This window comes from Lissotriton helveticus, chromosome 5_1, assembly GCF_964261635.1.
Source record: "Lissotriton helveticus chromosome 5_1, aLisHel1.1, whole genome shotgun sequence".
Taxonomy (NCBI): Eukaryota; Metazoa; Chordata; class Amphibia; order Caudata; family Salamandridae; genus Lissotriton; species Lissotriton helveticus.
Genome location: NC_136065.1, coordinates 511,862,860 through 513,016,292, shown reverse-complemented (window position 1 = coordinate 513,016,292; position 1,153,433 = coordinate 511,862,860). Strand labels below are relative to the sequence as shown.

The 1,153,433-nt window shown below is 46.2% G+C and overlaps 3 protein-coding genes across 4 annotated transcripts; 1 reads left to right on the top strand and 2 right to left on the bottom strand.

Moving 5' to 3' along the window:
* Positions 1-7,470: 7,470 nt before the first annotated feature.
* On the top strand, positions 7,471-160,117 carry MFAP2 (microfibril associated protein 2). The gene is made up of 9 exons (XM_078642850.1): positions 7,471-7,542; positions 61,005-61,091; positions 83,599-83,682; positions 89,736-89,762; positions 94,441-94,539; positions 97,295-97,333; positions 100,929-101,016; positions 110,572-110,645; positions 158,880-160,117. The coding sequence occupies exons 2-9, from the start codon at positions 61,049-61,051 to the stop codon at positions 158,981-158,983; spliced, it is 558 nt and encodes a 185-aa protein (XP_078498976.1). The 5' UTR covers positions 7,471-7,542; positions 61,005-61,048; the 3' UTR covers positions 158,984-160,117.
* A 153,022-nt stretch (positions 160,118-313,139) lies between these two features.
* CROCC (ciliary rootlet coiled-coil, rootletin) lies at positions 313,140-887,198 on the bottom strand. Of its 2 annotated transcripts, XM_078642848.1 has the most exons (38): positions 887,004-887,198; positions 810,885-811,026; positions 809,055-809,203; positions 749,275-749,358; positions 747,897-748,088; positions 741,715-741,798; positions 739,711-739,808; positions 736,453-736,618; positions 735,153-735,259; positions 733,943-734,170; positions 715,242-715,338; positions 707,193-707,297; positions 702,861-703,106; positions 700,708-700,907; positions 640,512-640,694; positions 630,201-630,345; positions 617,083-617,229; positions 611,406-611,636; positions 587,834-588,027; positions 574,427-574,554; positions 574,005-574,174; positions 567,874-568,053; positions 561,116-561,250; positions 560,717-560,860; positions 558,716-558,954; positions 540,325-540,484; positions 532,046-532,213; positions 530,940-531,324; positions 517,852-518,063; positions 517,316-517,436; positions 514,261-514,424; positions 454,364-454,579; positions 403,268-403,492; positions 400,559-400,708; positions 394,273-394,473; positions 348,667-348,798; positions 343,909-344,088; positions 313,140-316,618 (listed from the first exon to the last, which is right to left on the bottom strand). In XM_078642848.1, the coding sequence occupies exons 1-38, from the start codon at positions 887,046-887,048 to the stop codon at positions 316,538-316,540; spliced, it is 6,234 nt and encodes a 2,077-aa protein (XP_078498974.1). In that variant the 5' UTR covers positions 887,049-887,198; the 3' UTR covers positions 313,140-316,537. The 2 variants fall into 2 exon arrangements, with proteins under 2 accessions (XP_078498974.1, XP_078498975.1); XM_078642849.1 differs by lacking the exon at positions 749,275-749,358.
* Positions 887,199-1,029,137: 141,939 nt separating this feature from the next.
* NECAP2 (NECAP endocytosis associated 2) lies at positions 1,029,138-1,140,927 on the bottom strand. The gene is made up of 8 exons (XM_078642847.1): positions 1,140,774-1,140,927; positions 1,125,310-1,125,410; positions 1,089,462-1,089,566; positions 1,063,639-1,063,720; positions 1,062,325-1,062,433; positions 1,061,911-1,062,076; positions 1,042,518-1,042,611; positions 1,029,138-1,033,362 (listed from the first exon to the last, which is right to left on the bottom strand). Exons 1-8 carry the CDS (start codon positions 1,140,863-1,140,865, stop codon positions 1,033,314-1,033,316), a joined length of 798 nt encoding a protein of 265 aa, XP_078498973.1. The 5' UTR covers positions 1,140,866-1,140,927; the 3' UTR covers positions 1,029,138-1,033,313.
* Between the last annotated feature and the right edge of the window lie 12,506 nt (positions 1,140,928-1,153,433).

Here is a 1,153,433-nt window from a genome sequence, read left to right as displayed (position 1 = left end):
TGTTCAGCTGATGATATTTGACCAATGGCAACCAGTTGTTTCCTGTCTGTAAGTAAAGATCTGAGCCAAGCTAGCGCACTATGGGAGATACTGAAATCGAAAAGTCACTAAAGGGAAATGGTGTGAGAGATGGGATGGAACGCTGCAGAGAGATCTAATAAAATCAATACAGCATTATTACTGGCGTCTAAGGTCATTTCAGTGGTTTCAGAGACTTCCAGTAGGGCAGATTCCATGAAATGCGAAGGTGTGAAACCTGATTGGTGGATATGTAATGAATTAGAGCTCTCCAAGAAGGAGATGAGTTGGCCAGTGACAATTTTTTCACGCATTTTTGCCAACGTGGGAAGCAAAGAGAAGGGCCAGAAATTGTCAAAGATTGAGGGGTCAGCTAATGGCTTTTTTAACAAAGGTTTTACCACCGTAATTTTTTTTCCAGGATTGAGGGACTTTGGCCATGGAGAGAGATGTGTTCAGTAAATGGCTGATTACTGGATTGACTGTGTTGATGGCCTGATATAAGATGGCCGGTGGGCAGGGGTCACAGGGGATCCTGATTTACATGAAAGATTGTCTTGGCGCGATTGGGCATGCAAATTCTCCTGGAATGAGACTACTATGGTGTTGGCTGGATTGCTTTGAGAAAGGTTTGGCTCTGGACAATGAGATCGAAAACCCTGGTGTACAGTTTTAAAAATGTATTTGAAAAAAGTGAAAATCTGATCGCAACGAGCCTGTGAAGGGGGTGGGGGGGATCTCTCTTAAAAAGGCTTTGGACTGTGGGAAGAATTTTGATATATTCGAAATCCTTTTGGGGTTAAGGGTGACCTGCTCGACTTGAGTGGTAAAGTAGGCTTTCTTGGTTTCCCTGATTAAGTCATGATATGATTTCTGAGCCCTTCTAAAGTTGGTCAGATCCTCTGGGTTGTAGGGCTGCTGCAAATTTTGCTCTGTCCTTTTACAGTGGAGCCTGGCCTTGGCTAGGGTAGGAGAGAACCAGGGTTCAGATGGGTTAGGGCACCATTTACCATGGCATAATAGGGGCACTAATTTGTTGGTAGTATTGGTGATCCATTGGGTGAACAACTTAAGATCCTCTGACAGCCTGCCAGAAAACGGAGGGGAGGTATTGGACAACTGAGTGGTGAGAGTGGGGTTTATCATCTTTTCCCATTTATGGAGTATGGGGAGGCTGCAATGGGTTTGGGGGTTAGGAGGGCTAGTGGCATTAGGCGTTGATAAGATCATGATTGGATTACTGGTTCCTGGTGGCCAGAAAGGGGTGATTTGTGCAGATCACATTTATGGAGTGACCCGCTGTGTGGGTAGGTCTTATAACTAATTTGGGGAGGTCTAGGATGGTAAGGGCATCAATTAGGCTAACTGTATTAGGGTTGCTAATATCATCAAAGTGATAATTCAAATCTCCTAGTATAGTGAAGTATGTATAGTGGAGCAGTAAAGGAGATATGGCCTTTCCAAGATTAGTCAAGAAGTCAGAACCAGGGCCAGATTGCTGATAGATTAGACAGTTGGTGAAAGAATGAGAGGAGCTGATTTTAAAGCAAAAAGCTAAACGTTTAGGCCCCTTCAGAGGGCCCACCTCAAAGGACCTGGATTGAAGAGAATCATGAAAGATAAGGGCTGGGCCATCACCACATCCCACAGTTCTGGGTTGGACCATGTTTTGAGAAAGAATTCGGTGATAAACAGGAGATCTTAGTGGAGGTCAGATTACAGATCATGTATTTCCTGGGCCTGTTTGGGTAGGGAATGTGCGTTAATCAGTCCCCCCGCCAGGGATTTATCTCCAGGAGGTGGCTCATAAGAAGAACTAAGACCAAACTCAACTCTGCAACAAATACAGGCCACTGGGCCCTCTAAACGGGTGAGGTCAAATGTGTGACTGCACTGGGAACTTCATTACTAAAGATTTTTAGGAAGTCGGCGGAAAGTGAGGAATCAGGTATGTATTGGCCTGTGGGTGCTAGCGCTGGCCACGGAACAGACGCTGACTGGTGCAGATGGGCTTGCCTTTAGCGTGCTCCCTGCAGGATCCGTGCCACGGGCTTGCACATATGAAGAAATTGACCTAGGAGGATGCATTTTGCACTAAAAATACCACTTAATGCAACTGAACTCTCATAACACCAAGAACACCCACTCTTGCTTGCTAATTGTGCTCTTGGGGAAGCATTTCCCCCCAATTTATTCCAGGCATTGATCACTAGTTGATTATCATAAAATACACCCTTGCATCCAAAATAAATGAATGAAAGGGTTCATTTTGTACTGAGAAAATTGTGCTAAATGCAAAACATGAACAGCAGCATGAGCACCCGCTCGCACTCACTAAATTCGTTCTTTTCTTGCTAATTTACCCCAAAATTACTATAATTATGTGAGCAGGCATAATTGCTTGATTATTGGTTGTTCCACCTCAAAGAATAACATGGAAATACAAATTTTACTCCGATTGCTCCAGTGTAATTACAATTATTGCCAGGCCTACAATAGGGATGCCAGCTGTCTGTAGGTGAGAGCTAAAAAAATAACTGTGTCTGCCTGTCTGTCAGTAATGGAGAGGATGTAGCCTTACGGATAGAGCGGTCGACCTCGAAGCTGGGGAACCGGAAGCTCAACATCCTGTGATTTTGGGCAAAACACTTAGGGGCTTATTATCAACAAAGTGGCAAAGAGAGGCGTTAGCCGTCTAAGCTTAACGCCTCTCTTCGCCACTTCGGAAACGCTAGGCTGCACCATATTACCAAGAATATGGTGCAGCCTAGCGTTTTCCGCTGCGATGGCGATAAGTTTTACAACTTATCACCAGCGCAGGCACCCTTGCACCAGAGTGCAAGGCTGTCTGCAAACAGGGAAGGTTTGTTTATGTACAGGAAGGAGTTCCTTCCTGCACATAAACAAACCTTAAATGCCATTTTGTAACTTGCATGTGTTCTGCTTCATGCAGCACACATGTAAGTTACAAAGTGGCATTTTAAAAAAGAGGTTTGTTTATGTACAGGAAGGGACACCTTCCTGTACATAAGGAAACCTTGGCATTTTGCTTTTCCATGTGTGCTGCACAAGGCAGCGCACATGGAAAAAGCAAAAACGAGGAAAAATGAAGCATTTCTCCTCATTTCACCTTAAGACCAGGATTTTTCTGGTCTTAAGTTTGGCGCTGCCACCTATCGCCAAGCTTGATAATAGGTTGCAGCATCAAAGTGAATGGGTATTGAGGTGGAACGCCCACCGCAACACCCACTGCACGCTCCCTTTCACAATAAGTTTATCGCGAAAGGGGCCCTATTACTAAGGCAGCATTAAGTCAATTAACATGACTTTAAGCCACGTTAATTGCCTTAACGCTGCCTTGATAATATGGCGACGCAAATATCGCGGCGTTATCGGCAGACAAGTGCCGATAACGCGGCGATAGGGGGCTTGATAATATGCCCTTAATCTCCTGTGTCTAACAAAAATGAATGGGGTCTATTCTCAAGGACTTAACGCTGAGTTATCGGCACTTTATCACAGCCAAAGTGGCGATAAAGTTATCGCCCTATTCATAAGCTGGTGCTAACAGCCAATATCACCAGTTTCCCTGCGATAGCAGTCGTAAAAACATCGCCACAGATGACACTGGCAACTAACACTAATGAGATGCAGAGTAGGCGTTCCTGTGCAAAAAGCTGCTGCAACACCACTTCACAACATTCTCAACGACCAACCAGATCGGTGATAAGATCCCAAAACAGGCGAGAAGGTGAGTTAGCAGCAGGGATTTAACACCTGCTCTTACCTGGGGTAAATTCCGACGACAACCTGCACCATAAAAGGTAGCCCAGGCCAGAACCACACCTGAAGAACAACAGATGCCAAGGAGCTACTGATCATGCAGCTTAGAGCCCCAAGAGGGCCATAACACCACCGCCACCACTTCCAACCCCCGGACAACCACAGATGCAGCGCAGACAAAGACAGCGGACCTTCAGAAAACGCACCAGCCTCACAGACCTAACACCAGAGGATGTCATTGCCCACTACAGGCTCAAAAGGACAACTATCCTCCGCATCCTGAACATCATTGCCTACAGGCTGACGGTACCAACACAGCGGACAACCAACATCCCTCCACAGACAAAGCTGCTGGCTCTGCTGCACTTTCTGGCCTCTGGTACCTTCCAACCAACAACCGCCAGAGCCGGAGGAGCATCACAACCAGCCCTATCAAAGCTCATCACAACTGTCTTGGATGCCATCTTCAGCTTGGTACCCCAGTACCTTCCCGTCTCCCACACTGCGCAGGAACAGCTGGAGACCAAGCAAGGCTTCTACACCATTGCTGGCTTCCCGCACGTGTTGGGGGCAATTGACTGCACACATGTCCTACTTGTGCCCCCTAACGACACTGCACACAATTACCGCAACAGAAAGCACACACATTCTATCAATGTGCAGGCAATAGTGGACCACTGGGGACTCTTCGCCAATGTCGTCGCCAACTACCCAAGCAGTGTGCATGATTCCTACATCTTCCTACAGTCCATCATCAACCAGCGCTTCCGGGGAGGCACATACAGGAATGCACTGCTAGTTGGTAAGTACCAAATGAACACACCACACACCTCAACTCCACAATCATGCAACTCACAACTCTGGGAATGCACGTGTTACAAACTCACATACAACATGCCAAACAACATACCCAGCTACGAGACACGACAGCACAACTTGCCGTGGTAACCTAAGCTAGCCATGAACATAAGCCATCAACGGCATGGCACCTCAGCCACACAATAACAGATTGTAGGGAGAGGTGGGAACCAGGCATGTGCGAAGGAGGCAAGTGACCCATGAATGAGAATGTACACAAAGGACAGACCACAGACATATCCATGTCGACATACACTGCTGGTGTTTGGAGTGTAGTGGACAGTGGATGCAACCATGTTACCTCAGCCAGTGGGGAAGATCACGGAAATGTAGCTTGTTACGTCCCCTCCTGTAAGCGTGTGCGGAGTGGACTGGCATATGACAGTCCAGCTTAGGGTGCTCTGGGCATGGTCAAGTTTTGGCCTTACCAAGGAAGTAACTAATGCATGTGTCTCTGTTGTAGTGTTGCGCCAACTGTCCCGCAAAGGACAATGTTGGAATGTAGCATGCCCCAGGAGTACGGGCATGGCCGAAGGGGTAAATGAAAGAGCGCAAGCCCACTCAGGGTCCGGGATCATCCCTGCCAACTGTTGTGTGTGTCGGTATTACCACAGCATAAGCTAAAGGTCTACCCTCAACCACACTGTGAGTTCAGCCAGCCATGAACTCGACATCTGTGTCCGCCCTATCCTTACCGTAGGCCTACACACATGTGGCTGCCCACCTTCAACGCACAACATCGCAGTGTCGTTGTCGTTGTCAGGCTTGTGGACATGCGCAGACAGGCATGACAGTGGTGTGCCGTAGTAGTGCAAGTGATGCAACCGTGCTGCGCACACTAGTAAGTAGGCCCGGGGGGAGGGAGCAGTACATGTGAAACAGGAATCACTAAGTCACACATATCACACACCAATGAACCAGTGAGCCTACCAACACATCATGCAGAACCAACTATTGACTAACGTCTCTCTGCACTGTCCCAGGTGATCAAGGATATGCACTCTACCCTTGGATGATGACACCCCTCCGAGCCCCGAACACACAGGCCCAGAGGCAGTACAATGCGGCCCACAAATGCACCAGGGGCATTGTGGAACACACATTTGGCTTGTTGAAGTCATGTTTCAGGTGCTTGGACATCACAGGTGGAAGGTTCCTGTACAGCCCAGAAATCATGTGCAAGATGATCATTGCATGTTGTATGTTGCAAAACATATGTGTACGCACCACTGCCCCATGGATACAAGTGCCAGATGCACCAGACAATGATGAGGAAGATGAGGCAGGTGGACGACACCCCACTGCAGCTGCAGCAGGAATAGCCCGTAGGAACACCATCATTGGCAATTTCTTCACATGAGCACTTCACATTGTCACAGTCCTTAGCAATATTGGGACAGTACAAAATGACCACAGGCACAGCATGTGGAAATAAATTCATTACAACACACATTCCCTGAGTGCATATCACTCCTCTGTACAAACACATCACTTTGACAAGTGTAAGGGCAACATGTAGTGCTAACAATCTCCTGATTTGAAGATAGATGGTGGGTGTGTACCTACATTGTTACTGTTTGTGAGGAGATGCCTATTTGATGCGGGACAGTGGACATTGTACTACATCACGGATGTGAGGTTGCACTCGTACATAATCATCTCACAGTTTTTTTTCGTTTTTTTGTGGTACATTTTCCAACATGACGCGTGGGAATTGCAGGCCTGTCGCTGGTTATCGCTGATTTTTGTATCGCGGTTTGGGACATCGCCGCTTTTTCGCGTTTTGCATTTTTTTAGGCATCGCATTAACTTTAACGCGGTCATTTGACACTTTATCGTGAGACTATCGCATGGTATCGCTGAGTTGAGAATACTGCGTTATTTTCCCGCGATGTGAAAAGTTGCCTTAAGCTAATTTTGAGATAATTATCACACGTTCTTGAGAATATCCCCCAATGTGTCCATCTGTAACCAAACTGGTGCTCATCTAAAGCGCTCTGATACCTGATATCTTCGGGTCGAGTTTGCACTTTATAAAACTCTTGCTGCAATACAACACACTTGGTAAGATGGATACGAAGTGACACGATGGATCCCACTGTGTACCATTGGTGCTATTTCATTTAAAATGAATAACCTTTGCTCATTTAACCGTCCAAGGGCAGTAAAAGTAAGGATTCTTACTTGTACATTTTACTTTGCACGTATTCTCTTGATTGTGAACTACAATAAAGGTGCTATATAAACTGTTACATAAATATCTAGATGCCAGCGTATTTCGGTTACTCTTTGTCCAGTAAAACTATGATTTTTTCAAGGTTTTCAACATGCTACTTCACATGTCGTAGGTCACACACACCCATTATTCATGTGGGCCATCCCTCACGTGGAGGTGCATCAGAGAGCATAGGGGAGAGGTGTGGCGCCGCGGCCAGTGCGGAATCTGGGGATCACAGTTCGATCCCCGGCAGCAGATTAGCCCAGTACTATGTTTCTCTGAGCAATAGCTTGCTTAATCTTCCCGATGGCCCCAGCCCCTGGTGACGCTTACGGGTGATTGTTTGCGATTTACAAATGTGGATTATTATTATAGAGCTTGATAGGGCTCACTCACACATTTAAGAGCACCCATTTTTTCATTCCCCTTAAAGCCCTGCAGGAGGTGATATATTATGCACCATTGAAGATATGAGTACAGCACGTAATATTCGCCATCTTAAAATGTCCTCTGTTTATACTCTGAGGCACCCTCCAGGTAGCAAGCCGGCATTTTCACCTGCTGAGGCGTCATCGCACATAGCTGAGGAGTTACCTCTTGGCCAGAACCTGCTGCCTTTGCCGAACAAGCCTGGACAGGCCTCGCCATTCTACGCGGGCCCAGCCGTGAGTGTTCACACAGACATCCGTATCCGTGCACTTATACTGTGGGATAATGCCCCTGCTAATGAGATCTGTGTATAATCTGCGTGGGTATATTCTTCCCGGGGTCCAGGACTCTTACTAGTGGAGAAGGGAGTAATACAAAATCTACAAGCATAGCAGAAGTAAATTAAACATTTGCAAAGTGATTAAAATTAGTACCTGTTTAAATATTATAAAGTGTGCAGAGTTGAGACTTAGCGTACTCACTGTGCACTATGCAAGTGTAGCTGCTAATGTACAGTTGTTGCTATTATCAAAAACAATATTTTATGTGAGTTTAATGCGACATGCCCTCGGGGCCTATTATTTATTTTACATGCAGGGCTCAGTGCTTTAGCCCCCCCCCCCCCTCCCGCCCCTGCACACACTGGCTACATCTGGCTCCCACCTGCGGCCCGCACATGCGGAGCTCACCTTCAGATGTGGCGTCGATGCCGGGAAGCGTGATTCTGATCTGCGATGAAGCCCCCATGACGTGGCGGCGCCAGGCAGAATCTTGGATGAGGGCATCCCCTCTCCCCCCAGCCCCTGGGAGATCATATGCTCTACAGTGGCTGATTAGGAAATCATTTTTCCGCCCAGCCTGGTACAGCCTGCTCTTTGATGGTCTCCAGCGTTCCCGTTTGTTGTGAAATATTCTTGCGGTATGTGCATGTCCAAGGCCTTTTTGAACCACAGGGTTAGTCGTGCAACAGGTGTAGCGTCACTAACGTCCTCGAGGGCGAGGGGCTTTGTGCTCCCAAATTATGACTATGTTTTTTTACCAACAGCAGTACTTTAAGTAGGATGGAAAAGGTGTGGGGTCTCTTTAGGGGCATGGCCATGAAGTCCTGTAAATTGGCGTGGCCTCTGGAACAAATGACGTGACCTAATCGAGGGTACTAGAATCCTGTGCTGCCCAAATTCATAAACAGTTTTTTCACAAAATCATAAACAAATATAGATTTTAAATTTATGGAGAATCATTTTCTGTGCCATCATGAATAGTAAGTCTGAAAAGGATTGTTTGGGGAAAATACAGGTATTTTTAAGCAACTTACACAAATTGTATGAGCTAGTTGCCAGTAGTAGTGAATGAAGGGCTAAAAAACTCAACAAGACGCAAAGATATTGAGCCCTGGGTTCAAAGCAGCAACGGGACAACGGCGACTTCGTGATAGCAGAGTGTATGAATATTTGTGCCTTTTTACTGGCTTAGGGCCAGATGTACATAGACTTCCATTTGTGAAATCACAAACAGCTATGTATAACAGTGTGTTTTACACTGTATACTATTTCCAATAGGTTGCAAGGGACCTGCCTCATTAATAATTTGTGACCCATTGAAAATGGCCAGCACTCATAGGAATAGTGGCCTGCTGGGGTCAGCAGACCACCATGTTTGTGACTGCTTTTTAAATAAAGCAGTTTTTTTTATTTTGAAATGCAGCTCGTTTTCTTTAAAGGAAAACTGGATGCATTTAAAAAAGAAAAATGAAAAATGTCCTTTTCATTTTTTAAGAGTAGGCAGTGGTTTGGGGGACCACTGCACTACTTGCTCTTAAAAAATGTTGGCATCCACATTCACATTGGGTAAGGGGTCCCTTGGGGACCCCTTCCCATTTGCGAATGGGTTACCACCAACTTCAAGTTGGTGGTAACTACAAGTGTTTTGGGACCGCCTTTCCGGGTACAAAACATTCCTAGATAGCACCTACTCCAAGTAGACGGTATTTTGCGATTTCCTTTAAAAATGCATTTTTTAAAAAAATTCAAAGTGCCATGTGGCGCACAGACATAGGGCAACGACTGTGTGCCACATGTACTTACAGGAACATTCCAGGGGTGCAACAGGTGTCCTTTGGACACCCTGGCACCCTTGGAATTGCGATTCTCAAATTGCGATTTTCTCATAGAAAATCGCAATTTGAGAATGTATCCCCCTTCATTCCTATGGGCCTCTTGGCACATAGGAATGAATGGGACACTCATTCCTTAATTGCGATTCGCAATTTGCTAATCGCAATTAAGGAATATTAGGTAATCGCAAAAAAATTGTGAATTATTACCTACATTCTACTTTGCGACCCTCAAATAGCGATTCCTTAAAAATCGCTATTTCAGAATCGCAAAATGGAGATTACCTACATATGCCCCCTGGATACTACAGATTTAAGACCTTTCTTACTTTTTTATGATCAATTATATTCTGATACTCCTTTTTCTTCTTTCAGATTCTGGTTAAATTCTCAATTGGGTTGGTTTTTGCCTTTTTCTTAAAGCACCAGGAAACTTCGGCATACTCTGCGCTATATCAGAAAATGACCATAGACCAAAGCAACCTTTTAGTTAAGCTGTTGCAGATAACAAATAACATGAGGCCAAAACAAGGATATGGTCGCTACCTACAACACCACCACTTTTTTTTTAATGATAACCAGAACCGAGCAAGGGCCTCCCAGTCTGTAATTGAATAGCTTTACTCCGTTCCCTGGATGGTCCTGAAAGTAAAGAAAATGATGATTCTTTGTCGACTGTATATCGCTCAACAGTTCTCATTTGTTATGCCCTTTTACATTCATTACGACAACAGTGTGCCATGACATAGCATTTTGGTACCCACTCTTGTGAAAAGTATTTTTACACAGAGGTTCCCTAAAATATGCAGCTCTTTGTTATTCACTCTCTCGTTACTTTGATTCTCTCTGCAAAGTCGAGATCAGATTTGGCAATGCATTCTCATTACTTTAATTCTCTCCGCAAAGTCGAAATCAAATTTGGCACAACATTCTGCCAACCGAGATCTGAAGACAACTACTCTTTGTCCATTGCAGGTAACAGATTTTTGCCACTCTATGCCACTCTGCGCCACTCTGTGCCACTGCCCTCTGCATCACTCAAATCTATGCCACTACATTCTGTACCACTCTACACCACTTCACTCTATGCCCCTACACTCTATGCTACTCTACTTTACTCTGTGCCACTCCACTCTGCACCACTCCACTCTACTATTCACCACTCTAATCTATGCCACTGCGTTCCATGACACTGCATTGTACACCACTGAATTTTATGCCACTGCACTCAATGCCATTGCATTGGACGCCATTATACTTTGCAAAACTCTATACCAATGCACTCTACACCAGTACATTCTACTCTCCGCCAATCCTGTGTATGCCCATCTATGCAACTCCACACTATGACCCTGAATACACAACACTCTTTGTCACTCCACTCTACTCCACTCTTCACCATTCCACTCTACTATAGTCCATGCCACTCTACTCTAGGCAACTAACGTTTAGCCATGCTGAACAGAAGCCACTCTGTTGTACAACATGGCTAAAGTACATTGGCAAAGGCAATAGCTCTTGCATAGGTGAGACCTACTGGCTTTGCCAATGCTTGTCTATTTGCTGGCTTAATTTCAATCAATCAATCAATAACTAACTTTATTTAATTTGAAAACAAATCATAAAATCATATATAAAACCAAACATACATAAAATACCACTCTCCGATACAATTCAGTACATTAGAGCAAGCATTGGGAGGTTGTCACATGATTACTACAGCCTTGTTAGATCAGACTTTGCATGCCAATAACCCAGGAACCCTTCCTCTCTTCTTTAGTCGCCCCTAGTTTTCCTTAATTTAATAGTGACTCTCAAGAAATTAGCCACACAAAATAGGGTATGTACATCTGAGGAAAGCTTTAAAAACAACATGGCTACTTGCGCCTGTCTAAAACCAGCTCGACTTAATAAATCCTTTAAAAACATTTTCCTGGGAAAAGCATAGTACGGGCAGAGAAGAACCAGGTGAAGGGTATCCTGTGGAGACCTATTGTCGCAGCCACAGTGCCCTCTGTCTTCGATATTTTTTAAAAAACCTGCCAGTACCGCTAGTAAGTGATGGAAAAAATCTAACCTAAAACGGGTAAAAAATCTATCATGTGGGTTCGTCATTAACTTTAAATAACATTCAATTCCCAGGGATGTCTTTACTAGTGTGTGGGCTCTCTCTGTGGGTTTAGCAAGTTTAATAGTCTCTCGGTGTGCCGTGGCGAACCTTAGATGCAGGGCTTTAATCTCAACCCTGTCCTTTGATCTTATTCATTCTGGTGTATTAAACAAGTCTGCCGGCCTAACTTGATAAAAGACTCCTTTACATATTTTCCAGGGAATTCGCATTGAATGGTACAAGGATAAACTATCCTGGAGTACTGTCCTTGTGAAGCCTGCCTGGATGTATGACGTTACAACGCAGGCTATTACAACGCCTGCCTTTACAACGCGGTTTTTACATCGCAATCCATTACAACGCATAGTGCTTTTGGGTGTTGGATAGTGAATAGTTTGCCGCTCGAGCGAGGAGTTTGTTCTGTTTTCCGTCTCTGCTCGCCACAGGTGTGGTTGGGAGCCAACGCCTATCTGGGGAATTACCTACTGCAAGTTCGGCCGCAGCGGAGGTGAGAGGCGGAGGCGAGCGGGACTGCGAGGACCAGCAGTCCATCTGGCAGCGCCAGCTGGTTCCTCTTCCCGCCGCGCCTCGCGCCCCCTCCCAGTGCCACGCCCCCCTGCCTGGAAGTGCTCTTAACTCCTCGCGGCCCCCGCTTCGCGGGTGCCGCTCGAGCGAGGAGTTTGTTCTGTTTTCCGTCTCTGCTCGCCACAGGTGTGGTTGGGAGCCAACGCCTATCTGGGGAATTACCTACTGCAAGTTCGGCCGCAGCGGAGGTGAGAGGCGGAGGCGAGCGGGACTGCGAGGACCAGCAGTCCATCTGGCAGCGCCAGCTGGTTCCTCTTCCCGCCGCGCCTCGCGCCCCCTCCCAGTGCCACGCCCCCCTGCCTGGAAGTGCTCTTAACTCCTCGCGGCCCCCGCTTCGCGGGTGCCGCTCGAGCGAGGAGTTTGTTCTGTTTTCCGTCTCTGCTCGCCACAGGTGTGGTTGGGAGCCAACGCCTATCTGGGGAATTACCTACTGCAAGTTCGGCCGCAGCGGAGGTGAGAGGCGGAGGCGAGCGGGACTGCGAGGACCAGCAGTCCATCTGGCAGCGCCAGCTGGTTCCTCTTCCCGCCGCGCCTCGCGCCCCCTCCCAGTGCCACGCCCCACTGTCATACTTAGGAGGACCTCCTCACGCGCGCAGCGGGACGCGCGCGGGGCGGTCACCGGGGCGAAGACCGGGCAAAGAGCGGGCCGTTCTAGGCCGTTAGAGGCCGGGAGAGACCGGACCGGGCCCCCCCTCTAACGCCCCCGCTAAATTGCCCCATCATTTACCCCAGTATGGCGTCCAGAGCCCTAAGGAGTAAGTCTGTACAACAAGGCGCAAGTACCTTGGAAAAATTCTTCCCCAAGGCGAGCTCCCAAATCAGTAAGTGTCATTCATCCATGGACTCTCACCTTGAGATGGGTCCTGAAAGTGTGTTTTTGGACCTTGGGGAATCTGCCTCAAACGATGTGAGTACACCCATCACCATGGACGCTACCCATATGTCATTACTGGATAGCATTGACCAGACTATTGAGTCGGTGCTTCGACAGTTAAGAACTCCTGTAACGCAGAAGGATCAGGATTCCTCACGGCCACCGGGGATTTCTGACCATTCTGCTGTTCTGGACAACATGGGTCCAAACACGCTGGAAGCGGGCCAAGCGGTCCTGTTACCAGATCCTGTAGATAGCGGGGTGGCACAGCCTCTAAAAAGGAAAAGGCCTGCTGAAATAAAGAGGGCAAAAAGGGCAAGAATTGTTGCATCTGAATCATCCCTTGAAGAAAGTACAGATATTTCGGTCTCCCCAGAGCTTCTTCTATCTGGGTCTGGGTCGGATCTTGTGGCCTCGCCAGCTCCTGTGTTATCACCAGTGGCGGCGGGTCCATTTATCTTTGGTGGGGTATCATCCAATAGTTCAGATTTAGTAATTAATTCACTCACAGTTATTATTAAGAATCTGTTAAGCCCCATCTCAGTTAGATTAGAGGCTATAGAGAATCTACTCCAGTCCTGGGAAAATAACCATACTAGGAAAAGCACTGGTATAGCTACAAACGCTCCTATAGCTACCGGGGAACCACCTGGGAATAGCTCACTTCCTTCCACATTGCCCCAGGTTTCCAGTAGGGTATTGCCTTGTGCAAATGGTGCGTCTATTTCCCAGACGCGCACCCTGCTACCTCCAGCACCTAGGCCCCCTGTCCCGGCCCCCAGGAGATCTAAGTTACCCCCTGCGCCGCAACTCGCGCCGCAGTCAAGGGCGACAGTGGGTCCTATAAATGCCCCGAGCGATGGTCTTGCCCCCCCCCTGACAGACGCAGGGTGGTCAACCTGCCCCCAGAAGCTGTTCCATATACGGCAATCATGGTGGGAGTTCCTGAGCTAACTGGTGGTGTTAGGGAGTCTCAAGACTCCCTACGCAATAAGGTTATAAGCTGGCTCAGTATTAATAGACCGCTGCCTCCAAACTTGAAGGGTGAGGTTCTGATGGTAAGGAGGATCCCATGGATTGGCCCTACTATAAAGAACAGGTCAGGGGATTGCATCGTCCTAAGTTTTAGGAGCCCACACGTTGCAAATTATATCTGCAACTGGCTTGTAAGGCCTGATAAGTCCAAAATAGAACTTGTACCCCTCTCTTATTTCTATCCTAGTGGTACCAACACGGTGGGAGGGAGTGAGAAGGGGTGGACTAGGGTGGGCTTTGCTGTAGATGGCTCCCGCTACAGACCAAGGCACTCCCTACCAACTTCCCAGGCAAACTTCATACATCATAACAGGTTTTCCTGTTTGGACCAGGTCGATTGACCACAAACCAGGTCAATCCTGTCTGGTCCTGGGAAGATGGTGGTGGATGTGCAAAGTTGTGTGGGATCGGGTGTGGTTCCCACGTTGGAACCAACCCGGCTGCACACCGCTAATGAGCGAGGGGCTGACACGGACGACAATCTGTGCCAACTGGGTCCCCCATTTGACATCGGGTCTGCCCATACTCTGCAAACAGGGGCAGTGGAGTGGGCCGGCCCTACCGCCATCGCTGTCTGCGGAATTGGTTCCCTAGACGCTGGTTCACCCATGGTCACCCCGCAACCTACTACTGGAGCTCAGGGTATCCTGCCACCTGATCCTGGATTGAGAATCCTCTCCTGGAATGTGGCAGGAATCGCGAACAAGGAAGGCTCTCCTGAATGGGATTGCCTGGTAGGTGGATGTGACATACTCCTCTTTCAAGAGACTTGGGCGAGGGCCGCTCAGTCCAGGAGAGGGTTTGAAGTATTCGAAATCCCTGCCAAATGGGCTGGGAGGGGGAGGCCATCTGGTGGCTTGGCAATCTGGATTGCGAGTCACACTGGGTGCCAGGCGGAGCAAGTTCACACGTGTTCGCAGGACATCCAGTGTGTGCGGCTCACTTGGCCTGATAAAACTTCGTGGGCCATTGTCAACGTTTACTCGCGTCCAGTGGCCTCGCCAAACGAATCACCTACCCTAAATGATCTGGCCTCCTTCTTGGGCCAACTTCCGGGTGACCTCAAGGTGGTGCTTGGAGGAGACTTCAATTGCCACTTTGAACCCCTGGAAGGTTTACTGGATGGTGTCCTTACGGCCGAGGATGACCACTGGGGGGTTCCACCCTCATCTTCTCCTCACCCTAAAGCCTGGTCCCCTCTAGCATTACAACTCATGTCCCTTACCCTGAATTGCGCACTGAGGGCGTGTAATGGTCGTACTCCTTCCGATACCCCCTCAGTGTGTACTTTCAATAGAAGGGGCCATGAGTCGAGGCTAGATTATATCATGGTGGACATTACACTTTGGCCCAAAGTGTTTGACTTTAGGGTAATTAAGAGGTCAGACAGCGACCACAATGCCCTTTGCCTAAATATCTTGTGCCTTCTGCCCATGACGGACCCATCCCCAGTTGGCCAAGGGGATGATCTGGGGGGTTTGTCTCTGACCACAAATAGGCGCCGGGTCAAGTGGGGAAAGCTGGTGAGCTCGGAAGAGTCCATCAAGAAATTATATGAGCTGGCACTCCCCAGCTTTATGGAGGTGGATGCTCTCCTGAATGAACCAAGAACCCCAGATTACTACAAGAAACTGGGAAACATTCACCAGGATCTAGTGAGGGACTTGGCCGAGGTATTCCACCCGGAGGTCCCAATCCGAAAGAAAAGGACCGTTGTTCCCTCCTGGTACACCCAAGATTGCAGGGCAGCAAAATCTGAGCTCATTGCAGCAATAAAAGAGGGAGCAAACAAGGCCAAAGTATGTGACCTCAGGAAGCACCATAAATCAGTGCTGGCGGCTGCAAGGACCGAGTGGGACTGGAATCATTGGCAGGATCTTTATGATGCCCTTAAGGTCAGGGACTCCCGGAAATTCTGGGCCCTAGTAAACAATGGGTCAGGGGAACTCAGTAAAGCGATCGAGCCTAATATAGCCCCCGCGGTCTGGGAGGCCCACTTTGGGACTCTTTACCAAGATACTAGTTCCTGCCCGGCCACAGAGCTGCAACTGCCCTTGGGTACTCAGGAGTTTGGAATGGAACTATCCCTGGGGGAAGTGGAGCTTGCCCTAGAACGCTTAGCAGTGGGGAAGGCGCCAGGCCTGGATAGGTTACCCGGGGATCTATTTAGGCACCACCCGGACATCTGGGGCCCATACCTTCTCATTCTTTTCAATGCCATTCTTGGAGGTATGGCGATCCCTGGGTCGTGGTTGGGGGCAGAGATTGTACCCATCCATAAGAAGGGTTCTACTCTGCTCCCTTCTAATTACAGGCCTATAAGCCTGATAGATGTGCCCCAAAAGCTCTTTGCGCGCCTCATCTTGGACCATCTCCTAGACTGGGTCGAGGACAATGACATCATGAGCCCCCTTCAGGCTGGCTTCAGGAAGAACACGTCGACCATGGACCAAATTTTTCGCCTCCTTCTCCTGTATTGGAAGACGGTCACGCTAGAGGGAGGTCGACTGTACATGGTCTTCGTGGACCTGAGGTCAGCCTTCGACCTGGTCCCGAGGGGGAAGTTATGGGAGGTTCTGCAGAAGCTAGGAGTTCCCCCCCACCTCCTTAGAACCATCATTAGGCTGCATGAGAACAACTTTGCGGTAGTGAGGTGTGGGAGGGATGGTAAGCCCTCGGGTAAATTCCCGGTCCGCCGAGGTGTCAGACAGGGCTGTGTTTTGGCTCCGACACTGTTCTGTCTGTACATTAACAGCGTCATTCAACATCTTGACGCTGTTGGGGACAATGACGCCCCGGTTTTGGCAGGAAGGAGGGTTCCGGCAATAATGTTTGCCGATGATACCCTCCTTCTTTCCAAATCCCCTATGGGGATCCAGAGGATTGTGGATGGTTTTGGTCACTTCTGTCGACAACATGGGTTGGAGGTGAACACGGAAAAAACTAAGTTCATGATCTTCAACCCCCCCACCAAAACCAGACCCAATCCAAAACTGGGGGAAACTAGCCTTGAAAGGGTCTCCACCTTTATATATCTGGGGGTTTCACTCCAAGAAAATCTGACATGGGACTCCCAGGTAGCAAGATCTAGGTTGAAACTTTCCCAGCTATCGGGCGCACTCTTGAGGGTGTCCAATAAGTCCACCTTCAAGCCTGTTAGTCCGGCCCTGGAAATGTATAGGACTCAGGCGAAGGCAGCTGCCTCGTACGGCAGTGAGCTGTGGGGACATAAAGCTGGGAAGGTCATGGCAGGGGTGGAAAATTGTTTCCTCAGACGCTTACTTGCTCTCCCGCAAGGCACACCACTCCTCCCCTTAAGACTCGACTTGGGCCTTCCGTCAATTGCAGAGGACCTACGGTCGAAACCTGTGAAGTTCTGGCATCGGATATGGACCACCGAGGAACTGCATCACTATAGGCAGGACCTTATACACGTTATGAGGTTGGATGTTAATGGCAAGATCCCTTGGCTGGCATTCATCAGGTCGGAATGTTCTAGCCTGAAGTTGCCAGACCTATGGAATGATCCAGCTCAGGGCTGTAGAAGGATCTCGCGCAAAACCCTCGCACAGCTCTACAAGACCAAAAGCCTTGCTGATATGGATAATGCTTATGACAGTGGCACCCTGACGGGTCGTTTTATAGTATCCAAAAATTCTTATGTCTTTGAACCTTTTATGGATTTTATCTATCCTCTTTTGGCGAGGAAATTGTTCCTGCAATGGAGGTTTGGCACGCTCCCTACTAAAGTTTTCACCTATAAATGGTCGACAGGGGGTGACAAGCTCTGCCCATGCTGTAAAGTTAATGATGAAGACGATTTGCACATAATGTTTTGTTGCCATGTCTATCGGAGCCCGAGGAGGCGCTGGTTAGCCCCTCTATGCCGGAACCTGGGCTTCAGGAACTATCTACAGGCCTACAGGGTTATGAAAACTAATACCCTGGCCCACATTGTGTTTGCGGTTTCCAAATTCTTAATGGCAGCATGGATAATAAGGAAGAAAATGTTTGGTTAATCCACATTACCTTGTATTTTCTAACACTGCAGGTCCAGTTGGTTTTTATTGTATATATTGTGTTTTATCTATATGTATTTTTACTGTATCTTTTATGGCCCATGTGGCCGAAATAAAGAATTTTTGGATTGGATTGGAATAGTTTAATTTACTATTCCAACTCCAGTCCCCGTGGACACTAGGGAAGGTTATTGGATAGTAAATTAACCTATTCCCTATCCTAGAGCGCCCCCAGCGCAATGCGTTGTAATAGTTTGCGTTGTAATGACCGCGTTGTAATGGTAGTGCGTTGTAAAAGTTTCGTTGTAAAGGTTGTTTACCAGCCTGCCTCTATGTTTGTCCAGCATTTGAGCCAACATAAGAAGGGCTTGACTGCTATCACGTCAGATATAGATTTAACCCCCAATTCTTCATGGACAGAAAATACCAGGATGCCTTGAGGGACCTTCAGTAAACCCCATAAGTAGTTGCTTTCTTCTCTTTGTAAGTCATTAGTCATAATAAAACCCCAGAACTCGCTTCCATATAACACCTTGACACAGCAGACTGAATTATAGATCTTAAGAATCATATCCGGAGTCCAACATCCTAACCTGTGTGCAAAGTTTGTTATAGAGCCTATAGACTGTCCAGTTTGAGTTTGTCCCCAGTTGTCATAACCTTGTTTACTGTGTTCTTCCACAGTCTCTCTTTCTGTAAACAGGCCTTAAAATCTTGTTCTTATCTTGTCACATTTGCTGTGCATTCAATGACAGGTCAAATGTCAAGCTCTCTCTTCCAAGTCTTTAAATCTTGTTCTCATCTTGTCACATTTGATGTGCATTCAATGACTGAGGTCAAATGTCAAGCTATCTCTACCAGGGAGCATGGTGTTTACTTTTCTTTCCCTGACTTCAAAGTGAGAGAATGTATGTGACAATCCTGCTGAGGACCCTTGTTAGAGCAGAGGGTGTAGCATGTTGTTTTTTCTTGCACACAACATACAAAAACTGTGCTGATGTTTCAGAATATATCATAATTAGTATAACTGAAGCACATTTTTTGTACTTTTGAAGTGTGGTGGAAACAAATATTTGTATACAATCAAAACACATCAATACACTAGGTGATGACATTTGCACATACTTGTTTTCTAACACACAACATTAAAAACAATGAACTGTGCTGATGTTTCAGGATATATCAGAATTAGTACGTACAAATGGAGCACATTTTTTTTGTAATTTCGAAGTGTGGTGGAAACAAATATATTATTATAATCAAAACACCTCAATACACTAGGCGATGACATTTGCACACATTATTGTTTGTGTGCACTATAACCGTTTTTCGGTGCAAATGTAATGGTCATTTCTACCCCACTCTATTCCGGTCTATCCCAATCCGCTCCCCTTCGCTACAATCTACCCGAATCTACTCCACTCCACTCCACACAATCTACTCCACTCCACTCCACTCCAGTGTACCCCACTTCAATCTACCCAACCTCAATTTACCCACTCCATTCCACCCAATCTACCCCATCCCACTCTAATCTACTGCACTTTAGTCTACTCCACTCTTAACCCAATCTCCCCACTCCAATCTACTCCACTCCACTATGATCTAATCTACCCCACTACACTCAACCTAACTCCACCCCACTCCAATCTAACCCACACCATCCCGAACTGCCCCACTCCACTCTACTCTGCTTCACTTCAATCTTCTCCACTCCACTCAATGTAACCCAGTCAATCTCACCCACTCCAATCTACCCGATTCCAACTGAATCTACTGCACTCCACTCAAGTCTGCCCTAATCTACCCCAGTCTACACTACTCCACTCCAATATACCCAATATACCCCATTCCAATGTATCCCAATCCAAACCACTCCAATCTTCCTGACTCCACTCCAATTTACCCCACTCAACTCTAATCTACCACACTCCATTCCAATCTACCTTACTCCTCCACAATCTACCCCAATCCAATCTACCATAGTCTACCCACTCCAATCTACGACAACCTACCCCACTCCACTCCAATCTACCTCACTCCAATCCACCCACTCTTCCCCACTCTACTCTACCACACTTCACTCTGATCAAATCTACCCCTTGCCTTCCTCTCAAACTACCCCACTCCAATCCACCACACTTCACATAAATGTACCCCACTCTACTCAAATCTAACCCTCTCCACCCTACTCCAATCTACCCCATCCCACTCCAACCCAATCTACCCTTTTCCAATCTACCCCTCCCCAATCTACCCCATCCCAATCTAACCAACTCGACCCCAATTTACCCACTCCACTGCACTCCACACCACCCCAGTCTACCCCACCCCACTTTACCCCACCCCACTCTACTCCAATCTACCACACTCCATTCCACTCTACCCAATCTACCCCATTCCACTTCACTCCAATCTACCACATGCCACCCAAATCTACCCCACTCCAGTCCAATCTAACACACTCCACCCACTCTACCTGACTCCACTCTACAATACCCCACTCCACCCCTAACAACTCTACTCCAGTCAACCCCACTCCAATCCACCCCACTCCAATCTACCCTACTCGAATCTACCCTAATCTACTCTACTCCACTTCAATGTATCCCGCCCTACCCCAAATTACCCCACTCAAATCTACCCCACCCTTCCCAAACTATCCCACACCACTCTATTCAACTCCACTCTAATCCAATCTACTCCACTCCAAATGACCCCACTCCTATCTCTCTCACTCCAGTATACCCCACTGCACTCCAATCTACCCACATCACTCCAATCTACCCTACCATAATCCACCCAATCTATCCCACTCCGATCTACCCCACTCTACCCTAATCTTCCCCACTCCACTCCATCTAGTCCTCTCCACTCCAATCCAACCCACACCACCCTAATCTTCCCCACTCCAATCCAATCTAGTCCTCTTCACTCCTATCTACCCCACTCCACTTCAATCTACCCAAATCTACTGCACTCGACTCTTCCCAATCTACCTCACTCCACTCCAATCAACCCCACTTGATTACAATTTATCTTACTCTAATCCACTCAGTCTACCCACTCCACACCACCCTAATCTACCCCACTACACTCTACTCTGATCTACCCCACTCTTCCCCAATCTATTTCTCACCACTCCACTCTACCCCACCCCACTTTACCGCACCCCACTCTACTCCAATCTACCACACTCCATTCCACTCTACCCAATATACCCCACTCCACTTCACTCCAATCTACCGCATGCCACCAAAATCTTCCCCACTCCAATCCAGTCAAACCCACTCCACCCCACTTTATCCCACTCCAATCTACAGTAACCCACTCCACCCCAAACTACCCTACTCCAATCTACCCAATCCAATACACCCCACTCCAATCTACCCTCTCCAATATACCCCACCCCATTCCAATCCACCCCACACCACTCTATCCAACTCCACTTCAATCTACTCCACTCCACTCCAAACTACCCCACTCCTATCTATCTCACTCAAATCTACTTCACTACACTCCAGTCTCCCCCGCTTCACTCCAATCTACCCTACCATAATCCACCCAATCTATCCTACTCCAATCTACCCCACTCCACCCTAATCTTTCCCAATCTACTCCAGTCTAGTCCTCTCCATTCCTATCGACCTCACCCACTTTAATCTACCCCAGTCCACTCTAATCTACCCCAATCTACTGCAATCCACTCTTCCACAATCTACCCCACTCCCGTCCACCCAAATATATCCCACTCCGGTGTACCCCGATCTACCATACTCCAATCTACAACTCTCAACTCCATTCTACCCCATTCCACTCCAATCTATCCCACTACACCACAATCTACTCCAATTCATCCCAAGTTACCCGAATTCACTCTACCCACCTCCAATCTACCCCATTCCAATCTACCTCCAATCTACTCCACCCCACTCAACCCAGTATTCCCCACTCTACCTCAATCTACCCCACTCCAAGCATCCAACCCCCAATCTATCCCACATCACTCCAATCTACCCCACTTCCCCAATCCACCGCATTCCACCCCAATCTACCCCTCTCCACCCTACTCCAATCTACCCCACCCAAATCTATCCCACATCACTTCAATCCATCCCATTCCCCCAATCTACCCCACTCCACCCCAATCTACCCCAATCTATCCTCACTCCATTCAACCCTACTATTGTGATGTATTCCTATAGGTTCTGAATCGATCCCCCTATTCCTGACCCTATTCTGGTTAAACAAACCAACAAGTTAACTAGCAGTCAGCCCATGAGGCAGAAAACCCCCATGATGCAGATACCGTTATCTGACGCAGTCACACTACGGCACAGGAACGTGTTATCTGATTAGGTCATAACGCTTGCGATCTAATTAGACAAGCGATATTCCTCCAGCCCCTGATAAGGCATACGGAGTTCTCATAACAAATCAAACCTATGACAACCTGGGCAAAACCCTGCGGCCATTGTTTTGATTTCACCGAGAACTTCAGTAAAAGAATGTGCTAACGAGCAAGTCGTATGACATCCTTATTGACGTATCTATGTCCATCCTTACGTCAATCTCGGCACCTTAAAGGTATAAATATTACCGATATTGCCCTATGCAAACACACACGTGGTGACGAGACGGAGCAGCCATACTTGCCGAAGCGAAGAGCAGAGCAGACCCCGCTGGCACAGCCCCGCCTTCCTGACGCGCTGAGAACGAGACGCGCTGATTTCTCCTGCCGAGAGATCCAGCACCGGCGCTTCCGGGTAGCCCTCGCAGGCAGCCTGGAATATCGAGACCAGAGAGAGAGATACCATCCCTCATTCAACCTAGATTCCAGGTACAGAACTGAATAACCCCTCACAGAGAATTCTTTAGTTATTCACTTGGCAAAAACAAACTTAACTTAAACTGTAACTTTCTATTCCCGCCCACGTATTAGACTTAGGTCAGGTACACGGGGTAGGCGTATTTAGAAACACCAGTTGAGTACGTTTAGTCAAATGTATATGTGTATGTAATATATTTTATTCATTTTAAACATCTTATGGCTTAGAAACCATATCAATGTTTTTACAGTATTATTTTATACTATTGCTTTTAATGTATGCACTTTACTTAACTATAAGTATTGCAATAATATCGATCCATTTCTCTTGTATGAGAAAAGAGACTGATCAATAAATAACACCTTTTTATTGAACACGCCCGTCTCTTCCTTTTCTCTACAATCTGATGAGACTAAGAATGCACGTACTGACTGAGTAAAATAAATTGCCTTTTGTTCACACGACTCTCGAGATATACTCTTGATTAGGGGAGAGCAAAGTTGTCATGTTCTATGGTTGTCAGAAACTAAATCCCTTCTTGTCTAATCAGGGAAGTTAAGTCCTCCTTGAACATTCGAGAAAGTTTCTAGTGAACTCTGAGCTAAGCTGGCAAACCCAAAACTTTAAGTCTAGTATCGACAGTAGTAGACCTAGTTAACGTCTGGTCTAGGCCTTTACTGCTGTAGGTATTATTCCAATGCGCAGAGCCTATTGGGATGATAGGAACTACACTACATGGCGCCCAACGCGTTTGGAAAGGGCGATAAAACTAACGTAAGACATTTAGAGTAACTCAGTCGTGCTTTCTCATTCAGACCCCTTTTCCCAAATACTCCAAAGACGTCTGGAGTGGGTGAAAGGTTATATCCGCCAGACCTCGCAGGAGGGAACTCCTATGTATGGTTCTTGGTACAAGTCAACGTTGAAGGATACACGGTTTCAAAATATTGTGCATCTAATCTTTGTTTCCATAAGAAACCTGATCTGCAAACAAACAAAAAAATAACCATCCTGTCAGTAAAATGGGAGACAGTGATGAAGAAAGAGAGGCAGTTAGATTAGCAACTGAACTCGCAGCAGCTGATGCTACCATGCAAGACGCAGACCCGGATATAATACTCATCCCGGTCATTAAAAGGAAATCTATAACCATAAAACTTATAGAAAATGGACTGACACCTAGAGGTGGTACAGTCATATTCGTAATTGAGGCACACGAATATCGGCAGACGGAGGTATACTATTCATGGATACATTTTCCAGCAGCAAATCCTGTAACAAAGTACTTCCACTATTACAAAATAGAGGAACCTCCTGAAAATTACACTCCTTTCGAGGAGGTGGAAGTACCACTCAAATTTCAAGAGCATTTGCTCTTATTTGATGGCGCCCTAAAACACAATAATCACATCACCAGGCTCGGTCCTTTAGGTAGACCAGGAGCAACGTGGCCGGTCCTAGCCGGATACACACCACATCCAGACATCGATGGGATGTCTGCACCAAACCTTTTAACACAGCTAAAACAACTAATAAAAATACACAGACAATTAGTCCAATATGTGATGCGGACTTCAACAATTCAGCCAGCGATTAAACTCCCACAGCTGACCCCTCACCCAGGGAACACAAATAAAATTACACCACAGAACATCCAGTCCTGCCTAGGTAAAGTACCGGCTAAACGGGAACAAATACCATTCTGGCTAGCGCAGAAAATCACCCAAATAGAGGCGGTGTTTCCAGACACCACCCCGCTAGAAAAACACAGGATTCTGACTATCTGTCTTCCAATGGGAATCGCACCACACATTGAGGACTGTGACACTTGGGGTACAGTCTTTGCTTCCATCTACACAAAAACGCACGGTGTTCCATCCATTTCAGTAATACCAGATGTGCTAAAACAAATTCAAGATGAATATGGTCCTGAACCCGCTTTAACTCTTGGTATGAAATTACTAAAAGACTTCAAGCAGGTCTCGGCTATACTATTAGCCAACATAAAAGGAGAAGCAGCAAACGTGGCGATCCGCCAGAGGTTAAAAGAGACAGATATAGCAGACCAACCAGCTGAAATTGCCAGAATCATAGAAAAATCCTATGAGGAACTAGGTAGAGATAGTTTAGGTGGAATACCAGTAAAACCGCAACTAATTGAAAGTCCTGAAAAAATATTTTTTAATAATAATTCTACATCACCAAAAAAGAACTGGGGTGGAAACAAACAATCCAATCCTAAAGAAAAGAAATTCCAGTCCTGAGGAAGGTCTCCTAGGCGAAGAGAAAAATCTCCGAACCAAAGACACAGGTCACCTCAGAGTGACCCCTCTGGGAAAAGATATAACCTTAGAAATAGGGATAATATTAAAAAGCCTGATAGATATCAAGACATTGATACACGTCCCTCTCAATCTTTTCAGACTTCCTCGCAGAAATCGGAAAGAAGAGGACGATCAGAACAAAGAGAAGAGCACAAAGACAAGGAACCTGCTCAGCTAAAAAAGAAATTACAATTTCCAAAAAAGAAGGTAGCCAGTATCAAGGTAGTTAACAATGCCGAGAATACTGAGGACACAACTGAAAAACGGAGAATGGGCTCAGACAATGCTAGACAGCGCAGCAGAAGTGAGCATAGCTCGCAAAGTCCTTATGAATCATCTGGAGACAGTGGACACGAATGAATATCTTCAAGTGGAAACTGCAGACACCAGAGTTAGCAAACCTCACAAAATATACGAAATAACATTGCGTATAGAGGGGGATAAGACTAGGAAAATAAGGGGACTATTTTGGGATAATCTCTCCAAGGGCTATGATATCCTTCTAGCTGAAAAAGACTGGCCACCAGAGTTTGTCAGGGAGTGCCCTCATGGCGAAGAAGTAATTATGCCTGCCTTCTCAAATCATATCCCAATTCATAAAAAATACACACTTGCCAGAAAGTGGGCAGTAGCTCTAGCTCCTGCTTTATATAAAAATCACGTGGGATGGGATGAGGACTCTCCTCCTCACAAAATCCAGTTAAAATCACAACCTACTGCACAAAGGCAGTACCCAATTAAGCATGAAGCTAAAAAACAGGTAAATGAAATACTAGATCAGCTAGAATACCAGGGGGTGATTGAAACTTGCACCTCACAAATGAACAACCCTTTGTTTCCGGTCTCCAAACCAGACAATTCATACCGTCTAGTTTTGGATTACCGACACCTTAACACATGTTGCAAAACTTTTGCTGTGCAAAACTCACATAGTGCTGCACTAATGAATAACATAGTGCGCAAAAAATACAAAACAACATTAGACATCTCTAATGGATTCTTTTGTCAAAACATAGCACCAGAGAGCAGATATTTAACTGCATTTTCAATAAATGGCACTCAAAAACAATTCTGTCAGTTAGCCCAGGGGTACAAGAACAGCCCGGGAGTATTCTCAGCGAGAGTAACAGAATTACTACAACTATATGATGATGAAGCATTATCTTATGTCGATGACATTTACTTAACAGATGATGACTTGGAGACTCACTTGAAAAGAGTGAACACCATAATACTTGGGTTCGCTGCAGAGGGTTACAAATTCAACTTTAAAAAATCCAGAATCGCCCATCTGACAGTCCTGTTCTTAGGATATGAATTATCAAGTGAAGGCAAAAGCCTGGCAGACAATTTCCTAGAGAAATGTGCCGTAATCCAAGCACCTAGAACACTAAAAAACCTACAGTCGATTCTAGGCTTCCTAAATTTCGGAAGAACATACATTGCAAATTACGCAGAAAGGGTCAAACCCCTTTATGATCTGATAAAACCAGATTTTAAAAGATCCAATTGGACTCAAAATACACACAGAAATTTTGAGATCCCTACAAACAGACATGCTAATTAAAACAAAATTAGAAACACGTGATAACACACGCAATCTTGTGATTCGAGTCATCCCAGGGAGATGCGGATTCACATACCTGACCTCTAATGAGGGAGAAAAGGTACCAATTGCATTCAAATCACACTTGTACACAGAAGCTGAACAGAAATTCAGCAACAAAGAAAAAATTGTTCATGCAGTTCAAACCGCAATAGCTAGAGAAAAAGATCAAGCTGACGGAAGACATATCACAGTCAGAACAGCAGAATCAGCCTTTGAGGCACTAACAACACCGTGTAATTTACCAACAACAACATTGAATCCGGAATGGATACAATGGGTGAATTCAATCACAACGGACAAAGTGTACTACTACTTTGATCCAGAACTAGAAGAATTAAAAAATCTAGAATATGAAAAAACATATCCTCTGCCAATCGACATTCTGCCTTTACGACATTACGCCTGTGTAATTTATACAGACGGGCATGCTCAACCCCCCGTTTGGGGCGAACAGGCATACAACCCCACATGTGGGATTACAAAAGAAGTGTGGCGCGGAGGTAAACTAAAACCTCTATTAACAAAAACACACTCAGTAGAAACTAATTCAGAACAACAAACTGAAATATTAGCTTTGAAAATGGCGCTAGATAATGCGGATCGCGAATTCCCGACACTTATAGTGTCAGATTCATATTACTGCGTCAAATCATATAACAAGGATTTGCAGACATGGATTTGAAACGGTTACAAAGATGACACAGATGCACCAATAAAGCAGAAACTGCTCTGGGAACAAATAGCTCTTTTACAAAAAGAACTACCAAAGACTCACGTGACACACTCACTGAGTCATCAGCGTGATGGCGTTCACGTTGCAGGGAATTCATTGGCTGAAACAGCCACAGCGGCAGCCACTAAATCGGCTCCCGTAGATCGAAAAAAGCGTACATTAAAATACATTGACGGTGAAACAGTGCTGGCAGTGAAAACGTCATCAAAAGGCGACTGCTCAGCGTTACCGATCAACTATCCACTCAATTATACATACATAATCGATGCAAACTCCGTCCCTTTTGCTCGAATCCCTGGAGTGGGGGATAGAGTAATTCCAAACATGGACAGGAGAAACTTGTTAATCGCAGACGCACATATGGGCGAGGGTCTCAGACACCTCAAACTAAAAGATTCTCTGGAAGAATTACAATCACGGTACTGGTGGCCAGGCATGAGCCTGCGTCACACCATGTTTGTAAAAAACTGCCCAAACTGCAACAGAGATCGCAGTGGGGAGAAAAACAGTTTAATACCTCGTCGGTTTACTCCAGGAAAAATCACGAGTAAAAAGGAAGGGTTGCGATTAACATATACAGGCTAGTTCCACTTATAATGTAGATCACCAGCACTCGGCTGACGTCTGGACTGTTATACAAAGATTTGCGAGTCTAAATGGCATATACGCTAAGAGCATGCTACGTTTGACCATTGTCTTCACTCTAGCCCAACAGCCTGAGGGGAAACATGACCAAATGAGCATAGCCCAGCGGGAATCTTCTCACTTCCTTCCTGAGGGTACGGGATGGTGTAAAGAAAAAACCAAGGCATAGAGCAATCTATAGCGGAAAGGATATTAGGTTCGGGAGCTGGGTGGGTCAAACATCTAATAAGTGTCCAACGTAGTCTAAATAACTTGCCAAGAAATTCTCTGAAGGGATTCAGTGCGTATGAATTATTATTTGGAACTAGGATGTTGATCTCTGACATTGATAGTCAGACTTCAGTGGTGAAAGAAAAAAGCTTTGATATCAAAGACCGTTTGGCTATTTTGCAGGACTTAAACAAAACAAGAAAAGACCTGAGCAACATAAAGTTGAAACAACAGCCAACAACCACTGAAGAACCACCACCTGTCCCAGCAAGACCTGTCTGGATTCCAAAAGTCGGGGATCTAGTCAGGGATAAGATTGCGGTAAAGAAGGAATTTGGGCCTTCTTACAGAAAAGCAGTTCCTGTCTTGTCTATCAACTGGGACAAGATCAGTTGTACTACCGCCACTTGCTGGTAAAAAGGAGAACCGAGTTGTATCCATCGACCTGGTAAAACCACAATCATGTGGCCGATAACAAACAGTAGGCCAAGTGGACTCCCAATAAGTAGCCGAACACCAAGGTTTGCTACCAGTACAGAGGTCCTAACGAAGAGGCTCATCACATTCGAAACGCCTACAGAAGAACAACAAGGACTATGCAACAATGCAATAGAACTCAGACCTCTGAAAACCCAAATAAAAACATTTAGCAGAGACACACCAATCTATAATGAAGTACCAAGTGAAAATGCAAGAAACAGTAATCCTGAAGCAATTGGAACAATTGACAGAACAGCATCTGGCTACTTCATAAACTTCGATGATTCCTCTGAAGGCTTCAGTGAATCAAAGACACAGCCATCATCAAAAACCTTTAAAGATAAAGCTAAAGAACTTTTGAAACAACTGAAAGAAACATATCTGATTTCCCCATGGATTGAATTTTGGGTGGGTTTTGGTGCATTTATCCTCATACTTTGGCTCATCATGATACTAACTTTGGGACGCTTCATTGAGGGAAAATATGCAAAAATGGACACAGCAAGTCAGAAAATCAACTTGATCCTCAAACCACACACATCTTCACACATCGATAAAAGAGAACTTTCTTCAGTCAACTTCACAGCCAATCCGATACCGGGTGGGGTAGCCTGGGACAACACTGACTATGAAATTTATGGTCCGGTCGAAATCCTGAAATATCCACACCAAATTAAGATCTCCTTGAGTGACTTTGCAAAACCAAGCTCATTTGCTGATGATTGGGACTTCGAAAGCATTAATAATATGATGTCTGACTTAGTAATGTCTGCTAAATTTACCAAACATGATTATTTGCAGGGTTCTACAAATTATGATAGTATGTACTGTTATAACCACTATGGTAACCATTTTTTACATAGATCTGCACAACCTAGAAATGTTTTAAATTATAATCAATGGGAACATTGTGCAACCCCTCCAAAAGGAAGCTCAAGGACCTTCTATGACAAATATTCATACTTTTCAGGTTTTAACGCAAGTAATGCTGAAGCATTCTATTTTAAATTGTCAAACAAGACAGGGACAAAGACCATGATAACCAACACAAAATTGATATATTCAGACTCATTTTTTGAACAAATGAATACTTTTGGTTTTGATTATTGGGACAAAAATGTTGAATTGAAAAGTGTTTGGGGCACAAAAGAATGGCAAGTACAGGGTATAGAATCTTTGTTTAGAGCCTGCATGATCCCAGAACAAATGATATTTTTAAATGACACTGTTCAACAAACTACCTGTCTTGGCCTAGCCAAAATCAAAGACTTAAATAAACCGTCTATTCCAAAACCAACAATGTACAGCAATAGCTCTACAGATGAAGAGATAGACGTAAATTATGTATTAAACCAAAACAGAACACATCCTGATTGGAAACAATGGTTGATCTGGCCCACAGATACTAATAACTGTCAAGACAGATTCCTGAACAAAACACAGGGGTTCAAAATGACCAGGCCAGACCCTAGATATCCCCAAAGACATCACCCAGGGATAATAACAACCTACAGTGTGGGCAAATTATGCCTTCAATGGCTACAAACTTCCACACTGGCAGAAATTAAACAACACCTAACTCTACTTACTGATGGTGCTGACTTGCGTGATTTCATTATGGGACCGCGCAAACAGCGTCAAAATCGTTTCATAGCAGCCTCTGTATATGCAGCATACAATGAGGCCTGGAAGGTTACTCAAATTGAAACAGCAGAGAGAATACGGGAAATTGACCGTATTAATTTGGAAAAATCACTTTCTGTAGTGGACAATGGGTTAATGACTCTGTCCTCCAGAATTTTTTCTTTGGACAGCATTGTGTCTTCAGCAATCGACATATTGTCGCAAGACTTACTGTTATTACAACACGGTCAGTCACAATTGCGCTCTATTGTACAGCTTGGCTGGACGTTACAAAATCTGCGTTCAGGCTATGTGCCTTGGCGTTTAATCAACACAACGTCACTATTCCAAATCTTTAACCTTACTGATAGACAAATCAGTATGGCGCAAAAGGGTGCTGATTATACAATCTTGAGCATTGAAAAACTCGAAAGATTACCAGTGACAATGTCAGAACGACCTGTCAGTGAATGGATAATACATGGGATAATAAATATTCCAATCTCAACCTTCAGGTTTCAATACTGCCAAAAATATATACAGGCTGGCATGTACGAGAAATTGGGAAAGGGGTACCTTAAAACAACATGGAACCTGCCCTATTCACATGCATGTGTCAGTAATAAAGGACAGAAAGTGTTTCTTAGTGGCAACAACTGTGCGATGTCACTAAGTGGCACACTTCTGTGTAACGGAATTAGTTTGCATGGAGCCTGTGAAGGGAATTCATACAACCTTTCATGTCACCAGCAAGGCACACCTGCAACAGAAATAGAACCATTCTTTCAAAGACTCTATAATGGGAGTTACATTCTAATTGTAGATCACAGATGTTGTAGTCTTATGCCCGGGACTCCTTATCTAGTAACTACGACTGCGAAGGTCAAGTGCTGTGGACGCTCATTGTTCCCCAGCTCCTTTTCAGACAGGGAGGCAAGGGCATGGCCCAATTTGAAAATTACTTCTATTCGAATAGATACTTTAAGCAGAATGAAAACAGTGCTTCTTCAGACGCCTACAAGGCTCACGTCATCAAAAGAAACGTATGATCTACAAGTCGCAAGGACGACTGCAGAGATACATTCATTGTTATCAACTAATTCCCCCATACATTTCGCGGAAATTCTGAACGAAATCTTAAATATTTCTGATACCAATGGGGTCTCAAAGGTATTTAAGACAGTATTTTCGATGGCATTAACACCATTCAAAGCCATACTGGGTATTTTTCCAGATTTCGTCCATTCGATTTTTGGCGGACTTCCCCTGATCTTGGGACTAATTGCAGGAATCCTATTCTTAGTCCTTATTTTTCGTTATGGCAACCCATGTCACAGACAAAACTCTTGCGACAAGGGAAGAAACAATCCTAGCCATTGGATATCGGGACCGGATATCAAAAATCCTGGGACTCTCCCGGCTTAGAGACCTGAACATGACTTGGTTTCTATCATTTCGACCAATGTGGCAAAGATGTGTTTTACCTGTATTAAGGTGTCTGCTATGCGGAGAAGAATGCGTGTTAGACACCTGTCTGACGCTACAATCGGTTGCGCCAATGGATGCAGAAACATTGTTGAGCCCGATCAAGGTTCATGTTTTGTGCTGCCCTCAAAGGCTACCAATCCTGATGACGGCATTCGTGGAAGCTTCACCACTACGATTGATGGGTAGTGAAGTTCAAGATGAAAGCAGCATCGATCAGGTACGACCTTCTGTCAGCAATGCGAATCAGAATGTCAATGGAGACAATCATGCGCACGAATGCATGATTACACCTATTTCCGAGTTAGTGGAACTTTCCCAGGAAGCTGTTGACAGTTTTTTCGAAAGCCTAAATGATATGATGTTCTCGCCAGAACAGAAATAGAGACTTTTGAACAAGCTCGCACACGGCGTTCCCTGAATTCGGCCTTCAAACTTTAAAAATAAAGTCTCATGAACAATTTTCCCTCCAGTTCACGGACAGCAATTTTTCAGCAGCCCCAAAATATTTTTGCATATTTTTCGGGACACTATCTTCTGCTTAAAGTAAGAACTATTCTTAGAGAACTAAGGTTTCTAAATTTTAGATAGCTTATAGACATTAGCTGCCCGCTGGTATGTTCATTGTTATTATATTCTGTGATGAAATGGTCTCGAACTTTTCTTCTGTATTAAGAGCCATTTCATGTGTAATTCTCATATACAAAATAGCAATAATGTATACAAATGCGATTACTTTGGCATTTTTCTACAGCTTGAGTGCATACAATACATATGACTGCAATTTTTCCGTATATTTGAAAATTTCAAAATGCATTTATGTATTTTGGGGTGGTAAGGTATACACTATACTCTATAGTATGTTGTACTATGTTATACTATGCATAGATTAGTAAATATGACCATAGTTAGCGTGGAGTGGGTGTGATGTATTCCTATAGGTTCTGAATCGATCCCCCTATTCCTGACCCTATTCTGGTTAAACAAACCAACAAGTTAACTAGCAGTCAGCCCATGAGGCAGAAAACCCCCATGATGCAGATACCGTTATCTGACGCAGTCACACTACGGCACAGGAACGTGTTATCTGATTAGGTCATAACGCTTGCGATCTAATTAGACAAGCGATATTCCTCCAGCCCCTGATAAGGCATACGGAGTTCTCATAACAAATCAAACCTATGACAACCTGGGCAAAACCCTGCGGCCATTGTTTTGATTTCACCGAGAACTTCAGTAAAAGAATGTGCTAACGAGCAAGTCGTATGACATCCTTATTGACGTATCTATGTCCATCCTTACGTCAATCTCGGCACCTTAAAGGTATAAATATTACCGATATTGCCCTATGCATACACACACGTGGTGACGAGATGGAGCAGCCATACTTGCCGAAGCGAAGAGCAGAGCAGACCCTGCTGGCACAGCCCCGCCTTCCTGACGCGCTGAGAACGAGACGCGCTGATTTCTCCTGCCGAGAGATCCAGCACCGGCGCTTCCGGGTAGCCCTCGCAGGCAGCCTGGAATATCGAGACCAGAGAGAGAGATACCATCCCTCATTCAACCTAGATTCCAGGTACAGAACTGAATAACCCCTCACAGAGAATTCTTTAGTTATTCACTTGGCAAAAACAAACTTAACTTAAACTGTAACTTTCTATTCCCGCCCACGTATTAGACTTAGGTCAGGTACACGGGGTAGGCGTATTTAGAAACACCAGTTGAGTACGTTTAGTCAAATGTATATGTGTATGTAATATATTTTATTCATTTTAAACATCTTATGGCTTAGAAACCATATCAATGTTTTTACAGTATTATTTTATACTATTGCTTTTAATGTATGCACTTTACTTAACTATAAGTATTGCAATAATATCGATCCATTTCTCTTGTATGAGAAAAGAGACTGATCAATAAATAACACCTTTTTATTGAACACGCCCGTCTCTTCCTTTTCTCTACAATCTGATGAGACTAAGAATGCACGTACTGACTGAGTAAAATAAATTGCCTTTTGTTCACACGACTCTCGAGATATACTCTTGATTAGGGGAGAGCAAAGTTGTCATGTTCTATGGTTGTCAGAAACTAAATCCCTTCTTGTCTAATCAGGGAAGTTAAGTCCTCCTTGAACATTCGGGAAAGTTTCTAGTGAACTCTGAGCTAAGCTGGCAAACCCAAAACTTTAAGTTTAGTATCGACAGTAGTAGACCTAGTTAACGTCTGGTCTAGGCCTTTACTGCTGTAGGTATTATTCCAATGCGCAGAGCCTATTGGGATGATAGGAACTACACTACACTATAATCCACCCAATCTACCCCATTCTAATCTAACCCACTCGACTCCACTCCTGTCTACCCCACTCCATTCCAATCTACCACAAACCACCCCACTCCACTCTTCCCCAATCAACCCCACTCCACTCCACCACAATATATCCCACTCCATTCTACCCTGATCTACCCTACTCCTATCTAGCCCACTCCAGTCTACTCCAGTCTAATCTACCCCAATCTACTCCACTCCAATCTACGTCACCCCAATCTACCCCTTCAATCTACCCCACTTCAATCTACCACCCTAATCTACCCACTTTAACCCCACTCAATTCTACCCCACTCTACGCCAATCGACCCCACTCCACTCTACCCCAATCCATCCCATTCCACTCTACCCCAATCTACTCCCCTCCAATCCACCCCACTCACAGCACACAACTAACGTTTAGCGATGCTGAACAGCAGCCATACTTGTGAACTTAATGGCTAAAACGCGTTGCCAAAGCCAATAACTCTTACATAAGCAATACCTATTGGTGTTGCCAATGCTTGTTCCCGTACGCTGCTATTTTATAGGCCGAGTCTAGCGCAGCGTGCATGAACTGCTGTAGGTAAAACAACTTCTTGGAATCACTCCAGACCCTTTGAAGGCTTGTGCTTGTGGTTTTTTTTATAGTCTTTTTCTTATTGGTCTTTGCGTGCATCTTTCAAAAAAAGACAGCACGCGATTGGGCAAAGGCGGGTGCATGTTCCACCTTTGCCTGGAATCGTAACCAGCCACGGCCTACGGCTTGCGGTTACGCGCAGCCTGCCATCTGTTTCCAATTATCACGCCCGCGTCTCGCGTTAATTGTAAACAGATGGCGGTTGTCGAGCAGTGGCTTTCCTCCTTCGTTTACATTAGCAGCTTGTTAACAAATAGTCAGTCCGGGAGCGAGCAGTGGCGCGCGCCAACTGCATTTCACGTGTGTCAGGTTACACACAAGAGCACACTTTATTATGTTGCTAATCTCCGCCCGCTTCCCAGACCCTCTCACCTTTCTCTTCTTGAGGCGGCCTCAGAGTCCGCCTCGTGGAATCTCGGGCGGGGGCGGCACCACGTCTGTGATCTGTGAGCCCAAGCACGGATCTTTCTGGTACGCCACAGCCCTTTGCCAGCTGAGTTCGGGGCCTCCACTATCTCCGGATGCAATTCGGCGGTGAAGTCAACGCGGTCCTGGATGTTGCACTCTCGGGTTCAGCCACCAGACTTCCGAGACTCCGTTTTGCGGCCGGCCGCTCCGCTCGCGACTGCTCTTGGCCTCAGCTCCGCTCGCGTCGTGCGGCTCCACCTCAATCCTCCTCCCATGGTCTGTCGGCCTCACAGTTATGTAGCAGGGCACCTCATTCACCCTGTACGCGATTTCCGCCGACTTGCCAGCCTCAGCCTCCTCTGTCTCCTGTTCTTACTGTATTTCAGTGACATAGCTCCTGTTTGTTTGGTCTTCATCTGCGGCCTCCGGCAATGGCACTGACGGGTCCACCCGCTGTCTCTTTAGGCTTTGGTTTCGCTCATACCGACTGGTCCCTTCGCAGACCTCACTCCGGGTCTGCTGGCTTCTCAGATATACCAGGGGCTTCTGTTGCCTCATACTCACTTACTCTAATGGATTACTGGCCGTATTATGGGGGTATGCTCCGGTTGTGGCAGAGCTCAGTTACAAACCCTCCTCAACCGGAGCTGTGCATGAAGGGGAAGTAGCTTGGTTGCAACCTCGGCTGATTAATTTTAATGTTGATATGGTATAAGCAGGGCATGGACACTTTGCAGTTGTTTACCTGGCAGAGTCTGTACAGTGTAGGGAAGCACGACTGAGGCCTGGTGACGTCTACTAACCAAGAACCATAAAGGGTGAGTTTAATTTGGATGGGAGAATCCTATTAACTAGCGTTAACTAGTTAATAGGATTAACTAGCGTCCTTGTTTGCTCGTCAACTCAGGAGGGATGTCACTAATTTGCATGTTTCTTCACACGTTCTTACAGGAACTTTCTTTTCCTCTCCTCTTTCTTCCTCTACCTCGCCTTATTTTTCTCTGCCTCCTGCTCTCTCCCTCCCCCACCCCTATCGCTGTCAGTGTCCTTCCTCCTGTGTATGCATGTGCTCAATGCCTAAACACTTAAAAGGTCCCAAAGGCGAGACCTATGCTTGTCCTTATTGATCATCTACCCACATCCCTATAGCTAGATTACATTAGTCTAAGGCACCACTGTAGTAGCTCCATGTGGCAGGATGTAATCCAGAAAGTAATTCATACCCAGCATCATTTAAAAAATCTTATGAATAATCATTTGGAAGAGTACAGAAACTGATAGTAACTCAAAAGATATCCCCAAGCACATGCATACCTTGAACAATGTTTTTAGAATAAAAACGACAAGCAGATGGATGTTACTTAAAGCGATAATAGTAAGAGAAGGGTTCTAGCGTGGAAAACAACTCTGCCTTTCCCTGTATTGAAAACATCAAATTTATATTTGGAAAAGAAATGTTAATCCACCTATATCTTACCAATAAGGTTTCATAGATCAACACATATTCCAATCAATCTGTCAGATTTGTGCTCATTGACTATTGATGCAAACCCCTCATATTCCTCAAATGGTGTAATGACGTATGATTCACACATGCTTCCTAGCTTAACTTTATGTTGCTCCTACATTTCTTACATTGTGAACCATAAAACTACAGCTGTCTTGGGCGTAGTTTTCTTTCACGAGCCCTTGAGCTACCTTAATTACTTTGCTAAACTTTGGTGGTACAACACATGCATGCTTTGTAAACCTATAGCATTTTTCACACAATATGTGCTCAGCATACTCAGTCATTGTTCTGTCTTAACCAGGCCTAGTATTTTCTTTTCAAAATCAGAACCAAAATGGATGTTGATATATGCACATTGCCAAAGGTGTACCGTGTTTTGAACTGACTCCTTTCATTAGATTACTTAAAGATTATTTCTAGTGACTCCTGCATTCCTCCTCCCCCACACGCACACAGTTAACTGTTAGAATGATATCACAGGACTTTAGAGGATTTCATTTACCATTCAAATAGCCTGCACAATCACTGGGCAGTTGAATTGTAGGGACTAGCGCATTTATCTGTTACTTCTATAATCATCTGAAATTTTCAAGCTTTGACATACTCAGGAATAGCATAAGGCAACATGCCTAACACAAATACTAAACTCCCTAAATAATTAAATATATAAATCAAGTGGAAACGGTCAACCCGCCACTCACATCCAGTAGGACCCACAAGGTAGATCCTTGCATCCTATCTTGATTCCATGTACTAACAATCATCTTGTGCGTATTGTGACACATCCGTGCCCAATCACACTTTTCACATCTGTGACCGAGTGTTAAGAGCAAGTCTTTGGCATTGACAATCCTAACTTATGTATTTTTCCTTGGAGTGTACACACCACAATTGTATCTATTCTTGTTGGACCCAATTGTCAGAAACCACAAGCCTCCCATGCCTCATGCCATGGATGCATGCTGACTTGGACCACCAGGTTAACCTTAAGCCTGTACATTGTTAGGTAGAAAAGGGGTAATGCTCACACTTTTTGAGAATAGTTCCATTGTCTCTCCCATACTTAGGGGCATATTATCAAGGGGGTTTATCTCCGCTTCTTTGGCTTTAAAAGCCAAGAAAGCGGAGATAAAATTATCTCCCTATTACCTAGCTGTCGCTAACACCAGTTAGCGACAGCTAGTAGGAGATAGCGACCATCTTGGGCCCCACTTTGCATGTCAGTGATATTTATCACTAATGACATGCAAAGTGGGCGTGCCAAGATGTTAGCGACTGGAAACAGTCGCTAACATCGCTATCTCCTATTACCAACTTATGGAGATATTCGCGCTAAGCGCGAATATCTCCAAAAGCTAACACCTGCCCTGAGCAGTTCTTAGCCATGTTATCCAATGGGAGGTGGATAACATGGCTAAGAGCATTAGCTCGGTAATGCATGAATATCGCGGACTTTTCAGCGATATGCATGCATTGCGGCTGATTTTTATCGCATTTGCGATAAACCTTGGTAATACCAAGGTTTATTTGCGATAAAAATCGCCACATCCCAGCGGTAAATTTTTGTCTCTAACCAAGCAATAGCTATAATTATCGCTATTGCTTGGTAATATGCCCCTTAGTTTCTTATTTTTTAACATAAACATTCTCTTGACCACTCGTCCATAGGAAGAGAAACATTGTATAATGTTTTGTTTGTATTGGGTAATATTAAAAATAGAATATGTTAGATCCAGTCTGGAATCTCTGTTATACTATACGTATGGATGCATTTGCCATGTATTTCGTTCCACTGGAGTAGATGATTTGTTATCCGTTTTCTATCTGGACTATAATTTTCTTGTCAATGGATGCCCAGTCATCAGTTGCCAGATAGGGCTTTTTTACTTTTCAGATGGTTAGATGTCCAGATGTGTCAGTCGTCATCTCTGTTGGCACGAGGTGGAATTGTTCTCACAGCCAGTGTAGGGCGAGGACAAGGGTGGCAGGGTGGGATCGGGGGCTTGCGGGGCGACTCCAAATATAACTATCATGTTCTAACAGTAAATGTTTATTTAGGAACTAAAGTAGGAAAGTCTCAGGGCATATTGTAATATATTTCCTTAAGTTTATACATCTTATAAGATGTAGCAGGAAAGTAATATTTACTTCATGTAAGACTGTAACATGGATGGTGTCGCTCATGCATATCAAAAGCCATATATACCCAGCAAAGCACCCAAGGTGAGAAATATATCTGAGTGACACTGATATTTGGGGGATGTTCCAAACTGCAGGAGAAGCTGAGAGAATATGAATCACGTCACCTCTCAAGTGATTATGTGTAGTGGGATGGTCATTCTGGAATGCCGGTGAACACACCAACATGGTGGTGCCACAGGAGAATCGAGTTATCACATGACTGATCTGCAATGCTTTGAGTCCATATTGCTGCCTCTTTGTCAGAGATTTTACCAACTGAACGGAAAGACACATGTTTTAATAAGGTTTGCATGGCAAGCCTTGACCCTAGAGTGTAAAAATATAGCAAGCTAGGGCGTCATTGAACTTGGGTATCCTTTGTGCTAGCTAAAATCGAAGCTACTTAACTTACTGGTTCATGATCTCTGGTGGCCTGGGTATTGACTTAATTTCACCAATACGTGAGGGTTAATGAACATGATATTATGCACCCTCTGACCCCCATGACATCACAGAGGTGATCTTTGACCCTTCTCTTGGCCCCGCAAAGCTGGATTAGAGGTAGGACAGGGAGCAGAAGGAACAGAAAATAAATAAAGCTTTTAGAGCCATGCTTTCTTTCTCTTCCTGCTGCTGCTTTCTTGACCCCTGAGCTCAAGGATAGCAGTCTCAGTACCAGATATAGCAAAGAACAAGTCAGGCTGGCACCACTGCCCCTGGCTACCTGCTACTTGGCATCCTTCGATGTCCTGTCATACTGAGGCCCTCAAGAATCAGCTAGAAAACAACAAAAGCAGGCGTCTTGAATTTCCCCAGGAGCCTGAGGGCAAATTCACCTAATGAAGTTACTTCAACATAGATTCCATCTCTTTAGAGTGTCTGGGTATTTAGGATGACATAGTCAACTTTGATGGTTGATGCGGGAAATATTGCATGTCGCAACCTAAGAAGAATTGAAGCCAAGAAATGTTGGGTGAGGAACAATAGATATAAGTAATTGAGGGGGTTGCCACCATATCCACCAAGCAAAAAAGGGCAGTGTATGCACAATTCTTCTATTGTCAGAATATAGACTACAGCTCTGGGAAGGGAAGGGTAGGGGAAAAGAAACTGGACTTTTAAGGGAGAAGGGGTCATGGAGAACTCACTGACCTCAAAAAAAGCTTGTGCCAAAGGAAGCAAAAGCAGTCTGGTGCAGCCTTCTAAATGTAAAACTCTTTTGCAGCCTTTTTTTACATGAATGAAGAGACCGGTGAGAATAGTTTCAATCAGCTGCTAAAATTACAAATAGAAAGCAGATTTATAATATTAGCTGACTCTCTGTATCCTGCCAGTACTAGTGGCTGAACATTCCCCTTAGTCATTACTCACGAGAAAGTTACATATTTTGAAAGTGATTTGGGCAACAGGCACAGCATGAAGAGAGCAGCCCAGAGTGTGTGTATGACATCAGTGAAGGATTTCAACCAAGGTCAGACAAAATCCTCTGAGAAGAGTCACCCAGAAGCCTACAGACGCAGCTGTAATCTAGGCACCAGAACTTAGGGCACCACACGGTCCACTCGTACTGGCAGCCAAGCTTGGAGGAGATGCCCATTGTCACTGCCAGAGGGAGGAGTAGGGGGATACACATTTTCTTGTAGGCATTTTAACACCAAGAGTCCTCGGTGGATAATCCATCGAAGATGGGAACCAGGCTCCTGAATTGAAGATTTCCTGATGGTGAACAGTAACCAGTATAAGTGAATGGTGCTTAAAACCTTTTCACTACAAGGATTCTTATGCATTTCAATATATTTTATGACTTATTTATAAGGGCAGTGGAATGACTAACTTTCTCATGTTCGTGGACTGAACCCACTGAAACAAACTCTGGGGCAGATGTACAAGGACTGGCGCATCCCTGCATATCAGCAGGGATGCGCCAAGTAAGATGCGTCACGCAAGTTTACCCTAGCGCCACCACAGATGCGCCGCATTTACAATGCAGCGCATCGTGTCGCAAGGATAAACAGATGTGTGACGCAACTGATGGCGTAAGGGCGGCGCATTGCTGGAGTCGTGTCGCAAGCGCGAAACAACTCCAACAATGCTCAGGGGCTGCCCATACCTAACATGCTGCGTCACACCTTACGCCTGCTTCAAGCAGGTGCAGGGTTTCACTGCGTCACTTTTCCAAGACTTTTTTCGACGGAACGCCCACTCGGCATACATTAAACCTGACGCAGGTGTAATGTGGCGCAGGGCTTTATAACGTGACGCATCTCCTTAGATGCGTCACGTTGTAACTAAGGCCCATCATGGCCGCTGTGTCACAGAAGTGATGCAACTGCGGCGTAAATGTGTCGCAAGGGGCTTTTAAATCTGCCCCTCTGTTGTTGCTATCCCCATTCCAGGTTTCTCCTTGCACTTCACATGGAGCTACAGGACAAACAGTATACAATGACACTTCTTTCTGTCATTATCTCAGGAGACACTTCAGGAATTACCCAAGAATGGGGAGAATAACTGCACCTGCAATGGCTGAGAACATTAAAGATCAGCACAGATATGCATCTGCACAAACGTCAAACCTTTAACCTAAAAAGAACACCAGTCCCATATCAGATCATGTTACACCCCCTTACACATCAGTGACCCATGCAGCAGGTTACTGATGTTCGCTATGTGGACTTTGCTGATGAAACGCATCCACCAAAGCACAACAAAGTATATGAGCATTGGTATGGCCCGTTTCTAATACCTGCCAGTTCTCTTAACATTTTGGAGTCTTCAGAGGTCTAAAAGATCCACCATACCTACTAAAGGTGGGAGAGGACTTCTTCAAAGGGTTTCGACCTGCCCTGGTGCATGCGATCCAGACACGCTAATAGTCAGCCTTCCTGCCAACAAGCACACCCTTGATCAAGTTCCCTAAAGGATATGGGACCGTAACCTAGATTCAGGGTGGCCTCCATCTTAGGCCATATCCTGACTGCAACCTGAAATTTACTGACTGTGTTGGAGTCTATGCAGCAGACATGTAACCTCGCAATATGGACTAAAGGTGTTCACTAGCAATTTTTTTAATATGATGCAATGGCTGCTTTTTAGAATAATGATCTCAAGTGAAGGATGGAAGTAACACATGAAGGACTTAGAACAGTTGTCATGAGATATATTATGCTGAGCCCTCATTAAGCATACATCACTTTAATCCCCCTGTCCTCCCAAATAACAGAATAGCTAATACTTCTCCACACGTCTTATTTAAATCACAATCTATTGTGAGGAAACATGTCAAGGAAAGTTTAACTTCCTTAGGAAGCTTAAGAGATATCCTAAAAAAAATGTTGAGACCAATATGATTCAATGGTGTTTTTAATGTATCAAAAAATTATATACAGGAGAAACACACCTATAAAGTGTTGACCACCATTACTTTTTTTTTCTCACAATAAGTATTTTAAATTAACACATTGTGACTGACCATACGGTATAACCGGGATAAAGATGTCTATAGGAGCTATATTAGACTCCCCAGTGGCATCACTGTAATTTTTACTGTAAATTCTATCCCTAATCAAGAATCCTACAATTCGCGACCCCACCCAAAAAAATAAAATAATACAACTGCCTTTTTTGGGAAAGGGAAGGGTGGACCAGAAGTGATGGAAAGGGAAATGAGGACTTGAAATGATCTACATAAGTATGTATTGATGAGCTGAGAGTGGAATTCAGGGGAGCCGCCCCCTCGTATTCTAAAATAGTTAGGACGGAGCAATTGGGAGCAAGTTAATGGGGTAGGAATAATGGGTTTCCTTATTTTCACTTTGGTTTTTATACCCAATCAGACCTCAATTAAACAGTCTAACAACCATCTTCACAAGCTTTCATAAATATTTAGGGCCTTATTTACAAGCCCATTGCGCCGCCGATGCTTCACTTTTTTTGACGCAATGGGCTTGCCTAAATTTACAAAGCCACGTAATGTCCCCCTGCTTGACTTTTCATGGCCTTGTAAATATGGGCCCCTTTCACGCGTTCCATGGATTTTGCTGTTGGTGTTCCCACTCAACATCCATGGAACTTAATGCATTCCCAGATTTAAAACTGGGAATGCTTCGAAATCCTACGCTTCCCTAACGAAGGCGTAGAAATGGCGTAACAAGGAGAAATACTTGTATTTCTCCTAGTTTTTTCCTCTTCCTATGCGTGCTGCAGAATGCAGCACGCATAAAAAGAGGAAAATGGCGGCAATTATTGTTTTTGTGCAGGGAGGTTTCCCTTCCTGCACAAAAACAATCATCCCCACAGCACAGGCACCTTTGCAAAATGATGCAAGGGTGCCTGCACTAGCGCATGGCAACCATTTGTGCACCAGCACAGGGAAAAGCACAGGGATGCGTCGTATTGTTGATAATACGACGCATCCCTATGCTTTGAAAGTGACGCAGCATGGCACAGCTAAATGGCTTGTGGCTTGTGTGCTGCGTCATTTTCTTGTAGACGAGGCCCTCTTTGTGCAAATCCCCATTTGAAGACAACTGTATAAAAAGTATGATCTGCATAAGTGTTGATCATCGTCGACCTAAGCATATATAAAAAAAATGTATTTTATAATGAATTTATAAAACACCTACCACCAATATAGCTTCTAAGCACTGGAAGGCAGAACTAACAATAGATCGGTTTAAGACAGAAGAATGAGCTAAGTAGGCTGAGCACATATTGGATGTGGCAAATGGCACTAGTTTTATAAAACATACCTATGTTCTACCCCAAGCTTTTACAAGGTGTTCTGTATTCAGATGCTGTCCTTTAGGATGAAATCCCCAAGTAAAACGTGGGTGGTAGAGTGATCAAAAAAGTTGACTGACAATGTTGAGGTCAAAAAGAAAGTAGTAATGCCACCTAGAGGGCAATAGATTGTCAGAATGGCACTTTTAAAAGGGGCACTGATAGAAATGTGTTAGAATTCAAAAGACGTTGGGGGCCTAGTTAGTACTGGGGCAGGTGCGGTATTCAGAGTTTTGTTGAGCAAAATGTCAACACTGCCACCTTTATGGTTAGTACGTGGTCTTTGAGCAAATGTGAGATCGTTTGTGTGAAGGGCTGCCTGATTCAGAGGTGGGGGGACTGCTTTGTTTCCAGCATTGGAGATTCAGACAGCTCTGGTTTAAACCCTTGGCTCGCCAGTCCTTCTCCCACTGGTCCACCAGATCACAGTGAGGGCAGACCTGTTTGAGAGAGGGGGACCATCACTCATGCTCCGGGAGTTTGTTTCAGTAAAACAAAAATGTTTTCACACATCCCTAATCTTGATTGCTTGCAGCTCGGTACTCTGAGTCAGGTGCTACACAGAGTTTCTTGGCTATCAATTTGAAGGGCAACAGTTTTGTGGCCCTGGGATGCCAGTGGCAAAACACATCATTAACCCTTAAACGGAATGCAGTTACCATGACTGCCCTAATGCCCAAGAAGCGGCCAAAGTGACATTCCCATTCTCCTAAGCATCGAGGCTTAGGTCGGAGAGGACAAGGGCCGTTGCCTGTTTGGGTCGAGCATAAGGCCAGAGATGCTGCCAGATTTTCACTGACGAGCTACCACCTTAATCCCTCTACTTCCACTAACATCCAAACACAATATCAGCAAAGGCATTCTACTCATGCCCCACAAACAAACCTCATACAGATTTCAAAGTGTATTGAACCACTATAAAACCCAACATTTACACCTCAACACAATTCTACCACAACTATAATACTATGGCACCTGTATTCTCACACAAAACACAACTTTGTCCTATACCACTAACACATCACCAACACAACACAAAGCCACATTATACATAAGTTTGATGCATCCATACACACACTCCCTGTTCAAACAAAACACCAGCTCTAACCTCTACTTGCTCCTAACAGATCCCCTTTTATCATGACAAAACCTATACTCAGTCTTCAATCACACCATCCACCAACACCGCCTCCTCTTTTTACCAATTACACACATCCATACAATCCTTACATGCCACTCCACCACACACATTACCTATCCAGTGATCATATCTAACACGAGCACTCATAACTCTTGTCCATCCTCTCTTACCCACCACATACTCTTCTCCAAAACACATCACCACCCCTGTACTAGTCAAATACCACTCACCAGCAGTACTGCACATACGAATCGTTCCCAGAAAACCACTACGTTAATTTCTCCTCTCGCTACTCCACAAAAAACAAAACACACAAATCTCAATATATTATACTCGTTACACATATATTCCCCTACTATGTAATAATGTGTCTATATATTTATTTTAGTCGTGTTGCACATGAATATTACTCTCTCTAAAGCTTTACTCTGTCCTGCCATCACTCTAAACCTCTACCAATTCATCCTCTGTCTTCACTCTCTCTCATCCCTATCCCTTTCTACTACTATGATCTCCAAAATAACCCTTCATAGACTCCTCCCTCATCTACACCTCTTAGCTCACCCCAAACATCAGTTTACTACTATAATCTCCCAAACAACCATATTAAATTCTCCCTCATGTTATCTCTCCTTTGACTCACCCCAACCCTCCTGTTTCTACTGATTCTCTTTCTTCCTAATCCCTTTCTACAGGCTCTTTCCTCCTCCATAGCTCCTTTATTCATCCCAGACCTCAATTTACTACTATGATCTCCCAATTAACACTTACGGTGTTCTTCCCTCTTTTATCCCTCCATTCCTCTATTCAATCCAACTAACAGACTCACATGTGATCCACTCAAATTAAGTTGTACCTCCCTATATTAATGCTGTACTCATATTTCCCTACACTAATCCACCACGAAACCTTTTGGGTTCCAGAGTGCATGCTACTCGCCAAAAAGCGATTCGACACCTCGTCAGGGGTAGGAAGTGCTATATAAATACAATTACAATTACTCTGGAACTCCAGCCGCGAACATGAGTTTTAGGGTACGGTCCAAAGATTAAAATGTCTCTACTCCCTCTTTTCCATCATTGCCTTTGGTTCTCTGCCAGAGCCTTCAGGCTCTCAGAAATGAGTCTGGATGATAATTGCAGATGTAAAGCTTTTCCATGTCTGTGCCAAAGTGCTTGTGCTGAGGAGTGAGTGGGTTGTGTCTGAAGGGGAAATGAAGTTATTCCCCCCGGTATCTGATAGGAATAGCTGCTCCTGGGCTCTCTAGCAGATTGTCAGAGTGATGGAGGGAGGTTCCTAATTCACTGGTATGTCTCTGGAGCCAGCAGGTCTGGGAAAGGGACAGTCATTTGCCAGGGTGAAATAAATGTGCAGTTTTTTTTTAATAGATCGGCGTGGTGTAACTGGTTCTTCTGTCCCTAGGGCCATTTGCTAATTTCTATGCAGGCTTGAATTGTAACGGACTCAGACTCTGACCCATCCACTCTTTCCGAGGTGAGGTTTTTGTGAATAACTCAGAGCCGGATGTACGTTGTTACAACGCATGCTGTTACCACGCATGCTGTAACAACGCAAGTTTTAAAATGCATTCCATTACAACGCATTACACTGGGGGGTGATGGATAGTGAATAGTTTAATTTACTATTCCAACACCAGTCCCCGTGGACACTAGGGAAGGTGTTGGATAGTAAATTAAAACTATTCCCTATCCTAGAGCGCCCCCCAGTGTAATGCGTTGTAATGGTTTTCGTTTTAAAGTCTGCGTTGTAATAGCACTGCGTGCTAAAAGTTGCGTTAGAAAGGTTGTTCCCCCTCAGAGCCCCATCTGTTCCTTACGAAGTCAAGCTTTCACAAAATGACTCTTACCCAGCCCATCTGCTCCTTCCTAGGTGCGGCTTTCACGTGATTGACTCTTACCCAGCCCATCTGTGCTTTTTCAGAGACGAGACTTTCACATGAATGTGTCTGACCCAACCTCTCCTCTTGGTTCAGAAGTGAAGCCTTCATGTGAAGGACTCTTACCAGATCCACCTTTTTTTTCCAGAGGGGAAAGTTTAATGTCAACAAATGTGACCCAAAGCCACCTTCTCTTCCACAGGCGAGCCTTTCAGGTGAATGCCTCCAGGGCCACTTTAGGGCGATGCGACCGGTGCAGCTGCACCTGGCGCTGTGTTTGGTGGGGGGCGCTGTGTTTAAACATAATGTATGGGTTTGAAAGGAAGTTCACTTCCTTGTGCGTCCAGCAGTTTTCAGGCAAGAAAAAAAATGTCTCGCTAACTCTAGTGATTAATGTTATTGCTGGTGAGAGATCCGAATTATGTCTAGTGGCAGTTTTTACTCATTATAAATAAGCGTAGAGGGTGGGTTAATGTGCCTGCTGCAGACAAAGTGTACCTTGCAGATCACAAAACTGAATGTGACTGAACTATGAGTAGCGCTTTAAAAAAAAAAAGGAACTGTATGTTAGAGAGGGGCAATGAAGAGGTGAGGGCCACTGTGGGAGAGTGGTAGTGAGTGAATTAGAGGAGAGCGGGTAAAGGGGGGTGCCAAAAAAGAGTGTCGCACCAGGCGCCACCAGCGCTAAAACCGGCTCTAGATGCCTGTAACCCAGGCCCACCTGCATTTTCTCGAATCAGGATGTAATTTAATTACCTAGCTCCACCTATTCGTTCTGACTGAGACTGAAGTTTAATGACTGGTCACCCAGCTCAATTAAAAGTGAACCTGACATGTGAAAAATGCAACACGTTCAGCTGCAGTGGTTCCTTCCGAGGCTCACATTTAACTGACTTTCATGAAAAAATGAGAGCAGGCCCAACAGCACTCTCTGATAGTTATCCAATTATTAGTTGATCCAGGCAAAGCCTAGATAAGTGTTAAAGATCTGTCAAAGCACAAAGATTAGTAGCTCCATTCACAGTCCGCCAACCTTCAAGAACCAGTAGCCTACCGGTTCTTGAAGGTTGGCGTGCTACGGCGTATTGAAACGACTTATCACGGTCATATTCCATGGGGTCTATACTTTGAAGAGAAACTCTCTCTACACCATCCCCTCATATACAAGAATTATAATTAGGCCTCTGGTGGCATCACTCACCCCTACACTACATCGATTGGATGGGACACGGACCTACTTACCTAGCCTTGAAAAAGTCTCTTATGAGACGAAACACGTGTCGGCGGTGTGAGCTGTGAAGTTTTGCTATATCTATGGATACGTAATAAAATCTTGAAAGAATACAACCTGGCTTTGGATCTTTTGAATTTGGAATACTGCTACATAATAATAATGGACACTAAATATTGCGGACTGTGAATGGAGCTACTAATCTTTATGCTTTGACAGATCTTTAACACTTATCTAGGCTTTGCCTGGATCAACTAATAATTGGATAACTATCAGAGAGTGCTGTTGGGCCTGCTCTCATTTTTTCATGAAAATTTGGCACTTCGTGCTGTTTGACACCCCTGGTGGTGGGTGTGCATCAGGCACAGTCCACAATACATGTTCTTTTTTTCTGCAAATTTTATGACTCACTACGCAGGAGGTGGATACTACCTGTATTGAAAGTCTTGAAAATTCGCAGATGCCGCCCTGCCTATTTGGCATTACAATTTTTGGAAAATAAACTAATGACAAAATCCGTGGCACAGTATTTAAAACAATGTCTTAGACATCGTTCAAATTTACAAAATAACAACGACTTTTTAGTATAAAAAGCATTCTTTCTGCAAAATGTTTTACTTTCTAACTAAGATTTTAGTAATGAACTGAATTTAACGTTTTTCTTTAAACGTTTATTGTATTTTGTTCTTTTATGGTTTTTTCAAAAATTTGAAACCGAATAAAGATGATTTGATTTGATTTGATTTGATTTGATTTGATTTGATTTGAATAATGGACACTAAATATTGCGGACTGTGAATGGAGCTACTAATCTTTATGCTTTGACAGATCTTTAACACTTATCTAGGCTTTGCCTGGATCAACTAATAATTGGATAACTATCAGAGAGTGCTGTTGGGCCTGCTCTAATTTTTTCATGAAAATTTGGCACTTCGTGCTGTTTGACACCCCTGGTGGTGGGTGTGCATCAGGCCCTGCTAGCACCTTGTTCTTTGTAACTTACCAATATATTTTCTACATATTTAAAGTCACGTGTATTATTATATCTAGGGATTGTATTAATTGGATGTGCGGACGATTTCCCTTCTTCTAGGGCAACACTACCACCGACCTTCCTTTGTGATTATTTAACTGACTTTGCCCGCTCCGTGGGCTATTTCAGAGGTCTGTCCGTACCGCTTCTAGCCTCGTGGGTCTATCAGAGGTGTGTGCCTGACATGCACGACTCTGGCCAAAACATACTGATAGTTTCACAAGCACTCACCGGCTCTGATTGATTGAGCTACAGGGAAGTGTGCCCCTGACCTCATTGTGAGTGCCCTGACAACCAGGGAGCCTGCCTGGCAGACGTCGGGGTCTCTCAGTCCCTCTTGTTCTCACTGGCTCTACAGCTTGGCGTTGATAACGTCCAGGGATGCTGGTCAGGCCTTCGCTAAGCTCCTCAGTCAATCCGGTTCTTCCTGAGGCTGACGTGCCGCCATTATGGGAAGCCAGGCGCATGTGTTCCCATTTAGACATGGCTGGCGCGGCTGGGGGGGGAGTTCCTCGTCTCATTGGGAAGTCTCCCAGGGAGTTGACGATAATTGGGAACATGCGGGAATCTTGTGTTGTTAAGAGGGTCGGCGAGAGCTCAAAGAAAAGGAACATGACCTCAGAGGAGCCCCGGTAAATGTCTGTTTCGATGAACAGGATAAGAGAGGCCCACGAGAGCAGAGAGCATGGGCCGCTGACTGAGGAGGCTTATGGAGTCTGGTGGTAATGTGAACAAGAGCTCAGGAGAGGCAGACAGGAGTATGATAGTGAGAACAAAAACCCAAGGGAGGCCAAAGAAACACTGAGTAAGAAACTGGGCCTTGAAAGAAACAGCCTGTGAAGAGAGCCTTGGCTGGGCGCCCAAGCTAAGCCTTGGATATGAAGGGAACATCAAGAGATGCCGAAGCGAGCGTGAGATATAAACAGGAGACAGAGAAAAGCCTGAAACGATAAAAAGAGAGAGGAGTGACAGTGAGCATGAGAGAGTGAGAAGAAAGAGAGAGGGGACGAAAGAAAGAGAACGAGAGATAGGGCCCCCTTTCAGAATCAGAGGTGTATGGCGGGGCGAAGTGAAATCCTAACCCTTCCTTGCGCTCCAGTGAAACTCGCTCCTCCGCCGTCCCTGTGCTTTCCAGGCTTTCGCATATCAACTGTGCTGCATCACTTGGTACTAATTCACAAGTGACCTGAACAACATGATCTATACTAGCTGTCGGCCAGGCCTGTAGCACCGGAGAGGGAGCAAACACTCAAAAACACCTGACTGGAGAAACCCTTTGAGCTCTGGGTTCCCACCAGAGCTCCCTGGGATCCCACCAGAGCTCCCAAAGTGAGGCGGGTACTGGTCCATTGGAGTCAGGACCCCTTACATAGAGCACAGCCCTCACGGTGTCCTAAGTGTGCCTGTGCCTGCAGCCACCCGCCCTGGAGGGAGCCAGAGGTTTCGCCCATCTTCACGCCTTCTATCAGGGAGGTGGTCTCCCTGATTCCAGAACTCTTTGGAGGTTGTTTCATTCTACTACAGTTTATGTCTAGCTGGCCAATGGAGAGATGTGCCAGACAAAAAGAATGGAATGTATCTGAATAGGATATGTCTGTCCACCTCCTCTTACAGTTCTCGGTGCAAGGCTGGGAAACTCAGGGGCAGATTTCATCTTTTTTCATTCAACACAACACAGCAACCAAAAATCCCAACAAAAATGAATGTGTCCGTCTGTAACGCAACTGGTGCTCATGTAAAGCTCTCTGATACCTTCGGGTCAAGTTCGCGCTATATGAAACTTCGGAAAAAAAATAAAAAAATGTCCTGTGCAGCATTGAGCTAGGTGGAAAATAAGGCTTAGAGCATTAGCTGCTCACCTTGGCCTGCTGCCATCCCCTGAGGTGGAACTCTAATTATGCTTCCTAGTGCGGAGCACAGCCTTGCAGAGGTCAGTGTGTGCTGTCTAGCATATGATTTGTACTGGACACCTCATTTCCAGTATAAAGTACTATGCCTAGACACACTTCAGAAGGCTCTTACGCACCGGGTATGTGTTGTGCTCTGCGCCATACATACAGTGCATGGTTTGTTTTGCAAAATGAAAACATTTCGCCTTGTTAACTCCTGCTTCAAGGATGCATCCGTTTTTGACACAAAGCCTCATCTGGCTATCCTTGTAGATTCAGCGTTGTGTTATAATCTATAGGTGTTTGCGCTGATCCTCCCATGTTACGCTCCAGTAAGGCCCCCTTGATGCAAAACAATAGTAAGCAGTGCAAATCGCTTTGTGTGCTGAAAAAAATGGCACCTTTCCTGCGCAAAAGACCTTTTGTGCTGAAAAGTCAATATGATGTATCACTTTGTGTCACTTTATGTAATGTTACAATGCATTAATGAGAATTTTGTAGAGTGCAGCTGCTTCCCAAAAAAAGAGAGTATCCTGGCCCTGGTAAAGGATAAGGCAATAGTGCAAATCCTTAGTAAATCACTGCCTAAGTACTTTGGAGACCCTACTGGTATTTTCCTACCAAAAATTGGTCACAACATTCCAATAACCTTAAACAAAATCACCACCCATAACCGGAACAGAGGTTCCATCTTCTGTCAATAATCAAGGTGCCAAAATCAAGTTCACAAAAGTGTGGTTATTTCAATGAGTCTATTATGTGTACAGTACTGGGTGGCCAGCAGGACAACCAATTAATGGCCCAATGTTTTACAACTGCTTTTGTGGGCAAAAGGTTAAAAAGGTGAGTGGCAACCCACAAAGACTTCCCCCACAGTTCCGAATTTCAGGGGCCTGTATCTTGAATTGTGTCAGAAAGAATTAAGATTTTCAGGTGCCAGGGTCTCTAATGGCCGCAACATTTTATACTAGCATGTCCCAAGCTCAACACAGACAAGGCTGAAGTTGTGATCTTTGGCATGAACACCTTACCATGGGACTCTAACTGGTGGCCAGCAGAACTCTGACCCACACTCAGAACCTATGCCAGGAACCTCATAATAATCAAAAGCAAACTGGACATGACTGCACAAGTCAACGCCATCAGTGTACCCTGCTTCCACAACCTGAAGATGCTGAGGAAGATCACAACACAATAAAAAATGTCATTCATACCCTAGTCACCAGCAAGTTGAACTGTGGAAACACCCTATACACCGGATCAGCAAGCAATTCACTAGAAGACTGCAGACCATCCAGCACTCAGCAGCTAGGCTCATTCTCAACTTCCCACACAGAACTCACATTACACCACACCTCAGGAAACTACACCGGCTTGCAGTACACAAACATGTTTAATTTAAACTCCTAGTATCCAATCACCCGGCTATCATACGTATTGAACAGCCATACTGAGAACACCCCCATAGGAATACACATCAGCGGAGACACGCGGTGTACTGAGGATGCTAAACGCATGAGACCACGAACGTATACTCTTCCTTAAAAGAGGGGTGCCGAATCCAATATAAAAGACCTGCGCACAGCCATATACCAGGGACAAGTCGTAACATTTGAGATCCATATTCATAAGATGGTTTTTGTCCTCGAGACATCAAGGCTATGAAGGTTGCCACTGAGAAAATAATTATTCTTGGGAGCATCATTAGTCTCTATTTAGAGGTTCACATTGATCCCAACTTTCAACTTTCGCTGATATACCACAAACTCGGGGGCTATAGAAATAAAGGACTATATCTCAAAGATTCACTAATATATCGAACTTAAGGAAGGAACAGTATCCATGAGTGTCCTGAAGATGGTGGCCTAATAATTGTGGCGCCACCGAAACGCGTCAACGCTCTGAAGTTTGGTTAAATTCATTTGGGGACTAGTGGCACAGAGGCACAAAATTTCATGTCCTTTCCCTGGTTCACCACTATGTTTGAATTAACTGTTCAAAGGTTAAAAATTGTCTTTGTTATAGTTTCCTTCCATGTAGTATTGCTGCTTCAATATATGCTCTGGATTAGTGTCTTCAGCTTTTTTCACTATTAGAGTGATTATTGTGATATTGTTTTTATCATGTGTAATGTTTTTTTAAACTGGTACATTTTTGTAAATTTTATTGAATTGATTGTGTATTGCTAATTAAATGTACATTATATTTTTTAAACACTGTGTTGTGTATTCCTATGGGGGTGTTCTCAGTATGGCTGTTCAATACGTATGATAGCCGGGTGATTGGATACTAAGCATTATTAATACTGTTCTATTCCAAAGGGAATCCTATTTTGACATTGTCAGTTGTGGTGCTCTGTCCCCTTGGAATTTTTTAGCCCCTCTCCTTGTTTTCAAGGTAATTTAAACTCCTCTCATACACATTCACGGCACTCCACAACTCAGGCCCCACCTACCTGAACAGTTGCATCTTTTTCTGCCAACCATGCAGACACATCTGCTCTGCAAGACTCCTACTCGCTAACATCCCACACATACACAGACAGCGGCGGCCAGCACGGATCGGAGGTAGGAGGGTGGGGCCAGGGACAGGAGGGGAGGAGGACGCGGGGGAAGTGGGCTGCAAAAAAACCAACAAATAAAAAGTACCTTTTCACTGCTTCTTCGCCGCGTCTCTCCTCCGTAGTCCTCCCTCGCAGACCTGAACAGGAAGCACACCAAGGCTCCCAGTCAGCCAATCATAACACTGCATTAGCAGCGTTGTGATTGGTCTGAGTGCCTTGTTTTGGTGCCCAGACGCTGACTGGGAGCCTGGGATTGTTCTCCACACAGGCTGTAATGCAGCCTGTATGAAGAACATGCGAAGTGTGCAAGACTGTTTTGGGTGGCCTGAGAGGGCCGGCCAAGCTGTCATTGTCCAGTTAAGAGGGTGCTACCACTACTCCACTGCCCCCACCCCATCATGCAAAGCTGCGAAAGTAGGAGAAAATAAAAAGATATGACGCAAGTTATTATGACTTGATTTTCTCGTTATTTGACTCCTTTGGGGCGACGCTCATCTGCCTTAGCGGATGAGCCGCCACTGCACACAGAACCAGATCAGGAGGATGCGTGTTGGGAGTTGGCCATAGTATGTGATAGGCAGGATGTCACCTCCACTGTGGGTGAAGACAACATGCAGGGAACCAACCATCCTACAGAGCTGCACATGGTTTCCTAAAGAGATAATGCCCTTCATGCGCATGGCCTCCTCTTTAGACAAAAGTTCACTCCGCACGCTACATGGCACCCATACTCAAAGAAAGAGAAAAACCAGGTTATGGGGGACTTGTCACATTTTAAAGCGGAAGGCAGAAAAGGTAACCTCTAACCCAGAGCACGGGCAAAAAAGCTTAAACCACAAAAATAAAAAATTGTCTGTGACAAAAAGCATTGAAAAAGCCAATAGTTCTGTCCTTTACAGGCATTCAATTTTTTGGGTTTCGCCTGCCGAAGGCTGCGCTCTGCGCAGCTTTTCAGCGCAGGTGAAATCCTATGTCTCCAATAAGCACTTCGGGAACGTCCCCCGGCTCTCATTGGCTAGCTCCATAAATGGAGGCTAGCCATTGAGTGCCGGATCTGTCCGTCAAGGCCGGACCAGATTCGGGGGCATTCCCGAGATTTTTTCCCAGGGCGGAGTTACGCTTTTCCCGTTCCCTCCCCTTTCACTGAAAGTGAATTCAGATGCGCTGTCCATTCCCGCACCCTCCGTGTGCCTCCCCGCCCCTCCCTCGCTGTCCTGTGCACGTTTCCGGCCGTCCGTGTCCTCTCCCGCCCCCTCCCGCCGTCCGTGTCCTCTCCCGCCCCCCTCCCGCGGTTCGCAGCCCCCCTCCCGCCGTTCGTGTCCTCTCCCGCCCCCCTCCCGCTGTTCGTGTCCTCTCCCGCCCTCCTCCCGCCGTCCGTGTCCTCTCCCGCCCCTTGTGTCTTCGTAGGTGCTTGTTTTTTAATACATTTCCTAGATGCTGGCTTTTCTCTAGACTAACCAATTACAGACGTTGTGGGCCCGGACAGCCAACCAATCCCTGTCAGACACTCTTCGTCCCCTATGGGTGATTTTAAATTTCTATTCCGATTGGTTCGAGCGGTTTAAGAGGCGGAGGCTGCCTCTGGAAGCGGGAGCTGTGCGGGTGTTTGGGTTAGAGCGTTTTCCGGTGTTGTTTTGCCTTGGCATCCAGTGGGCGATCGCACAAGATAGTGCATACTCTTCGCACAGGGCGTCTGCATGCAACAAAGCACGTAAACTCAGGTGAAGCGTGAAAGAAGCTAACAGTTTTTTTAAAAATTTATTTATTTTATTGTATGCGTTTTTATATAGCGCGGACTTTACCCAAGGTGTCAGAGCGCTTCACAATAGGAACGAACAGTAATGATACATGAGGAGAAAATTACAAGTGAACAAAATACAAAAGCAAACGTTAAGTTACAAGATGGTCCCGTGAGCCCCCTTCTTCGCCGATCTTTACACCCCCCCCGCTCCTGCTTGCCCCTGAGGCTCCCCCTGCACCCCCCTCTTCTTTCTGTTCCTCGTCTCTCTTGATTACTCGCAGCCCGGGGTCTCTTCATTTCACCTGGGATGCCCTCTTTCCCGGTGAGCTGCGACCCCTCGTTCCCTTCCAATCTCATCCCAGCACATACCCTCATCCCTCCTCCCCAGGGATGCTGCCTCTGTTGGCCATCCTGCTCTCCTTTTCTGCCGTTCAGGAGATTCCAGCCCTCTCGCCCCTCCCTTCCCCCCCCGTACACCCCGTGCACACTCACGGAGGCAGGGACACCCCTAGCAGGGAGACCCCCGGCGCCGGACCCCCGATCCCCTGCCGAGCCTGGCCGGGGGGCAGCCGGCTGATGTTGCTCTGCTGCACCTGGAGGGAAGAGCTGATGGGCGAGGAGGAAGGTGGGTGTCCGCCTGGGGGGAGCGGCTGCACGGGAGGGTCCCAGGGTCCAACGGGGGGTGAAAGTCAATTAGAGAGGCGAGGAAGTGTGGGTGAGAAGAGGAATGCAGGGCAGAGGGAAGATGGGCACCGAAGGGCAACGCGGGTGTGCCCTGGGGTGGCGCATCGCAGGATGGGGTATGCGTAGGGCTTTGAATTTATTTATGCATTTTTATATAGCGCGGACTTTACCCGAAGGTGTCAGAGCGCTTCACAATAGGAACAGAACTGATACATGAGAACATTACAAGTGAGCAAATTACAAAAGCAAACGTTACATTACATGAGGCAAAAGTGACAATCGTGAGCAAACAAATACAAGAGATAGCAAACGGTGCATTACAGGAGGAAAAAAGTGACATGTGTGCAGGTTACAAAAGCGTTAATATATGGAGGACACAAAAACAAACATTAGGTAGGCAATGGTGGCACTTGTGCAAGAATTGAAGGCAAACAAAATGTAAGAGGTAGCTGTGCCTTCACAGTGCAGTTTGTTTTTTGACTCCCAGTTTCTTTGCGCAGTCTCCTTTGTGGTTGGTACATGTTGCGAATAGCCCCCTCTTCGCAAGTTAGGGGATACAGTGACTTCTGGGGTGCAGGTCCAGTAGCGGATAAGCTTTACCCATAGGGAATGAGAATTTACTTAACCAAGTTATGTCTCTGGTGCATGCCCAACCTCTGATGCATGTGTGAGGAAGCAGATTGTACGTAACTTGTACCTGTGGCCTCAAGAATGTGTTCATCCATGAGCTTCTGTATAGCCGCCTTTGGGGTTCTGGATCAGTCCGTCGGGGCACCCATGTTTTTCAAAAGGCTGTGCCTGCATTAACCCTGGTAATGGGTCAGTCTCTTGTATCGGCGTGATGATTTCTCCCTAGCAAGTCTTTCTTCATCCATCTTCTGAGTGCCTACACACATTTATAGACCTCTTCCATACGTGTCCATACAGTCAAGTTTCAATTGAGGACGTAGTTTCGGGTACACCCCATGTTGTATGCTCTGTGCCTCACAGGGCACAAGTCCTAAACAAGCATTTACAATGCAACTGTTTCGCCTTTGGAAAAGTTAGAGCTATTGGCAATGTAAAGGACAATGCCATTTATTTATCTGTTTTCAAAACCAACACATAAATACAAATGTTGTCATTTACAATGCCAATAGCTCAAACTTTTCCAAAGGCGAAACCGTTGCATTGTAAATGCTTGTTGTTTATTATTTTTTACAAACGTCTGTAATAAAAAAAAAAATACAGAAGATAAAAAAAATCTAATTAAAGGTGTGATCCAGCAGCCAAGGCACACCAGCACTGGCACCGAGCTACACTCCTTTTGGGGCACCTATGCACAAGGTGTGAATATGGTAAAGGCTGTCACTCACAGTCCAAGACAGCCAGTAGATAAAGTAGGCTGACCCACTGCTGTGTCCTATGGTGGATGGAAGCAAAATGAGAATGAGAACTGCATTTATATGGGGATTTGTATTTGGAAAACATGAGACTTTTGAAAGCGATAAACCTGTCTTCAAGCCAGACCTAAAATGAACAAGTGAGAGCACAAAGTGCTTAAGACCAAGACTCCTGTCCCAACTTCTTGTCTATATGATATTTCCATATATTGTTAAGAATTCTCATCAGAGTTGTCAAGGTTTTTAGTACCCTTCCCCCTCACCCTCTAAAGTCTTTAACTTGCATTGAGCTGGGCTTGGCACTCAGCTGTTCCACACAGTGGAAAAGCACAGTTAAGTGTGGTTTAATCATGGTTGGATCTTGCTTTTCTCTGGGGTCTTGACCATTCTTTTCACCGGGGTGTGGCCTTGAGAAGGCGAGAACAGGAGCCAGAGTATGCTCCTTGAGTTTTGCTCTTTCACCTCTTTCTCATAGATCTGATGCACATGGCAAGCATTGCTAGCTTTACACTTTGCTATCTGCAGTAGAGATAAAAGAGGGACATTGTATTCAGGAGAGAAGCAACCAACTCCACAATCCAATAGAGAGACCCATCAACCTGGTGTAGGCCTTGGGTGGCATTGGTGTCATCATGTACCATATATAAAACAGAACAGGCATTCACTAAATGTCCTGGTACTAGAATCCATAGACACAGAAGGGCCATATTATCAAGAACGGCGATAAAATTTAAGGGGCTTGATAATATGCCCTTGTGAATTCCCATAGAAGCCCAGGTTCTGGTGTGAAGGACATCAAACCTGGGCTTCTATAGGAATTCACAAGGGCATATTATCAAGCCCCTTATCGCCGTTCTTGATAATATGGCCCAGAAGTTGTGTATAGCTCATTTACTCCTAGAAATTCAAGAGTAGGGTCAGTCATACACTACTTGAAGAAAAGGGGCTTTGTAGGTTCTTGGTGTGTAGCTACTTAGAGCACTGAGGTAGTCTTCAGGAAACTACAGAGGTTATAAGTAGCTGCCCTTAGCAGAGTGGGATCATATTTTTTCCTGGCGTGAAAAAGCTGTAGGGTTGCGGCATGGGTAATCTTTGGTCAGGTCGAATGGACAAATGTGCAGCCAATGTGTTTTGCGCGTAAACATATATTTGCTGCAACAGCCACATATTCCAGCTTCTAATGCAGATTTCAGCTGACCATCTGAAAAGGTTAACAGAAAACCTTTCAGTGGATTGCTGTAGTCGAATGTTAAACTGGTATTAATGAGGTGAGACTTTTGCCAAGACAATATTAATCTCCACAGTTAATGAATTGGGAGGTCTACAACATGAAAAGAATTACAATTTATTTGTAAGTCAAAGCAAGATGGAAATGATTTACTTCATTGTCATCAACATGTTTGATTCAGTATCTAAATTCACGTTACACCACAGACACTATTGTTGTTAACAGCAGTTATTTCAGGAGGAAACTCAGGGAACATAGAGCGTTAAATGTGCAAAACAATTTAGCAGTCACAAAGCCCGCAATTAGCTAAATCGCAGGATTTGTGATCACTAAGGGCCAGATGCATCAAGCATCCATTTTGCGATTCCTTATTAGCGAAAAATAAGGAATCGCTAATAAGGAATAGCAAAATGGAATGCATCAAGCAATCACTACAAAAATAGCGAATCCTTAGAATTCCTTAATTGCGACTCGCAAATTGCGAGTCGCAATTAATGAATACCTCCCCATTCATTCCTATGGGCCCAGAGGCCCATAGGAATGAATGGGAAGACAATCTCAATTTGCGAATCGCTATTAGCGATTCGCAAATTGAGATTGCGAGTTCAAGGGTGCAGGGATGTCCAAAGGACACCCTGTTGCACCCCTGATTTAGATCTGTGCACATATGTTGCTCACACACATGCCCTTAGGGCATGTGTGTGCGCAACATGAAACTTTGAAATATGCACAAAAGTGCATTTTTCAAGGTTTTTGCAAATTACCATGAAGTTGTACTTCGTGGTAATTTGCGTGCCCTATTAGCGAATTCGCTATTTTTGAAACTTTCATGCATTGCATTTAAGGAATCTCAATTTGAGATTCCTTAAATGCAACCAATCACAATTTAGCGAATTCTCTATTTGCGATTTTTGCATTTGGGATGATGCATCCCAAATGCAAAAATACCGGTCGCAAAGGGGCAGATTCTGAGAATCTGCCCCTTTGCGACCGGTTTTTAGCTTGATGCATCTGGCCCTAAATGACTTGTACAAATGTGCTAAATGGGGTTAAGAAATCATTTGGAATCGCTATTTGGAAGTGGAGTGTTGAGGGCCTCCCTGACGATCAGCTATCCCTAATAGAATGTATTAATGTTTTACAACCGAACTCCGCAAAACAGTAATGCTTTACCAGTTCATCAGAGGAGGTGGTAAGTCATTTGCAAACAGGAAGGGGTCCCCAAGGACCTCTTCGGGAATGTTAAGAAAATGTTTTTGAGATCGGGACCACTGCCTACTTTAAAAAAATGAAAGTTCAACGTTTCATTTTTTCTGTTTTTTTTAACAGATCCCATTTTCCTTTAAGGAAAACTGGCTTCAATTGTTTAAAAAAAAAAAAAAAAAGATTGCTTTATCGAAAAGCAATCACAGACAGGGTGTTCTGCTGACTCCAGCAGGCTTTCATTCCTGTGATGGCTATCATTCCTAATGGGTCACAAACTGTGAGCTACCTCATTAATATAAATGAGGACACTCGATTTGCAACCCTCTAAGAATCTGTCATTTAAAATAAAGTTTCATACAATAGGAATAGCGATTTCCTAATTGTGATTCAGAGAAAATCGTAGTTTGTAAATTGCTATTCCCAATGTTAGTACATCTGCTCAAAATTCTTTATCTTTATTAAAGATCTGAAGTCGTGAATCTTACAGTGTCTGAGTGAGACAATTACCTTATTGAGGCAATTAACTTATTAATTTGATGTATCTAGGATAAGCAGAACAAAGGAGGTATGTTGTATAGTAGAAGAAATGTACACTGGTATCCTTATTTCTGTGGTTTGCTTGAATATGTTAGACATGCTATCTCACCCTGGGAGTGAAAAGTGTTAATAAAATGGTATTTTTGTGTTTCTATGCACGCCAAAATCATTATTTGCGGGGAATTACATTTCAATAGCATATGGTGAATATATATATATGTATATATGTACATGTATATATGTGTATATATATATATATATATATATATATATATATATATATATATATATATATATATATATAAGGGACACCTTCCTGTACATAAACAATCTTCCCCCAGGGTGCAAGGGTGTCTGCGTTGACACTAGGGAGCTAAATTTAGCACTAGCGCAGGGCTGCACAATATTGTTGTAAATATGGTGCAGGCCTGCGTTTCAGAAGTGTCGGAGCTCAGCAATAAGCCATGGAGGCTAACGCTGTGCTCCACCACTTCTACTCTAAATATGCTCCCAGGTTTCTTTAGGCAATAGCTCTCATATTTTAGTTCCTGTAGGTTGCTGTGGGCAGCATGGTCAAGATTAAGTCTCATACTGCAGCTTGAGATTACTCAAAGGGAGGAGTTAACTGACTGCCAAGCTCACCATCTTTCTTCTTCTTTTTCCATAGACTGTACCCTGTCCCATTAAGTCCCTCCAAGAAGCTTTGCAGAAATGGCTGTGCGGGCTGTGTATCTCTTTCTGCTATGCGTGCCTGGTGAGTGCCCAAAATATAAATATTTTCTTGAACTCTATGCAAACACACAACTATAAATGTTGGACCAGTTGGTCAAGATTGCTACTTGTTACAATAAAATAGGGAAATGAAAAAGTCACGCATTTTGTGGGCGAAAGATCCACCAAGCAAGCTGAACTTAACCTTCCGCCAAGTCTTTTGTAAACGTGTTAAAATGTATGTATTTGCATTACAGTGAATCAAGGTGATTTTCTGCATTTTTGAGGCCAAAAGTTCTGTGACTTGTAACATCTTATTTAACATAACCTGTCTATATCATAATCTGCTTTGGAAATATAATAATTAAAAAAAATTGGGATCAAAAAAATGCAGATGTAGGAAAGTGGCTTTTGCACTTCCCTTATGAGGGAAAGCATGCCCCATAACCTAAATACAACCGCCATGCCCGGGTCTTGGACTTTTCCCTAAAGGCTTTAAAGTGCAGGGAATCCTGTCCAGGGATTGTAAGACTGTTTATACCAACTGTAAAAGTAGAAAACAAGATTTGTGTGCCCTGTTTGTTAAAAGTTGAAAAGCCGTTTTGACAAAGTTACTGTGAATCATTACATGTCTTAATAAAATTCATGGAGATGCTTTATTGGCAATGTCAAGTTAATAGTGAGTCATTATATGTTTTAATGAAGGTCACTGAAATTCTTTATTGACATTCGCAAGTTAACAGTGAATAAGTACATTTCCAAATGAATGCCATTGTAAGATGGTTCCAGCCTTAGTGACTTTAATGGTGTGGCATTGGTTTATTATGGCATATTTCTGCTTCTATTATGGTACAAATACAGTGTAGAAGCCAGTAGACATGCCTTTTGATAACTACACCCCACTGTATTGTTTCCAGCCCAGAGCTCGAAAAATCTACTTGACCTAACAGTAATGTACTTTACCCATAAACCGGTCTCATTATGTCATCCTAGGCAAATATTTTATTTTTCAAGAGCCACCTTTTCCTTCATTATCACCTATGAAAGCATCTTCCAATAGGTGAGTTCAGCTTTCCTGCTGAACAAAAAAAACCTATTGAGTTTGATTTAAGGCTAAACGTTTTCTCTATTCATAATAAGAATCTACCCCACATATAGAGTTACATGACCCCTGACTTGCGTCTTAGTTCCCTAATAGCACTGCCATCAGGGTAGGAGTGTTTCTCAGATCATCTTTAAAAACTCACTTTTAATAAATATATTCCCAAAGCATGAGGTGTTAGTGCACTATTATTTACAGACAGCATATTTTCCACTGAAATGTGGCCAAAAACGTTCCCACTAACATGCAGTTTTACCTGTAAAACTATATAATGTATAAACTATAACCTTTGGATATTGAGTTTCAGCAAACATATTTATAATTTGCACATCACCAAGCAAAGTGTTCTGATTTGTTTTCATCATGTTCAAATATTCTTTTTATCACACAGAATTACATAACTACTAAAATGTATTTCGAAATGTTTGTACAGTTCACTTTTTAGCTATTTGAATGTGTGTTAAATAAAACTCGACTTCCTACAGCCTTTCATTTCACACTTTATGTACAGCCTGTTTGTCAGACAGTTCACTTTACAAAATCCTCGAACTCTGCAGTCCTAGAAAGAAAAGAAATTGTAAATGTAAACAGGCTTTTGACTTCTGTCCCTAAGCACAGAATAAATGTGACAAGATATAAAGGCATCTTAAATGCTCCTTCCTTTGTGAGTGAACCGAACACCTGTTGTTTGTCATCTTGCCAGAAGGGGGGAGTAGGCCCTAAATATAGCTCACCATGATTAAATCTGGCTCGCCATAGTGAGTGGGCGAGTAGATTTGTTGAGACCTGCTAGTATATGTAGGGGGTAGTGTGGTTATAGCTTCACGGGTCGCTAGGGTTGTGTACTGTTCGTAGGGTGTCATCCTATGTATTTCTACCTGCCACCATGCATACATTTGTAAATTAATGGATGCTATTAAGTTGTGTGTGCATGATAAAGTACTTTTCCTTTTAAAAATGTAAAACACTGACCAGACGTTGATTTTTTAGCAGTTTATTGCGTGCTTGCATACTTGTGTACTAGTCCATGCCCCCTTCCCAGAGTAGGTCTTGGAATGCTTTGCCTCGCTACCCTGAGAGAGCCAAGTGGTACAGCAGCGATACAAAAGGGGATGATGGACGGAGCGTTTGAGCAAATCAAACACTCACCCCCAGTCAACTGATCTGGGTTTAATCCATCACCATTCTTTAGCTCACTCCGCCACCCCTGTCCCGGTCCTAGGATGCTTGATTTCGGTCCAGGGAAAGCATAGCTCGGCAGTTCGGGCTGGACTGTTCCCATGAGGCACAGGGTCAAGGCTGATTTGCATATGGCCATGTCTGAACTGGGTTGGTGTGGTGAGCAAAAAAATGATGGATTTAGGCCCAAATCTCTGTACTGGGGTGAATGTATGACATTGTTCTGCATTCTGTCCATCAACTGTTGTTTTTGCATTTGTCACCCCGAGTGGGACGGGTATGCTCAGACGTGAGTCCCGTGCGCTCCACACCACTGGAGTCAAGCTATCCTGGCTGATAGCCAGAACCGGTCTTAGGATGCTTGATTTCGGTCCAGGGAAGACATGGCTTGGCAGTTCGGGCTGGACTGTTCCCATGAGGCACATGGTCAAGGCTGATTTGCATATGGCCATGTCTGAACTGGGTTGGTGTGGTGAGCAAAAAAACAATGGATTTAGGCCCAGATCTCTGTACTGGGGTGAATTTTTGACATTGTTCTACATTCTGTCCATCAACTGTTGTTTTTGAAAGTGGTACAACAGGGCACGTGGTTGCCAGTAGATTTATGGTTGCAAGCATTTACTTTTGAAGGACTCGCACCCTTCCCATTTAATAACCTGCTTTCTTACAAATATTATACACTTACACATGCTGCTACTATCACCCCACCTCATCTGGTAAAAAAAAGTAGGGATCAGTATAAGGTCGGGGGGTCTTTTAAAGGATTATGTACAAGTTTGCAGGAAATGGCTGCATGAAGTGGGATTTCGGCTAAGTTAGTAAATGGTAGCTATGTTTAGGTTTTCATTAAGGTATATATAAGGCATTGGACATTTGAGAGGAACTTTAACTTTCTGTTGACCGAAAGTTATATAATGATTATATCAGTTTTTATACCAATGTACCAGTTAAACCCATTGTGACTTCAAAGTCAAACGCCAATTTATAAAATGTTAATTTGTCTAAACTAAAGTGTGGGAATTAAGAGGTACTTCTGCTGTGATCGAGTTCTGAGTGAACTTACTGTTAATGTGGGATAGAAATCTAAAGTGTTATTGTGGACTAAAGTACTCTTTCAGGGGAGGCTAATGGTGTTGCATTCAATGTTAAAAGACGTTGGTGGAATGATGCATGTTTGAACTGGGACATGGTCTGCCCGGAGAAAGCAGACTTCTCTCAAAATGGAGCCCATGGCATGCATTCACAAAAATTTTGCAGAGGCATTCACATGGCACATTTTGATTCAAAACATAGTGCCCATTTACTGTACATTATAAAATATTTACATTTGCAGAGCAAACTTTTGTTACACTGAGCGAAAGCCCAAAGTATGTCTACCCCCAAATTATCGCTAAACATGTCACTAAGAATACTAAATTCGTATATTCTGCACATTTGAGATTGAATGTCAATAGGCAATCAAAAACATAATTCTTTTAAATCCATCCTTATGATTGAGTAAATGGAAGTTTGAAGTGTAAATCAATTATTATCTTGCAAGCTATTCTTTCCTTGTAGAAAATTGTTTGCTAGGTCATCGGAATTGCACAATGTCATAAAAGTGACGAAAGGGAGTGGCATATTCAAAATGAAATATATGTGCTTTATTTATCCCTGAACATTCATGTTTTCTGGCAGCTTCGTAGTGCATGTGACCCCATGTTTGATCTGCACCTCCAACATCTCTTAGAGACAAGTAGGTGCGGTGTAAGTACTCTAAATGGAATTCAGTACATGTTGCTGCTAAGCCTGACTAATAGAGCTGTAGATTCACAATCCAATGGTGTCTGGCCCTCAAGGTTCGGACATCTATCTTCAACCATTGTCCTTCGCTATTGGTAGTTCTTGTGACATCTAGCAGGGCTACTCAATGTGTCTTCAATAATGGTAGTGCAACTGTCCTTTCATTACAGTAGTTCATCTGCCATTCACCAATGGTAATCCAAAGTAACTCTGCTAATAGTAATTGACTTATTGGTTGTTAATGTTAGTCCTTGTTCCCATTGTTAAATTGTCGTCCATGCATCTTATGTAGTAGTCTGCATTTTCCTTCGGCAATTGTTAATGCCCTGTCCCTTGCTAATAGTAGCCTTGTGTCCTTTTGTAATGGTAGTCCATTTTCTTTTGGCTATGGCAGTCACTCAGTAGTGGTAGCCTATGGGTCCATCAATATGGTTTTCATCTGTCCCTTGGCAATAGTAGTCCATGTGCCCCTCAGCATTGTAGTCCATGTATGTGTTGTTGATGTCCTCCTTGTGTTCTTAGTTAATGTTAGCCTCCCACCTCAACATTAGGTCTTGATTACACTTAAGTCGCTCTCATTGAATAAGAAACTTCTCTTTGCATACACACCACAGGAACACACTCAAAGGGCCAAATGTATCAGCACTCGAAGGCACCAAAAGTGATGCAAACCAGCAAAAAGAGTTGAATTGTTGTTTTACTTTCAGTTGTAATACTTGTTTTTGTGCCAAAGTTGCTTAAAGGTAACACAAAGCAGCTCTTTGTTTTACTTTACGTTAAGGGGGCATCCCATGGGTGGTGCACAGGCATTCCCACACCACTACTCATGGTTTTTGATGCAAAGATCTATTTACCAACAATGCTAGATAGTCTGTTCAACAAAACATTAAGCCTTCTCAAGGCAATTGCAAAGTAGGAGAAACATTTTTATTACTCCGAGGTTTGCATATATACTGCACTGTACAGTACACATACAAAGTAGGAATTGTTTAAAAGTAAGTAAGTACCTTCCAGAACAAAACATATGCTAGGCTCATGCAAGCACGCGAGTGGTGCGCCCGCGCCACAGCGAGACATCTGTTTTGAATTATCGCGCACGCGTCTGGGCACGATAATTCAAAACAGACGGTGCCTGTGCGGGTAACCGCAAGCAAGGGCAGGACATGCACCCCCGTTTGCCCAATTGCGTGCTATCTTTCTTAGAAAGACGCATGCAAAGGCCAATAGCCTCTGACCACAAACAAACCACACTCACAAGTGTGGTCAGATTTTGAAGCCCCCTTACAAAAAGTCTTGCAGGGTAGCGTATGCGCGCTGGCTCAGGCGAGACCTAAAAATGCCTGAGAAGAACTAAAAATCCTTTAAAATGGCTAATTAAATTGACGCTATCTTTTGCATCGTTTTGTGTTAGATGGGCTCCCACATAAAACTTTAGAAAATGTGAGAATAGAGACTAAAAATGACATGGAAAAGAGAGAATATACTATTTACTTAATATCATACAATAAATATGAACAGGACAACGGTAAGAACACTAACTAGTCCACTCTACAAAAGGCCACATTCAAGTGCATTTATCAAAAACATTTGAACTCCTGGGCGCCCTCAATTTACATGCATCGTAGAGCCACTCCGATGCATGATCTCACAAAAATGGCTCAGAAAATTGTGTGACAAGTGAGACCTGGCGGTGGGGCATTGAGAATTACAACCGTCAGCTTTCTTTAAGCCAATACACATTGGCTTATTCTTTCAGCGCCTGAAGCTGCAGCCGAATGAACCACCCACTACATGGCTTGACTATTCCTTACATGTGTGCATCTATTTTTAAATGGCCCACAATGTTCCATGACACTGCATACGGCGCAGTAACAAAAGTAGTTTAGTCTGTCTCTGTTTACAAGATTGTCTAGTAAATATGTGAACTGCTTGCCACAAAAATCTGTCTGTCAAATGGCATTTAGATGGAGCCACCTTAAAATTAAGTATCTTGGTATCTGAATATCCAAAGCATTATGTAAACCAAGATTAATAGTCAGTTTCCTGCATTACGTTTGGATACAGACAGATTGATTCAATTAAATATTACATTAAACTACTAAGCCAAGTCTCTTACAGTACAAACTTTTATCATCCACAATCCCACTTATCTCATCAAATCTCGTCTCAGAATGAATAATGTAGGCACAGTTGTCGCTGTGTGTGGTAAGCATCTACGAACGACAATAGGGACGGTCTAAACACCAATTAGATGAACAATACTTGCCAAATAGGAAATTTACAATGTGGCACATTCCACCAGCCATCTTTTTACCAGGCCCTTCTGGGAAGGATTGTGTTTCTAAAAGTAACAGAAAATGGGGGAAAGAAGGCCCAAGCGGGGTTTACGCTGTTCTTGGAATTTTCTATGTCAAAACAGTGTTTAATGTTGGGGAATATTTTGGAAGGTGTCACCTGCTCTGGCGGTGATGAGCAGAGCTTTAAACAAGCCGTAAAGAAGTAGAAACATGCTTTACTCTTAGGCTTGACATTTAATGGCATTTTTACCATTCATGGTGAACACATTGCATTCTATTCATACTTTAAGGGGCTTTGGTTCAACATCCCTTAGCCATTGACATTTGTGGTTCTGGTACCTTCAGCTATTATCTCCTGACATTGTTAACAACATCTTTTCTCAGCCCTGGGGAGAATTTTAGTGTCACCTTTTTGATGGCTGTCTTTCGCTTCTGAAAAGAGCTGCCCCAGGAGGCATCTCACAGACGAGTACGTTAGCTTGAAAAGGAGAGATGCTTAGGAATATGTTGAATAGGGAGAATGTTAGGTCATTGTGAGCAAGCCAGGAGATCCACGGATGGAGTGAGTTCTCCGCACTGATGATCACCAGAAGTCAGAATAAACCTGAGGTCTTCAGAACACCACAAGGGTTTGTGAGATGAAGCAGAAGTGGCAGGAACAAGCCGTCCTTCCAAAACCAGTGCCTCTTGCAATCAAGAGAAAAGACTGAGGCAAAGAGGATGCAGGCAGCAATCAGACCAAGAAGAGGGTCTAGAGCGTCTGAAGCCCACACTGCGAAGGAGCCAGGGAGAATAAGAAAAGTAAAGCTCCCTGGAGAAAACAGGAGAAAAGCATGCCAAAAGAGACTGCCAAATGGAAATAGAGTCTGGGGGAAGGGGATTGCAGCAATTTAGGGTGGGCTGAAAATGTGAAAGATGTCTGGAGGAGACAGGAGTGAAGTGATTCAAGAGAGACTAGAGGCGAGGAAATAGAGTCTGAGGTGAACAGGGCTAAATTAAACCAAGATATGGTTAGGCCAGAAGACATTGGAAAGGTGAAGGGAATCTCGAGGGAGGAGGATGGATTCTAGTAAGGTGAAGTGTATCACTCTCAACAAGTGTAACAATGTTGCGTAACATCCTAATGGAAGGAGACGTAAGGGGACTGGAAATGGAGTTTGGAGACAAAAGTAATAAAGTGAGGGGGAGTCTGAGGAACATGGAGGGAGACTGGATGAAAGAGGAGTCAAATAATTATCTGTAGTCTGACGAAAGGACTCTGGAGGGAAAATGAGGTAGCAGTCAAGATCATACTGGGAGCCTTGAGGGTGTTGGGAGGGAAGTGGATAGATTACACAATTTCTGGCAGTATGCAGGAGAGACAAACTCAAGAACTCTGGTCTGTTCTCGAAGAAATACCCCAATACTAACACCACCTACAAGGTTTCTAGAAGAGTGCGACATAGAGGCCTCCATAGCAATACTGAGATTAGTGCTAGTAGGTACATTAGAATATTGTTATGTTGCGAGCTCCATTGAAAGCAATAGAGTACTCTGGGCTTCTAATGTCCGGTAGAAGCCCAGATCTCCAACATTCCAAAGTTGTCGTTTACAACTGTTCCTGTGAACAAAGGCCTCAGGGAGCCCAAGTTGATTTCAATCCCCTTGGGCTCATGAGGCCTTTGTTTTATTTATTAGAACATTCTGCCTCCTAGTAGTGGAATGTTCTAATAGCCTTATACCAGCATTAAAGTCTTGCTCCCTTGTTAAAAGTCCTCACCTTCGGCATTCAGCGGCATCACTAGGGGAAACAAAGGAGAGCGCTGCATTCTTGTGAATAGTGTGCACCCCTGCATTTTCAGAATGGCTGTGCCTGGCGTTAGCAATGTATGCTTAATGCCACGCTTTCAGTTCCCATGTAAATAAGCCCCAGTCTCGTGTTGCTCGTGTTCCCATCTGTAGAGGACCAGGCCTGGCAGTTCGGGCTGGACTGTTCCTATTCTAGCAGGATCCAGACTGGTTTGCATAAAGTTGGTCTCTGTCCAGAGTGCTTAGATGGGTGAAAACCAGTGGTTTGTAATGCTCCCCGAATAAATGCCAGTGGCTGAGATTAAGTCGAGCATTTTTTCATCACTTAAATTGTTTATTGTAGCAGACACCCTAAGTGTGATGGGAATTCCCATCAAGTTGGTCCCTTGCTCACTCACTGACAAAGCCTATATAGGATGAAATTGGTTGTCTGTAGGTTATGCAGGGACTTGACCAGATAGTTTCAACTGAGCTTTCCCAGTAGGAGCGAAACTAAAGCTGTTTTCCAAACGTCTGTTCCCTGTTATCTTTTGGGCTTTAATCAGTGGTTCCAATTCCTTCCATCTCTTTGTTTGTTGCACTAAATCCTTTAAACATGTTGGGCTCTTCCCAGATGATGGTCCTGTGCTCACTGAGCCAGATGGCACAAATGTAACTCTCTAAAAAGGCCAGACGAGAGTAAAACAGGCCCGGTATTGGTATGAGTTTATCTGCAGAGGACCTCACCTGTAGGTTAGGGTGAACAACCTTTACAACGCAACTTTTACAACGTAGTGCCTTTACAACGCGGTATTTATAACGCAAACCATTACAACGCATTGCGTGGGGGGCGCTCTAGGATAGGGAATAGATTTAATTTACTATCCAACACCTTCCCTACTATCCACGGGGACTGGAGTTGGAATAGTAAATTAAACTATTCACTATCCAGCACCCCAAAGCGCTATGCGTTGTAAAGGCATGCGTTGTAAATACCGCGTTGTAAAGGCATGCGTGGTAAAAGCATGCGTTGTAATGTCATACATCCGTAGGTTAGTGCTGGACTGTATGTCTGGCCTATGCTACAGTGGCATACGTGGCAAAAGATGGATCTAGAATGGCTCCTGAGTGAATGTCAATGTCTAAGATTAATGCAAGTATTCCTGCCAATACTTTGTGGTTTGTTGAAGTAGGCATCCTAAGTGTGACTGATATACCCAGATGTGGGACCCGTGCTCACTGTGCCACATGACTTAAACTATATCTCACTTAAACGGTCTAATTTTGTTGCAGCTAGTTTGGAGTGGCTTGTGTTCCCATCTAGAGAAGACCCGGCTTGGCAGTTTGTGCTGTGCAGGTCATATTGTTGCAGGACCAAGACTGATTTGTGTAAATAAGGACCCCCTTGCTGACATTTTAGAGTTCTTACTTGGTCCTTTGGTGCACGCTGCTACTCTGCTTGCTCTGCAGAGCGGATTACTCCAGGATTACTCCAGCGCCTCGCCGGACCCGCTTCGCGTTCGTTCGGGACTTTGGGAAGCTGCTGAGAGGAGCGCGGGGCAGGCGACAGTGCCGGCGGGGCTGCAAGCAGATAGGCAGGGACTCCAGTGACCAGGAGCCCCTGCGCGCCCAAATTGCCACACCTGGGCTGCTCTCCCCGCTGGCCACGCCCCCGCCAACGGAGCTAAAAGCGGATTTCACCCCCGGCCCACCGGGACCCCCTTGCTGACATTTTAGAGTTCTTACTTGGTCCTTTGGTGCACGCTGCTACTCTGCTTGCTCTGCAGAGCGGATTACTCCAGGATTACCCAGCTTTGCCCAGATTAGGTGGGGTCCAGGAGGGGAGAAAACTAGCAGTATCCCGGTAGAGAGAGGGGTCCGCCAGGGATGTGTCCTTGCTCCCACCCTGTTTTCTCTTTATATCAACGGGGTGGTGGAGCATCTGTTAGAACATCCTTCAGATGAACCATCCCTGGCTGGAGAACGTATACCCACCCTCCTCTTTGCGGATGACACGCTTTTAATATCGAAATCCCCGATAGGCCTCCAAAGGCTTTTGAATAATTTTCAATCTTTTTGTACCAAACGGGGCCTCGTAATCAATACAGGCAAAACAAAATATCTTGTGTTGAATCCCCCCAAAAAATTAGCATGCCCTCCAACCCTGAATGCTGAACCCTTGGAGAGAGTAGAGGTGTTTGATTACCTCGGCATCCGTCTATCTCACAAAATGCAATGGTCTCCACATTTGGATAAAATGTTTTTCTCCCACAAAAGGATCACAGGAGCTATTCTTAAAGAGCAACGCTCCTGTGTAATTAGACCAATAGCTGTTGTTCTAGATATTTATGAAGCTAAAGGGGTTAGTTCTGCTCTGTATGGGGCGGAGCTCTGGGGCTCATCCATCACCAATGAATTGCCAAAATCTGAAAGGAAGTTTTGTAGGGCAATTATGTCACTTTCACAGGGCACCCCTACGGTCCCATTAATGCTTGACTTAGGCTGTCGCCCTATCGAAGATCTAGCAAGATTACGTCCACTCCTACTATGGGCACGATTGTGGCGAGTGCCTGAACTTAGTAAATATGCGCAAGGCCTCGCAGAAATTATGTCCTTGGCAGGGTAGTACAAAATTAAATGGCTGAGTGACATTAAAATCTTGCTATTCAATTTGGGCCTAAAAGATTCATGGGACAATAGATCCTCTCCTCCAAAGGCAACTCTCAAGAAACTTTATTGGAACTGGATTATGTCACAACGAAACACTAATGCTTCTATGGGCAGACTAACTGAAGAGTTCTTAAAATTCAAGGACTCTCCAAAATGTGAACTTTATCTGGATGCTATTGGCAAACCTTTTGATAGGGCTCTTTATTTTAAATTTAGAGCAGGAATTTTACCATTGTATACTTTTTCCTCAAAATGGAGACCACCTGCACAAACTGTAGAGCTTTGCCCAGAATGTTTAGCTAAACCAGAAACATTGGCGCATTTTATGTTCGAATGTGGAGAGTACAATTTACCTAGGAAAATATGGCTTAAACATCTATGTCGCCAATTGGGTACTAGGTGCCATTCAGACGCAATTCGTATATTAATGTCTGATAGCCGTACTACCTATGCTTGTGCTCTCGCAAAATTTTTATCATGGGCCTGGTTAATCCGAGCCAAAAGGCTTACATCAATTGTTTAATTTCCCTTTTAACTCATGATGTGTAAATAATTGTTTATGCACAGATTCTTTCTGTAATCTGTTTTACTCTTGGCTTCTTTTATTGTACCTATGAATTTTATGTGAAGCTTTTATGATAATCTTTTATCGAAATAAAGCCTTTTTGACTTGACTTGACTTGACTTGTAAATAAGGACACATTTACTAATATCTGACACAGCACAGCCAATGAAGTTGATATGCTTCCTTGCTTGAGAAGAAAACAGCAGGATAGGGCCAGATGTACCAAGATATGGTTCTGCTTCTCTATTCTCAAGCGCTAGTGCACAATAAGGTTGCCTTGTGCCACACACACACACCTTTGAACCATTGTGCAAATCTGTGTGTGTGGTGACTAGCATAGTTTTTGTACTGCAAGGGTGCAATTCCCTTACAAAATACTATGCTCCGACCTACTTTAAAACTTTTACTATTTTGTGTGTAAAACATGCCAAATTTGAAAAAGTTTGGATCTAAAAAGTTTTTTTACGAATTTGTGCTTTCCTGCAAGAGGCGGGTTTTAAGTCCAAAGCCTTGTCTTCAAATGTCAGTAGATAGGGTTTTGCATCAAAACCTATGAGTGGTAGCCTGGGAATGTCTATGTGCCACCCAAGGAACGTCCGTCCACTTGATACCAAGCAGCACAAATTAGTGCATAGTGTTGCTTTGCAATACTTTTAGGCAACTTTCCAGATCAAACAAAGAGTTTCACTCTAAAGTACAGAAAAATCAACATTTTGCACCAGGTTGCATCGCTTTTGGTGACTTTGCAGCAATTCAAAGTGTTGATAAATCTGAAGTGTAACATGTGAGAAACCATTGTCTGGGATTTATCCTGATTGATTGCCACTGGCTGATATTAATTTACACAATCTTTCGCTACTGTTTGTTTTTGTTGTAGTGGATGTCCTAACTTTGTCGGGTTGCCCCAGATTTTGGTCCCTAGCTTATTGTGCCCCCAGAATCAAGCTATACCTCAATGCTGCGTCCTGAGTAGGCTGAAATCTGTCTGGTGGTGGCTATGTTTCTGTCTGTGGGGGCCTGGCCTGGCAGATTAGCCATTACTGTTCTAATTGTAGCAGGGCCAAGACAGGTTTGCATATGGCTGGTTTATATCTAGAGTGTCATAATGGGGGGGACATTATGGTCTGAATTAGGCCCTAAGTGATTGCAAGTGGCTGAGATTAATTTATATAAACTTAGGGGCATATTATCAACAACTAGCAATATTTATCGCTAAATGAGCTTAGCGATATTTTTTTTATCGCCGCGCATTGATTTTATCGCAGAGATAACATGCTATTAGCAACGTTTATCTCAAATGCGATAAAATATCCGGCGATAGCCTCTCAATGCATGAATAATGCTGGAAATCCAGTGATATTCAGGCATTAACGTCAATAGGGTCTTAACCTGAATATCAACTCCCACTGGATATACAGGTTAAGAAGTGGTCTGAGCTGGCGTTAGTTTATGGTGATAGTCGCGCTTAGCGCAAATTTTATTATCGCTGTGCCTGCGTTGATAATTGGCGTTAGCGATGTTAGCGACTGCTTTCAGTCGCTAACAGGTGGGTACGCCCACTTTGCATGTCATTAGCGATAAATATCGCTGACATGCAAAGCGGGCCTCAAACCGCTCGCTATCGCCTATAAACCGTCGCTAACTGGGCGATGAAATTATCGCCGCTTTAGCGGGAAAAAGTCCCGCTAAAGCGGCAATAAGGCCCTTGATAATATGCCCCTTAGTTATTCACTTGTAAGGAATTCGGTGTTGTCATGTCACCCAACCCGTTAACAAATTGATTCAAAACACAATAGATAAATCAAATATATATCTATGTTATCAACATCAGGCATGCTTCATCTAAGTAATCAAAATGGTATTTTACATTCTAATCCACAAATATACATACATACAGGGTCAAGAGCACAAGCCCCCTGTCGATCAGTAATCAGATCAATTTCCAGTGTCTTATAAAGGTAGCTGCATGAGGTCTTTAGAAAGGTAAGTACATTCCTTGACAATTGTGGTTAATTTATCGACGTTTTGGTCTCTCGATGTCTAAACCAATGGTGGCTAGCCGTCTCTCAGATTCCCTTGTATATTTAGTTGATTTAGGATATTTTTGTTCTCCGGTTGGCCACACTAACAGATTTATTCTGTGTCCTATTTTTAAAATGAGGGGTGTAGAATGTATTTTCATACCGACACAATGTCCTGAAGATGATCTCATGGTCCTTTTAGACTATGGGAGACTGAAACATCAAAGGAGTAACTATCACAATTGCCAAGGAATGGACTTTCCTTTATAAAGACCTAATATAATCAATTAACTGGAACTAATTATTGATGAGCGGTTGGGTGGTTGCCCTATCTGTCACAGCTCATTTTATGAGAAACTTGAAATCGATGTGATTACTGATAGACAGGTGGATGGTGCTCTTGACCCCTGTATGTGTATGTGTATGTATGCATATATATATACATATGTAAGTCAAAATGACACTCGCAGGAGTGAAATTTACATTATGCTAATGAGAGGCTATAAAGCACGACATGTTACCAGGGTCTGAAAAAGGCCAGTGAACAAGGACTGTTATAGTTTGAAACGCATTGGGCCTTTATTCATGAATCCCACCTGGATTGCTGTTATATTTTAATAAAAGACACTTTTAAGGAGAGTGCATTTCTGTTCACTGTGGCAGAGTTGTGAGTTTCAAGAATATATATATGTTTGTGGATTGTTGCTGAAAAAATTAAAACACCATTTTGATTACTTAAACGTAGCAAACCCCATATTGATAACATAGATATATATGTAATTTATCTGTTATGTTTTTAATTAATTTCTGTATGGGATTCGATGATATGACAACACCAGGGGGCATATTTACAATAAAGTGGCGAAGCGTGTCGTCAAGCCAAGAAGGCTAACTACACGCTCTGTCACATTAGAAACGCAGGACTGCAGCATATTTACTAGAATATAATCCAGCCCTGCGTTTTCCCCTGCGCACGTGCTAACTTAAGCTGCTTAGCGCAAAATGCAGCACACATAGAAGTTGAAAAACTGCATTTTTGAAGAATTATTGTTTATGTGCAGGAAGGGGGATATTCCTGCACATAAACAATCATTGGCGTTTTGACAATTGAGACAATGATTTGCCAGGCTTTTGAAGTGCCTGGCTAGGTCTCGGAAATCTTTACTTATATCTTTTTGTTTCTAAAGAGCCGATTGTTGTGCCCCCTGTTTGGCATCCTTTAGATAGTCCTGCCTTTCCATCGGGTACCCAACCATACTATTGAGCGGTCAATTTGGTCAGGCTCTTTGATTGACAGCGTGGTTGAAGTCCTTGGGTAAATAAGCAGTCCATTGGTGGTGGATGAAAAGACTGGGATGGTACAAAGTTGGTGTAGCAAAAGTGGGTCTATATGTGAGGGCCGTATGTCCAGACCCAAGCTGCTGCGCTGCATTGCAGGACCGGAAGAGAGCAGAACAGCGCCGTATCTACTAAGAAGGCATGCTGTTTTCTTCTCTCCCTGCACAGGTGCACTTTTGGCTGCCATGCATCAAAACAGACACCCTTGCGCCATATCCCTAGGGTGTTTGCAGTCTCTGAAGCATGGGGTTTGTACTGGAAGAATTCCCTTCCGCTCCAAAACCTATGCTTGAAGGCTTTTCCCACTTTGTATGTGTGCTATACAATGCAGCAAACATGCAAAGTAGAAAAAAACAAGAGAAAATGAAAAGAAAGCATTACTCCGTGTTGCACCTGCCTCAAGGAGGCATAGGATTTTATCACAAGTCCCTGTCTACGGTTCTTTGTAGTTAGGGATTTGAATCAATAACTATGGGTGGTTGCATAGGAACTCCCAGCATTACCCATGGAATTCCCCCTTGATGCAAAGTAACCCTAGGCAAAGCATAGTAACTTTGCGTTACTTTTGGATACCCTTTGGGGTCTTGGGTGGAAACCAAAACAGGCTAGACCCCCGAGTGCTTACATTAATACTCCTACAAACACTAAAGTAACAGTCAGGGAGACCCTTGTAAAACACTTCACTTTAACTATATTTCCTTCACTGCACACCCCTGTCCTTCACAATCCTGCTTTTACACCAGTCTAGCCTTTTTGACAAATGAAGACAAGGGAACTGCTTCACAATTTTGGAAATGTTCAACGGAGGTGATATTCTACCCTTAAGACTAGATGAAACCGGACAATTTCATTACACACAGTATCAATCTGGGATGAATCTGACCATTACAGAGGCCTCACTCGACCCTGAGCAAAATGTTTGCAGTCAGCCAGTGGCCAAAGGGAATACTCTCTTCTTTGTACAAACTTTTAATAGAGGCTACATCCACTTTACCCCACTCATGCAAGACTATTTTCAACCAACTATGGTGAGATATCACCTGTAATTCTGTTATAGTTCTGGGTAAGGAATCCGAGTAGCAGTTACTATGGTGAGAGGGATGGGGAAAATTAGAGATCTATTTTTATACACCTTGCAGCCATTATCTTGGGGCGCTACCCCTTCTATAATTATGTGATATTTACAATAAGTGCATGCAGGTCTAATTTGCTGTAATGTATATTCAAATGTTTTATTTTTTTTCTTTAAAAAAAGAATTAAGGTGGAGCCTACGTACCTGAATGGAATATCATAATTTTTTTGTGTGTACATTTTACTCCAACCATGAATGACCAGGAGGAAAATATATTGACTCAATGGGCCTCATTTATGAGGCCCGTACGCCACAGTTGTGTCACTTTCTTGTGAAGCTACGGCGGTGTAAAAAATGCTCCACTCTGCGCCATATTTACAAAGTGACGCATCTAGGCAGATGCGTCACTTGTAATCCCTGCAACAGGTATAATATATGCAGGGTGGGCGTTCTGACACAGAAAAGCCTTGTGGAAGTGGCGCTGTATCAAATCATTACGCCTGCTTGAAGGCAGGCCTTTTCAGATGGGGCTTGCCCTATGTTTAATGACACATTGCTGGAGTTGCATCTGTTTCCAGACAAATTCCAAGAATGCGCCATTTTTGCGCGGACGGATACTTTAGGAATCCCGACGTATCTGTAAATTCTTGCATCATGGAGCGCCTAAATTCTTGCAACATGGAGCGCCTCCCAGTAAATACGGCACATCCATGGTGTCACAAGGAGGGCGCACTGAAAAGTGTCATATCGCTGTTTTGCCGCAGCGATTTCACACTTTTCATAAATAAGGCCCCTTATTTGGAGTTGAAGCTTTTCGGTATGTCAATAAAGAATGGTGTGATTGCAAAATGATAACAACAAATTGATAATATTCTTTTGCTTAATAAGAAGTGGGAAAGATCTTAAGAACGAAGTGACAGAGTAATTGTTTATCTGCACATATATTTTTTCAGTTACTTGATATACCAAAGAGAATTTCTAGATGTTAGAGGAATATTTTTATCAATAATTTAGAAGGATTTACAGAATCGTTTGTGTATTGATAGAAAGTAGAGCGATTTGGAAGGAGGCCCTGGGTGGAATTATTTATTATTTATCCCACTTTTGTAAAATTATCTTTTCTTATTAATTATTATCTTTCACATTAAACATCAATAATAAGGAAACACGATTGATAAAAAGTTTCAGGCAAACATCGCACAATCTACAGTTCAGAAATGGCCATAATGTGGCCATATTCCAAAAGGTGCTGATGCCACTAAATTGCATCATATTCCCAGTCTGTGTAGACCTCAAACACAGATGCAAAAAGCTACATTTAACGTTGGATAGTTTTTAGGGGCAAGTCTACTCATATTATCTCCCCAGTGTTACCAGTCTATGGAGGAATTTGATTACGGGACAGAAAGTTCACAAAATCATCCTCTAGTCTTTAATCACTGCGGGACTACATAAAATGTATTTCGTCCAATTTTCCCATTTTTCCATGTCCCTGATCCTATAGTCAAGTTTAGCTACCTCATGGCTCATCCAGTTTGTTGCAATTCTCCCTTTAACCAGCAACAAGGAGAGTTATGCAGCTCTCCTTAGTGTGATTTTGTTTTTAAAAGGAGATATTCCTAACAAACAAGCTTATATGGTGTCATTTGTACTGGTAAGTTTGTATATGTGGAAATCTATCTAATAGTCCAACAGTAGTCCTTGAATACAGGTCGTTCCCATGAAAAGTCAAAGAATGATGCCCGAGGGGGCATTCAATTTGAGGCAGGTGTCCAATTTATTTGAACTTTTACAGTATATTACATTTTTTACAGACATTTATTTGTCTCACATAAAGAGGTCTTACTTTCTCATGTAACCAAGAAGTGAATTCTCAGCTTAGCATATCATAAAAAGGAAAAAGTAATATGATTGATTGATCAACTCTTGTTAAATACTACGCATCTGATATCGCTAGATTGAACTGTATGTATACCAATGTTTGTGATGATTGGAATTTGATAATCAATAAAAAAATATTTAAAAAAGGAAACAGTAGTAGTTCAAATTATCTTTGATATCACTACAGGCCAATCTGATGTTGGAAAAAACTAAATGGATCAGACTAGCGTGAGTGACAGAGATTTTTAGAGAGAACTCTTATGGGGAAAACTGTCTACACATCAAAAAGCTTAGTGTGAAAATGGGAGGGCATCAGTGGCCCGTTAGGAAAGTTTCTAGTGTCTTTCGAAATTTTTAATAGCAGTGAGCCCTGTTGAGATGTAATGATTTAGCAGCTTGGGCCAGGAAATTATTATCAAATAGAAAATGGATATGGCTGGTAGTATCTGGGTCTTTTATTTTTTATACCATTCAAAAAAATGTATCCATAAATGTCCTTCTTCCCATTAGTTACTCTATTGGATTACAAATATGCCTTTAGAGAGGTGAGAGAGATCTGGATAAAATAGCAGGTTGGAAGACGTTGGTATTGTAACCATTACCTTCCTAAATATTGTAATTGAATCCCTCCCCCCCCCAAGAAATCAAGAGTTAACTGTTAATTGATATTGCCCTCTCTGTTATATTTTATTCGGTTAAATCGGAAAAATATGGATCTGACAAAGCGAAAATAGCATAACTTCTTCCTTTTAAATATTTACTATGTTTATGTCCTTTGTGATGTTTTCTATCTTTCGATCTTGTTGAGCTGGAGTCTGTGTTTATGAGAAGGATTATGTATTGGTTGGAACGTCCTTAAATAGTTTTTGTTAGGTCGAGCCTGTCAATGTGCGTGCGCATTGAGCTTGCGAGAGATATTGGGGCTTAACGAGAGCTTAACCAGCGGCGATTTGATGCTGTACCCGTGAAAAGCAAGCTCAATGCGCAAGCGCATTGACCTAAAAAGCGCGTGCACATGAAAGCCAGCCATCTGTTGCTTCCCCAGCGTGGTACCGCCAGCAGCTTCACTTGAAAGGGATCCGCTCCGCCCCCTGCTGCATCAAAGGCTTTCATTTCGCACTTTTCATGGCCGCCAGACCGTGTCGCATTTCTCTCCCCCCTCCCCACAGAGCTTATTTTTCATGCTTGTCCTCGCACTCTCCCCGCATTAGCCTCTTGCTGTTTTCTGGAGCCTCGCATTGCCTTCCGTCTCATTTTGTGCTGCCAAGAGCTTGTTTTTCATGCTTGTCCTCGCACTCTCCCCGCATTAGCCTCTTGCTGTTTTCTGGAGCCTCGCACTCTCCCCGCATTAGCCTCTTGCTGTTTTCTGGAGCCTCGCATTGCCCTCCGTCACATTTTGTGCTGCCAAGAGCTTGTTTTTCATGCTTGTCCTCGCACTCTCCCCGCATTAGCCTCTTGCTGTTTTCTGGAGCCTCGCATTGCCAAGAGCTTGTTTTTCATGCTTGTCCTCGCACTCTCTCCGCATTAGCCTCTTGTTACAGTAGGGAAGATCTGGGCATCTTTTATCCATGCTTTATTTCCTGTGTGTCTTGGGAGTTGTAGTTTTATTATCTCACTCACATGTCTACCAAGTTCGGCGCAGAGACCAATTTAGATTGGAAGAGCTGCGTACGCATGAACCCGGCAAAGTAAGCGCTGACGGACGACGCTGCAATGGCAGAGTTTTGCCTGAAACAACTTCTCCATTAGAAACTGTTTTTAACCCTGGTGATTCTCATTTATTACCAAGATTAAATTTCATATGCATGCTTAATGATATCCCATCTTCCAAACCAAAATTGCCAGTCTTCTTGACCCACGTAATCTCAACACATTATGCATTTCGATATGTTGTTACTCCGTTCCAAGGGGCATTCCATTTTAAATGAAGGAAGTTATCCGAAAAGTAAGGCCAATATTGCCTTTAATTTTCGAGGGGTCACTAAAATGCAAACGTTTTTCCATTGTACCTATTGCGACTTTGTCTCAATGTTATCTTCTCGAGCTCCATCTCTTTTCACATTTGTCATCCGTATACATTTCAACAACGGTTTTGCCAGGCACGTTAAGCTTAACCAAATACACTCTTCATACATCAACTTGCTGTAAGATTAACAGTGACAGGGCTGCTCCAATTCGCACTAAACTGAAAGCCCTGCAAACGGAATACAGCGTAGCAATCCTGAATCCCTCACCCTCACCCTCACACACCACCACTTACCCTCACACCCCCTCACCCTCACAACCCCTCACCCTCACAGCCCCTCACCCTCACACCCCCTCACCCTCACACCCCCTCACCCTCAAACCCTCACACCCCCTCACCCTCACACTCTCACACCCCCTCACCCTCACACTCTCACACCCCCTCACACCACCAATCACCCTCATACCCCCTCATCCTCACACACCCTCACAACCCCTCACCCTCACAACCCCTTACCGTCACACCCCCTTACCCTCACACTCCCTCACCCTCACCCCCTCACCCTCCCACCCCCTCACACCCCCTCACCCTTACACACCCTCACCCTCACCCTCACACCCCCTCACCCTCATATACCATCACTCACCCTCACATACCATCACCACCTCACTCCCCCACACCCTCCCACCCCCTCTCAGCCTTACACACCCCCACTCTTACACACCCTCACACCCCCTCACCCTCACATACCATCACTCACCCTCACACTCATCACCCTCACACCCCCTCACCCTCACAACCCTCACACCCCCTTACCCTCACACCCCCTCACCCTCTCACTCTCACACCCCCTCACCCACCCTCACCGTCACACCCCCTCACCCTCACACCCCTCACCCTCCCAACCGCTCACCATCACACCCCCTCACACACCCTCACACCCCCTCACCCTCACACCCCCTCACCCTCACACCCTCACACACCCTCACCCTCACACACCCTCACACAACCTAACACACCCTCACCAGCATAGCATAACGAAACATAGCATAGCATAACAAAACACTGCATAGCATAACAAAAAAAGCATAGGATAGCAAAACATAGCATAGCATAACAAAACAAAGCATAGGATAGCAAAACAAAACATAGCATAACAAAACAGCATAGCAAAACACAACAAAGCATAGCATAGCATAACAAAACATAGCATAACAAAACAAAGCATAGCATAACATAAAGCATAGCAAAACAGCATAGTATAACAAAACATAGCATAGCATAACAAAACGCAACAAAAGATAGCAGAACAAAACATAACATAACATAACATAACATAGCATAACATAACAAAACAAAGCATAGCATAACAAAACATAGCAAAACACTACAAAACATAGCATGACAAAACATAGCAAAACACAACAAAACACAACAAAACATAGCATAGCAAAACATAGCATAGCATAACATAACAAAGCACAATACAACATAGCATAGCATACCAAAACACAGCATAGCATAACAAAACGAAGCTTGACATAGCATAACAAAACATAGCATAACAAAGCATAGCATAGCATAACAAAACATAGCAGAGCAAAACAAAGCATAACATAATAAAATGCAACAAAGCATAGAATAACAAAATAAAACACAACGAATCATAGCATAACAAAACATAGCATAGCATAACAAAGCATAGCATAGCATAACAAAACATAGCATAGCATAACAAAACATAGCATAGCATAACAAAGCATAGAATAGCATAACAAAGCAGAGCAAAACAAAACATATCATAGCATAACAAAACAAAGCATAGGATGGCAAAACTAAACCTAGTATAGCAAAACAAAACATAGCATAGCATAGCATAACAAAACATAGCATAACATAACAAAACACAACACATAGCATAACAAAACAAGGCAAACCACAACAAAACATAGCATAGCAAAACAAAACATATAATAGCATAGCAAAACATAGCATACCAAACACAACAAAACATCTAACATGGGCTTCGATTGGAATTCATAGAGCATATTATCAAGGCCATTATCGCCGCTTTATCGGCAGTTTCCTGCCGATAAAAGCGGCGATAATGTATCGCCTGTCCTTGATAATATGCCCCTATATTTGGCAACATGCTTTTTTGCACCAAGAGTATTGTCTGTTGTAGCACCCATCACTAAAATTGACCGATACTGGCCACACGCTGTGGGTAGGTTTGTGGTTGATCTTTCTTCCGCTGCAATTTGTAATATTTAATGTATTGCTTTTCTACTCTCTCCCTGCGCTGGTGAAATTTGGCAGCGGAGCGCCAAACGCAGACACCCGTACACCATAGTGCAAAGGTGTCTGTGTTGCAGTAAGCATAGATTTTGTAGCGGAAGGTGCCCCATCCTGTACAAAAACAATGCATTAACGTGTTTCCTTTTTTTATGTGTGCTATAAAATGCAGCACACATGCTAAGAGGGAAACATAAGGAGAAACAAAAATATTTCTCCTCCTTATGCCTTCCCCAAGGGGGCGCATGATTTTGTCACAAGTCCCTGTCTACAATTCTTTATATGTAAGTCTTTTCGTCAAAACCCATGGGAGGTGGCATGGAAATGCCTATGCACCACCCATAGAATGCCCACTTTATACAGAGTAATGCAATGTAGCGCATTGCTCAGCATTGTGTTACTTTTGGTTACGATCTAATGTAAATCGCTACTTGTATTGTATTGTAAATTCCAACACAACACTTTGTGTCAGGTTTGAATTACTTTTTTAATGAAAAACCGATGCAAAGACTTTATAAGCCTAGACCCCAGTGTTTTCCATATTCCCCGCAGTTACATTTTGCCACTGTAAATTGTTGCTGTATTGACCTAACCATTTTTCATTTTTCCTACAGGGTTCCTGGCACAGCAGTTTGACATTCAGGGACAGCCATACCCAGATCATAGCCAGTACAACCAATATGATATCAACCCATCGGGTAAGATGTTGGGGCTTGGATAATGCATGGGCAAATGGGAATGGCTGTTGAATATCACTTTCAATCTGCACAGAAAGCTAGCAATCAAAACTTCTTCTCTGGCCTAAAATGCATGTAAAACACAGAAGTGATGCATAAAACATAGCAACAGGCTGCATAAAGGCCCATTTAAATACACGCGCTTATTTTGAGATTTCCTCTTTTTGATAACCCATGTTTAGGTGCCCATAAAAACTGTTAGTTTCCTTTAGGTACAATTACCTATTTACTATTAAAATACATACTGCTAGATGCATCAACGTTCGATTTTGCGAGTCCTTAATTGCGAAGTTTAACGATTCGCATTTAGGGACTCGCAAAATCAGATGCATGTAGGATTTGCTAAAATATTAGCAAATCCTAAATATTCCTTAACCCCTTCAGAGCTGATGGCAAAGCCAGCTCGCCATGGGCGTTACCTGCGCTACGCGGATGACGAGCTGGCTTTGTCACGTTACGCGCGATTTTCAAATTTCAGCGCACAGCGGGAAAACCCGCTAGCGCGGTAGAGGTTAATAAGGAATGACATCTCATTGATTCCTATGGGCCAAGAGGCCCATAGGAATGAATGGGGAGGAATTCTCAATTTGCGATTAGCAATTTGCTAATTGCAATTTGAGAATGCGATTTCAAGGGTGACGGGTGTCCAAAAGACACCCTGTTGCACCCCTTAAATTGACTTTGACACTGGTATTGCGCACACACATCCCAAGGACATGTGTGTGTGTAACATACAACTTTGAAAGATGCACTTTAGAGCATTTTTCACAGTTTTCGCTATTTACCATGAAGTTTGATTTCACGGTAAATAGCGACCCCTATCAACGAAATAGCTAGCTATTTTACATTCATGCATTGCATTTAAGGAATCGCAATTTGAGATTCCTTAATTGCAATCGCAAATAGCGATTTATGCATTTGGGATGATGCTTCCCAAATGCATAAATCGCAGAGGGGCAGATTCTGAGAATCTGCCCCTTTGCGAACGGTATTTTGCTTGATGCATCTAGCTGTAAGTGTGCACTATTTATGATCAAACCACTGTGAATGTTGCCCTTTGACATCCATATTTCCGGCAGAGTATAGATAGTGTGAGTTTTGGATGGCGTTGGGGCATAGTGGGTCAGATTCACTAAGATATATCCGTATACGCAGCATTTGCTTGTGAATATATTAAGTCCGTTTTTTAAAAATTGCCCCTTAACAGGAGCTGGTTACGCACACCAACTTTACAAGCGATTACTGCGATGAGTATTCAGAAGTCTGGCATGCGCTCCTGTTAATGTGCTATATGTCTATTGATCTGCTTCACTCTATTTGATACAGGGACTAAGGTCTGCCTGGGACAGCAGACCTCTGCACCATTCAGTTACAGGCCAAAATGGCTTTTCAAATACCTGCCCTCAGGATTCCTCAGGCACTGAAATGTTTATACTTTTTGCAATATGATTAGTAATATATTCACATATCTGTGGTGCAGTTGTTAGTAAGGCACCCTTTGTTTACTTAATGATGCTTCATTGTGCTTGGAGAGGGGGGCATCCTGCAACACAGAAGGGGCCATAATGGGTCCCTTATGAATGGAGCTTTTACTCATGCCAAACATGAAGGGATGTACTCCCCTAGAGCAAGCTATGTACACAAACAATAACGGTCCTCAAAGAGCAGAACAATTGTTTTGCAAATAGTTCTTTGCAGTATTGTAGCACAAATCACAAAGAAAACAAATCACTTCTTAGTTTATTTATCCCTCTGTCTCTCCAGTGCATGTCTCAGCCACTTAAAATAGAATGCTCTCATTTCCAAGCACAAATTAAAGTGTTAAACTGGACCCTGCTGTGCATTGCGCAGCTTTGCATTACGTTTGGTTAATATCCAAAGTAAATTCTGATTTGCATTGGATTTTAAATAGCAACACAATACTTTGCGTCTGGGGTGAGTTAAAAACCACAAATTAGGGCGTATTTACAAGCCCCTATCGCCCCCGCAACGTCACTTTCAGTGAAGTTGTGATGATGAAATGGGCCTCACCTTATTTACAAGACAGCATTAAGCCACTTAACGTGGCTTAATGCTGTCATGTATATAAGGCTTCCTTTCGCGATGTGTTTAGCATGAAAGGGGAGGTTAATGGGTGTTGTGTGGCGTTAGAAATGTGCCATGGGGCATATATACAGCAGAATGGAAAAGCGTGGCGTTAAGAAAAAATTTCTAATGCCACGCTTCTCCATTCTGAAAACGCAGGGATGTGCCGTATTCACAAGAATGCGGCGCGCCCCAGCATTTCTCCTAGCGCTGGCGCTGAGTACAGTTGCCTAGTGCCAACACAGGCACCCTTGCACAATAGTGCAAAGGTGTTTGCATTGGGGGAAAGTTTGCTGACAATCTTCAAATGCAGTTTTGTAACTTCTATGTGTGCTGCTTAATGCGGCACACGTAGAAGGTGCAAAACAGCATTTTTTAAACGATTGTTCATGTGCACATAAACAATCATAGGCAAGTTGCTGTTTCTATGTGTGTTGCACAATGCAGCACACATAGAAACAGCAAACAAGCATTAAAAATGCAATAGGTCTCGCAATAGAAGAGTTTAACATTTTTCGTTTTGCAAATAGATGAGTGGTGTTGCGTGGATGAGTGGCGTTGCGTGGATGAGTGGCGTTGCGTGGATGAGTGGCGTTGCGTGGATGAGTGGCGTTGTTTGTGTGAGTGGCGTTGTTTGTGTGAGTGGCGTTGCGTGTGTGAGTGGCGTTGCGTGTGTGAGTGGCGTTGCGTGTGTGAGTGGCGTTGCGTGTGTGAGTGGCGCTGTTGTTTGAGTGGCGCTGTTGTTTCAGTGGCGTTGCGTGTGTGAGTGGCGTTGCATGTGTGAGTGGCGTTGCATGTGTGAGTGGCGTTGCGTGGTTGAGTGGCGTTGCGTTGTTGAGTGGCGTTGCATGTGTGAGTGGTGTTGCGTGGATGAGTGGCGTTGCCTGTGTGAGTGGCGTTGCGTGTGTGAGTGGCGTTGCGTGTGTGAGTGGCATTGCGTGTGTGAGTGGCGTTGCGTGGCTGAGTGGCGTTGCGTGGGTGAGTGGCATTGCGTGGGTGAGTGGCGTTGCGTGGTTGAGTGGCGTTGCGTGTGTGAGTGGCGTTGCGTGTGTGAGTGGCGTTGCGTGTGTGAGTGGCGTTGCGTGTGTGAGTGGCGTTGCGTGGTTGAGTGGCGTTGCGTGGTTGAGTGGCGTTGCGTGGTTGAGTGGCATTGCGTTGTTGAGTGGCGTTGCGTTTGTGAGTGGCGTTGCGTGTGTGAGTGGCGTTGCGTGTGTGAGTGGCGTTGCGTGGCTGAGTGGCGTTGCGTGGCTGAGTGGCGTTGCGTGGGTGAGTGGCTTGCGTGGGTGAGTGGCGTTGCGTGGGTGAGTGGCGTTGCGTGGGTGAGTGGCGTTGCGTGTGTGAGTGGCGTTGTGTGTGTGAGTGGCGTTGTGTGTGTGAGTGGCATTGCGTGGTTGAGTGTCTCGTCTTCATAAACGTTGGACAGAGTAGCGGATTGCCTCGTTGACAAAGGCCACATAAATTAGACAAACGGAAATCCAGGTAAGCACACACTGACACGGGAACTGAACAGAAAAAGACAAGCATGCACATGCATTAAAGGACATACACACAAGCCTATGAAAACACATACAATGCTAAACTAAAGCACTAGTTAGTCAGATGAGACGTTATGCAAACCTTCTTTACACAGTAATCCCACACCAAAATTAAATAGCAGGGCTAGATTTTCCTAGAGGTTAGAGAAGCTATGTGGCCTTTAATTGAGATAGATGGCCGCGTATGACAACTCCATGTTTGTTCTGGAGTGGTTTATTGTCCCAGGAGAGCCGCAGAGTCTCATGTGAAGCAGAGGGTTGAGGAGTGTCCGCATTTTGGCAGCCCCTTTATAACAAGCATGAGATGGGACCCGAAAACACTGGAATGAGAAGGGGCTGAAAGGAGCTAGTGACAGAGTTCAACTGGAGGAGAGGTGGGCAAAAACAATGAAAAGGTGGACAAGGGAGGAGAGAAGGAAAGGTGACAGAGAACTGCTGGAGGAGCAAAGAGGAGAAAAGAAATGCGACACGGCGGGCAGGGGAGGGGGCGGAGCGGGTAAAAAAAAAAACAAGACGGAGGGAAAGGCAGATAAGGGGAGGGGGGAGGAGAAATGCGACACGGCGGGCAGGGGAGGGGGCGGAGCGGGGAGAGGGTGTGAACAAATATGTTTACTCACAAGTTAAGTAATTTCACTCCATACCTTCTGGTGCTAGCACATACAATTACATTAAGAATATTACAGTGAGTGGATTGATTTTGTTACGGTAATTTTAGCAACATATCATCTTCGAGCAGCGTTTTCACTAGACTTCAATGGAATTAACAATATTTGAGGATTCTGTCAATTATTCAATCGTTTTAAGGTCTGTTTCTTTCTGATGTAAACAACGAGAACACTAGCAAAGGAGTAAAACGTGATGTGTGCGAGTGATTAATCAATGCTTGTACTGCGTCTGTGTGGTGTTTCCTGGTGCGTGTCTGTCCGTTTTCCCGTGCATTTGCAGGCAAAGGGAGCTTAACCCCAAGCATGAGATGGGACCCGAAAACACTGGAATGAGAAGGGGCTGAAAGGAGCTAGTGACAGAGTTCAACTGGAGGAGAGGTGGGCAAAAACAATGAAAAGGTGGACAAGGGAGGAGAGAAGGAAAGGTGACAGAGAACTGCTGGAGGAGCAAAGAGGAGAAAAGAAATGCGACACGGCGGGCAGGGGAGGGGGCGGAGCGGGTAAAAAAAAAACAAGACGGAGGGAAAGGCAGATAAGGGGAGGGGGGAGGAGAAATGCGACACGGCGGGCAGGGGAGGGGGCGGAGCGGGGAGAGGGTGTGAAAGCAGCAGGGGACTGGAGTGCGGCTGAGGGAACTGATGTGCACGCGCTTTTAAGCTCAATGAGCATGCGCATTGAGCTTAAAAGTCACGGGCACTGCAAGGAATCGCCACGATTCCTTGCAAGTTAGTTAAAGAGTGGTTAAGCCCCAATAGTCTCGCAAGCTCGATGCGCATGCGCATCGACAGGCGAGACCTAAAAACGAGGAGAATTAAAGCATTTCTCCTCGTTTTGCCTGTTTAAGACCAGGTTTTCCCTGTTCTTAATTTTAGCGCTGCCTCCTATTTACGCTGCCCTTGTAAATAGGGGGCAGGGTCAAAATCAATAGGTGAACGCCCACCGCAACACCCATTGTACATGTACATGTATTTATATAGCGCAAATCACCGACACGGTATCTAAGCGCTTGCTTAGGGAACCCGTCCTGGTATTCCCCTGTGAGACACTCCGGCAGGATATCCACAAGGTGAAAGCCAGGCATCCCGCCGCGAGGGGCCGTAGTGGAGATTAAGCAAGCTATTGCCCAGAGTCGCAGAGTGTGACCCCATGAGTCGAGTAGGCACCGGAGCGAGAATTGTCGAGTCCGTGAAATTTTGAGCCCGAGACCCGCCGAGGCGGGGAATCGAACCCTGGTCCACGGCCGATCTCAGCTTCCGGGTCTGCCGCCTCTAACCACTGAGCCTCGCTTCTCCTCCATTGCCCTCCTCTTTCACGCTAAACACAGCATGAAAGGGTGCCTTATTCACAAGGCAGCGTTAAGTGGCCTAACGCTGCCTTGTAAATAAGGCAAGGCCCCTATAGCCACCACAAAGTCAGTTAAAGTGACGTTGTGGTGGCGATAGGGGCTTGTACATGTGCCCCATTGTTTTTTAAATAGGGGTCTTACTGTCACAATTTGTCAGTCGATGTAAAGCTCCTCTCACAGTCCTGGCATGTACATGATTATTCGGATACAGTCTGTTCCCCGAAAAACCATCTATGCGCTCAAAGCTTTGTACATTCTCTGTCCACAAGCTTCATTAACACTCTTGGAAAAGGAGGGATTTCAGCTAAATTATACTGTACAATGGAAAATGTCTGATCCTTTGTGTTATAGTGCTTCTATTTGATCAGTTTTTTTCTTTTCCAGAAAATCAAGAATACTACGATTATCAAGGTAATGCTTTTTTTGATATAAATGCTTGATCATTGGGTTTTGCCAGATGATGTTATTGCCATCAAGTTTACGTTGCAGATGCAATCTTTGATGTTTAAATTATTTAAAAAAATAAAGGGGCATATTATTAAGGCGGGCGATATGAGATTATCGCCGCTTTAGCGGCCGTTTTCGGCGGCAAAGCGGTGATAATTTTATCGCCCTATTAACAAGCTGTCGCTAACAACAGTTAGCGACAGCTTGTAAGCGATAGCAAGCGGTTTGGGGCCCGATAGCATGTCAGCGATATTTATCGCTAATGACATGCAAAGTGGGCGTACACAAACTGTTAGCGACTGAAAGCAGTCGCTAACATCGCTATCGCCTATTATCAACGCAGGCAAAGCGATAAAAAAATTAGCACTAAGCGCGAATATTGCCAAAACCCTAATGCCTGCTCAGACCACTTCTTAACCTGTATATCCAATAGGAGGTGAATATTCAGGTTTAGACCCTATTAGCGATAATGCCTGAATATCGCTGGATTTCCAGCGATATTCGCGCATTTCGCCGCTATCGCCGGATATTTTATCGCTTTTGGAGATAAACGTTGCTAATAGCACGTTATCGCTGCGATAAAATCTGGGGATGTGCAGCGATAAAAAAAATATTGTGAAGCTTATTTAGCGATAAATATCGCTAGTTGTTGATAATATGCCCCAAAGTGCTCTGTAGATTTTGACGTTCGAAGAGAATGATGAAACACTACCGTTTTGAATTACAGGATTATTGTTACATTATATGGGACCAGATGTTTTTAAAATTTGCACAAGTGTAATGCAATTTTGCAATCTTTTGCATAATTCTTTCTACTTGTGCATTTGGAAATGGAGCAGACAGGGTTTGCACCCAGACCATATTTCTCAAAGACCTTTTTAAATAGTTCAAATAATAGCAAAAAAGGTTGCGAAAGGGGTACACTTTTCATTTAAAGCGTTGATTTTCTTTCAAGATTGTAGCAACATCTGCAGTTGATGGAATCAACAAAGGGCTTTTATCTACAGAAGGCCCAAAAACCTAACTAAAGCAATTCAAACATGGCTGAAGAAAATATTCAGTCTTTGATATGAATATATATTTTTTTTAACTGAATTTTTTAAATATGCACAGCAAACATCCTCAATGCTGTTCTTACGGGAAATAAGAGGATAACAATAAACACGAGTGACCAAGCAAATCAAGAATGAATATCTTTTGTTTATATCGATTTAAGTACATTTTTACATTACATACACGAATCTCACAGGATCGGCTATTTTACGCGTGCACTAGGAGTTAAGAAGATTTGCAAGCATGGTGCATTTCTGTACAACGATTGGTTGCATGAATCATAAAGTGTCTTCTTATGAAATGTGCAATACTATCCTATTTGGTTGTACCTTAATGCAAGGTCTATATGTGAAAACAGTCTAAATCCAAAAAACAGAGTGATTCTGAAACTTAAATAATGTCCTTCATTTCCCTATGACACAAAAATATAAAGGGGCAGATTTACAAGCCCCTTGCGCCGCCAGTGCTTTACCTTCCGCAATGCACCGGCAGTGCAACCTGCTGCGTGATATTTACAAGCACAAGTTAAGCCACTCTCCGTGGCTTTACCTGTGCTTGTAAATATTACCCTTTTCACACAGCACTTTACGTGTTAGGGGCGCGACATAGGTGTTACTGTGTGTGTTCCCACGCAATGCATGTCCACTGATGCATTTCCAGATTTACGAGCAATCGTAAATCTGGAAATGCATCAAAATGATACGTCACCCTACGGGTGGCGTACGAGGTGCAATGCGGAGAAATGTTTTAATTTGTCCCAATTTTTTCCTCTTTCAATGCGTGCTGCATTCTACAGCATGCATTGGAAGACGAAATCACCTCAATTGATTGTTTTTGTGCTGGAAGGTGCCCCTTCCTGCACAAAAATAATCTCTCCACAACACAAGCATCCTTGCATCATGGTGCAAAGGTGCCGGCGCAAGGCAGCAGTGTGTGCACCAGTGCAGGGGGAAGCACAGAGATGTGACATATTGTTGTAAATATTTTGCATCCCTATGCTTCAAAACTAATGCAGTGTGGTGCAGCGAAATGACTTGCGGCACCGCGCTGAGTTCGTTTCTTGTAAATCTGTTCCAAAATGTTGGCCAATAGCAATAGGATCTGCAAAAAATATGTATAGATTTCTTTCTTACAACATTTCATGACATCCTTTTTGGGTGTCACCTATGCAGCACATGCACTGTCTCTTCGAGACATGCTGTATCTAGTCTGTGGGCTTACAGCCCGCCCATTGCTTTTTATTTGTTGCTTTATGTGACCTTGGCAAAGGCTTGCTTTTCTGTGGTCAATGTTTGTTAGATGTCCCTCCTTTTTGTGTCTCGACCCATCTCATTGAGCATGGCCCTATTGCTTGTAGTCTTGCCCTTTTGTGCATCTAGATTTGTTTAAGCGCACTGTTTTTTTTATTTTGTTTCTTAAGCTTTGTGAAATTGCATCCTAACTGACAGTGATGTGTGTCTTTATGGCACCACTCGGTGTGGGGGCTCTGTTTGCTCGCTGATGCTATGTGCTTCAATGGGTCAAGGGGCCAGTGAGCGGTCGGGCTCTTCTCCACAGGCCTCCTAAGGGTGCAGCTGTTGCCCAGCTGCAGCGCCGCACGCTCATGGCTGCTCACTGTCTACTTAAGCCCCAAGCAAACCCAACCTCTAAAGAATACAACATCATCTAGAAAATTGACAGAGAATACAAAGTGTTATTCACAAAGCAGCTGCAAATATGTCAAATAACATTCCTTAAAATCAAGAGCACTTATCCCTTTTCTGATATTTATTTAAATATTAGTTGATTTGGCATATCTTTAATTCAAATATACCTTAGAAATAATTCAGTCAAAACATAAATGTTATATTTCTGCACTGAGGGCCAGATTCACAGAATTAACTTAAGACAAAATCCTAAACTTACTACCATTTTGGTATTCACAGAAGGCATTTACTCATTTTTGTATTCACAGAAGGCACTTACTCATTTCGGTATTCACAGAAGTTTGGAGTCCTAACTTTAGGACTCCTAAATGCCTTCTGTGAATACCGGAAGTCTTAAAGTTAGGATTTTTCTCAGTTTAGGAGTAGTAAAGTTAGGACTCCTAAATGCCTTCTGTGAATACCGAAATTCTTAAAGTTAGGATTTTTCTCAGTTTAGGAGTAGTAAAGTTAGGACTCCTAACTGTAGGACTCCTAAACTGAGAAATTAGTAAATGCCTTCTGTGAATACCAAAATGAGTAAGTGCCTTCTGTGAATACAAAATGGTAGTACTTTTAGGATTTTTCCTTAATTTATTTCTGTGAATCGGGCCCTATGTTTTTAAATACAATACCAAACGCTGCATTTCAAGATTGCCACTTCCTTCTCCGTAGTTCCTAACCTAATTGTATTCCTGATTGTCCTGTGTATCAGCAACCTCTCGATATGTGCCTTGCACGTAATCCCATGTCATTGATCAGTGCTACTTGTCTAATGCCACTTCCCTAAGCGTCCTCGTTGCTGCTGTTGGATAGTGGTACGTTATTGCCTCACTGAACTAGGACGTGACGTAATTACCCTTTGGTGTATCTGCATTTCTTTGGGTCATTCCTCTAATACTAACTATTTTCACTTATGCATTCTCTGATGTCTTTGATGTTGGTGGTGTTTTCAGGGATGTTGTCTTGTGGTGCTGAAACTTTGGCAAATCCAATGATGAGGTGATTTTGACTAGTAAGGTTTTCTTTCATTTTAATTTGTTTGTACCGGCCGTTTGTAAAACACAGCATGTATGAGTGTTTCATACATTGCTCTGTGATTAGGGTGGCTGTTGACTGTCAGGGGCATTGATGGTTTCAGCAGAAATCTTTATTCTGCTTTAGTGCTGTGACTGAATCTTTACTCTCCAGATGGTGTTGATGAATCTTTGGTTGGTGTGACTGATGTTTTTACATTGTTTTATTGATTAGTCGTTCTCAATGACTATGCTGTGGCATGTCACATAACAGCATCTTTAAGCTAACACATATATCAGTGGCTGTCTCAAGGTGCTCTGGTGCAGCAATGGCTGGTGTTCTTGTTTCTGTCATAGTGTAGTTGTCGATACTGCTGGTTTATTGGCTCTGGTGATTATATCAGTTTGAGGTTTGCTGTCTCTAATGCCCTGGTGCCAATGTAACTATAGTTTTATGATTCTGGGTTCTGAGCTGAGTTGTAATGGAATTGATCATATACATACCTGATTTAATGCTGGGATGGCTTGTGATTTCAATGGATTAACCAATTTCACCTGCATACTTTGAAAACCTTGTTAGGTCTCACCTAGGCAGCGCATGTGCTGTCTCTTCGAGACATGCTGTATCTACTCTGTGGGCTTGCACAAGGACCATGATTTTTTGTCGCTCTACTTAGGTCAATATATCTCAAGTAGGAGAGGCCTTTTGGCGTTGTCAATGCTTGTTTTATTAACTTATGTTAAAGCGTCAAAACATCAACCTGATAATACCTCAGATTGTACTGCATAATTTGTTTTCTCTTGGCTCCTAGTTTGATTGAAAACCCCTGTCCACAGCCACCCTGGTGCTCCTGTAGTCAATTGTTATTCAAATCTCTCCTTATTCTACAGATTCCACAGTGCGCCCAGAAGAACCATTCCAGTTTGAACCTCAGGAGCAACAGCGCAATTTGCCACAAGAGGCAATCCAGCCATTCCAGCCAACTTATGGTAACTCAGCTTTTTGTGAATGTTTAGGACTATCCTTATGCACACACAATTCCGGCTACTGCTAGCACTAACCTCCCTACACAAGTCAAGCAAGCTGCTGCTGGAGCTCATCTTCCTGCTGATGCTAACCACTTGGTAGCTTCCACACATTTTGTTGCCATGCTAACCTCAGTGAAATCAGTATAATAGCATCAAGAGCTGCTACTGTCATTTAACCCTCCACAAATGGCCTCTGCTGAACTAACCTCTCTGAGCATGGGACCTGCAGAACACAGCAGAATGTGCCAAGTGCTAATTAAGGTCACTACCCTCATGAGCTTGTGGCTACCTTAATGAGCTGAGTGATACCTCCATGAGCTGGGGAAATCTCTATGAGCAGGAGGATGTATCATGAGGTACCCCAGAACAGGTTGAAGGCACTTCCATGTGGAACCCTCTCCCCTTGCGTCTCTACCTATAAGCGACCATGAAAACATCCGGAAAAGGGTTGAAAACTCACTTACTCCAACAGGCTTTTGTCTGTCATAAACTTGTTTGGCTACTGCTTGCAAATTGGCTTCTGATGCATTACTATCCTCTTTGGATCTACACAATCCTCCGCTTATCTCTTTGAAAAAGCCTTTGAGCTGTGTTGAGGCCTGGTTAAGAACATAGATAATATCAAAAGGAGCCAAGAGATGTCACCATGAAGCATGTAACTGTTGGCATGGGCATAAGTCTCTCAGCGAGCAAGTGGATACCTAGATGAACATGTACCACCTACCTAAGCTTGTAGATATCAAAGGAAGAGTGGTATACATGGATGAGAAGGCAATACATTCTTGAACATGCAAATCCTTCCAGAGGAGATCATTACTGCAATAGATCAGGTAAATGCTCCAGGGTCAAATGGATATCCCACATGAGTAGGTGGATAAATAAATTACCCTGTGAATCGCTCCACAAACAGCAAGATCCTTCCAAGGAGTGGGCAAATAAATATTGAAGTTTTTGGATTCCTTCAAGAGCGAGTGAATCTCTCAAGAGCAGATGGATGCCTGAAAAACCTAGCCACATACCTCCAATAAGTAATCCGCAACTACAGTGTTAACTTCCAGGACATATGTTGATTCCTGTGTGCTGGGGATGGATACTTTACTGTTCTTTCAAGCTCAGTTATTCAGTCATTAGTGTATATAATATGATGAGCTGCTAGAGAGTGTAGGAAAAGCTATCCTTCATTTTCTCTTTTTCAGCCTTAAATGCTTCATCTCACCTTATGGTTGTATCCCCCTCTTTATTTTTTACTTCTCCTCTCAAGTCTGAACACCCTATTTGTTCACCCACTAAGGGCCGATCACGTTTAGAAAGCAAACCAACCAAATTGGTTCCAGAATCCTTTCCATACGACTCGGACCAAGTACGATGGATCTGTAGGCATGCGGATACGATTCTGTCTGACTCCCATTGACTTCAATGGGAGCATGTGTTCCAAACGTGAACACAGGCTACCATGGAAGAAAGGGGTGGCTGGGGAAAACCTTGCACCCTGTGGTGGGAACCCCATGTTGACTGCTACATTGTGCATGTTTGGGAAGAGGGGACCCATGGGTACCTCCACTGGCCCGATTTGGAGGGCCCCTGGCTGAAGGGGGGCAAGCTATGGGCCCGAAAGACCAATTCCAGCAGGCATTGTATTCTGGGCAAACCAAATCGGAAATGCTGTCCGAATCGGTCATCATACACGCTCGCTCGGAAACCAAGTCCATAGAGCTGTACGAATCGGCTCCGGAAAGTCTCGACCTGTTCGAATGCCTTTTGGAATCGATTCAGTCAGCCCTAATGGTTTCCGGGCATCGTACTTGGGGGCAGATTTATGCTAACTGGCGCATCCCCAGGGATGCGCCAGTTAACATGCGCCACAGTGCGCCACTGCCCCGCCACCCATGGTGCGCCGCATTTATGATGCGGCGCACCATGGTGCAAGGCAGTGAGGATGCGTGACGCATCTCTCGGCGTACGGGCGGCGCATTGCAGGAGTCATGTCGCAAGTGCGACATGACTCCTGCAATGCACAGGAGCCACCTATTCAATGCATGGTGCGTCATCCTTACGCCTGCTTCAAGCAGGCGTAAGGAATTGACGTAGAAAGTGACTGAGTGAAATCTCATAGATATCACTCAGCCACTTTTAGGAGGCGTTCCTGCGCAGGAACGCCCCCCCCTGCGCAGGAACGCCTCCTTATGGCGCAGGGCTTTCCAACGTGACGCATCTCTTAGATGCGTCACGTTGTAAATAGGGCGCATTGTTTGCGCCGCCGTTGCGTCACATTTAGTGACGCAATTGCGGCGCAAGGAGGCGCAAGGCCATCATAAATCTGCCTCTTGGTCTTTTGAAACTAGGAACAAATCGGTCGGAAACAAGGGCTCTGGATCGGATTCGGCAAACCCAAATCTGATTCATAGCCCTTCCGACTGACTTTGGAATCGACCCCGACGTCTTAATGTTGTTTGTTAGCTCTTTCAAGGTGGTAGAATGGGAGCCCACAAAGACTTTCTTCCAAGAGGACTTGTACATTCAAACCATTTTAGGAAGCAACTGTATTTATTTCAAACATTTTCTCTCCCTCATCTCCTGTAATTCTATTTTCATATTTTCATGCCCTTTTGCACTGGCCCTTCCTGGTCTTATATTTGCCAGGATGTGCATGCCAAGACATTGAGCGTTTCTTACTTATGTTCTGGTTTCTTTCTTTCTCTTTTTATTTCTCTTTCAGAGCTTCCTGAGTCAGAGCCAACAGAACCTGGGCCTCTCGGTAAGTCAAGAGCTCTGTTATGATTCTATTTGCTGGTTGATGTTCAGTATACATGGCTTCTGTGCATACCTCGAGGAACAGTTTGGTTTCCTCTTGAGAAGTTAGCTTGTTCCATAAATAGGTGGATCCATTTGCAAATAAGTGAACACCTAAGTGACACTTCTGTGGAGCAAGTGGATATATTTATTGTAAGGTGAATACAACAGGGCTCTATTCCGTCGTACTTGAATTTTTTTTTTTACAAACTAAAACCTTGGTTTTAGTTTGTCCTAAGCATGACCCATCACAACGCTGTATGCTCTGAAATATCTTAGTGCATTTCCCAAAGGATAGTGTCATCCGTTGTGGGTGGAAATATACACAGCACGTCTACCTACAGACATGCTGCTTGCTCCCAGGGCTAGTTTGGAGCATCACTGAGCAGCTTTTGGGACTACAATGGACAACATATTCACCCTTATCTCAATACCACCCAACAGGCAGATCCCATCCTGCAGACATCCTGAGGTTGCTGGTACATCTGAACACTAATGGCAATAAACCCACATACATGGGTTGAGTTTGAGGATGCTAGAACTAATCATCCCTGTAACCCCTCCTCCAGCTCCCAAGAGCCACCAGTTCCCATTTAGGCCCAGATATACTTACATTTGGCGTCAGCGCTGCCTCACTTTTTTGATGCAGGCCAGATGCAATATGTATTTTGGTATTTACTAAGTAAGCCATGCAAAGCCCAACTTGCATGCCTTTGCGTGTCTTAGTAAAAAAAGAAGTAATACAACGCATAGAGTTGCCTTATATAACCTTGCATCAGAGAGGCATTCTATGGGTGGTGCATGGGCATTCCCGAGCATCCACGCATAGATTTTTACAGGAAACCAGAATTCCTAAAATCTGCAAACCTGGGTTTGCGCCAGAATGGTGCACCTACCCAAAGCTGGTGTAACAAGGAGAAATATCTTCCTCCACAAAAATTATTCTGACTACAATGCAGGCGCCCCTGAATTAGCGCTAGTTGGCCACGAGTGTGGCAGCACAAGAACAGAGACAGGGCCGGACTGGGAACCACAACCGGCCCTGGCAAAGTGCTCGGCCGGCCCCCCTCCCCACTGGGAGGGGGGGCGGGAGGGGGAGGCCGGCCGAGCACTTTGCCGGGGCCGGTTTTCGGCCGATTTTGTTACAGGGCCGATTTTGCAGCTATTCTGCAAAAACGGCCCTGTAACAAAAACGGCCCCCAGGGGCCCAAAACCGTCCCCCACCCGTGCGGCGCACCGGGGGATGGCCCGGTGCCCACTATGGCCCAGTCCGGGCCTGAACAGAGAAGTGCACCATATCTTTGTAAATATGGTGCATTTCTGCTTTTGCCCTTTCACACAACGCAGTGCAGCAAGTTCCCTAAATGCACTGCATTGCTTGAAAGTTTAGTAAATCTGGGCCGTAGGACTCCTAACTTCTGTGAATACCGAAATGAGTAAGTGCTTTCTGTGAATACCAAAATGAGTAAGTGCCTTCTGTGAATACCAAAATGGTAGTAAGTTTAGGATTTTGTCTTAAGTTAGTTCTGTGAATCAGGCCCAATGTCTTCAGATTTTCATATCCCCTGCCCCAGAAGGAACTCATCCATTGTACCCAGATGTTGTTATGCCTCGCCTATGCAGATTTTAATCATCTACCCGTTGCTGATGTGCCCTGTGCAGATGCTGCAGGGCTGTCTATGCAGACTACAGTCTTTGGCAGATGTTGAAGCTAGCAGCCGTTCCAATGATCTTATCAAATACTTTTTGCCTTTTTTATAGGAACAAAGCTGAGTAATGCTGGTTTATATCAGTAGGAATCCTTTTAAGGAGTTTGTACAAATAAACACATTGTAATTCTGCCATCAGGAAAATGCTTTGTAGTTTTCGACTTCAACAAAAATATCCTAAACAGTTAAGTGACCAACATGTGGTACTAGTTTTAGAATTGATGTTTATCCAGGATTGCTACATCTGTGCTAAACTGGGGCAACTCTTTCAGGGAGGGGGCTTTGTAGACAAGAGAGAAGTTTTTCAAGGAAATTGAGATCCTCCTTGGTTACCTATAACACATTTATGCTGTTGTCCATATCACTCTGACAGATCTGCAGTACCTTAGAACTCTTTCTTGGCACCGAAAGGGTGGACGGTGTAAAAGCCTGGGCGATGACGCACCCGGGTAGGTAATGGTGGTGGGAATCAAAGGCAAGACAAAAGAAAAAGGGAAGTGAAGTGAAGAAAAGAAAAGAAAAGAAAAGAAGCTGCAAGAAAATGAAAGGCATAGGGCAAAGTTACAGAAAGGGGAGAAAGGGAAAATTGAAGATAGGAAATGAAAGGAACAAGGGATCATAGGAAATAGGAATACAGGGAGGCAATAAAAGGAGAAAGAAAAATGGAAAAGGAAAGAGTGAAGGAAATATAAGGAAAAAAAGTATCAGAAATACCATTAAGCCAAGAAGTACACATATGTCAAAAAGAATAGAATTTCACAGTTTTGGTGCCTGCACCAAAAAAGCCTTTGGTCACCCTTGCCCAGAACCTTCAGTAAGCACAGATAGCAAATTAAGATCTCTGAGAGGATGGACGTCTTGTCCCTTGTGTGCTTGCACATGTAAAGAGGGTGAACACAAATATTAAAAACTACCCATCAGTTCATCTAGGAAGAAGCTAGAAGTGATTGAATTTAAAGTACCGTCCTGAAACCCCTATGATGGGGCAGAGGTAATGAAAACCCTATTGCAAATTCCACCAATGTCAGTGGAGGTTCTTGTAATTTCCTCCACCAACCGTTGGCACTGAAAATGTATTTCCAAAGTGGGTGGTATTTGTTAAAAAGCCTGGTGAAGTATTGAAAGTCTCAGCCTTTTAGGAACGTTACGCTTACTTTTTAAAGGAAGTCTGACACATTTTCCTTGGTGGTCTATCACGGACAACTCCATCATACATGTTGGCAGACAAGACACCCTAGCTTGGGCAACTTTTGCCAGTGCCCCTGGGTGAATCCAATAGCAACATTGGAGAAGGTTCCGCAGAAAGGACAACTCTTGGCGAAGACTTGCAGATCCCTTCTTAAAAGATTTGTCTAAGCTCACTGTTAGCTTTCACACCATTCAGTGCTGATTTCATTAAGTGGCCAGTTGTTTGTCGCTCTGACTGGAAACATCAGTATTTACAATTTTATACTGTTTTAGTTACTGTGGCAACACTATTTGAAATGGAAAATAGGCACAGCTATTACCCGACTCATTTGACCATATCTAGAGGACAACTATGTTAAGGCAAACTGAACAAATGATTGTGGAATTATCCCAAATTGGTAAAATGTATCTTTGAATACATTTTGAACCAGCTGTCAGAGATTTAATCTCACTCTCTTTCTCCAACACTGTTAATGGCAGTGAATATTCCTTTTTTACGTTAACTCATTAGGTTAAATATGAAGCACTGATAAGTGTGACAATGGTCCTCCTGCAATAGTGAAAACATCTTCACCTGGGCACTTTTGCTATACAATAAATGATTTGTATAATACATTTTCCTCAAACATTTCCATCTAATAAATCATGTCACTTTTTCCCCAGATTGCCGTGAGGAGCAGTACCCCTGCACCAGGCTTTACTCTGTGCACAAGCCTTGCAAGCAGTGTCTGAATGAGATCTGCTTCTACAGGTAAGGACTGAGAGGATTAGAAAAGCCACTACTGGCCTCAATCCCTACTCGCTGCATGTTTGTAAAGACCAGATCAGCGTATTTGACCGAGTATTCAGTAATCCTTTTCCGGGCAAAACTAACCTTTAAGACTTTTCCCACTTGATATATGTGTTGTACAATGCAGCACTCATACAAAGAGGGAAAAGAAGAGGAAATGAAAACATTTCTTTTCGTTACACCTGCCTTGAGGAGATGTAAGGTGTGGCACAAATCCCCTATCTACGAATTTTAGTAAAAAGGGATTTTGATCAAAACCCAAGGGTGGTCGCATGGGAATGCCCATGTACCACTCATGCATAGTGAAACTTTGTGTTACTTTGGTGAACTTTACAACACAAATCCTGGTTTGCGTAGGACAGCAAATCCCCATCCTCCTTGTCAACACCTTCTGCTGGGTTTGAGTCATCTTTGTGAATCAAACCCAGCACAAAGCCTTAGTAAATCTGGACTCAGGTTTACCATGCAGGCAAGTATTATGAAAACATGAGGCCTTCTACATGTAAAAATCCGGTTTATCACATATTGCGTTATTCAGCAAACCACAGGTCCTATACAGGTAATCTGCGGACTGGTACACGAATAGGCTACTCAGAGTGTAATTCTTTGCATTGTGAGGTGAGCATTCTCAGCGTTCGTGCTGTCAAGAATTTGCCTGTTCCTTTGAAGCACAATGAGACTGTTTACAGGGAGAACCCACCTCATTCATATTAGTGGGATGGTAATCTACTTTGCATTTCATTGCAGTCAGTAGCAAATGTTGAGATGGAGGCCAGCTTGGTGCCGCAGATCTCCATCCCAGCATTCTCATTCACTGTGTGCCGACATTTTTGTCCATGCCTCTGAAAAGCACATGGGTCACAATGCAACAACAAGCATTTACAATGCAATAGGTCTCGCAGCATTAAAGTTTGAGTTACTGGCATTGTAAATGACAATGCTTTGCATTAATTTTTTTTTTAATTTGCAATTGGTATATAAACATTGTTTGTGAATTCTTAGCTGTTGCTTACCCATTTTATCAGCAAAAATCATCATGTTGCCTCTGAGAGCTGCCCAACTCCTTGGAACGGAGAGGTGTCAAGCAGAAGCAGATTTGTTACTGTTTCTGCATCGCTCTGTACATTTACCGAATTAAGTCTGCCTAAAGAAGCCATATGGTCGAATTTAGAAGGAAAGTACAATTTTTTTCTCCACGTCAGTAGTCCAAATGCAAAATCCATCATATCGTAGGTGGTAAATGCATTCAGTCAGCACACAGTCCGCAGGTGTGCTCAATCCTCAGAGGAAGAGAAAAGTTTAGATTAAACCAATGTTAGATCGTGTGACAATAATAGGGTCTGATGTCAGGACAGGTGCCATTAGGTGCTAAATTTAAAGAGAACGACAGGGGGAGGGGCAGGAAATGGCAAGAGGCGCTTATAAAGTTCAAGTTCTGACATTTATAAAGCGCACTACTCACCCAGAGGGTCTCAAGGCGCTTATACGGAATCTTAATGCTCTGCGTCAACGTCAGGTCTGACACAGCTTACGTAGATATTTATAACATGCAGACTAGGTTTTATACAATACTTCGGTGTGTGTCATTTTTTTACATTAAATTAATTTTGATTATTTAAGGGCAATTTTCACGAGTTGGTTTACAAAATAATCACAGGCTACACATACAATATATACAAGCATGGCGTTCTAAGTTTAAAGGACTGAAATGACATGGCTTGTTCTACCGGTAACCTATGTACAAGCAATAACATACTTCTAAAGAGAACACCAAGCCCTTCGACTCCTATCTTTACTTGAATAATGCTTAGAAACATTTCCGTGTGACTTGTGTTTTTAATTGCAGGTTAGTGTTTAGCCATCAAACTATAACTCTAAAAAATATTTGAAAAAGTGCAAAAAAATACAAACTATGTGTACAAAACATTAAGAACAAGCGAAAGCGTGCCCAGCAGGACTATGACCTCCTGCGACGTCTTCAGCAGGTGCTGCTGGTGGGGCTTGGGTCCTATTAGAACACTCAACTGCTTCAGCTTAGATCTGCGTTACTTTAAGGCCGGAAATCATAAATGCCTCTGTTAATCTTGCCTTGTGCTTCAGACCACTTTCAAGCGTGTTGACGAGAAGCCAGCCTAGCACCACCAGACAATGAGTCCACACAAGTGAGAGATGTCAGTGAATATATTAAAGATTATATTAAAGATTATAGCACACTGAGCATGGCATCGGGCAGCCTTCTTCTCTACATATGCCAGGGTTTTGGGCCAATGAAAGCACCATTGTGGGTTTGGGCCTGTTGGTAACATAGAGGGGGCTTGGCTATGATGAATAAGCGTGACTGGTGGAAAAAAAGAGGCAAGGCTAGGCCTGTCTTGCGCTTGACGGGCCTTCCTGCTCCCGTTATTAATGGCCTGGATGTGAAGGCTCCTTCTGTGACCTCCACACACAGTTATCCTTGGAATGATGGCTTCGATAGGAGCAAATGGTTCGGCGCTTGGTGGGGAAAGTGACTGAGATGGATGAAGGACTCCCCAGCGCTACTTAACCCATTCCAGACAAAGCTCTGGAGACAGCGACTTAACAGAGCGTGAAAGAGAAAAAAAACACTGGGCGCTACCTGCAGGTACACTATTGATTACCACCTGGGCCGGGCACTTCCTACTCTGACTGAGGCGGGCTTCAAGCAGGCACCAGTCTCTGCGTTGTCTGTTGTATCCGCCAATGCAGGGTTGTCTGCTACTTTCTATCACTAGTGCACAGTCCTAAACGTGCGCTTACACACCCTAGTGACAGAATGCCATTTAGTGAGCACACTGATAGAGCGTTTATCTGGGCCAACTCAGTTTCGTCTAGAAGGTGATAAAAGGTATCTCGATTAATACCAAACTTAATAAAACCTTACCTGCCAGCATTTAGGAGAACATGCCCTCTGCTGAAATGGAAGGCGAGGTGCCTCTCACTGAAAAGAAACATATCTCTCTTGTGAAACACGCACCAGAGGAGCCTTGATGCGTGGTGTGCGGCGCTGGAAGTGTTTGCCAACACTGCCCGAAAGTACAGTGCATTCAAACAGAAAACAAGCTGGAAGAGACGACGTGATCGTGCGAGCGTGCACATTGGCTGTTCAGATGCAAGCTGAAAGACAAGCCATGCGCGTGCCCATTTGCTGTCTGGGGCCAAGCTGATACAGCACGCACACATACAAACCACCCGTGCAACACACCGACGTACCACACACGGGCACGGGCAATCGTACGCAAAAGAACGCACATTCACGCACCAACGCACCTCCCGCTTTCCCTGAGCCCTGACGCCTTCCTCCCGAGGTCTGAAGCCGCCCAATGTAAGAAGAGGGCTTTGTAATTCACCCGAGACTTTTACTTTGCAGCTGAGGAAGGAGACCCACAGGCATGGGAGAAAATACTCAAGTCCCGGGTCCCAGGAGAGGGCCCGGGTGAAGACCAGTGAATAGCAGGGGCTCCCATGCCTAATGGAAGAGCCCCGCGTCGTGCTGCGTTGGAGGAGCTGGAGTACCGCGCCGCAGCACCGGGTGATTTTGCACGTTTCTTGGGGGGGGGGGGCTGGTGGCTGGCTTGGGCGGCAGGCGGGGCTGGCTTGGTCGGAGACGGGCGGGCGGGCGGGCTGGCTTGGTGAGGGGGGAGCTGGCTTGGTCGCGGCCGGGGAGGCGGTCTTAGTGGCGCGAGGAAAATGCCATTGTGCTGGAGGCTTGCAAGGGAGACAGGAGATGGGCACAGCGCGTGCCTGTACGTGGTGAGCGCGCGACCTGATCCGATTTCAGCCTGCGCGTGCCCATCTCCTGTCTCCTGGGAAGCAGAGCCGGTGACTATAGGTCTCTGGCGAGACCGCGCTTCGCGCTGTAATCACTACGAGACCTTTGTAACCTCTTTCCCCTGCGGATTGCAAAGGTTTGCAATATCTGCATTGCAATTCGTAGGACTGCAATGTAGTTTTATCCATTGCGAATTGGACCTTGGCACCAGCGTATTCGACTTTGAGCATCATGCCCCATGTCTACATTTTCAGGCAATTTTCAGCAAATCATATGCTTTGGACAGATGAAGCCCAGTTTTAACATACACACCTTTTGTGACAGTAGGTACGAACACACTGCTTGCATGTAACAGCACCAATACCCTGTAGCATCTTGGTAGTTGTAGTTCAGTTTCTCAAACAAAGTTCATATTATTTTTCAGCTAATGCATTTTTTCGAAATCGTATCTTTAGACACCAGTCTTTCAGGATTCCTCCCTCATCAGCTGAGAATATTTATGGGTTGCTGGACATGCTGCTAATTTTCTCAGGTATAATCTCACTCATAGCAAACAGGCGTTCCAAACCTCATCAGCTTAGGAGGGCTCATGAGAGCCTTTTATCAGTGAAAGTGGGTAGGAACTCACTGCTTGCATGTAATAGCGCTATTACCCCATTAGCTGATAACTAATATGAACTTTGTGTGAAAAACTGAACTACAACTACCAAGACACTATTGGGTAATGGCACTGTTACATGCAAGCAATGCGATACTACCCACTTTAGCCTCAAATAGGAACCAATCACGAGGACCATATAAAGAAATAGTTAACGCTCATCTGATATTGGAAAGGTAAATATAATTTGAGAATGCTTCGCAGTATTTAGCAACTATTCTAAAAACATAGTTAAATAGCAAGGGAATCACAAAGAGTAATGAAGATACTATTGACTCGCACCTCTTTTCTATTTTCTGATTAGAGAAAGGTGTTTCTTCCACTCTTTTTAGGTAAAAGCCCACCAGATAGCAAAGCTGTCTAATTTGCAAAAAACATCTTGGGAACATTCAGAAAGCTTCCCTGAGAATGCATTCTGCCTATTACTTACCATTGGCTTTGTGGTTTGTAACTCACAATGTTTTGGCTTTCTGTTTGCTGACTTTATTTGTTTTAGGATGGCCAGTGTAAGTTCTTCCCCTCCAAGGAGGAAAGCCTTTTCACACTACCACCTCTCCTTGCATTCTTCCACGAGTGCTTCTTTCCATAAAGAGGACTATAAATCCTCTCTTGTCACATATACTGGCCACTCAAAGACAAAGGTCAAATGTAAGGCTTGGTCTTCCGAGGGAGCATGTTGTTTACTTTTCTTTTTCTGACTTCTAAGTGAGAGGATATATGTGACAATCTTGCTATATACTGGGGGTGGGAAAGCTTTTTTTCTAGCACACTACAACATTTAAATGAACTGCAAGCATTTCAGGATATATTAGAATTAGAAAAGCACATATTTAGCACATTCTTTGATAATTCTGAAGTATGTTGGAAAAAATACTTTAAAATGATCAAAACAAATCAATACACTAGGTGATGCCATTCCATACTAAAGGCGTGCTGTGTAGTTTTAGTAGCAAAGTTGTATGTCTGTAGAAATGTAATGGTCATTTGAGTTGAAAATGTGTTGTTTGTAATGGCAGTGTGCTAATACACCATGCATTCTCTACTCTACGCCACAGCACTCTACTCTGAGCCACAGCACTCTTCTCTGAACCACACCACTCAACTCCACTCTACACCTCTCTACTCTGCACTGCTCTACTCTACCCCAATGTACTCTACGCTACTCTACACCACTGGACTCTTTGCAACTGCACTCTGCACCACCCTAGTCTATGCCACTCCACACAATTCCACTCTGCATCACAGCACTCTACGCCTCTGCACTCTGTGCCAATCCACTGTACACCAATGCACTCTACTGAGTACTACTCCACTCTACGACTCTGCACTCTAAGGCAATCCACTGTACACCACTCTAATCTACTCTGCACTCTATGCCACTGCATTCTACATCACTTTAATTTACCTCATTACACTCTATGCCACTATACTCTACGCCACTGCACTATACCCTGCACCATTCCACTCTATGCCACGTCACTCTACTCTAAAACAATCTACTCTACGCCACTGCACTCTGCGCCACTCCACTCTGCACAACTCCACTCTACGCCACTCTACAACACTACACTCTACGCCTCTGCACTCTATGCCAATACACTGTACACCAATGCACTCTACTCTGTACTACTCCACTCTACGACTCTGCACTCTATGCCAATCCACTGTACGACACTCTAATCTACTCTGCACTCTATGCCACTACACTCTACATCACTTTAATTTACACCATTACACTCTATGTGACTCTACTCTACGCCACTGCAATCTACCCTGCACCACTCCACTCTACGCCACTCCAGTCTACTCTAAAACAATCTACGCTACTGCACTCTGCGCCACTCAACTCTATTCCACTGCACTTTGCGCCCTGCAACTCTACTCTGCACCACTGTACTCTACGGCCCTGCTCTCTATGCACTCTACACCACTGCATTGTATGCACTATCCACCACTGAAATCTACGCCACACTACTCTGCACAACTGCACTCTCTGCCAATGCTCTCTGTACCACTCTACTCTGCATCAGTGCACTCAATGCCACTGCACTCTGCATCACTCCATTCTACACTACTCCACTCTACACCACTGCACTCTATGCCACTCCACACCATTCTACCCCACTGTAGTCTCTGCAACTCTACTCTACACCACTGCTCTCTACCACACTGCGCTCTACTCCTCTCTACTCTGCACTACTCTACTCAATACCAATGTACTCTATGCTACTCTGCTCTACACAACTGCATTCTTTGCCACTGCACTCTACACCACTCCAATGTATGCCACTCCACTCTGCTCACCTCCACTCTATGCCACTCAGCAAAACTGGACTCTACGCCAATCAACTGTATGCCACTCTACATATAGGTATTTGGAAAGCACATATGTAACACATTTTTTGTTAATTCTGGAGTGTGTTGGAAATAAATACTTTAATATGAAAATTGCAAATCACTACACTGGGTGATACTATATCCACACATTATTTTTGGCCACTGTATAGTTTTAGTAGTAAAGCTGTAAGCCCTTGCAAATGTACTGGTCATTTGAATTGAAAATGTGTTGTCTGTAATGGCAGTGTGCTACCACACCATGCATGCTCCACTCTGTGCCACTTGACTCTACTCCACTCTACGCTACTGCACCCTACTCTGCACCACTCCACTTTTCACCATGCCACTGCACTCTACTCCACTATACTCTATACCACTGCACTCTTACCCTCTCTACTCTACTCTGTACTACTCTTCTCTGTACCAATGCACTCTACGCTAGTCTACACCACTGCACTCTTTTCCACTGCACTCTACACACTTCCAATCTTTGCTTCTCTACTCTGGGCTACTCCACTCTGCACAACTCCACTCTACGCCACTCTGCAATACTGCACTCTACGACTACTGCACTCTATCCTGCACCTCTCCACTCTACGCCACTTCACTCTCCTCTAAAACAATCTACTCTTTGTCACTGCACTCTACACCACTGCACTCTACTCTGCACACTGTACTCTTCACCACTGCTCTCTACACCACTATACGCTTCACTACTGCTCTCTACACCACTGCTCTCTATGCCAATGAACTCCACATCACTGCATTCTATGACACTCTACTCTGCAACACTGCACTATCCGCCACTGAACCATACACCACTCTACTCTGCACCCTTGCACTCTCTGCCGATGCATAACATCGCCATCAAAATGATAAAAGGCTGAACTCGTCCTCAGGGCTTCACACCTGTAACATGCACGCTACCTACAAGACTAAGACAAATCACTCATCCATTAACCTGTCTAATAGGCAGTGGTGGCTCCTCCGCTAAGGCTGAGATGCGTCGCCCCACTGCTTTCAGAAGTGCAAAAAAGGAAAAATTTAAATGATAACACAATGTTATTATCATTTTATTTTTCCTTGCTGAGGCAGTTTTGCGAGGCAGGGCTAGGCTGCTCATAGAGCAGGGGGATGAGTGGTTGGGGCATTTTCTAAGTTTGCATGACGGTTTGGTCGGCTATCTGGGGCCGGCCAAACATTCATGCGTACTTTGAATGTTCTACACCAGGCTGTATTACAGGCTGGATGGAGAAAATGCACAGGCTCGTAGTCCCCGACTTAGTGCCAAACCATGGCGCTCAGACCAGTCACAATGCTGTTGTCATAGTGACAGCAGCGTTGTGCTTAGCTTAGGAGAGCCTGTGAACTTCCTGCTTCTGTTCCGGGACTAGTCGGAAGTGAAGCGAAGGATAGATGCGGCCGGCCGAAGAGGTAAATGACTTATTTTTTTTTTTCTACAGCCCACCCCTGATCCGTGCCAGTCGCAACTGCTAATAGGATGCTTAATATTGGCTCCGAATGACTGCAGGACAAGTTCAACTTAAGCAGAAGTAGTATATCATTAATAACATCGCATTACTTGTATTGTCTTAGTCTAAAATACCTTTTAACCTTGTAACATATTAGGATTGATCTCCGAATAGACCTTCTGGGTAGTACGAGGAGAAAGAAGTGTTGGTGAGACACTATTTTCACAAAGTGCACATAGCACATACCCAATATGCTGTGTGGGACATAGGATCCTCCGCCAAAGGCAAAACACACTCCCAATCACCTACAGTTCAGGGAAGCAGTGGCTTGTTTCATCTGTGTGTGGGGGTGTTTGGCGGTTGGCTGGGTGGAAGGTGGCAGCGCAGTTCAGAAAGTACAATCCACCTCTTGTTTTGAAGTGCATCGAACTAGGAGTTCAGACATTCCAAATACACAGACTGCCATCACTATAAAAGCATCAATTTGGGCATTCTGAGAGGACACAATCCTTCAGCCCAATAGAATGACTTCAGACATTCCCCAAACACACAAGTTTGTACTGCCATAGAAGCACAACTTCAGCGGGGGTTAGCAGCAAGTCCTAGACTGTGGACAGACAGGCCTGGTTTGCCATTGATGCATGAATACAGTGTTTATATATATACTTATATATATTATATATATTCATTAATTCCGTTTAATGGTTTGGTCCTGTCTGCTAACAAGGGTCCTCGCTTCACTGCTTCATTTCTGAGTTTCTTCTCCATTCGCAAGTTCGAGGTGGATCTTACCCTTTGCCGATGTCCTTTCCTGCTGCGATTGTTTTAAAAGAGGCAGACTGTTTCCTGGTTATACTCTTTATCCTGTGTTATCTCTATTCTAGAACTTTTATCCTTTGTGATGTAGTGCGGCTGCTTGTGAGTTGCATTAAAGGATAATGCATAATGTCAGCCTCCGTGTCTTTAATGAAATCCAGATTCTCTGGTCATGTTAATAGGAGAATCGCAATTCAGTGATTACTCAAAGACACAACCCCACACAACTATAGAAACATGACTTTAGACATTCTCCCGGGACACAAGATGACACAGTCATAGAAACAGGACTTCAAACGCTCTGTCATAGATGCTTGACTCCAGAGGTTCCCCAAGAGACAATCCTGCAAGAAGGAGATCATAAGGCTAAAGCTTGCAAAGTGAAACTCAACGGTAGCCAATGCAGTCCTAAAGTAGACATCTATTTTTTTTCTGTCTTTCAGCTTACGTCGAGTATACGTAATCAACAGGGAAGTTTGTGTCCGCACCGTGTGCGCCCACGAGGAGCTCCTGAGAGGTAAAAATGCCTATTCCACTCCCAGAATCCTGTAATTAGTATGTAGGGGAGCTAGGAATTCCTTTTTTTTTGTATCCGTATAGACAAAGATATCATGAACCCTGCTATATCTTTCTATGTTGATGAGACCCTACACCTTCCCCCCCTCCCCTCACATAGTGTTTTTCCCTCACTTATACCAGGTTTCAAGGCTCAAGGATTTGGTTTTAGTGTGAGTTGACCTGACTGTATAAACAAAAGTTATCATCACCTGTTAATGCATTAATGCTATGGCTTGTTTAACCATTTCTTACATGTAGAGAAATCTGTGACATCCCAAAAGCATATTTAGGACATTTATAGCTTTTTCTGGGCTTTTCAAACCAGCATTATCTGCAATTATTCTAGAGGTGGCCTAAAAAAAAATCTAATATTTCAGTGAAAAAAGTGAACAGTCGGAACACAGCAGTCTTAACCACGTGTGTTCCGACTATGCAAGCTCAACCACACTTGCCTTAACCATGCAGCTGGCTGCAGCTGCTGTGGTGAAGGCGGAAGCAGGAAGAGACACGGTGAGGTAAGTAGAGCTGGGGTTAGCTTTCAGGGCTGTGTGGGCTAGGGGTGTCAGGGTAGTTTGAGGAACAGCGCAGGGGTGAGTCCCTCTATACATACAGTGAATGTGAAGGGGCAGGGTTTTAGGCCTAAGGGAAGGGCGAGGGGAATGGGTAGTCGGGTAGTTTTAGGGCTGGGGGTCTGGGTCGGTCTCAAGGCAGTAGAAGGGGTTGGAGTCGTTTTAGGGACAGCGCAGGGTCGTGGTAGTGTATGTAAAGGGGCAGGGTTTTAGGCTTTAGGGCAGGGAGAGGAGAATGGGTAGTTGATGTAATTTTTAGGCCTGGGGGTTGGGGTATGTCTTAGGGCAGTGGAAAGGGTTGCTGTAGTTTAAGGGACAGCGCGGTGGGGGTGTCGGGGTAGTGTAAGTAAAGGGGCGGGATTTTAGGCCTTAGTGCAGGGGGGGAATGGGTATACCGGGTAGGTTTAGGTACAGCGCGGGGGTGGGGGGTTGGGGTTGTGTTTGTAAAGTGGCAGGGTTTTAGGGACAGCGTGGGGTGGGGAAGCTATCGGGGTGGGGGGTCAGGGTAGTGGCGGCCTTAGCCACACGTACCCTATTACCATTCATGCCTATACCACGAATTTGCGTGAAAAAGTAATGTGTGGTTAAGACACATTTATGGTTTGGGCTGCGTGGTAGAGGCTCACATGGGTTAACCATGTGTACCTCTATTATACCACCATGAAAAAACACATCAAAAAGGAAGTTATGGTTCCAAAACCACTGCAGTTCGCCAGTTATGGATAGTAACACATAACAGATACCAGTACATGGTCCAGCCACTGTGTTTCTTTCTTGTTAGCTTTTTTTTTTATTTCTGCATGATTAGTAGGTTGTTGTCTGAAGCATGGCCGATACTGCAAGTTATGATATTCTTAGTGTGCGCTACTAACCATAACAGTAGAATTTTATTGGTTTGGGGTTTTTGAGCCATAATAATGACCACTTTAAAAAAAAAAAAAATCTATGAATTTAATGTTTTTTTTATCATGTACTTAACTACAAACCACCCCTGAACATGGCTTCTGCCATGCACAGCAAAGATTGGTGGCAGGCAGAGAGCAACACGCCGCAGGCAGTCATCTCCCAGTGTGCTTTGGCCTTGCACAGCAGGGATTAGCAGCAAGTCCGAGCCTGTGGCCAACCTGCATGGCCATCCAACATCTGCTAAATATGGCCTTATGTCATGCATGGCTGGAGTTGGCCACATGTTCTGGCTTGTGACCAGGCCCTACACAAATCCTACCATGGGCTACCAACACCTGGTACGCACAACCGTACATTGATGCAATTGGTCTAAAACCCCGCATAAAAGCAACACGCACCATGCACTCTAAACCGCCTATTTGACCAACCCCTACTGTGCACAGCATTCTCGTGCGAATTGTAGTTTGCATGGTTGTTGTGCAAGTTATAAATTGCGGAGCTAACTATAACTTGCAAATTCCAGTGGTTTTTCAGTTTTAATTCATAACGATAATTGTACGTTAAATGTGGGTTTTTTTAGTGTGAATTTAATGTATTTTTAAACATACGATTTTTTTTCAGTGACTTTCTGGTGTTTTCTGATCATATACCTGCCACAATTGGCCTTGTCCCACTGCACAGGACATTTGGCCATGCACCTTAAGGATTGGGTGAAATGCCTGGCCTACACTAGGTCATGCACCCCACCTACCGCAGACAGACGCTTCTCGCTGCACACCGTTATTGGCTGGCTAGCCTGGCCCTGAGTCCAAACCAGTGTGGGCAACCACCACCAGCTGCTTTTCGACTAAATTCTGGCATAGCTGTGGTTGATCAAAGGGCCTGGCCCATGGCTAGGTCCTGCACTCAGTCTGTCATGGCACCCACCCACCAGTGTACATGGCTGAAACTGAAGGGCCACCGAACTCCACTGAGTGCGACATTCAGCTGCAGGTCCATTGCCTAACCCATCATGGGTGGGTGGGCAGCTAACTCATCTGTACTGAGTGTTTACAAAAAGAATGCTTAGGGATCAAGGGCTCCTATACTCTCGATCACAAGACTATGATTATCTGAGGGTAAAAAAATCTGTTAATTTGGTAAGGAGCGCATGTGAAAATGAGGCTCAGTTCCCATACTTGTATTTTTTGCCCAATAAATGGTTAAGAAACGAAATCCTAAGGGTTCGTGTGGGCATTAATCCTTGGAAGACAGAAGAAAAAATTAAAGCACCCTTGATCCAACCAGATGGCATTTGTAAATGTGGCTTAGGAGTAAGAAATGATATCTTACATATATTGCTTGATTGCACATTGATTTTAGTAACACGAAAAGTGTTTTTATGTCCAATATTTTTAAAATATAAGGTGAATTCACGGTCTCAAGCCGCTTGTCTCCTTATGGATATGTCATTTTTAGATATTACAATTGCCGTGGGGAAGTTCTTGAAAGCAACAAGAGAATTTGTAATGGAGAAAATAAAGGAGGGGTGTTGATTTTACATTTTTTACTGCTGCCAACAACGAGAATTGTATGGATTTATATTTTTGTAAACTGTGTTTAAATGAAATGTGGTCTAATTATGCTATCAATATGAGGATCCAAAGTTTTATGTATGGTTTATAGACTATGGTCTAAATAAACATTGTTTTATCTCTCTCTCAATGAAGCTAAAGTGGGCACTGATTGGAATTTGAATATTTAGGTTTGTCCACCTTTAATGATTAAAAAAGGGCCCTCCCTTTGAGTCAATAAAAAATATATTTTTTATTGGTCATTACTGGGGTACCTGCACCTGTTACCCAGCATAGCAATGGTATCAGTACCATGACACCACAAAAACATTAAAAAAAATATGAGTGCCTGGTCATAGGCCAGACCCTGCAGTGAAAAGCCATTGCGCAGGCTGTAGGCATTGTACTGCGGTTATTTTGGCCACATGCAGTGGGTTGAGCGCAGGGTCACCACACAGCTTTACACTGCTGAAGGCTGTGTGCAGCGGGGCACCCTTGTGGGGTGGGTTCAGAGACGTGTCATAGGCCAGTCTTTGCAGGCATGGTCGAGGGCTGTGTGCAGCAGGGATTTGCTTCTCCCACAGTACTATGTGCAGGGCTTGGTCTGTAGTCAGGCCCTACAGCCAACTCCTCCTACCTTGCTGTTATTTAACATGCAAGAGCATATTAGTAGTGCATGACTTGGGTGCCAGTTATAGTTAGTTCACTAAAAGATAACTGCCAAATTACAGAACATTTTCAGTTTTTAAATATCCCTTCTTTTCTCATTTTAAGAACTAACTGTCAAGTCTCTTTAGCCTTTGTTTCTTTCAGTGGATTTTGTTTTATTTTTTACTTAAGCTAAGATCTTACTACCATAGTAACTAGAACAACACTTTAACCTTTATTTTTTTCAGGGAATATTATTATATAAAATGTATATCTATATATAGGAAGGGCATTTATTAGTTTGATTATGACTTTGATACCATTTGACGAATAATCATCCACCTTAGCTCCTCCCTAGGAAGTTTTTCGGGATGATCAGTCAAGCGGGGGTGGGAGAAAAAGAGGGAGGTCCAAAACATGTTTTCCCCATTCATATTTCTGTAGGAAAATTGATCAGCGATACAGCAAAAACTGCTGAACAGAATGACATCAAATTTGGCAGGAAAACAAGATCTTGGTCCAAAAAGTGTGCTTTTTATGATTTGGTATAAATCTGTTCAGTAGTTGTTGAGAAATTAAGGCTCAAAAACATTGTATATTTCAATCCGCTGAGGATCTGCATAGCCAATCGATCTTAACATAACATCTGTTTTGCAGCGTGAGTCTTTTCTGGATTCACATGCTGTGCATTATTCCGCCCTCTAGTGGTTGGGTCTGGAATTGTTGTATTTATTCTTTTTTGTTGTTGTTGGTGGGCGTTGACATACCACCATTTGGTGGCCTCCTGTGATGTCCATGTGCTTCCTCCGTAAGCTCCCACCTTTGGTCGCCATCTTCAGATTCTTTTTTTCCGCCGTTGGGTCTGGATCGATACGGAAGGAACTCCAGAGATTTGGAGGGAAGAAACAACAAAAATAGGTGAAACTTATACAAATTAGCGATAAAAGGCTTTTCGACGTTCCAGACTACCATCCGATGAGCCGGAGTGCGCCTAAAGGGGAACGTACGGTACTTCGATAACACGGAGAATGCGCATTCAGGGGGCTCCCTGTGCGCGGTAATGGACTAGACACATATCAAATTCTGCAAGAATTGTCAGCTTAAGTACGTTCAAAAAGATCAGCATCCAGTGTGCAACCTTTGCCTGCCGCTGGATCACCGAAGTGAAGATTGCAACGCATGCTCAGCCTTTACCCCCAAAGAACTTGAGGGTAAGAGAGAGACAGAGTAGGGCCAACTACAACATGCAGGGCCAGGGGACAGCACCGCTTCGAGATCTGGGCCTTTCTAGCGAAGAGGAGGACAATGTTGCAGAAGGCCGTAAAGTCGACGAGGACACAGACGTCACAGTTGTAGAGGTCGAGTAGGAGACTTCAAAGGAGATAAGAGATCCATCGACCTCAAAAAAACAGGATGAGACATGAAAAAATGTCTCAAAGATCTCGAAAGGAGCCTTGGCGTTGAAACAGTTGCCTCCAAAGAGAAACACTCCGTCGGATCCTTAGACAAGGACTCTGTGATGGCAAAAACTCTAAAAAAATCGAATATGTTGAAAGATGGTCTCGGCAACGAAAAAAGAGAGGTCGAAACAGCCTTCGATGACAATGTTGGCGTCGTCAAGCACAAAGAGAAAGGCTGAGGGTCTCGACACCGAAACACACACGTCGGAGATCGAGAAATAGAAAAAGAGGCTAGAGGCAGAGATGGCGAATATTTTACAATGCAAAAAGGAATTCAACAACAGCTTCAAGGAATTCAAGATACCTCTAAAAACATCGACTGAAGCTGAGAAATTGGTCGAGGAAGTGCAGCCTTCAATGACTCCCGAACCACTCAACGAAGAAGAAGTAGAGGAATTCTTCGAGGATGAAGGAGATGATGAGGCACTAACGTATGTGGGCTTGGTGACCTCGGATGCTCAAGACCTACAATGGCAGGATCTCGACGCTGAATCACCAGAGCAGGCGGTAGACACATATCCTGGAAGGCTGTCACTACCAGATAACATTGGGATATACAACCAAGTCATAAAAAGGGCAGCAGACACATATACAGTGCAACTTGAAGAGGAAAAACCACAATCATGCTTTCTACCAGAAACTTTACTGCCTACACAGTCAAGGAGACAGTTTCTACCCATGCTACCAAGAGTACTGGATCAAGGGAAAGAGGCATTTAAAGAGCCTGCCACTTGTAAGGCAGCCACACAAGAAGGTGAGAAGAAATACAAACATTCTTCAAAGGACCCACTGTACATCAAAGGGTCAGTGCCAGCTGACTCAATCATTACATCTGCTTTGAGGTTAGAATCGTGCACCGCTGGTAATCTTGTCTTTACTGCTTTTTACGTGCCTCCAGGGTTCGTCGCCCGTCTGGGGCGATAAGGCTATAATCCACAAGTAGCAGGGATACCTGATCGGGTATTCCTGTCCCCCTGGGCACCGATTTGTGCTGAATACCCTGCTCCGGGTTTTTAAATTCAAAATTATAAATCCAATAATTAACAAATGATGCCTCTTCTCAATGATTAGTTATGCCATACTTTCATTTTATTTCACTTGTGTTCCAATGCATTTCGGCAGTATGTACTGCCTTCATCAGGGAAATAAGTTCTACAAAAATCAAAGAATGAATGATAATCAGCATCAGTAATTTCATTAAGTTCATGGCTTATTACTGGTAGTACAAAAACTATACTCTATTTCATTAATTCGTTAAACGTATACCAAATTTAAATGGTGCGCAAGGAGTACATTGGTGTCTCTATTCCCAAAACTAGTGATACCGTTAGTAACTTTCGCAGTTAACCCTCCTTGGTATGTTTTAGACGTGTCTAGCGTCAAACTATTAGTGGGTTTCACTATGGCGGCGTATAAACAATGCTAATTGGTCCACCTCGCTAAGCGCGCTGGGTGATAGGTTATAACGCTCCCCGTACTGGAAGCTTCTACGTTAAGGAAATAACTACGCGCTTTCTGTGCCTTGCCTAGTGGTTACTTTGGCTTACCTTCGCGTGTATGGCGCCCTGTACTGCGGTCCACCCGCGGGTTCGTTTCTCTTCCGGTATGGGTACTCGGAAGTTCACGCATGCGCACTAATGAAGCCCTCGCGTTTTTTTTCTTCTATAACTTTATTGGCAGCTGAGTGCTAAGGATGATCTACCCTAGTGCTCGCTTCCCATATGGATCAAAGGGGACACATACATAATGTCCAAGTATTTCAAATAGGCAAATAGTGTTACAGAAATAACGAATAATATTTGATGTTAGTAATTAAAGGTAACAAAGAAATTGAGTTCGTTCATTTAATCCGCCCGGTTTTAGGCTGCCCAGATTATAAATCCAGTAGTTCTCCTGTTTTAGTAGGCTCGTTTTATTGGAAGATCCTTCTTTCTTAGGTAGAATTTCCAAAACACATACTCTTAGTTGACTGACGTTGTGTTGCTTTTGTGTGAAATGTTCTGCTATACTGGTCTTGGATGATTTCAGTCTTATGGTACTTTTGTGTTCGTTTATACGTGTTTTCAGTTTTCTTTCTGTGTGGCCAACGTAAACATCACCGCATGGGCACTTTATCATGTAGATTAAGTTGGTTGAATCGCAAGTTGCATTTACTTTTAATGAAATGGGGTACCCCTTCTGAGGTTGTGTTATAATGGGTCCTTTGATGATGTTGTTACATGTGTTACAATTATGACATGGTACTGTACCCCGTCAACCAACTTAATCTACATGATAAAGTGCCCATGCGGTGATGTTTACGTTGGCCACACAGAAAGAAAACTGAAAACACGTATAAACGAACACAAAAGTACCATAAGACTGAAATCATCCAAGACCAGTATAGCAGAACATTTCACACAAAAGCAACACAACGTCAGTCAACTAAGAGTATGTGTTTTGGAAATTCTACCTAAGAAAGAAGGATCTTCCAATAAAACGAGCCTACTAAAACAGGAGAACTACTGGATTTATAATCTGGGCAGCCTAAAACCGGGCGGATTAAATGAACGAACTCAATTTCTTTGTTACCTTTAATTACTAACATCAAATATTATTCGTTATTTCTGTAACACTATTTGCATATTTGAAATACTTGGACATTATGTATGTGTCCCCTTTGATCCATATGGGAAGCGAGCACTAGGGTAGATCATCCTTAGCACTCAGCTGCCAATAAAGTTATAGAAGAAAAAAACCGCGAGGGCTTCATTAGTGCGCATGCGTGAACTTCCGAGTACCCATACCGGAAGAGAAACGAACCCGCGGGTGGACCGCAGTACAGGGCGCCATACACGCGAAGGTAAGCCAAAGTAACCACTAGGCAAGGCACAGAAAGCGCGTAGTTATTTCCTTAACGTAGAAGCTTCCAGTACGGGGAGCGTTATAACCTATCACCCAGCACGCTTAGCGAGGTGGACCAATTAGCATTGTTTATACGCCGCCATAGTGAAACCCACTAATAGTTTGACGCTAGACACGTCTAAAACATACCAAGGAGGGTTAACTGCGAAAGTTACTAACGGTATCACTAGTTTTGGGAATAGAGACACCAATGTACTCCTTGCGCACCATTTAAATTTGGTATAAGTTTAACGAATTAATGAAATAGAGTATAGTTTTGTACTACCAGTAATAAGCCATGAACTTAATGAAATTACTGATGCTGATTATCATTCATTCTTTGATTTTTGTAGAACTTATTTCCCTGATGAAGGCAGTACATACTGCCGAAATGCATTGGAACACAAGTGAAATAAAATGAAAGTATGGCATAACTAATCATTGAGAAGAGGCATCATTTGTTAATTATTGGATTTATAATTTTGAATTTAAAAACCCAGAGCAGGGTATTCAGCACAAATCGGTGCCCAGGGGGACAGGAATACCCGATCAATCATTACATCTACAGCCAGGAAAAGGGCCAATGCACCAACCAATGTTGTTCCACTACCAGACATGGAGAACAGGAGGATGGACCTTATCGGGAGAAAGGTCGAGAGGAGTGCATCAATTCAGTGGTGCATTGCAAACTCAAATGCATTGATAAACAGGCATGCATATGGGAAGGGGTAGGAGAACAACTAAAGCACCTGCCTGAACTGGTCCAAAGAATGGCAAACTACTTAGTGGAAGAGGGAAAGAACCTGGCAAACACATGTTTAAAATCTGCCCTAGAAGCTGCAGACACATCGAGCAGATAGATGATGAATGGCATTACCAAGAGAAGACGGGCATGGCTGAGAATATCAAGTTTCAAGCCAGAAGTGTAGAATAACATACTAAACTCACAGTTCAATGGGGAACAGCTTTTTGATAGCATTGTAGAGAAAAGCTGAATCAAACTGAAAAAAGGACAATGAAACAGCAAGGTCTATGGGCACACTACAATTTAGAGGCATGCGTAGAGGCACACACTCAACGAGAAGAGAAGGCAGAGGTAGCCATCAACCCACAGCCTCTCCGCAAACATACCAGCACACTTGAGAAGGGGTAAGCCAGGGCCAGCAACAAGGGCAGCAGCAAAATTGGTCTTTCCAACAGGGCAGACAATCCTTTTGAGGGCGCCCTCTGGGAGAAGGGCAAACGTAATGAGGAGGACTGCAAACCACAGCAAAGTGACTACATTACAAAAGTGGATCACTCACCAAAAACATCACTGAGTGGGCCCCCAAAGACACTATCAGAAAAAAGACTTCATCCTTTAAACAAACAGTTCCTCCAACATACTACACCAGTAGGAGGCAGGTTAAAATACTTCCTCCACAATTGCAGAGATATCACTTCAGACAAATGGATATTAAATATAATACAGTACGGTTAGTGCATAGAACTGACAAAGCAACCTCCAAACAAAAATACAAACAAGAAACATTCGGAAAAAGAATTATCCAAATTACTCCAGGAGGGGCAAGAACTTCAATTCAAAGAGGCCATAGAAGAGAGACCACAAAAGGAAAGGAACTACGGCATTTACTCACCGTACTTCCTAATTCCAAAAGTAGACGGAACATTGCATCCAATACTAGAGCTAAGGTTTCTCAACAAATTCATAAAAGCACAAAGATTCAAAATGACAATGTTGTAAGAGGTGATACCTCAGTTGCAAAAAGGAGACTACATGGCAACCATAGACTTAATGATGCATACTTGCACATTCCAATGAACAGAAAACACAAAAATCTATTAAGATTTGTGGTCAACAAAACACACTACCAATTCAAAGTTCCAGCATTCTGCCTGAAATCAGCACCAAGAGTTTTCACTAAATGCCTAGCGACAGTAGCCACTCATCTAAGAAGGCAGGGGATTCATGTATACCTGCACGTGGACGACTGGTTAATAAGAGGAGGCTCATACAGACTCAGCAAACAGCATACACAACAATTGATAGAGACACTGGGTCAATTTGGATTTTCAATACACTGGAACAAGTCATCACCAGAGCCAGAACAACAGAAGATGTTCTTAGAAGCACAGATCAACACTATAGTAGGGAAGGTGTTCCCACGTGAGAAGAGAACATTCGCACTGCTGAAGGAGACACGTCTGTACTGCAAGGGGCAAGCTCTGACAGTGAGAACAATGAAGATTCTAGGAATGATGGCTTCATGCATTCATTTAATCCCCAACATTCGCTTGCACATGAGGCTGTTCTAGGAATGGCTTTATGAGCAATGGTCACAAGCAACAGGTAGTTGGAAGGATCTAGTGGTTGTCACACAAACAGTTCATCAGGAGATGGCATGGTGGATCAAAACAAACATAGTGCAGGGCAGATTTGTCACTCAACCAACTCCAACAGTAACCATAACAACAGATGATTCCCAGATAGGATGGGGAGCACATATGAACAGCCTCAAAATAAGAGATTTGTGGACACAGGAGGATGTGGTAAAACACATCAATTTCCTGGAGCTATAAATTGTGTTCCTACCATTAAAAGCCTTTCAGATGGAGCTTTACAGAAAGAAAGTGTTAATACAAACAGACAACACAACCACCATGTTTTACATAAACAAGCAAGAAGGAACACAGTCTTTAGCACTCTCAACGCTAGCTTAACAACTATGGAAATGGGCAATCCCAAAGAGTATAGACATAATTGCAGTACACTTGCCAGGAAAGCACAATGTAGAGGCAGACAGATTGAGCAGACAGACTGAGCAGACAGATGTCAGCATCCCACGAATGGGAATTTAATCAATCAGAACTACATAAAATATTCAGAAAATGAGGGACTCCGCAAATCAACCTATTTGCAACTAACCAAATGCAAAATGCCTACACTTCACATCCAGACAATCTTGCAAGCAATCCCTAGTGAATGCGCTATGGATAAGCTGGTCAGAGATATTTGCTAATGCCTTTCCCCAAATACCACTTCTCCACAAAGTGATTAACAAATGCAAGATCAGCCACATGACATTGATTCTCATTGCACCACAATGAGCCAGACAAACATGGTTCTCAGAGATAATGGAGATAACACAGAGAACAGTGCACAGGCTTCCAAAAAGAAAAGACCTATTAACAATGCGAAACAGAAGGGTTCTTCACGCAGAGCCCGAGAGCCCAAGCCTAGCTGCATGGCTCTTTAGGACTTTGAATTTGCACATCTCAAACTGCCAGAAAGTACAATGGCACTACTAAGAGAAGCAAGAAAACCAACAACAAGAAAATGTTACTCAGCAAAATGGAAGAGATACTCCCAATGATGCTTTAGAGGAAACCTCTCAAAGAATATCACAAGGGAAACAACTGTTCTAAAATACCGGACGCATTTACTGCAAATTAATCTAAGCTACACGTCATTAAAGGTACACTTAGCAGTAATTGTAGCCTACACAAAAGGAGGAACTGGAAAGAGTTTTTTCACTTCTCACGTAGTCAAAAGGGTCCTTGAAGGAGCAAAAAGGGTACCAGCACCCTCATGGAACTAAATTATAGTACTGGCTCAGCTGATGAAGGCACCATTCGAACCACCGCACAAAGCAACGCCACAAATGCTCATGCTAAAAACAGCTTTTTAGTAGCGATTACATCTCTACATCGAGTTAGTTAATTACAAGCACTACCACTACAGGAACCCTACTTCCAAATACATAATTACAGAATTTTCATGAGAACAGATCCAGACTTTATGTCAGAGGTTGTATCGAAATTTCACATAAACCAAACAATACAAATTCGATGTTTCTTCCAAAATAAAAAAGCCCAAGCAGAAAAAGCTTTGCACACTCTTGACGCTAGAAGAGCAGTCATGTATTACATTGAAAGGACACAAGAATACAGGAAAACAAAGCAATTCTTTGTATCTTTTGCTAACTGCTTCCTAGGATGACCTGTTACCAAGAACACCATCACAAGATGGATTGCTCAAGCCATACAATTATGCCACAAACAATCAGGACAGACTTTACAAGGCGCACCAAGGGCACACTCAACAAGGAAGAAAGGAGCAACAGTCACATTTGTAGCAAATACTCCAATTCAAGACAAATAACTTGGCTGCAATATGGTCTTCAGTGCACACATTCACAAAACATTATTGTGTGGACATTCAGATGAATAAAGAAGCACAAGTAGGACAAAATGTATTACAACATATATTTACAAACCAGCGCTCAACTTCCACCCACCCACCACAAAACTAGCAAACTGCTACAAAATCTATGCACAGCATATGAATCCAGAAAAGATTCACGCTGCAAAACGTAAAGGCCAGATGTAGGTAAATGCATGTTTGCGATTTCTTAATAGCGATCTTTAGGGAATAGTTATTAAGGAATCGCAGAATGCCATGTAGCTAGAAATCACAATATTTTTTGTGATTCCTTAATATTCCTTAATTGTGAATCGCAATTGCGATTCGCAATTTTGGAATACCTTCCCATTCATTCCTATGGGCCAATTAAAGGGGGAGGGGCGCACAGGCCCATGCAAGCCTTGAAAGGCCCCAGGCACCCCATCCCAAAGGCTACTATGTAAAAAGGGATGTAGGCATGTGGGGCTTCTCCCTGAGCTTCGAAAGGCCCTGAGGACCCAAATACCCCAGGGCCCATTTGATTGTTATGTCTCTGGGACATGTATGCTCCTTTTTGTATGCTCTGGATGGCAGGTTCAAGGTCAGTTCCCACTGTCCCCCTGGATGGGTGCATGCGGGGGAGCCCGCGGGGCTGTGGGGGCCATGAAGAACTCCCCTGCTCCTCCCAATGTATTATGTCTTGTGCTTTCCCCAGGTAGGACAAAGGCTCCCATCTCAGGCCCCAGGGTCCACCAGGCCTGTAATGTTTCTAGGGATGGGCGGCTGCATGCCCCCCTCCTCTTTAAATTAGTTTTAGCCCAATTGTATGGCGTTCACGGGCCAGCATTGGATCGGCGTGGAAGAATGCACCTCCCCTCCTCATAAAAAAGAAAAACTATTTGCCCCAGTTGATGGGGTCCTCGGGCCCAGCAATCGCTCAGGGAGAGGACTGCATGCCCCTGCCTGAACATAAACATTTTTTTTTTAAAGAATTTCCTGGTTCCAGGATATGTGTTGGCAGAGGAGCTGGCAGGGCTCAGGGGCCTTTAGGGCTCCCCCGCAGCTCCCAAAGTAACATCAGAAAGGTGGATCCTCAACATCATCCAACACAGCTATTGCATAGAACTTGTGAAAAACCCACCATGATGAGGACAGAAGAAAATGACCTACATGAGAAGAAAATGCCTTTCTACTATGGAAAGTAAGAGAACTGTTACACAAAAAAGCAACAGAGAGAGTACCCCTGATGGAAATTAACCAGGGAAACTAATCAACATACTTTCTGGTACCAAAACCAGACAAGTTGTTGCGGCCAATACTAGACCTCCGATCCTTAAATAAGTTCATAAAGAGACAGATATTCAAAATGATGACCCTGCAAGATGTTATTCCGCAGCTATGTCATGGAGACTACATCACAACCATAGATTTAAAGACGCATACCTACACATCTCAATGAACCACAAACTCAAAAAACGATTAAGCTTCGTAATAGACAAGACACACTATCAATTCAAGGTGCTACCATTCAGAATAAAATCAGAAAATCAGCACCCAGAGTATTTACAAAGTGATTATCAGTGCTTGTGGCACACCTGAGAAGAAAGGGAATACAATGGTACTCTTACCTAGATGATTGGCTGGTAAAAGCGAACTTACTACGCAAATGCAGAACCAGCAATAAGACAGTGATGATGACACTCCACAGACTAGGATTTTCCATAAACATTAAAAGGTTATGACCCACACCAGAGCACCTTTCTGGGAGCAAGAATCAACACTGCACAAGCGAACAAATACCCTTGCAAAAAGAGGACACCGGTGATAAAGCAGGGAGCTCACAAGTACCAGAAGTGTCAGTCTTTGACAGTGAGGATTATAGGGAAACTGCTGGGAAAGATAGCTTCCTGCATACCACTAATACCATATACGACGTTACATATGGCAACTATAAAAGAATGGGTCCAGAGCCAGTGGTCACAAGCAACCGGGGTTGGAAGGATCAAGTGGTTGTCATGCAGAGAGTGCAGGAGGCAATGACGTGGTGGAACAAGACGAATATAACAACGGGAAGACCCTTCATACGACCAACTCCAACAGTGACCATCAACAAGGACAACTCCCATATGGGATGAGGAGCTCATATGGGGAGACTCAAGAACAGAGGGGTTAAGAAACCAGAAGAGGCAGTTCAGCACATAAAATTACACAAACTAAAGGCAGTGTTCCTAGCCTTTAAAGCCTTTCAGGTGCAGCTGTTGGGGAAATCAATACAAATTGAAAAGGATAATACAACAACAATGCTCTACCTCAACAAGCAAGGAGGGACGCAATCCTTTGCCCTATCTAGGCTAGTACAAGACATATGGAGTTGGGGAATCCAGAGACAGATAACCATGACGATGATACATCTACTAGGTTTAGGCAATGCAGAGGTGGACAAGCTAAGCAGACAGGAGTCTCGAGTGAGAGGTGAATCAGGCAGTGATCGAGAAGGTGTTCAGAAATTGGGGGACACCAGAAATAGACCTATTCACAACACCAAAAAATTGAAAATGCCAGTTCTTCGCATTCACATTGCCACTTCCTAGGGAATGCATGGTCGATAGACTGGTCAGGGAAATTTGCTTAGTCTTTTCTCCAGATCCCACTGTTACCAATAGACATCAACAAATGCAGACAGTTGCAGATGACTTTAATACGCTTCACCCCACTGCGGGTGAGACAAACCTGTTTCTCAGATCTAATACAGATGACACAGAACAATGTGCAAAGACTACCAGCATCACAAGACCTGCACTTCATGAAAAATGGTCAGGTTCACCACCCAGAACCAAATACACTGATTCTAGCAGGATGTTGCCTGAAGGCAGAGTTCAAACACTTAGGACTCCCCAAAAAAGCAATGGTGGTGCTCAGGGAAGCTAGAAGACCGGCAACAAGGAAATGCTACAAAGCTAAATGGGAGAGATACACAAGGTGATGCCAGACATCTGGCCTTTTTCAGGACATTACACGGGACACTACAGCCATCAGATACCTTATACATCTGGTACACATCAAGCCAACCTATGCGTCACTAAAGGTGCAACTGCTGGTGTTAGTGGCCTACACAAGTGGAAACATAGGAATAACCTTCTTCACTACACCAGTGATCAAAATATTTCTGGAAAGGGCAAAAGAATAGCCCCACCAAGAGGTGCACCAACACCTACATGGAACCTAAATGTGGTGCTGACTAAACTGATGAAAGTACCAATTAAAGCACCCCACAAGGCCACCCTAAAATCAATCACTTTTTCTAATTGCGTAGAGTAAGCGAATTGCAAGCACTCACCATACAAGAGCCATACATGCAACTACAAAAGGACAGGGTAGTAATGAGGTCCAACCCAAACTTCCTACCAAACACCACATCCCTCTTTCACATAAATCAGACAATCAAAATACTGAGTTTTTTCCAACAGCCAAAGACTCAGGTAGAAAGCACACTGCATACACTAGACGCCCGCTCTGTGATAATGTATTATATGGAGAGAACAAAGCCAATCAGGAAACAGAAGCAGATCTTTGCTTCATTTGCAGACAGTAATTAAGGAAAACAGGTCACTAAGAACACCATTGCAAGGTGGATAACTCAGGCAATCCAAATGTATCACTAAGGAGCTGGCATACACCTAGAGACGACACCAAAAGAACATTCGATACAATCCAGGCAAATGTTCAGTTAAATGACATCTGTATGGCAGCCACATGGTTATCAGTGCACACGTTCACAAAACACTACTGCATCAAAGTACAGGTCAACAGAGTAGCACAAATGGGGCAGAGAGTACTGAAATATTTGTTTACAAGTTCAACCTCACCTCTAGCTCAGCCATCACAGTGAAGAAACCACTATGAAATCAATGCATAGCATGTGAACACAGAAAAGATTAATGCTGCAAAGTGAAATGGTTATTTACATGCAAGAACAGTTTTGAAGCTTGAAGACGTTTCTGGATTCACATGCAACCCACCCACTTCCCCAAGAAATGAGGCGAGACGAAGTGAACTAAAGAGTTAAAAAACATACAGTCAAGAAAATGCCCATGGGACGTCAAATGGATAGTGCATGGAGGTTTCCGGTAAGAGGCATCTGCAATCAGGAGAGGTTGGACTAAGCACCAAATGGGGAGGGCAGTCAATGCCCAACAACAACGAGTTTTTGCAGCTCGGAACGGAAAACCTGGATTTTCTGTCATCTTCATTCCAAACTGAACAAGCATTGGCAAAGCCAATAGGTTTCGCTTATGTGAAATCTATTGGCTTTGTCAATTTGTTTTTAGATGTTGCACCGCAGTTGGCCTGGTGTGCAATATGACTAAAAGTTTGTTTTTTTAAAAGGACTATAATGCGGTCGGTTCTGGCCGCATCATTGCGACCTTTACATTTTACTTTAAGCCATGTAAATAAACCAATGTAAAAAAAAATTGAGAAAGCCAATAGATTTCTAATAGGTGAAATCTATTGGCTTTACCAATGCTTGTTTTTCAAGACAACTTGTAATTGATGAACCGGCTCCAATCTAGACTGGCAGTGCCTGAGCGAGCAGCCAATTCTCTTCTTTGTTCCTGTGAGATGCAGTGGGGGGGCGGGGGGAGGGGGGGAGAGGCCAGGAGGAAGGATCTGAAATGCCCGAACTAATCCATTGTAATGTATAGCAGCAGTGCTGAGAAGTGCAGGTACTCTCTGTTTAGTGTACATGTCTGCTCCTGAGAAATGCCGGTACTCATCCATTGAAATTTATAGCAGCAGTGCTGAGAAGTGCAGGTAATGTATAGCAGCAGTGCTGAGAAGTGCAGGTGCTCTCTATTTAGAGCGCCTGTCTGCTCCTGAGAAGTGCCCGTACACATCCATTGAAATGTATAGCAGCAGTGCTGAGAAGTGCAGGTGCTCTCTATTTAGAGCGCCTGTCTGCTCCTGAGAAGTGCCAGTACTCATCCATTGAAATGTACAGCAGCAGTGCTGAGAAGTGCAGGTACTCTCTATTTAGAGCACCTGTCTACTCCTGAGAAGTACCCGTACTCATCCATTGAAATGTACAGCAGCAGTGCTGAGAAGTGCAGGTACTCTCTGTTTAGTGTACATGTCTGCTCCTGAGAAATGCCGGTACTCATCCATTGAAATTTATAGCAGCAGTGCTGAGAAGTGCAGGTAATGTATAGCAGCAGTGCTGAGAAGTGCAGGTGCTCTCTATTTAGAGCGCCTGTCTGCTCCTGAGAAGTGCCCGTACACATCCATTGAAATGTATAGCAGCAGTGCTGAGAAGTGCAGGTGCTCTCTATTTAGAGCGCCTGTCTGCTCCTGAGAAGTGCCAGTACACATCCATTGAAATGTATAGCAGCAGTGCTGAGAAGTGCAGGTACTCTCTATTTAGAGCACCTGTCTACTCCTGAGAAGTACCCGTACTCATCCATTGAAATGTACAGCAGCAGTGCTGAGAAGTGCAGGTACTCTCTGTTTAGTGTACATGTCTGCTCCTGAGAAATGCCGGTACTCATCCATTGAAATTTATAGCAGCAGTGCTGAGAAGTGCAGGTAATGTATAGCAGCTGTGCTGAGAAGTGCAGGTGCTCTCTATTTAGAGCGCCTGTCTGCTCCTGAGAAGTGCCCGTACACATCCATTGAAATGTATAGCAGCAGTGCTGAGAAGTGCAGGTGCTCTCTATTTAGAGCGCCTGTCTGCTCCTGAGAAGTGCCAGTACTCATCCATTGAAATGTACAGCAGCAGTGCTGAGAAGTGCAGGTACTCTCTATTTAGAGCACCTGTCTACTCCTGAGAAGTACCCGTACTCATCCATTGAAATGTACAGCAGCAGTGCTGAGAAGTGCAGGTACTCTCTGTTTAGTGTACATGTCTGCTCCTGAGAAATGCCGGTACTCATCCATTGAAATTTATAGCAACAGTGCTGAGAAGTGCAGGTAATGTATAGCAGCAGTGCTGAGAAGTGCAGGTGCTCTCTATTTAGAGCGCCTGTCTGCTCCTGAGAAGTGCCCGTACACATCCATTGAAATGTATAGCAGCAGTGCTGAGAAGTGCAGGTGCTCTCTATTTAGAGCGCCTGTCTGCTCCTGAGAAGTGCCCGTACACATCCATTGAAATGTATAGCAGCAGTGCTGAGAAGTGCAGGTACTCTCTATTTAGAGTACCTGTCTGCTCCTGAGAAGGGTCCATACTCATCCATTGAAATGTACAGCAGCAGTGCTGAGAAGTGCAGGTACTCTCTATTTAGAGCACCTGCCTACTCCTGAGAAGTGCCCGTACTCATCCATTGAAATGTACAGCAGCAGTGCTGAGAAATGCAGGTACTCTCTGTTTAGAGTACCTGTTTGCTCCTGAGAAGTGCCAGTACTCATCCATTGTAATGTGCAACAGCAGTGCTGTGTATGTACTCTCCCCTTCCAATTCAAGTAGTGCAGGTACTCAGTACTGGACAGTACCTGCCCATTTAAAGCACTGCAGGTTACACAATGTACACGACAAGAGAGCTGCCCTGGAGAAAATCCAATATATTTCTAGTTACATATTTGAAGTTTTTGGGTGAATAGTAATAGTCGAGCTGCTTTGGAGAAAATCACTTGATCATAGCTTATAATCTTGCTGCACCTCTTGGGGGCATATGACCCTTGCCCCTTGATTCCCTTGTGGCGTTGCAGTCAGTGTGGGGTGGGAAAGGGTTAAGTGAACATATCTAAGTTCATCTCTAAAACTCTCCATTTCAATAATTGCCTCTTGGCTGGCAGTGATACAGCCTAAAACGTGAAATGGCCCAGCATTGCAAATAAATTAAATTTCTTGCATATTTATGAGCATTTATTACAAGTTTACAAGGCGCGTTGTTGCAGTGTTGCTCGGCAGGTGGCTTTCTGGTCCAACCCGTACTCGGCCTCTATAGCCGGGTTTGTGGCTGCGGTAGCATTCGATGTACCTGGAGAAACGAAACTCCAAACCTCGTCATCATAATATATATCAGTCAGTGGTAAGCATCAAGACCAGCCCAGTGTGACAGGTGCGACCCGCTGGGGGATGTGACACGCACGAAGAACTGGCGCATGCGTACTAACACTATATTCCGAATAGGCCAACTATAGCCTCAACCCGAGCAGATGTATCGAAGCAATAAACCGCAGCTCCGGGAGAAGCAGGAGCCTGAGATAGAAAGTGCCCCCTTGAGCCTTGCTAAGCTAATCGATGGAAGCCCTGTGTGCAGTCTCGAGCGAGGCAGTCAAATGCCAGTTTGTTAGCGTACAGTGTTTTAATTACACAGACTGCGCCTGCTTCATTGCGCATCGCGTTTGAGGTCCTTTAATCAGCATTGCGTGCATGTTGTTCTTTCTAGCTGGTTGTATGTTTAAGTACCTTGATTGCATGCACATTGTAGCGCGAGTTTAAATAAGCCATGTGAGGGCAGCAAATGGTGCGTAATGCTATAAATACATTAGGTGCGCACTCAAGGATTCAACGCGCACAAGAGAATGTACAGCACAGCAAAGCAGACCTCCATGTATGTGCGAACACCGAAAGTGGAAGCAGCAGCATTGAAATAATACCATCTGCACTTAATATCACCAGCCACCCGTCTATGTAGAGCCAGGAATGCTTATCCACGAAAACCGTGCTCATTCTGCCATGCATGGGGCCTGGCGCCAACAGCAATAAAAGGACCAAACCATTAATAGTGCAGCTCCAGATGGCAAACTGTTAACAATAGCATGAATTCGTATGCATGAAGGGGGGAAGAGAGTAATATAACAAGTCAGGTCCCGGGCCGGCCAGCCAATCACAGCGCGGCCCGGGGATGACGTCACGGGGTGTCCCGGGCCGGCAGCCAATGACAGCGCGGCCCGGGACAAAGGGGCGGGACTTAAAAAAAGTCCCAGAAACGCCCCCGAATCGCGTTTTCACGAGAAAGCGTGATTGGCAGCCTCTGTCTCCCAATGGCTAGCCTCCATTTATGGAGCTAGCCAATGGTAGACAGAGGCTGAACCAAAGTACATATGTAGAATCATGAGGTTTCGCCGTGGGCGGGGCAACTAGTTGCCAACGCCCAGGGCGAAACCTAAAAACTCACACTGGGAGGTAACACCCCCCCGAGGCAGAATATTGCCCTGGTCGGTATTGTTACTTGCACTTGCAGTATTTCCACCTGATATTAATGCTGCACCACAAATTAGGGACTTTCACATAGATTCATCAACGCAAAATCGGCTCGCAAAGGGCCAGATTCTGAGAATCTGGCCCTTTGCGAGCGCAATTTTTGCATTTGGGATTCATCATCCCAAATGCAAAAATCGCTATTATAGAATTCGCAATTTTGCGAGGAATTGCATTTAAGGAATCTCTATTTGAGATTCCTTAAATGCAATTCATGAAACATTTAAAAATTGCGAATTCGCAATTTCGGGCCGCTATTTACCGCAAAGTCAAACCTCATGGTAAATAGCGAAAACTGTGAAAAATGCAATAAAGTGCATCTTTCAAAGTTGTATGTTACACACACACATGTCCTTGGGACATGTGTGTGTGTAACACCAGCGTCCAATATCATTTCAGGGGTGCAACAGGGTGTCCTTTGGACACCCCTGCACCCTTGAAATCGCAAACTCAAAATGTGAATCGCTAATAGCGATTCGCACATTGATATGTCTTCCCATTCATTCCTATGGGCCTTTCGGCCCATAGGAATGAATGGAGAGTTATTCCTTATTTTCAATTAGCTAATCGCAAATAAGGAAGCTGTAGGAATCGCAAAATAAATTGCGATTTGTACATGAATCCCGTTTTGCGAGTCTGTAATAGCGATTCCTTAATAATCGCTATTACAGACTCACAAAACGGGACTTTGATGAATCTATCTGTTAATGCCATCTTTTTTTGTTCTTTTGACGGGACTTTGGTGCCACGTGATAAGCCACCCCATCTTACATTAGTGACAATCTATTGTGTGTGGCAAAATTAATTGTGTCTATTATTCAAAGGGGTATAATCTTTGGGTTACTGTAGTTATTTACATTAATAACTGTTAATTTTGACGTGGGATTTTTGTGTCCATTAGCTTTTTCGTGGTGGCACAAAAAAAAGAATGTATCATTAGTAGAGATAAGTACCTTTAAATAAATTATGTATCTTAACTACTGTCGGTTAACAACATAATTGAACACCCATTAGTCACTACTGAATTGAAAATTCGCTCATCCAAATATTTGTAATTCGAACTCTGATAGCCCCTTTGGAAGAGTGATAGGTGAAGATTTGACAGACTGGTAAGTGGACTGTGATGGGTGGAGAGTAGTTCAGTTCAGTTCATAAACTTTATTCGGGTACCTTGATACCCATAAAAGCTCAATATCATAACAAATAAAAATAACGATCTGAGAGTTTGAGAACATATAACGGTATGAAAATTTACAATAATATTACACAATGTTTTAATCATTTAAATTTACCGATTAAAAATGACTTCATTGGTGATAAAAAAATGGATTAATTACTAAAATATAACATTAAAACATTTTACAGTTATGCCAACATAGAGTCTCAAGGATCAGACATGGACTTACGTGCTCTAATAGCAATTTTGAGGAAAGTGCTTATACAAAAGATCAAGGGCCATATGTATCATCATACCGTTTAGCGATTCCTAAATAGGGATTTTTAAGGAATCGCTATTTAGAATTCGCAAAACGGTATGTATGTACAAAATCGCTTTTTTATAGCGATTCCTTACCATTCCTAATTTGCGATTAGCAAATTGCTAATCGCAAATTACCCATTCATTTCTATGGGCCAGGAGGCCCATAGGAAAGAAGGGGGAATTTGCGATTAGCAATTTGCTAATCGCAAATTAGGAATTTTTTTCAAGGGTGCAGGAGTGTCTCAAGAACACTAAGGGCATGTATGAGCGTCATATGGCACCTTTGGAATTTAAATAAATAGCATTTTTAAAAGAATTCGCAACTTACCACCAACTAGAAGTTGGTGGTAATCTGCGAATCCTTATTGGCATTTTTGCATTAATATTTGTTTGATACATTGCATTTAAGGAATCGCAAATTTTGCGATTCCTTAAGTGCAATCGCAAAATAAGGAATAGCAAAATGTGCGATTCCTTATTTTGCATCAAACATGTTACATACATACCATTTTGCTAATTAGCTTGATACATATGGCCCTATATCTTCATCGTCCAGAGTTACTATTCACAAATAGGCCTCATCCAAACTAATAGGCTTTCTCTTTTTGAAAAAAGGGTTTAAAATCCACTTAGGGGGGGCGTGGCCGGCGATCAACCAAGATGGCCGCGTTCTAGTGGAGCTCCGAGAGTGAGACCGTAGCCCAGCATAAATCCGGCCAGTTATCCTGCTTCGACACAGCCCAGACTATAGGACCTTGTAACGGAGGTGCATCGGCGAGTATCGATCCCACTCTGAGCTCGCTGCGACTCCGGAGCCCGGAGCTGCGCCGTGCGAGAGCCCGCGGCCTACATCCGCGTCATAGGCACCGGCCTAAATTTGAGAGGACTGCCGGAGGAGCGCCGGTGGCTGTCCTGAAGCGGGGGCGCGAGGCGGAGCTGAAGACGCCTGGAGGCGGGTGAGTGGTGCTCCGGATGCCCCCCCCTCCCGCCCGACCTTGCCCCTCCAGCGAACACCCGAACAGAGTATCTGGTTCCCTTCGCTGGTAGAGCCTATGCTCAGGAGGCCGTGAGGCCGGGACCAACGCCGGCCAAACCTGCGCTCTTGGCGGCTCACTGCGGCACACACAGGCTGAGGACATTTCTGCTCCTGCGCCGGCGGATACAGCCCACGCTTGCTCGGGGGGCCCTCCTCCTGCTGTGAAGTACCTATTCGACCGTCGAGGGAGCCTGGGGTGGGTGTCCCCGAGGGGCGCCTTGACGACTTGGGAGGGGAGAGGCCTGACTTCCTTGCCTGGAACACTGACCGATTTCACGGCGCACCCCCTCGCCTGCGCTAGTGTGTCCCAAGGTGGTGCCCCCTCACTGTCCCATAATGAGCGGCAGGGGTACTCGGGGGTCCCAGCAGAGCAAGCTGGACAAATTTGCTTACGCCAAGGACTTTCCCCCGCTGGTGGAGCAGAAAAGGACAAGTGCTAAGGGCGCGGAAGGCGGTGCAGTCCCCGCCATAACGTTGGAGGACATCATGGCAGCCCTGACTCAGGTCCAAACCACGGTTGGGTCAATCTCGACAGATGTCACACTTCTGCGGGCGGACCTACAAAAAATGTCGTCGAGGGTTTCTGTGGTGGAACAGGTCACCACGACCCTCACCTCGGACACGGCGTCACTGCTGAAGCGGGTGGCAAAATTGGAGGATGACAACAAATTCCTAACAGACAAAATGGACGATCAGGAAGGGCGCTCCAGGCGCAATAATATCCTCCTTATTGGTCTGCCGGAATCGGAGGGGGGCCTGCCAAGGACCTGTATGTGGAAGACCTCGTGAAGAATGTGCTGCAACCGAAAAGCCTGTCCAAATTTTTCTCGGTGGAGCGGGCGCACAGGGTCCCGGGGGGGCGTCCACGCACCGGGGCACGTCCGCGACCCGTTATAGCGCGCATATTTAACTTTAGAGATCGCGATGCCATCCTGCAAACGGCGAGGACCGCGCCACCCATAAAGATACAAAACTCTGAGGTATTCATTTTCCCAGACTACACGACGGCGGTGGCGGCGAAACGGAGAAGTTTCATCGAGGTGAAGAAAACGTTGAGATCTCGTGAGTTGCCTTACTCCATGCTCTTTCCGGCGCGCCATGGCAGACCAAACAGAAGGCGCAAAGGGCAGGGGCAGGCCGACGAGCCTGACCAGACTGGGCAAGAGGAACGGACCGAGGCCGACCCGGCTGCAGACTCTGGAGAATGAATCCTGCTGCCTTCAGGGAAGTACCTCTGTTTTTTTGCAGTGAACTATAAACGGTGAACTGAACTTTGTCCTACTGATGTTCACCCCCCTGGTTATGCTACTGTGACTTTATAATTGAGCTGGGACGTTGGAACAGTTAGGGGCTACTTGGTCCTCCTTGGGCTTTCACCCCCCCTACGCTTTTGTGAGCAATGTTGTTTCCTGATGGGGATCGTAAGCACTCTGCTGAGTTGGGGTGGCGGGCAGTTTTGAGTCCGCGAAGCAGGGAGGCAGGGAGGGGGGAGGGAAGGGGGGTAAGTTTTCTGTTGTTCGTTATGTTTTTTGTTAATGCGATACACCAAATTGCACTCAGAGGCACACGGTTTGGAACCACAGAAACAAATATTTGTCGAGTTGCCACACTGATCCAAGATGATGGGGGTTGACGCACACACAATTCCGCGGGGAGATGGGGCTAGTATGACGCCTTCTCTTTCGATACTTTCCTGGAATGTTCGGGGCCTTGGGGACAAAATCAAGCGGGGTCTGGTCCTGAGGAGCATTAAAAAGGAGGGGGCTGCAGTAATCCTCCTACAGGAGACGCATCTCACCGGCACGGCCACGAAAGCAATGGACAGGTGGGGTTTTAAGATGGTGGTCCACTCCGAGTTCACTTCTGGGTCCAGGGGAGTCGGTGTTCTAGTGAAAAAACAGTTCCCCCTCCTCATACTTTCGACCAAGTCAGATACGGCGGGTAGGTTTGCCGCTATACACGCACAATGGGAGGGTAAGCCTGTTAACATCGTTTACGTTTACATCCCACCTGCGTTACAGACGATGGCCCTGTCGGACCTTAGCACTTTCATACTGGGACTCCCTGAGGGAGATTTGCTTCTTGGGGGTGATTTTAATTTGGTAGCTGATAGCCTAATGGACAGGGCCCCCCCGAAATTGGCACCAGCAGGTACAACACGACTGGAGGGCTTCCTGGCTGCTATGGGACTGGAAGACCTCTGGAGGAAATACAATCCCCAGGACCGACAGTACACATATCACTCCAGTGTACACAACACTCTCACTAGGCTTGACTATTTCCTTAGCTCACCGGGTGGTCCGGGTACTGTGTCCAGGGTGGAAATAAGGCCGCGTGGTATCTCTGATCACTCCCCGCTACTGCTTACCTACGCACATCACCAACCCACACGGCGTCGGATTTATCCGATCCGCGCTGCATACCTCCAAAATTCTAAGATCAGGAAGGAGCTGAAGGTGGGAACCAAACAGTACTTCCGAGACAACACAGGCTCGGTGTCATCTGCCACCACTCTGTGGGAGGCCTACAAAACAGTACTTCGGGGACATGCAATAGTCTCCATTACAGCGCTTAGGCGGGAGGGGCGGGCGGAACTCTTGGCTCTGGAGAAAGCGATGGCTGGGGCAGAGGCGAGGCATGCGGCGGACCCAAACCCCAATACAGCACACACTTTTTACGAATAGCTCAACATCGTCATAAAACACACCTGATGGAGGAAGTCAAGCTGCAACTGTCGGCCACGAGACACAAAATTTACGAAATGGGCGACAAAGCAGGCAAGTTGCTGGCTTGGCTCGACAGACGTGACAGGCGAGACAGGTGGATATCACAACTGGCGATAGGGGGAGGGGACCCTATTAGAGATCCTGCTACAATAGTACACGCACTAGCTCGTCACTACGAAACAGTATACGCGTCGGAGTCTACGATCTCAGAAGACGAAGCATACACCTACATTAGAGATCTTAAAATGCCGTCGCTGACAGAGGAGGAGGCTCAGGCCCTGGACGCAGACCTAACGACTGGTGAGGTACAATTGGCGATTAAAGCCCTGCAGACGGGTAAGGCACTGGGACCCAATGGAATACCAGTTGACTTATACAAGCAACAGGCAGACACGCTTGCACCACACTTGATACGTATGTTTGCGGAAAGCTTAGAGGCAGGGGAACTCCCGCTAGATCAGCGCACGGCCACGATTGTTGCAATCCTAAAACCAGGGAAACCAGCTGACCTCTGCACGTTGTACCGCCCAATCTCACTTATTAACGCAGAGGCTAAAATACTCGCGAAACTGTTGGCACAACGCCTCACGTCCCATCTGCCCAAACTCGTGCATAAGGACCAATCCGGCTTTATGCCGGGCAGGAACACAGCGCTTAACTTACGCAGAGTACACGGTGCACTGGCGCGCGCGCAGTATCTCTTAGAGCCCGCGGTGATATTATCCCTCGACGCCCAAATGGCGTTTGACACGGTCCACTGGCCCTTTCTATTTGCGGTGCTACGTCACTTTGGTTTCGGCCCAAAGTTTTGCTCCTGGGTCCGTCTGCTGTATGCAAGACCGATGGCGCATGTAGCCGCTAATGGCTACATCTCGGCAGACTTCCCGTTGTTTAGGGGCACGCGCTAAGGCTGCCCACTATCCCCATTGTTATTTGCCATGGTCCTTGAACCTCTGGCCGAGTGGATTAGGTGGGAGCCCACGATCAGTGGTATCCGCTGGACGGATGACTGGGAAGATAAAATTTCCCTTTACGCCGACAATGTTTTAATATATCTCACCTCGCCCAAGCGCTCGATTAACACACTGCTAGATGTCTGCACGGCATACGGAAGAGCTTCCGGTTATTCGTTCAACTGGTCCAAGTCCACCATGTACATACTGCGCGGCCCTGCGCCGCGCTTGCTGGACTCTTGCCCGCTGCGGATCTCGGATGCGGGGTTCAAATACTTAGGGATATACGTTACGGCTGACCCTGATGTTTTCCGCACACACAATCTACAGCCCCCTCTTGACCGCCTCAAGCGTGACGTCCGACACTGGGCATCACTGCCGCTGACACTATTAGGTAAAGCCGCCCTGTTCAAAATGATGGCCCTGCCGCGCTTCCTCTACGTTCTAGAAAACACACCTTACTCTGTCCCCCCTGCGTACTTCAAAACCATCGCGGCGAACGTCTCGGTGCTTCTATGGGGCACCAAGCCGGCCCGCATAGCGCAAGCCAAGCTCACGCGCGGCTGGTACGATGGAGGCATAGCACTCCCGGACGTCCAACTGTACTATTGGGCGTCGCAGTTAAAGACCGTCAACCAATGGCTTCATCTCCCCCAGTCTGAACCAGCTTTAAAGGCAGACAGAGCACAGTTGGGTCTCCCTGGCATGCTGTCCCCCCTGTATGATAAAACGTTGATCTCCACAATGATCGGTCCACTGCATCACACGCTCATAGTGTGGCATGCGGCGCTAGGCAGGTTGAAATGGCGGGGCGTGCTGACGCAACTGACCCCGTTGTGGGACATAAAACAGCTGGGACGACTGAGGCACTCCAAGGGCTTCGACCGCTGGGATGCTATGGGCATCTCGACCATTGGAGATCTGTGGCAGAAGGGGCAGGTGCTACCTTTTGAGACGCTGCAACAGCAATATGACTTGGCGCTGACAGAACGTTTTAGGTACACACAGGTGCGGCATGCGTTGACAGCAGCGTTCAAATCCGGAACGGATATCCCAGAGGCATCCCCACTAGAAGACAGGCTCCTGACTGACTTTATGCCTTCGAAGGCGACATCTCTAACCTATAGGAAACTGGTAAATAACTTACTCGACCCTCTAGAAGCCCTGCGGGAGAAATGGACGCATGACTGTGGTGACATTGACGACTCAGAGTGGCAGGAAGCCACTTCATCCCCGAAAGAAATAGGTATCCCTTCGCGTCTTCGCCTAGTCCAACTCCGTATACTTCACAGATCATATTACACAAGGGATGCACTACACAAGATGAAGAGGATAGCTCACCCATACTGCCTGAGGGGTTGTGGGGAAATAGGTAGCTTCTACCATACGATATGGGAATGCCCCCACATTGCACACTACTGGGTCCAAGTGATGCGCACCATATCTCAGTCTGAGGAACTCTCCTTCCTGCCTGACCCCAAGCGATGCCTCCTGAACATTTGGGAGCCCAACGATCTCACACGATATGGGCAGACCTGGATGACACTAGGTATGATGGTGGCGAAGCGGAATATAGCGCAGAGGTGGGGAGGGGGACTGTCACCTTCGATATCGGCCTGGAGGCGGGATATGGATGCTGCGATGGTTGCAGAACGGGCAGTGTTTCAAAATAGGGGTTGTCCCAAGAAATGGAATAGGGTCTGGGGAGCGTGGAATAAATACAGAGGGAACATTTGCGACCCACCTTCTGATACGGAAAGCACTGGCTCTGATACAGAATAGAACTGTAATTCTTGACTTATGGTTACCCACCCATGCTTTGATTTGTACAACGGATTGCTCCTATGTTACAGATGTATTCTCACACGTTTCTGTTGCCATACTAAGATGACTATCGTATTTTGAATCTTTATGTGACACTGTATTGCATTGTTTTGAAATACCAATAAAAATAATTTTAAAAAAAAGCCACTTAGAATATTTGCTATAATACTTACAAAAGAATAAAAAATGTATAATTGATTAACCACTCCTCCCATCACAAAGACATGGTGTATGATTGAGGTTGAGGTGGTAGCCAAGAGGAAAGCACAGTGCAAACTGACAGTTCCAGCTATTAGATGGAATAATAGGCTCCTTTCCCAGCGGCTCATGGGTAAAGTGAGATATATATATGCAAAGGGTGATAATACTGTTCGGTGGACATATATTTAAGGACAGAAGATTTTGTGGGTTCTCGAACCATCCTTTCTTTGTTGTAAAAAGAATAGAGGTCATCTCTCAGTTCCTTTTTGGACACAGTTTCAACTGTACTTGGATCTAAGAAAATATGTTCCTTGTTGATACTGTGCAAATTTTGTTGCATTCCACTCAACCAAGGGATATCCATCCCTTTCTCACACATGACACAGTCGCTAATAATCTCTCGGGTAAGGGAGGCATCCTGATTCTTCAATACTGATAGCCAAAAAAAGAGCAGGTCGGGCACGTATAAAATCAGGTATATATATATTTTTTTTTTTTGGGATTATAAACTTTTATTAACATTCAAGCAGTCATACACAGCAGTGCGCCTACAACCATACAAGGCCGGCAGCGATACACATGTATTATTGCAATCAGAGGCATTGAACTCTCAAACCCAGGGAGTGTAGTTAGGGTCAACCATCAGCAATACACGAGAGAAGTAATACATTCACATCAGATCATTGCTTTAGGGGAGCAATTGAGGAACTGTCTCTGGCCCTTACTCTCTCTCTCAGAGTGGGGGGCAGTCGCCCCAGGCCCGTGGTACCTTTTTCCACTCTCCTCCTCAACCTAGGGTCTAAACCCTTAAGTTGAATTAGTGACAGGGGCAAGACCTACCTCTCCCTGCACCCCCTCCCAGGGTTCCGCACCCTCCCACCTGGAGTAGTACCCCTGAGAGTCCCAACCGGGGGAACTCTGAATACAGAGATTCCTGCCGCCAGGTCAGGCAACCCCTGAACCTGGCCACCCAACCCAGGATCTTTAACCCCGTGGCTGGACCAGTGCCAGAGGAGAGTCCTTCCTCCCTCTGCACCCCCTTCCAGGGTTCCGCACCCTCCTCCCCGGATAGGTACCCCTGGAAGTCACACTGGTAGGGTCCATAGTTACTGGTACCCCACCCTCCAGGTCAGGCAATCCCTGCACCTGAAACCCCAGTCCAGGTTCTACACCCCGTGACTGGTCCAAACCCCGAACCTCGGGTACGCTGCCACCATGGAAGTACCTGGCACACATGATTTCAAGGTCTTCAGCTCTGTCTCTGTTAGCTGAAGCCTGTGCACCAGCTTCCCTTCCTTCATTACAAGGCTCACACTCTCCCTTTTCTGCTCTAAACTCTTTGACGACACACCCCCCCTTCCAAGGTTCTCTGGTGTGACCGCCTCCCTGGGTGTGACCTGCCCCTCCTGTCCCCATCCCCTCTCCCCTCTGGGTGGGCTCCTACCCGTGCCCCAAAGTGGTACGGAGTTCCTTCTTCCCTCCGCCCAACAGGCACCCCCATCCCCTGACACAACACTCCAGTGCCAGGTGAGGACTCAGATAATTCAGGAAAAAGGTTCTAGGATGTGGCGACAGAATGAGGTCCAACAGGCCCTGATACACTCACAGGCTAGACAGTGGAGGGGTCAATTCCTAAGGCTTGCACACACAATAATTGTGCAGCCCAATTGCTGTGCACCCTGTCCCAATGGAGGGTGTTGCATGGTCACAGGTCCTGGATCCCACCGCTGCCACAAATATGTTGGAACTGGGGTCACCAGTCCCCTAGGGTAGCATGGCACGAGCGGGTAGGCATCCGAAAGCACATGTGTTAAGCGATCATGCAGCACACACTCACACTGAGACAGAAACCTGGGCACGCAATAAATGACTCCACTCCAGAGCTTGTATAAAAACAAGTGATTTGTATTAAGATAAATAATCAGATAGATAGAGCAGGATCAGGGAAATCATGAATTCATTTAAAATACATGTGTCTCAAAACTTGCGATCAATATTAGATGAATAAATATCCGTTCTGCAATAAATATTAAATATTGGATCAATAAATAGTTAAATACATTTTTAGTGGGACACAGGCCCAACCTACGCCTTGCTTCTTGGTCAGTACCTGAAAGGAATACATCTCAAAGTCATAAGAACAACACTGCATTAAGCATCAATATCCATTTCCTCAGGTAAACAAAGGGACAGTTCCATAACAGAAACATCTCCCCGCTGTAGGAATAAACAATTCGTTAAGTGTAGTTCAAACATTTCCTTAAATATGAAACATTTCATTTGCCACAAAAGTATGTGGACGTAACTCTCCTCCTGTAATAGGAATTAAACATTTCATTAAGAATAATTATTCCATATAACAAGGTTGGGCATCCCTTTGGGAGAACTTCTCATTGGGCCCAGCTAACCATTGCATTAGCCAGCACTAACTAGGAGAAAACATTGCAATCTAGGTAACCATCCCCTTGTGCAGGTTTAACTGTATCAGGGCTACACCAACATTCCATCAGGGAAGTAGAAATCCCTACATTGAGCAGGTGTAAGTAGATCTCTGTTATAGCAGGGGTATGAGACCCTTCCCTGGGCAGGAGTAAACATTGCCTCAAATGAGGTCAACACCTTTCATTAGGCATAAAGTATTCCTTTAGGCATCACACACCATCCTATTACCTAATGCCTGAACAGGCAGGGCCTTCCCCCTATTAATCAGGAGCTTACAGGTAAAACATTTCCTGCAATAGAGATAATCAGTTTAGCAGAAGTAAAACACTTCACTGAGGGTAAAACATGTCATTAACCATTTCCTTAGGCAGGAATGAAACTCCTATGGCAGGAATAAAAACACGCCACTGCGGATAAAACATCTCATTAGGCAGTGTAACTATATGCTTATAGCATTAACGTTCCCCTACTCAGCAATCAACAGTTAACAACTCTTCAAGGCAGAGATAACCATTTTTAACAGGCAAGCCTGAGCTTAGAAGACTTGGTTTATGCATGTAAAGCCTTTTAGTAAATGTAAACATTTCTTTAAAGCAAGGAGCACCTCACTCCATAACTGTGGGCATGTGCTCCACCTTTCAACCAACATGAATAAATGTTTCATTAGTCAGCAGACACAGTTCATTATGCAGCTGTTGGCGTTTCCACCCCCAGGCCAGGATCAACATTCTAATTCCTACATTAAGCAGGCATAAACCTCTCAGCACCCAAGAGTAATCCTGTAAATAAGTAGAGGTTATAACACTGGGGCAGGGGTGTAATAAAACTTCTATAGTTCAGAATAATCCTGGTTCCAAGCAGGAATAACCACTTCAAAACTCTTCCCCAATCATAGGTAACATCCCCCTAATCAGGAGTAAACATTACAGGGAAGGAATCAGGCATAGGCATTTCATTAAGTAACTTATAAATAGAACATTACTCATTGCTAGAGAGCAACATCTCATTAAGCAAGCACAGGCCTTGCTTTAGACTAGTAAAACATTTCTGTTAATTAAGGTGAACATTTCAATAAGCAATTCAGTAAAGCATTCTCAATGAGCATTTTACTATGCCTTGGACTCCCCTATGCAGGGCTAAGCCATCGCAGGTGAACTCAGTATGTCTTTAGGCCTACGCCGGAACCAGGGCCCAAACAGTTAATGAATGGCAAGCCTGTCCTCAGGCATAAACAGTAACTTAATGGCCTCAACGTCACTAGAGGCACATAGGGGCCAACAGGTGAGCACTTAAGGTCAAAAATACAGCGTTTCTCTGGGGCCTACAAGAGAGCGCTTGGAGGCACAATTACAGCGCTTCTATGGGACATTCAAGAAAGCGCTTGGAGTGAAATTACAGCGCTTCCCTGGGCACTACCTCAGTTCCTCACATGACAGCGCTTGGCCACAGGCAATGCTGGGGACAGCGCTTCAGCAGGCAATCAGGTTTAGATAATAGCACCCTGCAGGTACAGCACTTCACAAGGCAGCAACCCCCTTCAGTACCTCAGCACTCTTCACAGGGACAGCAAAGGAGCGTTGGGGGAGCAGGGAGTCAGCGCTTCAGAAGGCAGCAACTTCTAGAGCCACAGAAGTTCTTGGTGACACAGCGCTTCAGGGGGATAGCGCTTTTCAGGATTCACAGCGCTACGATATAGCAGGCAATTCACAGCAGAGGTAGCGCTCGGCAGACAGTTCATTCCAGGTAGCGCTGCTGAAGGGCACCACAGAATATAGCGCTTCAGGCAGGAATCACGCCCAGGATTCTAGCGCTTCACAGACAGCAGGGTGCAGGGCTATAGCGCTTTGGCCCACACGAGGTGGGGGCAAGACCAGCAGGTCTAATAACATTCAGTTCAGGGTGCTGCAGTTCAGGCAAATATAGCGCTTCAGAAGGCAGCAACCCCCTCCATTACTTCAGCGCTCTTCACAGGGTCAGCAAGGGCAGCGCTAGATATACAGGACAGGTGACACCCCAGTAGCAGGTTAGCAAGGGAGACCCCAGGTGACATCAGGAAACGCAGGGTCAGTACCGCGCCAATACCTGTTTGCTTCTTCAAAAGTCCTGTGATGATTTAATTTCTTCTTAGCGCTTTAGGTTTCTTGCGCCCTTGTAAATAGAGGCTTAGTTTCTTGTTGGCGTGATGTTTCTTGCGCCCTTGTAAATAGAAGCTTAGTTTCTTGTTGGCGTGATGTTCCTTACGCCCTTAGTTTTGTTGCTTGGTTTCTTGTTCCTTGAAGGGGGGAATAGTTTGGTGGCTGGTGTTCCAAGTTCTTCTCAGCCAATCCCTTCAAGTGGTCCCTGGGGGTTCCCTGCCGCGGGGTTAGGTCAGTGGGGGGGGTACAGGATGCCTCAATACTTGTAAAGCAGCACACTAGGCCCTGTCATTCCAGCATCATAAGACCCTGCCCTGACCCCCACTGCCTATCCTCCTGCGTAGGTACTTCCCCAGGTCTCCCCTTAGTCCCTCTGACAGGAAAGTTTACCTTCCTTTCCTTATACAGTGCCAGTTGACAGTTGGCAGTGGCAGTTGGTGTCATCTCACCTGTTCCAGAAGGTTCCAGGGGGTTCTAGGAGGTTCCACCATTCTACCTGTGGGCAGGCTGGCAGGCTAAGTTGATACATTGTTTGGAGGGTTCCAGCCAGGCCCTAGCCACTAGAATGCGCCCACTAAACCCCGCTGCAGCAGCAGTGGTCAGTGGCAGCCATGTTAGGGGTATAAGACACCTGCATCTTAACATCAGTTTCACAGTACACAGGGCTTTCCTCACTACACAAGGCCTATACATTGTTGTTACCATGAGGGCATTCTGATTTAAAAGGGAAATAAAAAGGCGAAAAATTTTGGGGAAAGGGCCAAGTCTCACACATCTCCCCCCCAGCCAAAAGCCAGGGTAGACCGATCATTCCCTTGATGGGCTTCCCTGCTTGGGGCGGAAAAAGGTGGACGCAGGCCCAATACCACCATGACATTCTCGCTAATCCAACCACCCCACTGGTGTTCCTAGTGGGATGCGGCCAGGACAGACCTCCAATCCAGATGTCTCTGGCCCTTACTCTCTCTCAGAGTGGGGGGCAGTCGCCCCAGGCCCGTGGTACCTTTTTCCACTCTCCTCCTCAACCTAGGGTCTAAACCCTTAAGTTGAATTAGTGACAGGGGCAAGACCTACCTCTCCCTGCACCCCCTCCCAGGGTTCCGCACCCTCCCACCTGGAGTAGTACCCCTGAGAGTCCCAACCGGGGGAACTCTGAATACAGAGATTCCTGCCGCCAGGTCAGGCAACCCCTGAACCTGGCCACCCAACCCAGGATCTTTAACCCCGTGGCTGGACCAGTGCCAGAGGAGAGTCCTTCCTCCCTCTGCACCCCCTTCCAGGGTTCCGCACCCTCCTCCCCGGATAGGTACCCCTGGAAGTCACACTGGTATGGTCCATAGTTACTGGTACCCCACCCTCCAGGTCAGGCAATCCCTGCACCTGAAACCCCAGTCCAGGTTCTACACCCCGTGACTGGTCCAATCCCGAACCTCGGGTACGCTGCCACCATGGAAGTACCTGGCACACATGATTTCAAGGTCTTCAGCTCTGTCTCTGTTAGCTGAAGCCTGTGCACCAGCTTCCCTTCCTTCATTACAAGGCTCACACTCTCCCTTTTCTGCTCTAACCTCTTTGACGACACACCCCCCCTTCCAAGGTTCTCTGGTGTGACCGCCTCCCTGGGTGTGACCTGCCCCTCCTGTCCCCATCCCCTCTCCCCTCTGGGTGGGCTCCTACCCGTGCCCCAAAGTGGTACGGAGTTCCTTCTTCCCTCCGCCCAACAGGCACCCCCATCCCCTGACACAACACTCCAGTGCCAGGTGAGGACTCAGATAATTCAGGAAAAAGGTTCTAGGATGTGGCGACAGAATGAGGTCCAACAGGCCCTGATACACTCACAGGCTAGACAGTGGAGGGGTCAATTCCTAAGGCTTGCACACACAATAATTGTGCAGCCCAATTGCTGTGCACCCTGTCCCAATGGAGGGTGTTGCATGGTCACAGGTCCTGGATCCCACCGCTGCCACCAATATGTTGGAACTGGGGTCACCAGTCCCCTCGGGTAGCATGGCACGAGCGGGTAGGCATCCGAAAGCACATGTGTTAAGCGATCAGGCAGCACACACTCACACTGAGACAGAAACCTGGGCACGCAATAAATGACTCCACTCCAGAGCTTGTATAAAAACAAGTGATTTGTATTAAGATAAATAATCAGATAGATAGAGCAGGATCAGGGAAATCATAAATTCATTTAAAATACATGTGTCTCAAAACTTGCGATCAATATTAGATGAATAAATATCCGTTCTGCAATAAATATTAAATATTGGATCAATAAATAGTTAAATACATTTTTAGTGGGACACAGGCCCAACCTACGCCTTGCTTCTTGGTCAGTACCTGAAAGGAATACATCTCAAAGTCATAAGAACAACACTGCATTAAGCATCAATATCCATTTCCTCAGGTAAACAAAGGGACAGTTCCATAACAGAAACATCTCCCCGCTGTAGGAATAAACAATTTGTTAAGTGTAGTTCAAACATTTCCTTAAATATGAAACATTTCATTTGCCACAAAAGTATGTGGACGTAACTCTCCTCCTGTAATAGGAATTAAACATTTCATTAAGAATAATTATTCCATATAACAAGGTTGGGCATCCCTTTGGGAGAACTTCTCATTGGGCCCAGCTAACCATTGCATTAGCCAGCACTAACTAGGAGAAAACATTGCAATCTAGGTAACCATCCCCTTGTGCAGGTTTAACTGTATCAGGGCTACACCAACATTCCATCAGGGAAGTAGAAATCCCTACATTGAGCAGGTGTAAGTAGATCTCTGTTATAGCAGGGGTATGAGACCCTTCCCTGGGCAGGAGTAAACATTGCCTCAAATGAGGTCAACACCTTTCATTAGGCATAAAGTATTCCTTTAGGCATCACACACCATCCTATTACCTAATGCCTGAACAGGCAGGGCCTTCCCCCTATTAATCAGGAGCTTACAGGTAAAACATTTCCTGCAATAGAGATAATCAGTTTAGCAGAAGTAAAACACTTCACTGAGGGTAAAACATGTCATTAACCATTTCCTTAGGCAGGAATGAAACTCCTATGGCAGGAATAAAAACACGCCACTGCGGATAAAACATCTCATTAGGCAGTGTAACTATATGCTTATAGCATTAACGTTCCCCTACTCAGCAATCAACAGTTAACAACTCTTCAAGGCAGAGATAACCATTTTTAACAGGCAAGCCTGAGCTTAGAAGACTTGGTTTATGCATGTAAAGCCTTTTAGTAAATGTAAACATTTCTTTAAAGCAAGGAGCACCTCACTCCATAACTGTGGGCATGTGCTCCACCTTTCAACCAACATGAATAAATGTTTCATTAGTCAGCAGACACAGTTCATTATGCAGCTGTTGGCGTTTCCACCCCCAGGCCAGGATCAACATTCTAATTCCTACATTAAGCAGGCATAAACCTCTCAGCACCCAAGAGTAATCCTGTAAATAAGTAGAGGTTATAACACTGGGGCAGGGGTGTAATAAAACTTCTATAGTTCAGAATAATCCTGGTTCCAAGCAGGAATAACCACTTCAAAACTCTTCCCCAATCATAGGTAACATCCCCCTAATCAGGAGTAAACATTACAGGGAAGGAATCAGGCATAGGCATTTCATTAAGTAACTTATAAATAGAACATTACTCATTGCTAGAGAGCAACATCTCATTAAGCAAGCACAGGCCTTGCTTTAGACTAGTAAAACATTTCTGTTAATTAAGGTGAACATTTCAATAAGCAATTCAGTAAAGCATTCTCAATGAGCATTTTACTATGCCTTGGACTCCCCTATGCAGGGCTAAGCCATCGCAGGTGAACTCAGTATGTCTTTAGGCCTACGCCGGAACCAGGGCCCAAACAGTTAATGAATGGCAAGCCTGTCCTCAGGCATAAACAGTAACTTAATGGCCTCCACATCACTAGAGGCACATAGGGGCCAACAGGTGAGCACTTAAGGTAAAAAAATACAGCGTTTCTCTGGGGCCTACAAGAGAGCGCTTGGAGGCACAATTACAGCGCTTCTATGGGACATTCAAGAAAGCGCTTGGAGTGAAATTACAGCGCTTCCCTGGGCACTACCTCAGTTCCTCACATGACAGCGCTTGGCCACAGGCAATGCTGGGGACAGCGCTTCAGCAGGCAATCAGGTTTAGATAATAGCACCCTGCAGGTACAGCACTTCACAAGGCAGCAACCCCCTTCAGTACCTCAGCACTCTTCACAGGGACAGCAAAGGAGCGTTGGGGGAGCAGGGAGTCAGCGCTTCAGAAGGCAGCAACTTCTAGAGCCACAGAAGTTCTTGGTGACACAGCGCTTCAGGGGGATAGCGCTTTTCAGGATTCACAGCGCTACGATATAGCAGGCAATTCACAGCAGAGGTAGCGCTCGGCAGACAGTTCATTCCAGGTAGCGCTGCTGAAGGGCACCACAGAATATAGCGCTTCAGGCAGGAATCACGCCCAGGATTCTAGCGCTTCACAGACAGCAGGGTGCAGGGCTATAGCGCTTTGGCCCACACGAGGTGGGGGCAAGACCAGCAGGTCTAATAACATTCAGTTCAGGGTGCTGCAGTTCAGGCAAATATAGCGCTTCAGAAGGCAGCAACCCCCTCCATTACTTCAGCGCTCTTCACAGGGTCAGCAAGGGCAGCGCTAGATATACAGGACAGATGACACCCCAGTAGCAGGTTAGCAAGGGAGACCCCAGGTGACATCAGGAAACGCAGGGTCAGTACCGCGCCAATACCTGTTTGCTTCTTCAAAAGTCCTGTGATGATTTAATTTCTTCTTAGCGCTTTAGGTTTCTTGCGCCCTTGTAAATAGAGGCTTAGTTTCTTGTTGGCGTGATGTTTCTTGCGCCCTTGTAAATAGAAGCTTAGTTTCTTGTTGGCGTGATGTTCCTTACGCCCTTAGTTTTGTTGCTTGGTTTCTTGTTCCTTGAAGGGGGGAATAGTTTGGTGGCTGGTGTTCCAAGTTCTTCTCAGCCAATCCCTTCAAGTGGTCCCTGGGGGTTCCCTGCCGCGGGGTTAGGTCAGTGGGGGGGGGTACAGGATGCCTCAATACTTGTAAAGCAGCACACTAGGCCCTGTCATTCCAGCATCATAAGACCCTGCCCTGACCCCCACTGCCTATCCTCCTGCGTAGGTACTTCCCCAGGTCTCCCCTTAGTCCCTCTGACAGGAAAGTTTACCTTCCTTTCCCTATACAGTGCCAGTTGACAGTTGGCAGTGGCAGTTGGTGTCACCTCACCTCTTCCAGAAGGTTCCAGGGGGTTCTAGGAGGTTCCACCATTCTACCTGTGGGCAGGCTGGCAGGCTAAGTTGATACATTGTTTGGAGGGTTCCAGCCAGGCCCTAGCCACTAGAATGCGCCCACTAAACCCCGCTGCAGCAGCAGTGGTCAGTGGCAGCCATGTTAGGGGTATAAGACACCTGCATCTTAACATCAGTTTCACAGTACACAGGGCTTTCCTCACTACACAAGGCCTATACATTGTTGTTACCATGAGGGCATTCTGATTTAAAAGGGAAATAAAAAGGCGAAAAATTTTGGGGAAAGGGCCAAGTCTCACAAAGGTGTATAGTCAAAAAGGCGTGATATGTCATAACAGAATCGGTAGATCACAGCCGCAGAATGGAATGCAAGGGGATAGAGGCATTACACATTAGTTAAACAACAATGCAGTTCCACCAGGGAAGATGATGCAAGTAGGTAGCATGGTAGGATAGCCAGCGAGGTCAAGTCAATGCAGTGGCGTTAGATAGTGCCTGAAAAAAACCCACTATGCAAGGCATGCAGCACAATTTCAAAGGTAGTTCATCAGTCAAATAATACATAGACTCCGGAGAGGAAGCTCCATACCGGAGATATCTCTAACAATGCAACAATCCTCCAATATACCCCTCCCAGCACAGGCCAGGAAGTGTGAAATGAGAACAAGCCAGTTAGATAATCTGTGTGTGTGTTGTGTCGGTATTGTCAGTGTCTTCCTCCCCTTGCGATGGTTTAGCGATAAGGTAGGCCTGCAGGGGGCCCCAGATGTCTGCCGGTCTCGAGCGTAGAGGTACCAGTTCTGAAAACACACTGTACTGCTCCTGACAGTATAACATATCATGCATCCACACCTTAAACTTAGGAGCGCGGCCCCGGCCCCATCTACATGCTAAGTGTCTCCGTGCCAACAGTAGTGCTACATTAGTGAACTTCCTAACTGTCCGTGCTATCTGCGCAGTATAGCCTAGAAGGAACAACATCGGCTCTGGGGTCAGTGCAGCACCTATCATGTGGGACAGGCCCTCACAGACCCGTGCCCAGTATTCCTGTACTTGCGGGCAGGTCCATGATAAATGGAAGAAGTCCGCTCCTTCCCGTCTGCATCGCTCACACCTGTCCGAGTCGGCGAGCCCGAACCGAAACTTCCGAGCTGGAGTGTAGTACAACCTATGGAGGAATTTGTAATGTATGATTTTAAAGCGACAGCTAGACATCACCTCTCCTAACAAATCACAGCAGTACTTCCATTGTGCATCTGTGATATCACTTCCAAAATCACCTGCCCAGTGCGCTCTAGCCGCACTAGTTACTACAGGTAATTCCTCTCGAATGCACTTATACAGTTTAGAAACCAGGTGTGCGCCATCAGAGCTGTTCAACACTACAGTGAGCGGGGCTAGGCTGGGGGGTTCATGAGGATAATCAGGTAATAAGGCTCTCAAGCCTTCCCTGAGCCGCAGGTAGTAGAAGAGCTCCAGAGGGGTATGTGCGCTATCTCCAAAAAAGTCATCTCGAGATCGGAACTTCCCATCACGGAATAGATCCCCCCACACCCCCACCTTCAACCTCCTGCACATTCGTTGGAATCCTACCTCTCGCAAGAGCGTCATCTGTGGGTGGTAGGATAGTGGCATACGAGTCGTATAAAGTAACGGGGTTTGCAATCGCGTCCCTATTTTGTGCCATGCCTCTATCGTGCAGGACACCGTGTTAGAATGCATCTCCAGCGCGGCTGTGGGGGCGTGCACCACTCCCTCCAATGGCAGCAGGTGCGCTATCCAGTCCTCCGCTGCCACTTGTGGCATGAAAGCAGTTGGGCGTAGCCAATGATACAGGTAGTGCGCTTGAGCACTTAAATAGTATATTTTGAAGTCCGGGACATCAAAGCCCCCCGCTCCATAGGGTTGTGTCAATACTGCCCAGCGGAGCCTAGCCTGCCTTCCCCCCCACACCAGTCGGATAAGTTCCGAGCGTAAGGTTTTAAAAAAATATGCGCCTGGGTGATAGGGAATATTAAGGAACATATACAAGAAACGCGGTAGTACCACCATTTTGACAAGGGAGATTCTCGCCGCCATAGACAAGGGCAGTTTGATCCACCGCGTCACTGAATCTGTCAATTTGGTGATGGCCACTCCGTAGTTCATTCGCAATGTCTCCCCTTTGTCTCTTGAGATCTGTATCCCTAGGTAGCGTAGTTCCGAAGTGCACCACTCAAGCGGGTAATCTAGCGGGAATTCGGTGACTGCCGGTGTCAGCGGGAAGAGCTGGGATTTGTTCCAATTAACCGAAGTCATCTGCGGCGTCCCTCAAGGATCCTCGCTGAGCCCCACCCTCTTCAACGTCTACACGAGCCCCCTCGCGGCCATCGCACGCCAGCACAACCTCAACATCATCTCCTACACGGACGACACCCAGCTGATCCTCTCCCTGACCAACGACCCCGCCGCCGCCAGAGCCAACCTTCACGAAGGGATGAAAGACGTAGCCGAGTGGATGACGACCAGCCGCCTGAAACTGAACTCAGACAAGACGGAAGTCCTCATCCTGGGCTCCTCGCCCTCCGCCTGGGACGACTCCTGGTGGCCCCCCGCCCTGGGCACCGCACCTAAACCGACAGACCACGCACGCAACCTGGGCTTCATCCTGGACTCCTCCCTCTCCATGACCAGACAAGTCAACGCCGTCTCCTCGTCGTGCTTCAACATCCTGCGCATGCTACGGAAGATCTTCCGGTGGATCCCCACCGAGACCAGGAAGACGGTCACCCAGGCCCTCGTCACCAGCCGTCTGGACTACGGCAACGCCCTCTACGCCGGAACCACCGCCAAGCTCCAGAAGAGACTCCAGCGGATCCAGAACACCTCAGCCAGACTCATCCTCGACATCCTACGACACAGCCACATCTCCGGACATCTGAGAGACCTCCATTGGCTCCCCGTCAACAAAAGAATCACCTTCCGTCTCCTCACCCACGCACACAAAGCCCTTCACGATCAGGGCCCGAGCTACCTCAACAACCGCATCAACTTCTACGCTCCCAAACGCCACCTCCGATCAGCCAGTCACGCCCTCGCCGCCGTTCCCCGCGTCCGAAGAGCGACAACAGGAGGAAGGTCCTTCTCCTACCTGGCCGCCAAGAACTGGAACTCCCTCCCGACCGACCTGCGCCTGACCCAAGACCACCTCTCCTTCAGGAAGAAGCTCAAGACCTGGCTGTTCGAGCAGTAGCAGCACCCCCCCCCCTCCCCCAAGCGCCTTGAGACCCTCCGGGTAAGTAGTGCGCTCTACAAATGTCTTGATTGATTGATAGAGACACCTGAAAGGTATCCGAAGGTAACGAACTCCCGCAATAGCGAATTAAGATTAGTCTGGGGATCCTTAACGTAAAGTGTGACATCATCGGCATACAACGAAATTGAGAGTTGGCGCTGAAAGCAATTGAAGGCGCTGGGTTTGTGGAGCTGTCGGATGCGACAGGCCAGCGGCTCAATTGCCACCGCGAAAAGTAATGGGGAAAGGGGGCACCCCTGTCGGGTCCCCCTCGTTATCGCGAAAGCGGCAGTAAGTTGACCATTTGCAAGCACTCTCGCCATTGGAGATGTGTAGAGTAACCGTACCCAGGCCACAAAGACAGGGGGGAATCCCATCTTTTGCAAGACCGCGAAGAGGAATCCCCATTCCACAGAATCGAATGCCTTTGAGGCATCCAAAAAAAACCCGGCAAGGGGAATCTCCGGGTGAACAGTTTGAATGAGGGAAAATACCGTGCGAAGGTTATGCGATGTGGATCTCGTGGGGACAAAGCCGGACTGGTCAGGCAAAATGATCGTGGTCATAAGTAAGGAAAGTCTGGTCGCAAGTACCTTCGCCAGGATTTTGGCGTCGCAATTCAGTAACGACAGAGGGCGATATGAGTCACACTGTGTGGCAATCTTCCCAGGTTTAAGTAAAGATGTTATAATTACTTCTCGCATAGATCTCGGGAGCACCCCCACTTCCATTGCAACATTGAATACCTCACGTAGCACCGGAGCCATAATCTCCACGTAGCATTTATAAAACTCCGCGGGGAGACCATCATGACCCGGTGCTTTCCCGTTGCTCAGGGACATTATGGCATCTCGCACCTCCTCCAGCTCGAGCGGTGCCCCCAGAAACTGTCTGTGGACATCGCTGATCCAGCAAAGTGCTATATCCCCCAGATAGCCGTCCAGGTCAAACTCCCCAGCGGCTCGTGAGGTATACAACTGTTCGTAGTGTGCCTGGAGTGTGTTGAGTATACCATCATTGTCTTTGTGTACCTCCCCATCTGCTGCAGTTAGTTCTAAGATAGTGTTCGAACCTCGCGCCATCCTTACTGCCATGGCCAACGCTTTACCTGGTCTCCCTCCCTCATTATAAGCACGGGCTCGCCAGTGTTTTACCTTGAAATGCACCTCTCTCTGCGCTTCCGCTTCGTACTCTGACAGTTTAGTTCTGAACACGCTGTGTGCCTCCCCATCTATCCCCTGCGCCATGCGAGTCTCTAAAGCTCTGAGCTCCTCTTCCAATCTGCATAGTGTTCGTTGTATATCTTTCAGCACCCCCGAGCTTTTAGCTATACACCACCCCCGTACCGTGACCTTAAATGCCTCCCACACCGTTTCCACACTATCCACCGTGTCTTTGTTTCGGGGGAAGAAATCTGCTATGTCGATTCTAAGTTCTTCGCAGAAGACAGTGTCAATTAGGATGTTGGGATGCAGTCGCCAGGGCGGGCGTGGTTTGTGAAAGCCAGGCATATCTAAAGATAGGAAAACAGGGCAATGGTCGGAATGTGTTCTGGGTAAATGTCGAGAAGTGAGAATGCTCGGGGCTAAATTCTGGGACACGAAGATGTAATCTAGTCTAGCCCACGTGCCCGTGTAGGACGTAAAGTGTGTGCCCTCCAGCAAATCAGGATGTAAGTGTCTCCAACTATCAATCAACCCCCCCTCATCAACTATCCCCTCAAGGGAATCCCTCGCCTTAGTATGGTATGTGGAGCATCCATCTGCTCTGTCCACTCTCGGGTGTAAGGCTACGTTAAGGTCTCCGCCCCAGACCAGATACCTGGAGCCAATATCCATTATACCTCCCCAGAGTCGGGTGAAGAAATGAGGGTCGTCAACATTGGGAGCATAGCAGTTGGCAATAGTAACCGTCTCCCCTCCCAGCCTCCCCAGACAATGACATATCTACCTTCTTTATCAGTTTGTTGCCCTTGTAGCGTGAATGGGAGATTTCGGTGAATAAGAATGGCAGTACCTCTAGCATATGAGGAGAAATTTGAGAAAACTCTCACCCCCGCCCATCTCGCACCAAACGTAGAAGCCGTTGATGGGGGAATATGAGTCTCTTGTAACATAATCACCTGCACATCGTGTCTATCCCAATAGGCCAACAATTGTCTACGCTTATGCGCATCTTTTAGTCCTCGTACATTCCAGGATAGAAAATTACATCGAGTATCAGGCCCCGCACCCATATTGGTTTAATTGGCTGTGCTGTAAAAATGTGCAGTGCATACTCCCCAATTGCATAGCGTAAATAGCTATAGACCAATTCACTTCCCTCAAGTAAATGACTGTGGCTTTTTGCTTGTGTATCAGAACTTCATACAGGTCACGTAGCAACCAAACATTCCCCCAAACCCCCCCCTCCTCCCACAGAGGCAACCCCAACTCGTCAGTGCTAGCTCCCTCCCCAACCCTCCCCACCTCCCTCAACAACCAGGGATAATAACAATCCCTGCTACAACAACAATAACAGCATGGGTAATACCCGTTAGGGACCATTCTAGGTGGCAACACAACAACCCCTCTTCTCCATCAGCTGCCCATGGCAGACCAACCTCAGCTGCCGGGAGAGAGGGGGGTACCTGGCGACACAGTACAGTTTCAGCATGTCCCAGGCCTTAGCCCTCGCCCAAGTCGTCAAGAAGGGGGAGACGGATAGGCCGTAACCACAGACCCCATCACTCTGTGTACTCCATATCAGTACTCACATACAGGATCCCCTGCAACATCCAATGGTGTAGATGCAGCGGGGTCAGTGTTCATCATCTTCAAGCCGGTCGTCTCCGCGAGCAGGATCTTCCGCCTCCTCCCTACGCTGGTGTGCTGAACGTTTTACTTGTTTAATGAAGTCCTCAACCTGCTGCGGGTTCGTGAAAAACTTTTGGCGCGCTTGATAAGTGATTCGCAGTCTAGCCGGATAGAGTAACGCATAGTCAATTTGTAGGGCCCGAAGTTTCGCTTTAACGTCCAGAAATTTGCGCCGCTCTTCCTGGACCATGGGTGTGAAGTCAGGATAAATTGTGAATTCGTTACCATCACACACTAGTTTGTTGGAAGATCGAGCTGCTCGTAAAGCCGCATCTCTGTCCCTGTAGTTTAATAGACGGGCTATGATAGGCCTCGGTTTCATGCCCGGCTTGGGCACCGGTCCCAGGGATCTGTGCGCCCTCTCCACTATGAACTGGGGGGAGAATGCTTCCGACCCCACTGCAGTCCTCAACAGGCGCTCCACATATTCCTCCATTCTACCCACATTGGTGGACTTCGGAATTCCAACTACGCGTATATTATTACGCCGGCTTCTCGCTTCCAAATCCTCGTTCTTAGCCGCTATGGTGCGCAATAAGTTATCCATTCGAGCTAGACGTGTCGTATGTTGTCCGGAGGTGTCCTCGACATCCGACACCCGTTGTTCCACTTCCGTCAGCCTCCCCTCATGGACCTCCAATTTGTGGACTACAGCATCCATACGAGACGACATCCTGTCCACCTTGTCTGCGATGGTCGCGAATCCCTGGCGCATTTCACAAAGGAGTGCCTGGGTATCCGTGGAGGTGGTCGCCTGGTTATCAGAGGGATTGTTGGCCTCCATCTGTTTCTGAGAGTCCGGGCTGGTACGATTCGTCTTTTTTGCTGCATCAAACGTAAGCTTCGGTTGCCGCGTGTCAGGCCGACCCATCCTAGCGGCTCAGCAAAGACAGGTGAATCCGTGAGTCGGAAGACAGCAAGAGTCGCACCGCCTATGCAATCCCGCTGGTCAGCAGATCAGGCCGTGGAGCTCCCACTCACCAGCCGCACCCCGATATGTAGCAGCACCTGCGCATGTGGTGGGGAAGAGGGGGCCACGGGCAGCAGATATATGTAGGCGACAGTCGTTGTTCCTGGGCTCAACACGCCCCCCAGGCGTAAAACTCGGCAGTCTTCTGGGAGCACAACGGTGCAGCCGTCCCTCTGTGCGACACTCAGGAGCCTGCCACAAAAAAGTCAGCTGTCGCAGGACAGGTGGTAGTCATGCAGGAGTACGTGCCAGGCAGGAGTAAGAAGCAGATGTTTAGAGGTGCGGGCCCAGATTGTCGAGGATTGTGGGAATATGCACCGCCACTATGTGCTACGACCAAGCGTACCCCAGGCACATACGTTGCAGAGGATAAAAGCCAGTACCTTCTGAGCAATCTGTGAAGTGCGCGTAAGTCCCTCACAATGCCAGGGCGGGAGGGTTATGGTATAGCAGGATGTTTCAGCCCTGGTCCCCAGCCAGCAGACCTCGCACCCCAGCGTTCATACGCAGGTTAAGGATGCAGCGCTATGGCCGGAGCGGTGGTTATGTCCGCCGGCGGTGATGCCTCAGGGAAAGGCCATTCATGCGCGGTGCAGACGCCCAGCGGGGGTGGCCCCGCAGCAAGGGTTAAGAGAGTCGGGGCTCCAGAGTGTCCGATGACAGCAGGACACCCACCCAGAACTGGCCGGTAGTCCTGGTGGGGAGATGGCAGGGGTGGGAGTCGCGCTCCGCAGAGATATGCCGCGCCGGGTCTGCAGAAATAGGTAGAGAGTCTGCAGTCGCTTTCAGGGAGCAGGAAGGACAGGATATTACCTGCTCTACCGGCAGCGTTTTTCCGTGAAGGGAAAACCGGGTCCGCTGTCCTCCTCCGCCGAGTTTCCGCAGTCCTCCGGCATTTTCGCGCCTTACAGGGCCTAGTTGGCGCCCACAAAGCCCCGACCTCGCGTCACCAGGCAGGCCGTCCGGGTTCGCTGGTGTCTCCGGCTGTAATCCCCGCTGCACGTCAGGATGTCTCCACCGGCGGCATACAGTGTACGATCCGCTCCAAACTTGCACCGGAGCCTCCGCTGATTTCTCCGAACAGGCGAGGGCAGTTTCAGCCTGATTAGACGCCGATAAAAGGATCAATTATCGGATATCGTTCGCCAGGATGTGGGAGCCTTACAAAGAGGCTTCCATTCACCAGTGCGCCACCTAGCGCCCCATAAAATCAGGTATATAAAATTAAAATTGAGTTCCCTGTGATATATATATATTGTAGTGTAGAAATTGGAATACTCAGCAGTTTCCTACAAAACCTATATTCTTCCTGCTGGATGCATGAACTGTTTATGATACCCCAAATCTCAGCCCCATATGTGGCCACAGGAGTGCACTGTAGTTTATAGATTTTCTGAATAGCTAAGAAGGCTCCAGTGGTCCTAGGGCGGGGGAGACCCAGAATTGAATTGGTGGCCTTTGAGAACTTGCTCCTGGAATGAGCTGGATAGTAGTTTGGTAGGTGGTGTGGGAGCATATCTTTCTTAGTGTACATGCCATCAACAATGGAAGGCCAGCTCCATTGAAGTGGGTAGTGGAACATTTAACAGTGGCTCAAACATTGTTTGCTAAAGGTCCCACTGAGAGGGGCGTTACATTTTCTTTCTCATATGGAAGAGGATGGAAAATGACAAAAACCTTAGGTCAATACTTGGAAGGACTGTACAAAAATAGCTTAACAGCTGCTACTTGTTGGCAAGTAGTCAAGAGACAGATCCAAAGTGGAGTTTTGTGGAGACAGCCAATCCATTGAGAGATTGAGGCTAAATATTCAGGGCAGCAGGGTGGAGTTATTACAGCAGCAAACCTCGTTGCCAATCCAGGGAGGGTGTATATGACCAAAGCTTATCTTGCAACCAATTTGTGAAGGATTTAAATAGTGACTAATCCGGTGACCAATCAACAAAGGATATACATGCCAATTGTTAATACAGTGACAAATCCAGAGTGGGGTTACATAGCTAAGCTAGTAATTCAAAGCAAAAGTGGAGATACATTTACAGGAAAGCAGCAGACCCAGCAACTGATCCAAAATGGGTCTATTTGACAGTGAGTGATCCAGAATAGAGTCGCATGAGACAGGCGGCATTCTGCTTCAGGTTGAGGGTCCATTTACATAGCAGCAGCTAGTCCACTGACAGATCCCGGTTGGATTCAGGAGTTTACTGACCATCCATTGGCAATATTAGGATGGAGACAAGTCAGCAGTGGCTCCATTGGCAATGCCAGGAAAAAGCTGAACTGAAGCAGCGAATACAAAGATAGACCGATGGTGGAGTTACATGGAAAGAGCTATTTGTTTTTTTGTTTTTTTCATATTCATAGTAGATTACTATTGTAGATAATTCAATGACAAATCTAGAATATAATAACATGGAAATTTACAATCCAGGGAAATATCCCATTTGAAAAATGCACTCCCACCATCAACATTCTTCAGTGTCTCATGCATATACTGAATTACTCAAATGCATCTTTGTGCCTACACACTTTAATGCATTTTTGTTGCTTTCCCAAATACCTTACCCAGGTGTCCTTTCTTCAGTATTTACATGCTTGTTTTCTGTCTTTTCAGCTGACCTCTGCCGTGACAAGTTCTCTCGTTGTGGTGTTATGGCTACAAGTGGCCTGTGTCAATCAGTGGGGTCCCAGTGCACCAAGAGCTGCGGTGGCTGCTAGAAAGAATGTCCATGGTGCCTGAGGCCAGGTCTTGGCCGTGTGCACAGAACCCATCGCAACCTACAATCCCATCCTTGGTACACGCAGAAGAAACAGAATGGTGCTAACGGAAGTCGGATGCCAGATCCGCATAAACCTTTGTGCACTTGATATAGTGTATTTTTTGTATTTTTTGTTTTTATTACTATTTTTCAGTACTTGTATTTTTGTATTACTGTATTGTGACTTTATTTTCCCAAAGAGATTACAACTCTTTTGTAGGGTATAAGTAATCCAACAAATGGCCACTTGCCAATAAGAAATCTGTGGACGGACTCTAATCCTGTCTCTCAAATGGGTATCAGTGTTTCTTGAGTTGCCTACGTGAGCCACACATTGACAAAGAAGCAGGGAATTAGGGAGATTTCCTGATTGGCCAGCATCTCAGAAAAACTTGAAGTGCCAGAATAGAGTCAGCTTCATACCAGGTTCTGATGTGAATAATTTATCTTAGCTCTATCAACCTTTCTGGTGCACCATTCGGTCTGGAAATCTCTTGGGTTTCCCATAGGACATGGCAACTCCAAACAAGATTATGAGCAATCAACTGGGTTACTCTGCATTTTAACACCACCACAATGCATTGCTATGATGTTGGTTTTGTGAGACAGTAATTACCTCATCACATAGGAACAAGAACTAAACTCCAGGCCCTTAAATGTCCGCCATTGCTGGAGGTCTCCACCAAATAAAACTGTTACAACCAGAGAATATCTACACACGGTAAAACGTGGAGTATACAATGTCTTGATCATTCCAACCTCCTCTCCACAGAGAGGCCTAGCTCTTTTCTGTGTTAAATGTGATATCTTTGGGGAACAATTTTCTGGTTTCTGGCTCCAAAATTGTCACTATCGTGGTTCGCCCAGTGGAAGTTGCAGATGTATCATTTCCGTTCCAAAACATTGGACAATCAAATACGCATCAAACAATGAATTTCTTTTTGATTTCGAAGGGGCTTGCCTCTTCTAATATATTTTCTTCTGTATAAACCTGAACAACCCCTCACATTGACCGTACTTTCATGTGTGAGACCTTAATTTTGGTTGGTTGTTTTGTACAAAAAAAAATAAAAACAAAAAAATGAATATAAAATGTCAGCATTAATGACTGCTTCTTTCAATTATAGGCATTTATATGGTTAATACCACCCCGCTCAACACCCTCCCATCCCTTTTGGGGTGGAAGAGAACTATTGCGCTCAGGTTGTTATCAAGGGGGACATAATAGAACAGTTCAGCTATGTACTATATACAAAAACAGGGGGGGACACACATTTTCTACAGTTGTCACACCTCTCTCAGACCATTTAGCGCTGGGCAGTACACCACAAAATGTATCTTCTGGCAGTACACCTTCCAGGCATTCACAATCAATTTGCCGATCTCCTCAGCAGGATGCGGCAACAAGTACATAAATGGGAACTTCACCCCCATGTTCTCCTTCCGTACTTTAAAAAATGGGGGGTTCCACAGATAGACCTCTTTGCCACAGCAGAGAACTCAAATTGCCCAAACTTTGCCTCCAGATTCCCACACCATCTATCCAAAGGCAATGCTCTATGGAAGAATTGGTCAGGGATATTCACTTACGCTTTTCCGCCTCTCCCTCCCCTTCCATTTCTGGTTTTGAAACTTAGGCAGACATCACTCACACTGATTTTAGTGGCTCCCACATGGGCTCGTCAACCATGGTACACCACACTACTAGTGCTGTCAGTGGTTCTACACCAAAAGCTGCACCTCACTTCAAATCTTCTCACGCAGAACCATGGAGAAATCAGACATCCAAACCCCAAGGAGTTCAACCTAGCCATTTGGCTCCTGAAGTCAGAGTTCGGATACCTAAACCTTCCACCAGACTATCTTAAAAGAATCAAGAAAACCTACTACTAGAGCATGTTATGCAGCTAAGTAGAAAAGGTTTGTTATATATTGTAAAAATAACAATTGATCCTCTAGATGCATTTACACAAAATATTATTTTGTTATCTTTTCGTCTACAGCTAGTTGACTTAGCCTACACATCTATTCGACTACACCTTGTGGCAGTAGCTGCATATCTGCAAAACAGACAACAATAGTCCTTATTCAAAGTTCCAGTAATTAAAGCTTTCATGGAAGGCCTTAAAAGAATAATACCACCCAGGATATCACGTGCACCTGTCTCGAACCTTAACATTGTTGTCACAAGGCTCATGGGTCCACCTTTTGGGCCATTACACAATTAGTCATTACAATTTCTTTCATGGAAATTTGCCTTTCTAATTGCTATCTCGTCATTAAGACTTGTTGGTGAGCTACAGGCATTAACCCTAGAAGAACCTTTCGTTCAACTTCATAAAGATAGAGTGGTTCTTCACACAAACCCTAAATTCCTTCCAAAAGTTTCTGCTTTTCATATTAACCAATCAGTTCAGTTACCTGATTCTGTAGCAGAAAGGGCTGTATACACACTTGATGTCAAAAGAGCACTATTATACTATATTGATAGAACAAAAGATTTTCGCAAAACAAATCAACTTTGTGTTGCATTTGCTTTACTCCTTAAAGGAAATCCTATCTGTAAATCGGGCATTTCTAGATGGATTGTTAAATGAATTCAAACTTGCTATGGTAAGGCTAAAAAAAGATTAACTATACCTCCTAGAGCATATTCTACTCGCAAAATATGAGTGGCTATGGCCTTTTTAGGTAACATTCCCATAGCTGACATATGTAAGGCAGTTACATGGTCTACACCACACACATTTACCAAACATTATTGTGTAGATGTATTAGCACGTCAAAAAGCTAGTGTAGGACAAGCAATGCTAAAAACATTTTTTCAAACAACTGCAACACCCACTGGTTAGCCACAGCTTTGGGGGAATACTTCTATACAATCAATGCAAAGCATGTGCATCTGCAGCACACATGCCTCGAACGGACTATGTTACCTACCCTGTAAGCATCTGTACTTGGTATGTAGAGCTGTAGATTCACATGCACCCTCCCTCCTCCACGGGCACCTGTGCTTGTTGCAGTTCTTATTATGCACATTACATAGCATGGACATATCTTACTACACTTACTTACTCCATGTTCACCCTCTTGCCGGCAAATAATCTAACAATGGAGTCGATGTCCATGCGCACTATCCCCAAAATGAGGAGTCATCTTACCATGTGACTGGAAACAACTTCTTCGTAGAACAACAACTTGAAAACATCCGGACCCAACACTAGCTGACAGGAGTATGCAAATCATGTGAATCTACTGCTCTACATGCCAAGAACAGATGCTTACAGGGTAAGTAACATAATCCTTCCACACCTTTTGTTGATTGAGTGGAAGAATTTGCCCCATCCTCCACAGAAAGATGCTTTGTATCCCCTTAAGTTCCAATCACCTGCCCTGCTTTATCCTCACTAGAAAAAGGAAGTCCCTCAGTTTGTCATTCAGCCTCAGATTTATGAAAATGTACACAACACATCACTGCTTGAAAATCTCCAACACTGGATATTGCGAATAGAACAAAAACAAAATGCTACACCATATTTGCAGGCACACCCCATTGATACCATTAGCCACACAAAAGCCCAAAACATCCTGTTTAACGTGGCATTAAGGGCCCGTTTACAATATTTTACCATAGGGCAATGCTGCAAGCCTTCCTGCTGTGCTGCCCTATGGTAAAAAGAAAAGGGCTGAAACGAGCCATATCTATTAGATACCGTGCATTCGTGTCCTCTTTCCCTGCATTGGCACTCAATTGGCTGCCATGTGCTAACTCAGGCACCCTTGCACCATTGTGCTGAAGAACCGGGTTTTAGAACCCAGCGGCGCCAGGGACACGCCCAAAGTCTTCGGGTTCTCCTGTCTTGGCAAACGGAGACACGGAATACTTCTAGGTGGCGTCAGAGATCACATTTATTAGCTGCAGCTAGTAACAGTAATCCCAGCAATACAACACGGTGTACAACTCAAGAAACTGTTTAATTTTCATAGAGCAAGACATCAGTATTTATACACAATATTCTCATTATAAATGTACACCCACTGCGCAAAATTTTGACCAATCGGACACATTTTCTAGCTGAGAATCACATTAACAAAAACCCAATTTACAGTAACCCAACCCGAAAGTTAATTATTAGGAATGTCCCAAATTCAATTTCCACAAGCCGGACAAACCCATAATTGAAAGCACTACCCATGTAATGAAAAGTCGTAAGGAAAGAAACAATTCAGATGCTGATTAGGATAAGATATGTGCAAGGAAACTAAAAGTTAACGAGGTCCTGAACATTGATTGGTAATTACAGACAAGAATCAAACCAAGGGAAATTGGCTTCGTGAAGGGTCAGTTTCAGGTGAAGAGGTCAGCGTCCTGCAGTTCACTCACAAGTCAGAAAGGGCAAGTTAATATGTACATGGACAACGAAGCCCATGCAACTTTGTTTGTTTGTTTACTTCCAAGGCCTACGTGAGGGCAACATAAAATGGCGTTATGAACAACGCAAACAAAATGGAGTCCGGTCCCGAACACCACGGAACCTCAGACCTTCCTTTTGCCATTACGTAGGCAATGACCTAAACTCACGTCAATCTGAATCCAGGTCTATATCTATTCTCATCAGGTCATCAAGGTGTTGCTGTAACATCATCTTATTATCCTTCGCTTCTCTCGGGACTGGTCTTCTCACACAGATTGTAGCACAAAGACTACAAATGGCGGGACCACACTGGATGCATAAGCAACACGAGAAAAGGATCGCTAAAGCCATACCAAGGAACATCAGAATCTTTAATCCCCATTTGGACAGCATTTCCCAAAACCATCCCATCAATGACCAGTTCCCTTCGTCTACATATATAGACTCAGCGGACTTATGTAACCTCAAGATGGCTTAGTACACTGTCGGGGCGTTATCTGGTATGAAAACGCAGCAACTAGACCTGATGAATTTACATACTCCACCTCTATCTGCAAGTATAATGTCTAAAGCAAATCGGTTCTGTAATGTCATAAGGCGATCCGCTTGAAGCTCGGCTGTAATATTGCTAAGGGCACCTGCAGTCTCATTTATAGTGGCCTCGACCACTCTCGTAAGCTGACGAATTGTCCTACCATTAGCCATAGGACCCCAAAAGGGCAGGAAACCCTTAAAGAAGTCTCCAACTTCTTGTGCGGCAGTGTCTTTCGCATCGATAACACCTCTACCATATCTTGTCTTATGGTAGTCGAAAGCAGCTGTGTATGTAGGGGGAAGCAAAAATGCCACATAACATGTGCCTGAAAAGTCAGAAGGCAACCATGTATATGCTCTATCATAACAAACAAAATACGTGCCTTTAGCTGGCACGAACGGTGGAGATTTCTGGGACGTATAGACATAGGTGTGAGCACACACACTCTTACCAAGCTGAGCTCTCGGATTCTGACCATTACCTTGCAGACAAAAATGACCTTGCTGGGGTAAAATCCAAATAGGGGGAGACCTTTTTCGTCTCTCCTTCTCAGTCAAACTAATGGTATATTCAGTCTTGTTCCAACCAATATATGCTCGTACCTCATCTTTAGGGATAGCATTATATGCATCAATATCTCTGACCATATCTACTATTCCCTGTATCAAGGCATTATTATTCGCACTATCTTTGACAGAACGTACAGGAGATGCTTCATTCGCATAGATAAACATTGACTGGAGTGCCCATACTGACCCATTAGGCGAAAAAGGCAAAACCAAATATGGCATTCCCTTTTCAGTCGTATGCGGCATAAGACCACACACCCAACAATTCGTGGTATTTACAACTAGCTGATGCTGATGTAAAATCTGTATAAACAAATTGTTCACAAATTCTAATCTTCGTGTCTGTTTATGTTCAGGCAACGTATGAAACTCATGTGGGGCAACAGTAGGAAAAGAAAGAGTAGGTTGGGAGGTAGATGCAAGCGTCTGTTGTGTGACATAGAAAACCCAACCCACACAAGCTATCGTAATATTCAAAAGCATTAGAAAACACATTATTAAAAAACATTTGCTACGAACCAATATACACATTCGGACTTTAGAATCCACTTTCCTAACACTCTGGTCAGACTCAGAAAACTCCATCCTCTAACGTGCTGCTCACGGTCGTTACCTTCTTCACTTAAGTGTGCGCCAAGATCGCACTAACGACCCTGGACCACAGACCTTGTGTCAATACGTGGTTCACCCCTTAAGAACTTCCTACCGTGACCCTGCAGCGGAGTCCGGATGGTGACTCAAAAAAGAGAAAAGCAAAAAAGTTTCCTGATCTGACAAGGTGTAAATTCACTATAAAAAAATAAATTCCAGATTCATATTTTTATTTGTCCATATGTACAGTCTTTCTCGGTCTGAAATCGTAGCGTTCTTTATCAGGCACAGTCTGATCCTTAAAGAGGAGTTCCGGATTGGTGGTATCGATCTTCAGATGAAGAGGCACAGTAGCTTTTAGAACATCATCATCCTCGCGTTCTGACCGAGTCCATGTCAAATGGGCATCGCTTAAAGGACCAAATCTAGGGACTCGCTCACATTCGGAATCAGCTGTACCATCCCTCACCCACTGGTCATACGGTAAAGGCAAAGGAACTTTTTTACAATGGGTGGCATGCACCCAATTCTTTTTGCCAGCTACTCTAACAGCAGTTCTAGTGACCAGAAGAACTAAGTAGGGACCAGTCCATCTCGGTTCCAAATTCTTGGTGCGCTGGAAATTCTTGATGAGAACATAATGTCCAGGTTCGATGGAGTGGCCTGGACCTGTAGTAGCTGTCGGTAAACTGTCATAGACCTGTTGGTGGAGAACACGTAATTTAGCAGTCAAGTCATGTAAGTAATCCACCAACATAGGGTACTCAAGGTCACTGTATTTTTTAGGACGAGGCACACCCCAAACATTCGCTGGACGACCAAAAACTATTTTGTATGGGCTAAGTCTCACACGAGAATGCACTGTCGTCCTTGTTGACAAAAGAGCCAACGGCAAGGCATCCGGCCATGTAAGACCAGTGCTCGCTTGTACCTTAGCTAATTTCAGCTTCAAGGTACCATTGTAACATTCAACAAGTCCAGCAGACTGGGGGTGATTCGCTGCGTGGAACTTCTGATTGATACCCAAACCAACGCATACTTTCTTCATGATTTGACCCACAAATTCACTCCCATTGTCCGACCATACAATTCTCGGCAAACCAAATCTGGGGAAATACTCTTTGAGCAAAACCTTGGCTGTAGACAAGGCAGTATTATCCTTTAGGGGGTAGGGCTCTATCCATCTGGAAAAGGCACAAACAACCACAAGGACATACTTCAGATTATTGCATCTCTCCATGTGAATGTAATCTAGCTGTATCACTTCAAACGGATACGTCGGAGGAGCAAAATGACCAGTTGGAGTTCCCTTGCCAGGATAATACTTCAGACAAATCATACAATGCTTCACAACATTCCCAGCACATTTCAAAATTCCAGCATTCTGCCATACTGGAGCCAACAACTTACATATCCCTTTCGAACTGATGTGAGCCATTCCATGAGCCATAGTAACCACTGGGAGCACATACGCATCTGGCAACAACCATCGCTGGTGTTCTGACAACTCAACCCAACAACCTGTCGAATCCAACATACCCGTATTCTCTCTCCACGTACTCACTTCTTTCTCCGTAGCTTCAGCCTGAATCATCTTCACACTTTCTATTGTGTCTTCACACATTCCACTTTCCACAAACCATCTTGCAGGACCTGCCACATACATACGGCTCATCATGTCTCTCGCCGGTTCCTTCGCAACTTCATCCGCAAACGCATTCCCTCGACCTACATCGTCCACAACTTTCTAATGCTCACTACACTTCACAATTGCAATCTGCTTTGGGAGAGCAAGAGATTCCAAAAGTTCATTGACTAACTGCCCATGCTGAATTTTTGTGCCATGGGAAGTAAGGAATCCTCTTTCTCTCCACAAACGTCCAAAACTATGGGCAACACCAAACGCATAGTGGCTATCAGTATAAACATTCACTCGCTTTCCTTCTGACAATACACACGCTCGTGTCAATGCAATCAACTCTGCTGCTTGCGCAGAATTCTGTGCTATGCGTGCTGTCTCAACAACTGTATGTAAAGTTGTGACGGCATATGCTGCAGTCGTTTCACCATTCGGAAGCTTAAAACACGAACCATCTATCCATAGGGTACCATCAACATTCTCAAAAGGAGTGTCCCTTAGATCAACTCTAGCTTTTGTTTCTTCCTCTGTTCGAAGAAAGCAATCATGCTGTTCTTGAGCATCTGACTCTACAGAAATCGGCAACAACGTAGCTGGATTCAATACATTACATCTTTTAATGTGAACATGGCTAGCCAGAAGAGTCAACTCATAACCTGACAGACGTGCACTAGTAAGGTGCTGAGTCTTGGTCCTGTTCAATAAGGTATCCACTGCATGTGGGACCATCACAATCAACGTATTATCCAATACCAAACCAGCAGACTGTCGGATAGAAACAGCCGCTGCCGCTGTAGCTCTCAAACAACTCGGTAACGCCTTAGCAACTGGGTCTAACATAGCTGAAAAATACGCACATGGACGCTGCTTATCTCCGAACTGTTGAGTCAACACTGACAATGCACAACCTTCTCTCTCGTGAACATACAACGTGAAAGGTTTACTGTAGCCAGGAGTACCCAATACCGGAGCCGAACACAGTGCATCACGTAATTCAGAAAAACTTTTCTGACACTCATCAGACCAAGGGAGAGGATGCAGAGTATCTTTAAGAGTCAGCGCCAACAGAGGTTTCGCTAACAGGGAAAAATTAGGGATCCATTGTCTACAATACGAGGTGATACCTAAGAAAGCGCGCACTTCTCTCTGTGTGGATGGTACACTCATTTGTGCAATCGTTTAAATTCGTTCTGGGGTCAACCTTCTTCCCTCCTTCGACAAGAGATGACCTAAGTAGGTTACTTCTTGACGACAATATTGCAACTTGGAAGGTGACACTTTATGATGAAGGTCAGACAAATACCGCAACAGAGAAAGAGTAGCCTCTTTACAAATCTTTTCGTCATCAGCAGTAATCAACAAATCATGAACGTACTGGATAAGAGTAGCACCAGTAGGCAACACAAAGCTATCAAGCTGAGTTTTCAACGCCTGACTATAGATGGAGGGACTTTCACAATAACCTTGAGGAGCTCTCTTAAACCGGAAGCTTCGACCTCCTAAAGAGAAGCCAAAAATTTCCCTACTCTTCTCAGCAATCGGAATGCTAAAGAAAGCATTCTTCAAGTCGATAACAGAAAACCAGGCTGCCGAAGCAGGAATCAGAGTCAACAAAGCAGTGATATCAGGGACAACAGGAAACTGTGGCACCACAATCTTGTTTACCTCTCGAAGGTCGATCACAAACCTGTACACCGGTGGCTGAGAAGCATCAGTACGCTTAAGGACAGGCAAAAACAGGACTGTTACACACGTTACCTCTCGTTTCTTCAACCACACCCTTCTCAACCAAATTATAGACGATCGCTAGAAGAGCTCTCTCGCCATCGCTAGAGATTTTAAATCGGGGAATACGAGGTAGCCTAGTTGAGGGTGACAACATAAGGTGGAATCTGCAAAAGACCAACATCATTAGGACCTGTATCCCAAAGTGTATCAGGAAGCGAACGCAATTCCAGTGGAAGACAATCTTTAGACACATACATTGGAGAAATCACTTTCTTACCTAGGGTAAGATGTACTCCCGAAGGAGAACAATGTAATGTCGCATACAATCTTTTCAGCAAGTCCAAACCCAACAGATTCTCATTACAACCAGTCGTGAAAATAAGAGGAGCTTCCAATTTACAAGGGCCAATTGAAAGGGGCAAAGGATTAGAAATCGGGTTACAAACTGGGGCGCCTGAAAATCCTACAGAAACATTGGTCAAGCCAGACAAAGGTGCGCCAGGAAGTTTAGAGTGCATAATAGAACTCTTCGGCCCACCAGTATCCAAAAGAAAAGGTTGTACCACACCTGATGTAGTCACTTCAACATAAGGTCCACTCTGATCTACTGGAACTGACACTACTCCCTCTCCTTGCCCATGGCTGTCCTAACTATCATTATAACCAGCACTCTCATTATCAACATAATAATCATCAACATAGTACTGTGCAGACTGACCACTCGGAACATTCTGTCTGTCAAAATAATTCGCAGAGTTCTGAAGGGAAGAGGAACGCTCATTCTGGGGTAACACACCACGTCCCTTACCCCTAGGAGCTTGCTGGAAACCACCACGACCTCTCTGACCAGATACGCCATTCGCAAGCTGTAACAGAGCCGGGCAACTATTCTTAAAATGACCTTCCTCTCTACAATAAGCACACTGATTAGGTCGAGGAAAGAATCGCGGAGCATAAGGCTCAGGTTTCTGTAACAATCTCTGAAACTGTGGAGGTTGCTGAAACTGAGGCTGATTCTGACGAGGCGGATAAGCTTGCTGCAAAATAACTTTCGTTTTTAGATCTTTAGTCTTCTTCTCTGCTTTATCCATCTCATCTCTATCCCTATTCTCATAATGTTGTGCAGTAGCCAATATCTGGGCAGACGAAGAAACAGCCCATGAACTCTCAGAGTCCTTTAACTTATTAGAAAGTTCGGGAAGCAAATTAAAGACAAATTTGTCCACGAACAACCTTTGGCCACCTTCCGTACTCATGTCCTGACCACTATGATCGATAAACGTTTCTTCAAACCTAGTGAAGAAATCAGACACACTCTCGTCTTTCTTTTGTTTGCATGCTGCTAACTTGTCCCAATTCACTCGTAAAGCAGGCATCATAGTTTTCATTAGATTAATAATCCTACCAGGTAATTCTGCAGCTAAGGGCTCAGGTTTGGCGCCTCCAACCTGTCGACCATCTGCAGCAACAATATTAGCCCACGTATCTCCTAACTCTGCCGCATGATTCTCATGACGAATATTCGCCAACAAAGGTTGAGGAACTACATTACCCATCAACATATCTATGTCAGCTAAATTTATAATACATGCTTCAACTGTCTGAGACAACTCCTTGTAATAACCAGCAGGATTCTTACGGGGGTCAGGTAAGGTCTGCTTAAGAGCCAAGACCTCTGCTCGCTTCCAAGGAACATGTACCCACACTCGCTGAAAATGGGCTTCTGCAGCCTGAATACCCCGATTAACATCAGCCTGAACTGCCTCTCTCCAGACAGGGGGAACCTCTCTCATAGGATACTGCTTCACTTTCCTCCTAACAGATGGATCAGGTTCATACAATGGCTGAGGCGGTAACCTAGACCTGAAAGCAAGTATCGTCTCTACAGCATCAGTAACATCAGATTCCACTATCGTCCCTTTAGCAAACTCTGACTGAACATCAAGCACTTCCTGCGGAATCGGACCCAACTCATTATCTTCCCATTCCTGCCGCAGAAAAGCACATATTACATCAAAAACATACCTTTTCTTAGGCCGCTCCCACTGAAAGAAAACATCCATAACTGATGGCAAATTGTACCTAGAAGCATTCAAAACCCATCTACGAGCCAACAGATCCAACACTGCTCGCTCTTCAGAACTAGGAAGCTGACTATGACTCTGCTTACGTTTAAGCATGGGCGTAAAATCCGTTCCGCTCGCGGATTTTTGGCAAATTCGCAATCCGCAAACTCTCGCGAACTTGCTGAAAATTCGTAAAATCCGTGCGAAGCGGATTTTTTGCTTGGTCGCACTTGCCAACTAGGATACTATACAATTTCGCGGGAGTAACCACTTGCGAACACGTAGATGCGGCGGGCAGCGACAATCTCGCAATTGCGAGATTGCAAAATTTGCAATTTCGCACAAGAAATCCACCAGCAGGCAGCATAAACCTTGAAAATTATGATTTTTATCACAATAACTCCTCAGGTTGACATTTGCCTGCACTTTTTCTTTGCAAGGAGTCCATTTGGGGGGGGGGGAGAAAGGAAGTGCCCCACAGTCTCCAACTTCCTGTTCCTGTCCAGCAGGCTCCTCCCAGTGCTTTCTTCATGTGCTGGTCACTTTGACTTGGATCTTGACCTGGAAGGGTTACTTTTTGTGGATGCTGCTGGATATTTGGATTTTTGCAAAACTGAAAGCACTCAGCAGGTGCAAAAGTTCAATCTTATCATTAGTAACCTTTCCCTGTAGTGCTTCCTGAGGGGCCCCTTCAGAGTTCATTTGCCTACTTGCAACTATTCTATGACCCTGCTCTGACCCTCACAGCAGGCTCAGAGAATAGCTACAAGTATACAACAAAGGTCCTGTTAAAAAAATTACACTGCAACAGAAAGCAATTACAGACAAAACTGAAAGGACTCAGCAGGTGCAAAAGTTCAATCTTATCATTAGTAACCATTCCCTGTAGTGCTTCCTGAGGGGCCCCTTCAGAGTTCAGTTGCCTACTTGCAACTATTCTATGACCCTGCTCTGACCCTCACAGCAGGCTCAGAGAATAGCTACAAGTAGGCCACAAAGGTCCTGTGAAAAAAAATTGCACTGCAACAGAAAGCAAATTACAGATAAGGAAGCAGGTGCCAGCCAGACTGGAAGTTTAAATTCAGTGACACATTAATCAACCCCAAATTAATTCATGTCAGTTGAAGCAGGGCAGGTGTGCTTGCTTTTTTTCACCCCCATAATCTACAGTGATAAACCAACCAGAGGGTGGCAGTGATGTACCAGAGGGTGGCATGGGTGTACCAGAGGGTGGCAGTGGTGAAACAGAGGGTGCTGTGAACCTGTGATGATGAACCAGACGTAGAAACAACATAGTCACGGCCGTTGCGAGCCGACAAGTAAGTTCGCAATTGCGAACTGGTACACAACCCTCGCGAACTGGCAGAAACCCTTGCAAACACAAAAAAAAAAATTCGCGAGAGTTGGCGGATTTTGCGGATTGCGAATCCGTAAATACGCAAGTTCGCGGATTGCCAATTCGCAAAATCCGCCCATGCTTACTTACGTTCCGAAACAGGGGTCATACTCAGTGGCCCAAACAATGGAGACAACAGATTAGTAACAGTCTCAGTCATTAGTTTTCGAGCAGTAGGAGAAGAAGCCGACATAAGAACAGGAGAATAAGTATTTTGAGGCAAAAGAGGTGTAGGGACAAGAGCAGTAGGAGTCGAAGATGCAGAAGTAGAAGGCAAAGGAGTTTGAGGCAAAGCTGGTAGCAAAGCTTGCGACCCTAGAGTGCGTTGCACGGTAGGAGGTAAAACCATCTGTGGAGCACCGGGTGGCTGAACAACAGCAGGAGGTTGAACAACAAAGGGTGGAACAACCGGGGGTAATGGAGGCGTAGTAGCACCCTGCACATAAGGGGGTGGTAATCTCAGTAAATGAGACATCAAAGGATCTTTTTCAAGGTCTTCAGTCACTTTTGGAGGAGAAGACGGCAAGGCCGGATAACATTTATCTATGGCCATGCAACGCTGTCTATCTAAAACTTCACACACTCGATCTTCCTCATCTGACTTAAACTGCCTAGCAGCTTGTAGTACTGACATATTCTTATCTTTCCTATCTCTCTTTGCTTGCTTAATTTCTCGCTGTTTGGCTTCCTTTCGCCAGAGACGGAAAGAGTCAAACATTGCCGGCCGGGCTTTCTTCTTAAATAGTGCAACTTCCAGATTATCTAAAACATTTACTTCAAAACTACCATGTTGGGGCCATCGTAAAACACCATCCTTTTTAGTATAGCGGACTCACACTTCATTAGAAGTAATAGGACCCACTCCGTGTTTTGAATAGAGCTCATAAGTCGGAGTTCCAACCGGAGGTATCGGACACGAATCCTCCAATCGGGAATCCCTGTTGCAACCACAACTAAACCATTTCCTAATTTTGCTAAGACCAGGCATCTTATAGCTCACTAATCTAGATTCAAACTTCAAGGGGTTATCAACTATCGATACACTCGTAAATATACGAGCCCCTCGGCTTCGATTTTTGCAAAAATAAAATCAAATCCAAGAACCAAAACAAAGTCAGGGGAGCGACCCACTTATACTTAAGCATATATCTGTCACGCCACCAGAAGACCGTCTATCGTCTCGCTTTACAAAGGATCAATCAAGGGTCCAAGACAGGGCGACAGTCAGGGCAGCAGTCCTTCGTAGCCGTTGGAAAGCGGGAAGCCTCGCAGAAAAGACCTTCGGTCCACGTCGACATGCAGGGGTCAATGAAGTGGCGGCCTTCCTCCAGAATATCCTCACATGGCTCCTCACGATCCTCAGGCTTGGACCGGTACCGCAGAAGTCGCCCCACCGTTGGGCGCCAACTGAAGAACCGGGTTTTAGAACCCAGCGGCGCCAGGGACACGCCCAAAGTCTTCGGGTTCTCCTGTCTTGGCAAACAGAGACACGGAATACTTCTAGGTGGCATCAGAGATCAAATTTATTAGCTGCAGCTAGTAACAGTAATCCCAGCAATATAACACGGTGTACAACTCAAGAAACTGTTCAATTTTCATAGAGCAAGACATCAGTATTTATACACAATATTCTCATTATAAATGTACACCCACTGCGCAAAATTCTGACCAATAGGACACATTTTCTAACTGAGTATCACATTAACAAAAACCCAATTTACACTAACCCAACCCGAAAGTTAATTATTAGGAATGTCCCAAATTCAATTTCCACAAGCCGGACAAACCCATAATTGAAAGCACTACCCATGTAATGAAAAGTCGTAAGGAAAGAAACAATTCAGATGCTGATTAGGATAAGATATGTGCAAGGAAACTAAAAGTTAACGAGGTCCTGAACATTGATTGGTAATTACAGACAAGAATCAAACCAAGGAAAATTGGCTTTGTGAAGGGTCAGTTTCAGGTGAAGAGGTCAGCGTCCTGCAGTTCACTCACAAGTCAGAAAGGGCAAGTTAATATGTACATGGACAACGAAGCCCATGCAACTTTGTTCGTTCGTTTACTTCCAAGGCCTACATGAGGGCAACATAAAATGGCGTTATGAACAACGCAAACAAAATGGAGTCCGGTCCCGAAAACCACGGAACCTCAGTGCAAGGGTGCCTGCGTTGTGGGAATTATTCCTGCACAAATACATTCAATGGAGGTGATTCCCTCCTTCTATGTGTGCTGCTGAATGCAGCACATACAGAAAGAGAACAAAAAAATAAAGTTATTTTTCCTCGCTGCGTCTTCTCTATGCCTCCCCTGGGGAGGAGTACACTTTTGACTCATTCCCAGGTTTACAGAATGTTGTAAATCTGGTAATGTGTTAAATACCATGGGTGTTACATAGGAATACCCATCGTAACGCCCGTGGCATGCTTCCCCATCGCTGTGTGAGGCAACGCAGTGACTTGCGCTGCGTTGCCTCACACCAGATCTACAAGGCCATGAAAAGCCACACAGGGTGGCTTTACATGGCTTTGTAGATATGCACTGCAATGTGCACCACCACAGCGTCATTAAAAGTGATGTTCCGGTGGCGCAGGGGCCTTGTAAATGAGACCTTAAGTATTGCATCAGGTGCACGGGCAAGGCATTGGTTTCTAGCGTGATATTTTTGATCTAGGTATATCATACAGTGCAAATGTCTGTTATGACAACTAGCTAGCCCAATAGATGTGTAATTTCAACATAATTATAAACCTTTCAGATAGGAATCTCACATGATACTTTGATCGCTCATTATTTGCGCCTTATTTCACATGGTTTAAGGATCTGAAGCAAAGCCAGGTCACGGTTGCATATTTGGCCTGGCTTTGTATGAAATAACACAGGCTCTAGTGTTGTTGCTGTCCTCTTACATTAGATACATTAACAGGGGTTTTGGCACCTTTCAATTACAAGGCCTTGTTGGGGAAGCCATGGGGCAGGCAGGAGCTACATGAACACAACAGTGGGGGGCGTGGCTAGGCACGCGATGGCTGCGGACGCACACGGGTAAAGCTCCGGCCTGAGCTCCCCTTCCCCGGGCAAATTATCCGTCACAAACTAAACTGGCACAAACCACTGGCGGAGTGCTAACACCTTGTACTTCGCCCTCCTGCTGACTTTGGTGTTGATCGGCCGTCGCCTGCCGCTCCGGGCTGCCCTGAGACATCCCTGCCTCATCACGCGCCACCCGGCCGGTGGGTGTGACTACGAGAACCAGGGGCTCATGCTCGGGGGCTGGGCCTGAAGGTGAGGCCTGCGATGCGGGGCGCTGGGAGCTGTCTGGAGACACCGCATTAGCCCCGGGCGGACGTCCCTGCGACCCGCGGGACTCAGCTGCTGACAACACCCACCAGAAATTGTGCTCCCTACACCCTCTGCTCGTTGACACTCGGAGGCCCCGGAGCGCGGGGTCTTGCTGGATGCCATTGGAGGGGTGGGTATAGCGGAGGGCAGACTCATTGGAGAGTGCGGCCCTTCCCTGCCGGCTTGATTGAGGCCCCACACAGACGAAGCTAGAACACGTCCCTGACCTGCAGTGCGACCCCCGCGAGGCGCAACCATCACTGTATCGGGCCCTGCCTTTGGCCCTGGACCCCGGAGTGGGCTGCCCCCCTCCCTTCCCACTTGCAGGAAAACCCCAGCAGCTCGTGAAGACTTTGACTCTGTATAGAGCACTGCCCAGACATATACCCTGTTGGCGGTGGTAGGGAGGAGCTGCTAACTGGTGAGCCCTGCGCCGAGCTGTGCCCGTGGGAGCCCTGCATGACGCGACAGCCACCTGTCTGATCGGTGGCTGCGCCGGGTGATTGCCTCTGACCTGAGACGCACCCCAGCTGCTGTGGACGGCGCCTGGCGCCCCAGGCCGCCTGTGATCGCGGTGGGCATGGACACAGCGGCAATGACACCTTAGCGATAGGGGGGAAGTGAAGAATCCGCATTAGAAACGCCGTCTCTCCCCGAGGCCCTCCTGCGCTGCTGCGCCTCCAGGCTGTAGCTGCTTGGTTAATCGGTCGGGACGTTTCCTGCTCTTGGTGGTTGTCGCAGAGAGCGCGGGCTCCCTCATCTGTCGCCCTGCCCATGACTGGGGGAGTAAAAACACGAACCGGCACCGGAGGCACGCCACCGAGGGGGAAGATGGATAAGCTGACGAAAGCGACGGACGGCGACCACGTGGCGACGAAGCTTGACACCATGTTGGCCGCCCTGGAGCGACTGGAAGAATCGCTCCAGCTCACCTCTCTGGAAACCAAAATAGACAGTGTCGCCGTTGACCTCACCCATCTCCGCGCAGACCATAAGAAACTGGCGGAACGCACGACGTCTTTGGAAGGCACAATCGCGGATCTTGAACCCTGGTCACCCAAACCGATAAACAAGTACGAGATCTCCTGAACAGGGTTGAATTTTTGGAGGATCGCGCAGAGGATGCGGAAGGGCAGGCACGAAGGAACAATGTCAGAATCGTGGGTGTGCCGGAAAAATGGGAAGGAAAGGAACCCACGACACACGTGGAAGGCTGGTTGAGGACCCTGCTGCCGGAGGGCGCCCTGTCGCCACATTTTGTGGTGGAGCGGGCGCACCGAGTACCAACAAGGCCTCTCCCCACGGGGTCGAACCCCAGACCACTACTCCTTCGGATCCTGAATTATCACGACCGCGATTCCATCCTACGCGAAACCCGGAGGCTCAAGGATATCCAGATCGACAACGCCAAGATAATGTTTTTCCCCGACTACGCAGTCCAGGTGAAACGCCAACGGCACTCCTTCCTCGCTGTGAAACAAAGGCTGCGACACCTTGGCCTTCAATATTCCCTTCTTTTCCCTGCCAAATTGAGGGTGGTGGTGCAGGACTAAACACATTTCTTCACTAGCTCAGAAGAGGTTGAGACCTGGCTGGACGGCGGCGTGAATACGGCACCCCGTCGGATGCCGAGGCCCTCTGCGGCGTTACGCAGTCGCGGGCCACGGCGGTGCCGCAGGCACAGATCACCAGTGGCCCGCCAGTCCCAGTGGCAGAGGCCCTTACCCCACCTGCGGAACTTGTCCTCCTTGAGCAGCGGGATGCCCTCCGCAAAGTAGCGGAACTCAGCAGCTCCCCGACATCGGGCCCTGCCCCAGACAGCAGCCCCCGGGCCTTCCCCAGTGACGATGAGGCTCTCGATGGGCTACCCGTCTCCCAGATGTCGGCGGAGCCACCGGATGTCACACCACAAACAGCGGATCTGATTGCTTGAGGGGCGACAACGAACCGTGACGAAGAACCCCTGGTCTGAACCATCCTGGTTGCGGTGGTTGCGTGCGCCCCGGCGGGGTCGTGAACCAGGGGGTGCCTGGGGCGGAGATCATATATGGACACATGGCCAACGATGCGAAACGCAGTGAGTACTACCACCGGTACCGAATCATTGACATGACGCCAGGCTGGTGGCGACCCTCTGCTGCCCCTGCTTGGTGCAGCTCGGCCATTGGCGGCCTGGCTGCGCGGGTGACGAGGGGGCCTGTCGGAAGTGCCGGATTATGGTTTGCCCCAATTGACATAAGCACTGAGGGCCACGCACTGATCGCTCATCATGCCTCCTGTCCGACACTGCCTGCTTCACGAGGCCTGGGGAGGGGTGAAGCCTCCCTTACCGGCCATACTGTTGCGATACCGCAGCTATGCCTCGCATACAGCGACCCCCTGAACTGAAATGTTAATTAACTCGATAGAGAGTTTGGACGGCGGCATGTTCAGCAGCCGACCTTTTGGTATTCTACATTGGTTTGATCTTTTGTGGTCTGTTTTATTCCTTAATTTACGATTCTTTTGTTTTTCTGAGAACTTATCCCTACTGTCAATGGAGATGTCTTTAATGGCTTGCGATAGGGTACTTGGGGGCTGCCGGGGCAGGATCTTGCTGCGGGGGGATGTCAGGGGTGGGGGCGGGGGTTACTTAATGTGACAAAATGACTACGAATAAAATATGAACCTGGAATATAAGAGGTATGCACACACCATCACGCAGGTACCAGATTTACTCCTACCTTAAACGTCATCACGTCCATATCGCGCTCCTACAGGAGACACATTTAAACAGGGCGGAAACGCAAACGCTACGCCATTGATGGCGTGGGCAACTTTATGCCACGGAATACTCTTCCTATGCCCGAGGAGCGTTGTTATGGGTGAGACCGGGGACTCCTTTCACAGCAGCACACACTCACGTGGACCCAGAGGGCAGGTATGTAGTTGTACAAGGCAGATTAGATGGGCATCCAGTGGTCTTGGCTTCCTTGTACACCCCTAACACAGACAAAGGGGGCTTCCTCACACAGCTTTCCGCGACCCTGGCACCCTGGCACGATGTCCCATAGGTGCTGGGAGGCGATTATAACTGCATCCTGGATGCCACACTAGACCGCTCTTTCCTGCCCCATGTCGGCATACCAGCACACAGAGCAATGAAAGCACTCATCACCTGGGCAGCGCAATGGAATCTGCATGATGTTTGGCGCTCTCGCAACCCCAACGTCAGGATATATTCCTATTACTCGGGCGCTCACACATTACATGTACGGTTGGATAGATATATGGTGTCCAGCGAACTTCTCCCCCTTGTCACAGATTCATACTACATGGGCCGTACCCATTCCGTTCATAATCCACACATACTAGAAATAGCATGGGCACACCCGCACCCACCCATCCCCACCTGGAGGTTACAGCCTGCTCTGCTTCTTGACGCTCCCTTTCGCGACTCCCTTTCCGCACAAACAGCGCAATACTTCGAGGACAACTCTGGCACTGCGTCCTCCCTCCAAATCGAGTGGGACGCCTTTAAAGTTGTAGTCAGGGGAAACTGCCTGGGCACACAGGCAAACCTGCAGAAACAACTGGAGGGGGAACTGACAAAAATTGAAATTGACCTGCTCCAAAAGGAACAGGAGGCGGCGGAGGGCGATGATGGATCTCTACACTCGGCTCGCACAGAACATATACGTTTACTGGAACGGCTATGTCACATTAATTATGCGGCCCACTCGGCGCGCACGCATCATCTCGGTGACAGACCTGGGAAATTGTTGGCCTGGCTGATCAAACAGGAAGATCGTACTGCGCCTGTGACTGCGATTTGCACTGGCCAGGGCGAGGTAGTGTACACGCAAAGCAGGATCCACATGGCCTTCGTAGACCACTATCGGGTTCTATATCGCTCCCAATTGCGGGTCCCAGTGACAGACATCACCGACTATCTCTCGGACATACAGCTGCCGGGATTAACTGCCGAGCAGCAGGGCGACTTGGGTGCACCGCTCACATCTGACGAGCTACGCACGGCCATTTTTGCCCTGTCTAATGGCAAATCTCCCGGCCCGGACGGGCTGCCTGCCGAATTCTTCAAGGCATGCTCGGATAATTTGATCCAGAACTGCTGAGGATGTACGCGGCAGCCGCTGCGGACTCCTCTCTCCCTCCCACGCTGAATGAGGCCACTCTTATCTCCCTCCTGAAACCCGGCAGAGATGGCACGTGCTTGGGCTCGTACCGGCCGCTGGCCTTGTTGAACACCGATTACAAGATACTTGCCTCTACTTTGGCACAGCGTCTGCCCCCCCTGGTCCCAAACCTCGTACACCACGACCAGAATGGTTTTGTGCCTACACGTAGTACCTCCCACAACATCCGCAAACTATTTAGAGTGCAACGCTACGCCACGCAACAATGGCCTCGATCGGGGTGCCTCGTATTGGACCTCGAGAAGGCCTTTGACTCAGTGGAGTGGCCCTATCTTAGGGCAACACTGGAGAAATTTGAACTCGGTGACGACTATATTGATATGGTCGGATTATTATACCAGAAACCCATAGTGCGAGTACGCACAGGTAGATTGCTATCTGAGGCCATCCGTGTTGGGAGGGGAACCAGACAGGGCTGCCCCCTGTCCCCGTTGCTATTCTCGCTGGCCATGGAGCCTCTTGCAGCATTACTGAGAGGGCAGGGCGAGGAATGGGGAATCCCACTGGCAGATGGCTAACATGCGGTCTCATTGTACGCCGATGACTTACTCCTGTACGTCAGGGACCTGACCTGCCTGCCACCATCCTTATCTGACACCTTTCGAACCTTTGAGGCTATGTCGGGACTCAAAGTCAACTGGGCCAAGTCTGGGGTGTACTCCTTTGGCCCGGATGTACAGGACTGCGACGTCCACATCAACGACGGGAGTCTCGCATTGTACCCCACCATGTTCCGGTATCTCGGGATACACATTTACAGAACCCTGCCCGACGTGTTGGAGGGAAACCTAATACGGGCTATCTCCTCACTAAGAGCGCAGATGGCCTTTTGGAAGACTCTCCCACTCAATGTGCCCAGTCGTGTAACACTGACGAAGATGATAGTCCTACCGAGGCTATTATATTATTATGCCAATATCCCAGTATTTGTCCCAACTTGGGTGTTTCGAGACCTGGAGACCTTGATCCGGAGCCTTATTTGGAACACCGGGAGACCTCGCGTAGCGTTGGCGAAGCTTTATGCGCCCGCAGATGCGGGAGGCCTCGCAGTTCCCAATCTGGAACTTTATTATCTGGCAGCGCAGCTGCAATGGGTGACGGGATGGCTGAGTGGACGGAACTTATGCGACACTGCCACAGACACCACTGTCTGGACACATACGCAGATCCACACACTGTTTCATACCCTGACCAAGACGCCCTGCCCGCCGCAGCTGCACCTTGCAGTAGCACTCAGGTGTTTCCAGCGTAGCTTGAAACTCACTCATGAGGTGAAACCATATGCCCCGACGCTCCCGCTGCTGGGGACTCCCACGGACGTTGGAGTGGTGATGGAGGCCATGTTGGAGCCGTGGGCACAGGTCGGAGTGGACACGATAGGCGACCTGTACGCGGACGGCGCCCTGCTTCCCTTCGAGGCTTTGGTCAGAGACACAGGCCTTCCGGCTGGGCAGTTCCTCGTTCACGCATCCATTACACACACGCTTGCGCTGGACTGGGGGGATATGGCCGATGAGTTGCAGACACACCACCTCTTACAATATCTGCATGTCATGGGTAATGGCTAGCACGTGGTCCATTGGCTAGCACAAGCTCTCCTGACACACACACAGTGCTCCTTCCAACGGTTGCGAGACACATGGGCGGCAGATAGGAGAAGGGCATGGACGGATAAAGAATGGGCAATGGCACTGGCCAGCCCCGTCAATGTTCCACGCAACTCCTGTTTCAAGATTATACAATTCTATAGAGTACACCGAGCATACCTATCGCCAGACAAGATCAACAGGTACTTCTCGGTCACCACCACTGCATGTCCGAGATGCTCTTAAGTAGACGCAGGCCTCTTGCATATGCTCTGGGACTGTCCAAATATACAGGCATATTGGAGCATGGTGACAACCCTGCTGCAACAGAGTGCCGGCGAAGATCTACCGCACACATGGGAGGCCTATCTCCTGGGTCTGTATAAGAGAACCAAGCTTAACAAAGTACCAGCTAGGTTCTGGGACCTTGGACTCGCCACGGCCAAGAGACTGCTCACCAAGCGCTGGAAAAGCGGCGAACCCCCACAAGCCAGACACTGGTACGCCTCTTTCGTACATTGGGCGGGAGCAGAAAGCACCACACTGCACAGAGAGGAGACGGCGGGAATGAGAAAGTTCCCCATCGCGCAGCTCTGGGATGACAACCTGAAGTCCTTCCAACAGGAGAGTTTGGTCCAAGGAATCACTTAGATGGTCCCCATTATGAGATTATGGCCTGGGACGTGAGTGGGTTGGGGAGTTCAATGCCCCCATCGATACCCACTTCACCTCGGACATGTGAGAGATGTAATTATGCACATGCGGTGAGGTGCTACTGTGACTTTGTAGGGTTATGGCTGCTTCGGGCCTCCCCCCCCCCCTCTTGACCTGAGCACCCGGGTGTCTGTTAATCACTGTTGAGCGGCTCACTTCCCCTCTTAGGGGGGACCGGCGCTCCACTTAACATCTGCCGCACCGCGCCCCCGGCCCCGGAGCCGGACATATACCTCTGCAGACACACATTGGCACTCTTCTCACTCCATCGACTGATCTTCTCCTCCTCCTTTTCTATGCTTTGTTTTTTCTTCAGCTCCCCCCTCTCATCCTCTTACGTTGGAGATCTGTTTCTTCATTTAGCTCCATTTTACTTCTCCCTTGTTGGTTACGTTCTGGTGTCATGAGAGTTTCCCAATGGACACGATTGTTCCAAAAAAGTTGTGAATATCTTATTAGTTGCCAATAACCATCTAACACTCAGCACTTCGGTCATGACCTTAAAATGGATGGTACACCACATGCTAGCTATTGGGTGAGACCTGAGGGAGGAGCGCAACTATAGGGACATGCCGCCTCACATCTCGTCCCTGAACCTCAGATTGCGCTGCTATCAGCAACACATGACCTCACGTTCTCTAACACCTCCATTTTTTATTTATATTTTACTAGTAATGAACGCCATAGCAGATTGACTCAGTTTCACCTAGGAGATCACTATATAGTTGCACTGCATTATATGTTGTTTGCAGACATCACAAGCTTATTGTCATACAGAAAAGTTATGCATATTGTTCATTTGTCGTGCTCCTGCAAATGAAGGGCTCTCCCCTCTTCTTTTCCCAATTTTTCTACCTTCTCCTTCCCCCTTCAAGTATACATTTGGCCGAGAGCTATGCGATGTATGTTCCGATTATCACTGTGTAATATCAACATGTTGGCTTATCCCTGTAAAACATTGGAGATTATATGTGCTCGTTATTCTTTGCTTGTTGCATCGCTGAATATTGACAATAAGTGCTGAAAACTAATAAAAAAATATTCAAACAAAACAAAAATGAACACAACAGTGGGGGCTGGAGCCTTTTGACTTCACTGTTCTGGGTGGTGCCCTACTAAGGTCTGCAAACTGGGCCAAGAAAAACTGTTTCAGAACTTGACCTTCAGCTGCAGTGATATCAAGCAGTCACAGGCTTTTCAGGGGGATTTGTTAGAGGGTGCTCAGGCTCAGCACTCACCAACAACCTTCACAGTGTAATAAGTTAAGGCCCATATTTACATAGAAGTCGCGCAACGCAAGGTACCGAAGAAAGTTGCTTCTCAGTGTTGTGTGAGCGGGAAAGAGGAGAACACCACCATATCTACTAAAATGCAGCACTGTTCTGCTCTTTCCCTGTGCTAGTGCACTTTTGGCAGGCATGTCGTAATGTAGACACCCGGCGTATCATAGTGCAAAGGTGTGGGTGTCTGTGTTGTGAGAAGAATAGGTTTTGCGCAGGGAAGGGCCCTTTCCAGTACAAACATTTTTTTTAAAACTCTTTTTATTAACAAAATAACAAAAAAGGGGAAAAAAAATCAGTTTCCTCATTAGACAAGTTAAAATATCGCTCTTCAAGAATCACTAAAACAATTTATGATTCATAGGATCATGGGGATTCTTGCGCCTCTGCCTGGGCATACAAATCTCGCTGCGGTGACCATTCCAAGCCCCCCCAGACCTTTCCCCATTTCTCTGGACAACCCCTGGCTACATATACAGACTTCTCCCTGAACATACACCAATCCAAGTCCTCCGCCCATTTGGAAACCCGGGGTAGTTGGCTGACCCCCCACGGCTGAGCAATATTCCATTTCGCTACCATACACGGCAGCGTCACCCATTGCTTACGATACACATTTAGATCCGTGGGTTCCCACACATTCAGTATGCACCTCCGGGCCTCTGGTCGTACCTCCTCCCCAAAGCCTCCCTCATCTCGTCATGAACCTTTGTCCAATATTCCTGTATTACCACACAGTGCCATAGAATATGCATAAAGGTACCAAGCTCTCCACATCCCCTTCGGCACTCTCCACTCTCTGTTTTCCCCACACGTACCAATCGAGGCCCAGTGATATACGACCTGTGCAAGATCTTTAGTTGCACCAGTCTCAGTCTCATCTGGATCGCCACCACCCTCGGGGAGGGAACCGCCTCTGTCCAGTCCTCGTCATCTAGCTCTATTCCATCCCCAGCGGGTCCTCATATTATTAATAAGCTTTTTGTATATTAAAGAGATAGTTTTCTCAGGGAGGTGCCCGTCTAACACTCTATCCTCAAGAGGAGGCGCCTCCAGAAGCGTGGCGTCCCTAGGTAGGTGAGTGAGGAGGGCATGACTAACCTGGAGGTTTCGATAATACTCACTGTCGTGTAGGGTATATTGCTGTTTGAGAGAGTCAAATGTGTGTATTTTGTCCCCTCTCCACATATCCTTGATCTGGGTGATCCCGATGAGATCCCACTTGTCAAATCCCTTGGATTTCCACAAGCTTCCAAGTCTCTCTGAGTACCACAGGGGGATGGCTAAGTTTAATTTCCCTTCCCAGGGACTGCGTGTGCCGTTGGGCCCAACAGCGAGAACCGCTTAAGCCTGGCATAGAGCGCCCTGGTGATATCTCCCACCGGCACCTGCCCCCGATCCATGGCATAACCTGGGTCCCCTAGTGGCCCGTACACAACATGGTTCACCGCTGCAAGCTGTGAAGCCCAATAGTACTTTTGTAGATCTGGCAGTCCAATCCCACCACTATACAATAGGAGAGTGAGCTTGGAAAATGTTCTTCGGGGTCTTCCGTCCCAGAGAAGCTTCCTCTGAAGGGATTCTATTTCCTTAAAATAAGATAATGGTACCAGGTCCATTGCATTCTGGAGTACATACAAAAATCGGGGAAGCGCCAGCATCTTAAACAGCACCGCCCTACCCAGCAAGGATAGCGGAAGAGCCTTCCAGCGCTCCACGTCCTTTTTAAACCGGTTCAAAGGGGGACCCAGGTTGTTAGCATAGCGCAGCTTTGGGTCAAGTTTACATATATATACCTAGGTATTTAAACCCGAGTGGCTCAATCTGTATGGGGCGTGACTGCTGGATTACTGTTGGATCCCCCGTGAGGACGAAGAGCACCGATTTCGACCTATTTATGGTGAATCCGGAATACCTACCAAATATGGCCAGTATATCCAGAAAATTTATCAAAGACGCCCTGGGGTTGGTAAAATAAAGTATGATATCATCAGCATATAGTGAAATTTTATCCTCCCATTCCGGTGTCCACCGCAAGCCATGTATTGACCGGTCCCACCGGACCCATGCCGCCAAAAGCTCTAGTGCAAGAGCGAAGAGAAGCAGGGACAGAGGGCACCCCTGTCTCGTGCCCCTCCCCAAAGGAAAGTCAACCGACTTGCAATTATTCACAACTAACCTGGCCAGGGGATTAGCGTACAGTAAATGTACAGGAATTTATATAGCGCAAATCACCGAGCGGTTTCTAAGCGCTTGCTTAGGGAACCCGTCCTGGTATTCCCCTGTGAGATAACCCCGGCAGGGTATCCGCAAGGTGAAAGCCAGGCATCCCGCCGCGAGGGGCCGTTGTGGAGATTAAGCAAGCTATTGCCCAGAGTCGCAGAGTGTGAACCCGTGAATCGAGTAGGCACCGGAGCGAGAATTGTCGAGTCCATGGACATTTTAGGACTCAAGACCCCGCTGAGCCGGGAATTGAACCCTGGTCCCGGGCTGACCTCTGCTTCCAGGTCTGCCTCCTCTAACCAGTGAGCCACACTTCTCCACAGTAAACGTACCCAAACGATGAACTCTGGTCCAAACCCCAACTTTGCCAATACCGCGAATAAACAGGAACACTCGACCCAATTGAACGCCAGGGTGGCATCCAAGGACACCAACATTGCCGGTTCGTGTGTTTTCGGGGAACCACCCAGGATCCCATGTAGCCTCCGCAAGCTAAGTGCTGTATTGCGGCGCGGCATGAAGCCAGACTGATCGGGGTGAATCAAAGTTGTGACTACCTTGACCAATCTGGTAGCAAGGAGCTTCACCAAGATTTTGGGCTCGGTTTTGAGCAGTGAAATGGGTCTATATGAGGAACCAAGTGCCTTAGGCTTGCCTGCCTTATGGATAACCGCAATATTTGCCACCCGCTGATCATACAGGAGTTGACCTATCTCCCTACTTTCTATGAACATGGCTCAGATATATGGGGCGAGCTTAGGAGCATACAATTTGTACAATTCTATTGGTATACCATTGAGGCCAGTCGCCTTCCCTGATTTAACCCCTCTAATCGCCTGTGCCACTTCATCGTCGGTAAAAGGGGAGTCTAAATATCCCCTATCATCTTCAGACAGCTCAGGCATGCAAATATCCTTAATCATCTCACTGTTCTCTGCCTCTGTATATCCCCAAACCGTGGTATATACCCCTCTGTAATAGTCGGAGAACTCATCCGCCACTGCCTGCGGGGCCGTAACCATACCAGAATCTATCCCCCACAACTCAGGCACCAGCCTCGATGCCCATCCCTCACGTTCAAGCCACGCAATCCATTTACCAGCCTTGCCACCTTGTTCATATATGCGACTTTGGATGACATTGTTCTGGGCAATCGTCCTGTCTCTAGCTAGGCCTTTATATTCATCCTGTCGTAACTTTAAAAGGTGCAGGTCCTCCGGAGTGGCAGATCTGGACACCTTTTCCTCCAACCTTATCACATCTGCCTCCACCCTGACTAACTCTGCCTGATGCTTCCTTTTCTTCCCCGCCACCAGGGACAGGACTTCCCCCCGTATCACTGTCTTATATGGTTCCCACAAAGACTGCGCTGAGTCAACTGTACCCATATTTTCCTGGAAGTAGCGCTCCGACTTCTTGACTACCTCTTTTTAAGTGGCGGGATCCTTAAGGTGCCACGCACTAATGGGGGCTACTCTGCCCACCGCAGGCTGCCCAAGCTCCACACACAACCAAACCGGAGAATGATCAGAAGTACCCCTTCCAAGGTACCGTGCCTCCTTAACTGTGGCTGCCATGACCGCCGGCACCAACATGTAATCTAATCTGGACATACTGTGGTGTGCGGCGGACACGTGAGTGAAGTGCGTCTGTGTCGGATTACGTACCCGCCAGCTGTCAATAAGCCCCACTGTTTCAAGGAGGTCTGGGAGCCACCTCTGCGATGGTCTAAGTATCCGCGCTGGATGTCTGTCCCCCTCCCCGTCTAGCACTGCATTAAAATTGCCCCCTAATACCAAAAGGCCCAGGGGTAAGGTGAGAAAAACAGCACCCAGGTCCCGGAAAGTGTCAGATTGGAGGCCTGGCGGTACATATATTGACAAGAAAGTCACCGTACCCCCCACACCCCACTTCCTGAGACACCAATATAACGGCCCCTCTGATCGGACCACATGGCTTGGATTGCCACGGGAAAGGAATTTTTCATAAAAATACCGACTCCCCTGGACCCCGTGGTAAACCCAGCACGCGCCACCAATTTATACTCCCCTTTATGAAGGGCCATGCAGCGTTTGCCTATGAGGTGTCTCTTGCAATAATACAACATCTGATGAGTGCCTTCTCACAAGCTGATTTACCATTCCCCTCTTAATCCTATCCCCCAGGCCATTTACATTCCAGCTCAGCACCTTTATCCCCGAACCCTGGCTAATATACGACATTTAACCAATATCGATATAGTCCAACTGCAACATTACCACCTGTTGTATAAAGAAAGAGGGAAAAAGAACCAAAACGTAAAGAAAAAAAAAGAAACCAAGGCGTGAAATTACCCCAGTCCCCCACCCAACCACCCTGCACCCCTGCATATGGCAAAAGCCCATCCCCAACTAGCAGAGTGCCTGTCGCCCTTAAGAAACAAATTCTAAGCTACTAAATGTAGTAAAGAGGGGGAAACGGCATCCCGCACCCCCCCCCCCATGAGCCCACATTTCAATAGTCACAATTGTCCATCTGAGCAGAAAAGCACAGATACAGTTCAGTGCACTCCGGGAAGTCAATACCGGGCCACTTATCGAGCCACAACCCAATACCTGACAATCTGTGGGGAGCTCACGTAGTGAGGCCTGGACTCATTCCTGTTCAGCGGCCTCTTCCTCCCTATCTCGATCCCGAGACTCAGGGCCATCCGGAGGGCGGCTGTCAATCCATTCGGATACCAAGTCCGGGTTGTCAAAGAACCACGCCTGCCCCTCAGCCTCCACCCGAAGACGCGCCGGAAACATCATGGCATACTTGTACCCTCTGTCACACAGTTTTTTCTTAACAGCCACAAAGTTACGGCGTTGCTTCTGCACCAGTTGAGTAAAGTCGGGAAAGAAGGAGAGTGTGGCATTCTCATATCGGAGGGGCTGATAGCCAGATGGATTTAGGCCCAGATCCTTGTACTGGGGTGAATGTATGACATTGTTCTACATTCTGTCCATCAACTGTGTTTTTTGCAATTTTCACCCCGAGTGGGCTGGGTATGCTCAGACGTGAGTCCCAGGCTCTCCACACCACTGGAGTCAAGCTATCCAGGCTGATGAAGGCTGATAGTCAGAAACCGGTCCTTGGATGCTTGATTCCGGTCTGGGAAAGACATGGCTTGGTAGTTCGGACTGGACTATTTCCATGAGGCACAGGGTCAGAGCTGATTTGCATATAGCCAGTGTCTAACCCAGGGTGGTGTGGAGTGCAAAAAAACGATGGATTTAGGCCCAGATCCTTGTACTGGGGTGAATGTATGACATTGTTCTACATTCTGTCCATCAACTGTGTTTTTTGCAATTTTCACCCCGAGTGGGCTGGGTATGCTCAGACGTGAGTCCCAGGCTCTCCACACCACTGGAGTCAAGCTATCCAGGCTGATGAAGGCTGATAGCCAGAAACCGGTCCTTGGATGCTTGATTCCGGTCTGGGAAAGACATGGCTTGGCAGTTCGGACTGGACTGTTCCCATGAGGCACAGGGTCAGAGCTGATTTGCATATAGCTAACCCAGGGTGGTGTGGAGTGCAAAAAAACGATGGATTTAGGCCCAGATCCTTGTACTGGGGTGAATGTATGACATTGTTCTACATTCTGTCCATCAACTGTGTTTTTTGCAATTTTCACCCCGAGTGGGCTGGGTATGCTCAGACGTGAGTCCCAGGCTCTCCACACCACTGGAGTCAAGCTATCCAGACTGATAAAGGCTGATAACCAGAAACCGGTCCTTGGATGCTTGATTCCGGTCTGGGAAAGACATGGCTTGGTAGTTCGGACTGGACTGTTCCCACGAGGCACAGGGTCAGAGCTGATTTGCATATAGCCAGTGTCTAACCCAGCGTGGTGTGGAGTGCAAAAAAACTATGGATTTAGGCCCAGATCCTTGTATTGGGGTGAATGTATGACATTGTTCTACATTCTGTCTATCAACTGTGTTTTTTGTGAATGATTTAAGGGCGCTCACTTCTTGCTGAAGCTGGGCAACGTCATCGACCAAGCTAGCGGTTTTGATGTCCAGGGACTTGACCTTCTCATTGACTTTAGTCAGGTCCACGCGAATGAGATTGACTTCTATCGAGACGGTGTCAAGCTTGGTATCCAGTGCCACCATTTGCTGCCCAAGAGAAGATTGAATTCCCTCTATCGCCGCCATGACATCCGACAACGTCAACTCCGTCTCTGAACCTCTAGAATCTCTGCCGCCCACCACGCTGAGTCTAGTTTCAGATGGAGAGCCCTTCGGCATTGTATAGCGGTCAAGTTTGTTCACCTGTACCTGTTTCAGTCCCTTGGACCCCCTGGAGGAGTGCTTCTCGCCGTCCGTTTTTGTTGCCATATTTTGCGACTCCTGCCCCCGGAACCCTGCTATCAAGAGATGCAGCCGCTGGCCGTATATTACAAGTGTCCCAGAGGTCTGTGTATACATCCACTGGGGCTCCAAGGGGCGGCTCCACAAGACCACCAGAGGCGAGAGCTGGGGGCCCAAAAGTCGACCCATGGCCTCCCGGCCCACTTCAATTTGGTTCACCCCAGAGTCTGCGATCTTCTGACCAGGGTCCCCTTTGCCCAGTTTGCTCCCCTCTCAGGCCTAGGGAGCTAGCCAGCATTCAATCCAGGAGCCCCTATGCGGCAGCCCGGGCCAACGCAATGTTCCTCGTACACAGGCTGCGGGGGGGGGGGGAGTTCTCAATTCCTGCGGTCCGCCGCTGCTGCAAATGTAGCGTCTCGAGCCCTGTTGAAGTGGCTAGAGTCCCTCTCCAACCCCACAGGCTGCCACTTCACACCCCTGTACCTCCCGGCAGCAGGGGGGGGTCTCCGATGCACAGCTGTCCCACTACGCGGCGGTAGTGATTGTTTCAAGCGCCTCCCATGTCGTGACTTTGACGCGGGAGCCTCCGCGGCACACCACAGCACATTCGGGCATCTGCACTCCGGCTCCAGGGGGGGGCTTCCCCTCCTGGCACTCACCTCCGTCTTCGTGGCGAGCCGCACCCCAAGCGACCGCGGCTTCCGCTTCACCTGCGGAGTGCTGACACAGGCTCCAATATTGTGCACAGAGGCCCCACACAATCTCGCAGGGGGGGAGTGTGGAGGCACCTCTGACGCGGCCCACACCACACACCCCCCGCCACTCACCTTCCTAGTCTCCGAGCCAATCCGGTCTTCGCGGACGGATCCGACCTGCGACTTCCGGTTCGGGTCTCCGCTATTGTTCAATTTGCGGGCAGCCTCTGCAACAACCCAGCTCCCGGCCTCAAATACGGAGCAGGCCGTAAGCCCCTTTGCCCGGTTCTCTGGAACGCAGCTTCACCGGGAGGTCGGAGTTAGTTCCCAGTGCGCCGCATAGCCTCCCAGAGCGAATGCCAAGCTCAGATTCCAGGATAGAAGACAGGATAGTGAGGCTTGGGGACGGTCACCTAAGAGCCTAGAACTTACGCGGCCATCTTACTCAGCGCGCAGCTCCTCCACTCCAGTACAAAAATTATGCTTTAAGGCATTTCCCACTTTGTATGTGAGCTGAACAATGCAGCACACATACGAGTGATGAAAAACTAAGAGAACTTGAACCATAACCTCCATGTTTCAACTGCCTTAAGAAGGCACAAGAGTTCGGCACACATCCCAGTCTATAATTCTTTGTAGATAGAGATTTGTATTAAAACCCATTTGTGGTTGCATGGGAACGTCCATGCACCACCCCTGGAATACCCCAGTGGCACAAAGTAAAAAGAAGCAGTGCATTTCAGAGCACTGCATTACTTTGTGTTAAAATTCAACGGCAATCGCAATTTGCGCTGGGTTGTAAATCCTACCACAGCACAAGCAAAAAACTCTTCACGCTGCTAAATTATTCCTATGGTAAGTAACCATTTTTTTAAACCTTCCCTTAAATTTTACAATGAATTTCAAATAAGAGAGAAATTCGGCTAAATCAATAAGTTGGTGGAGCTTTAACATATTTTCTCCCTCTCATTCCGACATCCTCTGAATCAGTTCCAGAGGGAAAGAGGGGTCCACAAATAATAGTATGCCACCCGTATCTGTGGGAAGCTGTCTCTTTATATAGTGGACCAAAAGAGGTACACCGTATAAACAGTCCAGGTAAACCCCAAAGTTGCATCTGGGTGCAGAGGTGTGTCATGGCGTTGGGTGTAGCATTCACTTCAATGGGGAACGGTCTGGTCAGAAAGAGGCTGCAAGCTGGAACGGGGGACCAGTCCGGGGAACCCACATGGGGGGCTCGACCCTTGAGATGCTTGCGCATGTGGGTACACCATTGGTCCACTTTTCCTCGGGCTGTGGGGCTCGGCTGCAGTGGTGTCTTTTGGTGTCGGGTTCATTGCTGGACTCTCCCGCAGTTGGAAGGGGACCTGCAAAAGAGGCTGCAGGCTGCAACTGAAAGTCCAGTCTTGGCAGACCCAAGGGTGGGCTCAGCCTTAGAGGATCTCAGGACCCTGTTGGCACGGTCACCTCACTTGGACTTGGGCTGTGGGACTATCCCTGAAGTCCCTTTATGTGCTGGCCGGTTTTCCTCAGTGATAGTGTCTGGACTGGACACAACACGCCTTGGTTGCTACAAGGGGTTCAGTACCCCTCGTATTGGTGTTGTGAAGCTCCAGTCAGACCTGCATCCCCACACTTTCCAGGAAGATGGATTTGACCTGTAGAAGCACTGCTACCTCTTCCTGGGTGGCTACTGCATTGGGAGTCCGAATGAGCGGCAGGTCGGTAAACCGGGTCTTGCTACTTTGGTGCCTGCATTTTCAGGGGAGTAGCTCCTCTACTCCAAGGAAGTTTCTTTGGCAATTGGTGAAGCACTGGCAGCCTTCTGGGTTTTTTTTTAAGTCTGCACAGCGGCAGGACAAGTCCGTTGCTCCATGAGGGCTTGGGTGTAGCAAGCAAGCTGGCAAGGTTGGCTCAAGTGTCAGATGTCATAAGTGATGTAATTGACTATGTCATGAGTGATGTATTATGTGAGGTCATAAGCAGTGCATTGTGGGGGCGTAGATTATACTTAGCTCAGGTAACTATAACTGCTGAATTTCTATGGTTTTGTATGAGTGAAATCTGAGCCTAACTAACGTCCCTGTAACCTTTGTTTTTTTCTGAGAATTTCAAAGGTTATGTCCCTCTAATGTTTTATTTTTTTAGTTAATTTGTGTGGTTTATTGTACATACTAAGTGTATTATCATTGAATTTGATTTTTAATGTAGGTTTTTCTTTTTCGAAGAATTCTTTTTGAATAAATATACTTATTATACGTTTAAAATCCTAAAAATCACATTTGTAGTTAATGTAAAGTATATGACTTTTTAATGAAATTAAACACATTTTTTATTTTTTTAAAATATTTTTTGTGTTGATCAGGATGAACACGCGAGTCTGAATATGTGGATTCGCCAAAGATTTTATAGATCAATGTGATACGAACACCCCTCCATTGTAATTAATCACATCAGTGTGAACATATTTATAAGTATATATAAACCATCCAAGATCTAATTTCCAACAAAGTTTCTAATTTTGCAACTTTCGCAAACCTGCAAATTGTCGTTGTGTTCCAACTGGATATATTAAGACCCCACTCTTGCACATAAAAACCCACACCCAAAAGCAGTTACTTCTTCAGTGAAGTCTCTAGAAGTGGTGCTCTGCTGTTACACAATGGCTGAAGCTACATCATCAGTTCAAGATGAATAACCACAACCTGTTGCGGAAGAGGAGGAAGACACACCCCTCGCAGAAAACAAAGTGATGCGTGGAAGCACTTTACTATACCTTCTGCGGAAAGACGGTAAGAGCAAAATATGTGCAGTGCAATATTTGCGGCAAGCAATTATCCAGAGGCACTGCAAAGAAGTATTCACAAGGGATAAGTTCCATGTGGAAGCACCTAAAAACAATTCTCGAAAGGGTCTACAACCAGATGATGCGAGAGAAAGCAGGTACAGCAGGACAGTCAACTTCTACAGCACTCTTGGGAGAACCATCATTAGCTGCAGTCATACTAATACCTGCTGCCTGTGAAGAATTAGAGACATGGTTATTCACTGCATGAAACGCAAACATGCTTGTCACAGTAAAAATGTCTTCTGTGGTTGCATTTTTGGATACAGTGAAGAAGCGTCGCTGGTTTTTTTTTTTTCTTTGTGTCCAGTGACCACATTGTGTTTTTTAAGACTGAAGTCAGTAGCTTCTTTGCATTTCCCCATGTGTGTTTGCCTCTGTGTGTTAGTGTTTGCTTTGATGTATGCCTGGATGTGTTAGTGTCTACTTTGGTATGTCCCTGTGTATGTCAGTGTGTGAATGGGTGTGTTATTGCATACATTTGTGTATGGCTAGGTGTGTGAGTTTCTGCATTGCTGTATACCTGGGTGTATCAGTCTATGCATCGGTGTATGCCTGGGTGTGTCAGTGTGTGCCTGGCTGTTACTGGGTGCATTAGTGTTTGACTAGGTGTGTCAGTGTCTGCATGGCTGTATGCCTTGGTGGGTCAGTGTCTGTACTGGCGTGTTAGTGTATGCATCAATGTGTGTCTGGGTGTGTCAGTGTATGCATGTGTGTGTGGGCATGGGTGTGTTAGGGTATGTATTAGTGTGTGCCAGGCTGTGTCAGTGCATGTATGAGGGTATGCCTGGGTGTGTGAGCATATGCATTAATGTATAACTGAGTGTGTTAGTGTATGAATGAGTGTCTGGTTGGCTGTCTCAGTGTATGCATTAGTGTGTGCCTGTGTATGTTATTGTATACATTAATGTGTGGCTGGGTGTGTCAGTGTCTGCTTTGATGTATGCTTTGATGTATGCCTGGCTGTGTCAGTGTGTGCCTGTGTGTGTCTGAGTATGCACCTGTGTGTGCCTGGGTATATTATTAGATACATTAGTCTTTACCTGGTTGTGTTAGTGTTTGTATTAGGATGTGGTTGTGTGTGTAACTGGCTCTATCAGTAAGTATATGTGTGTTTGAGACGCTGTATCAGTGTTTGTGTGAATGTCTAAGTGGCTGTTTAAATATGTGACTGGGAGTGTTACAGTCTGTATGAGTATGTGCCTGGGTGTGTCAGTTTCTGTATCGGAGTATGGCTGTGTGTATCAGTAGTTGTATCAGTGTGTGTCTAGGTATGTCAATGACTGTATGAGCGTGTCCCTAGGTGTGTCAGAGTTGGTATCAGTGTGAGCCTGGGTCTGTCAGTGGCTGTATATGTGAGGGCCTGGATGGGTCAGTGGCTGTCTCTGCATTAATTTCTCAGTCTCTGTATAGTTGTATCAGTGTATGACTTGGTATGAGTGTAGCTGTATTGGTGTATTTGTTTGGGTTTGAGAGTGGGTTTATCAGTGTATAACTGGGTATGGGTGTGTCTGTATCGGTGTGTGCCTTGGTGTACGAGTTACTGTATGAGTATGTGAGTTGATGTGTGAATGCCTGTAAGAATCTATCTAAGCAGCAGTTTCCATGTGTAAATAGGTGTGTCACTGACTGTATGGGATCCTGAGTGGATTTATGAGTGTATGTGTGGGTGTGTCAGTACCTGTGTAAGTAACTCCATAGGAGTGCAAGTTCATGTAGGAGAACTAGTGTTGGTGTGTTTGTGAACTATAACTAAAATTACTAATATACATTTTTATAATTTTACAAATACATGTTATTAACACATTACATAGCATTTTAAACCAAACAATTAACCGGAAAACATAACATAACTTATTTAACTATTTACAAATGCACTTTTGTTCACAAGTACTTCAGCATCTGAAGCATCTTACAATACCGTCAAGGGAAAAACAGCTTATAGATAAATATCTGTACTGCAATACTTGCAGCAAACAGTTATCCAGGGACACTACAAAGCATTATTTACATGGGACAACTTCCATGTGGAAGCACTTAAAAACAATTCCAAAAAGGGGCCATGACTAAATCACGCAGGACAAAGTAGGTGCCGCAGGACAGTCCACCTGTACAGTACTCTTGGGAGAACCGCCACCAGCTTCAGTCATAATAGCCCCTTCCTTCAACAATGTAAGTAAGAAACTTACTCAGTGTGTGAAATGCCACGTGAATCCCACCATACAAATGCCTTCTGTGGGTGCATTTTTCCTTTTTTACTATTCTCAGTTTCTATACTCATACACCAAAAGTGATGCACTGTTGAAAGAATCATCCATGAACAGTGGGGGGAAACAAACATAAATATTGTACAAAAAAACTTGGTTTCCTACTCTGATCTGTGAAGAATATATAAGACATAACTTACATAACTTTTTCACACAAACAAACCATAACATTAAAGACATCAGAAGAACATTGCTCTTTGGATCTGGCAAATTTTTGCAGGTACTTTAATCGCAGATTTGAAAGTATGTTCTCCTTCATCTGCAATGAAAAAATCACTTCTTGATGAAATTGCTGATTTCTTTACGCAAAAAGAGTACCAAACAAGAGATGCTCCTCATATTCATATGCTGTCGGGGTAAAAGATGCACCTAAATTTGGATACATTTGACTGCACTTTCTTGCATAGAACAGTATATTACATGCATATGAGAAGGTGGTTCTGACCATCTGAGCCGCCCGGATTTTTTTCTTTTTGAACACCTGCATTTTTGAGATTTTACTGTGGGAGAGCCTCATAAGCTGGGGCTCACCCACGGTAAACTCACGATGAAATGGACTGCATGTGGGTTCCACCGGTGTCTGCCTTGTGAGATAAGACCGTTACGCTGCAGCCAGGGTAAGGAGCACTGGACTGGTTACATGTGGACAGGTGTGCACCAGTGCAAGAGCTGTGCTGGGGATATTCCTGTTGTGTGCAGCCCAGGAGCTGGGTACAGATAGAATGGTGTGGAAGGGACGATACAGAGTTGGGTGGTGGAGTAGGCCTTATAATGTGGGGAGACACTTGTAAGGGATAGTAGGTGTGCTTTACTGTTTCACTGTAGGAACACTTAATTATTCTCCTATGGAGAAAGAGAAAACATGGGGTAGTTCCAGTTCCCTCTGGCCCTACACAGAATCTGGGACCTCCTCAACACCCTCTCACATACTGAAGCCCACAAGTGCACTCTAGAACACAAACAGCACAATCAGTTCTACATGTGAAAAAACCTTCTAGCTCAACTGGTCTAGGGTTAAACTCTCTGTTATAATATGAAGTGTTGACCCCCAAACCGGCACGCCCTGCAGGAACTGCACATAATAACATTTTTGCTAGAAGAAAGCCAATTGGCTCAACGAAAAGTTATACTTGTTTTTTTAGGAAGAATCGGACCCATTATAAGATCAGTTAACACTATTGGCCATTGTCTGTTTATGATAGATCTGATTGGTTTTTCTTGTTTGCTATATGTAGTGATTAATCTGATGCTGATCTCATTCTTATCACTAGTAGAACGAGGGTCTTGTCTCTGGTTGGTATTAGTTTCAACTCCAAAAATAATGCATTCCCTAGTCTTTTCATTGACTTAACTCATCGCTTATTCAATTGTACTTGTTGAGTAACCTCGCTCTATAAATCTTTCTTTAGCCTCAAGTTGGCAACGGGCTAAATCAATGTCTAGGCTGCAGATCTTGCGTTGCGTAGTCTCAGCATCTCCCCACTGGATGTGGGGACCGTGGAATTACCAGCTGTGGTTTTACGGTGTAATTGGACTCAAGTATGTTGTTACTGATATAAATCTGCACATCTAAAAAATCAAGCGCTTGTGCACTGATATGGGCAGTAAACTCCAAACTCATTGTGTTCATATTAATGTGTGACTTATTTGTCTGTCTGTGCCTAGTTGACAGTTTGTGCAGTTTGTGCCTCTGTCTCCTGTGCCCTGATGTCGTTTTGTGCCTTGTACCCTTTTGTGCCTTTTTGTCTTGTTGTGTCTTTTTTTGCCTGTTTTTCACTTTTGTCGCTTTCGCTCCCTAACCCGTTGCTGCTACCCCCACGCACCCTCCCCCTGTGTGTTCCGGCTTCCGCTGCCCAGCTGCTCTCCCTGACCCCTACTTAATGGTGGCCACTGCGCAACAGGATGAGCAAGACCGTTGACCTCCTGGTCAGGGAAACTGCTCTCCCCATGCAGCTCCATCGATGAGCCTCTGCCCCAGCTCCTTCTGGTCTGCAGGAAAGGTGTTCAAGACCCTCCTCCACCTACAGGCTCCTGTCTGTGCCTCATCCCTGGGGGTCCAGTGGGAGAGCCTTGCTCTTCTGCTGGTCCGCTTTGCCAGCCTTTCAGTTTGTTTTCCCTGCTTCTGTCTGTCTGTGCCTTGTTCGTCTGTCTGCTCCTAGTTGGCAGTTTATGCAGTTTGTGCCTTTGTCTCCTGTGCCTTGTTGTCTTTTTGTGCCTTTGTCTCTTGTGCCTTGTTGCCTTTTGTGCCTTTTTGTCTCACTGTACCTGTTTTTCACTGTTGCCGCTTTTGCTCCCTTTCCCGCTGCTGCCCCGTGCTTCCTCCCCCCCTGCATTTTCCTGCTCTCACATCCCAGCTGCTCTCCCCTTCCCTGACCCCTACTTGACTGTGCCTCTGGCGTACCAAAGGCAAGCCTGTCTGCCCCGTTCACAACCAGTGCCAGGAACCCTGGTCCTCCGACCCCCTGCCGCTACTACTCAGCAACCCTCCACGCACTCAAGCCAAGGAGAAACAAGAACTGCCAGCTGTCGATGCAGAACACCACCCAAGGCCAGTTCTCCTGCCGACACTGCAGCCGCACCTTCACCCACCACTGGACGCCAGTGAGCCCAACCCCCTGAGCTGCCTCCTCCTCAAAGTACTCTCTCTACACAGAATCTGGGACCTCCTCAACACCCTCTCGCCCTACGTCGCCTTCCTCACAGAGACCTGGACCAACGCCAGCACCGCACTCAACATCACAACTGCCATCCCTGACGGGTACACGATCCAGAGGTAAGACCGCCCCAACCACCCTGGAGCTGGACTTGAGATCGTACACGAAAACCCCCTCCGACTCACAACTGCCAGCTCAAACGACTCCTTGCCCTCCATGGAGCACCTCCACTTCCAGATCCAGCTCAACCCCATAACAACTCTTCGCGGAACTCTCGCCTACAGACCTCCCAGACCTCGCTCCCCGTTCACCATTACCATCGCAGACCTCATTTCGCTCCACGCCCTCGCCTCCACGGACTACGCACTGCTCGGAGAACTGAATTTCCATTTCGACAACCTCAGCGACCCAAACTCCACGGCTCTCCTGGACAACCTAGCCAACATCGGACTGAAGCAGCTTGTCACCACCCCCACCCACAAGGCAGGGCACACGCTCTATGCCATCTTTGCAGGAGGAAACATTCACTTCAGCCACACAACGCAACCCCTCTGTACGGACCACCACTGTGTCCATTTCTCCTTCTCGAAACCAACCTCACACAAGCCTAACTCACGCACCCTGCGCAGAAACTGGAGCAAGATCACCAAAGAGCACCTCAACTCCACCCTCAGCTGCACTCCTCCAACCACCACGACCGACGCCAACTTTGCAGCCAATGAACTCCACAGATGTATCATAGACTGCGCAAAAATGCTCGCTCCCCTCCAGAACTCAGACAGACAATGCTCCACGATAGCCACCTGGTTCACCACGGACCTCTGAGAATCCAAGCACATGGGCCGACGACTCAAGAAAGCATGACGGAACAGTAAAATCTTGGAATCACGCACCGCCTACAAGACCGGCATGAGAGAACAACACCAATTTATCATGTCCACGAAGAGGAACTTCATCCAGGACAGAATCCTCCCCAACTCCCACAACTCTAAGGAACTCTTCAGCATCACGCAAGAATTCACCAAACCCCCCCAGCGAAACCTCTTACATCCCTTTTTCCCATGACCTCTGCAAAAAACTCTTCCATCATAAGATCAAGACTCTGTACCACAACTTCGATGAACAGAACCAAGGCACCGACACAACACCACCTACCAGCAAAGCCACCCAGCCGACCATCACTGCCTAGACCCCTGTCACCGTGGAAGACACCGCACAGACCATGAGGAGCATACACTCAGGAGCTTCCACTAACCTTTGCCCGCCGCACTTCTTCCACAGAGATGCCTCCACCATAGCACCTGATCTACGACATACAATGAACTGCATTCTCGAAACAGACACCTTCCCCGACGACTGCTAACGTGCAGAAGTCAAACCCCTCCACAAAAAGCCCTCCGCAGACCCGATGAACCTCAAGAACTACAGACCCATCTCTTTCCTCTCCTTCACTGCTAAAGTCACAGAGAAGACCGTCAGCAACCAGCTCACAAACTTCATAGACTCAAACTCAATCCTCGGCACTTCTCAATCTGGACTCCGCAGCAACCACAGCACCGACACCACCCTCCTAGTCGCCATGTACGACATCCGCATTCTCCTTGCCCAAGGCCACTCTCTCCATGAACCGCCAAATCAACGCCGTCTCCTCCACCAGCTTCAACTGCCTCCGCATCCTCCGTAAGACCTTCAAATGTACGACATCTGCATTCTCCTCGACCAAGGCCACACAGCAGCCCTCATTCTACTAGATCTCTCAGCAGCCTTCAACACCGTCTCCCACTGCACAATAGCCACCAGACTCCACGACGCCCGCATACAGGGAACTGCCCTAGACTGGATCCGCTCCTTCCTCGTCGGCCAATTTCAAAGAATCAGACTACCACCCTTCCTCTCTGAACCCACAGAGATCAGATGTGGAGTACCCAAAGGATCCTCACTCAACCCCACGATATTCAACATCTACATAGCCCCTTCAGCAACCATCGTCAGAAAACACGGACTCAGCAAAGTATCCTACACCGATGAAACCCAGCTCATTCTCTCCCTCACAAAGGACCCTGACATCACCAGACAGTTTCTAGAAAGAAATGAAGGACGTCGCATCCTGGATGAGTAGCAACTGACCGATGCTCAACTCTGAGAAAACTGAAGTCCTCATCCTCTGTTCCACTCCCGCGTGGGATGACACCTGGTGGCCCCCTGCCCTTGGCAACCCTCTCACACGCACGGATCACGTCAGCAACCTCAGCATCATATTCAACTCCTCCTTCACCATTATCTGACAGATCAACTCCGTACCCTCCATGTGCTTAAAGACCCTCTGCATACTCCGCAAGACCTTCAAATGGACCCCCCCCGAATCCGGAAAGACCATCACACACGCACTCATAACCAGCAGACTGGAGTACGCGAATGCTGCTATGCTGGAATCAACAGATTTCTACTCCACAAACTCCAGATCATCCAGAACGCCGCAGCAAGACTTGTCCTCAGCATCCCATGACAAGACCACATCATCCAGCACGTACGAGACCTCCACTGGCTCCCTGTCAAAAAGAGAGTGGCTTTCAAGCTGCTCACACACGCCTACAAATCCCTCCACAACACAGGACCCCAATACCTCAACAAAAGAATCTCCTTCTACGCCCGCCGATCTTGCCCTGGCCGAATTCCCTTGCATTGGCAGAGTCAGAACGGGAGGAATAGCCTTCTCCTACATTGCGGCCAAGACCTGGAACAAACTTCCCCTCAGCATCAGACAAACACCCACACTGCAAGCATCACCACCGCACCCAAACCCAGCCCGCGCACCCCTCGACGGAACTGGAGTAAGGTCACCGAGGAACACCTGAAATCCACCCTCCTCCAAATCCCCCCAAGGCGACCACCGACACCAACTCCGCAGCCAGGGAATTCCACCACTGGGTCTCCTGCTGCACCGACAAGCTGACACCTCTCCGACACACAGTCAAACAATGCCCGCCAAAGGCCACCTTGTTCACCACCGAACTCCAAGAAGCCAAACACACCTGCAGACGGTTGGAGAAAACCTGGCGGAACCAGAAGACCACAGAAGCACGAAACAACCACAGGATTGCCATGAAGGACTACCACCAGCGTATAAGAATCACCAAAGGAACCTTCATCAGTGACAACGTCAAGACTAATGCATCCAACACGAAGGAGCTGTTCAACGTCATTCAGCAGTTCGCAAAACCCTCCTGCGAAGCCACTGACATCGCACCCTCCCAGGAACTCTGTGACAAACTAAGCTCCTACTTCCACCTGAAGATCAAGGCCCTCTACGAAAATGTCAGGGAGCCTGCAGAAGACAGCAACACACCACCCACCACCAACAAGAAGCCGACCATCACCTCCTGGGCCACTGCAACCGTCGAGCTCATCTCCTCAACCATGAAGAAGACACACTCAGGAGCCCCAACGAACCCCTGCCCCCCTCACATTTTCCACAGGGCTGCCACTGCCATCGCTCCTGAACTAGGACATACTATCAACTCCTCCCTCACATCTGGCACTTGCCCTGACGACTGGAAAAGCACAGAGGTGAAACCCCTCCTCAAGAAACCAACAACCGACCCTACTGACCTGAAGAACTACCAGCCTATTTCTCTCCTCCCTGTCACAGCCAAAGTCACCAAAAGACTTATGAACGCCCAACTGACCACCTTCATCGAAGAAAACTTCACCCTGGACACTTCCCAATCTGACTTCCGCAACAACCACAGCACTGAGACCGCCCTCCTCGCTGCCACCGACGACATCCGAATGCTGCTCGACCAGGGACACACCGCAGTCCTCATCCTTGTAGACCTCTACACAGCCTTCAACACCATCTCACATCGCACACTAGCCGCAAGACTGCACAGCACAGGAATACAGGTGTCCGCCCTCGACTGGATCCGATCCTTCCTCTCCGCCAGAACCCAGAGGGTCATACTCCCCCCCTTCCTCTCCGACCCCACGGACATCGTCTGCGGAATACCTCAAGGATCTTCACTAAGCCCGACACTCTTCAACATCTACATGGCCCCCATCGCCAGACAGCATGGGCTCAGCTTCGTATCCTAGGCTGAAGACACCCAACTCATCATCTCCCTCACCAAGAACCCAGAAATCACCAGACTCAGCTTCCTGGAATGAATGAGAAACGTAGCAGCCTGGATGAAGGACAGCTGCCTAAAGCTCAACTCCGAGAAGACCAAGGTCCTCATCCTCGAAACCTGCACCTCCGCCTGGGACATCACCTGGTGGCCCTCCGCCCTCGGGAGCCCACCCACCCCGGCAGACCACGCTCGGAACCTTGGCATAATCCTTGACTCCTCCCTCTTCATGAACTGCCAAATCAACGCCGTCTCCTCCGCCAGCTTCAAGTGCCTCCGCATCCTCCGTAAGACCTTCAAATGGATCCCCCCCGACGCACTTATCACTAGCAGACTTGCCTACGGCAACGCCCTCTATGCCGGAATCAACAAAACTTTTATATGCAAGCTCCAGACCATCCAGAACGCTGCCGCCAGGCTCGTCCTCGGGACACCACGCCACGAACATATGACCCAACACCTGCAAAACCTCCTCTGGCTCCCCATCGAGAAGAGGGTCACCTACAAACTCCTCACCCACGCCTACAAATTCCTCAACAACATCGGACCCAAATACCTCAACGACCGAGTATGTTTCCACGCACCCAAGAGGAACCTCCGCTCCACCAACCTCACCCTGGCAGAGGTCCCCCGCATCCACAGAAGCAGAACGGGTGGGAGGGCTTTCTCCTACATCGCAGCCAAAACCTGGAACTTGCTCCCGGTCAACATCAGATGCTCCCCAACCCCCAACACGTTCAGGAAACACCTCAAGACATGGCTCTTCGACTGATCCGGAGCTGTTCCCCCCCAGCACCTTGAGACCCTCATGGGTGAGTAGCACGCTCTATAAACCACTGATTGATTCAGGAAGAGCCTCAAGACCTAGCTCTTCAGATGAGTTGGAGCTGCCTGAAATAACCACCCCCCCCCCCCCCCAGCACCTTGAGACCCTCACGGTGAGTAGTGCGCTTTACAAATCCCTGATTGATTGATTGACCACATTCTACAAATTTACTGGCACTTTCCTTGCATATAATAAAAACATCATCTATAAAATGCAACCAGCATACCACATGTGCCTCCCATTTTTTATGGTGGTCCACCATGAGTTTTATATTCTATCTGTCTTCTATATAAATAAAAATTTAAATGTTTGTTCAAAATCGCAAATCTCCGAAAGTTCTTCACCGATTGCTTTGAAACTTTGACACAATGTTGGATTCGAATAGGGGGGTGTTTTATATCCACAACGTTGGATTCTAATACGCGCTTGTCAAATACGGGCGTGTTTTTAATCGAAAGCCGAACAGACACATCCAAATGTCAATGTTCCTTTGTTCAAAATCTTAAATCTCCGAAAGTTCTTCACCGATTGATTTATAATTTTGACACAACGTTGGATTCGATTAAGCGCGTGTTTATATATACATAATGTCGGATTAGAATACGCTCATGTCCAATATGCGCGTGTTTTTAATCGAAAGGCCGAACAGACCCTATCGATTTGGTTGCTGCGCAAAAACTACAAGGGACGCATAGAGACAATAGTCTACATACATTAGGATGGACAGTTGGTGTCAGGATGGCAGACCGGGAAGTGGGTGGAGGGAGGGGGAGGAGTTGGTTCACTTTGCAACATTAAGAAAGGATGCATAGAGACAATAGTCTACATATATTAGGATGAACAGTTGGTGTCAGGATGGCAGACCGGGAAGTGGGTGGAGGGAGCGGGGAGGAGTTGGTTCACTTTGCAACATTAAGAAAGGATGCATAGAGATAATAGTCTACATATATTAGGATGAACAGTTGGTGTCAGGATGGCAGACCGGGAAGTGGGTGGAGGGTGCGGGGAGGAGTTGGTTTGATAGAGCAAGATTTCGCATCGCGACTTGCTCGAGTCATGAACCTCGATTCTGTTGTAACCCTATAAACAAATTGTACGTTTTACTAATCTCCTTTATTTTGATATGCGTGTGTATTAGTGAAGCTTGCCTATGTGTTCTACTAATACAAATAACCCTTGTACCTAAAATGGCCGCTGCTTGAATTTTCGCTTCTGCGCATGCGTTAGTCATACTCACGTGACTTTACGTAAAGGTAGTTGTGGAGGGAAAGGGGGCGCATGCGTAATAGCCATAAGATGGCCGCTGGATGTGATAACAAGGTGAAGCTCGTGCTATTGCTCATCGTGTCGTTATGTGTAGCACTTATCCTTAATCGCATAGTATATTTTTATGATGATAAACCTGAAGTGTGAGATCATGACATGTAATACATTCATTCATTTCTATGTTTTAATTTGTTTTCGCTTACTTTTCATGTACCACGATAACTGGGGGGTCTGACCGAGCCGAGAACCATCTTGAAGGTCCCTTCTGCGCATGTCGCGCAGCCAGGGGAAATTCAGCCTTGAACAGTGGCAGAGACGGGCAAGATGCTCCTGAGAAAGTGACCTGCGACCCAGCAGGACGGAGTTGTCTGTACCCATATTGAAACATTTGTTAATATTTCATTGTATTCCACTGGCATGTCTCATGAGAACCCCAATCTTGCTAGGCGGTACCCAAACATGTAGATTAGGCCTTAGAAAAGTCTGTTCTGATTGGTGTGTTAACCCATCCTACCTTAGGACCAATCGAAATTTGGGGATTCTGACACTTTGCAACATTTAGGGGTGGTACACTGACCCAGAACCGTATATCTAGCCTAGGTTCAGCTACAGAAATTGTCCGACTTGTCCGAATAGCTGACCTGTCACTGACCCAACGCACTCAATAGGTGACTGAATATACAGAGCGCTGCAGAGTACTCTGTCCGAATTTGACCATAGACTAAGGTTTTACTAAACCTTAAGTGCTGGCGGAGCACTTTGCTGGGGAGTTCGCTAACCCAATCGGGGTTCTGACTGATAGCTGCAGAGAGGGTGGAGCGCAGGCGTTGTTTCCGAACTGCGGGTGCTGGTCGTAAAATTTGGCAGAGAGGTAGAGTTCTGTTCGCAGATTGTGCTTGTTGTTAAATGGTGTAAATCCGTTCAGTAGTTTCTGAGAAAATTGCAAGTAAAATCATAGCGATATCTAGAGACGGAGTTCAGCACGCGTACGGAAATCTTTTCAATTACGAGCGCGAGCTGCATGCTGATTGGCTGTGGACTGTCTGTCAACACTCGAAACCAGGAAGTGTTGGCGGCCATCTTGTGCCGCGCTAGAACCGAGTCACAAGAAAACAGTAAAACAAAGTTGAGAAATAAGGGAAGGGGGTAGGCTAGGGCTTGCTCAGGGGGTCATAGATGGATGTTTAGGCTCTATTTTAATTTTTTATTTTTTTTAAGAAAAATTGCGGCATATGTGTATGGAAATACGTACAATTATGAGCAGGAGCTGCATACTGATTGGCTGTCAATACTCCAAACCAGGAAGTGTTGGCAGCCATCTTGTTTGTCGGGAGAGCAGAGTCACAAGAAAACAGTAAAACAAAGTTGAGAAATAAGGAAAGGGGGCAGGGTAGAAACATTCTGACCCTATAGTCTTGGTCAGGGGGTGGTACATGGATCTTTAGGCTCAATTTGTATTTTTTTTTAAATATAAAATGGCGGGATACTCGTGCAGTACTTGTAAGCGGTGGAAAAGGTGAAAAAAAAAACTAGACGTCCATTTTATTCATTAGGTTCTGGGGGGCAAATTATGGGGGCAATTTTTTTGCATAATGGGGGCTTGTAAGGTGCCCTGAGCACTGGGGAACAGCAATCCTCTGGTTTTATTTTTTAGTATGCAGGGGGAGTTACAGTCCTACTCCCCGCAGTTTCGGTGAGTGGCACCCCTCGGGTCATTTTTAAACAAAAATATGTTTTGAGCTCTGTCGCTCTCTCTCTCCCCGTACACGTTGCTGGGAACGCCACCTTTCTGGGGCAGTGATTTGTAAAATGACCTTCCAGCTCCGGGTACCTGCATTGTCTGGAGTTTTTTATTAATGTTGGGAGGGTGAGCTTGATAATACGTCCTTGTAAATTCCCATAGAAGCCTATGTTCTGGTGTTAACATGGGCTTCTATGGGAAATAACAAGGCCGTATTATCAAGCTCATTATCGCCGTTTTATCGGCAGTTTCCTGCCAATAAAACTGTGATAATTTTAACACCGGTCCTTACTGGTAAAAAAAAAGAGCAATGGGCCATATTATCAACAAAAGGCGATACATTATCGTCGCTTTTATCGGCAGGAAACTGCCGATAAAGCGGCGATAATGGGCTTGATAATATGCCCTCGTGAATAACCATAGCAGCCCAGGTTAGCATCAGTACCTGGACTGCTATGGGAATTTACAAGGGCCTATGGTTTTTTATTAATGTTGGGAGGGTGGGCTTGATAATACATCCTTGTAAATTCCCATAGAAGCCTATGTTCTGGTGTTAACGTGGGCTTCTATGGGAAATAACAAGGCAGTATTATCAAGCTCATTATCGCCGTTTTATTGGCAGTTTCCTGCCAATAAAACGGCGATAATTTTAACACCGGTCCTTGATAATATGCACCTAAGTTTACTGGTCAAAAAAAGAGCAATAAGAGTGAATAACCATAGCAGCCCAGGTTAACATCAGAACCTGGGCTGCTATGGGAAGTTACAAGGGCCTATTATCAAGCACATTATCGCCGCTTTATCGGCAGTTTCCTGTCGATAAAAGCGGCGATAATGTATCGCCTTTTGTTGATAATATGCTCCTTCATTTCTATGATAGTATGTAAAGCCTTCCTTTTTTTTGTGTAGGTTTTGTACTCTCTACGCATGCGCAGTATCGTTTCGAAGCCCACGTTTTCTTTTTCTTCAAGTTCAACAAGCAAACCTTTCTTTATTTCAGGAAGTAAATCTGTAGCTTTCTTTTCCCGGTTCGTGTGTGTCATCCGCTGCTGAACTTTTGTACAGTATTAATAATCATATTTTTTCTATATTTATTTGAAAGGTAGTGCCGAGGCGCCAAACGTTGATTACGTACTCCGTCCACCGCCATTTTAGTAGTTTTTCACCGTTGTTTTTATTATATCTGTTAGTTAGAACTCAGTAGTTTTCAATCCTAGTCTTGAATATCTTACTATAGTATTTCAACATTATTTTTCTTGTGGACCGTCATACCCCTCCCCCACAAAATAAAAGAAGTATGTCGTTGTTTTAGATTAACTTTTATTAAACAATAAATATAAACGAAACTCAATTATAACTATATTAGAACTCCCAACGCAGGTGCATGCTTAGATCAGAATGGAACAGGTTGGGGGTTCGGACCTGCAGGCATGCCATCATTGGCGCTCTGTGCACGAACAATACTGTTTTAAACATAAAATTTGCTAAATTTGTTCAACAAGCGTATTGCTGCCTTAACATCAAGAAAACCGCCAAATCCGTAACATAATCTCCATCGACCAGGGGGTTAATAAGATCAATCGAAACCTTGTCGCACGGTTTGATTTTACAATTGAATACGATGGGAGATGCTTGTGACATGTCAGGTCACCTTTTTTAAAACAGTTTAAAGTCTTATTTTTTTTATGCTATTTATGACTGTATGGGTTTCTCTTTTAAATCTTTTTTTCTCACAAAACTGTACATAATGTGATTTGGGAAAAACTTTTAAAGATATTGTTTTTATATCTAAATAAAGATACTTGAACTGAACTATATTAGAACTAGAAAAATAACTTTAACAAACAATGCTATAAACAAATTGTGAAATGGATTCCAAAAGGTGTCCGATTGGTAATCTGCAAAAGAAAAAAGAAAATTAGAGTTTAGAATTATGTAGATGTGAGTAAATGAGCTGAAGCATTACGGGGCATATTATCAAGAACGGCGATAAAATTATCGCTGTTTTAGCGGCAGGAAACTGCAGCTAAAGCAGCGATAATGGGCTTGATAATATGCTCTAGTGAATTCCCATAGCAGCCCAGGTTCTGGTGTTAACTTGGGCTACTATGGGAATTCACAAGGGCATATTATCAAGCCCATTATCGCCGCTTTAGCAACAGTTTCCTGCCGCTGAAACGGCGATGCTTGATAATATGCCCCTACAAGTTTTGGTAACTCTACAGGTTTACGGGTGCAGTGTGACTCATACATTCCAGTTCTGTTATAGTGCTGCATTCAAGTGGTGTTTATATGGAAGTGCCTATTGCGTTACTGACGCCCGTTATGCCGACTTATTTCTAATGCATACCTATGAAGGCTTTGTAGATCTAGGCCTCTGTGTTTACCGTTGTATAAACCTTGCGGCTAAACATTTCAGGCAGTTGGTGTCACAACTTGTTTTCAACAATTCTTCTACACGTCCAAGCAGACAGCAGTGTCTAAGTTTAAGAGAGAAAGAGAAATGATGTCACAGAGAGTGAGAGACAGAAAGAGAGAGAAAACAACATTAAAACTGTGTCGCAGAGTCTGGAGTTGAGATTTTTTCTTGAAAAGTCAGACGTAGATTTACTAGCTCCTTGCATCACTTTACCCATGTTAAAAGTGACTCAAAAGTGGCGTAATAAGGTTGTGGATCTGTTTGTCAGACTGTTGTAACCTATCTATTGTCACTGCTCGGAGTTAATTATAGATTTTACAGAGAAGCTGCTGTACACTACGCACTCTGGGCCATAATATCAAGCCTGGGCGACAAAATTATCGCCACTTTATTGGAAGGAAAGTGTCGCTAAAGTGGCGATAATGGGTTTGATAATATGCTCTATGGAATTCCAATCGAAGCTCATGTTAGATGTCCTTCACATCTAACATGAGCTTCGATTGGAATTCCATAGAGCATATTATCAAACCCATTATCGCCACTTTAGCGGCACTTTGCTGCCGATAAAGTTGCGATCTCTTTGTTGCCCAGGCTTGATATTATGGCCCAGAGTGCGTAGTGTACAGCAGCTTCTCTGTAAAATCAATTGAAAAACAATTACACAAATCGCGGTAGAACATCATGCGTCATAAGCGTACGGAAAGGCATGTGACTTTAAAAGTAGAGATTTGATCGGTTCAGAACTTTTCCTATTGCGACGGTTGAAAGTTCCGTCCCATTATAATTATTCAACTTTGAGTTTCTAAGAAGAAGCATTTCTTCTGAGAATCTTCTCAAATAGAAGGAAGATCACAATTATAAGAGCAATGGAGTCATCTTCCAGCAATTCTTCAGAGGGAGATTTCATTCCTGAAGAACGTCCAAAGAAGAGGAAAGAAGCTCTAATTTGGAAGTTTTTTACTTTTCCAGAAGGACAAAAAAAGGTTAATGCTCCAAAAGTAACCTGTAAAATTTGCCAAACAACTCTTTCAAGGGGTGATCCATGTAAAAAAATACTCCTTTGTCACAGCAAATATGGTGCGACACGTGAAGAACTTGCACCCCAAGAACTTTCCTCGAGCTGCAAGACGGAGGTTGCACGAGAACCCACCTGCTGCTACACCAAGCACATCAACTGCGGCAACAGCATTTTCAGCAAGCAGTCCACACCTACATATTGATTCTGACTTTTCTAAAGTTAAAATTCTATAGACCTGATGAAACGCAGGATGCAGGATCATTGCTGTCCTCGACATTAGTTGTTGTTTTTTTTTTCATTCTTTTGTTCCGCTTGGAATTTGTTGAGAAAACACAAAAAAAATACAAAGCTAAAAAAACAAAAAAAAACAGTTCTTTTTAGAACTACCTTCACTGGTCAAAGAAAGAACTATATTTCTATGTCAGTGTGTAAAAATTTGTCAGAATGAATGTGTAGTTCATAAATGAATGAATGAATGTCTTACTAGTGTATGGAGAATGTGAAAGTGCAGAACTATAAGGAAGTGCTACAGCATAAATCTATAAGGTGTTTATCTATAGTATACTGTAGTGTGTCCGAAGCACTTGAATGTAACATATGTACATAAATATTTTACACGTCTATGCTTCAATTTGCGCTGCTGGTGAAACTGCCTGGGTGAATTTGTATGTGTTAGGGGCAGATTTACAATCCCCTTGTGCCTCTTTTACACAGCTGTTGCGTCACTTTTGCGTCACTTTTGTGACACAGCGGTGGTGCAAAAGATGTGCCATGGTGTGTGCTACTAACAATGTGACGCATCTGGAGGGTGTATTACATTGTAAAGCACTGCGCCAGAAGAGGCTTTCTTGTGCAGAAGGGGGTGCAGCAACACCTCCTAAAAGTGACTGAGTGAAATGTATAACATTTCATTCAGTCACTTTTGAGCTTATGCTGCGTCAAAACCTTGCACATGCTTGAAGCAGGTGTAAGGATTGATACAGCATTGTGAGCATAGGGCCCCAAGAGCATTGCTGGAGCTGTGTTATACTTGCAACCGACGCCAAGCAATAATGAATCCAAAAATTACTTTGCAATTTAGTTTTGTTATTATTTTATAATAAGAATATGAAATATAATCTAAAAAATAAAATACATATAAATATTTATATTAAAAATATAAGAAATTAGTATAAAAAGAAAGACATAATAATTAATACATTTATAAATTATCATTTACAAAACCTCTGAAATTCACTGAAAAAACTATAGGTTTCACACACGTTATAGTTAGGAATTAGCATTTAAAAAACCTGTCATGAGTGATGTAATATGTGACGTCATCAGCAGTGCATTGTGGGCGCGCAAGTTATAGTTAGCTGAGCTAACTATAACGGAGGAATTTCAAAGGTTTTGTATGAGAGAAATGTTCAGCTAACTATAAAGTGTGAAACCTATGTTTTTTTCAATGAATTTGCATGTTTTTTTAAATGCTAATTCCTAACTATAACGTGTGTGAAACCTATGGTTTTTTCAATGAATATATTTATATATAGTTATTGAACTGCTCGTTCAATAACGTCATGTGATCAAGGCCTGGTGGAACCAGATTCTCTGTCCTTGCGCCCCGGTTTTGGAACTCCCTCCCTCTTTCTATGCGTTCTATCCCCATCTTCTCACACTTCCGTAAAGCGCTAAAAACATTCCTGTTTGCCCAGGCCTACCCCTGCTAACTCCTTGGCCCTGTCTGTTCTGTTCACTAGAGCTCTCAGCGCCAGGAAGCCGTTTGGCCACCGTGCGCTCTATAAATACTTTCATTCATTCATTCATTCATTCATTCATTCATTCATTCAAGGCCTCTGGGTAGGCCGAAACGTTATGCTGGCAGGTCGCTACAAAACGGAATAAAAACTACTTTCACCTGCGAATTTTGGGTTGGCAATCATTCCTTCCTCCAGCGGTGTCCCGGTGTATGGTGGATGTTGGGGGACGGTGGTTCGAGTTTGTTTGGCATATATATACATACTAATATTAAAAAGAGAGAGCCCAAACCTTTGAGGCGGGTAATCTCAGTAACCACAGCACCAATCACAACACCCAATACAGCGTTGGAAAGGGCAGTTGCAGCAGAAGGATGTAGGCTATGCAGACGGCCACCATATATATATATTTTTTTTGCAGAGTTTTATATAGCGCGAACTTGACACAAACTGAATCAGGTATCAGAGCGCTTTACATAGCACCAGTTAGGTTACATAAGGACACACATTAATTTTTGTTAGGCACGGGGAGATTAGGTGATTTGCCCAGAATCACAGGATGTTTGGCGTCGTTACCAAGACTCGAACCCAGATCCCCAGGTCCGAGGTCGAGCGCCTTAGCCGTTAGGCCAACTCCTCTATACATTTAAAAGGTAAAAGAACCGTGCCAGCAAAGTAGTCCCTAGTGGGCGTGTCTGCGTTGTGCTGTGGGCGTGGACTGGGGGCGTGACTAACGCTGGGGGCGTGTGGTACCGCCCTCACATCGTGGGCTGTGGGAGTGAGCTGGGGGCGTGACAAAAGCTGGGGGCGTGTGTCCGCCCTTCATGCCATGTGAGTCGTACATACAAGCGCCAATTAGGTTGCTACGCAGCATCAAGGGGCACGCTGGGGGCGTGAGAAACGCTGGGGTGTGTGTCCGGCCTTCATGCCATGTGAACGCAATAGCGCCGCATCAAGGGGCACGCTGGGGGGGTGAGAAACGCTGGGGGCGTGTGCTACGTTCTGCCCTTCATGCCATGTGGGTCGTATATTAATCAGAAGATCGTCTGCTGTGGCCGTGTGCTGGGGGCGAGACAAACGTGTTCACCTGGAGGCCTGGTAAGTAACGTTACTGCAGCCTCTCTTGCACGCTGTTACTGAACTCTCTCATTCAACGAAATTACAAGCGCCTGCTACCATCAACCAGGGCTCTAGCCGGGCTCAGGCAGCGGATCAGTACACTAATTACACGCGCCTGATAACATCAACCAGGGCTGCAGCTGGGCCTCAAGCGGGGGAACACACGCCTGCTAACATCAAACAGGCCTGCATCTGGGCCTCAAGCGGGGGAACACGCAAATGAGCGTGTCTGCGGGGACAATTGCTGCAGCCTCTCCTACTCGCTGTCACTCAACTCTCTCATTAAACGGATTTACCCGCGGCTGATAACTCTCTCATTCAACGGCATTACACGCGCCTGCTAACATCAACCAGGGCTGTAGCCGGGCTCCGGCGGCGGATCACTACACCAATATATTTTAACAAGATCTGCCCGCCCTGCATGGGCTGCTCAGATGAGTCTGCGCAGGGAGTTCTGCGATCGGTAGTACAGAACAATCCTTTCTTGATAAATAGCACTATTTGATGCTGCTAATTACAAGCCGCCAATGCGGCCTCAGCCTGTAGATCCCGTTCTCATCCAGTACGGCATCCCAAGGTTAGGTTCAGTGTATCCAAACCTTATGGACCCCTCTTCCAGGGTGATGCACTCCTGGCAGCAGGGCTACCGCTAAAATATAATGGTACAAAAGGGGGTGGTGATGGACGGAGCATCTGAACCAATCAAACACTCACACTCAGTCAAAAGATCTGGATTTAATCCATCACCGTTCTTTAGCCCACTCTGCCACCCCAGTTCAGACATGGCCATATGCAAATCAGTCTGACCCTGTGCCTCATGGGAACAGTCCAGCCCGAACTGCCAAGCCATGCCTTCCCTAGACCGGAAACAAGCTTCCGAGGTCCGGTTTCTGGCATTACAGCCGTCTTCAGCCCGGCTTGCTTGAATCCAGTGGCAAAGTGAACAACGGACTCACGTCTGAGCATACCCTGCCACACTTATGGCAGCCAAAGTGATACAAAAGGGGGTGGTGATGGATGGAGCATCTGAACCAATCAAACACTCACACCCAGTCAAAAGATCTGGGTTTAATCCATCACCGTTCTTTAGCCCACTCTGCCACCCCAGTTCAGACATGGCCATATGCAAATCAGTCTGACCCTGTGCCTCATGGGAACAGTCCAGCCCGAACTGCCAAGCCATGCCTTCCCTGGAACGGAAACAAGCTTCCGAGGACCGGTTTCTGGCATTACAGCCGTCTTCAGCCCGGCTTGCTTGAATCCAGTGACAAAGTGAGCAAGGGACTCACGTCTGAGCATACCCTGCCAAACTTATGGTGGCCAAAGCGGTACAAAAGGGGGTGGTGATGTACGGAGCATCTGAACCAATCAAACACTCACACCCAGTCAAAAGATCTGGGTTTAATCCATCACCGTTCTTTAGCCCACTCTGCCACCCCAGTTCAGACATGGCCATATGCAAATCAGTCTGTCCCTGTGCCTCATGGGAACAGTCCAGCCCGAACTGCCAAGCCATGCCTTCCCTGGACCGGAAATAAGCTTCCGAGGACCGGTTTCTGGCATTACAGCCGTCTTCAGCCCGGCTTGCTTGAATCCAGTGGCAAAGTGAGCAAGGGACTCACGTCAGAGCATACTCTGCCACACTTATGACGGCCAAAGCAGTACAAAAGGGGGTGGTGATGGACAGAGCATCTGAACCAATCAAACACTCACACCCAGTCTAAAGATCTGGGTTTCATCCATCACCGTTCTTAAGCCCACTCTGCCACCCCAGTTCAGACATGGCCATATGCAAATCAGTCTTACCCTGTGCCTCAAGGGAACAGTCCAGCCCAAACTGCCAAGCCATGCCTTCCCTGGACCGGAAACAAGCTTCCGAGGACCGGTTTCTGGCATTACAGCCGTCTTCAGCCCGGCTTGCTTGAATCTAGTGGCAAAGTGAGCAAGGGGCTCACGTCTGAGCATACCCTGCCACACTTATGGCGGCCAAAGCGGTACAAAAGGGGGCGGTGATGGACGGAGCATCTGAACCAATCAAACACTCACACCCAGTCTAAAGATCTGGGTTTCATCCATCACCGTTCTTAAGCCCACTCTGCCACCCCAGTTCAGACATGGCCATATGCAAATCAGTCTTACCCTGTGCCTCAAGGGAACAGTCCAGCCCAAACTGCCAAGCCATGCCTTCCCTGGACCGGAAACAAGCTTCCGAGGACCGGTTTCTGGCATTACAGCCGTCTTCAGCCCGGCTTGCTTGAATCTAGTGGCAAAGTGAGCAAGGGGCTCACGTCTGAGCATACCCTGCCACACTTATGGCGGCCAAAGCGGTACAAAAGGGGGCGGTGATGGACGGAGCATCTGAACCAATCAAACACTCACACCCAGTCAAAAGATCTGGGTTTAATCCATCACCGTTCTTTAGCCCACTCTGCCACCCCAGTTCAGACATGGCCATATGCAAATCAGTCTGACTGTGTGCCTCATGGGAACAGTCCAGCCCGAACTGCCAAGCCATGCCTTCCCTGGACCGGAAACAAGCTTCCGAGGACCGGTTTCTGGCATTACAGCCGTCTTCAGCCCGGCTTGCTTGAATCCAGTGGCAAAGTGAGCAAGGGACTCACGTCTGAGCATACCCTGCCACACTTATGGCGGCCAAAGCGGTACAAAAGGGGGTGGTGATAGACGGAGCATCTGAACCAATCAAATACTCACACTCAGTCAAAAGATCTGGGTTTAATCCATCACCATTCTTTAGCCCACTCTGCCACCCCAGTTCAGACATGGCCATATGCAAATCAGTCTGACCAAATGACCAGATGAGTCTGCGCAAGGAGTTCTGCGATCGGTAGTACAGAACAATCCTTTCTCGATAAATAGCACTATTTGATGCTGCTAATTACAAGCCGCCAATGCGGCCTCAGCCTGTAGGTCCCGTTCCCATCCAGTACGGCATCCCAAGGTTAGGTTCAGTGTATCCAAACCTTATGGCCCCCTCTTCCGGGGTGGTGCACTCCTGGCAGCAGGGCTGCCACTAAAATATAATGCTCAGAACTTGCCCGGATGGCAGGAATCACTCAGATGCCGTCATAGGTTCCAAACCTTTATTGGTACAAACAGAGGCCTGTAAGTTGATCTTTAAAGTAGTTCAAATGTCTGTGATGCCTTCCGTGTTTCGAAGTAAGGAAACTCCTTCTTCAGAGGTATATATATATATATGTTTCTTTTCTAGTGAGGAAAGACTTTGGAAATAACGGTTTTGTTATATATATATATATATATATATTCTCTGCAAAGTGATCCTTCGACTCCACGGATATCGTTTCCCTGGTGGGCTTCATGGAGAACACATCTCTCATTTGTTGCTCATTAACGTTAGGTTTTATGTACATCTAGAATGATAACAGAGAAATGTTATATAACTGTAAAGTATAAATGCAAAACATGTAATAGCTTCAAGAAACACGGTACTATACTGAAAAAACACGTATATACAAAAACTCGTATACTCGAATGATGTTTAGAATGGGTACTATACCATTAATAAGTATCAGCGTAGAAATGCAATGTGCAAATGTACACTTATTATGTAAATATCACAAAAAACATAGCGTGTAACAGCAGCGCGTAATCACATTATTATGCCAAAAATATAGTATGTGTTTAAAATACTGTACGTCAGAATATTGAAAATATTGTTATTTGAAACTATGAACCACTAATCCCACAATGCACCTTAATAGCCAGGTGGGATAAATAGTAAACATAGAAGATTGCTCACTTACCGTGAAGAAAGCCTGATTTGAGGCTGAAACGCATTGGTCTGAGCTGGTGTAACAAACTCTATTTGTGAACAAACCAGAACCTTGTGTGCCGCATCCTTTGTGGGAAAATACATAAATACATAAATAAATAAAATTATATATATATATATATATACATATATATATTCCCTGAAAAAACCATAGGTTATAGACCATATATAGTTAGGAATTAGCATTTAAAAAACCTTTTTTTACTTACACAAAACCATTGAAATTCCATATATAGTTAGTAGTACTAACTATATATCGCGCACCCGCAATCCACTGCTGATCATGTCACATATTACATCATTCATGACATGGTCAGTGACATCACTGATGACATCACTGATGACTTCTCAAATGACATCACTGATGACATCACTGATAACAACATCCAGTGATTTTTTGTTTCTGTAAAGTTTAAATATGTCTTACATATTGAAGAATGAGTGGATGTATAAGTGTCTGGACGAAGGATTTAGTAGGTGCATGACTGACTGTATGAGTGAGTGATTAAATGTGTCTCACTGAGTGCATGGGTTAGTGACTAAACTGTCTTAATTTGTGCATCATTATGTTTGTTGTTCTGTAAACTGCTGCATGTGTTGATCAGTAGCTATATGAGTAAGTATATGGGTTATTGATTGGTTGCTCAAGTATTTGTATGGGAGACTGAGTGTGTGTGTGGGTGGCTGGGAGGTGTATGACTGTGCATAGATGTGTGAGCAGTTGATTCACTAGATGTATGGGTTCAAAAGTGCATGTGGAAACAGCTGTATGGGTGGTTGACTGTGTGCATGAGTGCATTGTGAGTGAATGGATATCTCAGTGCTACATGTCAAAGTAAGTACATATGTAAAACACAGTACATGTGAGAGTTGGCATATATAAATAACTGTGCATAAGAGCCAGTGAATGTGTGAGTGGCTGTATGGATCATTGTGAACTTGTATCAGGGATTGTAAAAGAGAGTAAATATGTGTTAGTATATGTTTGAATAAGTAAGGTGTGTATAACTGTATAGTTGAGGAAATGGAGGTGTGATTGATTCTTTGCATGACTGACTAGGTGTGTAAGTAACTCCATGGATGAGTGACAGTCTGTGAGTGTCTGTTTACACTGAGTGTATCTAAGGTTATATTAGAGTCTGAAGAGGTTCATCGTATTATCACATGAATGATGTCATCAGTGATGTGATCAGTAATGTCAAATGAGATGTCATCAGTGATGTCATCAGTGATGTCATTTGAGATGTCATCAGTGATGTCATCAGTGATGTCATTTGAGATGTCATCAGTGATGTCATCAGTGATGTCATTTGAGATGTCATCAGTGATGTCATCAGTGATGTCACTGACCATGTCATGAATGATGTAATATGTGACATGATCAGCAGTGGATTGCGGGTGCGCGATATATAGTTAGTACTACTAACTATATATGGAATTTCAATGGTTTTGTGTGAGTAAAAAAAGGTTTTTTAAATGCTAATTCCTAACTATATATGGTCTATAACCTATGGTTTTTTCAGGGAATTTTCAAGGTTTTGTAAATGCTAATTCCTAACTATATATGGTCTCTAACCTATGGTTTTTTCAGTGAATTTCAATGTTTTTTTAATAGCAAATATCATAAGCTGTCGAATGTCAAGTACGTGGTAAGTAAAAACATTTTCGTGTTTATGCACACTGATCTGCTTTGAATGCTGCCCCCCCCCTCATTTCTATTAGGAGTACTCTCTCTTTGCAGATAGTGAAGGGTAGTTAACGCAGGCCTTTGCCCCCGTTGTAATCCGTCGTGCCTGCTTCTCTCTCCATTTGATTGATTGTTATCCAAGCATTTACTGTTTTAGAATTGGTTCTCTTTGGTTCATTCTCTATTTACAAACAAGCACAGAGTCGCAATACTCTGTTTAGTCTTTGCAGATAGCGAAAAATCGTGTAAAAAAACAAAAGGAATCGAGCAAAATCAGTAGGCCACTAATGGGATCTCTTTTTGACCTCGCTAAAATAGAAACATTAGGAACAACCTGTTCAAAATAGCAATGTGTATGTACATAAGCGGCGTTCATTTGTGTTCACAGTACCCCTTGTTGATTGTTTGAATCGAGCATTGAATTGTTCGAAGTTGGTTCTCTTAAGGATCTTCTCTGCCTGCAAACGAGGAAGAATAGGAATATTCTCTCTCCCTTTGCAGATAGTGAAGGGTAGGTAACGCAAACCTTTAACACGTCATGCCTATTTCATTCCTCATTGATTGATTGTTTGCCCGAACATTGACTGTTTGGGAATTGGTTCTTTTTGGAGGTATTCCCTGTTTGCAAATAAACGTAGGAAAATCTTTGCAAGTAGTGAAAGGGTAGGTAATGCCGACCTTTCTCCCCCGTTGTAATCTGTCATGCCTATCTACTCCCCACTGATTGATGCACCTGTTTCACCCGGACCATTTACTAGAGATAGGTCATCTGGCCCGACCAGAGAGCACCCCTAGTGAAAAGGACATATGCAATAATAACGAAGTGATCACTGTATCCTGTTAACAGAAACTTTAGCATGAAACAACCTGGAAAGAAAGGAATAGGAAAACGAAAATCAGTAGGCCACTGATGAACTTTTTATTAAATAACAAACAAAGAAACGATAACAATACGTAATGATAAAACCTATTATTGTCCTAGAAACAAGAAACGTTAGAAGTAAGCCCGTAATAAGAAACCTGAAAACAGTAAGAGAAACCAAGTGTGACATTGCAACGGCCACAAGGCAACGAGGCTTCATCGCCCCTCACTGCCCCAAAACGTGTCTGTCCCACCGCCTGCCACGGCCAAATAACGGCAAACTGGGAAAGATACAAGTCAGCAGACATCCGCCCCATTCTGGAAACTTCCAAAGTGCAACAGGTTTCCGGCTACGCCCAGCCGGAAGCAACACATATAAGGCGGGTCCTGCTGCCAACCGTCGGCAGAAGATCATCACGTAGGGTGTAGCCGGAGGAAAGGCCGAGGCCAATGGCACCCGTCCAGGGGGATTGCTACGACCACCCTGGAGAGTTGCAAGGGGGGGAATGTCTGTGTCCTCGACCCTCCCCTCTCTCTCCCAGTCCGGCCACCATCAACCAGAGGCCGAGGCCGACGGGATCCGGCCGCGGTGGCGGTAACCCTGGAGAATTGCAGGTTAGACCCTCTCTCTCCCAGTCTGGGCCAGCATCCATGGAGGGCCTGGGAGTGGAGAAGCCACTGCACGAAAGGCCCAGGAGAGGCACCACACGCCAAGGCCTGCCCCACCGGATGAGCCAAGGAACCCGTTCATGGGGCCAGAGCAAAGGGCGTCCGGCCGCCATCCACCGGAGGTCCGGCCCAAAGACGGACGGGACATTTCTTCTTTCTTTTATAATGGCTGCGACAACACTGGGGGGGGATGTCTTGCACATGCCTCCGACCCCCCCCCCCTCGTCCTCATCGCCTGGTCCGGCCATAACAAATGTCAAGCGAGACGCCGTGGGGTGCACTGGGTGGGAGAGACGGTGCGAACAGGCCTCTCCCGCCTCCCCAGGTGGAGGCTTCCCAGCTGCACCCTCAGCGCTCCAGGCGCCCGGAAAAGGGTTCTTCCACTGTGGCGATGCTGCAACGTCTCGCCCGGCAGGGTGGAGCCCGTCCGCTCATTTGACCCCGCGATCGACGGTAGCTACCGAACTCTCAAAATGGCGGTCGACCTGGCAAGAGCGGGCCCAGCATAAAGAAATGGCCCGGTCACTGGTTGACTCCACCACCATAGTCCTCCACGACCTTGAAGATTCTAGAGGAGCCGCGGGAGTCCCCGACCCCCGCAGACACCCCCGATGGGGAATGACTGCCATGATCGCCCGTAGAGTGACGAAACTGTAGCCGCGGGACGTCGGCGCTCCCATGCTGGCGCCAGCCTCAGTTTGAATGACTAGAATCCTGCAGACCTCAGTTCCGGTGAAAGCACAGTGTGACCCGGTAGGAAAAATTGTTGCACCCCCTCCCCTTTTTGACTGATGGTTCAAACCACCGATCCTTTCCTTTGCCCTTTTAACGGAACTTTGGACTGCCTCCCTCCCCCCCCCGCGGCGCCCCACGCCGTTATTTGGTGGGCGGCAACTTACTGGACATCACCTTGGTGCCATCCAGATTTCAGCGCGTTCTGCTGCCTTGGAACTATTCGCACAACAGACCGCTACTGACGACCCACCCCCCGGGACGCCCCACGCCGGATACCCAAATCAGTGCGGCACCCAGGCAACATCACCTGGGTGCCGTCCAGAAATCTGGACGTTGTGCTGCCTTGGGACTATTCGCACAACCGACCGCTACTGACCATTGTTCCTTCTTTTTCCCTAAAAATGTCTAAATGTTTTTACTGTTTTTGTTTTGTTGTATATATTTATAAGTTATTAAAGTTTTATATTCCTACTACTTTGTTGGAGTGCTATATATTTTTAATGTGACACATAATTGTAAAAACTTTGATGTACAAAGAGTCATCCCTGGAATCTTCCGCTTCAGGCTCGGTCCCCTCCCCAATCACAATACAGGATGGTTTTCAGATAGTAGGAACGCGTGTGGTGTGACGGATCTCATCGGGTGTGGGCCTTGATCTACTATAACTCCTTTGAAGAGGGGTGATTCTTTACAGCTGGGGCCATAAACTACATCTGCAGGGCTAGCTGATAGCCTGGGACCGGCCTGGACAATCGGAGACAGAGGAAGAGGAGTGTCAGAGGGTGCGGTAGTGAATAGGGCGAAAGGGAGGTGTCGGGCGGGCACAGAGTGTGATTCTCAGGGAAGAGCAGCGCAGATGGGGGGAGGTTTATTGCCCATGCATAAGACAGAGAGCGGGGGTGACCAGTGCCTGGGGAAGATGCTTGCGAGGGTGGGGAGCCATGCTACGGATCGACAGCGTGCAGAGAGTGGGTCTGGTCAAGGCATCTAAAATGGCTGCCGTGCACGACAAAAGTGTGGCATTTGAAAAAAGGCAAGATGGCGCAGACAATGTTTTTCAACACTTCCTCATTTCCTTCGAATCGAACGTTAACAGACGTTGGTGCATATTACCAAAGTTAAGCGATATTTATTGCTAACGATGCTTAGCAACGAATTTTTTACCGCTAAGCATCGTCAGAAATTATCGCAGATAAACCTTGCTATTATCAAGGTTTATCGCAAATGCGATAAAAAACGGCCGCAATGCATGAATATCGCTAAAAAGTCAGCGATATTCATGCATTACCGAGCTAATGCTCTTAGCCATGTTATCCACCTCCCATTGGATGACATGGCTAAGAACTGCTCAGGGCAGGTGTTAGTTTTTGGAGATATTCGCGCTTAGCGCGAATATCTCCAAAAGTTGGTAATAGGAGATAGCAATGTTAGCGACTGTTTCCAGTCGCTAACATCTTGGCATGCCCACTTTGCATGTCATTAGTGATAAATATCACTGACATGCAAAGTGGAGCCCAAGATGGTCGCTATCTCCTACTAGCGGTCGCTAACTGGTGTTAGCGACAGCTAGGTAATACGGAGATAATTTTATCTCCGCTTTCTTGGCTTTTAAAGCCAAAAAAGCGGAGATAAACCCCCTTGATAATATGCCCCGTTATCTCTTCCACACTACCGGTCCCCCTGGGCTTAAACGCCGAGATGGTAGGGACTGCATCCCGTGGAGATAGGCCGAGACGTCACTCAGCAGAAAAACAAGTCTATAAACATACAATAAGTTAAAAGTCAATCATTCTTCTTTCCTTGTAGTACGCTCCCCAGTCCGCTTCCCGTTACGCTAACCGGGCGCACCCCACCAAAAAAACGAATTTTTTTTTTTGCCCCTCCAAAAAGAACCAATTTTTGCACTCTATACTATAAGTCTTTTTTTATACTACAATCACTTCGCTACAACCTCATAAATTAAAAATAAAAATGAATAATGTCTCAAACAATTTTTGATTTCTAAATATAAATTTATTCTTCTGAATTTTCATAATTTGAAAGAACTAGTAACATGTCCTCATCAGGAATTTCCTCTTCAATCATCTCATCAGGAATCTCCTCATGAAAAGTCTGCAATGATGATTCTTGTAACTCTATGGTCTCCAAACATTCGATAAATTCGCCGTCAAGAGATTGATCAAAAAAATCATTCAAGTCATCTCCTCCTTGTGAGAATATTTCATTATTGGTGCTGTCAATTTCAATAAATGTAGTGGATAATTCAAAAGAAATTGCCACGGTCTCTTCATTGTGATCCATTTTATTTTGAAATTGCTTGCTGTAAATTGCAGAAAAAAATAATCACTTTCATTTATCGTTTTTAGTAATACATAATATAAAACTAACTTTATCAAGTATTTAGTATAACAGAAGGACTGTAAATAAATAACAGAAAACATTTTTCAAATTATCTTAAAGTGTACAACTGTCAGGCGAAGTCTTCCTCAGGGTCTGTCGTGAAGTAATAAGGACCCACCTCTCGATACCTCCAATTCCGAATGTAATAATTACACAGAATCTTGGAGTGATCAAGCGGGGGGGAAAAGGGAATTAGGAAGGGAACAGCAGGGAAGGAGATCTGAAAAGGAAAAGTTAGAAACAATACTTCTAAACTAAAAGTTTGTCCATTGACCTTTAAACCCAAAACTGGGAATTTACATAAACACAAGCCTCTAAACAAAACACTCTAAGATTCCAAAAGACTTCTTGTAAATCTCAAACAATACCCACATTCTTATTCACTATCTTGTTTTAATCTTAATTGTTGTGAATAGCGACAGATTCTTCCTTAAAAGAAATAGCAGCACACTTTAGCAAATTAACTCCTTTACCAAAGGTTGAAGAGAACACTCAAAATATCACATAGTTGTGTTTTCATAAGCTTTAGAACATCACCTTTTCGCCAAAGCCTCTATAATGAATTGCGCCAAAATATTCAGTGATTAATACAGTATTTACGCGCCGTTTTTAGCATTGCACGCCACATAAAACATTAATTAAGCATTGCCAGCAATGAGAAGCATTTCCAGGATCAAAAACAAAACATGAAGAGATTCAGATCTTCTGTGCATTCTAATAATCAAAGACTAATTAGCTTAATTGTCTCTTTCAAAATCAGGAATTTTAACCTTTAAGTAATTTGCGCCATGAACATAGAAGTCTTATCCCCTACCTGTAGAGTACGACCTACTCTACTTTCTCCTAAGGTCTCAACGTCCACTCTGGACACTCGAAACGATCCTTCTGGACAGGAATCCTCAAAACGGAGGAAGCTGGAAACTGACACGCCCCCTGGGATCTTCACCGAAAGCCTCCGGTGAATTTGTCTTCCAAAAGCAAGATCTGCAAAGAAATAAAATGCGGGGCAAGAGGAACCCACTGCTGCTTCCTGGAAACGTCTGGAATAGTGAGCACAGAAAACAGGGCGCGGTCGCGTAGGTTAACGTGACTACGCCGCTCACGCATGCGACCAGGCAATGAAAGCTCACGCATTAGGCGGACGCTTTCCAACTGCCAAACCTCACGCATTAGGCGGAACATCATAAGACAGCGTTTCAATGAAAGGCAAACCACACAGATAGCCTAACACAGGTGCACAACAGAAGCACAAGCAGGTTTAGAGCACATCAGCCACCAACGCCCTCCCAAGGTCGACTGATGCATCTTGCCACACAGGTACCCCCGTCTGCAGAGTGGGGCGGGCCCTAGACCGCAAGCCACCCGAGCCCTGACAGTATTCCCCCCTCCCAAGAGCGGTCTAGGGCCCGGCTTCAAAGGGTGAAGGAGGTGGAAACGGCGCAACAAGCGAGGGGCATGAATGTTGTCAGCCGGCTCCCAGGAATCATTCTCAGCCCCGTACCCCTTCCAAGAGACAAGATACCACAACTTGGAGCCCCGACGTTTAGAATCCAAAATGCTCTGCACTTCATATTCCCAATTGCCATGAACTAAAATCGGTGCTGGTCGGGGAGCCAGGTTTTGCTTAGCAGGCTTTAGAAGGGAAGTATGAAACACCGGATGAATACGCAGGGACCTGGGCAACAACAATTTGAATGTCACAGGATTCACCTGACGTAGGACTGGATAAGGACCAATGAACTTAGGTTGGAACATACTCTTGTGTTTAAAGTTCAAGTTCTTTGTGGACAACCAAACCTTATCTCCAGGGGCATACTTAGGACCTGAACGATGTCTTTTATCATACTGTTCCTTATACTTTCTTTTGCTTTGCAATAAGCGATCATGAACCTGGCGATGAATCGTCTGCATAAGCTGTACAGAGTCTCTAACTGCCGGCACACCACTCACATCATTGGGTAGAGTCAACGGAATGGTGTTAGGTACATAACCGTAAAGAGCCTCAAACGGAGAAGATCCAGTCGACGAATGAGGCGAAGTATTGTATGCAAATTCAGCAATCCAAAGTAAATCTAACCAAGATCTTTTAGAGTCCGTAACATAACATCTCAAGTATTGCTTCAAAGTTTGGTTCAATCTTTCAGTCTGCCCATCAGTTTGAGGATGATAACTGGTGGACATATTGGAAGCAATCTGTAAATGTTGACACCATTGTTGCCAAAACTTGGAAGAGAACTGAGAACCACGGTCTGAAAGTAAGACTGAAGGCAAGCCATGCAAGCGCACCACATGTTGCAAAAATAGCTGTGCTAATTGTCCAGCAGAAGGTAATTGTTTACAAGCAATGAAATGTGCATATTTAGTTAAACTGTCCACAACTACTAGAATCACTGTATGCTGATTGATTGGTGGCAAATCAGTAATGAAATCTAATGAAATATGTTTCCATGGTTCAGTTGGTGTTGGTAGAACCTGCAAAAAACCTTTTGGTTTCGTGTGATCAGATTTAAATCTTGCGCAGACTTCACAATCTTTAGCCATTTTGATTACATCTTTTTGCAGCGTTGGCCACCAAAACATCTTTTGTATTTTCTCCACAGTCTTTCTGGGACCTGGATGTCCAGCCATAGGATGTGAATGTAACCAGTTGAACACAGTTTCTTGTAATTTCAAGGAGGGCAGATAAACTTGTTTTCCATGGAAAGGTATTCCTTCTTTGATAGTTTGATCACCTTTGGGATTCAACCATAGTTTCCACTGAGAAGGAGGAAAACTTTCATGAATATTCTCCAGGAATTGATCTGCTGAGAGTACACTGATTACCTTGCCAGGATCTATTACAGATTGTGGTGTTCCTTCAAAGCGATGCAAAGAAGAGTCTTTTCTGGACAAGGCATCAGCTTTCTTATTGTCTTGACCTGGACGAAAAGTTACTATGAAATCATACTCGGCAAAGAACATCATCCATCTTAGTTGTCGCGGGGTTAACATCCTAGCTGAACTCATGAACTGTAAATTTCTATGATCAGTATAAACTGTCACAGTAAATTTTGCTCCCATTACATAATGTCTCCATTCTTTAAAGGCTTCAAGTATGGCAAGTAGTTCTTTTTCAGCTATAACGTAATTTTGCTCTGCTGGATTTAATTTTCGAGACATGTACGCAACTGGATGCATTTGACCAGTAGTGCGATGCTTTTGAGAGAGAATGGCTGCAATAGCTACATCAGAAGCATCAGCTTCAACGATGAAAGGTTCTTCTACATTGGGATGCATGAGAACGGGTGCTTCAGTAAAGGCTTTTTTTAACTTCTGGAACGCATTTTCGGCTTCTGAGGTCCATTCAAATTTCACCTTCTTCCTCAACAAACGTGTGATGGGGGCTACTACAGCAGAGAAGTGATCAATGAAGCGACGATAAAAATTCGCAAATCCCAAGAAGCATTGTATGTCTCGAACTGTTGTTGGAGTAGGCCATTCAGCAACTGCTTTAATCTTTCTATCAGTCATTTTCATTCCAGTTGGTGTAAGAAGAACTCCCAAAAATTCAACTTCTCTAACATGAAAATCACATTTAGATAGTTTACAATACAAGTTGTGTGACTGAAGAGTGCTTAAAACCTTTTTGACATGTCCTTCATGTTCTGCTACAGAATCGGAATAAATCAAAATATCGTCTATATAGACGATAACAAAAAGATCCAAAAATTCTTTTAAGGCATCATTCAAGAAGAACTGAAAAGCTGCTGGGGCATTGCACAGACCAAATGGCATTACCAAGTATTCAAATAATCCGTATCGAGTCTTGAAAGCAGTCTTCCACTCATCTCCTTGTCTAATACGAACCAAATGGTAGGCCCCTCTAAGGTCCAATTTAGTGTAAATTTCGGCCTTTTTAACTTGGTCCAACAGAACAGGGATGAGTGGTAATGGATATTTATTTTTTACTGTGATTTTATTCAATGCCCTATAGTCGATGCAGATTCTTAATTCTCCATTTGCCTTTGGAATGAAGAACAACGGAGATGCTGCCGGGGACTTGGAAGGGCGGATGAAGCCATTCTCTAAGTATTGATCAAGATACTGTCTTAAATGCTGATTCTCTTTTTCTGACAAGGCATAGATGCGACAATTTGGGACACTGGAACTTGGTACGAGATCAATTTGACAATCATAGCTACGATGAGGAGGAAGGAGGGCTGCCTTTACTTCACTGAAAACCTCTGCGTATTCCTTGTACATTTTAGGTAAAACTGTCTCTTTTTCTTCTGCTGTGGCCAATTGACTTAGAGTTGGTTTTGCGGTGTTTAGACAAGAAGAATGACAAAAATCAGATAGAAAAACCAGTTCTCTCTTCCGCCAATCAATAAATGGATTGTGTAAACAAAGCCAAGGCATTCCAAGAATAAAACCATATTGAGGTGCTTGGATAACGTCAAACTGAACCTCTTCCTTATGTAATTGTTGCTTAGCATCTTCACGGAACATAACGACTTTGGAAGTTTGCATGGTTACTGGACCTCCAGCTAATATTTTTCCATCCACTGCTTGAACAATTTCTGGAGTCTCTTTTTGTTCACAGATGATTCCTAGGCGTTGGGCAGTTTCTAAATCCACAAAATTACCTGTAGCTCCAGAATCAACTAAAACTTCCATTTGGCATGTTTCACGAATTAACCTGATTTGCACTGCTAATCTAAAATGTGCTTTGTAGTTAGAGACACATGAGTTCACAGAAGGGAAGGCAATGGTTCCCAAGAGATCTCCCTTCAAACATCTTGGGCAAGCTAGTTTTCCGACTTTTGATCAGTTTTTTCCAAAGCTGCTGACTTACTAGGATTAGGAAACCTTCCTTTAGGCTTAGTCAAACAATCCTTCACAAAATGACCTTTTCGACCACAATAAAGGCATTGTCCATTTTTGCGTCTATTGTCTTTTTCTTCTTTTGACAAAGGTTGCCTTAAAGTCCCAATTTCCATTGGCTCAGAACTAGCTTCGGAGTTTGCGAATTGAGGTCTAGATTTAGTTTCAGATCTCCAATTAGGTTTGTCTATTCTTTTCTTATCTGATCTTCGTTCAGAGAGTCTATGATCTAAACGCAGAGTTAGATTAATCAATTCAGAACAAACAGTTGGTTGTGGGTCTATTTGCGCCAAAACATCTTTTAGATCATCTTTTAAACCTTGATAAAAAAGAGCTGCTCTCTTTTCCTCTGGCCAAGAAGTTTCGGCGATCAATCTGTTGAAATGTGACAAATAAGAAACAAGATCCCTGTTTCCTTGTTTTAACTGAAGCAGTTCTCGATCTGCTGATAAAGTTACAGTACGTCGATCGAAAACCTTTTCAAATTCTTCCACAAAGCGTTTCCAGTTATATAACAAGGTATCATCTTGTCTGACCAAAGGAACTGCCCAGTTTGCGGCATCTCCGGTCAAATAAGAAATTAAAAACGCAATTTTAGACTGAGGGGTTGGAAACGCAGCTGGTCTACAAGCAAAATGTAGTTCAATTTGAGTCAAAAAGATTTGCACCTTGGAGGAATCCCCAGAAAAACGTTCAGGAGCTGCTAAAGGAATCTGGGGGGGTACAGTAACAGCTATGTTCGTAGTTGCCCTACTAGCACCAGTTTCCTGAACATCATCAGGAAGAGGAGTACCCTGTAGTTGGATATTGTCTACCTTAGCAGCTAACAAAGCGGTTGCATTCATGGTTTCTTTTAAGTCTGCTTGCATACGCATGATTGCCGACATTAAGTCATTGATGGTAGTCATTATGACTTCACGTACAGACCGGGAGGAAAAATAATTTGTGGGCTCACTATTCTGTCAGGCGAAATCTTCCTCAGGGTCTGTCGTGAAGTAATAAGGACCCACCTCTCGATACCTCCAATTCCGAATGTAATAATTACACAGAATCTTGGAGTGATCAAGCGGGGGGGAAAAGGGAATTAGGAAGGGAACAGCAGGGAAGGAGATCTGAAAAGGAAAAGTTAGAAACAATACTTCTAAACTAAAAGTTTGTCCATTGACCTTTAAACCCAAAACTGGGAATTTACATAAACACAAGCCTCTAAACAAAACACTCTAAGATTCCAAAAGACTTCTTGTAAATCTCAAACAATACCCACATTCTTATTCACTATCTTGTTTTAATCTTAATTGTTGTGAATAGCGACAGATTCTTCCTTAAAAGAAATAGCAGCACACTTTAGCAAATTAACTCCTTTACCAAAGGTTGAAGAGAACACTCAAAATATCACATAGTTGTGTTTTCATAAGCTTTAGAACATCACCTTTTCGCCAAAGCCTCTATAATGAATTGCGCCAAAATATTCAGTGATTAATACAGTATTTACGCGCCGTTTTTAGCATTGCACACCACATAAAACATTAATTAAGCATTGCCAGCAATGAGAAGCATTTCCAGGATCAAAAACAAAACATGAAGAGATTCAGATCTTCTGTGCATTCTAATAATCAAAGACTAATTAGCTTAATTGTCTCTTTCAAAATCAGGAATTTTAACCTTTAAGTAATTTGCGCCATGAACACAGAATTCTTGTCCCCTACCTGTAGAGTACGACCTACTCTACTTTCTCCTAAGGTCTCAACGTCCACTCTGGACACTCGAAACGATCCTTCTGGACAGGAATCCTCAAAACGGAGGAAGCTGGAAACTGACACGCCCCCTGGGATCTTCACCGAAAGCCTCCGGTGAATTTGTCTTCCAAAAGCAAGATCTGCAAAGAAATAAAATGCGGGGCAAGAGGAACCCACTGCTGCTTCCTGGAAACGTCTGGAATAGTGAGCACAGAAAACAGGGCGCGGTCGCGTAGGTTAACGTGACTACGCCGCTCACGCATGCGACCAGGCAATGAAAGCTCACGCATTAGGCGGACGCTTTCCAACTGCCAAACCTCACGCATTAGGCGGAACATCATAAGACAGCGTTTCAATGAAAGGCAAACCACACAGATAGCCTAACACAGGTGCACAACAGAAGCACAAGCAGGTTTAGAGCACATCAGCCACCAACGCCCTCCCAAGGTCGACTGATGCATCTTGCCACACCGGTACCCCCGTCTGCAGAGTGGGGCGGGCCCTAGACCGCAAGCCACCCGAGCCCTGACAACAACATAGTTCCCCTTACAAATTAACAACTCACCTTTTTAAAAGTAGGAGAAGTGTTAGTATTGTGTAAATCAAACACCAGAAATTGAGCACCAAAAATTCCTCACAAATGTACCTCAGACAGTAGTATCACAAAATGGCTGTGGTTTCCTCTCATTTTAGATATATACATAACCAATTAACTTTCATCACACACAAATACAAAACCAAAGTAACATTTTAATTGGTTCTAAATTTCAACACTTTCAAATGTGTTTTCCCCATGCAATTTTCCATAGGACATTTAGATACGTCTACAGCCTGAATGGCTGAACGGAATTACACCAAACTTGGCAAAATGGTACATCAAACCTAAGAGGTCAGGGAGGATCTACTATGCCCCCTTATGGTCATTTGCCCCTTTGCTTTGGCCTCCTCTTGGCTCTCGATCCTACCGAGAGACAAGATGGCGGCCGCTACGGACTGTTTGGAATGTTTACAGACGCCGGAGAACCAATCAGCTTCGCAAAGCTACGTAACGCGAAAAGTACGCGGAGCGCTGTTACAGATATATATCTTTTTTTGAACGTTAATTTCTCAAAATCCACTGGAGCACATATATTGAGACCTAGCAAAGGCACATCGGGCTACCAGTCCCTACAATTTTGCCAAGTTTCGTGCAAATCCATTCAGCCGTTCGATTATTATTATTTATTTTTTTGCCCCGCGTGGCCCTTTTAAATCTCCACATCAAACCTAGGGGGTCAGGGAGGATCTACTATGCCCCCTTATGGTCATTTGCCCCTTCGCTTTGGCCTCCTCTTGTCTCTCGATCCTACCGAGAGACAAGATGGCGGCCGCTACGGACTGTTTGGAATGTTTACAGACGCCGGAGAACCAATCAGCTTCGCTTCACAAAGCTCCGTAACGTGAAAAGTACGCGAACTGGAGCGCTGCCCGGTCCGCTGTTACAGATATATATCTTTTTTTGAACGTTAATTTCTCAAAATCCACTGGAGCACATATATTGAGACCTAGCAAAGGCATATCGGGCTACCAGTCCCTACAATTTTGCCAAGTTTCGTGCAAATCCATTCAGCCGTTCGGGCTAAAAGTGAGGCCAACCGCCCTATGGAAAACTCAATGTTAAAAACACGTTTTGGGACCCCCTTTTTTCTCGGCCCCCCCTTGACGAAACCCCCCCAAATTTTCAGGGGCTGCTCAGAAACAAAATGTTCCATTTTCCTGAAAATTTCAGCCAATTCGGTCCACAAACGCCAAAGTTATTAGACATAGAATTTTCAAAAATCCCATAGAGAAAAAATCCTGACTATATATACCTACTGGCAACCGCCAGTAGGTAATATATATATATATATATATATATACAAACACTGGTTGCCTGCTATGGACGAGTCCACACAAGGAAGTAAGTATGCCATTTCTTTTATTGAAGGAAGCAGCAGGATTAACAGCAAAGTGCCTCGCTGGAAAATGTTGCGCCGCCCGACGCGTTTCGTGCTGGATTAGCACTTCATCATGGGCTCAGGCAAATCACACTGTGAGAAGGCACAGCTATTTAAATGCAAATGTCCAAGTACCCACCCCAGTGGGCGCGGCCAAAGACCGTTGAATCCTGGTACTTGTGGTGCCTCATTGTTAACCAAGTGGGTTGTGCGCCTTCTCCACAGTCATTAAAATAAAGTTTTACCCCAGTGGGTTGCAGAGTACATCAGGGCTGCCACCCGCATCCGTTTACTCCTTCAATTCAGGTTCCTTGTCCTTAACGCCGCCTCGTCGTTTGGGCGGGGCAGCAGGGCCGCATGGAGTGCAGCGGGACGTCGTCCGCGGCTCAGGCGGGGCCGCTAAACATACAAACACTGGTTGCCTGCTATGGACGAGTCCACACAAGGAAGTAAGTATGCCATTTCTTTTATTGAAGGAAGCAGCAGGATTAACAGCAAAGTGCCTCGCTGGAAAATGTTGCTTGGTCTGGCGTTATTGAGAGCGTACTGCATTTGGGACGTTTTTTTCGGGAATATTGGATACCGGCACGCTCCGCCGGCGTGTACGCCAACTCCCGCCGGGCCCTGGCAATCAGAAGGAGCTTCATTTGTTTGGAATATAAATATATATATATATATATATATATATATATATATATATATATATATATATATATATATATATATATATATATATATAGATATAGATATAGATATAGATATAGATATAGAGAGAGATAGATAGATACAGATATGCAGCCTACATAACTATAGGCTAAAGAAAGCTAAAATTGCATTGAATTTGTCATTTAAAATAACCATACACGTTTAGCATGTCTAATAGACAGAACATGATCACCTCAAATTTCACAACATATCCTTTATATGAATGGAAAAAGGCAAGGGAATGCAAGGCATTGTTAGCCAATAGGCTGTATTGAAAACTTAACAGAAAAAACTGGCACTGAGCCTTTAAGACCTCCAAGACCTCCTCAATCCCATCATGCCCCACAGGTGTCAATTAGGTCAGGTCTTTTTTCACGGAACAAGAATACATTTTGGGATAATAATCAGATCACGGCTGCTGTATTACATATTTGTCCGAGGTGGAGGGAGGATCACTTATGACTTTGATGAGTATTCTCCTGAAAGAGATCTAGGATTACAGATAAGTAACTTATCCTTCTCTTCCAGGGGATACTCATCGATAGTCATAAGCACTGAAAAGAATAGCAAGACCATCCCCTAAGCTTGCGGACAAATACAAAAGCAGCTATTAGTAGTTAAGAGAACATTACCCAAGCAGATTCCTCAAAAAGGTCTGCCCCACTTGAGCATCTGCCCGAGTGTCTGAATCTAAACAATAATGGCGAGCGAAGGTGTGCACCGATCGCCATGTAGCAGCCAATTTCTTGAAAAAGCTGAGGCCCGCTTCAAAATTTTGAAGGAACGAACAATTCAAGTAGCACTGTAAAGGGCCATAATGATGAGCTAAATGGTACCTCAGAAGCCCATCCTCCAGAGTGACACCGTTTGCCCTCCCTTACACTGTCTAGTACTGATTGGTAATAGGGCTCCCCTGAACTGTTATAATAATTTAACTATTCTCTCCTCCACCTTGGCATCTTTTTCTTTTTTTTTTTATTACCTTCCCTTGGCAGGCAGGGAGGAAGAATCTATTTCTTAATTTTTTACTTTTTATTTTTCTGCTGCTGCTACCTCACCATGGATTCTTGCGTCTTGTCTTAAGGACAGAATCTCTGTTTTAACACGCTTAAATTTGATTTATGTTTTATTGAATCCTTTTTGATTTATATTGTAAAGGTTTTAAACAACCATGCACAATAAAGTATTTCATTTCTATGTAGCAGCCTTGCAGATCTCAGCAATGGGCACATTTCTAAATAAGGCGGCAGTGGCAGCCTTACCCCTTGAATAATGAGCTTTAGGCCCACAAGGAAGATGTTTGTTGGCTAACTGGTAAGAAAGGGAGATGCAAGAGACTATCCACCTCCAGATAGATTGCTTGGAAGAAGGTAAACCAATGTGCATTGGGCCATAATTAATAAACAAATGGTCTGATTGTCTTATCTGTTTGGTTTTTACAAAGCAAAACCTCAGAACCCTTCTGAGATCTAGGGAGTGTAAAGCCTTGTCTGGTGTTGTGGAAGGGTTTGGCAAAACGTGGTTACAGTAATGGTCTGATTGATATGGAAATGACCTTAGGCGAAAAACTAGGATGTGTTTTCATAACCACCTTGTTTGAATGGAAAATCAGATATGGCACCTTTTCACAAAGCGCTTAGATTTCTCTGACTCTGCGCACGGAAGTGATAGCCACTAAGAAAGCAGACTTCCTGGTAAGGGGTTGTGGAGATGCCTTCAATTTGGGGTCAAATGGAGGGACCATTAATTGGGTGAGAACCACATTAAGGTCCCAGGAAGGAGAGGGTGACATTACAGGAGGGTAAACCTTTTCTTAAACCTTCAAGGAAGTTCTCGATACAGGCATTTGTAAAAAAGAAACTTTTGTGGGTGACTTTCTGTAGGCTGTAATGGCCGCCAGATGCACTTTTATAGATGTGAACTGAAGTCCAGATTTAGCTAAGTGTAACAAATAAGGCAAGATCACCTGTTCTTGACCTAGAATAGGATGATGACCATTGCTGATGCACCTACAGCAGAAACACTTCCATTTGAAAGTGTAAGATTTCTTGGTAGAAGGCATCCTAGATTCAATCAAGATGTCCATACAGTCTTGGGAAAGGCCTAGGTGTCCATATTGCAGGAATTCAGGAGCCATGCCGTCAAGCTGAGAAAGGGAAAGGTGGGGTGGAGATCAGGTCTGCATGGCAACCTCCTGTGTGTGGTTTCGGACAGGTGAAGAAGGTCCGGATACCACCACTGGCGAGGCCACTGGAGCAATGAGGATCATCCTATTCTTGGTTCTGTAAAACTTGTTGATGACCACAGGATTGAGAGGTATGGTAGGAAAAGAGTACAGTAATGTCTCTAACTAGTTGATCAAAAGAGCATTCCCCTTGGATCCTGGTTGGGAAAATCTGGATGAGAAGATGCAGCATTTTGCATTTGCTTCGTCCTCAAACAGGTCGATCTGTGGTGTTCCCCACTTTTGGAAAATGTCCTGAGCAACTTCGTTGTTTACTACCCAGGCATGAACTTTGGCGAAGTTGCGACTTAGGGAGTCTGCATGCATGTTTTGTGCACCTGGAAGATGGAATACAGAGATGGTCAGATCTCTGGCAAGTAGCCAAGTCCATATGGCTTGAACCACCTGAGATGGGGGGCATGACCTGGTTCCTCCCTAATACATTGTGGTGGTATTGCCTGTTGCGCCAAAGGCAAGCATGTCTGAATGGATAAGTAAAAGGACTTGAGTGCAAGATGGACTGCTTCAGCTCCAACATGTTGATATGGTACAACTTGTCAGTTTCCGACCACAGGGCTTGAACTTGCAGAGGGCCCATGTGGGCTTCCCAACACTGGAGACAAGCATCCGTAGTAAGTGTCTGTGTGGGAAGGTCCTGGTGAAAATGCACTCTCACTGTGACTTGAGGCCCCTTCATCCACCATTGGACTGATTCCTTGGCCATCTGAGGCATGATCACCCTGTCTTCCCATCGGCCTGAGAACTGCGACCACTGGTCTACCAATGCCTGCTAGAGAGGACGCATGTGAAGTCTAGCATTGAGAACAATTTAGATACATGATGACATGGACCCCATCAGAGAAACCACTTGTCTGGTTGAAGGATACGGAGTGTGGAGGAGAGTCAGGCACTTGTTGTTGACTGAGGATAACCTCTCCCCAGAAGGATAACACTCTTGTGTTTTCGGTATCCAGGATTGCTCCCAGTTAGTGAAACACCAGCATTGGATTGAGAATGGACTTTCTGAAGTTGATATGTAAGCCCAACTGTTGCAGCACTTGTATGCAGGTCTGAAAGTGTTCCTTTGTGAGGAGAGGTGAGGAACATTTGATTAGCCAGTCGTCTAAGTACGGGTAGTCCAAAAGCTTCCTTCTTCGCAGGTAATCAGCTATCACTGCCATGCATTAGGAGAACGTGCAAGGTGCTGACTTGAGCTCGAAGGGCAGGACCTTGTATTGGTAGTGCTTGGATGCCACTTTGAACTGCAAGAACTTCCAGTGTTACCTGATAACCAGAATGTGAAAGTAAGCATTCTGATAGAGCGATGGCACACAACCAGTTTCCCTGATGAAGTTGGAGACAGAGCTGGTGAAGGGCAAGCTCCTGAACCTTTCCTTATGGATGAACATGTTTAAGAGTCTTACGTCTAGAATGGGTCTGTACTCCCGATTTGACCCCTTTTTTCGCACCAGGCAATAGCGGGAGTATATTCCTAGGCCTTATTTAGAGGCCAGAACCTTTTGGATCTCGTCATTTTGGAGCAGAGTGGAGACTTCTGCTTTTAACAAGTCTTGTTGATGACAAGAAGTTCTCCGTGGTGGAACAGCAGGAGGAAGAGACTTGAACCTGATGGAGTAGCCATTCTGAACAATATTGAGCACCCATTTGTCGTTTGTTATTTTGCGCCACTTGTCCAGGTTGACACAATACTTCCCCCCCACCGGAGTAGGAAACAGGGAAGGGGAAGCAGCTTATCATTGCTTCGCTGCTGTTTTGGTAGAGGAGGATGATGGACGAGGGGCTCCCCTTTATTAGGCCAGTCGCCGCAGAAGGTAGTGTGTCCTAGCCAGGTGGTGTTGCTGCATTGCCCAGTGAGAGAGATGATCATAGAGGCGGAATTGTGGAAGAAGTTCTTGCGCTTCTCAATCCCTACTGCTTTGAGGTTATCTAGCCCGGACTTCATCTTTAGTATTCTGTGCTGGGCCTCAGGTTTAAGCCCCGTAAGTCTTGGCCAGGAGGCACGTCATGCACAGATTCCATGGGAGTAGCCGTGGGCTGCTAGATCAGAGGCATCAGCGGCTGCACTGATGACTTGGTTTGTACCAGGCCACTAAGAAAGCAGTCTTCCAGGTAAGGGGTTGTGGAGACGCCTTGTATTTGGGGTCAAAGGAGGGGACCATTAATTGGGTGAGAACCAAGTTAAGCTCCCAGGAAGGAGAGGGTGACATTACAGGAGGGTAAACCTTTTTTAAACCTTCAAGGAAGTTCTTGATACAGGCATTTGGAAAAAAGAAGCTTGTGTGGATGACTTTCTTTAGGCTGTAATGGCCGCCAGATGCAATTTTATGGATGTGAACTGAAGTCCAGATTTAGCTAAGGGTAACAAATAAGGCAAGATCACCTGTTCTTGACCTAGAATAGGATGATGACCACTGCTGATGCACCTAAAGTAGAAATACTTACATTTGAAAGTGTAAGATTTCCTGGATTGGAGGCATCCTGGATTCAATCAAGATGTCCATACAGTCTTCGGAAAGGCCTAGGTGTCCATATTGCAAGAATTCAGGAACCATGCCGTCAAGCTGAGAGAGGCAAAGGTGGGGTGGACACCTTCCCCTCTAGCTTGGATAGGAGATCAAGTCTGCATGGAAACCTCCTGTGTGAGATTTTGGACAGGTGAAGACGGTCTGGATACCACCACTGGCGAGGCCACTGGAGCAATGAGGATCATCCTATTATTGGTTCTGTAAAACTTGTTGATGACCACAGGACTGAGAGGTATGGGAGGAAAGGCATACAGTAATGTCTCTGACCAGTTGATCAAAAGAGCATTCCCCTTGGATGCTGGGTGGGAAAATCTGGATGAGAAGATGCAGCATTTTACATTTGCTTCGTCCTCAAACAGGTCGATTTGTGGTGTTCCCCACTTTTGGAAAATGTCCTAAGCAACTTCATTGTTTACTACCCAGACCACCCTCCTGGTGGTTTTCCTGAAAATCCTGCCTATTATGCTTTGGCAGTTTTTCAGTAAACCTGGACAGGGAATCCCATAGTGCTCAGTCATACCTATGTCATAAAGCTGAGAAGCTGACGACCTTCATGTAAGATGCAGAGGTGTATTTACCGTTCTTATCAGGGGGCAGTGTAGATTAAGATGCATGCCCCTAAATGTGCTTTCCTAGCCGCTGCTATTATCACCAAATCAGGTGGTGAATTTGATCTGAGAAAGAGGGGGTCTTGATCAGGTGCCTTATATTTCTTCACAATGCATTCAGGTCCAGCAGCTATCAATGCCAGTGTTAGTAAAGTCTGCAGAGCTGCCTCTAAAAGACCAGTGACCAGCGGTAGCATAGGCCTGGATAGCGCCCTGTGATTCAATGTTCCAAATATCACAGAAGCCGATGTGACCGGTGCAGGTATATGAATATTTAGTTTTGTCGCCCCTCTGATTAGTACCTCATTAAAGGTAATGATGTCATCATCAGGTGAGATCCTTGCCAGAGACGTAGGTGACAGAGTTGGAGAATAATCTCACAATGAGGAGCAAGTGGACAATGAGCGATCTTGATGGTTTACACTTGAGAGGTGTTCTAGGTTGTGATCTCCATGTATATGGCGATCATTGATTCCGTGGAGATCTACATGAAGACCTTGTAGTAGTTTTTGAAGGAGGAGGAGAACCAGCTGAAACCCTGAATGAAGAATAGGTCTGCGAGTAGTCTGACAGCGGACTATGATGCGGCACTCTTTATTCCTTCAAACTCTGGAGCCATTGTGGTGAAAGATTGATCAGTTCTGTAGAATCCTTCTCCAGGACTGGGGATCCCTCTGGGGAAACCTGATAAATTGTGATTCCTGGAGAAGATGATCTGCACCTCGACGTGGACTGACTGGGTCTTGACATCGATCTATGCCTCTGTGACTCCGCTGTACATTTCTCGACATCATAAAGGATTTCAAAATCGAAGGATGCAGTCTGTCCTTTGCCGGTAAGCCAGATGTCTGTTGCATCGGTGTCGACATTGACCGGTGGTGCGATGACGAAGGTACAACGGAAAATTGATGATAGTAGTAGCAAGTATCTAGGTGATGAGAAGATGGCAAACACACAATACAGAGTGTGGGTCGGATTTTGTCTTCTTTTCGCCACAAGAAGGGCATTTGTTGAATAGAGATGGCATATTTTTGACTGAATTTTTTTTATTGAATCAGAAAAGTGGTTAGAAGTATATCAAGTACTAAAAACCGTTGAGCAAACACAAAAAATTGTTTTTGGAAGAGAAAATTCTGACAATAATGTCGATAATGTCTAAAGTGAAGAGCTCAGACTGCAGGGTCCTCACAGAAGGAGCCAGAAAAAAGAACTGACCGAACTGTCACCTATGGGGCGTGATGGGATTGAGGAGGTCTTAAAGGTATGGTCTTAAAGGTATGGTGCCAGTTTGTTCTGGCATGTTTTCAATGCAGCCTATTGGCTAACAATGCTTTCCATTTACTTGCCCTTTTCCTTTCAAATAAAGGATATGTTGTGAAATTTGAGGTGTTCATGTACTGTCTAGTAGACATTTTAAACATATATGGTTATTTTAAATGAAAAATTCAATGGAATCCTGGCATTCTTTAGCCTATAGTTATGTAGGCTGCATATCTGTGCGAGTGTGTGTGTGTTTGTGTGTGTGTGTGTGTGTGTGTGTGTGTGTGTGTGTGTGTGTGTGTATATATATATATATATATATATATATATATATATATATATATGTTCGTCACACGCATTCCAGGATAATACAATCCATAAAGAAAAGCAGCACTCGCAGGGGGTTGTTCCAACCAATTTATTCGAGGTGGAACAAACAGCAACGACGCGTTTCGCCGTAGGGCTTTGTCAACTTGACAAAGCCCTACGGCGAAACGCGTCGTTGCTGTTTGTTCCACCTCGAATAAATTGGTTGGAACAACCCCCTGCGAGTGCTGCTTTTCTTTATGGATTGTATTATCCTGGAATGCGTGTGACGAACATTGTGTAACGGGCACACCCCCGTTTGGCGTGCACCCGCCCACGAGTGCAACCGGCTGGTGTTTGGAAGTTTGGGATATATATATATATATATATATATATATATATATAAAAATATATATATATATATATATATATTCACTGAAAAAACCATAGGTTTCAGGGGTGTTATAGTTAGCTGGACATTTCACTCATACAAAACCACTGAAATTCCTCCATTATAGTTAGTTGAACTAACTGGCACTCTCACGCCCGCAATCCACTGCTGATGACGTCACATATTACATCATTCATGACATGGTCAGTGACATCACTGGTGACATCACTGATGACATCTCAAATGACATCACTGATGACATCATCCAGTGAATGTGGTTTGGTTTGTTATTTAAATATGTATTATATATATATATATATATATATAGCAATCTGCATTTAAGAATCAGTGGATATATACCTATCTTGAGGGAGGATTTAGTAGCAGTGTGATTGACTGTTTACTTGACTAATTTATAGTGTCTCACTAAATATATTGGATAGTGACTACACTGTGTGAATATCTGTATTACTTTGTCAGTTATTGTGTAAACTGCTGCACCAGTTAGTTACTAGCTATGTGAAAGTCTATATTAGTTCAAGTTCAAGAAAACTTTATTCGGTTCAATTACAAAACCATAAAAGTACAAGAACACACAAAAACGGTCCATGAGTCGCCAGGCGACATAAAAACATAGAAATACAATATAAAAAGGGAGGGAGTACCCATTACAATATGCAGCGCATGGTGCCAAAATTTTTAAATGACAACAATATATACGTCATTCTGTAGTTAAAAAAAACAACATAAGAAAGTTTAAGTTAAAACTTGATTCCAGTTACAGTGGTCAATATTTACAGTAAATCATCTAGGACCAGTTAATCTTTTTACTGAGCCTCACCGCTATGGTAAAAAATTTAGCTATATTGTAAATTTCCCATATACCTACTAATAGTTTAAGATACAATAAAGCTGGCTTGACTTGCCTAAACCCCTTCCCCTTTAGCAAGGGTATGATAAACTTTTTCCTAATATCTTTAAAATAATCACAAAAAAACACAAAGTGAGCAGTATCCATAATTGAACAACCGTCACATTTGCACAGATCTAGATCAGGTGGCTTAGTCCAGCAGGGGCGGCCTGAAATCAGCAGGTGGATTTTATCCAATCGGAACTTGGTTAAAAGATACCTGTGGTTTGCGTTGTTAACAACCTTTAGGTAGAGTTCCAGATCATGATCAGAGGAAACAATCAGTTGGTGAGTCCTAACAGACGGCTTTAACAGCTCCAAGCCTTCTCTGTCCATCCCTCGATTCAACAAAAAAGTACTTTTGACCCACTTCAGATCTCCTTTCACTAAGTTAGATGGTTTATTAAACAATTCAGTCCGACCCAACTTTACACACATTTGTTGAACGTATTTTAGCCAGGGGATCTTGTCCCAATGATCTAGCAATAGGCAATCTTTAAAGATTTCGTGGTTCACTTCAAGTTCCAAGTTAAGCCAGACTGATATCCATTTTAATACGGGGGCCATGGCGATTCGATCCTCCAGATAATCCACGCCGCATTCCTGATGGACTATGAAGCTGGCCGTGGATCTTGGCAGGGAAAGAATCTTTTTAAGGAAGTTGTCTTCTATTACCTGAAGCGTTTTAGCCGGCCTGATACCCCACAAATCTGCACCATACATAGCGATGGCAATACATTTAGCCGCATAAACCTTTAGAACTGTCTCCAGAGGTTTAACCCCTAATTTACGTGAGAAGCCCATCACCGCAGAAATAGAGCGCATAAGCGCCTTTTTTTTCTCCAGCATTTGGGGGCGCCACGTAGAGCAATCATCGAAAACAACCCCCAAATGAGGAAATCTGGAGACTCTTGTCAATTTGTGTCCATTACAATGCAGTGTCATTACATTTTTCTTGGCCTTCCCTTTCTGGGCCACCACCATGACATGGGATTTACCATAGTTAACACTTAAGTCGAGGTTTGTCATGAAATCAAAAAAAGAATTCAACAGGCTTTGGAGACCCACTGCAGTTCTGGCTAGGAGAGCAGCATCGTCCGCATATAATAATGCGGGCAATAGGTACTTCCCAGCCCTCGGGATATCCTTGCAGGCTGCTCCCAAGACTCCACCCAAATCATTTATATATAGTGTAAAAAGCAGGGGAGCAAGAATGCATCCCTGCCTTACACCATTGGTGATGCTAATTTTACCAGTGCTGTTACCTTTTCTGTCATATCGTACCGTAGCTGTAAGGTCGCTATGGAGGTCTGCTAAAAAATACACAATGTTAGAATCTATTCCAATGCTAAGAAGCTGGCCCCACAACTTGGATCTGTTTACTCGATCAAATGCCGAGGACAGATCCATGAAGGCGATATACAGGGATCCTTGCTTCGCTATTGTGTACTTCCCAATGAGCAATTATAAATTCAGACTTTGGTCAATGGTACTACGCCCCTTTCTAAAACCATACTGTAAGGGAGAAAGGGTGTTGGTCTCCTCTAACCATTCAGTAAGTTTGCATAGGACCACTCTCCCAAGGACCTTGACTGCGGAATCGATGAGAGATATAGGGCGGTAATTGCCAGGATCACCCCTGTCCCCTTTCTTATAGATGGGGACGATCACCGATTGAGACCAAGTCTCTGGAATTCCTGTTTTTGAAATTCTATTAAAAAGATTTGCTAAAACTTTGGACCAAAAAGAAATATCAACTCTAAAGAGATCAGAGGGAACGCCATCTGTCCCAGGGGCCTTATTTCTAGTCATTTTGCCAATGGCCGCTGCCACTTCCCCCTCATCTACAGTTAAAATGTAAGGCAGTCTGGGAAAGGTGGTCAGGCCCTCAGCCCCCAAAAACTCCTGTTCATAGACAGACTTAAAGTGCAGGTGCCATTTCTCTTCTTGGATTCCGCAATCCAGTTCATTATTGCTAGAGTCAGCAAAGTAGGGTTGGTTGACCACGGCCCAGAACTTAGCACTACTCTTCAACACATCAATTGATGTCAACTCAGCCCAGGCGTCCTCTCTAATCTCACGCCGCCTTCTTTCAACGACCATCTTATATTCTTTCCTGAGGGTAGCCACAAGCGATCTGTCTACTAGTTTGGATTTAAGGGCCACTTTAAGTTTATAATTGGCCACAGAACAGTTCTTATCAAACCAGCCTTCCTTCCCTTGTGCTTTGCTTTTACCCTGACGAGTCAGGTTGGAGACTATGTCGAGGCAAACCTTTCTGTACGCCTCCACTACTTCGCTGTCCCCTGCCTGGTCATCCATACAAAGCTTTAGTTCCTCCTGGCTACTATTAGAAAGATTACAAAAAAACTCCTCAGGAATTATCTTACACCACTTGATTCTACGTGCTTGGTCGGTCAGCCGCATGTCATATTTGTCCACCAGATTTAATCTGCTTTCCAAGGCAACAATTATATTTTTGACCCTTAATACAACTGGGTTATGGTCGCTAAAATGGGACTGCACAACTGAATAACTGTTAATGTGGCTTCCACAACTGCTGCTTAAAAAGATATACTCAATCACAGACCCGCTGCCATGTCCTGTAAATGTGGGAATGTCCTCATCACACCCATTGGGTAGTATCAGCCCAATTTCAGCCAACATGGTTTCCAAGAAAATACCCTGGTCTGAATGCTCAAAATGAGCATTTTCCTCATCCGGAAAACCAAATAGAACGTTAGGGGGACATTTGTCCTGACAGCCATGAACGTTGAAATCCCCCATTAATATGATGGTACACTCAGACTTTGATGACTCTTTAAAATTAAGCAAAAAGGAATTTAGCATCATCAAGTTGCTAACTGAATGATCCCTATCAAAGGAATTGTAAAAATTCACTATCAACACATTATGGAAACCCCTGTGGGTAATTTGAACCGCAAGGCAATAGGGACAGTCAGTAACTAGTTCCGTGTATGTACCCGGGATTTTATTCTATATTAGTTATTAACTAGTTAACTGACTATTTGTTTGGGAGAGTGAATGTGTGTGTGGTTCGGTGGGGGATCTGTGACTGCCCAAAGATATGTGAATAGTTAATTCATTAGATATATGACGTTAAGATTACGTTTTATAATAGTTGTTTGGGTGAGTGAATATCTTTATGGGTGAGGTGATGAGCAAATATATTTCTCAATGGTACATGTCCAACAAAGTAGAAAAATAAAAGGCAGTGTGTGTGACAGTTTACTTGCATGAGTGACAGTATAGATAACTGTATACTTGTAATAGTAATTTCATAACACACTACGTATGAGTTACTATCTATATGAATAAATGAAGTGCTATTTGTATAAGTGTGTAGCTGAGTAAATGTAAATATGATACATTGTTTGCAAAAGTGAGTAGGATGACTGCATAACTGAATAGGATGTGTGCTGGTGTGTAATGTCAATATAGGTGTATAAGTATATTTTATAGTGTTCTATTGATCATTGACAACATGTATGAGTGAATCTATAGGTAGTTGATTAGATCGGTGTGTAGATCTAGGAATCACTGAGTGGGTTTTTAGATACTTGTATTGCTGTGTCAATGGATTCAAATATGGTAGTCTGTATTTTACAATGAGTGATGAAAGGTTATACTAGTGTATGAGGAGGTGTATCTGTTTGTCACGTGGATGATGTCATCTTGATGTCATCAGTGATGTCATTTGAGATGTCATCAGTGATGTCATCAGTGATGTCACTGACCATGTCATGAATGATGTAAAATGTGACATCATCACCAGTGGATTGCGGGCGCGAGAGTTACAGTTAGTACGACTAACTATAACAGAGGAATTTCAATGGTTTTGTACGAGTGAAATGTCCTGCTAACTACAACACCCCTGAAACCTACGTTTTTTTCAGTGAATTTCTAAGGTTTTTTAAATGCTAATTCCTAACTATAACCTGCCTGAAACCTATGTTTTTTTCAGTGAATTTCAAAGTTTTTTTTAAATGATAATTCCTAATTATAATGTTCATTAAGCATATCTGTTTTTTTCTATCTTTTTTAATTATCATTCTGTTCTCAACGTAGTAAAAACTGCAAATATTACCACTCTTCAATGTATTCCTTCCTCTAAGAAAATCGCTACAAATCAGAACCACAACTAACGTTAATATACAAACAAGGCGTTCTCATAGAAAAGAAACAAAAAAACACCCCTTTCCATACTTTCACCAACAAACCAAATCTACAATGCTACCTAAAAAACAGGCGATAGTTCCATTTACCACTGACAAATTAATATCAACATTTAACTAGTGTAAGGACGTTGACTATGTACTGTGTGAACTACATCCAACTCTACCCGTATCTAAAGACAAATATGTAATAGAGGTACTAATTATGCACTTCCAACACCCAACAAAATCATAACACCTAGCGCCACCACCACTACAACCATCCCTCCTGACCCCTCCCCCTCTACTACCTCAGAGGCAGCGCAAAACAGGACAACGGACCTTCCCAAAATAATATATCCCCTCAACTGCACACTAGCTCAATGTTCAAAGATGTCGCACGTGACTAGGTATAAGGGAGGAAACATGCACATCAACAATAATGTACACAATGCTAACACTACTGGTGATATGCTATACACATCAATAACGTTTCCGTGTGTAGATATACAATTGATTTGTGTAGTGTGCTGCACAGTGGACGCAACCATATTATCTCAGACTCTGGGGAATATCTCGGTCATGTAGCTGTGTTGTCTCCTTCCCCCCTTGAAGCAGAAGCGGAATGGGCAGGTCCAACGTACGCAACTCCAGCGTAAGAGAATAAATAATTAGACTACGCCTGGGGCGTGGTTCACTTCTGCAAAGAGAAAAGACTCTGCCACAGCGAAGGTTCTCACTCTGCCACCTGGCTGCCGCCATGACCACGTGCCTCCTCGATACAGGCCCATTGCGAACTCAGCGCCACAGGACCGGAGACTTATGTCTGTATCGACTACTGCCTTCGATCTACACTGCGGACAGAAGGGTTCACAACTTGAATTCAGCTTTGGATCTACACTACGGACAGCATTGAAGTTAGCCTTGATTTATGTAAGGCAGAGACAATTGTACTCTATGTCCTCAGACTTTGTTAAAATAAGTGACAAAAATTCTTCCTCAATGTCTGTACTGACTACTTTCTTCGATCTACTCTGTGGTCAGTAGAGTTTACAACTTGATACCAGTTTCGCATCAGCACTACAGACAACATTGAATTCAGTCTCGATTTATTTAGGGCCGAGACAATTGTACTCGTCCTCAGATTTTGTTAAAGTATGTGACAAAAAAGCATTCCTCGATGTTTGTGTCGACGACTGCCTTAGATCTACACTACGGATAGCAAGGTTCACAACTTGAATTCAGCCTTGCATCGACACTACGGAAAGTAGGGAATTCAGCCTTGATTTATTTAATGCAGAGACAATTGTACTGTATGTGTTCAGATTTTGTTAAAATAAGTGACAAAAATCATTCGTCGATATCTGTGCTGACTACTGCCTTCGATCTACAGTGCGGAGAGCAGGGTTCACAACTTGAATTCAGCTTTGGATCTATACAACGGACAGCATGAAATTTAGCCTTGATTTTTTTAAGGTAGAGATAATTGTACTTTATGTCCTCAGATTTTGTTAAAGGATACGACAACAAGAATTTATTGATGTCTGTGCTGACTACTGCCTTCGATCTACATTGTGAGGGCTCATGATTCAGGTGGAATGGCGATTGCACATGACATGACGCATTCCAGTAGGCAAGAGACATTGTACCAGTGCGACCCACCGGAACCACGAATCATCCCAGGGTGCGAACACGCTGAGTTCTTCAGATACCACTAACTCACTGCACCACAAGTCATCTCCCCGTGGCCTCATTAAAGCAGAATTCACTATGCAAAAAACATTGCTCCCAGTGAGGCCTGCCCAGACCACGCATCATCGCAGGTTATGTACACGCTCAGTACCAAAGGTACTACTAACTCAGTGCACCATAATTCATCGCTACATGGCCGTATTCAGGCAGAATTCAACAGGCAAAAGACATTGGTCCGAATACGGCCCCCATGGACCACGCATTATCGAAGGGTAAGTACAAGCTCAGTGCCAAAGATATTACTAACTCAGTGCACGATAAATCATCGCAAAGAAGAGTGAACAGTTTTATGTCAGCAATGAGGCATACTATCACTTTTAAATGGAATTCATGCAGAATTCTATCGACAAAAGACATTACTCCAATTGCTGTGTCCCCCCCCCCACGACCACGCATCATCGCAGGGTACGTACACGCTAAGCGCCAAAGGTACTAGTAACTCAGTGCAACAAAAATCATCGCCACGGGGCCTTACTAAGGCAGAATTCACAAGACAAAAACATTACTATCAGTACGGCCTGCCCGGACTGCGCATCATCGCTGGCTCCACAGAACCTTGTTGTTTCAGGTGCCACTAACTCAGTGCAAACCAAACTATAACACCTATCAAACCTACACAATATACCTTTAGTGCCTTCCTTCAAAAACTTCTTTTATAACTCTTCTAAATTTAGTTGAATAATAACATTCACGCTGCAAGAGCAAAGGCACACTTAATGACAGTCTACACCGTGGACAGCACAGGTCACAATTTGAACTATAATGTCCCCGAAACATACATATTTCGACAATGTATACCATACATGTTTCATCTGTTATTTCAATTGTGATTACACATGATGCAGCCCAGCCTAAAATCTACACTGCGGACAGCAGGGTTTACAACTTGAATTCAGCTTTGCATCTACACTACAGACAGTAGGGAATTCAGCCTTGATTTACTTAATGCAGAGACAATTATACTGTATGTATTTAGATTTTTTTAAAATAAGTTAAAAAAAGCATTCATCTATAACTGTGCTAACTACTGCCTTCCATGTACACTGCGGACAGTAGGGTTCACAACTTGAATTCAGCTTTGGATCTATACCACAGACAGCATTGAATTCAGCCTCGATGTACTTAAGGCAGAGACATAAAATACTCCTGTGGCACTGCTAGTATGCAGAAGCACCTTCAATCCCTGCATCCTGTGAACTATGCTCACAAAGAATGTAAAAGACTGCGCCAAAATATACCTCCACCACCGGCAATACCAAGTACCTCTGAGGCATAAACTTCAACATCGCCACCAGACATAGGTCCCCATTTTGAGAAAGTTAGAATGCACTGCGTGAAGTGCAATGGTTTAATTTGTTATGGGGAGCAATCAGTAGACCTAGTTTGCAGAGCAATTGATAACCATCAATGGTTGGTTTTTTTCCCCCTCAAAGTTCATGCTGTCCAGTATACAACAGTAAATGCTTTGAGTGCAGCCCGTTCAGACCACGCATCATTGCAGGGTGAGCACACGCTAAACACCAGGCGTACCACTAACTCAGTACACCATAAATAATTGCCACATGGCCTTATTAAGGCAAAAATCAGTAGTCAAAAGACATTATTACCAGTGCGGTCTTCCTGAACCACGCATCATCGCAGTCTCCACACAAACCGCCCCTACCTCAGTGCACCACAACTCATGAACCCTTTATGATAGAATCTTCTGTGTATTATTTCACATATAGTGCTCATACCTTTGTACAGCAGAAGTCATACACCGTTTATGATTGAATATCTGTGTATGATATCATGATTACTATTCTACTTGTTACCAACAGCAACGTAATAAAATGGAGTCGAGCACACGTGCCTGTACCCACTTCAACTATCTATCTGTGTCTGTGTATTTATTATGTTTGTAAAATGCTGCTCCTGCGCCCTACCACATTATATTGTGCTGTAAATAGCGTATGCAACGATTTTACCTCTGCCAGTAACAAAAACTTCGATTATACAACTTTCTCTCGCTCTTTCTAGAAATTTGAACGTACAAACTGGATCATTACAATACTGCAAACAAAGTGTATAGTAAATTTATATGTGTGTGCTATTGCTCGATTTTTCTTTTTTTAGCATAATTATATAGCGCAAACTCGACCCAAAACTATATCAGCAATTTACATGAGCACCGTATTTACAGAACATTTTCAGGCATGCGTAGATTACGTCATTTCTCTACTACAACAGGATGTGGACGCGACTCCGAGCCTCGAACACCGATTTCCAGCGCCAAGTTTGACAAAATATCCGAATGACCACATACGTATATATAGTAGCTGCCCATCATGTGCCAAAAACTGCAACCTAAAGCTTTCATAGCCCTATATTTCTACAGCTTCAACACTTCACTGAATGTACAACAAACATTCATATTCGCAGAAATGCGTTATGTCCACCATCTTTTATGTGTGCAACTATGGATGAATGTAGGATTAGTGATTCCCCGTACCTTCCATGTTGGCCATGTTGTGGGACTTTACGGACATAATGATACATTTCCGTGTAAGACCTGGGTGACGGCAGCACTACAACATGGACACCCAAATCAGTTGATTTCTCATATAGCTCATGACGGAGCCACACCCATAGCTCCGGAGTCATCGTTCACAGCCTCGCACAGCACTGCCATAAGTCAGTCCAGCCCACTCCGCTTACGCTTCTAGGAAAACCCAACAACGCTACAGGGCCCAGATTTCCATTGTAGTGATTTCTTAGTTCCTGGTCTAGTTGTCAGAACGGCTCAAACACACTTCCTCATGGCTGGTATACACCCACACCACACCCATCCAGCACATGCGTCACAACACACGTGACACTACCAATAAAAAAGACGGGGCACACATGCTCTACGCCATTTTAGAGTTGCTCCCATCGCAAGCGCTGTGATGGCCCGTCCTGGTGGTTCAGACGCCGCATGTAGGCCCGAACTACCAAACAGGTGAGCAGTGAGGCCTGGGTGTGCAGCGGAGGGAGTAGATAGGGTGTAGCAGATTGGATACAAAAAGGCGACGCAACAATTTAAGCGTACGCAGTCCTATATATCGTATCTTATTGCATTTGTATGTTTTCTTCCTATAGTCCATCGCTCGTTATAATTGAAACCACGTGGATCACTGCGTACCACTTATTTTCTATAACCAGATGGAAAATATTACTACTCTTCTAATTCTTCATAAATCGAAGCCCATTAAACAAGTTGGAACAGTACAAATAGTTGTATTTTTAATGCGGGAGGGAAGGTGTGTGAATGGGCGATGTTATTCTACTCCCCATTAAAATAGCAACAATTACCAATCATAACATCTTTCTTTTACTATCTTTTAGATGCAGAGCTTCAAGGTGCACTATGACCCGGCACGTGGTGTAAGACACACCAGTGACAGAAAGGTGAGCTGCGAATATTTTTTTCAGTCACTCCCTCACTTCCTCTCTCCTTTGATAAAGAAATGACGCACAATCTTATCTTCCTTTTTATCTAACAGGTTGTGTTTCACAAATTGGCGCCCCCCCAACACCTCCAAAGCTCAACGTTTGAGGATTCTGCGATGATGCGTGGCCATCGTAACAACGAATAAGAAGGCTGCTTCGACACATGGTGGACCCTCTTTGAATCACGCCAATGGCACAAGGTAAGCAAAGAAGCTTGTTTCCGAAGCAACGAGAAGTCACCTGTGGGCGGAGAGACTGGATAGTGTGCAGCAAGTTGATTGCGTACAAATGTACAATTACCTCCGGACACTGGGAGTCAATGGGTGCAACAGTCTGGGTGCGCAGTAATGAGAACTCACCGCTATGCAGTGGGAGTGCATGGGTATAGTACTCTGGGAGAAAAAGAGCACACAGACACCTCCTTGCAGTGGAAGTTGATGTAATACAGTATCCTGACTGTTCAAAGGCATAACGCAGACATATACATGTGCAGTTGTATGTACTCTGCTATTACTAACTCTATACTATCTTTCAGATCACTAAACTTGAGGGTGCACGTGGTTGGACACACACCAGAAGCAAAAAGGTGAGCTACGAAGATTTTCTCCAGTATCAACACTACCTCTCCTGCTCCATCTATTACTTTCTCTCTCTCACACTTTCAATGTCGTTTTTTCTCTGTCTCCCTCTCCCTCTCTCTCACATTGTTTTTCTTTCTCTTTTCAAGTTATGGACGCTGCTGTCCACTCTGCACATAAATAAATCAAGGCTGAATTTAATACAGTCTGCAGTATAGAACCAAAGCAGACTTCAAGTTGTGAGCTCTGCTGAAAACAGTGTTTTCAAAATGTAGGCAGAGCGGCCTAGATATACAATGCCTCAAATTAAACACGCTGCAAATAAAAGATATTGTCCTGCATAATGACGTGATCTCTCACCTAATTCTGTCTCATCTCTGAATCATTTTAAAGACCTGCTGGACCATACTGTAGATCTGACCCAGCAGGTACTTCCCTACAGACACCTCTTCAGCACGGGCCTATGAGAGGGGTAGGATGTATCAGGCACACTGCACACGCGCAAATAAGCAATATTGCCAAGTGTTATGTTAATTTGTGATCTTTGACCTCATTCAGTCAGACAGACATAACCACTTTATTCGATTAATTAAAATCACAAAAGTACAATACAAAAAGATCCATGAAAACCAATGCATATTATGAGACAATACATATGAGCAATGATAAAATTAAGCATAAAAAGTGTCACATATATGATTCATCAGCAAAACATTTTTAATAAAAATTGCATAAAAGTTAAAATATTTGGAATATCATACAACAGATAGCATAGGGAATCTCTTTTTCTCAAGGCGGACCGCAGCAACTAAAAAAATAGCAACATTAAAAATGTCCCAAGTATTATTCAGAATCTGGAGGTAAAGCAATGCAGGTCTAACCTGTAGGAATCCCCTATCCCTCAAAAAGGGGACCAGGAACCTCCTACAAATATCACTATAACAATCGCAAAACATCATAAAATGCAGCGTATCTTGTGGAGAGAAATTATCACACTGACATGTGCCTAAATCCAGCTCGTAAAATTACCAAGAGAGAAGTGGATTAGATTAAGGCCTGGTCAGGAGCCAGCGGTGAAAAGGCTTAGTTACGATTCTCAAATATGGCTCCATTAATAGTGAGGTTTTTGTCAAATAATGAGCCCTGGCAGTGGATTTCTTTAACTCTAGCTCTTCCCGTTCTGTTATCAGAGTGTTCATGAATTGTAACTTAACCCATTTCACATCCTCCTTTTCAATCCTTTCAGGAGCATTAAAAAGTTCAGGGCGCCCCAGTTTCAGAAGCATAGACTTAACATAGGATAGCCATGGAATACTACTGGCTTTATCCAAGGCGACACAATCCCTCATAATTAAGTGGTTTAACGATAAATCTGGGTTGAACCAGGTTTTACGCCAACATATCAATGGAGCTATTCTAAGCAGGTCAGATACATAACCCAACCCCACTTCCTGATGGATAAGAAAGGTGGGGGTTGATTGAGATACGGACAGAAAAATACGTAAAAATCTGTTTTCTGCATCGTCCGCGTATAGGAGAACCGGAATAGTCCTTTCTCCTACACGCGGAATGTCCAAACTGGCCTGGTCTAAAGTTTTGTCTAAGGCATTAATATATAAAGTAAAAAGTAGTGGCGCTAATATACATCCCTGGCGGACACCTCTGCCCGATTTAAAGTGCCTGGTGCATTTACCATCCTGGGTTACCCTGACTGTTCTGAGAGATCCCTATGTAAATCTGCCAAAAAATGAACCAAAGGAGGATCAAGACCCCTGTCAAGTAAAATAGTCCACAGCTTCGATCTGTTCACCAGATCAAATACTGAACTAAGATCCATAAAAGCCATTTGTAAAGAGCCCTTTTTTGCTTTGGCGTATTTACTTATTAATAAGTATAAGTTAAGGCACTGGTCCATAGTGCTTCTGCCCTGTCGAAAACCGTATTGCAAATCTGATAAGACCTCATTGTTGTTCACCCAGTCCGTTATTTTAACAACGATCACTTTACCTAAAATTTTGACTGCGGAATCAATCAATGATATTGGTCTATAGCACCGTGGATCCCCTCTCTGGCCCCTTTTAAAAACTGGTACAATAGTCGACAAGGACCACGATACAGGAAACCCCTGAGAACCAGAGGCATTAAAAACGTTAGTCAGTATCTTAGCCCAGAACTTGGAATCACATTTATACAAGTCTGCAGGCACACAATCTGGGCCAGGTGCTTTATTACTCGATGTTTCTGAAATTACCCTTTCAACATCTTCCTCCTTAAAAACCAACAGAGGCGAAGCTCTGTCATTTTCCAAGCTAGAGATGGAAACAGGGATTCCACTAGAGCCATAAATAGCCTCAACAAGGGTAAGCCACTGTGCCTCTGTGCTGTTACTTTCCATAGTGCTGATCTCTGTACCAGAGAAAAAGGGTGTATAAACAATAGCCCCAGTGGCGTAACGAAACCTGAGGGGGCCCCCCTGCAAAGCACAATGAGGGGGCCCCCCCCAGCGGCCCGGCCCACCGCCTACCACTTTGCCCCACCGACAAAAATAAGCAGTCACCTAAAGCCGTATTTTCAGCACTAATCTGTGCATACTTCGAACAGCAAATATAAATAGAATGCACTTCAATTGTGTTCTAGGGCTGCTTGAATGATGAGATCCATGACTGATAATTAAAAGGAACAAAGACAGAAAAGTCATATTACAAATGAATACATACTTTTTTATTTATAACCCTATTTAGTGCCAAGACGATGTCTTTCCCGGCTTTTTAAACACATAGCTGGCATTTTTCTTTTGGCAAACCTACTTTATATTCCTTTTCATGAAATGCTTTCTCACACTACAGTAGTAAATGTACATTTCAAATGCAAGGAATAGGCAGAGTGGGGACCCAAGGGGTACTGGAACAAGAAAAAAAACGAAGCCTCGGTAACCAGTTTACAAAGGTATGTTGACGGTGCACCTCAGATAGAGCATACAGCTGACTGTTGTGGTGCACTGTAGCACCCAACAACACTTTTCAATAATGTACATCACACGCAGACATGCAATAGCGCTCACTGGGTATAGCTTATATAGCGCATAGCTCAAAAATACCATATAGATGGATGGCACTCAGCTCCCAAGAGCATTGTAAGCAGTTTAAAACACACTCATGCATTGAACAGAACGCTCTGGACAGACCGTGCATACACCCCACACAGCGCAGATATACTATGCAGCTGGCTCTAATGTGGCCCCGAGGAGCACTTTTCAATAGCATGGAACACACACAAACTTCCAACACAACACATCAAATAGAACATTTTGCTTACATCTAACTAAGCACAGACATGGCATTTGGGCCGTGGGCCATATTTTCCATTGAATGCATTATGTAAACATAAATAACGTACCATAACATGTATTTGCTGCCCCTATAGTTATGTAGCTCCATCTATAACTTTGTCACCAGAATGTGCTACAACAAAGACGATGATGCTGGGCTGGTAAACAGGAGAGAGGTGGTGGATGATATTGATTAGCATAACTGTATCTCCTTTCATCCATTTTTCAGCTCAAACTAACATGTCTAAAGGAAATGCCCATCTCTTGTGTTTCAAGTCTCCTCCTGACATCTCGGCTCCTGAGTCGAAAAAGTGTTGATTACTTTGCTCAGCGGAAATGCTTACATACTCGTATCATTCTAAAGATAATGTTCTTCCTTTCTCATGATCTGTGTCTTCATACACGTGTATGCTCCTTTGCATTAATGCCTTTATTACAGACCTGTGTGTCCTTTCTCTAAACTGCTGCAGAGCTTGCTCCAACACACACACATTGTGAGCGAATTCTCTGGCTGAATGAATCTGTGGTTCATAGACTGTTACATTTTTTTGTTAATAACCCCTTTAAGATTTCAATTGCTGTGCGCATAGAATTTCTTTAACAACGGCCTAATGGAGGTGGGATAACTGTGCCCAGGCTGAGAGAGTGGACGGCCAGGCACATTGATGCGTGCCTCTGAACACTGCCTGGGTGGTATTTCCTGGGAGAGCAGTGAGAGGCAGGAAGGCTAAGCAGGAGGGAGTGATCTGCACACCTAGGGCTGCAGGCCTTGCGTAGAAGGTCACCCCAGGATAGGGAAGGACATGAAGACTTCAAGAATTGGACAGGAGGACTCTAGGCCAGTAACAGATCTCTTGAGGTGGTTTGGAGCCCCACTCCATTCCAGACATGGGGAGGCCAGACCACTCCAAGAACCCCGAGATGCACACTTTATATGGGTGTGACATGTAGGTCACCACTAGAGCCTCCAAACCAGTGCTTAATTTGAGCCAGTGGTTTCCAGTGCTCGGCACCAGCACTTTATTGTCAGCCCCGGGCCCTGTGACAGTCTGCCACATGGTGGCGCTGTCTGGCTAATTTAGAGATGACCCCCAACAACAGTTAATTATTAACTCAATATGCATTAAAATCGAATATTTCCTGCCACCCAAGAAATTCTTATAGTTTTGAGGCCTGAAACAGTCCAAACTGTGACACTTGTAAGAGTGTGAATGTTAGTACTTGTGCTGTCACTATCATTGGCAGCGCTGGCAGGGGCAATGTGTGGTGCAAGGTGCAGTGTCCTCCTGAAGATAGCCCTGACACGTATATTTCTGCAAATTAAGCACTGCTCCAAACCTGGTAGTGGGCAATGCACTGGGTCAACGCTGTGCCCTTCTCCGGGGCGGTTGCAATAAGTCCCAGGAGCACCAGTGAGGGACTTTTTGTAATTAGAGAAATGGTTCTAGGCTCTCCTGGTGGAAAAAGAACTGAAAAAAGAAATAGTGCTCCTTTAGAAAGTGAATCGGAAGATGCAGTCTTAGAGGAAATATACACTACAGATAAAAGGAATCAGCCTTTGAGACCTCCTAGGTCATGGTCTACTCCGGTGGTTTCTACAGAAACTTCACCAAGTGCACCTCCAATGAACGAAGCTCCTAAACTTTATCCAAATAATTGTGAAATTGTTGAAACTCCAAAAAGACCTGAATTTGAAAATGTCCGTAATGAGGGTAGACATTTTTCAGCGACTCCAAGAGCAAGAGAAGCTCCAAAAAATTATGTGAGAGAAACAAGAAACGTTGAGGCTGTTGATTCTTCTGAGTATTTACGATCAAAAGAAGAATTAATTCGACAAATAACAAAAAGTATGGAAGCTGTGACAGTTCCAGTAACTATTGGTCCTGTTCAGCCTGTTTTTGAGCAAAGAGAAACCAATAAGACAGGGTTAACTGTTCCTTTAAATGCAGAAATCCAGAAGGTTGCTGAAAAATTTTATTCAGACATATCTGAAATAAACTCTTCAAGATCGAGAATGCCTGATTTAACTTTTAATGAGGATTTATCTCCAAAAACACCGATGGGTGCAGAATCTGATGCTGAGAGTCCTGAAGTTAGGGTGACCAAACCTAAACTTGATGTTGCAAAATTAAAAGCAAATATTGAGGAATTAATAATTGGTACGATTGGTCCTGACAGTCTAAATTATTATCGAGATGATGAACTACTGTTCATTTGTAAGAGTATGCAATGGAAAACAAAAAACAAATATGATCAGTCGGAAGAACTGGCAGCTGAACTGGAAATTGATGTGAGCAGGCAGAAGAATTTTGCAAAACATTACAGATTAGACTTTTCAGAAAATGATATTGAAAGTTTGAATTCTATGGGAAGAATAATGCATATAAAAGACCTGATTGTGTATATTTAAAAACTAGGAGAATTGAATAAGTGGAGAGTAAAATGGACTAAAAAGAAGGAAGATGAGAAATTGGAAAAATTGTCAAAACAATTTCCAATGAGAGAGATTGCAGGTGGAGGATATGTTCATGTCCCACGGTCAAGACAGGACATACTACTGTTCACAAATGATTTTCCGAAACTGAGGGAAAAGCCAGTGGAGTGGTATAGGCAGGTGGACAGGTTTATCAAAGTCTCAAAAGTTCTGTGGATTGATCTGGATGGATTTTTTGACATAGTTGTCCCATCAGATCTTTGGACAGAATGTAAAATATCCATAAGTTGGCCAAAAACGGAACCTGATCGGGTTAAGGAAACAGGTGCTCCAAATCCTCTTGTAATGGATTTCTACGAAAAAGTGATTTACTGGTTGAAAAACAAAATTCCACCAAAAGAGGTTGATTGGGTTAAAATAGAAAGAACAAACCAGGAAACAAAAGAATCAGTTCATTCGTTTTATGAAAGGTTACTGTTGATTTTTAAACAATACAGTGGCTATGAAAAATTAGATGAGAAGGATATGAGTCATTTCGTCTACAGATTTGTTTATGGTTTAAAACCAGAAATTGCAGATATGATCAGGAACAGTATTGTTGGATGGCAAGCACTGTCTGTTGATGACATTTTGAGAAAGGCAAAGTACTGCAGTGATGAGCTGGAAGTCAGACAAAAGAAGCTCAAGGAGAAAGCCATGTGGGCTCAGGTAAAGGTGGCTGTGCAACGCATTGCCAGTCTTGGTAATAAAAACACAAATTTTGTGCAAACTACGAATCCGAACCAAGGGCAAGGAAAGTTTAAAAATAATACTTTTGTGAGAAAATGTAATCCAAAAATCGAAGAGATGAAACAAAGATTACCTTGTTTTAATTGTGGCGAAATTGGACACTGGAAAGACGAGTGTAAGAAACCGCCTAGAAATTTAAAAAGCCCATTGTTAAATCCACAGATGCAGAATGATGTTGACCTGCAGCAACAGCTACAGTTGCAACAGAGTTTAAACGAATTGAGTCTTCAACGACAGTTGCAGAAACAGGTAAACCAGCAACAGGTGAATCAAGTGAATAACCGTCAGAATCAATTGCCACAGGCACCGTTTCCAAATTGTGGGGGAACACAGAAATATAATTCATGTGTGGGATTTCAAGGAGATGATCAGGTAATAAAACCAAAAAGGCAAAGGGTGCAAAATACAGCACAACATAAAGTGTCTCCAGCAAAATTACAGTTTTGCAAACAAGAGGTGAAATATCTTGGTCACAGAATTGCAAAGGGAAAAAGACAGGTGACTGTTGAGAGAATTAAAATGATTCAAGCAATGCAACCACCCAGAACACAGAGGCAGGTTCGAATGTTTTTGGGAATGGTTGGCTACTGTCGACAATGGATAAGTGGATTTTCGGTAATTGCGAAACCACTACAAAGACTGACAAGGTCTGATGTGAAAGATCCAATTATTCTCAATGAGGCTGAGATGGAATCTTTTGAGAACTTAAAAAAGAGCTTATGTCAAGCTCCTGCTTTGGGCATGCCAAATTATGAGAAAGATTTTGAATTATATTGCAGTGAGAGAGAGGGATGTGCATTGTCTGTGTTAATTCAGAGACATGGGAATCTAAAGAAACCCATTGCATATTTTTCTGCGGTTCTTGATCCCATTGCAAAAGCATTACCAGGTTGTTTAAAAGCTGTTGCAGCTACAAGTGTCAGTCTTGAGCAGAGCGAAGGAATCATAATGGGATTTCCTGTGAAAGTTTTTGTGCCCCATTCAGTTGAAATATTACTGACAAGAGGTAAGACTCAACATTTAACAAGCAGCAGATTGACAAAGTATGAAAAAATCATACTGGGAGCAGATAATGTTTCTATTTCAAGATGTTTGAATCTGAATCCTTCTACATTACTGCCTGATTCTGAAATTATTGATGAAAATGAAGTGGAACATGAGTGTTTGGATGTCATGGAATTTTGCACCAAACCAAGGCAGGACATCAAAGATGTACCTTTGCCTGAATCAGATGTTGTCTACTTTGTGGATGGCTCCTGTCTGAGGACAGAGGGAGGTGTTTTGAAAGCATCATATTCAGTTTGTACAGTTGCAGATGTTGAAGAAGCATCATGTCTTGAAGGAATTCGTTCAGCACAGGTGGCTGAATTGATTGCTTTGATTCGTGCTTGTGAAATATCAAAAGATATAAGAGTTACCATCATTACTGATAGTCAGTATGGGTACGGGGTTGTACATGATTATGGACAGCTTTGGTCTCAGAGAGGTTATTTGACCTCAGCAGGCTCACCAATTAAAAATGCAGTTTTTATCAAAAGATTAATTGAAGCCATACAGTTGCCGAAAGAAATCGCAATTGTAAAGTGTGCTGCGCACACAAAAGGAGTGGATTATATCTCGAAAGGCAATGCCTATGCAGATGAGACAGCAAAATACTGTGCAAGAAAAGGTTGTGCATACAATCGGGAAAAGAGTAAAGAAACTGATTCAAATTCATTAATGCTAACAACAGTGGTAGAAACATGGAATGAGATTAGAGATTTGCAAAATGAAGCAGATGATGAGGAGAAAGATCTATGGTTGCGATCAGATTGTAGACCACGTGATGAGGATGGAGTGTGGGTCTATAAAGATGGCAGAGTAGTTTTACCAAATTGTTTGATTGCTGATATGGCCAGATTGTATCATGGCCCGGCTCACCTTGGAAGAGATTCTATGATCAGACTTTTCCGAGAGACTTGGTTCAACACAAAATTTAGAACCATTGCAGAGTCTTTTTGTCAAAGGTGTTTGTCATGCCAACAAATGAACCCAAACAGAAAATCAGTTGTAGGTACAGGGGTAATTGGTCGAGAGGGTGGTCCCTTTACCAGGTTGCAGATGGATTTCATTGAAATGCCCCAACACAATTGTTTGAAATATGTTCTTGTAATTGTTTGTTTGTTTTCCAGATGGGTGGAAGCATTTCATACACGACATTGTGATTCAATCACAGTGGCAAAATTGCTGCTGAGAGAAATCATCCCAAGGTACGGTTTTCCAGTCACTATTGAGAGTGATGGAGGAAGCCATTTTGATAACAAACTAATGAAGCTGATATGTGAGGCATTAAGCATTGAGCAGAAAATACACTGTGCATACAGACCAGAGGCATCTGGGGTGGTTGAGCAGATTAATGGAACAATTAAAAACAGAATTGGAAAAATGTGTCTGGAAACAGGTGTAAAGTGGACAGATGCTCTTCCACTTGTTTTAATGTCATTGAGAAGTACACCTGATAAAAAGACAGGTTTGAGTCCTCATGAAATACTGATGGGAAGAGTCATGAGGCAGGCTTTTGTACCTGTAGGCAAATTGTTGAGTATAAATGATAGTGCTATTTTGGATTACTGTAAAAGGTTATCTGATATAGTGACTTCTGTGTCTAATCAGGTGGGAACTGAAGCACAATCAAATGAGAAAGTTCTAACACATGATTTGAGACCTGGTGATTGGGTCAGAACAAAAGTACATCGGAGAAGAAATTGTTTGGCTCCTAGGTGGCAGAAGCCTAGACAAATAATTCTGGTCACTACAAACGCAGTGAAATGCAGAGGATTGAAGAGGTGGATACATCCTAGTCATACCATTCCAGTGCCTACTCCTGAGAGTTCTGATGTAGAAAGTGATACTACAGAAGATTCTGATTCAGAAGCAGAAGGTGAAACAAATTCAGAGACTGAAGATCGACAGGGAAGTCGACATCTGGAACCTGTGCCTGTGAATGAAGGATTGGTAACAAGAAAAAGCTCTGAAATAATTGAAATAGATTCTGGAGAAGAAGAGAATCTATCAGAAGGAAAAACGACTGAGGAGTCAGTCAAGAAGATTAATGGAGTGATTTCCATTGAAAACAGTGAGGCTGAACCGAAAGAAATTTCTGACCAGGAGAGTATCGAAAAGCAGAAGTTAAGCTCTGAAGTAAGGAACAGAAGTCCAGAATCTGGGAAGTTGGAGGTAATTGAAGAGGAGGAGGAAGACGAATTGCCGAGTACCAGTGATGGAAGACAAAGTGTTCCTGAAGGAGTGAAACTGCCGAATAGAGAAGTTCCTGAGTCAATAATTGAGGTTTCCGACAGTGATACTGGAGAAAGTGATGTGGATGGTGAAAATAGAAGTCCAAAGAAAAGATCTTGGAAGTCTGAGACGAAAACTTCAGAACCAAAGAGAAAGTTTGTGAGAAAAGCAGATTACTGGCCTGGTGGAAGATTGAGAGTTAGGTTGATCAAGAAACCGAAGGAGCAGGTGGAAGAAATCAGTAGTCAAAAGGATTCTGAAAAGGAAGTTGGAGTTGGAAGGAAAATCGAAGTTGTGACAAGAAAAGGAAAGAGGATTATAAGGCCAAATCAAAAGTACAAATCACCTGAGTGGACTTATCTAGTAATTCCACCTGTTATTGACATTTACGATAGTAGTCAAGAGGAAGAAGAAATTGAAGAAATCAGTGACAATGATTGAAGTACAGAAATTTTAATTGGGTTTTGGGTTTTTAATTTTTGGCAAAAGGCCGAAGAAATCTTGTTAGGAGACACAAGGTCGAAGAAAAGTTGTTTAGTTGAAGAAAATTCATTGTGACATAAGGTCGAAGAAATACTGTTAGGGTTAAAAAAAAAAAAAAAAAAATATTTTAAAAGGGGGGTGTAAATAATTCATTCTGTTAGTTAACATTTTTTAAAATAGTTTTAATTTTTTTTTTCCCTTTTAAGGCAAAACTAACCAAAGATGCCTTACGTTATGGAACAAAGTACTTCAGGATGTTCCATTTTTAAGAGATGCTGTAAGATGACTCTGGTGTGTTTGCTCATTTTAATTCTGCTCTGGGTAGTTTTAGCTGTTATTATTCCATTTGAGTTTCACAAAGATTTTCATAAAGTTAACATGACAAGCAAAGCTTCAGTTAGTCAAAACAAACATAGTGCAACTGGCAAAGTTATTGATCATCAACCTAACATTCATCAGGATAAATCTATTAGTGATTTTTCAAGCAATACATTCACAAAGCTTTTGAGTGAATATGTCAAGGTAATGGATGCAAAAGACTGCTATGTCTGTGTCAAGTTACCTGCTTCTGTTTCTAAGGGAGTAACATACAATATGCTTCCTCTTACATATGGTGTGACATGCAGTGTGTTAGCTAGCTTGTTCTATCAGACTGGACGCTTAGAATACTATTATTCAGATTTTGACGAGATTTTTGCTAATTTAAAAATTGAGGGTGCTTTGAATAAGCATAAGAGAGCAAAACAGATGAGGGAATTTTTCCTTGTTACTAATGAACTTACTTATGAGTATGCTTACAAAAATAATTTAACTTGCAAACTAAGTGCTGAGGGAAAGAAGTTTTTGAACCTGGTTGAAGAAAGGAGAGCAATTTACAAAAGAAATGAGATAATCAAGCAGACTAAATCCAGGTTCTGGCAGAAAGAGGATGAGAAGCTAAGTGGCAAAATGCTTGATAATGTTGCAATTCACATAGACAAACCAGTTAGTGGTAAGCTTTGCATTAGAAGAGATAATACACTTTTTGATAATTACTTTGTGGGTGCAAGTAATTGTGAAGATACATATCAGATTATGGGAGGTTGGGGATTCAAAGGTGGAAAAGATCCAATTTTCCCTGGGATTTATTTTGTGTGTGGTGACAAGGCATATTACAACCTTCCTGACCATTGGTATGGAACTTGTTATGTTGGGATTGTGTTTCCTGAGATATTTCATGTTGACAGAGATTCAGAAGGTTTGTTCAAAATTCACAATTATGTAAATAGGGTTAAAAGAGAAACTTTTACAGAAGTAATGGGAGATATTTTCCAAGCAGTAATACCTATTGTAGGTATAACCCTGACCTCAGGTAGAATCAGAAAATTGTCCACAATTGTTGACAGATTGTCAACAGACACAGCTGATGGTTTCCAATTAGTGAACGTTGAGGTCATTGCAATTAGATCCATGGTAATTCAAGATCGCCTTGCTTTAGACATACTCCTGGCAAAAGAGGGAGGAGTCTGTGGCATTTTACATGTGCAACATTGTTGCACATATATCCCTGATGAAAGTAAGAACCTTGAGATGTACATTAAGAACATCACAGAGATACATTCAGAGATAATTCCATTAGAAGAAGAAGATTTTACAGAAAGACTTTCAAAAAGATTCCAATTGATTAAAAACTGGTTTCATGACATTGGAAGTTCAGTTCTTGGCAAGATTTTGGCACCTTTGATTGTGATAATATTCATTTTCATTTTGACAAAATTTGGTTGTTTGTTGCATAAGAGAAAGAGACAAATGAAAGAAAAGAAAAGGATTTATAAACTCAAAAAAGAAGAGGAGAGGGAGATTGAGTTGCAGGAATTACATAGAGCTCGTTATGATAATTGCAAGGATTTTGCAGAAACAGATTTTTAGAAATACTGACACAGATGAATTTGAATCATTTTCCAGAAAGTTTAAATTTCCAAATTTTGGGTGGTGGTGTGGTGATTTGTTAATCACCAGATGAGGGAGTTGATGGAGCGAGATAGAAAACAGAAATCTGTTAAAACTCGTGAAGTCACACTTCCATAACATAAATAATATTATTAACGTTTTATGGTGTGTTTTGCTAACACAACCTAGATTAAACTTTACACATGGGGTTGGTAACACGTGTGCTCATAAACGTGCATAAATGTTGCATCTTTCGTTCGTGCAAAAATAATAAATTAATTTGTTGTTTTCGTTTTTGTCATTACTAAACTGCAGCAGATTTAAAAGAAGCATGTGCTTATTTTGCTTTCCTTGTCTATGTGATGTCATTTCTACTATTCTAGGTGCACATAAGGTTTCATGGATTCATGAAGACTGGTAGATATAAAATGCTGCTTGATTGTTGCTTGGTGCTAGGTAACATTAGACTAATTGGGTGGATTAATTAATTAGTAAACGAAGGGTGGAAACAGAATAAATAATATTTCTTACATTAATACTTTTCTTGTGTTTGTTTTATACTAGAAAAATAAGTTGCCTGCTTTTGGGCCTAGTTTGCTCGAGTTTGCTAAAAGATGAACTTAATTCTGCAAGGAGCACGAGATGTCTCTGTGAAAGAAAGAAAAAGTTTTCCATCAAAATTGCATTCATTCAGCAAAGATGATGTGTTGTCATCATTCTGTCGGACGTGGCCAAGGTCAGAAACCGGTAGAAAAGAACTTGTTAACTTGGCATCCGCGGAAGTGCAATGGAGTCAGTATGAACTCTTGTTTAAATTGTTGCAAACCAAGGAAGTTTTGGAACTCGTACAAGAAAGACAATGGTCCCAAAGAATATGACCGAATGGAAGTTTTGAAATGTAGGTGACATGTCACTTGTCACCCTTCGTCCAATGAGACATCGTCTTTTGCAGAAAATTTTCCTTTACTTAGATTAGCTAGCATAGAAAGGTATAAAAAGTCCATTCCCTGGGGATGGGCTGGCTGCTGCTTTCTGACTTTCTGATGAGGGTGTCGTGCTGATGAACTTTGCGTGGAGCACGTAAGAATCCTCAAAGAACTTTACTTTATTTCCATTTTATTTAGCTCAGTTAGGGATTTAGGATTTTAGAAATGCTAAACTTATATTTCATTGCTTAAACTGTATTTTCTCATGACACTTTGCAAACATGTTTACTATAATGCTAATAAAATTACATTTATAAAACAATATTTTGAATTATCTACAATTAGTTAATAAAAATCTTACTTTTGAAACAAGCTGGTCTTGGTTATTCAGAAGCGTAGGTTACTATTAGCTAGATGCCATCGCCATGGTGGTCATTTAAATAATTAGGGTTTGTTCAAATGACGTCAATATTTACCGCGGTTGTATATAATGTGTACATAAGTTGTGAATAAGGTGTATATAGATTTAATTTGATCACCTGATTCAGTAGGTCAAATATGTCATGTTTGATTAATGGGTCCATGAGTTAGAGTAGTATTTTATGTAGTAGGTTATAGAGTTGGGTAGCATTGGTTATGGCATATTTCCTATAGGCCGCTGGATCAGTATCCTAGAAGTAGGCATAACAGGTAGACATTCCCTAGATCCGCCATCTTAAGAAGGCAGAGCTTCCTTCATCATGATACACATGCTTGCACTTGCCGGCAATGTGAGGATTCCCTGTCCTCCTCACTGGTAGCCTCCCTAATGGTAAGGACCCCACAGGGACTCGCATACGGAGTGGCCTAGATACCTGATGAGAGAAACCACCAGGGGAGGTCAGGTTATGTGCTGATCCAACTAATCTCAAGGCAGGGTGTTTGGAAGACCTTTTAGGGTTTTGTGGGAGCATTTGTGTCTCTATGTGACTGAATGTGTGACCCCCAACCATATCCGAAGCTCTGGGTGATCGCCTCAATGTGTTTGTCCCTGTGGGAGCGCCCTGCATCTCCCTTAATACATGAGTATTTAGCACTTTGCTTTGGAATCCGTAGTGGGGGAGAAGGGGGGAGACACAGGTGTAGGGGTAGGGTTCTTAAGTTCCTGGATGGCTAAAAAAATCCAAGTCCTAGTTTCGTTATACGGAGGTACTGTACAAGGGAAGACTCGCACTGCACACACCCTTGCTCTGGAATTTTACCCACATCCTCCTCTTTCACCACCAAAGTATCTAGTTCCTAGGCATGTGGCGAGAGTGAGCTACACCCTGATCTAAGGCCATCATTGTATGAGGTGGGGGTGAGGCTGGCTGTAGACACTACCGAGGGAATGGAGGACTTCAGGGGGGTGAAATGTATTTTAAAGCGAGTTGCACTACAGTGATGAAGGGTTTAAGGAGCTTGAGATTTAAAGGGGTTGAAAGAATATGCGTCCAGGGGCTCGGGAGGAAGAAGCTGCGGATGGCTTCATTCCCACCTCACCCACCCACTGAGACTCCTCGCCACCACGGACCACTCCTGCCTCGGCTCGGAGAGATTCACCTGAGGCCTGGCCTGCAGCCTCAGTGGCAGGTGCGAGCGGGCAGCAGAAGAGGGCAAAGGCAAGGCTAGCCAGGCAGGGACTAGTCATAATTAAGTTATGGCCAGGGGCGCCGCACGGTGACAGTCTTTCTTGGTAGTCTGGCTGGGTCCTGGGATGCCTCACTTCACTCGTCACACGCACCTTTAATTGCGCTGCTGCGCAATGCGCAAGACTGTATGGCATTGGTCACCAGCCCCACCCTTTGCCCCACCCTGAAGATGCTCAGATGCAGAGACATCTGTATAGCTGCCAAGGTTTCAGATTGCCATGTGTGACATTTTCATAATTTCAGTGTAATTATGAGTGACATTCAACAGCTCTGAGTGACACTTTCTCTCGAGCAAAATCAAGCAATGAAGGCAAAGGAAACAAATATCAGAACCCATGCGCTCCTATAAAAGTAAATTAAATGATTGGCACAACTTTGCAGACAGACTAGTGACTGCTGAGTTTGGTGTGCCCTCGATCTCTGTATAAGTCGGACCACTGCACACATCAGGTCTCGGCCCCGTGTGCAGAAGATCTCAAACTGTCCAGCAATGATTGCGCTACACATTTTGGCTGCAGGTCTTACTTTCTATGTATAATAGACTGCAGGTTCATTCTGTGTGTAGCAGTAGGCACCACAGAGTGAGCAGCTGTGTGATGCTGTTTGCATGCAGGTGGATTGCATCTGTGTGCACAGTGTAGCTGTGCACAATGCTATGTGCATGCAGGAGGCTTGCAACTGTGTGCCCAGTGTAGCTGTGCACTATGCTGTATGGATGCAGTAGGCTAGCATCTGTGTGCACACTGTAGCTGTGCGCTATGCTGTATTGGAGCAGGAGGCTTGCGTCTGTGTGCACAGTGTAGCTGTGCACGTGCTATGTGCAAGCAGGAGGCTTGCATCTGTGTGCACAGTGAACTGTGTGCTATGCTGTATGGGTGCAAGAGGCTTGCGTTTGTGTGCACAGTGTAGCCGTGCATGTTGCTCTGTGCATGCAGTAGGCTTGCATCTGTGTGCACAGTGAACTGTGTGCTCTGATGTGGTGCAGGTGGAGCCTTGCGTCTGTGTGTACGGTACGGTATAACTTGGTGCAGCAGACCTTAGAGAGCATGCCTGAGGCCGCATCTCTCAGACTCTGGCTACATGCAGGTGGATGTCTGTGTGCAGCAAGCTTCAGACTGCATGCAGTTTGCCCAGGGCTCAAACTCTGTGCAGCACGTCTCAGATTTGTCATCCAGCCCCATGGATCAGACTCTGTGTGCACAAGACCACTGTCTCTGACTGTTAGCTCTAGTTTAAGGCTTTTGCTGCTCAAGCAGGCCTAGTCTGGCTATCTAGTGAAGCAGGCCTCATGGTGCTTAAGTTTAGCATTCTGAGGTTCAGTCTCAAAGTAGAAGTTTATTTTACTTTGCCATTGTCTATAGCGCGAACAAGACCCAATGGGGTATCAGAGTTCATTATAATTAACCCTAAGCACACAGTTACATGAAATTAATATGCAGCTGTATTTCCATACACGCGACGCCAGCAGCCTCAGTACCTTTAATCTGTTCGAAAAGCACCTGGCTGCCCATAAATACAGGGAATCCCGTCCCCCAGAGCGTTCAGTATTGATGAAATAAAATGTATTTAAATGTTCAGGGTCCCGATCGCATTTCATTCCAACTCAATTCGTGAAAGCATGGCACTTAACACGATATATTCAGCAGTGAACATACCTTACGAATTTGCTACTGAAGCTGCTGCGCTGTGTTTTGCTTAACTTGTACTAAATTTGCTGATTTGCACAGACTTTTGAAAATTGATATCCGCGCCGATCCCGGTCATTTAAAAAAATTGTAATTTGCACTGCCCGCATTTTTGAAACGGTGATTTTAAAACTGTGATGTGATTTATTCTGAGAGGACGACAGCGTTGTAGGCTGCTCCTCATTTTAAATTACCTATTGCACTTTACCGAGGACGACAGCGACTTAGGCTGCTCCTCTTCCCCAACAACACCGGCTGCCAATCCCTGGGCTCCGTTCCACCACGGAAGAGTGCCGATTGCGTGGAGAGCCAAAGGGGAGGCAGACCGGCAGACCAATCAGGGGTCAGCCCCTGCGAGCCGGAGGGCGGAGACAGGAGCCCGCGCTTCCTCTCCCCTATTTACCTCAATGTGCTGGCCGAGGCGCAGCGGACGGGCGCAGCGGGCACGACGATGGCACGCCAAAGGTGCGCCTAAGGTAAGCCCGTCTGCGTCCGTCCGGGGCCTCACTCCCTGCCAGTCCCAAGCAAAATGCTTCCCTTTCCATCCGCTATTCTCGTAATGAATTATTAGCATATGCTGGCAATGTAGAGACCACTAAAAGTCCCTGCATGCAAGTGGAACCAGGACTATCCTATGGGCCCTTCTCTTGTTCATGTCACTGGTCCAGCATGGGTGTTACTCTTCCGGGCAGCCACCCAAGCCATGTCATTAGCAACACAATTCTTAGCTGCCTATATCTTAATGCTAGATCCCTACCCAGACATGCCCTGGATATTTGGGATTTACTCACCTCTAAATCTCCAGACTTGCTTTTCATTACCGAAACTTGGCTGTCCGACAACAACGCCCCGGATCTAGCTAACGCCCTCCCCTTCAACTACAAAATTATTACACATGACAGATCTGGTAAGAGAGGAGGGGGGGTAGCGGTGATCTTCAGGGAGCACTTAGCATGTCTAGTGGAACCAATAGTCTCTTATAGTGAACATCAGACTTTACCCTTCAAAGTACTCTACGAGGGCTTTACTATATTAGCAGGAGCTGTAATCTACAACCTCACTGGACAAAAATCTAATTTTGGAGCCAAATTGCTTAATCAACTTCTGCCTCTATGTCTAAAAGTCAAAAACTACATTATTGTTGGTGATTTTAATATTCATTTTGAGAAAATGGATGCATTGGGAACCTCTCAATTGAAACATGATATGGAAATTTTGAACCTCAGGCAGTGAGTGGTGGGCCCCACTCATATAGCCGGCCACACACTGGACCTACTTTTCACCAATATCGAATCAACTCATATAGGTGAGGTTCAGCCTCTGCCCTGGTCGGACCATTTTCTCATATCTTTCCAACTCGAAGTCCCCTGCAAGCCTCAGAAATTTAAAGCTGCTCAGAAAATCTCCAAACGTACATGGAGACTAGTTGAGGAATCCAACTTTGATAAATATTTCCAGGAGACCAATCTTATACTCCCGATAGACTCTCCTGTATGCATAGATGTCGCCTCTCTTGATGCCGGCATACTGCAAACTCTGAATAAACTAGCTCCCTTGCGGGAAACTAGGAAAAAGGCCCCAACGGAGAAATGGTATACCCCTCATCTAAAAAATCTCAAAAAGGAATGCCAAAAGCTCGAGCACCTTTGGAGGCAGTCAAAGGACAATGTAGCCAAATTAAACTATGTTCATCACCGGAAACAATACACCCTTGCCATAAAACACGCTAAGAAAGACCATTTCACACAGCGCATTCAAGAGAATAGTAACTCTGCGAAGGAACTGTTTAAGGGTATACACCCGTTACAACGGATCTTTTACTCCGCAGACCCATTACAACGCGACCATTACTCCGCATACCATTACAACGCATTGCGCTGGGGGGCGCTCTAGGATAGGGAATAAGTATAATTTACTATCCAACACCTTCCCTAGGGTCCACGGGGACTGGAGTTAGAATAGTAAATTATACTTACCACTATCCAGCGCCCCAAGGCGCTATGCGTTGTAACGGTATGCGGAGTAAAAGTCGCGTTGTAATGGTCTGCGGAGTAAAAGTATGCGTTATAACGTCATACATCCCTGTTTAAGATAGTGAAGGAACTGAGCAAACCGGCCAGTATCTCGCAAACACTCACCCCTATGGTCGATGCTTGTAATCGCATTAGCACCTTTTTCTCGGACAAAATTAAGAAAATCTACTTAAACTTTTCCCCTCAATCAGCCAACACCAACACTGTTGAATCCCCCAACACTATGCTTGACTTGGAAACTTCAGATGACGAAATTACACCCCGTTTAGCTGATTTCGAACCACTCTCAGTGGAGGATGTTCTAACAGCTATGCAATCAGTTAAATCTGGCTCCCCTGCGGACCCATGTCCTCACTTTGTGTTCTCCAAGATTGCACCTACGCTCAGTCCTCTAATCACCCACATTTTTAACAAATCACTCAGAACTGCCACCTTTCCTGACGTCTGGAAGCATGCTGCTGTGATCCCTCTCCTAAAGAAAGTGGGTTCCGATATTCTCAATCCTGAGAATTACAGACCCATCTCCCAGCTTCCTTATCTCTCTAAAGTTTTAGAGAAACTGGTCAATGTTCAACTGACCAAATACCTGGAAACTAATCTTCTCCTGGACCCCTCCCAGACGGGCTTCAGAGCAAATAACAGCACCGAGGCTATGTTGCTGGCAGTGTCGGACAGTATCAGATCCTGCATAGACCAAGGAGGGGCGGTGGCACTGATACTGCTCGACCTGTCAGCGGCGTTTGACACTGTCTCCCGCCATTGCCTGCTGAACATACATCGGCACAAAGGAGTTCAATCTAATGCCCTGAATTGGCTACACTCTTTCTTGCGTAATCGCACTCAGGCCGTTCATATGGGCCAGTTCCAGTCTAGATCCACCCCCATCAACTGCGGGGTCCCGCAGGGCGCCTCGCTGAGCCCCACCCTTTTCAATGTATATATGTCATCTCTAGCCAACATTGGAAGGAAGTGGGGCATTGGCATGTGCTCGTATGCGGATGACACGCAGCTGATGGTGGCCCTGGATGAGAAGCCTGAGATCATTAAAACCAAACTACAGGGTTGCCTTGCAGAAATGGCTCAATGGATGCATTCCCACTGTTTAAAACTAAATGCAGGGAAATCCGAAATCCTTTTGTTTGGTAATGCCAAACTAGTGTGGGATGCCTCGTGGTGGACGCCCTCATTGGGTCTTGCCCCCACTCCCAAACAACAGGCTAGGAATTTGGGGATTATCATGGACGATGAACTGTCCATGAAAGACCATGCGCGATCCCTCTGTGGCAAGGGTTTCGCCATCCTGAAACTCCTAGCTAGGTTGTTCCCCTGGATACCACTGGACTGCAGACGCTCAGTTACACAGGCCTTACTGGTTAGCCGTCTAGATTACGGCAACGCGCTGTTTGTAGGGATGAACAAACACCTGTTCTCTCGTCTACAGGTTCTGCAGAACTCGGCCGCCAAACTCATCTGTGATAAAGGCAGGTTAGACTCGGCATCGGAATGTCTGAAGACACTCCATTGGCTGCCGATGCGTCAGAGGGCCGCCTTCAAACTACTCTGCCATACCCACAGGGCCTTACACAAGACAGGCCCTATTATTCTTCAAGGAAAGATCGAATTCTATGTCCCTACTAGGAACCTACGATCAAGCCAATTAGCATTAGCAGGGACAAAACATATCTATAGAGTCAGAACCAGCGGCCGTTCATTCTCTTACCTAGCGGCCAGGAAGTGGAATGAGCTTCCATATGACCTTAGACATACCACAAATTATCTCCTGTTCCAGAAAAAATTGAAAACCCACCTTTTTCCCATTTCTCAATAGGCCCCTCAGCTTCAGGTTCAGTAGTGTTCACTTGGTATTAGCGCCGTGATATCCCTTGGGATGAGTGATGCGCTCTACAAAAACCACAAATAAGTGAGCGAGGGGAACAAACCCGAGGCCAGCAGTGGACCGCTGATCACTCTTTTCATAAGTTATGCTCTGTTAGTAACTTTTTATGGACATTGCAGATGCCCATGTTTACAGTGTGCACAAGCTGCAGCCCATGTTAGCACTTGAAAAAAAGCTTACCGGCCTGGCTTGCCTCTCTGTGGGGAGGACGATCTCTCAGCAAATTAATTTTCCTTGGCGTGTAGGGGGGGTGGGGGCTTGATTTTAATTGCAGCCCCTCTTCTGATAACTGAGCATCATGCGGTGGGACAGTGTAAGCAGGCAGCTCTGCTGTGAGTGCCATTATTTGCCGCGATTCCGCAAATGCCTCTAACCAGCCTCACACATCCGGCAGCAGGATGTGACGTCATCCGCGCCGCGGCAGGAATCCATCTCCTGTCCTGATGAAATACTCTGGCCCTGGCCCGTGTGTGCACCATTTAGTTAATGAGGAGGCCCTGCACCATTAATTCATATAGAGGCTTGCTTGCTCCACTGATTGACGGGGCCCCTGGAGCACGGGACCCCCCGCAACGCGTGGGCTGCGGGGCCCTGTGTTACGCCCCTGGATAGCCCAGAATCTTGAACTGTTCTTTAGAACTTCCACTGATAAAAGTGCATTCCAGGCCTCTTCCCTAATCTCCCTCTTTCGTGCATGAACCACGGATTTGTACTCCTTCCTTAAGATGGCTATCGTATCCCTGACCTCATTCAGTCACATCTCTGTCTCATTTTAAATACCATCTATACCATAAGATAGGCCTAAGCCTACAAGCAGCGCTGGCCTACAAACTCCTGTTGAGGGTGATTTGAGGGTGATTCTGTGCACACTCAGGGTAGGGTGCACTACCCTGAGTGTGCATGTGAGAAAAAACGATCTTACCTCATTCAATCACATCGATCTAATTTAAAAGACTTATTTTCATTTTTCTTTTGCAGGTTACCAACGCTCCTACCATTGGAGTCCATCTCACATTTTGTTCATTATACTGTTATGTTAAAGTTACGTTTCTATTTATTTGTTTTTGTTTTAATAAAAGTTAATTTTAAAAAAACTGAGCGTATATGTCTTCTTTTTCTGACATTTCACTATTATTTATTGTGATAATGATATGCTTAGAGAAGATTAAAAAATGTAAAAGAAGAAATGATGTTTATAACTAGAAGTATAATACTGAGGCTAACTCTTTACCAGCTCTTTACCAGTCCGTAGCTGCGATTAAATGTTCCTATGGAAACATTTAAAAAGTCCAGCACATTTGCTGATTGGATTAGCAACACTGTATGGTGAACTTGTGACCTGTGTTCTCATTTAAGTGTTCCATGAACTGTTACTATGGTAACAGGCAGTAAGCAGTTTGGGGGTAGGGTTGAAAGGTACTGGCTGTACAGAAGCCGTTATATTTACCCAGGATTCTCTACATGACAGAGGGGAAAGCAAACTGAGACGACAGAACACTATGTACATTACGAGCAAAATAAGTACACAACTCTTCGAATTAACCTCAAGAGAAGGCACGAGGAATAGCCACTGACGTTACAAAACCTCATGTACAATTTGCCTACTCTGTACTCAACAATGTGCAATTATTTATCGATCACAATCAGACACTGTTGCTTCACGATTCACAGTGTGCACTTCACTAAATACTTTGTGCCTATTTAAATGGGAGACGGGATTGTCGACATTCCAAAACTTAAGGGCATATTTACAAGGACGGCGCTAAAATTATCGCCGCTTAAACGGCAGCAAACTACAGCTAAAATGGCGATAATGGACTTCAAAATCCTTTGTTGTCTTACCGTAAGAGTTTTTTCAACACTGCTGGTTGCTATGGCAGAGTGAGAGCCGAGGCTCCCGGCCTGCCATAGCAAACTTGGTTTGCATTTTGAAAGAGAGAACAAGAAAACCTACTCTCTCTTTTAAAATGCAAAGCAAAATGCTTTTCCCCACGGGGAGCTGTCTATTAGCAGGTCCCCGTGTGGAAAAGTAATGGTGGCTTCCGAAGGACGCAGGGAGCTGACTGGCACCGTAGGGACATTAGGCATCCACCCACAGTCCCCAACGTTGAATATACGCCCATGGGATGGAATCCCGATAAAGAATAAAAATTAGTAGTAGGTGATATTTTTTTTACGGTAAAATGAGGAGTCTGTAATGGGCATATTTACAAGGACAGTGTTAAAATGTTCTGGTGTACACCTGGGCTTCTATTGAAATTCTCACAAATTCTCAAAAGCCTATTATTAAGCCCACTATTGCCGCTTTAACGGCACTTTCCTAACGGTAAAGAGACAATAATTTTAACGCTGTCCTTGTAAATATACCCCAACATCACGAGAAATACAGCGATAATTCATGTTCCCAAATGAAAAGCTTGTTAATATAAGACTGTGGACTTAACATATCAATCCACCTCGCATATTAAACATGCTTAACTCTACTTCAGAACAGATGGTAGGATCCGACATAAAACGCAATTATCAAGAATGTTGCTATCGGTCCTCAAACCCAGGGTCGCCTTGAACATACAACGCTGTTGTCATACCTCCCTCTTCTATGTTATATTGTCATAGGAACACCTACCTTGCCACTGGAAACGCCTACATTGCAACTCATTGGAGATACAAGGCGAGCCGTTAGCAAACCGGCTGCTAACATGCGTTAATACATCTTAGCGTCGCCTAGTAAATAGGGCGATATAATTTTCTCCGCATTTTTTGATTTTTTTAAAAAATTGAGGCAAATTGGCACTTGTTAATATGCCCTCAAGTTTGCTATGACAGAGCGGGAACCTCGACTCCCGCCCTGCCACAGCAAACAACAGTGTCCATGGGGTAGGCACCCCGAGACACAACAGGAGCCAGCCCTGGGGAGTGGTGTTCCCCAGGGCCCTCGACTACACCAAAATGGGAACCACGCAGCCCCACACCCAAAATATAAAAAGACCCGGAGGGTGGTAATCTACGGGGCTTAGACGGACATTTGAGCTCCCTCACCCATTTATTTTATAGCACCGAAGAATGGCGGTCCCCGGCCCCACGGAACCCCCATCAAAACTAATGTTTTAGACCCCGGGATTTGGCCCTCCCAGGTAGCTAATTTTGAAATAAGCACAGGAGTCTGTGCTTCGTTTTTAGTTATTTTACGGCGGATCCATGCACCCAGCGCACATGTCTCCGTTTTTCAACAAAGAAAACATTTTTGGGGGGCCCTAGGGTCCTTGTGGGACCCCCTATGCAGGTCTACAGGGTCAAAATATTTCTTACCTGCCCCCTTTATACGTTTTGAACACTTGTTCCACTAATTTCTAGATCCTCGCTTCTACCGAGGCACAAAGTGGCTGCCAACACTTCCTCGTTTCGAATGTTGACAACCACTTGATAGCCAATTAGCATTCAGCGCGTGATCGGAACGGTGCGCTTAGAGTGCTCGCAGGATATGCGGATCCACCAGGCCATAGATACATATGTACTTTTAATTGTAATTTTCTCAGGAACTACTGAACAGATTTACACCATTTAAGCAAAAGGCGCGAGTCTGAAACAATGACTTCCTCGTTGCCAAATTTGGTGTCATTCCGTTCAGCAGTTCGGGCTGTAGCCGCAATAAACGGTTCTTATGGAAAATTGCATGGGTAAAACACGTTTTGGGGCCCCCCTTTTTTCTCGGCCCCCGCTTCAAGAATCAACTGGAGATTTTTAGGATAGGAGCGGACCGGAGTGCCCCATCAGTTTTGAAAATTTCACGAAGGTTCGTCAACCGGCGCCAAAGTTATTCCTAATAGAATGTTGCAGATTTCCTATGGAAAATAGGTCCTAACTATAGCTACCTACTGGCGACCGCCAGTAGGATATATATATATATATATATATATATATATATATATATATACATTTATATATATATATATATATATGTGCGTGGGTTTGTGCATATATATATAGATGTCTTAGAGTACTTTGTACTTTTTAAGGTTTAAACATACATATGTATGTATTTGATATATGTGGTCCGCGGTCCCAGCGTGTGAGTGGGACTATTCACTACTTATGACTAATGATGCGTTTCCCCTGGAAGAGAAATTTACTGACTGCCTTGGTTGCATTGTTAATTCTTTTCACTATTTTCAAAACTATAGTTACTTTGCTTTGTTTTATCTGCCGAATAATCACAGCACATTCTTTCTATGCAAGATTACAATGGTTTCAATAAATGTATTGGAAACTCTATTAGTATCTTTCCTATGTTTTACAGAGGACATGCGTGAGTGAGCATCAAAAGGGGTAATATCTGTTTCCACAATTCCCTTGGATATCCGAGTGTCATGTTCGAGGTTGCCAAAATCACCCGCTACCCCAGAAGGATTAGGGGCTCGGGTGAGGCACTGTGAGCTAGCCAGGAATTGGGCCAACAGTTTTTGATGGTGTAGATCAGGGATACTAAATGTAGGGCCCGGGGGCCACATGCGGCCCTTCTGACCTTTAATTGTGTCCTCCTGGTGAACAGCAGCACTGAGCTTCTGTTCACTTAACAGAGCAGGAAAATTCAGAAAGCTGCAAAATAAATGGGCACATTTAAGTGACACGTTTTCCACATTAGCTGAAGTAACCATAAGGAAGAAAGAAATGCGTTACTTACCTGTAACAGCAGTTATCCAGTATTGGTGTCTTTCATAGATTCACATGCCTGAATCATTCCCCGTCGTCGAGACGGGAGCCTCCGGTATATAGAAAAGTAATGTCCTATAGACATACATAAAGAAAAATAGGCCTAAGGGCCTCACCTTAGTAGCCTATCCTTGTCCTTATGCAAAAAGGACCAAACTCTTAGAGCCAGCCAATCAGCTATCACCTCCCTCTAGAACCTTCCCTGCAGGAGCCTCAGTCTCTCAGATTTTCGTACGCACCAAGCTAGGTAGGCGTAATGCAGGTAGAGAGAAAGTGAGACCTTCCAGGGGAGGCGGGAGGGTTGCATGTGAATCTATGAAAGACACCAATACTGGATAACTGCTGTTACAGGTAAGTAACGCATTTCTTATCCAGTATTAGGGGTGTCTTTCATAGATTCACATGCCTGAATCAGAGTAGTTAGCAATACACTATGCACATCTTCGAAGCAATGATGCCATATAATCAGTGATATAACACACTTAGTATCATGCGACTGTAAGCATTAGGATACATCAACATAACCAAATAGAAGAGATGTGCATACCAGGATGGCGGGATGTAGGAAGGCTCACCTCACTGGAATAGATGTCGAAGCACTGCCTGACCCACTGCTGCGTCCTGCAGAAGCTCAACATCCAGGCAGTAGTGCCTGGCGAACGTATGCGGTGACTTCCCCGTCGCTGCTCTGCATATGTCCAGAATCGGCACTCCAGCGAACAGCGCTGCTGATGTGGACATTGCTCTTGTGGAATGTGCATGAACCGTGGCATTCAACGGCCGGCCGGCCTTGTCATGGCAGAATGCTATCGCTGAAGAGATCCACCTAGATATACTCTGTTTTGTTAGAGGTAGACCAAGCCTTGGTCTACTGTAGGCCACAAAAAGTTGTGAAGACTTCCTGAAGCCTTTCGTCTTGTCCAAGTAAAACTTTATACACCGTTTGAGGTCTAAGGAGTGTAATGTTCTTTCTGCTGCAGTGGTAGGGTTTGCAAAGAAGGAACGTAGAGCCACCGGTTCATTAAGGTGGAAGTCCGACGGGACTTTTGAGATAAACCTAGGATTGGTTCTCAGGATTACTCTGTCGTTATTAACCCCTTCGACGCTGATGACGAGCTGGGCTCGTCATGAGGTAGCCTCCTCGCACGCTCATGACGAGCCCAGCTCGTCACGTAAAGTGCGCTTTTAAAAAAGTCAGCGTACGAGCGGAATTCCGCCCGCACGCATGCGGTTAAATAGTAGAAAAAGATGCTGGATTGAAAACACCTGTAGCTCACTGACCCCCCTTGCAGATGTGAGCGTCAGGAGGAGTGCTGATTTCCACGAGGCATACTTTAGGTCAGCTCAGTGTACTGGTTTGAACGGATGTTTCATGAGCTGGTTAAGAACCACATGGAGATGCCAGGTAGGTGGCAACATCCTTACTGGCGGGAAAGATCTGTATAATCGTTTTAGAAATTGCTTAATCAACCCGCTTGACCAGAGCGATGGACTCGTTGAAGTTCTTTATAACGAGATATTGCTGCTAAGTGTACTTTAATGGAGGAGTGGGCTAGGCCCGACTGTGCCAGATGTAATAGATAAGTTAATATTTGCTCCGGTGATGTGGAGAAAGGCCGAATTCCGTGATCTGCACACCAAACACAAAAGCGCTTCCATTTCAGGGAATACGTCTTGGTCGTGCTATCCGCCCTTGCTCTGGCAAGAATGTCTGCAGTCTTGTGGAATATTCAGATTGTGGAACTCTCTGAACTCAGGAGCCAGGCGACGAACCTGAGAGACTTCAGATCCGGATGGTGCACTTTATTGTTGTTCATTGTAAGCAGAGATAGATACTGCCGCAGGTGGACCGGCGGCTCCAGGGATAGACGGTGGAGCTCTGTGAACCAATGCCGCCTCGGCCAAGTTGGGGCTATTAAAATTAGAGTACAAGGCTCCACCTAAATTTTGCTGAGGACTCTGGGAAGCATGGGGAATGGCGGAAAGGCGTACGCAACGACGTTGCGCCATGCGATGGAAGATGCAGTCCCTAGAGACCCTGACTGGGGATGCCAACTTGCGAAGTGTGGGCATTTGGCGTTCATGGTCGTCAAAAATAGATCGATGTGCGGCGTGCCCCATCTGGAGAAGATCTGGTCGATAATTTGTTGATCTAATTCGAACTCGTGTGACGATGTTTTCTGCCTGCTCAACACGTCGGTGAGCACATTGTCCATGCCTGGGACATATTCCGCTCTTAGGGTTATATTGTGGAGTGTGAGCCAATTCCAGATTATTTTTTGCAACTCGCGAGAGTGTGTCAGAGAGCGTGTCTCTCCCTCTTTGTTGAGGTAGTGCTTAGTCGTGGTGTTGTCTGGCCGGATGAGCACCAGGGAATGTTTTATTCTTGGCAGGAAAGCTTGAAGGGCCAGGAAGACCGCCCGCAGTTCAAGCAGATTGATATGTATTTTCTTCTCCATAGGAGACCACTACCCGCTTATCTGTAGCTCTTGCAGAAAAACTCCCCAGCCTTCCAAGGAGGCGCCTGTTGTGACAACATGAGGAGCAGCCGGAAGCAGGAATGACAAGCCTTGAGACAGGTTTTGAGATTACATCCACCATTGCAGGTCTCCGACCATTTGAGGATTCACTTTTATGTGGTCGTCGAATGACCCTGTGTATTGGACCCACCGCTTCGAGAGCACCTCCTGTAGATTCCTCATTCGTAGTCGACAGTGAGGAATCAGGAGGATACACGCTGACATCATCCCCAGGAGGGATTTGAAGAGACGGACTGTCAAGACTTTCTTCGTGGCTACTATAGCAGCTAGTGCAAGGGGCTTGTTCATCCTCTCTCTGGATGGGAAAGCTTTTGCTGACCGTGTGTCCAGGGTTGCACCTAGGAAACTGATGCACTGAGAAGGTTGTAGGACCGATTTTTCCTGATTGAGGGTGAGACCCAAGCAATCGAAAAGCTTGAAACAGGCGTTGGAAGGCCTGGACGTGTCTTCTAAGGATGGAGCCCTGACCTGCCAGTCATTCAGATACGGAAAGACTTGGTGAGGGCACTGTCTGAGATATGCCGCCACCGGGGTACGACATTTCGTGAATATGCGCGGTGCAGACTTGAGCCCGAAGGGCAGAACGCGAAACTGCAAGTGTCTGCCCGCTACTGCAAATCGCAAGTACCTTTTTGTGATTCCTGTGAATTGGGATATGGAAGTAAGCGTCCTGTATGTCCAGGGACGCCCTAAAATCCTGCTGTTACAGTAGTCGCAAGACCTCCTGGATCTTTACCAAGCGAAACAACTGCTTCTTAGGAATTTGTTGAGGGCCCTAAGGTCCAAGATTGGTTTCCACTTCTTGTCTTTTTTCTGGATCAAAAGAAGCAGGAATAAAACCCTTTTCCCTTCTGAGATGGAGGTACTCTCTCTATTGCTCCTTTCTGCAGCATAATCGAGATTTCTCATAGAAGCAGCCGTAGATTTTTGTTATGTCCGCTGTCCTTTACCTTGAAAGGACGACCTCCCAAAAGAGGATTGCTTGTTTTGCTGTTGTTGGCGCAGTTGGTATTGCGGTCTACTCTGGCCCGAACGGCAGGAAGACTTGTATTAATAATTTCCTCTGTAGGAAGACTGCCCTCTTCCTCTATTCTACTAAAGGACTGATCCTTATACTGAAGAGTGCCCAAAGCTCTTGCAGGGTCAGCTTCGTCAATTTTTTGTTCCAAATAGTAACTGGTTAACATATGGCATGTCCAAAATCTTTGTTTGCACCTCAGGACGGAAAGAGGTTGCCTTTAGCCTTCCTTGGAAGCGCAAGACTGCTGCTCCAGCCAACTGGCAGAACCCTGTCATAGCGATATCCATCGCGCAGTCTATAGTTTCTGACGCCGATGCTTCACCATCTAGCAGAATCCTCTTTACTACCTCAGTGGATGAACCTGGCAATTCCGACAGCTATGGGGCTATGTGTGCCCACAATTGCTTATTATAACGTCCCAAGAGTGCTAGGGCGTTCGCGGCCTTTACCGTCATTGCCGATATTGAGGAAAACATTGTTCCCAATGTTGTCCACTCTTCTTACCTCCTTATCAGGAGGAAGCGACAGAGGGGCCGAAGGATTCCTGGAGGCCTTCTGGGCCGCCTGTGTCACCACGGAGTCCGGCTTAGTATGTCCTGTTAAACACGCCGGCGCTGTATCTGGCGCCCTATACTTCTTATCCAACTGAGGGATCACTGGTGATAGAGGAGGGGTTCTGCATTAACCTTACCCCTCTGACTATAAGCAATCGATAATCGGTATTCACCTTACTGCCTTCTTGAGAGGTTCTGTGAAGTCCTACAAGAAGCAGACCTGTTCTTGAGAGACCATTGAGATCTTAAAAGGTTGAGCAGCCCTCTCTACCACATTATAAGATTCCAGAATTGTCAGAATTTCCCTCGTCGACGAGTCCGTCGACGAGATCGGCGTCATAGACTATGCCGTCGTAGACGAGCAGTCATAGACGAGGCCGCCGTAGGCGATGCCATAGACGATCCGTTGTAGACGAGGCCGTCGACGACGAGCCATCGCAGAGGAGCAATCGTAGATGAGGCCATCGTAGATGAGGCCATCGTAGAAGAGGCCATGGTAGACGAGGCCATGGTAGACGAGGCCATGGTAGACGAGGCCATGGTAGACGAGGCCATGGTAGACGAGGCCATGGTAGACTAGGCCATCGTCGACACCGTAGACAGGCCGTCGTAGACGAGCAGTCATAGACAAGGCCAGAAAAAGAGCTGGGAGTGCAATATTTTTGTCGGAAACAATTAGATATTTTAATTTACAAAAAGAAACACAAGTAGATCAATGGTTCAAAATTTTAACCATGAATACAATCAAAATTCTTCTTTCTCTTGTTTTTCTGCAGCCGATGCGTTTCGTCCTAGAAGCAGGACGTCATCAGGGCTGCAATAGCAAACATACAATACAAACACATCAGTATATATGTTCAATATCACTCAGTAATCACCTGTGAAATGAAACAACACATCTTCAGGTAACTTTTAAATCCAATACAGCTCATTGTGCCGAGTGGTACTAACCAAGAATTTAAATAACTTTACAATACTCCAAATAAGCGGGAAAACATTTCACAAATCAACATATATGTTTCAGCAAGCACATAATCTACAATATATCTGTTGTGCCTACTTAGAGCATTTACATATATGGTCTACATCCTGAGTTGAAGTACTGGCAAACTGTTGCACAAGTGTCTAAAAACAATATTCATTATTGGTGGACCGCTCACCTAATTGACCTTTTTATGGAAAAGACATTACAAGAATTCCACAAGTTACAAGATAATTATACACTAAATCATCATTATAAAGACAATCTGTCCCGGCAAGAAAGACTAGCCCTATCAAATTTAAAACAGGATCCCTCAATAATCATCAGGGAAGCTGATAAGGGGGGGAACATCGTTGTGATGAGCAGGGCAAATTATGTGGCTGAGATACGGGAACAACTCAAAGATGGTAATTGTTATAAAAAAGTCAAAGCCAATCCGATAAAAGAGATTTCCCAAAATATTTTGGAACACTTATGTGTATGGAAAGAGGAAGGACTGATAGATGATTCAGAATATAAATATCTAAATGTTAGTCACCCTGTTTCTCCTTTCCTTTACACACTACCAAAAATTCACAAGGACCGAGCTAATCCACCAGGTAGGCCCATAGTCTCCAGCATTGGGAGTGTCACAGAACATATGTCAGAGTTCGTTGATGGCTTTATTAAGCCGTTAGTGGTGAACTTACCTTCATATGTTAGGGACACCACTGACATTCTAAATCAATTGCAGGATTTCAAGTGGGAAGATGGGATGATTTTGGCAACATTAGACGTGGTGGGTTTGTACACTTGCATTGAGATGGAGAAGGGGATACAAGCGTTAGAGCACTTTTTGGGCAACAGAAGTGCGAGTTTAAGACACCACTCAAAAATGATAATCCAAATGAGTCAGCTAATTCTGAAAAACAACTACTTCCTATTTGAGGATGAATGGTTTCATCAGATCAGGGGCACGGCGATGGGATCCAGGTTTGCTCCCTCTTATGCCAATCTATTTATGGGCTGGTATGAGAGGGAGCACGCCTGGAGCCGCAGAGCTGAAGAGTGGATGGATCTGGTGGTATTTTGGGCCAGATTCATCGACGACATCCTAATAATATGGAGAGGCACCCCTGATTCTCTAAATAATTATCTGAATTACTTGAATCAGAACGATTTTAATGTGAGACTGACAATGAACCATAGTACATCTAGTATAGAATACTTAGATGTGACACTGTCAGTAGTTGGGGACAAAATTAACAGCAGTCTATTCAGAAAACAAACGGCCACCAACTCCATCTTGAGGGCAGACAGCTTTCACCCAGGATCTGTAATTGGGGGGATACCATACGGTGAAATGGTCAGAACCCGAAGAAATTGCAGTCGGGATGAAGACTATATTCAAAAACTTAACCAATTGAAACTGAGACTAGGGAAGAGAGGTTATGCCAAAAAAGATTTAGCAAGGGCCAGTGAGAAAGTGTCAAAGATTGATAGAGCAACCACTTTACTCTCGAAAAACAAAGAACCAGTCAGACATAAACTTTCCTTTGTCACAGCATATTGTGTGCAAAAGGAGAAAATTAGACAAGCATTAAGTAGGAATTGGACCCTGTTGAAAGGTGTCCCGGGTCTATCCACGATATTGGATGACAGACCCGTAATAACGTTCAAAAAATGCCCGACCATCAGAGATAAAGTTTCAACGAATTACATTCGTCCAATAAAGAAGCAAACCAAAGATTGGTTATCCACTCAGCCTAAAGGCTTTTATGTCTGTGGGTCCTGTGTAATATGCCCGCATGGCATTAACAAAACAAAAACTTTCAGATTCAATGGAACCAAGCAATTTTACATCAATGATTTCATCAATTGTAACAGTGTAGGAGTAATCTACGCCATTATCTGTAGCTGTAACAAAGTGTACATAGGGAGTACAAAAAGACCCTTAAAAATAAGAATGCAGGAGCATAGACGAGCAATAATGAATTGTGACACTAGATCGCCACTCTACGTGCATATGGTAAAGGAACATGGTGCCAACATGGGTTTTAAATTCCATGGTATAGAGAAGGTATCTCAGCATGTAAGGGGTGGGGACTGGGAACTACGAATTCGTCAAACAGAAGCGCGTTGGATTATTAAATGTCGTAGTGTGACACATGGTTTAAACATTGATTCTGAATTACACCATTTTTTGGCATAACCATTAATGAATAATGATCTAAATGTTTAAATATGATCAGAACTATTGGGTTTGCTTATTGTACACATTCTGAGGTGTTGAGCGGCAAACTGTTGTTTTCTTTACGGATACCTCTCCATTAAGTGTAGACATGTTTGACCAAACGTTTCGAAAATATGCCCCGGTGGGATAACACTTACACTTGGTGCACTCACAAGAAAATGGCTAAAAAGGGTATAGGTAAGCACGGCAAGAATAGGTCTGAGCACACGGGAATAAAAGGCAGGCCAAATCTTAGCAGGCACGATGCTTCATTACTAAGTTTGTTTCTTCACATTGGAGCATTTTGTTTAAGAAATAAGGTGGCTTTGGTCAATCTGTAGGAGATGATTCATGACACTACTAGCCATGAGGGATTTGGTTGAGGTCGCCACGGTGTTTTCCGTTGGAGTATGCCGGTGTATGGCGGTGTCGGATGGGTAACTTTCTCTGCAGACGAGGGTTTTCGAATTGTTCGTGTTATTGTGGACTGATGCGCGAGTGCGCATTAATAGTTGGAATCATTATGCAGAGAGGATAAGGAATATTTAGGAATCCCTCCTTTTCTATAATATAAAAACACGTACATATGGCGGACCAGACTGGAAACTCACGCATACTAAATGCGCAGGACCGGAAATACTAGGGAAGACCAATCATCTTGCATTGAAGTCCAATGCGCATGACCGGAAATAATTAGTAATGAACTGAGGCAACGATCAACCCACATAATAGTCTATGCGCATGATCGGTAGTTAAAAGTGGTAGCGGACCTGAATGGAAACGTACACTCGTTCGCAGGTGAACGGCATCACGATATGCGCGGTATTTTTGAAAGCTCTGATTGGCTATTGAGCCCTTTTTAAACACATGGAGTATGGGGAAACCCCACCTCCGGGATTTATCGCACCCGGTTGTCGTGGTTAGAGGAACAAGAGGCCATATGACGCAGGTAAGCGAAGAACATTAGGTAGAGTTGAGTGCTAGAGTGAAATTACAATTAATAATACGCTAAGTTTATGGTACCTGCCCTTTTTGTGTTAAATATCTTTTTTAGATTGAACAGTTTACAAACGAATGGACAGCATTTCTGTGAACATAGATGTTATTTTCCCGCTTGGCTATAATACATTGGAAAGCGGTGAGTTAATAGGAAAACACTATGTCTTAATACTAAAGAGGGCAAATAGAACGTCCTAAATTGTATTATTGTGTTTGGACCTTCCATAGGTGTGAGAAGCCACGGGCGGATCGCTTTTTAAAGACTCTCGGTTTAAATGAAGGGATAAATCGATTTTGAGTGAAGCCTAGACGTTCAGTTTAGAAAGGTATGAATGTTAATGGAGTCCGTCATATGGAGGCATAAGAAGATCAAAGATCAAAGAGAACTAGAAATTGCGCAGGCTATTTGGAATGATATATAGAAATTGACTTTATAATTCATTAGTCTCTCTTTTTCTGCCTCAACCTAGTTTGTCAATGCCACTAATATATACACGAAGAATTGGCCTCTCGCAGCACTATTTGCCTAGACCACTGGTTTAAGATTAGAAGTCAAAGTAACAGAAGAGCCTCACTTCAACAAAATTAGGTGAGCGGTCCACCAATAATGAATATTGTTTTTAGACACTTGTGCAACAGTTTGCCAGTACTTCAACTCAGGATGTAGACCATATATGTAAATGCTCTAAGTAGGCACAACAGATATATTGTAGATTATGTGCTTGCTGAAACATATATGTTGATTTGTGAAATGTTTTCCCGCTTATTTGGAGTATTGTAAAGTTATTTAAATTCTTGGTTAGTACCACTCGGCACAATGAGCTGTATTGGATTTAAAAGTTACCTGAAGATGTGTTGTTTCATTTCACAGGTGATTACTGAGTGATATTGAACATATATACTGATGTGTTTGTATTGTATGTTTGCTATTGCAGCCCTGATGACGTCCTGCTTCTAGGACGAAACGCGTCGGCTGCAGAAAAACAAGAGAAAGAAGAATTTTGATTGTATTCATGGTTAAAATTTTGAACCATTGATCTACTTGTGTTTCTTTTTGTAAATTAAAATATCTAATTGTTTCCGACAAAAATATTGCACTCCCAGCTCTTTTTCTTGCATTAGTTTAGTTTACCTGGGGTGGGACGGTGCCCCAGTAGTTGGTGGAGTGTCAAACAGTGTGATTTCTAGTGTACTATCCCTAGTGCACCGCATCAAACCCAACGTCGTCCAAAAATCTTTGTTGTGAAATCATAGACAAGGCCGTCGATGACGATGCCGTCGTAGATGAGCCATCGAAGACGAGGCGTCGTAGATGAGGCCATCGTAGACGAGGCCATCGTAGCCATAGACAGGCCGTCGTAGACGAGCAGTCATAGACGAGGCAGTCATAGACGAGGCAGTCGTCGACGACGCAGTCGTAGACGAGCCATCGTAGACAAGCCATCGTAGATGAGGCCATCATAGACAAGCCATCGTAGATGAGGCCATCATAGACAAGCCATCGTAGATGAGGCCATCATAGACGAGGCCATCGTAGACGAGGTCATCGCCGACGCCGTAAACAGGCCGTCATAGATGAGCCATTGTAGATGAGCCGTCGTAGACGAGCCATCGTCGACGAGCCGTCGTAGACAAGCCGCCGTCGACAAGCCATCGTCGACGAGCCATCGTCGACAAGCCATCGTCGACGAGCCATCGTCGACGAGCCATCGTCGACGGGCCATCGTAGACGAGACATTGTAGATGAGCCATTGTAGATGAGCCATCGTAGACGAGGCCATCGTAGACGAGGCTATCGTAGACAAGGCCATCGTAGAGGAGGCGTAGAAGAGTCCATCATAGATGAGGCCGTCGTAGATGGGGCCGTCGTCGACGAGTCATCGTCGACGAGCCATCGTAGACGAGCCCTCGTAGACGAGCCCTCGTAGACGAGCCCGCGTAGACGAGCCATCGTAGACGAGCCATCGTAAACGAGCCATCGTAGACGAGCCGTCGTAGACGAGCCGCCGTAGACGAGCCATCGTAGACGAGGCCATCGTAGACGAGGCCATCGTAGACGAGGCCATCGTAGACGAGGCCATCGTAGACGAAGAGGCTGTAATAGGCAATGATGATGATTTTTTCGTCGACGATCCTGTTGACGATGTTGGCTTCTTAGTCTTTACCTCAGGAGGTATAGAAGACGCCTTCCTGAAGGGTCTTATGACCAGAGGAGGTGATTTTGACGGCTCAGAAGTCGTCTTTTTTTACATGATTTTTCTCCCAAAAGCAAGTCCTGTACTCTCCTTTACCACAGAGTGAGGAGATTTTTAAGAACTGCGCCCAGAAGACCCATGGGTGATCTTTTTGAGGGCCTTCTCAGGATTTTCCCCTGAGGAATGAGTCTGAGGAGATTCTCTTCTGAGGTCTCCTAGACGTTGAGGATAACGCCTCATCACGGACACTGGAGAAAATGAAAAACCTCCTTTCTGGTCTTAGTGTTTGACACCATATTAAAAATCGCCCTTCACGACCTCTCAAAAACTTACTTGAGAAAGTGAGACATACCTTGCAGTCTCTGGCCTGTGGTATAGAAAGTAAATGCGGTCCGTGTGAGGATCAAAGCAGAGCAACCTCTAGAAACAAGTTGCACAGGCTCTTAAAAAATCTTTTCTTCTCCTTACCAGACGTTCTTTAGAGAATGTATTTGAAGATAATCCATAGTAGAAAAGAATCCTTGACAAGAAAGTCATTTAATGAAGTGAAAAAACACAGAATCTGAGCAGAGCTCAGAGGAGACTCCCTTAGCACAACGTGCGGTAGAAAATCTGAGAGACTGAGGCTCCTGCAGGGAAGGTTCTAGAGGGAGGTGATAGCTGATTGGCTGGCTCTAAGAGTTTGGTCCTTTTTGCATAAGGACAAGGATAGGCTACTAAGGTGAGGCCCTTAGGCCTATTTTTCTTTATGTATGTCTATAGGACATTACTTTTTTATATACCGGAGGCTCCCGTCTCGACGACGGGGAATGATTCAGGCATGTGAATCTATGAAAGACACCCCTAATACTGGATAAAGAAAGTGCCCTAGACAACTTATCTTTAGGAACACCATGTTTAGTTTTAAACTCTCTGCAAACAAGTGTATTTTATTAACATGCATGAGAATTTTTCCTTAGTAGATCAGAGTGTTACTGCTTTGAGTGGCATTTATGAATTGTGATGGATTTCAAACATGATCTTGGAAACTTTCATGCCGTACCCATTCCGAAAAGAATACTATTAGGGACAAAGAGGGAAGCCACTTGTCAGATTCACCTTGTGTGTAGCCTTGGTTGTTATATAATTGGTACACCATTATAGTTTATTAAATGAAACTCAAGAAGGTTTTGTACCATACATATCTATTCCTGAACTCATATATTTTAAGGGGCTCCCATTAGTGTTAATGAAGAAATAGGAGGCAAAGTGAAATTAACATATTGTCCAGGATCACACACTTTCCTCAAGTGGGGAAGCCACCAGGACTGATACCAGGTGTTCTGGTTTCACTTTTTGTAATTCAGCCCCCAGATGAGTATCTTTTTCCCTCTCATGTTTTACATTATAAGTTAATGCTTTGACTTTAATTCTTGTTGCATGAGAATTGAGCATAGGTGGCAGACATAAGTCACATTAAGGCTCGGTTTGTTGTCCACACCATGCATCTGCTTCGCGTCCCCACCCGACCCTCCCATTGTTGGCATTGGTGCAGCCCTCGGGCATGCCACAGACAGGACTTTGTGGCCCCTGGGGAAATGTTTGTGAGTATCCATGGTGTAGATGGAACTCAGTCCCTGCATTCTGATGTCTTATTACACAGTCCTACATTTTCAAGTGGGAACGATAGCAAAGACTGTTAGATTTGTGGAATGTTGCTCCTATCTCCCTTGGGGTAAGGTATGTCCTGCGCAGGAACCAAATGTTTCTAGACACCTTGAGCGATTGTCTAAATATGGGGTACCACTGTTCGTCTCTAATTTCCCTATCTATGTCGGAAGACTATTCATTCTGAAGTTAGGCACTTCCATCTCTCGAGCAAGCAAGACCCTGTATAGGAATTTTACAGCTTTTATGGCCAACCCACTGAGAGTAGTTCAGTCAGTACAGGGTGGGTGGGTGGTTGTCCTTTACCCTCGATCCTTGTTTCTTTTATGTTAATAACTTCCTTCCCATAAGTTGGAAACAGGCCAGTGGGCAGGGCAGCTTCTCTTGTCAGTCCCTAGAAGGGTCTTTGAGTACCTGTTTCATACATATCTTTCAACGGTACCATCTCTGCTGCAGTCCAGATTGCCATGATGTGCTTCCAACCTGCCCTGTTATACCAGTAATCCTCCATTTGGGAGGTTGACTCTGTTCTTTACTCTGGATTTGCTCCAGCACCGTTTGGCTACTCTCTTAGGCAGGGTAGTTTACCTATCAGACACTTTGATAGAAGACAGAGAGCCATCACGTTACTCCATTTATGCACCAAAGTTGACTCCAAGAACTCAACTCCGCCTTTCCTCCACACAGGAACCAGGAAGAAAACAACCAGGCAACCAGCCAATCACAACAATGCAATGTAGCGTTGTGATTGGTCTGAGCGCCGTGGTTCAGCGCTCAGACAGGGAATGGGAGCCTGAGCATGTTCTCCACCCAAGCTGTAATGCTTAAATCTTGTAAATATAACGAGTCTGGGTTTTTGTGTAAATTTTCTGACCCAAGTTTCTTCAAGAAAGTAATGCTTAAATCTTGTAAATATAACGAGTCTGGGTTTTTGTGTAAATTTTCTGACCCAAGGTTCTTCAAGAAAGTAAGGCTCAAGATACTGCATGATGCGGCGGAGTTGTGGTATAGGATAAGGAGAGCACTGAAGATTCCCTATTATGGCTACATGGCCCCAATATGGGAAGGTCCAGGGTCACCCCTTTGGTCTAAGGACGCACTGGCTATTCCTCTGAGACTTTCGGATTTGGAGCGATGGGGTTACTTATTTCCGGATGGGAAGTTGATTGACTGGGGGCAAGGACAGGCGATCTGGGGTAGGGGCTTCTCAAAATTCAAGTATCTGCAAATTCACAGTTGGGCGAGCAAAGTGGAAAACACGGTTGGACTCCGGAATGACCTAGAAGAAAAACTCTTCTCAGCACAATCATATAAGAAGGAAGTGTCCTTATGGTATTGGTCGATACTCGAGACGGAGGACGGCGTGTTTTCACTTCCTGAAGTACCATGGGGCGACTGCTTGCCGAACATCGCAACGGAAACTCAATGGCAAGTAACTATGGCTATGCTTTACAAAATAGTCAAACCTGCAAATTTAAGGCGAAATCACTTGTTTTCAATTCACAGGGCGTACTGGTCCCCTCGCAGACTTTCCAAATTTAAAGCTGGTGGGCTGGTGGAATGCCCGAAGTGCAGGTGCCTAAACGGAGATGATCTGCATATGTTCGTGGATTGTCCGAATATTAGGGAATTCTGGGAGGCTGTAAGTAAATGCCTAACACAAGCAGCAGATCAGAGGATAGAGGTAAGCCCTGAATTAATTATAACAGGAAGATATAATTTGCAGAGCAAAGAAATGGATGATAGAGTTAAACTGTTTTTTTATGGGATTCTCCTGGCCCGAAGGGAGCTATGTAAATTATGGATGTCTCCCTTATCCGTCGCGATCTTGGACTGGCTACGAGCCATGAGATATACGGCTAAAATAGATACCTTGGATCAGATTAAGAAAAAGCGTAATTATTGGTTACCATTTTTTACACATTTTGGGTGAGGGAGGGAAATTTTAGTAGCAAGGGAGGGAAATGTTGGTATGGAGAAGGTAATTTAAAAAATAACAATCCAATGATTAAGGTCTTGGCCTATCTCACCGGCGGTGAATCGAAATGGTAGCTGTGCTTTAAGAGCTGGACTCTTAGATTTGGTCGGTCTGTACAAGAGTTTCCACTTCTGAAATAGCGTTGCATATGCCGTTGTCGGTAAAGCTGGTATATGAGATAAAAGCCCATGGGTGGTATCGTTTGTTGGGAAAATGGGTGGCGAAAAGGCTAGTGAGGATAAAAAAAAAAAGAAAGAAAAACAAGCATTTACAATGCAACGGTTTCGCCTTTGCAAAAGTTAGAGCTATTGGCATTTTAAATGACAACATTTGTATTTATGTGTTGGTTTTGAAAACAGATAAATAAATGGCATTGTCATTTACAATCCCAATAGCTTAATCTCTCGCAAATGCCACACCCACACAGAGCCCCCCCACACACACACAGAGCCCCACACACACACACACCCACAGAGCCCCCCCCACACACACACCCACAGAGCCCCCCCACACACCCACAGAGCCACAGAGCCCCCCCACACACACACAGAGCCCCCCCACACACAGCCCCCCCACACACTGCGAGCCCCCCCCCCCCAACATTGGCTGCTCACCAGCATACAGGTGTAGTATAATGCGAATATTTAGATGAGGGTGCAGTCTCGAGGCATAAATCAGCGTTTGAAGTTCTCGGGGGTGACCCGCAGTGCCCGGTAATGTAACGGACGTCACCGTGAATCACCGGGGGGTAGACAGGTGCAGTCTGTGGGCGCGGGGTGGGGGAGGGTCAGCCTATAGAGCTAACATTAGATTTCGCCCTTGGGCGGAGCAACTGCTACGCAGTTGCAACGCCAGGGCGAAACCTAAAAAGCTTTTAAAGAAGACATATTGGTCTTTTATACATGGTATTTCGTCCCATTCCTCTAATGTGGGATCATTGACATCACGTTTCCTCCAAATAAAAACAGTTTGGAAGTTTGAGCACTTTCTGGACGAAATACAGCCGCAGCTAGCTAAATCTTTATACCTTAAATACCGCTATGGTGTCCTACACAAAGGCAAATACTGTGAAATGGGCGCCAGGCAAAACAGAGGAGGGCAGATGTGTATTATGTGATTTAGGTGCAATAGAGAATGAAAACACACCTACTGTTCTTCTGCCCATACTATTTGCAATGTAGGAAGAAATGGATTAAACCCATTAGTATTATCAGGTATTTGTTTGGCAAGGAATAGGGAAGGCCTGACACCCTAGGCTGACAAGAATTAAAAGTATAATGAGCTTGGCACGTGCACTTTATGAATATAAAATAAAATGTATAATGATTTTTAGACTATTCTTAGTATTTATTAATGAAGCAATTGTCTTTATTATATATATTTTTTTTAGAGGTAGTAATCTAACTGTACAGTTGAATCTTTTTTTTAATGACCTGTTATGTCTATTCCTCATATCTGTTTTTATTAATTTTTTATACTACCATGCAAAATTGCAAAACATTTGATAAATCCTTTCAACATCACAAAATTGGTTGATTATTCCATGTAGTATCCAGTGTGTCTAGCAGTATTGTTTCCTATGCTCGACACCATGCATTGTCAAAATTCTTGCATTGTCGAAATTGTTGTACTGTATTTTACTTTGTTAAGCTTTTATGGTCTTTTACACCGAAATAAAGATTGAATTGATTGTAACGTGATAAGTCCCGAGCCTAGTGCACCGTGGAGTCACTGCATCAAAAGAAAGCTCGCCATTCATTTAATATTACAGCCACTAAGAATGTTACAATTTGGAATATTTCCTTATAAACCATGCCTGAACCAACACGAGTTTAGTGCAACTGTTTAAACAAGGCGTCTTGTACCTGGAGGTTCAATATTGACTGCAGAGGTTATTTTGTAACTCTTTACAGAATGCCAACAATAAAACCGTCCTTAACTAGAATGCAAAGATCAAGTGCAATAAGCAAATAAACAAGGTTTGTATATTTTATCATCAACGAAAAGTAGGGGCTCTGCTTTAGAAAGGACCTACAAAAAAAATTGGCAAAGCTAGAAGTCTAGTCTTTGTCATCAAGTGGCTTTCCAAACGTTACAAAATTACGCGATATTGTACTGAAGGAGTTCCAAACCCCCAACAAAATGTAATTGTGCTAAATGCCACTCTGGCACGTTGCACTATTTTTCAAGCGTGTTATATATCTTTGCAAAGAAGGATTTCGCTCTAAAAGAGAGGGGGTTGGGGAGCACAAACGTTGCTAACAAGCATTCACGTACTATTCATTGCGTGATTGCCGTGCTCGTGAGATAAGGTCTTAACCCGAAAGCAATATCAGGCATTTCGTGTAAAAAGGGTAATGCAAAATACCAAAGATTGCGGCGGCATAAACAAAAAAGTTCCTAGGCCCAGCCTTCCCATTCGCAGTCACACTACATTCTCCAGCCCATTTCTGAATGTCCACCAACCCCACCCCGCACCCACTCAAGTTGACCCATTATTCCTATTTGTCAAAGGAGTCAATCCACTCATACTGTAACTACCGCTGCTTAGCATCCCCTTCCCCCACCGCCGCAAAGTCGGTCCGAAGACCTATGTCAAGTTCAACCCTTTCAGCCAAACTTGACGTTCATGCGGAGCTTGTAAGTGTACCGGGTAGCTGTACGTGCGAGTAGATCATTGTTATCCATCCTTTCCTTTAATGTTATTAATAGTATAGTTACATTTTAATTTCGCGGCAACACACACCAAAGTGAACTTAACGGGCAACCCATGCGTGAACCTAGAGAATTCTGCAGCTCTATTCGTACCCCACATTATGGTTTTTCTGGGACTCACTCGTAGCACTATAAACCACTGTCTCGTGTGCCAGTATGCAGAGGAGCAAAAAGCCAGAACTATGAAACGTGTCAGACAGGACATGGGTCTACTTGCCAGATATGCTCGAGTCCCTTCGGTGCGCGCCCGTCCCTTAGGTGGGAGAGTGACTCTATTGAACTACAACCGACGTCACACAATGCGCTCAGCGCGCGTGAGCTCTTTCTGGTGCCCCCATTAACGAACCCTCCCTCTCGCTTTGGAAGGTAGCTTATTCCCTTTTCCATTAGGGGACCAGATATTCTCGTCCTGCGCCGACTGATTCGTGTATGAACTGCTGAGTGGTCATTCTCTAAAGGCTCTTGCACCATAAAAGGTCCCCAATCCAACTTTTTTACGTCCTCACCGGCCACTTTTAGCACTCCAGGTGCCCATCGTTAACCATACTTCCGGTCTTGAACTGGTAACTTCCTGTTTCTGTGCCGCCACGGCGGGCAATTTGCCACGAACGCTTCCCTGCAGCAGATACTAGCTGTAGTCGACTCGGGCGCGGCTCCGCCAACCGAAACCGTTTGTTTTCGTTTCACAAGCCAATTCCACCAATTGGAAGAGACATCACATTGAACCAAGAATTGTAACGAATACTAGATCGCCATGCATCAGGTTAGCCGGTCATATACCAATCAGGTGGATCTACCAGCTGAAGGGGGCGGGCTGATGTCAGAGCAGGAATTTGCAGCCGTTCGTCTGAGAAACGTCCCTCTTGAAATGGGTCATTTTACCGGCGTTCGTAGAGAAGCAGCAGCGAGCGCCATCTTCGAACGGATCGAGTGGGCCAATTTACCTCAGAGTGCGTATAAATACAGCGCTGACATCACCGACTTACTCTAAAGTTTAAACTCGAATGATATTTTTTTGCCTGGCTCTACGGCATTGTTATCCGCAAAAAAAGAATTCTACATATAGTGGACTTTTTGTCACGAGTGACTATTTTACGTATGAGAAGTACATTACAAACAAGTCAGGTCCCGGGCCGCGCTGTGATTGGCTGACGTCACGGGGGTGTCCCGGCCGGCAGCCAATCACAGCGCGGCCCTGGAATGACGTCACGGGGGTGTCCCGGGCCGGCAGCCAATGGCAGCGCGGCCCGGGACAAAGGGGCGGGGCTTAAAAAAAGCACCAGAAACGCCCCCGAATCGCGTTTTCGAGAGAAAACGCGATTGACAGCCTCTGCCTCCCAATGGCTAGCCTCCATTTATGGAGCTAGCCAATGAGAGGCAGAGGCGGTTCTAACCCCACTATTAAAAACAACAGATTTCGATCTGGGAGGGGCTTCGCCCCTCGCCAGGTTACGAAACCTAAAAAAGCTGTTATGCGGCCTGGGTGGAGAACATGCAAAGTGGGCATGTAGGGTTGACCAGCCCAAGAGGGCTGGCCAAACCTAAATGCACACTTAAGGTGTAGCTACCACTCCTTCCAGTGAAATGGGGAGCCCAACCCCGCCCCACCGCTTCAATTGTAAGCTCAATGCAAAAACTAAAATGTATAATAACGGAGCGTTAATATCATTAACATTTTTGTAATGAACTTGCAGTTGAAGCAGTCAGGCGACGCTCTTCCATCTTAGCGGAGGAGCAGCCGCTGCAAGAACTTGGTTACAGTGACTTCCTTGCTACCATCATTGAGACTTGACAACTGTTTCTATGTACAGAGGATTTGATAATCATGTGTCATGGATTACACTACAAGGTATCAACAAGTATTTAGCGAAGCCAATGGGTTAAGTGTTTGCTGCCTGTCCTTTGTTATTTTTTTTGTGTCTGTTTTGCCATCCTTTTTGGGGAAGTTTTCGACCTCGCACACATAAATTCAAAATTGTTTTAAAAAAATGTGTTTTGGTTCAAAAGGTACAATTTGCCTCAGCAGTCGACTTTGGGAGCTACTTTGTCTGAAGATGTTCTACTTTTGGAAGAGAATAATGTTGTCACTCATATTGAAGTTAGCCAATGTGGGGGCTGGCCAACTTTCCCATACTTAAAGCTCCATTGAGCAGAAGAAAAATGTGAACAACACAACATGCCAATGAATGAAGAGGGCTGGCTGAAAGCCCCTATAACTATAGCATATGTATGTTTCCTAAATTGAAAAAATCTTGGTTAATGCCAGACCAAAAAACGTATATAACTCTTGTAGTGATGCAAGTCATAGCTTTCACCAATTGAGAATTTAAACAAATGTTTATAAAACAGTGTTATAATGGTATTTTCCAAAATAAATTTGTTTTAGCAAAGGCTCTGAGTTTCCGAACTAACACATCTACAAATAATTTACAGATTTTACTAGCTAATTCATCCTGCCCTGAAACTTTCTTGGAAGGAGAAGAGATGATTACTGGCAAAGGTATCTTCTGTTTTAATTGGGATGCCTTATGCTGCTTGATGTTCTGCTGACCTTTTATCAAGTTTGGTTTGCTTACAAGGAGCTCTGCCAGAGGCAGACTGAAGATCATGATAAAAAGTTTGACATTATCTTAGCAAAAACCTTTCCATTCGTGGATGGCTTTTCCATTATACGCCCAATTTGATTTTACAGATTTCAATTTAACGGTGGGACTTTCTGGTCTGGTGCAGACTAAAACTTGCCAGTCTTATAATTCTCTTCAAATGCATACTGATAAAGTGACTGACTATTTGAACTCAGCATTGTTATATGTTATACTTCCAGGTCTGGGATGACTTTTCCCTGGGCCACAGTCCATTGACTCTCCATTTCTTGGGACACCTGGTTCTTTTCTTTCCTGTGCTTTACCACTTAGGAGTATGCCTTAAGCGCATGTCAAATCATGCCTTCTCCTGCACAAACCGAATTAGTATACACAAATCAGTCACTGGTAACTGACATGTAATCTTACACCCCTTATTTTCTAGAAGACATTTCTGCCCTTCACATGGGATTTTAACAAATTAGTACATTGAACTTACTAAACACACCATGTGGATTGGGCTTGGTTTGAAGGCCGCAGGGAAGGATTTCAGTTTTGAAGAATTTTAAAGTCTATAAAGTAAAAAGGAAATGTATTTAGATCTGGCTCTTACGTTTCTTGCTGAAGAACAAGTCAGTTACCTTTGGTATCTCTCTTTCTGGTAGAGACTACCTAGCTGCAGATTCCTTGTATTTTGAACATTCCACAGGAGTCAGATTGGATCCAGAAACTTCCCAGCAGTACCTCTGTGCACCGGAAGGCGGTGCCTTGCGGTTCCGCATGGAGGTCGCTGTGCTCTAGAAAGGACATGCAAGGCCGCTATAGGTGCCACTCCTGCTCGCTGACCTCAGTTGCTTTTAAGACTGTCCACGCCCCCAGGCATGACGCCTCAAAAGCAAATTGGTTGACAGTGTGTAGATTCCTAGATTTAGGATCTTTTTGATGGATAAAGTCCAATCATAGAACAGGGAGGATGGGACGGTCGGTGGGCCGGTAGGATCCGGGTCTTGTGGCTTAGTGGACTAATACATCCACTGTAAGGGTCGTGGTTTGACCTCATGCTCACAGGTTCAAATTCCAGGGGTCCACTGAACCTTTTATCCTTCTGAGGTTGATGAAATGAGTACCATTGAGTGGGGTAGCAATAAACGTCTGTTATTCAGTGCCAAGATGGGTGAACATGCACCTTACAAATGCACATGTTCTGTTCCAGGAGATGAGACCTGGGGTCAGTGTTAGAATTTCCCATTCCACAGGAAGGCGTTGTAAAAGAGCAGATCTAGAATAGATGAAAAACCTCTGCCCTTCTTGGGCACCAGAAAGTTCAGGGAATAACAAGGACACCATACTTCTGGCACATGCACCATCTTGACAGACCCTTTGGCTAAAAAAGCTTGCATTTCCTGCCTCAAAATGGAGAGATGGTCCTCTGTCAGTCATTGGATGAACGGTGGAAGGCGTGACATGAAACAAAGGAAGGGTAAGGTGTATCCTTTTTGAACAATTTGTAGGACCCTCCTCTCTGACGTGATCGCTATCCTACGTGGAAAAAACTGGTGGATTCTGCTTCCCACCAGATGGCTGTGACTCTGTAAGAGTACACCACAGAGGTTTGGGAGGTAGGACTGGGGAGGGTGGGGGGGTGGACTGGGAGGCAAGCTGACCTTGGCTTTGGAGGCAGTGCATATCTTTGCCTCTCCAACAACACTGCTAGGTCCCTTATGGGGATTGGACTAGCAGTTGGTCAGATAATGGATCTCTCTGCCAAAGCAACAAATGTTGCAGTTGGCGAGGTGGGCGGAAGGACCCAGAGAGCGAGCGATGGCCCTAATCTCTTTGAAATGTTCAAAGGCTCAGGCAGCCTTGCCCCGAACGGGCGAGTCCCATCAAAGGACATGCCCATCAGTGAGGACTGGGCATCGCCAGAAACCCAGGTGAGCGTGGCCGCGCATGGCGGCGTAAGGCAATGCTGGTTCCTATGGCCTGACCGATAGAGTCGTTGGTGTCCAAGCCACAAAGAATTGTGAACTTGGCCGCATTAAAACCAATTTATTTTTTAATCAAATCCTTTTATTATATAAATCAAAACAGGGATGCTAAAAACAAAAGGGGGACAAAGTGCAGCGCAAGTCAAGATGTTCCAACATTTTAGGTGCATTGGTACAGTATATGACAAGATGGTACAGTGGATCAATACTTCAAGAAGGTGTATACAATTCAAAGTAACATAAACATCATTCCTCTACTAGGTCTGCCAGTTGTGTGGAGGTATCATCAAAGAGCGTGCACATCAAGGCCCTGGACACATTCCATGCCTCTCAAATTCTGGTCCATTTTGTGGGCACCCTCTACTCTCATATACCACTCTTTCTGCCTGCATACACCAGTCCATGTCAGACTCCCAATCACGGAACTTGGGTGTAAGCAGGCCCTTCCAGGTTCTAGCTATGTTGTCCTTCGCAACCATACAGCAGAGGGAGACCCAAACTCTCTTGGCTCTAGACAGATCAGTTGCTTCGCAGATATTAAGGAGACACAAGCAGGACAAAACTTCAATGGTTTTGTGACAGGTCGAGGATATTGCTGACATAACCCTTCCCCAGTATGTCTGCAGAATCGGGCATTCTCATCATTGCTGCAGGTACGTACCAATTTGGCCACATCTCCTGGGGCAGGTAGCGGACCCCCATTTTAACAAGTGCTGAACTGGTGTAGTAAACCCTATATAGGAGTTTGAGTTGAATGAGTTTGAATCGGGAACGGATCGCCACCTCCCTGGGGGAAGCCAACACCTCCTGCCATTCATCGTCATCCATATCCCCGACGTCCTCTACCCATCGTGTGCGAACTTTCCCTAGTGTGTCCGGAGTATTGTTAAGTATGTTGCAATCTGTCATGAAGATTGCTTTTCCCTGTAGGTAGTCATTTAGAAGTCTATCCTCCAGGGGCAAGGAAGCAGGTAGTTCCGTGCCCTTGGGTATCGCTTTTGGAGCGCATTTCGGGCTTGGAGATATCGAAAGGTTTCTCCAATCTGCAGTTGGTAATCTCGCCGGAGATCACTAAAGGGGACCACCCAACCCCTTGCCCACAGATCGCCCACCCTAGAGAGGCAGATCATGTCCCATTTGTCAAAACCAGGGTGCTTGGATAGCAGTCCCAGTTAGTATGCGTCAAGCAAAGGCGTAATTCTAGCCTTCCATCCCAACACAGTCATCACAGCGTGCCATATAGCAATCGTGGTAGAAGTTAGGGTGTATTTCGGTGCCTGATTTTTCCCACCATAAATTGCCCTGGGAAAGTTGCCAGGGAGCAGGTTATGTCTATCCATCCTGTAGGCAGGGTCTGTCCCAGGACGATGGACCCAGTGGTTAACAACAGCTAGCTGGGAGGCCCAATAATAGCTTTTGATTGCGGGTAGGGCGATACCTCAGTCGTACCAGCTTTTCGTGAGTTTAGCTAATGCTATTCTAGGGGCACCATTATTCCAGAGCAGGGAGCGTACCTCTGCTCCAATCGCATCGAAATATTGAGCCGGGACTAAATAAGGATGTTCTGCGCTGCATAAATAAAGCGGAGGAGTGCCATCATTTTAAAAAGAGCAGCTCTGCCCAGTAGCGTTAGGGGCAGGGTACTCCAGTGTCGGATGTCGGCACAGCGGGGGAGTCAAATTATGGTCATAAAACGTTTCAGGGTTGGTCGTGGCATGGATTCCCAAATATAGAAATCCCTCAGTAACAATTTTAGCCCCGCAATCCCTAGGCAGGAAACATAAACAAGAGACTTATCCCAGTTAATGGTGTAATTAAAACCATCTTGAATCGCCTTAGACTGTACAGGACAAAGGTCTTCTGGCACACCAGGAAGGATTTGTACCACTGATTTCCAAAGGGCATGCATATAATGGCCAAACAAACTGGAGGCATTAACTGAATGCAGGGCCAAGCTGTTGGAGGAAAAGAGTTGTTTTCTGAATGTTTCCCCTTGCCTCACTTCCCTATCAGGGGACTGGCAGGAAAAGTGTTTTGATTGGAACGGCTGGTGGAGGCCTGCACCACAAGAAGACTTTCTGATGAAGGGTACTATGACAAGAAAACTGGGTCGCCAGGAGCACAGAAATGGCACCTGGAGATTTGTCTAATGGCTGGTGGGCCAGAGATGGACTTGGCCCAGGTTCCCAAAAGGTTCATTGAAAGGCAGGAGAAGCTCAGAGAAAGTCTGGCCCAGCTGCAGGACCTCAGTAATAACTTTTGTTTTCATCTCCAGGTTGGAAATATGTTCTTCCATAGGTGGTTCAGGAGGGGAGAAAAGAGCAGTCTCTGGGAAGGTGTTTAGCCCACTAGCCTTCTGCAAGTCTTCAGAGCAAATGTCATCCTGATAGGTCAGAGCAAACTCATCACGCAGGTCATAATCAGAAGCGGTCCCAAAAAGCGAATGCAGAGCATACTGCCTGCCTTGTTTGAATTTGAGCGTAGAAATAAGTGCCTCAAACGGAATCGGTGCGATATCAGTTGAACTTGGACCGAAATCAGAGTAGGCAATCTATGCCACCTCATGGGTGACAAGGTCGGCGTTAACATACCTGTGCATGGCGTGGATCTGGACACCTGGAGTGGTCTCAGAAAAGGAGCCAAAGGCAATATTAGCTCAGAGGGACCAGCTGGTGCCGAGGGTGAACCCGTTGGTGGAATCCCAGGTGAAAGGCCTGTTGACTCCCTGGGGCCTGAAGGCACACCAAAGGGGGTCTGAGGGAATCCGAAGAGCAGGAGAACAGCTGGGCTGAGCCTTTGAATCTAGGGTGCCACGACTGAAGGCACCGGAAACTCTTGAAGCCTGGCAAATGTTCAAAATGTGAGCAATCTGTGGCTAGAAATCTCTATCAGAAATTGGTGAATTAATAGTTTACTGGTATCATTGATACTACACATCAACCAGATCATATACGGAATGTTTAACTTCCTACAATTAGAAATAACTTATGAACAAGCCTCTATTAAAATTCTAAGGTGGGTGTCTTGCAACAGGATGCTGTTTGCTCTGGACTGCTTAAAAACCTCAGTAAATAAATGTAATGTTTTAGTTCTCTTCCAAAGACACTTTTAGCTCTCCGTTGTCGAAGGTCTAGTGTGTAGAATTGTAGGCCAGATGTCCCACCCTATTTTGCATGCACAAACGGGTTTAGTGAGTCGCAATTTTTTTGTGACACGCTGAATAGGCATTGTGACTCTCTATTGGGAAGGGGCGTTCCAATGGCGTCCCATCCTAATAGCGAGTCAGAGGCCTATTTCTGAATGTTTTGTGACCGCAATTGCGGTTGCAAAACACTCGCAATTTACCACCATCTTCAAGAGGGTGGTAAAGCACTCGCAAATGAGAAGGAGTCCCAAGGAGACCCCTTTCCCTTTGCAAATGCATTGGGAAATAATTTTTAGGGGCAGGCAGTGGTCCAAGGGAACACTACCTGCCCTTAAAAAATTAAACGAAAACGTTTCATTTCTTTTTCTAAATGCATTTCGTTTTCCTTTAAGGAAAACGGGCGGCATTTAAAAAAGAAAAACTGCTTTATTTAAAAGCAGTCCCAGACTTGGAGGTCTGTTGAGCCCAGCAGGCCACCATACATGGGAGGGCCAGCCATCCCTAATGGGGTCGCAAATTGCGAGTGCCTCATTAATATGCATGAGGCATGCAATTTGCAACCCCATTAGGAATCGCTAACAGTATCTCAGACACTGTTGTACATGTCATTTAGCGACTCGCAGATTGCAACTCGCAATTTGCGAGTCGCTAGATGACATGGTCATACATCTGGCCCTGTGTCAGCACAATGCTTATCAATGGTTGGCTGCCCTGTCAGTCTCATTTGCTTACTTTTTATTGACTGGTTTTCCTTCCTATTATTGTGTTTGCCACTCACATGGAGCATAGCTTCTTTAACATGACTTTGACTGTATGACTTGTATCCTTCTGTGTATCATCTCAGGGAAAAATTTTTTTTCCTTTTTCTTTGAGCACTCCATTGGAAATCATGTTTTTTCTCTTTCTCCCCCACATACTATTACGCCACCTCACATCCCTTGCGCTCCCAGTGTTACTCACCACCCCCACCAGCTTATCTGTGTAAAAACAGCAACAGATCTATTTCTGCAGGAATTTCACTACACAGCAGTCTGTATTGGGCTCATTTTGTTTTCACGAATGCATTTCAAAAGTAGCGTGAAACCCCAGAACTTAGCACACAAAAGCAGCATTTAGGGCGCTAAGGAAGGGGTCAGTTGCGGTAAATCTGCTCCCAAAGGCTGCTGATTGACGAATAACACAATTCACCAATTGGCAGAACACCAAATGACCTGAGCATTTGTTTCAGTTCCGAGTCCTGTGGAAAGTAAATTAGTCCTTGACAAGCGCTTTCCTTTCAATTCTGACACTACCTATTTTTAAATTCTGTTCAGTAAGAAGTATTACACAAATAAACCGCGCTGTTTATGAAGATTGAAAAGAATATACGTTGAGATATTGTCACTATCCCATGCTCCTTAATTGCTCACCACCTCACCCCTCCTTCCACCTTTCTGAGCCTTCCCTGCTTAACCATGCCACACCTGTCCCCACCTCGTTCTCCTTACCAGACACATTTCCCACCCTCCTTCTGACATTTATCTTTTACCTCCGAACCCAGGCTCTATCTTTCAAACCCACAACTCACCATGGGCGCAACTAGATTCGAACTTTGGGGGTTTGTGTGTGTGTGTGTGTGTGTGTGTGTGTGTGTGGGGTGGGGGGGTTCGACGACAATACCAGCCAGGCCTGGCCCCAGCACTGGTTGCACACAGTGCAAGTCTTTTTTGGTGCCCCCTCCCCATTTCCTCCTTCTCCATGAATTCCCTCACTACCACTCACCAGCAATGCACCTCATCTCGCTATAGCATCTTTCTGACAAATTAAATTTTTCTATAGCGCTTCTCATAGTTTACTTACACTCAGTTCTGTGATCTGCATGGTACACGTTCTTTGTAGCAGGCACATTAACACTGCACTGTGTGGGTTGCAGGAGTGCCCATGGGAGTGCACGATGAGCAATGCGACAGTGTGAGAGTAGGGTAGGAGGTGTGACTGCAGGGTGAGTGAGGTGACCATATGATTTTGAGTGCGGATCTAAGTGCAGAGTGGGACGAATGAATGCATGGTTAGTGATGGGCTTGTTTGACTGAGATGGCAGATTGAGCAGTGAGGAGGACAGGTGAGTGAAGTGTCACATGAGTGCAGGTTGAGTAGTGTGCTCGTGTGACTGCAGGGTAAGGTACAGGGTGAACAGCACCAGTAAATTGTGAGTGCCGAGTGATCACTTTGAGTGCAGGGTGAGCAGGTGAATGGTGCGAGCGCATGGTTATCGTTGTGAGCGCATTGTGATCACTGCGAGTGCAGGGTAAATAAATTGATACTTGTATAGCGCACTACTCACCCGCAAGGGTCTCAAGGCGCTTGTACGAATACCGCTGTGAAACCCATCCTGGCTTTCCCTGTGAGGTGTCCACTCCTGGGCACCCCCAAGGTGGAGGCCAGGCATCTTTAGCATTGTGGGGGCCGTTGTGGAGATTAAGCAAGCTATTGCCCAGAGTTGTAGAGTGGGACTCCATGATTGGAATAGGCACCGAGGCGAGAATTATCAGGTCCGTGGAATTTTGAGCCCAAGACCCGCCGAGGCGGGGAATTGAACCCTGGTCCAGGGCTAGACCTCTGCATCAGGGTCTGCCGCTCTAACCATAGACCTCTGCATCAGGGTCTGCCGCTCTAACCATTGAGCCACACTTCTCCCCGAAGTGAAGGGCGAGAATGAGGAGCGAGTTGTCTGAATGCAGGGTGCATTCCCAGACACCTGAAGTAACTCAGCATGTTATTGAAGGTTGTGTAGGGTTTCAGATACAAGTGAAACTATTGCTATTATGGCATTAATCAGGGATCTAGGGTTGAGGAAATAAATAATGTGCTGATCCTGCAACAAACTTCCAGTTTTATGATTAGGGTTGCCAGCTCATTATTTTGATGTCCCAGACGGTACAAAAATAAACTGTCACCTAAAGCCATATTTTTAGCACTTATCTGTGCATACTTCGAACAGCAAATATAAATAGAAAGCACTTTTAATTGCACAGGGCTGCTTGAATGATCCATGACTGATAAAGGGATCAAAGACAGAAAAGTCACTTTACAAACGAATACATACTTTTTTATTTATTACCCTATTTAGTATCAAGACGAGGCCTTTGCAGGCTCTTTAAACAACACATGGCTGGCATTTTTGTTTTGGCAACCCTACTTTATATTTATTTTCATGAAATGCATTATCACACTACGCAGTAAATGTAAAATGCAAATGTAAAGGAATAGGCAGATTGGAGGCCCAGGGGGTACTGGAACCAGAAAAAAAACCTAAGCCTCGGTAACCAGTTTACAAAGGTATGTAAATATGCAAATGGTCTTAAAAGAGCTGTGAAAAACGTGGGCGTGCTGGAGATAAGACTCCAGACACTGCCCAGCCGAGCCCGCTGCTGCTCGAGCTGCAGCAGCCTGGGCTGAGACACACGAATGCCGAGGAAGGGGGGGGGCGTTCTTAAGCCCTTATAGCCCTATGGGTGCATCTCACTACCATTCTACTAGCCTCCAACCCCCTAATAACTGGTTAGAGATCCTGTCAGAGGCACATCCCGTTTTTTCATCTTTCTAAACTTGACTGCTACTTTTGGCAAAGACAGTCATGAGAGACAGCTTGAAGTTCTAGTTTCACACATTGATATACAGGGCAAGTTACTTAGTCGATTTGTGACGTTACGGACAAATTGCAAGGTTGGGTAGGTTCACCTCAAACCCTGCCTTCTCGTATATTGAGAAACATAAGAGTTTTGATGGAGGATGTACGTATGGCTCTTCACCACCATGTGGATGACAAACAGATCAACTTGAAGATCTCATCTATCAATTATATTTACTTCTCCTTTTAAACCGCTCTTCTGAAAGTGCTTAATGTACCAGCTTGACTGTGTACTTACTATACTATGTTAAATATTATTATTCAAAAATGTGTTCTAGTTCCTGTAATGGATGCTCTGATTTGATGCTCACTGCTTGTTGACTTGATACTTTTTGGTCATGTTCCACTCTAACAAAATGCAAAAATGAATACAATAAAGACCATGTTACTGGTAACCCCAGTGCATAACCAAAACTGTTGAGCCCACATCCCTGACAACCAGATGAAAAGGAGGAATGACTAATCCAGCAATCAATTGGGGGAGTTCTCAACTGTGACTACCTGTATTGAAAAAATCAATAAAGAAAATAGGACCGATCGGCCAATTCAACCGTGAATCACGAAGCCAAAGAAAATCACATGGCTTTGGAAGGGAGAACCAGAATAATTAGATTCATATAATGGTACAGGGAGACAAGGTAACAGGATACAACGTGAGGTAGACTACCTGGGCAGTACATCCATGAGTACTTGACAAATACAAAGTTATATACTTTGACCGACATAGACAAAATATTTAAACCCTTACTCTAGGAATACATAGATCACTAATCCAAAAACCTGACATTAGAATCACCTTAAACACCCAAAGATTCAATCAGTAAAATACACCCTACACACCCAACCACATAAAACACCCATATTCCACACAGGAAAGTACAGTCAGAATAGATTAACTCAATCAGATGATAGGGATTAAGGGTTCACATGCTCCCCTTAATTCACCCTATAGAGAAAACTCTAAATCCCCTCATCTGCACCTCGGTTTAGTTGGCATGTCGTTACGACTTACCTCTCTAACTGAACACAACTGCAGGAAAAGCCAAGCATCTAACAGAACATCACAATTTCTACTCGGGTTTCCAGAACCAGCCAGCTTCGCCTGGGTAAGAGTAATTGTGTAGCCATTTGACAGCTGGTTCTAGAGGCCTCAATCGCTTCAAACACTCAATTGCCTAGCCCGCCACTTGGCAGGTGAGGCAGTGTTGTCAGTGAAAACTGATTATTGGTGAATTTTTTCGACTTTCTAGTGGTTGCAAATGAAAGCGAATTTCTGATTGTAAGGAAGACCTTTCCCTGGATCCCTCTTTTGGCGAGAAAAACCCTCATCCAGTCACTCTTGGTGAGCAGATTGGATTATGGTAATTCATTGCTGGTGGGAGTAAGGGAAGATCTCCTATCAAGACTGCAGGTGGTACAGAATACAGCAGCCCGCCTTGCCCTCAACAAGCCGAAGCGGACCCCCTCCGCCCCTCTGTTAAACCAGCTTCACTGGCTCCCGGTCAGGAAACGAGCCATCTTTAAGATGCTCTGTGTGGTCTTTAGGCCATGTTTGAACTGGGGTGGTGTGGTGAGCAAAAAAATGATGGATTTAGGCCCAGATCTCTGTACTGGGGTGAATGTATGACATTGTTCTGCATTCTGTCCATCAACTGTTGTTTTTGCATTTGTCACCCCGAGTGGGACGGGTATGCTCAGACGTGAGTCCCGTGCTCTCCACACCACTGGAGTCAAGCTATCCTGGCTGATGACGGCTGATAGCCGGAAACCGGTCCTAGGATGCTTGATTCGGTCCAGGGAAGACATGGCTTGGCAGTTCGGGCTGGACTGTTGCCATGAGGCACAGGGACAGACTGATTTGCATATGGCCATGTCTGAACTGGGGTGGCAGAGTGGGCTAAAGAACGGTGATGGATTAAACCCAGATCTTTTGACTGGGTGTGAGTGTTTGATTGGTTCAGATGCTCCGTCCATCACCACCCCCTTTTGTACCGCTTTGGCCGCCATAAGTGTGGCAGGGTATGCTCAGACGTAAGTCCCTTGCTCACTTTGCCACTGGGTTCAAGCAAGCCAGGCTGAAGACGGCTGTAATGCCAGAAACCGGTCCTCAGAAGCCTGTTTCCGGTCCACACAGGGTCAAGGCTGATTTGTATATGGCCATGTCGGAACTGGGGTGGTGTGTGAGCAACAAAACGATGGATTTAGGCCCATATCTCTGTACTGGGGTGAATGTATGACATTGTTCTGCATTCTGTCCAACAACTGTTGTTTTTGCATGTGGTCTTTAGATCACTACAGGGAGAAGGCCCTGCCTATCTCAGAAACAAACTCATATGGTATCAACCAGCCCGACAACTAAGATCTAGTAATGGCAACCTTTTGTGCATCCAGAGAATACACAAGGCAAGGATGGGTGGGAGAGCCTTTTCTTATTTGGCTGCTAGCCACTGGAACAATCTGCCACAGAACATTAGGGCCTGTGGTGAGCTAACCAGCTTTAAGAAACTTTTAAAGACATGGCTGTTTTAGATGTTAATGCCCAACAAGTACCCATTTCTCAAAGTGCCGAGAGATCCCCTAAGGGATGAATTGCCTATGCTTTATAAATGAACAAATAAATAAAATAAATAAGGTAGAACTTGCAGGACTATTTAGGATTAACATGTGCATTACTGTTGTACATGCCAACAGACCTGATTCAAGCAGCAGGAGAATCCCATAATGGCTTTATTTTAGCTGTCTCCCATGTGAAATAGCCTCAGTTTCAATAGAAGTCATTGGTTTACGACAAAATATCATACCCCTTCGGTTTGTGAATCAGCTAAAGTTAAAAAATCTGCCCAAATTGTAGGCATATGTCTAAGCCTGGTTCAAGTTCCACACTTTTTGATAATAACCCCTTCATGTAGAAATAAAGGAAATGTTACTTACGAGTAAGCATCTGTTTGTTGCATATAGTGCTGTAGATTCACATGCTTAGAATAAGCCAGCCATCTAGTGTTGGGCTCGGATGTGTGCAAGTAGTTTTTCTTTGAAGAAGTCTTTTGAGTCACCAGGTGTAGTGACAACTCCTCTTGCTTGCAATGCGCATGGTGGTCGACTCCATTGTTAGATTGTTTTCCGCTTGGCGGGTGAGGATGGAGAGTAAAGGATGATGTATCCTAGTAAGATTACCATGAGAAATGAATGTGATGTTTTAATGTTCAATGTAGATAAGTTCAACCAACAAAGGTGTCCGGGGAAGAGGGCTGGCACATGCGAATCTACAGCACTACATGCCACAAACAAATGCTTACTGGGTAAGTAACATTTTCTGTTTCATGGCATTGTGGCTGTAGATACACATGTTTAGCAATGACTGTAAAGCAGTTTTCCTCCGTAAACGGTCGCTAACCAGTGTGGGTTGCATTTGCTTTAAATAATATGCGTAAAACCGCTTGACCAACATAGGCTTGTTGCTGGGTCATAACATCTACACAGTAATGTTTGGTACATATGTGGGATGTAGTCCATGTAGCTGCCTTATATATGTCAGCCATGTTTATATGTCCCAAGAAAGCCATAGAAGCTCCCTTTTTATGAGTAGAGTTAACTTGAGGGGTAGAGGTCTTTTTCTTTGTCATAACAGATTAGTATACATTTAACAATCCACAGGGAAATGCCCGATATAGAAATTGGGCTTCCATTATGTTGGCATTGAGAATGCAACAAAGAGTTGATCAGTTTTTCAAAGTGATTGAGTTATTTCAATATCATCCATAACAGCCTTTTTTAACATCTAATAAGTGTAAAGCTCTTTCCACAACTGACTCTGGTTGGGGAAAGAACATTGGCAACTCAAGGGATTGGTTTAAGTGGAATTGGGAGACCACTTTTGGAAGGAATTTAGGGTTGATACATAGTACCACCTTGTCTTTCTGAAGCTCAAAGAATGGTTCTTCTAGAGTTAATGCCTGAAGCGCACTTACACGTCTGAGTGAAGTGATTGCAATGAGAAATTAACTTTTGCATGAGAGAAATTGGAGAGGGCATGTGGGAAGAGGTTCAAATGGGGGACCCATTAACCTTGTTGACATAATGTTGAGATTCCAAGCAGGGGTTGCAGGGACCCAAGATGGGATAACTCTTTTGAGGCCCTCCCGAAAAACTTTAATTACAGGGATTCTCAATAATAGAGGTTTGTTCTCTGTTTTGGAGATATGCTGCCACTGCCACTAGGTGTACCCTTGTGGATGTGAAAGCTGACCCAGGCGTTTGTAAATGTAGAAGGTAACAAACAATGTCTTTGGCCTTTGCTGTTAATGGGTTAATATGTATTACATGGAAATAGGATACAAAGCGGTTCCACTTTTCCGCATAGCAGGCTCTAGTAGTGGGCCTTCTTGCCTCTTTAAGAATATCCATACACTGCTGAGGTTAATATAAATATCCCAATCATAAGACATCAAGAGCCATATTGCAAAATTAAGAGATCTGGGGGGTTCATGCCTTACTGCTTCATTGCTTTGGGTAAGAAGGTCTTGCCAGTTGGGAAGTACCTGGTGTGGGACTACTGAGAGGTTCTGAAGCACAGTTAACCATAACTGTCTGGCCCATGTGGGAGCCACTACGATAAAGGTCAGGGATATCTGCAGCAGTTTGCGAATCACAAACAGAAGCAACGGGAGAGGTGGAAAAGCGTAAGCAACCTGACCAATTCATCCATAGTGTATTGTCCTTGGACTGTGGGTGTTGGAACTTGGAAGTGAAGTTTGGGCATTTGGCGTTTGCTTCCATGGCAAATAGGTCTATGTCTGGGTGACCTCATTGTTGGAAGAATGGATGGATTACTTGTGGGTTGAAATCCCACTCATGGATGTGTTGTCCTCTCCTGCAGAGGAGATATGCAAAGTTATTGTTCACTTCCGGTATGTACTCGGCTAATAGGTTAATGTTGTGTTGGAGAGCATACCTCCAGATGGTCTGTGCTAAGTGAGATAGCTGAAGTGACCTGGTGTCCCTCTGCTTTTAAGGATAATACATGGTAGTCATGATGACTGTATTGATGAGAACCACTTTCACTGTGAGGTGCGGAGGAATGCTTTCAGCACTAGAACAGCTAACAGCTACAAGTGATTGATCTGGAGATGACTCTGACTGGGTGTCCAGTGGTCCTGAACAGTCAACTCCTGTGAGTGCGCTTTTCAACTTGTGAGTGATGCCTCAGTTGTTATGGTCCTCTGCGGAACTGGGTCCAGAAAAGGCCTTCCCTTTAGAAGATTGCTGAAATGCCACCAATACAGTAGCGGCTCCTGGAGGGAGGGCTGTGGGGCGGTGAGGTGGGGCAGGGTGGAGGGGGGTAGTTAACTCCGGCATATGGCCGAATGGAGGCAAGTACATAAATAAATTAATAAAGCGAATTACATTGCGCAAACTGCATCGCAGCGTGCGCAATGTAATTTGTTTTATTTATTTATTTATGTACTTACCTCCATTCGGCCGTATGCCGGAGTTTACTACCCCACCACCCTGTTCCTCCCCCACCCGCCCTCCGCACTCCCTCCTGAAGCCGCTACTGTACAGAGAGTGGCAAGCTTGACAGCTGATCAACACTAGATCTTACAGCTGATCGTCCACTTGAGACCATTGATAAACTAATTATTCTTGTAAGGGGCGCATATTGGTTCCGACATGAGGTACTATAGCTATGCATGATGCCATAGTCCCTAGGAGGCGCATAACTGTTTTCACTCGTACATGCTGATGAGGCTGAAACTGTGGGATAAGCATTAGCAAGGATTGAATCCTTGCAGCATTTGAGTAAGCTATAACCATGAGTGAGTTGAGTATGACTCCTAGGTCAGGCTGTATTTGAAGGGGTTGCAGGTGAGATTTGACTACACTGATTTAAAACCTAGTTGGTGAAGTAGGTCTATGGTAGTTTGAGTGAGTCGAAAACATTTGTGATGTGTAGTGCTTTTGATAAGCCAATCATCCAGCTAAGGGAAAACGTGCATGTTTCGCCTTCTTAAGTGAGCTGCAATCACTGCTAGGCATTCTGATAAACACCCATGGGGGTGTGGGGACCCCAAATGGAAGCACTTTGAAATGAAAGTGTTGACCGGTGAACACAAACCTGAGGTACTGACGGTGTGCCGGGTGAATTAGAATGTGAAAGTATGTGTCCTTTAAGTCCTAGGAGGCCATTGAAGTCGCTTTTTTGTAGTAGCGAGATAACATCTTGAAGAGAGACCATGTGGAAATGCTCTCAGAGAATGTACCTGTTTGGGGTCCGAGGTCCAGAATTGGCCTAAAAGACCTGTCCTTTTTGGGTTTTAGGAAGTAAATTGAATAGACCCCCTTGCCTTGTTGTTGTAATGGCTCAAGTTCTATAAGAGCTTGGACTTCCTCTCTGAGCAGCTGCTGACAGTCTGTGGGTGTGAGTAAGAATGTTTGGCGATGAGCTGCAGGCAATAACCATGTTTGACAATATCCATTACCGACTAGTCGGTGTTGATATCCCGCCATGTGGGAAAGAACTGTTGGAGTCTTCCCCAACAGGTGTTATGTGATCGGGGGAATGGTGGGCAAGTCAAGGTTCTGTGACGAGAATTTTATTTTTTATTTACCTGTGGTACCCCCTCTCTTGGATAGCGGGGTCGCTCCCTTCTTTTTCAAATAACCCTCTCCAAGAGAATTGTATTTTTTATTTACCTGTGGTACCCCCTCTCTTGGATAGCGGGGTCGCTCCCTTCTTTTTCAAATAAGCCTCTCCAAGAGAATTTTATTTTTTATTTACCTGTGGTATCCCCTCTCTTGGATAGCGGGGTCGCTCCCTTCTTTTTCAAATAATTTGTGTACAGCCTTTTGGCTGGGGAGTCCCCTTTCCAAGAGAATTTTATTTTTTATTTACCTGTGGTACCCCGTCTCTTGGATAGCAGGGTCGCTCCCTTCTTTTTCAAACGATGGAGGATAGGACTGAGAAACCGCCCCTACCTCTGCCCTAGAGTTGCTGCCACTATATAGGCCGTTATACTACCCACTCAGTGATGTAGTTTGTAACTGGGGACTCTGATATGAGGTGGAAGTGTCATAAGATGTGGGTTTGACTGCTCCTTCATATGGGGAGTGCCAAAAAGTACCTCTACTTGATATGGGGAGTGCCAAAAAGTACCTCATTGTGCATGTTTGTAAACCCGCCATACCTACAGCGCTCTCATTGTCTTTAAAAAAGAATTAACGTACAGTGCCTCCTTAGGGCGAAAGAGGTGTTTCCCCACCAAATGAAAGTGTAAAATACTTAGTTGTACTTCAGGCTTGAACCTGAAACTTTAGACCAGGCATGCCAGCAAAGGAGGATACTGGTGTTTATGATTTGCGCAGATGTATCAGCTGCATCTAGAGCACAGCAAATATACGTATTAGCAATCAATTTTCCCTCAGAGGCAATATCAAAGGCCCGTTTTTTTCATTCTCTGGAAGATGTTGGAGGAGTCCCTCCATTTCAACCTAGTGTGTCTTTTCATAATGCAACAGGAGACCAACGAAGTTAGCAATTCTCCAGTGGTTAGCTGATTGGGCAATCACTCTCTTCCCTGCAGCATCTATATTGCAAGCTTCCTTGATCGGTGAGCGCGCCTTGCCAGATGTTTGTGAGTTTGCCCTCTTCCTTGCTGTTTCTACCACTAAAGACTCAGGTGGTAGTTGACCCTTTATCTAAGATGGATCAGTATAGGAGGGTTTGTATTCTTTTCATCTACCTTCTGTGTAATGAATCGCGCCTTAACCAGTTCTTTAAAAATGTCTTGGGTATGTCTTAGCATCACCTTGAGCATTGGCAGGTATTGAGATGAGCGTCGAGAGGGTGAAAGTGTCTCAAGTAAAAGGTAATTCTCCTAAGGTTCAGTGTGGAGTTGCAACTTATAATAACTAGCTACCCTACCTATAATAATGGTAAGTAGTATTATCGTCTGAAGGGGAAGGCTTCGTTGGATACAAGTCTGGGTCTGTATCCATATGTGGATATGTATCGTATGTGTCCCACAAGTCATCTTTAGGTGGAATGGAGAATTGGTCTCCACCATCCCCTCGGTCCCCATCATCCCCATGTTCTCCAAAAGAATGAATAGATTTTGTGGTGAATAGTGTGTGTTTGCAGGTGCCACGAGTGGTGGAGAGTGTGCCCTTGGTGCCACAGGTGGTGATGGATTGATGGACGGTGAACTATTGGCCTTGTCTGCTCTTTGCCAGTGCTTTGGTAGGCAGGGGACCTCCAAAACTTCTTCAAAGCTTAATTGTGTCTTAGCTAAATTTTCCTTTCTCTGAGAGGTGTAGCCAGTATTCGACCAGTGTCCGGGTGAATATGTATCTGTTTTTGACTCGAATCGATGTGTTCCTGCAACTGCTGAAGCAAGGTTCTACAATTTCAGAACTGCCCCTTTCTTTGGAGCCAGGGTGGGATTTCAGCTCTGACACGGTTTTCGACACCAAAGATTTTCTTGCAGAGGTTTTTGGGTCCAAGGCAGATATTTTCAACGCCAAAGATGGTCGATGTTCCGGTGCTGCGGCTCTTGACTTGAGGCTGACAACTGGTGACTATTGTCTTTGCGCTGCTCTTTCGGTGCCGAGCCGGTGTTGAACGTTTCCAATACAGCTGTTCGGTGCTGACCGAGGTTGGTGGTGGTCTGTGCACATATTTCGGTCTATCCGAAGTGGATGGTCGAGCCTTTGGGATAGTTTTTTTTGGCTGTGGCGGGATGGAGGGGGCTCTGTACTCCCAGTCTTCGCTGGTGGAAGGTCCTGGATCTCGAGCTTGGATTTCAAACTGTCGTAGTGTGAAAAGTTACCCTCATCAGCTGCAGAAACTTGAGCCTGGGCCTTGTGGTGTTAGTCTCCGCACCCGAATATACCTGTAGGGTCTTTTGGTTGTGCGTCAGGACATCTCGAGCCTTCTTGAGTGAAACTGCAGTTCCTTCTTCGATCGGAACAACTGGCATGGCTCGCAAGTGGATATTTGGTGATCCGAAGTAAGGCACAAGCTGTACATCAGATGTTGGTCGGTGTGTGAAAACTTGGCGTGGCAGTGTTGGCAAAATCTGGCTCCGTTCCATCACCAGATAAGCATGGTGTTTTGACGAACGTTGAAAAAATAAAGTTTGCCCTGAAGGGCGAAGGCCATCAGGGCCTTGGTCAACTGGAAGACATCTAAGTAACCACAATCGATGACAATACTGACATTCAAAGTCTAACTAGTAGGAACTGATGATAACGAGATGGAGCAGAGGAGCACACTGCTGCAAAAAATTATCAAACAATGGAGTTGATGGTCATGCGCATTGCAAGCAAGAGGAGTCGTGAATCGAAAGTCTTCTTCGAAGAAAAACGGCATGCACACTTCGTAGCCCAACACTTATGCTAAGTATGTGTATCTACTGCCACACATGCCATCAAACATATATATGCAAATTTGTTCTAATTGGAAAAAACTGACACTTCACATTTGACAGTTAATATTTATTATAAATCAAAGTGATTTACAAAAGTGGACATACAAACCAATAAGGATACAGTAAACTGATATAAAACTTGATCGATTAGAAAAACAAACATCACTCGTACACAAACACGCTGGCTCAACAGAACCCCATGGAAGGTTCTCAGTGCTGTCTGAAACAGTGGTTACTCCTAACCATTTCTTGGCTACCGTGGGCTCGGCATGGGGAGACAGATGAAGAAAGACGCAAGTACACTGGCTCACAATCTGTGCTGCTAAAAGTCTACAGCAGGTAATTTTTTAATACAAAAACAAACATGTTGGAATGCTATAGAAATAGGGAATGCAAAATGAGCAATGTAACTGTAAAAAACTACATTCATGATTAAAAAAAAATAAAAATAAAAAAGGATTCCAGAGCAAAATAAAACACTGAAATTGATACGTTATTTTTGAACTGTCGAATTCCATCACATTCCAAAGGAGAAATAGGCACTTTAGGTTTCCAGAAGCATCTCCAGAGTAGCCACTTCTGTGTATATACTTTATAAAGCTCACATTTACCAAAAGGCTTCATGCAGCTGTCTGAGGGAACGAACCTAAAGAAAACAACCCAATGATGCAGTCTTAAAATGGCAGACACAAGTTGTTAAGTACATCTGTTTGGGAATGTTCTGGCTTCTAGGCTTTCAGTGTATCATAACTCTCATAATATGATCATTGACTGGCAGACCAGTTCTACATCCTAATCTTGGAAAAATATGACAATTTCCTTGCCAAATTGCTACCTCAGGAAGTCTGCAGTCCTCAAGAGGTTTGACCGATTTTTGTACCTTCCTAGACCTCAGGGTTGCTTTCAATAATGTATAAAGGCCACTTTGGAATTATGCCAGGTACCATAAAGGTTGATGGTGTGATATTTATGTTACATACTAGTTACTCAGTTGCTGTTCGCTATTGCAAAAATAAGAATTGACTAGTTTCCAGTAACTAAGGCGGTCGGACCAGTTTGTGTTTTGGTCTACACTTCTTATATATAATGAAATTGAATAGCAGTGAGACCAAAATACTTATGACTGGAGACGAAAAGCTTTGGTCCACAGACTTGGGGCTGCCCCTGAAGTACTGCAACCATGCTGTGAAGTACCAAATTCTTGTTGTACTCTGTTGACAACCAAGCTGTTAATGCAATGATTCTAGGAGAGCTCAGTACAATCGTGCATTGATCCACCTTCCACATATGACTCCAACACTGCACGTGTCCTTTCCTTTAATTTTTCGCTACACAGAAGAAATGTACATAGCGAAAATGGCAATTCCTTCTTTTATCTGCAGTATGTGATCCCCTTGCCCTCATTCATCGGAGGCTTCCCTTAAAATATTTACAATGCAATCAGTTTGGGTTAAGTGCAGACTTCATGCCCAAATATAGTAGTTTGGGGTATGCATTTTTGTAGGGGATGTGAAGGTGGCATCTTAAATTGGCCACCCTCTCCATTTCTTAATGGGTATCCACCCCAGAACGAATCTGTGGAAGTCCACTATAAAAAAAAAAGCATATAAATAATGTCAGCCTTCCAATTTTATAAATCCCTTTTCATTGCACTTGGATGCTGATAAGATGGAATCAATTCCAGGTACATTTGGAATCGAAATTATGCTCATGATAACACTTGCCAATCAGGCAAACCCCCACGAGTTAAGGGATGCTTCGATCATCCACAACTGGTGAGGTGGCTACATAAGAATACTTGTGGAAAGTTGAAGTACTTTTCCCCCTGAAATAATGGAGAAGAATTTGAAGAAACAACATCTGCATGTAACGGTTTGAATTTGTCTTAATCTAAAGCCAGAGTTTAGAGGAAGACTTCTTGGTAGTTTGCGTGAACTCAGTAGGCCTTCTAACATATGAATGGTTGGCCCACAATCTTCAACTAGAGTTTACATTCAAAAGTTTATTTACCATCTCCCTGCATCTTCACTCGCAGCTGCCACATTGCTGATAGAAGCAATATATGGAAAAGTTTAATAATACTGGACAGTTTGGCCCCTTTTTTAAAGTGCAACAGACAACGGAGAAGCAAAAAGTGTGTTAAAATGTTACGTTTCTATATAGCATGAATTTATAAAATTAATTTGTACGTTCATCGACTGCCAAGAAAAAAGTGTCTGTTTGAAAGGACGTGCAAGAGAGGATGCTTGAGTTAAACAAACCAGCTGCAAGATAGGTTCTTTGCCATTCAGACTTCGACACCAAACAGCTCAACTGCCTTAACATCTATGCAGGTCTACGCTTGATGTATCTAATGCCTGCCAAGTGACCTTGTATCCTCTACGTAAAAATGAGACCTATGGACATACATATCCTGTGCATATCACCCATGTAATAATAGGACAGTACTTACTAGTTACATTATCCCTCACACTCTCTCTCTCCTTTGGCTAAACCCATCAATCAACGCCTCTTCTCCTGATCGTAGAGCTAATCCTAAGTGAGCTGAATACCAGCCAACAAACACATTTTCTCCTGGTCAACTGTATAATACTGGAACAGTTCCATTACACACAACGGACACTGTCAGGTCGCCAAAGTAATACTGGAGCAGTGGCAAAGTTGACAAAGTAGCGGTCCAGGGCCATTTCTGCTAAGTGGCAACTAGTCCTTGTGTAATAGTGGATTAGTCTTCTTTGCTTGATTTTTTTATTCAATGCAGCCCCTGATGGGAAAGCAACATGCAACATCTGAGTAGGACACAAAACTCAGAAAAGGAAATGCCATAAATTCAATCCCATAAATGACCTAGGAAATAATTTGAAGGCAAGCATGCAAGGAAACAAACAACAGACTTAGATAAATATGCAGCTTTCTGTCAGCAATATGGAAACCCGATACCTATGCATCCTGGAAGTTCAATATTATCCAATGTCACAAAATGGGATCCAGGAAGAAACAAGTAAATGTTAAAGATTTTTCAATTAAATCAATTAGGAAATCAGATTGTTTTTCAATTCTTTAACAAACTCCCCATCACCAAGAACTCTAGTAAAAGCCAACACGATAAGAAATATTTCAAAAAGCTATACGGTTCTAAACAAATCTTCGAAAATTTTCAATGATCAGAGTGTCTTGTTGATTCAACACAAAACAAAATTCTAGCTTATGGCAGCAAGATGGTAAACCCCTCACATCAAGGAAACTGCCATAAAGGAAGTCCTCCTCACAAAACCATGAATGTTGGTCGCAAAGTTTGTTCGATCTATCGTTGTGATGCGTGTGCTGCTTTATCACCCCACCACAGTACCCACTGAAATGTTTCAAGTAAAAATAAAAGACCTACAACAAACAGCTCATTTGATTCCCATTAAGAGCAATACACTTTAAAATGGATTCAAGATGCATGGATCTGCTGTTGTTGCGGCTTCTTGAAGTTTAGCACCGCAAATGCTCAGTAGGTCCTGCCCTCTCACCTTCAGGAATTTCTCCTTTTTAATCTATCCTTTCACAGTGGCTCAGTCAAAAATTCAGTGCGTAAAAAGATTTAAAAAACAGTTATCTGTAAATTTGAAATACAGGCTCTAAAAGTGTCCAACATTGCAATGCACGCCGGTGCATCTGTCAAGAGTGCAGGATAGTAGTGCTGTCAGTTTCTGCTCGCTATCAGTTGCCCGAGAGGATGGAGGAGTAATGAGGCTGGCATCTTCGAAGCTCCTGCTGCAACTGCTCCTTCAGCATGGAGATCTGGGGAGAGAAACGTCCAATTAGCATTCAAAAGCATTTGGCGGGAGGAGATACGCAGGTAAGGGTGACTGAGTGAGTGGTGAGTTTGACAAGAAGGCAGGGGCGTACTGGAGTGGATAAAAGGGGTTCTCAGGACTGGGTGGAATGGGTCAATGGGAGAACTGAAGCTGGAAGAAGGAAGTGACTTAGCGGACTGTGTGACTGAGAGGCAATGGAATGAAGGACAGTGACAGAAAGATTCCCTGGAAAAAATGAGTGGATAAGCAGGGAGAAGAGAAATACTGTACGACTAGCAAAACAGAAGGAATACATTTTTAGAGCTAGGGAGAAAGCGTGGTATGGAGGAAGCGGAAGGGAAGAGGGGGGTTGCAGGACTAGGAGGGGATGGGTGATTCTGAGAAAGGGCAGTGCATAACTGGTAGCAAGGGATGTGCAGATGTGGGAGTGAGGAATGACTAGGAATTAGGAATTGTACAGAATAAAAGGTGACAGAGGAACAGATCTACACGCCTTGAACAAATTGGTGTGGAGGTCAGGAAAGATCAGCATCTCAGGAGCTGCCGTTCAAGGGTTATGCAGGACTGGGACGATGGGGTATGCAGAACCGGAGGAAAGGGATAGCGGAGGTATGGAGGGCTGGAAAGTAGGACACAAGTCAGAAAGCGGCTGGTGGGGGTGAAGGGGTGACTGTGGGAAAGGAGGTACCGGGAAAAAGGGGAGCCGGGGTAAGTTGTGACTGAGGGGGAAGGGGCGACTCAGGTGTAAGGACCTACTGGGGATAAAGGAGTGACTAAGGGTGGATGGTAAACTAGGGGAAAGAGTGACCATGATGAAGGGGTGACCTGGGCAAGGGGCCAACTGAGGCTAATGGGTGACTGGAGAAGGGGTGACTGATGGGAAGAGGCATCAGGGTAAAGCAGAGACAGAAGGTGAAGCAATGACAGGAATGACTCCCAGGGGGCATGGGGTAAAGAGAAAACTGCAGTGGGCGGTTGGTAGGAAGGAGTGTTGGGGGGTAAAGATACAACTGGGTGGCCTTGTAATTTTTAAAATTGGCCCCAGATGCTTTTACACTTTTTTGTACCATTAACATTTTATGGGCTGCATTTAGATTAAGGAACACAAGGGGTAGCGGAAGCCCATAGATTTCTCACTTGCCATTCTGTCATATTGTTTTATAAATGGTTTCCAAGTTGGAAGATGAATCAGACTGGCGAGGGACAGGTCATATGTGATGTGTATATTTTTACTTATATATTAAAATTGTATTATGTAGATTTTAGATAATTGAACTGTTTTTTTCTTCTTTTTTTTTTAAAGCATGTAACCTTTTTCTTGGATAAATTGTTAATTTTATGGTATTTTTATATACCGAATAAAAATTGTTTAAAAAAAAAAACTGGGGTAAGGAGTCAACTTGTGAAGAAGGGGAAAATAGTGTCTGAGTGGACATGGGGAACATGAAGGAAAGGTAATTACAGAAAATGCAATATAGGGGAGAAGGGTTGATGGGTAAAGAGTGGTCAGGGGCAAAGGGTGACTAGGGGAATACTGGGAATATAGAGCAATACTGGAAGGAAGGTGTGACTGGGGAACAAAGAGTAAAATAAAGGGAAGCCTGGAAATAAGAAATACAGACAAATGACAGGAAGGTGTGAAAGGTAGGAACAGGGATTTATTGCAGAGAGGAAGGGGTTTGTAGGGATGGGAAAAAAAGAGAAAAACGTGAATGGGATAGAGATGATTGGGAAGATGGGGGTCTGTATGACAAGCATAAAGGAATTATTGGGAACAGAAGAGTGGTACTGAATGGAAGGGTGCAAACTTGTGTGTGTGGCACCTCAAATGATTTGACATGCAAGACTTATAGGGTGGGGTTTGTAGGACAGGGTGGATGGGGCAGGTAGTACTGACAGGAAGTTGTATACAATATAAAAATGAATGGAAGTTCAGGAATATTAGCAAAGGGTTGTGCAGGACTGGGGCCATCCAAAAGAAATCAAAGTGGGAAAATGTATTATGGTAATATGTATACAAGAATGATGGTCTACACGGGATAGCATTGTATGGCATAAATACAATAAATGACAACCCAAGGAGTAGTGATGATGAGATATAGGCTAGAAATATGACGTAATTAACGAGGCGTATTAGAGGCCTAAGTTAATGCTGCTATCAGTATGGAGATGGTTGACATAATAGCTTCAACGTCTAGCACCAAGTACTGCTGTTATGCTAGGTGTTGTGGGAATGAATTTCTCGCTCAGTTTTGTCCTCTTGCAGCAGGAGAAGTTGTAGATTTGCACGTATCAGGAACAGTCTGAAATGTTCACAGCACAAGGTGCTACAGGCCTACCTTACTCACATTCGGTAACGCTCTTTCTGGTCGATACTCTATCTAACCACAGATTCCTCACCATTTGAATATTCCAAGGCATTAGACTGTATTCAGAGAATTTCAACAGCAGTGCTCCCGTGTGCCTACAGGTGTTGCCTGGCTGCTCAGTTTTGTCTGCTCTGCCCCACAAGTAAGCTACTATAAACCTCATCCCTGTGCGTTGATGTCAGCTTTTTGTCTTTCGCCCTTTCAATGCACCCTGACGTGGAATATAGAACAATTGCTGTTGACGGTGGACTAATTTTTAATTTGGGCATTACATCAAACAAGCAGAATGTGATGGGAGAAATGCTTAGCATTAGTCTAATCACTGGTCATTGCTGTGGGTAGCATTCCAGCCCATTGTTCTTTCAACCACTATGCCACTTCTGTTTGAACCCAGCCATATGCAATTCAATCTTGACCCTGCTCCAATAGGAACAGTCCATCCCGAACTGCCAGGCCAGGCACTCACTGAACAGGAACACAAGCAACCCAAGACCGATTGGGTCTCATCAGTTGGCTATAGCTTTGCTTCAAAGGCAGTGAGAATGGGACCCATGTCTGGGGATACCCTTACCACATAGGGTGTTACATCAAACACACAAAATGTAATGGGATGCGGCATGGTGGACAAAAGAAGGATGGACTGGAATGCTACCCTGAGTGATTACTAGTGGTTAGACTTATTGCAAGCAGCCCTTCCTTCACCTTTTGAGTGTTTGATCTCTAATTTGGGACATTTTTTTATATGTGAAAGAGGCCACACCTCAGAATAAGGAGGTAGGAGGGCAATGCAGAATCTACAGTTAGATAGAGAATCTATCAGAAAGAGCACTACTGAAGGAAAGTAACTTGTTCTAATTGATACTTCTTAGCACAGATTCCTCACCTATACAACAGACATCAAAGCAGTACCTCCCAAAGTTGGGGGGGGGGGGCGGGGGGGGGGGGCTAGAAATGCACTCAGACCAAACATTCCTGCAGGATAGAGCGAGCAAAGTAAAGTAAAGTCCACATTTGTAAAGCGCACAATCACCCGTAAGGGTCTCTAGGCGCTGGGGGGCCGTCGGGAAGATTAAGCGAGCTATTGCCCAGAGTCACATGGTGCTGGGCTGACCTGCCGCCGGACTGTCACACTGGCAGCAGCAGGCCCTTGCAGGTAAGAGCGGTGGGCCGGGTGGGGGGATTTCAATAGCAGAGGACCACAAGGGAAAATGTAATAAATAATGAATTGTTTCTCGTCGTCTGTCGAAATCCCCCCCAACCGGCCCCACTGCTCTTACCTGACGGGCCGCTGCGGCTCACCGGACCAGGCTGTCAAGGTAGTAATGCTAAGTGAATCTATGCACCGATGCCCATGTTGGAGCCTAGCAGATGGCCACTACTGCCAATGCCATGCCATCGTAGTGTCCTTGGCTCTGGTGGAATGGGCTTTAAGGCCCTTGGAGGTTGATTTTTTGGCCAGTGCACAGCAAATCTTGATACAAAAAAATGTATGCACCTCGACAGGTCCTGTTCTGCACAATTCTTACTTTGTTCACTCCAGAAAACTTCACAAAGAGTTTAGCTGATCATCCACATGATGACGATCGATATCAAAACTCATAGCCAATTTGGGGTCCAATTGATGAAGTCTCTCCTCTTTTGAAGGGGGAGAAGGAACAAAGAATGTGGGCAGAGTGATTTAATGTCCAACATTGAATGTGTCACAAAAAGGTCAAAAATGCCGCCCGTATTTTCAGTACTAATTTGTCTGGGAAGAAGTTGGTATAAGGCTTTTGCACGCAAAGTGCCTGCAGTTCTCTGATGTGACGAGCTGACATAACTGTACATGGGAAAGACAGTTTTCAGCATCAACAGATGCAATCAAGCAACTATGCATATGCTTTAAGGGTGTACACGTAAGAAATGTCAAGACCAGCTTAGGGTCCCACTGGGCTATCACAAACAGTTAGGGAGAGAAAATAAAGGAGCATGTGACTTAAACCTTTAACATACTGCATCACAACTCAACATGAACAAGGACGGCTTGTGCAGCAAACACATAAAATATTGACAAATAACCTTTAACAGAGCCCACTGCAAGGCCATGCTGGGCTAAAGACAGAAAAAATAACATCTGACAGTTTCACTAGTAAGGGGGGGTCAATGTCTCAGACACCACTTCAAGTTACAAACTTGGCCTAGATCCAAGCTTAGAAACATTTTGTGGAAGGGCATTTAGTAGCGAGGATAACATTCACTACCTCAGACAGTAACTTAAACCTCAGTCAACTGCTGTCGCTCAATTTCTAGGCATGGAGGTGCAAGTTGTGGAGATTCAGTTGAAGGATCCTGCCCTGAGACAGAAGACAACATCTGGTCAGTTCATCCACTCTGGTGTTCAAGGGCTTTGACAGGTGTTTGGTGCCCTAGATGTTCTATTTGTCCAGCACTCTCCAGAAGCAAGGAACCTCCCCTCACAGGGCTCAGGACTTCACTTGCAAGATTGACATGATGCTGGCTCTCTGTCCAAGACCAGAGCCTCTGATCTCAACTTTTCCAGGTCACCCCCAAGCCCAACTGCATCGCATATGTTGCAACAGTGAGGTACTCCAAAGATAGTAAGGACTTACTGTTTGCACGCAACTAATGAAGGCAACCACACTGGACAATACACAATACAAGTAACTTATTGATTTGCGGCAAGGAATATTTTTTAGAGTGACATGCAGCTCAAAATGGGTAGAGAAGCAACCAGAGTGAACAAAAAACGGAAAGAGGAAATTTAGCCTCACCATTTGTCAAAGGAGCATTTCGATTATTTGTATTAAAAGTTGTTATTTGTCACACTTTAAGGTACTATTGCATTGTGTTGTGGCCTCTCACTATCCTGGGAAGGAGGTACCAGGTTCCTGGATTTCCCTGTGAGACATTTGGCCTTGGGTTCATTGAATGCACTTGGGCTTCTATACTAGGTACTGAAAGGGTGAGGCATAAATGATTTCCCTTCCGGCATATAAACCTGTAACCTCCAATGCCAGGTTATCCCACCACAGTTTTACAAATGTTGGTGAGCAAAAGAGACCTTTTGAATGTGATCCTTGCACAGCTGAGGAGTTATGTGTGATATTTATAGCTCCGTCTTTGTTTCTCCCAGCTCGTACTGACAAGGAAGCTCTGCGAGAAGGATACAAAAGAGAATCTGGAAGGTCTCCAGATTTCTTCTAGTTTGGGACTACAAGAGTGTCATCGCTCTGATGCTTGTTACGTCAAAAGTGGTTCCTCTTTCTCAGATGCCTGCTACACTGTGATTAAATAGATTTTGACCCAACTTAATGTCTCAAAAACATCATGAATCTAGGTTTGAGGTTTCAAGTCATTGAGGGGAAATTTCCATTATTTTCCCCTTAATTTTATGTCAAGATAGGAGGCAAGGAACTTTATTTTCACTCCTTCTGGGCAGCAAACCATTAAAAGCTTTCAATTAAAACTTAACAACATCACAGTGGTAAACGCAATTGTTCAGTCCCATATAAACAGTGTTAGCTCCATTTTCCTCCTCTTTTGTTTGCTGCTTCTGAGCAGATAAGTATATGACACAATTATTTCATTTTGGAGTATATTGCAGTGTATGTGATGTATTTATGAGAGAGTTAGTTACAATAATACCCAATTTATGGGTATATGGTGGGTGATAAGTGTAATGTTTATTAAGCAATAACAAGGAATATATCCAAATGATCTCATTAAAGGCAAAGCAGTAAATTATGGGATTAATCGTGTTGACAGTAAAGTATTTAGTGATCGGAGTTAACAGAAAGACTTAAAATGCATAGTAAGCTCTACTTGTGGAGTTGCGCTTGAGCGCAGACCATTATCAGCGAGCGAAGGCAAGCGCACATTGGAGCGCAAGGAAGAAAAGATTCTTGTCCACGCACAAGCTCCTGATTCAGGACGTGAAGTGAAGGTGAGGGACGGCAGTGTGGGGGAGTGAGCATCACGGCGTCGTAAATGATGTCTTGCTTCCCCATTGGGCAGAAATAGCGCTGTTGTCCAAGGCAGTAGAACTTGCTTTGAAATGCGGATGCTTTTCTTTGTAGCAAATAGCTCTGAGAAGCCGTTTCTTAGGCAAAGGATATCCATTGGTGTGCTTTGTGTCAGGAACAGTAGTTAGGCGGTGAAGGGATTATAACAAAGGTGTTTTTTGTGAAAATAGAACAGAGGCATTAAAATAATTAAAAGGATATCAATAATGACAGAGTTAAATAAGGATGATGTGAATCTGAAAGAATAATAAGAATTATATCTAAAGAGATATAAGTGGCAATACAAGAATCTGTCAAGCAGGCTTTAGGGAAAAGGAGCAGTATTGATGAGGAGGAATACTTTTCTGTATCTGAGGAGGAGGACTGGCAGAGACGTCTAGGTGAGAAGTGCCTTTTAAAGAGGAAGTACTTGGAGGAGACAGCAAGTGAGAGTGGAATCCAAAGCAGCTCGCAAAGGAGAGGTATACAGTGCAGTGCAAGGAGGGGTCAGCTTTACGCTGATAAGTATCAGTATCTGAAAGAAGATGCAGGGATAGCAAAAGGCAAAGCAGATGAGGATCTAGAAGAGATCTAGATGAGTATTCTATTTAGAGTATAAGGATGGGCTAGCTGAAGAGAGTGAGTTGAGTGTCAGTGGTTAAGACAAGGATACAGTGGTTGATCCTTTTGGAGAAAAGTTAGTCAATCCACAGGATATCAGGCACCCAAGAGGGAAGGAATGGTGGCCAATGAACCACGTTTCAGATTATATAAATGCAAGATTGCCTAAATCCTTGGAGAAGGACGAGAGAAATGTGATGCGGGCAGAATGTTCCAGGCCTGTTATTGATATGAAGGTGTCTATTACACCAAATTTGGATCCAGAACTCATAACATATTTATTCAAAATGGGTAAGGATACAAGACAGGGATTAGAAAAGTCACTGAGGCAATGTCTAGATAAGGGACTCGACACCCTTGGCCCATAGACCAAGATCTCTGACACTGTGGAAGAGGTCTTTTTTAAATGGATTAGACTTAGATTTGGCCCAGTTAAGTGGTTGGTGCCATTGGGCCATTTGGTTATTGGGAAATGCAAAAGCAGGCCTTTTAGCCAAAAGTAGAAAAACAGTGCTTATGCACATCTATCCCAAACCGAGCAATTTCGCAAATAAGGAATCTAGTGAGGATTCCTGTGACTTGGTTTTTGGAGATGGAATGAAGTCTTTGTCTAAATATATTCACACCTTCACAAGTATGGATAAAGCTCGATCCTCTATGCATAGAGTTTTTTCAAATAGTAGTTTTTATGTAAGGGCTGGTAGGAGAGGGCACCCTACCGGGCGGGTAGGTTTCAGAGCCCAGTATCAGAACTAAGGAACTGGATACTACAGGGGAAACCAATGAGGTTCCCAATTGTATCTCCAACAGCGAGATTTCGAGTTCGCATAAGAAGAGTCAAAATTCCAGAAAAGTTGTAACAGTTACTTCTAATTCTATCCAGATAGGTGTAGGAGGAAGATTAAGATTCTTTAAAGACAATTGGAAAGCAGTGTCACAAGATGTTTGGAGATGGAACAATTTGTACAGAAGGAGGTATTACAAATGTTGAGGAATGATGCAACTGTGAGAGTAGAAGAGCAGGAGAAGGGTTTTGAAAGTACTTTATTTCTGGAAGTAGAAAAGGACAAGGGATAGAGGCCAGTAATACATTTAAGAGACTTGAATCAGTTTGTGATGCACCAACCTTTCAAGATGGAAGGTATACATCTTTTATTAGATTTGCTACAAGATCAAGATTGAATGGTGAAGTTAGAACTCAGGGATTCTTTTTTTTTTTTTTGAAAACCTTTATTTGCATTGATAAGATATACAGTCGTGGGCCCACAACCAAATTGGCCGGCTACAATTCAAAAAGCGATCAGAAGTCATAGTAATCAACACAAGACCAATCGGCAGACAAGCGAACATATTTAAAACATTGTAAAGGAAAGGACACGCAACTTTAACGGCCCAGTCTCAGGAGCAATGAAGGTTCATTTTATAATAAGGGGACAAGGCTCATGGCAGGTTCGTGTAGAAAACGGGAAGCCCAATGTGCAGAAATACACCCTCGCCAGAATGAGGAGATGAGGGGGGGAGGAAGTGATGACACAAGGTCATCGCAATACAAAACAAAAGCAGAATATATGAAAAGCATACAAGTATTAGCAACATCTCGTGTCTCCCACCCCATGATACGCTAACAAACGCTAAGGGAGCGGATAAATTAGACTAACTCAGCCAACCCGCCATACGAGCCCGGGGAAAAAAGGGGGGGGGGGAAGGGGGGGGAGAGAAGGGGAGGGGGAAGAGGGGGGAAATTTGGGGGGACACTGAGGGAAAGAATCCAATAAGGACAAGAACGGGAAGAAGGGAGGAAAAGGAATGGGAAAAAGAAAATAATAGGAGAAACACTGCGTGCAAGAAAGGCGCCACTCCGGGCCACGCGACCCGCGGCTAATAACACAGAAGAAAGAAAAGGCTGGCGAGAAGAAGGGTATGGAGTCGCAACGGAAAACATCAGAACTGATAAAAGTGGCATGGCATCAGACCCCAACCCACTCATGCCAGAGAAGCGAGGACAGAGGCGGCACCCCTATAAAAGGATAGAAAAGGGCCATAGAACCAAAAAATTTTAACTCCTGAGAGACCCCACCCACCCGTCCCACCCCGCACCCCTGCAGAAGGCTACGGCCTACCCTCCCAACAGCGTGCCTGTCGCCCTAATCCGAAACCCGAAATATAGTAGAAAAAGAGAGAAGAATAAAAAGACAAAAAAGAGGAGTAAAGGAAGGAACATGATAATATGGGAGGGAGGAGCCAGAGGACACAAACAAACACACTCGGCTGCAGCCCTTCCCCGACCATCAGATGAATAACTACCCGATCAACATTACATCTTCACATATATCAATAATCCGCAGGGGGGGGGTGAGAGGAGGAATTAATAAAAAGACAAAAAAGAGGAGTAAAGGAAGGAACATGATAATATGGGAGGGAGGAGCCAGAGGACACAAACAAACACACTCGGCTGCAGCCCTTCCCCGACCATCAGATGAATAACTACCCGATCAACATTACATCTTCACATATATCAATAATCCGCAGGGGGGGGGTGAGAGGAGGAATTTCGTGATGTAAAGTCTCACAATGTCGAGGGTACCTGTGATAATACAGCGGACAGGCAAACCAGCGATCTATCAATGTTGTGCTACTCACCCCCAGCCCTTCCTAACCACGAAACCAACCCAGTAAAGGACAACATGGTGCAGACCATCCAATACAGAGCAATCATAATAGTGACTAGGATTACGGCAGTAACGCAGAGCAGGGAGATTTGCCAAGTCAATGGGATACGAAAATTCAAGAGAACAAGTCAATTGTAGCAGCAACAACAGGATAGGCAAAAATAAGCAGGTGTCCAGTCTCGCAAGTCGACAGTGTAAAGGCACCCCTCCAGGATATAGACATGAGTCCATCGAAGCGAAAGCAAGCAGCAGTTCGCCACAGTTCCCAACTATCCGGGAAGAAGCAGGTCTCCACGTCGTGTGCAAGTCATCGAAGTCCGGGTGGTGAAAAATTGGAGGTTCAAAAGCCACCGGGCCATCAAGCGACCGAAATACAGCGGCATCGACCCTCGGCGCAGCCAGAGGGGGCAGAACAATGGAGGCAGCAGGCCGACAGAGGTGCATGAAGGAGCGTCGACCCAAAATGGCGGCGGGCCGGATGGAGTCGGTAGAGGCATCGGGAGCCAGGACAGCGTATAAGGACAACAAGGCATCCAGGACATCTCGGAGCGTGGGTTCACGAGCACACGCCCAGGCCCCTGTGCGACCTGGCCAGCAAAGCTCTGCGGTGCAAGGCGGAGCATCCCCCACGGTGTCGGTAGCCATCTTGTGAGTTTCGCCGCCCTGCACTCCACCGTGGGCCTCCAAACGGTTCCCAAATGTAGGACTTTACAAGACTCCGGGGGTTCCCAGCAACGGCCTCACTGGCACAGAAAGGGTAGACGCTCGATGGGGGGGGGCCCCGCAGGAATAGCGGCGGGCCCCACAAACGAAAGCCAAGCGAGGGGTCCAGGGCCGCCAGGCAGAACAAAGGCGAAGGGGCCCCCTCCACACAGTCAGCCCCGGCACGTCTCACCCCCCTCCAGCCGCACGGTCCGCAAATCGGGCCGATCCAGGAACTCCGGGGCATACGCACAACGGCTCCCACCAGTGGCTCTCTCTCTCGGCCGAGGCCGGCAGTCTCAGCACCGCCGGTCGGATCCCGCAGGCGAGGTCCCGGTCTCAAGCAACCGGAGGCCCCAATCTTCTCGCGGACAGAACTGCGGACCCACAGCACGCAGGAGCCTCCGGACCAGACGGTGAGTGGGAGTAAATCATCAGGTTTCAATAGCTGTAAAGAAGTATCGTCACGGTACAGGATAAAGTACAGGATATTCGAGGTTGGCCGGAGGGCCGACGGAGCCGAGCTAAAAGGCGACCATCGCGCTCGCAAGCTAGGCTCCTCCCCCCAACTCAGGGATTCTTAATTCACTATACCGGTAGCAAAAGAAAGCGGGGATATCTACAGTTCAGGAAAAAAGGCCAACTGTATCAGTTTCAGAGTCTACCATTTGAGCTAGCGTCAGCCCCTTGGTGTTTCACAAAGGTGATGAGGCTAGTGGTTGCTTTTCTCAGGCAGAGAGGAGTAAGAATGATCATCTATCTGAACGATGTCTTGATAATAAATCAGGATGTGTAAGATTTGAAACAACAGTTGATTATGGTGAAAAGTTTGTTGGAGGACTTAGGATTAATAGAAAAGTCTGTTTTAACTCCAAAACATAATTTGGAATTCATGAGGTTCACAGTAGACACAGAGTTGTGTCAGTTACGGCTTCCAGAGAAGAAAGTGAAGAAAATAAGGCAGGAGGTGCAGCCGTTATTGAAAAAACAGGATATCAAGTTGAGAGAGTCAGCTCAAGTGATTGGGCTACTGTCTTTATAAATACAGACAGTTTTTCCAGGGCCTTTGCTATACAGGGCCTTGTAGCGTTTGAAGACTTCAGGTTTTGCAAGAGGTTTGTGGAACCTCTATCTGTGGAAGCAAGAGAGGAGTTGGTCTGATGGAAGGACAATCTGTAGGCTTGGATGGTTGAGCAATTTTTGAAACAACGCCAGATTATGTATTGGGGTAGGATGCAAGCAACTCAGGGTAAGGAGCGACTTGTTTGGGTCAGGAGACCGGGGGAGTTTGGTCTCTATTAGAAAGAGCGAGACACATAAGTTGCTTTGAGATGCAAGCAGGTTTGTTTGCCTTGCAGAGTTTCAGGATAGCCTTGCAAAGGAAATCTATATTGTTGAAGATGGGCAATGTGAGTGCTATGACGTACATAAACAGGTTGGGAAGACGCAGGTCAAAGGGAATAGCAGAGTTACCAAAGGAAATGTGGGGATTTTGTTTGAAATAGATTTGAAGGAAGAATATTTGCCAGCCGTTGCATAGCAGATTGGAATTCACAAAATGTGATAGATTAGAGTGAATGGAAGTTTTTCAGGGAATAATTGAGACATTGGGTCCTTTGGAAGTAGATCTCTTTGCTTCCACGCTAACCTTTTCAGTTACAAAATTACATCAGTTGGGGACCAGATCCTGGCAGTGGATGCATTTATGCAGAGTTGGAAGGAAATGAGGGGTTATGCTTTTCCCCCATTCTAAATGATTCATTGAGTGTTTGTGCAGGTTAAAAGACAGAAGTGTTTAAATAGTGTTGGCTACACCCTTTTGGAGAACTCAGCCGTGCTTACCGACAGTGATGGAAATAGGAGTGGAGAAACCAATTTTAATAATGGAGAAACCGCCATTACAATGTGGCCGTTTCCATGAATATCCTTACCACTCATGCGTTACAATGCATAGAGCCTTTACCATGCATGCCTTCCCAACGGACTTCGTTGTACAGGTATGTGTGTGGTAAGCTTGGTGGAGGCTATCAGTCTCGTTAGAGTAAACGGACACTTCTGCTTCTTCTTCACAATGTGCGCCATGGATCAGTAGAGCTGGAGAGGTGATATCGTGAAGAGGTAAGGGGGATTTTACATTAATTTTTCTTTATTATTTATTTATATTAATATTTGTGTTATTTAATCAAGTTATTTTTTTAGACAGCGGAGGTGTGCAGGGGTCCCCTTTTAGGGCTCCGGGGAGTGGTAGTTTTTAGAAGGGTGGGGGTAGGGGTCCGCTTCTCGGATTCAGGGGATGGGTCGTTTTTAGAAGGGTGGGGGGGATTGCGCAGGGGTCTGTTTCTAGGGCTCAGGGGAGGGGTATTTGTTAGAAGGGTTGGTGACCTTCTAGTTCTAGTATGGAGGATGTCAGGTGTTCTGGAGAATTCTCATAACTTTCGGGTACAGCTGCAACATTACTCGATGAATCTTGGACTCCGAATACAAAGAAAAGATATAGAGGAGCATGGAATACATGGTTATGTTGGTGCATGGAAAGGGATTTGGATCCCGTGGAGGTAGATGATGTTCAAGTAGCAAATTTCCTAACACAGTTGTTTGATAAAGATATGTCGTATAGGACAGTGAAATGTTACGGATCAGCAGTGGAAGCTAGTCACTCACTTCAATGGAGTATATCAATCGATAAAAGTCCTCTGGTATGTTAATTAATTGCGATTTGTAAAGCACCTAATGCACAAGTTACTACTTGTGTAACTATATATCTGTAAGAGACATTAGTGATAGATTCCTTACCTTAGAATATCCCCAGGCGTCAGACTGGATTCGGAAAGTTTTCGTCAGCAGTAGCCCTGCGTGTCGGAAGGTGGTGATGTGCGGCTCCGCGTCCGTCACTGGCGTCCTAGCCGCCGAGATGACATCACGAAGACTACTTAGGCGCCACCCATGTGGGCTGACGTCAGTTCTGTACACGACTTTCCGTGCCAGGAGCGCAGAGCCATGCAAGAAACTGACCACTGGTGCCATGAAACTAGGGCCCTGAAAGGGATGACCTTAACCCTAGAAATCAGTTTGCAGAACGGGGAGGATGGGTGGGGCGGTAAGGAATCTATCACTAACTAATGTCTCTTACAGATATATCTTTACACAAGTAGTAACTTGTGCATCTGAAAGAGACACGTTAGTGATAGATTCCTTACCTTAGAATAGATACCCCAGCAATACCAACCCGAAGGTGGGTCTGCGAACAAGATTACACCAGAAAATCACGGAGAACAGAACGGCCAAAGAAGCCGTCTCTCCAGAATTGACTGTCAAGGAAACAATGCTTGGTAAACGTGTGCAGTGAGGCCCACGTAGCTGCCTGACAACTGTCCTGCAAGGGAACGCTGCGTCCCAAGGAAGTAGTGGCTGCTGTTGCCCTGGTAGAATGGGCAAGCAGACCCACAGGAGGCTCCTTCTTAGCCAACGAGTAAAATGCTTTGATGCACAGAACGACCTGCCGAGAGATGGTACATTTGTGCGCAGGCCGACCTTTTTTGTTGCCCACGTACCCAACAAAAAGTTGGTCATCCACCCGGAACTGTTGTGTGTGCTTCAGATAGAACAAGAACACACATTTTGGGTCCAGACTGTGGAGCCTCTCTTCCTCTTTTGAAGGATGCGAAAAGAAGGTGGGAAAAGTGATGGTCTGCCCAATGTGGAAGGGCGTGACAACCTTTGGCAAGAAAGTAGGACAAGTCCGTAAAACCACCTAGTCCGGATGAACAGAAAGCAAAGGAGGTTTAGAAGAAAGACGCTGGAGCTCACTCACTTTTCTGGCAGAGGTGATAGCTACCAAGAAAGCCGTCTTTAGAGTGAGAAGACTAAAGGGACGGTTATGAAGGGGCTCAAAGGGAGCGCACATCAGACAAGATTTAAGTCCCACTGAGGCATTATGAAAGGCACAGGAGGTAACATGTGCCTCATGCCTTTGAGGAAACAATTACCAACCAGGGACTTAAAAAGAGAAGACTGATCTGGAAGCCGTAGAAAGGTGGAGATGGCCGAAAGATAACCTTTGATAGTGCCCAGAGCAGAGCCCTGCTGGGCCAAAGAGAGAAGGAACAGAAGAACCTCGGACAGAGGTGCAGAAAGGGGATCCACAGCCTTTGCTGTGCACCATGCCACAAACATGTTCCACCTGCAGGCGTATACCGTCTTAGTGGAGGGACGCCTGGCTTCCAGAATGACATCACAGACTTCGGGAGGAAGGTTGAAAGCTGTCAACTGTAGCCGCTAAATCTCCACGCATGGAGGTGGAGGCTGGACAGGTTCGGGTGGAGGACCATCTCCTGCTGCTGCGACAGATATTCCCGAAGAGGCAGTCGGTTTGGGGGAACGATTGCCATGCTGAGTAGCTCGGGATACCAGTATCTTCGTGCCCAATCCGAAGCCACAAGTATGACTTTGGCCCGGTTGCGCCAAATCTTCTTCAGCACTCTGGGTAGAAGTGGTATAGGCGGAAAGGCGTACAACAGACCACAGCTCCACTCGCGACGAAAAGCGTCGCCGAACGAGTGCCGCCTTGGAAATTCCAACGCGCAGAACTGATGACATTGCGCGCTCTCTTCGGTGGCGAATAGATCTAACCAAGGCTCTCCTCACTGCAGAAAGAGACCTTGCGCCACGTACGAGTTCAGACGCCATTTGTGATCCATCATGCACCGGCAGCTGAGTTCATCTGCCCTGGTGTTTAGAGAACCTGCCCCGGTGTTGAACCACCAAGGTAATGCCTTGATGTTCCAGCCAAGTCCAGAGGCACAAAGCCTCCTGACATAGGGTCCATGACCCCACCCGCCCTGTTTTTTGCAGTACCACATGGCGGTGGTGTTGTCCGAGAACACCTGCACTACACTTCCCCAGACAGAGGGAAGGAATGCTTTTAGTGCAAGTCAGATCGCCCGCAGCTCTAAAAGGATGATATGGTGGCGAGACTCCGCCGGAGACCAGAGTCCCCTGATCTCCGCCGCTCCCAAGTGGCAGCCCCATCCCAGGAGGGATACATCCGTCACCACAGTGTGCTCCGGTTGGGGAAGGGAGAGGGATCTGCCATTGACCCAGTCGCGATTCGTGAGCCACCACTGCAATTGTCGTGCAGTGCCCTCCGAGATCTGGACGTGATCGGACAGGCTGCCCTGATGCTGAGCCCACTGGAACTTCAGGTCCCACTGCAGAGCCTGTATATGCCATCTGGCATGTTGCACCAGCAGGATGCAGGAGGCCATCACACCCAGGAGCCGGAGGGTCATCCTGACTGAAACCCGGGATAGAGGCAGAAAGATCGTAATCATAGCCTGAATATCCCGGACTCGCTGCTTGTGAGGATAAACCCGAAACTGCGTCAAATCCAGAACCGCTCCGATGAAGAGGAGCTTCTGAGAGGGAATCAGGTGCGACTTAGGCACGTTGATGGAGAACCCCAACAAATGCAGGAGGTCGGCTGTAGTCTGGAGGTGGGTCGTCGAGATAGGGGAAGACTGGAACCCCTGATCTGCGAAGATGAGCTGCGACCACCGCCATCACTTTCATGAACACCCGAGGGGCACTGGTAAGGCCGAAGGGGAGTCCGGCAAACTGAAAATGCTCCTGGCCTACCGTGAACCGCAGGTAATGCCGGTGGGCCGGCAGGACAGGGATATGAAAATAAGCGTGCTGCAAGTCCAACGCTATCATCCAGTCTCCAGGGTCGAGGTCAGATTAGACCTGAGCCAGAGTCAACATCTTGAACTTCTCCTTCCGTAGGAAGTAGTTGATGTTCCTGAGGTCCAAGATGGGGCACAGGCCCCCTTTGGCCTTCTTGGGGACCAGAAAGTAGTGGGAATAACAACCATGTGCTACTTCTGGCCCAGGAACGTGCTGGATGGTGCCCTTGGCCAAGTGGGCCGTGACTTCCTGCAGGAGAAGCGCAAAACGGTCCCAGACATGCAGTGGAATTGAGGTGGCATTGCTGGACGGGCAGTCTCGAAGGGGAGGGAGTAGCCCCTACGGACGATTTGCAGCACCCACCTGTCCAAGGTAACGGAACACCAGTGGGGAAGGCTATGGCGAATCCTGCCACCCAACAGCGTGGGGTGTGCCCCAAAGCTCGTACTAGGAAGGCTTTGAGGTGGATGCTGCAGGAGCGGAGGTGGACTGACCCGCACGTTGGCCCCCTGTCCCGCCGTGGCGGGTACCACGTCCGTGGTTGCGCTTAGGTTGGTTCTACACAGGCTTCTGGCTGAACGAACGTGCCGCGGCGCCCCTTCCGTGGCCATGAAAGCAACGAAAAGCAGACGTGGCCGGGCGCGTGGTGGAAAGACCCAAGCAGTTGGCCGTAGCCCAGGAGACCATAAAATGCTCCAGCGCACTATCTGCCTTATTACCAAACAGGCGAGTATCATCAAAGGGCATGTCCATAAGAGAACTTTGAACATCCTCTGAAAATTCAGTGGACCGCAAGCAGGCATGGCGACGGAGGGCCACTGTCATGGAAATCGCCCTACCCAGCGAATCCGCTGTCTAGTCCACACTGGATAGCGAACTTTGCTGCATCTTTCCCCTCAGCAACAGTTCGGGAAAGCACTGTCCGAACCTCCTCCGGACACTGAGACAGCATCGGCGCAACCGTGTCCCACTCAGCGTGGGAGTAGCCGCCCAAGAGGCATGCGGTGTTCAGTGACCGCAGCCCTAAGCTGGCAGATAAAAACACTTTCTTGCCAAACTGTTCCAGCTTCTTGGATTCCTTATCCGGCAGAGCAGTATGGAATGCGCTTTGGCCACAGTGGCTGGTCTAGACCTGGTGCCCATCAGTACGCATTCAACACCTCATTGAAGGGTAGAAGGGGCTCCATAGGGCTTGCTGCTGGCTGAAGTACTTCAGTGAGGAGATTAGTTTTGAGGGTCAGTGTAGGCAGGTCAAGGTCAAGAGCCTCAGCTGCTCTAAGGAGCACCACAGTGTATGTGGCGCCATCCTCCATAGCCACAGCAGAAGGAGAAAGAAAATCAGGGTCAGGGGAGAGGTCAAGGCCACCCGCAACCTCCAACTCTTCCACCTGTTCTGACACGCACTGCCGTGCGAGAGGGTCCGAGGACCCCTCCCAGTCGTCCCCTTCCTCCACTGCCCGTGGAACAGGCTGCGGCGGTGGGGGTGGGACACGGGAAAATAAAGGGCCGGACGACGCCGGTCCGGCTCCGCGTCCCAATTAGGGTCCCAAACAGGGGCAAAATTGTCCAGGAACCCGGGCAAGGGCGGTGGTCGGACGAATCGAACCCATTGCGGCGCTGGGAATGGAGCTGCCGGCGGAGGACCTTGTGGTGCCGGAGCTGCCGGCGGAGGATCTTGCGTTGCCGGGGTCGGAGCCGGCAGCAAGGGAGGGCCCTCAGCTGGGACTGCGGGGCCAGAAGGCGCGCCGGCAGGAGCCCGAGGCCTGAAAAGGCAGTCCATGGCAGCAAGAAAATCTTGCACCTGGGCAGGAGTCGCCGACAGACCCGGATAAGGGGGGTAGGCTGCGGGACTCACAGGCTCCAAAGGAGCTGCAGGGGTGGTACCCCCAGCCCCCTCGACCGCGTTCGGAGACCAACTGGGGGACGTCGGAGAGCGTAAACGCTTCTTTGACTTCTTCTTATGACGTCTCTTACCTGATTCCGAGTGGGAAGACTTCGACCCCGAGGAGCGATGATGATGGCTCCGCGGACGGTCCCTCGATCGACCCCTGGACCTCGAATGGCTCGGAGGCGATTGCCGGGCCTCCAGCAACTTACGGGACCGCTCCCGTAAGGCCATCGGAGCCATGGCCAGACAGTCGGAACATGACCCTGAATCATGGTCGCGCTCTAGACAGTATAGACAGACGCCATGGGGGTCGGCCACTGACATTGTATGGCGCCAGGCCCCGCAGGATTTAAACACAGGCATTCCTAAGTGGCACCAGGAGTCAAAGACTCAAAAATAGAAGACAAAGCGTCTCAAACGTTTAGTCAAAAAGTGACTAGGATACGTGCTATAACCAGCACTGCGCTTGCTGGCACGGAAAAAGAAAGAACTGACATCAGCGCGCATGGGTGGCACCTAAGTAGTCTCCTTGACGTCATCTCGGCGCCTACGACCGCATCTGAGCCGCAGACCGCTACCTTCTGACGCGCAGGGGTACTTTTGATGAAAACTTTCCAGATCCAGTGTGACGCCTGGGTACATTCTAAGGTAAGGATCTATCACTAATGTGTCTCTTTCAGATACTGGCAGGTCGCTAAGCGCTGTGTAGAGCACATGTAGAGTGATGAAAGGCATTCGGTTGAGAAGGCCACCCAAACCGAAGTACCAGACCTGATGGAACGTAGATTTGGTTCCTAAATTATTTGAGAGTTGGCCAGCCAATAGATATTTAGAGGTGAGGAAACTCATTAGGAAATTGGCCACGTTACTTTGTCTCTTTTCGTTCCACAGAGTATCAGATGTGAAGGCCCTGGAAGTTTTGCATACATTTTTTCAACATAATGGTGTCGTTTTTGACGTTTGCAGATGGACTAAAACCATGTCTGGGACTAATTTTTATCCTATTTTCCATGACTCACCTAATATGTACGTGGTATGATGGTTAATGGGGTATCAATAGGATGTGGGAAAATATAGCTGCAAGACCTGAATAAACTGTTAATATCCTATGTGAAGCCTTTTAATGCTGTGTCACTTGCTACAATTGCAAGCGGGGGTGAAAGCTGCTATGAAAGACCCAGGTGTGGGTGTGTCAAAGTTTAAAGCTCATTCAATGAGGGGAGCCATGGCGAGTAAGGTTTGTATATTGGGTGGTCATTTGGAGGATATTTTGAAAGCAACTAATTGGTCTTCTGCGGAGACATTTAGAAGGTTCTATTTTAAATCTGTAGATCATGTTTCAAAATGTATTTTGAAAAGACTCAGAACATGCCTAATGCTAGCCTCCTGTCTTGACATAAAATTACGATTCTTACAAGTTTACTGACTAAAGAATCAAGATTCAATTAAGGACAAGAAGGCTAAGATTATCCCACCCGCCCTTCCCTTGTGAAAAGGTTGGGGTTGGCGTTTGACAATTTTGTATTAATTGTTGTTATAAGATTCTATGAATATTGTTGTTATAGAATATTTAATTGAAAGTGTAATTATTTGTTGATGTTGAGAGATTAGGAATAGGTTACATAATTTGCTTTCTGAATTAGAAGAGGATGGATTTGGAAGGATTTATAGAACAGTCCAGAAGACGAACAAACAAAAGAGAAAGAAAATGGAGGCCAAACTGTTTATACGGGACTTTTTACCATTGTGATGTTGTTAAGTTCTACTTGAAAGCCTTTAATGGTTTGCTGCTCAGGAGTGAATAAAAGTTATATGCATAATAATACCCTTATTGTCTTTAACCCCTTGTCTGCTGTGCTCATGACGAGCTGGGCTCGTCATAATGGCCGCGCCACTCCCCTGTGCGGCGAATTCCACACCTGTGCGGGCGTTCTACAGGAGTGAGCCAAGTCAGGACGAGCCCAGCTCGGCATGAGCACAGCTGCACTGTGCCTCATGATGAGCCCAGCTCGTCATGAGCACCGCGGCTCTGCCCGCAGCCCCCTCCCCCCGCACAGAAGGGGAATTTCGGGGTTATTAAAATCTTGTTTCTTTATTCATTAAAGCTACAAGAATCGTCACTCCAGTTTAATATTTCCCTTATTGTTTAAATCCCTTATTTAGACATGAGTGGTAACAGAATAGATACAGATTTGTGAAGGAAGAAAATAAGTTACTTACCTGTAACTATGGTTATCCAGTATTGGGGTATCTTTCATAGATTCACATGTCTGAATCTTTATCAGTCGTCAAGATGGGACTCCAACCTCAATGACGGGGAATGATTCAGGTATGTGAAACTACGAAAAATACCCCAATACTGGATAAGTGGTAATTACCTTCCTGAATCATTAACAAATCAAGAGGAATCTTCCATTCAAATTATATAATTTATCAGTGCAAACCCTTCAACGGAGGATTTACCACTTCCTCTGCAAATCGAAGCATTAGCCCTTACTTGCAGAGATCTGTTAAATTTAACTGTACATCTACAGGATTGATTGGAAAGGTGCAATATTGTCAATTGTTTGCATTTAAGCAGCCAACAAACACAATTGTGATTATTTCATTTCCAGATGTGGTGCATGGTTGTGACGTTGTTCACTGAGACACTTGATTAATCAAAAATAATTAATTAGATAAAAGAAATCAGATCAAGCATGACTGCCTGAGTTAAATGATGTGGAGGCAAGTCCTTGCTGGTAATATCTGGTTTGAATGGTGAAGCCTCTTATAAGGGTCAGAGCTTGGTGAATTTGATTGAGAGAGCGTGCAGACCTGGAGTGGTGTTTCTCTTATTCCTTAATGGTGTCACACACTCTGGATATCCTAGCCTTGGTGGACAGCACTATAATTACTACCAAACCGGATTTTACTGCGGAGGTGCAAAGTCGACTAGGCTCATACAATGCAGTGAAACAGCAACTGTGGAGCCTTGGTCTAAAGTACGCACTTCTCTTTCCCGCAAAACTAAAAGTCATTGAAGATGAGAAGACCCACTTCTTAGCGACTACTGAAGACGCTTGGACATGGCTGCATGCCAAGAGACTGGCGTCGCCTCTGGAGGAGGCCCAGACAACAACGGATTGGGTGGACACGCTATTGCCACTCCAGAAGGCCGAGACATCGTTCTACCTCCAACCAATCGGCCTGGGAGCGAGCTACACTGGCAGAGAAAGCGATGCAGCAGTGCCATAACCCTTTTGCGATTCTGCAGACGGACCAAGCCTCCATTACTGGCTTAGATACTAATGACTCTACAGAATGAACTGATGGGGACTGCTTGGTTCCGGAGTTGATACCATGTATGGCGGAAAACTTGCTGTAGAGGACTCTGGCTCGCATGGCCGGTTAGCTCTGTGCCTAGATCTCTGGGCCAGGCAGACTGAAGAATGGTCTGGATTTGGGGAAAATCGATGAAGAGAGTTCGTCCAAAGTACTGTGATGGGCCCAAGGGGTCGGGTTCCACAACACGCTAAATAACACACACCCAGTTCACCGTAATGGACTGGATTTATATAGTGGTTTCATATATGCTTATAATGTATTGTTGTTCTTGTAATGGCTGAGTGCCGGATGGTGTTTGAGTGGGAGGGAAGACAGGGGGGTTTCTATTGTTTATATGTTGTTGGAGGCAGAACTCTACACTATTCCCGTCACCACAGGCAATACCATGCCCCTACACGGCTAGAAAGGTGGACTGGAGTTCACCTGGGCCACCTAACTGTATACATGTTTAATGACTTAACCTACCCGGACACATACATACTGCAATATGACCTACTGACCTGGAATGTGAGAGGCATGGCCACTCCCACCAGGAGACACCGCATTCATACTTACTTGAAGAGGCATTCATGCACACAGCACTCTTACAGGAGATGCACATGTCAATGGTTGAGTTAAGTAAGCTTTGGGTGAAATGAAGGGGGCAGATTTAAGGGACAACAACGTCGGCATACACTAGAGGGGTTTTAGTATGGATTTCCCCAGGGGTACCCTTTGTGACAGCCATGCACAAAGTAGATCCGGGGGGGAGATACGTGGTAGTTGAAGGCCACCAAGATGGCATGCTACTTATGCTGCTAGCAATATATGCTTTGAATGCCGGCAACTCAGTGTTCCTGGGGTGCCTCACTCTGGCTCTCCTTAGTGGTCCACACGCCCCTACTTTCAGGAGCAGGGACTTTAATTGCGCTCCAAGCATCAATAAAGATAGATCTTTCCCACCAGTGCCAGAATCTGGGTGTCACAGGACGACCCAGCTTTTTCAGGGCTTGCTATCTCGCAGCAGGTTACACAACATCTCTCGTATCCAGCATCCAAAAGAGAGTAAATTCTCCTATTACTCAACAGTCCATCGTCTACATACCAGACTAGATTTCTTCCTATGTGGGGTGGTATTTGGCCCCTTGAGTCTACATATTGAGTACTTGGCATGTAGGCTCTCGGGTCATGGTCTGCTACTGCTAACGCTGAGTTAGGGTAGAGCCCACCCCAGCATTCCCACGGGGAGACTTCAGACAGAGGCGATCCAAGATGTTTCTTTTTGTGATGCCCTAGCAATGTATGTAGTTTAAGACTTTGTCGCAAATTCTGGTTCTACTGCCCTTAGGGTGATAAAATGGGATGCTCATAAGGTGGTGTATCGTAAATAGGGGTTCAACAAACTATCTGCAGGGAGCTCACATCGCAGGAAAGGGAGATCAGACAATTGGAAGTTGGGATACCTTCGTGGACAGTTGAGACGGAACATCTCAGAATTTTGAGAAAGGAGCACAGAGACCTTGAAGTGCGCTTGGAAAGGCTAGACTATACATAACACCTTCCTCAGATGGCCATTACCAAACCCTTTGTGGCTTATTATCGGGCCCTATATGATGGAGGGGGAGCCCTTCCATGAAAAGGCTACAGGATTTTTGAAGGGGACGCCCTCTCACGTGGCTGGACCCGCTAAAAGGCACAGAGCTTGATCCTCCTCTTCAGGTGGAGGAGATCCGCTCTGCCGTTACGCATATCGCTTGTTATAAGACCCAGATGGCCTCCCCACAGAATACAATGCCGCTGTCAATGCTTCGCTCTTCACCAGATTGCTGGAGATGTATTATGTGGTGTTGAAGTTGGGTAGACTTCCGGACTCCCTTTGTGAAGTCCTGATAGTCATTTTGCCCAAACTGGCCCGGGACCCTCTGGATGTTAAATCTTATACATCTCTTTCACTACTGAATTTAGACTACCCTTCTTCTTGGAAATGTCTTGGTAAATAGGCTGCTCCGTGTGATTAGTACAATGTTACAGCCGGTCCAGAACGGGCTCATTCCCGGGCATAACACTTTCCTCAAAATTCGCCGCCTACTCTGCTCTGACTGCTGATGGAGCCCCTGGTTTGCGCGGGGATCTCGATGGTGGTCTCTCCTCAAAATAGAGAAGGCCTTAAATACCCTGGAAGAGAAATTCTTATTTACAACCCTGAAGGAGATGCACTGTGGTACAGGGTACCTTAGGTGGCTTCATGCCCTCTATGGTCAACCAGTGGCTCAGGTTAAGAAGGAACAACTGATATCGGAGAGCTTTGATAACCTGCGAGGCACCCAGCAAGGATGCCACCTGTCCCTCTTGATCTTTGCCCCTGCCATGGAGCCTTTTCCCAGTAAACGGCGGCTGCAGGCCAGTCAATGGGACATTGAATCGTGGGACGTCCAACATGTGGTCTCCTTATATGCGAAAGATGCTCCCATTTATTTATGGGACGTTGGTACCTCACTCTCGAGCTTAATGTCTCTACAGGATGACTTTGGGCCAGTATCAGGCTTCAGGGTGAACTGGTCCAAGTCCTGCCTGTTCCCCCTATACCATATTCCGAAACGGGTCATGGAGGAGCTGCCCCCTCTCGCCTCTCATGTCAATTTGATACGTTCAAATACCCAGGAATACAGATTTTCCATTATGATGGCGACCTTATGGAGGGCAATGTGGGTAGAGTGATGAATTTGATCTGGGGCTCCCTTTCGTTTTGGATATCGTTGCCACTCTCACCCGTAGGCTGGGTGGCAATCTATAAGATGCTGATACTCCCCCATGACTGTTGTATATGCTTGCAGCCCTGTCTGTTGTGCTTCCCTCATGCTTCTTCATGGACCTCAATAAGATGCTGGTAAAACTAATTTGAGAAATGGGCAGATGCTGGGTAGCACACATCAAGCTTTGCTGCCCTTTACATGAAGGGGACTTGGGGCCCCTAACTTTGAGCTTTATTACGCGGTGGGTCAGATACAGGGGCTTTTGCGGTGGTTATGGTCGGTCCCATGCTCGGAGCGATTGGAGGTCTAGCGCGCCCTGTATGGGACACATATTTACCCTTGGTTGTCCACCCCGGGTTGCGACTTCCCAATGTGGCACACCAGATGAAGACCACACTGCTGATAGAGATACATTCATGGGAGTGCGGCCCCATACTCACCGCTGCGGCCCATCTGGCATACAATTGCGTTCCAAGGACTACACCGCCACCAAGAGATACAGACTTGGTGAGACGCCCCAGAAGAACATATGCGGTAGGAAGCGTTCTTGTCCATCCAGTGGAACACTCCTTAACATACAATGCCATATACTCAACAGTAATTACGCACTGGCGGTGGGGCCACTCAAAACCACCTATGACAGAACTGCTACACGCAGCCTTATCCCAAAGGAGTGCACACAAAAACTAATATCGACCCTCTATACTGCATTGATGAACCATCATCAGAGGCTTGACACTTAGATGCGCGAGCACTGGACAGGGGACATACACATCGCCCTTGCAGACAAACAATAGGGACAAGCCTTGCAGCAGATTAAGGGGGTAATGCATAAACTGCTCTTTCATTTAACACCTTTTAATTACCTACATCAGACGTACCTAACGCAAAGCCACATAGCACGCATGTACCCCAATACCTCGACACTATGCCCCAGATGCACATCACCAGAGGTGGTCTTTTTTCATATGGTGTGGGAGTGCTCTACGAATTGGCGGACCTGGGAGAAGGTGGTTGGGATCACTTCCACATTGGTTGGTGGGGTAGTCTTAGCCATGCCAGAATCCTACTAGCTAAACAAACGCCCACAGGCTAAGGGAGATAGATAAATGCACAGATTTATAGATCTAGTGTTTATACTTTTCAAGTGGAAAATTGCAATATCGAGGAAGTCACAGGCAGCCCCAGAAGTGACTAGCTGACTCCCTATATTGTTATAATGGGTGGATGTTCTAGCAGAGGTCGGCAGGTGGGGGGAGACAGGACAGCGGGCATGATCTGGGACATTTTTGTCAGGAACCTTGAGTGCGAGACAACTTACGTCCACCTCGACCATTTATGTACACACCTTTTCATTCACATCTCCCGGAGAGGGAACCTGATGTGGCTGGGGAAACGGACCCTGGGTTGACTCCTGATGGGAGGGCTAGAGACCCCTGGATGCCCGAAGATAAACGGTCATGCTCTGTCCCTGACCACTGTCTGGGTTGAAGGCCCCTCTGCACGCCTTGACAAATAGTCCTATTGAGGAGACGCCCATATACTGATATCCTGGGGAGGGGCAGGCCTGGTCCCTGGCCTGCTGGGGAGAGGAATGTGAATTCTTCAACCCACACTAACTGTGGAAATCGAAAATAATTTCTGTTAGCATAAAGCTGACGCTGAAGCCATCTTCTTTGTGGCATCCAATTTATTAGCTATGTAATTCTTCTGTCTTCGCTGTTGCTCGCCTTTCTATTCTGCTTGTGTCATGAACTTTAGTTAACTCCTTCTGTATTTAGCCAAAGCATTGTATGTGCTAAGCAAAGGCCTGTAGCTGCTGAAATGCACCTGGTCCAAGATGTAACTGTCGACTATTTGTGGCTGCTGTCAGCAGTTTTGTTCCCCCTCCCACTTTGCTGACTAAGTGATCTCCCATCTGTCCATATTGTTGGTAGTTATTCTTGTGAATGCTTGTTCCTTCTATTTGTAACTACATGCTTCTCTGCAACAAACTCTGTATATAAGCACCATGGTCTGTGTATTCAATGTACTACCTCCTGGAACACTTGGGGGTGCTGTAAGGACTCCAGTTATTCTCCTCTCCAATCCCCGAGCTACTGAAAATCTTACTGGCAGCTTCTTGCGATAACTGGATGTAGTCCCACTCATGAGTGATTAATAAACTTCTTATTTGAATTCCAGCTTCAGTGCCAATCTCTATTTTGTTGATCTACTGACCCGTGAACAGAGAAGGGTGACCCCTGCACCGGTGTGCTCATTAAAAAGCACATTTCCACACAACGGTCTGCAGAATGAGTTCTGTGCTACTGTTTTATATTTATTACTGCTAGTTTACTTGAATGGTGATGACATTATATCGCATTTGCGCTTGTGTGCCTCCACTGTGTTTGGTCATAGACCCAGTTTGGGCCTGGGATGGTTTGCTGACATGGTTCCATGTCTTATGTTCTTGAAATGAATAAAGATTTGTAAAAAAAAAAAACAAGCATGAGATCCTTGATCCTTAACCATAAATATCTGCATGAATAACATATTAGTAACGCGTCCAAACTATCACAGACACCAGAATCATGTTTATGGTAGCAATGGGAAATGCCTAGACAAGAAGGAGGAAAGATTTAAAAAGAATGGTGAGAACAGAGCTACTGCTGAATGATGTAGGTGAGGTGTATATGGAATGTGTGCTGTGTCTGTATTTTTAAATGATATAAATCTAATTCAGCTCTTTCATAACGTCCTGTAGGAGTGGAAATATCTCATGAGGTTACTGCAACCATTTAACCCACACCCTATGCCAACATGAAATACCAGAGAACTGTATAGAGCACTACATCGAAACACTGCCTGGAGCGTTTTTCTTTAGTTTAATTGGTAAAAACTAAAATACACTGAGAGCAAAAGGTATGAAAGATGGAAGAAATGTAGACAGTGAGGAACATATATTAAGAAGCAGAAATAAGACGAGAAATACAAAAAGGTAAAATTATATAAAAATAAGGCATTCAACATCAAGAGATCCTCTAGGTATGACAATTTTTTTTTTAACCAGGTACAGAGAGTAAAGGGTTATGGAAGGGTATCAAAGCCAGCCAGGATTAAACATACAAAAGCTGTTACTAATAAGCTAAAGATGTGAAATGTCTAACCGAATCTAAGAATTGACATCAGGTGGGATTTTACAGAGCAAGCAACTCAACAAGAATATCCCTACCCCAACCCCTGATAAAGACTTTTCCCACTCTTGTTGTCTCCCAGTGGGAGTTTCTTAGGGGTCCTCACCTGCTCTTCCAGTCCTTTCACGCGCTGACGGTGAGCGCGCTCCCGTGCATCTAAGGTGCGCTCTGCCTGGAGTTGTGAGCTTCGCAGTCTCTCGATTTCTTGCTGCAGCTCTTGCCGGTGACGAGTAACTGACTCCATTAGACTTTGAGAGTGTGTCTGCTCCATGTCAGCTAGCTGTGCCTGTGAGGGGAGCAATAGTCTGCATCACAAAGGGGTAACAAATCCTGCTGTAACATACACTGGAAGGAAGCCTATTACAGGAGAATGACCTGATGTGGGAAGGAACTGGCTTGGTCATTCAAAGGAGAAACTGTCTCTACCCTTTTAAGGGGAGACTTGCCCATGCCCAGCCAAGGAACGATTAACACTGCCTTGCCAAGAGCCAGAGCAAGAATGTCCTTGCCCAGCAAAGGCAAGACTAGCCTTACCAAGCAAATGTAATGCTAAAGCAAAGGTAGTGACTCAATTTCTGAGGGAACACTATAAATAAATAACCCTATCAAGAGACTGCAGTGAAGAGGATTTGCCCAGAAGATACTGAACATATCAAGGGAAGTTTAGACATTGCTCTGGAAACTGACCCTGCCAAGGGAGACATTACATAGAGAGACAGATCTTACAGGGTTGAGAGTGACCCTTCAATGAGCAGAGTGGTTAGATTAAAAGAAGACTGTCTCTTCCAGGTGGATTGGTAATTCCGGGCCTGTGTCTAGAAGGGTCAGCTGTTCTCTTAAAGAGAAGGCTTGCTTTTACAGTAGAAAACAGGAGAAAGCTACTGGTCAGTCAATTGAGTGGCCAGTCACAGGGGAGACTTTCACTTCTATGGAAATAATTGGCTCTATCAAAAAATAATAAGGAGGCGACAAGCCTCCGAAGAGGCAGCTAATCTCAAGAGCTCTAGCGACGATCAATGGCACAGAACCAGACTGAGAGTTTCCATGGAAGAGTAGTCATATGGTTGGAAAAATGACTTGCCAATGAGAGACTGACCCCTAAAGTAAGAGTTTTTTCCTTGTCGAAGTTGGGGTTGTTCTGCACACTGGAACACCAGACCATAGAATCTGGGGCAGATATCTATACAAAATTGATATTCACACAGGACAAAAGCATGTTTGGGAAGAGACCAACTTTTGGAGGACCGATCTCATGACAAGAGGACTGGGTTGCATGAGCAGAATTGATGTTTACAGCTGAAGGAAGAATAGCCTCTAGATATGAAAACTGGTTTATAAAGGGGTTAGGGACAAACTGGCCTCCGGAGCCGGTAACCAGCAGCATTAACCTCCTCCCAGATTCTCAGCTTATATAGAGGTCTCACCCCTTTCCTACAACTCTCCTCCCCCCCCCCCCGGTTACAAGTTACCCCCTCTTTATCCCCTTTTCAATCTTCCACTCCTATTTTCATCCCTACTGCCTTTTTCCCCTCACCCCCTCGGGGATGTAGGTGAGTTATCTTGTTATATGTTGAAATTAGTAAAAAGATTTGAACCTTAAAGGAACAAGAAGACTACTATAAGAAGAGACTGAACTCTACAAGATGAGACTGAATCCTAGAAAAACCTACCTACTGATTGTCATGGTCTAACTTCAGAACCTTAATGATGTATGTACCCAGGACTTCCCTCAGACAGGTCCAAGCTGTTTAAAAAGACTCCCATTGCTAGTCCCTAACGTTTCAGCCAAACCACCATTCATTCAGGTCCATAAAGTCTCATTAAGACTTTAGGTCTCCCATCTACCATCAGACCTTCAGAAGTGCATGACATTAGTATCCTTTTGGGTCCGAGGCAGGGGCATAGTTTCAGGGAAGGGTTGGGATGTTTAGGCATGACACCACCTAAAGGAAAGCATTCATGGCTTGGTAGTTGGATCTGGGGTCTCTGAATCAGGTCTGCTGTGTCTGTTTTTCTCATTGTTCTCACATCACCAAGAGGTTTTAACTTGTTCTGTTTTTGGGATCAGAAACTTAAATACAAAAAGCGCCCAGTTTACCAAAAAAGTAGTAAATCTGCACCCATTGAAATACTCCTGAATGAGTGTAATGGTACTACTTTTTTGGAATTCACAAATATTAGCAGTAGTAGGATGGGAAAGATGTACAAGTCTCAGGTTTCCAGGCATGCTACTGTCAATCACACACCCAAACGGAGATGGGACGAATACCAACAAATAGTTTAACCACTAGCAATGTCTCGAGCTAGCATTCTAACCCATTGTTTTCGGCCACTGTGCCTCTTTGAACGGAGGCCTATCTAATGTAAATGAATACTGAATTTGCTCCTCATGGGACCAGTCCATACCAAACCTTGGTCATCTCACCCCTCCACCTTGTGACCCACTGCTTCTTTAGTTGGGAAATGTAAGATTCAACACCCCACCTCCTCAAAATCTCATTGACTAAGCTACCCCCCTGCTCTAAGGATGCACTAGGTGACTCCCATCATCACTGAATATGTAGCTATCTCTTTAACCTTCCAAGATGAAATTCAGCAACAACTATAGGGTACTACCGATTTCAGAATTTTGTTGGAGGTAAAGGAAAGTTGACAACAGCTATGCTTTTTTTTTTTTTTTTTTTTAAAGGCATTTATAGCTCATATACTTGTAGAATCACAGTACTTAGTTCCCATTTAAGCTCTACTGAACATAAAACAAGTTCTCATAGAATGAACTGATGCTGTGGGGATCAAATTAAAGTAAGGCATTGATTTGTAGATCAGACAAACTAAAATGCAAATTTGATAAAATGTTAGCTTTTGAAAGCTTTCAGCAGCATTCCTGGCGTTTTGCAGATAATTTGAAAATGTTAGATTACTAACTGGCAAAGCATAACACTACTGAAAGTTCTGCCAAAGGGTGCAGGTCACTAGGATCACTCTTAAAATAATGATGATGCTGGTTGATGTGGTCAAAGGGGTAGGTCCCTAGGGTGTTGGCTCCCCAAAGCCACAGGATCCAATGGTATCCTTTCAAATCAATATATCCACAAGAAGTAAACATAGTAGCAGTAGGTGTAGTGCTCCCCTTATCCTTTGTGCACCCACACACTTGGGCCACAAAAACACTGCAAGCAAATCTAAACAATTGGCTCCTTCAAACTGGATGATGCCACAGCCTTCAACAAGTACCAGGCAGCACAGCCACTCACCAGGCCATAGGTAATCTTCTTCCTAACCCTGCGGATGTCCACCTTCACAGGAAGTGCAGCCAATCAGAAAAAGAGAACCCAATAAGCAAGCCAATCACATTCACAACAAAAGATCAAAGTAAAGCTGAGGGAGAAGTCTGCCACGGACTGAAGGTGAGAAGCTGGGTATGTTATTCAGTAAGTTTGCAGTAGCTGTGGTGCGGAAGTAATTAGAGTGCAAGTCCTTTGCTGAGACAGTCCATGATCTCAGAGCTTAAGTGGCTTGAAGAAGGGGAAAGGAGAATCTGAGAATGAGATTCCAGAACAGAAAGCATTACCTCTAGGCTACAGGGACCGATACTGTTCCCCATTACTAGGCCCTGTTTTAAATACTCTAATCATTGGGGCACTAATTCTACAAGAAAATATAGACTTCAACATGTAAATTAGATTTAAAATGTATTCTTCAAAAATATTAATCAAATATTATTGGCCTTTACAAATACTACAATGTTAACATAAAATCCAAAGGACAGTCAAAACACTTCATATGTATTGTGTGGACTGCGAAAGATTAGTATTATAACTCCACTCAAGCAAATTTGAGGACTAGTGCTTGATGATGGATTTGGTCAAACATTACTAACAAAATGAGCTTGTGGAAGATGTTTTGCAGTCTACATTTGTACTCTATCCTAGCATAGCTATAGTTAGTAAGTCTTTATTATCGTGGGATATGGGGGACAGAATCTGGATCAAGTTGTAGATACTTTTGAGTGAAGTGATTGCTTCTCCTGGTTGCTGACAAAGATCTACAGTGAACAACTTAATATGGAAACATCACAATCTCCTTCCTTCAGGCTATCTGTAGGAGGATGAGAATATGTTAGGAGGGTTAATAATTAGGAGGGTTAATCGTAAATGAAATCGTAAATGAAAGAGCAATTCTACCAACTGTACACCAGCAAGTTAGCCCACTTCTGCTCCAACAGCTCAGGTTTAGGAATCCTGGTGCTTACAGATCAGTGCTGTTAAAATCTAAGGACCCTTCAGTGCTGTAAACAGTCCAATTGACCCACACCAGATGGGAACTTTTGTTTGGTAGCCACTTACAGGGAGAGATGGAGCATTTCCATGACCAATGTAGTCCAAGTTGAATTATGAAGAGCTGACAGAGGACTTCAGTGAAACAAACAAATGTTTTCTAAACACACTACATGGATTCCACTATGAACTTCTAAAATATTAACCTATCAACAGGCCAAGACACAGTTATTCCCCAGTAATGGAGTTATGAGAATAACAAAGTATTAGTCACACTGTCAGGAAAACAGCTCCTACAGGTGTGACGTTTGGCTGAGTTAATGCAGCTTCTGGTTCTAATTTTGACAGAGTTGACTAAGCTGTTCACTGTTCCAAAAGGAAGCACTAGCAAGTTGAGTAATAGTAACTTTGGGTATTAAAGCAGATTGAACTCTGAAGAAGTGTATCATTATGTAAGAAATAACTAGAACTCCCCCCTGCCCACTAATTGGAATTTCTCTGAACCGTTCACTGCATTCCTCAAGACTGGTGGAAAAGGAGAGGAATAGCAGAGAGCACGTAATGGGCAGTTTCCTGGGGAGAAATACCTCCAGTTGCTGAACCTGTCTTTGTGCATCCACCAGGTCCTGCTCTACCGAGGTGAGTGAACGATCCAGACGCCCTTTCTCTGCTGAAAGACGCATGGTGTCCTCCTCAGTCTTCATCTTCTCACGTTCCACCTGAGAACCAAACAAAATTGTTTTTAAGATTTGTTTACATTTCTTGATATAGCACCAAACTCACAACAAAATAGTGTCCTGGCAATTTAGTATCCCAGGTATGAATAAGAATGATAATGTATCCAGAATTAATGTAATAAAAGAGACATAGGCGCACCACAGGAAAAGTTAATACAGTTTTTATGATTTTAATCTTAAAGCTGTGAGGGGACACTGTCATGTCACAAAAAAGTTAATAATACACCTAATGTGATGTTACTAATATATTTTAAAGCTGCAAAATGACATGATAAAGCTCTTGTGAGAGGCTGGTTCAGTGGGCTGTACCTTGAACATGTAGAGGTGCATCGCTTTTTGTTCCTTGGTGCACCTTGAGACAGGGAGGTTGTATCTGATCCGAAATATACGCATTCTATTAGATTGTGGCACTTGGCAAGAGGTGCTATATACAATCAAGCCGAGAACGGATATGAACATCAAGTGCAGTGCCTTAATCATCACTCACTGTCGGGACAAAACTCCACTGCATGACGTGGAAAAGCTATGGTGTCCTGCCCTGAACATCCCATCTCTCTTGCCATAGATTTTTCTCCACCAAACTCTATAATCTACAAGTCTGATGGAGAGGTACTATGTTTTTAATGTAATTTTCACCAGGGAGTCACCCAAAATGACCCAGAGGAGCTACTACCAATTTATCGCAAGCTATGATACAGACGTTGACGGCAGCTTGATCACAGACCAGGAATACAGGCCTGTCTCACTGTTTATCTGTGTGAAGACTGCTAACTGGATGTTCCTGGTAAAGAAACACCTATTCCCCATTTCTGGTGTACCCTGCCTATCATCATATGTGGGACAGGAGTGGGAGGCTTGTGTGTACATTTTTCCCTGTAACTGAGGGAAAAGTGATGTCCAATTAGCACATCGTGTGCATGGGGGGACATAATAGTGATTTCTGCTGACAGATCTCAGACTCTACATTGTAGTGGATTGCAATCACCTGTTTGGAGCATGCATTTCAGTGAGATATAAACACAGGAAAGGAGAGATATCGAACATGCTTTTACAATATCAACCTGAAGAAGGAACAACTAAGGTTGCAAAGGATTCGCTGGAGATGTTTAAAGCAAATGCTCAATTAATGAATATATAAAAACAATTTACAAATGAGTGAATTCTAAAAGACGTGTGTGAAATGTGAGAATGATTACGGACTATAAGCCAACAACACATATGAATACATTTTGAGCATCACAGCTGAATACAAAAGAAGAATCTATCAGGGGCGTCCTCAAAAAAAGCATTGTTTGATAATGCACTTCTATCTTTAGATTAGAGTCATATTTTAACTAGAATGTGCAGATGGAAATTATACATTTCTTCACACTTGCTTTGAAGGAGAGCCAGCTATCAAAGAATCCCCCTGTCTTTTTATTCTCACATGCTGCAGGAGTTCTCAATTTAGAAGATGCAGGTCCAGTAACTTACACTACTTGGGCAACAGCTTGTATTGTGCATCATCACTTATCTCAATAGGGCCTAGTCAAATTATCAGGAAATTTCATCAAGGGAAATGCAAGGTCAGACAGAGCTCACATGAGCTGGACAGGCTGTAAGAGTATTCACACGCCTCCATAGAAGAACCAACCTCACAGCCACTCCCTCATTCAGAACAACTGCCCAGGTGAGAAAGCAGGAGGGGGATTTGCAATCATTGCAAAAAGTTCAATCCCATTTTTAAACACAGTGCTGCAACTTGCGTGGAGCTAAAATCGTCACCTCTTACAATTTTGGCATAATTGTCATTAGCCATTCTTCGCATAAATCGCCCTCTGAGTCCAACTCTGGCTCTGGATTTATCAACAATATTGAAAAGTGTTTTTTCAATGTTATCACCAACAACAAAAATTCTATCCTACTGGCCAACTTAAACCTGCAGCTCAGACTTTTCAAGACTTAGCAGATGTTGGCACGGGAATGTCCCCTGCATGGTGTACTGTTTGGTTACCCTGCTCTCAGTGCTTAAATGCAAGTACCTTTTGATTTTGGTCACAAGTCTCACACTAATCTAGTTTGTGCATGAAGGCCTAGGGCCATCCTTTAACATAAGTGTGGTCCGGGACCTTCCCTGTGTGTTCTTGAGGGGCCCCAAGCATGCCCTCAGTTACCTGAAAGAGGGCTATTATCCCTGTGGTGGGTTAAGTATGTAGAGGAGTAGTGGCAGAATACCATGTGCTGAGAATCAGTATTGTTGAGCAGAACTTTTATCAGTGTCTGTGGAATGGAGGCATACCGGCCCATTTATCTAAAGGTCTGATTATTTTCCCTATCCCAGATCTGAACACTAACATCCCAAAGGCGTGTTATGCATGGGCATTAACCTGGCATGTCTAGTGCATGCAGTGAGTTAGCCAGAGTAATGGATGCCTCCTAATTACATTTTTGAAAGCCCCGGTTCCTGGAGGGAGGAGACAGACACTGAAGTAGGGAAAAGGAGCAGTTAAGGCTTCTTTAGGAATTCAATTAGGTACTTTTGCTGAAAGTAGCAGCTGATTGTGCTCCATGAGCACTGCCATTTTGTAGATAATGGGGGTGAAGGGTGGGACTGCAGATCTGTTGTTAAGGTGAAAAGGGTCCTTTAGGTCAGGCCAGCACTTTGGCTTCTTCCTGACCACAGTCAGTGAGGTTGTTGATGAGCCAGGTGCATACAGCTGACAGCTCTTCATGCCTCTGTTGCTGGTACTCCAAGCTGTAAAATTATCTGCGGTGAGGAGACTCACTCTGCATAAATGGTGTACATCGAGGATAGCCTAGATGAGAAGAGATCCAACCCAATTTGCTTAAAGTGCCTATAGATAATCCGCATCCACAGCTTAATCTGTATAAAAGTGGGAGACACTGACCACCTTTTTGTTCTAGTTTTAAGTTCTCTTCAGTCAAGAAAGGGACTGTTCTTCAGAGTATACTCAAAGGACAGCTGTGCAACCAGAGCTGGTGTCTGTCTGACAGCCAGCTTCCTAAAGGTGAGGGGACATCACCTGGGGTCCAGCCTCACTGCAAGAACCGGAACGTCTGACTTGAATTGCCTTGAAGTATACGTGCTGCTCAGAGGGAGAAGAAGCCTGTCAACCCTGCAGAGGTGTGACTGATCTAAAGAGCTAGAGCAGCATGACATTCATTGCTGTGTGGAGCCGATGGCCAAAGAAAGAAAGAAGTGAGTGATCTGCTTGCCATAAGAAATGTGGGCTGCAAACACTCTGTGTGGATGATTCACTAAGGAATCACAGAAGGCGGTCATCACCCCTGCCCTAAAGAAACTTGTGCCAAAGGTAGATACTACTACTGTGCACGCCACCATCAAGAAGTTTTCTAATTGAGGCGGAGTGTGCCATCATTCAGACGTTTGTGCCAAAGTAGACGGTGCCACTGTTGTTCACAGACTGTGCCTGAGGAGTGCTGTGGTACTGCATCTGAGATCTCCACAGTGGATTCCTTCAAAGAGCTATGATCTTGACAGTCTGCCAGCTGCAATTCACTGGTGTCCTGGAACAGTGTCCTCTGCTTGCTGCAGTCCACGCCTGCCTGCAAGGACATCAGATGTCACAATCCACTGTCATTCTGCAAAGGTCCTCTCAAGATTGCCAGTCAAACCTCCAGCCAGAGCGTCTCTACCAGAAGAGGGAGTGAAGCAAGAGGCATGATGTTGGCCCCTATAGCAGCGAAATTAAACTCCGACGTCTGCACTGTGGTAAGTCTGTGAAACCTGAGATTTGCTAAAGCCGCTGATTGCTAAAAATGGAAAGTATTGGTATTTGCATGATAGACACTCACCCCAAGGATGGAATCTACTTGTGTGTAGGGGATACCAGAGAGAGAGGCGAGGTGGGGCAGATTAGAAGGCGCAGTAGCCCAAGCACCTGTAAAAGAATTGTACCCTTTTTATGTGCTGTGCAGCATTACGTTTTAAGTGTGTACCATACTTTTATTTTATCAAAGGAAAGTTCTCGGGTGGACAATACGTATTGAACTTTTGGGTGACTGTTGGCTGCTGGGTTACAGTCATTCCATGGATTTTTGTATAGATACCCCTGACGAAGGGAAATCTTTCTTTCCCGAAATGCATTGGGTGCATTCACAATAAAGTTGTGACATGTGGAAATACCTCCTGTTTGTAAATATTCGTGGAATTAATTTGGGAATGGATATAATAAATCGATTTAAAATGAGAAATGAAAAAGAAAGAAAAGGAACAGTGTCAAAGAGTACATTAATTGAAGCATATACAGCGATTAACTTGATTTATTGGATTCATTGGAGCAACAGGCAAGGCTGTGCTGCTAGTAAAGGGATCTAACTGGGTCCCCGTGTTTTTGTTTATAATTTGCAAGCGCAATTGGACAGAGTGCGTATCTAGCATTGCACGCCATAACAGGTCTGAAGCAGCAAAACGGAGTAAAAAAAGATTGATAAAATAAGAGTACAGGGGTGTGCATCTCATCATTGTAAAAGTACACAGTCATTCCTATCACATATTTAAATCATTTTATTTTACTTTTCACATTCCGTCCAAACCCAACTACCACACAATTCAGTTAAAAACAAAATTACCTCATATGATTGGAAACAGGTGTCTGAACCATCTTTTTTAGGACATGCCAATAGGTGCCTTTATCCTACAAGTCCTGATACAGTTAATTCAGAATTGATTCATGGATCATCTCCTCACTGATAAAACTCCACACTATTTGAAATTGCCCCAAAGATTTTAAGCAACCACAGCAAAAACAAACAGCTGTGCCATGGGCCTCTGGGTCATTATCCTTAAACTGGATACGAAAACCTCTGAAAGAGCCTGGCACTGTTACTCGAATTAGGACTCACAAAGCCTTTACATATCTAAACTCGACCTCTACAAAAGGGTGGTGAAAGAGGCTTGGCAATCCTATTACACAAATAAGCTACTCCAGGCGAATACAAATTTGTAGAAAGTTTCAATGTAATTGATGCACTATCTGATAGTTCAGTAAAGTTCATTAGAAGAGTTTTACTCTACAACTGGCTGCTTTTTTTCACAAAGAAAAACGACCTAAGTGGCAAAACACTGCCCAATCAAACACTTCTCCCATGAATAAAAGGTCCATGCCTATTGCACCTATGACAAACAAGATCTAGTTTGCTCCAGCACAACCCGATCTAATCCCAGCAATCCGGACCTGCAGGTAGAAACAGTGTTGCCGCTAGTATTATTTGATCATAAAGCCATCAGCTTCACTTTAAAACTCACGGCTACAAGTGCATTAGTTAATACAACTTTGCAGGTCATAAAATCCAGGGCCAGGAATAAAACTACTAAACTGAACTTACTGATATCTAGGCTGTCCGGTTCTTAGGTTTAAACCTATAATAACTGATAAAACACCACCAGAAGGAAAATAGCCCTCACCAGTGTAAACATATAAACACTGAAAAAACACCTGCATAAGCACAAAGTAAATGCCATTATAAAAAAAAGGGAAAGGAGAGTGAAAGAGTCATTTTTACTTCTTCCAGAAGGGGCCAATACAATGTAACTTTGTTATAGAAGGTAGCAGTACTAAAGACTGAGCTAACATTATTCTGCTTGAGTTTTGTTGTTTGGGGATGTCACTAAAATATTGTTTCTTCCTTTTTTCAGTTTTGGGGTCTTTGGTCTAAAGATACAGGGGTTAGAAGCATATTTTAGGTGTTGTTTATTTATTTTATAAAATGTAGACAATCAGGAAATATCAAAATCACATTTGATTATTTGGCTACGTTTGAGTCTTTCACTGATAGGAAAAGGAAAATGCTACTTACCAGTATGCATCTGTTCTAGGCATGTAGGGATGCTGACATTCATATCTTAGCATAGATCGCCGCCTAGTGTTGGGTCCGGATGTTTGCACCTTGTTGTCTTGGAAGAGTCTTCGAAAGTATCACAAGATAGGTGACTCCTCCCCTGGACTACAGTGTGCATGGGCATCTTCTCCATCCTCAGATTGTTTTTCGCCATTGTGGCAAAGATGGAGTATAGAAAAGTAAGAGATGACCATGTAAATGTATGTTAAGAAGGAAGCCCTGGAGCTGTGACAGGCACCGGTGATATGAATGTCAGCAGCCCTACATGCCAAGAACAGATGCATACTGGTAAGTGGCATTTTCCGTTCGAGGCATGTGGGCTGCTGAATTCATATCTTAGCATAGACTTTATAGCAGTTTCTCCTCTAGCAGTGGCCGCCTGTACCAGCTGCAGTTGTTTGAAAAAGAGTTTTAAGGACAGCTTGGCCTACAGCAGCTTGTTGCTTAGCTTGCACGTCAACACAGTAGTGTTTAGTGAAAGTGTGTATGGTAGACCATGTAGCCGCCCTACATATGTCTTCTAGGGGAATATTTCCTAGGAAAGCCATGGAGGCCCCCATTTTGTGCGTTGAGTGGGCTTTTGGGGGAACTGTTAAAGTGCACTTTGCCCTTTGATAGCATATTTGAATGCATTTAACTATCCATCTGGCTATTCCTGTCTTTGAAATGGGATTACCCTTATGTTGTGGAGAAAAAGCAACAAAAAGTTGCTTTGTTTTTCTGAATGATTTAATTCTGTCAACGTAATATAGCAGCGCTCTTTTGACATCTAGTGTGTGTAGGGCTATTTCAGCTACCGACTGCGGGTTTTGAAAGAAAACTGGCAATTCTATGGACTGATTGATGTGGAAAGTGGATATAACTTTTGGCATGAATTTAGGGTTAGTACGAAGCACCACCTTATTTTGAGTGCCTGTAGCTCACTCACTCGCCTGAGGTAGGTAATGGCAATTAAAAATGCCACTTTCCATGTTAAGAATTGTAGTTCACATGAGTGGAGTGGTTCGAAAGGTGGCCCATGAGTCTGGTTAATACTACGTTTAAGTTCCAGACTGGCGAAGGTGGAGGCTTTGGAGGGATAATTCTTTTAAGTCCTTCTATAAAAGCTTCGATAGGTGGTATTCTGAACAGGGACACGTGTTGCCTGTTTTGAAGATATGCTGCTATAGCAGCAAGGTGTAGCCTTATGGATGAGTATGCTAGATTACATCTTTGAAGATGTAGCAAGTAACAAATTATGTTTTGGATGGAGGCATCGAATGGGTTGATTTAGTTATTGTTACAATAGATTACAAATCTTTTCCATTTAGCTGCGTAGCATGCTCTAGTAGTGGGGCGCATTGCTTCCTTGATAATGTTCATGCAATCTGGAGGCAAGTTAAGGTATCCGAACTCTAAGACCTAAGGAGCCAGATCGATAGGTTCATCTGATTGGGATCTGGGTGCCTGATTTTGCCATGGTTCTGTGTCAGCAATTGTGTCGACAGGCGTAGTCTTTGGTGCGGGTTCTGAGAGTTCTAGGAGCGTTGTGTACCATGGCTGTCTTGCCCATGTGGGAGCAACCATGATCATTGTGAGTGACTGTTGTTTTAGTTTGCGTGCCACTAATGGAATCAGTGGGGTTGGCGGAAAAGCGTACGCAAATCTGCCTGACCAGTTCATCCATGTCGCATTGCCTTGTGACAACGGGTGTTGGAACCTGGCGGCAAAGGACTGGCATGTTGAGTTTTCTTTTGTGGCAAACAGATTTATCTCTGGTTGTCCCCATTTTTGGAAGAATGGTTGGAGAACTTGAGGGTGAATCTCCCATTCGTGTATTTGTTGGCTGTGTCGGCTTAGTAGATCTGCGATCTGATTGTCTATTCCTGGGAGGTGTTCTGCCAGAAAAAAGATGTTTTTTGGAATTGCCCACTTCCATATGCTCTGTGCTAGGTGAGACAGCTGTGGGGAGTGTGTCCCTCCCTGTTTTTGGATGTAGTACATGGCTGTCATGTTGTCCTTCCGGATTAACACAGCCTTGTTGTACAAGTATTTCTGGAAGGCTTTCATTACTAGAAATACTGCTAGTAACTCTAAGTGGTTTATATGCAATGTCTTGACTGTCTAGAGACCTTGGACTGTGTATTGAAGGAGGTGGGCTCCCCAACCTGTCAGTGATGCGTCCGCTGTTAATACTACTTGTGGAACTGGCTATTGGAACAGTCGCCCCTTGGAAAGGTTTTGTGGGTTCCACCACTGCAGAGAGTTGCAAGTGCGATTGTCTACCAACACTAGGTCTTTTAGTTGTCCTTGAGCTTGGTTCCACTGTTGTGCTAGGCATTCTTGCAATGGATGCATTCGGAGTCGGGTATGAGGGACAATGTATATGCAGGCGGCCATCATGCCTATAAGCTGCATGAACACTCGAGCTGGCAGGGAGTGTTGTGGCTGAAATCTTTGAATGAGAGACTGTATGTTGGATATCCTGGCTGGATTTGGATATGCTTTCGCCACTGAGGTATCTATTGTTGCTCCCAGATATTGTTGTATGTGGGAGGGTTGCAGATGTGATTTTGGGTAATTTATGGAGAATCCTAGACTGTGTAGAAGCTGGAGACGTATGGTTGCACACTGTACGTATGAGTTGGCTTTTATGAGCCAATTGTCTAGGTAGGGGAACACATGGATGTGTTGCCTTCTGAGGTGTGCTGCTACTACTGCTAGGCATTTTGTAAATACCCTTGGTACTGTAGTTACCATGAAGGGAAGAACTTTGAATTGGCAGTGGCGACCCACTATTGTGAACCTGAGGTATTTCCTGTGAGCTGGATGTATAGGTATGTGAAAGTATGCATCCTTGAGGTCTAATGTAGCGAGGAAGTCGCCTTCTTGGAGTAGCGGGAGTAATTGTTGTAGAGTGATCATATGGAAATGCTCTGAAAGTATATATTGGTTCAGAGGTCTGAGGTCCAATATTGGTCTGAGGGACCTGTCTTTTTTGGGAATAAGGAAGTATAGAGAGTATACCCCTGTGCCCTGGTGTTGAAAAGGGACTGGCTCTATGGCTCCCTTTTCTAGCATGGACAACACTTCTTGTAACAGCGTGATGTGTTCTTTTGACATTGGACGGTGTTTGGGTGGTATGTTGGGTGGAGTAGAAGTGAGTTCCAGGCAGTAACCATACTGGATAATTGGTCTCCCCCCACCTGTCTGTGGTAATGGCATTCCAGACTGGTAGGTATTGTGTTATTCTGCCTCCGACTGGTGTTAAGTGGTCTGGAGGGAGTGTGAACAAGTCACTGTTTGTTGGTGGCGGAAGCTCTGGTGTTATTATTAGCACGTCCTCTGCCTTTGTTATTATTTCCTCTATAACCTCCTCTGTTGGAACCTTTATTAAAGGTGCCTTGGGTATTTGTTTTAAATGATGAAGAGGTTTGTGATGTGTTGCCTCTGCCTCAGCCTCGAAAGGAGGAGCGGCAATAGGAGCCCCTAGACTGTTGGAATTGAAGTGCACCCATGGACTTTGCGGTGTCGGTATCTTTCTTCATCTTTTCTAATATGGTATCAACTGCTGGGCCGAACAAGAAATCCTGGTTAATGGGTTGATTAAGTATGGTAGACTGTACTTCATTTTTAAAACCTGAGATGCGTAGTCAGGCATAGCGGCGTAGCAACACACTAGTGATGACAGACCTAGCGGCTGTATCGGCTGCATTAAGGGCACATTTTATAGATGCGTTAGTGATGAATTTTCCTTCTTGAATTAGGTCATTAGCTTTTGCCTTATAAGGTTCTGGTAGGTGTTGTAATAATCCCTCCAGTTCATCATAGTGTGATCTGTCATAGCGTGCTAAAAGAGCTTGTGTATTGGCTATTCTCCAGGTATTTGCTGCCTGAGAGGCCACTCTCTTTCCTGAGGCTTCTAAGATTTTTGACTCTTTGTCAGGAGGGGGAGTATCACCTGTTTGAGAATTCGTCCTCTTTCTACTGTTCGAAACAAAAAGAGAGTCTAGTGGTAACAGACTTGATAGAAGAGGGGTCTGTAGGGGCTGGTTTATATTTCTTTTCAATTCTTGGATTGAGGACACGCGCTCTGGCTGGGTCTTTAAAGATGTCTGGTGCGTGCTTACGTACTCCCTTTAGCATAGTGAGTGTGCGTATACTCTTCTCTGACGTTGGGAAGGTATTACATAGGAAATCCTCCTCTACAGGGTCAGTGTGCATGCTTACACCATGATACTGAGCTGCTCTGTCAACTAGCTGGTTAAAAGCAACCGTGTCGTCAGTAGGGGATGGCTTTGTGGCATATGTGGAGGGATCTGGTATGGGTTGTGTATCATATGGGTCATTGGGGTCATTCTGATTATCCCATGTGTAATCTTGGGTTCCCTGATTATCAGGGTCTATGAAGTCCTGATGAGGGTCTTCACCATGTCCTCTCCCTCATCATAATGTGGAGGTGTAGGAGAATATGGAACATAATGCATGTCAGGAGTAAAAGGAGGAGGTGTAAAAGGTCTAGAAGGGGATGTCCCAAAATCCTTTTTCTTAGAGGGAACAGGAGAAGGAGCCTCAGTGTCCAGTTTTCTCTTGTTCTTATTGTAGACTCTTATATGTCCTATATCAGGGTCTATATGCAGTCTATTTTGGTCTGGGCTCACTGGATCAGGATGAAAAAGTTCTTCCACTGTCCGTGGCTTCTGCGCCAATGTTTTTGGATCGGTCGCTTGCTTGTTTTTATTTTTGTCTTGAGCTTTTTTCGGCCCGTCGTCTCTCGTCGGCTCGACAGCTGTTTTCGGCTTGACGGCCTTGTTGGACTCGACGACTTTCTTATGTTCGACGGTCTTTTTCGGGTCGACAGCCTTTTTCGGCTCTATGTGTTTTTTCGGGTTGACGGCTTTCTTCGGTGCCCTTTTCAGTTGGACGCCCTTTTTTGCGTCGGAAACAGTGTTCGGATCGACTACCTTTTTCGGGTCAATTCCTTTTTTCGGCTCGATTACCTTTTTTGGGTGTACGGCCTTTTTTGGATCAACTGTCTTTTTCTGGTCGACTGTCTTTTTCGGGTCGACGACCTTTCGTGGTTGGCCGGTGTTTTTCGGATTGACGACTTTTTTAGTGTCGGGGCCAGTTATAGGCTTTGGAACAGTCTTTGAGCCTACGGCCTTTTGGAGAAGAGTTACTTGGTCCCGGGGTACTGGAAGGCTTGGTAATGGTCTTTGGAGCCGAGCCGGAAGGCGGGGCTTCTGAAGCTGTGTTTCGGTCGCGTCTAAGGCCACTTGGCAATGCTTTGACCAGAGCCTTGTCTGGAGGTGGAGGCAGGGTAGGGGTTTAGTACTCACGGTTTGCCCCGGTGGGAAGTCTTCATCGGATTCCGACTGGTCTTCTACCGTGACTAGCTCTAGGTTTGAGTCCGCTGCCTCTGGAAGTTCATGTTCGTCGTCTAAAATGTGTTCCAGTTCAGGTGCCTGTCGCTGCATCTCTTGTCGAGCAGCTCTTCGGGTCCGGATAGTTTTCTTCGACCGGAACTGAGCACAAGCTGGACAATCTTCCTCGTTGTGCTCCGGAGACAGGCACCTGTTGCAAACTGTATGCTTATCGCTATGAGGAAACTTGGATCGACATTATGGGCATCTTGTAAACGGGGTTCTTTCCATCGGCGGGAGGCCCACGTGGTGTCGAAAAAGCCCAACGGCCCGCGTCGACTACCAAAGATGGACGGAAAGAGTTGTTGAGTCGAGTGATACCGAGCAGAAACAATACCGTCGAAACTATGAGGTTTTTGGCCTTAGAAATTAGGAAAACTTCGATCCCGAAGTTGGAGTTGTCGAAGTGCATTCGAACCCAATGGTGGAGAAAAACAATCTGAGGATGGAGAAGATGTCCATGCGCACTGTAGTCCAGGGGAGGAGCCACCTATCTCGTGATACTTCGAAGACTCTTCCAAGACAACAAGGTGCAAACATTCGGACCCAACACTAGGCGGCGATCTATGCTAAGATATGAATTCAGCACCCCACATGCCTCGAATATGTAGGTTTCATAAGTATCTTTCCCAATATGTACCATCACATTTTCCCACAGAGAATGGGTGAAAACTCTTGGTACATCAGCCCCCTTTTTTAGTGAGCCAGTTTTGATTGTAGGTGATTTACCAAACACCCCATGCTTTAAACATGCAATGCAAGGAATAGTGACAGGTATATGTGAAAAGAGTGCAGTCATAAAGCATCTGGATACTGGTGAAAACATGACAACAGACTTTTGGAAAATATGGAACGCAGTGTCACTTGGAATGCTGCTGCAAAAAGGTATTACCAAGTTCAACAAAGATTTGAGTGATTTTGTTTGTATTTGCAGTGATTCAGCTATGTATATGAAAAAGTTGTGTGATGACCTATCAAAAAATATACCTGAGCTGAAGTGCTTACCTGCAAGAAGGACACTTGTTAGATGGTATACTGAAAGCATCTTTACAATCTTCAGAGTTACTGAAGAATGCTATTGACTTTTTAGTCCATTCTAGTGCCCTGTTTTGTTATGCACAAAAACTAAAACGCAAATATTTCTCATTTTGTGCTTTGTGTAGCATCAAAGAAAGAGTCATCCCAACTGTGTCACTTAGCTGGTGGTTCTCAGTCCTAGAGGCCATGAATGCTATAGTATCCATGTGGCAATCATTTACAGAACCTTTGCTGAGTGATGATGCCAGGGCAAGAAATGTGAGGCTCTTTGATCACATATTGATAGTGATTTGAAAAAAACGTACACTCTACTGCATTCTTAGATTTTTACAGGAAAGCATGACTGCTGTAGTGGACATAATAAAAAAACTAGAGTCTGAAAACACACTTGTCTACCAAGTGTTCATCATAATTGGTGTAGATGTGAAACATCTCCTTGAGAGTAGGCTGGGCGACACTTTCAGTGACTTTGGCACTGCAACATATTCCATGTTAGAGTGCTTGCCACTTGGTCAGCAAAGAAATGTTGAGAGGCAATTCAGCAACTTTTATTTTACAATGTATGTGAAATAGCCCTTCACCAACCATGGCATTTGAAGTCAATGAAGCCTCACTGTGGTACTCTGTACAAGTTATAGATCCCTTCCGTGAAGGGCAATTTTCTCGGGAGTTTCAGAGTGCTGCCTCATTTTTGACCACTTAAGTAACTCCGAGGGCATATGCGCACAGTTCAACGTATATGGTGCAGAACCTGTTGCAGAGAATAACAATCTTCAGGTGCACCAGTATAGGTATGGAAAGCTATGTCAGTGGCCAGAGTAAGCAAATTGTATAATGGCTATTTTGGCGTTGCATGTCTCAAGTGCCAATGTTGAGAGGGCCTTTTGACAGAGAAAAGTTTACATGGGAAGGAAAGAGCGAGCATGCATGACCAAAGACTCACTGAAAAGGGATTTTATGGTGCACTACGATAATTTTAATTTGTGAAAAATATATTTAGACCTCATTTACACTGTATGTACACTGTCTATATACCATTCACTATCAGTGCATAAAGCAAGCAATAATTAAAGCCAAAAATTCCATAAACACGGGAAAAACACTGTTTCTGTTGTTTTTAATGGCGCAAAAATGTGTAACCATTGATAACCACTGTTTTTAAGGTATTGAAATCACTTGAAAACACTGAAAGAACCCCACCAGAATTGACCAAAATAGAAACTGAAAACAGGAAAGCCTACTGATATCTTAGCAGCTTCTCATACCTCCCTCAAGAATGATTCTAATACAGCCACAACTAATTATTCTGAATGGATTAACTCTGCGATTAAAAAGTTAGCCCTCCTTAAGGCCTTTAGAAACCAGGGTAGTGAACCAAGGTTGATGGGCCCATGTGGGAGCTCCTAGGATCAGTGTGAGAGATATTTGTCTGAGCTTCCGAACCACTAGTGGAATCAGTGGGAGTGGCGAAAAGCGTAGGCAAATATCCCCGACCAGTTCATCCATAGTGCATAGCCTTTGGACAATTGGTGTGGATATCTGGAAGAGAAGTATGAGCATTTTGCGCTGTGGTGTGTTGTGAACAGATCTATCTGTGGAAAACCCCACATTTGAAAGAATGGGAGGAAAACTTGAAGGTGAAGTTCCCACTCGTGAATCTGTTGTCTCTGCCTGCTGAGAAGATTTGCGATCTGATTGTTTACTCCTGGGCGGTGTTCTGCCAGGAGATACATTTTGTGATGTATGGCCCACCTCCAAATGGCTTGTGCAAGGCTTAACAGCTGGAGAGTGTGTGCCCCCCCGGTTTCTGTAGGCAATACATGGCTGTCATATTGTCAGTGCATATTAGGACAGTTTTGCCTGCAAGGTGAGTCTGGAAAGCTTTAAGCACTAGAGAAACTGCTAGTAGCTCTAGATGATTTATATGAAGTTGCTTTTGCTTTTGACTCCCCAAACCTTGAATCGTGTGAGATGAGCTCCCCAAACAGTGAGCGATGCATATGTTGTTAGCACTGTCGGTGGAACTGAGTCGAGGAAGGGCCGCCCTTTGGATAGGTTTTATGGATTCCACCACTGCAGAGAGTGATGGGTGCGGCCGATTAGCAACACTAGATCTGATAATTGACCCTGAGACGGATTCCATTGACGTGCTAAGCATTCTTGAAGGGGACGCATGTGAAGTCTTGCATGGGGCAATATCATGATGCAAGACGCCATCATTCCCAGACGTTGCATATATACTCGAGCTGCTAATGACCGGTTGGGCTGAAACTGTGAAATTAGAGCCTGAATATTGCTGATTCTGGCTGCAATGGGACAGGCTAGAGCTTTTTAAGTATTGAGATTGGCTCCTAAGTAGGTTTGCCTGTTGGAGGGTTGGAGATGTGATCGAGCAGTAACTGTACTGTTATTTGAGTGTACTGGAGACACTTTGGGTAAGAACTGGCTTTGATGAGCCTACCATCCAAGAATGGGAAGACATGAATATGTTGTCTTCGCAAGTGAGCAGCGACTACTGCCAGGCATTTGGTGAATACTCTGGGAGCAGTGGTGACTCGGAATGGAAGCACTTTGAACTGGGAGTGTTGTCCCGCTACCACACACCTGAGATATTTGCAATGAGCGGGATGTATTGGAATATGGAAGTATGTGTCTTTTAAGTCTAGAGTAGATATAATGTTGCCTTACTGTAGGAGTGAGAGCACTTGTTTAAGTTTCGCCATGTGAAAGTGATCTGAGTGAATGTATAGATTTAACTCTCTGAAGTCCAGTATAAGCCTGAGACAGCCGTCCTTTTTGGGTATTAGAAAGTATAGGGAGTGCACGCCGGGTCCTTGATATTGTAAAGGTATTGGCTCAATAGCTTTCTTTTGCAGAAGAGAGTGAACCTCCTGTTTGAGGAGGTGTGGATGCTGTGGTAACATTTTGTGTGCATGTGGAGGAATATTTGGGGTATTGGTGGTAAGCTACAGGCAATAACCAGATTGGATAATTCCTAGCACCCATCTGTCTGAAGTTATTGTATGCCAGACGGAGAGAAATTGAGAGAGACGTCCCCCGACAGGTGTGGAAGGATCGGGGGGAAGAGTAGGCAAGTCACTGTTTGTTTGTTAAAGGGGAGGTGCGGGGTGTGGAACCTTTACCTCTTCCTTTGCCATTATTGCCTCTAAATCCACCTCGAACGTAACCTCTTGAAGAGGGTGATTGACTGTTGCCTCTGTACGATTTTGAGGTGTTGTCTTTGGATATGCTTTTGGAGCCTCCCCTGTAGAAGAAGCGACGAAAAGAACCCCGATTGGATGGGAACTGTAGGGCTCCCACCGATTTTGCAACGTTAGTGTCCTTCTTCATCTGCTCTAAGGAAGTGGCTACCACTGGGCCAAAGAAATGCTCTTTATCCAAAGGTAGATTTAAGTTAGAAGCCTGGACTTCGGGTTCAAACCCTGAAATTCTAAGCCAGGTATGCCTTCTTAGAAAGACACTGGTGTTGATTGCACAAGCGGCAATGTCAGCTGCATCTAAAGCGCATCTAATAGAAGTGTTTGAAATTAGTTGCCCTTCCTGAATTAGATTGTGTGCCTTAGCCTTGTGTTCATCAGGTTGAAATTGGAGCAATTGTTCCATTTCATCATAGTGCGCTCTGTTGTATCTAGCTAAGAGAGCCTGGGTATTGGAAATAGGCTAGTGATTGGCTATCTGTGCAGCTACTTTTTTCCCCGGAGGCATCTATTAGTTTAGATTCCTTGTCTTGAGGAGGGTAATCTCCTGAGGTTTGTGAGTTTGCCGGTTTACGGGCATTAGAAACAACTAGGGAACCTAATGGCAATTGACCCTTGATATAAACTGGATCTGTTGGTGCAGCTTTATACTTCTTATCTACCCTTAGTGTAAGAATTCCTGCACGAACGGGTCTTTAAAAAAGTCCTCTGCATGTTTTCGCATGCCCTTAAGCATAGGCAGTGTATGAGTGGGTTTCAGGGAAGACCTTAATGTTTCAAAGAGAAAATCCTCCTCATGTGACTCTTTATGAACCTGAACTCCATGATATTCAGCCGCCCTATTTATTAACTCCATGTACCTTAAATTATCATCATGTGGAAAGGCTTTTGTAGGGTATAAGTCTGTATCGTTATCTGCGTTTGGATCTGTATTATAATCGTCCCATGGATCAGGACTCTTATCGTCTACACCAGCCCCATCATCTTTGTTGTCCAGTGATTGTGTTGGTGGTGAATTTGTGGGTGTTCTGGGTTAGGTGGGGGAGGAGGAGAAGAGCGATTAGTACCAACATGTTTTCTCTCAAGAAAATGTGGTAAGTGTCTTCCATGTCTGTTTTTTGCGTTTTAATGGCAATTTTGCATGAATATGTCCAGTTTTGGGATTGATCACCAGTTCCTTTTGTTTCAGGTCCGGGTTTTAAGGCGGGACGTCAACATAATGCTCCTTTGATGGAGAGGGAGCAGTTTTTTGTTTCAGTGCCGATGTTTTTGGCATCGAAGTGTTCGGATCCAAAGATGATTTTGTTTTTGGTCCCGAAGGGATTATGACCAAAACGTGCTTCAGTGTCGATTGTTTCAGCTTGGTGCCCAAATGTGGCCGACTCGATCCCGAGCCTGAAGGCTTTAATATTTGTTTCGGTGCCGGGCCCGAAGGTGGGGCATTTGAAACATGGTCTCTGTGTCGACCTTGGCCTGAAGGCAGAGGAGGGACCGGAGCCTTTTTCTTGGGCAGAGGTCGAGTTTGGGGCAGGAGAGGATCGGTACTCACGGTACGCTGACCCTACAGGATGTCTTCGTCCATGTCAAATTCAGCTCTGACACGGAAATGTGTTCTTCTTCCTCGGCTCCTTTAGCGTCGAAGACATTGTTTTCGCAATCTTCTCCGAAGAGATCCGGAGTGGAGCCGCTGTGTTGCTGTTGCATTTTGTGACATTGACCCCGACGGTCACGGAGCGTCTTCTTGGATCGGAAGGATCTGCACGTGTCGCAGTCTTGTTCGTCGTGCTCCGAGGAGAGGCACAAGTTGCACACTTCATGTGAGTCGCTGCGCGGGTACCTTGCGTGGCGCAGAGAACAGAATTTAAATGGAGTCCGTTCCATCAACTGCGAGCTAGCCCGACGCGGCCAGACCCAATAGCCTTCCTCAAGGTTTACCATCGAAAGATTTTTCTGAATGATACGTCGAGAATGGAAAACGGATCGAATAACAATACCGTCGAGGGTTAGTTGATTGCGCACCCCTGGGGAACCCGAGAAACGTTGCTGAACCAGAGCGCAGCAATTCACGTCCAAACCAGATGATCGAAAAAAACTATCTAACAATGGAGTCAATGCCCATGCGCACTATCACCAAAAGGAGTAGTCACCTACCTCGTGACTGAAAAGACTTCTTCGAAAAAAAACAAAGTGCAAACATCCGGACCCAACACTAGATGCCAGGAGTATGCAAAGCATGTGATCTACAGCTCACATGCCTCGAACGGATTCTCCCATTCATCATGTTTGATCTTCAGAAAATGAACTGGTACTTTCCAGGTTTATATTACTGTAATGTCCTTTATATGGGCATCAAACAACAATCCCTGAACAATCTACAAATACTACAAAATGCAGCAGCTCGTCTCCTAATGAGAACTCCAAAATTCAAGCCAGTCTCTCATACACTAGTTGAGCTAACTGGTTTCCTGTCAGGAAGTGGGATGCCTTCAAGGCACTCTGCATGGTTCACAAATCCCTTCAGAACACAGGTCCTGAGTACCTTAGAAAGAAATTCAAATAGTACATACCTAGGAGAGCTCTATAATCAGCTGAATCCAGAACAGTGATAATCCCAAACATAAACAAGGCATCTTTGGGCAGCAGAAGCTATGTTTCTTCTGCTTGTAAACTCTAGGACAAACTACCCTAGCCTCTCAAAGCCCAGTCCAACTTAAAACATGGCTCCACTCGACCTTGTTGCCCTATAAGTTTATAGCTGAATAATTTAGCAGACCCTAGCGCCTAGACGCCTTTGGACATTTGTGCGCTCTACAAACTATATCAATATCATTAGATCCTTTATTAAATAAAGCTTTAATGTCCATCATCTACTCCTTATTAATGAGTAGATCAGTTTTTGTTGAATAGAAAGATGGTCTAGTAATCCGTCTACTCAGCAGTTGGGACGATTTGGATTGGTTCATAGGGAAATTCCCATTCTCAAACCTAAATGTATTAGTCACACGGCGATTCATTATGCGACACCTACACAGGTTTTTATTTACATGTTGTGTGTATCTTGTCTGTTCAACTATTTTACCATATTATGCACATCTGTTTGTCTGTCACTGACCTTACTATTTGGCAACTACACAGTAGCAACCCCGCATGTGCACCATTGTCTGCTAGCGTTTTGGGGACATCACTCCCAATGACATCATACTAGATATGTTGATTCTAACCAGATTTGTTTTTCTTTTACTATTTCTATTTTCAGGTTGGACGATCAATTTTTTTTTATCCTTGAATCAGGTATTTCTCCTTTGAGGAATACCTACACTACACATCACGGTATATATGTGTGGGGTAGGCTCACCACCTCCCTTGTTTTTGTCCTGAAGAAGCACAATATCTGCTCTGGACCGCTGGGCACAAAACATGTAGATCTGACTACACTACACCTACTAATCCCGAACTACTTGGTCACATTATGCCCCCACAGTAGCCCTAACCATTTTCGGGTCTTTTCATCCTGCCAGGAGAACCATTACATTAAAATATTTTTCTAAAATCTACACAGTTTTATCTCATTTTCCTCACTTCCCTACATACAATCACCCCACAATTTTAGGACACTCACACTTGCACCCTTCATTATACGGCAAAATAACAAAACACCTCCTCAAAAGAGAATCTCTGTGGGGTCCGTAGGGCATTGAAGCGCTAGCCTGACAAGGAGCAATGTCCAATGATGAACATGACATCACAAGAAATAGTCGGTAGGATTCCCCTCCCTAGGTTTGTCCACCTTTTGTCTGTCTACTTTCGTATCTCTTTTGACAGGTACAGTTTAGAGAATCAACAGGTGCTAGATTCCAAGGGCAGACTGAGGTGGTGCTCAGAGATGTTGAGGTGGTGGTGTGCTGCTGCAGAGGTGATGCTGAATGATACTCAGGTGATGCTGATGTGGTGATGAGTGATGCTGTGGTTTTGAGTCATATTGAGGTGGTGGTGCTGCACTGGTGCTCAGGTGGTGCTGAGTTGGTGCTGGGCTGTGGTGATGCTGCACTGATGTTCAGATGGTGCTGCGCTGATGCTGAAGTGTTTCTGCATTAGTGATGAATCGCTGTTATGGTGGGACTGCGTTGGTGCTGAGGAGGGGCTGGGCTGGTGGTGGTGCACTCATGCAGAGGTGGTGCTGTGCTGATACTGAGATGGTGCTGAGCTGACATTGAGGTGGGGCTGTGCTAATATGGTGCTGTGCTGATGTAGAGGGGGTGCTGTTCTGGTGCTGAGGTGGTACTGTGCTGGTGCTGCACTAGTGATGGTGCACGGATTAGGAGGCTGTGCTGATGCTGAGGTGGTGCTCAGGTGATGCCGAGTGATACTGAGGTGGTGCTGAAGTGATGCTGGGGGGTGCTGAGTGATGCTGCATCATTCTGAGGTGGTGATGCTGCAATGGTGCTGTGCTGATGCTAAAGTGATCCTGAGTTGGTGCTGTGCTGAGGTGGTGCTGCGTTGGTGCTGAATTGCCGCTGAGATGGGGTTGTGCTGGTGCAAAGGTGGTGTTGCACTGGTCCTGAGGTGGTGTTGCACTGGTGCCGAGGTGGGGCTGCACTGGTGGTGGTGCACTGATGTGGAGGTGGTGCTGTGCTGATGCTGAGATGGTGCTGTGCTGGTGTTGAGGTGGTGCTGCGCTGCTGCTGAGTTGGTTGTGCACTGATGAGGAGGTGGTGCTGTGCTCATGCTGAGATGGTGCTGAGTGATACTGAGGTGGTGGTGTGCTTGTGAGGAGGTGCTGCTGAGTGATATTGAGATAATGTTGAGTGATGTTTTGGTGGTGCTGTGGTTCAGGTGGTGCTGAGTTGGTGTTGTGCAGGTGCTAAGATGATGCTGAGCTGAGGTGGTGCTGCGCTGCTGCTGAGGTGGTGCTGCACTGGTGTTAAGGTGGTGCTATTCTGATATTGTGGTTGTGCTGCACTGGTGCTGAAGTGGTGGTGGTGCTGAAGTGGTGGTGGGGCTGTGGTAGTGTTGAGTAATGCTATGGTGGTGCTGCACTGAATGATGCTGAGTTGGTGCTGTGTTGATGTGATGCTGCACTGATGCTGAGGTGGTGCTGCACTGATGCTGCATTGGTGCCGATTTGCTCCTGAGGTGGGTCTTTGCTTGTGCTGAGGTAAGGCTGCACTGGTGGTGGGGCACCAAGGAGGAGGAATGCTGTGCTGAGATGGTGCTCATGCTGATGCTATGCTGGTGCTGGGCTGATGCGGTGCTGCGCTGGTGATGGGGCACTGATGAGGAGGTGATGCTGAGATGGTGCTGTGCTGATGCTGTGGTGGTGCTGAGTGATGCTGTGGTGATGCTGATCCATTCTGTGGTAGTGGTGCTACGCTGGAGCTCAGGTAGTGCTGAGCTGGTGCTCAGGTGGTGCTGAGTGATGCTCAGGTGGTGCTGCACTGATCCTGAACTTGTGTTGAGTTGCTGCTGAGGTGAGGCTGCGCTTGTGGTGGTGCACTGATGCAGAGGTGGTACTGTGCTGATGCTGAGATTGTGCTGTGTTGATGTTGCGGTGGTGCTGTGCTGAGGTGGTGCTGCGCAGGCACTAAGGTGGTGCAGCACAGATGCTGAGTTAGCGCTGCACTGGTGGTGGTGTACTGATGAGGAGGTGATGGTGTGCTGATGCTGAGGTGGACTGAGTCATGCTAAGGTGGTGGTGCTGCGCTGGTACTCAGGTGGAGCGGATTGATGCTGAGTTGGTGCTGATGCTCAGGTGATGCTGCGCTGATTCTAAGGTGGTGCTGCACTGATGCTGAAGTGGTGCTGTGTTGGTGCTGAACTGCTGCTGAGGTGGGGTTGTGCTGGTGCTGAGGTGGGGCTGCGATGGTGGTGGTGCACGGAGGTGGAAGTCGTGCTGTGCTGATGCTGAGATGGTGCTGTACTGATGCTGAGGTGGGGCTGATGTGGTGCTGCACTGATGCTGATTTGGCACTGCACTGGTGGTGGTGCACTAATGAGGAGGTGGTTCTGTGCTGAGATGGTGCTGTGCTGATGCCGAGGTAATGCTTAGGTGACGCTGTGCTGCTGCTGTGGTGCTGCGCTGATGCAGTGCTGCACTGGTTCGGAATGATACTAATGCTTTGGTGGTGCTGGGCGGTGCTTAGGTGGTTCTGCACTGTTGCTGAGGTGGTGCTGGGCTAATGGTGAAGTGGTGCTGAGTTGTTGCTGAGCAGGTGCTGTGCTGATGCTGTGGTGGGACTGCCCTGGTGCTGACTTGGTGCAGCACCAGAGGTGTGGAGGTGGTGCTGTGCTGATGCTGAGGTGATACTGTTGTGGTTTTGAGTGATGCTGAGGAGATGCTGTATTGGTGCTATGTGGTGCCGTAGTGGTGTTGAGTGATGCAGTGGTGGCGCACAGTGATGCTGTGGTGGTGCTGAGTCATGCTGAGATGGTGGTGCTGCGCTGGTGTTCAGGTGGTGCTGAACGATGCTGAGTTGGTGCTCTGCTGAGGTGATGCTGCACTGATGCTGAGGTGGTGCTGTGTTAATGTTGAAGTGGTCTGCATTGGTGCTAAGGTTAGGTTGCGCTGGTGCTGAGGTGGGGCTATGCTGGTGGTGGTGCGCTGATGCAAAGGTGGTGGTGGTACACTAATGAGGAAGCAGTGCTGTGCTGATGGTGAGATGGTGCTGTGCTGATGCTATGGTGGTGCTGAGTGAATCTATTGTGGTGCGGAGGGATGCTCTGGTGTTGTTGAGTAATGCTGAGGTGGTGGTGCTGTGCTGGTGCTCAGACAGTGCTGAGTGATGCTGAGTTGGTGCTGTGTTGTGGTGGTGCTCAGGCGCTGCGGAGTAAAGCTTAGGTGATGTTGCTGAGTGACACTGACTGGTGCTGAAGTGGTGCGGCAGTGGTGTTGCACAGTCTACTTTCAGGATATATTGCTAAGTATCCTCACATACAAGCCGCATTTGGAGAGCACGAGGAGGCATCCCTTGATATTGATTTTATTTCACCAATGATTGAAACCTAAAAGAAAGCATCCAAAGTTGAAAGAGCACAACTTAAAGCTGTTTTCATCTTCATAAAATGGTGCAATAACAGCATGTTTACCTTGTTAATCGTATCCAAATAATCACACTGTCAAATCACAAAGTAAAAAGGTTTATCCTATTGTCGGCCGTCTTCTTAAATTACACTTCCATTAAGTAAGTATATTATTTAAGGTTTGGACATTTGAGCTAATGAACCCAAAAATGTTATAGGATGAGAAACAACATAGCATCCAACTTAAAAGATGTCAAGAAACCAAAAACAGTGCAAGACAAGATAAAGGCATGATTTGCAGCCCTCGGCTGAGCGCGTTCGGAAGGCTAAACAAGCCAAGACAATAGAAAAAGTAGTGTGCCAAAATTAACTTATGGCCGATAGTGAAGTGATCCATGTAACAGGGCCAATCTCCAAGGCATGAACAAAACAGCAAAATTGAAGGACAAACGTAAACTATTCACCAACACATGAATGAACTAATAAAAACCGATGGGTGTGATGAAAGATTATACAGTAGATACAGCATGTCTCGAGAGACAACGCATGTGCTGCCTAAGGGAGGCTTAAAATGACTCACTCTCTCTAACTTTCCTTTCTTTGAATGGGCGTTTAGCTTGTGGTTTTGCAGGTGTTAATCAGTGTTTATATGTATACACTGATGAGAGCGGTTTCCTTTAAGTGGGGTTTTAGCAGTAATTATAGTTTTAAACCTAAAACAGGACAACCTAAACATAACAGAACATAATTCCCAAGAGCATATATATGTTGCGTTTTTATAAAACTTATATAACATAACAAAATATAATTCCCAAGAACAGGCCCACGACAGATGAAGAGCTGCAAGGCCATGGGTCATATATAAAACAGATCCTCAAAGTCCCAAGTTGAGAACAGATGCTAACCTCCAAAGAAACAGCCACAGCAAACAATGTCAACACCCAAAACAAAGAGGGTAGGACACATGGCCAGCTGCCAAGACATAAGGGAAATATCTTTGGGCCAGAAGTAGTGTAAGGCTCCCAGGATAAGACATTTATCTACCAGAATGTCCTTCCTCCACAAGCAAGCTTTTGGTTTGGGTGACCCTGGTGACAACCCTTGACAACCATGAATGGGTCTGGTTCTTACCCATACCACTTTCAAGATGGCTGACAGATGAGGAGCTCCGGCCGGGAGCTCCCTGGCTGGGGATTGCCTTTTTGGCTCTAATCCCCTTGAATCTACCCCCGACCTTTACATACACCTGGGGTTCTTCTGGACTGCGGAACTTCGATTCTCCTATTCCTGCGATTGAATTCGAAACTTCGGAAAAACAGTGAATAATCTACAGACCACGGAGCCCTAGCAACATGGCCGATGCTCGGTGGAGCTGCCTCGGTAACTATAGAGGAGATTGGCAACGGATCACCTCCACAGCCGTCCCCTACCCAGCCGGATATTGGGCCTAGTTTCCTCGTCTCTCCGCTGTGTCTCCTTCCTTCCTCACCTTCCGACGTATCACCGATGATGGCCGATGGTGCAGCAAATTCAGTGCAGCCGTTGCCCGATGGAGATTCCTGGGTGGCTGTGGAGGGGATGTGCTGGAGATCACCACTCCGGCCGTCTCCTGCCTTCTGGGCTTGATCACAGTTGCTTGACCTCTTGCTGCGCCTTCCGGAAAAGCGACTGGGACGCGCAAGTCTTGTTTCCCCAGGCGGGGGTGCAGTGGCGGGAGTAGCGTGTCACTGCGGATTGGTGCCCCTGACTTTGTTTTCATTTTTACTGACTCTGAGGAGGCGCGCCCTGCCTCCCTCCTCCGGGGCTGCTGCCTAGGCGCCCGGGCTGACTTCCCCCGACATTACGGCATGCTCAACGACTACACTGCTGCCCCTGTTGCCCAGAGCGTGTGCACATTGACGACCAGATTGAGATCGGTGTTCTTCAGCCCTCCTCCCTCCTTGATCACGGCTGCCCCCCCGCCCCCCCCAATCATCCGGTCCTTTTCCGTGGATTCTGCCCCTTGTGGTTTTTTTAATTGGATTTTTGTGTATCCTGCCATTTTGTGGTAATGCTATCGGTGCCAGTGACCTGGGTCTCCATCTTGGCGGCTTCGACTGATTCTCTTGCCGCTAGACTGCTCCCTGTGTCGCCTGACTGTCCTTTACCTCACGTCGACCCTCACCTTGGGTCTGCTTCACCCCTCTCATCTTGTACAGTCACCGTGACACTGGATGTGGTGATTGCTGGTCCCCAGCAGGTTTGTTTTGACTTTCTCTTTGACTTTTTGGTTCCCCTGAAGTTCTTTTCCCCTTGCGAGTCTGCCTGACCCAATGGGCATTTCGACCCCTTTTTTACCTCTCCCCCTCTACCTTCTATGCCCCATAGGACGTGTGTCTATGCTATGCTATGCTCCAGGAACTCATGTTACTGTGTAAAACTGTTTTTTTCCTATGTTATACTAGGCTCCAGAAATGGATGTAAGTTGTAATTTGCTAATCCTCATGTAAAGCGCTCTGATACCTCCGGGTCTAGCCAGCGCTATATAAAACTTCGCAAATTAAAAAATAAAATTAAAATATCAAACACGGATTATGATTGGCTGGGGTCTATTACTTTTATATGACCTGAGAAAGGAAATCTATCCGATTGTCAGTCCTGCTCTATAGGGAACTGCACCTGTTTTTCCTGAGCTGGTATAGTCTGCCTCCTGTGGACTACTGCCACTCTCCATATCACGCAAAGTGGACTCTGGAGCACATTTTTTGGGGGGGGGGGGGGTTGTGTTTTTTTTTATATGGCGCGAGCTAGACCGAAGGTATCAGAGAGCTTTAAATGAGCAACAGACAAATTCATTCTTTGCTTGTTTTTGTGAGGGTCCAGGAGATCAAGAGATAAGCAAAGAATCACAGGATGTTGAGCGTTCCTGCAGAGACTCGAACCCAATTGCTCAGCTCTGAGGTCAACAGCTCTAGCCGTTAGGCTACACCCTCTTCCTATTGCAAGCTCACTAGAATACATCATTGTACTATTCTACTTTGCTCGTATCTAATAATGATAGAATGCAAGAATAAAGTTGAAAGAAGGGACGGAACTCCTGCATTGTACCGGAAACTGTGATTGTACCTCATTTACTTAAACGAAGATACTGTGATGACCACGGAAATAAACGTGCTTTTGTGAGACTGAGAATTGCAGCCCTGTCTGGTGGACTATACTTTTTAATGATGTGCACATTGCCCCTTATCTGTAGAATGTTATCGTCCCTGGGTAGACTGGATCTTGACCTGGCAAAAAAAAAGTGTTATGTGGTACTTATGCTGCCTCCTTTCAGTTGCTGCCAACAATCCCAGGTCAGTTTTAGAACTACTGTTACTGATGTAAGTTACATCAGAGAGTGCAGTAAACAAAGTCAAAGTTACTTTTCAGCTCCAACACTTTCAGCTTCACTTGGTGTTATGTCCATAATAAACAATTAAGGGGTGGTCGCCACATGCATACCTTTGGGACCAATGCACTGGTCTTATCAATGTCGGTTTGCTACTGATTACGTTTTCTAGTGTATAAATAAAACTGGTCACAAGTGCTCCAAGACTGAAACCAGCTAGGTGTGTCAGAGTTTTACACACTTTCCTAAGTACCCACAAAGGTCTGAAGCAGAATTATAATAAGCTGGAACCTCAAAATTAATAAATTAAAGAAACAAATGTATTGATAGGTTATTTATTTTAAAAAGCATTACTATTTTTCAGAGTTATTGCTGGTTTTGAATGACAGCAGCTCTTGGTCAAACCATCAGTTATCCACAGTGCTAGCAAACTAGCCCATTTACAATGCCTGGAAATACTGTACAGTGCTAAGTACGAAAAAACATTATGTCACCCAGGTTGGAAACCTTTAAAAAATAGTCTTTCTGCATACAAAAAGTCAAACGTTTAGCTCAATAATGTGAGACCAAGGTACTGGTTTTGAGTGGATCCACAAGCTCAAGTTGGAAGAGAAATATAAAATGGATGATGCGTATCTGTTCACCACGAACCAGAGACAGCAGTCAGTATCTGTTGGTCCCATGTATCAAATCTTAATCGCACTGGTGCTGCACTAATAAAACTCTGGCTTTTTCAGCATAGTCCCTGGCCCAAGAAGTGCAGTAGAGAACCTAGCCATTGAAGGAAAACTTTAATTTAATCCTGTGAAAAAAAGAAAATCAACACAATAAATGCCTGCTCAGAATGTCCTCTGTGGGGGAACAGGGCCAGTGAATGTGCCCTTGGGAATATAGGCAGCAAACACACAGGGGGGTTCTGTGCATATGCTTCAATCTTGTTTTTCATGGCTAAGCACAAGCTCCACCACCACCGTTAAAGCAAGAGAAGCAAGTGCAATCAAATGCATAGGTAGGTGGTGAAAAGTAGGAACAGTTTCTAAAATCTGAATTACATCCTGAAGAACAAAAACAAGTGTATTGGGTATTTGTGTGACTGGGCAAGGTTTGCTCTGTTTTCAGGTCCCCTCTCCTGCTAATACAGCACATGGGAGTATGTGGTGTGCTTTAGAAAACGGCCTACTCATTGGACCCCATCTGCTGAACATGCTTGTAATTCCTTACATGAAGAACTGTTTTTAGATCTAGCGTTAGCCAAGACCTTTTGATTTTAGTAAAGTTACTTAGCTTCAGTGAAGGTCTTTCTAGTCGACAGGGCCGGACTGGGAACTGAAACCGGCCCTGGCAAACTGCGCGGCCGGCTCCCCTGAGGGCCTGAGGGGGTGTGGCTGAGCTGTTCACAAGGGCTGAGCTGTTTACAAGGGCCGGTTCCGGGCGATTTTGTTTCCGGGGGGCGATATTGCAGGCCCCGTAACAAAAACGACCCCCAGAGGCCCAAAACCGGCCCCCACCCTAGCGGCCCACCGGGGAAACGCCTGGTGCCCGCTACGGCCAGTCCAGCCCTGCTAGTGGATACTCTATCTAACCGCAGTTTCCTCACCTTAGAATACTACTAAGGCACCAGACTAGATACAGAAACGTTCTTAGCAATGTTCCTCTCACTGATAGGTGGCACCGTGTGGCTCTGCTCTTGCTCCATATTACCCTAGATGTGACTGAGAGGAGCTGAATATAAGCGCCACCACTGACCGCTGATTTCAGTTTCCTGCTGGACTCTTTCCACACCTCAAACGCAGAGCGTGAATCAATTTATGGTACTGGTGTGCCAATTCCTAAATTCGGACCTTTTTAGATGTGAAAAAAGAGGCCAATCCACAGAATGGACAGGTGAGAGGGAAGTGAGGAATCCGCAGTTTAATTGAGTATCCACCAGAAAGCCGGTTACCAAAGGTAAGTCATTTGTTTTTCAGATTGACTCTTCTAACCACAAATTACTCACTTTAGAATAGATAACAAAGCAGTGCCTCCCCATGATGGAGGATGTGTGTCTCAGACCAAAATGTCCTGCAGGACCGAAACAGGCGAAAAGTCCTTCATGGTAGACCCGGTTGTCAAAACAGTAGTGCTTCGTGAATGTGTGTACAGATGCCCACGTTGCAGCCTGGCAGATATCAAGGACAGGCACCTCAATGTGCCAACACAGTGATAGAAGTCTTGGCCCTTTTAGAATGGGCTCTCAGATGTATCGAAAGCTGCTTCTTCGCCAGTGCTTAGCAGATCTTAATAAAGAGGACTTAAGACCTCAATAGAGTTCTCTTCTGCACTGCCTTCCCTTTCTTCATTCTAGGAAACCCCACTAAAAGCTGATCATCCACCTGAAGGTCTTGGTATAGTCAAGGTGAAAGCTTAAAACTCTTGGAGCCTAACTGATGGAGCCACTCTTCCTCTTTTGAAGGAAGAGGCAAGGCAAAGAAGGCTGGGACAGTGATAGATTGGCCAATGTGCAAAGGAGTCATGACTTTTGGCAAGAAGACCGTCCGAGTCCTTAGCACCAGTTTGTCCGGAAAAAAATGTGGTGTGAATGTGGTGTGTGTCAGTGGAGCCTAGAGTTCACACAACAAGCTGAAATGAGCATAATGAAGAAGATAGTCTTTACGGTCAGAAGATGCAACAAGCAACTGTGCATCGACTTCAAGGCAGTAAACAGGAGGAATATCAACACCAAGTTAATGTCCCATTCGATCTTCCGTCCTGCCCGCCCCGGTCCGACGCGGCAACCAGTGCCGTTTGAGCGGAGGGCGGGTCAGGCAGAGCCAGGCCACTTCCGCATTCACACAGCGGTCAGCGCTCTAGTTGCTGCACCTTGAGGGGTATTTAGCCCCCTCGTCACAGCAGGCGCGCAGCGGTCGCGCGCAGCGAAGCGCCGGAGACGCGCCAGAGAGAAGCCCGTCTGCGCCCGTCCGCGACAGGACGTGGCTAGGGGCTATGGAGGAACCTTTAGTGGACACTAAGGTATCTAAGCGGATTTATTCCTCGTAGTCCTTACGGCACTTACGTTGGAATCTGTTAATACCTAATTGTAAGCTACCACCCTACTGTCTTCCTGAAGGGCCATTTTCGTGTAGGTCTTGCCAAACACAATTCTCTACAGAAAAACTTTTCCTCCAGCAGTGCCCTAATAATACTCCTGTAGCTCCGATTCAGAGAGGAAATATTTTAAATATTTTATTGTGCAATGTAAGATCTCTAGTCAAACATTCTTTTGAGGTTTGGGATCTCATCTCCACTCATAAAGCAGATCTCTGTTTTTTAACTGAGACCTGGCTTAAACCCCACTCCACTCCTGCCATCACTCTTGGAATACCGGAGGGTTACAAAATTGTCAGATTAGATCGAACGCAAAAAACTGGTGGGGGCATAGCAATTGTATTTAAAAAGGAGATTTCTATAACGGTTATTGATCAGTGTTGTAATTCGACTTTTGAAATGCTGATATTTAGGATTGGTTCCTCCACTAAATATAGTAGGAAAGGAGCTTTAGTCTACCGTCCGCCAGGCCCCTTAAAAAATATGTCAAAACAGCTAGTGGAAGCTTTAGCTCCCCATGTGTGTCAAGACAAAGAATTCCTGCTACTTGGGGATTTCAATATTCATAGTGAGGAGAAGACTAATAGTGAGACACAGTCCTTCCTTACCGATATTTCTTTTCTAGGATTAAAACAATGTAATAGCGGATCAACACACCAAGCAGGACATACCTTGGATATGATAATATCTAACTTTCCTGGTATAAAATGCTGTGCTCCCAAACAATATCCTTGGACTGATCATTTTGTGCTTGTGTTCTCCATGCCAATGAATGATCCCCGACCTATTCCCCGCAGTCAAATTCAACCTAAACGAAGGCAGTGGCACAAAATAACCAATGTTAATTTTGTACAGAAATACCTTCCTCCCCTAATTGCTTGTACAGATGATATTAACATTGTCCTTTCAAACTGGGATTGTGCAGTCGATGCTGCAGTACAACACATTGCCCCGATAAAGACTTTTAAACCTAGACTTGCTAAGAAACAAGAGGTCTGGTATTCAGAGGAATTACGCAGTCTGAAACGTCTGGCTAGAAAGTCTGAAAAAATATGGAGAAAATCCTCTAGGGAGGAAGACAAAAACTATTACAGAATCAATCTCAACATCTATCATAAAGCCATACAATCAGCACGAAAAAATCATATTACTGCTCAGTTAGAAGCAGCTGGCAATGATTCAAAAGTTTTATATCAGATTGTCAATACATTCATGAAACCAACAGCTTGTGAAAGTGCTGAAATGGCGTCACAACATCTCTGTGATAGTATCACCTGTTTCTTTTCGGAAAAAATTGATGCCATTTATAATAAAATAAACGCACTCGGTCCTGATTTAATCAGCCCAGATAACCACACTTTGATACAGACAGCACCTATCAATACCTGCCCTTTTAATGATTTTCCTGAAATATCATTGATAGAGGTTCAGAAACTGTTTTCTGATATCAAAAGTGGAAGTCCGGCAGACTTGCTCCCAGCCAGACTCATGGGTCCGCTGGGGAGTATACTGGGTCCTGATGTTCAAAGACTGGTGAACTTATCACTTACATCTGGAGTTGTTCCATTGTGCTGGAAAAAAGCCCTAGTTAGACCCATTAGGAAGAATACATCTATTCCTTGGTCCAACATGTCTAACTTGAGGCCTATTTCCCTTTTACCATTTCTAGGGAAAATTATCGAAAAGCACACTAACAAGCACCTATCCACCTACCTAGAACAATCTGGTAGCCTCGATCCCTCGCAGTCAGGTTTTAGGCCTAAATTCAGTACTGAAACGGCCTTACTGTCGATAACAGACGATCTACGGCGGTACCAGGACAGGGGTTACTCTGTTGTCCTGGTGCTGCTGGATTTATCGGCAGCGTTCGATACGATTTCCCACACCATCTTGATCGAACGACTGTCTGCGAGTGGAATCGGCGGTAGGGCACTGGACTGGATCAGAAGCTTTCTCTCCAACCGCACCCAATCTGTCACCATGGGTGAGTTCAAGTCGGAGGAAGTTAGCATTGCCAAGGGGGTCCCGCAGGGCTCTTGTCTGAGCCCAACCTTATTTAACACCTATGTGGCTCCCTTGGCAGATGTTACTAGAGCTTTTGGATTCTGCCCAGTGTCCTACGCTGACGATACGCAGCTGCTCTTCCCTTTTAAACATCTTACCCTGGATATTTTACAATCTTTTTCCGATGGGATGAAGGCAGTTGCAAGGTGGATGTCCTCCAACTTTCTCCAATGTAATGTTGGAAAGACAGAGGTGATGCTCTTTGGAGAAGCCAGGATCCAGTGGTCCCCTGATTGGTGGCCTTCTGATTTGGGTCCAGTTCCTGAGCCTAAAACAATAGTTAAGAACTTGGGAGTTAGATTGGAGCCGGAGCTAACCATGAAGCAAAATGTTAACATCACCGTGGGATCTTGCTTTCATGTGATTGGTCTCCTCCGTAAAATCTTCCCTTTCCTCCCTGACTCCCATAGGAAGACCCTTGTTCAGGCTCTGGTTATCAGCCGGCTTGACTATTGTAATGGTCTCCTGGCAGGTGCAAGTGAGGAAGTTCTGGATCGCTTACAGGTGGTGCAGAATACAGCAGCCAGGTTGGTGCTAAATGCTCCCCCCAGATCCTCCTCCAAACCGCTACTTCATAAACTTCACTGGTTACCAATACGCCAACGAGTGAAGTTTAAGACCTGCTGCATTATCCACAAAGGCCTCAATCAATTAGGACCAGAGTATTTGGCAAACAAATTTGTTCCTTATGTTCCCACCCGTGCTCTTAGATCCAGCGACCAGTTGTTATTAAATGTCCCTAGGATAACTAAAGCCAGGTTAGGTGGCAGGGCTCTGTCTGTTGTAGGCCCCAACCTGTGGAACTCACTTCCGCTTTCTTTGAGGCAATGTAATGACCACCTTCAATACAGAAAATATTTGAAAACTTTTCTGTTTGGTTCAGTCTAATTAGCACCTCTGTGGGCTTACAACGCTTTTAAGCGCTTTTAATCCTCTGCTCATTTATTAGTTTCTGTACCGGTTGTCTGCAGCACGGAGATACTCCTACGGGAGTTTATTCATAGCGCTATATAAACCTGTAAATAAATAAATAAATAAATAAATAAATTTTGGCATCACAAAGAGGATAGGAGGGAATATGGGTGTTAAACCGCATTACAACAGGTGATTTAAATAAAAACGGTTGGTGTAGCAAACTTAAAAGACCAAAAGCACATGCAAATAACCTTAATTAGTGCCCACTGCAAGGCCTTGCTTTGCCAAAGACAACACAAACAATAAAACAGTCTGTTTCGATTGTTACAGGTTTGTTTTGCAGACTTCGCACCAGGTCCCAAATGTTCTCCCGGCATCCACATAAACGGACGCCTGGCAGCAAGGATGACATCCAGAACCGCAGGTGGTAAATTGAACCCAGTCAACAGCCACCGCTCAATCTTCACTTTTAGAGGTGTAGATTGTGCAGGTTCAGTTACAGAACACTGCCCTGTAGCTGCAAAAGAAGATTCTCCTGAAGTGGTAACCTGATCGGTGGGCAGAGGGTCATGTCCATACGTTTCAGGTACCACACTCTCCAGGCCCAATCCAGAGCCACTACGATGACACAGGCCTGAATGTTCTTGATCTTTTTCAGAATTCGAACAGGTGAGGTCAAGGTCGGGAGGCAAACATGAGTATTGTGCTCCACTTCAGCTGAAATGCATCTCCTAGCGAGGGCTTTAGTTGGAACTCCAATACACAAAAATGCAAAGACTATGCGTTCTTAGTGGTGTCGAGAAGATCTATTCAATATCAACAAGAGAGGTAGGGTATAGACACTCCTGTACCCCGGTAATATATATTGTAAACAACGAAGGAGTGACTGAAGTGCAAAAGAAAAGTGACAAACGTGATAGTTCAAAGATTCCGCTGTGTGCCGCACGCGTGATCAATACTCACACGCGTATAGTGTACCCAGCGGAGCAGTCTCAATGTCCCTAAGGGGGCCCAAGCGACTGTCTTCAACTGGAAGAAAGTCAGGGCGCTTGCTGGTCACCCTATAGTGGGTGGAGGGGAAGAACCTTAATTCTTAGAAGGACTCTCACTCACCACTAGTTGGTGACATGCTTCATCATCGGGTCCCCGCTGGGGTGACCGAATGCCTCCCCAGCGTGCTACGACGCCTGATTACAGCGGAGCAGGATGTGGTGGGTGCAACAGTGCCCAAATTAGGAAGTGGCTAATTGTGATAGTGCAAAAGTGTATTAACAATTAAAAAATGCAAAGGTTGTGCCTTTAGAATTTTTTTTAATAATGGCCAGCCCGCATTGGTTAAAAACAAAGTGAGCGGACTCCCAAGGTTCTTAATTAAGGAACCGGAATCCTAGATCAGAAGTAAAATTTGGTCTTTGGGGAGGCATTCGGTCACCCCAACGGGGACCCGATGATGAAGCATGTCACCAACTAGTGGTGAGTGAGGGTCCTTCTAAGAATTAAGGTTCTTCGCCTCCACCCACTATAGGGTGACCAGCAAGCGCCCTGACTTTCTTCCAGTTGAAGACAGTCGCTTGGGCCCCCTTAGGGACATTGAGACTGCTCCGCTGGGTACACTATACGCGTGTGAGTATTGATCACGCGTGCGGCACAGAGCGGAATCTTTGAACTATCACGTTTGTCACTTTTCTTTTGCACTTCAGTCACTCCTTCGTTGTCGAGAAGATCTAGCCAGGGTTCCCTCCCACTGTCGGAAAGCACCCTGTGCCAACTCAGGATGCGGATGCCATTCGTCATCTGACAGGTGGTGCCGGCTGAGGTCGTCCGCCTTGGCATTGTGGGATTCTACCAGGTGGTCCATGATCAGGGAGATGACCTGACGTTGCAGCCAACTCCATAGGTGCAGAGCCTCATAGCACAGGACCGGGAAACTAGTCTGCCCTGCTGCACAAGTTACTACTTGTGTAACAATATATGTGTAAGAGACATTAGTTCGTATTAGATTCCTTACCTTAGAATATCCCCAGGCGTCAGACTGGATCCGGAAATTTTTGCGTAGCAGTACCCTTGCGCGTCGGTAGGCGTCATCTGCGGCTCCACGTCCGTCGTCGGCGTCGTGGGCACCGTGATGACGTCGTCGGAGTACTTAGACGCCGCCTCCGCGTGCTGACGTCAGTTCTTAGACACAGCTTTTCCGCGCCAGAAACGCAGAGCCATGTTAAAAACCAACACTGGTGCCATTGAAACTAGGGCCCTGAAAGGGGATAACCCTAACCCTAGATATTGGTTCGCAGAACGGGGAGGATGGGTGGGTCGGTAAGAAATCTAATACTAACTAATGTCTCTTACAGGTAAGTCGTTACACAAGTAGTAACTTGTGCATCTGAAAGAGACACGTTAGTATTAGATTCCTTACCTTAGAATAGATACCCCAGCAATACCAACCCCTGTGGTGGGTCTGCGAACCAATAATCACACACAGAAAGTCCTGGAGGACGGAACGGCCAAAGAAGCCATCCCTCCGGACTTGGCTGTCCAGGCAGTAGTGTCTTGCAAACGTGTGCAGCGATGCCCACGTAGCTGCCTGGCAGATGTCTTGTAAGGGCACACCCCTGCCCAGAGCAGTGGTAGTGGCCGTGGCTCGGGTAGAATGAGCCCGCAATCCAGCAGGGGGCTCCTTCCTAGCCAAGGAGTAGCATGCCTGGATACACAAGATGATCCACCGGGAGATGGTCCTCTTGTGTACCGCTTTCCCCTTCTTAGCGCCCACGTAACCAACAAAGAGTTGGTCATCCACCCGGAACTGGCGTGTGCGATCCAAATAAAATGAGAGCGCACGTTTTGGGTCCAGACGGTGGAGCCGCTCTTCCTCTTTAGAGGGATGCGGTGGCGGAAAGAAGGTTGGCAAGGTGATAGACTGCCTGATGTGGAAGGCCGTGACAACCTTGGGCAGGAAAGCAGGTTTGGTACGTAGCACCACTTTGTCCGGATGGACAGAAAGTAAAGGTGAAGTACAAGAAAGGGCCTGGAGCTCACTCACTCTCCTGGCAGAGGTGATGGCAACCAGGAAAGCAGTCTTCAAAGTTAGAAGGTGAAGAGGACAGTTGTGAAGTGGCTCAAAGGGAGCGCACATCAGAAAGGTAAGAACCAGGTTCAAGTCCCACTGAGGCATCACGAACGGAACAGGAGGAAACGTGTGTGTGATGCCCTTAAGAAATCTATTCACAATAGGGGACTTGAACAAAGAAGGCTGATCAGGTAGCCTGAGAAAGGCTGAAAGGGCAGAAAGGTAGCCCTTGATAGTGCCCAGAGCAGAGCCCTGCTGGGCAAGAGAAAGAAGGAAGAGAAGAACCTCAGAAAGAGGGGCAGCAAGAGGATCCACAGCCTTTGCTGTGCACCATGCCACAAATCTGTTCCACCTGCAGGCATATACCGACTTTGTGGAGGGACGCCTGGCTGCCAGAATGACGTTACAGACTTCAGGAGGCAAGTCAAATGGCCTCAACTGTCGCCGCTCAATCTCCAAGCATGGAGGTGGAGACTGGACAGGTTCGGGTGGAGGACCGTCCCCTGCTGCTGCGACAGAAGGTCCTCCTGAAGAGGCAGACGAACCGGGGGATCGACTGACATACTCAGTAGCTCTGGATACCAGTACCTTCTCGCCCAGTCCGGAGCCACAAGGATGACTTGGGCCCGGTCGCGCTTGATCTTCTTCAGCACTCTGGGCAGAAGTGGTATAGGCGGAAAGGCGTACAACAGACCGCAACTCCACTCGCGACGAAAAGCGTCTCCGAGCGAGTGCCGCCTTGGAAATTCCAACGCGCAGAACAGATGACATTGCGCGTTCTCTTCGGTGGCGAATAGATCTAACCAAGGCTCTCCCCATTGCTGAAAGAGGCCTTGCGCCACGTCCGAGTTCAGACGCCATTCGTGATCCATCATGCACCGACAGCTGAGCTCGTCCGCCCTGGCGTTCAGAGAACCCGCCAGGTGTTGAGCCACCAGGGTCACGCCCTGGCGTTCCAGCCATTGCCAGAGGCGCAGAGCCTCCTGGCAAAGGGTCCACGACCCCACTGTGGAAAAGTAAATTTTGCCATGTTATATGTGCCTACGTGTTCCCCATCTTATGTTATATGTGCATGATCGATATGCATGTATTCCCTTTCTGATCAATTAAAGACGCAATTACAGTTGTGTCCATCTCTAGTATGCCAGTTTCCAGTCTTCGTGAAAGCAACGAATATCAGGCCTATGTAAAGCTACGTTGCCACGTTTCACAGTGTGCACGTTAATTCATTGAATTGTCCCCGTTTCTAGGCCTCAAAAGGGCCCGGACTCAGATTCAGCTCCTGTCTCCTGAACCCTCTCCGAGGAGCGATACAGCCCCCACCTGTATCCCTGACCCTTAGCTTACTTTCATGCCTCGCAGTGCCCGGCCCGGCCTGGCTCTGCCTCCCAGTCTGCCAAGAGTATGTTATGTTTCTAGTTATCAGTCCAACCCTCCTTCTCTGCATTCCTAAGCTACTGAATCGCATCAATAGTTTCCGTCATGGTCTAGCCTTTATGTCTCCATGTAAGAGAAATACTGTATTTATATTCATAAAATATTCCTCACACAAGCGCTACATGTAGAATTATGCATGCACCAGTCTTAGTGTCTGTTAGCCTTTACCCTGATAACTTTTGGATCCTATCAACATGTACTCTAAACACCAGATACTAGATATGTCTGGGTACATGTCGCTCTGACACTCCAGACTTTAGTCTCCTCTTCTAGCGCAGAAGTCATAGCCCCCAGTTCTCCCTGGTAACACGTCATTGTCAGTTTGCGCGCACCACTAGGTTAGAGGTTCCAGCTGCTCAGGTAGCCCCCTCCATGTTTCCGCCCCGTTTATGACACTTCTGTTACGTTTACATCACATGTCTATGTATACGCCCTGTACACGCCTTCTTGTTACATCATTTTGCCCTTATCTTTCGCGACTGCTACAAAACTCCGCCTACTGCTACGCCTACTGTATTGAATGTAATGTAGTTTGTTTAACTATATATACTAATGTACTGTTATTAAAAGTCTCCCTTATGCTCCCAGATCCTGCCCCCGGCAGCTGCCATCCTATTCCTATGCAGGCTGTCCTGTTCCTGTCCTTTATGCCTGATTAAAGCCTGTAAACTCCAGCTACCTCGAATCCTGACGCTTATTTATTGAGCTATCTGTTTATATGAGTATCCTGAAAAATAGAACCGGTAATTAATTATTTATTTACCACACCACCCCGCCCTGTTTGTTGAAGTACCACATGGCGGTGGTGTTGTCCGTGAACACCTGCACTACACTCCCCCGGACAGAGGGGAGGAATGCCTTCAGTGCTAGACTTATCGCCCGTAACTCCAACAGGTTGATGTGGAGCCGGGCCTCCGCCGGAGACCAGAGGCCTCTGATCTCCGCCTCTCCCATGTGGCCTCCCCAGCCCTGGAGGGACGCGTCCGTCACAACTACGTGCTCCGGTTGGGGAAGGGAGAGGGATCTGCCGCTGACCCAATCGCGGTCCGTGAGCCACCACTGCAGCTGTCTCGCAGTGCCCTCCGAGATCAGGACGGGGTCGGACAGGTTGCCCTGATGCTGGGCCCACTGAAACTTCAGGTCCCACTGCAGAGCCCGCATCCGCCACCGGGTGTGATGCACCAGAAGGATGCAGGAGGCCATCAGCCCCAGAAGCCGCAGTGTCAACCTGACCGAGACCCGAGATAACGGCTGAAAGATGGGAATCAGAGCCTGAATATCCCGGACCCGCTGTTCGGGTGGATAAACCCGAAACTGCGCCGAGTCTAGAACTGCTCCGATGAAGAGGAGCTTCTGAGAGGGGCACAGGTGTGACTTTGGCACATTGATGGAGAACCCCAGCTGGTGCAGGAGATCTGCCGTAGTCTGGAGGTGGCTGACGACTGTCTGGGGCGAGCCCGCCTTCAACAGCCAGTCGTCGAGGTAGGAGAAGACTGAAACCCCTAACCTGCGCAGATGAGCTGCGACCACCGTCATCACCTTTGTGAACACCCGTGGGGCGCTGGTAAGGCCGAAGGGGAGCACGGTAAACTGAAAGTGCTCGTGGCCAACCGTGAACCGCAGGTAGCGCCGGTGGGCCGGCAGGATGGGGATGTGGAAATAAGCGTCCTGCAAGTCCAACGCTACCATCCAGTCTCCTGGGTCCAGGGCAGCTAAGACCTGAGCCAGTGTCAGCATCTTGAACTTCTCCTTCCGGAGGAAGCCGTTGACGTTCCGTAGATCCAAGATAGGGCGGAGGCCCCCCTTGCCCTTCTTGGGTACCAGAAAGTAGTGGGAGTAGCAACCACACCCTACTACTGGCCCAGGAACGCGCTCGATGGCCCCCTTGGCCAAGAGGGCCGTAACTTCCTCCTGCAAATGATCCCCCGATACACGGTGTATCTGCGGTGGCATGGCTGGAGGAGTCGCCTCGAAGGGGAGGGAGTAGCACCTTCGGACGATTTGCAGCACCCACCTGTCCGAAGAGACAGTGCGCCAGTGGAGGTGGTAATGGCGAACCCTGCCCCCCACTGGCGTCACATGGGCCTGAAAGCACGGACTAGGAGGGTTTTGAGGCGGATGCTGCGGGGGAAGGTGTGGACTGACCTCGCCGCTGACCCCTACCGCCCGGACGGCGGTCACCCCAGCCGCCACCGCGTTGGGTATTGCCCTGCGGAGCGTGGCTAGCGGCACGTGTGGGTGCACCCCTTCCATGGCCACGAAAGGAGTGATAAGCAGCCGATTGCTGGCGCGGGGCCGAGAGGCCCAAGGACTTGGCCGTAGCCCTGAGTCCTTAAAGCGCTTGAGCGCATGGTCTGCTTTGTCGCAAAAGAGGCGACGGCCATCGAATGGCATGTCCATGAGTGTGTTCTGGACATCTGCCGAAAAGTTGGCGGACCTCAGCCAGGCGTGGCGTCTAACTGCCAACGTCGTTGCCATCGCTCTGCCTAGCGAGTCGGTGGTATCCAGCCCACACCTAATGGAATACTTGGCTGCATCCCGGCCCTCCACAAGGGCTTGGCCGAGTTTGGCCCGTACCTCCAACGGACACTCTGGCAGCACTTCCGCAACCGTATCCCACAGAGAGTGGGTGTAACGGCCCAAGAGGCATGCGGTGTTGGAAGACGGCAGGCCCAGACTAAAGGATGAGAATATCTTCTTTCCATACTGCTCATACCTCTTGGATTCCCTGTCCGGCGGGGCGGACGGGAATGCGGTCTGGGAATTGGAGGCCTGGATGACCAGGCTCTCTGGGGTGGGGTGGGTGGACAGGAAACATGGGTCGCCCGGGGCTGGGCGGTGGCGTCTGGCCACGTTCCTATCTACGGGCGAACCCGTAGCGGGCTTGGACCAAGTGCCCAGAAGAACATCGGTCAAGGCCTCATTAAAAGGCAGCAGAGGCTCGGCCGAGCTTGACTGCGGTTTAAGGACCTCAGTGAGGAGATTAGTCCTCACGGCCGCGACGGGGAGCTCAAGGCCCAAGGCCTTGGCAGCCCTCATCAGCACCACACTATAAGTTGCCCCCTCCTCCGAAGCCAGGGTAGGAGGGGAGACAAAACCAGTATCTGGAGAGGTGTCCAGGCCACTGGCCTCCCCAAGGTCTCCTGCCCAGTTCTCATGAGATTGACACTCTCTGGTCAGAGGGTCCTCAGACCCCTCCCAGTCCCCTTCATCACCCATCTCATGAAATTCAGGGTTCTCAACTAATGGGGCCTGTTCATAAAAGTGAAACTCACCAAACGACGTCTGGAGTGGTGCCCATCGGGGCCGTCCCGACGGCTGTACAGGAACGAAGGTGGAACCAGGGACGGCGCCGCCCGAGGACGGCGCCGGAGGCGACACCTGAGGGTCTGACGCCGGGGAGGTCGTAAGGTCCACCGGCGACGAACCAGATACCGAAGGAGATACAGCGGCGGCCTGCGGCGCCGTGCCGAAGCACCCGACGGCGTCGGGGCCGGAGCCGCCGACCCGCTAGGGGTCCCTGACGGGTCCGCTGGGCCCGAAGGCGCCGCAGAGCCCGTCGGAGGAGAGAGTTTCCTCATGGCCATGAGGAAACGCTCGATCTCCTCCTGCGACGCGTGTAGCCCAGGGACCGGAAGGTGTGGAGCTGCACGCGGCGCCCGCGACTCCGATGGAGCCGCGTGGGTGGTGTCACCCGAACCCCCGGCCGCATTGCGCGAGCGCCGGGGGAGTCCGAAGAGCGATGACGCCGCTTGGACTTCTTGTGCCTCTTACCTGACGACGACTTCGACCCGGAGGAGTGCGGCCTACTCTCGGAGCTGTGGTGGCTCCGAGCCCGCGACCTGTCCCGCGACCTCCCATGGGACCGAGATCTCTCGCGGCGCGGGACCGCCTGCCGGAGTTCGAGTCGCCTGCGGGACAGCTCCCGTCTGGCTTTCGAAGAGAGGGCCCGGCAGTCGGAGCAGGCCTTGTCGTCGTGGTCGACGCCTAGACAAGATAAACACACAGGGTGAGGATCCGTGACCGACATCAGGCGGTCGCAATCATCGCAGTGCTTAAAGCCGGGCATCCCTACGGCACCGTTCGGAGTCGAAAGACTTCGAGAAACAATCAAAAGTGATCAAAAAAGTTAGTCAAAAAATGATTAGGGTTACTGCTTTTTCCAGATCTGCGCTTGCTGGTGCGGAAAAAAGAAGAACTGACATCAGCACGCGGAGGCGGCGTCTAAATACTCCGACGACGTCATCACGGCGCCCACGACGCCGACGACGGACGCGGAGCCGCAGACGACGCCTACCGACGCGCAAGGGTACTGCTACGCAAAAAGTTCCGGATCCAGTCTGACGCCTGGGGATATTCTAAGGTAAGGAATCTAATACTAACGTGTCTCTTTCAGATTGTTACTTTAGCACATGGTAGTGGCATTGTCAGTGAGAACCTGTACCAGCCTCACTTTGATGGATGACAGCAAGGCCTAGAGCACCAGATAAATGACCCACAACTCCAACAGACTTATGTGGAACTGGGTGTCCACCGGACACCTCCAAATGACTTTGCTAACCCAGCAGTGACACATCCGTCACGACTGTCAGGTCTGGATGTGGAAGGAAGAAGGGTCTACCGCTGGTCCAATTGTGGTCAAGCACCACCACTGCAGATCATATGCCATCACCATTGAACATCCCACTGCCGACTTTAAATTCCACTGCAGAGCCTGCATACAGCCTCTGATGTAGTCGACAAGCAGGATGCAGGTGGTTAGCAGGTCAAGACAGCTCAGAGCTGCTCTCAACAAAATCCAGCACAGAGATTGAAACATCTTGATCATAGCCCGAATATCCTGGTCCTGTTGCAATGCAGAGAAAACCCTGAACTAAACAGTGTCCCAGACAGCTCCTTTGAAAGGAAGCCTCTGCACAGCAGTTAGGTGCAACTTCGGCTCATTGATCTGAACCCCAATGACGTTGAGGTTCCCCGCTGCCTGGAGGTGGTCCCAGACTGACTGTGGTGAACCCGCCATCAACAGCCAGTTGTCAAGGTAGGCTTGTATGCCCATTCACCAAAGAGGGGCAGCGACCACCGTCATCACTTTACTGAACAGCTGAGCCGCACTGATGAGGCCAAAGGGGCGTACAGCAAATTGAAAATGCTCTTGGCCTACCTTGACCTGCAGGTACAATCCCGGAGACTGCAGGAAGGGTATATGAAAACACATGTCCTGAAGGCCCAAGGCAAGGATCCAGTTGCCTGGATCCAGGAAGACCGAACTTTGACTAGTGTGAGCATGTTGAATTTTTCCTTTTCTAGGAATCATTCATGGGACAAAGAGCTAAGATAGGCCAATAACCATCCAAAATGTTTTTTTTTCTCAAAGAGCTTCTCACAGTGAACGTCCGTAGAAAATCTGACAGTTTGGAGCCTCTGACAAAGGACCAGCTGAGGAGCCTGTCCTCTGATTGGCTGGAGCTCAGATCATGTTTAAAGATGTGGATAGGAATGAAGATTTGGAATGTGATTCAATGTTATTGAGTGTGCCGTTACACTGCTGCATTAACATCATTACCGGGGGATCGCAGTCTGAAGTTGGGGCATAATTCAAGCATGTGAATCTATGAAAGATCCAACGCTGGAGAACAATTATAGGTTGAAGGACTGGATCCTTCTTCAGCATTAAGAGATGAGAGTAACAATCCACTCTTATTTCCCAGTTCGGAACCCTCTTGATGACTCCTTCGGAGAGGAAAGCTCACACCTCTTGCATGAGAATGGACAGGGGCTCCTCTGAAAGTTCTATTAATGTGTGAGTAAGGTGCAGCTGGGCAGAAAGAAACAGAACGGCGTAGCCATGCTGAACAATTTGGAGGACACATCTGTTGGATGTCATGGATTGCAAGCTGGAAGCAAGTGCTGGATCTTGCCTCACACAGGGTAGCAGAGCACCATTAATGGCAAGTTAAAGCAGCTTGGAGGCTGCTGCTACAGGGAGGACAGATGCCCATGAAGACATGCATGTTTCCTGCTGCATCAACGCCCACAGCCAAGAAAGGACTGTGATAATTGCAGTGGAGGCTGTATGCCAAACCCCTGGAGTACCCACAGAGATTCCTGAACTAGTGAGGAAACTGTTTGGCAGGGGCCCAAAGTCCCAGAGATAGTGCTGAGTCCCTACCCTCTTTATAGTATTTTAAGACCGAATACGCTTTTTTTGTTGAACAGGTGCAAGCCATCAAAAGACATTCATAGGGGAGGCCTTTACACCTCCAGAGAAACCAGTGGATTGCCTCCTTGCATGACACGTAGCACTACTCTGGTGCCAGTCCCTTATATCAGACAATCAGCAGTATCAAGGCTAGCACAAATCAGGTATTTGGCTGCATGTTGGCTGTCTGGCAGGTTGAACCCACTGAATAACACTGGATGCCTGCAGATACCACGAGGAAGCTGTAACCGGTTATTTTTACAGAGGGGGAAGACTTGTTGGGCCAAGAGCATGTGGTGAGACAATGTAGAGAGGTGAGGCAGCCAGGGCTAATGGAGAACACCCCTTTAAATTCTGCCCAAAGTGCCACCACCATATTTGCACAAAAAACCAGCACAAAATCTGCAACCTCAGCCTTTCAAAGAAACATAAAATCGAGGTGTGTGAGGGTTGCACAGAGTTTCAGCCCAAGGCACTGAAGGCGACAGACATACAAGGTTGGATGCTCTAAACCAGGGTAGACACTTAGAAGAAGCAGCCCTCCCTTAAGGAGCCGGATGTGTCTAGTGTTGACGATGGAAGGAGAGCTCATCTTTACAAGCTAATCTCTTTGTTTTTTGGGGATCTGGAAGGACATGTGTGGGTGCTCCTATGAAGGGAGACTGGTGAAAATCTTCCATCTGAAAGGGTAGAGAAAAATCTTTTTTCACTTTTGTCCAAGACATCTGAGAGCTGGAACATGATCAAAACCTCGCTTATATCCCAGCTCAGAATGCATGATTCTTTCAGCGCCGACCTTGGTGATAGTTTGGCTGGTGGTCTCAGCATTAATCTTTGCTCTGATGCTAATTTCTCAGTGCCTCAGGGTTAAGGTGATGGTGATAGTTGGTGTGGCTCAGCACCCTTCGCCAGTGGCCTACTGGGCATTGGGTGCAGCTCTCAAGGTCAAGTAGAACCTGCTGTCGGAGTTGGATGTGAAGGAAGGTGTATCTTGAGGCTGGCCTTGAGAGCAGTGCTCTATCTTGACCTGCATACTCTTTCTAGGTTGAATTTTTGGGGCTAACCGTTGTATATTTGAGCAGCAATAGAAGCCCAGGGTAAGGTCTTTGTCTTTGGACCCAAGAACCTTGAAAATGGCGCTCCTCCTCCTTGTATTCCAACTCTGAAGCCTTGGAGGAAGCACTTCTGGGCTCTCCAGCCGCTGTGAAACCAGAAAACGAAATGTGCCTACTTCTTTCCTCAAGATGTTGGATGTGCAGCATTTTGTAGTGCGCCCATACCCTATGTTGGTCCGTCCAGGGGAATTTTGTGTTGCACCTAGGGCAGAACTAGAAGGGTGCTCTCTCTGTAGCACCCCCACTCCCAAGTCCTTCTCTAGGTAGTACCAGAGTTCTAAATAATGTCTTTGATGCCCATCATCGTTGAGGAATCAAAGATGCGTTCCCCGTGAAGTCCTCCTACAAAGTACCACGAAGCTGGTCAGATTTTGCTATAAAGTCTCTGTGACTAGCACTAGAGAGTTTGCAATTGTTTCCCTGTTGCTGGGGTCAAATCCGTTTCGACAGGCACTAAAGTTCCTGACAAAGTGTTGCTGGTTACAAAGCTGGAACTCAAACATCTAAACCTGATGACAGAAGAACATAAACTGAGGTGGAATCTTTATCCTGTCGCATTGTGGACTGAGGCTGGTGTCACAACGGATCTTTTGACTCGAAAATAACTTTAAACAAAAACAACTTGCAAACATCTGCACCAGACATTGGATGTTATTCTGTACAGCATGTGAATCTACAAACATACATGCACCATTTGTAAAAAATCATGACAAAACATAACAGGAATCATTAAAGCCAAAGGCTGGCAGCAAATACCAAACCTAATGGCTTTGCCAAAGGTTCTTTTTTCAAAGCAGTCATCTTACATTATGTTGGTCAGCAAAATCACGTATATCCCTGTCAAATATTCTAGTCCCACTGGAGCCCCTTGATTGCAGCTCCCAGAGTAATCTCGGGCATGTCCCATCCACAAGGCGAAGCTTAGGCAGCCTTTCCAAAGGGTACAATTAAAATTGTTCACTTTGATTTCTCCAGGCATTGCTGACAATAGACAGAAGTATCGGTCTACAATACTCTTGTTCGAAAAGGAACTGTGTTTTTTTTAAAAATAATGTAGGTAAGGGCCTTCCTCTGCAATAGGCACTTAAAAAGTAAGTTCTGAGAATTGGGCAATTTGTTGGTGACATGGCAGCTGTACCTACAAAACTGCCACTGTAGGTACTACCTCACAGCACATCATGCGTTCACATGTAGGGTTTCTCAAATCCGTGAGTCGAGACTCCAGTCAGGTAGTCAGGAGCAGTGGTGAGAAATGAGCTGAATCAATTATAAGCCATGACTGAAACACACCCTAGTAATGGTTAAAATTGAGTTTGTGAGATCATGACACTGTCAAACTCAACGGATAAATACTTCAGTGTATTCCCTTATTCAGGCTCCAATTGTCCTTGGCTGGGTCTTATTTAAAAGATAAACACTTCCTGCATCCCATTGCCATACAGTTTACTGCTGGATGGATAGAAACCAACAAAACCTACAATGCAGGGAGCTAAATACATACAGAATAATGCCGCTACTCAAACATGCCAAAGGAATACTGTAATACATCTGAGCCACTGCACCACAACCTACACTTACCCCAACTCTTCTATTTCTTTCAGACCTCACAATTTTCAAACTAAAACAGCCAGCTCCTCTTATTGTGCTTGCCCACAGACCCATCCTCATCCCTACCTTGTCAAGGGTCTTCTTTAGTGCAGTCTTGTCCTTCTCCAGCCGCATCGATGCTCGCTCTGTCTCCCGCTTTTCGCTTTCCAGTTGCACCACAGCCCGCTGCAGGCCACTCAGTCGCTCTTGCAGGAGAGCACGATCCTCTTGTAGCTTCTTTAGGTTCCGCAGAGAGACCCCTTCAGTCTCCTCCTGCTGGCGGAGCAACTGGGTGCAAAAGATAAAGGTCACCTGGGTTGAGAGGCTCCTTTTAAATGTATTAGACGCCTAGGCAACAGGTCAAAATAAATGCATTATGCATTGCAGCCACAGCTTACCCCTCGTTCTGGCATTGCAAGCATCCACTTAGGCACAGCTTCTCAAGAGGAACTACTGAGAAATCTAGTAGTGTCATTAACGAGGCTGACATGCCCGAGGGGGGGGTACTAGGATCATGGTGAGAGATGTTTGCTTGAGTCTTCGAACCAGAAACGGAATGAGTGGGAGAGGTGGAAAAGCATAGGCAAATATTCCTGACCATCTCATCCATAATGCATTGCCCTTGGACAGTGGGCGTGGGTACCTGGAGGTGAAGTTTGAGCATTGTATGTTTTTGGCTGTGTCGAAAAGGTCAATTTGAGAAAAGCCCCACTTTTGAAAGTAGGGAAGGAGGACTTGTGGGTAGAGTTCCCACTCATGGGTCTGTATACTGCTGAGCAGGTCTACAAAATCATTGTCTGCTCCTGGAAGATATTCCGCCAAAAGATGAATATGGTGGTGAAGAGCCCACTGTGACAACTGTGACAGTTGAGAAGACTGTGTCCCCCCTGTTTGTGTAAATAATAGATCGCAGTCATACTTTCCGTCGGGACTAGGACAACCTTGTGAGATAGGTGAGGAAGGAAAGCTTTTAGCGCTAGCAAGATCTCCCGAAGCTACAACTAGTTGACGTGTAGGGACTGATGTTTGCCATCTCACAGACCTTGTACTGTGAGGTGCTGTAGATGGGCACCCCAGCCCGTTTCTGATGCGTCTGTAGTGAGAGTGAGGTGGGGAAAAGAGTCCAGAAAAGGCCACCTCTGTAGCAGGTTGTTGGAGTTCCACCATTGCAGAGAACGGTGAGTGCAGCAGTCTATCAACACTAGATCCTCGAGGTGACCCTGTGAGTGAGACCTCTGGTGACCGAGACATTGCTGCAGGGGACGCATGTGCAACCTCATGTGGGCCATCATTCCTAGCAGATGCATGATGGTCCTAACTGTGAGAGCTTTGTTTGGTTGGAACTGTTCTGAACTCAGGGGATTGGAATTAGCTAGTCCTAACAGTGTGTTGAGGATTGCTCCTAAGTAAGGTTGAATTTGGAGAGGTTGAGGGTGAGACTTGGGAAAGTTTTTAGTAAACCCTAGTATGTAAAGTAGATCCACTGTCAATTGAGTGTACTGTTGAAATTGTAGGTGGGTCCTGGCTTTGATGAGCCAATCCTCCAGGTATGGGAATACATAAAAGGTTTGTCTGTGCAGATGGGCTGAAACTACTTCCAAACATTTTGTAAAAACATCAGGTGCTGTGGTCACCCCGAACGGTGGAACTTTGAATTGGTAATGTTTGCCTGCTATGACAAATCTGAGGTATTTGCGTTGTGCAAGGTGCATTGGCATATGAAATAGCCGTCCTTTAGGTCCAGTGTTATCATAAAGTCTCCCTGTTGGAGAAGTGGAATAACATCCTGTACAGTTATCAAATGGAAATGTTTTGATAGTTTATATTAGTTGTGGGGTCATAGATCCAAAATTGGTTTTAGTGGCCAGTCTTTTTTGGGAATGAGTAAGTATAGAGAATATACCCCTTATTTCAGTAGTTGAAGCCGGACAGGTTCTATAGCCTCTTTGAGAAGGAGGGCTTTGCCTTCTTGTTTGAGAAGTGTTAGATGATCTTGTGATAACTTGTGAGGTGGGATGTTGGGTAATGTGGTAATGAGCTACAGACAACAGTCATGTTGGATAACGGCTAGTACCCATTGGTCAGTGGTGATGGATTTCCAGACCGGGTGAAAATATTGCAGTCTGCAACCGAAAGGTGTGGAGCAGTTGGGGGAAGGATTGGATAGTAACTGCTTGCGGAGACACCCCTTCCTTTGTTGTTTCCGCCTTTAGAGGGAACCATTAAAATAGCCCTTACGGTAGGCCATGTTTTTGTTCAGAAATGGAGGTGTCTGTTGATTTATATACGCCCCTGTAGCCTGTGTCATAAAAGGACCTCTAGGAGTTGTTGTCTGTAATGCTCCTATGGCTTTAGATGTGTCAGTGTATTTTTTCCATCTTATAAAAGGGTAGTGTCTACTTGTGGACCAAAAGGCATATTTAGAACTGCCTACTGGACCTCCGGTGTGTAACCAGAACACCTAAGGCATCCTCAATGGAAATGAGTACACGCAGGAGTAGGCCCGAGACGAGCGGTCAAAGCCCGAAGTGACGAAATTCAATAGCAGCACAGAAGTTAAATGCACAATTGAAACAATACCATTGAAGACAGTAACAGAAACGAAGAATAGTACTGAACGGAGTTGATACACGGAGCAGAGGCACACAGTCCAAACTAGATGGCGGAGAGAAAACAATCTAAAAAAGGAGTCGATGCCCATGTACGGTATCACTGAGAGGAGGAGTCACTCGGTTTTTTGAATTGAAAGACATCCTCCAAGAAAAAAACAACCTGCAAAACTCCGGACCGAACACTATATGGGAGGAGTATGCAGAGCATGTGTATTTACAGCCACACATGCAATTGAACATGCAATTACAATATATTGAAAATAAATTAAGGATCATTTCCCTCTGGGTTTCCTTCTTAAGAAAATGATGTCTATAGCCAGAAGCCTGTACGGGTTTCAATTTGGCCCATTAGAATCGATTGAATTAAGGTTATCTGCACAGCCGTTTTTATCTGCATTTCCTGTGTATTGTAGACACAACAGAGGGTGGTTCTTTCTAAACTCTCTTTGCGGATTATTGGATGACAACTTGAGATAATAAGACTCAATGAAAGGCTAACACTATGAACCTGATTTAGATCTTGGCTGACTGGCTCCGTCACAATGGTGATGGATATCCCCTCTGTTGAAATATAAATCCCATAGGATATACTGGGATTTATAATTCAGTGGACAGGATATCTGTCACTGCTGTGACGGAGTAACCCGTTCACTAAGATCTAAATCAGGCCCATAGTTCTTTGATTATGGACCCCTATATGACAAAACATGCACAATAATTTCTACCACTTTGTGACATTATTGCTAAAGGGGAACCTCTGCCCATACCACTTAATGTATTAAATACCAACAAATGGAAGGGTAAAGGCAGTTTAGCCACTGAATTTTTGCTTGGAGCCATCAAGGAAGAACATATTGTCCAGTATATATCTTTGGAAGGTTAGGCATTCAGAGATATGAGAAAAGGATGGAATTCCCTACGGAAATCGGAAACTCTGACTCTTTATGACATGTACTGCCAACACTAGTGAGCTGAACCCATAGGTACACAGTGTCAAGGCCTTGTTGCCACTTGGTGTTGTCTGATATCATTGTTGCACTACAGCTCTTTACTCCTTCTTTCATCGATTTTGTGAGTGGAAGTTCACTTCTTTGTGACTCTTCAAACAAGGCTGACTTTCTTTCTCTGGACGCTCCACCTTAGTTGTCCCTCATCTATTTCCATTAATTTTTCTATCCCTAGCTTAGAGATATACGCACACACTGTGGCCCAGGGATCACTGGTCGCTCGAGGTCTCTTGTGGACCGCTGATCAGGTGGTTTCTAACTACCCATCACGCTTCCCTGAAAGGCACTCTTCCAAGTGGAGCACTCCTTAGTCTAGCCTTGCAGGAGCTTGCTGCCCCTAACTGTTTGGATCTTCCATTTGGAGCACACTGTGGTCACTGAGGCACTCTACTATTTGAGAGCCCACTGTTCTTAGATCTCCATTTGGTACACTTTATGGTACTCGTCAGTTACATTCTTTGACTGGTTAACTTATTTTTTTAACCTCCATTCTGGCTGTCCAGTTTCTAATTTCCTGTACTCTCCCTAGGCGCCTTCTATTCGGGATTTTTCACATTTATGGCCACGTTTACGTTACACTGTACTGTAGTTTCATGTCTTTACCTTCTCTAACAATATGCTTTTTCTCTTTTTTAGTACCTTGAAGCTTTTACCATGTGAGTAGTCCTTCAGATACTCTCTATGGACATCTGATTTTTGATGACTGGATTTCTTTATTTTTGCCTTTGTGTTAGTTTAGCTAATTTTCAGGCTCTCAAAACCTTTGAGTCCTGATTATGATCCTGATATCACTTAAGGGATCGAAACATCGACTGTTGTTACAGACCCTATTCGCACTCAATTTGTAAAGGGCCATGCTGCATTGAACATGTTTTGTTACCTTCAAACACTGAGCCGTTGTTAATAAGTTTGATTTTCTTTTTTCATCGTTTTTTATTTTGTTACAAATAAATATCCATTTGGCATTTAAGACTGCTGATATTCTGTGTCTGGGATCCACTGTTCTGATATACTATTCTGCCACTTTGTGGCATTTAACTCCTTGCAATTTTTTGTTGAAACTGTCTAACTCCATATTTTTAACTCCTTCAAAGCAGTGACAAGGGAGAAACTGCGGTAAAGGACTTGCCCCCTGAGGATCAACTGACAAAGGAGGGGGCTGTGTATGCTTCATGAATAATATACTGAAAATGGCAGGTGTATTATTTGTGGAAACCATAATTTCATCCATTTGATAATGTCCAGTGGTAGACTCAGATGTCACAGTAAGGCACAGTTCACGCTTCGGAAGCTGCCTAGTTCAGATAGCAATTGACACTAAGCATACATGTGTTGCATATGACTACCATAAGATACAAAACTGTTAGCCTGGATAAATTGCATGAAGATTAAAGAAGAGATTTGCAAAAATAGCATAGCCTAAATTTCTAAAATGTATAGGGTTTTTCTTGGATTTTGCTGTCTCTTACCACTATATCGCAAACAGATGGTCTTAAAGAACATAAATGTTGATAACAACCACATATAAATCCTCCTGCATCTAAGTTATCTGGAACACTCTTACGAGACAGTTGACTTTGCCTGAAAAGACCCTAATTACAGTACAAGGACAATTCAATTTCGCAAAGGCCCAGGTGTCCTTCAAAAACATCAAATACAAAGCACCTAAAAACCTCAGCAAAAACATATAAATCACTCCTCTTCTGCATGCTGCCTTGTCTCATCAGCCAAAATCCTCACAACTCACTGCAAAATGAAAGATGAGCCCCAACTCAAAGTCCAAGAACTCAGACTATGCAAAGAATTTCTAACAAATCACCAGGTCTTAAAGGACCTTGAAGCGATTACGTTTATTTGCTTTACCTCTAGGTTCACTATTAGGCTTCCAAAATAACTGAATCTGCCTTTAGGGACATACGTATGGGACTCTACTGCAATCCTATCATGGTGATCTTGGACTCTGAGAAGAACTTTACCCTCAGGCTGATAATTCCACGACAGATCCGGGTGTAGCGTTTTCTAGAGGCAGAACGTCTGATCAATTGTGCACAAAGAAATAGATGTACGCATTATAATAACCCAATTATCCTTAATCCCGTCTCGTGCATGGTTGTATGAGTTAGTAGGCACGAATACAACTGTATATGAGACGAGATTTAGGAGAATTGGGTTAACCCTCCTTTGAGTATGTTCTAGATTTTAGTTTGGGAAGCTGAGGGTTAACCCCAATAAATACTTCTCACTCATTCTTATTGCTGATGTACATTATAATAATGCTTATGAGCAGCTGTCTGAAGTTTGAAGTAAGATTTGTTTGTTATTCACGGTGTTAAAAGGTGCAGAGGGCCAAAATGACAGCCGCAAAATCTTCAAAATAAGGAGATAAATGTGCAATTGCATTATTCACAGATTTTCTAACACATTGACAATAGGGACTAAGTGTAGAATATATGGAGCTGAATTCCTAGATGGTAATGTGGATTTTGTGTCCAATTCAACTATTCTAAAGTGTCCATTCAGTATGTTAGTGGAATGGAGATAGAGGGATATGTCACAGAATGCACATAATCATGTATGAGAGAGTATCAGGATACTTGCTTTTGTGTCAAGAAGGCACCACCTTGGGGAAAAAATTTACAATGGGAAGGATCCTCATCATCTACATAACAGCCCCCGAGTGCTCCAGCAGTGCTGTGCCAAAGGAAGCCCCCTATCATATCAAATAACACACCAAACCTTTACTAGTTCAATTACCTCTTGCTGCTGCCGCACCTGTCCTTCCAGTTCGGCCTTCTGCAGTTCCAGCTCAGCTTGTTCATTCTTCAGCTCCTGAATTCGGTCCTGCAGAGCGCCATTCTGCTTCTTGGCCTCTGTCATAGCCTGACGGGCCGCATCCAGTCGTTCCTGTAAGAAGCCATGGACAGGTCAGGGAATTTAAGTGGTTCCTGCATACTGCCTGAAGGGATTCATGCCAGGCGTGTGAGACATCTCTGTTCCAGACAGTTAACAGTGCAAGATAGTCGAGCAACAAGTGCACAGTCACTATCATTCAAGATCAAGAAGATGGAGATCGCCAGTGGAATGTGTGCAAGCAGGCAGAAGCAAGGTATCACTAGTATTCTTATGTCTTGCTCAGGACTTAGTGGCAGACTGTAGATTGCTAGATGGTTGCACTTATCATTCGTAATAAGAAAAAGAAAGACTGGGAAACAAATACATTCACAAATGCAGAACCCAGCAGACATTCCCCAACCAGTACCAACAATGGTGCTTTGAGTGAAATAGTAGACTGCCCAACAGCACTCTGTGCTAATACTTTGTGGGTCAGGAGACTCGCCTGCAGGAGCCTGTGTTCATCCTCTCATGGTACAGAACTTCCTTCGGCACTTTGATGTTATATCTTAAAGGAAAGGAGAATCTCCTGCACCACTGAGCCATGCGTAGATGGTATAGAGACTCCCCTGGCACTCCCTCCGTTTATGCTTGGCGGAAGTGAGATTCCCCTGTTCCACCAGGCAAGTGTGTAACCCAGGACTGGTAAGACTCACCTGCATTGCCCAATGTTTATGTTGTGGGAAAAGGGAAACATGTTTATAGTGCCATGAAAAACCAAGTACATGTATAGAGAGATGACCCTACAGCTAGGGCTTTTATCTTCTAGGGTTAATAAGACCAATATGTGGCACCCTGTGAGTGTGGAGCGCTGACCTAGTGAAAATCACTTGCAACACTTCGCTTTCATGATGTTGGGTAGTGGGGCTTCCCTTCAGAGTTCTTTGAGTTATCATGATCCGTGGATGGCGACACTCGCTTGCAGAACCCGGGGTGCATGCTCTATACTCCTGGCCATAATCATGCTCTTGAAGTAATAGCTATAGCCTACAGTACCCAGTATTTACACTCTTGAGGTAGGGATGTTTAGATCACGTGGTGGGAATAGGGCTACTCACCTGCTACATGGTATGCGCATGCTGAGAAGCAGTAGATCTGACCTGAGGCACACAGAGTGAGGATATTCATCTGTAGAAAAATGTGTTCAGTCTTTTGGGGTAATTATGCTAGCTTGTCGAACCTAGCATTCATGCTGCAGCGATGGGTGTATTCACAAGCAGCATTCAGTGGTCATGCTCTGTGTGTGGATGCCAATACTGACCTGCAGCATCTTGTGCAAATAGTCTGTTGCGACATATTCAACTGTAGCACCCGGTGTTTATGCCCGGAGGGTAGGATATTCATCTACAGTACACTGTGGTCATACTCTGGGGGTAGGGGTGGTCTCCTGAAGCACCCTGGGTTAAAATTCAGGTGTAATAAGATTGGCCTGCAGCACAGAGTGCTCAAACCCTTGGAGTACTGATATTGAGTTAAATAATCAGAGATGGAGAACCACTGTCGCACTCATCCTGTGATACAGTAAGACCGACATGCAGCACACAGTGTTCATGCTGAAGGGGTGGGAATATTTACCTGGTGTTCATGCTCTTGGGGTGGGGATATTCAATTGTAGACCCTGTGTGCTTTCTCTGGAATGGGCATATTAATCTCCTGTACTTGATGTTCATGCTCTAGTGGAGGGCATATTTGTCTGCAGAACTCTGAGTGTATGCTCTGGAGAGGGGATATTCGCCTGCAGAACCCTGAGTTTATCCTCTGGAGAGGGGATATTTGCCTACCGAACCCTAAATGCATGCACTGGGAGAAGATATTTGCTGCAGAACCCGGAGTGTAAGCTCTTGGGAGAAGATATTTGCTGCAGAACCCGGAGTGTAAGCTCTTGAGAGGGGATAATAACCTGCAGAACCCTGAGTTTATTCTCTGGGGAGGGGATATTCGCCTGCAGAACCCCATGTGTAAGCTCTGGAGAAGGGATATTCGCCTGCAGAACCCCATGTGTAAGCTCTGGAGAAGGGATATTCGCCTGCAGAACCCCGAGTGCATGCTCTGGGGAGCAGATATTCGCCTGCAGAACCCCATGTGTAAGCTCTGGAGAAGGGATATTCGCCTGCAGAACCCTGAGTGCATGCTCTGGGGAGCAGATATTCGCCTGCAGAACCCTGAGTGCATGCTCTGGGGAGCAGATATTCGCCTGTAGAACCCTGAGTGTAAGCTCTTGAGAGGGGCTATTCGCCCGCACAACCCGGAGTTTATACTCTGGGGAGGGGATATTCGCCTGCAGTAATCTGTGTTAACACTTTGGTGGTGGAGATATTTACCTACAGAATCCTGTCTGCACACTCGGGCATGGGGGGTAAGTGTAGATCCTGGTTTTCAAGCTCTGGGGGTAATAAGATGGGGTTGTAGCACCTAGCAGCCATGCTGAAGGGTGTCTAAGGATATCCATGTGCAGCATTCAATGGTCATGCTCTGGGGACCGGGATATAAACCTGCAGCACCACATGTTAATGCAATAGGGTTAAAAGGACTGGTCTGTACCCTACTCTCTCTTCAGGAATGGATACTCACCTGCAGTACCCTGCGTTCATGCTCGCTGGCTGTCAGCATTTTCTGCAGTTGCAGACTCTTCTCTTGACTCGTGGTTGTGCTGGCCTGACCCTCGGACACCAAGACAGTCAGGCTTTGTACTTTCTCTTTCATGGTCCCTTCGCTTTCCTCCGCCTTTGCCAGTGCTGCAGTGAGTCGGTCCACAGAAACCTGTCGTGCAGCAGCTTTCATCTCTCCCTCAGTTACCTGCCAGGAAATAGCCAAATACTCACTGCCAAAACCAAAGTTACATCTAATTTTCAAATGATTTTAAGCGATTTTTAACATAAATCTTCATTTGGATGCAATTAAATAATGTTATTAGATGCATGTCTACTGTGACTGGTATGGTCTACTGCATCAAAAGTACAGCTATAGAAAGTATGCTTTTTATTTATGACAAACAGACAAATTAAGTGTAATTTCCATTTCGTTCAGAACAACTCTATAATGTTTATCCACAGGCGTCAGGAACTCACACTATCTTTCCATGTACCTCAATTTAGTCAGACTCACTACATGACGTCTGTCTTTCTCCTCCAAGTGCCTCACACTACCTGGACGCAAGTCTGCTTCACCTGGGCAGCAGGGGGCTACACTGATACTCTATGCCGGGACTCTGGCAAGGGGAATGAATTGGTTGGCACTTGCCATCATGAACCCAATTATGTCCAAGTTCAATAGTTACAGTAGCTAGATAGGATTGTGGTCTTGCAGGACAGCTCCCTGGGTTCTCACGAGATGTTTTACATGAAAGTCACAGAGGCTATGCTTACTTAGTTCCACTATTCATGGGGCTATGTCCATTTACCTCTGCTATTCAACCACTGTTTTTAAACCTTATTTTGAAAAAAATTATATTTTACATGAAAAAAGTGATATGCAAAGGCAACCCACTTGCCACCTAGTTTAACATGGAGTAATACTTTCACCCCAAACTTTTCTGATTTGTAAACGTGTACCACATTACTTTCAGCGTGCAATATTACTCTTTTCCCTAGGGTTTATGCTAGTTCTATGCTATGGACCTGTACGTGTATACTTAATAATTCTAGGGTGTTATTAGTGATGTCATTACTGACATGGAAAATGCTACTTACCAGTATGCATCTGTTCTTGGCATGTAGAGCTGCAAATTCGTACACTTTTGCAATAGATCGCCAACTGGTGTTGGGCTCGGATGATTGCAGGTTGTTGTCTTCTTGGAAGAAGTCTTTGTAGTCACGAGATAGTTGACTCCTCCCTTGGACAATACCGCGCATGGTCATCGACTCCATCCTCACATTGTTTTTCGCCATGATGGGAAATGATGGATTTAGTAGAAGTAAAGAGAAAGGATGTCCATGCGTGTGCATCTAAATAAGATGAGAACTGGAACGGATACAAGTCCTGGGGAGGCGGGAGGGCGTGTACGAATCTGCAGCTCTACATGCCAAGAACAGATGCATACTGGTAAGTAGCATTTTCCGTTCGAGGCATATGAGCTGCAGATCGTACACTTTTGCATCGATTGTGCAGCAGTGTCTCCCCTAGCAGTGGTCGCTTGTATCCGTTGCACTATTTTGGAACAGTGTTCTAAGGACAGCTTGGCCCACTGCAACTTGCTGTTTGGCCTGCACATCAACACGATAGTGTTTAGTGAAGATGTGTAGTGTAGACCATGTTGCTGCCTTGCATATGTCCTCTAGTGGTATATTTCCTAAGAAAGCCATAGAGGCTCCTAGTTTGCGAGTGGAGTGCGCTCTAGGAGAAATTGTCAGTGTACGTTTAGCTTTTTGATAGCATATTTGTATACACTTTACAATCCACCTGGCGATTCCCCCCTTAGAGATGGGGTTGCCTTTGTGTGGGGGAGAGAAAGATACAAATAATTGTTTTGTCTTTCTAAAGGATTTAGTCCTATCTGTGTAGTATAACGGGGCTCTTCTAACATCTAAGGTGTGTAAAGCCCTTTCTGCAACAGAGTCTGGGTTTTGGAAAAACACAGGTAGCTCTACAAATTGGTTAAGATGAAAAGGAGTGATAACCTTTGGCAGAAATTTTGGATTAGGCCACTTTATTAGGACGTATTTGAAAAAATGGTTCTTGTATTGTGAATGCTTGTATTTCACTAACTCTTCTGAGAGAGGTGATTGCAACAAAGAAAGCAGTTTTCCATGTTAGGAATTGCAATTCACACTTGTGTAAAGGCTCGAAAGGAGGTCCCATAAGTCTTGTAAGGACAATGTTTAGGTTCCATACCGGAGCAGGTGGTAATTTAGGTGAGAATATTCGTTTTAATCCTTCCATGAATGCTTTGATTGCAGGTACTCTGAAGAGAGATAGATGTTGCCTATTCTGTAAATAGGCTGCAATTGCTGCCAGATGCAGGCGTATGGAAGAATAAGCTAAATTGGACCTTTGTAGGTGTAAAAGGTAACAAATGATATTTTGGATGGAAGCATCCAGTGGATCAATGTGATTATTGTTACAATAATTGCAAATCTTTTCCACTTAGCGGCATAACACGCTGTGGTAGTGTGTTTTCTAGCTTCTTTAATTATGTTCATACAATCTGGTGGCAGGTTTAAGTAACCAAACTAAGACTTCAGGAGCCAGATCGCCAAAGTCAGTTGGCTTGGTTCTGGGTGTCTTATTTCTCCATGGTTCTGTGTTAACAGGGAGGGCGTGAGCTTTAACTTTTGATGTGGAACCAGTGAGAGATCTAGTAGTGTGGTGAACCATGGCTGACGTGCCCATGTGGGAGCTACTAGTATTAGCTTGAGAGACTGTTGTCTGAGTTTGCGCACTACTTGTGGAATGAGTGGGAGAGGTGGAAAAGCGTACGCAAATCTGCCTGACCATTTCATCCATATCGCATTCCCTTCCGACCGTGGGTGTGGAAACCTGGCGGCAAAGGTTTGGCATTTTGCATTTTCATGGGTGGCAAACAGATCTATCTGTGCATGCCCCCACTTTTGGAAGAGTGGTTGAAGAGCTTGTGGATGTATTTCCCATTTGTGAATCTGTTGTGACTGTCGACTCAACAGATCTGCTATCTGATTGCGAATTCCTGGAAGGTGTTCTACTGTCAGGTGTATGTTTTGAGGAATGGCCCATCTCCAAATGTTATGCGCGAGCTAGGACAGTTGTAGAGAGTGTGTCCCCCCCTGTTTTTGTATATAGTACATGGCTGCCATATTGTCCGTCAGGATTAAGACAGCTTTGTTTTGTACTTGCAATTGAAACGTTTTGAGTTCTAGGAAGATTGCTAGCAGCTCTAGATGGTTGATATGGAAAAAATGTTGTTGGTTGTTCCATTGGCCTTGTGTGGTATAGTGTAAGAGATGGGCTCCCCATCCTGTGAGGGATGCGTCTGTTGTGAGCACTATCTGTGGAACAGGCTCTAGGAACGGCCGTCCTCTTGTCACGTTTTTGGTGTTCCACCATTGCAGAGAGAGATATGTACGGTCGTCTACCAACACCAGGTCTGTGAGCTGACCTTGAGCCTGATTCCACTGTCGTGCTAGACATTCTTGTAATGGGCGCATTTGCAGTCTTGCATGTGGAACTATGAAGATGCAAGACGCCATCATGCCTATTAGTCTCATGAACACTCTGGCTTGGAGAGACTGCTGGTGTTGAAAAATGGAGACGAAGGTCTGAATGCTCTGTATCCTGGCTGGACTGGCATACGCTAGAGCTGTAGATGTGTTTATGGTAGCTCCTAGATACTGATGAACGTGCGAAGGCTCTAGGTGCGACTTGGTGTAGTTTATGGTAAACCCTAAGTCGTGCAATGTTTGAATTGTTTGGTTTGTGTGTTGGACACATTTGCCAATCATGTATCTGTTGTCTTCTGAGATGTGCCGCTATTACTGCTAAGCACTTTGTGAACACTCGTGGTGTTGTGACCCCGAATGGAAGGACTTTTTTTTTTTTTTAAAACCTTTATTGAATGCCGGAGGTTTACAGCTACGGGCCCACAACCAATCTGGCCGGCCTCGAAATCAAGTCATGGCGCATAAAACAACGATAAGAAACTCAGCAGTCCCCAAAAACAAAAACAGCGACATTTTATATCACACGTAAGGGGGGAATCGACCACCGAGTGCAGGAGAAAAGAAGGTTCATTTTCTAAATAATAAGATAAGAAGGATCAGAGACCAGGCGGTTCATCAAAAAAACACAGATTAGGCAGTGTACACAGCAGGATGTTGACAAAGCAAAGGAGGCACAATTGGGATAACGACACAAAATTACATCGGTCAGGATAAAAGTACAGACAGTCAAAGGTCGTACCCAGCATTACCCACCACATACATGTAAAACAACCTCAAGAATAAGAACGTGGACAACTAAAAGAAAAACAGCAAATGGCGTAACACCCAGTCTCCATACTGACCCAAGATAAGGAGGAAAAAGGAGGAAGAGCCAGAAAAAGAAAAAAGAAGAAAAAGGCCCATAGAAACCGAAACGGACAAAACAAAACCCCCCCCCATCCCCCCACCCTGCACGCCTGTGGAGGCTACGGCCTACCCCCCCCGACAGTGTGCCTGTCGCCCAAAAAACAGAACCCGAAATATAGAAAGAGAAAAGAAAAGGGAAGAAAGGGAAAAAAAAGGGGATATTTATAACCAACTGGAGGAGGGCCAATCACGCACGCAGGCTCCCGGTCTCCCCGGCCATGTATATATCGTCCACCTCAAATGCCACAATAAGCAACAGTAATCGAGCAATAGGATAAGAAAAGGGGAGAATCACCATGCACCGTGCCAAGAAGAATAGAACAGGAGGAAGCAGGCGGAGGAGGAAAAGGGATAGACATACGGGCTCCCGGCCGTCCACTCTTCGAGTCAAGTCCCATAAAATAGTACAGAATAAAAATGCAAATCAGCCATTATATCGCCCGTCCCATATAGTCACCAGTCGCTCATGCCCCGGAGCTCAAGACAACATTCTCAGCCTTGTCCCTTACGGTCCGTTGTAGCAAAGGAATCCAACCGGCCGGCTGCCATTTTAGGTGAAGTAGGTGATCGAAATAGCCACAGTGGCGCAGTGTGCTGCTCATAAAAGCCCAACAGGGACAGAGATGAATAAGTCACAGTGAAGCGTGGGGGTTCGACGTGGAGCAATAGCCCCCCAGAATCCACGGTCCAGGTCGATTGCAACGGTCTCAGGAGAGAAAGGAGGGTCGCCCCCACAAGACAAAATGGAGTGGCCAGGCGCTTTGTCCCAAGCTGATCCTCAAGCCACGATGCATGTCCACCATCACTCAACTCGGTTCCAACCACGATGAGCAGCTCCATGGCTGGCTCAGGTTCACAACCACCAGACAGTCTCACATCCACCAGGGTAGCCAGTCCCCAGAGTTCGGGCGCCGGGTGTGGCGCAGTGGCCCGCAGTCGAAAGTCATCACGTATGGCGAGGCACACAATGGCATCCAGCCGGCTCCCCAAGGCCCGGGCACCACAGTCCAGGGTAGTGCGCACATCACCCAGGGCAGCCAGCACTTCAGGAATCCCTGGCGGCGCCCCACAAGCGTAGTCACCGGCAGTCCTCCGCACTCGAGGCTCCCCGTACCCCCACCGGTCATCACAATGCCTCTCGCCGGAACAAGATCGGGCCGGGAACACGGGGATAGCGGTCTCCATAATGTCGGGATCGGTGAGGTGGACGCGGCCCCAGCGGTCGCACGGGCCCGCAAGCACAAGCTAGAGCCCCCAGTACCGGGTGTAGAGTCCGCGATGTTCCAGACGTCGCCCACCGTATCCCGAGGAAGATCAGGAAGATGCCCGGGCGGGTGAAAAGCGGAGAAAACGATACATTGGATTCTCCAGGGCCACAATGTATCACAGGCAGACACCGCCGCCGGGTGGGATGGAAGACCGCAACAATGGAGTATCAGTTCGGCAGACTTCCTTCGGCCGGCCGGCTCCTCCCCATCTGGAGTGGCCGGTGGTATTGCATCAGGGGCAGGCCGTCACCAACACTCGAAGCCCCGGTCTCGTGGGTAGGAGGGCCTTAGATCAGGCGGAGACGGTCCGTCGCTATTACTGCCGGCAAAGATCACGAAGACACGTCAACGAAGGCAGCATAATGTCTCCCGCATGAAATCACGCTTTGAAGCCAGGATAATGGACAGGAGAGTCGTGTAAGGCAAGAAGTTCGGCGGAGCCGAGAGCCTAAGCGGCCATCATGGTTGTAGGCTAGGCTCCTCCTCGAATGGAAGGACTTTGAACTGATAGTGCTGTCCTTGTATGACCAACCTTAAATACTTCCTGTGAGCAGGATGTATAGGAATGTGAAAGTAGGCGTCCTTTAGGTCTAGTGTTGAAAGAAAATCGCCTTGTTGTAGTAGTGGGAGTACTTGTTGCAGAGTGATCATGTGAAAATGATCTGATTGTATGTAATGGTTGAGGGGCCTGAGGTCGAGAATTGGCCGTAGTGTCTCGTCCTTTTTGGGTATTAGAAAGTACAGGGAGTAAACTCCTGTTCTCTGTTCTTCTAAAGGAACTAATTGAATAGCATGCTTTTGTAGAAGTGCTAGAACTTCCTGTTGAAGCAGATTCATATGGTCTGTAGACATTGGACGCTGCATGGGTGGTATGTTTGGGGGGGTTGCTATGAGTTCTAGGCAGTAGCCATGTTGGATAATCTGTCTCATCCACCTGTCTGTTGTGTTGGAATTCCAGACAGGTAGGAACTGTGATATTCTGCCCCCCACAGGAGTGGAATGCTGTAGGGGAAGCAGAGGGAAGTCACTGTTTGGGAGTGGAAGAGGAGCGGTTGTTGTTGTTACCTCTACCTCTACCTCTTCCCTTATTATTATTGCCTCTGTATCCTCCTCTAAAGTAGCCTTCGTTAGAGGAGGTCTGTGTGTGCGTTTTGAAAGATGATGTTGTATCTGACCCGGTTTGCTTAGAGCCTCCTCTATAAAAGGAGCAGCGAAAAGAACTTCTAGTCTGTGTGGATTGTAATACATCCATAGACTTATTTGTGTCTGTCTTTTTTCATTTTTTCTAGTGTAGTGTCTACTTCCGGCCCAAACAATTGGTTTTGATTGAAGGGCTGGTTCAAGATGGTAGTCTGCACCTCCGTCTTAAACCCTGAAATGCGCAACCACGCATGTCGTCTGAGTATAACACTAGTATTGACTGCTCTGGATGCTGTGTCAGCTACATCTAGTGCACATTTAATTGAGGAATTAGATATTAATTTGCCTTCTTGTATGAGCTCTGTTGCTCGATCTTTGTATTGATCTGGGAGGTGCTCTAGCAGTTTTTCTAATTGATCGTAGTGAGCCCTGTCATAGCGTGAGAGCAGGGCTTGTGTATTTGCTATGTGCCATATATTTGTAGCCTGCGCAGCAATCCGTTTCCCTGATGCATCAATAACTTTGGATTCTTTGTCAGGTGGGGGCGTGTCCCCAGAAGTCTGGAAATTAGCCCTTTTCCGTGCATTGGACACTACTAAAGAGTCTAGTGGCAGATGTCCCTTAATAGAGACTGGATCAGATGGTGCTGGTCTATATTTCTTTTCTATTCTTGGATTTAACACTCTACAACGTACTGGGTCTTTAAATACTTCCGGAGCATGTTTAATGACTCTTTTGATCATGGGTAGTATTTACGTAGACCTTTGTGACTGCTCAAATGTATCAAGTAAAAAATCCTCATCAATGGCATCAGAGTGCATTGAAACCCCGTGGTAAAGGGCAGCTCTATTTAAGAGATGATTAAACCCAATACTATCTTCTGGAGGGGAAGGTTTTGTTGGGTAGGGCTGAGGATCAGGAATGTCGGGCACATTGTGTGGTGGGAAATCATATAAATCGTCATCTCTAGGATATGCATCTGGATTGATATCTTCATCTACAGGGTATGCATGTGGCTCTGGTATGTCATTCCCTCCACCTAGATCATACTCCTCATCAGTGTGGTGTGATGATGCAGGAGATTCAACAGGAGAAACTGCAGGTGAAATGTAAGGAGGGATAGGAGAGGAAGAAGGTGAAGGAGAGGAAGGGTGCATTGGAGAAGTTGCACAATCTTCCTTTTTGGCAGGAACCACAGGTAGAAGTGGTGTGTCTGCTGGTCTCTTCTTGTGAGGAATAGCTTCCACATGTCCAGTTTTTGGGTTGATATGGACTTTCTCTTGTTTAGGATCTGGTCTAAAAAGTTCTTCTTCCTCTACAACCTTCTTCGGCGTCGATTTTTTTGGTGCCGATAGGGGTTGTTTTGTGTTTTTTGCTGTAGGAGGCGTTACAGAGTCCCGTGGCAAATTTTTTGGTGCCGAAGGTGGTTTTGGCTTGGTAGGCTTGTTAGAGGGTTTAGGTGTCTCTGAATCAGGCCTTGGAGTCTTTGGTACAGAGGTTGGAGTTTTTGGAATGGAGACAGATCTCGTTGGCCTTGAGGCGTCGGACGCTGGCTTTCCATCTTTATTTTTGGAACCGGAAGGTTTTGGATCCAGAGCTTTTTGCGGATCTGGTACAGTTTTCGGCTTCGGCACCGGTGCATCTTTTGGTTTGGGTGCCGAGGGATCTTTGTCTTTGGGTACCGAAGGGCGTTTTGGCTTCGGTGTCGAAGGGTGTGTATGCTTCGGTGCCGATGGAAGAGGTGGAATTGGTATGTGTGGTTTTGAGGGTGCCGAGGCACCGGAAGGCGTAGTCGTTTTCCTCGGAGCCGAGCCCGAAGGCAGGGCGTCTGAGGGGATATTTCGGTCTCGACTAGGCCCCATGGGCGGAGTGCTGACCGTTGCCTTTGGCTTGGGTAGTGTCTGTTGTGCAGGGGCAAGAGTACTCACGGGTTGACGAGATGGAATCGAGTCATCTGAGTCCTCTGCCTCTGATATGATCTGGAGATCAGGCGAGTCTTCCTCGGCGGCGAGTGGAGCCTCGTCCTCGGAGATGTCCTCGCCCTCGGAGATGTCTTCTTCGACGATCTCCTCCTCGAAGATGGTCTCCGGTGATGGGGCCGTTCTCCTCATCTCGTGTCGTCGTGCCCTCCAATCCCGAATGGTCTTCTTCGATCGGAAGGATGCACAAGCTGTGCAGGTCGACTAGTCGTGTTCCGGCGATAGACAGAGTTTACAAACCTCGTGATGGTCGCTATGAGGGAATTTTGCTCGATATACCGGGAATCTCTTGAATGGAGTTCTGTCCATGAGGCGTAGGCCGTACAGCGCCGATAGGCCCAACGGCCCACGTCGACGCACCGGTGTGAGAAGTTGGCCTGGTAGGGGATGTTTCCAATTCTGGAACCACCTACTACCTGACCAAACAATCCCTTATGGTGTCTGGTTGTAAGTCAACCTTATTAGACAAGCTATCCTAGGGGTAGCATGGACTAAGCAGCCTAAAGGCTTAACTTAAGAGGTCGTGTTAAGCGAGCTGTTTTACCACATACAATCCTGTAATACCAAATGAAAGGACACCACACAAGTATATATTATAAAAATATATGTGTTTATTACTAAAAACAATCCCCAGTATTCTTTATGAATAAAGGGGCACAAGCGTTAAATCAAAAGCACTGTTTAAACATACAAGTTGCACAATTATGGATGAGGGCGGGTGGCCACTCAAACCATATACTAAACAAGTGGTATAAGAGAGGCCACTCGAACAGTGGTTAGGCCTAGGGCCTAGGGAATCGCTGGGAGCAGTCAGGACAAGCAATGCTGAAGTCGGGAATGGCCCTCGGGATTCGGGAGATGTGCGGAAAGCGCACGCATGCACCAATGTTAACCAATGGTGCGTAAAAGTCATAGAGTTAAAGTTTAAGGACACTTCCGCTGAACCTAGAGGAACAAAACTTAACACACAGACCCTAGAGGTGTGCACCAGTGTGGGAACACCGGCGGAGCAAAGTTACCTCACCCACAGGAAGTGGGTGCACAGGGTCGAAGTGGCGTCGGGTTTTGACACGCAGGCTCTTGGTGCTTGAAGCTGAAAAGGCTGCAGGCGGGTTAAAGATGAAGTGTCCGGTGGAGTCCAAGGGTCGACTCAAGTTGTAGAGTACCTGAAAGCAGAGGGGACAGAGTCTGGGTCACTCAGCAGTGACCAGGGTGGAACCAGGACGGAACCAGGCAATGTCGGGCGCAATCAGGTGGTCGTCGAGGAGCTTCTCTCCGCTGTCACGTGGGCTCTGGGGCATCTGCGACGTCCAGGAGCAGGTCACGATCTGTCCCACGCAGGCTCTCACCGTCGGTGCAGTCGGCTTCAAGTTTGGAGCAAACAAGCCTTGGCAAGAGCAATCCACGCGGGATCGGAAGATTGCTTCTCACTCGGACCAGGAAGGTCAGAGTCGGGGCTCCTTTTCAGGGGAGCTGGTGTGGATCTGGAGCAACCAGATTCCCAAGTCTTCTTTGTAGTTTCGTCGACACAGGGACCACTAGCCAGCTGGCAAGTGACCGGGCCAACGCGTTGAGCCAAATAGAGCCAAGGGGCCCCACGCAGCACTCGTCGAGCGTGGAGGGCTGAACTTCGGCTCAGGAGCAGCTCAGGGTGGGGGCTTCTCAAACCCCGGTGCACAGCTTCGAGGGTCACTCGTGGGCTGCACGGTCAGCGTCTCGTGGTCAATTCAAGATGGCGTGCCCCACGCTTCCGGTCGCCTCCACGGGTCTCAGCTCTGCAGGGACTGTGGATCGGGCTGTTGGAAGGCAGGCAAGCTTGATCTCGTCGATCTCAGTCGCTCGAGTTCCGGCGGGAACTGCAACTAAGTAGACGTCGAGGGCTGGATGGTGCCTGCTGCTGCAGGGTGGTCACTCCTTGACCACAAGGGAGATTCTTCGGGCTTCCACGTTGAGATGGAGGTCCAAGGGTCCAGAGTTTCGTTTCTAATGTTTCTTCCAGGAAATCTGAAGTGCATTGGCACTGCTCCCACTCTTATTCCAATCTGGGGGGCGTGATTACCTGCTAGGTCCCTCCCTAGGGGTGGGACCCAGGAAGGGGGTGGATACACCCCTTTCCTTTGATCCAGGCCGCCCTGGCACGAGGGCTGGAGTGCCCCAGAACCGGTTTGGCCGGATTATGCAAGGGGCAGCCTTGTGCGCCCCAGGCAGTGTCTGGTTTCTTTCAAACCTCCCTGCTACAATACACTATCTCCTGTCTGGAGGGTGGTGACACCCTCCTGTGACAGGAAACCCTTTGTCCAGGCCCCATCTGCTGAGTTTCGGTCAACTGCAGGGGTCCAGACATTTGTCTGTGGCAGAGGCATCCATTTTGTGGATCTTAAGGTCTTTGGAGAAATTAACCGCATTAAGTAAAGTAACATGTCTTACCCCTCTAGAGGGGTGGAATGCCATCCCCGTCGCCAGAACTGGCGAGGGGATGGTATTCCAAAGCGTATGACACCTTACACGACATGTTTTGATAAAGCCAAACCAAAGTTGCTAAATAACCGCGAGGATTATAAGGCACTTAATAGTATATGGTATGGCATTATCCTGAAACAGCTTAGGGATTTGTTCCCGACGGCTGCAGACAGGCTCAGCTCATGCTAGAGCTCCATCTCACACAAAACCACGCACCCTGCCTCCAGGATTGATGAGGCCTTCTATAGGAGTGGCTTACAGGTTTACATGTGTCCAGATATAGGTTTAGATATAGGTATACTATACCTAAGCAAGGGGTGATTACACCACCTTACCCCAGCTGAGTGATCAGCCAGTTGTGTCAATTTAAGAACCAGCCAGGGGTGGCAAAAGATATGCTGCAGCCCCTGGTAGGCCTTGGTGGCCCCTATGCCCTGGGCACCTATAGTGCATTCTACAGGGGCTGACAAGGAGTCCATTTCCAATTGGTATGTGCCTATAGCACATGTGTCATTAATTTAGTGAGAGAACAGCAGGCTGGGGGTCTGATCAGCAGGCCCACAGCCTCAGTAGTCGAAAACCAGTGAAGCAAAAAGCAAAAATTTGGGGTGACCATAGGATAGCAGACCCTACTCTCCTACACAACCCCCCCCCAAACGCAGGGACATTAAACTAACCTTGACCAGATAAGTCTTCATGTTCTAAGTGGAAGTACCTGGAGAGACCATCTGCATTACCATGGTCAGTCCCTGGGCGGTGCTCCACTGTAAAGTCCATCCCCTGTAGGGAAATGGACCACCTGAGCAGTTTGGGATTTTCACCCTTCATCTGATTAAGCCATAAGAGGGGCTTATGGTCTGTCTGCACCAGGAAGTGAGTTCCAAACAAGTAGGACCTCAACTTCTTTAATGCCCAAACCACAGCAAAGGCCTCCCTCTCAATGGCTGACCAACGTTTCTCTCTGGGAGTCAGCCTCCTGCTAATGAAAGCAATAGGCTGGTCTTGACCATCTTGATTAAGTTGTGAGAGCACAGCTCCCACCCCCAACTCAGAAGCATCTGTCTGTACAATGAACTGTTTGGAGTAGTCAGGACTCTTCAGGATAGGTGCAGAGCACATGGCCTTCTTCAGGTCATCAAATGCCTTCTGACAGCTAACTGTCCACTGAACCTTTTTTGGCATCTTCTTGGATGTCAAGTCATTTAATGGTGTCACTATAGACCCATAGTTTTTCACAAACTTTCTGTAATACCCAGTCAGGCCCAAGAAGGCTCTGACTTGTGTCTGGGTAACTGGAGGAGCCCAGTCCTGTATGGCCTGGATTTTGCTTTCCAGTGGCTGAACCTGGCCTCCACCTACTAGGTGGCCCAGGTATACAACCTTACTCTGCCCTATCTGGCACTTTGTGGCCTTGATAGTTAGGCCTGCCTTTTGCAGGGCCTCCAAAACTTTCTTCAGGTGGATCAGGTGATCCTCCCAGGTGGAGCTAAAGACAGCAATATCATCTAGATAAGCTGCACAAAAGTCATCCAACCCAGTAAGGACTTGGTTCACCAACCTTTGGAAAGTGGCAGGTGCATTCTTCAAACCAAAGGGCATTACCACAAACTGATAATGTCCACTAGGGGTAGAGAATGCTGTGTTGGCTTTTGACTCCTCAGCTAGTCTGATTTGCCAGTAGCCAGCTGTCAGATCAAATGTGCTCAGAAACTTGGCAGAAGCCAATCTGTCAATGAGCTCATCTGCTCTTGGAATGGGGTGAGCATCTGTCCTAGTGATAGCATTGAGACCCCTGTAATCCACGCAAAACCTCATTTCTCTCTTTCCATCTTGGGTATGAGGTTTTGGCACTAGGACTACTGGGCTGGCCCATGGGCTCTCTGATGGCTCAATCACTCCAAGCTCTAACATCTTTTGCACCTCAGCCTTGATGCAATCCCTGACATGATCAGGTTGCCTGTAGATCTTATTCTTGACAGGCAGACTGTCACCAGTGTCCACCACATGGGTACACCAGTCAGTCTGGCTGGGTGTGAGTGAAAACAATTGCCTGTGGGCCTGCAAAACTTGTCTGCAGTCCATCTGTTGCTGGTCAGTGAGGCTGCCTGCCAAGGCTACTCCATCAACTGAACCATCATCAGGGTTCTGAGAAAGCAGGTCTGGGAGAGGGTCACTCTCTTCCTCCTGTTCCCCATCTGTGGCCATGAGCAAGCTCATGTCCTCCCTGTCCACAAATGCTTTCAAGCGATTCACATGGATTACCCTGTGAGGGCTCCTGGGTGTTCCAAAGTCTACCAAGTAGGTGACTTCCCCCTTCTTCTCAATAATAGGATAGGGTCCACTCCATTTGTCTTGGAGTGCTGCTGGAGCCACTAGCTCCAGTACCCATACCTTCTGTCCTGGTTGGAACTCTACCAGCACAGCCTTTTGGTCATGCCAAGCTTTCTGTAATTCTTGGCTGGCCTCCAGGTTTTTGGATGCTCTTTCCATGTATTCAGCCATCCTGGAGCGGAGACCAAGTACATAGTCCACTATGTCTAGTTTGGGCTTTTTGAGAGGTAACTCCCATCCTTCCTTCACCAAACACAATGGACCTCTCACAGGGTGGCCAAACAAAAGTTCAAAAGGGCTGTAGCCAACCCCCTTCTGTGGGACCTCTCTGTAAGCAAAGAGCAGGCAGGGTAAAAGAATGTCCCATTTCCGCCTGAGCTTCTCTGGTAATCCTTTTATCATGCCTTTAAGGGTCTTGTTAAATCTCTCCACAAGCCCATTGCATTGTGGATGATATGGGGTGGTAAACTTATAGTTTACTCCACATTCCTTCCACATTGCTTTCAGATAGCTGGACATAAAATTGGTGCCCCTATCTGATAGTACCTCCTTAGGAAAGCCCACTCTTGAGAAAACTGCAATGAGGGCCTTTGCCACCACAGGTGCTGTGGTGGTCCTTAGGGGAATAGCCTCTGGATACCTGGTGGCATGATCCACTACCACCAGTATGAATCTGTTCCCAGATGCTGTTTGGGGGTCCATTGGACCCACAATATCAATTCCAACTCTTTCAAAGGGGACCCCCACCACAGGTAGTGGTATTAGGGGGGCCTTTGTTGTGCCACCTGACTTACCACTGGCTTGGCAAGTGACACAGGAGCGACAAAACTCCTTGACATCCTCTGACATGTGAGGCCAGTGAAAGTGTGAGACAAGCCTGTCCCACGTCTTGTTCTGGCCTAAGTGTCCTGCAAGGGGAATATCATGGGCCAAGGTAAGAAGGAACCCCCTAAACTGCAGAGGTATGACCAACCTCCTGGTCATGCCAGGCTTGGGGTCTCTAGCCTCTGAGTAAAGGAGTCCATCATCCCAATACACAGTATGGGTACCTTGGGCATCCCCAGCAGCCTCAGCAGCAGCCTGCTGTCTGAGGGGTTCAAGGGAAGGGAAATCTAATTGAGCCTGCCTCAGGTCTGCCCTTGAGGGTCCCCCTGTCCCCAGAAACTCAACCTGGTCAGGTTCAAGCTCCTCAGAGACAGTCTCCTCTTGGACTGCAGAATCAGTTTCCTCTGAAACTTGATCCTCAACCTGGGGCAAGGTGGAAGGCTGAGCCTTTCCTCTCTTGCTCCTTCTCTTGGGTTGTGGTTGGTCTATTGTTTCAAGATCCACCACTGGTTCAGGAAGGCACTTCTTAGCCTGAGCCCTTGTCATGGCAAGGACATGCTCTGAAATCCCTAGCATTTCTGCATGAGTCCTGTACTCCACCTCTGACCATGCTGAGCTTTCAAGGTCATTGCCTAACAGACAGTCTACTGGTAGGTCTGCACTCACCACAACCTTCTTTAGGCCATCAACCCCTCCCCAGGAGAAGTTCACAACTGCCACACTATGGGAGGTAGTGGAGTTGCTGGCGTTGGTCACTAGGTAGCTCTCACCTAGTACAATCTGTCCAGGGTCCACAAAGTCAGGTGTCACCATTGTGACACGGGCACATGTGTCCCTGTATGCTTGAGCCAGTTTCTCATTAATTAAGGGAGTCTGCCTGTATTTGCCCAGGTTAGTGGGGCTTACTGCAGTGGGCAACTCAATGTCCACATCATACAGGAGAACTGCCTGTGTAGGGATTCTGACTAGGCCAGATCCTACTTCAATACCCAGGGTCAACCCAGCTACACCCTTGGACTGTGTTCCACCACTGCTTACTGTACTTGGGGTTGCAGTTGCTTTAGGAGCTGTAGTGGTGGGAACTGGATTTGCCTTGGTGCACTCACTGCCCCAGTGTGAAACTGATTTGCAGGTATTACACCAAGGTGTCTTTGGACCTTTGTTCTTCTTCTTCTTGTTACCATTCTGGGAACCACCCTCCTTACTATTAGTTTGGGGGCCTGAAGACTTCTGGTCTTTTTCTTTATCTTTCTGATTCTGATTACCACCCTTCTGGTCTGCTTTCTTCTGGTCACCACCTTGGTTCTGGGGTTTCTGCTTAATCCTTGTTCTGACCCATTTGTCTGCCTTCTTTCCCAATTCTTGGGGAGAGGTCAGATCAGAGTCAATAAGGTATTGATGCAACAGCTGGTTTGTACAGTTATTAAGGATCTGTTCTCTCATTATAAGATTGTACAATCCTGTATAGTCTGAAACTTTACTTCCCTGCAACCAACCCTCCAAAGCCTTAGTGGCACACTCAACGAAATCAGTCCAGTCTTGAGTCTGTGCTTTTTGGGTGTCTCTGAACAACAACCTGTATTGCTCAGTGGTTAGGCCAAACCCATCAATAAGAGCACTCTTCAAAACAGAGTAGTTTTTGGCATCCTCAGGTCTAACTGTGAGGAGCCTGTCTCTCCCTTTCTCAGAAAAGGAGTACCACACAATTGCAGCCCACTGATCCTCAGGAACCTGCTGTACCATGCAGGCTCTCTCAAGAGCAGTCATCCATTTGTGGATGTCATCCCCTTCTTTAAAGGGGGGCACAATTTTGGTCAGGTTTCTATTATCATAGGCCCTGTCTTTTTCTCTTGGAAAATTGCTGCCACCAGTGACATCTAAGCCACTTAATTTCTGCTCTCTTGCCAAGGCAAGTTTAGCTTGAGCTAAGGTAAGTCTAGCTTGACTCAGGGCTACCTCCTCTCTCTCTATCTGGAGTTTGACAGCCCTCATTCTAGCCCTATGCTCAGCTTTCTGAGAAGCAGTCATGCCTCTCTCTGATTCTCTGGAGGCACTAGAAATATGAGAGTCCCCTGAGGGAGATCTCACTCTTCTGTTGCCTGGGAGAATCACATGTTGGGTTCTGGGGAGGTGCTGGCCCTCTCCATTCCCCAGTAGGTCCAAGTTGGCCTGGCTAAGCCTGGCAACTGGAACCTGGCTACCCTGTTCCTGAACTTCTAAGTCCTCAACATCTGAGTCCTCATCTAAGTCATCATCATCCTCCTCCTCAGGGGGATCAGTGACAGGGGGGTTCCCTCCACTTCCTGTGTCTAGGGAAGCTGCCTTTGCCTTCTCTAAGTCATCCTGTTCTAGGATTTCTACCAGGATTAGGCAGGTGGGGCTTCTGCCCCTTTTTAACCCTCTTGCTTTGCACAAGGCAATCAAGTCACTGCGGGTTAGTTTGTCATATCCAAAAGTTGCCTGGGTAGGGTCAACTGTCACAGGATTAGACCCTGAGGCTTTTCCTGTGTCAGACATGGTTACTAGTGAGGTGTAAGTGGTGCACTTACCTACACTAAGTGTTTTCCTACTGTACCTTGCTAGTTAGTTGTAGTCAGGGTGTGCTAATCCCTTCAACCTACAACTACTAAGTTCAGTAGAACTTAATATGCTAAGCTTTTGATTTATATGTACCTAGAGGTACTTGATGTGATCTTTCAATTTGATATAAAGATTGCAATGGTAAAACAACAGCAAGCTCAAATCCGCACCGCTGCTCACCAATGTGAGAAGTTGGCCTGGTAGGGGATGTTTCCAATTCTGGAACCACCTACTACCTGACCAAACAATCCCTTATGGTGTCTGGTTGTAAGTCAACCTTATTAGACAAGCTATCCTAGGGGTAGCATGGACTAAGCAGCCTAAAGGCTTAACTTAAGAGGTCGTGTTAAGCGAGCTGTTTTACCACATACAATCCTGTAATACCAAATGAAAGGACACCACACAAGTATATATTATAAAAATATATGTGTTTATTACTAAAAACAATCCCCAGTATTCTTTATGAATAAAGGGGCACAAGCGTTAAATCAAAAGCACTGTTTAAACATACAAGTTGCACAATTATGGATGAGGGCGGGTGGCCACTCAAACCATATACTAAACAAGTGGTATAAGAGAGGCCACTCGAACAGTGGTTAGGCCTAGGGCCTAGGGAATCGCTGGGAGCAGTCAGGACAAGCAATGCTGAAGTCGGGAATGGCCCTCGGGATTCGGGAGATGTGCGGAAAGCGCACGCATGCACCAATGTTAACCAATGGTGCGTAAAAGTCATAGAGTTAAAGTTTAAGGACACTTCCGCTGAACCTAGAGGAACAAAACTTAACACACAGACCCTAGAGGTGTGCACCAGTGTGGGAACACCGGCGGAGCAAAGTTACCTCACCCACAGGAAGTGGGGGCACAGGGTCGAAGTGGCGTCGGGTTTTGACACGCAGGCTCTTGGTGCTTGAAGCTGAAAGGGCTGCAGGCGGGTTAAAGATGAAGTGTCCGGTGGAGTCCAAGGGTGGACTCAAGTTGTAGAGTACCTGAAAGCAGAGGGGACAGAGTCTGGGTCACTCAGCAGTGACCAGGGTGGAACCAGGACGGAACCAGGCAATGTCGGGCGCAATCAGGTGGTCGTCGAGGAGCTTCTCTCCGCTGTCACGTGGGCTCTGGGGCATCTGCGACGTCCAGGAGCAGGTCACGATCTGTCCCACGCAGGCTCTCACCGTCGGTGCAGTCGGCTTCAAGTTTGGAGCAAACAAGCCTTGGCAAGAGCAATCCACGCGGGATCGGAAGATTGCTTCTCACTCGGACCAGGAAGGTCAGAGTCGGGGCTCCTTTTCAGGGGAGCTGGTGTGGATCTGGAGCAACCAGATTCCCAAGTCTTCTTTGTAGTTTCGTCGACACAGGGACCACTAGCCAGCTGGCAAGTGACCGGGCCAACGCGTTGAGCCAAATAGAGCCAAAGGGCCCCACGCAGCACTCGTCGAGCGTGGAGAGCTGAACTTCGGCTCAGGAGCAGCTCAGGGTGGGGGCTTCTCAAACCCCGGTGCACAGCTTCGAGGGTCACTCGTGGGCTGCACGGTCAGCGTCTCGTGGTCAATTCAAGATGGCGTGCCCCACGCTTCCGGTCGCCTCCACGGGTCTCAGCTCTGCAGGGACTGTGGATCGGGCTGTTGGAAGGCAGGCAAGCTTGATCTCGTCGATCTCAGTCGCTCGAGTTCCGGCGGGAACTGCAACTAAGTAGACGTCGAGGGCTGGATGGTGCCTGCTGCTGCAGGGTGGTCACTCCTTGACCACAAGGGAGATTCTTCGGGCTTCCACGTTGAGATGGAGGTCCAAGGGTCCAGAGTTTCGTTTCTAATGTTTCTTCCAGGAAATCTGAAGTGCATTGGCACTGCTCCCACTCTTATTCCAATCTGGGGGGCGTGATTACCTGCTAGGTCCCTCCCTAGGGGTGGGACCCAGGAAGGGGGTGGATACACCCCTTTCCTTTGATCCAGGCCGCCCTGGCACGAGGGCTGGAGTGCCCCAGAACCGGTTTGGCCGGATTATGCAAGGGGCAGCCTTGTGCGCCCCAGGCAGTGTCTGGTTTCTTTCAAACCTCCCTGCTACAATACACTATCTCCTGTCTGGAGGGTGGTGACACCCTCCTGTGACAGGAAACCCTTTGTCCAGGCCCCATCTGCTGAGTTTCGGTCAACTGCAGGGGTCCAGACATTTGTCTGTGGCAGAGGCATCCATTTTGTGGATCTTAAGGTCTTTGGAGAAATTAACCGCATTAAGTAAAGTAACATGTCTTACCCCTCTAGAGGGGTGGAATGCCATCCCCGTCGCCAGAACTGGCGAGGGGATGGTATTCCAAAGCGTATGACACCTTACACGACATGTTTTGATAAAGCCAAACCAAAGTTGCTAAATAACCGCGAGGATTATAAGGCACTTAATAGTATATGGTATGGCATTATCCTGAAACAGCTTAGGGATTTGTTCCCGACGGCTGCAGACAGGCTCAGCTCATGCTAGAGTTCCATCTCACACAAAACCACGCACCCTGCCTCCAGGATTGATGAGGCCTTCTATAGGAGTGGCTTACAGGTTTACATGTGTCCAGATATAGGTTTAGATATAGGTATACTATACCTAAGCAAGGGGTGATTACACCACCTTACCCCAGCTGAGTGATCAGCCAGTTGTGTCAATTTAAGAACCAGCCAGGGGTGGCAAAAGATATGCTGCAGCCCCTGGTAGGCCTTGGTGGCCCCTATGCCCTGGGCACCTATAGTGCATTCCACAGGGGCTGACAAGAAGTCCATTTCCAATTGGTATGTGCCTATAGCACATGTGTCATTAATTTAGTGAGAGAACAGCAGGCTGGGGGTCTGATCAGCAGGCCCACAGCCTCAGTAGTCGAAAACCAGTGAAGCAAAAAGCAAAAATTTGGGGTGACCATAGGATAGCAGACCCTACTCTCCTACAACCGGAATGTAGCTGATGATGTCAAAAGTAGTCTATTCGATGTCGATAATGTTTGTATAAAGATTTTACGCTTCGAAGTTGCTGAAAAAGTATTTTCTAGCCAGAGCGGAAAACTTTCATCTGAACCCAGTGGTGGAAAAAAACAATCTGAGGATGGAGTCGATGACCATGCGCAGTATTGTCCAGGGGAGGAGTCACCTATCTCGTGACTACAAAGACTTCTTCCAAGAAGACAACAACCTGCAATCATCCAAGCCCAACACCAGGTGGCGATCTATTGCAAAAGTGTACGATCTGCAGCTCATATGCCTCGAACATTTAATTATGTCATTTAACATGTCATGAGTGATATATGTGAGGTCATAAGCAGAGCATGGAGGGGGTGCAATTTATAGTTAGCTCAGTAAGGTATAATTGTAAATATCAGTGTTTTTTTGTTTTTGAAAGTTATTTTTATACTATTTCAACACCGAGCTATAACCTCACTTTAATCTTTGTTTTTCAGTCAGCTTCTAGTGTTTTTTCAACCTTACCTCAGATCTTATTACCATACCTAAATATGACATCACTTTAACCTTTGTTTTTCTCAGTACATTTCACTTTTTTTTTTTTTTTACTGTAAGGGAAATAACCAATTATTGGTCATTTTAACCTTTGTTTTTTTTCAGGCCTTTTAACCATATTCAGCCAAATGCACACAGCCTTCGGTCTCTGATCAGACACTGTGCCCAACCCTGCTACGGGCAGCCAACCGCCTGCTCGGCACAGCCTTCACACATGCACAGCAAGAGGTTGCCCCAAAGGTCTGGCCTGTGGCCAGACTGTATGCACAACCCCATAATGGCGACAAGCGCTCACTGCTAGCAGTGAATTTTCTGCCGTTCCTGGCTTCTGGCCAGGAACTGAACACAACCCCCCCTGCGATTGACCATCCCTGCTGCGAATGGCCTTTGGAACTTCACAGCAGGTGGCTGGCCGCAGGGACTTGTCCTGCAGTACCGAAAGGGCTGACTGGTCAAGGGAGCTTCTTCTCCTATCAGAGGGTCCTATTTATTTCTCATTTTGGGTAGCCCAGGACTCCCGAAGGAGCAACCAACCAGATATACCTCATTTTCAACCCCTTCAAGCTCAACCTGATCACCTCTTCAAATACAAATTTCTCAAAAACTAGCAGCCACATTTACACAAGATCACAAAAGCTACACTGCAGAAGAACGGCTTTTTGCAGGTTCACTCACACTTTTTGCACCTACTTTATGATGACTTTAGGTATTTAGGTTCCAGAGGTAAGACTCTGCACACTGGGGACTGAGGTCCAGTGCTCAGTGTATGTGCTCTGATCCCTAAAAGTGTGTACAAGTGAGTACACACCGACTAATCCCTGATTGGCAAGGCTATTTACATGCAAGTCTATAGTACTAAGAGTACATTGGGCCTGTGAGGTAAGGTGCCTTTAGTAGACTGCAGCACTATTTGTGTTAACAATACAATGGTAATGAATATGCTACTTACCAGTATGCATCTGTTCTTGGCATGTAGGGCTGCTAACATTCATATCTGATGCATAGATCGCCGCCTAGTGTTGGGTCCGGATGATTGCACATTGTTGTCCTGGAAGAGTCTTCGAAGTATCACGAGATAGGTGGCTCCTCCCCTGGACTACAGTGCGCATGGGCATCGACTCCATCCCCAGATTGTTTTTAGCCATTGTGGCAGAGATGGAGTGAAACAGTGTAAAGGATGTCCATGCTAATGATGAATCTAGAGAGAGTAACTGCAGCCGCTACGGGCACCGGGGAGGAGGGCGGGCGATATGAATGTTAGCAGCCCTACATGCCAAGAACAGATGCATACTGGTAAGTAGCATATTCAGTTCGAGGCATGTGGGCTGCTAAATTCATATCTGATGCATAGAATACATAGCAGTCCCTCCATTAACGGCGGTTGCCCGTGCCAGCTGCAGAAGCTTGAAAAAGTGTCTTGAGAACAGCCTGTCCTACAGCTGCTTGCTGTTTTGAATGCACATCCACACAGTAATGTTTGGTAAATGTGTGTGGTGTAGACCATGTGGCTGCTCTACAAATATCCTCTAAGGGAATGTTCCCAAGGAAAGCCATGGAGGCCCCCAATTTGCGTGTGGAGTGCGCCCTTGGGGGTATTGTCAAAGTGTGTTTAGCCTTTTGATAACAGATTTGAATGCACTTAACAATCCATCTGGCTATTCCTGCTTTGGAAATGGGGTTGCCTTTGTGCTGTGCTGAGAAGGCAACAAAAAGTTGTTGTGTCTTTCTAAAGTGTTGTGTTCTGTCAATGTAGTACATTAGCGCCCTCCTAACGTCTAATGTATGAAGCATTCTTTCTGCTACTGTTTGTGGGTTTTGGAAGAATGCAGGCAGGTCAATAGTTTGGTTGAGATGAAACTGTGACACCACTTTAGGAAGGAATTTGGGGTTAGTGCGGAGCACCACCCTGTTTGAATGTATTTGGATGAATGGTTCTTGGATTGTGAGCGCTTGCAGCTCACTAACACGTCTGAGCGATGTAATAGCAATGAGAAAAGCCACTTTCCATGTTAGAAATTGAATTTCGCAGGAGTGCAGTGGCTCGAAAGGTGGACCCATCAGCCTAGTGAGGACCACATTGAGGTTCCACACTGGAGCTGGCGGTGTTCTTGGAGGAATGACTCGTTTCAGTCCCTCTAGGAAGGCTTTAATGGCAGGCACCCTGAAAACAGAGAGATGCTGCCTATTCTGGAGATAAGCCGCTATGGCGGATAAGTGTATCCGAATGGAAGCGTACGCCAGATTGCATTTGTAAAGATGTAACAAATAGCAGATGATGTTAGGAATGGATGCATCTAGCGTATTGATCTTGTTGTCTGCACAGTACATGACAAACCGCTTCCATTTAGCTGCATAGCAAGCTCGGGTAGTGGGCTTACGTGCTTCCCGGATGATGTCCATGCATTCCGGAGGCAGGTTGAGGTAGCCAAATTCTAAGACTTCAGGAGCCAGATCGCCAGATTGAGCTGTTGCGGATCTGGGTGCTGAATGTCGCCATGGTTCTGCGTCAAGAGCCGGGATGTGAGATGCAGCCTTTGATGCGGTACCACGGAAAGGTCTAGAAACGTGGTGTACCATGGTTGGCGTGCCCATGTTGGAGCAACCAGGATGAGAGTCATCGAGTGTTGCTTTAGCTTTTTTGCCACCAGCGGAATGAGAGGCGCTGGGGAAAAAGCGTACGCAAATTTGCCTGACCAGTTCATCCATATCGCATTCCCTTGCGATTCTGGGTGAGGGAACCTGGCGGCAAAGCTTTGGCATTTTGCGTTTTCCCCTGTGGCAAACAGGTCTATCTCTGGATGACCCCATTGCTGGAAGTACGGGTGGAGTACTGATGGGTGTAACTCCCACTCGTGCATTTGATGGCTGTACCTGCTGAGCAGATCCGCCATCTGATTGTCCTTGCCCGGGAGGTGTTCTGCCATGAGGAAGATGTTCCTCTGAATGGCCCACTTCCACATGCTCTGAGCCAGATGAGACAGCTGTGGAGAGTGAGTACCTCCCTGCTTCTGGATGTAGTACATGGCTGTCATGTTGTCCGTCCGGATCAACACGACTTTGTTGCACAGATGTACTTTGAAGGACTTGAGCGCCATGAAGATCGCCATCAATTCTAGGTAGTTGATGTGCAACTTCTGCTGCTGGGTGGACCACAGTCCCTGCACAGTGTAGTGGAGCACATGGGCTCCCCACCCTTGGAGAGATGCGTCCGTTGTTAGGATTATCTGTGGCACTGGCTCTTGGAACGGTCGGCCCTTGCAAAGGTTGTGTGGATTCCACCAATGCAGAGAGTTGTATGCCCGACCGGTCACCAACACTAGGTCTGTTAGCTGTCCCTGAGCCTGTGTCCACTGATTTGCCAAGCATTTCTGGAGCGGGCGCATGTGCAGCCTCGCGTGCGGGACTATGAAGATGCAGGAGGCCATCATGCCTATCAACTGCATGAACACTCTCGCTGGGAGGGAGTGTTGTGGTCTGAATTTTTGGCACAGCGACTGAATGCTGTCGATTCTGACTGGGTTTGGCTGAGCCATAGCAGTCAGGGTGTTTATTGTCGCGCCCAGATACTGCCGCACATGGGCTGGTTGAAGGTGCGACTTCGGGTAGTTTAGCGAGAACCCCAGGCTGTGAAGGAGCTGAATAGTGTGGGACATGTCCGCGGCGCACTGTTTTTCCGACTTTGCTTGAACAAGCCAGTCGTCTAGGTACGGGTAGACATGTATGTTCTGTCTCCTGAGGTGCGCCGCCACTGTCGCCAGACACTTTGTAAACACTCTGGGGCAGTAGTTACCCCGAAGGGCAGGACTTTGAACTGATAGTGCCTGTTTAGAATGGTAAACCTGAGGTATTTTCTGTGGGATGGGTGGAGTGGTATGTGGAAATAAGCATCCTTGAGGTCCAAGGTTGCTAGGAAGTCCCCTTGATTGAGCAGGGGAAGGATTTGTTGCAGTGTCAGCATGTGGAAGTGTTCTGACAGTATGTACATGTTGAGGGGGCGTAGATCCAGAATAGGTCTGAGGGATCCGTCCTTCTTTGGGATGAGGAAGTACAGGGAATAGACTCCTGTTCCTTCCTCCTCTACCGGTACGAGCTCGATTGCGCCTTTTTGCAGCATCACCAGTACTTCCTGCTGCAATAAGTGCAAGTGCTCTGCCGACATAGGACGGTGTCTTGGGGGAATGTTGGGGGGAGTGGATATTAACTCTAAACAGTAACCGTACTGGATAAGTTTTCTCACCCACCTGTCCGTGGTGATGGACGTCCAGACTGGCAGGAACTGCTGGAGTCTCCCCCCGACCGGAGTGGTATGGTCGGGGGGCAGTGACAGAGAGTCACTGTTTGTTGGCGGCAGAGGAGCGGGAGTTGTTGTTTCCTCTGCCTCTGCCCTTGGCACTGTTGCCTCTGTAACCCCCTCTACCCTGCTTGGGGTACGAGGATTGCGCACCACCCCTCGCATATTGTGTTTGTTGGCCCAATTGTCCTCTGGTAACACCACGTGCTCCTGAGCGACGAAAAGTGTTTCCTCTGAATTGTTGAGACTGAAGCGCCCCCATGGACTTAGCAGTCTCGTTGTCCTTTTTAATTTTTTCAAGGGTGGTGTCTACATCTGGACCAAACAGGGTGTCAGGATTGACGGGCTGGTTGAGGATTGTAGTTTGGATGTCAGGCTTAAACCCAGATATACGAAGCCAAGCTTGTCGCCTCAACATGACGCTAGTGTTAATCCCCCTAGCCGCTGTATCTGCCACATCAAGTGCACACTTTATTGCTGCGTTGGAGATAAGCTTTCCCTCTTGTATGAGTGCTTCGGCTGCTTCTTTAAACTCATCAGGTAGGTGTTGAAGGAGCTGTTCTAGGGTGTCGTAATGCGCCCTATCGTATCGTGCCAATAGTGCCTGCGTGTTTGCGATACGCCATACATTGGCAGCCTGCGCTGCCACCCTCTTGCCTGATGCCTCGAGCACTTTCGACTCCTTGTCTGGGGGAGGAGCTTCACCCGTTGTTTGGGAGTTTGCCCTCTTGCGGGCATTTGCGACCACCAACGAGTCCAGGGGCAACTGTCCCCGAATATATGCAGGATCTCCAGGTGCTGGCCTGTATTTTTTCTCGATACGTGGGTTCACCACCCTTGCCCTGGTAGGTTCCTTAAAGATCTCTGGGGCATGTTTAAGGACACCTTTAAGCATAGGAAGTATTTTAACTGTTCTCTCCGAGACGGAGAAAGTGTCAAATAAAAAGTCTTCTTCTACCGGGTCAGCATGCATGTCCACATTATGATTTGCTGCTGCCCGTTCGAGTAAAGCATTAAATGCAGCAGAATCCTCTGTTGGAGATGTACGTGGCCCAAAACCTTGTGGATCATGTACCACCTGATGCCCACTTTGGTCCCCAGCGTCGCCATATGAGTCCTGCTGAACATCAGGGTCATTGTCCACTGGGAAATTGTATTGGTCCTGCTGTTCGTCATCATCCCCACCTGATTGGTTGGGGGAAGGCGATGGACTCCTTCTCGGTGGAGGCAGAATAGGCTCCACAAGTAAAGGGACGTCTTGTGCCGGCCTCTTCTTCTTTAGTGGAATAACATACGATTCCAGTGGCTGGGAAGTGATTTTCCCTTTATAAAGGGTCAATTTACCTGTGTGGGCATCGATACAATGCGCAGATTGCTCCTCAGAAGCAAGATATGGATCCGAGAGGCCTTTTGGCGTTGATGGATCCGATGGTTTTGGCACCGACGTGGTTGCGAAGGCCTTGGGGCCACTTTTGGTGGCAGAGTGTAAAGAAGCTTGCTTGAGGACTTCTGAGGTGTGTCCACCGATTTTGGAGCCGATGGCGTGGAAGTCGTGGACGATAATGCCTTTTCCTTTATACGCTTAAGGGAGTCAGTAACCTGCTTCGTAAAGGAGGCAGAGGGTTTCGGAACCGACGGCCGATCTTCGGAGTCGTCGGTGTTGTGTGGTGTCGACGGTATTGGCGTCGACGAATCTTCGGCCGCAATGCTTTGGGGCTCTGTTGAAGGCTTTGGCGCCGATGCTGCAGATCCCGCATCCTTGTGCCGATGCGTTGAGCTAGCGGCCTTTGGTTCGTGGCTTTTAGTCGACTTTGGGTCGGCCGTGCGTTTACCGGACGGCGCCGTAGCAGCGCCCGAAGGCGTCTCAAGAGGTTTAGGTGTCCGCGCCGGAGCAACCGAGGTCGACGGCTGGTGGACGGCCTTCTTGGAGGAGGTTTCTTTGTGTACCTTCTGCGGCGTTGTCGACTCAACAGCCTTCTTCGACTTTTGTGTGCCGGAGGCCGACGGAGTCGATGAAGGAGCAGGCTTTGTTATTTTTTGTAGGACGTCGGCCATCATAGGTTTTGTCGAGTCCGTAGGTTTCGGTTTCGATTTCGACTGAACGTCGGCCATCTTGTGTCCCGTAGGATCCGAAGGTTTCGGTTTCGAAACGGGCAATTGCGGCTCCGCTTGAGTGTCCGTGGCCGGGCCAGAAGGCGGGGCCGGGGAGAGCGGTGCATGGTCGTGGGTAAGGCCGTGTGGCGATCCCGTGACCTGAGCCTCAACAACGTATACCTCGGGGCATAGCTCTTCCTCTGAGCTATCTTCCACGGCCCCATAAACTTCTTCGTCGTCCCCTACCTCCTCGAAGTATTCAAGGTCTGGGGCCTGTCCTCCGACGTATTCCTCTGGATCGGCCAGGACCTCCGTCGACGGTGGCGAAATCTGGAGATGATGGCTATCGCCTTCCTCGTCGGGGTCGCCGAAGATGTTGTCGGGTGCCGGGGTCGCTCGCTGGGCCTCAAGGCGCACCGCGCGCCGAAGCTTGAGTGTCTTCTTGGACCTGAACTTGGAGCAGGCCATTCAGTTTTCTTCGTTGTGGTCCGGCGAAAGGCACTTATTACAGACCGGATGCACATCGATGTGTGGATATTTGGATCCACAGACGGGGCAGAACTTGAACGGGCTCCGCTCCATGTTAAGTTCGTCGAATCTTGCTGCGACGAGAAGGCCTCGATGTCCGAGGAGTTAGTCGACTCCGGAGATATCCGGCTTAGAGAGCCGGGCGACGCTCGAGACCGTACGCAAACAATACCGACGTAGGTAACGAAGGCCTTTTGGCCTTAAGATGAAAGTTTATCGGTTCCGACACGGAGACGTCGAAACCACATCCGAACCCAATGGCGGAAAAAAACAATCTGGGGATGGAGTTGATGCCCATGCGCACTGTAGTCCAGGGGAGGAGCCACCTATCTCGTGATACTTCGAAGACTCTTCCAGGACAACAATGTGCAATCATCCGGACCCAACACTAGGCGGCGATCTATGCATCAGATATGAATTTAGCAGCCCACATGCCTCGAACGTAAAGATCTGGGGCTAGACCTTTAGTAAAAAGATATCCCAATTGGAAACCCTTATTGGAAAGTTCAACTTACCTGTAAGTCCCTAGTATAATGTACTCAGGGTACCCAGGGCCTGTAGTTGAAAATGTCACTAGTGGAAGCTGGAGCACTAAAATGTGCCCCGCTGCTGTGGTAAATTAAAACATGACAGTGGAGGCACAGTCAAAATCGACCTGTCAATTTGACCCTTTTGATAGGCTCAATCCTCCCCATTTATTACCTATAAATCATCCCTAAAGCCTACCCTAAGTGCCCAGAGGGCACGGTGTAAGGTTCCAAATAGTGGTCCATGTCAACTGTTTGTTTTACATGTCCTGGCAGTGGAGAATCTCCAAATGTGATTTTCCCTATTGGAAAGCTGATAGTCCCATTGGATAACATTGGGTGACTTTGAATAATTCTAATAAAGTATAACTTCCCAAAGGACCTAACCAGAAGCAAGTTTCAAAGTGTCAAATTAATAAGGACATTAAATCCAAATGATTGCATAAGTCAGATTTAACATAACTATTTTAGAAAAGTAGCTTTACAAGCTTTACTTTTCAAAGGTGTCTAAAATGCCACTGGTAGCCTTTTCTGAATATTTGTAGATGGCAAAATAGGGCACTCTGCGATAGTCTGAAGCCACTCTTCCCAGGAAGTAGTCGTATTGGTTGAGTCCTCACCTCACACAAGCTTGGGCAAAGGATAACATTTGCAACCCTGCCAAGAAAACTCATATCACTGCATGACATATGAAAAACAGAAGAAGGACTGGTCTTGTGGGATCCTGGACTGCACAAATAGAGGCTGTATCAAGAAGAACAGCAACAGCTGCACCAAGGATTTCATCAAGGAAGGCTGTGCATCCTGTTTGACCTGTGAGGAGCAACCCCAGGGGATGGACCTCCATGCGCTTGTACCGAGGACAGAAGAATGGTCTCCAAGGACTAGTTGGCTAGTCTCCTGTGCAGCTACAGGGCCACAAAAAAGGTACAATACTTCACCTGCAGGACAAAGGCAAAAGAAATGCCAGTTGACCAGTTCCAACTGTTTTTTACATGGACCCTACTGTGCATTCCAGGAGAATGAGTCCTGACTACTGTTGTCCCTTAGGTCCTAAAGCCCTTGGATGGAAGCCGGAGTGAATTCCTTCTGCCTAACCCCAAAAGTTGGGAACTTTTTGAAGGATTTTTTGCTCGGAGAACACAGTAAAGATTGGGACCAACATGAAAGCCAGACCGCCAAAGGTGCATCGCCGGGCGGATTAAACTTGCCAGTTTTCCCCCCTTGTGGGGGATTTCAGCCGGGCCAATGCTGAGGAGCATGCCGTCGACATCGAGCCCTCCATCGAATTCGGCAGACAGGCCTCACCATTGATTAGGAAAATCCTCAAAGAAAAAGACCAGGTCTGAAAGTAAAGATTTCACTGTAACGTACCTGGTCCCTGTATTCGAATCGTGCTCCATTGCGATTGGCCTTAAATTTTGACTTTGACCAAGTCTAGCATAAACAGATGCCTGCTGTTGACGCTTTGTGTTTTTTGATGCTAGATTCAAGTTTAAAAGCTGCATTTTACTAAAAATCGTATCTCCCTTTCCCAACAATAGATTTTTATCACTTTGGTGCCATTTTAAAGATTAATATTCAGACTATTTTTATAAATTGGAGAGCGATTTTAATGTGTTGGGTTTCTTACTTTTTAACTGTTTTGGTGGTGTTAAATGCTTTACAGATGTTTTCTCCTACGTTAAGCCTGACTGCTCTGTGACAAACTGCCAAGGGTTGCAGTAAGGTTCAATTTATTGAGACCTAACTGGACCGTACATGCTTTTTGAGTAAAGTTCAAGCTTTTTGACAAGTTTGGTGTAATTCCACTCAGATTATTTTTCTGTATTGGAGAACAAATTTTCCAATGCGAATTACATGGGAAAACAATGTTTTGAGACCACCGATCCTTTTTCTTAACCCACGTTTGATGGATTGGCGCGAAACTTTACAGGAAGGCGCTGAGGTGGCTGAAAATGTGGGGGGTGAGGGTAGTTTGGTGCAGAATTGTAAAACAGCACCAACGTTTTAAAAGAAACTAAAAAAAGACTTTCATATTGCAAGTTAGATATAATTATAAACTACAGTGGCTCTATCGCTGCCAGTGTCATATATTAGAAATGTTACTTACACTGAAACCATCTTGCCGTAATGTGTAGTGCTGTAGACTCAAATGTTTATAGCATGTACCATTGTTGATTCTCTTATACCCACCCTACTCCCCGTATGCCAGCCGTGATCACAAGGATTCTATGTTATTATTTAGACCCTTTACAATGCACAGCACATTCTGTCTTTGACGCAGAACTCCACTTACACTACTCACCAGCCGTGCTAAAAACAATCTGAGCTGGAGCATTCTGGAACAAGGCTGGAGTTACAACAGGTCTTGTGACTCAGACTTCTTTGAAGAAAAACGAGTTGCATACATGCAGGTCCATCACTACAGATGACAGGAGTATACAGAGCATATGAATCTACAGCACTACACACTATGATGAGATGGTTACAGGGTAAGTAAAAATTTTATTTCTGTATGTAGCACTTGTGGCTGTAGACATACATACTCTGCACAGACTATAAAGCAGGCCCTCTCAATAGTGGTGATCAGCAAGCTGATGATGGAGATGTTTGAGAGTGTTCTTACGACCTCCTGGCAAACTAAAGCCTGTTGACGTGCTAGAACGTTACACAATAATGCTTGATGAAGGTGTGAGGCACTGACCAAGTAATAGCCTAGCAGATATCCGCTAAAAGGATATTACATAAAAAGCCACGGGTTGCATCCTTTTTTTGAAGAGCAGGCATTATGGGACACAGGGAGTATACGACTAGCCTCAGCATAGCAAGCCTAGTGCACTTAAATTACCTTCTGTCAATACTATCCCCTGTAGGGTTTTGCAAAGGCTACTAAATGCAGAGCAGTTTTTCTAAAGGGCTTAATTCTATCAATATAGTACATAAGCGCTCTCCTGACTTCCAGAGTGTGAAGGGCTCTATCTACTACAGACGCTGGTTGTCGAAAAAAGAAGGGCATGATTTGGTTCATGTGGAAAGGCAAAACCACTTTGGGTCGAAATTTGGGTTGATTATGAAGAACTACCCTGTCTTTGTAAACTTGAATATATGGTTCTTGGACTGTAAGAGCTTGAATCTCTGTAATGCATCTAAGAGTGGTGACTGTGATTAAGCGAGCCACCTTCAAGTCAACTGCTGTAATTGCTATCAGTGCAGGGGTTCACAATATGGCCCATAAGTTGTGTGAGGACCACAGTTCCAGACTAGTGCTGGGGGCGTCATTGGAGGTATTACCCTCTGTAGAACTTCCCTGAAGGCTTTAATGACTGTTTTTAAGTAGTGAAGAGCGTTGTCTGTTTATAAGATTTAACATTTCGATGTTAAGTGAAAACATATAGAAGTTTAAGCAAGGCCTACCTTGTATAAGTGAAGAAGGTAAGACACAATCTACTGCACAGAAATATGTATGGGATCAAACTGTTTGGAGCTGCAGTAATGCGCAAACTTCTTCCACTTAGCAGCACAACAGGTGCGAGTAGTGGTCTTTCACGCCTCCCTCAAGATAACCATGCACTCCTCAGGTAGACATAGTTAGCCAAACATGAGGAAGTCAGGTGCCAGATTGCTAGGTTCAACTGTTTGAGATCTGGGTGTCTGAGCTGGCCATGATGCTGAGTGAGAAGGTCTGTTATGTGGGAGCTTCTGGTAAGGATTAACTAAGAATACCAGTAGGACAGTTTGGTGCCACTAGAATGAGGGACATGGACATCTCCCATATCTTCCTCACCACATGCGGAATGAAAAAAAGAGTAAGAAAAGCCCAGGCAAATAGTACTGTTCAGTTCTTCCATAGTACGTGGCCCATGGACCACGGGTGCGGGTATCTGGAGGCAAAGGTTTTGGCATTTTGAATTTTCAGTAGCGGCTAATTGGTCTATATTTGAAGTTCCCCACTGTTGGAAGTACTTATGAAGGAACTGTGGGTGGAGTTCCCACTCATGGACTTTATAAGTCCTGCTAAGCAGGTCAGCAAAGTTGTTCTCCACACCCAGTAATAATCTGCAAACAGGTGAATGCTGTTGCAGGTTGCCTAATGCCAAATCACTTGAAGTAGGGCAGAAAACTGGGGTGAGTGAATATCACCCTGCTTCTGGATACAGAACATGGCTAAATGTTGTCTTCCTTTATTAGCACTGTTTCAGTACAGGATTAGAGCAGTACTGTGTAGTACGTGGATGGTGAGGGCATGAACTGTGTATCTGCGAGCGGTACACTAAATGAGAGATATAGTGCTGTCAGTGCATGCATGGTGTGCATGTACTGAATTTATGTGTATCTACGAGGGTTACAGTAAATGAAAAGTGTAGAGTTGTGCAGCGCACATGGTGAATGTGAATGCTGGTTTCATATGTACTTGCAAGTGGCAACACAGGGAGGCTACAGTACTGAACAGTGCGCGTTGAGTGAATGTGTGTGCTGAATGTATGCGTCTGTGGTGGCACAATACATGGAGGTATTGGAAAGTGTGTGTGCTGTGTACATACACAGTGAGATTGTAATGGCACATTACTTGGATGACCCTGGGTTCTGTGGTATATAAATAAATAATACCGGATCTATTTTTGAATGAATGAATGAATAACAGATAGCTCAATAAAATAAGAGTCAAGATTCGAGGTAGTAGGAGTTTCTGCAGGTTTATTACAGCATAAGGACAGGATCAAGACAACCTGCATGGAACAGAGGTGACAGGGCCCAGCAGGACAACTGGGGCCCAGCAGCTGCCGGGGCTTGATCTGGGATGAGCGCGCTAACTTTTAATAACAATACATCAACTTATATACATAGCGCAAACACATAGCATTACATTGCAGTAGGCGTAGCAGTGGGTGGAGCAGAAGGCGTGACGCGTAGCAGTCGCGAGAGATAACAGTAAAAAGAGGTGTAACTGGGAGTATACTTAGACATGTGATGCAAACGTAACAGAATATGTCATGAATGGGCGGAAACTTAGGAGGGGCTACCTAAGGAGCCGGGACCTCTAACCTAATGGTGCGCGAAAACTGGCAATGACGTATCACTAGGAGAAGCTGGGGCTATGAACTCTGTGCTAGGAGCAGAGACTAGAGTCTGGAGGGTCGGAGCGACATGTACCTAAACCCTATCTGGTATCTGATGTTTAGAGAACATGTTGATATAAACTAGGAGTCATGAGGGGAAAAGCTAACTTGATTCTAAGACTGGACCATACATTATTCTACATGAAATGCGTGATGAGGAATATTAAATGACCAGTAAATGCAGTATTTCTCTAACATGGAGCCGAGAAGGCTAGACAATGACGGAAACTATTGATGCAGTTCAGTAGCTTAGGAATGCAAAGAAGGAGGACTGAACTGATAACTGGAACTATAACATACTTTTGGCAGACTCAGAGGCAGAGCCAAGCTGCACCGGGCACTGCGAAGCAGGAAGTAAGTGAAGGGTCGAGGATACAGGTGGGGGCTGTATCGCTCCTCAGCGAGGCTTTCAGGAGACAGGAGCTGAATCTGATGTCCGGGCCCTTTTGAGGCCTGGAAACGGGGACTTTATAATGGAATAACGTGCACACTGGGAAACGTGGCAACGTAGCTTTACATAGGCCTGATATTCGTAGTATTCACGAGGACTGGAAACTAGCATACTAAAGGTGGACACAACTGGAATTGCGTCATTAATCGGACATGGGGAATAACATATGCATATTGGTCATGCACACATAACATATGATGGATGAGGCGTAGGGACACAGAACATGGCAAAATTTACTTTTCCACATTCCCTCCTTGTCACTACGTTTCCATCAGGAAACATCAATTTTCATGATACCGTCTATCATTTCATACAGTATCATTTGCTCGTCTCGAATTGTCTTGGAACGGGATTTAGAACGGGGCTTGGGACTAGGAATACAAGAGGTAGCACACATGCTGCAAATCGCAGGGCCACATTGTATACAGAGGCAGCAGCTAAATATGATCGCTACTGCAATACCTAAAAAGGACAGGACTTTCCATCCCCAGGCGGAAATTATATTCCAGAACCAACCGGACCATGTCCAGGTGCCTGGATCTTGGTGTAACAGATGGGCAATTTTATGGAGTCTGGTTATAGCTGAATAGACAGACGGCGCGTTATTTGGAATGAAAATGCAGCAACTAGATCCGATGACTCTACAGGCCCCGCCCCTATCGGCCAGTATGACGTCAAGGACGAGACGATTTTGCAAAACGACAAATCTCATAGCAGATTGTTCTTCGGTTAAGTTACCTAGAGCAGAGGCAGTCTCATTTACTACAGCTTCAAGGGTTCTTGTTAACCTACGGATCAGTTTACTATTCTGGACAGGTCCTACAAAGAAGAAGAAACCTTTATTGAAATCTGTATACTGTTCTAGAGTAGTTTCAGTATAATCGACAATTGGGGACTCCCTTCTATGTCTAATGTGTACTAGATGTGTGTTTCTGTGATAATCAGATGGAGCTAGGAAAACAGGTGGCAGTAGGAAGGCAATGTAACAGGTTCCCTCCCAATCGAGGGGCAGACGGACATATGCGGTTTGACCACAAATAAAATAAGAATGACGTGAAGCTTTGAAAACAGATTTCCCACTGTCACTGTACTGGATAACAGTAGTACATTCACTATGTCCTACGTGTACGGAACCATAATTACGGACACATAATTCGCCTTTGACAGGTAGTACTGAAATAGCAGGTAAGTCTGGAGTAGTATCAGACTGAACATTCAGGACCATGAAATTCGACGAATAATTACCTAAATTATATACTTCATTTTCTAGATCTAAACCTGTTCTGTGGGGGAGACCTTTCTTGTCTGGAAAACATGTACTGTTAAGAAAAGACATATCTGTTGAGGATGACGTTAACGTGGACCATGCTCCACACGAGCCATTGTGTGAGAATGGATAAGGAAAGAGTGGCAGAACTCCCTTTGCTGTCTGGAAAGGGGGGAGTCGACCACACACCCAACAATTAGTGGCATTGCTGGTCTGGTGTGAGTAATGTAACATACGGATAAATGAGTTGTTGCGCATAGCGAGGCGGTATGAATATTCGTGAGGAGGCAGATCACTAAACGTGTGTTCTACTGTAGCATTAGCAGACATATTAGCATGAGGAACTGGAAAATACAGATAGAACGCATAGCTGGTGCAGGAAATCAAAATGCTGATGAATAATATGAAACTCAGAAAAACGATACATCTGATTGAACTTTGACTGACTCTCTCACTATGGGGGTCTATTTTATACATGTCAGAAACAGTCTAACCGTTTCACCTAGGGGAGGACTTATACAATCAAACTGACTGACTTATTTTACTAGACCTGAGCTTTAACTTATACTCCTGTTGCGGAGTTTTCTCTAACAAGGGAGGGGTTGTAGTAATGTCTTTTGCGGGACAGTCCTTTAAAACAATGTTTTGGCAGTCTTTAGAATCTTGGGAATCCTTGGAAATGTTCTTGGAGACTGGTTTCAATCCATTGAAAAGTTTTACATGAGAAAGATGGACCCACCCCTTCCTGCCTTCCAACTTGACGGCAGTACGGGTGGTCAAGAGGACCTGACGTGGCTCCTTCCAACGAGGCTCCAGCGGACTTGATCTGTCAAAATTTCGGATCATCACCAAAGAGCCTGGAACGATCTCGTGCGGTGCCACCTCGGTATTGTCTGGAAAGGCGGCAGCAACCTGTGAACGACATGAGTTGAGGGCAGACATCAAGGAAGCTAGGTAATCTGTCAGCATATTACATGAAACATCGGTAATACTTCGGGGTCTAGGAGTACCCCACATGTTAGGGGGGCGGCCGAATACGACCTCATACGGGGACAGACCTGATCTAGAATGTGCGACCATGCGCATATAAAACAAAGCGACTGGCAGAGCTACTAGCCAGTCCACACCTTTTTCTTTACAAACTTTGGCAATGCGGATTTTCAGAGTCTGATTATGTCTCTCGACCAGACCGGCTGCTTCAGGATGGCGTACACAATGGAACTTCCACTGGTACCCTAACAAAAGGGAAACGTGCTTCATTAACTCTGAGGAGAATGGCTGACCGTTATCAGAATATACGACTCTAGGGAGTCCATATCTAGGGAAAAATTCACGAACCAACTGCTTGGCAGTGGTCGCGGCTGTGTAATCTGGGACTGGATATGCTTCTGTCCATCTGGACAGAGCGCATACAACTACAAGGACATACTTGAAACCTCGACATCGCTCCATTTGAATATAATCCATCTGGAGGACCTCAAAAGGGTGGTCAGGGGGCTGGAAACCACCTTGTTCCACCGGAACACTTTTACCTGGATTAAACTGACAACATATCATACAGGTGCGGACTTTCTGCTTGGCTGCAGCTCGTAAATGCTTGTTGAACCAAATGTTCTGGATACTGTCTAACATAGCTTTTTCTCCTAAATGTGCTGGACTATGTGCGGTATTAATAATGACTTGAACCATAGAGTTGGGGAGAAACCATGTGGCTCTACCCTTCGTTAGCCATCCTTGATCTGTCTGGACCCCTCCTTGTTCAGACCATTTCTTGATTTCTTCAGGAGTAGCATGTAACTGTATATCTATGACGTCTTGTGTAGGGTCCTTAACTGTCATGCATGTAATCGGATCTGGAGTGTGTGTTAGGTTAACTGGACTGTCTGGAGTCTGTGCTGTAAGCTTGGCTGTGCGGTCTGCTAGATCATTACCTTGGGAAATAATGTCAGTGACTTTCGTATGTGCTTTGCACTTCATGATAGCGATAGATGTCGGTAAATGTATGGCATCTAACAGGGCTTGAATAAGGAGACCATGCTGAATCTTGGTTCCATGAGAAGTCATGAAACCTCTCTCCTGCCAGAGCACTCCGAAGTCATGTACAACTCCGAATGCGTAACGTGAATCTGTATAAACATTAACTCTCTGGTTCTTGGCGTGTATACAGGCTTGTGTCAGAGCGACTAGCTCTGCTGCTTGAGCGGACAGGGTATCAATACGGTGTGTTTCAATAACTTCGGTGTCCGTAGTCACTGCATACGCGGCGACTAGTTCTCCTGTACTAGTTCTCATACATGAACCATCCACATAAAGTGTCAGGTCAGGATCTAAACTAACTGATGGTAACAGTGTAGCAGGATTCAGGACGTTGCAGCGTCTAATATCTATGTGTGGCTGGAACAGTGTCAATTCATAACCTGTTAAACGTGCAATTGTCAAGTGCTGAGTTTGTGTTCGGTTTAAAAGAACTTCCACGGCGTGTGGAACTTGTACTGTCAGGGAATGTCCTAAAACTATGGAATCACTTTGTCTGATAGCTAGTGCTGTGGCTGCAACTGACTTGAGGCACGCAGGCAACGCCTGGGCGACTGGATCTAATGTGCTCGAAAAATAAGCACAGGGCTTGTATTGTCCTGCTTGATCTTGTGTGAGAACAGATAATGCTGTACCTTCCCGTTCAGTAACGAAAAGTGTAAAAGGCTTACTGTAGTTCGGTGTAGCTAGAACTGGAGCTTGGCTTAGGGCTTTCTTTAACTCATTGAAACTAAGTGTATGTTCAGATGTCCAAGGGAGGACAGTCGATACGGCTGCCTCCTGTGTCGTTAACTGTATCAGTGGCTTGGCTAGAAATGCATACTGGGGAATCCATTGTCTACAATAAGAAGTAAGGCCGATAAAGGCACGTACCTCCTTCTGGGTTCTGGGCTGGGGAAGACTCGCTATTAACTGGATACGGTCGGGTGTCAACTGCCTACCCCTCTTGGACAGCAAGTGTCCTAAGTATACCACTTGCTGGACACAGAATTGAAGCTTCGAAGGTGACACCTTGTGCCCCATCTCGGCAAGGAAATACAAAACTGTAAGTGACGCTCGTTCGCAGTCACGTTCAGAACGGGCTGTGATCAGGAGATCATCGACATACTGGAGCAGGGCAGTGTCAGTTGGCATGTGAATGTTGTCTAGTTGTCTCTTAAGTGCTTGACTGTAAATACTAGGGCTTTCTGTGAAACCTTGAGGAGCGCGTGTGAACATATAGCTCCTTCCGTTTAAACAAAATCCGAAAAGAAACTGGCTGTCTGGATGAATTGGAACACTAAAAAATGCATTCTTGAGGTCAATGACAGTGAAGAACATGGCTTCGGAATCAATGGCTGTTAATAGGGAAGAGATGTCTGGGACAACTGGGTACTGAGGAATAATACATTTATTAAGCTCTCGTAAATCAATCACTAATCGATATACTGGGGGTGCATTTGGATCAGTACGTTTCATGACTGGAATGATCGGAGAATTGCATACATTGGAGTCAGTTTCTACAACTACTCCTTGAGCAATGAGCTCGTCAATAATTTTGGATAAGGCTGCTACAGCCTCGGGTGGCAATCTGTACTGTCTGATTCGGGGTAACACTACACCTGGTTTGAGAGTCACACGATGGGGTGTGATTTGCATGTAACCTACATCAGTTGGACCTTGCGCCCATAAATGCTGTGGAACATTAGACAATCTCGAATCAAAATCTCGTAATACATAGTGACCCTTGAAGTCACGTAGGAACAGACGTATTCCCTCTGGGGAACAGCAAATAACTGCACCTAACTCTTTCAGTGTCTTAATGCCTAATAGGTTTTCTGGACATGACTTAGTAAGTAACAGATCAGTAGTGCGGGACAATGGACCTACTTCTAGAGTAACTGGCTTTGAGATCTCATTTATAATGGGTTTTCCTGAAAATCCAAGGGAAACATTTCTTGAGCCTGAGAGCGGAGCCCCTGGAACTTCAGCATGACTAATTGTGGTCCTACTTGCCCCTGTATCGATCAAAAACTTTCTGTCTTTCCCTAATACTTGACTGTGAACATAGGGACCTTCTTGATCTACAGGTATCTCGATGAGAGGCAAGCCTACCTCCCTCTCTAGGCTGTTTCATGAATATGGCTGGTACTCTGGATACTCAGACTGTGCATACTGGTACATCTGCGATGTAACGTGCTGTGTTGCAGCAATAGGCTGCGGAGCTGTAACTGTCTGTGGTGCATTCTGTGGCTGAGGAATCTGTGAAACTTGTTCTTGTCTAGGCGGACGTGGTCTTTCTTTAGTCTTACCAGTAGCTATGTTATGTTTCAGAACTGCACACTCGTTTATAAAATGACCTGGCTGTTTACAATAATTGCAGTTCCCTTTAACGGGAGCTGCAGGATGACTGGCTTGATTCGGACCCCTCTTCTGACTGTCTTGAGGAACAGATTGTGCAACCAGCACTTTCATTTTCGTGTCTTTCATACGTTTTCTTTCGTGTTCTTGCTCTTCCCTGATTCTATTCTGGTGATACTGGAGCATCTGGGACGGAGTATTTGCTTGCCAGGTGCTTTCGACTTTCAAAACTCGGTTTTTAATTTGTGGACTCGAATTCTCGACTAATTTAGTAACAAAAAGGTGAGGGTATGACTCACTACTTGTCTTGAGACCACTATTGATACTGAAACATTTTTCAAATCTAGAATAAAAATCACTAATATCTTCATCTTGTTTCTGTTTACAGGCTGAGATTGCATCCCAGTCTTCTTTTCTCGTTGTCAATAATCTGGGTAAAACTTGAATCAATAATTCTGGTAAATCTTTACATTTATCTCCAAGACCGGTACCTGGTACTCGTGCCTTGTCTTCAGCTTCTAGAGCTGCCCAATCGATCTTTTTCTCTCCCACCTCCCATTCCTTTTCCTTTAACTTTTCATACACCCCTGCGGGTAACAGGACCTTTAACATTTTGATGATATCTGGGTAAGTGTATTCTCCCATACGGAGCATGTCTTTTAATTCTCTATGGAACCCTGCTGGATCTTTGTCATGACAGGGAATTAATTTCTTCATTTCAAGAAGTTCCATCTTTGAAATCGGAGTGTATACAAACACTCGTTGCATTACGCCACCCGCCCCTTGGACTGGGTGGACTTCTCGTAACGGATTCTGTCTATCTATGTAGAATGATTTACTTTCTGGGGGTGAGACATGAACAAAATGCGGGTTCAGGAACGTTCTATATTTGTGGCGTTGTTCTAGAATGACACTAATTAAATCGGTACCTAGACCTCTCCATCTATACTGGAGTAACTCGTTCAGGACATCGTGTAACGGGCCTGGATCAGAGTGTTGACCCTCATACAGAGTAATGAGGTACTGGATCATATACATACCCACCAGTCGTTGCTCGGCTGGGGGCAGTTTCAGAAACATTTGTGCCACTATTTCGTCTGGAAAAGTGGTAGAATCAGTAATCCATCGGACTGCTGATCGGGCTAGTTCTTGTTCGTGCATGGTACTTAACTCACTATAACCGATTCGTGATTTCAGAATGTGATCGGTAGCTTGAAATACTTGTTCTAGAGAACCTTGTTCTGCTGCTGAATGATGAAAAATAGACTTGGGTTCTAGACGTAAATGGTGATCTGGAAATCTAGATTTTCCTACATACGCTATTCTGGCGGAATTCTCGTCTTCCTCTTCAGGATCAGAGGTACTTTCTTTCTCGCTTACTTGTGCTGCTTTACGCTGTTCGTGTATCTTTATTATTTCTTTACGGATTTTCTTGTACATACTCTCCATAGCACCGACGGTCTTGTGCTTACCCTCGGCTATATTATCACTCCACCTTGTCAGGATTCTCATTTCGGCGGGATCTTTAGACGGGTAATCTTGTTCTCTTATTAGACAATTGATCAGGAACTTTAATATCATGAGCTGAATCTCGGCTTTCCTTTGAGACATAATCTCGCCAATACTTTCTGGATCATCCCCTGTACGGATGAAACGATATATTCTGTCTAGATCTTCTTTCATATTCGGCAAGGTAACTAGATACTCGGTCACTCTCCTTACACGTAAGGAATATAAAACCATATTATATTCGCCTGGAACTGGATCATAGACACATTCGTTAAGGGTTTGCCTGATCTCTGTGACAGACTGATGTTTAGGCGTGCGCTGTAACGCTTGAGCATGTAATTCGAGTAATGTTGAACGCTTGTGTGGCGGCGGGGTTTGAGGAAGACCTCCTCCTGCGGCCCCTAGACTAGAATCGTCGACTGACATTCTTCGTCCTGGCAGGGTCGGTAATTGTAACGTGGGCTGGACTTGTATGACGGGCTGGACCGGGGGTACCGTAACAGGTACTCCGGTGTCTGGAGGAGCGGGAAGTGCCTGATTTACAGGGATAGGCGGAGCGCGGACAGGATTTGCATATTCGGGGACTGTGTCGTCCAAGTAGGACGAAATAAAAATATCAGCTGCGGTCGGTTTGTGACGTAGCTTGGTCGGAACTAATGGTGGCGGGAAATTACTAGATGCCTCTGGGGTCGCTTTTGGCACACCTTCGGCAAGAAGAGGATACATACCCTTAATGAGGGCATGCCTCTGTCTGTCTGACTGTTCGGCTTTGACTTGTTCACCTATCTCGATTAATTCTCTTTCTTGGGCTCGTTCCTGGGATTCTCTACTTAACTCTGACTTTCTGACTTCTTTCTCGGTTCTTCTATGAGCTTCCTTACGCCATAACTCGATGGCATCTTTCTGTGACTGTCTGGCTTTCTTTTTCCATAATGCTTCTTCTACTCGCATGATACATTCGGCATCCCATGTACCCGCTACGGGCCATCTATACTTTTCTTCTAACTGTTTGGTATACTCTACCCATAAATCTAGATACATTATGGCGCTTATGCCATGTTTCTGATACATAAAGTGACCTGGACTGTCCCTGGGCGGGACAGGAACTGCTTCTTCTAATAAACCCTTTCTAGTTTTTAGCTGACGTAATCTTGAAAAGAGCGGCATGACTGAACTGTAATCTGGGCACAATACAATACACAATGAAAACACGAAATCACATCGCACTCATACCACAACATTAAAATACATGAAGAACATTGTAAATAACAGTTCGGACAGAATATTACCTGAAATACTGAGAACAGAAACAGAACAGAATTTCTCGAGAACGGAACAGACTAGAGTTACTGGATGCACTGCTGTAACAGTACGGAACATACCGGTCCCATAAAGGGACGCATCAAGACCCGTATCCACCTAGGTGAACACTTCGTTTGTGAGTCTGGGTACCACCAACCCACGGACCAGGAGTCAATTTAGATTGGTCCTGTCTAGATACTACCCCAGCAATGGTACTCACCGGGCAGCACGGAACGGAAAGCCTCGGACTGGACTGGACGACGGACGACGAACTTCGGACTTCAGTTACAGGTGGACCTCCGGATACCTCGGACCTTGGACTCTCGGCTTGGGCTCTGGTCGGGACTCGCCGCGTTCCTCCACCGTCTCGTTTGGATGCTGGACCGCCTCCTCCGTCTCCTCCGTGGGCCTGAGGGATACTTGAAGCAGAAATATCTGCCAGTGCACGGTATGGTTCCGTCACGACTGCAGAGGGTCAGGGGGTCGGCGTGGCTTCACCGACGCGTGGGGAAAGGGCAAGTCCCTATTCGGGCGCCATTATGTGGTATATAAATAAATAATACCGGATCTATTTTTGAATGAATGAATGAATAACAGATAGCTCAATAAAATAAGAGTCAAGACTCGAGGTAGTAGGAGTTTCTGCAGGTTTATTACAGCATAAGGACAGGATCAGGACAACCTGCATGGAACAGAGGTGACAGGGCCCAGCAGGACAACTGGGGCCCAGCAGCTGCCTGGGCTTGATCTGGGATGAGCGCGCTAACTTTTAATAACAATACATCAACTTATATACATAGCGCAAACACATAGCATTACATTGCAGTAGGCGTAGCAGTGGGTGGAGCAGAAGGCGTGACGCGTAGCAGTCGCGAGAGATAACAGTAAAAAGAGGTGTAACTGGGAGTATACTTAGACATGTGATGCAAACGTAACAGAATATGTCATGAATGGGCGGAAACTTAGGAGGGGCTACCTAAGGAGCCGGGACCTCTAACCTAATGGTGCGCGAAAACTGGCAATGACGTATCACTAGGAGAAGCTGGGGCTATGAACTCTGTGCTAGGAGCAGAGACTAGAGTCTGGAGGGTCGGAGCGACATGTACCTAAACCCTATCTGGTATCTGATGTTTAGAGAACATGTTGATATAAACTAGGAGTCATGAGGGGAAAAGCTAACTTGATTCTAAGACTGGACCATACATTATTCTACATGAAATGCGTGATGAGGAATATTAAATGACCAGTAAATGCAGTATTTCTCTAACATGGAGCCGAGAAGGCTAGACAATGACGGAAACTATTGATGCAGTTCAGTAGCTTAGGAATGCAAAGAAGGAGGACTGAACTGATAACTGGAACTATAACATACTTTTGGCAGACTCAGAGGCAGAGCCAAGCTGCACCGGGCACTGCGAAGCAGGAAGTAAGTGAAGGGTCGAGGATACAGGTGGGGGCTGTATCGCTCCTCAGCGAGGCTTTCAGGAGACAGGAGCTGAATCTGATGTCCGGGCCCTTTTGAGGCCTGGAAACGGGGACTTTATAATGGAATAACGTGCACACTGGGAAACGTGGCAACGTAGCTTTACATAGGCCTGATATTCGTAGTATTCACGAGGACTGGAAACTAGCATACTAAAGGTGGACACAACTGGAATTGCGTCATTAATCGGACATGGGGAATAACATATGCATATTGGTCATGCACACATAACATATGATGGATGAGGCGTAGGGACACAGAACATGGCAAAATTTACTTTTCCACAGTTCCATGCAAGGAAGCCCAGGACTGCCTGATGATGACATGAGAAGTAGAGGACTCCCCCAGACAGATTTCTGTATTGCTGTATTCCAACGGGTGCTCTTTGATTCAGTGATAGATCACAAGGAAAGGGCCTGGACAGATCTCAGGAAAGAGATGGGGATGATCAGGGAACCATAAAAAGTAGGGCTGGGAGTCCAGGATTAACGGTTTGATGCACATATCGCTGTGGCTGACATCCAGGTGTGAACTCTAGTCACTTCCATGGCCTATATTGTGGGACTATCAGATTTGGAGTTTCGCCTTCCGTGACGGAAGGCCTTTCAAGAGGGAGAGGGAATGTATGCACTTCAAAAGAAGCAGAACCCCAACATAAAACTTCATAGACCCAGACCTAAATCACATTAGGTGTCTTTAAATGGACTATAAGAAGGGGAGGTTGAGACCCCAAAAATTATCATCTGCCTAATGGGTGAGCAGAGAACACTTTGCAAGACTTTTACCTATGACCAGAACTGGGGGCCAAGGCCTGCTAGCCTTCCTTTTGAGTGAGGGGACATCATCCAAGGAAACCAAGACTACCTGCTCTGGAGCCTGGAGCACCAGCACCTGCCAAGGCCAGTGTGCCTTGTGAGGGAGAGGACAGTGCTGGAAGGAGTGAGGTCCAGTGGGGAAACCTATCAAGTGGACTCCCGGAGCAAGGTGTGAGGAGATGGCTGCTGCACTGAATGAGTCGTTGCCCATGTACAGATTCAAGTCGGTGACCCGAGTATGCCAGGAAAGGGCGCCGTGAAAAGCATGGTGCGTGATGAGAGCAAAGCCGGTGTGGTACCATTGCAGTTACCTGTATGCCTGGAGGGGCCGCTGTTGAACTTACTGTCTGATAACAAGGGCCAAATCCTGTGCGGGAGTATAGCGGCGATCCCATGTGCCAGAAGGGGCCACTGTGTTACACGCTATAGTGAAGTGAGGGCTGGCGTCTAGGTGGCAGTGGTGTGGCAACCCCCGTTTGCCAGGAGGGGCTTCCAAAAATAATCGTGCTGTGAGGTGAGGGCCAAATCCGAGAACTGTGAAGCAGTGATGGCCAGTAGGTCACACACAGCATCAAGGACTGTACTTGACCTGACCCTGTGGACTGAGTAAGGTCACCGTGGGCGCATCAATATCTCACTGGGACCCAGGTCAGACCCGTCGGAATCAACCATGGGAGGGGGGAGCACAGAACCTACAATGCAGGAGGAGCATGGGAACACCTCTGATTCCTGCTGGAGACTACCACATAGTCACAGAGGATAGCCTGAGCTTGAAGAGTGCTGCTGTGCCGACTCACCGAACAGGACTGGGGCCTTGTGAGTGCCTGGAGACAGGGCATTCGCTGAGACGCTGCACGCTACCTCTCTGCTGGAGCAGGTAAGACTGGTAACGACTCTACTGGGCTCCAGGGGACTCGCTGCTAAGAGGGCTGTGCTGCCAAGACACTTTTTACTAATTTCGAAGAGTTAGAGTATACTCTTGAGTTTAGGGCTACTAGTTACCAATCCCTTGATGCAGCCACCAGTGAAAGGGGAATAACACTGACCAAACAGCAAGGAGCGGGTGAGACAGGGATCAGCCAGTGAAACACTAGAGCCCCGAACTCAAGGGTGCATGTGATGTCTATAAATGTCGTAATCTGCCTTTGAATGTGAAGAGTTACAAATAAAATACTCATTTTGTTATAAAAAAATATTTGACTGGACATTGATTTATTGAACTGCTGTGCGCTCTTTAATTCATGAATTGTGTTCACACATCTGAATCGACTCCCCCCAGGGGAGCATTTGACTGCTTGTCCACAGCTACCACTGAGAGCCAAGCACAGAGAGGTATTTGGCCCAGTTGCTCAGGATCCACAGCAGGTCCGCCCCAGGACATCAGGAGTAAAAGGCCTCAACCACCACGGTTGGGCCGAGTAACCCATGTGCTTTATGGCCCTCTGAAAGGGGTTATGACAAGGGACATCTATGGTTAGGGTCACCTGAGGAAGGGGTCCAGAAAGGTCCTGTTGTGAAACAGTTTATTGCTGTTACACCAAAGCCAACAGAGCTGGGACATTGCTGTTACCAACACTAGATCCTCCTGATACCATTCTGCTTGTGTTCACTACCTTCAGAGGCATTCTTGTAGCAGGCAAATGTGCATCCTGGCATATGGTACGATTGCTATGCCTGAAACCATCATTCTCAAAAGTTCCATGATAGTTTGAACACTAATGGGAAGGTGTGTCTGAAAAAGAGCCAGCAGCTGATGGAATGCTATAACCCTCTGTTAGATGAGGTATGGTTTGCTTATCACTGCATTCAGGACTGAGACAAGGAAAAGCTGAATCTGCCATGGCTGAAGATGCAATTTCCTTGCACTAATGCTGAAAGGCTATGAAGCAGAGACACTGCTGTTTGTGTGTGTGCTATACCTTGTCATTTGCTGTTATTCTTGATCAGCCAGTCGTCTAAGTAGGGAAAGACATGTATTTGGTTTGGGCATAGGTACACTGCAACCACCACTAAGTACTTTGTAAACACCCAATGAGCGGTGGTGACTCTGAAGGATAACACCTTGAACTGGTAATGTCATCCACTTACCATGAATCAAAGGTATTGGTAATGGGCTTGTTAGATCAGATTATGAAAGTACTTGTCTTTTAGATTCAAAATTACCCTAGCAGCTTGATGTCATCTTGTAGAGAACCCATATTAAAGGGTTCAGAGAGGATGAAACTGTTCAATGGACTGAGGTCAAGAATCAACTTGAGGAAGCCATCCTTTTAGTTATTAAAAAGTACAGGGAATAGACCTCTGTGAAGCTCTGGTGTGCAGGTACTGGTTCTATTGAGCCCTTTTGTAGAAGAGGACCCATTCATCTGAAATTATGTTTTCCCACTGCGCTAGGAAGTGCCTCAGCCTTCCCTCAACAGGCGTCATGTGGTCGGGGGTAAAGGAGTCACTGTTTCAAGTGGAGGAGACCCTTGCAGAGCCACCTCTGTCTTTCCCATACCCATTTCTCCTATAGTCCCCTCTCTGGAAGATTTTAGGATGCTAGGGATACTGAAAAGACTGATGGCACTGTTGGTATGGAGATTTCTGACCAGACCCCCTGTTTTGTACCTTCCCTACTTTGCAGCTTATGAAAAGCAGTTTTCGGACTGGAAGGTTGGAGGGCGCCCATGGATAAGGCGATGACAATGTTCTTTTTTTATTTTTTAAGCACATGGTCGACATGGATTCAGAACAGGTGTTCACCATCAAAATGGACGCTCAAGAGGTGCTGCTGCACCTCAGGCCTAAACCCTGACACCCTGATACAGGCATGCCTGCCAGACCTGATGCTGGTATCAATACCCCTCTTGGCTGCATGTCTAGGCCCTATCTGACATTACCATTGCTGAAGGTCTTTCCCTCAGCAACCAACTCTTGTCCTCTTTTATGATGGGCCTCTGGCAGGTACTTTACTAGCTCCTCCATCTCTTCAGAGTGGTACTGGTGATACCTGGAAAGGAGGCCTAGTGAATTAGCATGCGCCATTGTGTGGCTGCCTCAAGAACTAATCTCTTTCCTATGATCTTGAGTCAGGCAGAGGGGCATCTCCTGTGCCCTGTGCAGAAGCCCTTTTACGCAACGTGCAGAACAAAGGAATCAGGAACTGTCAGTTGAGAAATATAAGCCAAATTTTCTAGGACAAGCTTATATTTTTTCCACACAGGTAGTAACCACCCTGGCTTTCACTGGCTCTTTAAAGCTGTTGGTGGCAGACTTCAGCACCCCATTGAACATGGGGGGGGTAATATAACTAAACACTCTTTTTTTAGCCTGGGTTTCGGAAAGGAAGTGGTGCTCCACTGTGTGTAGTTTTGCCTGATTATGTTGTGCAGCCCTTTTATTGCTGCATGGTATGCAGTAGAATCATGTTGTGAGGATGGCTTGACTGGGTAAGGCTCTAGATTTGGGTCGTCCAGGGGGGGGGGGACTACCACATAGACTTCCTAAGATCATCTCACTCCCACAGTTCATAGGGCTCATCATAGAGGTCCGGTTTGTAGAAAGAGCTTCCCTGTTCTTAGTCAGTGTTGTGAGCACAGGATGAGTCGAGTGCTGGGGTAGTGGTGCCTGTGGAGCAGGTGTGAGTGGCAGTAATAATAATAGGATAGGGCTGCAGCCGAATACCTGCGATTCCTAAAGATTTACCCCCTGTGGTGTCTGACTTCAGCATAGGAGGGTGCTTTGGCATGCCCTTCGATGGCAGTTGCTGAGTAGCTTTTGGCATTAACTTCAGCTCAGAGATCAGCTTCTCAGAGTCACTGGACCGATGTGATGGTGATTTCAATGCAAATCGCAGTTTTTTGGTGCAAGGAGGGTGTTGAAGTGGGGGGCAGTTTGTGCCCTTGGATGGGGTCTTAAAAGGCATCGACCCAGCCTCTTAAGTCCAGACCGTCGCAGTTGGTAGAGTGAAACCCAAAGGTTTGTGTCATTTCCACCTTGATTCAATGTTAGACTCCCACTGGAGTGTTTCTTTTTCAAATATTTGGATGGCTCATTCTTTTTGCCCATTTCTCTTGAATGTTGCTGCTAAGAACATCCTTACCTATCATTGAGGAAGGACTATTCTGCCTCCTTTATGTATTGCCACTTTCACTTTATACCTTTTCTTTCAGGCACTCTCTGGCACTACTAACATTTGTATCATCACTGATAGTGTGGCAGCCATGGTTGAACTTTTTCGCTGCAGATGAATCTTTTCACTGTGATGTTATGACTGATCTGTTATTGTGGAATCCATGACTCTTTTCTACACTCCATAGCTCTATCAGTAGCCCCTTCATGTTGTGTTGAATGATTCAAGATTTCTCTATTTTTACAGTTTATTTAACCTCTGGTCCCAATGAAGGTGGAATATACATGGACGATGAACCACTGAAACATGCTTCCACATTTTTAGCTGTTCACTTTTGATTGCCTTGAAAGGCGGAATTGAAAATGTGTTGGGACCTCCTCCTTATCTCCGGGACTGATGGTGTACAACAGGGACGTTGTTTTACATTTTCTATTTTTCTGGACTGAATGGCCTCATTATAAGTAGGATTTTGGTGTCGGGGTTTGTAGGTGTAAACAGAAATTACTTTGATAAATATGATGATGTATTTTAGATGAAATATGTGGAATAAAATTATTTTTGTACAATTACTAATTAACTGTTTGTATCGTTTACTTCAATGATTTAAGTAGGTTAATTGAAATTATATATTTATTACCTTTATTAGGGTACTCGATTTAGTATATTGTGGGCACTGAAGGGTTTACATTGTGTTGTACAGTGTGGCTGCTGTGCCTGCATAGTGATGTACTGGGATTGTTGGTATGGAATTCTATACAGTAGTCGGCTGGGGAAGAGAGAACATGATTTGTCCAGCGAAAGGTGTTGAGTGGTCCAGGGATGTACAATGTCATTCCTTAGAGGCAGCTGAGGCTGTGTAGGCTCCTCTAACCTTACTGCAGTTGTTGCCGCTGAATCTGCCTTGGGAGTAGAGCTTGGATGTTTAATCTTCCTGAACTGGATGCTATAGCTGGTACTGGACACGTTGAGAGGGGTCTGCTGTTTTAGAATCAGCCCACACTTATTGCCGGTGGAACCCTAACTTTGGTGGCTAGTTTTGAAGAGCCACCAAGGCATTTGACAGGTCGATGTTCTTTTTTAATAAAAAAACTAAATCCAGCATAGAATTGACTTGCGGCCTAAAGAGTTTTTTTACCATTGATGGGAAAGCTAATGAGGTGCTTTTGCACCTCTGGCCCGAATCCATACACTTTAAGCCAGCTTTGTTGGTGAAGTAGGATGCTTCTGTTGGTTTCCTGGGAAGCAGTATCAACAGTGTTAAGGGCACATGCGATGGTTTCATTTGAAATTATTTTGCTCCCTTGAACAATCTCTTTCTCTTACTTTTTGTAAGCATCAGGCAGGTGCTTGATAATCTCCTTAATTTTTGCTCATTGATGCCTATTGTATGTGGAAAGCTGGCCAACTAATTGGTTGATTTGCCACTGTTTTACACAACCCACAGCTATTGGTTCTCCTTATGTCTTTACAAGGGGAGGAAGGTCTCTTATGCCTTGGATGAACGCCCCTTTTCTTGCTGTGTGGACTACAAGTGAATAGGATAGAAAATATCTGCAAATGAAGAAGGTTTTTTTTTGCGTAATCGCCTTGTATTTTTTCTCTATCATAAGTTTGATCAGACGTGCCGTGCCTGGATCCCTAAAATTATTAGGAAGAATCTGAGCATGCCTTTTAGCATTGGCAAGCACTGGATGGACTGCTCAATCTTTGAGAGGGCCTCTACAAGGATGTCATCCTCATTTTCTACCACATGGAGAACTGATGATAAACTGCTGCTCATTGGAAGACCATATGGTATGAGGTTGTGTCATCTGCAAAGATGGTTTGACTAGGTATGGCCCCGAAGAGGAGTCATCTTGAGGGTCTACATCGTAGCCAAAACATAGGCCACCTCCATAATCAGTGGGCATTGTGTCTCCATGCTGGTCTACCTGATCTGTAGATGGGTCCTGGTCTGAGTATGTGTGTATAGACTGAGCTGGGGATGGTGAACATGAAGGTGGCGGGTTGTGATGAGGACCACTAGACATTTTCTTCTTGGCTACAGGGTAAGCCCGAAGCTCCCCTGAAATTTCCACTTCGAATTGACCATTCACTTTGTAGAGGTTTAGCTGTTGGTGACTAACTTGTAGTAAACTAGCAGTTGAATCCTTCCTCCGCAAATATGCTTCTATATGCAGGCAACACTCCTGGTAGGGTGAAGTGTTTTTTGTGTGTCTATTTCACCTCCCATTGTCAAGTTTTTACTTTTTACACAAGTATGTCTCTGTGGCTACTACACCTTCTTACCGAGGTGAAGTACTATTTCCGTGTATCTGCTGCAACATTTATCTCCACTGTGGTGAATCCTTGTCTGTGCACAGAGGTCACTTTTACTTAGAGCAATCTGACTTACGTTCTAGTGATATTAGTGAAATGACAGAATAGGTACAGAAGAAATGAACAGCGGGGAAAAAAAGGAATATTGTTGTGTAAGATACAGAAGCACAATATTTTATGGCAACTAAGGATCTCCAGTCCCATGAAGTCAGCCCATTTACCAGTTTACTTTACACAGACACTCCCATGATCCCAAGCTTTATCAGCACAGAGAACTACAGACAGAAACAATGCATAAATCCTGGAAGACTTGATAGGGATAAATGATTCCCAATCAACACATAAGAACCGAGGGCCAGTACAAATACCTGTTTCTGTAGCGTGTCAATGCGATCTTGCAAAGCCTGCACCTCTGTCTCGCGATCATTAAGCACTAGCCGGGTGCGCTGCAATTCTCCCTCCAGGGCACGCCGGGCTAGCTCGAGCCGCGTGCAGCGGCTCTCTGATGCGTCCAGGATCTCCTTCAAGCGGCGTTTGTCACCTTCCAGCTTGGTCTCATTGGATTTCATTTTTCCAATCTTCTCCTGAGGAATAAGGAGAAGATATTTTTTGTAATAAAAGGGAGAGGTTAAAGCTTAAAATAATTAAATGAGTCTGAGTACCCAAAATCCACAAACCAAAGGTGGACTGTTTCCTGTCTCTTGTCCACCCCCGGGTTCATGTTATTCTGGGTCTAATCACAAATAATTTAAAATATGTGTACTATTTCCCTTTCTCGTCCTCTCTCTCGTTTGTCAGGAATAAAATAGGCGGGATTCATCGGTGTTCAAAAGTTTTCATTTAGTGAAGAGGGGATAGAGGGATAAGGGAGGTGACCTGGGTAAAATTCTGTGACTTGAAAGGTTTCCATCTTTTTTTTTTGCAAGGGGATGATCTACATCAGTGCTTCCTAAACTTTATTACGGTAACTGCAAACACAACAATGATGGACAGAATGTGGATCAATGTCACACATTCACCCCAGTCCAAAGATCTGGGCCCAAATCCATCGTTTTTCCACTCCACACCACCCTGGGTTAGACAATGGCAATATGCAAATCAGCGCTGACCCTGTGCCCCATGGGAACAGTCCAGTCCGAACTACAAAAGCCATGTCCTTCCCAGAATGGAAACAAGCATCCGAGGACCGGCCCGGTTTCGAGGTAACACCTCTCTTCAGCCCGGCTAGCTTGATTCCAGTGGTGTGGAGTGCCTGGGACTCACGTCTGAGCATCCCCAGTACACTTAGAGCGGTAACTGCAAACACAACAATGATGGACAGAATGTGGATCAATGTCACACATTCACCCCAGTCCAAAGATCTGGGCCCAAATCCATCGTTTTTCCACTCCACACCACCCTGGGTTAGACAATGGCAATATGCAAATCAGCGCTGACCCTGTGCCCCATGGGAACAGTCCAGTCCGAACTACAAAAGCCATGTCCTTCCCAGAATGGAAACAAGCATCCGAGGACCGGCCCGGTTTCGAGGTAACACCTCTCTTCAGCCCGGCTAGCTTGATTCCAGTGGTGTGGAGTGCCTGGGACTCACGTCTGAGCATCCCCAGTACACTTAGAGCGGTAACTGCAAACACAACAATGATGGACAGAATGTGGATCAATGTCACACATTCACCCCAGTCCAAAGATCTGGGCACAAATCCATCGTTTTTCCACTCCACACCACCCTGGGTTAGACAATGGCAATATGCAAATCAGGGCTGACCCTGTGCCCCATGGGAACAGTCCAGTCCGAACTACAAAAGCCATGTCCTTCCCAGAATGGAAACAAGCATCCGAGGACCGGCCCGGTTTCGAGGTAACACCTCTCTTCAGCCCGGCTAGCTTGATTCCAGTGGTGTGGAGTGCCTGGGACTCACGTCTGAGCATCCCCAGTACACTTAGAGCGGTAACTGCAAACACAACAATGATGGACAGAATGTGGATCAATGTCACACATTCACCCCAGTCCAAAGATCTGGGCCCAAATCCATCGTTTTTCCACTCCACACCACCCTGGGTTAGACAATGGCAATATGCAAATCAGCGCTGACCCTGTGCCCCATGGGAACAGTCCAGTCCGAACTACAAAAGCCATGTCCTTCCCAGAATGGAACGAAGCATCCGAGGACCGGCCCGGTTTCGAGGTAACACCTCTCTTCAGCCCGGCTAGCTTGATTCCAGTGGTGTGGAGTGCCTGGGACTCACGTCTGAGCATCCCCAGTACACTTAGAGCGGTAACTGCAAACACAACAATGATGGACAGAATGTGGATCAATGTCACACATTCACCCCAGACCAAAGATCTGGGCCCAAATCCATCGTTTTTCCACTCCACACCACCCTGGGTTAGACAATGGCAATATGCAAATCAGCGCTGACCCTGTGCCCCATGGGAACAGTCCAGTCCGAACTACAAAAGCCATGTCCTTCCCAGAATGGAAACAAGCATCCGAGGACCGGCCCGGTTTCGAGGTAACACCTCTCTTCAGCCCGGCTAGCTTGATTCCAGTGGTGTGGAGTGCCTGGGACTCACGTCTGAGCATCCCCAGTACACTTAGAGCGGTAACTGCAAACACAACAATGATGGACAGAATGTGGATCAATGTCACACATTCACCCCAGTCCAAAGATCTGGGCCCAAACCCATCGTTTTTCCACTCCACACCACCCTGGGTTAGACAATGGCAATATGCAAATCAGCGCTGACCCTGTGCCCCATGGGAACAGTCCAGTCCGAACTACAAAAGCCATGTCCTTCCCAGAATGGAAACAAGCATCCGAGGACCGGCCCGGTTTCGAGGTAACACCTCTCTTCAGCCCGGCTAGCTTGATTCCAGTGGTGTGGAGTGCCTGGGACTCACGTCTGAGCATCCCCAGTACACTTAGAGCGGTAACTGCAAACACAACAATGATGGGCTTTTGTAGTTCGGACTGGACTGTTCCCATGGGGCACAGGGTCAGCGCTGATTTGCATATCGCCATTGTCTAACCCAGGGTGGTGTGGAGTGGAAAAACGATGGATTTGGGCCCAGATCTTTGGACTGGGGTGAATGTGTGACATTGATCCTCATTCTGTCCATCATTGTTGTGTTTGCAATTACTGCTCTAAGTGTACTGGGGATGCTCAGACGTGAGTCCCAGGCACTCCACACCACTGGAGTCAAGCTAGCCGGGCTGATGAGAGGTATTACCTCGAAACCGGGCCGGTCCTCGGATGCTTGATTCCGTTCTGGGAAGGACATGGCTTTTGTAGTTCGGACTGGACTGTTCCCATGGGGCACAGGGTCAGCGCTGATTTGCATATCGCCATTGTCTAACCCAGGGTGGTGTGGAGTGGAAAAACGATGGATTTGGGCCCAGATCTTTGGACTGGGGTGAATGTGTGACATTGATCCACATTCTGTCCATCATTGTTGTGTTTGCAATTACGGCTCTAAGTGTACTGGGGATGCTCAGACGTGAGTCCCAGGCACTCCACACCACTGGAGTCAAGCTAGCCGGGCTGATGAGAGGTGTTACCTCGAAACCGGGCCGGTCCTCGGATGCTTGATTCCGTTCTAGGAAGGACATTGCTTTTGTAGTTCGGACTGGACTGTTCCCATGGGGCACAGGGTCAGCGCTGATTTGCATATCGCCATTGTCTAACCCAGGGTGGTGTGGAGTGGAAAAACAATGGATTTGGGCCCAGATCTTTGGACTGGGGTGAATGTGTGACATTGATCCACATTCTGTCCATCATTGTTGTGTTTGCAATTACCGCTCTAAGTGTACTGGGGATGCTCAGACGTGAGTCCCAGGCACTCCACACCACTGGAGTCAAGCTAGCCGGGCTGATGAGAGGTGTTACCTCGAAACCGGGCCGGTCCTCGGATGCTTGATTCCGTTCTGGGAAGGACATGGCTTTTGTAGTTCGGACTGGACTGTTCCCATGGGGCACAGGGTCAGCGCTGATTTGCATATCGCCATTGTCTAACCCAGGGTGGTGTGGAGTGGAAAAACTATGGATTTGGGCCCAGATCTTTGGACTGGGGTGAATGTGTGACATTGATCCACATTCTGTCCATCATTGTTGTGTTTGCAATTACCGCTCTAAGTGTACTGGGGATGCTCAGACGTGAGTCCCAGGCACTCCACACCACTGGAGTCAAGCTAGCCGGGCTGATGAGAGGTGTTACCTCGAAACCGGGCCGGTCCTCGGATGCTTGATTCCGTTCTGGGAAGGACATGGCTTTTGTAGTTCGGACTGGACTGTTCCCATGGGGCACAGGGTCAGCGCTGATTTGCATATCGCCATTGTCTAACCCAGGGTGGTGTGGAGTGGAAAAACGATGGATTTGGGCCCAGATCTTTGGACTGGGGTGAATGTGTGACATTGATCCACATTCTGTCCATCATTGTTGTGTTTGCAATTACCGCTCTAAGTGTACCGGGGATGCTCAGACGTGAGTCCCAGGCACTCCACACCACTGGAGTCAAGCTAGCCGGGCTGATGAGAGGTGTTACCTCGAAACCGGGCCGGTCCTCGGATGCTTGATTCCGTTCTGGGAAGGACATGGCTTTTGTAGTTCGGACTGGACTGTTCCCATGGGGCACAGGGTCAGCGCTGATTTGCATATCGCCATTGTCTAACCCAGGGTGGTGTGGAGTGGAAAAACGATGGATTTGGGCCCAGATCTTTGGACTGGGGTGAATGTGTGACATTGATCCACATTCTGTCCATCATTGTTGTGTTTGCAATTACCGCTCTAAGTGTACTGGGGATGCTCAGACGTGAGTCCCAGGCACTCCACACCACTGGAGTCAAGCTAGCCGGGCTGATGAGAGGTGTTACCTCGAAACCGGGCCGGTCCTCGGATGCTTGATTCCGTTCTGGGAAGGACATGGCTTTTGTAGTTCGGACTGGACTGTTCCCATGGGGCACAGGGTCAGCGCTGATTTGCATATCGCCATTGTCTAACCCAGGGTGGTGTGGAGTGGAAAAACGATGGATTTGGGCCCAGATCTTTGGACTGGGGTGAATGTGTGACATTGATCCACATTCTGTCCATCATTGTTGTGTTTGCAATTACCGCTCTAAGTGTACTGGGGATGCTCAGACGTGAGTCCCAGGCACTCCACACCACTGGAGTCAAGCTAGCCGGGCTGATGAGGTGTTACCTCGAAACCGGGCCGGTCCTCGGATGCTTGATTCCGTTCTGGGAAGGACATGTTTTTTGTAGTTCGGACTGGACTGTTCCCATGGGGCACAGGGTCAGCGCTGATTTGCATATCGCCATTGTCTAACCCAGGGTGGTGTGGAGTGGAAATACGATGGATTTGGGCCCAGATCTTTGGACTGGGGTGAATGTGTGACATTGATCCACATTCTGTCCATCATTGTTGTGTTTGCAATTACCGCTCTAAGTGTACTGGGGATGCTCAGACGTGAGTCCCAGGCACTCCACACCACTGGAGTCAAGCTAGCCGGGCTGATGAGAGGTGTTACCTCGAAACCGGGCCGGTCCTCGGATGCTTGATTCCGTTCTGGGAAGGACATGGCTTTTGTAGTTCGGACTGGACTGTTCCCATGGGGCACAGGGTCAGCGCTGATTTGCATATCGCCATTGTCTAACCCAGGGTGGTGTGGAGTGGAAAAACGATGGATTTGGGCCCAGATCTTTGGACTGGGGTGAATGTGTGACATTGATCCACATTCTGTCCATCATTGTTGTGTTTGCAATTACCGCTCTAAGTGTACTGGGGATGCTCAGACGTGAGTCCCAGGCACTCCACACCACTGGAGTCAAGCTAGCCGGGCTGATGAGAGGTGTTACCTCGAAACCGGGCCGGTCCTCGGATGCTTGATTCCGTTCTGGGAAGGACATGGCTTTTGTAGTTCGGACTGGACTGTTCCCATGGGGCACAGGGTCAGCGCTGATTTGCATATCGCCATTGTCTAACCCAGGGTGGTGTGGAGTGGAAAAACGATGGATTTGGGCCCAGATCTTTGGACTGGGGTGAATGTGTGACATTGATCCACATTCTGTCCATCATTGTTGTGTTTGCAATTACCGCTCTAAGTGTACTGGGGATGCTCAGACGTGAGTCCCAGGCACTCCACACCACTGGAGTCAAGCTAGCCGGGCTGATGAGGTGTTACCTCGAAACCGGGCCGGTCCTCGGATGCTTGATTCCGTTCTGGGAAGGACATGGCTTTTGTAGTTCGGACTGGACTGTTCCCATGGGGCACAGGGTCAGCGCTGATTTGCATATCGCCATTGTCTAACCCAGGGAGGTGTGGAGTGGAAAAACGATGGATTTGGGCCCAGATCTTTGGACTGGGGTGAATGTGTGACATTGATCCACATTCTGTCCATCATTGTTGTGTTTGCAATTACAGTCCTAAACTTTATTAGACACACTTTTTAAAATGACAACCTTTTAAAACGGCCACTATAATTGCACTGACTATCAGTTTTACTAATACAACTATACTGCACACAAATGATATTGTGTGAAAATCAGGTTTCGGTGACTATGTATTATTCGTGCATCACCAACTAGTGTTTTGATTCGTTTTATCCTACTAAAATCTTTGCTTCCATCACACTTCAGAATTTAAAAAAAAAGTGTTTCTTTTTTGCTTTCCTAGGTGCTGAATATGTAGAGTTGGTTTACTGGTACTTACACTTTGTTGTGTATTACAAAAATGGACGTCCTGTAGCTTTTCCTTTCACACTTTCTGTACACCTGCAAGACTGTCCAGTAATTCACTTTACTTTTCTTTCTCTGACTGAAAACTGAGAGGAGTTTGTAAACACAAATCCCCATGTTAAAAAACACAAGTAGTAATTTGTCAGAAAACATAGGCTGACATTTGACCTCTGTCTTTGAAGCGCAGCAAATGTGACAAGATAAATACAGAATTTAAAGGTATCTTTATTTATTGCTTGGGCTTACAGGACCCACCAAAGAAAATCGGCTTGTGGCTCATCACAATTTGGGAAACACTACTCTAGATCTCTTTTTTCGCACAGATTCCCACAGAGTGGAGAAAGCTACGTCCACATTTAGCAAAAACTGCGCATTTACCCATGCTCATGTGCAAAGTGGGTTATGTGAACTGCAAGCTCTCTCGCACAGGGTCTGAATGAATCACCACACATACACACAAGGAAGAAAGGAGTGTGGTGAATTTTTAAGACCACTGTCTGAGAAGACCAGCAGATAAGGCTTACACTGAAATAGGGAAGGGGTGTGGGTAGACGGCAGCATAGGGTTTTCATGGTCTGGCTTGAAAGAGCAGATGTCGTCAGACAATTATAGAGAGGGGCTTTGACTCCACTCATATGATGAGAGCAAAGAGTACATGTTTTGATTGGGTGGAAGTTGTGTGCTTCCACAAAAAATTGCTTGCCCTCCACACGGCTGTGATCGTTTTGCTTATTTATCCAACTGCCTGATTTGGACTTTTAGGGGCACACACAACACCAAAATGCTATTCAAGTGTCTTAGATTACTAGATAATGTATGTTGTTATTCTCTGGCAGCAGCCCAGATGACAGGAGGGCAGTCATTAACCTACATGGATTTTTAGGTCTGGTTTGACAGTGCAACTTTCACCTGGCCTTTTAACTTACACCAATATTATTTTACAGTTCCTTGCTTCTACACCAGGGTTGGATTGTGATCAAAATTTGGCCTGGGAACCCTAAAAAAGTGGCCCCTATTTGAGGGTTGTGTCTTTTTTGCAAAACACTGCTTCCGTGTTTTAGTTTTATAAAGGGGGGGGGGGGAGTTCTCTAAAAGAGGCGTGTTTTTTCAACTTCACTGAGATTTTAAAATAAAAAATGCAAATGTTGCCAGGACTCTTTGTGCATGGATTAGTTCACAATGGTGAACCACACCTGATTAAAAGTAAAGTCACTTCTGCTCAGGCCCCCTGACCCAGCTCAATCTGCATTAATGGGCCAGCCCAGAAAGAGACTGGGATTGACATCTCGGCCCTGTTGGCAAAACAGAGGTAACAGAGGTACATCTGCCTCCAGAAATGCCGCTCAGGCCCCCAATGGGTGCAGACCAGCACAGCGTGGTGGCTCAAATAGGCCACCATGATGCCCAAAAAAGCGTCCTACAGCTGCAACTCACATACCGGCCCATCACCCATTGCTATTGTGCCCGCTTTACCAGTCCAACCCCGTTCTACACAAATACATATTTATCCTAAGATATTTACTTGTAATGCTTCACATTACAATACAATTTTCGTTTAAAGCCAGAACTATTGGCTTTGCCAATGCTTGTTACTCTGTTTAGTACATGGATAATGTCAGAGGATGGGGATATGCCCTACAGTAAACGAGATGAATATGTATTTCACGAACTGACATGCGTGTATTCTTAACCCCCGTTTGCCCCAAAAAATATGCAACGTTCAGAAACAAACGCTTTCCCCAAACATTCGAGGACTGAAGCTCCAATGGTAAATTATCGTCTCCTCGGTTATTTGGGGTATTTCTAAGCCTCACTTCCGTCTTTAGGAGAGGAACAGAAATACCGACCCTTCCAAGACGCATTTACAGAGACGGTACACAGGACTTTATCTTTTTTGCCGGTGTGAGGCTGGTCCTAACTTATATGTTCATTCTCGCGGGTCACCACACTTTTGATGCTTTGATCCTAGTGCAGTCTGGACTATGCAGCGCTACAAAGTTGTAAGAAAACTAACTAAAAAAACACGCATCTGCTGTTTTAAACTCATACTCTCTGGAACGTCTCGAGCCAGGTAACCCCCCTTCTGGAACCCCTAATGACTCAGGCCTGTAATGGCGTCCCGCGGGTGCGCGGAATGCTGTAAGCTGCTATGTCAGCAGGCCGCAGCACGAGACCGCTGAGGCCTGGCAGCCGCCCAGCTTTGTTCTAATCTAAGGGATGGCGGCGGGCCAACGCGGGCAGACACAACAGCAAACCAGACATGGCGACTCCCGGTGGGAAGGAGAACGGGGCACGCTGCTGGGTTCAGACATAACCAAATGTGGCGAGGAGACAAGAACCTACACATTTACTAAATTTCCATGTGTACATGTAAAGAGGTGCACAAAAATAGAGAGGCCCGCGAACATGATTGCAAGCATAAAACACGTCTGTACAGAGACGGTAGAGAATAGACATAGGTACCAAGGCTAGATATGCAAAAACTCATGTTCAGGCACACAGGCTAAAAAAAGAGGCAAACACACAAAAAAGGATGCACATATCTGGGGGCACTGGAAGGCAGGCACACATCATAGTATAATATTAGGGAATAAAAAATACCACAATATCAGTTGGGCGCAGATGCACTTTCTAGAGAAACTGACACATTACGACAGAGAAATTCAGATGGACAGACGCACATCATACACAATTCAACAAGTCCCTGAAGCACTGCACACAGTCTGAGAATCAAGTACACTTGATTAAAACGCACGTTCAGTTAATTTCGCCTATATTTCTGCAAACTCAATCACATACGCTTTAATAATTTAATATTGATTGTTTACTTGTCTCTTGCTCGGGAACGATATTCTGTTTTTTGTCTATCTTCTGTGTACTTTCAGTAACAGAGGATTATTGGGACGTAGGTGGCAGTTTCCTCTTGGTTCCCTGGAGCACCCTTTAAGATACTCTTTTACACCCCGACTAAAATATTGGTTTTGCGCAAGGTTTAACCTAGCCACGCTTCAAAGTCACATATATGCGTTCCTAGAATCGTGCAGTGAAGTGAATACTTTCTTTGGGAGAGTCAATGTATTTAATTTTTATTTAAATTTCAATTCCTGCGTACAAATTTCCCCTAGAAAAACCTAGCAGAATTTGTGTGAGTTAAACATGCAGCCATGTCTTGTTAGTCCCCATTCATAGGAGTAGTACTCAGTACTGGGTGATAATACCTTCCCAGTATACAGCCGACTCAATGGTATTGGTATTTTGAAGTTGTGCTACTACTTGTCCGAAAATTGAGGCCCTTAATGAAACACTTATTACCACATTCTCAGCGCTCTTGTACTTTGGATGGCAAGACTGCTTACATAAATACCAATACCGACGAGTGCAGTATTTACCAGTTTAATTAATATTCACTCATTCTACTGATTGGACTCCGGTAGAAATCTAATTACCACATGCTTTGCCTTTTTCGACAATTATTCTCCAGATAGAATTTTGTAAGGTTTTCCCAAGAAAAATCTTTCTGAATAAAATGGTGTTAAATACCGCAAAACTTGGGTTCCCTACTTGGGCGCAACCACCCATGTGCATACGAACCAGGACTTGGATGCTACTCTGAATAAGGGCCAGAGTGGCACTAACGCACACTGAAAGACCTCTAGAACGGATGTGTTACTTACAGGCCTAGAGGCAGGCTGCACAGTCAGACACATACCAACAAACACGTATTCAGACATTGCAGACATGCTTTGTAATGTACCCTTCACTGTGGGGCATTACATGGGGCCACTAGGCAGCTATGCTCCCGTACAAGCACAGCACAATTCGTGTCCAAAATCAGAGGAACAGAGTTAAATAGTGTTCGCTGTTTGAACAGCATCACACAACCCATTCCACACCATAGAGTAGAGGAGGGCGGAGATTCAAGCCTCAGTCTGTATTGAGGTGCCCTCTCTCCCACTGCAGTCAGGTGTCTGCATTGTGTTTGCCTCCGACACACAGGTTCTGGAGCAATGTTCAAAGATGTTCAGAAGAAGAGACACTCAACCGAGACATTACCTTCCACACTTGGGGTGATCATGTAATTGTCCCAGACATATCCTTCGCTTCATCCTCTCCCTTTCAGAATGAGGCAAATTCGGTGCCTAGACCATTCCTCTCTCTTCCCCACTGCCTGTCCCTCTAACTTTTTTCAAGAGATGGCAACTTGCGGATAGCATTGGAATTTTCTCAATAAAAGTGGTTGTGGTTCAAGAAACATAATTGGTAGTGATCGCAAATAACACAGTTTTTTGCATGGGTTCCCCAATGGGACGACATATGTTCATTTTGTTTTCTACTGTTTTCTTCTATCACACAGGATTCAGGAGTTAGGTGGGGGGACGAGGGGGGGGGGCAAAGGATACATAGGTTGCACTGAGTGAGTGACCTATTGGTGATGATATCGGCGCACAATACTCTTCCAGAAATTTGAACAGACTAAGCTGTAAGTCAGCCCTCTGTTAGTTCAATGGTCTGCATGATGAGCTCAGCCTCACCAGTGGCTGGAGGCACCTTGGCACAGTCATTTGGTGATCGGGTACATGGGATTTATCCCTGATGTACTGGTCCCTGCCTATTTTCAGTTCTTAGGCCATCTCACATGGCCTACGAACTTGTTGTATCACTGCACTGGTTGAAGTGGTGGCAACCAGTTCTAATTTGATATAATAATTGCCCTAATCAACTACCACCATTATTTGACAACAATGAGAAAATGTTCCTTTTTGCACGGTCACCCCCATTTTTTTGCTGAATATTATTATTTTTTTACTCTGAACTCTGAGGCACTGCTGTGCAGTGTTCTGTGTATGTGCTCTCATCTCTCAGGCAACCATCCTTTATAATTCTCATTGCAATGTACAAAAGCTCAATATACATCATAATATAAACATCGAGCGGCAGCAGTAAACCGGAGCAGATTTTCTTCATCGACACAAGGATTAGATCCCAGTTGAACATAGCCATGTGCTGAAACCATGAAAATTTGAAAGAGGTCATCCCCTCCTTGGATAACATAAAGGTCGGCACTTTGAGATACAGATTTGAGGATAAGTAAGGATAACCAGGAAAACCACCCAAGAATTTGGCAGTTGATAAAAATTTGCCTTTGGATTAATGTCTTTCAGACTCTGTGATTTGATGACTCTCCTGAAGAAGGCACTAATGCCAAAACGCGTGTAGAGAATGGGAGATTAATGGAATATTTGTGATGTACGAAGATTTTTTGATTGGAAAGGAATACAAAATAATAAGCTGGAGTATTGCACTAATGCTGATTTAAGGAGAATATTATGTAATGGAAGAATATAGTTCCATATTCAGGGTTGATTTGTTCTATAAATTCTGCTTTAAAATGTAATAAATGTTTATAATCTAATTTCGCCCACATATAGGACATATGTATCAATGAAATTATAGAAAAATATCTCTTTCACAGTTTCAATATTAAGAAACAGTCTGGTGTTATGAATGGTATGTATAAATGTATGAGATAAGAAGTTTGGTATTTATTGTATACGTATATAGATATTTCATATTATGGAGTCCATTAATACAATTAATTTTTGATAGTTTTCTATACAATGCAGTAAATTGAGCCTTTTTACATTGCAATGATAATTTTAACGGATGGTTGCCTGAGAATTCATACTATTATTAGTATTTTCCCTGTCCCAGGAACCAGTATTCAAGAACAGGGGGTCCCTGCTTAGATACATTGTGCTCTGATCTTTAAAATATGTACCAACTGGCTTATCGTGGAGAAGTGTGGCTCAGGGGTTAGAGGCAGCAGACCCGGAAGCTGAGATCGGTCCTGGACCAGGGTTCAATTCCCCGCCTCGGCGGGTCTTGGGCTAAAAAATTCCACGGACTCGATAATTCTCGCCCCGGTGCCTCCTCGACTCACGGGTTCACACTCTGCGACTCTGGGCAATAGCTTGCTTAATCTCCACAACGGCCCCTCGCGGCGGGATGCCTGACTTTCACCTTGTGGATACCCTGCTATCTCACAGGGGAATACCAGGAAGGGTTCCCTAAGCAAGCGCCGGGAAACCCACTGCGGGTAGCTGTGCGCTATATAAGCTCAACTACATTTACATTTACATCTCTGATTGGCATATTTTACTTCCCTATAAGGCCACAGTATAAGGGGGCGTAACAAACCCATGGCATGGACAGTTAAACGTCACATGTGGACTGCAGCACGTATCATGCAATCCACTAGTGTAGCAAAGGAAAACATGGCTTCAGGCCAACCATTGTAGCCTAAATGCTGCAGTTTGAACCTGCAGTCTGACCTGTCGGAATAACTCCTTTCACGTAGGAAAACCTTCCCTTTGAATATTAAGTCTATGTAGGTCGTGAAGCCCGCAAGGTACGGTACATGGTATTTAAAAGTGGGAACCCTTGAAATGTAATGATACCCTGTCTCTGCCGTGATAGGCCAACAAAAGCTATTTACGACGATAAACCCTAGAGTACATATTAAAATATTAATTCTGCAACCTAGTATTTCTGGCAAGCTAGAAAAACAGTTCAACCACTGTTTTTAATAAAATCCAATTCAATGGTGACGTTAGATTTTCAACAAATATTTAGAAAAGGTAACTTTTAGAAAGTTACCTTTTACCTACCTGTACCCCCTTGAAGGCTAATTTGCATTATCCTGCCAGCAGCTGCACTGTCAGTGCTTGACCATAATGAGGTGTGAAAACTGCTCTCAAAGCAGGACAATGGGGAAAGGGTGGAATGGATGTGGGACAGGTACAGGAGGTGGACAGCTCAGGAAGGGCAACCTGGGAGGTTCCAGGAACTTCAATAACTTGAAAGGGACAGAGGTGAAGCTTGCCTAGTCATAGTTTAGCATAACGGGACACCTCAAGATTGGGAGGCCTTAGTTTTTTATGCCCAGAGTAGCCAACTGGGCACCAGCTTAGTTAGAGGGAGAGCTGATCCAAGAACCATGTTAGGGCAGCTTAGAAGGGGACTGCTCAGTTCCCTAAACATATCCCTGCCTGGCACTCACGCTTCCTCTAATCACTTAAGGCCAGTGCTATTTTGGATTTCCCCTAGAAAAGTGCACTTTGGGCTAGTTTGCAGTAAAACAATCAGGATATGTAGCAAAGATGGGCAGGAATGCCCCTGGGAACTTTTTCCCCATTGGTTAAAGAGTGTCCAGAAGTCACCTCCATCCACTGGTTAATGAACTGAACAAAACAAAAGTGGACCTCATCGCCATCTATTCAGTACACCTTCTGGAGCTGTGGAAGGGAAAAAGAAGGAACTCACCTGCTGTTTAAGACCTGCAAGGAGACCCAAGGGAGTAGATCTGCTCCTATTTGTACCTAGAACAAAGAAGTGGACGCCAAGGGTCAATTGGTTGACCTCCCGTGTGGCTAGAGGGGCATTCAAAGATGCAAGAGACCTTTTTACTGGAGTGACCTGGTGCACCTGGAAGACCCTGCTGGTGGCCTCTGCTGGAGTGAGACCTAATCCTTAGGTGATGTCCCTGAGGACCTGGATGCCTTAACGGTGTCCAAAAGGACTTAATCTGAAATCCCCCCCCCCCCCCATTTTTTTTTAAATTCGACTTAGAAAGGTTTGGGACTTCAGAGGGGCTACCTAATACTAAATTTAGGGGTGTTAAGAGGAGTGAAGGGGAGTAGCCAATGGGCTACTTTTCCATGGGGTCACTACACCCCCCCATATGAAAACTTCCTGTGGGGAGTGGGCATAACCCTGTCCCTGAGATCCTAATTCCACCAAAAACAGGATGGTGGAACCCTTCTTTTGTGGAGCACATCAGGTAGCCCACCAAGCGGTGTGAATAGCCTGGGGGTGCAACATGCCTACTTGCATAGATTATTTCCCGCCTGCCCTGGTACCAAATTGACCAAAGGGCAGGGGGCAGCACCTCCCAGGTCTGGGGGAAGCTGGGGACACATATCAAAGGAGGCAGGGGCTTTAAAGCCCCTGGCCCTGATATGCTAAATCACTAACCATCCTGCTGGAGGAGGTGTAAACACCTTCCTCCGGAGCAGGCATTGTGTCTGGCCTCAAAGAGCGCAAGCTCTCACCTGCAGGGGGTCAGAAACCCGTTTGTGGTGGCAGGCTGAACGAAACGAGTCAGCCAGCATACTAGACACTTGCAGGTTTTGCAGGGGGCACCTCTAACGTGCACTCTGGTTGCATGTCATAATAATTCGAGTACTGGTAACAGTACAGATTTATTAAGACAAGGTGTTTGTTACCAAACACCATAGGCTTCAGTAAATCTATCATAAAGCTGGGGAACTTGTAATGTCCAGTACCCAGTCATATACTTAAGATGGCTTCCCTGTTCACTTGCATCATCTATCAATTGAACTAGACAGCCAAGGAGCATAGCTGCTCATGCAGATATGTCCTCATGTGTAATATAATGCACTCTGCCTAAGGGCTACAAGGCCTGCTGTAGGGGTGACTTACAGACATTACATAGAGTGTAAGAGACTTTGGCATTGCACATAGTGAGTGTGCTATGTCGTGTTTCCACTCATGGTTTGCACCATGACACACAGCTTGCAATGGGAGCCTGCACGCAAATTGTATGGGGGTCCCTTAGGGTGGGATAGTTCATGCTGCAGCCCTGAGGGACTCTCTTTAGGAGGCATGCCCTAGGTGCAAGGGTGCCACTTACCAGGGACTTAATGCGGTGGTAAAGTGTGTGCCAATTGTGTTCCAATTAGACCATTTTACCTTGTGAATCAGTCCTATTGTGGTGCTGCAGTTTTCTCTGTAAATACTTCCAACCACCATAATTTCAGCAAAAAAATAGGACAACATATATTCAACGCACCTCTGAACACCTTGAGCCCAGCTAACTCAAAAAGACATTTTCTCAGTGAGAACCTGATTAATCTCCAGTTTTCTTGCTATTATGTGTTCACCTATTTCTAACGTAAAGCACACTAATGCATCATGGTGAACAAGCACTATGTACACATCCAGAATAAAATTAATAAACTAAGCTGGAGAAAAAGTAATGCCCATAGGTAAGGAAATGGAAAGACAAAGGGTTGAGCATAGGTTCACTTTTCCCGTCTCCATCTTGGATACATTTTGGTAAGTAAGGAGCACTTCAGAAAGCCCTAGTATGAATCACTTCAGTCCACTATCTTGGTTATGAGCCATTGAAACCACAATGCTTATTTTGATACTATACTTCTGTTGCTCTCGTGTTCTGATTTTATTAAGGGGTTCTTTTGCACGGTAATAAAACAGTGTGTTGCGCTATATCAAAACCTAAACAAGCACAGTAAGCATTAATGCTCACAGCTACTCACAGGTCAAACAGAGTTTGCACAAAGCATGAGATGGCTGCTAAGCTGGAGGAGGTAAAGAGCATGAGCTGCGCATTTTGGAGAGTAGGCACACGATCAATAAAAGTAAGGCTGCTACAACCCCGTTGTTTAACTATTCCTAAAAAGGTTTTTCTGTGAATGGCTGCTCCATCTTAAACCCCACTCCAATACATGATTTTCAAAATCTTTGAGGCCTCCCTAGTATCTCAAGTTTACCTTTTTGTCTATAAACAACACCTTTTGTGAATAGCTAGCAATAAGGTTCAGTGCAGGATGTAGGACAGAGAGGGCCTTGAAAAAGTCTATGAATATCATATAGTATGTAAACAGCAGATGGGAGGATGTCAAAAGCAGACTGGAGATGTGAACAGCTGAAGATGGAGGGTGTAAACAATAACAGACAAGGGGGGATGTGAGCGACAGGTGGGGTGACAGGAGCAGCAGATGGGGGGACGGAAGTAGCAGCAGACGGGGACGGCAGGAGAGGCAGACAGGGGGATGGCAGGAGAGACAGACAGGGGGGCGGCAGGAGAGGCAGACGGGGGATGGCAGGAGAGGCAGAAGGGGAGACGGCAGGAAAGGTAGATGGGGGGCGGCAGGAGCGGCAGGCGGGGACGGCAGGAGCGGCAAAACGGGGGGGGCAGGAGCGGCAGACCGGGGTTGGACAGCAGGAGCGGCAGACCGGGGCGGACGGCAGGAGCAGCGGACAGGGGGGGACGGCTGGAGCAGCGGACAGGGGGGGACGGCAGGAGCAGCGGACAGGGGGGGACGGCAGGAGCAGCAGACGGGGGGGACGGCAGGAGCAGCAGACGGGGGGACGGCAGGAGCAGCTGACGGGGGGACGGCAGGAGCAGCTGACGGGGGGACGGCAGGAGCAGCTGACGGGGGGGGCGGCAGGAGCAGCAGACGGGGGGACAGCAGGAGCAGCAGACAGGGGGGACAGCAGGAGCAGCAGACGGGGGGACAGCAGGAGCAGCAGACGGGGGGACAGCAGGAGCAGCAGACGGGGGGGGACGGCAGGAGCAGCAGACGGGGGGACGGCAGGAGCAGCAGACGGGGGGGACGGCAGGAGCAGCAGACGGGGGACGGCAGGAGCAGCAGACGGGGGACGGCAGGAGCAGCAGACGGGGGCGGCAGGAGCAGCAGATGGGGGGACTGCAGGAGCAGCAGACGGGGGGACGGCAGGGGCAGCAGACGGGGGGACGGCAGGAGCAGCAGACGGGGGGACGGCAGGAGCAGCAGACGGGAGGATGGCAGGAGCAGCAGACGGGGGGACGGCAGGAGCAGCAGACGGGGGGACGGCAGGAGCAGCAGACGGGGGGACAGCAGGAGCAGCAGACAGGGGGGACAGCAGGAGCAGCAGACGGGGGGACAGCAGGAGCAGCAGACAGGGGGGACAGCAGGAGCAGCAGACGGGGGGACAGCAGGAGCAGCAGACGGGGGGACAGCAGGAGCAGCAGACGGGGGGGGACGGCAGGAGCAGCAGACGGGGGGACGGCAGGAGCAGCAGACGGGGGGGACGGCAGGAGCAGCAGACGGGGGACGGCAGGAGCAGCAGACGGGGGACGGCAGGAGCAGCAGACGGGGGCGGCAGGAGCAGCAGATGGGGGGACTGCAGGAGCAGCAGACGGGGGGACGGCAGGGGCAGCAGACGGGGGGACGGCAGGAGCAGCAGAAGCAGCAGACGGGAGGATGGCAGGAGCAGCAGACGGGGGGACGGCAGGAGCAGCAGACGGGGGGCAGGAGGAGCAGCAGACGGGGGGCAGGAGGAGCAGCAGACGGGGGGCAGGAGGAGCAGCAGACGGGGGCAGGAGAAGCAGCAGACGGGGGGCAGGAGGAGCAGCAGACGGGGGCAGGAGAAGCGGCAGACGGGGGCAGCAGGAGCGGCAGACGGGAGCAGCAGGAGCGGCAGACGGGGGCAGCAGGAGCAGCAGACGGGGGCAGCAGGAGAGGCAGACGGGGGGCAGCAGGAGCGGCAGACGGGGGGCAGCAGGAGCGGCAGACGGGGGGCAGCAGGAGCGGCAGACGGGGGGCAGCAGGAGCAGCAGACGGGGGCAGCAGGAGCAGCAGACGGGGGCAGCAGGTGCAGCAGACGGGGGGCAGGAGGAGCAGCAGATGGGGGGCAGGAGGAGCAGCAGACGGGGCAGGAGGAGCAGCAGACGGGGGCAGGAGAAGCAGCAGACGGGGCAGCAGGAGCGGCAGACGGGGGCAGCAGGAGCGGCAGACGGGGGCAGCAGGAGCGGCAGACGGGGGCAGCAGGAGCGGCAGACGGGGGGCAGCAGGAGCGGCAGACGGGGGGGCAGCAGGAGCAGCAGACGGGGATGGCGGGGGATGGCAGGAGCGGCAGATGCGGTGGCAGGAGCGGCAGAAAGGGGTGGCAGCACCGGCAGACGGGGGATGGCAGGAGCGGCAGAGTGGGATAGCAGGAGCGGCAGACGGGGAGGGGGGCGGCAGGAGCGGCAGAGGAGAACGGCAGGAGTGGCATATTGGGGGCGGCAGGAGCGGCAGACGGGGGCGGTAGGAGTGGCAGACAGCAGGAGCGGCAGGCAAGGGGGACGGCAGGAGCGGCAGGCGAGGGGAAGGCAGGATCGGCAGGCGAGGGGACGGCAGGAGCGGCAGATGGGGTGACGACTGGAGCGGCAGACGGGGGTGACGACTGGAGCGGCAGACGGGGGTGACGACTGGAGCAGAAGACGGGGACGACGGCAGGAGTGGCAGACTGGGACGACGGCAGGAGTGGCAGACTGGGAAGATGGCAGGAGCGGCAGACGGGGACGGCGGCAGGAGCGGCAGACGGGGACGGCGGCAGGAGCGGCAGACGGGGACGGCGGCAGGAGCGGCAGATGGGGACGATGGCAGGAGCAAGCGGCAGATGGGGACGACGGCAGATGGGGTCGACGTGAGTGGCAGACGGGGGTCGACGTGGGTGGCAGACGGGGGTCGACGTGGGTGGTAGACGGGGGTCGACGTGGGTGGCAGACGGGGGTCGACGTGGATGGCAGACGGGGGTCGACGTGGGCGGCAGACCGGGGTCGACGTGGGCGGCAGACGGGGGTCGACGTGGGCGGCAGACGGGGGTCGACGTGGGCGGCAGACGGGGGTCAACGGGGGCGGCAGACGGGGGTCGTCGTGGGCGGCAGACGGGGGTCGACGTGGGCGGCAGACGGGGTCAACGTGGGCGGCAGACGGGGTCAACGTGGCAGACTGGGGTCCACATGGGCGGCAGACGGGGGTCCACACGAGCAGCAGACGGGGGGGACGTGGGCGGCAGACCGGGGGGGGATGTGGGTGGCAGAAACGACAGTCGCGGGGGATGTGAACGACAGTCGCGGGGGATGTGAACGACAGTCTCGGGGAATATGAATGACAGTCGCGGGGAATGTGAACGACAGTCGGCGCATGTGAACGACAGTCGGCGGATTTGAACGAGAGTCGGCGGATGTGAACGACAGTCGGCGGATGTGAACGACAGTCGGCGGATGTGAACGACAGTCGGCGGATGTGAACGACAGTCGGCGGATGTGAATGACAGTCGTGGGATGTGAACGACAGTCGTGGGATGTGAACGACAGTAGTGGCATGTGAACGACAGTCGTGGCATGTGAACGACAGTCGTGGGATGTGAACGACAGTCGTGGGATGTGAACGACAGTCGTGGGATGTGAACGACAGTCGTGGGATGTGAACGACAGTCGTGGGATGTGAACGACAGTCGTGGGATGTGAACGACAGTCGTGGGATGTGAACGACAGTCGTGGGATGTGAACGACAGTCGTGGGATGTGAACGACAGTCGTGGGATGTGAACGACAGTCGTGGGATGTGAACGACAGTCGTGGGATGTGAACGACAGTCGGCGGATGTGAACGACAGTCGGAGGATGTGAACGACAGTCGGCGGATGTGAACAACAGTCGGCGGATATGAATGGCAGGTGGGGGCTGAAACTGCGGACAGAAGGGTTGTGACTGGCTGAAGATGGCGGGTGTGAAAATGACTGAGAGGGGCGATGTGAACAGCAGACTGGAGAATGCAAAAGGCAGACATCGGAGGGATGAGAAAGGCAGACAGCAGGGACTTGGACGGCAGGCAGGTGGATTAAAGTGGCAGACGGGGGATGTGAGTTACTGAAGATGGGGATGTGAACAACAGCAGACTCGGGTAATGTGAACAATGGCCAACAGGCCTTTGTCTGTTGTATATTGGGGATGTGAACGAAAGACACAAGGGGATGTGAAGGACAGTCATAGGGGATGGCTCAGTCACCTTGATTTGTGATGTAAATCAAGCAGGCTAAGCCACACAAAGTGGGAGCAGCCAAGGAAAACATTCTATATAATCTGCCCATTTAAAAACTATTTTAACATCTGGATACTCTACTTAGGCTCTACACTCCCTGGGCTTCCATTCAACGTAAATTGATGCTTCAGCATCTATGCCTTTGTGAAATATAAACTCTTGGTTCCTCTGTAACTTCCACTGAGCAGCTGTTTTTTGCATTTGGCCCAGGCAGGGCTGGTACGAATAAGCTATGGTGCATTTACATTAACCACAAATTGACATATGGAACTTGTCTTGCCCACCTCCTAATTTCTTCAAGTGAAATTTGTCATTTGTTGACTTCATGCTCTAGGAATGTTATCAACTAGTTTAGATCATTATGTGCAAAAAATCAAGCTGTCTGACTTTCTTTAACAAAATAAATGACACTTTTCAGTTTCTCTGCTTTCCTACTTTCTCTCTCTGAACTTATTAATGTTTCTAAAAATTACATTTTGCAGGAAATTATGAGTCAAAATATCAAGTATCATCACTATTCTGCTGATAGGAATCCCCTCTGAGTATCACCAACTACTACTAACCACATAACCCTTCACCAGAGATCTGCTTTCAAAATGCAGGAGAAACAATGGAGACATTCAATTAGGTACCAACAAAGAATATGGATAAAAAGAAAATCACAATATGCCAGAAAATCATACACAACTGGGTGGAGAGGAGAAGCCGATGCACGAGCAGCTTCAAGACAAAAATACCATGTTATGGTGAGCCACCCTTGACGGCACAACCCGCGAGCGACTGAGATCTGCCCTTTGCATGTATAGACAGTAAAAAAATAAAATTGGTGCAGCTGGACTGAGTGTTCTATGTGGCACACTCGAGCTCAGCAGCTGTAAATAAAACACACAGCAAGATAGGGACCATCCATAGCCCACAGACAATTCCCAGCATTGGAGCGACTAGGAACATGGCTTTATCATGGTTTAATTACTAAAGGGTAACCTATGCTAAGATTTTAAAAAAAACTGCAATCTCAAAGGAATACACAATCAAGTAGCTGGTCTCTACTTAAACCTAATCAAATTGGCTCACTTCAACCTGGCTCTGAAAGAGCTGCACTGGTTCCCAGTGGTTATAACTAACTGGCAACATCCAACATACCAAAATTTCCTACAGAAGCTGACTGTGCATTACATACCTGCACATAATTTTAGGCCAGGCAACACAAATCTGATCACCTTCACGGCCATTCAAAGGTAACTTATACTTGTAAGTTCTTTCCAGGCTACAATAAGGGTTTAAAGCAGGGCTTGGGATGCTGGAGCAGTGCCTCAATTTGTACAATCAGGAAATATACCATAGCCAAACGTAGCTCCATTATCTTCCTGCGCAATTGACAGTGTGGTCAGGTCCAAGCTTTGGGCAACGCTGAAATCCATAGGGGTAGAAAAGACTCTGGTGGGTTTTGTTAGGATACTCAATTATGACCTTGCTGTCTCTGTCAGATATGGAGAAAATGGAGAACCTGCTGAATCGTTTGGCTTTGATAGCGAGGCTCGCCCGGGTTGCGTCCTTGCCCCAATCTTATTTCTGTTATATGTAAATGGTTTAGACCAGTGATACTCAAAGTACAGCCCAGGGACCACATACAGCACTTCATGAACTTTACAAGAGACCCCTGCTCAACAACAGCACTGGGCTGCAGATCACTCGACTTAGTGTCAGCAATAACATAACAAAAAGCTAAATAAACGGTCAAGAATTTATTTAAAGTTTAAATGTTAAGGTTAAATAGTTAAAGAAAGCAAATAACTAGGGTGTTCTGCACTATTTAACTTTTGGAACGCTTTCATTTATAAAGACATCTTGCAGCAAACATGTACAAATATGATAAAGTCTCTGCAAATTTCAATAAGTGCATTGCATTAACATGCAGAACCGTTTCACCTTAGTAACTCAGATTATATCAGTGCATTGAGAAGGTTTTTTTATAAGTGATAGTTTTCAAACATGAATTTAGAAACATTCCTTCTCCCCCCGTCCCTGACAACAATGACAATAGTGAACTAATACGCATGTCAGTTGTTATGCACACCCTTCGGGTAGATGGGTTGCGATTATGCAAAAACAACACTATAATTTATTAAATCAAACACACGAGAAGTTTTTGTACAGTGCACATCTGAAGCCATGTATTTAGACGTCCTCTTACTTGTGATAATGAAAGCAAAGGAGGAACAGTAAAATAAAACAATTGCCTAGGATCACACAATTTGGTAATGTGGGAAAGTCAGGATTAATCCCAGGTTTTCTGGTTCCACATTGTGCAATTCAATTTAGCCACTAGATGTAAATGCTTCACTTTCCCTACAACCACCCTACGCCGAGCCCCCACCACCCTCCTGGCATCAGTGTGGCCCTCGGCACACCACCAACCATACCTTTTGGACCCTGGGAAAATGTTTGTGAGTACACATGGTCTAGACCATGTCTTGATTTTAAAGAACTGGGATGTGCCAGTCTTTATGAGCTGGCCCATCTCCATGTTAACATATACAGATGATGCTGTCCTATTGGCTAGAACACCCAACCGACCCAGAACTCTATTGAATGGTTATATCGGCTACATGGCCACATTTATTCTGGAAGTTAATCTCACTAAAAGCTTTGCTATGGTCTATGAACCGAGGAACTCTAAAATGAGATCCCTGACCACAAAGGGTAAACTGATCATGAGAATCAACAAGTTCTCTTACCTGGGACTCACTTTTCATTCAGGATCTACTTGGTCCCCATGTATTGCAAAGGTAAGGACAATTTTTTCCGAACTCCTTGGGTTTTGTGTCAGCCTGGCTTGAAACATAGGTAAGAAGCCCACTGGGCCTCTTCTAGAAGTATGTGGGAGGACGTGTATACCTGTATGTACCTATGGAGCAGGTCTTTGGTGGTACAAAACTGTCAATGGCCTGCAGGCTGAGGAGCACTGAGCCTTTAGACAGCTTTTAGGTCTCCCTTCCAGCGCCCCAAATTTTGCTATCCGTCAGGAGCTTTGTTTAGATTACGTCAAAAATCAGATTAATTTGGCTCTTTACTTTGGTTGTGTTCAAATTGGTGTAGCCCTCATGCTTCGTTTAATAGGGAGGTGTTTGAGGACCGTTTGTCCTGTGAGATGGCCCACCATATCCCTAGGGTGGATTATATTAAGCTAATATATTAAATTCAGGGCAGACCAGTCATTTGTTTAAGCCACGTCATTTAATTAAAATGGACAAGATTTGGATCAGAAGGTCTTATCTAAACTGGTGGCAGTGGAAAAGGGAGGCGGTGGAGTTGTCCAAGATCCAGAATCAAGAACTACTGCAATCCAAACAACCCCTGGCCTGGAGCTGTACTTGGACTTCGTGTCTAATGGGTGGGATAGGACTCTTAACTAGATTAAGGATGGGGATCATCAGATGTTACCTTTGTTTTCCCCTTTGGCATTATGATCACTCATCTATTCTTGTTTGTACATATGATGAAAGATCCCCCCCAGAGTCCCCTTCATTTTTTGTAAATGTTATTGTCATTTTACCATGGTCTTCCTAATCCCAGACTTGAGGCATTCGGGCCTGTCCAGGTACAGGCCTGCGCTATTGTATTTGCCATTGTTGAGTACACGTGTGATATACAATAGCATATGTTCCTTTGTAAAAAATGCCATTTGTGTGAGGAAGTCCATACTCTTCTGAATGAGGCCGTCAGGGTCCTCTTTTTTATTTTTTTATTTTAGCGATTTGTATAGCGCCTGGTGACCCAAGGGCATCCCCGCGCTGTAAGGAGATTGTTTATCCTGTAAGGAGAGGGAGGAAGGAGGAACGATTATTTCGGGAATAGGTGCGTTTTCAGTTTTTTGCGAAAGGTCAGGTAGCTGGCTTCCAGTCTGAGGGTGCGTGGGAGGGAATTCCATCTCACGGCCGCTTGCACCGAGAATCGTCGGCCTCCGGTGCGGGTCCTTTTGAATTTGGGGACGTTGGCCAGGTGCTCACTGTCTGAACGGAGGGATCTGGATGCTTTGTAGGGGGTGACCAGGCTGCTGAGGATAGTAGGGCCAGATCCGTTGATAAGTTTGTGTGTTGTACACATGGCTTTGAATTCCACCCTTTGGCGAACAGGGAGCCAGTGCAAGGCCTTGAGGGCTGGTTTTGCTGACACTCTCGAAGGAAGGTTCGTGAGCAGACGGGCCGCAGCGTTCTGTGTCCGCTGTAGTCTAGTCAGGGTGGCCTCTGGAGCACCCAGGTAGACCATATTGCTGTAGTCAAGACGGGACAATACTAGCCCCTGGATAAGAAGTTTCCTAGAGGCAGGTGGTAGTAATGGGAAGATCTTACGGGTGGTGCGCATGAGCCCAAAGCTGGTGCCAGCAGTTTTGGCCGCTTGCGTCTTCATGGTGAGCTCCGGTTCGAGCCATACTCCAAGGGTTTTGATTTCACGCTTCGGGGAGGGGATTTCTCCGAATACGTCAGGCCAGACTGTTGGGGGGATAGTTGCCCATTGTTTTCCCAGGAGCATCACTTCGGTCTTAGACCCATTTAATTTTAGTGATGAATCACTCATCCAGCTGTGTATTTGGGTAAGGCAGTTCGCCAGTTTCTCCGGGTGGTCGACTAGTTGGGATAGAGAGACGACCAGTTGAGTGTCATCAGCGTAGCTTACCATTTTTATGTTAAATGGTGTCACCACGTCTTCCAGGGGAGCCATATATGCGTTAAAAAGCATCGGGCTCAGGGAAGATCCCTGAGGGACCCCGCTTGTGAGGGGGAGGGTGGCTGAGTGGTAGTTGCCGTCCCATACCTGGAACGTGCGTCCGGTGAGGAAGGATTCTGTCCAACTAAGTGCCGTCCCGGTGATCCCTGCTGCCGCGAGCCGATGGAGGAGGACACGGTGGTTGACTGTGTCGAAGGCTGCGCTGAGATCCAGGAGGATCACTGCCACTGACCCTCCTGAATCCAGTATGCCCCTTGCCTCCTCGATGACGGCGAGGAGGGCAGTATCTGTGCCATGGCCCGGGCGGAAACCAGTTTGGGATTCCCGTAAGATGTTGTTTGTTTAAAAAAACTGGGAAATTGTCTGTTGACCAGTTTCTCAGCTAGCTTGCTGATTGCCGGTAGGAGAGAAATTGGACGATAGTTTCCCATGTCTGCTGGATCCAGCTGTGGTTTTTTAAGGAGTGCTTTTACCACCGCGCTCTTCCAGCTGGCAGGGACAGATCCCTGGGTAAGTGAGCTATTAATGAGCTCCGTGACCGTGGGAACGATGACAGGGGCCACGGTTTTGAGGAATCTGATGGGAGCCGCATCAAGTGGTGAACCACTTCTCATTTTGGTCATGGTTCGCTCGACCTCCAGACATGTTACTGGCCTGAATGTCTCAAGTTGAGGACGAGGATTACTTTCGGTTTGACTGGGGGGTGTCGGATTGTCCAAGTGGCTGGTGGGCCCGGAAGGGGGAGGGAAACTAGTATACGAGCGATTTTATCGTTGAAGTACGTGGCTAGGTCATTACTTCGGTCCACCGAGGGGACACTGGAGGACGGGGAATGGGGTACTTTGAGCAGCTCCTTTACGATTATGAAGGATTCCCTGGCTGAATTAGAAGATTCTGTAATCCGCGTGTCATAGTGGGAGGCTTTGGCGTGCCTGATGGCATCTTTGTAGAGTCTGACTGTATTGTGGTATGCTTCCTTGCTGGAGTGCTGCCAGTCTTTTAATGCAAAGTTTATTTTTTAACGTGATGTTTTTTACGAATATGCTGAATCCTTTGCCCAGAATGCCAACATGGCTGGGTTTTATTCATTACTATGCTGAACTATGAATGGAACTTGCATTTATGAAAATTATTTAATGCTCAAATAAAGCTATTTGATTTGTTTTGTAAGTACGTGCAACTTTGCTCTAAGATTTTAGGTAACTTACCATACGGAGATTTCTACGCTGACTACGGAGTCTCTCTATTAGTAAATGTGTAAGTAAATTATAGGTAAAAAAAAGGTTTGGAAGTTTGTCTAAAAATATTGTGAATTAATATTATATATGTATTTGAAATGCAGAACTAGGGAAAAAATGCTACTGTGTAAATAACTTAATTATGCATTAAATGTTTAATATAAAAATATGAAACTAATTTTTCTGCTATTTAATTAAAGAATTAATTCCCAGCTAAAGTAAAAAAAAATATGATTCATTTATACTTATTAAAAGTGATGTAGAATTGATCACAATTCATTCAATATTTTATAAGATGTATGGGTACATTCTTTTTTTCTTCAAAAAAGGTTATTAAAATATTATATAATTAAATAATACATACATACTATCTTCATATTTTGATAACATTCAATTATATTTACTTTTATTTAAATGAGTTCAATCAATTAATTTAACATTATTTCCTATGGACTTTTAATGGGAAGGTGTTGCAGTACTAGTGGTTCGCCATGTGTGGTGCTGGGCATACTTTAACTTTTGAGCTAGAGTAATTTACTACCGTAGTGAGTCTCTTTTCATTTTTGACTGAAGTCAGTTTAGAAGGGCTTTTTGTGAGTAGGAATAGGCTTACTCTTTTATGAGTGGGTACACATTAGTCCCCAAACCCCTCCCTAATACTACCTTAACTCCTCCTTATTCCTCCCTATTCCCCTCTCCTTTAGTAATAAGTATTTCCCATTTTCGCACCACTTTCCCCATCCCTAACACATTTATTACTAAAATGTATGCTTATGTGTGCGAAGAATTTGAAATTGAGGCACAGATATCTGCACTGAAAGTGATACGAGAAATAGAGGCAGAAACTCCACAGGTATAGTTGTGAATAGCATTTTGTAGTTAGTTTGCAGAACTATTGTAGAACTACAAAACGGGTATCAAATAAAGTTTTTGAACAGGCCCCCTCTAGCCAATTTGACCACAATAAGAGACCGGCTAAAGGGTAACAACAGTGGACCACACAATGATTTTTCTGGCTTTGTGTTAAGGTAGAAATGATAAGTCAAACACCTGTTTGCCCACAGGGGGCATCTGACCAGGCTGAGGTATTGCTGAACATCATTAAAGATCTATGAATATCATGGATTTAGGGAAGCAGCTAACTAAGGGGCTCTTAAAATCCTGGAGATTATAATTATTAATTTGATAGCAAAGACTGCTGCACAGGTCACAATTTTTGGGTGTGGTAAATAAACTACTGCTGCCTGATTAACAATACTAAAAGGAGTAAAATTATGGAGCACCCTGCCACCTCTTATTAATGCTATCACTAGGGGGCAGGGGTGTCTGAAGATGTGTCACACTGCCTTTGTTGTACAGCTCGTGAGCTGTGTGCTCCACTCTCATACCATCAGATATGCACAATTTGCTTTGGCTTAAAGAAATGATCACAAAGCTCTGTTAGAGTTATTCCATAACTTGCTCGCACATCCATGGATGTCAGCATCACAAAGCCAATCCGAGCATTGTGTCACACCTAATAGGGTGAGTAATAGTGCAGGGTCTAATCAGGTGATTCAGTCACCAAAACTGTAGTTGAGATGCAGTCATTGGCAAATTTGCCAAAGCATAAGCCAACAGAGCACAGGAGGGAGAAGTCCACCAGCTCAAAGTAAGAATAATCTTAGAATACTCCAGTTTGTAAATCTGAGAGCTGTACACATGTTGGTGTCTGCCGGTGTGCTAGTGTGTGTCTGTGTGCATGAATGTGTGCTGCCCAACCCAGTTCCAGGGTAAAGTGATGGCACTGAAACAATACTGGTCAGTTTTGGCATATCATCGGAATGATGATGCCATGCTCAACCCTGGTAAAATACTAGCCTTGGGCTAAAGGTATTGATACATGGCATATTATGGCATCTATGGCATAATGTTGTCAATCTCTGGTAAAATGCTTGCTCTGCGAAATACTGCTAACTCATGATACTGTAGGCATCCATGGTATGATGACCTAGCCTGGGATAATGATAATTCTTGCATTGTACTTATTATTTCTGACACATGGTGAGCATCCAGAAGGTAATTTATAGAGAATGTGTAGGACTGGTTTAAAAACAAAACAGCTGGCGGTGAGCTCCTAATATAACGGGCCCACTGATGGCAGAAAGCAGCTGGTTTAATGAATCTCTGCTTTAGATGTGAGGCATGTTGTTCCTCACAGAGTTACAAGAGTTTCCAAATAAAATGATGAAGGGGAACTCTGTAAATCCGGTTCCGAAAAATGGATACGTCAAGCGTGAGATGTTCCTAGAATACCGCTATACGAGACGAATTCAAAAATTGAGTGAAAGTCTTGCAGCATCAGTCTGAACAAGGACACCTTAACCTTGATGACTATTGGAAGCCCAGACCTTCAGTCAAATAACTTTTAGTACTTCCATAGGTAGCTTCCCAACAAGATTTCAACTGAGACGGATCCCTGAGGAAGGCAAAGCCGAAACGCGTGTAGAGGGTTAATAATTGACCGCCAGTTCATGCGAATGTTTCTGTGTGTTATCTATTTTCAAACAAATTCCATTGTTAACTACGCTCAGATCAACTCAGTTCAAACATTGTATTGCAGAGAATAAACACAACAACGATTGCATTACTTGGTTAGCACTGCTATGTAAACTTAATTCATGATTATCAATTCATGCCAAGAAATGTATTTTAAATATATACAGAAAAAATGCCTATATAAAATATTTATGATTATTTTTCTATAAATTAAATGATTGAATATCCAATCTCTGTATGTCATTGTTTATTGTATGTATCCTGTTCGTTGGTTTCTTTGTCAATATTGGCTCTAGTCCATCGCCTTGCCTTGAGCAACCCTTTATTAGGTTTCGCCCACGCAGCGCACATGCGCTGCATAGGCAAAAATACCTTTTCCTATCGCTTTGGCTTTTCAGCCAAACAAGTGCACGCATTCCATTGCGCCACCATATGGTAGCAATTATCGCTCCTGCAAGTGAATCACGCAAGCCCCCGCTGCATGTCTTCTCTGCACTCCCAACATTGATTCCTACATTAGACTATTACATTGAATAATGAATAAACTTCTCATGATTGATGATTTGCATGGCTTGCATATTAGGTTATCATATTGAAAACGTGTCAAAGGCTGTTTACTCAGCGCTGACAATAGGGGCTGCGGGACCGGGGGAGCGCGCGGCGCAGTCAAGCGGGAAACGAGCTGATTGAACATTCTCATACAGCACCGATTATGAGACCCTCAAATTGATGTAACAAGAGCTGACAATAGGGGTTGCGGTACCGGGGGCGCGTGCGTGTAGTGACAGGATAATTTGTACCATTTGGACTGGTGGTGACCATTGTCCACCGCCATCTCAGTATATGATGATTGGTCCTTCATTTCTGACTTTATTTTACCTATTTGCAAGGTTTGCCTATTGGCTTTGACATGATTCTATGTCTCTTTTGCCTCTTTTCAGGCCTAGAGGCCTAAACAAGAGAGACTCTATTTTGTTTCTGCCCTGACTCTCTGAGGCGCTTGTAGGTCAGGGGTGTTGTTTTAGTTATAACTTGTTGTTCGCTCTTTGCAAGCTGGAAGGAACCGGCTCTTATCGGAGGAATGTACTTATTTTCTGTGTTCTAGACGCAACACCAGCTGGCCACTGGGGGTGCGTAGGGAGCACGGAGCTTGGTGCAGGAATCTGCTGGGAGGCGGGCTGATGGCTGGAAATTTCCATGAGGAGAGATCCTCCCATATTATCAAAGATCAAGAGAGCAGAGGGTGAGAAAGAAGTCAGCTACAGCCCGAGTCAGAAGTCTTGACTTGTGATGCAGAAAGTTGGAGGTTGAAGCCAGAGAAGGAGAGTGATTGAGAATCCTGTAATGATATCGTACAGGGTTGGTGTAGCTGAGGACCAGAGAAGGATTCAAGTATCTTGGAGCAGTGGAGCAGAGGACTCAGATGTTTTTTGGGGAGTTGATGAAGACAGTTTATGGAGTTACATCTGGAGTTGGTTTTTGGAGCAGTTGGAGTGCAGTTGGAGCCAGTGGAGTGCAGAGGCCATGAGGAACATCAGAAGTTAGCCCGTTGGTGATGGTGGTTTGGTGATGACAGAGAGTCCTGATTCAACCAAAGAGGAACAGAGAGTTGGACCCCTTCTTAATAGGGTGAGGTGTTCTGAGAATGTTTTCATTATATCTGTTCATAATTATTCACTTTTCTTTCAGCTATCTATTTGTATGCCATAATTAATCGCTTTTCTTTCAGCTCCTCATATGTGTGCATGTGTTGGTGATTGCTATTCTAGTAATAAAGATTTCCATGTGTATGTTGGTTCTAAGAAGGAGCCCCAGTGTCTTTTTAGCCAGGTGCTGACGTATAGAAGGATGGGCGATTCCCTTCTTACAGGTAACTGATGATAGAAAGGTGCATGACTTATGATCGGAGATATTTGCAGATGGGAGTGGTTTGGCTATCATTGGGTTTATAAAAGCTTAACCATCTATCATTGTGTAATAAAGAGACCCCAGTGTGCATTAGTTTATTTATTTATTTATTTATTTATATGCTTCTATAGCGCCTGAATAGACCCCCGAAAGGGGTATCTCCGCGCTGCGCCATCCAAAAGAGACCAGCTACTCTACCCATATACATCTTAGTGGGTGGTAGGAGAGGAGTGAATTAGATGCTGGAAAAAAGGTACGTTTTCAGGGTTTTTCGGAAAGACAGGTGATCAGTACTGAGTTTTAGTGCAAGGGGGAGGGTGTTCCATAGAACAGGCCCTGTGTATGCTAAGGCTCTGCCTCCTTGCCGAGTTTTTTTAATTTTTGGAACTTTAAGGAGCTGGAGGCTGCTTGATCGTAATGAACGTCCAGGGACATAGGGAAGGAAGGCTGAGGTGAGATATTTCGGTCCTTTCCCCATCAAGCACTTGTGAATAGTACACAGGATTTTGAATTTGGTCCGGAGTCGCACTGGCAGCCAGTGAAGTTCTGTCAGTAGAGGCCGGGAGGGAGTCCTAGGTGGAGCATTCATGACTAACCTCGCGGCCGTGTTCTGGACCACCTGTAGTTTGTTAAATTGGCCTTCATTAGCTGACAAAAGAAGGCCATTACAGTAGTCCAGTCTACTGACGACCAGAGCCTGGACCAAGGTCTTTCTATGGTGGTCTGGGAGAAAAGGAAACACCCTTCTCAGCAGAGAAATGACCCCGAAGCAGGTACCAGCAACCTGGTTGACGTGTTCTTTAAAAGTCAGTGACTGATCAAACAGCACTCCCAGATTTCTTATGGTCTGTTTAGGAATAGGGGCAGGTCCTAGTTCAGGCGGCCACCACTCATTGGACCATAGTGTTACTGCTTCCCCATAGAGTACAACCTCTGTTTTAGTCACGTTGCACTGTAAGCAGTTGTTAGTCATCCATCTGGAAACTGCCCTCATGCCTTCTGCGAAAGATCTCTGTAAGGCAGGAGAGAAGGTCTTAAAAGGGAACAGAAGCTGGGTGTCGTCGGCGTAGGACACCGGTATAAACCCAAAGGATCTCACCAAGTCGGCCAGGGGGGCCACGTACACATTAAACAATGTGGGGCTTAGGCATGAGCCCTGTGGCACACCCCTGGTGAGCTCCCTAGCGATGGATTTATGGGAGCCCAATCGGACTTCCTGAGAGCGACCCGAAAGAAAGCTCGCCATCCAGGACAGGGCTGTACCTCCCAATCCTATCTCTCTCAGCCGACAGAGAAGCAGATCGTGAGACACCGTATCGAAGGCAGCGGATAGGTCCAATAGCACCAGAATCATCGACCCTCCACTATCAAGCGTCATCCTGATGTTATTGGTGACGGCCAGTAGGGCGGATTCGGTGCTATGGTTGGGCCTAAACCCGGATTGTGAAGGGTCTAGGCCACCCGCTGTCTCGATATAGTTAGAAAGGTGGGTGTTCACATGCTTCTCTGTTAGTTTGCCGATGTAAGGCAAGAGAGAGATAGGTCGGAGGTTGGATAAGTCCGTCCAGGGTAGGGTCGCCTTCTTCCGGATTGGGCTTACTACCGCAGTCTTCCATTCCATGGGGACTTGGCCTTTGGCCAAGGAGGTGTTTATAACTGCCTGGATCGAGGGGCCTAAGATGGAAATCAGAGGGGCCACCATTTTGGCAGGAAGGAGGTCGCTGGGGGAGCCAGTTTTCATATGGCCAATAAGTGTTGCCAGATTGAGATCTGTGACGGGAGGAATGACAAACAAGGAATTTGTAGCCTGAATGCTAAGTTGAGCTAAGTTGAGCATGTGTATGTTGTTTCTAAGAAGGAGCCCCAGTGTCTTTTTAGCCAGGTGCTGACGTATAGAAGGATGGGCGATTCCCTTCTTACAGGTAACTGATGATAGAAAGGTGCATGACTCATGATTAGAGATATTTGCAGATGGGAGTGATTTGGCTTAATAGTTCTTGCTTGAGAAGGTCAGGACCCTTTTCAATGTGGAAGGGAAATCAGCTCTCATCAGGAAAACCCAAATTGTAGGGACAGTCGGGAGACTATAAAGAGACAGTCGGGAGACTATAAAGAGACAGTCGGGAGACTATAAAGAAGTCGTAAGACTATAAATGTGACAGTCGGAAGACTATAAATGTGACAGTCGGGAGACTATAAATCAGTGCAGTGAGGTCACTATAAGATATAATGTGGATTTCCTCAGATTCTAGTAGTATTTCTAACTATATAAGCTTGTCTATTGTCATTTTCCCCATTCTCAGGTAGGTATTTTAGGTGTTGTGTTCTATAGGGCCTGAGAAGGGTGGTGGTACATGGCGGCTGGGTGTGCTCTAATTGGTAAGCTGATAACGTGGTCCAAAAATCCGGTTGTTGCAGCGCGGCACAGTCAAGCGGGAAATGAGCTGGTTGAACATTCTCATAAAGCACCGATTATGAGACCCTCAAATTGATGTAACAAAAGCCTGGAGCCCGGGGTGAGCGGTATCCCTTCCAATATTTCAAACTTTGACCTATTGGTACTGTAAATGCCAATGCCTTTTTATTTTTGCTAGTTTTTTAAACATAAATAAAAGGAATTTTCATTTGAAATACCATTTAGCTCAAAATCTCTCGATTGTGAGACCTATTGCATTGCAAATGCTTGTTTTCCATTGCAATTTTCCCTGCAGTTAGGCATTCCCATCTTTTAAGCAGGGGCCGCGTCCTTTCGCAAGCCAGTATGACCAGTCTGATGGCACATAACATTTTAGCAGGGCATGTGTGGCTGAAGTCTGTTTAGAAAGACTCAGGACAAAGCAGGAATCTGAATTCCAGAGGTCTAAAATTTAATTAAAAAAGACAAAGACCACTATGCAGATAGAACTTACTACAAGTTCCACAGTAAAGGGAAAAGCCCCACCCTTGCTGCAAAAAGACATCCTAGAACTCCTGCCAATTACTCACATACGCATGAAAGGAGGAACGTATTTCTGTGTGTTTCTACAGGTTCTAAGTGGAAAGGAAAGATAGCTAAAGACCTGTTTTGCATTCTGCCTTTTTGGTTTCTTTATTAAAGACTAAGGGCCTTATTATGAGTTAGGCAGTCCTCCTGTCGGCCCACCACCACCGCTGACAGGAGAACCGCAAGCCTGTTGTGCGCCCCCCTGCAGGATTAAACTAATCGAAGGCGGGTGGTGCTGTGGCGGCTGTTGAAGTCTCATAGGAGAGTCTTAACAGCAGATCGATGCCGTGACAGCACCTGCACCACGTTCCTGCACGGTATAGCATACACCATGTTGAGCATGCCATACAGCACAAGAACTCGGGTGCAATTCCAGGGGGCCACAACATGTGCCCTGCTGCATGCACCCCCAGACCCTGAAGATGCATGGGCCCTGTTAGGACCCCCTTACTTCCATGTCCGCCACCCTTTCCATGGCGAGCTAACCACCATGAAAAGTGCGGTGGAAATGAAAGTCAGAATACACTCTGCACCACTAGCAAATTCCTGCCCATTTCCAGACAGCCGGTGCAGTGGGGTCCTTGATCGGGCGGAAGTGGTGGTCTCGTGGCAGTCTGACCGCCACACTCACAATACGGCAGTCAGACCAACAATGTGGCAGTGGTTGGACTGCCACCACAAGTACGGCAGTCCTGTAGACCGTTGTACTCATAAAAAGAACCTATATCTTTGAGAAAAAACATATAAGCACACACCATTACAGCTGTGAAAATTATATTCCTGCGTGCAACAGTGGCTGCTGGTGATCTTTGAAAGATCAGACATAAATGCCCGCCATGAACTGCAGTGAGTGAGAGAGGTATGGGAGCTCTTCTTGAACTAGGGGTTCACAAGGGTTCCTTGCCCAAGAAAAATGTGATATAGATTGAGCCAAATGGGGCATCTATACCATAATTTGCACACTTTAAAAAAAAGGTTAATAGGTTCTGAACAGATACTTGTGAAGGACTCCAATATTTTCATGGTGTTCCAAGCAGGCCTGATCATCCCCAATTGTTCGAGATTCACTTGCCTCAAGAAATTGAGCAAAACTCTTAGTAAATGGCACATTTGTCAACGTGCCTTAAAAGTCTGAAGTAGTGATATAACCTTGATACAAACGTTCAGAAATGAAGTCATTCTGTCTCTAAACTTCAGCTTGTCATTTTACAAAAATGCATACACCTTCATGCCAACTATGAGCTCATTATTTTGTGGAAAAATACAATTCCCCTAAATTAATGCATACTATTTTCAGGTAAAATACCTTTTTATCCAGAAATATAATTTTTCAATTGAACCTTGAATATAGTGTTGTCCATTGTTAAAATGATATCTTGGGGATTTGAACTATCGAGGGTACTACTTGAAAGGATTGTGTGCAGGAGCCTGCTTTGTGAAAAGAATGAAAACACCACACATTTTTACATCCAACTCTTAGCAATTTCGCTTAAGGCAGTTATCATCTTATTGCTTCAAATGGAAATCACAGACACACAAAATAGCAGAAGACAAATGATGTGTTGACATAGGTTTCCGGTTATGAATATTTCCAGTGAACATCGCTGCAATTGACTAGATCTCCCCTGACAAAACTGCCCATGAAGCACCATACTGAAGAACCCTTTAGAGAAAGTTGTCAGAAGGCCTAACAGCTAGTTCTTGGGAGTGTCTGCCTACACATCTGAAAGCCAGCAAAATTAACAAAGAGAAGGAGTAGTTTATGTCCTGTAACTGCAGTTCTGTAGTAGGGGTATCTCTGTTATAGTCATAATCTAGTGAATAGTCCCGCCCATGTGCGTGGACCCCGGAGCAATCAAAAATAATCTCTTAAAGTGTCGAAAAATGCAGAACTGCACAGACACTTAAGAGAGAATTAAAGACAGATAATGCAGCCTATATCCACAGGCTACACTGTCCAGTACTTCGACTAGAAATTCCACCAAAAATCCACAAACCGCAAAGCCTGTCCAGATTGCCCTTGCTTTAACAGCAAAATCCCTCTGGAGTGATAGAGAGGAAGACATGGACAGACAAGCCCCATAGGCTGCCATTATGTGGCTCAGAACAGCATACCGTGCTTTTAAGAGAACTTTCCAGAACTTCACAGTATCCCAGAATGCACTGCAGGTCCCTTTTACTTTCAGTTCTTTTTGAAGGCCTAACACGCCAGACCTACAGCATTCCTTACATGAATATCTCTCTCCACCGGGGAGGCGGGTGGGCGCTTATGACTATAACAGAGATACCCCTACTACAGAACTGGAGTTACAGGACAGAAACTACTCCTTCTGTAGTAGGGGATCTCTGTGTATAGTCATAATCTAGTGAATAGAATGGCAAGCCCATCCCCACACCAACGCGGCGGTGGAGAAAAGAGAAATAACACCACTACTGTGCAAACAGATTTCGCAGCGAAGCCTGCCCAACCTGAGCGTCTGCCCTGGCATCAGTGTCCAGGCAGTAATGCTTAGCAAAGGTATGGACCGACTTCCAAGTGGCCGCCTTGCAGATTTCTGCAATTGGAACATTACGGAGCAAAGCAGTCGTGGCAGCTTTGCCCCTGGTGGAATGAGCCTTAGGTTTACCCCCTAAGGTCTTACCAGCTTTTTGGTAACACAACTGTATACAGGACACAATCCACCTAGAAATGGACTGTTTAGAGGTAGCAAGACCTGTCCTGACTGATCCATAATTGATAAACAATTGGTCTGACCTACGAATATCCTTGGTTTTATCCAGATAAAATTTCAACACCCTCCTGACATCCAGGGAATGCAGGGACCTTTCCGCTGGAGAGGAAGGATTCTGAAAAAACATAGGTAAAGTTATTGTCTGGTTAACATGAAAGTCAGATATAACTTTAGGAAGAAATTTAGGGTGAGTACGCATAACAACCTTAGCAGCATGAAATACAGTATAAGGTTTTTGGCAACACAACGCCTGAATTTCACTCATCCTGCGGGCCGATGTAATGGCCACAAGGAACGCCGCCTTCCAGGACAGTTGCTGCAACGAAGCCTTATGAATATGTTCAAAAGGCTCCTTCATCAATCTGGACAGCACCACATTCAATTCCCATGAAGGCGAAGGAAGCCGGACAGGAGGGAACACTTTCTTCAAGCCTTCCAAAAAATCTTTGATCTCAGGGATCTGAAAGAAGGAAGTCTGTGAAGGGCATTTCCTGTAGGCAGTCAATGCAGCCAGATGAACCTTAATGGAATGGACATTAAGGCCAGACTGCGCCAGATGTAGAAGATATGGAAGGATGACATCTTCCTTACATGTCGTCGGGTCATAGTTCTTGGACTTGCACCAGATGCAAAACCTCTTCCACTTGTAAGCATAAGAAGTCCTAGTGGAAGGTCGCTTAGCCTCCTTCAGTATGTCCATGCAATCTTCTGGGAGATTCAGATGGCCATATTGCACTATCTCAGGAGCCATGCCGCCAAACTCAAAGACGAGAGGTTGGGGTGCAACATCTGCCCCCCGAACTTCGTGAGAAGGTCCGGCCTGCACGGCAGCCGCATGTGAGGGAGGAGAGACCGGTGAATCAGGTCCGTGAACCACCACTTTCTGGGCGATTCCGGGGCAATCAGTATCATCCGCGCCCTGGACTGGGACAGCTTGATGAGAACTGTCGGAATCAGGGGAATGGGTGGAAAAGCGTACAGAAAGCTGTTCGACCAGTTGATCCAAAGCGCATTCCCCAGCGTCCCTGGCTGGTAGTACCTGGAGGCGAAGTCTCGGCATTTGCTGTTTTCGGCGGTGGCGAACAGATCTACGTCTGGAGTCCCCCACCTTGCGAAGACTTCTCCTAGCACTTCGTCGTTTATGACCCATTCGTGGTTTTCCTTTATCAGCCTGCTCAGTGCGTCTGCCTGAACATTCTGCACACCTGGCAGATGGGTAGCCGTTATCGTCAGTCCTCTGGCCAGAAGCCAGTGCCAGATCACCTGCGCCTCCTGCAACAGAGTGCGCGATCTCGACCCCCCCTGTTTGTTGAGGTAATACATCGTGGTCGTATTGTCCGTCTGAACAAGCAGAGAGTTGGTCCGGAGGGACGGATGAAAGGCCTTCAGTGCCAAGTGAACAGCTCTGAGTTCCAGGAAATTGATGTGGTACGTGGACTCCGTCGGGGACCACGTCCCTTGAATCTGTAAGTCTCCGGAGTGCGCCCCCCAGCCGTGGAGAGACGCATCCGTCACGATAGTCTGCGTAGGAATGTCCTTGTGGAAGGGAACCCCTCTGAGGAGATTTTCCGCTGAACACCACCACTTCAGAGACTGAAGAGCATGCAGAGACTGTCGTATCTTGTCGTCCCAAGATCCTTTCCTCTGATCCCACTGATCCTCCAAGCACTCCTGCAATGGTCTCATGTGCAGTCGTGCGTGAGGCGTGAGGAAGATACAAGAGGCCATCGACCCCAGTAGAGAAGATACCGTCCTCACTGTTGTAGATGGAGCGGTCATAAGAGCCTGAGCCTTCCGAAGGAGTGATAATCGTCGCTCCTCCGAAGGAGACACGCTTGCTGACAGCGTATTGATGGAGGCCCCCAAGTACTGTATGCACTGGACCGGAGTCGGGACAGACTTGGACATGGTGATGTGCAACCCCAGCTTGTTCAAGAGAACGCACGTCTTCTGGAAGTGCGCTTGAGCTTCCGAGAAGGAGGAGGCCTTGATCAACCAATCGTCCAGGTACGGGTAGACAAACACCTTGTTCTTCCTTAGGTGTGCGGCTACCACTGCCATGCACTTCGAGAACGTCCTGGGCGCAGACTTCAATCCGAATGGCAGTACTGCGTACTGATAATGATTGGCGCCGACTTGGAATTGCAGGAACTTCCTGTGTTTGTGTGCAATGGGGACATGGAAGTACGCATCCTGTAGGTCTATGGCACACAGCCAGTCTCCCTGTTGCAGCTGAGGATAAATCTGATGCAACGACAGCATGCAAAACTTCTCTCTGCGAATCCACTTGTTTGCTTGTCGCAAATCCAGAATGGGCCTGAACTCGTTCTTGTCCTTCTTGCGAACCAGGAAGTACCGGGAGTAAAGACCTCTTCCTCTTTGAGACAGAGGTACGTCTTCTATCGCCCTTTTCCTTAACAGGATATCGGCCTCTGTCTGGAGCTCGCGCAGCTGAAACTGCGAGCTGACCGGAGGAATTGATGGAGGCGGGCTGGTGAACCGAAGACTGTATCGATTGCAAACAATATTCAGCACCCACTTGTCCTGAGTCATTTTTCTCCACTCTGCCAGAAAAAATTGAACGCTTCCCCCCACCGGAGCGGGTAACGGATGTAGGGGAAGTAACCGCTCAGGGTCGAGACCCGGCCGCGCCCTTGTTGGCTTTAGAGGACTGCTGACCTCCTCTACCCTTCTGGCGCTTCTGGAAGGGCCTCCGGAACTGCTGCTGTTGTTGTTGCTGCTGTCCCGAAGACTGCCCTCGTCCTCTTCCCTGTGCCCCGAACCGTCTCTGGAACGGGCGGTAGGCCTTCTTTTCTTTGGGCTTCTCCAAGCCCACAGCCGTCAGGGTCAATCCTCCGCCTTCATGGGGGCCATCTCATCATCGGCATGCTTTTCGAACAGGGTTTCCCCCGAGAAGGGCATATTGGCCACCCGCTGCTGGGCCTCCGGCTTGAGTGATGTGAGCCTGAGCCAAGCATGGCGCCGCTGGTTGATCCCATGACAGTACCCATGGGCAGCCAAAAGAGAGACATCCGCAGCCGCGCTGATGACCTGGTTTGAAACCAGCATCCCCTCTTTGAGTATCTACTGGAAGTCCTCCCTCTTGTCTCGTGGCAGGAGTTCCGTGAACTGTTGCAGGGATTCCCAGAGGGCACGGTCATATCGCCCTAGTAACGCCGCATCGCTGGACGCCTTCATGGCCGTGGATGCAGTCCCACAAGCCTTCCTACCATCTGAGTCGATCCATCGGCTTTCTTTATCGGGCGGTACGGTGGAGGACGGGGAGGTAGAGTGTAACTTCCTGGCAGCCGTCACTATCACAGAGTCAGGCACCGGGTCTATCCGCAGGAAAGCCGGGTCCGAATCCGGCACCCTGTACTTCTTCAGAAGTCGGGAGGGAGCGGCCTTCACCACCGCTGGCGTGAGGAACAGCTCCTCCGCAGGCTCTACCAAGCCAGGCACTAGTGGCAGGAGAGGGCGAGACAAATGCTTCTTGTGAAGCGTCTCAAATATCACGGACGTCGTGGGTGTTGGAGCCGTCACTGTGATTCCCAATTTTGCAGCCCCCCTCAGGAGAACATCCTGGAACGTGCAGATGTCGTCCACCGGAGACACCCTTGTCCCCGGGGATTCCGACAAGGTCGGAGAATAGGTCCTGGTCCTGGACCTGGAGGAGTCCGTGCGGGACCTCGATCCACGCCTCCTATGGCGACGTCTTGACCTGGTCGAGGATCTACGTCGACTCCTCGATCTTCCTCTCCGTCCGGAGCGTGATCTTGACTTCCTCTGCTTTGGTCGATCCGCCGGTTCCACCGGAGCGGGCGACTTCGGCTTGGCCGGGGCCTTCGGCTTAGGGGTCCCCTTGGGAGGGGTCGGAAGCCTGAGCAGCGAGAACGACCTCAGAGGAACCGGAGGCGGCTTGTCTGCTGGTAGCTGAGGTCGAGGCATAGTGTGAGGCAGTGGCAGTAGCGGAGGAGGAGTAGGGTCCCTCGGAGGTAGACCCCTCGGTAATGGAGGCGGGGGTGTAACCAGCCTCTGTGACGGAGTATACACCATGGAGTACACCGAACCCGGTGATCCGCCTTCCTTCCCAGCCTGGGACGTAGGCGAACGCCCCATGGCGCCAGAACTCCTTCCCCGTCTCTTCGGCGCCGAAGAACGGCGACCAGACGGCGAGCGTCGGTCCCTCGACGTCGAGCGCCCTTTCCTCGACGTCGACCGCTTCCCCTTCGACGGCGAATGCCTTCGCCTCGACGTCGACCTCGTTCGCCTCGACGGCGACCTTCGGCGCCTCGACGGCGACCTCCTTCGCCTCGACAGCGACCTCCTTCGCCTCGACGGCGACCTCCTTCGCCTCGACGGCAAACTTCTCCTCGGCGACGAGGATCCCCTCGACGACGATCTTCTCCTTTTCGCCGACGGCGAACGGCGGTGTCGCCTCGAAGGCGAGCGCCGACGCCGGGCCTTTCGACGTCGATCACTCGACGCCGACTCCGACGACGACGAAATCGTCACAGGAGACCTTGACGGCGGTCTGTTCAGTTCCTTCGACGTCGAGCATCGACGGCGCTTCGACCCAGAGCCCTGGGGAGACGGGGAACAGACTGTAGTCATCCCTCTCGACGTCGTAGTCGGTGCAATCAACCCAGACGGAGAATGATGACGCTTGTCGGTCTTCCAGCCCCTAGGGAGCCCCCCATAGGCCTCAGCACGGGCAGAGGAAGCCCCTCCAGACCCACCTTGAGCCTTCAGCCTTCTTTCCTCAAGGCCCTGAAGCCTGATCTTCTTTCTGTCCTTCAGGGTCCTGCCAGAGAAGCCCTGACAAATCCCACACTCCTCTGGGACATGGGAAGAATGAAGGCAGAGGATACACACCTCATGGGGATCTGATTTGGCCTTCTTCCTGGAGCACTCTGGGCATTTGTCAAATAATGCAGGCATATTTGAAATCAAAAGAGTGCAAAAAACAAGAAGAAATGCACCAAAGTACTTAGAAAGCACTCAACCTGACAAAAAAGTGAAAAAATCACCAATAAACCCTTGAAAAGGGAGAGCTCAATGCTCCAGGGTCCTGCTTGCAGGAGCCGGAAAAAAGAACTGAAAGTAAAAGGGACCTGCAGTGCATTCTGGGATACTGTGAAGTTCTGGAAAGTTCTCTTAAAGGCACAGTATCCTGTTCTGAGCCACATAATGGCAGCCTATGGGGCTTGTCTGTCCATGTCTTCCTCTCTATCATTCCAGAGGGATTTTGCTGTTAAAGCAAGGGAAATCTGGACAGGCTTTGCTGTTTGTGGATTTTTGGTGGAATTTCTAGTCGAAGTACTGGACAGTGTAGCCTGTGGATATAGGCTGCATTATCTGTCTTTAATTCTCTCTTAAGTGTCTGTGCAGTTCTGCATTTTTCGACACTTTAAGAGATTATTTTTGATTGCTCCGGGGTCCACGCACATGGGCGGGACTATTCACTAGATTATGACTATACACAGAGATCCCCTACCACAGAAGGGCAACCAGCAACACCTAGGTAACTAACTCAGCCGTACTGACCTCTGAACTTTCATGACCTACAATTCCTATGTGAATATCTATGTCGGTTGCTGACCTCCCGGGTCACTTTTTCTATATAAGGTTGTTATGGATTTCTTCTTTTAAAAAGAACACTTTTAATACTTTTTTTAAACCTTTATCTGTTTTCTTTATTTTGCTGTATTTTTCTTATTCGTTTTTTCCATTTAAACTTGGCATGTGCTGTTAAGTTCTTTATTTTGTATTTGCTGCTTGACTGATTTGTTACACACTGTGTGTCGTAACTTTTTCAGGGCATTAAGAGGCCGCCGAGGCTTAGCTTCTACAGGTGAGCCAAGGTTTTCTTTACTGAACTCACTTTACCTCTGTGGAATCATCTGTCTTGACAGTTTGGAGTTCAGCCTTAGCTCATATAAAAATTGTGGCTGCTCTCACTTAGCATAGCAGCTGATTTTGTCTGCAGTACCGTGCCAACAATTTTAGTGCAAATACGCAACATGGCTAGACTCTTCAAAATATTACAATGCTGTACCATGCCTAGAAAATTTCTAAGCAGAGAATGTGTGTCTACAACAGCCCTAGATCAGCATATAAAGCTCCTGATAAACCCACTACAATATATTCTAATCACAATGAGCCTCACCCACACTCTAGAACAATGCTCTGCAAATAATCTAATGCTGTGAACATAATTTAATTTGGACCAGCATAAAACAAGACAAACATATTCTCACAGTTATTCTACAAATACTAAATTCCGGTGTCCGGCTAAAGAAATTTAAGGGGGCTGGAGGGCACACGCTCTAACAAAGACAGACAAATTAATATGCTGTTTTCTTCAGTTTAGATTATGCTGAAAAAGCTGCCTAATTTTCTTGTGTACAGTAATGATGGAGCAAAATAATATATTCACCCTGGAACGGTAGGTGTTTCGGAAATGGGGGTTAGTTTTCACACAAATGTCTGTCATATGAACTTCGAATAATCTAAATGACACCACCTGTGTATGCTAGGGGTGGGCGGTGAACTTGGCCTGCGGAAATCGCTGAGTTTTGCCCACTCCTCGCAGAGCTAAAAAAAAATCTGCAATGTAGCGGAGAGCTGAGTTTTTCCTCTCGCGCAAGTGAGGAAAATCATATACTAAACCACCTCCTGGCCAGATTACTCCACGCAGGCAGTCGTGGCAGGTCGCTATCGCTTGCCTTGAGAAACAAAATGGTTACTTACCAGTAGGAGTAGTTTAGAAGCTTGAGGAATTTTCTGGATTCACATGCTGTGCACTATTCGGCCATCTAGTGGTTGGGTCCAGAATAGCTTTGTATTTTTTCCTCTTGTTTTGGGCGGTGTCGACCAACATTTGGTGCCAGGTAAGTCCTCTGTGTGACCTTAGACGGTGCCCTGGAGGTCGTTGTGCGTAGTAGCCATCTTCGGATTCTTTTTTTCTTTGTGTTTTTAGTCTAGTCCTTTAAATGGTCCTTTAGATAATTTTAATTACTTGCTTGTTTGTATTCCTTGTAGGGGAGGCTGGGTGGGTCGCATGTGAATCCAGAAATTTCTTCAAGCTGCAAAACTACTCCTACTGGTAAATAATCATTTCGTTTTGCAGTGTAAATCCTTTTCTGGATTCACATGCTGTGCATCAGATTATGTAGTGGTTTCTTCCATCTTGGGGAGGCTATGGTAAGAGGAAGACCTTGCGAACAGGTGTTGAAGTACTTTCTGTCCTATTTGTGCTTCCTTATTCATTTGTATGTCCACACAATAATGTTTAGTGAAGGTGTGTGGTGATGCCCATGTAGCTGCTGCACATATAGTGTCTATGGGCACATTGGCCATAAATGCCAGAGTCGCTCCCCTTTTCCTAGTAGAGTGAACTGTTGGTTGTACCATTAATTCCTTGTTAGTGGTAATATAGCATAGTTGGATGATTTGGACTATCCATCGTGAGATTGTTGCCTTTGTGACAGGCATCCCTGTGTTAGTATGTGCATAGGCAAAAAACAACTGTTTGGTTTTGCGAGTTTGTACTGTTTTCTGTAGGTAATACAGTAGTGCTCTCCTTACATCCAGGGTATGGAGGCTTTTTTCCCCTTTTGTTTTTGGGTTTTTGAAGAAAACTTTGATTTAAGTGATATTTGGATGTTGAAAATAGCAATGTGTATGTACATAAGCGGCGTTCATTTGTGCTCACAGTACCCCTTGTTGTAAGCAGAACAGATATCGCTAAAACACTGACTGTGTTATCCCGCTAGCATAGACCCATGCACACACGTACACGACAGCCATTTTAGGTACCATGGTCTCTCAGTTTGCGATCGATCACCAGCGCCCCTTCCCTGACCCTGCAAGCCTCCCCCATGCACCCTGACTGCCCCCGCTCTCACATGCACAAGTCATGAGCCCTCCCCTCCCGCATGACTCTGTCTCTGAGAATCACACCCCGCGCCTGACCAACACCTCCTTTCCCTCCATGAATACCCCTCCTTTGATGACCTCTTCCTCTGAACCTAATTGTCTACATGGACCGCTGGTCACCCCCTTAGCCTGAGGATACAGTTTATTGCCCACTACTGTATGCACTCGCCTCTCTTAAAAGGAGCCACTATTGATCATGACCTCCCCACCCCCTGAGATTCGATCAGGAGCACACATTCCAAAGGAATCAGCAGAACACTCAGCTGCATGACAGCCCCCTCCTATTGTATGGAGGATAAGGGCCCCTACTGTAGCCACGTGTTGGAATATCTTCGTACTTCACACTGTCTTGATTGTAATAAAGGATGCCTGTGTGCCACAAACCTATGTATAAAAGACGAAGCCTCAGAGAAAATTGTTAGAGCACCTCCCGAAGACACTATGCGAGTGTCCGAAATGACATGCTCTCCTCATGAGTAATAAACTCTGTTCTTGTTTTCCTGCTTCCAGCGCCCGTCTCTTTATTTGGTAATTATTCAAGATGGGAACTAAGAGTCGCCCTGCACCAGCAGCCTGGGCATCGGGTGCGATATGGGCTGACCTTTCTACAATTGGCGCCCAACGCGGGGCCCATCAGCGACATAAGGTCCAGTAAGAGAGGTCCAGACGATGAGGTGAACATCTAAATGATTGGAGTATACCTGCCTTGAGAGGGCCCTCGTCCGGCTGCCGATTGAATGAACTTCACCGATTCCGAACGGACCTCTCTCAAGTGATCTATTGTCCTGACTGGAATCCCACAGGAATGCTGCGGTAAAAACATGGAGAAAGAGAACGATCGGGCGCTGGACAAAGGAAGGCGAAGAACTGCCCACATGGTCCGGTCCGGGTAAGGTCGTGACACACGACAAAATTGCGAAATTGATTGATTGATTGTTTGAAAATACTAGTATTACTCACTTTATTGTCTCTGAGAGATTCTCTATTTGCAAACAAGCACAGAGTCGCCATACTCTGTTTAGTCTTTGCAGATAGTGAAGGATAGGTAATGCAGACTTTTGTCCCCATTGTAATCCTTCATACCTATTTTTCTCCCCATTGATTGATTGTTTGAATCGAGCATTGAATTGTTCGAAGTTGGTTCTCTTAAGGATCTTCTCTGCCTGCAAACGGGGAAGAATAGGAATATTCTCTCTCCCTTTGCAGATAGTGAAGGGTAGGTAACGCAAACTTTTAACCCGTCGTGCCTATTCCGTTCCTCATTGATTGATTGATTGTCCGAACATTGACTGTTTGGAATTGTTCTTTTTGGAGGTATTCTCTGTTTGCAAATAACGTGGAATAGAAACGTTCTGTCTAGTCTTTGCAAGTAAGGAAGGGTAGGTAATGCGGACCTTTTGTCCCCCGTTGTAATCTGTCATGCCTATCTACTCCCCACTGATTGAAGCACCAGTCTCACCCGGACCATTCACTAGAGGTAGGTCATCTGGCCCGACCGGAGAGCACCCCTAGTAAAAAGGACATATGCAATAACAACGAAGTGATCACTGTATCCTGTTAACAGAAACTTTAGCATGAAACAACCTGGAAAGAAAGGAATAGGAAAACGAAATCAGTAGGCCACTGATGAACTTTTTATTAAATAACGAACAAGGAAACGATAACAATACTTAATGATAAAACCTATTATTGTCCTAGAAACAAGAAACGTTAGAAATAAGCCCTTAATAAGAAACCTGAAAATGATAAGAGAAGCCAAGCGTGACATTGCGACGGCCACGAGGCAACGAGGCTTCATCGCCCCTCATTGTTCCAAACATGTCTGTCCCACCGCCTGCCACGCCCAAATAACGGCAACCTGGGAAAGATACAAGTCAGCAGACATCCACCCCCTTTCTGGAAACTCCCAAAGTGTGTACACCGACATTCTTATTAAAGATTTTTGGAAAAGGCAAACGTAGTTGTCACGCGTAAGTTGATAAGTTTCAAATGAATGATCACTATTTTCGATATAACTAAAATATAGGTGAAATGACTCAACTCGATTAGATAAGGGTATAATGCAGAAATACGGCAAATATGAATGGTCCAGGTTTTTGTTGTATGTATTTTGCAAATTTTTGTACAGCCCAAAGCAACCGCTAAAAAAAAAAACCCTGGAACTTAGCCTATATTTTATATGCTACCTGTATCAGGAACATTGTGCTATTATTATTATTATTATAATTGCATTTGTTGAGCGCGCAGCTACCCGAAGGTTTCCCGGCGCTGTAGCAAACGGAAGATGGAACAGTGAAGAAAAACATGGGCAGGGCAGTTACATGTTAAAAAGCCAGGTCTTAATACCTTTGCGGAATGCCATATAACAGACTTCCGAGCGCAGGGATTGGGGCATAGAGTTCCATAAAGAGGGGGCCAGAAAGGCGAACGAACGTCCGCCCATCTTGGCTCGCTTCACACGTGGAATTTGAAACTTATTTTGGTTGGACGATCTTAATGTGCGAGATGGGACATAGTGCTGGACCAAGGAAGATAGATATTTCGGGGCTTTATCCATTTTAATACGGTGCATGATACAAAGGGCTTTGAATTTTATACGGCTCTCAATTCGAAGCCAATGCAGTTTGTGCAGATGTGTAGTGGCCGATGATCTAGCAGGTAGGTTACATATCAAGCGAACAGCCATATTCTGAACAACCTGAAGTTTCTTTAGTACCTCCTTACAGGCGCCCAGGAGTAGTACGTTCCCGTAGTCCATCCGAGAGATGACAAGGGCTTGGACCACGGTTCTCAGGGTATCCACTGGGAGCATCCATGTGATTTTTCTAAGCCACCTGATGATGGTAGTACAGGTGGCAGAGACCTTTACCACATGTTGCTTCAGTGACAGCTGGTTGTCAAGCAGAACCCCGAGATTACGGGCAGAATCTGAGGGGGTAGGTAAAGGGCCCATCTGAGAAGGCCAATGTTGCGGGCCCCACAAAGGTGCATTGGGACCGAATAGGAGCAGCTCCGTTTTGTCCCCATTGAGCTTTAATTTATGTCTCTGCATCCAATTGGCAATCTGTTAAAATGTCCCTAAGTCGCCCCGAAGGAGTGCCACCTGGCCTCCCTACATATGGTCCATAATACCACACACTGGCTTCCGATAATCATCTCTCACACACTAAAAGGTTCATCTGGGCTTAAATGCCGAGTTGGCAAGAACTGCGCTCCGTGGAGATAGACCGAGTATGTAGTAAGTAAAAGCCTTTTTCGGGTTTATGCGCGCTGATGTGTTTTTAAATGTTGCCCCCGCCCCCTTCTTTTTCCCTCTTTCTGCAGGTCACTTTGGAACATCGATTAAAGATACGAAAAGGAAAATGGTGATCTAACGAACGAAGAGATGGGAAAAAGGCATTTGATTATGGTACCTAACCACGACAAACCCCGAATAATGCAACCAAAAATGACGTACAATAATAAATACATTCCTACGGTTAACTAAGTAGGGAAAAGTTTAGGGTATTTCGAGGTAAGGTTTACCCAAGCATCCTCCGCCGAGAGGACTAGGGATATTGCCAATATTTAAAAACCTACTACCTCCTTTTTCGCATCCTCATAGACATGTAGCTCAAAGCTGCCCCATTGTTCTCCAACTGACACCGACTATTGTCTCAGCCTGGAAACACCGTTGCTAAAATGACTCGAAAATACCACCGTGGGCATTAGCCCGACCAGGTTAGTTCATGACCAAGTGGCAGAGACGTAAGTGTGCGCAACCACAACCTCCAGTAAAGGCAGCCGACAATAAAAAGAGAAGAAACAGTAAAGAGAGCTTAAGATACTGAGAATGCGCAGCGTACAGGAGGAGATCATTTTTGGCCAATAACTGTTCTATGCTTTGTCTTGGATTTCTGTATATAATACATGTACTGTCTCCCCCGTCTGAGTTTGTGTGTACGTGATGCATGAATCTATGTCATCCCTCTGCCTGTGTTTCCGTGTTACTTAACCCCTGTTGTTCTGTGTTGTGCGCGCACTGAATGGCCCATTAGTGTGTGTCTCTCTCTCTCTCTCTCTCTCTCTCTCTCTCTCTCTCTCTCTCTCTCTCTCTCTTTCTCTCTCTCTCTTTCTCTCTCTCTCTCTCTCTCTCTCTCTCTCTCTTTCTCTCTTTCTCTCTTTCTCTCTCCAAAAAGCCCCCTGTTTCCTCTTTTCTTGTATGGTGACGTTGTGCCCCTCCGGCACAAAACATAATTGGGTTTCCTCGAACGCAAAGGTGTTCAGCAAAATTGACCAAAAATCAAAAACGATTGTGGCTTGCCATAGTACTACCTCTCCTTTCTGCAAAACGATAGAACCCGAGTTGGTAATGAAGGAAAGGACAGGTAAGACGACGGACGTCCCCTAATCTGGCCTTTTATAAGGGAACTATAACGTCAATGGTCTTCTGTTTCTCAGTTCGTTAGAAATGCGATCCCCAATGCCCCGATTGCCCCACCCCCCTGCGCCTAAGTGCGGATATCCAGAGTACCCCACTTCTCCCGATCGACCCCAGCTCCCTGTCCAAAGCACCCACGCGCCCCCGATTAACCCTAGCCTCATGTCAGCTACCCACGAAACGTAATTGATGACCTTGATTAACGGTCATTTCCCAGGAAAGCCATGTTTAACATCTGCCCCCTTCCCCCTTCTTCATGACGATAACGCCCCTGCTTGCAAGAATTAGCCGACCCCGAAGGGAGATGTAAGATTGTCGATACTTGGGTTAAAGGGAAGGACGAGTCTCTACATAAGGACTCGATTTTGAATTTGACGTAATACACTGTGTATAAAAGTCCAACTTCTCTCATCATATGTCGCGAAGAACGCTAAGCAGGTCTATGAATTCAATAAGCAATGCCCTTCTACAGACTCCATAAGTGACGACTTCTGACTGTGACCGATGAACTTATTCCCCACCTACATAGGATTGGGGACCGAATTGAGATGTATAAATGTCTTCTCCTGCCAGTTTTTCTAAAACTTGTTTTCTACCCATTCAAAGATACAATCACCGGAGGAGAGGAGCTGGACGTAACGCACAGCCTGGCCACAGATCATGGAGCACGTGTGACGACCAAAGGTGGAACTGCAGAGCAACGAGACGCGGGACGAGGCATAACTTTCAAACTCAGCAGATGGAGGAATGAAGGGCTGCCTTGAAGCCCTCGACTCGCTGACCCACTCGTGCCTGAAGTCCCCCGCCCCCTTTTGAGTCCGACTGTTGGGCTTGCCTGCTCCTTGTCCTTTGCTCCCTTGGTCCCTTGGTGTGTTCAAAGATCTGGCCCCACTCCGCCCTCTCTTCCCTCGATTATCCAACAAACTCACCCTTTTCGCATAAACTTTTGACTATAGAATGAGGTTTTACCACGGAAAAAGAAAAGACACGCAGGTGCCCAGCTTCAGGCACCCCTAAGAAAATAAGTTAGGAAACAGGACTGTGATCTAACAGCAGAGGACTGATCGCACCCTGCAACGTGTAAGGATGAATCCGAGCTGGACCTATAGCTCCACCGCCGGTGCTCAGCAGCGCCAACAAAAGAAGACGGACTATGTTAAAAGACATTGCGACAAAGACCCTCCCCTTTCCAGAACTTTCTACTCACCCCTTGACTAATTGTTTGTATCGAATTGAATCTCCCCCTCAACCATTTTGTATTGCCTTTTAGAATGTTTCATCGGTCACTCATGTAGTTAGTTTTTCAAAAGTCTCTTATAGTACTGACAAGACCCGAAGTTATCAGAGCATTTTTCCTGTATGTTGATGTCACCAGAGAGAAAATGTGAACTTGATTTTATAAATGTGTCGGAACATTTTTCCTTGATTCTACACCGACTAAATATTATGCCGATCTCTAGGCTTGTATGAAGAACCCAACAAATGTAAATTAACATGTATTGCATTCTGCCTATCACATCGACTATGTAGAAATTGAACTTGCTTATGTAAAAAAGCGGCGACTATTGAAAATAGCAATGTGTATGTACATAAGCGGCGTTCATTTGTGCTCACAGTACCCCTTGTTGTAAGCAGAACAGATATCGCTAAAACACTGACTGTGTTATCCCGCTAGCATAGACCCATGCACACACGTACACGACAGCCATTTTAGGTACCATGGTCTCTCAGTTTGCGATCGATCACCAGCGCCCCTTCCCTGACCCTGCAAGCCTCCCCCATGCACCCTGACTGCCCCCGCTCTCACATGCACAAGTCATGAGCCCTCCCCTCCCGCATGACTCTGTCTCTGAGAATCACACCCCGCGCCTGACCAACACCTCCTTTCCCTCCATGAATACCCCTCCTTTGATGACCTCTTCCTCTGAACCTAATTGTCTACATGGACCGCTGGTCACCCCCTTAGCCTGAGGATACAGTTTATTGCCCACTACTGTATGCACTCGCCTCTCTTAAAAGGAGCCACTATTGATCATGACCTCCCCACCCCCTGAGATTCGATCAGGAGCACACATTCCAAAGGAATCAGCAGAACACTCAGCTGCATGACAGCCCCCTCCTATTGTATGGAGGATAAGGGCCCCTACTGTAGCCACGTGTTGGAATATCTTCGTACTTCACACTGTCTTGATTGTAATAAAGGATGCCTGTGTGCCACAAACCTATGTATAAAAGACGAAGCCTCAGAGAAATTTGTTAGAGCACCTCCCGAAGACACTATGCGAGTTTCCGAAATGACATGCTCTCCTCATGAGTAATAAACTCTGTTCTTGTTTTCCTGCTTCCAGCGCCCGTCTCTTTATTTGGTAATTATTCAAGATGGGAACTAAGAGTCGCCCTGCACCAGCAGCCTGGGCATCGGGTGCGATATGGGCTGACCTTTCTACATGGATACCACTTTTAGTAGAAATTGTAGATTTGTTTTTAAAATAACCTTGTCCTTGTGGATTTGCATGTATGGTTCTTGTATGGTTAACGCTTGTAACTCACTTACATGTAATAGCAATGGGAAATGCTGTTTTTAAAGTGATGTGCTTGAGTTCTGTCTCATGCATGGGCTCAAATGGTTTTGCCATAAGTTGTGTGAGCACTGTATTAGACTCCACATGGGAACAGGAGCTGTTCTAGGGGGAGCAATTCTTTTAGACCCCTCTAGGAATCTTTTTATGATAGGTCTTGTGAATAAGCTCTTGCATGATTTTCCCCTGGTATAAGCTACGATGGCAGCGAGGTGTACCTTTATGCTGGAGTAGTTGATGTGATTGTCTAGTAGACAAATTAGATATATGATCACTGTTTCTTGTGTCTTGATTACGTTAATTTGATTGTTAGCTGTGCACCAAGTGGTATATCGCTTCCATTTTGCGGCATAGGATTTTCTTGTATTTTGTTTTCTTGCTTCCTTTAGAATTTCTATTGTTCATTGAGGCAGGTTGAGGGCACCAAACTCTATGTATTCAGGTGCCAAGCCACTAGGTGTAGTGTTGTTGGTTCTGGATGAAAGATTTGTCCCTGATGCATTCTCAACAGGTCTTGTTCCACTCTGATTTTCATTATTTGTCCCTTGGAAAGTTCTAGCAGACTTAAAAAGGAGGTTTAAACTTTCCAGATTTCAGACTTTATTTTTTTGCGACTTTCTTTCGTAGAATACGTAGTCGAATGAAAAATGAAGATTCGCTATTCTTCCATCAATTCATGCTGGGATTAGATTGCAAACAATTTTTGTTACGCGTCCATGACCCGAACTACTTTAAAAGAGTTAAGTTCAAGACGGCAAAAGACATTATAAAGATTTGGAACCAAATCATGATAATAGATAAGATATCCTCGTTTAATTCTGAATTACAAATATGGGGAAATCCTGGATTGCCTAGTATTTTTTCAGATGGAGCGGGGATTCTTTGGGCAGGGCTCGGTATTAATACTCTTGGTGATCTCTATGGGCCTGACGGCCTACTAGGATTTACTTCATTAAAGCTTTTGTATAACTTAAATGATGGCATGTACTTTAAATATATTCAAATACGGGACTTTTTAGTTCTAAAAATGAAAATTGTTGAAATTAGATACTCAGATTTATTAAAATGTTTGTACTCAGATCGTACTAAGTCACTTATCAGCGAGAGTTATGGCTACCTAATACTAAGCAAGAGTGATGAATGTGGAAAAATGGCTGTTAAATGGTCTAATAGCTAATAGATTGGGTATTAATATTAGTGCTAACCAGATATCTGCTTCTCTCTGTCAAATAAACAAGGTAGTTCATTCTTCAAACTTAAGGTTACAATTATATAGAACCATCTGCCAATTGTACTATACTCCCCAAAGAATCTCTAGCTGGTTACCAGGCAATCAATCTAACGAACGTACTAAATGTCCTAAATGCAATATGGAAGCGGCTGGTATAGAACATATGTTTTTTCTTGTCCTACACTTGCCCTCTTTTGGGAAGGAATAACTGAAGCGCTAAGGACAAAACAAATTATCTCTCCACTGCTTTCAGCTCATTTGATTCTTTTAGATATACAGGACATTAATAGTTTACATAAAGATCTGATATCTATACTATATGCCTGTGCAAGATTGGTGGTAGCTAGGTCTTGGATTTCCTCTCAGCCTCCACATGTTATGGAATGGTGGGCTTTGGTCATGGAAATCCATACAATGGAAATTGCATTAGCCAATCTAAGAGGATGCAGATCATTGGTAAAAAGTGAAAAGATTTGGGGAAAGTTTATGTGACACGAACAATGGAATTTCTGTGACCAGCTCTACATTTCTACATTTATTCATATCTATTCTATAATTAAATGTTTATTTTTAAGTTATCTCTCCTCTTTTTCCTAGTTTTTTTTCTATCTTTAATTTTTATTTTTTTCAATTATCAATTATCGATTTGTTTTTTCTGTTTTAGTTAAAGGCAGAATGATTTATAGTTATGTTTGTTAGGCATATGAAATGTTTGTCTGTAAATTTTCTTTTCTTGCAACAATATTAAAAAAAAAAAAAAAAAAAAAAGGAAAGTTCTAGCAGACTTGAATACCATGTCTGTCTGGGCCATTGTGGAGCAATGAGAATTAGGGTTGTCCCAAGTTGTCTTGCTTTTTCCAGTACTCTTTGGATTAGAGGTATTGGTGGAAAAGCGTATGCCAATTTCCCTGACCAATTTAGTGACAGTGCATTCCCTTTTGACAGGTGGTGAGGAAACCTCGAGGCACAGAACTGGCATTTCTTGTACTGTATTGTCGCAAACAGGTCTATCACTGGGGTTCCCCAGAGTTTGAAAATGTATTGTACCGCCTTGTGCTTCAATTCCCACTTGTGGGAGCCGTTGTTTTGCCTGCTCAGAAGATCTACTGTTGTGATTTGTATACTCCCGGTAGATGTATTGTTTGCAGATTGACTCCTTGAGAGACTGCCCATTGCCAGCTCTGCTGTGCTAGCTTGCTTAGCGGAAATTATTCCGTACCTCCAGGTTTGTTGAGGTAGAACATGGAGGTGGTGTTGTCTGTTTGAACCAAGACAATCCTTTTTTTAATGTGTTTCTGGAAAGCTTTCAGTGCTAGGAATACTGTTTTCATTTGCAAGTAGTTGATGTGTTTTATGGAATCTTGGTCGTTCCATTTGCCTCGAACTTTCAGTTGTTTGAAGTGCGCTCCCCATCCGTTCAAGGATGCGTCTGTAGTGACAAGGAGATGGGTTTTTGAAAGGTCTGCCCTGTGTTATGTTGTTGGATGCCCACCATTGTATCTCTGCTTGCAGCCTGTGCATAACAACCACTAGATCCGCCCAACTCCCTGTGACCAGTTGTTGGTAAGTCATTCCTGGAAGGGGCACATATGTAGGGGGGCATGAGGGATGAGTGGGATGCATGACGCCATCATGCCCATAAGTTTCATGACTCTCCTCACTGTCAGATATTGACCTTTCCGGTAGAAGGAGATTTTTTGTTTGAGAGCTTGTATCCTTTTTTGCGTAGGGTAAGCCTGCGTGTTCTTTGAGTCTAGTCTTGCACCCAGGAACGTCTTTTCTCTTTCTGGCTTTGTGGAGGATTTCTTGTGATTTATTGGGAATCCTATTCTTTGTAGTGTGTGGATTGCTGTTTGAATGTGGCTGAGACATTTTTGTTTTGTGTTTGCCTTTAGAAGCCAGTCGTCGAGGTAGGGGTAGACGTGCATTCCATCTTTTCGCAGGTGTGCTGCGACTGCGACAAGGCACTAGGTGAAGACACGTGGTGCCGATTTTATCCCGAAAGGGAGTACCTTGAACTGATAGTGTGTTTCTTTGTGTAGGAACCGGAGATATTTTCGGTGGTTTTGGTTCATGGGGATGTGTAGATAGGGGTCTTTGAGGTCTATTTTTGCCATGTAATCTCCTTTTTGACTTTGTGGGATTATCTCTTGGAGAGTAGTCATTTTGAACTGTTGTGTTAAAATGCACTGGTTCATGAACATTAGGTCCAGGATTGGTTTTAGTGATAAGTCCTGTTTGGGGACCAGGAAATACGGAGAGTGTTTTTTTAAGAAGGTCCTTGATTTCTGAATTTAATTGTATGAGTTCTGATTTGAGGAACCTCCTTATTTTTGGTGGGTTTGCAGGTGGCGTTTTTTGTTAGTTCTATGCAATACCCGTATTTGACCAAATTTAATATCCAATTGTCTGTGGTGATTTTTCGCCACTGTTGTAGGTATTGTGAAATTCTGCCCCCCACTGGTGTTGTGTGTGGATGTATGATTAAACAAATACCACTACAACAACGAATGCCTAAACCACGAAGGCTAAACCACGACCAAAGCCAAACCACTACATATTTAACAACGATTCACTAAACCACGAAAAGTTATTCATTTCCTTGTTACCCGAATCTACCACTACGTTCAAATGAACGCAAGATTGAAACATGTTAAAAATGTATTTAAATCAAACACTTATTTCTTAAACTATTTATAGTAAAGAAACTTTAATTTTCAGTCAAATAGTCTATTTCTTAAAATACAGACGAAATTACAGAGTCAGTAATATTCGGCAAAAAACTATAAAAAATAATTCCATCTTTTTTGTCACAGAAAATAAAATTATATAAAAACGGATTCCAGAACATATTTTCATTTTTTTTAAAGAATTGACTCATATTAAACATATAATTAACGTCCAACCATCATTGTGTGACCATTTCAACTGTGAAAACCAGCGAGGAACATTTGCATCGAGCACAGCTCAAAATCGTATCATTGAAAAACAACCCTACAGTGCCATCTACTGGCCAAACAATTTTAATTTATACAAAGTCTATTATAACGATAGCGTAATTAAAATAAGGAAATGTATAAATCAATTTAATAAAGATATATATTTTTATCTTTTGTATTTAATTATTGACACTTACCTCTGGTTTTGGAGGTCGTGGTTCAGCTATAGTAGTTGTTAATGAGTTTGTGGTTCAGGCACAGGTCGTTGTTTGGGAGTCGTTGTTAAGCCCACTCGTTGTTGGGGATTCGTTATTAAGGTTGTTTCCCGTTGTGTGTGGGTCTTTCTCTGTGTAGGAGTCTATTAGAGCCATTTCCTCTGCCTCGAAAGGACTGCTTTGGCTGTTGCTGCCATCCTAGGTGTCCTGTTTGTTAGCTTGCTTGTTGGCCATTCCCTTGGCCTTGTTGCCGATGTGACATTTGCTGTCCTTGAACAAATGTTCCTCTTCCAGTGGGTTTTCTGCTGTTAAAACAATCTCTTTTGAAGGTACCTCTTTGCTGCAGGGCTCCCATCGCTAATGCAGATTGGTTATCTTTTTTGATCTGTTGGAGAGCTATGTCCACCTCCTTTCCAAATAGTGCCTCCCCTGTAAAAGGCCTGTTATTGATGGAGGTTTGAACCTCCTGCTTAAATCCTAAAATTCTAAGCCAGGCATGCCTTCTTAGGGTGGTGCCTGTGCACATTTGTCTGCTGGCAGTGTATGCTGCATCGAGTGCTGATTTAAGGCATGTGTTTGCGATGTTTTTACCTTCCTGGACAATAGATTTAGCTCTTTTCTTGTCCTCCTCAAACGAACTTGTTGATGAGCTCCTCGATGTCATCCCATTGCTGGTGTCCGTTCCAGTTCAGTAGGGCATTAGAGTTTGCAATGCGCCACTGTGTCGTTGCCTCTTTTTGCATCTTCCTGCCCACCATATCCATCCATTTTGTTTTCTTTCTCTGGGGGTGGTTCACTGTTAGAGAGGGCATTTGCTCTCCTCCTGGCCGTGGTGACGATGATGAAGTCAGGCACTCTGTTCCCCTGAATATACTTCGGGTCCTTGAAAGATGGTTTGTACTACTTCTCGACCCTTGGTGTTACCCTTTGCTTGAGGCGGCTTCCTTAAAGGCTTCTTTGCCTTGGTCTAGGATGCTTGGTAGCATTGGCAGGTATTGTGTCCCCTTGCTGGCTGGGGCTAGTGCTTCTAAAAGGAAACATGTGTCTCCCTTTTCCTCTTCGAGGAGGACTCCAAAAGTGTCTGCCGCCCTTTTAACTAGAGTGTAATAGAAGGCTAGATCATCTGGTGGGGATGCCTTCAAGGGATAGCAGCATATCTCCTCCTCTGGGCTTTCAGTGTCAAGGTCATTCCATGTGTCCTCGAGATTTTCTGAGGTTTGCTCCTCTTCTGGAGCATCTATGTAGTCCTTGAAATCTTCATCACGAGGTTCAGGGGTTTGAGGTGACTAGAGAATCTCCTCTTCTTCTCCTTCAGCGTCTTCAGCCCCTATGGCGTTGACGTTGACTAGTTCGGAGACTGGGATCTTCAGAATTCGGTAGTCCTTTAGTGAGGCGTCAAACTCCTTCTTCTGGAGGAGCGTTGCCATTTTGTCTACGAGCCGTTTCCTCTTTTTCTCGACTTCGAGGGCACTTTCAGCATCGGAGACCGGTGATTTTAATTTCTTTTTCATGCTTGCGTCTGGTGTAGACGGCGTCGAGGTTTCCTTCGGGGGTTTGTGTTCGACCCTCGTCTTCGGCGCCTTGTGCGATTTTCCCTCTGCAGTGTGCCTTGGTAGGGTTCCATGGGGTTGTTTGGATCGCAGCTGGCCTTCGATCGCCTTTTTCTTCGGCGTTGGGGCTGCCTTAGGCTGTGCATTGTTTTCGTGGCTCTTCGGTTCAGATGGATGTGTATGGTATCTTACCTAATCCATCTTCTTCTCTGTATACCTCGCCTTCTTGTGGACGTGTGTTTTTTCGGAGTCTCCTTCCAGAATTTCGACGTCCGATCCTTCGTGCATCGATTCTGCTTGAACTCCCAGGTCCTCTTCATCACTGGAAAGGCCTAGGTCCTTGAGGGAAGATTTCTTCAAAGCCTGGGAAATCGCTGCGTAGTGGGCTCTCTTTGCTTTTGTCGTGTCCTGAGGGTTTTCGGCTGGAACACTGCGCAGGCCTCTCAGTCCTTGTGGTTTTTGGGCAGGCAGAGGTTGCACACGTTGTGTGGGTTGAGTTGTGAGAACTTGTGATGGCACTCGGGGCAGAATTTGAAGGGGGTATTTTCCATGGCCTCTACCTCGCCATTTGTCGACCCTTGAGGTCTTTGGTTTTGGTGATGTTCTCGGAGTTCTGATTTTCTCTCCGATTGCGATGTTGATGGTAGAGGTGTCCACTCAAAATCTCAACTTTTTCTCTTCTTTTCAGAGATTTTCCTGAAGAAATTCGGAGCGTCCCGTCTTGCTTCCAGACCCAACAGCGGAAAAAAGAATCTGAAGTTGGCTACCACGCACAACGACCTCCAGGGCGCCGTCTAATGTCACACAGGGGACGTACCTGGCAACAAAGGGTGGTCGACAATGCCCAGAACAGGAGGAAAAAAAATTACTATTTCAGACCCAACCACTAGATGGCGGAATAATGAACAGCATGTGAATCCAGAAAAGGATTCACGCTGCAAAACCTACTGCTTGCGTTGAGGAACCTGCCACTAGCATTGAGGAAGCTGCCGCTTGAGTAAAACACCTACTCAAGTGGCACTCTCTTGCGCTGCGTGTGGTGTTGATTGTGCTGATTGTACAACGCAGGACAAACTCCAGGCACTAAAAATCAGCGTGACTTACTGCACTCCGCCACTTGCGGAATTCCGCAGAGTGTGGCGGAGTTTTTTCGACACTTCGCGGAATTCCACACAGCAGAACTCTGCCGAGGCCTAGTGTAGGCTGGACTGTCATAGGGAAGGAGAATAAGCAGAAGGATCTAATTTGTATAAAGTGACTCGATTACAGGTGGTTCGAAAAGTGTTTTGACCAGAACGTTGTCAAAAAATACTTTACTGAATTAAGGTATAACAGAAACATTGTAATAGCTAAAGTATATGGCTCACACAAAAAAAGACATGTAGGAAGAGTGAGCAAGAGGGGGACGTAGAGCGACCCCACAGTGCTACTATGATAAACATTCCTACAGCCTGCAAAATAGCATTTCCAACACCACTAGATGACTAGCATTCCCAATGATGAATGTCATCTCCTTATTTATGGTCCATATTCTTTACTACTTTTCTTTAGGGATATTCTTGCTGATATTACTAGAGCTTTGCTCATATGCCCTACACGTGGTGCTCTTTTCCTGATTGCTTTCACCACCACACCGTCTTTTCTTTGACTATTTTCAGTCCAAATGCTCACACCCCACTTTTATCTGCAGCAGACTTCCTTGAATATAGATACATATTTATCACTGCAATAACACGTGTTGGCCTTATAGTGCCCCATTTCGAACACTTCCCATATTCCAGTGCAATTCTTCCAGTCAACTCTATAGCCGGCATGGACTACATCTGCCATCTCACCACACTCATCATTCCTTAGTTGCCTCAACATATGTAGTTGCTGTCTACTCACCTTTATCTTCCGGGTGGGGTTCACCTAACATTGTACTCCCTCACCTTTGTGATTCTTCCCTCTTGCAACTTTGCAGCATTCCTCCCTAGTGTGCTATTTCTGACAATGGACTCCACCTTAATGGCCCGGTTTTCACAATTTCACCCTAGCCCATGTCATTTCTTGTTGCTAGTACTAGTGTCACATTTCTCTCAGAGACTACATAACTCACCTTAAAATAGTTCCCTTCATCCAAATACCTTCTAGGTTTGCACCACATCTGTGAGTTCACACTAAGCCTACACCAACGGAGTGAATCTTGCTCGGTCTGCGTGGTACTTTATCACTTTGCTACTGGGAGGACTTGCTCTAGCAGGTTTCATTCTGCCATTTTATTCATCCTCATAGCCACCACAACTACCAATTAGATGGCAACCATGCTATAACCTCGCTCTCCTCTCTCACCTATAGTTATGTGGCTCTCCACTAACAAGCACCACTCCTTTTGCCACTCACCTCCTCATTGCAAGTGCACAGCCATTTTCCACTCTTTCTTTCAATTCATACTTGATGCTCCTGACTTCTCGTCCAGTAAATACCATGTGACTAGCTATGGCCTCTTCCCTTCATTCACCCCACCTCAGCTAACCATTTCTCACATATAAACACCCACTTCTATCAGTCATGACAACCTTCACAACTGAGATGCTGTGGGCTGTACTTCTTTGGGTGTGTCTGCTCCACCCATAGCACTTAGTACTGCAAACCAGCCTTGCTCTCCTTCCTTTTTACGTGTTAGTACCATATTTCTTTAAACATTTTGTCATGCATATCTGCCCTGTTCATTTCTCAATGACTGCCCTAGTAATATTTCATCCACCTATTGTTCATGTGTGGCCCTACCCAAACTATGTGACTGCCTTAACCATAAATCTTCTCCTAACTGTGTACCCCTCACCTTAGCCAGCCTCAGCACTAGGAATCATACCTGTATGGTCCTCCTCTCACTGTCTGCTGCCTGCAGACTCCGCTCCAGGTTGGTCACCTTTTCCAGTGCAGCCTTGCGCTCCCGTTCATTACGCCGCAACGTCTCCTCCTGCAGCATCAAGGTGGTCTGCACACTGCTCAGCTTTCCATCTGCACTGCGCTTACCTGCAGAAACGGAGGAGTTGTAACTTTTCACAAGAAGGAAAGAATAGGTGTGGGATGAAGCCTAATATCCAGGGAGTCATAAGCAATACACAAATCAAGTGATGCTGACAAAGACAAACCCAGTAATTATTTCTGCAGCAAAGTTTGTATAAGGGGATTAACAGCATACTAAATACTGAAAATTCAAAATACCCAGTTAAACAAAACAACAGTACTTGAAATAGCAAAGTCCTGGTCTAACGATAGAACAGGTGCAGGAGTTGTTTTTGGGGTGCACTGTCAAGAAAATACCTTCAAACCTAAAGACAAAACCATTTGGGAATCCATCTTTTATTGATAGCTGATCAGCTTCTGAACTTAGTGTTAAATCTCCTCACTATGACTAGGTAAAATAATACTGGTGTGTTCATTTCTCTACAGTGGGTTTCTAGTCCTAAGCAAAAGTTGTCTGAATGAGGCAAGCTAGAGAACCAGCAATGTAATGCAATACATTTTAAGTAATAATAGAATAAAGAAAGCAACTTGCATTTCACAGAAGACAGTGGGTCACCAGCCAATGGAATATTGATCGGTTCTGCCTAGTACGGTTTGAAGAAAATTGAAATGTACAGGATTTTTTGTGGACAATGCTGGTAGGCAGAGGTCTGGCAACCAATGTACTTCCTCTCTCTGTGACTTCCTTTACCCTCTTGTGTCTCTGCTAGCTGTGCTGCTCTGCTGATGGCGAGTGCAGCCTGACACCATTTCCTCATCTCTGAATTTGATGAGTCCACCTTCCTAACTAGATCTTCCAACACAGGGCCAATCAAGAGGATGTATGTGGGTGCTCTCCAATCTTATTACTACAAACTGATTTTTAGAATAACAAGTAGTCACACCCATTCACAGTTGGTCCAGTCCTATCACAAGCATCATGGGGTCATGTGGTGATTTCTTGAGCCAGCTACAGCCTTGTATCATTAACCTTTTGTTCTTTCATGCTTGTGGTAATTTGGTCCAGTTCGACTGGTTTGACCTTTCAAAACAGTACCTATTCACAACTTTGCTACTAGCAAGAAGAATGTCCAACTCTAAAAATGTATATAACTGTTTTTGTTGCAATTAAAGTTTATTCGTTTCCACAATTCTATAGGTATTTGCAACTGCATCACGCCCTCCACACGCACCTTACAACAGGTACACGTCTTCCTGATCCCAGCCCGCCTGAAGCTCAGATTATGTTTGGGACCTGGGGAAGGGTTGCATCTCCCGCATTTATCGCAGACTGATCAACAATACCCTTACTTCCCTGGACCGTCTGCGGGCTCAGTGGGAGGGTTGGGTTGGCACCTTGGAGGAATAGGATAGGCGCGATACCCTTATGGCCCCTAGGACGGTCACTGCATCCGCTAGGCTACGCTTGGTGCAACTCTATCACTTACACCCTGCATACCTCACCCCGATGCGCCTTCATCGAGCAGGACTTAGCCCGCACTCTGCTTGTAGTAGGTGTGGCCACGACCCAGCTGACTTTCTCCATATGGTATGGGCATGCCCCCGCTTGACGCAGTTCTGGGGGGCAATCGAGGAAGAACTCACCGAGGTCCTAGGGTGGGAGGTCCCCCATGACCCAAAACACACGATCCTGGGCATCACTGACGGGTTGGATGGATCTCGGAATGAGAAGTTGTTTTTCACTACAGCAATGGTGGTTGCCAAAAGGGACATTGCGGCCTCCTGGAAGCACCCTGAACCCCCGAGTGTTGGAAGATGGAGGACTGGGGTGGACTGGTGCGCCATGCAAGAGAAAGTTATGTATGAGGCACGTGGGTGTCCCAAGAAATATCGTAGGGTCTGGGGGAAATGGTTGGAGGGTGCGGTTGAGTCATAAAGGGAACATCCAAATTCCTATTGCTTTGCTTTTACTAGTGTCTGTAAACTGGGTAGTGCAAACTCCTTTTTGTAATCCTAGATTTTGATAGTGTCATGCTGAATGGCTGGTGTATTCTTTCAATTAATCAAAATCAAAAGAATGTGTTTATCAAAAATAAAAAGTTTATTAGTTTTAAAACAACAAAATGAATTGTATCAGCACTTCTTATCAGATCCAAGTAATTTAGATGAATACAACAAAACATAAGCTTTAGAAAAATCAAGTGATTATCTATATACATCAATTTTAAAAATAACACAAAATCATGAATTATTGGATTACAATGATTAAACTGTCGACTGACAAGCTGCAGACAATAACACACGATATGATACAAAGATTGGAGCTCCTCCCTATATGACATAGCAGCGTCATCAAAGTTCTTCCACTAAGAACTGTGTCACGGACTAGTTAGACTAGCCTTACACCCTATATTAAACTATACACATGTCCTATCTACCATGCTCCACAGACAACCACAAGAGTGTAACATAAAGAGAGATTCAATATAGAATTTTATTGTACGTGATACCACGGTTTATATATGACCCTTGGCCTACAAGCTGCTCTTCCACAAAGTAATATGGTCTATTGTATTGTGTCTCTGTAGTCAGACGCTGTTCAATACCTTGGGTGAGTCGGAACGCCACTTTTCCCCACTTCATGGCACCCACTGTTGACAGTATTGTAGCATTCCTTGTGTGCATTCCAGCCTTTGTGAGACGGGCGGTCCCACTGAGTCCCCAATGACAAGTATTATTGTCACTATCATAGCAGTGTATTCATCCCCAAACAGAGAGAAATAAGGCGGTGTGTCCCTTTTTCCCCTCTCTATACCTTTCTGTTCTGTAATTAAACTGGTCACTATCATTAAGGCAGGTTTTGTTCATTAGATGAGATGGTCTCTGCCCATGTGTTGTGTTTCCATCTTTACCAGATGAGAGAAACTGCCCTTCATAGCTCTTTTGGGGTCACTCACCTTCCTCGGACTCTGACAGGACTTTCTGCAGCTGCTGCAGACGGGTGGTGGCACTGTCCCGGTCTGACTCCATCTCCACCAGCTGACGGGTCAAGGTGCTCGCCTGTGTTCGGACTTCGTCCTGAGAGAGGAGGAAAATGGCCGTCAGCAGAGTTTCTGAAAAGGGCCAGAGCAAGTTGGATAACACAACCAGGTGGGCTCACAATATTTCATTTATATTACGATTTTCCTAGCCAGCTGCCCATGTCTGTGCTTGTACAAGAAGAAATGCAAACCGTACACGTTTTAGGCTTAATATATGATGAAATAAAATGTGTCCGAAACACCAGAAGTGAATCTAAGATTGATATAGTTATGGCTGCCCATAAGCTGAACCTACCCAGATGTCTCGATCAGTGGTGGCACTAATGAAAAAATTCCCTTTTTCACATATCTCGGGTCAGAAATAACCAATTAGAAACGGCAGGACAAAATGCAGAAGCCTTTTTTAACCACCAGTTAAGCCTACGGTTAGGTTTAAGGTCTTCCGGCCTCACCCGCTCTCGCTGCGTATCCCTTAGCTCCTGCAGGAAATCTCGAAGAGCGGCACGCACCACCTCCGGGTCAATGTCTGCCACCAGCTGCTCGCCACGGCTGGGAGAATGCGCGCGATCAGGCGAGAGTAAACGTGGGCCACGGTCTGGAGTGCCCGTCAGTGGAATGGGGCTGCCACGTCCGTCTGTGGTAGTTGTGTACGTGTTGTCAAAACCTGGAAAGGAAAACACCACATGTAAGACTCTGCTGGTCATACTCAAATATAGCATGTAAGAACCACACCCACCCACAGGCCTCAAATGACAAAAGTGAGTACAAAGCACGTAAACCTGCCAGACTACAGTTCATGCTAAGGCTTCCTAACATCAGTGTGCAAGCTACAAGAAACTACAGATTCCAAATCACACTAGACTACAAAGCATGCAAAACATACTGAGGCTTAAATAGCATGCAAACCACCCTGCTGGTTACAGGTGTACAAGTCAAGCTACACCCAACTACACTGTGCGGATAATGGGTATCAACAGACACTGGATGACACAGTCAGTGGAGTACTGCAAATAACACACCACCCCCTGCAAAATGTGAGAAGCAGCCTCTACGATTCTGGCATCTCACATATAAAGAAGGTGGAGCAGAGGACAGTCTGAAGACAGAGTATGGGAACTCTAAAGTGTGGGTTTCCACTCTGCTACAGGAGCCTACGTTGTGCCCCAGGAGAAAGAACCCTGGAGAATGAGAAGACGTTCCATCATGTGAGCTATTCCTTTTGTATGTATGTACGTACACGAAGCAATTCAGGATGGGTCTCAAGACCTGGCTCTTCGACTGAACCCTTGTACCCAGACGGATCAGCAGCACCCCCCCCCCCCCCTGCGCTTTATAAGCCCCTAATTTATTGATTGAAGCATATAAATACTCCAAACTAGAAGAAGTGAAAACTTTAGTTTTATAGCATGAATCTGGAGATGGGAAGGAGTTTTAACTTTAAGAGAGATTAATGAGTCTATGCATATGAATCCAGCTTAGGCTGTTTCACTCCAAAACCAACAAAGGACTGAAAAGGGAAAAGTGAATCCAAACTAATCTTCGAATCCCAACCCCAATGACCCAATCTGCTATGGTGTCCAATGGAGTGGTCTGTTTTCAAACTGGATCTATGGTTGAATGTTATGTTCATTGTTCTTGCAAACAGCATGTTCACCTGTGGTTTCTTGTCGCTTTTGTTAACACATAACTGCTGAAGTAGAGCCAGAAAAGCCACTGAACTTAAAAGGCTTGCCTAAACATCAAAGTTTTCAGATTTTTCCGAAATGATTAGAAATTATGTACATGGCAGATTTTCTCCAGCAGGGAGTTCCAAATTGCCGGGGCCAGTGCAGCAAAAACTTTGTACACCGGACCTGAGCTAACGGAACATTTGGACTGTAAGTAGGTTAACAGGAGGAGATGTCAGGTTGCGTTTAGGAATGTACTTTACTACCTTTTTAGTCACAAACGTAGGTGCTAAATCTTTCAGGCTTTTAAAAACAATGCAACAGATGTTGCAGTGCATTCGTTCCTTCCCTGGCAGCCAGAGTAGCTGTTTAAGCAGTGGAGTGGCATGTGTGGTTCTGGAGAGTTAATACTAGTTTTGCAGCCTCGTTCTGAATTGCTTGAAGCCTTTTTCGGATGTGCTAGGCAGGCCCAATTACACAGATTTGCAAATAATACTCGCTTTTACTATCATGTTCTGAGTATCGAAAGAGAGGAGAGGTGCGATCAGTGGCGTAACGAAACTTGAGGAGGCCCCTCCTTGCAAAGTGGATGAAGGGGCCCCCTTCCGGACTTACTCGTGAGCTCTCAGGCCAGGTACTGCCCTGAGGGGTCCCCCTGAAGCTCCCCGCCGCACTGCGGGGCCCTTTGTTACGCCACTGGGTGAAATGTTCCTCAGCATCTTCAGTTGGGAGGGACATTTGGGCCACTGCTGATTCCACGTGTAGTTTCCTTGTTACTTGCCATTGATAACAACACTTGGGCTTTTGGCTAAGGCGGTTGGTGGGGGTGCAGGACCCTGTTCACTGGGCCTGTATAGCTGGTTCCACAGGTTTGCCTTTGTTGTACAAAGATGATGTCCAGTTCCAAGGTAGATTAGATAAGTTGGTTTATTAAGATGGATGATAACAAGAGCCCCACCAGGAGCAGCCATCCTGCTGCTCAGCCCGTCCTCCAACTGACTCCCTCACTCATCCAACATTCCACAGCATCATCACACACCAGCATTCCACACCACAGTCCCACTGGCTAAGCAGCAGGTATAACACATCTCCCTTCTTTTCACAGAATAACATTAGACTCTTGCATGGTGTTTGCCATACATCAATGAGAAGCAATGCAGATGCATAAAGATAACAGGTGGAAAACATTGCATGCATTATGCTCATAAAGACAAGAAACACACACTAAAAGTGCATGTGAAAATCAGATGAAAACATTGCAAGCATTATAAACAGATGAAAGCATTGCAAGCATTATGCATATCTGAATGAGCAACACACGAATTGCAATGGACCATGAATGCATCAACAGCAAAAAATAATAATAACCCCTTCTCCCTTTCAACCGAGAATTCAACATACACGCTCCACCACACCACTAATCTTCGAACAGACCCCAAAATGCCACAAACATGCCAGCTGGCCAGGCTGACATAAAGACAGCAAGAAGGGAACCAACCACAGGGGCGCAGTGGTGAGCCGCCTATGGCAAAAGCTTGGCTTAAAAAATGCCCTTCACCCTAACCTGTAGTAGGGGTGGAACAACCCTTCAAACAAGTGTCACTTAGCTTACACTAATACACCGTAAGGGTGGAACAGCACACCAATCGCACGTAACTTTGGGTTTAAACACAGCCTCTCACCCTAACAAAGTGAGAGTGGAATAACGCTTCACACAAGACATTTGGCTTAAACCCTGCTCTTTACCCTTACCCGGTAGGCAGGGTGGAACAACAATGTCAACTCTGGAACAACAATGTCAACTCTGCCCTTCACCCACACTCACATAGATGGGGTGGCACGCCTACTTCAACCACAAATCATCACAAACGTAACTTCAAAAGTGGGTGATATTACTGCACCAACCCATAAACTCTACAGTGGGTGGTATTACTGCACCATCCCACAAACTCCACAGAGGATGGTATTATGCCCCATCCCACAAACTCCAGTCGGTGGTATTGCTGCACCATCCCACAACCACGAAAAAGTGCTAGACCAGAATACCTTCTACTGGTGAAGTCATCTCAAACAAATCCCGGAAACACACAAGATCCACAGAAGACCTCATACCTCTGATGCACTAAACTTAACTTTACGCAAAATCGAAGTTCTCAACTCCTAAACTCTCTAGATCTAACAATAATAATCCTTTCCACCCCAAAACATAACATTGAAACCAGTTAAACACGCAAAGCAGCCTTTCCACATACAAAAAATGCATAAACATAAACAAACACACCGCCCAATAGGTTTTCATTTATCGTTCACCACATACCAAATAAACTTAAGTATGGAAGTCTATTAGATTGACCTCTGCGACGCACTCGCCTCGTTCTTCCACCACAAGATCGCCAACATACACAACAGCTTCGGCGCCCAGACCACGCACCCAACCACCGAACCAACGCCCCCACCACCACCCTCTGCGCCTGGACCCCTGTCAGCACTGAAGACACCGCCCACGTGATGAACACCATCCACTCCGGCTCCCCTGCCGACCCCTGCCCACACCACATCTTTAACAAAGCCGACTCCATCATCGCACCCCAACTCCGGAACATCATTAACAACTCCTTCGCATCTGCCACCTTTCCGGAGAGCTGGAAGCATGCGCAGATCAGCGCCCTCCTGAAGAAACCCACCGCAGACCCCACGGACCTCAAGAACTTCCGCCCCATCTCGCTCCTCCCGTTCCCCGCTTAAGTCATCGAGAAGACTGTCAACAAACAGCTAACCACCTTCCTCGAGACCAACAGCTCCCTCGACCCCATCGCAGTCTGGATTCCGAGCAAACCACAGCACCGAGACCACCCACATCGCAGCCACCGACGACATCAGGTTCCTGCTCGACAACGGGGAAACTGCTGCCCTCATCCTCCTCGACCTATCGGCCGCATTCGACACAGTCTGCCACCGCACCCTAACTAACCGCCTCCACCACGCCGGGATCCAAGGAATGGCCCTGGAATGGATCACCTCTTTCCTCTCCGACAGAACTCAGAGAGTCCGCCTCCCTCCCTTCCGCTCAGCGGCCACCAAGATCATCTGCGGCGTACCTCAAGGTTCCTCGCTCAGCTCCACCCTCTTCAACATCTACATGACCCCCCCTCGCAGCCATCGCACGCCAACACAACCTAATTATCATCTCCTACGCTGACGACACCCAGCTGATCCTCTCCCTCACCAACGACCCCGCCACCGCCAGAGCCAGCCTCCAGGAAGGAATGAAAGACGTCGCGGAATGGATGAAGCTCAGCCGTCTCAAACTGAACTCAGACCAGACCATCCCCTTCTGCCTGGGACGACTCCTGGGGGCCCACTGCACTGGGCACCGCCCCGAAGCCCACGGACCACACACGCAACCTAGGTTTCATCCTGGACTCCTCCCTCACTATGACCAAGCAAGTCAACGCCGTTTTGTCATCATGTTTCAACACCCTGCGCATGCTCCGAAAGATCTTCCGGTGGATCCCCACCGAAACCAGAAAGACGGTCACCCAGGCCCTCGTCACCAGCCGACTGGACTACGGGAACGCCCTCTACGCCGGAACCACAGCCAAATTACAAAAAAGACTCCAACGCATACAGAACGCTTCTGCACGACTCATCCTGGACATCCCCTGACACAGCCACATCTCTGCCCACCTGAGAGACCGGCACTGGCTCCCCGTCAGCAAAAGGATCACGTTCAGGCTCCTCACCCACGCTCACAAGGCTCTCCACGACATGGGCCATGAATACCTTAACAACCCCCTCACGTTCTACACACCCACCCGTCAGCTCCAATCCGCCAACCTCGCCCTTGCCACCGTCCCACGGATTCGCAGAACCACCACCGGAGGGAGATCCTTCTCCTACCTGACTGCCAAGACGTGGAACTCCCTCCCCGCCCACCTACGACTGACCCAGGACCATCTCTCCTTCCGGAAGCAACTCAAGACCTGGCTCTTCGAGCAGTAGCAGCACCCCCTCCCAGCGCCTTGAGACCCTTGCAGGTGAGTAGCGCGCTCTATAAATCTGCCTGATTGATTGATTGATTCATTGACAGTGGCTGGACTGGAACTTATCTTGAGGTCACACCAACGTTCCACATCACAGTCACACTGGCAGAGCAGCAGGTATAACAGCCTTGTTATTGAGAATGACTATCACGCCTTTTCCACGTTGCATCTTAGCTGATTGACACTCATCCAACCAGCTATGCATCTTATTGTATTTTTTTTCCGCGTGCTGCAGAAGTTCCATCACGGCGGAATGGCAACTGTGAATCGTCGGTGTTCGTGTAGGTGCTACAGTTTTTAAAAACAAATTATATGATGAAAGGTTTAGTACACAGAGGCAATAAATGAGGTGATAAAGAAAAAAAGAGAAAAGTCTTGTGGAACTCCAAGCTCTAATGTAATTGCTTTTTAGTGAGAATTTCCCAAATTGCACTGCACAAGTGTGTTCTGTTAGAAAAGGCTTAATGCATCTCAAAGGCTTTCCTTGAACTCCTGCTTCTTTCACTCGTTCACCAGAATTTTATAATCGACCGTGTCAAAGGATGGAGTAGGGAGCCACCTAATGGCCATAGCGAAAACTGCATCCCCAAAGAAGGAAGCCGAGCTTAGTATTTATCATATTTCACAGGCTTGTTCCTTGCCACTAATGCCAGAAAGGCCAGCACCGGTCGCAGTATGATGAAACCAGTTGGGGTCGTTTTCGTTCCCTTTTACCAGAGATCAGGCCTGGCTAAACTGGATTTACATATGCCTAGTCTCTGGACTAAACATTGGCCTGGGGCCTGATTGCCAGTGGTTGACACTTTTGTACAGCCTTCCACCTACTACCCTTTATGTTTTCCTCATGATGCCCAAAGTGTGGTGGGTATGCACAGGCAAAGATCCTCACTGTTATGTTATGTTACAACAACTTATAAAGCGCACAAATACCAATAGGTGTCTCGGCGCTGAATGCTCCATAAGGTAACAAAAAGTGAGCAACCCAATATACCCTTGAGGGTTTGGGCAATATGTACGGTAGGGTAAAGATACCTTCAAGGGATTTTACTGCTGTTAGATTTTAAACAAGATTTCAAACATCAATTAGCGGCCTAAAAAACTTGGTGCCGATAGTGCAAGAAAATGCAACAGTAGATATTTGATCAATATACAAAAGCCACCAAAGGTGATCTTAATGAGAATGAGAGCAAAGAACCGGTGTATATGAATTTTTTTTTGTATTTAATACTTCACAAGAAAAAGGGGTACAAAATAGATAGCATTGTTATAAGAAGTACATATCATGTATGTCAATCAAAGAAAGCTTCTATATAACAATTCTAGACACTTTTCTACCTATTTACAATTGATTTACTAATCCAGTAGAAAAAGCGTGTGTTGACGTTTCGGTCTCTATTGTTGAGTTGTTGAGACCATCTTCAGGACAATGAAAATCATATCTTGAAAACCCTTCAAAATTTGGAAAAAGGCTGTCACAGATATTTCGCTTATCCAATCCCTTTCGTGTTCAGTATATGAAAAACTGTCAAATAAGGGTGTAGTCGCCTTTCCGGATATTTACTGGTGGGTTAAATACAATCAGTGGTGTCCTACTACGTAGGAAACATGGCAGAGCGTGTTCCGCTATTCGTATATTGTTTATTTGGGAGGACGGCAGGTCTGCTACACAAAGATCCCCGCATGGCGTCTTACGCTACTTTAATGCTTATTTAAAGAAGACGGCAGGTCTGGCTCATAATGCTCAGAGAATTGTCACCACAGCAAGGGTTGACTCCACAGCAGGAGTCTGTTAGCTAGAAAGTGGCCTCCTTTTCAATCTAGCAGGATGATCTTGGTTCTAGTGGTGTTCTGTTGTAACCTCTTTTGACCGTCCAATGAGATGGTAGCACTTGAAGAATGAAGGGAATCTGCCCATAGTGGGGAGAGTAATGATAATTGGGGTTGTGGGGAGCACTCCGATTTTACGCAAAATAATTAACCAATCATACAAATTATTCAACTGGTGCTATGATTACTCAGGAGAGTCAATCCTGGGTGCTAAATAGATAAATTATGGTGAGTGGTGGCCCACCTAATCATGCACTGTTCACTTAGTGCGATGCACTTTAAATCATTCTCAAAATGTTTTACCACAATAAAATTTGTTTATAGTAGTAATTGTCACATTTATTCAACAATATTTTAAGATGAATTATCAGTAATTCAAATGTTTGTTATTGTGTCATCATAACAATTCACATATGTATATACAAATCAATTGTAAAAGCATGACAGTTATACATCATATTAACTGTATTTTACATTTCAAATGATTGACATGAAGCCCAGCCCAATGCATTTCGGCACGCAGTCGGTGCCTTCATCAGGGGCAGTTCTAAAAGAAATGAGAAAGTGATGTATGTAAGTATCTGTGTGAAAGGAGACATGGGGTGTTGGAAAGTTTCTGTTAGCTGTAATGATAAACATTGAATGTAGCTCAGTGTTTAAACAATAATTAAAACCAAAACTAAAAGTACCATGTACTGCATGATGATAATGGCCCTACCTCATCATGCAGTACATGGTACTTTTAGTTTTGGTTTTAATTATTGTTTAAACACTGAGCTACATTCAATGTTTATCATTACAGCTAACAGAAATCAGACTACCAGGTATGTCATTTAAATATCTTTATGGCTCATCATTGATTTAATGAGCAGACATCAGTATCACCGACCACATATATTTTTTTGTTTGTAGAATTGGCATTCATCAACATTACACCTCCTGCAGTTGAATACTAAGGTACGCCAACTATCATAACTTTCCAACACCCCATGTCTCCTTTCACACAGATACTTACATACATCACTTTCTCATTTCTTTTAGAACTGCCCCTGATGAAGGCACCGACTGCGTGCCGAAATGCATTGGGCTGGGCTTCATGTCAATCATTTGAAATGTAAAATACAGTTAATATGATGTATAACTGTCATGCTTTTACAATTGATTTGTATATACATATGTGAATTGTTATGATGACACAATAACAAACATTTGAATTACTGATAATTCATCTTAAAATATTGTTGAATAAATGTGACAATTACTACTATAAACAAATTTTATTGTGGTAAAACATTTTGAGAATGATTTAAAGTGCATCGCCATAGTGGGGAGAGAGCAAGACATCAGCTAGCCACAAGGGGTATGGCATTCTTCCAGTTTAAGTATAATCGTAGGGCACAAGAAATCTCAGGACCACACCTAGAGCGCGCTATTAACAGATTGGGTTCTACTATCTACCAGATACCTCTGGCAGCGTTGACGCATGCAGCAATTCACACTAGCAATCCATGACATAAAATGTTATGTCAAGTGATCAAGCAAGATCAAACATTAAAAGCTGGGTTACATCACACGAGAGCAGACAGATATCTCAGAGACCTCAGGGAGGCTAAAGGAGACCTGTTCCAGAGATTCTGTCAACCGCAGTTGGGTGTTGTCTGCTAGGACAGTGGGTTCATTCAAATATCTTATCGTACTTGTAGAAGACAGACTCAATATATGATGGGTGTCACCGGTGATGGGATGATCTGTTTTAACCAGCACATTGTTAGTACAAGAGGTGTTTGAAAACCAATTCCCACCATCTGAAGATCCTCCTGTCTAGAACACTCTGAACCAGTCGAAGGCCTTGCCCACAGACCAAGACTGCTTTGTCCGACTGAACAGGTTGGTCCACAGTCCCAAAAGCTCTGGGAGGTTCCCATATGGCCATTGCAGCTGGGTACCACCAGTACATTATTCATAGGAAGTGTCAGCCAATACTCTCCTGAGTCCCATTCCTGAGCTAGAAAACAGATTGGTAGTTGGACAGATGCTTTTGTGCCTCCAAGTGGAAACATGGTCCCATTTAAGAAGGAAATCCATGTCTGTGTGTTATTAACCATTTTACTTTGCCTTGGAAGCTGTAGCAAGCAGGTTGTTTTAGGAGAGCCAGTAATTACGTCCTCAATGGTTGATTTGCTGGTCTACAGCCGCTCAACTGATTTTTGCATCCCTTTCAAAACCCTGCATTTATACAGGGGGCCCAATTAAATAAAAATACATTTTCCACTTTTGATCTACTAGCCTGATACACTTTGTTCTACTTTTTTCTGTCCGGCTGATGGACGATACAATCTATCTGTTCTTTCATGTGTTTATTGCTGCTGCTCTTTAACGTCAGCCTCCAAGGATGTACTGTCTCACCGCCTGCTCTCTTGCACAATGTATGGTGCCCAGTGCTTTCAGTTTGTATCTCATGGCAACCGACGCCTCTGTTTCACAGGCTTATAAACAAAGCTTCACATATACGTTCCTCCTCCCTAGCCGCTACCCCACTGCCCTGAAGAAGCTTCTTACACACCGGTACTTGATGCCGGTTGTTTCCCTAGAAAGCGTTGTGTGCGCAGCTCCCCTGAGCTATGGGATTTGCAGGCCTTTTGGGAACTATTTATCAGGGAAGAGCATGTCATCATGGGGGGGTGGAGTGATGATCTGTCCCAGAGGATGGCTGTTCGTGTTTATGTTGTAGTTTAATTTAACAAGCATTTGCAGTGCAATAGGTCTCGCAATTACGCAAGTTTAAGCTATTGGCATTGTAAATGACATTGCCTTTTATTTATGTTTTAAAAACAAAAACAAAAATAAAAGGCATTGTTATGTGCAACGTCAATAGCTCAAACGTGCGTAAATGAGAGACCTATTGCATTGCAAATGCTTGTTAATTGTGTCCTAAATGACAATAAAGTAGGATTGGCTCTGATCTGAGAGGGAAGAGAGTTCCATAGCTTAACAGTTACAACCACAAAGCTTCTTTCACCCCAGTTAGTTCTGTAAGTTCTTGGGACGACAAGCAGGTTAGCACCTGACGAACACAAGGATCTGTTGGGAGTGAATAACTGCAGTGAATTCTTTAGGAATTCTGGCCCTATATTGTGGATTGCCTTATAGGCAATACACAATGCTTTGAATTTTGTTCTGCTTCTTTTAGGCAACCAATGAAGTTGTCTAACCACCTTGGAGACCGACTTAAATTTCGGTGTGCCCGAAAGCATCCTGGCGGCGGCGTTCTGTACCAGCTGTAGCTTATTTCACATCATTTCCTGTGTATTAATCAATAAACTGTTGCAATAATCACTTTTGGACATAACTAAAGCGGATATTATCTTTCTCCTGGCATCAGCCGGGATGAAAGGAAACAGTTTCTTCACCATTCTCAGAACATAAAAGCAAGAGCAGACCACTGCGTTGACATGGCATTTAAAAGACAGCTTGTCGTATAGGATGACACCCAAGTTATTGGCTTTAGTAACCGGGATAGGGGGTGGTCTCAGTTTATCTGGCCACCAACAAGGAGACCAGACACGGGATAGATTTCTGAGGACAATAACCTCTGTCTTGGAAGAGTTTAATTTGAGGCAATGTCTAGACATCCAAGTGCTGATGGCTAACATTCCATCATGAAAGTTGATCAAAACAGTGTCCCCATTCTTATGAAGGGAGAGCACTATTTGGGAATCGTAAGCAGATGACGTAAGCGCGAGGCCAAGAGATTTGATCACCTGTGCTAAATCGGTGACATAAATGTTAAACAATGTGGGGCTAATAGAAGAGCCCTGCGGAACTCCACAAGGGAGTAAAAAAACGGGGAGTTTAAGTTGCCCAAGATGACTAGTGGAGTGCGTTTTGACAAAAAAAAAAAAAAAAGAAGAAGAGGTCAACAGAGATTTGGCCTCAATCCCAATGCCTAGCGCAGAGACACGGTTGATCAAGAGCCCATGATCCACCATGTCAAAGGCCGCTGATAAATCCAGTAGCACGAGGGCAGCCGCTCCTCCCCTGTCTAAAGCAAACCTAATCTCATCAGTTGCTTTGATAAGTATGTTCTCCGTATTATGGCCTATCCTTAATCCAGCAACTTATTTTCATAGATGTATTGGACCAGTTGATCATTCATAATTTTTTCAGCAAGTTTAGCAGGTAACAGGAGACACGCAATTGGTTGGTGGTTATTAGTGTCTGTTGGATCCATATTAGGTTTTTTTAGTAGTGGAAGAATAGAGGCCTTTTTCCATTGAGAGGGGTAGATGCCTGAGCTGAACATAGAGTTAAAAATATTGATCAGGTTAATATCAATAAGGTCCGAAATCAATTTCATAACAGAAGGAGGGCACGGATCAAACAGTGAACCAGATTTGGCAATACTCACCAGATCAGTTATCTGTTCCGCACATACTGGCACAAATTTCCTAAAGGAAAAATGATCTGATAGCTCAATGTTCGAGTCCAACTGACTCGTGGCAGCAACAGGGGCATTAAAGTCAGAGTAAATTTGATCCACTTTAGCCTGAAATCTAGGGGCTATGGAGTAGCAAAATTCTTGAGTTGCTACGTTAGCATGGATACTCGAAGGCGCCGCCAGTTTCGTCACCACTTGAAATAGTTGTTTAGTAGAGTCTTGAGCGGATTCTATTTCCCGTGTATAGTAGCTGCTCTTCTCTTTTATTAAGAGACGTTTATAGTTAGCCAATGCTAACTTATAAAGAGATTTCTCCTGGCTGTCATACTCTTGATAGCAACGCCTCTCTTGTTTTCTGCACCATTGTTTCTCCAGCCTCAGATGCTCAGAAACACAAGGGGCCGGGGGAGTTTTTCTATTTTTGGAGGCTGTTTTGTAAGGGACTAGTTTAGCAAAAGAATCTTGAAGCCAGTCCGTGTAACTCGTAATGGCCTGCTCTGGATCTGGGGAAAGTTCTGGCTGAGTGATGGACAAATGCTGTCTAATAAGAGCATGATCTAAACTACTTCAGGATCTAAATTGCTTAGGGAGTTCTGCCCTGGTGTATAGAGAAATTAGTTTCAAAATAGTACTGCGTCGTGATCAGACCAGGTCAGTGGGAGGACCTCCTTTATAATAATCTGCTCACAGGACTTAAGCTACATCTCACTAGGGAGGCCTAAGAAGGCTGATACAAGTCGGTTGTTTGCGTTCTTGATGAAAGAGGACCTGGCCTAGCAGTTCAAGCTGTCCTGGTACTACGAGAGCAGGGGCAAGGCTGGTATGCATATGGCTGACCTCTGCCTCAAGTGGCATCATGGGTAAAAACCGATGGACTGGAATGCCCCCCTGAAAAATTGCCACTGAACGTGACTTTTGTTATATTCTACCGATCATCTTTGAGTTTTCCTCCGGTTGCAACTACTTCGACAATTCAAGAGGTGGTGCACTCTATATTATAATTAGAAAGCCAAAAATACACATTTCATTGTCATATTTCTCTTATAGTCTGCATAATAAATAAAGGGGTAATTTTATTATTATTTGTGGACTATATTTTCACTCAAATTAACTGATTTCATTATGCTGATTTTATTGTATCTGAAGTTCTATTGCTTTCCGGATTTATTCCAGAATACCGTTTTTAAATGGCATAAATAATTGGCAACCAGTCACGGAGCAAAACAAACTGCCAAATGTGGTTATAAACATATGTCAGGAGAAAAATCCAAGATACCATACGCTTTGCAAGAGAGGAAACCAGTTAATGGCAAAGCCGGCTTGCACTTCAAGGATGGAATAAAAACTGAGAGCAATATTAAGCAAGATAAACATCCCTTACCTCCCAGAAACACACAATGAAATCTTAGTTATCGGATCCCAGATCTGACTGGTTTTAAGGGCATTATTCTACATTCCTTATTCAAATCAATCCCAGAAACCAGGCTTATCACTTCCTTTTGCAGACAGATGATCGCACTGCAGCACCAACGCTGTACTAACGTCAGTCATGCCTCGCTGTTTACCTTTTGTGGGCGAGAAAGGTCTCTTCGGGGAGCTGCTGCGGCCTCTGATGGCCGGGCTGGGGTTGCGCCCTGTCCGGCTGATGCCCAGTGTACGCCGTAGTGCAGAGTGCAGGCTGCCCAGCTTGAACTCCACATCCCGCTTCATGCCCTCAACCCTTGCCAGCTCTGCCTCCAGCCCATGAATGCGCCCCTCGGCTGCACTGAGACGTAGACCCAGCTCCGAGGCCTCTGCCTGGGCAGTTTCCAGCTTGATCTCGAGGTTGCGGGCATTATCTTGCAGCTTCTTCTCGTTCCCACGAGCCTCCTCCAAGCTACCCAGCAGGTCCTTCTCGCGCACAAGGAACTCGTTCTCTAATTCAGCCATTTTCCTGTGCAGGCTGGTGACCTGCAAAGGCAACATATACCTTGTGAATCACAAACACTTACACTGAGCACTGAGGAGAATCTATGGTAAGGAGCAGAAGTGCAGGACTCTATGGTAAGGAGAAGAGGTGCTGGACTCTATGGTAAGGAGCAGAAGTGCATCACTCTATGGTAAGGAGCAGAAGTGCATCACTCTATGGTAAGGAGCAGAAGTGCATCACTCTATGGTAAAGAGCAGAAGTGCATCACTCTATGGTAAAGAGCAGAAGTGCAGTACTCTATGGTAAAGAGCAGAAGTGCTGGACTCTATGGTAAGGAGCAGAAGTGCATCACTCTATGGCAAAGATTGGAAGGGCAGGACTCTATGGCAAAGAGCAGAAGTGCAGGACTCTATGGTAAGGAGCAGGAGTGCATGACTATGGTAAGGAGCAAAAATGCAGGACTCTATGGTAAGGAGCAGAAGTGCAGGACTCTGGTAAGAAGCAGAAGTGCATCACTCAATGATAAGGAGCAGAAGTGTAGTACTTTATGGTAGGGAGCAGAAGTGCAGGACTCTATGGTAAGGAGTGGGAGTGCAGGACTCTATGGTAAAGAGCAGAAGTGCAGTACTCCATGGTAAGGAGCAGAAGTGCAGTGAAGCAAATAGTGTGCTAACAGACTGAGGGCATGGTCTCAGAAGCTCATGGTGAGATCCTGCAAGAGACCCTCCTTCTTCCATCACCTGCGGACCATAGAGAACCCACCTCTTTCCGTGAAGATTCCCGGCTGGCTTCCGCTTCCATAATCTTCTGCTTCAGGCTGAAGGTCTCCCGCCGGTTCTCCTCTTCCCGTTGCTCATCTATGGACATGCGGGCCTGAAGTTCCGCTAGCTCCTTGCTCTTTCTAGTGTTCTCGCTGTCTAGCATTTTCACCTATGGAGTGCGGAGAATAATAAACAGCATGCGTGGTTACGGCATATCCACCCCCAGCTCTGACTGGAGAGAACTTTGCATCTGGCACTCAAGATGATTTTGGGGAGGAGAAAATGCAGGTCGACACAAAAGGAGTGGAACAATACATTATAGTATCATGCAGAGATTGAAGATATTTCAAAGCCACATGTTTCTACCCTCCTTTCAAGAAAGAAACCCTGATTTGAAGAAACAACTAGAATGACCAAATCCATGTATTCACTGACTTAACCAGAGAGAGTCACTTATGCATAACGTTCAGATTCCACAGCTTGTTCAATAATAACCCCATGGAACATGACCACAGCCCATAATCAATCTAAAAAACACTCCCTAGTTAATCACAGTCACAGTTCCACATTGATTTCACAGAGGACCCAGAGGCTGTGCATATCCAATTGCCTTATACAATGAATATGACTTCCACAGCATGAAGTGGAGAAGTGTGGCTCACTGGTTAGAGGAGGCAGACCCTGAAGCAGAGGTCAGACCCGGGACCAGGGTTCAATTCCCGACGCAGCAGGGTCTTGAGCCCAAAAGGTCCACGGACTCGATAATTCTCGCTTCGGTGCCTACTCGAATCACGGGTTCACACTCTGCAACTCTAGGCAATAGCTTGCTTAATCTACACTACGCCCCCCCCCCCCCGCGGCGGGATGCCTGGGGATGCCCAGTACAGGTTATCTCACAGGGAAAAAGCCAGGACAGGTTCCCAAAGCAAGCGCCTTGAGACCTTGTGGTGAAAAGGCGCTATATAAGAACCTTTGACATTTGACATGACAAGTTTAATTTTATTCAAAGATCTCAGTGATGCACCTTTGGTTTCTGGATGAGACCTGGGTGTGAAATTCCACTCCGCTCGCAGAGTTTGAGGAGTTTTTCCCACTCTGTGCAGCGTGCCGAGTTCGGAACGTGGAGTGGAGGTTTTTCCTCGCTCCAGACCACCTTCCGGCGTGATGTTTCAATGCAGGCAGTCGTGGATGGTCGCTACTGCTCGTGTTGAGAAACCTTCCGTTCGCGTTGAGGAAGCTGCCACTCGAGTAGAACATCTACTCGAAAGGCAGAAAGAAGCAGCGCCCTCATGCGCTGCTTGTTGTGAAGTTCGCACTGATCTTACGGTGCGGGACAAACACCTGGTGCTAAAAATCAGCACAAATGGTGCGACGTAACACACTACGTCACTTGCGGAATCCGCGTTAGGCGATGAAGTTTTTGGGCCACTTAGCGTAGTTCGGCTAACACCGTTCAGGCCTACTCTGGATCCATTCCAAGCCTCTAAATATAATAATGAGCCTCTCACTCACCACACTACAGCTAATTCTACAACACAGATGCTCTAAAGCTACAGCGAAAGACATCTTTGCGTAGGCTGGAAAAGCAGTGCCATTCTGTTAATTTTTTTCTGGTTTCCCTCCAGTTACATGACAATCTGCAAATCCACTGGCATGATCTACATTTTAATAGAGACATTTGACAGCAGAAATTAGGCTCTGCTGACAGCGAGTACTTTCAAAGTGAAAACCACTGAACGCTGAGGGTTTCTGCTACTACCTCAACTCAAGTTATGAGAGCACTGGCATTTTGAGGCAGCTGTTTCAAAGTGTAGGCTTTTTTTACCTGCACTCCTCGTGGACAGGCTGCCTGCTATCACCAGTTCGCTATAACAGTGGTCCTTGCTTTCCTTGGAGTATTTGGTGAGTATTGTGTGGAGTAATGTGTGTTTAATGTGTTTGGGACCAAGGAACCGTCTGCTGATGTCCTCTGCTACACAGTGTGTGAGTCAGCATAAGATGGTGACTTCTTTGCAGGTTGTCTTCATCATCTGTGGTTATGACAGCATGTGGACTCTGTAGTCATCAAGTGAGTCCTTCACTATTAAACCATTTGCCCACTCGCTCCACGGTTCGTATACTTTCCGCTTTTCTGTATATTGTGCTGGCCAACATCCAGCAAACATTGCAGCTGGTGTTCCAGCAGTCCATCTTGAATAAATAAAACTACCTTGACCATTTTCTGACCAGTCCCCTTTACCAGCTACTGGAATCATTCAGAAAGAAAGGGAATAGGTACTTCCTCTAGACTGAAGGAAGTTGTTAATTTTAAAGAAAGTATACACTTAAATGGGCCCTGACTTCCTGCTAGTGTCCTAAAGCAAAATAAAGACTTGGTAATTGGGCTACGGACTGTGTAGTGTTCTCAACCTTATTTTAATTTCATTTTATTGTGGTGTTCGTATAGCATGGACCTCATCACATGGACAGCAAAGAGATCCACCTAAAACAGTAAGTGACAACACAAGTACTCAGAGTTTCCATGTATAGATTAAATAAGGAGAAAGATAATGTTGAACCCTGGGGTACACCACACTTTACTGGTAAAGTAGAAGATCTAAAGGAACCATTTGAACTAACTGAGATCTATCTTGAAGGCAGAGAACAACTTCAGCACATGACCTTCAGTTCCTATTCTGGAGGATAAGATGGTGAGAAGAGTTTCATGGTGTATACTATCAAATGCTGAAGAAAGGTTTAGCATACCATGAAGATAAGAGTCACCCCTTTCTAAGGTTTCCAAGTATGTCATCCAGTACTGTGCAAACAGTCGTTTCCGTGCAGCACCTGGGATGACATCCTAATTGATAAGCATTTAGGAGGTTATGTTTTTAAATATGAGCCAGTAGTTGAATGGAAACAGTCTTTACAATTACTTTTTCAAAGAAGGTCAATTTGGTTACTGGTCTAAGATTTTGGAAGTCGTGAAAGTAACGGCTGGGTTTCTTCAGAAAATGGATAAAAAGGCAATGTTTTAAGCATATACTATAATGACTCTGAATGTGGTCATCAACGCAGGCTGAAGGTTTTATTGAAGATTTTCAATAAATATTGGAGGTCGAGATTGTTGAAGGATGACAATCTTGGTGGGATTTCAGAAGTCAATTTGTATTTTTTGTTTTAGTTCTTTGAGAAAATTGGAGATTTTCTGTTCGAAGAAGTTGACAATTCTGTTAGCATTCGTAAAAGACGCAGTGATGCTTGGAATTCAGATTTGGTTGACATAGTGTTTGATTATCTGGAACAGAACTTTGAGAAACTTGGCTGCTTTATGGAGTTGTTCTCTGCAATGATTTATTTTTGTCTTGATAATCATGTCCATGTGAATGTGTTTTAAGGCTGGTAAAGATTCAGCAGTTTGTAATGGTCTCCACATGCTTTTTCACATTTTATGGTTTCTCTTTTACTGTTGTTAGGTTATTTGTTGTCCCTACCATTGAAGGCTCTTTCTTTGACAGGTATGACTGTGAGTGGAACTGGTTTGTCCATAATGTGCACTGGTGCAGTTTTGTATTAGTTTGACGGATCTTCTGTATCCTGAAGAGTACTACTTATGGCCCTGAGGTTTTTGAAAAGTACAATATGGGAAATGTTCTTTATGAGTCTTCTCCAAATGTTATTAGATTACTTTAATTATTTACACAGAATTCTAAATTGACGGCGTAAAAGGTAATGACTAAGTGGTCCGACCAGCGTAGTTAAATGTGTTTTTCAACGTTTATAGTATCCTGGAAGTCTATGATCAGATCGAGACTGTTGCACTTGCACTGAGTTGCAAAGGAGGTAAGTCATATGAAGAATATATTTCTGATAAACTGAAAGTGGGAAGGTTTTTAGTTATGGTCCAGGGAATGTTAAAATCATCTACTGGTATACTAATTAAGTATTGGAATAGTATGGAAGGTAGGAAATGGTTTAATTGCTCTGGAGATGTAGAGGCATTCCCTAATGGATGGAAGATTATGCAAAAATAGAAGGTTTTGTTCTGTGTGACAATTCCAAGCAGAGTTAGTATGAATTTATGGCTTCACACAAGCATTTGTTTTATGATTGCCGGCTAGGCCTCCATCAGTTTTGAACAGTCTATCTTTTTGCAAAATGTCCAATCATTAAGGAAGAAAGATGTCGAATGAACGTGAAGCAAAGTCAGAGAACGAATGTAGTGCATTTTGTTGAAGCACTATTGGTTTGTAATAGGCCCCCCTTTTGAATGCCTTTCCAAGCTTAGGGAGAGTGCCATGTTAGAATTTATGTCAGTAAAATGGGAATAGGTAGGTTCTTTGAAAGGCACATGATGAAAAAGCAATGAGTGGACCGTTTCTGTCCAGGGTGAGAGGCCTCAAGGGAAGGGGATTTTGTCAGAAAGTGAAGGGGGAGAACCCTGACGAGTTCAGTACTACTGCAGAGAAAAAACTGAGGATAGTAGTATAACCGGATACTGGTGTCAGAATAGGCAGCAACCACTAGGATTATCAAAAGTCTGAAGGGGCTACTTTGTTGGTGAAGTAGGGCAGTGAGTGCATGTTGTTTAGCACCTTCAAGAGAATTAAATTGACAGAGGGTCAAAGAAACTGGCAGGGAACAGAGCCAAGGGGTAAGCTAATGAGGGGGACAAAACCCTACAGAATGAAATTAGTGCTGTGCAAGAGTTCTCAGACAAAGTCGGAGTAGATAAAATTGTGAAAACAAGATGGCATTGAAGAAAATCTACACGGCCATTACAGATAGAAGTAGATGACTGGATAACATCTCCAGGGCCTTGACAAATAGCAGAGATGACTGGATAAAATCTACAGGGCCATGATAGTTAGCAGTGGCTGATTGGATAAAATCTACAGGGCCATGATAGATAGCAGTAGATGGTTGGATAAAATATACAGGGCCATGATAGATAGCAGTAGATGATTGGATACAATCTACAGGGCCATGTCCCAGTGCAGCTGCACTGGATATGGGAGAGAAAAGAGGTCAAATATTATTGAATGAAGGAGTAGAATAGAAGTTGTTTACTACCCGCCATGGAAGGCATTGATATGCTTTATGCTGGGCAGAAAACGGCTCAGGAACCTCAGGTTAGCAGTTCATTTCATTTAATTTATTACTTTATTTCTGTCGTTTAGACCTAGAAAGCACAAGGATAAAAACATACCGTTTACACATAATCGACACTTGACTTAAACACATAGGAAGGGTGATTCCAGTGATAGTTCATAATCGTAGCGACAATAATTTTAGAAAGATTTTGTACAATAAATAAGTATTTTTAAAATATAAAACATCTAAGACAGAATTAAACTAATACCGTTTACTAAAAAGAAAGGGTCAAAACGGCCCTCTGCCTATTTACAATTAAAACCATTAAGAATAGAGAGAATAGGGGACTAGCAGCACCATCATTGTTGAGTACAGCATCGGAGAGAATTCAGGTTAGTAGTTAAATTAGTGATTATTGTTGGTTATTGGGATTTGTCATGTACTCTGAAGGATACTATCCCCAGCCTTTATAGGCTGTGCTACAAGGGTAGGCAAGCCGAAATGGAAAGTTGAGGAGATAGTCTTTCAAAGAAAAAAGGAGAAGCGACAATCAGACGCTTTAAGTGACGGTCAAAAATTTCTAGCAGGGTTTTAGGAACCTAGAGTAGATTTTTGAGATAGCATGACCTCTAAGGGTGCAAAACTATAGAAAGAAACATCGTTATTTGCATGGGAGATAGTGCTATATCAGGTACTTTTGATAGGCCCTAAAATCAGGTGAACAGTCTGTCTTCTGGTAAGCTGTTGAAAGACCATAACTTAAGCAAGGACAGCTGATCAGCTCAGTGATTCGAAACTTGATGTAATGGAATATATAGCAAAATAGCAAGAGCTTTAGGTTGTGCTTGACTGAAGTAGTAACCACATGCTCAAAGCAATGTTAGAAAATAAAGAGGGTAAAGACAAAGGAAGCTAGTTTACTTCATCATTGATGAAAGAGATATCTGGTCCGAACTAGTAGATGGAGGAAATGTAGTGACTAAGAAGAAGTGCAAAAGTGGCTGGTTAGATGAGGAAGATGAAGGGGCCTAGTTTTTACTGGTAAAGTTATGCAGTTTAGAAGATAAAGAGAGGGCTAAGCTTGAAGGTGTAGTGCAGAATTACAGACGCCTGACGGGAGTGATTTCTACTTCTTATGTGTAGCCAACTCAATCACAGGTCCCAGGAACGATAAAGCATTTTGAAGCCTTTGGACCAAACCAACTGTCAACTGAAGAGTTAGCAGTGGCATCAAGATGTGTTAAAGCCCGCAGTGGTAGTTGCAGGTTTGTCTTGACAGTTAAGGAAACAATTGTGACCAGCACTAGAAATAATAATTGTGAACCAGAGACCCGAAGGAGTGTGAGGGAAAGCAATGGCTTTTCCTAGGGAAAGAATACTCTCAAATCATATTTGATTACTGCCACCCTATGACATAAATCGGGTTTACAGGAGCAGAAAAATTTAACTTTCTTTCCTGGATTTATGGTTGACAGTTTCCGTGTACACTGTAACATGACAGGTGCAAGAGCTATAGTAAAAGTTGGATGTAGCAATTTTTTTTAAAAACAGCACTTGTGTTTCAAAAACTTAAATTTACGTGCCAGGATCCAAAATTTGTTCACAACTCCTTTGGGTTTTAATGACTTTCAGTGGTGCACTAAAGAAAGAATACCACCATTACCAATCCTGGAAGAACAGATGCAGCCCGAGAGGATATTAAGAGGAATATCAAAAACGAGATCAGACTGAGAAGATACATCCTGATGGTCTCTCTCAGGTCTTCCGATATGGTTTGAAACCTCTCAGCTCTATTTTTATCGAAGGCCACTTGGCATCCCCGAGCCACAGCATTCCAATCCCTGAGGGAGGTATTGCCCTGAGAAGCTGAGAAGTAGTGTTTTTGGGAGGTTCAAGTCTCATTGATCATGTCAGGATTCTGGCAACTGTCCGCTCAATAGAGATTCTCTGCCAGGCTACTTTCTTTCAACAGGGGACCATGAGAGTTGCCAGATGTGGGTACAGGGAGCCAATGTCACTTTTTGTAGCCAGTAATCAGCTACAGCTCCCTCCTTGTCAGGTTGAGAAGGCGCTCTCCTTTTCTCTGTTCCTTTGATACTTCTTTAAATAGCATGTAAAATGAAAAATCAGTAGCTGTTGACTGAATCTTTAAAAGATGCTGAGTATAAGGAGCAGAATTAGATTGTTAGAAATGTGGGCAGTCGGTGTAAAGGAGTTCAGCTTAAGATTTCTGGAAGCAGAATGAGTTGTTACTCTCAAGGTTGCCATTTTGATACTTCCTGATTTGGACTCTTCAACCTAGCGTAAAGAAGACATCTGCCAGTGACAGGAACCGCTGGTGGGGGCTTCATGAAAAGGGAAAAACATTGACTATAGGGCTCAAAGCCCTGGAAAATCTAGCACAAACCATGTACATTTTATAACTTCTTTTTGGGTTGATTCTTGGCCCTGAAGTTGCTAGCACATTCTATTTTTGCACTTAATTGTTTGAGTAGTCCTATTCTACATATCAAGGAGAACCGTTCTAGTCTTCAAATATTTGTTGCGCCAACTGGATATTCACTGTTGTGTACTGACTCGTGCTCTCTTTTAGCATGTGACCACTACTAACTAGAATAAGAGTTTGAAGTTCGACTTTGCTTCTGCCATAGAGAACGTAAAATCAGAAAGTTGTTATTCAATATAAGTGTATCCGTACTGGTGGTGCTGGGTCATAAATGGATAACAACAGTCTCCATCACAAATACTGCCAAGTAACTGATAGTCCCGGGACTGAATGAGCAGACCATACCAATATAAAAAGCACAGAAAACAGCTACCTCATGCAGCACTCTACATAGTCAATGCAAAACAGGTCTTATCCCACAACCACCCATGTGCACAGATGTCATGCTGAAAACAGAGGTACTGTGCGGACTCCTCTCTCGCTCTTGCAACTCCCTGTAAATCTTACTTATTTGATTAGTTCTTCCACCTACCTGGAACCTATTCCTGGTGATGCAGCACATGGCAAGAAAACTGTGGACTCACCTGGGCTGGCACGGCCTGGGCTAAGCTCTGCCATGGACTTACTAATCTATTGTGGTACTCCACAGGCCTCATGCACCCTCCTACCTCATGAACATATAAGTGTTCCTTAACAGACATTTCAACATATGAATGCCTAACTTGTGATTTAGTTAATCTAGAAATGTTGCTGGACCTTACCTGTCGCCTTAGTTCCTGTAGCTCCCTACGAGCTTCCAGGCGTGACTTTTCTACCTCCCGCAGGCTGGACCGCAGATCAGCCGCCTCCTTTTCAACAACTAACCTTGCTTCCTCCAAGATGGATAGCTTCTGTTCCTTTTCCTCATTGGCTCGCTTCAGGCTGACATCAAGAGATGTGCACACAAATCAAAAGGGGAGGGAAAAGAGGGTAAGTTAGAAACTGCACTAGTTACATGTTTCCTATGGGGATTATAGCTGCACACAGGAATAGGTAGATTCCTGCCTTTATCCTGTCAATGCAAGCTGTTTATCAGATTTCAAGCATATATTCTAAAGGTGCTAAAAGGCATACTCGGCTCGTATATACTAGAAGGAAAAGCTGCTTACCTGAATCAACTCTTCTCCAGCATTGGTATCTTAAATGGAGTCACATGATATGAAATAGCCTCCATCACCCAGCTAGGATTTCTCATTACATTAACAACACAGAAGAACATAAACCATTTCCCTTCAACACTCCCTCTTTAGCCTTTGGGCTCTTCTCTCTGAGCCACCAAGTGGACTGTCAATAAGCTACACCTTCTGCAGCCATTTTCCACTTTTAGGGCATGGAAAAGGGGGAAGTGACCTTCTCTAAAAGTCCCACTGGTTAGGAAAGGAGATCATATCTGTACCATTGAAATATATGAATGCTGGAGAAGACTTGTCAAAGGTAAGTAACATTCCCTACTCCAGCATGGGACCATACATAAATTCACATGCTATGAAATATAGTTGCCTGCAGTGCTTACCTGTGAAAGTAAAACATTGTTTTTATTGGATAAATTCTTCAGGGTTGAGGTGGTTAAGAACTATATTGGGTCAATAAAGGTTCCTAGGGAAGAGGTTGCTGTTGAGAAAGATTACTGTGATGACTGATAATATAGAGAATGAAATAGTAAGCGGGATCAGTTGTTCATGGTTAAAATTAATTCTTTTGGAGAAGAAATACAGGTTAGCAGGAATGTTCATTGTTGAGTTGATAATTTCCCCCTTTCCTGAAGCTAGAATATATCTGTTGAGGGTACCCATAGCAGTGTGTTATGTATGGCCAACTAAAATAATTTTCTTCACACATTTGTCGGTGGTTATTTCTTGCAAGCTCAATGTAAACTGAGAATCAACTTGAGCTATCTCTGTTCTTGGTTTTGCTGTCCTCGCTAACTGAAGAATGAAGTGGCAGCACATTGGTGGTGTAGTTATCTTGGGGAACGTGACACAGCGAATCATGACCTTGCTCCTCGAAAGGGTATAAAACACCACTTTGCTTTTCACGAAAATAGCCACAATTTTACCTGTCTCTAAGAAGAGAGGAGCAGTAAAAAGGTAGGTTAGGAACATTGGTTTAGAAATCAGGTCCCAAATTTGGCTTTACCCATCCCTTCTACCTCAGTTTTGTGTCTTTAGACAGAACTCTTGTTCCACGATGTCGGCAGATGTCTTGATGAACTTGTTAGCTTTGGTTTGACTGTTCTTTTTTTTTATATATTTTTTTTATTGAGCAGAGCATAGATAAGGTACAATACATATAGGAATCATTTGGACAATGGAAGTGAATATAAGGTATTTAAAAGCTTCTTCTATTAAAAACAGATTAAAAGGGAGGATTATGAATACTTAAGAGCCATAAGCAGTCAATGACATTAAGACTACATATCTACATTTTCAAATACAAGCACTGTGCAACATCCGCAAAATTCGGTCCTAAAGTGCAAATGCAATACAGTACAATCCAACCTAAAATAAAGTGCTAATGCTTCAAAATTACTATAAGTGCAAATACCACAAATTAAAGTGCGCTTGTGACTTATTGATAAACCCTTTCAACACTTCAAGACTGCTTAAGCATAATACAGGCCTCTTATCAGTATTCAATCTAATTACAAACTTGACCCCCCCCTTTTTTTCTGCAAATTCTCAAAATATTTCCAATTAATTTCAAATCTCCTTACTGCTCCCACTCTACCAGCATAAGCTTTTTCAAAATTCCATGACCTCCTCATTTTGTTAAGCCATTTCAAATGGGAAAGAAGTTCCTTTGATTTCCAATTTTGGAGAATTAGGGAGCGGGCAACAGCACAAGAAATAAATACAAACATTTCCTCCGCATCTTTGAGAAACACTCTATCATTACATATACCAAAGAGGGCCAATTTGGCTGAAGGCATAAGTGTTTTCCCTATAGCTGCCTTAATATCTGAGAAAATAGCCTCCCAGAAAGATTTCAGTTGAGGACAAGTGAAGAAAATATGAAGCCATCCACCCTGACTATCAGCTTGGCATCTGAAGCACTTGTTCCTAACCTCCGGGAACCTTTTCTCCAGTGCCTCCGGAGTCCAATATGCTAGCCAGCGGGACAGGAATGCCATCCTCTTAAAATTGGCGGCCCGTAATGATTTATAACCCAATAAGCTTATGGTTTCCCAATCTTTGCTTTTACTCCCACTCACTCTGATTGGTAGAGTATCTCTGATTAAAATGTCGATTTTACCCTTGTTAGTATTCTTGTTTTGTAATGACCCAATCAAATTGAATTCAACCTTTTTTAAAGACATGGAAACCATGTTCAGAAGTTTTGTTTGGGGGGGGAAAGCCCCGAGGGTTAAGTTGTCTGTGATCCAACTTCCAGTCGATCAGGGGGGACTGGCTCTGCCACACTTAAGAACATATTATGAGGCAGCCTTTCTTGATATAGTGGCAGGTCTGATAGGCTCAAAAAATAATCGAGACAGCTTCTTCTTAGAAAAAATGATACAAGAGTCTGATTCTCAAATTCGGGTATTTTTAAAGACTGCAAAATTCCCAAAGAGGACAAGATATAAGACCTTGAAAGAATGCTTCTCTAGATTGCAGTCCTTTTTTAAAAGAAATTCTATCTCCTCAGCTTCCCAGTTTTTAAGTCTACGAGAGTGTTTTTGTTTGGGCCTCCAAATTAGAAACAGCCATATAATAATGTGGGAGAATTTGGGATTTCGGGAGTTAAGGCACTTCGTTGTTCAGCAAAGAATTATTACGTGGCAAGAAGTACTAGCTAGAGTAACTACTCCCTGGCGACCAACGTTCTTTGAATACTCACAAATTGTCCACTTTCTAAGAAGAGATATAGGTGGATTATTTGATCCGATGAGTGAGATGGTAACTCTCCTATATGAAGTAAAAACCAGTGGCATAGGGAATTGGTATAAGAGGCTCCATTGTGACGGGCAATTAGCTATGATAGATTCCCATCTAGAAAAAATAAGTAACCTAACACAATGTAATTTAACACGCAAAGATTGGTTTGACTGTTCTTGAAGGTAATTTTGACTTTGTCTTGTCATAAGAAAAAGGGATTAGCGATTTCATCCTGTGCTATAGTTCCAGAATGCCAAGTAGTGAATGAGGTTAGCTTGTTGACTCTCTTGTAGAAGGTGTTTAGCTTTCTCTTTTTATCACTTGGACTGGTAAAATGGCGAGGCAGTACATGAAAAGTTTCTTCTCACATCTTTTAACACCATAGAATCAAGTTTACATTGACCTCTTATGCACCATGGTGCATCATTGTAGGAAACAGCCTTTTCTGTGTGGTCATTGTATGTTTTTGCCTTTTGCTGACTTTAGAACTCTGCGCACTTTAACCTGTTAACCAGTGATAAAGTGTCTGTGCTCCATCTTTAAACATGGTTGAACTGACAGATTCCTAATTGGTATATTTAACTTACATATAAAGACACTATCATATGGTATAAAATGTAAGTTAAACGTCACTATTGTGCCATCCACCATAATGACAGAGTAAAACATGGCTTCAGGCCTACCCTCAGTGGCCGGAACTGCAGCAGGGGAAAAAATGCAACTTGACCTGTCAAAATAAACTCTTTTGGTAGGTCAAAACCTCCATTTTACATGTTACTAAGTCATCCATAAGTAGGCATTGTTACCTACAAGGCAGGCTGCATAGTATCTTTAAGGCGGACAAGTAGAAATGTAATGTTAGCATGTCATTACAGTGACTACCAACCAAAAGCACTTTTTTACTGTGGAAGGCCTAGTTGTCCTATTTAGAAAACCAGAGAACAAATTAAAATCCTAACACTGTAAATCGGGAATGAGGCTAACTAGACACATAATAAAACAACTATTTTTAATAATTATTACAAATACATTTCAAGTTTGAAATTGGACTGTAAGTAAATATTAAGGAAAATTAACTTTTGGAAAACTACCTTTGCTCTGACTGAAGTTCCTACAGGCTAATTTGCATTTGCTTTCAAGCTTCTCTCAGCCAGTGAGTAGCACCTTAATAGGTGCCAAAAAGATGAAAAATGCTTTCCAGGACCAACAATAAACTGAGCTGAATGGGCAGAGATGACTCTACTTGAATCTCACAGAATATGTAGGGTAGGGCTGTGAGTATCCTTTTTTATATTGCAGTGTCAAATCCTGTTTGAATGGTCTGCTGGGTTTACATTTTACACTTTGGGAGCACTTGATAGGCAGATAACAGGATGGCAAGGCAGTTCTTGTGTAATCAATGTTCGATTCAGATTAACCCGGTTTTATCCACTAGACTTCTGTCTTTGGATTTATTGGGTGTACAGTGACAGCCACATACTGGATTTTAGTCACTTCACACACATGCCCCAGCTCTCAGACCCCAAGTTTAGTGTAGTTGAAAACTTTCAACAACTATCTTTAAAATGCCCAAAGTGGGTGGAGTTGGACCTGGGAACTTTTACCTCATTGGTTAAGGTGTGCCCAAGAGTCATTCCCACCTACTAACTTGTGCCAGGCATTGATGTGGCACGTCCAGCCACCCACTTCGGAATTCTCCTGGACCTGAAGAAGAATAGAAGGGAACTAGACCTGCTCTCTGTGACCAAAGAGGAGCCCTGAAGAACTGGACCTGCTTCCTCTTGTACTCAGAACAAACCGTGGACTCCAAGGATCATAAGGCTAACCTCTTTTTGAAGCTATAATGAAAAAACAAGCTATGAAAGGCCTTTCCTGCAAATATCCAGCTGAATAGCGGCCAATAGCCGTAGATTGGACCCAGCTATTGTCCTCTGCCTCATTTGCTGTGAGTCTCTAAGTGCCTCACCTGAGGTCCAGAGGGGCTTCAGAAGTGTACTCTTGTGGTGGTTTGGGAATTAAAGGACTAAGTCAGAAGATAACATCTTTCACCAGGGCGAACCTGGTTGGTGTATTTGATCCATGCTTTCTAATGGTCAGCTGCAAAATGCATCCAAGTCTCGTTCTACCATAACCATTGATTATCATAGGCACTTCGTGCTTATTGGCGCGGTTTCTACATAAAACGTTAAAAATCCATATGCCCGTAGCCTGTAAATGGATTATTGCCCTTTTGGTATTATTTTGTTTATTACATTTTACTCTAGTTTTCTAATTCGGGTTGGGATTTATATTGCTTTACAATTTGACTTTATAACTGTTTTGATACTGCAGAAAGGCTTTAAACATTACTCTAAGTTACGCCTGTCTGCTCTGTGCCAAAGCTACCAAGGGTTGAGTTCAGGTTAATATAGTGACTTTGAGGGTTCACTCCTACAAGGTTTGTAATTATACGATCGAGTTGGGTAACCACTAACTCCAAATAATAATCCAATTTCTTACAAAACTATGGGTTCTGGACTTCCTCTATGACTTCGGGACTGATTCAGAGTTTGGTGGACAGGTTACTCAATCAAAAACATGACAGATATCCTGCTTGCTTTTTTTAAGTGCATTATATTCAATGACACTTGTAATAAGGCAGAGAGGATATTGGTTACATTTGTGATGGGTTAACCTATACAACAAACTCTAAATCAGTCCCTTAGTCCCAAAGACAGACAGCAAAAACAGTGCAATCATTAACACATCACCTGCTTCCCAATTTTCTTTGCATATGGTTATTGGAAAGGGCTCCTTTTTAGGCATATCATTCTTTAATAACTCAAAGGGAGTATCTTGCTGTCCCTGGTCGGGGAAATTAGGGTGTTAGCATGTGAAATCCTGTCACACAACCATACAGTGACAAAAAGTAGAAAGGAACATTTCTTCAATTAGTAGAAGGCATGAAGATCTTGCCCGATGCCTGGGGTGCTAGAGGATAGGAATCAAGATCTTGCACAGAGCGTAGGGTGCTGTGAGGTGGCTAAGAAGATCATGCCTGGGTTAGTAGAGGGTGGATGGAAGATTCCTACTTGTAACCTTGTGGTGTGAACGGTCATTAAGAGGTTCCTTCGAATCTGTATGCATGAGGTTCCTCTACCTAGTATGAGCTTGCTAATAGATGAGTATATGGTTTTAGCACCTAGTTCGGAGGACAGTGGAACAGATTCCTGCACGCACATAAGTGCAGTAATAAAGTGGTATCAGGTTCTTGTTCCTAATCCAGGGAACTCAAATACCTAATTTGTTTGATCTGCATTTGAAATGATAGTGACACATACAAAACCATAACACAAAAGTAGCAAAATTGGTCATTAATAAAACAGGAATGTAGTGCTGTAGAGTCACATGCTTAGGATAATCCTGCCATTTAGTGTTGGGCTTTGAATGCGTGCAGGTTGTTTTTCTTCAAAGAAAGTCTTTCAAGTCACGAGTTAGAGGGACTCCTCCTCTTGCTGGTAATGCGCATGGTCCTCGACTCCATTGTTAGATTTTTTTCCCGCAAGCCGGTTGAGGATGGAATGTGAAGCATAACACAGTCTAGTGAGATGGCATGCGAAAGGAATTTGTGATATTTTATTAAAGTAACTGCAAAAAACAGAAGTGTCTGGGGAGGAGGGCGGTGCACATGTGAATCTACAGCACTATATGCAATGAACAGATGCTTACTGGGTAAGTAACATTTTTTGTTTGAGGCATGTGTAGCTGTAGATACACATGCTTTGCATAGACTATAAGGCAGTCCTCCTCCATAAGGGGTGGCTAACCTATGGGGGTTACAGTTATTTGAAATAATGTACACAGAACTGCGTGGTCTACATTGGCTTGTTAACTGGCCTGCACATCTACACTGTAATGTTTTGTAAATGTATGCAGAGTAGACCATGTAGCTTCTTTACATATGTCAGCGAAAGGTATATTTCCTGACACGGCCATTTTTCTTTATGAGTGGAGTGAGCTCTAGGAAGGATAGGGAAAGTTAGCTTTTGCGTAGCATGTTTGGATGCATTTGACAATCCAACATGCAATGCCTGATTTAGAAATGGCCCTTTCTTTGTGTGGTTTTGAAAAGGCAACAAAGAGTTGTTGTGTTTTTCTAAATGATTTGGGTCTATCAATATAATACATGAGGGCTCGTTTTAATTCAATGTGTGTAGAGCCCTTTTCACAACTCAGTTAGGTTGGGGAACAATACTGGCAATTTGATAGATTGATTAATGTGGAATAGAGACACAACCATTGGAAGAAATTTAGGATTGGTACCCAGTATCACCCCATCTCTATGTAGTTGGAAGAAGGGTTCTTCTAAAGTTAATGACTGAAGCTCACTGATACAACCAAGTGAACTGATTGCAACTAGGAATGACATATTCCAGGATAAAAACTGCAGGGCACTGAAGTGGAGGAGCTCGAATGGAGGGCCCATTCATTTTGTTGATACAATACTGAGATTCCAAGTGGGAGCTGGTGGCACCCTAGGAGGAATGACTCTTTTAAGACCTTCCAGGACCACTTTAATGACTGGAATCCTGAATAGGGAAGCATGTTGTCTGTTTTGTAGATATTGCAGCCACTTCCACTAAGTGTAGCCTTTATACATGTAAAAGTTAGACCGGAGGTATGTAAATTTATTTGAAATGTTTTATAAAGTGCGAACACAACCCAAATGGGTATCAGAGCGCTGTACAAATGAGCGTGAGTGTAATGAGGAAAAAGCATGAGTACAACAAACAATATGGAACAAATGAGGTACCTGAACAATAACAAGGTCAGAGGGGAGCATGGGAAAATACAATAATAGCGGTGACCCATGGGAGTCAGCGAATCTGGTGGGACCTGAAAAGTTCCAGTAGAGCAATAAATCAAAAGGACACATGAGGAGAAACATAATACACTTTGAACAAAAGGTATGCAAGATTATCAAACAGGAGAAGGAAGTCGGTTAAGGTGGGATCAGGGCTAATGCTGTTGAAGGTCATTCAGGAGTAGCCATTTGACATGTTTTTCTTAATGAGGCAGTAGATGGGTTGGATCTGATCTCGGGAAGAAGAGCGTTCCATGTTCTTGGAGCAAGACCAGAGAAAGCCCGATTGTACGTTTTTTTCTTATTGAATTTGGGAGGTTTCAATGGTACGGAATTAGAACTTCTTAAGTTCCGACTCGAGCCAGATAGCATACGTTTTTTTGCCAGGTAAACGGGGTGTTGTAATGAATAGCTTTGTGCTGCAGGAAAGATATCTTGAACCGAATCCTAGATTCGATGGACAACCAGTTTAGTTGAATTAGGTCTGGAGTGATGTGGTAATGTTTTCTGGAGCCTGTGATGAGTCTGGCCAAAGAGTTCAGAGTGCCTCTAAGTGGAGCCGAACTAGCTGTAGATAGCCAAGCAAGGGTCACCAACCCATATTCTAAACGCGAGATAACTAGGGATTGGACTGCTGACTGGATGTCCTCAGGCGGTAGGAATGGCTTGATTTTCCTTAGAGTGTTAAGCTGAAGATTGGCTCCCCTAATAGTATCACTGATGTGATCATGCATATTTAGATATTTGTCCAGGGTTATACCTAAAGATCTAGTAGAGTCAACAACATGAGGGGCACAGTTAAGAGCAGTAACTTGGTTGAGTCATAGGTAGGTGCAGAGTGGTTGCGGGGGGCAATCACAAGGAATTCTGTTTTGGGGGTATTTAACAATAGATGATTATGAGTTACCCACTGTTGAGTTATTTGAAGCGCATCATTTAGAGTCTTAATGTCATCTGTAAAGGAGATCTTCAAATACAGTTGAGTTTCATCAGCATACATATGGTAATGAATGTTAGAGTGGTTCAGAATATCAGAGAGAGGTTCCATGTATAGGTTAAAAAGTGTGGACGAAAGTGCGGAGCCTTGAGGTACTCCAATAGTGACTGGGGTATTAGTTGCAATGGGTTGGTTAACTTTGATTCTTTGGGTGAGGTTATGTAAGAAAGAGACAAACCAATTTAAGACATGGCCCGATAAACCCATCCTATATTGAAGAAAAGCAATCGGGTTTTCATGTTTGATGGTGTTAAATGCTGAGGACAAGTCAAGAAGGATCCGAAGACATGGAGCATTTTGATCAAGAGATCTCAAGGTGTCGTCAACAATGTGAATTAGTGCTGTTTCGGTCTGTGCCCGCTCTGAAACCCGACTGGTATAGGTCAAGGAGCTGACATTTCTTAATGTGGTTGCAAAGCTGTGTGTGAACACATAAATTACATAAGTAACAGACAATGTCTTGAACCGTGGCTCCTAAAGGATCAATGTGTTTGGAATGACAGTAGTGAACAAATCTTTTCCACTTTGCAACATAAAAGGCAAAAGTAGTCGGCCTGTGTGCTTTTTTTGAGAATGTCCATTCAAGGTTGTGGTAGATTTAAATAATCAAATTCTAGGAATTCAGAACCCTGATCGCAAGGTTGAGGGACCTGGGGTCTGGGTACCTGATTTCTCCATGGCTCTGCTTGAGAAGGTCCTGCCTGTTCAGTAGCACCTGATGGAGAACTACTGAGAGTTCTAGGAGTGTGGTGAACCTTGGTTATCGTGCACTTGTGAGAGCCACTAGGATGAGGGTAATAGATGTCTGCCAAAGTTTGTGAACCAAAAAATGATGCAGTGGGAGAGGTGTAAAAGTGTAAGCAAATATCTTGGACCAACGCATCCATAGTGCATTGCCCCTGGACTGTGGTTGTGGTAAAGGTAGGGACGGTGGCAGAGTCTCCCCTTCCGCTTTTTCAAACTGGTTAGCGCTACCGCTATGTGCAAGGCTGCATGACTGCATTTACTATTAGAATTATCGTGCCACATTTTAAAACTGAAACATTTTAAAAACAAAACGCTATTACTTTGTTTATTTGTCATTTTAAATACTGAATAGCACTGATACTTCCCAAGGAGTCTGGGCTCGATCATCTGCCTGCACGCCTTGTTCCGACTCGGTGACTAGCACCGTTGAGCGGAGGGCGGACAGGCGAGAGCCAGACTCACTTCCGGTCTGCGAGCGGTTAGCGCTCTAGCTTACACAAGTGCGAGGGGCTTATAGCCCCTCTTCCATTTCGAGCGCGCAGCGGTCGCGCGCAGTGGATCACCTGAGAGATCGCCTAAGAGGAGCCAAAGAGTAGCCCGTCTGCGCCCGTCCGCGACAGAACGGGACCAGGGGCCACAGGCTCCATGCGGTCGGATAGTTCTACCATGGAGAAATCCATAATCAGGTATTCCGCCCAAAACCTATTAAATCTTAGACTACTTCCATCGCCTGATTGTGTTACTGACAATTGGCCATACCCTGAGGGCCCTTTTTCTTGCCTAAAATGCCATTTTCAAGCATCCCACTCTACTATCATTAGTAAGGTAAATACCGTAACAAATGTACCAATAAAAGGGATAAAGTGCTTACTTTTAAATGTTCGCTCTATGCCCAAACACCAATTACAAATATGGGATTTGTTACATACTTCACAACCAGATCTGGGTTTTCTTACAGAGACCTGGCTCAAACCCGACACAATACCTGCTATAGCTCTAGGGGTCCCCCAAGGGTATAAGTTTTTAAATATGGATCGTCCAGATAAAGTAGGCGGTGGAATAGCCATCGTATATAAAGATAACTTGAAAGTAACTGTTTTAGAACAAAAATGTTGTCCACAATTTGAAATAATTGTTTTTAGAGTTATTACTACTACAAGAGCATCCTGGAAAGGAGCGTTAGTTTATCGCCCACCAAGGTCTAGTTCAGGTTTTACTCTTTCTCTTCTAGAGCTCTTAGCTCCTCTTCTTAGAGCCAACGAAGACTTTTTGCTCCTTGGCGATTTTAACACTCATATAGATAATTTAGAGCTACCTGAAACTAAGTCCTTACTTGCTGACCTGTCCACTCTAGGTCTGGAATTGCAGAACAATGGACCCACACATAAAGGAGGCCATTCTCTAGACCTGCTTTTCTCAAACTGCACTAAAATTCTCTGCCAATCCACCGTTCAGCTAGATTGGTCAGATCACTTCCTGCTAGAATTCTGTATAATGGAAGAGGATAAACGCCCTAAAAAGAACACTCTCCCACCAGTATGGCGTCGACAGTGGCACAGGGTAACGGTGGAGGACTTACAGAGGGTCTGGACAAGGCCTAACCTTATGTCTACAGATGATGTGGAAGGTACCCTAGCTAAATTTAATGAATCCATGACTGCAGCAATAGATAAACGTGCCCCCCTGAAGCTGCATAAACAATTTCCTGTGAGCAAACAAAAAAAATGGTACACTGAAGCATTGAGAGTGGAGAAGCAGGGTTGTAGGAAGATAGAGAAAAAATGGAGAAAAGCCCGCACAGAAGAAAATGGTAGAGCACACCGTGAAGCCCAGTCTAACTATTACAAAAACATAAAGATGGCGCGGAAGAATAGCCTTCTACAGCAACTTGCAGAGGCTGGTAATTCCTCTAAGGAATTATACAAAATACTGCAAGCATTCGTAAAACCGACAGCCTGTGACAGCCCAGACAACTTCTCCCAATCCTTATGCGATAACATTTCTCTGTTTTTTGAAAATAAAATCAACTTGATATATGAGAAAATATTGAAGGCTCCCAGCAATCAAAGTAGTACGAGTACTTCCATCTCCTCATCTACACAAAGAAATGTCTCCCTGACAACTTTTCCTCCAGTCGGTGAATTAGATCTCCCCTCCCTCATCAGCCACATAAAGTCAGGGTCTCCTGACGACTTCCTACCAGCAAAAAATGATGGGCCCCCTGAGTACTTTTCTTGGACCACAAATCCATGACATCATAAATCACTCTCTCAGGGAATGACACGTGCCCGGGGATTGGACAAAAGCAGTGGTGAACCCTATCCGGAAGAATGCCGCGCTTCCCTGGACGGACCTTTCCAACCTCCGACCCATCTCCCTCCTGCCATACCTTAGCAAAATGACCGAGAGGCATGTGAACACCCATTTGTCAAATTACATCGAGGCGACGGAGGGCCTGGACCACTCCCAATCTGGTTTCAGGCCCAATCACAGCACCGAGTCGGCCCTCATCTCAGTGACGGATAACATCAGGATGTCACTGGATGGAGGGGGATCAACGATTCTGGTGCTGTTAGATTTATCCGCCGCCTTCGACACGGTGTCACACGAAATACTTCTCGATCGTTTGAGGGAGGTGGGCATAGGAGGTACGGCTCTGTCCTGGTTGGAAAGCTTTCTTTCGGGTCGTCTACAAGGAGTCAAGTTGGGCTCCCATAATTCCACTCTAAGGGAGCTCACCAAGGGAGTGCCACAGGGCTCATGTCTAAGCCCCACGCTTTTTAACGTGTACGTGGCCCCCTTGGCGGACATTGTAAGAAAATACGGGTTCACCCCGGTGTCGTACGCCGACGACACCCAACTCCTATTCCCCTTTCAAGATCTTACACCCGCAATCCAAAAATCACTTGCAGATGGGATGAGAGCAGTGTCAGATTGGATGGCACGAAATTGCCTCCAATGTAATGTGACCAAGACGGAAGTCATGTTGTTTGGTGGGGCTACTCTCCTATGGTCCCCAGATTGGTGGCCCTTGGAGTTGGGGCCTGTCCCCAGCCGGAAACCAGTTGTCAAAAATCTTGGAGTACGTCTGGATCAAGCACTCCTGCTCAAAGAACACATCAACCAAGTTACAGGAGCGTGTTTCCACGTTATCGGGATGCTACGGCGTGTTTTTCCATTCTTGCCCGATAACTATAGGAAAACACTAGTCCAGACGTTAGTAATCAGTAGGATGGACTACTGCAATGGTCTGCTAATTGCAGCCAATGAGGAACAACTAAATAAACTGCAAGTGGTCCAGAACACTGCGGCGAGGCTGGTCCTCAATGCTCAACCCAGAACCCCCTCTCGTCCTCTTCTACATCAGCTCCACTGGTTGCCAATAAGGCAACGTATAGAATTTAAGACGTGTTGCACAATACACAAATGTCTGTTTGGCTTGGGACACAGATACTTGAAGGAAAAGTTTGTACCATATACCCCTGGACGTACTTTACGCTCCAGCAGTCATCAATTACTTCAGGTCCCAAGATTTAGAAGAACTAGACAAGGCGGCCGTGCCCTCTCCTATAAAGGCCCTGTTCTATGGAACTCACTTTCCCCAACACTGAAGCAAATCACCAATCTAGAATCCTTCAGGAAAAATCTTAAAACTTATCTATTCACTCAGTCTTAAGAAACACTTTCTAATGGTATATGATCACGATTGAGCCTTTCTGTTAGGAGCGCAAGCGCAGAGATATCCCTGCCGGGATTGATTCAGGCGCTATACAAGAATATAAATAAATAAATAAATAAAACCTGGAGGTGAAGTTTGGGTATTTGGCATTTTCTGCTGTGGCAAAAAGGTCTATGTCTGGGTGACATCAATGCTAGAAGTATGGGGGGAGGACTTGTGGGAGGAGCTCCCACTCATGGACTATTTCCACCTCCTGGTGAAGAGAGATGCAAAGACGTTCTCCACTCCCAGGAGGTACTCCACTAATAGGAGAATGTTGTATCGGACAGCTCACCTCCAGATGGTATGGGCTAGGTGAGACAGCTGAGGGGACCAAGGGTCACCTTGCTTTTGCAGATAACAAATGGCAGTCACGTTGTCTCTTTTGATCAGGACTACCTTGCCAATCAGGTGGGGAAGGAAAGCTTTGAGAGCTAGATGAAAATCTAGCAACTCCAAGTGATTGATATGGGGATGTGTTTAGCTAAGTGTCCAGCGACCCTGGTCCAAACTTTATGGGGAGACGGATCTGATCTCCTGGAGCACGGTGACCAACTCCCTGGTAGCCGCTGTGACGGTGGACACGGTGTTCAGCAGAACGGTGAACCAGAAGTTGTGGTCGGTGCCTGCAGGCAAGTGGCTCCTCCACTTCAAAGGAGATGCTGGCTGGTTCGTGAAGTGCTGGCAGACCTCCAAGGCTTTTGGATGTTGCACAGCTGCAGGATGAGTCAGGTTATCGCGATTGTCAGTACAGGAGCAGACAGGCATGGGTTGGCGCCAAATGTCCACAGCTGATCCACAGTTCTCGCTTCTTCAAATTTACTTGGTCCTTTTTTTTCTTTAGTCAGGCAAATTTGAGTTCCTGTTGTCAGGGGGCCACGTAAATACTGAATTTAAGGGCGTTCAGGGGAGTAGCCAATGGGCTACTTATACTTGGGGTTGTTACAGCCCCTTTATGACCACTTCCTGTGGGGAGTGGGCATAGCCATGGCCCAGAGTTACTAATTCCACCAAAATCAAGATGGTGGAATCCTTCTTTTGTGATTCACATCAGGCTGCCCACCTAAGGAGTGTGACTAGTCTGGTGGTGTAACATGTCTACTTGCATATCTAATGGGGCTGAGGGAGGGGGTGGCATCTACCAGGTCTGAGGGAAGCCTCTGGCCTTAGTATTAAGATTTACTAGCTAACACAAGGAGATGATGGATGGAGCGCTGAAACTTTTCAGACACTCAACCCATTCACAGATCTGGGTTGAATCCATCATCGTTCTTTAGCTCACTTCACCACCCCACTTCAGTTCGAAGACGGTCAGGTGGGAGTTGCCCTTTTATGTATGTGGGGTCGCTATTTGATGCTTTATATTTTTGTCAACTCTGGGTGTGATGACTTGTGAATTTACAGGGTCGGTAAATGTGTAAGATATGTGGTGTAGCATAACTTTAAGCATCGGCAGGTACTGTGCCGAGTGTTGGCTGGAGGAGAGAGTCTCAAATAAGAAGTTGTCCTCTAAAGGCTCAGTAAATAGCTAGACCTTGTGGAAGCATCATAGGAGTCCCACGGGCCATCATGTGGTGGGATGTAGAACTCATCTCACTCCTCTTCCCTTCCTTGTGAAGGAGAGAATGGAACCCTATGGAGAGTGTGAGGTGGGTTCTAAAGGTGAAGGCGGTGGTCACTGCTTGTGGTGCGCAGCATGCGTTTGTGGTGGGCTGATGTGCGCCGGGCTTGTGGCCTTTTCTGCCTTCTGTCTGTGCTTTGGTGGTTTTGGGACTTCTAAAGCTTCTTCAAACAATAAATGTCTATAAGCCGGCTGTGCACCAGAATGAGGAGGTCTTGTAATGATACCACTAGTGGATGGCTGTATTATGACATGTTTTTGTCTTGACTAACTCCTGTTGCTGCCGTTGAAGCACTGGTTCCGCAGACTCTGAACCATGCGTATGTTTGCTGAAGGCAAATAATTTCAGCTCCAATGTCAAAATCTTTGATGCAGGCATTTTCGGTGCCCAGGGTTTTTGGCCCGAAGATGGAATTTTCGGCACCGAGGTGGAGCGTTGTTTTCACTCCAAAAGATTAAACTCCAAAAGTCGGCTCAACTTCGATGGAGGAGGGGTCGGTTCGGGAGTATGTGGCCTGTGCTGTTTTGACTGTGCTGAGCCTGGACATATCCGATACAGCCAGTTGGGGCCGACCATGTCCCGAAGGCAGTGGTGGTCCAACAAGAGTCACTGGCCAGTCTGGGGTAGGTACGTGACCCTTTGCAGTGGTTTGCTGGGGTCAGGGTGGAGGAGACTCAATACTCATGGGTTGATATGAAGTGAGATCCTCCTCCATTTCGCAGCTGGAGCTGTCCTCAGGGGAGAAGGTGCCCTCATCAGCGTCTCAATCTTGGGCCTGTGCCTCCGCTTGAAAGTCTTCAGATCCAAAGAGAGATAGTGTATCTTCAGCGCTACAGCGGGACATCTCAAGACGTCGCGCTTGACAGTCATGCAGGGTCTTCTTCGAACAAAATGATTTGCCGGCCTCACAGGTAACCTCCTTGTGTTCAGGGGCGAGGCACAAGTTACACACCTGGTGCAGATGGGTGCGAACTTGGCATTGTAGTACGAACAGACTCGAAAAGCTTCCGTTCCATCACCAAGTGGACATGGCATGGAGGGAATGTTGAAGCAATAAAGTACGCCCCAACGATCCTGCAATCCAAAACAATACGAATGGTCGAGTTGGGAAAGAAGAAACGATGACTGTGTCGAACCGGAGCAGAAGAGCATACTTCTGAACCCGAAGGCGGAAGAAAACAATGGAGTTGATGACCATGCACATTGCCAGCATGAGGAGGAGTCATTCTGCCTCATGACTAGAAAGGTTTTCTTAAAAGAAAAACAACTTGCACACATCCGAGTCCAGCATTGTTGGCAGGATTATGCGAAGCATGTGTATCTACAGCCACACATGATTCGAATATTATGTTTCTGAAAGTTTGCGGAGTAGACCCTGAACATTAGTGTTCAAAGACCACCTTCTTCAGACTGACGGAAGGAATGAAGAAGAGATGTTACAGCAGGCGGCTAATTTTTCCTTCAGAATACAGTTAGATTCTGAAGCTTCTCCTATAGAACATGCAGACCAGATACCATTTTGGTCACTTTTCTCTGAACTTCGAAACAGGTCTTCTTTCATCTGGAGGTGGCGGATGTGAACACAATATTTCAGATATGGGCTTCAGAACTGCATACAGAGGTAAGCAGAAGGGAAAAATGTAGTACTGCTGCTGTAGAAATATGACAGCTATTTGAATCTTGACTTCACTATTTATGTTTTTTTTTTTTTTTTTTTTTAAAGAGTTTTATATAGCGCGAACTCAACCCGAAGGTATCGGAGCTCTTTACATGAGTACCAGTCACATTACAGACAGACAGACACATTCATTTTTGGTAGGCACAGGAGATTAAGTGATTTGCCCAGAATCACAGGATTTTGAGCATCCCTGCCGAGACTCGAACCAGGTTCCCCAGCTTCGAGGTACATCACTCTAGCCATTAGGCCACATCTTCTCCACTTCCCCATTTGACACCATCGCTTATTCACCTGGTGCCTCAGTTCCCTTATCTGTCAAAATTGACACCGTTTTAAAAAGTCTCAATACAAAAGTATAGAGAGTTGTATAAAAAGAAACTATTATGTCTAGCCTAGTAGGCCCTAAAGGCAATTTATTTGACAGTCCTATATATCTGCATCCCTCATTATTCACTCCTGATGAGGCCTAACTACTAATGTGCACCCGAGAAACAAAACCGCTCCTTTTTCTGTTGGCTAGAAAAGTCGATTTATATATCTCACAATGTTCCTCTTGCACTGCCCAAGGATTTATTATTTTGTTGAAACATTTTGAGATCACCAGATATATCATACCAAGGTCCCTCACCTGTCTATTGGCCTTCAAAGTTCAGACACTTAGTAAGCATGGGCTGTGCTGCACTCTGATTAGAACATAGTACTAAGTGATCATCAGACAGCATGCATACCACATTACATAACACTGTTCCCAAATTATAACTTAAAGGCCTCGAATAGCCCGCATCAGGAACTGTTCGGCGGGACTATGAAACATCTATTCTCAGAGATGCAGAGACATAGGCAAAATCATATCATCATCAGACTTTTTAGGCTCCCCGTGAGCAGTGGATTCTCTTTAACTGATCGTCTGTAAACAACAAACTTTATCCAACTTATGCAAATTACGTTTTAGTTGACAACTATCAGTGAACTGTTTTTTTTGTTTAGTTTTCAGGGAATATTGCATTCAAATAAATGAATGGAGGATGGAGAACTTTAGATTAATCCATGCAGTAATGTAGCCTAGTTCCCACAAAAGATCTGATTCTCTCCACTAGCACTACTTTTGGATATTGTGCTCTGTTCATAGCAGCCACCTCTTTCATTTCCCCATTCAACAGCAAACACTCAAATCCTACCCCATAATGCCCAGCTCTGTATATCTGTCTATCAACGCCTGTTCTTTCCTTACCCAATGTTCTTGTTCTTAGATCCTCTTCAATTAGCCCTTTCTGACTCCCTTGATGTCAAAATACCTACCCCTGTTTTCTTAGCTTTTGTGTAGATGTTCTGAGCATCTCACATAGCTTCATCTTTGTTCCATGAAGATCCCTGCTCTGCTTTATTTCACCCGATACATTTGTTTGCTCTCATAACATTACCAATTATTTGCAATTCAAATGCACTTTCTTTGTAAAGAAGTAAGCCAATGTTATTCATAATGCATTGGCTGTCAAATCCTCTCTAATATCGCCCCCTCTGGCTCACCTGTACTACCCATAGACCATACCTCATGTTCCTCACTCATTGAGAACCTGCCCTGATGCTCTCACATTAACCACAACTAGGGTTTATTTTCTCTGCTTTTCCTGACCTGATGCGTTCGCCCTCTGCTCGTTTGACTCCAGCCCTCAGTTCCTCGTTGGAATTCTGCAATGCTTCTTTCTCCTTAGCCTCATCATTGAGGGCACGGCGTAGATCCAGAGACTCCTTTCGCTGGATCTCCTGCTCCTCTTGACCTTCACGGACCCGGCGATGTGCCTCAATCAGCTCTTTGCGAATCGAGTCACGGGCATCTTCCACCACACGCAGCTGGGTCTTTAGTTCCTCTACCTGAAATACATACAGCAGGTATATTACAAAGATCTTTAAAGGAGAGATTGCAATCAGTAGATAGTATACGTAATTTTCACTCCGATCTTGTGTTTCTAAGACTGACTGCAGAGATTTTCCATATAGGATCATTAACAAGTGCTCAGGAAAATGCACAGCATTATATCCCACTGCCAAATGTATATCCTACTGCCAAACATCCGTGGTCAGTGAACCAGCTAATAATCTACTAAAGGGTTACTTTAACAAGACTCAATGTGCGACTGTGCACAAGACAATCCATCTAGTACAGCTAATTGTTCCAGGGACCAATTCAGAGAAGACATAGCACTGAGAGAACACTGAAGCATCATGAAATAATCTGGTTTCACAGCTCAGCTAATTAAGACTTGTGTAATGTCAGTCGAACCTTATCAAATGGTAACTATTGAATCAGACAAATACATCTATATAAGATTCTGCAAGGGACGCCATGTGTGAGAGTGAGAGTGCCTTTCCTAATCTCGTCTTTTGTAAATGGAGTTTCTTCTCAATGAAATTTTGACACCTCAGTCACTTTGTGGGTGTGTCAGCAGTCTGGGCCAACTCTGAAAAAGGCCATAATTGAAAATATCACAGGCTGCAGTTTGTATGTTTTGGTAATTCTAGAAACATGAATTCTGATTTGCCAAGCTAATCAGAACAAAAATAGAGAGATCGATAAGGGGGACTCATAATTTAACTTTGCTGAATGAATCAAAAGAATCCCAACCACAAATCCAAGCTTGAAAGCCAAAGCACTGGTCAGCTGCTTGCTCAAAGAGCTCATGAGGAAGGCAACCATCTGCATGATTAAGAAAAAAAGATGGCTTCTGATAGCTCACAGAGCTGTGATCCTTGGCGAGGGTTATTTAATCTTAAAATTATTAAAGAATGTTGTTAACTTATATATGGCCTTTGGACTTGTTTGCCAGAAACCATATTGCTACTTTACTCAATTAGATCTTGACATTTGTCTGCTTTCAGCTCTCATTTGCCACTGCCCAATGTAAGCTGGGCTTCTTGTAAGGGTCCCCTTCCTTGTCACTACCATCTGGGTTTGGCATATTTTACTAGGCATTTCTTGTTTGGTGTCTGTAGCGCTGGCTATTACATTTATACTAGGTGAAACATCTGAAAAGCATTTGAAATAAGTGGTATTTTAGATCTTTAAAGCTGTTTATTTTTGCTCAGTGAACCACTTTCTGGCTGAGTGTTCCCCACAGTTCTAGGATACCCTCATGATATATGCAGATTGAGACTTATGTTGCAGGCCTTTAGCAACCCTCTTCAATTATAACATATCTGGTGAGTTTAATTACTTACTTAGTTTGAGCACCTATGATTGTGTGGTCTGCAATGATGTCCCTTTTTGAGATAAGTAAAACATAAGGCTCTTTTGTTGACTTTGTATATAATTTCAGAGTTTGGTTTAGGGATGCTTTTTTTTAGTAATAATTTGCTGCTTTGATTAATTATAGACATGTACCTGCCAAATCCTCATGGCATACAATTGTAGATGTTTTGACTTTATTTTATTTTTCAAATTGTGTGCCAAAGGAAGCTCCATGGCCAAACCACACCAAGAATGTGATCATATTTTGATTTTATTTTGCATTGCCATGTACTTTGATCACTTCGGGTTGAAGGTTTCCCATTCCTGGTGTATGTGTTTCTTTCCTCGTTCTGACAGGGTACACAGTGTCAGTGTCCTTGGCTTCTGGTCTGCATTCACACTACTCACCTCACGTAGTGCAGACTCCCGCTGCTTAAGTAGCTCCCGGCTTTGTTCCTGTAGTCCTTTGGCCTCTCGCTCACGAGTCCTGATGGCTTCCTCAAACTGAGCACGGAAGTCCTTCAGCTCAGATGTTAGTGCATTAATGGTGACCTGTTAAGGTGTAAGCAACATTTCATCTTCAGTTAATATACTAAGCCAACATCATCTCACCATTACCTTCCTGTTCGTCCCTTCTTATGTCTTGAAACAGATGAAATGTGTATGTTTGTATGAAAATTCTCCTTTGATAAAGATTTACTACATTAACAATGAAAAACTGCTGCATGCAAGGAGCTGTAGAAAAACATTGTATACATGCAGCCCTCTTTATGCTTCTATACATATCTTGCATAGCTCCCTACACACCCGGTCCTGCTCCTGCCGACTTGATGACTCTCTTTTATATCGCTCGGCTTCCATCGCCAGATTGGTCAGACTTTGTTGAGTGTTGTTAAGTTTCTCCATCAAAATGTTCTTCTCCGACTCCTTCAAGGAAAGGGCCTGTATGTAGGAGAGGAAATAAAGAAGTGACACATAAAGACAGTGCCAAAGAGTCATCCTAGTCTATTAAAGACCTTCACCTAGAAGCACTGTTGCCTAGTCCCAGTGCTAGGATCCTGAAATGTTCTATGTCCATTAGATTTCAGAGTGCCTTCAATAACCAGACTATATTTAGTTAGCAAATCCAAAAATCTTCTCATCCAATTATTGACAGGGCATCCTTGCTTTCCGAGCATATTCTAGGCAATCTCAAACTCCCCCACTCACTGACAGCACCAAACAACATACCACCTAACGTTAGAGTCTCTCTCTATGAACTGCCAGTCTGTTCCAGCTACATGAACTCACATAATCCCTGGCTCATACAACAAACATACTCTTGTTGAAGATTATCTGCACTCACGAGCTTTCTCAGGTTCCCACCTCTAACTATCGTCTTGCCCAATACACCATGGTCTCCCTCTCCTCACAGAATACTCAGGGCTCACAGGCCACACACAATAATACATCTCTCTGTTAGAAAGTAGTCATTTTCAGTAGAGTAAATCAGAATAGGTTTATTAAATAACAGCCCCACACCATTGGTGGTGCGTGGGTCAGAGGAACATCAGTTATGACAGTTCATGTCACAGGAGATCAGCTGGGAAGGAATGGAATGTAGGGGAACCAATCAGGGGGAAAGGAATGCAGAGGGAGCTCACGCGCAGGGGAGGGGAAGGTACCAAGCGCAGGCACGGGGGTAGGCATAAGTGAGATACAACACATCTTCCTCTCTTGAGAGTTAAAACGAATGAGCCACGGAATGTGGTAAACATCAACATGGGGATGGGTAAACTGGAGACAGCTAGTCACAAACAAAGTCATCCAAGCGTTTGGGTCTTCGAATGGTTCTGCCAAACCTACCAGAGATCAATGGTAGGTCCGGTGCACATTCAGAGTCAGAATGGGAATCATGACTGGATCTGCCGAACCTGCTACTGAACCTGTGACCGTCAACTTCAGAGTCAGAGTGTGGGTCATCGTGACAACTCCGATTGTATGTCGAAGTGCTTGGATAGGCACCAACAGACCGATCTGTCGACTGATCATCATCTGAGTCAGTGTCAGGTTGGAGATCATGTGTGATGGCATTCCTAGACATATTACTCTCTTCAACACAAGATTTATCAACATCGCTGAGTCTAGCCGCATTGTTAAACAGTTCATCAATGTAAAGTGGAGCAGTGAATCTGCTTTCTCCTTTCTTTACTTTTTTTCCAAACGAACTTTCACAAGGTCGCCGACTTTAAATGCATGTTCTTTGGCACTGTGTTTCGAATCATACCATTCCTTGTAATATTTCTGGGCTTTGATAATGTTATTCCTGATGTTTTCAGGCGACCATTCAATTTGCTTAGATTTGGACATCCAACCCAGGTCGATGCTTAAAGGCTGTCTGCTCCTCATGAGAACAAATGGTGCTGTGCACGTGCTGGCCCACGGAGATATCCTGAATGCCCAGATGAGTTTGTAAATTTCTTCTTCCCAGTTTTGGTTTGCGTTTCTGGATAGTTGTATATGTCCCTTCAAGACACGGTTGAAGCGTTCAGTGAGACCATTACCTTCAGGATGGTAAATTGAAGTGGTGTGATGAGTGATGCAGTTCCTTGCTAGAAACGACTTGAATGCCTCTGAGCAGAATTGCGGACCGTTATCTGTGAGTACAGATTTGGGTAATCCTTCACTCAAAAACAGTTTGTCCAAGAAATTAATGAATTCTGAGCTGTCACTTTCATCGACAATTTTTATTTCAGGCCATTTGGAGAAATGATCTATCGCCACTAGGATGTACTTGACCTCTCCGCCATGACCTTCGATGGGTCCCACTATGTCTAAGCCCAGTTTCTCCCATGCCATTAGGGGGGGTTGAATAGGAGAGAGACTGACTTTTGACGTTTTGAGGGTTTTGTCTGAGTCACAGCATTCTACACAGTTCCTGACCTGGACTTCAATTTGTTTGTCAATACCCGGCCACCAATAACTTGACCTGACTCTCTGCTTAGTCTTGGTGATGCCAAGGTGGCCTATGTGACACAATCTTAGAATTTTGTCTCTGAGTGTGACAGGGGTTATAGCTTTACCGATTCTGTACAACACACCGTTTTCCAAACTGAGTTCGTTTCTTGTTTCCCAGTACGCTTTGACATTGTCGTGTAGGTTGCGCTTTTCAGGCCATGCAGAGTTGACGAATTTGCATACCTCTCGCAGCGTGGAGTCGCGCAACATGTGTTGACCCCATTCTTCCGCTGATATTCCGTCCAGGCCAGTATTGAAGAGCAGCGCCACTTTCTCCTCATCTTCCTGTGTGGCCATGTTTTCAGTGTGAGGCAGAGGTAGGCTGCTGAGGAAGTCTGCAATTTTGTTTTTGACTCCCGGCCAATATTCCACCGTGCAGTTGTAGTCCAACAGCTTGATTGACATTTTGCTCAGTCTTGGTGAAGCATTTTGTAGACCTGAAGCTGACAGTATCTTGATCAATGGCTTGTGGTCTGTGCGCAGATGGATTTCGTATCCCCACACATATGCTCTGAAGTAATTGAGCGCCCATGAACAAGCCAGCATTTCACGCTCAATGACAGAGTACTTTTCCTCTGCAGAGGTGAGCGACCTGGAGGCAAAGGCTACAACCCATTCTTGGTTCGATGTGTCTTTTTGGGCTAGAACGGCACCAATTCCCTTGTTGCTAGCGTCGGTGGTTATATAGATTTCTGCTTTGGGATCAAAACCTTTGAGAAAAGGTGCCTCGCTGATTTCCTTTTTGATGGTATCAAAGGTGATCTGACAGTCAGGTGACCAGACAAACTTGGTTTTATTTTTCAGTAATTGTCTTATACTGTAGGTCTTTTCTGAGAAATTCCTAATGAACTTGGAATAATATTCCGTCAAGCCAAGAAAAGCTCGCACATCTTCTTTGCTTGAGGGACACGGAGCATTGAGGATAGCGTCCACTAAACCTTGTTTGGGTTTAATGCCTTCCTGGCTGATGGTGTGCCCAAGGTAAATCACTCTGTCTTGTGAGATTTTACATTTGTCCAGTTCTACAGTTAGACCATGCATTTTCAATTTGTTAAAAACTTTCCTAAGACGTGTGTCATGTTCCGATTGGTTGCTACCCATGACCAGGATATCATCCTGGAAAAACCTTATGCCATCAACACCTTCCAGAATGGATGTCATGACCCTTTGGAAAAGTGCTGCAGCAGAGGCTAATCCAAAAGGTACCATGGTAAACCGATAGCAACCAAAGGGTGTGATAAAGGTTGTGGATTTTTTGCTGTCAGCGTGTAGAGGAATTTGGTGGTACGCGGATTTCAGGTCTAAAATGGAAAATACACACATATCATTGGTGGCACTAAACATTTCACAAATACGTGGTAGGGGACATTGATCTACAATAATGTTCTTATTGAGGTCCCTGAGATCGATGCAAAGTCTAATTTTTCCATTGGGACGTTTCACAACAACCAAGGGGGAAACCCACTCCGCCGATTCTACCTCTTCTATAATACCATCTTTGACAAGTTTGTTTAATTCTGCTTGGACATCATCTCTTACTGACACTGGTAGATGTCTCACCTTGTGAATGCAAGGAACAGCTGAGTTTTTTAGTTCGATTTTATGTTCGAAGCTGTTGAGAAGACCAACTTTACCTGAGAACACTTCTGGGAAGTCTTTTAGTATTGCCAGTTTACTAGAATCATTAATAGACAACACCGGATCATCACTATTGGGATCGAGCATGATACCCAGATCCGCTTGGTCACTCCAGCCAAGGACAGAAGGGCCTTTCTTAGCAACATAAAGTCTGCAAATTGCTTTTCTGTTTTTAAATTCAAATTCAAGATCACGAGTTCCTAAGAATTCTATGTTGTTTCCTGTGTAGCTTCTGGCGATGACTTTTGATTTTTCAAGAGTTGAGCCAACTTTATCCGTGAATTGCTTCCCCACATTTTCGTTGATGATCGTGAAGGGAGACCCAGAGTCTGCCATGAGATTTACTGTCACACCACCCAATTTTACATCACACATGGGTTTTTTCTTCTTAGTTGGCGTGAGTTCTAAAACATCATATTCGATAGAGAAGACATAACTGACGCTGTCGGAGTCAGAATATTCAGAACCTTCATCTGTGGAATCACTCTCTTCATGAATTTGTCGGACCTGTCTGCTTTGTCTATACATTTTTCTATTGCATGCCTTGGCAATGTGCCCAGTCATTCCACATGACAAGCATTTTTGATGTATGGCTGGACACTTTTTTGAATCGGCTAAATGGGTTGGAGATCCACAACGATAACATCTAAGTTCAGCAAACTCATTGTCTCTAGTACTACCACGTCTTTCACTGCTATGTTTTGGTTTACTTGGTTCACTTCTTTTGTGAAATTCATGTCTCACTTCTCTTTTGTTTCCTTTGTGTTTTAGTTTGGTTGCATTAGAGGATCTTATGGCTTTAACTTCCACAGGTTCATCCATGACTGCTTTGGCGCATCTGCCTGTAAGTTCAGCTTTCTTGACAAGAGCAACAACTTCCTTCAAAGAAGCCTCACCATTAACCCAAAGTTTGTTTTGGATATTCGGGTTGCTCGCGTGCATAATTATTTGATCACGCACAAACTCCTCTTGCAGTGCTCCAAATCTGAAGGTTAAGGCTAAGTTGTTCAAGGCTGCAACATAATCTTCAATGCTCTCTTCTTTCCCTTGCTTTCTTCTCGGGAATTTGTACCGGTCAACAGCGACGCACACAATAGGCGAGAAGTGGTCATCCAGATCGTCCAAGGCATGTTGATATACATCACCACCCGTTCTAACTTTCTTCTCTATGTTGTTGTAGGTCTTAACGCCGCCAGGGCCTAGACAGTACAACAGTACTTTTTTTTTCTTTTCAGACGTGAAATCGTCATCTTCCACTGTCTCAATGTAATTAATAAAGTATTCTTTCCACTCTTTCCAAGGCATGCATGGTGCACCTTTTAAAGGTAGGAACGCTTGAGGTTGGGAAAGATTCAAGGAACTGAGAGCACACATAGCGATGGAATATATTAATGCACTCTTACGGGATTAATCTAGATTCTAGTGAGAGTTGAAGTTGTCTAACTGAGATATAATATTCTCTAATGGCCCAAATAGCTAACAGTCCTTAGAAAAATTTTCTTGCACATCCAGTTACTTTAGAAAAATTACTGGCCCCCTTTTTGTTCATTTCACACAGTTCACAACTATTAAGCGTTGGCCAGACTCGAACACTGAAACTGGAAAAGACGGTCGGTTTCAATTGTCCTTTTTTTTTTTAAATGGCCTCCAGCGCTGCGTTTCAGTGACGTCACACGCAGCCGAGCATGCGCAGATGAGGTTGAATTTAAGCGCGAACACAACTGACAGGAATTGCCTCAGAGAATGCGCACAGCAAGCGCAGGCACAGCTGACAGGAAAGTTCACGGAGGCACTGCCGATGACCGGAGATACTTCAGGCAACCTCAGACGTGAAGAGGAAAACTTGAAATGCCGTGCGGCCATACCTTCATGCGACGCTGTGATTGTCACATCATGAAAAACTGCTTCCCTCATCCAGGATCAATCGTGAAAATCACCGGACTGCCAGTCACCGGACGTCCTGAGATACTCAAATCTCAGCACACGAAGTTCACTTCCACAGCCTCCAACACAGCAGAGGATCGGGAGCACACCACCGGCTTATGTGGGCGACGTCTTCATCCACTGATGACGGCAGGCAGTCCATAAACGACAATTCATAAAGGAAAAACCTCCACAGGTAGGAGGAATTTGTCTTGATGTTCTGAATTGGATATCAATAAAGTACCCAAAACGTAAGCTGTTTCAGCAAGTACCACGGTGCGAGGCTGCAGTTCCGCTCTTTGCCACTGTTAGAAAGTAGTCATTTTCAGTAGAGTAAATCAGAATAGGTTTATTAAATAACAGCCCCACACCATTGGTGGGGCGTGGGTCAGAGGAACATCAGTTATGACAGTTCATGTCACAGGAGGTCAGCTGGGAAGGAATGGAATGTAGGGGAACCAATCAGGGGGAAAGGAATGCAGAGGGAGCTCACGCGCAGGGGAGGGGAAGGTACCAAGCGCAGGCACGGGGGTAGGCATAAGTGAGATACAACACTCTCTTCACTCAGACTGTCCCAGGCACAAGCGCAACAAATTATAGACTAGCCTCTATGCAATCGCAGACTATCCAATGCTCCCTCCATCACACATAAGTAAGGCCACAAAGTACACATATCATACCAACACTAAGCTCGGACTACCCCACATCATAACTGCACACACTCCACAAGTCACTGTCTTTCTACTCTCATACAAAGGCTTATCTCCACAGATCGTAAAGACTTCCCTCATCTCACACAGTGGTGCAAGTTTCCATACTACACACACCAGCAAATGCCACTTCACCATAATAACCTCTATCACACACTCCCTAGCTTCCCACTCCTTGTCTTATATCTGGAAGCACCATAACAGCAAAGTAAAGTAATGCTCTCTGTCCATTGCGATTTCCCAGCTGCCTATCCTAATTCCCCTTTCCCTATATCCCAACAAGTTCTTTAACCCCACCTGCTGTTTCTCATTCTCTGCCATCAGAAGACTCTCGTCCCGTTCCTGCTGGAGAGCCGATATCTCCTCGCTCAGTTCCTCCTTCTCGGATTCACAGCGAGCTGCCAGCTCCTCTCGCTCTTGTGTCAGACGGTGCAGTAGCTCCTCGCGCTCTGCCTCCAGCTCCAGTCGCAGAGTCTCCTGTAAGGATGAGAACAGAACATCAAGCATGGAATCTTCTCAGAGACTACAGTAATTCCAAGCGTTTGTGATGTCATTTATGACTGGATGCCACTTTACATATGACATCATCTATGGGAAATCATATATTCCCACAAAATAGAAAATACACCACCAATTACAACTTAAAGTGCCTTTTAATGCTCCGCACATAGATACACAACCACTTTAACCGATTGTGGGTGAGTTGGAGGCATGTCAGATAAGCACCTCCTAACTGTTCGTCAAAGAGAAGGCTATATACGGTCATGAAATCACCAGAAGGGTGTTAAACTGTGAAAGGAAGCCAGCTGTATACATCTACTAAGAGGACAACTTATGATTAGCTCGAAAATATATTTTGTGTGGGCAAAAAGCTAGCCCTTCACCCAATTCCTTAAACAATCACTTCCCACCTTCAAAGCTACAAAGATAACGTGTGTGGCAATGTGGATGAATGCTTGTGCATGTAAAGGAAGACACAGAATTACCAATAGTCAAAATGAGAAGTGATAAGCGCTCAGTCACAGATTGTACATCTTGTTAGAATCAGGCTCCTCTCAAATCTTGGTGACTGACTAATGCATAAGATAGTACATTTTTTTTTCTTTTTAAATGAACCCCACCTTATATGAAAGTCAAAAAAGGAAATATAGCGTGTTGCAGTTTAATGCTGCCTTTGGTGATGAAACCATGTTGCACTACCTTATCCATAACTCTATCAAGGTTTTGCCTGAAATCTTGGACTGATGAGCTTGAAAATATCATGTAAACATCATGTACATGTAATTTCTATGTTAAACTACTAAACCTTGTTTAAAACTTTACTTCCTTCAATAGAAAATTCTTGTTGATTTCTCCATTTCAATACTTTTATAACACCAATATGTAATTAATATTAAATTAAGAATATAGTATTTTTTGTAACTCATCTATTTGTTTATAATTTTACGGAAGTCATATCACAATTTATCCATCAGGATTGACCCCCATTACGTCCTCGTAAGTCTTCCTCGCCACATGAGTAACAAAGTGAGTAACAAAGTGAGCTTCAGCTCCACACCAGAACCCTCCAAAGCAAGGTTAGCATCCCCTGCCTCCCATCCCACCCCAACATGGCCGACCCTCGTCACTGCTGACCCACCATAAGAGGAGCATCGGCCCATCCCACTACCTGTCTTTTTCATTCTGCGCTGGACTCTCGAAGTGCGCTTGCAGGTAAGTCAAGGTCATACTCTAGCAGGAACCACGACCCTTGGGTGGAGGCCTTGCTCAAGCGGGCCCATTCAATGGGGTCTGCCCCCTCACCCTCTCTCTGTGGGGTGGGCTAGGCTCTGCACTAGCGACACTTGGGGTGCGAGGGCGAGCCGCCCGTAGTAGTACAGGTTTGAAAATCGCCTGGGATCACCAGGTCACAGGTCCGGAGCCGGGATGGGGAGGTTTTCTCCCTTTGTGTCTCGGCTCCAGCTCGCACTCGGGTCGGGTCAGTCTGAGAGGCCTGCCACAATCGAGTGCAGACCTGTTGCAGGCCTAGGCATTCTGACTCACATGAAGAGACGCGAGCGGTAGGGCGTTGCAGGGATAGCGACCGTGGCACTCCTTGTTCCGCTTGCTTACCTGGGGCCTGGTAGCGGAAGTGCCTGTCTCGATGCGTGTAATATGCTGTTGAGCACTACACTTCCCTCCCTGCGCTGGCTCAGACCGCGTATGTAGCGGGAGGGGGGCAGAGTCGCGCACGGCCGGCTACCTGCTTCTGAGGGTTATAACCGTGAGCTTTTTGCATCTTCACCTCACAATTACAACAGATACTGTTGTTTAAGGTGGAAGGCATCAATCCTCTACTGTCTAGTGGTTGCTTTTTGCTCTGCTTCACTTTTCTCCCTGTATTTAGTGTCTGTAGTTGCCTAGCATGGAACAGGGTGCAGATCCTCCTGTGATGGCGGGTCCAGCTCCCAGTCTCCAGCTGAGTCCAAAGTAGAACATGCCACTGTCTCATCGCAATAGTTCACATAACTCAGTCAACCATGTTACATCATGCTACTGAGAATTCAACTCAAAAGCAGAGTGCAGGATACACCATTCACCATGGATGCCTTGCTGTGAAAATGCCTTGAATCTAAGTAGGTCATTCATCAGGAGTAAATGAATGTTCCTGACACTTATGAAACCACTATTCTATTATGGTAAGCATCCTTTCGATTTTTACCTCACCTAGGGCCTCTCATGTTTGTCATTCTCTAAGGAGTATGGTCACAGCCCTGGACTTTGAGCCTTTACTGAAGCATGAACCTTAAACCTCTCTCGCCCCACAAGTTAGGTAGGTCCTCTTACATTCTGTAATCCTCATATTCATACCAGCCACAACAATTATGAAAGGATGTAAGGCAATAAAGCCAGTTTCTAAGAACCTCCATGCATGAATGTGCTTCAATTTAAAGCTTCTTCACATTTCTTCCTGTTAAGATGCCAAATCCTATGATACGCCTAGGAAGGCCAGAAGAAAATGGTCTTGGCCACCATTAGGAAACCTGCTGATCCAGATCCTGCTTCAATTGCATTCAATACCCGATACAATGGGCTTCTCAAACCATAACTCCTGATAAGGAGCATAAGCTGAATCCTGAGCTTATTCAACCACCACACACCTCTGGAAACTGAGAATGAATAGTATCCTATTGGCACATCTTGAGTTTCAAATTCCATGTACAGATTGAAAGAGATTAGAGAAAGAAGTTTAGCATGAGAGACACCACAGCAGGAATCCTTGACTACTGAGGAAAAAGGAGGTAGCATGACCTCTTTTCTCTAAGAATGATTGAATCCAAGCTAGCACTATTTCTGAAACACTTACTTCAATCAATGGCATGATGAGGAGCTAGCATTCAATGGGGTCAAAAACCACCAACAAATCTGGAAAAATCAGTGCTCTGACGCCACTTCCATCTATCAAAGGATATTGTACCACTAACTCAAGAGTGTGATGTGGCAGTGGTTCAATGGTGTCAAGCAGTTTGCTCTCCTTTGCAAACATCATAACTTTTTTCCAGGATTTTCCCTTGGCTTGATAAAAAGGAAATTGGATGGAAGTTGCTCAGTTGGTTAGTGCTGAAAGTTTTTTGTTTTTTTAGCAGGGCTTCACAAGTGCAGGGTTCCAGGGGCTACGAAAAATTCAGTGACCTAGTGAGTCATTGAAGAGTGTGAGCAGTTGGATCTTAAAGACTGAATAGAGCAATTTCAGGAATCTTGCAGTATAAGTGTATGTAGATAAGCCATAAGGATGTCAGCTGCCTACAACAGGAGTCAAATGTGTTCTGGTTTCGGCTGGAAAATGTCCGGATGGAGATCTAAATGGGAACAGATCAGGTTAGAAGAAACAATTGCAGTCACTGATATGATCGCATAAGAAATGCTGTGTCTATTTATTTACTTTCTCTATTTAAAAAACCAGGGAAAATTGCAGAGTTGCTGAGACGTGAGAAGAGTTGACCGCAGGGCTAGCAGTGACTACAAGTTGGCTAAATGTGAAACAGATCTTTGAAAAGGTTTGCGCAGCCTGATACATTTTGAGAAATAGCATTTTTTGTGTTCCTTATATTTATAGGTGAATAGTAGGGTACAGGAATTTTAGGATTATCACCTCTTGTTCTTGTAATATTGTTAGACAGTTGTTTCCTAATGTCTTCATTCCCAATTTTCACTTCATTTGGTGGTCTATAGAACATTGCTCTAACTTTGATTTTCTATTGCCTTTCAATTCATCTGTGTTCAATCGTAGGATCAGACGGTTAGACATTCTCTTCAATGTTTAACCCGATGATGAAATGAGCTCAAACTGATATTGCCAGTACTAGACAGTTAAACAGGATTCAATGCTTGGAAACATTTATGTAACCAAGGTTACCCTTTGTTAATAATGCTAGCTGTGTGCATGTTTTGGACAATTCCAGGAAGTGTTATGGCCTCTAACATTTGGCTTAGGGTATAAATGCCAACAAAGATAGACTGAGTATGTAGGCAAAGTGCTGAACCTATGCCTGCCTCCTCGCAGAACTAAATGTAACGAAAAGAAAAACAGGCATATCGGCACCAATGGCACAAATCAATATTCAAAAAGTACTGTCCCTACAGAGGAACATATTTCCCAGGAAGTGCACATATGTAAAGGGGGATATGGTCTGGAGTGCTTTTACGAGAGTCTGTCCTATGAAGGAATAAGTACTGTAATCTCACAAAGAGTAACACATGCTCAGACACGCCACAGAAACCCCAGGCTAAAATAAGCTTATCACTGAAATAAAGCACTGAGCCTGATTGAGTGAGTGGGAGTTGCATGCTAAGGATCAAGCATAGCAGTTAATCACTGCCTATGAGCAGGTGGATCTCTATGGGTGGTTTCAACATCACTATGTCTTTCAGATTATGAATCATGAAGAAACCAATACCTCCTTTTCGTAGGAAAGCGATTTCTAGGAGATATTAAGTTTCAGCTGAAACAGCACGAGACTGCAGAGAGGGGCACATCTAATGACTATGTCTGAGACAAGCAGTGCCATTCATCACCAGCTCCTGAGCACTAGACAGCCCACCTCAAACTGTTTCACCGGGAATCTACTGAGGGATCGAGTCTCCACAGATGTCTGATGCCAGGCACTCAGGAACAATGGTGCTGTAGCATTCTATGTTTCAGAAAGCCAAACATCCAGAGAATTGCAGCAGCCAGTAGTTGGCTGAAATGCAAGCAGCACAGGATATATCTTCTTCAGGAATGAAGGGCAGTGAGTGGTACATATATTAAAATAAATATAGAATAAGTAAATAACTTTAAAAGACAAATGAAAGTTGTGGAATATAGGGCATTCCTAAACTAATTCCAAAGTTTTAGGTTTAGGAAATTTAAAGTCATAATATAATTCCAAAGGAAGCTGCCAGGTAAAAAAGATGACACTACAATACCAGGTTTCCTGGCCCTACCAAAACATCTGCCGTATGTAGGAGTGCTATTGTTCTGATCAGAAGTATACATATGCATGGGGTTTAAGTGGAAAAAGAGTCTGATATTACAAACTGACCAAATAAAATGTATTGTATGCTAAAAAAGCTCATATGGCAACCCCTGTGAAACACAATCGGTTTGTGGAAACTAAACCTAGTTTAACTGATTGGCATGTAGGATACCAAGCAGCAAAACCAATGCATTGTCTTCGTCTTCCATATTACTTCTTCCTTCCCCTGGAGGATGTGCATTTATATGCCCAGGTATGCTGTGTCAGAAGCAATTGAAAGTTGTGGCAAAATCTTTTTAACCTCATCCACTAACTCCAAACCATCCTATGAACACTCCATGAGAATGGTGTAGGCTATGCGGCCAAGCCTGCAGCTCAACGTGACTTTCAAACCCACAAAATGATATTTCTTCTCTTTGATTGGGAAATGTTTAGTATCTATTTCCTTTATCTGAAAAGAGGGCCAAGTTAGTAAGGAGATGAAAACCATATGTGAGAGTCCAACTTCTTAAAGTGGAAGAAATTATTTCTTTGACTGGGCACCAGTTGGTAATGTCTGTGAAGATTAGAGGTAGGTAATTTGCTTAGACTTCAGAAGCTAAGCAAGAGCCATGCTGGACTTCGGGGAAGAAAGGTTTATGTGGTTGTGTGGTCATGAGATACTGAAGAGTCGTTACTATGGAAGTAGCCTCACTTTTCTGGGCAATTATAGAAAGAGACCAGATGCTTCATTGTTAAGGTGAACTAACGATTGGAGGCAAAGCAGACATGAGTGAGACCCTGAATTGATAGCGAGGAGGCAGCTGCAGTCCACTTTCTGGAGGTCTGCTGAGTTTCGCTCTTGAATTCCTTGTGGCACCCAAACGCAGACAGTTGGAATGATTGGGATGGCCAAGACCTTAACTGCTGCGGAGTAGAGGAAGCAATTACCTTTTCTTGCTGAATCCTGTCCACATCCTCCTCATGGGCCACCTGCTCATTCCGAAGGGAAGCCTGAGCCTCTTGCTCTATGTTCATCAGCTTCTGGCTCAAGAGTTCCTTGTCTCTCTCAGCTTTGATCTGTTCAAACTCCATCTCTTTCCGCACACTGAGGATTTCAGCTGGAAGAAAAGCACAAGAGGGAAGTGAGCAAGCATATCATGGATGGAGACGTGACAACCTCTCACAAAAGTTGACAATAGGAGATAGAGTGAAATCAAAGAAGTGATTGAGTAGGAGGGGAAAAATAAAAAAGATGAGAATAGAGAGATGGACATATGGAGAATGCAAAGAAGGTGAGATAGTAATAAAGGCTGTATTGTACAGATGTGAAGAAACAGAGGCTTTACTTTGTTCTCCTTTTGGCACAATACCTTGCAGGGCCTCCTTTGCCAGCAACAAGCTCTGACTCTCTGCCTCCACTTGCTGTTTCTTGATCTCCAATTGCTGGAGCTGTTGCTGGTTCTCAAAAAGCGCTGTCTCAAGGGCCTCTTTGTCAGATCTGAAAAACAGGTAAAAAAACATGTTACTCTTTTCTCAAGCAGGATGTTATGTGTTCCCTTGAACTTGGCCTCTTTTTTCCCTGCCACACAGTGGAGATTGGGTAGTTTCAGCAACCGTTTCTGCTTCAACCAGAATGCTCAAGGTTCTGCAGCAGTGATCTAGAGACAGTGAGTAGAGACAAAGAACAGGAATGCACTGTCGCTCCCCTCAGATGTGAAATGACCACTTTTCTATATGCTGTTTGGAGTCCAGAATGTCTCAGATGCAGGGAAGAACAAGTGAGGTTCGATTCTCACATAACAAAAGAGTAGCAATAACTGATTAAAGGCTTATGTTGACACCACCAAACCACACAGATCCAAAGCAGCTACCAGGTAGCCACACCGAATTTGCAGGCACAGCATGGCTCCCAGACCTTGGGTATGCCTCACAAGTAGTGGACAACCTTCTGCTCAACCTGCATAGCTGATCTGTGTGGATCTTCCACAAAACGGCCTTTTACATTAGATATCATCTGTGAGTGGCGGACAAAGAAAGGAGTAACAGAGTCAGAAAAAGACAGCGATAGATGAATAGAGAAAGAGACGCTGCTGTCTCCCAGTGTTGTGCTTTCTTGTGATTGTCTAGAGAAGTGTTTCTGTACCTGTGTATGTATGTGTGATTTTCTCCCTGTTGTCCAATCCTCTACCTACCTTTCTTGCTCTCTTTCTGCCGTGTTGCTCTCAGGCTCACAAAGTGTCTAAGTGTAGGATACATCTCCCCAATCACCTTTTCCTGCTGATACCCAGAGCTTCTGTCTCATTTTGAGTCAGTTTAGAAAGTCAGACACCATAAGCGGCCGAACTCCATGCAGGTGATGCCTATGACCATCTGTCTGGGGGGGCTGAGGATGGGGTGGAGGTGCACATCTGGACAAAGCTTTCAAACATACCATCTTTGGGACCCATCCTGCTGCCTCACCAATCTTCTTTCTTTCTCTCTCTCTCTCTCTCTCTCTCTCTCTCTCTCTCTCTCTCACTCCCCTCATTCTCACTCACTCAGTATGCTGCTTCTTTGCTCTCTACTTTGTCATTCTACCCACTTGCCCTTTCTGTCCACTTGAAACTCCAGTAAGCATCAAGCCACCTTACAAACTCCACCAATACTGTGCCCTACTCTGTCTACCTAAAAACCTCTCTTCTGAACTCTCCAGCTGCACTATACTCGCACACTGCCTCGCTCCAGCCTGTCTTCTGCCTCTACATCCTCATATGATCTTAAAAGTGCACCCTTCACTCAACATCTTCATCAGCATCTTATAAACCCTCACTTCAAGCTGACTCACTTCCACCCTTAGCTCACACCTGCCCACTCCCCCATCTATCCTTCCACCTGCACCCTCGTGAGCTCTCATCCTTCACCTCATTCAGTTTATCTGAAGCCTCTCTGTGAAACCTCATCTCTTCTTCTGAGCCATCACAGGCACCTTGCATACTACCACCTTTCTCTGTTCACTTCTTCCTCCCTGCTCCCTGCCCTGGATCACACTTTTTACATCGCTGCTGCCTCGCCCTCCCTCTCTCCGCCTCTCCTTGTAATTTATTACAGTGAAAACCCAGAGAGCTGAACTGTTTGCAAACACTGCCCCATGGTAACAACCACTGAAGCTTTTCTTGCTACCGCAGCAACACTACTTAACCACGCCTACAACCTGCACAACTCACAAGCCCATTCCTCACAACAAGAGAAAAATGTGCCACAACCACAGACCTATGAAGCACACATCCCATTGCTTCAGTCCCACACTGGACACGCACACTCAATGCACAGCCACTTCCACTGCACAACAACACAAACATTGCACATATACACATCTAAACTACGCTACCACGCAACCACATTTAAGCACCACACGAAAAAAAAAAAAAACACACCAAAACACGCTGTGCACATACACAGTGCAAACCATGTACACATCCTGCAGTGCCACAGACGGCACTACACACATTGCACACACACTCCCTCACCAAACACACAATGGCCAGATATAAGCAAACTCAACAACCGAATAGGCACAGCAGTGACATTTACCTGCCAAACACACACTACAGAAGCTTACAAAATGCATCACCACACAAAATGGCTTGCACTAAATATTTTGCATACAGTAATTCCAAATGGACTATAAACAGAGCTCGCTTTTATGGCATTTTTTAATAGTTCCATCTGTGCTTATCCATATTCATAATTTGCTTAGCCAATTTGTTTTTCTCACTATTTTTTTGTGTTCTGCGAAAAATTACAATTGGATTGGAGTATTTACACATGTATTTAAACTGTAATGATGCACCCACTCGCGAATGTTTGTCAGGTTTTAGCACTATTTGCAGTCTCATATATGTCAACAATTCACTCAAATGAAAACCTTAGCATTATGGTATAAACGTGTGTGCACATTTGGAGTTTTTAAAGAACATTATTTGACTTTTGTGACTTTCCATGCTGCCAATTTGTACAGATATTGGTGCAGCAGTCACTCAAAAAAACACACAAATTACGTTTTTTTTCTTTTTGAAAGGAAATACAGATATAAAAACACATTGCTTTAAGTGTGTATTCTTTGGCAAAAATCTGCAAAAACAACGAAGCGGGGTGCCGTTCCTAAACAACCAGATCAGTTCATCCGTTAATATTACAATACTTTCATTCGTAAACACTAGGGGCCCGATTCACAGAACTAACTTAAGACAAAACCCTAAACTTACTAACATTTTGGTATTCACAGAAGGCACTTTACTCATTTCGGTATTCACAGAAGTTAGGAGTCCTAACTTTAGGACTCCTAAATGCCTTCTGTGAATACCGAAAGTCTTAAAGTTAGGATTTTTCTAAGTTTAGGAGTAGTAAAGCATGTTACATTTGCTTCACAGCTCACAAAACAGCTTACCATCAAAAACGTTAATTGTCTTTCAAATCACACCTATAACAGGCCGCACTATTCTTCAGGGGGACCACCTAGAATCAGAGTGACCAATCAGGAAAATCCCCAGTAGGTGATGCCTGAGGGGCTGGGCAGAGTCAGTTTCGTTTTGGGTCGAGTCAGTTCCACATTAGGCAAACTCGGTGCTTAATTTGTAATACTGATTGCAGGTCTCAATTTTGGGGACTAGGGCCTATTTTACATTGTCAGACTTTGTCCCCAAAAAAAGCCCGAAAATGGCATAAGGAGAGCAAATGAGGAAGAGAAAAAGGAAAAACAGTGACAGAGGGAAAAAGAGGGGATGGAAAAAACCTGCAAGATTAAGGTAAAGACTCAGGAACTGTAGGACAGAGGAAGAAAGAGGGAGGAGATAGAACCACAATTTAGCAACCTTGTTAATCTGCAACCCAGGAAGTCACAGCACCGGTGGTGAGTTTCCAAGAGCATCATTGGGCTGCTGCATATTATTTTTTAATAAACTAAGTCTGGCCAAAGCATGCTTGATATGGGACCGACTCTGCCCCAATCTTACTGGCCCCTTCACAGTCATCTGTCTTTAGGGAACTCTCCCAATATTCTGGCAGGCCAGCCTTCCCCTGTACACCTTTGGAAACCTGCCCTAACCTAGTCATGTATGATCTTTCTTAAGGAATGGCCATTTATATAAATAAAAAAGACCATACTCTAGATTGTTAACAGTGCAGCCAATCTTAATAGAGAACAGATTTGGCAAAGCACACTAGTAAATAAAAAATGTGCTGAATAAAAGGTATCCCTGTTAATAGACACATGCAAGTATAATTCTAAATCTTCGAAAGCCAATCACATGTCAATGTTAGTTTTACGGGGATGGCAAACGAAAATACAAAATGTACACACCCTATAAAGCAATTAGGCAACCTGATGCACAGTTGCAAACCATGCAATATTGCACAACAAGTGAAAGATGCACGACCAGGAAGATGGATACCATGCGAGAAAACAGTTAAAATCCAAAGCTAAATTACCACACACACACAAACAGAAACAGCCTGAGCATCACACAGAAATAGAACATCCCTTGAAAATCACACTAGAACTCTTATGAAGATTATTACAAGGAAACATAAACCGTCAACGGTTAACTTAAGAAGAGGAAACCACATTCATATAGAAGGCAAAACACACAACCCCACAGAATCACACCAGAACACTAAAAGTGCACTTAAGTATCTAAACCTACAAACATATTAAGCACACATAGGCTCACACTATGGATATACATGCATTACCGATTTTGATGGAAAAGTTAGAGAAATGACGAAACGTCTGTGCCGCTTCATCTTCCTCCTGGACCTCCTCTGTGCAGCGCGCTGCAGCCAAGGGGGGTTAATAAATGATGAACGTCCTCAAGCAGTCACACAAGAGTCAGACGAGTGACCCCGTCGAGGGCAGTGGCCGTTCCAAACCCCCCTCCCCACTGCACACGGGTCCAGCCACTCCCCCACCCCTTCTCCTATGTTCCACTCAAACAACCCTTTACCATTCCCTGAGCTCACCACTGCATCTCCTGTACCCACCAGAGTCCACCAGTCTCCACTCTACCCGAGCCCAGACACTGCCCCTACTGTACCCACCCGAGTCCAACAGTCCCCACTCTACCCGAGCCCATACACCGTCTCTCCTGTACCCACCGAGTCCACCAGTCTCCACTCTACCCGAGCCCAGACACTGCCTCTCCAGTACCCACCCGAGTCCAACAGTCCCCACTCTACCCGAGCCCAGACACCGTCTCTCCTGTACCCACCGAGTCCACCAGTCTCCACTCTACCCGAGCCCAGACACTGCCTCTTCTGTACCCACCCAAGTCCAACAGTCCCCACTCTACCTGAGCCCAGACACTGCCTCTCCTGTACCCACCCAGGTCCAACAGTCCCCACTCTACACGAGCCCAGCGGCCACCTCTCTTGTACCCACCCAGGTTCAACAGTCCCCACTCTACCCAAGCCAATTTACTGCCTCTCCTGTACCCACCCAAGTACAACAGTCCCCACTCTACCCGAGCCCAGCGGCCGCCTCTCCTGCACCCACCCAGGTCCAACAGTCCCCACTCTACACGAGCCCAGCGGCCACCTCTCCTGTACCTACCCAGGTCCAACAGTCCCCACTCTACCCAAGCCTATTCACTGCCTCTCCTGTACCCACCCAAGTCCAACAGTCCCCACTCTACTAGAGCCCAGCCACCGGCTCTACTGTACCCACTGAGTCCAACAGTCCCCACTCTACCCGAGCCCAGACACTACCTTTCCTGTACCCACCCAAGTCCAGTCCCCACTCTACTAGAGCCCAGCCACCGGCTATACTGTACCCACCCAAATCCAACAGTCCCCACTTTACCAGAGCACAGACACCGACTCTCCTGTACCCACCCAAGTCCAGTCCCTACTCTACCAGAGCCCAAACACAGCCTTTCCTGTACCCACCCAAGTCCAGTCCCCACTCTACTAGAGCCCAGCCACCGGCTATACTGTACCCACCCAAATCCAACAGTCCCCACTTTACCAGAGCACAGACACCGACTCTCCTGTGCCAACCCGAGTGCAGTCCCCACTCTACCCGAGCCCAGACACCGCCTCTCCTGTACCCACCCGAGTCCAACAGTCTCCACTCTACCCGAGCCCAGACACCGTCTTTCCTGTACCCACCCAATACGGTCCCCACTCTACTAGAGCCCAGCCACCGCCTCTACTGTACCCACCCGAATCCAACAGTCCCCACTCTACCAGAGCACAGACACCGACTCTCCTGTACCCACCCAAGCCCAGTCCCTACTCTACCAGAGCCCAAACACAGCCTCTGCTGTACCCACCCGAGTCCAACAGTCCCCACTCTACCCGAGCCCAGACACCGCCTCTCATGTACCCACCCGAGTCCAACAGTCCCCACTCTACTCGAGCCCAGACACCGCCTCTCCTGTACCCTCCGGAGTCCAACAGTCCCCAGTCTACCTGAGCCCAGACACCGCCTTTCCTGTACCCACCAAGTCCAGTCCCCAATTCTACCCGAGCTCAGACACCGCCTCTCCTGTACTTACCCGAGTCCAGATCCCAGCCACCACCTCTACTGTACCCACCCGAGTCCAACAGTCCGCACTCTACCCAAGCCCAGACACCGCCTCTCCTGTACCCTCCCGAGTTCAACGGTCCCCACTCTACCCGAGCCCAGACACCGCCTCTCCTGTACTCACCCAAGTCCAGACCCCAGACACCACCTCTCCTGTACCCTCCCGAGTCCAACAGTCTCCAAACTACCTGAGCGCAGACACCGCCTCTCTTGTACCCACTCGAGTTCAACAGTCCGCACTCTATCCAAGCCCAACCACCGCCTCTCCTGTACCCACCTGAGTCCAACAGTTCCCACTCTACCCGAGCCCAGCCACCGCCTCTCCTGTGCCCACCCGAGTCCAGTCCCCATTCTACCCGAGCTCAGACACCGCCTCTCTTTTACTTACCCGAGTCCAACAGTCCCCAAACTACCTGAGCCCAGACACCGCCTCTCTTTTACCCACTAGAGTCCAACAGTCCCCACTCTATCCGAGCACAGCCACCACCTCTCCTGTACCCTCCCGAGTTCAACGATCCCCACTCTACCTGAGTCCAGACACCGCCTCTCCTGTACTCACCCAAGTCCAGATCCCAGCCACCACCTCTACTGTACCCACCCGATTCCAACAGTCCGCACTCTACCCGAGCCCAGACACCGCCTCTCCTGTGCTCACCGAAGTCCAGAACCCAGCCACCGCCTCTACTGTACCCACCGAGTCCAAAAGTCCCCACTCTACCCGAGCCCAGACACCGCCTCTCCTGTACCCACCCGAGTCCAACAGTCTCCACTCTACCCGAGCCCAGACACCGTCTTTCCTGTACCCACCCAATACGGTCCCCACTCTACTAGAGCCCAGCCACCGCCTCTACTGTACCCACCCGAATCCAACAGTCCCCACTCTACCAGAGCACAGACACCGACTCTCCTGTACCCACCCAAGCCCAGTCCCTACTCTACCAGAGCCCAAACACAGCCTCTGCTGTACCCACCCGAGTCCAACAGTCCCCACTCTACCCGAGCCCAGACACCGCCTCTCATGTACCCACCCGAGTCCAACAGTCCCCACTCTACTCGAGCCCAGACACCGCCTCTCCTGTACCCTCCGGAGTCCAACAGCCCCCAGTCTACCTGAGCCCAGACACCGCCTTTCCTGTACCCACCAAGTCCAGTCCCCAATTCTACCCGAGCTCAGACACCGCCTCTCCTGTACTTACCCGAGTCCAGATCCCAGCCACCACCTCTACTGTACCCACCCGAGTTCAACAGTCCGCACTCTACCCAAGCCCAGACACCGCCTCTCCTGTACTCACCAAGTCCAGTCCCCACTCTACCAGACGCCAGCCACCGCCTCTACTCTACCCACCCAAGACTAACAGTCCCCATTCTACCCGAGCTCAGACACCGCCTCTCCTGTACTCACCCGAGTCCAACAGTCCCCAAACTACCCGAGCCCAGACACCGCCTCTCTTGTACCCACTCGAGTTCAACAGTCCCCACTCTTTCCAAGCCCAGCCACCGCCTCTCCTGTACTCACCGAAGTCCGGAACCCAGCCACCGCCTCTACTGTACCCACCGAGTCCAACAGTCCCCACTCTACTCGAGCCCAGACACCGCCTCTCCTGTACCCTCCCGAGTTCAACAGTCCCACTCTACCCGAGCCCAGCCACCGCCTCTCCTGTGCCCACCCGAGTCCAGTCCCCATTCTACCCGAGCTCAGACACCGCCTCTCCTGTACTTACCCGAGTCCAACAGTCCCCAAACTACCCGAGCCCAGACACCGCCGCTCATGTACCCACCCAAGTCCAACAGTCCCCACTCTACCCCAGCCCAGACACTGCCTCTCCTGTACCCACCGAGTCCAACAGTCCCCACTCTACTCGAGCCCAGACACCGCCTCTCCAGTACCCACCCAAATCCAACAGTCCCCACTCTACCAGAGCTCAAACACCGCCTCTCCTTTACCCACCCGAATCCAAAGGTCGCCCCTCCTATACCCACCTGAGTCCAAGAGTCCCCACTCTACCCGAGCCCAGACACCGCCTTTCATGTACCCACCCAATTCCAGCCCTACTGTACCTGACCAAAGCCACCGCCTCTACTGTACCCACACGAGTCCAACAGTCCCCACTCTATCCGAGCCCAGCCACCACCTATCCTGTACCCATCCGGGTCCAACAGTCCCCACTCTACCCGAGCCCAGACAATGCCTCTCCTGTGCCCACCGAGTCCAGTCCCCGCTCTTCCAGATCCCAGCCACCACCTCTACTGTACCCACCCGATTCCAACAGTCCGCACTCTACCCGAGCCCAGACACCGCCTCTCCTGTACTCACCGAAGTCCGGAACCCAGCCACCGCCTCTACTGTACCCACCGAGTCCAACAGTCCCCACTCTACTCGAGCCCAGACACCGCCTCTCCTGTACCCTCCCGAGTTCAACAGTCCCACTCTACCCGAGCCCAGCCACCGCCTCTCCTGTACTCACCGAAGTCCAGAACCCAGCCACCGCCTCTACTGTACCCACACGAGTCCAACAGTCTCCACTCTACCCGAGCCCAGACACCGCCTTTCCTGTACCCACCCATTCCGGTCCCCACTCTACTAGAGCCCAGCCACCCCCTCTACTGTACCCACCCAAGTCCAGTTCTTTCTCTACCCGAGCCCAGACATCGCCTCCCCTGTACTCAACCGGGTCCAACAGTCCCCACTCTACCCGACCCCAGCAACCGCCTCTACTGTACCCACCCGAGTCCAACAGTCCCCACTCTACCCGAGCACAGACACCGCCTCTCCTGTACTCATCCAAGTCCAGACCCCAGCCACCGCCTCTACTGTACCCACCCAGTTCAACAGTCCAAACTTTACCGAAGACCAGACACTGCTTCACATGTACCCACGCAAGGCCAACAGTCCCCACTCTACCCAAGACCAGACACCACCTCTCCTGTACTCACCCAAGTCCAGATCCCAGCCACCACCTCTACTGTACCCACCCGAGTCCAACAGTCCGCACTCTACCCGAGCCCAGACACCGCCTCTCCTGTATCCTCCCGAGTTCAACAGTCCAAACTCTACTCAAGCCCGGACACCGCCTCTCCTGTACTCACCCAAGTCCAGACCCCAGCCACGGCCTCTACTGTACCCACCCGAGTCCAACAGTCCCCACTCTACTCGAGCCCAGACACTGCCTCTCCTGTACCCTCCCGAGTCCAACAGTCCCCAGTCTACCTGAGCCCATACACAGCCTTTCCTGTACCCACCAAGTCCAGTCCCCACTCTACCCAAGCCCAGACACCGCCTCTCTTGTACCCACTCGAGTCCAACAGTCCCCACTGTACACGGGCCCAGCCACCGCCTTACCTGTACCCACCCAAGTCCAATCCCCACTCTACCCAACTCCTGTCCCAGCCTCTACTGTACCCACCCGAGTCCAACAGTCCCCACTCTACCCGAGCACAGATACCACCTCTCCTGTACCCACCTAAGTTCAACAGTCCCAACTCTACCCGAGTCCAGACACTGCCTCTCCTGTACCCACCTGAGTCCAATTTCTCCACTCTACCCGAGCCCAGACACCGCCGCTCATGTACCCACCCAAGTCCAACAGTCCCCACTCTACCCCAGCCCAGACACTGCCTCTCCTGTACCCACCGAGTCCAACAGTCCCCACTCTACTCGAGCCCAGACACCGCCTCTCCAGTACCCACCCAAATCCAACAGTCCCCACTCTACCAGAGCTCAAACACCGCCTCTCCTTTACCCACCCGAATCCAAAGGTCGCCTCTCCTATACCCACCTGAGTCCAAGAGTCCCCACTCTACCCGAGCCCAGACACCGCCTTTCATGTACCCACCCAATTCCAGCCCTACTGTACCTGACCAAAGCCACCGCCTCTACTGTACCCACACGAGTCCAACAGTCCCCACTCTATCCGAGCCCAGACAGTGCCTCTCATATACCCTCCCGAGTCCAACAGTCCCCACTCACCCCAAGCCCAAACGCCGCCTCTCCTGTACCCACCCAACTCCAGTCCCCATTCTACCTGACCCCAGCCACAGCCTCTACTGTACCCACCTGAATTCAACAGTACCCACTCTACCCGAGCCCAGACACTGCCTCTCCTGTACCCACCGAGTCCAAAAGGCTTCACTCTACCTGAGCCCAGACACCGCCTGTCCTGTACCTACCCAAGTCCAGTCCTACTCTACCAGACCCTACCCACCACCTCTACAGTACCCAACCGAGTCCGACAGTCCCCATTCTATCAGTGTCCTGCCACCGCCTCCCCATACCCACCGAGTCCAACAGTCCCCACTCTACCCGAGCTCAGACACCGCCTCTCCTGTACCCATCCAAGTCCACCAGTCCCCACTCTACCCGAGCTGCGACACAGCCTCTCCTGTACCCACCCAAGTCCAACAGTCCCAATTCTACCCATGCCCGGCCACCACCGGCCACCGCCACCCTGTACAAACCAGAGTCCAACAGTCCCCATTCTACCCGTGCCCGGCCACCGCCTCTCCTGTACTCACCCAAGGCCAACAGTCCCCACACTTCCCGAGCACAGACACTGCCTCTCCTATACTCACCCAAGTCCACAGTCCCCAAACTGCCCGAGCACAGACACCGCCTCTCCTGTATCCACCCTAGTTCAACAGTCCCCACTCTACCTGTGCCCAACACCGTCTCTCCTCTACCTACCAGAGTACCACAGTCCCCACTATACCGGAGCTCAGACACTGCCCCTTCTGTAGCCACCTGCGTCTAACAGTCCCCACTCTACCCTAGCTCAGACACTGCCTCTCCTGTACCCACCTGAGTCCAACAGCCCCCATTCTACCAGAGCCCAGAAACCACCTCTCCTGTACCCACCAAGTCCAGTCCCCACTCTACCCAACCCCAGCCACCACCTCTACTGTACCCACCCGAGTCCAACAGTCCCCACTCTACCCAAGCCCAGACACCGCCTCTACTGTACCCACCGGAATCCAACAGTCTCCACTCTACCAGAGCCCAGTCACTGCCTCAACTGTACCCACCTGAGTCCAACAGTCCCCACTCTACCAGAGCCCAGCCCCTGCCTCAACTGTACCCACCCGATTCCACCAGTCCCCACTCTACCAGAGCCCAGCCACCTACTTTCCTGTACCCACCCGAGTCCGACAGTCCCCATTCTACCCGTGCCTGGCCAACGCTACCCTGTACCCACCCGAGTCCAACAATCCCCCCTCTAACAGAGTCCAGCCACCGCCTCTACTGTACCCACCCGAGTCCAACAGTCCTCACTCTACCTAACCCTGCCACCGCCTCCCCGGTACCCACCCAAGATAACAGTCCCAACTCTACCCGAAACCAGCCACTGTCTCAACTGCACCCACCCGAGTCAAACAGTCCCCTCTCTACCCGAGCCCAGCCACCCCTCACTTGTACCCACCTGAGTTCAACAGTCCCCACTCTAACCGAGTCCAGGCACCACCTCTCCTGTACACACCCAAGTCCAACAGTCCCCACTCTACCAGAGTCCAGCCACTGCCTCTCTTATACCCACCGAGTACAACAGTCCCCACTCTGCCCGAGCCAAGACACCGCTTCTCCCGTACCCACTCTACCAGAGCCTAGCCAGTACATCTACGGTACCCACCCGAGTACAGTCCCCACTCTACCAGAGCCCAGCCACCCCTCACTTGTATCCACCCGAATCCACGAGCCATTGCCTCTGGGATACCCACCGAGCCCAGCCCAACCGCCTACTCTACGCACCCTTCTCTGATGAATCAGTGCCCATCCGCCACCCTTTGTCCTTGCCCGAGTTCAATCATCCCGCTCTCTGTACCACTGTTCAGCCATTCTATTTCCTGCACCCACCTGAGTCCAACTATCTGCCTCTCTGTACCAGAGCCCAGCCGACCATCTCCAGTCTCTAAGTCCAACCACCCCACTCTCTGCAACCAGCCATCTGTGCCACGGATCCTGACGCCAGCAACACCCGGTTCTGTACTTGAGTTCAGCTATCGCCTGGCTGTACATAAACAAAACTATGTTCTCGCTATACCTGAACCCATCCATCATCTACTGTATGACACGGCCAAACCACTGCCCACTTGTACCTGAGCGAATAGATCTCTTATTGTGTACCTGAGCCATCTAGCCATCTGTACACGAGCCATGCTGACTCCTACTATGTGTATGAGCTCACCAACATCCTCTGTTCGCTAGAGCTCAGCTGTATTCTCTATTGAATTCAGGCCTGGTTTATCTACTGCTCTACCTCAGCCCAGCTCTCTCTTCCCCTATGCCTGGACTAAGCTAGCTCCTCCAGTGTAACCTGCCTGGCTATCTGCTGCCCTGCACCAGAGTGCTCCCTTCTGATCATTAGAATAATCACATTGCTTGAAAATTAACTCTGCTGTCTACTCTACATTTAAGCCCAGCTACTCCTTTGTACTCAAGTTCATCTACTGCTTCCTCTGTACTCCAAATCAGTATCTCACCTTCGTTACCTGAGCTCCTCAACCAGCCCTGCTATAGGCTTGAACCCAGCCACTTCCTCCTCTGTACCTGAATCCAACCTGCTCCTTTAACCACAATCCATTGTCTCCTATACTCATCCAGCAAGCTGCTGCACTGGAGGCGTGCTATCCCTCATCCAAGCTCAGCTGCCTCCAAGAAGAGTTCTTGTTCCTCCTTATAAAAGAGACCACCTGCGTTCTTGTGTCATAGATAGGACTCCTCTGCAAGAATGAAGCCCTCTCCATGTGCTTGAGTCCGGTTATGTCCCCCTGCAGCTGAGCTGAACTATCTTCTGCTTTCTACCCCTGCTGGCAGTTCTCTTCCTAAACTCATTGCTCCTCTAAACCCAACTGTACTATCCCTCTCTCTGTATCTGAAGCACTCTGTCTGTACTCTAACACACAAAAGGTGTTGGGAGGGGTACTTGAAAATAGTCTAACCACTGGCAATCATTCGGGGTAGCATTCCAATCCATTGTTTTTCACCCACACTGTGCTACATGATCCAATCTATACTTCACAGACAAGTCTTAAGACAACCAAATCATGGCTGGGGTTGCTTGTGTTCCCTTCTTGAGGAGGCATGGTAGTTTGCGGTGCATGGTTTCCACGTACGTATTTACATTAAGCGGACATCTGACTAGAGTGGTACAGCTATACCCCACTGTCGCCAATTATCCTATGGCGAGCTATGAGCCTTTAAGTCTGTCAATTATTTTAGATGTACCTGAGTCCAGCAATCTCCTCTGCCAGCGCTCTGTTTTCACGCTCTGATGCCGTCAGCTGCACAACAAGGCTTGCCTTGTCCTTCATCAGTCCCTCCCTTTCTTTGGACCCACGCAACATTGCCTCGCTGTGGCGCTCCACATCACGCCGTGCCTGGATCAAGTCCTCATTTAGGTTATTCCTCTGCCGAGACAGCTGAGAGAAAAGACAGATTACATTTACCAGATTTAAATGGCCCTTCCATGATAGCCTGCTGGTAATTTCAGTTTGAAAAAGTTTCACAAACCAACCGAGAAACCTACATTTATAGTCAGATAGATAACAACTGTTCTAAGAAGCTAGTTCACTTATCAGAAATGTCAGAGACAGTAACCCGCATGTTACTCAGGTTCCTTTCCTGGTACTGTTGCTATCGGACAAGTTACTTAACTTTGGTAATGCCTTATCTGATAGCAACATGATTAAGCCGCAGATTCCTTACCTTTGAACTTCCCAGGCGTCAGACTGGAACCATAATTTTTTTTTTAGCAGTACCCCTGCTTGCCGGTAGGTGGCATTTGTCAATTCCTCGCGACGTAGTAGGTGTCGTCTTCGTAATCATGACAACTGCGTTGTCTACATATGCGCCACATAGCGCAGAGCCATAAAGATGAATGAAAATGGTGTTTTTAGACAACGAGGGTCCTGAAGGTGAAAGTCCTAACAGTAAGAACTGGTCCGCAGTGCAGGGAGGATGGGAGGGTTGGTAAGGAATCTGCGGCTAGATCATGTCTCTACCAGATAAGGCATCCCCGATGGGCAGCAACTGGTCCATCTGATAGAGACATCTAGCCGCAGATTCCTTACCTTAGAACAGGTACCCAAGCAATACCATCCCTGGAGGAGGGACAGCAGAAAAGTTTAAACTAGAAAGTCCTGTAGGACCAAACGGCCAGAGGCCTTCCCTACGGACCTGTTTGTCCAGGCAATAATGCTAGGCAAACATATGCAGGAATGCCCTTGTAGCTGCCTGGCAGATGTCGAGGACCAGGGACACCACACTGGATAGCCGTGGTGCCTACCTTAGCTCTGGTAGAATGAGCTCTGAGACCTTCAGGAGGCTGTTTCTTTGCCAGAGCGTAACAGATCTTTATGCAGAGGATAACCCATGGGGGGGGGGGGGGGGGGGGGTTCTGCTGCACAGCACGTCCCTGCTTTGCTCCAATTTACCCCACAAAGAGTTGGTCATCCACCCGGAACTCTTTATTGTGGTTAAGGTAGAACGATAACACTCTTTTTGGGTCCAAACGGTGGAGATGTTCTTCTTCCTTAGAAGGATGCCGAGGAGCATAGAAGGTGGGCAAGGTGACAGACTGACCTAGGTGGAAAGGTGACACCATTTCAGCCAAAAAAGAAGCCGTAGTGCAGAGCACTACCTTGTCTGGGAAGATGGTCAGGAGACTGATAAGAGAGTATTAGCATAAACGAGTGATGCTTCACTAAACAACAGGTTTCACAGCGTAAATTCACTTTTAAAATCTTCATCAAAGTTTGTGCATTTTAGCAAACAAAGTTCACAAAAACGATTTTTTCATCATTCCATACATTGTACATTGTTTTGACATGACACTGATAAGAGAGTGGCTGTAACTCGCTCACCCTCCTGGCAGAAGTTATTGCCACTAAAAAGGATGCCTTGATGGTGAGCAGCCGGAGGAGGCAATTGTGCAGTAGCTCAAAAGGTGCACACATTAGATAAGTGAGGACCAAGTTAAGATCCCACAGGGGTATGATAAAGGTTGAGGGAGAACAAATGTGTAAGCCCCTTCAGAAATCCAATTACAATAGGGGACTTGAATAGTGACGATTGGTCTGGCAACTGTAGAAAGGCAGAAAGGGCTGAAAGGTAACCCTTTAGAGTGCCCAAAGCAGAGCCCTGCTGGGGAAGAGATAGGATGAAATGGAAGATTTCAGAAAGGGAGGCAGACATAGGGTCAATAGACCGCTCTGTAAAATATTTGCATAATGTTTGCCATCTGCAGGCGTATATCGACTTAGAGGCGGGATGCCTGGCTGCCAGAATAACTTCGCATACTTCGGGAGTACGGTCAAGTACTATCAACTGTCGCCACTCAATCTCCACGCAAGGAGGCGGAGGGTTGACAGATTGGGGTAGAGGACCCTCTCTTGCTGCTGCGACAGAAGAACCCTCCCGAAGGGGCAGCCTAATTGGAGGATAGATGCTAGGAATACCAAACTCTCCATGCCCAGTCCAGATCGACAAGAATGACTTCGGCCCGGTTGCTCCTGATCTTCTTGAGCACTCTGGATATGAGTGGTATGGGTGGAAAGGCATATAGGAGGCCTGAGCTCCACTTGAGACAAAAAGCGTTGCTGAGGGAGAGCCGCCTTGGAAACTACATAAAGCAAAACTGCTGACATTGCGCGTTCTCTTCGGAGGCAAACAAATCTAACCAAGGCTCTCCCCACCACTGAAAGAGTCCTTGCGCCACCTCCGGATGGACACCCCATTCGGGATCTGCTAGGCACCGAGAGCGGAGTTCATCTGCCATGGATTTCGGGGAACCGGCCAGGTGTTGAACCATCAGGGATATGCCCTGGTGTTCCAGCCATGTCTAGAGACGCAGAGCCTCCAGACAGAAGGTCCACAACCCTACCCCCCTTGCTGGTTGCAGTACCATATTGCAGTGGTATTGTCCGTGAACACCTGAAGCAGCCTACCCTTGAGAGATGGTAAGAAGGCTTTCAGTGGCAATCAGATCACACAAAGCTCCAACAGGATGATGTGGAGCCCAGCTTCCGCCAGAGACCAGAGTCCCCAGTTGGCCACCCCATCCCAGAAGTGACGCATCTGTCACCACTGTGAGATCTGGATGGGGTAGCAAGAGGGGTCTGCCTGTTACCCATTCACAGTTTCTCAGCCATCACTACGGAACTTGCACAGTTCCCTCCGAGATCTGGACCAGGTCAGTGAGATTCCCCCGAAGCTGCACCCATCGGAACTTCAGGTGCCGCTGCAGAACCCACATGTGCCATCTAGCATGATTCACTAGCAGGATGCATGAGGCCGTGAGGCCCAGCAGTCTCAGAGTCAGTCTAACTGAAATCCAGGATAGAGGCTGAAACATCAGATTCATAGCCTGAATATCCTAGACTCATTGTTCGGGAGGATAGACCCAAAACTGCACCTTGTCCAGAACAACTCAGATGAAAGCAAGCGCCTTCGAAGGAGTCAGGTATGACTTCGGCACGTTGATAGTGAACATCAGCGAATGCAGGAGGTTCGCCGTAGTCTGGAGGTGGGCCCGCCTTCAACATCCAGTCTTCGAGATATCGCCATCACCTTGGTGAACACCCGAGGGGCAATGGTGAGGCCGAAGGGGAATACGGTAAACTGAAAGTGCTCGTGGACCACCATAAACCACAGGTAGTGGCGATGGGCAGGCTGCAAGGCAAGCGCTACCATTCTGTCTCCCAGGTCCAGGGCAGATAGAATCTAAGCAAGATTGAGCATCTTGAACTTCTCTTTCCAGAGGAAGTAGCTAAGGGCTCTGAGGTTGAGGATACGACAATGGCCTCAGTTCTTTTTGGGAACCAGAAGATAGCGGGAATAGCAACCACAGCCTATTTCTGGCACCAGAACCCTCTTAAGGCTCCCTTGGTGAAGACAGTTGTGATTTACTCCCAAAGTAAAGCAAGGTGATCTTCCTTCAGCTGATTATATGTAGGAGGCATGGAGGAAGGATTAGTCTTGAAGGGGAGGAGTAGCCCCTTTGAACTATCTGTAGAACTCACCTGTCAGAGGTGATATACTGCCAGTGGTGGAGGTGGAGGTGATGGCGTACCCTGCCACCAACTGGACGCCCATGATCAGGGAGGATCGCACTAGGAGGATTTGGAGGTGGAGGAGGGAGGGGGGTTAGTAGCCTGACCTGACCTCTGACCGCCCACGGCTGCGCAGAGGTTGTAGGAAAGTGCCCCTTTTTGCATGGGTACTCCCCACTTTTACCCCGACACATGATGCACTTGAACTTGGTGTGCCCTGGGTCCCTGGCAATCAGGCTCCCAGGGCCTGTGCTCTTTCCCTGTGCTATACCCACAATTGGCACATCTCTGGTCACATGCAAGCCCCTTGTAAAAGGTACCATGGGTACCAAGGGCAATGTGGCCAGGGAAGGCCTCCAAAGGATACAGCCCCTATTGTGCCACCCTTGGAGGCCCTGTACCTTAGCACCCACACAGGCTGCATGTTTTGGTGCAGAGTAAAATGAAGGGTCGACATGGCACACATCCCTGTGTGTCATGCCTGCAAACCACTGCCTTGGGCCTAGGTAAGTAAGCCCTCTAGCAGGGTGTACTAGCCCTCTGGTGAGGGTACAGTGGCTTGAGCCCTGTACCCCTAAGGTGTCTAAGTCCATTCTTAGACATTTTAAGTATAGTAAAGCCATAAAGAGTATATGGACTGGGAGTTGATCATTACGAACTCCACCGCTCCATAATGGCTTTACTAAAACCTGGGAAGTTTGGTAGCACACTTCTCAGCACATTAAACCCACACTGAAGCCAGAGTGGGATTTAATACAAAATGCACTAAGAGGGCATCTTAGAGATTCCCCCTAAAAAGCAACCAATCCTGGTGTGGTTCCTGAATGGCTGACTGCCATTTCCCACCACCAGACAGGTTTCTGAACCCCTGGGTAGCGGGCCTCCTTCCAGGTTGGGCTGGATCCATGAAGGGGAAGCGTCGAAGGCCTGCCGCCTTTGTAAGCTGACCCTGTCTTTTGTTGCCTCTGGCAAATGGCTCCCACCAGTTCTGACCCCACTTTGGGTGGAAGAATCGGCGGTAAAACCAAGTTAGGAGGAGAAATATTCCCACGTTTGCCAACCACCCCCTCAGGTGGGGACGCAAGGTGGAGTACACATCTCGGTCCCCTCCATCTTGAAGATGAGGGGACCCGTCCAATTAGGGATAGGCTCTTGCCTCCCACCCACTGGAGGTTGTCATAATAGGGGGTGTACCCATCCCAAGGAAGGGACCCATTGCTCCCTACCTAAACACCCCTTTAACGCCCTTAAAGGAAAATGCTACTTACCAGTATGCATCTGCTCCTGGCATGTATAGCTGCAGATTCTCACACTTAGCATTAGATTGCCATCTGGTGTTGGGCTCGGATGCTTTCAGGTTGTTGTTGTCTTGGAAGACGTCTTTGTAGTCACGAGATTGGTGACTCCTCCCTTGGACAATAGAGCACATGGGCATCGACTCCATCCTTCGATGATTGTTTTTCACCATGATGGGAAATGATGGAGTTAGTAGGATGAAAAAAAGGATGTCCATGTGTGTATATCTAATTAAGATAGAACTGGAACATATATAGGTCCCGGGGAGGCGGGTGAGCGTGTGAGAATCTGCAGCTCTACATTCCAAGAACAGATGCATACTGGTAAGTAGCATTTTCCGTTCGAGGCATATGAGCTGCAGATCTCACACTTAGCATAGACTATACAGCAGTATCTCCCATAGCGGTGGTCACCTGTATTGGTTGCAGTAGTTTGAAAGAGAGTTTTAAGAACAGTTTGGCCTACTGCAGCTTGCTGCTTGGCTTGCACGTCAACACAATAGTGTTTAGTGAAGGTGTGTGTTGTAGACCATGTTGCTACTCTACAGATGTCTTCTAGGGGAATGTTCCCTAAGAAAGCCATAGAGGCTCCTAGTTGCGGGTGGAGTGGGCTCTAGGAGGAATTGTTAATGTGCGTTTCGCTTTCTGGTAGTATATTTGGATACATTTAACAATCCGCCTTGCAATCCCAGCTTTAGAGATGGGATTCCCTTTATGCGGTGGGGAGAAAGCTACAAACAATTGTTTTGTTTTATGAAAGGCTTTGGTTCTGTCAATGTAATAAAGTAGGGCTCTTTTAACATCTAAGGTGTGTAGAGCTCTCTCTGCTTTGGAGTCTGGGTTTTGAAAAAACACTGGTAACTCCACTGATTGATTAACGTGAAAAGGAGAGATGACTTTAGGAAGGAATTTTGGGTTTGTTCTGAGGACGACTTTGTTACGATGTAATTGTAAGAATGGTTCCTGTATGGTGAAAGCCTGTATCTCGCTTACTCTTCTAAGAGAGGTAATGGCTACAAGGAAAGCTACTTTCCATGTTAGGAACTGTAGTTTGCATCTGTGTAAAGGTTCAAATGGGGTCCCATGAGCCTGGTAAGAACAATATTTAGGTTCCACACCGGAGAGGGTGGTAACCTAGGAGGAATGATCCTTTTAAGGCCCTCCATAAAGGCTTTAATTGCAGGGACTCTAAATAATGACAAGTTTTGTCTGTTTTGTAAGTAAGCAGCGAGTGTTGCTAGATGTAACCGTATGGATGAATATGCTAGATTACATCTCTGCAAGTGCAGTAGATAGCAAATGATATTCTGGATAGAAGCATCCAGTGGGTCAATATGATTATTGGTGCAGTAAATGGCAAATCTTTTCCATTTTACAGCATAGCAAGCTCTAGTAGTAGGTCGTCTGGCTTCTTTAATAATGTTCATACAGTTCGGTGGTAGGTTAAGGTAACCGAACTCTAGGACTTCAGGAGCCAGATCGCTAGATTCAGCTGATCTGGATGTCTGATCTCGCAGTGATGGGGACAGGTGCAGTTTTTGGTGCAGAACTAGTGAGAGTTCCAACAGCGTTGTGAACCACGGTTGACGTGCCGATGTGGGAGCCACTAGGATCAATTTTAGAGACTGTTGTCGGAGCTTGCGTACCACTAGTGGAATCAGTGGGAGTGGCGGAAAAGCATACGCAAATCTGCCCAGTTCATCCATATCGCATTGCCCTTGGATAACTGGTGTGGAAACCTGGCGGCGAAGGTTGGACATTTTGCGTTGTCGTGTGTGGCAAACAGATCTATGTCTGGTTGGCCCCACATGTGGAGAAACGGTAGAAGAATCTGGGGATGTAGTTCCCATTCGTGAATCTGTTGTGTTTGTCGACTTAACAGATCTGCAATCTGATTGTGAACTCCTGGAAGGTGTGCGGCTAGTAGATATTTATTTTGTGGAATGGCCCATCTCCAAATGTTCTGTGCAAGCTGGGATAGTTGCAGAGAATGTGTGCCCCCTTGTTTTTGTATGTAGTACATGGGTGTCATGTTGTCCGTCCGGATCAAGACAGCTTTGTTTTGTACCTGTACTTGGAAAGATTTTAGTGCTAGGAATATTGCTAGTAGCTCCAGGTGACTGATGTGGAGCACTTTTTGTTGAGTGGTCCATCGGCCCTGAGTTGCATGTCCGAGGAGATGAGCTCCCCATCCTGTGAGTGATGCGTCTGTTGTGAGTACTATATGTGGAACAGGTTCAAGGAACGGCCGCCCTTTGGACACATTTTTTGTGTTCCACCACTGCAGAGAGTGATGTGTGCTACTGTCCACCAACACCAGATCTGTAAGTTGTCCTTGAGCCTGATTCCACTGATGTGCTAGACATTCCTGTAATGGACGCATTTGAAGTCTTGCATATGGAACAATAAAAATGCAAGATGCCATCATGCCTATGAGCTGCATGAACACTCTGGCTGGGAGAAAGTGTTGAACTTGAAATGTTGTGACGAGGGCTTGTATGCTGGCTATCCTGGCTGGACTGGGATATGCTAGAGCTGTGGAGGTGTTTATTGTGGCCCCTAGATATTGGTGTATATGAGAGGGCTGGAGATACGACTTGGTGTAGTTGATCGTGAACCCCAAGTTGTGTAATGTCTGAATGGTTTGGTGAGTGTTTTGAACACACTGATTGAATGACTTGGCTTTTATTAGCCAGTCGTCTAGATATGGGAAGACATGTATCTGTTGTCTTCTGAGATATGCTGCTACTACTGCTAGGCACTTTGTGAATACTCTTGGTGCAGTTGTGACTCCGAATGGAAGGACTTTGAACTGATATTGTTGTCAGTCCACTACAAACCGTAGATACTTCCTGTGAGAAGGATGTATGGGAATGTGGAAGTAGGCGTCCTTGAGATCTAGTGTGGCAAGGAAGTCGCTTTGTTGCAGCAGTGGGAGCACTTGTTGGAGAGTGATCATATGAAAATGATTTGAGTGTATATACCGGTTGAGGGGTCTGAGATCGAGTATTGGTCTTAGAGTCCCGTCTTTCTTGGGTATTAGGAAGTACAGCGAGTAAACCCCTGTTCCTTGATGTTGTAAGGGAACTCTCTCTATAGCATTTTTTTGAAAGTGAGAGGACCTCTTGTTTTAGGAGCGTAAGATGTTCTGTGGACATGGGACGCTGCTTGGGTGGTATATGGGGGGGGGGGGGGGGGGGTAGCTGTAAGTTCTAGGCAGTAACCATACTGGATAATTTGCCTCACCCACCTGTCTGTTCTGATGGAATTCCACACAGGTAGGAATTGTGATAATCTCCCCCCGACTGGAGTTGGATGTTGTGGGAGGAGCGGAGGGAAGTCACTGTTTTGTGGTGAGGGAGGTACGAGTGCTGTTATTACCTCAACCTCTTCCTTTATTGTTATTTCCTCTGTATCCGCCTCTAAAGTATCCCCTATTGGGGGATGTTTGTGTAGCGGCTTTAAATGAAGATGAGTTGTCTGCTCCCATGTGTTTGGAGGCACCTCTACAGAAGGAGCGACGAAAGGAGCCCCATGTTTGTGGAGACTGTAAAGCTCCCATGGACTTAGCAGTCTCAGTGTCTGTCTTCATTTTTTCAAGAGCAGTGTCCACAGCCGGGCCAAAAAGTTGTTGTTGGTTGAACGGCTGGTTGAGGATGGTAGTCTGGACTTCCTGTTTAAAGTCAGGCATGTCGCCTAAGGAGCACACTGGTATTGATGGATCTAGAGGCGGTGTCTGCTGCGTCAAGTGCACATTTTATTTATGCATTTGAAATTAGCTTGCCTTCTTGGATGAGATCATTTGCATGTGTTTTATATTGGTCAGGCAAATGTTGTAGTAGGGTTTCTAACTGGTCGAAGTGAGCCCTATCATATCTTGCGAGTTGTGCCTGTGTGTTGGCTATGCGCCAGTGATTGGCTGCTTGTGCAGCTACTCTTTTGCCAGAAGCATCTAGCAATTTGGATTCTTTATCAGGGGGTAGCGTCTCCCCGGAGGTTTGGGAGTTGGCGCGCTTTCTAGCATTGGAAACTACTAGAGAATCCAAAGGCAACTGTCCCTTAATGTAAGCAGGATCTGCAGGGGCAGGTCTATACTTCTCTATTCTAGGGTTAAGAATCCTTGCACGTACGGGATCTTTAAACACTTCAGGGGCATGTTTAAGGACTCCCTTAATCATTGGCAATATTTGCACTGTCATTTGGGACTGTTCAAATGTATCTAACAGAAATTCCTCTTCTGCTGCATCAGAGTGCTTTGTGACGCCATGATAGATAGCTGCCCTATTAATCAACTGTCCACAACCAATATTATCGTCTGGGGGAGATGGTTTTGAGGGATATGTGTGAGGGCTTGGGACGTCTGGTATATCCGATGGGATAGGGTACTCCCAATCATGTGGGTCAGATGGATACGTGAAGGGGTCATCTGGGTCACCCCTAGGTCCTCATTATCATCATCATCAACTGGGGGTATATGTGGTGGAGAAATATGAGAAGGGGTAGTCTCAGTTCGAGGTGGTGTAATAGATTTAGGGAGAGGAAGTCAGTTAGAAGGAAGTATAGGAGAAGAAGGATGCATAGGTGATGTGGCAGAGTCCTTCTTCTTTACAGGCACTGGAGGAGCAGGTGCTGTGTCTAACTTCCTCTTCCTATATGGCACAGTGGTGACATGTCCTGTTTCTGGGTCAATGTAGATCCTTTTCTGTTTAGGATCGACAGGATCCCACTGAAAAAGTTCCTCTTCCTCAGGAACCGCTTTTGGCGGCGATTTCTTCGGTTCTGAGCGGGGTTGTTGTTGACCTTTATTGTCTTTAGCCTTAGGAGGCGTGATAGAGTTCCTAGGCTTTGCTTTTGGTTCCGATGCTCTTGGTTTTGGAGCCAAAGCGGGATCTTTAGGCTTGGAAACGTTTGAAGCCGGTTTATCCACAGGCCTTGAGGTTTTCGGGGACGATTTGTCTTTAAAGGTGGAAGGCGTCTGAACCGATTTCGGAGCCGAGAGTCCTTTTGGTTTTGGTGCCGAAGGTGCCGGTGGTATTGGTGACAGTCCTGTTTCTGGGTCAATGTAGATCCTTTTCTGTTTAGGATCGACAGAATCCGGCTGAAAAAGTTCCTCTTCCTCAGGAACCGCTTTTGGCGGCGATGTTTTCGGTTCTGAGCGGGGTTATTGTTGACCTTTATTGTCTTTAGCCTTAGGAGGCGTGATAGAGTTCCTAGGCTTTGCTTTTGGTTCCGAGGCTCTTGGTTTTGGAGCCAAAGCGGGATCTTTAGGCTTGGAAACGTTTGAAGCCGGTTTATCCACAGGCCTTGAGATTTTCGGGGACGATTTGTCTTTAAAGGTGGAAGGCGTCTGAACCGATTTCGGAGCCGAGAGTCCTTTTGGTTTTGGTGCCGAAGGTGCAGGTGGTATTGGTGACAGTCCTGTTTCTGGGTCAATGTAGATCCTTTTCTGTTTAGGATCGACAGGATCCTGCTGAAAAAGTTCCTCTTCCTCAGGAACCGCTTTTGGTGGCGATGTTTTCGGTTCTGAGCGGGGTTATTGTTGACCTTTATTGTCTTTAGCCTTAGGAGGCGTGATAGAGTTCCTAGGCTTTGCTTTTGGTTCCGAGGCTCTTGGTTTTGAAGCCAAAGCGGGATCTTTAGGCTTGGAAACGTTTGAAGCCGGTTTATCCACAGGCCTTGAGGTTTTCGGGGACGATTTGTCTTTAAAGGTGGAAGGCGTCGGAACCGATTTCGGAGCAGAGAGTCCTTTTGGTTTTGGTGCCGAAGGTGCCGGTGGTATTGGTACATGCGGTTTCCTCGGTCTTGAGCTACCGGAAGGCCTTTCTTTTTTCTACGGACCTGAGCTCGAAGGCGAGGCTTCTGAAATGTGTTTTCAGTCGCGACTGGGCCCAGCAGGTGGAGTCTTGACCATTGCCTTCGATTTTGGTGGTGGGTTTGGGGTAGGGGCAGTAGTACTCACTCTTTGACCAGGAGTGATGGGGTCGGCTGAGTCATCTGCCTCGGACACGATTTTGAGATGTTCGGAATCTTCTTCTGGGACATCTGGGCCTTCGTCGAAGATGTCCACTGGTTCCGGAGTTGATATCTGCATGATGTGTCGACGAGCTCTTCGATCTTGATTGGTCTTCTTCAATCGAAAGGATGCGCAGACTGGACAGCTGGACTCGTCGTGTTCAGGTGATAGGCACAGGTTGCAGACCTTGTGATGGTCACTGTGCGGGAACTTTGCTCCATACTGGGGGCATTTTTTGAATGGCGTCCTTTCCATGAGCCGTAGGCCTCACGGCGTGGATAGCCCAACGGACCGCGTCGACGTCCGCAATCGAGCCGATGAAAGTTATGTCAAAGCTGAAGATGTTCGAAGTCAGTCCGAAGAGTTTATGTAAGTTTTTTGCGTCGAAGTAGTCAAATATATATTTTGAATCGGAGCGCAAAAGTTGCATCCGAACCCAATGGCGGAAAAACCAATCTACGGATGGAGTCGATGCCCATGCACACTATTGTCCAAGGGAGGAGTCACCTATCTCGTGACTACAAAGACTTCTTCCAAGAGAACAACAACCTGCAAGCATCCAAGCCCAACACCAGATGGCGATCTAATGCTAAGTGTGAGGGCACTGCTCATATGCCTCGAACTGTAATATTTAGGGGCAACCCTGAACCTTGCAACGGATTTGTTCAACAAAGACTCCAAGAGCAGAACCCAGATCCAGGCTGCACCACTCTGCACCCGATGCCCACTGCCCGAGTTCGAATGGCCCAACACCACAAGGAGGTCTCCCCAGGGATCCTAACCTGAGATCTGGTGATCGCCGACCTCTCTCAAGCTTCAAGCAGACACCTGCAGCCTCAACCTGAAGTGTCCCCCTGACCGCAAACGGAACTGGTAAGAAGGACCCAACGCCAAAAGACAGCCCTGCGCCCGACACCCCTCAGCTTCGGGTGGCCCAACAGACAGTGTCCAGGCATTCTCCGAGTACCCAACTTACCTCTCCAGCCAGTGGTCACCTCAGGAAGCCTCCCTGCCCGAGCCTGCAGCCTCCTTTCTGAACCGGAGATCTCCACTGAATATCCACAGGGTTCCCGATGTCGCCTTGGCACTCTGCACCTGGCATCCCCTGTGCCACTGATGTTGCAACTCCGGTGCTGACTGTTGGCCCCTGCAGTGCTGATCCCAACCCCAGGAGCTTTGCTCCCACAGCCAAGTGGCCTACTCGCAAGCAGTCCCTGACCGAAAGCCCATTAGCCCCACTGACTAATATTTGGCCCCTGCATTGTGCACACGACTGTCCCAGTGTCGCTGATGGTGCAACTTGAGTGCCTAATTGGGACTTGGGGAAACTTACTCCTATCCCCCTAAACTCCTACTCGTAAGTCGTTTACTTACCTGAGAACTGTTAGCACTCTTTTTCCCATAGGAACCAATGTTATGAGTTTTGTTCCTAAAGAATTTATGTTGACCTGCTGTTTTGTATGAAAAAAAGGAACTATGAAAAAAGTAACTATGCTATAACTTAAGAATTGTCGTACTTACCGGTATGTGACAACCTCCAGTGTATCATATAACTCTGCATAAAACTGCAAGTACTTAAAGTAACTGAAAAGTAATCCAAGAGTAATCAAAAGTAATCTTATTGTATTTAGAACTGTTTTAAAAGTAAAACAAACCTGCAATCCATTCCAATACAATCCACAATTGCATTTCTGTGTACAACTTTGCATTTGAAAGTACTTTATTAATTGCCTGCGCCAAGTCCTGCTTGGTTCTACAAAATAAAATCTAAGAATTATTTTTTATACTTAAATAATTGGTCTGGATTCAGTCTCTGAGTGTGTGCCATCAGCCTTAATTGAGGAAATACAATATATGCTTAACACACCATCTTGATAAGCCTAATTGCTCTCCCACACTACCACAAAGAGAACTGTTAGTACTTGTTTAATATAGCCTCTGCTATACCTCTGGGGACTTCCTGGACTCTGTGCACACAATATCATACAGTATATACAGAGCCAGTTTCCTACAGAGGTTGGGGAACTTGTGCGGTCCTCTGGCCAGGATACGGCTGGCACGGCTGGAAGCCCCTCCAGTAGACATGAAAGGGGCAAAAGGCAGATGCAGGACGAGATGACATTGGAGGCCCAAGGAATACGCCATAGCCCGTGATTCCTTAAAACTCTCTAGTGCCATGTCTGCCCTATCTCTGAAGATACGAGAGCCATCAAAAGGCATATCCATAAGCTTGGCTTGGACATCCCCAGAGAAGCCAGACATTCTCAGCCACGCACAGTGAGTCTGTTGTGTCAAGGCCACATTGTATGGAAAACTTTGCTGCATCTCTTCCGTCTGCAACAGCTTGGGAAAGGACAGCTCGGGCATCCTCCGAGACTTGTGGCAGCACGTGCGCAACCGTCTCCCATAATGAATTGGAGTAACGGCCCAAGAGGCATGCAGTGTTTACCAACCGCAATGCTAGGCTGGTGGAAGAAAATATTTTCTTGCCGGTGCTATCCAGCCTTTTGGATTACCTATCCAGGGGTGCAGAAGGGAACATGCCAAGAGAAGTAGAGGCTTGGACCACCAAGCGCTCAGCGGGTTGGCTGAAATGTGAGGAAAGTTGGGTCGCCTTGTGGAAAAGTAAATTTTGCCATGTTCTGTGTCCCTACGTGTCATCCATCATATGTTATGTGTGCATGATTAATATGCATATGTTATTCCCCATGTTTGATTAAAAACGCAATTATAGTTGTGTCCACCTCTAGTATGCCAGTTTCCAGTTCTCGTGAATAATACGAGTATCAGGCCTATGTAAAGTTACGTTGTCACGTTTCTCAGTGTGCACGTTATTCCATTGTAAAGTCCCCGTTTCTAGGCCTCAAAAGGGCCCGGACACCAGATTCAGCTCCTGTCTCCTGAAGCCCTCGCTGAGGAGCGATGCAGCCCCCACCTGTATCCTCGACCCTTCACTTACTTCCTGCCTCACAGTGCCCGGTTCAGGCTGGCTCTGCCTCTGAGTCTGCCAAGAGTATGTTATGATTCCAGTTATCAGTTCAGTCCTCCTTCTCTGCATTCCTAAGCTACTGAATCGCATCAATAGTTTCCGTCATTGTCTAGCTTTTACGTCTCTATGTAAGAGAAATGCTGCATTTAATGGTCATTTAATATTCTTCATCACGCACTACATGTAGAATAATGCATGCTCCAGTCTTAGAGTCTGTTAGCCTTTCCCCTCCTGACTTCTAGTTTATATCAACATGTTCTCTAAACATCAGATACTAGATACTGCTTAGGTACATGTCGCCCTGACTCTCCAGACTTCAGTCTCTGCTCCTAGCACAGAGTTCATAGCCCCCAGTTTCTCCTAGTAACACGTCATTGCCAGTTTGCGCGCACCATCAGGTTAGAGGTCCCGGCTCCTTAGGTAGCCCCCTCCATGGGTTCCGCCCCATTCATGACATATTCTGTTACGTTTGCATCACATGTCTATGTATACGCCCTGTTACACCTACTTTCACCCTTATCTTTCGCAACTGCTACGCGTCACGCCTCTTGCTCCACCCACTGCTACGCCTATTGCAATGTAATGCTATGTGTTTGCGCTATGTATATATGCTCATGTACTGTTATTAAAAAGTTATCCCTTGTCCCGATCCTGTCCCCGGCAGCTGCCATCCTATTCCCGTGCAGGTCGTCCTGTTCCTGTCCTTATGCTGTATTAAACCTGCAAAACTCCTACTACCTCGAATCTTGACTCTTATTTATTGAGCTATCTGTTATTCATTTATGCATTCAAAAATAGGGTATTATTTATTTATTTACCACAGCCTGGTGCAGGGTGATAGCAGTGGGCGATTGTTCGAATCACAGGAGCCCCTGTGCTAGGCTTGGACCAGGTGCCCGAGAGAACATCAGTCAAGGCCTCATAATGGCAGCAATGCTTCTAAGGTGGAGAAGCCAGGGTGCAGGAACTCAGTCAAGACATTGGTCTTGACCGCGAAAATTGGAAGATGGAGGTCCAAGACCTACGTAGCCACATAGCAAAGGAAGCTCCCACCTCCATAGCCAGGTTAGGATGGGAAAATATGCCAGGCTCTGGAGAGGTATTCACGCCACTGGTATAACCAGTTCCTCATACCAGTCCATTTCTTTGGAATAAAGCAAGACATCTAAGGAGTCCTACCTCCCCTCCCAATCTTCCTCCAATCCTCGCCCCTCCAAATAAGGCTGAGGCTGCGACATAGAGTCCGAGGGCTCTGCCGGTGCCGGCCTCTGTGGACGCCCGGCCAGCTCCGTGTCGTCTGGGATGTGAATTGGGCTGACTCAGCCGGTGGGCCCCGGCGGCGGCGGTAGTCTTGGCGTCGGAGGCACCATTGGGGAAGGTCGAGGAGGTACGGTAAGTGCCAGTCCGGTTCAGGGAACTGATCCATGGGTGCCGCGGGCAGAGCAGAACCCAATGGAACTCCTTCCGCTGGCTCCATGTGGCCCGAAGGCATGCCAGCACGGACATGCCGCCCAAATATGGCATAAATGGCGTCATAAAGTTCCATCAACTGGCTGGGGTCGCTCCCAGTCTGGGAAAGGAGGGGAAACACGGAGATGAGCTGGGCACATGCGGAGCACAATGAGGTTTCGAACGCCAAGGCCCATCTGGTGTGTCGGGTGACGGACAGGGTGTAGTCTAAGTACACTTCGACTTCTTGTGTACTTAGTGGTGCTTCCTACCTGACCCCTTTAAGGACTTTGAATAGGAGAATGAAGATTGCAGCCCCTGGAGCAGTGCTCGGACCTTCTCTCTTGACCAGGACTGGGAGCTGGAACGAGATCTCAGAGGTGCCCGACTGCAAGAAGTCTTAGGGACCGCTCCCTTAAAGCTTTAGAAGCCATGGCCCGGCAGTCAGAGCACAACTGTAAACGTGCTCCGTGCACCAAATGCACACAACGTGAGGATCCGTGTCCGACATGGCGCGGTGACAGGAGCCGAACGGTTTGAATCCCGAGGTCTTTTTGGACATGATGAAACCTACACACCAATAAAAAAATACAGACAAAAAGTCAAAATAAGACTGTCAAAAAATGTCAGGGGATAGCTCTCTTCAATGGTTCTGCGCTGGCTCTCACAGTAAGAAAAGAACTGTTATCAGCGCGCCGAGGTGGCACTTATATATAGACGATGCAGCTGTCACGATGACAGAGACGACGCTTACAACGTCACACAAAGTCGATTGACGCCACCTACCGGGGCACAGGGGTACTGCACAAGAAAAAATTCCCCCAGATCCAGTCTGGCGCCGGGGAAGTTCAAAGGTAAGGAATCTGTGGCTAGATGACCCCATCAGATATCTACTACACTTATTTGAGGCTCTCCTTTGAGACAAAGACGAACCAAGAACTGGCTGAGCATCAACTACTTGAGTGAAACCAGAGAAAATCAGATGGTCTGGAACTTTGAAATGTTTGTTGGCCTCTCGAATTTTGATGGAGGAATATGTTGCTGTCTGTTGCCAGATTTCAGAAGCTTCTGTAATTTTGTTATGTAGTTTGTATTTGTAATTGCACATTATCGCTGAGGAAGTTATACTGGCGCTGAGCAGGTGAGAGTCCATTCTCACCAGGAGCCGGGCGGGGAGGGGTGGTTATTCAAAGAACCAGCTCTTCAACTTGTTGCAGAACTCAAGAAGTGAGGAGGAGGCTCTGAGGTGTCGTGGGAGGTCGCTGCATGCTTTAAGAGCAATGTAGGAAAAGAGCTAATCTCTGGATCTGGTTCTGAGTATGCGTGGGATGTGTGAGAGCAGCAGTCCAGCCAAGAAGTAGTGTTGGGAAGGTTTATGAAAGGAGATATGACTAGTAAGATGGGTGGAATCTACACTGTGTAGTTCTTTGAAGGTGTGGGTGAGGAGTCTGAAATGAGCGCCTTTGTGTATCTGGAGCCAGTGGAGCATGGCAGTGGTGTGATGCAAGTGCTGCGCTGGAGGTTGATGGTAAGTCTGGCTGCCAAGTTCTTGATGGTTAGTAGTATCCTGATAAGGTGCTTGCTGATTTTGGCGTAAAGGGTGTTTCTGTATTACAGCTCGCTCGGTGTGAGGGCCTTGCAGGTGTTGCTTGGGAGCCAGTTGAAGATTTTTCTCTGCATCTTCAGAGTGTGCAAACAGATGCTGTGGCGGCATGGATTTGTGCAGTCATTTCCAGCTTGCTGTCTATGGTGATCCCGAGGTTCCTGGTATGGGTGCTTTGAGTGGGTGTTGGTCCTAGTTTGGCTGGTCACCAGGTGGAGTCCCATGGCAAGCAGTTCTTGCCATAGATCACAACTTCTTTGTCGATGCTGACTTTGAGACAAATGGACTTCATACAGTCAGTGACTTCAATCATGCAGGCAGTGAACTTGTGCTGTGGGTCAGGAGTCCAAGAGAGACAGTATGGGTTGTGTGTCGTCAGCATAAGAGAGGACCTCAATGTTGTGGGCACAGATGACCCTGTCCAGAGTGATCAAATATGCATCGAAGAGGGTCAGGCCAAAAGACAAACCTTGCAGTTCTTCTCAGATGAGGCTAGGGCTATCCAAAGAGTAAGGGGCCAGCTGACTGCTTGAGTCCTGCAAGTCAGGAAGGAGCACATCCAGCAGCGAGCTGGATCTTGCATTTTAATCTCATGTAGGCATCAGATGAGGATGAGGTGGGGGAGACAGTTGAAAGAAGCAGAGAGATCCAGGAGAATAAGGGGCTGCAGATTTCCTCTGTCCAGGATCATGCTGATGCTGTCTGTGGCAGTGATAAGGGCTTGTTCTGTACTGTGGTTGGGTCTGAAGCTAGACTGTGTGGTGTTATGAGTTGGTGGTTGCTGAGGTGGTCGATGAGGCATCTGTTGATGTGTTTCTCTAGGACTTTTGGTGGAAACAGAAGTAAGGAGATAAGTCTGCTGTTGACAAATGTAGATGAGTCTGAGGAGGGATTCTGGAGCACTTGGAACACTATGGTGTGTGTCCAAGTGTCCAGAAAGGTAGCTGAAGATATGAAGGCATTAAGGGTAGGCATGATCGTTTCGGTGATGGGTTGAAGTCCCCTGGTAAAGGTTTGATGTGGTCAGGGGTCCACTCAGTTGATCGACTTCATAGTAAAAACGGTCTCATCTGTGGTGATGGGCCACGGGGTCAATGTGTATTCTTTGGTCGTGACGGGGAGTCATGCAGTGAGGTTAGTGGGTCCTGGTGGAGGGGCCAAAAATGCTGTAGATGGTGGTTATCTTTCTGCAGAAGAGGTCAGAGAATGTTTTGCTGAGGTCCTGTGAGGGGGTCCTCTTAGAGGAGCTTCTGGCAGGAATTATTTCACAATGGCGAAGATCCCTTTACTGTTTTTGGTGCTGGCATCAATTCAGACTGCGATTGCTATGCGCTTCGTGTTCTGGATTTGTTGGTGATAGCGTCTACGGCCAGCTTTTAAGGTGTCTTTGATGTCTTGGCTCATTATCTATCTATCATCTAGTTTTTTGTAGTTGCGCTTCGTCATCCTGAGTACTTCTGTGCACCAGCTGGCTTACGGTCTGAATCTTATGGCTTTGCAGCACTTTACGGGGGCTGGGTGTAGGCACAGGCCATGATGCACTAGTTGAAGTTTATGATTGTTTAAGACAGGCTGCTGGTATGCTTCTGGTGGGTATGCAGACAGAGTGGTGGCCCAGTCCTCCTCTGGGATGTTGTTCCAGTTTTGGTGTGTAGATCCAGTGGTTTGTGTTGGTGCAGGAAAAGGATGCTAAATCTGACAAGGGAGTTGTCTGTCCATGTAATCGATGACGGCTTGTTGACTGTGGTGCTGTTGAAGGAGGTGAAGATTGGGACCAGGTAGTGTACAGCAAAGTGTGTGGGTTAAGTCACAAGTTGGATGAGGCCGAGGTTCCTGAGGTTTTCAAAAAGAGCTGTTGAGTTTGGGTCGGTGCAGTCCTCCAGGTGGAAGTTCAGGTCTCAGAGAAGGATGAAGGCACTGGAGAAGATGATGAGGAGTGCAACAAAGTCTGTGATGACACTGGCAAAGTTAATGAGGCCTGTAGACTGGGGTTCCACTCAGGGTGAAGTTGGTTGTGATGTCAAGTTTGAACGTGTGGTGTTCCATGTTGTTGCTGGCTGTGCCTGTGCCGATGGAGCAGCTGATGCCGTCTGTGAAGATGATGGTGACTCCGCCTCCAGACTTGTGCTGACTGTCCTGTCTGACTATCTTATTGCCGGTGGGAATGGCTGTAGCAACATCAGGGACTGATGCCGGGTTCAGCCAGGTTTCTGTAAGGAACAGCATGTCTGTAGCATGGTTGTGCAGTAGGTTCCAGATCTCCCTGGCGTGTTTGGTGTATGAGCGTGTGTTGAGGCGCATGCATGAGAGTGTAGTATGGGTGGTGGCTGATGTGTGTGAGGGTAAGAGGTTCTGGTGGTGCAGCAGGAGTGAGTGCTGGGTGTGAGAGGGTGCATGAGAATTTGCAGGAGGCACAGGGGAATGCTCCCTCGATGCGAGGTGCAGTGCGGCAGCAGTGCAGGCAGGTACAGCTCGAGTAGAGAGCATGGAGAGTCGCGGCTGGGTGGCGGTGGGAGAGAGCGAGATAGAGAATCTGTCGGCTGGGCGTGGACAGACGGATTTGCCTTTGGTATACCAGCAGCATGTCCGCAGGAAATGGAGAGCAGAAAGAGCAAGAAAAACAGAGCGGGAATACACGCAGCAGTGAAAACAGGCACAACGCACCAACAGCAAGGTGACGAGCACTGAAAAAGGCTAAAGCCAAGGCAAAAAGGCAGCATTTGTGAAAAACAGGTAGAACAATAAGGTAGAGTGCAATAAGAAAAAGGCAAAAGAAGAGACAGAAAAGGCAAAATGCAGTAAAAACAGGAAGAACGTAGTAAGAATAAAGCAGGGTGCAATGAGAATAAGGCCAAGTGAAGACAAAAGGAAAACAGCAGTGAAAAGTAAAAGCAAAACAATGATTAAACCGGAGTGAGAGAAAGAGAGAAAGACCCTTGTATGTGTGTGGCTTATTGTACATCAAGCCACAGTCTTGAATGCCCCCCAGTCTTCAAGACTGGTGGGGATTGACAGCCACAACTGTTAGGTATCTGGGATCCTATCTGTAAAACCAATAGAGATCCATTGGTTATGATAAACCTGGTGACCTACATCCAAGGGTTGTGGTCAAACAGTATAATTCCTCTCACGGTTACTACACCAGCCGGTTGGAGACGTGGCAAATTCTTTCAAACAACACCACCGCAAGCGATCGCTGATACTGAGGAGATGCTTCCTTGTCCGTCTGTTTCCTATTGACGATCTTTCAAATGTTCTTATTATTTAATATTCTCTTTTTTACTAGTTGAAATTTGTTTTCAAGCCTTTGGATATTAAAAATTTACACTGTATTATATACATTGAGCAAAGTAATTGATAATTTCCTGCCAGAACCACTTGCTTTATATATCATATTAAGATGTTGAGGCACAGGTAAGTCCGGGTGGGGGAGAACCAAGTACCTGAGCCCAGAGCACATAATCAGACGAGCTTGAACTGGTCAACTGCAGCCTTCATTTGCCTTTTGCCAAGCGAGATGAGATGTGTGGCATGGGCAAGTCTCATCAAGGGCAGGGGAGATACAAATTGGTGCAAAGGGAATGGGTTGGATGCCCCAAAAATCTATCAAGTGCAGAGGATTCAGGCATGGAGACTACAAGTGTGTATCTACAGGCTGGGATCACCAACTGAAACACAAAGTGGAGCGTCATTTTGTGCAGTACTCGCACCAACAGACTTTTGAAAGGGGCAGTAGGTCCCAAACATCAGGTGGATGATTTATGCTTCTTTCATAGTCTTTAATGCTCTGTGCATGATGAAGTAATGCTTTAAACAAATTAGTTCTTCCAGGCTACAAAATCATTGTATAAACAGAGATGGCATAACAAGGATGCAGCATGTCTGTAATTTTTCATCAATATACCTTACTCAGAGTAAATCATTACAGTTGAAATACCGGTATGGAGTTTACAAACTGCATCTCCAAATTAAACTATACTCAATATGAACTTTACTTATATATATAATCTACCTAATTCAACCACTGCATAGTTGACAATCTATGCTTTCTGTTACTAGAATGTAATGATATGATATTATAGTTCTAGGTGATCTCAACCTTCAAGTTCCGGCGAACTGTATGCAATATGGATAACATCTGTGATAGCCTAACTGTTTTAATTTTAAAATTAACAACTCTTCGCCCACTCATTTTGATGGTCATTTGCTAGACTCTATCTTTTCCAATGCTGATAGTCTACAGACAGAGGACCTCTTTTGTTTTCCATGATCGGATCACTTTGGTTTGAATCGTGATTTCCACTTTCACTAAGCCCTCCAAAATACATACTTCCAAATAAGAAGAAATTGAAAGCTGTTAAATTCAGAGATCTTAATGAGACTCTTTGATAATCATATTTAGCTCTTCCCTAACAAGACTGAAAAGACAGAAGTAGAAGGTCTGCTGCCGTCTTTCTGCACTTGATGCTAGCAGGCCTAAAATTACTTTCAAAGTACATAGCAATGAACACCATTAGTGAAACCTGTGGTTTTCAAATGACATAACTAAGGCCAAGTTGCGAACCAAACCATGTCAGGGGAGATGGAGACTTTCTTGTGATCCCGGGCCAAAACAAAACTGTGACCGGAAGAGGGAAGCTCCAATAGGAGCTACTAAGGCAGCATATGTTCCAGAAGGCATTCTTGGTGCCACTAATCCAAGACAAGAAGTTATACCATCTAATCAGTGAATTGCGGCTTCCCAAAGTAGCCCAACCCTGCATTTCTCACTCAGCCATTGTCTGTGAAGGCTTAGCCTAGTTTTTTCAGGACAAAATAGATAAAATCTGCACTAACATCAATAAACACATTTCCTAACTGGCCTCAGTTAGTCGGACTAATCTTAAAGACCCAAATATGACATTTTCAGATGTTCAACCCATAGTTGAAATTGAGCTTTTGAAAGCCATCACCAAAAGTCGACACTGGGCTCTTCTTTGGACATATGGTCTGCTAAATATACAAAACAGCTTAATCTCCACCAGATCAACATCTCTCCATAAATCTTTCTCAATTCTATCTACAACAAATTAACTCAGGAGAAGTTGAAAAGGATAGTTGTGAGACCTTTTGAATGAGAAATCCAGCATGGTTCTGAAAGATTTTAAAACCTATTGCCCACTTTCACTTCTCCCTCACATTGGTAGACTTTGAGAGAGATTGGTATACAGCCAACATTTCAGATTCCCACTGGGTTGGTTCTCGCCACAAGAGGAGCACTAAGTTGGTTGTCCTCTATGTGTTTGAAAGCCTGAAGAAGTGCTCAGTAGACAGCAGGTATGATGGATTGTTTGTGTTATTAAACCAATCAGCTGCCATCAACACCATCTGCATTCTATTCTAGTGTCTATATGAAGCGAGGCTGGTGTTATGGGAACCGCGTAGGAATGGCTATGATAGTACAATTCAGAAAGTAGTCAATTGGTGATCAACCCATGGATCTCTTTAAAGATTAAAATGGCCAATCGTAATGAGGGACTACATATCTAATTTTAGAACACCAGTATTCTGAAGGGTGAAAAAAAGATAAAGATAATACACTACTGGGGTCCTTCTGACACTAAATGACAGCTCTGATGTTGACAACAATTACAAACCATATCAATCACATAGTGTGGTCTCGTATAATTTTCTGGGTTACTAGAGTACATGAAAATCTCCGACTCGTCTACTAATCTCTGCTGTACATACAGGATTTGGCAATACATCCCACCTACCCCTCAGGTACTCAAAGTAAGCTACTGCCAGCAAGTTCTGCTGCAGCCTCTTTTGACTCTTTTTCAGGTGGTGTTCAGCCCCTCTGCTGTCAGTCTTTCCCACCTCACACCACCTGACACCCCCCTAATTCTTGCCGATAAATTATCTCTGGACAGTGATATAAAGATGCCAGGTGAGTAAAGGACATCCCTGCTCACAAACATATGACCCAAGTGAGGAGGGATCTACACGGGCTCCTGCTAAATGAAAAATGTTACTCCAAATTTACAAACCAACAAGAGACTTGTGTTATGAGGAGAAAATGCTATTTGTTCAACCCGTAAAGATCAAAGAGGGGGTGAAGCGTTTCCCACAGAGTAGCTACATTATGGAATAATCTCCCTTTCACACTTTAACTCCGTGAAGATCTGTTACGCTTTCGAAAACTCTTAAAAACACATCTCTTTTAATGAGATGCTAAATATCATGCCTCTGCTTAATAGACTTTTGGGAGCAAAGTACGCTTATAAATATAAATTATGGTGGGACTATGTAAAATGGTCCTGATGTGCCCACTATCACTGGAGGTCTTTGATTCACAGCTCTACTTTGCAGATAGCAGCCAAACCCCAGCACTGAGTCTGCCTCCCCATTCCCCTTTACCTGTCCCAGCTGTTCTTTCAGCTGCGCCCTCTCTTTTTGCATGGAAAGGAGGTCCTGCTGCAGCGTCTCACGACTCTGCTCCACTGCCTGCAGCGAGTGATCCAATCCATGACGCTCTGTGTCGAGGTCCAGTTTCTCCTGCTCCAAGCGCACCAGTTCATCACGGATGCAGGCCTTCTCCTGCTCCACTTCCTGCTTTTGCCCCAGCAGGGACGCCCGCTCCTCTTCCAGCTGCGGAAATACCAAGGACAAGAGAAATGCACACCATGAGATCCTTCTAAAGAAACATATAGCGTTAGTCAAAATGAGATCTGTACCCCGTAGAGATCACCCTTAACCTACAGAGGCTCAGGCTCTTCATACAGACCCCCATTGTCAAAGGAGATAAAATAGTCTTCAGCCTCAGACAGACCTTTGACCCACAGAAATCCCTTCCCAAAAGAGAACTCCCTCCCACAGAGACTATATACGTGTCTCCCTGGTGTTAATGCATTTTTAGGTCCCACAGTAGTGACACTAATATTGTTAGAAAAGAAAATGTGTTGATTTAATGTCGATCAAAGTGGTTTCCTAAAGTACCATTTGTTTTTGAATCTGCTTCCCTGATCTATATATTTTTCCCGTTTCTGCCCACAGGTGTGGATGACTAACTCACAGTTCAGGAATTTGCTGAATCCCCTGCAGGCTTTCGAAAATCTCTGCATTGGAGTTGACCCAACCGCAGCAGCAACCGACTCAGCCCTCAAGTCTAGCCCCTTTGAACCCACTTATTCAACTCTCTCAACAACAGCTCAATCAGCAACTTCTGAGACAGCGCTGATAAGAGTTCCAGGTTTGTAACATTCTTCCCTTGACTACTACACTTGTGACTAGGCAAGAAGGAAAACCTTAGAAACCCCCACTTGGTGGGTTTGTTTGTATCTAACTGGTGTGCATTTGGGTACATTTTAGGTTCCAACCCTGTTGCATTACTATGGCTAGAACATTAAAATATGTGGTTCATATGTGTACATCCTAGAGTACCATTTGATTTTTAAATATGGTTGTTCTTCCTACTTTTTCTTCAGCATGGATAATTTATTAGGCTTTGCTGAGTCACCTGCAGCCCTTCACCTCACGTTGACTAGGAGCGGATCTGCCTCCTGTCTTCTGATCAGTGCGCTCGAGTTTGCCATATGTCCCCTGCACCACAAGCTGGATCAGCCATCTGCTCCAGCCCTTCACTCCCCCCACTGGTGATTGTACTCACAAAGTCTATTCCAACTCTCCATCCCTGGCGTGCAGTATGGGCATTGTGGTAAGGGTATCAGAAAGGTTACGGTTGATTCCCTATTTAGCTCTACTAGGGTATGCAATGGTTCCAAGGCCAGATCTCCTTTCCTTTCTTCATTACCAATTATTAACTCCCCATGAAGGTTTACTCAACTCCATCTCAAGTCTCCTGGGGGTTTTGTGAAAGATGTGTCTTCGTGGAGTTACACATACGTTGTGCTGATGTTTCCAGAAGGGGTCATCTAAAGTTTGACAGAGCGAGTGAACAAGAGTGATCCAAAGTGAGGAAGAAAAGCCCCTGAGACTCCGATTTTGGGAGTTTTGTTTTTGAAATACAATAAACTCTGCAGAGCAGGGCCAAAACAACTTGGTGCTTGCTTGGAAAAGTGTTCTGCCTTCAGATCAATGGCCACACTAATCATTGTTTGGAATGCAGTGAGATGCCAGCCAAGCAGACCTGGATCTCAAAACATGATAAGCGGCCCTCTGCCAACGGAAGCGAGAGCTCCTGTTGACCTGGCCAGCCACTCATCCGGGTGTAACTATTTCCAGAGCCTCTTACAGCGGTGGGTGGATTTTACGTAAGCTGCATCTTCCTCAGGTTGCACCCACATAATTCCTGGGTGATTTCATAGTTACCTTCAGGTGAATTTAAAAGCTGATCTTTCATAGTCTTCTCAATCTCTTGGTGGTTCTGGAAGCTGCATTTTGCTGGGTTAGACCATGCCTCACCCCTTGATGACTACATAGTCTCCTCAATCTCTTGATGGGTTTATGGAAATGGTGCATTCCATTGCCTCTCAAATCTCCAGGTGGCTATGGAAGCTGTGCCCTTCATATTCTCCTAATCTCCTGGGGTTCCTATGCAAGCAGCATCTCTCTGGGGTTGCATCTACATTGCTCCTGGGTGACTCCATAGTCTTCTATATCTCCTGGCTGTTTACTCTTCCTTGGGTTGCACCTATGTGACTCTTAGGTGACTTCATAATCTCTTAAATAGGATTTTGGGGAAACTGTGTCTTTCTAGGGTTGCACCTACATAATGTCCGACTTTCTTCTCATGACAAATATCTCTGAGCCAATCCAGATGAAAGCTATGTATCTCATCTCAGAGATCCATTTTCCTCAGACACTTCACTGAAAGATGTTTTCTCCTCACACTAACACTTTGCTCACCTCTTTCTCGACCTTCCTAATTTTATCTTCCCTCTATTCACCAAAGACACCATGACTTACTACTTCGGCCTCTGTGTCTCATCCTAGCCAAAATCACATAATCACCTCCTACTCTTTCCTTCAAGCTAACCACAGACCACCCCTCTTGACCACTCCTTTTCCTCCCTGATGTTATCCACCACCTTCTGAAGGTAACTTTCTCTTTCACACGGTGCCCACCTGCTTACTGCCCTCATCCAAACTATTGAAACACCGTTAGATCATTTCTACCCTCCTAATCATACAACCTTACGATTTTCACAAACAGCTTAGCACCTTGCGCTCTGCACCTCTGCCTCTCCTCAATACCCCTACCTCTCATCTATTGACTCCTCTCCAAGTCTCACCCTCGAATACCCATCTTCTTCCTCCTAAATCCTTCTCTCCTGCCCACCTCTCAGACTAACACCCTCCATGTCCTCCCTAACGCAGCTTGTACTATTCAATCTCCTTCCCACCTCTTGGCCTCCAACATTATTTTGCTATCTTAGCCATCTCTTTCATCTGAACAAATGCACCACTCTTCTCCCATCTCCTAGCCCCATTCAGTCACTAACACCCTTCCATAGCCCCAAACAGTCCTGTCCTGAATCCTCCTTACACCTCAATCTAAAACACCTTTTGGTTTCTCCCTAGACTTACCCCTCCAACTTCTTTCCTACCTTCTCTCTCCCTTCTCCTCCATCACCTTCTCTCCCTCCCTCATTCCCTATTACCTTTTCTTCCTCCTTCATCCTTCATCATCTTTCCTTACCTTCCAACGTCAACCCTTCTGATCACTATTTCTAACCCAACCCAAATCATCTTTCACCTCAACAACATCCCAACTACATATACGTCCTATCTTCCCCATTAGGTGATTACGAGCCTTCTACACATCATCTGAGATCCTCCTAACCAGCATAATGGCCAGATCTTGCATAACATCCAATGCAGACTTTTGGGCACTAACTCTTGTATAAGGCTCTTATCCTACACCCCACCCCACCCCCAACATGTGCACTCGCTACAGACATGCAACATAAAAGAAAGGTAACACTATACCACATCACCTTTCCCTCCTACTCACCTTTACGGCTTCTAGTGCCCAAATCACGACAGGCTATACTCGCTGCACCTGGTACCCACCTCCTATCTCCGCAAAGGTTAACAAACACCACCCACCCGTGTCTACATCCAGTAACAGTGAAGTCTGTAATCTACCTCTTTGAGGAAGATCGTTTTTCCACCCCTCTTCCTAGCTCCAATCTCTCCCCCGACCTAGCCAAGCCCCTCCTCTTCCCCCACCAGTTACACCCTCAGCTAATGCATTTTCCTATTCACCATCAGCATCCTTTCATATACACTCTCATTTGAGCTGCTTTCTTACCAACCGATGCTAAAAAAGAGAACCAGCAAAATATTTTCAATCCAATAAAAAATTCAAAAAGGATGTACTACTTAAAACTGACATTTGGCCTGGAAACAACACCTTACCAGTAAGCATCCTACGAGGCCACTGCACCAAGATATTAAATCCATAAATGTAACTGCCAGGAAAATGCTGTGGAGTTTTATAGATAACAGTCAAAAAATCACTTCATACTCTTGACAGGCTGTAAATATCTGCAGGTCCTCTGCACAGAGTACTATTTTTTCGTGTGCCATTCTGTTTATCTACAGACCATTGCTGAAAAATCAGGCTCAAAGCTCAACCTAATAAAACCAGCTGTACAATTGGTTCACCAAAGCCTCTTAAATATCTATGCATCCTAAGAAAAGGCATAAATAACATTGGATCAATGAAGAAGTATAGAAAATCATATCATAAATGGATGCAATTCAACACCAATGGAAGAAACCATTCTTGACAAAACCTACCTGCAAAAACTGAACCGTATCTACAAAACTCACCTGAAGAAAGCAAAAAGCTATACACTACTGAAACAAGGTCTCTAGTCATAATTAACTCATATATGGCACCTCCTTCAAGAAAACAACTTGTTCCCTGATCCCCAAACTGGTTTCCACCCAGAGAGAAGCACAGAATCCGCTCTAATCTTCATCAGGGATGACTAGAATACAATGGTGAAACAAGAACAGTATCACTGCAATTCTTCTACTTGTCTTGTTGACCACATTTGACAAAATTCACCAAAATTCCCTGTTAGAGAGACTACAGGAACTGGTTATAAAAGGAATTACAGTTGCCTGGATATTCTTCTAATTCTCTGTCTGATAAAGCAATAGCTAAGCTAGTCTGTTTTGGGTTTAAACCTATAACTGATAAAATCCCAAGGAAAGGGAAACAGTCCTCTTTCAATTTGCCAAATTTGGTTTAATTCCTTCAGCTGTTTTTTCTGTATGGCAAAACAAAGTTTCCTATAGGAATTAACATGTGGAATCAATGTTTTGACCCCCTTCCCTTTTTTCTTGGCCTCCGCTTGACAGATTAGCTTTTCAGGAAGGAACTGATATAAAAGAACTTTTTTGGGGAAATGAATTTAGATTCGTAAAATGCCTCCAAAGTTATTAGTAAAACAAAAAACGCTCTTCTTAATCTTATGGAAATTATAACCTATCTATCACTACGCAATGGAGACGGGCACTTTGTAATGTAGACATGCAACAAAATACGATGTAAGTGATATTCAGAAGCTGCCTGGCTAAAGGTTTTTTTTTATGTTTGTAAAGATGCACCTCTACATTACATTCCTGGTTTTATGACCAGCCATAAGAAGCCTTCAAGTGAGCAATGACCTGCATTAAAAATAGTGGCATATGGCCATTTGCACACAGGTATTTTGTTATAGGTTACTATTTATTTGTTCAATTGCCAATGACATTTGGTTCTGTACCTACCACTCACAGACGTTTACAAATGTGAGAGAGTGAACAAATATATCTACGTTATGAGAAAACATACTATATCTCTGCTTTGGCCATCATTAGACTCAAACCTGAAAAATAACAAAACAGATCAAGCTGAGAACACTGTGGACTGTTTTATCTCAATTGGTGCATAGGGAAGCTTGCAAACAAAAATTACCACATTGATGCTTTGTCCCAAATGTTTTTTTACTTGGCTCCTCCTTTGCATCTTTAGGTCTGCTTTATCTTCTGATAATCCTGGCTATTGTTCTCCACCTACACAACACAATATCTCATTCCCCACGCTATCTACTAACTGACATGATTTCCACTTTCTCACCTGTATTATGACTCGGTTCAGTTCTGTTTTGTCCTGGGCCAGACTCTCATTCATACCACTCATCTTGGACAGTGAGTCGCGGAGTGAGGCTTCTTCAGTTTTCAGCTTGTTCAGAGTAAGCTCTAACTCCGCGCGACCAGTCTCTGCCTAGGGAGGAAAAGTCGATTAAGAGAAGGAAGTTTTTATACCCACTGTCTCAGGCGCAGCGCTGGAGATCACTTAAAATGTAGAGGATTTATAAATGAGACATGACCTTGTGGGTAATGCAGACTGCACATTTTTAACATAAGCACAAGGACATTTATTATCACCCATACGGAAATGGTACTTGTTTGTCCCACTCAAAGCAGCGGTTTGCAATTTGGTTGCATAGAGAAACCAATAGAAAAACTCAATTGATTTAAAATTCTTACAAAATGAATTCAACTATAACACTACACAAATAAATACTGTAAAGCAGCAAGGTTCCAGCTTATCTTTGCTCTCAGGGGAAAAATGGTTGTAGTGTACAAAGAACTCATGGGCTAGGACCTTTGGGAGAACTGTGCATGCAACATTGGATACACTTTTCGGTACACTCTACTAGTAGGCAGTAATTTCGTAATTTTTGGAAGGGAGTGGAAGGAGTAATCACTAGTTTTTCCACAGTTGTAAAGTTCGAGGATGGTTACAGAAGCAACAAGCATTTGCAATGCATAAGGTCTCGCAGTAGGAACGTTTGAGCTATTGGTATTGTAAATGACACATTTTTTATATATGTGTTGGTTTTGAAAATAGCAAAAATAATAGCTTTGTCATTTACAATGCCAATAGTTATAACTTGTGACACCTATAGCATTTGTAATGCAATATGTGTTGTATTCACGTGACTTAGATGTATTGATATTACAAACAACAATGGCTTTGAATTTTTTTAATAATTAATACTTAAATAAAAGTTATTGTAATTTATAATGGCAATAGCTTAAACTTTTGTAAATAACTTTTGTGAAGAATATGTTCAGTGCATTTTATTGTGACGAAAATCCAAGAACAGAAGTGAAATACTAACCTCTTTTTGTGACATTTGTAATAAAGCTTCAAACATTGAGAGATCATATTTGACCCAGTTGTTGTTGAATGGTTGCACAGATTGATGCGGTGGTGGCGCTGAGTGATGTTGTGGTGGCGACTAGTGATGCTGGGGCATTCAATGATCCTGTGGTAGCGCATAGTGATGTTGTTGTGCCCCTTAGTGATGTTGTGGTGGTGCAGAGTGATGCTGTGGTGATGCGATAGATAGAGTGAGTGGGATAGATAGATAGTGAGTGGGATAGATAGATAGAGTGAGGGCGATAGATAGATAGAGGGAGGGCGATATATAGGAGTGAGGGCGATAGATAGCTAGACAGATAGATAGAGTGATGGCAATCAGTATCTAAATAAATAGATAGAATGAGGGCGATAGATAGATAGATAGAGTGAGGGCGATAGGTAGATAGAGTGAGGGCGATAGATAGATAGCGTGAGGGCGATAGATAGATAGCGTGAGGGCGATAGATAGAGTGAGGGTGTTAGATAGAGTGAGGGTGTTAGATAGATCTGTAGATAGAGTGAGGCTGATAGATAGAGTGAGGCCGATAGATAGAGTGAGGCCGATAGATAGAGTGAGGCCGATAGATAGAGTGAGGGCGATAGATAGAGTGAGGGCGATAGAGTGAGGGCGATAGAGTGAGGCCGATAGATAGAGTGAGGGCGATAGATAGAGTTAGGGCGATAGATAGAGTGAGGCCGATAGATTGATAGATTGATAGATTGATAGATTGATAGATAGATAGATAGAGTGAGGGCGATAGATAGATAGAGTGAGGGCGATAGATAGATAGAGTGAGGGCGATAGATAGATAGAGTGAGGGCGATAGATAGATAGAGTGAGGGCGATAGATAGATAGAGTGAGGGCGATAGATAGATAGAGTGAGGGCGATAGATAGATAGAGTGAGGGCGATAGATAGAGTGAGGGCGATAGATAGAGTGAGGGCGATAGATAGATAGACAGATAGAGTGAGGGCGATAGATAGATAGATAGATAGTTGTGTGTGGTTGTGTGTGCATGGTTGTGTGTGTGTGGTGTGTGTTATGCTTTGTTTTGCTATGTTTTGCTAGGCTATGATATGTTTTGTTTTGTTATGCTATGTTTTGTTTTGTTTTGTTATGCTATGTTTTGTTTTGTTTTGTTATGCTATGTTTTGTTGTGTTTTGTTTTGTTATGCTATGTTTTGTTATGTTATGCTATGTTTTGTTGTGTTTTGTTAAGCTATGCTATGCTTGGCTAGGCTATGCTATGCTTGGTTAGGTTATGCGCTATGCTTGGTTAGGTTATGCGCTATGCTTGGTTAGGTTATGCGCTATGCTTGGTTAGGTTATGCGCTATGCTTGGTTAGGTTATGCGCTATGTTATGCGCTATGCGCTATGTTATGCGCTATGTTATGCGCTATGTTATGCGCTATGTTATGCGCTATGTTATGCGCTATGCGCTATGTTATGCGCTATGTTATGTGCTATGTTATGCGCTATGTTATGCGCTATGTTATGCGCTATGTTATGCGCTATGCGCTATGTTATGCGCTATGTTATGCGCTATGTTATGCGCTATGTTATGTGCTATGCGCTATGTTATGCGCTATGCGCTATGTTATGCGCTATGTTATGCGCTATGTTATGCGCTATGTTATGCGCTATGTTATGCGCTATGCGCTATGTTATGCGCTATGCGCTATGTTATGCGCTATGCGCTATGTTATGCGCTATGCGCTATGTTATGCGCTATGCGCTATGTTATGCGCTATGTTATGCGCTATGCTATGCGCTATGTTGCGCTATGTTGCGCTATGCTATGCGCTATGTTGCGCTATGCGCTATGTTGCGCTATGCTATGCGCTATGTTGCGCTATGCTATGCGCTATGTTATGCGCTATGCGCTATGTTATGCGCTATGTTATGCGCTATGTTATGCGCTATGCGCTATGTTATGCGCTATGCGCTATGTTATGCGCTATGCTGTGTTTTGTTTTGTTATGCTATGTTTTGTTGTGTTTTGTTAAGCTATGCTATGCTTGGCTAGGCTATGCTATGCTTGGTTAGGTTATGCGCTATGCTTGGTTAGGTTATGCGCTATGTTATGCGCTATGTTATGCGCTATGTTATGCGCTATGTTATGCGGTATGTTATGCGCTATGCGCTATGTTATGCGCTATGCGCTATGTTATGCGCTATGCGCTATGTTATGCGCTATGTTATGCGCTATGTTATGCGCTATGTTATGCGCTATGTTATGCGCTATGCTATGCGCTATGTTGCGCTATGCGCTATGTTGCGCTATGCTATGCGCTATGTTGCGCTATGCGCTATGTTGCGCTATGCTATGCGCTATGTTGCGCTATGCTATGCGCTATGCGCTATGTTATGCGCTATGTTATGCGCTATGCGCTATGTTATGCGCTATGTTATGCGCTATGTTATGCGCTATGCGCTATGTTATGCGCTATGCGCTATGTTATGCGCTATGTTATGCGCTATGTTATGCGCTATGTTATGCGCTATGCGCTATGTTATGCGCTATGTTATGCGCTATGCGCTATGCTATGCGCTATGTTGCGCTATGCGCTATGTTATGCGCTATGCGCTATGTTATGCGCTATGCGCTATGTTATGCGCTATGCGCTATGTTGCGCTATGCTGCGCTATGCTATGCGCTATGTTGCGCTATGCTATGCGCTATGTTGCGCTATGCTATGCGCTATGCTATGCGCTATGTTATGCGCTATGTTATGCGCTATGTTATGCGCTATGTTATGCGCTATGCGCTATGTGTTGCGCTATGTTATGCGCTATGTTATGCGCTATGCGCTATGTTATGCGCTATGTTATGCGCTATGTTATGCGCTATGTTATGCGCTATGTTATGCGCTATGTTGCGCGCTATGTTATGCTATGTTGCGCTATGTTATGCGCTAATTATATGCGCTATGTTGCGCTATGTTATGCGCTATGTTATGCGCTATGTTATGCGCTATGTTATGCGCTATGTTATGCTATGTTTTGCTATCCTATGCTTTGCTGTGTTTTGCTATCCTACGCTTTGCTGTGTTTTGCTATCCTATGCTTTGCTGTGTTTTGCTATCCCATGCTTTGCTGTGTTTTGCTATCCTATGCTTTGCTGTGTTTTGCTATCCTATGCTTTGCTGTGTTTTGCTATCCTATGCTTTGCTGTGTTTTGCTATCCTATGCTTTGCTGTGTTATGCTTTGCTGTGTTTTGTTATGCTATGTTTTGTTGTTTTACTATGATATGCTATGTTTTGCTATGCTATGTTTTGTTTTACTATCCTATGCTTTGCTATGCGCTATGTTGCGCTATGTTGCGCTATGCTATGCGCTATGTTGCGCTATGCTATGCGCTATGTTATGCGCTATGTTATGCGCTATGTTATGCGCTATGTTATGCGCTATGCGCTATGTTATGCGCTATGTTATGCGCTATGTTATGCGCTATGTTATGCGCTATGTTATGCGCTATGCGCTATGTTATGCGCTATGCGCTATGTTATGCGCTATGTTATGTGCTATGTTATGCGCTATGCGCTATGTTATGCGCTATGTTATGCGCTATGTTATGCGCTATGCGCTATGTTATGCGCTATGCGCTATGTTATGCGCTATGTTATGCGCTATGTTATGCGCTATGTTATGCGCTATGCGCTATGTTATGCGCTATGTTATGCGCTATGCGCTATGTTATGCGCTATGTTATGCGCTATGCGCTATGTTATGCGCTATGTTATGCGCTATGTTATGCGCTATGTTATGCGCTATGTTATGCGCTATGTTATGCGCTATGCGCTATGTTATGCGCTATGTTATGCGCTATGCGCTATGTTATGCGCTATGTTATGCGCTATGCGCTATGTTATGCGCTATGTTATGCGCTATGTTATGCGCTATGTTATGCGCTATGTTATGCGCTATGTTATGCGCTATGCGCTATGTTATGCGCTATGTTATGCGCTATGCGCTATGTTATGCGCTATGCGCTATGTTATGCGCTATGTTATGCGCTATGTTATGCGCTATGTTATGCGCTATGTTATGCGCTATGCGCTATGTTATGCGCTATGCGCTATGTTATGCGCTATGTTATGTGCTATGTTATGCGCTATGCGCTATGTTATGCGCTATGTTATGCGCTATGTTATGCGCTATGCGCTATGTTATGCGCTATGCGCTATGTTATGCGCTATGTTATGCGCTATGTTATGCGCTATGTTATGCGCTATGTTATGCGCTATGTTGCGCTATGTTGCGCTATGCTATGCGCTATGTTGCGCTATGCGCTATGTTGCGCTATGCTATGCGCTATGTTGCGCTATGCTATGCGCTATGCGCTATGTTATGCGCTATGTTATGCGCTATGCGCTATGTTATGCGCTATGTTATGCGCTATGCGCTGTGTTATGCGCTATGCGCTATGTTATGCGCTATGCTGTGTTTTGTTTTGTTATGCTATGTTTTGCTATGTTTTGTTGTGTTTTGTTAAGCTATGCTATGCTTGGCTAGGCTATGCTATGCTTGGTTAGGTTATGCGCTATGCTTGGTTAGGTTATGCGCTATGCTTGGTTAGGTTATGCGCTATGCTTGGTTAGGTTATGCGCTATGCTTGGTTAGGTTATGCGCTATGCTTGGTTAGGTTATGCGCTATGTTATGCGCTATGTTATGCGCTATGTTATGCGCTATGTTATGCGCTATGCTATGCGCTATGTTATGCGCTATGTTATGCGCTATGCGCTATTTTATGCGCTATGCGCTATGTTATGCGCTATGTTATGCGCTATGCTATGCGCTATGTTGCGCTATACGCTATGTTGCGCTATGCTATGCGCTAAGTTGCGCTATGCGCTATGTTGCGCTATGCTATGCGCTATGTTGCGCTATGCTATGCGCTATGCGCTATGTTATGCGCTATGTTATGCGCTATGTTATGCGCTATGCGCTATGTTATGCGCTATGTTATGCGCTATGCGCTATGTTATGCGCTATGCGCTATGTTATGCGCTATGTTATGCGCTATGCGCTATGTTATGCGCTATGCGCTATGTTATGCGCTATGTTATGCGCTATGCGCTATGTTATGCGCTATGTTATGTGCTATGTTATGCGCTATGCGCTATGTTATGCGCTGTTATGCGCTATGTTATGCGCTATGCGCTATGTTATGCGCTATGCGCTATGTTATGCGCTATGCGCTATGTTATGCGCTATGCGCTATGTTATGCGCTATGTTATGCGCTATGCGCTATGTTATGCGCTATGTTATGCGCTATGCGCTATGTTATGCGCTATGTTATGCGCTATGCGCTATGCTATGCGCTATGTTGCGCTATGCGCTATGTTGCGCTATGTTATGCGCTATGTTATGCGCTATGTTATGCGCTATGTTATGCGCTATGTTATGCGCTATGCGCTATGTTATGCGCTATGCGCTATGTTATGCGCTATGCGCTATGTTATGCGCTATGTTATGCGCTATGCGCTATGTTATGCGCTATGCTATGCGCTATGTTGCGCTATGCGCTATGTTGCGCTATGCTATGCGCTATGTTGCGCTATGCTATGCGCTATGTTGCGCTATGCTATGCGCTATGTTGCGCTATGCTATGCGCTATGCTATGCGCTATGTTATGCGCTATGTTATGCGCTATGTTATGCGCTATGCGCTATGTTATGCGCTATGTTATGCGCTATGTTATGCGCTATGTTATGCGCTATGTTATGCGCTATGTTGCGCGCTATGTTATGCTATGTTGCGCTATGTTATGCGCTAATTATATGCGCTATGTTGCGCTATGTTATGCGCTATGTTATGCGCTATGTCATGCGCTATGTCATGCGCTATGTTATGCGCTATGCGCTATGTTATGCGCTATGCGCTATGTTATGCGCTATGTTATGCGCTATGTTATGCGCTATGCTATGCGCTATGTTATGCGCTATGTTATGCGCTATGCGCTATGTTATGCGCTATGTTATGCGCTATGCGCTATGTTATGCGCTATGTTATGCGCTATGTTATGCGCTATGTTATGCGCTATGCTATGCGCTATGTTGCGCTATGTTGCGCTATGCTATGCGCTATGTTGCGCTATGCGCTATGTTGCGCTATGCTATGCGCTATGTTGCGCTATGCTATGCGCTATGCGCTATGTTATGTGCTATGTTATGCGCTATGCGCTATGTTATGCGCTATGTTATGCGCTATGCGCTATGTTATGCGCTATGCTGTGTTTTGTTTTGTTATGCTATGTTTTGCTATGTTTTGTTGTGTTTTGTTAAGCTATGCTATGCTTGGCTAGGCTATGCTATGCTTGGTTAGGTTATGCGCTATGCTTGGTTAGGTTATGCGCTATGCTTGGTTAGGTTATGCGCTATGCTTGGTTAGGTTATGCGCTATGCTTGGTTAGGTTATGCGCTATGCTTGGTTAGGTTATGCGCTATGTTATGCGCTATGTTATGCGCTATGTTATGCGCTATGTTATGCGCTATGTTATGCGCTATGCTATGCGCTATGTTATGCGCTATGTTATGCGCTATGTTATGCGCTATGCGCTATGTTATGCGCTATGCGCTATGTTATGCGCTATGTTATGCGCTATGTTATGCGCTATGCTATGCGCTATGTTGCGCTATGCGCTATGTTGCGCTATGCTATGCGCTATGTTGCGCTATGCGCTATGTTGCGCTATGCTATGCGCTATGTTGCGCTATGCTATGCGCTATGCGCTATGTTATGCGCTATGTTATGCGCTATGTTATGCGCTATGCGCTATGTTATGCGCTATGTTATGCGCTATGCGCTATGTTATGCGCTATGCGCTATGTTATGCGCTATGTTATGCGCTATGCGCTATGTTATGCGCTATGCGCTATGTTATGCGCTATGTTATGCGCTATGCGCTATGTTATGCGCTATGCGCTATGTTATGCGCTATGTTATGCGCTATGTTATGCGCTATGCGCTATGTTATGCGCTATGTTATGCGCTATGCGCTATGTTATGCGCTATGTTATGCGCTATGCTATGCGCTATGTTATGCGCTATGCGCTATGTTATGCGCTATGTTATGCGCTATGCGCTATGCTATGCGCTATGTTGCGCTATGCGCTATGTTGCGCTATGTTATGCGCTATGTTATGCGCTATGTTATGCGCTATGCGCTATGTTATGCGCTATGCGCTATGTTATGCGCTATGCGCTATGTTATGCGCTATGTTATGCGCTATGCGCTATGTTATGCGCTATGCTATGCGCTATGTTGCGCTATGCGCTATGTTGCGCTATGCTATGCGCTATTTTGCGCTATGCTATGCGCTATGTTGCGCTATGCTATGCGCTATGTTGCGCTATGCTATGCGCTATGCTATGCGCTATGTTATGCGCTATGTTATGCGCTATGCGCTATGTGTTGCGCTATGTTATGCGCTATGTTATGCGCTATGTTATGCGCTATGCGCTATGTTATGCGCTATGTTATGCGCTATGTTATGCGCTATGTTATGCGCTATGTTATGCGCTATGTTGCGCGCTATGTTATGCTATGTTGCGCTATGTTATGCGCTAATTATATGCGCTATGTTGCGCTATGTTATGCGCTATGTTATGCGCTATGTTATGCGCTATGTTATGCTATGTTTCGCTATCCTATGCTTTGCTGTGTTTTGCTATCCTACGCTTTGCTGTGTTTTGCTATCCTATGCTTTGCTGTGTTTTGCTATCCCATGCTTTGCTGTGTTTTGCTATCCTATGCTTTGCTGTGTTTTGCTATCCTATGCTTTGCTGTGTTTTGCTATCCTATGCTTTGCTGTGTTTTGCTATCCTATGCTTTGCTGTGTTATGCTTTGCTGTGTTTTGTTATGCTATGTTTTGTTGTTTTACTATGATATGCTATGTTTTGCTATGCTATGTTTTGTTTTGCTATCCTATGCTTTGTTTTGCTATGTTTTGTTATGTTCTGCTGTTTTGTTCTGCTGTTTTGTTGTGTTATGTTATGCTATTCTATGTTTTGCTATGCTATGCTATTCTATGTTTTGCTATGCTATGTTTTGTTTTAAGTTATGTTATGCTATCCTATGCTTTGTTTTGCTATGTTTTGTTATGTTCTGCTGTTTTGTTGTGTTATGTTATGCTATGCTATGGTTTGTTTTGTTTTACTATGCTATGTTTTGTTTTGCTATTCTTTGTTATGTTATGTTTTGTTTTGTTATGCTATTCTATGTTATGCTATGGTTTGTTTTGTTATGCTATTCTATGTTTTGCTGTGTTATGCTATGTTTTGTTATGTTCTGCTGTTTTGTTATGCTATGTTTTGTTATGCTATGTTTTGTTATGCTATGATTTGTTATGCTATGATTTGTTCTGCTATGGTTTGTTCTGCTATGGTTTGTTGTGTTATGTTATGCTATGTTTTGTTGTTTTACTATGATATGCTATGTTTTGCTATGCTATGTTTTGTTTTGCTATCCTATGCTTTGTTTTGCTATGTTTTGTTATGTTCTGCTGTTTTGTTCTGCTGTTTTGTTGTGTTATGTTATGCTATGCTATGTTTTGTTTTGCTATTCTTTGTTATGTTATGCTATGGTTTATTTTGTTTTACTATGCTATGTTTTGTTTTCCTATTCTTTGTTATGTTATGCTATGGTTTGTTTTGTTATGCTATTCTATGTTTTGCTGTGTGATGCTATGTTTTGTTATGCTATGTTTTGTTATGCTGATTTGTTATACTATGTTTTGTTATGCTATGTTTTGTTCTGCTATGGTTTGTTCTGCTATGGTTTGTTCTGCTATGGTTTGTTGTGTTATGTTATGCTATGTTTTGTTGTTTTACTATGATATGCTTTGTTTTGCTATGCTTTGTTTTGTTATGCTATGGTGTTTTGTTGTGTTTTGTTATGCTATGCGTTGTTGTGTTTTGCTATGCTATGTTTTGTTGTGTTTTGCTATCCTATGCTTTGTTTTGTTATGCTGTGCTTTTGCTATCCTATGCTTTTGTTTGTTATGCTATGCTATGCTGTGTTTTGTTATGCTATGCTATGTTTTGTTATGCTATGCTGGTACGGGTATGTGAGGGTGTGTGTGTGAGGGTGAGTGAGGGGGGTGAGGGGGGTGAGGGTGTGTGAGGGTGAGGGTGTGTGAGGGTGAGGGTGTGTGAGGGTGAGGGTGTGTGAGGGTGAGAGGGTGAGGGGGTGTGAGGGTGAGGGGGTGTGAGGGTGAGTGAGGGGTGTGAGGGGGTGTGAGGGTGTGTGAGGGTGAGTGTGTGAGGGTGAGAGTGTGTGAGGGTGAGAGTGTGTGAGGGTGAGAGTGTGTGAGGGGGTGTGAGGGTGAGGGGTGTGAGGGTGAGGGGTGTGAGGGTGAGGGGTGTGAGGGTGAGGGGTGTGAGGGTGAGGGGTGTGAGGGTGAGGGGTGTGAGGGTGAGGGGTGTGAGGGTGAGGGGTGAGGGGGGTGAGGGGGTGTGAGGGTGTGTGAGGGTGTGTGAGGGTGTGTGAGGGTGTGTGAGGGTATGTGAGGGTATGTGAGGGTGTGTGAGGGTATGTGAGGGTGTGTGAGAGTGAGGGGGTGTGAGGGTGAGGTGGTGTGTGAGGGGTCAGGGGGTGTGAGGGGGTGAGGGCGAGTGAGGGGGGGTGAGGGCGTGAGGGTTAGTGAGGGTGAGTGTCTCCAATGAATGTCGCTGCTTCGCCTTCTTTGAAAATGTTCAGTGCTGCAAATATAGTATGCTGCCCTAATTATCACAGCATGAGGCCCCAAAGTGATAATTATCACAGCATGCAGAGAGCCGCCCCACACTGCTGGAGCACTCAACTGCACATTAATTATAGTTGAGTGCTCCAGCAGCCTGGGGCGCCTGTTGACATGCTGTGATAAGTGGGTCTCATGCTGTGATAATTGTTGCAGCGCCTGAGGAAGTGGAGACTCCTGCTGGGATAATTGGTCTTGTGGCCTCAGGAAGTCGAGTTTCATGCTGGGATAATTGGTCTGGCGGCGCTTGCGGCGGCGCCTGACGTCCAACAAACGTGCACAAGCTGCTCAACCTTGAAGCGCGTTCACAGACCTTGGTCGGCTCGTGCCCAGGTCTGTATCGGGCTCGTTCACAGCTGATACTCCCTTGACAGGGATGAAGGCGGCTATAAGTCTCGTTGGCGGCAGCGCTTTGCGCTGCAACGCCAGCGAGACCTAAAAAACAATATAGTGGATGCAGTTTTGGAAAGAGTGCTCTTTTACCTCAAAACACTTTTCAGAAACTAATTATATTTACATTTGCAGACAATTCATAGCAGTGACAGAAAGAGCAATAGTTGGAGGATGGTATGAGATGTTGGCAAACACATAGGGGATTTAGAAATGAACACTACAATTGACCCAGTTATTCAAGGCACATTAAAGGAAGTGGTGAAGAAGCTTATTTATAACAATGGAACTGGGAGACAGCAAAAGTGAAATTAAAATTTAGGATTAACTCTCAAAATAAACCAGGAAACAATTTCAAACGTTCAAGAGTCTACAAAACAATATAAAACATAGCAATATGGGACCTAACAAGCTTACTAATGAGTTAATAAAATGTGCATGACAACCAATGTAGCAAAACCACTGTAAGAAAAGATGGTGCTATTCCTTATTTGGATAATAATGAGCATTTTCAGAAAAGAGCTCAGCTGTAATTAGGAAATGGAATTCAGGGGAAACAAAAAAAAAAGAGAACTCTCCAAGAATTAATATGGGAAGCTTTCATTAGGGAAAAGGGAAAATATACTGATCAGTTACCAAAAACTCAAACTGAGGGGTCGATTAGGATGGCGGACGGATTGCCACCGGCGGGCTGGCAGTAGCCACCGCCGGCATGGCGGGGGCAATCCGTCCGCCATCCTCACTCAAATGGCCCCCCCGCCACATTAGGATGGCTGGGGGGTCCGCGGCAGACGGGAAAACCGTCCGCCGCTTTTCCGTCACGGTCGCCTTGCGACCGTGGCGGAAAAGGTCTAATATGGTGGCGGTGAAGGAGGGGTGGGGGTGCACATGGGAGGTACCTATGGTACCCCCCTGCTTTTCCAGGTACAACACGACAGGCACCGCACTGCCCGCCGCAATGTTAAAAATGTGGGGTGCACCCGCCACTGTGGCGGGTGCATCCTAATTCGACGCACGGGACCTCCGCCATTATGGCGGACCGTCCCTTGCCACGACAGGATTGCAGACGGACAAAGTCTGTCCGCCATCCTAATCGACCCCTTAGTCTCTATTTTTGAACCACAGAGAGGAGTTGTGGGTTTCTTTACTGTAATCTCCCCACATCAGATGAAAAATATAAAAACAACTCTCCAAACCGGCTAGCCTTGGCATCATAACTTATCCATGCTTCACATAAGGGCAGTCTTATAGGCAGGTGTTTCTGCAGCAGCTCCGAAGTACTAGTATGCTCCCCATAGCCAAGTTATTGAATAACTTTTTCAGAAAAGCGAATGTAAGAGAATCAGTGGTAGCGACGACTGTAAGTCAAAACACGCACAAATTCCATGGTAATGCTGAACAATTTCTCAGCTGAACTCAAATGCAAAGATTTGTCCCAAACACTAGGGATCATTTACCACACTGATGCTCAAATGTATACACCCTCACCCAGTGGGCTTAAAAACGTTGGTAATAATCTTTTTACCAACAGCAGATCTACAAGGTAAGATGTGATATCACCCATAGGACTGATAAAGCCAGTCAAGTAAAGGGTTTGGGACACTCAAGGGTTGCCCCCTTCCTGCACCATAGGGGCTAGGGGCCTGTGTTACACCCCTATCTCCCTTCCCCTTGTTGTCTGTGCACAGGCTGCGTCACACGCAGTTCATGGAATGTTGGAAGTGGAATGTTAGATGTCGGACAACAGGTAGTGGATAACGGTTGAGGCAGTGTGTATGAGCACAGCTAATAAATATGTCATGTGACTTACTTGCTTTAGTTATGACTAGAGCAGTCCCCTGGTATTCAAGGGATGGTCAAAAATGCATGGCTCTGCCGTAAAAAGTGAACTACTAAGTGCTCACCTTGGATAGAGCCTCTGCGAGGTCAGCCTTTTCGTGCTCAGAAACCTCCTTCTCCAAGGTGGCCTTGCTCAGAGCTTCCTTCACCAAAGTCAACTCCTTCTTTAAGCTTGAGTGTTTCACTTCCAGCTGTTCCAGCAACTTGTGGCTGTAAGGGAGGAACAGAGAAACAAATTACACAAAACTAGCTCCTCACTGCTCTAAATGACAGTGCCCACACTGATCATGCCATCTCACTGCACTCGGTGATAGAGCCATAAAGTCCTCCACTGATCTACTCTCTGACCTTGCTCATGACTGTGGATGCAGCAGAGTTCCTTTCTATAGATCGATCAAGAAGAGTAAATTATATATTTTTTATATGATGTTACCATATTATGAAAATACTGAAGACATGCTAAATGTAGGCTGACTCCAAACAGAATTAAATCGCAAGCCTGCAACCTACCCACAATATTCACATCTTCAAGTTCTTACAGGAGTGAGGAAACCATGCTATTTAGAAACTATGCCTAGACCAATGAATGACAGAGGAAGCCCCAGACTCCTCTGATTTTAGCATTCAGCATCTCAAGCATGAGACAAGCTTCAACACCAGGCCGATTGGTGCGACATACAAGCAGGATGATAGAGAACCTTTGATAGAAAGAACAACCGTAGACTGGAGTGCCAAAATGCCAAATAAATGATAAGTACTGTGCTAGAAAAGTACCCAGTGTGAGGATATAGCATCAGAAACCTACCAGAACAATACTTATCACTATATGGCAGATGTGCAGGAACATTGTGTTCCTTCTAAAATTCTCTGTTCGACCCATTTCTTTCTCCCACCAGCAGTGAACAGTTTCAAGGCAAGTTGTATCTCAATTTCCCCATGACAAAAAAACACAAGGCAGAAACCTAATACTAGGGCAGTGGTCTCAAGTTGATTCGGCCTTCAGCACAGTCTGAGTTAGTGAAGAGTGCAAGAACAGATGAGCTTGGAGTACTCTGTTGAGTGATGTCTTTGTCCTGCACTAATTAGGGACAGTATTGGCTAATTTTCCGACTCAGGATAACTATGACAGAAAAGAAAATGAAGATATGGTACAGCAGTAAATAAAAAGCTGTACCTTTAGAATCATTAAATAACACATTGTAAACGTGTGTCAATACCTTACACAGATATGCACCTGGAAATAGGCAACAGGGTAAAAAGCCTAAGAGTAGATTCCACACCAGAGTATATGATCAGAGCTGAAATATAAAGGGAAACACTTTCATTCTCGTTCCTGAAGCTAGTCTTCAGCTGGATGCAAGTTGCAGGCCTATCCCAGTGCATCACCCTGCGGCAGTGGGTCAACAAGAGTAAAGCTGCAGTGGTGCTCATGCACGTTCAGGGGAGTATTCACAAAGGTAAACTTACATTTGAGTAAATCTACATGTATATTTTGCTCTTACACGTTTGAGTAACTTCACTACATTTGGCTATTACCCATTAAGAGTGTAAAGTTACCCAAAAGTGTGGACTTAAATGCAAAATATACCAGTGTAAAGTTACTACTGCCAAAAAGGAGCAGTAGAAAGTCGAGCACCACACATAACAAACCACTAAAACTTCAAGACCTTGTCATAGTAAATAATGGAGAAAGGGACCTTAATAGAACCCCAGAGCAAATTATGTTATATTAAATTTAATGTTTTGGAGTTTGTAAATATAATAAAAAAGAAGCATCATTTTATTATAAAAAAACTTTTTAATTGAAAAAGAAATGTAACTAACAATCTGTAATAAATAAATACATTTAAAGTAATCCTATACATTTTCAAATTTGTAATACCCCATAAACAAATGGAAACATTTTATTTTAGGTGGAATGTTTTTGTTAATAAATCTTTTAAAGAAAATCTTTCATTTAATGTATCTACATTAATAAAATATTTAATTAAAAATTAGGTTAATAGTGTAGCATTTTGTTTGTTTTGTTCTACAATTTAAAATAAATATATAAAATAATTTGCAATAATAGTTACCATAAAAATATTTTTACAATTTTTGTTTTCATTTCCCCTAAAATTTTCCCCAGGGAGATCTCCTCCCCAACGGTGTAACTCCTTACAGTAACGATTAGGGAAAACTAAAAAAGTTTATTTCTTTGAAAAATATAGGAAAAATATTTTTATGTTAGATATAGATGTAAAATATTTTAATATTTATTTTAAATGTAGATCAAAATAAAAAAGGGTCAGCATTATCAACTTAATTTTAAAGTAAAATGTGATTATTCTTAAAATAGCTAATTAAATAAAAACCTTCCCTGAAGCCTAAATTAAACAAATATCCCTACCTAGCATAAACAAATGACACCTTTTTGTTGTGTAATAAAAATTATTAAACATGATGTACAGAATTAATTAAATTGTAATTATATTTTAATACAAATAATGTTATTTATTTAATTAAAAAGGGTATTAAAATATTTTTCAAATAAAATAAATGTTTTAATTTTAGATTTTTTTAACATTAAATTAATTCACATTTTTAACTAGTTTAAATCATTAAACATGATTTCATTAGGGGTTTTATTTTAGGTCCCTATATTTATTATATTCTGTGGGAGGATGCTGCAGGACCACTGGTTCGCCATATGTGGTACTAGGTTTACTACAGCTCTGAGCTGGACTACATTTAATACTCTTTTCGGTCTTTTTGGCAGTAAAAACTTTAGAAGCGCAGTTGGTGAGTAGCAATGGGCTTACTCTATTGTGGGTGTGTTCAAGTATACCCATGTTTTTTTTAACACCAACCCGGTCCTTTCACCATTTACTACTAAGTACTAAACTTACATGTGTGAGGAGCTCCATGTAGAAAACATTTGAGATGGTGAGATTTACACTCATATGTTTGTGAACTGCATTTTGTAATAAGAAAGCTGTACTACTGTAGTGCTACTTTACATACTACAACATGCAGTTTGTGAATCAGGCCCTCAGTATCTGCACTGGATCAGCAGCAGGCAGAGCAGAGCTCATGTAAAACTCTTTACCCTTCCCAGCTTTCTGCCTGACTTCCAATAGCTCACTTCAAAGAATCAGTATCCTTTCTTTTTTAACTGAACCCTAACTAGGAGCAGTAGTTCAAGGTCAATGTAAGTCCTCTTTACACAGTCATTCGGAAAAGTGTCCGAGTTGGTCAGAAAGGCGGGTTCCGAATCGGATTTGGACAAATCGAATGCCAGTAGGAGCCTTTCCGAACGACATCGTAATCGACCCCTAAGTGTGTCACTTCCTACAAGAGATAAACAGCAATCTTAAAAGTGTTTTCACTTTCTCAATCTTTATTAATTGTTTTGAGTTTTAATACGATTTCTTAGTACCCAACAGATTAACTCTTAAAATAATGAAACATGTTGTAAAAATGTGTAACAATTCAGACATATGCCTTAAAGGTTTCATGCAGCTGCTTTCAGCTGTTGCATAACATACTAAGCTACTTAATAATTTGTGACCGGCGGTTTACAAAGGATTGCTGCAACAAAGGTATTAACCCACTACACTAAGTTATATAGAATGCAAAACTGTCACTACATGTTACACACAATTCTGTGCAGCAGGTACTTTAACTTCTAAGCTATTTTATGGTGATATACACTAAACAGAGCTTACACACTGGTATCTCCAGCATGTGTATAAACCAACTCAGTTATCTTGTGGGTCCTTTTGTAAGGAATATGCTACTTACCAGTATGCATCTGTTCTTGGCATGTAGGGCTGCTGACATTCATATCTGTGCATAGATCGCCGCCTAGTGTTGGGTCCGGATGATTGCACATTGTTGTCCTGGAAGAGTCTTCGAAGTATCACGAGATAGGTGGCTCCTCCCCTGGACTACAGTGCGCATGGGCATCCTCTCCATCCTTAGATTGTTTTTCGCCATTGTGGCAGAGGTGGAGTGTTGTACAGTAAGAGATGTCCATGCAAGAAAATGAGAGTTAGAATGAATGCTACAGCTGCGACAGGCACCGGGGAGGAGGGTGGGTGATATGAATGTCAGCAGCCCTACATGCCAAGAACAGATACATACTGGTAAGTAGCATATTCCGTTCAAGGCATGTGGGCTGCTGAATTCATATCTGTGCATAGAATGTATAACAGTCTCTCCCTTAGCGGTGGCTACCTGTGCCAGCTGCAGCAGTCTGAAACAGAGTTTTTAGAACAGCCTGTCCTACAGCAGCTTGCTGTTTGGAATGTACATCTACACAATAGTGTTTTGTGAATGTATGTATGGTAGACCATGTGGCTGCTTTACATATTTCCTCTAGAGGAATGTTTCCTAGGAAAGCCATGGATGCCCCCATTTAGCGCGTTGAATGCGCTCTTGGGGGAACTGTTAAAGTGCGTTTTGCCTTAAGATAACATATCTGAATGCACTTAACAAACCATCTGGCTAACCCTGATTTAGAAATAGGGTTGCCTTTGTGTTGTGGTGAAAAGGCAACAAACAACTGTTTTGTCTTCCTAAAATCTTTTGTCCTGTCTATGTAATATAGGAGAGCCCTCTTAACATCTAGTGTGTGCAGGGCCCTTTCTGGTACTGACTGTGGATTTGGGAAGAACACTGGCAGTTCTATTGTTTCATTGATGTGGAAGTGAGACACCACTTTGGGCATGTATTTAGGGTTTGTTCAAAGCACGACCCTATTAGCGTGGATTTGGAAGAATGGCTCTTGAATAGTTAAGGCTTGAAGTTCGCTAACTCTGCTAAGCGACGTGATTGCCACGAGAAATACCACCTTCCATGTTAAAAATTGAATTTCACACGAGTGTAGAGGTTCAAAAGGTGGTCCCATTAGTCTGGTTAAAACGATGTTTAGGTTCCAGACAGGTGAAGGTGGGTGTCTTGGGGGGATTACTCGTTTGAGTCCCTCCATGAATGCTCTAATTGCAGGCACTCTGAATAGTGAAAGGTGTTGCCTGTTTTGAAGGTAAGCTGCTATGGCAGCTAAGTGTATTCTTATAGATGTATAGGCTAGATTGCAGCGGTGTAGGTGCAAAAGATAGCATAATGATATTTTGAGTTGATGCGTCTAGTGGGTTTATGTCATTGTTGTTGCAGTAAATGACAAAACGTTTCCACTTTGCAGCATAGCATGCTCTTGTGGCAGGTCTTCTTGCCTCTTTGATAATGTTCATGCAGTCAGGAGGTAAGTTTAGGTAGCCAAACTCTATGACTTCAGGAGCCAGATTGCAAGGTTCAGCTGCTGTGGATCTGGGTGCTGAATGTCTCCATGGCTCTGCATTAAGAGACTGGGTGTTAGCTTTAGTCTTTGATGAGGCACCACGGAAAGTTCTAGGAACGTGGTGTACCAGGGTTGTCTCGCCCATGTTGGAGCAACCAGGATTAGTGTCATGGAGTGCTGGCGCAGTTTGCGTGCCACTAGCGGTATCAACGGTGCTGGTGGAAAAGCGTAGGCAAATTTGCCTGACCAGTTCATCCAAATCGCATTGCCCTGAGACTGCGGGTGTGGGAACCTTGCGGCGAAGTACCAGCATTTTGCGTTTTGTTTTGTGGCGAACAGGTCTATCTCTGGTTGTCCCCACTGTTGGAAGTATGGCTGAAGCACTGTGGGATGAATCTCCCACTCGTGCATTTGTTGGCTGTGTCTGCTGAGCAGATCCGCTATTTGATTGTCCTTGCCTGGGAGGTGTTCGGCCATGAGAAAAATGTTCCTTTGAATAGCCCACTTCCACATGCTTTGAGCTAGATGTGACAGCTGTGGCGAGTGTGTTCCTCCCTGCTTCTGTATGTAGTACATCGCAGTCATGTTGTCCGTCCGGATCAACATGGTCTTGTTGCACAGATGTACCTTGAAAGCTTTCATTGCCATAAAAATTGCCATCAACTCCAGTAGGTTGATGTGCATTTTTTTCTGCTGCGTGGTCCATAAGCCCTGTACTGTGTGGTGGAGGACATGGGCTCCCCACCCTATCAGGGATGCGTCCGTTGTCAACACTATTTGTGGTATAGGCTCTTGGAACAGTCGTCCTTTTCAAAGGTTTTGTGGATTCCACCAATGCAGAGAGTTGTATGCACGACTGGTCACCAATACTAGGTCATTTAATTGTCCTTGAGCCTGGTTCCACTGACGTGCTAGGCAATCCTGAAACGGACGCATGTGCAGTATTGCGTGAGGGACTATGAAAATGCATGAGGCCATCATACCTATTAGTTGCATAAACACTCGGGCTGGGAGCGAGTGTTGGGGCGTGAAATTTTGGTTCATCGTTTGAATGCTGTTTATTCTGACAGAATTCGGCTGTGCTTTCCCTGCCAGAGTGTCTATGGTCGCCCCCAGGTATTGTTGTACGTGGGCAGGCTGAAGATTGGACTTTGGGTAGTTGAGCGAGAAACTGTGCAGGAGGTGAATAGTGCGGGACATGTGGCTGGCACATTGCTGGGCTGACTGTGCTTGTATTAACCAGTCGTCCAGATATGGATAGACATGAATATGCTGTCTTCTGAGATGTGCAGCTACTGTTGCTAGGCACTTTGTAAATACTCTCGGGGATGTTGTCACCCCGAAAGGAAGGATTTTGAATTGATAGTGCTGATTTTGTATCGTAAACCTTAGATATTTCCTGTGTGCCGGGTGTACTGGTATGTGGAAATATGCGTCTTTGAGGTCTAGTGTTGCGAGGAAGTCTCCTTGACGCAACAGTGGTAATACCTGCTGTAGAGTGAGCATGTGGAAATGTTTTGATAAAATGTATTGGTTCAAGGACCTGAGGTCCAAGATTGGCCTGAGAGACCCGTCCTTTCTGGGGATTAGGAAGTATAGGGAGTACACCCCTGTACCCTGGTGTTCTAAGGGCACTGGTTCTATGGCCCCCTTTTGTAGCATGCTGATGACTTCTTGCTGCAATATGTTTAGGTGTTCTGCGGACATAGGACGGTGTTTTGGGGGTATGTTTGGCGGTGTGGAGACTAATTCTAGGCAATAGCCATGCTGGATAATTTGCCTCACCCACCTGTCTGTAGTTATGTTTTCCCAGACTTGTAGGAACTGCTGTAATCTTCCCCCGACCGGTGTTACATGGTGTGGGGGCAGTGACAAGAATTCACTGTTTGGTATTGGTAGAGGATCTGGTGGTGTTATTCCCTCGTCCTCTACCTTTGCTGTTATTGCCACGGTATCCACCTCTACTGTTTTTGTTGTAGGTGTTTTGCGTGTTCCCCTTGTTGTATGAGGCTTGCTGCGCTGAGCTGATCTTCCCCTTGTAGCTCCTCTGTTGCCGGAGCGACGAAAGGAGCCGCCTCTGTATTGTTGTGACTGCAAGGCTCCCATAGACTTGGCTGTCTCGGTATCCTTTTTCATCTTGTCTAATATTGTGTCCACATTAGGGCCAAACAAATAATCAGGGTTCACTGGCTGATTAAGTAAAGTGCTCTGAACCTCATTTTTAAACCCAGAGATGCAGAGCCACGCATGTCTTCTGAGCATGACACTGGTATTGATAGTCCTGGCTGCTGTGTCTGCTGCGTCTAGCGCACATTTGATGGAGGCGTTAGATATCAACTTTCTCTCCTGTATTAGGAATTCTGCCTGTTCCTTATAAAGGTCAGGGAGATGCTGGAGATGTGTCGTAGTGTGCCCTGTTATACCTAGCTAACAGGGCCTGAGTGTTTGAAATTCTCCAAATGTTAGCTCCTTGAGCAGCTACTCTTTTGCCAGAAGCCTCCAAAATGTTAGACTCTTTGTCTGGAGGTGGAGCGTCGTCGGTGGTTTGAGAATTAGCACGTTTGCGTGCATTGGATACTACCAAGGAGTCCAAGGGCAGCTGTCCCTTAATATATGTAGGGTCCCCTGGTGCTGGCCTGTATTTTTTTTCTATCCTGGGGTTAATGACTCTTGCCCTAGTAGTTTCTTTAAATATGTCCCCAGTGTGTTTAAGCACTCCCTTCAACATTGGCAATGTTTTCACTGATCTTTCAGAAGTGTTGAAAGTGTCAAAAAGGAAGTCTTCCTCAATGGGGTCCGCATGCATTTCCACGTCTTGGTTGTATGCTGCTCTTTCAATTAATGCATTGAAGGCTGCTGTGTCCTCTGTAGGCGAAGTTTTTACAGGGTATGCAGTATTATCTTGCATGGGCTGAGATTCTGCAGGATCTACAGCATCAGGCCATGGTTGATTTTGGTTGTCCTCATTGTCCACTGGATAATTATACAGTTCATTATCCTCATATTCCACATCCTCATCTGTGTGTGAGGGAGAATATGTATAGGTTTCTTGCACCTGTGTTCTGATAGGCTCAAAGAGAGTTGGAGATGTAGAAGAGTCTCTTTTCTTTTTCAGTGGTATTTTGTAGTGTTCAACATAAGTGTCTGGTCTGAATTTTCTTTTTAAGAGGGTAATTGTGCCAGTTTCTGGGTCCACATACAGTTTGGACTGCTCTTCTGTTGAGGGCTCTTGCTCTTCATGTGTTTGAGCTCTTTTCCCTGTTATAGCCTGTCTTGTTTGTGTCGGTTCGATTTCCGTGGTTTGTTTGACCGATCTTTGTCGTATGTGCACCGGAAGTCCGAATTTTATCGGTCCGAGGGACTTTTATGCTTCGACAGTCTTTTTAGGCTGTATGACTTTCTTCGGTGCCGTGATTGTTATCGACCCGACTTGTTTTGTTTGGTCGATACCGTTTTTTTTTTGCTTTGTGTCGTCTTCGGAGCTTGTTGCTTCAGAGCGATGTTTTGCCTCGGCTCGACCGACCCCATGGCATCGACCCTTGTCTTCGGCTCGAGTGTTCTGGTTTGCAACGTCTTTGGTTTGTCGACTTTTTGTTTCGGTTCGACAACCATCTTCTGCAGTAGTCCTTTGTTTGTGTTGCTTGGCGTCGACGTCTATCTCGTCGGTTCGACGGCCTTTAGCTTATGCATGTCCTTGGGCGTACTGGCTCTCGGCTCGACAGCCCTGATATGCGACGTGGCCCTGTCGGCGGCCATTTTCTTTTTGGTCGGCGCTGATGGATCTGCGCTTTTTGGTCCAAAGAGAGGAAACTCTATCAGTTTCGGTTTCTGTTTTGCTTCTGTGACTTTCGGTTTTGATATTACCAGGGAATGGTAATGTTGCACCGATGGCTCTTGCCTTACATTCTTAGCCGGGCAGACTTTCGGGGCTATAGAATCGATGTTTTGATCTTGGCTAAGGCCTTCCGGCGATGCCTCGACCTGAGCCGTTGGAAGCGATTCATTATATGTACTGGGCTCCGTACTCACGGTTGGCCCCATTTCCTCGCCGGAGTCGTCCTCGACGGCTCCGATGCCAGGATCGTCGTCCCCTACCTCGAGGATGTCGTCTTCTTCGTCGACGTAGTAGTTAGAGTCATGTTCCGACCCCTGCTCCGACTGCTGGTCTGAGTCCTCAGCTTCGACGACCTCTTCGTCGTCCTCAAAGATGTTCTCCGGGTCAGGCGCTGGCTTCTCCATTGTCTGCCTCCCTGCTCTTCGAATCCGAAGTGTTTTCTTTGAACGAAACTGCGCACAAGCTAAGCAGTCGGTTTCATTGTGTTCAGGAGATAAACACTTGTTACACACAGGGTGTTTATCTATGTGTGGGAAATTAGAGTTACAGTTGGGGCATCTTTTGAACGGACTTCGTTCCATCGACGATTGGCCCTTGGTGTCGAAGTAAGGCCACGCGGCCCGATTCGACGCTGTGAGTAGAAAATAACAGCAATAAAGTTGTCGTCACCGATCGAATTACAATACCGATGACCCCGAAGGCCTTTTGGCCTTTTAGAAAAGTTTTTTATCGATTCCGAAAGGATGGAGAGGATGCCCTTGCGTACTGTAGTCCAGGGGAGGAGCCACCTATCTCGTGATACTTCGAAAACTCTTCCAGGACAACAATGTGCAATCATCCGGACCCAACACTAGGCGGCGATCTATGCACAGATATGAATTCAGCAGCCCGCATGCCTCGAACATTAAGTACTGCAAGAATTAGAACGCAACGAAAAACATGGCCATCACCCACTAGACAGAAGACAAGTTGAGATAACTATATTGTGATCTTGTGCTCTTAAGCAGCCAGTGGCACTTCTGTAGAATGGACTCAGTCAGTCTTCTGCCAAGGTAGCATAACCTATAGACATGCTTAGATTGTGACTCAAAAGGGAGGGGAAAGGACAGATCTAGCCAACCACTTGCCCCATGCATACAGTTTGAGAGCACATTGTGTTCTTCTGACGTGTCCCAGGTCTCAGACCAGCTTCATTACCATAGACAACTCGCTCAACTCATACTGTATACATGTGTACCCTTGCGCCCCTCAGTCGCTCACCCTCGCTCGATCTCTTTCTGGGCACGCTCTTTGTCTTTGCTGATATCATCCTTCTCGTCCTCAAGGTTCTCGCGTTGGCGCTGCAGGTCGCTGTTGGCAAGCTGTAGTTTTTCATTCTCCTGCTGGATGGTCTCCACCTGTTGCTGCACCCCCTGTAGGGTTCGCTCCAGGGTGCTCTTCTCGCTGTGAGGGACAGGAAGCAGACGAGGTGACAATAAAGAACAGTCAGCAGGCCTACTCCTATCAGTCTGTCTGCCCTGCAAAACTCAGAATCATGGGGCAGTGTGAATGCCAACATTTGAGAAAAGGTAAGAAGCTAATTTAGAAACAAAGAATCAGGGGAATTTCATTTCCACATTGACTTCCATTGAAGTAGAGGATTTTTTTAAGTCACGGTTAAAATTAAGATAGTTTTCGCCATGACAAATCACCTCCTAAATCGGGAGCATTACACACCTGTCATCTCACCTGTACTTGGTGGGTGTCACCCGATTTCTATAATATCCATAATCTACAAAACCACACCTGTACCACACTGTAAACACATCAGTTCTCCATTCACTGTGATGGGATCACTCTCTTAAACATCTGGCCTCACCTCATTCAAGAGCCAACTGGCTGATAGGTATGGTACTGACACATGTTGCAGGCACGCCTAAGAGCCACAAATCCAGACAGTGAAGTGAGAAGACTCTAGTGGCAGTGGCAGCCGGTGACACCTCAAAGTGGTGAGGCTTAAATGTTTGGGATTAGTGCCCTGTGGCGAACGAGCGTAGAGAGTGAGCGCAAACGCCATAAGGAGGGTTCATTGGTGTTCTCCCCCCAGGAAATTTTTGAAAAAAGAGTGGGTAAATGGAGCATTTTCAAACAAATTTGTAAAAGCAAGGTTAATAAACCAATTGTGAAATTGTACTTATGACATCAATAAAGAGATTTCATACAACAATGACTTAGGTAGCTGCTTATTCAGTAAACCAGAGAACTGAATGCCACACTGCAGACACACTGCATTAAACCCTGTACTGAAGCATTGGGTTTTTAAAAAATAAGCCCTGCTGGCAATCAACTTCCATCTCAAAGTAATCCTTACAGCTAACTTGCATGTTTGCAATATTACTTGTATGTAGTACCTTATCCTTCCTGAGCTCTTTTTTGTTTAAAAAGAGCCATTATTAGACTCCAATATTTAATGTTCTTACAGAAACAAAAATATCACCGCACCCATGTCTGTCCCCTCACTCCCTTCAATTTAACGTCTATCTTTAGAAAGATATTATCTATCAACAAAAAGGTAGAAACCAGAAGGTCAAGGCAGGGTGTCACCCACTATTATAGATTTTAGCACTCACGCTAAACATTCAACAAAAAATAAATGTATTTAGTGCAAGTTTTCAGATAACTGCCGTATACATCAGCCACAGATACAACGAAATAAAATGACTGGTTTATCCCTTCCCAAAGAGCACATATTTGATTGCAATGGTCAGAACTAAATATCCACTTCTCTTTCAAATTACAGCCAGCAATATCACGAGAGCTTACTCAGTATTCGCAGTAAACCGGTTCTGCACACGTAGATTCTACACTGTGCAGGCAAAAAGGAGATTTGGTCAGCGACTATCTTAATGATCTATAGCAAACCTATTGTACTCACTGAGATAACACTTCTCTCCTTTTTTAATTGACTCCTATTTACTTTGAGCGTATGTCAGTGCAGCCACAGGAAAAGAACCGTGAGAGATAGGCCCAAGAAGGGCCCCATAAACACACACACACACACACACATGAACACTCACACCTGTGCACTTTAAAGAGACAGATTACATAGCCATGTAGCCAATTACGCACTCCGGGGGCATAGCTACCACTGGTGCAGTGGTATCAGAGCTCTGCGGTTCCCAATGAATCCTGATGATTGCTGTATTTTCCTACACCAAAGGTAGTCAAAAGGGTCATTTTTTCTTATTTGCACCAGGGCAGGGCCCATGATATATACCCTTGCTACAAGATTGAAGCACACCACTTGCACGTGCACTTCAGAGAGTCAGCCTTGTTCTCTCCAATAACACCGACACCATTATATACTCCGACAGAGGAATCACAATTAAAGGTTGGTTCTAGCTGTCTTGGGGCCTCCTCTGTTAAAAGCTTTCTGTCGAACAGTTGCATTCGCTTAAGGCATATAAAAGATGACACCTTCCTTTACCACGCAGACCATAATACTTGCACTAGAGAAATGCAATAATGGCAAATAAAGGATTTTCTGCAAGTCCTGCGAATTGTAGGAAACTGAACAGTGTAAATGGTTTAAATTGGACAGGACTGTGATAACTGTGCACCTATGGGAGACCCCACATGATGCACAGTGTCGAACTGCAACTGATGCACAGTGTTGAGTTGAACTGATAACTAGAGATAGGAAACAATTATCAATCTCCATTTCGATACAAGTAAAAGCTCACATGCAACTGATACTATACTTGGACCGCCTCTGGTCGTATGTCTCAGCTCACTAAACAAAGCTCTTGTTGCGTCTATACACAATTGTCTCACAAAAATATAAAACCTATATGAACAGCTAGCTAGAGAGCATATTTCCTATTTTTTCAACATCTTATTTTTTAAGTAATGTAAACAAAATCATACAAGTCAAAGCAATAAAAAGATAGGTTTGTTATACAAATTACAAACAGTGTAATAGGCTGGATAACTATCTACAAAGCTATAATTCTAAGTAAGGCATTTAAAAGTAGAAATGCGTTCACAAAATCTAATCAGTATAAAAAAAAATCATGGCATGCTTACTTCGAAGTCAACCTACAGTCTGCATTAAACTACAAGCAGTTTTCTCTAGATACGCGGGAGACATGTTTAATTAATAAAGGCATTAAATTGAGTTTCTTGTTTCTAAGAACATTGCAGCAACAAAAACAAATTGATAAATATTTGTTTGGGAGACTATGCAGAACGCTGTAGCGCACTCCTCATTGGACGAGGGGAGTTTGCAAACACTAGTTTTAATTTCTTGAAATAAATTGCCTCAAACCGAAATATGCCAAAAACTAGAATGTAAATGAGCAATTAACATTCTGTTTCGCAACCTAACGCTCACACAGCTCAGTGCTTTCAATGCCTCTCCGAAGTGTGAAATCGGTATAAATGAATACATTTATAACTTTGCATTGTTCTGTAATCTCACGCGAACTTCTGTTGCCACAGACTTTAAAATGGTTCAAATTCGACATTTACTCCCAAAGAAGCCCCAAGGCCCATCCTCGGGAGGCGACACCGTGCTTCTCAATAGGTTTCAAAGGTTTCAAAATAAGCTTTATTCGGCTTTTGAATTTAAAACCATAAAAGCAAGCAGAGAAAAGATACAAACATACAGAGGACCAATGCAGCAAATCAAAACATAATTAAAAGAAGAAACAAACTGTTTAGGGCAAGCTAAGGCAGTTTGACGAATGAAACTATTCAAGATCCCAATCCAAAATACACAAAATCCTCCTTTGTCATCAGGTATGATAGTATTTTGGTACACGGGGGCCGGGATAAAAGTCATGGAGATCCCAGATACGGATGGAGCCATCTCTAACCTTGTGCTGGGTAGAGCGCAAAAAGGGAGCAATGTTTCTGTCCTTAAACTTAATTAGAATCAGATCTCCTGGGACATTTTTGGGCAAGGAACCAAGCCACCCCACCCTCCTGACGCTCAGTATCCCGCCGTCTAAAACAGATGGTAAAGGTCTGTGGTTTTTAAGCCAGAAAATGGCTTTATTCATTAGGTCCTGCTGTAGTTCACGTTTACCCGGGGTGAGTTCAGGGACCCCAGAGAGCACGGTAACGTATGGCGCAGCTTCCGGGGGTAGGTCCAATTGATGCCTTCTTTCCAGGAGTCTGTGAGTGGTATTAAGAGGAGCGTTGCTACCACTTAGGATGAGTGGTATAGGAGGGGGGTCACAAGTGGGAAGTATGGTAGAAGCATTATTCATAGGCCTTTCATGAACGTTAGTAAGGGTGGAGGATGTGGATATCATCGTGTTGGCATTTGGTGGGAGGGACCTTATTACAGTGTTTTCGATCCTGGTCAGCCTCTCCCCCAGATCATAAATTTTTGCGACCAGTGGTGATAGAGCACTGTTTAACATTCGTTCGATTTGGGCCAGCAGGGTCAAATGAAGGGAGGATATGGGGTCGTTTAGTCGAGTCTCCACTTTATCCAAAGATTGTGAGACAGGGTTTGGGGCGGATAAATGGGGGCTACAGAAAGTTGGTTCGGGGGATGCGGGAGGTGTGAAATTTATTAGTTCATTGTCTCTGATAACTATGGGTGGAGTTAATAAATCCTGGGCATAGTTGGTACCGCACATGGCATTCAATTCTTCCCAGATTGACATCGTGATTGGGAAACAGGATACCAATAGAAACAATGTACAAATCAAAACAACAGAGGGGGAAAGGATAGCATCTGATTTTACCTCCTCCTGTAGTAAAACCAAGTGTAGTGGCCCGTCCCGTCCTCCTCTGGCCTCTGAGGGCCACAGAGGGCCCGCCCTTTGCCCGGGCTTAGCCCGGCGCGGCCCCGCGCGCTCCCGCGACGCGGGAGGGGCTGCTGGGATTTAAGCGCCTCCAGGCGCGGAAGTCCGGGGAGCACGGAAGTCGGCGTCCCAGGGGATCCTGGGTAGTGTAGTTCTACCCAGCGGCCGCGTTTTGCCTGCGGCGGCTGGGGACCACACGCGCTGTCGCCCGGTAAGTGCAAGATGCCCCCAAAGTCTGGTGAGTGCCCCGCTCCACCGGAGGGGCTGCTGGGATTTAAGCGCCTCCAGGCGCGGAAGTCCGGGGAGCACGGAAGTCGGCGTCCCAGGGGATCCTGGGTAGTGTAGTTCTACCCAGCGGCCGCGTTTTGCCTGCGGCGGCTGGGGACCACACGCGCTGTCGCCCGGTAAGTGCAAGATGCCCCCAAAGTCTGGTGAGTGCCCCGCTCCACCGGAGGGGCTGCTGGGATTTAAGCGCCTCCAGGCGCGGAAGTCCGGGGAGCACGGAAGTCGGCGTCCCAGGGGATCCTGGGTAGTGTAGTTCTACCCAGCGGCCGCGTTTTGCCTGCGGCGGCTGGGGACCACACGCGCTGTCGCCCGGTAAGTGCAAGATGCCCCCAAAGTCTGGTGAGTGCCCCGCTCCACCGGAGGGGCTGCTGGGATTTAAGCGCCTCCAGGCGCGGAAGTCCGGGGAGCACGGAAGTCGGCGTCCCAGGGGATCCTGGGTAGTGTAGTTCTACCCAGCGGCCGCGTTTTGCCTGCGGCGGCTGGGGACCACACGCGCTGTCGCCCGGTAAGTGCAAGATGCCCCCAAAGTCTGGTGAGTGCCCCGCTCCACCGGAGGGGCTGCTGGGATTTAAGCGCCTCCAGGCGCGGAAGTCCGGGGAGCACGGAAGTCGGCGTCCCAGGGGATCCTGGGTAGTGTAGTTCTACCCAGCGGCCGCGTTTTGCCTGCGGCGGCTGGGGACCACACGCGCTGTCGCCCGGTAAGTGCAAGATGCCCCCAAAGTCTGGTGAGTGCCCCGCTCCACCGGAGGGGCTGCTGGGATTTAAGCGCCTCCAGGCGCGGAAGTCCGGGGAGCACGGAAGTCGGCGTCCCAGGGGATCCTGGGTAGTGTAGTTCTACCCAGCGGCCGCGTTTTGCCTGCGGCGGCTGGGGACCACACGCGCTGTCGCCCGGTAAGTGCAAGATGCCCCCAAAGTCTGGTGAGTGCCCCGCTCCACCGGAGGGGCTGCTGGGATTTAAGCGCCTCCAGGCGCGGAAGTCCGGGGAGCACGGAAGTCGGCGTCCCAGGGGATCCTGGGTAGTGTAGTTCTACCCAGCGGCCGCGTTTTGCCTGCGGCGGCTGGGGACCACACGCGCTGTCGCCCGGTAAGTGCAAGATGCCCCCAAAGTCTGGTGAGTGCCCCGCTCCACCGGAGGGGCTGCTGGGATTTAAGCGCCTCCAGGCGCGGAAGTCCGGGGAGCACGGAAGTCGGCGTCCCAGGGGATCCTGGGTAGTGTAGTTCTACCCAGCGGCCGCGTTTTGCCTGCGGCGGCTGGGGACCACACGCGCTGTCGCCCGGTAAGTGCAAGATGCCCCCAAAGTCTGGTGAGTGCCCCGCTCCACCGGAGGGGCTGCTGGGATTTAAGCGCCTCCAGGCGCGGAAGTCCGGGGAGCACGGAAGTCGGCGTCCCAGGGGATCCTGGGTAGTGTAGTTCTACCCAGCGGCCGCGTTTTGCCTGCGGCGGCTGGGGACCACACGCGCTGTCGCCCGGTAAGTGCAAGATGCCCCCAAAGTCTGGTGAGTGCCCCGCTCCACCGGAGGGGCTGCTGGGATGTAAGCGCCTCCAGGCGCGGAAGTCCGGGGAGCACGGAAGTCGGCGTCCCAGGGGATCCTGGGTAGTGTAGTTCTACCCAGCGGCCGCGTTTTGCCTGCGGCGGCTGGGGACCACACGCGCTGTCGCCCGGTAAGTGCAAGATGCCCCCAAAGTCTGGTGAGTGCCCCGCTCCACCGGAGGGGCTGCTGGGATTTAAGCGCCTCCAGGCGCGGAAGTCCGGGGAGCACGGAAGTCGGCGTCCCAGGGGATCCTGGGTAGTGTAGTTCTACCCAGCGGCCGCGTTTTGCCTGCGGCGGCTGGGGACCACACGCGCTGTCGCCCGGTAAGTGCAAGATGCCCCCAAAGTCTGGTGAGTGCCCCGCTCCACCGGAGGGGCTGCTGGGATTTAAGCGCCTCCAGGCGCGGAAGTCCGGGGAGCACGGAAGTCGGCGTCCCAGGGGATCCTGGGTAGTGTAGTTCTACCCAGCGGCCGCGTTTTGCCTGCGGCGGCTGGGGACCACACGCGCTGTCGCCCGGTAAGTGCAAGATGCCCCCAAAGTCTGGTGAGTGCCCCGCTCCACCGGAGGGGCTGCTGGGATTTAAGCGCCTCCAGGCGCGGAAGTCCGGGGAGCACGGAAGTCGGCGTCCCAGGGGATCCTGGGTAGTGTAGTTCTACCCAGCGGCCGCGTTTTGCCTGCGGCGGCTGGGGACCACACGCGCTGTCGCCCGGTAAGTGCAAGATGCCCCCAAAGTCTGGTGAGTGCCCCGCTCCACCGGAGGGGCTGCTGGGATTTAAGCGCCTCCAGGCGCGGAAGTCCGGGGAGCACGGAAGTCGGCGTCCCAGGGGATCCTGGGTAGTGTAGTTCTACCCAGCGGCCGCGTTTTGCCTGCGGCGGCTGGGGACCACACGCGCTGTCGCCCGGTAAGTGCAAGATGCCCCCAAAGTCTGGTGAGTGCCCCGCTCCACCGGAGGGGCTGCTGGGATTTAAGCGCCTCCAGGCGCGGAAGTCCGGGGAGCACGGAAGTCGGCGTCCCAGGGGATCCTGGGTAGTGTAGTTCTACCCAGCGGCCGCGTTTTGCCTGCGGCGGCTGGGGACCACACGCGCTGTCGCCCGGTAAGTGCAAGATGCCCCCAAAGTCTGGTGAGTGCCCCGCTCCACCGGAGGGGCTGCTGGGATGTAAGCGCCTCCAGGCGCGGAAGTCCGGGGAGCACGGAAGTCGGCGTCCCAGGGGATCCTGGGTAGTGTAGTTCTACCCAGCGGCCGCGTTTTGCCTGCGGCGGCTGGGGACCACACGCGCTGTCGCCCGGTAAGTGCAAGATGCCCCCAAAGTCTGGTGAGTGCCCCGCTCCACCGGAGGGGCTGCTGGGATTTAAGCGCCTCCAGGCGCGGAAGTCCGGGGAGCACGGAAGTCGGCGTCCCAGGGGATCCTGGGTAGTGTAGTTCTACCCAGCGGCCGCGTTTTGCCTGCGGCGGCTGGGGACCACACGCGCTGTCGCCCGGTAAGTGCAAGATGCCCCCAAAGTCTGGTGAGTGCCCCGCTCCACCGGAGGGGCTGCTGGGATTTAAGCGCCTCCAGGCGCGGAAGTCCGGGGAGCACGGAAGTCGGCGTCCCAGGGGATCCTGGGTAGTGTAGTTCTACCCAGCGGCCGCGTTTTGCCTGCGGCGGCTGGGGACCACACGCGCTGTCGCCCGGTAAGTGCAAGATGCCCCCAAAGTCTGGTGAGTGCCCCGCTCCACCGGAGGGGCTGCTGGGATTTAAGCGCCTCCAGGCGCGGAAGTCCGGGGAGCACGGAAGTCGGCGTCCCAGGGGATCCTGGGTAGTGTAGTTCTACCCAGCGGCCGCGTTTTGCCTGCGGCGGCTGGGGACCACACGCGCTGTCGCCCGGTAAGTGCAAGATGCCCCCAAAGTCTGGTGAGTGCCCCGCTCCACCGGAGGGGCTGCTGGGATTTAAGCGCCTCCAGGCGCGGAAGTCCGGGGAGCACGGAAGTCGGCGTCCCAGGGGATCCTGGGTAGTGTAGTTCTACCCAGCGCCCGCGTTTTGCCTGCGGCGGCTGGGGACCACACGCGCTGTCGCCCGGTAAGTGCAAGATGCCCCCAAAGTCTGGTGAGTGCCCCGCTCCACCGGAGGGGCTGCTGGGATTTAAGCGCCTCCAGGCGCGGAAGTCCGGGGAGCACGGAAGTCGGCGTCCCAGGGGATCCTGGGTAGTGTAGTTCTACCCAGCGGCCGCGTTTTGCCTGCGGCGGCTGGGGACCACACGCGCTGTCGCCCGGTAAGTGCAAGATGCCCCCAAAGTCTGGTGAGTGCTTCTCAATAAGAATTGAATAATTTGCTCAGAGACGGGATAAGTGTGGAATGAAGCTCTGTAACAACGTTACTTTTATTGTTAAGTAGAGTACCCCAATGTTGCTCTCCCAAAAAAAGAATTCATTTATGGCATGAAAACTAAAACGAGTGAGTAGCACCTTAACGAGGGTTCGAAACCCCGTTTTATTTTTACGGCTTTTCTGTACAAAAAAAGGGCGACTTTAGGGAGGCAATTAATAATTTCCATTACCCCAACAGTGGCTGCTTTGAGTAGCAGCGACTTTTATGGCTCAAAGGCAAGGGGCTGCTGCCACCTCATGATATATTCCTGCACATGCACTTCTTGAACCGACAAGGTATCTCAGATCCTCGCCACCCCCCAATATACATACAGACCTGTGATCGTTATGTGCGAGCGAGAATGCACGATCAGTATCTCAATATCGACAGGGAACGTAGTGGGTATTATTTAATTCAGGCTGCCCTAATAAAAACAACCAGGCCAAAGGTTCTGCAACATTTCGGTTTCACTTATTCTTCAACAGATTAACAAATCCGCCAAATCCATCGATTCTGGGCCTCACATCTTCTATGAGTGACTCACCATCAAAAAGCACTTGTGACTTCGCGCAGTCAAGTGTGTCCAGAGCTAGTCTATACGCTGCTCTCTAGCTGTTTATGTTAGTAAACACATGAGAGCAGCACGATGATTGGCTCAGTCCGGAGCTGCCGGAGCTCCTTAGAAGACTCGGAGACCGTGACTGCTGCAATACCCCGGCTCCAAACGTTGCTGCAGATAGCTGAGGGTTCAAGTGCGCATGTCGGGCTGGGCAGAGCAAGGCAGCGTCCAACCTGACATGCACACTTCACCCCAAGGAGGTCCAGCAGAACCTGTGCCACTCAACTATTTAAGTTCCACCCCCTCACCCACGTCTGACTCCGCCCACCTTCACTCGAAAGCAAAAAGTAAGGCCGACCGACATGGTGAAATAAAAGCAGTACGCTGACACTGCGGCTGAAACAATTAATATGGGGCCTGAGGGCAACAAAGCAAATGGGGCAAAGCAGATGTGCCCCAATAAAGAAGCTGCTGTTGTCTAGTGAAAACAACAACGGTCGCGATAGGGAGAAGGGGGGGGGGGTGTAATTTTAAATGAAAAAGAATAAACTTAACTTACCTTCGTCGGCTCGGTCCGGTCCTGCGTCGTCCTGCGTGTCTCTGACAGGATGCAGGCAGCCTCCCTCCCCTCAGCCAATCAGCACACAGCAATGGCAGCGGTGTGATTGGCTGGAACGCAGACCACACAGGCGTCTATGGGGAGGCCATTTTCTCCATGTCTACATGGAGAAAAGGGAGAATGAGTATGACTGGTTTAGGTCGGGGCAGTCCAAACAGTCAGCTCCCGCAACAGTGGGCAAGCCACTCCTCCCCTGGCCTGGAGCAGGACCACACACCCACCTGCCCCCAAACAAACCCTTCTACTAGTGCGAGAAGAGAAACATAAAATGGTATTTCTAATACCATTTTATGTTTCTGCTTCTCACACTGCGAGAAAGCAGTGGGGCGATGCTCATCCGCCCACGTGGAGGAGCCGCACCTGACTTTGGCCCGAGTTTGCGCTATATACACAGCAAAAAAATAACGGAAATGTATGCTGTCAAGCAGAGACATTTTAACGCATGGGCAAAGTGGACACTGATCCATTGCTGCCGCATTTCTTGGGGCCCCCTAAGGAGCCAGCTCTGTTCTGCAGAAAGTCTTGCCATGAAGACCTTGAATAATTCTTAAACAGATTGTTTTAAGTACCGTTTACCTTTACTTTATTTTTAAAGTGGGAGAGGTGCAAGAGTCTATCACAGGCATTTTGCACAACATTTTGTTTTTATGTTTCTTGCAACATCCATAAAATAAGTTTCTTTTAGATCAAAACAAGAATTCATGTACGAGAAATGGAGGGTGTCACAAACAATTATTTTCAGTAAAATTAGAGCGCTGCTGTTGTGTTTTTAGTATTGAAAACACACGTCACTATCCCGGAATATTTTAGATGTAAACACATTTGGAATTTGGACGAGTGTGCGTGTGCACTGTCAATGACCTGGCCAAAGAGGGCAAGAAAGAGCTGAAATTTAAATTCAAAGCTGTTCCAAACAGCGGCCCCCAAAATCCTTCAGAGGTCCCTGCTGTCAAACAGCAAGGTAAGTCTGGAAAACTATTTCTAATAGGCAGAGCCTACGTGCTGTGGGTTATTTCTATGACCCAAACACAAAACATCGTCAATATTTAGCTCGGTGTGACGGTGGACAAGGGCTGACACCTACGAAAAGATAAATTAGAGCGGAGAAATACCATGCCATGCGGAGCCAAGGGTACATCGACGGCAAGATAAGGTGGCGGGAGGCCGAATGAAGTAAAAGAAAATTCTTAAATGGAAATCGAGGTCCGAATCGAATTTGATGTGTAAAGAAAACGTGCTTTTTAAACAAAGTGCAGATGTTACTGCACCTAAAAGTAAGCGATAAAATAGGAGCATGTGAAAAATACACAAGTACCCAAAGTTGGCCACTAGGTGTCAATGGTGCACTACTCTAAGCTCTTTCCTTGTCATCTACTAAATCCAACTTGTCGCTAGGCCCGGAGCAAGATTCTTTAAAGGAAAAAAAAACAAGCACTGGAAATGCAATAGGTCTAGCATTTGTTGGAGTTGAGGCAGGGCTAGAATCCTAAAAAAGAAGTGGGGGGACTAACCTAGTTAATCAGAATGCAAGTGGCATCACGGCGCGTGACATCACGGTGTGTGACATCGCAACGCGTGACATCACAGGAAGTGGCATCATAAGAAGTGACATCAGATCATAAAACCTCACATGTATGTTTAGCAGGTCTATCATGAGTACATTGGTGCACATTTCGAGTACACAGGGAAACCCTCCTGATTTAGGCAGAAGATTCACACTTTTGAAAGCTACACATAAAACAACGTTGCCTTTTGTCAGCATAAACTTCCTCTACCCATAGTGGTTCACAAGAAAAATAAATTATTTCATTGCCTCCTCAGGGGTAATAAGCACTACATAAATTACATTTATTTTGTGTTAATACAGGGAAATACCAACGCATCTGACATTCTTACAGTGCATGCATATCTCCTAAACAGGGACTGAACAAAGTGAAAAGCTGCCTCTCCTAAGTATGTGTGAAGTGCTCACAAGGTGTGAGCCTTTGTTTCCCCTCTGCTGCATTGGCATCTAGGTGTGAGGTTCCTGACTGCTACCAGCCAGGAGACTGAACAAAAGGAGGCCTGATGACCCCTCAGGTTCAACCTATGTTATGGGTCCAGCAGGAGTCTGAGCTAAGAAAGCCCCGACCCTGCCTGCACGTTGTTGTGATCCAAAGCAGACAACAACGTGCAGGCGTTGCTGAATGTGTACCGGTGTTTGCAAATTATGCAAATTACACCGGGACGAATTCAGCCTATTTTTCAGTGGGGCCAACTTCTTGGCAGAGGGGACGGCGTCCACCCGCGTGTACCCCCGACTTGTGCCCTAAGTTGGAGCTATTGGCATAGTAAATGGCAATGTTTTGTACTTGTGCAATAGGTCTTGTATTTGTTGGAGATATTGACATTGTAAATGGCAATGTTTTTTATTTATCCTCGGGGTTTTATATAGCGCGAACTTAACACGAAGGTATCAGAGCGCATTAGATGACTGCCAATAAAGGAGAGGTGGCTTAAGAGAGCTGCCGACTCAGGAACTGGCGAACCAGGTTCGAGTCCCCGTAATTATGGGCAAATCTTTTAAACACCGCATGCCTAAAAACATACACACAGACAAAAAGTGAACCTGGTGAAACGATATAATAACAAGCGCTAACTGACAGCTTTGGGAAAAGTGCCAAAGAGCACACCGCCAGAACCAGGTGCATCAGAAGACTGGACACCAAAGTTAACCACGTGACAGATGCTGCAGTAATTTAACTAAAGTTCCCAAGTCCGGTAGTTGTATCTGTGGCTTTATTTATTCTGCCGGATAATTTAACAGCAGTGACACTTTTGCAAAGTTCCAGAGGGGCTGGGGCCATACAGTGGTGGTAAACAGAGCTCCGGTGGGGCAGGGCGATACATGTGAGCGCAGAACTGGGGTGAGAAGTTAGATACCGGTTGAAGCTGAGCAGCAAAAGAGACGACAAAAGAATGCATGTGCCACTCTAGGTTTTAGTAAGACGTATTGGCTTGTAATGCTTCATAAACAATAACAATTCCTGGTAACCATAGAATGGAGCAGCAAGAACGCTGACAATTTTGTTCAGAGGAGCCTAAAAGAAGGTAATACCATACTTGCAGGCATGGTTGAAAAGTGTATAAATAAACAAGAAATGTCCAGCGCTGAGAGACTGAAGCAGGCAGGCAACCAGTATCGCACGTTGCTTTTGGCTCACATGTTCAGCCTCTCTTTCTTTCTCTTCATCTTTCTGGTTTAGCTCCTGATACTTTTTACTGTTTTGTAAACTTGCCCCTTCATTCATACTGTTGGCGAGGGTGTAGTCCGATGCTAAGCATTTACAATGTAATAGGGCTCACATTTACGCAAGACCTATTGTTTTGCCAATGGTAGGCATTACGACAAGGGGGGGGGGGGGGGCAGCACAGATAACGTGAGTGCGAAGGCACGGTAGGCATCACAACAATAGGAGGTAGGGTGGAGGGGGTTATTTGAAGCCCTGAAACTGCAGTAGGTACCCCCCGATCTGTTTGCTGGTACGCTGGTTAGACATTAAGCATCAAGGTGCAGCCTTGGAGGCCCTCTGGAAGTTGAGGTCATAAACAAGCAGCCCGCTAGCAAGAGGCATGTGTCTGAGGACTACAACCCTCATCCATGCAGAAGAGCCTGCATCACTGCTCGCCTCCCTACAGAGAACAGTCCCTAATGACGCCAGTGCTGAGAGACAATAGACTTACTTTTTTGACACACCTAATATAAAAGCATTGGCAAAGGCATCGCCCAGACAAGCCTGCGTTTTATAATTGATTTTTTGTAAACATGTAACAGGCACTAACAGGCATTACAACAACGTGAGAGACGGCGGGGGAGGAGGGTTATTTGAAGACAGGGACAACACGATCTCAAACAGTACAAAAAAACAAGAGGGTGGGGGCAGCATAGATTACGGGAGTGCGAAAGCACGGTAGGCATCACAACAACAGGAGGGATGGTGGGGGGGGGGGGGTATTTGAGGCCCTGAAATTGCATTAGGTACCCCCTGATTTTCTTGCTGCACATAGAACACAAGTACAGTACAGTTTGAGAACAGTGCCCGCAATTGTGGTCGCGTTCGGGTGGGGTACTCAGAGTAAGCGTTTCCGACGTAGCAAGAGGAGGTCGCTGTAATGAATTGGTGCTCAGTGTAGCGCTTTCTTACCCAGGCAGTGTTTGGCTGCGTCAGTTACACCGAGGTGCCGGCGACAGAACACAGTGCGGGCGCTCCTTTTAATTGGGAGCCCCAATTCTCAAGCTGTTCAGTTGAAGATAAAGTACGTGGGGATCCAGGCAGAAGTGAGTTAAGACAGTAGAGGACGTTATTGGTTACTGCAATGCCTGTCACTGGAGGTCCATTGATGGATAGGGATACTTAGCAGAGGGTCCTGTGAAATGGGTCAGAGTACTTGTACAGATGATCAAATTAACTGTACATATTAGCTGCAATGGCATAGCACATGTTGCTTACACCGACTACCTAATTGTATGTATATAAATGCCATGGCTGTAGAATATCCCGGCCTCTGACGAGCGTCGATCTTTCTTGGTTGAGGTTGTGGTAAGTGGCTTTGTTCGAGGGCTGTTTGTCTCCTCAAATACAGCTGAGCTTGAAACTACGGACTTCCTCGATGCTTGCCGCGTCCATACCGGTATACCTTACATACACACACACATCTTACCATAGCTGTGGCTGGTTTGCTTCCCTCTGTCACTTTCCCGTTTCCCCTCTCGCAGTGCACACCGATACTCTCTCGCGGCGCAGAGAGTTTGTTAATGGGTCTCCATGGTAACCATGCAGCAAGCGCTATAGAAACAGCGGAACTGGAAGAGCACAAGCGAGGTCAGGTAGTGTTGGCCTGAGAGAAATGACTGCCATGTTGAAACGTAGCATGTTCAATCTCCAATTAACGGCGCGGAAAGATAGATTGCACATTTTCTAAAAGATCGACAAAGGTGCTATCTGTGTACGATGTTCAAGAGAGATAATTATTGAAATGCAGTCTGAGAAAATACACCTGTATGTATATCGCTGTGTGTAAGTCTATACGTATGAAAATGTGTATTTTTTGTGTGAGAAAGATAAAACAAGCATTACGTAAACACATGAACCGGGCGCCATTAGTAATTTACACAAGCGCGTGCCGCGCTGTACATTTATGAAAAAATAAACACATGCGCGGTCCCCAAAAGTGAAAGCTGCAAATTGCGATGCAAATTAATAGCGCACGTCGAGCGTACACGCAGAAAAACTCATTAATAAAGAAAAAAGTGCTCATAGACTTAACAAACCCAGCCGAAGCGGACCGCGCAGAAAATGAAAACAAGACTTCGGAAACATGATCGGTCATTACAGCCTCCGTTAGACAAGAAATACCCTCACGACAGCCATCAAGCAAACCATCCAGTCCGGATGGCCGTCCGAAAAGGAGACAAGGCGGTAACAAAGAAGCCTCATTTTCAATCGGAGGCCACCGTTTACCATAAACAATGACGCCAGCCAATGAAAATGATGAGTGGGGCTTCAAGTCCCCTTCTGAAATCTCCTCCACCACAATATGTCTCGAAGAGCAAGCAGCGCATGTACGCTGCAACGCTAGGCGAGACCTAAAAAGATCTTAAGTCCTTGCTAGCACATAAGCACATGTGGGACAATACAGTCCACGCAGTGGTCGAAGTGGGGGGAGAGTAAGGGAACTGTGCGTGGAGAATCAGTGGGCGGGAATAACCCGAGTATTGGGTAAGTGGGCGGAGTTAGAGGTGTGGCCACAAACAGCAAAACATTAAATATTTTTTTGTATTTGTTTGCCATTTCACTGACCAGTTACAGCTTATTATGTTATTTAATTCAAACAATGGACACACATGTTTAAGGATGAATATGAGTTATTGACATTAAATACTTTCACAAAGTGGGATACATTTTCCAGGGGCGGCTCCTCCGTTATGGCAGAGAAGCGTCACCCCACGACTGGAAGCAGCAGATCAAAACGTAAAATAAAATTATAATAGAGCAATTATTAAAACTGCTCTATTATTATTTTGTTTTACCTGTAGGAGCCTTCACCGTCATCCAAGTCCTGGGAACGGGAAAAGCAGGAGCGGCGGGCACTGGTCATTGATGTCAGTGTGCATGTTGGTTTGGCTGGCCGTCTCTGGACAGCCAAACTGACATGTGCACTGACATCTCTCCAACCTGATCTGCATTGCCAGGTGGAGAGAACAGCAGGCACAGGCTTCCAATCCCCTTTGGAGCGGAAAGAAGCCTGCTTAGGCCAATCTGAGTGCTTCTTGAGAAGGGCTGGGATTGGCCGCAGGGCAGTCTGGGAAGGTGTGCTCATGGGAACTGCAGTTCCTGGAGCCGAAGAGCAGAGAGGCACAGGAACAGAGGATTGGGCCGGCAGCAGGAAGGTAAATGTACTTTTACTTATTTTTATTGTTTTCCCCCCTCACTGCTCTTCCACATTTTGTATCGGCAGCAGTCGCCACTGTTGTTTCCAATTACAGAATGTCTCAAATACGCTTAAAAGTGGAATCACAAGCCATTTGTCTCCGAGCCATGCAGTTTCTGTCATCAGCACTTCTCCCTTTTTCCACAAGAGCAGTTCAAACATGAAAGGAAAAATATTGTAGTTTGTAAATGTTTTCCACATACTTATGACTCTGCCATATTTGCCACATAATACATCATCTGCTGCATGACTTGACAATTTTAACCAAAAATGTTTTGCAGCTCAAACTGATCAAAAGTTACTAAAAAATGTGACTTGTGCTGCTGCGAAGTGGAGGGCCCTTTGCAAATGTTGACTGGTCACTTTTTCTCACTGCTGCATTTGTATGTTACGCTGACACTAATGAGGCAAAATCTTTGCAGACTGTTAGTATATGTAAAAATGTCAAAATAATAAAGTATCAGAAAATGTACTGCATTATGCTGCAGCCTTTTTTTTGCTGCATAATTTAGTCAGCACTTTGACATAATGTTGTCCTCCATTGCTGCATAATACCAGTGGCCCAAAGCAGGAAGGACATGTTAAAAGTGATTGTGCATGGGGCGTGGCTACGCGGGCGACAATGGTGGACGCAGCTTGTTAGAGCTCCCACCGGCCCGACCGTTATCCGACGACTTATCCTGGCTTCTGGAGTTGCCCCGTCGCCCGCACCAACAGCAAAAGTAGCGGAGGGCAGGAGGTGTTGTCCGGTGCACTTTGCGGTGCTCTCGGACCTTTAGCAGTGCCGATCGCAGCGGCAGCAGCTCGCGGCCTGGTCCCCGAGGGTGAGCTGGGACCTGGATTTTGGCGCCTCCCGGCCGGAGGGTCTTCGCACCGGCCGACTGGGTCTCCACTTCTCCGGGGCTGGCGGGCCCCCCCTTTCAGGCGGAACAGGGTGCAGCCTGGCGGACACACCGGTGGTGGTGGGTGCATTGTCCCGGCCCACGGAGACGGCTAGAGGGCGTCGCGGCCTACATCGGGGCCGAGAAGCCGGGTCCTCAATTTTCGAGGCTCCCAGCTGCACCCTCAGACGCAGTGCGGAGGCGGAGGAGCCGGCTGGTGCAGCTGAGGAAACGGTGCCCTGGGGCTTGACGTGCTCCCCTTGCCTCGATCCTGAGTGGGCCCGGTGGTGGCGCCTGGCGAAAAGTCCACTGAGTTGGTGATTCATGCTGGAGAGGAGGTGCACCGGCGGCCGGCACAGAAGACACTGGTGAGTGCCCGAGACCATTGGCCTGCAGAACGGGGGGCTCCCCGACCAGACACTAGTGGAGACTTGCCTTGTGGCCCGGAGTGGCCCTGCGGGACCCCCCTACTTGTGGCTGGAGAGGAGGTGGGGCACAGCGGAGCGAAGCCTGGATCAGGCTGGAAAGCAGTGGCGCACCATAAACCCGGGGACCGCATTGGGGTGCCCGGCCCCCCTGGCAGCAGACGGCGATCGAAGACTTGTGTGCCCAGCGATCCTCCTGTGGGGTGCCCTTGCCTCCAATCGGGAGCGCGGGGGTGGGCTCCGAGTCCTGCAACAGCTGTTTAGATTTTGGCTGGACCCAAGGGGCTGTGGACATGACGAGAGGCGGAGGTGGCAGCGGGTCAGCTAAGCAAGGGACCCTGGATAAGTTCACGGGGGCCGGTGGTGCGGCGGGTGCCTCGGGTGGAGGAAGTGGGCCGGGCCCTGAAAACGCAGCCCTGATGGCGGCGATCACCCAGTCCAGGGACATGCTGGACGCCAAGATTGGGGCGGTTGGCGCGGATGTGACCCTTCTGCGTCAGGACCTGCGGAACGCTGTGGTGCGCATTATCGAGGCCGAGTCCAGAATATCGGTGGTAGAGGACGACGTCGGGACCCTGAAACGGAAAATGGCGGCGATGGAAAATGTTCAGAGAGGCCTTGCGCTCCGCGTGGAAGATGCGGAAGGGCGGGCGCGCAGAAACAACCTACGCTTCGTGGGATTTCCGGAAGGTTGCGAGAAGGGTAACATGGAACTGTTTTTGTCCCAATGGTTGGAGTCCTGGCTTCCCTCAGACGTGCTGTCACGATGCTTCGTGATCGAACACGCGCATAGGGCCCTGACGCAGAAACCGCCGGCAGGGGAGCGGCCCAGGCCGGTGATTGCACGGATTCTAAATTTCCACGACAGGGACACTATCCTTCGGGAGGCGAGGACCAAGGACTCTCTTCTTTTTGAAAATCAGAAAATAATGATTTTTCCGGATTATACCAGGATCGTGCAGCAACAGCGCCACTCGTTCATCGCAGCCAAGGCAAAGCTGAGGGGTCTGAAGATCCAGTACTCACTCCTCTCACCGGCCCGCCTGCGGGTCATATACCAATCGCGTACCCATTTCTTTGACACCCCGGAGGACGTCTTTAAGTGGACTGATGAGACAGTAAGAGTCCGGCCGCATGCTCAGCCGGGTCTGAACCCGGGCCGTTCGAGGGACCCGTCGCCGGAGCGGGAAGATTCAGTCGCCAAGAGCAGAAGGAACAGACGGTCAAGGTCACAAAAACGCTCCCATTCACGTAGCCGAAAGCGAGATGGAGCACCCGCAGACTCTGACCACCCCAGCCAGGATGGTGGTACATCAGGGGACTGAACTTGTTTGTGCTGATTTCAGGCTCCCGCTGGGAGAAGGTTTTCCTCAATTTCTTAGGACTGCGGCTTGCTGCTAAGCTGTGTGTTTGCTGCTTGCTATACTTTATCAGTCTTGGGATGGTGTGGGGGACGGGGGGGTTCAGATAGCTCTTCTATAAGGGCTTGCCTCCTACTTCAGTGGGAGACACTAGGGGGGGAGTCTGTTAGCTGGGTGGGTAGTTGGGACCGTTGGGGAGAGGTTCTTGGGGATCCATTGGAGTGGGTGGCAGCTGAACTCCCGTTGGGGGTCAGGGCGCGCCTGCACCGCGACAGGTACTTCAATGTTGTTGAGGTATAGGGGAGGGGGGAGGTCGGTCTGTTGGGAGTTGGGTAGGGGTTGGGTCTGGGGTTTGGGGGAGGGGGGTTACGGGATGATTGGGTCCACAGGGGTAACATGTTCACGCACGATGGTTCGCCAGATAAGCCTTATGTCATATGTGCGACTGCGCTCTCCTACACCCGGGCGGCGGCGCCCATTTGCTATTAATGGCGGTTAGGAGTCCTGCATTGGAACCCCCCAGAGCTACCTTGAAAATAGTGAGTTGGAACGTGAGGGGCATGCTCGATAAAATCAAACGAGGGGCTGTGTTGCGACAGGGGAAGAGGGAAAAGGCTGACATCCTCCTGTTGCAGGAAACGCATCTCCTGGGTACGAAGACCTTGAGTTTACAACGCTATGGGTATCACCAGGTCTACCATGCAGGTTTTGCCAGAGGGTCCCGGGGGGTGGCGGTCTTGGTCCACCGGAGGGTCTCATATACCCATTCCTCGCAGTGGATAGATGCCCAGGGTAGATATGTCTTCATCAAAGGGATGATAGGTGAGGAACAAGTGGTGTTTGGTAGTGTGTATGCTCCCCCCCCCCTTGCAATGGTCTCTAGTGGAGAAGCTGTATGCGATCTAGGCCGAGGTGCCGGACGTCCTGTCTATGATAGGTGGTGATTGGAATGACGTGATGGATGGGTCCGCGGATCGCTTTAGGCCTGCTGGCGAACAACTGGTAGCTGCCCCCACGAAGCTGAGAGATATGGTCGAAGGTATGGGATGGATGGATGCATGGCGCTGCCAACACCCACACAGCAGGGAATTCACTTACTTTTCGGCGGTCCATCGCTCCTTCTCGAGGCTGGACTATCTGTTTGTCCCGCGCGCCGTGATCGGAAGGGTGGCCTCGACCGCTATTCTGCCCAGGGGGCTCTCAGATCATTCCCCCATCACGATAAATATTCTCCTGGACAGGCGGCGACAGCCGTTTCGGTGGCGCCTCTCTACCTGGCATCTGCAACCAGATGATTACCAGTCCCATATGCGTGAAGCCATAGCTCACTACTGGGAAGAGAATGTGGGACGGGGCTCGGATGCGGTGACCCTCTGGGAGGCCATGAAGCCAACGCTGAGGGGTGTCGACATAGCCTGGTGTGCGAGGGCCCGTAGGACTCGGAAGGAGGACCTGGAAAAAGCGGAAGATCGCGTCCGTACCCTGAAAGCGCGGTCTACGGAGACGGGGGCGGAGGAGGATGCGCGGCGGCTCCTACAGGCGCAGAAAGATGCTGCTTCTCTATTGCTTGAGGAATCACGCCATATATGGCTGGCTACGCAGAGTAGAATCTACCAGTGGGCGGATAAATCCAGCTCTATGCTGTACAGGCTGTGCCAGGGCGCGTTCCAGGCTCAGACATTTCCGACGTTGATGGATGAGGCCGGGACCCCTATCACAGACCCTGGGCTCATAGCTGCCAGCTTTGCGCAGTACTACGAGGCGCAATACGCCCCCAGAGACTCCCTTTTGGCGGCGGATGTAGACAAATTCCTGGCGGATCTCCCGCCGCGGGGGATCTCCGACGAGGAGCGTGAGGATCTAGAGCTCCCTCTGTCCTCGGAGGAACTGGGTAGGGCATTGGGCGAGCTGAATGCCGGGAAGGCCCCTGGGCCGAACGGCTTCCCGTGCGAGTTCCTTCGGAAATACCACCTTCAGTTAGGGCCCCATTTCAAGAAGGCGTTGGATGCTGCAAGGGAGCTGGGCCGGCTACCGTCAGATTGGAGACATGCCGAGATAGTGGTGTTCTGCAAGCCGGGGAGACCGCCGGATAAACACGAGTCATACCGCCCTATTTCTCTTCTGAATATAGAGGCGAAGATCCTGGCGAAGGCGCTGGCCAATCGTCTCCTGCCTCTCATTGCCACTTTGGTCCATCCGGACCAGGCGGGTTTCATGCCCCACAGGGCCACTAGGCACAACATCAGGCGGGCTCAAGTGGCTCTGGAAATGATGAAGGCTACTGGCACCCAGGCGGCGCTCCTACTGGCTGACATAGACAGAGCATTCGACTCGCTGAGCTGGACGTATCTACAGGCACTTCTACCGCGCCTGAATCTTGGCCCTCACTTCCTCTCGTATATACGCCTGCTCTACACTGACCTAACGGCGTCCGTGCGGGTGGCGGGTGCGACTTCCGACGCCTTTCCCATCGGGCGGGGCACCCGACAAGGTTGCCCGCTCTCGCCCTACCTATTTGCCCTCGCAATGGAACCCCTTGCGGCTTGGGTGCGCATTGATGCACAGATGAAGGGGTTTGAGTGGGAGGCTGGGCCGTCGGACCGCATCGCGCTGTACGCGGACGACGTATTGTTTTTCATTACAGAGCTCGACAGATCGGGTCCCAGAATACTTGAGATTATGAGGGTGTTTGGTGAGGTGTCGGGGCTGCATCTCAACGTGAGGAAGTCAGTTTTATGGACCCTGGGCAGTGGGGCAGTTCCAGGTGCCTGGGCGTCGGCTCTACAAATAGCGACAGGAGGCCTTAAGTACCTAGGGGTGTTCCAGACTGACATCCCTGGGGTCTCGTGGGAGCGTAACGTTGTTCCAGTTTGGGACAGAGTCCGATCGGACATGAAGACATGGTCCCGAATGCCCTTGAATCTCTACGGCCGATCGGCCATCTTTAAGATGGTCGCCCTCCCGCGCCTGCTTTACCAACTGCAGAACCACCCGTACCCTATCTCGCCGCAATGGTTTCGCCAAGTCAACTCGGCACTGGGCCGATTCCTGTGGGCTGGGGGGGCTGTGCGCGTGGCCCTTCGCACTTGCTTCCTGTCTACATACTGCGGTGGTCTGGCTTCTTCGGACATCCTCTCCTACTACCAAGCGTCCCATCTATTGATACTTAATGAATGGTGGTATGGGGACCGGAGTGACCCAGCGTATGCCCTGGAGCGGTACTTAATGGAACCCGACACCCTGCACACACTTCTCTACTCAGCTGGGAAACGGAGGAAGCTCCCGGTGGTCACGCAAACTGTCTTTCAGATCTGGTGTAGGGCACTTCATCGTAAGGGGTGGTGGAATAGGCTGACTGGGGAGACCCCGCTGTGGCAGAATGGCCGCCTGCCGGCCTTGTCAACCCTGAGGGGCTTTCGGGGCTGGGACTTGATAGGAATCTCGGCGTTGGGACACGTTATGAGGGGCACGGCCCTTAAGTCCTTTCAGGAGTTGAGGGAAGAGTTTGAAATGCCGAACACCCAGTTCTTCAAATACCTGCAGTTTCGCCATGCTATTTCCCCTGCATTAGAGGGGTTGGACTCGCTACCGGAGTTCAGTCCCATTGAGGCTAAACTGTTCATGGGTGAACTGACTGAGAAGAAGATCTCATGCATATACCAATCCCTAGTCACACACTGTGCGTCCTCATTGGATGGTCTGCGGTCCAAATGGGAGAGAGATGTGGGGGAGATAGATGAGGAAGGGTGGAGGGAGGCTCTTGCGGCCCGAGAGAGGCTGCTGTCGCTGTGTGGCTGCGCTTCATCCAATTCAAATACCTTCACAGGGCTTACTACACAAGGGAGAGGCTGTGGCGGGCTGGACTGATTGCTTCCCCTGACTGCCTGCGGTGTGGTAGGGAAATGGGCACGTTTTTACATACAGTGTGGACGTGTGGAGCTATAGCCCGATATTGGAAGCGTGTCTGGGACTGCCTGGATGAGGTCCTGGGCTGGCAGCTCCCGCGCACGTCGCAGCTGGGTCTGTTACATGTCCTGGAACAGGTGGGTGGCCACATCTATAAGAGACATCTCCTACTCTTGGGCCTTACAGTGGCTAAGCGGGATGTGGCCCGTGCCTGGAAGGATCCGGGGGCGCCCCCGATTGGGGTCTGGAAACGGGGCATGGACTACTGCATGGGACTGGAACGCGCCGTGTTTGAGGCCCAAGGCTGCCCTAGAAAGCATTATAAAATCTGGAAGAGGTGGGCAGAGTATAGGGGGCTGTGGCTGGAGCCGCCATCGCAGCAGGATACACACGTAGATCAATTGTCATGAGTGCCGGGGCGGGAGTGAGAGTGCATAGACATCTTAGTACAGCTTACGTTGTGTTAGATTCTGGTGAACATCGTGAACGGGGTGGGGGTGGGAACCGGGTGGAGGGATGTTTTGGGGTTGGAGGGGGGGATCCGGGAGGTTAATGTCATTTGGTTTTATCCGCTTACATATGTTGATTGCTGCAACTGTGATTCATGATAATCTGCTTACGGTCTCTCCAGTGTTTGGAGTACTGTGAATGTTTCCGCAATCCATGTTTGAAATGCCAATAAAGATGGTTTTGAAAAAAAAAAAAGTGATTGTGCATGAAGCAGCGAGACCGTTTAGTTTGCAAATTTAGTTGTGTGTCTGTGCAAATCCTGCATTGCCGATCTCTGGTGAGTTGCGCTACTACTCATAAAACAAGGCCAATGGAGGTACCAATTGGTGAGGCGGACTGAGCTCACGGGTCTTGTGACCTCAGTGAAAGAGTCATTGTTGCTCTAGGATGTGCTTCTTTGTAGGCCTGTCCGCAAGACTGGAGGAAAACGTCAGTATGGATTGTGGGGGACAGGCCTTCAAGGTTAACCCACACTTGTCACCGCTAGGGTCCATCTGCTGGTGCTAAGACACTAGGGCTTCTAAGGTCTAACATGGGAATGTGCTCCCTCAGGACAGTGGTCTGGTGGACTGGTCACGAAGGCTGAACCTGGTTCCCCAGATCCACATTCGGCAGCTCTGACCCCAGTGCCACATCCTCTCCCCCACTGAACATCACACTGTCCTACTGAGAGAAACTCACACTGTCTTCATCTACAACCCAATTGGGCCCTGCTAGAAACACCTGGATGTGACTCAATTCAAATTATGCACTAGACAAGAGTACTATGCTGCCTAAAAAAAAGATAAAGCATGTGAAATGTATGCAGGAACAACATGGTTAATTCAACACTATTACACTCATTATTCAGAAATCAATGAGTGTTTTTGCCTAAAAAGTTAAGGACTACACGGCCCAGAAGAGACCCGTTTCAATATAAATTGCTTATAGCTTTACAAAATGTAAGCAGTAGGGTTTGAAAAGACCACATCCCTTAACACAGTGCTGCAGTACACATTTTATAAACGAAAATATGAAAAACAGCTGATAAGGATCACGTTAAACGTTTTCCACTCCACGCATCAACCAGGTATTGCAGTACCTCCAGGAATGGTGCACTTCCCTACCCGGGGAAAACAATGCTGTTCAAAGAAAGACGAGAATACGAAAGTAGCGCTTCACTGGCAAACTCTGTAAAGTGGCGCTAATGTGTTTGGGTACGAGTAAAACAAATCTGGCCCCTTTGCGACCACTCTGTCTTGCTTTATTTGGTTATTTATTTATTTTTCGTATTTTTAACATTTTTTTTCTCTTTGTCCCGAGGCTGCACTTTGGAATCGAAAACTGCCAAAAAAGGTGACATTTCAAGCAAAAGTGTTCCTTTCTATTTTTTGATCCATTTCAAAGGGGAACGAATGACGGAAAGGAGAGGAAAAAGAAGGTAAGAGCCATTTCCTGAAGTCACGGTTTTCAGCAAGTGAGGAGGAGCAAGGCAGAGACAGAAAGAGAGGGAGGAAGAAAGAGGCGGGGGCAGCTGCCAGCGGCAGGGCAGGAGACGTGGACACTGTCCTTGTCTTCTCTGGGCAAGAAGGAACAGACAGAATAATTTTCCTTCTCTGCCTGCCTCGCCCGTCCCGAACGGCCAAGTCTATCTACAGGCCTTGGCTATTTCTGCCGTCCTGGGACACATTTTTAAAATAAAAAAGTAGGGGAACGAATTCTATTAAATTTACAAAGTAGGGGCACTCCATGCCCTGCCAATCTCGTCCACTTTGACCACTGAGTACATGCAAACATTTTTTAACATTAAAGTGGGAGATTTTGGGGAAAAACTGGGGGCAAATGTATTTTCAGACGGGAGACTCGATTTTTTTGGTCTGTTGGCATGAATGTAATAGATGACGGCCTGAGGGATCCATTTTAGAAACACAGGGCCTTGTGAAAGGAATATAAAGGTGGAGAATACCTTCCAGACAGATTTGTGGATTGCTGCATCACAGCTGCCATGTTTTCAGATTGCTTATGTGACATTTCAGAGTACTATGACTGAAATTGAACTGTCTAATGTGTGACACTTTAAGGGACACTTTCTCACGAGTAAAACCAATCAATTAAGTGCACGGAAAGAAACAAATATCAGAAATTAGACCCTTTGTGCAATGATGTTCTCAGAGGATCTTTTTTCCAGTTTTCAATGAGATAATCTCATTGTATGGGGTGGATAAGCCTGGCTGTGAGTGCCTTTTGGGGTGAGGTAATTCAGATTTTAGGAATACTAGCCGAATTGCAACTACAGCCAACAATATAAATGTGTTTACTGTAACAAATCATTCACAATAAACATACTACATAGGCGGAGAAGGTATTGGAACTAGGCCTCACAGTGGCAAAGAAGTGTGTAGCACTAAGTTGGATGTTCTAAAAGGATCTTGACCCCACTCCCACATTCACAGACATCATCCCCATTGTACTCATCTTCAGTGAGTGCTCTCCTGTTAGACTCACCTGTGCCACCACAAGTAGGTTGTCCCTGCAGTGCCAGGCTGGGGCTGAGAGCTTCTTTGGCCTGTGTTCCTAGGCAGGGAGGCCAGTGAGCTCACTGGCAGTGCTGCTGTGACCTATAGGTAAATATTGCTCGCTGTCTCCCAGTTTCACTCTGTAGCTTAGTGTTTATTTCCAATACAAAACATTTTACCTCATAGTATGGTGCCTCCCACCCGTATTATTCCAGTAGGTGAAACAGAGCCTCATGATAGACTACTCGGTCTGAAGGTCTGCTAGACTTCATGCTGGGTGAGGGGACATCACCCAGGAGAATCAAGACCACTTTCCCTGCAGCACCAGCATATGCCTGCTGAGACCTTTGGACCCTTGAGTAGGAGTGTGCCTGGAGAGTGTGAGGTCTAGTGTCAAGCGGACCCCAGAAGCACAGTGTGAGGTTTATGGTCCAAGTGAGGATGGCAGCACCAATCAGGCCACTACTCGTGTGCAACCTAAAGTCAAGGACCCTGTATACCAGAGGGGAAGCTGTGAAGACCAGTACTACCACACGGATAGAGCCGATGCCTGGGAACCACCGAACGTCGGTGATCCCATATGCCAGAGAGGGCCACTGTGAAAATTAGCACTTTCAATCAGATGGCACCATTGCCGATGTGCTGTCAAAAGTCAGCAAACCTGTATGCCAGAGGGGGCCGCCATAAAGATCAGTACTGCTGCACAGATCAGACTGTTGCCTGTGTGCTGCCAAAGTCAGCGATCCCGGATTACAGCCGGGGATGATTTGAAGAGGTAGAGCCATCACCCTGGTACAGCATGGAACCAGAGAATCTACTTGAGCACTGGAAACCAAGAAACTACCCAAGACCTATCATAAGGATCAGTGGGATTTACTGGACCACTGTATAGCCGTGGGTGCCCAGTCACCTTGCCTGCAGCGACAAGACTACCCCCATCACTAGATTCCGATCCAGTCTACTGCGACCGTGGACTGCCAACAAAGTGCGGACAAAGTCCGCGACAAAGTGCGGGCCCGTCAGTGCTCGTCGGAGTCTGGAGGCGACCCCTCTAATGTTTATTTCTAGACATGGCTGGTATTTGTCCCCATAAAGTTCAAAATACCGTGACTCTGCCTGAGTAACCCACCGTCCGCCTGCTGACCTGTGAGGAGGGGCATACTTGGAGTGAAGGCGACTGTAAGGCTGCTGCAACAGGGGCAGGGACTGCGAGACCCAGGGTTCCGCGCAGGATCACCGTAGCGCACCTGGAGTCTCTTCCCGCCCCTGCTCCTCCCTGATTGGCTGTCCTGTTCTACAAACAGCTCGCGGCCCCCGCTTCGCGGGGGCCGCTCATATCTTTGCCAGACCGTGACTCTGCCTGAGTAACCCACCGTCCGCCTGCTGACCTGTGAGGAGGGGCATACTTGGAGTGAAGGCGACTGTAAGGCTGCTGCAACAGGGGCAGGGACTGCGAGACCCAGGGTTCCGCGCAGGATCACCGTAGCGCACCTGGAGTCTCTTCCCGCCCCTGCTCCTCCCTGATTGGCTGTCCTGTTCTACAAACAGCTCGCGGCCCCCGCTTCGCGGGAGCCGCTCGTATCTTTGCCAGACCGTGACTCTGCCTGAGTAACCCACCGTCCGCCTGCTGACCTGTGAGGAGGGGCATACTTGGAGTGAAGGCGACTGTAAGGCTGCTGCAACAGGGGCAGGGACTGCGAGACCCAGGGTTCCGCGCAGGATCACCGTAGCGCACCTGGAGTCTCTTCCCGCCCCTGCTCCTCCCTGATTGGCTGTCCTGTTCTACAAACAGCTCGCGGCCCCCGCTTCGCGGGTGCCGCTCGTATCTTTGCCAGACCGTGACTCTGCCTGAGTAACCCACCGTCCGCCTGCTGACCTGTGAGGAGGGGCATACTTGGAGTGAAGGCGACTGTAAGGCTGCTGCAACAGGGGCAGGGACTGCGAGACCCAGGGTTCCGCGCAGGATCACCGTAGCGCACCTGGAGTCTCTTCCCGCCCCTGCTCCTCCCTGATTGGCTGTCCTGTTCTACAAACAGCTCGCGGCCCCCGCTTTGCGGGTGCCGCTCGTATCTTTGCCAGACCGTGACTCTGCCTGAGTAACCCACCGTCCGCCTGCTGACCTGTGAGGAGGGGCATACTTGGAGTGAAGGCGACTGTAAGGCTGCTGCAACAGGGGCAGGGACTGCGAGACCCAGGGTTCCGCGCAGGATCACCGTAGCGCACCTGGAGTCTCTTCCCGCCCCTGCTCCTCCCTGATTGGCTGTCCTGTTCTACAAACAGCTCGCGGCCCCCGCTTCGCGGGAGCCGCTCGTATCTTTGCCAGACCGTGACTCTGCCTGAGTAACCCACCGTCCGCCTGCTGACCTGTGAGGAGGGGCATACTTGGAGTGAAGGCGACTGTAAGGCTGCTGCAACAGGGGCAGGGACTGCGAGACCCAGGGTTCCGCGCAGGATCACCGTAGCGCACCTGGAGTCTCTTCCCGCCCCTTGCTCCTCCCATAAATACGTATCACTGACGCATAGCGGGACGCGTGTGCGGGACGCCCGGACGAAGCCCTGACAAAGGGCGGACAGTCTAAGACAGTCCAAGACTGGCCACGACTGGACTGGGCCGGGAATCTATCATCTGCTGTGCCGTGAGTCACTTGTTTCCTCGGACAGTTGTTATTAACTGTTAAAGTGCCTAAATCCTAAAATCTTGCCTACGGTAATAATTTTACATCTTGCAATATCGTATTAGGCTTGAGAGGCTCCCATATGTCGAGACAGAAGACCCCCGTCACTCCTGCCAACACCATGGACAATTATTTAGTCCAAGTGGTGACAAAAATTAATAATGTACGGAGGTCTTCCCTGGGGCTTAGTGACTCTCCTCCATGTGCTCAACTGGAAAACCTTGGTTCAACCCAACCGGACCCTGATAAAATAAATTTCATAGATCTACATGCGGAAGAGACAAATGATTGTTTAGTGTTAAATGTCTCTATGACATCAAATGTTGCACAACCAGATTCTAACGTAGATCTATTAATTGGGGATGAGTTAAACATGTCCTGTAATGAATCAGGGTTAGATAAGGAGAGTATTTCCCCCCAATTGCCTGTACCTGCACCAAGAGTAACAAGAGGGTCCACAAAAGTCCCTCCCAAAAGAGAAGGTCTCCGGTCTAGTAGGAACAAACCAATAAACCTCCCTAGAAACAAACACAAGAGTGTCTCAGAAGGAATAAGGGAGGAAGGGAATGGCAATACAGGATGGGATGACATGTTATCAAGTACATTTTTGGGCATGTTAGAAGCTAAGATATCCCGGCTAATTAAACCCCTTATATCTAAAATAGACCATTTAACTGATAAAGTTAATAAACTAGAGACCCTTCTAAAAACAACAAATGATAGTGTGGGAGAGATACCGAATCTGGTACTGAGTAAAATTGATGAAAAACAAGTGACGGGAATTGCAATGGGGGGAAACATCGTAGGGGGAATAGAAGATATTCCAGTACTTACCCAGCCAATTAGTTCTAGATCTAGTAATGACCCTAGCAACTATATAGTCTCAGAGCCTCCGATAACTCGGGAGAATATTATATCCCCTGATCCTAATTCTGAAACGAGTCCCATGGAGCTAATTGTAGAAGCTTCACCATTGATATTAGTACTCGCTAATGTCCCACCACTGAAAATAGGCCAGAATGAGTCGCCAGATTCCCTATTAAATAAAGCCTCGCAGTGGTTAAGTAACAACATGCACATATCTCCCTGGGGAAAAGAAAAGCTACTAGAAGACTTGCTATCAGCGAGACGGGTAAAGTGGATAGGGACTAAACCAAAGAAATTTGCAGGTGACTGCGTGGTATTAAACCTTAAGGGCCCTGAGGTACTACCGGAAATTTTGCATAACATTTTTCCCCCACAACGCAGAACGGCAGAAATAATTCCACTTATGTTGGATTTCTTCTACACTAGAAGAGGACTCGTAGCCAAGCCAAGTATATTGAGAACTAAGTGGGCAGTAGTGGGAAATAGAAGGGCAAGGGGTGGCCCTACCTGTGATTGGGGACTAAATTTGGCAAATCGCTACTCGGCTTTATCCGATCTAAACGAGTGCGACTGACTCGAATGTTGTGAATCTGTCTCTCCCAAAAAGAAGTTAATCCAAAATAATGGAAGGACAGAAAATATGAGATGTACACAGTCGAGCAATCGGAAGTTAGCCCCTAGGGAACCCCCCAATCTCTGTCCAAGGAGTGTTAGAGGCAGATTTAGAGGGTTTAAACCGAGTTAGAGAGGCAAAAGAAAGTAAAACAATATAGAGGGATGGAGAAACAGTAATTGCAGAACGTGAAGTATTTGCAAATAATATTGAGAAGACCCAGGTGTTGCCATATCAAGTGACTACACCACTATCTCTTGTGTCATGGAATATAGCAGGCATAGCAAATAAAATAACCATACCAGAGTGGGGGGACTTCATTGATCAATTTGATATAATCATGCTCCAAGAAACCTGGTCAGTGACTCCAACTTTTCGACTGGGGTATTCAAACTTCCATATGTCTGCAACTAGAAATCGTTTGGGACGCCCCTCAGGAGGCTTGTTAATTTGGGTTCGTCAATCATTGAATTGTTCCATAAAACAAAGACCCGTACCATCCAATGATATCATAGCTCTTGATATCAGCTGGGAAAACGGTCATGAACTTGTCTTATATAATGTTTATGCCAGGGGAGTTGGCAGTGGCAAATCCTCAGAGGTCGTAACAATCTTGGAGGAGAATATAGAAGTGATAATAGTAAAATCTCATGTAATAGTAGGCGGAGATTTTAATGCCACCTTTGAACCTCTGGGCGAAGAGGACAGGACTTTATCTGAAGAGGAGGATGTGAAGTGGGGTATACCCCAGCTAGAGGTGCCTGTTATTAAAAAATGGAGTTCAGTGGCAATTCAGCTAAAGAGTCTCTGTCTAGCAAAAGGTTTAAGAGCAGTAAATGGGCGCTCGCCCTCTGATTTAGAAGGGAATAACACGTTTGATAATGGTCGAGCAGGTAGTAGAATTGACTATTTACTACTGGATGTAAGGGCCTGGAATAAAATGGTAGATATGGTCGTGGAAAAGAGATTAGAAAGTGACCACAACCCTCTATGCCTGACCCTTAACCCCTATAATGAGAGTATAGTGTCTACTAATATAAATGAAATGGTCACGCAAGATGTTGTTTGTTCAAACAACCAACGACATCTGAAATGGAGAATGTTATTAGAAGATCCAGTAAAACTCGAGACTCTCAAAAAAATAGTAGTCGATGAAGTAAATAACATTAAGTCCCACTGTGGAAAGCCCAACTTTCAAGATTATATGATGGAGGCACATAAAAACCTCTTTTGTAACATCCAAAGCTTTTTTATTAAAACAGTAAATTCGAATAAAACCAGAAAAGAACAACCCAGGCAAGGATGGTATGATAAGAGTTGCAGGTTGGCACGACTCAATTTAAGTACAGAATTGAGAGCAGGCAATGCCATAGCAGTTAGGAGGGCTAGGGATAATTATAGGCAGACTCAGAAGCAGGCTAGGAAACGTTGGGATGAGGAATGCTGGCAGGACTTGAAGGAGGCCTGTGCCGCCAAGGACTCTAAGCGATTCTGGTCCCTGGTAAAATGGGAAAGGGGAGGGATAGCTGCTCAGCCACAAAACCACGTTGCTAAACACGAATTGACTGAGTTTTTCCAACCACAGTATGCTCGAAACTCAGCCTACATCTCCATTGAACCCCCATCACCTGTCTATTTCAAACTCGAAATTTTTAACGAAATGGATGTTAGTAAAGCATTGGATTGTATAGCGGGGGGAAAAGCCCCTGGTATGGATGGAATTCCGGCTGATATATTTCTATCGGACCGGAAATCCTGGTGTACCTATTTTAAAATGCTGGCCAATGCTGTAGCGATGGGAGGGGAGGTACCTGCATCTTGGAAGGGAGCAGAAATTATCCCCATATTTAAAAAAGGGGACAAAACCCTAGCCAAAAATTACAGACCTATTAGTTTAATCGACACAGCCCAAAAACTAATGGGGCGCCTAGTCCAAAACAAACTGCAGCAATGGATTGATGAAGGGGACATACTTTCACCCTATCAGGCAGGGTTTCGCCCCCTGACTAGTAGTGTTGACCAAGTACTATACTTCATAACCATCTATTGGAGAAATGTCACACTAAAAAAGGGGTCATTGTATGCCGTTTTTGTGGATCTAAAAGCAGCGTTTGATCTGGTCCCTCGAGAAAAACTGTGGCAGACCCTGTCTGATGTAGGACTAAGCCAGGAACTCCTTACCCTCCTAGTTCGCCTCCATGAAAATAATTTTGCCAAAATTAGGTGGGGCAAGCAGGGAGAAGTTACAGACCCATTTCCAGTAGAACGAGGGGTAAGACAAGGATGTGTCTTGGCACCAACATTATTCTCAATTTATATAAATGGCATAGTTGATCATCTAAAGGGACTCTCAAGTGATGCCCCAATCATAGCAGGCTCCCGTATCCCCGTCCTTATGTTTGCGGACGACACGCTTTTACTTTCACGTACACCGAGCGGTCTTCAAAAAGTGGTAGACGCCTTTGGAGAATTTTGTGACAATAGGGGTCTTGAATTGAATACCACAAAAACTAAATTTATGTGCCTAAATCAACACTCCACTTTTAAAGGTGTAATAAAATACAAAGGTATTCCTCTAGAGAAAGTGGATGCTTTTTCTTATTTAGGTATCATCTTACAGGGTAACATGAAGTGGAAATCGCACATAAATACGACAGTTTTGAAGTTTAACCAGCTCGCAGGCGCAGTTGCTCTAAAACATCGAGCCTCGTTAACTAAGCCGGTAAATTGTGCACTTGAAATTTATAATATGAAAGTATTGGGCGCTTGTTTATATGGTTCTGAATTATGGGGGTTTTCAAATTTGGGAGAGCTGGGACGTGCAGAAAACAGATTCTTGCGAGGGCTTGTAATGGTCCCCCAAAGCACACCCACAATTCCATTGAAATTGGACCTTGGCAGGAAAAACATTGAGGATATTGCCAGGCTACGACCACTCTTATATTGGAGACGCCTGATGGTGACTCCAGAGCTAAATCATTACGCTTCAGCTTTGGCAGATGTTGTTGAGTTTGATCGATTTCATTGCATTGAATGGCTAAAAGAACTGCGGGGTCTTCTTGCAAAGCTAAAATTGGATTATTTATGGGGCTCTAATGATGTGGCTAGCTTTCCTACAAAAGCAAAACTGAAAGAATTATATTGGGAAATGGTGTATACAACAATGTTCTGTAATGGATCCCAATCAAAATTGTCATCTTGTTTTTTGGACATAAAAATGTACCCGTCTTGTGAATTATATTGGGATATAATTGAACGTCCATATGACAGGAAACTGTATTTCCAGTTCCGCATAGGCACATTACCTGTGAATGCGTTCAAGAAACACTGGTCCCCATCGTGGGATGAACACTGTTATTTTTGTAAGAATCAAGTAGAGCACATTTCCCATTTGTTATTCTGTTGCCCATTGTATACCAGCCCTAGGCGCAAATGGTTAAAATCACTGTGCTTAAACATGGGTACCCGTAGCCAATCAATAGCTCTTAGAATACTAGAAACCGACTGTTCAGCTCCATTTGTAGGTGCCGTAGCAAAATTTCTTGCTTGGGCGTGGGTAATCCGCACTCGTACTCTATGTCAAATATAGTAAATTGAATTTGGTTGCCACCATTTATCCATTCTGTTATATGAATTGTCAAGAATTTTTATGAATTATGAAAAATATAATTGTATTTTTTATATGCATAGCATTCGACTGTCACTGTTTAATATGTGTTTTAGGAAATATTTTTAGACATAGTATTTATTGTATTAGGGTTAGGAGGATGCTTTTATGACAAATGTCGAATAAAGCTTTGAAATTTGATTTGACTGCTGAATGCCCTTGGGTCTTTTGTATCTTAAAACCAACAGGAGCTGATTGACAGGCCGCAGAGTGCAGGCGGAAACTTGCTCTAGCTACTGGTGCTACAGTGCTTACACTTTTTGACCACTACAAAGTCGCTGTGAAATTTATAAGACTCGTACTCACTAGTGGGGTCTGACCTGAATGTTGCCTCAAGTAAATGCAGAATAACCACTTTCAGATGGGGAAGTGGAGTGACAAAATGTGAATTCAAAGGTTTGTATGAAACTGGAAAAAGTCACTGCTTCTTGCACTTGAGGGGTTAATCTTAACTTTTGATTACTCCTTTCTCGTAGGGTGGGAGATTAACAACAAGGTTTTTTAAAACTGATTTTCAATGTGCATAAATATTGTACTTGTCTCTTTTTCTTCCTTCTTTGTCTCTTTCTGTTTTACTATGCACATCGATTAAATGTTCCTTTGGTTTTACCCCATAGCAAGTGTATCAAATTATGTCATTAACCTTGTTTTTTCTCTTTTCCAGGTGGAGACTTGGCAGCTACTTAAAGATGCTGCCATCAGTAAGCCTAGATGATTACCTTCTTCTTCAAAAACTTTATTTCGGTTTGTTTATGAACCATAAAAGTACAGAACACATTATAGACATTAAATAAATACACATATTACATCCCAGTTGATATACATAGATTACAAATTTCCATTTGGTGGCGGAGTCCCATTAAAATTCCTAAGACAATAAGTTATATATTAACAAATTTTAAAAGTTAAAATACAGTAGAAGCTCAAAGTCTTCCTGGATGTGTTATCCAACAATTGGGGATGGCCCAGTCTGAGTTGAGGGGAATTGGCGCTGGTTGGGTACAGTCATACACCTCAGGTATTACTTGTATAACATGTGAATATTGAGGATTTTGTATGAATAATATCTACATGGTGTTTTCTTCCTTGTTTTGTCCCCTTTTTCTTTTTCTCTTTTTTTACACAGGGAAGATCTGTTGCATTAAAATTTTGCAATATAAAGAAGATGCGGTAGGATGGTCTTAATTGACCACACTTATTCTATCTGTTGATAAAATTGTTTTTTCGTTATTTCATCACGTATGATAGTAGTAATGCAGTAGCATATATGAGCTTGGCCCTGACGAATGCCAGTGATTTAATACATAAAGGCAGAAACATGTTGGCCCCATACAGATCGTGTTTGATTTGTTCCAAGCAAGTACGACAGTGATTCTTTCACACTGTCCCCTCACTATCTTTTAATCTGACGTCCAGGCGAACACTATTAAAGGTCTTTGTTTGCCTTGATAGTCATTTTAGTACACTTCACTTGATTTATATTTTTTTGCACTGCACATATCAGCCCTACCTGTTGTACGAACAACTGCGATTACCGTACCCTGGTTCAGTGTTGCATTGCTAATATACACAGGGCGATTGCACACTGTCCGAGGTTGGGAAGTCCTACATGATGAGGCCCCGCCAGTAGGTGGGCTGATAGGACTTAATCAGCATCTGTTGACAGGTCCCTTTCTTGTTATGCACCATAGTCTATCCATCTGTGCCCTCCCATCAGTGTCGTTTCTTCTGTCTCAGCATTCTCCGACCTACTGGCTCTGTTGGTTTTGATGTAGCTATATAGGGGGTATTAGCCAGTAGGGTCGTTAAATCACATCCCTCGGACCCTCCCTTACGAATTGTTATGATATTATCCAACAACAGCCCAGGAGCTTTGTTACTTCCGAAGCATTCTCCGTCTTATTAGCCACATAGAGAACAGAAACTTGGCAACGGCTGTAACTATTAGTGCATTAGTATCGGACTTTAGAATTCTAAAAAACTCTAGATAATTCCTAACTCCCAAGTTCAGACATAGTTGTATAATCCATTTCTTTCTGCTGTTACTATAGGCAGGACAGAACAGGATTACATGCATCAATCAATCAATCATAGGCATTTATACCGCGCACTACTCACCCGGAGGGTCTCAAGGCGCTAGGGGGGGGGGGGGGGGGTGCGCTACTGCTCGAATAGCCAGGTCTTGAGCTTCTTCCTGAAGGAGAGGTGGTCTTGGGTCAAGCGTAGGTCGGGAGGGAGGGAGTTCCAGGTCTTGGCGGCCAGGTGGGAGAAGGACCTTCCTCCTGTTGTCGCTCTTCGGATGCGGGGGACGGCGGCGAGGGCGTGACTGGTCGAGCGGAGATGGCGTTTGGGAGCGTAGAAGTTGAGGCGGCTGTTGAGGTAAGTCGGGCCTTGGTTGTGCAGGGCTTTGTGTGCGTGGGTGAGGAGCCGGAAGGTGATTCTCTTGTTGATCGGGAGCCCGGGGAGGTCTCTCAGGTGTCTGGAGATGTGGCTTCGTCTGGGGACGTCGAGGATGAGTCTCGCCGAGGCGTTCTGGATACGCTGGAGTCTCTTCTGGAGCTTGGCGGTGGTTCCGGCGTAGAGGGCGTTGCCGTAGTCCAGACGGCTGGTGACGAGTGCCTGGGTGACCGTCTTCCTGGTCTCGGTGGGGATCCACCGGAAGATCTTACGTAGCATGCGCAGGATGTTGAAACAGGACGAGGAGACGGCGTTGACTTGTCTGGTCATGGAGAGGGAGGAGTCCAGGATGAAGCCCAGGTTGCGTGCGTGGTCTGTCGGTTTGGGTGCGTTGCCCAGGGCGGGGGGCCACCAGGAGTCGTCCCAGGCGGAGGGTGAGGAGCCCAGGATGAGGACTTCCGTCTTGTCTGTGTTCAGTTTCAGGAGGCTGGTCGTCATCCACTCGGCCACGTCTTTCATCCCTTCGTGTAGGTTGGCTCTGGCGGCGGCGGGGTCGTTGGTCAGGGAGAGGATCAGCTGGGTGTCATCGGCGTAGGAGATGATGTTCAGGTTGTGTTGGCGTGCGATGGCCGCAAGGGGGCTCATGTAGACATTGAAGAGGGTGGGGCTGAGCGAGGAGCCCTGAGGGACGCCGCAGATGACTTCCGTGGCTTCTGATCTGAACGGGGGGAGGCGGACTCTCTGTGTCTTTCCGGCGAGGAAGGAGATGATCCATTCCAGTGCCTTCTCCTCGATTCCGACGTTGCCGAGGCGCTGTACTAGGGTGCGGTGGCAGACAGTGTTGAATGCCGCGGAGAGGTCCAGGAGGATGAGGGCCGCTGTTTCTCCGTTGTCCAGCAGGGTTCGGATGTCGTCAGTGGCAGTGATGAGGGCGGTCTCGGTGCTGTGGTTGGCCCGGAAGCCTGACTGAGATGGGTCGAGGGATCCAGTCGTCTTGAGGAAGGCTGCCAGTTGCTTGTTGACGGTCTTCTCGATGACTTTGGCTGGAAACGGGAGGAGCGAGATGGGGCGGTAGTTCTTGAGTTCGGTGGGGTCCGCCGTTGGTTTCTTTAGTAGAGCGCTGAGTTCGGCGTGCTTCCAGCTCTCAGGGAAGGTGGCGGTGTCGAAGGAGGTGTTGATGATGTCCCGCAGGTGGGGTGCGATGACAGCGTCGGCCTTGTTGAAGACGCGGTGGGGGCAGGGGTCGGTTGGAGATCCGGAGTGGATGGAGTTCATCGTGCTGATGGTGTCTTCGAGGTTGATCGGTGTCCAGGCGTTGAGGGTGGTGGTGGGGGGCGTTGGTGTGGTCGTGGGGAGCGTTGTTTGTGTGTTGAAGCTGTTGTGTATGTCAGCGATCTTGCTGTGGAAGTAGGAGGCGAGGGATGCATTAGGGTCTCATTAGAGTTTCCACATCCTGGGCAGGGGCGAGCTAGGCCCTCTTTCCATTTGTCTGTATATGAATGCAGGGGCAGTGTGCCATATCTAAACTGTAGATACAACTTCTTTGCTAGAACCGGTTCAATCATATCTAGTTCCTTCTCAAATCTGTAAACATTCTTGTGATCTAAAAAGCTATCGGTGAGACTGGAGGGCCTGGCTGATTGAAGAGCTTCCTGTAGATTATGATGTTTTATGGTCTCAGCCAGGGTTTGTCTCGAGATAACTTGGCATGCAGCCTCAGGATTGGACCACAAGTTCTCCAGTCCAATCTTGGTCGCTAACCCCCTTATAAATGATAGCCACTGTATCCTACCTGCACCCTGACAGGCCATCACGGTTTTCAATTCTTCTCTATAGCTCTCAAGCTCTGGGACACTCCACAATCTTCGCCAATAAAGGAGCGGGCGAGAGGCAATTACTTCTGCAATTGGCCTCAGATTTAAATCCAGCCTTAATGGTATTAGCGGTGTGCTTTTTGGTAGAGTGAGCAGCTGCCTAATAAAGTTATTCTCGGTAACACCGATCTCATTTGCTGGTCGGTGCCCCCAAAGTTCCGCCCCATAGAGGGTGGAAGATCTGGCTTGAACTTTGTAAATTTCTAGCGGGGGACTCACTAGTTTATGCACACAAGTTTTCTGCACTTTTAAGATTCCCCACGCGGCCTGTGACAGCCCTAGGTTAGCCTTAGACATTTGAGTATCCCACCCCATTTTGTCGTTCAATGTCAAACCAAGGTAGACAAAGTTATTTACCCTTTCCAGGGGTCGACCATCCATTTTCGGGTGGGGGCAATTGATTGTGCTGGTGTTAAACACCATGTACTTTGTTTTATCTATGTTAATCACCAGGTTCCTTTTCTTACAGAATTCGGTAAATCAGGCTAACACCCGCTGCATCCCCATTGGTGTTTTTGAAAGCAGCAGGGTGTCGTCCGCAAACATTAGTGCAGGGAATTTAGCGCCAGCTAAATTAGGGGCATCAATATATTTTGCGCTAGTCAGATCTTCTATAAGGCCATTTAGAAAGAGGGAAAATAGTGTGGGGGCAAGTACACACCCCTGCCTAGCCCCTTTCTCAATTGGAAATGCCCTAGACAGCTGGCCAAATTTACCAAAGCGTACCTTCGCGAAGGTTCCTTCATGGAGTCTTTTAAGTTGATGGCACAGGTAAAGAGGGATCCCCATGTTGGTTAATATGCTCCACAATTGGTTCCTATCCACCATATCAAAGGCGGATTTGAGGTCCACAAATGTTAGGTACAGGCTACCCCCATCCAAGACCACATGCTTCCAATAAAGTACCTGGAGCCGTAGTAATTGGTCGATGGTCGATGTTTTGGCTCTAAACCCTGCTTGCAGGTGGGAGAGAATATTATTCTCTGTAATCCAATCCTACAGGCGTTGTAAAAGGAGTCTGGCATACATTTTTTGTGTAACATCAATAAGGCTAATTGGCCTGTAGTTTGATGGTACCAGCGGGGAGCCCTTTTTATAAACTGGGATGATTTCGGCCCCCAGCCAGGTGCTAGGGAGTTCTTGTCCGTCCAAAATGGCATTAAATAGGACAGTCAAGTAGGGGACCCATATCTTCAACTCATCTCTATAAAGATCACCAGGAATCCTGTCCAACCCCGGGGCCTTATTAGGTTTCAATGCTAATACCGCTATTGTCACTTCCGACAAAGTAAATAAAGGAGGGCACCAGCTAGGATCCAACCACAGATGAGAACTTGGTAGGTCAAGAGTTAGGGAAGCAGGACTAGAGTAAAGATCTTTGAAGTAAGCACACCAAACTTCCTCAGCAATGTTGGGGTCGATCTTAGACTTGCCCTCTGCCTTCCCGGTGTGAACCAGATTCCAAAAGGATCGTGCATCTTTCACAATCAGTGCCTGTTTGATTCCCTGCCATCTCTCGGTTTCCCATTCAGATTTTGCATGGAACAGGAGATCCTTATAAGCCTTCCTTGCAGTCATAATGGAAGTCTTACTGCCTGTTTTAAGAGCAGATACTAAAATAGTTTTTGCCCTCCTACATGACTGGTTATACCAGGGATTAGAGTCCCGTGGCTGCCGTTGGCTCTGGTTGGAGGATTTGTAGAAATTGCCTGCCAGGGTCTTCATTAATTCTTTATGGATTTCTACAGCCTTTCCGCCTGCCGCAGAAATTGAGGCACTCTCATTCAATGCTAGCACCCGCTCTAGCTGGGGAATTACACTATTGTACAAGAAAGCCAGATTTTCTGGTGAGGACTTAATAGTGGCCCAACGGATTCTTTTCCCACCCTGTATAATTCTAATATTACTTGATACAGCGTCAGCCTCTTGTGGCACCGCCTCAGGCTGTGGCAGATCCAACTCTACTACCAAAGGGTTGTGATCACTTTCCGAGCGATCATGTACCTGGAAGTTACAAATCATTGGCCATAAGGACAAGCTAGCCATAAAATAGTCAATTATTGACGAATGGCCCATTCCATTATAAGTACACTTTCCTGGGCTATCCCCTGGAAAGCGGCCGTTACATGCTCTAAGTGAATGTGTATACGTTAAGGATGTGAGCTGCATGACCATAGGTGACCAGGATTTAGTTTGGTAGACATTAGGGAATGGAATCTGGCAGACGTCATCCTCGTCTGATGATATCTGAATGCCCCCCCCCCCCCCCCAAGTGGTTCATAGTGGCAGTTAAAGTCTCCCCCTATTAACACCTTAGTCTCGCTAGGGAGACTATTCAATAAATTAGTTAAGGCCTCTAGAGTCTGTGAGGTCCCTCCCACACGAACAGGACGTAAATAAATGTTAATAATTGCCAATTTAGGTGTTTTTGGGCGAGCTAAAAGAATGCATAATAAGTCACAGCTATTAGTGCTAATCCTTTTAACAGAAAACTCACGATGGACACCCACCCATATAGTCAGACCACCAGATGGCCTGCCTCTAGCACTCTTTATGGCGAGTTCAGTGTAAGTAACATACCCCATTCTATGGAGGGCGGTCGTAGCCCATGTTTCCTGAAGTATACGGATTCCATGAGTATCCACAAAATCACACCAATCAGTGCTGTCTAATTTTGTAGCCAAACCCGCCACATTCCATGATAGGGCCGCTAAATGTCTGCTTTGTCGGCTAGATGGCTCATTTGACTGGTTAGAAGATGTGGCAATTCCTACGATTGGGTCGCCTAAATCAGGGCACATTTGTCCCTTAAAGGAGTCGTGGCTAAATGTGGGGGATTTGGCCATTTGGGAAATAGAGAGAGCAGTGGTAGACTTGGGTACTATAGACATCAACCTAGTCCCACTCTGTGCGTCCACCCACGCTAGCTCCCCTTTACCCACCTTTGAACTAGTTAAGGGAGGGGTGGTGGAAACGGGGAGTCAATCACAGCCATCGAAACAGGAAAGAACACCATATCTATTAGAAATTTCCAATGGGGTAAAAGGGATCAAGTGCTCCATACTCCTGTTCCCATGCAAATGGTCAGACCCCCCTGGAAGCATGCTGTGGCCACCAACAGGGACTGTATTCCAACCCGATGTGTTCCCAGTAGGCAAGGGCCTAGGCGAATGACCCGTGTATCTGTTATAGGGAGGCATGTACGCATTCTTATTGCGATGAGGATCAGCAAGCCCTACGGGGAAAAAAGGGGGAGTCACAAACGATCTTGGATAAAAATATGTTAGATCGAGTGGGACTATGGCAGTTTTCAAATTCCCCGAGGGCCCTGTTAATATACATCTGACTGCCTCTGGGTCCCTAAAGTTTATTACTACAATATCTCCATTGAGGTTTTTTTCCCTGCTGCCCAACCAAGGGAGGCGCCTGACGTGGACTATCTCTCCGTTAATGTAGTATGGGAGTGGTCTATTTAGTCCTAGCCAGTGGAGAATTTTATTTTTTAGCTGGGGATGCCCCTCCCTTTTACCTGCCTCTAAAGTAGGGACTCCTGTGAGTACAACTACGAAAGGCACAGCCTCGGGGGGTAATTCAACATTATGGCCCTGTAGCTTATCATTAGTGGGCAAGCTCAACCTTCCCCTTCCCAATTGCTGGTTCGTGACGCTGGGGTTTTCCCCTCCCTTCTGTGGTTCTCTAGCAGCCAGGGCTATAGGTTTTGCCACTGTTGCCACAGGCACCTGGGCATGCTGAGATGCCAGAGTTTTCCGTTGGATATTACTGTGGGGATTATTAGCTGCATTATTATCCTTACTGGAGCTCTTGAGAACAACTGCTGCTCTCGGTTTGTTATTGCCAGAAGGTTTATTGGCTCCAATATTGCCATTGTTAGGACCCTTAGAGGCAACCAGAGTAGGGGCAGGGGCAGTTGAAGTCTGAGATGGAATCGTCGATGAAGTGGTGGGCCTTAGGATGTTCGTAGAAGGCCCTACCCCAACTTCATCAACATACAATGCCTCTAAATTACCAAGTCGTTGTTCCACCCTCTTTAAAATATCCAATATAGGATACATAAAGGACCTAAATAGCTGATCTATGGAATCCCACGGGGTGCCAGAGAGTGGTAAAGCTTCTTGACAAAGGGGGGAAACTACCCCAGCTCCACTTAATAGGTTAGTATCGGGCAATATAACATTTGTGTCTAGAGGTGCTATTGCCGCTGGCACTATGTCAGATGGTGCTGGGGCCTTAGTCATAGTTACAACAGTGGTCTTACTTTTCAGGGATTTACCGAACTCGGAATGGCTAAGCTTATCCCTCTGGGGAACACCCTCCCCCCTTCTCCTTTTAGATGGTGGTGGGCTAGGGGGTTTGATCTTGTGTAACATCTTGCCCTTCCTTTTAGGCAACTCCCTAGCTGGAGCACAAGACACATTTTCAACATTTTCAACATCTGGACCTGTACAAGGAGCGCATAAAGACAACATATTGGGTGAAGGACCGATAATAGCTGTACCAGAAAGCGGTGGAGTGTCTCTGAGGAGTAGGGGACAATTGTCCAAGGGCGGGGGATCTTCACTGTAGATATCGGTGTCACCATCTGGCAGGACAGATATAGGCGCCAAATCAGTAAATGGTCTATTTTTCAGGAGCTCGATATAGCGGCGACGTTCAATCCTGCGCTCAGTCAACAGGTTATCCGTATCCAGATCCACAGAGGCCCTGGTGAAGTAGTTCTCCAATGTACCTTTGCTGCCCCCCACGGTTATCGGTTTATCACAGTTTGTAGACATACTGATGTAATCCTACCTTCCCCTTGAGAATGAAGGCGTAAAAGGGGTGGCCCGTCCCGTCCTCGGTCGTCCCCGGACGGCCACAGACGGCCCACCCTTTGCCCGGGCTTCGCCCGGCGCGTCCCGCTAAGCGTGGAGAGTAACTGACAGAAATAGAAGAAATGGCGGTCCGGGGGCGGGGCTCACAGGTGCGCAGGCCAGGTGGTCAAGGCCGAGCAGGGACTCCTGGGAGAGTGAGTCCCTGCAGCGCTAGAATGCCCGTCCTGTGAGCAGCCCACACGCCCCGTGACAGAACGCCACAGAGATCAGTGCTGCCTCCAGGCAGCGCGAGGAGTGGGGGCTACAACAATGCCCAGGCGAAGAACAGGAGCAGAAGCCGATCCCAGCAGGTACGGGCGGCAAGCACAAACACGAACAGGAAAGCGTCCCCCCTAGATGATTACCTCTTGAAGGGTGATGTGGAACCGGATTCAGGACCAACCAAGTAGGTGAAGAAAATATCTCCTCCTTTCAGTAACCTGGAAAGCCAAACAACCGGTTGAAGAGTAGGAGGTGGTTGATGTAGTCATTAGCCATTTAAAATGGCTGACAGGTTATGTGACTTCAGGAAACCTACAGTCATGCGATATTTACCCCCAAATCACACAGCTATTAATGTTTTGGAAACGCTATAAGGTCTTCATGAGGGATCTTGGGTGGCTTGTTTAGGGGTCAAGTGAAACTTGAAAGTTGCCTGGGCTTTGAGGCTCAGGTTGGATCCTCAGTGGTGGACCATTCCAGGGACCCTCCAAGGCTTGGTGAGGGGTTGGCACTCACCAGGATAATAGTGCTGCAGATTTCCTGATCTGTAAAATTTGCATGTCTTGACAGCTGCCTAAGTCCTAGTGGCGAGCCTTCCCTTTCTCCACCTCAAAGATCTTAACAAAAAGCTCATTGTCCACTTGATGGTCCTTGGTATAATCGATGTAAAAGCTTAAAGCACCTTTTGCTGTCCAACTCATGGAGTCTCTCCTCTTCTTTTGAGGAGTGAGAAGAACCAAAGTACGCTGGGAGAATGATGCACTGCCTAATGCAGAAAGGAGCATATAAGAAATAATGTATCACAATATAAGATTATTAACTACCTTTATTCAATTCAAAGAGTGCTCTCCTTCTTTCCTTGTCAGCAATGCTGTGTGCATGCATAATTAATTGACTATACATTATTACCTGTCGGGGCATTGTTTCTTATATGCACCTTCCTTACCCAGTCCTGATTTGGTATATGGGCCACACTCCTGTAAATTTTACTATAATGCAGAAAGGAGTCATGGCTTCTGTCAAGGGAGATGAGTTGGCCTAACAGCTAGGGCGGGCGACCTCGAATCTGGGGAACTGGCTTTGAGTCTCGACAATGAGGCTTAAAATCCTGTGATTCTGGGCAAATCACTTAATCTCCCCGTGCTTAACAAAAATGAATGTGGCCTCATGTAATGCAACTGGTGCTATGTAAAGCGCTCTGATACCCGATTCGGGTGAAGTTCGTGCTATATCAAATTCTGTAAAAAAAAAAAAAATCATCTGAGTCTTCAGCCCCAGTTTGTCTGGAAAACAGGTGTTGTAGGGCATTTGCACCAATAGTACCTGAAGTTCACTCACAGTATGAGCTAAAGGGATTGCGATTAGGAAGACAGTTTTTAAGGTCAAAAGACGCAAAAAGCAGCTTAGCATTAGCTTGAAGGGCATATACGCAAGAAACACCAAGACCAAGTAAAGGTCTCACTGTGGATTAACGGTTTGGGAGGGAAAATGTGTCAAACCTTTAATGACTGCTAGTCCAGCAATCGCAAAAAAAGAAGAAAGGGCTGATAAATAACCTTTAATAGTGCCCACTGCAAGGCTTTGCTTTGGCGAAAACAAAACAAACAATTAAAACATCTGACTGTTTGGCTTGTCAAGAGTCTGTCTTGTGGAGCCAGACCAGGCCACAAATTTGTCCCAGCGGCCTGCGTAAATTAAGAATTATGTTACTTGCCCTATACGCATCTGCTTGTTGCATGTATTGCTGTAGACTCATATGCTCTGCATACTCCAGTCACCTACCTTTGGTTCCATACTGTTGCAGCTTATTTGTGTTTCAAGACGTCTTTCAAGTCATGAGGTCTCAGTGACTCTTCCTATGGTTGTGAACGTGCAAGGGCACAACTCCATTGTTAGATTGTTGTCCACACATCAGGTGAGAGTAGGTATGGAGTACTGAGTAGATTCAGATAGTGGCCATGCATATAATAGAAGTAATTTTGAAGGCTGAAAATAGCTGTATCAAGCACTGGCTTCCGGGGTGGAGGGTGGGTGTGTGTGAATCTACAACACTTCTTGCAACAGAATGAAGAGGTACTTCACTGAGAGTTGCTCTGCTTTGGGGGTTTTTTCAGCAGAGCAGAAAGAAAGGGAACAGCATACTGAAACTGAACGATTTGGAGGACCCATCTGCCAGATGTGATGGAACACCACCCTGGGAGAAAGTGCTGGGTTCTGGGTGACTGCACACCACGTAAGGCAAGCTAAAACGGCCTGGTGGCCGTTGCCGCAGGGGAAGTGGGTTGTTGTTGATGGCGGCCAGTACATTGCCTGCCTGATGCACATCCCAAGCCTCGAAAGGTTTGGGGTGGTTGCCGTAGAGGCAGTGGAGATTAATGTTGTCTATACACCAGCCGCCTGGAGTAACCTCAGAAATTCCTAACCAGGTGAATTAACTATTTGGCATGGGCCAAAAGACTGAGGGAGCATACTAGAGCCTTACTTTCTTTGAAACATTCGACGACAGAATTATCTTTTTTGCTGAACAGGCATGAGACATCGAATGGAATATCCTAAAGAGAGGCCTGTACATCTCCAGAGAATCCTGTGGAGTGAATCCAGCACACGAGGCTCTAAGGTCTTCCGTCGACTGCCTGCAAGATCTCACTACCCATGTTCCATAAGCCATGCGTATAGCAGCCCAATAAATACATTGACTGATCTAAATGCTAGGCTAGCTGATGCACAAGTGGAGGCATAGGATTAGAAACAGGCTGATTGGAGATCAGCCGCACTTTAGTAATTTAGTCGTGCAACACTGGTCAACATCGTGCTGAAGTCGATTCGGGGGTCAGATATCGGAACCAGCCCAGGACCCTCCTTAGGAGGTAGTGGTACTGCATCGATAAAGGAGGGACGATGCAGGTCATAGAACTGGGGTGGAAGTTTGTGCCAGAGCCAGGCCAAAAGGGTTCGATGCTACTAAGGACAGATCTACCGGCGGTAACCCAACTGAGGGCCCCTGCAGATCCTTAGGGCCTGAAGCTGTACCAGAGGGAGCCGGAAGAGAACCAAATATCAGCAATAGGGCTTCCTTAAAGGTTTCTATGTGCTGCAGTATCACCAATTATAAATCTGTGTTGTGTAAAAGCTACAACACTGGTATTAAATCCCTAGGAAAGGGGAGGAGCCAAGCCTGCAACCATGATGGCCGCGTAGGCTCTCGGCTCCGCCGACCTTCTTGCTTTGTTCCTACATCCTGCAATTTATCCTGCACTCGAGCCGTGTTTTTGTGATGGCGAAATGATTCTGCTCTCTTTGGAGTGTCTCCGGGATTCCTACCAGCTGTAACACCGGCGAAATGTCCTCACCTCTTCCCCGGCCTTTAATGTCCACGAGACCGGGTCTTTGAGTGTTGGGGTCGGCCAGCCCCTGCTGCAACAACAACGGCCATCGAATACGGGGAGGAGTCGGCCGGCCGGAGTGTGTCTACTGCACTGCTCTTCCCTTGCCGCAGCTATCCAGCTTACCCGGCGGTTCCGTGTGCCCGAGAGACATCACAGATCCAGGGGATTACATTGTATCTATTCTCCGCCCGTGAACTGCCCGGACAACTTTTTCATCTTTCCCAAGCTATTGTGGGCGACATTTTGAGCACCACGTACTCGGCGCTTGGCACTGAAGGCTCCGTATCGTTATTGTGGGCCCAGGTGACTGCTGGCGCCGCATCAACGCCACCGATCGTAAGATATGGAGTCTGCTACTCCTGTGCTCCTGACTCGATCGTACTCTGGTGAGTGGCAGTGGGGTGATCAATTGTACGCATGGGAAGACACCGGTCGGGCTCGAGAGTCGCTACCTGCCGGTGAGCCTCGAATGAGGAGGAATGCTGGAGCCCATGCTCTTGGGGCAGCGCCGGGGACTGGTGATGTTCTGGTTGCTTTAGGTGCTTTGCGGGCTGCCCTGGATTGTAGCGCCCGGGACCTGGGGAGCCGACTGGACGCCATCACTCCCTCTGTGTGCTTTGTTGAACGTGATTGTTCTCGAGTGCGGGACACTGCGCCACACCCTGCACTTGACTGCGGTGTACTGCTTAACCCCGGGGATACGGAGATGTCGGGGGACCAGGATCTCGAGACTGCCATGGGGCTGACTGATCTTGTTGGGAAGAGGTCTGGTGTTCGTGGACTTGTGCAGTGGTTGGAGAAGCGGCTCCGGACGCCGTGTCCGGCAACTCATGTGTTGTTTGATGGGGTGGCTCTCCCTCTTCTCCTGGAACTGGTGTTACTGGACTGGTCTACTGACTTTAGGGGATTAATGCTGCGCGTGGATCCTTCCCACATCGTCTTTGATCACACACTATCGTTTTTGGCTGACTTTGATGGGCAGCTTAACGTATTATCATGGCCATTCCGTTCGCCTACTCCATCTAAAATGGCGGCTGGTCTGCTGGGCTCCGTTGATACAATTGATCGCATGGGACAAGGTTGAGGATGTTTTCTTGCTTATTGTTGCATGCACGGCTGATGACTACGAGAGACAGGCGGGATATTGACTGATTCGAATGTTGGTTTTGTGTCGGTTTGAGGGTCTGCGTTTGGAGGGTGGGCGGCTGGGAGCCCGTACGCTAATTGTCTTCTCCTCCTCCATTTTCTTTTCTTTCTTTTCTTCTTATCTACTATATTTCGGGTTTCCTATTTAGGGCGACAGGCACACTGCTGGGGGGATAGACCATGGCCTTCTGCAGGGGTGCGGGGTGGGGGGTTGGGGGTGGTTTCTATGTATCTTCTTATTTCTTCCTTGGTTCTATGGTCCTTTTTAGGTCTCGGCAACGAGAACTATTGTCGCCTAGTAAGCTAGCAAGGGACTACAGAGAGGTGGACGAGCCGACCAGGGTCTGTGGACGCGCACAAAGGCAGGCAGGCAGGCAGGCAGGCAGGCATGCGCCAGACACACACACAGACAGACAGACAGACACACGCACGCATGCATGCATGCATGCATGCACGCACACACACACACACACACACACACACACTCTCTCTCTCTGCCGCCCCCCCACTCACCGGGCTCTTTCCCTCCGCATCGGGTCAGTCACGGCAGAAGGCAGACTCGTGTCTTCTCCGGTGATCTTCAGCTGATGTGCACGCCCACGCTGCGTCGTGCGCGCCCACCACTCACCGGGCTATTTCCGCATGTCTCTTGCCCTCCGCGGCTGGTCAGTCTCGGCAGTAGGCAGATTCGGAGGTCGGCGTGTCTTCTCCGACGATTTTCAGCTTGCACCGCTACAGCTGATGTGCACGCTCACGGCACTGCGTCTCGTCTTGGGCGCCCGGCGCTGTTTCACGCCGGGCGATCCTCCGCTTGTTAAAGGACCTGTGCCCTGCTGATGCTCCTTCCACCATCCTGGCACTTTTGGTGAATTTACACTCATGCGGCTCTCCACCTGCCAGCTCTTTCTCGGTTGTAAACACCCGGCTCTCAAAGCGCCCTATCTGAACGCCCTGGCGCGTGACTCACTTCCTGACCTGAGCACGCACGCATCGCGACGGGAAGTGCGTACACCCCCGAGCTCTCCGCCATTGATCAGCCCCTGCTGACTGTTGCTGCGCCTGTTTACGTGAACTCTGGAAGCATGCACGAGCGGGCAACGAGCTTTGCGCTGCCTCTCGAGGGAAAAGGCATTGGGTAATAATGGTATCATTTTCAGAGAGAAGTTGGAGTCAGTGGAAGGATCGGAGAGGTTACTATGCAATGGAGTGGGTGACGAGCACATACCGATACTCCCCCCCCCCCCCCCCCCTTTTCCCGCCTCTGAGCTCGCGCAGGTTCTCGGTTACACACTCCTCTGATCATGCCATGCTGGGGGCACTGAGTCATACAAAGTCCTGGAACAGGCTGCACGTTTAGTCACTCGCAGTGTGGTAATGCGGCCGTGTAGAGCTTATGATTCACGGGCTCCGTCCCTCGGAAGGAAGGTGGAAATCAGTGTCATCCTTCAGAGGTCGATAAGTAAGTAAGTACCCGGGTGATGGTGAGGTGGGGAGGTAAGGGAAATACTAGTGACTTCCAGGCGTGCCTGTCAGCCCGGGCTGACACAGCTTCGCGGGCTGGCGAGTATGTAATTGCAGCCGCACCCGAGTACTTAACAGGTCTTTACAGACCATTTAGTTGTAAATGAGGCTTTTATTGTGTGGTCACCCCTTCTCACAGCCACTTTGTCCGTGGTTGGAAGAATTAGACCCTACCCGAAATATTTTCATCCCCCGCCCCCCCCCGAAATTTGGCTCTAGTTGCCCGCCTGGTGATTCCTCTATTTCTGCACGTCCAGGCGAAGGTGACGTCACTCTGTATTAACCTCTTTCACGATCTGCAGAGCAATCTACAAAGTTGTCACAAAATATCCCACCTAACTAGCAGATGTGCGAACACTTAACATAGATATGTGAACTATTTCTAAACTGTAAAAAGAAAATAAAGAAGGGTGTGGGTTATGAAAGGAGACCTAACTTAGTAGTTTGATTTGATTATTAAAACTCTGTTCTGCCTATCTGACTGTCACATCCTAAGGCTTGTTCTTGTTAGTATGTTCTTTCCTTTTTTTTGGACAGGAGGCTAGCACATTGTTATCCTCGGCATTGCCTTTTGATCTTGAAGTTCTGGTCTGCGTTTACTCTAACGTCTCTGCTCCTCTGAAGTAGTTGGTGAATTATAATGCGTTAGTGGAGGCTCTTTCTGTTGTTGGGTTTTGTCCAATTTCTCTAACGTTCAGTCCTTTTGCTTTGCCATCTCTTGCGTCTTTTAGTCTGAAATGTTATTGAAGAGAATATAATCCCTCTGGTACACTTTGGGATATTAAAGATTCATCATACTCCGGCATGACACATGATACATCACATGTTGTGGTCTTCGGAGCCAAATGACGTTCTGCTGCCAGTGATATGGTGTTCAGTGCATTTATTCCATCACCTCATCCTTTGAGTAACTGTCAATGACTGTGGAACAACCTACAATTTAGATTATATTTATTAGGTTTTAGATTTAGACCCTGCCCTTTCTGATTTCATCGAGCAGCGGTTATTGAGGTTGTTTGCCTCCGATGTCCTGGGGTCTGTCCTGCTACTTCACTCTTCGTGATAATGATGGCGAGCAGTGACTGGCTTCTCACAGAATGTGTGTGGGAGTGCCTGAGCTTGGAGTCCAACAACCAGTTCAGTAAGGAATGTCCAGCCCAGTGCTTATCTTTACAAGAAAAGTACTTTTTGTATACTAGTGCAATCACTCACTTGTTCGTTCTTTGAGAATGCCCCTAGAATTTGGAATGCTCTGCCACAGGCTCTACGTGACACTCTACTTCAGAAAAAAACCTTACATAACTCTTTATCAACAAATACCTGAACCCTCCCTCCTAAAATATTCCAGGCCTTCCATCGCTACCCCTGAACTATATTGTGCATCTACTACAATTGTAGTAGATGCACATCAGAATATATTGTATATATTTTTTTTACCCTGTATTTTGCGTACTACGTATTCCTTGTATATGTTTTTGTGCAAACTCTGTAAAACTCTGATACCTTTGGGTCAGGTTTGCGTTACATAAAACTCGAAAAGAAAATCTATAAAACTAAATGGAGTACAATATTGCACACAACTGTTCTTCAGAATACAGTTTAGTGTCTCTGAGCTGTATTAAGGTTGGTGCTGCACCTCCTTCCGCTCCCTCTGGTCACCCTCACCATCTTTCCAGGCTCTTTCCTAGTTTTGCGTGGTCGTTCATTCTGTAATGGGGTATGCAGTAGTAGCATGAATTAAGCTCAGGTGCAGTTTTTAATCACACCCAAATGTATGTGCTCAGTCTCCATTCAACAGTTCTTACCACGCTGTAGAAGGGAATGGTCAGACTCGCTGCTGGGTCCTACAGAGGGTCAATACCCTCCCAGTGCAGGAGGTGGCGTACCTGCAGCTGCTCCGTATTGTTTTGGGTGCTGCGGCCGCTCACGACAGTATGCCCACCTGGATCTTTGAAGAGCGGAGACAGGAGTCCTACCTTAATGTGACTTTGGGGGCTCCACGCTGGGTTTAGGCCTCAACTGGTAGTTCTTGCTGGGCCCCAATCGGGCCAGATAACACTTCAGCATCTACACTTTCTTCTGGCATCTACACTTTCTTCTGGCTGGTCACAACTTCAGTAGTAGCAGCCCATAATGGGCTGTGTACAGCGGGCAGTTACAGCCACTCACAAGCAAATTTACACACACAATTGCAGCCCGTGCTGATTGTGGTCATGAAGTTGTGGTTCCTGCCAGAAATCCGCAAAGTAAGATTATAGCCTCACTGGATCTGGATCTTTAGTTCTCCCTTTGGAAGTAGTACTACCTAAATCTTTTTTGTTTATAGCAGTTTTTAAATACAATGTCTTAGAAAATAAAAGCTATGCCTGGTATTGAGGTTTTAAACCTTTATATAGAATGGAAAAACTTCAATTTTTTTTTTGTGGCTGTGACACCTTGGTGCAGAATTATGAATGAAGATTTAAATAGGCGTGCAACTTAAAAAAAACGAATCTGCTAAAATTCAGAAAGGGGTTAAAAACTTTGCTTTTTAGAGGTTGATCCCATGGCAACCTTATATAGTCCTATCTGAAGGTAGCACCTAGACACCTCTGGGTATATGTAGGGCTTTGTAAATTCTTCATTTCATTTAAACTAGGAGCACGGGGCCGGAGCTTGGTTCAGTACTCGGGTGGCCTGTGTATCCCGATGCCCGCATTGGCATTGCCTCCTCATACCCATTTTAATTTTCACCAGAGCTGCTTTTGGGACCAGAAGCGTGTCATATTTGACACCGTATCGGTGAAATCTTCAGTCCATCGATTAAATGTAATGACTTCAGTTTTTATTGACGCGGGACGGCCTGTTTGCTGAAGCAGCAGACTGGTAGCCCTTTCTCACCCCCCCTCCCCCAACCTTTTACTATTTTTCACGGTTCGGCCTCATTCATTTTGTAATGAACGGCACAGTACGCGTTTCGTTGAGACTACTGCTACCTTTTCAGCTGGTCACACATCCCACGGGGCACGGAAGTTAAAGCTTAATAGGGTCTTTGAATCTAACAATAATTTGACCTACAAAGGTCCAACAACCCTTCCCAAGGAGAAAAATGCATAACCATTCAGCCATTCCCAATACCTATGGCCTCGATCAAAGAGAACCCATTGGGGCGGGTGTAAAGGATCCTCCAGTCACGTTTGCTTCCTTCATCGCAGGCTGAACAGAACCTCCAATGTCTGGACTCACAAACTACTTATTTTCCCTTTAACGTTCTTTTTAGGGCTCAGCTGAACGCGCGGAAGCGCGTCTCCGCCGAAGCTCTTTTGTCGGCATGTGTGCTTCCCAGGAGACAATCCTGGCCGCGCGCATCGCCTTGGAGGCGATTTCAAACTGACACGCGCACGCGAACGAGCGCTGCGGCCTGGCACTGTCTCCTGGGAAGCACACACGCATGCTCATACACACACACAAGCGCCCACGCACATACACACAGACACGCACCCCCCCCCCACACACATACGAGTGCACCCCCGCTCTCCCCCGCCGTCGCACACATGCATACACACACAGGCATACACAACGAGGGAACCGAGGCCCCCCCCCCCTTTGTAACTTACCAGATCAATTCTGTTTTTACTTTCGGTCCGTGCGAACGAGTGATATCACCAGAGAGTGGTGTGATAGGTCCTACTCCCCTGCCCCATGTTCAAGTGCAGTGGAGGCGTGGACTGCAGGACAGTTTATAAGGCGTCGCAGCCGAGCTTGGTTGGCAGCCTGCACTGGACGCGGTGCACTGGGGAGGGGGCGGGGCTGCGGACTCCTCGGCGTATTTTTTACTCGCAGCGCTGTGTGGGTGGAAGGAACCGCCCCTTTCAATCCGGATGCAGATTTGTGCATACTTAAAAAAATGTCCATGGTAGCAGCACTTTGCCCCCCACGAGAGTTTTTACTCCAGAGGGTCCGGGTCAGATCCGACTCCGCATTTCACCCAGGGAAAAGGATTGCATCACGTTGCCTGACAACGCAGCTGCATAAGCAGAACCAAGCGCGGCCGCAGAGCTTCGGGCCGTCTCACCTCTGCCGCCGCCGCCCCGGGTGCACTTGTGAACAGTGAGTCCCTTTCACTACTCGGCCATGGGGGCCCCCGAAGAAGCCTCACTCCCTGGAGACCCGGAGCTCGCGTCCTTGAACGTGGCCTGCACTGAGGGGGCAAAGCATAACAGGACCCTCCACGCGCTGCCAGGTGAGCCAATGCCCGCCCTCCAGACAGTGGGATGAAAACACTGGTGGTGGGGGTGGGTCACCGAGGGGCGTGACCGATGACTTTAAGGGCGAGGCTTAAAACAACACAACATTTGTCGTTAGCATTGTGTGCTGGCCGACTGGCATTTTGCTGCTTCCGTCCCTGCATCCAGATATAATACAGCAAGTAACATTACTGCTACAACAAGCCAGAATTCTAGGCTTTCTCAATGGTTGTGCGCTGCATAATAATAAATAAGCAACAACTAATACCTGTGTATATAATATTGCAAATGCTTCAGTTCTCAAGTGATGAGACTGTGTCTTTGAAGTTACATCAAAGGCTGGGAAGGATGTTAACTGTCATTGGTTGTTAGCTGTTTAACAAAAACGAGTAACGACAATTTTGTTGTTAATTAATATTGAATTGTTTTCATTCTGACATTGTGGGACTGAAATAACCATCACTCAGGCCTGTGGAAGGGGCAGTTTTTGTCAGTGCCTCAATAACTTCTGTTATGTTCATTTCATTCTGGACATGTGCAACCTCTTTCTCTCAACACTTTGTATCTATATACCGTACACCTCCTCTCATTACTCTCTAGCGCCGCTTTTCACTTTCTTCTGCTCTTCCTCCCTCCTCCTTCATTCCACTGACCCCAACACACACCGCCCCCTTCCCTTGTAAGCACAGCATTTTCTTATACTTCTTTCACCTTGTCAATATTTTGACAACTGCATACCTCTTTCACACATTTGCACAGAATCATAGTTGCAGCTGTAATGCCGGACCATTGCTCTCTGCAGAGAGGCCAAGGACTGCATGACCATGCATTGTAAACCCCTTTCTCATCTGCTTTCAGGCAATGTTTGAAACAGGCCTTCGCCTCAAATTCAGACCCCTCATTGTGGTCCTTTATATACACCTAGAGGGCCTCTCTTCAAAGTAGGCACTATACAAGAGTAATATGGTCCATGAAAAAAACATTCAGAAACACACCTTCCTGGAATTTGAAAACACTCCAAGGGATCACAGGGCTAGTACAACATTTGGAATGTAAATATGAATGAAATCACTGACTAACATTTTTACATTCATTTATCAGTCGTCAATGAGTGCTTTTGGCTACGATGTTATGGGCACTGAATATATAGGGATATATAATAGGGAGCTGTTTCAATGTCCACTATTAATTACTACCAGTTCTTATACCTGGACAGACCCGGCACAATTTAAGCCCTGGCCAGTGGGCGTGGTGATAGAAAGTATTGGAAACATACTGGGTGCTTTTGATGAGATTGGACGCTTGACTGGCAGAACTTTTTAGGCTAAAATATAACAAGCCTTGGCAAAGCCAAGAGGTCTTGCTTATGCAAGAGCTATTTATTGGCTTTATCAATTGTTTTACCCATGTTGTACACCAGTGTGGCTGTTGTTCAGCATGGCAAAAGTTTGTGGAGTAGTGTCATGGAGTAGATTGTATGGATTAGAGTGGCGTGTGCATTGGAGTGGATTACGTGGAAATTGTGGTTTGCAATTTATTTATATTCTTACAAACACAATCATATCCCACTCAAACCTAGTCTTCACCAGTTTAGCACACATCCTTGTACATGCCGGTTTGAAATTCCTCATGCAAGCACTAGAAATGAAGGCAGTTGCGTCACTTCAGCCTAGTGCAATGATGTCCTCTGTGGCTGTCAAGAACTGATGCTGAGTTTGATTGCAAATCTGCACCCCAGCATGCGATGAGGAGAGAGGTGTCGGGGAATAAAGCCTTGTGGTTATCACCCTGATATCTTTTCAAATGCAGAGTGACCCCAATGTTGACATGAGCCGCTGAAGAAATGGCCATAATAACATGATTGACGGTACGCAAAATTGACTAATGGCAAAGAGTGCTGCATCAAAAAAGACTTTGCGGGTTGAGGGGTGCTGTACGCCGTGGGGATTGAGTGGTGCTCTAGGCGTGCAGGTTGAGTGGTGATGTAGGCGTTGCGGGTTGAGTGGTGATGTAGGCGTTGCGGGTTGAGTGGTGATGTAGGGGGTAGGGGTTGAGTGGTGCCGGTTCAGGTTTTCAGCAGGCACACTCCTTCAGCCGTCAGTGCACACTTTCACCAGGCACACACCACTATCCGTCACTGCACAGCAATCGCAGTATGGTGCACTTTACTTTTAAACATATTCATCTAAAGCACAGCATGCCACCATTGCTACAAAAATAAATACACACTTTTTTTGGCCTACAAATTATAGACTTTTGTTGCAGTTGGTGTTGCAATATTTAGCAATGCCAATAGCTCAAACTTAATTAACCCGAGACCTATTGCATTGTAAATGCTTGTTCTTTATTCTTTTTCTGCCTTATCTTGCAGGGTATCTATGGCGTATTCAGTTTTTGTGGGGTGGGGCAATGGTTTGTCACGTATAATGATTGTGTTGATGGCTATTTTGCATTGCTTACTTCGCCCATCACTCCCACTTTAATCGTCAAGCTAGTTGCCTCTGTACAGTTTGGAAGCCAGCTGCAGACCCTGAAACGACCGCTTGGCATTGACCCTGTATTCATTAGATAAAAAAAAAAAAAAGAAACCTCATTTATCCTGGTATCATTCTGATACGGACTTTATCCTGAGCTGCGATGGGGCTCTTGGAAGACGTAATGTTGCATGCTTATGGCTTTATTGATTTGCTTGCCCATGATTGTAACTGCTATACGTATAATAAAGGTTTTTAAAAAAAAAAAAATCCCTAGGAAAACCCCCTACCGTATTGCAATCAAGAACATTTTATGAATGCATGTATTAAATCAGAGAACGGAATTCCAGAAACGGCAGAGTAGACAATATAATTTGCAATTAATTTATTTAACCAATTAGACTCGAAACACAATTAAATACAATCGTAATAGGTTGCACGAAGGGAGAAGGAGGGGAATTAAGGATGTGATAGTGTGGGGTAGTGAAAATGAAGATCATAGGTTTAAGGAATAAACAATTTAAATAATTCTGACAGTCACTGGTTAGAAGACCAGTAATGGAAGACCTGTCGCAATAGGAACATATATTTACAAAAAAAACTTCTTTCAATTCAACCATGCAAAAAAAGCACTTTCAAAGTAATGTTGGGCGGGGAAACAGGTACAGGTCTTGTGTGGGTGGAGAGCGTTGACGTTTCGACTCGACTAATGCAAAGAGGGGGATTTGTGGACCTCAGCTGCGAGTCTTCTTCAGGATGGGGTAAGGCAACCTAATCCTGGTGCCAGCCGGGCATTGTATTGAGCCGCACGGATTGAGATGCATTGACGTGGAGCTCAGATTTTCTCCCAATAAGGAAGTGTGATTTAATCACAATTTGAAAACAGGGCATCCTTGGGCCCACAACTTGGATGGTAATTGGCAATTGGTAATTGATACATCCAATCAAGAAGTGAGGAAGCCACATTCTGGCTCCTGTGAATCTGGCGATATTAGCCATTCCCCTATTCCTACATGGTCGAATGACAGCGATCTACGACTTACCTGAGTTGCCAGGCTGGCACCAGGATTAGGTTGCCTTACCCCGTCGTGAAGAAGACTCACAGCTGAGGTCCACAAATCCCCCTCTTTGCGTTAGTCGAGTTGAAACGTCGACGCTTTCCACCCACACAAGACCTGTACCTGTTTCCCCGCCCAACATTACTTTGAAAGTGCATTTTTTGCATGGTTGAATTGAAAGAAAACATTTTTGTAAATATATGTTCCTATTGCAGACAGGTCTTCCGATACTGGTCTTCTTACCAGTGACTGTCAGAATTATTTAAATTGTTTATTCCTTAAACCTATGATCTTCACTTTCACTACCCCACACCATCACATCCTTAATTCCCCTCCTTCTCCCTTCGTGCAACCTATTACGATAGTATTTAATTGTGTTTCGAGTGTAATTGGTTAAATAAATGAATTGCAAATGATATTGGCTTCTCTGGCGCTTCTGTAATTCCGTTCTCTGATTTAATACATGCATTCATAATATTTTATTGATAGCAATACGGTAGTGGTTTTTCCTAGGGATTTAAAACCAGTGCTGTAGCTTTTACACAACACCGATTTATTATATCAGAACTTAGTTCATGTGGAATGAGTCACGGACCATTCTTTATATTCCCGCATTGTACCCAGGTCCGGTGATGATTATTGGGTTACCCCATTATCTATAATGGCAGTATCACCAATGGCCTGGGAAACCTGGCGTGCACCAGGACCAACTGCAGAATCAGCTCCGCAACCGGAGTTCCAGAGGATGTCCAACTGACCTATGACGCCCTCACGCTTCCACTTTAGCTAGAGAGTGGTGGGATGGGGATTAAGTCCCACTCTGCTTTCTTGTGTTTACGTCTAGACTTCCCCTTACCAGAGGACTTCAACCGTAAAATTGGCCTATCGTGGGAGCAATATCAAGAATGCAATCGAGTCTGTTCTTTCGAGAGAAATTTAAAAAGATGGAGCATCCCTAGTTGAATTGCACGACTGTAGAGTTCACTGTAGAAAGAACACATGGCTTTTCCAGAAAAACCAGAAGCAGGATAACACAGCCTTTCCATGTCCTTTGCCTTGATACACTGCACCATTTATGGCACCGTCTCTAAATCCTGCTAGAAAAAGTTACAATGTTCTCGGGCACCCTCTCTAAAATAAATTGCCAGCTACATTATAATGTACTTGATAATACATTAGCGTCATGAAACCATTTTGTCACAAAGTGCTTTAGAAACATGCATTCATCTCCAATAGTACATGTGTAGATCTCTCCAGTGACCAACTTCCAGGAATGCCTGCGCAGATCCAGCCATAAACATAGACCTGCCTGTACAGTCTGCCTGTCTAGCCAGAGTCGTCTGTACGGAGCTCCCCACTAACGCATGAGGGCCTGCAAAGATCCCACCACATATTAAGCATTTGCTCTGCAAGCCATCTATACAGACTCAGAACGTCTGCAGGGATCTTCTCACAGATCCATCAGTGCCCAAGCAGATCCCCCAAGGGACCCACAAGTAGCTCTTTATAGGTAGAGGGTCTACCACTGGCTCCAATAATCCCCCTGATGGTCAATTAGATGCTAATAGTACATTTACTAATGTCTTATGGTACCCCCGTGCTTTGTAGTTCGCTCAAACCCATGACGAAATCAACTAGAAAACTGATTTGAGGTGTGACACTTTAAAGGTAAACTGTATAGTACAGATTATTTAGTGATGTTCAGAATCACAAGTGACATCAATATACAATTATGCACAAAATAGGTTATATTTTCATGGTAATTCTGCATTGGTCTAGGTTGCTTCTTAACAATTGCAGATTACATTTGTACGTAAACAGAAATTAAAGGCAGCCACAAGTATTTGAAAATTACATCCAGTAAGGTGATCCCTAATTTTAGTGACTTTAACATCTCGCTTCTAGACCCTCCATTTTGCTTCATGGTGGGTCGTTTGGTAACTCCGCCAACATGAGTTTCGCCCCCATAAGGCTCGCAGGCCTGGGGCGTTTTCAAAGCTCTGCAAAGGATGATACTGTAAAGTAAACCGTACAGAGAGGATGGTGTAGGTTTGGGTACAAATATGCACTATATCTTTCAATGTACAGCTCAAAACCTGGAGACTTGTATGATGAGGGGTTTGAGTATTAGAGCAGGAGAGAGATAATCATCCATGCGGTGTGGGCACTGCATTGAGAGGCATGATAATGATTCTGAACAACACTACTTAATATGTACTCTACAGTTTACCTTTAAAGTGTCAGCACCTCCAACTAAAAGGAGATCTGCAGAACACCTCACTACCCACATACCCAATATTGTTAATTTCACAATACAGACTCAGCAGTACTGTCTCTATGTATTATTTTGGGGTCATTATTCATTTCAAGATTAATCTCAGAATGCCACTAGCGCTGAGCTGTTCACCCCTGATGAGCCTGAGTCCGAGAATGCTGAAGGGGGAGGCGAGCTGGAGAGCCCGGGTCCGGTGTAGAACCCTGCTAGATGAACGCTAATATTTCTTGGTATGTATAACTGTAATTTGCTGTGATCCCTAACGGTCTTTTCCTGGATATAATGACTGCACCTTTTTGGGCCTCACATGAATAACCAGATTCTTTAAGTACTTTATTAATGATGCCACGCACGGGGGGTTTGTTTTTTGGTTTTTGTTCTATGTTGAAACAGTGTTTTGTTATATACATCAGAGAGAAAAAATGCCTATCCAGAGGGATGGGAGTGAGATTATATAAAGGACATTGGAAGGAGAGAACTTTGTAAAAATCAGCGAATACAAGGATATATACGTATCCTTAATACCCGGCTAAAAGTTTTTCTTGACACATGCTCTAATTTTGCGCCGCCCAGCCTCCGGGATGTGGGCCTATATGGCTGTGTATTATCCTGGAAACTTGCATGTCAATGATCTTATTTCTGAGTGGACTGAACAGCCATGAGAACCTGTGCCTTTCTATGACTTCGCAATAAACATATTTTAAAAAAAATAAAATAAATTAATCTCAGAGTGATTAACGTCATACTCTTGCTCTTTTCATCATTCTCACAAATACCTATGGTCATTCTTCTCTAGATTCCGAGTTTAAACTCTGAATTTCTTATGTTTTAAGGTAATTTATTGGAGGGAACCTCCTGTGTCACATCACTTCGTTTAAAAATACAATTTCCTTGTAACCCCTTTTACCTTACACCCTAATGATTTACTATTTCAAAAATGTCATCACTACAGTACCAGGTCATACTACCCTACAGATCTAGGCCCAGTAGTACCTGCACAAGACGTCAATAGAGGAGCGGAACCGGTTAACGTCCCTGATGGCATCGTCCTTAGCAAGCGATGAGGTGTCCGCCTCTTTTTTCAGTTGCAGGATCTTTTGCTCCAAGGATCGTCGTTCATGATCGTTCTCGCTCAGCTGCTTCTTTAGAGAGGTCAACAGACCCTGGCTAGCTTCATATCGACCACGAATATCCTGAGACGAGACACCAGATAGATTATCTACCATACACCACCAGTGAATATCAAGACTCTCTGCAAATCATTCTCTAAAAAAAAAAACTACAGATGCTATTGTTTTGTCCTGGATTCCATAGCACCTAAGCACATTTCTCTGCTACTTGAGCAAATTTTAGATCATAAATAAACTGATGGAGACTGTAAACACACACAACTCATATCTATCAGTGTTCACAGGGGCACAGCTCTCACACCAGCCTCAAACAGACCCGCACACCTCAATCCACACATCACATTAGGGCCTTAAGACCCAAAGATGTTGCACCAGACATACATAACAAGACTTTCAATAGTGGGAAACTGAACCATAAATCTCACATCCTATATTTGTGGGGCTTAACTATCCGAGTGATCTCACACCGGATGAATTAGACACATATCTGACAGCAGAGCCTTAGAGACCAGTAAATTAAGTAATAAACAACACACATTCACAGACTCGTAATCTCAAGGCAGACCTTCAACTCCAACAGATCCTGCTCAGATTTCACACCACAGACCTTACAAGAGAAACGTACAAATTAGATATATTAAGCCAGAAATTTAAAGATGCACAAATTGTAAAGTGGAACCATACAGATGCAGAGTTTATATCGCACAATTTCAAACACACAGGTTCAAGCCAGACCTTCCTAGATACAAAATATTTAATTACCCTTGTATCTTCTGCTCGCATGTCAGACTTTTATAGATCGACTGCTCAGGCAGGACATGTTTCAGAGAACATAAGGCATGAACCCTTCCATATATTTTGTACACTAGACCGCAGTATTGTGTATCACGATATGTGCAGAGCCATGGCACTAGATAAGGGGTACGTGAAGTAAAACAGAATGATGGGCTTGCAGAGGCCTGTGCTATATATATCCCGAATGCAGCGTGCAAGCCTATTCTACTCATGGGCCAGACAAATACTTTTAACAAGTATAAGGAGGCAGCAATAAACCACCAAAAAGGAGGAGAGCCTGCCCTTTCTCCATAATCACTGCTATGATCATAATTGGCATCCACAGCAATGTGCCACAAGTAAGTGCTCCAATATTGGTGCCGCAAAACTTGATGAAAACTCTACATCAAAAGAAATATTTTTTATTTAAATGAACCAGTGGCTTCTAAACAATGGAATTAAAAGCAATTCAGACACATTTTTACCTGCCTGATTACTGCCATTAATAATAGGGGGTGATTACAGCTCCAGAGATAACGTAGGAAACCCACACAAACCTGGGTGCTACACACTAGACCATAAGAGATCCAAGACTTGTACACTGTATGCCTACAAACCAAGCTTACTGGACAATTAAAGACCAAGGGCTCAAACACAAGACACTTGGAGACCCAGCACTCAAAAAGCAATCCCTAAAAGAGCCATTTATTTGAAACTTGCAGTGATTTAGCTCAAGAGACTTCAAGAGATCAAGGGAAAGAACACCAATACTAGACTTTAAGTGACCAAAGGCCGACACACTACAAAGGGATACAACCAAGGACTCCCACAAACAGAACCAAGGCTTGCATAACGGACACAAAATGATCCAGGAGCCGTACATCAGACACTTGCTGACTCAGATTTTACCCACCAGATTCTTTCAGTTTGAGGCCACTTGCATGGCAGACTTTATGCACATATGGCCACAATTAGATCTTTACAATCAAAAGATTTGCCAAACTTACTCACACAGGTATGCCTGGCTTTCATCATCTTTTACAAACTCTCAAACATATCCAACACTTACAGCATCAGGACTCACACACTCAGTCCTTTAAAACCCACAATTATCACAGCAGTTCCCTTCATTGTTTCACAGTCTATGCATACTATTCACCCCGCTAATCCTGTGACTTTGTTCCTTTCACTTTCACATTCCACCCCCTTCCACATACACCTTCCTTCCCCTCCCCCATTTACTTGCACTTGCAGCTGCCTCTTCTGCAGTGCTGAGTGAACGGCAGCCACGGTTGAGTCAGTGAAGGCTGGAGAAAGACTGCGCCGAGGAGAACGGCTGCGGTGAGGGGAACGTCTCCGTAGCGGAGAGGGTGTGCGCATGCTACAGGACAGTGCCCGCAGGCTGAGACCAGGGCTTTCGCCATCTTCCGTGTCTGTCCGTTCACTGGAGGTCAGCTGGATTCCACTGTCTGCATCACTGAGAACAGCCTGAAGGGAAAAACCCAAACAATAAAGACAATTTAAATGGAGATTCTGCCAGCTTACCATAACATTAAAAGACAGAAGTAAAGGATAATAAGCCAGACCCAGCAAATTAAGGAAGAGTTGAGTGATCGCTAGCCAGCCACAGCACTATGAGCCAGATCCTGCCAACCAAGATGTTGCCAGCATTCTAATCTGGACCTTCTAGTTAGAACTGTCTAAGGATTTGCTAGAGCTATATATACAGTGGGAATCAAGTTTTCAATCCAATAACAGAGGCCGCAGCCTGTCCATCTGCCGATAGACTTCCCTGCTCATGAATTCATGCTTTCCTAGGTTATCGATGCAGTTTTCATAAGCCATTTTTCTAGATTGCAATTCTGAGTATCTGGTATCTTGCTGTATGCTAGAATTCCTGCATTATCTTAAACTGAACTGGTTAGGGCATCCAAAATGCCTATTGGTTTTCCTTTTTCCTCTATTCTATTTTCTGGGTTTGTGTTTCCAGCATCTAATATATTTTTCAACCAGTCTGTGTATTAAGCTTTTCTGTTCCTTCATTCATGCTTTCCATTTGCAGCAAACCAGGTTATTGATCCTCTTCAGTGGCTGCATGTCTTCCCTCACATCTCTACTTTACTTCCTTTGTCTAATTTTGTTAATCTGGTTGTCGCAGGTAGTTTGGCTTATTCATTAATTATAGTTTTTGAGTAGTTTGATTACGCCAATTTATGCTTCAGACAAACACTTTTCTTCAGCCTCCTGGTTCCGCAGTAGACATATTGTGCTTGACTGAGTAACTGGCCTTGCTTAATTATAATGTGTGTCTCTGTTAGCATATACAAACCTCCCCAGTCAGTCTCTGGTGGGAATAGGCGGAGTCATCTCCCCTTTACCATCCAGAGAGTGAGGCGCACTAAATGTTTCCTGTTAAGTTTCTAATGTATCTACTTGTTTTACTCCTATATGTTTTATCATGGTTGTACAGTACAGTGCAGCCGTATTCTAGGACATACTTTGAGGTCTTACAAACATGAATAAAGCCTCAGTATTTGCATCATCTTTCGTAAAAGCAATTTTAATTGCCAAATGTAAATAAAAATAATCTAACACCACTGGAACTCTACTGTGTGGAAGGGCTTGGCACCATCAGCACTGGCCACTCCTTTTTTGCATGACTTATTTCTCATGTTGACTAATTAAATTTTTCTAAAATGTATAATAACCTATTTGTTGCAGTAAATAGTTGAATTTGCTATAAAAGCAAACCTATTTTACAATGTATGTAGACTTACCACCTTAAGTTAAAATATTCATAAAGTGAAGTATTTGAAAAAATGTACAAAGTTTGTTTTACAAATATTTTTGAAAGTGTTCATAACAAAATTCTTTAGAAAAAATGTTTATAGACATTTTTAAAGAAGGTATCCAAATTCTTTAAAAAAGTGTGGCAACCTAGTTTTTTAACTTACGTTTAGAGAGGACACATTCTCTGTTCTTAAACGATCTGCAGGGTAACTCTGAGATACTTGGGCAGTTCCTAAAATAACTATAGCAGACGGTTTAGAATACTGCCATTGCAGTAATGGTTAAGAATTAAGTTATACACATGGAATTTCGTGGGCAAGGAATAATAAGATTTGCCAAAAATGCTCATGCAGGGAATCCTAGGCACAAGCTTTTCATGTGTAATCAATTACATTTGTACTGGAGCAAATCGGTAGCTGTCTGGTGCCTCTTCACAAAGCAAGCAACAAAATCTGATTGTTTTGCCACACCAGAATCTCTTCTAGAGGCGGGTTGCATTTTCCTTAACAAAATTAGCAGTATTCCCTACAGGCCCAAGGGCAACAGTTTTTAGCTTGTCGCAAACGGAAAATCGGTCCATTTGTGACTGCCAAAAAGGGTTGTAGCATGTACAGACCCTATTTTGAGAGTTGATAACCTATTACCAACTTGCACAATAGGGTTTGCGAGTCGCTATTAGGAAGGGGCTTGCCAAGGGCGTCCCATCCAAGTAGCAAGTCACAGGGGGATGTATGATTGTTTAGCGACCGCAAGTGAAGTCGCAAAACAATCACTGTTACCACCAATTTCAAATTGGTGGTAAGCCAGTTCCAAACGGGTGTAGTGTAGTTCCTATATTCCCAATAGGCTCTGCGCATTGGAATAATAAATCCTGTAGTTTAGACGTAGGACTGAGGTCGACTAGGTCTCTACCGAATCTATTAGACTTAATTGTGAGTGCCAGCTAGCTCAGAGGTCACTAGAAACTTTGTCGAATAAACAAGAAGGGATTAGTCTCTGACAACCATATAACATGACAACTTTACTTCCCCAGAATGAAACGGATCTCTAGAGTCGCGGAAACAATAGACGGCTATTTCACTCATTCAGATGTGCATGCTTCGTTTCACCAGAGTTGCTTAGAAATAGAGAGACGGGGGTTTTCAATAAAAGTATTTATTGAACAGTCTTATTTCTTAAGCATAAGAAATGCACTGCTACGATTGAAATGCTAGTTAAGAAGTACAATGCATATAATACAAATAGTATTATAAAATAGTACTGTAAGAGCATGATATGGTTTCTAAGCCATAAACATAGAATACATAAAATGCATAAAATACATACAGTGATAAAATAGTGGCTAAAAGTACTCAGCTGGTGCTTCTAAAATACGCCTAACCCGGTGTACCTAACCTAAGCCTAGTACGAGGGAGGAGTAAGTGTGGTGTAGCGTAAGTCTAGTAATTTTCTGCCAAGAATCTGTTCCAAGAATTCTCTAAGGGTCTAATCAGCTCCGTACCTTGGTTTTAGAATGATAGAGGTCTTGTATCTCTCTCTCAGGACTAGATCTCCCAGCGACCCACAAGGGTAGCCTGGAAACACCGGAGCTGGATTTCTCGGCAAGAGAAAAGACAGCGTCTTCTCAGCGCGTCAGTTGGAGGGTCGGCTTCCTTTGGCACTTGCAGCAGCAGGGCGTCGGGCAAGTAGTTAGTCGATCTGCTGCTAAACCACTGTGTGTTTGACTGGGCAAATGTAGGCATATTTATACTTTGAAGGTGCCGAGTTTGACGTAAGATTGGACATAATATCGTCACTAGTGCCTCAGTTCCTTGAAAACTCCAGGAGTTCTTGGATGAATTAGTATTCAAGCAGGGGGAAGTCCCTGACTGCTGAAGGCTGGTTTTTCCAAGAAATCGTTGTGGATTCTCGGAGTTTAGTGGAAGTAGCCATGCCGTATTTGGGCTGCACAGGCGAAGGCTAAATAAGGTAATGATTCCTTATGCCTATATAAGGATTGGGTGAATTATACCTATATATGGCATGAATCGGGAAAATTTCACTAGGGTCCTAGATTCCCACATAACACGGGAAGGGGTCCCAAGTGCCACTGCCTGACTTTAAAAATTGAAAAAGAAAACATTTAATCTTTTTTCTTTTAAACGCATCCTGTTTTTCTTTAATGAAACAGGCTGCATTTCGAAAAAAAAGTAGCTTTATTTAAAAAGCAAAACACAGACATGGTGGTCTGCTGGCTTGAGCAGGTCACCACCCCCGTGATTGTAGCCCATTCCCAATGGGTCACAAATTGTGACCTGCCTAATTAATATTGATGAGGCAGGTGATTTGCGGCCGCACCGGGAATCGCTAAATGTGTCTGAGACACATTAGTACATTACGTTTTGCAAGTCGCTAATTGCGACTCGCACCAAATCATAATGGTCCTACACCTTTCCCTAAGTCGCTGGCTGGACTCCAACAGACTTAAAAGGAACAAAGGAAATAAGCAAATGTTAAAGATGTACAAACAGAGGTCACAGAGTGTTCTCGTGTGGCAATAATAATTAGAACATACTGAAAGGAGAAATACAGATGCTATATGTTGTCATTATTTCACTACAAGACACTATCGTTATAGCACATCTTCCATAAGTAAACAAGGTGTATACTGTTACATATTTTTTCTGTAACTGAACAATAAACAAGTAATATGAAAATGAACTATATGGAGGAACAGATCATAGATGAGTGAAATAATTGCTGCCATCCACGTTTTTTTACAAAATTATTTTATGCCAAACTTACCTGTGCAAGATCTCGTAGTGTCTGCTGCAGCAAGTCAGCCTCTGATCTCAGGGCCTCAATTTCTTCTGCCTCCATTGCCGCATGATGCTGAAGTCGACTTGCCTCCTGTGAGTATATAATAGAAATGGGTCTCAGGGTTGTTCAGCTCACTAAAGGAAGATAAGTAATTCACAAGCCAGCAGAATATGATGTTGACTTATTAACGATACAGAAAAGGGGGTGGTGATGAACAGAGTGTCTGAATTAAGCAGACCACTCTTACCCAGTCCAAAGATCAGGGCTTGATCCATCACCGTTATTTATCTCACTGCCCCATCCCAGCTCAGAACCTGGCTATATGCAAATTAGTCTGTCCCTGGCCCAGTGCATCATGGGAACAGGGCAGACCAAACTACCAAGCCAATTCTTCACCAGAAAGGAGACAAGCTACCGGGGACCGGTTTCTGGCATTTCAGCCTCTTCGGCCCGGCTTGCTTGAATCCTGATGGAGCAGTGAGAAAGGGACTCATGTCTGAGTATACCCTGCCACACCTATAGTGGCCAAAAACGATACAGAAAAGGGGGTGGTGATGAACAGAGTGTCTGAATTAAGCAGACCACTCTTACCCAGTCCAAAGATCAGGGCTTGATCCATCACCGTTATTTATCTCACTGCCCCATCCCAGCTCAGAACCTGGCTATATGCAAATTAGTCTGTCCCTGGCCCAGTGCATCATGGGAACAGGGCAGACCAAACTACCAAGCCAATTCTTCACCAGAAAGGAGACAAGCTACCGGGGACCGGTTTCTGGCATTTCAGCCTCTTCGGCCCGGCTTGCTTGAATCCTGATGGAGCAGTGAGAAAGGGACTCATGTCTGAGTATACCCTGCCACACCTATAGTGGCCAAAAACGATACAGAAAAGGGGGTGGTGATGAACAGAGTGTCTGAATTAAGCAGACCACTCTTACCCAGTCCAAAGATCAGGGCTTGATCCATCACCGTTATTTATCTCACTGCCCCATCCCAGCTCAGAACCTGGCTATATGCAAATTAGTCTGTCCCTGGCCCAGTGCATCATGGGAACAGGGCAGACCAAACTACCAAGCCAATTCTTCACCAGAAAGGAGACAAGCTACCGGGGACCGGTTTCTGGCATTTCAGCCTCTTCGGCCCGGCTTGCTTGAATCCTGATGGAGCAGTGAGAAAGGGACTCATGTCTGAGTATACCCTGCCACACCTATAGTGGCCAAAAACGATACAGAAAAGGGGGTGGTGATGAACAGAGTGTCTGAATTAAGCAGACCACTCTTACCCAGTCCAAAGATCAGGGCTTGATCCATCACCGTTATTTATCTCACTGCCCCATCCCAGCTCAGAACCTGGCTATATGCAAATTAGTCTGTCCCTGGCCCAGTGCATCATGGGAACAGGGCAGACCAAACTACCAAGCCAATTCTTCACCAGAAAGGAGACAAGCTACCGGGGACCGGTTTCTGGCATTTCAGCCTCTTCGGCCCGGCTTGCTTGAATCCTGATGGAGCAGTGAGAAAGGGACTCATGTCTGAGTATACCCTGCCACACCTATAGTGGCCAAAAACGATACAGAAAAGGGGGTGGTGATGAACAGAGTGTCTGAATTAAGCAGACCACTCTTACCCAGTCCAAAGATCAGGGCTTGATCCATCACCGTTATTTATCTCACAGCCCCATCCCAGCTCAGAACCTGGCTATATGCAAATTAGTCTGTCCCTGGCCCAGTGCATCATGGGAACAGGGCAGACCAAACTACCAAGCCAATTCTTCACCAGAAAGGAGACAAGCTACCGGGGACCGGTTTCTGGCATTTCAGCCTCTTCGGCCCGGCTTGTTTGCCCTGTTCCCATCATGCACTGGGACAGGAACAGACTAATTTGCATATAGCCAAGTTCTGAGCTGGGATGGTGCAGTGAGCTAAAAAACGGCGATGGATCAAGCCCTGATCTTTGGACTGGGTAAGAGTGGTCTGCTTAATTCAGGCACTCTGTTCATCACCACCCCCTTTTCTGAATCATTTTGTCCACCATAAGCGTGGAAGGGTATACTCAGATGTGAGTCCCTTGCTCATTGCACCATCAGGATTCAAGCAAGCCGGGCCGACGACGCCTGAAATGGCAGAAACCGGTCCCCGGAAGCTTGTTTCCTTCCCAGTACAAGAATTGGCTTGGTAGTTTGGTTTGCCCTGTTCCCATCATGCACTGGGACAGGAACAGACTAATTTGCATATAGCCAAGTTCTGAGCTGGGATGGTGCAGTGAGCTAAAAAACGGCGATGGATCAAGCCCTGATCTTTGGACTGGGTAAGAGTGGTCTGCTTAATTCAGGCACTCTGTTCATCACCACCCCCTTTTCTGAATCATTTTGTCCACCATAAGCGTGGAAGGGTATACTCAGATGTGAGTCCCTTGCTCATTGCACCATCAGGATTCAAGCAAGCCGGGCCGACGACGCCTGAAATGGCAGAAACCGGTCCCCGGAAGCTTGTTTCCTTCCCAGTACAAGAATTGGCTTGGTAGTTTGGTTTGCCCTGTTCCCATCATGCACTGGGACAGGAACAGACTAATTTGCATATAGCCAAGTTCTGAGCTGGGATGGTGCAGTGAGCTAAAAAACGGCGATGGATCAAGCCCTGATCTTTGGACTGGGTAAGAGTGGTCTGCTTAATTCAGGCACTCTGTTCATCACCACCCCCTTTTCTGAATCACGTTGACTTATTAACCGCATGCGCGCTACCGGTTTTCCCGCTGCGCGCTACGATTTTTTTTAAAAACGCGTTACGTGAGGAGCTCAGCTCGTCATCCGCGTAGCGCAGGTTACGCCCATGACGAGCTGAGCTCGTCATCAGCTCCGAAGGGGTTAAGGTCTCCCATGACCACACAACCAGCACAGATTTCAGGACAGGTGGGAAAATACTTGGTACATCCACATAGTGCTGCAAGGTATAATATTGATGGTGCCCAGACAATATGCACTACCAGGTGTTGGGGAGAGGTCAGTACACTGATGCCAGGTGGGATGTGTCAAAAGGGGAGTGAGTTTGTGAGCTCACTTCCACAGCTGAACCGCAGCCTTTTAGGTGAGTCTGGGTGAACAGACTAACAGATACGGTGTTCCTATTACCGCACAACCTTACCCGGTGTCTGAGTAGAAACACCACAAGCAGGCAGTATAGCACAAAGAGCGGGCATGTAACCACACAGGAAACGGGGTGAGTACGCTCAAATAGGTGGGAACAGCTTTCTGCCATGGCAGGACACATGCAGTGTCCGAGAACACAGAAAGATGATTCTCCTGCAACTTATCAATGCAATGACATTAGACAGGTATGTTTACTTCTTCTATGGGATGTCAAAAATGTGCACCAAAGAAAATAACGTAGAAAAATTGATAATACATGCAAAAACCACTGATTTTTCACCTCAATGTATGTTCTTTTCAACCACGCCTATCCTGAACTTCTCATTACCTCCTCAGTTACTTACAAGTAAAATAGCCAGTAAGAGCGCACTACACCCTACTACCTCTCACAGCCATTAAGATGGCATGGTGGATGGTGGAGTGGACGGGGGGGTGTAGACTAGCTTAGTGGGATGAGTGGCCACCATAAAAATAAAACAAGCATTGGAAATGCAATAGGTCTCACATTAGAAAAGTTGGAGCTATTGGTCTTGTAAATGACAAATATTTTATTTATCTGTTGGTTTTTAAAATAGCTAAATTGATAGCTTTGTCATTTACAATGCTTATAGCTTTAACTTTTGCGAATGTGACACCTATAGCATTTGGAATGCAACATGTTTTGTATTTACGTGACTTAGATGGCAGCTCTGGTCGTTAGGCCCCATCTCTAGAGAGCAGGAGAGTGCAGCAGGGGAGAGAAGCACAGCAATGCAATAGGTCTCGCATTAGGAAAGTTTGAGCTATTGGTATTGTAAAGGACACATTTTTTATTTATGTGCTTGTTTTGAAAATAGCTAAATTAATAGCTTTGTTATTTACAATGCCAATAGTTTTATCTTTCGCAAATGTGACACCTATTGTAACACAATATGTGTTGTAGCACTGAGTGGTGTGAGGGTGAGGAGTGTGAGGGTGAGTGGGTGTGTGAGTGTGTGAGGGTGAGTGAGGGGGTGTGAGGGTGAGGGTGTGAGGGGGGGTGAGGGTGAGGGTGTGTGAGGGTGAGTGAGGGTGTATGAGGGTGTGTGAGGGGGTGAGGGTTAGGGTGTGAGGGTGACTGAGGGTGTGTGAGGGTGAGGGGATGAGTGTAAGGGTGTGTGAGGGTGAGGGGGGTGATGGTGAGAGGGTGCGAGGGTGAGGGGGTGTGAGGGTGAGGGGGTGTGAGAGTGTGTGGCTGAGTGAGGGTGAGAGGGTTGTGAGGGGGGTGTGAGGGTGAGTGAGGGTGTGTGAGGATGAGGGGGTGAGGATGAGTGAGGATGAGGGGGTGAGGATGAGTGAGGGTGTGAGGGTGAGGTGGTGTGAGGGTGGGTGAGGGTGAGGGTTTGTGAGGGTGAGAGGATGTGAGGGTGTGTGATGGTGAGGAAGTGTGAGTGTGAGGGTGACTGAGGGTGTGTGAGGTTGAGGGGGTGAGGGTAAGGGTGTGTGAGGGTGAGTGGGTGTGTGAGGGGGTGTGAAGGTGTGTGAGGGTGGGTGAGGGGTGTGAGGGTGAGTGAAGGGGTGTGAGGGTGAGGGTGACAGGGTGTGTCAGGGTAAGGGGGTGAGGGTAAGGGTGTGTGAGGGGGGTGAGGGTGAGGGTGAGTGAGGGTGAGAGGGTTGTGAGGGGGTTGTGGGTGTGAGGGTGAGTGAGGGTGTGTGAGGATGAGTGGGTGAGGGGGTGAAATGGCCTTGGTACTGTGTGAAGCAACATCTAGGTCCCTTTGGCTGTATGCCTGTATGAAAAAAACACCTCAAATGGCTGGGCTCCGCGGTTGCAATGCACTGTGCTTACGACACAATTCAACAAGCACTGGCAAAGGCAGAAGCTAAACGGCTGAGAGGGGGGCCACATCCTGCACAACAGGGCACTGAGCTGTGAAGAGGTGCAGAAGGAACTGTTGCACAGGGAAAAGGATCTTCCTATAACCTCACCCTATCACAACACCCAGTCGGAAAATAATGTCAAACTCATGCAGCCTTCCTTACATTGCCATGACTATCGTAACAGCGGATAAAAAAGTCAACAGCAAATGGCTGGACCAAAAGCACACTCTCTCTGTACTGTGTGGTAAAATGGCATCTCTGATGAATAACTACAGCTGTCTGTCCGCAAGACCTAAAAACATTAAAGTGCACAATTCTGCAACACTGATTAAGAATTCTATTTTCAGACTGCCATGTGATGCTAAAAAGAAAGAAAATGAACGTTTCCGGAAGCATTACACAAGACAAACCATTGCGGCCAGGGACTTGAAGTGGGCCTAGGATTGGGGGTGGGGGGAGGGAGAGAGAGGACATGCTAGTGCACGTTATTAGGATGGAGGGTGAGGAGGTAGTGTGAGACGCACGGGAGAACAAAGTACGCATGAGGATGAGATACATGGGAGTGGATGGAGGTAGACTAAGAATACAATCAATATGGAGGAATGGTGTGAGGTGAGGTTAGTTCACAGATCCGGGCTATGAAATGGAGGAAAGGGGACAAGTAATGGAACAACGGATAGAGGCAGAAAAGAAAATGTTAAATTGCACACGAACATTTTAAACAGAGAAAGGAATGTAGCGGAGTACATGGTTAAGGAGTAGAAGGGAGAAAAAGATGTGTAAGAGTGAAGAAATCAGATGAAGTAAGGGAGAAAAAGACTGGGACTGCATCTGCCAGGATGGATGGGAGAGTAGGAATGAAAGTTCAGTTGTCGAGGAAGTGCCATTATTTTTTTTTTTGCAGGGAGAGAGGGGAGGTGCTGGCGGCTGGGGAGGGGGAGGAGAAATGCGAGCAAGGCTGTGTGCGGGGAGAGAGAGGGGAGGTGCTGGCGGAACCAAGCTGGCTGGGGAGGGGGAGGAGAAATGCGAGCAAGGCTGTCTGCGGGGAGAGAGAGGGGAGGTGCTGGCGGCACCAAGCTGGGGAACAGATGGCGAAGACTGGCGATTTGATGCTGTGCACGCGCATTTTAACTCATTGCGCTTGCGCATTGAGCTAAAAGCGCACATGCACTACATCAAATCGCCAGTCTAGTTAAACTCTGTTTAAGCCCCTATATTCTCGCTCCGCTCAATGCGCATGCGCATTGACAGGCGAGACCTAAAAAGTTACTTACATGGAATAATAGTTTCCCAATCCAGTAGTAATAAAATCTCGAATTGTGTATATCCTGCCTTCTGCTGGTTGAGAAGGACAAGTGATCATTTTTGGCCCAATGTTTTCTCTGCTGGCCATTGACAAAATGAGTATTTGCAAAGAGATCCACCTATGGTGCTAACTGGTTTCCAACTCTGTAACTTGTCAGTGCTACCTTGGGTGTCATATAAATCTGTAACTATTCATTCACAGGTCCTTGTGCCAGCTCCCCTCGCTGCATAACACCTTGGCTGCTTGACAGATCCTTCTCCTGTGCTGGGCCATAATGTTAATGGGTGTGGTCATGACGAGCTCAGCTCGTAATGAGCACCCTTGAGGTATACCTCATGACGAGCTGAGCTCGTCATGAGCATCGAAGGGGTTAAAGCTCAGTGCTGGTCTCTGTTTTGACCTTGCTCTTGTGTTGACCTATGTGTCACATTACTGTTGTTTTCTTGCCTGCTTTACCATGGCTGTTTAATTTTATTCTGTGCCTTATTATTTTTGCAACTTTTTTACCCATGCACTGTTAGCCGGCCCCCCTCGCCGCTCGCTTCCGTGCCGTTCGCCACTCCTCCCTCCGGACGCCCCTCCCTCCCCCCAGGACCTTCCTTATGGAGGCCGCAGCATTGTATCTTTGACACGAAAGGTGCTAGCACCTTCTGGCTTTCTCTGTTAATCCTAAATTTAAGTACCTATTTTACATGCCTATACATAAATATGAAAATACGCAGTTTTAGGTTTGTTATTTATTGTTATGCTGTCTTCTAATTTCTTAACACGACCATCTCATAGAGTAAGCTGCGTGTAATACAGAATGATGAGAATGGCAGATGAGAATAGCAGAAAAAGCACACGTTTATTTGGAGAGCCCACACTGCTTCTGTCTCTCTGTGAACTGACCAACTGTGAATAACAGACTAACCTGAACACCAAGAGGTGGAGGTTTTAGAAGCAGAATAAGAATACAAGATAGCAAACAAAGACTGTAGCCACACAGGAAAGAGAGATGCAACAATGTGGTGTGAATAACACACGATAACCATTATCGAGAATATATTCTAACTCTGTGCATTATTACACACTAAATAGCTACCATTTGACTGCTAGTCTCCATTATTCGTGGCATAGCATTCTTAACAACAACTTAGTGTAGAATGCATGCATCAGCTTAAAAGAGGACTTTACCAATCCCCTTGAAAAGGGAAGGGCATAATGTTTTAATAGACAACCCATGTTTGTGGTATTGTCCACATGATTTTGTATCACCTTGATGAGTATGCTGAAATAATCTGACTGCAAGACCTACCATCCTCAGATTTATGCTGTGTTGCCATTACAGGCTCACCCCAGCACTGTCATGAGAGTTCCTGCACGTGAGCTCCTCATTCCATTAAGAACAGGTTTGTCATAATGGTCACCTAGGATTGTTAAGCTGTGCGTCCTCCCTGCAAAAACATGTTCATATTTCACCAATGAAAGTGACTTTACCAGCTGCTGCATAAGTACCATTAAAAGGTCCTAATGTCCTAGTGTTTGCTGCCATAGTGCATGTAGCCGCTTCGTAAGCATCTCATGAGTCAAACATGAAAATATAAGAATGAATGCAGCATGATGGAGTACTGGTCAACATCACAGGCTTTTGGCTAAGTTTGTGCTATAGCCATACCATACACATACATACATACATGAAGATTGGAGTGATGGACATACAGGAAGGGCACACATGCAGGTGAGAAGTGGGGGGAGAATAGGCTTACCAGCTCTTCCAGTTTCTGATTTAATGTCTCCAAGGATCTCTCCTTCTCTACATCCTGAGCTTTAAGGAGTTCAATTGTCACCGTTGTCTCCGCAATTCTGGGTGGAAAGGAAATAACTTGTGGTAAAGTTGGCGAAGACAGAATGCACATGTACTTGTTCAGAAAGGCAAAAAGGAGAGCATTCAGGTAAATGGCAATATAAATTGGCCTTAGCTAACCTCACAGACACCATACACACCTAAATATGTGGCATAGGCTCCTTATGATTTATAAGAAGACAGCTTCCCAAGTCCATAGTCTATTGTACAACACACTCAATGCTCCCTTTGTAGAGCAGCTCCAGCCTCCCTTCACCAATGGACACCATGCTATGCACACCCTCTGGTAGTCACAAGGTGATCACCAAACTCCACTGTTTACTGTACAACATGCCCCACAAATACTATACCAATTTCAAGTTTACCCAGTGATGGAGCAAGGTTTCATACGTAAAGAGACTTGCTCAAACTCAACCCTCTCAAAATAACCTATAATGTATTAATCAGCATGTTTCGTATTACTAACAATGCACCACATGACATTTCTAGTATCTAGGGGAAGCTTGTCAATGTGCTTTTACTAACAGTAACTCGCAACGCGGGAATTTCATTGCGCATGTGTCTGTCACACTCACGTGACATGAAGTCTTCTCTACTTTGGTGGGAAATCTTTGCAGCTGCGCACTAGAATTAAAGATGGCTGCTTCATGTCTCACATGCTAATACATCTGCTTATGGTTTACTAAACATTGTTCGTTCTGCTTAACTATTAATGCTATAGTTAAAATAAAGTAATGGGAATAGTGTAGAGATAAGAGGTATACAGAGCATTCATTTATTCTTTGTTCTTAAACTGTTTCTCTTTGACTTTTGCTGCTAGCTCGTATCTGGGCCTGATGCAATCTTGTTGCACTCCATATTGAAAGGGCTGCGTCTGCGCAGAAGAGCTCTAGAGTCCTCAAGTCATGGCATTGAACTCATGCCAACGACAGTCTTGCCTGCGATGCTCCTCGGAACCCGACCCCGTGAACTTCCAAGAGGAAGACAACTTGCTAAAATGTTTTAACATTGTATTTACTATTGGCACTTTCATTGTTGGGTGGAATAAAAGTGCATGGGAAAATAAAATATTGGGCGGGAACATTGATCTGAATATTGAAGAAGAAGATCTCATAACTGGTATGGTGTGATGATCTCTCCTCGTCTTTTGAATACACGAACTTGCAACATTGGGGGTGGTACATTGCCCTGGAAAATGGTATAATTAAGGTAGGCTTAGCTAGTAAGATTTTCCGACTTGTCCGAATAGCTGACCTGTCACTGACCCAACGCACTCAATAGGGGATTGAGAGCAGAGGTGCTGGCGGAGCACTCCGACAGAAGATTCAGGAGCAGAGGTGCTGGCGGAGTACTCTGTCAGAAGAATCGATAACCCAATCGGGTTTCTGAGGGAGAAGAATCGATAACCCAATCGGGGTCCGACTGTTAGCCCCAGTGAGGGGTGTGATGCTGGCTTTGCACTTAGCTGAGGGTACCTGTCCTGACCTGTATCTATCCTGGTTTGGTCCTCACCTGTCCTGATCTGACCCTGTCCTGTCCTGTTGGCACCTGAACTATCGGGAAGTCCTGTCTCCTTGTTTCAGCCCGTTCCCACGGTTGGTCTTCACACCATTCTAGGTAAATATAATCTGTGTGGGTATGTCTATGAACTGTTTCCCTTTTCTCACCCTTCCCAAGTATCAATGCTTAAGAGAAATCTCGTAACATTTGTATACATCATTGCATTAGTTATTATATTCCTAATTGAAAAGGCTTTAATATCGCTTGTATGGACCTTGACATTTAAGAATTTACATAGATAATGTGTTTAAACTTTTCCCGAGTCTGTGGTTCTTTTATGAATGTAAATGACATTTCTACCTATTATGCTAACTCCCTTTTGATCCATTAGGACTTAATACAGGTGACGAGGATTGGTAAGTCAATATGTATAGGTTTAAGTCCTAAAGTAAAATTAAATTCTGATTGGCGAAGGTAGTTGCCGGATTTACCTGTTCATAAGTGTGTATGTTTATGGGCCCAGGTGAGTATGGTAAATGAGCAGGTAACTCCGCGCGCCATCACTAGTCATTGTTATCATACTGTCCAACATAGCCCAGAAACCTATCCTGGAAAATTTGCTGGCGCCCATATCAGCTAGTGGGCCAACAATGCACTGCTGGATTGCCTTTACCTCATTTGGTTCTCATACTCGGACCCTTCCTGCCCTGTGTTATCACAAAGTCCCAAAGCACCCCACTACACCCTCCACCTCCTGTCCCATACTTTATCCCGTCTGAGAAGACAGCAGCCTGATCTCCTGTCAAAACAATGCCAATTTTAATATGTTTAGTGTTTGTCTTCCCATTCTACACATTTTTCTATATATTTTACAGGTTCTGGAAGCTATAACTGGAGGTTAAGCTGGGTCTTTGTCTCTGTCATGACTGCATCCAAGGAAAAGAGCAAGTGACGGAACAGTAGGACAGACAATTGCTGCTGCTCTCACCGGACTGCATGCAAGTCTAATGACTCTGCCTTGTGTGACTTTCATGATGTGTTTAAGGCATCCTTCCTCAAACACATCAATTACATCCAGTGTGAAAAAGCCAAGCACCACCCTCATATCGGGTATGCAGGGCATAATTGAGTACCTGTGCATTTGCTGCCTTGGTGTTGCATCTGGGTCTTGGGCCTGGCTAGTATGAACTCCGAATGTTACGGCTAGTTGCATGAGATTGAAACTGAACAGACAAAAGCTTTTCAATTTGTTTACTAAGAAAGGAAAGCTGCAAGGACGATTTTACATGGCCACTGAGTGGAGGTAAAAAAGCACTTGTTCCTTTTATGGACTGTTAGTCCAGAGGGGAACCAGATTCTATTTCAATGGCCCTTGTTTAATGAGTTAGCAGACTCGTCATCCTCAAAACCCTGTTTACACTACTAAACGCTTAGTACTAGAGTCCTCTTCCATATGATGCACAGCCCATGGGCCAACCAATCATCATTGAGGCAGCTCTGAAAGCCCTAAAGTAGTCAACACACAGGCATGAGAAAAGGAGTCAGTGAATCATGGAAAAAAAGAGTGTCCCATGCAATGTTATACTGAGACTTTGGCCCTGCCCAACCACACAGCGGCTTTGAACACTTCTAGTGTCCCGTCACTGCAGGATATGAAGGAAAAAGGCAATGCACCACAATTTCACCGGGGGACTAACTGTTTGAGAGTTCCCTGTGACAATACATCTGATGACACCCACCATCATTACCGAAGCTTTGAAAGCAGCTTAGAGTTCCTGCTTCTGGAGATGCTTGCAGGCATGCCCACATCAAGGATGGAACTTCTGCACCTGGAGGTGGGCCTCCTTCTGAAATTTGATATCTGATATATTATTGCTGCATCCAGTTATTGTGGATCTTTTACGATGGCAAAGACAAACGTTATTCTATCCCTAGGCGTTGTGTGAGGTAAGAAGTAGAAACTAATCTTACCTCTATAGAAGATTTTTTTTAACCAAAGCAGTGGTGATAATTAATGAATAGATCACTTTGACAGAATCATTTATTTAGGAATCAGTTTATTATGTGTTTGGTCAACCATTCCTCTATTGAAGGCCTTCACAAGAAGCAACATAGAACATAAGAACTATCATGCAGAGGTCCATGATGTGCCTTCCAATCTTTTTTTCCTCCTCATTGTCTCAGACCCAATCGGATAAGACTGCTTTTAACTTTTTTGCTTCTAAAGTTGATAAACATTTTGATTATTCAAACGACCTGTTGAAAAGTCTTTATGAAAAATTAAATCAAAGGGAGTGAACACTTTGCAATTTTATCCTGTTAAAAATTTAAGTGACAGCTCCACTCGTACAGAATTGGGTGTTAACACCCACTGGTGTTTTAATGACGGCACCAACCATCACGTCCTCAGGCCACCATGAATTCTGGGAACAGGAATTCTTTGCCAACTAATACATATAGGTTCAAACGGATTTAATTGAGGTGTTTTTACACCCAATGGCCAGCCGACTGTGGGATTTTGGATAAAAGAAATCCTGACGTTGACTGCTGAAACTGAAGCTACTACATAGGCTGCCACATTAGTAAGGTATTTCTGCTATCCAGCCTTAAACAGAAAGATTAAACTCCTTGATGACCAATTCATTATTTTAGCTGAACCAGAATTTTAAGTTGAGTAACATCTCTGGAGTGTTGATTATGCTGATGGCAAGACTAGTCTGGTTAGGAAATTAGGTAAAGAGGTGGCATGGAATATGTGGCATCCAGGACTGTTAAGAATCCAGCTAATATGGAATTGGGATCTCTGCAATTGACGCCGAGGGCTCAAATAGGTTGTGATATACCAATTTATTTATTTTTAAAGACTTTCTGATTGTTTATCTTAGTCCCCGTTGTTTCTGACTCACCTAACATAGTCTCTTCTCAATACATTTATTAATGTATATAGATGATGAAGTCCATACTTCTGATCTTCCAAACAGGCTACAAAATCTGATTCCTAAATAGGTTTATTTTATGGTTGACACGGAAGACGCGGAAGACACGTAAACCGATTGCTGTCAGAGTTCTTGGAAACAAACCACTGTCTTCACTCCACACAGATGGGATTTCGTGCACAGCACAGCACTGAATCTGCTCTTTTAACAGTGGTAGAGGAACTTACAATTTCGTTAGATCGGGGAAGCTCAGCAGCTTTACGGCTCCTGAACCTGAGTGCTGCCTTCAACACGGTGGACCACCACATTATGCGAAGCAGATTATCGGCCATCGGTGTCCAAGGTATCACATTACAGTAGCTGGCTTCATACCTAAAGGGGAAAACTTTCCAAGTTATGGAAAACAATATCCTCTCCAACTCAATGCCCCTAAGCTGCAGGGTGCCGCAGTGCTCCTAGCTGAGTTCCACACTGGTCAACGTTTATATGAAGCCATTATAATGGATTGCCCGAGAGTTCGACGTTTCCATAACATCCTATGCTGACGATAAGCAGCTGGTGATTTCCTAACAACCTAGAACCAACTGGGACTCCGACATGTTAGCTCCCTGTATGGAGAAAGTTATGGAATGGATAACAAACAGCTGCTTAAAACTAAACGTGGACAAAACAGAGCTTATGGTCCTCTGGAATAAGGCAATTCCTAGGCCGTCAATAAGCTGGCCCAACTGCCTGAAAGACAAGAAAGTAGTAAGCACATGTTTCGGACAACTTAATACACTCTGGAAAATACTGGATGGTATTCCCATACAGCTTAGAAAAACTGTGGTCTACTCCCTGGTCAAGTCACGTTTGGACTATGGAAACTCACTGTTCCTAGGGGCGCCGAAATCCATGATCAACAGACTTCAAGTGGTCCAGAACGCAGCAGCAAGGCTGCTGTGTAAGGCCCCAGCCCGGAAGTCAGCCAGAAAGCACCTCAAAGTACTTCATTGGCTCCTGGTGGAGGCCAGAATCCAATTTGAGGTACTGGTTATAAGGCATGGAGCATTACACAACCTGGGCCCAAGAAAAATCAAGAAACCTGGTGACCATATACGTCCCTAATAGGAGCCTGAGATCTAGCTCCGAACGACTGATAAAAACGACAGGTATCAGGAAAGCTAGGTGGGAAGGCAGATCCTTCTGCCACCTAAACTGTGGAATTCATTACTATGTGAATCTTGAATAAGGAAACAACATTTTGGAAGTCAATCAAAACGTGGCTGTTCAAGCAGTACCACTAACTTCCTTCCAGCCTCAGCTAGCATCCTGTCTCTCAGCACTGGGAAGGCCTCGGGCAGCCATGCACTCTACAAATCTCAAATAATAATAATAATAACAACTTGTGTTTAATTAATAATCTATGCCTTTGGGTGCCGCAAGAAAAAGCGGGCAGAGTATTGTGGTTGAAATGTGAGTCTGGAAAGGGTAGATTTATTCGCATACCTAAGTTTGGAGTTTGATTTCAAACAGAGCTGTTATAAATTGACTGAAATAACTTTTGGACTTTTGGACTGTTGTGCAGCTGTTATTTGTGATTTTCTATCTGTAAGCAAAAAGCAGAGGGGAAGAACTAAGGTTTTGAAAAGTCTCTCCATAACTAATCCAGAGAATAAGATTAGTTTGAAACATACGACCTTGTGGTACTCTGCATGGGTTCATCTGCTACCATCTTCATGTTATATTAGAGTCACATCTTGAAGTTTGATGAGGTATGTAATTTTCCATGGTATGCCTATATTTCTAAAATGGCAAAGTATCTAGACTTCAATAATGTGGTTGACAACCCACTTAGCTTCAACTTATCTGATAATGCCCCTACTGGAACTGCTTTCTCTAATAAAGTTTAGGCTTATAGGAACTCGGCTGAGGTAGTGATATCTTCAATGTTTCTCTTCCTATCAAATAATGTGTTGGGGATTGAGCCATGTCTGTGCTGGTTTACCACTGTTCACAATAGGAATATTTTAAACCTTTTCAGAGTAGGTTTGCCCTCTGATATTTTTCCTCCAATAAGGGCTCCTGAAAAACATCTGTCACATCCTCACGCATATCCAATCATGCTCATTATCTCTTTGCATTACCAGACCCAAATTCTATGCATTTGCCATGTTTACTTTTAGCTTTGTGAATGTTCTGTTAAGAGTGTTAAGTTAATGGTTCTATGTGAAATGAGCAGTTACACCTGGGAGATGTTCACATATGGACGAACCGCTGTAATACAGGAAATACACTTTGAAGAAAAATTACTTTTGTCTGGGATTATTTTCAACATATTTTGGCGACGAGATTAGGAAACACTTCAGTCAGGATTAGCAGCACAGGAGCAAAGTATTTTCAGGACCTGCAAGCGCATTTAATTGACCCTCGTGGACAGCAGTATCCTTTTACTCTTCGTGGAACCTATGGGGAAAACCTTTTTTTTCCAGGAAGAGTAACCTCCTATGAGAGAGAATTGATTTCACAGCATCGCCCATCATTGGAACATTTATTGCAGCACATTTTGCAAGGAAATTTTAAAAGGAAACATCGCTCTACGCCCGATCTACTTCAGCGTTCCACGGCACAAACTGCTAGTTAATCGAGGGACCTCGAGTACGCTACTCTGCTGTGGGTGTCCTAAGTGTGACATTGTGTTGACACTTAACCCAGAGTGGCGGCCATACTGAAAAAAAATGGTATCCTAGGAACGCCCCTCAGAAGACTCAGTAGACAACGCAAGGTGTACACTGTGCATCGGATGGTACACAAAGGTAATCAACGGAGCCAAGAGCGTGTAGGAAAATGTATCAGCGTACATTCTATGAGTTCATGATATCGGTTAATACAGGGTATAACTACCTTTTCCTGAGTATTTTTGGAAAGCCTCTTATTGTTATTAGTTATTTTTAATTGCCCCCCGATTCAATTACAAAAGTTTCTGCATATACTGTTAAAGGGACATTTTGTTACAAATCTCACAGTATTAATATTCCTTGAAAGTGACTATTCCCACATAAAACAGAAAATACGTATTATATATATTAAAAAAAAAAAACTATAAAGACAATCGTACTGTGGTGGATATTTGTTGAAGAAAAGAGGCTATGCAGTTTGAATCACCAGTCAAATTTTTACAAAATAAAGGAGACCCTCCTTTACCTTGGATGACATGGAAGGAGGAGTTTTTGACATACTTGATGGCAATACATGGCAAACGCATGGGTGCAGAATGGGAAAAAAGCGTATTTCTACATTGTCTTGGCTTAGAAGGTCAAGTCATATTTAGAGCACTTCCACAAATCGTACCACTTGAAGGCCAAAATGATATGAACATAAACAAAGAAGCAATTCTAAGGATGGAACAAAAGTTTAAGCCAACAACCAACATTGCTTTAAACAGATTCAAATGTTACATAAGAGCACAGGACGGAGAATCTTTCGATGATTTCTTAACAGCTTTGAGATCACGAAGCATGCATTGTAATTTTGGAATAATGACAGATGAGATGATCAGATCAATAGTACACGGGAAAAATATGAAAACGCAGGAACAATGATGGGTCTTGGAAGATCCCAAATTGACAGAGGCTATCTCAACTGCAAAAGCACTAGAACAGTCTGAAAAATGGATGCAAACTGTTAGAGAGACTAGCATGAATGCAGATGTTGTTGAGGAAGTATGTGTGATAAAGAGTGCATAGGGGTTGCACTCGGATGTCTCTTCCCCTGGGTATAGTGGAGCAAGGGTGACCAATACCGCTAATATTAGACAATATAAGAGATTTGATAAACAAAATGCGTGTTACATGTGTGGCAGCAAAACACACATGGCGTCATATTTAGGGAATCATGCTATCAATAGAGAGTATAAAAGTAGGGGTGGAGTGGGTCATTTTTATCATGTTTGCAGGGACGCAAGGAAAAGTACTAATCAAATGCATGGAAAGGTATCATGCACTTCTGAGAGATGCAATATTAAAACTGGATGCAGTTGTGCAGATTCGAATGATAACAGCAAAGGCATTGTTTTATCCATAATGGATACTGAAACATACTCAAGCGAAGAAATGGTTTAAAAAAAAAATCTCCAAAATGTTTAGTTAGTGTGATTGGCATGGAGTTAGAAAAATGTTTAGTTAATGTGATTGGTGTGGAGTTAGAACTTATGGTTGATTCAGGGTCTGCTTGGACGATCATTACAAGGCACTACTACAATGAGAAATTGAGTGATACATGTAAGGTTGACGAATTACAACCATATGACATTGTGGCAAAGAGTTTCAATGGCTCTGCCAATGAAATGGATGGTTTTCTGGGTGTTTCCTTCATTTTTAGAGGAAGAAGTGTACAAATCAAAATGTATATTGCAGCAAAGGGAATTGTTTTGGGATGGAGAGATCAGTGGAAATTAGGTATTGTGTTGAATCCTCGTTCAAGAGAACCAGGGTTATTAAATGACAAGGAGTGGCCCAGACAAATATCTACTATTGGGAATAGTGAAGGTGATTTACACCTTTTGGAATGTTTGAAGGATGTCTTCACTCTTCACAGACATACTGGGAAAGTAAAAAAATTATACACATAAAATCAAATTTAAAAACAATGCTGTACCAGTCAAACACAAGTTATGGGGTGTGCCCATCAATGTGCAAGAGGAATTGAAAGACAAGCTCAAAGAAATGGTCAATGAAGGTATCAATGAGGCAATTGTGTCGGGTATGTGTTGATTTGAGAGAACTGAATGCCAACGTAATTGTTGACTGTCACCCATTACCTAACCCAATACCTAACATAAACAAGGTGGTGTCCATGCTGGAAGGTGCAAAAATATTTTCCACTTTATATTCGAGATCCATATATCATCAGATTGAACTGGAAGAGGAGTCGAAACAATTGACGGCGTTTATTACTACCCCGGGGTTATTTCAATACACAAGAATGCCCTTCGGGTTAGCCTCTGCCGCCTCTGTTTTTCAGGGAGCAATGTTTCATGTATTCAGAGATGTTGATCAGTATGTCAAGTGTTTTCAAGACCACATTGAGTTTTTTCAAAGAACGAAAAAGAGCATAAGGAACAGTTGGTTGAAGTTTGTACCAGATTAGCAAAACATGGGTAGAGTATCTGGGGGACACTTTGTCTGGAGATGGGGTCGTTCCTAAGAAGCCTAATGTAGAGCCCTTGTCAATGCTTCCGCTACGGTCAATATGGAGCAATTATCATTTGCTGTATGTGTGAATACTATATCAAATTTGTTGAGAATTTTGCCACTAAAATCGAACCTTTGAGGAAACTTTTGAGGCAGAATGTTTCCTTTGTGTGGTCAGACGAAAACCAGAAGGCGTTTGAGGATGTTAAATGTGAAATTATTAGAACTCCAATGTTAAAACCTTTTATGCATAAAAAAAAGAGCGCATAATCACGGTCAATGCTAATTTGTATGGTGTGGAGGTGTGTTATTGCAGGAGGGGAAATAAAGAATTGAAGAATGGAATATTGCGTTTGCTTCTCGCTCACTTAATGAGACTGAGCGCAAATATGCAGTTATCGAAAGAGAACTACTTGCGTGCGTGTAGGCCATTGAACATTATTGTAACTATGGTTGGAGCAGTAAATTTGTGTTAAGAACGGATCACAAGCCACTGGTGAACATTTTATCACCTGGTGGTGGGTGTAATTCGACAGCACACATTGCAAGATTAGCATCCAAAATTTAGGAATACAATGTTAAGACCGAGTATGTACCAAGGAATAGAAATGTAATGGCATATTTTCTATCACATTTTCCATGTCAACAAGATAACTCCAGAGTTGCTCATGAGTGTGATATTATGGTTAACATCAATGTTATTGTACCTGAGCAGTTTGGAGAAATTTCTGAGGAATTATGGAAGGATTGTGAAGAAAAGGATGATTCTTCGGAAAGTGTTAAAAAATATGTTATGGAAGGATGGCCAAGGGAGAGAGATATAAATCCTGAATTTTCACCGCTATTTAATGTTGCAGATGAGCTGGAGATGGAAGGGAACTTGTTGTTCAAAGGGAATAAATGTATCCATGAAAAGGTTGGTGCAGTATTATTTTTGGTGACCTGGCATGGGTAGATTCATTGGTCGCACAGTTAGGGAGCGTGATGTGTGCATGTCTCGTGGAAGATTTTTTAAAGTGAATACCCCCCCTTTGAAAAGTGTGGAATGGCCTAAATAACCCCGGAAAAGGTTGCTTTTGACATCTCTGGAACATTTAGTTTTTTTACCTAATACTTTGCGTTTTGCATTAGTCATGGTTGACTATCATTCTAAATGGCCTGAGGTGAAATTTGTATCTCAGGCTACCACTGGCGCAGAAAAGATTTTTTTAATGAAGTTTTGGAATGCGATGGATGTCCCTCAACTCTTGTTACAGACAATGGAGTGCAGCTGACGTCGTCTGAGACGGCAGTGTTCCTTAAACATTGTGGAATAAAACATGTGACATCTTTGTACGAACTACATGAAAATGGTCAAGTTGAGAGATTCAATTGAGTATTGAAGGGGAATGGGGTTGATGCTGTTAAGAATGGCAGTGGATGGTTGGATGCACTTAGAGAAAGCTTGTGGTTATATTGTATTACATCACATACCGTTACTGAAGGCAGCCCTTTCAAGTTATTAAAAGGAAGAGATCCAGCTTCTAGTGTATGTCCCTGGCGGGTCAAAGAAAAGTGCATGAAAGAGGAAGAAGATGGAGTGTGTGTTAAAGAAACTGCCAAGCAAGTGAAGAAGCAAGAAAAAGAAAACTTTGGTAGGATAACAAGTGGAAGACAAAAAAACATAAGTTCAGAGTAGGAGATTGGGTCAGAATTTTGAGACCAGGTCTCATTTATAAAGATTCTAACAAATTCAACAGAGCCATGAAAATCTTGAAAGATTTCACTAATGGCGTGATTACTCAAGACAGTAAAGTGTGGAATGTGAAAAGGGTAGCCAAGTGTCCAGACGGATATGTTACCAGAAACGACGAGGCAGACATGGATGAAGGAGTGTCTATGAGAATGCAAGGTAATGCTCATAGTTGTGATCTGAATGGTGCAGATGTAAATGTATCAGAAGTCTTGGTTAATGGCGATAGTACAGTGGCTTCAAGAGTAAAGGGTCTGAGTCGCTGTAGACACTATCCTAGGAGGTGTCAGGATTTTGTTAGATGATGTATGTATGAAATGTACAGTTAAGCTTTATTCCCACAGTTATTCCCTTTTGTTTTCCATATCTTTTATTTTTTCTTTATTAAGGGGGGTGGGGGGGTGTTACATACTCACGTGTACACCATCATGCTCTTTCTCTCTTTTCATTACCAGACCCACATTCCATGCATGTGCCATGTTTACTTCTTTGCATTTTCAACAACAACCCTTTTGTTTAAGTGACTAATTTGTCAATATGAACTGCAACGTTTATGTAAAGCACGCTGGCATGCATATATTCTTTTTTATACATTTTACTCTGTACCAAGAAAGAACTAGATCAAACTAGTACTCGCTTTTAGCTATCAAACTTGTAGAGCTGCTTTTCTTTCCCTTCTGCTTTTAAATTCTTCTTACACGCCCTTTGCAGTGAATATGCAAGCATTATGTTTAAGAATGAAATAGGAAGCAAGGATTTTTGGCCCTTTTAATCTGTCAACAGGTCCACATGTATTAGGATGATTTTATAAATGTATTTATGTTTAATTAGGTCTTAAAACCTTTCGTCGACATAAATGAGGATTATGATGTAGAAAAGAAAAGATTGGAAGAGTGAACAAAATCATTACAAATTCTATGGATGAGAGAGAGGTGGCTTATAAAAGGGTATAGAACCAGCTACAGCATCATCAATTAGGCATTGCTTTCTTGATCATAGTATAACAGGTAGAAATTAAGAAGAATAAAGGAAGGACGAGAAGTGAAACAGAACTACGTCTCAGTAATAAAGCAGAGATCAAGGACGTGTGTTGTTGGTAGGTAAATAATTAGCAATGGAAGTTCTGAATCCGATATACTGAGGTGTTCAACTTTCAGTAACAGTTATTTTAAAACCTTAGGAGTTTACGTATTTTAAGGTATATACGACTGGGATAGAATGTGTGACATGATACTTGAAATGCCCGGAAAGTGATCCTGATGCATTGGTCCTCTTTCTTACACTCGAAATTTACCCTCATCCCACCTTCAATAATATTTAAAGTGATAACATCTAGGTTGCATGCTCATGTCAGAGCCTAAGGTGGCAAGAAGTTTAACCTTCTAATCGTTTTACCATTAATCTCTACCTTTCTATAAGACATCCTATCCCAAGCAAGAACTTCCTTCCCATGTCCATAGCAAATTATCATCAGTATGATAATATTGTGGACATCCCAGTGCCACTACTTTCTAGGCAATTTACGGGAAGGATGAAACTTCAGCAAAAGGGACTGCTAATTTGACAGAGCCTGCAAATTGGCAAATACCTTTGTAATATGATCTATTAAAAAGGGTAAGCACACAGATAGTAGATTTAAGGCACCATTCAAAAACCATGGTCCGGGACAAGAAATATGAATGGAATAAGGATTAACAAACTTTCTTGCAAAATTGTAGCCTCTGGTCGTAACTATTTTTACAGAGTTGTTCATAATTGAGGTCCAGTGGTATTCTCAGTGTTCTATGTTATATTCTTGAGTGGTCCTGTTAACTAGATAGCCTGTTCACAGATGAAAGTTTGATGTATCCTACGCCCTAAGGCGTAGGATACATCAAAAGAAGCAATGACAGCTAGAAACAAGAGAAAATGTGGGAAGACCTCTGGACCTGATAATATCCTGGTTAATCTTTACAAATCAGATACCATTCTATGGGCATGTTTCTTTATTTGTATTAGTGAGGCAAATTTACATGGACCCTCAATCCCTCACTCATGGATAAGTGCAAAGATTGTGCCTATTTTCAGGAAGGATATTGAAACAAGCCTCTTAAGTACCCTCTAATCAACTTGCTCGATAACATTCAGAATGTTTTCTCAAGAGTATTGTTATGAAAGGTCGAGTTGGGACGAGGAGAATAATACTCTATCCAACTTTCAGGCTGGCTTCAGAAAGAAAAAAAGCACAACAGATTAAGCTATCAGGCTCCATCTTCTACTAATCAACTTTACAGTACTGCAAAAACAGCAGCCACATGTGGTCTTTGTAGACCTATCCTATGCTTTCAATAATGATCCTTGCTCCTTATTGAGGTCCAATGTATCTTATCTTTGCATACCTTCTTATCCTTATTGCTTAGATTGAATCATGAGAACCTCACACAGTTCTTCTGGGGTCCTTTGTTAAGGGGCTGGGGGGGGGGTCCAACAGGGTTTCTCCTTAGCACTAATGTTGTTTTCATTATACATCAATGGAGTGGTTGAGTTCATAAAAAATCTTTACAAGAGATGCTCCAGTACTTGTTAGGACCAAGATGGCAACGCTCTTGTTCGCTGAGGACACTCTGTTGGTCTTAAAGACCTCTTTTGATCCCCAGAATCGATTAAATAGATTTGGTCAATTTTGTTCCTCCAAGGGTTTGACAATCCACACAACAAAAACCAAGTTAAGGATGTTTCATCCACATAAGGATGTTAAGAACATATTTACATTACATTCTTCTTCTCTCAAACAGGTTTTTAATTTCCACTACCTAGGCATAAATGTCTTCCACAATGCAAGGTGGAGGCAATATCTGTACTATTCAAGAAATTCGATGGCCCAGCGAACTAGTTGGACACATCATTTTGCCCGTAATAAGGTGGTCCATATGATCCACCCAGCCCTGGAAGTGTAAAAGGTGCAAGGCCAAAGTGCTGCCTTGTACTGCGCAGATCTGTGGAGATTTTCCAATGTCTCTGACTTATCACGCTGTGAGTTGTCATTTTTCAAACAATCACTAAAACTCCCATCAAGCACAACACCACTGTGAGGCTTTGGGTGTACTATATGATGACTGTGGGACCTTATTGTGGAGTAGATTCGCAAAAACCGCCTTGGGCCCACTCAGTCTCATTTACGTAACCTAGCCCACCCCTTGGTAGCTGTGGCAGCAAGCAGAAAGGATTGGCAAAGGAATTTAGGGTAAAACATTTAAAAGTACCATACCACAAAATAAGAAAGTCCCACAACAAAAAAGAGACACAACAACAATTTATAAATAATAGCTCGAATTGATTTTTTAGAGTCCTTGATCATTAAAATCCCCCAGCTGGTTTTGGAGATATAGATTTGACAAGAAATCAATACTTTTAAATCCAACTGCAAACAAGCATTGGTCAACAAAAACTTTTCAAACTTTTGAAAAGTTTGAAACAGTTCGGCAATTTCGACCCAAGTACGGCGACCAAATCCGACAGGACAGAGGTCTAGGAGTTCAGTAGGGTTACTTTGGACAGTTACTTGGCCACCAGAGCCTTTTCCAGTCAAGTTCCAGCCTATAGGAAATAACTGCCATAGGCGATAATGGAGTGGTCCTGATGCTGGGGATGCAGGCAGAAAAGATGCTCACTAATGCTCCTGGAGCTGTGTGGTAGACGGGGTTGAAGTGTGGTTGATCCCTCAGCCAACGGGTGGGTTGAGGCCACTTTGACCACAGCACTTGGGGTGCCATGGCATCCTCTCTACGACAGTAGAAGGTCAGCTGCAGCGGGGCCTCCGCTCTCGCGTCACAGCGTTCACAGCAAATATCCTTGGTGGGGGATAGTGTCCCTCTTGGGTAATGAATCCAGTCTCCAATAGCACTCCCAAGTCCAGCAGTCATGGGTGCAATTTTTGGCTATCTCTGATTTGTCTCCTAGCATGCCCAGCGATGGCCAGTGACAATCCCTGCGGAATGGCTACTGCTTTGTAGGTTTGGGCTTCCTCAGCTTTGATGTCCCTGGTGCTGTTCCAGGGGGCCAGCCAAGTGACCTTTGGAGTCACTGCTTCAGTCTGGAGTTGGGGGATCAATGCTCCCTCAACTGTGAGGAGCTTGGTAGCCCACTCCAGAGGCATGGCTACCTAAGTCCCACTGCCCAGGGAAAAACAGTTTGGTGATGGGTTTTTCCTCTCTGGCCCTGTCTCCACCTTATCTACAGGAACAAAAGGCAGCCTGCTCGAGCGTGTTGTCTTAGGCGACCCTTCAAAGGCGGCTTCCACTTTGTAGCTCGCCTTCTGGGCTAACACCCCTTGCAGTCTTCCTGGGGGAGGAGGTCACACCTCACTCTGTGGCAAGTGTCTTTGTTCCTAAGTCATACATAAGTTTCCTCAGGCAGGTAAAACGCTGCCTGTGTGTCAGGGCCTTTGTGAGCCCACTGGAAAACATGGGGCACAGAGTGGCAACTTTCTAAAAGATGCTGAACTTTAAAAGTGACATAAATCTTAACTTGGGCATCAAGTCAGATTTATTACCACAATTAATTTGATACTTTACAGTACCCAGTTAGGTAGTCCCATTCAGACGTTAGCCAGGTAGGAGTGCCAGCCTGTTTTAGCCAATGAGGCTACTAACTTTCCGGAGCAAAACGAAAGCTTTTATGGGTTTTGCTGCTAAGAGATATATAAAGGTATATATCTTAACAATATACAGCTCCCTGCCACAGGACTGTGTAGGCCTTCCTTAGGGGACGCTCACATACTATTAAGGGAAGGGTGGCTTTGCCATTGGTTTTAATGGCAAAGTTGAACTAGCAGTAAACATACTGCTCTTCCAATTTGGAGTGACAGGCTGGTACCCATTATGAAATCTGGCACCCTCTGGGTGGCACAACAGTGCTGCAGCCCTGGGTGGATACGCTGTCTTGCATGCCCTTGGTACCCTGGGTACAATATACTGGGGACTTATAAGTAAGTCAGCACTTGCCAATTGAGTATATCCAATTCAACATGACTTTTGTAATGGGTCAGAACACCAGCACTGAGATCTAATTTGCAGGCCTTAGTGCTCTCTCGGAGTATAAAAACCAGCAGCTAATAGTTCTCATGGGGGCAAAAAGCGGGAGGAAACCTGCAAAATGGCCTGCTTCCTTACAACCACCAATGCATTTTTATCTCGGTCTAATGGAAACTGGGCCAACTGCAAAGCTGAGCCCACTACTATACTGAGAGAGACTGTGGTGCTTTCCAGAGGTGAAGATATTCAGGGAGGCTTTGCATGATATATTGTCCCTAGCCACTTGTGAATCATTAGGCTGGTTTAGGCACATTCAGATGGAGCGGTCTACGCTGGGACTGCCTGAACTATGGCATCCACTCCACCCCACCCCAACTCTATCACTGGTGATGCCATCATTGTGATCAAACAAAGTTATAAGAATCACTTTTCGGAACTTAGCTATGAAATCTACAAATGATTCCCTAACCAGGTGTTTGACTTTAAGGAAATCAGCCCCGATTTACGAACAATGCTTAGACACTATTGTAATAATACCACCCAGATCACTTTATCTTAAATTCAGATATAGATTCACCCCCCAAATCATTTTATTCATCGAAGTGGCTTAGGTATCGTTCAACAGTGCCAGTCTTGTACTATAGTCATTGAGGACAAAATGCATTTTTTATTTTCTGGACAAATTATGTCAACTATAAGTTAAAATAGCTTTTACCCTACTAAAGAATGGGAGAGTTCGAACAGTGAGGTCAGCCTTAGTATTATTAAAATTTGACACCCAACAGTCAGTAGTGTTTGTATTTCCTTGATTTTTGTATGCTGCTTGGAGACTTGTGTCCTGTTTGGCGTGGAGACAATGAGCCGTCTTGTATTAAACATTTTTTGATCTTCTGGTTTTACAATCAGAGATAATAGGTAGACTGCTGAATTTAGATTTTCCAACAGTATCGGACTGTAAGGATATATTATTGAAGTTGTTATATTTATCTGCAGTATATATTATACTGTTTTATTCCTATGCTTTTATGGGTTTTGTCCCGAAATAAATGACTTGGTTGTGGCTAATAATTTCTAGCATGTCAACCTGAGCAGAGTTAGTGTTAGTATGAGAGTTAAATTTAGTGTTCAGGAGACTGTAGGTAAGTATGATGTACATTGTTCCAGTGTTGACCTACAACCCACCACCACTAGGGCTCAAGGATGAACTGTGCACTTCTTTTTATAAAATGGGTTATCAGGATGGGATTTATTAAGACATTTGTCAAATGAGTAGTGGTAGTTGGGATGAGAAAAATAATGGTCAAAGTTTAGTGGAACTGAAGTTGCAAGTTGGTAAGGAAGGTAGGGAGGATGCAGGGAGGAGGAGGGAGTACATTCGAACAGAAATGTAGCAGACCCCAGTTCGAATTAGACCCTCCTCAATATGGCCTCTGAACAGTGTAGACTAGTCCAAACATGTATTGAAGGATAGCTTAGTAGCCCTTAGGTAGACTGGTATCAGGTGAGGAAAGTAGTACATTCCTAGATTTATTTATTTATTTATTTTATACTTTGGAACATTGTGCAAATATTGATCTAAATTTGCCACCTTATTTAAGATCAAGGAATATGAACTTGTGCTCCATTTTAAAAGAAGACATCTGCAATCCAATTCACAGATCTTTCAGGTCGCAAACGTGTTTCTTAGAAGAATGTATGAGCTAGTCAAATGGATGGCTCATTGCTTTCCTCTGCTCCTGGAGCATGTAAGAATCCCTTGCAGTCCCACTGTTAAAACTTTTTCCATTCTCCACACCCCCTTATGTCATCTGCCTAGCACATTCCTGTTCTATACCATATCACTCCTATCCTACCAGAGAGCCTCTTCCTTCCCGAATCAAAGCCCTCATTCACCCAAACAACCATAACTCCTTCCTGTCCCAAAATACGACCATATCCTGTCCCACACACACTTCTTTTCTTGTAGCCCACACCTGTACCAGCACTATATAATGCCCATTCTTAATACATACCTTTTTGTTTCATGCCCACTGCTCTTGTGCACGCTCTCATTCATCGGTCCTTCTATCTCAGCACCGCTGTCCAGTTGCAGAGACTACTTTTCTTCTATCATAAGTGCACCATTCATTTTTATGGACATGCACATGTTTCAATATGGCCCCAACAAAATGTGCCCCCTCTTAGTTCCTCTAGCCCTTAGCCCTCATCTTCCAATGCATACTCCATATACCACATAAACCCAAGGACAATACCTGGCATTCAGCTGTGCTTTCTCTGTGTCACTCTTCATCTGGAGTTGGATCATCTCCCGCACTTTGTCCTTCAGCTGTTCATCTAGCTGTGCCAGCTGCAGTGCCTGACGTTCTACCACCAGTGCTGAAGTGCCCTCAGATGCACGATGACTGCTGCTCACATGTATACAGGATGCATGCAACGTGCGACATGCCTTGGACAGCTCATTACGCATCTCGGACAAGTCCCTGAAAAGCAAACGTAAAAGGAGTTAAGTGATAGTTGCATTACCACGGCGTGTGTTGCAGCATAAGGAGCTTGTACCTGCTCTACTACTTCTAACAAATCTTTACCCATCGTCCCTTCACACAGTGTCCCTTTTTCTACTAGGGTCCAAGAGGATGCTGTCGACCCAAATAAAAGACCATGTATTATCCTACAGCAGACACTCTAGTTTCTCCCAGTGTTTGATAAACAGCCCATAGTGTTGTACTACACAGCTTCCCAATATATGTAATATATAAAACTCCCCAAAAGACACTGTACTGTCCCCATCATGATTCTAAACACCCAACCACCCCCACCACTCCCCAACCCTCACAAAAAAAAAACATCACCAGACCCTATCTTTCCCATCACAAGATTCTGGCTAGTCACTTTCACCCGCCAAACTTCACACTCACCTGTTTAAATCAACTTGACAATGTACGTGACAGTGGAGGAGTGTGGCTCACTGATTAGAGCGGCAGACCCTGATGCAGAGGTCTGGCCCAGGACCAGGGTTCAATTCCCGACACGGCAGGGTCCTGAGCCCAAAAATGTCCACAGACTCGATAATTCTCGCCTCTGTGCCTATTCTAATCATGGGGTCCCACGCTGCAACTCTGGGCAATAGTTGCTTAATCTCCACTACGGCAGCCCACCCGCTGCAGGATGCTTGGCTTTCACCCTGGGGATACCCAGTAGGGGTTATCTCACAGGGAAAAGCCAGGACGGGTTCCCAAGGCAAGCACCTTGATGCCTTCGGGTGATACGTGCGCTATATAAGTCGCAATACATTACATTACATTACATTACATTACGTTCAGGTCTTATTTATACTCTTTCTATTGGTCCATCCATCCTCACCAAACCACATCTTGACTTTTCTCCAACAGATCCTGTGCTTATTGCTTTCTAAAGACATGCCTATCACCCTCGTCTCTCAGCTCATGCTCCCCATATACTAACCTGTCAGTCATGCTCTTCATCTCACTGAAGTTGCGGCGGACACCCACCACCTGTCTCCAGAGGGTTAGCAGGCGACTGTGCTCATTACTGAAGTAGGTATTGAAAGACTAAGCAGGAAGAATAGAAAACAAAAGCAATGAAAATTTAAAATAAGACACCCTATTTCATTAGGGCGTAGGGCGAGAGCAGGGAACATTATTTATTAAAGCATGGGGATAATAGAAAGTAATGCAACAATTCTAAATGTAAAGCGCTCTGATACCCTCTTGGGTCAAGTTCGTGCTATATAAAACTTTATAAATAAAAGAAATAAAAAAGATCCTTTGGACTCCCAGAAGAAGCTATTCTTTGAGTCCAAAAGCCTATCCATTTTCAAATCTGCCCACTGTAAGCAAAATGAGAGGGATTTGCAGTCACAGTCATCCAGTCCTCACTTCCCCTCAAATACCATTTCCCTATCATTGTCAAACATTGTAGAACAATGAGGAGATAGGAAAAGATACAGAAAAAGAAAGAGCAAGGGGGAAGAGAAAAAAGAAAGAGGGATATAGAAATGGAGGGGAAGAAAGAACGATAGAAAGAGTAAGAGAGAAACAGCAAAAGAGCGAAAGAAAGGGAAAGAAAAAAGAGGGAGGAGAAAGATGAAATAAGAGAAAGAAATATGAAAGGAGAGTGAGAAAAATGAAGGAGGGAGAGAGAAGGAGTTAAAGAAAGAAAGATGAAAAGGGAGACGGAGAGAGAGAGACAGAAAGATTAAGACATTAAGATAGAAATAAGAAAAAGAGAAGAGCCTGCTGATGAGAAGCACAATAAATGATTGCCTAAGCAGGATGTAAAACTCTTAACTTAAGGGGTCCTGCTTCTTTAGACAAAAATGTTGATACTTTGGTTCTCCCTTTATATTTCCCAAAGTAATACTCACTTCTGAGCCCTTTTCACAGTGCACTCATCCTCACACACAGCTATCAGGGTCTCTTGCTGATGGCTACTCAATGGAAGATTCAGGTTATAGTGCATAACAAACAAATAATGTAACATTAGGTTCTCTCCAGCCCTCCTACCGCTCCTCCTACCTCAACTGAGCATTAAACACTCCTAAAGAGGGCATAAGAACTATACAAACACTAATGATATACCCGAGATATTCTCAGGAAAGGGCAGTACCATAACTCAAATGGTGCATAAGAAGCATTACAATATATGTGACTAGTGTAGATTGGGTTTTGCTTTGCTCTCAGGTAAACACAAAAACTGACTTTGCTGGAAGACCAAATTGCATCTTCAGTTAGTGGGGTCTCACCTCTTCTTCCCGCCTCCAGTCAGACTCACGCTGCTCCAGCTCATCACGTGCATTTTTCCAATCCGCCGTCAGTTTTCGGATATCCTCACTTAGAGCCTGATTTGCACTGTTAGCCTGGTCCAACTGTTCCCTTAGCATGGCATTCACCTGGGCAAGGCTGGTACTCCTATGAGGGCATGTAACATATGAGCCTTCAGTACATCCATTTGGGCCCTCCTCTCACTATCACAAGCCCTTTATGTATCACTTTGAGCCTTACATCCAACCCTTCAAACCCTTTATACATCTTTTCTAACATTCCATTCTTTCAGTACTCCATTGATCCATATACTCTGTCAGCATCTCAGCTATCTCTTCCACCCTCCATTCATTCTCTGGCCTTCTCTTCACAGTTCTCTAGTCATCTCTTGAAGTTATCCAGTTTTCTTTCATACATCTGTCCATTTCTTCCATGCTTCACTTCCAGCCCTCCTGTTAATATTTTTGATGTCTCTATCCACCTATTATCGAGTTTCCATTAATCTCTGCGCACCCTCCAGATATCAGGATTAAAATTAAATCCGACTTGAAACATGTTGACCAGTAATTCTCCCCCACTTAATCATTGATGGAACCCGGGGACCCCCACTGAATCATTATTGGCATCCTATGGCCCCCACCCCTGAGTCATTCATTAGTGGAAGCCAGGAACCTCAACCTAAGCTTTTTTGATGATTGTAACCACAAAACAATATACAAAAACAACAAACATTCATCAAACAGATACAAAAAAAGATGACATGTTTAATTTAATTTACAATATAAGAAACAATTACATTTTAATGGGAAGTTTGGAACTTTTGTAAATTCAAATTTAGGCCACTCATAGTCCATACTATAATCTGTTTGTTGCACTTGCACTGCTCTCACTAATCAATCTGAGGATACTACTTTCGTTTTAGCCTCCAACTTTAAATTCCTTCACATTTACAGAACGTTTTAAATTTCTCAACTTACACTTTGATTCTTTATTTATATACACATTTTTAATGTGTTAATAATATTTATCTGTCTAAGAAGTCGTGGACTCCCTGAGTACGCTTTGCAGACCCCTAGGAATCCCCGGGCCACAGGTTAAGAAGCACTGATGTAGACCATGGTAGGAGTAGGAATGAATTTACTAACTGAAAACAGTACTTGAAGCTAGACTGAGAAAGCTAAAACGCAATTTATAGATTAAGAAACCTAGAAAGAATTAGGTTCCAAGTCTGAGATTGGGTTCTTCCCTTAAATTGACTGTTCTACTAAAATGAGACGTTTTGCTGTTAAATAAAAAAAACAGATAAAGGGATTGGCGAGGGATATCAAAGAGTACAAATCTGTTTAAAGTGGTAAACAGCAGATGGTTGGTTTACTTTCCAGTGATTTCAAGTCTTTCCCTTTCACTGGTATTACAGCAATCAATGGAAAGTAAATCAAACAACTAAGCGCCTAGAAAGTTCAATATGGTTCCAAACTGGTTTGGAACAATGTAAAGAAATGCCTCTTTCGTACGGTCACCTCCATGTTTGACGGATGCTGCTGGCATTTCAAGTCTGAGAGTACACTGCGGCCTGTTAACCAGACCTCAGTGCCAATGCTCTGACTCTGAAGTGTTTGTTGAATTGGCTATACCCAATTGGAAATGGCTACCTTACCTGTAAGTCCCTATGAAACACTGGTATCCAGGGCACGTAAGTTACACGGGTACCCCCGGCTCAGCTGTGCTAACTCCTGAATGGTGCGACCAAAGTAGGCACCTCAAGGTATCAAACAACTCGTTACATTAAACCCGACTTGTATCTCACGTCGAAATTAATGTAACATGCTGCAGTGTGAAGCTTTAGCACAGCTGGCCCTTTATTGCCCTTAAAATTCCTTTGCCTTCCCGGGCACAATGGAGCATGCTCCACGAGACAGTTTTCTGCCCTCCTGGAGAGACTTGCCAACTATTCTCAGGAAGCAGAGCAATGAGTGATTGCAGGCCAGATAGATGTTCCCCCCTCCTGCAGGAAGCCAGTTGGGTGTTAGATCCAAAAGGCAGGCTTCAAAGGTGAAGCCGCCTTTGAAGAGGAGAAGTGTAACACTAGGGGAGGGCTGCACCAATGTTGAGGTAGACAGGCTGGTACTGGAAGCAGAGAGGTGAAACTAGTTGCCAAACCGGTTTCCCCAGGGGAGTGTATCCCTGAGGTAGCCACACTCTGGGGGTGGGCTAGGGAGGTCTGAACACAGAGATAGGGGTCTCACCATCTTGGGATTAGGTAGAATGGTGCATCCTGGGATAGCCAGATGCCACACTCCAAGAACGTGGTCAGCAGGTGGGAGGAAACCTGATAGCCCACTGGCTGTCAACCACACCCTGTCCTGAGGGCACTTTCCAAGCACAAAGGGGACACCCATACTTCAGATCTCGACCAACTTGTAAGAAGGACTGAAGGAGGACTGCCCTGCTGCAGCGAGGGACAAGCAAAGAGAGCCTGCAATTTGCGATTCCTTAAATGCAATTGCAAAATAGGGAATGGCAAAATTTGCGATTCCTTATTTTGCAAGGGGGTTTTGTGTGCTACACTGCACAAATTCGTTTTGGATCACAAATTGGCTTCATACATATGGCACTAAGTGTCCAAAGGGTTGATTTTGCCAAGGCTTGTTCGTGGTTGAGTAAAATTTCTCTAGTGTTTAAAAACTAATAAAAATAAGGTCTATGTTTATAAATTGGTGTCAGATTTCTTGAGTGATTTCTTCTTCAATCCTTTGGGAGCTGTTTAAATGCTTAATACTTGTTCATCTGGATAAGTCTTGCTGCTCAGTGCCACAGCTATCCAGGATTAAGCGAAGGATTTTACAGACGAAACCTACTGGACCTAAAGGGGTTGATAAGTGTATTACACAGTCAGGTCGCACAACCACATCATAGAATACACCCCATTTCCTTACAACCATATTCATATTATAAGGCAAATCATTTACGTGTCAGTAGAAAAACACGTAAAAGTTGTTTTGTTTGTGTTCAGAGTCAGCTGACTTTGGAGTGGATTAATTATGGATGTCAGAAGGCATTGGGTGGATGTAATAAACAGGATCGCAGAGGGGTAAGGGCCCGTTTTGCTATTCAGAGTTATCCAAGTGTTGTCGATAGTTTTGGGGTAGGAAACCCTAAAGCTAGTCCATCCAGATGCCTCACATTTCCTGTGCAGCGATTGCGCACAGGGGACAGCTGTGTAACACGTTGTCACGTACCTCTGCTGCTCCTCCTCTAACCGGATCAACGCATTCTCCAGGTCGTTGCTGTGCTCCTCCTCCTGGCGTAGACGCGAGTCGCTGAGATCTAGTTGGCTCTGCGGAACAGAAACCAAAAATACAGAAATAGGTGCTAAACAAGGGTTAAAGACAGAGTTCACCCCACTTTCCCAAGTGCACCCCAAAACACACGCTTTTCTGAAGGCTTTTTTTTCTTTACAAGAGCCGCACAAAAGCGACGAAAGATCAACTGTATGGGCCCGGTTCAGTGTTTCAAGCTCCAACAAACATCCTCAATTTAACAACTTGTAGTACAGAGGTCCAGAGTAATCTCCAATCCCACATTAAAAATGTAGGTATTTCCAATTATTACTTAATTAACGTCTCATTTGTCTTCTCTTTATGTGTTGGAAACAGCTTAACCTTGACAGGGAGGCACACTGGTCGAGTGTCTATGCCCTGTGGGAGTCCAGTGAAGCAAGGTTGTTTGCAGCTGCGCAAGCAGAGATAGGGGGTGAAGCCAGTGGCTGGAAGCTGCACCTCCTCCTTCAATGAAGGTAAGGGTTGGCAAAGCTGAGATGCCCTGTGCATGTTTACTCCAGTGGACTTGATGAGCATGCAAGCCAAGTGCAGGTGCTCCCTTTTTACTTGTGAGTGATATTAGAGTTGAGCTGAGACTTTTAGTGGTGGCACCATAGGTGCATTTTCTGGGGTACATCCTTTTTGCCTGTACTTCTAGCAGCTCTTTCCATGTAAAGGGGAAGATAAGAACTGACCTACTCAACCAGTAGTTGGTTCAAAGTTTCAGTTCTGCAACCAAGGATGACATGTGCATCAGTCCAGGAGGAGAACACATTGAAGAGCCAGAGGTAGACAGCTGACGTCTCACTACTCTCCTGCCAGATTGGACCCAAGTCTAAGGGCATCTGAGGAGCTGCCTTGTTGAAGCTGTTGAGTAATAACCTCTCTGATTGCTGAAAAGCAGCAGTGCCCTTGCCAGAAGAAAGGGACCTGTCAGTGACCTGTCAGAGAACCACCAAACTCCAGCTGTGGAAGGACCTGCCTGAGACAGCCTCGATCCACTGAGACTGCCCAGGTCAGACAAAACTGTTCCAGCCAGCTGTCAATAAAAAGATATACTACAACATTGTGGTCCAGGAGTGGTTCCTTCGTGAAAGGAGATTCACTGACTCTTCCCATGCCTTGCGGTGCCTATCTCTCTGGTCGATACTGGGAAAACCTGAGAAGTCTCAACATCAAGCCATTGCCTGTGGTCCCATGACATCATCTGGAGGTTGTCAAGTTCCAGAACCTATGGAATTTTCTTCTTAGTCATTATGCACCTTAGCCTATCTCCAGTTGAAGGAGAGATCAGGAGTCCCTTGCACTGAATAGTGGTCCAGTAGCTACTGGACTCCCTAGTGCCAGGGAGGAAACTGTGGGATCGCCAGTCACTTGAGACATTTCTAACCTTGACTATTATATTTCTAGATACAGGCTTCCATAACTACAACCATCACTTCTGGGACAATTAAGGTGCCCTGGTGCCCTAGGCAGGCACCGATAACACAAATTAGCCCAGTGGCAGGTGGACCTGTACTACAGCGACAGCGCCCACCAGGGCACGGGACCTTATCTGCTGGAGGGACGAAGCTGTAGAGAAAGCAAGAAGTACAGAGACCACTACTCTATGTCTTTTGACATTACACCCCCACATGTGGGAAATGGGCAGATTCCGTTTTTGGGAAAGGTGGAAAATTGACAGATTTTTTTGCAGGCTCTTGGAAAACGGACAGGCCCACAAAAAGGTTTTGTGAGGGGGGACTCTCCTTAAGCTTTTAGAAATACATAAGAAATAGACATTTAATGTTTGCGAGAAGGTGGTGAATAGAGACTCACAGCAGCTTTCACAGACATTTGCAAAAAATAAATGTTCACATACAGCTCTCGTGACAGGTAAGAGAAAGACAGGCTCATGGACAAATTTGTAGTGGACAAACTCACACTTAGTTTTTCGTGTTCCAGTTCAGTGGATCGCTCGAGCAGCTGCTGTTCCACCTCGCCACATTTCTTCTTGTACTGGATCACCTGATCAAGGAAAGCACACATATAAAGAATTAGCACATGCAGGGGTTAAGCAGATGGGTGTGAAATAAGGGTTCCCCTCTCCACGTCTGAAGCCATTTCTCCGACAATGGTCTGAATAATCAGGCACCCCAGCAGATTGCCAGGCTAATACAAGGACCAGAGAAAACAACTCTTGGGCTTGTAAACGAGCAGTGAAGGAATGTACATACTAGAGCAGCAAAGGGAAAGGGGTGTGAGCAAGAGCACCCTTTTTTAAGGTACCAGCACATCACACTCTATTGGATTTTGTGTGGTAATACCACACCCACTAAATACGAACACCATTGAGTGTAGCATACATTGACTGTGGTATTCCCTTACGAGGCAGACTATTTTAGCTTCATCGAAATTGGGCACATCCGATACCATGCATTTTTCTTCTTTTAGAGGTTTTCCCCATTAAGATGATTTCATCAACAAAAAAAATACATGTTGGGCAAAATATGAAGGAAACAAATTTCAGAAGTGTGGGATAATACCCAAAACTCAGAGGAGGATGAAACCCCTGGTTGTATCAGTCTTGATTTACATGGGGCTCTCTGGTTGAGGCATACACAGACCTCTGCAACACAACTGGGCTGCCTGCAATCAAACTTCATCAAACAGAATTAGAGCTGTGCAAAATAGATTGCATCTACTGGCACCTAGCTTATTGACACTCTTGGTGTGTCCACTGCATATGCAGGCCTGTCTACAAACATGTGAGGAGGGTCTGATGTTTACTGAGAGTTGCATATGTGCTGAACATACCCCCTCCCCTCACCGCCAATACACTTATTTATTATGGAAGTGTGTCTTGCCTGTGGAATCTTCTTCCCTCTTCTCACAGAGCCCACCTTCTCATTTTAGTAAAAATTTACAAATATCAACAAATAGCCAGGACTATTCTGTTTCATGGTGCCTAGGCCCAAGTCACCCCATTCCTGCCATGCAGTAGTGTCCTCAGGGCAAAAGGCATCTTTTCCCACATGAAGGATCATTGTCAGGATGAATAAGCTACGTTATAGTGACAGGGTCAAGAAAAGTATTTAAGCTAGTAATCCCGAAACAAGATGTGTCTTCAAAACACTAGTAGTTCGTTTAGAGTTGCATATACATGCAAAAACGTATTTATAATAGAAGCAAACCTCGTGTGAGCTTGAACACCGGTTTCTCCAGTTGTACTGCATTAAGGAGTGCAGGGGAGAGGGGTGCCGACCCACCGGTAGCTCACCGCTGTTTTCAAACCAAGCCCGCTCTTCAAGCCTGGTTTGGTGTTCACACCCCAAGTTCCACTACTTTAATGTGAAAATGAACGTCACCATAAAAGTCCCACAACTCCTAAGGAATATAATACTGTGAAAATTAGCCATCCCATTACACATGTTTACCGGAAGTGTTTTTCCCGCTCACAGGCAACCTTAAAGACAACCATTGTTGCACCTAAGCAAACTATCTATTCATTAAGAACATACGCCATGCTGGGGGACTGGGCCTGTCACCGTCTCAAAATATCAGCTTCCAGCTGGTAGTGAATGGCAGCCTGTAGTAACTGATGAATATTTAACATGTAACAACATATCTTGTGATGTCTGCTTTCCTACTTGAATTAAACTGATTCCAGGCTGGATTCAGAATTGTCAAATTGTTTGGAGTACAAAAAAATCCGAAATGGAATCCGTCCAGGTCTAGTTCCTTATTGCTACGGAGATAACAAATACAAAACAAGTACATCATGAATTTTCTCCGGTAGCGTGGGACAATTTAACAAGAATACAGACCACTAGACGGACACGCCCAGTGTCACCGTCAAGCAGAGAAATGAAGTGCTTACAGACTGGCCAGCATGAAGGTTTGTCCTCCCGGAGTCACATGCATTTACTCCTCAATGAGCACAAACAACTAGGTTGCATGAAGAGACTTTACTTCCTTATACCACTGCTTCTAGGGTTACCACACAGCGACTTCCGCCCTGGTTCATTGTAATCTGTAGACAAAGAGCTTAATTTGGCAGGAACACAGGCCCATAGTTTGTCTTTAGAGCCCATAGACAGCAATGCTGAATACAAAAGTTGCTGTGTGCCACGGCTGTCTTGTCTTGATTCCACCTCGTGCCTCTTTCTTTGACCACCCTACACGCCGCCTCTTTATTTTCTTCTCGGGAGGTATTTTTCAGCTCTGCTTTATCCCTTTGTCACTGTTGCGTAACTTTTTCTCCTTCGTCCTCCTTTTTCTATGTTTCTCCCTTGTAGTAAGTCAAAGTCTGATGATGATTAAGAAGTCCTGGGCCCCAAAAATTAGTGCTGGTCTGCCCTGCCTGCAAACACTGGCACAAATTAAGCAAAGTGAGGCTCCCTGCCACATACATATTTACAGTGGGATTTTTATCCACGTTATCACAATCTGGGTTCTCTTTTTTTGGTTTTAGTTCCGACATTGTGTTAATCCTCAAATTGTGGGGAAAGGGTGGATTAATGGACTGGTTGGGTTGGGTGGTAGGGTAGGGGCCTATCATGAAGTGTGTTCATATGATTTTCTGTGTCTGGTATACTGGTTTCATCCCATGTTGGCAGCTTGACGTACATTCATCTGGGTATTCGATCTCATACTTCAAAGAACCAGACTGGATGCCCACAATCATAAATGACAATGAGTCATGTTTTCTGGTTTCAATTTTACATACGAGATTGCAGCATGCCCAACTGAAGTGAAGTCCCATCACTCGCTGTTTACTGAAGAAAATGGATTGATATTGTTTTCCAAGTGACAGGAGAGGGAGAAAGGGATGGGCACCGCGTAGAGGAAGGACCAAACAGTACACTGGCAGAGGACCTGGGTAAGGAACCTTGAAGCAAAGTACCATGGGGGATAAGCAGAAAGTATGAAGAGCATGGGGGTGCAGAATGGGATACAGGCAAAGTGATGGGCAGATGACACACCAACGAGCTTAGAGCCAGCAAACGCCATCCAGAAGGTGGTGCTCAGAGCAACCCTCCTAGCTACATACAACAGACTTTGAGGACTGTAACTGAAACAACTGCTGAGTCTCTCTCTTTATGCGATGGGACAGTTTTAGTTCCAAGATGGCGAAGGCTCCATTTGCCTAAAGGGCATCATTCCACAACCATTATAAAGCACTTCATTGGCAAAGCAAGTATATGTGAGCATCAAGCACCTACCTGCTATCTTTAAAACTGTTAACAATAGGCTTTACCATAGTGGCGCTGAAGAGTCAAAATACCATGACGCAGCATGGTCCCCTTATTGAGAAAGGTTGGCTTACACTCATATTGTGCGGTATATCACCGGGGGGTGGGGGGTAGCATACAGTGGGAAAAAGTAAAGGATCTCTTCCTTACAGGTATCCTTACAACAGCGGTTCTTAACCCTTTGACTTCTGTTGACTCCACTGAATCATTACAGGAAACCAGGGAACCCCGCTTAACCTAAAGTATGTGCACAAAAAAATCCCAATTTTAATTGGAAGGTTGGCGCTTTTCTCAATTTAGTTTCATTTGCAGTATGCTAAACTCTAGCATATCACTTTGCCTTTTTTTTGCTTCTAATGCGTGCTTTCTTTTGGTCTAAGCATACCAGTGCTTGAATTGAGGCCAAAATAATCACTACTAGTTTCTGCTTCCTATACTTGCACTGCTCCCATGGATTCAAATGTAGATACCAACTTAATTTTAAGACTCACAATTCAAATTCATTGAAATGTTCTTAACTTTTCAATTTTGCTTTTATGTACATATACTTTATTCAGCTGCTAATGTTTAGTTTTCTAAATGGTTGCGCACCCCCTGAGTAGATCCTGAGGGCCCCCAGGGGTCCACGGACCTCAGGTTAAGAGCTATTGGTTTTCAGACAGCAAAGCTGTGCATCAGACTTTTGAAGCCTTAGACTCAGGTCTCACACAGCAGAAATATCCCTCAACTATTATTATGATGAGAGCCAGCCCCAAGTTATGGTTCACATAACTGGAAACGGAAAGCCTCTCAGTTTTCAACTTCCTTGGATAAAGCCAGTTCCAGTATATCATCCTTTGGCATGAAACATCTGAAAAAAGGACCGTAGCAAAGTGTATGCCCAGAGCTACATAAAAAAGATAATCTGTGTGCCCACTGCACAGGGCAGAGCAGGACATTTATTCCACTGGGCAGTTCCCCTGTGGACTGGAGCCCTTGGATGGCTGTTATGAAAGACTGTGGCCACTTCTGGTGCCTCTGTCGCTTTCCCCAGCTACCGAGGTTAATTGCCGTAGGCACACGTTGGCTTCAAGAGAGAGAAAAGAGGGAGGGAAGGTAAAGGTAGAAAGATAGTAATCAGGGAGGGAGAAGAGAGAGGACAGAAGGGATGGATGGGTGGGTGGAAAGACAGAGCAGAGCTGCTTTGAGCATTTTTGCCAGGGCTGAATTTGGTACCGCCACCACAGTAGTCCACAGAATGGGAAGGTATTCTGGCTCTCAGTACACTACACATTTCAAGCCGTTTTAAAGCCAAATGCTATCTTTTTCTAGATTTTGTGTGAATCTGTCTTTTGTAGACTACTCAGCATTTTAGGAGACCTAGATGATGGCCATATAGACATTATGAGGGTAACATTTGTCATATTCACAAAGTTAAGAAAAAATAAAATACAAATTTTGCAGAGGAAAACTGTAGCTACACTCAATAGCCCTAATATCTACCAGGCACACAAAACATAACCACATGGATAAAAGGAGTTTTTTTAAAGTGTACTTAAGTCTGCCCTTGTAAAATACTTAAATCCAACCCGAATCATCTGACTGGTGTATTTCCCCATGCTAGTTGCAGCATCTACACATCAACAAATATGCCACTTTTTGTAGCTGAGTGATTGGGTACAAGGAGACCATCAGATGGATCTACACAGGTCTAGAAGAAATATAAAGCATGCCACGTACTCTTTCACTACACTTTGTGACAATAAATGAAGACTATAGGTGCATCTTTACCATTACATCAAGATATTGCCACACACCACCCTGCATTCATTGAACATATGAGGCTTTGAGCCTGCCCTTTATCCAAGGTTCAACACAAATGCAAAATATCCTGGGCAACATTAGGGCACAAGGATTTCCTACACAAATTGACCTCCCAATTATGCCACTTTTAACAGGGAAAAAATAACTGCAGTAACAAATTGCATGTCACCAGATAATTTTTAAAGAGACGTTTGGTTGACAAATTCTATCACGCAAATCTTACATTGGATCACACATAGCCTAAACCTTGCCATCATGGAGTATTACATTTCTTGGCACTTCATGGAGCCTGATGAGTTTGGGCCATTGCTCAGTCTGTCTAAGTCGTGCTCCATAAACTGTCCTTTTGAGAAGTAAATCTATGGTTTTAGGAAGGGACGGACTGGCCTAACGGTTAATCCCGAAAGTCTGGTTTGTGAGTCTGTTTTATGGTCTGGTAGTTCGGTTTCCCCGTTGATTTCTCTGATATTACCATAACATTGCCGCAGCAAGCACAAATTCATAGTCTCCCATTCCTTGCAAAACACCTATAGAGCGTGTATTTGCAAGTTCAAAGCTGCCCTGATTTGCAAATGTGGACCACTTCTGTGGTTATTTAATTCACTAATGGGGGCCACTTTTAATTTGGTGTCCAAGCCAATTTTCCATTCCAGTCTGACCCTGGTTTTGGGGCAGTGAGACAGCCAGTCGTAAATGTTGTTAAAGGTAACAGAAGCACGGCAGTCTATGGGAGAAGATGTGCATGATGGGGTTTCTAGGATTGGCATGCAGAGAGCAGTGCATGAAGGGAGGAGCGTTCAAACTATGCTATTTTAAGGATTTTCGGGGCTCGAGCAAGAAATAAATTGGAGATCCCTGTTCAAATCAACATTGAATTTTATTACCCATTTACTGATAATCCAAGCCCGTTTTTCCAAACAATATTGTACTACGAGTTAACGGTTCAGACAGAAATAGAGAGGAAATAGTAGTACGAGACAAAATTCACTTATCCAGGAGCCCCTCAACAATTGCCCAATTTAGCATATTCCTTAAAATGACTACGTACAAAGCTGGTCACGTGCTCACCTTGGCCTGAAGCTTCTGCACGAGCTGCGCCTGCCGCTGCTGCCCCTCCTGGTAGGCCTGCAGCTTGCGCTTGTAGGCCGCCTGCTCCTCCTCCAGGCGGCGCCGCAGCTCGATGTTCTGCTGGGCCAGGCTCTTGTTCTCCAGCGTTTCCCTCTCTCGCTCGCCGGTCTCCAGGCGCAGCGCCTGCTCCAGCTGCAGCAGGGAGAAACATGTCTGGGTGTACTGATTGCAACGGTTCCACCGCGCATGCGCGCGCACTCACACTCAGAAGCAGTCGGGCCAAGAGTGGAGAAGCAGGAATGGGGCAAAGCAGAGAGAACGGTCACAGGAGAGACTGTCAAGAATACGTGGACACGAGACAGGAGAAGGGTAAAGGGACTGCGGTCACGACAAAGTGTATCTATAACGGATGAGGTGTGTCTAAGACCAGGTGGGACAAGACCAGGTAAACTGATCCTTAAAACTGAAGCATATTCGGGACGTTAACCAACCATTATCTTTGAGTCACAACAAGCACCTTCTGTTGCTTTTATTAGCTTTGCTTCTTTATCTACCTCTATGTCTGCCATGGCAGTGAGAATAAATGATCAAAAAACTAACTGTACCATTAAAAACACTGTCATTGCTTGAGATGCCTGTTGTGATTACGTCACTCATTTCGTATTTTAAATACAAGGGTTATTAAGTTTTTAATGCAGTGCCCTAATACCCGTGTCAGCGATACAAACTGATAAATAATAAATCCACGCATTTACTACCACAGTGCAAAGGTCAAATTCCAGTTTATTACCACAACAGAACAAAATGGACTTGAGAAAAATTGTTTACTGCCTTGCACTCGGCATATTAAATTCACGCAAACACATGGGAAAAAAAACCAAGGCCTCTTTATTGTGATGTTCCCTTCCTGCACACATTTAACACCTTGATTTTGATTGAATATGTTATTAACACAAATACACATGAAAAATACCATGATAAACTGTATACACAGCTGTGCAAAATGTAATATGCTATTTATTACCACTGTAGAGGAAGGAAGTGACATAATCACCCACTCAAAATTTTGCCTATCGCGAGCCTTGGCCCTCAGCCTTAGCGTGTTGTACATTTAAACATCAATCACTTATTGAGGCGAACAAAAATAAGTGCTATACACTGAGGTAGATTTCAGTACTTCTGTGTTTATTCATCGGATTACCAACATGTTTCGGCCATGTGTGTCCTTTCTCAAACATACACAAGTTGATGTCACTGTAATGTTCAGGCCTCAAGCAGCCTTTGGCTAAGGTAGCATATCGTCTTTCGAGCTACCTTAGCTTCCACATGAAGTCACAGAATCCAAGGAGAAGGCCCTGGCCCTTTCATTGCTGCTTACCATCTCATTCCTGCGCCTCAACGCCGCCTCTGCCACGTGCACAGTGCCCAGGCCTTGGCAGCTCCAGCGAATGGGTTGTTCCAGCTTGGACACAAAACAAAATAAAAAATATATGGAGCAGTGAGTGCCCACTACCTGCCTGTGAAGGACATTTGAAAATCCCTAACACAGCTCTGCACTGCCCAGATGAACGATTCTATACAATGTCCTATGTACTCTGATCTTGCCCTAAAATATTTTTGGGGAAGCCCAGGTATCGGTTTTGCACTTGCCTTATGTATCACTTCAGACAACTCATGGCATGGTTCTATACAGAACCAGTGTACCACTGACAGAACAGCTGCAGCCTGGTGCTGCCTCAAGAAATCATATTCATAAAAATATGCACTCCCCTTTGGTACAACTTTACTGACTAGTGATTCTACAAGTATGTTTGTTGGAGTGCGGAGAGGCCACCAGAGCCCTGCCCATTAGTCCCAGTCCTTCCCCTACAACAGCATACTTTGAGAAAACCACAGCAACGCTATTTACAGCCCCTGAGGAATGCTCTTTGTGGGAACGGGCTTAGGGCCCCACATTAGGAGGAAATTAAGAAGCATTCTGATGGGTAACGAAACAGGAGTGTGGGACAGCGGGAAGGTGGGGTGCCAAGCACTCGAGTAACATGTTGCACCAAATGCAAACGGGCAAGTACCCACTTAAGTTTGTTCTATATTGTAAGTGGTTCTGTTGTGTTTTTGCTATGCTGCCAGGCTATGTGATATTATGTTGCAGTGTGGTATTTTGTGTTGCATTTGCATTTTGTGAAACAGAGTTACGTTGCAGTTGTGTTTTTTGTGTTGATGTCATTGTTGTGTTCTTGTACTGTTGCTGTGTTGTTTTGTACTGTGTAGTATTGGAATTTGCGTAGCACTGTCCATACCCCCTTGGAGTCTTGAAGGAGTGTGCTGTTGCAATTTTGCTATTTTGTTATGTTGTTGCAATTTTTAGGTTGTGTTTAGGTGCTGTTCAGTTGCTTTGTTGGTTAGTGGTATTTTGTTTTGTGTTGTGCTGCTGTTGTGGAGTTGTGTTGAATTAATGTGACACTGCGTTGCACTGTAGTTACGTTTCGGTGGGTGTTTAAGTTGTTTTGTTTGGCTCTGTGTATGTTTGCTGAAAAGTACACCTATAGTCCCGGAAAACGTGTTATGTCCCTGGGCACATAATGCAGAATTAAAGGATCATATGTGCTCATGAATGACTAATATATACCATTATCTCCTTGTGGTGCTAAGCCACCTAGTGTTGGAACTAGAAACTGCTTCAAAAGCTATTTACTTGGAGCTCTGCATGCTGGTACTGCGAAAGCATTCGCACGTGATTTGTAAAACACACAGTTCACTGTAGGCCAGTACCTCCCGTTGGAGGGAGGTGGAGAAGGCAGCACTCCTTAGACAATTCCTTGGCAAATCGATAACAAATCGACTGGCTAAATTAAGCATCGCTCTTGCAGGAGCTACTAGAGCATAGTGTTGGCAGAATACACGTGGGTTACCATACATAGCCGCTGAAAAAAGGGCTCTTGACAGGCATGTACCTGAATAATTTATTTATTTGAAGAGTTTTATATAGCGCGAACATGACCCTCATGGGTATCAGAGAGCTCTACAATTGTTAGAGAGGATATAGTTATGCAAGTAAACATATAGAAAAATTGTAATAAATAGAGCCAAGAAGGCTCTGTTATAGCTTTAATGCCAGGTAAGCTACTTATCGCTGGAAGAGTGTGGCCAGGCACTTGGAGGGTCGGTCTAATGCAGAGTGTACTGGTAACAACAAGAGAGGAAGGGAACGAGACTGGCGCTCCTATTTCCCTCGAGAGAAATCAAAAAAACAACAGAGGAGAGTCACACCAATAACGCCTAGAAAAAGAGCAAGCATGTAGCAAGTCTCACAGTCTAGGTTAACTGTAAGGGAAACCTCATTAGGTTATGCGGAAAGCCCTCACTCACCAACCTGGTTGGAGACATGCTTCATCATCGGGCCCCACCAGGAGTGGCCGAATACCACCCTAGTGTGCTTCAACGCCAGGTTACTGCGTAGCTGGTTTTTTGTGCGTGAAGTGTGAATTAGGTGAGTTAAAAATGTCCCAATCGTGTCAAAAAAAGAATGTATTTGTTTTGCCAGTTGGACATGGATAAAAACAATAGTGTAGGATAAAGGACCAGAATTAAAAGTCCAGTTTTATCCTACATTGTGGTCAACATGTTTCTGCCTATGTGATAGTAGTTTATTAGGCGTTCGTCAGGACCAGTCAATTAAAGTGTGATAAAGTGTAGTGGTGAACCCCAGTGGTAAGGGCGCGCTAAAGCCCACCCTAGCCTGGGGTTACTAGTGTTAAAAGAAATTATATCGTAAAAAACACTGTATCAAGATTCAGTCGCGTTGGAGTGGAACGGAGTTTATTAAAAAGTGCTAATGATTATAGCACCATGGGTCTCGGGAGGGGGGTGGTACCGAAATGGCACACCGGCCTGTATGCTAGGCACCCGCTTGGTACCTGCTTGCACCCTCTATTACCGGACCCCGAAGAACACGTTCTTCAGGGTCTCGGTTCCACTCCAACGCGACGGAATCTTGATACAGTGCTTTTTACGATATAATCTCTTTTAACACTAGCAACCCCAGGCTAGGGTGGGCCTTAGCGCGCCCATACCATCGGGGTTCACCACTACACTTTATTACACTTTAATTCACTGGTCCTGATGAACACCTGATAAACTACTATCACATAGGCAGAAATATGTTGACCACAACTTAGGATAAAACTGGACTTTTAATTCTGGTCCTTTAACCTACACTATTGTTTTTATCCATGTCCAATTGGCAAAACGAATAAATTATTTTTTTGACACGATTGGGACATTTTTAACTCAACTAATTCACACTTCACGCACAAAAAAACAGCTCCGCAGTAACCTGGCGTTGCAGCACACTAGGGTGCAATTCGGCCACTCCTGGTGGGGCCCGATGATGAAGCATGTCACCAACCAGGTTGGTGAGTGAGGGCTTTCCGCATGACCTAATGAGGTTTCCCTTACAGTTAACCTGTAGACTTTGAGGCTTGCTACTTGCTTGCTCTTTTTCTAGGCGTTATTGGTGTGAAGCTCCTCTGTTGTTTTTTGTATTTAATGCAGAGTGTAGCCACAGAAGACATATAAATAAATCAATTTAGCAACAGCTTCCTTAGCAGCTGCTCCCAAGGCATCACTGCCTCAGTAGACCACAATGGTCTGGTTCCATTGAGGTAAAATGTCAGGGAGCACACAACACAAGTGGTGAGAAATATCCCAGGAGAGGCAGGTTGCATAAGAGGGAAGAAAGTGGAGAGAACAGTCTCCCCGTTCACGTGAATTTGTAAAAGAACTTTAGGGACTAAGTCGGGGTGAGTGCTCACGACCACCATGTCATAATGGAACAGAGTTTAGGGTTCTGAAGTGCGAAGGGCTGACTGCTTCCTTGTTGACTTCATAGCCACCCACAAAAATTCTCCCAGAAAATTAGCTTTGTTTTGCATAATGCTAGAGGCTTTAAAGGATTATACATCAGTCTGGTTAGAACCAGGTTTTAGGCAGAACCAGGGTTCCCCTGTCCCAGGAGGCAGTACAGCATCTGACTGGACGACACAGGTGCATTAGATCTGTCGGTGTCCTTTGAAGACCTCACTGACAGTGGCGGACTTCCCAAACAAAAAGTAACATGGTGGATCTCTCTTGGCAGGGCTCAATAGGAGATTATCATTCAATTCTTCTCATTTTGAGCTCTGCTATATGATTCTTTGCTCACTAGCAGGGTTGTCCTTTTCACTACACATACATCATGAAAAAGAAAGAATAGTTTGATTGCAGGGTCACCTTAAATAATTCATAGAGCCAATCTATTTAATTGGATTTTAAAGTAGTATCAATGGATTTATTTGTGGGCTTTTACATTGTATTTTAGCATTGCTGATCCAACAGTAACAATGTACTGGGATATCATAAAGAATCAATAGAAAAATCTATTTAATGGAATTTTAAAGAAGTACAATGAATTTACTGATGGGATATTTCATTAGCAGTGTTGATTGAGGGTTGCTTATATGATATTGTATTAATTTTGAATATAAATTATACAATATTTACCCACCTACCTCCCACCATGAGGAAGAAGATCTCAACAGTGGTGGGGTGAGGGGCGGATTCAGGAGATGGACTTTAGTGGTCAGGACGAGACTACTACAGAGACCTCCCTTAGGCCGAGACGAGTTGTACTCTCCAGTGCAAGCCTCCAGAGTCAAAGTGAACTGAAACTTGAGCCCTGACCCGAAGACAGGGAGGGATGTTTGTATGGCCACTCCGGCATGGCGCTACAGGCCTGTTGCACTAAGTGAAGGCCCTGGATCAGCCCCACAGTGCAAAGGAAGCATTCTCAGAAAAAGCTAGGCTCACACCAACGGTTTAACAAAGTCTCTGGCTCTGAGGAGGATATTGTGGCAAAAGGACCCTTGGCTCCAAGGCCCAGGAAACCTCATCCTGTTAAAAACCTAGTCTGGCTGAGACGGTTTGGTGCTGGTGAGGAACGGTTGTGCGACCTGATACTTTCACCTTTGTGAGGATTACTTTCTCCTGGCTAGGGCACTACTTTACTAAACTGGCAGGAAAAATCTTCGAGACTGTGCCTGGTGAAGTCTTCACTCTTTTTCGTATTGATTAAATAAAATAATTCCTTCAAAACTGATGCACGTCTGCTCTGTCTGCAAGCCAGGCTGTTCTGGAGTTACCTCACCGAGAAAGAGAGAGACTAGCAAAACCGAGAGGCGAGTGAGACAAGAGAAAGAAAAAAAAATATCCTCTGGACTTCAGCCTTGCATGAGAAACTGAGTGCTAAAGATGCCTATTTAACTACGTTGTTGGTGGTAAAAAGGAAGTTGCGGGTGTATGTGTGCACAGAGACTTTGTTACTAGAAGGCAAAGCTAGGAGTTAACTTTTGAAGCAGCTTCTGTTTCCACAACTTGTTTGTGAGAGGTGAGACTAGGCTAGGAAAGAGTGAGAACACGAGTGGTTCAGGTTTTAGAGAAGTAGATGTGATATCCCTTTCTGACAGGCAAGAATGTTGAAGGACAATTTGCTTGCTCAACGAGTCTGCTACAGGGGAACCATGTGTATACAGACGAAGCACTTGGATACCCACATCTGCATTGGTGACAGCCTCCAGACCCTTCAGACGTAAAGCCTCCTCCAGCTGCAGCCACAAAAAGAAGAAACAAGAGAACAAAAAGAGTAAGCAAACAGAGCATGGAGGAGACAGGAGACGCCCACTACATCCAGACCGCCAAGCACTACCAGCTCATTGTCACCCAGATGGAAATAAATGGGTAGAAATTTCATGGCTCTCAAGATGTGTGCTAGTCTGATGGGCCTATTGTATCGGATATCATTTAGAACCACCTATTTCTTCCCGAAATGGGATGCAAGCTGCATCTGTGCCCGGATGCCCAGTGAGGAATTTTTTTCAAAGTATCTTCCTCTCGACTCCCTACTCCACAAGTGCATTGTGGAACTGGGAAACTACACCACTAGTCTTCAGTGTCTATGGCAGTGAGCAAAGACCAGCCCTTGTTGTGCTGTGGTGTCATCTGTAGCCCTGAGTTAGCCATTAAAAGCTGCGTCTTGGGCCACTGAAGGCTTTTCTCCAGTCACCAAACAAAAAACAAATGAAAATCAAGCTTACAGAATAAAGGGAGAGTGATTCTTTGAACCAGGGAACCCTTTCGAAATACACCCACAAGAAGCACCGAATTTGAGATCAACAAATATTTCATATGAGCACATTCATTCACTCATCTGTTCCATAATGTACCTGATGGGAATGCAGAGCCACTTACCCTGATGGGAAACAGACTATCTTCCCAGTCCTTACACTGCAGTTCAATTACTACACCACATATTTTAACCAGACCTAAATTCATAAATAACAGAAAGTTGCGCAAAAGAGCTTAGATGAGCCACATTAAGCCCCATTTCGTAACAAATCCACAATAAAGCAAACCTATTTTAACACTCAAACCACTACATATGTCCTTGTAGTTAATGGTTTGCTTTCGTCAACAAGATCCTCCTTCGCACTAACAACAGGCCATCAGTTTTCATGCATAACACCAAACCCACCCAATTAAACGGTCATCTTAGACTGAGGATACAGTTAGTAAGTTTAGAATTCTGTACTTTTGGGGAATGCAGGTGGCCCATTTGAGGAGGGCGTGTGGCAGACCAAACCTTCTTTATGCATTAAGAACTAAATACCTAGCACACTTTTAGTGATTTGCTTGGCATCGGTGGTCACTTTCCTCTGATTTGGGTCATAATATGCAAATTGTCAAAGTGGCCGTGCAAAACTGAAGTTGTTTTACTAGCCAACATCTTCTAATAAAAAGTGAAATATAATTAAAAAGCAGTGATGACCCGAGAGGGAATCCACATGAAACTGTTGCCAGAGGCAAACAAGAACTAACCAATTCTCTCCTCTCCGATATCCATCCGGAGGAAAGAAGTGATCCCAGGCACAGCCTTATTTATGCATCAGTCAATGACAAGTTTTGAGTTGCTCTACAATTTTGTTGTGGTGTACTTCATTGAACGTAGTCAACAGATTCAAAATAGTACAGATTGCTGGCTGGTTCATGTGAGTTGCTTCTTACATGTGCTCCTTATGGCCATAGCATGCCATAACATAACACATGCCATTTTCTGTGGGGGTGGGGGAGACTTACTGACCTGAAACTGGATCTGAACCACTTAAAGTCATTCAAAGAAAGATTCACACATGAGCCCTCCTTCAGTTTGCCACAAGCCCGCTCTACACCTATATGCCTTTGCTTCAATAGCTGATCTAGTAAGGAAAAAGGAGATGAACGCCCAAAAGCACTTCACTGGCCTCAATAAACTGCTCTTCTAATCAGAAGTAGGGGAGATGGAATATTGATCCATTCATTTTCCAAAGGATATAGTATAATCAAAGGAGAAAGGACCACTTGTCCTGATCAACCTTAGGTCTGCAGGATGGTGGGGGGGTTTCTGTCCCAATATTAAGACCCTCAGGCACGTGATGGGTATGGTGGTGTCTTTAAGCGGTATATCTTGATTCTCCGCTTATGATTCACGTGTGTGCATAATCATTAGGTCTATTAGGTTATGCAGCCTCCACCAGGAGGTTATTACCCAAGGTTGGTGCAGTAGTGAGCCAGAGATAAAAAGACCGAAAAGCCAGGAAGACAAACATTTTATTAGGTCTGGTTTTGGGTCTGGTAAACTCAATTGTAGTGCATCTGGTTAACTGGTTAATGAGTTATAGTTGCACTTTGAGTATCAAAAAGTTAAAAAATTGGTCGACATGTTTCTGCCTCAATTGCCTTTGTTCTAGGACTTACGGGCATTCATCAGGACCGTGAAATAACGTGCAATGAATTATTAAATATAGTGTTAAAAAGTGAAAAGGAAAAAGGTTATTGACCTGTTCCTATGTCTTGGAGGTCTTATGGTACCTGTAATGAGTAAACACATGATTTCAGCACACACACAGGGTGGGGGATGGGGAAGAGACACACACCCACAGCAGAATACTGCTGTAAATATCAACTAATAAACAACTAAAAAATGGCAATACTTTTGTAGACCGTTTTCATTCATTAAAGTGTCAACTCTCTCTTATCCTTTCCATACTCAAGCACCGACCTATAGCATGCTTGCAATGGGACAGAGTGTGTTTTTTATATAGTATCGTGCATTCGTATTCATTTCAGACTATAGTGATGCTAAGGTAGTGATTGTGTCTGCTAATCATTTACCAAGGCGAATGTGATATTGATTCGACCTCTAGTCGTGGCATGCAAGGCATACTGAGCGCTTTGGTGAACTGAAACGCAGGTGTTTATAGCGGCGTCATCACACATACATAGGCCGGTTAGTTACCGATATTACTAGCGTTTACCTCGCGCATTATTTTTGCACACTTCCTTCAGCCGGTAGAGATTTTGGAGCGGGCTAAAGGGGAGGTAAAGTGAGAAATTATTAGGGCGGCTGTCTTATACTTGCGGTTTTGTGGACGTGATCAAATCTGTCTCCTCGCTACCTATTGCGCCTCGTCCTCAGCTCGCTGTTGTGCGCGCTGCTCTGCTCGTACCGAACCGGAAGTGGTTCGTGTTATTTCCTGGTTACTTTTGAAGATCTGTCTGGGAGGCGGTGCTTACGCCCTCATCACTTTCCTATTGGGCTAATAGTATTGTCTAGGACATCGTAAACATTCAAGGCTATGCGTTTTCAATTTTGGAGATTCTCTTTTTTACGACGCTCGTTTTTATCTATGCAAAACGGACTGGTGATGATAGGGTCTTCCTATTCAGGATGCAGTATAAGTCTTGTCAAATCTAGACATTTGTAGAAGTCTTAATGAATACATGTGATTCTGCATTTTATTTGGTGCAGATATTAGCTGATAGACTCATATTGGTGTATTTTATTTTCATATCTCTATGAGGTGGGTTTCTCATTCACTAGTGTGAATAGTTCCACTGTGTGTTATGTCCAATGCATCTCTCGGGGATTAAAATTCGAAACTAGACTGTATTTTTCTTTGTAGGAGGTATACCAGTGTCATCTTGCTTTTACTGTGTATATTTTGGGGGCACTGTTACTTTCGGGGGCATTGAATATTTGTTTATAGACAACCCCAGTTATTAGTTTCCATCTGTGATGGGGCCTTATATCTATGGTTTGGAACTGGGTATGCCTTGTCTGCTCGCAGGATGCTCCTAGGGTATTCATTTTCTTGCCAACGTGAGCCAGGGTATATTATCATTCAACCCTTCGGTATCCGTCTTGAGTCTGTGTACCCATCTTTGCTCTTTTTCAAAGAGAATTTTTTCGGCATTATGGTCTTTGTATGGTAACGTTTCCAGGATTACCCATTGTAAGTCCGATATTGTGTGGCCCTTCTCTAGGTAATGGGTAGCCATCTTCGTGGTACTCTTTTTGCATTTTACATTGCTCTTATGTTCGCATAGTCTTTGTTTCGCTTTTCTGCATGTCATTCCAATATAATTCATTTTACATGGACATGTAATCATATAAACCACGTGGGTGGTGTTACAGTTTGTGTGGCTGTTCAGAGTCCATTTGAAATTCGGTAAGAGTTGCAGTTCTTTGGTTGGTTTTGTGAGGTTGCAGACAGAGCATGAGCCACATGGGTAGTGACCTGTCACTTGTGGATTGCCCCATGGATTTAGATTCTCTCTTGGTTTTTTCGGAGCTGGCCTAGTATGGACCAGGATATCCTTTAGGTTTCTGCTCCTCTTGTTTGCGAATCTTGGTTTCTGCCAGGTAAGGTTACCTGATGTGAGTATCCGCCAATGTTTATTGACCATCTTCTTTAGATTGTTTGTCATCGGGCTATACGTGGTGACACACGTGAGTATTTCTTCAGGAGGCGTTTGAGCGAGGTGGTGGCAGCGCCTTGTGACAGCGCTTGGGGAAAAAAAACAAGGCGTGCAGACTGCGAGTTGAATCTCTTCTGCCCTCCTTCTCTGTACTGGACGAATGCAGCAGGCGCTTTTAACGTCGTTTTTTAATATTTTTAAAGAACGATCTTGACCCAATTGATTTACTAATTGTGGAGTGCTGATATCAACTGTTTGCTTTTTAAACTTACCTAACTGCTGTTGCTTGATCCCCCTGCTCCCCGGTCCACCGCGGCTTGTCTGTGCCGATTGTGTGGAGGGACAGGTCGGGCGCCATCTTGGTAGTCCCGGACCCCTACTGGACCGGAGTTAGCGCTCCAGCTCGGGGAGGGGCTTGTGTATCAAATAGGACCTGTTCAGTCAGTTCTGGGCGTTTGAGCGAGGTGGTGGCAGCGCCTTGTGACAGCGCTTGGGGAAAAAAAACAAGGCGTGCAGACTGCGAGTTGAATCTCTTCTGCCCTCCTTCTCTGTACTGGACGAATGCAGCAGGCGCTTTTAACGTCGTTTTTTAATATTTTTAAAGAACGATCTTGACCCAATTGATTTACTAATTGTGGAGTGCTGATATCAACTGTTTGCTTTTTAAACTTACCTAACTGCTGTTGCTTGATCCCCCTGCTCCCCGGTCCACCGCGGCTTGTCTGTGCCGATTGTGTGGAGGGACAGGTCGGGCGCCATCTTGGTAGTCCCGGACCCCTACTGGACCGGAGTTAGCGCTCCAGCTCGGGGAGGGGCTTGTGTATCAAATAAAGATGCCTCCTAGGACGCGCAGCGGGCGCGCCGTCTGCGCGCCAAAGGAGGGCCCGTCTGTGCCCGTCCGTGCCTCGGACGGGCCCAGGGCCAGCCAGTCTGCTTGGCAATCCCCGGGGAGGGCACTACTAGAGACACGCAAGTACTCGCGTTATGATCTCTTGAAACTCGCACCCCCCGCTAAGGGTTCGCCGTGCATACGTGCGGGTCCTGAATGTGTTCTGGCTACCTGCCCTACCTGTGGTTTCTCTCCTCAACCATTCCCCCCCCCCTACGCTTAAATCGTAACGATACGATTACTAACATTAGGGCGGGTCTGATAAATGCCAGGTCGGCGGTGAAGCACACAGCTGAGATCTTTGAACTTTTGGTGGACGGTCAGTTGGAGTTGCTGTTCCTCACGGAGACGTGGATGACCAGCACCTCCGCTCCCACTGTGGAATTGGCTGTCCCCAGGGGGTTCAAGATCGCCAGAGTAGACCGTCCCTCAGGTAGAGGAGGCGGACTTGCAGTTATTTTTAAGGAGGGGTGGAGTCTTACCTCTGAGCCCCCGGTTGAGGGTGTAGGAGGTGAGGTTTTTCACTTTTCTATTGTGACTTCCCCCCATTTTACCTTGGGCGGATCTTTAATCTACAGGCCCCCAGGCCAGGCCACTCACTCACTTTCTGGACTCCTTGGAAGAATACATTGTGCCGCGGGTCTTGGGTCTTCCTAAGTTTCTTTTGGTCGGCGACCTTAATATTCATATGGATACTCCTGACTCGCCTGATGCACGCAGGCTAGGTGAAATCTTTGAGCTCGCTCAGTTAAAGCAATGGGTGACCGCCCCGACGCATTCGGGCGGCCATCTGCTTGATCTGGTATGTTCCAATTTCCCTATTCAGTCTGTGGTCACTGAAAAAACAACCTGGTCCGACCATTCATTGGTTAGATTTATGTGGGAGATGGAAGAGTCTAGCCCTCCACCTTTTACCTGTTATTCCCAAAAAATTAACCTACCTCTGTTTAGACAGGCATTGTTAAAAACCCGTCCAAACTCGGGGATAATTTTGGATGATGCGGTTGGCGAGTTTAATGAGTGGATACGGCAGGCGGCTGCTGCCTCCACTAAACAAACCACGCTAGCCAGAGCTAGACGCGCTCCCTCTCAACCCTGGTTTTCCCCTGAATTGAGGGAAATGAAACTGGGGTGCAAAAAACTCGAACGAGTGTGGAGACGTGCATATAGCCCTGAGGCCAAATCCGCCCTACGATTTGCCCAAAAAGATTACTGTGCTGCAATCAAGGTGGCTAAGGGGAACTATTATGCGGGGCGAATTGCCAAGGCAGATAACAATGGCAGGGAGATCTTTGCTATTGTTAAAAGCTTTGTTGCACCTGTCGCTGAGGTTGCTTCTCTCTTACCCTCGGCGCATTGGTGTGAAGAGCTGTCAACTTTTTTTTCTACCAAAATAGCAAGGATCCAGCAGGACCTGCTAGCTGCTCTCCCCAGTGACAGCTCCGCAATCTCCCCACAACCCTCCTACTGCCCATGCTCGGGACAGCAACTTACTAATTTCGTGCAGATTGAGGAGGATGCTGTTCTCCCCCTCCTTCAGTCCCTAAAATCTGGTTCTCCATCTGACCCATGTCCGGCCCGGGTGCTGTCGGAAGTGGCAGATTTGGTCTGTGATGAGACCACGCAGATAGTGAACCTCTCCCTGGCTTCGGGCGTTGTTCCTCCTGTCTGGAAACGGGCCAAACTTCTGCCGCTCCTGAAGAAACCCGGACTGGATGTGGCGACTCCGGGGAATTATCGTCCGATTTCCTTGCTACCGGCACTTACTAAAATTTGTGAAAAGGTAGTACTCCAACAATTGGAGAGCTTTGTGGAAACCTCTAAGGCCCTCCATCCCGCCCAATCAGGCTTCAGGGCTGCTTACAGCACCGAGACGGCCTTGGTGGAAATGACCGAGGCTATTCGGGACTGTTTAGACGGGGGTGGCAGAGCGGTCCTAATTTTATTGGACCTCTCTGCTGCTTTCGATACTGTCCCTCATGACCTCCTCCTCGGCCGGCTGTCGGCTATAGGCATTGGGGGTGTAGTCCTGGATTGGCTGTCCTCTTTTTTATCTAATAGGACCCAGCAGGTCTGGCTGCCTCCCCATGCCTCGGAGCCTAAACCTCTGTGCACAGGTGTTCCGCAGGGGTCAACTCTTAGCCCCTTACTGTTCAATGTTTATATCACCCCCCTGGTTTATCTAGCGGAACAGTTCGGGGCTAAGATCATAGGGTATGCAGACGATACCCAACTGCTGTTTACCTGGCCCGATGCCGATCTGGATACATCCACGGTCCACCTGTGTTTGTCCTCTGTATTTCGCTGGTTAACGGAGGCCCAGCTGAAGTGCAACGAGGACAAATCAGAGGTGCTCTTTTATGGCTCTTTTCCCCCCTCGTTCAGGAGCTCACTGTGGCCTTCTAACATTCCTGGCCCTAGAGAGATGGGGAGACCTGCCAAAAACCTTGGCATCTGGTTCGCGGAGGACCTAAAATTTGAGCATCACATTAAGAAGCTTACAGGCACTTGCTTCGCCACCTTGAGAATGCTACGCAAATTCTTCCCCCTACTTCCCAGGGATGCGAGGGAGTCGGTTGCTCGGGCGCTCATCTTGGCTAGGTTGGACTATGCCAATGCACTGTTTAGTGGCATACCCGCCTATTTGGTGCAGCGTCTGCAAATTATTCAGAATGCGGCCGTCCGTCTATTATTTAACATACCTAGATGGAAGAGCGTTCGCGCGGAGATGCGCACGCTCCATTGGCTCCCGGTTAGACAGCGCATTGTGTTTAAATCTCTGGTGCTGGCATTCCGGGCAACCCATGATCAAGGCCCCCTCTATTTGAGAAAGAGATTTATCAGATATGTCCCTGCACGTACCCTGAGATCTTCTACTCTGTTTAAACTGTCTCTTCCACGTTTTAAACGTTCCAGACTTGGTGGCCAGTCGATTTCTGTGATTGTGGCCCGGGCCTGGAACGCTCTCCCTTTCCATCTGCGTTCCATGCCAACAGTGGCTGCATTCAAAAAACATCTGAAAACTCACCTCTTCAAGAGTACAATCTGATGTGTTTTTTCACTCTCTGAGTCTTGATGTCTGTTTCTTTTTCCCTTTTCTCGCGCCAGGATACTCCCCAGTAATGGAGCGCGTTATAAAATGGTTTAAAGTAAAGTAAAGTAAAGTAAAGGTGTTCTTGGTGTATTCTCAAGGAGTGCTTCTCTGTTCTGATTTCTAGCACGTTTTTTGCAATTGTCGATGATCTTTTTCGGATAATTTCGACTCTCTAGTTTCTTACAGAGGTCATTTGCTTGTGCTTTGTATTCTGTGGTATTGCTGCAATTACGCCGCAGCCTGAGGAACTGGCTGTAAGGTAAGTTCTCTCGTAGTGGTCGTGGATGAAAACTGTTAAAAGATAAAAGGCTGTTTTTTGCAGTTGTCTTGAAGAAGGTGCGTGTTTGGAGAGTATTAGCCGCAGCATAGATGGTTATGTCTAGGAAGTCAATACTCTTGTTATCTGCACAGTAAGTGAACTGTAGACACTCATCCTTTTGATTCAGCCAGGTGTGGAATTCTGACAGATTTTGGTAATTTCCTTTCCAGATCACAAAGATATCATCAATGTATCGTTTCCAGAACAGTATACAATGATAAGGGTTATTGGTTTCATTGAGGATATGTGTCTCCTCAAAGGTGCTCACGTATAGTCCTGCCACGCTCGGGGCAAATGTACTGCCCATCGAGGTCCCGTGGCATTGTAGGTACAGCGTGTCTCTGTATTGGAAAAAAAATTCCATAAGGGCCAGCCGGCAACATTCTAGAACGAAATGTCTGGGAGTTTTGTATGACCATGTGGTGTTAAATAGTGTGTCTTCTAGAGTTGCCATGGTCTTCTCCTGGGGTAGGCTGGTATACAGACTTTCGACATCAAAACCCACCAGAAGCATGGTGTCTGGTGAGTATTCAATGTTTTTTAATTGGTTCAGGAGGTCCCTTGTGTCCCTCAGGTATGTTGGGGTTCTTTGAACAAGTGGTCGCAGATATTGGTCAGCGAACTGGGAAAGAGGTTCAAGAATTGAACCAATTCCAGATACAATGGGGCGTCCTGGTGGTGGTATCCGTCCTTTGTGTGTCTTGGGAAGAGAGTAGAAGTACGGGGTTCTTGGTGTTGTAGTTCTCAGGTAATCCCCTTCTTTTTTGGAGATCCAGTTATTGGTCTCCCCTTCTTCTATCATCATTGCTATTGTCGTTTGTAGTCTTGGTGTCGAGTCTGTTGATAGGATTTTGTAGAATTTGTCATTGGACAAAAGGTCCATACATTGTTGGTTGTATCCCGCACTTGTTAGGAGAACCACCCCTCCGCCTTTGTCGGCTGGCTTGATGACTATGTTGTTGTCACTTGTCAGTGCATTCAATGCTAGTTGTTCAGATCTCGTGATATTTTGGAATGGCTTCTGTGTATCTCGAGCCAGGTCGTCAATCCCCTTGAAAATTGCCTGTTCGAAAGTCTGTATCTCGATTGGAACCTGAGAGTTTAATGGGCAGAAAGATGATTTCTTTTTTAGGGTTGTATCTCCTTCTCGGTTTTCGGGTCCATCTCCTTTGAAAAAGGCTTTCAATTTCAGTTTCCGGCAGAATTCTGCCATTTCACATTTAGTCTTGAATACATCCAATTTGGGTGTAGGAACATATCCCAGTCCTTTATTGAGTATGCTCTCTTCATCTTTGGTCAAAATTCTGTCTGTGAGATTCACGATGAGGGATTCGTGGGTGTTCCTGTTTGGGCCTTTGTTACACTCCTTGTTTGCACCTGTCTGGTCTGGTCGGACCAGGTCACTCCTCTTCTCCGTGTTCTCTCGGATGTACGGCCATTCCCTAAACAAGCATTTGCAATGCAATAGGTCTCGCATTTACGTGAGTTTAAGCTATTGGCATTATAAATGACAATGCCTATTATTTAAGTTTTAAAAAAGAAAACAAAACTAAAAGGCATTGTTATTTGCAATGTGAATAGCTCAAACTCACGTAAATGAGGGCACCTATTGCATTGCAAATTCTTGTTTGTAAATATGCCCCTTAGTTCTGTGGATTCCTCGGACAGCTTGGGAGACTGGAACTGTTCCAAATGCTAAGAGCGTCGCAATAAATTATCTGCCAGGTAAACGTTAGTAAAAATAAAGAATTATATTCAAGAATTCTGCTCGAGACAGCGAGGTTCTGAAAATTACAAATTCAACTCCAGGGATAGAAAGATCTGCGCCATTCTTGTTTCCAAGGAGTTGCCAGAAACAGATTTATCCTACGGAACGTGTATTAAGTAAGGGCCCTTGTGTGTGTACTTGCTAGAAATCTGAAGGAGAGCTTCTTACATAACCGAGGGCAGGACGAGAGAGGTGGTGGGGGGGGGGGGGGGGGGAGAAGACGGACAGAAGGAGAGAGACCGACATACGAGGAGAGAAGAGGGGAATCTTGAGGGAGAGAAAAAAGAAGGGACAGAGTGGGGGAAGAATCAGAGCAGCTAGTAAGTTGTATAAATATGAGAGCGAGAGAGAACGAGGGTGAACTATAGAAAGAAAGAGGGCTGACAGACAGATATAGTCAGAAAACGAGATTACGAGTGAAAGGGAGAGAGAGATAATGAGTGAATGGGAGAGAAGGGAAAATGTATAGAAAGAACATTACTAATAGTCTTAAATAAAACTGAAGTCCCTAAAATAGATTCAGGTCAGGGCCTCACAGTGCTTGCGCGTGCGCGCCTTAGAGCTTCACTGTATGTCCAGCCCCACCCCATGAGCACAGGCACATATAAGAGTTACACGTATAAGGCTGGCAGGGTCTACTCCTGCACATTTTATCATGTGACTGAACTCCAAGGGTGACCTGTCAGTCAAACAGTGGTTAGAGGATTACCCAGGCGCTCTCTGACCACATGCAGAGACCCGGACAATATCAATGAGGATTCTCTGGGGAAACCCAGCAGCTCAACAGACCTCACTACCAAAAAACGTAGAGAACATCTAATTACAGCGATAAACTCCACCAATACTATCGAAAAGAGAGAAAACAGAAATAAATGCTCTCAGTTGTCTACAGGCTTGAATGATGAAAGGAGACTGGTGAGAGCTCTGGAACACAAGGTAAAACAAGCACGTGAGTGGTGCGTGCGTGGGCGCTAAAAGTAAAACAAACGAGTGTCTGGTCACCCCCAAAGCAATGCCGAATATTGGGAATACTCACTGTTACCTGGCAGCGTAGACTGCCTCTGTGCTCACACAAAGCGATACACGAGCGCAGGCGGGCTCGCGGCCCTTGTCCTTCTACTTCCATGGCCCTGGTCTGCCCCCTGTCCTCGGGCTCGGGTCGTGCGCAGCTGATATTAGACCCGGGTCCTTGTCCGTGCTCTCTTTCTGTGGCGGGCGGGCACGCGCGCGCTCGCTCAGTGCGTAAGAGGGGCGCACTGGGCCTTGTTCTCTCACGCATCTGTATAGGAGGCCGAAAGGGGGCACGCGCCGGCAGTCAGACAGACGGACGGACCAAGCGCCATGGAGCCGCCGCTGCTGCTCGCCGCCTGCCTCCTGCTGCTCGGTGGGGCCCGCGCCGACCTCTCAGGTGAGTGCGAGGAAAGAGGGGGGGGACATCTCACCCTTGGGGGGTGGAGGCGGCGGCGGGGGGGGGGGAGTTGGTGTCTGTATGTGTGCATGTGTGTGTGTGTGTATGTGCGCTCGTGTGCCCGTGTGTGTGTCTGTGTGTGTGCTTGTGCGAAAAGCAGGGGCTGTGTGTGTGTATGCATGAGGCATCCAAGGAGAGAAAGAAGAGACAGGAGAGGGTGAGCGCGCGACCTGATCCCATTGCGGCCGGCTGCGTGCGCGTAACAGCCTCTTGTCCGCTCTGCCTACTCCTTGAAAGTAAAACGCGTGAAACGATTACAAAAGACTCGCTCTGCGACTGCAGGCCTTTGGCCTGCAAATCGCAGTGCGAGACCTAAAAAGGAATGCGCGGTTGGAAATTTTGTCCACCATGAGGTTGCATCTGATGATTCATCATCTGTGGGCCTTGGAAGTATGGATTCATCCAACCTTGGAAATGAGGATTGAACGGCTGAAAGGGCATCCCTTGATTATCCATTTGGAAAAAGGGGGGGCGCCAGGAATTCCGTCCACGGCGGTTACCTCTTTTATTCTGTTGGTAGTGTCTTGGATTGTTATGATTGTTGGCTCCCTGGTCAGAGCTGGTACTTGACGCACTGCTGTTTGACCCATTATTAGAGGCGTTGTCGTCTGCCTTGTAGTCTTTGCTGCTATAGGGGTGCACTTTTTCTATAGAGAACTTCTTGAGTTCCTTTGCTAGTTTCTGTAGCTTGGTCTGTATCAGGTATTCGTGAGAGTCACTCATTTCTTTGTTAATTTCGTCTAGTTTTGTTTTGTATATGGTGATGTCGACCGTGTTATTTAGACTCGTTTCTAGAATTCGGATTTTTATTGTTAATTCATCCGCCAATCTTGTGGCTGTTTTTATGATCAGGACTAGATAGTCTCTCGTACATTTCCATGAAATGGCGGACCAATCTTTTCTGAAAGCTAGATCCTTCAGGAAAATTCTTGGTGCTGTGGTGACCCAGAGGCCTCTGGGTGCCGCATTCACTCTCAAATATTCCGTCATAATTATGCCATGTACGGCAGTTCTGACTCTTTCTTTTTTTACTTCGGTCAGTTCATCCCATTCAGTCGAATTAGAAAGGGTTTGTGAGAGGTCACTGTTCATGAACGGTGCTGGTCTCGCGAGTATTGCGTCAATCTCTTCTATGGAATAGCTTAATCCTAGGTTTTCTGCCATTCTGGAATGTCTTCGGCAGTCGATAGGATTTCTTGATCCACTTTTTGTAGAGACTCCCACAGCTGTGCGCTGCTAATAATCTTCTAATCAGAAGTAGGGGAGATGGAATATTGATCCATTCATTTTCCAAAGGATATAGTATAATCAAAGGAGAAAGGACCACTTGTCCTGATCAACCTTAGGTCTGCAGGATGGTGGGGGGGTTTCTGTCCCAATATTAAGACCCTCAGGCACGTGATGGGTATGGTGGTGTCTTTAAGCGGTATATCTTGATTCTACGCTTATGATTCACGTGTGTGCATAATCATTAGGTCTATTAGGTTATGCAGCCTCCACCAGGAGGTTATTACCCAAGGTTGGTGCAGTAGTGAGCCAGAGATAAAAAGACCGAAAAGCCAGGAAGACAAAAAAAAATTTATTAGGTCTGGTTTTGGGTCTGGTAAACTCAATTGTAGTGCATCTGGTTAACTGGTTAATTAGTTATAGTTGCACTTTGAGTATCAAAAAGTTAAAAAATTGGTCGACATGTTTCTGCCTCAATTGCCTTTGTTCTAGGACTTACGGGCATTCATCAGGACCGTGAAATAACGTGCAATGAATTATTAAATATAGTGTTAAAAAGTGAAAAGGAAAAAGGTTATTGACCTGTTCCTATGTCTTGGAGGTCTTATGGTACCTGTAATGAGTAAACACATGATTTCAGCACACACACACAGGGTGGGGGATGGGGAAGAGACACACACCCACAGCAGAATACTGCTGTAAATATCAACTAATAAACAACTAAAAAATGGCAATACTTTTGTAGACCGTTTTCATTCATTAAAGTGTCAACTCTCTCTTATCCTTTCCATACTCAAGCACCGACCTATAGCATGCTTGCAATGGGACAGAGTGTGTTTTTTATATAGTATCGTGCATTCGTATTCATTTCAGACTATAGTGATGCTAAGGTAGTGATTGTGTCTGCTAATCATTTACCAAGGCGAATGTGATATTGATTCGACCTCTAGTCGTGGCATGCAAGGCATACTGAGCGCTTTGGTGAACTGAAACGCAGGTGTTTATAGCGGCGTCATGACACATACATAGGCCGGTTAGTTACCGATATTACTAGCGTTTACCTCGCGCATTATTTTTGCACACTTCCTTCAGCCGGTAGAGATTTTGGAGCGGGCTAAAGGGGAGGTAAAGTGAGGAATTATTAGGGCGGCTGTCTTATACTTGCGGTTTTGTGGACGTGATCAAATCTGTCTCCTCGCTACCTATTGCGCCTCGTCCTCAGCTCGCTGTTGTGCGCGCTGCTCTGCTCGTACCGAACCGGAAGTGGTTCGTGTTATTTCCGGGTTACTTTTGAAGATCTGTCTGGGAGGCGGTGCTTACGCCCTCATCACTTTCCTATTGGGCTAATAGTATTGTCTAGGACATCGTAAACATTCAAGGCTATGCGTTTTCAATTTTGGAGATTCTCTTTTTTACGACGCTCGTTTTTATCTATGCAAAACGGACTGGTGATGATAGGGTCTTCCTATTCAGGATGCAGTATAAGTCTTGTCAAATCTAGACATTTGTAGAAGTCTTAATGAGTATGCTTGAGTATGGAAAGGATAAGAGAGAGTTGACACTTTAATGAATGAAAACGGTCTACAAAAGTATTGCCATTTTTTAGTTGTTTATTAGTTGATATTTACAGCAGTATTCTGCTGTGGGTGTGTGTCTCTTCCCCATCCCCCACCCTGTGTGTGTGTGCTGAAATCATGTGTTTACTCATTACAGGTACCATAAGACCTCCAAGACATAGGAACAGGTCAATAACCTTTTTCCTTTTCACTTTTTAACACTATATTTAATAATTCATTGCACGTTATTTCACGGTCCTGATGAATGCCCGTAAGTCCTAGAACAAAGGCAATTGAGGCAGAAACATGTCGACCAATTTTTTAACTTTTTGATACTCAAAGTGCAACTATAACTCATTAACCAGTTAACCAGATGCACTACAATTGAGTTTACCAGACCCAAAACCAGACCTAATAAAATTTTTATCTTCCTGGCTTTTCGGTCTTTTTATCTCTGGCTCACTACTGCACCAACCTTGGGTAATAACCTCCTGGTGGAGGCTGCATAACCTAATAGACCTAATGATTATGCACACACGTGAATCATAAGCGGAGAATCAAGATATACCGCTTAAAGACACCACCATACCCATCACGTGCCTGAGGGTCTTAATATTGGGACAGAAATCCCCCCACCATCCTGCAGACCTAAGGTTGATCAGGACAAGTGGTCCTTTCTCCTTTGATTATACTCAATAAACTGCTGCCATGTTTCAGGATGAATGGCCTTTTCTATTATGTGGTTTCTAATTTGGTTTCAGCTGGTTTCAGACTGGCCCGGTCATTGATATGGACTAGGTAAGTAAACTTCCCAATTCAAAATGGCGTTAAGCGTCTTTTATCAGAAGACAAAAATTCTTGATCGCATGGTAAAAGGTAACTGCCACTAGGAGCTCACCACTGTGATGCTGCATAGATATACTAGTGGAGAACGATAATCTCTGGCAGGTGCCCGTTTCTTAATGGTAATGGGCATGCCTGTGACTAAAAGGCAGGTTGGAATTCGTGGATTTGGCACGTGGACACACCGTTTGGCCCAGGTCATCACCCTTAAAAAGGCGCCGTTTCACACTGATGCTGGGCAACTCCTTAATCCCACCAATCTAATTTAACTTTTGTACACAAGTGTCCCTCCACCTCCTACCATGTTGCTACGCATGAGTCACAGCTCGAGCAGCACGTAGCCATGCATGACAGAGGAAACTAGAGACCAGAACAATTTTCACAATACCTGCCATTTTGTCTTGCCTAAACCCGGGTGTCACAACAAAAGGAACTGTGGGCAAGAGTAAGTTCTGTAAATTCTTGCATGGCCCTGCTAGCAGGTGGAGGTGCGCCGTCTGTGCGGGAGATCACCGGAGGCACAAGGAGACACTGCCATTCACTGAGGTCAACAAAGACTCCTCCGACTTCTACTCAGAGCTTTTCGGTCACCCTCAAAATCTAATGAGAAAAATCTTTCTTCGGGGAATACCTCGGTCTAAGTCATCTGAGGAGGGACAGGTTCATAAACACGAAATTAAAGTCTGGGAAGCTGGTGATACTATTAAATCGCCTCACCTTGGGAAGGTTCCGGCGCTGTATTGTTATCAAGTGCTTAAACGGGATCAAGACTTTCTCATGTCATCCAAACTATGTCAACGTAACAAAAAAAATACTCTAAACTTCGATTGAGAAGAAAAGAGAACCTATAAGCTAGAACTACAGGCAGTTCTCTTTGTTGAATGAAGAGTTCCAAGTTGGATTTATATGAAGAAGCGTTGGCCATAATAAGATCGATCAATTATTTAGCTTCACACACCTGTTTAAGTCTATCAGAAACTGAAAGGAGACTAGTAATACTTTGCAAAGGAGCTGCCACTTGCGCTGCATCGGGTGTGGGGCTTTTCTTTTACCTTTTGGTCCATCTGACCTACAGCAAAAGAATTACAAATTAGGCAGCAGTTGATGGATCATATAGCACGTGCGGTAAACCCATAATACAAAAACACTCTCACAAATATAGGCAACACAAGCTGTATTTAATTAAACCCTTGGAAAGACATGGGACTTCAGGGAGGAAGTGGATAGAAGATGAACATGGAGAGGCAATTGACTTTAAACAGAAGAGTGGACAATGTTCTCAATGAACCGATTCATCATGCCAGTCTCGGTATTCACCCCACATTTTAACAAAAGTCAGATTGTTATTTTTAGGTCGAGCCTGGGCTGCGAAGCGCTGCTGCCAGGCATACAGTAGTGGAGTATGACTTTGAAGCCCGCCCATATTTTTAATTGGCTTGTGTCATTGTCCTTCGTAAACGCTGGCTTCGGAGTCGTTAGTAGGCTTGTTAGTCCCTCCTTGGTAGCGCCTGGTCTGCATTTGTTACCTCCCATAACTACTTAACCTTTTACTGGTGTTGTAAGTTGGTGAGCACTATTTTTTTTAATGCTCTTGCCCTATTCCAATCACGACATCGCAGCACACCCCATGCTTTGATTACTGTATTTATTTAAATTACTATGTGGTCCGCTTTAACTATAGTGGCCACACTTATTCAATTATTTTATTTATGGTGCAGTCAGCTTTCAGTTTAGCGGCCGCGCTTTTCTATTTTATTAATTAATAGCGTGGCCCACTTTCACTTCAGCTGCAGCGCTTCAGAGTTTCTATATTAATAATTTTGTTTTTGCTTTGTGCAAAAGTACACCATATACGCTTTCACTTAAATAAGGTCCGTGCCTGTTTGTATAGACGCTGCTCACTGTAGCCTGAATACGGTCAACTGAACAGCATCTACAGAAAGGAGCGAGGCCAACATTAAAGTGCTTTCGCATTTGTAAGAGTGTGAGCTATTGGCATTAAAAAGAACATTTTTTTTAGAAAATGCACAATTGACAGGGTTAAATGTAGACTATACTGTAAAACTCCATGTGTTAACACTTCTAAATAAACAATGTATCAATCAATTTATTTGAAACATATTTTTATTTTTTTTCCCTTTTTTCTTTTATCAAAAATATAGATTTGGTGTGATAATCATGGATAAAATTAGTACATTCTATATACACAATATTCCATCTGTACCATATATTTCCAGTTAAACAGTATTTTCCAATTGATCAGTATCTGTACAAATTAATACATTTTTAATAAGGAATAAAAATAGACAACATGATTGTTGGTAATATATAAAGTAATCAAAAGACACAAATCAAATCCGAGATACTAATTGAATAGAATATTGATAACGTCACTGGTAATGATGTGCAGACCTAGAACAATGCCTTTTATTTTTGTGTAGGTTTTAAAGCACATAAATAAAAGGCATTGTCATTTACAATGCCAATGGCTTAAACGCTCGAAAAAGCGAGACCTATTGCATTTAAAATGTTTGCTCAGTTTACAGAGGACCACTAGGATTATGCGGGCATAGCCTTTTCTAGGTAATTATGGATTTGACACACGTGCCACATACTCCACCATCCTTTGCATCATTTGTAGATTTCAACAAAAAATAATTTGGTGCTTAAGTGGATCAAATGTTACTAAAAGAAACATGGCACTTGTGGTACAATGCAGTGGCGACACTTTCCAAAAGTTAAACCGTCACATTTCAGTTGTCGATTGAGGATGTATTCAGGTCACCACCCAACACTGTCTGGTGAGTTTGATGGTGAAAATGCATTTTACAAACCCCAGATTGTATTGTAGCTAATCGTCTTGGTACCACTTTTGGTGACGTAGCTAAGCAGGCAGAAGCCCGTGTAACTTTTTAATGGGGTCCTGGGGGGGGCGGCCGACCGAAGGGAGGCCTGCCCCGCCCGGGGGAATTTGGGGGCCGGGGAAAGGGGGGGGGGTAGAGATGGCACCGCACGGGGACGGGCTTGGGTGTTTCGGTAGCTTTTGGGCTGGGGGCGGGGCTTGATTGGGCTTCTTTTGGGCTGGGCTGTGGTAACTGCCCGGCCACGCGGCAGAGACACCATTTTAGGTAAGGTGTCTCGGCCGCCGGGCGGGGGGGTGGCGGTTGGACAATTTTTTCTTCCCGGGCTGCTCGCCTACTCGTTGATGATTTGCATTTCTCGCACCTGGACTTTGTTTGGAATGAAGAGCCTCGCTGCTACGGTGCAAGGACTGTTCGCGGAAAACGCTTGTGTTTTGACAATGCTCAATTACACCGTAGAGACCGCAGCAAAAACAGAGGCGAACTGTTGAACTACTACCAATGGCACCGGATTTTCCCGGCAGGCTGGACACTTCGCTGGTGCGGCGCGGCTCGGGAGAGCAGCATGCGGCTCCACGCGGCCGAGCGGATGGGCCTGTTCTGCCTGGTGCGGGCGGTCAGGCTCCCACGTGGGACTAGGTGAGTCCCGCTGCCCCTACCCGAAGGGTCCATACGGCCGCCGGGAGTTAATTTGGGGCGGGGGAGACAAGACGGATGCGCTTCTTGGGGGGCGGTAATTTCTGCTCTCTCTGCATGAGGGGTTATTTCAAGTTTAGCTAGCATGGCATTGTGTGTTGATTGTATGGTACTGTGGTGTGTGGTAACATGGTACCGTGGGGAGGACGATTTAGTACAGCTGGCCTTGTATTTCAGTAGGCAGCATGTTATAGTGGGTACCCTGTTGGGGATAGGAGGGAATAGTGGGTTGTGGTACACGTGGTTGTGGTATAAGCAATAGTGGTACTGGTGAGTAGGAAAAGTAGCATCACGGTGCAGGTACAATACTGTGGTAAGGCATTGTAGAGCCTATCCTGGTGTGGGTAGCAAAACAGTGATGTGGATAGCGTAACACTGATGTGGATAGCATGGTGCAGTGGGGTGGTAGTAGTATAGGCTGGCATTGCCCCGTGATAGGTACTGGTGTGTTATGGTATCGGCGCCACGTTTCTGTGGTGGTACCAGCATAAGTGGGGGGTTTGCGGACTGCGGAGAGGCCGTTCGCGTGACTTCCGGGCACTGCTTATGGCGGGAGGGCACTGGGTACAAGGGCGGGTGACATCACGGAGCATCTGTCAGCACTGGGATTAGCTCAATTACGGGGACGGTGGTCTGCAGCAGCTGAACTGAATCCTTTTAGACGGAGTTCGTATACAGTGGTGCTCCAAACTGTGGGGAACTGTATAATCATGGCAGCTAATTGGCGGAGTAAACAGTACAGGAGCGGGATAGTATGGCAGCTGCTGAATTGAAATGAGGGAGAGCGAGGCGTCGTCCTTTCCGCTTCTACATCCTGACGTCACGCGGTGGTCCCAGAATAGACATAAGGCGTCGCATTTGTTATCCTCGTTGTTTTACATCGCGACATTTCATATGACACGAGACACGTATTTGGCGGCTATCTAAATTCTCAGGCTTTTGTGCAATGATTAATTTTAGTCGGTTCTATGCATATTTACAGAATATGAAATGCAGTTGGTGTCTATGGTAGGGTCACATACACGGTTATGGGGCTGGGCGCCTGTCGTCTGGTACGGCCTCGCGGCACCAATTGTGTGCAGTATACATGTAACGACCTCAGTCAAACTCCCTTATAAACAGCTCGGGTCTTCGTATGTCATTGCAGCAGGAGACCGACCTTGCCACATATAGTCTCTCCCTAGTCCCCTCCGGCCATGGAAACTGAGCCAGCGCGTAGGGAACAGGAGCTCGAACAGACCTCCGAGAGTGCAAAATTCCAAATGTCCTGTATAGCCCTTCCCCCCCCCTCGCGCCTGCCAAACCCGGAGCGGAGCGAACTTAAGGGCCCGTACTGCTCCCATTAATGCGGGTTTTATTGCTACACGCCAGCCTCGGGGGCAGGGGAGGGGAGAGGGGGCAGGAAAAGCATTGCCCTCGGTACTATGAAAGGGCACTGGGAGGATCGCACTCGACAGGGCGTTTTTGTGTAAACGTGCGGCAAGTTGGGTAAAGTTACCGTTTTTTCACACTTCCCCTCAGGCTTCTACCTTTTCGGTTGTTGGTAATCTCGCAACCGCCGACCAGGCATCATTTATCCCATGAGCGTGATCATTTTCTCTCTGAGGGAACGCCGAGTTTCCGAATATGGCTCGTGGAAGCTACGGCTCAGATTGGCTACGGTGTGTGCGGGAGCTTGCGCGGGCGAAGTGGCGACAGCAGCAGGGTTTATCACCTTTCTGGCCGCGTTCAGGCCCAATATCGCTTTGACATGGGTGTGCTTTTATTAGTGCTGGAATTTGTGCTGAATGTTGTACCTCGACGGCACAATTTCGGATAGACATTGCTGGTTTATCACCCGCTGCCTTGGAGTGCTAAGTATTGTATCGTACTTACTTATAAATAGCGCTTACTACCCCTGACGGGGTGCCGAAGTGCTTTTCAGTGGGTAGCTTGCAACTCCGGAAACATAAGGGATTAGTATAGTGAAATATGAAAGTAATTTGAGTGGTGGATAGGTTAGTGATTGGCAATAGCCCAATAACCAGCACAGTGCATCCATTGGTTAGCAGAGTTCATTCTTACTGGAATGGTAAGGAGTATGTGTTCAATTATGAGCGAGCAGTAGAACTTTGTATGCAGCCTGTAATTTCAGTGCTAGGTAGATCCAAGTTCACGCAAGAGTACTTCCGTCCATTAGATTTGATTTTGGTTTGGTTGGTGTACATAAGTTAGTACCCTTTGAAAATGGATGAGTGCTCACTAGAATGTAGTCCCAGGTAGTAATTCAGCTGGAAGACAGTTGGCGTGGAAGAGTTTGCATGCGCACAAATATAGGCAAATATTTAAACAAACTGGGTATTTGTCTGGCAAAACGATATGGAGGGGGCACAATGGGAGGGGAACAGGCTGCAGATTCACACCACCTCATCGGTGAATCACATAGTAAGCAGGTTGGGAACGGATGAGCTCCACCTATATGAAAATCAAGTATTAAGGAAATACTTTCCACATAAAACAGGGATTTCAGGATGACTGGTTCAGACACTCAGTACACCTTGATCATCCCTAGCATCAGCTACATGAAGATGTCTGGATTTTGTTAACACGAGGTGTATACTTTTTGGGGGTCGGCCTAGGTGCAGGTTGGGGAGCTCGAGCGGACGGTACGGGCGTTATCGGCGTGAACGGGGACAGCGGCGCGGTTAGGCCGCGGGCATTTCAAGTCGTGTGTAGGTGAGAGGTACGTTCTTTGCAGTGGGCTTTTTCCTGGCGGATAGGCTCTGGGGGGTGACGCACTGTGTGGAGGACTTCTTCCGGGGCGCCAGAGAGGAGGCACGGTCCCATGTCGGTGTGGTCATTCTCCGTATTGAGCTCGACTCCGTGGCCAGGGAGCACGCCCGCCGGAGGACAGGGGGGTCGCAGCGCGCAGGGGGGTCTGACGCGGAACGGTGGCGCTGCCAGGTCGGGGGGCTGCGGGGTATGGTAGGTGACGGGGGGGGAGTTGGGGGCACTGCGGCAGGGGTTTCTTCCTGGCGGACGGGCTCCGGTGTGGGACACGCATCCGGAGGGCTTCTCTCTGGTGGGACGGCCGGCTTCGGCGGACTGCCTGCAGGCGCTGGGCGGCTTCTCAGGCCTTCTGTTGACAGGGGGGGCTCTGGGCGCCGGAGAGGGGGCACGGCCCCGGTTCAGTGCGGCATACCTCGTAGGGAGCTCGATTCCGCGGTCAGGAAGCACGCCCCGGGGGTGACGTCGACTGAGGGCATGGCCCTATACAGTTAGTGATGGAGGGCATGGACCTATGCATGGGTGACTGAAGGCATGGCCCTATGCCTGGGCGACGGAGGGCATGGCCCTATGCATTGGTGACGGAGGGCATGGCCCTATAAGTCGGTGGCGGAGGGCATGGCCCTATATGTTGGTGACGGAGGGCATGGCCCTATATGTTGGTGACGGGGGCATGGCCCTATACATTGGGGACGGAGGGCAGGGCCCTATACATTGGTGACGGAGGGCATGGCCCTATACATTGGTGACGGAGGGCATGGCCCTATACTTGGTGGCGGAGGGCATGGCCCTATACGTGGTGACGGAGGGCATGGCCCTATACATTGGGACGGAGGGCATGGCCCTGTGGTTAGGGGAGGACCTGCTGGCGGTTTGAACGCGTGGACCGGACAGCACAGGGTTTGAGGGGGGTCCGCGGCAGCCATATAGGTAGGGGGTGGTCCTGCCGAATGGGGCAGGTGGCACGTCCCGGGTAAGGGAGGGGGAGTCCTAGGGGGGGGGTCGAGGACCGTTAGCACGTCCCTCGAGTGGCGGTTCTTCCTAATATATGGGGGAAGAGTAGGAGAACTGTTTGGATTATCGGGGGGTAGGTCAAGCACAATAAAGTATTTAGCCAGGTGGAGAGGCAAATTGACGTTATGCTAATTGTTACTGTTTGTGGATTGTGGGAATCAGTTAGGGGAGGGGGTGGGGGTGAGGCAGGAAATTACATATTTATGAGGTTTAGATTGTGCGGCGAAGGCCAAGGATGTTATTGTGTAGGATGCACCTGCTTCCAATAAAGCGGCCTTTATCACACTTACATGGAGTCTCGGGTCGGTGCTTTCTCCCCCCCCCCCTTTCTCCAATGGGCCCCAATGGGGTCCTGGGGGGGGCGGCCGACCGAAGGGAGGCCTGCCCCGCCCGGGGGAATTTGGGGGCCGGGGAAAGGGGGGGGGGGGGTAGAGATGGCACCGCACGGGGACGGGCTTGGGTGTTTCGGTAGCTTTTGGGCTGGGGGCGGGGCTTGATTGGGCTTCTTTTGGGCTGGGCTGTGGTAACTGCCCGGCCACGCGGCAGAGACACCATTTTAGGTAAGGTGTCTCGGCCGCCGGGCGGGGGGGTGGCGGTTGGACAATTTTTTCCCTCCCACCCTCCCTGGGCCATGATTCGGGGGGGGTGCCCACGGGCAGGCATCACTGTTTACAGGGGAGCTTCCTTTGCGGGGGAGTTGGGGGCGATGGGGATTTTGGGCTTGGTTTTGTTGGAGGCTGGTGCACAAAGGGGTTTTGAAAGTGGGGATGAGTGTGTTGGACGTTACATCTTGGTGTCCTTAGGCTCAATCCTTTTTGTATGAATAGTATCAGAAGAGTCCGTGCTTTGTTGAAAATTGCTCTTTATTTGTATGGATTAAAACGTAGACAGCCGACACGTGTTTCGCCTCGGTGGTGAATTGCGCCAGGGTTTTTTCAAGGCTCTTTACAATGTTTTGTATTCTGTGCAAAAAGGGGGTTTCTTTTTTGGATTGGGTGGGGGGTTTTCGCATGTCGCTGGAGCAGGTGTGGGGTGCATTATGTATGTAGGGGCGGTTCTTCCTAATATATGGGGGAAGAGTAGGAGAACTGTTTGGATTATCGGGGGGTAGGTCAAGCACAATAAAGTATTTAGCCAGGTGGAGAGGCAAATTGACGTTATGCTAATTGTTACTGTTTGTGGATTGTGGGAATCAGTTAGGGGAGGGGGTGGGGGTGAGGCAGGAAATTACATATTTATGAGGTTTAGATTGTGCGGCGAAGGCCAAGGATGTTATTGTGTAGGATGCACCTGCTTCCAATAAAGCGGCCTTTATCACACTTACATGGAGTCTCGGGTCGGTGCTTTCTCCCCCCCCCCCTTTCTCCAATGGGCCCCAAAGCACAGCTTTTCCTTAACACCAGACACAAAGGCGGTATACCTGGCATCGGGTGTAAGAACCTCTGTCGCTCGTCGATTTTTCTCAGATGTGAGATAGCCTTGATGCTTTCAGTGTCTATTTTTTATTTATTCATTTTATTTTTGGGAGTGTTATATAGAGCGACTTCGGTCTAAGGGGATTTGGGGCTCTTTACATACATGAGGCCACATTACAATACAAATAGCCAGATTGTTTTGTTTTTTTCAGGCACAGAGAGATTAAATGATTTGGCCAGTTTCACAGGATGTTGAGCGGACGCCGGAACTCAAACCGGATTCTTCTTTTCGAAAGTCGGCACCAAAACCGATGCTCCGCGAATTTGGACTTAGCTTTCACAAAGTATTGCGTCTTTACTGGCAGGCTAAAGGTGAAGTACAGTATGACCCCTAAAGCTTCGCGTTCTACTGCTGTAAGCATGCAGGAGAGATGCATGTTTCCACAGTAAAACCCTTTGTTTCTGGATTTTGCCCCCGACCATTAAGTAATTTAAGACTGCACAGAGTAACAACTCTCGAGTCTCACAATGGTGATGTCAAAGTTCGATGGCTTACAGGTACTTCCCAGTAAATTACCCTGGTTTCAATGGGCCTAACTAGAGGTTTACTCGAGGTTTAAAGGAACAGTGCCAGAAAAACGGGTCAGTTCTTGAGCAAAATGAGCTGCACGTGAAAAGGGGGGGCAGTACCTGCGCAGCCGGGACTTTGGGGATTAGACTGTACAAGGGACGTGTTATTTACATATTTAATTGGCGCTTTTGAAGAGTAAACGCGATTTACATGGAAACAGTGAAAGGTGGCATAGTTTTGAATGATGGGGAAGAAAGCCCTGTACATAGGGGCAGGGGCACGGATGACAGTTCTAGGGCTATAATGATCTGTCTGGAGCCATAGGGGAGGTCGAAGAAAGACATGAAATCCAGCGGCCTAGCGAGGTGCCTCGTAATGCAAGAAAGGGCAATGTTGTGCGCCATCCTCTAATTTGGTAGTTACAAAAACAGTTACAAATGTGGTGCAGTGAGCCCTTCAGGGCCCCGTGCACTGGTGCAACTGCACCTTATGCACTATTGGTAGGTGCGCTCCTGGGGAAAATCAGAAGAACCGAAAACAGTAAACCCTCAGGAGTGGAGTGTTGGAAATGGGGGTTGCCCACGTCTCAAAGGGGGTAGCATGGCATCAAGCGGGCAGGCCAAACTTCGAGGACATGTGAAGCATTCACGCAGTACCCACAGACGACACACCAATCACACCACAAAAGAGTCACGACACCACCTTTGGTTGGAAAAGAATAAGTTTAGTGTTATCTCCAACCTGCAAGGTAAAAAGAAATAGAATAGTGGTAGTCACAACAAGGCGCCAACTGGCGCCAGAGCCAAGTACATCATGGGGAATTATTTACATGGGACAAAAGGGATGAGTCCATAGTCCATGCTGAAATAAGAATGGTTGGTTAAATTAACATTAGACCTGGGGCCAATCTGGCGGGTCCAACTCAGGCTTTCATCCTCGGGGGTAGGCTGAAAAGGTAAGATACAACATTATGCATAAATACACCTCAGGCATTATAACGCCAATCCCCACCCCTGTAATGCAAAATACCAGCAGTATGAATACACATAACCTGCATTATCACTCCACCACGACCTCTGTAAAAGGAAACATCAGGGCATCATAGCACATAATAGCCAGGAGCACCTGTAACAAATCAGCAAGGCTTGCTCCTTAACAGGGGAGGTAACTAGGGGCATCCTTGTGGGTATATCACAAGAGCCTAAATGCATTTAACATTCGGCACACTCCTTAGTAGGATAATCCGCCTACAAGGAACACTAGGCGTAAAAATGCATCGCTCCTGACCAGGTAACCTGAAAATACCAGGCCGGAATAGAACTACATAAGACAGGGTAAAACACTTCCTTCAACAGGAATAAGCAGGGAATTACATGAGGAAATAACATTTTGGTCAATGTAAAGCATTTCATCAGATGTAGAACATTTTCTCAACCGTAAACCTTTTCATCAGGCCAGGCCTAAGAACCTCGGGCGTGCCCATGCAGGGGGAATATCAGGCCTACACAGGTATCATGGGGCAGGACACACCTGACTAGTCCCCTAGGCACAAAAGTTAACAGTCGCCCTATAGGCCCCCATAGTTCCTTGGGTGACCCTATGGGCTAGATATAGGGCCCTCTACAACCGGCACAGTCTGCTGGGGTCCCTCGTTGCGCTGGGGCCCAACGTTGCAGGTGCCCACTGCCAGACGGGGCACCTAGAAAGTTAGTGCAGTCATTGGGGCGGGCACCGACCCTGTGCCCCGGCTCCAGCCCCCCAACCACCACGCAGCTGAGGCCCCACTCACCGGGCTCCTTGGATTGTCCTCTTCCCTTGCAGGGCTCACTCTCCTTGCCGTGGAGGGGGCCAAGCACCGACCACGTGCCTCGAGGCTCACCCCTCTGTACTCCTGCAGCAGCACACGAGGCACTCCTTTCCAGGCGGAGTCACCTGGGCCCCTCTTGCTCACGGGGGCCCGGAGTTTCAACTCGGCCTCGGGGAGGCCTCAAGGGACACACGCGGTGTCCTGGCACACGTGGGGGAAGCCGCCCGGCTTTCCTCCCACCTCACACGGGGCTCCTTCGATCTCCCGGGAGCCCCGCAACGCCGGCGAGTCGCTTCCTCTGGGGAGGCGGGGCTGGCACCGACAGTGTGCCCCGGCCCCGCCTAGCTCACCGGCCCCTCACTCCGGGGCACAGACCGGCGGGGTGGCCTCCCGCTCCGGTCGCTCCCAATCGGGGCTCCCTCCTGACCACGGGGGCCCCGCACCAGTCACAGGTTTCACCCGGGTCCCCTCCTTCCTCACAGGGACCCGGGGCTTAAACTCGGCTCCTCTTCTCTGGTTGTCGGCCGGCAGCCAATCCCTGCGCGGCGTTGGCGGGGGCGGGCCAATGACGCGGCCGGACGCCCCCGTCACGTGATGCAGGACACAGCGGCCTCAGGGCCTAGCGCGGCCCTCTTTCCACCTCGGCGGCCCCCTCCTGACACCGGGGGTCGCTGCAACGATGCGCTGCCCAGCGGGGGATGGTCTCCTCACGACGCCGGGTTGCGGCGGTGATTCCGGTGGCACAAGGGGTAGGCTCCCTTTTTATTAATTATTTACTTAGCGACAGCGCGATGACGCGAGGGTAGGCTCCTCACAGTCTCCTCAGCACCCGGGCTGCGACGGTGATCTCCGGCTGCGACAAGGGGTAGGCTCCCTTTTTAATTAATTATTTAAATCGGCCCAAAGCGCGCCTCCACAACAGCGCTATTCACAGGCTGCCAGTCTCCTCAGAAAACAGCGAAAACGGCGCTATTCACAGCGCACTGCTCCTCCCTCTGCCCAACAGAATAGAGGCAGTTCAGGGCTTCTAGGGACACGCAGCTCCTCACAGTCCTTCTCTAGCGCTTCCAAATTATAGCGCTTTCCAGGCAGGACAGTTCAGGTCAGGGCAGCAACAGTCTTGGAGTTTACAGCGCTTAGGTAGGCAAACCAGGGCTTCTAAGTAGGCTCCTCACGGAGGGGGGGGCGAACAGTTCCACAGCCAGCCCCAGGGGCACACTCCTCACCTCCTGGGGGGTTCAAGCCCACAGCATTCCTCCTCTTCTGGGTACCTTTTTCCCTCAGCGCTGGCGTAGTCCAAGGTCCCACAGCGTCAGGGACCTATGAAGAGTCCTCCCTTGTCAGGGGCCCATAGGGACAGCAGCGGGGGGGGTTTATAGGGGTGCAGGGCCCAGCTCACAGGTCCATGTGGCGGTAGCACCTCACAGCAGGTCCCCCTCCCTTCCTTGTCCCAGCGCTGACTGACTCTCTGGTGACACTTCACCCTATTTATACCCTCCTCCCAGGCAGTGCCAGGACCTTCTAGAATGTTGGCACATCTAGCCTAAACTGGTTCTAGGGGAGGGGGTGAGCACCCTGGGTGCCAGGCTTTCCCTCCAAAACTAGGGGTAGCTGGGTAATATTATCTAGACCGCTGACCTATGTCAGTCCAGTGGCAAAACCCATGGCCATGGCATCCATTTTAAAAGCAATACATTTCAGTCAGGTACATTTCCAAAATGGGAGTGCAGTTTTAAAATGGGGGATTTTACAAGTGCTCACATTATGTCAGGTAATTACATTTTTCAAAAGGGGTCTCACACCACTCATGGCCTATACAGGTTTAATCCCATGGGGGAGACATTCAAATTAGGGGGTCAAAAGCGAAAAATTTTGGGGGAAAAAGGCCAAGTCCAACACGACTCCCCCCCAGCCAAAAGCCAGGGTAGACATATCAATGCCTTGATGGGCTTCCCTGCTTGGGGCGGAAAAAGGTGGACGCAGGCCTGCAACTACAGGAGCACCTGCAGTCTCTCCTCCACTCTGGAACCCAATGGTTCTCTTTCGCATCCCTCCTTTCACCAACAAAACCACCCCACTGGTGTTCCCTAGTGGGATGTTTCTCCTTCCTAGAGTGGGAGGCTCTAGCCTCAGGCTTGTAATTCCCTTGGACCACTCTTCTCTCTCCAAATTGCCACTGGTCCACCCATCTGGGGTCTACACCCTCAGACTGACCAGCCCTTAGGGGCGAGGCTCTCCTCCCCCTACTTCTCCTCCTAGGGTTCCTCCATCTCCTACGCTGGGGGACACCCTCACACAACTCTCTCCCCAACCTGGAGCCAAAACCCACAGGCTGAACCGGTGACAGGGGCGAGTCCTCCCTCTCCCTGCACCCCCTCCCAGAGTCCCGCACCCTCCTAACTGGAGTAGTACCCCTGGGAGTCACTTCCGGGGGGACTCTGGTTACAGAGGTCCCTCCCACCAGAGCAGGCAAACCCTGTCCCTGGCCACCCAACCCAGGATCTGCGCCCTGTGGCTGAGCCGGTGACAGAGAAGAGACCTTCCTCCCTCTGCACCCCCTCCCAGAGTTCCGCACCCTCCCACTGGGAGTAGTACCCCTAGGAGTCAAATTGGTAGGGACCTGAATTACAGGTACCCCACCCTCCAGGTCAGGCAACCCCTTAACCTGGAACCCCAGTCCAGGATCTAAACCCTGTGACTGGTCAAACCCCCGAACCACTGGAGCTCCAATTAATGATGCTCCGGGTCCTCCTGACATGAGGGGATCCTTTCCACGAGAAGGCACACCGGGACAGCCTAGACTCCCAACCTGGGGTTCCCTAAAAGAACTCTCCAGTCCCTGTGACTGCAGTTGGGGCATCTCGGGACACCTCCCCGTCTCACTCCCTCCTTTAGATGGGATGTGAGGCCCTACAACCCGCCCACTATCCTGGGACCTAGCTGGGCTTCTCACCTCTCCCGCCACGCTGGGTCGGAAGATCCCTGCACCTCTCCTTTCTGGATCACTCCCCAATGTCTTCCCAGACGCTCTGGCACTTACCCAGAGGTCTGCCTCCCGTGCAAGTTCCCTGGGGTCTGAGAACCCGCACCGCAACAGATGGTGACGCAGTCTTGGGAAACAACTCCTCAGCATGTGCTCCCGGATAACGGCATGGCACAGCCCTTCCCAATCCTCCACTGCTCTCCTCACCACCCAATCCTCCAGTACAGTCCAACACTCCTCCTCAAACTCTCCCCAGGACTGATGGAACAGCTTACCCCTGCCCCTAAACACTAACCCGTCCTCCTCTTCCGGGGAATCAGGCACAGTCTCTTGGGCTTCGGGAGTGGGACTCCTTGCACTGGACCTACACTCGCTGCCACCACTGGATCCCACCCTCTTCGGTGAATCCAGACTCCTAAAACCACTCTCAGGGGACAACCTACCCACCTGAGCTGATCTCTCTCTGGCGAAGGCCCTCTCCGCCTCCGCCATCCTCTCCTGCGCTAGGACTTTTTCAGTCTCTAGTCGCTGCTCTTCTACCCTCAGCTGCGCTAAGCCCTCGGCATGCCTGAGCTTTGCCAGCGCCAGCTGATACTCCCTTTCCTCCCTCCTATCTACCCACTCTTCTGGGGACAGGGAAAGGGATGGGGCAGTGCCCCCGGGACTGGACCCAGTGCGAGACTCCCTATCTTCGGTGTCCTCCACAGCTACTGGCGTCTCTGCCCTACTAGACTCTTCCTCCTCCTCATCGGAGCAACTACCTCCCAGGGTTCTGGATGGGGAGCCCTCTCTCTGGTCTCTAACCCACTGACCCTTCAACACTTCGGGGGGGTAGTCAGACAAGTCCCCATTAACCTCTAAGGCCTCTCCCCTCTTGAGGGCCTCATAGAGAAACAAATTCCTCCTAATGTTCCCTACTGGGGGTATCCCTCTCTCCAGGAGGAAGTCTATCACCTCCTGTTCGGTGTACTCCATCAGTTCCACTTCCTGGTAAATCAACCCCATCGTGGCGAGATACACCCGGGACACACCCTCCCAGTGGAACAAGGGGACACAATTGTCAAACACTTTCAGGAGGAAGCAACAATAATCCCCACAACAAGGCTCGGATTACCTCCAAAGCTCTATTTGCAGTGTAACCCGTGGCCGCTGTGGTACTGCACAAACACAAGTCCTATCCCACCGCTCTGCCACCAAATGTTGGAAATGGGGGTTGCCCACGTCTCAAAGGGGGTAGCATGGCATCAAGCGGGCAGGCCAAACTTCGAGGACATGTGAAGCATTCACGCAGTACCCACAGACGACACACCAATCACACCACAAAAGAGTCACGACACCACCTTTGGTTGGAAAAGAATAAGTTTAGTGTTATCTCCAACCTGCAAGGTAAAAAGAAATAGAATAGTGGTAGTCACAACAAGGCGCCAACTGGCGCCAGAGCCAAGTACATCATGGGGAATTATTTACATGGGACAAAAGGGATGAGTCCATAGTCCATGCTGAAATAAGAATGGTTGGTTAAATTAACATTAGACCTGGGGCCAATCTGGCGGGTCCAACTCAGGCTTTCATCCTCGGGGGTAGGCTGAAAAGGTAAGATACAACATTATGCATAAATACACCTCAGGCATTATAACGCCAATCCCCACCCCTGTAATGCAAAATACCAGCAGTATGAATACACATAACCTGCATTATCACTCCACCACGACCTCTGTAAAAGGAAACATCAGGGCATCATAGCACATAATAGCCAGGAGCACCTGTAACAAATCAGCAAGGCTTGCTCCTTAACAGGGGAGGTAACTAGGGGCATCCTTGTGGGTATATCACAAGAGCCTAAATGCATTTAACATTCGGCACACTCCTTAGTAGGATAATCCGCCTACAAGGAACACTAGGCGTAAAAATGCATCGCTCCTGACCAGGTAACCTGAAAATACCAGGCCGGAATAGAACTACATAAGACAGGGTAAAACACTTCCTTCAACAGGAATAAGCAGGGAATTACATGAGGAAATAACATTTTGGTCAATGTAAAGCATTTCATCAGATGTAGAACATTTTCTCAACCGTAAACCTTTTCATCAGGCCAGGCCTAAGAACCTCGGGCGTGCCCATGCAGGGGGAATATCAGGCCTACACAGGTATCATGGGGCAGGACACACCTGACTAGTCCCCTAGGCACAAAAGTTAACAGTCGCCCTATAGGCCCCCATAGTTCCTTGGGTGACCCTATGGGCTAGATATAGGGCCCTCTACAACCGGCACAGTCTGCTGGGGTCCCTCGTTGCGCTGGGGCCCAACGTTGCAGGTGCCCACTGCCAGACGGGGCACCTAGAAAGTTAGTGCAGTCATTGGGGCGGGCACCGACCCTGTGCCCCGGCTCCAGCCCCCCAACCACCACGCAGCTGAGGCCCCACTCACCGGGCTCCTTGGATTGTCCTCTTCCCTTGCAGGGCTCACTCTCCTTGCCGTGGAGGGGGCCAAGCACCGACCACGTGCCTCGAGGCTCACCCCTCTGTACTCCTGCAGCAGCACACGAGGCACTCCTTTCCAGGCGGAGTCACCTGGGCCCCTCTTGCTCACGGGGGCCCGGAGTTTCAACTCGGCCTCGGGGAGGCCTCAAGGGACACACGCGGTGTCCTGGCACACGTGGGGGAAGCCGCCCGGCTTTCCTCCCACCTCACACGGGGCTCCTTCGATCTCCCGGGAGCCCCGCAACGCCGGCGAGTCGCTTCCTCTGGGGAGGCGGGGCTGGCACCGACAGTGTGCCCCGGCCCCGCCTAGCTCACCGGCCCCTCACTCCGGGGCACAGACCGGCGGGGTGGCCTCCCGCTCCGGTCGCTCCCAATCGGGGCTCCCTCCTGACCACGGGGGCCCCGCACCAGTCACAGGTTTCACCCGGGTCCCCTCCTTCCTCACAGGGACCCGGGGCTTAAACTCGGCTCCTCTTCTCTGGTTGTCGGCCGGCAGCCAATCCCTGCGCGGCGTTGGCGGGGGCGGGCCAATGACGCGGCCGGACGCCCCCGTCACGTGATGCAGGACACAGCGGCCTCAGGGCCTAGCGCGGCCCTCTTTCCACCTCGGCGGCCCCCTCCTGACACCGGGGGTCGCTGCAACGATGCGCTGCCCAGCGGGGGATGGTCTCCTCACGACGCCGGGTTGCGGCGGTGATTCCGGTGGCACAAGGGGTAGGCTCCCTTTTTATTAATTATTTACTTAGCGACAGCGCGATGACGCGAGGGTAGGCTCCTCACAGTCTCCTCAGCACCCGGGCTGCGACGGTGATCTCCGGCTGCGACAAGGGGTAGGCTCCCTTTTTAATTAATTATTTAAATCGGCCCAAAGCGCGCCTCCACAACAGCGCTATTCACAGGCTGCCAGTCTCCTCAGAAAACAGCGAAAACGGCGCTATTCACAGCGCACTGCTCCTCCCTCTGCCCAACAGAATAGAGGCAGTTCAGGGCTTCTAGGGACACGCAGCTCCTCACAGTCCTTCTCTAGCGCTTCCAAATTATAGCGCTTTCCAGGCAGGACAGTTCAGGTCAGGGCAGCAACAGTCTTGGAGTTTACAGCGCTTAGGTAGGCAAACCAGGGCTTCTAAGTAGGCTCCTCACGGAGGGGGGGGCGAACAGTTCCACAGCCAGCCCCAGGGGCACACTCCTCACCTCCTGGGGGGTTCAAGCCCACAGCATTCCTCCTCTTCTGGGTACCTTTTTCCCTCAGCGCTGGCGTAGTCCAAGGTCCCACAGCGTCAGGGACCTATGAAGAGTCCTCCCTTGTCAGGGGCCCATAGGGACAGCAGCGGGGGGGGTTTATAGGGGTGCAGGGCCCAGCTCACAGGTCCATGTGGCGGTAGCACCTCACAGCAGGTCCCCCTCCCTTCCTTGTCCCAGCGCTGACTGACTCTCTGGTGACACTTCACCCTATTTATACCCTCCTCCCAGGCAGTGCCAGGACCTTCTAGAATGTTGGCACATCTAGCCTAAACTGGTTCTAGGGGAGGGGGTGAGCACCCTGGGTGCCAGGCTTTCCCTCCAAAACTAGGGGTAGCTGGGTAATATTATCTAGACCGCTGACCTATGTCAGTCCAGTGGCAAAACCCATGGCCATGGCATCCATTTTAAAAGCAATACATTTCAGTCAGGTACATTTCCAAAATGGGAGTGCAGTTTTAAAATGGGGGATTTTACAAGTGCTCACATTATGTCAGGTAATTACATTTTTCAAAAGGGGTCTCACACCACTCATGGCCTATACAGGTTTAATCCCATGGGGGAGACATTCAAATTAGGGGGTCAAAAGCGAAAAATTTTGGGGGAAAAAGGCCAAGTCCAACAGCTCGAGACCTGTGTGGAAAGTCAAGGGTCAGGGTTTTAGTCATACTAAACAATGGGGGCCTGAATGAGTCGGATGGTGATGGGCACAGCTTCCACTAGGGCAGCAGGTGCAGTGGCACCGGAGCCCAAAGGGCTCCACTGACCCTGATTATTGCTGTATGTCACAGCTGAAACAGAGCTGGGGGGGGAGGGGGTTCCTTCCTTGTACTCGGGCCCATGCCACACTTGCTACCCCCTCCTCACTGTATGGCGAGGCGGGGGAAGGTAGGCAGGGTGGAGTTGTAGGTACCAGAGCCAGCCACATGTTACTGCGCCTGAATTTTATTTTGCCGAGGCCACACCCAGGAAAACCATATTCAAGCACTGCGTTTTGTCTGCGATCTGCAAGTGCTGTACGGGGGCATGTAAGGTGCAATACAGATTGCTACGGATTGGACAGTAGATGCTTCAAATGCGTATGGCAAACACCCAAACCCCGGCCTCTCGGGTTAAAGGGGTATAATAGGCAGTTGGCCAATCACATTACACTGGAAGTGGACTCGCGGTCTGGTACAGTAAACGCCACAGGCGAGCAACAATGCATCCCTTTATTGCGCGCTTCTAAATAAACCCCGATTTCCTACCCCCACCTCTGGGAGCAGCGACCTACATTTCTTCCTCCTATGACGATTATAATAACCGCCCCCGAGCCGAGGCTCTCTCCCTCTTTAAAGGCCCCCTCTTTCACTTACACGCTCTGCACATTCACAATGAGGTGGACAAAGGCTTTACCCCATGGCAGAATAAAGGAACTAAGCATCCCCTCCCCAATCATGCCTAGCATCACCCCGTCACCATGCCGACAGGACGCCGTTCCTATGACAACCTGCAGTGCCCGGTACCCGGGTACTTGCCCGATCGACTCTCCGCTTCACGTACACCCCGGCGGCCTCGTCTGGAGCTCCGGCTGGGTCCCCCATAGGGTCGCCGGGGGCCTCCTCTGGCGACGCTCTCCTGTCACCGCGTCGGAACATGGCGCGCCCAGCTCCCTCCTGCCTCCTGGGGGACGAGGCGGAGTCCTTTCTCCGTTGCACGCAGCCAGTTCACAGAACTCTGCTGAAGGCAGGTAATCACCGTACAACGCCCCTCTCCCCACGGGCACCCCTCATCCGCGTCCTGGAAGGGGCAGGAGAGGAAATGGCAGCTAATGCCAGTCTCTCTCGCTCATTATCTCCTCAATTTCTCCCCGTTTCTCTGCCCACTCTCCCTCGTAGGGCCACTCGCTGCCCCCTACCCCCTCCCACCCCTGCATCACCCTGTGATGAATGAACCAAAGCGGTCTCTGTCTCACTAATTTGGATTTGGGGCAGGCTTTGTAATTAGCACTCTTCTCTACGCCACTAAGAAAATAGTATCTTCTCTGGATACGGTTGGATACTGCAGGTTTGTCGCTTTAAGCGCTAGAAACTGTAGGTGCTAATAACAGCCAATCTAACAGTACTAAAAAATATCACCGAATAGTGTAACATTCGACCTCTTTTTCACTCCTAAAGAGCCCCAACCAACGAAAACGCCCCCACCCACTCCCAAAGGGGCTTCTGCAAGTGTTTTCAATGAGAATCTCCACCCCCCCCAACACACCTTCACACTAGGTGTCCCGAGCGGCGTCACTCCATGTGCTAGGTTAGAACCGTGAGAAAAGACTGCTCGGTTGAAGGGCGCAGGTACCGTCCAGAATTACCCTTCAGGAGACTCAAGGGACCCTCGCACCCTTAGAACCTCTTCACAAACAGAGCAGAGCCTCAGAAAGGTAGACATCTCCAAACACTGCGCACTCCCCCTGCGCTACACTCTTCTGCCAGATGTAGGAGTAAATCTTCAGGTAGGCGTAGACCAGAAGGAGCATCCTTCTGGACTCACTCACTCCTGTCGATCAACCGCTCCCACCCCCTTAGCAATAAACAGCTCAACAGCCACCTGTTCCAAACTGCATAACAACCGTCTAATCTGAGCAACTAATCAATTACCCACAGCATACATCTCGAACCACACCGATTTTTAACAGCTCACAAGCTATGATTGCAAGGAGTTAAAAACACCCACATATTCCAAAAAGTATAACACCATCCTAAGCCCAAACAGCTCACACATTCATTTTACAAGCAGCGCAAGAACTTTATTCCAAACTGCTTAACGCCCGCCTATTCTAAACTGCTCAACACCCACTTGTTCGAACCAGCTCAGCACTTACCTGTTCTAAACAGCTTAACAACCACTCATTCTAAACAATTCAACACCCACCCGTTCTAAACTCAACACCCACCTTTTCTAAACAGCTCAACACGCACCTTTTCTAAACAGCTTAACACCCACTCCTTTTAAACAGTTCAACACCCACCCTTTCTAAACTCAACACCCACCTTTTCTAAACAGCTCAACACCCATATTTTCTAAACTACTCAACACCCACCCATTCTAAACTGCTCAGCGCCCGCTTGTTCTAAGCAACTCAACATATACCTGTTCTAAACAGCTCAACACGCACCTTTTCTAAACAGCTTAACACCCACTCATTTTAAACAGTTCAACACCCACCCTTTCTAAACTCAACACCCACCTTTTCTAAACAGCTCAACACCCATATTTTCTAAACTACTCAACACCCACCTATTCTAAACTGCTCAGCGCCCACTTGTTCTAAACAGGTCAACACCCACTTGTTCGAACCAGATCAACACTTACCTGTTCTAAATAGCTTAACAACCACTCATTCTAAACTGCTCAACACCCACCCGTTCTGAACTACTCAACACCTACCTGTTCGAAATAGCTCAAATCCTACCTGTTCTAAACTGCTCACTACCTACCTGTGCCAAACAGCTCAACACCAACCCGTTCTAAACAGCTCAACACCCACCTTTTCTAAACTGCTCAACACCCACATTTACTAAATTACTCAACACCCATCCATTCTTAGCAGCTTAACACCAACTTGTTCTAAACAGCTCGACACCCACCTGTTCTAAACAGCTCAACACCCAGCTATTCTAAACAGCTCACACCTACCTGTAGATAAACAGCTCAATACCTATCTGTAGATAAACAGCTCAACCCCCACCTGTTCCCAACAGCTCACACCTACCTGTGGATAAACAGCTCACACCTATCTGTTCTAAACAGCTCACACCATACCTGTAGATAAACAGCTCAATGCCTACCTGTTCCCAACAGCTCACACCTACCTGTAGATAAACAGCTCAATGCCTACCTGTTCCCAACAGCTCACACCTACCTGTAAACAGCTCACACCTACCTGTTCTAAACAGCTCAACAACTATCTGTAGATAAGCAGCTCAACACCCGCCTGCTCCCAACAGCTCAGCACTCACGTATTCTAAATAGCTCCTCGCCCACATATTCTCAACAGCTGAACACTAATCTATTCCAAAACGTAAATTACCAATATGCTAAACCTAGTTCAAAAACACCCATTCCAAACAGCAAAACCAATGCAGTGATGCAAAATGACGGACGCCCACGCAACATTCGGTGTGGGGTCCCTAAAATTCCACTTAAACTAGCCGCCCCACAGACATTGCAAAATGCAGTGGCCCCTTGAAGAAGTAGAAGGCCCCCCACCTCTAGGTTATATACATGAACTTTAATCACACCTATTGTAAGCAGTTCAACAACTCCCCGTTCTTAACAGCTTAGAACCCTCTCATTCCACACAGCTCATCCTTCCCTGTACCACACAGTTCAGCAAGACCCAGCTCTAATCCACCCAAGCAGCGGTGTAATGCAAAATAATGCCCCTCGCTGAAAAGTACGACCAATGATCTGACCATTTCACTTAAGTAGATCACATCCAACATATAAAAGAGCTTTGGCGCAGAAGGAACATGCTCAAGGGATGTGGCGCTGCAATGCACGGATAGACAACAAGGTATCAGAGTATTCGCCAATACACAGGAGTGAGAGGAAAAGGGTCAAAGAGCAAGGAAGAGTAATTGGAGATTGTAGGTGGGGTGTGAGCTGGCTGGTGGGACTTGTGAACACTCCTGTGGTGCCCTTTAGCTGGATGAAATCACTTGTTGAATTACGTGAGAACTGAGCCTCAGCAAGAGGAATGGGCAGCGTTTACCATCTCCCAGGGCAACCCCCTACCATGGTTACTCTGACCATTTTAGGCATGCAGCCTTGTCTTTTCCAAACTCCCGTCCCTTCATGTTTAGGACGAGAGCGTCACCGGCCATAAATGCCTCTACTCCAAGCCCCTGTAAGAGGCCAAAGTCAAAAGGCACTAAACCAGAGCGAGAGGCCCAGGGGCTGGTGCCTCCCCATTGTAAGTCAGTGGCTAAACTGGTGACTGTGGGATGGGGAAACATGGGTTTTAATCGTGTGACAGCTGTGTGATCTTGAGCAAATAACTACCCATCTGAATCTCAGTTCCCAAATTAACCAAAGCTGTGAGTGCTTAGAAATAGGCGGAGTGCCTAGAAATAGGCATAGTACTCAGATAAAATGCTTGATAAGGACAGGGCATTTACAGGAGAGACACTGCCCTCAGATCCAACTTGCTTACGCACATTGAAGTACATTTTGTTACAACATATGTGATAGTGACATCTCCTTATCATTTCATGGCAAGGAAGCCATCATATCACGGTAATTGTGACACAAGAAGTAGCCTATAATAACTATAGTTTTAGAGTTCTCACCTCACAATACCAGCACACCACGATCAGCGTAGAATGAGAAGCATTTGTCACATAATATTTGAGCAACTACCACCTGCGCTTCAAGGAAGCCAAGAGCGCAGCCATCACAGACCACATCGACACTGCGGCCAACCACAAGAATGAGCTCTTCAAAAAAGTCAAGGAACTCTAAATCCCAACAGCCACAGAGAACACCATCCACCCCTCCCAAGAACTCTGCAACCCCCTCTCGGACTACTTCCACAGCAAGATTGCCACCATCTACAACAACTTCGACCCGACTCACCACTCATGCTCGACAACCTCAACCAACTAGTGAATAACAGCCGAATGATCACCACCCAGACCACCACGGCCATCATGTTATCCATCCACTCCAGGGTGCCCACTGCCCCACCCCCACCGTCTCTTCAACCTTGGAACCAACCCAATTAGCACAGAACTCACCAACATCCTCAACACCTCCATCCTCACAGCAACCTGCCCGGATACATGGAAACACACAGAAGTCAGACCCTTCCTAAAGAAAACCTCTACCAACCCCAGTAGCCTAAAAAAATTACAGACTGATCTCCCTGCTTCCCTACCCAGCCAAAGTACTAGAGAAAGTCATCAACCAACAGCTCGCTGAATACCTGGAATAAAAACCACCTACTCAACACCTCACTATTAGGATTCTGTGCCAACTACAGCACTTTGACTGCGCTGACTGCTGTGACAGGCGATATCAGAACTCTCATTTATTGCAGAGAATCTGTGGCACTGATCCTCCTAGGCCTCTCTGCTGTGTTCGACACGGTCTCCCACCACACCCTCATCGACAGACTCACAATATCAGCATACAGCAAGACGCCCTTGAGTGGATTGTCTCTTGCCTTAGAGGACATACCCAGAGCATCCGCCTGCCTCCCTTCATCGCCGTACCTAAGAACATCATATGCAGTGTACCCCAAGGATCATCCCTCAGCCCCACCCTGTTCATCTACATGACCTCACTCGCAGACGTTGTCAGATCCCATGGACTCAACATAATCTCCTACGCAGATGACACTCAACTAATCCTCTCACTCACAAAGGAGCCTCCAACGCCGAAACCAACTTTAGCAACGGCATTACCAACATAGCCAAATGGATGCGAGACAACTGCCTCAAACTAAACTCTGACAAAATAAAAGTACTAATCTTCGGGAAGAACATCTCCGAATGGGACCACAGCTGGAGTCCAGCAGAACTTAAACCAACACCCACACCGACAGACCATGCCCGCGACCTTGGTATCATCCTGGACAGCCAACTGACCATGAAACGACAAGTCAAGGCAGTCGCCTCCTCCTGCTTCCATAGCCTCCGCATGTGCCACAGAATCTTCAGTATACCCGCAAGACACCCGTGCTCATCCTCTCACTCACACACACACACACACACACACCACGCATACACCACGCATCAGTTGCAGCGGGGGCCGGTCCTTCTCCTACATCGCCACCAAGACCTGGAATGACCTGCCCATTCACCTCCGAACAGCACCTTCCCTGGCAGACTTTAGAAAAACTCAAGACCTGGCTCTTCGACAGAGACATGGCAACCTCAGTGCCCAGATACCCCTAGGGGTGACACTGCTGCGCTATACAAATGATTGCTCGATTGATCAATGGATGAAAAAGACAATTCTTGAGCCCACTCCCTAATGAACCTTTTGGGAGAATTAAGAGGCTGATCAGGAAATTTCAAGCTTCCTTTGTGTTTTGCTGGTGTTTAGTAGTCGTACATCCAGGACCACTGGAATTATGTGGCTTAGAAGGACCAAACTATATAATAGCACTGACTAAACTATGCAGTAAGGAAAGTCAAATTATGCAGCACGTTTTGCTGCAGTATTACCTCATTATGTTGACACTTTGATACAAAATGGACGCCAACGCTTTGCAAAATACAAAGGTTTATTAAGTAATCAACGTATACACACATTTTGCTGATTTTAACGATAATGATTTTCACGTTCAAATAATGATTTTGTTTTGTAGTGAAGCACACTCTTTTCTGAAACATGAAAAAATTGTTCATTACTTGCTCACCCTTCTTATAGCAACTCCTTGTTAATTGTATTCAAATTATAGGAAAGCCTTAATGTAGGGCAATGGCATGACCTCTGTACTAGGACACACCATGATTCTATACAAGTAACCCCAATGAAAATCGGGAAATCCCCATACACAGCTGTGGCCGGCGGGATCAGCCTCCTTAGTAGACAATTACCACTAACTCCAATTGCATTTATCACAAGGTTAAAGTTAGTGATTGTTTATTAATGCATCATCTTCCTGCTCACCTGTAGGTACACGAATAAGTTAGCTTTATGCGTTTTGTGCTCCATTGTAATTCTGTGACTGATTAACACATCACTGTACCGAGAATTACAGAAAATAATATTGTTTGTGTACCCGTATTCGTGTCTAGAACCGGCTCCCTGAGTGGAATAGTTTGCGTAAAGCATACACGGTTGCAGCCGAAAATACGCTTACATGAACACAATGATTGTAATTAAAGGTGCACCTCATTTAATATGTGTATCCAGTTAAGTTTTAGAATAGTTTTTCAGTTTTGGATCCAAAATGACTATGTTATGGGCTTATGGAAGCATTTGTTTCCATGAAAAGTATCCTAGTAAATCGTATATTACATAACGTGTGTATAAATGTCTCACTATCAGGCATTATAAGATTCAAGACATACGAAGATAGATTTCTGCACTGATTGCCCTTTAAGAAGAGTACTTGTGATGCAATATGGAGTTAAGAAAGAAGGTATCATTGCCTTTAAATGTGTTAAGATGCTTTTTCAAGCTGTAAACACAATCACTTCCCACGTCCATAAACCTGGGACAGTAATACTGCCTGGGCAAAGCTTTCAACTTATTAGCACTCGGTTGATACCTCAATCAACCAAGTTGAATTGTGATCAGCTACCTTTGGAAAGTTGCTCAACACTGAGCTACACCAGGGGTTATCCTTCTCTACATAACTTTTGAACCGTTTGAAACATTTCTTTGCTGAAATATGCAAATTATGCAATTGACGAAATATGCAAATTATGCAATAGACGAAGGAATGTGTGGCAATTGCGACCCAGCTGCAATTGATCGGAAAACGCAATTTGTTGACGTGATTCTGGTGACACTGATTTTAATGCAGGGCTACCTGTAGACCGGGTGGAACCTTGATTAATACAGTAAAAATAAGAGCACCCAGCACTAAGTAATCCATTTTCTAACAGGAGTTGAGCATAGTAGAAATCCGCATGAACCCATATATTTTACAAAAATAAACATGCTTTGAACATGGGATCAGGTCAACCGTTTTAAACAGCACCTACCACGAATTACTGAGCATAAAACGTACCATTCAATGCATTGGGACTCCCCACTATATCTCAAGCATTGTATCCCATGACAATGGGATCACATGTACTACATCAACCTACCCACTGCATCACAAGGCAAGTATAGGTAAGTAGACGTGGAGATAAGAATAGTAATCATATAGTTACCAGGATGATGTCGTAGTAGGCATTGTAGTGAATTGGATATTATTGTATGTTGACATAATCAACCTTGATATAGTATCATACAACCAGTGTGTTTGCAAAGCACACCAATACACCCCAATGTGTTTCTTGTTGCTCTTTAAGAGATGTTTATTGTTACTCAATTCAATTTTATTGAACCCAGAAATGCAAACCTATGGCCACGGCGTAAAGAACAGATTCCTGTAGTGGATGCATGGAGTTTACTAAGTAATCAGACCTGGCTACCATTTTTTCCTCCATAATACAGATTACGCATGCACTCAACATATCAGCACGCAGAAAATGTCTTACATGTGACAAAACACAATAACAGGTATTGCAAAGAGCACAGGGCGCATACATATTAAGAGTAGGGCCAATGGAATTATGCAATTCTGCATCTGCTGCATTTTTTATACATAATTGTGTATTTGCCACATAATCTATCATCTGCTACATAATTTGCAGATTTTAAGAAAAAAACGTGCTTCTATCTCAACTGGATCAAAACTTTAAAAACATTAAAAAAATGGAGCGACTCGTATTGCCACGCAGTGGAAGGTTGACTGGGTATTTTTGAGTTGCCCTTTGCTGTATTTTGGTGTTAAACCTGTTCTAATGATGTGCACCGAAAGTGTTAACATGTGTAAAAGTGTCAGAATAATGAAGCAATAACATCACAAAATGTGGCACTTTATGCCGCATAATTTGCTATTTCTTGCCGCAAAATTTTTCTAATGCCGCCCACATTTGTTCCTGCATTGCTGCATAATTCTAGAGGCCTTGATTAAGAGGACTCATGTACCCTGCACTAAACGAAGAAAGACGTGCAGCTCATTCCATTATTATAAAGGAACTCAACTGTCAACCTCCTTTCCATAAATGATCCTGAATATTATCAGTGTCTTGCAAAAGCTTTACTACTTAGCGTAGTGAAAATTCAATCCATTTACATGCAAAGCGTTCCCTTGACAACATCTTTACACAACCACTGGGTGTAACTCCCTAAGAGATTCTGTTTGGGGTGATCCTGTGCCTGTTATTAAAAAACAGCTCTCCTGGATCAAATGACCCCTGCCCCCTGCATGTACTGAAGGAAGTTTACTCAGCACTCCCGCTTGGCATACTTCCTCTCTTGAATGAGTCCCTAGTTCAGGGAATAGTCCCCAGCTCTTTTAAATACGCCACGCTGGTACCATTAATTAAAAAACAGGGTGCCGATTCCTCTAATCTTTCGAACTACCGGCCCATATCCCTCCTCCCTTTTGGAGCGAAGATCCTGGAAGCCCACGTGGCCAGCTGCATTTCCAACTTCATTGAAACATCTGATTACCTGGAGCCCAACCAAGCCGGTTTTCGCCAGGCGCACTCAACCGAGGCAGTGATCCTCGCTGTCCTGGACACAATGAGGTCTAATGCCGATAGGGGCATACATCAGGCCTTGGTGCTCCTGGACCTGTCTGCAGCGTTCGACACAGTGGACCACACCATCTTATTACGCCGTGTCGAACAAGCCGGCCTGCGAGGCCCGGCCCTCGGCTGGGTGAAGTCTTTCCTGAGCGACCGGTCCCAGGCAGTTAAGCTCGGGAACTTCATAGCGCCCAAATTATCCACCACCTGTGGCGTCCCGCAAGGTTCGTCATTGTCTCCTCTCCTGTTTAATTTGTACTTTAAACCTTTATTACACTCTTTAAAAAACAGGAGGGTTACGATTTACAACTATGCAGACGACCTGCAGCTAATTTTTCCACTGGACTCAATCGACTCTGCCGTGGAATTTCAAGCCACCATGCTGCACATTCAAGGGTGGATGGAGTCGAACCATTTAAAACTCAACCCCGGGAAGACCGAGCTGGTACTCCCGGGTAAAAGCTTGATCAGTTGGGGCCCTCATTTCTGGCCGTCAACAATGGGATCTCCCCCCTCTCCCTCTCTCTCGGTGAAAAGCCTCGGGATCACCATCAACTCCGATCTCTCTCTGAAGAGCCAGGTGGGAGCGGTGATCTCGTCCAGTTTTCTTCAGTTACGTAAGATTAGAAAAATAGCCCATCTACTCACGCACCCTGCTCTCATTCAGGTGGTTCTCGCATTGGTCCTCTCCCGATTAGATTTTTCAAATTCTATTTACCTAGGCCTTCCCCTGTTTTTGTCTAAACGCTTGCAAATTGTGCAAAATCAGGCGGCCAGATTAATCTTCAAAAGCCACGACAGGAGCTCGGCGAAACCACTGTTGGCCACGCTTCACTGGCTACCCATAGCCCAACGGGTAACATTCAAAGTAGGATGCTTGGCCTTTAAGGCTCTCCACGGGAAAAGCCCCATGTTTATTAACAGCCTTATAACCAACATGAGCCGACCCGCAATCTCCGCTCTGCCCATCTGTCCCGCCTCACTTTGCCTTCCTTCAAATGGAAACGTCTTGGCGGGTGTCGATTCGCTCACCTGGCTCCAAAGGTTTGGAACTCTTTCCCCGTGTCGCTCAGGAGATGCACTAATCTCATGGAGTTCAGGGGCGCACTGAAGACCTGGTTATTCAAGCAAGCGTCAGATTAGGTCAACTGCCTGTCATCTCTCCTCACTACCAGCGCCATCAAACCTCTGGGTGCCCGTGCGCTTAACAAATTCAGAATAACATAACATAGCATAACAATGGAAACTCAAGCTAAAGTCATCACTAAGAGCAAACACAAAACCTTCATATTCTTCATGGACTTCTCCAGGGAAACAACCAAAATACCAAATGTATTTCTTGCCCCACTAGCATGTCCCCAATGTTTTAGATTAATACCCTGCTCAACAACTTAAGTTTATTCCAGGAAAACCTCAGACAGATTCAAGTACCATCACCGACACTCAGTTTGAAACTAACCCATTTACTCCTTGGTACTCCTCACTAACAGCAAACTCACTGTTTACAGAAAGGAGAGACAAACTCATGCTGCTCTATAGAACACGCAAACAACTCATCACATCAATCAAAGTCAAATATTACATCAACATCATCAATTAAGTAACCAACAGAAACAAATGCTGTTCTAGACAATCATGCGTCACATCAACCCCTGCTGGATCCTCCAACTTCACACTCCGTAGAGCTATGCAATTCTATAAAACATATCCTCCGTTAACAATTTAGAAGATCTCACCATCCATCACCAGCACCAAGCCTCTCACCCCTCTGCCCAATACCCACAATGGTTATCCTTCAATTTACATTCTCTAACAGACTTCAACGACATCCTTAACTCCCTCAAAGCTACTTCCTATGAAGATTGTACCCTCCGCTTTCATTAACACCCTCTCCCCCTACTCGCCACCATCAACATCAGCATCACCAAAGAACTGTTCTCAGAAGCTCTCGAGATAGTCTAGTTCCACCCCCAGTCCTGAAGAAGCCCCACATAAACCCAGATGACCTCACAAACTACTTATCCGCAACCCATCTACCCCTTATTTTACAAGACCATAAAAAGTAGTACATGCACAAATGCAAGATCACATCCTCAATCAAACATCTCCTGCATGGCTACCTGGCTCCAGGTAACATTGTGGTACTGAAAGTGCAAACGGTAGGCAATGCCGTCCCAACCACCGACAAAGATGTCCTCTGTTCCTAATACTTTCTGATCAATCAGCCACTTTTGACATTGTCGACCATCCCACCCTGATCCAAATCCTGAAGTCCGGATGGAATTCTCTGGCACCGACATGTGCTAGTTCTCCTTCTAGTTATCAGACCCACACTAGTTCATCCACTTGGGCATCTCTAAACCCCAGAAGCTCCCTGTGACCTTCTGAGTCCGCCAGGGATCCAACATGTCCCTCATTTTGTTCGTCCATTACATAGAGCCCCTCAGACGCTACTCACTAATAACAAAATTCTCCAATACGTTGATGACATACAACTGTAGTTGAAGGTCTCCTCCGTCTCCGACATCCAAACCTCAGGCTCTGCCTGCAGTTCTTTAAGTCCTTTTAGGTACCGACCTGAAACTTTCCTACACAAAACAGAATTCATCCTGTTCATCAAAACAGAAACAACATATGGTTCAAAGCTGCATCAACAACATGAGCCTAGACAGAGCCAACTCCAGCTTTCATTAAATGCCATTGCTCTGCTTCACCTTGGACACCAACTTCTTTGTCCGGGAACCCTAAACGACCAAGATGGTCTGCCACCAGCTCTCTCTGCTAAATCCTCCGGGAACCCCAAAAAGACCAAGATGGCCTGGCACCAGCTCTCTATGCTAAATAATGTAAGTAAGCAACTTCAGTCTAAGCCCTCATATTCTTCAATCCCAATGATGACAGTTTCCTGCTACATGGTCTCCTAGACACAAACTCCACCCCTGAAATGAAAAGTTTGTGCTGAAGCACACCACATCAACGTCCTGCAGACATTCAAATACTTCACCCCACCCTGATGGAGCTTCACTGGCTCCCCCTTCTGACCCACACCATTTTCAAGATCAGCAGCAATAACTGCAAAGGCATTATGATCAGCACCACCGCTGATTTGGTAGACAAGTTCATTATTTCTGGTGACACGCCCAGTCAGAATAGCAAAGATTCCAGACAAAGAAATGCAAAAAAGAAATGGTGACAAACTTTCTCCATCTCCACACACGACATCTTGAACAGCCAAATGCATCAGGACCACACTAACCTCTCTTTCAATTCGGGAAAGAGACTATAGACCTCTTCAAACAATTCTGGATCTTGAAACCGAAGATGCAGATTGTCTTTGAGGACTCAGACACCTGTTCTCCTTCCTCGAAGGGAACACTTTCCGCCTGTGTTCTTTCCATTAGGCCATGTATATGGCTAGGTCTGCGCTAGTTAAATACAAAATACATACATGCGTGCATTATAATCACCTATCTGAAGGTTTTTCCTTTTGAAGGACGTTCTTCAATTATCTACTCTGATCAAAAAAATATTACTTTTATAGTCCTAATGCGACCCTCATTAAGACAGAAATTCATGTTATGAAGACTATTCTCATAAAAGTATTTACCCAGTGGGCACCTTCCTATTATGTAATTCCTTTTTTGTAAGCTACAGCAAAGGTGGAGGCAGGAAAAAAAGAAGGCTGAGCCCATGTGTTTAAAGTCCTCTTGCCGTGTATGACCTGCCCCCCCCCCCCCCCAACAATACTTCACGCCAAACTGAGGGCTTCAATAAGCACACTCCAGAGACACCCCTCTAAAGGTCCCCTGGCATGCTGTCATTTCACTCCTTCCCGTGATCCTGGTGGGTGTCTGGTCTCAGTCCAGGGGGTAAGTAAAGCAGCACAGCTCAGGCTGTGCACATCAATGATCAGAGAGGCACTGAGTCTTTGTCAGGCATGTCCCAGCAGGCCCCAGGCAGCAGCATCATCAGGACCAGCCTGGGCAGGCCTAAGAGACTGCGAGTAATGGTGATGGAGGAGGGAGGGAAAGGGGGCGGCGTGGAGATGGAGTCAAAGGGCAGAGAAAGAGAAAAGGGGGGAGAGGAAGATGGAGGGAGAGAGATTGTGAAAAATACGTAGGGACGTGCAGGTGTCTTTAGATATACTTTTTTGTCTGCAAGGGGGCAGGGGGCCAATCGACGTGGGTCCCTAAGGAGAACAAGGGAGCTGAGAATCTTGTCTTCATACCATGTGCCTTTGGCTGCTGGTCCTGGTGTCTTCCGGCTCCAGGGCCCATGTCTCCCAGTCACAGTGACTGACCCTCGCTGTGCAAATGCCTGTGCCCCGACTGTAGTTCCCAGCTCCAGTGTATACGGTTACACTTTCCAGGCCCAGTGACCAAGTCGTTGTATGTAAATCCCAGCCGCAGTGTTTCATTCCACGTCTGAGTCCCAGATCCAGTGACCGAGTCCTTGTATGTATCTCCTAGGCCCAGTGTATGAGCCCATGTATGTGCCTCCCAGACCCAGTGTCTCAGCTGTGTCTGTGCCTCCCAGCCCCAGCCCCAGTGTCGCAGTCCACGTCGGAGTCCCAGATCCAGTGAACGAGTCCTTGTATGTATCTCCTAGGCCCAGTGTATGAGCCAATGTCTGTGCCTCCCAGCCTCAGTGTGATGGTCCACGTGCGAGTCCCAGATCCAAAGACCGAGTCCTGGTATGTATCTCCTAGGCCCAGTGTATGTGGCCATGTATGTGCCTCCCAGACCCAGTGCCTCAGTACATGCGAGTCCTAGACCCAGTATCTCAGTCCATACCTGTGCCAGCAGATCCAGTGACTGAGTCCTTGTATGTCTCGCCCAGACCCAGTGTCTGCGTCCACGTCTGTGAGTACCAGCCTAGTGTCTGCGTCCATGTCTGTGAGTTTCAGACCCAGTGTCTGCGTCCACGTCTGTGAGTACCAAACCCAGTGTCTACGTCCACGTCTGTACCAGACCCAGTGTCTGCGTCCACGTCTGTACCAGACCCAGTGTCTGCGTCCACGTCCGGGATTACCAGACCCAGTGTCTGCGTCCACATCTGTATCTCCCAGACCCAGTGTCTGCGTCCACGTCCGTGAGTACCAGACCCAGTGTCTGCGTCCACGTCTGTGAGTACCAAACCCAGTGTCTGCGTCCACGTCTGTACCAGACCCAGTGTCTGCGTCCACGTCCGGGAGTACCAGACCCAGTGTCTGCGTCCACATCTGTATCTCCCAGACCCAGTGTCTGCGTCCACGTCCGTGAGTACCAGACCCAGTGTCTGCATCCACATCTGTATCTCCCAGACCCAGTGTCTGAATTTACGTCTGCGAGTACCGGACGCATTGTCTGCGTCCACGTCCGAGTACCAGACCCAGTGTCTGCGTCCATGTCTGTGAGTACCAGACCCAGTGTCTGCGTCCACGTCTGAGTACCAGACCCAGTGTCTGCATCCACGTCGGAGTACCAGACCCAGTGTCTGCGTCCACGTCTGTGAGTACCAGACCCAGTGTCTGCGTCCACGTCTGTGAGTACCAGACCCAGTGTCTGCGTCCACGTCTGTGAGTACCAAACCCAGTGTCTGCGTCCACGTCTGTGAGTACCAAACCCAGTGTCTGCGTCCACGTCCGGGAGTACCAGACCCAGTGTCTGCGTCCACATCTGTATCTCCCAGACCCAGTGTCTGCGTCCACGTCCGTGAGTACCAGACCCAGTGTCTGCATCCACATCTGTATCTTCCAGACCCAGTGTCTGAATTTACGTCTGTGAGTACCAGACGCATTGTCTGCATCCACGTCCGAGTACCAGACCCAGTGTCTGCGTCCATGTCTGTGAGTACCAGACCCAGTGTCTGCGTCCACGTCTGAGTACCAGACCCAGTGTCTGCATCCACGTCTGAGTACCAGACCCAGTGTCTGCGTCCACGTCTGAGTACCAGACCCAGTGTCTGCGTCCACGTCTGAGTACCAGACCCAGTGTCTGCAACCACGTCCGTGAGTACCAGACCCAGTGTCTGCAACCACGTCCGTGAGTACCAGACCCAGTGTCTGCGTCCACATCTGTATCTCCCAGACCCAGTGTCTGCGTCCACGTCCATCAGTACCAGACCCAGTGTCTGCATCCACATCTGTATCTCCCAGACCCAGTGTCTGACATTATGTCTGCGAGTACCAGACCCAGTGTCTGCGTCCACGGCTGTGAGTACCAGACCCAGTGTCTGCGTCCACGGCTGTGAGTACCAGACCCAGTGTCTGCGTCCACGGCTGTGAGTACCAGACCCAGTGTCTGCGTCCACGGCTGTGAGTACCAGACCCAGTGTCTGCGTCCACATCCGTGAGTACCAGACCCTGTGTCTCAGTCCATATCTGTGTTCTAAGACTCAATGTCTCAGTCCATGCCCATGTCTTGCAGCTCCAGTGTCTGAGTGGATCAAACTCCCGTAAACAAGTTTAGAAGGCACTGGCATCACAGGCATCGAGGAGGTAGACCAAGAATATAACCGGAATGCATGCATACAGGTCCTAAAGTGGAAATAATGTTGCAGTTGCCGAGGAAGAAGCAGCCTACCTAGGACCAACCTCCCACCATAATGTCCCAAACTGCTCCTGAAAGAGTTGTGTTCACCACACAGGAAAGGATTTATGTTTTCTTATCAGATAAGACAATTCAGCAAGCGCTGCTTCTGAGGTTGAAGGAACCATAGAGTTATGCATTCTACTGGTACCTCCAGCAAGGTGCAGCCTAGACTGACTACAACAGTCGCGGAGGACTCAGTGGTTAAGACATTCAGAGGGGCAGCGCATGAATCGTCTCCTAGTGAGGCACAGTATTTTCGACTTGCCTTAGTGTAGACAATACGTTTCCCTCATTACCGTAAACATCAGTGTTTAATTCAAGTATTGCTATTATCACATCACACCCAATTTTGACTCCTTCACTTGTGCAAGAGCTTGATGTGATTATTTCTCAATTTCTAAGCTGGACAAGATCTGGAAGAGTCCATTTCCAGATGTGTCTTTTTGGATTACTGAGCGTACGGTAGCCAATGGAGATGAGACACAACCAATTTTTGAGCAGGGATACACGAGGGTAAAGAGAGGGTATAGGTTTTGTTATGGTATAGGTTTTAGAGACAAAGTGAGATAAAGGAGAAGCAGGGGGCGAATTGGGCAATGGAAGGGAGGTATGAGGCAGGAGGTGACAGTTAACTGAAAGTGGCAGAGAGAATACGTGAGACTAAATAGAGTATAAGATGAGACAAGCAGACAAAAAGACTCACTCAAACCACTCGTCAAGGGTATAGCAAGAGAACCCAAACAAACCATGATGACAATGTCAGTGTCTTGGCTCATTTCCTCCCATGGTAAATTTTCCCAGCACTCCTGCAATACCACTTACTTTTCGATATTGAAAAACAGTTTTTACTAAAAATATTTGCAATTTTAATCCAACTGGTGCCTACACTTTCAGGTAGCTCCTGCTCAGAGTTCATTTGTATGTTGTCTCCAGTGGTTCTCAAGCATTTTTAAAATTTGTCAGAGCCGGGTGGCACCATTTTCCAACCAAAGAGATCTTCTTAAAGCCAGGCTGATGTTCCGAAACCCACCAAAAATGTAATCCTATCCTAAAATCAAAGATCCGTATAGTCAATAGAAGACTGTCCTGGTAGATAAAATGTTGCTGTGATTTGAAGCGCAATTTTGGCAGATCAGCAGAATACTGACCAGGTTTACAAAATGTGATCACAGCGCAACAAAAAGATCCCAGGAAATCAAGATGGTGCTAACCAGGTTAGGGAAATGTCTTCTTGTTTGAAAGAGCGTGTGATGCCAGTTACAGCAAGCCATCAACTTGGCCCATCATTTTGGCATTTACACACCTTAGTTGTAACCCTTGTACTGGGATCAGGAAGTACAGCAAAGCCAATTCCAATTAGAATCAGCACCTTCACTGCTGTTATTCGTGTGCGTCTCTGAAGACCAGGAATTTGCCCCTTGGTATTTCCTTGTGCCGCTGCAACTGTACAGCATGCAGAGTTTGAGCACATAATGAGGCCAGTAGACCTGGTAAACTTCTGGGTAGGCATGAATGTTCAGTGCAAAAGGATATAGGCTCCAGTGCCCAAAGTGCTGTTGGGAAGCAAGAAAACAAGGTTCAAGTTTGAGGCTTCCCCGCCCTGTGTGATCCTCGGTAAATCACAAAAAGCCTACACCTATGCGGTGTAATTCCAGTTTTAAGGATCACGTCAAAAAGTGGAGTCACTGACTGATGTGATATTAATGACTGCAAGCAGCACTCAATGACTTGCCCTCAAATTAAATAGTGACTTTCCCTCAAATTTGTATATTTTCTGAAAATGTCTTTACTCTCTTTATGATAGGCAAGTGCTCTCCCAGGGTCATAGAGGCCGTTTTATTTCACCAGCTAGGCACCCATGTTTCATAGTGCCTTCTCAGTGAAAACAGCTGTTTGAATGATAATGAAGTCCAAAAGGCTTCTAAAGCACAAAAATGCAGACCTTCCTTCTAGAAAAGTAGGAAGGGGGAAGGACCACTTTAGCCAAACAAATGGCTCAACTAACCTCATATCGAAGTGCCTAAGAAGAATGTTCTAGCAACAACGTGTTTGGCTTCTGGGATGGGGCCCTCTTCTCTCCTTCCATAGTGTTAGATGGGTTTTGAAGTTAGAGAGAAATTCACGCTTGAGTGTAGAGGACAACCAAATCTGGCTAAATTGTGGAATTGCTCAATTGTTGCCATTCTCCGTAACTCAAGCACTTGCCTTTGCATTGGTGGTCTAGTGGCTTTGGTTCTAATTTTTGTCATGCTCGACTCCTACCCTGCCAAGAATATATACACTGGAGTTCCTCCGAGATTTTGTGTTTTTGTGGCACTATCCAACTTCAGCAGGTCTTCCTTACTCGCCTGAAAGTGGTGAACAGCGCAGGGACTCCTCAAATGAGCAGCTAGGAGGACAAAAGAATGTCCAGTTTCTTTAAAATGTCACTCAAACTAAATTACTCATAGAGAATTATGGAATATTGGTATAGTTTAAAGAGAGTCCCGGCTTGTCAAAATGGTAAACCTGAACGACTACTTAAAGCTAAGTTCCAGCTTGCTAAATGTGAATCACCTACATGTTCAAAACCTTATGCTGGCTCAAAGCGGAAGCCCAAGATAATCAACAGATCTTCCGTAATTTTTTGTCACCCCCCTATAATGCTGAAGATGGGACCACCCATGCCAAGTTAACAGCGGCATGACCAAAAGCATATATCAGACTAAGTCAAAATGGTGCCACCCAGTAGGCAAATATGTCATTGTGACTCAAAACTGAAATCAGGATAGTACTGCACAGTAGGCAGAAAGGTCCTCATGGGTTTAAGTGGAAGAACCAGGAAGTTATTTTAGCACCAACCAAGATTTGATCCAATAGATGTTCAAACTGCATTGCAATAGTGATAGCTTGCTGCTATTAACTAGCCAAGCCCAGGCAAGACTGCACTTTAATTTAATGAAGCAAACGCTGCAGGGAAAAGCCACCTTACTGATATGTTGACACTGCCTCAGAAGCACCTGGGTGAACGCTGAGAAGGATGATCTGGGAAACTACTGCCCCTAGAGAGTCCAACGAGTGCAAGTCGAAACAGGAGAATTGAAAACAAAATGTTATTCAATGTTGTGATACCCTGCTCCTTCTGGGACTCTACATCTAAATCCACACAATCAGAGGCTGAATAGCCAAAGAAGCATATGGGATATGTCCTTATCTGAACGCCTATTTAAAAAAGTACTTGTATGTGGCATTTTTTACAAATGCCACACCACAAAATAATTGGTCCACAGTTCTCGATGGCTGCAGTTGCGGAGTACATATGCTTGTGGCCCTGATTTGGCGATAATGCAGGTGCCTTTAGGCCATGTAATTATTGCATCAAAGCACTACTCATTGCCCGTAATTAGAATATGAGAAGAGGTATTGGCTGCATCCACGGTTTGTAGTATAAGGCATCAGAACTTGTAAAGATTCTGCTAGTTTTAGTCTGAATTGTGAACCCCATATGAATCGTGCCAAACTGTAAAATGCATTGATGGGATCTATAGAAAATTAGACAAAATAATTGCATAGCATTGGTTTTAAATGATAATTTTACAATTGATATTTTGATACTCCAATATATTCATGGCATTTTATTGTATCAATCAGTGAACACATTTTATGAAACTGACTAGTCTTGGAGCTGTAAACCAGGAATGGTTTAACTGTGATACCAAAATGAGGTTCATGTGAGCTTTGATTACCTAGACACACACATACAAATGGGACACATCAGTATATTGCAGGAAACCAGACCATTCAACAAATGGAATGAACTGCAGGACACTTGTAAAGCTGGAAGAAGGATCAATTCCTGCACTCGCCGCCTCTCCTGGCTCCGTCTGGAAAAGTCCCATAACAAACGGTCAGAAGATTGGACCTTTTACTGTGTCCTAATTTACGGTGTTAAATCCTAGCATTTTGAGAGATTGAGCTCTTAGAGAGACTAGGAATTTGACAAAAATAAGTTTGGGGCAAATTTACGGATTTTCCATGCAGCTATTTGGAGTCAATGAGATGCATTATTTTCTTGGGAGCAACATCGGTTCAGGTTCCACAGATCGATGCTTTAGTTGTGTTTTTCTCTGTTCTCTGGATTAACAAGACTGCCCAAATTTTGTCAGTTGTAAGACAGCTAACTTTAGGTGCCCTGTCTCTTTGTCGAGTTATGATTCCATGTCAGAGTACAACACATAGTGTAGACGTGACAGTGTGAGAATACGGATTCTCCTGTCAAATTTAGACCAGTAACACCAGGATTTCTAGTTACATCCTGAGAGTTGGACAGCTGTGATTTAACTTTCTAATGTGTTGGAATTCATGCAAAACATAAAGCCTCTTAACATTGCTTGGAGCATCTTGCAGAGGTGGGACCTTCCCAACAAAGAACATGGATTGAGATAGCCCGAGACAGCCTAGGGAACTACCAACGCCCACCTACCCTCTCACTGATGGCATTGTACTTGATGGCCAGCTCATCTCGTTCTGCCCGGCTCTGTGCCAACAGGTCCTCCACACGCGACAGCTCCTGCTGTAAGATACGGTTCTCCTCCTGCACGGACAGCAGAGATGACATCTCGTCTGGTAACTCTGTGAATCGATAAGAAAAAGGAAACAACATGAGAGGAGCCAGGTTCATGAGATACTGTCAGTAACTACCCAGCTTGAGGGGAGAGGGGTGGTTTCTCATTCCTCCCAATTGCACCCTACCCCTGCTAATCTCTAGGGATTACTTTGATTTATCATTTCCAACATTTCACTCTTCCCAAAGTATATTCTCTTTTAAACACATATTCCCTCTTTTACAATTTCAATATCCTGAAGAGTGGCTTGGTAGAAAGGGTATCTATTGTTTCACATACAGTTTCAGATATTCACTACAAAAAGGCAGGGAAAACAGTAGTCAGGCTAGTCTCCCTCCATTGCATACGACAGGCAGGAAAACCTAACTTAAGACACAAAATTCTTGTACCATGGAGCGTCAACTACTTACTGTTGTACTGCGTTCCCTGCTTGTGCATCTATCAGTTACTAGCTTGGGTTGTGTTGGACTGATCTCATGATATAGTCGAACAAGCTACCCAGTTCCTCACTTGAAGGGAACGTCCCATCAGGTTTGAAGACTCTCTCTTGTCCTGTACCATCTGAGCCTAGGGGACAGCAGCTTCCCTACTTGAGGACAACCATTGGGAAAAAGCTCACAAGAAGCTCTATTTTCAGTGTGAGGTCTGGACTATATAACTCCACCAAATAATGGGTCCTGCTTTGTACACAAAGTAAATGGTCTTCTGGGACAGAAATTAAATGCAGTGATCAAATGATACAGCAAACCAACAGTCCAATAGCAAAACCATATTAAAATATGTATTCATTTTTTTGCTGTTGCATACTTTACTTCCATGATACACACATTATGCTTCTGTCCGTAAGAATAAGTTAGGGTATAACCTTCATGTACCATAAAAGAATTATGTTTTCCCTCTATTCTTTGGCTATTCCAAGTAGAATAGCTGAAATCATAATCTGGTAATATCGTGTTACAGGAATGTATTGTTCTGGTATGCAGATTTTCCTAAGAACATATTCTTTTAAGAACAACCACTTACTGGATTCTGGATTGGCCAACAATGGCTGGGCAGATTTCCTCTGTGGCCTATCCTATGTAAGGCAATCCGCCTTTGGACCAAAGATAGAAAACGTAATCCAGTTTAAGTCACTAATTAGTGATTTTAAAATGCAGTATAAGTGAGGAACAAGAATACGGATTTATGGAACTTCTCCGACGCTTTTATCCTTCTGAAAATCGCTAAAAACCTGGCTCTTCGCTAACTAAAATTTCTCACTATATTTCTTTGGCAACCTTCTGACTCTCGCTGGCATTAGGGCCGGACGCCCTCGGGCATTCGTGCGCTTTACAAATGTTCAAACCAAACCAAATCAAACAGAGAGAAAAACCCTTCCTTTGCTTCTTGATCTATATGTGACTCTTTTTAGCGAATCCACCATTGTCTAGTACATTCAGTTTAAGCATTATCAAGAATCAGGACCTTGGGAATCATGGTGTGCCTGCCCCAGGCAATTTGTTTCAGTCTCAGACTCCTCAAAGGTTTGTTAAATTTCAGACACCCAGTAGGAAATCAGACAAAAAGCCTAAAACCAGACAAGGGACATGTCAGGAAAGCACCCGGTGAAACCTCATTACAAAGCCACGGTGGAGCGGGCTAGGATGGAAACGAGAATACTTTCTGTATAATTAGCTTGACCAACTTACCTGGGGTCTTCTGCTCGACAAGGTTCTTGGTTACAATCTCCCGTATCCTGGCAGGCAGGCTCGTAGCCGGGGAATCCTCAGAGTTCCAGCGTAAAGTGAAGCTCTTATCATCAGAAGAATTCAAGATACTGCTCTCCAGCTTCTGAGGGGACATGCATGGAAGGATAGCAGATGTTAGAGAAATTCAATGACCGACACACATACAGGCAACATGTCACAAAAAAAGAACACTGTGCCAGAGGAGCTTAGACAGAAAGCGTCTTGGGTACAGAAGTGACACAGTGTCAGAACAGCATGTGGTAAAGGCACCTTCATATTAGCCCAGGCTAGACCACTAAGTTTCTAAAAGCATCAAGAACAGCTGCCTCCAAAAACATTATGTTGGCCAAACACATAATACAAATTAAATCTGCTAATATCCTGTTACAGGAATGTTTCCTTCTGGTATGCGCTTCTACTAGGAACATATTCCTTTAATAAAAGTCACGTACTGGGGCACGCTCCACAAATCAGATCTGTGTATTAGTATTTATTCTTCTGATAACATTAATGTATTTGGAATTTAGTGTTCCCATAAAACGAATTCACTATAATAATGTCTTCTGTTTATATTCTACTACTTGGGTTTTACTCGGATAGCATGAAGTAATGGAAATATAGTGCCCATGAAAAGATTATATTTCTTGGAGATAATTTTCTGATTCAATTTGCATTTCAGGTTTATTCCTCCAAGACGAGGATTCTGTACGCCGGTATATTTTTGGCTTTCCAATTTGATGAGCTCATTGGAATGAAGCGCTTTGATCAAATCTGGTTATGGAGTTTATTATGCCCATTATCTTTGATTGCCAAGGCAGATTGTTCTAATAAAACGATACTGGGATATCATTATAGCCCACAGGCATAGTCCTAAAAAATCTAATCAGTGGGACATATTCCTAGATTTGAGAGAGGAGTGTTTCGTGGTTTGCAGTGCAATAAAACGATATTTGTAATACCTAAAATAGAAAATATGGAATGGTTCACCTTTGTAAAAGGGCTTTCATCAAACATTTTGGTGGGGTTTACATTCAAAGATCAATAAGAGAATCAAACAAACCAATGCCAGAGGTATGAAAAATGTACGTGCAGATAAATACTCTAAGTAATGGACTCATGTTATAGTAATATTTTGTATAACTCGTTTGCCCTGACCCTTTCAAAGTTATATTTAGCTATTGAAGGTAACCTATATTAACATCACAATGTTCTCAAAGCAACTGTTTTCTAAGGGCAGTCAGAATGTAAAGCACTACAACGGGTTGTATCTATTTTTAAAATCTAAAGTTCATGTAAGAACCCCCTTCAGAGGGCTACGCGGGCACGGAGGGGTTACTGGGCCCGTCCATGGGGGTTGAGGCCTCTTACTGATGTCCCGGGGCCCACTCTACTATGGATAAAGGGCAAGTGGGCCAAGTACCCCTTCTGCACTTGACTCTCAGTGATAACTATGGTCGAGTGGTCCAAGGCTCCCTCGGGGTGGGAGTGTGAATACATGTCAGTGAACCCAACTCATTATTCAAAGAGTGCACAACAGCGTCAATAAATCAATGTCTAGTTAAATACTTATTTATATAATAATAACAAGTACTTGATTTCTAACTCTACGTGTTCAAAGCAATGTTACGACATACATAAACAATAACACCCTTCCCCTTGCGGTCGAAGCTCTATCGATTTGCAACCAAATCCCTATCCCACACCCTCTTAGTAATGTGGGTGGGGGTATTCCCCATTCACTGGCGGTGGTATCCAGGGAATGCTCACTAGTATGCCTTAACTCAAGAGTTCACTCTGACTCTTCGTAAAATAATCACAAGTGCCTTGGCATCCCAGCGCCCTCAGTAGCGAGTCCCCCGGGGCCTGATAGGCGTAACCCATCTTACCCATTTCAGCAGCAAGAAGGCTTGCAATGTGCCAGTGAGTGCCCCGACCAAGGGCATTCACACTGCTCGCTTCTTGTTCTGTTTGGAGAGTCAGCTGCCTGCAGCTCTCTGCTAATCATATACGGGCAGCTACAGCAGCGATCAGAGGTACTCCAGTGCTCCTCGTGTGCAGTATGTCTTGCAATCCCCACATGGGGAAACTGGATTCCTATGCTCCTGGCTGGGTCCTGGTGAGGACTGTGCCAAAAGGCAATGGGAATGTTCTTTATGGTTCATTTTTCATAAAGCCTTGGTAGGGCAAGCATTTGCAATGCAATAGGTCTCGCATTACTGAAAGCGTGAGCCATTGGCATTGCAAATAATAATACAACGCCAATAGTTCAAACGTTCAATGATACAAGACATATTGCATAGCAAATGCTTGATTTCCTCGTGTGTCCACTTCATTCTCCGTTTTCTACACCCACGTACTACTCAATTGGATTCCTGCATACCTTATTATGTTTACGGAGCTCGCCAATATATTTTGTGTACACCATTGTGTCTCGTGCTCTGGCCTCGTTAAGGAATTTTAATGAGGCGCAGTTCTTTTGGTCTGTCACAGTTAATAGATTAAAAAATAAACCCCGCTGTGCCATTCTCACAGTTACAGAGGGTGGATTGAGTGTTAAACCTCCTCAAAGTAACATTACAAAGGAATGCAGTGCCTTGCAATGTTTACAGACGTAAACAGCCAAGGTGCTGGGTCACAAAGATGACACCACCAACACTTTGCATTCTGGGGCAAATAGAGATGGGTATCATGTAGGAATGTAGGATCCTTCTGGATAGTTACCCCCACTTTTTGCCTGGTGCCTATGCTGTTTTTGACTAGTCTGACTGGGATCCTGCTAATCACGACCCCAGTCTAATCGCTTTCTCTCTAAATTGTTGTGTTCAGTACATCCCAGATTGGATACTAGTAAACCCTTATAAGTCCCTAGTATATGTGAGGGGGCGTGGCCAAGAGCCGTGCATGGCGGACGTGTAGCGCAGTAGCTCCGTCTTCGCCCTTATAAACACTCGCTATTAATCCTGTACACCCTTGCTGCAACCACCCCAACCACTAGCCCAGACCTGCAGCGGACGAGCGGTAGACAGAGGCTGCTCGCGGACCGCTCCGGACGCCGCCTTCAGCCTGGAAGACGCGGCGACCACTGGGGTCTGCTGTGAGAGGAGGAGCCGCGGCCTCGAGTAACACTGGGGCCGGCCTGCCCCTGACTGCCAGCGGACCAACGGCGGGGTGCCGGCCGGGCACCGGGGAACTGAACTGTCCCAATTTACGACCGGAGGACCGGCGCACCACCCTGCTCCCCCCCCCCGGACCGGCTCCTGCATCGCCGGGAAGCGACCGAGACCCGCGCTGACCGGCAGGTCCAACTTGTGGCCGGAGAAGCGCCGGCCTGCGATACGCCCCCGCCGCCCCCCCCGGATTGCGGCGGAGACAACAGAGACGAGCTCCTTGGTCCGCTATACAAGATAAGTGGGGGCCGCTAGTGTCCTGGACACTGTTATTGCTGCGGGTGTCACCGACGGCGGCCCTCCTTGCCGGAGAGTCGGGTTTGAGCGCCATCTTCCCTACTCCCCGACCGGCGGTGGCGACTCCGTGAGGGTCGCGGAGAACGGCGACATCGCGTCTGACCCATTGGGGGAAGCGAGGGAGGCGAGGTCCCAAGATAGGGACGAAGCACCCATAAGGCACCTACAGCCCCGCGGAACAGCGTGAAGGAGTCCAGTTGCCCGGGAACCTGAGTGGCTCAGGACTGAATGCACGGGCCGCCCTCACTGGGACAGGTGTGGAGCACCATACTATTGTTCTGCCTCTGGCGATTCTCCCCACCGCCCCCCCCTCCTGCAGCCACCTACCCATAGCTACCGCCACACCAGGACCTCTACGGCGACCCCTAGGAGGTTCCCCAAGATACAGCGACAAACAGGCCGGGTGTCCCACCTCTACTGCGCCACGCTTGACCCTCTCCGACATCAAGGGGACTACCACTCCTATCGCTTTCCTCGCTGGGTTCTCAGTGACCAAGTGGGAATCTGCAGAACCCGGAACGGTGCTCTAAGGGCCTATCTTCGGCGGACGTAAACGCAAACACCCAAACACCCCAACGCCGCTCTGCATACTAGGTCGATGGGACGGCACAGGGGCAGGACTCACGACCCCGGTGCATCGACTGACATGCAATCCACCGGTTCAGAGGACCCTCTTTCCTCCTCGAACATGGAAGTCATCCCACCGACTGGGAAGGAGTCCCAGGACGCCAAGCTGGATCTTATCCTTAACTAAATACGGGCCACAAGGGAAGCACTGGAAACGCGCATAGACAATATGGCGACAGGTCTCTTGTTGCTTCGTGCAGACCACAATAAACTTGCTGAGAGGGTCTCCGAACAGAAACTCGCACTCAACGACCTCATACCCCAACAAACGGAGCACTCTGCAAAACTGGAAGGTGTAGCAAAGCAACTAAGGCAGCTATGGGACAAGGTGGACGATGCGGAAGGACGTGCCCGCCGCAATAACGTCCGCATCTTAGGCATTCCAGAACGGAGCGAAGGGAGGAACCCCACCCAATTTGTGGAAGACTGGCTCCGTCAATTAGTGGGCCCACAAGATCTTACCGCACTATATAGCGTGGAGCGGGCACACAGGATGCCGTCCAAGCCACCACAACCGGGAGCGCCCCCGCGCCCTTTGATCGCACGCCTCCTCCACTACAAAGACCGCGACACTGTGCTACGTGTGGCCCGGGAAAAGGCTCCAATTCGCTACGAGGACAAGACCATCTCTGTGTATCCTGACTTTACGCCCACCGTCCAACAAGCCAGATCCACCTTTCTAGGAGTAAAATGCAAATTGCGCGAGAGAGACTTAAAGTATGCCCTTCTATTCCCTGCACGCCTTAAAGTACTGCACAGTAACAAATCATATTTCTTTGACTCGCCGGAGGAAGCGGCGGAGTGGATGGAGGTGACGTTGACTTCGCCTGCCTCACAAGACCCCTTACTGTCTGCCAAGAGGAAGGGCCACAAGACTCACTCAGGTCGGCAAAGCGCCACTTCGGATGCTCGTCAAGTCCCGCTGCAGAGGTCATCGCCAACAGATGCGGCCGCTGCGAACCATCCAGAGGACCCCACCCCTGTGCTGCAACTAACGAAAGAGGCGCTCGCCACCCATGATGCGGGCACGCCCAGAGACCTGATCAGCAACTCTGATACACGCACTGAGGTTTCGGGATCAGCGAGCAGCGTCCAACTATTCCCCAAGATCACGGCGCAGACAGCAGACGAATTTTGACATCACCATCGTGACCGCACTTCAGGTGGTAACGTATAGACTGTATTATTCCTTGCAACCGGGTGGGCTGCACGAGGGATTGCTTTATGAAGGGCCGCCATGCCACCACAGGCCAGTACAGGTACAGGTACGGCGACAGCGACCTGCGCCCCCACCGCAGGCACATGACACTGTTTGATTTTTGCCCCTGTTGGGCTCCATGGTTTGGACCTCGAGCCCGTTGGCCTGGGGACCTTAGTATTCGGGGACTGATTATTTGTTTGACACTCCTCCTATGCAAAAAGAAGTACCTGGCATGTGCATCAACATTCATGTTACTACTGCACTACACGACCAGACATGGGACCGCTTAATGTTTATAGTTTGTGCACCTGGAATGTGCGAGGTATGGGCTCAATTCATAAACAGCACAGGATACTTGCACAACTGAACCGAAGGGGCTTCATGATGGCCTGCCTACAAGAGACTCACCTGAACTGTGCTGAGAGTTTGAAATTGACTAAGAAGTGGAAAGGCCAGCTTTTTGCTACGTCATATTCTGCATTCTCTAGGGGGGCTGCTATTTGGCTCCGTAATTCTGTTCCCTTTAAGCCGCTGGAGCAGCGAATTGACAGAGAGGGTAGATATGCATTTGTGAGGGGGTTACTAGATGGGGCTCCTGTTGTGCTTGGCTGTGTGTACTCCCCGAATTCAGGACAGCCTGATTTTTTGATTGCTGTCAACAGGGTCATTGCGGATTGGACAGACCACCAATGGGTGGTGGGAGGGGATTTCAATGCTGTGTTGGATGTAGCTCTGGACAGGTCACACCCCCCATTACATGCCACCGAAAGCAGGCGACAGGCAGAGGCACTGTCACACTGGGCGGAGGGATGGGATCTAGCAGACACATGGCGATGTATGCATCCACAAGACAAAGAATACACCTTTTACTCCCCCCCCCCACAACCTACACACCAGGATAGACAGAATTTTCTGTTCCCGTTCCTTACTGGGGTCGGTTGTCCAGGCCCAACATATGGGAAAGACCCTATCTGATCACAACCCAGTTGAACTGACTTGGCAATGGGGACGTCAGACGACCCCTATCCCGACCTGGAGACTACCCACTGAGCTGCTAGAAGATGCGGTCTTCAAAGCCTCTATGGCGGATGCCATTGAGGGTTATTTTACCGCAAACGCTAACACTGCTAGCTCCCGGCAATTGGAATGGGACGCCTTTAAGGTTTGCATTAGGGGGGAGGCAATGGCCACTAAAGTGGGCATGAGGAGAGCAGTAGTTGCAGATCTGAAAGATGTGGAGGGTAAACTAGCAACCTTGGAAAACGAAGCAGCGGGTACGAACACACATTTCACCCCACTTCCGGATGCACATGTAAAGCACGCTGAATTGCTGGAGGACTTGCGCTTATTGGACTACAGGGAATACACACTGAGACAACACACACAAGCGGATAGGGCAGGCGCGCTACTGGCCCGTATCTTACGTGACTCCCCAGATCAACATCCCATCCTGGAAGTCCTGGATCAAGATGACCTACTAGTTTCAACACAAGCAGGGATAAACGCAGCGTTTAAGGACTACTATACCACGCTCTACGGCCCCCACAACTGCCTCTCCCACACTGCATTCGAGGGTTTCATGCGGGATTTAGAACTACCCAAGCTCACTGACAGTCAATGCGTTGATCTGAAGCGTACTATTTCCATCGCGGAAATGAGGCAGGCGGTGCGTGCCCTCCCCAGAAACAAGGCCCCTGGAACAGACGGCTTACCGGCCGAATTCTATGCCGCATTTATAGATCTGTTGGCCCCACGCCTACATACCCTTTACTCGGAGGCGCTACGGACTGACTGCTTGCCGCAGTCCTCCCTTCAGGCTTTGATTACCTCCCTCTTAAAGCCGGGCAAAGACGGACTGCACCTTGCTAGCTATAGGCCCTTGTCTTTACTTAATACCGATTACAAGATACTGAGTAAAATTCTAGCGACAAGGTTGGCACAATACATACCACATTTGATTCACCCTGATCAATGCGGCTTTGTGCCAGGCAGGAGCACGGCCATGAATCTTAGGCGCCTAGCCCAGCTGATGCTACGAGAACAGATAGACCTGGGCTCGGAGGGATGCATCTCTTTGGACTTGAAGCAGGCTTTTGATTCCCTCAGATGGGATTATATGTTCGCTGTGTTCGCGAGATTCGGAATCCCTCAAGAGTATATAGCATGGGTCAAACTGCTTTACACGCACCCCACGGCCCGGGTGCGCACGTCCAGGTACATCTCAGACTCCATAGTTATCGCAAGGGGCACGAGACAGGGCTGCCCCCTCTCTCCGCTCCTCTTCATTCTAGCGCTCAAGCCGCTGCTCTGTAAACTTAGGACTATGGCCCCCCACCGTGGAATTACCAGGGGTAACACGACACATATAGTGTCAGCCTATGCTGACGATATTATCCTCTACCTACAGAACCTGAGAGGCGACCTGGACCCTATCCCTTCTATATTTGAGGATTTTAGGTCATTATCTGGCCTCACTATCAGCGAGCCCAAGTCCTACGGGTTTACATTTGCCGCCTCTGCCTCGACTATTCCGCTGCCCTTTGAGCCACATGCGTTCCCGATAGCAGATACTACATTCCGATACCTCGGAATACAGATTTACAGGGATGCCAACGGGATGATCGACGGCAACCTTGGACGGGCTATGAGGACCCTAAAGTCGCAGATACAGTTCTGGTTGTCGCTCCCTCTTTCCGTGGCCGGCAGGCTTGCCATTTCCAAGATGGTAATGCTCCCCCGTCTCATCTACTACTTTACAAATTTACCTTTCCTGATCCCTGCTGCGACGTTTAAAATGCTTGACACTCTCCTTACAGAACTCGTATGGGGACAAGGACGAAGGCGCATAGGTCTCGCTAAGCTACAACTCGCGACCAGTGCGGGTGGTATGGGAGTACCTGACTTTAGGGCCTACAACTTTGCATGTCAACTGCAATGGCTGGCCTACTGGCTTGCTGGCAGGAACCTCCATGAGATTAGCATGGTACACGACGATCATGCTAAGGGGAGAATACATGCCTTGCTCCTTCCCCGTTCGGAACTGGCGAGTGATGCCCCTCCGCTTCTCCGGCTTGCAGTGCTGTACTGGCGAAGAGCGGTGAAATATACTACCCCTCTGTCGTCATACGCCCCCACGATTCCACTTCTGGGATTGCCACTGGGGTCGGGACCACTCACGACACAAAAACTACTGCTATGGCACGATGCAGGAGTGACACACGTAGGAGACCTCTTTGCCGAAGGACAGATGTTGTCATTTGATGACCTCAGGACTGCGCATGACGTACCCAGGGGTTCGTTCCTAATGCATGCTAGCATCCGCCGCTACGTACTGGAACACTGGGCGCCTGGGGGGACATAACCTCCCACGAAACCCTTACTGACGATGCAATACCTCATGGGCGCGGGAAGCCATCTGACAAAATGGCTCACTACTAGCATTAGAGCGGGACGAGCAGTTACACTAACGCCTCTCAGGACTAAGTGGGAAGAAGATATTGGGAGGCCATTGCGGGAAAAGGAATGGTAGAGGATACTTCAATTCCCCAAGAAGGTGGCTAGAAACCCAAAATTTAAATTCATCCAATTAATGGTCCTGCATAGAGCTTACCTAACGCCACACCGACTGCATGTCATGTTTCCCAACACCTCTGGCGCTTGTCCTAGATGCGCTTCAGATGATGCATCACTGACGCATATGTTGTGGAGTTGCCCCAAACTGGGCTACTTCTGGACTACTGTCAATGACACTCTTACAGACGCAGGTGCATTGACGCAGCCGCTCACCATGGAATACACGCTCATGGGGTTGGGTCCTACAGCGCGTAAGAGAGGCGTCACGACTCGTTTTACTGATATAGCAGTGTTACTTGCGAAGCGGGCCATTACGATGAGGTGGAAGTCTCCCAAGCCACCTGACCCTGATTTATGGAAGGCGGAACTGTTGCGCTGGGGTGCTACAACGCGAGGAACGTAGAGGCCTCAGGAAAACACCAATCTCGCTAGATTGGTTTAATATACTGGGGAGGGTGGAGACAGGGAGTGATGAAGAGTCTGATGTTTCGATGCTGTAAACTATCCTGAGTGAGGCTGGGGATAGACCTCCATAAACCTCGCAATACCATGTTGCACTACATTGGGTCACGGGGTTTCCTTGTGCTACTACTGCTTATACCACTGCCTGATTGTGTAACACGCAAATATATGCATTGTAGAATTATACTGTCTGTTGGGAGTGCTCTGGTACTATCTACTATATACATACATTCGATAGGAGTGTCTAGGGTGGGCCTTTACTATGGGTGGAGGGTGGTTTTTTGTTTTTTTTCCCTCAGTTCGTATGGGATTGTTTGACTGTCTGATATATCTACAAATTCTAAAACTGTATGATACACGCAATGTTACTGAATCTGATAGAGCTGTCTTACTCCTAATTGGATACTATGGTAATGACACTGTATTGATGCTCTAACTATCCTGCTAATAAACAGATTTTCAAAAAAAAAAAAAAGTCCCTAGTATATGTTATCCTGGTACCCAGGGCATAGATACCCCAGGGGCCTCACATTGGCTGAAACATGTATTATGGCACCCATGAGAGACCATTCAAAATGGAACTACAGGCCTGCCATTTCAGCCAGTGTAAGTTGGTGCATGCACCACTTACTAAAGATATAGGTTTACTATATCTAAGGGTTACTGCACTTAAAACCTATAAGTCACCCCTATAGCAGGCCATTGCAATACTGAAGACAGGGTGCTTGTTCTAAGTGAGAGGATGCCCCTGCATGAGCAGGACACTCCTGCAGCCTATGGAGTCCATTCTACCGGGTTGTCAGTGACGCAGCCATATACTATATAGAGGGGCACCACGTAATCGCGTGATGACCATCTCGGAAATGGCTGCAACGGATCCTATCATGTTTGGTATCAAACATGTTGGAATCATACCACCCACACCATAAACAGTGTGGGTGGTATGATTTTAAGAAATGAAAGAGCCCTCTGTTATGCTCTCAGTATTCCCGGTACCAGCCTTCTAGTCCCGGACAGCAAAGAATAGTTGCTGCCGACCAGAGACATATTTCTGCCCTCCTGCTGCTCTGCCAAGCTCGAGCATAGGAAGGTAGAACAATAGGCATCCTGTCATCGAAGGTGTGACCACCTCCCAGACACTAGTTAGTGTATTAGGGGCAGGAGGGTGCGCTTGCCAGCACCAGAAATTCTGCATGAGGGGTACATTTGGTGTCCCTGTGCATAGTCCAGTTCAAACCAGTCCTGGGAGCCGTGGGCTCATGCTCTGGCACGAAACTGGACAAGGAACATGGGAGTAACCTCCCCCCTGTCCAGACCCTCCCCTGGGAGGGTCCCTTGAATCTTCGCAACCCTTTCCCTAGGGTACTTAAGGGCTTACCTGGGTGTAGGCCTTTACATTCGCTGTGGGATAAGATTCAGATCAGAATCCATTGCACTTCTGCAATCTGGGCACTCTGGACTTCGCTATGCTTCGTTTGGGCCTGACTTTGTCTCCCTTCCAGTCTGCTGCAACGTCTGTGCCTGTGCATAATACAGGAAGCTTCCAAGGCCTGTGAAGCATCAAAGACACCTGAAGTAATCTCCCTTGGAGAAAAGGAGTCACTCCCCTGCATTCGCTGGCACTGCAACTAAGTTGACCGGTCAGCAGATCCTGAGCTCCTCCGGACTACATGGGCTCTGCAACACAGGTGGTGTTTTCCACAGCTCCCGAGGCCTGCCCTGCCCTCTCACTAAGTTTGAGGCCAGTATCACTTGTGGGGGTTGCAATAACCGAACCTCTGTGCACCGCTGGACTATGCACTTGCAAAGGCTTGTTGGCTTCTTTGCAAGAAGATCTTTGGGCTCCAAGTAGCCCCAACCTCGAGCACCTCCAGTGACCAGAATCTTCAGCCACACCGCACCGTGTGCATCGTGACGTGCACCTTTTGGTGAGCTGCTGGAGTCCTCTCGCGGCTCCACTGCCTCCGGCCTCTGGGTCCACTTGAGGGTCACACTTGTTACTTTTAGGCTCCCCTGATTGCTCTGGCCTACCCCGACTCCCCTGCTTGTGGCAAGTCCCCTGGAACTTGCTGGTCCCAACTTTCAACCTTCTCGACTTCCTGCGTGGGTTGCACTTGCCAAGGCTTGTTGGTGCTCTCGCCAGACACCGACCCCTCAGCACTCGACATCCTTCGTTGGACAGCTCCTATCCAGGTCCTGATCTCCCTCAGCGACGCCTGGTCCTCGCAGCTGCAGATTCTCCAGTATTAGGGGTGTCTTTGATGGGGGGCGTGGCCAAGCACGCGATGTAGAAAGACGTGCCTGGGCTGAGCTCTGAGCGAAGCTCCCCTGCCACGGGCTATTTATCCTGAATTCCTGGCGGAATCGAGCCCAAACTCGGACCGAGTGTGCCCGGACACCCGACCCACCTCCAGGGCGATTTTCGGGAGCATCGGAGCAACCGACCCTCAGACCGGCAGCGGCCCTGGCGACTGGCCGCCTGGAGTGCACTTCCGGCCGGCGGACCAACTACCTGAGACCGGGGATCCGGCCCTGCGGGGTAGGCCGCAAAACGAGTGCCCTGCAACACGCGGTCCGGCGGAGGAACAGGACCGCGTCCCACAAACCGGACACCCACCAGTGACCAGGCTCTGCAGGGGCCCCGGACACCAGCGGAAGATTCACCACCCAAGCCCACGGTAGGCCGCGAGACCAACACGCCTCGCCCGTCACCGCTGGGGGCATCCCGCCGAGCTCCGAGGCCACCAGGGGGTGAGTGCGCGAGCCTGGCTGGAAACTTACATTGGCGCCACTGCCCCAGGGCCCTGCCGGCCCACGACACACACAGGGAACCCGCGACGCGGTACCAGAGGTCCCCGGTGCCCCAGCCACTCGAGGGCCCTCGGCTCTCCGAACACCCACACAGAGCCGGCCCGTGGCGGTCTGTATCATCGCCCCTCCACACTCACTGGCGCTGGAGTCACCCGAACCGGCTGCACAGACACCAGTGAGCAGCCCAGCTGGGCCACCACGAGGCACACGCAGACACCGTCACCACCAAGCCCAGCGACCCACCGCCGGAGACTGCACGGCCCTATCCTGCCAGACCTCTGCACCTGCCCATCACATAAAAGACGGCACGGATCGGCACCGGACCCTCCTGGCGCCCAAACCCGCGCCACTCACGAACTGTGGCCACGTTGCACCGGCCCCGCTGATACCCAGCCCAACGCTGAGAGACTCTCCCGCCCTGGCGCCACGAAGCCTGCGCAGCTCGCACGCCCCACATCCACCGGATTTGTACCGGGCGTGGTAAACCCACACGCGGCGCTTGGTGTCGCCTACCATCATCCGGCAGAGCGCGTCCTCCCAGGCTCAGCGGACGGACACATCGGGGGAAACCTACCACTCCGACCTGCCAGACCGCCGCGTGGCACGGACGGGAGGCGAACGGCATCCAGGACTTCCACGGTGCTGACCACCACGATCGGAAGTCCTCACAACAGCCGCCACGCAAACACCCTGTCCTCCCTAGACGGCCACGCAATACGGAACCCCGGAACCCAGCGGTGGGACGGTCCTCCCCCCCCGCCTGCGGCCGCGCGACATCCACAACAGGTAACACAGAGAACCTGACCGAGAGACTCACGTGCTCTGGCCCCTCCGCCACGCATTGCGAGAATATACCCGCCCGCCTGACCGGCCGCGAAGGCCTCCCATATGTCAGGGGGGACCAGGGCAAAGACTGGCACAGGAGGGACCCTCGGCAAAGGGAAAATGGTGAAAAACGCAGAGGCTGACCAGACTGCCTCCAAGCTGGACACCATGCTGGCGGCCATGGAACGCCTGGAGGAATCCATGCAGCTGACCCGTACGTCGCTGGAGAACAGGATCGACAAGGTGGCCGTGGATCTGACACTCCTCCGGGCAGACCACAAGAAACTATCTGACCGCACCACAACTCTGGAGCATACGATGGCGGAGGCCGCTCCTAAACTAACGCAGACGGACAAGCACGTCCAGGACCTGCTCAACCGGGTGGAGTTCCTTGAGGACAGGGCGGAGGACGCGGAGGGACGGGCCAGAAGGAACAACGTGCGCATAGTGGGCCTGCCGGAACGTTGGGAACGGAGAGAGACAGCGGAACACATGGAGACCTGGCTCAGAGAATTATTACCAGAAGGCACACTGTCGCCACACTTTGTAGTGGAGCGGGCACACAGAGTACCAACCCGCCCGCCCCCGGAAGGTTCCAACCCAAGGCCGATGCTCATGCGGGTATTGAACTACCGCGACCGAGATGCCATCCTCCGCGAGACGCGGAAACTATCCAATATACAGATAAACAACGCCAAGGTGATGTTCTTCCCCGATTATACCATACAAGTTCAGCGAAGACGTCAATCCTTTCTCGAGGTGAAGCACCGACTCAGACGCTTGGCTCTCAAATACTCGCTGTTGTTTCCGGCACGCCTCAGAGTGGTGGCATTAGACAAGACCCACTTCTTCGACACCCCAGAGGCGGCAATGGCCTGGTTGGATTCGGGAGTGGACACGAACCCCGAGCCTGCGCCGAGAGAACAACGCCGGAACCGAGGCACTCGCAGACGGAGGCAGCGGCACGCCTCGAGGGCCGGGTCACCGACCGTGGAAACAGAAATCGGCCCCACCCCGGAGCAAATACAGAATGAACAATTGGAAGCCGTCCGCATAACAGCTGTGATCAGCGGGTCACAATCACCTCTACTGCTCTCCAACGCCAGCCCGCGTTCGCGCGGGAGCGAGGACGACGACTACATGTACGGTCTACCAGACGACTCGAACCCAGGGGGCCTGCCAGACGTCACCCCCCAAACATCGGATCTGATATCATAAGTGCTCCTCCCCAGCCCAGCCCTGGCTGGCCCAACGCGACTTGCACAGAGGAACAGTCAGCTCCTCCCCATCGATGGCCCGATCGGGGACTCACATGGATACTCCTGGAGGCCCTGGCAGCCACGGATGCCGCCTTCTCCGAGGCCTGTGCTTTGCTACCGAACCCGTTATATAACAGGGGTTGACCCACTAAAGTCCAAGGACCTGGGTATTCAGCAGTATAGACAACACTTGGTCCTCAACATAAATTTATCATTAAGAAAAAATCATAGTACTTGATCCAGTTGACTAACTCCACGTTGCGACTGAATCGGTCGTCTTAGTAATATAGAAGATACTAGCCCACAATCTCAAAAATCATTTACAGCAGAAGCCCATGGATTAATAAAACCAAAAAGAGGAATCCAATCAGGATAGTTAGTTTAATGTACCATATGTCAACGTATAAACTATCAATGCAATTATATACAAATATTTACATAGATCATAAAGTAAAAAACATTTTCTTAAAAGGGGAGACCGTGCACAGAGAAAGATAAAGTGTGTGCTCAAGTGAATGATCAAGAAAGATCAGAAAGAACAGTGTGAGTCATTTATACAAAAAAGAACATTGAGCCTGTCCTACGTAGTGCTTGTAAAAAATAATTCTTTTTTACTTGCAGAATGCTATTTACAATTCCTTGGTCCTTAACCTGAACCACTGGCAATGGAATCGCCAGACAAAGGAATGGGGGTGGATAAAGGGCGGGGGTCAGTAGGTACAGGCTCCCAAAGGGGAGTGTCGTCGACGTTTCGACCCAACCATGTAGTGGGTGGTTCAAGTCCTCAACAACGGGTCTTCATCAGGACGGAGAAAGAGGGGGGGATTGTCTCTCAGAGTGCACGTCAGATTAAAAGTTCGTAGGGCACCCTTCCGTGGTGCCTTTACACCACAAAAATGCGACAATTGGTCCGCACTCCGAGTGTGTTAGTATCCAAAGTTATACCAATGCGTTCAATTGGCTGGTCATACTGTTGCCCACTTATTTTGCACGTCAAGCTTGCATCGAATGCCTGTTCGCTTAGTCGAGCTGAAAGGAAATGAATCCGTAGCTCCGTGTATCCGTGGCCAGCCTCTCGTGTAGAACCGCATTCCATAACGCGGTTCTACACGAGAGGCTGGCCACGGATACACGGAGCTACGGATTCATTTCCTTTCAGCTCGACTAAGCGAACAGGCATTCGATGCAAGCTTGACGTGCAAAATAAGTGGGCAACAGTATGACCAGCCAATTGAACGCATTGGTATAACTTTGGATACTAACACACTCGGAGTGCGGACCAATTGTCGCATTTTTGTGGTGTAAAGGCACCACGGAAGGGTGCCCTACGAACTTTTAATCTGACGTGCACTCTGAGAGACAATCCCCCCCCTCTTTCTCCGTCCTGATGAAGACCCGTTGTTGAGGACTTGAACCACCCACTACATGGTTGGGTCGAAACGTCGACGACACTCCCCTTTGGGAGCCTGTACCTACTGACCCCCGCCCTTTATCCACCCCCATTCCTTTGTCTGGCGATTCCATTGCCAGTGGTTCAGGTTAAGGACCAAGGAATTGTAAATAGCATTCTGCAAGTAAAAAAGAATTATTTTTTACAAGCACTACGTAGGACAGGCTCAATGTTCTCTTTTTTGTATAAATGACTCACACTGTTCTTTCTGATCTTTCTTGATCATTCACTTGAGCACACACTTTATCTTTCTCTGTGCACGGTCTCCCCTTTTAAGAAAATGTTTTTTACTTTATGATCTATGTAAATATTTGTATATAATTGCATTGATAGTTTATACGTTGACATATGGTACATTAAACTAACTATCCTGATTGGATTCCTCTTTTTGGTTTTATTAATCCATGGGCTTCTGCTGTAAATGATTTTTGAGATTGTGGGCTAGTATCTTCTATATTACTAAGACGACCGATTCAGTCGCAACGTGGAGTTAGTCAACTGGATCAAGTACTATGATTTTTTCTTAATGATAAATTTATGTTGAGGACCAAGTGTTGTCTATATTGCTACCGAACCCCGCCTTCCGGATTGCCACGGAGCTACAGTGGCACCGGGTGAGGGGCCGGGGCTCTTCTGCAGGAACGTCACCGGGACCATGACTTTGGAGGGGTGGACGGACCCCTAGAGGTGAGTGCCCCTCCCCCGGGGGAATGAAAGATGGGGCCCCGCCGTGGGACCAATTGTCTGGGTCAAGTGACACTGGGAACCCTAATCTTGCCACAGACATTATCACTGACTCTTGGCGCTCTTCTGGCCCACTGCCCGTGGAGGGGAGCCGCTTCGGCTCTTTCGGCATAACGAACTACCTTGTTTCCTTTCAGTGCTGTGCTTAGTCAACCCCCCATTGAACTCACGGATTGATTGAGCTCGATAGAGCGTTTGGGCGACGACTTGTTTTTGTTGTTGCCCTTTTGGCATTATGTTTATGTTCAAGTTCTTTCTCTTGAGACTAGTGTTGGTACTGACTTGCTATTGTGTGCATCCTTGGGTCTGTGGGGGGGGACGTGAGGTAAAAATGTTCACTATTCGCCGCGGCTGTGTGGGTGTGGGCGGGGCGGGTGGGGGACCGGGGGGGGGGGTGGTGGACACTTGGCCGCAATCAACACTGTGATGGCTACGTTTAAGCTTTGTACCTGGAATGTCAGGGGCATGCACACACCCTCACGTAGATACCAGGTATATTCCTATCTTAAAAGGCATCAGATCCAGATTGCACTACTACAGGAGACACACCTAGTTGCCACTGAGGTAGCCTCACTTCGCCGTAAATGGAGGGGACAGATATTTGCCACAACCTTCTCAGCGTTTGCGAGGGGGACCCTGATCTGGGTCCGGCCCGGGGTCCCGTTTGCGCTAACACACAGCAATATTGACACTGAGGGACGCTACGTCTTCATACAGGGCAGACTTGACGGGCAGCAGATTGTCATAGCCTCCATATACGCACCTAATGTAGAACAGGGGAAATTCTTCACATGACTGTCGACAGCGATAGCGACATGGCCGGACGTACCCCTGATGGTGGGCGGGGATTATAATTGCGTGTTGAATGCCTCCCTTGACCGCTCGTCTCTCCCAGCGGCAATCGCCCCGGTACAGGCGACCTCCAAGGCCCTCCTTGATTGGGCAACGCAGTGGAACTTACAAGATGCCTGGCGCGTCAGAAACCCCACCGCCCGGGTGTATTCTTACTACTCGGGAGCCCACTCACTACATGTCAGGTTGGACAGATTCATGCTGTCCCGTGACCTGCTCCCCTCTGTGTCCGACACTGACTACCTGGGTCGGACCCACTCGGACCATAACCCGCACACACTGGTATATGGATGGAAGCGTCCACGCCCGCCCGTACCAACGTGGCGCCTGCAACCGGACCTCCTACTCGACACCCCATTCCGAGAGGAAATCTCCGGGAAGATTTTACAGTACTTCGAGGACAATGTAGACTCGACCTCCTCCCCGAGAATCGAGTGGGACGCCTTTAAGACGGCGACCCGGGGAAGTTGCCTCAGTGTACAAGCGGGCCTGCGTAGGCAAGTAGAGCGGGACCTGGTACAGGCGGAAAAGGCGCTGCTGGGTAGAGAGCGGGGGGCAATGGGGGGCGATGACTCCCAACTCATCTCGGCCAGGGCGGACCACGCTGCTTTGATGGAGCGCCTCAAGAATATCAACTTCGCTGCGCACTCCGCGCGCACCCATAGCACAGGAGATAGGCCTGGCAGGCTCCTGTCATGGTTGGTGCGACAAGACACGCAATCCGCATCGGTCCTTTCCATCCGCACAGCCCAGGGCGTTGAGGTCTATACCCAGCAACAAATCCATGATGCGTTCACAGCGCATTACAAATCCCTGTACAGCTCACGACTACGAGCCACGGTAGCGGAGATCACGGACTACCTGGCGGCACTACAGCTCCCGACCGCTACTGCTGCCCAACAAGCAGAGCTGGGAGCCACGCTCACTGGTGAGGAACTACGAGAGGTGATTTTCTCCCTCTCCAATTGCAAGGCGCCGGGCCCCGACGGGCTCCCGGCGGAGTTCTACAAGGCCTACTCTCTGGTGTTAATACCGGAACTGCTCAAAATGTACAAGGCGGCGCTGGAAGACACTGAACTCCCGGCGTCCCTGAACGAAGCCAACGTGGTCTCCCTGCTGAAACCAGGTAAAGAAGCGAACGAACTCGGCTCGTACCGGCCGTTAGCGCTCCTCAATACCGATTACAAGATACTTGCAGCAGCCCTGGCCCGGAGGCTTGCACCGATGTTCCCCACTCTGGTGCAAACGTATGTCATGAGCAGGCTCATCAGTAAAAGGCAGAACATCAAAAGGCAGACTACGAATAAAGTCAACACAACACAAAGCACGCAGTAGTGTTGGTTGTCTTTTCTTGAAGGCGAGAGTCGAAAACATTGGACTTTCCGCTACTACGGCAGGCAGCATGGCAGACAAGCGGCTTTTCAGACCAACACAGCGAGGAAGAGATGAATGCATAAACGTCAAGGGCCGATGTGGGGGAAGCACACAGGTTGTTACGGAAGTAAAAATGATACAGACCGCTCAGGGGACTCAAAACACTTGCAATGCCCGTGAGCCTGGTGGGCTCTAAATCAACAGAATGCCGCCTTGAGCCTATCGGGCCTCGTCAACACATATGCCCCCTGAGCCTCACTGGGCTCGTGGAAGCAACTTGCCGCCTGCTGGAGCCTCGGGGCTCGAAGACCAACTTGCCCCTTCTTTGGAGTTTCGTGGACTCTGGAGGAATGCCCCCGCACGTTGAGAACACACCGGGGGAGGGAAACGGGCACCGGCAAAGTGCCCAGACGTGTAAATGACCGCTGGAGCGGCCCGCTGCCTCTCGGGGCCACTCTGTCACCACAGGAATGCCGCCCGGAGCCTCTCGAGAGGCTTGCAGACTCTCAACTAGAACACTGCCCCACTGCCACTACAGTGCCCCACTCACCGGACGGCAGCTGGGGCAGGAGAGCTCCCGGTCCTCGGGGCTCTCACTCACTGCGGCCGGACTCTGCTTGGTGCGGCGGGTGGGGCTCCTCTTCTCCGGGGCTCTCCCTTTGGTGATGCAGGAGCGCGGGGTGGGCTCCCGTCGGCTTCCTGTTGTCCCGCGGTCCTGCCCCCGGCCTGCCTGACTTCCTGTTGCGGACCGGGCGGCGGCGTTGATAATTTCAGGCACACCAAGGCATCCGCCAGGGATATGAATAATATATTAATATAATAATAAGGAAACCACGGCAATATGCGGGTCTGTATCATTTACACTTCCCCGCCTTAGGGAAATCTACCCGCCAGCAGCTATCCAGTTCACATGGGGCAGGCACCAGGATCTTCCGGCTACTGACATCAACGAAGCCTCTCGATGGCCTCATAGCCAATAAAAAAAAACGGAAGTCAGGCACTTTTGCCTGAGACGGGGGCGGGGCCTGCAATCCGGCAGGAAGTCCCTTCGCCGCCGCCGAGGAAGAAGTGGAGCCGGCCGACTGATGGCCTCTCCTCAGCCCGGGGCTCCCAGGTGCTGGAGGGAGCCCCGGAAGTGAAGTCCTGCCCCCTGGTACCAGCGCTGCCGTAGATTACACACTGAACACGCCGAAAGAGCCCGGTAAGTGGTGGGGGTGGGGGTGGGGGTGGGGGTGGGGGTGGGGGTCGCGCGTGTGTGTGTGTGTGTGTGTGTGTGTGTGTGTGTGTGTGTGTGTGTGTGTGTGTGTGTGTGTGTGTGTGTGTGTGTGTGTGTGTGTGTGTGTGTGTGTGTGTGTGTGTGTGTGTGTGTGTGTGTGTGTGTGTGTGTGTGTGTGTGTGTGTGTGTGTGTGTGTGTGTGTGTGTGTGTGTGTGTGTGTGTGTGTGTGTGTGTGTGTGTGTGTGTGTGTGTGTGTGTGTGTCTGTCTGTGTGTGTGTGTGCGCGTGGGCTTGCGTGTGTGTATGCAGTGTGTGTGTGCCTGTGTATGCCTGTGTATGTGCGCATGCGTGAGTGTAGAGTGTTTGCGCAAGGGAATGAGGCAGGAGAGGGGCACGGCGCCGTGCGCGCTCACGTGGTCAAAACTGAGCACATCTGCGCTCGTGCACCCTCTCCTGTCCACATTCCCAAAAACGGGTAGCAATAGTTGTCGAAGCACTGCAATCAATGCTTACGCATTGAATGCAGGTCGTGCTTCGACCTAAAAAACCATTTGTAACACATTAGAGTCATTCTGTTAGTCCAAACTGCAGCCAATCAGGCGCCAGCACCCTCTAGAACCTTCTCCTCAGAAGCTCAAGCCCTCAGATTTTCTACCGCACGTCGTGTGAAGGGAGTCTCCCTGAGCTCTGCTCAGTTTTCTTCTCTATACCTCTACTTCCAGAAATTTCTTCAACATGTCAAGTAAGAAGTCTTTATTTAGACCCTGCTCTTCTTGTGGGAAGCTGCGCCTTTTTGAAAAGGACCCCCACCAGAAGTGTATTTATTGTTTATATCCGGATCATGAGGCTGGCAACTGCAAGTTCTGTAGAACTTTTTCTACTAAAACTCTGAAGGACAGGGAAGGCCGTCTTCTCCTTTGGCTGCAGCGTCTTAAGGACAAGGACTCTGTGGTGTCTGACGCAGAAAGTTTACATTCTGGTTTCTCCTCAGCAGCCTCTAATCGTGGTAGTGTTCAGGAGATTCGTTCTTCTTTCCTCAAGAAACCTGAATTGGCTTTGCCTGTGGCTCCTGTGATGTCTTTTGCCACTCCTACCACCTCTACGCCCACGAGACCTGGCTCTCAGGCGTCTTTGGCTGCCTCTCGAGGTGTTTTCACACCTCTCAAAGTCCCGTCGTCGACGGGAGCGTCTTCGAGCGCTCCGACGATGAGAACAGCTTTGCCTGCATTTTCGACGACTACGCTGACTACCACATCAGCATTCTCATCGTCGACGACGGTATCGTCGACAGCCTCGACGTCGACGAGGGTTTCGTCGTCGTCTACACCTGTCCCATCGACGATTCCCATCTCGTCGACGAAGAAGAGAGAGTCCTCGTCGACGAAGGACCCGAAAACTTCGTCGTCGTCGACGACACCGTGGACGACGACACCGTGGACTAAAGCCTCGTCAACAAAGCCACCGTCGACCAAGATCTCGTCGACGAAGAAAATCTCGTCGACGAAGACAGGCCCGTCGACGAAGACAGGCCCGGCGACGAAGACAAGCCCGTCGACGAAGACTCCGTCTACGGAGTCGATACCAGCATCGACGATCTCCCCGTCGACGACTTCATCTACAGTGGATCGCCCGTCGACGAAGGTTTCTACAAAATTACTATTGTCAAAATCAGCCTCGTCGACGCTAACGACGACGGATCAGTCGACGGCGGCACCGATTTCATATGCATCATTGCCGTTAGTGCCATTGAAGATCGCAAAATCTTCACATCCTCGCACTACAGTGCCCTGCCAACAGATTTCTGATCCAGAGCCTCAACCACCTTCTCCGATGTTCGCAATTACTTCGGAGCATGACACTGATTGAGAGCATGAAGAGGACGCATTTGGGGCAGCACGTAGTCCCTCTGATTTAATAATTAAATGCCAAGACACAGATTCTGATGATGGCAATGGCCCAGACTTTCAACAAGTGGAACAGTTCACTCAAGCTCCGGTGACTACCATTCCTTTGACCTTGATATCTAATCTCCAACATATGCTGGACGATTATAACCGCCGCTTTCCTGCAACACCGCAGACTACACCTGCGCTATCTCCCGCTCCTGTGGCACTACCTCCACCTGCATTGCCGTCTATCGTACCACCTGCGCCTTCTCAGGTTCATAGGTCTATCAGCATCCATACCACTATATATCCGCAAGATGTGGATGAGGAGGAGGCGGATGCAGAACGTGAGGACGGTGAAGTCCCTGACAACACGGATGATGAGGCAGGTGACCAGGATATGGCCGAATGGGATGATTATCGGGCGCAGACGCCCTCTCCTCAGCCTGGTACCTCGAGTGAGTCTCCACCAGTAGATATCACCAGTTTCCATCTTTTAATGGATAAAGCAGCTCAGCGTTTCAAACTCCCACGATCACAACGTGAGGAGGATTGTTTTCTTTATGATTTTAAGGACAAACCTTTTAAGCAGGTACACACAATCCCTATAATTGATTTTGTTTGGAAAGAGGGCATTAAACTGATGAAGGCTCCAAACTCCTTACCGGCTCAGATTCCGCGCCTTGAGAAGAAGTACAAGGACCCTACAGGTTCTCCAGCTTGCCTGATTTCTCATCCCAAGCCGGACTCGGTCGTGACTCAGGCAGCACAACGTAGAGCACGGAATCCGGCGTCTCAAGTCACAGCCCCTCCGGATAGAGAGGGTCGACGATTGGATGCAATTGGCCGCACGTTTCTCAACCATGGCCTCCACATCTGTCCGAGCAGCCAATGCCTTAGCCATTTTGGGTCGCTATGACCGGCAGATGTGGTCAGACATTGCAGATTTCATGGCACTCATCCCTGATGCTTCCAAGGCTGACGCACAGCAGATTCTCCGCGATAGACAAAGAGCAGCGGAAGAAATCATCGACTGTGCAGTCGATATGGCTAACACAGGTTTCCGCCTCCTGGCAAGTGCGGCTGCACTTCGACGTCAAGGCTGGCTAAAATCCACCTCCTTCCGGCAGGAAGTCCAAGCCAGAATACTGGATATGCCATACGATGGAGAATCATTATTCGGATCCCATATCGATGATGCCCTTGAATCCATCAAAAAGGACACCGATACGGCGAAGTCCTTGGGCACACTGCAGTTTCGTAAGCAGTCCTTTCGAGGTGCGTGCCGACGCTGCACTTCTTCCAACTTTCGCGGTGGGCAGCAATACCTTTCATACAATCAGAGCGGCCAACGTTACACGCCCAATCAGCAGTCTCGACAACAACCCTCCATGACATACAGAGGAAAGCCGTCCTATCGTGGCGCAAATCAGAAACGCCAATGACTTTTGCCACTCTCAAAGTGTTGGAGGACGAATCTCTCTGTTTTATTCCCAGTGGTCCTCAATCACCTCGGACCGCTGGGTTTTGGACATTGTCAAACGGGGTCATACCCTGGAGTTCACAGAGATTCCTCCTTGCACCCCACCTCGTGGCCCACCTCCTCCACATCTCGAGGAGCTTTACCATCAGGTCCGTCTTCTTGTGTTGAAAGGGGCAGTCGAAGTGGTCCCGAAACATCTAAGAGGGAGGGGTTTTTACTCTCGATTTTTCCTCATACTCAAGAAGAACGGAGATTGGCGACCCATTCTGGATCTGAGGGCTCTCAACCAGTTCCTAAAGTCTCAATCATTCCGTATGCTGACGCTACTGGAAGTCCTGCGTCTTCTATCCAGCGAGGATTTTATGACCACCATAGATCTTCAAGACGCGTACTTTCACGTTCCAATAATCGAACAACATCGCCAGTACCTGCGTTTCAAAGTGGGAACAGTGCATTTTCAGTTCAAAGTTCTGCCCTTCGGACTGCGTTCAGCTCCTCGTGTGTTCACGAAGGTACTGGCCCCAGTGGTGGCTCACCTGCGTCTACAAGGAGTTCAGATCTTTCCTTATTTAGACGATTGCCTTCTCAAGTCTCAATGCCACCATCAGCTGGGTCAGGACACGCACCTTTGCCAACAGGTGTTTCAGTCTCTGGGGTTGACCATCAATGTCGAAAAGTCTCAGTTTGCACCTCTGCAGACCAGATCCTTCCTGGGACCGATCCTAGACACGCAGCGCGCAAAAGCATTTGTCTCTCACGAGCGACGTCTGAAGATACTTCGTCTGGTCTCACTCATTCGACGAAAACAGTCAGTTTCTGTTCAGACGTTAAAGTCATTCTTGGGAATGGCTTTGTCTTGTATCGCACTGATCCCAAATTGCAGGTGGCGCACCCGTCCTATTCAGGAAGAACTGGACTTACAGTGGCGTCAGGTCTCCGGGTCCTTCAACGACCTAGTTGCCATTACAGCCCGCATGAAGATGAGCCTGTATTGGTGGGCGCAGCCCGCGAACCTGGAAATGGGTGTGTCCTTCCTCGATCATGTTCCAGACCTGACGCTGACGACAGACGCCTCCCTGGAGGGGTGGGGCGCTCATCTCCAGGGCCTCTCCATCAAGGGCAAGTGGTCGCCACGCAGCGCACGTGGCATATCAACAGGCTAGAATTGATGGCGATCTTTCTAGTGCTCAAGTCCTTCCTCCCAGTTGTTCACGGGGAATCAGTGCTAATCCAAACGGACAACACCACCAGTATGCACTACGTGAACAAACAAGGCGGAACCAGGTCTCCACTTCTGTCCCGCTTGGCCCAGTCAATCTGGGATTGGGCTCTCCGCCATCGCATCAACTTGACGGCTGTCCACCTTCCGGGTGTGTCAAACCTTCTGGCGGACTCTTTGAGCAGGTCCACTTCCTCAACACACGAATGGGAACTGCACCAACCGACTCTGGATCTTGTGTTCCACCAATGGGGTCAATCAGATCTGGATCTCTTTGCAACTCCGGAGAATCGGAAATGCCCGTCTTATGCAAGTTGGCATCCCCACCCAGGGTCCTGCGGGAATGCCCTTTTGATCAACTGGTGCGATCTATTCGCTTACGCTTTTCCACCGCTCCCATTAATACAGCGGGTACTGTGGAAGATGCGGAGGCAGCCCTGCCACATTCTGTTGATCGCACCGCGTTGGCCCAGACAGGCATGGTTTACGGAACTGCTGCTGATGTCCCAGTGCGAGCCCATTCCTCTACGTCCTCGCCCAGACCTACTAACTATGGACAAGGGCCTCGTGTGTCATCCAGATCCCTCAACGCTTCAATTGTGGGCATGGAACCTGAGCACCTTGAGTTCGCGGACTTGAACATATCCCAAGAGTGCAGAGACATTCTAGCTCAAGCCAGAGCTCCGTCTACCATTAAGACTTACAAACTTAAATGGAAGCGGTTCTGTCATTGGTGCGTTTCAGCCAATATCCATCCCATCCATTCCACTCCTGAACAGCTCCTTCCTTTATTTTTGAGCCTCGCTCAGTCAGGACTCTCTCATTCTACTCTGAGAGTTTTCTTAGCTGCAATATCTCGTTTCCGACATGATGGCTCTTCTTCCCTCTGTTCATCACGAGTTATACGTCAATTTTTCAAAGGGCTCTTCCGCAAGTTTCCACCTGTGCGTCGCCCTCCGCCAGCTTGGCACCTCAATGTGGTATTAGCTCAACTTATGAAGTCACCATTTGAGCCTATCCATAATGCCGATATAAAAATTCATCACCTGGAAGGTTGCACTTCTTCTGGCTTTGACCTCATCTCGTCACGTGAGCGATCTTCACGCTTTCACGGTCAAGCCGCCTTATCTATAGTTCAAACCTAACGGAGTGGCACTGCGTACCAACCCTTCTTTCTTACCTAAAGTACCTACGGATTTTCATTTGAATGAGCCTGTCTTCCTTAAGACTTTCTTTCCGGACCCAAAATCTCCGGCAGAGCAGCGCCTACATTCGTTGGACATCAAGCGATGTCTTAAATTTTACATTGCAAGAACTGCTCTTTTCCGCAAGTCCGACCAACTGTTCATTGCATACGGACGACTGCGCAGAGGACATCCAGTTTCCAAACCGACAATTGCCCGGTGGCTTTCCTCAGCCATTGCCTTCTGCCACCAACAAGCGGGCAGACCATTGCAGTCTTCAGTGAGGGCTCATTCTACGAGGGCGATGTCTTCATCCACCGCTTTGTTTGCTGGTGTGCCACTTCATCAGATTTGCCGTGCAGCGACATGGTCCAGCAGGCACACCTTCACCAAACATTACTGTTTGGATGCCATCAATGAAGCGGATACCGCAGTGGGGCAGGCAGTGCTTCGCCATCTTTTTCAGTAAGGTGAGCCTCTGTTCCCTCCTCCTTCTTGTTTTCCTGTGATTGCTATGATGTTATATGACTGTATTACTTTATTATAGTACTGTCTTGATATATTCTTCATATTCTTAGCAATCTCAGTTCTAGGAGGTTACTGCTTTCTATTCTATTCAAGCATGTGAATCTATGAAAGACACCCCTAATACTGGAGAAGAACAATTGTTACTTACCTGTAAACAGGTGGTTCTCCAGTATTGGTGTCTTTCATAGATTCACATGCGACCCACCCTCCTCCCCTCAGAGGCTCTCTTCTCCTCATGCGCTCTTAGTTACTTTGTGCTACGAAAATCTGAGGGCTTGAGCTTCTGAGGAGAAGGTTCTAGAGGGTGCTGGCGCCTGATTGGCTGCAGTTTGGACTAACATAATGACTCTAATGTGTTACAAATGGTTTTTTCTCTTTGCCTTGCATTCCTATGTAGGATCGTTTTTAGAGGATTTCAGTTGTATTTCCTTGCTTTTTCTTGTATTATGTATTATATTACTGGAGAACCACCTGTTTACAGGTAAGTAACAATTGTTCGTCAAGGTCATTGACATCTTCCCTGATGCCGACATCGGAGGGCATTCGTCCTCCAAGTCTCCTGGTCCCCCCTGAGTGACATAGACACTGCTCTCTCTGCTTTCAGGTACTCCTCTTCAAGAATCCACGTCTGGATTCCTACGGACCATTTCTCCTCTTCCAGCAGTGGCACTTTCCTGAAGTCCGCCACTGCGTTAGATGGCAGTTTTCGAAGCCACTTCACCCCTATGCACCCGGCTTCCCTGGGATAGGTAACTTGGGTACCATGGTATCCATGGGTGGGGAGGCTCTCCAGCCTTCTGTCTTCCAAGGGGTTTCGTCAGGGTCCACTGGGTAGGGTCCTTATTCCTTAAAAATCCAACCACGACTTGCACATAGACTTGAACGGAGCACGCGGTTGTGTTCACACACCTCACACCCACTCCGGGGGGTCCCTATCTACTTACCGTGGGTGGTTCTGTGGGTCCCCAGCAATTCTACGTCCTTCAATCACGGGTAACTTGGGTACCATGGTATCCATGGGTGGGGAGGCTCTCCAGCCTTCTGTCTTCCAAGGGGTTTCGTCAGGGTCCACTGGGTAGGGTCCTTATTCCTTAAAAATCCAACCACGACTTGCACATAGACTTGTACGGAGCATGCGGTTGTGTTCACACACCTCACACCCACTCCGGGGGGTCCCTATCTACTTAACGTGGGTGGTTCTGTGGGTCCCCAGCAATTCTACGTCCTTCAATCACTTTCTTAGTATATGGTCTGCACCCTGCCCCCGGGACCCCCCCTCCCTTGGGCCCACTGTGTATTTCGTGCTATTTACTGTGTTACTTTGCTAAAGTATTGTGTGCACTGTGTTTATCTCTGTGTTGAAGATATGGGAACATACTAGAGAGTATTATATAATAAATACATATTTTTATAAATACTTGAAGTGGTTCTTTTAATTTCATCTATACTATACTACCAGAGACATTTGCGCACACAGGGGCCTGTGTGAGAGAGGGGCTCGCAGAGACAGAGAGGGATGCCAAGCAAAGCTCATCCGGAGTAAAACTGCGGGACAAAGAGACAGTCATAGGGAGAAATCACACTCCACCCCTGTTATAGTGAAGGAGAGGGGATGAGGGGGACATTTTAATATAGCATAAGGGCACATACATGTGTCCGAAAAACATGGGTAAACTGTGTGTACTGTGTAAATGACACATGCAAACCTGTGTATGAGTGAAACTGGCTCCTGCAGATCCCTGTGGAGGGTGGAAAGAGAAACAGAGATCGCGAAGAGTTCTTGGCCAAGATCACTCTGCCGGGCGCTGCGATTTCTTGGCCCTAATAAAACTATACCCATGCCCCCACTGCCCGGTGGTAACATCCGCACTCCCCCCGCGAGCAACCCCATCTTCAACAATTGGTCTGCTGCTCTGTCGATGGCCTGAGCTCTTGTGAAACTAGCCCCCTCTCGCCTGTACTCACTGTGAGCCTCCTGAGCGCCTATGACACTGGCCCCTCCCCCAGTGCATGGTGGTACATCGGCCCCCCCTCCCCCTACCGAGGTCCTCCCTTCTTGCCTGTACTCACTGTGCCGCTGTTGTGCCGACCTCCTGAGCGCCATCCTTGCTGTTCGTGGGCCTCATGCGGAGCAGGTCTGCAAACATATGCACAAGGAGGCTGCCAAACAGAGCGTGGTGTCCCTGCGCTCAGTAGTAAATAAATCAATAAAACAAGCCGCGGAGTAGTGGAGCCTGGCGCCCTGGTCGCCTTGCCTTGGTCTGGGGGTCCGGGGGTGGGGAGTGGTGTTTCGGCTGCCTCTCGGCCTGGGGGTGGAGGCTGGGGACCGGCGGGTGCCTGGTGCTGAAGATCGGCCGTGGCCCTTGAATTGTTGGGCAAGGTGGCTGGCCCGGATCGCTTGTGGCTCTACGGCACAACACTGACTGAGCCTTGCACTTGGCCCTGGCTTGGGGTGACGCCATTGTGCGGCCTGTTGTGGTGTGGGCCTGTTTCTGGTCTATGAGGAGGGTGGCTGGGACGACCGGGTGAGCGGCTGCGCCCCCCTCAGCCTCATAAGAAGAATTCTGTGTCGAGGATGGCCGAGTGACCTGTGTATGATACCTGTAGGGGGCCGCGGCGGAGTCCCGTGAAGCGGACCTTAGCAAAAGGTAGGAGCCGTTTGCATATGCTGCTGCAGCGGCCCTGCGGCCCCCTGGGGAATATCTGAGGCTGGGAAGCCCTCCCGCACTGTTAGACTTGCACTGGGACTCACAAGAGCAAAAACAAGTGCAGCGTAAAGAGTCAACGTCAACCCCCCCTCCCCCTCTGAAGTCACGATAGCTAATCCTGTGCAAGAAATGTAGAACAGACAAAGTATTTATCAATGCGGAAGGTTGGAGAATCTCTTATCGGCCGCCAATCAACAATTGTTCGCCAATTTGCGCAAATTTGCAAAAATAAACTTCACCACAGCCAATCAATCCATACTAGTGCAGCGTAAATATTACATTTAAAAACGTCCCTCCCATAAGTCACGACAGTGAAAACTAAACAAACCAGTGGTGCGCGCGCACCACAGAGGAGCTGGGGCGAGGGAGCCTGTTGTCTGTGCCGCGCTGATGCGCGCGCGGAATAGACACCGGTGGGAATGGGCGGAGCAAAGGCAGGACATGCGCCCGCCTTTGCCCAATTGCGTGCTTCATTTTTTCTAAAAAGCACGCTAAAACCAATTGCGGCCTGCGAAAGCAAAACCACACGCACAAGCGTGTGGTCAGCTTTCAGAACCCCGTACAAGAGGTCTCGCACTGCACGAGTAATGCTGCGCAGAGCAACGCTAGGTGCGAGACCTAACAAGGCATGATACAGCGATCAGATGTAGAGAGTGAAGAAATTGTCAAGCAGATCCCAGAGTCTCTAATAACACAACCACCCGAATGTATCCCAGTCTAAGCATCATATTTGGCGCGCATGTCTCTGTAATGGAGAAGCAGATCACACACATGGGTTGAACCACACCCATCCTGGGTGGAAGCCAAGGGAGTGGGAACAGAGCGAGCTTGACATGAAAACAGAGCAGTACAGGAAATTAGTGCTTTGTGTGAACGCTTAAATGGAGGTTTTGGCTGTGCAGCCAACAGCATAACTGCGTTTGACAGGTAAAGGCACAAAGCAAAGCATTGTGCCGATCATTGCACAAATGTGTCGGCGAAAGACATATGTGTCTCTTAACATCCCTCTTGGGGAGAAAATGGCGCTGTTTCCAAATTATATGAATGTTTTATAATTATGGATGGCATCTTATGAAGCAGCAGACATCAAACACCTTTTCGAGTGCTACAACACTGTTAGAAATCTACATTTCCGCGAGCAGCTGCGATTTTAAAGTGGCTGAATGAGATTTTGAGAGCTGCCGGAGTGCACTGAAAACTAATGAACCACTGCGGCACCTGCGCTTTAGCTTAAACATATGAAGCTACAACACGGGTGCCGCAATTGCTTCAAAAGTAAAGAAATATTTGTTTTCTATTTCTAAGCTAAAACGCGGGTGCAGCCATTGTAACAAAAAGTAAATCAACAGAAAAAAAGGCCTGGGGCCACTTCAGCAATCGAAATTAACACAAATGAAAGACATGGCTTCCATTATTCCAGCCCAGGCGTGCTGCTCTGGTTACGTTTAAAAAAAAAAGTCAATGGAGAGCTTGTCCTGCCTGCTGTAGTGCTCGATGCTATAATCAAAACGTACCGAGTAGCAACACATGTAACAGGGGTGTCCTCATGGGAGGTTACAAGAAGAGAAAAGGCAATAATAAGGAGGGACTACTAAGCCTATTGACCAGTGAAAAGCCACCATTTACAAAGGACAGTGACAGGAGGCAATTAAAAAGATGGGCAGAAAGTGGGTGGAGCTTCATGTTCATATCCTTAATACAGCAGGTCCCGAAGATACAGCGCATGCCCTGCCTAGGCGAGACCCAAAAAGATAAGTGCTTCTGGAAGAAAGCAGCGATATGTCTAAATTGCCCAAAGCCAGCCGTCGAATTTACTGTCCAGCCAAATGAGTGGGTGCATCATTTTAGTGTATTGTACTCATATGAACAAGGTGGGTAAGATTCTAACTGTAGCCCTTTGGAAAATGATCCATTTACTAGGTCGGATACCCTAATACTGTCTACCAAAAAACCTTTGCAGCAATTAATATGTGTATTAGAGTCCCTGGTCCAGACAGGATTGTGAACAATCTATACAGGGAAGACCCAGAGTGTGGGTTGTCTATATTAACCCCCTGTCTAATGCCATTCTCATGGGTATGGAGATTCCTGCTTCATGGAAGTTGGCAGAGATCATATACATTTTTAAAAAGGGGGACAGAACAAATTCTGGTAGTTATAGACCCATTAGCTTAATTGATTCTCTGCGGAAAATATTTTGTAAACCGATATTGGAATGTCTTCAGGTGTGGGTTTTAGAAGAGAACATATTTTCTGATTTGCAGGTGGGGTTTCGTACTCATGTTAGCACCCTGGATCAGATTTTTCATTTTATATATATTTTTGGGAGGGAAGTTATGATGAACGGGGGCAAACCTTTTTATAGAGTTTGTGGACCTGCAAACAGCTTTTGACCAAGTACCAAGGGGAAAACTCTTGAAGGTTTTGGCCAAGCTGGGGATCCCAGATAATCTACTAGCTATTCAGTGGATGACTTGGAGCCATCTCAAATTGAATGCTTCCAAAATGGCAATACTCATGTGTGGCGATTGGAAACATTATGACCAGCTTGCCGCCTGGCCTGATGAACTGGAATCACCGCCTAAAGTATCAAAGGAAGTAAGAAACCTCGGAATGACCATGGACTCCAAGCTGTCGATGTATGCCCAAGTGGACAAACTAGCAAGATCAAGCTTTGTAACTATAAAAACGCTGCGACGAATTTTCCCTCATTTGGGATTTCCACACAAAGTCCAAGCTATCATCTCCCTTGTTCTGTCCAAACTCGATTACGCTAATAGCCTCTACGACGGATCACCTTTAACGACCATGAAAAGACAACAACGGATTCAAAACTTGGCTGCCAGACTACTCTTGCATATCAAACCGCAAGACCACATCCCACCTGCCTTGAAAGTCCTGCATTGGTTAGCAGTTGCCAAAAAATCCACGTTCAAGCTACTTTGTTTCACCCACAAAGCAATACATGGAATGGGACCGCTCTTCATCAGGAATAAAATCACCAAACACATTCAACAAAGGAACTTCCGCTCTAAAGGGGCATCTCGGCTCAAAATCCCAAGATACAAGTAAAAACCATGGGTGGCATATCCTTCTCTGTTCAAGCAGCCAAACTAGGGAGCTCTTAACCCCCCAACATAAGATCCACCAACAACCACCTTATCTTCAAAAAACTACTCAAGAATTGGCTCTTCCCTACATAAGCACCATACGCAAACAGAAATTTACAGCATATCCCTCTGTATATACACATTTATTTTCACTATAGATATGTACCTATCTTTGTGTGTTGCTTTCTATAAACATGCAGAATAATTAGGTTGTTAAATAATTTTTTTTTAATCATCTTTGGTCTACAGGTACTTGCTGCCATTGTGCATCTATGTACCTCCATGTACTTGGATCTGTGTTTGTTACTTTTCTCCTGAAAAAGCATTTCCGATGCACTACCCTATTTCTCATCCTGTACGTCTATCAATATCTTTAATCTACATATACTTACCTCCTTTATGCATCTATATACTTTCAGTGTACTTATGGATCTATATATTTATCACTTTCTCCTAATTTAGTATTTCCAATGCACTACCCTATTTCTTAGCCTATAATTCTCTCAATATATCTTCTAGCTCAACTTTCTGACTCATCTCAAACTTCTTTCTACTACTCTTTCCAATGCACTACCCTATCTCTCACCCTATACATCTATCAATATATCCTCTACATCCACTTTCTCATTCATCCCAAACCCCATACCACTACTATGACCCCCCCAAATAACCCTTTCTAGACTCTCTCCTACTCTACCCCTCCTTGCATTATCTGATACCTCTTACTATAGCGATCCCCCAAAACAAGCCTTTCTAAACTCTTCTTTCTGACTCTTCCCCTCCAAAAACCAGTTTTACTCATCCAAAAGCCTCCTCCTACTGCTACGACCTAAAAAAAAAAAATAATAATACATTATTCTTTCTTTTATCCCTCCACTATCCTTTTCAATCAAAATAACAGACTAAGATGTTCACTTCTCAAATTCCATATTCCACTATACTAATTCACCACTAATCCTTTATGGGTTCCAGAGTAGCCTGCTACTCGCCAATAAAGCATTTCGACACCCCAGCAGGGTTACAAGCGCTATATAAATGCAAACCTTTTCCCCTTTTCTACCCCTCCCCAACCCTTCTCAATCCAAATAACTGACTAACATATCCACTACTCAAATTAATTTCATGTTTCACCATACTAATTCAATACTAGTCATTATGGGTTCCAGAGGAGCGTGCTACTTGACAAAAAAGTGCCTCAAGACCCCATCAGGGGTATCAAGCGCTATATAAATACAAATCTCTTTCCCTCTTCTATCCCGCCACCTACCCTTCTCTATCCAAATAACTGAATAACATATCCACCACTCAAATTACTTCATATTTCATTATACTAATTCTCAACATTAGTCCTTTATGAGTTCCGGAGTAGCGTGCTACTTGCCAGAAAAGCGCTTCAACACCCATCAGGGGTAACAGGTGCTATATGAATGCAAACCTCTCTTCCCCTTCTATCCCTCCACTATCCTTCTCACTCCAAATAACTGACTAATATCCACCACTCAAATTACTTTCATATTTTACAGTACTAATTCACCACTAATCCTTTATGGCTTTCCGGAGTAGCGTGCTTTAACACCCCATCAGGGTTAACAAGCGCTATATAAGTACAAACCTTTTTTTCTCTTCTATCCTGCTATCGTTCTGAATCCAAATAACTGACTAACCTATCCACCACTTAAAATGTATTTGCATGTTTCACTATACTAATTCAATACTAATCCTCTATGGGTTCCGGAGTAGCGTGCTACTCGCTGAAAAAGCGCTTCAACGCCTCGTCAGGGTTAGTAAGCGCTATACAAATGCAATTACAATAGAATACATGCAGATAACATGGCCCAGGTAAGGTTGGGGGGGGAGGAGGCGCAGCTAACAGAGCCCTTTAAATTTAGGCAAGCAGTCAGGCAGGGTTGTGTTTTGGCACCCACCCCGTTTTCACTATTTATTAATGGAGTGGTAGGCCAACTTGATAGAGATAGGGGAGACACCCCAAAATCGGAGGGAACAGGGCTCAGGTCTTTCTCCTTGCTGATGATACTTTATTCATTTCAAAACCTTCCGAAGGGCTCCAATATCTGTTAAATGGTTTTAACTCTTTTTGCACAGAGTGAGGGCTGGAGTTAAACAACACAAAGACAAAGTGTATGGTTTTTTCTCATGGTGTTTCTAAACCTTTTAAAATAAGTATGTTAGTTAGGGGCCATCCGATCGAACTGGTTTCCACCTTTGATTACTTAGGCATTCGTCTTACTCTATCTTTGTGTTGGGTCCCCCAGCAGGAGAAAGCACACCTTGCATTAGCAGTAATCCAGCAAACCTCACATATAACTAGGGTCTGTGGAACTAGGAACTGTGTCTAGAAAGGTGGCCTAGCACTTAGCAATTTATAACACCAAGGCCCTAGGTTCAGCCTTGTATGGATCAGAACTGTGGGGAAGTGGGAATAATGACAGCCTATCAGTGACTGAGAATCGTTTTATTAGATCCCTATTTAATCTTCCAGTAAGCAATCCCCTAACCAGAGTTTTTCTAGATGTGGCTCAAAGGAAGATTGATCATAAAATAGAGTGAAGACTTTTAATGTTTTGGCATCGGTTAGGGTCCACAGAAGCTCTTGCTCCTTATCGTGTAGGCCTCATGGATCTTATTCAGTGCCCATTTGTAAGTAAAATTCCCTGGTTACGATCCCTTAGGGCACTCTTAAGGAAGTTGGAGTCGGAAATATATTGTATGAACCTAGAGAAGATGGCTCTGATTTCGAGAGCCAGGATTAAAGAAATATACTGGGAGGTCATTCAGGTGGAATGTGTGACCAAAGCTGAGGGATCACTTACTCTAGTATTCAGCCATGGCATGGAAATTGTTACTCCAATTCATATATAAGACCCTTCTGGAGGGGGAATGGCCAACAGCTGGTGGGAATGGCTGCACCTTAAGAGAGCTCTGCATCGCCCGGAGCTAATTCCCCAATATCCGTTGCACCCATCCGCCTAACCAGACCTGGGACTTGGAGTTGAGATTTGCCCCCCCCCCCCCCATCCCCCCCCCCCCCCGACGATCAGACCGAAGCCCCGGACCAGTGGGACACCCACAAGGCAGTAAATGAAAGAAATAATCTGCTAGGTGGTGAGAGGACCAGGCAAGATGGCGCCCATCCTTTGGAAGCCCGAATGAGACCAGGCTTGGAGGTCTCTCCGCCCACCTCCCTGGGGCGAGACAGCGAGGCCGGGAGTGCCTGGGGGGTCTGAACTAGACCCAGAAGCAAGACGCCCTGCTGTCCTGGCCAGCAATCAGGGGGGGCGGGCTGGGGCTTGGCCCTGAGCGAAGCATCGGAGGACTGTGAACAGCCTCGTGGAGGAAGAGCTCAGCTGGACGGCGGATGAGGGCGAAGTGACAGCCGGATGATCTGCGCCCGCCACTGTCTGCCGCAACAGGAAGAACGTGTCCGCGGTGGGGGAGACCTGATACAACATCGGCCTGGGGGCCTGACGCGCCTTCTCTGGCTCTTTGTGGTGAGTGCAGTGAGCCGACTCTGTCCCGGAGGTGAGTGACTTCGACATGGGTGGCGGGCCCACACCATTCCCTCCCCCTTTTCCTCCTCTACTGCTGACAGCTAAATAAGCCCTGTGACCGTAAGCAGCAGTAAAATTCCACCTGGACAGACCGCAAGGTGGCCGCCTAAGTGGCCGAGGGGGCCTGAGATCCGTGACCAGTTAGTTGGCAAGAACAAGAATCGGTGAGCCTGAGTCACGCATAACTGGGGCATAACTGGGCACTTTGAAGCAGCTGAAAGTGAGGCATGGCCGGAGAGTCAGAAGGGGGCAGTGAGCACAGAGACCTGGCACTACTGATGCTGCTGGGGAGATTTGGCTGCCCTCTTTGAAATCTGGGATGGGCCAGACGGCCAAGAGGTCTCCAGCCACCTGTGAAGCGTAAAAGCCCTGGACTGTTGGACTTCCAGGCCACAAAGCAGCGAGTGCAGGGACCACAAGAGAGTTGGTGGGCAGGAAGCAGCAGAGGGAGTGTAGTCTCCTGCCATGCCGAATGGTTGGCCTCAGAAATCCACTCAGCAGAACAGCCTGGATAAGTGACGATGGTGGCATCAGGGTGGAAGTCCTTGGAAGCTGAGACCTCAGCCTCACAGAGGGACCAGCGCTCAGATGACGAGCCCTCACTATGCACAATAATGGCTGCCATTCCGCATCTTTAGCTAGGCAAGAAAGAGAATTGAGGTGGATAGCAGCTATACAGAGAGACGGAGTCACATATACCGTATATACGCTAGCCCAGGATATAGCAGAGGTCGTCGCACAATACTATGCAGAGTTTTACAAAGTCAGACCAGTGGCAGCAGACTCCCAAATTAGGGAATATTTTTGTGCAGTTATTATCCCCACTTTATCTACAGAAGACAGAGCAATGCTTGAAAATGAAATATCTCTTGGAGAAGTTGTCGCACCCATCGCCAAACAGAAATCAGGAAAAGTCTCGGGTCCCAACAGATTACCAGCAGATTATTTTTAAACTAATGAGGCCTTGCTCGGCCCACACCTCCTAAAAATTTACCTGGCAGCCCAGACAGATGGTACCCTTCCACTAGATCTCTGTAGCGCCAAAATAGTGGCGATTCACTAACCAGGGAAACCCGCACTAGAGTGTGGGTCCTACCGGCCGATATCACTACTGAATGATGAAACAAAAATATTGCCCATGATCCTAGCAACAAGACTACTACCGGTGATTACATCCCTAATCCACTTTGACCAGACTAGATTTATGCCCAAAAGGGCCACGAGATTTAACCTGCGCAGGCTGGCCAACTAGCTAGACACAGTGCAAGACAGACCTAATCCATACATATTTGTATCTCTAGACGCAGAAAAAGCATTTGATGCTGCCCACTGGCTATTCATGAGCCAAGTGTTACAGAAATTTGGGTTTGGTCCGACCTTCATAGCCTGGATAGACTTATTATACACAAACCCAAGGGCGTGTGTGCGGATCCATGGAGTAACATCAACAGATTTCCCAGTGAGCCGAGGCAATAGACAGGGATGCCCTCTATCTCCCCTGCTATTCGCCATGGTGCTAGAGCCACTAGAATGCTTTATCAGGAATCACCCAGACATTAGGGGCTTCAGAGACAATCTAGAACAGTTGAAAGATGAGCGTATCTCACTCTACGCAGATGATATTCTCCTATATGTCACAAACACAAAAGTGGCACTTCCTATTATACTGCAGGTATTCGAGGACTATGGGCGTCACACCAGCTACCGCTGAAACTGGGCCAAATCTAACTTATATCCGGTAGGGGAGAGCCTGGATGTGCAAGGTCTCCCCCGTCAACTACAGATAAAGAAGGGTTTAGATATCTAGGTCTATACTTAACTACCAACATACCAGTGAGTCTCAACAATAACATCAAAAGGGTGCTGAAGGAATTTCACGAAAGATGTGCAAAGATGGAGAAATCTCCCATTGACACTACTAGGCAGAGCAGCCATGTATAAGATGATTACACTTCCCAAGCTGCTCCAAGTCCTCCAAAATACATATCGCAAAATGCCTGAAGAGGTTTTTAAGACAATAGATACAGAGATGCGCATACTCCTCTGGAATAGGGGACACCCGCGAATAAGCCTACAGATATTTCAATGTAGTCAATATAATGGGGGAATAGCGTTCCGAGACGTCAGATAATACTACTGAGCAGCACACCTGTAGCCATAAATAAATGGGGACATCTGCCAGGAGAACATCCCCTTGAGAGGCTTCAATTCTACCCTCACAGATACCTTCACCACATATATGCGGGCAAAGAAACGCAGCAACCATTCCCAGCAACCCAAAGTGCAATAGAAGCATGGAAAACGGCAGAAGGCCAAATGAAATGGGATGAGAAACGCAAGAGAGAGACTCCGTTATGGGTGGGGACACGCCTACCAATAATAGGCAAATTAAAAGGCTTCCGAACTTGGGATACGAAAGGGATACCCAAATTGGGTGACATAGTAGAGAAGGGCGCCCTGATCCCCTTTAGCTTACTCCAGCACAAATATAAGCTGAAGAACACTCAGAGATACAACTACTTAAAACTATAACATGCCTGGAGAGCAGAGAAGCTAGACGTATCAGAACTCCCAGAATTTGTGCCGTTAGAGGATAGATTATTACAGGGAGAAATCACAGACAAAGCAGTCTCATGGACATATAAAACACTTATAAACAATATACCAGATAACCTAAAATTGCTCCAAACGAAATGGGAGGCAACCATGGGCGAGCTGGAGGAAATAGATTGGGAGGCGGAGTTAATGCACCCGAGAGAAGTGGCCATCAAACTACGATTGAGGCTGATACAACTCAAGATTCTACATAGGGCATACCTAGACAGGGCGCACTTACATAAAATTGGGAAAGCTGAAACACCAGAATGCCTCCTCTGTAAGGTGGAGCAAGGGATGTACATACATACATTATGGGAATGCAATCGCTTAAAAGCATACTGGTCCCAAATCATAGAAGAGCTGGGTAAAATATTGGAGGCACAGATAACCACAGATCCCAAATACTTTCTTCTAGGTATACCGCTGCTGTAGATCTCTCCCGTCACAATCTCCTATTATGTAATCTAGGGCTGATTGTAGCCAAGCTAGACACTGCTAGACATGGGGGAGCCCTGGTTCTCCCCACATTGACAGAATAGAAGAAGGGACTAGACCGTTTTACATGGGTGCAGAAATGGTTATGTACCAGGCGAGAGAGTGCCCGCAGAAATTCACTAGGATCTGGGGCCCATGGCTGAGATACAATGGGCTGGAAATAGAAAAAGAGGGAGAGGATAGAGCCCTGAGCATGACCGAGGGCACCAGAAACAAGATGAAGACGAGTAACCCATCACCACCCCAACCCCGGACACATACTGTAAGTCACCACTACTGGGAAAACAAAGTTTAACAATACCAATGCCGCAAATGATTATATGTGTATCAATGCCGACTGAACTCAAGGACGTAATCTTTCACAGTGCTTTTTGTCTACTGTTAAAAGAAGTTCTCTTTTTCTTCTTGCTGTGTACTGTATTTATCTCTGCAAGATACAAAATATATATATATTTTTTAATTAATAATGGCTGCCGTTCAAGGGCTCAGGAGCTCTGTCACCGCTATTGAACCCAAATTAGAAACAGTAATGGTAGAGGTCAATCTGCTCCACGTGGATTTCCACAAAATGTCAGGAAAGGTGGCGGTAGCTGAAACACAAATAAATGAATTCCTATCCACAAACAAACGACTTGAAGAGCAGGTACTGAGCCTCACTAAGCAAAGTACGCAGATGTCCACCAGGCTCGAAGATCAAGAGGGAAGTACAAGGCACAACAACATTAGAGTGGTGGAGGTCCCAAAGGGCTCTGAGGGCCCCAGCGTGGACCTGTTCCTGGAAGATTTTATTCTTAACACGTTGAAGCCTAAGCGCCTGTCGACATTCTTCTTGGTGGAGAGGGCCCATAGGGCACTCGGCCCGCCGCCAAAGCCGGGAGCACCTTTGCGTACCATCATCACCCGTATATTGAACTATAGAGACAGAGATGCAATTCTCCAAGCAGCACGGGCACAAGGAGACCGAAGGGTAGACAATGCAGAAATAAGAGTCTTTCCAGATTTTACCCTACAGGTACAGTGGCAACGCAGGAGTTTTGATGAAGTCAAAAAAACTTTACGATCAAAAGAACTGAAATATATGATGCACTTTGCAACTCCAGAAGAGGCGTGGGATAGGCTAGAGGGCTGGAGAGTGATAGTTAAAGGGGCCGCCAGAGACAGAAAGAAGGATATGGCAAAGGGATCTGGCAGAAGGAGACCCGAAGTGGCAGAGCAACACTCTAGACCTGCATCCCCCTAATAGACATATATGAAAATTGGACCCGGCGGATCTACGACATAGAACTGTTAAGAATTGATGCTGGTGGGATGCTGTGGTGAGGTGGGGGGCTGGTGGACACTCCGGGGGGTGTATCGCCTGTATGACAGGGAGAGAACAAGGAGAAAGGGAACATTTGGAGTAAACGCTCTTTTTGCCGGGGAAAGTACTGTCACCAAAGTTAGAACAATATCAGTCAGGCTAGAAACCGGACGCTATACCACATCCCGTTATTAGATGCTAAGTTGGGGGCGATAAGCACTCTGCAAGTTGGGGGAGTAGATAGTTCAATTTCCACTTAGCAGGGTAGCGGGGGGGGGGGGGGGGGAGGGACGGATGTTGGGGGTTTTAGTTGTAGTTATTAGGGCTCCACTGCACTCTACCAGATACAGGTGCTCAAGCAGACAACAAAAGGATATGGGTGTAGAGTCTCCCCTTATGAGGGACAGTCTGAGTGCCTCTCCTCAGCGACACACAAGGGAATGGGATATGGACCGGGTGCATGGATGCTAAACATGAGAATAGATTAAAGATATGGTCCTGGAATATAAACGGACTGGGTAGTGGCATCAAGCGAACACTGATCCTGCAACATCTAAAACGCCACGGCACAGATGTTGTACTCATACAAGAGACACACCTGAAGGGACACCACTTCAAGGCATTAGATAGAATGGGAAATATTCGGAGGGCCCATGCGAGATGCACGTCAGACTCATGGGAAGTGAGAATTCTGATTAAAAAGACGCTGCCCTTTGTCCCTCTGAAAGTTTGGAGGGATGACCATGGCTGATATGTGGCCCTTCACAGGACCTGGAACGGGATAGACCTTAGCGTCTGTTCAGTCTATACCCCACCCAGGCTTTTGCTGCTGACCCTTTCTAATCAGGGGACCTTGCTAATTGAGTTTCCTACGGTCACACTACTAATAGGAGGTGACTTTAATGCTGTCTTTGACCCAAGAGTAGGTAGGACAGGTGCCAGGGCGGGAGGAGGGCTGACTCCGCTCTCACAATTTGCCTCGGCAATGGGTCTGACTGACCTCTGGAGGGAGTTAAATCCTGACGCCCTATAACACACATACTTTTCACCACCACATGGTAGCTTGTCCAGGATTAACTACTTTCTGACCCCCGGGCTTTACTGTCACAATTTGCTGCAGCTACAAATTTAGCTACAGGGATATTGGATGATTTCCCAGTGGAGGTCCACCTACTGGGCCCACCAACAGACTATCAAAACCTGCGGCGACTGAACCACTGGTACCTGAGGACAAAGACACCAGGGAAACAAATACGCAATGAGACGGTCCTGTATTTGGGGGGAAACCAGGGATCAGTTGATTCAGCACTGACTCTGTGGGGAAGCCTTTAAGACAGTGATATGGGGGTCCACCCAAGCTATAATAGGTGGCAAGAAGAAAGAATCTAAACGGTAATGTACGAAATTAGAAGAGAAAGTGATAGAAATTGAAAGAAACGCACTTCCAGGATAGGAAATAGACACCATGTACTGCTCTGCCAACAGGAAATGAGAGCATTGAAAGAGGACTTAGCCTGCAAGCACGCCCTAGCCATACAACGACACCTTTATGATGTAGGAGGTAAGGTGGCTAAATTTCTAGCGTGGCTAGAGGCGTATGATAAAGAAAGGTCATGGGTACTGGAGGTAAAAGACAAAGACTAACCTCCATACGACAAACGCGGGTATCGCTGAAACTTTTGCTTCCTACTATGAGTCCCTATATGCGTCCCGAACTAGCATGACAGCTGAAGACTGTACTGATATCCTAAAAGATGTGGACCATCAGACATTAATTGGGGATGAGCAGGAGACATTAGAAGTGGATTTGATGGAAAAAGATCCGAGCAATGCGATAAGGGGTCTTCAGTCAGACAAAGCACAGGGACCTGATGAGATACCAATTGAGCTCTACAAGCTCTACAAAGGCATGGTGGGTGGTGATTAAACCAATGTCAGCAATGTATCAAGAAGCATTACCAGTGGGATGCCTCCCAATAGATCAAAAGATGGAAACCATAGTGACAAAACACAAAGAAGGGAAGCCACCAGGTTGCTGTAGTTCTTACAGACCAATCTCTTTGCTTACTGCAGAAGCTAAGGTACTGGCAGAGGTCCTAGCAACTAGACTGCGGGCAGTATAGCCCTCAATCGTATATCCGGACCAGTCAGGATTCATTCCTGGCCAGAGCACCTGGCTAAACTCGAGACGTCGGTTTGGAGTGCTTTATTTGACTAAATCCTGCGGAAGCTTACAAATTATAGCAATGGCCTTAGACACCAAAATGGCGTTTGATTCAGTTGAATGGAATTACATATTTGTAGCCCTGGAAAAGCCAGGCTTCAGCCTTAAATTTAGGGCATGGAACAGACTTCTCTACCAGGCCCCTATGACAAGGATGAGAGTAAACAGTACGTTCTCAAATAGTTTCGAACTCAAGAGAGGCCCACGGCAGGGGTGCCTGCTATCCCCTATGATATTTGCTTTGGCTCTTGGACCGCTGGCAGCATGGATCCGCTGAGATCCTCTAATCTGGGTTACACCTGCTATGGGAGTCTGGGAAGAAAGTATCACCCTATATGCGGATGATATCCTATTGTTTCTAGCCAGACCTCAACACTCTATACACTGTGTGATGCAGATATTTTGTATATTTGGAGAGCACTCAGGTTATTCCATCAACTGGCAAAATCAGTGATATACCCCCTATCGGGAGAGGCCTCACGCCTGCCCCGTGATTGCCTGGCCCAATGAGTCTGGAGGGATTCAGATACTTAGGGATATATATCACACGAGACCCACAATACTTCCTTAAGTGTAATTTGGACCGGCAACTTGAGCGACTTAAAACGGATGTGTCGCATTGGTAATCTCTCCCACTAACAATAATGGGTAGCGCAGCTCTCTGTAAAATGATAGCCCTCCTGCGACTGCTTTACATGATGCAAAACACGCCATGCAAGATCCCGCAGAAAACGTTTCGGAATATTGACCAGGCAGTTCGTAGACTACTCTGGAAGGGTGGTGCCCTGAGGATTGCCCTAGCTAAGCTACAGAATGGGGTATGAGATGGCGGGCTGGTGGTCCCAGATGTTCAAGAATATTAGTGGGCCTCACAGCTACTAGTAATCAATGACTGGGTCCAGCATAAATAGTAGACAGGATGGATAAGGGCCCGGGAGGGTAAAAATGCTTTTGTATGCTAGACAGAGTAGAGGTACTTGACCACAACATACGCGAGTGACTATAGACATATGGCATGCGGCTACCCGGTTCCTTGGCTGTAAAGGGAGATTAACGCACAGACACCCTTATGGTAGTGCACTGTTGACAGAAGTAGGGGGACTGCGTGGTTTTCATGGGTGGAGGCTCCTTGGAGTAGAGCACTTAGGGGATATCTGGAGGAATCAAACATATGTAACATTTGCTGACTTACATTCTGAGTTTAGCGTGCTGGAGTCCGAGCGCTTCAGACATACTCAGTTGGGCATGCACTATATTGCCACTTGCCTACAGGGGAACAGGTGCCTGAAGCATCGCCGTTAGAGAATCGAATACTGACAAAGCCACTAACAAAAAATGGAATGTCGCTAATCTATAAGAAGCTAATAAATAATCCTCCAGACTTGCTGGGCCCCTTGAAACGGGCATGGGAGACTGACCTGGGTGAGATGCTAGATGACGACGACTGAACAGAGGTCCTACAAGTGGTTTATACAGCCAGAGGTAGCTCCAGGAAGTAGAAAAAAGTGTGGGGGGACTGGAGAGCCTACAGGGGCTAAAGAGTCGGAGACCAGAGTCGGGGAAGCAATATGGTCTGTGGGAGAAACAATAATTGAATTGTGTGGTAGGCCTGGATGAACCGTTAAAGAACCGGACCTGTGAGTCTGCACCCTGCACCAGGAAGGGGAGAGGGAGAGAGATTATGCCAATGATTCTGTGTAATAACCTCAATATGACAGTATGATTTGTGAAGCCAATTGTTTTGATTATCAGTAAAAAAAAAAAAAAAATTAATAGACCTTTCTGACCAGGGCATTTTGCAGTAGATGGCAATCTCAAGAATTACTGGGTGATCAATGTCCAGCATGCAAAGAAGAATCTGAATCCCTGCTTCATTTATTATTTGTCTGCCCTTTTTACAAAAATCTACGGTCTATGTCGATTGTCCCTTATGTAGGTGCATTGGTTCTAATCTAAACACTATCTTGAGGTGCTTTGAATCCTTAGTACTGACACTAGTGGAGCTGTAGTGCTTGGCCTAATAATAATAATAATAATAATAATATCGACATTTGTAGAGAGCGAACAGCTACCTCAAACAGAGGTGTCCCGGGCCTATAGCAAATCAGTGGCAGGCATGGAAGTCAGCCCAGCGAGAAACCTAGGCATATTGACCGTAGCTAAATAGCCACGTTTTCACCGCTCTCCTAAATAGAGGCTCTGAGTCAATATATCGTAGGTTATTTGGCAAGGAGTTCCACAGCTTGGAAGCCTTGACCGTGTAAGATCTGCCACCCATCCCGGCTTTCCTAAACTGTGGAGTGTACAATAGATTTTGTGTTTTCGATCTCAGCAGTCAATTCTGCTTGTAGCTGCAAAGACGTTGTTTCAGATAGCTCGGGCATTTACCATGGACTGAGCGGAATGCAAATGTCAAAGCCTTGAATTCGATTCTTCGGGCGATTGGCAGCCAGAGAAGCTCCTTGATGTGCGGAGAGATATGATGACGGAATGGTACTCGTCTAATCAATCTCGCAGCTGCATTTTGCACCATCTGTAATCTTCTAATTGAGTAAGCTCGTGGACCTACATAGAGGCCATTCACGTAGTCCATTCTAGCAGTTACCGTGGCATGTATTATGCCTCGGCGGCAGTCCTCTGGCAACAGATGGAGGAACTTGCGCAGGCTTCTCAATTTGCTAAAGCAGGATGATGTCACTTGCCGGATCTGGGAAGAGAAAGTGAGAACAGTCTCCCACTTAACCCCCAAATGTTTAGCCATAACTGTAGGGGAGGGAGGAGGACCCATTTCCTGCGGCCATCATAGATCCGCTGGAGGCGGGGGATTTTTTCCAAAGAACAGCACTTCCGTTTTCTCTGCATAGAGTTTCAAATTATTATTATTCATCCAAAAGGAGATATCTTTCAGACAACCCTTACAAAACTTGAAGGCGTCATGTGATTGCTCTTTAAACGAGAACACCAGCTGGGTGTTGTCGGCGTATGATATCGCCTTCACTCCCCAGTTGGCAATGAGTGAGAACAACTGGGCCAAATATATGTTGAAACGATGTGGGCTTAGTGCCGACCCCTGAGGAACTCCACACCATATCTGCTTGGGTTTGGAGTGGGGTTGTAAGGCAATTTGTTGAGTGCGCGATTGGTGAGAAATGACTTCAGCCAAGCCAGAACTGCCCCACCCAAACTGATGTCTTTGCAACAATATTGCGTGGTCTACCGTATCAAATGCTTCAGGTAGATCCAGGAGCACCAGCATTGCTGATGCCCCTGAGTCCACTGACATTCTTACCGATTCTGCCACCTTTAAGAGAGCCATCTCAGTACTGAAACCGGGTCTGAAACCAGATTGGGTATCGTGTAGAATGCAATGTTCCTCAATAAAATTGGTCAGTTGTCTCTGTACCAATTTTTCCCGCATTTTTGCATGGGCTGTTAGTAATGAGATGGGGCGATAATTGCTCAGATCTCCTGGCTTTCCATTGCGGTTTTTTTACCTGAGGGGGACGACAATGGCATGTTTCCACAAGTCAGAGAAATTGCCAGATGCAAGGGAGGTATTCCAAATGTGGATCAACACCTTGATAAGCGAGTGAACCTAGCCACATTTTTGTTGGCCCTATGGATTAGGCGCAATAAGTGTATCGGGTGATCTTTTTAATGGACTTGGAATTTAATCTTGGCTTTCCGCACCAGTTTACACTCCTAGATATATGTATTGAGCGACCCCTTTCTCTTATCCTATATTGTATGAAGGTTTTTAGATAATTTTATTCCTTGAGACGTATGGATATAGGTGCTAGGTTTTTAGTTTTAATATTTATGTATGGATTAACTAGAAATGCTAATATCCTTTAAAAGGAAGTCCTTGTTAAATAGGCCTCTTGTAATTGTTTTTTTCTTTTCAAGCAACTATTGTTATGTTTTATTGTAATTTATTCCTAATTATTTTTTAAACTATGACTGTTATATTTATAATAATATTGTGATGTGTCCTTTATAAGCTCTATGTCATCGAAATAAAGATGATGATGAAGTCCATTTCCAGACACTAAAAGTGATTTATGGCCTGGGTCTTTGAAGGTTTGTGTTTGGTTCTGCTTCTTTTGATGTGTACACTATTCTCTGTCTTCTTCCTCTTGAAAGGCCGTCTGTCACAGCAGAAGAGACTCCAAAGCTGATAGTCCCACAACACAGGCCATGGGAGTGACTAGAGCTACAGTGATATAAGCATCAAAAGTTTAATCATGGACTCCTGGTCCTACTCTTTATGAATTACTTATCAGCCTCTTCTCTTTCCTGAGATGTGTCCATGCCCTTCCCTTGTGATCTATCACTGAATCAATGAACACCCTTTGAAGTGTACAGGGGGAGTCTCTCTCTTTCTCCCTTCTCCAGCGTGTCCCACCCAGATCACAGGAAAGCAGAAATCTCCATGTAATGTACCATTACAGGCACACTTGCACTCAGTTTATGGACACAGCACATGCACTCTTCGGTACAGTTGCCTCCATGCACTGTGCCATCACAGGACAGATACATTCAGCCCACACATTCATTCTTCTGTGTGCACTGCTCAGTGCTGTAGCCTTTCTGTGCTGCTGCTGCAACCACCCACACGGTCAGTACAAACATTCCCCATGAGTGCACTTCACCCTTCACGTATTGTACTTCTCGCAATCACACATACACCAGCACATGCTTTCACTGCGCACGCTCTTCACAGCACTACATCTCCCATGTATTGTATTCCTCTCCGGTATACATCCACCCAGTACACGGACTCACCATGCATGCACTGAATAGTACTGCTCCATCTCTGTACTGTACCCTTCCCAGGCACACATAAATCCAGTGCAGCCATCATCCCTGGGCTCCCAGCATTCTACATTGAACTGATGCAGGCCAAGGGTGAGTAAAGCACACAGCAGCTGGCCTTTAAAAAGCTGAGTGAGCATGTAGGCCTCACTCCAGTGACACAGGTTTAAAAGGACCTGTTTACTAGTACTGATTACTACACCGTCTGCTGCCACCACCACGCTCGTGTTGATTAACTCTTGGTGAAAGCAGCTGCCTTCCACCACCACGAGGGTAGCGTTTGGGTGCCCCTCCTTGTCACAAAAGTTTGCAATCCGTGACACAGGCATATGTCATGGTGCATATGCATGATCCGTGTTTGCCTATGACAATAAAAATCAGCATTAGGGATCCAGACAATAGTACAGATGGCCACTCACAGCAGGGGAACATGTCCATAACCATGCAGAGTACCGGACGGTCTTAGCTACCGGAGTATCCAATGCAAGACTGGAACCAATACAGATACTCCGGTTAAAAGCACCTTAGTTGGAATAGGGGGTGGTCCTATTGCGTCAGACCGCATAATTGGTGTAGGAAGGTGGCTACCCGACTATGGTTACCCCAGATTTCTTGCCTGTGTTTAGCTGGTTTTTTGACTTAGTTGACCTGGTTCCCTGCTAATCCGGGCCCCAGGCCATCTGCTCTCTCTGTAAAATGGATTCCATGTACCCTAGGTGCATACCACAATTGGAAATGGACTCCTTGTCAGCCCCTGTATAATGCACTATAGGTGCCCAGGGCATAGGAGCCACCAAGGCCTACCAGGGGCTGCAGCATATCTTTTTGCCACCCCTGGCTGGTTCTTAAATTGACACAACTGGCTGATCACTCAGCTAGGGTAAGGTGGTGTAATCACCCCTTACTTAGATATAGTATACCTATATCTAAACCTATATCTGGACACATATAAACCTGTGAGCCACTCCTATGGAAGGCCTCATCAATCCTGGAGGCAGAGTGCGTGGTTTAATGTGAGATGGAGCTCTAGCATGAGCTGAGCCTGTCTGCAGCCGACGGGAACAACTCCCTAAGCTGTTTCAGGATAAGGCCATACCATATACTCTTAAGTGCCTTATAATCCTCGCGGTTATATAGCAACTTTGGTTTGGCTTTATCAAAACATGTCGTGTAAGGTGTCATACGATTTGGAATACTATCCCCTCGCCAGTTATGGCGACGGGGATAGCATTCCACCCCTCAAGAGGGGTAAGACATGTTACTTTACTTAAATGCGGTTAATTTCTAAAAAGGCCTTAGATCCACAAAATGGATGCCTCTGCCACAGACAAGAGTCTGACCCCCTGCAGCTGACCGAAACTCAGCCAAATGGGGCCTGGACAAAGGGTTTCCTGTCGCAGGGGGGTGTTATCACCCTCCAGACAGGAGATAGTGGATTGTAGCAGGGAGGTTTGAAAGAAACCAGACACTGCTTGGGGCGCACAAGGCTGCCCCTTGCATAATCCGGCCAAACCGGTTCTGGGGCACTCCAGCCCTCGTGCCAGGGCGGCCTGGATCAAAGGAAAGGGGTGTATCCACCCCCTTCCTGGGTCCCACCCATAGGAGGGGACCTAGCAGGTAATCCAGCCCCCCAGATTCGAATAAGAGTGGGAGCAGTGCCAATGCACTTCAGATTTCCTGATGAAACATAAGAAACGAAACTCTGGACCCTTCGACATCCTACTCAACGTAGAAGACTGAAGAATCTCCCTTGTGGTCAAGGAGTGACCACCCTGTGCAAACAGGCACCATCCAGCCATCGACGTCTGCTTTGTTGCAGTTCCCGCCGGAACTCGAGCGACAGAGATCGACGAGATCAAGCTTGCCTGCCTTCCAACAGCCCGATCCACAGTCCCTGCAGAGCTGAGACCCGTGGAGGCGACCGGAAGCGTGGGGCACGCCATCTTGAATTGACCACGAGACGCTGACCGTGCAGCCCACGAGTGACCCTCGAAGCTGCACACCGGGGTTTGAGAAGCCCCCACCCTGAGCCACTCTTGCACCGAAGTTCAGCCCTCCACACTCGACGAGTGCTGCGTGGGGCCCTTCTGCTCCATTTGGCTCAACGCGTTGGCCCGGTCACTTGCCAGCTGGCTAGTGGTCCCTGTGCCGACGAAACTACGAATACGACTTGTGATTCTGGTTGCTCCAGATTTGCACCAGCTCCCCTGAAAAGGAGCCCCCACTCTGACCCTCCTGGTTCGAGTGAGAAGCAATCTCCCGGTTCCGCGTGGATTGCTCTTGCCAAGTGTTGTTTGCTCCAAACTTGAAGCCGACTGCGCTGACGGTGAGAGCCCTCGTGGGACAGATCGTGACCCGCTCCTGGACGTCGCAGATGCCCGAGAGCCCACGTGACAGCGGAGAGAAGCTCCTCGACGACCACCTGATTGCGCCCGACATTGCCTGGTTCCGTCCTGGTTCCACCCTGGTCACTGCTGAGTGACCCAGACTCTGTCCCCTCTGCTTTCAGGTACTTTTCGACTCGAGTCCACCCTTGGACTCCACCGGACACTTCTCTTTCACCCCGCCTGCAGCCCTTTCAGCTTCAAGCACCAAGAGCCTGCGTGACGAAACCCGACTCAACTTCGACCCTGTGCACCCGCTTCCTGTGGGTGAGGTAACTTTGCTCCGCCGGTGTTCCCACACTGGTACACATCTCTAGGGTCTGTGTCTTAAGTTTTGTTCCTCTAGGTTCAGCGGAAGTGTCCTTAAACTTTAACTTTACAACTTTTACGCACCATTGGTTAACATTGGTGCATGCGTGCGCTTTCCGCACTGCACCCGAATCCCGCGGGCTTTTCCCGACTTCAGCACTGCTTGTCCTGATTGCTCCCAGCGATTCCCTAGGCCCTAGGCCTAACCACTGTTCGATTGGTATCTCTTATACCACTTGTTTAGTATATGGTTTGAGTGGCCCCCCGCCCTCATCCATAATTGTGCAACTTTGTATGTTTAAACTGTGCTTTTGATTTAACGCTTGTGCCCCTTTATTCATAAAGAATACTGGGGATTGTTTTTAGTAATAAACACATATATTTTTATAATATATACTTGTGTGGTGTCCTTTCATTTGATATTACAGGATTGTATGTGGTAAAACAGCTCGCTTAACACGACCTCTTAAGTTAAGCCTTTAGGCTGCTTAGTCCATGCTACCCCTAGGATAGCTTGTCTAATAAGGTTGACTTACAACCAGACACCATAAGGGATTGTTTGGTCTGATAACAGGTGGTTCCAGAATTGGAAACATCACCTATCAGGCCAACTTCTCACATTGGTGAGCAGCGGTGCGGGTTTGAGCTTGCTGTTGTTTTACCATTGCAATCTTTTATCAAATTGAAAGATCACATCAAGTACCTCTAGGTACATATAAATCAAAAGCTTAGCATATTAAGTTCTACTGAACTTAGTAGTTGTGGATTAAAGGGATTAGCACACCCTGACTACAACTCACTAGCAAGGTACAGTAGGAAAACACTTAGTGTAGGTAGGTGCATCACTTACACCACACTAGAGTCATGTCTGACACAGGAGTAGCCTCAGGGTCTGCTCCTGTGACAGTTGACCTTACCAAGGCAACTTCCAGCTATGACAAATTAACCCGAAAGGACTTGATTGCCTTGTGCATCTCAAGAGGGTTAAAAAGGGGCAGAAGTCCCACCTGTCCTATCCTGATAGCCATTCTAGACTTAGAGAAGGTGAATGAAGTTCCCTTAGAGTCAGGAGATGGAGTGAACCCCCCTGTAACTGATACCACTCCAGAGGAGAAAGAAGAGGAGGAGGAGGAGGACTCAGATGTAGAGGACCCAGAAGATCAGGATCAGAGGGGTAGCCAGGTCCTAGTTGCCAGGCTTAACCAGGCCAACTTAGACCTACTGGGAAATGGAGAGGGCCAGCACCTCCCCAGATCCCACAATATCATTCTCCCAGGCAACAGAAGAGTGAGATCTCCCTCAGGGGACTCTCATATTTCTAGTGCCTCAAGAGAATCTCAGAGAGGCATGACTGCTTCTCAAAAGCTAGAGCATAGGGCCAGAATGAGGGCTGTCAAACTCCAAATAGAGAGGGAGGAGGTAGCCTTGGCTCAAGCTAGACTTGCCTTGGCAAGAGAGCAAAAATTGTGTGGCTTAGATGCCACTGGTGGCAGCAATATTCCTAAAGAGAAACCCAGGTCCTATGATAGTAGAAACCTGACAAAGATTGTGCCCCCCTACAAGGAAGGGGATGACATCCACAAGTGGATAACTGCTCTTGAGAGAGCCTGCATGGTACAGCAGGTTCCTGAGGAACAGTGGGCAGCAATCTTATGGTACTCCTTTTCAGAGAAAGGGAGAGATAAGCTCCTCACTGTTAGACATGAGGATGCAAACAATTACAAAGTCCTGAAGAGTGTCCTAATAGATGGGTTTGGCTTAACCACTGAACAGTACAGGTTGAAGTTCAGAGACACCCAGAAGACACAGACTCAGGACTGGACTGATTTTGTTGATTGTGCAACTAAGGCTGTGGAGGGTTGGCTACATGGCAGCAAAGTACATGACTTTACAGGATTGAATAATTTGATTATGAGGGAGCATATCCTAAGTAATTGTCAGAACCAGCTCTTACACCAGCACCTGGTGGACTCTGATCTGACCTCTCCCCAAGAATTGGGAAAGAAGGCAGACAAGTGGGTCAGAACCAGGATTAGGCCTAAGAATCAGGACAGTAACCAGAAGAAGGAGTCTACCAAGCCTCAAGATAAGGGTGGGGATAAAAATAAAGAAAAGACTTCCCCAGGGCCCCAAAACTCCAAGAATGGGGGTGGGTCCCAAGACACTTCTTCAACTGAGAAAAAGCCTTATTGTTGTGCCTGTAAACAGGTTGGGCATTACAAAACAGACAACTGTTGTCTCAAGAATAACAATAAAGAGAATATACCTCCAAAGCCAGCTCCAACACCTCCTGTTACTGTCAGCAGTAATCCCCCAGGAAGTGGGAGCACACCCAGGAATCTGGGTGGGTTTACTTTTGGAGCCCAGGAGGACCCTGGCCTATCCAGGTCCCCCTCCCCAAATAATCTTGTTTATGAGACTGGCATGGGGTTTGCCAACTTCTCTGATTGCCCAAATACTTTGAGCAAATATAGACAAGAACCCATCATCAATGGTTTGAAAGTTGAAGCTTTTAGAGACACAGGGGCTAGCATCACCATGGTGGCTGATGGTATAGTCCCCTCTAAGCAACTTTTACCTGGTGCCACCTACCAGGTGACAAACATTGATGGCATCAAAACAAATCATCCCATGGCAGTAGTAAGTCTCAGCTGGGGAGGTGTCATTGGCCCAAAGAGAGTGGCAGTGTCATCAAACTTGCCTGTAGACTGCCTACTTGGTAATGATTTGGAAATCTCAGCCTGGGCTGAGGTTGAACAGGAAACCCATTCTAGAATGGTAAATTCCAATGGAAAGGTTAGTGGGGCTGTAATGGCTACAGCCCCAATCCAAGATGTCCTTCCTGAAAAGGTTGGTAGGGCTGAGATACTCTCTGCCCCATCTTTAGCAAAAGCTCTTCCTGAACAGAATAGCAAAGCTGTTATGATAACAGCAGAAACCCAAACTGAGTCTCCTCCTGAAAAGGTTGGTGGGGCTGTGATGGCCACAGCCCAAACTCAAACTGATATGTGTGGTGTGAAGCCTGAAATGATGGATAACTCCACACAAACTGAGAGCACAGAGGAGGACGAGAAATCTCCCCCTCACCAGACTTTAGGAAAGGATCAGCCTCCTCAGGGAACTGATCTTACCCCTGATGAAGGAACTGCCCCAGAGGTGATTAGGCCTAGCCTGACAGAGCCTCTGATGTCAGTGGACCCTTCTCAGGTGGGACCCAGTCTGGAGCAGGTAACCTGCCCCTCTCTACCTTGCCTTAGCCAGCCCAGGGCTGCAGAGGACAAGAAGGACAGTGAGACCCAGAGGGCCCCCTGTCAAATAAAGCACCCCCATCAACAGATATGGGGCACCAAAACTAGTAGCCCTGGTGATGTGAAAACTTTAAAAACTCCTGAGGGAGCCCCCTTAAAAACAGTTAGGGACCTCCCACAGATGGATTCTGTTGGGCACAGCCAAACCTGGGACCAAAAGGGCCCAAACCTGAACTGTCCCTCCAGCAAGCCAAACAGAGGGACCCAGCCTCCAGCTTTAGGTAGCCAGAGGTTGACCCTGAGAGCACAGTGCAACTCAGTTAAAGAAAGAAAGGCACACATGGTGGAAGATAATTGGAGGAAGCCAATCCCTAACTTAGTAGAGCCTCACTTCAATACTCCATATCCAAACCAGCCTTTAACTTTGCATAAACACACCCAAGGTAGTGATTCCCTATGGTGGAGACCCTCTAATACCCCAAGGGTGAGGGACTGCTTAGTGGACCATGAGACAGGGGGTACCCATGCTAGTGCAGGTACTTCCTTATATGGCCACTCAGGCAATATAGGCTTACCTGGCCAAGGATAGCCTTATCTCCTTTCGTTTGGGGGGGGGGTTATGTAGGAAGGTGGCTACCTGACTATGGTTACCCCAGATTTTTTGCCTGTGTTTAGCTGGTTTTTTGACTTAGTTGACCTGGTTCCCTGCTAATCCGGGCCCCAGGCCATCTGCTCTCTCTGTAAAATGGATTCCATGTACCCTAGGTGCATACCACAATTGGAAATGGACTCCTTGTCAGCCCCTGTATAATGCACTATAGGTGCCCAGGGCATAGGAGCCACCAAGGCCTACCAGGGGCTGCAGCATATCTTTTTGCCACCCCTGGCTAGTTCTTAAATTGACACAACTGGGTGATCACTCAGCTGGGGTAAGGTGGTGTAATCACCCCTTACTTAGATATAGTATACCTATATCTAAACCTATATCTGGACACATATAAACCTGTGAGCCACTCCTATGGAAGGCCTCATCAATCCTGGAGGCAGAGTGCGTGGTTTAATATGAGATGGAGCTCTAGCATGAGCTGAGCCTGTCTGCAGCCGACGGGAACAACTCCCTAAGCTGTTTCAGGATAAGGCCATACCATATACTCTTAAGTGCCTTATAATCCTCGCGGTTATATAGCAACTTTGGTTTGGCTTTATCAAAACATGTCGTGTAAGGTGTCATACGATTTGGAATACTATCCCCTCGCCAGTTATGGCGACGGGGATAGCATTCCACCCCTCTAGAGGGGTAAGACATGTTACTTTACTTAAATGCGGTTAATTTCTAAAAAGGCCTTAGATCCACAAAATGGATGCCTCTGCCACAGACAAGAGTCTGACCCCCTGCAGCTGACCGAAACTCAGCCAAATGGGGCCTGGACAAAGGGTTTCCTGTCGCAGGGGGGTGTTATCACCCTCCAGACAGGAGATAGTGGATTGTAGCAGGGAGGTTTGAAAGAAACCAGACACTGCTTGGGGCGCACAAGGCTGCCCCTTGCATAATCCGGCCAAACCGGTTCTGGGGCACTCCAGCCCTCGTGCCAGGGCGGCCTGGATCAAAGGAAAGGGGTGTATCCACCCCCTTCCTGGGTCCCACCCATAGGAGGGGACCTAGCAGGTAATCCAGCCCCCCAGATTCGAATAAGAGTGGGAGCAGTGCCAATGCACTTCAGATTTCCTGATGAAACATAAGAAACGAAACTCTGGACCCTTCGACATCCTACTCAACGTAGAAGACTGAAGAATCTCCCTTGTGGTCAAGGAGTGACCACCCTGTGCAAACAGGCACCATCCAGCCATCGACGTCTGCTTTGTTGCAGTTCCCGCCGGAACTCGAGCGACAGAGATCGACGAGATCAAGCTTGCCTGCCTTCCAACAGCCCGATCCACAGTCCCTGCAGAGCTGAGACCCGTGGAGGCGACCGGAAGCGTGGGGCACGCCATCTTGAATTGACCACGAGACGCTGACCGTGCAGCCCACGAGTGACCCTCGAAGCTGCACACCGGGGTTTGAGAAGCCCCCACCCTGAGCCACTCTTGCACCGAAGTTCAGCCCTCCACACTCGACGAGTGCTGCGTGGGGCCCTTCTGCTCCATTTGGCTCAACGCGTTGGCCCGGTCACTTGCCAGCTGGCTAGTGGTCCCTGTGCCGACGAAACTACGAATACGACTTGTGATTCTGGTTGCTCCAGATTTGCACCAGCTCCCCTGAAAAGGAGCCCCCACTCTGACCCTCCTGGTTCGAGTGAGAAGCAATCTCCCGGTTCCGCGTGGATTGCTCTTGCCAAGTGTTGTTTGCTCCAAACTTGAAGCCGACTGCGCCGACGGTGAGAGCCCTCGTGGGACAGATCGTGACCCGCTCCTGGACGTCGCAGATGCCCGAGAGCCCACGTGACAGCGGAGAGAAGCTCCTCGACGACCACCTGATTGCGCCCGACATTGCCTGGTTCCGTCCTGGTTCCACCCTGGTCACTGCTGAGTGACCCAGACTCTGTCCCCTCTGCTTTCAGGTACTTTTCGACTCGAGTCCACTCTTGGACTCCACCGGACACTTCTCTTTCACCCCGCCTGCAGCCCTTTCAGCTTCAAGCACCAAGAGCCTGCGTGACGAAACCCGACTCAACTTCGACCCTGTGCACCCGCTTCCTGTGGGTGAGGTAACTTTGCTCCGCCGGTGTTCCCACACTGGTACACATCTCTAGGGTCTGTGTCTTAAGTTTTGTTCCTCTAGGTTCAGCGGAAGTGTCCTTAAACTTTAACTTTACAACTTTTACGCACCATTGGTTAACATTGGTGCATGCGTGCGCTTTCCGCACTGCACCCGAATCCCGCGGGCTTTTCCCGACTTCAGCACTGCTTGTCGTGATTGCTCCCAGCGATTCCCTAGGCCCTAGGCCTAACCACTGTTCGATTGGTATCTCTTATACCACTTGTTTAGTATATGGTTTGAGTGGCCCCCCGCCCTCATCCATAATTGTGCAACTTTGTATGTTTAAACTGTGCTTTTGATTTAACGCTTGTGCCCCTTTATTCATAAAGAATACTGGGGATTGTTTTTAGTAATAAACACATATATTTTTATAATATATACTTGTGTGGTGTCCTTTCATTTGATATTACAGGATTGTATGTGGTAAAACAGCTCGCTTAACACGACCTCTTAAGTTAAGCCTTTAGGCTGCTTAGTCCATGCTACCCCTAGGATAGCTTGTCTAATAAGGTTGACTTACAACCAGACACCATAAGGGATTGTTTGGTCTGATAACAGGTGGTTCCAGAATTGGAAACATCACCTATCAGGCCAACTTCTCACATTGGTGAGCAGCGGTGCGGGTTTGAGCTTGCTGTTGTTTTACCATTGCAATCTTTTATCAAATTGAAAGATCACATCAAGTACCTCTAGGTACATATAAATCAAAAGCTTAGCATATTAAGTTCTACTGGACTTAGTAGTTGTGGATTAAAGGGATTAGCACACCCTGACTACAACTCACTAGCAAGGTACAGTAGGAAAACACTTAGTGTAGGTAGGTGCATCACTTACACCACACCAGAGTCATGTCTGACACAGGAGTAGCCTCAGGGTCTGCTCCTGTGACAGTTGACCTTACCAAGGCAACTTCCAGCTATGACAAATTAACCCGAAAGGACTTGATTGCCTTGTGCATCTCAAGAGGGTTAAAAAGGGGCAGAAGTCCCACCTGTCCTATCCTGATAGCCATTCTAGACTTACAGAAGGTGAATGAAGTTCCCTTAGAGTCAGGAGATGGAGTGAACCCCCCTGCAACTGATACCACTCCAGAGGAGAAAGAAGAGGAGGAGGAGGAGGACTCAGATGTAGAGGACCCAGAAGATCAGGATCAGAGGGGTAGCCAGGTCCTAGTTGCCAGGCTTAACCAGGCCAACTTAGACCTACTGGGAAATGGAGAGGGCCAGTACCTCCCCAGATCCCACAATATCATTCTCCCAGGCAACAGAAGAGTGAGATCTCCCTCAGGGGACTCTCATATTTCTAGTGCCTCAAGAGAATCTCAGAGAGGCATGACTGCTTCTCAAAAGCTAGAGCATAGGGCCAGAATGAGGGCTGTCAAACTCCAAATAGAGAGGGAGGAGGTAGCCTTGGCTCAAGCTAGACTTGCCTTGGCAAGAGAGCAAAAATTGTGTGGCTTAGATGCCACTGGTGGCAGCAATATTCCTAAAGAGAAACCCAGGTCCTATGATAGTAGAAACCTGACAAAGATTGTGCCCCCCTACAAGGAAGGGGATGACATCCACAAGTGGATAACTGCTCTTGAGAGAGCCTGCATGGTACAGCAGGTTCCTGAGGAACAGTGGGCAGCAATCTTATGGTACTCCTTTTCAGAGAAAGGGAGAGATAAGCTCCTCACTGTTAGACATGAGGATGCAAACAATTACAAAGTCCTGAAGAGTGTCCTAATAGATGGGTTTGGCTTAACCACTGAACAGTACAGGTTGAAGTTCAGAGACACCCAGAAGACACAGACTCAGGACTGGACTGATTTTGTTGATTGTGCAACTAAGGCTCTGGAGGGTTGGCTACATGGCAGCAAAGTACATGACTTTACAGGATTGAATAATTTGATTATGAGGGAGCATATCCTAAGTAATTGTCAGAACCAGCTCTTACACCAGCACCTGGTGGACTCTGATCTGACCTCTCCCCAAGAATTGGGAAAGAAGGCAGACAAGTGGGTCAGAACCAGGATTAGGCCTAAGAATCAGGACAGTAACCAGAAGAAGGAGTCTACCAAGCCTCAAGATAAGGGTGGGGATAAAAATAAAGAAAAGACTTCCCCAGGGCCCCAAAACTCCAAGAATGGGGGTGGGTCCCAAGACACTTCTTCAACTGAGAAAAAGCCTTATTGTTATGCCTGTAAACAGGTTGGGCATTACAAAACAGACAACTGTTGTCCCAAGAATAACAATAAAGAGAATATACCTCCAAAGCCAGCTCCAACACCTCCTGTTACTGTCAGCAGTAATCCCCCAGGAAGTGGGAGCACACCCAGGAATCTGGGTGGGTTTACTTTTGGAGCCCAGGAGGACCCTGGCCTATCCAGGTCCCCCTCCCCAAATAATCTTGTTTATGAGACTGGCATGGGGTTTGCCAACTTCTCTGATTGCCCAAATACTTTGAGCAAATATAGACAAGAACCCATCATCAATGGTTTGAAAGTTGAAGCTTTTAGAGACACAGGGGCTAGCATCACCATGGTGGCTGATGGTATAGTCCCCTCTAAGCAACTTTTACCTGGTGCCACCTACCAGGTGACAAACATTGATGGCATCAAAACAAATCATCCCATGGCAGTAGTAAGTCTCAGCTGGGGAGGTGTCATTGGCCCAAAGAGAGTGGCAGTGTCATCAAACTTGCCTGTAGACTGCCTACTTGGTAATGATTTGGAAATCTCAGCCTGGGCTGAGGTTGAACAGGAAACCCATTCTAGAATGGTAAATTCCAATGGAAAGGTTAGTGGGGCTGTAATGGCTACAGCCCCAATCCAAGATGTCCTTCCTGAAAAGGTTGGTAGGGCTGAGATACTCTCTGCCCCATCTTTAGCAAAAGCTCTTCCTGAACAGAATAGCAAAGCTATTATGATAACAGCAGAAACCCAAACTGAGTCTCCTCCTGAAAAGGTTGGTGGGGCTGTGATGGCCACAGCCCAAACTCAAACTGATATGTGTGGTGTGAAGCCTGAAATGATGGATAACTCCACACAAACTGAGAGCACAGAGGAGGACGAGAAATCTCCCCCTCACCAGACTTTAGGAAAGGATCAGCCTCCTCAGGGAACTGATCTTACCCCTGATGAAGGAACTGCCCCAGAGGTGATTAGGCCTAGCCTGACAGAGCCTCTGATGTCAGTGGACCCTTCTCAGGTGGGACCCAGTCTGGAGCAGGTAACCTGCCCCTCTCTACCTTGCCTTAGCCAGCCCAGGGCTGCAGAGGACAAGAAGGACAGTGAGACCCAGAGGGCCCCCTGTCAAATAAAGCACCCCCATCAACAGATATGGGGCACCAAAACTAGTAGCCCTAGTGAGGTGAAAACTTTAAAAACTCCTGAGGGAGCCCCCTTAAAAACAGTTAGGGACCTCCCACAGATGGATTCTGTTGGGCACAGCCAAACCTGGGACCAAAAGGGCCCAAACCTGAACTGTCCCTCCAGCAAGCCAAACAGAGGGACCCAGCCTCCAGCTTTAGGTAGCCAGAGGTTGACCCTGAGAGCACAGTGCAACTCAGTTAAAGAAAGAAAGGCACACATGGTGGAAGATAATTGGAGGAAGCCAATCCCTAACTTAGTAGAGCCTCACTTCAATACTCCATATCCAAACCAGCCTTTAACTTTGCATAAACACACCCAAGGTAGTGATTCCCTATGGTGGAGACCCTCTAATACCCCAAGGGTGAGGGACTGCTTAGTGGACCATGAGACAGGGGGTACCCATGCTAGTGCAGGTACTTCCTTATATGGCCACTCAGGCAATATAGGCTTACCTGGCCAAGGATAGCCTTATCTCCTTTCGTTTGGGGGGGGGGGGGGTTATGTAGGAAGGTGGCTACCTGACTATGGTTACCCCAGATTTTTTGCCTGTGTTTAGCTGGTTTTTTGACTTAGTTGACCTGGTTCCCTGCTAATCCGGGCCCCAGGCCATCTGCTCTCTCTGTAAAATGGATTCCATGTACCCTAGGTGCATACCACAATTGGAAATGGACTCCTTGTCAGCCCCTGTATAATGCACTATAGGTGCCCAGGGCATAGGAGCCACCAAGGCCTACCAGGGGCTGCAGCATATCTTTTTGCCACCCCTGGCTAGTTCTTAAATTGACACAACTGGCTGATCACTCAGCTGGGGTAAGGTGGTGTAATCACCCCTTACTTAGATATAGTATACCTATATCTAAACCTATATCTGGACACATATAAACCTGTGAGCCACTCCTATGGAAGGCCTCATCAATCCTGGAGGCAGAGTGCGTGGTTTAATATGAGATGGAGCTCTAGCATGAGCTGAGCCTGTCTGCAGCCGACGGGAACAACTCCCTAAGCTGTTTCAGGATAAGGCCATACCATATACTCTTAAGTGCCTTATAATCCTCGCGGTTATATAGCAACTTTGGTTTGGCTTTATCAAAACATGTCGTGTAAGGTGTCATACGATTTGGAATACTATCCCCTCGCCAGTTATGGCGACGGGGATAGCATTCCACCCCTCTAGAGGGGTAAGACATGTTACTTTACTTAAATGCGGTTAATTTCTAAAAAGGCCTTAGATCCACAAAATGGATGCCTCTGCCACAGACAAGAGTCTGACCCCCTGCAGCTGACCGAAACTCAGCCAAATGGGGCCTGGACAAAGGGTTTCCTGTCGCAGGGGGGTGTTATCACCCTCCAGACAGGAGATAGTGGATTGTAGCAGGGAGGTTTGAAAGAAACCAGACACTGCTTGGGGCGCACAAGGCTGCCCCTTGCATAATCCGGCCAAACCGGTTCTGGGGCACTCCAGCCCTCGTGCCAGGGCGGCCTGGATCAAAGGAAAGGGGTGTATCCACCCCCTTCCTGGGTCCCACCCATAGGAGGGGACCTAGCAGGTAATCCAGCCCCCCAGATTCGAATAAGAGTGGGAGCAGTGCCAATGCACTTCAGATTTCCTGATGAAACATAAGAAACGAAACTCTGGACCCTTCGACATCCTACTCAACGTAGAAGACTGAAGAATCTCCCTTGTGGTCAAGGAGTGACCACCCTGTGCAATTAGGCACCATCCAGCCATCGACGTCTGCTTTGTTGCAGTTCCCGCCGGAACTCGAGCGACAGAGATCGCCGAGATCAAGCTTGCCTGCCTTCCAACAGCCCGATCCACAGTCCCTGCAGAGCTGAGACCCGTGGAGGCGACCGGAAGCGTGGGGCACGCCATCTTGAATTGACCACGAGACGCTGACCGTGCAGCCCACGAGTGACCCTCGAAGCTGCACACCGGGGTTTGAGGAGCCCCCACCCTAAGCCACTCTTGCACCGAAGTTCAGCCCTCCACACTCGACGAGTGCTGCGTGGGGCCCTTCTGCTCCATTTGGCTCAACGCGTTGGCCCGGTCACTTGCCAGCTGGCTAGTGGTCCCTGTGCCGACGAAACTACGAATACGACTTGTGATTCTGGTTGCTCCAGATTTGCACCAGCTCCCCTGAAAAGGAGCCCCCACTCTGACCCTCCTGGTTCGAGTGAGAAGCAATCTCCCGGTTCCGCGTGGATTGCTCTTGCCAAGTGTTGTTTGCTCCAAACTTGAAGCCGACTGCGCCGACGGTGAGAGCCCTCGTGGGACAGATCGTGACCCGCTCCTGGACGTCGCAGATGCCCGAGAGCCCACGTGACAGCGGAGAGAAGCTCCTCGACGACCACCTGATTGCGCCCGACATTGCCTGGTTCCGTCCTGGTTCCACCCTGGTCACTGCTGAGTGACCCAGACTCTGTCCCCTCTGCTTTCAGGTACTTTTCGATTCGAGTCCACCCTTGGACTCCACCGGACACTTCTCTTTCACCCCGCCTGCAGCCCTTTCAGCTTCAAGCACCAAGAGCCTGCGTGACGAAACCCGACTCAACTTCGACCCTGTGCACCCGCTTCCTGTGGGTGAGGTAACTTTGCTCCGCCGGTGTTCCCACACTGGTACACATCTCTAGGGTCTGTGTCTTAAGTTTTGTTCCTCTAGGTTCAGCGGAAGTGTCCTTAAACTTTAACTTTACAACTTTTACGCACCATTGGTTAACATTGGTGCATGCATGCGCTTTCCGCACTGCACCCGAATCCCGCGGGCTTTTCCCGACTTCAGCACTGCTTGTCCTGATTGCTCCCAGCGATTCCCTAGGCCCTAGGCCTAACCACTGTTCGATTGGTATCTCTTATACCACTTGTTTAGTATATGGTTTGAGTGGCCCCCCGCCCTCATCCATAATTGTGCAACTTTGTATGTTTAAACTGTGCTTTTGATTTAACGCTTGTGCCCCTTTATTCATAAAGAATACTGGGGATTGTTTTTAGTAATAACCACATATATTTTTATAATATATACTTGTGTGGTGTCCTTTCATTTGATATTACAGGATTGTATGTGGTAAAACAGCTCGCTTAACACGACCTCTTAAGTTAAGCCTTTAGGCTGCTTAGTCCATGCTACCCCTAGGATAGCTTGTCTAATAAGGTTGACTTACAACCAGACACCATAAGGGATTGTTTGGTCTGATAACAGGTGGTTCCAGAATTGGAAACATCACCTATCAGGCCAACTTCTCACAATTGGTCCATCTGGGCACACCAGGTGTGGTAACCAGGATCTCTTTAGTGGCGAATTTGCAGTCTGTTAAATTTGCAAAGTCTTCTTGCTTTAGAAAAAAGATCTTAATTTCTCAAGCATTGAGATCTGTTTAGCATCAAAATCTAAGTTAGTTAAAATGTTATAACAGTTAAATAATGTCACAGGAATTGCCACATATGGCTTTAATCACCTAATAGTCCACATAGTTAGCCTTGGTCATCCCACAAAATTCACCACATAATTTGGTCCAGCATAGTCGCATAAATTGAGAGGTCTGGTCTGAAGTACAATCCAGAGATAGGCATCTCAAGGGAATTAAGCCAAATACAACAGACAGGGAGAATACATTGCTAAGAGGTCCAATAATGATTCTTTCACAAATGTTGAATTTTTTTTAAGAACACTGAAAGTTTAGTTTGACCTTTGCAACTCAATAGAGATTTATACTTTAAGAAGATAGTTTTTTTTTTTTTTTTTACTCACTGCACCAAGTCTCTTCAACTCATTTATAGGCATCGAGTCCTAGGCTTTTTTGATATTTGGCAAAAGACTTTGAGAATACTTATGTAAAAATCCGAGCTTGCTCCTAAGGTTTAGTGTAGTCTGGTCTTTAAGTTCAAACATTAACATAACAGACAATGTTCTATTTGTGTTTGTGACCTTTTGCAGAGTTTGGTTTCCAAGTGCTTTGCTCAGATACCTTTTGTTATATGTTAGTTGGCAGTCACTATGCATATCTTGTACAATTGCATGCACTTCATCTTTTGTTATTTGTGGGTGTCCTGATTTTATGTGGCGATGCTATAAATCTCTTCCCACGTAGTAGTAACTGTGCATCTGACCACCTATCCTTCTCCTCGTTGGCTCCTTGGTGACTGGCACCCTTTCATGCCAATAAGGATGAACCGCTACCCATCAACCAGTTCCTGTTGAGTACTACAAGAGTGTTTGGCTTGATTTATCATGGTCATTAGGACCTCAGACAGGGTAGCATCTCCCACAATCCAGCAGGTTTTCTGAGGCCGCCACCAAGACTTCAGCCAAGAATGCATTTAAGCTTGAAGGAGATAAACGGCACAGCTTTAGATATGAATCGGAGCCAGGCAATTTGTTTGGATGGCTACAGGGGCATGGATTGCTGCCCATCTCCTCGGGTGACTGCTCCCCCTCCTTGGAGATGTGACTTTTCAATACAGGGCGCACCGGCTTGGGGGTTATGAACATAGTGGAGGAAATTGAGATGTACCCACCGCCTCTAGATATGTATGTCAAACTTCATTTGATTCATGAAGACCAAGGGTCTTTAACATGGCCTAAATTACACACAATCAGCAACAGAGAACACGCCAAGCAGCCAAAAACAGAACCACCAAAGCAATGTCTTTTTCGCCAAGCAAACCAGAGAGGGCCCCACAACAGAGGGGACTCCTCTGAAAGACTGTTCACAGCCCCCAGACGTGTACTTTGGCAGAGATCCAGCAGCAAGCATGGCAGACCGAGCTGCCAAACCTAGCAACTATCCTGAGCTAAAATCACACAGCTCCCCAATCCCGGCCCTACCAGTGCTACAGGCTCATGCTCAATACTGTTCTAACTGTGTAACACAAGGGTTAGCTCTCCTGCTTGTGGCCGCAAACTGCACGGGTAATATAACTTGACTGGCCAATCGACTGTGTGATGACACAAGTCATGTGGTATTTGGTATTGTTGTTAGATGATATCTGGTAAGTATAACAGCTTTCCTTTACATTGAGGCTAGGCATTGAGTCGTACATAATGGGGTGCATTCATAGTCTACTGACTGCGACCCAATTTCTATGTCACTCTATCAATGTCCCTGTGCCCCGGTCTCCATTTCTGTGCCGTCCCTGTTAATGTGTCAGGGTGCGGGGTATGTGGTCTAGGGCAGATGAGCCTCAGTTTTGTATGTGTCAAATATCCTTAATCACAGTTTGTGTCGTTTTCCCCTTGTTTATGTCCATACCCCGAACAGTGTCCCAGTGTGGGAGTCTCCGTATTCTAGTTTGTTTTCCGGTGTTTATTTCCCTGTGCCTGTGATTCAGTTGAAGAGACTGTGTATTTGTCTCAGTGATCTTATCATAGTGAGTATGGTCTAGATTAGTTCTCTGTGCACCAAAGTCGATCCTCGAAGTCTGTGAGCTACAGTCCTTTTCCGTGTTCCATTGATCATTTCCTAGGGCATACCATGCCTACCCAAGATACGTGTCCAAATGTCGGACAGTTTGTTTTTGTCCTGGTGTCTGTGTCAAAGGACATGTGCTCAAGGATGTTTATTTTTTTCCACAATATCCTTGTGCCAGTGGCAGTGTTGTTGTTCTGGTGCTCGTACCCAAGTAACACCACCTAACCTCTCTGTTGCAGCATCCTTGTTCTTGTCCTAGTATCCTGGTCTATGTCCCAGGAGCTTGTCAGATTCTCCACATCCTTGTATGTGTCCAGGTGTCTGTGCCACTGCTTCTTCTTGTGTGCCATGCAGAGGACTCTGGAGATGATTCTATCTGAGATATGGAGACGCTGGAGGGAGTGCAAAGCTGGAGGGATATCGTTTCTGGGGTAGAGGTGGCATGGCTGCTCTGTCGTGCACACGTGTGAGACTCAGTGTGTGAGATTGGTAGGAGCGCGTCGGAATTTATATGATTTGTGAGATCTCTCTTAGGAAAGCCAAGATTCACTTGAGAGGAGGCCATCAATTCTTTGGCATTGTAGTTGGTCTATAAGTACAAAGTGATTTCCGTTCCTGGTCTGAGGTCTGCGGTCTGCCTGTCTATGGTCTACCTGAGACAAGAAAGAAGGAGGCTTCAGACTCAGACCTGAGAAGCGGATCGTTCTGTTGGAATGTTGAAGCTTGTTACAGACCAGCGGTTCCGATGAGTATTTGCATTTTGACATGGGTTCTTCAATGTTGGTTTAGGTCTAGCTTTTTTGATAAAGGTTCTTGTTGACAAGTTTTATGTGAGCTACTTTGAGCTTCTCTGCAACTCGAGAGCAGCATCGAGAAAGGAGCAGGCTGGCTTAGCTGTAAAGGGCAGAGTGGGCACTTCCTAGTGGGAGGATGTCTACCAGCGATCATCTGGGGATTCAACGTGCTTGGTCCCGGTGTGTCAGAGGTGGAACGGGGAAGAGGCATTGAAATTTAGGCCCAGAGAAGCAGGCAAGTATAAGGGAGGTGGCATACTGATGAGAGAGAGGTGTAGTGTGCTAGCCAGTTCATGTTGACATGCAAAAGCATTGCATCCGGTGCATGTATGATGGTGTTGGTGCATAGTATGGGGATCTGTGGTCAATGTAGAACTGTAGAGAGCTATTTTTTGTGAGTTTCAGTAGAAAATGTTTTGTTGTGCTGCATATGGTTGCATGATACCATTTCAGTTGTCGCTGGTATGCACGTTTGCCTACAGGATTGTTTGTATGTGTTGCTCTAATTCTGTTCAAGTGAGGAGTTCATTTGCTTTTTAGATAGCTAGAGACTGGGGAACCATCTGCTGTTGCATAGTTTCTGTTATTATTAAAAGAGGGTGGAGCCCAAAGCAGACACACATGTTTATGATGGAGTTGTTTGGTGAATCTGTGCTACATGCGAGGCTGTTGGAGGTGGAAGACTAATCTCTAGTGCTGTGAATGCAACGGACCTCAAGGAGCAGATGGAAAAGGGTTGTTGCATATGGTTGGCTGAGAGTGGGAGGGAAGGTCTGGGAATAGAAAACAGAACAATGAGTTGGTTAGGGGTGTGAGTGGTGCCACACTGACTAGATACTCTGAGCTAAAGTTACATTCTACGGTATTACCAGACAAGTGAATGTGCCCGGTTACCCTTCGTTTAAGGCTGAGAATTCCCAGGTCATTGACTGTGCCCTGATGGATGGCCTGTTTTGGTTTTCAAGCCAGATTTTAAAGTCCCCAACGATGGTGACCGGATGGTGGAGGATAAAGTCAATGTTACAGAAGGAGTCTACAAAGTGAGGATTTGAACCTGGTGGTCTGCAGAGTAGGGAAACAAAGATGTGTATGATTTGAAGAAATGTTACATCGTAGTAGACATCTGTAACTGGGAACATAATAGTTGATTACTTCCGGGTATACACATCTGTGTGGTCTATCACTATGCTTCCTGCTAATTGGCATTGTGCACAATCAATGGATAATATGCGGTGAGGCAGGTTTCTGTAACAACAGTAGGTCTAGAAGAGGTGTTGTATGAAACTGTTGAAAGTCAGTTCTGTGTTTGAGTAATGATTTTGCGTTCATTAGCAAGCATATAATTATGTGTGTCCGAGTCTTGTTATAAGGGTTTGGTTACGCGTTTAGCACAAGGGCGCTAACGAAGCATATGGGTAGTATGTCATGTTTGCAGGGTCTGTTGCCGGGAGAGGACATTATTTAGTCAAGGATGCTTCTAGATGTAACTGTGCATTTTGGAGGTTGTGGTGTGATGGTTTTGCCTTGTGATGAGACGGATCATTTCCTGTATAGGTGTTGTGCATTCCCGGTAGGCCGTAATGGGTGGAGCTAGTGATGGTGTTGTGCATGTGTAATTAGTTTGATTCCCGTGGGTATAAGCAGGACTGACCACTGGAATTATGGCTGATTAAATTATGTGGCAACAAAGATCAAATTATGCAACGTAACACACCACATTTTGTGATAGTATTACTTTATTATTTTTTCATTTTTACATGTCTTACCAATGCCTAGACATAGGGTTTCATCTCATTGGTGCCCATTCAACACCAAATTATAACAATAAGCAATAGAAAGGTGACCAGTCAACTTGTGCAAAAGGTCTCCCACTGCTCTGCTACATGTGTTGTTGTTTTCTAAGCAACTTTTGATACGTTTTGAGAGAGAAACAAAATATTTTGTGGGTTAAAATCTATAGATTATGCAGCAGGCGATGTATAGTATGGCAAATGCGACACATCCATAGCTGTGCAGAAAAACGCACTCGCCCAAAATTGCATAATTCTAGTAGCCTTGTGTATGTATACATTTTAGGTTAGAGAGACGAATGTATAGGGTCCGCAGTGCAAGCTTCCCTCATTATGCACTGAGGAAATTCACTCGGAGCAATAACTCCTATGAAATACCCAATTGCAAGAGTTTCCGGCCCATAAATGATCGGGTTTCAAACTCCGGACTGGTTCATTCTTTGCCCGGAGAAAGTGGGCCTGTGGCTAATGTTGCAAGGAGGGGCACAAGCATTCTCAGCCACCCCCTGTCCTCTGCAGCAGTCAGAGGGGAACATACAGTACTCCTGCTGGACAGGTGTTAGTGTGCCCTGGAGCCCATCTCCAGCCCACACACCCTCTAACACTTTCCACACAGCCATCGGCAACCCCAGTACACGGCCTATCCCTGCTGATGAGGGGTAATACCCCGAAACACGTGTCCAGGGATGGCGAAGACAGCGAAGATAGCAGAAGATCGAAAGATGATGCATCGCGAACACTTTACTACATTGACCAGAGTCCTTAGGGGCGACACCGCCGGTGTGTGAGTAGTGTGCGACCCCACCCCCATTTGTAACTCTAACACTTTCTGCCTGCTCAGAACAGACTGAAAGTTTCAGTCGGTTTTTTTCGGCAAAAAATCGTGACCAATTGCGTGGTAATGCACCAAGTAACACAGGTCCGAGCAGTTATTCCCAATTTTAGGGAAAACAATTTAAATAATTTGACTTTGCTGTAGAGATACCAACTACTAATTTTAATTACAGCATTAAAATAATTTGACTTTGCTGTAGAGATACCAACTACTAATTTTAATTACAGCATCCCTGGTATCGTCAAACCAAAGTTTAGACTTTCGTGATAAGTGCTGAAGACTGCATGTTTCCATCATGCACAGAAAAGATGTAAGTCCGCAGCAGTGTAGCTAGGTACATTTTGCCCAACTTTCTCTATGCCTGTTCACGTCACTGAATAACCGTACTAGAGAAGCATACAGTATGATCTTCCCTCACACAACTGGGGTTGAGCAACTTGGACTAGAAGTGCATGGTTTGCGCACTCAGAAAACAAGCACTTTCCAGTGAATTTAGCAAGATCCCCTCACACAGAAAATAAGACATACCTATAAGCAGGGCCACTGGAATCATGCGGCAGTGGAAGGCCAAATTATACGGCAGTGTTGAGTAAATTATGCATCAAGAAAAGGCAAATTATGCGCACACTTTGTGATAGTATTACTTCAGTAATTGTCAATTTTGAACTTGTTGACACAGTCTGGGCATTATTTGCACCTCTTTAGTACCAGTTGAACACCCACATATAGAAATAAGCAACAGAAAGGTGACCAGTACAACTTTGCACAGGTCCTTCCAATGCACGGCTACACCTGTTGCTGCGTTTTTAGTAACTTTTGAACCGTTTGAACTAAAAACTACATTTTTGGGGGTAAAATCTGCAGATTATGCAGCAGGTGATGGACTATGTGGCAAATGCGGCAAATCTATGATTATGCCAAAATCGCCACTGCAGCACAATCGCATAATTCCAGTGGCACAGCATATAGGCATAAGCAATGCAGCGAAGGCAAGCAGCGATAAGCTTCCTCCACACAATCACTGTGACACCACTTGACAGGAGTGCACGCTATACACACAGTATAGCATTTCCTCACACAGTGAGGAGCCCCTGGAGCATATGTTCCCTTACTCTCTCTCTCATGTGCTGCTAAACCCTCACTCAAAACCCCCTCTCCCCTTGATTCCACTTCAACCGCTCCTCCGCGGCAAGCCTACCCATTGTGGTTCTTCAAATACAATATGTATGTTTTTTATTCCGAGGAGCCAGCAACTGTCATTTTCTAGTATGCCCAAACAAGCTGCCATTTTCTCACAGACGCTTCACTATATGAAAAGCGCTGCACACCTAAAATATCTTTTTTATTTTAGCAATCTAAGACTAAGTGGCGTGCAGCTTCTTAAATCGGCCAATAAAAAAATAGGGCCTACCTCATTGGATAGGTGCACACTTGCATGCGCAAAAATACACCATATTACAGGCATATACCAGAGAAACAGCTGCAACATTATTGTGCCTCGTTTTTTTCTTTCTTTTTTTTTGCTGATGCTGCACAGCATCAGCCAACGTCATTGGCAGAGCCAACACATCTACGATACAAAACCAATTGGCTTTGTAAATGTAAATGTACAGGAATTTATATAGCGCAAATCACCGAGCGGTTTCTAAGCGCTTGCTTAGGGAACCCGTCCTGGTATTCCCCTGTGAGATAACCCCGGCAGGGTATCCGCAAGGTGAAAGCCAGGCATCCCGCCGCGAGGGGCCGTTGTGGAGATTAAGCAAGCTATTGCCCAGAGTCGCAGAGTGTGAACCCGTGAATCGAGTAGGCACCGGAGCGAGAATTGTCGAGTCCATGGACATTTTAGGACTCAAGACCCCGCCGAGCCGGGAATTCAACGCTGGTCCCGGGCTGACCTCTGCTTCCAGGTCTGCCTCCTCTAACCAGTGAGCCACACTTCTCCACTTTGCGGCTGCTGGTTACATATAGACGCATACAGACATGCACACACCTTTTGCTCCACCCCATCTTTTAAACACCGCCACTGCATCACAGAAAAAGCACCAACAAAGCATGTCGGTCTGGCATTGGTTGTCAGCTTTTTGGCATTGCCAATGCTAGTTTTATTTCACCATTGGTTTTTATTAAACTGTTTTGTTGGGGGGTGTGGGGGAGGTTGCTAGGCTCTTGCCAATATTAAATAAAGCTGCTAAAAGCAAACATATTTTGGTCTAAAAAACACACACATTTCCATTGTAGCCACGAGCATGAAGGGAACTACTTTGTGTGTAGATGTGTTCCTTATGAAACAGTAGAATGCCCTTAATTAGTGGAATTACCCAAAAGCTGAAGTGAGCCAACCAACCGCCCAATACTGTATGCTTTAGAAAAATGGAGATGACACAACAACAGACCAATGGATGAAGAGGACAGACCAGAAGCCCTTGTAAGTAAGAATATTATAAACAGTTTTAGTAAAAAAAGAAGAAAATAAAAAAATAAGGTATTGGCTAATACCAGACCCAACAAAGCCAATAGGTCACACCTATGTAAGAGCTATTGGCTTTGTCAATTTATTTTAACCGTGTTGTACACCAGGAGTCTCCAACCTTTTCTGTAAAAAGAGCTACTTACGTTCAATGAAAATTATCCTGCACTACTAATATTAGTAGTGTAATAGTGACCACCCCATCCAAGAGTGTCAGCAGTGATCATATAAGGGAATTAGGCAGTGTTACCAGCAATAAAGTGTAAAAGCATTATCATTTTGAAATACCTCTAAATGGGTAATACATAACAGTCATAGCTGCGATCACCCTGGCACTAAGGTAATAATTTGAGTAATGAATCTCTTAAACAAATAATAGCTTTAAATACATTTTGAAAACGCAACAATTTTTCTCCACACATCAGCCTATGAGTTATAAAAATAAATACATTTTCATCGCAAATAAATGCTTTTTAACCCGTTCAGCGCGGCGCGAATTTTCGCGCTGTGCTGAACGTTCTAAGAAACGGGTGTGGTCATGACGGAACGGTTCCGTCATGAGCACAGCTCAACCGACGCTCATGACGGAACCGCTCCGTCATGAGCACCGAAGGGGTTAAATTTGGTGTATACATAATAATTCAACCAAAGAAAACCTTCCATATTAGAAAGATGGGCTGCACACAAGAGAACTACTCACAGGCAGCTGGAGAGCTACTGGAAGATCTCAAGCTACTTGTTTGGGACGCCTATGGTACACCAACTTGGCTTCTGAAGCCGGGTCTGGTGGCTCAGTGGACTAAAGCGGCCACTGAAGGGGTCTGTTTTCGACCTCATGGTCACAGGTTCAAATCCCGGCGGGTCCACTCAGCCTTTCATCCATTTGAGGTCGATAAAATGAGTACCATTGATTTGGGTAACAATAAACATCTGTTATTCAGCGCCAGGACACCTTCGGGTAATCGTGCGCTTTACAAATACACCTGTTATGTTAAGTTATGCTGTACAACTGGGCAAAAAGTTACTGGCATGGAGGAGATTGTCGTGGAGTGGAGTGCAGTGGAATGGAGCAGACTTGAGTGGAATGGAGTAGTGGTGTGAAGTGGAGTACAGGGGCGCAGAGTGAAGTGGGGTGAAGTGACGTAGGGAAGGGGCGTAAGGAGGGATGTAGAATGTCGTGGAGTACAGTGTGTCGTAGAGTGGAGAGACAGAGTGTCGTAGAGAGGAGTGGTGTAGATTGGAGTAAAGTGGCATGAAGTAGCGTAGAGGGAATTGTGTAGCATGCCGCAGAGTGGAGTTCAGTGGCATAGAGTGTCACAGAGTGGAGCGGCGTACAGTGGAGTAGCTTAGAGCGAAGTAGAGGAGAATAGTGGAGTGGAGTGTCGTAGAGTGGAGTGCCGTAGAATACAGTGCCATAGAGTGGTGGGGTGTAGAGTGGAATAAAGTAGTGTAGTGTCATAGAGGCGCATGGCGTGGCGAAGAGTGAGTAAAGTGAGTGGAGCGGTGTAGAGTAAAGTGGCTTGGAGTGTAGAAAAGTGGCGTGGAGTCATTAAGTGGAGTAGAGTCGCGGAGTGGCATAGAGTGGTCTAGAGTGGAGTGTCATAGAGTGTTGCAGAGTGGCATGGAGTGGAGTACAGTGTTGTAGAGTGAAGTGGCGTAGACTGAAGGGGGTAGAGTGGAGTTGCGTGGCATAGCGTACGGAGGAGTAAAGTTTTGCGGCGTGGAGTGGAGTGATGTAGTGTAGAGTGAAGTGGCAGAGAGTGGAGTGGCATGGAGTGGAGTAAAACGCCATGGAGTGTCGTAAAGTGGAGTGGCACAGTATCGTAATTTGGGAGTGTCGTAGGGTGTCATACAGTGGAGTATGGCTGGTGTGGTAGAGTATTGCCATTACAAATAACACATTGTCAATTGAAATGACCATTACATTTGAAAAGACATACTGTTTTACTGATATTCCTTTATAGCACACAAACAATAATATGTGAAAATGGCATCACCTAGTGTATTGATTTGTTTCGCTTGTATTGAAATATTTGTTTCCACCACACTTCAGAATAACAAAAAAATGTGCTTCATTTGTGCTTTCCCAAATGTGATATATTCATAAATATTTGCACAGTAAATTTACAGACATTTAAATGTTCTTGTCTGCTAGGAAAAAAAACTTTCCTTTCCCATCCCTAATATCCTGCAAGAGCGTCACATAAATCCTTCCACTCTGAAGTCAGCGAAAGAAAAGTAAACACTAGGCTCCCTTGAAAGACAGAGCCTGACATTTGAACTCTGTCTTTGAAAGCACAGCAAATGTGACAAGAAAGAACAAAATGTAAAGGCCTGTTTACAGAAAGTGAGCACTCGTGGAAGAATACAAGGGGCGATGGTAAAGAAGCTATACTCTATGGGTGGGACAAACACATATGGACAGCCTCAATCAAATAAAGCAAGCAAATCGAAAGCAAGCTAATGTAAGTTACAAACCACAAACCCAATGGTAAGCAATGGGCAGAATGCATTCCCAGGGAGACTTTGAGAATGTCTCCAAGATGTCTTTTCGCAACCAGAAAGCTGTGCTACCTGGTACCCTTCCACCTAATAAGGGGGCCCAGATTAAGAAAGTATTTCACTGGCATACAAATGGTTGAAGATGCCCTACACATACTGATAACAACATGTATCTACTCGGTAACACGTCTATGGACTACAGAATGTCTTGATGCTGTATTTGTTATGCCTAAAAGGACAGAAAATGAGATGTCTGTGCTCACTATATCTGTTTGGTAACTTGCCCAACAGGGATAGATTATTGGAGGCATTCACTCTCTGTATGTTTATGAGAAGATGCCTACTCTACACAGACTGGCAAGGCCACAGATTTCCTGTATTAATGAGGCTGTATACCCACAGGTTAGCCCAACAGTACAATACATAACACACTCACACAGTACAGCTCAGATAGGACTTAAATGACTTCAAGGGGTTTCAGCAGAACTCAGAACTAAGAGAATCTTCTACAGCACAGCTTAAACGCAACTTCTGGCACTGACAGAGGCAGAACACAGGCCCAGGCTATCTGGCTGGTAAAACATGTGCCACTTAAATGGTACATCAGTCACATATATCTACTCATTCTTACAAGTAGAATGTCATCAAATCCACTTGATTACGGATGTCTCAAAACATAACCACTAATAGTCGAGGAATTGACAACTGCACCTCAGCATAAACCAAAATCCATGCACACCATTCTCAACACAGATCTCTAACCGAACAGTGCCGGCTACAATCCGTTGCAGTCAAACACTAAACAATACATCAGTGTGCTCTAGCTTTGCTGCCTCAATCCAATATGACTATCATCTGAAGAAGAGGAAATACAGCCAAACATAAAAACACAATATCAACAGGCCACTTACACTGCATTCAACAAGACTCCTGGAATCGAAAAAACGTGCGAAAACTTCAAAAGTGCTTCTAGGCGATACAAATGGTAGGAACATGCTATACAAAATGCTTAACATTACTTCTTGCTATACCCACAAGATCCCAGTACACTGCAAGTATCCCCTTCTAGATCCCCATCTAGGCATTACACATATGCCCAGTAATCCTCTGTATAGTCCATCAACAACAGAACCTCTCTGGATTGTGTGGTAGGCCCAGTACACTTCTGTAATGTTAAGTTCCCCATAGCAGACGTATTTCCTCTAGCATCACCCTTCTGTGCATCCTAGCAGCATTGGCACTGGAAGTAGGGGTGTGAGGTCTGCTGCAGCACCCAAAAAATAACCATGCAGGAGTTCAGAAGGTGTATGAACAATAAAGATGCTTATACATTTTCTGTTTATCTTGTCATATTTGCTGGGCTACAAAAACAGAGGTCAAATGTCAGACTATGTCTTCTAACAAATTGCTACTGAAGCGTACTGACTTCTGTTTCTCTGACTGCAAAGTGAGATGATCTTTTAAGTGAACTATGTGATAATCTCAGTCTTGCTCGAGTACAGCGAGTGTGAAAGGAAAGGCTGTATGGTGTTATTAGGTCTCACCTAGGCAGCGCTTGTGCTGTCTCTTTGAGACATTCTGTATTCAGGATATGGGTAAGAAGCTCCTCCCACTATCTGCCTATCTTTTTAATTGCCTCCTGTCTTTTGTGAATGGTGGCTTTTAATTGGTCAGTAGGCTAAATAGTGTCTCCTTAATACCGCCTTTTCTCTTCATGTAACCTCCCATGAGGACACCCCCTGTTGCATGTGTTGTTACTCGATATGTTTTAATTACAGCCTTGGAGCACTATTTTCTTAAATAGCTTTGTAGGACACGCCCTCCCGCAATGCTTTTTTAAAATGTATTTATCCAGATCGGCACACCTTGGCTGAAATAATGGCAGCCACACCCTTCTTTTGGTTAGTTGCGATTCAAAGTGGCTGCATGCCTTTTTTTCCTCTTTATTTCCTTTGGTTACAATGGTGGAACCCGCGCTTTAGCTTTAAACATGTTAAGCTAAAGTGTGGTTGACGCAACTGCTTCAAAAGTAAAGAAATAGAAAAAAAAGGTTTTTTCTATTTCTTTACTTTTCAAGCACCCACATTAGCTTAAGATGTTTAGACCTAAAACACAAGTGTTGCGATTGATTTACAATGCAATTGCTCTTGCAGTACTGCAAGATTTAGCTATTGGTGTTGCATTATTATTAGCAACGCCAATAGCTCAAATTTTCAGCAACGCGAGACCTATTGCATTGCAAATGCTTGTTTTTATGTAACACACAACAAAATGCATATACCTGTAAATGACCTGTATAGATGTTTCAGAATGTATCAGCAGTTAGGAAAGCACAAATGAAGCACATTTTCGTAAATCTGAAGTGTGATGGTGGCAAAGATTTTAACAGGATTAAAACAAATCCAAATATTTTATTTGTTGATGTTCAAATGATAAATATTCACTGAAACACAGTTTCCACTCAATATAATTTGTGTGCTTTACATAGCTTTCTCAGTAAAACTTGTACTGCAAATGCAATGGCCTTTTCGATGGATAATATTCTCTGTGTAAATGACAGTGTGCTACCACACAATACTTTAGTAATACATTTGCAACAGTCTGCTCCAGAATGCATCACCGGCTACATACGTCACAGCTAACACTCTCTGGCTGCATGCGTTTGCTACTCATGGCTATTTTAGATGAGTATGCTGCACATTGGTCTGTTTGCCTCCTAGGCGCCGAGAGATCCCCTTGGGGATGATTCATGCGCCATATAAATATAAAAAATAATAAATATTAATAATAATAATGGTCTTTTTTGGCACTTGGGTTTTCATAACCCCTCTGGCTTCAGTTATGCAACATTGATGGTAGCACCCCCGCTGTGGAAATTGTTCCAGCACCACTGCTTTGCACCCTGCAGCACAACACGAGCACTGGTACATAGCACTTATTTCTCTGCCAGCACCCTACTTTACCCTCTCAGCAGCCCTCGGATCATTAGCAGCGCCGTTCTGAGTCCCTCTGAGGTTCTCAGCAGCACTCTCCCTACCTTTCAATAATCCGTGTCCCAAACTTTTCTCCACTCATCTCAACCCTGCCGCACTCTTCAGCAGTCCCCTGCAAATGCATGTGTTTATCCTCAGCATCCCTGCGTCCCCACGTGTAAGCAATGCGAGCACTTGTGAATGAGAAGTCACGCATCTGGGGAACCCCTGACCATGTCACTTATGTGCACCCCAAACCTGCCAGCAGCTCCACGGTACCTACCTGTATGACCGCCTCCAGCCGCACATCTGCCTCCGAGGCACTCATAGGCGGCTGCACCTGCCCCAGACCTTCAGCCTCAAGTCCTCCCTACAGCGGGGCAGCTGTGATCGAGGGCGGGATGGAGGGGTACCTGACTCCGGGGGTCCTTATCCCGCAATCTGCCAACATTTGGCCATCCCGGTCTTCATCCCCAGGGGTGTGATCTGCCCAAAGGGGAATTAATCCCTTTGTGGTGAAAGTGAACGGCCGTCCATGGCGCCTCTAGACCCCAGGGCCCCGCCCCCGAGAGTGTCCGTTGCCGAGCAAGAACAACACTGGACGGACACCGGAACCCCCAAAAAGCCCCCTTCCATAGCCCCCTCCTTCGGAGAGTGTTGTTAGGGGGCCTGGACCCTGGCAGCCAGTAGAAGGCAGGCCTGGGCCCGGGCACCGCCTCTTCCTGTGAGGTGCCGTCCCGCCGTGGACGACAGGTCCTAGCGCCGCGACACAGTGCGCTCAATGAGCCCTCCAATCACACACTCATTGTGCGGGGGGTCTTGTTACCTTAGGCACCCCCCCCCCCCTCCACCCTTGCATGCGCAACTCACTGACACAGCAGTCTCACCCACTAGGCACCAGTCTCACTCTTCCAAGCAGTCTCATTATTAGGATGTCAGTCTCACCTTTGGAGTACATGTTCACTCACTCATTCGGTGCGAGTCTCACTCATTGCAGCTAGGCTCGCGCTCAGCTGGTCTCAAAGACCATTTGACTTTAGAGCAGATTGGCGACTGGATATATACCCTGTTTCTTCTGTTTATAAATGAAAGGGATGGTGAAACACCCTCAAATGTCACTGTCGGTCAGTCCTGTGAACTCTGGTCATAGTAAAGCTATGGGTGGTGCGGGTGAGGGCACCAGGACCTCGAGGTGAGTCAAGTATAGGAAAGCTCCACCCCCAAGCCATTACTATGACAACCCCAAACTCTCATCTCCATGGTTACAGCCAAACCATAGCTCTGCACGGGAGTAATTTGAAAAGTGCTGTCTGTATCTTTAACCAGCGCCCCTCCCATAGACTAGAAGAGCAAGGGCTCACAGCACAGAAATAATTTTAACGCAGAGTGTGGTTTACACGAAGAGGGATATTCCATGCACAGGGAGGGATTCACAAGGAGTGGGACAACCAATGACGAAAGTTTCCCAAGAAGAGGGACATTTAATGATCAGGGATTCCCAAGGAGAGGGACATTCCATGCACAGTGATATGTATCCCTCGCAGAAGCATGAACTCACAGGATCAATATGCATTCCATCCACAAGGATACACACAAAGGAGGTATATGTGTAGCCCTTGCACAGAAGTGAATTGAATTCACAGCATACATATGCAACCCGTGCACAGGGATGCACAGTGGCACAAGAACAGGGACGTGCTCCTCTAACTACCCCAACCCGATCCGTGCACCGTGGACCCACAGGACACACAATTAGACAGCCAAGGGCGTAATACAGGCCCCTGCAGCCTCTGCGGGACAGGGTGGGGTACAAGTGTTCGGAACGTGGGGTGGATTTAGGGGACTGCAATTCAGGCAAACTCCAAAGCATACGACTATGTGTGATATATATCATATATTGGAGACTCGGGGGAGACTTTTCCCATTCTGCGCAGGTGGGGGGCATCAACTTGAGGTATACCACTGCAGGCAGCCTATGCACAGAGCACATAGGGTAGTACTATAGAGCCAAACATCCTATGCACAGGGATGCATACACTTGGAAATATGCGCTGCTGTGAGCACGGGCCAGAAGACAGATATGCACACCATGCACTGGGCACGTGGACACAGACCTAACATCCCTTGCACAGTTGTGTATACACCCTGTGCGCAGTGCAGGCTCACCGTACACAGGGGCACTCAGGGGAGATATGCTGCGGCCTACCCCGAGGACAGACTGGCAGCCGATGCACTGATACCCACGGCACAAAGGCTCCTCTTGACAGGCATTCGGGAGAGTAACATCCATTGGACCGAGGGTATAGCTACAAGAGTCAAGCAGGTGCAGTGGCACCGGGGTCCATGTTTGCGAGGGTCGCACTGCAGCTCAATTATGGATGACTTACTATCCTCCCGGGTGTAAGGACTCTTTTACCTAACTGGATTTAGGCCAATGATACTCTTGCTACGATGCTGCCTTGGACAGGGATAATGGCCTGGAAGTGCCCGGCTCTGCGGGATGACTGGGATGGAATAGTGACCTGTATAAATGAAGTCTGGGAAATCCCCATGCAACACCTTAGCATGTCTCCTGAGAGGGTTTCCACGCCCACTTAAATATAAAGTGACCACTGAGTTCGTGGGCCTTGCCTTCCTTATACTAGCAAAGCGCGAAATCAGGATGAGATGGAAGGCTGCTACTAGCCCCCGAGCAAACAAACGGAAGGACTGGACACAATATTACAGGGCAGAGACGTTTTAAGGCATGGGCAAAATGTGCTCTAGCCCAGGGCCCCAGCCTTTCAGGGGGCCCCCTGCCAGCTCTGTTCTGCAGAGAGTCTTACCCTGATGCACTTGAATAGTTCCTAATTGTTTTAAATCCCATTTCTTTTAATTTATTTTTAATGTGCGAGTGTATTTCCGACATTTTGAAGAAAATGTGTTTAGGTATAAAGGCAACATCCATAAAAAGCCTCTTTAAAATCAAAAGAGGACCTCACATATGAGAAATGGGAGGGTGACTCAGAGAACATTTGCAATATTTTTAGTGAGCTGCTGCTGTGTTACAACATTGAAGACACCCCTCTCTATCCCCATTAGACCTAAAATCATTTAGAATGTGGAGCAGTGTGCCTGTACACTGTCAGTGACCTGGCCAAAGAGGGCAAGAAAGATGTGAAACTGTATCATAAATTCAAAGCTGGTCTGAACAGGGGCCTCCAAAATACGTTTGGCCCAGGACCCCCAAAATCCTTAAGATGTGCCTGTTACAGGGGGCGGGGAATGAGGGTACCACACTACTCCGAAACAGAGGCGTTGTACAGAGGACTCCGTTAGGGCCTGGGACACCTTGGATGAATGCCTGGAATCACCTGATGCTAAACCCCCCACCTCCCTTGACAGTTCCATACACTCGGATTCAGATCCCGAGGATGGCCACACAGGCCAGACTTCATTCACGACTGACCGGTGTACCGCGCACATTGGAGGGAGATATCATCGCTACTATGCTCTGTGGGAAATTCGAGAGGCAGGTGGGGGAGGAGGTGAGATGTGTTGACACCAGTGCGAGGATGGAGTTGCAAGTATTATCCGTATTGCACGACCTATTGTGAACTATGTTTACTCAAAGTATATAACTTATGCGGATGCCGTGCAAGCGCTGTAATTCGTTTTGACTATGACTCTCAATAATTGTTCCACCCGCACAGTATATGGGTCATAAAACAATAAACACATTGTTTACAAACAAAAATATGCATCGGGCACACGGGAGAGATATGTGTGCTACAAGACTCGTAAAAGATAGTTTAGTGGACTAATGCATCGACTGCAGTAGCTGCGTGATCCGAATGAGAGATTCTGATCCGCGCACGTTCCATTTAGCCTCTTAATCTCGAGGTGCTGATGCAATGAGTAATACTGACTTGAGTAAGAGTAGCGCCTGCTGCTGGGAAGCGCTGGAATCTAGGGGACAGATCAGCACCAGTTTACGCGCCAGAGACAGACATCTGGCCACCTACACCTGGACCAATGGAAGAACAACTGATAAACCCAATTAGTTATTTCACGCACAGTGGCATCTCATGCAGTCTGTACTTGTTCTCCGTCTTATAGCTAGAAGTTAGACATAAGGGAAATCAAAATGACAACAAATAAAGTTGTTAATATAAATGCCCAGGATACATGTTCCTATTAAAATAAGTCTTCAGAACTTCCCCAAATTCCAGATGCGTATCCTGAACTTCTTCGGAATTATGTTTTTAGTAACAGTAAATGGACGAATCTTCCCACAAATCTCGCCAAAAGGTAGCATCATCCCAACCAGGGCTAGTAGTGTAGATGCATGCCCCAGTAAACAGCAGTCTTACAGCCGTACGCCTTTAAAACATTTCCATAGTGCTAGGAAAAAGGAGCGCTCACCAGTAAAATATATACTTTTGCATAAGCTCCGAAATTGTCCCCGATGTTGTTAAGGTGTAGTTCAATTACAGAATAAATGAGTATATGTTCATTATTTGATGTTATAGCACTATAAGTATTTAAATACATCTTATGGGCAGTTAAGGGTGCTTTTCAAATTAATTTGGTTCACAATATCACCATTTATATTTCACATCAATAGTCCACAGTTCCATGAGTAAACCACAGCGAGGCTATTTCTGTAAAAAAGGCCTGACAAGACTGAAACATACATTTTAATAATAATAATAATATGTTCATTGCTTTTGTATGCAAATATACATGTTGGTATGATTTTAATTAACTGCCAAAAACAATAACCACCCACTTAACAAAATACGCAATCAGAGACATATTTGAAACAAATTTATATTTTGAATTCTTACTATGCCCTATACCTTTTAGTATGACTGCTTCATAATTATTTTAATAGTCATATTTTTCTTCTTTGACCCTTTGGAAATACTTTTTTTTAGTTTCAAAACTAATTCATAGTGATTTGATATAATTGTACACTGCCCCGCTCTCCTCCGTGGAAAGGCTACGATTTATGAAATGCGAGAGTAAAATGTAAAGAAGCACTTCAAATCCAATGAGTCTCGCCTAAGCGAGAGCTGTTGCTTTGCAAATGTGTTTTATTCATGTTGTTCACTGGCATGGTTGTTTTTCAGCATAGCTAAAAGTTGGTGGTGTAGAAGAGAGTGGCATGGAGTGGAGTGTTGCAGAGTCAAGTGGCTGTGGTAAATAAATAAATAATACCCTATTTTTGACTAAGCATATATCATAGCAGGTAGCTCAATAAATAAGAGTCAAGATTCGAGGTAGTAGGAGTTTCTGCAGGTTTATTACAGCATAAGGACAGGATCGGGACAACCTGCATAGGATGACCCAGCAGCTGCTGGGGCCGGGTCTGGGATGAGCGCGCTAGCTTTTAATAACAATACATCAACTTATATACATAGCGCAAACACATAGCATTACATTGCAGTAGGCGTAACAGTGGGTGGAGCAGAAGGCGTGACGCGTAGCAGTCGCGAGAGATAACAGTAAAAGTAGGTGTAACTGGGAGTATACATAGACATGTGATGCAAACGTAACAGAATATGTCATGAATGGGCGGAATCATTGGAGGGGGCTACCTAAGGAGCCGGGACCTCTAACCTGGTGGTGCGCGTAAACTGACAATGACGTGTTACTAGGAGAAGCTGGGGGCTACGAACTCTGTGCTAGGAGCAGAGACTTGAGTCTGGAGGGTCGGAGCGACATGTACCTAAACCCTATCTGGTATCTGATGTTTAGGGAACATGTTGATATAAACTAGAAGTCATGAGGGGAAAAGCTAACTTGATTCTAAGACTGGACCATGCATTATTCTACATGTAGTGCGTGATGAAGAATATTAAATGACCATTAATACAGTATTTCTCTAACGTGGAGCCGAATAGGCTAGACAATGACGGAAACTATTGATGCAGTTCAGTAGCTTAGGAATGTAGAGAAGAAGGACTGAACTGATAGCTGGAATCATAACATACTCTTGGCAGACTCAGAGGCAGAGCCAAGCTGCACCGGGCACTGCGAGGCAGGAAGTAAGTGAAGGGTCGAGGATACAGGTGGGGGCTGTATCGCTCCTCAGCGAGGCTTTCAGGAGACAGGAGCTGAATCTGTTGTCCGGGCCCTTTTGAGGCCTGGAAACGGGGACTTTATAATGGAATAACGTGCACGCTGGGAAACGTGGCAACATAGCTTTACATAGGCCTAATATTCGTAGTATTCACGAGGACTGGAAAATGACATACCAGAGGTGGACACAACTGTAATTGCGTCATTAAACAGACATGGGGAATAACATATGCATATTGGTCATGCACACATAACATATGATGGATGAGGCGTAGGGACACAGAACATGGCAAAATTTACTTTTCCACATTCCCTCCTTGTCACTACGTTTCCATCAGGAAACATCAATATTCATGATACCATCTATCATTTCATACAGTACCATTTGCTCGTCTCGAATTGTCTTGGAACGGGATTTAGAACGGGGTTTGGGACTAGGAATACAAGAGGTAGCACACATGCTGCAAATCGCAGGGCCACATTGTATACAGAGGCAGCAGCTGAATATGATCGCTACTGCAATACCTAGAAAGGACAGGACTTTCCATCCCCATGCGGAAATTATATTCCAGAACCAACCGGACCATGTCCAGGTGCCTGGATCTTGGTGTAACAGATGGGCAATTTTATGGAGTCTGGTTATAGCTGAATAAACAGACGGCGCGTTATTTGGAATGAAAATGCAGCAACTAGATCCGATGACTCTACAGGCCCCGCCCCTATCGGCCAGTATGACGTCAAGGACGAGACGATTTTGCAAAACGACAAATCTCATAGCAGATTGTTCTTCGGTTAGGTTACCTAGAGCAGAGGCAGTCTCATTTACTACAGCTTCAAGGGTTCTTGTTAACCTACGGATCAGTTTACTATTCTGGACAGGTCCTACAAAGAAGAAGAAACCTTTATTGAAATCTGTATACTGTTCTAGAGTAGTTTCAGTATAATCGACAATTGGGGACTCCCTTCTATGTCTAATGTGTACTAGATGTGTGTTTCTGTGATAATCAGATGGGGCTAGGAAAACAGGTGGCAGTAGGAAGGCAATGTAACAGGTTCCCTCCCAATCGAGGGGCAGACGGACATATGCGGTCTGACCACAAATAAAATAAGAGTGACGTGAAGTTTTGAAAACAAATTTCCCACTGTCACTATACTGGATAACAGTAGTACATTCACTATGTCCTACATGTACAGAACCATAACTACGGACACATAATTCGCCTTTGACAGGTAGTACTGAAATAGCAGGTAAGTCTGGAGTAGTATCAGACTGAACATTCAGGACCATAAAATTCGACGAATAATTACCTAAATTATATACTTCATTTTCTAGATCTAAACCTGTTCTGTGGGGGAGACCTTGTTTGTCTGGGAAACATGTACTGTTAAGAAAAGACATATCTGTTGAGGATGACGTTAACGTGGACCATGCTCCACACGAACCATTATGTGAGAATGGATAAGGAAAGAGTGGCAGAACTCCCTTCGGTGTCTGGAAAGGGGGGAGTCGACCACACACCCAACAATTAGTGGCATTGCTGGTCTGGTGTGAGTAATGTAACATACGGATAAATGTGTTGTTGCGCATAGCGAGGCGGTATGAATATTCGTGAGGAGGCAGGTCACTAAACGTGTGCTCTACTGTAGCATTAGCAGACATATTTACATGAGGAACTGGAAAATACAGATAGAACGCATAGCTGGTGCAGGAAATCAAGATGCTGATGAATAATACGAAACTCAGAAAAACGATACATTGAATTGAACTTCGACTGACTCTCTCACTATGGGGGTCTATTTTATACATGTCAGAAACAGTCTAACCGTTTCACCTAGGGGAGGACTTATACAATCAAACTGACTGACTTATTTTACTAGACCTGAGCTTTAACTTATACTCCTGTTGCGGAGTTTTCTCTAACAAGGAAGGGGTTGTAATAATGTCTTTTGCGGGACAGTCCTTAAGAGCAATATTCTGGCAGTCTTTCAAATCCTGGGAAATGTTTTTAGAAACGGATTTCAATCCTTTAAAAAGTTTAATATGAGAAAGGTGGATCCATCCTTTTCTGCCTTCCAACTTGACGGCTGTACGGGTGGTGAGGAGGACCTGACGGGGCTCCTTCCAACGAGGCTCCAGCGGACTTGATCTGTCAAAATTTCGGACCATCACTAGGGAACCTGGAAAGATTTCGTGCGGTGCCACCTCGGTATTGTCTGGAAATGCGGCAGCAACCTGTGAACGACATGAGTTGAGGGCAGACATCAAGGAAGCTAGGTAATCTGTCAGCATATTACATGAAACATCGGTAATACTTCGGGGTCTAGGAGTACCCCACATATTAGGGGGGCGGCCGAATACGACCTCATACGGGGACAGACCTGATCTGGAATGTGCGACCATGCGCATATAAAACAAAGCGACTGGCAGAGCTACTAGCCAGTCCACACCTTTTTCTTTACAAACTTTGGCAATACGGATTTTCAGGGTCTGATTATGTCTCTCAACTAGACCGGCTGCTTCAGGATGGCGTACACAATGAAACTTCCACTGGTACCCTAACAACAGGGAAACGTGCTTCATCAGTTCAGAGGAGAATGGCTGGCCGTTATCAGAATATACGACTCTAGGGAGTCCGTATCTAGGGAAGAATTCACGAACCAACTGCTTGGCAGTGGTCGCGGCTGTGTAATCTGGGACTGGATATGCTTCTGTCCACCTGGACAAAGCGCATACAACTACAAGGACATACTTGAAACCTCGACATCGCTCCATCTGAATATAATCCATCTGGAGGACCTCAAAAGGGTGGTCAGGGGGCTGGAAACCACCTTGTTCCACCGGGACACCTTTACCTGGATTAAACTGACAACATATCATACAGGTACGGACTTTCTGCTTGGCTGCAGCTCGTAAATGCTTGTTGAACCAAATGTTCTGGATACTGTCTAACATAGCTTTTTCTCCTAAATGTGCTGGACTATGTGCGGTATTGATAATGACTTGAACCATAGAATCGGGGAGAAACCATGTGGCTCTACCCTTCGTTAACCATCCTTGATCTGTCTGGACCCCTCCTTGTTCAGACCATTTCTTGATTTCGTCGGGAGTAGCATGTAACTGGATATCTATGACATCTTGTGTAGGGTCCTTAACTGTCATGCATGTAATCGGATCTGGAGTATGTATTATGTTAACTGGAATGTCTGGATTCTGTGCTGTAAGCTTGGCTGTGCGGTCTGCTAGATCATTACCTTGGGAAATAATGTCAGTAACTTTCGTATGTGCTTTGCATTTCATGATGGCAATGGATGTCGGTAAATGTATGGCATCTAACAGGGCTTGAATAAGGAGACCATGCTGAATCTTGGTTCCATGAGAAGTCATGAAACCTCTCTCCTGCCAGAGCACTCCGAAGTCGTGTACAACTCCGAATGCGTAACGTGAATCTGTGTAAACATTAACTTTCAGGTTCTTGGCATGTATACAGGCTTGTGTCAGAGCGACTAGCTCTGCTGCTTGAGCGGACAGGGTATCAATACGGTGTGTTTCAATAACTTCAGTGTCAGTAGTTACTGCATACGCGGCGACTAGTTCTCCTGTACTAGTTCTCATACATGAACCATCCACATAAAGTGTCAGGTCGGGGTCTGGTAACGGAATGTCTGTCAGGTCTTGTCTTGGCTTTGTCGTAATGTTAACTACTTCCACACAGTCATGTGTGGCTGGATTTGAATTAACTGATGGTAACAGTGTAGCAGGATTCAGGACGTTGCAGCGTCTAATTTCTATGTGTGGCTGGAACAGTGTCAATTCATAACCTGTTAAACGTGCAATTGTCAAGTGCTGAGTTTGTGTTCGGTTTAAAAGAACTTCTACTGAATGTGGAACTTGTACTGTCAGGGAATGTCCTAAAACTATGGAATCACTTTGTCTGATAGCTAGTGCCGTGGCTGCAACTGACTTGAGGCACGCGGGCAACGCCTGGGCGACTGGATCTAATGTGCTCGAAAAATAAGCACAGGGCTTGTATTGTCCTGCTTGATCTTGTGTGAGAACAGATAATGCTGTACCTTCGCGTTCAGTAACAAAAAGTGTAAAAGGCTTACTGTAGTTCGGTGTAGCTAGAACTGGAGCTTGGCATAAAGCTTTCTTTAACTCGTTGAAACTCAGTGTATGTTCAGATGTCCAAGGGAGGACAGTCGATACGGCTGCCTCCTGTGTCGTTAACTGTATCAGTGACTTGGCTAGAAATGCATACTGGGAAATCCATTGTCTGCAATAAGAAGTAAGGCCGATAAAGGCACGTACCTCCTTCTGGGTTCTGGGCTGGGGAAGACTCGCTATTAACTGGATACGATCTGGTGTCAACTGCCTACCCCTCTTGGACAGTAAGTGTCCTAAGTATACCACTTGCTGGACACAGAATTGAAGCTTCGAAGGTGACACCTTGTGCCCCATCTCGGCTAGAAAATACAAAACTGTAAGTGATGCTCGCTCGCAGTCACGTTCAGAACGGGCTGTGATCAGTAGATCATCGACATACTGGAGTAGGGCAGTGTCAGTTGGCATGTGAATGTTGTCTAGTTGTCTCTTGAGTGCTTGACTGTAAATACTAGGACTTTCTGTGAAACCTTGAGGAGCGCGTGTGAACATATAGCTCCTTCCATTTAAACAAAATCCGAAAAGAAACTGGCTGTCTGGATGAATTGGAACACTGAAAAATGCATTCTTGAGGTCTATGACAGTGAAAAACGTGGCTTCGGAATCAATAGCTGTTAACAGGGAAGAAATGTCTGGGACAACTGGGTACTGAGGAATAATACATTTGTTAAGCTCTCGTAAATCAATCACTAATCGATATACTGGAGGTGCATTTGGATCAGTACGTTTCATGACTGGAATGATCGGAGAATTACATACATTGGAGTCAGTTTCTACAACTACTCCCTGAACGATGAGCTCGTTAATAATTTTGGATAAGGCTGCTACAGCCTCAGGTGGCAATCTGTACTGTCTGATTCGGGGTAACACTACACCTGGTTTGAGAGTCACACGATGGGGTGTGATTTGCATGTAACCTACATCAGTTGGACCTTGCGCCCATAAATGCTGTGGAACATTAGACAATCTGGAATCAAAATCTCGTAATACATAGTGACCCTTGAAGTCACGTAGGAACAGACGTATTCCCTCTGGGGAACAGCAAATAACTGCACCTAATTCTTTCAGTGTCTTAATGCCTAATAGATTTTCTGGACATGACTTCGTAAGTAACAGATCAGTAGTGCGGGACAATGGACCTACTTCTAGAGTGACTGGCTTTGAAATCTCATTAACTATTGGTTTTCCTGAAAATCCAAGGGAAACATTTCTTGAGCCTGAGAGCGGAGCCCCTGGAACTTCGGTGTGACTGATTGTGGTCCTACTCGCCCCTGTATCGATCAAAAACTTTCTGTCTTTCCCTAATACTTGACTGTGAACATAGGGACCTTCTTGATCTACAGGTATCTCGATGAGAGGCAAGCCTACCTCCCTCTCTAGGCTGTTTCATGAATATTGCTGGTACTCTGGATACTCTGTCTGAGCATACTGGTACATCTGCGATGTAACGTGCTGTGTGGCAGCAATGGGCTGCGGTGCGGGAACTGTCTGTTGTGCATTCTGTGGCTGAGGAGTCTGTGAAACTTGTTCTTGTCTAGGCGGACGTGGTCTTTCTTTAGTCTTACCAGTAGCTATATTATGTTTCAGAACTGCACACTCGTTTATAAAATGACCTGGCTGTTTACAATAATTGCAGTTCCCTTTAACGGGAGCTGCAGGATGACTGGCTTGATTCGGACCCCTCTTCTGACTGTCTTGAGGAATAGATTGTGCAACTAGCACTTTCATTTTCGTGTCTTTCATACGTTTTCTTTCGTGTTCTTGCTCTTCCCTGATTCTATTCTGGTGATACTGGAGCATCTGGAGCATCTGGGACGGGGTGTTTGCTTGCCAGGTGCTTTCGACTTTCAAAACTCGGTTTTTAATTTGTGGACTTGAATTCTCGACTAATTTGGTAACAAAAAGGTGAGGGTATGACTCACTACTTGTCTTGAGACCACTGTTAATACTGAAACATTTCTCAAATCTAGAATAAAAATCACTAATATCTTCATCTTGTTTCTGTTTACAGGCTGAGATTGCATCCCAGTCTTCCTTTCTCGTTGTCAATAATCTGGGTAAAACTTGAATCAATAATTCTGGTAATTCTTTACATTTATCTCCAAGACCGGTACCTGGTACCCGTGCCTTGTCTTCTGCTTCTAGGACTGCCCAATCTATCTTTTTCTCTCCCACCTCCCATTCCTTTTCCTTTAGCTTTTCATACACCCCTGCGGGTAGCAGGACCTTTAACATTTTAATGATATCTGGGTAAGTGTATTCTCCCATACGGAGCATGTCTTTTAATTCTCTATGGAACCCTGCTGGATCTTTGTCATGACAGGGAATTAATTTCTTCATTTCAAGAAGTTCCATCTTTGTGATTGGAGTGTATACAAACACTCGTTGCATTTCGCCACCCGTCCCTCTGACTGGGTGGACTTCTCGTAACGGATTCTGTCTGTCTATGTTACTTTCTGGGGGTGAGACATGAACAAAATGCGGATTCAGAAACGTTCTATACTTGTGACGCTGTTCTAGAATGACACTAACTAAATCGGTACCTAGACCTCTCCATCTATACTGGAGTAACTCGTTCAGGATATCGTGTAACGGACCTGGATCAGAGTGTTGACCCTCATACAGAGTAATGAGGTACTGGATCATATACATACCCACCAGTCGTTGCTCGGCTGGGGGCAGTTTCAGAAACATTTGTGCCACTATTTCGTCTGGAAAAGTGGTAGAATCAGTAATCCATCGGACTGCTGATCGGGCTAGTTCTTGTTCGGGCATAGTACTTAATTCACTGTAACCGACTCGTGATTTCAGAATGTGATCGGTAGCTTGGAATACTTGTTCTAGAGAACCTTGTTCTGGTGCTAGATGATGAACAATAGACTTGTGTTCTAGACGTAAATGGCGATCTGGAAATCTAGATTTTCCTACATACGCTATTCTGGCGGGATTCTCGTTCTCTTCCTCTTCAGGATCAGAGATACTTTCTTTCTCGCTTACTAGTGCTGCTTTACGCTGGTCGTGTAACCTTATTATTTCTTTACGGATTTTCTTGTACATACTCTCCATGGCACCGACGGTCTTGTGCTTACCCTCGGCTATATTATCACTCCACCTTGTCAGAATTTTCATCTCGGCGGAATCTTTAGACGGGTAATCTTGTTCTCTTATTAGACAATTGATCAGGAACTTTAATATCATGAGCTGGATCTCGGCTTTCCTTTGAGACATAATCTCGCCAATACTTTCTGGATCATCCCCTGTACGGATGAAACGATATATTCTGTCTAGATCTTCTTTCATATTCGGTAAGGTGACTAGATACTCGGTCACTCTCCTTACACGTAAGGAATATAAAACCATATTATATTCGCCTGGAACTGGATCATAGACACATTCGTTAAGGGTTTGCCTGATTTCTGTAACAGACTGATGTTTAGGCGTGCGCTGTAACGCTTGAGCATGTAATTCGAGTAATGTTAAACGCTTGTGTGGCGGCGGGGTTTGAGGAAGACCTCCTCCTGCGGCCCCTAGACTAGAATCGTCGACTGACATTCTTCGTCCTGGCAGGGTCGGTAATTGTAACGTGGGCTGGACTTGTATGGCGGACTGGACCGGGGGAGCTGTTAAGGGCACCCCGGTGTCTGGAGGAGCATGAACTACCTGGTTTACAGGGACTGGCGGAGCGCGAACAGGATTTGCATATTCGGGGACTGTGTCGTCCAGATAGGACGAAATAAAAATATCAGCTGCGGTCGGTTTGTGACGTAGCTTGGTCGGAACTAATGGTGACGGGAAATTACTAGATGCCTCTGGGGTCGCTTTTGGCAAACCTTCGGCAAGAAGAGGATACATACCCTTAATGAGGGCATGCCTCTGTCTGTCTGACTGTTCGGCTTTGACTTGTTCACCTATCTCGATTAATTCTCTTTCTTGGGCTCGTTCCTGGGATTCTCTACTTAACTCTGACTTTCTGACTTCTTTCTCGGTCCTTCTATGGGCTTCCTTACGCCATAACTCGATGGCATCTTTCTGTGACTGTCTGGCTTTCTTTTTCCATAATGCTTCTTCTACTCGCATGATACATTCGGCATCCCATGTACCCGATACGGGCCATCTATACTTTTCGTCTAACTGTTTGGTATACTCTACCCATAAATCTAGATACAATATGGCGCTTATGCCATGTTTCTGATACATAAAATGACCTGGACTGTCCCTGGGCGGGACAGGAACTGCTTCCTCTAATAAACCCTTTCTAGTTTTTAACTGACGTAACTTGGAAAAGAGCGGCATTGTAAACTTGAATCGGAACACAATACAATACACGAAAAACAATAACAATTGGGAAAACAATTCAGGCATACCACGACATTGGAAATACATTGAACAACATTATAAATGAACAGACTAGAGTTACTGGATGCACTGCTATAACAGTACGGAACATACCGGTCCCATAAAGGGACGCATCAAGACCCGTATCCACCTAGGTGAACACTTCGTTTGTGAGTCTGGGCACCACCAACCCACGGACCAGGAGTCAATTTAGATTGGTCCTGTCTAGATACTACCCCAGCAATGGTACTCACCGGGCAGCAAGAACGGAAGGCCTCGGACTGGACTGGACGACGGACGACGAACTTCGGACTTCAGTTACGGGTAGGCCTCCGGATACCTCGGACTCTTGGCTTGGGCTCTGGTCGGGACTCGCCGCGTTCCTCCACCGTCTCGTTCGGATGCTGGACCGCCTCCTCCGTCTCCTCCGTGGGCCTGAGGGATACTTGAGGCAGAAATATCTGCACGTGGCCGGTATGGTTCCGTCACGGCTGCAGAGGGTCAGGGGGTCGGCGTGGCTTCACCGACGCGTGGGGAAAGGGCAAGTCCCTATTCGGGCGCCATTATGTGGTAAATAAATAAATAATACCCTATTTTTGACTAAGCATATATCATAGCAGGTAGCTCAATAAATAAGAGTCAAGATTCGAGGTAGTAGGAGTTTCTGCAGGTTTATTACAGCATAAGGACAGGATCGGGACAACCTGCATAGGATGACCCAGCAGCTGCTGGGGCCGGGTCTGGGATGAGCGCGCTAGCTTTTAATAACAATACATCAACTTATATACATAGCGCAAACACATAGCATTACATTGCAGTAGGCGTAACAGTGGGTGGAGCAGAAGGCGTGACGCGTAGCAGTCGCGAGAGATAACAGTAAAAGTAGGTGTAACTGGGAGTATACATAGACATGTGATGCAAACGTAACAGAATATGTCATGAATGGGCGGAATCATTGGAGGGGGCTACCTAAGGAGCCGGGACCTCTAACCTGGTGGTGCGCGTAAACTGACAATGACGTGTTACTAGGAGAAGCTGGGGGCTACGAACTCTGTGCTAGGAGCAGAGACTTGAGTCTGGAGGGTCGGAGCGACATGTACCTAAACCCTATCTGGTATCTGATGTTTAGGGAACATGTTGATATAAACTAGAAGTCATGAGGGGAAAAGCTAACTTGATTCTAAGACTGGACCATGCATTATTCTACATGTAGTGCGTGATGAAGAATATTAAATGACCATTAATACAGTATTTCTCTAACGTGGAGCCGAATAGGCTAGACAATGACGGAAACTATTGATGCAGTTCAGTAGCTTAGGAATGTAGAGAAGAAGGACTGAACTGATAGCTGGAATCATAACATACTCTTGGCAGACTCAGAGGCAGAGCCAAGCTGCACCGGGCACTGCGAGGCAGGAAGTAAGTGAAGGGTCGAGGATACAGGTGGGGGCTGTATCGCTCCTCAGCGAGGCTTTCAGGAGACAGGAGCTGAATCTGTTGTCCGGGCCCTTTTGAGGCCTGGAAACGGGGACTTTATAATGGAATAACGTGCACGCTGGGAAACGTGGCAACATAGCTTTACATAGGCCTAATATTCGTAGTATTCACGAGGACTGGAAAATGACATACCAGAGGTGGACACAACTGTAATTGCGTCATTAAACAGACATGGGGAATAACATATGCATATTGGTCATGCACACATAACATATGATGGATGAGGCGTAGGGACACAGAACATGGCAAAATTTACTTTTCCACATGGCATAGAGTGGAGTAAGGTAGAGCTGAGTACAGTTGCTTAGAGTGGAGTGGCATGGTGTGGAGTGGCAGAGTGAAGTAGAGGGAAGTGTCGTAGAGTGTCGAGGAGTAGAGTGTCAAGGAGTAGAGTGTTGTAGACTTGAGAAGAGTGGTGTAGTGTGAAGTAGAGTGGCTTAGAGCGGAGTCGCATACAGTGGAGTGGCATAGAATGGATTGACAGAGTGGAGTGGTATAGCGTGACAAAGAGTGGTGTAGAGACTCATAGACTGGAATGGAGTAGAGTGTCAGAGTGAAGTGGCGTAGATTGTCATAGAGTGGACTATCATTTAGTGTCATATGGTAGAGTGGAGTGTTGTGGAGTGGTGCTGATTGTCGAAGAGAGGAGTATCATATAGTGTCGTAAAATACAGTGGAGTGTCAATGAGTGTAGTGGTGTGTAGTGGTGTAGAGTGTCATAGAGTGTCGTAGAGTGGAGTGTTGCAGAGCGGCGTAGAGTGGAGTAGAGTGTCAGATTGGAATGGCATATAGTGGAGTAGAGTGTCAAAGTGGAGTGGCATAGAGAAGAGTAGAACGGCGTGTCAGGGTGGAATGGCTCAGAGTGGAGTGACTTAGAGCGGAGTGGTGTATGCTGGCATGGAGCACTGGGTCGTAGAGTGGAGTTACATAGAGTAGAGTTGCATAGAGTTGAGTAAAGTTATGTGGGGTAAAGTTACATTGAATGGCATAGAGTGGAGTAGAGTGGCTTAGAATGGAGTGGTGTAGTGGCGTGGAGTGTCATTGAGTGTCGGGCTTAGGGTGGAGTGGCATAGAATGGAATAGACTGCTATAGAATGTCTTAGCGTGAATTGTAGTGTTATAGCGTGAAGTGGAGTATCATTGAGTGGAGTGTTGTAAAATGTCACAGTGTGTCATGTTCTGGAGTAGAGTGGAGAAGAGGATCAGAGTGTAGTAGAGTGGCGTACATTGGAGTGGTGTACAGTGGTTTGGTATAGAATTGTCACAAGTCCAGTGGGGACACATTGGGACTGTCGGGTGACTGGTAGGAACCGCATGATGTCATGTCCCCTATGCTTTCTCCTCGACAGGATGAATGGCTGCAGACTCCCGGACCTAGCCTATTCGAAACAGACACCGGCCCATTTAACTGTAACATACTAGTGGGAAGCCCCTCCCCGCGAGAAGACATCGTAGCCTGGGGCCAATAAGGGACAAAGGCAATAGGATCTGGGTGTGCGCGGACACCGGAGACGCGGAAGAGCCAAGGGAGACCGAGGAAGACATGACTGAAGACTGCGAGGGAAAGCCAAGACCGCCGGAGAAAAGAGCCAGCCCGGGAGGAGAATAGAGAGCAGAACGAACGGAGAAGCCAGGAGACCACCGGGGGACACGCTCCGCCGAGCCACGCTCCAGGAGGAGCGTGGCTGACTCAGGTACGGGAGTGATTCAGTGGCTGGGTCGGGAGGTGGGAGAAGCCTGAGGGGTAGTACCGACTCCGTCTACCGGCAATTGTAACTAGTGTAAATACTCCCCCCCCCTCACTATCACTCCTCACGGTCTCCCGCTTGACACATCACCGAGTGCACTAGAGTGTCCCCTCACACCCTTCCCCACGTTGAATGAAGAGAACACCATATTGAACCTTGCCTTTCTGCATTCTTTTCTTTTGGGGATACCGGAAGCCAAGCCTCTTCACCCTGTCCACAGATGAAAGGAGGATGAATACGGGAGGAGCCAAACCCAGGGAGGAAGTTCCTCTGATACCCCAGCAATTTAATTTCTCGTTATATATGTTTAAACTGGCTGAACGCAAGAAGCATGGTTATTTAAAAATTAAACCTTCGTTGTCCAGACGCAGTCTCTTGCGCCTTCCTTCAGATCCCGTCACACATATAGAGAATGCGGGCATAAAAGAAGAGCCCATCTGTGACTTAAAGATGGAAGCCTTGATCCAACATCTCATTAAGGGCCAAGAAAAGCTTGAGTGGACTGTCGAGCAGCAAATGACCTCCGCCAAAGCGGACCGCGAGGTGTTTAGAGATACTATCTCTGCCCAGATCGAAGATCTACAAAAGATGGTGACGGAACCATCAACAAGTCCAAACGGGACATACGAGAAGTCCGAAGTACCCGTCACCCCACTCCCGCTGGAGTCTCCTTGCAAAAATACATTCCATGGGAGGACCCGGACGCGTTTTGACAAACTTTGAGAGGGTGGCGAGGGCCTGTAGCTGGCCCCTGGAGAAATGGCCTTACTTCCTAGCACTTCTCTTAACTGGAAAGGCTCAAGCTGCGTACCAAGTGGCAAATGCCTCTGGGTACTCCCCATACGCGGACATAAAAACAATCATTCTTGATCACCTAGGCCTAGATGCGGAGGCATACAGGGTACGTTTCCATAAGGAAAAGGGAACGCCAGGGGAGAACCCAAAAACTCTGTTCTTTAGGCTAAAAATGGCAGCCGATAAATGGTTAATGCCAAATACTAGTTCCAAAGAAGAAATCATGGAGAAGATCTACCTGGAACAGTACCTCCAGCGCTTCCTTTCAATACCCAGAAATGGTTGTAACAACACACGAATTTGACAGCCCAACAGGCCATCGAAATGGCGAATACCTTCTCACGGGCACAGCCCAAGGTGGCAGGTTGGGAATGTGAAAAGCCGTGCTACCAAAACCTCAGGATGGAGAAAAAAACAAAGATCCCAGAACCAACCAAACCACGACAAACAAAATATGAACTACCCAGTGTAAAAGGGCCCCAATGCTTTGAGTGTGGGGAGTGGGGGCACATAGCTCGAGTGTGCCCTCGGAGGAAATCAATGGAGGAACCCATGGAAGTGGGTTACATTCCCAAGTCCATATTGTACACCGCCGAAATGGGGACAGCGTTTCATATAAGTGTACAGGTGAATGGCAAGATGGTCAGAGCCCTCCTTGACTCGGGATGTAAGCAGTCAGTTATACAGGGGGTGTGGGTAACCAAAGAACAAATGATGCCTGACTCCACAGTACACATCCGTTGTGTGCATGGTGACGTAAAGCCCTACCCCTTAGCGGTAATAACAATCCTCCATTCTGCCGGACTAAGGAGCAACATAAAAGTAGGGTTATTAGACAGCCTTCCCGAAGATCTATTCATAGGGACAGACAAACCAGATTTTCTTAACCTTTTCAGAAGAGTCTTACCTACTACAGGGGAAAGGGATAAACCACAGGATAAAGGCCCTACCCATGAAGCCCCCGCTCTAGTAACACCCGAGCCCTGGCTTTTGGATCGTAGCTTCAGGTCGCCCAAGTGAATGATGCTACCCTATACAATGCATGGGAACAGGCCCATAGCACACAGGACAGGGCACCCACACATACCCACGGTTCCTTATAAAAGAGGGCTTACTTTATCGCCATGCTGCCCCCACTGATCCACAACAACTGTTGGTCCCCGTGTCTTTTAGGCACAAGATTATATTTTTCTCCCATTCCCATCTCACGTCTGGGCACACAGGGGCAGAAAAGACCACACAGAATGTGTTGAGGCATTTCTTTTGGCCAGGGGTCTACAAAGATATGAAATCCCATTGCCAGTCTTGTATGATTTGTCAGAGAAGGGACACCCATCAACCCCCAGCAGTTCCCCTTCAACCCTTATCAGTGATAGGCACCCCATTCGAGGGAGTAGGGATGGACCTGATAGGGCCCCTGCCCCGCACCAAAAAAGGAAACATCTACGCATTAGTAATCATAGATTATGCAACCCGTTTTCCCGAAGCATACCCCCTCCGTACCCCCACCACTCGTAACATAGCTGACAGATTCCTAGAGTTATTCTCAAGAGTAGGGTTCCCAAAAGAGATACTAACGGACCAGGAGACTCCCTTCGTCTCATGACTAATGAAAGAAGTATGCAGTCTTGGACCTACACCACATTAATACCTCCGTTTACCACCCCCAGACTGATGGGCTTGTGGAGCGGTGTAACGGGACACTGATGTCCACATTGAAGAAAATGCTGGCGGTAAACGGCAAAGAGTGGGACCAGCTGTTACCCTTCGTTCTGTATGTGATAAAGAGCCAAGTGCAAAGAAGCTTAGGCTGTTCAGCATTTGAAATGCTATACGGTAGACAGCCAAGAAGTCTCCTGGAGATGACAAAAGAGGCCTGGGAGAAAGAGGAGACATTAGAGACCAAAGGGATGTTGGAATACACCCAAGGACTAAAAGCAAAGATCGGGAAACTACACGACCTAGCCTACACAAGCCTCGCTAAGAAACAGGAACAACAAACCTACTACTACAACTGAGGGAAGCAATGGAGAACACTGAGTGTGAACGATTGGGCATTGGTGCTCTTACCAACAGCTACTTAGAAATTCAAAGCTGAATGGAAAGGTCCGTACAAAGTCATCTCTACCATCGGAAAAACAACGTATAAGTTGCAGATAACCCCAAATCGTACCCAGGTCTTCCACATCAACATGATGAAGAAATGGATTGGTCCTCCCCCAAAGAATGCCACCTTCACTGTACCCACTTTGGCTAGCAACGTCAGTACTATAAAACAACTAGTAGTCAATGACGAACTCGCACCAACCGAAAAAGAAGAGCTAGAAGCGGCTTTGAGCCCTTTCTACCCTATGTTTTCTGACCTCCCAGGGAAAACACATCTGGCTGAGCATCGTATAGAAACACCACCAGGGAAAGTAATAAAGCAACGACCCTACAGAATACCCACCGCGCGAAGAAAAGCCATACGGAGAGTAGTACAGGACATGCTAAACTTAGGCGTAATAAGACTATCAAGGAGTGAATGGTCGTCTCCAATTGTGATGGTGCCGAAACCTGACGAAAGTACCCGTTTTTGTATGGACTTCAGGGTGCTGAATGAAATCTCAGCCTTCGACGCATACCCAATCCCTTACATAGACGAGCTAATCGAGAAACTGGGAGAAGCGGCCTACATAACAACGCTAGACTTAACGAAAGGGTACTGGCAAGTACCATCACGGGAGGAAGATAGGAAGAAAACTGCCTTCTCCACTCCCAACGGCCTGTACGAATTTACTGTACTCACATTCGGGTTGCATGGACCGCCAGCAACCTTTCAGCGACTTAAGAATACTGTTCTTCAGGACTACCACGCCTTCTCATCAGCATACCTGGATGATATTGTGGTATCTGAAAGAGACACGTTAGTGATAGATTCCTTACCTTAGAATATCCCCAGGCGTCAGACTGGATCCGGAAATTTTTGCGTAGCAGTACCCTTGCGCGTCGGTAGGCGTCGTCTGCGGCTCCGCGTCCGTCGTCAGCATCGTGGGCGCCGTGATGACGTCGTCGGAGTAATTAGACGCCGCCTCCGCGTGCTGACGTCAGTTCTTCTTTTTTCCGCGCCAGCAGCGCAGATCCGGAAAAAGTGGTACCTTAGTCACTTTTTGACTAAAACTTTTTTGATCTTTTGATCATTCTTTTTCAAAGTCTTCGACTCCGAACCGTGCCGGTAGGGATGCCAGGTTTTAAGGCCTGTGAGGATTGCGACCAGCTGATGTCGGTCACCGACCCTCACCGTCGGTGTCTCGACTGTCTCGGCGTCGACCACGACGACAAGACCTGTCCCGACTGCCGCGCCCTGACTTCGAAGGCTAGGCGGGAGCGGTCCCGCAAGCGGCTCGAACTCCGGCTGTCGGCCCGCGCCATGAGAGGTCCCGGTCTGGAAGGAGGTCGAGGGGCCGGTCGCGGGAGAGGAGCCATCGAAGCTCCGGGAGTCGACATCACTCCTCCGGGTCGAAGTCGTCAGGTAAGCACAAGAAGTCGAAGAGACGTCATCGCTCTTCCGACTCCCCCCGATGCTCGCGCGACGCGGGCGGGGGTTCGGGTGGCACCGCCCACGCGGCTCCGTTGGAGTCGCAGGCGCCGCGTCCAGCCCCATACCCTACGGTCCCTGGGCTTAACGCGGTGCCGGAGGAGATCGAGTGGTTCCTCATGGCCATGAGGTCCCTCTCTCCTTCGATGGGCTCCCAGGCACCTTCCGGCCCAGGGGTCCCGTCTGGGGGTCCTAGCGGGTCGGGGGCTTCGGCCCTGATGCCGTCGGGTGCTTCGGCTCCGATGCCGCCGGCGCCGCCGGGCTCGGCGTCGCGGGGCCCCGCCGGATCCGGCTCCGGATCCGGGTCGTCGCCGGTGGAATTAACGACCTCCCCGGCGCCGGCCCCTCAGGTGTCGCCCCCGGCGCCGTCCTCGGGCGGTGCCGTCCCCGATGCCTCCCTCGACCCGGTTCTGGCGCCGCTGGGCGCTGATTCAGACGCCGTTCGGAGAGTTCACTTTCCATGAACCGGCCCCATCATTTGCTAACCCTGAGTATCAGGAGATGGGTGCTGAGGAGGATTGGGAGGGGTCTGAGGACCCTATGGCACGAGAATGCTAGTCTCAAGAGGACTGGGCAGGTGAACTTGGGGAGGCCAGTGGTATAAACACTTCGCCTGACACTGGCTTTGTCTCGCCTCCTACCGTGGCTACGGAGGAGGGGGCAACCTATAGTGTGGTGTTTATGAGGGCGGCCAAGGCCTTGGGCCTTGAGCTCCCCGTCGCGGCCATGAGGACTAACCTCCTCACTGAGGTCCTTAAGCTGCAGTCATGCTCAGCCGAGCCTCTGTTAACGAGGCCTTAACCGACGTTTTTTTGGTTTTGGGCACTTGGTCCAGGCCCGCTACGGGTTCGCCCGTAGATAGGAACGCGGCCAGACGCCGGCCCCGGGCGACCCATGTTTCCTGTCCACCCACCCCACCCCCGAGAGCCTGGTCATCCAGGCCTCCAATTCCCAGACCGCATTCCCGTCGGCTCCGCCGGACAGGGAATCCAAGAGGTACGAGCAGTACGGTAAAAAGATCTTCTCCTCCCTTAGTCTGGGACTGCGGTCTTCCAACTACGCATGCCTCTTGGGCCGCTACACCCACTCTCTGTGGGATACGGTTGCAGAAGTGCTGCCAGAGTGTCCGTTGGAGGTACGGGCCAAACTCGGCCAAGCCCTTGTGGAGGGCCGGGATGCAGCCAGATATTCTATCCGGTGTGGGCTGGATACCACCAACTCACTAGGTAGAGCGATGGCAACGACGGTGGCGGTCAGACGTCACGCCTGGTTGAGGTCCGCCGACTTTTCGGCCGATATCCAAAACACACTGATGGACATGCCATTTGATGGCCGTCACCTTTTTGGCGACAAGGCAGACCATGCGCTTGAGCGCTTTAAGGACTCCAGGGCTACGGCCAAGTCCTTGGGTCTCTCGGCCCCGCGCCAGCCATCGGCTGCCTTTCATTCCTTTCGTGGCCACGGAAGGGGTGTACCCACACGTGCTGCCAGCCACGCTCCGCAGGGTAATACCCAACGCGGTGGCAGCCGTGGTGGCGGTCGGGGACAACGGCGAGGTCAGTCCACACCTTCCCCCGCAGCATCCGCCTCAAAACCCTCCTAGTCCGTGCTTTCAGGCCCATGTGATGCCAGTGGGGGGCAGGGTTCGCCATCACCTCCACCACTGGGGCACTGTCACATCGGACAGGTGGGTGCTGCAGATCGTCCGAAGGGGCTACTCCCTCCCCTTCGAGGCGACTTCTCCAGCCATGCCACCGCAGAACCACCGTGTATCGGGGGATCATTTGCGACTTCTACAGGAGGAAGTTACGGCCCTCTTGGCCAAGGGGGCCATCGAGCGCATTCCTGGGCCAGAAGTAGGATGTGGTTGCTATTCCCACTACTTTCTGGTACCCAAGAAGGGCAAAGGGGGCCTACGCCCTATCTTGGACCTACGGAACGTCAACGGCTTCCTCCGGAAGGAGGAGTTCAAAATGCTGACACTGGCTCAGGTCTTAGCTGCCCTAGACCCAGGAGACTGGATGGTGGCGTTGGACTTGCAGGACGCTTATTTCCACATCCCCGTCCTGCCGGCCCACCGGCGCTACCTGCGGTTCACGGTTGGCCACGAGCACTTTCAGTATACCGTGCTCCCCTTCGGCCTTACCAGCACCCCACGGGTGTTCACAAAGGTGATGGCGGTGGTCGCAGCTCATCTGCGCAGGTTAGGGGTTTTAGTCTTCCCCTACCTCGACGACTGGTTGTTGAAGGCGGGCTCGCCTCAGACAGTCGTCAGCCACCTCCAGACTACGGCAGATCTCATGCACCAGCTGGGGTTCTCCATCGATGTGCCGAAGTCACACCTTTGTCCCTCTCAGAAGCTCCTCTTCATCGGAGCGGTTCTCGACTCGGCGCGGTTTGGGGTTTATCCACCCGAACAGCGGGTCCGGGATATTCAGGCTCTGATTCCCATCTTTCAGCCGTTATCCCGGGTCTCGGTCAGGTTATCGCTGCGGCTTCTGGGGCTGATGGCCTCCTGCATCCTACTGGTGCATCACGCCAGGTGGCGGATGCGGGCTCTGCAGTGGGACCTGAAGTTTCAGTGGGCCCAGCATCAGGGCAACCTGTCCGACCACGTCCTGATCTCGGAAGGCACTGCGAGACAGCTCAGTGGTGGCTCACGGACCGCGATTGGGTCAGCGGCAGATCCCTCTTCCTTCCCCAACCGGAGCACGTACTTGTGACGGACGCGTCCCTCCAGGGCTGGGGAGGCCACGTGGGAGAGGCGGAGATCAGAGGCCTCTGGTCTCCGGCGGAGGCCCGGCTCCACATCAACCTGTTGGAGTTACGGGCGATTCGTCTGGCACTGAAGGCATTCCTCCCCACTGTCCGGGGAGTGTAGTGCAGGTGTTCACGGACAACACCACCGCCATGTGGTACTGCAACAAACAGGGTGGGGTGGGGTCGTGGACCCTTTGCCAGGAGGCTCTGCGCCTCTGGCAATGGCTGGAACGCCAAGGCGTGACCCTGGTGGCTCAACACCTGGCAGGTTCTCTGAACGCCAGGGTGGGCGAGCTCAGCCGTCGGTGCATGATGGATCACGAATGGCGTCTGAACTCGGACGTGGCGCAAGGCCTCTTTCAGCAATGGGGAAAGCCTTGGTTAGATCTACTCACCACCGAAGAGAACGCGCAATGTCATCAGTTCTGCGCGTTGGAATTTCCAAGGCGGCACTCGCTCGGAGACGCTTTTCTTCGCGAGTGGAGTTGCGGTCTATTGTACGCCTTTCCGCCTATACCACTTCTGCCCAGAGTGCTGAAGAAGATCAAGCACGACCGGGCCCAAGTCATCCTTGTGGCTCCGGACTGGGCACGAAGGTACTGGTATCCAGAGCTACTCAGTATGTCAGTCGATCCCCCGGTTCGTCTGCCTCTTCGGGAGGACCTTCTGTCGCAGCAGCAGGGGACGGTCCTCCACCCGAACCTGTCCAGTCTCCACCTCCATGCTTGGAGATTGAGCGGCGACAGTTGAGGCCATATGACTTGCCTCCTGAAGTCTGTAATGTCATTCTGGCAGCCAGGCGTCCCACCACAAAAACGGTATACGCCTGCAGGTGGAACAGATTTGTGGCATGGTGCACAGCAAAGGCTGTGGATCCTCTTGCTTCCCCTCTCTCTCAGGTTCTTCTCTTCCTTCTTTCTCTTGCCCAGCAGGGCTCTGCTCTGGGCACTATCAAGGGCTACCTTTCTGCCCTTTCAGCCTTTCTGAGGCTGCCTGATCAACCTTCTTTGTTCAAATCCCCTATTGTAAATAAATTTCTAAAAGGCATCACACACACGATCCCTCCTGTTCCGTTTGTGATGCCTCAGTGGGACTTGAACCTTGTTCTTACATTTCTGATGTGCGCTCCCTTTGAGCCACTTCACAACTGTCCTCTCCGCCTTCTTACTCTGAAGACTGCTTTCCTGGTTGCCATCACCTCTGCCAGGAGAGTGAGTGAGCTCCAGGCCCTTTCTTGTACTCCACCTTTTCTTTCTGTCCATCCGGACAAAGTTGTGTTGCGTACTAAGCCGTCTTTCCTGCCCAAGGTTGTCACAGCCTTCCACATAGGGCAGTCTATCACCTTGCCAACCTTCTTTCCGCCACCGCATCCCTCTAAAGAGGAAGAGCGGCTCCACCGTCTGGACCCAAAACGTGCGCTCTCGTTCTACTTGGATCGCACACACCAGTTCCGGGTGGATGACCAACTCTTTGTTGGTTACGTGGGCGCTAAGAAGGGGAAAGCGGTACACAAGAGGACCATCTCCCGGTGCATCATCTTGTGTATCCAGGCATGTTACTCCTTGGCTAAGAAGGAGCCCCCTGTTGGATTGCGGGCTCATTCCACCCGAGCCACGGCGACTACAACTGCCCTGGGCCGGGGAGTGCCCTTACAAGACATCTGTCAGGCAGCTATGTGGGCATCGCTGCACACGTTTGCAAGACACTACTGCCTGGACAGCCAAGTCCGGAGGGATGGCTTCTTTGGCCGTTCTGTCCTCCAGGACTTTCTGGTGTGATTATTGGTTCACAGACCCACCACCAGGGTTGGTATTGCTGGGGTATCTATTCTAAGGTAAGGAATCTATCACTAACGTGTCTCTTTCAGATGCACAAGTTACTACTTGTGTAACGATATATCTGTAAGAGACATTAGTTAGTGATAGATTCCTTACCGCCCACCCATCCTCCCCGTTCTGCGAACCGATATCTAGGGTTAGGGTTATCCCCTTTCAGGGTCCTAGTTTCAATGGCACCAGTGTTGGTTTTTAACATGGCTCAGCGCTTCTGGTGCGGAAAAGCTGTGTCTAAGAACTGACGTCAGCACGCGGAGGCGGCGTCTAAGTACTCCGACGACGTCATCACGGCGCCCACGACTCCGACGACAGATGCGGAGCCGCAGACGACGCCTACCGACGCGCAAGGGTACTGCTACGCAAACATTTCTGGATCCAGTCTGACGCCTGGGGATATTCTAAGGTAAGGAATCTATCACTAACTAATGTCTCTTACAGATATATCGTTACACAAGTAGTAACTTGTGCTTTTAGTCCAGACTGGAAAACTCACTTGAAACATCTACATACGATTCTACAAGCCCTCCAAACAGCAGGGTTACACATCAACGCGAAGAAATCCAGAATGGCTTTTCAGAAAGTGAAATATCTCGGGTACATCCTTGGGCACGGTCTAATTTCCCCACAAGAGGAAAAGGTTAGAGCAGTTACCGATACCCCCTTTCCCTCCACCAAACGAGACATGAGAGCTTTCCTTGGTTTAATCAGCTACTACAGGCGATTCATACCAAGATTTTCAGAGGTGGCCGCCCCTTTGACCGATACACTTAGGAAGGAGGGAAAACCAGAGGTCCTACTATGCCCCTCACAACCAATTTTAGAAGCATTCCAGACCTTAAAAAACACCATCACCACCAGCCCGATGTTATCCTCCCCTGACTTCACTAAACCCTTCATCCTATACACCTATGCCTCTAACCAATGGGATAGGCGCAGTTCTGTCACAAAAGTCACCCGAGGGTATAGACCATCCAATAGTGTATATTAGCAGAAAACTATTTCCAAGGGAATGAAATACCCTACTATTGAGTGTGAGTTCCTAGCAGTGAGATAGGCTATAGATAAACTGCGATATTATCTGGAAAGGCCATCATTTCACCCTGCATACAGACCATGCCCCCCTACAATGGATGAGCCGTAACATCGCTAATAACCCTAGGGTACTCTGTTGGTTCCTCTCTCTCCAACCCTTTTCATTTTCTGTCAAACACCGCAAAGGGGTAGATAATGGTAGTGCGGACTATCTGTCAAGGATTTTTCCCCTCCCCAAACGGGAGAATCCAGGGGAGAAAAAGTGTCACAAGTCCAGCTGGGACACATTGGGACTGTCGGGTGACTGGTGGGAACTGCATGACGTCATGTCCCCTATTCTTTCTCCTCGACAGGATGAATGGCTGCAGACTCCCGGACCTAGCCTATTCAAAACAGACACCGGCCCCTTTAACTGTAACATGCTAATGGGAAGCCCCTCCCCGCGAGATGACGTCGTAGCCTGGGGACCAATAAGGAACGAAGGCAATCAGATCTGGGTGTGCACGGACACCGGAGATGCGGAAGAGCCAAGGGAGACCGAGGAAGACAGGACCGAAGACTGCAAGGGAAAGCCAAGACCACCGGAGAAAACAGCCAGCCCAGGAGGAGAAGAGAGAGCAGAACGAACGGAGAAGCCAGGAGGCCACGGGGGACACGCTCCGCCGAGCCACGATCCAGGAGGAACAAAGCTAAACTCAGGTACGGGAGTGATTCAGTGGCTCTGTCGGGAGGTGGGAGAAGCCTGAGGGGTAGTACCGACTCCGTCTACCGGCCTTTGTAACTATTTATTTATTTATTTATTTAATTTATATAGCGCGTTATAACCACCGGGGTCTCTAAGCGCTGTTTGTCCAGATTACGTAGTGGGGGTTCGGCATTTACTTGATCTTAACACAGCGCCTAAAGGCTACTCCATGCTTGCCTAAACAGAGTGGTTTTTAACTTTTTCCTGAAGGATAACAAGTTGCATTCCTTCCTTAGTTCTGGGGCCAATTTGTTCCATAGAGCAGGAAGCGTGTTGGAGAAGGCACGTCCTCCCACCGTGGCCAGTTTAAAGCGGGATTGGGACAAGAGGGTACCGTCCGACGAACGCAAAGTCCTGCTCGGTGTATAAGGGGACAGGCGAGATTTCAGGTATCTCGGTGCATTACCATACAACGCCTTATGTACGATGCACAAACCTTTAAAAACAACCCTCTGCCGAATCGGGAGCCAATGTAGCTCCTGCATCAGTGGGGAAGAGTGGGCAGTCCTAGGTTTCTTGTAAATCAGCCGAGCTGCGTCGTTCATAACCCCCTGTAGCATATCCAACAGCCGTTGAGGTAGGCCAATATACAGGGAGTTACCGTAGTCCAGCCTAGCCAGAATTGTGGCTGAGACCACGTGTCTCATGGTGGAAAAAGAGAGTAAAGCAGAGATCTTCCTCAATTGTCGCAGCAGGCCTATACAAGTGCCCACTACCGTGGTAACTTGTTTCTTCATGGAGAGTTTATCGTCCACGTATAGACCCAGGCTTTTGACTGCAGACGCCGGTTCCGGCGACACACCCAGCTCCACAGGGCAAAATTTCTCACTCCAGGGGTTGCCCGTGATGGAAATAGGCAGCACTTCCGTCTTGTCCGGGTTGATTTTTAAAGAATTCTCGGACATCCAGTGTAAATACTCCCCCCCTCACTTTCACTCCTCACCGTCTCCCGCTTGACACATCACTGAGTGCACTAGAGTGTTCCCTCACACGCTTCTCCACGTTGAATGAAGAGAACACCATATTAAACCTTGCCTTTCTGCATTCTTTTCTTTTGGGGATACCGGAAGCCAAACCTCTTCACCCTGTCCACACACGAAAGGAGGACGAATACGGGAGGAGCTGAAACCGGGGAGGAAGTTCCTCTGATACCCCAGCAATTTCATTTCTCGTTATATATGTTTAAACTGTCTGAACGCAAGAAGCGTGGTTATTTAAAAATAAAACCTTTGTTGTCCAGACGCAGTCTCTTGCACCTTCCTTCAGATCCCGTCACAAGGATGCAGTAAAGTGACATGGAGTGGTGTAGAGTAGAGCAGCATACAGTGTAGTGGAGTGTCACAGAGTGGAGTACAGTGGCATAGAGTGGAGGGGCACAGGGTGGACTAGAGTGTTGTAGAGTGAAGTGTCGTAGAGTGGAGTGGCACAGTGTGGAGAAAAGTGTTGTAGAGTGGTATAGAGTAGAGTGGCATTGAGTGGAGTAAAGTTTTGTACAGTCGAGTGGCAAAGAATGTATTCAAGTGTTATAGAGTGGAGCAGAGTAGTGTGTTGTGGAGTAGAGTGTTGTAGAGTGAAGTGTTGTAGAGTGGAGTGGCACAGAGTAGAGTGGCATGGAGAGTCGTGGAGTGGAGTGTCAAGTGGAGTGGCATAGAGTGGAGTAGCATACAATAGAGTAAAGTGTCATAGAGTGGAGTGGTGTGGAGTGGAGTAAAGTGCGTGGAGTAGAGTGTCAGAGTGAAGTGGGACAGAGTGTAGTAGAGTTGTGTAAAATGAACCATATTGGCATAGATTTAAGTGGAGTGGTGAAGGGGATGTGGGATAGAGTGTCATATAGTGGAGTGGCATAGAGCAGAGTAGAGTGGCATGTGGTAGAGTGGCACAGTGTGGAATAGAGTGGTGTAGAGTGATGTAGAGTGGTGTGGAATAGAATGAAGTACTGTAGAGTGGAGTGGCATAGAGTGGATAAAAGTGTCAAAGAGTGGAGTGTCAGAGTGGATTTACGTGGCATGGAGTGTTGCGAGGTGGGTTAAAGTAGAGTGGCTTGGAGTGAAGTGGCATAGGATGGCATGGAGTGAAGTATAGGGTCATAGAGTTGAGTGGAGTGGGACAGAGTGGAGTAGCGTAGTGTTGCATAGAGTGTAATAAAGTAACAGAGTGGAGGGGTGCAGAGTGGTGTAGCAGAGTGGAGTGGTGTAGAGTGGAGTGGCATAGAGTGGCAAATAATGAGTGGTGTAGATTCAAGTGGAGTGTCAGGGTGAAGTGGCATAGAATAGAGTGGCCTAGAGTGGGGTGGCATACAGGGGCATGGATTGGAGTATAGGGTTAAAGAGTGGGGTGGCGTAGGGTAGAGTTGCAAAGAATGGAGTAAAAGTATATGAAGTAAAGTAATATAGAGGGGCGTGGCATAGAGTGAAGTCGCATAGAGGGGAGGGTTGTAGAGTGGTGTAGAGTAGGGAGGAGTGGTGTAAAGTGAAGTAGAGTGGCATGGAATAGAGTGAAGTGGTATGAAGTGAAATGGCATAAAGTCGAGTGGCGTAGAGTGGATCATCAGGGTGGAGTTGCTTGGAGTGTAGTGGCTTGTAGTGGAATATAGAGTCATAGAGTAGAGTGCTGTGGGATAGAGTGAAGTGGCGTAGAGTAGAGGGTTGTAGAGTGGCGTAGGGTGGCGTGGAATTGAGTGGTATAGAGTGAAGTGGCACAGAGTGGAGTAGGGAGGAGTGGCATAGAGTGGAGTGGTTTAAAGTGAAGTAGAGTGGAATGGAGTGGTATAGAGTGGAGTGGCATAGAGTGGAGGGTTGTAGAGTGGCATAGAGTGGAGTGGTGTAAAGTGAAGTAGAGTGGAATGGAGTGGCATAGAGTGGCGTACAGTGGAGGGTTGTAGAGTGGAGTAGGGTGGAGTGGTATAGAGTAGAGTGGCGTAAAAGTGAAGTTTACTAGCATGGAATGGAGTGGTATAGAGCGAAGTGGCATAAAGTGGAGTGGCATAGAGTGGAGTGGCAGCGTGGAGTGGAATTGCTTTTGAGTGGAGTGGGATAGAGTGGAGTGGCGTAGAGTGGTTTAGAGTGACGTAGAGTGGTGTAGGGTGGAGTGGAATTGAGTGGTATAAAGTGAAGTGACACAGTGGAGTAGGGTGGAGTGGCATAGAGTGGAGTGGTGTAAAGTGAAGTAGAGTGGAATGGAGTGGCATAGAGTGGCGTAGAGTGAAGGGTTGTAGAGTGGAGTAGGGTAGAGTGGCGTAAAAGTGAAGTTGACACGCATGGAATGGAGTGGTATAGAGTGAAGTTACATAAAGTGGAGTAGCATAGAGTGGAGTGGAATTGCTTTTGAGTTGAGTAGATTGGAGTGGGATAGAGTGGAGTGGCGTAGAGTGGCGTAGAGTGGAGTAGGGTGGAATGGAATGGTATAGAGTGAAGTGGCATAGAGTGGAGTGGCGTAGATTGGAGTGGTGGAGTGGCGTGGAGTGGAATATAGGGTCGTAGAGTGGAGTGGACTGGAGTGTGATAGAGAGGAGTGGCGTTAAGTAGAGTTGCATAGAATGGAATAAACTTACATAAAGTAAAGTTATGTAGTGGGGTGTGGAGTAGAGTGAAGTTGCGTGGGGTGGAGGGTTGTAAAGTGGTGTAGAGTGACAGAGTGGAGTAGGGTGGAGTGGCTTATAGTGGAGTGGAATGGAGTGGTATAGAGTGAAGAGGCATAAAGTGGAGTGGCGTAGAGTGGAGTGGCATAGAGTGGAATCACTTAGAGTGGAGTTGCGTAGAGTGGCGGGGAGTGTAATATAGGGTGGTAGAATGGAGTGGGATAGAGGGGAGTGGCGTAGAGTAGAGTTGCATAGAGTGGAGTAAAGTTGCATTGAGTGGCGTGGCGTAGAGTGGAGTGCTGAAGAGTGGAGTAGCATAGAATGGAGTGGTATGGAGCGGAGTGAAGTGGCATAGAGTGGAGTGGAGTAGTGTGGAGTGTCAGAGTGGAGTGGCGTAGGGTGGCGTGGCTTAGAGTGGAGTGGCTTTGAGTAGAATATAGGGTCATAAAGTAGAGTAGAGTGGAGTAGAATAGAGTGTTGCAGTGTAGAGTGGAGTTGCATACAGTGGAGTAAAGTTACATGGAGTAACGCTGAGTGGAGTGGTGAATAGTGGAAGGTTGTAAAGCGGCGTAGAGTGCAGTACAGTGGTGTAGAATCAAGTGGTACAGAGTGAAGCGGCATAGAGTGTAGGTGTAGTGGCATAGAGGGGAGTAGCGTAGAGTGGAGTGGCGTAGTGGCGATCATTGGAGTATAGGGTCGTAGAGTAGATTAGAGTGGGATAGAGTACAGTGTCTTAGAGTAGAGTGAAGTTATGTGGAGTAAAGTTACGTAGACTGCCTTGGCATAGAGTGGAGGGGAGTAGAGTGGAGTTGCATAGAGTGAAGGGTCGTAGAGTGGCATAGAGTGAAGTAGAGAGTGGAGTAGAGTGGCATAGAATAGAGTGGTATAGTGTGAAGTGGCATGGATGGGTGTGGAGTGGTATAGAGTGGCATAGAATTGAGTGGCATAGAGTAAAGTGGTGTAGAGTGGAGGGGCATAAAGTAGCATAGACTACAGTGTCTTAGAGTAGAGTGATGTAGATTGGCACAGAGTTGTTACATCCAGCAAAGTAACACAATGAACACTACCAGTATTCCACAGGCGGCGCGGTGAGGAATCGGTGATCAGTCATGCACATGTTTGGAGAGGTATGTGACTGTATCTCAAGTGTTAATTGAGAGGTGGCACAGGTGGGGAAAGGGAGATAATATAGAAAGAGAAATAGTTACAATCCAAGCATTGTACCATGTAAAACTGAAATATTGAACTACAATTTCCATAATGCAATATGATCGTCTTTCTCGCATGCAGTTCTGACGTCTGCTTGGTTACGACACAATAGGCGGAGCTATAAATAGGAGTTCCGCCTTTAACCCCATTCGGATTATTCCTAGAGCGTTATTGTACTGTACTCTGAGTGAATGTGTCGATGTAGGTTCGGATTTGAACGGTGGGATGTCGGGCGTTGGGCGATGGGCCAGTTCTTCAAGGGTACTGTGGGCTGGTTTTTAGGGCCACTGTAAAACATCCCAAGAGACTTACTGTCTTGTTCTAAATCCATTGAGTCTTTGGAGACACCAAATAATAGTAATTCAGGTGATATAGCAATATATTATTTATTATGATGTCTGAATTGCGCGCATGCATCATGCAGGATTGGATCAGCCCAGAACCGCCGTCGTTTTCTACGTGGAGGGGTCGTCTCTTAGCCAGATACAAACTTGAACTGGCAATATATGCAACCAAGGGAAGAAAAAGGAAACTAATTGGTATAAAAATTTGGACACCAATTCAAAAGTGGATTGATGGAGTAATGACTTAAGAGGATCTATGTTCTTCCATTCTCTATGTCTTGTATTTCTTTTTGAACATATTTTTTTTACAAAATGTATATGTATACTTTGAATAAGGGAAGGACATGTTATAATCTGTTTAAGCTTGCAACTCAAATCTCAATAAAAAATAAAAAAAAAAAAAAAAAGAGACTTACTGTCTTCCCCAGTCCCCGCCAAGCCACTGTAACGTGCACCAGCATCACAGGGCACTCCATCAACATGCTGTACATTGAGGCTGGGGGCTTCGTGTTGCTCTGGCCATTAGGGCATTCTCACCTCGGCTCCCTACTTCGTGTGGTCTGCCCGACCTGAAACAGTGTCCAAATAGGCAGGGCCTCAGGGGGGGATGTGATTTTGTGTTTGTTGGGCCATTCTCACCTAAGCTTCTGTGGAGCAGCAGCACCTGTTTTTTTCCTGACCCCTCTCTAGCCAAGTCACCTCCTTGAGGCTATGGTGGGCTGGGAAGAGGTTAAGAAAAGTGGCCTCACTAGGGTGCTGTCATTATGGCACCATTGTCTTTTAGGCCTAATTGGGGGCGAGGGTGCTAAATAATTGGATGTGGCATTATGATAAGAGGTGCCAAGTTCGAGTCCTGGCTTCTGCTCAACATCGTGCAATAATGTGCAAATCACTGAATCTTCCTCACTTAAAAAATAATAATAATAATCTTGTGTAATGTAACTGGAGCTCATGTAATTTGCTCCAGTGCCTCTGGGACGATTTCACACTATATAAAACTACAAAAAAATATTAAACAAGCATTTACAATGCAATGGTTTCGCCTTTGGAAAAGTTAGAGCTATTGGCATTGTAAATGACAAAATTTGTATTTATGTGTTGATTTTGAAAACAGATAAATAAATGGCATTGTCATTTACATTGTCATTAGCTTAATCTCTTTAAGTCACTGGCTCCTTATGGGCCTGAACTTTCGTACAAATTCCTTTACTCACCAATTAAAAAGTATGTATCCTTCTCTTCTGGTCACTGAATTAAAATAACCCCTTGAACGACTCTCTACTTCAAACTTTCAACAATGATCCATACCCCAAATATGTTTACTCGCATCGAGCTCACGATTCCCAAATTAAGCTGCATACTTGCTATCGACACGGCTCCTAATGATTAGTAGTGGTTCCTTTTTTGTGCACCCAACCAATTCAAACCACATGTTTCTGTCCCAGCATGCCCACCCACTGCATAGGGCGAGTTCAGCGGGGCCTCGGGTCGCTAGCCACTGGCAGTGCAGCAGAGGAAGTGGCAGGGCCCGAAGGTGTCGTTCAACCCGGGCCTGCAGGGCGCTGAGCCCAAGTGCTCCAGGTCAAAAGACTGCTCTGAGGTTTCAAGGAGGGGCATATATGTGTTTACATGCTGTGACGTCAGCAGGGAGCTGCAGGCGGCGGATAGGCAAGACCTTCCAATCTCCCTGAAACGTTTGCACCTGCCGGGAAATGAAAACTGTCTGCGATAAGCGATTATGTCGGTTACACAAACTATTCACCATTAGCTGGGTACGACAGCTCGGCGTGTTTTGTGCCTGCTGCGTAGACTGTACAGCTCCGAGTTGTAATAGTTTCAATATCGGTGCAGCTCACAAGTGACCAGGACACCAGGCGTCCAGTAATGGGCTTTTCTACTATTAATCATTATTATCAGGTAGGACTGACACAGTTATGCAATAGTACCAACAAAGACTACAACTCCCAGAGTGCACCAGGTCGCCACTAAGCCCGAGATAGAAATCGTGGCAATCTGAGGCTTGGAGGCCCAGAAGGCTGTTGGCGGCAACTGGCATGTGTCCAATGAAATGGGGCCACTCGTAGGGGCACGGCTATCATTGGTGCAGTGGTACCGGGGTTAACAGAGGCCTGAACATCCTACTGAAGCCGAGGTATCTCACTACGTCATACTTCAAAAAAAGGGGGCGGGGGTGCATGTCCTTCCTCGCACTAAGGCCCATGGTACGGACAACGCCATTGGCTTCTTGGCAGCTAACCTGCACCCACGTCACTGCGACGACTCACCTTGGGACCCACTCACCTGCGAATTTTTGGGAGTTAAAAAAACAGTTTGGTTAATAATACCTACGGATTACGAAGCTTTATGGCTTCAATAAGCGTTAAAATAATATATATTATTGCCACGGTGGTCACTTTTCCAAAGGCCTGTCCGCACAGCTTCCGTTCTCCCTCCGTGAAAGAAAGGTATCCTAAAATTCCACAATGTTAGCGTCTAAATAAATAGGGCCCGAAAGTTTCGACACTGTAGGAGAGCGGCAGTAAAATAAAGATTCGGACAAAGGAGTCGCGTTTTAATAATCTCTCCGTTGCCGGCACGAGTGATCGCCCTGCATTGATGCACCGTGGCGGCTGCTTGTTTATTTATTTATTTTATGCGTTTTTATATAGCGCGGACTTTACCCGAAGGTGTCAGAGCGCTTCACAATAGGAACAGGAATGACACATGAGAGAATTACATGAGAACAAATTACACAAAAGCAAACGTTAAGTTACATGAGGCAAAAGTGACAATTGTGAGCAAACAAAATACAAGAGGCAGCAAACGGTAGATTACAGGAGGAAAAAGTGGCAAGTGTGCAGGCTACAAAAGCGTACAATGTACAAGTAGAGGTACAATACTGCAAAAAATGGCAGACACTCCAGCACAAGAACAAACGTTACCTAGGCAATGGTGGCACTTGTGCAAGTGTCTAAAGCAAACAAAATGTAATAGGTAGTAGCAACCCTGTATGTTACAAGATGATCGGATGCAGTGATGAGTTGACAGGGCAAGGACAGGCGTTTCCACCTTGCTCTACACCCGACAACCACACGTGGAAATATTATATTAACATGTTATTAGGCCTACTTCGAAGCTGTGGCTAAAGGGTGGGAGAATTGTTACAGCTTTAAAAATTCCAAAACACCTAACTAAAACGAACCTTAGGTCGTATTCGAAGCTGTGGCTACAGGGAGGTGGGAGATTTATGTTACAGGGGGAGGGGATCGCTGGTACACACCTGTCCACGGAGGCTCCTCTGATGGTAGAGATCGGTTCGAATCCCACCCGGCCCCATGGGTCAAAGGTCACCAGCACCTGGAAGAAGCTAGACAGGACTGACGGGAGGGGGCGAGCCACGCCTGCATACATTCGCACTGCACCGCCTGCCACATTGGGAAGTGAGGAGAAGCCATTTACTACGTAGTGGACGAAACCATTAAGGCGGGTGATTTGAAACTTAAAAACATCAATTAAAACGGGGAGCACGGAGTTAACTCACTGACCCTTCCAAGGTTTTTAAAAAAAAGAAAACTCACTGACCCTCCTTCCAAGGTTAAAAAAAACTGAAAAACTCACTGACCCTTTCAAGGTAAAAAACAAACAAACTCAATGACCCTTCCAAGGTTAACAAGTCAGGCCCGGGCCGTGCTGTGATTGGCTGACGTCACGGGGGTGTCCCGGGCCGGCAGCCAATCACAGCGCGGCCCGGGAAATGACGTCACGGGGGTGTCCCGGGCCTGCAGCCAATCACAGCGCGGCCCGGGACACACGGCAACAAGGGGCGGGGCTTAAAAAAAGCCCGAGAAACGCCCCCGAATCGCGTTTTCCCCGAGAAAGCGTGATTGACAGCCTCTGTCTCCCAATGGCTAGCCTCCATTTATGGAGCTAGCCAATGAGAGACAGAGGCGGGTCATCGATCCGACATAGAACTCAAGAGGTTTTTTAGCGCATGCGCACTACGTGCGCACTTGCAGGCAAAACCTAAAAATAACCAACCAGATTCTGCAAAAGGTTGGACAATGATAATTAAAGATGACGCTTTATACAAAAAAAAATCCCTACTCCTTTTCAGATGTTTTTTCTGTGTTTGCTTAGTTTAACTCTCAGCCATGGAGCATTAATGTCACTCTGTAAAGCATTTTAAAGTGCTTTCGCCTTACTTTTACTATTTAAAATACATACCGGTCGAGGTAAAAAAAAATTACCAGCTTTGAGTGATTTTCTTCCGTTTCGTGCCATTAAAAATGTTAATTCCATCCAGGTGGAAATCCTGGCTAGATCAATTGTTGTGGCCCTAGGCCCCTTACTTCCCTCCCGGCCACAACGCAACAGTGCTTCTAGTTAAACCAATGGCACTGGCTCTAGAACCTTTCAAATATTTAATTTATCAAACATTTCTCCCCAAAAATTAGTTGAATGAGAATAAACAGATGATAATCCATGAAAGAGACGGCCCGGTAATGCCTAATTGTGATCCCAATCTGATCCTATGGGGTCCGGTAAGGGTGCTCATGCACCAACAAACTCGACTCTGCTTAGAAATGATTGGCTCTGCTCTTCTGTCGCCTTTCATTAGTTAATCGCTTCCTAAATGTGTTCCTTTTCTCAGAGCCTGTAAGTGCAGAAACGTTATCGGAGGAGATACGTTTCAGCTGTAGTGATTTTCCTGACTGTCAGCAGGTTCGATGGTTGTGGGCAAACATTATACACAGTGACAGGATTGGAGTATCCGGGGTATTTTTGCATTGGGCTTAACTTGTTACTTTGTTGACATTACCTGTATTGTGCTGTCTGCTGTGTTACTAACAGTGTGACTTCCATTGAAAAAGATACTACAAATCGTTTGAGTGCTAATAGTGAAATAGCGCGGTTGACATTTTTGGAACTGGGCTACACAACGACCCCCCCCCACACACACACACACCTTTCAGCAAGCTATGGTGAACAAATAGCGCTGCTGTTCTGTGGAGTGGCATTTACTTTCTTGCTTATGCTATGCTGGAAAATAAGCGCTGGTCTTCATATGAAGTAAATACTTAGGGCCCGATTACGATGTCAGTCGGACAGCCACCCGAACTATATCTATCTATGGTGTCCGACCACTGTTTTCAGATGCGGCGGTCAGAGGCAGCGGGCAGAGGGACCGACCGCTGCCTTTCTGAGGGACTCAAAGAGCCCAGCGGTGCAGCGGTTGGATCGTAATCCTACAATGGGGGGGGGCAGGCACAGCTATAGGTATTACGAGGGCCCCAGTTGCCCCTGAGCCTCCGCTATGGGGCCCAGGGAGCACCCGTGGTACCCCCTAAACATCCATGCATCTTGTGGCAAGCACCGCATGGTGTCTTCCACATCGTGAATGCATGTCTAAAACATGTATGTTTCCTATTGCTGCTTGTCCTGAGCCCGACAGCACAAGCCGTAATGGTAAATACACACTTTCCGACCGCCGTGAAGATGGTTGCATCATAATTCAGAATGTTGGACCTCCAACTCCTTTGTTGGGCGGTCCTGTTTCCCGCCACGATCGCGGCTGGACATTTGTCCGACTGGCATTGGGCCCTTAGTATCTTTTATGTTTGCCATTTTAACATGGGTTCTGCATAGTGTTATGGGTTGCAGTGTCTCTCCCTGTGATGCAAGGCACTTGCTCTTCAATGGTGGGTACTGACATGTTTTATACATATAGCCTGTACTAACAGAATACTGTTATTTCTGTAGGTGAAGGATGAAAAATGAAGACTCTTGCATTTACCTCACTTTAGAAAAGCATCATTAAGAGTTACTTGGACAGAAACGTATGTCTTCCTTACTCCATTAAATCCAGGCTGAGATTTTCTGAAACAGGCTTTTGCATATGGTGATTTCATGCATATGCGTGGTTCTCAACCTTTCCCATCCCTCACTTGTTCACCTCAATATTCTGTACTTTCGTAGCATTCAGAATCAAGGCGGTCGAGAGGTGGACCTTATTGAGCAACTAACTGATCTGGACTGTTGGGCTAACTGGAACTGAGTGTCGTAAAGTGGAGTGGAGTATGCATGGTGTAGTAGTGCACTGCACTTACAAAAAACACATTTTCAATTGAAATTACCAGTACATTTGAACAGACATAGGCTCCGATTCACAAAGGGACTTGCATGTAGTAATTGATTCACAAAGGAACTTGCATGTAGTAAAGGTACGAGTGCAGAGTCTCCGCACTTGTGACAGTTTCCGCACTCAAGGCGGAATCTCTGCACTGGGGCAAAATATCCACACGGCGCAGAGTGCCATGCAGAGATTCCACCCGAGTGCGGAGATTCCACCACAAGTGTGGAGACTTCGCTTTTGTAATTTTACTACACGTACAAGTCCGTTTGTGAATCAGGCCCAAACATTTTTACTGGTGAAACTACACACAGCACACAAACAATATGTGGAAATTGGCATCACCTAGTGTATTGGTTTGTTTTGATTGTATTCAATATTTGGATCCTCCACGCTTCAGAATTACAAAACAAAGTGCTTCATTTTTGCTTTTCTAGTACTGATATATTCAGAAATATTTGTACATTTCCTTAACTGACATTTACATTTTGTTGTGTGTGAGAAAAAATAACACCCCACAGCCTTTTCTACCCAGTACCCATCAAGATTGGCCCAAATCTTTTCACTGTGAAGTCCAAGAAATAAAAGTAAACACCAACCTCCCTCGGAAGACAGAGCCTAACAATGGATCCCTGTCTTTGAATGCACAGCAAATGTGGCGAGATAAAAGCTAAATTGAAAGGCCTGTTTATTACTCTTTCATTTCTGAACTCCAGCAAGGTTATTTTGGGGGTACTTAAGCACCGACCCACCACCATCCCTACGTCCTGCACCTATGGCATGGGTGGGAAATGAAGGAAGAGGATTGTTTAAATTAAGCTATTAGTAAGGAGCACTGACTAAAATAAACAAGCTCATAGACAGAACATTGTTCTTCACAGGCATGCAAGATTAGTGGCAAAGAGAAGTATAATCAGTCAATCAGAACGATAGGAGGCAGGAAACATCTTTCAGGAAATACAGCACATTCACTGCTTTCTGAACTAGCTTTCAAGGGAGACAACTGAAAACAAGTACTCTCAGGGAGTGCCTCACAAAAAAGAAAAGAGTTTATAGAAAGCGAGCATTCATGGAGGAACACAAGGAAACATTCAGAGAGCTGATGAACAGGCAATGCTGCACAGGAGTGACAAAAACAAGCTGGACAGCCTAAAACAAATAAAGCCACCAAATAGAAAGCAAGCAAATGTGAGGTACAAAACACAAAGCCCATGGTAAGCAATGGGCGGAATGCATTCACAGGTCAGCTTCAGCACGTCTCCAATATGCCTTGCCCTGTAGGTCATTCAGTGAGTGCTTCTGTGGCTGTACTGGACGCTGAACTAGTTTCATTCAAGTTCAATGGCTCCTAATCCTGGAGCTTGTCCTCTGTGAGAGCATGTTTGTCTGGATCCAGTGCAGCAGAGCTTCAGTTCTGGATCTGCCACCACTGAGTGCAATTGCAGCACCATATCACCAGTGCCCTGGCTTCCTCTGGCCACTTCTGATAGGTGCAGATAAGTCATGGTTGTAAGGCGCAAACAAATTCCTGTCCCAAACAAGGAGTACAGCCCATCCACCAATGCTTGGAGAAAGGTGAGGCAAGAGGTTGTAGGGGTACTTCAGATGTTCCTACAACTTACGCTCTAGGAGCCCCAGGGGCACATTGATGGGGGGTTGAAAGTTCACGGGGCACACTCGTTGCTGTCAGAAGTACAGTTGAGTCCACAGCAGCAGCAATAGATTTACAGTTTAATTTCTTTTGGCAGAGCACATCTAGGGGACACGAGGACCCAGGTGGATTAAAAGTGGGGGCATGCAATAAGGGCTTCCTGCAGACCATTCCAGCAACACCACTGAAGTATCCAAGGCCAGGGAAGAGGGCGAAGGAAAACCGCAATGCCTAGTTTGGGGTGACTGGAGACTTGTGCCCAGTAGCAACGTTTCACCATGGTCTCCTTGCAGCACTGCTGGTATTGGGGTTCTCAGTTCAGTTGCAGGGGTCAGTCTACTTCACAACTGTCGTGTCCACGCCGTGGGCACCATACAGCACAATGACCCACAGGACACAGGTTGGTGCAATCACATATCTTTATTGCTTTACAGTTGCAGCGGGTTGCACACACGTCCGTCCCCGTGGTCGCCCTAGTCCGATCTGCCCTCTTCCTGTCCCCTGACCGGATGTGGTGTCTGGTGACCTGGTCACCTCCCTCGTGACCCACAGGGTCCTAGTGTCCTGTCCTCGGTCCCTACTTGTCAGGTCGCCACATCTCCCCCTTAGTTGTAAACAAAATTTTCATGATGCTGCTTTCTTGACCATTTCCGCCCCTTCAGCCCTTGACTGCATTTGCGTGTTGGTGTGGTGACAAAAGAGAAAAGGAGAGAGAGAGAGAGAGAGAGAGAGAGAGAGAGAGAGAGAGAGAGAGAGAGAGAGAGAGAGAGAGAGAGAGAGAGAGAGAGATGTTTTGTCAGTCTCGTCGACCCTTCTCCCCAGTCTCTAATTCCTACTTTTTTCTACGTAGTTTCTTTGTCCCCTTGCCCTCCTTCTTTGATTGTCGTTTTCTGCCATCATCTTTGTTTCTGCTTTTCGGTTGTCCTCCGTCTGCTCTCAGTGTGCCAGCCGCTCTTTCTCTTTGTCGTTGCTCTCCCCTTTTTTCCTTGCTTCTGTTCTTCCGTGCTCCTTCTGCTCCCTTTTTGCCAGTCTCTCGTCGTCTTGATCATTGCTCTCTGCCCTCTGTTTTGCTTCGCGTTCCTTTCTTTCTACCGCCGCCCTTTGTTGTATTGGTTCCTTCAATCACTCTTTTTTGTTCTCTTCCTCTTTCTTTGTTCCCTGAGTCTTCTCTTTGCTTGCTCTCAGCAGGTCTGTTGTTTTTGTTATATGTCATCGTTATAAGGCCCATCGTTTGGGCTGTGCTGTTGCTCATCAGGCATGGCCCTGGGACATCGCCTTGTAGAACATGAATGTCCTCTCTTTTTATTGTGTCTTGTATCTCAGTTCCTATGTGAATTTTCCCAAGTTTGTTATTTCTTTCCTTGCCCCCCAGGTAAAAACATTTACCTGGGACGCTCTCAGTGCCGGCTTTACTTCCATTCTCTCGTATTCCGATATACACATGACATTGCATGTTGCACCACTGTCCAGTATAAAGTCTGTTTCATGCGCTCCTACTCTTATCTTTGCCTGGTCCGTCTTTTCTCTGGTGCTTCTGTCTGCTGGCTGTGTTGTCTCTCCTGCTTCTTCTTCCTCGCTCCGCTCGGTGTGCACCTCCGACATGTGGTATAATCTTTCCACTTTCACTTCTTCCTCTTCTTCGCCTGACCCTCGTGATGAACTTCTCCTTTCGTTGTCGATATACCTGACATGTATTGTTGTCGATTCCTGTCGTCTTCCTGTTCTCCCCTTGTCGTCTCCTCTGAATTGTGCGCCTTGACACATACTGGCGTAGTGATTTCTTCCACCACATCTTCTGCATGTCTGGCCAAATGCTGGGCATGGACCTCTGTGTGGAAATTCCATTCCACACTTGTAGCATGTTCCTTCAGGTCGTCTCCTCTCTTTTTGTTCCCTCCAGTCATTCTTCCATCGGTCTGTGCGATATCTGTTTGTCGTAAAGTGTGCGTTTTCGATTTCAACGCTCTTCCCTCTTTCCATTTCTTTGGCATGTTCCATTGCTCTCGCCTCTGCTCTCGCTAGAGACAGGATTTTCTCCAATGACGTCGGTTCCTTTAGTATTCTTGCTCTGAATCCGGTGTCGCGACAGCCTTCTATGATCCGTAGTCTAATTGCTTGCTCGTTATCAAATTTGTCAAACTCGCAATGTGTTACCAACTTTCTCAGCCTTGTTGCGAAGTCGTCTAGTGTTTCGCCGACTTGTTGACATGCAATGGTAAAAGTATATCGTTCGAAGTCAATGTTGCGCTGCGGGTCGAATTTGTCTTTTAGACATTTCTTTAGTTGGTCATATGTTTTTGTTTCCTCGGTAGGCAGTGTCACCAGGAGTTCTTCAACGTCATCCCCTGCTAGGTTCAACAGTAATCCTCGTTTCTTTCCATCTGCTACATCTGTATCGTCTACATATCTTTCAAACCGTCTGATCCATTTCTCCAACCGTATTCCTGTTTGTGGCTCCGATAAGTTGAAAGGTAGTGGTGTCCTGCGCGCTGGGCTTTGGATCTGCCATTCTTTCCTTCTTCCTTTTATCTGCTCTTTTCTTTTATTTCCTTTTTCTTTCTTTTTTTTTTTTTTTCTTCTTCTGTTCTTTATTTTATTTCAGCCTTTTCTTGGCTTTCCTTGTCTTTTCTGCCTTTTCTCTCTGTGATCTTTTTGTCCCTTTTCCTTCCTTTGCTTTGCTTTGCTTTATTTGGCCTCTTCTGGGCTTTCTTTGTCCTTTTTCCTTGTGTTATTTCTTTGTCTCTTTGTTTTATTTCTTTGTCTTCTCCTTTTCTTAGTTTCTTTTCCTTTTTTTATATATATGGTATTCTGGCACTTATTTCTGCTTTCTTTTTACTTTCTTTGTATTCTTGTCTTTATTTTCTCTTTCGGTGCCCTTTATTCTTGTGTGTGCTGTCTTTCGTCTACTTTCCACCTTTATTTCCTTTGTTTCTCCGTTGTTTGCGCTGTGCCTGACTCTTTAAAATGGCCGACGCCGTTTTCTTCGATTTGATTGGCTCCTGCGCCTGCTCTTAAAATGGCCGCCGGTGTTCTCGCGGGACTTCGCGTCCAATCAGCGCGATGCCTGACTCCAAAATGGCCGCCGTCTTTTTCTTCGCGGTGATTGGTTCTCGCGCCTGACTTGAAAATGGCCGCCGAGACTCTCGCGAGAGCTCGCGCCAATTTTCTTTCACTTCGCGCTTTCTACACAGCGCTTACCGGAGTCAGCAGTCTTCTTCTCCGCATCAGTCGGGGTGAGCTCCCGCGTTGATGTAGTTCTTCAAGCACTTCCCTCTTCTTTCTTCACGACGCGATCCAGGGTGGGCTCCTGAGTTGAAGTCGCGAATGGGCACACGCCGAGTTCGCCCTCGTCGCCAGTTGTCGTGTCCACGCAGTGGGCACCATACAGCACAATGACCCACAGGACACAGGTTGGTGCAATCACATATCTTTATTGCTTTACAGTTGCAGCGGGTTGCACACACGTCCGTCCCCGTGGTCGCCCTAGTCCGATCTGCCCTCTTCCTGTCCCCTGACCGGATGTGGTGTCTGGTGACCTGGTCACCTCCCTCATGACCCACAGGGTCCTAGTGTCCTGTCCTCGGTCCCTACTTGTCAGGTCGCAACAACAATGAGGCAGCTATGAATGAGTTTCTCCTGTGGGCTGATTGCTCTTCTCAGGACGCCTCCAGCACCTCTTACTCAGCAGGAAAGGCAGACATATTTCCAATGGAGACACCCAGCAGTTCTAGCAGATTAATGGAGACTTCTTCAGGTGATGTTCCCATACCTGACTGGGCAAGCTGGCTGTGGATTAATTACCACCGGTTGAAGTTTATTCAAGCATTTAATCCATCATTTTTTGTTTTCCCCCATACCGGCAGTCAGTAATAAGCAGAACGTGTGCAGATGGGGACTTGCTGTGGGATGAAGACGAGACAGAATCTGCTCTAGAACCCCTACAAACCTGCGGCAATCTGGCTTTTGGCAGCTGAGGCGTAAGGACTGCTAACCTTAAGGGAAATTGAGTGGGGCTTTCAGGTCATGCTTTATTTTTCTTATTTATTTTGCGGTTTTATGTAGCGGAAACTTGACAAAAGGTATTGGAGTGCTTTACATTAGCCCCAGTTACGATACACGAGGACACATTCACTTTTTGGTAGGCACAAGGAGATTAGGTGATTTTCCCAGAGTCATAGGATGTTTAGCTGACGCCGAGACTCGAATCTAGTTCCCCTTTCCCAAAGTCGGCAGCTCTAGCCGTTACACCACAACCTCTATATCACATCCTTTATAAGCAGTTCATTTCCCTTGAGAAGGTACCTGGTAACATCTTGTGTTGTACTGACTCCTTCACTTTCGCTATAGTTCGTTCACTGGATTACAAGCCCTTCACATTTGTTGTTTTGCTCCTTTAATTCCCCACGGTTTCCTGAATATTTCGTGAACTTTGACCTGTTTGTGGATTACGATTTCGCTTGTCTTTCTGTGTGTTTGTCACTTGCTTCCTCTTACTTTTTTCAATATTTCTTTGAACACTGGAGTTCAACAATGGCTTAGTTTCAAACAACAAAGTTCTTTCTTTACAATGGCTTAGTTTCAATGCAGCTGCCAATCTGAAGCCTGTAAACATATTAATGAGAAGCCACCTTTTATCTCATTGCTTCTGACTAACAATGGTAAATGCTTGTTTACTTCTCATATCTATAGTAACTGTAAGAACATTACTGTTAGTCCCCTGAAGTTTGAGCAAGGCACACCTTACATGACTGTGTTACTTCATGTGTTTGTTTTCTCTCTCGTTTTCATTCCCCTTCACACCAGGGTTTGTTCTGCTATATATGCTTGCACGGGCAGAACTATGTGGCATATTAGCATGAACCTCGTTATAGAATATAGAATATAGAATTCCAATAGAAGCCCAGGTTAGATGTGAAGGACATCTAACCTGGGCTTCTATTGGAATTCTATAACGCATATTAGCAAGCCCATTATCGCAGTTTTAGCGGCTGTTTCCTGCCACTAAAACTGCGATAATTTTAATGAGGTTCTTGCTAATATGCCCCTACGTCCTGTGAATATAGACAGAATGTCATCAGACTCTGCCGGTCAAGTTCTGGGAAACCTGACAGGCTGTGAATGACACTAGTCCTGGAAGTCAGATAATTCTCCAAAACCCTCTGGAATGTGCCACCTACCCTGGTCAGTGAGAAGTCCTGGAACACTGGCCTGGAATTTCAGTCCTCATCTTTTACTAGTCTGGCAGACAGTTTGAGTATTTCAAGGGGGTGCTCTCCATTTTGAGTATCCATTCTCATACAGGTCAGCCGCACTCTGTCTGAAGGTGATGGTACTCATGAGGGGTAAGGCTCAGAAGGGAAACAGCCATTACAATGCAGCGGTTTCCCTGCATGCCATTACATTGCATGCTTGACAACGCATGCGATGTAACAACGCATAGCCATTACAACCCATGTTTTTACAACGCATGCACTTTTACAATGCATGCGATGTAATGGCGATCCACCTCGTTGTGAGGAAACTAAGGCCCTTCCGTTTCCTCACAACGACGTGCGCTGCTCCTCAGCCGACGTGAGAGGAGAGAGGAAACACGAGGAGAGAGAGCTAAGGGGGTGGGTCGTGCTGGAGGTAGTGTTTCAGGGTTTAGGGTAGTGTTGTGGGTGTGTAGTGCAGGGTAGTGGTTTAGGGTTTAGGGTAGTGTTGGGGGGTTATGTAGGGTACTGTGTAAGTGTAAGGAGCAGACTTGGGGTCGGGGTCGGGTCGTGCTGGAAGTAGTGTTTTAGAGTTTAGGGTAGTGCCGTGGTGTGTGTATAGTGCATGGTAGTGTTTTAGGGTTTATGTTAGTGTCGGGGTCATGCAGGGTAGTGTTTAAGTGTAGGGAGCGGACTGGGGGGTCGGGGGAGGGTCGTGCTGGAGGTAGTGTTTTAGGATTTAGGGTAGTGTTGTGGTGTGTGTAGTGCAGGGTAGTGTTTTAGGGTTTAGGGTAGAGTCGGGGGTCTTGCTGTGTAGGGTTAATGTAGGGAGAAGACTGGGGGTCGGAGGAGGGTTGTGCAGGGGTATTAAATTAGGGTTTAGGGCAGGGTAGTGTCACTTACATTTCATACTTTTACCATGAGTATACCTTTACCACGCATGCCTTTGCGTTGTAATGGCATGTAAAAGGCACATGCGTGGTAAAAGTATGTGATGTAATGGCATGTCGTAGTTGCAACACGTAGTAATGCCTGTGTGTGTTATAATGGCACGCGTGGTATTAGTACACGTTTATATGAGTCATATTTGGCTCAGAAACTCCACTGGGTGAAATTCAAAATACAGATACAATGTGGAAAGAAGCCTTCACACCTACCAGACTTTTGGGAACAGCAGCTCAAAGGCAACAAAAGAGCATGCCCAAATACTTAATTCGTCATAAATAATAATAGTAATTGCAGTATAATTGCAGAGGCCCAGATTTGTTCTCCCAAGCCTGCTGCCAGCATCTCTGAATGTCTGGCTACCAAATACCGTGGTTGCCTAGCCTTGCTTCCACCTAATGCCTCTTTCATCCACCACCAAACGCTCTATAGCCCTTTATCTCACTCAATATGTCACTTTTCCCATCTTTCTCTTCCACCTTCATTTTGCCATATATGGCTAGCTCTTTCTTGTCCTGGTTGAAAATCTGATGTTGAAAAATATGTCCTGGTCCCAAAACAGTAGTGTCCATGGGTCCCACCTGCAACCACCAGTTCTAGTTAAGTACTGGAAGGCTCTGACAAAAGCTGTACTCTGTGGTGGCAGGAAAGCCAAATGTGAAGGAAACTGGAACAGACCAATGAATGAAGAAGGTAGAACCCAAGCCCCTCCATTACGTATACTTGTATGTTTATTTTTATTGGTCATTTTTGATGACCTTTGCAATTCTAAGGAGACCGCTGCCTGCAGCCTCCCAAGCCCTCCACCAATCTAATGACGTTAACACTGTAAAGGATAAAAGCCTACTTCTAAACATTCTAAGAGGCTGCTATCCCCATTCTTTTTGCAGCTTGAAGTCTGATCATTTATATAGGCAGAGACACACAAACTTCACTAGAGCAAAAGACTATAAAAAGCTAAATCGGTTGCATTTGTTATTGTAGGTTCAAATTTGTAAATCTATCAAGAAACAGCTTAAGCTGTCTCACCACACCCAGGTTATCAAAAATTACTAATAAAAATCTACATACAAGTATACGTAATGAAGGGGCTTGGGCTCTGCCTTCTCCATTCATTGGTCTGTTCCAGTGTCCTTCACATTTGGCTTTCCTGCCACCACAGAGTACAGCTTGGGAAATGGGTACGCCCAATTCAACCATTGGTTGTGGAACACTGAGAGTGAAGGCCTCTTCTTTGATCACATATGCACATCCACCTGAAAAGCAATGCATTTCGTGCCCAGGCATATGATATTCGCCTGGTTGACATCTCATTTTTTTTCTTTTTTTTTTTGCATTTGCCATCAATATTTTAAAGTTTTTCTAATTCTTGCATCAGTAATCAGGTAATGATGTAATGTATACTTTCATAATGACAAATAATTTCTTGAAGAAATGTTTATTTTTTTGTACTAATCTCCATATTTCAGGTGCATTTGAACCACTCTGCCTCAGCTAGCCTCATTATTGGAACTATATTCAGAACTAATTTGATGTTTTGAATCGTGCAAAGAGCATTATACCTTATGGTATAACTGCAATAAACAAATTCCAAGTATTGGCAAGCCCAATAGGCCTGGCTTTCACTGCATAAACCTGCAAACATAAGCATGCCTAAGGCAGACAACCCATTTTTGCAGGGCCTTCTAGCATGTAGTAGTGTTGTGACGTTATCGAAACTTGGGAATAATAAAAAATAATAGGGCACTGAAAGAGGCAGGCATTGAACAAATATTCTGTGCACATTTATGCATGCCTTTGTTGGCAAGCATTTGCACAATAACGTTAGATCAATTGGCCTTGCTGTATTCCTGGGCAGGAAAGGTACTTATCACAAAACCCCAACTGCCTCCGTGCCTTGCATTCCTTTAAATGCGGAGAGTCAGTCTCTCTTAAAGGGACAGCAAACTTGTTATTAGTTTACTTTGTCAATAGTGACAACATACTCTTGTTCAGCTTATACTTGTACAAACCATTGTATTCTAGAACTGTAGTATGATTTGTTCCTCAATTTCGATTGTAAAATGTTGCCCTCAGGAGGAAGACAAAAAGCAGCCAAAAATGTCCAGATTCTGTAGAATCCACTTGTGAAATTTCCTCCCCCCAGAACATTTCACCAGAGTATTCTACTCCAGATACAGGACTTCCTCCAGTAATCACAGGGTTTTCCATTATCCCCAACTCAAAATCAGGCCTAAGATCCAGGTACCCAGGATGGAACAACAGACCATTTGGAAGTTTGGAGTAGAGGTGTCCTATATGGACATAGTGCTGATACGGTTGTTGCCATGTAGAATTTACGGGGAAAAGAAAACTCTTTCCATAAGATGATATGCAAGCATTAACAGGGAAGTGACAGGAATTTGTAAATTGTCTTGCATTGGATTGGTTAAATGTGATCATAGCCTGTTCAAGTGTTTGCCATTGTTTACGCAAGACGGGGGCCATCGTTATGGTCTTAGGATGGAGCTTTATTTGACGAGGTTGATGGATTCAAGGTGAAATTTGAGGATAAAGAGTGGGAATAATTGGGTGGAGAAAGGCGGTCTCCTTAAATTACTTAATTAAGAAAATAATTCGAATTGCTTGATTTGAAGTCAAATGGTTAGGGTGGTTAGAGGTGTTCTAAGGGTCACCACTGAGATACAGTAGATGGATTAGGATGCAGACAGGTTGTCAGGTGGTTGTCAGGTACAGGATGGGGAATGACTGGAAGATCAGTAGGAAGAAAGCAGCCGGTTAGCTTGATGGAGGACCGGCCAGTCTAGGAGAAAGGGGAAGGGTGTAAAATACATAATTTGGTTTAGGTTGAGGACAGGAACCTTATTGCTACAAAGGGCTAGGTTACCATCTTTAGCGATGTAAAGGTATAAAGTAATAAATGTATTAGTAACAATAAATAAATAAAATACAAATATGCTAAACATATATAAATCAATTAAATATTAGTTTGATGTTTGGTTTTTATATTAGTTAGTAATGCATAGGATGTGTTCCTGACCCGGTGACTGACCAGGCTCAAAACAGAGAGAAGTGCACATATTCTTTTAATACCTTGACAGACATACTGCTCTGTTTACATTAATGTATGCTGCTTGGCCAGAATAATTTAATTGAAAAGACAGCTATGCACCTTTAGGTCTGTATCATAAATCACTTCTTCAAAGAAATGAATAAGATAGAAGAATATAATATCACTTTTTGTCTTAATTATTAGTTAACCATAATAGTACAAATTACTTACTTTGTATCTACGCCACTTATGACATTTTTTTAGCCCTACAAATAGCTGATTTTACCATTCTATTGTTAATGAATTTGATGGGGCATAATTTACCAGTCTTGGCAAGTACAAAAGGCCTGAGCTAGCTAGCCTTCGCGAAATTCAAACTTGTGGTTAGCGAATCATAGGCGATGTCCGTGATGAGTATTAACTCACTTAAACACCTTACCCATACATTACATTTTAGGCACATTTTTGTAAAGAACAAGAAAACAATTGAGCACAACCAGGCAATTTTAAACGATTAGGCTTGGTATATTTGTTGCTTTATCTGTTGAAACAGATTAGAATATAGACACAAAAGGCTATTGAAAAAAGAGGAAAGCGCTTCATAAAAGAATATTTAAGTTAGGTAAGTTTCTAAATTGTCATGAAATACCCGAAAATAATTCAGGAGATGCCATAAATCAAAATGAAATTGATCCGAAGTTTTACTCAGATTGAAGACATGGGCATTTGCATATAGAAAAACGTACTTCAATTCTAATTTATAGGTTTCAAAGGTGTTTACCAGTAAATGATGTCCCAATGGGACTCAAAACCAAAGTAGACCTCGTCAAACAAAGGAACCATAACAAATGCCTTTTCATGGTGATTTTATGAAGCGCAGCTTGGTCAGCAAGATTGGGGGGGGGGGGGCTTCATATTTGACAACAATCACCCTTGATTGATAAAATACACTAACTTAAAATGCAGGGCATGAGGGGCTTATGGGGCAGTATAAGGGACAGCAGGGCTGATTGTTAGGGTTACTAAAACACAGTATGTTGTGAAATAGTGAACAGTTTTAGGAACTTCAAAACAGAGAGGAGAGAGTATGATTGTGTATGTTTCTGTGTGCTTGTAAAAATCATGGGTGAAATCCGACAGGCACCTCACCATACCTAACTGAAAGCACCTGTTCCCAACTATTTACTAGACAACAAATTTATTAGAGACGTTTTAAGACAAGGGCAAAGTGGGCTCTGGCCCAGGGCCCATGCCTTATTGGGGGGCCTCCTGAAAGAGCCAGTTCTGCTCTGCAGAGAGTCTTGCTCTGATGACCTTGAATAGTTCTTACACAGATTGTTTTCAATAACGTCTGTGGTTAATGTGTGAGAATCCATTACAGGCATTTTCCAGATAAATGTTGTGTTTATGCACCAGCATCCATAAAAAAGTTTATTTAAGATCAAAACAGGACCTCACATATTCATATGTCACATAGATTATTTGCAGTAATATTTAGTGAGCTTCTGCTGTGTCCAAATATTGAAAAACAGGTCACTATCCCTGGAAATTAGACATAAACACATTAAGAATTTGGAGGCCTGTTCACTGTCAGTGAACTAGCCCAAAAGGTCATGGAAGAGCTGAAATTGGATCGTAAGTTCAAAGCTGTTCCAAACGGGGCCCCCCAAAATATGTTTAGACCAGGGCCCCCAAAATTCTTAAGATGTCCCTGGGTGTAACACCCCAAACACCCCCCTCAAGCTACGCCCCTGAATGTGACCTGTGACGAGGGTCGGGTCGGGTAGGCAATGCAACGGTGGGATGTAATAATAATAATAATAATCCACATTTGTAAAGCGCACAATCACCCGTAAGCGTCTCTAGGCGCTGGGGGCCGTCGGGAAGATTAAGCGAGCTAATGCCCAGAGTCACATGGTGCTGGGCTAACCTGCCGCCGGAGCCGGGGATCGAACCCTGATCCCCAGATTCCAGCGTCAGTCGCCCTGGCCGCGGCGCCACACCTCTCCCACTGTCAGATGTCAGAGTTTGCATCAGATAAAAGATGCCAGACTAGGGCTTCTTCCTCGCAGACTTCGTAGCCTCTAGCTCATGGGTACTCACAAACTTTGTCTCGGGAGCCAAATTTACAGTGTGGTTTGTGTCCGAGGGCCGCACCCGTGGGGGCGGGGGTCAGTGGGGGAGGGGCGGGGCTAGAGCAACAAAAAAAAACTGACCATGAGGTTGATCACCGGTCCCTTCAGCGGACGCCTTCGTCCACTGAGCAACCAGACCCGGCATATATATATATATATATATATATATATATATCTTCAAGCACATGAAAAAAGACACCGCACTCTTCTCGGATGGTTAAAGCGATTTATTCCAGCTCAGCAATAACTTCCTTCACCTACGCGTTTCGAACAGTAAATGTTCCTGATCACGGTAGTTACAAGTCCGTTTTCGCTTTCTGTTTTTTATATACCCTCCTACCCACTGAGTCTATTAGGAGGCATTGTGGGAGTGGTAGTTTGTACTTGGCTTAGATTAAGCCATTATCGAATTACCCACATTTATTATAAGCCACATCTTTGTATATGTATCATAATTATATACAAAAGCCCATTTTAACTAGTTTATGGCTGAGTGCCCTATTGACTAGCGAATACCAAGTAGGTGTTCCTTGTTCAGAAAGTAAGGTGATAGCTTAGTGCTATATCTTACTGTTGTGTGACTTATTCATTTGTGTGGGAGGTCGATAATAACATATCACCCTACTTTCTGAACATGTATGTTATTATCAACCTCCCACACAAATGAATAAGTCACACAACAGTAAGATATAGCACTAAGCTATCACCTGTCTCCCTTTCCCTCCCTCACTCTGTCTCCCTTTCCCTCCCTCACTCTTTCTCCCTCCCTCTGTCTCCCTCTCCCTCCCTTTCCCTCCCTCCACCTCCCTCTCCCTCCCTTTCCCTCCCTCAATCTCCCTCTGTCTTCCTTTCCCTCCCTCACTCTGCATCCCTTTCCCTCCCTCCCTCTCCCTCTTTCCCTCCCTCTCCCTTTCCCTCCCTCTCCCTCTGTCTCCTTTTCCCTCCCTCCCTCTCCCTTTGTCCCCTTCTCCCTCTGTCTCCCTCCCTCCCTTTCCCTCCCTCCCTTTCCCTCCCTCCCCCTCTCCCTCTGTCTCCCGTTCCCCCTCCCTCTCCCTCTGTCTCCCTTTCCCTCCCTCTGTCTCCGTCTCCCTTTCCCTCCCTTTCTCTCTCTCCCTCACTCTGTCTCTGTCTCCCTTTCCCTCCTTCACTCTCCATATGTCTCCCTTTCCCTCCCTCACTCCGCCTCCCTTTCCCTCCCTTCTTTTCCCTCCCTCCCTTTCCCTCCCTCTGTCTCCCTCTCCCTCTGTCTCCCTTTACCTCCCTCCCTCTCCCTCTGTCTCCCTTTACCTCCCTCCCTCTCCCTCTGTCTCCCTCCCCCTCTCCCTCCCTTTCCCTCCCTCACTCTCCCTCCCTCTCCCTCTGTCTCCCTTTCCGTCCCTCACTCTCCCTTTCCCTCCCTCACTCTGTCTCCCCTTCCCTCCCTCACTCTCCCTCTGTCTCCCTTTCCCTCCCTCACTCTGCCTCCCTTTCCCTCCCTCCCTCTCCCTTTCCCTCCCCCTCGGTTTCCCTTTCCCTCCCTTACTCTTGTCTCCCTTTCCCTCCCTCACTCTGTCTCTGTCTCCCTTTCCCTCCCTCATTCTCTATCTGTCTCCCTCCCTTTCCCTCCCTCCCTCATTCTCTATCTGTCTCCCTCCCTTTCCCTCCCTCCCTCCACCTCCCTCTCCCTCCCTTTCCCTCCCTCCCTCCCTCCCTCTCCCACTGTCTCACTTTCCCTCCCTCTCCCTCCCTCTCCCTCTGTCTCCCTTTCCCTCCCTCAATCTCCCTCTGTCTTCCTTTCCCTCCCTCACTCTGCCTCCCTTTCCCTCCCTCCCTCTCCCTCTTTCCCTCCCTCTCCCTTTCCCTCCCTCTCCCTCTGTCTCCTTTTCCCTCCCTCTCTCTCCCTCTGTCCCCTTCTCCCTCTGTCTCCCTCCCTCCCTTCCTTTCCCTCCCTCCCTTTCCCTCCCTCCCCCTCTCCCTCTGTCTCCCTTTCCCCCTCCCTCTCCCTCTGTCTCCCTTTCCCTCCCTCTGTCTCCGTCTCCCTTCCCTCCCTTTCTCTCCCTCACTCTGTCTCTGTCTCCCTTTCCCTCCTTCACTCTCCATATGTCTCCCTTTCCCTCCCTCCCTTTCCCTCCCTCTGTCTCCCTCTCCCTCTGTCTCCCTTTACCTCCCTCCCTCTCCCTCTGTCTCCCTTTACCTCCCTTCCTCTCCCTCTGTCTCCCTCCCCCTCTCCCTCCCTTTCCCTCCCTCACTCTCCCTCCCTCTCCCTCTGTCTCCCTTTCCGTCCCTCACTCTCCCTTTCCCTCCCTCACTCTGTCTCCCTTTCCCTCCCTCACTCTCCCTCTGTCTCCCTTTCCCTCCCTCACTCTGCCTCCCTTTCCCTCCCTCCCTCTCCCTTTCCCTCCCCCTCGGTTTCCCTTTCCCTCCCTTACTCTTGTCTCCCTTTCCCTCCCTCACTCTGTCTCTGTCTCCCTTTCCCTCCCTCATTCTCTATCTGTCTCCCTCCCTTTCCCTCCCTCCCTCTCGCTCTGTCTCCCTCCCTTTCCCTCCCTCCCTTTCCCTCCCTCACTCTCCCTCTCCCTCCCTCACTCTCCCTCTGTCTCCCTCTGCCTCCCTTTCCTTCCCTCCCTCTCCCTCTGTCTCCATTTCCCTCCCTCACTCTCCCTCTGTCTCCCTTTCCCTCCCTCACTCTCCCTTTGTCTCCCTTTCCCTCTCTCACTCTCCCTCTGTCTCCCTTTCCCTCCCTCAATCTCCCTCACTCTCCCTCTGTCCCCCTTTCCTTCCCTTTCCCTCCCTCACTCTGCCTCCCCTTCCCTCCCTCCCTCTCCCTCCCCCTGTCTCCCTTTACCTCCCTCCCTCTGTCTGTCTCCCCCCTCTCTTTCCCTCCCTCACTCTCCCTCTGTCTCCCTTTCCTCCCTTTCCCTCCCTCACTCTGACTTCCCTTTCCCTCCCTCACTCTGTATGTCTCCCTTTCCCTCCTCCCTCTCCCTCTATCTCCCTTTCCCTCCCTCACTCTGCCTCCCTTTCCCTCACTCCCTCTCCTTCCCTCTCTCCCATTCCCTCCCTCACTCTCCCTCCGTCTCCCTTTCCCTCCCTTACTATGTCTCCCTTTCCCTTCCTCACTCTCCCTCACTCTGTCTCTGTCTAACTTTCCCTCCCTCACTCTCCCTCTGTCTCCCTTTCCCTCCCTTTCCCTCCCTCACTCTGCCTCCCTTTCCCTCCCTCCCTCAGTCTCCCTTTCCCTCCCCCTCTCTCCCTCCCTCTCTCTCCCTCCCTTTCCCTCCCTCACTCTGCCTCCCTTTCCCTCCCTCCCTCTGTCTCTCTTTCCCTCCCTCCCTCCCCCTTTTCCTCCCTCCCTCTCTCTCTCCCTTCCTTTCCCTCCCTCAGTCTCCCTCCCTCCATCTCCGTCATCTCAGCCTGCCTGTGTGTGCCCGGGCTGAGACAGCTTCCGGGCACACACAGAGCCGCACCCGAGTACTTCACAGGTCTTTAAAAGACCATTCACGTGTTAATGAGGCTGTATTGTATTGCACCTTTTAGCGCCGCAGCTTCACTCTGACTATGGTTGGCCCCCACAGAGCAGCAGAGTCACACTGGTAGAAGATGTCTGCAAGGTCCGCGGGCCACCAGGGAAGGCTTGCCAGGCCGCTGGCGGCCCACGGTCCGTACTATGAGTACCCCTACTCTAGCTGTTAGAAGAAAGGGGCATGCTCAAGCCTTGGGATTTCCCTTTTCAAGGTCATTGCTGATCTCGATGTTTCTGCTTAAGATTCCTAATCAAAGATGAAGTAGAAAATGAGTTCATGTTTGAATCATTTATAAAGAGGCGTTAACCAGTGATGGATGTGTCGCAACTTATTGCTTCAGCCACAGCCTGTGCAGGTAAGAGCGGTGAGGCAGACGGGGGGGGGGGGGGGATTGGGGGTGGGGAGGGGGTATTTCAACAGATGATGACGACGATGAGGGACAATGAATTATTTATTTAATTTTCCCTCCTCGTCGTCTGTCTAAATCCCCCCCCCCTCCCTACCCGGCCCAATCGCCTCACCTCACCGCTCTTACCTGCGTGGGCCGCTGCTGCTTTCCTTCCCTTATTTGTTTGTCAGGTTCATCACCCTATTACTACTTTTTAGGTTTTGCTTGGCAATGCGTACGAAGTACGCATGCGCTAGCAAAATCTAATGATATCTCTATGTGGGGTCGGGTATCCGCCCCCTCCTCCCATTGGCTAGCTCCATAAATGGAGGCTAACCATTGGTAGAGGGCTCTGTCCGTCAATCTCGGACCAGATTCGGGGGCGTTCCCGAGAATTTTTCCACTTTGGCTACGTCACGCTACGTCAGCCAAAAGCCGAGAACGCCCCGAATCTGGTCCGCCATTGAAGGCACCCGGAAGAAGTCCAGGTGAGTGCTTGCTTTTTTTTTTTGCTTTTTACCCCTGCCTCGGCTCCCGTTCCCGCCCCCCTACCACTGCCTCGCTCTCTGTGTCTCCCCGGCCCCGTTCCCGCCCCCCTACCACTGCCTCGCTCTCTGTGTCTCCCCGGCCCCTTTATGATAGTCCCTCCCACATCTCCCCAAACCACAGCACACCTCCGATGCGCACATTCACCTACAGGGCACAAAAGCCCTTCGAGCCCTAAAGGGCACAACTGATCAGTCCCGGTGGAAAACACAGTGCCGGCTCCTGGGGAGGCCCCGCCCTACTTTCAAGGAGCGCCACGACTGCAAGTCTTACTGCTGCCCCCGCGGACGCTTCCAGCTACTGGACACTGCACAATAAAACCAGCTGCATCGCTGCCCTAGCCGCACTCTCATCTTCACAGTGACGAGTGTTTATTCCACGTGCGCATTTCAATGGAGGCCTGACGCGTAAGCAAATAACAGGGCCAAAAGCTGCTTTTAATGCCCACTTACTACTCGTAAATATATAGTTGAACTCACCTATTACCCAACTGTTCTCGGCGAAAAGCCCATCGCCGGCGTTTTTAGGATTCACATTTCGGGACAGCACTGGATGATGAAGTATACCCGTTGTTAAAATGTAAAATGTATTTTTTTAGCAAACGGTAGCTCTAGTAGCGTTACTATCACATATGTTTGGCACTGCATCCAATAAAGATTGTTTTCACGGATCTTCGATGCTGCACGTTTAAATACAAAGACGGGCTTTAATTAGTTAATAATAGCATAACTAAATTTGACTGTTTTTAAACAAACAAAAATGCCAGTGGTGCAATTTTGTATACGCACTCTCCTGTTACTAAAGGCTCGGGTCATAATTGAGCGGCGCGCTTGATCCGAAATTAGAGCCCGGACTTAATTGCAACTATCTTCCAATTAATAAAACAGCTAAACAAGGAAAAAAAACAGCACCGAACATACCAGATTCTTAAATGATATTTTGAACGCATAAAACTACAGCGTCGCCCGTCAAAACAGATAGCGTAAGGAGCAGAAGCCGTGTGGAATTCAAGTCTTGCATATATTCTTTATTTAATGGGGAAAACGCTTGTATCCGTTTGAAAATGCCCCTTCTAGTTCTTTCTCGAATGGAATAGAGTATTTTGGAACGAAATGTTTTAATTGGGGCAGTTGCTTTACAGGAAAGCAGTTTACAATTGTTAAGGTTGATTTTTAATTACAATTGATGCTGTTGCATTTTGTGTCCAAGGGAATGCTGGCAAGAGGCTAATCGCAAATAGACGTTCTTATTTCGGCAAACAGCACCGTGCAACGCGACGTTCATATTATCTGTATTACTATATAAGAAGATCTTAGAGAAGAAACCGTGTAAACATCGTTTTATGATCGTAAAATGGCATCAATGCAAATTCCTTGGCTTTTTTAGGGTTTCCACATAACCGGTTAAAAATCGAATTCCAAACAGCATCACACACAAAATAAGTTGCTTGTTTTTGTTACTATAGCACCATCCCAAACTTTGCTTATAAACAATCAGGCGTTTATTGCTCATGCAAATTAAATCCCGTAAGCACCCTTTCTCCAGAAATCAGCAAGCACTCAATACTGAAAAGTGCGAAATAATGCATTTCTTTACACATCGTTTTATTTAAACGTGACAGAAATAACAGCCGGGGTTAATGTGTGAGAGCGAGCGTGGAGGGAGGCGCTGCTCCCTGGAGGGGTTAGAGAAAGGTTGCGGTTAAGGTGAAGGTTAGGTTTGTTTACTAAATACAAGTGCTGCGTTAGTTGTGTTCTCTGGGAGGTGTGCGGGGGCTGCAGGTGTTGTTACCTCCTCCCCCACTCCTTTAAATGTAATTCGCACCACTCCATACAGCATCCAGCTGGGCTACAGCGCCTCTACGCACACATTCTGGGGCGTGGACCCACACAGCGCCCCCAGCTGGGCGGGGGCTCCGGCAGATAGAGCAAAACACGAGAGAAACCGAAGGGATGCAGGGGGCCAGAGAACAGTGTGTGCCCGCAGCTCCCTCCTTGTGCTGTGCGTGGAGGAGCCGACCCTTCTGACCACCCATCCCGCGCCCCTTCCGGATATCTTAAGTGTAACTCAAGGCGCAACTCCCTCTGCATTGCCTTCGACGTGAAAACCCGCCCCGGATCCGGAGAGGAGGGTGAGCGGGCCCGGGCGCACAAGCGCTCACTCCTTTCATCCCCGCCATCCTCGTTCTGTCTATTAGCAGGCATGTCTAGCCAAAAATAGTGCTGCAAACATTCCAATCCGCGATCCATTCGAGAATGTCTTCGTTTTAGAGGTTCCTGCTGAGAAGTATTATTAGCCTCCAAAGGCACGCTGTCTTGTAAGTGATCAGCTGTCAGATACATGCTTGCATGCTCGCTTTCTGAGATTTATAGATATAAAGGTATTTGTTTGAAATGTTAAGATTCATGATTCTCTCTCCCCTGCACAATGGCCTCTTTACTATCCTAACAGATTATGTTGTCGACGCCGAGACTCGACCCTGGCCCCCCAGCTCCATAATGTCCGTGTTCCCGTTCCTTCCCGCACCCCACCCCCCCACCCCCCTCCCGCTGTCCGTGTCTCCGGCCGTCTGTCCCACCTCATTTACATTAGAACATCTTCAGTCCTGCTCTTTAATAACCAGCTCCCGCAACAACTCCCCGTGCCAAGTCCTCGCACACACTCTTTACATAAAACGCCTCTCTGTTGCCTGCGTGTGCCTCCGTGTGCCCCTGTTGCCTGCTTGTGCCTCCGTGTGCCCCTGTTGCCTGCTTGTGCCTCCGTGTGCCCCTGTTGCCTGCTTGTGCCTCCGTGTGCCCCTGTTGCCTGCTTGTGCCTCTGTGTGCCCCTGTTGCCTGCGTGTGCCTCTGTGTGCCCCTGTTGCCTGCTTGTGCCTCCGTGTGCCCCTGTTGCCTGCTTGTGCCTCCGTTTTCGTGCCCCTGTTGCCTGCTTGTGCCTCCATGTGCCCCTGTTGCCTGCTTGTGCCTCTGTGTGCCCCTGTTGCCTGCTTGTGCCTCAGTGTGCCCCTGTTGCCTGCTTGTGCCTCCGTGTGCCCCTGTTGCCTGCTTGTGCCACCGTGTGCCCCTGTTGCCTGCTTGTGCCTCCATGTGCCCCTGTTGCCTGCTTGTGCCTCCGTGTGCCCCTGTTGCCTGCTTGTGCTGTGTGGGTGTGTGTGGAGGGCTCTGTGTGGCTGTGTGTGTGGGAAGCTTTGTGTGGCTGTGTGTGTGGGAAGCTTTGTGTGGCTGTGTGTGTGGGGGGCTTTGTGTGGCTGTGTGTGTGGGGGGCTTTGTGTGGCTGTGTGTGTGGGGGGCTCTGTGTGGCTGTGTGTGTGGGGGGCTCTGTGTGGGTGGGTGTGGGGGGGCTCTGTGTGTGTTTGTGTGTGTCATTTGCGAGAGATAAAGCTAGTGGCATTGTAAATGACAATGCCATTTATTTATGTTAAAAAAAACATAAATAGAAATAATGTCAAGAGCAATGCCAATAGCTCTAACTTTAACAAAGGCAAAACCATTGCATTGTAAATGCTTGTTTTTCCTTGGATTCACTCTGGATTTTCTACTGAATATATTTGCTTGACGCTTTCTTCTTCACTGATGTCGGGGAAATGTTGGTAACCTGCTTATCTACTCAATCAAAAGCTATATGGCTGCCAAGGAGTTATTTGCAAACTGTCACAATTCCCTCTTAAATGGCACCATAAATGCGACGGTTGGCACCTTTCACAAGTGCTATTAAGTGAAAGGTGGAACAGTGGCTACTGGGAGGAGCTGCCCTTTCCTCGAGTGACCAACATGGAAACTTGACAGACCTTTGGAGTTTAGAACTTGACAATAATCTGGGGTTCAGTATTATGAGTGGATCAGTGTAATCAGAGGCTCATACTAACAATGTTTTGTTGCTATGAGGGACTAATACTCTCATTAGCTCAGTATTAACAGTCACCTACCATTATCATTGACCTAGTATTAACAATTGTTCAGTATTATCATTAAATTTTTGGGGGATTTTGCTGTAGGGTAGCATGAAAACATAGGTACTTTATTATGCTAGAAGTTTCTGTCAGTGGTAGGGCCGATGGTGATAGTCAACCCCCTGGCTGCACATGGTGTCTGGGAGAGTGCCCATCAGAAATGGGGAATGAGGACGTGACCCGCACACAGTGGCGGCTCCACCGCTAAGGCGGAGGAGTATCGCCCTACTGCGACGCAGCAGTGAAATAAAGGAAACATAAAATGATAATAACTCAATGTTATTATCATTTTATGTTCTCCTGCTGCTGCAGCTTTGCGGGCAGGGCGAGGCGGGGCTTCTCACACAGGAGCAGGGGCAGGAGTGGTTTGCCCACTCCAAGTGCGCATGAATGTTTGGCCGGCTGTCTCGGACCAGCCAAACATTCATGCGCACTTTGCATGTTTGCATTACAACCTGGGTGGAGAACATGCCCAGGCCGCCACTGCCTGACTGAGAGCCGAACCACAGTGCTCAGACCAATCACAGCGCTGCATTGCAGCGTTGTGATTGTCTTAGGGGAGCTAATCATAGCACTGCATTGCAGCTTTGTAATTGGCTATGGGGAGCCTGGTGCTTCCTCCTTACTGCTCTGGTCGGGAGAGACGTCCAGGGATGCTGAGAAGAGATGAGGCAATCAGGTACGTTTTTTCTATTTTTTTTATTACAATTCAATATCCCCAGCTTACTTCCTACCAATAACTCAACCTAATCAATGTGTCAGTATTTTTAAGTGTTCATTATTTTTAGTGGCTCAATATTTTATTCTCCATGCAGTGGCATTGTGTGGGCGGGGCCACAGAAGTGTTTGCCCCATGTGCAAAATTCTTAGGGGCGTGAGGGACATTATGGAATTGTTGCTGCAAAACGAGCACTCTGAGACTGTGTCTGGTTTACTTTGACCAGGTTGAAAAGAAATACGCCTGTCTGCTATGCAACTGCCTTTCTGCCTTTCTACAAATACTATTCACCAAATCTCGAGCATGTCAGAACTACCAAGCATGCATGGGAGAGAATAGCCATTGACTATTTCGGTCCACTCGAAAATGGACATCACCTGCTGCTGATTATGGCTGAGTATTCATGATTTCCATTATTTGAAGATCTTTCATCTACTACACAAGAATGAGTCTTTGGAAAGACTAGATGGTATCTTTGCGACATGGGGTATTCCAGCCAGCCGCGTAGCTAGGGGGTGGCGAGGGCGGTCCGCCCCAGGCGGCACCATTTTTGAGGCGGCAGCGGCCGCGCGGGCCGGCACTGTCTAGAGGCCCGTTGCAGCCGCCTAGAAGTTCTGTGACGTGACCAGACCGGGTGACCACCTGCTTCAGCTTCTGTAGCTGCAGGCTGCAGGCTGCCGCTGCATGCACAGTGCACACAAACGCGGGACTTACTTTTTGCAATGTAATTGAAAGTCCCGCGTTTGCACTGTGTGTCTTTGCCTGCGTGCTGCAGTTACCGCAGGTCAGGATTGCAGGCTGCAGTGCAACGCGGCCTAAGTACCTCCCGCCGCGTTAGTGACGTCACGTCCAGTCGCTCGCTCCGACCGTTGTTGCCCCCCTCCCCGGCCGTCCCAGCCTCACTCAGAGTTCAGGGAGATTATTTATTGATGACGGCTGGCGGCTTGCAAGCTGGGTAGGCGAGAACTCCTTGAGCGGGGAGAGGAGCACCTCACAGGAGGATGTGAAAGTAGAGAACCATGAGACTGCAGTAAGAATGGCACACTAATACCTCTAATTGTACTTTGTTTTCTCTTGTAACCTGCTCACTTGTTTGCTACCTCACGTATTTTGTTTGCTTTGCTCACAATTGTCACTTTTACCTCATGTAACTTAACGTCTGCTTTTGTAATTTTTTCACTTGTAATTTTCTCCTCATGTATCATTACTGTTCCTATTGTGAAGCGCTCTGACGCCTTCGGGTAAAGTCCGCGCTATAGAAAAACGCATAAATAAATAACTCAGAGCAGACTGTCCTCTTGCTCTTCCTGGCCATCACTACAGCCTGTAAGTTCTTCAGCTGTTGCTTGTACAACATTGGAAAGCAAAAGCACGCCGTCTAGCTTCGTATTCATTTAGAATTCAGCCTCATGCTAGTTTCTTTCACTGTTGTTTATATCAAAGTGCGAGTTTTTTAAATTTGGTTTCTGTTAAGCACAATCCGTTTGAGTGAATCATCTTTTCTGTTCCCAATTGCTGGCCTCAGATTATTACAGATATGCGACAGTGTGATGTTTAAAGCCAGGAATGTTGATCATCAGATGAATAGCTTTCGGAACGCAAATGTACAATTTAGGAGTGTGGGACAGCGTCGCGTTGGGCAACCATTTAGCCAAAAGCCTATGTAGATATGTGAGATATTGGAGATTCCGGGGCCCACTTTGCAGGGCGGGGTCATTATTCTTTATGGCACTGGTGTGTGGGAGTCTTGAACAGACTTGAAATGGGCAGATCGGTTGACACTAGATGCCACAGTGTCACACACATCCAAGTAATGGGAAAACGAGGTAAGATTAACAGCCTTATACATTGGGAGGAGATGTAGCTTAATGGCCAGAGCTCAGAGAGCTGCCAATTTAGAATTTTGGGAACCAGGTGCGTGTCTTGACATTGGTTGAATATCCTGCAATTCTGGGCAAATCACTTAATCTCTCCTAGCCTACAGGAAAAAAAATAATCTCACCTTGCATAATGTAATCTGGAGTTCATGTAAAGCACTCTAAAGCTCTTGGCCCAAAATCGTTCTATATAAAACTGCAAAAAAACAACTCCTGTACAGCTGATGTTTCTTTGTGCAAGTATTTTCCACCAATCCTGCTGATAGGCTGTAACTTACATTTACCACCCTTTACATAAAAACAAGTTCCCTATCACTCCACTGTTCTATATTACACTCTTGAATCCTATGAGTACAATAAAATATTGATGATGCAGCTTTAGTTTTAGTTTTTTATTTATTTACAAAGAGCTGCAGTGCCAGCCCAGGCCTGCAGTGCGTCAAGTTGTACTGAGAGGAGCGAGCGCGCAGCATTGATTACACAGAATATGTTTATGCATTGTGACCGTACAGCCAGGAATGTAGGTGTTCCAGCACAGCCTGGGGTATATTACCGCTCAGGTCAGGAGCACTGCACACACTACCTCACGCCACGCAATGCATTAGTAACAGCACACACTCTTTGCTCTTGCTGTCTGCCGCTTCAGAGTTTGTTTTTTATTTACTATGTAGCCAGTGACAGAAGGAAAGACCCGACGCCCCCCCCTGGGGCCCGCAGGGTCCCACTGTCTCGGAGTGTTTCCTCCTCCAGTTCCTTTAGAATTGGCCGGGCTCCGGAGCAGCGCCCAGCTGCCTTCCCATTGGTCGCACTGACACCGCCTATGGATGCCATGATGCTGCACACAAGGACATCATGACTCCGTAGATTAATACCACAAGACCACAGATAGACACAGTGACACTTTAGATGGTCACTGTGGGTCTTTAAGGGTTTCCATCCTCTTTGCGAATTCATGCATCATTTGTCCTGGGCTGGCTGTTGTCTTGCTAGTTTTGCTATAAGTGTACCTTTCATAGTGCATATTGGTTGTCAGATCGAACTTCTTGGGGAGTGCGTCATTTGCCATCTGGTATGTGGCTACTTCCTCCTTTAGGAACTTCTTGAATGCAAAAAACAACAGTGAATAGAGGGTCTGAGGGGAAAAAGAGATTAAATACCTATATGCACCCTACCCCTAATCTAACTAGTAAAAAACACAAAGGGGTGCTATCGGTCTATATTGGCTAGAAATGTCTGTTTTCTATTGGAAGAGTGTATGTATGAACTATAAGTGTGGAAAAGGGGGAAAAACAAGAAATAGGAAATGTAAACCCATCAGCCCATCCATTGGCAGAGCATCATCATCTGGGATTTTAGAATACAAACTGGTATCCACTAGGTACCTCACCGTGGGAGAGTGGGAGGGAACTCTAGTATTGGATCCACCAGTGATGGAAAGCCAGACAGCAGTGTATCATGAGCTGTGGGAGATGAAAAAGTTGCAGTGCTCAAAGAAAGTGTGTGCGAAATAGAAAGTGGTGATTTAAAATTGACTAGCATGGTGCCTAATGACTAATTTTATTCTGGCGGTCACCATGTTGACAAGGTTAAAAGCAGAGTGTGGATGGATGAAACCAAATATTACCATCCATAGGTGAGTTAGTTGGTCGACATGTTTCAGCCTAAAAGGCTTTCTTCAGGACCTATTGTAACACTACTGCAACTGTGAAAAATAATAAAAAGTACCAAGCACATAACATGCAAAAGCAATAAACCTACCATACGTGTGTATACTTTGTGGTAGGAAATGAAGTCATGGTGTGTAAAAAATTAATCCGCTCCTAAAACACAAAAAATAGTAAAGACAGACACATATATCAATTGTGTAAATATGAAAACAACATATATGTAATGAGACATATAGCAGCCACAGAGTCATTGCTCAGTTAATGTTCATTATGTAATCACTCACCCAAAATTTACTTGGGGGTGGCCTCACCTTGCCTTGCACTCGCTCAGATAATGAGGCCCCACTCTAAAGAAATTGGAAAGAAGGAGAAGAATATCATAACATCAGCTTATGTATGATATGGATCCATTTCATAGATCTCCTGGTGTTCCAGAAAGGCAGAAATGCAGAACAGCAGTCCTCGCTGGCCTAGCCAGCAGATGATCAGAAAGGTGTTAAGACATTCATCAGTTCAATTTGTGAAAAGAAAAAGGCAGCTTGCGTCTGTAGTTGTTTAACAAACATGGCCTGACAATAGGCTGAATAACCTGAATGGCACCTATTTGGTTAAGCAAATAGGAGATCTGCAAAAACAAGGTAACAGATCTATGAAGAGAGAACTGCAAGTCAAGATAACTAGTTTTTAGTCACTTAGCTTATTAAAAACAAAGTTCTCAAGATAAAAATGTGGCCATCAAGACTTACATTGTAAACGTCCTAGCTGTTACAGTATGGGGTTAAGAGTATAAGCCTCCCAAGTTTGTAGCCTCTAGCACACTCACCTGTCCGTCGGTACCTCAAACCCCTACTGAGTCGAGGGGAAGGTAACTAGACGGACAGGGAACCTATCCAAGGCTGAAAGAATGGCAATGGACACGCTGTCTAGGGACACCCTTATCACTATCGAACCGGCCAATAAAGGGGGAGCGGTAGTGATCTTTGATACCACCTCCTATCGAGCGGAATGTTTAAGACAGTTAGGTGACTCCAATTCTTACACCTTACTGACTGACGACCCTACCAACAGACTAACGGCAGAAATCAAGAATTTAGTGGAGGAAGCAAGTGCGGAGGGCTGGATTACACCACAAGAAGCCTCATTTTTGGTTACCAGCCATCCAGTGACTCCGTATTTCTACGCCCTACCTAAAATTCATAAACCTACTAGACCACCACCTGGACGACCTATCATTTCAGGCATTGGGTCCTTGTTGGAGCCACTATCCACCTTTGTCGATTTCTTCCTGAGACCTTTGGTGCGTGCTATGCCCACCTACCTCCAGGATACAAAGGACGTTGTGCGGCTACTGCCTGAAGTTGATTTCAACACCGATACTGACATAATGGTCAGTTTCGATGTTGAATCGCTCTATACGTATATCCCTCAGGAGGAGACTCTGCTGACAGTTAGAGGTCTACTGGAAACCCAAAATCTTGAAAGTATTACCCCTGTTAGCTTTATTATGGAGCTAGACAGGATAGCCATGACGGAAAACTTTTTTCAATTCGAGGACTCACTATACCTTCAAACATCGGGTACCTCAATGGGGAGCGTCTTCGCCCCCAGTTTGGCGAATCTTTACGTCCATCACTTTGAGACACAGTCTGTACTTGACCGCAACAATCCGTTTTTTATACAAACGATATTGTGGAAAAGATATATAGACGACGTCCTGGTAGTGTGGCGTGGGGATATTACATCTATACTCGCATTCCAGACCTGGCTCAATGCCCAGAACCAATTTCTCAAATTCACCCTTGAGTACAGTGAGACAGAGCTTCCTTTCTTGGATTTACTCATCTTTCCGAAAGATGGCCACCTGGCCAGTAGACTGTACCGCAAACCTATGTCAAGGAACTCCTTGCTTCAATTTCATAGCCACCATCCACGCTCTTTGCGAGAGAATTTGCCCTTTGGGCAGTTTCTTAGGGTGCGTAGAAATTGTTCTGAAATGTGTGACTATGAAGATCTATCTAGGGACCTGAGCACTAAGCTGAGAAAACGGAACTATCTGAATGCTCTTATACGCAAGGCAAGAAAGAGGGCCTCTAACAACCATCGCGAGGCCTTACTTGCCCCACCAGTTGCGAAACCTCCTTTGAAGAGTCTGACTTTTGTAACTACTTTTAGTTCAGCTTCCACACAAGTACAGAAAATAATCCGCAAAAATTGGCGGATTTTGAACACTGCTGGAGTGACTATCCCCTGCCCTTTGTTCGCCTTCAAGAGGAGCCAAAATCTGCGTGATGGTCTGGTACATACCAGGCCTCGCTCCTTCCCACAGGATTCTATCACCACTTTGTGGAATCTACCATCAGTTCAGGGCCATTATCCTTGTGGGGGTTGCTCTGTGTGTCCTCAAACTGAGAAGACTTTAACGGTGGACATTGGTACAGCACACCCTTGGATTCTGAAACATCACACTAATTGTAATAGCGAAAAGGTGATTTACATGATATCGTGTCCTTGTCCCCTTCGCTATATAGGAATGACCACGAGAAAAGTAAAGCTCAGGATACTGGAACACAAAAGCACTATTAGGCGAAATCGACAGGCAACACGCTTGACAAATCATTTCCTCACCATGAAGCACAATATTGAAGATTTGAAGTGGGTAGTACTCGAAAAACCTTTCATTCCCCAGCATGTTAGTGATGTTTCTCACTATTTGTTTGTGAAGGAACAAAAGTGGCTTTTTAAACTAAATTGTGTCACTGGAGGGCTAAACGATGAGATCCCGTGGGTCCAGATTTGATGATAATTACTGACAACTGTAGCAACTCTCATGGCTGTCATAAAATTTCTGTAGTTGTGAGTATCCAGTCTTCATAGATTGACAATTTCTACTCACAATAGCAACATATACAGTTTTATAAGAGTCAGTGACTCTGTTGTGATCCTTCTATGAAAGTTTTTTCCTTCTATGAGCTTTTGCTGTCCATCAACTAACTAAGGAGATGACGATCTTTTTCTCTCCCAATGATCTCCAATGGCAACTATCAACATCTCATTGGGCCATTGTGTGAATACTTCTTCTTCACTAGCCATCCACCAAACCAATAGCGAGCCTTAGCACTTGCAACGCTGCTAACGATCTACATTGGTAGTTCCCTTTACCGTGTTGTCATATTCTAAGATGGTTTTTCATTTTTTACATCGTTTCCATTCATAATGATTGTTTTCGTACTTTTGATTTTTATACTTTGCAATTATGAAAACAAAATACCACGATAAAACATGACCTTGGACGCCCCTCTTGGCTCCCATTGGACAATAGGGCTAATACTTCATCCCCATTGGCCAGCGCCTTAACCAATAGCGAGTGCTTACACACGCTGTAAATCTATCAGAGGTTGTGTTTCTACTGAGGGACTCCTCGCGAGCAACGGTTTGTTTTCGGTCCGCGGGGATTCAATGAGGAGAGTCCCATACATCGCAGATGGTCTGTGCTCAATTGAAATTTTGCTCAATTGCAACTTTGCAAGTATGAAAATAAAACACCACGACAACACATGACCTTGGACGCCTCTCTTGGCTCTCATTGGACGATGGGGCTCATACTCCATCCCCATTGGCTAGCGCTATAACCAATAGCGAGTGCTTACACACGCTGTAAACCAATCAAGAGGTCGCTTCTCTACTGGCGGTCTGTGCTTAATTGAAGTTCCCTCTCAGGTCCGCCTAACCTGTATTTACACGGATCTCCCTATCCGTCTAGTTACCTTCCCCTCGACTCAGTAGGGGTTTGAGGTACCGACGGACAGGTGAGTGTGCTAGAGGCTACAAACATGGGTGGCTTATACTCTTAACCCCATACTGTAACAGCTAGGTGGTTTACAATTTAAGTCTTGATGGCCACATTTTTATCTTCAAAACTTTGTTTTAATAAGCTAAGTGACTAAAAACTAGTTATCTTGACTTGCAGTTCTCTCTCCATAGATCTGTTACCTTGTTTTTGCAGATCTCCTATTTGCTTAACCAAATAGGTGCCATTCAGGTTATTGAGCCTATTGTCAGGCCATGTTTGTTAAACAACTACAGACGCAAGCCGTCTTTTTCTTTTCACAAATTGAACTGATGAATGTCTTAACACCTTTCTGATCATCGGCTGGCTAGGCCAGCGAGGACTGCTGTTCTGCATTTCTGCCTTTATGGAACACCAGGAGATCTATGAAATGGATCCATATCATACATAAGCTGATGTTATGATATTCTTCTCCTTCTTTCCAATTTCTTTAGAGCGGGCCTCATTACCTGAGCGAGCGCCAGGCGAGGTGAGGCCACCCCCAAGTAAATTTTGGGTGAGTGATTACATAATGAACATTAACTGAGCAATGACTCTGTGGCTGCTATATGTCTCATTACATATATGTTGTTTTCATATTTACACAATTGATATATGTGTCTGTCTTTACTATTTTTTGTGTTTTAGGAGCGGATTAATTTTTTACACACCATGATTTCATTTCCTACCACAAAGTATACACACGTATGGTAGGTTTATTGCTTTTGCATGGTATGTACTTGGTACTTTTTATTATTTTTCACAGTTGCAGTAGTGTTACAATAGGTCCTGAAGAAAGCCTTTTAGGCTGAAACATGTCGACCAACTAACTCATCTATGGATGGTAATATTTGGTTTCATCCATCCACACTCTGCAAAAAAACCTTGTCAACATGGTGACCACCAGAATAAAATTAGTCATTAGGCACCATGCTAGTCAATTTTAAATCACCACTTTCTATTTAGCACACACTTTCTTTGAGCACTGCAACTTTTTCATCTCCCACAGCTCATGATATACTGCTGTCTGGCTTTCCATCACTGGTGGATCCAATACTAGAGTTCCCTCACACTCTCCCACGGTGAAGTACCTAGTGGATACCAGTTTGTATTCTAAAATCCCATATGATGATGCTCTGCCAATGGGTGGGCTGATGGGTTTACTTTTCCTATTTCTTGTTTTTCCCCCTTTTCCACACTTATAGTTCATACATACACTCTTCCAATAGAAAACAGACACTTTCTAGCCAATATAGACCGATAGCACCCCTTTGTGTTTCTTACTAACTTCTTGAATGCCCCTTTGACCCCATCTCCTGCTAGGTATTATAGATATTTGATTATCTTTGTGTCATTTCTTCCAGTGCGTCGATGAAGTAATCAAATGTTTGGTTCGAGGATCGAGTCGGATTACCTGGTGCTAATGTTTTGCTTCTTTGTCATGCTTAAGGATGGGGAGGTTGTCCTTCCTGACTTGTAACGTAATGTTTGCTGGGGCTTACCTGTTGGTTTGCATATCTTGATCATCTTTACCTGTGTGCTTTTATTCCCTTGCCTTTTTCAATTTTGCTGCGTGCGGTTTTGTGGTTACTCGCCCTGGCCATTCTGCCTAGTGTGCCTTTTGTACTGCCAGTCACTGATGTATTCAACTGAGTAGCCTTTGAACGTGTCATGTATGTGCATATAACTTGCATGATCGAGGTAACTATTAGCAGCAATACTACTTGTCTCTCGGACATCTTTCAAGTGCTCACCGTCCTTTTTTTCCCAGCAACACCCCCCCCCGCCCCCGCCCCCCCAGGGGCGGCAATCTGAGGGATAGCCCCGGGCGCCACAAGCTCTAGCTACGCCCCTGATTCCAGCCACAATGAAGTATGACAATGGCCCGCCTTTCAATAGTCAAGAGTTTAAAGATTTCGTGGAGCATTTGAATAAAAAGCATCGGAAGAGCACACCTTTGTGGCCGCAGGTCAACTGACTCGTTGAGTGGTTTATGAGTACACTATTTGAAAACTGTGTTGAATCTACCTTGCGAGCTTATCGTTCAACACCTCACTTGACCACAGGTAAAAGTCCTGCAACATTGATCTTCGGGAGAGCAATGAACACCATGTTGCCTCAATGTACCAATCAGAGAAAGAAAGATGAGAGAGCAACTCATGAGAAAGATTTGGTGAACAAATGAAAGATGAAAACATATGCTGAACAAAGAAAACATGTGAAGAACATTATCTTTAGCAAAGGAGATCGAGTGCTCGCACGACAGACGCAGAGAAAAGTATCAGTTGCTCCATTTGATGCAGAACCTTTTCAAGTGGTGTCTACCAAGGGACACATGGTGATTGCCCAGTGCCCTGGGAAGTCTTATTATCAGGGACGCTGCTCACTTTAGGCACCTAACTAATCGTTCAACAGAGGAGTAGATTGTAGTGTCTTGTGAGTTAGAAATGATGGAACCCGTTTGGCTCCTGAGGGACTCTGTCGAACTGTGACGTAAGTATTAGAGCAGAATGCATTAAAGGCTGGTTTAGAATGTTGAGTTCGCAATTACACAAAGATGAAAAAGACGTGTAAAACTAAGCTCCATGTGTGGCGTAGTCATTGGCGGGTACCCAGGCTGCAGCAGACGCCAAAGGGTGTTGAGCCATAAGGGGCAGAGCTTGCAAAGCAGAGTCTGACAGTCAATGTATATATTTATTTCAAAAACTATCTTCTGCAAAGAAATTGGCACCAAGGACAAACGTACCACAGCAAATCTGTTTTAGATTACTTAATAGGTCGCAAAGAGGCTGTGTTTTAAAATATCATAAAGGGTTAAGACACCTGCTGCAGAGATCCTTGTGTGTCCAGTAATTTTCAGGGATTATAATAGCAATAATATAATTCTGGTGGTTAATTCAGTTCTGGGAAAAATCAGTGGTTTGCCCAATCACAGTTTTGACTGTGATTTTGACTCAGTTTTGAGGATTAATGTGCCTGCTGCAAAACACACTCTGTAACATGTAGATAACATGTTTTTCATTCCTTATTTTTTCCTCCTGCCTCCTCTCGCTTTTCACTTGCTTCTTCTCAGGCATTGTCTTCTCTACTTCCCGCTCAGCCTCGCCTACAGCCCCCACGCTTATTGCCTTTGCCAGGACCTACCTAATGGGCCCAAAAGGCAAACCCACCTGCTTCGCCCATGCTTGAACCTCGCCTGGTGCAATAAAACCTGGTCCAACCGCCCTCACGCGATGCCCGTGTCACTCCTTCATTCGCTCGACTCGAGATGCATCTACCTTCACCTGCTGCCACGCCACACCACACAACATAATGAGAGCCTTCCCGTGCACCCATTGCTGCTTCACATGCAGCACCATCGTCACACCACCTCGCATGCACCAGCCACGTCAATAACAAATACCATGCAGCGCCACACCGACCAACAAACCAGCATCCCAAGATTAATTAACATTCATGCTATTCAACACCCGCTCACTAAGCAAACAAGCAACTGAAATCTGGGAACTGCCGAACAGCGACTCACCGGACCTCCTCTTTATCATGGAAACCTGGCTAAATACAACATCGGACCAGACATTGCCACAGCAATCCCAGCAGGCTACAAGACATCACAACAGGATCCCCTTCAGAAACCAGGAGGGGAGTTCGCAATCATCTACAAAAACTTCAGCACGTGCACCAAGACCACAGAGAATGCAATTCATTTCATGGAACATCTACACTTCGTACTGCAAATGTCCAACAGCCTCACCATAAGCTACTAGTCTTCAAACTTTTTAATGTTACGCTGCCGCCCCCCCCCCCCCTGCCGCCACCAGTGGGGGGAAAAACATTGGGGGCCCAACCTCAGAATCTTTCACAAGTATGCCATTAAATTGTCAATGTTTAAAGATGTGTAGACTTACTCAAACTTGCAGTGAAGTACTGTTACAATTTTAAAAATGCAACCAAATACATGATTGCCAATCATAGTATTCTAGTCAGACAGGCCTTACTAAAGTGTAAAATGTATCTACGGTTTGATTATTAGAATTGGGGGTGGGGGTTATGAAGAATATTTGGAGTCCCTTCATTTTTTATAAATACTCCCAGCTAGAATATAAATGACAAAAGATGTTGGTGAAGGCCCATTACAGAGCGGCTTAGTGGAACTCATTTTTCCTGCTTAAAACAAAGCCCTGTTATCAGCATAATGCTCCCTGGGATCAGGCCCACCAGTTTGATGACCAATGTCCTAAGCTTAAAAGTTGTCTACAGTCCACTGAGATCACGAGCCAGCTTCACCAACCTCATCGTGGACTTCATAACCCCCTTCACCCAAGCCTTCATACTCCTTGGGAGCCTCAACCACTACCTGGAAGACCGATTCGATCCCAGCTCTACTGCAAATCTTAGAAATTGTAGGCAACATCAGGCTTACCCAGCTCATCACAGAAAGCACACATACTGTTGGACACACACTCGACCCAATTCACACCACCTTCAATAGCATAAAATTCAACTCCACCTCACCCTTCACTTGGACCGACCACTCCACAGTCCTCTTGCAAGTTAACACACTGAAAGCCGATGCACTCATCGTCAGCCTACTCAGCTGCCGTTTGAGCAAATTCTTGGAATCAGACTGGCTCAACATCCTCAGCATGGAACATCCCAAACTTACATACAATATCAACGAGATTATTGACAACTTTAACAAATGGATCAAGAACTGCACAGACTCCGTGCTGCCCCTCAAACACAGCTAGCAGAAAATAACCAACAAGCAAGCCAGCTAGTACAAAGATAACCTTCGGGACAAACCATAGACACTGCTAACAGCTAGAAAGAAAGTTCAGAGCCAGTCTCGAAGCTACTGAAAGGACACCTTCTAAGTAGCCCTCAGATGATACCAACAGCAACTAAGAGGCACCAAGAAAAAAGCACTAGCTCGATGCATCAAAGGAAGCCCCAACAGCAGCAAAGAAATCCACTCAATCTTCAAGGATTTTACCACACCTACATCCTCTGTAAATAGTTATCACCCTTTCTCAAGAAATGTACAACAACATTGCGGGCATCTACAGCAACTTCACACCCCAACCAGACCCCAGCTAACTCATCGCCAACCTGTTCCTCACTAACCAGTCAATCACTTGACTGCAAGGAAGACCCTCACCAGTGAAGAAATGCCCTAACAGAACCCTGCTCACAACACATTTATATCCTGAGTGCATCACTATTCAGCAGAAGACTCACCTACATCCTGAATACCTCCATCACCACAGTAACTTTCCCGGAAGCATGGAAGCATGCAGCAGTCAAAGCTCTTCTCTAGATACTATCAGCTGACCCAAGCCAGCTGGCAAACATCCATCCTATCAGCAAAAGTCGAAAAGATCATCAACAAACAACTTATAAGCCACCTCAAGCTCCACCAGCTACTGGGCAGCACACAATCAAGCTTCAGAAAGAACCACAGCACCGAAACTGCACTCATCACTGCCACAAACATCAGGAGCATCATAAACCAAGGGGAAACAGTGGCCCTCGTCCTGCTTGACCTCTCTATGCCTTTTGACATTGTCTTCCACCACACCCACATCATAAGACTGCATGAGCCTGGCATTTAAGGACCAGCACTCAACTGAATCTGCTCCTTCCTCATGGAATGAACCCAAAGAGTCTGACTGCCTCCTTTCACATCATAGGGTAAAGACCTAATATTTGGACTCCCTGAGGGATTATCTCTCATCCCAAACCTGTTCAACGTCTACATGGCACAGCTCAAGAACTTTATTCAATCTCAAGGCATCACCATCATCTTCTATGCAGATGACACTCAGCTCATACTCTCCCTGACAGACAAGACACCCACCACTAGGACCACCATGACCAACTGCATTACCTTGGCAGCAGACTGGATGAGAACCAACTGCGTGAAACTCAACTCTGACAAAACAGAAGTAGTGGTCTTTGGTGGAAACAGGGCCTCCCCCAGGGGATGCCACTCCGTGGACAACAGGACTAGGAGCCACACCAGCACCCACTGACCATGCCAGAAATCTGGGAATCATCCTGCATGACAAGCTGAACATGGCGGGAACAGGTCAACGCAGTGAGCTTCACCTGCATCCACATCCTGTGGATTCTGCATAAAATCTTTAAGTGGCTGCCACAGAACACCATACTGTCACACAAGCAGACTTGACTATAGCAACTCACTGTATGCCGAAATCTAAAATCAGCTCCTGAACAGAATACAGCCCACCCAGAACGCTACAGCCAGACTCAGACTCAACCCACCTCACCGCATCCACATCCCACCTCACCTCAGGGAGCTCCACTATCTCCCCATCCGCAAACGCAGCCAGTTCAAACTCCTCACGCACAGCTACAAAGCCCACCATGACATTGGGCCCGCATACCGCAATAGCCACATACACTTTCACAAACAATCCGGACACCTACGCTCAGCCTCACTCTCAATAGCGCACACCCCGGACACCCACAAAAGAAAAATCTGGTCGCTCCTTCTCCTGAATCACACCAAAAACATGGAACAAAGTCCCACAACACATTAGAGCCTCCTCCTGAAAAGAAGCTGAAGACCTGACTCTTCAAAAATTTTGTGAGGGCTTCACGCCCATACACCTGCTCAGCGCCTTGAAACCTTCACATGTTTTTAGAGCACTCTACAAATCGACTCAACATAACATAGCACAACATAACCTAACATAACATAGCTTAGCATAGAATAGCATAGGTAAGTGGGCTATTGCTTTTGACACAGATAGTTTTTTTACTTTCAGTACATTCGTTGCAATCCTTCTAAAATAGCACAGTGATTTACTGATATCAAGAATCTACTTGCAAACTATACATCATAGGTTTCGACCCATTTGTTATTTTCTCAAGCTGTTAGTTTATGATTGCGAAAAAGGGCTTTGCTTGGAATTAATAAAGTCTTGTTAGTACAGACAATCCCAATCACCAAGTTACATTTTATAATCCTGACTTTGTGTTTCTCCTGATCGTTCACTCTTAACACATGTCTCAAGTAAGGACAATAAGTGATTCTTACACCTTATAACCCTCACTGTCTTACATAAAATTCTCTGTACATTGATTCACATGGTTTTTTGATTTATTATGTCTCTCTGTCTGATGTAAAGCGCTCTGACACCCTATATTGGGATTAGTAGGGCTATAAAAGAACTAAATGAAAAATAATTTAGTAAGTGCTATTTAAATCATTATTGTAATTAGTCATACACACAGATAAATACTGTATTCTTACAGTGCGTGCACATTTCATACATGTTGACAAAACCCGTCTCCAAGTTGTAGCTTCTCTAAAGAACTTGTGAAGTGATAAGCTATGTGCCTTTGATTCCTTCCATTGCGTTTGCATGTAGGTATTAGGCTCCAGGTGGCTCTCAGACACGGTGATAGTTGAACAAAAGAAGGGCTGATGAGCCTTTAAATCAGACTTTGTTTGTGGCAGGCTGGAAGTGAAAATAAGAAAGCCCCTTCGCTGCCAGTAGGTTGCTGCACCAAACGGAATGCAGATAACATGCAGCACTGCTGAATGATGTCTGGGTATTGGAAAATCCCACAAGGACAAATTCAGATTATTTCTTTGGGTTGTCCGGCTCCTAGATCTTGCCCAGAAATGGATGCCGGAACGAGGATCTGCCACCTACTTTTCAGCACTGGATGCAGGTATTCATTATAACATTTTTGCCGTCAACACAAGACTGCGCTTCCTGGGTGTCCAAGGATATGTTGAGAAGGCAATATCATTGCACTTCCTGATGTATTCGGCAACCATAGCAACACTGATCAGGAACAGCAGGAAACCAAATGTGGAAGGCAATGGCCTAGTGTATGCACAGGTCAATAAAACATTGCAAAAATTCCTGAATCAATACCCAAGTACAATATATCTGAGACAAAGTGATTCAATCACGGTTCCCTTGGCTACCAGATGTAGGCCATCACTCTCTACTTCATCAACCACATTTCCTAAGCTCCACGATTATCACTTACACATCAGATCATGTAATGTACATCAGCTCACAATGCCATTTAGTATGTATACCCTGTTGGTACAGTAATCTAATCTTTGACTAAATGTGAGTGTGTCCTGCAATGTGACTGTTAGGCGAAAAACAATCGCCATTACCAAACGGCTACCAAGGCTCCTTCCGATGAGAAAAATATGCTGCAAGAGAGCAACAGAAGTGCCACATTGTTCTATAAAGATTTGTTATAGTGTTATTTTCGCTCAGACTGTTCGGTTTCTGCTCTGTGCAGAACTTACAGTTCTTTTAAGTCTGGGTAGATCCAATGGGAGTAGGTCTGGATCTGCTCTCTGGAGGCCTGCAAGGTGTGGTCCAAGCTAAAAACTGGCAGCGTCTCCGTGGTGGCATTCAAAAGGCTTGTAGTGCTAAGGCAGCATTGTGATTGGCTGACTAGGAGCCTGGGTGTGCTTCCTGTGGCCGAGCGAGGGAGGACTACGGAGGAGAGGCTTGGCGAGAAGGTACGTTTTTTAATTAAATTTTTTCATAACTTCTTCCTCAGTGTCCCCCCTCCAGCATCCTCCCCCTACCTAAGGAGTCCTCCGCCCCCAGCCGCCTACTTCCAATCCATGTAGGCCGCACCTGAGAACCAGCATAAAATTATTACACGTAGAGGTTGGACCCAACTGACCATGTACTGCCAAGGCACTGTGGCTTTTCTGATGGTCAATTTTAGACGAATACTGCATTAGGGCCAATCAGCACATAGTTCTCTCAAGGTACAATCATGGTATCAGTTGTATTGAGGGGGAAAAGCTAAATTTAATAAATGTGTAGAGTAAATGTGGCGGATTAGTAGCAACACTTATTCGGCACTTGAATAAGAGGAGGTGATTTTAAAATGTATATACCCTCGAAAGACATATAATAATTGTATGAAATTAGGTTATTAGTTGTGAACGAAGTGAGTACTTCACACGTAATAAACCTACAATTGTCTTTTTCCTTAGAGCCAAGTATCCCATTGTAGCACTTGACTCTCTGAGGGTAGTGCAACAGAGCAGTTCAAGATCTACTCAGGGAAGGTTGTGTGGGCTAGTAACCCTCCCCCCATTCGCTGGTACGCAACAACTATTCTCAGTAAAGTATTTTCCAGTTAGTGTTTTTTCGTATGAAAAGGAAAAGTACTTTATTACATACCCTACTTAATACTACTAATTAAAGTACAAATGTGTACACCAGGTAGATGGAAATATCTTTGGTGACTATCACATTTAACCCCTAGTGGATCCTGAGCCCCATAGCCACAATACATCCCACCTATACCAGATGCAACATCACAATATAAGAGTCAGTTTAACTAAGGTAGAACTACCATCTTTGTCAGTGAGAACCAAATTAGTAAGAGCAACCACGTGTAATGTTTCAACATTTCACCACTATTAAAAACAATGGGGCCAGAAACCATATTCAAATGCATTCATTATATAATGGTAAACATTGTATTGTTCATCCCATCATAATCTATTATGCACTTTAAATGTAAACGTGAGTCAGAGACTTTCTTTCACTATTATTAGACTGCCACTACAGTCATAGAAGCAACAAAATGGGGCCTAACACTCGAGAACCCAAGAGCAACAACTCCTGGTTTGGGAATGCTTAGATGCAATGCAAACCTCTCCTGTGGTTATAATTATAAGGCCCTGGGAGACTTAGGTTGCTCTCTTAAAAACTGTGGGTTGCTGCAAATCATACAGCCCTCTCCACAACACCTCAGGAGAACGGTGGAGACCGTGCCCCTCCATAGGGCACCAGAGAAGCCTAATATTATGTATATTAGTCCCCTTGTGGGGAATTACGAGGCACCTCAGAATTTGATAATGAACAGCTTTGTTTTTCTTTGGAATGCAGCGTCATGCCATGGTGCTTTTTAGGTCTCACCTAGTGCAGCGCGCATGCGCTGAACTAGGAGAGTGCTCTTGGAATCACTTCAGACTTCCAAGAGCCTTCTCTGTGTGGGTGTGCCTCCTCCCACACATCCCATTGGCCTTTGCGTGTGGCTTTCAATAATTAAAAGCATGCAAATGGCCAAAGACGGGTGCATGTCCCACCTTTCCTAAAAACTTTCACTCCCATGGCCTAGGGGTCTCGGGAGCGCGCAGGGCGCCATCGGTTCTGCATCAGGCTTCCAATTAGCTTTCACTTTCGAGTGCAGCGGCGGGCACAATGGCAGCTGCATTCCTTACAGCGCACATGTGCGCACCGCTCGTGGGCTTGTTTAGCATCTTACAGAGGGCCGCACGGACAACAATAAAAATTGCAGCGTTCAGCATGACGTCAGGTCCATTACATTCCAGCAGCAGCAATTAATCTTACACCGAGTGTGCCTGCTGCAGCACGTGCTAATGCACATGACAGTAAATGAAGACCGAATTGTATTTCAAGAGGGCGAGTAGATTGCATTAAATCACCACAGAAGGCCCTGCTCCGCCCAGAGGCTTCCTCATTGGTGGGTTTGGTAAACCCCATGCGTAATCTCGGCTCTGATGTTATTTAAAGATTCCTCCAGGGGGTTTGAGAGGTGGCTATCAGTTTTGTGATACTTTGCATTACGTGGCTGATAGCAGGGACCAATTTATGAAAAAATGCATATTACATATTTAGGTATTAATCATTTTAATGTGGTACGTGTATGTAGCAGAATGTGAAGCTGTGAATGCGACACATGAGCTATGTTCTCTGAGGACAGCGGCAGCTGACGTTTTGTTCCTACGGTGCCCCCTGTCCGGGATCCGGGAGGCCAGCAGTGGATGTAGGAGGGTTGTCAGTTCTCCCATAAAACAGGCTTGGGTGCATTTTTCCAGCCTGGAGGGGGTAGATGTTACAGAGAGCACTCCCTCCTCTCTTCCCACACATCACGCTCTGTAACAATGCTGGCTCCCGCAACGACCGCAGAAATGCTGTGGGTTCCTGCATGTCATTTGGCTCAGAGCTTTCAGCGTGAGACCCCTGGCAGTCGTCTGCTTGTAAAAACCACACGCAGTTGCTGCTCATGTTCGCCCGCTTGGTGCCACAACTAACATGGGTTTTAAATGCACGCTTCAGTTTTGCGATACGTTGCATTACGTGGTTGATAGCAGGGACCAAATTATTAAAAAAAATGCATATCACACATTTAGGTATTAATCATTTTAATGCGGTACGTGTATGTAGCAGAATGTGAAGCTGTGAATGCGACACATGAGCTATGTTCTCTGAGGACAGCGGCAGCTGACGTTTTGTTCCTACGGTGCCCCCTGTCCGGGATCCGGGAGGCCAGCAGTGGATGTAGGAGGGTTGTCAGTTCTCCCATAAAACAGGCTTGGGTGCATTTTTCCAGCCTGGAGGGGGTAGATGTTAAAGAGAGCACTCCCTCCTCTCTTCCCACACATCACGCTCTGTAACAATGCTGGCTCCCGCAACGACCGCAGAAATGCTGTGGGTTCCTGCATGTCATTTGGCTCAGAGCTTTCAGCGTGAGACCCCTGGCAGTCGTCTGCTTGTAAAAACCACACGCAGTTGCTGCTCATGTTCGCCCGCTTGGTGCCACAACTAACATGGGTTTTAAATGCACGCGTCAGTTTTGCGATACGTTGCATTACGTGGTTGATAGCAGGGACCAAATTATAAAAAAAATGCATATCACACATTTAGGTATTAATCATTTTAATGCGGTACGTGTATGTAGCAGAATGTGAAGCTGTGAATGCGAGGAAAGCGCAAAACACTCGCACTGATGGCTCGATGCTATGTTTTTGGCATATCATAACAAGGGCTGCGCAGCCGCGAAAGTGAAAGCGACTGCGCTAATTGGAAACAGATGGCACCCTGTGCACCAACGCTGCTCGCTCCTGCAAGCTGGAGTCTGTGTTTTCTAAAAGTCTGGAGTGGTTCCGAAAGGCCCCATTATAATACATGCAGCTGTCATCAGGAGACAAAGTGGGCAGTCCTGTAACTTTTACTCCTTGTGTAGGCACAAGTATGAAACAATGCTCACATCACACTTCTAACTGTATTAACAAGTTCAGCACCTTGTGCAAAAAGCTCACTTCCAGCCTCAGACACAAAAAGAAGAGGTTTCTTCCATTGAACCAAATATTTTTGTACATGGAAAGCCAAAACAAGCATTTACAATGCAACGGTTTCGCCTTTGGAAAAGTTAGATCTATTGGCATTGTAAATGACAAAATTTGTATTTATGTGTTGGTTCTGAAAACAGATAAATAAATGGCATTGTCATTCACATTGCCAATAGCTTAATCTCTTGCAAATGTGAGACCTATTGTACCCTACGGACGAGCTCAGCAGACAGCAATTACTACCACACCCAGAGCCACACACACACACACACACACCCAGAGACACACACACACCCAGAGCCACACACACACACACACACACACACACCCAGAGCCCCACACACACACCCACACCCAGAGCCACACACACCCAGAGCCACACACACACACACACACACTCTCAAAACCACCACAACTCAACATATGTAAAAATATAAATTAGGCCGAATTCACACAAAAGTGGTGCAACATGTGATGGCCAGTGCCATTATCTTATTTATAGTGACATTGCGCATGCTCCTGGAGTTTTGGAAAGTGCAGCTTCCACCAGGTGGCACCTATTCAACAGTTCGCCCACTACATCCTGTAAAGAAATTAAAATAGACCCAAGGAATTATATGGCAAATAAAATGGCTTCTACCATTCCTTCAAAGAGGACATCAATCTAAATAAACATATGATTTACTTCAATTACCTCTTCCAAACAGAAAACGCCAATTTTACACTAAAACTACACTTTGCCCTTATAAAGCATTAATATATGTAATATGCAGGGCTTCAATTTGCGTTTTTCATCTTAAGACTTGTTCAAACTCTGTGCCTACGCATCTTCCTAACACCAATGTACCCTAAACGTTTGGAGATGTGGCTTCCAGGGTGAGGTGCTGGCGCCACCATTTGTATTAGGATTGGCCTTTCACTCCCTAGCCACCATCAACGTCATACATTATTCTACATCAGAGCTGGGTCATTGGGGTGCCACATGACATCATTGTTGACTTCTTCAGAAACATTGAACTGTTACCCCACCATGTTCAGTATTCCAAAGAAGAGAAGATTTAAACATGAATCCCAATGTTACGATCTACAATGCTTAATGAATATTTAAATAGTTTTAGACAATTCGATAAAAAGGTGAGTGGTGTTACTCTTTAACAAACACTTCTTAAACTAAGGGTTTAAAAAAAAAAAAAAAAAAAGGGATAAATTACCATGTACAAAATAGATGGGAGTGAAAAGTTTCCCTTTGCTTCATTTCTTTGCAAAAATATAGGTACTTGGAAAAATTTCCACGGAAATAAAGCAAACATAAGAAGTACGCTAACGTCACTGCCACCTTCTGCCGGCTTGGGGCTGCCAGGCCTAGGAACAGATGCTGGAGTTTGCAACACCCCCTTTGTGCGCCTCCTGCCTCTTTGTTCGAGGCACTGGAACCCCGCCCTCCACACCTCACAAAACAAGGATACATTAAGCGCACGATCTGTAGTTCCCCTAGCTCTACTGTCCCATACTGAGGCCTCCTGTTGAACCGTCTGCTCCTGCCAAGGGATGTTTGTAGCCCGTGCCTCGGACTGCAGGAGGCCGCCATCTTGGAGAGGGAGCCCGGCTTTAGTTTGCTCCCTCACGCCATCCACCGCCATCCTACTCAGCATAGCGCTTTAGGTCCCCGAAGGCTCTCGGTTATCACCCCCAAGCTGTACTCTATGTGCAGTATTGAAATGAGCGCACATGTAGCACCACAGAGTGCTTACCTGTCACTGTGCACTATTACACACATCACACAGTGTTACGCTTAGTAATGGAAATTCAGCCTTACACAATTCGCTGGAAGGTAACGCATGCATTCAGTGTGCAACCACACAAACTGTGAACTTCTAGCGAATGTGAGCTCCAAAGAGTGCAGTGCTACTGGAAGTGTGCAGTGGTAGTCAGTCTGCACTGCTAGGCACAATACTTCAGTCAGTCTGCAGTGCCATGGAACGGACTCTTGCTACGCCAACGTGCAGTGCCAACGTGCAGTGCTACAATCAGTGGCAAATATGACATTCAGTTGACAGTGCCACAGGCTGTGAACAGTGTCACAGACAGCAAACTGTGTTGCAGGCAGTGTGCATTGATTCATAACAGTGCAGGCAACTTGCAGTGCAACAGGAAAGACGCAGTGTCCCATTTACAGTTTAGTGTCACAAATACTTTTACTGCCGTACAGAACGCAGTGCTGCAACCAACATACAGTGCTACAGCTGATGCACAATGCCAAATGCAGTGTGCAGTTGTGCAGTCAATAAGCTTCACTACAGTCAGTCTGCACTGTCAAAGTCAACAGGCACTGCTGGGCTATGTGCAGTGTTACATTCACCGAGCAGTGCTGCAATCGTTCTACAGTGGTACGGCCAGTGTGCAAAGCCACAGTCAGTGCACAGTACTACCTTGGGATGCAGTGTTAAAGCTAGCCTATGCTGGTCTAGACGCAGAGCCGCTTCCAGTGCGCCACACTGCACAGAGTGCACAGTATTAATGTGCTGTGTTGCGATAGACATGCAGTGCCAAAGTTGATGAAAAATGCTGCACTGCGTGTACATTGCTCGAGTCATGTCCGGCGAAACAGCCAGTACTTCTTCCTACAATCCGTGCCACAGGTGGGTCACTGGCAAGGACTCGGGGCAGTCCAAGGACACCTCCAGAAATCCACCTCGGATTAACTAAAGTGGTACATTCTAGACTAGAATTACCGGGATCCCGCACCGCGGTACATCTTCCACCCGAGTGTCACGGCGCAATCCACTCTACAGCGGAGTACCACAAAAAGGTACCTTTTACATAGGCGAACCACAATGCGGTGTCTTTTATTCCACAGCCCCACTGACAAGTAAATTTTTCAGCACCACGAGATTCTATGTTTTACAGAAGGTATATTTAGCAGAGGCTTTACAATACATATTATTCTTTGATTCGCTGTAAAAAGACGTTTCGAAGTGCGCTTTTTTCCCAAAGTAAGTTTATATTATTTAAAGCCGTTTCTAAACAGAAACATCAAACAGGATATTACACTAAGAAAAAAAACGCTAACACCCCTTGCCGAGGTTTGGTAGAGGGTGTATGCTTTGAGACCAACAAGCTGCAGATGGCCGAAAACTTCCATTGTGTTTCCCAACTAGTCGATGTAGAGGAAATTACAATTTTCGTCCGTTTCCCTCTCGCGCAGCTCCCAGATCTCACCTCTACTGGCTGCACTTAAAATCGTCACATTTTTGGGCTACAATCGTAACAAGCATTACGGGCAGAGCTCACTCTCCTGCGGGATACAGAGCAGGGGCTGAACTCAATCTCCACCGGGCGCCATCTTCAAAGAAATACCCAAAACAAACGTATTAAAAAAATATATATAAACCACCGCCCACCGCCGGAATGACGTCACAAAGGGGCGGGATGAGAAAAATTCGACGGAAACGCCCACGAATCGCCTCGCAGAATGACGGACGCCTCTCTCTTCCAATGGCTAGCCTCCATTTATGGAGCTAGCCAATGGAACAGAGAGGCGGGACAACACACACATACTATTCTCAAAAGATTTCGCCTGCGCGAAACGCTGCTGCGCAGCTGTTCGCCAGGCGAAACCTAAAAAGAAGCAGCACTACTCCAGAACACATCTCTGAAAAAAGGCATTAAATGCCAATGGATATAAGTGATACAAGGGGCATTATCCGTGCCTCAAATTTTAATTCCGGGCAAATATAAATTAAACATGGTGAGAAAATCCAACTTGGTCATAAAAGAAAGAAACCTGGCTCGTTTTAAGAGGTACAAGCCACCTCACCCAAAGGGCAGTGATGTGTTATTTGAAGACACTTCAAGATGCCGGGAAGGGACTTAGTAAAGTAAAGATTAGAACCGAAGGAAAGTAACAAACATTAATTTTTGGAAATATTTTTGAAAAAGGTGAAGTGCAAAGGTGGAATTGAAAAGCTTAAACACGAAGATAGAAGGTTTTATAGATAAGAATTAGAAGGAAAACAATCTGAATTATGAACTCCCCAGTTTATAAGGTATTCCAAATGAAAACAAGCATTGGCATAGCCAAAAGGTCTCGCCTTTGGGACTTTATACGTGTTTAGCCATGCAACAGTTGATGTTGTTGCACCAAGGATATTGTGCTGCATAACTAAATACTTATAAGGTCCCAAAAACTAGACCTATTGGCTATGCCAATGCTTGTTGTTTTTGTGAGATGGCTGCTCAAGAAGTCCCAATGCCCCTCTGACTTCACTGGCTTTCACACACAGCCCTGTCCTCTGGGGTCACGCACGAGCTGGCAGCATTTCCTTGTGCTCAAGCCGGGAGGCAGCAGGCTTTCATCTTGGCTCAAGTCTGTGGTGAGTGCAAGGCACACACACCAGCCTGCTAGTAGCGTGAGCAGTCGAACCCCACACCAACGTTACCCACACCCCCAGACAATGGCAGGAGGTGGCAACATGACTGGCCTGTATCTTGTATTGTCCAAGGAGGCGGATTCCTTGGGACATACCAGCTTGCAGCGGGCCCTCCTTGCATGGCATCAGGTGGCTTCTCCTTTCTGCTGGGTATCCGTTTGCCATCGTCACTCCCAGGTCCATTGTTTTCTCAACTGTCTTTCACTTGTACATGCGCTTTTAAGTAGGGGTGGAAAATTCTAGAGGCCATGGCTCTACAGGCCAATCCTAGGATACCACATAATCACTTCACCCCAGCCCCTACCTTCCTGCACAGCATTCTTGGTCAAACCAATATGGCAACTTCAAGTACTTTGTGAAAACTGCTCCTCTGAGAGCCTCAGCTCCACCCATTAATGACATAGCTTTCAGATCCCTTCCCACCAAACTTCAAAGGTGAGCCTCTCCTGTGTTTGCTCCAGCAGTCTGTCCCAGCATAGACACATTGTGACAGATTAGATCCAGTGGCGAAGCAAGGGGGGGGGCTGGTGGTGGGTGGGGATGTCCACCCCAGGCGGCACGTGTTTAGGGTGCAACTGCAGCCTCTCCCTGTGGAATTGCCAGCACCCCAGCGATTTTACATTGTCGCTGCGGGTGCTGCCACAAGCCACCTACGGCCTAGCTACGCCACTGGTTAGATCAGGAACTGGGTCAAGCACTGTTATTTGCACTATTGTGTGGGGAGGCCTTTGAACCCTTCACTCTGAGACAGAGTAATTAAGTAGGCCCAGTAAAAGGGGGGGGGAATAAAGGCCTGGAATCTGTTTCTGAGCAGATCCAAGGAAGTATGACAAATCTTCAAGTGCTATACTAAGTGTATGTGGAATGTTGTAGACTGTAAATCTACTCTGGGTGCATTTTTAGCACCAGATTGGTGCTAATTACTGTGAATTTACAGCGAGTGACACTCGGGAAGTGAAACTCATCAGGGCCGGACTGGGAACCAAAACCGGCCCTGGCAAGTGCTCGGCTGGGGCCCCCTTCCGGGGGGGGTTGTGGGTGCCACCGAGCTCTGTGCCAGGGACGGTTTTCAGACGATTTTGTTACAGGCCCGATTTTGCAGCTATACTGCAAAAACGCCCTGTAACAAAAACGGCCCCCAGGGGCCCCAAACTGGCCCCCCACACATGCGGCACACCGGGGGATTGCCCAGTGCCTGCTACGGCCAGTCCGGCCCTGAAACTCATGCACAGTAAAAGTCCAAAAATCGCATATTCAAAACGAAAAAATCCTGGGGTAGTAAATTTGCTAAGGTGAGAGGTTGCTAGCCAGTCCCCACCTCAGTGTAGCTAATCAAATGGTAGACCGACTGTTATTCGTTTTGATGAACGGTCTGTGTATTTAGAAATTCCTGTCATTCTAGAATAGTCAACCACAGTGCTGTAAGGAAACCTCTGCTTTAGCAGCATACGTGGGGGAAATGCCTATGGATTACTTGAATATGAAAGGTTTGGATTTAGGAACAAAGAATGCATGGATGGAAGGTTGAGAGGATGAATGTATAGTACAGGTGAAGAGAACTGCTCTAGGAAGTGTTGGGTTTACTGTTTCTCTCATTCAGTGTCATTAGAGTTTTGTTTTGAAGAGGGGAGTATTTTATTTTTGGCTACTGCCTTGGTCCACCACCTCGTTTGGAGATTTTACAACATATTTAAATAAAGGCTCCCTGTTTTCATTTTTTTACGGATTTTTACAGATACATACAGACAGAAAACAATGTGTTTTCTGTCTGCATTTATTTTTAAAAGTGGATAAATACAGAAAATTGTGCTTCTTTTAAGTAATTCTCTGTGCAATCTTTCATAAATTATAGGCCAGCGGCTGAGCAGATGGACAGCAGGGGAAATTAAAAAACAGGATGACATTTCTTTAAATAACAGAATATGTCACATACATGTATGGTATAATGCTAGTATTTACCATTGGATGTACTGTTATGTAATATTTGGCAGCTTAAATAGATAAAAAACGACAGACATCATAGTATGAGAGCGGGTCTGTCAGTTAAATAGATACGGAAATTTACAGTTTTACAATGGCCAAAAAATAAAGATGAATAAATACAGACGGAAGTGCCCCAAAAATAAATACCATAAAACCGGGAGCCCTAATCAAGAAATGGAAATGCCAATAGGCCAATAGCCTTTTGGCTTTGTCAATGATTGCTTTGCTCTGTATCATTTTTTGTAAACCTTTATTGTTGGGAAAGCAACTGGGCTCTTGGCAAAAATTAAAATAATTTGGCTAAAGCAAAAATGATTTTGTCTTTCAAAAAGCACACACAGGTGTCCCTGGAACTAAATGCAACTACTTAGTGTGCTTATGCCCTCCTTCTGAAAGAGCAGAATGCCATAACTCATAGTTAAGTTAGCCATCATCTGAAGTGGGCTCATACATACATTCCCCATGCTGTATGCTGTAGTGGCGGAAGACATATGTAAATGGAGTGGAGTGGAGAAGTGTGGCTCACTGGTTAGAGGAGGCAGACCTGGAAGCAGAGGTCAGCCCGGGACCAGGGTTCAATTCCCGGCTCGGCGGGGTCTTGAGTTCTAAAATGTCCATGGACTCGACAATTCTCGCTCCGGTGCCTACTCGATTTACGGGCTCACACTCTGCGACTCTGGGCAATAGCTTGCTTAATCTCCACAACGGCCCCTCTCGGCGGGATGCCTGGCTTTCACCTTGCGGTTACCCTGCCGGGGTTATCTCACAGGGGAATACCAGGACGGGTTCCCTAAGCAAGCGCTTAGAAACCGCTCGGTGATTTGCGCTATATAAATTCCTGTACATTTACATTTACATTTAAATGACACAATAACAGACCGATGGATAAAGGGGGCTGAATAAAACCCTCTGGAAGTATATTACATTATTAATTTTGGTAAACTGAAATAGTCTTGGCTAACCAAAGACCTAAAAAGAGACCACCCCCTACTGTTTAGCATATGTCTAGGAGTACATTATAAGTGTGAATAGAGAATAGACTAATCCTCATTAGGGCTCCCGGTTTTCCATATTTATTTTTTTGCCCATCTTATTTGTATCTATCCATATTTATTGTGTGTTTTGTGAACAGATGAGGTGATAACGTGTATATTTCCGCATTTATTTAACGGATAAACGTGCACTCATACTTTGATGCCTGTCAGGTTATAGGAAATTACACAGACAAAAATATTAAGATACAGGAACCCAATGTTTTCTGTCTGTATTTATCCGTAAAAATCAGTAAAAACTGAAAACAGGGAGCCCTAATTATCATTCACTTTGACTCATAACCACTTTCTCTGCAACTTTCATGCTGTGGTTGAACTGAAACCCAGACTTTAGTTGAACTAAGGCGCCAGAACATTGACACCACATAGTGAGGGATTCAGAGCTCACCATTGCTGACAGACAACCCCTTACACTGGAACACAGAGATGAGATATGAATAGTATACATAGGAGCAGAAATGGAAGCTATGCACCGGTGCCTATAGAAGATATATACAGGAAATACACAGGTGAACAAAAGAAAGATATTCAGCTCATGCACAGTATCACACAGGAGAGATGTGTATGCTAAGCGCAGAGACGGATGTGTGATAAGCATCCCATGCATAGGTGAACATGAGGGGAATAATTAGCGAAACATTCTATATACACTTTTGCCCACAAGGGAGATATGCATCCACACTGAAAGAGAGATAGGCATCCAAGCAAAGCACATACAGGGAAGTATGCCCCTCATATGTAGGCAACCAGCTTGGAGATATGCATCAATTGAAGAGAGATATGCATCTCATACATTAGCATTTAAGGGACGTATATGCAACCCCACACAAGGACACAAAGGTGAACTACACATCCAATTAATAGCGACAAACAAGGGACATATGAATCCCATGCACAGGCAAACGCATAAGAGATATGCATTCTATGCGCAAGCACCAACAGGGGACATTTTTATCCATTACACATGGCACACAGTAAAGGATATGCATCTCATGAAGAAAATCACATGGGGACGGTGGGTCACAGCCAACATAAGCATTCTATGCACAAGGACCCAGGTGAGATAGGCATCACGTGAGCAGAGGAGGCACAGGAGGTCATGAAGACAGCGAGGCCCATCCTAATGGTCACCTGACTGCTGAAATGGACACACGCCATCTGCAAACCAAGGAGGGAGGAGCCAGACACACAACCGTCAGACCTCGCGGGGACACCGGTCGCGGGAGCAACTTGAACTGATCCAGTGTTAACCAGAGCCGTTTTAAGACATGGTCAAAGTGGGCTTTGGCCCAGGGCCCCCACCTTTCTGGGGGATCCATTATTAAGCTTTCAGGACAGTTCTAAAGAGCGACATAACACAAAAATGATGGGACCCTCTGCACAATATGAAAGGGAGCGCCCAGATCTTCAATATCTCATAAATATTACAAGGCTTTGCACTAAATGGATGCCCCGTTGAAGGACTGGGGACCCCTAAAAGAGGGTTGTCAATGATCAGATCATAGTTGCTGAAGGTGTGAAGGAGCTGGAACGGGATAATAAGTTCAGTTTATCCAAGCAGGGGGCCCCAAATTATGTTTGGCCCGGGGCCCCCAAAATCGTTTAGATGTCAACTACTTAAGGTACTTACAGGGAGTTGGATTGCCCAAGATCCACACTTTGAGCTTCAGTTACTCTACAATTTTGCCAACAACGTTGTATCCTGTACATAACGAATCAATGAGGGGTGGTCTCCACGCCTAGTCTTAACAGATTGTTAAATTGGAACTGTTGAGGTGACAGGTGTTTCACCCCAAGAAGTGTGGGGGTGAGGGCAGTAGGAAGGGAGGTACGTTTTACACTAGATGGTTGATGGTTCTATACAGTGTGGTTACCCAGGCAGTGCAACTAAATGTGGCATAACGAAACTTGAGGGGGGGGCCCCTGCAAATTAAATGGAGGGCGCCCCTCCATACTCAGTCAAAAGTTGTCAGGCCAGGGTACTGTGCTGAGGCGGCCCCCTGGAGCTCAGTGGGCCCCCTCACAACGGGGGCCTACTTTACGCCACTGGTCACACTAGTCATTGTCCTTGTCACTTTTATTGTCGCCGGCCATGATGTCCATACTCGGGACGCATTTTGGCATTCAAATTTTTATATCCACATGAACGACTTTGTAGTTAAGTCATGGAATGTGTAAGGCCTGAATTACTTCATCAAGAAGGGGGCAGCTATTTTGTTCACAAAGCAACATGCACAGCTGCACTGTTTCTGCAGGAGACACACCACCTAGGGTCCAGATGCTCCTTCCTGGGTAAATTTGGGTATGACAGAGTATTCCATGTCAGTTATACTAGGGGTCTAACGGGGTGGTTATCCTCTGGCATAAGAGCTTTTCCCTGGTTGTCTCCCGGGTTACCTCTGACCCGCAAGGGAGGTATGTGGCAGTAGAGAGCTGGTTGGAACGTAGACAATGCGGTCTACTTAGTTTCTAAGTTCCACCAAGCCTAGGAACATACCAGTTATTCATCCTAGGCTTGCAATAGGAAATGGCTATTATAGGTGGTGGTGGGGGGGGATTTCAAAGCCGTATTAGATCTGGTTTTGGACTCTACTGGTCCTTCGGCTTCTGGGTCAAGAAGGGTCAATGCACTAGCTAACTGGGTCGCCTCTCTGGGGCTATGTGATGTCTGGTGGGTGTGGCACCCACATGCTAGGGAATACACTCACCTTTCAGATGTGCACAAAACCATGAATTGAACTATTGCTTATCACAGCGGCTGACGTGTTGCATACGGCAGCAGCAAATACTCTCCCTGGAGGCATACCGGATCATTCCACAGTCATATCCCAGACTGGGTTTCCCTGGGAGGGATGTTGGCCAATACGGTCTCTCAATGCGTGGTGCTTGGTGCGTGAGCAATGGACATGATTCCTAATAATAAATGAATATTTACTTTGACCTCAATCATAGTACTGTAGACTCTGCAGGCACATTATGGGACACTGGGAAAGCTACCATGGGTAGACTAGCTAAAGGCCTTTCTTAAAAAGAGGGACATGGACCAATAGGTGACTGCACTAGACACTAATAGCCTAGCTCTTGAATGTGAAGATGGGGGGATCCTATGGGACAAATCCAACATCAAATAGAAAAAGAAAGAGCCTTGCTAAGAACATTTGGAAAAACCCTATCAATGTTGGACAGCCCCAACTAGGTGGATATATGAATGAGGAGACAAATCCAGGAAGTTACTTAACTGTTGGCTACCAGGGACACTGCGTTTGGAATGATCCCTCAGCTGCTAGACCGTAATGACCAGCAAGTGCACAGGTGGTAGAGATTGTGTCCGCCTTTGCTGCTGCTACTACAATCTATATGCAGAGGCAGAGTGCTCCACACATGAGTATTCTTCCCCCCCCCTTTATCAAGGGCCTCTCCTTATTTTTATTTTTTTAATTGTTTTTATTAAACATAAATAACAAATACAAATAACAAGACCATCATGCCGTGGACGTCTGCAAACCAGTATCGGCGAGTGTAGGTTCCAGCATCACAGAATCATGAATGAGTGTAAAAATGGGCTCATGGTGCCTCAATGTCCCCACAAATTGGATCTGTTTCTAGCGGGGTATAGATATCCCCTCGGTAAGCATTCCAAACCTCCCATATCTTCCCCCATTTACGGGGTCTCCCTCTGGCCACATAAACGGCTCTCTCCCGAAACATACACCAGTTAAGGTCTTCCATCCACTTCCCAATCTGAGGAGCTCGGCAGGCGCCCCATAGTTGGGCATTATTTCGCTTAGCGATCATGCAGGCGAGAGTGACCCAAAGCTTACCATGACTCGTGAGGTCGGAAGGCTCCCATACATTAAGCAAACAACAGCGTGCCTCAAGTGCAATCTGTACTCCCCACACCTCTCTCATTATCTCATGGATCTTGGTCCAATAATTATGAATCTCTGGGCACTCCCACAAAATATGCATAAAGGTACCAGGCACACCACAGCCCCTTTGACAATCTGCATTTGAAGCGAGCCCCATGCGACACAACCCTGGACCCGTGGTGTAGGACCGGTGAAGGATCCTAAGCTGCACCAGCCGAAGTCTCATGGAGATCGCCACTTCCCGAAGGGAGGACACAGCCTCCCCCCAGTCAACATCATCCAAAACCAAACCATCTGCAATCCATTGTTCCCGGACTTTCACCAGAGGATCTTCAGTGTGGTTGACCAATTTCTTGTAAACCGGAGAAATCGCCTTGGTGGGGAGATACCCATCCAGGATTCGATCCTCCAGCGGAGAGGCCACCGGCGGCTTCACATCGCGAGGGATAGCCGCCGCCAGTGCATGTTTAATTTGCAAATAGCGGTATCGCTCGCTCTAATTCAGTCGGTGTCTGGCTTGCAATTCCTCAAAAGTCAGAATCCCGTTCTTACCCCACATATCTCGGACCTGCGAGATACCTATCAGGTCCCAGCGATCGAAACCCCTCGACTTCCACAGGCTACCCAAAGCCTCCGAGTTCCACAATGGCGTGGCCATTGTTATCTTGCCTTCACATTTGAGAGCCGACGTCGGACCCAACAGAGGAAATCTGCCTCATCTAGCATACAAAATCCGGGTGTACTCACCCCCCGGCAATTGGCCACGATCCATGGCAAACCCGGGGTCAGCCGGGGAGCCATAGACTGCATGATTGATAGGGGCCAACTGAGAGGCCCAATAATATTTCCTAATGTTGGGCAGTCCAATCCCACCGTCATACCAGGGTAACATCAGTTTGGATAATGCGATCCGCGGTTTCCCGGCCCAGAGAAGCTTACGCTGCAGCGATTCTATCTCGGTGAAATAAGAGGGGGGCACGGGATCGAAAAAGTTCTGCAAAGCATATAAAAACCGTGGTAGCGCCATCATTTTAAACAGAACCGCCCGACCCAATAGGGAAAGCTGCAGCTCCTTCCATTTTGCAATATCCCGACGGAGTCTGGCCAAGGGGGGGAACCAAATTAGCCTCGAAGCGTACCTTAGGATCCCGAGAAATGTGAACTCCAAGGTAGCGGAAACCTACCAGTTCTACTTTTACCGGACAGTTCTCTGGTACTCTAGGGGGTTCACTGCTCAACACAAAGAGGACCGACTTCTTCCAATTAATAGCGAAACCCGAATATCTCCCATAAATCGCCAAGACATCCAGAAAAACAATTAGGGACTGCCAGGGGAGGTCAAATACATGAGGATATCGTCAGCGTAGAGCGAAATGTTGTCCTCCCACTCCGGAGTCCAACGCAACCCTTTAATTGACCTATCCCATCGAACCCAAGCCGCAAGCGGCTCCAAGGCCAGGGCGAACAAGAGTGGTGAGAGGGAACATCCCTGACGGGTGCCCCTCCCTAGCTGAAATTCACGGGACTTGTGATTGTTCACCACAACCCGGGCCAACGGAGCCGAGTACAAGAGACGGATCCATCGTATAAATTCCGGCCCAAACCCGAGCTTCTCCAACACCGCAAACAGATAAAACCACTCCACTCTGTCAAAAGCCATAGTGGCGTCCAGAGACAAATGCACCGCTGGCTCATGGATGCGAGCGGCGCCCGCCACCACCCCATGGAGTCTACGAAGGTTAAGAGCGGTGTTACGGCGTGGCATGAAGCTGGACTGGTCCGGGTGCACCAGCTCAGAGATGACCTTCACCAGCCGATTCGCGAGCAGCTTAGCCAGGACCTTAGGCTCCGCATTTAAAAGAGAAATTGGGCGGTAGGAGGAGCAATCCAAGCGAGGCTTGCCATCTTTATAGATCACAATAATATTAGCGATGCGTTGGTCATAAGGGAGTACACCATTTTCTCTGCTCTCAAGATACATATCCTTCAAGAACAGAGCCAGACGGTCTGTGTGTAGCTTATAAAGCTCAACGGGAATACCGTTCGGGCCCGAGGCCTTCCCGGAGTGAACCCCCTGGTTAGCCATCGCGACCTCGTTATTTGTTATGACGGAATCCAAGAACTCCCTATTCTCGGCCGACAAAACGGGCATTGAATGTCTCGAATGACCTCCGCGTTCTCTTCCACCGTGAACAACCCCACCGAAGTATAGACCTCCTCGTAATAACGGGCAAACTCATCCACTATGAGCTGTGGAGCCGTCGCGACCCCGGAGCCGCGGCCTGCAGCTCCGGTACCAGACGCGATCCCCAGTCACCCTTCTCCAACCAAGCAATTAGTTTCCCGGCCTTATCGCCGTGTTCATAAATTCTACTTTCGGTGTTAGCGTGTTGTTCTCTCGCCCCATCGCGCGCCAGGCGTTTGTACTCATCTCTAAGGAGACCGAGGCGGTGTATATCACCCGGATCCCCAGTAGTGGAGACCTCCCTTTCCAAGGCTGACAGCTCCGCCTCAATTCTGTCGATTTCCGCCCTACTCTTCTTCTTCTGCCCAGAGATTAGGGAAAGAGCCTCCCCCCTGACTACAGTTTTGTAAGCCTCCCAGAGAGAGCAGTCCGAGTCAACCGTCCCTGCGTTCTCTCGGAAGTAGCTATCGGTTGCACACACCAGCTCTTTTTTGGTAGTGGGGTCTCTCAACCGCCAAGCGCTAATTGGGGCCACCCTAGCCACATTACTTGGTCCGACTGTCAGTTGCAGCCAAATCGACGAGTGATCAGATACTCCTATGGCCAAATGACTTACTTCCTGAACGAACATCGCCTGCGACGCAGGCACTAACACGTGATCGATTCTGGAGAGAGAGTGGTGCGCTGCTAACACATGCATATACTCCAAGTCACCGGGGTGCCGGAGTCTCCACCCATCAACCATACCCGTTCCAGAGACAAAATCTGACAACCATCTACGAGAGGGCAATAATACACGGGAGGGGTACCTATCCATCTCTCCATCCATAACAGCATTAAAGTCACCCCCTATTACCATGATACCAATGGGCAACGACAAAAACACCCTGCTCAGGTCGCGAAAGGTGTCTGACTGCAATGCGGGGGGAACATATATAGAGAGGAACGTGATAGTCCTACCCTCCCAGAGTCCCGAGATGCCGGCATAGCGGCCTCGATTATCAGACCACGTAGCTTGTATGGTGAACGGAAAGGAGTTTTTAACCAGAATCCCCACCCCTCTGGATCCCAAGGTAAAACCGGCGTGCGCAACCAGTTTATACCCTCCTCTGTGCAGCGCCATACATCTCTTTCCCATAAGATGAGTCTCCTGGAGCAAAACCACATCTGGCGATCGGCGCCTAATCAGTTGCCCCACCATGGCACGTTTGATCTTGTCTCCCAAGCCATTCACGTTCCAACTGAGAACGGACACTCCCAAGCCCAATCTAGCTGAAACCATACTCATCCCCCGAGAATTCTGAAGCATTCCGTGACATCCATTGCAAACATTGATCATAAACAAAATACAAATCAACAAAGAAAAAAAAAAAAACTTGACCCTCCATCCCCCCACCCTGCACCCCTGCATGCAACTTATGCACATCCCCAACTAGCAGTGTGCCTGTCTCCCCAGATCTAACTACGGAATCTAAATGTAGAAAACGGAGGAGGATCTTACAACAGGCCACCAACCTCCACCATTCCAACCCGCATTCAAACCCCATCAACAAAGTTCCATGAGAAAAACCCCAAAAATGTTAGCAATGTCAATGGGGAAAAAGAGATCGCCCCGATCAAACCAGCGCCCCCACCACCATAGTCAACTGACACGATCAAAATGGATCCGGGGCCTGTCCCTCCGCCCTCTCCGGTACGCCAAGAATGCGGACGTTATTGCGCCTCGCTCGTCCCTCATATTAGTCCAGCTTGCGGGCAAATTGAGTCCGAGACACCCTCAGATCTCTCACCTCCCGCTGGAGTTCAGACACATCGTCGGTGAGACTCGATGTTTTGATCTCGAGTGACTTGACCTTCTCCGAAGTTTTGGTTAGGTCAGCTCGGATTAAGCCCACCTCGATGGTTACCGTGTCCAATTTGGAGTCCATCCTACCGAGGGAAGACTGGATCCCGGTGATCGCTGCCATCAGGTCTTTCTGTGTCGGATCCGCCCCGGAGGGGCCATCCTCCTGGCCACTCACTTGAGCGCGTCTCTCGTCCACCGGGGAACCCTTGGAGAAGCTATACTTTTCCAGTCTATTGGACTGAACCGGCCTGGTAGTTCTCGATGTTTTCGGAGGTGGCCTTTCGGGGCCCCCCCTCACCGCCATTATCAAATTCTGTACGGACACCACCTCCGCAAACCGCTCTAGGCCGAGCCAATATGTCGCAAAGTCAATCAATGCCAGACAATTGCGGGTTGCTCCGCACAGACAGGGGAGCACTGTGCAAACTAGTATGAGAGGGGAACCCGGAGGCCCCGCAGATGCAACATGACCTCCGTGGATCAAGTGCCACCGTGCACTTCCGGTCCCACTCGCCGTTGTTGTTGAACTCCAGAGCGGGCAGTGCCACACGCAAGGTCCCGGTGACGTGCCCCAAAGGCCCAAAAGTTCCAGACGATGGCGTTAAGTCATCGGAGCACCCAAATCGTTCGAAATTTCGCCCAGTGGCTCAGGCGCCTGTTCCCCACCCGATGGTGGGGACGGGGCAGGGCCTCTCCTTATTAATGCAGGGTGCTATGAAGACCCATGCTCGAACAGCCTATTAACCTGGAAGAAACTGAGGGAGCGCTGAAAGAGATGAAGCCTGGGTAAACACCAGGGCCAGAAGGGTTCCCCATAGATTACTATTTCAAATCCCAACCAGTCCTTTCACCACACTTATTGAGTATGCACAATAAAGCCATTGTGAATGTCCGACTTCTGTCTGGTCTAGATTTGGCTACTGTTGGGGTAATTCATAAACCGGGCCTCCCCGGGATCACTGTGCCTCCTGCAGTCCAATTTCTTTTATAAATGCAGAAATCAAAAGTTTGGCGAAGAGATTCCCGTGAGTATTGATCTCACTGATCTATACAGATCATTGTGCCTTTATTCCCAAAAGCAGTACCCGACATTGCTTCCATCTTGCGCACATTGCCCTGGGAAGGCTTCAACAGCTCAAAGACCCCTGCACCTTTATGCTTATAGATTTTGAAAAAACATTTGATTCCTTCAACTGGTCGTTTCTCAATGGGGTGTTAGGACTTTGGTGATGTGACCTCTCTTTTAAACCATGATAAAGTCCTATAAGCTAAACCCCAACCAATTGGTGAAAGTAAATGGCATTTTATCAGCCCAATTCTTGATTCGTAGAGTGATCAGAGAGGGATGTCCCTTGTCTCCACTCCTTTTCACCCTTGGATTAGAACAACTGGTGGTGTGGCTAAAGGGTGATACTCAAGTGTGGTGCCTCTAGTGGGGAAACAAAGTGGAAGAATGTTTTTCACTTTATACAAATATTGCCCTACCCCCGGATAAGGGCCCTGGCTGACACATATGTTGGATCTATATATGGAGACCTCTGGTCTCAAGGTTAATTGGTCCTATCACGCCTGGTCTTGCTTATATGCGGTAGGTAAACTACCGACTAACAATCCTGTCTCGCCGGTGCGTAGGCTTAGCTTTCAACACCTGGGCTGGTACATCGTCTTGGATCCTGGCCTCATGTGGAATCTTAGTCTTCCCCTGCTGTTGGCTACGGTACAGGGAGATCCTATTAGATGGGCCAAACTTCCATTTAACATTTTAGGCAGAGTTGCCCTTTCTAAAAATGATGGTCCTACCATGGCTCCATTGATAATCGCACAAGGGTGATTTGATGACCAACCATGCAAGGAGCGATCCTCCCTACGGGCAAGCCTAACCCTCCCATTGCTGTTAATAAGCGCATGCAAACTACCTATGATGGCGGGTGGACATGGCTGATCTCTGCTACTACTACCGGGCATCATAAATCATTATGTTGAATGGCTGAGTGGTACATGGGATGACCCAGACTTTTGTGGCCAAGTCTCTTTAATCGGCTGTGGCAACATAATGGGAATGCTGTATGGGTTCCCTCATCTCCAGCTTCCCACAAGATTTTTCCTTATAGCCTGGCCCTGCGTTGAATCAGGTGGGACTAGCGACTTATGCTGGGGGCACCCCTGTGGCAAAGGAAAGGCTCAGTCACAGTGCTCAACTAGAAGGCTACGGTGGGGTGACCTGATTGGGATCATGAAATTATGCGACGTCTGAGGGGGGTAACATATAAAACCATTCAAAGACCTTCAGTTAGAGTTTAAACTCCACAAAACTCAATGTTATCAATATTTGCAGCTCTGACATGCACTCCCTGTCCCAGCTGCCAGACCACAATATGCTTGAGGATAAAGTCCTGTTGGAGCCACTATGAAAAGGAGGGATAGGAATCCATAGATTTCTAAATATCAATGCCTCGAATCCCCTTGAGGCACTAAGGGAGAGATGGGAGCTTGCGTGGGCGCTTGGACAAAAGCGACAAGAAGGAAGTGAAAATGTCACCAGGTGTGCTTGCCATGTCAGCTGAACTGCAGCCAATACAGTTAAAATATTTACATATTATTTACTTTACCCCAAAAAAGTTATGATGAGACGGTAAGCTTCCCTCGCCTACATGCTTTTGTTGTCCTGATACTGACTTCTTTGAACAGCAAAACATTGGTCTGTAGTATTTACTGCTCTGCTTCAGATACTGTGGAGACCTGTTGATGTTTCACCAAGAATTGCCTTTCTAGGAATCCTGGAAGACCCGGTGGGGAGGCCCGTGGACGGTTCTTTGGTTGGAATAGGTAATATGACTGCTAAAAGAGACATTGCGAGGTACTGGAGCTCTAAGGGTTCACCTTCTCTCTCTACGAATGGTGTGTGACAATGGGGTGGTGTGTGAAGCAGGATAAGCCTAGGAAGCTAGAGGTTGTCCTCATTAGCACTGTACGATCGGGGGGCGGGGGTGGTTTCAGTATTGTAATTTAGTGAGTGATGCAGTGGCCTTTGATGGCGGCGGCGGCGGCTCCTCTGCTATGGCGGGAGTGCGCCGACCCTCGCCAGCAGCTGCACAAATTGACAAATAAAATGATGAAAAAACAGGTTTATTATCATTTTATTTTTCTCTCCCAGGTGAGTCTTGGGAGTGAGCCAGTCACGGAGGGGGGTGGTCGGCCCTGTTGTCAGTGCGCATACAGCAAAATTAGAGCAGAGTCAGGATTGGCCACAGGATTCTCGGAGCCTGTGCTGGTGAGGAGCAGAAGAGCGGCGAAGCGGCAGGTAAGTTATTTTTCATTGTTTTTTGTTGTTTTATTGTCGTCATTCAATCTATGAGACGTTTGTTGATCTTAGACACACTCCCTCTATCTGCACAGCCCTACTTCACACTCTCTCTAGCCAGTGTCATCTTGGAGATTTTAGGGTCCCGACCTGGATATATTTAGGGTATGTTTGAATGACTCCTTTTCTAACAAGCATTTGCAATGCAATAGGTCTCGCATTTGGAAAGTTTGAGCTATTGGTCTTGTAAATGACACATTTTTTTTATGTTCTTTTTAAAAATAGTGAAATTAATAGCTTTGTCATTTACAATGCCAATACTTTTATCTTTTGCAAATGTGACACCTATAGCATTTGTAATGCAATATGTTTTGTATTTACGTGACTTAGATGTATTGATATTACAAATAACAATGGCATTTAATTTTTTTTAATAATTAATACTTAAATAAAAGTTATTGTAATTTATAATGGCAATAGCTTAAACTTTTGTAAATAACTTTTGTGAAGATTATGTTCAGTGTATTTTATTGTGACGAAAATCCAAGAACAGAAGTGAAATATTAACATCTTTTTCTGACATTTGTAATAAAGTTTGAAACATTGAAGGAACATATTTGAACCAGTTGTTGTTGAATGGGTGCACAGATTGATGCTGTGGTGGCACAGATTGATGCTGTGGTGGCGCTGAGTGATGTTGTGGTGGCGACGAGTGATGCTGTGGCGTTCAGTGATGCTGTGGTAGCGCATAGTGATGTTGTGGTGCCCCTGAGTGATGCTGTGGTGGTGCGATAGATAGATAGAGTAAGGGCGATAGATAGCTAGAGGGAGGGCGAAAGATAGATAGAGCGAGGGCGATAGATAGAGTGAGGGCGATAGATAGATAGAGTGAGGGCGATAGATAGATAGAGTGAGTGCGATAGATAGAGTGAAGGCGATAGATAGATAGAGTGAAGGCGATAGATAGATAGAGTGAAGGCGATAGATAGATAGAGTGAAGGCGATAGATAGATAGAGTGAGGATGATAGATAGAGTGAGGGCGATAGATAGATAGAGTGAGGGCAATAGATAGATAGAGGGAGGGCGATAGATAGATAGAGGGAGGGCGATAGATAGAGTGAGGGCGATAGATAGAGTGAGGGCGATAGATAGAGTGAGGGCGATAGATAGAGTGAGGGCGATAGATAGAGTGAGGGCGATAGATAGAGTGAGGGCGATAGATAGAGTGAGGGCGATAGATAGAGTGAGGGCGATAGATAGAGTGAGGGCGATAGATAGAGTGAGGGCGATAGATAGAGTGAGGGCGATAGATAGAGTGAGGGCGATAGATAGAGTGAGGGCGATAGATAGAGTGAGGGCGATAGACAGATAGAGTGAGGGCGATAGACAGATAGAGTGAGGGCGATAGACAGATAGAGTGAGGGCGATAGATAGAGTGAAGGCGATAGATAGATAGAGTGAAGGCGATAGATAGATAGAGTGAAGGCGATAGATAGATAGAGTGAAGGCGATAGATAGATAGAGTGAGGATGATAGATAGAGTGAGGGCGATAGATAGATAGAGTGAGGGCAATAGATAGATAGAGGGAGGGCGATAGATAGATAGAGTGAGGGCGATAGATAGATAGAGTGAGGGCGATAGATAGATAGAGTGAGGGCGATAGATAGAGTGAGGCCGATAGATAGGGTGAGGGCGATAGATAGAGTGAGGGCGATAGATAGAGTGAGGGCGATAGATAGATAGAGTGAGGGCGATAGATAGATAGAGTGAGGGCGATAGATAGAGTGAGTGCAATAGATAGATAGAGTGAGTGCGATAGATAGATAGAGTGAAGGCGATAGATAGATAGAGTGAAGGCGATAGATAGATAGAGTGAAGGCGATAGATAGATAGAGTGAGGATGATAGATAGAGTGAGGGCGATAGATAGATAGAGTGAGGGCAATAGATAGATAGAGGGAGGGCGATAGATAGATAGAGGGAGGGCGATAGATAGATAGAGTGAAGGCGATAGATAGATAGAGTGAGGGCGATAGATAGAGTGAGGGCGATAGATAGAGTGAGGGCGATAGATAGAGTGAGGGCGATAGATAGAGTGAGGGCGATAGATAGATAGAGTGAGGGCGATAGATAGATAGAGGGAGGGCGATAGATAGAGGGAGGCCGATAGATAGAGTGAGGGCGATAGATAGAGTGAGGGCGATAGATAGAGTGAGGGCGATAGATAGAGTGAGGGCGATAGATAGAGTGAGGGCGATAGATAGAGTGAGGGCGATAGATAGAGTGAGGGCGATAGATAGAGTGAGGGCAATAGATAGAGTGAGGGCGATAGATAGAGTGAGGGCGATAGATAGAGTGAGGGCGATAGATAGAGTGAGGGCGATAGATAGAGTGAGGGCGATAGATAGAGTGAGGGCGATAGATAGAGTGAGGGCGATAGACAGATAGAGTGAGGGCGATAGACAGATAGAGTGAGGGCGATAGACAGATAGAGTGAGGGCGATAGATAGATAAAGTGAGGGCGATAGATAGATAAAGTGAGGGCGATAGATAGATAAAGTGAGGGCGATAGATAGATAAAGTGAGGGCGATAGATAGATAGAGTGAGGGCGATAGATAGATAGAGTGAGGGCGATAGATAGATAGAGTGAGGGCGATAGATAGATGTGTGTGGGTGTGCGTGTGTGGTTGCGTGTGTGTGTGTTTGTGTGTGTGGTTGTTTGTGTGTGTGGATGTGTGTGTGGATGTGTGTGTGGTTGTGTGTGTGGTTGTGTGTGTGGTTGTGTGTGTGGTTGTGTGTGTGGTTGTGTGTGTGGTTGTGTGTGGTTGTGTGTGTGGTTGTGAGTGTGGTTGTGTGTGTGGATGTGTGTGTGGATGTGTGTGGATGTGTGTGTGTGGATGTGTGTGTGTGGTTGTGTGTGTGTGGTTGTGTGTGTGTGGTTGTGTGTGTGTGGTTGTGTGTGTGTGGTTGTCTGTTTGTGGTTGTGTGTGTGTGTGGTTGTGTGTGTGTGTGGTTGTGTGCGGTTGTGTATGGATGTGTGTGTGGTTGGGGGTGTGGTTGGGTGTGTGGTTGGGGGTGTGGTTGTGTGTGTGGTTGTGTGTGTGGTTGGGTGTGGTTTTGTGTGTATGGTTGTAGGTGTGGTAGTAGGTGTGGCTGTGTGTGTGGTTATATGTGTGGCTGTATGTGTGGTTGTGTGTGTGGTTGGGTGTGGTTGTGTGTGTTGTTGTGGTGTGTTTGTGGTTGGGTGTGTGGTTGGGTGTGTGGTTGGGTGTGTGGTTGGGTGTGTGGTTGTGTGTGTGGTTGTGTGTGTGGTTGGGTGTGGTTGTGTGTGTGGTTGGGTGTGGTTGTGTGTGTATGGTTGTGTGTGTGTGGTTGTAGGTGTGGCTGTGTGTGTGGTTATATGTGTGGCTGTATGTGTGGTTGCGTGTGTGGTTGTGTGTGGTTGTGTGTGTTGTTGTGGTTGTGTTTGGTGGTTGAGTGTGTGGTTGAGTGTGTGGTTGTGTGTAGTTGAGTGTGTGGATGTGTGTAGTCTAGTGTGTGGTTGTGTGTGTGGTTGTGTGTGTGGCTGTGTGTGTGTGGGTGAGATTGTGTGTGTGGTGTGGTTGTTTGTGTGCGTGTGTGTGTGGTTGTATGTGTGTTGTATGTGTGTGTGTGGTTGTATGTATGTGTGTGTGCGGTTAGAGAAGGATGTATGTGGAAGACAGCAGCAGATCAGCACAGCAGAAGAGAACAGGGAGTTAAAGAAGGAGGCGGGTGGAAGAGAGCACCAGATCAGCACAGGAGAAGAGAACAGGGAGTTAAAGAAGGAGGCGGGGTGGAAGAGAGCAGCAGATAAGCACAGGAGAAGAGAAGAGAACAGGGAGTTAGAGAAGGAGGTGGGTGGAAGAGAGCAGCAGATCAGCACAGGAGAAGAGAACAGGGAGTTAAAGAAGGAGGCGGGGTGGAAGAGAGCAGCAGATCAGCACAGAAGAAGAGAAGAGAACAGGGAGTTAGAGAAGGAGGTGGGTGGAAGAGAGGAGCAGATCAGCACAGGAGAAGAGACCAGCGAGTTAAAGACTGAGGCGGGTGGAAGAGAGCAGCAGATTAGTACAGGAGAAGAGACCAGCGAGTTAAAGACTGAGGCGGGTGGAAGAGAGGAGCAGACCAGCACAGCAGAAGAGAACAGGGAGTTAAAGAAGGAGGCGGGTTGGAAGAGAACAGCAGATCGGCACAGGAGAAGAGAACAGGGAGTTAGAGAAAGAGGCGGGTGGAAGAGAACAGCAGATTAGCACAGGAGAAGAAAACAGGGAGTCAAAGAAGGAGGTGGGGTGGAAGAGAGCAGCAGATTAGCACATGAGAAGAGAACAGGGAGTTAAAGAAGGGGGCGGGGTGGAAGAGAGCAGCAGATCAGCAGAGGGAGTAAAGAAGAGAACAGGGAGTTAGAGAAGGAGGTGGGTGGAAGAGAGCAGCAGATCAGCACAGCAGAAGAGAACAGGGAGTTAAAGAAGGAGGTGGGGTGGAAGAGTGCGGGCGGTAGAGTGAGGGCAGTAGAGTGAGGGCGGTAGAGTGAGGGCGGTAGAGGGAGGGCGGTAGAGGGAGGGCGGTAGAGTGAGGGCAGTAGAGTGGTAGAGTGAGTGTGGTAGAGTGGTAGAGTGAGGGCGGTAGAGTGAGGGCGGTAGTGTGAGGGCGGTAGAGTGGTAGAGTGAGGGCGGTTGAGTGAGGGCGGTAGAGTGGTAGAGTGAGGGTGTGAAGGCGGTAGAGTGGTAGAGTGAGGGCGGTAGAGTGAGGGAGTGAGGGCAGTAGTGTGAGGGCGAGATGGCTGTAGAGTGAGGGCGGTAGAGTGAGGGCGGTAGTGTGAGGGCGGTAGAGTGGTAGAGTGAGTGTGGTAGTGTGAGTGCGGTCGAGTGAGTGCGGTAGAGTGGTAGAGTGGTAGAGTGGTGAGGGTGTGTGAGAGGGTGAGGGTGTGTGAGAGGGTGAGGGTGTGTGAGAGGGTGAGGGTGTGTGAGAGGGTAAGGGTGTGTGAGGGTGAGGGTGTGTGAGGGTGAGGGTGTGTGAGGTTAAGGGTGTGTGAGAGTGAGGGTGTGTGAGAGTGAGGGTGTGTGAGAATGAGGGGTGTAAGGGTGAGGGGGTGTGTAAGGGTGAGGGGGTGTGTGAGGGTGAGGGGGTGTGTGAGGGTGAGGGGTGTGGTGGTGTGAGAGGGTGAGGGGGTGTGAGTGGTTGAGGGTGAGGGGGTGTGAGGCAGGGTGAGGGCGTGTGAGGGTGTGTGAGGGTGAGGGGATGTGAGGGTGAGTGTGGGTGAGGGTAGGTGAGGGGGTGAGAGGGTGTGTGAGGGTGAGGGTGTGTGAGGGTGAGTGTGGGTGAGGGTGGGTGAGGGGGTGAGAGGGTGTGTGAGGGTGTGGGTGGGTGAGGGTGGGTGAGGGTGGGTGAGAGGGTGTGAGGGTGAGTGAGGGTGAGGGTGGGTGAGAGGGTGTGTGAGGGTGAGAGGGTGTGTGAGGGTGAGAGGGTGTGTGAGGGTGAGAGGGTGTGTGAGGGTGCGGGTGGGTGAGGGGGTGAGTGAGAGGGTGTTTGGGGGTGAAGGGGTGGGTGAGGGTGAGCAGGTGTGAGGTTGAGGGTGAGGGGGTGTGAGGGTGAGGGGGGTGAGGGTGTGGGGGAGGGTGGGTGATGGTGGGTGAGAGGGTGAGTGAGGGAGAGAGGGTGTGTGAGGGGGTGTGAGGGTGAGGGGGTGTGAGGGTGAGGGGGTGAGGGTGATGGGGGTGTGAGGGAGAGGGTGAGGGGATGTAAGGGTGAGGGGATGTAAGGGTGAGGGGATGTAAGGGTGAGGGGTGTGTTAGGTTGAGGGGGTGAGAGGGGGTTTGAGGGTGAGAGGCTGTGTGAGTGTGAGAGGGTGAGTGAGCGTGAGGGTGTGTGAGGGTGAAAGGGTGGGTGAGGGTGAGAGGGTGCGTGAGCGTGGGTGAGAGGGTGAGTGAGGGTGAGGGGGGTGAGGGTGAGGGGGTGTGAGGATGAGGGTGTGAGGGAGGGTGAGGGGATGTGAGGGTGAGGGGGTGTGAGGGTATGTGAGGTGAGGATGAGGGGGTGTGAGGTTGAGGATGAGGGGGTGTGAGGGAGTGTGAGTGAGGAGGTGTGAGGGTGAGGAGGTGTGAGGGTGAGGAGGTGTGAGGGTGAGGAGGTGTGAGGGTGAGGGGGGTGAGGGTGTGTGGGGTGTGAGGGTGAGTGAGGGTGGGTGAGGGTGTGAGGGTGAGTGAGGGTGTGAGGGTGAGTGAGGGTGTGTGAGGGTGAGAGGGTGAGAGGGTGTGAGGGTGAGGGGGTGTGAGGGGGGTGTGAGGGTGAGGGGGTGAGGGTGTGAGGGGTGTGAGGGTGAGGGGGCTTGAGGGTGAAGGAGGGTGAGAGGGTTGTGAGGGTGAGGTTTACAAATACCGGGCTTATGTAGAGGAAGGTGGCACCCTCAGGATGGGATTGCTGCACGGTGAGGCGAGGGGGCCAGCGGTTCGCTTTAGGGGCTTGTTAGGGGTAGTAAGCACTATGCATACATTCCGTACAACCATGAGGGAAGTGGGAAGAAGCTGACGGTGAGAAAAAGATTGAAGTGGGGGTTTGACAGTCATGCAATTGGCGAGCTGACTGTGGGGGACTGGTGGGGTGGGAGAGAGACGATCAGAAGTGGAAAGTGAGGGGTCAAACTAGCAGAGTGATTAGAAAGAAGGGGGGGCGGACGGAGATGATGAGACCAAATTGGACTGGCAAGCGAAGATTGTGATTCTGTAGAGATGGAAATAGGGTGAGGGGCAAGAGAATAGGACTTGCACAGACGCGCTGATGGAGTGGGTTGCAGATGAGACCTAGAGCTAGTCGAGACCTAAAAACACAGGAACGCGGTAGTAGACACACAACAAAGTAACAAGACACATAGACAGGAGTAAAACGTATACAGAGAAGGGAAACACTTGTACAAAAACCCATGGTTCATTATGCACACACATGTACTATGTAGACACTGAAGAGGCAACAGAAAAAGCACCCATTAAATTAAAAGGATAGACAAGTGAAAATACAATTATTCAGAAAAGAAACAGACCCAGGTACATATTGATACGAATCAGATATATTGAAACACACAGGACTAGACACACACTTCTGTTATGAACAAATGCACAGCTATCAGCCCGCTGAGAACTGTGCATACAACAGAGAAATAGACATACACATAATTGGATGCGCACACAACTAACGTGTAGTTACTGCACACAGAGCAGAATAAACACGGATAAAAGTGCCCCCACATGAACACGCAGATTATTTAGTCCCTCGTGCAACAGAGGAGATGGACACGCTGTCACATGTGTAGAACAAAAAACACGCGTCCGCCATATTTCAATGTAAATAAAAAATAATCGGAGCGCAATGTTCACATACAACTCAGAACATCTCGCTTCACAACGTGCATACAAAGTAAATTTAAACAGGCGGCCGCTACAATTACTGCGCTTGTGAAGACGCAATGATTTAAATGTAAAAATAAATAAACGGAGCGCGATGTTCACATACAACTCAGAGCATCGCGCTTCACAACGTGCATACAAAGTAAAGTTAAACAGGCGGCCGCTACAATTACTGCGCTTGTGAAGACCCAATGATTTAAATGTAAATAAAAAATAAATAAACGGAGCACGATGTTCACATACAACTCAGAACATCGCGCTTCACAACGTGCATACAAAAATTGAGGATAAGGGTTAAGCTAGCGGCTGCACAACAACACAAAGCGGAGTCACGCTTGGATGCAATTACTGCGCTTGTGAAGACGCAATGATTTCAATGTAAATAAAAAACAAATAAACGGAGCGCGATGTTCACATACAACTCAGAACATCGCGCTTCACAACGTGCATACAAAGTAAAGTTAAACAGGCGGCCGCTACAATTACTGTGCTTGTGAAGACGCAATGATTTAAATGTAAATAAAAAATAAATATACGGAGCACGATGTTCACATACAACTCAGAACATCGCGCTTCACAACGTGCATACAAAAATTGAGGATAAGGGTTAAGCTAGCGGCTGCACAACAACACAAAGCAGAGTCACGCGTGGATGACGAGGTTCTAACAACACACGTTAACCAAATGTCCAGGACTTAGTGCCTGAACTACAAGAGACACTGGTGATTGTTGTTAAAGGATAGGTACTAGCAGCTTTTCACTAATTGGAAACCGGGCGGAGGCCAGATGTGCCAATCGTGTAGTAGTGATGGGGGGCGGCAAGGGGGACGGGTGGGTCACGAGCGCGGCAAAGGAGGGTGACTGGAGGAAAGTCGGGGTGTGATCTGATGAATGAAAGGTGGTGGCGATGAGAAGGGGGGACGGAGTAAGCAGTTACTTAGGTTGAGTTGTGCTGGGGGCAGAAGCGGGGAGTGGATACCCGGAAGACGCGCAGCAATTAGTGTAGGAAAAGAGTCATGAAAGTAACAAGCTCTCGGCCTTTGCAGATTTAAAGATCGTTGGCTTGCTCGGAGAGCCGCGGGAGTGGATACCCGGAAGACGCGCAGCAATTAGTGAAAGAAAAGAGTCATGAAAGTAACAAGCTCTCGGCCTTTGCAGATTTAAAGATCGTTGGCTTGCTCGGAGAGCCCATGTCACAGCATGAGCAACTACAGATGAAACAAGCTCTTGGTATTGCTGTGGGGAGGGGGGGAGGAGAAATGCGAGACACGGCCTGGTGGCCGTGAAGTGTGAAGCAGTGGGCGGGGGAGCCCTTTGAAGTGAAGCTCTCGGAGGCAGGTGGCTCAGGAGCAAGCGAAAAGCGCGTGCTTGTGTTCACGTGAACTGTTTAAAATCCGCTCAATGGTTTGAGAACGATTTTGCCCACTATAATTCTCCCCTATCCATTCCTTGCCGAATGGGATAGGCGAGACCTAAAAATGTATTGTGCAATTCTATATTTTTGACATTGTGCATGCTTGAATTAGCAGAAAATTGTTCATAAAATACAAAGTAGTTGTGAACAAGGGGTGCCAAAAAATGTCTTGCCTGGGCACCAAAAATACTTAAGATGACACTGCGTAGGAAAGATAGGAGTTCACTGTACCGGTGCATAAAGGATAGATATGCATCCGGGAAGTGCTTCTCATTCAGAACATGGATTGCTGCCAACGAGACTAATTCCCCTAATCCCGTCAATATCCTGTGCGCTACCTGCAGTGACACCTTGAACGTTCAAGAGAGCCTCCCTTATAATGAAAGTCCTGTTGGAATAGAAAAGGCTTGTTCTTTCACGCAACCGGCTTTATTCTGGCTTTGGCCCATTTTCTTTGACGCCATACTGGTACGCTCAGCTTTCTTGTGTACAAGATTCTAGCACCTGAAAGCCGAAGTACTTTCACTTCACTCAGGAGCCTCCTTTCAGAAGCAGCACAGCTGAATATATCCCTCGCCTGGCATCTCGAATGGCCAAGGAGGGAACTTCTGCTGTTGCTGTTATGGCCTGAGTATTTTTTCGCATTCATCGTTCTAAACCATTGGTACTCGTAACCATTTTCCGAATGGCCACAAACTTTGATCTGTAATGTGACAGAGGGCCACATCGATGCCAGCAGGGTGGCATTCCAGGGGGCCCTAAGCTGGGTATAGGGGAAGCAAAGCATATACATTTAGTGGCTAAATTACACAATGTGAAACCAGAAAACCTGGGATTAATCCCAGATTCCCCATTTAAGCAAATTGTGTGATCTTAGGCAATTATTTAATTTCGCTTTCCCTCCTTTTTTTATTTATTATCACAAATAAGAGAACCTCGAAATACATGACTTAAGGATGTGCGCTGTACAAAACCTTCTCCTGTATTTGTTTTATAAATTATATGTTGTTCATGTATAATAGAAACCTATGCCACCCTAATAGTACACATAACTACTGACTTGCTCTTAGTTCACTCTTGCCATTGTTGTCAGTGTGGCAGGAACAATGAATGTTTCTAAATTCATATTCGAAAACTAGCACTTTAAAAAATACTTTTCAGTGCACTGATATAATCTGATGTGGAAGAGGTGTGGCGCAGTGGCCAGGGTACCTGACTCCGGACCACGGGGTTCACAGTTCGATCGCCGGCAGCAGGTTAGCCCAGCACCATGTGACTCTGGGTAATAGCTCGTATAATCTTCCTGACGGGCCACAGCGCCTTGACATCCTCGTGTGGGACCGTCTCCGTCATTACACATGCAATGGGGCACCAGCCAGAGATGTCCCCTCTCCCCCTTCCTCCTTTGTGTCCTAATGATACACCTTAGAGATGACAGGGAGCTGACAGGCCTCCACTTCGCAATCGCAAGACATCACAAAGTAATGCCATTTGCTGAAAACGTACGGCTCCCATACCAACCCGGAGGTCTCACTTCCACAACTACAGCACCAACTAGGTAAATTCGAAAGCTTTAAGGTTAACAAAGCAAAATCCCAAATTCTTAACCTAACTCTCTCCCCAGTGGAAGTACGAAGGAAAATACTAACCCTAGATGGGCAACCAAACATATTGCATACTTGGGGGTGACAATCACAACATCTACATCACCCCTCTACGCGAGTAACATACTTCCACTGCTTCGGGGGAAATACAAAGCAGACTTAGGAGCAGGGGCAGCTCTAGGCTCATGGCGGCGCTGGGCAGGGAGCCTAGGTAGGGGGCCCCGGAAGAGGGATCCGGGCAAGGCCCCAGAAAAGTGGGGGGTCAGGGTGTTTGGAAGTGGAACAGAGCCGGAGGCCGCCAAATCCTTGCCACGCAAATATGTATCCATCCTAAGAGGATTATTATATTAAGGATATATATTGGCATGGCGGCCCCTGGGGTTTGGCGGCCCTGTGCAGGTGCACAGCTTGCACATGCCTAAGGTCACCCCTGTTAGGAGATGGGGTACACTCCCAGTGACCTCGCTTGGACACATCAACGCATTCAAATTGAATGTCTTATCTAGACTTTTATTTCTATTCTGAGCCCTCCCACTTATCATTCCAAGCACATTCTTTGCAACGATAAAAAGTGTTTTCCTGAAATATATATTGGGGGGAGAGACACCGAGAGCAGCAAACTAGGTGCTTGCCGGCCAAAGCAAAAGGGAGGCCTGGCCCTACCCCCACTCACATCTATTCCATTGTATCCCAACTCCAGGTCCTAGAAGACTTGAGTGCCTGGGAGTCTGCAAAACCGTAGCTTCACGTGGACAGAGCTGTAGCAGTCCATATTTGTGGATTCTCATCTGTCGATCAAAAGCCCAGAGACCCCCAAACATCTATTGAGCACCCAGCAAATACCACATTACATGTCTGGGTCGAGGTCAATCATAAACTAGCATAAACCACATATCCCCTTCCTTATACACTCATCCATTTCAGCCAGTCCTTTACACCAGCATTTAGTCCTGAGCCCTTTGAGGCCTGGAGGAAGGGCGACTCTCTTATGGTAAGTGACCTATATAGTAATAGGAATGTCAAGATGTGTAAAAATTACAAACAGAACTTTACCTTGCAGAAACAGAAAGGTTCCTCTGTGCACAGCTTAGGCTTTGGGTATTGCCCTCAACTATCAAGGACGCGGTCTCCAGAGACCTGACATCTGTAGAGAAATGTATTAGGCAAGCTAAAGGCCAAAAGGGATTATCTCCAAACTATACCAGTTACTACTAGTAGAGACACTATCAAAAGTATACCCATATACAAATAGATGGAATACGTTGTTTGGGGCGGTGCCTACAGATCAACAATATTCATGCCTACAGATCAGCAATATTCACACCTATGGAGGGACCAAATAAGGCACTGCACAGTCTTCTGACAATGAAGCACATTTTAAATTACCGTAGGACTGGTAAATACATCTGGCGAAACTCCACAAATATTACCCTAGGATGTATGACGTTACAACGCAGGCTATTACAACGCCTGCCTTTACAACGCGGTTTTTACATCGCAAACCTTTACAACGCATAGCGCTTAGAGGTGCTGGATAGTGATAAGTTTAATTTTCTATTCCAACTCCAGTCCCCGTGGACACTAGGGAAGGTGTTGGATAGAAAATTTAACTTATTCCCTATCCTAGAGCGCCCCCCAGCGCAATGCGTTGTAATGGTATGCGTTGTAATGGTTTGCGTTGTAATGACCGCGTTGTAAAAGTTTTGTTGTAAAGGTTGTTCACCAGTACCCTAGTGCTAGTGCGGATCGCTGGCGAGATTGTGGCAACATAGGTGATATACTTCATATGTCGTGGACTTGTCCCAAAATTACGGTTCTTTTGTGGGGGGTACGAGCAGGAACATGCTACAGTCATTAATCAATAGCATGCTCGACTATGGATGCTTATGAGGTACTCTGAGGTAGGGAGTGTGTGCACCTTTAAATTTACATTTAAATAACTGCCCTGGTAAATTTTGCTCTCACTTCTCACGGTCGAGAACTAAACGCCCCTCTTCAGAGCCGGACTGGCCATTCCCCTCCGTATGTATGACATTACAACGCATGCTTTTACATCGCATGCCTTTACAACGTAAGTATTACAACGCAGTCCATTACAACGCATAGTGCTTTGGGTTGCTGGATAGTGAATAGTTTAATTTACTATTCCAACTCCAGTCCCCGTGGACACTAGGGAAGGTTATTGGATAGTAAATTAACCTATTTCCTATCCTAGAGCGCCCCCCAGAGCAATGCGTTGTAATAGTTTGCGTTGTAATGGTTGCGTTGTAAAGGCTCTGCAATGTAAAAGTTGCGTTGTAAAGGTTGTTTACCTTCCCCTACAATAGCCACGCTCTCACCTCTCACAGAGAGATCTCACCTCTCACAGAGAGCTCCACTCACCTGCACAGTGCTATCGTACAATCATCCCACAAACAGCGTGGACTCCCCTGCTCAGAATATCCCTGCACTGACCTCCCGCAGGAACATGCTCTGTCCTCCTTCAGAGAGCGTGCACTCACTCACCTGCACAGTGTTCCTGCAGGCTCCTCTCACACTAACCAGGTTTTCAGTCTCCTTCTACGCTATACTCTCCTGCACAGTGTGATCACGCACTCACATTACACAGAAAGCGTGCACTCACTCACCTGCACAGTGTTCACGCACTATTTATTCTCCAGCACCAACCATGCACTGACCTCCCGCAGTGAGCGTGCACTCATCCGCACAGTCATAGTGCGCTCTCTCACCGTCCCCCACTCCATGGAGAGCGTGCACTCGCCTGCACAGAGTGTTCACGCACTATTTATTCTCGAGCAGTAACCATACTATCACTCTATGCGGATGAGTGCACACTCACTGCTGGGGGTCAGCAGTGAGTGTGCGCTCATCCGCACAGAGTGACAGTGCGCTCTCTCGTCGCCCATCTCCCCCCCCCCCATGGAGAGCGTGCACTCACAGAGTGTTCATGCACTGTTTATTCTCTTCGCCCCCCACCCCATGGGGAGCGTGCACTCACCTGCACCGTGTTCACGCACTATTTATTCTCCAGCAGTAACCATGCTCTGACCTCCCGCAGTGAGCGTGCACTCATCCGCACAGAGTGACAGTGCGCTCTCTCTTCGCCCCCCCACCCCACCCATGGGCAGCGTGCACTCACCTGCCCGGGGCGGTCCCTCGCATCCTCGGCGGCTGCAAAGCCGGGCTCCGCAGGGCTAATGTTGTACGCTGGGGTTACTATAGTGCCAGGCTGTGTGCACACTGCGGGCTCTGTGTGCATTGCGCTAAATTCCAAACAAACTCCCAAACCGCCGGTGACTTCTGCCAAGCAGGTCCGGTCACCTCTGTGCGACGAGGTCACTTCCCCTGTGATTGCAGAACCCGCTTTTGTTCTTCTTCCTGGTAACCAGCTAAGGACGCTAAATACTCCCCCCCCCCCCCCGCTTTACAGTAATTCACTTTGGGAGTCAGGCGCTAAGCTTATTACTGTAGCTCCTCCCCGCTTACCAAGGACACTCTCCCTACTCCTCGCCACCGAATATTTCACCCTGAAACCGGCGCTTCCGGAAGAACGTATTCTGTCAAGGAATGTCAACTCGAGACAAGTATTTTCACCCGTGCATATTAACAGATCAACCTCTTTTTTACATTCATTTTAATGCAACTCTCCACATTCCTAGCTCTCAAATAAGCCTTATATTGCTCATACACCATTACGGACATTCTACCCACGGAGGGTGTATTTGAATTCAACTCCCCGGGCAAACGAATCCCCCCCCCCCCCCCCCCCCCCCGGAAATATTTCTCTACAGAGCGCGTCCATGCGAATGGAGGTTTATCGGGAGTGACGCAGGCCTCCGCCGGCCAGGGTGCCTTAGTAACATTTGCCTACCTCACAATGATGCCCCGCCCCTACAGAATGTGGGGAGCCCCCCTCCTCAGAGATATTCATTGGTCTTAGGCTAAATGGTGCCCACTTGAAGGTTTGGAGCCATTGAAGAGATGGGGGCCAACTCGGCCTACCTTACGCTCGTCTAGTATACACTTCAACCCACTACTCGACAAGAATACAACTCTCTGCCCCAAGGAAGGTCTTTAGATGCCTAGTCTGAAACATCGCCGGAGACCTGCATAGGCTTGGTGAAATTGAGTTTGCCAGAGAATGAGTGAACTTGTAGTATGCAAGGCGTGTCTGCATTAATTGCCATACGTATATTATTTAGGGGAATAAGGAAAAATAACGGTTGGATCAGGAGGGATCGTGTTGGGATATTGTGAGGAAATCAAAAGATATGAGCATGCACAGGTAATTTAAATGACTGTATTTGGTATTATTTGACCTTTACAAGATGGCACGTGGATTGGCCATGCTAATGAGGTGAAGGGAAACATAATAGAGAAAGAATAGCTCGTCGCAGTAATTGTCTTCCCTGCAGATGGCCCATGACTGGCTAGAAACAGCAACACATTGAAAACTTGGAACTGAGGGAATAATAAACGGGCACCAATTGATTGCTAATTTGTAAAATGATGTTAGTGTTTTTCTAAAACATTGTCGAAATGTGTAGGAAGAATTATTCGTGTACATATTAATGTATACAATTCTATGAGAATGATTATTAACATGGTTATATAACGTGGTAATCTGTTGTATATATATTTTTGCTGACTCGCTTCAGGTTTAACATCTTTCATCAGCTTTTAATTAGACCCAAGTCGGATGTTTTTAAGAAACCAGCAGCTCCCTGTGGCTGCGACGGGAAGTCTCCACAGGATATGCTGCATTTTATATATTTATATTTTTATGTACATTTTATGAATATCCCCGTAAGCGGTATCTGGTTACTCTTTTAAAGAAATTAAATTTTAATCAAATCAGACCCGCCCTTATGTATTTACAGCTGCTGTACTCTGACAGTGTCCTCCAGGTGTTAGAATTTTTAAAATTGACTAGGAGACTAAGGATTTGTTTGGATGAGTAATTGTGCATTAACTGCAGCTCAAGGCACTACTGCACTTTCTTCTGTATATGGACCCTATTGCACTTTTTATTGTTCTGACTCTGTCTATGCACTCTTTTTTAAGATACATTTGAGTTGTATGTAATTTAGATTGACTTTGTGATAATTGTGATGTTTTATTATGAACTGTTTTATGTGTGTACTTTTATGGATTGCAATATATCCGAAATAAAGTCAATTTGATTTGATTTGATTTATATTGTCGCATTAGTATGATAGGTACAGGGTAGGTTCCTTTTGTTTTTCTGTTCACAATGTGAACGGATATGAAATTAAACTGTCAAGATGCATTTGAAAATGTTAGGTTGGTCCTCTGTATATACAAGAATAAAATTATGTGTTTAATAATTGGACACTTCAAACTCATATGGAGTATACCATTAATTGTGATGATACTCGAAAATGATGTAGAATGTGCAGAGGTAATATTAGTGATCCAAAGACAACGGGTTTTAGAGGAATGTAACGGATGTATGACGTTACAACGCATGCTGTTACAACGCGGTTTTTACAACGCATAGCGCTTTTGGGTGCTGGATAGTGAATAGTTTAATTTACTATTCCAACTCCGGTCCCCGTGGATAGTAGGGAAGATTATTGGATAGTAAATTAACCTATTCCCTATCCTAGAGCAGCCCCCAGCGCAATGCGTTGTAATGGTTTGCGTTGGAATGACCGCGTTGTAATGGTAGTGCGTTGTAAAAGTTTCGTTGTAAGTGATGTTTCCCGAATGTAACAAGTGATATGGTTTCGACTTATTGTTTGGATAAACAATTGTATATATCAAGTCAAGTCAATAAAGCTTTATTTCGGCAGTTTTCAACCATCAAAGCAGAATAGAAAACACAATATAAAATAAAACAAATTAAGACAATTGATCCACTGAATAATATAAAGCTTTACATAAAAACGAGTTAAAAGTGTAAATGGGGTCACAATACAAATATGACATTTTGTGTATGTAAAAATACCAATAAAAGAAAAAAGACATAGAACGAATAGTTTACCAAGAAGCAAGATAAGCTTTTCATTCATGGCAATTGTATATATGTTTTAAATGGTCTAAGGTGTAACTGCATATATTTTTTATAGTAATTCTGTTGCACATATGTTTTTTCAGCCCTGATGAAGTTCCAGTGAGGGACGAAACAAGATAGCTGCCCAGAGTTTTTTCTATGTGAAGACACAAGATTGAACAATAAAGCCCATTTTCAACTCAAGAAGAATGGAGCCATTTTCTTTGGATGATTTTGAGAGACTTGAAATAAATATTTGCGACTAAAGTCCATAATTTAGAGAACTATATTTAAAAAAGGGATTATAATTAATGCATATCGAATACTCAAATTAAGATATAATTTGTGTGCTTTCCATTCTTTATTCTTATAGAAAGCGTTTTGTATAGGAAATCATTGGTGGGAAGTCACCTAGGAGTTAAGCACTATTAGATTATAACTTTTGGGAAGCAACCTGTGCAATGCAGTTGTGCCTTAACTACCCTTAGTGTTGTACCATATCTATCTATCTATCTATCTATCTATCTATCTATCTAATATACATACATACATATATCAGCTGTACAAGCAATGCACTTAGGTCAGGTGATGTGAATAGCCAGCAGCTCCAAATCAGTCTTGGTCCTGTGGCCAATGGGAACAGTCCAGTCCGAACTGCCAGGCCAGGTCCTCCCTGGACTGGAAACAAGCATCCTAGGACCGGTTTTGGGAGATCTGGGCCTAAATCCATCGTTTTTTTGCTCACCATGCCATTCCAGTTTGGACCCAGCCATATGCAACTCAGTCTTGACCCTGTGCCCAAAGGGAACAGTCCAGGCCGAACTGCCAGCCAGGTCCTACCTGGACTGGAAACAAGCATCCTAGGACCGGTTTCGGGCATCGGGCTTTCAGCCCTCATCAGGCAGGATAGCTCGACTCCCATGGCATGGAGAGCACGGGACCCACGTCTGGGCATACCCGTCGCACTCAGGGTGACAAATGCAAAAAGAACAATTGATGGACAGAATGCAGTACAATGTCATACATTCACCCCAGTACAAAAATCTGGGCCTAAATCCATCGTTTTTTTGCTCACCATGCCATTCCAGTTTGGACCCAGCCATATGCAAATCAGTCTGATCCTGTGCCAAGTGGGAACAGTCCAGCACAAACTGCAAGGCCAGGTCCTCCCTGGACTGGAAACAAGCATCCTAGGACCGGTTTCGGGCTTTCAGCCTTCATCAGCCAGGATAGCTTGACTCCAGTGCCAAGGAGAGCACGCGACCCACGTCTGGTCATACCCGTTACACTCGGGGTGACAAATGCAAAAAGAACAATTGATGGACAGAATGCAGAACAATGTCATACATTCACCCCAGTACAGAGATCTGGGCCTAAATCCATTGTTTTTTTGCTCACCATGGTATTCAAGTTTGGACCCATCCATATGCAAATCAGTCTTGACCCTGTGCCCAATAGGAACAGTCCAGCCCGAACTGCCAGGCCAGGTCCTTGGGACTGGGGGTGAATGTTTGCATTGTCCAGCATTCTGTCCATCAATTGTTTCTTTTGCATATGTCGCTCTAAGTGGGAAGGGTATGCCTAGACGAGGGTCCTGTGCTCACTACACCACTAGATTCAAGCTAGCCTGGGTGATGCCCTGAAACCAGCATGCTTGTTTCCGGTCCACGGAGGACCTTGGTTGGCAGTTCGGGCTGACTGTTCCCACAAGGACCAGGGCCAAGACTGATTTGCATATGGCTGGGTCCAAACTGGGGTGGTGTGGTGAGCCAAAGAATGATGGATTAAATTCAGATCCTTGGGCCTGGGGGTGAATGTTTGCATTGTCCAGCATTCCGTCCATCAAGTGCTTCTTTTCTAATATAGAGTAGAGCCCTCTACTGTGAGTGGGAGGAAGATATATTCTGATCTATAATAGCTTTAATTCCACAAATGACCTTCTAAGCCATAGTCTCCCAATCCCCAGGAAGGGTATCCTTTGATAGCAAGTATATCCTCCTCAAGGATGGTCTACACAGATGCATGGTGTCCCACTCCTCAGGGAAGGTCAACAAAGATACATAGTGTCCACATCCTCAGGGATGGCCTATGTAAATATGTAATGTTCCCCTACTCAGGAAAGTTCTACTCAGATTTATATTGTTCCTCTCCTCAGAGAGAGTCTACCCAGATGCGTAGTGTCCCCCTCCTTAGGGAGGGTCTACACAGATACATAGTGCTCCACTCCACAGGGAGCATCTATTCCAACACTTAAACCCCCCCCTCAAACAGAGGATAGGTTTCTTCTGGTACATAGTTTACCCCCCTCTTAGGAAGGATCTATTCATATTAGACCAGGTGCGCAACACCCATTGAACTCACCAGGCTTCAGACCCCCCCCCCATCGTGTGTGGCAGCCCGGGATGAGACGGATCCCGGGCACACACAGAGCCGCATCCGAACGTTTCACAGGTCTTTAAAAGACCATTTGAATGTTAATTAGGCCTTGCAGTTGTTTCACCCCTTTTAAGAGCCCCTGCAGCTCCACTCTGCATACTGATTAAAGGTTCAGCCCCCCCCCCCCCCAAATATTTTCTTAGGCCCCCCGAAATTTGACTCTAGTTGCGCCTCTGTATTTAGACCTTTCCTGCTGAGTGGAGACTTTATATTAGGACAGATCCTCCATGAGGAGGGTGAGATGACATATCAGAGTCTTTGAGAAGAGACTCTCGCTGAGAAATAGACTGTGTAACCGATGAGACACTCCCTTAGGAAGGGAATTCTATGTATCAGAGTAGATCATCTCCAATTAGTCAAGTATGCATTAGACTAGAACCTCCTGGGAAAGAGTGGGTTGAAAATATATTTCTTATATATAGTTTCACTGCCCAGGGAAAGTTTATTCAGATTCTTAGTCACCATGCCCCAGGGTAGAATCAGGCAATGTTAAAACAGCAGTAGAATTTCCCTTACTGAAGACAGTTCTGGAACATCACATGGACTCTTAATGATGAATGCAAAAGGTGCATGGATTTAGACTTTCTAAAGGCACACTATCATTTTGTGTACTGTTGCATTTCCCATACACTAAAAAACGTTTCCAATACAATAGAACAAGGAAGTTGAGAATTGAAATACCCCAACTTCGAACCATACCTCTAATTGTACTGAACAAGTGAAGTCTGTCTGGCCCTATCTAGAATCTTTTCCTCCATCTTTAGAACCTTCCTTGCACCCATTCATCCACCGTTTCATCTTTCTGTCCAATCATTCACCCTGCCCATATATCATCCTTTCACTCATCCAACAGTACATCCTACATCCATCCTTTTACTCTCCCACCCACCCTTCACTCTTCCATCGATATATTGTTTTAGCCGTCCTTCCTTTCACTCTTCTGTTAATTCATCCATCCTTTCATGCACTATTTCACCTTTCCATAATTTCTCCACCATTCCTTCCGTCCATCCATCCATCATTTCACCCTCTGATCCATCTTTCATTCTTCTTTCCTTTAACCCAGTTTGTTGTTCGCCCTTCCTTCAACTTTTTTTCCATGTTGCTTTACTTAATTCCCAGTGTTCATTACTAACTTCTTCCCTTCCTCCTTCTTCTATCTACTAATCTTTATTTCTTTTCTCCCTTCCTTACTTGTCTTTATCTTTTCTGCGTATTCTTGCTGTTTCCACTCTGCGTCCCCTTTCCCCCCAGTGCCAGTATTTTTTTCTCTGTGCTTGGTTTTACCCTAATGTATTATGAAATATCTCGTTTGTTGATCGCCAGACCTAAAGGTCCCTTGGAGAACTAATTCAAGTTTTAGCAGGCCCTGTTTATTAGACATGTGGACCCCCCCCCCATTTTAACTTTCAGAAAAGGAGATTTCATGACGTAAATTTTCTAGCACCTACAACTCAATAGTGCCCTAAGGCCACTTCTACCTTACCTTGCCTTACAGAAGCATTCGGTGCTCAATTTACTGTAAATGGACCTATTACTAAACAAAATAGCTATGTGTTGTCCAAAGTCTTCCCTGGGAAGATAGGCTCTAGGCTGATTCACAGATATGTTTTAGGCTCCATCCATAGCACAGTCAGTGGTCATCTAAATCCTGGATGTTCCTGTAGGAAGGATGATGCTGAAATTGCAGCCCTGTTCCCTTTGCTTCTTTCAGCAGCTTTCAACAGAGTCTACCATAATAACAAACATATTGAAGGGCTCCATGGATCCAGTTAAAACATCTGTCCTTAATCTGACTAAAACTCTTTCACATGGAAGAACTCAAACCGTTTCAATTGTCTTGCTACTATCATTTTCCTCCGGGCAGGCCACCTCACCAGAAGTTGAAGTTCTAGTTTCTACAAGAATGAGCGAAGTCCCTACTAATTGAATTCCGGGAGAGTTTCGCAGACTTTGATGCAAATTCCCCATGGGGATTTTAAAAATAAAGCCAGATAAGAGAAATGCTTTTGCAAGGATGGCGAGATACCTAGTAACAGTAGATCAATATATGCGTTCAATTTTTTTATGTTAACTCTAAAAAAAAATAATAATAAGCGTTTCAAGAGAAACAAAATCTGATCTTGCTCCTCGCCCATTCTACCAAAACCAGTAAAACAAGCATAGAAATCTGCATAGTTTTATGGATGCTGAATTGTTTTTAGGCCCAAAAGTTCCAAGCATGGGGGCAGAAGGATTATTCTACCAAAGATGATTAGGAGGGCCTTGCTGATTCTGAATTAACAAAAAAGTCATCAGGCATGTCTGACCCTGCTCATTCGTGGATTGTATTCTTCAGAATATCTCTTATTCCACCTGCAAAGGTTGTAGATGACCACAATCCTTCTCTAGTATCACTGGTCAAACAAGTGCATATCTAATAATCGTTCATTGGTTTCTTGCCAAATAGAGGTTTGCATTTAAGCTTGTGTTCATGAAATACAGGGGTTGACGTGAAAAAAGGTCCAGGCCTCTGCAAATGTGCCACCCAACATCAGCACTTCACTCTTCACATATATTTTTGGGGGTTTCTCTCAGTGCCAAGGGGCCCCAACCAGGTCCATTTGGACCTTAGAAGAAGCCATAACAAAATACAGTGACCAGGTAGATCTAGGCACTTTCCAAAGTGGTGCTGCACAATATCCCGAGGAACGCAGCATCAGTAGCTATCTGGTACTAAAGGACAAAACAGCCTTACCTATGTTAGTGGTAGCATACACGTTTACATTTGCCGAGAAATGTAGTAAATCAATCACCTTTAAGAACCATGTGTAAAATAAGATGAATATTAGAATCAATCCTAAGCATTTCACATTATACATCCTTACGACTTATAATGAATTAGTCTATTCCCTACCTAACACCTATATAAATTCTAATCAGCCTTCTGTTTATTATATTGGCTGAACAATTATAAATTTACCTAACTATTCTTACAGCTTTAATATTGTGTTGTATGCAGATGACATAGAGCATTTCATTACCCTGTCTCAGGATGAGGGAGCTTCTGCAGCTCGTTTAAGCTCCTGTCTGGCCGATCTTGCAGAGTGGATGGACCTGAGTTGCGTCAAGCTCAATGCTGAAAAAAATGAGGTTCTTAGTAGGGAAACAACCATCTATCTGGCCCTCTGCTTGGTGGCCAGATGTACTTGGGCCAGTACCGACTCCCAAGCCGAAAGTCAAAAACCTCAGCATCTAGTTTGATGCAGATCTATCATTTGACAACCAGATCGCTAGCCTTATTTCTTTTTTTGAAAGTAATTTTTATTGAAATTGAACACACACAAACCCCCAATTACAAGGCACATTGTCAGTGGGGAGCACATTCCTTGATACATTACAAGAGTATTCATTGTCCACAAGTGAGATAGCATCCTTATCCTAATCAGAACCAAGATACCATCCCTTAGCAAATTGGCTCCAAAGTTTGGTGCCCCCCTGTAGGCTCATGCCCCTCCCTTCCCCTTCCCACTAACCCCTTCCACCGATGTGCTCCAAGTAATATAAGCAAGGATAATCAATCGTCGTCATTGTGCTGGGGTGTATGGGCCGCTTATTTTATTTGGGATGTTCCCCTATTCCCGCTGGTTCCACATCTACTCAAGTATTATGTTCACCAACATTTTCCCGAGGGGCCTCCAGGGAATCCGTGTCTGAATCAGACTCTGGGAGCTTCAACAGGGCCCTCAATTCTTCCCATGCCTACGCAGTTTCCATTGCCTTTTCTTTCTTTGCTTTCCTGGCCTGTTGGAGCCTAACCATACTCTCACTAGTCGCCCAAGTTGTGAACTCCGCCCTCCATCGTGCCACACTAGGGCCCTGCTTGGATTTCCACTGTCTAGTTAGGCCCCGTTTAGCTAGTAATAGCCCTAAATGAATTAACTTGCTTGTGATCTTAGTTCGCGCTGTATGTGGAAACCAGTGCAGTATACACGCTCCCATGTCGGGCTCTATCTACCTATCCGTGACCCCACAGAGAACCTCCACCCCCTCCTCCCAATATGTTCCGAGCTGCGGGCAGCTCCTCATCATATGCTGGAAGTCTGCCGCTTTCGTGTTGCACCCGGGACAGCATGCTGATTCCACATGAAACTATTTAGTTATCTGCTCTGGGGGTTAAATAAGCTCTGTGTATAATATAGAAGTGAATAAGTTGCAATCTGGCATTCCGCGTGCCTTTTCATGCCCTTTTCACTATTTTGGCCCAGGTTGACTCAGGTATATCCTTACCCAAGTACGCCTCCCATTTTTAACACAACTGGTTCAGTGGCTGCAGTCCCTCCTCTACCATTCGCCTGCATAGGCATGTTACTGCCTTTACCGTCCCCACTGCCATTACAACATACTGACATGTTAGGGATGTCTGTGGTTCCGATGGCCCTTTCCCCCAGTATTTCTGAATCGCAGACACCAGAGAAACATGTAGCAAATAATCGCCCCTAGGCAAACCATACCTTTCTTGTAGTGCCTAGAAAGGCAAGAGGGCTCCCTCCTCATACAGGTCCCCGATAATTTTTAGCCCTAGATCTTTCCACTCCGCTAGAGCAGACCAGTCCCCTCGTGCAGGAAGGCCATGTACATGCCCAGAGAAATCTCTGATGCGTATGGGCGAGTGATGCCACCCCTACGCTTGTATCTATTCCAACATGGTCTTACTGTTTTCTCCTCATTCGTCAATGAGTCGGCTCGCAGTCGCTGGCCACAAACTACAAATGAGAGAACATGCCTCGGTAGACATCGGTCTGCTGGGCCATCCGGTCCCCTAAACTCCAGAGCCACCGCCTGCGTGAGTGAGCCACTGTAGCTGGGCTACTAAATAATACACTTCATAATCCGGGACCGCACATCCTTCTTCTCCTCTCGGCCTCATCATCGTGGCCAGTGCCACCCGCCGCCTGCCATTCCCCCACAGAAATGCCCCTGCCATGGCTCTAAGCGTCTTAAACACCGAACCTGGGATCCAAATCGGCAGCGTATTGAAGTAATATAAGAGTCTAGGCAGCGCTACCATTTTCAGTAGTGCCACTCTACCTGCAACTGAAAGTGGCAAAGTACTCAAAAACGCCATGCTCCCTTTGACCCCTCACACTGCTCTGTTCACATTGCCCTCCAATAGATCCGCATGCTCATGGTAGATGTTAGTCCCCAAATATTGCAGGCAACAGGGCTCCCATCTTATTCTCTCCAGTCTATCAGGAGGTTCCATTGCCCTACACGCCGGGAATTCAAACACAACCCTGATACTTCCCCAAACGTCCGCAACAACTCCGTCGCTCCCGTGTACACCTCGTCAGGGACGGCCAAAAACATCAGCAGATCATCTGTGTAAAGCGATATGTAATCACTTCTCCACGCACCTCCAACCCAGCATAGTGGCTCCCTGACCTAGCTCGCATCGCCAGCGGTTCAATCGCCAGCACAAACAGGAGTGGAGACAGTAAGCAGCCCTGTTGCGTCCCTCTTCCCACTGAGCCGGGCGATGATACCGTCCCTCCAGTCTGCCCTGTTCCCATGATGCACTGGGCCAGGGACAGACTCATTTGCATATAGCCAGGTTCTGAACTGGGATGGTGCAGTGAGCTAAAAAACGGTGATGGATCAAGCCCTGATCTGTTGACTGGGTAGGAGTGTTCTGATTAACTCAGATACTCGGTCCATCACCACCCCCTTTATGAATCGTTTTAGCCACCATGAGTGTGGAAGGGTATGCTCAGACATGAGTCCCTTGCTCACTGCACCATCAGGATTCAAGCAAGCCGGGCCGAAGACGGCTGTAATGCCAGAAACCGGTCCCCGGAAGCTTGTTTCCTTTCCAGTGAAGAATTGGCTTGGTAGTTTGGTCTGCCCTGTTCCCATGATGCACTGGGCCAGGGACAGACTAATTTGCATATAGCCAGGTTCTGAACTGGGATGGTGCAGTGAGCTAAAAAACGGTGATGGATCAAGCTCTGATCTGTTGACTGGGTAGGAGTGTTCTGATTAACTCAGATACTCTGTCCATCACCACCCCCTTTATGAATCGTTTTAGCCACCATGAGTGTGGAAGGGTATGCTCAGACATGAGTCCCTTGCTCACTGCACCATCAGGATTCAAGCAAGCCGGGCCGAAGACTGCTGTAATGCCAGAAACCGGTCCCCGGAAGCTTGTTTCCTTTCCAGTGAAGAATTGGCTTGGTAGTTTGGTCTGCCCTGTTCCCATGATGCACTGGGCCAGGGACAGACTAATTTGCATATAGCCAGGTTCTGAACTGGGATGGTGCAGTGAGCTAAAAAACGGTGATGGATCAAGCCCTGATCTGTTGACTGGGTAGGAGTGTTCTGATTAACTCAGATACTCGGTCCATCACCACCCCCTTTATGAATCGTTTTAGCCACCATGAGTGTGGAAGGGTATGCTCAGACATGAGTCCCTTGCTCACTGCACCATCAGGATTCAAGCAAGCCGGGCCGAAGACGGCTGTAATGCCAGAAACCGGTCCCCGGAAGCTTGTTTCCTTTCCAGTGAAGAATTGGCTTGGTAGTTTGGTCTGCCCTGTTCCCATGATGCACTGGGCCAGGGACAGACTAATTTGCATATAGCCAGGTTCTGAACTGGGATGGTGCAGTGAGCTAAAAAACGGTGATGGATCAAGCCCTGATCTGTTGACTGGGTAGGAGTGTTCTGATTAACTCAGATACTCTGTCCATCACCACCCCCTTTATGAATCGTTTTAGCCACCATGAGTGTGGAAGGGTATGCTCAGTTTGAGTCCCTTGCTCACTGCACCATCAGGATTCAAGCAAGCCGGGCCGAAGACGGCTGTAATGCCAGAAACCGGTCCCCGGAAGCTTGTTTCCTTTCCAGTGAAGAATTGGCTTGGTAGTTTGGTCTGCCCTGTTCCCATGATGCACTGGGCCAGGGACAGACTAATTTGCATATAGCCAGGTTCTGAACTGGGATGGTGCAGTGAGCTAAAAAACGGTGATGGATCAAGCCCTGATCTGTTGACTGGGTAGGAGTGTTCTGATTAACTCAGATACTCTGTCCATCACCACCCCCTTTATGAATCGTTTTAGCCACAATGAGTGTGGAAGGGTATGCTCAGACATGAGTCCCTTGCTCACTGCACCATCAGGATTCAAGCAAGCCGGGCCGAAGACGGCTGTAATGCCAGAAACCGGTCCCCGGAAGCTTGTTTCCTTTCCAGTGAAGAATTGGCTTGGTAGTTTGGTCTGCCCTGTTCCCATGCTGCACTGGGCCAGGGACAGACTAATTTGCATATAGCCAGGTTCTGAACTGGGATGGTGCAGTGAGCTAAAAAACGGTGATGGATCAAGCCCTGATCTGTTGACTGGGTAGGAGTGTTCTGATTAACTCAGATACTCTGTCCATCACCACCCCCTTTATGAATCGTTTTAGCCACCATGAGTGTGGAAGGGTATGCTCAGACATGAGTCCCTTGCTCACTGCACCATCAGGATTCAAGCAAGCCGGGCCGAAGACGGCTGTAATGCCAGAAACCGGTCCCCGGAAGCTTGTTTCCTTTCCAGTGAAGAATTGGCTTGGTAGTTTGGTCTGCCCTGTTCCCATCATGCACTGGGCCAGGGACAGACTAATTTGCATATAGCCAGGTTCTGAACTGGGATGGTGCAGTGAGCTAAAAAACGGTGATGGATCAAGCCCTGATCTGTTGACTGGGTAGGAGTGTTCTGATTAACTCAGATACTCTGTCCATCACCACCCCCTTTATGAATCGTTTTAGCCACCATGAGTGTGGAAGGGTATGCTCAGACATGAGTCCCTTGCTCACTGCACCATCAGGATTCAAGCAAGCCGGGCCGAAGACGGCTGTAATGCCAGAAACCGGTCCCCGGAAGCTTGTTTCCTTTCCAGTGAAGAATTGGCTTGGTAGTTTGGTCTGCCCTGTTCCCATGATGCACTGGGCCAGGGACAGACTAATTTGCATATAGCCAGGTTCTGAACTGGGATGGTGCAGTGAGCTAAAAAACGGTGATGGATCAAGCCCTGATCTGTTGACTGGGTAGGAGTGTTCTGATTAACTCAGATACTCTGTCCATCACCACCCCCTTTATGAATCATGGTAGATGTTAGTCCCCAAATATTGCAGGCAACAGGGCTCCCATCTTATTCTCTCCAGTCTATCAGGAGGTTCCATTGCCCTACACGCCGGGAATTCAAACACAACCCTGATACTTCCCCAAACGTCCGCAACAACTCCGTCGCTCCCGTGTACACCTCGTCAGGGACGGCCAAAAACATCAGCAGATCATCTGTGTAAAGCGATATGTAATCACTTCTCCACGCACCTCCAACCCAGCATAGTGGCTCCCTGACCTAGCTCGCATCGCCAGCGGTTCAATCGCCAGCACAAACAGGAGTGGCGACAGTAAGCAGCCCTGTTGCGTCCCTCTTCCCACTGAGCAGGGCGATGATACCGTCCCTCCAGTTCGTACACGGGCCGTCGCTGAATCATATCGTATTTGGGTCCACCTCACAAACGTTTCGCCCAAACCCAGCTTGCGCATTACCTGGAAAAGATATGGCCACTGCAGGCCATCAAATGCCTTCTCTATGTCCACCGAAAGAATCAAGGCCGTCAATGTCAGATCCTGGCATTCCTCCAAAATTTGCAATAAACCTCTCACATTAATAGACGTGTTGCGTCTAGGTATAAAACCCGATTGATCCCGATGCACTAACTGCGGCATGTATGGAAGCAGACGAGATGCCAGAATCCTACTCAGGATTTTGTAGTCACTTGTCAACATTGAGAGTGGGCGGTAAGCCTTCATATCCGTGGCTTCCCTACCATGTTTCAAGAGGGGAATAATAATAGCCTCCTAGTCGTCTCAGGCAACCTCCCTGTTTTATGTGCCTCCTTATAAACCACTTGTGGGCACGGAGCCAGACAGTCCGCGTACTTGGAATAGAATTCTATGGGAAGGCCATCCATCCCAGGTGTCTTGTTACGGGCCTTGTGCTTGATCGCGCTCCTGATCTCTCCCAACGTAATCTCACTGCCCAGCAAATATCCCTGCTTCTTATTCAAGCTCGGCAGGGTCATCTCCCCAAGATACTACTCTATACCCCCGGCATCCGTAGTCACTTGGGTACTATAGAGCTCAGCGTAATATTCTAGGAACATTCTGTTAATCCCGGACTGCGTGCTCACCATCTCCCCTGTGGGCGCCATCACGCCCACGATCGGTTCACCCCTGGGTGTCGGGTTGGCCAACCACGCCAACAGAGTGCTCGATTTGTCCCCCCTTCGCATGCATCTGTGCTCTATAATTCTTATAATCAAAGGAGCACAGTCTCTCCACCTGTACCGCCACTGCCTCTTAATCTCCGATACCTCAGTCTGTGCCCCGGGCCTCCCAGGTCGGTTCCTCTCCACGTCCCCCAATTGGCTCCCCGCTTTCTCCAGGTCCACTAGCAACGTTTTCCTTAACTCCAGACCAAATAGGGTTACCGATCACCTGACTGATGTGGACATTCATACCCTATTACTATCCTACAAATCAGATCACATTAAATCTGCTCCCTCTACATTCAATATACAAACTATTCCCTCCAATCCGTTTATGGAACCCAGTTTCAACCGCAGATCTATGAACAAGGAAAACGTACTATCTGTCCAAACATCACACCTCAAAACCGTCGTAACCAAATCTCACATCTAAACAATGCTTATTAATTGCAGATCTGCTGTAAGCCATGCAACTGACACTGTGGACCTCATACTCTCACATGAACTAGACCTCCTGATCCTAACTGAATCTTGGCTCAAGGACACATCACCACCAATCCTGGACATTCTAGTTCCCCCTGACTAGGACATATTTAGAATGGCCAGACTAGATAAAGTTGGAGGGAACATTGCCAGCATTCATCGATCTATTCTCTGCTTGAGACGGATTTACTCGGCACAGATGTCCTCCTACAAACACCTGGAACTCGAAATCTTGAACAAAGACAAGATAATATGTACACTCCTTAATATCTACCATCCCCCTGGAGATAATCCTCTGTTCACCGAACAAATGATGGAGACCATATCAGTGAACGTGGACCAATTTCACAACCATATCGTCCTTGGGGGGTTTCAACTTACATTGGAGCAACGAAAATTATCCATTATTATGCAACTTTAAGACTTTCCTATCCGACCTCAACCTCACCGAGTCTTGCACATAACAAAGGTTCCACCCTAGATCCTATCATAGCCAAAGATAGCAACATACAACTTGATGAGACAGCACTTTGCAACTGGTCAGATCACCTCTTAATCTCCTTTTGAATCATAGAAAAAGTATTGATTAGACAAGGACAACCTCGTAAAAACAAACAATGGTCTTGAGATCTGAGAAACATCAACGTAAATGATCTTAACTTTATGGGCAATAATCTTCTTCCGCTGCCCTCTAACATGACAAATCTGGATGAACTCACTGATAACTACATTTACTCCATGACGGATATTTTCGATGCTCTTGCTCCTCTGCATCTCAAAAGAATCCCTAGCAAACATTCAAAACCTTGGTTCAACGGCTACCTTAACACGGAGCAAAGTAAACTTAGGCTTGCTGTAAAATTTTGGAGAATTTCTGCCTCCCTAGCCAACTTCAAACAGCTAAGGAAGACAAGAAATGCTTAAAACAAACATACACAGCATCAGTCTGATCACTTTAGATACCAGTTTGACCAGTCCAAAAACAGACCTAAAACTTTTTTCAAAATCATCAATCGAACCACCCCTCTAATCAACTCTTGACACTTAAAGACTCAATCCAAAGCATTGAGGAGTTCTCAGCCCACTTCACTGAAAAAAAGAGGAAAGATCGAATTAGAACTGCAACTCTCCTAAAAACTTCCAACCAATTTCTAATATCATGACTTTATCCAAACTACTGTAGCAATATGTACATACACAAGTATGCAATCGCATTGAACATTTTCAACTCCTTGACCAGTACCACGGACTTCAGATCTGGACACTGTACCGAAACAGCTTTAACACACATTGTGGACGATGCTCCAAGACTACTTGACCAGAACGAACCTTGCCTGCTTATACTGCTGATTCTCTCCTCAGTGTTTGACAAGGTCTAAAATGACAAATTAATTGACCTCTTGAAACAAGGATGGGGTTATTAGGTTCAGTCTTAAATTGGTTTGCCTCGTTCCTTCAAAGTAGAACTCAAAGAATCAAAGTCAACTGCGACCTTTCCAATAGTAAGCCGGTCTCAATTGGAGTTCCACAAGGATCCGCACTCTCACCAGCTCTTTTTAACCTGTATCTGGAACTTCTCACCGAAATTCTGAAATGGACTAACATACAATATCTTATGTACACGGATGATACTCAACTGTATATGAAAAGTTATTCACCGGACAACATCCCTACGCTCAACTATTCTCTTTTAAAAACCCAACAGTGGTTATCTCACAACCACATTTTGCTATATACACTCCCAACTGAATTTCTCTTGCTTGCCCCCCACAATCATACTGCGCCCATTCAGAACTGGCTCAAATAACTAACAGCCCTCAACTGCACCCCACATGTTAGCTCAACTAGATCATTTAGTCTAATCCTGGACAAATGCTTGAATATGCAGGATCACGTCAGTGCCAAAACAAGAGGAGCCAATCACCAACTCTGCACATGCAGTAAAATCAAACTGTTCCTACAACCCACTGACCTGCACCAAGCTGCCCAATCCCTTATTATCTTCCATTTAGACTATGGAATTGCGACCCTGGCTGGGCTGCTTAAAGCTAAATTGGCCCCTTTAAGGGCCACCACTCTGAACTCTGCAGCCAGACTCATAATGGGCTTACGAAAGCATGACCACATCACACCTGATCTAATCCAACTAAATTGGCTTTCCCTAGATTCAAGGATCAAGTATAAGATAGCCTGCATGACACACAAAGCACTGCATCAGAAAACGCCCACTTACCTGGCAAATAAACTTAAACCATCGGGGTGAGAATTGGGCCCTAAGAAGTTCAAACACTCAGCTGCTGAAACCACCAAAGTTAAAAAACAAGAGAACCTAAAACCTCGGCTGCTCCGGTCTTGTACTGAGAACATGGAATGCTCTCTCGCCAGAAATCAGAACCATCCCCTCGACCTCTACATTAAAAAAAATAGCTACATGCAACAATAGTACTGTAGGCTCACAAACTATTTGAATTGACCTTACAACCATGTCCTCCCTTATCTACTATGCAATCTGCATCGTGTTAACTGTTTATAAGTCTATTTGTGTCTCCAATGTGCTTCTGCTGTTTATGCATAGCTATCTATTATGTTTTCCTGCTATAACTTAACCAGAAGGCTACGTTGTACATCGCTCTGATACCCTGCCAGGTCATGTTTGCGCTTTAAAAAACGTTTCAAATAAAAATAAAATAAATACACGTGTACTTCGGGGTGCATTTATTAGACTGCAGGACTATTTGCGTAACCTCTAAAATGGCAAGTAAAGAGTCGGCACTAGTCCTGTGCTGCAGCCTAGAAGGCAAGTAAAAAGCTATCTGGCACTCATAGTACCTAGGACCCATAAGTTAAGCTGCCTGTAGTGGACTGCAGCACTATTTGTGCCACCACTAAAATGGCAAATGAAAACATGACAGTTGAACTGCGGTCAAATTTGAAATGTCGAAATAACCTGTTTGACAAGCCCCAAATCCTCCCCTATTTTTTACCTATAAGTCACCCCCTAAAGTCTACTCTAAGTGCCCAGAGGATAGGGTGAATGATTCAATGATTCTTTATGGCAGGCTCTGTTCAAACTGTTTCACGTGGCCTCGTAGTGGAAAATCTCCAAAGTCAATTTTCCTAGTGGAAAGTTGGTAGCTCCACTGGATTACATCGGATGACCTATTAATTCAAATAAAGCATAACTTCCCAATGGAACTGGCAGAAGGGTGTTTCAAGGTGTGAAAATGTTACATGAAACCCAACGTTTTTCCAAAAGTCTGATTTGGCATAACTATTTTAGAAAAGTAGCTTTAGAAGCTTTACTTTTCTAAATTGCCTAAAAGGCCACTGGTAGCCTTTTCTAACTGACCCAGCAACTTACAGCTGCTAGGCCTGCCCTGTTATTAGGAATCAAGTGTTCTCTGAAACTCCGCTGGGAGAAGGTTTACTCTCCTGTAGCAGGATGGCTGTGGAGGGGACTAGTAGGATAATTACACTTCCAAGGCCAGCTGGCTCTCCAAGAACAGATGTCACGGAGTGTGAGAAGTTGGCCTGATAGGTGATGTTTCCAATTCTGGAACCACCGGTTATCAGACCAAACAATCCCTTATGGTGTCTGGTTGTAAGTCAACCTTATTAGACAAGCTATCCTAGGGGTAGCATGGACTAAGCAGCCTAAAGGCTTAACTTAAGAGGTCGTGTTAAGCGAGCTGTTTTACCACATACAATCCTGTAATATCAAATGAAAGGACACCACACAAGTATATATTATAAAAATATATGTATTTATTACTAAAAACAATCCCCAGTATTCTTTATGAATAAAGGGGCACAAGCGTTAAATCAAAAGCACAGTTTAAACATACAAAGTTGCACAATTATGGATGAGGGCGGGGGGGCCACTCAAACCATATACTAAACAAGTGGTATAAGAGATACCAATCGTACAGTGGTTAGGCCTAGGGCCTAGGGAATCGCTGGGAGCAGTCGGGACAAGCAATGCTGAAGTCGGGAGAGGCCCACGGGATTCGGGTGCAGTGCGGAAAGCGCACGCATGCACCAATGTTAACCAATGGTGCGTAAAAGTTGTAAAGTTAAAGTTTAAGGACACTTCCGCTGAACCTAGAGGAACAAAACTTAAGACACAGACCCTAGAGATGTGTACCAGTGTGGGAACACCGGCGGAGCAAAGTTACATCACCCACAGGAAGCGGGTGCACAGGGTCGAAGTTGAGTCGGGTTTCGTCACGCAGGCTCTTGGTGCTTGAAGCTGAAAGGGCTGCAGGCGGGGTGAAAGAGAAGTGTCCGGTGGAGTCCAAGGGTGGACTCAAGTCGAAAAGTACCTGAAAGCAGAGGGGACAGAGTCTGGGTCACTCAGCAGTGACCAGGGTGGAACCAGGACGGAACCAGGCAATGTCGGGCGCATTCAGGTGGTCGTCTAGGAGCTTCTCTCCGCTGTCACGTGGGCTCTGGGGCATCTACGACGTCCAGGAGCAGGTCACGATCTGTCCCACGCAGGCTCTCGCCGTCGGCGCTGTCGGCTTCAAGATTGGAGCAAACAACACTTGGCAAAAGCAATCCACGCGGAACCGGGAGATTGCTTCTCACTCGAACCAGGAGGGTCAGAGTGGGGGCTCCTTTTCAGGGGAGCTGGTGCAAATCTGGAGCCACCAGAATCGCAGGTCGAATTTCAAGTTTCGTCGACACAGGGGCCACAAGCCGGCTGGCAAGTGACCGGGCCAACGCGTTGAGCCAAAAGAAGCAGAAGGGCCCCACGCAGCACTCGTCGAGTGTGGAGGGCTGAACTTCGGTGCAAGTGTGGCTCAGGGTTGGGGCTTCTCAAACCCCGGTGTACAGCTTCGAGGGTCACTCGTGGGCTGCACGGTCAGCGTCTCGTGGTCTTTCCAAGATGGCGTGCCCCACGCTTCCGGTCGCCTCCACGGGTCTCAGCTCTGCAGGGACTGTGGATCGGGCTGTTGGAAGGCAGGCAAGCTTGATCTCGTCGATCTCTGTCGCTCGAGTTCCGGCGGGAACTGCGACAAAGCAGACGTCGATGGCTGGATGGTGCCTGTTTGCACAGGGTGGTCACTCCTTGACCACAAGGGAGATTCTTCGGGCTTCTACGTCGAATAGGATGTCGAAGGGTCCAGAGTTTCGTTTCTTATGTTTCATCAGGATAATCTGAAGTGCATTGGCACTGCTCCCACTCTTATTCGAATCTGGGGGGCTGGATTACCTGCTAGGTCCCCTCCTATGGGTGGGACCCAGGAAGGGGGTGGATACACCCCTTTCCTTTGATCCAGGCCGCCCTGGCACGAGGGCTGGAGCGCCCCAGAACCGGTTTGGCCGGATTATGCAAGGGGCAGCCTTGTGCTCCCCAGGCAGTGTCTGGTTTCTTTCAAACCTCCCCGCTACAATCCACTATCTCCTGTCTGAGGGGGTGTAGCACCTCCCTGCGACAGGAAACCCTTTGTCCAGGCCCCATTTGGCTGAGTTTCGGTCAGCTTCAGGGGGTCAGACTCGTGTCTGTGGCAGAGGCATCCATTTTGTGGATCCAAGGTCCTTTTAGAAATTAACCGCATTTAAGTAAAGTAACATGTCTTACCCCTCTAGAGGGGTGGAATGCTATCCCCGTCGCCAGAACTGGCGAGGGGATAGTATTCCAAATCGTATGACACCTTACACGACATGTTTTGATAAAGCCAAACCAAAGTTGCTAAATAACCGCGAGGATTATAAGGCACTTAAGAGTATATGGTATGGCATTATCCTGAAACAGCTTAGGGAGTTGTTCCCGACAGCTGCAGACAGGCTCAGCTCATGCTAGAGCTCCATCTCACATTAAACCACGCACTCTGCCTCCAGGATTGATGAGGCCTTCCATAGGAGTGGCTCACAGGTTTATATGTGTCCAGATATAGGTTTACTATATCTAAGTAAGGGGTGATTACACCACCTTACCCCAGCTGAGTGATCAGCCAGTTGTGTCAATTTAAGAACCAGCCAGGGGTGGCAAAAGATATGCTGCAGCCCCTGGTAGGCCTTGGTGGCCCCTATGCCCTGGGCACCTATAGTGCATCATACAGGGGCTGACAAGGAGTCCATTTCCAATTGTGGTATGTACCTAGGGTACATGGAATCCATTTTACAGAGAGAGCAGATGGCCTGGGGCCCTGATTAGCAGGGAACCAGGTCAACTAATTAAAAAAAAAACAGCTAAACACAGGAAAAAAATCTGGGGTAACCATAGTCAGGTAGCCACCTTCCTACACTGAGCCAATACTTAATTTGAAGCCAGTGGTTTCTGGTGCTCGGCACGGCACTTAATGGTCATATCCATACTTATGACACTCTGCCACATGGTGGCGCTGCTCAACTAATTTAGAGATGAGCAGAACAACGATTGTTTATGACTACAATATACATAAAAAAATACTAATCCCTGCCTTCCCAGCCATTCATTTAGCTTTGGAGACCTGTAATAATCTTAACCGTAGCACTTTCACGTGAAAGAGACTGTTAGTGGTTGTTTTGGTACCGTCACTGGCAGCAATGACGGGCAATGGATGGTGCAAGCTGCAGTGGCCTCTTGGTCAGGGCCCTGGCACTTAAAAACTAAGCACTGCACTGAGCCCGTGTCTGGCTAGTTTCCTTTGCTGGCCAGTCAAGCTGGTTGCAATTTAATTAGATTAGAAGTAATCCTAATGGGGCGTGTAGTCCCCAGGTAGCTACACCTCTGTGGTAGGCTAGGGAGCTCCACACTACCATGGTGGTAGTAGTCAGAACAGTGTATTCTGGGATAGTTAGATGCCACACTTCCCCAGGAAGTAGTCACAAGGTTGGTGACATTGCCCGGGGAAGCAGATACATGATAAACCATAGGAAAGTGAAAGTTGATTGTAGGTGACACCCTCTCTAACAGAAGTTGGCAAGTATGTCCAAACATATAAGTTGTTAATATTAATTATGATGAGGTATTACTTCAACCAACTAGCGACGGTGTACTTACTAAAAATCACTTGTAGAAATCTCCCTATAATCCAATCTGTTATTCTTATAAGCTTTATTATTAATATGCGATTGTGCTTCATATTCCAGCACGCCACACATACACAGCTTATTTGTTTGTTTTACTTCTTTGTCCAAGGGTAGGAGGCTGTGCACTACCATGTGGTACCCTTCATATAACCAGAATATTTTGATTTACAACCAAGGACTACTGCCAACTACAGACATCTCAACCAGTCACTGTTCAAAGGCAAACCGCAACATATCTGAAATCATACTAGAGTCCACTTGAATGATAGATAGCAATGAACATTACAAAGAACTGAGCTTCAAGGCAAGGAAAACAAAACCAATCACAGGAAGGCAAGAGTTGAGTTTAATAACACTTTATTATTAGAAACCAAAAATGAGTACACACAGAGGAGAAAATAAACTTTGCATGTTCACAAAAAATAAAATCACACACAAGAATGCAAAGAGAGGTCAAAAGATTTGTGGCTATACATCATTTGAACCCTGAGATAGCTTTGATGCCTCATTCAAAGCTGAAAACCAGTTGGTTACATTCTCTGTCTCACTAAAAGCCCTGACAAAAAGTAATTACTGAAAGCATCCTACATCCTCTTACAGTTAAAATGAGCCTAGAACTCAACTGAATCTGTGACAAAGCAACCACACTAAGGCAGTAAAATGATTTTAAATGGAAACTCCAGATTCCCCAAAACAGAAACAATGTCAGATTGGGATCTTACAAACTTTGCAGCTAGAGTGCCACATCCACTGCCTGCAGTGATGTCACTACTGTGAGGTAAACCATGGTACTGCCCTGTACACCAGTCTTCACCACATCAGTTCAAGGAAGCCCGGTGACAGACAGCACACCAGTCTAAACACAGAGTAAAGGGAACCCTCAATCACTATTTTACAAACAAAAAACGAAACTGAGGGCAGATAAGGAGTGTTATGCCCTTCAATTTAAACACTTAAGTGTGACAGAGGAAGTGCCCATCTATGGATTAGGGATGCTATAATTTGATGGATAAGGTTAGCAAGATTTGCTTCAGTGTTGTGGGTTATTATAGGAGAGATGATCTCACATCACAACAATTTACAAGTAAGTTTTAGTACATGAGGAAAGTGCCGGTATTTGAACCAGTCACAAACATCAATAGAAGGCGCATTAGTATATAATTTTCTCAGGTAACAAAGATCACACACGCTTCTGCCACGTAAAAGCTCAAGCCATAGCTAGGAAAGTGATCTTTCATTACAAAAGAAAGTGCCAGCTCTTGCCTTTGACTGTCAGTAGTAGTGCAAAATGTAAGATTTGTTTTAACCACAGAGATGTAAATGCAGATGTATGTGCATTGTCTGAAGGTTGCAGACAGCCTACAGGCTCACAAATTAGGCTTTGTACACATATTTCCAGTAGATATCTTGGATATTAGAATTTAATTTAATTTATTCCAGGAAAGGTACTTTATAAACCTTTCCTGGCTGGAATCATGCTTACAGCACAGACCACAGCGCTGTCACTAGTTTGCATAGATTCATAAGCACTGGACATTAGTTAGACATGCAGGGCCTGATTCACAAAGAATGTAAGCTTTTAAGTAAATTACCACTTTGAAGTAAGTTTACTACTTTTCGGTATTCAAAAACTCAGAGGGTAAATTTACTACAACAGTGTAAGTGACATGTCTCCCCCTTGTGGTGCAAGCAAATGACGTACTTGTCTGGGTGGGTTGCGTCCCTTCCTAAACCCCTTCCTTTCCCACCAATAACCCATTTTACTCTGCCATAATCCAGTCCCCTTTTGTACTAATCCTGTCCCTTTTTCTACACACTCCTCCAGTCTCTCCCACATTTACCACTAAACTGTATACTTCCATGTGCGGAGACTCCACAGCCAGGGCAGAGAAGTCCAAACACGTAAGTATAGGCAATGTGGAGACAGAAGTCAACATGTTTGTGAGTAGCACTTTGTAGTACTACAAAACATGCTACAAAGTGCAGTTTGTAAATCAGGTCCACAGTAGCTCTACTCATGTCTTCAACAAGCTCTATTTGCCCCTTCCTCTCAGAAAACATTGTTAAGCTGGTCTTTCCTTGCTGTAAACTCATCACCATTATACAGACAGTATGAGGAGAAAGGAAGGGGAGGTTTGCTTCCTAGCAATAAGGGCTCAAGTTGATTGCGAAAGGACAGTGAAATAGAGTTAAGACATGAGGGCTTCATCAGCAGAAGCACCAAAACTGGACCAACGTGAGACTGGATCGTGGCCAGTTCTCCAGGAGATGTTGTCTACTAAATACAACTCAACATGAAAATAAAATAAAAAATAAAATAGAGAGGAGTTCCAACACCTTGTCCACCTGACAAAAATGTTTTAATCCTTGGTTAATTAATCCGAAACAAGCTGGCATCAAAGTGATAAACAAAGTGTGAATAGTTCTCACAGCAGGATTGTTGTATCAACAACAAAATGGGATCAGATGCCCCACTCCAGGCATGCAGGCGATGAACACTCACTCATTCATTCATTCATTCATTTAGTGGCTGCTTTATCGTTTGAAAGCATTCGGGAATATCGGTCATCATATCAGCAACGCTGCTCCTGAGAAAGCCACTAAAACGTCTCAAAGGGTTGTGAAATAGATCAGAGGAAGGGATCAGAGACATTGATCACACCCAATACCACCAAACAAAATACAAGAGCATCAGTCCTTTCAAAAATACCGACCCAACAGTAGGACTAAGAAACACATTACACAGGTGTTTATAGGAGTGTTCAAAATCGGTATAATAACAAGAAGCCACTGTTGAACACAACATAATAATTTTCTTTAGGATTGTGATGTATTTTAAAACATAATTTTTAGCTTCTTAAAAACGTTGTTACATCCTTTCCTCTTGCTTTTGTAAATGTAGGTACTTTTCAGATACACCTGCTCAGCAGAGTCTTCCAGTAAAATAGTACACAACCACCAAAGACAGATACGCCAGAAAAACAAACTGTACATGGCTTTCATTGCTCCAAAACACACTTTTAAGTATCAAATTTGGGTGCAGCAAATTGGTAGAAAAGAGAACATGAAATTCCAGGAACAAACACAATGTAATGGAAATAAGCATACATCTAATGCAGCGCTGCTGGTGAGCATGTTTACATTCTTTTCCATTCCATGCTAATCCGTCCTCTAGATGCTGGACAGGAGTCCCACAGTCTTTAAACTAAATGGATGAACCCTTTCCAAAACTGGGGACACAGGATGCAATATTGTGGTAGAAGAAAGTACTTGGTAACCCTGATATTATATTGCATAGAGGACAAACAAAAAAAGACAGAACCTTAATCACCTACAGCGTTATTGCCATTATAATTACCTTAAAAGACTCTCTATCCGAGGATGAATCAGTGTTCATTTAGAATTGTTTACCTAGTGCTAGAACAGTGGCATGAAAATTACACATAATTGGAACAAACATATTTTGATATGCTGCCATTAAAGGTATAGAAGTGCAAGGGTTTTAATAGTTTTTTCCCCTCATATACCATTATTGGAATCTTGAAGGGAACTGGCCACCTCCTAGTAGTTGGTCATCCTGATCTGGCCCTGATGTTTCCGACCAATAACAAGGTGATGAAGCCCAGTCCTCCAAGTTGCCACTGCTATCCACACCATTTCGCACCGTAGTTTGCGCCCTGTGTTACTTTGGAGATAAGGGAACCGACAGGGCCCAGGATAAATCATAGGAAAAACCAGTCACCTGTTTTGCCAGGCCACTAGGGCCGCCCAGATTTTAATCCAAACTTGTGGGGTCGCATGCCATGTCAGATGAACTCGTAAAAATAATATGTTTTAAACAATTTGAAAAGTGGGGGGATTGGATCCTTCCATGCTCTACATATTTCACGTCTCGCTAGGAGGATGACATAAAAAATACATTTTGTAGAGGGATCCCTTATGTTATATTCAGAGACCAATCCGGTAAAAATAGTTCTTGTGGTGATCTCCAACGGCAGTTGAAGAGCATTTTCCAAAAAGTCCTGAATCTTGACCCAGTAGTTTTTTTTATCTCAGGGCAGTCTACGAACATGTGAACGTCATCCGCTGCTGGGTATCTACATCTTGGGCAAAAGTGCTCCAAGTTAGAAAATTTAGCTAGTTTTTTAGGTGTTATATATGCCCTGTACATAGTATAGAGGTGGTTTCTTTGCAAGGGTTTTTATTGTGATATCATGATTGAAATTAACAATTTGCTTACCTATCCATAGGTGACTACCATCTTTTTAGTTTCTGTATTGCGCTCCTATTCGGAGAACAGTGAACTCTTTATAATGTCAGTTGTTTTCATTTTTACATTATCTTTATGTGTGGTTATGTACGATTTTAAATGTAGGCTGTACAATTTATTTATGGTTTTATGGCAAACAATCCCATGAGAGTAATCTACTGCATTTTAAAACAGCACTATTTAAATTGCGTTTAGTAGCAGGAAGATAATAGCTATGGTATACGCGGAGGAATTGTAGGAAAAAACATACGCATGGAATCCTGGACAAAACACTAATGATGCAGACAAAGTCCTGCAGAATAATTTTTCGATTGCCTACACCTTTTTTACATGCTGCTTAGAATTAAATATGGAACAATGAAATATGGGTGAGCAAGGACTGCTGAATCTTCACCTGACGATATTGGAGGGTGGCTTGGCCCACTAAGTGGGTCAGCCTAAGTCTGGTTCCTGACAGCAAATTTTGTAGCTCTGCACTGGCACTCATGTGACTGCACTACAAATTTCAATTACAAAACACTACCCAATTTATACGGCAGCCTTAAGGATTGAATAGATGGAAGTGGCTGTCTGCTTATTGGTAGAAAATTGCATTATATGAGTTAATCCCTCTTCAATTACATTTTTAAATCGGGTTTGCTTGTTGAAGCTACTCCAAAAGCGGTGATGCCGCTAATGCCTCGGGTCCTGTTCAGAGAATTTCTAAAAGATGCTGTAGCATCCAAAAAGCAGACCAGTTGGATTTGAAAAAATACCCAAAGAAATTGAATGCCCGGGTTAGCCACATACTGCTAAATTAAGTTAACGTGACCCTAATAAAGGAAAATGAGAAAGAATGCTGCCAGGGTGAAAGGCAGAGGGATAGGATGCATAATTTACCCCTTTATCTGGTTTTCTGGTTGCAGGCTTCAATTTGGACTAGAACAACTCAGTTCACTGTTCATGGGACCATAATATTTCTTATGTTAGGTGTATTTGTAAAGCACACCATCACCAGCGAGGGAATCCTGGTGCTGAGCAGGTGTGTGCCTAGCTCTGCCTACGGTAGGTAGGTTAATTGAAAAGCCAGGTCTTCAGCTTCCTGTGGAATTCAAGAAGCGAGGAATAGGCTCGGATGTGGACTGGGAGGCCTTTCCTCACTTTAGGAGCAAAGTAATGAATTGAGATCCCAATTTCGGCTGGGCACAATTTCTGAACTTATTTTTCTTTGTAAAGAGCTTTAGGTAAAAGTACTGTATTAAAACATTAACCTAGACTAACCGTTTCAATATCCTGATTGTTCTTTAAAATGCAAAAAAAAAATTCCTTTTTTCCAGATAAAAAAATGTAGATAACCTCACAACTCAGACACCAAAAGGTAAATGACAAACAGCAAAATCTCACGCTGCAGGTTTGAAAAATAAAATAGAAAGGCAACACTAGTTATGAAAATTAGGTTTCTTTTTGCATTATTAGCACATTTGTGCTGGGGTTAAAGGAAAATGAAATATTCGGTTGTCGTTCTGTGTAAACAGGTGACATTCCTTTCTTCAGTGGACTACTACCGCATACAGGAAATTTCGCATGGGGAAATCCGTCCGAACAAGATACACTTGGGAAAATATCTCTTCATGGATAGCCATGGCAAGAGTTTCAGTTTTTGCATGAACAGTTATCAGTCTAAGAAGAAGTTGCTACTAACAGGCCGAAAATACCTTGAGATGTTGCAATGTAGATCATGGCCCGCTGACCACCACAGAATGCCTCATCTAAGGTAAAACAATGATATAAACATTTAATGTGGACAGCCCTCTACTGCAAGCCAGGCTGTATAGGGTCAAGAAGTGTTGAGAGGAAGTTAGGACACCACTCAATAGGGGCTCTCAACAGGACCTCGTATCCGTTCCCATTAAGTAATTTCGTTCAGATCATGGAACTCCAGACACAGCTGAGGAGAGGCTGACCAGCATTTATGTTTCTGGACAAATCTCCCATCAGTACTGTATGAGGTCGTAAGAGTGACCTTTCAGTTTTGCTGGTCATGCTTGAGAAGGTTAGCTCGAGGATTAAACACATAAATAAAAGCCACTTTGTTCATCAGCTTGGAATGTTTAATGATGCACAGATGATGGACACAACATCAACTGTCCCGAAATCTCTCAGACAAATGGGCTATGTAAAAAGTATTTGGTTAAATCGAACACTGCAAGCCCCATGTATGAGGAAGCCTGAGATGACTAAATTATCGGTAAGGAGGAGACAAGTCAGTAAAATACAAAGGCAGTTACCTTCAGAGCTGCAGCTTGTGCTCTATCTACTCACTGCCAGCAGCATCCGAATTGTTAAACGTGGCACACTCAGCCAGCTCCACTGAAGACAGTGAAAGAACAACAGGAGAATAGGCATATGGCAAATTGTCAAAGAAAGAGAGATGAAACAAAAGAAAACTGTTCGAGTTTAATAAAATAAAGCTGTGTTAGCCATGAATAACTGTACTTTGTTTATTTCACTGTGGTTAATCTTCTTAAATGCACCATCATTTGCTAACCCATCTGTCAAATTGCCTTGACAACTTATTGTACGTACAATACATGGTTGGCTTGTTGGCCTTGCAAAACTTGGAGTAGCATAAGAAGCTGTGGGCCCCATCATATTACAATCATCTTTGGAAACAAGTGCTGCATCATATTGTAGCTGTGAGTTTGCGACTTGAAAGGTAAACACATTTTCACTTCTCTATTCTAATGCACATTGGAAATCATGACCGGTTTAAGGTGTCTCCCCTCCATACTGACAGCGGAAATCTGAAAAATGAATGTAAAATTACAGCCTAAAGTCGACAGCAAATTGCAGAAGAATAATAAGAGTATCCAGTTGAAGGAGAAATTAGACATCTAAAAACTCCAGCAATGGGTCACAAAATTATCAATGATTGTGGCAAGTGTATTAGGGACAACGGGAGCTCTGACATTAGGACATAAGGAATAAAATGTCTACTCCTAGTGGCATAAAAACTTTATACATAATCAATACTATAACAAAGTTGAGTAGCAAAAATTGAGTTATCAAACATATGTCAGCATCCCACACCAGCTCCTAAAGACATTTTAAAGATCACCCACCAATAAATAGCACATTTAAGCTGTTAGAGTGATTGTCTGATACCCAAATTCATGAATAATTGCTCCTACAGACAGAAACATGTAAACGTTTGCTTAAATTCTGGATTTCACATAAGTTTAGCAGCATTTCTTACATTGGTAAGGCCTAACGATTACCAATTTGTTGGGTTTACTGCGATTTAAATTGATACACATCAGTTTACTCCAATGTACATATTGCTAAAGAGATTGTCAAAAGGAGAACTAGGACTCCCTGTTTAAGGCACTTTGGTGAACAAACTAGGGTGCTAAAAGAGGGAAATACAAGTTGCAGAGATGGCAGGGCTGTGCGAACAAATTAACAGGTTAAATCCACCCCAAAGAGATCCCAACAGGAGTCTGTGACTAACTGCTGCTGCAAAAACAACTCTTTCCTGCAACATAAGATGAGGAAAGAGGATACCAAATTACAGCTGCACTGCTGGATATTGACGGTTTTAGGTTCAGCCAAATCTCTCCAAAAATATAAGCTAGATGGTACGGATCAGGCAAATAAATCAGCGTTAAAAATAAAACAATGGAACGAAATTAAAAGAAGACCACTTTTGAAGGCTTCTTCTTTTCCACCAAAAGAAGGAAGGTATTCTATTGCTTTGAGCTTGCCTGAGACACAACACATTGGATCATAAGGAAAGATTCCTGAGCCCCTTAGCTTTATGGAGTTATGGCTGACAGAAGTAGACCACAATTAATGTTAGATAAACTACAAAATAGAAGTGCTTTGTAGGGGATGGGGAATTTAAATTCCAATAAATAGATAGGTTGGGGGCCCAAAAATTCCAGATGGGACCTCCGATTGTGACAGCCCCAATCAATCTACCCATTTCCCCATCTACCCTTGACTGAACATGGGCTCAAATCGTACTCATGGTTACTCATTAGTACATAGCAGACAAATAGCCCCATGTCACAAGGAAGTCCTTCCAACAAGTCCCAGTTTTTAATACATTGAACGCAGTATCTTGAAGGTCAGCACTTACAATTACAACCATACGAATTCTGTGATACCACAACCTCTGAATTCTCAGTGTAAATTTGGATTAGGCACAGTTGCCAAATAATCCATTGTCCACTGCTATTTTGCTTATTTAACCAAAAAGTGTTTCCAGTTTAGCTGAAAAGTTGAGAAAATAATGGAATGCAACACACAGCTCAATACAATTATCAAAAGTTTAGTCAGGCATTATAACCTGCAGATTGCACAAAAAAATATATAAAAACCACCCTTCAGCCTCATAATTCCCAGCTGCCAGGGTAAAATAAATATTCATACGTAATTACATAAAAACTGATGATAGAGGCTAACTGGAGTTGCAGAATTTACTTTTACATGTCTTGTTATGATTTTGCCGACTCGGATATTTGATCTGAAGACACCGGCTGCTTGACTCTAGCACTGATGACAATTCAGATTTTTTTCTGTATATGCAGCAGAGCACTTTTTGGAGTGGGAATGCACAGAGCATTAGCACCTACACCTCTTTGGTCCATTTAAATGCTGCCAATTAAAGCAGCTGTGTCTATGCGCTGCCAGCTACTTTCTAAAATCATGCCTCATACTGGTTTAGTTGACACCGTTACTGTTAGCCACGCGCACAGAAGGCTCCTTCAAAATGGCCGTAGCTAGATCATCAGAAGGTGGTGTTCTTCAAAGAACGGACCAAGGAGCATCACTGTAGTCTCACCAGTTTACTCCAGATTACACGAGGATCCACTTGGCTGAACAAGCCCTGGGATCCAGACATCTTGGAAAACAAATGCATATCATAGCTAATAAACTGGTGAGCCGCCACTGCACTACATTCTGCCAGTGCAGAATGTAGCAGACAAGCACACATGCAGATCTGTAGACAAGAATCAAAGGAAGAAGAGTGACTCAACTTGCTGTGATCAAAAAAGAATTCTGCGAAGTAAACTTTCCCCGGTCAAACTATTTCCAGCTCCATATAATTATTGTCATCAGGACTGCAAATGTGCCCCAGTTCAATAAAACAGAATTTTATTTAAAACCACGACTTGTTAGTCGGACCATCATATACTGAGCTGCCGGACTCATCTAACACCAAGGAGCTAGCCACTGTCCCAGGCCTACTGAAGCTCTGAAGATCATCCACCTTAATTTACAAAACAGCAGCACAGCTAACAGCCCGTGTGGTCGGAGATGCTACAGGCAATTGGTCTACACCCACCCTAAGTAACCTTTCTGCATAACTGCACCTCAAAAATGAGGATACAAACTACAAGATTTAATATTGCATAGATTTGTTCTAGTCTTTTAAAAATAAAAAAATAAGAAGGTTACAGGGTAGAAAAGGGTCAGGAAACAAAAATCAGAAGGATTGTCTCAATTTAACAACTCCTTTTAAATAGACCCAGAATCATGAGCATCATGACAGTCTAATTCCAACGTAAATCCCCGAAACAAAGGACTTCCTAACATATGCACTGCACCTCATCTTGAAAATGGTCTTATGTATGGTGTGACCCACATGAGGCACGGATCAAGTTGAAAGCCTGGGGTCTGTTTGACCAAAGGTCTGCAATAAAGTCCTTTCAGGCAGTTTTAACTCCCACTCTTCCTGGGCCCTCTAAAGTTAGGTTCAAGTGGCTAATTAACACACTGACAAAGTAATTCCCTCAGAATATCAGTAAATGTCTAATCATAGAGGCTACGGTATCACTCACTTCTGATGCCTCATCTCTTCCAACATTTAGGAGACAGAGGTATACGCTGACTTGGATGCACCGCAACCACAGTGAGTTCTATAAAAATCGGATTTAAAATGTTGACACTGCAAGGACTGTGCATAAAGCATTAGAGCTAGCTCCAGCCCCACTCTAACCTATAAAATATCACACACTATATAAAGTTTTATTAAAACATTCTCAGTGTTCTGCCCTATAGGCCACACCTAGGGTTGACTCAACTACATCCTAGGTTTGTTTGAGCGTCCACTTAATGAAAAATACTAATTTACAAAGTCAGCACTCCATCATATCCTTATTACAGCCCCCTCACCTCCACCAAGAGCAGGTTGTCAAGCCAGCCTAGGTCCCTTTACTTTAGTGGCCGTCAAAAGACAAGATTAAGGAGCTGATCCCCTCCGCCTGCCTGCATATCTCTAACAGCTCGATATTCTCCATCAGTTACAGAGGTGGGAACTGAGCAAAAGGGGAGAAACTAATCAAATTATCAACCATGGCAGTGGGTACCGCTCTGAAAGAAGGTGCTTTCTGGATTCATACTGTGGAAACTTTCAAGTCCGCCCCCAAAAAATATAATTTGCATGAATGCCCGAAAATGTTAAAAGAATGTTAGGTAAGGAAGTGCTGCGTCCTTCCGCCATCACTGGAGAAGGTTGGGTAACTTCCCTCCTGCTTTTGGTCCGTAAAGAAGAGACTGTATCTTCCATCAGCGCAGGCCATTATGGTGTGGAACACAAGAGTCCAATTTAGAAGTGCACCCATTCTGTGCTGGCTGGTGTCTGCCCAGGTGCCGTCCTAGGAAAAAACAGGAAGATCAGTCAACTCTTAATTTATCCACGAGTTTCAAAATCAGGCATGTGTTTTTTTAGTTTGAAGGGTGTTTTGTGTTCACATAATGTCGAAAGGTATGCATCCGTCTACCCAGTGACAGTGAGGCACATGAAAAAGAAGGTAGCAAGGTCTATAGTTACTAGCAGCCCCAGCACAAACACTCGAGCGAAGAGAACACTGGGAAAGAGACATTCTCTGTGAAAGAGACCACTAAGAGCACAGCCTATTCAGCGGAGGGAGATGTGGGAACATAGAGGAATGCAGCAGAAACAAAGGACAGTAACAGCCAGAATTAGCACAGGTTGGCCGAAAGGCTGTAACAAAACTAGCATTAGCACAACACGTACCGCAATGATACTAGAGCAAAAGATACATTCCAGAAGCAAAGGCACAACTCTAAATAGAATCACCATTAATTCGACGTATTCAACAGCAAAAAATACCAAACCTACACCTTGGAAGAGAGAGACGAAGGAAAAAGAAACACCGGAATATAACACAATCGTCATTTGTACATAATATTCAGATCAGAGAAATTCTGGCAGGATTCAGACAAAAATGCAGAAGAGACTGTGGCCTTACGCAAGAAGCATTAGACAGATCAGACAGTGAAATGAGGATAGCAGAATGCTGGCACCAAAGCCAAGCTTAGTACAGAAAGTTCAGCTTCCAGCTGGAGCAATTGCATGGACTTCACTTAGGGTGGCCAGGAACAGGAGCTACGACCACTGGTTTGCATGTCGAGCCCCCTTTTCTCAAGGATTCATGCAAGAAGCAGAAAGAACAGAAAGCAAGGGCTCTAAAAGCTCAATTAATTCAGGGGTTTCCACTCCTTGCCTACCCTAATTTCTCAGTCCGGTAGTCCTCAGCTGCTCCTAAGTACTGTACAATTAATTAAATTTGTGATGACATCGGACGTCAAATGATGCGTGATGTCCTGTCAGCGAAACCTGGTACTCTGCTTCATTGAAGCCCACGAGTGACTTTGGTGGGATAAAATATAAGACAATGACTGCAGAAACAACTCAGATGCATCATATCCCAATGCACATAGGTCACATTGACAGAGATACAGAAATGAAGGCAGCAGAGCACCAGAAAACACTCAGTGGAAGTACATCGCGTTCCACGAAGCACCCCTTTCTGTGGGAGGCACAGGGAAAGGTGGCAGTCATGAGGCCTCAGGGGGTGGTACACTGAAATGCAGCAGCATCATGTCCTTAGGATCTTGGCTGAAAGAGCCTGCAGAACCAGAGGGTCCTTCCCCCTTTTTTGCGCTGGAGCGGGCCCACAAAGTGCCTGCCTGCCAGATACACCATATAGCATTGTACGCAGATGACATGCTCCTTTTTCTTAATGATAGGTACAGGGATGTTGCCAGGGCCTCTCGGTTGGCTTTGGGCTCTGTCTGGGCAGCAGGGAAATTGCCAGAGAACCTGCTTCTCCCCTTACGACCCATGGGAGCACATGCCGTGACGTGGACCCCGAGGGGCCTAGGTGAGAACAGTCCTCGTTTATTTACTTTGGAGTTCAACTCTATCGAAACAATCCTTGAGTGTAATGTCGGGAAAGTGATCATAATGGCGCTCCGAGCTGGGTTGGGCTTCTGGAAGATGTCCCGCCCCCAGAAGTGATGGGTAGAATGGTGGTGACCACAATGGAAGCATTACCCAGGCTACTCTATTTCTGCTACCCTACCCATAATAAATACCCAGAAGTAAATTTAGGGAACTAAACTCACTGCTGGTGAAACTGATTTGGAATAAGGGCCACTCGTAAAACTTCATCGCCCTAGCCTCGAAGGACGCCTTGCAGCCTCTGATGTAGAGTTGTATTATCTGGCGGCTCAGATGAAATGGGTGACTTGTTGGATGGCGGAGAGATTTTAGGGTGGTACGGGGTGGATGCGAATGCACCCACGTCTCCATGGTTATCCCAGCTGATCCTAGAACCCAAGAAGGTCAGGGCTGGGAGCCAAAGGATGTGTTTATCAAAAGGAGGGAGAGAGATCAATAGATCAACGGACACTAGTTACCACTTAAGGGAGTGGAAGGTCCAGTTACAGCATGTGTCCGTGGGTGGTCTATGCTAACAAAGCGGGGGGCTGAACTGTTCCTGCAAAGAGTGGGAAGAGAAGGGGAAGGCTAGGAAGGAATATGCAAACGCTGGCGTAACCAGAGGTGTAAATGTAACACCTGTGGGCATCCCTTTTGTTGGATGTATTTGCCTCACACACCCCGAAGGATGTCATGCTTCATCATCGGCGGTTGCTCCTCGTCGGGGGGGGCGGTGCAATCCCCGACGGGCACACCTCAAAGAGGGGCACTTTGGCGGAGATCTTTTGTATCCAACTGCCCTATGGTGAAGTGTGGGTGTGTGGGCGGGGAGGCAACTGAGCCTGAGGTGAAGGTTAAAATGCAGTAAGAGGTACCGGAAAACAATTTTATTCTGGTGGTCCCCCTATTGCAGTTAAAATCGTGAAAGCAAGCTCACTCAGTGTCACCTCGTTAGGTAGAGTGACCTATGTGGAGCTCTGAAAAACAACAAGTGGTCAACATGTTTCTCGCAAATGGATTACTATCCTGCGATTCATCAGGACCTTAAAAAGTGAAAAATAATAAAGAAAATTAACTCAATAACATGCTAGTGTCATGTATATGGTGTGGTATGGGTATACAGTTTACCTCAATGGAAAGTCCTATGCCTAGAGTATGAGAAAGAAAGCAAATACACATTAGTAGTACATTTCTCATTAGAACAGCAAGGATTGCCAACGCCAGAATGTGAACATAAGGAAGCATGCTTGGGGCAGTGTAGGAAATTGTCACTACCTCTTCATGCCAGGTGGTTTCAGCGTGCAGTGTGGTGTGCACACACACTCTAAAACTATATCGGTGAGGGGGTAAAGAGTTAAAAACAGTTATAAAAAACAGCAGGCAACTATACAAACACCATGTTGGCTCAGAGCGGCATCATGAACCTTGATTAAGTGAGTGGCAACACCTAACACTCAGTGTGCGCTATCAAACCTAAGTGGCTCACATGGTCATGAAGTAATTAACGCCGGACTCACCTAAGGGTTAAGGGCTAAATACCACATGAGTGATCGGCGGGTCAGTACATCGGGGTAAGCCTTCAGACTTGGCTGGAAAATAGACATGTTACAACAGGGGTAAAGAAAACGCTTCGCAAAGTTCAGATTAGGTTATAAAGTGGAAGCGCTGCACAAGATTTCATACAGCCGATATTGAATTGGCTGGGAAGAAGGCATGTTACACCTAAGGTCTGGAAAACACTTCGCTATGTTCAGGTGTATTTAAATTTATTTTATGTTACAACGCAAAAGGGCGGGAAGAAGTTTGGCAAAAAAGATAGGAGAAAAGAGACAATAAGCCGGTATTAGAGCCTCCACCAGGCCAGGTCTCGTGGTGTGTCCACATATTATAAAGAGGGGAACGCTCCGCTTTGCTCAGATCAGATTTACAAATGGACGCCCTGACAAAATAATTAAGGAAGTCGGTATTAACCTAGTTGGGAAGTAGACATTTTACAACAAAGGTCTGAACAACATATAGCGGTGTTCAGGTACGGTTTGTAAAGCGGAAGGGCTGCACAAGGATTTCAGGAAACCGGTAAAGCAGCCTCCAACCCATCATGTCTCAAAGCGTGCCGGCTCAAAAAAGGGGGAACGCTCCGCTTTGCTCAAATTAGATTAACAAATGGACGCGCTGACAAAATGATTAAGGAAGTCGGTGTTGACTTTGTTAGGAAAATAGACATATTAAAACGGAGGTCCGAACAACATGTAGCGGTGTTCAGGTACGGTTTGTAAAGCGGAAGCGCTGCACAAGGATTTAGGGAAGCCGGTATTGCAGCCTCCAACCCGTCATGTCTCAAAGCATGCCAGCCCAAAAAGGGGGGGGTTCGCCTCTTACCTCACTCTGCCCGTGTCCGCGAGGGATCACCTACCCATCTCCGCCGAGCTCGGATAGATCGTGTAGCACTCGCGGAGTTTGTTTTTATTGAAGCCCGGCTCGGGGGTTTCGATTAGGGACCCGCCTATCGCCAAAATCATGTGACTCGGGCGGTTGATGGGTCGGCCATGATGTAATAGTCAAATGGGCCGCGTAAATCATGTGGAAAGCTAGCATGCATGGGATTAAAGGTTTATTCCATCGGTTATATGGGGACAGAATGTTATATTCACAGGTTATTCATGATTAGTTCCTGAGAACACTGAATATCAACTACTCTTGGATTTACCAGAAAACAGATTGTGCAAAGGTACTACCAGGGACCGTATTGTACGAAGTCCATGGGGCAAGTGCAAGTGCATGTAAACTACGTGTGGGTTGTAGAATGGGAATACCACTGTGTAGAGTCCGTGTGCATAATGAATATAGGCATGGTTAAGGCTGATGTCCCGCGGGTTGTTCCGCACAGATGTGTTAAGTCAAAATTTAAAATTTAAAGGCAATGTTGATGGGCGCCCAGGTAAAACTTTAAGTTGATCTGTCAGGATTCATAACTAATATATAAAATTATGTACACGGCAAGGGGCTAGTTGGTCACGTGATTTCTAACTAATGTATAAAATTATGTAATTATAGTATTAAATTAGGCTAAATGGTCACGTGATTTCATCAATATCGTCGGTGGTAACGGTGTCCCATGTAGATGGTATATGACACACTCCGCGAGTGCTACACCATCTATCCGAGCTCGGCGGAGATGGGTAGGTGATCCCTCGCGGACACGGGCAGAGTGAGGTAAGAGGCGAACCCCCCCCTTTTTGGGCTGGCATGCTTTGAGACATGACGGGTTGGAGGCTGCAATACCGGCTTCCCTAAATCCTTGTGCAGCGCTTCCGCTTTACAAACCGTACCTGAACACCGCTACATGTTGTTCAGACCTCCGTTTTAATATGTCTATTTTCCTAACAAAGTCAACACCGACTTCCTTAATCATTTTGTCAGCGCGTCCATTTGTTAATCTAATTTGAGCAAAGCGGAGCGTTCCCCCTTTTTTGAGCCGGCACGCTTTGAGACATGACGGGTTGGAGGCTGCTTTACCGGTTTCCTGAAATCCTTGTGCAGCCCTTCCGCTTTACAAACCGTACCTGAACACCGCTATATGTTGTTCAGACCTTTGTTGTAAAATGTCTACTTCCCAACTAGGTTAATACCGACTTCCTTAATTATTTTGTCAGGGCGTCCATTTGTAAATCTGATCTGAGCAAAGCGGAGCGTTCCCCTCTTTATAATATGTGGACACACCACGAGACCTGGCCTGGTGGAGGCTCTAATACCGGCTTATTGTCTCTTTTCTCCTATCTTTTTTGCCAAACTTCTTGCCGCGCTTTTGCGTTGTAACATAAAATAAATTTAAATACACCTGAACATAGCGAAGTGTTTTCCAGACCTTAGGTGTAACATGCCTACTTCCCAGCCAATTCAATATCGGCTGTATGAAATCTTGTGCAGCGCTTCCACTTTATAACCTAATCTGAACTTTGCGAAGCGTTTTCTTTACCCCTGTTGTAACATGTCTATTTTCCAGCCAAGTCTGAAGGCTTACCCCGATGTACTGACCCGCCGATCACTCATGTGGTATTTAGCCCTTAACCCTTAGGTGAGTCCGGCGTTAATTACTTCATGACCATGTGAGCCACTTAGGTTTGATAGCGCACACTGAGTGTTAGGTGTTGCCACTCAATCAAGGTTCATGATGCCGCTCTGAGCCAACATGGTGTTTGTATAGTTGCCTGCTGTTTTTTATAACTGTTTTTAACTCTTTACCCCCTCACCGATATAGTTTTAGAGTGTGTGTGCACACCACACTGCACGCTGAAACCACCTGGCATGAAGAGGTAGTGACAATTTCCTACACTGCCCCAAGCATGCTTCCTTATGTTCACATTCTGGCGTTGGCAATCCTTGCTGTTCTAATGAGAAATGTACTACTAATGTGTATTTGGTTTCTTTCTCATACTCTAGGCATAGGACTTTCCATTGAGGTAAACTGTATACCCATACCACACCATATACATGACACTAGCATGTTATTGAGTTAATTTTCTTTATTATTTTTCACTTTTTAAGGTCCTGATGAATCGCAGGATAGTAATCCATTTGCGAGAAACATGTTGACCACTTGTTGTTTTTCAGAGCTCCACATAGGTCACTCTACCTAACGAGGTGACACTGAGTGAGCTTGCTTTCACGATTTTAACTGCAATAGGGGGACCACCAGAATAAAATTGTTTTCCGGTACCTCTTACTGCATCTTAACCTTCACCTCGGGCTCAGTTGCCTCCCCGCCCACACACCCACACTTCACCATAGGGCAGTTGTATACAAAAGATCTCCGCCAAAGTGCCCCTCTTTGAGGTGTGCCCGTCGGGGATTGCACCGCCCCCCCGACGAGGAGCAACCGCCGATGATGAAGCATGACATCCTTCGGGGTGTGTGAGGCAAATACATCCAACAAAAGGGATGCCCACAGGTGTTACATTTACACCTCTGGTTACGCCAGCGTTTGCATATTCCTTCCTAGCCAAAGGATGTGGCCAAACACTGATTCAATACCTAAAAAAATCTAAAAACGGTAACTCCCTACTCCCCATGGATGCCCCTCGGTTGGATCTTGGTACTTCTGCAAGTGATGGACTGGATGACACTGGGTATCAAGACGCTAGGAGAACTATATGTTGGAGGACCACTGCAGTCCTTTGAGGACTTAAAGCTCACAATCGATTTACCAGCAGTTCTTGCTATATGGGATGCTCTCGGTGGTGCTGTGCCGGAGATGGGGGATGACCATGATGCAGGAGCTGCAGCCTGGGTCAGGAGCTGCAGTCTGGGTCAGGAGCTGCAGCCTGGGTCAGGAGCTGCAGCCTGGGTCAGGGGCTGCAGCCTGGGTCAGGGGCTGCAGCCTGGGTCAGGGGCTGCAGCCTGGGTCAGGGGCTGCAGCCTGGGTCAGGGGCTGCAGCCTGAGTCAGGGGCTGCAGCCTGAGTCAGGGGCTGCAGCCTGAGTCAGGGGCTGCAGCCTGGGCCAGGGGCTGCAGCCTGGGCCAGGGGCTGCAGCCTGGGCCAGGGGCTGCAGCCTATGACACTTCACTTGAAATGACTCCACAATCCCAGCCGTGCTTTGTGGTCTCCAACAATTTCAAACTCGCACTGCATCCCTGCCATCCCAACAAAGAGTTCATACAGGCCAGGCAACAGACACACGTCTTGCCTTCTCCTTCCTTAAATGCAGGCAGTTGTTGGGTTTTGTCAGGGGTAAAAATTTCATTTTGAGGACAGTAAAAGGTTTTTCACCTCAGGTAAAAGGGTAGTAAAGGCATTCCTATCTTGTAGGCGACATTTTTCTGAGGTACACTTTGCATGAAAGATCCTTTGTCTGACATACGTGAGTTTTACTTGTCCACGATGGGAGCAGTCTCTCTGTCGGGCTTTACGAGGTACAAGACGCTCTCCCTTTATAAGGCGAGTGCTGCAATGGATGGCAGCTGTTTTTAAAGTGGAAGGGCGGATGGCGTGCTGGAATACTAACTTGTTCGCTGTCCTAGATGGAGACTAATATACAAGGCTAGAACTGCTGCGCCCTCGTCACTTTTGAAGGGTGCTTTTTGGGGTGGCTGTTCCTCTTACTCCCTATGTGCGAGGCCATGTTGCCTGAGGGTGTGGCTGTCCAACGCATCACTCTAGGTCGCATGTGTCCTTGTTTTAATGCGAGAGTCTCTTCCCTCTGCTTAGTGAGTGGGGTCCCAATCCTACAAGAAAGGATCCCCTGCTCGCCCGCTTTGCTGGTACGTCCCTGCCCTTTTCCCTTTAGAGCGTGACGCTCCGTGCTGACTAGGTGAAGGGCGTCCCTCCCTCCCTGGGAGAGCTCTCCTCGCTGGTTGCTAGGAGCGAATCATCAGTCGATAGGGGGCAGTTGCAATTTTTTTTTCTAAATAGGTAGCGAAACAATTTTGTTAGTCTCGTTGTCCCCACCTCTGTCTTAACCAATGCCAGGGAAGAGCCGTGGCTAACGCCGAAGCGGGAGATGCGTGTGCAGCCGCCATGAATACAAAGCTTGGTGTGCAACACTTTATAAAAACATATACATTTAAAAAGAAAAGCATATTGTTGGCGCATGTAATAATAAAGTTGCATGGCTGCCGCATGCGCTTTATACAAAAGCTGTCGCCATTGCCAAAGCAGAATGAAAAAAAACATAGTGCTTACTGACTAAATGAAGGAGACAGTATAACGCCGCAAGTAATAGATCCAGTCCTGATGGGCGGTCACAAAAGGAGACAGGGCGGTAACAAGGAGGGACTAAGAAGCCTCACTATCAATCAAAAGCCAGCATTTACCATGCATGATGACGCCAGCCAATGAAAAATATGGACGGGGCTTCCACACCACTTCTAAAAAATACCCTAATACAGCATGCCACGTAAAGTGAGCAGCACATGCGCTGCAATGCTAGGCGAGACCTAATAACACGGCCTTAGGTTGGGCATAGAGAAAGGACATGCTTCATGGCCTCACGTTGGAATGCAGTGAAAGACAGTGCAACATGGTCCCAGGTTAAATATAGTGAAAGTAAACACTTTATGGTCTCACGTTGGGACACACTGAAAGGCAGTGCTATATGGCCGCAGGTTGGAGAAAAGGGAAAGAGAGCAGCCACTGACCTGGCGACATAACAAAAAGCGGAGTAATAAATCCTCAATGTACACAGAGAGTGAACCAATTAGGTACCTAAAAGGGCCTGAGAGTAGAACCCACATTTAGACAGAACACTTATAAAAGAGAGGGAGATGCAGGTAGGAAGAGAGGAAAAAAAGGGGAAGGCAGAAGCATCTAAGTTACTCAACTCAAAATCCTCCATCGCTCGCCGAACACAACCTTACCAGATGTCTCTATTGAAACAGTGCTTGGCTACACTATTGGGAGTTTTAGCATTCCAGTACTTTTCATACCACAATTCATGCCAGTGAACTTGCATTAGGCCAGCATATTAAACATACAAGGGACTTAGGAATGTAGAGCAAAAACGAAAGCATCACAGGCTCTTCTCTGCAAAAAAGCAACATTAAAACTATTCCCAAATGGACTGCTCACCCTGAAGCATTGGCAAAGTCTCCCCAGATGTCTCCTGTGGCGGCAATGTTGGCCTGCTCTCCAAACGGCGTTGCACCGATATCAAGGAGAAACCCTGCAGAGAAAAAATAACCAAGAAAAGCTTTAACGCAATATGTGAAGTAAATGCATAACATCTTCTGGTAATAAGCAATCCATTATTCATCTTCAACAATGGTTGTGCGAGTGTTATTATACTTTAACAAAAAAGTTGGAAAGACTATTCCGCCATGAGGAAAATATTTGAAACAGTTGAAAGATATTACATAGTTCATCTGTATCTGCACAGCTGCCTCATTATGCAAGTACAGTAGGTAGACCCTAGTGAGAGAAAGTGTGAAAGAAAATGTAAGGGAGAAATTATGTAAGAGTGTGAGATAATCAGAGATATGAGAGAAAAAAAGAGAGAAATAGAAAGAATCAAAAAAGGAGTAGAGAAATGCATTAAGCAAATCCTTATGCATCAACTACTGGAAAAAATACACATTGATAATTAAATAAATTGAGCACTGTCCAAGTGAAAATATTTAAAAAATCCAATTATATCTTATAGGAAATGAATTCATTCATAGTAAAGCGAAATAAAAAGCATAAAAAGAGAGGAGGTTGTTATGACCGACTGAATCTCCTTTCTATGTCTTTTAACCGGAAGGGCCATTACCCCCAACCGAGAGCCCAAAGTGCCCCTGACACTAGACGCAATGGTTTCAAAAGTTGGGGGGTCTGCTGATTACCTTCAACTACATCATCAATAGTGCATGTTATCTACTTTCATTTCCATGAGCTTAGCTCAGCAGTTGTGCACATTAGTAGCTGAATGTGCGAAGTAACCAATTCTAGAAACCTCTGTATTTGGGCATAATTCAGCTTGGGCACGTTTTTTGTTAAACTGGTGCAATCTCGTTTAATTTCTAGTATTTTGTGTTATACTTTTTACACAAAATGCTCGAAATTATACCATTACACTAGGTCATGTATTATGACCATTTTAGCGCTATTTATAGCGCACAATTCGGGATGCGTTTTGAACTAAAATATAGCACAAAATGAGAGATTTCATCTCTCACATACTTGTGTAATTACCCCCAAATTTTACATACTAGCACAAGGAAAAATCACACAAATTTTTCAAACACCTGCTTCACCTCGCCAATTTTCCTGAGACTTGCAGCTTTTTTTCATTAAATATATTTACAGACGCAACTAAAACCTGGAGAAAGACTTTTCTTCCACAACACCAAAAGCAAAACTAAGCTGTTGCAAGAAAACAATTATGCACCGTGCGCGCTGGAAGATAACAATAAAGATACTCCTATTTAAATACTTTAGAAAAAAAGGACAAAATAAAAGAAATTTAAAGAGAAGACCAATCTCTAAATAAAATAGAGAACTAGGTAAAAAGACTGAGGCATAGCCACTTCCCTGGGCAAACCTATCAGAGCAGATTGAGGGCCATCTATCACTTCACAGATGCATCATTGAAACTCTTGTAGAGTGAAATCCTGGGAAGAAAACCATCTAAAATATTACAATAACATGGTTTAGTATTTTAACAGCCAACAGATTCACCATCTACCACGTCAGTGCATTTTACATACCAGGCACTATTGCTAACATAGATTGAGAGTATAAAGCCTGTTAAAACCAGTGGCTGCAACGCATTTAGGTACATTCTGCAAGTTACTAAGTTGTTTTAAAGTGTGCATTATCCATGACAAGCTCCTGGAATACTTTCTAAGGCTGAGACTTGTGCTGCAATATATTAACAGTAAGACTGTAATTGCCGGTAATGGTTATCCAATCTGCTCTTGTATTGGGTGCCAACGAGGCCTCAGTTTGTAAGGCAAAGAAAAAAAGTTTCTTGTTGTTCGTTACTTCGACCTCTTCTTTATGAAATTTTGTGAACTTTAGCCAACACTTGTTTTGTCGTATTTTGGGGGAGAACGGGGCGTGGGAGGCGGGGGTGGTATCTCCACGATTTCATCAAGGCTATTTGATTTCCTTAGTCCTTTTTGCAGTCCTCGATTCCGGTTGTATTTTCAGCCTGGATAAAAAGTAAATGGCATCACTGTGTCCAAAATAATGGATAATGCTGGTCTCAATTGAGTCTTCATTAACCTTCTTCGACTACAATGCACTCACAGAAAAGTCCTCCCGGAACGGTTAATCTCTTGCGTGATCTATAAGGTAAATAGCCCACATCCGTGGTATCTCAGCAATTGTAATGCTGCCATATATTCACTCATACATTTCCAAGATATACGGGAGAGTCTTCCCTGAGGAATTATCGTTGCTCAGGTCCGAGCGAGTCAGCGGCAGACTGGTCTATACTGTTGCTTAGAACCCTCATCTTGCGACAGGAACTCATGAAAAGAAAGGAATATCTTACATATCCTGTAAGCATCTGCTCCTAGTTTGTAGTGCTGTAGATTCACATGCTCTGCATACTCATGCAATTTAGTGTTGGGCTCAGACCTAGCAAGTTGCAACTAGGGGTGCAACTAGGTAAATAAATAAATAATTACCGGTACTATTTTTCTATGCATTAACTAAAAAGGATAGCTCAATAAATAAGAGGCAAAATCCGTGGTATCCGAGTCATACAGGCTTTAATCAGATGGCTCGAGCCAATGGACCATCGGGTTCCATCACCTGCAAAGGTTCAGGAAGGGACAGACACAGGACAAAGGGGGAATGGCATTTCATTAACATCATACAGTATATATAGTAAGACAGTATAATTGCATTGAATACAGTAGGCGTAACAAGTGACAAATGAACGATAAGAACATATGGGCGTAAAAAGAAGGCGTGCACGGAGGTGTGTGATGTAGACGTCACAGAAGTGTCATAAGTGGGTGGATACATGGAGGGGGCTACCTGGGCAGCTGGAACCTTTAACCTACTGGTGCGCGCAAACGAGTCATGACGTGTAACTGGGGAGAGCTGGGGTCTCTGACTTCTAGCACTAGAAGAGGAGACTAAAGTCTGGGATGTCAGAACGACCTGTACCTATAGCTTATCTGATATCTGGTGTTTGGAGTACATGTTGCTTGAATCTAAAAGTCATCAGGGCAAAGGCTACTTGTCACTAAGGCTAGTGCATGCATATATTCCTTTATGTATTGCGTGTGCTATGAATCTTCTATGGATATTAATTCAGTAAATTACTTGCATGGAGACAGGAAGACTAGACTGTAGATGGATATGTTTATGAGGTTCGTTAGCTAGGAATGTGAAGCCGGGGAGCTGAACTGATAACTGTAGGCATAACATATTCTTGGCAGGCGGGCCAGGCCAAGCTGGGCACCGCGCTGCTTGGCAGGAAGTAAGTGAAGGGTCAGGGATGCGGGAGGGGCTGCATCGCTCCTCAGAGTGGTTCAGGAGACTTGAGGCTTGAATCTGGTGTCCGGGCCCTGTGAGGCCTAGAAACGGGTGCAACTAGATGATTTAACGTGCACAATATAAAGACGTTGACAACATAGGCCTAATACTTGTTGCTTTCAGGAGGGACTGGATAACTAACATACTAACGTTGGACACAACTATAATTACGTCTTTATTCAGTCAAGGGGGTAAATATGCATATTGATCATGCACATATAACATATGATGGGGAACACGTAGGGACACACAACAGGGCAAAATTCAATTTTCCTCATTCCCTCCTTGTTCCCTACGTTTCCTTCAGGAAACATCAATATTCATGATACCATCTATCTGTTCATACAGCATCATTTGCTCGTCTCTTATCTTTTGGGAATGGGACTTTGGACTTGAAATACAAGAGGTAGCGCACAAGCCGCAAATCGCAGGGCCACATTGTAAACAGAGACAGCAACTGAATATGATCATTACTACTATTCCTAGGAATGACAATACTTTCCATCCCCAGGCAGATATTATACTCCAGAGCCAACCGGACCAAGTCCAGGTGCCTGGATTCTGGTGTAGCTGATGAGCTATTTTATGAAGTCTAGTTATTGCTGAATACACGGACGGTGCGTTATTAGGAATGAAAACGCAACAACTAGATCCGATGACTCTACAAGCTCCGCCCCTATCGGCCAGTATGACGTCAAGAACAAGGCGGTTCTGAAGAACAACAAATCTCATAGCGGACTGTTCCTCTGTTAAGTTACCTAGAGCGGAAATAGTCTCATTCACTACTGCTTCAAGGGTTCTGGTTAATCTGCGTATTAATTTACTATTCTGGACAGGACCTATGAAGAAAATGAAACCTTTATTGAAATCCGCATACTGTTCTAATGCAGTTTCAGTCTGATCGACAATTGGGGACTCGATCTCCCTTCTATGTCTGACGTGTACTAGATGTGTATTTCGGTGGTAATCAGATGGGGCTAGGAAAACTGGGGGCAGTAGGAAGGCAATGTAACATGTTCCATCCCAATCTAGGGGCAAACGTACATATGCGGTCTGACCACATACAAAATAAGAATGACGTGAAGCTTTGAAAGTAGACTTCCCACTGTCACTATACTCGACCACAGTAGTACAATCACTGTGTCCTAGGTGTACTGAACCATTCTTTCTAACACATAATTCGCCTTTCACTGGTAGGACTGTTATGGAAGGCAAGTCTGGAGTGGTCTCGGACTGAACATTCAAAACCATGAGGTTGGAGGAAAAATTACCTAGATCATATACTTCATTTTCTAGTTCTAACCCTGTCCTATGGGGAAGACCTTCCTTGTCTGGGACACATGTTCTATTCAAAAGGGACTTATCGTCTAAGGATGATGTTAACGTAAACCATGCTCCACACGAACCATTATGTGAAAACGGATAGGGAAAGAGTGGCAGAACTCCCTTCACTGTCTGGAAAGGGGGGAGTTGACCACATACCCAGCAATTAGTGGCATTACTGGTCTGATGCGAATAGTGTAACATACGGATAAAAGTATTGTTGCGCATTGCAAGTCGATAGGATAACTCGTGAGGGGGTAGTTCAATAAAGGTGTGCTCTACTGTATCATTAGAGGAAAGATGTACATGTGAATCAAGAGGAGGAAAAAATACATGTAAAACATAACTTATACTTGTGATCGTAAGACTCAGAAATAACATAAACAATAACGTAACAATGCATCTGCTGCGCAGATTCTTACAGTAACGTATTTTCTTGGAGTTTCTATCTCTCTCACTATGTGGGTCTATCTCATACATGTCAGGAACCTGTCTAACCGCTTCACCCGAGAGGGACTTAAACAATTAAACGCTGTCTGACTTGCTAGACCTCAACTTGATTTTATACTCCTGCTGCGGAGTTTTCTCTAACAGGGGAAGTTTAGAGTCAGTATCGGGGCAGTCCTTGAAAAAAGTCTTTGGACGCAGTCCATGGAAACGCTTGATGTGGCTGGAGTGTAGCCAGCCCTTTCGTCCTTCCAATTTTACAGCGGTCCTTGTGGTCATCAGAACAAGTTTCGGCTCCTTCCAGCGGGGCTCCAGGGGGCTTGAACGATCGAAGTTGCGGATCAAAACAAGATCGCCTGGAACGACCTCGTGCGGTTTCACCTGGGTGTTGTCTGGAAAGGCAGCCGCGACCTGTGAACGACAAGAGAGTAGTGCAGACATCAAGGAAGCTAGGTAATCTGTCAGCATATTACTGTCAACATCGGTGATTTTACGAGGCATAGGTGTACCCCACATGTTTGGGGGACGACCAAACAACTTCAAAAGGTGACAGACCTGATCGGGAGTGAGCGACCATTCTCATGTAGAAAAGGGCAACCGGCAGGGCTACCATCCAATCTACGCCTTTCTCGGCACAGACCTTCGCAATACGTATTTTCAGAGTTTGATTAGGTCTCTCGACGAGGCCAGCTGCCTCGGGGTGTCGTACGCAATGGAATTTCCACTGGTACCCTAACAGAAGTGATACCTGTTTCATGAGTTCGGATGAGAATGGCTGTCCGTTATCTGAATACACGACCCTGGGCAAACCATAGCGAGGGAAGAACTCACGAACCAACTGCTTGGCAGTGGTCGCGGCAGTATAATCTGGGACTGGATATGCTTCTGTCCATCTGGACAAAGCGCATACAACTACGAGGACATACTTGAAACCTCGGCATCGATCCATCTGGATATAATCCATCTGGAGGACTTCAAAAGGGTGGTCAGGAGGATGGAATCCACCTTGTTCCACGGGAACACCTTTACCTGGATTAAACTGACAACAGATCATGCAGGTACGCACTTTCTGCTTCGCTGCTGCTCGTAAATGCTTGTTAAACCAAAGGTTCTGGATGCTGTCTAACATGGCTTTTTCTCCTAAATGCGCTGGACTATGTGCTGTATTAATAATGACTTGAACCATAGAGTCGGGGAGAAACCATGTGGCTTTTCCCTTCGTCAACCATCCTTGATCTGTCTGGACCCCTCCTTGTTCAGACCATTTCTTGATTTCGTCTGGGGTAGCATGTGTCTGTATGTCTAGTACATCTTGTGTAGGGTCTTTAACTGTCATACAAGTCGTCGGGTCTGGAACGTCTGTCTTTGTCGTGTTAACTGGAGTGTCTGGAGTCTGAGCAGTAAGCTTGGCTGTTCGATCTGCCAGGTCGTTACCCTGGGAAATGGTGTCAGTGACTTTCGTATGTGCTTTGCACATCATAATGGCGATGGCTGTCGGTAAATGTATTGCTTCTAACAGAGCTTGAATGAGGGGGCCATGCTGAATCTTGGCTCCATGAGAGGTCATGAAACCTCTTTCTTGCCAGAGGACTCCAAAGTCGTGTACGACTCCGAATGCATAACGTGAATCTGTATATATGTTTACTTTCAGGTTCTTGGCTCGTATGCAGGCTTGGGTCAGAGCGATGAGCTCTGCTGCCTGAGCAGACAGGGTATCAATACGATGTGTTTCTATAACTTCAGTTTCAGTAGTCACTGCATATGCAGCTACTAACTCTCCTGTACTTGTTCTCATACATGAACCATCCACGTAAAGTGTCAGGTCTGGGTCAGGTAATGCAATGTCCGTCAAGTCTTGTCTTTGTCATGATATTAATAACTTCCACACAGTCGTGTGTTACAGGATCTGGAACAGTCGAGGGTAACAGTGTAGCAGGATTTAAAATGTTGCAGCGTCTAATTTCTATGTGTGGCTGAAATAGTGTCAGTTCATATCCTGTTAAACGTGCAATTGTCAAGTGCTGAGTCTGTGTTCGGTTTAAAAGAACTTCCACAGAGTGTGGAACTTGTACTGTCAGGGAGTGTCCTAACACTATGGAATCACTTTGTCTGATAGCTAGAGCTGTGGCTGCAACTGATTTGAGGCACGCAGGCAAAGCCTGGGCTACTGGATCTAATGTGCTAGAAAAATAAGCACAAGGCTTGTGTTGTCCTGCTTGATCTTGTGTGAGAACAGATAATGCTGTACCATCACGTTCAGTGACAAAAAGTGTAAAAGGCTTACTGTAGTTCGGTGTCGCTAGCACAGGGGCTTGACATAAAGCTTTCTTTAATTCATTGAAAACAAGTGTATGTTCCTGGGTCCAAGGGAGGACAGTCGATGTCGCTGCCTCCTGTGTTGTCAACTGTATCAGTGGCTTGGCTAGATATGCGTACTGAGGGATCCATTGTCTGCAGTAAGAAGTGAGGCCGATAAAAGCTCGTACCTCCTTCTGTGTCTTGGGCTGTGGAAGATGTGCTATTAACTGGATACGGTCAGGTGTCAACTGCCTACCCCTCTTGGACAGTAAGTGTCCAAGGTATACCACTTGCTGGACACAGAATTGCAGTTTGGAAGGGGACACCTTGTGCCCCATGTCTGCCAGGAAATACAAAACTGTCAGTGACGCACGTTCGCAGTCACGTTCTGTACGGGCTGTGATCAATAAATCATCGACATACTGGATCAGGGCAGTGTCAGTTGGCATGTGAATACTGTCTAGTTGTCGTTTCAGTGCTTGACTGTAAATACTGGGACTTTCTGTGAACCCTTGAGGTGCACGTGTGAATTTATAGCTTCTTCCATTTAAACAGAATCCGAAAAGGAACTGGATATCTGGATGAATGGGGACACTAAAGAAAGCGTTCTTGAGATCAAGAACAGTAAAGAACGTAGCTTCAGAATCAATGGCAGTCAATAGGGAAGAGATATCTGGAACAACTGGGTACTGGGGTATGATACATTTATTAAGTTCTCGGAGGTCAATTACTAGTCGATAAACTGGAGGTGCATTTGGGTCAGTACGTTTAAGAATCGGGATGATCGGGGAATTACATACATTGGAGTCAGTTTCTACAACCACTCCTTGAGCAATGAGCTCGTCAATGATTTTCGATAAGGCTGCTACAGCCTCAGGTGGTAACTTGTATTGTCGGATTCGGGGTAATACAACACCTTGTTTCAGGGTGACACGATATGGTGTAATGTGCATACAACCTACATCAGTTGGACCTTGCGCCCATAAATGCTGTGGTACATTCAGTAATCTTGGATCAAAATCTCTTAACACATAATGTCCTTTAAAATCACGTAAAAACAATCTCACTCCTTCCGGAGAACAGCAAATTACAGCTCCTAATTCTTTCAATGTTTTAATACCAAGTAAATTTTCAGGACATGATTTCGTAAGTAACAAGTCTGTAGTTCGGGACAATGGACCAACTTCTAGAGAAACTGGTTTCGATATTTCGTTAACAATAGGCTTTCCTGAAAATCCCAGGGAAACATTTCTTGAGCCTGAGAGTGGAGCCCCTGGAACCTCGTCATGACTGATGGTAGTCCTACTTGCCCCTGTATCAATCAGAAACTTTCTATCTTTCCCTAATACTTGACTGTGTACATAGGGACCCTCTTGATCTACAGGAACCTCGATGAGAGGCAAGCCAACCTCCCTCTCTAGGCTGTTTCATGAATACTGCTGATATTCTGGATAATCTGACTGTGCGTACTGGTACATCTGCTGTGTAACGTGTTGTGTGGCAGCTATAGGCTGCGGTACTGTTACTGTCTGGTGTGCGTTCTGCGGTGGTTGCGTATTCTGCGGAACATGTTCCTGTCTAGGAGGACGCGGTCTCTCTTTCGTCTTACCAGTAGCTATGTTGTGTTTCAGAACTGCACATTCGTTTATGTAATGACCTGGCTGTTTACAGTAATTGCATGTCCCTTTAACGGGAGCTGCAGAATGACTAGTTTGATTCGTACCCCTCTTCTGACTATCTGCTGGAACAGACTGTGCAACTAGTACTTTCATTTTCGTGTCTTTCATACGTCTCCTTTCGTGTTCTTGTTCTTCTCTGATTCGGTTCTGGTGATACTGTAACATCTGTAGCATTTGGGACGGGGTATTAGCTTGCCAGGTACTCTCGACTTTCAGTACTCTATTTTTCACTTGAGGTAAAGAATTTTCTACTAATTTGGTAACAAAGAGATGGGGATACGACTCACTACTTGTCTTCAAACCGCTATTTATAATGAAACATTTCTCAAATCTGGAATAAAAATCACTAGTGTCTTCGTCTTGTTTCTGTTTACAGGCTGAGATGGCATCCCAGTCTTCCTTTTTCGTGGCTAGTAATCTTGGCAAGACTTGTATTAACAACTCGGGCAATTCTTTGGCTTTATCCCCAAGACCAGTACCTGGAACTCGTGTTTTATCTTCGTTCTCTAATGCTGTCCAGTCAATCTTTTTCTCTCCCACCTCCCATTCTTTTTCTTTAAGTTTTTCATATATGCCCGCAGGCAACAGGACCTTTAACATTTTAATGATATCAGGATACGTGTATTCTCCCATACGGAGCATGTCTTTTAACTCGCGGTGGAACCCTGCTGGATCTTTATCGTGACAGGGCACTAACTTCTTCATTTCTAATAGTTCTATTTTCGTTAAAGGGGTGTAAACAAATACTCGTTCGAGCTCACCCCCCGTTCCCTTAACAGGATGCACTTCTCGCAACGGATTCTGTCTATCTATGTAGAATGGGGGTGGAACAGGAACAAAATGCGGAGTCAGGAACGTTCTGTATTTGTGACGTTGTTCTAAAATGACACTAATCAAATCGGTACCTAGACCTTTCCATCGGTTTAGGAGTAACTCGTTCAATACATTATATAATGAACCTGGATCAGAATGCTGACTCTCGTACAGTGTAATGAGGTGCTGGATCATGTACATACCCACCAGTCGCTGCTCGGCTGGGGGCAGCTTCAGAAACATTTGAGCCACTACTTAGTCTGGAAATGTGGTAGAATCACTAGTCCATCGAACTGCTGACCGGGCTAGCTCTTGTTCATGCATGGTACCAAACTCTCTATAACCTATTCTCTGTTTCAGAACTTTATCTGTAGCCTGGAATAATTGTTCAAGAGAACACTGTTCTGGTGCGGGAGGAGGAAAAGCTTTCTTGTAGTCTAGGCGTGTGTGTCTATCAAAAGGTCTCGTCCTACCTACATACGCTATTCTGCTTGGATTCTCGTTGTCTACATCTTCGTCTGAAGAGTCATTCTCTTTCTCTGCTATTATTCTTGCTTTCTCCCTCTCGTGTATGTCTAGAATTTCTTTACGAATCTTTCTGTACATGGTTTCTATACTATTCTGTGTCTTGTGTTTTCCGTCTGCTATATTGTCACTCCACCTTGTCAGGACCTTCATCTCGTCTTTGTTTTTTATCAGGATGGTCTTGTTCTCTTATTAGACAATTTATCAAAAATTGTAAAATCATACTTTGAATCTCCACTTTCCTGTGTGCCATAGCTTCGTGAATACTTTCTGGTTTCTCCCCTGTTCGGATGAAATGATATATTCGATCTAAATGTTCCTTCATATCGGGCATGGTAGCTAAAAAGTTTGCTACTCGTCGTAAACGTACGGAATATAATATCATGTGATCATCGCCTGGCACTGGATCATATCTACAATCAGTAAGGTACTTCTTGAGGGCTTCGTACGTGGCCACTTTTGGCGTACGCTGTAATGTTGCTTCTCTTAGTGTCAGGCGCTTTGTTTGAGGCGGGGTGACAGGAATACCTCCCCCTGCTCCTCCTGAACTAGAATCGTCAATTAATACTGAATGTGCGGTTGCTGGTAACGTGACTGGTAAAGTAGGTGTACGTAATGTGGGTTGGTCCTGGGGTACTGGCACATGGACAGGATTCCCGGGACCCACGGCTGGAGGCACAGTTATTACGTTATTAACAGGGTGCTGGGGTTGAACAGGCGGAGTAGGATTCGGATTTGCATATTCTGGGACAGTGTCGTTTAAATAGGAAGAAAGGAAAATTTCAGCTGCTGTCGGTTTATGACGTAGCTTAGTCGGGACTAATGGTGGCGGTAAATTACAGGGTGTTTCCGGGGTCGCCTTAGGCAGGCCCTAGGCGAGAAGGGGATACATACCTTTTATAAGGGCATTTCTCTGTCTGTCTGATTGTTCTGCTCTGACTCGTTCACCTTCTTCTAGTAGTTCCCTTTCTTGGGCTTTTTCTGAGGATTCCCTACTTAGTTCTGCTTTTCTGAATTCTTTTTCCGTTCTTTTATGCGATTCTTTACGCCACAATTCTATGGCATCTTTCTGGGATTGTCTGGCTTTCTTTTTCCATAATGCTTCTTCTACTCTCATGATGCACTCGGCATCCCATGTTCCTGAAACAGGCCATCTATATTTCTCTTCGAGATCTTTGGTGTAGTCCACCCATAAATCTAGATACAGTATGGCATCTAAGCCATGCTTATGATACATGAAATGTCCAGGACTGTCCCTAGGAGGGACAGGAACTGATTCTTCGAGTAACCCTTTTCTGGTTTTTATCTGACGTAACTTGGAAAACAGCGGCATATTTGAACCGTACTTGAACTTGAACACAATACACAATGAACACAGTAATGACTAGCAAAACAAATCATTCATACCACGACATTAAAAATACATTGACAACAGTTCGAACAGATACTACCTGATACATTGAAAACATAATACTTGAATTTCTCGAGAACAGACTTACTAGAATTACTGGATGCACTGCTAAAACAGTACAGAACATACCGGTCTCCTAAAGAGACACGTCATACCGTATCCACCTAAATGAACACGTCGGACCGGATCTGTGTACCCAAACCCGTCGGACCGGGCACAAATTAATGAACCCGTCTAGATACTTCCCCAGCAACGGTACTCACCGGGAAGCAAAACTGAAGGCCTCGGACTGGACTGGACTGCTACGACGTCTGGTTACTGCTACACACTACGCATGCGCCTCGGGCTTCGGAAACAGGTGGGCCTCCGGATACCTCGGACCTTGCTCTCTCTCGGCTTGGGCTCTGGTCGGGACGATCCGCCTTCCTCACCGCCTCGTCTGGATGCCGGACCGCAGTCTCCGTCTCCTCCGTGGGCCTGAGGGAGACTTGAAGCAGAAATATCTGCACGTGCACAGTAGGGGTCCGTCACGGCTGTAGAAGGGTCAGGGGGCCTGCGTTACATCGCCGGCGCGTGGGGAAGGGGCTCGTCCCTGTTCGGGCGCCATTATGTGGTAAATAAATAAATAATTACCGGTACTATTTTTCTATGCATTAACTAAAAAGGATAGCTCAATAAATAAGAGGCAAAATCCGTGGTATCCGAGTCATACAGGCTTTAATCAGATGGCTCGAGCCAATGGACCATCGGGTTCCATCACCTGCAAAGGTTCAGGAAGGGACAGACACAGGACAAAGGGGGAATGGCATGGAATGGCATTTCATTAACATCATACAGTATATATAGTAAAACAGTATAATTGCATTGAATACAGTAGGCGTAACAAGTGACAAATGAACGATAAGAACATATGGGCGTAAAAAGAAGGCGTGCACAGGGCGTGCACGGAGGTGTGTGATGTAGACGTCACAGAAGTGTCATAAGTGGGTGGATACATGGAGGGGGCTACCTGGGCAGCTGGAACCTTTAACCTACTGGTGCGCGCAAACGAGTCATGACGTGTAACTGGGGAGAGCTGGGGGCTCTGACTTCTAGCACTAGAAGAGGAGACTAAAGTCTGGGATGTCAGAACGACCTGTACCTATAGCTTATCTGATATCTGGTGTTTGGAGTACATGTTGCTTGAATCTAAAAGTCATCAGGGCAAAGGCTACTTGTCACCAAGGCTAGTGCATGCATATATTCCTTTATGTATTGCGTGTGCTATGAATCTCTATGGATATTAATTCAGTAAATTACTTGCATGGAGACAGGAAGACTAGACTGTAGATGGATATGTTTATGAGGTTCGTTAGCTAGGAATGTGAAGCCGGGGAGCTGAACTGATAACTGTAGGCATAACATATTCTTGGCAGGCGGGCCAGGCCAAGCCGGGCACCGCGCTGCTTGGCAGGAAGTAAGTGAAGGGTCAGGGATGCGGGAGGGGCTGCATCGCTCCTCGGAGTGGTTCAGGAGACTTGAGGCTTGAATCTGGTGTCCGGGCCCTGTGAGGCCTAGAAACGGGTGCAACTAGATGATTTAACGTGCACAATATAAAGACGTTGACAACATAGGCCTAATACTTGTTGCTTTCAGGAGGGACTGGATAACTAACATACTAACGTTGGACACAACTATAATTGCGTCTTTATTCAGTCAAGGGGGTAAATATGCATATTGATCATGCACATATAACATATGATGGGGAACACGTAGGGACACACAACAGGGCAAAATTCAATTTTCCTCAGTTTGAAGAAGTTTCTTCAAGTCACAATGTATCCTGTGACTCATCACATAGCAGGGGATGCGCATGAACACCAACTCCAGTATTGGATCGATTTCCGCACAATTGGTGAATGTAAGTATGGAGTGATTAGAAGTGAGAATATGGTGGCCATGTAAATAGTGTATCAAATAGTAGATCTACTTTGTGTTACAGAGATGTGGAAACAACAGACTGACTCCTGTAGGAGGGTGGTCATATATGAATTTACAGCACTACAAGCTATGAAAAGGTGCTTACACCATCAGTAACATATTCAGTTTGTAGCATGTGTGGTTGTAGATACACATGCTCTGCATAGACTGTAAAGCAGCACTCCCGAAAGTGGTAGCTAGTCAGTGGATGGTGCAGATGTCTGAAACAGAGTTCTTATTATTGTCTGGCCGACTTTAGCCTGTTGATGGGCAAGACTATCGACACAATGCTTGGTAAAAGGGTGTGGCATTGACCATGTTAGCTGCTTTACAGATATCAGCTATTCCTTAGAAATGCCATGGTCGGTTCCTTCTTCCTAGTAGGGTTTGGCCTAGGGGGAGTGGAGTGAACCCTCCTGGCTTTGATGTAACATGTTTGGATACACTTAACAATTCAACTAGCTAAATCCGCTTTTGACATAGGGCTACCTTTACGAGGTTTAGCAAAATTGAAAAACAGGAATAGAGATTTCTGAAAAGTTTGGTTCAGTCCATGTATTACATTAAGGCTATGTTAACACATAACGTATGAACAACCTTTCTACTACAAAGTCTGGGTGAGGAAAAATAGAGGTAGCTTAATTTTTTGATTAAAGTGCAAAGGAAAGATCACCTTAGGCAGGAAGTTAAGGTTTGTGCTAAGTAAAAGCCCTATTAGCATGAACTTGGATAATAGGCTCTTGCAGAGTGAGGGCTTGTAGCTCACCTATGTACGTTAGTGAGGTGATGGCTATGAGGAAAGCCATTCGCAAAAATTAAATTGATAAGGACAGAAATGCAATGGCTCATATGGGGGACCCATGAGTTTTGTGAGTACTATATTGAGATTCCAGTAGGACAGATGGCACTCTAGGTGGAATCATCTTAAGGGCTTCCAGAAAGGCTTTAAAGACGGGAATTCTGAAGAGCGATTAACACTCTAATTTGCGTTTATACAGCAATTGTTCAAAGAGGTCATCGTATGGAATTATATTCTAGCCCTGGTTTCTCTAGGTGTAGCAAATAGACAATGTCTCAGACTCCCGGTTTAAGTGCCTCTATATTCTTTGAGTTACAATAGCGGACAAATCATTTGCACTTTGCAGTGTAGCCGTCCCTAGAAGTAGGGCAGCGAACTTCCTTTAGGATGCCCATGCATTCTTGTAGGGAAACTTAGGCAACCAAATTCTAAGACTTCAGGTGCCAAATTGTTAGATTGAGTTGCCTGATTTTGCCCTGTTCCTGAGATAAGTTTGGCGCTGTGTTAGAGTCTCTTGTGCAGGGGCATTGAAATCCCTAGGACACTTGAGAGCCACAGTTGTCGGGCCCACGTGAGGGCTATCTGAATAAGGTTGGGAGAGGTTTGCAGTAGGTTCCTTCCTACGTATAGGAGTGAGAAAGGAGAAAAAGCATAGGCAAATATCCCAACCAGTTCACTAATAGTGCATTGCCGATGGACTGTGGGTGCGGAAGCCTGGAGACGAAGTTTGGCATTTGGTGTTTTTGTGGTTGATGAATGGATCAGTTTGCAGAAAAATACATTGTTGAAAGTAGGGAGTAGGACTTGTGAGTGGAGTACCCACTCATGGACTTGTTGATGCATCCTGCTGAACAGGTCTAATCATGATGACCAGGTCCACAAAGTCATTTGCCCATGGTGGAACTGAGGATTGAACCTTGAAAGGGCAAAATCTGTAGCAGCTGAAGTTGGGACTTGGTAGCATTTATTATGAATTCCAAATGGTGTAGTAGGGAGAAGGCGTGTTGGGTGTGAACTGGGCAAAGCTGCCTGCCCGCACTCTTCATCAGTCAATCATTGAGATAGGGGAAGATAAGTGCCCCTCCCCACCTGAGGTGGGCAGCTATGACCGCTAAGCATTCTGTAAATACCTTTGGGGATGTGGTAACCCCATAGGGTAACACACTGAATTGGTTATATTGTCCAATTACCACGCAGTGAAGGTAGCGCCAATGAGCTGGATTTATTGGAATGTGAAAGTAGGCATCCTTCAGATACAGCGTGGTCATGAGGGGTCAGAGGTTGAGGATCAGTCTGAAAGAGCTGTCATTTTTGGGGAATTAGAAAGTATAGGGAGTAGACCACTTTGCTTTTGTATTGGAAGGGTAATGGAAGGGCACCATTTCTATTGCCCCTTTGAGCAGGCGCGCATGCACCACTTCTTGAAGGTGGTGGAAATGTTTTGAGTTTATGGTGTATGGATGGGATGGAATGTTTGATGGGGGTAGAAAGGAGCGCTAGATAATATCTGTGTTGAACTATACTTAGAACTCCGCAATCTGAAGTGATTTCTTCCCAACAAAGAAGAAACTGCTGTAACATTCCCCCCAACAGGTGTGATGTGATCGGAGGATGCATGGCATATCAATGTTTCGAAGTGGAGGCTCCTTTAGTGGGAGTGACTCCACCTTTGGCTTTGTTGGAGGTGCTCCTGTATGAACGATGCGTGTATCCCCTGTCTGGTTCCCAGTGATAAAACAATGGCAGGCTTTGGTAGGATTGGGGCTGTTCCAGGGAAGTGGCCTTTGTTGCACCCCTATACGGTTGCCTACGAAAGAAGCCCCTGGTGATTGTGTTTGGAGGGCCCTCATGTTTTGGCTATTTCAGTATTTTTTTAAATTTATGTAACATTTGGTTGACTTGTGGACCAAAGAGGTCTTTACCCTCAAAGGGTCATCATTAGCTATATGTGCTTTAGTGAACCTCACATTGTATTATGTCAACATACTGTGCACAAGTTCAGGCACCTAGAATACTGCAGTCCACTTAGAAGCTGGCCTACATAGAAGAGAACATCTCTCGCAGGCTAGATGAGAACTGCACTAACACTCAGAAACGGACTGAAACAATTTCAAACATGAGCATGGTAAACGATGTGTATTAAAATTAGGCCCTCTCCTACCTCAGGGTTAAATTACTACACCTACTTAACAGAAGAACTCAGGGTCCTACAAAAGTCGGTGTTTACAAACCAAGCCTCATCATCTGGTCAATATTGGATACAGACACTTTTTCAAACCTGCCGTCCAACTGTGAAATGTCTGTGGAAAAACATACGGTTGGAATCTTCTCATCTATGAATGTCTAAAATCAGATAAACCCATGAGCCACATTGATTTAGTAGATGCAAACTTCAAAAGTCAAGATTAAACATACATCCTAAAAAGCAAAACATTGACTAACATTCCCCCGTCACGTGTCAAAAGTAGAGAGATGTCAATTAGCTGTACACAAAATCAGACAAAAACGTAAACAACTGAAAACATGATGACACTTCTATCTCAATATAGAACAAAGAATTGAGAAAGACTAAAATCCTGTAATAGAAAAAAGTTAAACTTTTAGTAGCACAGAACAGTCACACACCCTGAATCTACAGCACATGTGGCTTATCAAAATACAAATAAATACTATTATAAATCATAAATCACTGTCTTCACAGTAAGAAGTTAAAGAGGTTTAGGAGGTCAGGTCAGATCAGAGAGGCTCTAGAAACCAAAAAGAAAGCCAGTACTAGAAATGTAATCCTGAACAGAAAAACAGAAACATTTAATCAAGGTATGCTTTACAAAAGGGGACAATTTTAAAGAAATAGAAAACAGGGTAGGATGTGCATTTAAACTTATGAAACAGCTTACTGTTAAGGCTCAAAACTGCGGAACTCTCCCTTGCATTACTCTAATCACATAAAAAGGGCATAACGTCGGCTGAATGCTGCCTTGGAAAACATTAATAAAATGGTTGTCTGAGATGAGAGCATTAATTCATCATTCAAATATCAGGACAGAAGGAGCAAAAGATGCAAAGCAAGTAATACCTAGTCATGTTCTACGGAAACATGAGATTCCACAGCACACTTCCTCATTACAGACTGTTATTCCTGACAATACAGCTAGACAACCAACGCTTGCAACTAGACACTAAATTATTCCTAGTGAATCAAAGAAATTAAAAGTCAACCCAACACCGCCATTAATAGATTGCAGACTAAACAAGAATTGGGAAAGCCAACAGGTATCACCTCTATAATGGAAGTGCCAAGCTGTTAGTTTTGCCAATGTTTCTAAAGCATTTATTTAAAAAAACAAAAAAACACAAAGAAGCAAACATATCTTATGGTATCTCAAAATGTATATAGATTCAATGATTTTGATCTTTAAAAATCACAAATACTTCTCAATCTGGAAAATCTGAACAGAATTAAAAAAAAATATAAGGAAGTGGCATAGTGTTAATGCAAATGTTCATCATGACCTAATTTAATAGGACATTTAGTGATCTTTATTATCCTAGGGACTAGCTTTACAGACCTCCAGGGGAAGTGTAATGCCAAGTACACCTTCTGCCCTAGATACCAGCGAAGTAAGTGCAGCAGATAATCCTTGCTGAAGAACCATAAAAGCCTTTGTGTGCCAATGTTTGTGCTTTCATGCAATATGTGGATTGCTGGCAGAGGGTAGGTTGCAACAGAGTGCAGCGGGGACGAGGGGTATTTCAGAGGGGGACAGTAGAACAGGAGGGGCAAAGAGAGAAATAGTGCTGAATGAAAAATAAAAGGAAAAACAAGTTCCCTATATGTGAGCAGTGGAAGGATACAATTAAGCAAGTCAAAAGAATTGTTAGGATTATGCTCCAGGGAATAGAAAAAGAAGAAGAAAGCAAGCCATTGACTAAGAAGCATGCAAACGTAGGTGTTTCAATAAATTAAAGCCAACTGATGGTAAGCAATGTAAAGACTGTAAGCCCACTATAATGTCACAATAGGTTTTTTGCAGCCACACAGCTTGCACTGTCCTCTAATGTTTATGAAGAAGCACACAGTAATTGACTGTCTTTTTAGCACACAACAGTCCACTTAGTCGTTATTCAAATTTCGTATGCACATCTCTCAACTGTGAGACCATAAAGCTTTGAACCAGGAATTATAGGTGGAGCAGTTAGAGAAAAAAAGCGAATGCTTTATTCGTGCCCTGACATCTGATTTTACAAAACATGTTGGCACTAACCCAAATATTAATTTCCGTATCACTTGTCCTTTCTTCTGCTATCCCTAGTCGAGACATACAATATCAAACACCTCCTGCGACACATTTTCCCCAACTACCGACATATTGAAACAGTGCTATCCCAATAACTCCTCGTGTCCAAGTGGATTAATGCAACAAACTTGAGGAATCTGTGCTTGATCTAATGGTGACAGGAAAGATCCACTCAGCCTTTCATCGTTCCGAGTGCGCTTTACAAAAACAGTTTGTTACCAAACACAAGAAGAGTACTTAGACCTTTCAGAACAAACACTGTGCATTTTTTTATTACTTATTCTGTCTCCTAGAACTAGCAACTTTTAGCCTAGCAACTTTTAGCTTCAAGACATACAAGATGTTAAAAGGACAATACCCTAGAATCAAATGCATTTCAACAATAAGGGTGTGGCCAAGTTACAACAAAGAGGAAGATCTAAACCAGCTGTCAACAGACCTGTTGTGTTGTTTTTTCCGGTTGGTGGAGTGCTTTGAGGTGGGTGCTCGGCGGGAGGAGCAATCAGGTTTGGAGCTTTGCCTCCTGGTGGTGGAGGAAGAAGATTCAACTGCCCTGCAGGACGTGCTTTTGTATTTGCAGTCACGCCTTCTTTCTTCTTCATATTCTGAGAAGTAAATCAAGCAAAATATAGAAACATTGGGGCTGGATGTATGGGTCTGTACAAGCTCAGTGGACTGTTAATAATGCCCTCAGAAGCGAAGATATGCTGGAGTGTGTAGACCTTGCATGATATTAATGTGCACAACACTCCATGTAAAAACATAGGCTTAGTAAAAGTTATCACAACAAAAAGAGACAGTCCCTAAAAAACACAGATTTTATAGCAGACACTTATATGAAGCTTTTACTTACTGCAATGTTAATTTTGATGGTCTGCCCTTCTTTGAAGCCGAGGTCCAACTTGGGTCCGGGGTCAGGATTCAAGGCCTGCTTCGCCAATTCTGTCTGCTGTTTCACCCACCTACAGAAAGTGTGAGGGCACAAAACTCAGGTCACAAGGATGCTCTAGGTAAATTCCACAGAATGTTTAATCAACGAAGAGCCACTGAAGACGCATTCCAGTCGAACAAAATGTGAACCAGCTGGTGTAATTAGCAGCCTGTTGTTCTCATGTTCTAGGAAAATCTGTTGATATAGTGTAGCATATGAGAACGACACTGAGTGGATGAAAGAAGTAGGGAGATAAAAAGCTGAAGTGGAGGCCAAGAGGAAGAACACACTCGAGCAGAGATTGTGAAATGTTGCTAAAGAGCACGTGATTCTATCCAGATCTATAACACAGTATTATAGAGACAGCATGTTTTTGCCAACACCACTTGATTGTGAACATGAGTAAAGTATACCCATTACCCACTTCCTAGACAATGGGAAATTACTATCTTTTTTAAACTATCTGAATCGTACCCACAGGCTCTACCCAGCTGTTCAAAACTCCACTGCTTCCAGGCTAGGTTTACTGTACATAATTACTGCTACATATATACAGGAATATCTATTGAACCTAACATTAACTTTAGAATACATCCTGTGATGAACAAAACCAATACTTTCATGAATGTCTAATTCTACTTTAACACCTAACTTTTAAAATAAAATTTACCATAATATATGCTTTAATATGTAATATAATTTTACATTTCTTATATGGTCATTCAAGAGTGAAGATGAAGAAAAGTAAAGGAGGAAGAGATGAAAAGGAGAAGGGAGGAGCCGTCATGTTCAGTTTTGACTTTATTTGGGGTTTTCCCAGATAATTTTATAAAAGCTACATCTGCAGGGTCACTTCCTGCTCAACTTTAGCTCTTCATTTAACTTGTAAAAAGTCTGGCACTTACTTTAGAGAAAAATGCAGCTGACATGGTGCATAAATCTAGATTCTTAAAACTATACAGACTTCTTATAAAGGTTTACACTTCCCCGAGAAAAATTCATACAAATATAACAGTTCATACTTCTCCCTCCCCTCCATTGGACCATCTGTTATTGTTGGAGTTTGACCACTACAGACAACTAAAACACATACCCCTCTTATTACCTCCCATGCGAATTATACTTTTCATCTCATGGCCTCGACTCGACCAACTCCTTGCTATATCCCAATCAGTCTCTAAAAGTTTAACACCCATAGGATAATGGATTTGAAAGAAAGAAAAAAAAGACACTCACTTGAAATGGTCTTGAAGTGCAACATTAAAGTCAAATGCATCACCTCGGTCGCCGAAGCCAACTCCAATGAAAGCTCGTCGCCCTGCAGAGGAAAGTGCAGATATTATAGGATCCCTTCAAAGATACCTTTTATGAGATTTTGCATATCACTGGTTGCACTTAGAGAGGGCTCTGGAATTTAACAGTTACCCAGATAACACTTTCTGATGAGCCACATATAAGGGTCAAATCTTTGAACATATCTCCATACATCGAGCCATTCGAAGCTTCAAATAAAAAGTACAAGTCAGTCACTGCAGTGACTATTAGTCCTACGTGCGTTTTCTTCCAGACTACTGGCAAGTCATGAATGAACATGAGAGAACAATCTGTACTGTGGCACAATAAAATTAAATAAAACATTGTATTGTAATTGCATTTATATAGCGTTTACTACTCCTGACGAGGAATCAGATCGCTTTTTCATCGAGTAGGACACTACCCCAGAACCCATAAAGGATTAGTGGTGAAATTAGTATAGTGAAATATGAAATTAATTTGAGCGGTGGATATGTTAGTCTATTATTTGGTTTGAGAAGGATAGTGGAGGGGAAAAAGTTTGCATTTATATAGCACTTGCCACCCCCTATGAGACATTGCAGCGCTTCGATACCAGCAGCACGATACTCTGAAACCAAAAAGGATTAGTGGTGATTTAGTCTGCGGGGATATGAAATTAATTTGGGTGGTGGACATGTTTGTTATATGGATTGAAAAGGATAGTGGAGAGATGGAAGAAGGAAGGGTTTGCATTTATATAGTGCTTGCTAAAACTGCTAAGGTGTTGAAGCGCTTTTTGTTGGGTAGCACGTTACTCCGGAACCTAAACAGAATTAGTGGGGATTTAGTATAGGGAAATATTAAATCAATTTAAGTGGTGGGCATGTTAGTCTGTTATTTGGATTGAAAAGGAAAAGTATAGGGATAGAGGAGGGAAGGGTCTAGAAAGTTATTTTCTTCTTTTTTTGGGGAGTTCATAACAGTAGGAGGGGGTTTGGAATGAATAAAGGGGTGGGGGGGGGGGGGAAGAGTCCGAGGGATGGGTTTAAAAAGGCTTGTTTGAGAGATCTGAATAGCAAAAAAAAATTGATGCAAGGAGGGGAGAGGAGGGTAAAGTCTATAAAGGGTTATTTTGTGGATCACATCAGTGGTATGGGTGTTTGGGATGAATGAGAGGGTAGAGGATATATTGATAGAGGTAAAGGGTGAGAAATAGGGTAGTGCATTGGAAAGAGTAGTAGAATGAGGTTTGAGGTGAATTCAAGAGTTGAGGTAGAGGATATATTGATAGTGGTATAGGGTGAGAAATAGGGTAGTCATTCGGAGAGAGTAGTAGAATGAGGTTTGAGATGAGTCAGAGTGGAGGTAGAGACTATATAGGGTGAGAAATAAGGTAGTACATTGGATATGCTGAATTTGAATCTAAGTAATAAATATTAAGATACAAAAGTACACAGAGGTATATCATAAGTACATGGAAGGTATATTTGCATTAGGAAGGTAATATATGTAGATTAAAGTTGCATTTAATAAATCAGACTTTCAAGTGTTGCTGTACTTTAAATTAATGTATTTGTTTTTATATTTGTAATTTAACAGTGAAGCAATTGTAGATAGTTATGATAAAAGATTTACTTATTTATACAGTCACTTATATGCATGTTAAACATAGAAAAATATAACTAAGTAATATTGATATTTTTAATTTATATTTGGGGGTAAAGAGTTCCATCATTTGGCTGCTTGAACAGAGAAGGATGGGCCACCCATGTTTTTTTTCTTGTACGCTGGGATTTTGAGGCGAGGTGCCACTCTAGTGCAGAGGTTCCTTTGATGAATGGGTTTGGTGATTTTATTACTGATGAAGAGCGATCCGCGTTCCATGTATCGCATTGTGAGTGAGACAAAGAAGCTTGAAAGTGGACTTCTGGCAATGTAGGGCTTTCAAGGCAGGGGATACGTGGGCTTGTGGCTTTACATGCAAGAGTAGTCTGGCAGCAGCGTTCTGAATCCATTCAGAACATTGTAGTCTTTTTTGTTAAAGGTGATCCGTGGTGAAGGCCATTGTTATATAATCAAGTTTGGACAGAACAAGAGAGAGATGGTAGCCTGGACCTTGCGTGGGAATCCTAGGTAGAGGAAGATGTGTCGCAGAGTTTTTATAGTAACAAAGCTTGATCTTGCAAATATGTCTACTTAGGCATTCATTGACAGCTTGGAGTCCATTGCAAGGTTTCTTACTTCCTTTGATAATTTAGGAGGTGTTCCCAGATCATCAGGCCATATGGCGAGTGGGTCAAACTGTTTCCAATTGCCACACGTGAGTATTTCTGTTTTGGAAGCATTCAGTTTGAGATGACTCTACATCATTCATTGACCCACGGCTCTTAAACAACTGCAAATCAGTGATTTTTCAATGTCTTCGAGGGATTCCAGTTAAAGGAGTATTTGCATGTCATCTGCATAGTTATAGCACGTGAGGTGAAATTGATTGATCAGTGCAGGATGTAGCCTTACGGCTAGAGCTGTTGACCTCAAAGCTGGGGAACCGGGTTCGAGTCTCGGCAGGGGCGCTCAACATCCTGGGCAAATCACGTAATCTCCCCGTGCCTAACAAAAATGAATGTGTCCATCTGTAACTAAATTGGTGCTCGTTTAAAGCACCCTGATACCCGATGTCTCAGGTCTAGTTTGCGCGATATAAAACTCTAAATTAAAAAAATTACTTCATGTAGATATTGAAAAGCATGGGTGAGATGAGAGCCGTGAGGGATCCCTGCTATTGAGAAGTACAGTTTGGAAGAGAAAGAGGGAGGTATGGATGACATTAGTTCTGTTGGAAAGGTAGGATGTGATCTAATCTGGAGCAGGTCCCTTTACGCCGGGTTCGTAGAGTCTTTGTATTAGAGGGTCATGGTCAACCGTGACAAAGGCAGCCGATAGGTCCAAGAGAAGTAGCGCAGCAACACCGTTGCGGTCAACTGTGTTCGTCGGATCATTCCAGATGGCAAGGAGGGCAGATTCTGTGTCTCTTACTGGACTTAATCCCGTTTGGAAGTCTGAAAGTATGGCATTATTCTCAATGAACCAGTGGTTGCATTGCAGGTTACATCCTAAATAACATGAGGTCAGAAATTCAAGGACACTGTCCGGATTGTATGAACATAATACACTAGGAGGTGGAAACAACCTGCAGCATTCAACTTACAAAAGACACCCTGGCATGTTGTATTGGAAGGCTTAAGAATCTTTTTTACTTCGGTTATGCCCAGTATGCATAAAAAATCCCAAAGACAACAATTGTGCCATTTGTTTCAGCACCGCAAAATTTCAAGAGAAAACACTAATTGTAGCCTGAAAAATGTAAAGAACGTAAGGAAATAAGGAGAAATATTAAAGAATTACCATTTTCTGAAGGTACACAACACAGGGTTTGTCAGAAGATCAGAACAGACAACTCCATTTTCATTTTTAGATGTATTGTCACAACAAAGAAGGATGGTTGTGATATTCCTCAAAATACGTCACACATGTTCAAGGTTCAAAAGGTGTTTAGGCTAAAACAAATGAAATCAAATTCAAATTCAAAACAAGAGACTGGGAGAGGAAGATTCACCCCAAGGGAAAGACGTTAACTAATCCATTAAAATATCCCCTGGTTTTTAAGGAAGACAAATGCCCAGAGATTTTCCTTGGTAGCCTATGAAAACTTGTTGAAATGACCAGGTTGCAACCACAGTAAATGACCAACCCAAGTGTGAGACAGACAGGGACATCTTGTAACAGGAAAGAGCAAGGTTAAACATTAAGCTTGTCCCCAAGTAAAACCCAGATTCTTGCTTTTGTACTGGCTGCTGGCAGTCTTTTTGGATGCTTCAAATTCCCAAACTGTTTTATAAAACAATTCCAGATGTATACAAAATAACTGATAAGGATACAGAAAAGAATGTCACCAACAGAGAGCAAGGATGTACAACCCCACTCCTCAATAAGAGGTGAAACCTCTTAGGTAGAAAGTAAGTCAAGGGAACATTTAAGGTCGAAGCTAGAATAATTATAAAGTTCTGTAACAATGGATATCAAGACAATGGCATCCAAACTGCCCTAGCGATCGAGAAAAATATAGGCTTTTAATCCTCTTTAGGTCTGGCCTATAGTCAGTTGTCAAAGACCCAGGCTTTCAGTCAGCCCATTGCTTATCTTGTCAATCCCCTGTGCTCGCTGTTTATTCAATGACTTTCCTTCCTCTTCTTGTGTTTGTCCCTCCCACAAAGCTATCTTACTTACCATTCTCTGACTTGTACACTTGTATATTTCCATGGCTTACATCAGGAAGGAAAATGCTACTTACCAGTATGCATCTGTTCTTGGCATGTAGAGCTGCAGAGTCGTACACTTTTGCAATAGATCGCCGCCTGGTGTTGGGCTCGGATGATTGCAGGTTGTTGTCTTCTTGGAAGAAGTCTTTGTAGTCACGAGATAGGCGACTCCTCCCTTGGACAATACTGCGCATGGTCATCGACTCCATCCTCAGATTGTTTTTCGCCATGATGGGAAATGACGGAGTTAGTAGAAGTAAAGAGAAAGGATGTCCATGCGTGTGCATCTAAGTAAGATGAGTACTGGAACGGATACAAGTCCCGGGGAGGCGGGAGGGCGTGTATGACTCTGCAGCTCTACATGCCAAGAACAGATGCATACTGGTAAGTAGCATTTTCCGTTCAAGGCATATGAGCTGCAGATCGTACACTTTTGCAACGATTGTGCAGCAGTGTCTCCTGTAGCGGTGGTCGCCTGTATCCGTTGCAGTATATTGAAACAGTGTTCTAAGGACATCTTGGCCTACTGCAGCTTGCTGCTCGGCTTGCACATCAACACAATAGTGTTTAGTGAAGGTGTGTATTGTAGACCATGTTGCTGCCTTGCATATGTCCTCTAATGGTATATTTCCTAAGAAAGCCATAGAAGCCCCTAGTTTGCGAGTGGAGTGTGCTCTAGGAGGAACGGTTAGTGTACGTTTAGCTTTCTGATAGCATATCTGTATACACTTCACAATCCACCTGGAAATTCCCCCCTTAGAGATGGGGTTGCCTTTGTGTGGGGGAGAGAAAGATACGAATAATTGTTTTGTCTTTCTGAAGGACTTACAGGTAGATGCATCAAGCATTTTTGCGAGCACAAACGGTGCGAATCGCAAAATTCGTCCGTTTGCGCCCGCAAAAATGGCATTTGAGATGCATCAAGGGTTCATGCACTTGCAATTTAAGAATTCGCAAATAATTGCGAGTTCTCAAATTGCGATTGCATTTAAGGAATCGCAATTTGAGATTCCTTAAATGCAATGCATGAACCATTCCAAGAGTGCGAATTCACAATCTGGGGGCCGCTATTTACCGCAAAGTCAAACTACGTGGTAAATAGCAAAAACTTAGAAATATGCACTTTAGTGCATTTTTCTAAGTTGTATATTACACACACACACATGTCCTTACCATTTCAGGGGTGCAACAGGGTGTCCTTTGGACACCTTGGCACCCTTGAAATTGCGGCACATTTGCGATTCGCTAATTGCTAATCGCAAATAAGGAATGACTCCCCATTCATTCCTATGGGCCTTTAGACCCATAGGAATGAATGGGAAAGCCATTCCTTATTTGCGATTCGCTAAAGGAATCAGTAGGAATCGCAAATAACATTGCGATTCCTACATGCATCCCGTTTTGCGAGTCTTTAATAGCGAATCCTTAAAATACGCTATTAAGGACTCGCAAAACATAACTTTGATGCATCTGGGGGTTAGTCCTATCTGTGTAGTATAACAGGGCTCTTCTAACATCTAAGGTGTGTAAGGCCCTTTCTGCAACAGAGTCTGGGTTTTGGAAAAACACAGGTAGCTCTACTGATTGGTTAAGATGAAAAGGAGTGATAACCTTTGGCAGGAATTTTGGATTAGGCCTAAGAACCAGTTTGTTAGGATGTAATTGAAAAAATGGTTCTTGTATTGTGAATGATTGTATTTCACTAACTCTTCTGAGAGAGGTGATGGCAACAAGGAAGGCAGTTTTCCATGTTAGGAATTGCAATTCACACTTGTGTAAAGGCTCGAAGGGGGGTCCATAAGTCTTGTGAGGACCACGTTCAGGTTCCATACCGGAGCAGGTGGTAACCTAGGTGGGATTATTCTTTTTAACCCTTCCATAAATGCTTTGATTGCAGGTACTCTGAAGAGAGATAGATGTTGACTATTCTGTAAATAGGCTGCAATTGCTGCCAGATGCAGACGTATGGAAGAATAAGCTAGCTTGGACCTTTGTAGGTGTAGAAGGTAACAAATTATATTTTGGATGGAAACATCCAGTGGATCAATGTCATTATTGCTACAATATATTGCAAATCTCTTCCACTTAGCGGCATAACACGCTCTGGTAGTGGGTTTTCTAGCTTCTTTAATTATGTTCATACAGTCTGGTGGCAGGTTTAAGTAACCAAACTCTAAGACTTCAGGAGCCAGATCGCCAAATTCAGTTGGCTTGGGTCTGGGTGTCTTATTTCTCCATGGTTCTGTGTTAACAGGGAGGGCGTGAGGCGTAATTTTTGGTGTGGAGCCAGTGAGAGATATAGTAGTGTGGTGAACCACGGCGGACGTGCCCATGTGGGAGCTACTAATATTAGTTTGAGAGACTGTTGTCTGAGTTTGCGCACTACTAGTGGAATGAGTGGGAGAGGCAGAAAAGCGTACGCAAATCTGCCTGACCAGTTCATCCATATCGCATACCCCTCCGACCGTGGGTGTGGAAACCTGGCGGCGAAGGTTGGGCATTTTGCATTTTCGTGGGTGTCAAACAGATCTATCTGTGGATGCCCCCACATTTGGGAGAATGGTTGAAGAACTTGTGGATGTATCTCCCATTCGTGAATCTGTTGTCACTTAACAGATCTGCTATCTGATTGTGAATTCCTGGAAGGTGTTCTACAGTCATATGTATTTTTGGAGGAATGGCCCATCTGCAAATGTTCTGTGCGAGCTGGGACAGTTGCAGAGAGTGTGTCCCCCCTGTTTTTGTATATAGTACATGGCTGTCATATTGTCCGTCCGGATTAAGACAGCTTTGTTTTTTACTTGCAATTGAAACGTCTTGAGTGCTAGGAAAATTGCTAGTAGTTCTAGATGGTTGATATGGAACATTTTCTGTTGGTTGTTCCATTGGCCTTGTGTCGTATAGTGTAAGAGATGGGCTCCCCATCCCGTGAGGGATGCGTCTGTTGTGAGCACCTCTTGTGGAACAGGCTCTAGGAACGGCCGTCCTCTTGTCAAGTATTTGGTGTTCCACCATTGCAGAGAGCGATATGTACGGCTGTCTACCAACACCAGGTCTGTGAGCTGACCTTGAGCCTGATTCCACTGTTGTGCTAGACATTCTTGTAGTGGGCGCATTTGCAGTCTGGAATGCGGAACTATGAAGATGCAAGACGCCATCATGCCTATTAGTCTCATGAACACTCTGGCTTGGAGAGACTGCTGGTGTTGAAAAATGGAGACAAAGGTCTGAATGCTCTGTATCCTGGCTGGACTGGGATACGCTAGAGCTGTGGATGTGTCTATGGTAGCTTCTAGATACTGATGAACGTGCGAAGGCTCTAGGTGCGACTTGGTGTAGTTTATGGTAAACCCCAAGTCGTGCAGTGTTTGAATTGTTTGCTTTGTGTGTTGGACACATTGACTGAATGATTTTGCTTTTATGACCCAGTCGTCGAGATAAGGGAAGACATGTATCTGTTGTCTTCTGAGATGTGCAGCTACTACTGCTAAGCACTTTGTGAACACTCGTGGTGCTGTTGTGACCCCGAATGGAAGGACTTTGAACTGATAGTGCTGTCCTTGTATGATAAACCTTAAATACTTCCTGTGAGCAGGATGTATAGGAATGTGAAAGTATGCGTTCTTTAGGTCTAGTGTTGAAAGAAAATCGCCTTTTTGTAGTAGTGGGAGTACTTGTCGCAGAGTGATCATGTGAAAATGATCTGATTCTATGTAATGGTTGAGGGGCCTGAGGTCGAGAATTGGTCGCAGTGTCCCGTCCTTCTTGGGGATTAGGAAGTACAGGGAATAAACTCCTGTTCCCTGTTCCTCTAAAGGAACTACTTGAATAGCATCCTTTAGTAGAAGTGCTAGAACTTCCTGTTGAAGCAGAGTCATATGGTCTGTAGACATTGGACGCTGCCTGGGTGGTATGTTTGGGGGGGGTTGCTGTGAGTTCTAGGCAGTAGCCATGTTGGATAATCTGTCTCATCCACCTGTCTGTTGTGATAGAATTCCAGACAGGTAGGAACTGTGATAATCTGCCCCCCACAGGAGTGGAATGCTGTAGGGGAGGCAGAGGGAAGTCACTGTTTAGGAGTGGAAGAGGAGCGGTTGTTGTTGTTACCTCTACCTCTTCCCTTATTGTTATTGCCTCTGTATCCTCCTCTAAAGTAACCTTTGTTAGAGGAGGTCTGTGTGTGCGTCTTGAAAGCTGATGTATCTGCGCCGGTTTGCTTACAGCCTCCTCTATAAAAGGAGCGGCGAAAAGAACTTCTAGTCTGAGTGGATTGTAATGCACCCATAGACTTAGCTGTGTCAGTGTCCTTTTTCATTTTTTCTAATGTGTTATCTACTTCTGGCCCAAACAATTGGTTCTGATTGAAGGGCTGGTTCAAGATGGTAGTCTGTACCTCCGTTTTAAAACCTGAAATGCGTAACCACGCATGTCGTCTGAGTATGACACTAGTATTGACTGCTCTGGATGCTGTGTCAGCTACATCCAGTGCAAATTTAATTGAGGCATTAGATATTAATTTGCCTTCCTGTATGAGCTCTGTTGCCTGATCTTTATATTGATCTGAGAGGTGCTCCATGAGTTTTTCTAATTGGTCGTAGTGAGCCCTGTCATATCGTGAGAGCAGGGCTTGTGTATTTGCTATGCGCCATATATTTGTAGCCTGCGCAGCAATCCGTTTCCCTGACGCATCAATGACTTTGGATTCTTTGTCAGGTGGGGGCGTATCACCAGAAGTCTGGGAATTATTTTCTTTTCCGTGCATTAGACACTACTAAGGAGTCTAGTGGCAGATGTCCCTTAATATAGACTGGATCAGATGGTGCTGGCCTATATTTCTTTTCTATTCTTCGATTTAATACCCTACATCGTACCGTGTCTTTAAATATTTCTGGAGCATGTTTAATGACTCCTTTGATCATGGGCAGTATTTGTGTAGACCTTTGTGACTGCTCAAATGTATCGAGTAAAAAATCCTCATCAATGTAATCAGAGTGCATTGAAACCCCGTGGTAAAGGGCAGCTCTATTTAAGAGATGATTAAACCCAATACTGTCTTCTGGAGGGGAAGGTTTTGTTGGGTAAGACTGAGGATCAGGGATGTCGGGCACATTGTGTGGAGGGAAACCATATATATCCTCATCTCTAGGGTATTCTGGATTGACATCCTCATCTACAGGGTATGTATGTGGCTCTGGTATGTCATTCCCCCCACCTATATCATACTCCTCATCAGTGTGGTGTGATGATGCGGGAGATTGAACAGGAGAAACTGTAGGTTCAATGTAAGGAGGGATAGGAGAGGAAGAAGGTGAAGGAGAGGAAGGGTGCATTGGAGAAGTTGCACAATCCTTCTTTTTAGCAGGGACCCCAGGTAGAAGTTGTGTGTCTGCTGGTCTCTTCTTGTAAGGAATAGCTTCCACATGTCCAGTTTTTGGATTGATATAAACTTTCCTTTGCTTAGGATCTGGTCTAAACAGTTCTTCTTCTTCTACAACCTTCTTCGGCGTCGATTTTTTCAGAGCCGATAGGGGTTGTTTTGTGTTTTTTGCTGTAGGAGGAGTTATCGAGTCCCGTGGCAAATTTTTCGGTGCCGAAGATGGTTTCGGCTTGGTAGGCTTGGTAGAGGGCTTAGGTGTCTCTGAATCAGGCCTTGGAGTCTTTGGTACCGAGGTTGGAGATTTTGGAGTGGAGACAGGTCTCGTTGGCCTTGAGGCGTCAGACTCTGGCTTTCCATCTTTATTTTTGGAACCGGAGGTTTCAGAGCCGGAGCTTTTTGCGGATCCGGTACAGTTTTTGGCTTTGGCGCCGGTGCATCTTTAGGTTTCGGTGCCGAAGGGTCTTTGTGCACCGAAGGGCGTTTTGGCTTCGGTGTCGAAGGATGTGTGTGCTTCGGTGCCGATGGAAGAGGTGGAATTGGCACATGTGGTCTTGTCGGTGGCAAAGCACCTGAAGGCGTAGATGTTTTCCTCGGAGCAGAGCCCGAGGGCGGGGCGTCTGAGGGTATATTTCGGTCTCGACTGGGCCCCATGAGCGGAGTGCTGACTGTTGCCTTTGGCTTGGGTAGTGTCTGTTGTGCAGGGGCAAGAGTACTCACGGGTTGACGAGATGGAATCAAGTCATCTGAGTCCTCTGCCTCCGATATGATCTGGAGATCAGGCGAGTCTTCCTCGGCGACGAGTGGAGCCTCGTCCTCGGAGAGGTCTTCGAGTGGATCTTCACCCTCTGAGAGGTCTTCTTCGACGATCTCCTCCTCGAATATGGCCTCCGGTGCTGGTGCTGATCTCCTCATCTCGTGTCGACGTGCCCTCCGATCCCGAATGGTCTTTTTCGATCGGAAGGATGCACAAGCTGTGCAGGTTGACTCGTCGTGTTCCGGCGACAGACCGAGGTTGCAGACCTCGTGGTGGTCCCTATGAGGGAAATTTGCTTGACATACCGGGCATCTCTTGAATGGAGTCCTGTCCATGAGGCGTAAGCCGTACGGCGCCGATAGGCCCAACGGCCCTCGTCGACGCACCGGAATGTGTGTGATGGTGTCGAAAGTATTCTATATCGATAAAGTTTTACAAAGTTTTTTCGCTTCGAAGTTGCTGGAAAAGTCTTTCCTAGCCAAAACGGAAAACTTTCATCCGAACCCAGTGGCGGAAAAAAACAATCTGAGGATGGAGTCGATGACCATGCGCAGTATTATCCAAGGGAGGAGTCACCTATCTCGTGACTACAAAGACTTCTTCCAAGAAGACAACAACCTGCAATCATCCGGGCCCAACACCAGGTGGCGATCTATTGCAAAAGTGTACGATCTACAGCTTATATGCCTCGAACACATCTTTATTCTTTGTCTTTGAACACTGTATGGGAGTGAAGATCTTTTCTTGCTCTTCCTCCCATGCACTGCTTCCCCTCACACCTGAGTCAATCGCTGTCGGTGTTGATCCCACATTTTTCCAGCTCATCATTAAAAGTGCTGCTACAGGTATATTTTTGCTGAGGTTTGATTTAAGAGCAGTCTTTGGTTTTGCTTCATCTCCTGCATTCCCTTCCCCATGTTGCATTAAAATCACAGCCATTTAATTTAATTTAATGGCATTTATAGAGCGCATGCAATTACCCGTAGGCGTCTCGGCGCTGATATGCAATGCTGTCTATCCCTGATCAGAAAGTTGGTGGCTGGGTTACTGGTTAAATAACCACGTCTTCAGTTTCCTTCTGAACTGGAGGAGTGTGGAGCTTATTTTAATGTGGTTCGGTAAGGCGTTCCAGATTTTGGGGGCTGCGATAGAAAAGCGGCGGTCACCCCATGAGACTGTTCTGCTTCGTTGAACCACCAGTTGGTTAAGCGAGGAGGAGCGGAGTGTTCTGGGCGGGTTGTAGGGAATTAATAGCTTTTTGAGAAAGCACGGTCCTTGATCCTGCAGGGTCTTATAAACTATGCATAGTGCTTTGAATTTAGCCCTATTTTGGATGGATAGCCAGTGGTAATCTTTCAAGGTGTCCGAGATGGGGGCAAACTTGGGTTTCTTGGATAGCACGCGTGCCGCTGCATTCTGCACAGTCTGAAGTTTTTTCGTGACTCTGCTTTGTGCATTGAGCAATAGACCGTTGCAGTAATCCAACGATGTCAGGACCAGAGAGGTCACTAACGTCTTGGCTGCTGAATCTGGTAAATAAGGGATAATCTTTTTTATTATTTTGAGCTTAAAATGGGCGTTAGCTGCCACCTTATTTGCATGGGCCATGAAACTGAGCTTGTCATCAAAAGTGACTCCTAGGTTTCTGACCTTAGCGGTGGGGGTAGGAGGGACACCAAGAGCCGATGGCCACCAAGCTGTCGACCAGGCTGGCAAAAGGTTGCCAAAGATCACCACCTCAGTTTTATCGGAAATGAGCTTCAGGCAATTTCTTGCCATCCACTCACCGATAGCAAACATCCCCCTTTGGAATCTTTCTGCCACCTCCTGTCCATCGCCCTTTGCCATTGCCCACAAAGTCAGCATTTATGGGATGAGGGAGGCTCAGCCGGCAATTGAGGGAGAAAGTGTACTTACAGAGACTGGGGCCGTTGCAGAGCACAAAATGATAGGAGCATTGGTTGTAGTTCTAGGTTGCGTGGAAGATAAAGTAGGCATTGGCAAGTATGTTACCTTAAATTCTGACACTTATTTGTTCATGAACTCTGGCAGCTGTTATGTTCCTTCAGGTACCTGCAACTAGTCCCCTGTGTTGTCCTCAAGACTGATCCTGCAACGAGTCCCCTGTGTTGTCCTCAAGACTGATCATGCACAACAGGCTTTTTAAATTCTGTTCAGAGTTTCTTGCATGAAAAGTATTTAAACACACCATGCTATTTATAATGATTGACAATACTGAATTCAATATTTAAGGTATTGGTTTCACTTTCTTCCAGTATCTTGAATGTTTTCTTTTAACTTTTTAAAATAATCTGTTACAAATAAGCATAGTCAAATCAAAAGGATTGATAATTGGATTATAAATGCAAGACCTACTGCCTTTGCTAGTGTTTGTTCAAAGACTACCCAGCTACTTTGAAAAGTGGATAAGATCATTCCACCATTAGGGACCGAAAACCACACTCAGTTGGGCCTGAAGTGGGAACAGGGCTATGCAGAATCCACCGTCTGCAACTTAACTTGTGAGTCCATTTTGGAAGCAATGGCAGTGGTGGAAAATACTGAAATATCCAGCATCAATTGAGCAGACATGCATTTACAAGAAGTTAGCATCCTTGAAAACCACTGAACCACAAGGGACTCCAATTTATATTGACCTAGGAAGCAGAGCATTTAATCCTGCTGGTCTGAAAGACTAGGAAAACAAGGTAATGGCAGCAGATGTTTCTCAGGTTAGTGATTAGTCGTGTATTGAGTTAGGTCTGTATCAGGCTAGACTTGTTCAAGTAAAATGTCACTGTCCTGCTTTCATTGAAGGGACATTGCTATAAAAAAATATTTTAAAAGCAGAATAAGCTGGATGGAGATTCAATTTGCCTGGTGTTGGGAAGGCAAAGTCCCTTTCACGGTGACGGACATGCACCACTACCCTCAGGGCCCTGGTGCATTGATAGATATTTTGATCCCGGGTACTGATTTTTCTGCATGGGCAAACACAAATCATGTGTGTGGACCATGACTTAGGCCTAACTCACAGTAAAGATATATGCTTAGACTGGGAGGGACGCATCATGTGCTACCTTCATGGCGGTAACGGGCTACTGCCCTTACCTGGAGTGAAGTGACACAGGAAAGGTGCAGTGCCAGCATACCAGTTTTAGTGATTAGTAGAAGAAGTGATGTGAACAAGCCTTTTTACTTGCGTCACTGTCACTGTAGTGGGATCTACTGACCCACTTGTGGAAAGTTCTGGGCTGTGTACTTAGCTCATCCTTGGCCTGTATAAATTGCGTGTTGCACCGGACATCGTGCAGAACTTGTGCGTGCGTGCCGAGTTCCAAGTGTGTGCCTGTAGCTTGTATATAACATGAGCTGTGGGTTACATTTTTTAAGCCCAGGGCTTGGAGAGGTGAGGACTGCAAGCCCCCCAGACAGGAGATGTGTGTTGCTGACATTACTAAAGGTTGTGGTAAGATACAAACACTGAAGAGAGAGGAGTAGAGCATCCTCTGTGCACATCAAAAGGCTTGTGATACCAAGAAGATTTACTTTTCCATGGGGCCTTGGATCATCGTCAGGAAGATGGTGGGATTGATCAGGTTGGCACCACCAGGGAATTTTGATAGTGAGGAAGGCTTGGTCCTTTGAATCTTTATGTGGCATATTTCAGTGAAGGCTGACAGCCAGGTGTGATCCCCAGTTAATCCCTTAGCCTGAGTTGTGGGTCACTTAAAATTGGAGCCGTTCCTGCTATGGCAGACTGTCCTTTTGACAAAGGACAGTGAAGAGGAGAGAGGTACTTGAAAGGAGCCAACACTCCCACCCGCCCCCCACCAAACTCCCCCAAAATTTCACAGACAAGAAATTAAATCACGTGTGTCTGCATTTGGACTATACAGGTGGGAGCATCACGCCCTTTACTTTACTGAACAACATCATGCTATCAGGAGATGGTAGATAATACTTCTTGCTGCTTGATCCAGGACTAGGGACCAAGGTCTGCAGGTGTCCCCACTGGGTGAGGTGGACATCATATAGGAAGTCTAGACCACTTGCCTTAAGCCAGGAACACCAAACTTCTGCCTGCCTGTCAAGTGCTGCGCCTCCATTGAAGAGAAGAGCACCTAGAGTCTGCCTGCCAAAAGAAGAGAGCCCTGCAAGGAAGAGAACAGTGTTTGGAGAAAGCTAGGCCCAGCAGGGATACTGCCAAGTAGATCCAAGTGAGCAAGGTATGAAACATCCAGTCTGGTTGGGACCGCTGCAGGAGTGTGGCTCATCTGCTCGATTATGCAGAAGCTGGGACCATCTCCCAGGCATGCACGCTGTAGTCGTTCACCCAGTTTGCCACAAGAGGGCCGCAAGGAAGACTAGGTTGATGCACAGCAAGGGAGCCGAAGGTGGGGACCCCACATATGCCAAGAGGGGACCACCACTGTAGAGTCAACACCGTGCCCAGGATTCTGTAGAGAACACTTACCGGTTGCTGTTGGAGCCGCAAGAGGACAGTCAACACTGATGAGTCATATCGGGGTTAAGGAGTCATGGCACGTCGTTGGGGAAAGACCACAAGAGGTTGTTGACCCTCAGAAAGACGCGAGCAGAGCTTGCGAAAGAGCACCCTGGTCCTCCAAGGATTGCTGGCTGCCTACGGGTTAGGTAAGACTGTTCCGGCCCCTGAGCACTGGTGAACTCTTAAGGCAAAGCATAGTCTGTGGTGCGTGGGATTAGCACGGGCTGCATCTCGGAGTCACCTCCATTATTCAAATGGGGAACACCCATCCCTACTAGAACGGAGAGAGGGACTACAAGATTTCACCCCAGATATCGCTGGCATGCTAACTTTAAGTGGATTATTTAGTGTGTTGTACAAGCTTTGTCACTTTACTTTAAATACTCCTTTTTTTTATAAAAGGTAGTTTTTAAATTATCATATTTCTGCTACTGTATGCATTCTGAGTTAGGCGCTTAGGTATGTCTAGCACCTACCTCTCCCCTGAAGAGCCTCTGACTGCTTGACACGCTCTACCACAGAGAGTCAAGTCCTGGATGGGGTAAGACTTGACCCACAGCAGGTTTGGCCCTGGGACATCAGGAGTAAAAGGCCACAACTCTACGGTTGGGCTTAGTCGGTACAGTTTGCCCCATGGTCATAGATAGGGGTCAGACTCGTGCTTTATGTGGCAATAGCGGTTTTATTTGTAAAACAATTACAAACACCATTCAAAGACTGCCACCAATGTATGCGTGACTATGCACAAGCTTTTTTTTTTAACACAGTTTTATATAGGGCGAACTTTGACCCGAATCGGGTATCAGAGCGCTTTACATAGCACCAGTTGCATTACGAGGACAAATTCATTTTACACAAGCATGATCAGCCGGCTTGAACTGTAGTTTTTCTGTATTAAAGTTTTACAAAAAACATTGAAAGATGGCAGTCCTAAGTGTGTGAATGCGCACACATGTGCGGGTGGCCATGTTTAAATGGATTTCTGTAAAGTCCATCAAAAACCAGTCTAATATGGTTGTCCATGGGTGCTGATGCATAGTAAGCCAACTAAGTATGGCTTTGAGAAAAAATGATATGTATATGAATACACTAGCAGTGCAGCAGCCGTACTGGGCCCTCTGCAAATAAACAAAAATGTAAAATACAAGATAAATAATAAAACCATCTCTGAGTGGATTTTTGTAAAGTGCAACAAAAACCTTTTAGAGACAGCTGCCCATGCGTGCGGATGCATGCACATGCATGTGTAGCGATTTTATATTTTTTTTTCCCAAAAACAATTAAGTATACTCACAATGAGCATATATGAAGACATGTGAGCAGCTCAGTACCATTGTTCGGGGACTTGCCGGGCCCTTGCCATAAGGAAACAAAAGTAAAAGAAAAAAATATTTTGTTAAAAGATAAGGCAAGCATTGGACAACTTGGTCCTGGCACAGAAGGGGGCTGATATGCACATTGTGCAACTTTAAAATGCCATCTCTCATACTGAGCTCGGCCATGGCTGAAGTGGGCTGAATCACTACCTCATGCACACCCAAAATACTAAAGCTTGAAGACGGCTGTTTGAGCACCCCACTAAATAAGTTAGTGAATAAGTAAATATATATATAATGCTTAAATGAAAACAACGTAAAACATGATTAAAAAGGGAGTTATAGTTCTGACTTAAACTCGTAAAACCACAATAATTCACCAGTTATGGTTAGCAACGCATGCAACAAATGCCATAACGCACACAAACCACCTTGCTCAAAACACCAATTTGGCAAAGATACAGAACAAAAACAAGAGAGCGAACAAGATAACAATATGTACCCACAACAGTAGGAGCACGTCATGGTGTGTGTTGTGAGTGTCGCTAACCAAACTGCAGAATTTCACAAGTCTGCCCAATATGGTATGCGAGTGGGAGTTGGCTGCAGGACCTGTCCATAGGTTAGGTCCTGTGGATAACCCTAGCTGTGCATGAACAAAAATCGTGGGCAGCAGGGGTGATTGACCTAAAGCCAACCTTTATAGCACACAGCCAAACTTTTCCAACCTGTTGCAATCAGGAAGATCCCTTGTTCGCACAGTCTTCAGTCATGCCCTGCGAGCGCTGGCGACATGGCCTAACCCAGAGATTTCCAAACTCTGTCGGGACACAGTAGTGTGTCACCTGCCATGTGTGGGTGTGTCACTGGATGATGCTTAGCTGCCAAGGTTTCAGATTGCCGCGCACTACAAAGGATTCCACTTCATTCAGTAAATACTTTACGGGAGCCTCTGAAGTGCGGCTGATGGCGATGCTGCTGCATGTTTTTTTGTCTTTTTGTCTTTAGAAATGCTAATGGGGGATGTTTAGAATACCCACAGAGCTGTCATTAAAAAGCAGGAGATAATTCCCAGAGCTTTCTCTGCAGCCTGAGTCCTGTTTGCCATGTCCACAGACCTCTGGCTCCTCCACCTTTTGTTTTCTCCGTCTCTGTCTGGCTGTGGCGTCACACGTGCTTGTCTGAGGCCTTACCAGACGGTATGCTGGTTGGTCTCATTTCAGCAGCCTCTGCTATTTTTGCTGGCCATTCACCTCTGCAGTACTTGTTGAACTGTTCTGGACTAGACTTTTGGTTCTCGTTTATAAAATGCAGATAAAATATTTGGAAACAAAAATAAGTAAGAGGCACAGCTAGAAGGCTGTGCTGATCTTGGAGGCTGGTGCTTTTTACCTGAAATGTTAGCTTTGAAACAAGGTAACCTGATTTAGTCCTTAGTAGACTGTACCTCACATGTAACATCAGTACTTTGAGAAGCCCCCCACCCCGAACCTCCTTAGGTGCATTGGGTTTGCTCGCTACGCTGCTTTACCGTGTCGCGAAATTATGCATGTCTAGAAAGTGTGTCACCATCATGAAAAGTTTGGAAAGCTGTGGCCTAACCTATAGTCTATGGCCTGTTGGAATATGTGATAATAAAATAAAATACAGTGAATAAACTAAGGATAAAATGAAGTTATGGTTAACTTTGGTTATAAAATCTAAACGTAGCTTTAAAAAAACCTCAGAAAATCACTGAAAAAATACAGTTAGGGTTAGTTATGGTGACGACTTGCAATTAAAAAAAAACGCTCAAATTCACACAAACTATGGCTAAGGCTATGATCCTAAACGGACACTACAGCCACAAATCACATACTAAATGGAACACTTACAACCTCACCTCACCATGAACATCTAAAAGCACAACGTAATTAAATTAACAAATATTTAAGGGTAATTTAATATGTAATCTCATCTGTAAGATTATAAACAACCCATGTAATTGTATCTGTTACAGAGGGTGATGCTAAGAGCACTGCATTTGGAGTGCTAATTATGGTTGGCATTGGTGTACCATTTGGCTTGCAGCGGGGGCCAACCCCTGCAGCACACAGTCTTTGTGGGCAGCTGGGATTGGCAGCAGAGCCAAGCCTATGTTCTGGCCATGTACCACGCACACAGCAGACAGGCAGCCTCAGCTGCGTACAGCCAAAAGCCATTAGCAGCAGTGGTGGTTGACAGTCAAACCCTGTTGCATCCAATTCAGCCGGCTGACCCCTGCTGCACACGCCCCACTCTTCTTTCAACCCACTGAAGGGTCTAGGTTTGTGGACCTAAGGGCCCATAAACCCAGCTGAAAAAGTCAGACTTTGTTTTTTTTATTACTTAAACTTAAAGGAGGGGGTCGCTTTAAGTGGCTACTTGTGCTGCATTATGGTTTGTTTCATGTATTTTTTCCAGGACTCGGGTACATAGTCCACGCACCGCTACAAATCTTCTTCAAGTTGTCAGCCACTCAGAGAATTTTGGATTTGCAAACCAAAAACAGATGGTAGAAGAAAAACTCCCTTGATCAATTAGATACTGAAAAATGTAAACGCGAATTTCTCAGAAATACTGAATGGATTTACACAAAAAAAGCAGGCAAAAATTCTTCTTTTAGTAAAGGTCAACTTTCTTGCCAAGTTTGGTCTAATTCCATTCAGCTCTTTTTTCTGTATCAGACAGAAAAATCATACAGGAGTAGCACTTTTTTGACCTACCCGCTCTATTTTTAGTCCTCTAGCTTGACGGATCTGCCAAAACTTCCCACGCCTAACTCGGATCTGATTATCTTTTATTGAAGTGTTCTGCAGATTTGAATAGTGCTGAAGTTATAAAATAAAAAAATTCCTCTTTCATGGACACTGGTCAAACCATAACTATGCAAGCGCTATCGCCACCTGAGTAAAAAATATAGCTATATCTATTTTTTTTTTTTTGAAATATATTTTTATTGCAGAATCAGAAATAAACTATTCAATAAGCCAACCTACACACTGGCGGCCCCCAACATTCAATAACATGACAATCCAATACACAGCCAATTAGCCCACATCCCGGAGGCTGGGCGGCGTTTCAATCAACCAGTTCGGGCCACAGGTCAGTTATAACATCGTCTCCGCTTTTACCCCAGAACAACCAACCCAGTCCACTCTCCATCTAGCCCTAGGCCACTCCATAGTCACGTCTCAAAAAGCGCTAGTACTACCTCCCAGGGCCACCCGGTTCCGGGAAGCTTCCGCATAGCGGCAAGCCCCCTCCTCCTCCGACTCCCCCCCATTACCCTCCCCCCCTCCAACTGCTGCTAATGCGGGTCCTAACAGTCCTTCTTGCTCCGAAGTATGACATCCACCAGGAAGTTCAGACAATCACGTAAGCCCCATGGAATCCCTTCCTATTCCTGATCCTCCCCCTCGCCTTCAGTGATGTGGTCCCTTAAAGCCTGTACCACCAGCTCCCAGGACCGCGCTAACTCCAAGCTTTTCTCATTACCAGTTCTAGTCGCCTGACGCATCCTAAGCACACTCTCGCATCCCGACCACTTCAACAATTCATTCCTCCATCTCCGCACAGACGGCCCCTCTTTAGATTTCCAATGCCAAGTGATTTCACGCTGTGCCAGTATTAATCCCAACCCAATGAATTTGCTCGTCACCTTGGTCCTCTTGGTGAGTGGGAACCAAAGGAGCAGGCATGCAGCTTTGTCAAAGTCCACCTCTCTATCCGTAATCGTGTTCAGGAGGTCTCCCACCACCGGCCAATAGTCCCCTAATTTCGGGCACCCCCACAGCATGTGGTCCAGATCTACCTCTGGTTCTAGACATCTCGGGCACCTGGCATCTAGCACCCGGAAGTGACGGCGTAGCCTCTCCGGGGTCAGATATGCCCGATGTAGCACGAAAAAATGCACCTGCTGAAACCTAGCGTTCCTCGTCCCTTTCCAGGTCCTGTGTAACACTTGCCCCCACACGGTGTCCGGGATTTGTTTACCTATGCTGGTCTCCCATCGCGCTTTCAACTCAACCAAAGAAAATATAGCTATATCTATATCTATATACACACACATAGAAAATATAAATACATTAATATAACACAGTGACCACTATGTAGTTAAGGTCCAGTCACACTTTACATTGAAACTGCGTTTTTTAATTTGCTATAACAATTGCTCGGCACAGTCAGCTAAAGTCCAGCAGACCAAGTTTCATGAAAATCTGTGCAGGGGGAAACATTATGGGGGTTGAAAAAAAGTTATATTTTCCCATTTTATCATGCATAAGAATTGTTGCGCTTGCCTACAGCCCAAACTGCTGAATAGATTTACATTAAACCTGGCATGAAAGTAAAACTTTACACAGAAAGAGTGTTTCTGTTTGTTTAGTATGAATTCATGAAGTTTTTGAGATATGTGTTTGTAAAAGTTTCCGAATGTGCTTCAAAGGCGTAACACTTTTGTAAATCTCTGCCATTTGGGATTCACAATCTCCCCCCAAAAAAGGATTCTCATTGGACAAGGGATAATTTTCTTGTATTGTCCCTTCCGGAACTGTGATTCCAAAGTTCCTAACACAGTCCTGCGAGATCTTATTGGCTGCCATGAGAGAAAAAAGTTCCCATGAGGCGGTGTCTTTGAGAGGAGCGCGTAGAGAATTGTGCTGTAAAAAGTTGACGGCGTTTAGGCCCAGGTTACTTTTACTGCATGTAAAGTAAAGTCCACATTTGTAAAGCGCACAATCACCCGTAAGGGTCTCTAGGCGCTGGGGGCCGTCGGGAAGATTAAGTGAGCTATTGCCCAGAGTCACATGGTGCTGGGCTAACCTGCCGCCGGAGCTTGGGATCGAACCGTGGTCCCCAGATTCCAGCGTCAGTCGCCCTGGCGCCACACCTCTCCCCTTATGTGCATGTGTGTGTATATATATATATATATATTCACTGAAAAAACCATAGGTTATAGACCATATATAGTTAGGAATTAGCATTTAAAAAACCTTATTTTACTCACACAAAACCATTGAAATTCCATATATAGTTAGTTGCAGTAACTATATATCGCGCACCCGCAATCCACTGCTGATCATGTCACATATTACATCATTCATGACATGGTCAGTGACATCACTGATGACATCATCTAGTGTCTGTGTGTTTTTGTAAAGTTTAAATATGTTTTACATATTGAAGAATGAGTGGATGTATGGAAGACTGAGTGTGTGTGTGGCTGGCTGGGAGGTGTGTGACTGTGCATATCAATGTGTACTTGTATCAGTGATTGTATAAGAGAGTAAGTATGTGTTAGTTTATGTGTGAAAAGTATGGTGTTCTGTGTTTAACTGTATAGATGAGGAAATCGAAGTGTGATTGATTCTTCACAGGACTGACTAGGTGTATGAGTGCATATGATAGTGTTGTAATAATGAGTGACTGTATTTATGAGTGATTGTATGGGTGAATGAGTGAATGTGTGTGTAGACGTAGGAATCAGTGAGTGCGTATGTAGTAACTGGTATTGGTGTGTCATGATGTCATCACTGATGTCATTTGAGATGTCATCAGTGATGTCATCAGTGATGTCATTTGAGATGTCATCAGTGATGTCATCAGTGATGTCACTGACCATGTCATGAATGATGTAATATGTGACATGATCAGCAGTGGATTGCGGGTGCGCGATATATAGTTACTGCAACTAACTATATATGGAATTTCAATGGTTTTGTGTGAGTAAAATAAGGTTTTTTAAATGCTAATTCCTAACTATATATGGTCTATAACCTATGGTTTTTTCAGTGAATTTTCAAGGTTTTGTAAATGCTAATTCCTAACTATATATGGTCTATAACCTATGGTTTTTTCAGTGAATTTCATAGGTTTTTTAATAGCAAATCTTTATAAAAATAATACATTTTAAATCTAATTTTATATTTTATAATTTTTTTATTTTTTTTTAATATTATTTTTAGTGCGCTCCCGGGGCGCGGACAGGTGAACGCACGGGTAAGCGCAATCTGGCGGCGCGGCGGCGCGCCCCGAGGCGCGTACTAATGCGCGTCCCGGAAGCGCTATTGTCGAGAACGAAAACAACATCGTGACGTATCGCGTAGCCGCCACGCCTTGCGTCATAAGACACGTATCGCGTAGCCGCGAGATGCGTCTTATGACGCACCGCGTAAGCGCACCCGGAAGCGCATACGATCGCGCAACGTAAGCGCCCCGATGCGCTTACGATACACGCCCGGGACGCGCCCCGGGCGCGTAGCGTAAGCGCGTTAAACCATGTGACTTTAAAATAACACTTTTCATTGGTTCAGAACTTTTTTTTTTCCAAATTGTGTGAAACCCACCCATTTCTCTCACTATTGCTTTGTACTTGGAGAGAGCAAGAGCTGTTGTGTCTACTCTATCTCCTACTTTTCTGATCTCCAGCAATGGCTGCAAGAGAGTCATCCAGCAGTGATTCAGAGGGATTTTTGGATGAGGACCCTCCTCAGCAAAAGAAAAAAACCCATTTCATTTGGAAATTTTACGACATCCCAGAAGGACAGAAAAAAGTGAACGCTCCCAAAGTAACATGCAAAATATGTGGGAGTAGTTTATCCAGAGGCAATCCTCTGAAAAAATATAGTTTTGGCAATGCCAATTTGATCCGGCATGTCAAAAGAAGACACCCTAACAACTTTGCCAGGGAGAGTGTCAGAGAGCTGGCACGGAATGTACCAACAGATGGCGGCAGCACCTCCACTGGTGGAGCAACACCTTCGGGACCACCCCGTGGAAGAATGATCCCTAACATTCAGCCGGTGTTTGCGGGCATCAAATTTTTGTGCGCAGAGTGTGACGAACTGCTCTGCTATGGGGAGCAGAGTGTTGAACTGATTGCCCTAAAGAAACAGCAACACCGCTGCTCTTCCAGTCCCTAAATTTTCAATTTTTTTTGCTCCTGTTGAGCAGTTTTGGAATCCTTGTTTTTGTTTTTCCCTTGAAAAAAATACAAAAAAAATATAAAATTGTTTTAAAAAGTCTAAAAAAATATAAAACAAAAAAAACAAAAAAAAATATATATATAAAACAACAAAATGAAAAAAAAAGTTCTTTTCAGAACTACCTCCAATTTTTAAAAAGAAGCTTTATTTTTTTTAAAGTCTGTCATTTTTAATCTCCATGGTACGCTCCCCCGTACGCTCCCCGGTGCGCGTACCGGGCGCTCACCCCCGCGAAAATCGAATTTTTTTTTATTTTTTTTTTCACCCGCGGGAGCCTTTTATGGCCCCCACATGTAACCTAGGGGGTCAGGGGGTGTGTACCCTGCCCCCTCTTGCTCATTTCCCCCTTTGATTTTTGCCACCTCTTGTGTCTCAATCCTACCGAGACACAAGATGGCGGCCGCTGCGGACTGTTTCGAATGTTTATAGACACCCGAGAACCAATCAGCTTGCCGTGCGCAGATCGCGTGGCGCGCCTGGAGCGCTCCCCTGTACGCGTACGTGGGAGCGCTCCAGGCGCGGCTCTGGATATATATCTTTTTTTGAACGTTAATTTCTCAAAATCCACTGGAGCACATATATTGAGACCTACAAAAGGCACATCGGGCTACCAGTCCCTACAAATTTGCCAAGTTTCGTGCAAATCCATTCAGCCGTTCGGGCTAAAAATGAGGCTAACCGCCCTATGGAAAACTCAATGTTAAAAACACGTTTTGGGACCCCCCTTTTTTCTCGGCCCCCCCTGGACCAACTCCCCCCAAATTTCCAGTGGCTGCTCAGAAACAAAATGTTCCATTTTGCTGAAAATTTCAGCCAATTCCGTCCACAAACGCCAAAGTTATTAGACATAGAATTTTCAAAAATCCCATAGGGAAAAAATCCTAACTATATATACCTACTGGCGACCGCCAGTAGGTAATATATATATATATATATATATATATATATATATATATATATATACACACACGCACGTTTCTGTGCCCAAATTTTTGGGTTCCAGAAAAAAGAATGGCTGGCACACTGGTATCCGGTTTCACAATTTATTACACAAAAATATATATATATATATATATATATATATATATATATATATATATATATATATATATATATATATATATATATATATATATATATATATATATATATATATATATATATATATATATATATATATATATATATATATATATATATATATATATATATATATATATATATATATATATATATATATATATATATATATATATATATATATATATATATATATATATATATATATATATATATATATATATATATATATATATATATATATATATATATATATATATATATATACATTCTGAGAACTAATAAAAAATCAGCCCAAGTAGGGTTTGGGGACAGGGAAGAGATGGGTCGCGGAAGACAATTACCACATGACTAGGCGGGTGCACTGTCAAGAATCCACGTGGGAAAATCGACAGCCTTCCATTTTGATTCTTGACAGTCCGCCCGCGTAAGTTGCCTCCCCTCATTGGGTCCAGCGCATTTTTTCGCACCATTCTTCTCCTTGAGCCTAGTCATGCGGTAATGGTCTGCCGCGACCCATCTCTTCCCTGTCTCCCAACCCTACTTGAGCTCATTTTTTAGTTAGTTCTCAGACTTTCGCCAGCACTGAAATATAAGTAAAAGTAACCTGGTCCTGATGATGGCCTAAATACTTCATCAGGCTGAAACGCCGTCGTCTTTTTACAGTGGAATTCTCGGCGCTCTCCTCAAAGACACCCTACTAGATTAAGTTGTATTTTTGACCATTTATTGTGTGGGTGTTCTAACTATGTAAATTTTACTTTCACTTGCTCCTTGTTGCGCCCCCTCCTATCGCTGTGCATACTTCCTCACATGTCACTTGCGCCGTCACAATCCTTCACAAGCACTTGTGCACAGTATCCCACAGGTTACATGTCATTCAATGTAACGCAGTGCCTTCCATACGTTTCGTTATATGAAGCTTAATATGTCAAATGTGTATATTCACTAAAATACAATTTTTGTTACATAAGCTATTTGTCTCCCTGGTTTTTCTCCCCCTTTGATTTAATTCTCAGCAACTCCTTGTGCTACGTGTAACTGACTGTTAATTTACACCTTTTTGAGACATTGTTTTATGATATGCATAAAAGTGGACTGCACACTGTACAGAGTACAGGAACGTCAAAAAACAATAAAAGAAACCATGAGGTGCTTCTAGAGCCTGGCACCCAGCACCCACCCGACAAGGTAGTGAAAAAAGGACTAAGGAAATTAGCCAAAAGTAAAAGAAAATTTGAGGTTAGTAGCAAGGACATAATTAAAGGGAAGAACGATTAATTGTGTTAAGAAGAGAGAGAGGATGAGATTGGAAAAATGGAATTGAGGGGAAGGATTAAAGCAAGTTGCACAAAACTAAAGAATACAGGTTAGCTTCGCTGTAATGATCACACCATCCATTGGGAAGAAGGTTCTTTGCTTACCATTGCCATCCTCGATGCAAATGACAAAGTATCTGCTTGAATCTGTCACACTTTCGACTGCTATGCCAGGAAACTGTTCAACGGGGGCTTGAGCAAACAGCTCTCCTGTACAGAGTGAGACACACACAAATTAAGAGGGCAAGAATGCAAACGGAAATCCTGCCCACCATGTACACGACAAGGACAAGCAGATTAACCTAGGAACACTTCCTCTAGTAGGCTGAGATGAGCTGTGTAGTGCCTGAAGTATCTAGGCAGGAAACCGTTTTATCTGTTGCTCCCAAAATCTCATTCAGATGAGCTGTGTAGTGCCTGAAGTATCTAGGCAGGAAACCGTTTTATCTGTTGCTCCCAAAATCTCATTCAGATTGATACAAAAGGCACAAAGACATTTTTATTTTCAGGAGCAAAACAAACAGAGAAGGATAGACAGCACACATGCAAGCCACACAGCCGTAAGGCACCAGGAATAAAGGTAGAAGCAGTTATCGTATAACTGAACAGAGCCTTGTGACACTTAAACTCACTCTACATCCACTGCTAGGGATAGATAGGAAGCCTGCAACAGCAAACAATTTACGAAGCAATTGGAAAAACTATTTCCTCTATCCTGAACAAATGATGTTGGATAGGGTGTAAAAACACCACTACAGCACCACTTATTGAGCACTGTTGCCAGAAATTATCCAACTGAAAAGGTTGAATAAAGTACAGATTGACACGAAAAGGATTGCATTTGCAAATTATACTTCACTACGTCAATTTTGTTAGCACTGAAGGAAAGAAAATTGTATGTGACCGCCGGCTGAGTTGGACATTGAGAAATGTCTAAGTAATATGTGGGAATCAATTGTGTTTAACATATTAGAATCAGCGGCGCTTGTTTTGTTAGATCTAAGCGCCGCCTTTGACACAGTCTCCCATGAAATTCTCCTGCAGCGTCTTGAGGAGATAGGGGTGACCGGCACTGCACACCAGTGGTTTCGTTCGTTTCTCATGGACCGTTCCTTCTGTGTGGCTGCCCCGCCGTATCAGTCCAAACGACATCCTCTGTCTCTTGGGGTCCCACAGGGTTCCTCGCTGAGTCCCACGTTGTTTAACATCTACGTGAGGCCGCTGGCTGAGGTTGTGAAGCTCTGTGGTATGACCATGGTGTCGTACGCAGATGATACCCAGCTAGCGGTCACGATCAGCGGGGACTCCGGGGTGGATGCCCCAAGATTCAGAGAAGGACTTCGGGCGGTGGCTGGTTGGATGACGTCCAACTGTCTCCAACTAAATGCCAAAAATACGGAGGTGATGGTCTTTGGTAAACGGACGGAACTATGGGGAGACATCTGGTGGCCGCCTGAGCTGGGTCCCACCCCCACTCCGGTTGCGGAGATCAAAAATCTGGGGGTTTGGTTGGACCCCTCCCTCAATTTTGTTGGCCACACCAAAAGGACGGCGGCGTGCTGCTTCGGCATTTTGCGCAATTTGAGACCTGCTCTTAAGTACTTCGATGCCGCAACCCGTCAACTCGTGGTTCAAGCGACGGTTCTGGCTCGGCTGGACTATGCCAGCTCCCTTTTTATAGGGTTAAACCAGGCTGAGCTGACTCGTCTCCAAAGAGTGCAGAACGCAGCGGCCAGAGCAATCGTAGGTCTTCCTAGGTTTTGCTCGGCCACTCCAACTCTGCGAGCTTTGCACTGGTTACCCGTTAGGCAGCGGATCCATTTTAAAGTGCTGTGCATGTCTTTTAAGATTCTGAAGGGCTTGTCGCCCCCCTTATTGTATCAACTTTTGTGCCCCTACATCCCGGGCCGCTCTCTGCGTTCTTTGGACCAAGAATTAGCAGTAGCCCCTCGATTCAAACTCAGTCGGGCGGGGGGTCACTCCTTTAGGGTGCGGGCAGCCGCACTTTGGAACGCTCTCCCTTTGAAAATCCGGACTCTTGGCGACTTGCTCTCTTTCCGCAAGGCCGCTAAAACCTTTTTGTTTCCCCAGCTATGTTAAATTTTAAACCCCTTTTTTAATATTTTCGGTCTCCTTGTTGTGTTGTGTTGCCACCTTGTCGGTGCGCCGGGACGCTCCTTCGCTGGAGCAGCTGTGCGCAGTACAAATATCACTAACATAACATAACATAACACATAACATAACTTAAATTGGGGAACTAGGAGCAATACATCGACTCTGAAATAATTACTTGTCACATCTCTAGATGGAATCGTTTTCAGTAATCTTCCTTGGGGGATATTTTCATAGTTGTGTATGTTCAGAATATTGAGCCTACTGTACCAAACATCTCTTGCCACAGATCCAGGTAGCAGTAATCCATTTAAAAATAGATGTATCCCATAGCATTGGCAATGGGGAAATATGCTCAGTAGTTTGTTTTCACAAACTGAGTGCATTAATCAAGGTAGAAGGTAAATAATGACTTGTCCATCAATGCCACTTGTGATTTAAAGATGTTGACAAATATCACATGCTCTAGTGTTGAACACAACTGAGAAGTCGTAGACAGTAAGTAGCCAGACATCCTGTTTGTCTAAGATTCAAAAAGCCACCACTTACCACTGGACACATGACAGCAACACAACATGGTCAGAAGCTAGATTGGAATGTACCTAGACTCTTGATATTTGCTTAAAATGTCAATATTTGGGGGGCGTGGCTAGCGCTCGTCGATGGCGGCCGCAGACTAGAGAGGCTCCCGAGCAGTAGCGGCTTCCCGCACTCATCCGGATCACCAATCCTGATCTAAATAGTGGCAGAAGGGGTGGAAGAGACCCGGAGTCCCTGCAGCATTCAGCGCTGCAATTTTGAGACGGATCCGGCGAGGCGGCAGACTCGGAGGACGGACACGGCCTGAGGAGAGGTGGGGCCTGACGACAGCCGGGAGGCAGCGGAGCTGTGGTACTCCCGTAGCCCGACCGGAAATTGACTCTCACCGGCCGCACCTAGCCGGGAGTGCCGGCTCGTCGGGAGAGTTGCCGAGACCTACGTGGCCTTCACCCTGGGAACCCAGTGACTTGGACGGAGCCCCGCGACCGCCGGCGCCGACCGAGGGGGCGGTAACAACGGACCCACGGCCTCCGCGTGAGCCGCAGGAAAAAATTATTTTTTTTTTTTTAAACGGCGCCGCCATTTCTTCACGCCAGGAGTGAGTCACGGCCCAGTGGCAGCAGCCCCAGCTTGGCAGTGGTCGGGCAGGGATCGCGGGCACTTACACAAGGCTCCGCTGCACCGATTATCGCACCCTTGGCAGCGGAAGAACGACAGAGACCGCGAACAGCGGGGGCCGAGCACTCCCCCCCACCCCCTCCCTTCTACTAAGACTCTATCCAGGGCATTGAATCCGTCGGCGGTGCACGCGCCAGGGGGTACGCCTCCTACTAACGGCATTCGGGATCCCACACCAACACCAGTTCAGATCCAATACGTCCAGCTGGCCGCAGGAGCAGTAAATAACGGGCCTTGCTCAGGGGTGAGGAAAGAATTCGCGCCAACTGCTGTTGTGGACGTGGCGCCCTGCATTGCCCAGGTTGGAGGCGGTGGACGGGGCCAGCAGTCACGGACAAGAGTGGAATCGCCATATATCCTCAGAACAGGCCATACTATTCGAGGCGTAATCGGGTTGCCCTGCCCAGGATACGCTCCAGAAAATGACGCACAGAGGCCCCCGACAAAATGCCGCCCAGGCCAAACTTGACAAATTCGCGTATGAAAGACACTCTCCGCCCCAGGAACAACGCAAGACAGCCGGGAAAATGACGGAGACGGAGGGGGCTAAGAAGGCCACTATCGAAGACGTCTTAGTGGCTCTGGCACAGGTGCAAGCGACAGTGGGGGCTACAGCTACCGAAGTCACCCTGATCCGGGCGGACCTCCACAAAATATCCAAAAGGGTCAAGCAGGTAGAAGTTGTTACTAAATCCTTGGTCGAGGATGTGTCAGAACTGCAGACAGCGATGGAGCGTCTGCAGACGGACAATAAATTGCTTCGTGACAAGCTGGATGACCAGGAAGGACGCTCTCGGCGCAACAACATCCGAATTTTGGGGGTACCGGAATCGGAAGACACTGGGGCAATAGACCTCTATGTGGAGGAACTAATTAAAACCAGGCTACAACCTAAGGGGCTCTCACATTTCTTCTCGGTGGAACGGGCCCACAGGGTGCCGGGGGGGAAGCCTAAGACTGGAGGGCCACCTCGGCCGATTTTGGCTAGACTATTCAATTTCAGAGACCGCGACACCATCCTTCAAGCCGCAAGAGTGGCACCGGCCATCCAGGTCCAAAACTCGAAGATAGCGTTCTTCCCAGACTACACGGCGGAGGTCACTAGGAGGAGGAAGACGTTTTTGGAGGTAAAAAAAACATTGCGGGACAAGGAGTTACAATACTCGATGCAATTTCCAGCCCGATTGCGAGTAGTGGCGGACCAAAAAGTGTGGTTTTTCGACACCCCCGAGGCTGCCCGGGACTGGTTGGAGGGATGGCATACTGTGGACCGACAGAGGAAACCACCGAGACAACATCACGAATGTGGAGGGAACACCGGGTCAGGCTCACAGTCCTCCAGTCGGGGTGGAGCGGAGGGATCACCCTCACATGGATTTGCAGGAACTGGCGGTGAGGAATGACCCCTACCCGGAAAAAGGCATTGGTGAAGATTGCTGATCGTCGACACATCACTCTACGGCTGCATTTGGACTCTGGCGACACTATCCCGGAAGCACGCAGGGATGCCGCCTGCTCGGGGAGACACTCTCCCCCTTACACGCAAGTACTCTGGTTGCGGGATGGGTAAAGCGCTCTGCTCAGTTGGGGAGGCGGGCAGTTGAAAGTCCGTTAGGCAGGGAGGGGGAGTTGGGGAGGGGAGAATTTTGTTACAGTTAGGAACACACTTTCACGGTCACAGAAGGTACCTAGACTCCCATATGAATCTGGACTAGGCAAGAGCAACGAGCAGGAGGGTACGACTCCCAGCGGGACATTAGACAGTGGATCTACCCGAGGTGGGAAGAGAAGACGGGTGGATGGCTATCTCATATGGCCTTCAAAATCACTTGGGGACATGTTTACACCCGGCACCCACACCACACTTCCCCATCACTACATTGTTAGCCCCGGAATTTCCAATGGCGAATGCTTTGCTGCCGGAAAGGGATGAGGTAGATGTAGAGACACGCTGCCCTGCATTGAGTATTATGTCCTGGAACGTGAGAGGGCTGGGGGACAAGGTTAAACGGGGGTTGGTCCTTACCGCGATCAGGAGACAGAAACCCACGATAGCGTTGCTACAAGAAACGCATTTAACAGGGGGTACGGTTAAAGCCTTAGACAGACGAGGATACAAGATGGTAGTCCATTCAGACTTCACGTCGGGATCCAGGGGGACCGGTATCCTGATGCAGAAAAACACAAGCTTTATCTCCCTACTTACGAAAACTGATGACCAAGGCTGTTTTGCAGCCCTTCAGGGGCAGTGGGAGGGGAAACTACTTAACCTGGTTTCAGTGTACATCCCACCAGCACTACACTCAGTACAACTCCCTAAATGGGGTGACTTTATTCTGACCCTCCCTGAAGGGGACATTATCCTGGGAGGGGATTTCAACGCGATTCTAGACACCCAACTCGACAGGTTCCCCATACGGGCCCCCACGGGAGGAATCTCCCGCCTCCAACAATTCTTAACAGCCTTCGGCCTGACGGATATTTGGAGACACCTCCACCCCAGCGCCAAACAATACACCTTTCACTCTACAGCACACGGGAGTCTGTCGAGAATTGACCACTTTTTGACTCTGGGGGACGGTCTCCGACAGATAGATACAATGATAATTCACCCTAGAGGGATCTCAGATCACTCCCCGCTTACACTTACACTCTCCTCATGGACACGAACGCACAGGCGCATGTACCCCATACAGGCCACCTACCTCAAGATTCCACAAGTCCGTAAAGCTCTTAAAAAGGCAACGACGAGGTACTTCGCTGAAAATGTAAACTTAGTAAGCTCCGCCGAGGTACTGTGGGAGGCATATAAGACGGTCCTGCGGGGGGAAGCCATACACACGATCACAGGCTACCGGCGCGATCGTTCTCGGGAACTAGATGGAATAGACCTGACTTTGCAGGAATTAACAAAGGTACACGAACAGGGCCCCACTCCTTCCACTCTACACGCACTGACTCTGCAACAACAGCTTTACAATGGCCACCTACGTATGCATGTTAAGGGGTGTCTGACTGACACCCAGACCAAGATCTATGAGGTGGGTGATAAGGCCGGGAAACTACTGGCATGGCTTGACAAACGGGAAGGAAATTCTAGAGGAATCCCACATCTAAGGGACAACTATGGAACGTTACATACTGACCCAGTCCAAATTGTGGATTTGCTAGCAGACCACTTTGAACAGGTATATACCCCTGACCGTGTAATCACCCCGGAAATGGCCAGAGAGGTGCTAGCGCCGATCGAGGTCCAAACATTGTCCTCGGAGGTGTCCGGTGAACTAGAGGCCGATATCACCGCGGAAGAAATCCAGTTGGCTATTCATGCCTTGAACCCGGGTAAGGCTATGGGGCCTAACGGGATACCGGTGGAATGGTATCAAGCACTACCGGAGACTCTCAGTCCATTTCTGCTGGGAATGTTTAAAGAATGTCAGAAAAATGGCACGCTCCCGCCAGACCAGAGAGTAGCGACTATAGTGACTATCCCCAAACCGGGCAAACCGCCGGATGACTGTTCATCGTATCGCCCCATTTCACTGCTCAACGCAGAGGCAAAAATACTCGCCAAACTCCTGGCGATGAGACTCCTTCCCCATTTGTCCTCTCTGATACACCTGGACCAATCAGGGTTTATGCCACACAGAAACACTGCGCTGAATTTGCGACGCCTACACGGGGTACTGGCCAGAGCGGATTCAATACCGTCCCAGGCAGTGATATTAGCCCTTGATGCCAAGATGGCGTTTGACCTGGTGGAATGGCCGTACTTGTTTGAGGCACTGTCCCGCCTGGGATTTGGTCCCCGATTTATTGCATGGGTCAGACTGTTATATGCTGACCCGGTGGCAAGAGTAGTAGCCAATGGCCATACCTCGCGAATTTTCCCGCTGGGAAGAGGTACGAGACAGGGATTTCCCCTCTCCCCCTTGCTATTTGCGATCTCGCTGGAACCACTCGCCACGCTCATTAGGACCTCCCCTTTGCTTAAGGGCATCTGCTGGAGGGAGGGCTGGGAGGATCGGCTGTCACTGTACGCAGACGACATGCTGATCTATCTAACTAATCCTGAAGATGGAGTGCCAGCCCTATTACAGCTCTGCGACGCTCATGGCAAGATCTCGGGATACACCCTGAATTGGAATAAATCGGAACTTTATGTTCTGAAGGGGCAGTCACCAGCCCTCGACCTGAATTGTCCTCTACGGATGGCAGGCTCATCGTTCAAATATTTAGGCATTCACATCACTAGGGACCCCGCAGAATTCGTTGACAAAAATCTGAAACCCCACTTAGACAGGCTCAGGCGTGATGTCAAGTTCTGGTCGGAACTTCCACTAACACTCCTGGGACGAGCTGCACTTTACAAGATGATGGCTCTGCCCAGATTCTTGTATGTCCTAGAAAACACGCCTTACCCGGTGGCCCCTAAATTCTTTCAGACAGTCGCAGCGTTGGTCTCCAACCTCCTATGGGGGACCCACCCTGCTCGCATCGCCCAATCGAAACTACATAGAGGTTGGTTTGAGGGTGGCATTGCTCTACCCAGCCTAAAGCTTTACTACTGGGCAGCACACCTTAAGCCCATCAATCACTGGCTTCACGCTTCACAAGGCGAGCCAGCCTTTCAGGCTGACAGGGGACAACTGGGCATGGTCAACATGTTGATTCCGCTATACGACCGCCGTAAAATTTGCGCTTTGGTGGGACCCACCAGGTTAACGGTCACAATCTGGCACACAGCGACCGCTGCTCTGGGCTGGAAAGGGAAAATCACCAAGTTAACTCCACTGTGGGACTCTCGAGTCCTCGGGCACCTACGAAACAGCAAAGGATTTTCCCACTGGGACACTATAGGGATCTCCACGGTGGGAGATCTTTGGGAAAAGGGAGGGGTAATACCCTTCAACAGACTGAAAGGACTGTATGATCTCAGTGAGAGGGAATTGTATAGATACGTCCAGATCAGGCATGCTTTACTAGCAGTTTTGCCCGCAGACACCGACCTGCCTGAAGCGTCCCCACTGGAGGATCGCCTTCTTACAGAATTCATGGTCGAGCGCGCAACATCCCTCACCTATCGCAAACTAATAAACAATTTCCCAGACCCTACATTTACGTTAAAGATAAAGTGGGAGGAAGACACTAGCGAGATGGATGAACACGAATGGAATGAGGCACTGGCGTCGCCTAGAGAGGTAGGCATCTCTGCGAGATTACGACTGGTACAATTGAAAATACTGCATAGGGTATACTACACTAGAACAATGCTACACCGCATCCACAGGATAGAGCACCCTTACGGCCTTCGTGGGTGTGGGGAAGAGGGTACATTCTTCCATACTATATGGGACTGCCCCAGAATCCAAGAATACTGGAAACAGATACTTCGCACGATCTCACAGACATTGGAAACTACACTGTTGCCTGACCCGAAGAGGTGCCTTCTTAATGTGTGGGAACCTACAGATATCTCCAGATTCGGACGGATTTGGGTTGCAGTGGGGTTGATGGTGGCGAAGAGAGATATTGCGCAGCGCTGGGGGGTGCCAGAAGTACCGACCAAGTCGCACTGGTGCGCAAATATGGATAAGGTGATGGTGACAGAAAGGGCGGTATATTCCAACCGTGCATGCCCGGGGAAATGGAATAAGATCTGGTCTAAATGGAATGTGTATAGAGGTGAGATATGTGACCCATTGCCGGAGACTGAACTGGATGAATCAGAGGAGGAAGGGGAGGAGTGACGTGTGGTGACAAACTCCGGGAGGGCAGGAGGGATGGGATTTAGAAGAGGAAACCCTTCCTAAGTGAACTTGCCAGGTTTCAGGGCCAGAAATGCACAAGATGACGAATTCAAGGCATGCATGTCTAGTTATAGACTAAACCCTTACAGGGATTAAGGTACTAACGCCAGGTTCTAGCATGGGAAATCTAGGGAAGTTAAATAAAAAATAAAAAAATAAAAAAAAGTCAATATTTGTGATGCAGAAAGCACTCAAAGGGTATTGCCAAACATTAGAAACATGTGGTAGGGCAGCAGTAGTTAAGATCACTGGAATATGCAGTTGACTTCTTTGATAGCAAGGTTATTGTCCAGTCAACTGAGTTCAAGTTGTTTTACAGAGGAGCTCCACAACAGCCAGCATAGACCCAGGTGATACAAGCTTTCACTACGATTCTTTTATCTGACATACTGGGAATAGATGCACTGCACAGCTGTTCGATTTGAAACAGGCAACTGTTTTTTAAGGACACTTGCTAGAAAGAGCCAGATCTGAACCATTTAACAGTAGGTACTGTTGCATGTGTCAATGAAGATGCTGTCATTTAGTTCATGGTCTTGATACATATAATTCAGCACATTTCTGGCATCTCCTAGTTAAGCAGAGGGTCATGTATTGGGGAGAATGAGGATTGAAGCATGCTTTAGAACTCTAAAGAGCATTTAGGGGCAATTATCTGCAACGTCTACTTGGAATTTCGAGTAAGAGGCCTTTTTTTTTAAAACAGATTTTTATTGCCATAAACTTATACTATTGCATGTACAGGGGGCTCCTGCCAAGTACTCTCACGTCTTTCTGCCGCTGCGGAAGCCACTGTCAATTTCTGCAGCCCTGTTATGTTGGGGCCTCAATTACTTTACTTTTGGCATCCACTTCGCTGCCGGGGGAGCGGCTGCTGGCGACTGTTGCCACTGCTGGGGACCACAAGTCCCATAACCCTGCACAAAATTCACACCTGATTTACATCATCACTGGTGCTACTTAAGGGCGTTACAGTACCGTTGCCTTGGGTCTTTTGCCAAGTACTCTCACGATGCCAATCTGCCGCTGCGGAAGCAGCTGTCAATTCCTGCAGCCCTGTGGTTTTGGGGCTCTATTACCCTACTTTTGGCATTTAATTCGCTGCCGGGGAGCCGCTGCTGCAGACTGCTACGGCCACTGGGGACCACAAGTTCCATAATCCAGCGCAGAATTCACACCTGATCTACATATGAATGGCGCTACCTAAGTGCGCTGCACTCCCACTGTTCGGGATGCGCACTGGCCACACCAGGCAAAGGGCGGGCCTGTCAGAGCCTGGAGGAGGCTGGGCTGGGTCCAACCTCTTGGCTCGAGCATTTGCCCACATAAGGTACTGTTATCCATGTAACTATTCTACAGGCCTGGTCTTCTTCATGTCAGCCCGATTATATCTAATTATGAGCTGGGGCGTGTGATGTTCCTATGTTCATATTAGTTATGTTCTAACAAATTGTGTGTTGGGGGCATATCATGCTTCTCTGATATTGGTGCACTGCACTTTACATTCTAGGAGCACTGGGCCTTATAAAGGGACCTTTTTTTCTATTTACAACAAGGGCAAACGAAAGGCATCTGATCAAGCCCATGGCATATCAAAACACCTCAAAAGTTATACAAATTCTGATAACTGTACTAATTGAGGAGGGTGAATCGCTCATTAGCTCAGATTCACCTTCCAAAAGCGAGCCCAGGGCCACTTCAAAAAACAAAAATGCTATTATTAAGCCCCAGCTAATCCGGGAACTATTCTCAAAAAGTAGACCACTCGGAAATTCCATGATGAAGCAGGGTTAATTCATAAGAAAGAAGCTCACACCATCTCAAGCTACTATACAGGTCAATCCAGTAGCAAATGCAGCCCCAACATCCATTCTGCTTCAGGTCCACCGATAAATGGCTCATGAGGTCAGCAGCCTGTCTTTTTTCATCCCTTGTAGCAATCGCTACATGACTCTTGCTGAACAGATTCATGCTCTTGACAAGCAGAAGGTTGGAACCCCCACCACCTGTTCCCCCGGGAGACATAGCCCATCTTTGCCTGCAAATTAAAGATCTCAGGGGGGAGGTGGGGAATCAAAGTACTGGTATTACACAGTCCTACCACACTCAATTGAGTACTTACTAGTGTACCTCAACCCGTTGATAAAAACATATGTACCTCATACTCCTTGAATAAACAGCCTTTGATTGGCAAACATAGGCCCACTGAGACTAGTAATCCAGCAGCATTCCATATTTCCACCAATGCGACTCCTTGTAGAAACACTTACAGGGAACAGGAGACCAGAATATACTAATGAGCATAGACCTGTGCAGACCCTTAGTTCCTCCCAACTACCTAGCTACTGTAGGGATCAGTTCCACAGGGAGTTTGTATTTCCAAGGCACACCCCAATTTCTATCCAAAAACCTACCACTCAGCTGCAATCTATGGCTCCTAATCATAGCCGCTCTACATTTCTCGTTGACACCCTAAACTTGTGCATCTCACATATAAAGATGGTGAGGATGCATTCATAAATAAAACCATTCACTGGGTTCGTGATGTAGGGGGGATGTCGTTCACCCATACAGGAGAACATTCTTAGAGCTAGAAGGCATTTGAAACATGGCACCAAGTTTGATAGTATAAAATTAATTCTTGGTAAGAGGGATTTAGTTGACAATCTTATGGCCTTTGATGTTCGACTCTCTTTCTTGTTCCACATCAACATTCGATTCAAATAAAGCGTCTGGAGCACAGCTGTCAAACTGATCTGTGTCCTCCTTTGCCCCATATAGCCAATGGATCCCTCCATGCGTGATACAGACTGGCGACCACTCTTCTTTAACTCTGACCGGATTTCATATTCTCCCACTCTAAATGCTCTGAGCGATCTACATGACAACCTGGTAACAAGCGATTCCACTGCTCTATTAAACAACTTTGATCGTCGACCCTTGAAAAAGAACCACAGGCACTCACACTTGATAATAGCAGAGGGCATCAATACCACCTTTGAGCCTTTGGGTAGTGAGGATGTCAACCTTGCTACGGAGGAGGATGAGATGTGGGGCGTTCGGCAATTAGAATTGCCTGCTATAAAAAGATGGACAGAGGCTGCTTTACAACTCAAGGCACTGTCTTTGGCGCTGGGGCTCAGAGCAATCAATAGAAGGTCCAAATTCGACAGAATCAGAGCCAATAATAATAATACTCTGCTCAATTCCAGTCATATATATTATTAGATCGGAGCCTCTGGCCACTCCTCAGGGATATGATTGTTGATAAGTGGTTTGCGAGCGCCCACAATCCCCTCTACCTCACTATGGAGCCTTTCTGTGGTATCAAGGCGGCCAATTCCCATACCCTGGTCATCACCAGGGATATACAATCATCATTGTGTGGCGCATTAAATGGTCTCAGGTAGTTGACTCCCCCGACATATTGTCCAATATTATTGGGGATCTATCATTCTCTTTAGCAGAAATGTACACAAGGTTGCCATGCGCAGTGGACCAAGAGTTAATTACTGACTCACAAGCTTTTTAAGAAAAAAATCATGTTTTCTCATTACTGCATCAACTATTTGTAGACGTCCCCCAGGACCAAAAACTTGGTTCCATAAAGAATGTAGACAACTGCATTTCCTATTGGCTAAGGCGATAAAAACCAAGGATATGAGGCAGGTCCATTTGGCGACTAAGATGTATAAATCAAATCAGCCACGAGCAAAAAGAGAATGGGAAGGTGAGAGATGGCAAGAACTTAAAGCGTCCTATTCTGCCAAGGACTCTAAGATTCTGGTTCTTTGGTTACGTGGGGTAGAGGTGGACAAGCACCCCCTCTCCATAATTACATTCCTCCCTCTACTTGGGTTGACCATTTTTAACGCTTCTACTCCGAGGGTTCCTCTCGTAATTCAGTGGAAGACAAGTTGAGTGACCCGATTGCATCCGATTTTCCCGCCGCGACTGTGTGATTATATGAGCTAGCGGACGTCTCCCTCATCTTAGATGCAGGTACTAGAGCTAGAGCACCAAGACCAGACGGCATCCCGCTGACATTTCTGCAGAATAGAGCAAACTGGTCGAGGTACATATTAATCCTGGCAAATGCTATTATTGGTTGAGCCCCTATTCCGGACTCCTGGAAGGGCGCTGAACTTGTTCCCATCTATAAACAAGCATTGAAAATGCAATAGGTCTCGCCTTTCATTAAGTTAAAGCCATTTGCTATGCTATACAATACCATTAGCAAAGCAAATTGCTTTAACTTTAAAAAAAGGCTAGACCTATTGCATTTTCAATGCTTATTTTTGGTTTTCTGCTAAGTACTCTTATCAAAGTGCATGTTATTTCTAGTGGTCTCCCTTCTGTATTTCTCTTCCCCTAAACTGTTGGTCCTTGTTGCATGTGAGCTTCTCCCCACCCCCTCCATGTTACGCTCACCCTTCTGTACTCCTCCCCACCGTTGATTTGTTTCCTGTGTGTGTATCCTCCCCACCCTGCCCTCTGTTTTGCTTCTCCCCCACTTGTGCCCTTCTCTTTGCACCGCCCATTGCTTCTCCTCCTCATCCCTGTACAACACCTCCCCCCCCCCCCAATGCCTGCTCACTGATGTGCTGGTCCCCTGCCCTCTTCGGGTTGCTCGCTCACCTGTTGCTTCTCCTCCCATGCCCTGTGTTGCTTCTTGCTCACTCTTTAAAAAAAAAAAAAAATCTTTTTAGTTACCGATCCAACTTGTGTGTAGTGGCTGCATCATTTTCTAGGTGTGTGTAGAGCGCATGTGTACAAAAAGACGTAGGCGGACATATTAGACTTTTTTATTTTTTATAATTCTTTATCCTCATGGATACTGAGCAGCATGGATAAAAATCATAGGCCTAAAGGTGAGGTCTGTTGGTTGTGCCAATGATTGTTAACTTGTGCCAGTAGAGGAACAACAGACTCTATTAACAAATCCTCTTGGGGGACTGACCCCCTCCCCCCCAATCTCATACACTGTCCTTTCTGTTTCCCACCACTTCTGCTTACCAATGCTCATTACTCACATGGCCATTCTTGTTTACCACAGTATCTCTGGTCTGAGCAACCGGATATTGATACCCGAGGTGACGTGCCGATTTGTTATCACAGAGCTAACGCCCAAGCGGCCACTTAGTGCCAGTTTGCTAAAGGGAGGAAAAGATTCCATAACATTACAGTCACTATGGTTTCTGGCCATCAGTGTTGACTGAACCCCATGTCATGACAACGCTTCCCACGCCATTTCACAATGGGTGTCTGCTTACATATCTGCATCAGACTTATAAAGAACATTTCAGCATGGGCCAGAATGTTAGCAGTGTCTACCTCTGATGTGGATGCGTTCCTTCAGCCTTCACAAACTGTGTCTTGTTTGCAAAGACAATTTTTGTATTAGCGGAGTCAGCATTCATTTTTGAGCAATGACAAGGGATGGCCATTGGTATACAGTGTCATGGGTCAGTCATTGACAAGGCCTTATAATAGACAAGCCATTGAAACGGTCATCCACTAGCAAGTGGTTACACGACGCTCCATAGGATGAGTAGTGGTGGTGGACTGCTTCTAGTGAGCAGCCATGGAGTGAGACTGTCTGGCACTGGTGAGCAGGCATGGAGTGGGACTCCTGTTGCTAGTGATCATCCATGGGAGTAATAGTGTCACTCAAAGGCGGTGAACTGTTGCTAGCTAGCAACAGCGAGACTGAAGTTGGTACTGTCGTTGGTGAGCATCGCAGAGAAGGAGTCAGCAGTTGCAAAGTTCTAGCAGGGCTGTTGGTGAGTCGCAGGCAGGTTGCCATTGGCAGATGGGCAGAGAACTGCTTTTGGTGAGCAGTGATGGGGACAGCCATTGGCAGGCAGTGGCAGTCTGGTTACTGTTGGCGAGTAGTGCTGAGGGAGCAGACGGCAAGCAGTTACAGGGGACTGTCGCTGAGGAAAAGTGACAGTGCCTTCGGTTGGTGAAGTGGTGTAGAAGACACATGGTGTCTGGTAGGAGGTGGCAGTGGACACTGTTGATGAGCAGTGGTGGTAGGACTGTGACTTGAGAGGAGTGGGGGTTTATGGTTGAAGACAGTAGCAAGACTACTCTTTTGTCAAGCCATATAGAAAGACTGTTCCTGGGATTCTTTGCACGAGTCTTCATAGTCCTGGATATGGTGGTATTTCAAACTGTTGGTTAGCATGGATGGACTTTTCAGGAATCTTGTAGGTCGGACTTAAATGATACGTATAATAAACTTGTAGGGGATTTTAGAAAGCTGTCTTCATTCATTAGTCTATTGCCATTCACACTTGTATTCTGCCCACTTCGACATACAGCATGGGGCATGGTTGAGCACAAACTGTTATAGCATTGTATGACTTTTGAGACCAAAATAACTTTTTACCATTTTTTTCTGAATAGATTGATGATGGCACAGCAGCTTCCTCAACAATAAAGGTTTGCAAAAACCATGATAAATAAACCAGAATTAACCAATTCAAAAGGCTGGCAGCCATCGCTAGACAAATTGGCTATGCCAATGCTCAGTGTTTTTTTTTTTTTTTTCTGTTGGCTGCTCGATCCCTGATGCGGCTGCTGTTTTTGAGATGCAGTAGTGTTTGTTCATCGCCTATGGCATTTTCAGAGAATATATAACAGAGGTCGCGAGACGAAGGGAGAGTTGCAGCATTCACAGCTGTTCTGGCCGTGCCTTTTTTGGTCTCTAAACGCAGTTCTTAAATTAATTGTATGCCAAAACTCAGCCATAGTCTTAGAGTTTAATCCATTTCACAGCTGTAAGGTCCTAGATAGGTGGGGCATGATTTCAGGTGTGATCTTTTTTTAATGTATGTTGCTTTGCTGTGACAAGGAAAACCCTCCTGTGCTTGGACAAAGTAGTCCTAGCATGTGTGCAGATTACCGACACATCGGAGAAAGGGAAGTCTGCCGAGTTGCCATTCCTAGACTTAGGAGAATCTGTATTGGGAGAGCAGCAGTTCTTGGATCTGTCAAGAGCAGCCCGACAGATGAGGCGCTTGGACCTAGCACTAAATCCTGGTGCTGGGAAGCCATTGCATCCTGTTTGCTTGTTGGTGCTATTCTAGGAGAACTGCATATTGGCCTGTAGCAGAGACCTTGGAAAGGCTGCTCTTTCTTTCGTTCCTTGTGCAGAATCCTTTGGTTTCCACCGCCCAACTACATGACCCTAGTGAACTGTGGCTGCTTTGGGCAGCGACGAGGATGGACTGCAACTCAACCACCATGGCTATCAATGCAGCTCCTTTCGCTGCCTGACCTAACAATAGAGACATGATATCCTGTTCCCCTTAACCCCTCCTACCACTGTGCTTTTATGTACATGATCCGGTACCTGATCCTATCCTGGGCCTAGACAGAGGAGGAATCCAGTGGTCACCACATTGAGATAAGTAGAGGCGTGGGAGCCGGATTAACTAAATCAGTCCCGATTTTGACCGTACTTTGGAAAGAATTGCAAGCAGGATGCGAGTGCGGCGGGGTTTTCTGCTTGTGAAATCTAAACAATACTATCTATTTTAAGAGGGGGCAATCCTGTTAATTTAATTGCTAATTTGTTACTCCTGCTCTGCGTGTGTGGGTACACTCATACACTGCCCTTTCTGCTCCCCTCCACCTCTGCTTAGCAGTGGTCGCTAGCCACCTTTGAAAGTGGTGGGGCATTACTTTAAATTACACGGAGCGAAGAGAATAAGCTAGATTTCTCTTAGAGTTTGACTAGTTATCTACCGAGGGCCTTTTGTAACAAGGAAAGAACGCACGCAAAAAAAAAAAAAAAAACGCTCGCCAGCCAGCCAGCCAGCCAGCCACTGTTTATTTTTGCATCTTGCTTTCACTTTAAAGTGAAAGCGCGATGCAAAAATAAAAATGCGGCCTGCTTTCCTTCTGTCGTGGCGATTTCTTGTCTTTATGGGGCCAAGTGTTTAAACACATGGCCCCATAAAGATAAGAAACCTTTTACTTCAGAAGGAAAGCAGGCGAGCCCGTCCAAGTGGGACGGCAGAAAAAGAGAAAAGTATACGTCATTAAAAGCTCTTTTCCAATGGCTGGCCACCGTTTACCATAAACGGTGACGCCAGAAAATGGAAAAGAGGGGCGGGGCTTGAGCGCCCTGCTCTCTGCAGGTCTACAGCCAATGCCACAGTGACACAGATCAACAAATGGGCATTGTCGCTGCACCAGTGTCTGCCCCACACGCACCAGTTTTTGGATGTCACTGCTGTCTCCGGGCACGCTCTATTCCAGGCCTTTAGTCAATGTCATACTGTGGCTCGGCACTGGGTATCGCTTCTGCTTCACAGATTTCTCATACCTCCAGGTGTCATAATGTATCTGACCACTGGGTGTCACTATTTCCCCCAGGTCAGCTCCGTCCAGGACCTCCTCCCTGCCAACAAAACATACGGTCAATGGTCTCTGGGTGTCACTGCTCCCCCGGGGGTTCCGTGTTAGGAGTGCAGGAAGTTGGCCGCGGAGTCCTGGTGGCGCCTGTAGTGCTTGCCCCCTTCTGTGTCACTACTTATGTTGGGTACCCTGAATAGCTCCCGGCTTCAGCAATTAAAATAAGGCATTTTTCAGGCTCATAAAGTCCCCCTCTGAAGGTTTGGCCTCTCCGGGACCCCGGCAGTCCCTCGCTTCTGAAGTTTTTAATAAGAAGCAGCGCTGAGAAATCCTGCCCTGGAATACATGCTTTGGGGTTGTCCAATGGGATATGGGTAGGTGAAAAAACACTCATAAGTCTGAACATTCATTGTGGAAGTCGAAGGTCTGTGCAGACATTCAAGCACAAGGGGGTTTCTGTAGACATCCAGGGGCAAATGGAGGTTATATAGACACTGATGGACAAGGGGGGGCGCACAGGTACCCAAGAACAAAGGGTGAATCTACAGGCATTCGGGGACACAGGGGTTTGTGGAGTTAGGCGAATCTGTGCAGACACTTAACCGCATGCGTGCGGCCGTTTTTCCCGCTGTATGCGTTATTTTTTTGATTTACCGCGTTAAATGACGAGCTCAGCTAGTCATCAGCGCACGGTAGGTAACGCTGATGACTAGCTGAGCTCGTCATCAGCATGGAAGGGGTTAAGAAGGGGTCTGTAAGGCACTCAAAGGGCAGGGTGTTGAATGGGTCAGAGTGAGATACTTACACCTAACAGAGCTACAAACACCTGTATTGAAGAAGGGAGGCTGTGGAGAATCTAGGAAAGGAGAGTACGTACAGCTGATCGTCGGCACAGAACTCAGCCCAAAAGAAGGAATCCCCACAAACTATCTGTGTCTACACCCGCAACACCTTGCCCGAGTTATGGGCCCTCATTACCATATGAAGGTGCCGGAACCCTCATTCGCCTGTGAAGCAGGGTACCTCGTTCCCTCCAAGGAGTCGCACCCCCTCTCCGGAGCTGAAGGGCCCTAGTTCACACTGGAGGTGGGCGGTCATCTCTGAGCCTGCCTTGCCCCGTGCATACACCCTTCTTAGGTGCAGTGTCCCCACTCCCTACAGGGTGGAGGGCACTTCAACCCAGCCAAACTGCATGGTTCTTCTTTCCCTGGGAAGGGCAGAGGCCCTTGCTTACTTTGAGACGAAAGGGCTCTCCACTCAGTGTGACGTCGAGTGAGTCACAAATTCTTGAGGCCCAGAAGGCTCCATCTGAGGGGCAGAATTTCACTCCCCTCTAAGGTGCAAGAACCAACACTCACACTGTGAGGCAGAGAGCGCACTTCTCCTAAGGGTAGACATGCCACTCCCTTTGAGGTGTCGAGTATCTTGCTCCCTCTGAGTTCCAGAGGCCCCAGCTACTTTTGAGGAGCGTCTTTACCTTCCCCCTCTGAGATGCCGGAAGCACCCATCTGGGACGCCGGGGTGCTCGCTTTCCCTGAGGGGCAGGGACCTCACTCACTTTGGACTCCTGGATACTTTGCACCTGGTGAGAGGCAGAGGACCTAGCTCTCTGAGAGGCGCAGAGGACCTCGCTCTCTGAGGGGCGCAGGGACCCTCACTCACTCAGAGGTGCGGCTTCTAAGTCACTCCCAACTGCTGGGCCCTCACTCTCGGCAGCAGAGGTACCATCACTCACGCAGAACGTCACTTCCTTTGGAATGCAAGACGCCACGTCATCGCAGGTGCAGAGTCTCCGCTCACTCCAATCAGCTAGCACCCTCACTTCCTCTGGGGTGTAACCGCCATTACCCCAGAAGGCTCTGCTGTTGGGCGCTCTCTGCAGCTTTACGGTCGAGTGAAGTGTTATCTACCGCTCAGCTGTGAGAGTGAAGGGGTCACACATGAGGTCACCTAAACCCATGTATGCCACTGCCGTCTCAACAGCGGCCGAAGGAGGCCCCTGGGCAGCCGTCTTCTGGAATAATAAACACCAGGAGGGGGGCTGTCACCAAGCAACGCAGGAAGAATGCAAGGAGCGTGGAAAGGCGGCCAGGAATGTGCAAGGGCAACGAGAAGCCCAGGTACCCGCGGAGTGCAGGATAATCTGCACAGCTCCCCTCCAGCAGAGATCAGCTCTTTACAGTGACTCCCTAGCACAGACAATGGGTTTAATACACTGCACCATCTCCCTAGCAGGAATCGGCTCTTTGATGCAAAAATAAACATGCGGCCTGCTTTCCTTCTGTTGCGACGATTTCTTGTCTTTATAGGGCCATGTGTTTAAACACATGGCCTCATAAAGATAAGAAACCTTTTACTTCAGAAGGAAAGCAGACAAGCCCGTCCAAGTGGGACAGCAGAAAAAGAGAAAAGTATACGTCATTAAAAGCTCTTTTCCAATTGCTGGCCACCGTTTAGCATAAACGGTGATGCCAGCCAATGGAAAAGAGGGGCAGGGCTTGAGTCCCCTTCTCAAAAGTAACTTGATTACTAGAAGTCTCAAGGCGAGGAGCGCATGCACTCCAACGCCAGCCGAGACCTAAAAAGGAGACAGATGCTCGCCAGGGAACTACAGGCTGATCAATTTGATCGACTGTGTCCCAAAAATCTCTTCACATCTCGTGTAGGCCAGAATACAGGAATGGGTTAATGAAATGACATCCTTTCAGCCTTCCAAGCAGGCTTCCGGGGGAAAATAAACTATTGACAAGGTTTTCTGCTTCTTGCTTTTATACTATAGGGTAGTGGAAATCGGCAAATCAGTATGTTGTCTTTGCCGATCTTAATTTGGCTTTTGATCTAGTTCCCCACAAGAAGCTTTGGCTGGCTCTTCAAGAACTGGGTATGCAACCGGATCGGTTATTTATATTAATTTACCTGCATGAAGGCAATTATGCTAAGGTTCGATGGGGTGGCCAGGGTGAACTTACTGATTGGGTTTCCATTGATCAAGGCGTTCGCCAATGTTGTGTTTTGGCCCCAACTTTATTTTCCTTATTTCTTGATGATATTGTCCATTTTCTTTCTCTTTTCCCTACAGATGCGCCTACTTTGGCTAGCATAAAAACACCCATACTGTTGTTTGCAGACGGCACTGCTGATTTCAAAAACTCATGGCGGTTTGTAGCACACTCTGCTCCATTTCGAGGAGTTCTGGAGAGTGCAAGGACTTTAGATCAATGCTGTAAATATGAAGTATATGTCGTTCAAACAACATACATCGTAAAAGGGAACAGTAATGTTGGGAGACAATCCACTTGAAAGGGGAGATGTCTAACTATTTAGGTGTTACCCTGTCCTCATTAATGTCATGGAAACCTCATGTGGACACAATCTCTCTCAAACATAGGCAGATTACTGTTGCCTTAGTTAAAGAACATAATAGCTCGCTTTCGACCAATTGGTCCAGTTTTACAGATTTACTATGCTAAAATCATGGGCTCAGTGTTATATGCTTCTGAACTCTAGAGGTTTTCTAATATGTCTTCTTTAATAAAATCAGACAGCAAGTTCCTGAGAAGTTTGGCTCGACTCCCTTCCAGCTCCCTGCTGAAACCTTTCATGCTGGATATGGGTAGGAAGGCGTTTGCCAGCAAAGTTAGATTGTGCCTATTACTATACTGAAGAAGGCTATGGTCTACACCAGAACTAGCTCATTATGCCATGGCCTTAAAGGACATCATAAATACTGACAGATAAAACTGAGTAGCTTCAGCAAACCAAAAAACGACTATCCGATATAGGAATGAGGGAACTTTGCGAAAATCCAACTCGTCATCAGCAGAATTGCTGAAAAAACATTATTGGCTTTTGACCTCCCAATGTGAGGCACAGGCATTGACAGGGAGGTTCCTAGATTTTAAATGTTGCAGCCATTTGGAACCTTATTCGGACTCCATAGCTGTGCCACTAGATAGGAAACTCTATTTCCAGTTCAGGTTTGGTACTCTGCCACTGAAAACGTTTACCAACAAATGGACTTCAATTGCAGGTGTCACATGTCCCATCTACAATAGTTCTGCAGAAGCTGCTGTTCATTTCCTGTTGCTTGCTCTGGTTATGTTGGACCTCGCCTAAAATGGATCAAACCTCTCTGTAAACTATTGGGGACTAGAAGTAGTTGCACTGCACTTAGAATCCGAAGATCTGACCCCCAGCCATTGCATGCAGGTTCTGTAGCCAAGTTCTTGGGTTGGATGTAGGTACTAAGAACTATGATGTATATTCTAAGGGAGACTAGTGACACACCTGATGTGTAAATAATCCATTTGGACTCCATCTGGGGGTCTAATTACAGTTCTGTTTATAAATAGCATCTAAAGCATTAATCATCTTAAAAAATGTGCTCGGCTGTTTTACTGGGGTCTACTTACAGTTGTTTTACACATAGAATCCACAGCATCTTCTGTGGTGAATAAATTGATCAAAACGTTGGAGCCAGCACAAGGAAAATGAATCGGGCTCCTCTTTGTAGCTGAGCTGTCCTATCCCCTTTTTAGCAGCAACTGGCATCAACTAGTGTCTGCGTTGGATATATATTTTTTTCTTTTTACTGTAATCAATTGTTCAGCATGGTTGACTTTTAGTAATGTTTTCTGATCTTTTTAAAAGGAAATAAGTTGATCGAATATGGTGCAACTAGCAACCAATTTATTTGTATGCTGCTATGACTCGGCTATCACACAAGGAAGATCTAGTACTGATGTTTTATGTTTTTACAAACTTTAAATGATATATTGCATGTATTCATTGTAATATTGCTGTTATGGCAAATTTTGTCGAAATATAGCTTATTGAGTGACTGATAAACAAGAATACAAAATAGACCATCTACAGTGTTGATTAATAAGGTCCCAGCTCTATTGAAATAAGCAAGGGTACACAAATCAACATGCCATTGGATCAACCCATAATATCTCTCACAATAGAGTAATTTAATATTGAGGCCCAATGATAGTAGCCACAAATAGCTCAGTCTATAAACAGCGACCAATAACAAAAAGGAAAACAAAAAACATCTCCCCCCCTTTCGCAGCGTCCTCTCCCCGGCCACCCACCATTAGGAATCCTGAAAACAATACAATAGTAAGGCTGCCCTCACCTAGTGCCTCGCAGTTCGTGCTCGTCCGCAATGGTCACTTCTGTCCCAGGGGATTATAAACGCTATCTCTTTAGCCAGAGAGCACCTCACCAGGGACCTAAATAAAGCCAGACAGCACTCTTGTGGAACATCTAACCAGAAACATGCCCCACACTCTTGCCCTCTCTTCCCTGGAAGTCAGCCAGTACGGTGTCCCACGCCCGTGCAAACTCCATGAGTCTCCTACCCTGGCACGCACTGCAGAGCAAAGCAACCTCTTCCCATGTCGCCCATCACAATACATCCATTATCCAGCCCTCTAATCGGGGACAATCAGTAGGTTTCCAAGTCATCGTGAATGTATGCTTGGCAAGCACAAAGGCCAGGTCAATGAACCAGGTGGTGACTTTGTGTTTAGCAGGTCGAGGGTAGAGGCCCAGGAGACAAAAACGTGGCTTGGGAGCCAGTGCACGGTATGCAGCCTCTGACAAAAGGCGCACAACTTCATTCCAATAAAAGGTCAACTGAGGGCACCCCAAAGCATGTGGAAGATATATCCGGTGAAAACAAGGCAGCACAGGCAATCAGGTGTGGTCGGTGGAAAATAGACACCAAGCTTCAAGGTGCATGAGGAATGCCTGGTGGAGGAGATAAAAATGTACAAGTCTGAAACCGGCATCCTGGGAAATCTTATGTGCCGCTTTCCACATTTTAGCCTTGTCCGTTATGGGGGCACCCAGATCTGTCTACCAGAGGTCTCAGCACCGCAAGGGAGTGAAACACACATCCTCCCGAAGCATGTTTTACAAATTTGAGACCACATAGCGGGTGTTACAGGTGTCACACAAGAAGCAGCAAATATGGAGCAGTCGGTGTTCCACAACGTGCCCTCCCCAAACCCCGTGCGTAGGTAGCGCACATAAAGCACCACATCGTATTCATAGAGGGAGATAAAATTAGACTACCAGCAAGTGTAGGCCCCCGCACGCCAAGAGTTCTACCGTGAAGTCAAAAACCACAGGAGATAATTTGGTTTGACGGGAGCCGGGCTCCACAAAACACTGCCCTGAGATCGTGCGACCAGTATGCATCCTGGCAACAGGGTACTCAAATAATTATAAGGTCCAAGAAACAAAACGGTGTCCCAATCCCATCTGAAGCATGACAGCATTGTGGAAGCTTCAGTCTAGGCTATCGAATGCCTCCTCAATGATCCCGAACATGCATTCAACTCACTTAGGACAGCCACTGACCCTCCTCCAGGATCACCAGTAGTCGCCTAACATTAAGAGCCAAACACAGGCCCGGTATAAACCCGGACTGGTCAGTATGAATTAACCTGGTCATATGGGGAAGTAAACGTTGAGCCAGCACTTCCCAAAGGATCTTCTAGTCAACGTTCAGCATTGACAGAGGCTGGTATGCAGTCATGTCCATTGCAGGCTTCCTCGGTTTAAGCAGAAGGACGATAAGTGTCCTCCAGCATGGGATGGGGGGGCAACGTTTTAAAGGGGAGTGCGTGTTGGTATGGAGGTCAAGATAAGCGGCATGAAACTCCACTGGGAGGTCATCCGTCCCCAGAACATTCACGTGCGACTTGCTTCGGCCTTCAGCCCGGAATTCCTCCTCCGTAATATCCTCCCCTAGGGCGTCTACAATCTCCTGGGTCAACCCAGTAGGCGGTAAAGCAGTTAACCATTCACGAACGGTGCAGTCCCATGGCGCCTCCTAGCCACATGAGTAAAAGTCTGCAAAGGAAAGGTTGATCGCCCCCATGAGTAGATTGGTGGGTATCGTCCGTTGTCACCAACTCCAGAACTGGCGAATTGTGGTGAGAGGGGTTAGTCAACCAAGCCAGCGAGGGGCCAGCCCTGTTTACAAGAAGAGACAACGGCAATCAAAACGTACTTATAACTATAGTGGGTTTTACGGTTGGAGAACAGTGGTGCATGAGTCCGGAACACCAGTCACTTAATCTTTCGCACAGGAGAAGAACTCCGTAAATTGAGTCAGGAAAAATGAGTCAGCACCCACCACTTATCACAGAAAATGCAAAAGTAAATTAAATGCAGTTATATTGTTACGTGACACTTGGATAACATAATGCACAGACTCCATCTTGGCTTTTCTTTAAAACGGTTTCTTTATACAAGATCATCTTTTTTTTTAAACGTTTCTTCTTTTATTTTGATTTAGCCAATGCATTTCATCCCCAAACAGAGACGTATTCAGGTCTTGCAAATTGAGTGTTGTCTGTGTAGAGCCTTGTGTAAGGGAATAAGAAACATGTACTGAAAATGAGTAATATAACTCCCCCAAGAGGCTGGATCTACAGCTTCACCATCAATGGGTAACGATAATTCTGCAAGTCCTGCGAGTGTCATAGCACACATATTGCATGTTGCGACAAAATCAAGAGGAGAGGAAGCAGAGCAGGTGTTCTCATCAAAATAATGCTGAACACCACCTCTAATTGTCTAACAGAATAAGAGGTCCTCAAAACTCACGCCTTCAGCTGCCAACCAGGAATGGAGGTGCACATCCTACCACATCTGAACAATTACCGAAGACTATGGTTGGAGATGGCTCGGGCTAAGTAGTCAATGAATGCAATAGCCCCATGGATATTAGAAGAGCATTAAAAAGGTGTCAAGGTGCATATGTACTTCATGCATGATTCAATGAATGAAAGTAGTCCCTAACCAGCGGCGACAATGCTGCCAACCATCCACCAGGCCCCAGTGACCTTACCAAGTAGTAAAATTTCCCAGCCAAGCAGACTGTAGGGGAGTCTCGGAGTGGGGGTGTGAGCAATCTAAGTCATGTTGGCCACACAGTTAAAATCACAACCAATAATAAGAGCCTGTGGTAACAAAAGGACCACCCAACTGGCCCGCAAAAGACAGAGTAGTGCCCCTACATATCTACTGTACTACTAGCATGCAGAAACAGGACACCAGGTTTCACCCATATCTGGGTCTCCTGGGCCAAGGCAGAGTATGTTGTACACCCCTTGCCCCCATCATCTCTTGCAGGGTTGCTAAACGAAGTCACCAGTAGGGAGCTCACTTATGATATGGCCACGTGTTTGCTGCTTTGGTTCCCCAATACACCTAAGACGAAAATAACTAGTAAATTTATAGATCTGGGGCTCATCCTAGCGAAGAGAGAGATAACATTACACTGGAAGTCAAGGAGGGCCCGTCCTACCAGCGATGGAAGGCGGACCTTATCAAATGGGCGAAGTGTGAGAGCGCGGTCAGGCTGAGGCAAGCGCAACATTCAGGCCAGGAAAAGATTTTGGAGCATGCGAGGGCATGGGAGTTGTTAACGCAGACAGTATCTGTTCCGCTACATGAAGATGATGATTAGGAACAAAGAGGCGCGCTTCCCATTTGCGGTCACCTTCAGGAGGCTGACCCGTGGCTGTTGACCACGCAACACTTGACGTATCCACATGACTATGCACACTCACACCACCGGGGGGGAGGGAGGGGAACACAACTGTTGAGGTCTGTTGGGACACTGTTGGTATGGGCGTGAATTGATCGTGTGTATAGAATACTGCAGTCCTGCTGTATGATGATTATAACTTTCATGGCCGTGGGATTGCAGGGCTATTGGGGAGAAAACTGAAAAGACTGTAAACTTTTGATATTGCATACCACTGTAATGTGATACTATACTTTCTTCGCAGTCGCTAATAAACAGTTAAAAAAAATAAAAAAAAAACCTGGAAGGGCAGCCCCATCTTTAACAATTAAATGCATTTTATGCAGTAGAGCCACATGGATTATATCGTTGAATCAAGCTATTCAGACCCCGAACATTCCAGGAGAGGAGTTTGTAAATACATGTACCATCCCCTATCAAGCAACATCACACCCCAAACACAGCCGACATACAACAGGCATTGCAAGAGAGTGCTGCATATCCATGCCCAGGCAGGAGAGAAGTAAGAACAGCCAGCCACAGAACCCCAATAAACGCTAACAATAAACATAATAATCCAACACCCCCGTCCCAGGACAATAAGGCAACAACCCCCCAACCAAACTGAAATATACAACTAAACGAATCTGTAGGTCAATAAGTCACCCATAGTCTGACCCGAGGGCTGGTGGAAGTGAGATATGGTCCTACCCCCAAAAGCGAAAGGAACCCCCAAAAAGGCAACCCACCCACAGCCATGGACATAAAGAGAGAAATCCCCCAAGTCCCTGTTAGGGAGGGTACCCTGATATATGTCCGCGACATACAAGAGGGTATTGAGATAACAGAGTTCCGGGTTGTTTCGGGATTGGGGGAGAACTGGTCAGAGACATGCTTGTTCCCGCTTCACCCGGACTGCCCGCCACAACAATTTGTGTTGGACGCTCACACCCTCCACTGGGAGCCACATTCCTTTCGATATCTAGGCATAAACATCTACCCATACCTCCCGAAGCCTCATAGATGGCAACCTAATTAGAGCTACTGCCTATCTCCCTCCCCAATTGGTATTCTGGAGCACACTCCAGCTTTCAGTACAAGGCAGGGTGTCACTGTCAAAAATGGTGATACTTCCCCATCTATTGAACTACTTACAAAATTTTGCGGTGAATATACCCTGCTGTACTTTTGGCAGTCTGCATGCCATGTTGGGCTGTTTCGAGCATTATTATCTAGCAGCACAGTTACAATGGAGGGCAGGGCTGTGTATGGAGGAGCTTGACATGCCCTCAGAGGCTTGGATGCAACGGATGGTGCAGGAGACCTTGCCGCAAAGGGTGACCCCGCAGGGGGTCAAAGACTTATTGCGTGCCACCCATGATAGCTTCCATAGGAGTCTACACCTTATGCCGGCTGTGCCTCTATACACGCCTGGGATACGGCTTAGATCCATCCGACAGTTTTGGTACTTGATCAGGGGAGAATGGTTGAGGACACAGGAGACAACCAGCGTGGGGACTCTGGGTGATCTATTCTATGATGGTGCATTTATCCACTTTGAGTAATTTGGTGATGACAACTACCTCCCAGCTGGACATTTCCTAGCTTACAGCTGGGTGGACGCTGGAGAGTTGGCTGTGGCAAATTGTCAACAAACAACCTGACAGCACCGCTTGGGACACACCTTTCATACCATAGGCGAAGGCCACCACCTGATAACATGGCTTACGCGTGCCCTCACACACCATGCAGGACCCTTTATCAGCAAGTTGTAGGAACTGGGAGAGGTACAGAGGTCAGGAGATGACACAGAAGGATTGGGATAGGGCGCTCCTCCACCCACGGCTGCAGCGCCAAATTACAATATATCAAACACAACATTGTACACAGGCCTTAGCTCACACCGGCGAGACTCTATAGAATATTTGGATCTGCCTCAACCTGCCCGCACTGTAGTGAGCTCGACGCTGATATGGCACATATGTTTTGGAACTGTCCCATGGCCAAAAACCTGTGGCGTGAGGTCACGAACACTCCAGCTGACATAAACATTCTAACCTCAACAACAAGGCGAGTGGCGTCTTGGGGCTCTTTAGATGTAGGAAAGCAGGGAGCTTTGCGAACCGCTTCATAGATCTGGCAATGCTGATAACTCGTAGGCTGACTGCCATGCACTGGAAGGCTAATGCACTGTCCAGGTTAGGACACTGGCGTGTGGCAACACTCAAGTGGGCAGGGCCAAGGTGGTGGCGCTGCGGCGGGATGAAGTACAAGGACTGCAGAAGATGCCACTAGCAGCGGACTGTGAGAGTTTCCCAGAGGACCTGCAGGTGCCTCAGTAGGAACTCCCTGCACAGGATTGAGACACTTACCCTGCTGACACAGTGACCCACGCTGAGGTGTACCTCCCCCCACCCCCTCCATACATGTTAGTTCGTTCTAATGGCAAGTCTGAAAGTGCACAAGGGGCATGGGGTGTAGGGTCGTGCTTCCCAAGATTTGTGATTCCCTGGGAGTGGGTTTGTGCAGGGCAGATGCGTTGTTGAGCAGGGGGGGGGGGACTTTCTGTCCTTTGTTCCTACTGAATAAGACTGCTACTGGTATGGCTTATTATTTACTATGTTCCAGATTTCATAACTCAATGAACCAGAAGTTCCTGATGAACCCGGAGAAGTATAACATATGTACACTGATTATCGTGGGATCAATATGCCGTGACATGTAAAAAAGGTCAGCGCAACTGTTCTGTAACCTGGATTAAGAATGCTATAAAACCCAATTAAGATGGTTTAAAAAAATGTGTTAGAAGGGTGAAGGATAGAACTGCTCCATTAATGGCAACTGACTGCAGATGCAGTCAGTTCTGCGAGGTACATGTTTCAGGGAGGATTAGCAGGTTAATGAGTAAGTGCTATGAATTTCCTCTAGCTGTGTACTTTATTTTAGCATCCTTACACAGTGACACAATGCAACATCTTTATCCATGTGTAATGTTTTGGTGCTCTTTGTTAATTTTTTTAATAACCCTCATGCAGTTGTGATGAATCCATTTTGTAATGTAGTGGTTAAGCATCACATTGTGTAGTGCAAGGGGGGACCCAGGGAGAGCCAGGCGCGAGCCGGTCTCTTCCTGGGTAGGTTCGCGCGAGAATCAGGTAATCAGGTGGGGACTGATTAGCGAGCTGATATAAGGGAGACAGGCTGGCGGTTGGGAACTGCGTGGCGGGAGGCTGGAAGGGAGGTTTGTTTTGCGGCGCGCGTTTTGGTGTACCTTGTTTCCACGGGTCACATGGAGGAAGCGGCGGAGGTCAGGAGGGCCGTGCAGATACTCTGCGAGGCCGGGCGCGAAGACCTGCTGCGGCCGGGTGTCCCGGCGGAGGCGTGGGTAGGAATGGCCCGCCCCCCTCGCAAGGCTTCGGAGGGCGTTTCCAGGGCTGTTGAGGCGTGTTTATCCCTGGGCACGGAGGAGGAGGAAGACGGCGAGGCGGCCATGCCGGCGGACGGGCCCATGCTCGTTTTGCCCGCCGCAGCTGTGGAGCCCCCGCCGGGTGACCCGGGCGCCCTCCAGCAGGTATGTGCTTTACCATTCTTTAGCGCTGGTTCACGTGGGGCGCCCAGGGGGAGGCGGGGGCGTTCTGTGGGCCGGCAGGCTCCGCGTTCAGGCGGACTGGTCCCGGGGAAGTCGGGGAAGCCGCAGGCGGGCCCTAAACCCAAGCGGGGGCGGAGCCTGGATTTCCACGGGCACTCGCTGACCCCTCCCCCTGCTGTGCTGCCTGTGGATTCCTTACATGCAGCGCCCTCTTTGCCGGAAAGGGTTTCTCCATATCTGTGGCTAAATGGCCAATGTTTCATGCTCTCCCCTGCCACGCCGGGGCCTGGTCCTGCTCCCCCCCTCGCTTTTGGCCACCCACCTGTCGGTGGCGCTGCCGCTGGGACACACACTGCCGCGCTGCCGGCTCACCCCCCCCCAGAGACCCCCTCCCCTGCCCCTGTCGTGGTTTCAGTGGGCACTGCACCCAGCTTGCTGCCCCCCCCGGTCACTAAGTCTGCGGCCACCGGTGTACTTGGCCCCCGGTCTGCCACCCCCACGCCCTTGGATCCTGGTGAGAGGGGTTTGTTACACAAGGGGGCGCCCACGTATCCCGGGCAGGCCCTGTTCCCGGTCCCTAGGGGTCGGCCAGGTGGCCTCCAGGGTGGTCCTCCGTCTGGGTCAGGTGGTGCTCTTGGTCTGGCGTCGGTGGGTCGTCCTTTGGGGAGTGATTGCGGTTCAGCTGTCGGGGAGCATGTGGTTGCGAACACTTCGTCTGGCTCGAGCGGCCGCAGTTTTCAATCTGCGCCTCCGGCTGGGCGGCTGTTGGCTGTTTCTACGGGCCCGGGAACTGTCCTCCCGGCTGTTTCCAGTGGTGGGCTTTCGGGGGAGTTATCTGGAGCGGATAGCTCTTCTACAGCTTTCGGTCCACACAGCTTTCAGAACATTGACTGGCAGTTTTATGATGGGGGTATTGGTGATGGGGCTATGCCCAGTGGCAGCGAGCAAGTCGCATTTTCTGATGCAGTTTTCGGTGGGAGTTTTCATGATGATGATTTGGAAGAGGGGGAGTTGAGAGGCCACGATGTTGGGCTTTTGGCAGCACGGGCCCAAGGGGGTGGGTGGGGGCAACCCACTGTTTCTCGTGTTTTGCAGGCGTCTCGTGCGGACCGTGCAGCAGTACGAGGGGCAGTGAGGTCTGGACCTACTCAAGGGGATCGAGTGACTGTTCAATCTCAGTCGGAGCAGTTGCCACGAGGTAAGGATGGGTGGTGGTCTGTGTGGCAGCCTAGGGAGAGTCTCCCTGTCAAGAGTACAAGATCTATTGGTACGGGGGATGGGGTTGTGGTTGAGCGAGTCGCTCTGGCACCGAGGCTTGAGCGGCCTGTAATTTCGAATGTTTCTATTGGGCAAGTTGCAAAAGAATTTTCTACATCGGGGGATGGTGGGGTGGCTGCCGCACGGGTTACGGAGGATAGTATCCTACCGAAAAAGTTGCCTTATTCTGGGGTGGGGATGCCTTTGGGGTCCCATTTGTCCGAAAAAACAAAGAATCTGATATGGTCTGGGGCATTTGTGGATGTTTTTCGACTTCTCCATAGGGATGTCCAGGCAAAAGAGGGGTCGAAAGAGGAGGAATTAGAATTGGCTCGGAGGCCTCGTGTTCCGAAGTCCATAGAGAATTGGACTTCGGCCTTTCTTATTTATGCCAGCGTTTATTGTCAACGTCATCCTGAGAAAGCAATAGACATGTTTAAATATGCAGATGTCATCCGCAAGGCTCACAGTTATTTTGGCGGCTTTGCATGGTTGTCCTACGATGACGAATTCAGGGCGCGCATGAGCGCTTTCCCTGAGCGTTCGTGGGGTGAGGTTGATTCCGAGTTATGGTTGCAATGGATGGCATCGGCAAACCCCCCTGCTACGACCCACACGGCTAGCGGGCAGCCGGTGTATTACCGGCCCTTTTCGGCTCGCCCCGCTCGGTCTGGGGCGGGGGTTTGGGGCAGAGGTCAATCAGCCGCCTCTGGCACATGCTGGCATTTTAACAGGGGTTCCTGTAACAGACCAGCTTGCAGGTACAAACATGAGTGTTCGCAGTGTGGAGGGAAGCATGCCCTCACTCAGTGTTTCCCCGGACAGCGATTGGGTGATCAGGGAAGAGGTTCAGGGGGTAGGGGACAGCTGCAGCAGTCTGTTTACAAGGGCTCCTACTCCTATTAGGCAGGAGGTTCTCGATCTCTGGCTGGTGGATTATCCAGATTTTGAGGCCGCTAAGACTTTGTCTTGGGGTTTCAAAATCGGTTTTCGGATTGGGTATCAGGGTCCCAGGGTCGGCAGGTGGTCAGACAATTTGAAGTCTGCGAAGGAGAGTCCCCATGTTGTGCGGAAAAAGCTGGATGCCGAGCTTGCGGCGGGTAGGATTGCTGGTCCTTTTGTGAATTGTCCTCTGCCTGACTTGATTGTATCACCCCTGGGCGTGGTGCCCAAGAAGGCGGCAGGGGAGTTTCGGCTTATCCATCACCTGTCCTGGCCCGAGGGTACTTCAATTAATGACTTTATTGATCCGGCTGACTCAACTGTCAATTATGCTTCGGTGGACGATGCCTTGCGGCTCGTGCGCACGGCTGGTGTTGGGGCTTTGCTGGCAAAGAGCGACATTCAGTCGGCTTTCCGGCTATTGCCCATCCATCCTTGGGATTTCAGTCTGTTGGGTATGCATTTTGATGGTAGTTTCTACGTGGATCGGGTGTTGCCCATGGGCTGTTCAGTGTCATGCTCCCTTTTTGAAACTTTTAGTACCTTTCTGCAGTGGCGATTCACTTTTGTTAGTGGCCACGTATTGGTCTGTCATTACCTTGATGATTTTCTTTTCATTGGAGAAGGTCGCTCTGGGCAGTGTCAGTCGGCTTTGAACATCTTTCAGGCTCTGGCGGAGGAATTGGGTGTTCCCTTGGCGCCGGACAAGACAGAGGGTCCCTGTACGTCCCTGACTTTCTTGGGGATTGAAATTGACACTCTGTCTATGGTGGCGAGATTGCCTGAGGCTAAAGTGAAGGAAATGTCTGCTTTCATACATCTGGTGTTGGGGGAGCGGAAAGTAGTTTTGAGAACTGTTCAGAAGTTGTTGGGGTACCTCAATTTTGCTTGCCGGGTTGTTCGGGCGGGCAGGACGTTCTGCAGACGTCTGGGTCTGTCCATGTCCGGCGCAAGCCTTCCCCATCATCGGGTGCGCATTACCACCGCTGTGCGTGCCGATTTGACTGTCTGGCTTCGTTTTCTGCAAGAGTTCAATGGCGTGTCCTTGTTTTTTGCGGATGAGGACATGGTGTGGCAGGTACAGTTGTTCACTGATGCGTCGGGGGCCCACGGCTTCGGTGTCTTTTGGGAAGGTCGATGGTGCGCGGCCGGCTGGCCGGCGCACTGGAAGGAACAGGGTCGCAGCATAGCGTTTCTGGAGCTTTTCCCGCTGCTGGTTGCTTTGTATCTATGGGGGAATGAGTTTCAGAATCGCTCAGTCTTGTTTCATGTGGACAATTTGGCAGTAGTACACCTTGTCAATCGCCAAAAGGCTCGGGTTTTGCGGCTCCTGCGCGCATTCATGCTGCGGTGTCTGCAATTAAATATTGTTTTTAAAGCACGGCATGTTCCTGGTACTTCTAATTGCATCGCTGACTCTTTGTCTCGCTTTCAGTGGTCCGAGTTCCGCAAGTTAGCTCCTGGGGCGGACCTGGAACCAACAGCGATCCCACAGTACGTATGGGACCTGGGGGATTGAGGGTTCACCAATTGGTAGAAAATTCTGTGGCTGACTCCACAAGGCGGGGTTATGTGAAGGCCTGGAATGAGTTTCTGCAGTTCGGTAAGGATTTGATGGGGTCGATCAGGGCTGGTTGGTCTGATGAACAATGCATCTTGCAGTTTGTTTTACATTTGGCGGACAAAGGCCTATCGCCCACTACCATTTCTGGCAAGTTGGCTGGGGTTTCTTTTTATGGGCAGCTTTGGTGGGGGAGGGATCCTGTTGGGGGGGTGTTGGTTCGTAAAGCGTTGAAAGGTTTGGCTAGGCTTCGGGCTGGTGGGCAGCAGCTCCGGCAGCCAGTGACTTTTGAGTTGCTCCAGTTGCTGTTGCCGGAATTGGAGGTGTGTTGTCATGATGCTTTTGAGTGTGCCAAATTTCGTTTGTGTTTTGTTTGGTTGTTCTTTGGGGCATTTCGGGCATCGGAGTTGCTGGGGTTACGGGGCAAGGTAGGTATGACCAGCGGTGAGGTGGTGTTGGAAAGTGACAGAGTGCGGCTGTGGCTGCGGGCATCCAAAACCGACCAGATGGGGAGGGGTAAGTGGGTGTTCCTTGGCAGGAGTGGTGTCTCTGCATGTTGCCCGGTTGGGGAATGGGAAGTGTTTGTGTCCTCTCCACATTTTCTCCAGGGGTCCATATTTTGCCATGCGGATGGTAGTCCCATAGTTGCATCTCAATTGTTGGCTGTATTACGCAAGGTTTTGTTGCGCTTGGGGAAGGATCCTGTTCAATTTGGTACCCATTCATTCAGAATTGGTGCGGCGACGGAGGCCGCTCGGTTGGGGTGGGACTGGTCCCAGATTCGTCGCATTGGTCGTTGGCGTTCCAAGTGCTGTGAAAAATATGTGAGAAAATAGTGCAATTTTGCTTGTCTAACATTTCTTTTTCTCCTAGGTCCTTGGCCATCAGTCGCCGGATGCAAACGGAGGGTGTGGATACTGGGGCACTCTTTTGTTAAACGAGCAGCTTTAGCCGCTGCCACTCAGCTCTGTGGGAGATCACTTGGTCTCAACAGCATGACCCACGAAGTCTCCTGGCATGGAACAGGGGGCATGCGCTGGGGTGGGCTTTTTCCCGCTTTGGCTGCTTTGGTTTCACAGTGTTTGGGGGGCCCTCCGGATCTCCTGGTGCTACATTTGGGCGAGAATGACTTGGTTTCTCTCTCTGGGTTGACTTTGTTAAAACTAATGAAGCAAGACCTGGAAATCATCAAAACCACATGGGTGAGCACCATGCTGGTCTGGACTGCGTTTGTGCCTCGTTTGCAATGGCGTGGGGCGAGGAACCATTCCGCCCTGGAAAAGGCTAGAAGGAAAGTGAACAGGGCAATGCGACTGTTTTGTCACCATTTGGGTATCTACTGTTTGGATCATTATCATTTAAAAGTCTCTGAACATCATTTATTTTGTGAGGACGGTGTGCATCTATCTGCTTTGGGCATCTCTTTTTACCTTCTGGAACTCAGGGATTTGATTAGTAAAGTTCTTTAGGTACAATTGTGGTGTGCTCCTTCATTTCCTTTAGGTGGGGCAGGAAAACGCTAAAGGTTTTCCTGGGTGGCGGGTTTTTGGTAGTGGGGGTGGGCAGCCTGGAGCGGGTTGGCCATCCTGGAGGGTAGCGTTGGGTAGGCTAGGGGTAGTAGGCAGGAGTTTTTGTTCGGGGGTTTTGGGATTTAGGTTTCGTAGGCTCACTGTAGAGTTGAATTATGTAAATAAATAATGAATGTGTTCATGAAATTTATGATGCACCTGTCCTAAATAAAGTGGCCTTTCTTGCTCCTAAAAGAGGTGTGGACAATGATTTCTTGCGCGAGGGGGGACCCAGGGAGAGCCAGGCGCGAGCCGGTCTCTTCCTGGGTAGGTTCGCGCGAGAATCAGGTGGGGACTGATTAGCGAGCTGATATAAGGGAGACAGGCTGGCGGTTGGTAACTGCGTGGCGGGAGGCTGGAAGGGAGGTTTGTTTTGCCCCACCCACCCTCCCTCTCTTTTTCTTTTCGTTTTTGGGTGGGTTTTTTCTTTTGCGGTGCTCTAGGTGCTGCACGTTTCTGTAGGTTTGCCACTGTTAGGATGGGTGCCTTTGTTCTTTTAGAGGCGGGTTTTTGGTAGTGGGGGTGGGCAGCCTGGAGCGGGTTGGCCATCCTGGAGGGTAGCGTTGGGTAGGCTAGGGGTAGTAGGCAGGAGTTTTTGTTCGGGGGTTTTGGGATTTAGGTTTCGTAGGCTCACTGTAGAGTTGAATTATGTAAATAAATAAATAATGAATGTGTTCATGAAATTTATGATGCACCTGTCCTAAATAAAGTGGCCTTTCTTGCTCCTAAAAGAGGTGTGGACAATGATTTCTTGCGCGATTCTACTTCCATGTGCTCCTACGGACTGAGACTCAGAGATAGAGTGTGTTTGTCCACTGTGTTGTAGTGCCAACACAGAGATGGAACTACAACTAAATGCAATCATGGTAAACTAAGTGCTAGACAACGCTCCACCTTCACCAATTGACTTGAACCAGAAAAATGCCATGAAGAAAGAGTACAAATAAATATAACAGCCCAAAGAGATTTCTACATTACCTGAATTCTTATCTTCCAGTTTGATGTAGGCCATGTTTCCTTTGGCTGTAATTCGGAGTCTGCCACTCCATGATGGCTGATCCAGCTGCCACTCTGCAGCTCTGTGGGAAGATGGGAAACATTAGTATTCTCTTTTGTTCCCAGCTGATCCCCGGTGACAGTACACTAAGGCAGGCAATCCCTCGCTCTCCCACTCTAATACAGTACATGCATCAACCAGTGAAAAAGGAAATCATAATCTTCACTAGAAGAAATTAGTGTGGCACTAATGGTGAAGCGGACCACATTCAAACTTGCTTCAGCATTATATCTGGCCAAACCCCATGTAGTAGAGGGGATAAGGACTGCTTCCGAGCAAACACCGAGTGCTTGCTGGTGCACTGATGATGCTCTAGGTGTCTGGAACGACAGTCTATATTCAGAAACCATTGTGTATTCTTCTTAGGACACTGTGGACTGAGGGCAATAATAAATGACATGTCATTGTGAGTCACATTGGGGGTCAGCATGAGGGGAACAGAGTTTGTAGGTGAACAATTTCAATATTAAAAATAAACCACATAAGACCAAACTATTTTCTTTAGTCCCTACTCAGAAATATGCACGGCAATAAGAAGTGAGGTAAGCTGTTTTATTTTTAGACATTTTAAATAATGGAAAGCCTGACTGATGGAAATAGCCTCTAATCCTCAGCAATGATCTCAAGCAGGTTAGAGATCAGAGGAGATAATGCATATCTCCTTTGCAATGGTCCATTTACCACTACCAGTCAAGAAGTATATAGAGGGAAAGCTCCTTTGATTGTGGGTTAACTGCCTAGGTAATACACAATACCAGCCAAATCTGCAACAAGATGGCAGTACATGAAATGTGAGGTGTGAGACTCAAAATGCAAAGGTTAACCAATAAGGACAGTTCTGCCATTCAGCAGTAAACGTTTAAAAACACGTAATCTAAACTAGTAAAATCCTAGTAATATTAAATGTGTTCATTAAATATGCTGCAGAAATTCTATTAAGTATGAGAATGGAAAATTATTCTGCATATGTTTTGTAAGCTTGTTTAGTAAGCCTTGCATACATAGCATATTTTTTAGGTTAGTGCAGACACACAACACAAAATTCATGAGCACATGTGTATGTTGGGAATATTATGTACTTCTTTGTTAACAGAGTGCAATTGTTTTGACACAATATTTCAGTCTCTAGTGGGACAATGGTCATTTCAGGGAAGGGCGAGAGGTAGCTGCGGAAACTAAATACAAATATTAATGTGGCTTGCTCATTTCCCTTTGCATATAATCTTCCTAACCACGTCTTTCCAAGCTTGAAACATCTATCAAAGCGACTCTCACTTTCAGCCGGGTACACATTTAGCACACAGCCCAAGTGTTAAAGTATAGGTATGTGACTGCATATGAAATGAACCTCGCCACCCTAACACCCTGGGTATTTCAAACATACATCAACAGTTCAGTTGCTTTTATTCAGATAGTCCATCCTATTTCAAACCTAAACTCTACATAATAAGTAATACAATGTCCTTCCATGAACTCTATGTTTCATGTATTGGTGATATGGAGAAGATTTCAATCAGCATTTCCTATCTTCATTGAACTTAAAACAATAAGTGTTTTTAACATCTTTCCTTGCATACACAGTATAATAATGTGCATAATGCAACTACTTTAACAACATTAACAAATTAATGAAAATTGATACCATGTTAATATTGATTTTAATTTGTTCTCCCACAGAACGGAATGACCAATATGGTCTAGGCTGCCAATATGGTCTAGGCTTCCCCCATAAGTGTCAGGGAGAAACACAGTCGTAAAGATGATTATCCTTCCCAAGTTTCAATATTTATTCCTCAAGATCCCCATCCCCTTAACAGAAGTTTTTTAAAGCAACTACATTCTAACTTAGTGGCTTAGGCGTGGGCAAGTGTACAACCAAGGGTTGTATGGGAAACACTGACCCTACCCTTCCATTAGACTGTGCACTCCAGACATAACTATATTTCGATTGCACTCAGGCCCAATTCGCACACTTTTGGCTGTATCATACAGAGCTTCAGCAGCGTAGTGCTACAGAAGCTGACAGAGTGGCCTGTGTCCGCTGAACAGTATCTTGCACGCTGTGGGAGTGGGGAGGCCTACAGCGAGGAGCCTGCATAGACTGCCTCTTAGCACATGCCGTTCCAACAGCAAAACACCCTATGTTCTCTGCAATGAACGATGACAGGCCCTATATGCATGCCCGCCAATTGGGGCTGGCCACATTTGGCGCTCTTTACCTCGGAGAACATTTCCTCAGACTGCAAACCATACGTGATGGTCCAACAAGCGCATCCCTAGAAAAACTGCTGTACCACCAACTTCACGCTGCATTTCATACATTACACTTCCGAAACCGCCAAACATGCTGCATGCCATTGACCACATACTCACTAGGGGTGGGCAGAATTTGCGTAATCGCCTTACGCAAATGTCTGCAAAATGGTAAAAAATCTCCGCGAACACGTAGAAGTTCCGCAAACGCGCGGAATTGCTTGTTTGCGATGCTTTTGTACTGTTCGCAATTGCTGTTTGCTTGCCCAGGGGGAAATATCTCTCGAACACGCATTTTGAGAACGCGAACAAGCAAAAAATTTTGCGAAGTCACGGAACGCAGAATTTTGGGCAATTTCGCGCTCTCCGCGGAACGCGAAATTATCCAAATTCCGCGAACTGAACGGAATTTACAGCCCAGGCCTAATACTCACAAACCCATCTCTCAAGAAGTTGATCACGAGGCTGTACACCATAATACAGGACACGGCCCCTGTATGTGCCCCTGGGGAATGCACTGCTTGTAAGGCAGATGCGTCCCCTCTCATTTCAGAGGAACAATGGCGATACTGCTTGACCCAATCGAGTGCCCTCTTGCCGAATTATAGACTTAGCTTGATACATTTCAATTTTCTGCAAACGACACATCATACGCCTGTTCAAATGCACAAAATGGGTTTGCGGGTGGTGTGGAATCCTCGTCTGCTTTTCTGCACATTGCCTGATCTTGCCCTGTGCTAGTGACATATTGGATGAAGGTTTATAACAGTGTATCCCAGATTACAGGCCATCACCCACAGTTCACGCCACAGGTGGCCCTACTGGGCTAACAAAAAATGAGACCCCTCTTAGACCAGATGACTGACTGGAATGCTTTTGCTGCTGGTTAAAAGGCAGGTGTCTATGCATTGGGGCCAGAGCCCTGCTCCCACCACTAAAGGTTGGCTGGTTCCAGGATGCAGAATATTGCCATAAGCAGCTGATGGTGTACAAGGAACTTATGCCAGACCGTTCACGGCCTAAGATATTTGGGTCCCTTGGAGTACCTATCTTGCTGTACGATGAGCAAGCAGGAGCCATGAAGGACGCACCCAAATCAGCAGCGGACCCTTGGAATCCTTGTGCACAGGCATTAACAAGAAATATTTTTTAGATTACTAGTGATATGAGAGCTGTTTGAACACAGTGGGGTTATTGTCTGCAACATTTGATCGGATAAGTCAAATGTAATTGCTGTATGCATTTGCATGTCTTCCCCTTCCCTGTTCACGCGGCTTGTTTGTTTTAAAAATCAATAAACAAATTAAAAAAATAATAAGCCAGTTGTGTTTGCCTAGATTATTGACAACAGTGGACATGGTGAAAATATAAGGAATATAACTGCATATAAATTAACTGCATCTTTGAATTGTAGTGTTTTGAGTGCTCTAATGACATAGCTAATGGTGACGCCATACATCCATGCCTTCATTTGGGACTAGTCACTCAAAGTTTCCAGCATCTCACAGCAGGGCGCACTAACAAAGACAAATAAAGGTTTATTAGACCCACATTTCAATAAGCATTTGCAATGCAATAGGTCTCGCATTTACAAGAGTTTGAGCTATTGCCATTGTAAATGACAATGGGCCATATGTATGAAAGTTACATTTTGCGATTCTCATAGCGATTTTTAGAGAATCGCTATTTAAGAATCGCAAAATGCTATGTATGTAGGATTTGCAAATAATTTTGCGAATCCTACATATTCCTTAATTGCGAATCGCAAATTGCAATTCGCAATTAAGGAATACCTCCCCATTCATTCTAGGCCCATAGGAATGAGTGGGAAGACATTCTCAATTTGCGATTCTCAATTAGAGAATTGCAAATTGAGACTGCAATTTCAAGGGTGTCAGAGTGTCAAAAGGACACCCTGTTGCACCCCTGAAATGTGCATGAGTGCCCATGTGGCACACATACATGCCCTAAGGGCTGAGATATGTATGCAGCAAGAAAATGCAAATTATGCAGCACATTTTGGGATAGTATTAGTTCATTATTGTATAATAATTTTAAAACTTGTTAAGACTGTCTGGGCATTAGTTACAACTCAATAGTACCAGTTTAACAAATACAGCAATAAGCTACAGAAAGGTGACCTGGCAACCTTTGCAATGGGCCTTCGACTGCGCAGCAACAAGTGTTGCTGCATTTTGAGTAACTTTTGAACCGTTTGAGCTGGAGACAATTTTTTTGTTCTTAAAATCTTCAGATTATGCAGCAGCAGCATTATGTGGCAAATGCGACAAATTTATAACTATGCGAAAATTTCAGCGGCCTCAAAATCGCATAATTCCAGTGGCCCTGGTTATATTCCCAAAAATTAGAGATTTTACCAGGTATATGCGTGTTTTGTATTCCTGATAACTTGCATTTAGCTATTCAGTTGCAAAGACGGAGCAGGTCGGTTGGTATGTGCATTCATTTCCAAAAAGATATGGGTGACCCACTTAAACCTCTAGCCAGTTGTCGAGACTTTCGAGCCCAAATCAAGCTGAGCTTTCATGTGGCTTCTGCCTGCCGCCCACGCTCTAACCTTAGGCACAAATAATTAAAAACAAATCAGTGATCTTTGATATTAAAAAAGGAGAAAGAAAGGAATACCCATCTAGTGGCTATACTGCACAATGTAATGCAACCAGAAAACGTGGGATAAATCCTGGCTCCTGCTAGACCAAACTTTGTGATCCTATGCAATTATTTTCTTTCACAATGCCAACTTTTTCTTTATTATCACAAAAAAAAAGATCTTTGAATATGTGAGTTCAGGATGTGCGCTGTACAAACACTTCTTGATTTTGATTAAAGACTATAATGTTTGTCATACATAAAAAGAATCTAAGCCACAAATAAGGTAAACATACTTGCCTCTTAGTACCCCAGTGACACTATAGGTATGGGGGAGGGAGTGCAATAATGTTTAAAAACGATAATTTTGAGTACATGCCTCTAAATGCAGTGATATAATCCGATGTACTAAGTTGAAACGCTTCCGCATGTTAACCCCTTCCCCGCTCATGACGAGAGTTGCGACGCTCGCACGCTCATGACGAGCTGAGCTCGTCATGTAACACAGCTTTTTTTTTTTAAAACGCCGCGCACAGCGATGCGGTTAAAGAAATAAACTTTAAAAAATAAATTTGATATGCACTTTTGGAAATGTAGAAGCAACTTTATCACATTTTTACTTGATATTGGTTGCATGAGTAACATGGCAGACATGTTCAAGGTTCAGCTCGTGCATGGTCTCTTAGAACCAATCTACATACATGGCTCCCCCCCGTCTCTTGTTAATTAATTGGCTAGCCCACTCATATTTAAATGTTAGTCAACAAAAGGACTGGGGTCTGTAACGCTGCCAGGAATTTGCAACAAGGAGTATATTGAAAAAGGTCTCTCTGCTGCTGTGAAACTCGGATGACATTAAGCTCACACGCCCCTATATCAATCATGGCAATCGACCAGCAGATTCATTTGCACATTTAACACCAGCTACTACAGTGCTGCTCAGCAGAGTAGTCAGTGTGTCATGGACCCTAGTACGAGGAAAGAAATCACCCCACCCTACTTTGTTAGAATAATGATATGCAACAATTTTGTTCCAGTGGGCCCTGTCGTATACTCTAAACACTCTGGGCCAGTTGTGTCAACCTAACTGGTCTTAAAAAATATTTTTCAAGATATTTGCGCAATCTTCCACCAAATGAAGGTTTTGAAAATTGGGAGCAAATAATGCAGTTAAAGCACATTTATTTAATTACTGCTCTGTTCATGCTTCATTTACCTGCACACAATATTTGTATGTTACTTTCTGTATAGTAAACTGCTTTGTTGCTGTTTGGGGCAAGTTGCCACATATGCTAGGTCTATAGCACTTAGAATGTTGAATATATATTATTTGGTACTTTGTGACAACTCCCACCAAATATTTGGGTATATGATATGCTTGGGTAGTCATTTAGCATGAAACACTACCCATGTTTGATATGACTCGCTTTAATAACATGCATTAAGGATAAAACTGAGCCCACAAGCTTGATTATGAAGGATACCCCCACACATGGGTGTCCATCTGGGATTACCAAGGGTAAGAGATGTTGACCTCGTTTTCCATTTGGTACTCATTGTACTGCACTCAGTTCCCCCTTGTCTAAGTGAAAGGATCAGAAAATAAACAGAGCTTTAAAAGTCTTATGTATTTTCAACATTTTAGTCCCTCTGTCTAGCAAATAATTAGCTGCTGTGGCGCTACCCATGGGTAAAGGGATCAACAGTTGATGCCACTACAGCTATTGCTGCCATTTTAGTGAATTCATACGATGGCTGCTGAGGGCTGACATTCAAACCTGCAAAGTACCCCTGAACAAAAATGGGAGCAGATTATTAAATAGCAATAACATTCTTAAAAATAATTTGCAACAGCACTTGAAAATGAGAATGTGTTTGCTGATAACGATGTTTGCAGATTTCTATTGAATTCTTGTGTGAAGCAAATGACTTATGAAATAAAACTTCTTGGGGTGGAAGCTTGGTAGCAGTATGACGAAGTAATCCCAGAAAGACCTTTGGATGCATAAGACTGTTGTTTTATAAGAATGATGGGGATAAACTAGAAACATTATAAAACATTTTGGTGTAATCATAGTGTGAGAACAAGACTGGGCTGCAGACAAACTAGTCTCTACCTTGTTGTGGATGGCAGGAAATTAGGCACAATCAATAGACCCTGCAAAACTAATGCCAACCTCATTTGAAGTAACATATTGGCTCATCTGAGCAGGAAGCAATTACTGCAGAGACAGAAAATACCTTCACTTAGTATTGTCCATTTAACATAGATTTATTCCCTATAAACTATTGCTGAAGACAAAAAATCCCTAACCATGCTGGCCTCTGTTCTCAAAGAAGTCATCCCTCCCTTCCACATTCCCTCCTGCTGTCTCCTCAGCTAAATGCAACTATTATAGAGACGATCATGAGAGGTCTGCTTTGAGGGCCTATTTAGAACAAGCATTTGCAATGCAATAGGTCTCGCATTATGAAAGTTTGAGCTATTGGTCTTGTAAATGACAATTTTTTTATTTATGTGTTGGTTTTGAAAATAGCTAAATTAATAGCTTTGTCATTTACAATGCCAATAGTTATAACTTTTGCAAATGTGACACCTATAGCATTTGTAATGCAACATGTTTTGTATTTACGTGACTTAGATGTATTGATATTCCAAATAACAATGGCTTTTAATTTTTTTAAATAATTAATACTTAAATAAAAGTGATTGTAATTTATAATGGCAATAGCTTAAACTTTTGTAAATAACTTTTGTGAAGATTATGTTCAGTGTATTTTATTGTGATGAAAATCCAAGAATAGAAGTGAAATATTAACATCTTTTTGTGACATTTGTAATAAAGCTTGAAACATTGAGAGAACATATTTGAACCAGTTGTTGTTGAATGGTTGCACAGATTGATGCTGTGATGGCGCGGAGTGGTGCTGTGGTGGTGCTGTGGTGGTGCGGTGGTGGTGCTGTGGTGGTGCTGAGTGGTGCTGTGGTAGTGCTGAGTGGTGCTGTGGTAGTGCTGAGTGGTGCTGTGGTAGTGCTGAGTGGTGCTGCTGAGTGGTGCTGCTGAGTGGTGCTGAGTGGTGCTGTGGTGGTGCTGAGTGGTGCTGTGGTGATGCTGTGGTGGTGCTGAGGTGGTGCTGTGGTGGTGCTGTGGTGGTGCTGTGGTGGTGCTGTGGTGGTGCTGCTGTGGTGGTGCTGTGGTGGTGCTGTTGTGGTGCTGAGTGGAGCTTGAAACATTGAGAGAACATATTTGAACCAGTTGTTGTTGAATGGTTGCACAGATTGATGCTGTGATGGCGCGGGGTGGTGCTGTGGTGGTGCTGTGGTGGTGCTGAGTGGTGCTGTGGTAGTGCTGAGTGGTGCTGTGGTGATGCTGAGTGGTGCTGTGGTGGTGCTGTTGTGGTGCTGAGTGGTGCTGTTGTGGTGCTGAGTGGTGCTGTGGTGGTGCTGTGGTGGTGCTGTGGTGGTGCTGAGTGGTGCTGTGGTGGTGCTGAGTGGTGCTGTGGTGGTGCTGAGGTGGTGCTGTGGTGGTGCTGTGGTGGTGCTGTGGTGGTGCTGAGTGATGCTGTGGTGGTGCTGAGTGATGCTGTGGTGGTGCTGAGTGATGCTGTGGTGGTGCTGAGTGATGCTGTGGTGGTGCTGAGTGATGCTGTGGTGGTGCTGAGTGATGCTGTGGTGGTGCTGAGTGATGCTGTGGTGGTGCTGAGTGATGCTGTGGTGGTGCTGAGTGATGCTGTGGTGGTGCTGAGTGGTGCTGTTGTGGTGCTGTGGTGGTGCTGAGTGATGCTGAGTGATGCTGTGGTGGTGCTGAGTGATAATTTGGTGGTGCTGAGTGATAATGTGGTGGTGCTGAGTGATAATGTGTCTAGCCTCGAGCATTGGGACTTTTTGTCTTAGCTTTATGGAACTCATTACTACAATTAGAGACAAAGTACAGGTAATAATGCACTTCCACAACAAGTGAAAGTAGAAAATGCCTGTGCAAAATATTACTTTGCAAGAGTTAGTGGTACATATCTTTGTGATTTTGCCTCATTCATTTACCAACGTTTAAATTCCAATCAGTCAGCTACAACTTATCTGCCTACGGTAAAAGGTAAAGTGCTGTTCACGTTTTAGATCAGCGGAGAGCATAATTTAGGCAGGTCTAACAAACTCTAAACACAAACATTAAGCAGAAGCTAGTTTAAACTACCAACTTGACATGGGAACTAAACATGTGAATTTACATTAAAGGTAAAAATAAACAACTTATTAAAGCAATGATCAGAGTGTTCTCTGGGTACCAATGCCACCAGTATTAAGGAACTGTAGCAGCTAATAAAACAAAAAAAGAAAACTACCACTTGCTATCCACAAAGAGTGTTAATGTTACAACATATTTGCGAGTAGAACCAAGCCACGTCGACATTTTAAAAAAAAGCAGATGAAACCTGCATAACTGTATAAGGTGTTACAAATTTAAGATGTCAAGGCAAGGTAGACAAATGTATCCAATGTTGAAGAAAATAAAAATTTATAAATATTCTTGATATAGCAGTGGCGGGTCTAGGGAAAGAGAACAACAAAGGTACACTAACTAGAATTATAGTGGCATGGCAGGGTGAGTCTACCCCAGGATTATCATGGTCCTAAATCAGGATTTGTTTTAAGGATCACTACAGAATATGAAAGCACAGTTATATGTTTGGCCAATGCCATGAGCAGTTGCAGATCGGGAAGGATTTGGCACTCATTTTGGGGAGGCCATGACATTTGTTTGTAAAACTCTGGCCCAGAGAAAAAGAAATAAAGGCAGAAACAAAAGAAGGAGGAAGAGAAAGATAGGAAAACATGGACAAGGGGAAACAACATGGATGAAAAAGAACTTACTAGAGTGAGATGAGAGACAGAAGAAGTGTAGAGTTGTGAAAGAAAGAGGCAAGAGGGGAAATCAATACCACGCAGTAATCGTCACACCTGGCATTTGGCAGTGATGGAGGCGGGCTCCCAAGAAATACTTTGGGCTTCTGTACTTTTTTTTTCTTTTTTACAAATTAAGCACTGGAACATAGAAGCATCAGCTCAAGTATTACACTCAAATGTTGGCATATTAACTGTCTCCATCTGCCCACCTCACACTTTTTATTCAGAGCAGGATGAGTAAGCACTCGCTGGAGACTTATGGGGACATATGCAACATACGGGCTAGAATGTGTTCCTTCCGTGTTTGGTAAATTGTGTTCCGTTAAATTAGATTACCTGTTAATTAAAGCACTCTGAAGCGGCAGACAAGCAATATGAAGCGCTATACACATGACAAGTTATTCTTAACGCATCACTAATGTAGAACCCTCCCCTTTCGCCCATACTTAAAGTTACTTCCATCTTGCAGCTCGCCATAAATCTGCACGACTGTGAAACCTACACCTCCCTACAGCGATCCGAGATTTTACAATAGCAATTTAGTAGCTCAAGAACTAACCTGGATTGTTTACTCAAAGGAACAGGCAAATTTACCATTGGCCCAGGTAGGTAAAAACCCACCGAGCCGACACTCGGGCCCACACCTCGTGCCCCTCCATGGCATCTCGCGCGCAGCTGCAGGTCACAGGTCACTGCTCATTGCGCAGAGATCTTTACAGGCTCAAAAGTCAAAACCAAGAGCAACGTGAGGATCTTTTGCAGAGCTCTACTCTTGACCATGATGTCTGCAACGCCCGTGAGCAATCGGAGAAAGAAAAAGAAGTTCTGAACTGTTAATTACAAATTCAGGAAATGGCTGAAATCATCTTTGTTTTAATTGTATTCACTTTTGCTTGTGTCTGATGGCAGCGCCGAGATGCCCTATGGGGTAAATCGTGCGCTATAGAAAACCAGGAAACACCTAGGCCGCGCCCGTGCACGCGCCCTGGGCGTACTGACGTCAGCGCCGTAGTAGATCAGAAGATGAAACAAGCGTGAGGGAAGCCCCGCGTATGGTGATGCACCGAAGAAAACACCAGAGGAGTGCGGAGCCTGGAGAGCACAGCGAGGCGACGTGACAAAAGAGCACGGTGAGTGGAGGGGGGATATGTGTGTGTGTCTGTGTGCGTGTGTATGTGTGCGCGAGAGCCCGTAAGTGGAGGGGGAGGAGGGGGGGTGTACGCGCGTGTCTGTGTGTGTCTGTGCGTGTGTCTGTCTGTCTGTCTGTGTGCGCGGGGGTCTGTTTAAGGGGGCGTGTGTGTATGCAGTGTGTGTGTGTGCCTGTGTATGCGTGTGTCTGTGTATGTGCGCATGCGTGAGTGTGGCTGTGTGAGTGTCTTTGCGCATGGGAATGCTCTGGGTGTTCGATCGGCCTTGGGAGGGGGCATGGGGATGATGGGGGCTCAGAAACACGCATAACAGTACACAGACTCTCAGTGAGCATCGATAGTGCAAAAGGAAGTCTTAGCGTAAATGCCTGCAAGCTGGGGGAAGGCTGTGCACTGAAGCCCAGGAGGCCATAGTGCCCCCATTTCCATGTAACTTAACGTCTGCTTTTGTAATCTGTTTTCGTGTCGGGAGCACGCAGCTGAAATCCCGTTATGCCTAAATAAATAAGTACATAAGAAAAGCAAGCGAAAGTCGAGAAAACGCAGCTGAAATCCTGTTGTTTGGTTGCAGGCTGGGGGAAGGCTGTGTAACAAAAGCGCGTGCACGTAGCCAAATCCAGCCAAATCTGCAAAAGACGCTCGTAACACCCTCTTGTACCTAATTCCCCCGAGACGGGCGGCTATAGGTCTCCTAGCTGGACGCATCCTTCGGATGCTAACTCCAGCGAGACCTAAAAAGGGCAGCTCCTGCTTCGAAGTGACTCTTCTTGGAATACCCTAGTAACTCCTGCTCTCAAAATACTTGGTCAGATGATCCACTACCAAAGCACTTTTCATTGCCCACATGGGAATCTAAACAAAGCTTCACTGATACACACAGACTAGAACTCTGGCCTCAAAACTGGCATCCCAGCCCCCAGGCATTTCCTTCAGGAAGCTACACACTGATAAAACTTCCTTTCCTGTCCACAAAGCAAAGTTTTTAAACTCACTCCCTGCAAAGATAAGAAACATCCAAAAGCACCTCAGATTCAGGGATGTAAATGTAAATGTGCTGGATTTGTAAAGCGCACGGCTGCCCGTAAGCGTCCCGGCGCTTGCTTAGGGAACCCGTCCTGGTATTCCCCTGTGAGAAACCCCGGCAGGGTGTCCACAAGGTGAAAGCCAGGCATCCCGCCGCGAGGGGCCGTAGGGATGCAGTAAAGACCCGGTTATTCTGTAAAAGGAGACACCCCTACGGCAAAGCAGTCCCAAATCTTAACAACCCCACAAAGTTGAGTCAGTCAGCTATGAACTGGTGGTAGGTATTCACATCTTTCACTCCTCTTGGTTCCAATCCAAGTTTAACTACATCTAACAATATTGACTGAATATATTTTTGCCCCAAAACACATTGAAAATTATGCTTGTTAGGAATGCACAATTCCATAATGTGCACTACGTAACTGTAATGCAGCCCGGATTACAAATGCCCTGGAGGAGAGAGAGTGTGATATCTATTGCACATGTTAAATTACGTACTAGGGGGGTGGGTCTCAATTTTTCGGGAGTGATAAGTAGAATCAATTATGATTTTTGTCTGAAAATGGGACATAAGATTCAGATTTTAGTGTTTTTTGCACCACAACCTGCATGCTCTCTTATTTACAAGGCGCTTACACCCCAGCAAACTTTTTCCCAGTCACATTTTGGCAAGGGAAACCTGTTGAAATTTACCTGAGAAAAAATGTTGTGGGATTTGCGATTTGGAAATGCGCTGTACCAGGAGTTACCATACATTTTGAAATAACTAGGGCAAACATCAATCGGGGGCTTTACCACTCAAGTTCACATAACACAACGTTTTAAGCATGGTACAAAGATGGAAAATACAAAACTACAACACTTAAACAATATGTCTCAAATGTTTTTGAAAAGCATCATTGATGGTGCTTTTAAAGCTGTACCACTGCAATGCCTCCTGGGCACAGAGTAAGGTGACGCAGCAATTTGCACTGCGTCGTGTTACTCATGATTTATGAGGTCACTCAAAGCCACGCAAGGTGGCTTTGCATGCCATCATAAATCGAAATGAGAGCCCTGCATCCCACTGTACCAACTTCCTTGGTGCAAAAGTGACATAGGGCTCTCCTAAATGAGCCCCTTAGTTCACTAATGGCATTGCCGTTAGGGTGGAGGGGCATGATTGTTTTCAAAATTAACTACAAAAACTATATCTTGTAATAAATACTCGTTAATGCAGTGATGTTATCTGATGTACAAAGGTGAAACACTTCTGCGTTTTAAAGAATTGCACTATTTTGAATTTTGGATGGCATTATTATATTTTTGCATTATTTTTTGCTATACCGTTGAAATGGCAAGCATTTTAATTGCGTGACTCGTGCACAGGGTCTTAGAGACAAACCATATCCTTGGCTCGGTCAGCTCTTCCTGTTAATTTGCTGGCTCGACCATCTCTCGGTAAAAAGTATCTATATCAAGATAATAACTTTTGACATTTTTTTATTGCATTTAGATCGCACTCCAAACTGCTTTTGTCATGATGCTAATATTTGTTTTAACTCATGTTGCACTGCACTTTATGATTGGTCTCGGGACACTAAGAAAATAAAAGAAATGACTACAAATATTTATGTTGTAATGCCACGCACAATTCTAATTTCCTGCAAGTTTTCTTCCCAATGGACAATCCTTCAGGCATATCATTATCTTTGTCTGAATTGCCCAGTGATGGGCGCTTACTGTGCAGCTTTTATTGCACTGAGAGTGTTGCCGGGGCACCCCTGTTGTGTATTTGGGGAATGGGCAGGTTCTGATAACATCAGTTTTGATCCCTGCTAATGCTTCCACACCTGCTTCATGGACCTATTAGGGATCGCTTAAGCAGAGCAAACAGCAGGCAAATGAAAAGGTAAAGAACGACTGTATGTCTGACTTTAAACAGACGTGTTTTAAGGCAAGGAGAATACTTTCGAAGCGGCAGGCCAGCCTACGGTAGCTCACAGGGGGTGGGGTGAAGCCCGTTATGCCCAATGGGTGTTGCGCGCCTGCCAATGGTGATACTGTTTTTATTTATTTTATGCGATTTTATATAGCGCGAACATTACCCGAAGGTGTCAGAGCGCTTTACATAAGAACCAGTTGCGATCCTAAATCCTTATGTATTACATGAGTTACATAAAAGATACAAACAGAAAAAAATTGCAAACGTACAAGTTGTAGAGTCACACAAGGAAGGGATAAAAAGAGAAAAAAAATTGCAAATGTACAAGTTGTAAAGTCACTCAAGGAAGAGATACAAATGGATAAACTCTAGGGGGCAGATTTACAAGCCCCTTGTGACACTTTTACGCCGCCGTTGCGTCACTTTTGTGACGCAGCGGCGGCGTAAACCATGCACCACGTTGTGACTTATTTACAACGTGACGCATCTAGGCAGATGCGTCACGTTGTAAAGCCCTGCGCCACATGAAACCTGCGTCAGGTTTCATGTGGGCGTTCTGTCGCAGGGTGGGCGTTCCCTCTCAGGAAAGCCCAGTAAAACTGACGCAGTGAAATCTACAAGATTTCACTGAGTCAGTTTTACGACGCTGCTGCGTCAAATCCTTATGCCTGCTTGAAGCAGGCGTAAGAAGTGAGGCACCATGTTGAGTATGGGCAGCACCTGTGCATTGCAGGAGTTGCGCCGCTCTTGCGCCGCGACTCCAGCAATGCGCCGCCTGTGCGCCTCAAGATGCGTCACGCATCTGCCCCTCCTTGCACCATGGTGCGCCGCATTGTAAATGTGACGCATCTGTGGTGGCGCAAGGGGGGGATTACGTGACGCATCTGTTCTGGCGCATCCCTGCTGATTTGCAGAGATGCGCCAGAAGACGTAAATATGCCCCTAAGAGTCACAAAGGAATGGTAGAGAGTACAAAGGTCTACTACATATACTAGTGGTTAGAGTTATCTCTATATACATATATATATATACAAATAGTAATTTTCTCAGGTCAAGACCCATAAAACCAAGAGAGCAGAGTTCCATTAAGTGGGGTCGGAGGGGGGACGCAGTCACAGCACCAAGGGAGGGAAGTAGAATGTCTGCTGTTTTGCACTACTTACTGCCTGCTCCCTAATACTCAGAAGCTACTGTCTCAACGCCCGACATTTATTGCAACAGCATTCGTTACTAACCCCTCACTACTGTAGTTTTACTTAAATCCTCCGCCCAACCAACCCGCAGAAGCTGCCCGATCTCACTTTGTGGCCTCAATCAGCTGTCTTCGTTTCTACTACTGCCCCTTACCTTCCCCCGTGGTGGCCCCTTCCCCCTGTCCCTTGTAGTCCAGTTACTTAACTTTGCTGTTGCTCAACTGTCACACTTCGTCAGGAGCTTAAGATATCCTCCCTGGGCGTCCCCCTGCCTGTTGTGTCAGCCAGCCCCAGACGCCTCTGTCTGCACAACTCACTTCCTAATTCTCACCTGTAGCCCCGGTTGCTGCTCCTCGGAGGGATCCGGTACACATGCACCTCTGGCTTCACGCAGAGCACAGACTCATAGTCGCTGTCCGCCATCTTTAGACAGAACCCGGAAGCCCGGCTCTGGGGGCGGGGCCAGGAGTTCTACGTGTGATGCAGCAGAGAAGACAGGCGACAATGCAGGAGCAAGTGTCGCGCTGAGTCATCAGAGAAGCTGCGGAGTTTGTTTCATGTCTTGCTTTAGATTTGTTGTGTCCGTCGCTGCTGAGCTCCAATAGAACGGAATAAATGTAAACACTCATTCATTAATGATGCCTCCTCCGGGGCAGCTCGCGCTTTATAAATGTAATATGATATACGTGAAAACAGTTTGAAAGCATTTAGGAGCCCAAGCGAGTGTTTTTTTTTCTTTTAGAAAAGCAAGTCGTCAACAGCTGTCATGTTCACCAAGACGTACCGCGGAGGCAAATGTATAGCCCTTGCAGCACGTTTGACTGTGTTGCATTCTCTGGTTCAGAGAAACTGTCTGATCTTGGGCAAACCATACACTCCGCGAACAGCGCGAACTCGACCCGAAGGTATTGGAGCGCTTTCGATGAGCACCACTGTTAAGTAAATTCCTGGAACCGTTGTGTTGATACACAGGGTATTTATTTAGTTTCTTCTTCCAATGGAGGTAAGCACAACTGTACCAACGACAGCAACTCCCCCAACTGATCATTGATGACACTATAACATTCCAAGTGTCATCAATGACGTGTATACATTCTGGTAACTAGGTGATGGGGCAAGGTTTCATACTAAAGAAACTTGCTTGGATGCAATCCGCTCAAGTAACATGTAATACTGTAACCAACGAATATATGATTATACCACGATTTCAATTACCACGCATGGCTTTACCACGCGAATTTTACATCGCAAGTGGCTTTACCACGCTGGTATTTACAACGTAGGATTTTACTACGCCTAGAAACGTCTTACCTGCACGTCTTTCTCTACGAGCCCTTACTTCCATCCTCCATTGAAACAAGCGTCAAAACACGTATACCAAAATAAAAAAAGGACTGCTTTTTTGACGTACACGGCACGTCTTTGGGGGAGGCTCTTTCCTTTTTCTTTTAAATTTATGTTCGTTTTTTTTTTAAAGTAACCTGCTTGTTATTTTTGGGGGGGGAGACCCCCCCCAGCCCCCCAAGAGCCCCCCCCCCTCTGCCCCCCAAGCCCACGCAGAACGACTTGAAGGAATACCACGTCTCCCCCCCAGCCCGTGGTAAAGACGTCGTGGAAGGCACCCTGCGTGGAAGGCACCCTGCGTGGTAAGTGTCACGTGGTAAACGTTAGTAGTTGTAATGCCTTCGTGGTAAATGATGTTTCCCGTAACCAACATGTGAGAAGTTGGCCTGGTGTATGATGTTCACCATTCTAGTGAGCACCTTGTACCAGTCCAAACAACCCTTATGATGATTTGTTGTAAGTCAACCTTATAGACCAGCTATCCTAGGGGTAGCATGGACAAAAGCAGTCTTAGGCTAAACTCAAGAGTGCATGTGAAGCCAGCTGTTTTACCATATGCAATCCTTTTAATACCAAATGAAAGGACACCACACACGTTATATATTATAAAATATATGTATTTATTACTAGAATAATCCTCTGTACTCTTTATGAGGGCAGAGGCACAAGCGTTAAACAAAGAACTTCATATAACATACAAAAGTTGCACAAATATAGATAGGCCCGGTGGCCCCTAAAACCATATACTAAAATAGTGGTATAAGAACCACGTCACGAACAATGGTAAGGCCTAGGGCCTTAGGAATCGCTGGGGCTACACTGGACTAACAGCAGTTAGGACGTGGGAGGCCCACAGGATGCGGGTGCAGTGTCTAAATGCACACGCATGCACCAATACAAGTCAATGGTGCGTAAAAGTTAAAAAGTTGCAGATTTGGAAGTCTTCCGACTGGACTAGAACTTAACCACTTAAAACTAGGACACTATAGGTATAAACCACTACAGGAGCACCAGAGTACTCGCGTTACCTCACCCACAGGAAGTGGGTGCATAGGTGTCAAAGTGCGTCGGGTTTCGTCGTGGTGTTCTATGGAGCCTGGAGGTAAAGATGCTGCAGGCGACCAGGAGAGAAGAGTCCGGTTGGATCCAAGGGTGGATCGAAGATGCAGAGTACCTGAAAGCAGAGGGGACAGAGTCTGGGTCACTAGCCAGTGACCAGGAAGGAACCAGGCGATGTCGGGCGCAATCAGGCGGTTGTCGTGAAGCTTGTCTCCGCTGCCACGTGGACCAGGAGGTATCGACGATGACCAGGAGCTGGGCACGGACTGTCCTACGAAGGCTCTCGCTGTCGGCGGTGTCGGCTTCCGGATTTGAGTCAACAGGCCATGGCAAATGCAACCCACGCAGTAATCGAAGATGGCTTCTGGATCAGACCAGCAAGGTCTGGTGGGCTGCTCCTTTTCAGGGGAGCAAGAGCCAGTCTGGAGCAACCAGACCAGCAGTGAAAATTTGTAGGTTCGTCGTCACAGAGGCCACCAGCCAACGGGCAAGTGACCGGACAACGCGTCGAGCAGGAAAATGCAAAAGGGCCCCACGCAGCACTCGGTGAGTGTGGAGAGGTGATCTTCGGTGCAAAAGCTGCTCGGGGCTGGGGCTTCTCAATCCCCAATGCACAGCTTCGAGGGTGCCTCGGAAGCTGCACAGGAAGCACTTCGCTGGCATTCCAAGATGGCCGGTCCCACGTCTCACCTCGCCTCCACGGGTCTCTGCTTTACTGTGGCTGTGGATCGGGCTGTTGGAAGTCTGGGAGTCTGGTTCTTGTCGATCTCTGTCGTTCGAGCTCCGGCGGGAGCAACAACAGAGAAAACCTTTGAGCGCTGATGGTGCCTGCTTGCACAGGGTGGTCACTCATTGACCACAAGGGAGATTCTTCAGTCTTCTACGTCGAGTAGGATGTCGAAGGGTCCAGAGTTACACAGCTCCTACCTTTATTCCAAATCAAGGGGCTGGATTACCTGCTAGGTCCCTCCTATGGGTGGGACCCAGGAAGGGGGGGGTTACACCCCTTTCCCTTTGTCCAGTTTCGCGCCAGAGCTGGGGCTGGAGTGCCCCAGCACCGGTTTGAACTGGGCTATGCATGGGACACCTTGTGTGCCCCAGGCAGTGTCTAGTTTCATTCAGCCCTCCCTGCCCCAATCCACTATCTCCTGTCTGGGGTGGTGTTAGCACCTCCCTGTGACAGGAAACCTTTTGTCCAGGCCTCCCCTGCCGGAGTTTCGGTCAGCAGCAGGAGGCCAGACTTGTGTCTGTGGCAGCAGCATCCATTTTGTGATGCTGAGGCTTTGGTTAGTTTTAACCGTGTTTAAGGAAAGTAACATGTCTTCTCCCTCTAGAGGTGTGGAATGCTACCCCCGTCGCCAGAACTGGCGAGGGGGTAGTATTCCAAAGCGTATGACACCTTACACGACATGTTTTGATAGAGCCAAACCAAAGATAGCATCTAACCGCGAGGATTATAATGCACTTAAGAGTATATGGTATGGCAATACCCTGGAACAGCTATAAGGACATGGTTCCGATAGCTGCAGACAGGCTCAGCACATGCTAGAGCACCATCTCACATAAAACCAAGCACTCTGCCTCCAGGATTGTTAAGGCCTGCCATAGGAGTGACTTATAGGTGCATATGTGTCCAGATATAGGTTTAGACATAGGTATACTATATCTAAGCAAGGGGTGATTACACGACCTTGCCCCAGCTGAGTGATCAGCCAGTTGTGTCAGTTTGGATGGCCAGCCAGGGGTGGCAAAAGATATGCTGCAGCCCCTGGTAGGCCTTGGATGCACCTATGCCCTGGGTACCTATAGTACTCTGTACAGGGGCTCATAAGGTGACCCATTATCCAATTAGGTATGTACCTAAGGTACATGGAGTCCATTTTATAGAAAGAGCAGATAGCCTGGGGCCCTGATTAGCAGGATCCCAGGCCAACTAAGTCGAAAACCAGCTAAACACAAGGCAAAAAATATGGGGTAACCATAGTCAGGTATCCACCTTCCTACACAACATGTTTGTAAATACTAACTAGCAGCCCGTCCCGACGTTGTCCGGGAGCAATTAGGCTTCAGGGCCCCCGCCCGCCCCGAAGTTGTCCGTGGGTCCCCCGGATCCTTCCTCCATATATTGCAGTATTATACCTCTATGTTTACTTTGTACACTTTTGTAACCTGCACACGTAACTTTTTCCTCCTGTAATGCACCGTTTGGCTCACTTTTTTAATGCTCCGTTTGCTTCCTTTTGCTACCTGCCCACGTCACTTTTTCCTCCTATACCTCTATGTTTACTTTCTACGCTTTTGTAACCTGCACACGTAACTTTTTCCTCCTGTAATGCACCGTTTGGCTCACTTTTGTATTGCTCCGTTTGCTTCCTCTTGCTCACGATGTACGCTTTTGTAACCTGCACAAGTAACTGTTTCCTCCTGTAATGCACTGTTTGGCTCACTTTTGTAATGCTCCGTTTGTTTCCTCTTGCTCACGATTTTCATTTTTGCTTCATTTTTCCGCCGCTCACTGCTCCTAAATAAATAAATAAATAACCTACCTCATCGGCCGCTCACTGCTCCTCCCCGCCTGTCCGCCGCTCCTCACCGCCTGTCCGCCGCTCCTCACCGCTCCTCCCTGCGCCCTGTCCGCTGGTCCTCCTCGTGCTCCTGGACGCCGCTCCTCCCCGCGCTCCTCACATCGGGCACGCACGTCGCGGCCGGCGCTTCTTCCAAGGGACTACTTTTTTTCCGGTAAATAACGTATATTTATTAAGTTTATATAGCCTATGTCCATCTGCACACCCTGACGATTACAACGATGTATCGGGTGTGCGGATTGGCGCTGTGGTTCCCGAGTTTACCCGCCTCAAAGGTTCAAAGTTCTTCCTTTATAATAGTAGTATAGATAATTGCATCACGTTTTTTTTACACAATCCGAGAGAAGCTTGCCTATGTGTTATACTAATAGGTAACCCAAGTGTCTAAAGATGGCTGCCAAAAACGCGGGAATCTTCTGCGCATGCGTCTACTGCATCTACGTAGTATGGGGTCCTTTGCTTTTGAGGGAAATCTTTGCAGCTGCGCAGTAGCCATTAAGATGGCCGCTTGAAACTCACATGTTAATGCACATGCCATGCTTAAACTAAACCTTGCATGTTAATTAAACTGCTAATGCGAAAAGATAAAGGGCCAGATGTAGGTGGCTAAATACCGGTCGGTAACGCCGAAATTCGTTAAATTTCTGCGTCACCGACCCGTATTTGGTCAATGTAGGTGACTTTAAACCTACATGCAAAATAAGGAATCGCCAAATAGTGATTCCTTATTTTGCTCTTGCATTTAAGGAATCGGAAATACCGATTTCTTAAATGCAATGTACGTAGCACTAAAAACAGTGCACTTCAGCCTTAAGGAATCGCTATTTACCACCAACTTCAAGTTGGTTGTAAGTAGCAATTCCCTTTCAAAAATCACTTTTTTGCTTTTTGAAGCCCGCATGATTATGCGCAAGCGCACCAAAGTCCGCCATGAAACCTGATGTATTATTGAAACCCAGCCAAGGACGCTGTAGCAAAACAAGCGCTTGGGAACTTCACCTCTCAACCCGTAGAAGGGAAGGAAAAAAAGACAAAATTCGCTTACATTGTATATGTTTCTAATGTGAAATGCGGGTGGGAATAAAGCTTGGGAAAGTAAAATTAAGGGGCGATAATATTGAACAAAGAACTAAAAGAAAACCATTACATTAGTCTAGTGTGATGACCTCTCCCCATCCCATTGTCCAATCAGAATAGGGGCTTACACGAATATTGAAACATTGGGGCGTGGTACATACACATAGAATAGTATAATTAAGGTAGGTTTAGTTAGTTAGATGTCAGACTTGTCACCAATCTGACACAGACCCATCAGACGCAGAAGACAGCAGATGCCACAGAGGTCAGAGATGCTGTTTGAGCACTCTGAGAAAAGAATCGAGAGAGAAGAGTCGGAGAAACTGCTGAAGAAGATGAACCTGTCCATCTAGAAGGGGGAAGAATCAGGGAGAGAAGTGCCAGAGAGGGGTGCGATGCTGGTGTTGCACTTAGAAGAGGTCACCTATCCTGTCCTGAAACTGTCCTGCACTGTCGGCTCCTGACTACTCGGGAGTCCCTTTTCCAGCTTCTTGGCCAGGGATTGGTCCTCACAGCATTCTAGGTAAATATAATTCTGTGTAGTATGTCCTTGTATTGTTCTCTGATTCCACCCTTTCCAGGTACCATCTTCTTGAGATTTAACTAAGTCATTGTGTCTTACTCATGATCATTTTCCTTAAATAAATTGGTGTATGACATGTATTGATATCTGACTCACAAAATTATTCACGACATAAAACTTTTAAAACTCTCTCGAGTCTGTGGTCATTTAAAGAAATAAAGGTAAATGTCATCTCTCCCTATTCTGCTAACAACCTGATCTATTGACCAGAGGAAATTAAGATCCAAGGTGATAGGGTTGGTAAGAATTGGTGTAAAGTTAAATTCATCACGAAGGAAATTATAAAATCTTGATCGCAGCAGTGATTATTCGGCTTACATGTGAATGTTTATGGGCCCAGGTGAGTATGGTAGTTTATATAAGTAACCTAAGCTGGTAATCGTGCTGGATCAACTGATCATTGATGACACTATAACATTCCAAGTGTCATCAATGATGTGTACTATTAATAACAAAGGGGGGGAGAGAGAGAGATATTGGTCGAAAATGGATTCGTTCTCCCTTGGCTAATGTTTTTGAACAAAGAGAATCCACTCCTTCGGTGGCAGGTGTATCCTCCAGTGGTGGGGAACACCCTAGTTGTTTAGATACCCCTCACACACCAACAGGCCCCTTGGTGTCATGCTTCATCATTGGGGTCCTCGCACCCCTCTACGGGGTGCGGCGTGCTGCAACCTACGACTACGCAGGAGCACTTACAATGACTATGTGTGGTGTGAGTGAGGACTTTCTATGTGAGTGCGTGGTGGGGTTTTATTAAGTGACGTTAAAAAGTACCTGGCTCGTGGGGTAACAAAAATCTTTATTGGGCCCCCGAGCTGGTGCTATTAAAATTAAGTGTAGGAAGTATGGTATGCAAAACAATGTGCATCACCTCCTTTTTGTGTGTGTCCCGGGAGAGCAGCAGATAGCAGTGCAGGGCTCCCATGCCTAAGGAGGAAGCCCCGCATCGTGCTGCCAGATATTTGGAGGAGCTGGAGTGCTCCAGTACCGCGCCGCAGCCAGCCGCCACACCGGGTGAGTTTGCCTGTTTCCTCTTGGCGGGGATGAGGGGGGGGCTTGGTCGTGCCGGGGAGCCAGTCTTAGAGGCGCGAGTAAAATGTAATTGTGTTGGTGTGCTGTGCGCGTTGACGGGTAGTAGAGCCCACAGCGGAAGGGGGAGGGAATGTGAAAGTAACTGCCTGAGGCTTGCAAGGGAGACAGGAGATGGGCACAGCGCGTGAGTGTACGTGGTGAACGAGTGCGTTCACAGATCCAGTCCGGCCTGCAGCCTGCGCGTGCCCATCTTCTGTCTCCTTTGAAAGCCTGGTCGACGACAGTAGGCCTCGCTGGCGACAGCGATTCGCGCTGCATCGCCAGGTGCGAGACCTAAAAAGGCCTGCCTTCCCTGTTTATAGAAGGCAAATCTATGCCGGATTTTCAGCAGAACTTTACTAAATTCCATTCATACTTTATTATTTATATTCCTATGTGCTTAATTGATTGATGGTCTAGCTTATATATTTCTTTACTTATATTCTGTGAGTTAACTTTAGTCCTTGTCTGTCATTCTTATTGAGATTGTTTACAGCTTCATTCTAATGTGCGAGATTTAATTAAGTAGAGACGAGTCAATCGAGGAGTACCAGAGTCCGCTAGGGACCACATCGCTCCCAGTCCAAGCAGTTGGCACGCTTTGGGCAAGTAAATTTAAGACAAGTGCGTGTTCTGATAAGTATGCACCTTTTGTTGTCCCATTCCCTAGCTCACATTAATATGTCCAGTCCTCTTTGGCCATTCTTCGATCCACATTGTTGCAATTCCCCGATTTGCCTGACCTTGCTGCCTATACCTAAGATGGCGGACGACCACGGAAAATGAACGAGTTCCAGAAGTGCAGTAGTTGGACTAGATCACCTGACCTTAAATTGTCTCACCTAAAAGCATCAAGTATGCACCTCATCTTACATCTACTCTTACTTAGGCTGCAATCGTTCTAGGGCCGGCCTACACCAACAGTCAAGGTATTGGGGACATGTGAGAGATTCTGCGGGAGGCAGACAAGCTTATCCGAGTCGCACCTGACTTGTGATTGACTCAGCTTCACTCGTTGGCTTTTACACGTTCTGATAGCGGCGGTGAGCTCCCCTTGCCTAAACCAAGGAACTACAGAGGCGCGCTCGGCTCTCCTGGGGTTGAGCTGGAGGATGAGGCGAGCGGCGCTTCCCAGTAACTCCAGGACTGGTACGGCCGATGGAATCTATGACGATGCCCCCCGGGCGGAAACTATTTGAATGTTTTACTGATCGAGGAGCCAGAGCAACATGGCTGATGCCCGATGGAGCTGTTTAGGCAGCTATAGAGGAGTTTGGCTCTGCTTCACCCACTCAGTCGGCACCTACCCAGACGGACATTGGACATCGTTTTTTCCTCATCTCTCCGTTGTGTTTCCTTCCCTCCCCGCCTCCTCCCCCCTCCTTAGGTCGCCTACAACCCTCCCACCTTATACTTTCGCCGACACACAGGATGTTTTGGATTGTTGACCCCCAGCCGGTTTGTTTCTGTCTTTCACTTTGTCTGTTTTGTCCCCCTGAAGTACTTTCCCCTTTGCCGGTAGGCCTTGACACGATCTGCATTCCTTACTCCTTTTTACCATTTCCCCTCTACCCTCCATTTCCCATTTGACGTGTGTTCTGGTTATGCTATGAGCTAATAACTCTTGTTATTATGTAATCACTGTTTTTCTACTATGTTTATACTGGGCTCCTGTAACTGATGTTAATTTTGTAACTGGTAACTCGCTGATCCTCATGTGAAGCGCTCTGATACCTACGGGTCTAGCCAGCGCTATATAAAACTCTGCAAATAAATAAATAAATAAACTAAATACATTCCCAGATCCTCCTATCCGCGTATCCCTTCCCAAGCTCAGGGGTAGTACCAAATCGCACTCAGAAAAAGAGACAAGTTGATCTCAGGACAGCTATTCTATTGTGGTAAATAATCTCTCACGTGCTCTTACCTGTGTGCAGGAGTGCTTATGTCTGAATGATTGGCGTCCCCCTGCTGCGGCCGATACTGACCAACAGAGAGGTACGAAGCATCCCGGCGCCTGCGGCGGAGACCCCCTCCAGCCTTTGACACCCTGGGAAACCAGACACATCACCTGCTGCTAAGGGCCCGAGGGGAACCCCTGCAACTTCACGGGTCTGCCAGTCGCCGCGGGGTGATTCCTCCTGACCCCAAAAATGGCGTCCTCCACTCGCCGACACACGCAGCGTGGGACGATTCCTAGAGGGGACAACCTAGACGGAGAGACACTTACACAAGCCTCTACAGAGTCCGATCGGGGAGCCCACTGCCTCAATACAAGGTACCTACCGGCAGAGCGTGTTAGCACAAGTGCAGCTAAGATGGGGGTGCGCCTCTTTTAACCTGCGCAGCTGATTGAGCTGAAAATTTCCCACCTGAGGCTCCATTACCGGCTCCCCTCCACCTCTACGCATATCACGGCATGGAATGGTTACCCCGGTGGGCTGAGCGGAGGTCTGGAAGCACAGCGGAGGAGCAGTGCAAAATGGCGGCCGTCATCTCAACTACAGGCGGGTGCCATTAAGCAACGACGGTCAACTCCACTTGGTCTTAGCGGTTCAGAGGAGGCCACCCCCTCCCTTATGTGCGTACAGGACTGGTGACTGGAGCGCAGCTAGTTGCATCGGCCTGAGGGTACTGTGTCAGAACTGTGAGCACTGTGGTGGAGGCCCTCCATGAGGGACGTCACCCTCCTAACGACCGGTGAGCGGGGGGGCTTAAAATCGGCCCATGAGGATTCATATAGATGTGGGGGGGGCACCCTTGCACAGAGTTAATGGCAAATGGTGACCGGATGTTTCTAACTCTGGATCTAACTACAAAGAAATCCCTTGCCTGACCCCAAGATGGCTCCCACAATTTTCCCTACCACCGGACTCTGACCATACCTTGATCCCATCGGCCTACATGGTAGCCCCAGCTCCCTCTCTGGCTTGTTTTCACTCCCTCCCCCCCTCCTTCCTCTACCTCTATCCTCCTAGCCTATGGATCGATTCAAAATAGTTTTTCCCAAACTTTGAGACCTGAGCAATATGGCTGATGCCCGGTGGAGTTGCTAGACAACTAATGAGGAGATTGGCCCTGGTTTCCCTCTCGACCATCACCTACCCAGCTGGACATTGGACACAGTTCTTCCTCGTCTCCTTACTATGGCTCCCTCCTCCCCTCCTTTTCTAACAAATTCTCTCAACCTCGTTGTTTGGTTACTGTAACTTACTACGCTATTGTAATTGACGTAATTTGTAAAGCAATGTCCCTTTTGTTACAGCGCTCTGATTCCTCCAGGTCTAGCTAGCACTATATAATCCTTTTGATGTACCGTTTAATGCAACAATACTCTGGTTAAGCGCTCTCATACCTCCGGCTCTAGACAGTGCTATATAACCTTCGCAATTCAGTAAACTAAAACTGGTCTTCCTGAACGCTGAGACCTGAACATTATGACTGATGACCGGTGGAGCTGCTAGACAGATAATGAGGAGATTGGCCCTGGTTTCACCCTTGACCGTCACCAACCCAGCCGGACATTGGGCACAGTTCCTCGTCTCCCCGCTATTACTCCTCCCCCCTCCTACGAATTCCTGAAACTTTGTTTTGTGTACTGTACCTTAGTGTGCTCTTGTTTCGCAACGTTCCTAATGTAAAGCGCTCTGATACCCTCATGGGTCAAGTTTGCGCTATATAAAACTTTATAAATAAATAAATAAATAAGAGTCTTGAACAGGAGAGGAAGTAATAGGAGGCAAGTTGCATTGAGAAGAAGAGGCCTGAAAAGTGAAACTTGCGAGCAGTAGGAGCAAGATGGAGTCAGCGTGAGCACTCGCGCTGATCGGCCACTCACGCCAGCCACATAGCTGATCGGTTAGGTGCCCTGCGATGCACAGACAGACGCGGAGATTGTCAGCGGGAGGATCGCAGACGCCAGGTTCGCGTTTTCAGCGGCATACAGTAGCATCCGCGGATACAGCAGCAATTTACTTTTCAATCCCTGTGGACCCCTGTGTGCGACCCGATTGGCGCTGGAGGTCTCCGCTCCATATCCTGATCTTTTGGATTATTGCATTTTTGGCACCGGATTTGGCCGCATTCCCCGCCTCAGCCCTCCCGGTTTTCAGCCTACCAGGACACGAGAGAAATCGGCGGCGGCATCAGCATCAGAGCAGCCCTTGGATCATGAGCAGCAGGGGTGCCAAGAAGGGCAGCAAGCTGAAAACGGCCCCCGCCAACACCGAGTACAGAGATGCCACTCCTATGGTAAGCACCACTAAATCTAGACACAAAGTTAGTGGGAGCAAAACGCTGTTAGGGAGGCCTGGGGAAGGTGGGGTATCTAAAGACTGAGTAGGCGCTCAGCCACCGATAGCAAAAATGTTTTTGGGTGCTAAAGGACAGCCTTCTGCCATTGACACTAAGACCTCCACACACACTCCTCCCACCGAGAGTGCTCCCTTGGACCTGCTAATCACCCAACTACCCGCACCAAGTCAGCAGCAAGAGACTAGTTCAGTAGAAGCAACCCCAGTGGAAGCGCTGCAAGCTGAGGCAGGAACCACTGCGGGCCCACAAGGCTCTGCTGGGAACTTGGGCAATTTCCCTTGTCTTCTTGCTGTTGACTCCGCTAAGGGGGCAACCGAGCAGTTAAGCTAGTTAACTCTAGCCGTTATAGCTCAGAATGCAGAAGGTTGCTCCTCTACGAGTGGTCCTGGTAATTCTTCCATAACTTCTGAGGCTGGTATTGTCAATTATATTCAGGGCTTGGAAGCTGCCGCCAGCACACAAGCACCATGGACTTCAGAAACTAGGCCTGAGAACTTTTACTCAGTATCTGATGGTTCAGGGACCTCTTCCGATGAGGGCTTTGACACAAGTGAAGATGACAGCGAGTAATCTATCAAAGACACCGGAACGGTGCAGCGGCCCAAGAAAGCAAGAAGTAAGGGCAAAAGGCGCAGCCAACTCAAGTGGGACTACTCAGACTCGCAGATGTGCTGCCCCTTGGATGAAGACGACTCTCACATGACAAAGTGGGAAAAGGCAAGGAGCTTGACAGCGGACACTGCCGAACCCTCACTAGCTTCAATCCTAGCCTCAATTAAAGAATTTTAGGAAGAGGTTCGGGTATACAATCGCGCAACCAAAGAGGCTGCTAAAAAGCTGCAAGGAGGCTTAAGACAACTGAACAAAACATGCACTGACATAAGCGATCGTTTCTCCATGATTGAGGGGCGCACCGAGTGTCTGGAAACGGAGACCACGGCTGTCAAAAAGCAGA

What these genes read in the sequence shown, in the direction of transcription:
- MFAP2 (XM_078642850.1), top strand. Translation starts at nt 61,049, where the DNA reads ATGGCTGTGCGGGCTGTGTATCTCTTTCTGCTATGCGTGCCTG. An exon ending in AGAATACTACGATTATCAAG is followed by an intron (nt 89,763 to 94,440) that starts GTAATGCTTTTT and finishes CTTATTCTACAG; the next exon opens with ATTCCACAGTGCGCCCAGAA. An exon ending in GCCATTCCAGCCAACTTATG is followed by an intron (nt 94,540 to 97,294) that starts GTAACTCAGCTT and finishes TTTCTCTTTCAG; the next exon opens with AGCTTCCTGAGTCAGAGCCA.
- NECAP2 (XM_078642847.1), bottom strand. Translation starts at nt 1,140,865, where the DNA reads ATGGCGGACAGCGACTATGAGTCTGTGCTCTGCGTGAAGCCAGAGGTG. An exon ending in TTGCATCGAGGATGGCAATG is followed by an intron (nt 1,063,721 to 1,089,461) that starts GTAAGCAAAGAA and finishes TTTCCTCTGCAG; the next exon opens with GGCGACGAGCTTTCATTGGA. An exon ending in GACTTTGCCAATGCTTCAGG is followed by an intron (nt 1,033,363 to 1,042,517) that starts GTGAGCAGTCCA and finishes GTTTTTTCCTAG; the next exon opens with GACGGCACCTGGGCAGACAC.
- CROCC (XM_078642848.1), bottom strand. Translation starts at nt 887,048, where the DNA reads ATGAGTGCCTCGGAGGCAGATGTGCGGCTGGAGGCGGTCATACAG. An exon ending in GCAGAGGGCGAACGCATCAG is followed by an intron (nt 540,485 to 558,715) that starts GTCAGGAAAAGC and finishes TCTTGATGTCAG; the next exon opens with CCTGAAGCGAGCCAATGAGG. An exon ending in TAAAGAAGACCCTTGACAAG is followed by an intron (nt 348,799 to 394,272) that starts GTAGGGATGAGG and finishes TTTGGTTCTCAG; the next exon opens with GTGGAACGTGAGAAGATGAA.